General features: G+C 42.6%; 1 protein-coding gene and 1 pseudogene across 1 annotated transcript; both read left to right on the forward strand.

Annotated features, from left to right (window-relative positions):
- Positions 1 to 56,563: 56,563 nt before the first annotated feature.
- Positions 56,564 to 581,705, forward strand: LOC124803246 (KH domain-containing, RNA-binding, signal transduction-associated protein 3-like). The gene is made up of 8 exons (XM_047264428.1): positions 56,564 to 56,851; positions 451,113 to 451,249; positions 482,326 to 482,442; positions 512,903 to 513,298; positions 533,792 to 534,150; positions 565,611 to 565,678; positions 576,953 to 577,028; positions 578,797 to 581,705. Exons 1-8 carry the CDS (start codon positions 56,629 to 56,631, stop codon positions 579,083 to 579,085), a joined length of 1,665 nt encoding a protein of 554 aa, XP_047120384.1. The 5' UTR covers positions 56,564 to 56,628; the 3' UTR covers positions 579,086 to 581,705.
- A 368,715-nt stretch (positions 581,706 to 950,420) lies between these two features.
- Positions 950,421 to 950,538, forward strand: LOC124803877 (annotated as a pseudogene).
- Positions 950,539 to 1,153,433: the final 202,895 nt, after the last annotated feature.

Consider the following 1,153,433-nt stretch of genomic DNA (forward strand, 5'->3'; position numbering starts at 1 on the left):
GCCGTCAGCATTTCCCAGGAGCAATTCCCATATCGCCAGTTAATTGGAGCCTCTGAAACATGTTCTTCAAAGCCGGTGCGGAAAGAAGACCTCTTTGTATTCCTTTAACGCGTCAATACTTCCGAAGAGCAGCACCACTATTGCTGTTGTATTGATAAAACAGCTTTACGAGTAAAGCCCTGCCCATATTCTCTAGACCCATGCTGACTGTCTGCAACGTCATCTTCCAAGTACCGACTCCTAACCTAAAGTCACAAGTAACACTATTAGCAACCCAAATCCTGCAGCGCACAGTCTGAACATCATTCCTATAAAGTTGGGTATCCCGTACGGCAGTGGCGGATACGTATGGTAGCGCGCGGGGTGCACTCTCCCCCTCCCCTCCCCCCCTCACCCCCCCTTACGGACCACCCGTATTACCACCCACGCCGCCCCCGCCAATCAGCCCGCACGCTGTTCGTTCGTTTCTATCGTCAGTCGACTCGAGTGAATCGAGTCATCGAGTAGCTGTACTTCCTTATGTAGCACGCGCGTCCACGTCATCGTATTTTATACTTTTCTGTCTGGCACATCGATAGCTGACACATACCTAAATGCAAAGTCGCGGCCATTCTAGTGATCTCGATACGTAATTCTATCTGGCATTTGTTCGAGAAAAGTCTCTGTTTTCTTGTACAGAGAACCTTCGATACGTAGCGGCATACGAAGCCATGGCTGAGGTCGACAATGGAGGAGGATCGACTTAATGGTTTAGCTCTGTTGAACACTCACCCTGACATTGATTGTCCTATTGACGATGTAATTAACTAATTTGCCAGGAGGTATAGGCGCATAGAATTCATTATTTAGGGAAGAGAGCCACAATTGTAACTTTTTTTATATCATAAGACGGCATTGTCTTGTATATGTGTATAATCAGTTGAAATAAAACTTTCTTAAACTTTGCATGTGACTTGATTAATTTTTATTACAGTAAAAGTATAGGTAGCTCGAGATATCTTTAGCGCCCCGTCTTTGAGATTTTTCTGTATCCGCCACTGCCATACGGTAAACAGTTTTCCGTCTGCAATGGCTCAAGTAGTGAAAGTTTAATTATAAACACCCTATACATGAAAATGTCATTAACAACTATTTCTGAAACTACACCCTATTCGACACTTAATATAATGTTTTTAACATTTAAAAAATATAAAATTTGCCGCTGTTAACCTTTAAAAATCATTAAATCCACACAAGAAAAACCAAAGGCCCCAGGATGGAACTTTATGAAATTGGACATTTAGTAATTTTGCACATAATTTTCATTTACCTTTTATTGACACTTTTTGTTATGATGAACAGCATGAAGTTCCTATGACACCACAATATTTTTTTAGTTATTATTATTTCACGGCTCACACATGGGATATTTACACCAGCTCATTCTTCGAAAATATTGTAATCTTATCAGGTAATTTATACTTTGAAATTATGAAAGAAATTTTTATTTTTAATGGTCCATAAATGTTTCAATTTTTTCACTTAAACTTACTCAAAATTTTAAGTTTTACTAGTAGACGTGACATTTCACTTTGACTGTCATACACAATATCTTCAAGTTCAGCACGCTACTTATACATCATTGTCTCTTTAAAAAGTATGTTTTGGGTAAAAGTTAACAACCATTAACGAAATTCATATTTTTTTAAATTTTTTGGGGTGGTCGTAAAGCACCTCCTCCCTCCCCCCCCCCCCCCTCCCTGTTAATAAACGTTATTTAAAATGTGTTGGTATTGCGCGGGTTAGTGCACCGTTCAACCGTTTAGTTCGATAAGAGAACTTCGTTCGCACTTTCTGTCTGGAAAGCGGCTATCTGCCCCTCCTTAGGTCCAAAACGACGCCCAAGGCGCCCCTCCAACAGGTGGCTCGCTTTCACCATTCATCCACCACTTTGAATAGACGTCCACCATTCGGAATGTTGACCACGCCATCAATAGCCGACCGGAGCTCCACGGCCCTTCCTCAAACCGTAACTTACTGCTGCTCTATCCGGGCGCGCAACAGTTTCGCGGCACGAGAAGCTGTCTCAACGTGCTTCATTACAATTAAATTTCTGGCATGCGCTCCGTAATAAAAGTTCATCGCAGTACTCCATTCTGTGATATACCACGTGTACATAGCCGCGTCAGTTGCAACTAGGGTAACAAAATTTCGTTATCAGCATGAAAGCATGAAAGGACGATATGTGCAGATCTAGAATTAATCCTCACCAGAATACTGACCTGTACCAAGAAATAAATCCCAAATCCTTGCAAAATGTATCATGCACGGAGTGTATGTGACACTGTTGATGGTTAGCCACCCGACAGTGCATAAATATGCCAGTTTCACACACATGCTCCACAGGATAAACAGAACACCTCTTAAACCAGAAAACTACACACAGGAACTAAATATAATCAAACAAATTGCTGTTGAAAACGACTACAAAACAGACATCATAAACAAACTCAACAAGTTAAAACGGAAACATGCAGTACACACAGACAACACAGCAGACCACACCATTTCAGAAAAAAAGAGAGAGATGGTACACACTGACATACAGTAACAAAATATCACATAGAATAGGAAACATCTTGAAAATGCAAGGGATCCCAATAACATTCAGAACAAACAATACGGTTCAGAAAAGACTAAGACCAGTCAGAAAAACCTCAGACAAATTTAGCAATGCTGGAATACATCAACTCACTTGCAACTCCTGTCAAGCCCAATACATAGGACAAACAAGCAGAAATTTCCGGATGAGGTACACAGAACACATGAGAGTTCTAAAGAGTGACAGCACACACTCAACTTTTGCAGAATATCTAATGACCAAAAACCATGTCTACAAGAAAGTAGCAACATCAGAAGACTCGTACGTACTCCAGGAGGACCTGCAGAGGATTAATGCATGGTGCGACAGCTGGCAGCTTTCCCTAAACGTAGATAAATGTAATATAATGCGCATACATAGGGGCAGAAATCCATTCCAGTACGATTATGCCATAGGTGGTAAATCATTGGAAGCGGTAACGACCGTAAAATACTTAGGAGTTACTATCCGGAGCGATCTGAAGTGGAATGATCACATAAAACAAATAGTGGGAAAAGCAGGCGCCAGGTTGAGATTCATAGGAAGAATTCTAAGAAAATGTGACTCATCGACGAAAGAAGTAGCTTACAAAACGCTTGTTCGTCCGATTCTTGAGTATTGCTCATCAGTATGGGACCCTTACCAGGTTGGATTAATAGAAGAGATAGACATGATCCAGCGAAAAGCAGCGCGATTCGTCATGGGGACATTTAGTCAGCGCGAGAGCGTTACAGAGATGCTGAACAAGCTCCAGTGGCGGACACTTCAAGAAAGGCGTTACGCAATACGGAGAGGTTTATTATCGAAATTACGAGAGAGCACATTCCGGGAAGAGATGGGCAACATATTACTACCGCCCACATATATCTCGCGTAATGATCACAACGAAAAGATCCGAGAAATTAGAGCAAATACGGAGACTTACAAGCAGTCGTTCTTCCCACGCACAATTCGTGAATGGAACAGGGAAGGGGGGTCAGATAGTGGTACAATAAGTACCCTCCGCCACACACCGTAAGGTATAGATGTAGATGTAGAACCATAACCCCACTAATATCGAAAACGATCTACACATGCTAAGAAACACCAACAGTCTATATCGACAACTAACAATAGAAGAAAATTACTACATACAAAAAGCTATAGTCGAAGGTAAAAATGTAATAAACGAAAACACCAACACTTTGTAACAACACACTCTTTACCGCTCTGAGAGAACTGACCAATGACACAGAACAGAAAGCACTCACACGCAAAAGAACCACTTCCTCATCACACGCCCGCCGGAGTGGCCGTGCAGTTCTAGGCGCTACAGTCTGGAACCGCATGACCGCTACGGTCACAGGTTCGAATCCTGCCTCGGACATGGATGTGTGTGATGTCCTTAGTTAGGTTTAAGTAGTTCTAAGTTCTAGGGGACTGATGACCATAGCAGTTAAGTCCCATAGTGCTCAGAGCCACTTGAACCATTTTGAACCTCATCACACACAGAGACATAATTAATGAACAGAAGTCGTCGTAATTCGCGCTACAGTTTTTCATAGCCTTTCTCGTCACATGCGATACACCTCTCGCGACACACGCGAACAGCAAGATGGCGTAATGTTTCTGTGTATAAAAGTAGCCACATACCATCCAACGAACGTTACTACACGAATAGCGAAGTAACAGCTCAGTACACACCAAATAACTGGTTTTCCACAACACTACCACAACCCCTAGTATATATTGCTGACATACGAACTTCACCTTTTAGTATTTTGTTCAATAACAGCCGCTCACATGTTTGCAGATGACACGATGTTCGCTAAGTAAGAAACGGCAACAGAAAAAAAGCGCACAGAAAATGTCGCAGACAGCGACAATAATTGCTTAAACATGCTGTAACATACAATAAATAAGGTAGTATAAAAATGTGCATAGAAAACTATATTTAAAAAGCGAACAGTAAAAATGTAACAACGTGCTACTGTGTTTGTATAGCCATGCTATTTTCTGCATGTTTTAGGTTAAAAAAAACCACTAATGATTGTGATATTTGTCGCCGAAACTAGTTTGGGAGACTAAACAAATAAACGAATAACAAGGCGTTTTGCATCAAGGTGGACCCAATTTTCTGATATTACTGTTTTTCTATGCAAACACGGACCAAATGGAAAAAAATGGCTCTGAGCACTATGGGACTTAACTTCTGAGGTCATCAGTTCCCTAGAACTTAGAACTACTTAAACCTAACTAACCTAAGGACATCACACACATCCATGCCCGAGACAGGATTCGAACCTGCGACCGTAGCGGTCACGCGGTTCCGGACTGAAGCGCCTAGAACCGCACGGCCAAACCGGAAGATTAGATGGGTAGATCACATAACTAATGAGAAGGTATTGAATAGAACGGTACTGGTTTAGCGCGACAGCCTTCTAGCGGTGAAACAGGTGAAACTATGAAAATTACCACAGACATCATCCGCGAGCCAGAATAGAAAGCAGCTCTAAACTGCTGTCAATCGGCGCATGCGCACTAGGTAGCGATAACTCGGCATGCGCACAAGGGGGTATCGCAGTGCTTTCTGCTTGTTATTCGCTTATTATTCCGTAGCTAGCAACTAATTGCAAATTTTCGTGTTGGGGATTTTCCGCGTTTTTTTTTCAGTAAGAAGGTTTTCATAAATGTGAGACTTTCTTTTATACTAGGTGTTTGTGAAAGCATTTTTTTTTCTTTTGATTACTTCGTGTTATAGAAATGAATTGGAGCAAAGAGGCATTAAGCGTCTAAATTCAGACATACAGCGAGGAAAGGTTTTTGTATGTACCCACTGTATCATTAATACGATACGTTGGCAATCGTTTCTTTCTGAGTAATATGCATATAACGTTACACGGTGATTCTCGTTAAGTATCGTAATGCCCTAGCTTACGAAAGTTCATGTTTGATTTGATTGCATCTCTTGCTTTATTTCAGCATGCCAGAAAAGAGAAAAACGGGCAGTGATGGTGAGAAAGTCCATGCAGTTTCGCCCAGCGTGACAGACGAGAACTGCAAAACTGAGTAGCATATTTCATTTTCCAAACTTGGAAAAATAACACAAGTGCACCTTTAAGTATTGGTCCTTTAAAGTGTTGCATATTGCAGTGCATATACGCGCAACAGCTTTTGAAATGGTGGGCTGTGCTATTCTGTGGCTAAAAGCCAGACTCGTAAAAGATTTCCCAGTCGCCAGGAAACGTTATGTTACAACCAGCCAGCAACTTAACAGGGCATGTACTTGTGGTGTTGCATATCTTCTTGTTATGTCCGTGCTTGCTACGAAAATAGGATGAGGACTTCCGCCTTATGCAGGACACATTTTTTTCTGTTTTGTTTCACCCAGATATGTTTCAGCACTTTTTGTGCTGGTATTTTATCAATGACCTAGGCTGGTACGATCACAAAACATATAAAAATATGATTTAATTCTTACTTTAGAGAAGGTGAGATAGTTTCCCTCATGACTGTGTCACACTTGCTAATTCCATCTTCTGTCATAGACAGCAGCTTTCCGAAGCAGGCCATGTCCATTTTCACGAAGTTCCGAAATTCTTGCGGATCTTCGGGCCTCATTTCTTTCATAACCAATATAATCCTCTGCCTTCGTTCTTTGCCGAATCGAACTCAGCAGCGTCTGGCTTTTCGTTTTCGTCGTCGTTCTGCCCTAATCCGAAGATTTATTGTCACTGCCAGGGCAATAGCTCCAAAAACAAGTGGGTCCTCCATGTGCAAAACGTAAATTTAGTTATACATCTACCTGTGTAACCAAGTGTCGTAATACAAAACTAACTGTCGAGTCTGTAATTCAGAACAGTAGTAACCTACATAATAGAATAACAATTACTTCCTAAATAACGATACAAAACAATTTCTTATTAAATAGGAACCTTGAGCTCACACAAATAATTTGAAGGAATGACGTTTCAATATGTCACACGGTCGTCCTTGTGTTTCGCGCGGTAGAACGAACGTGATTACAAGAGAGCAGAAGGTTCTATTTGCGTTTCGCACGATATTACTATCTACTGGCCATGTCTGCATGGTATATACCGCGTGGATGATGTAACAGATCTACATGAACCACCATGTAGTTCCAGATATGCACGCTTGGGGCGCTGGTGCATAGATGTACGGTTTACGCGCATCGTGTAATAGGGGCTTAAGGCACGTGCGGCGCTGGACTGTATATGTTCAGTATGGACTAGGCATCAGTGCAGGTTGTTCACGAGTATTGTACACTTCGAATTTGCATTCAGAGTTCGACGTGCAATAAAAGCCTAATAGAGTTCCATAGAAGGCAGATTGTAGAGGCCCGATTAGCTGGAGCATCAATAACCAAGGCAGCCAACTTACTGAATGTGAAACTTCCTGGCAGATTAAAACTGTGTGCCGGACCGAGACTCGAACTTCTGTAAAGTTTGGAAGGTAGGAGACGAGGTACTGGCAGAAGTAAAGCTTTGAGGACGGGGCGTGAGTCGTGCTTGGGTAGCTCAGTTGGTAGAGCACCTGCCTGCGAAAGGCAAAGGTCCCGAGTTCGAGTCTCGGTCCGGCACACAGTTTTAATCTGCCAGGAAGTTTCATATCAGCGCACACTCCGCTGCAGAGTGAAAATCTCATGCTGGAAACTTACTGAATGTTTCAACAGTCGTAATAGCCTATACAAAACATGGAAAGACATCATCGTGTAAACGCAATAGTGGCCGTAAATCAAAACTAAATGACAGAGATCGTTGTACGCCAAAACGAATTGTGTCAAAACAACACAAAACTACGCCAATCGACACTGTCCGCCGACAACTCCATGAAACGAATATTCTTGGGCGAGCTGCTATTACCAAATTATTAGTGACGACAACCAATACAGAGACGCGTAAAAGATAGTGTCAGGAGCATAAATCCTTGACGGCTGATGAGTGGAAACACGTCATATGGTCCGACGACTCAATATTTTCGTTATTTCCAACACCGGCCGCGTTTACGTCTGGAGAACGCCAAGAAACCTACAATCCCGATTCCTTGATTCCAACGGTTAAGCATGGAGGTGGAAGTGTGATGGTGTGGGCAGCCGTATTACGGTATTCTGCTAGTCACATCATTATTCTCAAAGGCTGAGTTGCAGCCAATGATTATGTGAACATTTTAGGTGATCAGGTGCACCCTATAATTCAAATGTTGTTCCCCAACAATGGCGCCATATTTCAGGACGATAACACATCCATTCACACAGCCAGGACAGTATAGTCGTGGTATGAAGAGCGTGGAACTGAACTGAAGCGTCTTCCCTGGCCAGCACAGTCCCTGGACTTGAACATTATCGAACCCTTGTGGGCGGCATTGAAGCACAGACTCGGGAGCAGATTTCCGCCTCCTTCGTCACTACAGGAGTTAGAAGAGGTTCAGAGCGAAGAGTGCCATAACATTCCACTGGAGACTATACAATCATTATATACCAGTATTCTTTACTTCCTGGTTAAAAGTTAAAGAACAGTGTTACTGTGATTATTCTCGTCTATTTGCATTACACGCTATCAATGAATACGGTTTCGTCAAACGGCACCGCACTTCGGTAGTAAGAGTAGCTGAAAAGAGGCAGTCTGCGGGCATTCTTGCATCGAAAGAACCTAGTTTCTCCGCGAATTTGTTTGCGTCCTTGCCTTCTGGTTACTTGCATTTTATCCACCGCCGTTGACTGTGTTGACGAGACCTTGTCTTTCGTACCTTGTCGTTCTTGCAGTCCGTGAGAAGCCTAACAGGTGACGTCCCTGAATAGTCACTACCTGCGGCGTATAAGAACTGTGATGTTTCTGCTACCCTCTACCAAAACTGTATAGTGATTCAGTGGCCACTTAAATTGTCCATCTGAGAGAAGACTGCGTAATTTCGTATAAGACGAAGCAACGTTACCATATCCTAGTACGGGGAACAAAACTGAAATCGGTGAATTGGCAGAAATTCAGTTACATTTTTTATAGAAAAGAGAAAATCGAATATTTGTCGACTTGTTTTACGTCTAAAAAAAAAAGTCTATTCTAATCGCGGACTTAAGGCGACCATACCCTGCCTATCATCAGTGGAGGACTTATGGAAGAATATGGCCCAAGCGTCTCTCTTCATTGCCTCCAGATTTTCTTTATTTCTCCTAACTGCCTGCCCATGGTATACCTGCAAGTTTTCTATTTCAGTTTTAGTTAACCGGTCCTGTCCGGTCAACAATTTTCCATCTTCTAATTTTTTTCCTCTCATACCAACAGTTTTCTCAGCCTTGTTCCCAACCGTACTTGAACATGGCCTACACATTCTATTTTGCTAATAATGGCATCTCCATACGGCTTAGAGTTGACAGTGGGTGGGTTGACAGTGGGTGACTGTAAAGTGGGCGTGGCACATAAACACACGTGGTAGGAAAATGCTCTTTAAAAGCTCGAAAAAAATTTTTTCAGCAAAATCCTTTTCAGAGTGCTTAAATAAAACCTTAATCTATCGAAACATGATGAAAACCGAAAATCGATTTTTTTCAACCTGAACCATGGTGGGTCCTCTTAAAAGCTGTTAAAACAAAAGAACACTGGATCGGCGTTCAAAAATGGTTTAGTGACAAAGTGAGTGTATTGCACGAATACAGTACATTTATGTGTAAATGAGGCTATAAATAAGGTACAAACTAAGAAGAAGGGGTTCCGGAGAAGATCGGTTTTTAACGTCCCTTCGACAACGAGGTCGTTACGGACGAAGCACAAGCTCGGATTATGGAAGGATGCGGAAGGAAATCGACCATGCCCTTTCAACGCGAGCATCCAGGCATTTGCCTGAAGCTATTTAGGGAAAACCTAAATCAGCCTGACTGGATGCGTGTTTGAACCGTTGTCCTTCCGAATGCGAGTCCAGTGTGCTAACCACTGCGCCGCCTCCCTCGATACAAGGGGCGCCCTAGGGGGTCTGTGAGTTTATTATTGTATAAATGAACTGGAACGGGGTCGCATGTGACCTGCAGATGTGCTGCATTCCGAAAGCACGACTGAGGTTGTATACGATGAAACTGACATAATTCCCTGTAGCGCGACACACCAGCGTCTCATTGATTCACAAGATACGTAAGCCTGTGACGTATTATATGACGAGTACGGAATCAAATCTGGAATGAGCTACAGTAATGAAATACACGTGTACGCGGTGGGCGACGTTTCCGTTAGTTCCATGCCAAGAATAGCCTAGGAAAACGTATGAAAATGATGTTTTAAAATTTTGATGCATACCACGGAGTCAGGTGTTGTTTTGTGACCGCAGACGAAACCAGAATCGACGGTTATTCCCGGATTAAAAGCTACGACCAAGAATGGAGAAATTGTACTAAGAACAGTGAAGTTAATTTTGTGAGAAGTAAATGTGAAGGATACTATTTTATGGTACTAACTATTGTTTTTGCCTATGGTTTAGAGAATTTTATTTCAAAAGTATATACAGTTAAGCTGACATAATATAAGATAAAATGATATGAATCACTACACGCAGATACATCTATACATATGTGTGTACAGGTAATAAAGAAACCTAGAGGACTGGCGGTAGAATAAAGAAGTTGAGAGATCCATTTTTCGTCATAAACTTATTCAGCTGTATTTTCATCATGGGTAGATATCAAAAGACTCCAACCAGATAATTTTCAGCAGTTGTTGCGTTTACAGAGTCTTCCCAGGTATCTGCGAATTTCCTTTTTGAGCAGTTGGTGATTCCCCACTTGTGTAGCTTTGACTTGGCCACGACGTGGTCAGTTCTCATGCAGTTGACGGAGCTATACAGCTTTCTTGGTCGGCTCGCACGCTGGAACTGGATGGTCGGATCTGTGTTGCCTAATTTCTTATGACCATCGAAGGAGGTCCACTGATTTCTCCATCCATCTCTTAGATTATAGCCTTCTGGGGCAAATATTCCAATGTTTACCCAGCTTAGTAGTTTATATTTTAATCGAGTGCGTGTTAAGGTGTTTCATGCGTGTTAAGTTGTTTCATGAGAAGGTAACTTTGTGGATCTTTTGAGTTCCAACAGTTCACGTGTTACTGCTTGTTGTCGTCGGGGATTTGAAGAGCTCAGTATTGGCTAGTACCCACGGCCATGGTGTTCGTGTAGATTTGAGAGTCTGAGGGTTAAAAAATTTCATCTTGTTGTACGTAAATAGCAGACACAGTAGAAAGAAAATGAATATCCTTTCTGGGTGAAGTGGAGATCATATTGTAGAATAGGATTTTGTTTTAATAGAAAAGTTGTTGATTACGTTATTTTTTAACTTATTAATTTACACTCGTGTTACTCTGACTCATTGTTTACTTCCCGTGTTTTTTTTTCACAAAACTTATAGGCTCTTTCCCGACAGCAGTTTTCTGTCCCCATTTTCTTTCATCGTCCTCGCCATAAACAACATAAACATGACATTACTCTCTACACGCTGTTATCAGCCACCTAAGCGAGGTATGTATGCAACAGCTGGATCTGGATCAAAATGTGACTGTCAGACATTGTAAAATACGATGTTAGCGGTTCGCCGTGATGGGGTCCTCACGCGCTCAAGAATTATTGCGCAGCAGTATTATGTTAATATATTGCGCGAAACTTCGAGACCAAGAAGGGCAGAATTTTATTGCACAATATTTATGCTCGGGAAGCCTCAGTTAGAACTCTGCCTTTGTAACTAAAACGTTTGCGGTCGACGATGTGGTACTCGCATGTACTGCGACTGAGTTGCTCGCCTTGCAAAACACAAACAGAAATTATGCAGAACAGACGTAAAAAGTGTGAAAAGTTTCCATTAAACTTTTCAATTGACTAGGGGTTCATTCACAGCAGCATAGATTCGTAAACCACAACAACATTTAATTACAAATTAAACAAATGAACTGTGTAATTTATCGCGTACATGTGCAATTTTCTGTGTATTTCTCTACGGTAACAACTGCTGCAAACGAAAGAAACTGTTATTTAATGATTAAGCACTACCGACTGAAAACTTGCGTAGTCTTTATGTCCGCGTTGTGACAACTGTTACGAGGGAAAAACAACGTGTTTGCCCACTGGACAGCTGACCTGATCTTATCTGCCAATTCTGAAAACTGCTGCAAGTAAAATAACCGTTTCTGCTTACTTTCATAACACCTGGTCTTCGGTTTCCTCTGCTGTTGTGGACAATGAGGTGTCTGGCGTTTCCTAAACGGTCAGGAATTTCATTTCTCAAAATATCGCATGGTGCTTTAATACACATCCTCCAGCACACTCTCTGACCTTTTGTCAGTTACTTTTTCGAGTTCTTTCCGGAAATGGTTTCGGAACGAACTGAACATATCTCTGTCTCGGCAAGAAGAGCCGTTTACTGGTTATATTGAGCGAGCGTCAACATTTTTAAGGCTCTGCAGTCTGCTTCAGTAAATAGCGCAAACCGTGAGTACCGCTCTCAGACGGACAGCGTTATTGCGCGTTACTCAGCATTGCGCAATAACTACCGCGTGTGTGAGGACCCCCTTAGCTGCACGCTAATATGGCTGCGGCAGAAAAAGCTGTGTGAAATACTACATATTTCCTTCGTACGTTTCGGGAGGGATAGTGAGGTACCTGGAACAGAATGATCCCCTACATGCAGACAATATTAATAGCAAGCTCAGATTTTTCGCATATGATGCAGTTATCTATAACGCAACATTGTCTGAGAAAAGGTGCACAAAACTTACCAAGATTTCAAAGTGATGCAAAGATTGGTAACTTGCATTACACGTTCAAAAATTTAAAATTGAGCACTTGACAACTCGAAGAAACGCAGTATCCTATGACTACGGTATCAACGAGTCAGAGTTGGAATCGGTCAACTCATACAAATCGTGGGTGAAACACCTTTTAGGGTATGAAACGGAACAATCACATAGGCACAGTCGTCTGTAGAGAAAATGCAATCAGTTTGCAAAGGCGGTTACTTACAAATCACTGATGCGACCCATACTAGAATATTGCTCAAGTGCAGGGGTTCCTTACCAAAAAGAATTAACAGGGGTATTGAACGTATACAGAGAATGCCAATACGGACGATCACCGTTTCATTTGGCCCATGGGAGAGTGTCTCAGAGATGCTGAAGAAATTGACTTGACAAACACCCGAAGATAGACGCAAACAATTTCTAGAAAGCATGGTTCAAATGGCTCTGAGCACTATGGGACTTAACATCTGTGGTCATTAGTCCCCTAGAACCTAGAAGTACTTAAACCTAACTAACCTAAGGACATCACACACATCCATGCCCGAGGCAGGATTCGATCCTGCGACCGTAGCGGTCACGCGGTTCCAGACTGAAGCGCCTAGAACCGCACGGCCACACCGGCCGGCTAGAAAGCATGCTTACCAAGTTTCAAGAACCGGCGTTAGAGGATGATTCTAGGAAAATACTAAAATTCCCGAAGTATCGCTCCTAGGTATCGTGAGGATTAGATTAGATTAGTTACAACGGTCACAGAGGCATTTAAACAGTCATTCTTCCCGGAGATCCATACATGTATAGAACGGGAAGAGGCCGTAACAACTGGTACAATGGGACGTACCCTCTGCCATGCGCATCTACATCTACATCTACATGGTTACTCTGCAAATCACACTTAAGTGCCTGACAGAGGGTTCATCGAACTACTTTCATACTACTTCTCTACCATTCCATTCTCGAATGGAGCGTGGGAAAAAGGAACACCTAAATACTTGTTTTGCAAATAAAACTGCCTTTTTCTGCTGCTAGTTACTTTATTTACCCCATACGCGTTTCGCCTTCTCGTGTTCTAAGGCATCAAATGGCTCTGAGCACTATGGGACTTAACAGCGATGGTCATCAGTCCCCTAGAACTTAGAACTACTTAAACCTAACTAATCTAAGGACAACACACAACACCCAGTCATCACGAGGCAGAGAAAATCCCTGACCCCGCCGGGAATCGAACCCGGGACCCCGTGCTCGGGAAGTGAGAACGCTACCGCGAGACTACGAGCTGCGGACTCTAAGGCATCATCAGTGGAATCTATAACGATACAGTTTTGTTAGTTTTAGATTATTAAACAGTTCACTTCGCGATTTTTTTTGTAAAAAAGTAATTACTTATGATTTGCTGATGTGCGTTTCCTCACATGTGGTCTGGAGGTCGCACTACCACTTTTATCACTGCCATATAATCACACCTTTGTGTTCTTGCCTTCCACACACTGTTCACCACGTTTCTCACTCTTTCTTGTGGTGGAGTATTGTTCTTTTGTCACTCGATACAACTATTTAATCGTACACTGTTTTTCACAACGTAAATATTGCGACACCATTACTTGTTTCATCTTCTTTGGTATGTTTACCTATTTGTTGCCGACCTAAAGAAGTTTATGTTAGAGACTAACTTCTATTTATGATGTTTATACCGTGTGTGTGTATGAGTGAGAGAGAGAGAGAGGCAGATAGAGCCGACGAGGGTTTTTTTTTGGGGGGGTGGGGGGGGGGGGGGGAGCGGGTGTACTAGCTGTTAGCGAGTGGTTGGAAACTTTGGCGACAGTTGATTTGACTTTTCGTTCCAATATTCTGTGGAGGGGTTCATGAATGAGTGAGTGTAAAGATGTTGGGTTCTATTATTATTATATTGGACAGTATTATTATATTAATACTTTTTGCGAATGTTAGTTTATTATTTTATCTATTAGTGTAAATAATGAATTGCTTTGCATTTGTACTTGGTCATTCAACAGTATTTTCCCCTCTGTTTTGGTTTTCTGTATGTGGTAATTTTCTTGCCTGGTTAGGAGATGTTTTTTATTGTTGATTCTAATTATTTTCATGTCATCTTCTCTAGTGAGTGGTTTGTGGTCATTTTCTCTTAGGTGTTCTGCAAATGTGGAGTGGTTTGTCCCATATTTCCAGGCTCTCGTGTATTCTTTGTATCTGACATCAAATGTTTTCTCTGTTTGCGTTATGTATGTGCCTTCACAAGTGTTACACTGCAGCTGATATATACCTGCTTTCTGGTATATGTCTCTGTCTTTTTGTTAGTTTTGGGGTGTATTTTTGTATAGAATTGTCTGTTGCGTATGCTATCTTTATTCCCTGTCTTTTGAAAATGTTGGTGGTTTTATGGGTGAGTTTGTGTTTGTATGTCATTGTGTACCATCTTGCGTTTTCTTTCATCTTTTTCTGATTATCCTGTGTAGTTGTTATGGGACTGCGTGTTTGTGTTTGGTTCTGTTGTGTTGTTGTCTGTAGTTTGGTGCTTTCTGCTTTCCGTCCGAGCTCTGATTTCTCTTATTTTATTGTGATGATCATTTCTCATTACGTAGGTGGGCGTCAACAAAATATTTTCACATTCGGAAGAGAAAGTTGGTGATTGAAATTTCGTAAATAGATCTCGCCTCAAAGAAGACCGCCTTTGTTTCAGTGACTGCCACCCCAACTCGCGTATCGAATCAGTGGCACTCTCACCCCTATTGCGCGATAACACGAAACGAGCTGCCCTTCTTTGCAATTTTTCGATGTCCTCCGTCAATCCTACCTGGTAAGGATCCCACACCGCGCAGCAATATTCCAGCAGAGGACGGACCAGTGTAATGTAGGCTCTCTCTTTAGTGGGTTTGTCGCAGCTTCTGAGTGTTCTGCCAACAAAACGCAGTCTTTCTTTCGCCTTCCCCACAATATTATCTCTGTGGTCTTTTCTATTTAAGTGGCTCGTAATTGTAATTCCTAGGTATTTAGTCGAATTGACAACCCTTAGATATGTGCGATTTATCCTATACCCAAAATTTATTGTGTAAGTGGGCTGTTTAGGTTTTTATGTTGGTAACGCCACGTAGCGCTCTGTATGAAAATCACTGACTGTGCTGTGTGCAGTCTGTGGCTGGTTGGCATTATTGGAATATTCGCTTGTGTACTGTTGGGCAGTTGGACGTGAACAGCGCATAGCGTTGTGCAGTTGGAGGTGAGCCGCCAAAAAAAGGAAACTTGTAAAGATGGATGTCATGAATTGATATATGATGACTTTTGAACATTATTAAGGTAAATACATTGTTTGTTGTCTATCAAAATTTTTCATTTGCTAACTATGCATATCAGTAGTTAGTGCCTTCAGTAGTTAGAATTTTTTATTTAGCTGAAGTTAAGTCCCACAGTGCTCAGAGGTATTTTATTTAGCTGGCAGTATTGGCGCTCGCTGTATTGCAGTAGTTCGGGTAACGAAGATTTTGGTGAGGTAAGTAATTCATGAAAGGTAAAGGTCATTGTTAGTCAGGGTCATTCTTTTGTAGGGATTATTGAAAGTCTGATTGAGTTGTGCTAAAATATTGTGTCAGTTTAGTGATGATCAAAAAAAGTAAAGAGAAAACTGTCTGAGTACGTTGAGTTTTGCTCAGCTGTTTGTAAATCAGCACAGTAATTCACAATTTTTCTAAGGGAACGTTTCATATTGTGACCCTGCCAGGATACCTCACTGGAATCTTCGGATTTTTTCTTGTAGTTTGTGTAATTAGTGTAGTTATTGTTTATTGCTAGCACATAATTGCAGAGAGAATCTTCTTTGTAGTTGTAGTTTTTCATTTATGTACTGTAAAACAGTTGTGGCATGCATGTAGATTTGCACCAAATATTTCGCAGCTGTGCTTGCAATTAATTAGATATTATTTTTAGTGCTATGTTAATGTGTTTTCTTATTTTACTCTTCAAATTGTGCTTTTCTGTGTTATCATATGATATATTGTGACAATTAAGGCGTGTGAAAAACGTAATATTAGTCTCCAAAGTAAACTGAGAAATGACAGTGAAGACGAGAGTAGTGTGTTAGCGCCACTGTGTAATGAATTAACTAATGTTCAACATAGTAATTTGGTAACTGTGCATAGGGAAATGGACCAGGCTCTAAATAATCGTGTAGACAATGAAACAGCTAGTGAACAGTGTAGTATTGTTGATCGATCGGTCGGAAACAGCTCACCCCAGGAGTTCGAAATGACAGGACACAATCTTGCAAATACCATAGATTCAGGTTTCGCGTCCACACCTTTTTCTCAATTAAGTCGAGACACATTTTCTGCTTTTCAAACTGCTAATGTTACCGGTGCAAATGCACTTCCGAAAACATACAGGAACAGCTTCCAGACACCAATACATTATTATTGCAATTAATGCAACAAATGAAACAAAATCAGAGAAATACAGCAACAGCTTCAAAAGTTAGATGCAATGGAACAAAATCAAAAACAGTCACAGCAACAAATAGAACAAAATCAGAAACAAATTAAAGAAACAAATTAAAGAAACACTTCAACAAACACGTGAAGATTTAACTACTGAGTTACATAACATCGAATCGAAATGTGAAAAAGTCTGTAACGACGTAAAAACACAAATTTGTGAGCATTTTAAACCTATTTTTTCGCGGCACGAAAATGAATTACAGAATCACGAAGCAGCCATAAAGGAACTGCAAACCATTGTTCATGAAAATCACGAGACCTTGCAGGCTAAAATTGACTCAGTTGCATCTACCAATTCGGTTACGCAACTTGCAAAAACTCAGGAAAACTTGAAGGACACAGTAGATACTCTGAAACTTGGTTCAGAAAGACTCATGGAGGAAATCAGTTCATTATCAGAGAAAGTAGTCGAACTTGCGGATCAGCTAAATAATTTATCTACGAAGGTAGATGATAATCTGAATGACACAAGACCGGTAGTCTTTACTGACACAGAAGAGTAAGAACAAATTAGGAAACTCAAACAAAATCAGAATCAAATTAATACACAACACAAAAGAGAAATCCGGGAAGTACAAGATCAGTTGGCACAAGTAATACAACAATTACATATTTCAGAGGACACTCACGCTCAAATAAGGGAAGAAGGACGTAGAAATACGGAAAAGCCACAAAATAATAACACAGAGCATTTCGGAAATTATGAAAGAAATTGGCAAGGTGCACCGAATTTTGAGATGGAACCGCCGGCACGACGTAACAATGACCAATATGCGACTCGCCGCCATGATGATTTTGACTATAAGCTGTTCATTACTACACGTAAATTCAAAACATTTAAGAATTCCGGCAACGACATTCATCCACAAGCATCGCTTCATCAATTCTCTCATTGTTTTCCTCCCAGCTGGTCATTAGAGCACAGATTGGAATTTATGTGTGGCTACTTAGAGAATGAACCAGCTGTAAGAATGCAATCGGTCATTCGCGACTGTCACAGTGAAGGAGAATTTTATCATGCCTTCCTCTCAGCATATTGGCCTCAAGCTACTCGATCGCGTAAAACATAGCATCATAATGATGAAACATTTAGGACAATCTGAATTTTCCAGCCTTGTCAAATATTTTGAAGACATGTTGCACAAGAATCAGTACCTGTCAAACCCATACAGCCCCTCAAAACTGATCCGCATTTGCTTAATCAAATTGCCTGAATATTTACGACACATTATTTTGGCAGGACGTTGAAAAGACGACATTGAAGCTTTTCAGGGACTTTTACAAGAATTAAAAATTGACACTGGCAATCGGGGACCCGAAAACAGGAACACAACAATTACAGGTCACATCCGTCATAATTCCGCGATGACAGAAATAATAACTGGACACGATAAAGCTATTCTTACAACGCAAAACGTGACCAAAACAGCCCACTTACAATCGGATTTCTTTTAGTACCTATGTGGATGACCTCGCACTTTTCTTTGTTAAGTGCCAATTGCCACTTTTCCCACCATACAGAAATTTTCTCTAGATCATTTTGTAATTGGAATTGATCGTCTGTTGATTTTACTAGACGGTAAATTACAGCGTCATTTGCAAACAATCTAAGGGGGCTGCTCAGATTATCACCTAGATCATTTATGTAAATCAGAACAGCATTGTGGTTTTTGCAAAGTATGGATGGAGACACAGCTGTTTGAGTAGAACCTGCACTAATGATCTACCCTTAAGGATAATAATACTCTTGTCTGTTGACGGTTCACTTTCACTATTAGCTGCAGACATTCTTTTACGCATAATTAAAAAAACTGCACAAAGAAATAAAACCTGTTATGAAAACGAGTCAAATCGTCTACGCTAGCAGCTGCATTTATTGTCAGTGGAGCACTGTGACAGTGGGAAACAAGACAGAAGGCACGACCACGCTTGTTCTCTGGTTGCTTGTTGCTATGGCAGGTCTTCTGTAAACAGCTAGCTGTCAGTCATTTTGTTATTCTGCTGTTCTCAACAGGAAGGTATCACTCTAGAGCGTACACAAGGTGAGCTTCGCAGTTTTGGGCGGCATCTGGGTGCTCAAGGCACATTATGTCTGCAATAAAACTTGAGGTTCCGAAGGTATCCACCTTCTTGGTCAGTAACAGTCAGTTGTATGTCTGTTCCATGTAACATGACACCGCCATTACGAAAACGAGGGCAGCTTAACTTGTAGGTGGCCATTGTCTTCTTGTGTCAGCAGTCCGATTCCTGTAAGTACTTACTACTTCTTGCTTGTTTTCGTGCGTAATTAATATAATTATTGCATTAAATGCCACTCGTCTCAACATAATACGCTACAACAGGTGAAGATGATTTCCCTAAATACTTTAAGGTGAATGACAGGATGGTTCCTTTGAATCGGCACGGCAGATTTTTGTCCCCTTTCTTCGCCAATCCTTGGTTGTTCTCCATCTCTATAGTCTTATTTAAACAAATTAGTATCTGACGTTCACGGCAGGAGATTGCGACGTTGTCGCAAAGTATTTTCTGCAGACGGCTGCAACAACACTCCGCCCTACGCAGCGATAGGAAATAGATTTAAAATATTTTTTTCCTCCAAATTCACATAAAAAACCTGAAAGTCACGTTTAGTGTAGATCCCTATTGTGAGTCTAAGAATTTCAAATACTTTTCCTTAATTATAATTAGGGAGAAAGTTATCTTAATTATTTTGAAATTGGTGAAATTTTCTTATCCGGTAAACACTTTCAGACTGATAACTTCGTGTCACGAAAACTACCATGTCACTGAAATACTTTTCTTTCCTCATTACCAAAAAACCTCTCTCAGCAAAGTATGATTCCAGAGTTACATATCGATTTGTATTTGCTGTGTATAAGCTTTGGAAAACGGCGTTTTTTTGTAGAGTCTTCAATATTTAAATCGTGTGACGTGTGAATCTTAACGTCTCTGTCTGTTATCAAAATCATGTGAAAATTCTGAAATTTGTACATAGTATAGATCTCCACAATGTCTTTAATAATGTCAGAAATCTGTTTTTAAATTTAACTACTGTCGGAGTTTTTTTCTTGAAAATTTCCCATGCCTGGGGAATTTCCCCACTGGAGCCACAGTGCTTTGCGTAGGGGAAGTAGTAACAAAGCGGGAGCGACAGTATCCCAAGCTGCCTTTGGTATAATGGTGGCGGGCGCAGTCCAGTCCCCCAGCGGTCTGATGCCAACTACTTTACATTGGACCGAAATGACCTCATCGTCGACAAGACAATAAACCGAATCGCCCTTGCTTCTTCCTTTCCTTTAACGGCGAAAAGAAGAAATATCGTAAAATTAGCTTATTATTGTTCCTATGAATTTACAGATGAGTTCCATTTATAATCGTTTAGAGCTGTACACGTAAAACAGTTGCACATAGAACGCAGAAAACATGTTCGAATGTCGGGGTACGAAGACGTGCTGAGAAGTAACGTCTCCACCTTTATACGTGAAAACTTTTAAAATTTTTTAAATAAAACAAACGTTATTGACATTATACATCTTTGTTCTTCACGTTGTAACGTTGTTGTTTTAATTTGCTATGAAAGCGGTACTGATAGACAATAAAAGCGGGTTAAAAGCCGTGAGCTATCTGAGGAAGATAACCTTGCATTACTGCGCAACTCTTTCACCAGGTATCCAGTCTAGCTTACCGATTTCCCAACCAGACTAACATTAATTATAATCTTTTAATAGTCATACGACAACCGGTGATATATATATATATAAAAGAGAATTTAAATAAAAAGAAATAAATCAGTTTATATTTGGAAATTTATTTTAACATTGATCATTGAAATTTAAGCATATTAAACTTGAGTCATAACTAAGCTGGTGCCTTATTTAGGATTGTGTAAATGTGAGTTTGTAATCTTACGGAACACATAAAATAGGGAGCCAAGATTGGGAGACTACATACAACACTGCATTCATAAAATAACACATGAAAATAGCAAAGGGGCCACAGCAATTAAAAAAGAACTTGAAAATAACATCAGTATTAAAGAGCAGAACATTACAATGCACAATCCGCAAAAGCAAAAAAATGATAAGAGAAAAAGCATGTCTTACAAAGTGATATCGCAAAAAAATTCTATATCTTATAAAACTAATAATTTGTAGAATTAAAATAACTTTGTGGCACTAATTTAATCACTCTACTATATTTCAGTTAGTTAGCAAACAACAACCACTGTGTCATTATACTGAAACTACAATTAATTATGTGATTGTTACCCTTATGGGGTTCCTCACTATAAATATGCCCCATGCAAAGGCTAATCGATCGCAGTCCAATGAGAATGAATAGATATCTGACTGATAAACGAAGCAATGCCACAGGAATGAATTTACGAAACAAAATATCACAAATCTAATACATCACACAAGAACAAACATTGATCAATAAAACAGCTCTGAAAGTACAATAGTCAACATCTAAAAAAAAACAATAAATGAAACACCTGCAAAATACAAGAGTCAAAGTCTAAAAAAAAACAATAAATAGAACACCTGCAAAATACAAGAGTCAGTCTAATAAACACCAATAAATCGAACCCCTGCAAAACACACGAGTCAAAGTTTCTTTGACAGAAACACACGTATATGCATTGAACTAAGAACCGCATAATCACTGTTCACTGACACAGTCAGTAGTTCCACTGTTCCGAGGCGCAATATAAGGGGAGGGGGGGTTCGTCGCCGCAGCTGTCAGTAAGGATTTTTGTCCATCTGTTGCGTGCAATCCCGCCGTCTCTGCCCTCTCATGAAGTTTCTGTTGGTGGCCCGTGTGACGTACATCTCGATTTGGTTCCATGTTTGTGTTGTCAAATTCGTGCGGTATTCTCGTTTGACACGCCAGGTTGATATTCCTGGGCAAGGATGACACTTAATGGCTCTTCTTTGTGCCCGCCTTAGCCACCAGAAAACATCGAACTATGATTTACAGTCGCTTGACAGTGGGCATCCGCCAGGAAATGTTGATAGGCGTCGTTGAAGTCTGCCAGTTTCTCTGGACAGTATGTGTCAAAAGGCTCCACGCCCCTTGTGTTGTTACATTCTTTAGTTATCCTCAATTGGCTCGCCGGTTTGATATTCCTGGGCAAGGATGACACTTAATGGCTCTTCTTTGTGCCACCCTTAGCGACCAGAGAACATCGAACCATGATTTACTGTCGCTTGACAGTAGGCATCCGTCAGGAAATGTCGATAGGCGTCGTCTGCAAGTTTCTCTGGACAGTACCTGTCAAAAGGCTCCACACCCTTTATCCCCTGTCTTTTGTCGTTTCACCGCGGCCGTCTCGTCACGGTCGCGTGCGTGTGGTGCGTTGCCAGCCGATGGATTTCCGCGCGGTGGACCGCTCGGCCATCTCAGGTCATCGCCTCCACGAAGGGTCGCACTGGTGCGGCCGGCCATTAGCTCCGGGTGCAAGGGAAAGTGTTTGTCCCGTCCCCGTCTTTTGTTGTCGACCGCGCTCCCGAAGTGGCCCGGTTGACACTGTGTCCTGCTGGGAAACCCCCTGTTTACAACTAGTCCGGCTGGTCCCGCTGTCTCGTAAGAGTTAAGCCGATTCGCTTTCACGTTCTCAACTGCATTCACAGAAATTGTTCATCATAGTTATGTGATTACAAAATGTCATACATAATACCACTTAGTATTTTCTTTCACAATTTTTAGGAACAAAAATGAGACTTAATTTTTTTTAAAATAAAAAAGTTAGATGAATCGACGATATAAAAAATAAAAGTTAAATGACTTGACAGTATAAAAATAAAAATTAAATGAACTGACAATATAATATCTAAATCCACATCACTAATGTGGTTCACTTGCGTTTTAATAAATCAAATGCTACTTATTAATTCACTAAAATGAATAGGATTATGCCTTGTGCAAGTATAGGTCAGGACAGCATAGGGTTCACATGTTATTTACACACACACACACACACACACACACACACATGCACACCTGTTGTCTATACTACAAACTAACTACCCATAAACGTGTATTACTCAAAATTCTACTTCAATCCACTACTAGTTAATCCAACAAGCTACTTCAATGCTACTTCAACACAGTGTTTATACCACTACAACATTGTTCTAATTCGTCCTCTTCCTGACGCTCGCCGCATATGTCTTGTCACATGATAAATATGGAGAAACTTTCCTTAAACATACACAGTAAAAAGAACAATGGTTATTTACACGCCAAACATTTATACCAGTTGACACTCCTGATAAGAGACTCGCAATTATACATTTATCACACTCATATATTCACACATAAAACAGTAAGATAATTTCATCTAAAATTACGTTATCACAAGAATTAATCACACAGATGACTCTGAGAAGGGTAAAAATTTTTTTTTTTATCCTACAGGTTATATTACATTTTCTTACCCATTTTGCTCCAATTTCGTTCCTTCTTTAAGTTACCTTTCGCCTCTAAATCAGTTATTTCGCCTGTGGTGGTTATTCTGGATTCATTTCTCATGAATGGCAAAATTGTGGTCTCCTCTATTCTGTAAAACAGTTTCATCTTAACATATTGAACTTACAACATACACAAAAGATCCGAATCGTCCTGTAGTTTAAATGACAAATGTTTTGCTTCATCCCTATTACCTTAAACCAAGCTTTCCTTCGATCCCATAATCAAAATTATTTAATCTTCCTCTACCTTCAAGAGGGAAATTTCCTCAGTACATATCATATAGGCTGCAGTGCATCCCGCACCAGCGAAAATAGTAAGCTGTAATGCTCACAGCATCAGTAAAACATATACACGTCGCTGTTCTAGGACAAGTATTAAAGCAGAATAATTTTTTAGGCTTTAGCTCAACATCAATCAAGACTACAGAAAGGATCCATATTTCTGTTCCATTCTCCATTTGCTGAAAAACTGCTCGTATTTGACTACCACAATAATATTTCAGGGCCACGTAAATTACACAAACCACAATTCTTTTTTCACCTTGAAGGGAATCAATATACTGACGAAATCCACAGACAGCACTTTACATACTCAGCTATAAAGAACAAAAAAGACATATATCATCAATATTAACATATTAGCACATATTGGGAAGCCATTGGTTAAACAATCGTATTATCACATCCTGTTTTCAAGATTCCAAACTTACTCTTTCCTTTCTCAGAGTTCTCCTATCTTAAAATATTTATACAGCACGCATGCTATAGTAAGAGATCCTCATTTATACTGACAGATATAGAATAGTAATAGATAGATAGTAGCACTGGAAGCAGAAAATCGGAAACAAGGCTACCAACAGCTGGGGACCTGGGTTTGCCAGACCCATAATACCCACAGATCAGATATTCCCCTGAGTTTTGCATTAAATCAACACAGATCTTTCTTCTCTCAGGAGCGACTCTTTTCAATTTACACAAAAAAACCATAAACAGCATATTACTCGTTCACAAAGAAACCTTTTAGCTTCACATTTGAACCAACCTAAATCCTAATTGCACAAGGAAAGAAAAAAAAACTAAAAACATCACTTTAATCAATCACATAGAAACATCTTTATCATTATTTTTACCAACATATTATTCAAAATGCATACGTCACAAATTTAAACTAATCAATTCTTTCTCCTCACCGTCCTCTCTACTTCTCACTGTCCTTTCTACTCATTTGCCATGTCGCTCATTTGTTCCGATTGGGCGCCTTCTGCGCTGATCGTTTGTTATTGCCGGTTTTGTTCATTTCCATTTGCTGGATTATGTCTAAGGTTGTTGTTGTTGTTGTTGTGGTCTTCAGTCCTGAGACTGGTTTGATGCAGCTCTCCATGCTACTCTATCCTGTGCAAGCTTTTTCATCTCCCCGTACCTACTGCAACCTACATCCTTCTGAATCTGCTTAGTGTATTCATCTCTTGGTCTCCCTCTACGATTTTTACCCTCCACGCTGCCCTCTAATACTAAATTGGTGATCCCTTGATGCCTCAGAACATGTCCTACCAACCGATCCCTTCTTCTGGTCAAGTTGAGCCACAAACTTCTCTTCTCCCCAATCCTATTCAATACTTCCTCATTAGTTATGTGATCTACCCATCTAATCTTCAGCATTCTTCTGTAGCACCACATTTCGAAAGCTTCTATTCTCTTCTTGTCCAAACTATTTATCGTCCATGTTTCACTTCCATACATGGCTACACTCCATACGAATACTTTCAGAAATGACTTCCTGACACTTAAATCTATACTCGATGTTAACAAATTTCTCTTCTTCAGAAACGCTTTCCTTGCCATTGCCAGCCTACATTTTATATCCTCTCTACTTCGACCATCATCAGTTATTTTGCTCCCCAAATAGCAAAACTCCTTTACTACTTTAAGTGCCTCATTTCCTAATCTAATTCCCTCAGCATCACCCGACTTAATTAGACTACATTCCATTATCCTTGTTTTGCTTTTGTTGATGTTCATCTTATATCCTCCTTTCAAGACACTGTCCATTCCATTCAACTGCTCTTCCAAGTCCTTTGCTGTCTCTGACAGAATTACAATGTCATCAGCGAACCTCAAAGTTTTTATTTCTTCTCCATGAATTTTAATACCTACTCCGAATTTTTCTTTCGTTTCCTTTACTGCTTGCTCAATATACAGATTGAACAACATCGGGGAGAGGCTACAACCCTGTCTTACTCCCTTCCCAACCACTGCTTCCCTTTCATGTCCCTCGACTCTTACAACTGCCATCTGGTTTCTGTACAAATTGTAAATAGCCTTTCGCTCCCTGTATTTTATCCCTGCCACCTTCAGAATTTGAAAGAGAGCATTCCAGTCAACATTGTCAAAAGCTTTCTCTAAGTCTACAAATGCTAGAAACGTAGGTTTGCCTTTCCTTAATCTTTCTTCTAAGATAAGTCGTAAGGTCAGTATTGCCTCACGTGTTCCAGTGTTTCTACGGAATCCAAACTGATCTTCCCCGAGGTTGGCTTCCACTAGTTTTTCCATTCGTCTGTAAATAATTCGTGTTAGTATTTTGCAGCTGTGACTTATTAAGCTGATAGTTCGGTAATTTTCACATCTGTCAACACCTGCTTTCTTTGGGATTGGAATTATTATATTCTTCTTGAAGTCTGAGGGTATTTCGCCTGTTTCATACATCTTGCTCACCAGATGGTAGAGTTTTGTCAGGACTGGCTCTCCCACGGCCGTCAGTAGTTCCAATGGAATATTGTCTACTCCGGGGGCCTTGTTTCGACTCAGGTCTTTCAGTGCTCTGTCAAACTCTTCACGCAGTATCATATCTCCCATTTCATCTTCATCTACATCCTCTTCCATTTCCATAATATTGTCCTCAAGTACATCGCCCTTGTATAGACCCTCTATATACTCCTTCCACCTTTCTGCTTTCCCTTCTTTGCTTAGAACTGGGTTTCCATCTTAGCTCTTGATATTCATACAAGTCGTTCTCTTATCTCCAAAGGTCTCTTTAATTTTCCTGTAGGCGGTATCTATCTTACCCCTAGTGAGATAGGCCTCTACATCCTTACATTTGTCCTCTAGCCATCCCTGCTTAGCCATTTTGCACTTCCTGTCGATCTCATTTTTGAGACGTTAGTATTCCTTTTTGCCTGTTTCACTTACTGCATTTTTATATTTTCTCCTTTCATCAATTAAATTCAATATTTCTTCTGTTACCCAAGGATTTCTACTAGCCCTCGTCTTTTTACCTGCTTGATCCTCTGCTGCCTTCACTAAGGTTAGCCGGCCGAATTTCAACATCTTGTGGTGCTCCGCCTACAATCCTATTCCCACCGTGTTCATCGTAGTATCGATTCTGGTTGCTGTACCTGTTGCGTTCACAATCCTGTCCACGCCCTCGATCATTTCCGTTGTTCCACCTGTGTTCGCGACTGTTACCCCACTTTCTATACGGCCGGTCCCGATTATTGTTCCGTTCGCGTCGCGACGACCAGTCACGCCGTTGATTAGTACTACGGCCACGACTGCGGTCGCACTGCTGTGCCCCGTAATAACTTTGTGCCTGATAAGGCGGGCATTCTCCTGTATTATATTCCAACTCTTGGAGAAGTGTCTTAAACGTTTCCACGTCCTCTTTGCATCGTCCCGCAAGAATGACGTGGCGCAAGGGCATCGGCAATTTGGTGATGCATATCCTAATTAGTTCCGCAGGCCCGTATGGGTCGTATAAAAATTGATTTGCCTGCAGCATGTGGTCGAATAGTCGTGCTGGTCTGCCGAAACCAGACTGCTTCAAATTTGGCAGCATAATTATGTCATGCTTGACCCTATGTTGTGCCGCTTACGACCAATAGGCGGACAGAAAGGCTTGTCGAAACCTCCGGGTGGAGTTGCAGTGACGCGCTGCCGACCTCATGCGAATCGCCGGTTCGCCTTCTAAATAGCCACACATATATTCTATATATTATGTGAACTTGCCCAGTCGGGGGGAAGACAGAACTCAAATTGCTCGAGCCATGCTCGTGGATGTATTCCTTTTTGCGAATTTCGAAATATCTCAAACTTTCTCACCGTAAGGAAATGTTTGAAATCAAATCCCCGCATTTCCTCCCGGCGAGGCTCTTGAATGTTTCTATTTTTCTCATGTCTGCCCCTCAAAATACATTCTTCCCTGTCGTCAAAATCTCCCTCGTGGCCGGAGTCCCTCTCTGCACTGTTCGTACGGCTATTTTTAGTGCTATTGGCGAGTTCGTAATCACACGCCATGCGGTTTTCCAGATGCGCCACGCGTTCTTGTAATTCGCCTGTTACAGCTGTGTGCCGCCTTTTGACTTCGAACTGTCGCTTCTGAAATCTAAGAAGCGAACGCACTTCTTCAGTCTCTGCGGCCGCTACCGGTGTAGTATTGTTCTCGCTTTCCGTCACCTTCATCGTGCCTACGATGTCCGCTAATGCCGCAATCTTATCATGTATTGGTCTGTTGTCCTCCGCCCCAGTCTGCTTCAATTGTTCTACTTGCTGTTCCAGTGCGTGAATCGCTTGACTGTTGTCTGCTACTGTGTTGCTAACGGACATGGGACAATGCGTTTCCTCCTCTTGGACCCTCAAGAGTACCTGCTGGTGTTCTCTTTGGCATTCTTCTCTCAGCGCTTGGAAATTCCCAAGTAGCTGTTCTTCGCTCTCTTTAGATTCCGCATCGCGACTCCGCTTGCCCTGTTCTAAGGCTTGCAGACGGTCATCGATTTGTTCAAATGTACGGCCTAATTCTTTCATAATATCACTTTTTATTTCACTTGCCAGATTGTTTATTCTTTGTGAGATATCATCGGACACTCTCTGCATCGACTTGTCGACTTTATTTGTCTGCTGGATTAGTTTTTCGTCTATTTGTTCGCCTAGCTCGCGGATCGATTTATCAGATGATTCTTTTTGTTCTCGGAACGATTTTTCTGATTTCTCTGCGTTTTCTTTATTTTGTTGCAATAAGGCTTTCATGAGTTCTGCCAAATCAATTTGATTAGTAGGAGGCAAATTAATTTCTGGCTCTGCTGTGAGCCCGTTCGTCCTGTTTTGCATTTCGTCTGAAATATTCCCCATTGCATTTTCGGAACCGTCCGACGCGTTAATATTCGAAATCAAATTATCCCCTTGGTCCATGTTCCTTAAGTTGTTGGACCGCCTACTTTTAGCTTGGTTACGTGTCTGCATTCGTTCAATTTATACCCAGTAAATGTATCCCCCAAAAATTACGACAGTTACACGAAAGGTACCCAACCTAGTACGCACTTTTTCAAACGCAAAACAAATTTTTATCTTTGATCGAAACAGTGCAATTTACAAGCGAGAAAAAAAACACACACACACATATATAAAACACACATATATAGAAAACAAAACAACAAGACAAACAACACAGCGCCGCTCAACAACGCCGTGAATCATTTGAAAGTCTGCTCAGAAACAACGCAGAAGTTGTTTGAGCGCTGCAGGGGGAAAAAAATTAAGATTATACAACGCTCACAATCTAACATTTCAGAGATTCCAGAGAAATACGAATTTTAGCGTGTAACATTGCGGTGTGTAACGTAACTATGTCGGGACGTCAGAAAAAATGAACTGTAATCGAGTTTCGATTTCGAAGAGTTTGTTCACACATACAGCACCTTCTCCTTCAGCACGACAATGCAACGTATGCTGCGACATCTGTAACAATGCGAAAGCCTTGGGCTGACTGTCATCGACCGTCCTCCATAATGTCCCGACTCGGCCCCAGCCGATAGTCATCTGTTTCCGAAACTTAAAGAACAACGTCGAGGACTTCACATCGATAGTGATGCAGCGGTGAAAGCATATGTGAGATTGTAGCTCCGTCACCAACGTCAAATATTCTACAGCGGTAGTATCAACAAACTGGTCCCTCGTTGGGCGAAAACTGTTCGGCACCAAGGTGGCTACGTTGAGAAAGGAATAAATAGGCACAAAGAATAACAGCCTAGCACGCTAGTAGCATTCGTTTTATTTAAAATTATTTAGAAATTTTTACATAAAAAGTTCGGAGGCATTACTTTTCAGTACGCTCTTGTAACATTGTATATGTACACACCACTGGCGCGTATGTACGTGATTTAGAGCTCCCATTCTCTGTGACAGGTGCATTAGTGTTGTTCGTGTTCCATGTTGTTTCCTAGCCTTGTAGCACATATAAATGGCATGAAAGGAGTTAGATATTGACTGATGCCACGTACTTGTGTGAGACAGCGTTATCAGCACTTGACAGAGTTTGAAAGCAGACCCACGACGGGTCTCCATTTGGCCGACTGATTTAATCGTGCAGTATCCAGATCTTTGGGCCAATCGGAAGTGACAATGGATCGATGGTGGACTGCATGGGCACATGAGGGCAGGCAAACTCGTCGTTAAGCGTCTTGTCAACCTCGTCTAACCACCACAAAGGAGGATCGCCATATAATGCACCACCCCTCGCATCTGTGTCTACCGCATGAGAACAGTAATAAACTGGCTGCAACATTCTGTGTTACCCCGCACCGTTGGTCGAAGGCTAGCAGCCGCCAGAATAGGGATTTACATCGTCACTTGGTTTGGATGTTGTTAACACCACAGCACAAAAGGGTTGCGTTCGGACGGTGACCAGGAAGCATGGGCTGCTGACGAATGGCGTCGCATTGTGCAGTTCCTGTACGACCCCGGATGACCGTGGTCAGAGAGTATGGCGGCCACATGGGGAGAGTTCCCTTTCTTCCAATGTTTTGCAGAGAACCAGTGGTGTTACTCCTGGCGTCATGTCGTTGGGAGCTATCGCATATGACTTCTGGTCACGGCTGGTATGAGCAAGGGAGCTGTGATGGCACAACCGTGTGTGACGAACATCCTCATCCTTGTGTGTTACCTCTCATATGGCATATCGTGGTGCCATTTTCCAGCAGGACAATGCTCGTCCGTACATGTTAAGTTTCTCTATGAACTGTCTTCTTGATGCTAAGGTACTTTCGTGACCAACAAGAAACACAAATGTGACCCCACAAGAACATTTGCTGGACCAGCTCGGACACCAAATCCGTCCCAGTGCCAGTATCAAGGATATCAAGGACCATTTGCAACGGTTGTGGGCCAGTTTGCATCAGCATACGACACAACAACGGCTTTACGACACCCTTCTCAACCAAACTAGCGGATGTACCCAGGCCAGAGGGGTGCAACGTCACATTGATAAGTGGGCACATGCTGCAAAGCTTTTTGTAAATTTGACTCAACCACAGGGAAAATCAAAAAAATTTTATTCGCAACAGTTAGTCACTCGTTCCAGCTACCTCTTTAAATAGTCGCCGCTCCGATTTAGACACTTGTCGTGGCGTTGTACAAATTTTCCAGCACCCTCTTCATAGAATGTTGCCACCTGTGCTTTCCGCCAATTCTCTACGCTGGTCTATCTTTCGTTGTTGCGCCAAAATATTGTCTTCATAACCAGCGGTTCATGTGAGCAGAGATGAACAACGCAGGGAATCAGTTAACGGCTGTATTGTGCGTGATCAAACACGTCCCATCGAAAACGCTGCAGGAGCGTCGTCATTGCTTCTGCAGAATGCAGCTGAAAATTGTCTTGAAGAAAGAAAGGCATGACGTTTATGTCTCTCATCATATCCACGTACTTGGCTGGGGACACTGTTCTTTTAGGCATTACTACGTTATCACTTTACGCTCTGAACCGAAAAAAGTGACTTGAAGCAATCGACAGGCGCACTAAAGACACTGCCCAACACATCTGTGCGAAGTTCCATCGGATTTTCACAGTGATTTACATTTCGCGCCTAATCGAACCTTACTTTCCGAATACTCCTCGTAGTTTTGTATGGTCGTTTAACATTAGGTCTGTTGCCAATGATTTATTACCTGTACTGTAACCCAACTTTATCGGATCTCTTCGTCTACTTACACACAGTATATATGTTGAGTCGCAAAGTCTTTGCTTAGAAAAGACGGAAAAAAATGAAATTATCATGTTGCTTTGTTGGCCGGGAGGCGTCGTTGGGGAAGTTCGGCCAACGGGTGCAACTCTTATTTCAGGAGACGCCACATTTGGCGACTTGCACGTCGGTGATGATGAAATGATGATGAGGACAACACAACAGCCAGTCCACGGCCGGAGAAACTCTCCAACGACGCCGGGAATTATACCCGGGCCAACTGTATGGTAGGCAAGCACGTTACCACATTTTTTTAACACCAACGACATTACAGAGCTCTTCCACGTTCGACAGAGACCAACAGCAGACTGACTACACTTTTAAAGACGTACATGAAAGTATTTATTCATTCCGTTATTTCGTTGTAAGATCGTAATCGCTGCAGAAGATGTACAGTTTCAGGCTTCTTCTTAGGGAGGACAGCCGTCGATTAGCTGGCTATTGTATCTGTGTGAAGTGTAGCCGCACCCGTCTACGCTCGCCTTCACTGCATGAGAAATCCCAGCTCAGTGAATGCTTCAAGTTGGTCTTCTCGAAGGGTAGTTTCTTGGTTTTCCGTTTCGTGTCAGGTATGTATCCATGCTCTGGTTTCCCGAGTTTGGGTTTCTCTGTTTGTCTTCCCTGAACTCTCAGCGTCAAGCTCTGAAAGATCCTTTCTCCCAGCTTGAGTGCATCAAATATGAGGAGGGTATCACATTCATGTAGTCGTTTTCTTCTTTTAATATCCAAATGAATGTTGCGCATGAATGCCATTCACAACAAATAAACGTAAAGTAAAGGAAGGAAAGTTGCTTCTTCTGTGGTGGTAGCTTCTCACCATTTGGAAATTAAATTTACTTCGCAGCAATATGTGACGTCAGTTTAAAATAAAGAAAATAAAAGCAAACAGGAGATTTCTCTAAGAAATTACGTAACATTTCTCCTTTGACTATTTACAGTTTTCTTGATTGGTGTGTGTACATGTGAATTTGTCGCGCTTGCGCTCCTCAGTTATGTGCAAGTTGCTTCTCCGAACATAAAGTAATACAATGTGGAATGGCTCTCAGTTTTGAAGTCAAGTGCAAATAAGGAAGTTTTGCAACAACTGTTTATACTTAGTTTTTTTTTAAGTTATGATGTTGTTCCTGAATATACAAAATTAATGCTTTGAGGTATGCATGTTGTTGCGTGATAATGTAGTAAGCTCATTGACCGAGGAGCCAGATATAACTATTGTTATTCGCGGCAGTGAACTAGTTCCAGTCAGGGCGTAACACATCGTTCACAGTGATGGCATTCTCTGTCGTCCTGTTAAAATCGATAGCTTTTTCCTCGTCCAGTTCCATATCACGATGTTCTCCCTACAAACGAATGTGTGAGCCAGTGTGTATAGATGACAATGGTTACAGTATAGTGTAGGGCGTAGTTTAATCGCCTGTGGTGATCTTTTGATTTACAGTGTCATACCATAGAGCAGCTAAATCCGTCGTAAGGATGGGGTTGGTGATGTTCGCTCATATACGTTTCCATGTTTTTCCGGGTGTTTCTTTTCGATCGGATTTCGTTTCTGTCTCTTTGTCAGTTCAAAGTAAAGTATAGAGGTACTAAAATATTGAGGCGACTGGTGCAGGTAGCTGTTTCCGTGAAGCAGAAGCGGACGTATCCCAGATATTGGTTGATGTGCCCAAAGTTGATTGGCAGCGTCACATCCTGAGGTATTGAGGAGGTGAACAGACTCTTCGATATCCCAGTCTGGTTGCTGCTGATTATTTTGTATGTTCTATTTAGGAAGATAGGAAGACACGGAGTGTGTACGTCCTTTATACGTAACCAGCCTGCATGTCGAGCCAGTGTTATCGTGTGAACTGGTGTTTTGAAGATGGCTGGCTCTGAGCACTATGGGACTTAACAGCTGTGGTCATCAGTCCCCTGGAACTTAGAACTACTTAAACCTAACTAACCTAAGGACATCACACACATCCATGCCCGAGGCAGGATTTGAACCTGCGACCGTAGCAGTCGCGCGGTTCCAGACTGCGCGCCTAGAACCGCGAGGTTTTGAAGATATTTCCTCTTCAAACAGACAAGTTGCTCTACGGCAACAAGAAGCTCGTGAGCAATGTCAGTAGGTATCAGTAACACGGCGGCGATGTGATAGATTTGCAAGTAGGCTGTTTAGGTTTTTATGTTGGTAACGCCACGTAGCGCTCTGTATGAAAACCACTGACTGTGCTGTGTGCAGTCTGTGGCTGGTTGGACTCATTCTTGAAATATTCGCTTGTGTAGTGTTGGGCAGTTGGATGTGAACAGCGCGTAGCGTTGCGCAGTTGGAGGTGAGCCGCCAGCAGTGGTGGATGTGGAGAGAGAGATGCCAGAGTTTTGAGAGGTCACTATAAGCGGACGATCTGGACGTGTGTCCGTCAGAAAAAGGAAATTTGTAAAGATGGATGTCATGAATTGATAGATACATATATGATGACTTTTGAACATTATTAAGGTAAATACATTGTTTGTTCTCTATCAAAATATTTGATTTGCTAGCTATGCCTATCAGTAGTTAGTGCCCTCAGTAGTTAGAATCTTTTATTTAGCTGGCAGTATAGGCGCTCGCTGTATTGCAGTAGTTCGAGTAACGAAGATTTTTGTGAGGTAAGTGATTCACGAGAGGTATAGGTTATTGTTAGTTCAAAAATGGTTCAAATGGCTCTGAGCACTATGGAACTTAACATCTGTGGTCATCAGTCCCCTAGAAGTTAGAACTACTTAAACCTAACTAACATAAGGACATCACACACATCCATGCCCGAGGCAGGATTCGAACCCGCGACCGCAGCAGTTGCGCGGCTCCGGACTGAGCGCCTAGAACCGCGAGACCACCGCGGCCGGCTATTGTTAGTCAGGTCCAATTCTTTTGTGGGGATTATTGAAAGTCAGATTGCGTTGCGCTGGAAATATTGTGTGTCAGTTTAGTGATGATCAGAATAAGTAAAGAGAGAAATGTCTGAGTACGTTCAGTTTTACTCAGCTGTTTGAAAATCAAATAACGTAAGAGGTTTACCAGCAGAGTAATTTTTCAAAGGGAACGTTACAGATTTTACTAAGAACATACATATTTATAAACTGCACTCTTTGGAAGCGACTGAGGGATCTTGTCTTGTGTTCTTGGAATGTTGCTCTGACTGTGTTGAGTATAAGTCGACAATTCGTCTTGGTCGTGTCGCGCGGTTCTGGTAGCAAAGTCAATCCTAGTTGCTTAATCTTGTCAACAGTTTCAACCAAAATGATACCATAAGTTCGTCGAGTCGTCCGAGAGGAAGAATTTTAGGTTTCTGTTCATTTATCATCGCACCTGAGGGTTGTGCATATGTTGTGGTCATGCGGCGTACCTTTTCAGCTAAACAGGCGGACGGAAAGGACGAAGATCAAACGAAATTTATCAAAAACTAAAGAAATATTAGTAAACGTTAAAACATGAAACTGCAATGCAGGTTTATAGTGTGTGACCTAACTGGGTAGTTACATGTCGCTAAGCGGAAATAAATATGTTCGTTACTGTTGTATTACCCTAAATTTTCCGGATGGGGGAACAGGGCTTGTGAAGCCTGGAAGTATGAGTCCCCATTGTTGGAACGTGGTGAGGAAGGCCAGTTGCAAACTTTGGCTGTTGGGTGGTCGTGGAGCGGGGGAGGGGGGGGGCCGTCTCAGCCAGAATTGACCACGGACTTAGAAGCATAATACGCAGATAATGATCTACCGCCATTTTACTGTAGACAGCGTGGGAAAAGATCTTCATGAGAGTCTGTACGGTGCCAACTTCTAGTCAGCTTATGGCAATTCAACAAGGGCTTGTGGAAAAATTGCTGTGGGTTTCCTCTGCCTTTTAGAAACTACGGACAAATTTGCGTTTGTCACAGTAGTAAAATTGGTGATTCCTCCCCTTCAGCCGGTGGCTTTTAGGAGCGGGCTGGTAGATACACAGGTGGACAGTTGGTGTTCACCGTACGGGACCACAGGGGCGATGTTTCGTCACGGAGATATCGAGAGGCGTGCGCTCCAGCCTGGCGCGCTTTTCGCAGCTTTTTTGACAAGTGCTGCGTTTAGCGTTTACGTTGCTATTCCTCTGTACAGATCACAATTTGCGAGTCTATTACGTAACTTGATTTTTCTCTTTGTAGTAACATCTTTTTACTGGGATTGTGACTCGATCTTCTACAGTATTACAGCATTTGTGAGCTGCTCAGGCTTTGAAAAATCATTTACTTGTTGAATAGCAGTCTCCTTCATAGCATTCAGGTGCCGTTAGAATTTATACAGTGCTTTCAAAATAGAGCGGAAATTTGTCTCATTACCGATTGGTGTAATTCTGTTTGTAATTCCATGCTCAGTAACTTTTATCCTTGAAATAGTGAATTGTCACTGTAGTGTACCTTTATCTGTGGCTAATTTTTTAGGATCTGTAAATTAATTGTTAATTTTAATTCAATATTATAATTTTTTGTCCTACAACTCTCTGACGAGGCCACCTTTTTTTCTCTCACTTCAGTAAATATCTGGCACCTCCATACGACTAAACTGTGCCGGCGTTCCAGAGTAAATGTTCAAATGTGTGTGAAATCTTATGGGACTTAACTGCTAAGGTCATCAGTCCCTAAGCTTACACACTATTTAACCTAAATTATCCTAAGGACAAACACACACACCTATGCCCGAGGGAGGACTCGAACCTCCGCCGGGATCAGCCGCACAGTCCACGACTGCAGCGCCTTAGACCGCTCGGCTAATCCCGCACGGCTCCAGCGTAGAACAAGTGCCATTAACAGGAACATTTTAGATTAATCAGGAAGGTTGTTTCATTTCTTTCTTATGATTTTTTTGTTAAATTTCGGTAACAGATTTTCGTCTGTACCTGAGCAGTATGGGTGGTTATAATTGCTAGTGTCTCTCGGAACTAACCAACTCAGTTACATCAAAAAGACGATTTTAGAGTCTTGCTCTTCACCCTCCCCCACTGGGTACACATCTACTGACATCCATGGATGTACGCACACGATTTACACAGTAAGCAAAAAATTATATGTTGAACAATACATATAGGCTGCTAATTGTACAAGGAGTAATGAACCTAGATGCGTCTCAGAATGACTGTAGATAACGAAAGCCTTTCCGATTAACACCTTGGCGACTTACCAGTGAGCATTGTTATGTGGCGTTTACATTTAAATTCTTTTGTCTCGCGAAAGTTCGCAAGAAGATAGGAGTTGTAACTCGCCTTCTTGTTGTGTCGCATCTCACAAGTGGAGGCTGCGAACGCAGGAAACAGGAGAGGCAGTGCCCTGTTCCACAGACACCCTAGGTGTCAGCACTCTTCTGCACTACCTGCAATATCTCGAGGACACAGCGACTGTGTCACTGTACCTGTAATTTCACTACTAATGGCTCTGAGCATACTGGTCAGTACCCGTTACATGTTCCGGCTTTCTCCAGACTGACACTAAATTTGTACGTCTGGTTGTTATGAAGGACAAACGACGAGTACAGTTTGCGAAGATTTTTTTTTCGGTTCTGGAACAACGATCCATCACAGTATTCTAGAGATCGAGTAAACATTGGTGTTCCGAAATGATCTTCACAACTTTGATATCGTTTATATTCAAAATTGGAGGATAGGTGGATTAATTATTGGCGGAAATGACCGTACCTCCCCCCCCCCCCCCCCCCCCAAGCAGATGCCAAAGAGTGGGAAAGTTGAAAGAGATCAGATCTTACATCCATGTCCAGAGTAACTTCAGGACATGTTGCAGAAGCACACCACCATCACGTCCGACCATCAGACAATGGTACATGAGATTCGAGGAACCCGGAAGTCTCATGAAGAGCACGCGTTCTGGGTGTTCGAGCATGAGTGATTCAGGTGTGGAACAGGTACAACAGTCATGAAACTTCCTGGCAGATTAAAACTGTGAGCCGGCCGCGGTAGCCGAACGGTTCTAGGCGCTCAGTCCGGAACCGCGCGACTGCTACGGTCGCAGGTTCGAATCCTGCCGCGGGCATGGATGTGTGTTATGTCCTTAGGTTAGTTAGGTTTAAGTAGTTCTAAGTTCTAGGGGACTCATGACCACAGATGTTAAGTCCTATAGCGCTCAGGGCCATTTGAATCATTTAAAACTGTGTGCCGGACCGAGACTCGCGGGCAAGTGCTAGGTGCAACAGTCATTTGTCTGGACCCCAATCAAATCAAGGCGTCGACAGTTGCAGCTACCACTAACCAAGGTGCATAGGGTGCTACACAAGAGATTGAAGCTTCTTGCCTGCAAGGTCCAGTGATTCATTCTTCTGATAGGCCAAAGGGCAAAGCAGTTGACATTCTGGATCGCATCAACAATCTGAAAAACGTGATGTCCACCGTCGAAACTTGCTTTCATGTGTCTGGGTAGGCAAACAGACACAGTGTGAGGATATGTGATGCTGAAAAATGAAATGATCGTATGGCATTGTTGGCCGGGAGGCCCCATGCGTGAAAGTTCGGCCGCAGTATTGCATGTCCTTTTTACCTGACGCCACTTCGGCGACTTGCGAGTCAATTATGATGAAAGACACACAACACCCAGTCATCACGAGGCAGAGAAAATCCCCGACGCCGCCGGGAATCGAACCCGGGACCTCGAGCGCGGGAAGCGAGAACGCTACCGCAAGACCACGAGCAGCGGACGATGAGATGCTGAGAACCCCAACTTTAGTATGGAAATTGTGGGAAACAGTCCAAAGGTAAACGTGGTGGGACCGTTTTTCTCTGCAGAGGCATCAGTAACGTCGACATAGTGGAACAGTTTGCATTTTCACACATCGAAGAACTGCAGCTTCATCTACATCTACATCTACATACATACTCCGCAATCCACCATTCGGTGCGTGGCGGAGGGTACCTCGTACCACAACTAGCATCTTCTCTCCCTGTTCCACTCCCAAACAGAACGAGGGAAAAATGACTGCCTATATGCCTCTGTACGAACCCTAATCTCTGTTATCTTTGTGGTCTTTCCGTGAAATGTAAGTTGGCGGCAGTAAAATTGTACAGCAGTCAGCCTCAAATGCTGGTTCTCTAAATTTCCTCAGTAGCGATTCACGAAAAGAACGCCTCCTTTCCTGAAGCATTTCCGTAACACTCGCGTGATGATCAAACCTACCAGTAACAAATCTAGCAGCCCGCCTCTGAATTGCTTCTATGTCCTCCCTCAATCCGACCTGATAGGGATCCCAAACACTCGAGCAGTACTCAAGAATAGGTCGTATTAGTGTTTTATAAGCGGTCTCCTTTACAGATAAACCACATCTTCCCGAAATTCTACCAATGAACCGAAGACGACTATCCGCCTTTCCCACAACTGCCATTACATGCTTGTCCCATTTCACATCGCTCTGCAATGTTACGCCCAAATATTTAATCGACGTGACTGTGTCAAGCGCTACACGACTGATGGAGTATTCAGACATTACAGGATTCTTTTTCCTATTCATCTGCATTAATTTACATTTATCTATTGAAAGGTGGCTACACTGTGCCACTGCGCCAGAGAGTGCGCCAAAGAGTACTATTAAGCCGCCTCCACAGTGCGTGTTTAGAGTTCGTGGCAGTCAGTGGTTGTCGAGAGTTCATAGCAGTCAGTGCTAGTAGAGAGCTCGTGGAAGTCAGTGCTACCAGAGAGCTCGTAGAGGACAGTGTGTGTTAAGAACTCATAGAGACAGTGTGTGCGTGGGCAGAGCTCGTGGTTGTCGTGAAATTGGAGCGAGATGTTGTAGTAAAGAGCGTTGTTTCATGTCTTATGCAGTTATTTGATGGGAGAGATAGCAGATATTATTGTAATGAGTGCATTTCGTCAATATATATGAAGGTAAAATTTATAATGTTCCTTTATTAGTTGTGTATCTGAAATAATGTGTCACTACAGGTTCAGTCAACAAAGCATCTGGCTTGTGTTCTTGGATTAGAGTGGAATTCTGGTTTTCTTGCGTAATTATAGTTTTACTAAATTTCTTTTGTCACGTCAGTATAGTTGGTATTTAAAAATTCTTGTCTTGTTGGAAAAGAACCGTGCCAGATGCATACGTTGAGTCACACTCCCACATACAGAACAGTTACATTTGTGCTTGGATTTTGTAGGTTTTTTAGTTGCTGGGGACTTAATTAATTAACTGTGTTTACGAAAATTTTCTTACATTGTTTGTTGCAGTCAGATAGCGTAATAATACTAGTCAGGGCCAACCGATTACGAGACTTACGTAATCGGACAGACAGCTACTAAAATCATTTTCAATTATAGATATTAAAATAAGCCCCCATGCACGTGGCGACCGCTGCTTCGGATCGTCCCTTGGAATTGTTCTGATTGTGAAAATTGTAGACTGTAGTATTGTTGTAGTAATTTGTAGTTTATTAATTGTAGTCTATTTTGCATGTGTAGATTTGGTAATTGGCATTCTTCTAATGGTATTTTTCAAAATTTAATTTTTATTGCCTTGTATACGCGTTTGACAAATTAGTGCAATTATTTCAATTGTTCGATTGATCGTGTCTGAAGGAAACATCTAGTGTGAATAGTATTGTTGGAGATAAGGAGTCATTGTGTGTGATTTTCGAACAGTGACGAATTTTTTGTGTATTTTGTAAATGATTACGCGATCTATGAGAAAGGCAAAAATGATGACTAGTGAGAATAACGAAATTGTTGATATGGCGAACTCGCCAACAGAGGAAAACAGTATGGTGGATAATGGAGTTGAAAACAAATGTAATAAGTCGGGAAAATAGTCCGGAACCATTTCAAAATTTTTCTCAATCAGAAAATTTACAGAATCTGAGACTAACGACAGAAGATTCTGGAATAGCATCGAACACAGATAGCCTTACGGCTATGACGAAGGAAACTGGTTTTGCGGGAAATGTTAGGGGCGAAAAGAATTCTGAACAATTTAATATGGAGCAGTTGATGGGTGCAATATTAAATCTGGGATCACAAATGGAAACAATTAAAACTGAGATGGGAACTTTACGGGCTGAATTAAAAACTGATATGGGAACAATGGAAACTCGGTTAGGATCTGAATTTAAAACAGAGATGGGAACTTTGGAAACGCGGATAGATTCACGAATAGGGACATGTTTCAAAAATATGAAAGATGAATTAAAGAAAGAAATCAGGGAAGAAGTACAACCGATTCTGAATTCTCACAATAATAGATTAATTGCAGTAGAAATCAGACAGAGGGAACAGGATAGAGAACAGGAAGAAAGAGATCGCGTGATAGTACAGAATTTTTCAGAGTTAAATTTACAACGTGCAAAGGATAAGGAAGAAATATTTGAAAGAATCGAGGAATCCGTACCAAATGACAGAATAAATAATCTAACACAACAATATGAACAGCTAGCTACCAAATGTGACAATACTGAAACCCGAGTCGCGACACTTACGGAAGACGTAAATAAACAGAAAGAACAATTTGGTGACTTATCGGAAAGAGTGGAGGAAATTTCAGATAAACTGACAAATCTTAGTTTACATGGGGACAGAGATTCGGATGATACAGCTCCATTACCATTTTCAGAAACCGAAGAATACCAGAACATAAATAAGCATGTTGAAAATCAGGGAAAATTTAATGAACGCGTGAAAAGGGAATTTGAGGCATTACGAAAGCAAGTCAAGCTGATCGAAGGGGAAATTGTAGGAAAAGATAGCAGAAGAAATTTAGAATCACAGGTAGCAGAGGGGTTTGAAGAAAATAATTTGTTTCATTTACGGGATGCAACAAGAGAGCGCCAGGCGCGCGAACTTTACAATAATCGACATTCGGACCGGGACAGACGCGGTAGGTCTTTGTCGCCACGAGGCGAAAACTTTGATTATAAACACTTTTTGACTGTCCGGAAATTTAAGATCTTCCGCAATTCTAAGAATGACATACATCCATGTGCATGGTTAGATCAATTTACGTACGCACTTCCGCCAGATGTGCCACAAAGTCACAAACTGGAAATTATATGCGGCTATTAAGTCCTCAGGGGATTCACTACTCTAAAGTGAATATGTGCCGTAGCGAGCATAGGGCCCCGAGCTGTAGTGGTGCTATTTCTCTTTTAGTTTTCTGTACCGCTGCCTACTCTTTTACTATTCTTTGCATCTGTCAAAACAACTCTTCGACTATCAATCTATCTAGAGAGTAAGTAAATAATAACCTGATATGACTAATTGTACCTAAAAGTGATTTCGTAAATTACCATTTGGACTTATTGTACCTTCAGCAGCATTCATTCGTAGCCTAAATGAAATTTTACCTGTTTGTCTTCGTGACAATATTACTTCATATGTTGACGATATTCTTATTGCTAAACGTTCTTGGAGTGGGCACAACAAAATTTTGGATTCATTATTGCGTATTTTTGCACGAGTTGGTATTACAGTGAACTTAGAAAAATCTGAATTTGGTCGTTCTCAGGTGAAATTTCTCGATCACATTATTTCTACAGAAGGTATTCTTCCTGATCCAGAAAACTTAAACGCTGTTCGTAATTATGCTGTTCCTAGCACAAAACGTGACGTTCGTAGTTTCCTTGGTGTCTTTAATTTTCCTAGACGCTTTGTTAGTTTGGACGATTTGGCCACACCTCGTTTTTGCGATCTATCTGGAAAGTTCTTTTTAAACGAAAATCGGTCGACAGCTCTGTTTGGCTAGTTTGTATTCCTGATGAGTGGGTCAATAAATTGATTTGGTATACGCATTTCAGTTATGCACACTTTGGTCCCCGAAAATGCTTTCACAAATTACGAGAAAATTGTTACTTCAGTAATATGGAAAAACGTATTCGATCTGTTCTTGCCAAATGTAAATTATGTCAAAGGGCTAAGCCTCCAACGATTTCTCACAGAGCACCGTTGTTTCCCATCATTCCAGCGAAATTAAAGGAGATGGCTGCAGTCGATTTGTTTGGTCCAGTGGTTCGTTCTACTGATGGTTTTGCGTACATTTTCGTAGCAGTGGAACTGACGTCAAAATATGTGTGTTTTACACCTTTACGCAAAGCAACAGCTCGTTCAGTATCTAATGCTTTCCTCAAACATTTTCTTAAAGAAGTTGGTCATGTTGATAAGGTTATATCAGATAATGGATCACAGTTTCGTTCTAAAATTTGGCTTCGTACTCTACAGCGTCGTAAAATCAAACCAATTTTCATTTCACTTTTTCACCCTCAATCTAACGCTTCAGAGAGATGGATGAAGGAAATCAATAAATTGTGTCGTCTTTATTGTCATCAGAATCACAGAACTTGGGATCAGTATCTTCATATTTTTCAAAACATTCTGAATGATCTCCCTAATGACTCAACTTCTTTAGCGCCTCTATTGATATTAAAAAATAAAGTACCAACAAATCGCATTTCTGAAATCGTTCCTTTTCCGCCTTCACGGAAACTGCGGCATTCTGAAGTTGTCAACCTGGCTCTGCAAAATATTGCATCTGCGGCTGCTAGAAGAGAGAAATCAGTGAAACGTCCTGGTCGTTTAAAAACTTTTTCAGTTGGCCAAAAGGTATTAATTAAGTCCCACCGTTTGTCGCACAAAGGAAAAGGCTTGTGTCGCAAATTTTTTCTGCTTTATAACGGTCCATATAGGGTTCGCAAAATCATTCATGATAACACTGTTGAAGTAGCAACTCTTAAATCTCGACGCTCTAAAGGAATACATCATATATCAAACGTTAAAATTTTTGTGGAATGACATACTTGTGAGAAACTAACAGCTACATGTAAACATGCGGAGAGTACAAGGATACCGCGCTGTGTTTTGGCGGCGGCACATACTCAAAGCAACAGTCAAGTCTGCGCGCCGCACAAGGCCGTCGTTGACCGAGAACAATAGCTTCCTACGTCACGCGTCTACAGCTGATCGAGCGCTCAGTGCGAATGCACTGACAGACGTAAACAAATACTCAGTCTAATTTCTCCGACTAGATTCTGTATAAAGCTATAAGGACTTGTTGAATTGTGTTATTAACATTCAGTATTTTTCAGGATACGGTTGTATAAAGTATTTAAGACCTTCAGGTAAATTTTGTGCGTGTCCGACGTTAAGACGACTTGCTATCGAGAAAATTTCAGGAAGAATGTAATTTCGAAGAAGAAACTAATAAACTAAAAAAGGGTAACTATTAATTGAGTTTATTTTTCAGGTAACAAATTTCCACTTAGGTACGTACTTTAGACGTAATTTGCTGCTCGCGATTACGTGATTCATACTTTGTGCTAATTTCATGTTCTATGAATTTACTTGTGAAGCGACATGCTTGCATACATTTACTGATTTTGACAATTATTGATTAATGAACTGGGTTGTAACTTGTGTATAATATGCATCGCTTGGCTGCTATGCTTTTTCACTGATGTCATATTTTTTTATTATGTGCCTGCTGTGCTTATTTATTTGAATTATAATTGTAACCTGATTTATTGTGCTGATGAGTTTAGTTATGTAAGTTATACTTTGTGATTTATCTGCTTGTGCCTTCATGTTTGCTTATTAAGATGACATATGAATATTTATTTGCTTATGCTGATATGATGCTATGACCTGTTTATTACGTAAGATATATGTTTACTGCTATGCGTATGGATTACATATTTAGACATTTCTGTTTTGTTGCCATAACTGCTCTTTAATTTGGTGTATAGAAATGCTGATATACTGTGTATAAACATAGAGTTTAGGTTACACTGTGGTATTAATTATAGATTGTTCGGTTGGCAGAGCCTCGTTGTAGGAATTGTGCTGCATCCACTTGTTGACATTTTGTTCTCTACTGGTATATTTACTCGCTATTGCAAGTTTTGCTTACGCTCAGTGCCATATATTTTTAAGATAAGAAAATTAACTACTATAATTCGACGAACGACATTAGTACAAGAAAGTCATAGAAGTCACATGAACTGAGGTTTTATGAAAGCTGTATACATTTATGCTAATAGGAAGGAAGCTAACGACATGACATACCAATACTAGGTTTAGACCATTAATAGTTATTACACTGCATTTTTCGTGAGCAATTGAAATAGGAAGTGACACTTGACACAAAAAATACTCCACATGTTTGCTTCTGCTATGATTCTTGAAGTGGTGTACACACTGTGAAATATTATGATCATTCACACTCCGTAATCGTACTTAATTACTGAGAGTTATTCGAACTAAGTCTGTTAGAGGTCAGGTATGCATTTCTTTTATTTAATGATGGACAAGGAACCAAAATGTATCTTATAATTTATAATGAGTAGAAAATTTGGGTCAGATGGATTACACAGAGGTTGTGTGTTGGCAATGTGTCTTCAGATTGTATGAGATGATGAGGTTTGCATTAGGATTTTATCTGTACTTGTTCAAGGAGACTGACTAGAGGAAAGAGTTGTTATGGAAGTGAAATGATATTGGTGCTGAGGTTTATATGTAGCGACGTATTATTGAGGTATTGAGAGTATATTAAGTTGTTGATTATTGGAGTTTTTGTGGACAAGAGGTAAGATAAATGATATTGATGATAAGAGTTATATGTATCGACGTATTGAAGAAGTATTAGTGACGTATTGAGATTATGTGATGCTGTTGATTATTGGAGTTTTGGTGTATAAGAGGTAAAGTAAGTGAGGAGCATATTTTTTTTGGTTGGTCTTATGGAACAAAGAGGATGAAAATAGCAGACTAGAACTCTAAAATAGAAGGAAGATAGTCTATACACACACTTTGTTAAATCACTAAGCAGTATATACTTTTTTTTTTGGAAAAAGGAAGTAATTGCATATCGTGGCTCACTGACAGTTGTTCAACAACAGTACATTTTGATCTGGCTTGGCAAACATTGGTCTTGACATGATGACTATGACATTGACTAACTATTATTGACTGTTATACATTGCTGCCAGTACTACTTGATACACATGATGAACATCAGATTTTGACAGAATTACATTTACACAATTAACACTATTCAATTACACAGTAGTACTTAATGTGGATGAAGGATGAGTGAGTGTGTTCTGTGTGTTTTCCTTTACTAATCCTACCCACCTATCTCCTAAAAATTATTTTATTTGTTTGTAGTGGCTTGCACTGACACCCATAAATATTATAGGTTTACTGGTATTTGTGTATTGTAATAGTTAATAGGACAATTGTCTGATATCATTTGTGTGTTTGTTATGATTTGTATGCTACTGTAAAAGCATTTGTATGTGCATTCAAACTATTGTTCATGCCTGAACTGTCTGATTAGTGAAGATAAATATTCTGAGCTGTTACCTGCACTTTTCAATATGATGTGTGACACTAGGACATGTTTAATTTGTGCTCATAAACTCTGATGAACTGTGTGATCAGTGCTAGTGAATTTTATGGAACTGCTTCTGCTAAGAAATGTGACTTTTTGGTGTCTGCACCTACTCAACATTGCTGGGTGCAACTGATGAACTGTTTTTACTGAAATGATGTCACTTGTTGGTGTCTGCACCTGCACTCAACATTGCTGGGTGCAACTGATGAACTGTTTTACTGAAAAGATGTCCCTTGTTGCTGTCTGCACCTGCTCAACATTGCTGGGTGCAACTGATTGACTGCTTCTACTGAAACGAAGTCACTTGTTGGTGTCTGCACCTGCTCTCAACATTGCTGGGTGCAACTGATGAACTGTTTTTACTGAAATGATGTCACTTGTTGGTGTCTGCACCTACTCAACATTGCTGGGTGCAACTGATGAACTGCTTCTACTGAAATGATGTCACTTGTTGGTGTCTGCACCTGCTCAACATTGCTGGGTGCAACTGATGAACTGTTTTTACTGAAATGAAGTCACTTGTTGCTGCTTGCACTTACTCAACATTGCTGGGTGCAACTGATGGACTGCTTCTACTGAACTAATGTGACTTGTGCTGGGTGTACCTGCTAAACTTTACTGGGTGCAACTGATGGACTGCTTTTACTGAAAAGATGTTACCTGTTGGTGTTCTTTTTTTTGTATAAACTAATTATTGAAAGCATTTTATGTGAACATTTGTATAAACTGATTTTTTTGTATATTGTGTAAACTATTATGTAAAGTCACATGTATGAAAAGAAGTTGTATTGCTTACTGTATTTCATACATTAGGTTAGTGAAAGGTCAGTGCAAAGCCAAAATTTTTAACTAATTATGTGATGTTTAGGTATTAATATTATCTTTTATTTTTATCTGTATTTTTGTGGACGAATTTGGTGGTATTTTCACCACCAATGCTGGCAAAAATACCATCAAATTCTGGCCTGTGGAGGAGGGGCATATGAAAGGTGGCTACACTGTGCCACTGCGCCAGAGAGTGCGCCAAAGAGTACTATTAAGCCGCCTCCACAGTGCGTGTTTAGAGTTCGTGGCAGTCAGTGGTTGTCGAGAGTTCATAGCAGTCAGTGCTAGTAGAGAGCTCGTGGAAGTCAGTGCTACCAGAGAGCTCGTAGAGGACAGTGTGTGTTAAGAACTCATAGAGACAGTGTGTGCGTGGGCAGAGCTCGTGGTTGTCGTGAAATTGGAGCGAGATGTTGTAGTAAAGAGCGTTGTTTCATGTCTTATGCAGTTATTTGATGGGAGAGATAGCAGATATTATTGTAATGAGTGCATTTCGTCAATATATATGAAGGTAAAATTTATAATGTTCCTTTATTAGTTGTGTATCTGAAATAATGTGTCACTACAGGTTCAGTCAACAAAGCATCTGGCTTGTGTTCTTGGATTAGAGTGGAATTCTGGTTTTCTTGCGTAATTATAGTTTTACTAAATTTCTTTTGTCACGTCAGTATAGTTGGTATTTAAAAATTCTTGTCTTGTTGGAAAAGAACCGTGCCAGATGCATACGTTGAGTCACACTCCCACATACAGAACAGTTACATTTGTGCTTGGATTTTGTAGGTTTTTTAGTTGCTGGGGACTTAATTAATTAACTGTGTTTACGAAAATTTTCTTACATTGTTTGTTGCAGTCAGATAGCGTAATAATACTAGTCAGGGCCAACCGATTACGAGACTTACGTAATCGGACAGACAGCTACTAAAATCATTTTCAATTATAGATATTAAAATAAGCCCCCATGCACTATGTTTAGAGTTAGCTGCCATTCTTTACACCAGTCACAAATCCTGTCCAAGTCATCTTGTATCCTCCTACAGTCACTCAACGACGACACCTTCCCGTACACCACAGCATCATCAGCAAACAGCCGCACATTGCTATCCACTCTATCCAAAAGATCTTTTATGTAGATAGAAAACAACAGCGGACCTACCACACTTCTCTGGGGCACTCCAGATGATACCCTCACCTCCGATGAACACTCACCATCGAGGACAACGAACTGGGTTCTATTACTTAAGAAGTCTTCGAGCCACTCACATACTTGGGAACCAATCCCATAGGAGTCTGCAGTTGGGCACCGAGTCAAACGCTTTCCGGAAGTCAAGGAATATGGCATTCGTCTGATGCCCTTCATCCATGGTTCGCAAGATATCATGTGAAAAAAGGGCGAGTTGCGTTTCGCAGGAGCGATGCTTTCTAAAGCCGTGCTGATGCCTGGACAGCAACTTCTCTGTCTCAAGGAAATTCATTATATTCGAACTGAGAATATGTTCGAGAATCCTGCAACAAACCGATATTGGTCTGTAATTTTGAGGATCCGTCCTTCTACCCTTCTTATATACAGGCGTCACCCGCACTTTTTTCCAGTCGCTCGGGACTTTACGTTGGGCAAGAGATTCGTGATAAATGCAAGCTAAGTAAGGAGCCAATGCAGTAGAGTACTCTCTGTAAAACCGAATTGGAATCCCACTGGGACCTGGCGATTTTTTTTTTTTTCAACCGATTCAGCTGCTTCACAACCCCAGGGATGTCTATCACTATGTCCTCCATACGGGAATCTGTACGAGACTCAAACGGCGGTATGTTTGTACGATCCTCCTGCGTGAAAGATTTCTCAAATCCTAAATTTAAAATTTCAGTTTTCGTTTTGCTGTCTGCCGTTGCCAGGCCAGACTGATCAGTGAATGACTGGATGGAAGCCTTGCAAGCAAGCAAGCTTGGCATCGTGCTGCAACATGATCGTGCCTCTCCTCACTGCACCTCGATCGTTAGGAAAGCTATGTATGACACATTTCCAGGTCGCTGGATTGGCAGAGCAGGACCCACTTCCTGGCCCGCAATATCTGCAAACATAACTTCATTAGATTTTCTCTTTGCGGCTTTGTGAAGGATGCAGTCCGCCAGGCCCTGGTGCGGGACCTGAAGGAACTACTAGCACCCATCAGAGAAGCAATTTTGCGCAGATTAATGAGGACACACTAGACGGGGCTTGGGAGGAACTGGGATATCGCTTATATATCCTGCATGCTACAGATTGCAGACACATTGAACTCTATTTCCGTGAGTGTGGACTTTGTGCTGGATACCACATTCTTCTACCTGTCCCCATTTCTGCAATATTCGCGATCCAAATAGTAAGGATCAGTTTGGAAAATTCTGTTCTTGATGAAGTTGCTCTCCTCTACCCGTTGCTAGGTATGCCCATGGATTGAAAGTTTGTGCCAGTTGGGGACTCAAACCTTTCATGAACGATTCTTTTCCCAAGTGAGCTATCGGGCCTGACTCGTGACCTGCACTCACAGCTACCCTCTGACAATACCTCACGCCTACGATGAGCGTTCGGTAAATAATCCAACACTTTTGTTTTCTAAAAGCAGTTTGGTTTTACACAGGATTCCAATACTCCATATAATGCCCCACTCCCTTGGCTACAAAAACCTATTTCTCAACGTTACCTCCGTTCACTGGGACGCCTTGCGCCACTTTACTGGGAGGGCTTGCATGCCATCACGGTACCACTCTGCTGATCGACATCGGAGGCAATGTCTAGCTACATCAACACTCTCATCGTCGTCCACGTACTGCATCTCACAGAATGCGTCCTTCATTGGGCAAACACATGGAAGTCGGAAGGTGCAGGATTTTGGCTGCAGGTGGATGAGGAAGAACAGTCCACCGAAGTTTTGTGAGCTCCTCTCGGGTGTGCAAACTTGAATACCGTCTAGTTGAGTAGCGAAGTGTTTGACCGTGATCCGTCGATCTCCTAGAATGAGAGTGTCCGCACGTTCCAACACTGCAGGAGTCACAGCTGTATGCGGCCAGCCGACATGCGACAAATCGGACAGGTTGTAAGTAGGCTGTTCAGGTTTTTATATTGGTAACGCCACGTAGCGCTCTGTATGAAAATCACTGGCTGTGCTGTGTGCAGTCTGTGGCTGGTTTGCATTGTTGTTGGCTATTGTAGTGTTGGGCAGCTGGATGTTAACAGCGCGTAGCGTTGCGCAGTTGGAGGTGAGCCGCCAACAGTGGTGGATGTGGGGAGAGAGATGGTGGAGTTTTGAAATTTGTAAGACTGGATGTCATGATGTCATATATTACGACTATTAAGGTAAATACATTGTTTGTTCTCTATTAAAATCTTTCATTTGCTATCTATGCCTATCAGTAGTTAGTGCCTTCCGTAGTTTGAATCTTTTATTTAGCTGGCAGTAGTGGCGCTAGCTGTATTGCAGTAGTTCGAGTAACGAAGATTTTTGTGAGGTAAGTGATTTGTGAAAGGTATAGGTTAATGTTAGTCAGGGCCATTCTTTTGTAGGGATTGTTGAACGTCAGATTGCGTTGCGCTAAAAAAATATTGCGTGTCAGTTTAAGCACAGTCATGTGTAATTGATCAAAGGGGACGTTTCAAGGTTTGCACGACGTTGTCACTATGATGACAGACGCCAGGCCCAGCGACTCGTCGTACTTTTGTTCACTGCCAGCTCTCCGTAGACAAGGGCCTATGAATGCCTGCGATGATATGGTTTTCCGCCGGAAGACACTCAGCAACAACTCTCTGCATGGAACGCACCGCCGTTACAGACGCCATTTTGAAAGTTGCGTACAGCACCGCCACCTGTGGGAAATTCATCAAAGTGTAGGGGATGCAGTGGAAATATCTCACTATGTACCACAACAAATTCCATATCTTTTCAATGGAAATTGGCCGAGAAAAGAAATGAGTTACATTAATTATTGAACGCCCCTCGTACTGTCCTACCGTCACAGACGCTCTTCTGTACGCACTGCTGGACCAGCTCTGGTGCAATAAATGATTTGACGTTGAAAGCTTCTAAGGGAGACCATTCCGAACTGAGTACAGGCTATTTATTTTTGTCTTCCTGGGACTACTCGTTACTAATAGCTACAATTTTATTTTTGTACTCGGCTTCGATGAAATCCGTCATTCTCATTTTGTTTTTTGTGATGTCAGTCTACATCTACATCCATACTCCGCAAGCCGCCTCTCCGTTGTATCTTCTCCACCTCCTCTATCAACCCCATCTGGTACGGATCCCACACTGCTGAGCAGTATTCAAGCAGTGGGCGAACAAGCGTAATGTAACCTACTTCCTTTGTTTTCGGATTGCATTTCATTGTTCTGTCTCGTCGATTTCTGTTTTTATAGTTATGTAACTAAAATTCCGCAAGGATTTCGTTAGCCTGATTCATGGAGTTCGAAGAACTCGACCGACCCCATTTTGAAAGTGACTCCAGCGTCACACGAATGCCAACAGATTTGGTAGGCGCCCAGCAGCTTGGGCTGTGCAAGTTGACTCGCTCGTCACTGCCTCGAGCCCGTTTAGACGAGGCAAATATCGCGCACGTGTCGCACAGAGCACTCATTCGTGTCAGGCTTAACGGTGCAAGCGAAGCTTTAGTGCTGTTACGTTGAATGGGCTACGAGCCTTAGCCGTGTCTCACCCTCTCCCTGCGCAAACATAAACACAGCGCTGCACTAAGCGGAGAGGGAACGCACCGAAGTATTTCAGTAAATCAGACAACCATCTGTAAAACTGGGCTACAGCTTTTTATTTTTAACAATACACTACTAAATTCTTGTTGAAAATATACCGATACCACCAACGATTTGATAATAATCTTAGCACAAAGTGTGTGGAGAAACCAGTCTATAATTACATTAGCCACATTGTTGAGTACATATGGAGACCCTTTAATACCCATTATCGAAAACTGCCGAAGGACGCATCATGATAACTTTCTAATTTAAGTACAAAGATTTGCCTTTTATTTGAGCGATAAAGGTACAGCAGAGAGAGTAAAATTACGATATCAATTACAAAACGCTATGAAATGTTACACATCAAAATTCAATTGTAAATAAGTTGTACTGCGGATGAGACCTGTTTAATACCATCATGTGTTTCGACTGCTTTGTCTAATAAGAAAGTGAGATGTCTTGTGCCTCGCCTACAGATGATGGTTCAAAGAATTAATCCACCACTATATTCTTCTTCATTGTAGAATACAGCCATCTTCATCGTAGAGAATAGTCTTCATCTTTGTAGACGGTAGCCTTCTCAAGCTTGTATGCCTCATTCCCCCTCGGAAATATTCCGTTCAGTTCGGTTCACATAATAACAGCTATAGTCACTTACAGACATGACATCTTGGACACGAAAGTGCATCGCTCAGTTCATTAATTTCGTGGTTCATTTTCTTCTTCTATTATTTAAATCTGAAGTCTTTCTATGTTCTTTCGAATTTCTTTAGTCACTTTCTTCCTCATTTATTGATTCCCCTTCTTTATGGATGTGTAATATACTGAAGTGCCAAATAAACTGGTGTAGGCATGCGTATTCAAATACACATTTATGTAAACGGGCAGAAGACGGCGCTGCGGTCGGCAACGCGTATAAAAGACAAGTGTCTCGCGCAGTTGTTAGATCGGTTACTGCTGCTACAATGGCAGCATATCAAAATTTAAGTGAGTCTGGACGTGCTATTATAGTCGGCGCACGAGCGATGGGACACAGCAAATCCGAGTTAACGATGAAGTGGGGATTTTCCCGTACGATCATTTCACGAGTGTGGCGTGCATTTCACGATTCCGGTAAAACATCAAATCTCCAACATCACTGCGGCCGGAAAAAAGATCTTACAAGAACGGGACCAACGAATATTGAAGGGAATCGTCCAACGTGACAGAAGTGCAATCCTTCCGCAAATTGCTGCAGATCTCAATTCTGGGCCATCAACAAGTATCAGCATGCGAACCATTCGACGAAACATCATCGATATTGGCTTTCAGAGCGGAAGGCCCACTCGTGTACCCTCGATGACTGCACGACACAAAGATTTACTCCTCGCCTGGGCCCGTCAACACCGACAATGGACTGTTCATGACTGGAAACATGTTGGCTGGTCGGACGAGTCTCGTTTCAAATTGTATCGAGGGAATGGACGTGTACGGGTATGGAGACAACCTCATGAATCCATGGATCCTGAATGTCAGCAGGGGACTGTTCATGCTGGTGGAGGCTCTGTAATGGTGTGGGGCGTGTGAAGTTGGGGTGATGTGGTATCCCTGATACGTCTAGAGACGAGTCTGACAAGTGACACGTAGGTAAGCATCCTGTCTGATCACCTGCATCCATTCATGTCCATTGTGCATTCCGGCTGACTTGGGCAGGACAACGCGATACCCCACACGTCCAGAATTGCTACAGACTGGCTCCAGGAACACACTTCTGAATGTAAACTCTTCCACTGGCCACCAAACTCCCCAGACATGAACATTACTGGTCATATCTGGGATGTCTTGCAACGTGCTGTTCAGAAGAGATATGCACTCCCTCGTACTCTTACGGATTTATGGACAGCCCTGCAGGATTCGTGGTGTTAGTTCCCTCCAGCACTACTTCAGACATTAGTCGGGTCCATGCCATGTCGTTTTGCGGCACTTCTGCGTGCTCGGGAGTCCCCTACGTGATATTGGGCATATTGGGCAGGTGTACCATTTTCTTTAGCTCTTCAGTTTATATCTTCCTAGATACAGCACTCAGCAATGGGTAAGTTACCGACTTTCGCTTAACAGAATGTTTGAGGTAGAGTATATACCGTTGCATTTGAGGTGTGTGAGAAAAGTAACGACACTGACTCTTTTTTTTTTTTGTTTTTTTTTTTTTTTTTTTTTTTAACAACAATATTGCCCTTTCGAAGTAGTTCCCTTCTGCAGCTATACACCGGCAGAGTCATTTCCAGTCTTTGTAGCAGCGCTGAAAGGCTTCAAGTGGTAGGGCCTTTAACAAGTCGGTCACATTCTTTTGAATGTTCTCTTGAGTCCCGAAATGACGTTCTTTTAATACATTTTTTCGATTTCGGGAAAAGAAAGGGGCACAAGGACACAGATCAGGTAATTACGGGGGGATGTGAAACAACATGAAAGCCTTTCGAGGTAAAAAATTCCGTGATAGAAGTGGTCGTGTGACAGGGGCGTTGTCATAATGCAGAATCCACTTGTCTGCTATTTCCAGCCTCGCTCAATTCACTCTTTTCCAGAGCATTTCATGGACATCTTTGTAAATATGTGGTTCACAGTTTGTCCTCAATAAACAAATTCACAAGAGCATGCACGTGTTCGGTGTTTTAGGCGGTTTTTGAGGTTGAAGGTCTCCCCAAGCGAGGTTCAACATGTTCTTGGCCTTCCGAAAATGATTTGTGGCAGTGAAAAACTTGTATCCTAGATGTGGAATTTCCCGTAGGCCTGCCTCAACTTTTTGGAGGTCACGCTCGTGGATTCCCAACACAAAACTCGGTGGCATAACGTTGCTGTTAAGTTACACTGTTAAATTTTTGTAGCACACAAAAATAACACAACTTCACTGATTGCGCTCTCAAAGATCATGTGAAGGCTGGACGGAGCTGAAACTGGGAATGAGCACCTGTACAAGTAGAGCAACACAGCACTGCCAGATCGCCCCAGTGTTGTCAGTCACACTACCTTTCTCATACACCTCGTATGTTCCAATGAATACTTGAAATTATGCGTGAGTCTGTGATAGAAGCAGTTCTGACATATGACACAAATCAGTTTCTAGCTGCAATTCCGGAACGTAGTAAGCCGTTTTCTCCATAGTTGTTAGCCACAAACCAGTAGATTCTTTCTTTAATGAAACGTTCCACAATACACCTATCCGACGATGTCGTTTGCTTTAACCCTTTCCTCTCTCGAACAACGACCTCATCACATTCCTTCTCCCTCAAGAAGCCGATTAAAAAATGGAAGACTTCTACGAGACATTTCGCGTTTTGGTCGTACAAATATACAATATGTATTTCTTTGTTTGATGCACAATTACACACAAGTTCGTGTTAACTACGCAGTCGGGTGTGTAGCTGCAGGCTCAAAATTTAGTATTTTGGGAGTAATGTCCCCAAGAGATAAAACCTAACTCAGCCGAAACAGGATTTCCTATCAATCGCCTCTACACTGAAGGAAAAGTATGCTCAAAGGCAATATTTTCTCATTCTTGTTTGTATATACCTTTCAGGTCGTCTTTTCTTCGATATAACTTTTGAACATATACTTTTTTCTATGGTCTCTCATTATACCACGAAAATAGGATTCGGCTTCCATATGATTCGGCTAGATCTGACTAACATACCCGAGGTACTATTTTGTTTTGTTTAGTCTACTTATCTAAGACAAGGCATTTCCGGATTTAATCTGACTGAAATAAGAATAGCGCAAAGAAAACATTGCCTCCTGTCAGTAAGAACAACACGTGCCGCTAATTAAAAACTCTAGTTATAGATTCCATGGATCCCATCGATGTTATAATACCATCACTGCCGTAATATCGCAACAACTCTCTTCAGTGTCTCACGTATGGTTGCATACGACTGACGACACTTTTAAGAGTTGAAGCACAGCACGCAGGAATTTTCACTATCCTGACCTCGTTGATCAAGGCTTCTCTGCTCGGATACCGACGCATCTGTCGTGTCTCGTCGTGCGTGTAAATAACTGTAGTACCGTTCAGTTTTACATAGCTTTCTTTGTCGGGAGATGAACTGTCAAGTCTTAAGTTCGACGGCAAATAAAGTCTATCTTATACTGTCCAGTACTGTACGCAAAGGATTTTTTTATATTATTTTATTTATTTATTTTTTTTTGCCACATTAATAACCACTACGTCTCTTTCTGCTTTCTCCAAGCCTAAATAATTAAACACGAGCCTACTCATGTGGGCAATTATAACGTTGTATATACTATAGCGCACATGAGTAGGCGCATGTTTAATTCTACTGCTGCTTTCTGCAATCTCGCTTTCGATGCTGGCAAGGAAGAATACCGTCTATTTCATCGTTCCACTCTCTCTTACCGTAGTTTGTGCACTTATCTTTCACAGATGGAATAGTGTCTTGAACAGTGGTCTACGAAGAATAGCCGTGCGATGTTAATGATATGCAACACGTTCCTCGATTCTTTGTTTGTATTAAGCGACAAAGAGTATTTTCCAGGCTGATGCTTCCCGTCAGCGGATTCCCAGAAATATTGAAATTACATTTCTCCTATGTGACCCGCATGTCGTGTTTCATTCTTAGATAATCAAAACAGCATTTTTCTTTTTAGAAATGTCATGAGGTTCACTTGTTTGCCGGTTACGACGGCCCGTTGGCGCATCTTCGTATCTTTCTCGCAATATATAGTTACACTCATGATTGTGAAACTAATCTGCATAAGTAACTTGTTTGAATTCTGAAATGAAAAAATGCGAGCGCTGCCCACTCACTGTCCGTAAGGAGTGGGAGTTTCGTTTTATATGATCAGCATTTTCAGAATTTCATGCTAGTTTACGTGGAATTCACACCTTTTCGCAGTTCTAGAAATCTGCTTCGCGTGGATGTTAGTGAAATAGGACAGTAATTTTGTTAAGCAATTCAGTTACTTTTTTCCCTTTTACTATCTTTTCTTTAGTACGTATATGAGAACTATTCTATTTTGTAATTCTGTACAGTCGTCTACGATGGAGTATGGTTACGAGTGCAGTTATTCGCTTGTAAATTCTAATAAAATTATTTTCATGTAATTATTGGCAACTAATAATCATAAGAGTAAGTGCGTAAGTCGGTTTCTATAAAAGGACTGTTTAATTACAGTATTTTCTGTACAGAGTACCGTACTTTTCCTTTCGTTGCACATTCCGCAGCATGCGAGCATGCGCAAGGCAGCCTTCACTTGTCGCCGCAACGTTCACGAGTCGCCGCGCCCCTAGCGGCAGCAGCTGGAACTACCGTCGTTGTTGAGCATCAAACGCTTCACTTATTGTGTGGAAGTGGCTGGAAACGGACGTATTCGGTGTAGTAATGGCGGATAACTCTGCAGCAAACGGCGACTTAAACCGTAATAACAATATCAGTGGTACCGATTGCATGAGTGATACAAACAGTGCCAATGTGAAGTCTGAAGGAGACATGGAAACGCAGATTCCGCCCGAGAAAGCTGGCGAATATGTTCGTGAACTGCTGCAAGAAAAACAGAGCTTGGATTCCTCGCAGTGGCCAAACGCTCTTCGTCTACTGGATCAAGGTATACGCTTCGTGTATATAATTTTTTAAATTATATCGGATAGGTTAGCCAAAAACTAACAACGTGTGGTTTAAATATTACGTATGTACGGGCAGACATCGATTTTACGTCGATTGTTCTTACACTATCCTTGATACCGATACAAATGTTACATTCATAGTGATAAAAGTTTAAATAGATTGTTTTGTGTGTAAACTCAGTTTAGATGTATACCAGTATCGAAGTGAAATCGTTATAATAGTGACATATTATATAACATTCGATACTGAAACCGGAAATGACTGGCGAAGTATCACGATTGCTTTATATTTTATTTACTCTTAAGCTGCCCACTTTGCAGCAGAAATATTTCGTGGTTTCTTAGTAGGGATGCGGTATAAACTAAAGCTATTTGTGAAATATTAGGATATTTAATTTAATTATTCGAGTGTAAATTTTTTTGAATAATTTTGTGTTTGCTATGGAATAACATTGCAGTGTAGGATTCTTATAACGTAAACTGCATACAAATATTCATTATAGGATCGTCCACCACCTGCTTTATGCATGATATAAAGCATAGTGTAATGCTGTGTCCTTGTACAAAAAAATCGGTTACATTTCAAACTTACATCTCGTTCTTGTCGTGCTATTGCGTCCACCTACCGGCACCCTTTAAAAGCATATTTCCTATACGGTATGTTCGAATTTTTGGTTGTTTATAGTCCGATTTTAATAACCCGAATGCTGTATTAAACTTAATTTCCGTGCATTATTTTTATTACAGTACTTAAATTGTTTTCCCCTGATTATGTGAATGTCAAGGAGTTTGCATAATCAGAGAAATGACGGTCTTTGACGTTCGGTTGTTTGCTTTTACTATCAAAATCGCTGAATAAAACATCCCTTGATTTAAGAACGCGTAGAGCATCAGTCGGAAGCGTGTTTCGAAATTTTCATGTGACTGTATGAAAGTTTTGTATTTGAAGCTGGGGACCTGTGGCCAGCAGAGGAAACTGTTTCCAGCGTGCACTTTCCATTTTCCTTCCCCCTCACACCTTCCTTCCCAAACTAGGATCGTAGTATGCAAAATGAGTAATTTTTTGTTCATGTAGTTTTGGCTCTTACTCCTCAGCTAATAGCTAATGTGTTCATGTTTCACTTCACAGAGGAGAGCTGTGAGGTACCTTTTATCACACTTGTAGCGTGAGCGTATTAAAGCGAATTAATCGGGAATAACAATATCTAAGCAGGTATAAAAATAATTGCTACATTTGCTGAATATATTCTGTCGTTTTGCATTGTGTTATGCACGATGTTTATTTTTATTCGTATTTAATTACGTTTTGTAGAGCTAGATGTGAACATATTCAGGAATTACTACGTAATGACGCTCATTTCATAGTGAAAACAACCAAAGAAATGGGCGAGTATGAGGAAGTTCGATGCACTCTCTAGGAAGTGTTCCCGTGCTATTAACAATGTGTAGTGAAAATCACACGAATTCATATAGAAATTTGTTTCCACTTGCTGTGCTGTTTACAGGACGGCTCAAAAGCCAACATTTCTACGCTGCCTATCTACATGCGTATTAAAATAATAGACAGGAACGCCTCAATCTAGGCGCAATCTATTTCTCCACTTATTCGCTAGAGGCCTTGTTTATGTTGATCTAGGCAGCAACATAGTGACAATCTTTTTGTCTCAAGCCCTATCTAATACGTGATCTACAATTACTTTTTCGTCGATCGGTCTGAATACATTTATTTTTACTTTTCCCTTGCATAGTCTTTTGTAGCTTCCTGTGTCGTTAGTCTAACGCGAAGGGTGCCCACATTATAGGTCATTTATGTAGACTGCTGTTCGGAAGTAGCATATCCTGTTTAGATTTTCTGTCTGCCATAAAATTTCGTTAGTCGCGACAATATTACATTGTGGCGTCGCCGGAACCAATCTTAGTTTATATGCCACATCGTCATCGGATTTTACTGCTGTAGCCCATTCAGTTCGTTTTAGCGAATCTTAATTCAAGCTACTAAAGTTCTTAATCACGTAAGATGGTACTAAATTTGTTTGCAGAACCGGTAGTTGCATTAGAAGACAGACCTATCTCAGCTGCCCATTCTGCAAGCTATCCTGTGTACTTTTGTCTCCCGTAGTTAGTTTTATGTTGTTGTTTGTAATTTATGGGTGAAACTTTAGCATTTCATTCAGTTATTATTTACCTCATATCTTGGTTCTGTGGGGGGCCGAGGCTACATGGACTACTAGTACTATCTCAATGCAATTGGAGAGCATACTGCTTGTAAAGAGTTCGTGTTGGGTACGCAGATGAGAAAACGAACATTGGAAAAGTACCAGAACCGATTACAAAGGCTTCAGTTCTCTTATCACCTCACGCCAGTGTGTGTATTGTGGTATTATCAATTTAGACCACAAAGCCTTTATATTCGAAAGCTTCTATGCTACTAAGCCCTTCCTGCTCATTCGATTGAGGCGGACGTCTAATTCATAAATACTTCGTTCATGATCATCTTAATTTATTAAGCTTATTCTTTCGTGACCCAAGCATGGCAGTTATTAATTGCAGTAAATAAGTCGCCTCATCCTCGCTCTCTCTGTTAAAAGCCCCTGGTTTCATATAGTCAACCATTTCGACGCATCTTAAGACTATCGTAGCCGCTCCACGTGCGGATATACAACGGATTACAGGCCGTCGGTTATATGGGATGTGGAAACAGGAAGAGCTTGAATGTACAATTTCAGTTTATCTTTCTTAAGGTATACATCATCTAATTGTTTCGATTTTCTGACTGTGATATACACATTTCTCAGTATCATTGTCGAAAAAGTGGACACAGCTTCCCTTTGCAGACGCCCCAATTCGACTGCTGAAGTAGAGGGTCGTCGTGGCTAATTGCGCACAAATTTCACATATTAAGTTATATGTTGCGTTTATTTTACACATGTCACACGGTTTGTAAGTAAATACAGCAAAACCCCTTTTCTGTGTTGATTTGTCGTGGTTCAAAGGTACCCCTAATATGTCAGAAACGATCCTAGGTATAAAATTTCAGCAGAAGATAACACGCAGAGGTTTGTTTTGTGTGCAAGTCTCAGTGAACTTTAGATCTCACCACTGTATTTAACAGAATGTTATAGCAACTTTTTAAATACAACTGGTGCTATAAGGTCTTGAATGCCTCAGAATAGATGACGGAAGTAATAGAACATTTGTTAATGTACATTTTTCACAGAAGAATCAGGCGATGTGCCAGAAGCTAAGTCCGCGGCTATCGCTGCACGCAGTATCGTGTTCACTGCCACATTAACATCGTAGTGAGACCGAAAACACAACTATATCTGCTGGTTTTGCTCAGAAATGTACCACGTGGCCCACTAATTATATGATAGATTGCACCAAAATTTTTTGCATGTCCAAGAGGTATACACAGTCGTTAAAAAGTTCTGTTCCATGTGCTAAGTGTTGCAGCGACGTTCACGGTGAAAATCTCATCTTACACCTAGTTAGTAATAGCATGTTGCATAGAGGGGGGCACACATTTGATTTGTTGCGTCTTAAGAGTTTCAGTAGTCATTTCCCCTGACGCAACTGACGCTGTAATTTACTAGACGATTATAGCAGGACGTTATAGGTTGCAACAGTTAGTGTAGTAGTCACGCGTCGAAACACAACGCTAGCGTAAGAATGCAGTCCGTAATCCGTGGTATTCATCAGGCTTCAAAAGTGAGTGTGTGTGTGTGTGTGTGTGTGTGTGTGTGTGTAGTCCTTGTTACGCTAGTACAAGACCGTTCATTAACTACACTCTGCTATAAAATTTATTAATTAGGTCATCTGAGATTGGCAAGGACGTCAGACGAAGTTAGTCGCGGTCTTTGCGGAGTAACCATCTTGACATTGGCCTAGAGCGATACAGATAAATCGCAGAAGTGAATGTAGTGATTTGAACCCCGGTGCGAAATCAGGACGTTAACCACCGCAGCACCTCGCTCGATACATAATAACTGCGTTTGGAAACCAACGATCACACCGTATAATAATGCGTGGTAAGTCTCAAATAATGTTCTATATTATATATACTTGGGTATTTTTGCTGAGTCGAAACAACGAGAACGTGAACATCGAATTCACGTTGAGTTCTACGTGGCCAACATATGTGTACCGTCGAAGCCATGTGTCACACCGGCAAGACACTGGACTGTAGTTAAGCAGAGCCTAGGTTCAATCCCAGAAGAAGATACTGCCAATTTATTTCTATTTCCTTCCATATACCGAGCTTGTATTCCATGTAATATGACTTCATCGTAGTCCCTTTTCCTTCTCTCGCCATGCGACGATCTTGAAATTAAAATGATAGCTCATAAACGAAACATTCGTAATTACGGTGTCATTCTTAGCGCTCAGTAGAAGGGAAAATAATTAGTATTTTAATTATGGTCTTGTGGGGTGTAAGTGCATTTAATCTTTGAAAGATCGAAGGCCGTAAGTAAGTTTTTAACCTCACTCTATATCTTCGTGATCATCATCATCATGCGTCTGTCATTCATTAACAGATAAAGGCCTCCTTCTAGATTTTGCCATTCATTAGTCTTCTGCTGTATACATTCATCCGGGTTTTGCGTGTTTTGCAGTCATCTACCCACTACCCATTAGGTCGTTTCAGTCAATTGTTATCTCATGAAATTAGAAAATAACTTGCAGAAATAAGCGCTGATTGTAATTCTTGCATTTCACATGCATACATCGATATTTTATTTTTTTTTAACCATACAGTCATCCTTCCCATTGGAAGCTTAGTTTCGAATATGTTGTTTAGTTTACAAAAGGCCCTCCAGGAAATTATTTTCCTTCTCCATATTTCTTCTCCTGTCCATCCAGTGAATGTCTGCAGCTGCGCCAAATATAAAGTCGTCAACTAGATCTCTTGCTTTATTGATGCTACAATTTATTTTCAAGTCTATTTCAAAAATGCTGTATTGTATTAAGATCAGTTTGTTGCTCCAGTACGTGAGACAAACTGCAGTTTCATCCACAAACAGGAGACAGCAAAAATCATTTAAAGTATATGGTCATATCTGAACCAATTGGGGGGGGGGAGGTGCAAAGTTAGTTCCTCTCGGCCTGTTGCGACCGACCAACATCATCTTATTATTACCACAAATGTTAAGCCCTGCCTCCTGCATGAAAGCTCTCTTAAGTCATTGCAGCACACTTGGTTGTATAAGGCAGGTCGGCCACCGGAGGGACGTGGCAAGTGATCCTGGCGGGTGAAATGGTGATAGGCAAAAGGCATGTGTCTAGCTTGCAACTTCGTTTGGATCAAACCGAGCAGGTCTACCAGACTGGGTCATCCGGCAGGCCACATCATTACCAGATGAATGCACCGTGTTTACCTTTGCCACACGGCGCGCCTGGGCCACTGACAGTTTACAAAAGTTTCTGCTTAGGTTGTGCAGTTGTCTCTGTGCGCGAAAAACTGGGACGGTCCTAGATTCGTTGTTAATTTTGGTAGTCCTGTGGAGAAATACCTGCATATGTACGATCGCAGCACTGTTGATTATAGCAGTAGGAAAGCTCAAAATAAATAGTTGAAAATAACTGCAATTCAAATGACATGGACGAGTACAGTAAAGGAAATTAATTTCATTTATTTGTAGAGAAGAGAGAAAATACAGAGCCAAATAGAAATACTAGATAGTTTTTTCGTACAAAACATGTCTACAACTCTTTTTACTGATATGCTGGACCTAATGTAATGTCAAATCCTTTTAGTATGTGGCTTCATACATACTTTGTTCCAAAAAGACAGTACTCCACTTGGGCTAAGCAAGAACCTGTAGACCAAATTTCCTAACACTGTAGATAGCTGTTTGTTTTCATGCTTTTGATATTAGTTCTTAATAGGGTATTTCTTCATTGTACGTAGAATATACACCATCACGTATTCGTGTAAAGTTATGAAACTCTCAAATCTGTTCTGTTCATATCACATTTTATTGAGTATCCGACCCCACCAGCTTCGCGCCAACATATCAAAAGAACTATCTACAGGTATCTTGTCTCCATAGATATGCCGTCATTATATGCACCATTCGTTTTTGGGGACAGGATCTGATTACGTGTTTTGTGAGAGGAATAGCTTAACCCGTAGCGAAATAATAAGGAACTTCGCAGTGTTCTTCAGTCACAAGTGCAGGTTTCGGAAGCGGGAGCTCCTGACCTGGTTCACTGAAAATGCTTCTTTTAATACTTCGCTGTCACTGTTGCTGCCATAATCCGCAACATCAATTGTTAAACATAATCCATCTTCATCTGAAACAACTTAATCATAAAATATTTCGCCATATTTACCAAGAGTCGTAACTCTGATGTCTTTCCAGTCGAAGATATCAATACAGCCGTAGATTCCACAGTTCCGAATAACGATCAAATGTTTTCTTATAGATTGAGTTGGTGTATGGAATATTCAGACAGCAGACGTATTCGTATCGCCTTCAACGTTTCAGCCACAATTCATCAAATGGTAATGTGTTCTCGGAAAAAATGACAGCAGAATTTACTAGGCCAGTAAGGCTGTAACCATCTACGTCCTTTAGGATCTTGTTGATTAACATTAAGTCGATTAAGGTCAGAACACTTTGATCGAGCGAAGAATACGTAGTGCCTCGTTACTAACGCCGATCATTTCTACTGCCTTCGAGTCACCCTACAATGACGCCTATTTACGGCTCCCAACGAATAGCATTTCACCACATCGATTCGCGGTCAAAACAAACATCTATGTTCTTCGAAACACAAGTTACGTTTCATCGATCTTTGGAATTTTTGTCATAAAAAGTACAACGAGATGATTAGCGGCGTCAGTTAGCGAATTTTAACCGATCGCCCCCTAGCTTTTCGTTCCCTGTCTTCATAGTTCAATTTATTATATGTCATGCACCACAGTTGTCATAGTCTAAAATGTTGATTGCAGTTTGGGAATTGCGGTATTTACTTGGAGTATATAGGTACGTAAGCAGTGTCATTGATAAATTCGCCCTTTGGTTCAGGATGTATTTTATCTGCATCAGCAACGCAGTGCCACAGTTGTGGCGCGACAACCTAATTACCCATTCGCTGACAAACTCCATAACGATGAAATGTCTGACTAACAGAAGATAGAGACTACAGTAAGGTGGATACACCAGCAGTTATATTCAGGGTTTTCGGAGGTTTGCCATGGCCTTGAGATAAATGTCAGAAATGTTCCCAACATCGTCCATATTCCTAATTGATAAGGAACAAACCGCCCCATACCAAAAACCGCAAACATACTCATAACCGGAAACCTATTGACATCAAGTGAAAACAAATAAAGATGCAAGACAGATCCGTATACACGATTCATCAGTGGCCAAATCTATCAACTGGTTTTGCACACTTCCTGTAACAACGATGTTGTGTCTGAAGTACCCCCTCAACGTCAATTAAGGCCTGATGATGGTCCACTGAAACACCGAAACTGGTAGCCATATAATAAATAACATCGTAAGGACTGCAGTAGGTGTTCCATTTTATTACGAATATTACTCAGGTGATATGATAAGACGTCTGTGCTGAAAGTATCAGTTTTTTCACTACCATAGTTCCAGATTATTCCGTGCTGTACATGTGTTTCACTGACAATGAGAGGCCCCAGCATTGGAATTGACGTTTTGAAACCATCTATAGGGTGATGTAGGTTAAGATCCCAGGTATCACACCCTACAGTCACGCTAGTGTTCCCTCGTTTGCAAGTAATGGACGAAAATTTTTTCAGAATTTCGCATGATGCTCTAAAGCTTTAAAGAGACCAAATTAGCCAATCGCACGATTTAAGTAAAAAACGTTTACATGACAGCCTACTACGGACCATGTTTTCTTTTGTTAATAAAGAAATGGTTGTGTAGCGTAACGGTTACACTCCTCACGTGTGGGCGTGGGCTCAAATCTCCTTCGGTGCTTCGAAATTTTTATTTTTAAATATATAAATGACCGCTCATTATTTTTATTCAGTTAATTGGTTTAAATTTAATTATTTTAATTTTTTTCACATCATTTTAATCATCATATTAACTTTTTCATTTGCTTTCATTTTCTTCCTGTAATTCTTTTTCCACGTGGAATCAATGTGTGTGTGACTTTACTTATTCTTATTTACCCTAATATTTAAACATCTGAAAATGCCGATCTAAGGGTTAAAAAACAAAAGTAGTAGTTGTCTGTTTGCATTGATAGTGCAGTAGTTTAAAAAAGTACAATTTTTGTGGTAATTGTCGTACAGATATTTAAAACATGAATTTTGTTGCACTATGGACAAAACAGCATTGATGAAGAGTTACATGAGGAAGGGATAATAAGTACAATGAAATTCAGTCATAATAAGTAATATAAATAATGAATGCAATAAATTGCACGATAAAACAGAAGAAATTTAATCTAAGTCGATACATAAAAATAAATAAAATCTCATGAACAAAGTTCCATGTGGTAAAAGAATTATAGGTAGAAAAAGAGAGCAAATGAAAAAGTTAAATCTGTCATTAAACTGATGTGACAAAACAATAAAATTAATCAATTTCCCGCCTGGAAGTTCTACGCACTTGTAGGGTTCAGCTCTTTCAGCAAGTATAAGTAAAGTTGATGCCTCATTCTTTCAGTATCAGTTTTGAAGACCCCACTCACTTTTAAATCGAGAGAGTATCCTATTCACGTACCTCGAGATTCTAATTTTTATGCTGTCTTGTTTGAAGGCGCTATTGCCGGCTTTATGTTCGAAGTCACGCGCAAGAAATCTTTAAGCTTCAATAAATGGTGGCATTTATTTGGTAGCTATAAATTCGCTTGCGCGTCCATTTCAGGGATAAGATACGCCATAAAGTTTGCCCCCTTTAATCCATTTTCTATCAGAAGATTGGGCAGTATAAAATTTTGTTTTACGCCGCTCTATATCGGGAAAGCATTGTTCTTGCTGCATCACAGGCTTTAATATCGCTATCCGAAAGTGAATTTCAACTTATAAAACTTGGCCGTAACTTCCAGACTATATCAGACACAGACGGCTGTTTTCAGTCGCCTGTTCGTAAAAATTGTGTCTTTCAGTTAAATTTTTCTATGTTCGTTAATTTAATACATAAGCGCGTAGAAAACTGAGTCGGCGTACATCAAACGCACCTTGTATTTTTATAATTTAAGTGGAGGCTTTTCTCATCTCGGAAACTGAGTTGAAGTCTGGAAAATGATGTTATTTATTGAACCTGCACAGAACAGAATGCGCTATGTCGCGTAGAGGAAAAAACTTGTGACACTCCTATAAAATATTTTTTGCTCTCGGTTGTTGCTAATGACAACCAGAAATTCCAGTACTAGTAATTATGGCATGAGCAATTTTACATATATGTTTGTAGAACTTGGATATGAAGAAATGTGACATAAGGTATAAGGTTTCAATGGTTGTGACGGTAATTTCGAATAAACGTATGGGACCATCTCCGTTGAACACAGAGACTAGGTCGTCATGCAAGACCTGAGCTGTCGACGTGAAATCACGTGAAAGTGCGCGTAGTGTGTTACCTTAGTCGTAAAATGAAAGCACTTTGTGAGCTTGTTTGAGTCCCATAAAGAAGATTTCTCACAAATTACATCTGTACCTGGTGTAAGTGATCTTCGATTATTGTGCCCAAATACTAGGCGGAGAAGTTTTTCGTGCTCACTTAGGGATTAAAGGTGAAAGAGCTTCTCAGAACTGACAACTATGAAGTGTTGATTGAATGTCTATGGTAATAATATTCAAGATGAATTGACACCCAATTTCTGGGGGCATTGTTCTGACGCAGTCAGTCAGGATTAAACAACATATCTGATATTATTCATCTTATGACTGTTTTCTTTATTTTTTTTAGAGGGCCACTAAACGGGCAAGAGACAAGTAGTCCATATAGTACTGTTCCTTTAGTGAGCCCCTGACACATTTGAGTTCGTTATTATCCTCATTACATGGTATTGGCGGTTTAATCGAAAGCATGTTTTACCTTAACGGGTACAAAAAAAAGGAATGGGTTTCACTGAATTCAATAATTCTATGTGAGGGGAACTCGTTAGTTTACTATTGTTTCACGGTCGATGAGGGTACAGAAGGTAGAATAATTGATGTTATTGTTTATTTTTATATATCCTTCCAAGCATTTCTGCTACTACGTCATCGTTTGTCACTCTTAACGGTTCAGCCAATATTTTTTATGTTAGTACTAGCCGAGAAACTTCGTATTGTTCGGTTATTTATGTAGTTCAATCTTACGTTAAGTCCATCTCCTCCAGCCTCCTGTCTCTGTCTCTCTCTCTTCTTTCCCCTCGTCTCTGTCCACCTCGTCCTCTTCCGTTTCTCAGTCCATGTTCTCCTCTCCCCACCCTCTGTCCCATTCTCCCAAGTCTGTCCATCTCAGCCTTTCCTCCCTTCTGTCTCCACATCATCACACTCAACCCAACAGAAAGCGGGTGGTTCTTACCCCTACAGTATTTTAGTCCAGATTGTAACTAATATGTGTACCAAATTTGATCAAAATCGTTCCAGAAGTGTAGACTTTGCCCACATATGCATATGTCGAATGCATTTCACACATATTTACGTGTATTTATACACACATTTCACCTGAACAGTGTACTATACAGTGATATAATTTTGCTGGTTCACCCAGTGGCATATTGTGAGTACTGTCTTGTAGACGTGTCGCAAATACAGTTAGCAGTAAAGAAGTACTAAATTAAAACGCCCCACATCAGGTGGCAGTTTTACTACATGAACAGACAAAATGTAGTGACAAACTTTTTTCCTTTCATCATATTGTGTTCATCAGCGAGAAAGAGGTTCATGATTTAAAATTATGTGTAAAGTTTGTCGCAAGTATTTAGTGCTCTCATTCTCAAATACTGGATAACGAAAGTACGGGTATCCTCCCGTTGTGGCCTATATCACAACCACCCCTTTTATAGGTTGGTAGTTCTTACCCCAAAAGTGATTCTTTCCAGACAGTAAATGATTTGTGTACCAAATCGATGTGTGACATCGGTCCAGTATGCGGTGGAACTAATGAACACATTAGCGACGGTACAATAGTATTTGCTGCTGATGGCAAAACATGTTTTGGGAAATGCCTGCGGGTGTTGCGTTGTGCGGTGAGCCCGGAATCCACATTACACACAGCTCGCGTGCCCGCCCGTGCAACGCACCGGCGGCAGCTGTTAGCCGTGGCGGTGTTGCCGCGTTGCCTCACAACTGTATCTCAGCAGGCAGTTCCCCCCCGCAACAGGAAATCGGCCGACTCGGAGAGACACAGTCGTGCATTCCCTCCCGCAAGTGTTACACTGTTGTCGCCCTAAACCAAGCTACGAGGCTGGCCCGATGACGCCGGAACATTGTGCGTCACAAGTTCCTATTCCATCCAAAGGACAGCTCAGTACTTTGCGATGACTGAGGTGGGCTGCGGTCAGCGTGATAGCGAATCTTCTGTGTTGCTCTGGTGTCCCAGGCCTAATATTTCGCTAACATAGAAGCTGGTTTGGCGGAACGGCAAGAGGCACGCGAACCGAAAGAGGAATGAAGAAGCTTCGACGCAGCTAACGTTGTAACTGTTACGTCGCTATAGAAAGTTACATTGTTATCAGAAGCGAAGATTATTTCGTTATGGTTGCAGAATAGAAATTGAAATGAAAAAGGGAAAGTCGAAATGAAATAGCCCGTGCTCCTGCTTTAAGCAGAAACTGTTAATCAATAATTGTAATGAATTTAAATCTCACTTTTTCCACGATCTAAATTCAGACTAAATTTTGTACCACTTCGATTCAAGCAAAATGCCAAGCACAGAAATATCAGTTTGGTTTTATGGAAAAATCAACCATGATACAAGCTAATATTTGTGGACGTGCTAATGCGTGTTGCTTACCTATTATTTATGACACTACAGCTCGGTTGCTATGCAGTTGATAGGCTACAAATCTAAATATCTTATAAATGATAAGTTGTCGTGTTGGATGTCAGATCTGGATGTTGGATTGAATAAGAGTAGCTAACCGTTCTGTCGTCTTTCGGCGGAGGCCGCTATGCTGTCATCTCGAACTTGAACCTGTGATTGTGCTTTTTATGGGATGCAACTTGACCAGGTTAGTCTTTGTATCTACTGGGGCAAGATCTGTAGTACTGATAATGGAAAATGAAATGATCGTATGGCATTGTTGGCCGGGAGGCCGCCGTATTGCAAGTCCATTTTAGTTGACGCCTCTTCGGCGACTTGCGAGTCAATGATAACGAAAATGATGGACACACAACACCCAGTTCCCTGCCCGGAATCGAAACCGGGCCCCCTGCGTGATAGGCGGTAACGCTACCGAGGCGGGCAGTACTGAAAATGATGGTAGGCGACACTTCTCTATTAATGTATCCTGTTTGTTTACATTTTATATAATCATTTTTTACACCGTCTTCTACATCACTTCACAGCTTTCTAAATAGTACGGTAACTTTTTTGACAACTTCCGAAATTTCTATGCAATTATCGTGCCGCAGAATATTATCAATAGTACTTGATAATTCCAAGAATGTGATTAATACTTGGCTCTGATTATATCAATTATGGGGCTCATCGGCCCTTCAAAAATTTCGAACATTAAAGAACACATGCCTGTCCAAATCAGAGATACACTTCCGGCTCTGAAGAAGACTGGCGCAGCCGAAGTACTTCGTCGCCCAGGCGCGCCGCACATCGGTTTCAATATCGTTACTCTTACGTTTCTCATGACTAGTGAAATTTAATAAACAAAACGATAAACTAGTGGGGTAAGCATGAGAGATTGTCACACTGAAAACTGGGTTAAGTACAATGAAAAGTATATAAATAATTAATAAGAGAAGTTCGGCGTTTTGGCGCCTAACATCCGAATGTGCCGACCAGTCAGAATAAAGTTCAGTAAAATTTTCGGACCCTCCCACGGGAATAGTACGTATGTACCATCTGTTGCTTGTACCTCACTCCACTTTTGTACCATATACTACTTCACGTGTACCAAGCTGCATCGAGGCGAGCTTCTAGCAAGATAAAATACTTCCAGAATGAGATTTTCACTCTGCAGCAGAGTGTGCGCTGATATGAAACTTCCTGGCAGATTAAAACTGTGTGCCAAACCGAGACTCTTAACTCGGGACCTTTGCCTTTCGCGGGCAAGGGCTCTACCACTTGCCCGCGAAAGACAAAGGTCCCGAGTTCGAGTCACGGTCCGGCACACAGTTTTAATCTGCCAGGAAGTTTCAGATAAAATACTGTCGGCTAAAGCCAGGAATATGACAATCTGGGGTTCAGTCCAAATTAATTTCTAAGATTTTGTGTACAATGTATCACGCCCTTCACCTCCTGCAACGATTCGTTAATGTGACAAATGCCAAGGAGCCAGTGTTACGGGTAACTGGCTGAGTCGGTCAGTACAGAGAGGTCGAAGGGAGCAAATACCTCCAACAGGACCACGTGTACTGAAGCAGTACGGGGCTTAAAGGAACCTTGTGTTGAGGAAAGCTTTGCATCGCCTTAATGGAAGACTTCCTGCTCGTACAAGCACAATGCCTTTGATACCAGTGTAAGTGTGAGCTAAATGGAGTTCATATTCTCAGACGAGGATATCAAACGCTTTGCGAGCACCTTGCCGAAATTTGGGTCAGTGACGTTGCGATTGGTGAACACTGATTCAGTTTTTGAATTTGAATATTTATGCAAAATTGAGGATGTTGAAGATAGTTAAAAATGCTTACAGTTCACATTTTTTTTCAACTTGGAAACATCAAACAGTGGAAGCCCATTGTACCAGTGCAGTAAAGACCGATGTCATCAGATTTATTTATTTCTTTACTTATTGCAATATTAAAACCCGCCCTCCTCCGTGCTTAAAACAGGTCGTACAATCCATTTAGTATGTTGAAAGTTCTCTGCATAATAATACGCGCTCTGATAATTGATCTGCGGAGCAGTGATTTGTAAGTAAAGTATAAAGACTGACTGATAGTTTTTCCTGTTTCCGAAGAATAATAGGGCTAGATCTTATGTGGTAATGTCGGAAAATATTAATGTATGTTAAATAGCAAAGAACGTTTTGGGACTCACAAGGACAAAGTGTAGGACGTAATGTTAAGCCCGACAACATGCACATTGGGTGATAATATTTATGCAGAACTTAGGAGACTGATGATTGTTAATGACACATTTCATACTTTTTTCAACGTGGAAACGTAAAACAGTGGAAACCTGTTGTACCAATACACTAAAGACTGATTTCATCCGATAGTGATGTAAACAGTGATATCTCTGTGTTATATGCGTGGCTGGTTGATTGATGACAAAACTATTTTACAGTTCCGGTCCGAGAATAACTACTAAAAAGAAAAAAAAGGATGCCCTTGTTTGCATACTCGTCTGTGTCACCTGAAACTGGATCATATCTATCGTGACTATAAAATTTGGTCTTTTAAAATTTCACGCACTGAAGTTATTGTAAAATGATGCATCTGGAGCAGGTTGTAGCATGTCATTGGCGAATTCCCAATTTTATAAAATTAATCCTTGAAGTCGAGTTTTCTCAAGTAATCTGATAATGCGTTTATACTGTATTTAGCATACTACTTAACCTGTCGTTAAATATTGTCATCTTACTCATTTGACTGACTTAAAATTATGTTCTGACAAACAGCATAAAGACAGATACTGCCGCTATGTTTTTATACCTACCAGAGGGTCTCATTTTCACTTTGACCGCCCCTACAAATACGAGGGATGTTCAGTAAAGACTACCTCTCATTTTCTAAAAACTTTGTTTCATAAGTTTACAAATTCAGGCATAAGTTGCCTTCAGTACGCTCTTCACCCAGTACAAAGCACGTGTTCAATTTCTGTTGCCACTGTTGGAAGATTTGATAAAGACCCCTCTTTGTCATGGACTTCAAAATCACCTCTGAAACTTTCGCTGCCGGCCTGTGTGGCCGAGCTGTTCTAGGCGCTTCAGTCTGGAACCGCGCGACCTCTACGATCGCAGGTTCGAATCCTGCCTCGGGCATGGATGTGTGTGTTGTCCTTAGGTTAGTTAGGTTTAAGTAGCTCTAAGTTCTCGGGGACTGATGACCTCAGATGTGAAGTTCCATAGTGCTCAGAGCCATTTTTTTTTTTTTTTAACTTTCGCTGTCCGGTTTTCATTATCAAAACGACCTGCCTTAATGCTCTTTTTGGCAGTGATGTAGAGGAGAAAGCCTCACGGTCTGGAGAGGAAGGTTCTTTCCTATTTTTCTCTTTTCCTGTTTTTGGTCTGTGATGGTCCACTGGCACATGACCTGACTAGCAAGCTACTGTCATTAATGCTCTTGGAACCATCCGTTTGTAATCGACGAATGCGATAGCAATGGCCATTTTCGCTAACATCTGAACAACACGCTATTTATTTGAAGATGGTCGGCTGTGTTGCACCACTCTCACTTTTTTACATCTGGCTCATAAAGATACACCAACTTTTCAGCAGCAGGAATGACGATTTGGCTCTGTGTGTCATCCTTACCTTTAACACACTGTTTCCTACAGTGATATATCTACATCTACACGACTAGTGTGCAATTCACGGTTAGGTGCCTGGCAGAGGATTCATCGAACTTCCTTCAAGCTATTTCTCTACCGTTCCTCTCTCGAACAGCGGGAAAAACGAACACTTAAATCTGTCCATGCGAACTCTGGTTCCTCTTATTTTATTACAATCTTAATTCCTCCCTATGTAGGTGGCGCCAACAAAAAATTTTCACAGACTGAGGAGAAAGCTGATTGAAATTTCATGAGAAGATCCTGCCGCAACAAAAACGCCTTTGTTTTAATGACTGCTACCCCAATTCACGTATTATACTCGTGGCACCCTCTCCTGTATTTCACAACAGCACAAAAGTGGCTGCCCTTCTTTGAACTTTTTCGATATCTGCTGGCGATCTCGTCAGGTGCGAATCCGACACCGCACGGCAATACTCCAGAAGAGGACGCACAAGCATAGTGTAGGCACTCTCTTTAGTAGGCCTGTTGCATTTCCCCAGTTGTCTGCCAATAAATCGTAGTTTTTGGTTTGCTTTACCCACGACATTATATAGTTGTTCCAACTTAAGCTATTCTTAATTGTAATCTCTTAAGTGTTAGGTTGAATTTACATTCTTAGATTTGCGTTATTTACTATGTAGCCGGATTCCTTTTGGTATTTATGTGGATGACTTCACACTTTTCGTTATTTAGAGTCAGTTGCCACTTTTTACACCATACAGATACAGTGTCTAAATCGTTTCGCAATTTGATCATGCGATGACTCTATACAGTGGTAAATGACAGCAATACCGGCAAACAATCTAAGATTGCTACACAGATCGTCTCCTAAATCGTTTATGTAGATTAGGAAAAGCAGAGGATCTATACTACTTCCTTGGGGAACGACGGATATTACTTCGGCATTAATCGATGACTTTCCATCTGTTACTAAGAACTGTGATATTCCTGACGGGACGGGCAATGACGAATCCAGTCGAACAACTGAGACGGTAGTCCACAGGCACACATCTTAAATAGAAGTCACTTGCGAAGTACGGTGTCAGAAGCCTTCTGGAATCAATTTTAAATCACCTATCATTAGTACTCATTACTTCGTGAGAGTAAAGAGCTAGTTGTGTTTTACAAGAACGCTATTATGGGAATCCGCGTTGGCTCTTTGTCCCAATTAAAAAAAAAAACCTCCTTCGAGATAATCGTAATGTTCGATCACAATGTATGTTCCAGAATCCTACTGCAAATCGATGTTAGCGATATTGGTCTGTAATTCAGCGAATTGCCCCTATTTTCTTGCGATGGTATTGGTGTGACTTGTGCAACTTTACAGTCTTAGGTACGGATCTTTCAACGAGCGATCGGTTGTAGAAGAGTGCTAAATATGGAGTTATTGTATCAGCATCAACTCGATACTAGTTACGCTCAGTAGTAAGCAGCCGCAGCATCTAGCACCCACACTATACACGTGCTAATGTTCCTTATAAACAGTGTGGACGCTTCCGTTCGAAATCTCCAGCTGCATACAAGATTGGCGATACGCGTGAATCGCAGCGAATAATTACGGCTCCAGTTCTGAAGTTAGTATTGTAACAGGCACGCCTTCTTCTCCCTGAAATTCTCAATCTTCCTGGCCACCTTGAAGTGCCTTACGTTAGCAAAAACAGGCTCCACGGGGCATAGCATAATCAGAAACTTCGTTTTCAGTTCGTCATCTGTTACCTGCTGCAACCCAAATGAGAGAGCAGGAAGAAATTGCTCTCTTGGTATGTGCAGAGTTTAGCGTATAGTTATCTCAGACAGTAGTAAATGGCTCTCCTATTCATTGCATGCGATTGTGTTAGTGCTAGCCTTCATTTTACAGTTCTCTTAGAGATCCAAGGTGAGGGATCCATCGTTACTAATGATTGCCACTGAAAATCTCTAAGGTGCCGTTTAGAAAGGCAGGTAGATACATGCCACTGGCTCGCTGCTCCTCCATCCTGAGCCGAAAGCGATGGTACGGGGACCTGTGAGAGTTTGGGAGACGGACGAGGCTCTCGGCTGCCGGACGTGTTTGCGGCCGCGGTGTGCGGAGAGTGATGGCGGCGCAGAGTCGCTCCCGCGGGCTTTGGCCACCGCTTGTTTGGCTTTACTGCGCGCACTGTCTTCCCGCTGTGCCCCGTCGAGGCCATTCGTTTCCACCAACTGCCGATCGAGAAAGCAGGGGTCTGCCCAGCGGACAGTCGTATTTCTGACAACTGGGCCGAACTGTGGTGACACCGGACATCCCCCTCCCCCCTTGCATTCGCATATTACAGGTTACAACCGAGCGCATAACGGGCAGAGGTGGTCTGTATTTAAACCAGTTTTGTGGCTGTCGAGGCCGCACTAACCTTATGCTTCTGAGACTTACTAAAGCGTGTAATGTTATTTGTGCCTCACTGCTTTTTTTAAACTAATTTGTGCCTGATTTTATACTGAGAAGCTCAGTAATGTATGTAAATACCGTAAATGTAAATGTTATTCAAAAAGTACTTGAAGTGAAGTGAAGCGCAGCTGGACAGCAAGAAACTCTTTAGCGCGCAATCCCTGCAACGATAGTATTAGAGAATCTTTGAGTATGGACTCAAAAAAAATTAATTTCTTAGAAAAAAAGAGGACTGTTAATCTGTATCTTGCGGAAAGAGGACGTGTTGCTAGGCCGTTGCTCAGAACGTATTGTTACATTTAATGAAAATTGATATTTTAGTGATAAACTCGGGTGAAGTATGTGTAAGAGTTGCCAAACATTTATGTATACAAATCTTCTGGAAGTGAAGCATAGAAATATCTGGTTTTTGGAAAAGGAGGTAAACTTCATTGTCGTTGCCATCTGTAAATCGACAGAATTGTAAGAGTACAAAGTTCACTAAAATTAGGAAAAGCAACGCATTCTGTATAGTTTCCATTCAATAAGTAACAATCTCTCATAATTTTTTAATTACAGTAATTGGATTATGTTCTTGTACAATAGTATGGTGCTGAACTCCGCTGACCAATTTTGATGTAGCAGGACGTGTAGTTTGAAGGAAGTTTGTATGCTAAGCAATCTCCTTTTCTCACGAAAAGCAGATTGCTCTTTGATCTTATTTACTTATAACAGTGGTCCCTTAGGTATGAAAAGCTACGAAAACTTGGGCTCAAAGCTATCCGCAATACGGCCAAGTAACTAACAGAGTAGTATATTGCAATACGTCAACAACTGGTGCAGAAGCTGATCATTCAAGGAGGCAGCACCCAAAATTCAGGTACCAGTTACGACAATCAAAAATCAATCTCTCTCTCTCTCTCTCTCTCTCTCTCTCTCTCTCTCTCTCTCTCTCTCTCTCTCCAAACACATATATAAATATTGATATTATTAAAAAAAGTCATTTTATAAGCGGAGGCATGAAACTGAAAACCAGTAACGTTTGTTAGTATTCAGAAGGACAACTACACCTCGTGTGACAAGTCGTAACGATGTGCGTACTATAATGTCTACTGAAATGGTGTAATGAAGATGGATGGAGTGGGTGGGGGCGAGAATAAAGGTTCATTTTGTTGCAGAACGTTGCCGACACCGAATGAAATATCAATATAAATAGATAAATTCAGTGGCAGCTGGTGTTTCTTCTTTGGTTTATTTGACTTACGACAGTTGGCAGCTGTTCACTCTTAACTATGTTCTGTGGTTCTTCCTTAAGCTATTGGTAACTTCTGTCATTTTTAATCTCGTGAAGCATTTCAAGTTATCTTCTTCCCCTCTCTTCGGTGCGCTCTTCTCATCAGCTACATTTGGTTGCAAGCAATTTTGTCGCAGTATGTGTGCCAGGGGATAGGTGGACAGTGTTAATCTGAAAGTTAACTTTGCTAATCCTAAACCGGCCGTCCGCGGTGGCCGAGCGGTTCTTGGCGCTTCAGTCCGGAACCGCGCGACTGCTACGGTCGGAGGTTCGAATCCTGCCTCGGGCATGGATGTGTGTGATGTCCTTAGGCTAGTTAGGTTTAAGTAGTAAGTTCTAGGGGACTGATGACCTCAGATGTTGTCCCATAGTGCTCTGAGTCATTTGAACCAATCTTAAACCGTTACTGAAAAAAGTTACTTTACGGGAGACTTAACGGAATTAAAGTTAATCGTTAACTCGTAGTAGTGAGCTTCCTATAGTGGGTGTTGGGAAATACCTAAGATTTTTTTTCTCCTTCTTTCCTTGATAGGGCCCTGCCTTCAATGTTTATTCAAACTGTACATACTGCTGTTCGTGTGCTGTACTACGTTGTTTCACATTAAGGCTCGAAGCGTGAGCCCAAATTGTTGATTTTTTAGTCAGTAACTGTTTGCAATCGAAAAGTTTTTTTTTCCGAGGATACAGAATTAACGTGTTCAGATAAACGCGGCCACGGATTTTCGTCAGTTGTAGAGCTACACTCCTGTTCCATGATTCGGGAGCAGGAGGAGATTAGTGTATAACGTCCTGTCTACAGCGCAGTCATTAGAGACGGATCACAAGCTCTGATGAGGGAAGAATGGAGAAGGAAATGGGCCATGCCCTTTCAAAGGAATCATCCCGGCATTCACCTTCAGCGATGTAGGGAAATCACGGAAAAACTAAATCAGGATGGCCGACGCGGGTTTGAACTGTTGTCCTCCCGAATGCGAGGCCATCCGCGATTCGGGTCCCACAGTCAGAACATTATTTTCGCGGGCGGCGCGGCGTCATTTTTGTCATAAATAGTACGCACCTAATTAAGGATTAACGTATTCAAAGTACGTTAATGGAATTTAAAAAGTCCATAAACGCTTTTTAAAATTAACTTAATAGTTAATCCGTTACTCGAAAACTTAACATCGTTAATTAACGATTAACGGCCTTGTGCCCAGCTATGTGTGCCAGCCAAGATGTTTTTCTCATTCTTATAGTTTTCACTAATTATCTTTCCCCATCTGTTCTTAGAAGTATTATTTCATTCTGTCAATACTTAATTGAACTTCCAGCATTTTTCTCCACATCTACATTTCAAAACTACCTCACTATTTTTCCTCTTTTTGACTGTTTGTGATTATCTGCGATATAGTACCGCACTCCAGGCAAAACACTTCGCGAATGTCTTTCTTAATTCGATCTCAATAATTTCCGCCGGAGTACGTTTTTTGTCAAAACAAACTTAAACTTTTTCAAAAGCTCTTTCCCACTGATGTTCCCCTCTTTATTTCTTCCACGCGGCTCTTACTGTTACCAAACTTCCTAAGTACCTAAAAGATCTTACGTGTTCCAAGGCCTTTCCTTCCAGTGATACTTGATGGAACTTTATTGTTCGCTGAATGTTATCACAGTGGTCTTTCGGACATTTATCCATTCCATACCTTTTTCCCCACTTCCACAACTCTCTCCACCATAAATTGTTGTTCTTCCTCGGATCCAGCCAGCAGTGCTTCATCATATGCACATTTGTCTTTATACTTTTTCATCCTATTATGCCTCTTGCTTTTCCTATTGCTTTGTCTGTTAGTTTCTACATCTACATACACACACCGCAGTCCACCATACGGTGCGTGGCGGAGGGTACCTCGTACCACAACTAGCATCTTCTCTCCCTGTTCCACTCCCAAAGAGAACGAGGGAAAAATGAGTGCGTATATGCCTCTGTACGAGCCATAATCTATTTTATCGTATCTTTGTGGTCTTTCCGCGAAATATAAGTTGGCGGCAGTAAAATTGTACTGCAGTCAGCCTCAAATGCTGGTTCTCTAAATTTCCTCAGTAGCGATTCACGAAAAGAACGCCTCGTTTCCTCTAGAGACTCCTACCCGAGTTCCTGCAGCATTTCCGTAACACTCGCGTGATGATCAAACCTACCAGTAACAAATCTAGCAGCCCGCCTCTGAATTGCTTCTATGTCCTCCCTCAATCCAACCTGATAGGGATCCCAAAGGCTCGAGCAGTACTCAAGAATAGGTCGTATTAGTGTTTTATAAGCGGTTTCTCGGCACAAATATTGAAAAGCATTGGTGTAAAACAACGCCGTTTTCAAAAACTTCTCCCAATACCTGTCTCATCTATTTCATCACCATGTAGTTCCTTCATATCTCTTTTGTCCATCTAGTCATTTAATAGCCTCGCTGGAAGGCTAGAGCATAGTCGGGATCACAACCTGGCACTCCGATTTATTTGTGTTTAGCAGACACACTGCTTGATTTACATTGAGTCAAGGGTTCATCTGTAGGTTCATACTGCCAGTTTTGTAATTATGTAGCAGATGCTATGGCCAGCCAAAGTAATCATAAAGTACTCCTTTACATAGCATCACATCCCAGTCTATGAGTCTAGACATCTCCCATGCCATCACAGTGAATTGGTGTTGTGTGTCCCAAATGTTTTCATCAACGTGTAAACAAAAGTGCCTCTGACTTATTGAACTCGTACCAGAATCAATTGGTTGATGTGCCAGGGTGTTGGTGTTGCCATGTTGAGTGGTAAGCCGGTAGTGGACCACATAACGGTGACTGCTCAAAGGGAGTGCCCATCACTGTAATCATTGCACCATCTTATATAGTTGCTTTGCTCAGGGCAAAGAAGTGAAATTAGCAGGTTGTGGTCTGTGACCAGGTGAAATTTTGTTATAAGAAATTTGAGATACTGTAAATAATAGCTAGTGCCTCCTTTTCTATTAGGCAGCGTAGGACATGCTCTACTCCACCCTGTCAGTCATTTTTTCAATTAGCAAAACAGATTTGTGCATACTTGTTAACTTCCAGTTTTCTTCTTCGTACCATTCTCAAACATCAGAGAGCATCTCGTGTTCCTATTCCTACCCTGAACCCAAGATGATCCTCTCCCACGCAACAGACGTCCCTTGTAATCTGGCGTGTCAAACTGATTGTCTCGTAATCTTTGCGTTCGTAGCCGTTATATTTCTTTGATAAAGGGCCTAGAATAGGTATTCAGAGCAAGTACTCTAAAGTATCCTATTGATGATATTAGTTACGCGTGGATATTGATCTATTTCCCATTGGCTTTACAGTTTGAGCTGGTATTTTATCACAGCTCTTTCCATTTCTGTTTCTAGGATCTTTAATGGCCTTCTCCACCTCACATCTCAGTATCTTTAGGCCACTGATCCTTTCTTCACATTTCAATTACGCACACTAATAATGCCTGTAATGAACAATGTACACAGTCATAATTCTGCAGTTGCAGGAATAGTGTAGTAGACAGACATATCGAGGCTAGCAGTATTATGAGTAATACAAGCTGCTTTCTGCACTTTATGCCCTTCTAAGATCAAGCTCTTCGAACTATTGTCCCGGGTAAACATTCTCAGCCAATACAAATGCTATTACGCGTTGCCCTTTATAATGGGACCTATCTTAAATATCATAAAGGGCTCATAATATCCATAATATCAATACTGCTTTTTTCCATTATATACGGCCGATATTGGGAAGTAAGAGTCCCTAAACGGAACGATTTTTTCCGTGAAAATTATTTGAGACATGTCCTAAATACATGTAGTGCTACAGGGCTAGTTACCGTTTGTAGTGAACATTTTTGGAAAAAGAAAGTGAAATATAGTATTCTGTGTATGAGAGACTAGAAATCAGTCTGACAAACAGGCTTTGTTGTTAGTGTTCACGGGAAGTAGAAGTGAAGCTTAATATGAGCGGCAACCCCAACTACCGACATTTGGAATATTTCCCGGCACCCCTCACTTCTTTTTTTCCTTTCGAAAATCGTCGGCACAAACATTAAGAAGTTACTCACTCCTCTTCGTACCTAGTGTTGTAGGAAGTATTTAAAAAGTTTTTTTTCCATCGATATCGTTATATATAAAAATGTTAAGTATTAACAGGACATGAAAGTTCCACCATTTAATGTGTAATCCATTTTGACGACCTCGAACCATTTATGAAATGATAGGGATGTTCACAAAGCTAATGTTAAATTGTAATTCATTTGTAAGCAAACAATGATAATTTTAACTGCACGTAGCATGTTTGAAATAAGCCTCACCAGAATGGCACTTGCTTTACTCTCATTCAGTACTTCTACTTAGTTCAGGTGGACATAATTCATTATTTCATTTGCATGTTGAAGAATTTTTGGTTCTTTGTACTTCAGAGATATCCTTTGCCTTGTAGATTTAGTGAAATTCTATTATTAAATCAACGAGCAACTCATCACTTTCTTTCTGGTTTTCATTTCCATTCCCAAGTTCTCCTGCAGAAAATATATGTAATAATAGTAGTTTTTAATCCACCTGTAGATCACTTTTACAAGAATGTTGGACAAAGACAGATATTGCTGCCTAGTGTCTATAGGACGTTTCAGCGAGGCCATCTGCGCATACTGTTTAGGACTGTTTCTTACGGCTTCCAATTAAAAACAAAGTGGTAATGTTTCACTTTGCGTAGACTGTCCTTACAATATTCAGTCGTAATAAGTGCGTCTATTTCCTTTTCTGCGGGTCTTCATCGCGAAATACTGAAATTACACTTGGTACACATTTTGTTTTTTACAGCTGGTAACAGTGAAGTGAAGTGAAGTTACTTTATTGAGAGCGTTCTTTTATGCGTGACTACCATCATTTGGAAGACATTCAAAAAGACGAACTTGGCGCGCCGTGTTTGAAAGGAATAATCAGCAGACGTCCGGTCTGTGTGGCGTCTCATTCGCATTCGGTAGAAGGTGTCGAGGATGTGAATGTCGGGGTAGCGCCTGTGGATTTGCTGCCGGTGGCTCAACTCACGAGCTCCTTGAGCCCGCCCGCACAGCCTTGAATCGGCGAACGTCCGCCGCATTGAAATATCGCCGTTTCGGGGGCCCATTGCTATGCTGTGGTCTCACAGCCACAACTTGAGACCGCGCCGCAGAAGCACCCAGCGGAACTGCGGATAACAGGGCCCGAGTCCCTTTGTGGTGCAGCTGGCGGTCGGAGCACGTGGCAGAAAGAAATAATGAGGACAAGTAAGAGCAGCCAGCGAATTCGGTAGAAGATGCTATTCGCCAAATGGCACGAAGCACCTGGAGTTACTGTTCGTAGTAAATTGTACAGTAGACTGCCATGGAAGTACTCATCCAAATTGAAAAGCGCATTGGAAAATGTATTGGGTAACAGTCTCAGCTTTATTACAAGTACTGAATTGTATATTCAGCGCAGCTGTAAGCCTTCTGGAGATAAGTCCTAAATTTCTGGAATGCATTTTTGCTTTGTACGTGTCTTACTAAACTGTCTTCCGGCTTTGGTAGAATTCTGCACGGTATACCTTGAAAAATTTAGTTTTGGCTTGCGTTGGTTGTAGCAGTTTATCTAACAGTTCATAGTGCAGTTCACTCGCAGCTCGCTCGCATTATGCTGGAGCCGTGTGTATAACAACATTCAACGACAAGCATAACATTGCATATCCAAATTCGTTCATTCTCCCTTCTTAGAGGAGCGTCATGGAGTAAGAATAATGTGATGATAATACTATTTAATTGAAAATGTTGAGCGTTAATAAAACAGTGTCCTACGAGTCGTGGTTGTTTGTGGTGGTGTTCTTATGTATTCTCCTTGTATTCTGCGGCTCAAGTGACCAAATATAGGGAACTGTTCGTAAAACTCTCAAGACGGTAGTAAGTAACTTAAAAAGGATCCAAAATCCCGGGACAAACTAGGGTTTAACTGATACTTGTGTTAACATTTTTCAGTATGAAATTTGTAAAAAAGGCCCATTACGTATTAATATAAGAGATAAGGAAAAAAGGCACACTTGATTGTGTTGAAGTTAACGAGCCTGTGGTAAACAGTGCAGTCATTGAAACACGGCAAACCCCTTAAGAGAGAAAAAGTGCGGGAACAGACATATTGTTTGTTTTTCAGTAATATCCTTCTCCAGGAGAGAGAGAGAGAGTACCAATTCAAAACCCAACCTTATTTTCAGTTTTGGTTGTGTCTAATAAACGCTGCTTGCAAAAAATACAATATGAATCGCAACAGAGAGCAGTTTCGGTTCCACCACTGACAAAAGCGGTTGTATCACATTCTTTGTATTCCTTAGTGAGTCCTGACAAGCCATTGTTCGTGATACTAATTGTCACCTGGATTCAAAGTACTTTCTATCTACGACCATGGATGCACGCAGAATCCTGCAGGCCACACCTAAGTAGTGCCAGTTTCTGTGCCTTTCTTCTGCATCCACCCTTGGTCAAAAGTCAGCTATAGCAGCAGCAGTGGTGGTAAAGTATCAGCTGTCCTCTGTACACCATCTTTACTATCACAGTTTTTTAGTAGTTTCCTATATGATAAAGTCGACTCGTCGTCCTGAGAAAGTTTCAGCTTCCGTGCTTTGTAAGCACGTTTACACCCATTAATTCAGAAATAGTTTTAAATAGCTGCACAGACTCGGCATAACTTCATCTATTCCGGTTTCGAAATGTCCTGTTGAAACCTATAGATGGGGATCTTGACTTACAGCACTAAACAAGTTTTCTTGTATCTTCTGCAGGATGCTTAACATTATAATCGTTTCAAATGGCTGACAACTAACAAACTGATGCCGTAATGCTTTATGCAGCATTGGAATAAGTTTGCAACATTTTCCATTCTTTCAGAGAAATTTATGACTTAATTGCTCAGGGGCCTTGTGGCTCCACCATTAATGTGTTGTTCAGAAATAGAGAGTGGGTAGTCTAGTGTGGAGAGCTGCATCAAGCCAATCTTCGGACTAAAGACTATGACAGTAATAACAACCACTACACCGCTGGTGGCACGGGCAGACCAGCATCTGTGGTAATTAAGTACAGTGGCACCGGAGTTGATTTGATGACTACTGTTCTGAAATCACATTAGAACAAAACTTCACCCACTATATTTATATGGAAAAGAAGTTTCAAATCCAGCATTTACGCAAAGTTACGATTGTACGATGCTTATCCGGAAAGTAAGATTACAAGAATTGAAGTACAAAATTTTAATAAAATTTACATGCATTGTGGTATAGGTCTTGCCTTATTTTTCCACATAATCACCATTTACCTCAGTACATTTTGTCGTCCATGGGGCGAGTGTTTTGGTTCCTGTGTCATAGATGTCGCCTTTTTCACCCAAGGTCTTCACTTCGTTTTTCACCTCGTCGTCGTCGCAGCAGAAGTATTTCTCACGAAGGTGTCCTTGAATTTAACGATGATAGTCACTAGGTGCGAGATCGGGGCTGTGAGACTGGTGGCTTGAAACATCCCAACCAAACGAAGTCAACAACTTGTGTTGCATGAGCGGTGTGCCGAAGCGCATTGTCATGAAGGAGACTACCGTTGTCAGCATCCCGCGACGTTTGTTTTGTATGGCTCTGCGAAGTTTCTTCATGGTCTCACAATGTCTTGCAGCATTTATAGTTTTACCTCTTTCCAGAGAATCAACGAGCAAAACCCCTTTTCTGTCCCCAAACACCGATACCATGATTATCCTCACTGTTTGCCGAGTTTTCAATTTATTGGCTGAAGAAGAATGAGTATGGCGCCACTGCATTGATTGTCGTTTGCTCTCTAGAGTATGGTGTTATGATGAAACTTCATCCCCTGTCACTATAGAGTTGAGAAAAGCCTCGCCTTCATTCTCAAGTAACGCGGGACTGACTCCGTTCATTTTGTGTGCTTCGGTAAGCATCTTCGGCACTTACTGTGTACACAAATTGCGATAATTTAGTCGATCAGTTACGATTTCATGAACAACAGTTCGTGAGATGTTTGGACAAACTACATGCAGATCGTCAGTTGTCGAACGGCGATCAGAGAGATGATGATCTTCGATTTTCTGCACCACATCGTCAGTCACAACAGACGGCCTTCCGCTTCAGCCTTCATCGAGAATTTCCGTCCTTCCAAAATTGAAATCCCGTACCCATTTCGTCACATGCTGCCTTGACATTATGCCCTCTCCATACACTGAAACAACTTCGCGATGAATCGCAGCGGCGTTCATGCTTTTAGCATCTAGGTAGAGAATTACAGCACGCACTTCTCACTTGGCGGGAGCCGGAATGAGAACGCTCATTTCTGTTACCACAACATTAATCGACGAGCTACTGATTGTTGTGAATGCTCGTTCCTTCCGCTGTCTACCCACTACTCGGCAGTGGTATCAGCTTCCCCCACGGTCATTCCATGATAAAGCTACATGCCTTTTAATCTTAGTTTCCGGATAACCATCGTATATGTGAAAATTCCTTGAACGTTATGCTGCAGGTCACTGAGAAAAAAAAGAGTACGTGTTGTGCTTTGCTCTGTTCAACACATCACTTGTTCTGTTTTCGTGTTTCTAGGTGAATGGGAAACTTTCAAGGGGAAGCGTCGCCGGGAAAGTGTATGAGAAATAAATCTCCCCCGTTACGTGCCGCCTGCCTCCTTCCATCGAGAGCAGACTGAGGAACAACAACCTACCTTCCCCGACGTCGCTAACCATTCTTTCACTTTCCGGCGCGAGCGAAAACAGCACTTACACGAGATAAATCTGTTAGGCCGGAGTGATTTATAGGTCTCATGCCACTTGCTCGTGACTTCCAGAGATTTTTCCTGTGCCGGCTTTTAGGAATGGCCTCCACGTGGAGTAACTGGTAGCGGCAACAACTCGTTTTCCGTTCCCTTTGTTACGGAAACGTACCATGGATCCTGAAGTTACACCAGTGAGAAATGTTGGCTACACACCAATGTATAAAGGCTGAGGACGGGAGACACAGGACATATGCCTGGGAACATACAATATATAAGCTCTTCGAGGACCGCTATGAGATTATCTGATATAAATGGACCGAGCGAGGTGGCGCAGTGGTTAGCACACTGGACTCGCAGAACGGGAGGACGACGATTCAATCCCGCGTCCGGCCATCCTGATTTTCGTTTTCCGTGATTTCCCTAAATCGCTCCAGGCAAATGCCGGGATGGTTCCTTTGAAAGGGCATGGCCGACTTTCCTTCCCCTTTCTTCCCTAATCCGATGAGACCGATGACCTCGCTGTTTGGTCTCTTCCCCCCCCCCCCCCCCCCCAAACAATCCAATCCAATGGTATAAATGTACGCCGTGCTCTTGATGGGAACCGATTGTTGGTCTAGGCTGTGATGATGGCGATTAATCCTAGCTTTTTTTTTCTTAGCTGGTCGAAGAGCAGCAGAGAACGTTGCGATCGCGTGTGCATGTCACACTTGGTGCCACCAGAGAGAGAATTAATTTTTTTAAGTCACTATATCCTCTGGCATCTGCATACTAAGAACACCCGTTTACATAGGCACAGCTTATCTTCCATCGGCCGAGTGAGAAAGTATAGGAAGTGAACGTGTTTTATTGATTCAAGATGTGAGGGGCGATTACTTCTCGAAGTCTCAAAAGAAAATGTCCAGAGACAGAAACAGAATCTCACCGACAGACAAAAACTGTATTGTTAGTAAAGATGTAAGTAAATATTTGGAGCGTTAACATAACTATTTTATTAACTTACTCATGCTGGAATCAAGTAATTCATGCTGATTGATCCTTTCGCTCTGCATAACTTGTGATTACTAGCAATGAAAAAATATAGGGTATTGCGTCCATTTAGTTACATGGGTTTTACGTGACATATTGTCGCCATTTCCTCAATGTTACACCTACCAGATCATGTCACTGTCACGACTTTCAAACTGTGTTAAGAACTTTGCATTTATTCCTTGCGGAAACTTCCTGCGCGCATTCTGTGTATTGTTATGTAAGGAGCTGTGACAAAGTAATCCTCGGTACGAGTCTTTGTCTACATATTGATTCACAATTTTAAGATTTTTACGTAGTTTTGTAAATAGTACAGGGCATGTCGGAAATTTAGCGTTTGTTATCATGGCATTGAGTGATACAGATGTTATCCGCTCGCGTATCAGTCAAGTTATGGTTTGTAATCCTTTTTCTCCTGTCTTACCTTCCATTTATTCTGTCGTAGAAACGCTTATAATTACTGATCTTCGACCGATCATTTGTGGCTTATAAAAGTCTACTAGAAATCAAAATATGAAAACACATAATTGTATGCTATCAAAAGGTATGTAGGTTTTGTAATATTAGGCAAGCATATAGACTATAAATTTCAGTAGAGCCTAAAGTATAGAGCAAAATTCAGTTTTAGTCGTATAGTCCGTAGTTGCTCTATTTGTAGTAAAAATAAAGTACATGTGCTGAGATGAGGTTGACAACAATTTTTTCATATTTTTGTGGAAGTGGCATACACGCACGTATTCAACAGTGTCTTTGACACTTGCATGAGGGCTCTGAATATTCTTCTGGGAATAACCCCGAAAAACACGACCGCCATCCAGCGAGCCGTGAATTGACTTGCATTTTTACGTCGCTTTAATTGGCCTCTGCCGCTAGTTCATATGACAGGAATTTTTGCGAGAAAGTATTGGTTATGCTAAAACTTAAGGTGAAAAACAGTATAATCGTGTAAATATAACAGTAGTGCTGGATTGCAACGGAAGATTCATTCGCCCAGTGGTAACAAGTGTTAATGTTCTTAAAGAGATAAAAAATTAAGCAAATTCCAGTGTTACATTCTTGATTTTCTTTATTTAAACTAACGACTTGTTTCATTTTATGTGTTTCTACAATCGTGTTATAATTTCATGTATTGACTCGTTCCATGACCATGGAGACTTCTCCTAAATGTGGTCCCACGGAACAATAAATAAATAAATAAATAAATGTCATGTTGGCGGAGACAGACTAGTGCGGTCTGTAAAAGGTATTATCATTGGCTAACTGACTTTGCACCCACGGATTAAGAGAATATCCCTTGTGAATGTGTGACGAAGCTACTGACTGATGAGTTTAGAGGGCAGATTGTACTGAAGAGTAAGGAAGAAAGTGATCGTAGCTCTGAACTGGGCAGTTACTTATTATCAGTTGATTACAAGTGAATGAAGTACCATGCTTCTGTGTACTAGAGTCACATATTAAAATTGGGAGAGGATCTTGACAGATGTGTCCTGATATTCGCTATGTTCCGACTACCATCGTGTTTGTGGTTAAGTACCTCAAGTTAATTCACTGTAGTAAATTTCCTTTAGAACTGCTTAGGTTTTGCCGCGTAGTAGAGTGTAGGATAGTAAAAATTCTTTTGCCATGAAGTAGTACTTTAAACATTTATTATCGTTGTTCAGAACTTTAGGTTTCTCCACCAGTAGGAGCCTGGAAGAGTAGTTAGCATTTGCGTGATGTAAGCTTGCGTGCTATATTTCAAGCAGATAGCAGGAAGCAAACTTGTTGCGCAGGTTTCGCTGACAGTATTTTCCTGTCTAGACTCGGATTATTCCCGCCCAAACTTTTGTAGGACCTGTAATTCCCATTGCATTTAAGTTGAAGATCACAGCGTGAATATATTGTGGGAGGAATAAAACAACCTAGGTCGTAGAACACTCATAGGATATTCGAGTTGATTTCCTCTGAAGTGATATTTGAGTTTTGTAGTGATAAGTCTCACTTGATAATTATAATCAGATCACAGTACTCAGTAACGACGGTTGTTAGAGATTATTACTTAATTTGCGCATTACGTACTTAACTATGAAAGTATATGGACATAAGTGTGTGAACAGCTTGGTCTGTATCCCAAGAGATTTCATTTGTTAGTACTGACTATTTGACTGCTCAAGCTACAACAGCAGATAGTGTGTTTCTGTTTTGAAACAGCTAGCCGCTATGGAAAAGGGTAATGAACGCCGCCATAGTTAGTTTCACAAGATAGAGTGGGTGCCTTGTATTAATTTATATTAGCCAAAACCCTGTCGGAAACAGGAGCCAAATTCGGGTATCATTGATTACACCCCACCATGATTTCATCTACTTAGAGGTACCCAGGGGTGGGGTCAACTTTCTGAAACCACCTGTACTGTAGGGTACGCTAGGATTCCGGGTATCGCACCCTGGGCTTACCACTCTGTGGGGCCTTGAATTTGGAGTAAAACACGAAACAGTGTTTCAGAATTCCTTATGATTCACTAGCGCCTTGAAATCTGCATTGATTTCAAAACAGCACCATAGCACAGCGATTAAGTTACCTGAGAGGTATGCTTGAGGGCAGTGGGCTCGAATCATATCAGGCTTTTTTATTTCTAATCACACTATTCTCATTTTTGTCCTCATTTTTCTTTCCTTCAGTTTTTTAAAATTAAAATTAGGAATCATTCTTCCTGTGATAACTATTGCAGTAACACGGACAAAGAAATAAAGTAACGAGAATGATAATGAATAAGAAGCAGCAAAAATAAGAACAAATAAAAAAGTTAAAAGGATGATAAAATGACGCAGCAAAGGAATAAAAATGATAAATATGTATGTGTAAACAAGTTAGTTGATAAGAAATAATGATCGCAATCATTTCGATAAAAATATTTTTAAAAATGAACCTGATGGTTTTGAACCCACAGCCGCATGCCAGCCAAATAACGTCTCCATCTCTGATAGTTATATTAAATGGATGTACAAATTACATTTATCGAAAAGTAATTATGAGATTATGCATAACCCTTCTGCCTTATTCCCTCTTGATGTACAGAAATGCTGTGAAATTCGTTGGGTAGGTGTGGTACTGCAGGAAGCCCAGCTGTCGTGGAGGGTTGTGTCCCCTTTCTTGGATAGCTCTGTCACTCACACCATTGCCCGCAAAAGGCAAGGTTACAGGTCTCTCGGTCTGGTAAACCGTTTTAGTGTGCGGGAAATTTAAAACTAAGTATTGCTGTTAAGAATGATTTGTCTATAGAAGGTACTTGCAGTGGATTGAATAGAGCGCTGCGCTAGTTGTGCACCTGCTTCGAGTTTCGTTTACATTTGTCTCGTGTAAATAGCCGTTTTTCAGACGTGTTGTGTCGGAAAAAGGTTCTAATTTTCCCTATTGTTTAAGAATATTAAACGAATCTTTTAAATATTACGTTCTTGGTACGTTTCTTACTGAACAGAATGTCGATTATCCCTTGTTGGGTGTGCTAGCTGATGTACAACAAGACTGCTCCGGCCAGAACTCGCAACGATTTTGGTCTCTTTGAGCGCATCATTTTTTATGTCTGAAGTTTCTCGTTACGAACGTATTATCTTTTGACCTGAAACAACGTACTGTGGCTGTAGGTTGTCGTCAGGCAGTAGGATTTACTAGTTCATTTAGGGCTAGATCTACATTCTGTGAAGTCCTACGTTGTATTTATTCTTAGGGAGAGCTAAAGAGAAAGCGACTTTTGTAAGTTTATAACCTACGAATTACTGAGTTACCTTCATCTGAAAGTATTGCTGTGACCCGTCTTGGTAACTGGCAATGTTTTCGTTGACGTAAACGTAAGATGTACGAAAGAAGTTACACACTGCAAAGTCATAATATTGGCAGCTTTCAGCTTATCCTCGATGAACAGACTGACGAGTACGGAGATGTATGGGAAGGGATAGAAATCATATTTGCCATATTTTTTCAGATTTTTGTTTCAGGCTCTGTGCTGTAGAGTAATTGGATGTAGCATGTACTATAAATCGGAAACGGAGTTACTATGAATATAATGTGGAGGACTGCATACGATAGAAATCAAGGCGGCGCATTAACGCCAGTGCTATATACGGGCTTCTTTCGCTCACTTCAGCTCCGCGAGTATGGCGTGGCTGAGAATGGTGGCACTGAACCGTGCTGGAGTGTAAGGCTAGCTGTTGTGAAGCACCGCTGACAGGCCAAAAATGACCAACTGTCGGGATTAGATGGCCTCTAACGAACTTTTTTTAGCTATCTAGGGTGTAAAGACGAAAATTAAGTGTGCGGTATATAAAATTGCAAATGTGCTCCACTATTGGAAGAGCTATATCTGGGAAAAGATCAATGCTATAGTCCGCCCTTCATACGAGAATCATAAAAATTTCGCCCACTGCAAACAAAATGGTTGCATTCTTGTGTATCCCCCTGCACCATGAGAAAACAGCTGCTCCGAGAAAAGAGTTCGCAGCTTGTGATCTAGTGGTTAGCGGTGCTGCCTCTGGATCACGGGGTCCCAGTTTCTATTCCCGCCCGGGTTGAGGATTTTCTCTGTCCGGGGACTGGGTGTTTGTGTTGTCCTCATCATTTCAAAACCATAATCATCATCATTCATGACAGTGGCTTGATTGGAATGTGTAAAAACTGGGACTTTGTGCGGGCGCTGATGACCGCGCAGTTGAGGGCCCCACAAACCAAACGTCATCATCCGAACAAAGAAAACAGGGCACAGAACATCACTGTCACGCCAGTGCGACTGAAAAGCGCGCTGTTTGTGTACTCCTTAGGCCCTGACAACTTGAGTTTCTGGCCTAATAGTGAGCTGTGTAACGTATCAATCGTTTCTGTAACTTTTTCGAAGACTGTTATAAATTTATTTTAATAGCTTCATCCTCGGGTCCTGTTTTCTCGTAGCCTGTGTGTGTGTGTGTGTGTGTGTGTGTGTGTGTGTGTGTGTGTGTGTGTGTGTGTGTATATGAGAGAGAGAGAGAGAGAGAGAGAGAGAATAAATATTCAGAGTTCTCTGAATACAGACTATATATTAACATAACAAGACAATATTCACAGCTAATCTACGAATCATTGTCTTGCTATATAATAATCGCCGTGCCAACGATTGCGTAATTTGCGGCAATCTAGCGGGTCTGTTACACTTGGGTATTCACTCTTTTTGCGCTGGTATACCTTAATCCCGACATCAGACACTGATGATGACGGGTTTCCAATTAAATGGGCAGCGGCGGAGGCGGGCTAGTCCTGTTGCCGAGCATACGGAGACGGCAAGTTCGCATATGACGTCATACCCGCTGTCTACCTTGTTAAAGTGAATATGCAGAACTTATTTCTGATCTTTAGTATGTACTGAAAATATCCATGTAATTAAACAGCCGTCTCCACGTAGCATTTGTACCGTTATTGCCAAGATCGAAGTCACGTTTGTTAAGAATGAATAGGGAAAGAGTGCCTTAAAAGTGAAGGAACGCCTTTATTTAAAAGGATTTATATAGGAATGGGCAATAGTACTGAAAGCCAGTTATTAACTGATAAATGAATATTAAGCGAGGCAGTACTGGCGCTACAGTTCGCTACGTTTCTGGCATCTGATACAGATTTTCATTGAACCATAGAAACCTGGCTACAGTTATGATGAAAGACAGTAGAATTAGTACTCGTCGGATTATTGAAATGGCAGATATTTTGTACGAACGAGCGCACAAGTTAGTGAAGGTACCCACAAAAACGTAGGTGCTGCGTATTAAATATTCAAGTAAGGTTGTTTTAGAATCTAGTTCGAAAAAGTTGCATAATATCATGGGTTTTTTCCGGTATAGGCGAGTTACTAGCGATGAAACGTGTGACTACCGTTACACATCGAAGATGAAAATGAAATTGGAACAGTAGTTTGAAAAACGAGAAATTGTATGTTGTACAGCAAAAACTATTTTCTTGGCGGGAAAGTTTATGACAATTTTGGGAATCATTGTTAACAATTTCGAGAAAGGGCACAGTGGTTGTTAGTCCTTACCATGTAACTTGGTTTGTATAGTGAGTTCAAACAAAAGTGATCGGTATTAGTGCGTTTGAAACACGTCAGTACGCCCACAAATTATTGCCGTCACAAATTCTTACTGCAGAAAATTGCTTGGTGGTCTCATCGTATCATGACTTTATTGGTGTCGTGAACGAGTATTCTAAAAACGTGGAAACACCATTTTCCTCTAAGAGAACAAATACTCTCGATCTCGCTGAACCAAGTGAATGGCTGTAGTAGCCATTATGTTGAAATATATATATATTGTTTTTATTTGGAGGAAAAAACGTTAGTTTTCATTAAATTCTTCAATACCTACTTGAACTACACTGTCCCTGTAAAGAGGTTTTTAGTTTCCATCGCCCATTTCGATTATGAAAACAAGGAAGCAGCAGATTTACCGGTCACGTCTCTCTCTCTCTCTCTCTCTCTCTCTCTCTCTCTCTCTCCATTTATGGTCATTGATGTTTCAGTTTGTATAGCGGTGACTGGACATGACTGTGTTCGTTCATGCGTGTGTACCGGCAGTGGGCACAGTTTGATCTCGGTCAGAGCGTGGCGCTGCCGCAGCGAGGTGGCCGGGCCTTTGACGACCACATTCCGTCCCGCAATTGTTCCCGCCGACCGCGCCCTTTGAATTGTGCGCGGCACGGGATTGGTGGATTAGCGCCAACCAGACGTTTGCGCATGCGCCGCTTCTGTGCCTTTACCTTGGCTCTGCAGCTGAACAATGCCGTCCTGTGTACCACTGGCCGTATCTTCACTCGCAATAATACCAACAGACAGAATCTAGCGAACCACTTCTCCGAAAGAATCACATTTTTAAAATTGGTGCTAATATAAGCCATAACTAATGGGCTCCAACGTAACCGTTTGGCTATACTTGCACTGTGACCCGAGCTGGGCGACTGCTGTCGGCAGCAAACGAAACGCCATAAGCCGGCCGTGGTGGTCGAGCGGTTCTAGGCGCTGCAGTCCGGAACCGCGTGACTGCTACGGTCGCAGGTTCGAATCCTGTCTCGGGCATGGATGTCCTTAGGTTAGTTCGGTTTAAATAGTTCCGTGTTCTAGGGAACTGATAACCTCCGATGTTAAGTCCCATAGTGCTCAGAGCCATTTGAACCATTTTTGAAACGCCATAATTTGTAAACATGTTTCTTGCTTTATAGAATTACTAGGAGAGAAACCTGGCGTTGTCCAGGTGTTAGTTTATAGCTGTGCTTCAACACGCACCAAGCAGCGTCTGGCCTTGTGCTTAATGTTAATGACGTCATATCTTTTGAACAATGTGTTGTACAACGATATAATTTTGTAGATACATTCGGCGACATATCTGGATACTCTCTGAAAAAATGTGTTGTGAGTTGAGTTAGCAACAACGAAGTAATAAATTAAACGTCATGCATTGATGCGCCAGTTTTTCACCTATCTCATTGTTTATAGCACCGTATGTCCTACAATTATATAATTTTGCAGTTACATTCTGTGCTCTATGTGCATAGTTTTGTGTTTTGAATGCAGCCAGTAGTAAAGAAGTAACAAATTATAGAGTCATGTTTCACGTGGTAGTTTCACTGCATGAGCAGCGGAAAAATTGTAAGCGATAAACTCCTTTTTCGTCATTTTGTAGGCGTCGTCAGCGAGAAAAAATTCATAAAGGTTTGAAATTGTGTGTAAAGTTTGTTGCAAGTCGTTAAGTGTCATCATTATCAAATAGTGCGTGAATAAAGTAGAGGGTTTCGAGCGTTGCGGGCTACGCTTCTTTTTCACCTCCCCTACCATCCATTTGATAGGTAGGTGGTTCTTACACCGACAGCGGTTGTTGCCTGACACTAAATACATGTGTAGCAAATTTGTTTGAAATTGGTGCAATGATTTAGGTGGAAATCTCAGATATAACGGACAATGCGAAGTCACATTAATGTAATTGAGCGCGGCGGCTCTATGGCGTATGTTTCGGTGTGGATCCACAAACATCGTTTGGACCCCCACGGAATCAAGAATTTGTGTAGCAGGTGTAATGGATGAGGAACAATGGAATGCAGCTTGCGATAAGTTGAGAATTTTGGTCGGACGGGAGGCGTGTCCCGGTGGCCGAGACTTGAGGCAGTTGTTCAACAGAATCGGGGCATCCGGTTTCGAGTCCCGGTGTGGCACAAACTTTCAACTTTCGCCACTGCTTTACCGCCATGCCCTGTGCAGCTGGGAGTCGTCATTTCTTACCTACCCCCTTCCCCTTCTTCCTCTATTTCGGAAAATACCTTCTTTCGCCTCATTCTGTTTGATCGTGCCGTATACGTAACTAACTAAACACAGAGCTTTGCGTAGGCAACGCTGCTACAGTGATGGTAACTTTGAAGTAGTAGACAAATATTTCTTAATTAATTGCTTTAATTTCCATATCAGTTCATCCATTTTTAAGTGTTAGTATGGTTTTCTATTAGCAGAGCGAACTTGTAGAAAAAATTAGTGCACTTTTCGCAGTTACGTATTGAGACTCATGTAGCGTCGTAGTTACTTTGTAATTTGTTGTTGAAATGGTTGTATATGCGCAAAATTAATGTGCTCAGAAGTTGAGAGCACTACGACGAACAGCTCTCATTCTTGTTAAACAATTCTTTCAGGTCTGCCCCGACTCTCAGATTGAACGTTTTTTTGGCACCAAGTGTACTTGCTGGTTTTTAGAACCGCAACTGCTCCAAGTAGACGAGATGGCCCTGGGACGAATGAATCTGTCGCAATTTGTATAGTTACTTCCATTGTCGTTTGTCTCACAGTCCAGTTGTAATTTATATGAGATTGGTTCCAAGAGTTTTCGAGATTCGGATTCTGCGCCCAGTTGTTTACGAGTCCTCTGCAATATATGTAGTGTCCCTCCCCGTACATTATTCTTGAATCAGTACGGGATGCGGCTCCGTGCAGAGTGATGTGGTTAGCTGTTGAACATATTTGCATCGTGTTTTCTTGAGTTTGCACTGTGCGCTAGCTGACCTAAAAAAGCGGCGCGTCTTTGTAGCTTAAAACAAAACTTAGAAAATCCGCGGAAGAGACTCACCAGTGTTGAATAGAGCGTTAGAAGACAACGCTTTAGGTCAGACTGGTTTCAAAAATTGCCATGGACTTGTGCTGCCGACCATGCTGATCGGTCATCTGACATCGCATTGGAAAAGGTTTAGAAAGTGAGGCATCTGGTTTTGCAAGATCGTAGACAGACCGTTAAAGATCTCGCATCTCGGGCACAAGTTATAAACCACGCAAGTGGTGTACGAACGACAGGGTACTTCACCATGAAAATGCGCGATTGTATGCGGCCTACGTCAGTAAGGAAATTTTTACTGAAAAAAAGGATGACAATTTTTCCCCCACCTATTTTAGTAATCAGACTGAAATCCGTGGAAGTCCTTTCTCGTTCCGAAGGGATGAAAATTTGGTATCACGGGAGATAACGTAGGCCTTACCGAAGACCAGACTTTCAGAATACATTTTCAAGAGTGGCAGAAACGTAGCGACTAATGTATTCGTTCACAAGGGGACTGCCTTGAAGAATATGGTGTAAAATATTATCTGGGTAACATACAATAATTTTAATTAATATACCTCGAAAACTTTTGCATACTACCCTGTATTTCGAAGGATTTTATCATTACCGGCAGCGCTGCATTGTTACGTGTCTAGACCGCCGCGCCACGAATTGGAAGACAGAAAGCGATCGCTGCCAGGTCTGGTCTCTTCAGCTCCCTTCTTTTGCGGTCGATTCTTGTATTCTTTTTGCCACGGCAGCATTCTTATCTTTCTGATTCAGTGCACAGTGAGGCAATGTCTGCCGACTTGTCAGGAGGGGAACCTGCAGCAAAATTTATCTTACAGTCTTGGCGAATTCGAAGGTCGAAGCGCGTTTCTGTGATATACGTTGTGAAATCATTTATCCTTGCTTGCGGAAAGTATATCCATATCCCCGACAGAAATTACTTCAGTAAACGATGACTTATTAAACTGGTGGAATAATAAAATACATGTCGGCACATACCGTCTTTGTAATCATTACTTTCTTCTTGAAATCTGAGGGTATTATTTCACATGCTTCCTAAATAAAAAAAAACAATAAAAAACGTGAGTTGTGTCTAGATATATTTGTTTCATGTGGCACTACATAACTCGGTTCTGTTAAGCCATGAATTACTAAACCAAGCTTTGCTGATCAACAGTTGGATGAGAAGGTTAAATAATAGGAAAAACGCTTCTTTTGCTTTAATGGATGCCCACTTTTCGATTTGCATAACAAGTGAAAGTACGAAGTAGCGCAAATCCTAAGATATAGCATGTGGTGAAATATTTTAATTCAAAAACAGTTCTTCCATTATGTATGTCTGCTGTTAAAGTCAACGCGTTACAGAGACCTTAGACCAGTTGAATGTAATCTTATCTCATGAGATAGACGGTACTTGTGTGGAGTGATTCCGACCCATAAGCGGTTTCAGGTCACCGTCCGAACGTTGTGAATCGTTTTTATGGCGATTTCCCAAAATTAGTTGAATTGTTTCTTCAAACAAAGGTCGTGATGTATTACTTTAATACAGTCATGTTTAGTTAGAATCGTACTCAGAGACCTCGAGATCAACGGATTCGCTGAGTATGATACCGAAGAACGTGCTCTCTTGCTGATAAGACGTACTCCAGCCATAAAATTACGCTTTCCCTCAGAGTCCCTTGGAGATCTGCAAGCCAGCCGAGTCTCGGCGTATAAAGCAGCCGAGAACATCGAAGATACCGTCATTCGTCTACAACGCCCTGGGGTAAATACCGTATTGTACCAGGACACTTCGCAGTTCTGGACAAACCGTAGACGGATGCACCAGTGAAGGTGGCGTGCACAATACCTGCTTTGTTACACTGTTCCTTGCCCTTACACACTGTGACGTCGCATTTGAGCCATATTTCATGCGACTTTGGTAGCAAGTGATTCATAAAACTACCCTAGCGTTTTGCTACGACAATATTGTGTTACATAGAAGCACGCGCACGGATGATCAAAAACTTGGCCGATAGTAACATCTATAGCAAGAGACAAAATATACGACTAACTGAAATACGTTTTGTGAAGAAACGCCAAAAAGCATGATAAATCGGCCTTGTCGCTTTGTGTTCCAAATTTCAAATAAATTAAATGTAGCTTTGTTAGATTGGCAGTGTTTCATTTCATGTATGTACTTAGAGTAAACTAAAAGCTTTTCAATACTTAAAGTAGAATGAAAAACCACCTTCTGATACATAATACTATGTTAAATAATTTCAAGGACACTTTCAAAACCGTTGACCGACAGTCTAGTGTAGTTTCGAAATCTCGACAAGCGTGATCTCAATTCTTCATAAGACGTACGAATTAGCCTTTCACTCTCAAGCTAATTGAATGCACTCAACATTTTATCCCCCCTTTCTTCTGACTCTGTTTTATATGGGTATGTAGATTGCAAACACATCAATGTTTATGAGCTATTGTATGTGTTTTGGTTACCAACCCTAAGTTTGGTTTGATGCGAATCTGCATTACATCGCCGTCATTTCAACAGAACTGCTGCATCATACGTCTTCGAAGATCTGCCTTGCATCTACTTTTTTTTCCGTCCACCATCCCTTCACATAGCTTCCAGCAACGACTCGTGTGGTAATATGTAATGCTCTCTCTCGTCGATTCATCACGATCATTATTAGTATTTTTTCTCGTCGATTCGTTGCACCTGTAACATCACTTTTCAGAGGCTCCTGATAGTTTCATTTCGGTCTTCCTCATTGTGCAAGTTTCACACCCAACAGATTTATAAATCGATTATGCGCTCGATCTGTTCTCGCCAGATTTAGAGAAGTTGAATGGACACTGACTTCCATTATCGGTCGAGTAAAGTCGGATGACCGAAAAAATCGATCACGCATGCCTATCGAAAGCTGTGGTCATAGTGATAACGACAGTGGTGGAAAGGCGCTATCGCCGGAGGTCGCCCGCTAATATCGGCCTACTGTTTCACCAAAAACCGTGCGATCTAGCTTAGCTTTTGGTGGAATGGATGCCACGACGATTCTATGCTCAGAGATTTGTGCTGCATTATGATCTGTGCTATTAAAACGACGCCGACAAATGGGTTTGAGTTACATCTGTGCCGAGAAGAACGTGGCGAATACCAAACACTTTGGTCTCCCTTACTGGAATAACCAGATAAGATTTACGAATATATGAGAATGAAGATAGAAATTTTCTGTACGTGCGCAAGGTGATTGGTGATGAGATTGAAAAGCAGTACAACTTCAGAAAATTCGTTTTAGCCTAAGAGAGGCTGATAATAACCATACTGTGACTTTATTCATTCTGTTTAATACATTGTTCAAAAAATTGAGGTTGCTGTATTTGTTGTTAATTTCAATTGTACTAGAATACTACACAGTAGAGCATCCCACACTAAGCGTGATTAAGTAATACAACGAACAGGGTCAAATCTGCATCCTTCAGTGTCTGCAGCCAGTTAGTTTCAAGCGAATAATTTACGATACCTGCGGTTAACACACATTTCATCGTTAATAAAGAAATAATGTTGCAGATTTAAAATGACTATGGAATGAGAAAAATTTTGGTACAAAATTATCGATTCAAATTGTGCAAATGATTCCGAGATGTAATATTTCATCTATGAGATGTCGCAAACTCCTTTATTGTACCAAGGCCGTTCACTATTGTAATGCAACACATTGTTTTTCGCGGTCAGGTTCGGTTGAAAAATGGGGAAATTTGTTGTGGGACATTGTGGAATATTGCCGCTGCAGGCACAGTAGTTTCATGAAGCTCCGATACGTGGCGGCGCCATACATAGCGTTCAGAATGGCGCCTGTAACGGAGCTGCGTTCCAAGCAGACATGTCATAGAGTTCGTCTTGGCGGAAGAGCAGGGCATCGCAAGATATTCAGAAGCGTTTGCAGAATGTCTACGGAGACCTGGCGGTGAACAAAAGCACAGTGAGTCGTTGGCGAAGCGTCTGTCATCATCGGAAGAAGGTAGTACACACTTGTCCGATCTCCCGCTTGCCGGCCGGCCGCACACCTGCAGTGTTGTGACGTGCAGGCACACTCTCACTAGGTGATAGATGTTTGGGTCAAAGAAGATGCCGTCCGCGGGTAACAATAGTGGATGGTGGGCAACTTATCGATGCGGGAATACGTAGGCACCGACGTCAACCAATAGAGTGGTATCGTGCACCGCGCGAGGTGGCGCAGTGGTTAGCACACTGGACTCGCATTCGGGAGGACGACGGTTCAATCCCGTCTCCGGCCATCCTGATTTAGGTTTTCCGTGATTTCCCTAAATCGCTTCAGGCAAATGCCGGGATGGTTCCTTTGAAAGGGCACGACCGATTTCCTTCCCCATCCTTCCCTCACCCGAGCTTGCGCTCCGTCTCTAATGACCTCGTTGTCGACGGGACGTTAAACACTAATCTCCTCCTCCTCCCTGGTATCGTGCGGGCATACAAGCCATTCCAGCAAGATGGCGTAAGGCCCTCGCTTTCAACAGAGGTAATGCTACATACAGTATTAGAATCCTGAATGAAACCAACCTATTTTCAGAAAAAAATGTTTTCTTTTACTTATTGAACGCCCAGCTATTAAATTTCTTGCAATCCATATTTTGCATGAGGGGGGCGTCACACTATTAGGCCAAAGGAATTAAATATATCTGAATTCCGCCTTTCGTTTCCCAAAGTCTGTTCGTTCGGGCCATGGGGCATTGAGATCGGTTGCATTGAGACCGCGCACGTACTAGCATAGTAATTGTAACTGTTCGGCTGACGTCGGTCGTTGGAGGAATTCACCCACGCTGCCGAAGCTTAAAAAGATTTCTTCGTAGTTGTAGCGACGCGTCACTGTACCTATGTGACTATTGTTTAGTCATGAAAGAGGATAAATATATTCCGGTCATTTGCAATAAGCGTTTTTTGATAAACTGAACGAAGAGGGATTTCGTTTCTGGTATGGAAATACGCCAGCACATCAATAATGAAGCGAGAGCGTTTGTTGCTGTTTGGTCGGCGCCCACTCTCCGCCCCCCCTCCCCCCCCACCTAGTCTCTTTCGCTTTGTGACAGCACAGTTTTTTTTTTTTTTCCTACGACCACTCTCCTCTCGTTTTGTCTCTGGCTTTTTGTACTCGACTCCGAATAAAATGAATTTGCCTACGTCCACTCCGGTTGTTCGTCAGTCATTGCAACTACCCGAGTGCCGCGACAAATAATCGGCGGCAATAAACTCGTATGCGGCGTGTAGTGCTTCTCTCCGCTCATTTTAATTGGGTTAGATTCCGTATTTGCTGACTGTGCCACCAAGAACACTCTTAAAGCAGCTGGCGTGGTTGTAGCGTTCCTGGTGATCAATTGGGAGTCTAAATCAGTGCAGCTGGATTCCCTGTTTACTTATACAAATGGTGGTCGCTTCCGTAATTGTACGTCAGCATGCTAGACTGCCGTGGAGGACGCGTATTCAGTTCCCCGTACTGCCGTGTTCTTTCCACTCCGACTTAGCCCCCGTTACAGAGCTTTCAGCTCGTACGACTGCCATGCAGGGCATGGATTCAACTCCCGGTATTGGTCGAGATTTTTCCTTGATACAGGACTGGAAAGGTGTGCACTCAGCGTCAGAGGCCAGTTCAGTCGCTGCTTGAATGACAAACAGTCCTAGGTCTAGAAAGCCGACAACGACCGTGAGAGTGGCGTGCCGACCTCATGTTCCTCCAGGCAGCTTTCAAACGACGCTATATGGCAGAGTATGACACGTCAGCCGACCGGCATCTCATGATCCTCTGAGTTGATCTCAAAGTTAAAAATGTGCGTGGGCCATAAATTGTTCGTGAAAACATCGGGATAAAATCATAAATGTTGCGTATTAATATGTAATTTAACCATCAATCTTCTTAATACGATGGTTACACAGAATAGGATACTGGTTAGAGTACAGATAAACAGCAACTAGGGACTGTTGGTGGTCGCCGTACGCCCGATGGGGTATCTACGTAATCGCTTTGCGCTGTTTTTTTTAGCTCCTTTTCGACAGTACTAGCTCTCGTGTTCGCTCGGATGTGGACTTCATAAGCTTTTGTTCCCATTCAACTCTAGTATTCCCTTTACTCGAGTTTGCTATAATTCGGAGAATATTTACGACTTAAATAAGACGACATATATGACCATTTTGTAGCAATCAACCTAGTATTGACTTCCATGTACATTCCAGTGAATATTTTTAATGCCTATCTTTGAGTCTCATATAAGTTTTTGTACAAGCTCTTCACAATGACATCTGAATCAATGTCCTAGCGAAACGTGTTTCCATGCTTCGCCAGTTTGTAAGTTTACGTAAAGCTAATTCGTAACAGTCGATCACCATCACTACCGCCACCATCGAATATTGACATTTCACGTCTTTAAGAATTAGATGTGTTGAACCATCACTCCTTGTACAATAAAATCGGTAGTCAACGAAAATTTAATGGCCCCGAAGTCGTTTGATGCACTCGGATAAGAGGAAGGAATGGTCAGGGTACGAAGAAGACGAAACTAAGTCGCAGTGCGTTCGCCTACAGGGAGTGTGGCAGTAAATGAAGGTGACGGTGGGGACCGAGGATTGAGCCTTTCCGCCAGACGCGCACGTGCCGAGTCGTAAAGACGGCGGCCGCTTGCAGGATCGCGTATCGATCTAGTTTACAGGCTTAGAGGCTCGCGGCGCGGCGCGACGTGCCGCCGTAAAACAGCCACCCAGCCAGATCCAGCCGTGAGCCCCGCAAATGTAGTTTCCCGCCACGTTACGCTGTAGCTAGCTTTCAGCTCTCCCCCGCCTCCCGCCTACGCTGTGCCCGTTGCTTTTCAAATGCGACGCGTTTTTCGGACCTCCCCCTGCCCTTCCCCTCCCGCACTTGCCGAGCGAATGGAAAAGCCACGCTTGTTTCGCTTGCCTTTTTCCCCCGTCGCCAGCTGCAAGGAGATTTCGGGACGGGCACGAAACCCCCACTACGAGGTCTTCCATTGCCTGTCGGGACTATACGCGTTCATATTCATAAATGCTGTTCCACAGACATTTGAATATGGATCAGCGTTGTGATGCGGAAGGCTCCCGGTATTGTTCAGAAAAATACAGCCTTCCTTCCACAAGTCGTTCCGTACATTGCTGTGCTCACCAGCCACTTAACAGGTACCCATTCGAAAGTCCAGGAAATGGTTTACAAGAACGTCGCGCATGTATGTAAGCTCGTAGCTGTACTACTCAAATATTTACGAAAATGGTATGATAGTTGGTTCAAATGGCTCTGAGCACTATGTGACTTAACTTCTGAGGTCATCAGTCGACTAGAACTTAGAACTACTTAAACGTAACTAACCTAAGAACATCACACACACATTCATGCCCGAGGCAGGATTTGAACCTGCGACCGTAGCGGGCAAGATAGTTGGATTAGGTATGTTTTCGACAATTCGTGATACGCAAACGAGCGAGTATAGTCAGTGCTTTTTATTTTTAGCGTCTTGTCATTTTTTAAAGTAGTGCACGATACTAACATTTTCCCTATGCTAGTTGACAACGGCTGTGAAACCGCATTTCAGCGGCAGTCTTTAATATCACGGTTGGCCCGGTCAGACACTTCCAAAATAGTTTTATCTTACGACCTCGCCACTATCAAATGCAACATGTATGTTTGTAGTTTTCAATTTTGCTAACTATGCACGCGACAAAATATTTCATTTAGAAAATGAATTTCGAATAAAAGGAAAAACGAAATAAGTCCCTGTGTGCTTTTTTTTACACGTAAAAACTAAATTCTCACAGAGAGTGAAATTTTGCGTGTTTATTCTGCGAGTAGTCACCAGTTCACGGAAGAGGCAGTAATTTATCATGCTATTATCATCATTTTCCTCCCTCTTTCGTAAGCCTGTCGACATTGTTATGTACACGGCTAGCCTGCCGCAGCGTTAAACACGCATCCTCTCTTTACGCCCCACGAAATTATTTATGGCTGACCTGTCGGCCATTGTGCGCCGCGGAGTGTTCACTCCTTTTAATGCAAGCCCAGCGTAAGCTCTCACTCCGTGCCTACCTGGACGCAAATGTCGATGCCCTGTCGAACATAACAGTAGAAACCACTGCGCCACAATTTGCACTGAAATTGTTGACCGCCTTTGCTGTGTTAATTCAGCATATTCATTCCTCATTCTTCCCATGATCAGACAGCGAGAACTGATAGTATTAAATCATGTAAGGATCACGGTAGCTTACAAATCTAAAGACTTCTGCGACGTCACCGGACTGTCTACCGATTTTTTCTGTCTCTTGTCGTAACTTTTACTACCGTTGAGTTTTGCTCGTACAGACAATGTAAAGTTATATCACACTCCGCATTCCTTGTTAAAATTGTAAGATCACTCATCAGCTGTCTCAGTTCACAGATCGCAGGCAGTCGAGAGCATAAATAGCCAATTGTACAGTGCCTAGAACACCTTGATGCCTGATCTACTTCTCTTAACACACTAGTCGGGTCAAAGAGAGATGTTAGCCGCAAATGTTACGCCATGGATCTCGTGATACGTCCGTCAACCATTCCTACTACGGACAGAACATTACAACTTCATCACGAAACGTACTATTGCAGGAGTAAACTTGAGATGACCGTGTGTGTCTTGTATCGACATAGATTAGTTTTAAAATTTTAGATGTGACAAAAATTACAATCAGTGAACTTTTCACTATGCAGTGGATTGTGCACTAGATTGAAATTTTACGTAACTTACAACGGTGACTTTCTCGTCTGTAGCAGGAGCAGCTGAAAGAACTACGACGAGATACATGGCGCAAGATTCTCGAAAGACAAACATCTTCGACGCGGGTAGTGTTATGCTTACGCCCTAATCTAATTCCGGCGAAATAAAGCACTCATCAGAAAGTATGGCTGGTTGCAGTGCCTTATTTAAGTGGTGTCAACAGAATGAGTTTTCTGCGCCGCCTGTTCTTTCCACTTTTGCCGTATCACAGTACAATGTTAACTGGCGTGTACCTCAAACGGATGCCGACTTACTGTCAGCTACTAAAACTTTTATGGTTCTCTTTCGTTTCGTGCATCGTTTCTCGGACGATGCAATGGTCTTAAGTGACGTACTGTCGCAACGCCACAGCCACACTGCACAAGCGTGTCCCAACGAATCGACGACGTCGCTGTCATACGTGTCGGATTCGGCTTGAATGTGTCATTAAGTTCGTCATTCTGATTGAAGTATAGTACAACACTTAGCGATAAGTAAATTTGCCCTCGGTCTCTGTACTTAACAATGCCGTTCTCGAGCCTTCAGGCTTTGATATTCCACTACAGGAAATTACCAGGAAGAAACGTTCTTTAAAACTTGGAGATTATAAGATTGGATTGACGTGTTCCATGATTTCTGGGGAATATGGTCCAAGATTTTTGGGGAAATTTTACGTAATGAGTCCGTGGTGGGGCGAAACTAGTTGGTCTGAGATCCGCAAGAGGGATCAAGAGGCTAGTAATAATTATCTTTGATTCTACAGAGTTAGCCATTGCAGAGAGCGACAGGAAATAATGCATAATGCATATTTAACAAGTACTATGTATCAGTGAGGCTGTTCAAGATAAATTAAGCTATTTCCGTTGCACGGCCATAGTCAAGACAAACATGAGCCTTTACGACAGTGTCGAAATGTCCAGGGCAGTCGTATTCCTCATCTATCAGTTCCAAATGAACATTGCTGCAATATAGCTAGCCAACGTCCGGCCCTATTCCCCACAATGATGCTCCCCTCTCCCTGGTGCACAACTTGAATGACAACAGTAGTTTACCTTTCTGCGTGCGCGAACAGAACCTGTGGTGGTTTGGCGAGACTGTTTTGAGTTTTAAAAACAAATTAATTTTGGTAGACTCCAAGCAAGAAGCAAGTCAGCAAGAGGAATAGTATTTTGTGCTCTACTAAAGGGGTGAAAAGTGTGAAAATCAAAGTTAGAAAAATTGTGTACACTAAGAGTTTGCTGTCTTCTCAAATTTCATGGAACGCTGCACAGAGGAACATGAAGTTCGGAACTTAGCAAGAGTTAGGAACTCCGCAACCCAGTTGGCATGGGAACACAATCATAGACTGAGGAAACGCGCCGTCTTGGTTCAGTGCTAGGTCCGTTTTCCCACCATTCGATGTAAAGTATTGCAAGCAAACAAAGCGTAATAGATTATAGCAAAGCAGTGTAAGTGATACTTAAAGATTTATTTCTTAATTCTCCAGTTTAAAGCAGACCAGCTAAATGCAGTTTCTGCTGATACCTAGCAGTATTTCTTCGTCCTGAGTAGTATTTCCGATTTCCAATTTTTAGTGCCAGACTAATGTTGTTCGTATGCGAGTAGAATATATCTTATGTTGAGATCATTAACTCAAAGATGATGGTGCCAATCATTTGTTTATATGTATGAGATAAGCTTACTTTTTGTGCATGAAAGTAATTTACGTTCAAAAATTATTGAGTGGATAACTAACAATCATTTATGATGCAATGAGTGTAGTGCACTTCTTGCAGATTCAGTTCTTGGGGCACAATACATCTTCAAATTCACCGAATCATTTGTATCAAAAATGGAAATTTTAGATTCTTTTCTCCTCTTTGATAAATTACTGCGGACAACAATGCTGCTGCACAGTTTGAGTAACGTTAATTTCGGTTTTATAGTGAAACCTCCGCATCAGTAGCAATTTTGTCGTGATCCCAAGACTCAGATATTTGTCGACAAGTATAGAACAACGTTTCGAAGTCGTAATGAACGCGCTCCTGTAAGTTAAGTCTTATACGAGTAACTTCTTGTCAGGGTGCATGGTATTGGATGTGTACTCTTGTATCGGGAACGAAGGTCCTGTTTGCTGTGCGTGATTAAGCGAGTGCGTTTAACGGGAGTAGTGCGCCCTGTGGCTGACTGATTGAACTGTGCATTTAAACGGGTCTGCCAGGCCTTCTATTCCATAGCCGGAGAATCCAGGCACACTAAAATTCGATACAAGAGGGGGGGATGGGGAGAAATTATTATTATTATTATTATTATTATTATTTCGTGTGGTTCAATGGCTAGGTGCAAGTCATTCAATTGAATGCCCATGATATTACGGTATATTGATAATTTCTATCTTATGGACCGTCTGAATACAACTGAATGAAACAATTTCCGTGCCATACGTGTTTCGCCTTTATTCTCTGCAAGGCATCTTCAGTGACCTGAAATATGTACATATTTTTACTATTTAGTTTACATTTTGGGGCAATGGACCTATAGGTTGTAAACAGTTCTGGTAGCTGGGTTTTGCTATGGTGTAATTATATTTTAAATTCTACTTACAGGTTGCGTGGACGATTTTCTACATATTATGTGTCTGGCCCATTTTTGGTGCCGTTCCTTGAACTGTACTGATGTGTGTGCGCTCATTTATCATATGTTTGTTTTCTGCGATGACTTTCTGAATGTGAAAGTATTCCTGCATTTGTATAAGGTATTCGTCATGGTTGTTTATTCTCATTATTTTCAGTTCTTGTTCCATGTTTTTAGAATGGTAGTTAATATGTTTTAAGTGTTCTGCAGATGTGGAATGGTTTGTTTGGTATTTCCAATACTTGATATGTTCTTTGTACCGTGTTTTAAAATCCCTGCATGTCATGCCTACGGCACGAAAATTGTGTGTCATTCAGTTTTAGTCAGACGGTCCAGAAAGTGAAAATTATCAATATACCGTACACGCAGCTGAGGAAGACAGGTCTACAAAATTTGAAGATGACTTTGCGGGTCACTAACCGTCCCCAGTTATCTAACCGAGGAATCCTGCATTGTAACGTGGAATGCGAGCGACGTGTCGTTCCTGCCGACTCCACATTGTTCAGAGGTTAAAGGCAAACTGAAAATTTCCGTGACCCGATCGGGATTCGATACTGCAGCTTCTCGGTTTCCGGGCACGCTTTGCCTCTAAATCACGTAGTCTCTGGCCAGAAAATCGTTACGTAATTTCCTAAGTAGCTTTTCGCGAACTATTAGACGACTTCCTTAGGTCTTGCTTTTTCAATACTTGCTTCCTCTGTACCCTGAAACAAACCTGAAGTCATTCTGGTTTACTAAATTTTTTCCGTGTGCTATCGCCTTTCGGCTAACTCGAGTACTAATGCAACACACTCCGTACAAGCGCTTTGTAAGCACTATCGTAGTTTTTCACTTTCAGTTCAGTACCTTACCAGGAATTAAAAGCCCGGTGACTCGCAACTTAGAGATTTCTCTGTGTTGAAGCTAGTTACCAGCCGTAAACCAGGCTGATGGTTTATTCATACATGACTGTGTACTAATGCTATTTTAGGTAATATCCTCCCCTATAGATAAATGTACCCTCCCCGAAAAGGCTGAGTTTCCAACAAACATTTGGTTTAAAATAACTAACGTTTCAAGATAAAATTTCAGAAAAAGAGATGTCACGACGATCGGGTGGTTAGTGGATTAATATACACAGGTCTGCAAACCTTAATGACGAAAGTAACTTTCGTATGATTTGTCAGTGTCCAGAAACATAGCTCGATAAAACTTGGACCAAGAACTGATACAGAACAGTACAGAAGATAACTGAAAGAAATACGCAGTGAGACAAGCAGAAGTGATACTTCTATTCAAAGACAATTTATTTATTTTTATTTAATCGTGTCAGAAGGTGTCAGAAGCATCTTACATAAAATCAGAATGATTAACACATACATATCAAGTATATAACAAATACAAAAAGAGTATAAAAGTATACAGATATATAAGCAGGGTCAAGTAGTTTTTTTTATTTTATGAAGTCTTGGACCAGAACCTGGCCACGTCCAGCGCTTCCGGGGTGGCATGCATCAAATTCTTTATGGTGCAGGTGCTCGGGCACAGCACACACTGCGTGAGGTGGATGGTGGTTTGAGTGCGTCCACAGTCACACAGCGCCGGTTCATTTGAGAGGCCCCATTTGCGCATATTCTCTTTGGATCGAGTGACACCAGAGCGCAGCCTATTAAGAGATTTCCATGTCGTCCATCCTTCCATATGGCCGGGAGGGAGTTCTTCGTTTGGGACTAACCATTCCCCAAGGTGCGCGTTTTCTTCTCTCCACATTGCCAGCCTCACTTGCTGCGGTGTCCCGACGATGTTTTCTGCTGTGTACAGCGGGTGGGCAGGTGAGGTCAACGCCTTTGTCTTTTCCTTCCTGGCCGCTACTTTCCTTCTAATATCTGGTGGGGCCACGCTTGCCAGGCAGTACAATTTATTAGTCGGGGTTGGTCTCAGACAGCCTGCGATGATGCGGCAGGTTTCATTAAGCGGTATGTCCACTTGCTTGGCGTGGCTAGAATTGTACCACACTGAGCAGGCGTACTCCGCTGTTGAATAGCACAAAGCAAGAGCTGTGGTTCTCACTATTCCAGGCTGTGCCCTCCATGTAGTACCCGTTAGTTTGCGCACAATGTTGTTTCTCGCGGCTACTTTGTGTTTAGTGTTCATGCAGTGCTTTTTATAGGTGGGTGCTCTATGCAAGGTGACGCCTAAGTATTTTGGTGTTTCGCAATGTACCAGGGGCACTCCTTCCCAGTTAAGTTGTAGTCTTCGTGCAGATTGTCTGTTCTTTAGGTGGAAGGCGCAGGTTTGGGTTTTCCCTGGTTTGGGTTTGAGATGGTTTCCCTTATAGTAGGTGGCAAGCTGTTCGAGGGCTTCTGACAGATTCTGTTCAACAATTTCAAAGCTGTCTGCTTGAGCGGTAATGGCGCAATCATCTGCATATATGAAGCTTTCGGTGCCTTGGGGGAGGGGCTGGTCATTAGTATATATATTAAAAAGTGTTGGGGCCAGTACGCTTGCTTGGGGGAGGCCATTTTTCTGTTTCCTCCACCGGCTTCTCTGTCCTTGAAAATCCACCAAGAATTCTGGAGTAGGTTTCCAATCAGTAAGGTTAGTCTGTAGTCCTTATTCATTGCGTATGTTTTCCCCAGGAGCAGTCGGTGGTTGACTGTGTCGTAGGCTGCTGATAGGTCTAGGAAGACAGCCCCGGTGATCTTCCTGTTCTCGAACCCATCCTCTATGTGTTGCGTTAATTTTAGCACCTGTAACGTGCAGCATTTGCCCTGTGTGAAGCCTGCTTGTTGTGGGATCAAAACAATAATTCAAAGACAATAGTTACACTGAATTCACCGCGATTTACGTTGTTCCCCTGGAAACTACAAGCGGCGGCCCATTGTTTTTAACAAGATGCTTGATAACCACGGAAAACAATGCATCCTCTGCAATGGAGTTCGGTAGGAAGCTCCATTCCTCCACCCTTGGGGTTGACAACTGCTGCATGGTCGTTGGTGCATGTGGACGCGCCGCAGTATGCTTCCCAACGCATCTCACACTTGCGCAGTGGAATTTAAGACGGGGGAACGGACAAGCTGGTCCCTTCGCCGAACATCTCCATGTCCAAGAGTTCCTCTACCACCGCTGTGCGATGCGGTCGCGAATTGTCATCCACAAAAGTAAAGTCAGGGCCAAATGCACCCCAGAATAAACGCACATGGGGAGCGAGTACAGTGTCACATTAACGTTGACCGATAAGTGCTCTGTGTTCAAATATTTGGATTGTGTTCAAATATTTGGATGTGAGCGCTCTCACGCAACATTATGCCTTAACCCTCACCATAAGGCCTGGATCACCAAAACGATGCTTTTCGATAGTAACGGAACTTCCACTTCCTGGCAGTTTGAACCTGTGTGCCGGATCGAGGCTCGAACTTGGGGCCTTTGCCTTTCGCGGGCAAGTGCTTTACTATCTGAGCTACCCAAGCGTGACTCACGACCTCTCTCACAGCTTTAATTCCGCCAGTTCCTCGTCTCATGTTCGATAGTTTTCCTAGGTGCATTACGTGTTACGACCTCTAGCCATATGAGGATTCGTCCAGAATCACTGCTCTTACCCGAGGAGATGTTTATGACAATACTACATGTTGTGTTGGCAGAAGAGCCAACACCGTGTTACTAATGGAGGCCGAAATATACGCGTTTTAGTTCACGCAGGCTGGCGTGAGGAGGGAAGAACTATACTGACGTAACGTCTTGAAACATGACAAGGAATGAGAATTCAGAAAGCGGACATATACTTGACTTTAGTCCTTTAATGATGAACGTCGCTCTTGACGGTACATGATTCACAATATTATCTGTTCAGAATACATTCTTGAAGAAACTGAATATGGCGCCGTGCTAGGTTCTTGCAAATGACGTAGCTTAAGGCTATGCTAAACTGACGTCTCGGCAAATGAGAGCGTATGTAGACTGTCAACCACCGCTAGAAAAGTCGGCTGTACAACTGGGGCGAGTGCTAGGGAGTCTCTCTAGACTAGACCTGCCGTGTGGCGGCGCTCGGTCTGATATCACTGATAGTGGCGACACGCGGGTCCGACGTACACTAACGGACCGCGGTCGATTTAAAGGCTACCACCTAGCAAGTGTGGTGTCTGGCGGCGACACCACACTACACGCCACAAGAGATCAAGAAAACAGATTTAGAGTGTATTTTTTCAAAACGTGAATTGCTGTTCTCCGTCGGCATGGAGTTGTTGCAAAGCGCGTAGCTGTCTCATTGGCTTCTGTCGATGTCAGAGCATGGAAACGTTTTTAAACTATACCATTCGAATGTAGAGGCTTCGACCAGTCATGTGCTGTTTGTTGTGAACCATTTTTCTTTCATTATTCCTTTCGTATATTTATTATTCCATAATTTGGGTTCAAATGACTAATACGAGTGAATGGAACATCCAAGTACAAGATTCACGAGTATTAGGCAAAATGAAATTGCGATCACTTCATGCATAGGACATGAACATAGTGAAAATTTTAAAACTAATGTTTCTTATTTTTGGTTGTATTGAACATGGGGCCTTGCAAATTTAAGTTGCCGTAAACTAAGAAATGAATGTACCAGTCAGGTCATCAGAATCATTGAAGACCTTATGTACAAGTATAATGAATATATAAATACATTAACAGGTTTGATAGGTCAGATAATTTAGAATCAGTACTGAAGTAAATATGTGCAACCGCATACCAAACTTACTGTTCCTGCTGTCGTCTGTAATACGACTAATTGTTGTCACTTGGGTTTTCCCAGTGTATTGCATTTTGTTGACTTCGGTGTACTTTCTTCAAGTATTTTAATTCGTGTATGGCATCTTCGTACACGGACGTTATCACGTGACTCTGTTTTTTACCTTCTAGGGACTAAGCGTATCCGTGTGTATACTAGATAATATTTTAGACGTAACTGTTCTTCGTTGTTTAATATTGCCTTCCTATTATTATCATGTGTAAGGTTTTGACCTGATTTTCATCTTCTGCTATGCCTAGATTGTAGAAATATGTCTCCACAATCCTGTCATTTACAAACAATGGTCTGTATTTACAACTGCACCAAAAAGAATATCTTACCAATCTGATTTTTCAATAATTTCAAGCTGTGCGTGTCATACACTAAAGGAGCATTGTTGTGGAGTAAAATCACTTCTTTGCCCTATGAAGAACCGTTTAGTATTTTTGGATACTTTCTCTGCTACTGTAGCCGCGCGGTCTCTGCTACTGTAGCCGCGCGGTCTGAGACGCCCTGGCGCGCTTCGCGCGGCTTCCCCCGTCGAAGGTTCGAACCCTCCCTCTGGCGCGCACGCGCGCGCGCGTGTGTGTGTGTCCTTAGCGTAAGTAAGTTTAAGTTTAAGTAGTGTGTAACCCTAGGGACCGACGACCTCAGCAGTTTGGTCCCATAGGAACTAACCACACGTTTCCATTTTCTGCTATTGTAATTGTTCAGTGGTTGGTTCGTTGTCAAGCTTTAGTATTGGAAGCAAAGTTCCATATATGATGCTGAAAGTTGTCACGTTAATGCGGATCTCTTTAATAAATAAGGATGAATATAACGTCTAGTTTACGTGCAGTGAAAAGTGATGGATAACTACAATATGTAATACCTAACATAGCACATGTGCTTGAAAATTACTGTGATCGAAATTGGCCCATCGCACGATTTTAATAAAGATCTTCTACGTTACAGCCTACTGTGACTTACGTTTTCTTTTGTTATTCACAGTGTGCCGTTCAGAGAGAGAATCGCAAAAATTGACCTTTCACTTTGTCAAATATTGTCAGTAATACTGTCATAAGATAGTAGCTAGGTCTTGAATTTGTTTTCGCTTTGCAGCTTCGAGTGCTAATCGATGTGTACTGTGTCATATTCTAGTAAACTGCTAGAGATCCCGAAATTTCAGTGTCTCGTTATTGTCCTTCTTGCTAGATAATTTTACAGCCTTTGGATCTCGTTATTGTCCTTCTTGCTAGATAATTTTACAGCTTTGGATCTCGTTATATCACTATCGTAAACTGTTAAGGCGGTGACGTAGTTCTGAACGTACTCCCCGTTGGATAGCGGTCTAACGTACAGCGGCTGCAGACGGCACTCGTCGAAGCCACGTTGCGCGGCAGTCAGCGGCGACGCGTCAGAGGGCGTTATCTAACTGGGTTTCTATTTGCGCCTGCGCGGGCGCCTGGCCTGCACTGAATGGCGCCATTGGTTTGCGGCCGTCACCTGGCAGCGGTGAAGTAACCTCGACGCGTCAGCCGCCTATCAGCCAGCAGCGGCCGGTTATTCTTGGTGTGCCGTGCCACATACCCCTGCCAAAAGTTTCTTCCTCGTCCCTTGTCCAGTTGTGGCGTGGACGTGCCTGCTCTGCTCAGAGCTAGACGTAAATTATTGGGAGGGCTCTAGTTATGGAACATGGCGTCTCTCAGGTCCACGTCCAACACATGATGTACCATCTCCCACGTTTTCTCGACGTTCTTCATTAATGGTGTGCTTTCAGGTGTACGGCCGAGTTGATTCCATTGCATGCCACTACGTGAATCATTACGGTACTGCTTGTACTCATTACGATGTTTATGCTTATCGCCAAAGAAAACTTCATTTTTGCATAAAATGGGATGAAAAACCCGGCTGTATACCACAGCCCTCACACGAAAAAGCTTCTCTCCTCCTCCCCCTTCTTCCCCCTCTTCCTCTTCCACCCTCTCTCCAGCGAGAGCGCTCGCTGTTTGGGGGGGGGGGGGGGAGAGGCTTTAGTTTATTCTCGGCCTGCGCCGTTGTCGCGTCCTCAGCGCAATTACTCCATCTTGCGAATGTTACTGCCAGTGTACATGTTCCTATCCCTAGCGTCTGCAGCTACAGAATTGTTTTTAAAATTGAATTTCACGTTACAACAATGCATAGTTATTTATATTTTTAAAAAATCAATAATTTCAATTGTTTTGTACCTAATATTCTTATAGGGATCAAAAATTGATAAAGGAACATGGTCCAATATGGTTATACAAGCGACGAATAATAAAAATGTAGGTAGCCAAGGCATTCACGTGGCTTCCAAATTTCAACACCATTATACAGTAGTGCTCTTTGTAATACTTTTAAACTACCTGAATCTTACGTATAGGTTAATTCATGCGTGTATAAATAAATTTATGAACAACCGTACTTGATGCACGATTTTTATGTCGGCTTCTTGAAGATAATCTGTTGCTACATGGTGAATTTTGATTGTATTTTGATTTATTGTGGTTCAAATGGCTCTAAGCACTACGGGACTCTTAACTTCTGAGGTCATCAGCCCCCTAGAACTTAGAACTACTGAAACCTAACTAACCTAAGGACATCACACACACCCATGCCCGAGGCAGGATTCGTACCTTGCGACCGTAGAGGTCGCGCGGTTCCAGACTGTAGCGCTTAGAACCGCTCGGCCACCCCAGCCGGCGATTGATTGTGGCTTGTGTGTTTGTTGGCAGACAAATCCTCATTTTCGGTTCTCCCCCCACCCCCAACCCGTCTGTTTTGGTGCAAGGGGTATTCAGCGCATCCCAGTATTACCTTGTTCAAAACACCCTCATCTTGTAGGTGTTCAGTATATCTTGAAGGGTGTGTTCCTCGATCCTCTATAGGTGCAGAAGAGTAACACTCGTGTTCCTACCTTATTCGAATGATTGTCACATGTCTTCATCAGTGAATCCCCTGGTCTTAACACAGTATTGTTGATACGGTGATTGAATGAAACGTATGTCATCCGCGTACCCGCTGCTTTTCCCATTCGTGTGTCATTTTTGTCGAGATTTGCAGTGTCCGAGTATGGTAGTTGCGTAAGTAGCTATCATCAGTCATCTGACCGGTTTTATGCGACCCGCCACGACTTCCTCTCCTGTGCCAACCTCTTTATCTAAGTAGCCCTTGCAACCTGTGTCCTCAGTTATTGCCTGGATATATTCCAGTCTCTGTCTTCTTCTACAGTTTTTACCCTCTACAGCTGCCTCTAGTACCAAGGGAGTTTTTCCTTCATGTCTTAACAGATGTTCCACCATTCTATCCCTTCTTCTTGTTAGTGTTCTCCATATATTCTTTTCCTTGCCGATTCTGTGGAGAACTCTACCACATTCCTTTTCAGTCCACCTAATTTTCAACATTAATCTGTAGCAACGCATCTCAAACGCTTTGACTGTCTTCTTTTCCGGTTTTCCCACAGTCAGTGTTTCACTATTATACAGTGCTGTGCTCCAGGCGTGCGTTACTAGAAATTTCTTCCTCAAATTAAGGCCTGTATTTGATGCTAACAGATTTCTATCGGCAAGGAATGCCCTTTTTGCCAGTGCGTGTCTGCTTTTGATGTCGTCCGTGCTCCGTCCGTCCTGGATTATATTGCTGCCTAAGTAACAGAATGTCTCAGCTTCATCTACTTCATGACCACCTATCCTGATGCTAAGTTTGTTTCTGTTTACATTTCTTTTACTTCTCATTACTTTCATCTTTCTTCGATTTACTCTGAATCATTATTCAGCACTCGTTAGACTATTCATTCCATTCAGCAGCTCCTGTGATACTTCTTCGCTTTCACCAAGGATAGCAGTATCATCAGCGAATCGTATCATTTATATCCTTTTACCTTGAATTTTGATTCCACTCTTGAACCTTTCTTTTACTTCCGACATTGCTTCTTCGATATATAGGTTGAACATTAAAGTGTGGAAGACTGCATCCCTGTCTTATACCATTTTTAATCTGAAAACTTCGCTCTTGGTCTTCTTCTATTATTATTATTTCTTTGTTCTTGTAAAAATTGTATATTAACCGTGTTCCCTGTAACTTATCCCCATTTTTCCGCATAAATTTGAACATCTTGCACCATTTCATATTGTCGAACGCGTTTTCCAGGTCGAAAAATCCTGTGAAGGAGTCGTCTTGATTTTTCTTCAGTCTTGCTTCCATTATCAACCGCGACGTCAGAACTGCCTCTCTGGTGCTTTTGGAAATGAAGTCCCACGCTTCTTTACAGAGCGTAGGGGAACGATGCGGGAGAGCCGCACCGCCTTACTAGGCAAGGTCCTAATGGAGGTGGTTTGCCGTAATGTGGATGAATGATGATGATGAAGACGACACAACAACACCCAGTCATCCCGAGGCAGGAAAAATCCCTGACCCCGCCGGGAATCGAACCCGGGACCCCGTGCTCGGGAAGCGAGAACGCTACCGCGAGACCACAAGGGGTGCCTTTACCTTTCCTAAAGACAAACTGACCACCATCTTACAGCAATTTTCTATTCTTCTGTATATTTTTCTTGTCGGCAACTTCGATGCATGAGCTATTCAGTTGATTTTGCAATAATTTTCGCACTTAGCGGCTCTTACAGTCTTCGGAATCCTGTGAATGATGTTTTTCGGAAAGTCTGATGTACGAGGGTGGTTTGAAAAGTTCTCGGAACGGAATATAAAAAAAGTACTTACGTCACTGAAGCTTTTTTACTTTTTTAATGTAGTCTCCTTGTAGATTAATGCACTTGGTCTAACGATTTTCCAGTGCTTTGATCCCATCTCGAAAATGACTTTCCTCCAGGCCTGCAAAATAGTTGTCAACTCCGGTTATCAGCTCTTCGTTTGAAGTTAATCTTCGTCCACCAAGAAAAATATCAGTTTTGGGAAGCGATGTAAGTTTCAAGGAACCATATCAGGTGAATAAGGCGGGTGTGGCAACTATTCATACCTTAGTTCGTGTAATTTTGCCGTGGTGACGGGACATGTGCGCGGTCGCACATTGTCTTGATGGAAGATGACTTTCTTCCTTGCTAAACCTGGCTATTTTCGCGTATCTTTTGTTTCAGTTTGTCCAGGAGGTTAGTATAGTATTCTCCAGTAATTGTTTGCCCAGTGGGGAGATAATCTACAAACAGAATCCTTTTTGCATCCCAGAACACTGATGCCATGACCTTTCCCGCCGAAGAAATTGTCTTTCCTTTCTTTGGTGGCGGAGAATCAGCATGTTTCCACTGCTTTGACTGTTGTTTTGTCTCCGGGGTACAGCAGTGCACCCAAGTTTCATCTGTGGTCACAAACAGTGGCAAAAAATCTTGTTCGTTTCTCCTAAAACGGGCTAAACATTTTTCCGATATGTCCATTGTCATGCGTTTTTGATCCAGCGTCAAGAGTCGCGGCACCCATCTTGCAGATAATTTTTTCATTTCTAATTCTTCAGTTAAAATGTGATATACCTTTTCAGATGACATCTGGCAAGCGTGAGCAATTTCACCCATTTTCAATCGGCGATCTCCCTTGACCATTTTGTGCACTTTTGCTATGATTTCTGGAGTACTGACACTTCTTTGCCGACCATTGCGCGGATCATCTAAGCTCTCCCGACCAAATTTAAATTCATTTGTCCACTTGGCAACAGTTGAATATGAAGCAGCAGAGTACCCCAGTGTTTTCTGGAAATCGGCATGAATATCCTTTGCTTTCATACCATTCTTTACGAAGTACTTAATCATTGCTCGAATCTCGATTTTTTTCCATCTTCGCAAATCACTACGCAGAGCTACGGCACCGCCATAGCTCTCTTCCAAGAGCACTGAAGTGGCGCATGTTTACGGGCAACAGTCCAATGAATATCTTGTGACCAACTCGTTGAGCTAGCGCTGACATGACTTGGTGATTCTGAGAACTTTTCAAACCACCCTTGTATATCGTCAGTCTTAAAAATTTTACACACCAACGTGAGAATAGTCGTATATTTGCCACTTCCACGAGGATTTTAGAAATTCTGATGGAACATTACCTATTCATTGTGTCTTCTTCGATTTTAAGTCTTCGAAAGCTCCTTCAAATTTTGTTTCCCCATTGCACTCCAAATGTTGTCACCCTTGCCTGTAATTTCACCGAAGGTTGTTTTGACTTTCCTATATCCTGAGTCAGTCCTTCCGACAATCATTTCGTTTTCGATTTCTTCACACTCTTGATTCAGCCATTTCGGCTTAGCTTCCCTGCACTTCCTATTTGTTTCGTTCCTAAGTGACTTGTATTTCTCTTTGCCTGAATTTCCGTGAACATTTTTTTACTTTCTTCTTTCGTCGTTCAACTGAAGTATTTCTTCTGCTACTCATGGTTTCTTCACACTTATCTCCTTTGTACCTACGGTTTTCTTTCCAACTTCTGTGATTTGCCTTGTTAGAGATATCTATTTCTCTTCAACTGAACTGCCTACTGAGCTATTCCTTATTGCAGTATCAATAGCCTCAGAGAACTTCAAAGGTATGTCTTCATTCCCTAGTTTCGCGTGTCCCACTTCCTTGCACCTTGATTCTTCCTGACTAGTGTTAAACTTCAGCCTACTTCATTACTACTACAATGTGATATGAGTCTATATCTGCTCCTGAGTACGCCTTACAATCCGGTGTCTGATTTCGGCGTCGCACCTGACCATGATATAATCTAACTGAAATGTTCCCGTGTCTCCCGGCCTTTTCCAAGTGTACCTTCTCCTCTTGCTACTCTTGAACAGAGTATTCGTATTACTAGCTGAATTTATTGAAGAACTCAATTAGTCTTTGTCCTGTCTTATTCCTGGTACCAAGCCCATATTCTCCCATAACCATTTCTTCTTCTCCCTCCCCTACAGCCGCATTCCAGTCCCCTGCAACGGTTAGATTTTTATCTCCCTTTACGCACCGTATTACCCGTTCAGTATCCTCATATGCTTTCTGTATCTCTTCCTCTTCAGCTTGCGACATCGGCACGTATCCTTAATTATCGTTGAGGTATTGGTTTGCTGTCGCACACCGTCCTTTTCACAGTAACTCACTCTTTGCCCAGCCTTCCTTTCACAACGACTCCTACTCCCATTTACATGTTTCTACTGCTGTTTATATTGCCCTCTACTCAGCTAACCAGAAATCTCTCTTTTTTTTCCATTTCATTTCGCTGACCCCCGATATCTTGATTAAGCACGTCCTTGACAGATTTCCTGATTTTCCTACCACGTTCAAACTTCTGACATTCGACGCCCCGACACGTACAACGTTATCGTTTCATTGGTGATTCAATCTTCTCTCATGGTCATTTCCTCTTCACAGTTTTCTTCCGGAAATCCGAATGGGAGACTATTACGGAATCATTTGCCAATGAAGAGATCATCATGACACATTTTTCAGTTACGGGCCAAATGTCTTGTTGATACACATTGCTCGTCTTTAACGCAGTGGTTGCCAATGTCTCCTGCAGCCTCATGCCGTTGTTGATTGCTGATTCTTCCAGCTTTGGGGGCAGCTTCCCATCCCAAGGACAAGTGTGTGCCCTAAACCTCTCTCCGCTCATCCACCGTCTTTGTACGACCGTTGGCAGAATGAGGGTGACTTTTTATGCCGAAAGCCTTCGGTCGCTACTCTGATTATTTTTATTCAAAATTTAAGCGTTGGATGTGATGGAACCCTATTTGATTAGTACCTCTAGACCACGGGTGAATCTCATATACACTTCTTACTAACTAATGTTTGAGCGACCCTTAAAGCACATCAACAGTTTTGTGATTGTTTCCGGCTGTCATTATCCCTAAGTTTGCATCTTATACTCTAGTGGTAGCTGGTTCTAGGTCACGCGGACCTGGGTTCGATTCCCGGCCGTGTCGGAGATTATGTCCCTTCGGGGTCTTGGTGTGGTCATTATTTCATCATCATCGACGCACCAGTCGCTAAAGTAGCGTCGGGTAAAAAGACTAGAACTAGACAGTTGAAAAATCCCAAATGGTGTTTCCGGCCAATGATACCATACGATCATTTCATTTTCATTATTACTAAGTCCACCACACTACAAATACAGCTACAGGTATAAGATATGCTTATCTGATGATGTGAGGCTTAGAAAGCACTTCAAGAATTAACGTCGCTCTATGTGTTTGTACCAAACATATCAGCTTCTTCTGTCAGTGTTCCTGCACACAGGTCACTTGTGATAATGAAAATTATTTCCCTTATGTGGAACGCGAGGCAGTATTACGCGAAACCATCTTTCTCATTTGTTTTAAATTCTTCCCGTATATTATATACATACATATGTCTGGATATCCACTTTCCATGTAATTCGTTACTTTCTCTGTTAACTCATACTATTTTCTAGGTACAGGACGTGAGGTTGACAGGATGTTATTTTGTGATTAATAAAGGCAACATTTGATCTGAAACTTCTGTAGACCTTCATTAACAAAGGTGTCCTTTTGATTTCGTCTTGGTGTCTAGTAGGTTAGTTCGGACCTCAGAAGTTGGAAATTACTGTGGCTCTCTAAGCTTGTTGAGGATCATTACTTTGACTTCCATTAGAGTGACATTATTTGGTAAAACGCTCATTATTCCTAGGCTCTGCCCAATCGACCGACTCTGGTAATATAGCATAACTTGGGTAGTCCGGTATAGAATGTATCAGCCCGCAGTACGAACCAAGATATTCAAAATGGCCTCTCTTTCATATGCTATTTAAAGCGCGTTAAGTCGGGTTTCCACACGCATAAATTTTGTACACGCACATTCCTCCACCAATACCATTTCATGCGCGTCAGCGTTTCCACACGCCTGTGTTGGAAACGCTGCCTCTGCAGCATAATCATCAACACGCGGGAGACACGGTGATTTATCATGTCGCAGCGAACAACCCGTCTTAACAAAGTTCCTGTGCCAAAAGTAAATTGTAGGACTGCTTGGCGATATTATAGCTTATTCGGTGCGAAATTTACGTCGAATAGTTGTTCCAGAGTTCGTTTCACGAAATCAAAACACACAGTTAGCACTCTCTGCATCAGTGAATGTGCCATTTTAACTGTGCGCTTTGCTGGAACTCCTGGTGGCGGAATGCGCAACGTGAATCAAACTTGAGGTTGCTTTCTATAAAATGACACATCTACCAATTAAGTAACTTATCTCAATAAATTTCTGTATCATTCCAAAGTCGTAAAGTTCTTTTGGACTCATCCTGTATACTTATACTTGGTAATACAATTCAAGATATTTAGGCGTGTGCCGGCCGGAGTAGCCGTGCGGTTCTAGGCGCTACAGTCTGGAGCCGAGCGACCGCTACGGTCGGAGGTTCGAATCCTGCCTCGGGCATGGATGTGTGTGATGTTCTTAGGTTAGTTAGGTTTAATTAGTTCTAAGTTCTAGACGACTGATGACTTCAGAAGTCGCATAGTGTTCAGAGCCATTTGAACCATTTAGGCGTGTGCAGCGCAATAAGAATGTGTTCTTTTGTTCCAGGTAAGCGCGACAAGCAGTGCACCCGTTGCATACGTAAGTAACGTTTTCTAAAGAGCTTCGTTAATTTTGGGTGACAGAGCCGGTGCAGTCAGAGTGTAGCCGGAAGTCAGTGCGCGCTGGCTCTGCCCTGTGATAACCATAGCCGCCTCGCTGCACGTAGTTCTCTGATTAAAGGGTCTAAAAAAAACCAACGCCACATGGACACGTTGGTCACCTGCCCCCGTTAGCCTCCAGCTTCCGCAGTCCTAATGAATCTCTCTCTCTCTCTCTCTCTCTCACCGACGTGTGAATCGTCACTGAATTACAGACTCGTGTCTCAAGGGAAGGGCTGTAGTTTCTCTCGTTTGTGATCATTCAATTTAGCTCTGTAACGAGCGTAGCTTTCTTTGACTATTTCGTTCTCTGTGATTGCAGTGTGTGTCGTCATCTTTGCCGAATTAGTAGTGTAGAGTATTCAGTGCTTGTAACTTGTGTTCAGCAAGCTCTCTGATGTAAGAGGCTTTTGGCTTCATCGTTATCGCTGTTCACATTATAATGACAAAGTTGTGTAGTAATTATAGACGTGCAACTGTTGAGCGACTGATTGCCCAGGCGAACCAAGGGGGTGCCAACGGTGTCTCCTCAACGACGATTCAGCGAATATTACTGCGTACGGGCCTCTCTAGCAGTCGCCTAGTTCATGCACCCATGTGGATTGACGTTCGTCGTCGACGAAGGCTGGCATTTGCTTGCAACTGGATGTCCTCTTAGATGCGCGTACCGGTCGGAGGAGGTAGCGTTATGGTCTGGGGAATGTTTTCGTGGCATTCCATGGATGACTTCATCACTCTGGAAGCCGTAAAGAATCAACGTAAGTATGCATCCATACTTGATCATTTCGAGACCTTGGCATGATATCTATGAGCAGGACAATGCAACGTGTCAAACAGCTCGCAGTGTACGTGCGTGGTTCGCTGAGCACCAGGATGAGATTACCATACTCCCCTGGCCTCCTAGCTTTCCGAATTTAAACCCAATTGACGATCTGTGGTACCGTCTCGATAGGACTCTTCGCGCCATGGATTCTCGCAGCGAAACCCAACTCAGCTGGTCACAGCACTCTTTTCCCACTGTTGGAAGCATGCTTGGAACTCTTCAATTTTGATATTGTCCAGTGCCCTTTGCGAAGCTGTTTTTACCGCCTCCACATCGTCATAACGCTCCCCTTTTAGCGTTTTTTCATTCGTGGAAATAGGAAAATGTCGCACGGGGCTAGGACCGGCGAATACGGAGCGTGGGGAACGACAGACCACCTCTGAGATGCCGAATAGTGGGTCACTCATAAGGCCGTGTTTGCTGATCGCCAAAGCTCCGGGCGTTTCCTCCTCACATCCTCTCGTAGATGCCTTAAAACATCCAAGTAAAAGTGCTGGTTAACATTCTGGTCAGGGGGGTACGAATTCCCGATGCGCAAATCCACGAACAGACAATGATCATCATCTTCACATTTGACCTCACTTGCCTTGCTTTTTTTGGTCTGGGAGATTTGGGAGTCCTCCACTGGCTTGACGCTTGCTTGGTTTCTGGGTCATACCCGTAACACCAACTCTCATCTCCTGTAATGACTTTACTCAAGAAGTTTGGATCACGTGCAATCTCCAGGTCCTGACACACATTCATGCGGATGGTTTTTTGTTCCTGTGTGAGAAGGTGCGGAATAAATTTAGCAGCAACACGTCTCATGTGCAAATCCTGACTCAAAATCCGCTGGCACGAGCTCCAACTAATTCCTGTCTCTGCTGAAATTTGGTCGATCGTCTGGCGACGATCTTAGTTGATCTTTTGGCGGACCTTTTCAATGTTCTCCTCATTTCGCGATGTTGAAGGGCGTCCAGAACGAGCTTGGTCTTCAACACACATCTCACCACGTTTAAAGCGCCCAAACCACTCGAAACCCTGTGTGCGGCTCATAGCGTCGTCCTGGAAAGCTTCCTGAAGCATTTGGTGTGTCTCCATTGCAGTTTTTTTTTAAGCAGGAAACAAAATTTCACACACATTCTTTGTTCTTTTAAAGTTGCCATAACGACTTCGCAGAGGTAACCCGCCAACAGACAAAAACAATACCACACTAGCACGTTCAGCTCTACACTGACGCCGTCTGCATAGCTGTTTCATGAAGGTCTCTACTAACACCATCTAGCGTGAGAACCTTGCACTACGTCTACGAGTGGCAGCGCCCTCGGAGTCCGGTTTCTTTTGGGTCCCCCCTCGTTTATGGCAGTAAATCGTGGACAGTTACAAATAAAGAAGAAAAATACTTAGCAAGAGTTCAAATGTAGCTGTGGAGAACGATGCCTAAGGTTCCAGGGGACGGACTTACTTACGAAGGAAGAAAATAGGAGAAGAAAGATGATTATTGAAAGTGATCAAAAAGAGGAAAGGCGTAGGAATGGTCTGCAACAGGGAAGAGTGGAAGGAATGAGAGGAAGAGGTAGGAAAAGAACTGGAATGGTGGATATTAGAAATGGATGGAAAAAAGAGGTGAAGAAAGGTGCTCAAAACAGGATACGATGGAGAGCCTGTAGTTGAAACCCGTCATAAGACGGAAACACAAAAGACGAAGAAGACAAAGACTTTGGAGACGGAGTAACGAAAACGCGTGCTTTGTGGAGGCTAGAAGCGTGCCGTAGAATGGATGGAGACGCGGCTGCAATGGCAGCAGCTGGCCTCCACAGCGGCGTGCAGCTGGGGGCGCCTTTTCATGGCAGCCGCGCGAGACGCCGGGGAGCGCGAGGCGGCCGCAGTCCTGCGGCGACAGGCGTCGGCGTCGCCGTCGCCGTCTTCCCCGTCGGGGGCGGCGCGGCATAGCACGGCGCCGCTTGCTGGCGGCACTCCGCCTAATGCGCCGCGCGCCTGCCTTTCTCTCCGCCGCTCTTTCAGCCCGGGGATGCCGCGTCGCAGCCACTCCTTTGCTCCCCTTCTTTTTCTTTCGCCGGTGGCTGCACGCAAGCCCCGTCCGTCTCGAAGCGAAAATTCGCTCCTTCCGCCGCGTGCCCGATATACGCGTCCCCTAATGGAAATTTGATGTTATTGTGGTTGCTGCTCCTCGGCTGCCTCTGCAAGCTGTCTGTAAATCAGCGAAGTGCAGCTCGCTGCCACCGCTGCCGTTTCTTACAAACGTGCGACGTATGCAAGATCAGCTTGCGGGCGTAACGCTCTCTGAGTATTCCCTCCTTATATATGTGACTCCCAACCACAGCATGAGTTTACCAATGACGGGCAGTAAAATTTGGTATACTGTATGCAAGGTGTGGTCAAAAAACAGGCGGATTTTTCTATTTCTTAATGATCTTTATTTAATCATCCTAATCAACATCAATTTGTACAGAAAGCAGATGGCAGTCATACGAGTCGAGGGGCATGAAAGGAAAGCAGTGGTTGGGAAGGGAGTGAGACAGGGTTGTAGCTTCTCCCCGATGTTATTCAATCTGTATATTGAGCAAGCAATAAAGAAAACAAAAGAAAAGTTCGGAGTAGATATTAAAATCCATGGAGAAGAAATAAAAACTTTGGGGTTCGCCAATGATATTGTAATTCTGTCAGAGACAGCAAAGGACTTGAGAGAGCTGTTGAACGGAATGGACAGTGTCTTTAAAGGAGGGTATAAGATGAACATCAACAAAAGCAAAACGAGGATAATGGAATGTAGTCGAATTAAATCAGGTGATGCTGAGGGAATTAGATTAGGAAATGAGAGGCTTAAAGTAGTAAAGAAGTTTTGCTATTTGGAGAGCAAAATAACTGATGATGGTCGAAGTAGAGAGGATATAAAATGTAGACTGGCAATGGCAAAGAAGGCGTTTCTGAAGAAGAAAAATTTGTTAACATCGAATATAGATTTAAATGTCAGGAAGTCGTTTCTGAAAGTATTTGTATGGAGTGTAGCCATGTATGGAAGTGAAACATGGACGATAAAGAGTTTGGACAAGAAGAGAACAGAAGCTTTCGAAATGTGATGCTACAGAAGAATGCTGAAGACTAGATGGGTAGATCACATAACTAATGAGGAGGTATTGAATAGAATTGGGGAGAAGAGGGGTTTGTGGCACAACTTGACTAGAAGAAGAGATCGGTTGGTAGGACATGTTCCGAGACATCGAGAGATCACCAGTTTAGTATTGGAGGGCAGCGTGGAGGGTAAAAATCGTAGAAGGAGACCAAGAGATGAATACACTAAGCAGATTCAGAAGGATGTAGGATGTAGCAGGTACTGGGAGATGAAGAAGATTGCACAGGATAGAGTAGCATGGAGAGCGGCATCAAACCAGTCTCAGGACTGAAGACCACAACAACAACAACAACAGCAGCAAGCAACATCAACTTTCTCCCGTTCAAAGCAACCCCCTCAGATATAACACACTTGTGTCAGCGCTTTTTCCAATCTTGGAAACACTTCCGGAACTCACTTTTCTTTATGGAGCTCAACTACTTCAGCGATTCTGTTTTTATCTCCTCAGTGTTGACAAAACATCACTTTATGGTTCTCTTCAGGCTCGGGAATGGAAGGAAGTCGTAGGGGAGCATGTCCGGCGAATACTGTGGCTGAGGCAACATAACGATTTTAATTTTTGGCAAAACATCACGAACGAGCATTGAGATGTTAGCGGGCGCATTATCGTGATGCAATTTCCAGGAGTGGTTTCCCACAATTATGGTTGTTTTCTTTGGATTGCTTCACGCAAACGGTGTGTAACTTCACGTAGTACTCGTTATTGGTAGTACGACTATAAGATAGGAAATCATGATGCACTATACCACTGTAGTCGAAGAAAACAGTGAGAATAACCTTCAAATGTTAACGAATTTCTCGATATTATTATTATTGTAATTGTCTTGGCTCGTTGCGCAGTTCCCATTGGTACGACGGGGCCTTACTTTCGACGTCATACCGTATACCCATGTTTCATCAGCTGTTATATCCTTCTGTAGATAGACTGGATCGTTGTCACTTTCATTCAGCAATTTCCTAGTGATGCCTGCGCGACGCCGTTTTTGGTTGATATTCAACAATTTCGGAAGAAACTTTACTGCTCCATGTTTCACGCCCAAAATATCCGAAGAAATTGCTTGGCAAGAGCCAGAGGATAAGCCGACATCAGCAGCAACATCTCTGACGATTAGGGGATTTTGCAGAACTATATTTTTCCTTCTTCCACATTGTCATCAGCAATACTGAAGTGCTAAGGCGTCTATGGCGGTCGTCGTCTTCAACGCCTGTCGACCCTCTTTGAAATGTTTACACCTTTTGTAAACTCTTGTCTTACAGTAGATTCGCCAAAAACCAAAGCCAACATTTCGAATGCGGTGCTACATTTTATTCCATTTTTCAAGCAAAATTTAATGCAAATTCCTTCGTCCATCGGTTTCGAAAACTAAAAATTCCCCGAGCACTCGAAAACACGTATAATCTTTTCGACTGTCAACAGCGAACTAAATATTCAAAACATCTAAAAATGCAAACATACATCAGCAATATGTGTGCCAAAATAACAAAAAAAAATTGAAAATTAGATATATAAATCCTGCGAAATTAAAAAAATTACCGTTACTCTTTGACGACACCTCGTATACAAGGTTCGGTACGTATCTTTTCCTTACCACCTGTATAATCTTCTGGCATACTATGTCAATTGTAAATTTAGAGTACGATTTTGAGAGTATTGACTGAAATACACTTTCCAAAATTCTGAATTTAGTAGCGTTAAAATACAGGAAGCGAATGTTGTCTACAACTCCGCAGATTGAAAAACGGCAATCACATGAGTTGAAGGAGAGAAATACTAGCAGTAGTTTGGAAGGAAGGAGACAGTGTTGTAGCCTATCTCCTTAACCAATCTATACAAGCAGTAAAGGAAACCAAGGAGGAATATGGAAAGGGCGTAAAAGTTCATGGACGTTTGCCAAGGAATTTGTAATTTTGTCAGTCAGAATAGAACTTAAAGAACGGTTAAATGGGAAGTATAACATAACAGCATGTAGTCGTACTAAATCTGACGGTAATGAGGGAGAGAATTAGATTAGGCAATGATAAACTAAACAAGTGTTTGGAAGAAACCATATGCAAAGTTAAGACACCTGCAGGAGAAACTGAAAATTTTAAGGTGTACACTGGACTGAGACAAGGGGATGCCATCTCACCTATTCTATTTAATATTATCTTAGAGAAGATTGATAGAGAATTCACCAAAACTAATCCACAAGGGATCCAACTGCAGGGACAGAACATTACTAGACTTGCTTATGCAGATGATGTAGCCTTAATAAGCACTTCAAAAGCTCAATTAATCAGGATGATGCAAAATTATTACAAAATAGCTGAGAAAGCTGGACTTCATGTGAATGAAGAAAAGACAGAATATCTAGTCATAAGTAAAAAACTCTAAAAGAATACACCACTGACCGTAAATGGTCTCACTTTCAAGGCAGTTGACCACTTCAAGTACTTAGGGAGTCTTTTTAGCAGAGACAATAGAGCAGAAATAGAAATAGACGCCCGTCTAGCAGCAGCTAATAGAACTTTTTACAGCTGTATCAAAATTTTAAGGATGAGATCGCTTAGTACTGAATTCAAAATCCGTTTTTATCAGTCAACTATTGTACCAGTAGCATTATATGGATGTGAAGCTATTACATTCAGGAAAAAAGATGAAGAAAAACTGTTGATATTTGAAAGAAAAATACTAAGAAAAATATTTGGACCAATCTTCGATGAAAATGTCATGGAGTGGAGGATAAGGAAAAATGAAGAACTACGGGAGCTGTACAAACATAGTACCATTGTGGAAATGTTAAAGAAGAGAAGACTGAACTGGGCTGGTCATGTAGCAAGGATGCCGGAGAACAGACTACCCAAAATAGCATCCACTAAGAAATTAGAAGGAAAGAGAAGAAGAGGAAGACCTCGAATTAGGTGGATGGAGAATATCTGGGAAGATGCAGCTAGGATGGGCATCAACTCTGATTGGACAACAATTTCCCTGGATAGAAATAATAGGAAGAGGCTCGTAGAGCAGGTGTATGGTCGATAAGGCCTTAGCCACGTGTAAAGTAAAGTAAGTAAGTAATGATAAACTAAAAGTGGTGGATGCGTTTTGTTTTTTGGACAGCAAAGTAATTTACGAAGGTCGAAGTAGAGAGTATACAGAGAAGTGTGGCCTAGCACGGAAGTGAAATGTGGGCGACAAACTGTGCGGGCAAGAAGGGAATAGAAGCTTTTCGGGTGGTACCCTACAGAAGAATGCTGAAGATTAGATGAGGAGATTAAATAACTAATGAGGTGGTACTGTATCGAATTCGGAGAAAATAATTTTATGGCACAACTTGATCAAAATAAGGGACGGTCGACTACACACATACTGAGGCATCAAGAATTAACAGTTTGGTAATGGAAGTAAATTTGGCGGGTAAAAATTGTCGGCGGAAACCAAGCAGTGAATACAAAACTGGTGGAAGCTTGCACAGGATGTACTGGATAGTGTGGAGAGCTGTATAAAATCAGTCTTCAAACTAAAGATCACAGCAACAAGATCATCATTAATCCTACCCACCTACACCAAAAGCCACAGAGCGTACATAAAGCTTTGAGCAATAGGTTTCTGAGGTTTTCCAGCGTCGTTCACAGCTTTACGTTTTTTTTTTTTTTTTTCGTGTTTCGTATGAATACAAAAAGGAAAAGGGGGCGTAAAACGATGTCAGCTATATAAATCTGAATAATACATCGGAGCAAAAAGGGAAAAATTCGCGAACCCAGCATTTGACAGTAACAGGTGTAATTTACCTTGCAAAGTATCCCACTGGTAATAATTCCTTGGTCAGTCCCGCTCGTAGCACCGGAGAAGACGGCAAGGTCAGTTCTCGAAATATTCGTGTGTGTGTTAGGGGGGGGGGGGGGGAGGAGAGATTTCTGATTTGGACTGGAAGCAAGAAAATATAAGACCTGTGACCACCAGCATGTTTCCGTAAGTGTACTGGACACAGGAGTGGAGGCATCAATTTCTTTTATTTTTTACTACAGTTTACTGCGTTTAAGATAAAAAATAATAATCGATATAACACCTTCATTAATCTGATTAGAGTTCACTACACTTTATACTGACTCTTGTGCTTACGATTGATTCTGTGGCACATCTCACGGGTGTTTACACTACTGGCAGTGCAAATGTGTTTCAAGGACAGAAGTACACGGTGTCTGGGTTAAATGTAAAATATAATAACTTGGGGCGTAATTGATACAGTTATTGGCTGTTTGCTTCTAGATATATGGTAACTCGCAGGTTTTCTGTGTTCGCTTGCGGCAGTTGCTATCGCGTGCGCATGCGCGCAACTCCATTGTTCACGTAAACGCGCGATAGTATCCGTGTGAACTCCACAGCAGTTATTCTGTGCAGTTTCTTTCGTAGAGCTTAATTCTGTAACATTGGTTCAACTTCCTTTTCGGCGTGATTATGGACTGCGAACGACTGACGAGGTTCATACTTTCGTAACAATCAAGAAATGGGACAGGCTGCTTCGGGAAATTGGGAGTTTGCTTTTTGTGTAGGACCACCACGCCAAGCACGCAGTTCCTGAGGCTATTGTTGAATTAATCCGTACGTTCTTCCACCGGAGACCTCGTAAGACAATCCGAGGAGCAAATAGGCAGTTATCTCGTCGTCAGTACACGATGTCCTCCGTAAAAGGTGTCACCTACTGGCGCACGAACAGCAGCTTCGTCACAAAATAAAGCCTGAGGACAGGCCGCGACGGAAGGAATTCGCGGAGTCATTTCGGGCTAAAATGGATGAAAACAAGGCATATTGTGTGTGTGATTTTTTTTAAATTGTCGCACTTGCAAAAACATACATTCAGTAAATATCTCAATTACTTCTCAAGTTATTATGAATTAAAGACATTAGCTGCCAGTGGGCACTGATTGATATCAATAGGGCAAGTTGAAAATTTTTGCGGGACTGGGATTCGATCCCGGATCTTCTTCTATTTACTAATCAGATGCCGCTGAGCATTAGGCCATCGGGACACTGTTCACGACAACCGCACGGATTACCCTAAAGCGTGCCTCCCGTCAGACTAAAATTCTCCAACTTACACCACACATTACTGATGCAGTGCCCATGTTCATTAGCCTCGATACTCGCAGGTGCTTGCCGATTTCCGTAAGAGTTAGAGCGTGATACTCACCTGCGCTGAAGGTATCATTGGCCATCATCGCCTTCATTATATGTGTGAGGCTGTTCTTTCGGACAAGCCCTTATCATTTAGTTTGAAACTTTGATTTCCATTTCTAGGTCCGAGTCGCAAGCGTAGATGCCCTTGATTTCCAGTCTTCGAATGTTCGGATATTGCCTTTTTCAGTTAAGTTTTCTTCATGTTGCATGATTTGGTCGCTTGAACAGAGATACCGTCAAATTAACACATTCTTCACAGCAAGAAAAATAACATGTAAGCGTCTTAGAGCGGTGCGTGTGCGAGTACGCAAATTTTATAGCAGCCGTGAACTGGGTCGAACTGTGTTCACGATTTTAAAATAAAGGGAAAAAGTACGTTGTAGATGTGCTCTATAAAGAGTGACAGTTTTTCATAGGAAAATAAGTCAGATGCTTGAAAAGCATAATATTTGTTTAACAGAAATGAAAAACATTTCAGTTCTTAGCCCTGCTTCGAAGCAAAACTAATACACGAAAATATTTGTCGTGATTCCTTAGGAGAATGCGTGTCGCTGACTGAAATGGAGGTCTTAATTGTGTATTGTATATTGATTTCTTAATTTTGTAACCAGTTGCTTGTTTGATCCCTCAACTAGTTGATTTCGGAGACAATTTCAGAATGGCTTGCTTGTTCTCTCGTTTTATTGCTCTCTGTCGCTTTACGGCCGTGCGTTATATCTTGTGGTCGTATGTTCTGCCCAGTTTCTCTCTGTAGCAATTTTTAGACTTCGTTTTCACAGATTGCATTTTATTTGGTATACGACAGTCACAGTGAAATACGTTCTCGGCAAATTCAATATTTTTCCCATTTCGCATTGTAGATTTTGCGCATTTCATCCAGTAATTTTTTTCCATCTTCTTGCAATCAAATAGTGGTTGTCTGTGGCTTTGTGATTATTTGTTCTCGTTGAGGTATTTATTATTCAGCTGCACAGCAATGCAAGTGCTCGTTTCAACCACCTACTTTGCTGCCACTTGCTAACTGAAGGGATCTGTAACTGCTGTACGTGTACGTTTATATCGTTCTTATTGGACGTGTCATGTAGTTTGATTTTTTCGTTAATGGGTTGTGGAGCGCCGTGACTAACGCATATTATTGATTAGGCTTTGTAGCCACCAGTCACTATTTAGGATGGTGTATTGCAATTCGCCGAAGTGGCTTCCAGTTGAAAGACTTGCACCAGGCCAGTGAGCAACACGAACTTAATTCATTTTTACTTAATTTCCGTCAACGTATTTCGCTCCTTGTCACATCTATCTTTAGAAGATGATTATTTGGTATAACTTTATTCAAAGCAAACAAGAGTCTTGGCGTTGTATGTTTTCATGTTTCCCAAGTTTTTCACTCTCTTCAGTGTTACTACGGAATTTTTAACAACACGTGACGTTTTGATATTCCTCTGAGGTACTGCATAACCAGCAACATGTTGCGGCGTTCTAGGACCGAAAGTTGCAACATTTAATCACTTATGCGCTAGTCGAAAATATAAAAATCGATAATAATGTCCCTTTCCAATTCGCCATTGCATGTTGCGTGCAGTGATCTTACGCATGACACATACAAAGTGTAGCAGCCTAAAGTGTAGCAAATAAGTGACCTAGAGAACAGAGTTCCAAGGTACAAAGAAACACAGCATAGGAAAGCAAGTACAGGACTAACCTGACTATAGCAGATGTTGAAAATGGCCACCATTCATCTCGTGGCACTTTTGGGCGCCAGTCAGCAAGTTTCTGAAGGCGGATTGAAACTGGACTGCTGGAATTGTTGCAGTCTCATCCGAAAAGTTCTGCTGCAGTTCTCCAATCCTATGAGGGTTGTTCCGATACAGCTTAAACGTGAGAGCTCCCCACACAAAGTAATGGCACGCTGACAGATTAAGTGATCTGGATGACTAGCTAGGGTCGCGACCAGACTGACTTTTACTAACATCTCCCTCAGGCGTTAAGATTGTGTAAATGTGCTCCAAGGAACCGGTGTGGATCACGTGGCGGGCGTACACGTGGTGTGCGCGTCACGGGGTGTGGTTATATGCATACATTCACGTCCGGTTGTATCCATCTGTCCGGACCACTTTTATTTGTCCCACCCTGTTGTATTAGGTATACTTACAGCCATTCTGACAGTCATTGAGTTGAGAGGAAAAACAGTAACGTAAGGGCACTTCTTGGTTTGTATAGTAGTACGTAAAAATAACTGAAAACTGTCAAGGGTAAACCCCCAGTGGGTCTCCACTCCTTCGTGACTACATGCTCGCTCAACAAACGACCCCAGCCCTTGCAGCGCTACTTCCCTCTCCGTGCTTTAAGCCCATCTTTCTACTATTTTTTGCCCCCTTGCATTCCACTGGATGGTCTTATTGGTGTTGACCACGCTTGGATTTCGTTTGACGTATCATTCCTTTTCCAAATTTACAGAACTGCGGATCGAGCAACGTGTATATTCCACCTTCGTGATTTTCTTTCTTTGAACCCTTCCTATCAGGCAACGGTAATACGCCCAAAACCCAGCACGCTAGCCATCCCATTGACAGGAGCAGGTGGGCTTGTCAAGTACGTGTGGTTATAATTAAATTGTAGGTACTCATGAAGGTCCAGTCTAATTATTGTATGGCAGCGAGACTTGGTATATATGCTAATGCAGAAAAGTTTTACGCTGGGGAAAAAAAATTCACGCTGTCATTTGACAAGCCGTAACATGAGTGAACAGTATGGCTATCTAGAAGAGAGACCGTGCGCTGTTTTTGGAACTGTTGTATGTGAACGGCAACAATTATAGTGCTGACCCGTTTGTCAAGTTGGATATTAGGCTATCTACTTTGGAAGTGGGGGGTGCCGGAAGCAGACCTTCAGTTGACTTCACACCATCAGTTGTTGGAAGCGTGGAACACGGAATGATGATGTGTCCTGGTTTCCCCGAACAAACTGCGGGCAATAAAGAACCCCACGACAACATGACTCATCCTTTAATGCTTCTCCCAGGGAATCCACCATTCTATGTCATCATTGCATTGGCCACATGTGGCTGACCCATGGCCATATCTTGTAATTTGAGGATCCACCCCCCCACCCCCCTTTGGTGTGGGGCCGTCTGACAGTGGCCCACATTCTACTATATTCCTCTACATTGGTTAACTTACAGTAGAATCATAAACTTGCTGACACAATGCCTCTTTTGTGATCGGATGATGGCAGATTGGGTCTTACGTTTTATTCGTGAAGACGATTTCTACTCGTTTATGTGAGGTGGGGCACTTTGGCTTTTTCGACCGCTTGCCCCATCGCCTTGACCCATGGAACCATGACAGTTGTGCTCGTGCTCAATGGTCCGGCATTGCTCCTGCCCTTCCCGACATTTATTTTTTCTTACATTTTTACATCCGTCTCGTAGTTTTTCTTCTCTTTCCTGAGATTTTATCAACTTTTCCTCATAGCCAGTTTTCGGAGGGTAAGGAAACACTGCTCAGATGCAGATCGTGTGTCTCCTACAGGATAAACATGTCCCTGGGAGCCTCCATCTGCTCCTTGGGCAGAGCAGCTCACCCACGTTTCTCCTTCTCATTCCTATCACTTCTACTTCCTTCTGTCTCATGGTCTTAATGATTATCGATTGCAGTGGGATTATTCAGGATTTTCTTCTGCATCCTTCCTCTGTGAGGACTTTTCCAGCCGTGATGTACTCTTATGTGATCAAAGGTACCCGGACACCCTCAAAACATTCGTTTTTCATATTAGATGCATTGGGCTGCCGCAGACTGCCAGGTGCCCCAAATCAGCGACCTCAGTAGCCATTAGACATCGTGGGAGAGCAGAATGGGACGCTCCGCGGAACTCGCGGATTTCGAACGTGGTCAGGAGATTGGATGTCACTTGTGTCATACGTCTGTACGCGAGGTTTCTGCACTCCTAAACATCCTTAGGTCCACTGTTTCCGATGTGGGAGTTAAGGGGAAACGTGAAGGGGCACATACAGCACAAAAGCAAATAGTATGACAGTTAGCCGCGATGTGAGAAAACTTAGATTTCATGGTCGAGCAGCTGCTCATAAGCCACAAATCACGCCGGTAAATGCCAAACGACGCCTCGCTTGGTGTAAGGAGCGTAAACATTGGACGATTGAACTGTGGAAAAACGTTGTGTGGAGTGACGAATCACGGTACACAATGTGGCGAACCGATGGCAGGTTGTGGGTATGGCGAATGCTCGGAGAACGTCATCTGCCAGCATGTGTAGTGCCAACAGTAAAATTTGGAGCCGGTGGTGTTATGGTGTGGTCGCGTTTTAATGGACCAGCGTGCACGGAGTCCTGACCTGACTCCCACAGAACACCTTTGGGATGTTTTGGATCGCCGTCTTCGTGCCAGGTCTCACCGACCGACATCGATACCTCACCTCAATGCAACACTCCGTGAAGAATGGACTATCATTCCCCAAGAAACCTTCCAGCACCTGACTGAACGCATGCCTGCGAGAGTGGAAGCTGTCGTCAAGGCTAAGGGTGGGTCAACACCATATTAAATTCCAGCATTACCGCGGAGGGCGCCACTAACTTGTAAGTCATTTTCAGCCAGGTGTCCGGATACTTTTGATCAGAGTGTATCTGGGTTGGAGGGACACATTACCTCCCTGGAACCCCATCAACCCAACCCAGTCCTATCAAGAGTGAAAAGAAAACTTCCAAAATTCTTAACAATTACTGTTTTCTGTGTTACACAATATTTAACTATGATAGAAACAACTGCGTACATTTTCAGGTACCTGTGTTTTATTGTCTTGGGCCTATTTTGGTGATTATTGGATGGAGTACTTTAGACATGATCTAAACGACGTTTTGAGTCACCCTTTCGTAGACTACACGTTACCCTGAATAACAGTTACCGAACTGCTTCCCGTCGTAAAGGGAAACAAGTGAGTAGACTTCTGTTTTTTGTAACATAAACATGTCTCAACTTTCCCTCTTGATAAGGACACTGTCCGTGATGGCCATTGGCCGGAATGCTAACAGACCTAAGTCCATATTCATGTGGAATTGCAGTATGTTTGTTTTAATTCGAAGTTCTATGCTTTCTCGTCGACATGCAGGGTGAACACACAACTGACTCACTAACTTCGACACCTTTGTCTTCGCATTGATGCACGACCACTCCCTAGGCGAAAAACTTTCATCTCCCACGTGAGCAAAGTTTGAAGACTTGGTGGTTGCTTACCGAACCGTACAAAAACCCGATCCATCATCTTTGCCGTATTTTCGTCGTGCTTCCCTTCATGGATCCATACACATTTCACAAAGCGCTGCGCCAAAGTGAAGTCGCTGGTATCTGCCGTTTCTCTACAAACACAGAAAGGCGAACAATGAAATGGTCAGTCAACAGACTATTCTTCTCACCGAACAGTCACGAGACAGTTACGTGATAATCACGTTGGAATTCACTTCAGCACTGTTGCAATATAAATGACCAGGATGGGAGTTTCAAATTTTAAATATCTAACGTTGACGCATTAGTTACGGTGTAAAGGAATTTTCTGGCCACACTACATTCTGTAGACGTAATGGTGGGAATAGCGTGCTGCGGGTGTTGAATATGGAAGACGGCCCCCAGTTCCCGTAACTTAACCAAGGTGGCATCCTGAGATTTATTAATTCTGGCAAATTTTTCCAAAAACGACAAAAAATTTAGGAAAACCACTCCAGTCATCCAAAGACCTGCTGCTACGGGAGCTTCGTTACATAGCCTAGCATATTCATTTCTCATTATGAAGGGGTGCCGCAAACAGTACGTGAAGTTGAAGTTGTGGAACACTGGCGAAGGGCCTGAAGCATTGTACAGGGTTATTACAAATGATTGAAGCGATTTCACAGCTCTACAATAACTTTATTATTTGAGATATTTTCACAATGCTTTGCACACACATACAAAAACTCAAAAAGGTTTTTTAGGCATTCACAAATGTTCGATATGTGCCCCTTTAGTGATTCGGCAGACATCAAGCCGATAATCAAGTTCCTCCCACACTCGGCGCAGCATGTCCCCATGAATGAATTCGAAAGCATCGTTGATGCGAGCTCGCAGTTCTGGCACGTTTCTTGTTAGAGGAGGTATAAACACTGAATCTTTCACATAACCCCACAGAAAGAAATCGCATGGGGTTAAGTCGGGAGAGCGTGGAGGCCATGACATGAATTGCTGATCATGATCTCCACCACGACCGATCCATCGGTTTTCCAATCTCCTGTTTAAGAAATGCCGAACATCATGATGGAAGTGCGGTGGAGCACCATCCTGTTGAAAGATGAAGTCGGCGCTGTCGGTCTCCAGTTGTGGCATGAGCCAATTTTCCAGCATGTCCAGATACACGTGTCCTGTAACGTTTTTTTCGCGGAAGAAAAAGGGGCCGTAAACTTTAAACAGTGAGATTGCACAAAACACGTTAACTTTTGGTGCATTGCGAATTTGCTGCACGAATGCGTGAGGATTCTCTACCGCCCAAATTCGCACATTGTGTCTGTTCACTTCACCATTAAGAAAAAATGTTGCTTTATCACTGAAAACAAGTTTCACACTGAACGCATCCTCTTCCATGAGCTGTTGCAACCGCGCCGAAAATTCAAAGCGTTTGACTTTGTCATCGGGTGGCAGGGCTTGTAGCAATTGTAAACGGTAAGGCTTCTGCTTTAGCCTTTTCCGTAAGATTTTCCAAACCGTCGGCTGTGGTACGTTTAGCTCCCTGCTTGCTTTATTCGTCGACTTCCGCGGGCTACGCGTGAAACTTGCCCGCACGCGTTCAACCGTTTCTTCGCTCACTGCAGGCCGACCCGTTGATTTCCCCTTACAGAGGCATCCAGAAGCTTTAAACTACGCATACCATCGCCAAATGGAGTTAGCAGTTGGTGGATCTTTGTTGAACTTCGTCCTGAAGTGTCGTTGCACTGTTATGACTGACTGATGTGAGTGCATTTCAAGCACGACGTACGCTTTCTCGGCTCCTGTCGCCATTTTGTCTCACTGCGCTCTCGAGCGCTCTGGCGGTAGAAACCTGAAGTGCGGCTTCAGCCGAACGAAACTTTGAGTTTTTCTACGTATCTGTAGTGTGTCGTGAGCATATGTCAATGAATGGAGCTACAGTGAATTTATGAAATCGCTTCAATCATTTGTAATAGCCCTGTATAAAGGTAAAGGTAATTGAATGAAATACACATAGTGTAAGATATATATTTATCGAATTTGTATCCGATAATAACAATAATTTACAGATGTTGTATTATTTGAACCTCAACAGAGCCGCCACTGCCTTGGTTGAATGTGTCAGGGGAAACAGTGGTTGTCAGCGTACCGGTCACATCCGCACACACTGACAGTTCCAGTTTTTCTATACAATTCCACTTCTGCCTCATATAGCACTTCGTTTAATTTGTGTTTCATTATTGTTTTCTGCAATGGAGGCAGTTCTAGCAAAATACATACCACATGTTTGCCGAAGAGCAGTGTTGTTCTGCTTCTGTTGATGACCCCCTCCTGTTGCACCTGTCTTCGAAGCTGGAAGCGTCTTTGATGTTATATTTCTTCCTGCCCATAAGTTTCTGTCCCTCTGTTGATCTCACTACTTACATTTTATAGTTGCTCCTCTGATTGATATAACGTTGTTAGTTCCGCACTTTGTTGTCCCGTCCACTCCATTATCGGAATATTTACTGAACAACCGCAATATCTCAGACTTAAGAACACCTGTAAATATAAACGTAAACTAAAGCCATGCAGTGGTGGTGTGCGGTAGCTGGCCAGAAACAGTGTTTCCCCTAATCTGTACAGACACTGACAGGGGTAGCTGTTTCTGTGTATTCAAACACTTTGCAGCATAATGCAAACATTGGCCTTCCAGTAATAGCTGGAAACATTGTTTCAAAATTGTTGAAAACTCTGTTTACGTTTTACTGGTATTTTAAATATATAGAGTAGGGCCTGTGTAATTACCTAGTGTTAAAAGATCTCCCTTTACTAGCCTTATTCGCCGAGGATTGACTGGAGGCAGTAAAAACGCCGTAAGATGCGTTGTTTGGCAGTGGCGCCGGTCCTGTCCTTGACAGCGCAGCCCGGGAAAGCCCCTGGCGGAATCGTTAGGAGGCGGGCTGCGCCTGGTTGCTAGGAGACGCAGCGTCGCGCCAGGACTCCAGCTCATTGCGGGACCTCGTCTCTCTCTCTCTGCAGCAGATTTGCAGCCTCGCGTTGCTATCCTGCGCCCCTAGTTCCGGCCCTTCGTCCTGCTCAACAAGTGTCGACTATGTATATGTTCTTATTCGGATTTTCAATGATTACAGTAAGTCATTCTGCACATAAGCCAGGTGCGTTACAGATTGATTAATAGGTGGTTTAAAAACAAATTGTTACGATTGTATTGTACAAGTACTACGACTGAAGTATTAGTCATCCCTATAAAAAGAGCGCATTCGTCGCTGTGGGACGTTTTAAATGGCGTAGAACTTGTACCAGGCTGCCTTAACCCTTTCGTGGGCAAAATTTTTGAGCAGTTTTTTTTAATGAATGGAGAGCAGATAGTAGTTAACAGATAGGTGGTGGTGGTGGTTGTTGGGATGTTTAAGGGGGACTAAACAGCTAAGGTCATCAGTCCCCCATAACACATAGGTGTATTTATTATACAGAATATCAAATTTGCTCCAACTGTGAAAGTGAGGTCACACAACAAGGTGGGTAATATTCTTCTCACTGCCCTTCCTTGGAGTTAAATGATAAAAACAACTTTTTCAATATATGTCGTATTTATTTGATAAATTTACTTCTCTTGTTACAATGATTTTTCACAATTACTTGCCATGAAATTTTCTGAAACATGGGTCTATGCAAAGTGGTATTTGACAATATGTACAAACACAGAGTGTGCTCTTTTCTGCAGCTTTGGTACTACAATGACGGCACGCCCAGTAGGTTTCTCCTCCCCTACAGCCACATGACGAAAATCTTCAGGTACTTTACCCCTTTTTGCCTGAAAGACAGGTTTTTGTCCGCGCCTTTTTTGGGATGAGAAGCCAGCGATCAGTTGTCTGGCTAGATGGATCCTGTATGTGATCATACTGTCCACTTTCTCTTTTACTTATTTTCCACAGGATAAAACTGTTCACTGCAGCAACGTCCACCAGGAAATAAAATATTCTGTGCCAACATTTTACAGAACGTCTGCCAATAGCATACCTTTCTCGTAATTGATCAAACTTATCGACACCACCCATTATTTTGTTGTATTCTGCCACAACTTCAGGACAAGAAATCTCTGTACTAGTACCATCCTTGTTTTTACTTTTCACTGTGGCTGTTTCTCATGGGTAATGAACTGAGGACAGGAAAGTGACTGGATGGTTATCCATCCATTTTATTGCAGAAACGGCTTCTTTTGTTTCAAACTGGAATTCTCCTCGTTCCAATTTTACGTTTTCCTTCATAAATTTGGGTAAATCGAAAGTATTTACCTTATAGTATAGCTTTGAGGAAAAAATCACAAAATGTCACGCATACAGCACTGAAAGGCTCCTCTACAGAGCAACACTTAGCTATACAATGCCTCTGCGCGAAGGGACAGCAAAAACGGCGGGAACTTCCGATTGGAAGTAGTACCCTATACTGTTCACTAGGTGGTAGCACCGTACAGAGGTGGGAACTGTGAATCCCACGGGACTAGGAGCGAGTTCATTGTAGTGGGAAGCATGTTTCCCACTGCTCACGAAAGGGTTAAGTCATTGTCTGTGAAATGGAGTGAATATGCCACGTCTTGGTTTTCATCAGCGCGGTAAGCTGGGTGAGAGACGTGACAGAATGGCAGAAACTATCATGTGTGCATGTGTCTGTCATCACACCCAGAATGAGTTTGTCCGAAATGTTATATCATCGCGGAGAGTGCAACATGTGCGCAAGGAATGGTGTACCACTCGCGGCCATATAGTACCGCGTAAGACCAGTGGTCGTAAAAAGATCTGACAGGAATAGGAGACGCCTTGTCACTGACAGGAATGGCTGCGAGCAGAGAATATAGGTATCTTTTAACCACTTTCCGAGCTCACATTGCGAAGGGGTCTGCTTGCAATGGGCGTACATAGTCGAGAACTTCGCAAAAGGCCATTGCTCACGGCTGCACATGTGGATGCACATCTGCAGTTGCCCAGAATCTGGACAGGTGGTCCGGCGGGTAGCAATTTTGACTTTATTTTTTTTAAATTTTTTTAAATGTAAGGTGTTGATACAACAGCGACTCAACGAGACGTTTGCAGTTCAGTTCGTGGAGCGTGTTGTTCAGAAGATCGATCTGTAAAGTTTTGGGTTTGTAAACTTAACCAGCATGTTTATTTCAACATTTACAGTGGTGAAGTGTACCCTTTTATTCTACATCTTCATGGTGAATATTATGTGGGTAGTCGTACGTTCGTGATTTGACGAGACGAACACTCAACCACCCTTTCGCGCTTCGACTTGCCCACTAAATCGTGCTATATTCATACCAGCGAAAATGCCTGGGACTACTTTGAACAGCGTGTAAAACATAGCAGTCAGCATCCTCACATTTTGGTAGTTTTACGGGATCCAAACACCAATGAGTGATCAGCTCGACTGATCATAAATAGAGAAAGTTTTAGTCTCTTACACTCGCAGAATTGTGTCCATTAGAAAAACTAGAGGCGGTGTTGCACGGTATTAGTGTGATACCTTCTGGGGGACTAAATTTTGCCTATTGTGATTCTTTACTAGGTGTGGAAAAGGTAACTAAGAACCACAGCAGAGTCCTTTATTGCTGCATAGTTAGGATGAGGTGATCGACCATGGTGCGTCCCAGTGTACAATCCAGACGCTCACGCTGTGCAGTTGATGGAACACAAAAGGTGAGAAAATTGATGGTGAGTCACTTTATCGGGAACATTTATTGATGGGCCACTCAAAAACCCGTACTGAAGAAGCGCGGTGCATCAACAGTGCTTCCTTGTGGATTAAGATTAGTGTGGAAGATACAAAAACTCTCAAATGTCAAGATATGCGGGCTCTGCCAGTAAATCATCAGCAGCGCAGTCTTCGTATTTATCCCAAGCAGAGATTCAGAAGCAACCAATCGTGGGTCGAGACTGCTGTGAAGATGACTGTGCCGAGCTTCGGAACTTTTCGATGTTCTGAACTAACCTATCGGAGCCCTGAAGGGCTATGGATCGGGTTGTCATGGAGCCTAATGGATAAGCGAATTCCTGGGACGTCGGAATCCCGGGCAGGATGAAAAATTATAAGTAGCAGCGGACTAACGGAACTGAAGCAGTGGTTTGAGGGCATGAGGCACACCCAGCTACATTTGCACCTGCACTTCGCTAACCAAAGTTTGGCTAAAAAACGTGGATATTTCAATCTCAACTGCTTCTGATACAGGGTATACATAAAGTCCGGTAACACCTTCAATTATTTATTGCACAAGAACCAAACATTTTACAGATATCATACGTATTTCATTTTGAAGAGAAACCCTGAAAGTTTTTTTTTTTTTTTTCATGTGTATCGCTACAGCGCAGTTTGGTAATTTGCCGATAGTCAGCGCTAGTCGCAAACATGGCGAGTTCAGGTGCGGAGGAAGCTTTCTGTGTGTTGGAGTTCCACAAAAACAAGTGTGCTACAGCTCTCAACTGATGTTCAGAACCAAGTACGGTAGGAAGCCACCAACAAGGAAGGCCTTTTACCACGGGCACAACAAATTCGATACTACGGGTTGCTTGTGCCCGGCGAAGAGAAGCGGAAGTCCCAGTGTGAGTGAAGTGAATGTGGAGCGCGTACGAGAGACATTCATGAGTCCAAAGAAATCGGTGCGTCGTGCATCCCGTGAAATCGAAATGGCTTCAATGACAGTGTGGAAAGTCCTGCAACAGAAGCTGTCTATGAAACCATACAAATAAGACCTAGTGCTGAAGCTCAATGACCACGACAAAGACAAGTGTTTTGAGTTTTGTTCGCAGTTGCAATAACTGAATGAGGATAGTGATGGCATTGTTGATCCCTTAATTTTTAGCGACGAAGCCACTTCTTACACTAATGAGAAAGTAAACAGGCATAACTCTCGAATCTGGGGTAAGCATCCACACGAATGCATTGAATTTGAGCGTGATTCCCCAAAGGTAAATGTTTTTTGTGCCTTGTCACGTCGAAAACTGTACGGGCCATTCTTCTTCGTCGAGAGCACTGTCACTGGATATTCCTACTTCGACATGTTTGAGCAATGGCTGATACCTCAAATGCAATCTGACTCTCCGTTCATCTTTCAGCAGGATAGTGCTCCACCCCATTTTAATCGTGAAGTTCGTGGGTACCTGAGCACAGAGCTGCCGCATCGTTTGATCGGCCATGCTACAGTAGGGGGGCAGCTGTTTCACCAGATTTCACCCCGTGTGACTTTTTTTCTGTGGGGACGCATTAAAGATCTGGTGTATGTACAGCCTCTACGACGTGATGTAGCAGCGCTCTGGGAGAGAATACGGGAAGCGACAGCCACAGTCGACGACGCCATGCTGGGACGGGTATGGCAAGAATTCGGTTACCGTATTGACGGCTGCCGGGTCACTCATGTTTCGCATATCGAATGTTTATAAAAAAAAAAACACTTTCAGATTTTCTTTTAAAACACAATGTGTATGACGTCTGTACAATGTTTAATTCTTGTGCAATAAATAATTGGAAGTGTCCCCGGACTTTATGTACACCCTGTACTTACTAATTGTGGTCAGTAAATGATGATGAACTATGGAACGCGAAGATAAATTAGTGGAACTGGAAGAGATATTCAGTAAGATCGTTAGAGATGTAGCGGGCTTACTAGAACTGAGAGAGGACGAAGTAAAATTATGTCATCTGTTCTGACACTGGGGAAGATATTTTAAATTAGACCCATTTTTGTGTGGTGTAAAGTTAACAACTATGTTATAATGATAAAATCTCAGATATAATTGCAAGACTTGTTTTAAAAATAAGAAAAGGTAAATGTTAATTTATCCATGGTGGCTTGCGAAATCCGTAATCGTTAGTGACAGTAGCCCCAAATATTTTAAAAATGCCTTTATTTCAGAGCCATAAACGATGTCGGGCATTAATACCCCTCTTTAGATGGCCAGCTTTTCCAGTTACGTAAAAGTTTTCATCAGCTGCATCTCGTAAGCTCCAGCACTGCATAAGAATATTTGAATATTTAGTGCCACTTTTATGTTGTTTCGATGGCAAAAACATGCTAATATGCGTGCCTTTGTTTAGGTTTAAGGTGAAACAGTTGTATTCATTTACGTATGTTCCAGTGGACGGTACTTCGTCTTGCCATGGTCCCTAAGCCAGTGTAAAAACTGTTGTATTGTGCACAGCACACACATTCTCAGCAAATCGCTGTGGCACATGAAGCACACTGCAAAATATTCTTCTTGTGAGCTTTACACTCCATGTTCTTATTTACAAAGCAAAGAGCACCTCTAAACAAAAGTGTTACCGATTTCTCACTGAGAAAGGATCTAAATTAAACAAAGGAAGTATGTTGAAGATGCAGCATGTTGAAAACATCAAAAGCTTTTACTCGAACTTATACTGCCGGAAAAAATGAAACACCTTCGAGGACTGTATTTAGTGGCACAAGGGTATAAAGCATGTACATACTAATGGGCTGTAGCGTTTGTGATTCGTTTTTCAAGGTCGACGGCGATCAGATTGCGCGTATGAGGCCTATCTGTGCACCTTCTGGTTTGACTCTGCAGGCGGTAACTGTGCTAACTTTAGAAGTGTATTGTGTTGACAACATACTGTGTAGGGTACAGCCATGTCCCATTGACGAAAAGCTTCAGCCATTTGAACGGAATCGCATCGTGGGGCTGCGGGAGGCAAGCTGAATGGGTGCATCGACGGACTTGTTGCAAATGTTGGACACAGTGTATCGGAGGGGTGTCGCTGCTTTCACCAGTGGGCTGTGAAACATACCCACGCCAGTAGACCAGGTTCTGGACTTTGGTGAAGTCCAGCCGCACGTCAGGATGGAAGCATTGTATGATTAGCAGTGGCCTACCGATTATCGTCCAGGAACGACATCTGGACAAATGCTGCACCTGCTTTGTCATCGGGGGACCATTGGGAACCGTCTGCTTGTAGCATGATTAAGATCGTGTGCGCTTCTGGCCATGCTATTGCTGAAAACGACGACAACACCAATCGTGGCTACTCTGGTGTCATGAAAGAGTTGACTGGAGAGAGGAATGGCGCTCTGTTGTCTTTGGTGATAGGAGTAGGTTCTGGTTCTGTCTGTATGTGAATGACGGACGTAGACGTGTATGGCGTAGACGTTACGAGCTACGTATCATAGTGTGTGTTCACCCGTGACACACAGATCCGATTTCAGGCTGTATGATGTGAGGGGATGTGGTGTCAGTTAGAGATCGAGGTCACATTTGGAGTTTCTGCAGGATAAAGTAACCAGTGCCCACTACATGGCACAGGCTGTGCTGCTTCAGCCTGACACTGCGTGTCCACCTACGGCTGCTGCAACACAGTGTACACTTCGTGCTGCACACTAGCCAGTAAGACCACCAGATCTCTCGCCAGTTGAACATACATGGAACATGATGAAGTGGGAACTTAATCGTTCTCAAGGACCTGCAAGGACCATTGCTGAATCGCAGCAAAAGGCGCTAGGTGCTTGGGAAAGTCTTACCACTGGATTCCATTCGGCACGTTTATGATCGCTAGCATGCGAGAATAAACACGTCTGCGTTGCCCACAGAAGGGGGAGGGGGGGGGGATGGCCTTGTTCGTGAGGGTGTTGCATTTGTTCTGGCAGTGTATTTAAGGACGCCGGACTGTTGTTTTCAGGACTTTTGAAATTTGTTTTCTTCATAATAACTACCAGTGGAAATTTTAGCGAAACATTATAAAACCAAAAATATATATAATTATACTTACCACATATTTTAGGAAACGCTGTTAATAAAAATATTTGTTATTGAGATGTTCTGAGAGTCCATATAGAGTATAGATTTTGGTCTCTCTTCGTTTTCGTCTGTAGTATTTGTGAGGCTGTGCAGTGCAGGAGTTAGCTATATTGCAGTGTGGATACTCTTGTTCAGATTTCCGACTGTTTCAGATCCATGTTATATTTAAGTTGTGTGAATAAGTGAAGGAAATTATGTGGAAATCGTTTGTTAGTTGCTCGTTTAGAATGTACTGGGGTAAACTGAGGGTTTGGAAGCATATTTCTACTTTCTCTAGGAGGCCCATTTTCTTACTTTTGTTGGTGGTATGTAATATCTGTAAGTTATCTTTAACGTTCGAAACGGTCTGTCCACGTTAATTCATGTGATTGAAGATCGCAGGTTTATACAAATTTTTTTTTGTCTTAAGGCACTATATGAAAAGCTTGTGCCAGTCTGGCTGAGATAAAAATATGGGGCAATTGTCAAAAATAATCTTGTAAATTACTGGTTTTGTGAGGCCTAGTGTTTTGGTGCTGCGTACACCATTTGCACGGTGTTACTGGTGTGGAAACCTCCTGTCTTTCGGAGAAGATTTGCTAGTTTGCATGAGATTGTCAATAGAAAAGGAATACATCCAAATATTGTTTCTGCTGGCGATTATGAATTTACTGAACCTAATTTTATACCTAAAATTTTGTTATAAAGATGGTCAGTTATTATTTTTACCACAGATAAAATTATAAATAATTCTTCATGCTGCAAAATGGCTTAATAAACTGTATACACAAAACTCCACGTAGTGAATCAGCCAAAGAGAACGAAATCAGTAAAATATATTCCAGTACTTTACACAGGGAAAACGAAGTAGCAGTGCGTGGTAATGGATTACATCTGAACCACCTCCGTTTTGTTGGTAGCAGACCAGTTTGCCTATTGGATAAGAACTTAAAACACGAGTCGTAGATCTTACAAGGCAATTTTGAAACTAAGCGTGAAAATAAGTTATGAAAAGTCTAAAATAATGTAGTGTAAACTGGTGGGTAAGAAAATTGTTCAAATTAACGATCAAGTCAGAGCGCAAGTTGAGTTTTTGCATTCAGGACTGTTGAAGAGAACGACGGGATAGTCTGCAAAATAAATAACTAAAAGTGTAAAATGTCCAGAAGTGCGTTTGGTAAACAAAATAGTGTTTACAGAACTAAGATGCAATCAGTATGTATTATTTATGAGTTACGGCAGTAATGCACGAACTTAATATCCAAAAACCATTCAAACCGTTGTTAACTGGACGAAGGAAGGTATCTGCTGAATTGCAGAAGATAAGACGTAACATGTAACATAGACAACAAAGTAAATCAGGGTTGGTAGATGATGAAAAATGAAGAGGTAGACGTTATTGGGGGGGGGGGGGGGGGGTGCTACATGGAACTGTGTAGATGAAGACTATTGTGTGGAAAAGCTAGGAGGTGACTCAAGTCACTGTCAAGCTGTTCACGAAAATAATGACTGTTTTTATTATTTAATATCGAAATGGTCTTGTTTCTCATTATTTTTGCCTGCTTTTTGCTTAGCCATTTTCTTTTTCTCCTAGCACTTTGTTTCCTTCTTAATCTGCTCCGTGTGTAAGTTAACCCACAACGCAGCGCACCGAAAGCCTGCGTTCCTAAAAGACGCCAGAAGAACAATAAAGTGGAAGCAGAGGTCTAACGTCTTGACAGTCACTCTACTGGCGACTATGGAACCTACAGCTGTAATTGCCAAGGACATTCATCGTCCTTGTCGCTCCCCAAATAATCAGACCATACCTAAATAGACTTGTCTTTTGGATGGCTATCAGTACATTTTTCCTCCTCCAAGTGACGTCATTGGGATGTTATACAACAAACGTAAAATCTTCTTTTATACATACTCCGATTCTGAGGCGCACTTAAGGTTTATGCGGCGTGAGAAAGTATCACATAAATAGCGTAGCTTATTAACGATTGAGAGAGGACGTTTCTTGTTCTTCACTACTTAGACGACAAGATTAAAATGTTTGATTGTTTTCCGCTCCCTTCTCATTCTGTGGTCGAAGGATCGTAAACTTTCAGTGGACTGTGTCTGTAAACGAGGTTCGTTTTTTCCCGCGCGCTGTTCGGGAGTGGAATGGTAGAGAGATAGTATGATTGTGGTTCGATGAACCCTCTGCCAAGCACTTAAATATGAATTGCAGAGTAATCATGTAGATGTAGATGGTTGTTCAGGCAGAAACTGCAACTTCGGAGTTATGTTATTGTGCTGAGTTGATTACACCCAAATTTTAATTGCTAGTGATAATTAGGAACTCAGAAATGTCTTCCAGCTATTATCCACCTTAAATTAGTGTATCATCTGATGCAAACTTGACAGGAGGTACTTAAGTTCGAAATTAGGTTCTGAATCCCGTTCCACTGCTAACTGTGTCGAAGTGATTATAAACTACACGTTTTGAGCACCGCTTGGTTTTGAAAGCCCGTGGAGTCAAGAATATATTACAGTAAAGCGTTAACAAATTAACGTTGGCACAAATATTCCTGTTAGAAAGCTGGATAAATCTGGTACAACTCATTGACGAACCGGTAATTGACGGAATGCAGAGATAGGATTAGCGGTTCGCGAGTTGGCAGTCTTGGCGAATTTCGTGTAGAAGTAGCGGCGCTGTTGTCCCTCCGTTGCCTGGCCATTGCAGCGTCCCCGGTTTAATCCTGCAGACGGCCTGCGGGTCCTTTCTCCCTAATGGCAGTCCATTAGCGCGATAAGCCGGCGTGTGTGTGGGTGGTAGGGTGGTGGTGGTGGGGGGGGGGGGGCAGCGCCTGCAGACAGCGGCTGTAATTTGACGCCCTGCTGAGCACGCCGGCCAAGTAGACTGCGGAACGCATTGCCCTCCTGTCTGCCGGCACGCCGTGTTTGGAGAAGATGTACGGCCTCTGCTGTCCTGCAGACGCAGCGCTCGCTCCTACCCTAGAAATGAACACGAGGTGCGCTCTAAGTAGTTCCACACCCAGTGTGCGTTACTGTATCTCTATGGTTCAGCTTACGCAAGAAACAAGGGGCGCTCTTGGAAGCAGGGCTCCGAGTTTCGCCATGCAGGTATTTCGAAGAACTGTGACATCACGCAGTGTGGGAGCGATATCGAGCCCTGGTACAGACAAAAATGATGAACAGTAGATTTCAACCCTTGAAGACAAAGAACAGTGCATACGAATTGGTGTGTTTTTCTTCTTATGCCATTTGTGTTTTACAAACTTCTGTGTTTGGTTTGCCAATTTTGTAATACTAGAAATTAAACCAAGTAATCGGCCACCGTATAAATATAATCGTTTTTATATTATTTCTCGTATGCTTATATACAGGGTGGTCCGTTGATCGTGACCGGGCCAAATATCTTACGAAATAAGCGTCAAACGAAAAAACTACAAAGAACGAAACTTCTCTAGCTTGAAGGGGAAACCAGATGGCGCTATGGTTGGCCCGCTAGATGGCGCTGCCATAGGCCAAGCGAATATCAACTGCGGTTTTTTAAATAGGAACCCTCATTTTTATTACATATTCGTGTAGTACGTAAAGGGATATGAATGTTTTAGTCGGACCACTTTTTTCGCTTTGTGGTAGATGGCGCTGTAATAGTCACAAACATATGGCTCACAATTTTAGACGAACAGTTGGTAACAGGTAGGTTTTTTTAATTTAAAATACAGAACGTAGGTACGTTTGAACATTTTTATCGGTTGTTCCAATGTGATGTACCATTGTGAACTTATTTCTGAGAACGCATGCTATTACAGCGTGATTACCTGTAAATACTATATTAATGCAATAAATGCTCAAAATGATGTCCGTCAACCTCAATGCATTTGGCAGTAAGTGTAACGACATTCCTCTCAACAGCAATTAGTTCGCCTTCCGTAATGTTCGCACATGCATTGACAATGCGCTGACGCATGTTGTCAGGCGTTGTCGGTGATTCACGATAGCAAATATCCTTCAACTTTCCCCACAGAAAGAAATCCTGGGACGTCAGATCCGGTGAATGTGCGGGCCATGGTATCGTGCTTCGACGACCAATCCACCTGTCATGAAATATGCTATTCAGTGCCGCTTCAACCGCACGCGAGCTATGTGCCGGACATCCATGATGTTGGAAGTACATCGCCATTCTGTCATGCAGTGAAACATCTTGTAGTAACATCGGTCGAACATTACTTAGGAAATCAGCATACACTGCACCATTTAGATTGCCATCGATAAAATGGGGGCCCATTATCCTTCCTCCCATGATGCCGCACCATACATTAACCCGCCAAGGTCGCTGATGTTCCACTTGTTGCAGCCATCGTGGATTTTCCGTTGCCCAATAGTGCATATTATGCCGGTTTACGTTACCGCTGTTGGTGAATGACGCTTCGTCGCTAAATAGAACGCTTGCAAAAAATCTGTTATCGTCCCGTGATTTCTCTTGTACCCAGTGGCAGAACTGTACACGACGTTCAAAGTCGTCACCATGCAATTCGTGGTGCATAGAAATATGGTACGGGTGCAATCGATGTTTATGTAGCATTCTCAACGCCGACGTTTTTGAGATTCCCGAATCTCGCGTAATTTGTCTGCTACTGATGTGCGGATTAGCCGCGACAGCAGATAAAACACCTGCTTGGGCATCATTTGTTGCAGATCGTGGTTTGACGTTTCACATGTGGCTGAACACTTCCTGTGTCCTTAAATAACGTAACTATCCGGCGAACTGTCCGGACACTTGGATGATGTCCAGGATACAGAGCAGCATACATAGCACACGCCCGTTGGGCATTTTGATCACAATAGCCATACATCAACACGATGTCGACCTTTTCCGCAATTGGTAAACGGTCCATTTTAACACGGGTAATGTATCGCGAAGCAAATACTGTCCGCACTGGCGGAAAATCACATGATACTACGTGACTATTACAGCGCCATCTGTCACAAAGCGAAAAAAGTGGTCCAACTAAAACATTCATACTTCTTTAAGTACTACACGAATGTGTAATAAAAAATGGGAGTTCCTATTTAAAAAAAAAAGAAATTGATGTCCGTATGACCTATGGCAACGCGATCTAGCGGGCCAACCATAGCGCCATCTGGTTTCCCCCTTCAAGCTAGTCGAGTTTCGTTCTTTGTAGTTTTTTCGTTTGATGCTTATTTCGTGAGATATTTGGCCCGGTCACTATCAATGGACCACCCTGTATAAAAGAAGAGAGTTGTGTGGCTGTACGATAGCTTTGCATTTCTTCTGCACGCAGTTCGTAAATAATATTTACGATATGAATAAAGATGTAAAGGCATATCGAGGGCTTTGCAAACTGGCAGTAAATTATACCACCACCTGCCATGAACAAATAAATCACACAAGATTGTTGTTGTTGCTGTGGTGTTCAGTCCGAAGAGTTGTTTGAAGGAACTCTTCACGTTGTTGTCCATCATGTACAAGCCTCTTCATCTCCAAGTAACTACAGCAGTCCACGTCCATTTGAGCCTGCTTACTCTCTTGGTCTCCATCTGCAACTTTTACCGCCCACACCTCACTCCAGTATTAAAGTAACGATTCCTTGATGTTTCAGAATGAGTCCCATCAGCCGATCCCTTCTTTCTGTCAGGCTAAGCCACAAATGCCTTTTCTCCCCAACTCTATTCAGTACCTACTCATTAGTTACGCGACCTACCCATCTAATTCAAGAAACCAGTAATTTCTTCTTCTTCTTCTTCTTCTTCTTCTTCTTCTTCTTCTTATTATTATTATTACTTATTTGAACCATATTTGCATGTTGCCTGCTATCTTTATGGTGAATTCGACCTTGAATGCTTGGTTAGCTTTTGCTTCAATTTCCATTTCAGTTCATCTTTCGAAGAAATAACGTTTGCGTTTTACTTCCGTCCAGAAATCTTCGTGCATTCTCCGAAAGATGGAGGTTCAAAGGTTATGAAGGACTTACAGTAATCTCAGGGCAGCTGGAAATTAGCTACTGTATAAACAGTCTTGCAGTAGTATGTCCTTTTAGTTAACTCGAAAGTAGAGCGGATACTGGAGGAAAATGTTAGTAAAAATAGTGGCAAAGGTTGCGCAGTGCAAGAAGGCTTACTACAAAAAGGAACTGTTACTTGTTACCAGAAGGAGATTGATGAAAAGATATGTTTGGAGAACTGCTCTGCATGGATGAGAAACGTGGGTGGTGGGGAAGACAGAGAAGAAATGATTAGAAGCCTCTGAAATACGGTGTCGCGTGAGAATATTGGTACTAACGCTGTTATATGATTTTAAAACATTAAATTTATTTTTCCGCAAATACCTTATCACGTCACCATTTAGGATTCTTAATAACATCGTTTTCTGCGAATCCAACGTTTTTCTACGACGTGGGATCTAGCTTTGGGCTGACTTTCTTATAGTCTTTTCAAAAATGTCATAAAGAAACGTTACCAAAATAGAGCAGCTGAATATTAAAGTGAACTACTTTTAAGTCACATACTTTAGACTACAGTGAAGCCATATAACGAAAGTCTACCATCTGTACAGCGTGAGTCACTAACTGTTGTCACCTAGAATAACTCCGAAAGTGTGATAGTACAGAAGGTGTTCGAAGTGATGACCGTTGGTCATTGCAGTCCTGAAATCTTCTGATCAGGGATTTAGTGGTATTCCTTACCACATCGGCACTTATCGAAGCACATGCTCTGACAATTCTCTCTCGCACGTCTTGTGTAGTTGGAACTTCTTTATAAACAAATTCTTTCACGAATCCCCACAAGAAAAAATCCAGAGGCGTCAATTCTGGCGAACGAGTTGGCCACGACACATCTCCTCCGCGTCCAGTCCAACGATTTGGGAACTGTCTCTGCAACTCATTTCTAGCTATCAGCGAAAAAGGTGCCGGACACCCATCTTGTTGATCGCCACATTCTGTTGTTTGTTCCTGAAGGAATTTCTTCCAGTAACAGACCTAATGTTCCTTGCAGGAATGTGGTGTACTGCCATTAAGATTTCCTTCACTGAAATAGGGCCTTTAATTCTGTCCTCCAGAATCCCACACCATACATGCACTGACCACGGTTTCTGGTGTGCAAATTGCCGCAGCCAACATAGATTTTCAGTTGCCCAATGCAATGTTATGCAAATTAACATTTCCATGGTTCGCGAATGTAGCCTTGTCAGTAAATAAAACCAAATTAATACATGTGTCATCCCTGTGAATCTGGAGTTGAACGCATAGGCAGAATTCAGTGTGAAGCATACAATCCGTACCAATTAATTCTTGGTGGAGACTGATATGGTAAGGATGATATTTATGGCGCTGCCGAATACCAACAACACTACTGTAGCTCATGCCAGATTCTCTTGTGATTTGAAGGGAACTAACACAAGGATCTCGAACCATAGTAGCAAGAGTATCAATTTCCGTTTCCTCGTTAGTAACATACCTTTGCCGGATATGTTTCCAGTTGTTCTCAATTTATCATACACATTTAAATGTACGACGTTTAGGATCAGCACGTTGAGGGTATGGTACGAATGTTAGACCATTCGTACCTTTGAGGACCGATGCCGAGAACATCAACGGCACACTAGACTGCAACAGCCCAGTAAGTCGGCAGTCGCTGAGCATTGCCTGTCGGAACTCAACAGCATGGATTATGACCAAACTAAAGTCCTGACACAGACTCCCAAATACTGGGACTGTCATCAAAGAAGCCATAGAGATCAGAGTAAGGGAGCCACAACTAAATCGTGACAGCGGTTACCTTCTTAGCAAGGCGTAGGAACCCGCGATCACCCAGATTAAGAAAAATAAAAAGGATATTTTCCAGAGGGTACCGAGGCGGGAAGAATAACGAGAGCGGTTCCGGCAGCCACCCTCCTGAACGAGAAGACCTAGGATGCAGCGCCCAGACGGCGGGAGAACGGACGCTGTACCTGGACCGCACCGATTCATAGGAAGCGCCTGAGGGAGGAACGGGAGGGGGATAGTCGTATATATACCTGGCGCCGCCCACCACCGGCCAGTACATCAGCGCACCTCATGATGGCAACGTGGTCGATTGCCGAAATATTGTGTCCTATGCACACTCATACCAGGTTGTTCACCTGAGATTTATTTCGTTATTTTTGAAAACAGTGCAATGTGACCATGTCATTCTATCGCTGTTACAGTTCCAATAAATGATAGAAAAAGTACTTAGTATTTCGTTGCAGCTTTGGGCGCGAACCCACTGGGGAAATTTTAAGCTGATTAAACATGACAGAAGTAATTTTATGAAGTTGTATGTGCATCCAGTATGTAAAATCTATTGAAGTGACAGCGGATGCGCACCCCATATACTAAGGAAACCCATAAAAGCTTCTCGTGTGATGTATTGTCGAATCGGGATATAAATATTGGTACTGCTTTCTCCCTCCAAGCATTGCACTGTAGCGAGAAACGTATATACTCGTATGTAACAGTAACTGCTTTGCTTATTTGTAGACGTTCCTCACTCGTATGTGACTTCCATGTTCTTAAGTTTCCGAGACAAGATGATGATCTTCCTCCTCGCCCTCTTTTACCAGACATATTTTCTCGAATGTTCTGCAGCAGGGTATACCTGTTTCTATTCCTCATCACACAGTTGAGATGTAGTTTCATGCGTTTTATTGTATTTGGGACTCCCTTTTCTTTCTTCACTTTACGGAGAATGTGGTTGTTAGTAATTTTATCTGTCTTTGGCATTCTTAGCATTCTTCTATACAGCCACATCCAAAATGCTCTCAAGTCGTTTGCTGGTCGTCGCGGTCAAAATCCAGGGCCCAGCTCCATAGAAATAGATGGGAAACATAGACAACTTTATTTCGATTGGTTGTGGTACGTATTAGTCATAAAAAAATGTGGCTCTTGCATTCTCAATATCGACTTGATTTTTTCTTTTTTACGAGCTATGCCATTGGTTGTTAATGTTAGTTCCCCGATGTGTGTATTTGTTCACTTGTTCAGTAAGTTTACCATTAATGTATAGATGACAGTTTCGTATATCTTTCTTGCTCATGATAACCATTAATTTGTTTTACTTACGTTGATTTCTAGGCTATCGCGTTCACAACTTTTCCTTGATTTGGGGGTATAAATGAAAACTATTTAAGCTGCCAACAGATACTAGATTATCATACTGTATATTTTTCAGCTTTTCTTCATTGAAGACGATTCCTTCATCATTTTCAAGGGCTTCTTTGAATATACATTCCGAATAAAGATCAAATACCGCTGGCAACAAAATAGAAGCATGTCACACTTCTTTAATGTGTCAGATTTCTCTTTTTTGCTCTCAAAGCAGTCTTTGATTCCATTATAGATTATGATCAGGAGGTATTGTCGTACATCCCACGGTTTTCAGCTCCATGGGCATCTTCTAATGTACGCTATCAAAAGCCTCTTCTCCCCCCCCCCCCCCGCCTCTTTTTTTTTTTTTTTTTTTTTTTTTTTTTTTTTTTTTTTTTTCCAAACTCTGATGGAAGACATTTTTGACTAATGATACTCGAATTATAAATTTTATTGAATAGTTTTGTCACAAATTTATTTTTTCAACAGGAACTGAGAATACATCCAATACGGTCCTTGCTGCCGATCTCACTTCTTCTGTTATAATATTTGGTTGTGTTCATCCAGCGCACTCCGGGGGATGTGGTCTATCGTCATGAACAAGATCTTCTTCCTACTTCTTCCAACGATGTGTTCATTGGTTTTTTGTCATGATCCGCTTACCATCATTATCCACAAATGTTTCTTATGAACGCTTAAGTTCTCGTGCTTTGTAAAGTTTCAGTCTCTGGGCATTTTTGCTTCAGTTCTTCCTTTGTTCCCTTATTTTCCCCTTGATAATTTTATTCAGTCTTATATATTCACCTGGGTTTGCTTTGCAGCTTTCTATTTGATCCATTAGGTATAACATTACGTCAGTCATCCATGACTTCCTTATTTCAGACCGCAACATTTCTTTTCCATGATCCCGAGTGTTTAACATAAATTAGTAATCATTTCTGGTAACTTTACAATATCAGATGGTGCTCTGAGATTTTCGTTAATGGATAAATTAAGCGTTGTTGTTTGTTAGGCGCTACGACACTACGGACAGGTTACTGTAAAAAATGGCTTCATAAAATAAATAATTTAAAGTAAAACTTCCGAGCAGCGTATTCTAAATTATGGACTGAATATAAAGAAACTGATTGGTGGCTCAGTACCCCATCCCATCATTCTAAATGAAAAGGAGCGAAGAATACACAGTTAAGCAAACTATGTTATGAGGGTGGGAGTTAGACTCGAATTACGCCCAGGATAACAGGCAAGAACAGCATAAAGACGCTACATAGATGGTATTAACGAAAAACTTATCGATAATGGCAACCATTATCTTGCAGGAGAGGTGTAGAAAAGCCTCTGGTCAGCTCGGCCAAAGTAGCGAAGGAAAGAGAACGACAGTATTACATTTTAATACCTGTATGTGCAAGTGTTGGGCGAAGAAAGTACGAAAAGATTAATTAAAATAAATGAACATAACAGATTTCAGTCTCTTCGGTAAATTTCATGTTATTCTCAACGGTTATCTGCTGGAGCACCTCATTTTGCCCTACAAGACTGAGTCGACCGCCTTTCTGTGCCTTGCCATCCGAGAAAAATGAAAATGGGCATGCAACCCGGAATTTGTCAGTAGCATTCTCTACTAACCATTCAGTCGCGAAGGCAGCCCTTGACTAGACTAATTCTCATGAAATGTAGAAGATAGGAGAAACCAACTGAACCGTAGTCAACCTGGGAGCAACCACTCTACCTCCAAGAAAATCATAAAACTCGCACAAATCCTAACGTCATACATGAGGAGACGACATCGCACAGTGATTGGCACAACGTGTTCGTGTTCGGAGAAAATGGGATACAAATGCGCTTCATGATACTCTTTGTTTATATTTTCCGTAGTTACCGAAAATCTTTCAGGGGAAAAGTGATATTCAGTCCTTTGCAAAAGGCGGTTACGTTGTTTGATTCCGCTATCGTGGAAAAATATCTGGAAACAACAGTACGTACGAGTAACCGCCCTAAATGACATTAACTGGAATGACTACCTAAACGTAGTTGCAGAAGTAGGAGATGCTGAGTTGAGATTAATTGGAAGAAACCCAAGGAAACTTGTTTCACGAAAAAGTGTGTTACGAAACCATCTTTCGATCAATTCTTGAGTTTTCCTCGTTGATCAACTAACTAATGTGGGATAGTAGAATAGATGCAGAAGATCCAATGCCGGCTGGAGTGGCCGTGCGGTTCTAAGCGCTACAGTCTGGAGCCGAGCGACCTCTACGTTCGCAGGTTCGAATCCTGCCTCGGGCATGGATGTGTGTGATGTCCTTAGGTTGAAGATGATGATGGTTAGTTAGGTTTAATTAGTTCTAAGTTCTAGGCGACTGATGACCTCAGAAGTTAAGCCGCATAGTGCTCAGAGCAATTTGAACCATGAAGTTCCAATGAAAAACTCCACGGTATCTTTTAGTAAGTGCAAGTGCATAACGGTGATGCTCAGCAAACTCCAGTGGTCGTAATGTCAAGAGAGCAGTGGTTGTAATGTCAAGAGAGAGACGATGTGCAGCATTGAGAGGTTTGCTGCTGTGATTCCGAGAGTGTATGTTCCAAGAAGAGTCGGTTGACATATATTACTTCCTCTCAGACACATCTAGTGAAATAAAAACAACAACAAGATCAGGGAAATTAGAAGCCATGCTTTTGTGTATCGACGGTCATTCTTCCTGCTGGCCAGTGGCGCCTGGAACAGAAAAGTGAGGAAATAATAGTGGCACTAGAAGTACCCTCCGCCACACACCGTGAGTGGGTTTGTGGGGTATAAATGTAGCTCTGGATGTTGATAGTTCCCATGTCGAAAGTAGGTTAGATCTGTCAGTAACGTCATGACTGTTGATCGCCCATGAAACTTCAAACGTTCTTCGTAATGTAATACGTGTAACTGAATCGTGGTTAAGTGAAGAAACGTAGAAGCGGCCATGGGTGTATATATTGACACTGGGGCCGGTAATGCAGTGGCACACTTGGTGCAGACGTGACCGGGAGGGCTTGACAAGAAACTGGTGTAGTGTATGCCGCGTGCAGTGTGGACGAAGACCCGGCGTCTGTGAAGCGTGTTATTGCGAGCGCGCCTGATGCATTCAGATTGCGTAGGTACGCGGCCCGGTGGGCTGCGCAGATTGGACGTCCCTCCGCAAAGCTGGCGCGATGGCGCGGGTCCAGCAGCGGTCTCGCGCCATGAATGGCCGATGGCGGCCGAGGTGTTCGAGTTGTGTGTGCTCGTCTCGCCAGGAAACCGTATTTGCTACCGCACCGACAGGATATCCTGAGAGATTACGCAGCAACGCTGTTAATTGGAAAGGAGGACAGTCGATTTGGTACATGGCACGATTTTTAATCGTTCCACCCCTATATACTTTGCTAAATGTTATTGTAATACGTTTTTCCGCCCCTAGTATCAACGTTTATCTCTCAAAAAGTACTTCAATTGTGAAAAAAACCTTGCCTGGCATGAGAAAAACCTTGTCTAGCGTCTTTCCATGTTAAGGGGACGTGGACGTCATGATCTGTACTGTTTACTAGTATCTTGAAATATAAAACTTAATACTTCTTATTAAAATGAAACTTCAACCAAATAATAAGTTTTGCTATGTCTTCCTTTGCACGCTGGTTCTATTGTGCATATAGGAGCGAGGAACAGATGCTATTCATGAACAGAGAATTCAGATATTAATTTATTCTACACTTAATATCAAATAGTAAACATAACACCCAACTTTGTTGCACTAGTTGTAGCATCACTTGCTAACAGTAGATTTGAAACTTTTAAAGGTACCGCAGACTTACACATCTTTCTTTCTTCAGTATAATGTCCATTCAGATGATGTCGAGCCCTGTCCACTATGAAAGTTTGTAAATGTTATTCAACTGGCAGACACACAAAATTGGTTCAGTGCATAAATGTTCGAGCTTAAGTGAACTCGTCCTTGGAGCTCCGAAGATGCTTGCATGTCATTGGCAGCGGCGTAATCATTCGTGGCAGCGCCCTCGTGCCGCGGTGGCGGCTGTAGGTAACGCGGCGACGTAACTGGCTGCGCGCGCATTTGAAAGGGTGACTTGCCGGATAGCGGCCGATTGTGACCTCTGTGTGACAAAAATTTAAGTACTATGGAATTCATAATGAAGTGAAAATTGATGTTTATCTTACATACTGAATGAATTACGTGGAATTTTTATTTTAGGTACCCCCACACTATTCAAAATAAAAGGTGAAAACAAAATTCATTATTTTAATTTCTAACGTACTAAAAGAATAAACGAGGGATATTTGCCAGTATCTTGTTTTGTGTATTTAATAGAAAAATTCCCCCAATAATTTCAGAGCATATGATATGCTGCAACTTAAAATATTTAATACATCGTTGAATAACCAGGTTCACTGTGAAGGCATTAACTGTATATTATTATTATTATTATTATTATTTTATTCCGATTTTGGCCGTCTAGGGACCGCGTTAAACAACTATTTGTCAATGTACATTTCTCCTATTACGCTCCTCCTCTTTTCTCTTCTGCAAATATGTCTTCATCCTCTCTCTGTGCTGCTCCCTTCGGTCTTCTGTCCACACTGTTCCTCCAGTTCTTCTCTTCTTCACTTCAAATCCTTCAAAATGTTGAATTTTGTCTCTCATTAAGTCTCTGTTGGTTATATCATCTTCTCCTATACCCATACCCTTTGACTTCTTTGAACCAGGTAATTTGGGTTCTGGGGTTCTTGTCAAAAAACATGAATATTTTCATTGTCAGCCTTTCATCATTCATTCTTTTCAAATGGGCGTAAAAGCTTACTCTTCCCTTCCTCATAGTATCTCCCACTTTCTCAATTTTGTCATACACTTCTCTATTACTTCTAAGCTTCCAAGTCCCATTCTCAAACCTCGGCCCAAGTACTCTTCTAATGATTTTTCGCTCCTTTCTTGCTATAGCTTCCATTTCCTTGTTAGTGTTCATTGCTAAACATTCAGATGCATACAGACACTCTGGCTTAATCACAGTGTTGTAGTGCCTTATTTTTGCGTTAACTGATACTGACTTCTTGTTGTACACATTCTTTGTTAGCTGGAATGCCATTTCCATTTTTCTTGTTTTATTTCCTTCTTTATCTGAAGCATTGGGCTGGATGATTTCCCCTAAATATTTGAAATTAGAAACCTTCTTTATCTGGCCATACTTTGTAATCATATTGTTCGGTGCCTCTTTTACATTGGTTAGGTACTCTGTCTTTTCAAAGGAGATTTTCAGTCCTGCTTTTTCTGCTGTTTCATTCAGAATATTGATCTGTTTGACTGCTTCTTCCAAACTTCTTGCCAGAATCGCTAAGTCATCAGCAAAAGCGAGGCAATCTACTTCTAATCCATCCTTTATTCTTCCTAATCTGATTTTTTGTATTCCTTCTTCAGTCGTTTTCTTCCTCCACTCTCTAATAACTTTTTCTAACACACAGTTGAATAGGGTAGGTGACAACCCATCTCCTTGTCTTAATCCTGTTCTGATTTTGAATGGTCTGGATACCTCACCACGGAACTTTACTTTTGCATAGGTATCCGTAAGTGTTTCTTTGACGATTGCGACTGTTTTCTTGTCTGCTCCAAACTCCCTAAGGATGTTAACCAAGGTTGTTCTGTCAACGGAGTCGTACGCTTTCTTGAAGTCAACAAACGTGATAAAGATGTCTTTTCCTCTTAATCGTCTATATTTAATAATTAACTTCAAGTTTAAAATTTGCTCCACACAAAATCTTCCCTTCCTAAAGCCTGCTTGGTATTCACCAATTTCTTGATCAAGTTGTTTCTCCAATCTGTTTTGTAGGGTCTTAGATAGAATTTTATACGTTACCGGAAGTAAAGACATCCCTCTGTAGTTATTTGCATCGGTTTTATCCCATTTCTTGAAGATGGGGTGGATTAATGCAGTTTTCCATTCTTCCGGTATACGTTCCGTTCTCCAAATCTCATTGATTATTCCCAGTAGTTTTTCTTGAGTTGTATTATCCACACTTTTCCACATTTCTGCAGTTATCATGTCTTCCCCTGGTGCTTTATTGTTCTTAAGGTTTTTAATGATTTCTCTGATTTCTATGAGGCATGGGGGTTCAGAATTACTGTTTACTGTGTTTGGGGTGTTTTTCAATTTTTCAATAGGTTCCTGACAGTTGAGGAGTTGTTCAAAATATTTTGCTAGTATTTCACAATTTTCTTCATTATTCATTGCCAGTTTTCCACTGGTATCTTTAAAACACAGATTTGGTGCTACATATTTTTGTAGTTTCTGTCTGAATGTGCTGTAAAAGGCTCTGTTATTGTTTCTCTTAAAATCTTTATCCATTTGTATAAGTTGGTTCTTTTCAAATAGTCTTTTTACTGATCTAATGAGTTTTGCTGTAGAAGATCTTTGCTGTTTGAACTCCAGGTAGTCCTTATCACTTTCGGTTGAGTGCCATTTCTTCCATGCCTTCATCCTTTGTTCTATTGCTTCCTCACATATCTCATCCCACCATTCGTGTTTCTTTCTCTTTTTCATTTTTGCGACTTCTTGAGCAGATCTTATCATTCCTTCTTTTATATCTTCCCATTTATCCGAACATATAACTATGTTTTGACAGAATTCTTCTCTTCTCTCTTTCAAGATGTTTGCGTCTATCTTTTGAGTTTTCCTGTTTTGTATTTGTTTCTTTCTTTGTGGTATGACATTTAATTTGATTGTCGATAAGTAGTGATCAGTTACAGTGTTTGCCCCCTTCCGAACTCTCACATTCATTATTTCTTTTTGATTATAGTGTGTGATGGCTATGTGATCTATCTGGAACTCTCCAATACTCGTGTTTGGTGATTTCCATGTTTTCTGTTTCTTAGGAGGTTTTTTGAAATTTGTAGACAGTAATTTTAAGTTATGACCCTTGCATAGTTCTATTAATCTTTCTCCATTTCTGTTTGTCCTTTTGTGAGCCGGGTAGTTTCCTACTGTTTTTTTGTATTTTTTTCTTGGCCTATTTGTGCATTGAAGTCCCCAAACAGTATTTTCACATTTGATGTTGGGATTTTAGAAAGTTCGTGGTCTAGAGATTCCCAATATGTATCTACTTTCTGAGGGTTTTTCTTATTGTCATTGTTGATGGGTGCGTGGCAATTAATAAGTGTATAGGTTTTATTTAGGGCGCGGAATGTGAGAAAAGACAAGCGTTCATTAGGTGACTGGAAGTCGGTTATTGAGTTTACCCAGTTAGATTTCACGATGAAGCCTGTTCCAAGGTGGGGAAGGCCTCTTCCACATGGGTTCCAGCCTTTATTTCCTTTAAATATCCTGTATCCTTCATAATCCATTAAATCTTCATCTGTAAATCTGGTTTCCTGCAGCGCACATATTTGGATTTTATATACCTTCAAGACTTTGGTGAGCTGCTTCAGTTTTCCCGGCTTCAAGAGCGAGTTAATATTTAGGGTTCCAAAGAAATGTACGTTGTTTTTCTTCAGTTTAGAGAATTTTGAATTTCTTGAACGACATGGTGCTTCAGGCTCTCCAGAATCCTTAGGCCTGATTGCGCTGCTGTTAGCGGCGGAGGATTGGTTACCTCCTGGAGTAGTTCTATCTAGAGAAATTGACATCATGCATAGTTGTTTGAAATTCAGGGGGGAGATGGCTTTTTGGGCCATTCCGAGGTTATAACTGGGATTGTAAGTTCCAGAGTGTGTGTTCAGCCGCTCCTAACATGGAGAACAGACGCTGTTTGTAGCCGCTCCTCTAGGAGTTCAGACGCTACATTTCGTTAGTTTTTGGTCCGCCCTGGGTATTTGATTTCCCCAGTACCACCTATATCTAGGAGGCATTCCCCTATCCGCCACCTGGGGAGGCGCCCAATGTTGGTACTAACAACCCCACACGGTATTATTATTATTATCATCATCATTATTTCCGCAAAATTTTGTTCTTGTAGCTTTAATATTGGATGAGTTTGGGAAAATGTTGATTACAGGTAACTCAAACGTGTCGTTTTATTCTCAATGATAATATGTCAAAACATTCCAGCTCCACGATCTTGTCGATTCTGAGTGTACTTTTCATCTTCTGTTGTTTTATTTCTTTGTTATTCTGGCTTCCCTTGTCTTGCTTTTCAGAAGCTCTTAACTTCAGTAGAAGCAATTTTTCATGTTGTCCTCTGTTTTGATGTCTAGTTTCTTTGTGGTTTATAATCTGCTTGTTATTCCACCGTTAAAGCATATTATGGCGTCCATCACACCGATCTGAAAAGCCGATACACCAACGAAACAAACAGCTTTTGGCAATCACTCCCGAATGCAACCACTGAAACTTTCATTCGGATTCTGCATTTTGCCATACAAACATTTTTCTATGAGTTTAGAGTCTGCAAGATTTCTATACATGTTGGCTTTAGTTCGAACATGTTTGTGGCATAGGGTGTGCATGTTTGTTTTTGTCCATAGTCTGACGGCTCGGCATTTACAAAAACATGCCCCGAATCTCCTTTAAAAAGGCATTTAAACAGGAATATATATAAAGGTGATACATATATAATTAGTACTGTTAGAATCAGAGTTTTATTAAATAAAAAACATAATGTTCTATTTTTTGTGCGCTGATGACGTCCAGGTCCCCTTAAGTTAAAGCACTTTTTCACGTTACATACGTCAATTTTTTTATCTAAGCAAAAGATGCGTTTTTCATTGTTTTAATAATTACTGGAAAACTGGAACAAAATTGCGAATGTTGATTCGAGTTAATAAATGTTGTCCAAAGTCTGAAAAGAGAAAGTAATCACACCACATGATTTTCACGAAATGGATTCGTGCTATATTTTTGAGCAACATGTGCTCTTAGGTTGGAATAGCCACGTGATTCGTAGGTAACGAAAAGCAGTGAGTTAGATCGATATCACCACAGTCATGCACTCATTTGCGTTGCGAGTAGGGTATTGTGTCTTGGTAAAATTTACAAATTAATACCACGATCACTATTTGAATAGGGTAGAATCTTCTGGATCCTTGAAGTATGTCAGACACAGGTTGTGGTGTCAGCAGCACTGAGTGTCTCGCAAAGTGTCTTTTCCAAGCTTGATTGACCATTCAGAGACAAAGTAAATGTTCATCGCAGATCAATAAAAAGTCTACCATGAATAACCACCCCCCTCTCTATCGAGTTCGGACCTAATTCCATGACGTTCAACAGTGAAAGACAACAATTAGTACGTAGCACGCCCGGCACTGTGTCCATCCGTGTTGCAGAGGCGTACTCATTTACTGTACAGTCCTAAACATCGAGACTTGGTTATGAATGAAGGAAAACGGCCTTCGCATTTCCGAACGGAAATTGGTTGCAGGTCCAGTTATAGGAATATAGTGCGAACAGACACTTCGTGAGGGGGTGGATGTATGTATGAATGTACGAAGCTTAACATCATCGTTGGAGATCGCAGGAACGCTGTCAACGCCCAGCGCCACAAATACGAGGTTTTGCATAACTACACGTGCGTCTTTTCAGTGCTCCTCTGGAGAAATTCTGTCGCATCAAGGAGTCACTCTGATTTCCATTCAGCTGTTTAACAGTATTCACAAGATGACCGAACGACTATATAAATTTGTCACACTGAATACTGAAGCAAAAAATTATGTGATTAGTTTTCGGGCTCCCCGTTACAATTACCAACCACAGAACTATTGTGTTAGGGATGATGCCACGTCCCTCCAACCACTTCAGAAAACTTTGTTTGACCGTGTAAGGTGGCAGAATAAATAGTCAGATTCGCACCTTACATGTGACCTTCAAAAATCGCAATGAGATGGTGAATATGACACCTAACGTAAATCGACAGTTATGAGAACATTTGCCTATCAATATGTAATGCAAAAAGGGATGGCAGTCAATCAACGGTAATTAATACACCATTCCTATACAATGCATGTCTTTGAGTGGAAGGTAGAACAGGGAACGCAAGTTGAGTCTCTTTTGAAAAGCCAGCTCCACAACGGCGTAGCGAAACCGCGCTGCGGGAGTTACGCCGGCGACCACTTAAAGGGGGTGGCAGGAAAGAGGACAGTGACCCTGGGCCAGGTGATTCAAGCTGGAGGCCGCCTGTAGCGAGGGCATCGGTAGAAGAGCAGAGAAGAAGCTTTAGAAAACTGCGTTTAGAAATTCCAACAGGATACGAAGAAAAGCAAGTGACGCGAGTGCGACACACGGAAAGGTCAATATATTTTAGGCGTCTAAAATGGGCACAAAACGTCCAATTGGCGGAAACTCACTAGGAAGGAGAAAACTACTTACGTTTCGACACAGTTTGATAGAAGGGACGTTGCGATTGGTAGAGGGTGTTTCTACAATATAAGAGGAACGCTCCTACTGGTCGAAAAAAGCCTTGACGTGAAAAAGGGACCCAAGTGGAGGGAGGCAGTTCTGCCACGAGTAGGACAAGAGAGAAACTGGTGTCAAGTGCAGAACGGAGCGCTTAACGCTCCGTACGACGCAGAGAAGAAATAGGTGTGGACACTGCGTTCACAGCAGCTGCACTCCAGCTAAAATTAGCTGTAGCGACGTTTAGCTCCAACTGTGGAGAAACGAACCAGCCAAATTAGTTAAGTGTTCTTGCGAGAACTGAGAGGGCACTATAATGTGCACGCTGCTCCAACCATGCGCGTGTATATCGCCACATAATAAGACTAGGGCTGAGCACATTTTTTTCTCGCATAACGAGAAACATAGGGAAAGTTCAGCAAAGGCCAGATTAGTTTTGTAGGAATTTCAGTGGGAGAGAGCGGCGTTGCAGACAGTAGGACGTCGCAGATTAAGGTAAATACCGTGTGCAGCGGCGTAAATTTTGTTGGTTTACCAGCTTGCGTTCACCGTAAACTCGAGCGGCCTTGGGTAATCTTTCACTCAAATTTGTCAGTTGACTAACAATCCACCGTAGACTTGATTGTCATCCTTAATAGTACCGAACTTTGAACCGGAATCGGACGAATTTCGTAGTACTGACCAACATGATAACGTATGTGTACGAGCGATTTTGTAGAGAAACGTCCAATTAAACTTTCATGTTATTGTGCTTAGGATTGGTGTAAAGAGACTTCCAACTAAACTTTCATAATATTGTGCTTAAGATTAATGTTCTTTCAGAGAGTTAATATTTAACATTGTTGTGTATAAACTTATTTCACTTTTTGATGTTGGGAAGATGCGTTACCCATTGCGCTGTTTTTATGTTGGCGAGTTGAAAACTGTGTGAAAAGCTGTAATTTGGTGAGAAATATTGCGACATTAAACTTGTCATTTCACCTCACACAGTTGTTCTCAATTAAAGAATAAGCAAGCAAAAACAACAAAAAAACCGCAACCCTACAACCGTATCTCTTATTGCGTTGTTATAACAGATTTCATGAATTCCTAGCTGCTGTATTTTTCCTCAAATGTGTTACCGTGATTTCCGAATTGTTCTAATTACACATTTTGAGACACCCCTCAGATAGACGAGAGCCTTATCTTGCTATCTTCACATGTTGACACCCTGTTCAAGAAATATGCTTTTATTTCTTGTACATGGACATGTATAATTTTGAAAGGAAGGTCATAATACATGTCCGTGTATAACTACTAATTTTTATATTGCTGAACGCAGAACAATAATTTCTGTTGATTTAGGACAACGATTTTTTAATTGCAACGAGGATACCTGTAATAAATCACGTGATTTTTCGCTTCATTTCCAGTGTAAACAATCAGTATACTCGTTCGACGCTCCTGTGAATACTTGGAAGGCCAAGTTTAACTTTAACATTATTTTTGATGCTGTGTTTATGTAAAATGTCTATTTACCAGTCTCCATTCAGCAATAGTAATTTTATAGTTCGTTTAAAATTACTTGATAGTTAACGTTTGATACTTGGCGCTACAGTGTTGCTACATCGGCTATCGCTCGTTTAGAGGCGACATGCAAACATGGCGGGTCATTACCAAGTGCTGAAATGAAATGCTGTTCATATAACGCGGAGCAATGTCGGAAGCTACTGCCATCAGGTATGGCGGAAACGCAAGAGGATCTGTCCACGGCTGATTTTAGATGACCGGTGACCGAACTGTGGCATACAACGCGTTTTGTACCCTAAATTTATACTCGTGTTTTAATCTAACCACAGCCTCTTGATGTGCATGTATCCGAGAAAACCGCGGTGAGCAACCTGCGGCCGAACTATTAATCACGCTCCCCTTGCTCACGGCTTTTAAAGCTGACACGTACGTGCAAACTCGAGACAAAAAATTCAGTTTCACCCCTAAAAGCGAATTGTAACTTCTCGCTTTTGCTATGCTAGCTGGCGCGATACCGACCGATGAACAAATGTGGTTGGAAGTCTTAAAGGCTATAGGCGACACAAGCACATTCAAAAAGAAAGACGAATCGTAGGAAGAAAAATAAGAGGAAATAAAAAAGTAAGTTGATGAAAACGATGCATCAAAAGATTAAAAGTAAAAAAAAATAGATTGAAACCAATTAGTTGAAAATAATAATAGTCGTTTTGGTAAACATTTAAGAGAGTAAAATTATGATCACTCAGCGGTATTCTAATGTACACACTTTCATACAGTAGACTGTAACGTTACCACTGCGCTACGGAAGAGAGTGGAGACTATAATGCTATATTTATGTATCCATAGAACGAGTTGCAACGATTATTTTCTGCCGTCAAAAAGTTTGGTTGTACACCATGTCGTACGAAGTTTACCTGCGCTAGTCTGATATCTGTCATGGTAATGGAATATGTAGCCGAATCGCGTCTTTTGCGAAAGAATTCAGCAGTCTTCGGCTAGTGGTGTGTGTGTGTGTGTGTGTGTGTGTGGGAGAGAGAGAGAGAGAGAGAGAGAGAGAGAGAGAGAGAGAGAGAGAGAGAGAAATGAAATGCGAAATAAAAGGGACGATTCTTCCGGATTCAGACACAACGACACAACATGAAAAGAAAGCCAGACAACGAATTGGTAGTTAACTGACCGTCGTTGCGGCAGTTTGGCAACGACGAACAGTTCAAGGCTTGATGCTGACCGCCCTGGTTGGAGGAAGAAGGCACCTCCAACACGTAAAGTGTCAACTATCAAGTAATTTTAATCAGACTGTAGTTGTACAATAGTTACCAGCAAATACATTTATCCTGATATGACCGTTACAGATATTAAATGTGGTTGTTTCCTTTCACAGCGTGTTTACCATACCGTAAGCTATCACGAATTTCATGCAGTAAGGGGTAAAAACTAGTTTGTTGCTCGTAAAACATTACCGAATCCGGTGGCTGTTTTTTAACGCATTACCGAGTGCTGTGGTTTAGTATTTCAATCATTAAACACGTATTTGCCTCTGCCCTAGTCTTATTTAGGCTTTTGTATGGTAATACATAAATGATAGCAACTAAGTAAGTTTCAGGATCGTCCAAAATGTGGTGACGACATACACGTTTTCCCCCTTTTGTCCATTTGAGAAAGTGTTCCGTCTCGTAATGACGTGACTGTCGCTGTAATGTTCAACCTATTTCCTCTCTCTCTCTCTCTCTCTCTCTCTCTCTCTCTCTCTCTCTCTCTCTGTAGTGGGAATAGTTGACACGTCCTCTTTGGCTGCTCGCTGCCTGACTACTTTGCGGGTTTACTTTGGCAAGCGTTCGTAGTTCTTCCAGAGGGACTTCACGTTCTCAGAAGTCTGCGCGCCAATTAGTGACCACATTATTCTCTGGAGGAAGACACATGTCGCGCTTTTGATTCACGAGCCACGCATCTGTTTGTCGACGAAGTATTTTAGCTGCAGTGAATAACAAACTTCTCGATCTTGTTTTTCGCGTAATTACGCTCGTATCATTTAGTTAATATTAACAATGTTATTTTTATACCTGGAGTTTTGCCACTTTGAGACATCATTCACAGTACTGAAGTGAGCAGAACACTTTTTTTTCCAAAATAAATAAAAATGATTTCATAAGGCCCGTCAGTTGGCAACACGCCGCGTTATAGTTATTAATTTTGCTCAGAAAGTGATGTTACGTCGCATTTGCCAATTTCTCGGACAGATGGGTCTTAAGGTTAAAAGCAAAAAGGGCGTGACTTGGTCAAAAAGAAAACACAAAATATACGTGATTAAATTGCAGTACACCAACTGCAAGTTTCCTTATGGACGTAACTTGTTCATCGTTAACGTTAGTGTCATGAAACCTGATTTTCTTCTCTACATGCGCAGTTGAATATTGTACATTAAGAGCGAACTTGATTGAGCGAGACGTTATGGGTACTAAAGTTTGAGTCGCATACAAACGAAGAAACAGAGCATCTTTTTGACTCTCTCTTCCATCGTAACTGACAAGCAGAACGGCTAGAATCGCTTACCTTCAAGTGCTGCAATTCTGTCTTTACAGTCGTTTACTCTTCGCAGTATTTGCCCATCTTAGAAGTTAACACTGATTTGTGTAGGTATATAACAATATTTAGGGCAGTGGCCGTCACTGGACAAGTAGGTCGGAATTCAGTATTACTCGATGAAGACCATCGTCTTAGTGTCACGAATAGAATGTATAGTAATCCACAATGGGCAGATAATATTCGATTTGCCCGCGGTACGATGGATATGTGCTGCAAGAAACATCAATGTCGTTTTTGTCAGAATATAGTCTCAAATGTGAAGAACATTGCCTAGCCGTCTGCCATTAGCTACCTTCTGAATTTTCGATTAATGTATAACAACTTCCTGCCCCATTTTATCCACGTGAAAGTAAACTCTTTCATGAAACCTCTTTGCCAGTCACCATAATCTCGATGTTTTCGTTGATTATGAATTTCAAAATCGCAGTGATGTTTCTCATCGTCATGTTGCGCCTCAGTGGCGAAAACATTTCGACAAGAATTGAAATTAATTACTCATAAACACATTAAAATGTCAAAATTATTTTTATGTATTTATTTATTTGTCGTCTGTCTACTGATTGATTTGATGCGGCCCACCACGTATTTCTCTCTTCTGCCAACCTTTTCATATCAGAATAGCACTTGCAGGCTCTGTTGTTGATTATTTGCTGGATGTATTCCAGTCTCTGTCTTCCTCTGCTACCTGACGTCTTAACAGATGTCCTAGCATCCTGTCCCTTTATCTCGTCAATGTTTTCCATATATTCCTTTTCTTACGCGATTCTGCGGAGGACCGCCTCGTTCCTTACCTTATCCTTCCACTTAATTTTCAGCTTTCTCTTGTAGCACCACATCTCAAATGCTTAGATTCTCTTCCGTTCCGGTTTTACCGCTGTCCATGATTGACTACAATACAATGCTGTGCTGCAATCGTATCTTCTCAAAAGTTTCTTCCTCAAATTAAGACGTATGTTTGATACCAACAGATTTCTCTTGGGCATTTTCGTCCGTGCTAGTATACTATCTATGCCCTCATTGCTCTGTCCATCACGGGTTTTTGCTGCCTAGGGAGCAGAATTCCTTAACTTCATCTACTTTGTGATCACCAGTTCTCATATTAAGTTTCTCATTGTGCTCATTTCTGCTACTTCATTTACTTCTGTCGTGCTCCTATTTGCTCTCAGTTCATATTCTGTACTCATTAGACTATTCGTTCCATTGAACAGATCCTGTAATTCTTCTTCACTTTCACTGAAGACAGCAATGTCATCAGCGAATCTTCACCTAGAATTGAAATCCCATTCTTGAACCTTTCTTTTATTTCCTTTATTGCTTGTTCGATGTATAGATCGAACAGTAGGAGCGAAAGATGACATCCCTGTCTTACACTCGTTTAAATCCGAGCACTTCATTCTTGGTCTTCCACTCGTATCGTTCCCTCTTGGTTGTTGCACATATTTTATATTACCCGTCTCTCCCTGTAGCTTACATCTATTTTTCTCAGAATTTGGAATATCTTGCATCATTTTACTTTGTTGAACGCCTTTTTCCAGGCCCGCCAATCCTATGAGCGGATAGGTGGGAAGAGTACATTGAAGGCCTCAATGCGGGTGAGGACTTGGCTGATAACGTTACAAAAGAAACGGGATTCGACAGGGAAGAGTTAGGGGATCCAGTATTATGATCAGAATTTAAAAGAGCTTTGGAAGATTTAAAGTAAAAAAGGCAGAAGGGATAGCTAACGTTCTATCAGAACTTCCAAAATCATTGGGGGAAGTGGCAACAAGACGGCTCTTCACGTTGCCGAATATTGGTAGAGCCGACAAGTGCCTACATTATCGCACAATCAGTTTAACAGCTCCTGCCTCCAAGTTGCTAACATTCTAATACAGAAGAATGGAAAAGAGAATTAAGGATCTGTTATCTGATGATCAGTTCAGCTCTCGTAAAGCTAAAGGCAGCATAGACAAAATTCTGACGTAGCGGTTGACAATGGAAGCAAGATTGAAGAAATACCAAGACCAGTTCGAAGGATGTGTCGATCTAGAAAAAGCGTTCGACAACGTAAAATGGTGCAACCTGTTCGAAATTATGAGAGAAATAGGGTAAGTTAACAAAATGATAACCAACAAAAATACACAGTTCACGAATCCAAATAAGAATAGCAAGAAGGTACAGACGATCGCATTACGGCACCAGCCGTCAGAGTAACATCCAAAAATTCTCGCCGCGACTACTCGACATGAATTCAGGAGGCATTTCGCTCCGTTTCGTTAACGATTAGTGTGAAAGTTCAGCTTTTAAATTACAGGTAAATGTCACCCCTATATAACGCCGTTGTACCGTTCAGCATGAGAAACCGATAAGGCTTGTATGGCGTCAGCTGGACATGGGGGACGGAACTCTCTTCTTTGAAGCGTTTATTTTTGTTTGCTTATTGGTTCATTCCTATGGCTCGTGGCTTGGAGGCATTACCGGTTGACGTAGTTACAGTGGCTTGCGCTCGGAGGATAGCGGTTTAATTAGTGAAGCGTTTGAAGACAAATGGTGAGACTGAAATCCAGTGTCGACCGTAACCGTCTAGAAAACTACAACGGAGGTTACCTGGCTTAACTTCCTCATTCGAAAAAGAGCAACACAGCGCTGGATATTGGTTTAATGTTTGCTTTATGACTGGGAAACAGGCAGATGCATAATCCGTGTATGTAAGACAACGCAGACGAATTTCAATGACGTAAAACTAATGGTTCAAATAAAACTGTAAGGTGTCAGCTTTTTGTTGCGATATTACCTTAAAATGTAAAAATGAAATCGTCTTTCAAAGCTGCATCAGTCAGTGCTTGGTGTACATTTACCGTCTGATGCATCAGCTTGAAATGTTCGGAACTGTGGCATCACGTTTTGCGCTTTTAAGTGCAAAACCGACCGGCCTGTGAGCAGAATTTGATTCTCACACCCTGTTCATCAACGTTTGTGTTGATACAACATCGTTTATGGGTTGTAGATTTTGTTATACATGTAAGCTGCTGTTCGTGAAACACTTCTACACAATTTCACTAATCCGTCGTCTTAACTCACCATATGCATCGGCTAATTTGATAAATACCAACCAGAGAAGATGCCCTGTCAATCCTCTTTCAGTGTATGATGTCTTCTGAAGAGCATTCTGAATTCTGTAAGTTGCAGTGTGTTAACTAAGAGTACACGACGGAAACGGATAGTGTTTTCTGCATGGAGCATTACATACACGCAGAATTACTGATGTCTTCAAACATCACGGTGTGATTTCTTTATTACGTATTTTTCCGTAATTAATGCCAAAGTGTCAGAAATTTACTGTAAACAGGCAGGGCGTAATCTTCCGAGGACGATCGGAAAATTTTCCTGACATTTAAGGAAATGTTATGCAATTTTATTTAACCACATGTTAAGTGCTGCTCTTCAGTTTTAATTATCAGTCGTACAATTGTAGGTGTAAAATTAGACCGAATATGGGTCAAAATTACTGCAGAGTAGTGTGAAATAAAACTCAGTCCTCGATTAATCAGTTGTTATAGCTGCAGTCATTAAGAAAAAGTTAAGGTGATTTTAAGAGTTCCTTTTTCAAATACCCTCTGAAGATACTGAAAGTACAACACAGCTCTTGCCTCCTAGACTCTTGTTAGTTTGCAAAGTTTTTCTTATGCGCTTGTGTGTCGCTGCGTACCTTGCTGTCGTGTGAGGTACGGGTGCAGTGCCAGAGGCCACGTTTGCGTTCTCGTGTAGCACTCTTGACATCTTTGGCCTCGACGGGAAATCTTCACAATTCCCGTAGCAAGGAGCTGGAGAGCGAGCGGGTTTCGAAAGGATCATTCACTGGTTAACAGCTTCCTCTGCTGCACACAGAGGGAAGGAAGGTCCGCCTTCGATTTTCGATCCTCCGCGAAATGCGGCGGCGCGGCGCTGTGAGGGTGTCGCTCCCCACTGGTTAAATGTTAAAGGGAGAAGTTCTGCACGACAAAGCGCACGCTGTTTCACAGCGTTACGGAATTTCGTTACCACATTGTGCAGAACTATCTGGCAAACTGTGCACTCGATACTTGACGCGCAGTCGTTAACTGCCGATGTGGCGGGCGCCGAGTTGATTGCGTACTGTCATTCGTTGACAGTCATTGCCGCGATTTTTTCGTTTTGCGCATCATTATGCAACTGGTTGTGATAAATCTCTCCAGACCTTTCTTCGTCTTTAGTGCATACATTAAATGATGATGGAGGTAAGCCTGGGATGGCTTATTGGAAATAGCTAAATTCTCATCTTACTACTGTGTATGTCGAAACTTTTGCAGTTTGTGATAATAAATAAATACACATACTAGGCATCTGCCTGTAGGGAACAGTGTGACCATCCCAGGTCACGCAAACGGGTATCAGTACTGTTTTCAACTTCCTAGCAAGTCGTCGTCTGATTATCTGGGTTACAAGAAAGAAAAAAAGGGGGTTAGTAAAGTTCTAGGATATATACCAACGTCAAACTAAGTTCTTAATAGACAACCACACGCACTTGAATACGCTATGTAACTGTACTTGAACGTGTTAATGTGCAATGTATTCAAGTATGTGTAACGTATAGAAGTTCTTTAGTTTTGTAATTTTAGTTATAGTATTTTGCTGTCTCTCTTTGTAAACATATCGTCTGATTGTTAGGTTGAAATTGGGAATGATGTGTAATACGCGTACTTAAAAAAGTAAAGAAACATTTGAATGAGATTCAATTTGATGACTCGTGAGATTTACTTAAACAGATTTTAGCTTTACGAAGTCCAAGTGGTGGATTATAAGTGAATAAGACAACGATATTTTTATGTTTTCCAAAAAAAAAAAATGCCTCCCACATTGTTTAGAGCTATGTTTACCGTCGTCTATGGGTCTTCATTTCTTTCCTTTTTTTTCGTGTGTGGCAGACCTGTTGCGGGATATGCTTTTCAGTACAGTATGCACCCTGCAACATGGAATTTTGTATTGACTGGTTTGTAGTAGATGTTTTCTGGCAAGTTTGCATATTTACAACGATATTAGCCGCAGAGTCTGTTGTTATCCTGACGTCGGGAGCAATTTTACTCCCATCTATATGAACTTCGTGCGATATATACGTAGCTAAGACACACCGTAGACTCACATACTGCTAGATATAGCAATACGAATAAAAGCCGTTTTGACAGCAAAAGAAGCATATGCTAGTGACAGGATTGCCTGAGGACATGTGAACAGAGGAGGGACATTGGTAATATCTTGCTTTAGCATTTGATAATGTTGTATTGCTTGCTCGGTTATGGGAGAGAGAGAGAGAGAGAGAGAGAGAGAGAGAGAGAGAGAGAGAAGGGGTACTTGGTGTTATATACCTTTTCTAACCGTGGTATGAATTGATGTTGCACCCATCTCATTGCAGGATGTCATTAACCGTTGTGCATCCTGAGTCAGCTTCGATACTTCTTGCCCGCGAATAGTAAGAAACTGTCGTAGAAAGGATATGACGTTGCAAAATCACGAGTAATGCGCTGAAACAGGCCGAACAGGAAAAATGGAATGATTTGGCTCCCGAATGTGGCTGAGAGATGCCAAAAATGTTGGCTGCCCGCGAGCGTCGGAGGCTGGCAATTTCTGTTATCTCCGGACGACCTGGGCGTGACAGCAGGCCGGTGATAGCTTACGTTCGCCCGAGCGGCAGTGATAAGGATATCAGCTAAAACGCTCCGTTGCGCAACTGCACGTGGCGCGCCGATGCCGGTTTGTCGCACAGTATCTGCGTGACTCAAGTTGCCCTCACCGTGTAAGCGGCAAGACAGTTATTGAAACACGTCGAAGTAAACTAATCGAGCACGGTTGTAAAGTACGGTTTGTGGTTCAGATCCGGGAACGCCGTCTTTAATGTACGTTAAATTACTATAGGACGTTGCAAGGCTTGTTCAGCAACAAATAACTGCAGAATCTTTCTGCATGAACGCGGATGCTAATGCGTAGTGGTTCAGTAGGAGAGTCCAGCGTTGTCTGGTTGTTGTTTCCCGAAGCTGCCATGGTTTACGTTGTCAGTAGTGAAGTGGACCCTTGCTATTGCCACTTCTTCTGTGCTAGCAGTGTCAGAGACCGCACCTTTCAGGATACTGTTTTAAATTGGTTTGAGGGCAGTTCAGAAAGCGATGTTGTATCAGATAGTGACAACGAAATTGAAAGTGAAGATAATACAGTATAAGAATAATGCGAAAGTAAGACGAATTTATTTTGCCACCTGTGAATTCCTTGAATGAAACAAGTGATCAGAGTGATGACGGAAGTGTGGAGACTGAATCTGTAGATAGAAGTTCTGCTTTGGACGTAAGTTCCTACAAAGACAATACTCAGGCGAACCGCTTTAATTTTTGAAGAAGCTTGTAAACAGATAAAAAGCGACTCAACAAGTATCACATACGAGGTCTGTTCAAAAAATTCCGGAACATTCGTAATTTCATGCCAGTGGTGTCTAGGAGCGAAATGCGGTTGGCATCCTTGCTCACTCCTGTGTTTAGTGTTTAACTGCCGGAAGTTGCATTGTCGTATGTCAGTTATTGTTCAGTGCTGTATTGAGTAGAACGTTGTACGCGAATTGCGAGATGTCAGAGTTAGAGGAGCAACGCACCTGAATTAAATTTTGCGTGAAACTCAAGAAAACCAAGGGGCAGGAAGCCTACGGCGATGAGTGCTTAAGCTATACTAGGTGTTAGAAATGGTTTACACGATTTAAAAATGCCCGGACGTAAGTTAAAGATGACCCTCGTTCGGGACGCCCTTCGACGTCTACCGACGACACCCATGGCAGGAACGTCAACGAAGTTGTTCGTGCCAATCGAAGACTGACTGTCGGAGAGATTGCAGAAGAGTGTAACATTTCAGTTGGATCACGTCATGAATCCTGACACAGCATCGTGGAATGTATCGTGTTGCTGCCAAGTTCTGAGAACGGCTCATGAGTCAAGACCAGAAAGACTTTGGCCTCGCAGTCTGTGAAGAGGTTTTGGATTGCGCAAATGAGAACTAGATGTTCCATACGGGAATCATAACTGATAATGAGACGTGTGTCGACGGTTATGATGTTAAGACCAAGGTGATTCTTCACTATGGGGCGGGAAAGGTTCTCCAAGACCAAAAACAGCTCGTCAGGTCAGGTCAGGTCAAGTCAAATAAGAGAGCCTTGCAGTAAAGTTCTATGTACTGACTAGGCAGAAAATCCTAAGAAATTTTGGTCTTATGTCATAGCGGTAGGTGGATCAAAACGAAATGTCCAGACACTCTGTGACCAAAATGGTACTGAAACAGAGGATGACAGACTAAAGGCCGAAATACTAAATGTCTTTTTTCCAAAGCTGTTTCACAGAGGAAGACTGCACTGTAATTCCTTCTCTAGATTGTTGTACAGATGACAAAATGGTAGATATCGAAATAGACGACAGAGGGATAGAGAAACAATTAAAATCGCTCAAAAGAGGAAAGGCCGCTGGACCAGTTGGATTTTACACAGAGTACGCGCAGGAACTTGCCCCCCCCCCCCCCCCCCCCTTCTTGCAGTGGTGTACCGTAGGTCTCTAGAAGAGCGTAGCGTTCCAAAGGATTGGAAAAGGGCACAGGTCATCCCCGTTTTCAAGAAGGGACGTCGAACAGATGTGCAGAACTATAGACCTATAACTCTAACGTCGATCAGTTGTAGAATTTTGGAACACGTATTATGTTCGAGTATAATGACTTTTCTGGAGACTAGAAAACTACTCTGTAAGAATCAGCATGGGTTTCGAAAAAGACGGTCGTGTGAAACCCAGCTCGCGCTATTCGTCCACGAGACTCAGAAGGCCATAGACACGGGTTCACAGGTAGATGCCGTGTTTCTTGACTTCCGCAAGGCGTTCGATACAGTTCCCCACAGTCTTTTAATGAACAAAGTAAGAGCATATGGACTATCAGACCAATTGTGTGATTGGATTGGAGAGTTCCTAGATAACGGAACGCAGCATGTTATTCTCAATGGAGAGAAGTCTTCCGAAGTAAGAGTGATTTCAGGTGTGCCGCAGGGGAGTGTCATAGGACCGTTGCTATTCACAATATACATAAATGACCTTGTGGATGACATCGGAAGTTCACTGAGGCTTTTTGCAGATGATGCTGTGGCGCATCGAGAGGTTGTAACAACGGAAAATTGTACTGAAATGCAGGAGGATGTGCAGCGAATTGACGCATGGTGCAGGGAATGGCAGTTGAATCTCAATGTAGACAAGTGTAATGTGCTGCGAATACATAGAAAGATAGATCCCAAATCATTTAGCTACAATATAGCAGGTCAGCAACTGGAAGCAGTTAAGTCCATAAATTACCTAGGAATACCCATTAGGAGTGATTTAAAATGGAATGATCATATAAAGTTGATCGTCGGTAAAGCAGATGCCAAACTGAGATTCATTGGAAGAATCCTAAGGAAATGCAATCCGAAAACAAAGGAAGTAGGTTACAGTACGCTTGTTCGCCCACTGCTTGAATACTGCTCTGCAGTGTGGGATCCGTACCAGATAGGGTTGATAGAAGAGAGAGAGAAGATCCAACGGCGAGCAGCGCGCTTCGTTACAGGATCATTTAGTAATCGCGAAAGCGTTACGGAGACGATAGATAAACTCCAGTGGAAGACTCTGCAGGAGAGACGCTCAGTAGCTCGGTACGGGCTTTTGTTAAAGTTTCGAGAACATACCTTCACCGAAGAGTCAAGCAGTATATTGCTCCCTCCTACGTATATCTCGCGAAGAGACCATGAGGATAAAATCAGAGGGATTAGAGCCCACACAGAAGCATACCGACAATCCTTCTTTCCACGAACAATACGAGACTGGAACAGAAGGGAGAATCGATAGAGGTACTCATGGTACCCTCCGCCACACAACGTCATGTGGCTTGCGGAGTATGGATGTAGATGTAGATAGTTCTCTTTGACTTTTTAAGGGTTAGTTTATCATGAATTCGTGCCACAGGGACAAACGGTTAATCGATGGTACTATCAGGACGTGTTGGGACGCTTGCGAGAATATGTGAGAAGAAAACACAGAAATGTGGCGAGACAATTCATGGCTCTTGCATCACTAAAACGCACCCGCACATGCATCCCCGTTGGTGGTTACAGTTGCACAAAAAACGAAATCACTGTGTTGTCTCATCCAGACCTATCCCCTGCGGCCTTTATTTATTTCCAAATTTGAAAACCCCGTTGAAAGGAGGAAGATTTGCAACGATAGACGAGATAAAAGAAAATTCTCAGACGGCGCTTTGCGCAATCCAGCAAGAGGCGTACCAGGAGTGCTTCCGGAAGTGGAAACGGTGTTCGGAGCGGTGTATCAACTATGGAAGAGAGTATTCAAAAAGAGACCATCCACAGTAAGCAGAAGGTAAGCGTAGAAAAATTTTGTGGACAAAGTTGCCGGAATTTTTTGAACCGACCTCGTACACTGTGAACTTTGTGCAGCCTTCTCCGTGTTTTGGCTGTAGCAGAATCAAGAGTAGAAATCATAGAACGATTGAAAAAACATACAACATGCGCCACCTTTGATCCAAAAGAGAAGGGATGGTCACTTTATATTCGCCTTTGTTGCGAAAAGCCAATCTGACTTGAAACTGAATTTCCAGCCATTGCAAAGAAAACCCCTCAGAGGAAACTACTAGTGCAGTTTTCAGTTTTAAAAATTTTTTTTGGAGATTTTTGTTATTACGTGTGTAATAAACAAAAATACAGCAAAAAGTAAAGTGGAGTGCGGCGTATTTGAGTTTTCATAGCATTAACGTTATCATATAATACTATGATAATTTTGTTTTGTTTTCTGCCTAAATGCCTTTTGTTTCGTAAAAATGAACTTTAAAATTATTGGAATATATTTTTTGTGTGTTTATTAATATAAGATTTTACATAAAGTCTGATCTGTTCCACTAAAATTGCTGAATACAATTTATATGGCTGTTCAAATATAACCTACCCTACCCTACCCTAACCTCGTAGCGTTCACTCAGACCGCACGTGGGACCGTGTGTGACTGAAAAATGACCTGGGAAGCTAAGGGTTAAAAAACAACAGTGTTGCACACAACAGAAGTTTGATACTAAGCTGATTGTGAGGGCAATGTAGAAACTAGACTTAGTTTTCATTGAGTATGGATAACACACTTCATTGTTTTTGGTTGAAAATTGTATTAAATGCGCAAACAAAGTTGACACTTGGCGCGCTGGCTGATAGGTGCGGCTGTAAATGGGAAATCCCTTTGCAGTCGCTCCCATCAGCCAACGCGCCGAGTGTCAACTTTGCGCGTGCAAAACATAGTCCTCTCACGATTAGCACCGTATCGACTACACACTGTAGGAGAGGTTCTAAGGGAGGGCGCACGACCAACTGTCGGACACCGACTATTCTGTCGATTGTAAGGGACATGAAGCACTAGTGTGCTAATAGAGGCAAGTACACGACCTACAAAATAGTCGGGACCACAGAAAAAAGATATCCTATCCGGTTGTCTGTGATGACCGTTAAACACATTTAATGGCTCTAAGTACACGATCATCAGTTTAACAGTCATCCTGTAGTAGTCATGCTGTGTTGATGCGATAACAATGGATGTTGATACAGGGAGGCTGATTATTGGAGTGCAGAAACATCGGTCTATGTATGATACTTCCAGTACAGAATATCATGAGAGATCCATAAAGAAAAAACTATAGTGCCCATATAATGTATCTTCAAAGCGAATACCACATTTCTTCTCTAAATAGCTGTGTCGAATACACATTGCTTACTTGTATGAATAGAACGTTCCAGTATATTCATAATTTTTACTTATGGAACGTCTGACAGCAACTGGATAAAACACAATTTTAGTGCCAAATGCGTTTCGCCTTCATTTTCTGCAAGGCATCATCAGTGGCCTGGAATATGTATGTATGTTTGCTATTTAATTTACATTTTTCTCGGTGTACCTATAGGTTATAAACAGTTCTGGTGGTTGGTATTACCTATTGAGTAGTAATGTTTTGAACTGTACTTACAGGTTGCGTGGACAATTTCTTACATATTACGCTCCTGTTGCATTTTTGTTGGTGTTCTTCTTCTTATGAATGCCAATTTACGGTTTTTTCCCACATTCCACAGCACTATGAACTGAACGCTTGTTTCAATGCAATGTTTTGGTTTCTGTTGCCGACTGTCAAATTTTTTTGCCAAAGACAGGAGCGTAATATGTAAGAAATTGTCCACGCAACTTGTAAGTACAGTTCAAAACATTACTACGAGGGCAGTTCAATAAGTAATGCAACACATTTTTTTTCTGAAACATGGGTTGTTTTATTCAGCATTGAAATACACCAGGTTATTCCCCAATCTTTTAGCTACACAACACTATTTTTCAACGTAATCTCCATTCAATGCTACGGCCTTACGCCACCTTGAAATGAGGGCCTGTATGCCTGCACGGTACCATTCCACTGGTCGATGTCGGAGCCAACGTCGTACTGCATCAATAACTTCATCATCCGCGTAGTGTCTCCCACGGATTGCGTCCTTCATTGGGCCAAACATATGGAAATCCGACGGTGCGAAATCGGGGCTGTAGGGTGCATGAGGAAGAACAGTCCACTGAAGTTTTGTGAGCTCCTCTCGGGTGCGAAGACTTGTGCGAGGTCTTGCGTTGTCATGAAGAAGGAGAAGTTCGTTCAGATTTTTGTGCCTACGAACACGCTGAAGTCGTTTCTTCAATTTCTGAAGAGTAGCACAATACACTTCAGAGTTGATCGTTTGACCAAGGTGAAGGACATCGAACAGAATAACCCCTTCAGCGTCCCAGAAGACTGTAACCATGACTTTACCGGCTGAGGGTATGGCTTTAAACTTTTTGTTGGTAGGGGAGTGGGTGTGGCGCCACTCCATTGATTGCCGTTTTGTTTCAGGTTCGAAGTGATGAACCCATGTTTCATCGCCTGTGACAATCTTTGACAAGAAATTGTCACCCTCAGCCACATGACGAGCAAGCAATTCCGCACAGATGGTTCTCCTTTGCTCTTTATGGTGTTCGGTTAGACAACGAGGGACCCAGCGGGAACAAACCTTTGAATATCCCAACTGGTGAACAATTGTGACAGCACTGCCAACAGAGATGTCAAGTTGAGCACTGATGGTGATCCGTCGATCATCTCGAACGAGTGTGTTCGCACGCTCCGCCATTGCAGGAGTCACGGCCGGCCCTCACACGGGAGATCAGTCTTGCTTGACCTTGCGGCGATGATGACACACGCTTTGCCCAACGACTCACCGTGCTTTTGTCCACTGCCAGATCACCGTAGACATTCTGCAAGCGCCTATGAATATTTGAGATGCCCTGGTTTTCCGCCAAAAGAAACTCGATCACTGCCCGTTGTTTGCAACGCACATCCGTTACAGACGCCATTTTAACAGCTCTGTACAGCGCTGCCACCTGTCGGAAGTCAATGAAACTATACGAGAAGAAGCGGGAACGTTTGAAAATATTCCACAAGAAATTTCCGGTTTTTTCAACCAAAATTGGCCGAGAAAAAAAATGTGTTGCATTACTTATTGAACTGCCCTCGTACCTAATAGTAAGTACCAGCCACCAGAACTGTTTATAACCTATAGGTACAGTGACAAAAATGTAAATTAAATAGCAAACATACGTACATATTCCAGGCCACTGATGAAGCTGTGAAGAAAATAAAAGCGGAACGCGTATGGCACTAAAATTGTTTTATTCAGTTGCTGTCAGACGGCCCATAAGTAAAAATTATCAATATACCGTAATATTACACGCAACTGAGGAAGGCAGGACTACAAAAGTTGCAGAATGTTCCAGACTAACGTCTAGGTTTTTGTGGGATACCCTCAATTTTCTAGCTACAATTCTAACTTAGCACTCAGTCATACGTCTTGGTACATAATCTATAGTTGAAAATCAATTTCTTCACATCCAGGTATCGAGTAGGGTAGCGTCTCAAAACGTGCGTTGATGATGCAAGTGCCTCACCTATGGAAACAAATCGCAAAAGTTTAACATGTTCATCACGAGGTAATTGTCGACCACATGTTATATTCAAACGACCTTTAGTCAAACGTTTCCAAGAGATGTACTTCGAAAAACATTAGAGTCGCTAGATTTGTCCTAATATCGTATATCAACACATATGAAGCAGTAAGCTGAGTTCACCACAGCTGGGAGTACCAAAGATAAAAGTTGTTGATAATTGAAGTAGTTCGAACCAAATATAGGCGGCATTTGTGTGCGTATGTGCATACCATCAGTGGCCCCTAAACAGTTAGGGACACTGGTCGTTCCATAAAAATCGTTCGAAATTTCCAACCGTGATACGTTTACTGGAGATTGTATGTATGATTTCATTAAGATTTCCGAAACAGCTTGGCATATTTCCAAAAGAGTTTTGCGTATAGTTGATGCATCAAGCAAATTTTGATCATGTAAAGATAGGAAGGAGCTGCCTGTTGCCAAGTACCTACAAAAAAGATAGAAAAACAAGTAGCTAAGTACGTATACCTTGTGTTACATGTATTGAACTTAACAGAAGATGGGGTTCCCTACGTGACTGCTTCAGACGAGAACGAGCTCTGAAGGAGAAAGTATCTTCGGGAAGCTCTGCAAAGAAAAGGCGGAAGTACATCAACTTCGAATAGCTACTGTTCCTAATGCCTCATTCATAAATAGAAGATGGCCATATTGTAAAGAGAAAAAGAATAAAAAGAGAATAGAAAGAGAAAAAGGTACATAAATTTTGCAGGTCCTTCAAGAAGAAAATAAGTCACTCTCAAACTATGCCAAGAGCAGTTGATGAAGATGGGTATCTTCCTGCTCTCGATTATTCCTGCTTTCAAGTACAATCAAGAACAAAAGTAACCGTTGAGAATATAAATTTTCAACACTATCGTCAGATTCAGGCAATCTCAGCCGGTATCAAACCACGGGTCAGGAATATTTCAGCACACACCATCAAACACGCAGCAGATAACATCCATCCACCAGTGAATAGGCCCAACAACATGGCATGCCTACAACTGCTTCATTCATCTTACAGGTTTGCAGATCTTGTATGTCTTCCGCGTTTGCAATTACAGTTACTGGATGTTGGTTACGCCTTTTATGCAAAACACTGTTTTTTTATTGTTATCCAAACGTATTTCAGCTCCTCTGTGCCATTATCAGTGGGTTTTGTTTATTGGACAACTGTAAAAGTGAACATGTTTCAGGTTGTAACTGAACTAAACAGGACACCATACAGATGATCCTGCAAAACCATATAACGTAAAATCACGGTAAGAACAACAACGAACAAAAACTGTGTAGGTGTCATTCTATTAGATCAGTTACAACCTAAAATATGTTCAGTCGCACAGTTGTCCAATAAACAAAGCCCACTGATGATAGCACACAGGTTCTGAAACATGTTTGGACAACAAGAAAAAACATTGCTTTACATTAGAAACTATATCCAAGAATTTAAACTGCTACATTCAACACAGACGAACATTCAGCCAGTGCCTGGGGTCAGCGGCATTGCCATGGACGATTACCTGTAGTGCAATACCCACACCTGCAGCGAGTCGTCCTGTGATATCGCCACAGTATCTTAATATGATATTTTTGTGACGTGTGCGATCTATCTATGCTTAACCATATCAGCCCATTTTGACTTCGATGGCTAACAAATATTGTGCTTAAAAGGGCTGAGATGACGTTCTGCGAGCGCCGATTGAATGTGACTCCGTAGTAAGTGGAACTTGGCTTATATAACAAACTGGTTTTGTATTCGAGAACCCAACTCATTGCAGATGATTGCCAGAATGATCCCTCGTTACATACTGACTGAAATTGACACCGTTATCAACGGTTCGTTACACTTCTTTAACTCTCTTCATATAGGACCAGTCAGCTAATTTTATCGTTTAACTTGGCTATTAATTCGAATCAGAAATTGGTACGGAACCCAACATCCCTTTACATATTAAAAAACTCGTCAGGATTTTTACTAACGGCAAGAATTAACGTGCATTCTCACATTTTTTCCCCTCTTCAGTCTACTGATATTAAACTAGTGTGGTGGTGATGTCCAGTAAGGAATTACAAAATTATTTTTCCTTAGTGTAATGTCTGACGTTGTGTTCATGTTAAAATACTATACACACTTTATATACCGCGACATATGTGCTTTTAAATACGTGAAAAACGATATCATTTATTTATTGATCCCCATGACGGTATGCCATTTACTTATTTGTTCCGTAGTGTAAAACCTTCGATAGTCTCAGTGTTTATTTTTATGTAGCTCATTTGACCAGACTTTATGGATAATTTAACTATTTCTGGTGAAATGACTCATGGTACTAGTAGATTAATCTCAGGAGAAGACGCTTCCAACCCTTTTCAAAATGAGGGTACGTCACAGTCACACAGAAATGCCAACAACGTGGACTACCGTACGGTGACGGGGTCACCTGCTCTCGTTCGTCAGCTCGTGACCCACAACACCTGTTCTACTTTAAAGCGCGCAGAGCTGCCAGATCGCTCAGTCAACACACTTCCTAACTAAAGGCCTTTTTGCGCACGCGTCCACTATCGCAGGCGCCTCTATCAGACGCAGCAGAAGGGGCAACAAAAAACCGCCACCCGTACAAATGACTGCAGCAGAGCATCGTCAGATTGGGCGCCCGCACCACATTGCATACTGGGGCCAACTGTGCAAACACTTTGCCCATGGCGGCACGACGTTTCCATTTCAACAGCAGCTGGAGGGGAGACTGCGGCGTCTGCGGTTAAGATGACACTGTCGCCTGCTCGCTAGACCTACGCGTGTGTGTAGTGCTGGTGCAAATTGCTGTGATGTTTGTTCATTAGCCGAGTAGTGGCTAGGACAAACACTGTAACTACGTAACACAAACAAGAACCGAGATTGGCCATGTCCACCGCGGGATATGTACAGCGGACCTGCGTGAGGGTGTTTTCGCATATCAGTGATTCAGGGATGTGGAAACCTGCAATCGAACTGCGTGGAATCCGCACACACACCCCACTGAACTCTGGTCTCTAGTTCCAAAAACGAAGATACTATTTCTTTTCATTTACTGTACTCTCGTAATTCTTCAGGCTTTCCCGGCGATCTAATGACATCTTGGGTTGTCTTGTGTTCTGCGGGATATCAGCTTCGTTCTTGTACGATATTTCGGTAAAGTAGCTCGTATCCATCAGGTGCGACCTGAGACTGCTCCTGGAGTGGACCTGGTCCAGTATTTATGTTGTGGCCTTCTCCCTACGCCGGCAGCGCTCCAGCTGGTCGCGGTCCGCGCCCGCTCGCCGCGACCTGCTGGAGCGCTGCCGGTGTAGGGGGAAGGCCACAACATAAATACTGGACCAGGTCCACTCGAGGAGCAGTCTCAGGTCGCACCTGCAAGAACGACGCTGATATCCAGCAGAACACCCGACAACACAAGATGTTACTGCACTCTTTATTTTTGACACAACGACAAGAACATTTCAGTCATACAATGGCCACCTTCATACTCTATCCGCAAACGCCGACTGCTGAGATTCCTCGTACCCTCATATCCTTGTCACACAGTCGTGTAGTAAACAACGCAACGTGACTCCTGGTGGCACTGCATGAGGCGTGTGCGAGTAGTCTGTCGATGACCAGTTTGTGGTTTAAGGGGGTTATATTGTGAAATAGTCCAATATTGCAATAGAAAAAAAAACACTACAATAAGTGAAACACACTGGCGAATGTCTTTCAGTATGATATATATTCTTTTTGGCATCTGATATCTTTGTATCATTTCACTAACACATAAAACTATTTGTGTTTGCTGATGCAGTCGCTGAAAAATAGTCACCGCACAGTCAGCCTTCAGCGTACTTCCCAAAATAACAAAGCAAACTATATCGCTAAATACCTAACTTTAACAACATCCTCTGGAAATAAATATCGTGATTACTATTGTCGTATAAATTAGGTTACTTGACCAAAACATAGGCAGTTAGGGGCATTAATAGAGTCAGACTTCGCACAAATTACTTCAGATAACTAAATAGTGAACAGCGTTCGTACCATGAATAAATTGATGAAACTTTTATTGTAAAAAAGACAGCCTGATCGAAATGATTTCGTTAAGTTATGCAGTCGACAGAAAACCTGTATCTTACGAGATGTATCCGCATTTTGCGAATCTGGAGTGACGCCAGCACACTCGCACATGTCCGCAGCTCATGGTCTAGTGGCTAGCGTTGCCTACCTCTGGATCACGGGGTCCCGGGTTGGGGATTTTCTCTGCCCGGGGCTTGGGTGTTTGTGTTGTCCTCACCATTTCATCATTCGTGACAGTGGATAGATGGGACTGTGAAAAAAAATTGGACTGAGAAATAATCGGGACTTTGTCCGGTTGCCGATGACGGCGCAGTTGAGTGCCCGACAAACCAAACATCATCACACGCACATATCGTCATTCGTGCGCAAGGTGAGACAAATATTTCATCGTCATTTTATCTCGTCGAGGCATGGTTACGTTATTTATGGTTACAGTGTCTGTGTTTACACAGTGATTGTGTCACATTACAGTGTCCTTCAGATATTGTAACCATCAATAAAACGTGCGTCAACGTTGGTATAATGAAAACAAGGTGATATGCAGAAGGCATAAGTAATTTCTGGTACTGTATGGTATATTATCATAGTATTTGAAATTTTCTTTTATGTTGCCTTAGAGACGAACATAAATAACATTTCAGAGATAAAAAGAAAAAGAAAAGCGTAATACAATGAATAACTCTTGTGACATTATTTCAAATATTTCTTCAGCGTGACATTGCAGAAATCACCAGATTATCACCAAATTGCACCATGATTTTGTAAGTAGGTGTCTTTGTACATACAAATGAAGCAGCCTAACCAGATTCTTTTTAATAAAACTTGACAACAAACATTTGTTGCTCAACGGACATTCCAGGTAGCTCTATTCTGTATGAAATTAGTATTCCATAATTATCGTAAATAAATATTCTGTATAAAAATGCATCATCTGTGGCTGCTCATGTCAGACGTTTCATTGCATTAATCTAGCCATTTCCGCTTAAGCTTCTGAACGCTTTGTAACCTTAATAATTAAACCCAGGCTGACGGTGAAAAATATTCGAGACTGAAAAGTTTATTTGAGCTTAAAGATCGGATATGAAATCCAATGCGGAAAAGTTGGAGGAACCAGAAACCTTGCCGTCATCCACAATAGTTAACAGAAATTATAGAAGAGCTGAATCAATGTTAAACAGACCATTCTATTAGGTGGCATCATCTCGCTGTTTGCTGTTGTATCCTTTGTGTTACGCTTTTATCAATATAACTTGCTGAATGACTTGTATGTTAGAGAATACTACTGCAGCGTATTAACTTTTTCTCCCAGAGAAATGAAATCAAACATGCAGAAGGTGGCGCATCGGTGCCGATCTTTGGGCGGAAAAAAGGTATTTTTATAAAAACCAATTTTTGGTGAGGAATGTTTCATTCATTTAGATTTCTCTGATAATCTGATTGGACATTCGTGAACATTAAGTGGCAGTACAAATTCGGATGCGGCTGTAGGGACTACCGTAGTCGTCAGGCCGAAAAACAGTTTCTATTGTTTGGATCTTCTTTTAATTGTGTTTATTTGGCCTCTAGTTGCACAGCTTTGTAGACAACTGCATTATTATTTGATATTTTTACAAATTACATATTGTCACGCCAAATAACACAGACGTATAAGCTTTCATATTATTGTCGTTTTATTTTATTTTCTGTATGAAGCACATAATGATGATGATTGGCTGTCGTAGTTCACTAGCAATTAACCCTGTGACGAAGTAAGCAGTAATGAATGTGATTGCAGACGATTTCTTCGCTACTGTGGCTCGTTCGCATGACGGAACTGAGATATGAATGGTCGTATCTTGAAAATATCTTGCGACATGGACATAGATTTCTGCATGTCCGGATGGGTTCGTGATGCTGGTCGGTAGGGTGCTTCACAGTTTGGCGAATGCCGCACAGAGTTCAGTAACCGGTCATTGGCCTATCGGGAACAATGTGAGCGATTTGCATCAGGCAGTTCTGAACGATGATCTTTGCGACGGATTCTGTGGAGATGCGCATGTCCATTTCACTTCCCGATTATTGATTCTGAATGACATTGTGGAAGTTCGAACGCTGAGTACCACGTTCTTTGTGGGTTGGTGGGAATGGTTGAATCGTGCAGAGTTTCTCTGCCTCTTCGTCTTAAAGATTGTCCAGATGCCTTACGTACCGTTCATCACGTTCCCCTACTTTTAGAGTAGCTAAAAAAAAAAACACCTAAGGAGACGGAGAAGAGGTTAAAGTTTCATGTTTATGCCTGTGCAACTTTCCGTGCGCACTAGGTGCATGCTGCCGTTCCACGAAGAGCCAAGGAGTTGGATGGAACGGTGCAATTACGTACGTCCCTGATTTCTGCACACGGGCCACCGGGCGCAGATGCAGATGTCATCCCCAACTCAGAGGGGGCCACACGTGCAAGAGTGGCGCCTGTCCACTTCTGTTCGTTTGGTGCCTTGTTTTACTACGTCTCGCTGTTAAAAAATTTCAATTTTTTCCCATGCATTCAATTTGACATTGCGTTAGCAGTTTGGTCTATGAAAAATGCATGGAATTGTAATCATGCATGGCGTTTTTTGTGATTCATTAATTCTGGGGATTGTAATGAGATAGTGCAACGAATAAACAAAAGCAAACTTTTTAACTAAATGAAAAGTCTTCGTATATGAAAAGTACATGTTGAAGTAGAGTAATTCTGGGCCCTGTATAAACGAACAAGTCCTGGTTCCTTTATGACCCGTTTTGATTAAAAATTAGTTTGCGTTCCCGTCTTGGTTCCTTTACGAATCACTTTGGTTCATAAATAGTTCGCTTTGACGAGGGCAAATAAAATAACACTGAAACCGTGTTTATAACTGAAATAGCTGCTTCCATTGTGCTATGAGTGCTGCAAAATCTTATGTTTGTTACCCGAAGCCCACGCGCAATGCGGGAAATTCGGCTCCGTCAGTATCTCGCGCTCCATTAACCCCTCTTCGCTAGCGATTAGAGGCTGAAGGTAAACAAAATAGAAACTCTAAAAATTTAATTGAACACTTTTCAGTCTATCCCTCGCCGCCCCCTCACACCACCACCACCACTTGGAAAACTTCTGTGGTCGTAGATCTCGATGCAGTAGTCATCTATAACTAAAACTTCAAACTTGAGGTAGCTGTCTCTAGTAGCATGAATTCAAAGTGTCAGAGGTACCCTTGCCGCCAATAGTATAGCGTCTCAATTTTGTATTTTGCTTCATTACCAGTGGTCCCTCATGATGTATTACTTACAAATCACGAGTACCATCTTTTCTCCACGCTCGTACATGCGTTACATAAATGTGTTAATTATTCCAATATATGGGCTTATTTTTACGATTTCACCTTACCGCAAAACACACGAATATGCCGGTATGTGCTGGTAGGAATGCAGACAACTTGGTCATTGGAACAGCGTGCGTGGTTTTATGTACGTTTGAACTGAATTATGAATGGGCACAAGTCGAGAAAGAGATGCGCACCCACACGCTTGCGTGCATGTCTCTTGTTGCGTGTGAGGCAGACATAGGCACGTGACGTACAAGAACGAATACATCTCAAGAAACTGAGTTCGCGTTGCGGAAGAGAACGACTTCAAATGCCCGGCCGGCTATCCACATTTAAGGTATCTTGGGACTTTTTTGATGTGGTTGTTGCTATGAGAAGACACTGCCGATTTCTTACCTCGCTACAGTCCGACCTTTATTGCTTCATCTTTTACTAAGTTCGACCTCTGTGGGACTCCTCGTGTGAGCGAAGTTTTAACGGTGTTGCGCAGTTACGAATCCCGTCAGACCGAAAAGCATCGCAGCTGTGATCCATCTAGAATCGCCCTATCAGCACTTACCGAAAGTGTGCACCCGAGACCGCAGGCGAATGGGTCTGGTAGTGAGTAGTCAGGAACCTTAACTGGCCGCAGGCAGCGGTCCATAACTAGTACTTGGCAGGCGCGGGGTGCGCCGCTGGGGCAGTAAGCGTTTACTGGGGGTCGTTAGCCCGGTCACACGGCTCAAGTTACTGCCGAGGATGCGAATGGGCTGTAAAGTAACTCGCTCACTGGGGGCCGTAGCCCAGGTCCGAGGAAGCGCCGGCAGAGCGTCTGGAGGTCGATCTACGCTAGCAGAAGCGCCGTCCATTCGCGAAACTAACCCCTGGTCCCAGTTACGAGCTGTTCCTGGCGTACGGGGCAACAACCTGTCCGCATCTCATACAGTTTAGTACGTATCCCAGAAAACTGTCTTAACCGCATCGGTGCTATTCAGCTACATTTTACGGTCTGGACAACCGTTATAGGGGAGCGCGACCAACATTGTTTCGTTTTCACAACAGTAACAAGTCAATCTGTGGTCAGAGGTCGGCGCGCGAAAGAGAAAAAGATATGCGCACCGCAATCGCCGGTGCGGCCACTAACGATAGTTAAAGCTGCATCCGCAAATATTAAAAACAGTGTAAACCATTATTATAACCCGTTAGGTATGCTAGAGCTATGACGGTAGAATTATCCCAGGCCTAAGTTTTGGTCTACTGAAGTCCACCTCGTAATTTACGTTCCATTGACAGAACACAAACACCAGTCATGACCATACTTTAATACAGCATAGACTGTTACATTATTGAGACATTAATGCAAGTTACAACTTTATGTCGTCATTAAATACAAATTTTTGTGAAATTGCCTCTGGAACAATCCTGCAACATTGGAAAGTCAAATGAAGCATTGTAGCAATTTGTTACATATTGCATACTATTTAAGTTATGCGGTTCATTTATCAAATGTACGTTAATTCACCATAATGTTAAGTCCTGTTAAAGTTCGTACACTTATTAATAAGTACGTTTTGTAGGAGGTATGTTGACTGATTCACTGAACCTGCACCAAACATAATTGGATTTGTGACGAATGTGATACAGAGGCAGGACTCGGACCATAAAACGATGATCTCAATGGATACTGACCTAGAATGAGATAAAGTGTAATTATCTGTGCTTATGTCAGTACATTTTACTTCTGCATTCAAGAGGTTAAGGGGCTCGTACCAATTGATATCTTGAACTTTTCAGTCTGTTTTTTTTTTCATTTTCTACAGAATTTCTTTCTTTAAATGATATACAATACATTTATACAGTTGCCTTATTTATGGTTTATTCATTCATTTAAACAAAACACTGTGGGCCTCGAGGAAAGCAGTATGGACAGTTTCGTTTCACCTCTTTCTAATAGACGATAAACCCATTCACGGCCTAAGCTCTCCGCACGGCGGATTTGTGCCGAGGTCCGGTGAACCGGCCAGTCTGTGGATGGTTTTTAGGCGGTTTTCCATCTGCCTCGGCGAATGCGGGCTGCTTCCCCCTATTCCGCCTCAGCTACACTGTGTCGGCGATTGCTGCGCAAACAAGTTCTGCACGTACGCGTACACCACCATTCCTCTACCACGCAAACATACGGGTTACACTCGTCTGGTGTGAGACGTTCCTTGATGGGTCCCACCGGGTGCCGAACAGCACAATAACCCTGGGTTCGGTGTGGGGCGGTGGAGGAGTGAAGTGGACTGCGGTAGTCGTCGTGGGGTTGTGGACCACTGCGGCTGCGGCGGGGACGGAGCCTCTCCGTCGTTTGTAGGTCCCCGGTTACCATACAATACATACAGTACAATACCTTTAGCCATAGTCGAGGTCTTCATCGAAACTTCGTGATATTTGTCAGTTGTAAGACCGTTGAAGAAATGTATCCTGGCCAGCACCCGGAATCCTAACGATTCCGTCAACAGCGTAATCTGGACCAGAATTCCTAAGAGAGTGTTAGCATAAATTAGAACACTGTATTTTTTGTGTCTTTAATGCAGTGACAAAGATCAGTGAAGGGAATGTTACAAGGTGTCAAGTCCTGAAAAGATAGCTACAAACAGTTGGTCATTTCTACATCTACATTTATACTCCGCAAGCCACCCAACGGTGTGTGGCGGAGGGCACTTTACGTGCCACTGTCATTACCTCCCTTTTCTGTTCCAGTCGCGTATGGTTCGCGGAAAGAACGACCGTCGGAAAGCCTCCGTACGCGCTCGAATCTCTCTAATTTTACATTCGTGATCTCCTCGGGAGGTATAAGTAGGGGGAAGCAATATATTCGATACCTCATCCAGAAACGCACCCTCTCGAAACCTGGCGAGCAAGCTACACCGCGATGCAGAGCGCCTCTCTTGCAGAGTCTGCCACTTGAGTTTGCTAAACATCTCCGTAACGCTATCACGGTTACAAATAACCCTGTGACTAAACGCGCCGCTCTTCTTTGGATCTTCTCTATCTCCTCCGTCGACCCGATCTGGTACGGATCCCACACTGATGAGCAATACTCAAGTATAGGTCGAACGAGTGTTTTGTAAGCCACCTCCTTTGTTGATGGACTACATTTTCTAAGGACTCTCCCAGTGAATCTCAACCTGGTACCCGCCTTACCAACAATTAATTTTATATGATCATTCCACTTCAAATCGTTCCGTACGCATACTCCCAGATATTTTACAGAAGTAACTGCTACCAGTGTTTGTTCCGCTATCATATAATCATACAACAAAGGATCCTTCTTTCTATGTATTCGCAATACATTACATTTGTCTATGTTAAGGGTCAGTTGCCACCCCCTGCACCAAGTGCCTATCCACTGCAGATCATCTTGCATTTCGCTACAATTTTCTAATGCTGCAACTTCTCTGTATACCATAGCATCATCCGCGAAAAGCCGCATGGAACTTCTGACACTATCTACTAGGTCATTTATATATATTGTGAAAAGCAATGGTCCCATAACACTCCCCTGTGGCACGCCAGAGGTTACTTTAACGTCTGTAGACGTCTCTCCATTGAGAACAACATACTGTGTTCTGTTTGCTGAAAACTCTTCAATCCAGCCACACAGCTGGTCTGATATTCCATAGGCTCTTACTTTGTTTATCAGGCGACAGTGCCGAACTGTATCGAACGCCTTCCGGAAGTCAAGGAAAATAGGATATACCTGGGAGCCTGTATCTAATATTTTCTGGGTCTCATGAACAAATAAAGCGAGTTGGGTCTCACACGATCGCTGTTTCCGGAATCCATGTTGACTCCTACAGAGTAGATTCTGGGTTTCCAAAAACGACATGATACGCGAGCGAAAAACATGTTCTAAAATTCTACAACAGATCGACGTCAGAGATACTGGTCTATAGTTTTGCGCATCTGCTCGACGACCTATCTTGAAGACTGGGACTACCTGTGCTCTTTACCAATCATTTGGAACCTTCCGTTTCTCTGGAGACTTGCGGTACACGGCTGTTAGAAGGGGGGCAAGTTCTTTCTCGTACTCTGTGTAGAATCGAATTGGTATCCCGTCAGGTCCAATGGACTTTCCTCTGTTGAGTGATTCCAGTTGCTTTTCTATTCCTTGGACACTTATTTCGATTTCAGCCACTTTTTCGTTTGTGCGAGGATTTAGAGAAGGAACTGCAGTGCGGTCTTCCTCTGTGAAATAGCTTTGGAAAAAGGTGTTCAGTATTTCAGCTTTACCAGTGTCATCCTCTGTTTCAATGCCATCATCATCCCAGAGTGTCTGGATATGCTGTTTCGAGCCGCTTACTGATTTAACGTAAGACCAGAACTTCCTAGGATTTTCTGTCAAGTCGGTACATAGAATTTTACTTTCGAATTCACTGAACGCTTCACGCATAGCCCTCCTTACGCTAACTTTAACATCGTTTAGCTTTTGTGTGAGAGGTTTTGGCTGCGTTTAAACTTGGAGTGAAGCTCTCTTTGCTTTCGCAGTAGTTTCCTAACTTTGTTGTTGAACCACGGAGGGTTTTCCCGTCCCTCACAGTTTTACTCGGCACGTACCTGTCTAAAACGCATTTTACGATTGCCTTGAACTTTTTCCATACTGCACTCAGTATAATGTCACTCGATGCTCTGTCCCTACCACCCGTCCTAAACATCTGAGTGTCCCAGTCTGTATCTGGTAAATTGAAATCTCCATCTAAGACTATAACACGCTTAGAAAATTTATGTGAAATGTATTCCAAATTTTCTCTCAGTTGTTCTGCCACTAATGCTGCTGAGTCGGGAGGTCGGTAAAAGGAGCCAATTATTAACCTAGCTCGGTTGTTAAGTGTAACCTCCACCCATAATAATTCTCAGGAACTATCCACTTCTACTTCACTACAGGATAAACTACTACTAATGGCGACAAACACGCCACCACCGGTTGCATGCAATCTATCACAGTGAAACAAACGTTAAATTTAGACAAAGAGTTAAGACATCAGAGAGAGCTATTAGAGACCTCGAAAGAAGAGCAAGAGAACGCAGACGAGCAGGAAAAAGGGCATTGCTAGATGAGACGCAAGAGTATGCAGACAATCCATCTTACGAATCTGGAATGCACTGATAATTTTAATCACTGTTTTCAATTGGTTGTATTTTTTAGGAATCTCAGCTTCTATTTGTTCAAATTACAGAATACACTATTTTAACACAGGGTTTTCCTATTTTGTAAATCTCAGAGAAGTTACAGCCTCGTGTACCTAGAAAAATGTAGTCAGTTTCTTATTTTGATGTCCACTTTTACAGAAATAATTATCATCTTAAAACTAATAATTTTTTTTGGAAATCGTACTGTTAAAGTGGTTAGAAATGTGACCTGCAAGCCATATTTTTTACAAACTTACGTTCCCGGTAGTTTATGATAAAAGGTACCTTTCATATGGATAAATTTTACATTTTTTTAAAAAAAAGATGGGGATTACCAACTTGCCCGGACCCTCTTAAAAGTGATTGCAGGAGCACAGAATTTGGAAGCCGCGTTTGGCTGTCAACACTTCATCACACAGGAAGTCGTGGCGAAGGTTAATGATACTATTACGGGAGATAGAAAAGAGGAATGCGAACGAGATAGGAAATAAGGTTGCAAACGAGATAGCAAATAATTGCTGCAGGAGTCTTCACCGTCCGCTAAAATCGTTACGAAAACTTGGACATGAAGAGCCTCTTTGTGTACTGAGTATGGTTGTTAATGGCGACACATTGCCCGGACCAAGGCAGAGGTACGGCGGTTATTTGTGTTACTACAAAACCTGGAGCTGATTAAAAGATTACTTAGACTGACACATATATCTTTTCTTTAATTCGCATTAGTTCTACTGATGTACACTTGTCCTGCCACCGCAGAACTGTTATTGCATGGCACAAAGAAGACGGTGATTACATTTCGATCGTTGCCGGTGGGGCCGCTAATGATGGTGTTACAGTTTGTAACCATGTATCTTACTGTCTTTCGTTGAATCTCACAGGAGGTCCTACTTTCCTGAAAAGGAGTGTAAGTCTTCCTTTGGGGCATCGTTCTCAATTATCAGTTTCGTTGAGCAAAGCGAGTTGGCCACCCCAACACCTGTTTTTTTACCGCTCTTGAGAGCTTGTACAGAGTCCAGCGGAAAATGGTCGCCATCAGTGTAACGCCTAGACGAGTCACAGTAACGAAATATAGCTTTAGGCAAAATATACAGTGTACATTAAGGTGCTATTATAATAAGTGCGATTTGATTATACTGATACACCATTTGTTCACATCTCTGAATAAAACTTACACGCAAATAGATTCGAATGTGATAACACTGCAGGCCCGGTAACGCCTAGTTTCAGCCCAGTTACGACATGTTCTGAAATAATGGCAGATAGCTTATGAATTATTCCATACTATTCATGTACTACTCTTACAGCTTTTTCATGCTCATCCTCAGATGAAGCAAACTGATACTTACATATATGTACTTGTAGCACGATGCTGCGTACTGGAGGTTGCTTCACTCTGTCAGAAATCCTACCGCAATTATGGGTATGTAAATTTGTCTAAATAGGCTAGCAAAGTACAGTACAAAAATTAAAATATTTCATATGTGGTTGGTTTCAGCTGTCTGTAGTTACATTTCATTTAATGCACATGCAAGGGGATCTACATTATCCATGACGGATGAGTGAAATTCAGGGCGATGTGTACATAGTACGGCGCTAGAGCAGAGCTAGTCAACCTTTTTTACCTACCGTCCATGTTTGTATCTCGATTACTATAAAAATTTTCTAATCGCCCACCGGTTCCACAGTCCCGGTGATTTTTGAGGTAGGGAAGTAATTTTACTTTATAAAATTCATGAACCAGAATGGCAGCAAGTATATAATAGTAATTACTTACCAACCACAAGTCAGAATTTTAGGAAAATCTAATGAAATTTTTTAAAACCTGTACCACCTGCCACCCACAATGAAAGTCGGAACGCCCACCAGAGGGCGGTAGGGGCCAGGTTGACTAACATTGCACTATCTGCGCTGTACTCATGCTTCTTGTTTAATAAATATCCGTTTTATTTCTGTAAAACGATCAGTTATTAACTTTAATATACGTTAAATTACTTCCATAGTGATTTTCAAAGCTGTTGAATCCATTACAGAAAGTAATAGATTCCATGAATTGCCATAGTTCCTAAGTTATCTAATGCATGTAAAACAAAATTGTCTGCCCGACATTTCAAGAACCTGTGAAAGCTGGAATATCGTTTACAACTAAGGTTAAGGAAGTTATTTCGTGCCCAGAGAAGCCGAAACCACTTATTAAACTTCGCATGCCTGATATTTACTGGGTGTAGCGCTGTAGACATAGGTTGGTAGTAGGGGAAGGAAAGTGCTCGACGTCGTTTTATTTCGAGATATTCGGAAAAATTTAGCTCATCTATAAAGGAGACGACGTATAGAACGTTAGTACGACCCATTCTTGATTACTACTCGTCTGTTTCGGATGCCCACCAGGTCGGATTAAAGGAACACATCGGAGCAGTTTCAGAGCCCTGTTAGATTTACTGTCGGTACGTTCTATCAGCACGCAAGTGTTACGGAGATGTTTCGTGAACTCAAATGGAATAGCCTGAAGGGAAGACAACGCTATTTTTGTGAGGCATTAATGCGGAAACTTAGAGAACCGGCGTTTGAAGCTGACTGCAGAACGATTCTGCTGCCGCCAACATACATTTCGCGTAAGGACCACGAAGATAAGATGCGAGAAATTGAGGCTGTTTTTTGCCATCGGTCTTCTGACTGGTTTGATGCGGCCGCCACAAATTCCTCTCCTGTGCTAACCTCTTCATCTCAGAGTAGCACTTGAAACCTACATCCTCAATTATTTGCTGGATGTATTCCAATCTCTGTCTTCCTCTACAGTTTTTGCCCTGTACAGCTCCGTCTAGTACCATGGGAATTCCCTCATGTCGTGATAGATGTCCTATCATCCTGTCCCTTCTCATTGTCAATGTTGTCCACATAATCCTTTCCTCTCCGATTCTGCGCAGAACCTCCTCATTCCTTACCTTACCAGTCCACCTAATTTTCAACATTCGTCTGTAGCACCACATCTCAAATGCTTCGATTCTCTTCAGTTCCGGTTTTCCCACAGTCCATGTTTCACTATCTTACAATGCTGTACTCCAGACATACATTCTCAGAAATTTCTTCCTCAAATTAAGGCCGAAAATTGATATTAGTAGACTTGTGTTGGCCAGGAATGCCCTCTCTGCCATTGCCAGTCTGGTTTTGATGTCCTCTTTACTCCGTCCGTCAATAGTTATTTTACTGCCTAGGTAGCAGAATTCCTTAACTTCATCCTGATGTTATGTTTCTCTCTGTTCTCATTTCTATTACTTCTCATTACCTTCGTCTTTCTTCGATTTACTGTCGATCCATACCCTGCACTCATTTGACTATTCATTCCGTTTAGCAGATCATGTAATACTTCTTCACTTTCACTCAGGATAGCAATGTCATCGGCAAATCGTATCATTGGCATCGTTTCACCTTGAATTTTAATTCCATTCCTGAACCTTTCTTTTGTTTCCATTATTGCTTCCTCGATGTACAGACTGAACAGTAGGGGTGAAAGGCTACATCCTTGTCGTACACCCTTTTTAATACGAGCACTTCGTTCTTGGTCATCAACTGTTATTATTCCCTCTTAGCCCTTGTACATATTGTATGTGACACGTCTCTCTCTCTCTATAGCGTCCCCTACTTTTCTCAGAAATTCGAACATCTTGCGCCATTTAACAATGTCTAACGCTTTTTCCAGATCGACAAATCCTATGAACGTGCCTAGATTTTTATTTAGTGTTGCTTCCATTATTAACCTCAACGTCAGAATTGTTTCTGTCATGCCTTTACCTTTCCTAAAGCCAAATTGGTATTCATCTAGCGCATCCTCAATTTTCTTTTCCATTCTTCTGTATATTATTCCTGTCAGCAACTTGGATGCATGAGCTGTTAACCTGATTGTAAGGTAATTTTCGCACTCGTCAGCTCTTGCCTTCTTCGGAATTGTATGGATGATGCTTTTCCGAAAGCTAGATAGTATGTCGCCAGAGTCATACATTCTACACACCAACAAGAATAGTCGTTTTGTTGCCACTTCCCCCAATGATTCTAGAAATTCTGATGGAATGTATCTATCCCTACTGCTTTATTTCATCTTAAGTCCTCCAAAGCTCTGTTAAACTCTGATTCTAGTACTGGATCCCGTCTCTGTTCTAAATCTACTCCTGTTTCTTCTTCTATCACATCAGACAAATCTTCCCCTCAATGAGGCTTTCAATGTATTCTTTCCACCTATCCGCTCTCTCCTTTGCATTTAACCGTGGAATTCTCGTTGCACTCTTACCCTTATCACCCATGCTTTTAATGTCACCGAAGGTTGTTTTGACTTTCCTGTATGCTGTGTCTGTCCTTCCGACAATCATTTCTTTTTCGGTGCCTTCACATTTTTCCTGCAGCCATTTCGTCTTAGCTTCCCTGCACTTCCTATTTATTTCATTCCTCAGCGACTTGTATTTCTCTATTCCTGAGTTTCCCTGAACATTTTTGTACTTCCTCCTTTCATCGATTAATTGAATTATTTCTTCTGTTACAATTGGTTTCTTCTGAGTTACCTTTTTTGTACTTACGTATTCCTTCCCAGCTTCTGTGATGGCCCTTTTTAGAGATGTCCATTACTCTTCGAACTGTGCTGCCTACTGAGCTATTCCTTATTGCTATATCTATAGCCTTGGAGAACTTCAACCGTATCTCATCAGTCCTTTGTACTTCTGTATCCCACTTCTTTGTGTATTGATTCTTCCTGCCTAATCTATTAAACTTCAGCCTACTCTTTATCACTGCTAAATTGTGATCTGTGTCTACAACTGCTCCTGGGTTCGCCTTATAATCCAGTATCGGATTTCGGAATATGTCTGACCGTAATGTAATCTAACTGAAATCTTCTCGTATCACCTGGCCTTTTCCAAGTGCACCACCACCTCTTGAGATTCTTGAACAGAATATTCGGTACTAGTAGCTGACGTTTATTAAAGAATTCAATTAGCCTTCTCCTCTCTAATTCCTTGGCCGAAGCTCACATTCTCCCGTAACCTTTTCTTCTACTCCTTCCCCTACGACTGCATTCCAGACCCCCTTGACTATTAGATTTTCATCAACGTTTACGTGCTATATTTCCCTTTCAGCATCGTTTTGTATTTTCTTTATCTCTTAATCTTCAGCTTGCGACGTCGGCATGTATACCTGAACTGTCGTTGTCGGTTTTGGCCAACTGTCAATTGTGGTAAAAACAACCCTGTCACTGGACCGTTCTCAGTAACACATTTTGCCATACCTTCCTATGCATAACGAATCCTACTCCCGTTATATCTTTTTCTGATGCTGTTGCTGTTACCCTATACTCATACGACCAGAAATCCTTGTCTTCTTTCCACTTCACTGATCCCTACTGTATCTAGATTGAGCCTTTGCATTTCCCTTTTCAGATTTTCTAGTTTCCCTAAGACGTTCAAGCTTCTGACATTCCACGCCCCGACTCGTAGAACGTTATCCTTCCGTTGATTATTCAGTCTTTTTCTCATAACAACCTCCCGCTTGGCAGTCCGCTCCCTGAGATCCGAATGGGTGACTATTCCGGAATCTTTTGCCAATGGAGAGATCATCGTGACGCTTCTTCTATTACAGGCCACATGTCCTGTGGATACGCGTTACGAGTCATTAATGCAGTAGTTGCCATTACCTTATGCATCCCCATGCACTTGATCATTGCTGATTCTTCCGCCTTTAGGGGCAGTTTCCCAACCCAAGGACAAGAGAGTGTTCTTAACCTCTGTACGCTCCTCCGCCGTCTTTGACAAGGCCGCTGGCAGAATGAGGGGTGACTTCTTATGCCGAAAGACTTCGGCTGCCATTGCTGATTATTAGTGTGTGTGTGTGTGTGTGTGTGTGTGAGAGAGAGAGAGAGAGGTTCTTGATATAAAAAGAAAAATTTTTACTCGAGTATCTGAGTCTTTTAACCAGTCAACAGATTATGGTGTCACTAAATGCAACTCATGAGTCAGCCAGAAAATTTTCGTAATAAAAACTTTTCAATACGGTACCGCGTAATGTGCACAACGACCCTTCAGTTGACTTCGGTGCAGCCTGGAACCTCCAGCCATACAAATAGGCACCCGTTACTCGTTTTATGGGATCGGAAAGAAGGCGACAGTTTGGTGGAGGAAACCTCTGCCAAACCTCTCTCCATTCTTGACACTAATCATATATAAAAGGCGCATCTTTCATTGGCCGGGATGGCTTTCTGGATTTAAATTTGGTGGCAGGTATATTCTACAGCTGGTTATGCAGAAGTGATTTCTGATTCGTAGCACACTTTTGGAACACCCGTACAGCTGCTGCTTCTCGTCTTACTGGCGTGTAATATGAAATGATGAACTCATACTAGATGCAGAATCTATTGCAGTTACTGCTGATTTTCGTATTTCCCGTACCGTCAATAACAACAGTTGAGATTGCTAGTAGTGCAGATTCCGAGTCCCGCAATACCCTGTCCCGCTCAAAATTTGCATGTATACTCCTTAAGTCACTACACAGTGCATGGCAGTAGTTACGTTGGATATTTTCTATTCTATTTGGTGTGGAGCGATGGGGAAACGACCGTCCTTACGCCACCGTATGTACCATAACCTCTCTCTTGTCTTCCACACGAGATAGGGCCTACGCAGGAGACAGTAAAACTGTTGTTGACTTTCCCGCGTTTACCGCTCCTCTAAATGTACCAAACAAGGTTTCACGAGAAGAATGTCGCCTCTCTTCCGAATATTCGCATTTAAATTAGCAGAGCGTCTCTGCTACTTTTTCATGTGGGCTGCTCCACATTATTAACACTATTAGGGTTGCAGCTCTTATTTCGTTCGATGCCTGTCCTCATGATTACTCGATAAGAACAGCACTAATCCAGTGTAGTACTCAGAATTAGTTGCATTAGCTCCTTACGTTCCCGTCCTCAACTGATGCTTCTGACTTTCCTCAAACCCTTTTAACGAAGTTACGTCTTCGCTACTAACGTCACTTTTTCTCCGCATCTCATGTTGCTTATTAGTAAGCAGCCTATTTAACTGTGTGACGGGCTACGTAAATTTGCTACTGATGTTGCAGTCGTGTACTACGAAGTTCTTTCCAGTTGTTACTGAGTGTTGTCTTACATTCTGTTTTACCAATCTGTTACACAATTTTAATCGTTTACCACAAAAGAATGACCTTTTAGACGGTACCTCACATCGATCATCAGAACGACCAGTAGATTTCATGGTCTCGCTTTCTTGACAAATTCACTGTGTCAGATATTCATCGAGGATACGAATCGTCGGCGCTAAGGTTGTAGCGGCGCATCAAACGCTTTGCGTATACTTACTACTTCAGAGATTGTTACATTCCTCCTACTCAAGCGACGGTTTCCTGCGTGAATGAGGCCAGTTAAACGCGGTCGCTCAATTAGCGCTAGATACATGAGTGTGACTGACAGAACTGATTTTTTTATATATTTTTAAATGCTCTATAAACATTACACTGCTTAACGTTTTTAAAGCCATTTATTACGTTTCTGCCCTTCTGAAACGAAAACACTAACTTTCTTAAAAGTCGAGCCATCAATTTCTCGATTTGAACTTGTAACGGATTGAGGACGAAATCAGTGGTGGGTGACTTTGGGGTCTGTACCCCCAGTTCAGATGAAATGAGGGTGATGCTGTTTAATCTGGATGTCTGAGCTCTTGAGTCGCTCTGTAAGTAGTGAACGCCATTTAATCATTCCTCTGAGAGAAGCATCTAAATATAAGCGTGTAGAGGGCCTCCAGTCGTTGCATCATCACAGTCGGGTACTCCGTCAGACCTCGAGTATTTCGAAATGAAGCTGTGTGCAGTCTGAAAGTGACAGTTAATTTCTTTCGCAATATGACTTACAGCGCCTATAACGCTTTCCTTTACTCAGTAGCTCAACAGATCGGAACTATACGGGGTGGTCTGAAACTGTTAGCTGGGAAGCATGTTGCGGGTTAGGTTGTGCTGAGAGGTAATTGTTCAGAAAAAGAATTCGTTAAGTTGCGACATTTCAGCGTTAATTGGCATTGAACTTAGCCAGTCAGGCCATTGCGCACACAAATTCAAGCGATCCGCCAGAGACGATGTCGTCATACATATTTGTCGTTTTGTTTCCTGAAGCCGAAGAAGAGAGCCGTACAGAATTCGGCATTGGACGGTAGAAGTATCGAACTCGAACCAAAGTCTGAGCTGTTTCGTACACTATCATCTACGCTATGAGAACAACTGACACTAGCTGTAAATAACAGTTCCCTTGAATTCGTAGGCAACGGCCTGATTGGCTAACTTCAGTGTTAATTAACTCGGAAACGGCGCAACGTATCGGTATTTTTAAAATCATTTCTCAGCGCAACCTGCCCTGCAACACCCTTAAAAACTTTTCAGACTATTCCTAACCACCATGTGATTGGGGAAGTGTGGTGCGTTCTAGATACTAACCACTGTTGTACTTCCTAATATGCTGGTGTACTGGCTCTGGCTTGTATTGTTGATAATAGCTTTCATTACATGTTGTTGTGGTCTTCAGTCCTGAGACTGGTTTGATGCAGCTCTCCATGCTACTCTATCCTGTGCAAGCTTCTTCATCTCCCAGTACTTATTGCAACCTACGTCCTTCTGAATCTGCTTAGTGTATTCATCACTTGGTCTCCCTCTATGATTTTTACCCTCCACACTGCCCTCCAATGCTAAATTTGTGATCCCTTGATGCCTCAGAACATGTCCTACCAACCGGTCCCTTCTTGTCAAGTTGTGCCACAAACTCCTCTTCTCCCCAATTCTATTCAATACCTCCTCATTAGTTATGTGATCTACCCATCTAATCTTCATCATTTTTCTGTAGCACCACATTTCGAAAGCTTCTATTCTCTTCTTGTCCAAACTATTTATCGTCCATGTTTCACTTCCATACATGGCTACACTCCATACAAATACTTTCAGAAACGACTTCCTGACACTTAAATCTATACTCGATGTTAAGAAATTTCTCTTCTTCAGAAACGCTTTCCTTGCCATTGCCAGTCTACATTTTATATCCTCTCTACTTCGACCATCATCAGTTATTTTGCTCCCCAAATAGCAAAACTCCTTTACTACTTTGTCTCATTTCCTAATCTAATACCCTCAGCATCACCCGATTTAATTCGACTACATTCCTTTATCCTTGTTTTGCTTTTGTTGATGTTCATCTTATATCGTCCTTTCAAGACACTATCCATTCCATTCAACTGCTCTTTCAAGTCCTTTGCTGTCTCTGACAGAATTACAATATCATCGGCGAACCTCAAAGTTTTTATTTCTTCTCCATGGATTTTAATACCTACTCCGAACTCTTCTTTTGTTTCCTTTACTGCTTGCTCAATATACAGATTGAATAACATCGGGGAGAGGCGACAACCCTGTCTCACTCCCTTCCCAACCACTGCTTCCCTTTCATACCCCTCGACTCGTATGACTGCCATCTGCTTCCTGTACAAATTGTAAATAGCCTTTCGCTCCCTGTGTTTTACCCCTGCCACGTTTAAAATTTGAAAGAGAGTATTCCAGTCAACATTGTCAAAAGCTTTCTCTAAGTCTACAAATGCTAGAAACGTAGGTTTGCCTTTCCTTAGTCTTTCTTCTAAGATAAGTCGTAACGTCAGTATTGCCTCGCGTGTTCCAATATATCTACGGAATCCAAACTGATCTTCCCCAAGGTTGGCTTCTACTAGTTTTTCCAATCGTCTGTAAAGAATTAGCGTTAGTATTTTGCAGCTGTGGCTTATTAAACTGATTGTCCGGTAATTTTCACATCTGTCAACACCTGCTTTCTTTGGGATTGGAAGTATTATATTCTTCTTGAAGGCTGAGGGTATTTCGCCTGTCTCATACATCTTGCTAACCAGATGGTAGAGTTTTGTCAGGACTGGCTCTCCCGAGGCCGTCAGTAGTTCTAATGGAATGTTGTCTACTCCCGGGGCCTTGTTTCGACTCACGTTTTTCAGTGCTCTGTCAAACTTTTCACGCAGTATTGTATCTCCCATTTCGTCTTCATCTACATCCTCTTCCATTACCAGAATATTGTCCTCAAGTACGTCGCCCTTGTATAGACCTTCTATATACTCCTTCCACCTTTCTGCTTTCCCTTCTTTGCTTAGAACTGGGTTTCCATCTGAGCTCTTGATATACATACAAGTGGTTCTCTTTTCTCCAAAGGTCTCTTTAATTTTCCTGTATGCAGTTTCTATCTTACCCATAGTGAGACAAGCCTCTACATCCTTACATTTGTCCTCTAGCCATCCCTGCTGAGCCATTTTGCACCTCCTGTCGATCTCATTTTTGAGACGTTTGTATTCTTTTTTTCCTGCACTGCATTTTTATATTTTCTCGTTTCATCAATTAAATTCAAATTTCTTCTGTTACCCAAGGATTTCTACTAGCCCTCGTCTTTTTACCTACTTGATCCTCTGCTGCCTTCCCTACTTCATCCCTCAGAGCTACCCATTCTTCTTCTACTGTATCTCTTTCCCCCATTTGTGACAATTGTTCCCTTATGCTCTCCCTGAAACTCTGTACAACCTCTGGTTTAATCAGTTTGTCCAGATCCCATCTCCTTTCATTACATGAAGTATTCATATCCAATAGCTTCGGTTTACAGCGAATTGTTTATTATTTGCTAAAAACTCGTTTTGAAAGATAATTTCTGGTCCTTGTTTTCGGGGAATATACGGTGTATATCCAGAATGGGAGCAGTTGAACGGAATGGGCAGTGTGTTGAAAGAAGATATAAGATGAACATCAACAAAAGTAAAACGAGGATAATGGAATGTAGTCGAATTAAATCGGGTGATGCTGGGGGAATTAGATTACGAAATGAGACACAAAGTGGTAAATGAGTTTTGCTATTTGGGAAGGAAAAAAACTGGTGATGGTCGAAGTAGAGAGGGTATAAAATGTAGACTGGCAATGGCAAGGAAAGTATTTTTGAAGAAGAGACATTTGTTATCATCGAGTATAGATTTAAATTTCAGGAAGTCGTTTTTGAAAGTATTTGTGTGGAGTGTAGCCATGTATGGAAGTGTAACATGGACGATAAATAGTTCAGACAAGAAGAGAATAGAACCTTTTTAAATGTGGTGCTACAGAAGAATGCTGAAGATTAGATGGGTAGACCACATAACTAATGAGGAGGTATAGAAATGGGGAGAAGAGAAACTTGTGTCACAACTTGACTAGATGAAGGGATCGGTTGGTTGGACATGTTCTGAGGCATCAGGGGATCACCAATTTAGTATTGGAGGGCAGCGTGGAGGGTTAAAATCACAGGGGGAGACCAAGAGATGAATACACTAAGCAGATTCAGAAGGATGTAGGTTGCAGTAGGTACTGGGAGATGAAGAAGCTTGCACAGGATAGTGTAGCATGGAGAGCTGCATCAGACTAGTCTCTGGACTGAAGAGCACAACAACATTATCCAAAATGGTGGGTAAAGGAAATGATAGTCGTGATATGAAGCCATGTAAAGAATTTTTAGAAAGTGAATACAAGAAGTATGGATTTATTTCATTTCGACCTTTCCGGTTAGCAGGGTACATTGCATTAAGAAGTTCTGGCGCACATACTTGTCCTTGATTAATTGTACTGGAACCCTGCCGGGTATGGACTGACCACCTTCCTTGACAAACTGCTAGCAATATTATCGACAATGTCCTTCAGTTAATTAGCTAGTGTTTGTTGCACAGGGGAAGTCCGTAATTCGCCCCTGTCACCAAACAAGACAGTACTCGTAATTGCCTCATAAGTCAAAAACTGTATCAAATCCAAACCGAAATCAGACCTTCAATAAATACAGGAAGTTTAAACAAGGACTCTCAAGATGTAACGAATTCAGAAATGTGTAAATATCACTTGGGGTTAGCTTGTTAACGAAACTATTGCTCAGCTCAATAAAACTCGTATCACGCGTTTCATGGGGGTTTATTTAAAAAATTGGATTGTTATTGGACATGTATTTGCATATCCTGTTATGACAAAGCCTGTTAAAAGTCACATGAAGTAGGATAGTAGTTAAGTCCGCGAAAGTGTTTTGCTGTAAGACGATGCTACTACTAGTGTAGATGTAACAGGTACTGAAGCCGAAAAATGTCGTTTTCGTAATAAAATCTTATCATATATGACACTCCCCTATTTTGGGATGTTAATCGTTGTAAGAACTATATGGAAACATCGATACTTGAAGTGAGTCTGCTACTAAAAATCAAAACTGTAAATCTTCAAGTAGCCCCAGCCAGCGGCGAGGAAGAGGAAGTATATTTGAAAGTCACATGCCACTGACGTAGAACAACGGTAGACGAAGCATTGCCGTTACAGGTGCTTGCTCCCTGATCGCCGCCGATATTATTAACGGAATTCCATTTGCCAACATACAGGTTGTACGTGACATGATTCGGCCAGTCTCTCCGTTCACCTCAAAACTGGCTGCCGAATAATTTTGTAAATATTGTTACTCTGCATGTAACGCGCTTCAGGTTACTGTATTACGAACATGAACTTTTTATTTGTTCCTTATTTAATTCTGGCTGTAATTGCTAGCGATATATCTTGTTACTCACTTCAGGAGAGACAAAAATAGCGTAATCGGAAACAGCGTGAACAGTTGTGGTAGTCGGGATAGGACATTGAATAAGTTTGTAAGGAGAACTTTTATTTCGGGAGTGGGGATCAACTAGAATGCAGAGAATGATGATGAACTCCTCGGGATGAATGCATCATAATTCAGTTTTGAGGTGGCTAATCAGGCAGTATTTATTACACTGAAGAAGACTTCACTAATTATTATACTTTTATAAATATAGTACTTTCAGCTAGCAGTATTTGGTGTGAAATGATGTGATGTTTGTTTTTTAATCATCTTCCACAAACACTTCGTAATCATTAAAACCAATTACACTTACTTGTATAGTTAAATATAAGGTACGCGTTAATGGAATCGATAATGTAAATTTCTTTCGTGTTGTTTCAGGTGAGTACTGCAACTACACTGCTGAAAACGATGTTGCATTTACGACACACCAGTATATGGGTAAGAGCACTTCCCTGCTAAGACGCAAGACGCTGTGTGTGTGTGTGTGTGTGTGTGTGTGTGTGTGTGTGAGAGAGAGAGAGAGAGAGAGAGAGAGAGAGAGAGAGAGAGAGAGAGAATGAGTATATTAACGGGTTCGTAATATTTTGCCACAGCATTATTTAGAGTCAGAATGATTGCGACTAGGTGCTGAAGTCTAACTGACGGCTAGTTTTACGAGTCTGCCTACGAATACCAAAGTGTCAGATAAAACAGTACACGATACTGTCAAAATTGGAAAGTGGTTGTCATAGTCGTGATATCGTAGTTTCTTCTCACATTCTCAGGGCTGATTTGACGCCCAAGGGACCCAAGCCACCACTTGGAGAACTAAGCCGTGATGGGCTTCAGCGAGGCCACATCTGTAAGATTTTTCTGCATATAGTGCGTTTAAAATTAAGTTGCTGCTTTCGACAGTTCAGTACGGATCAAGTGGAGGGAAGCGCAGTTGCCAGAGTTTGCTGAACGCGTCGGCAGGCGACGATAACGCCAGGCCTGCTCTGCTGTCAGCCGCGCAAGCAGGCCGATCTGCAGTCTTTCTCTCTCGGTTTTAAAGAAACTATACTTTAAGAAACTCCGAGTCTCGCACGTCTTACAGCTTCAATCGTCAGATTCGTGGTGGATTACCTATAATTGCGTTAATGGGCATAGTTATTGTGATATTTCGGTATAAGCTAAATTACTAAAAGAAATTCTTAAAGTTTATAGCGAAAAATAGAAGTCTGTATGAATTTGCGTTTGGTGTGTATAAGGTCGTGTGTTGCTGCATATAAAACGTAGATAACAAATTATTCTTTAAACGTCGAAGGATATCGCTATTGTCTCCAATGCCGAGAAAATGGAATGTATGTAAAGGGCTCCACGAACGCACTTGCCAGTGAGAAAGCCATAATGAAATATTCATAAATCCCTCGTATCTCATAAACGGTCTGAGATATCGAAACAATATTTTGGCAACTGATAGCACGCAGAGAGAAGAGTATTCTGACATAGGATTAATAAGCGAAACTTCCATATCTACCGCGATATCCAAGCAACTACAGATTCTTTTAAATGAAATAATATAATTTTGAAGGACCATCAATAATAGCCTGTGAAACGAGAATGTGTGTGGGTTTTGCAACAGTGTTAGTAAGGAAGCTGCATATTTAGTTTTATACTGAGAATGTGCTTTCTCATAACTATTGACGTGTCTCGCCTTTGTTGCTAGTTTAATAATACACTGTTTTGCTACAATTTCAACTGCATTAGAATGTTAGTAAAATGTATACCTGTAAACGCTGCTGTGTGTCTGCAAAAGAAGCAGATGTGGACACAGAACAATACGTGTAACATATTACTCAAAACTCTATACTATCTACACGTCAGACCCCCAATAGTACCCCAGGTTGAGCGGGCCATATGTGCAGACGACACTATGCTGTACACACAAAGTCGATGGCGTGAAGTACTGATTCCATGACTCCAAAGTGCTTGCAACACACTAGAAGAATGGGCAGCAAAATGTAGAGTAAGTTTCAACTCTGCAAAGACCCAAACCATTGTCTTCACATTGAAACACGCTAGGCCTCAGCGTAGACTCCGGATCTGTGGGACAGAACTCGAGTGGAAGGACTCAGTTCGATACCTGGGCGTCCTCATGGAGAGAAGACTCACCTGGCGCCTCCACATTGAAGATGCTCTCAAGAACATTAATCAACGGTTGGTAGCACTGTTCCCAATCATTAAAGAAGGATCAGAATTATCGAGCGCCAATGGGATCTTCATCTATCGACTATACCTCAGGCCCCTGCTCCACGATGCGTGCGAAGTACGAGCTGGAGCAGCGAGGACTCATATCCAACGGTTACAGTCTCTCCAGAATAAAATCTTGAGGAGGGTCTTCCATGTGCAACCGCAATTTCCACGTGTATACCTGCACGAAACAGCAGAGGAACTTGAAGTGCTCCAGAGACACCAGAAGATCGCAAGACGATTCTACCAGAAGCTGCGTATTGCAGCAATTTCATCGCTGTTGTTGAGGATCCTAATCTGTTGCAACGAATTGTAACTACGGATGAAACTTTGAGTTTTCAACTCGACGCAGAGACAGAACGCCAGGGTATGGAATGGCATGGGACATCGTCACCGAGGCAAAAGAAACTCAGGTTGCAGAAATCACGCATCAAGACAATAGTGAATGTTTTTCGTTGCTTGAATGTTTTTCGTTGCTTCCATAGTGATCCATCGTGAATATCTGCTTGAGGGTACAACGGTGACCGGATAATACGACTTCAGGAGTCAAGTAACGTCTCTGGTAGCCATACGGCGCGCCAGGCCACCTCTCTTTCAGAGTAAGAATGGGGTTCTTCAGCATGACGACAAGCCGGCTCTTGGCACACTACCCGTGAAATAGTGTGTAGTATCAAAACAGATCTGTGTGACTGAACACCCACCCTACTCACTTGATTTGGTAACAGCAGACGTTTCCCTGTTTCCGAAAATTAAATGTGCTTTAAGACGGGAACCTATCAGTGACATTGAAAACATCCAGTGTGCTACGACCTATCGACAAACTGAAGGAGGTACTGTCAGGACTTCCAGCGTATTTTTAACAAGTTTTATGTTCAATGCAAACGTCATGGAGGAGGTGCAAGGGAATTGTTTTGAACCCATGTCACGGCGAAACTGAAGTTCTTATTTTGGGTGTGGTAGTTGCTTCATTACTTGTTTGGCGCACTGTGGACCCGATGTTCTGTAAGGAAAGGATGATTCATCAAATGGTACTTCACAGGAAATTGAAGGAGACATTGAGGAAAACTAAGGTTGAGGCGAGGGAGAAGTTACCTCGAAGTGTAGATAGATTAAACTGGTGAGGTAGGGTGAATGAGATTCACAGGAGTCGAAAAATTGCTGCCCAACCGCAGTGTTGGTAGGGTGCTGTACATCGTCTCGTTGATGGTATTGACGATACCATTTGCGAATCTACAGTAAGTATGATAGCTGTCATCGAACCGCATCATAAACTGCTGCTGGCCGTGAACTGAAACGAGTATGCGTACTCGTAACGAGGGGCGTTGAACTCTTTGCTTCTTTCCCCTTTCCTACCCCGCCACGTGCAGTAGGTTTTGACGCTGCATGCAGTGCTGCAGTTGTTTTGCCGCGCTGTTTGCCCGGACTGGTCTGGCGCACCGCCAGCCCGGCTCCCAGCTCCCGACTCATTCACAAACACCAGCAGCCGCAGCAGACACACACCTGCGGGCGTCTCGCGCGCCACGATAGCGCCTGCCGACGGTGTGTTGCTGTTCTCTCGCCAGCACCGGCACTAGAGATTCTGGAACAACTTTTTTCCACGGGAATGCAGGAAATGCGTGGGTGGCATCTGTTTATTTCCGCAGCAACGGTTTCGTACAAGACCTGATATAAACTGAAACTAAGTAACTTCTGCTGTGTGCCCTACGTAACATCTACGACACCGATGTGTAATAAACTGGTCGAGATATGGAAACTAGATTTTTGACAAAGAATTCCACGCATCGGGGTAGAATTTTGTGCTATGGTTGCGGCAGTCTGTCGTCTAACCGGGTAGCTACACAAGACGAGGTGCGTATGACATTGGTGGAGATAGTTAACACAAGAACTCGCGCTAAGGATCGGAACAGCTCTCCACTCAAGGACTGGGTGTTGTGTCGTCCTAATCATCATTTCAACCCCATCGACGCGCAAGTCGACGAAGTGGCGTCAAATCGAAAGACTTGCACCCGGCGAACGGTCTACCCGACGGGAGGCCCCAGTCGCACAACATTTACATTAACAAACAGTTCATTGGTAAACCTTTCTCAACAAACGCAGCTTCTCGGACACAAGAATGAAACAGAAAGAAGCTACTTCAGAAGAGGTTCACACCCAGTTGATTCATTTCTGAAGTTATTTATTTCTTACCGTTCCTGTTATCATGCAAATCCGTGACAGCTATCAATGCGTTAAAGAAAATATGTACAATCAGCATATGTTTGTAGCTGTGACGTTCCTCAAAGGTGAAATTGTAACTCTACGCAAGGAATAAAATCATAATAAATGAAGACACCTTACCGATATCCCAAGAACTGATTTATAAGGTAAATGTTGCACTAGCGCAAGCTTTAGAAATTCCATAACTGATTTTTACGTGTGTGTGTGTGTGTGTGTGTGTGTGTGTGTGTGTGTGTGTGTGTGTGTGTGTGTGATGACACACAACATCTGCGAGATGACCAAAATTCAAAGCTTGTACTGTTATTTGAACTAGGCAGCTCTATGACTTCGTATCGAATGCACAGTAACGCTATTAGCGTACTTAACAACGTCGATAGAATAGGAATCTGGACGTACATTAATACGGTTGAACTGTGTGTGCTGTTTTACGGGTTACGATCGCCTGCCTACTTAGCTAAAATTGTGCGAAATAAGTTAAACTGAAGTGCACTCAACCTCAGCACTGCAACAGGTTTGTGGAGCTTGTGATGCTAAATATGTACATACAGTTTTCTGATTATATTTTAATGCGTAACGTTAACGGCAGTTCTCCATTAGTAATAAATAAGCAGCTGATACCCGCCTGTTACCAGTAAGCATTGTATGAATGTGGTTTCCCCTTTACAGAATATCTGTATGGTATATGTTATAACGATTGAATTAAAGTTTTACGTTCGTTACTCTTAAAGGCAGGGTGCCAGCTAAAGAATGTCTTAAAATTGCTATTAAAAAGTAAGGGACAGACTATGAATCCCACACCGAAAAGAAGAAAAAAGACCAACATCGGTGAATGGATGTGGTTTATTTATGTTCTACAGTTGACAAGGGCGTCGCCCCACAGATTGGAGCAAAATGTAACACAGCAATTCTGCTTCTTCGCGGATGGACCACTTAGAACCACACATAATCAACATTTGTTTGCCTTCCTTTTCGCCCAGTATTCCTTCACTTTTTATATATGTCATTGCATCTAACATCTGTTGCTTCGTAAAGAATGTTGTTCACAGTGAGACCTAATAAATTGGTACTAAAAATAATGAATTACTCAAACGAAAAGAGGAGTTTTGGAATTACATATAAGCTCGTATTTTTCCACGAGTATAGGGCGCCAGGGTGGAATCGAATTTTTGGAACAATCTGAACGGCTGTGTATGTTGGCTCCTAAGTATCACGCCTTGCGGCCATTCACCCTGGTAGAACCTCTTTTACGATTAAGCAACGAAAACGAAATGTCACGAAAACGTGACAATGAAAGAAAAAAGGAAATTTTAATGGTTTCGCATGGTTGTGTCGATCAATGGGATATATTTTGCTACATTTGTGACTGTTAAACGACAGGAAAAATGGTAAATCGTAATCCTTTCGTGAAAAATACTTTGAGACCACACCAGCAAATCAGGGCAAAGCATGTACCGCACTCCGGTGGAGCGGTCGAGAAACTTGAAAAATGAATAAGTATCGTTCGAGGTATTCATGGTATGGCGTGAATTTCGCATACTATCATGGGCCACATCTAAAAGGCAAAATGCATGTTATGGAACTTCACGTGAACCTTAACGACAGTGCACAGAGAGACATCGTGATGTAGTTGTTAAGGTAAATTCATGATTTGCAGATGGTTGTTGGTTCGAATCTTGTCAGGTACTGCAATTTTTTTATTTTTAAATTTTTATTGAAATTACATTGACCATTATTTTTATTCAGTTAATTGATTTAAATGTAGCCTTTTTGCGATTTCCAGGTCTTCGTCAGGTCATTTTAATTATTCTGTTAAATATGTCATCTGCTTCTATTTTGTCTTCTAATCATTATTTTTTATTTGATGCCTGTGCAGATCGTTTTAATTATTTTTGTTTATGTATAGTAATATTTAAACGTTTGAAAGAGCTGATGTATTGGTTAAAAAACAAAAGACGTAAAATCTATTTACATTGGCTTAAATATGTGTCATAATGTATAAATATTTTTGATCGCGTCATACAGGCATTTAAAATATAAACCCTTGTTGCACTAGATACAAAATAACGCAGATCAGACTTAAACGAAAGAAAAGATTATAAATAAAACGAAATTCAAGAAAATGAGGAAAAGTATAAATAATTGTCCAAAAACGTGGCCAAAAATATAAGATGATAAAATGAAGAAATTAAATCGAAGTTAACAAATAAAAATAACTAAATTGATAATAAATAAATAATTGGTAGAAGTAATTAACATTGATATTCCAGTCTGGAATTTCCATTGTCTGCTCGATTAAATTCACAAAGGCTGCAAATGAAACAAAAATTATTACAAGACAAAATAAGAGAAAAATGAAATAGTTAATATAATGATTAAAATGCATTGAAAAAGGTTTGGAAATTTAAAAAAGTGTACTTTTAAACCAGTTAATTGAATTAAAATAGCGATCGAGGTCATTTCCGTAATGATTTAAGAATAAAAACATTTACAGCATCTGTCGATATCAGAACCCGTAGCTTTCAGCACAACAGGAACACATTTTAAGAACAGTGCCATAAACCCTCTGTGTGACTGTTTCACATTATTAAGAGTCACGCGAAATAACGAGATTTTTCTTCTTCTTCGATTGCTTCCACATTATTTATTTTCTTCTTGTTTTTATTTTTTGGAAAACCTTACTCACAAAGATATGCAGCATATAAACCACCTTATCCTTTTTCTGAACTCACTCGTTATGGAGGGATGTTGACTCGGTCTTTAGACTAGCAAATTGGGTGTTACGGTACACAGAACGAAAACCAAACATCGTCATGTTGATCCTGACATCAGCTGGTTATGCATGTAGTGTGTCATTATGGAGTAATATGTGTATATTTGTGTGGTGTCTAGTGACTGAGAGTGAGAAATGAATGAACAGTGTAGTCTTCACATTATTAAATACCTTCTTTCCAAACAGTATTGTACACTAGGGATAAGCCAAATGAGGTAGCACTGTTTTTAAACAGGCTGGCCTTTTATTCTGGGGAGTCGCGGCTCCGGTCTTCGTTGTGCCATCTTGATTAAGGTTTTCCTTAGTTCCTCTAAAGTACTTTAGGCAATTGTCGGGATGCTTACTACTGTAAGGCCACGGCCAACTACCCTCCGCGAGACTGCTACGGTCGCAGGTTCGAATCCTGCCTCAGGCATGGATGTGTGTGTGATGTCCTTAGGTTAGTTAGGTTTAAGTAGTTCTAAGTTCTAGGGGACTGATGACCACAGATGTTAAGTCCCATAGTGCTCAGAGCCCAGTGCAAATGCAACTACCTTCCCTTGTGAAACTAGACCGGTAATTATGTAAATGCTTGTAATGTACAGCAATGCACAAGGAACTAGTCGCTCCTGTGTCCGGAGTGGGCTAATGCCTTCTGCACGAAAAGACGCAACACGTGGCTGGTACTTATAAAAAGAAAGGATCGGTGTCAGGATTTGTGTGTGATTTATATTGCCACGTCAACGTAAATTTTCACCCATTGTCAGCTTCTGTAATCACAGAAAATCGTGACGTTATTTTGATCTAAAATTTCACTTTCGTGATTGTGTGGTTTTCCCTACACATTAATGTCGTCTGTCCGGAGAATATTTTCACGCACTACGAACTTTGCCGTATTATGATACCATTAATAATTTAGAGATTTGGGGAAAATACCGGGTATTATTTTTTAAGGCAGTTTTCGTTTCCTGTAAGACAGTTTCGTTGCAATACACTTCCTCCATTGGAAACAGTTGAATGACCTTCAGAATTGCAGTTGGTGTAATAAGGGAATTTGAATTTTGTGCAGTTTTAGTAGGTGAAAAATAGTTGTGTAAGAAGACTACGAGGGGAATCAGAAACTAACAAAATTCGACATTGAATTCAGATGACGTTGGTTGACGTGTCCTGCAAGTGACATTGTAGATGTTGATCGTTTCTACAGTCAGAGCGGTGAATGTTATGGTTATTAACTAGAACCGTTCTCCCGCAATACGCAGTAATTTTTCTGTTGTTCGCTGTCAAGCCTAATTCACTTTCGAAACGCAGTGTCACAACGTCAAGTAGCCAATTTTTTCCTTTTTCTAATTATACAGAACATAATAGTACAGCGGCAGTGGGAGAGGACGTAATTGGAGGGTCTCCATGATGGCTGATGCAGCAGCAGCGTCTTCACGCAAGTGCTGTATCAAGAGCAACTGCGGCGTTTATTTACAGAGCAATTCTGGCCGCCTTAACCCAGAAAAAGATACGCCCTCGAGAGCTATGAGGTCGTGTGCCTGCCTCCCAGACGCCAGTTACCAGATAAGGACGTTGCCTAAAAGGAAACTCAAGAGCTTGGTAGCTCCGTTTCAATAAGGCAGAAGCAACAGTCTGTGTTAAAGCGCAAGTCTCAACATGGCGTTTGCATTTGCAAATGTTATGGCCTTCCAGCCATTGGCTATTGCTAAATAGTTCGGTCATCTGGTTTATGTTCGGCTGTGAAAAGGGCATTCAGGTTGGTACGGCGTGAGCTTCTGCTGTTCGTAGACTGAAATGACTACTTAAAATCAGCGCAATATTGAGAGGAATATCACTATAAATATCCTGGTAACATTTTGCTCCTCATTTTATTCCTGGCTTTGACTTTTTACAATAACAGAGTGTTATCTAAAATGACAAATGCTCATGTTAGCTCACACAAAGTTTCACGTGTTCAAGTGGTCTCTTTGCCACACACAGTGTTCTGCCCCGTACATGGCAATTTTATATCATTTTGAAGTGATGAAACGACAAGAAAATAGAACTGATTCGACCCTGCGCATCGATTCACTTTACTGATTAGAGGTTAATTATACTTCCCAACTGCATTCTCCGTTCCCAGCTACGTTCTCCGTTGTCATTCGTATATCAGAACTGATATTTCTTTCTTCAAACGACTTGCTTTAAACTGTACATGCAGAACCACAGTGCTGTTTAACGCTTCCAGGTATATTTACCTGTCAGTTTCTGAAGTGTGGAGATATCCTCGTTTCGGACATATTCATCGGTCGTGCTTTGCGAACTCGTCGAACAGTATCATCCTCGTCGGTGAAACCATTCTGCAAAATGACAGTAGCAGCGATCTGTTTTCAAGTTGACGGTGAGCAGAACAAGCGAGATGCAGATGGACGTATTGTGGTGGCTGGCCGGATTGTTGTGTCGCTCCATTGTTTGCGCTTTGTGCGGCGGACAGCGTCAGTAGCGGGCCTGTGGGAAGTTAATTAGGCGGAGGGGAGGGATGGTATCTGCGCCTTCCGGCTGCCTCTGCCTGCGGAATCTGGGCTGCGGCCGGCGTCGCTTTGCCGCAAAGCCGCCTGCGTCGTCTCTAGCAGCGGGCTCATTCCTTGCTGGGCGTCTGTTCCGCGTTGACCCCCTCCTCGTCTTTAGAGTATTGCGAAAATATAACGTTTGTATTAACTTTCTGGTTGGAAATTATTAAAATTATTTGACATGGAACTGGCTTCCACCAGTTCGAACGCACAACGTCACGCCGGAATCGTTCGCCGTTGCTGAACTGCCACAAGAATTGATCATTTCACTTACAATTCCTTGATCGGCATTCTTTCTTAATGTGTTTGAATCCCGAATCATGGGTCTGGCATTTTATTTTTTATTTCATCGTACATGATAACCATACCACGAACACACGTAAACAAGTTAATGAAATATACATGTTTCATACACAGCACTGACTAAACACCACTGGACACTTCCCCACAAGGTGCGATTGGCCGTAACATACGTGGTTATAATCACAGAGATCGGTCTACAGTAGATAGCGTAGGACGAAATTGCGTGAAACCGAGTTTTTGAAGGCTACAATTCATCATTGCGACTATTACAGCTAGGCTCTACGAGCAATCTCATGAAAGAAAAAGCCCAGTTTTGGCGCTAAAAGCAAACCGTAATTTCTTGCTAGCACTGGTTACCGGAAAGTATCCTCTCAGTGGCTGCACGAGCTACCGCGTTCACAGATTCCAGACGAAGAAAGAATGGTGGCAAGAAAAATCAGTCATTTTTATAACAGCTTGTCTTGGTGTTTACATCTGCGCAGTGGTTAGTGTAGTAACCTGCCAAGCTGAAGGTTTAACGTCGTCAAATGTAGTGACATTTTTTTAATTTCTAAATCTAATCTAAATGGTTTATCATTTTTATGCAGTTGATTAGTTTAATTTTTATTCTTTGCCACGTCCTTTTCATCATCGTATTGCCTTTTTTATTTGCTCTATTTTTCTTGCCATCATTCTTTCTTCGTCTGGAATCTGTGAACGCGGTAGCTCGTGTAGCCAGTGAGAAGATGCTTTCCGGTAACCAATGATAGCAAGAAATTACAGTTTGCTTTTAGCGCCAAAACTGGGCATTTTCTTTCATGAGTTTGTTCCTAGAGCCTAGCTGTAATAGCCGTGAACAAAGCTATCGTGATTTTAGATCTGCGCAGATTGTCGACGGCAGCTTTGTCGGATACATTACACATCACGAGGTTGTGGTTTGCTTAGGACATTAGTTCAAATTCACGGCTACAAAACGCGTAGATCAGTCATAGATCATTTAAAATCAGCTGTCGATAGGGCATCTCGCGTTTCCGACATGTCACGGCGGCCACTTCCAACATCGCTCCGGTGTTACACATTAACGGCATTTGTGAAGTGACTTGCGTTTGTGTGTTACCGAGAGATAGCCGTCGGTCAATGTGCAACACCTTAGCGGCAAGTGACTGACGTCAGCTATCAAAAGGACTACAGGTAGATCGCCGTGGTCACGGTGGCGCCACCCCCTCCCCCTACAGCTGTGCCCTTCGCGCACTGGGCCCGACGTGCCCTCCCTTTCCCTATTCCGCTACGACCGCTTCTTCCTTTCTCCTGAGAGCGAGCGCGGCTGCCGCGGGCTCTCATTCGAAAGGAACGGGATCCAAAACCCCTTTCGGCTATCCTGATTTAGGTTTTTCCGTAATTTCCCTGAGTCACTTAAGAAAAACTCCAGAGAGGTTCCTCCAACAAGGCCACGACAGATTTCCTTCTTCATTCCCGTCTTGCTGAAGTATTTCTCTGCTTGGCTGAGATGATAAAACCGCTGACTTACTTCCATCCCACGGCCTCGACCAAACGTATTCACAAAGCTACTTAAATTGAACGATAGAATGAGATGGACATTAAGAGGATTCGTGTTCCTGTTTACGAATGCTCCTAGTAGCGTTGCTTTTCTGGTCATTCTGCGAAGAAAAAAATAGTAGTAAGAGGCAGAGCTAACGCATCACGACAGTTCATACTTCCAATAAATCAAGCCGCTCTTAGAAATTCATTTTATACTACGTGTCATTGTAATCAGTAGATTGAGGCTAAAAGAAGAGCAAGAAATAGTCGTCACACTTGCGAAAGTTTATCTCTGTTAGAGGGAATTAAAACAGTTCACTTCCATAGTGGTTCCTTCATTACCACGACATAATGTATAGGTACTAAAAATTACGCATTTGAAACGCGATGATATACGAGAATTCTCCAACTTGAATGTCTCTTCACACCGATTCGACTTCAAATCTAAGTTTATAATTTATTTTAGATAAAGAATTATGGAATACTGACCTATAACGCGAAGCGAAGACGGAAATGTGGCGTAAAAAGTTGTCATTATTGAATATTATGAAATGTATCAGTCGGGAGAGGGCGACGAAGAGTTTCTGAAACATTGAAGCGATACTGTTGTATAATGTGCTCGGACGTTGGGTCAACGTACAAAGCAGTCTCGGTGAAGCTAATGTTTCTGAAACAGAGAAAACATTAATACTGAGCTAAAAGAATTTATATGTGATTTAATCTCACAGTGACAGTTACTGTTGTGTCAACGTAGTTTGCGTATTCCTAAACTCAACTGAGTACACTAAATGACCCCCATTCTTTACTACAGCTTCTTACTTGAAAGTAGATTGTCGAGTATCAGTCATGAACTAAGACCCAAAGCAAAATAAACCTATTCGTGGCAAATCTTAGTGCTCATTTTTTTTTTTTTTTTTTATAGAAGACATTCTGCAGACATATTCGTCGAGCAGGTGTTCTGTGGCGCAACGGATAGCGCATCTGACTCCGGGTAAAGAGGGACCAGGTTCGAATCGTGCAAGGACCATATATTTTAAAACTTTTTACACGATATACGAAAATAACGTTAACAAGAACTCATTGTAAGTTCTTTCGATGGTGGGATGCATTATATATAGCTTCACATTAATCTCAGTCTGAGCAATGGACATCTGAGGCTAAATGCATTTACTTAGCTTACAAAGAGTCCGTGTTTTTTTTTTTTTTTAAGCATTCCTAGTAGTGAAGGTCTCACCATACGTCCACAGTATAACGAGGTGTAGGAAGATGAGGATTTGTATACGGAGAGATATAAAGCTTGTACAACATGCAGGTGACACAAACGTAGGTGCTGTGATGTTTGTGAGTGTAAACAAACGTCAGGGTCTGCAGCAGACATACTTCATCTTCATTGAACGTGACGTGTGTGAACAGCAATTGTAAACGAAAGCGCATGTAAACAACAAGGAAAACACAATAATTGTTTCTGGTCGGTGTGGTGAAGTTCTGTAATTGTGATTTGGTTTTCATGAGAGAGGCCTATCGAGTCCTGAATTCGAACCAGCGGCCTATGAATACCATCCTGTATAATACGACAGTCCACCGCTCTTAACAATTGAGCTACCGAATAATGTACGTGAAACTGCGAAAACAACTATTTTCACTAAGAGCTTAATTTCGTTGAATGACGCTACCCTTCCTTGTAACAGTGGGAAAGCATATCTCGGAGGTAAATTAATGTTAACTTCAGACTACAAGACATTTTTAATGAAGTTAGGGAACTTGTGCGTCGACTTGGTGGCATTTTGCCGGTGCAGTGCAACCGCATTTTACGCATCTTCTCATTCTTTGGAACACTCAAAAACAATTTTTCAAGAGTTTTTATAGCTGTGTTTGTACAGTGTGGCAATACACGCCATTCGTAACCCATTTTCCGAAACGTAAATTCCGTAACGAGACATCACTTTGAATGAGCTTCGTGAAAGTAGGATCTGGTCAGCGACGTCACAGGCTTCACGTGACTCGAATGGAGCGTTTTAGCAGACTTTCAAACTGTGTGAATTTCATTTCCTTTTTTTATATAAGAATACTGAAAATCAAGAAGAAAAAGCATGTAATGAGCATAAAATGACATAATTAGCCATTTAAGACGATTTCCAGAAAGCAGTCAAATAAGTTACTCTGTTTTTCAGTTGACTCAGTTGCACCGATGTTGTAATATAATTTTAATTATCGAGGAACATTTATCCGATCACGGAAAAGTTTTCTAGTTCAGTGTCGTTCTGTGATTCTTTAATTTCTCCAGGCGTATTTTATGACGAAATAAATCTCGGGTGAACAGCCTGGTACGAGTGTGCATAGGACACAATATTTCGGCAATCGACCACGTTGCCATCATCAGGTGCGCTGATGTACTGCGCAGTACATCAGTGCACCTGATGACGGCAACGTGGTCGATTGCCGAAATATTGTGTCCTATGCACACTCGTACCAGGCTGTTCACCCGAGATTTATTTCGTCACAGTGCCGTTCTTATTTGCCAGTTTTCTGTGATTTCAATGCGAATGCTACGCAAATAAATTACAATCAAAGACTGCTGTAAAAACTGCACCGAGTGGTTCCTTTAAAATCACGCTTCATCGCCGCGGCAAGCCGCATACAAATCTGTCAAGCCACCTTGATTCGATTTCCTATCATCACTACAAATTCTCCGCAGGCAAATGTCGTGATGGTTCCTCACTTCCAGTTTTCTGGCGTATCCTTTTTCCGTTACGATATTGCCCTGTCTGTTGCGATCTGTAGCATTCCTTCAGATTACCTTTCCTAACATTCACTGCGTTGATCTCGTGGTTCCAAGGCAGGCGAAGGTTAGATCTTGAAGCTTGGGGCACAACCTATCAGGTCATGTTTCTTTTCTATAACACAGGAAATCAGTTTTAAGATCAACGTTGCAGTCCCTACCTTGTTATCATCGATGATACAGCATGCAGGGAACACTCGGACATCTTACGAAACCACCTCCTCTGCCACGTCAGGGCACGAAAGATCTAAACGTCTCTGTCTGCAGCTGCAGCTGCCTGACGTGCATACAGCCCACCACCTACAAGAATTGTTATGTTCCGTCCTCACAAATCTTTCTTGGCCGTCCCCGTTCTTTCATAACTTCAGCCTTTACTTCTTTCTTTGGCAACATGAAGTATTCTTTTGAAATTCGCTGGACACACCACTTCAGTTAATCTTGAGTGGTCTTCCCCACTGGCGTTGAAATTACATTTGCCGAGCGGCTGTGTGTGGTTTACTGCGTCTCGTGATAAATGTTTTTCGATTTCTATAGATGTCTCAGCTCTGCTGGTTGGATCTAGCCATTTGTAGCCAAGATTCCGTAAATATTGTTCTATAAATAACTTTGGCCTCTTAGATGTGTCTAGCTAATTACATTCTGTCCGATTACCTGCCCGCCGCTCCAGTTGTTTCCCAAATTTCTTCATCAATCTTCTAATTCGATAGGCTTTTGTGTGTGGGTGCTTCTTGAGCGAAGTCGTTTTCCTGCATTGGCCATTTTTTAAAATAATTAATTCGCTTCATTATTTAGCGATTATCTAAGTTTACCCCCCTTATGCATTTCTGAGATACATCACAGTCGAAAAATATTGGAATGCTAATAGTGTGATACGTTCCACACATCTATGTAGAGGAAACATCTGTTCGCGTCCCTAATGAGGGATTCGCACAACCATAGTAGTTCTGAGCAGAACTATTACCGACATGAAATAAATTTATGATGATATTTTCACTATATCATCATACAACACATTAATATATTGTGTTGTAACTACTTAAAATGAGAATACAGTTGGTGTAATTTGTGTCTTAAAACTGGAGTCGTGCTGTTACGTTCGTTAATATGCACTTCGTTTGATTTTGAAACACTGATCCAGCGATATATGTGCGTTGCAATAAAACAGCCTAAGCAAGAAAATGATTTCCCATAAGAAACGTCTCATTCGAAATGATGATTGAGTGTACTTAAATTTGGGTATCTATAGTAATGGCTTTCCGTATTTAGAAGTCTGTCTTTATTCCCCATTGCCGGTAATATTCGGCAGTAACCTCTGTACGATATTCTTTGTAGAGCTATGGAACACGAAACCTGTAACCTAAGAGTGTCCACAGGAAGAGCGACTGGAAGAGACTAGTACTTGGATATGGCGCGCACCACAACCTTTCATGACGGGACAGCAGGCGAACCGGGATTATTGTGTGCAGCACCTGGAATATTGCGTGCAGCCATTGTTTGGTCGGACGAGGGAGGGAAGGTATTTAATGCGGGAAGAGCAGATCGGTATCTGAGCTCTCCAGTGGAACCGCGCCAGCCGCGCAGCGGAGGGAATCGGGACAGCAAGCGTGTTGTGTTGGTGCCGTTATTAGAGAAAATTATGCAATAAAAGCGAGCAAATGGGTAGGCGGCGGGTGCCGGACGAAAAGTAAATAGATGCCTCGGAGGGCGTACTCGCGCCCTGCTTTTTCTAAATTAAACGAGCATTCACGGGCAGCGGCGAGCGCGGCGGCCGGCTGTATCCTCTTAATTTGAGAGCCCTCCCGCAAGTGCCTTTCCCAGCGCGCGGTTTCGAGAGGCGTCACACAACGGCCGCGTGCCAGCCGACAGCGAGAGGAGAGCCGCACCTCATGCCGCGCCGCGCCGAATCGATACCATTTCACGACGCCGTAATTGCCTTTGCTGCTTCCTGTGTCGAGGGTGGCAATCAGTTCGGAAGCGTCCGTACCGTAGCGCTAGCATTGCAGAGTAAACAAGTCTTTCTCGCGTCCTCGCGCACTGCCGTATTATCGTAATTATTTCCTGCGCCATTTACGCATAACGCTCCCACCGTTTTATCTTATACGATTTTTCAATTGCTGTCGTAGTGCGTCTACTGCTTCCTGTAAATTAGTACTCTGCAAACCACAGCGAAGTGTATGACAGAGAATACTTCCCATTGTACCACGCGTTAATCTTTCTTCCAGTCCCCTTCATATATCAAACACGGGAAGAAAGATTCCTTTAATGTCTGTTCATTTGTAATTAGTCTTTGTCTTCGTGATTCCCGCGGTAGTTACAAGTAGTCGGTAGCTAATTCTTAGATTCCCCACCTCGTACTGTTTCTGGGAACTTTGTTAGGAGGCTCTCGCATGATTGATGGCGTCGATCTGCAAGCGTGTGCCAGTTCTGGTGTTTCAGAATTTTGTGGCCGCATCCCGCGATTCAAACAAACCTCCGATTATTCGTGCTACCTTTCTTCGAGTATGTTCAATATCCCCTGCTAATTGTATTTTGTCTGTGATACATGCACGTAAACAGTATTCTAGGACTGGTCGAACAAGTGCTTTGTTAGCAGTTTTCCATGTAGACTGGACTGCATTTCCCCCTCATCCTACTAATGACCAAAAGTCTACCACGTGCTTTATCTACATTTGAGCTATTTTGATTATGTTACCACATAATGTGTCCTAGTTACTAAGAAGTTCGCAGATCAGCTGCGTGTATCAACAGAATTCTCACACCATATGTTTCAGTCTTCAGAATACCCATTTCATATTCCTACAGATTGTTAAATTCTAAATTGTATGACTGATTCTAGTTGTGACTTACTGATGTTGTAGCTAAAGGATACTACCTTTTTGTTTTTTGCATTTCTTGAACATTCAGAGCACGTTCCCAAAGTTTGCACGACTTCAAAATCTTGTGCACTGACTGAATAATTCTTTAGACAGTGCATCAAATAGATAACTGCATCATCTGCAAAAAATCTGAGGTTAATATTGTTATTGCCTGTAAGGACATTAATGTAAACCATGAACAGAAAGCGTTCTAACAGACTTTCATGGACAAACTAGAGGTTGCTTCGTCTGCCCATGTCTCCTTACATCCAAGATAACGTGTAGCGTCCTAGTCACTGAGAAATTCTGACACTTACTGCGTATCGGTGGAAGTCGTTCACAATACGATCTGTGGTCAAAAAAGTAAAGGGACTTCTTTTTAATTTCCCGGCCTTTATACAACCGATTTTTAAAAAATAGTTTCTTTTTGTTGGTACGCATGTTTCTGATGTGTGTTTGCATATTCAGCTGTTTTGAGTATTTAGTTTATTGTTGACAGTCGAAAAGGTTATAAGTGTTTTCGAGTAATCCGCAAATTTTTACTTTCAAGGAAGACGCATCAAAGAATTTGCATTAAATTTTGCCTGCAAATGTGATAAAGTGCAGCATCGTATTCGAAATGCTGACTGTGGCTTTTGGCTAATCTACTGTCTGCAAGACAAGATATAAACGTTTCAAAGAGGGTCGACAAGTCGTTGAAGACAATGACCGCCCTTAACGCTCTAGCACTTCAATACTACTGACGACAATGTGGAAGAAGGAAAAATAGTTATGGAAAATCGCCGAATCACCATCAGAGAAGTTGCTGCAAATGTCGGCATATACTTTGGCTAATGCCAAGCAATTTTTTCAGATGTTTTGGGCAAGAAACGTGTAGCAGCAAAGTCTGTTCCGAAATTGTTGAATTTCGACCATAAACGACCACGCGCAGGCACCATTCAGGAATTGCGGAACGAAGTCGACAACGATCCAGAACTTCTAAAGGAGGTTATAACTGCCGGAGAAACATGGGTATACGGATGTGACATCGAAATCATGGTCCAGTCGTCCCAAAGGATACTGCCCTAAGAACCAAGACCGAAAAAAATAAGGCATGTTTGATGTCATATTCTTCTCACAGTTTTCATCGGTTGTGATGAATATCATTAGTTCTACCTTATGGTCAATGTGGAATACTACCAGGAAGTTACAGGCCATCTGCGTTGAGCAGACCTGAATTGTGGCGAAATCACCCGTGGAAATTGCAACACGATAATGCTCCCGCCAGCACCTCGCTTGTTCGTGATTTTTTGGTAAAAAAACAAAACCGTTATGTTGGCTCAGCCACCGTACACGCCGGATATGGCCCCCTGAAACTCCTTTCCACTTCCGGCGCTGAAGATTACAATGAAAGGACGTCATCCTACCACCCTTGATGAGATAAAAACAGAATCGCCGAAGGAGCCGAACACCATAAAAAAAGGAGTTCCAGAGGTGCTTCCAAGTTTCGAGAAAGCGCTGGCACAAGTGTGTGACATCTTACGGGGGTTACTTTGAAGGAGACAAAGTTGAAGTTGATGAATAACTAAATATTATTTTTGAAAAGCAAAACTTACATGATGTCATTAACTACATCGTAGGTAGAACAGTAGCCGGAGAAAGTAATTCTCATCCAGTGTCAAGAGGAAAAAATATTCACGAAACTATAATGAGTGTGTAACACTGAATATTGATGGAACACGTGTAGATCGTATTTGTTTATCTTCTGAAGAGACTATTCGTTGCAACTTGTATGCGTTTGATTCGCAGGAAATGTAAATAGGCGAGATGCATCGAAGGAAAGAGTGATGAACGCTATGGAGTTATCGATGTGTGGTAAAAATACCGGTATCTTGAATTAATTCTAGAGTCTACACAGCGAGTAAGTGCTTCAGATGGTAGTTGTATTTCACACATATATATCCTCACACGAGAATTATAGTCAGTATTGGAAAGCCGATAGACTTGTTTAGAGTAAACTAAAATTCTGGATAGAGTATTTGGCTTCAGGCTTCGAAGATTCATAAATCGACGCTGAAAGGAAACACCGCGAGCACAACTTTTTTGCTTACTCTTACTGTTTTATCCTGGCAGTGGCAGGCGATAAAGTATCAGGGAGAGGAAAAAGGACGCCTGGTTTATGTGAAGGGTATCGGTCGCAACAGATGGGCGCCTCTGTCCAGTGGTCTGACAGGCGCACAAAGGAGTGCCCGAGTGGCGTCGCACGCAAGCCTTCGCCATCCGCGTGGTTCCTGCTCCGTGCACGAATTTTCATCGGCAAGAGAGCAATTTTTTCGGCTACTGCTCGCCGTTGGCGCACGTTGACTACAAAAGCCGTACGTATGTGCACTGTTCTGGGCAGTACACTGTTCTGACCAGCAGCGTCTTAAACCGTGTCTGGAAAATATTTCACTAACAACATTATACTTGTGGTTTCGCTTCCTCAAATATACACCATGTGATCAAAAGTATCCCGATCCCTTAGCCTTGATGACAGCTTCCACTCTCCCAGGCATACGTTCAATCAGGTGCTGGAAGGTTTCTTAGAGAATGGCAGCCCATTCTCCACGGAGAGCTGCACTGAGGAGAGGTATCGCTGTTGGTAGGCGATGCCTGGCATGAGGTCGGCGTTCCAAAACAATCCAAAGGTGTTACATTGGATTCAGGTCAGGACTCCTGTGCAGGCCAGTCCATTACAGGGATGGTACTGGCGTGTAACCACTCGGCCACAGGCCGTGCGTTATGAACAGGTACTCGATCGTGTTGAAAGATGCACTAGCTATCCCCGAATTGCTCTTCTGCAGTGGGAAGCAAGAAGGTGCTTAAAACATCAGTGTAGGCCTTTGCTGTGACAGTGCCACGCAAAAGAACAAGGGATGCAAGCTTTCTCCATGAAAAACGCGACCATACCATAACACCACCGCCTCCGAACTTTACTGTTGGCACTACACACGCTGGCAGATGACGTTCACCAGGCATTCGTCATACCCATACCCTACCATCGGATTGCCACATTGTGTACCGTGATTCGTCACTCTAAACAACGCTTTTCCACAGTTCAATCGTCCAATGCTTACGCTCCTTACACCAAGCGAGACGTCGTTTGGCATTTACGGGCGTGACGCGTGGCTTATGAGCATGAAATCCAAGTTTTCTCACATCCCGCCTAACTGTCATAGTACTTGCAGTGGATCCTGATGCAGTTTGGAAATCCTGTGGGACTGTTTGGATAGATGTATGCCTATTATACATTACGACCCTCTTCAACTGTCGGCGGTCTCTGTCAGTCAACAGACGTGCAGTACGTGTCCCTTTACGCTTCCACTTGACTATAGCATCGGAGACAGTGGACCTAGGGATGTGTAGGAGTGTGTAATTCTCGCGTACAGACGTATGACACCTGACCACGTTCGAAGTCCTTGAGTTACGCGGAGCACCCCATCTGCTCTCTCACGATGTCTAATGACTACTGAGGTCGCTGATATGGAGAACTTCGCAGTAGGTGGCAGCACAATGCAATGCACCTAATATGAAGAACGTACTTTTTTGCGGGTGTCCGGATACTTTTGATCACATAAAGGGGGAGGCCACGACGTTTGGAATGCGAATTTACTGCAAACTTCGTACACTCCATGAGGACAACAAAATGTGTAAGCATTGGCGCGTGCTTCTCAAGCGTTATTGAGAAAATCGCAAGATAATTTCGGTCGTCAAATATGTACATGTGCGTGGCCATTATTATCACAAAGCAGCGGCCATTATTAACACGAAGCGGCGGCGGTTGAGTGGTTAGCGTCCAAGCCCCGTAATCGTAGGTCGGCGGTCGCTGGATCGAGTCCTGTTCGACACTATTTTTTTTCCAACACAATCATTTTCTTTACTATTTATATTACAATTGACATAACGGGAAAATACGTGTAACCAGATGAACTTTTATTAAAAATACAATGTTATTTGGCAGTCTACAAATTTTTTATTATCACATATAATATTCATAGCTACTGACTAGTAAACGAGCTAACGCATTAGTAGTAGTGTAGTAGTAGTAGTAGTAGTAGTAGTAGTATGGTATTTGCTTTACGGTAGGCCTTGTCATGGGTTAAGCCTCTTCCACTTTTGTCTGTCCATAGCCAGTCTTTTCATTTCTGAATATTTTTCTCCTTTGATATTGTCCAGCATTTGATATCTTCTTCTTGCTCTTCCCCTTTTCCCCTCCACCATTCATTCTATTCCTTCCTCCACTAAACAGTCCCTCTTCAAACAATGTCCAATCCGGTTCTGTTTTCTCTTTCTGATAACTTTCAGCATGTTTCTTTCTTCTCCAACCCTTCTTAATACTTCTTCATTCCTTACTCGGTCTTCCCATTTCACTTTTTCCGGTCTTCTCCATATCCTCATATCTAGTGCCTCCAATCTTCTTTCATCTTCCTTCCTCAATGTCCAGTTCTCAGCACCATATAAACACATACTGAAAATCTTTGCTTGTCCGTGATTTGAAAAATTCCTTATACCTGGATGGAGCCCGAAACTACTTGTTACCTCCAGGTTTTGACTCCCACATACAGCTTTCGAAAGATGTACAACTAATCGTCGCTTTCAACATTACGAGTACAAGCTGTAGGATGGTATTTTTCGTAAAAACATGGAAAACGTAAAGTTAAACGGCACCAGTTGCATTGAATAAATGCTACGTTTCCACATACGCAAGGTCTTTTGAGGTTTTCCATGGAAAAACAAATCTCGCTAACATTTTTAAAAACCTCTCTTTCATCCGATAATTTGAAAGCAAACCATTTGTAACACAGCATTTGCTTAAATATCGGCGCTGATAATTGGTCATGTAGTATCGATTGTATTTTAATAGCGTCTTCACGAGAAGCAATTTCTCGTTTTCTTTCGATTAAATAAGAACAATTTTTAAGACACTTAATGAAATGTTTAACTTGCATGTAGAAATAAACATCGCATGGGTGGCAAATTGGCGTGCATTTCGGAGGTACGACTTTAACCGTACATGTTCCAAGTTCTTCGTTATCGGTGAAAATTTCATCGTACAAACAAGGATTCATCCGACCCCCTCCTCCCCCCAAGAATCTTTTATTAATAAGAATTTTTCTTTCTTCACGTAGGGAAGCATGACTCTAGATAAAAATGAACTATATAATTGCGTGGTAAGTTACTCGGATTTCGAACTCGTTACGACGACATTCGGAAGATCTTTCATTAATTTGTCAACGGTGTTCTGAACCTTTGGTCCAAAGTTCCTCGTGGCTTCTCGCAAACAAAGAAAGACGTGTGGCAATAATTCGCCACACAGTGTTATCGCATGTTGTGCCGTGTACGAGTGCGTCACCTTAATGTCGCGCCTTCTGATAAACACGGTCTTCGAATTTCTTTCGGCGAGAGTTCTGTTGTATGTGGACTGGTACTGGCAACCTGTCTGGTCTGTATTGATAACAATTTTTTTTTTTTTCCCCTCTCGAAATTCCGGATGACTGCCCTCGTCTGCAATTGAAACTTTCTCGCGGCTTCCAGCGTTTCTTCCGCAGACACACATTCCCTCAAACTCACATACTGCGTGATCTTCCTCTGCCAAATTCTATGCCGTAGTTTGAATTTTTTTATCCATGACAGCGATGCTTTGAAGATGAAGTCCTCCGATTGGAATTGGCCTGCAGCAGCCAGAGTCCAGTGCTGTAGGTTTCTGGTTGTTACCTGAAAAGTAAAATCAAAATTTCATTTTATTAATATAATTATTTCTTCGAATGAGGTTGTTGAAGGTACAGAAAATTGGATGTAGGGTGATAAAAATGAACACTTACTTCCTGATAATTTTGGCGAGACTCCACGTAACGGTCATAGGTCCACGAATCAGCTACCGCATATTTATCGATCGTTGATCTCCAGATTTTATGTTTTGTTCCAATCTCTTCAATTTGTCTTCTCAAACTTTTGGACCCATTTATCTGGAGAGTTCGAACACTCCATTTTGGGTGGTCTTTCTCCAGTGTAACAACGGAACATAATCGCCTTTTCTGCTGGCTCATAATTTTCATCGTCGGACGAATTTTCTTCGACTTCACGGAATTGATCTTCTTCGTTTACTCCATCAAAATGAATAAGGTCCTCGTCAATGAAGAGTATTTTTTCTCCGAACATTTCCTTGGTAGCCCGATACAGTTCTTCTCCAATCACCATTGCATCGGCAGAAATCGTTGCTGATGTTTCTGTATCAATGACGTCCGCTTCTTGAAGAAGACTCTCACAATATACGAACGCATCTTTCAAACGACGTTTCGCAACTGCACTATGGATTGAATATTCATGACATTCCTCGTCCGCAGTTCTCGACGAACCGGGTGTCACTTCCATTTTTCTAGTCACGATGTAAGGTTTTATGAATATGACTGTGTTGGGAAAAAAAAGTGACGAAGAGGACTCGATCCAGCGACAGACGACGTACGATTACGGGGCCGCCGCTTCGTGTTAATAACGGCCGCCGCTTTGTGATAGTAACGGCCACGCACAGGTATATATTTGGCGACCGAAATGATCTTGCGATTTTCTCAATAACGTTTGAGAAGTACGTGCTACTGCTTACACATTTTGTTGTCCTCATGGAGTGCTTCGGGTGTACGAACTTTGCAGTAAATCTGCGTTCCAAACGTGGCCTCCCCTTGATGGTGTAGCTCGATAGATTTCTTACCAGGTTGATAGGTTTCGGATAGAAATGCCAAGTTAGCTGCCAATGTTCTGGTATTTTTCCCCACTTCGCAAGAGTATGCTTTCGGTATTCGCAGGGCTCAAATCAAGCCTCAAACAACAGTACGTGTAGTTCCATAGACGTAAATAACTGAAAGCGACGTAACGTAAACTCCCCATAAAGACTTAAAGCTAACGCGACATTTGTTTTGTCATTTTATTCTCTTCATTTATGCACAGCTACTCCACTGATACCAGATGGTTCGTATGTAAATTTGGTAGCCAAAACAGAAATGTGTATTCGCTGTGAGGATTATTAGAAAACGACGGCTAAAAACTAAGATGAAAAATTTGTAGAATCGTAAATGTCCTCCGTATGAATCTTAGCCATAGCCACGCTGGTCAGTCCGATTTTATTCAGGATGTTACCTGGATACCAGTTATGTATTGTCATTACTATTTCTGCTGCTTTAATAAATTAAGCTATAGGATGTTCTCTATGTTTAGGTAACGAACGTAGAAGAAAGTAATCCGAGATAGAGAACTTCATATCTTCGATTTTCAGTCAATGAATCGTTTTTGTACTTAAAATGCACCTGCTGTTCATAATGTATTGTGTTTCGTTACTCTGTCCGATAAGTGAAAATGTTACTTTCATGTACAGTAAGATATTATTTAGTTGGCATTTATAGAATCTTTAAATAATGAAATTGAGAATCTCTTCCGGAAAAATATGTAGGGAAAAACATAAGATACCAGTGGTGCGTATTATGATAACGGACAGGAGTAAAATACCGGTCCAAAGTTAGTAGTGTCGATGGCAATACTTAAGACGCCTGTGATGAACTGTTCACGAGATTTTAGATTTTAGAAACTTCTCCGCCGTTTGGTTCTTATACACACCAAAAAAAGTTTTGCATCACCCCGGTTCCCAGAACTCCTGAATATAGACGTTGACTGTGAATATTGGATCACAGACACAGTCCATTCGACTGCTAGAGATGTCACTAAAACCGCCCAAAGGTGTAAACAACCATGCATGAGCAGCGCCTATTAGACGCAGACGGTCAGATAGCTGAACAGTTCGTCATTCCACCAGAAAGGAGCTACACGGCTCCTGTTGTCTGTATTTAACCACACCTAGACGGTCAATACCGCCGTTCGATCGCGTCCGCATTGTTACTTTGTGCCAGGAAGGGCTCTCAACAAGGGAAGTGTCCAAGCGTCTCAGAGTGAACCAAAACTTTGTTGTTCGGACATGGAGGAGATACAGAGCGACAGGAACTGTCGATGACATGCCTCGCTCAAGCCACCCAAGGGCTACTATTGCTACTGCAGTAGATCACCGCTAACTACGGATTATGGATCGGAGGAACTCTTGACAGCAACGCCACCATGTTGGATAATGCTTTTCGTGCAGCCACAGGACGTCGTGTTACGACTCAAACTGTGGACAGAAGGCTGCATGATGCCGAACTCCATTCTCAACGTCCATGGCGAGGTCCATCTTTACAACCGCGACACCATGCAGCACGGTACAGGTGGGCCCAACAACATGCCGAATGAACCGCTCAGGATTGGCATCACGTTCGTTTCACCGATGAGTGTCGCATATGCCTTCAACCAGTCAATCGTTGGAGACGTGTTTAGAGGCAACCCGGTCAGGCTGAACGTCTTAGATACACTGTCCAACGAGCGCAGCAAGGTGTAGGTTCCCTGCTGTTGTGGGGTGGCATCATGTGGGGCCGACGTACGCCGCTGGTGGTAGTAGATGGCGCCGTAACGGCTATACGATACGTGAATGCCATCCTCCGACCGATAGTGCAACAATATCGGCAGAATATTGGCGAGGCATTCATCTTCATGGACGACAATTCGCGTCCCTATCGTGCACATTTTGTGTATGACTTCCTTCAGGATAACGACATCGCTCGACTAGAGTGGCCAACGTATTCTCCAGACATGAACCCTATCAAACATGCCTGGGATAGACTGAAAAGGGCTGTTTATGGGCGACGTGACCCACCAACCACTCCGAGGGATCTGCGCCGAATCGCCATTGAGGAGTGGGACATTCTGGATCAACAGTGGCTTGATGAACTTGTGGATAGTATGCCACGACGAATACAGGCATGCATCAGTGCAAGAGCACGTGCTGCTGGGTATTGGAGGTACCAGTGTGTACAGCAATCCGGACCACCACCTCTGAAGGCCTCGCTGTATGGTGGTACAACACGCAATGTGTGGTTTTCATGAGCAGTAAAAAGAGCGGAAATGATGTTTTTGTTGATCTCTATTTCAATTTTCTGTACAGTTTCCGGAACTCTCGGAACCGAGGTGATGTAAAACTTTTATTGATGTTTATGTTTATTTGTTGTAGATCTTTGTGGTATGCTGGACTGACTTTGTCACTATTTTGTAATTTGTAGTGAAACTAGGAATTGGAATTTCGGGACAGCATTGAAGGGACTCTGTGACGAAAGAAGTATTCGCATTAACAACTTCAACTACTTATTTACACCGCAGAATGGCTGTTTGTGTAAGAGAGTGGAGTTCCCACTTTAGAAGCGGTGGTGGTGGTAAGTTCCTATGGGACCAAACTGCTGAGATCATTGATCCCTTGGCTTTCGCACTACTGAATCTAACTCAATCTAACTTACGCTAAGGACAACAACAACAACACACACACACACACACACACACACACACACACTACCTCGGTTCCGAGAGTTGCGGAACCTGTACAGAAAATTGAAATAGAGATCAACAAAAACATCATTTCCGCTCTTTTTACTGCTCATGAAAACCACACATTGCATGTTGTACCACCATACAGCGAGGCCTTCAGAGGTGGTGGTCCGGATTGCTGTACACACTGGTACCTCCAATACCCAGCAGCACGTGCTCTTGCACTGATGCATGCCTATATTCGCCGTGGCACGACAGGGGAAGACTCGAACCTCCGATGGGGCCAGCCGGGCGAACCGTGGCAAGGCGCCTGAGACCACGTGGCTACCCCGCGCGGCACAGCTCAGAAGTGAAGCTGTTTGGACCGTTGTACGAAGATGGTTTATTTTAATTGCACATAGCATTGTGTAGTGTGAAGTCAGAGTCACTGATGTCTTAGATGACATTACTGACTTAATGTGGACACCGCACATTCGAATCCTTATGTCCAAACTTCACCCAAACGTGATATTATGTAGTGGGAGTCCCCCTGGACTGTGAAGTGACATAAAGAGCCTCACGTATCTCATTAAACAGCGTTCCTACAAGCAAGTCGCCTAAGTAACTGCAAATATAGAGGCTCCAACCAAGCTGAGGGCAATGCGAAGTTGCTAAGCAACTGCGTGTGCTTTTGCAGAAAAAAGATATTGTAACATTACGATTAGTTACTGTCCACATCGTTACTGTATCTTAAGAAGTGTCTGGCTTCTTTTCATCGCTGGTGACCTATTTTAGAGTTAATTCTGCATATTGCATGCACAACAGACGACAGGTATATGTTTTTGTAGAACGTAAATGATTTATGCTTTTTACTTTAAAAACGCGCTTAATAGCCACAAAGAAATGATTCATTTGCTCTGCCATTGTATTTTTTTCTATCATACCTATTTTATCCACAATAAATAAATATCATGTTCCGAAAGAATACATTCTGTAGTGGATGAGAAAGAGTGGACATATTTGTGAATTTAGAGATACATCGAATTCGTTTACTTCAGCAGTTGCCCCATATCCCATGCACGCTAAATGTAACAAAAGAACGGACGTTTTAACATTGGGATGTGTAAAGGGCAGGTCGTGGCTGTGTACGTAATACAGCAGAAGAGGCAGGCAACTACAGTAATGTATGGGTGCGCTTCGTCACCGCAGGAAATGCTGCGCACGTATTTCTCTGGTGGGGAAAAATTGCCGACGCTGGTGTGGTCCTGCTTGCAACCATTACACATAAACATACGACCGATCGACCGGCGTCGAGTGTCGTGACTAACGGGATACAGGCCCGCGCTTCCCGCCGTTCACATTCACCGCTTGTAACTGTGTTCCTTTGTTACCGGTACGCCATTTTCAGGCACAGCAAATGAAGTCACTGGCGGAGAATCAGATATCGTGTCATCGTTACTGATTCGCATGAACAGTAATGATGTATTGCACAGGCTGTTCTGTTATGTCGCCTGCCATTCTATTTTTCTGCAACGATTTGGATGTTTTCGGTTTTGATTGACTTGCACGCAATGCTCATTACGGATCATAAAAGTTTAAGCGGGGTACTCACTGCATTCATCACCGTAATTTTCCGTAGTAACTTTAGCCCTCATATGTAACGCATTGCCGTCCTTCAAGCCTAAGTAGATAATGTACGCTGGGTCGGTGGCAGTGCATCTCGAAACGAAAGAATGTGACAAAGTTGATGACTCGTTCATTAGGTGAATTCATTAAACAAGGTGGTTTCGACTTTCACTTAACAACAACAACAACAACGACAACAAACATGACGGCATTGCGCAGCTCGACTTCCGACATGTTAGCTACGAAGGTGTATATATTTTGCGTGGTTTCAGATTAACGCGAAGTTCCAGATGGTTGGTCTGCGATACTATAACACTCTAAAGCTAAAATGTAAAAGTTTAGAGCTCAACGTATTTTCGACATCGAAGAAGCGAGACCCGACTACTAGTAAGTTGAAAAAAAGTGGTGAAGGAATGCGATCCTGTTTTTATTTGTTTATTATTATTTTTTTTTAATAAGCGCATCCCAGAATTCGTCTCATATAATTCGGAAAGAGTCGCAGAGATCCAAAATCAGAATGATCGAATTCGTGTTCAACACGCGTGTCAAATAGGAGTTTTATGGCCTCATACTATGCCACCCATTTGACACTAACATGACTGCCTTGCGGAACGCGCACACTATGTTCACAACAACATATCAGCGATCCGTATCAGCAAGTACTAATTGCGCGCTGGTGACCTAACTGTCGCCTAGAGGTTACATAAACACACAAAATTTATATGTATTGTGTGTCTGTGTGGAGGGGAGAGAGAGAGAGAGAGAGAGAGAGAGAGAGAGAGAGAGAGAGAGAGACGGACCGACTATCAAGTGGAGAGACAACTAGCGGGAGATAACAAAAACAGTTTCCACTTTCCATAAAGTTTTTGACGCCGATCTGTATTGTATCTTAAACTTCTTTTCATAAGTTACCGATACGCACATCGGAAACGTACCGTCAGAGCTCCCTGTGGCTTCTAGCGCGACCCAGATAACAGAGAAACAGAGTCCATCATGCTGCGCTAGCGTTAATTTCTGTGGGCCGGTAGAGAAGTTGGGTTCTTCCTCCGAACCCAGTCTGCATCACCACGACTGCGACCCCCTCCCCTAACTCCCTACTAATTCATCTAAAAAACACGTGGATTTGGCATTCCACTTCCTTGCTCGTTAAATTCCTGTCCCAGTAGCGATATCATATGGATTCAGAATTCTGTTCCGTGCCTTGCCCACCAGTGCATGTAACCGATACAAAAATGTGAAACAACTTGTCTCTTTACGTAAAAGCAACGTGTGAGGACCCATCACTTATTGGTAGAGTATTCCTTACATGAAAATTTTACCATCGGAGAACTACGTAAGGAAAGGCTGTGAGAACGATCCTTCAAGGTTCGAAGGAGGAGGAGATCAGTGTTTAGCTTCCGTCGACAACGAAGTCATTAGAGACGGAGCACAAGTCGGATTCGGGAAGGACGCGGATTTGAACCTTCGTCCTCCGGAATGCGCGTCCAGTGTGCTAATCACAGCGCTGCCCCTCTCGGTTCATGGGACGAGTGACCATTGTTTCCACTCCTCCTCTTCGCCATTCGTATTTTATCAGCAGCACGTGAAAACTCCATCGATCTTCCACATTTGACGTGCTTCTTATCCAAGTTTACAGTATAATATTTGACACATGACCAATTAATATATCGTCCTACTACTATACATTTAATGCTTAGTGTAGCGTGGTGTATTCGTATGTTTTCTCTGTGTATCTCGTATCTGGATGTGAGAGGAAGTTTAATTCTTCTGTTATCATCTCACTAGCGCCGGTCTATGATATACGGCTTAATTTGAATTTGGTTAGTACAAGCTCCACCTATGATTGTAATTAAAATCAGTGTTCTTGCGCTGTTGTAAAAAATACAATTATATTTGAACATCATAATTTTAACTTCAGGTATTTGATGTATTGTTGTTAATGCTAACATACGTCGACAGTATGTAGTGTATTCAGTTGTAAAGAATGAATGAAAATTGCGAAGTCGAGCTTCTGCTAAAAAGTGAAAATACATGAGACGAAAGTAATTCATAGCAGCGGTCCTCTCATTTAGTGATCAGCACGTGGTTGAATAGTTTGTCTGGCGACCATTTTACCAGTGTATGGACATGGCTGGTTACTTACTCGTTTCTCTCTGCAGTAATTTGTGATACTGGCCGAGGTATCGTGCTTATTTGCCAATTGAATTCACATTACCTATAAATTGACATGAACACCACACTTGTGACATTTTATTTGCTGCTCGCCAAGCAAAAGAAACTGTAACATTTACCAGTTACATGGTAAATCGTAGAGAAGAGGCGCTCACTTTCGTCAACTATATGGGCAACATACATAATACTGCCTTTGGTGGATCATGGAAAACAGCGTTAGACGAAATAAAATGTGACATTTGTATGGCTTTGCAGATTTTTTTTTTACTTTTTACCATTATTCTAATGAGAATGGCAAGCAGCAGGACTACATAAGTCACAAAATGAAATCAGTCTCTCTAAATGTGAATTGTACGATTAGTAATAACTGAGGTGTCTGGCTTCAGAGCCCTGTGTTATTCATCGGATGCTCCCTGTTGTATCCCTGAGTCATATAGCATCGTTGCTGGCTGTTCAAACTCAGCAGAGGTCTTCGCGCGAGATACAAGCAGATCCCTCTGTCATGGAGTAAGCCTCTGTATTTCTAAGTTACAGTTACAGAGAATCTTGTATCCCACGTACCCGCTCCAAATTCGCATTCCATCACTCTCTTCTCGTGAAACGCCATTGGTTATTGCACGATTGCCGCCTACCGTTAAAACCTTTTGCGGTCCAATTTCAAGAGTTTACGTTCATTACTCGGCACGTAACCGCAAAGAGTTAATCGTGTTATAGCTGCGCTGACCGCCATGCCCAGAGCTTCTAGTACTGCCACCACGAAATGCATCCACCGCCCTTGTGCCCGTTAGGCTATTCCGATGCAAATTGGCCGGGCAGAGCAGTCCAGGTACTTTTGCAAAAAATAATTTCCGGGAATCGCCAAATGCGTGGCTGGATATTAAAAAGAAAAAAAAGCACTTAAGAGGAGCGATAGAGGCAGTGGCTGGAGGTTGTGGACTGGGAGCTCTATAATACATCAGAGTAATTGCCGTATGAGGGAGATGCAATTTTGCGGGGCCCCGTTCGCACCGCCTCAGCCCCTGGGACACACTGGGCTACGGCCGTTTCCTGCCGCGCCGAAAAGAATTTTATGGGGCTGTCGGGGGCGGAAAAAGTAATATCACCGCTCGCCGCTCCTGAACTCGGCGTGTGACAGTGCTGTTGTTTACAGGGCACCACCAAACACCCTTCTTTTTTGCCCGATAACTCGGTTTAATGTGTCTCGTTCGCGCAGCGTAACGATTACGTTAGACAACATATGTTACGATCGATCCTGCATCTTTTTTAATGTCTGCTTTTCTGGGACGAACAGAATAATAAACGAACTCTACAAACCCAAATTGTTGACCATGCTGTGGGACACTGACAGTATCTTTAAATTTGTCTCGTCCAGAGAAATATTGTGTGAAGGTGTATCGTTCAGGGAAATATTGTGTGAAGGCCTCGGCTGTAGAATAGATGGCCTCAAACGAAGACATGCAGAACGGATGTAATTAATTTCGTAGTAGCTTAATACCATGTGAAATAGCATGAAAATTGAATAAAAGTGAACAAATTACAGAAAAAATGGCGCATTACATCTCCTTTTGAAGACTTCGTCCCATACTTTGTTGCATGCCTTGTTACTAGAACGACAGCACTGCACTCTTGATGAATAACCAGATACTGGTTGCATTAAACAAAAGGGATTGAATGAACTGCAAATAGTGGCAGAAAGCACGAAGTAGATGTCAAGTCAGGGTCCACACATTGCTGCTCACGTAGAACGAGTATGTGAACGATGCATGTAAATTTTTTTGTTTTATTTCTTAGGTTTTCAACTGGAAATAAGAATGAAGCATGACTCAAAGGTCCCGTCGAAAGAAATGCAGCATGTCGAGTTACTATTCATTAACCGCCATGCGAGCTCCATATATATTCAGATTTTCATTCTGTCAGATTATTAAGTTGAGTATCTTGAAGCAGACATAACTCACTGTAGTATTAATAAGAAAAATACTTAACTGTGGTCGGACTGTACCAGACTCTCGAGCGTCTGACAAACGAAAGATAGCAAATACGCAAAAACTTCGTACATGAGTACCCATCCAGGCATAAAATGCAAAACGCGGCCCCATGTGTAGATGAAATTCTAATCTCTAAATATTGAATTACTATATTTCGATTACCAATAGTGTGTTTTGCTCTCATCACAGTCGAAATTTATTTCGTGTTGTGTATCTGCTGCGAGAATGTTTACTTCCAAGCCTCTAATCAAAATGATCAATATTATTATTTATTGATGTATTCAACTGAATATGAAATAAAGAGCCAATGTTCTGAAGCTTCACGTAAAATTACTGGCCAGTAACTAGTATAACAATACAAATTTTCAACCTAGTAGCCTTCATTATGGTTAAAAAATGCCTAAATTTCGCAACGCTCGTGACAGTAGCGTGTTATGGTAGAATGCACGTCAATCGTAATTTGGATTCAGCATCTAATAGACGACTGTATCTATCATGCTTCAGAAACGTCACTTTTCTTGCAAGCAGTTCAAGGTGTCAGGCTGGTTGTAGCATTATACGAGTATTTATGTAGACCTTGGCTTTGGAATTAATCATTATGTCGTTACCTGATTGGGAAGGGAGACCCGTTTAGATAACAAGAGGATATAATAAATGGAAAATTATGTGTAACATTTACTGCCTGTATTATTCTCGTAGTCCTCCGAACAGCTGCTAGCATGAGTTTCTTAGAAGTAGATACCTTAGGGGTTGCGAAGCAACTCAAATCGCTTGACACGGGCAAGTCTTCAGGTCTAGATTGTATACCGTTTAGGTTACTTTCAGATTACGCTGATACAATAGCTCCCTACTTAGCAACCATATACAACCGCTCGCTCACCGATAGATCTGTACTTACAGATTGGAAAATTGCGCAGGTCGCACCAGTGTTTAAGAAGGGTAGTAGGAGTAATGCATCGAACTGCAGACCTATATCATTGACGACGGTTTGCAGTAGGATTTTGGAGCATATACTGTATTCTAACATTATGAATCACCTCGAAGGGAACGATCTATTGATACGTAATCAGCATGGTTTCAGAAAACATCGTTCTTGTGCAACGCAGCTAGCTCTTTATTCGTAAGAAGTAATGGCCGCTATCGACAGGGGATCTCAAGTTGATTCCGTATTTCTAGATTTCCGGAAAGCTTTTGACACCGCTCCTCACAAGCGATTTCGAATCAAGCTGCGGGCCTATGGGGTATCGTCTCAGTTGTGCGACTGGATTCGTGATTTCCTGTCAGGAAGGTCGCAGTTCGTAGTAATAGACGGCAAATCATCGAGTAAAACTGAAGTGATATCAGGTGTACCCCAGGGAAGCGTCCTGGGACCTCTGCTGTTCCTGATCTATATAAATGACCTGGGTGACAATCTGAGCAGTTCTCTTAGGTTGTTCGCAGATGACGCTGTAATTTACCGTCTGGTAAGGTCATCCGAAGACCAGTATCAGTTGCAAAGCGGTTTAGAAAAGATTGCTGTATGGTGTGGCAGGTGGCAGCTGACGCTAAATAACGAAAAGTGTGAGGTGATCCACATGAGTTCCAAAAGAAATCCGTTGGAATTCGATCACTCGATAAATAGTACAATTCTCAAGGCTGTCAATTCAACTAATTACCTGGGTGTTAAAATTACGAACAACTTCAGTTGGGAAGACCACATAGATAATATTGTGGGGAAGGCGAGCCAAAGGTTGCGTTTCATTGGAAGGACACTTAGAAGATGCAAGAAGTCCACTAAAGAGAGAGCTTACACTACACTCGTTCGTCCTCTGTTAGAATATTGCTGCGCGGTGTGGGATCCTTACCAGGTGGGATTGACGGAGGACATCGAAAGGGTGCAAAAAAGGGCAGCTCGTTTTGTATTATCACGTAATAGGGGAGAGAGTGTGGCAGATATGATGCGCGAGTTGGGATGGAAGTCATTAAAGCAAGGACGTTTTTCGTCGCGGCGAGATCTATTTACGAAATTTCAGTCACCAACTTTCTCTTCCGAATGCGAAAATATTTTGTTGAGCCCGTCCTACATAGGTAGGAATGATCATCCAAATAAAATAAGAGAAATCAGAGCTCGAACAGAAAGGTTTAGGTGTTCGTTTTTCCCGGGCGCCATTCGAGAGTGGAATGGTAGAGAGATAGTATGATTGTGGTTCGATGAACCCACTGCCAGACGCTTAAATGTGAATTGCAGAGTAATCATGTAGCTGTAGTAAGAAATATAGGAGAGTTCAGTAATAGTGCACAGCGTTGTTCTTAAAGGCACACTTTCAACTTGGTCTGTTGGTTGTCAGTAACGCAGGTACGTAAACAAATCTTCAAACCTCTGTTTCTTTTGTATCACAAGCGTACCAAGAACTGTAAAAGCGATTTTGAAATGCCTTGGAAGTTCAAGTCTGATGCAAAATTAAAGTTGCTTTTGTTGTATTTCATATTATTTCTCCTTTACGCACTGCGTAGCACTGTCTGCAGAACTGTTAAAACGCTAGTGGCACCCTCCCCGTCCCCCGAAGTTAACTTCTATTTTACTCTGCACTTACCAGCTCTATAGAGCTACGAATGGTCACGGAGCTGTTCTTTGTACCTAGCAAGATCAATAGAAAAGTGGAAGACCTCTGTCTCGAAGTGCTGAGAGATAATGCACATTGTAGGGGAGTGCACTTAAAATCTGGTGTGTGAGTGGAATCGACATGGCTGCACACAGAGAATGTAGAAGGGAGCGCGCGGGAAGCGTCGCCCCTCTGCTCTCACCTTGGACGGCGTGCCGTGTTTGTTAATCAGGTTAGCCGCGCCCGCTGCCTCGGAGTGGCACATCAAAAGCCTCGCACAGAACGCGCTCCGGCTTGTGGCTCTCCTACACAGCTACGGAATTCCCTCCTGTTTCCCCTCTGCGAGCTTCCGCTACCACACTCTTCCTTGCCCAATTATCGCGATTAAAAACGTAAAAAAACTTACGAGAGACTCGTTCACGTATATCTTTCACCCAGGTTTTTGTTCTGCTTCAAACCTTGCTTGAGAAAACTGAAGAATAGATCGTTATTTCTGATACGTTCTATGATTGCAGCGTGTAATTATGAATATTCAGTCGCTCGTTAAAGCTTCTTGTGTTGTAATTCAACCTTCAATGAAGTATGATTAAACTTTAGAATTATTTAGACTAAAGAAAATGAAGCTCTTGGGGGTAAATATTAATACGGAAACTTTGGTAATTGAGTGTGGAAATTTGCATATCAGTTTTGTGTGTGATGTGAAGCAAGCCGAGAGATGATGATGAAGAGAGAATGACAATACATGAGAGGTATTTTCTTCGATTTTCTGCTGTTTGTGTTAAAAAGGCTACTAATTGTCACACATTAAAACCAGATCTTCGCAGAAACGCTTTCACTAGCAGCGAATACACCTGCAAGGTGAAATCGGCTGCAACTGAACCGAGGAATCATCCATGCTGCCGGTCTGATATCGCCCGAAGATCTACTGCCCCTACAGCATCCTTTCACACAGTCTCTCTCTCTCTCTCTCTCTCTCTCTCTCTCTCTCTCTCTCTCTCTCTCCCCCTCGTCCGCATTCATTCTCTCATATATTTGGGAATTTATTATGTGTGATTTTCTCCGCCGACCGAGCAGTGACACTCTGTCCAATACCCTGTACAAGTTGAAGTACGCTTTGCGACTGATTTCAGACCTATCACATTGAGTTTCTTGTGTTTGTATCTGAGTTTTGTTTTTCAATATATCTATTTCTTCGTGCCTGACTACCAATTTTACGTACGTAGCTTTGAAGTCCTCGCCCCCCTCTTCTCCCCCTTCTTCCATAATGTCAGTAACTTGATCGCATCACTGTGATGTAAGGCTATTTATGCCTGCAAGTAGGAGATGAAGCTAATGCCTGGGTCATGGTCAGGACAGGTAGCAGCAGAGAGAGGGCTTTCACAAGAGTAAGGTACTGTATATCTCTTACGGTGTTAATTCGTATCCTTACTGTTGAGGCAGAAATTTTATTAATACAAAGGGTCTAAATGTACAGTACTGACGTGATTCAAATTTTGTGTTTGTCTGTTGTAAAAAAATTCCGCAATAATAATAAAAAGTTCGTGCATAAGTTCATAGTGTTTTTCCATAAGTTTAATAAACACAACAGGTACACATAAGAGACTTCAATCATAAATAATGCATTCTCCTGCACTATTCACAACAGTCCGCCCAATGCTGGGGTAGCTTTTCGATTTGCATCTGTAGACATCACCGGGTTTTGAGGTTAAGGAATCGACAAGCCATGTTGGTAGCGAATTCTCATACGGAAAGGAAGTGCGTTGAGGGTAGTTCGATAGAGAGCGGAAAAGGCGAAAATCCGAGGGCGCAAGACCAGTTGAATAAGGTGGGTGCGGAATGACTTCGAACGCGATTCCTGTGTAGTGCCTTTTGTCAGTTTGGCTGAATGGAGGCGGACGTTATAGTGGAGTAGCATCAGTTCACGCCGTCTTCCTGGTCGTTGCTCTTGGATTACGTCTGCAAAACGTCTCAGATGTTAACAATAAATGTCAGTAGTGGTGGTTATGGTTACACCTCGGCAAAGCAATGCGTTGTTCTCCACACCGTCGCTGTCCCACCAGGTGCAGGACATCTTTTGTGGATGGGCGCTGGTCTTCGAACGGGGAGTTGCTGCTTTGTTTGGCCTCACCTGTTCCTCTCTTTTCCTTACGTTGCATAAGACACCATTTCTCGTCACGAGTTACGATGCAGACTAGAAATGGTGGTTATTGTTAACGAACCAATTGATGACGAACAAGCGGAGACGCACATACGGCCACCCGCCAATTTTTGCGGTTTTGGCTGAGAGCTTGCTGTACCCATACACCCGATTTTTGAACTTTCTCCATCGCATGCATATGTCGCCCGATGACGTAGTGAGCATAGTTCAACACACATGTCAATTCTCGAGTGCGCTGACGTGGATCATTGTGGATCAGTATGTTTAAACTATATTCAACAAATTGCAAGGTCTCCCTGAACGTGGTCACTAATGTCAAAACGATCCTCCTTAAAACGAGTAAACCATTAACTGTCAGTCCTCAGTCCAATGGGATTATCCCCATTCACAGCGTAAATGTATCTGGCTGCTGTCACACCTCAGTTGATCTAACAACAGAAGATTATGTCAAATTTTGCGATTTTTCCACTTGGCACTCCATTTTCTAGCGACCGCAGGTCCACCCACTATCTCGAAATGACGAAATAACAAAATCTAAACTCAAATAGTTGCAGTGAACTAAAAATGAAAGATCTTTCGGCACTGCCGTCTGTGTGCCAGAATCATTGGGACCATTTCCACTGGCTTACGCGAGAGTCGCAGTAGTTCGATTTTCAGGTCGTCGTATCTGCCAAATTCTTAAAGTTGTTTCTCGTCGATTCTGCTCTCAACTGCTATCTCAGTGTCAGTGATGAATACTTTCTTTTTCTCCACAATTGTGATGTCTTTGTGCTACGCTCCAGAATTTCGGTTGCGTGAAGTTGAAAGTCCCACAGTAATTATTGGCATGGTCGTTTTCAACAGCTTTTTCTAGCTTGTGGTTCCACTAATTCCTTGCCACTGGCAGATGGTAAATTTGGCATAGGTTCCAGTGGATCATTCGTCTCACATCATTGTGCCTCTGATTGTAATAAGTCTGAGCGATCTTTGTGCAACAGCTCAAGATATAGTGAGTTGTTTCGTCAGCTTCTTTACAGTGTCTATACTTTATGACTTATCGTAAGAGTGCCTTATGATCTATGAGGGGATGAAAGGAAATGCATATGTTGGCAAGACAGACCTCAATTTGAAAATTACGATGTGAACTGTTTCGAACGTATACGCGGCGCGGGTAAAATCAAAAACTGCTGTGTTAAAACACTGAAGATACACCTAATATAAAAGGCCAAACGCACCTGGAACATTAATGAGTATTATATTGTCACAATAAAAAGATGATTGACTTTATAAAATGGATAGTAATATACTCTCTGCGGGAAATTGGCCACATCATCAGACTTGCTATTTGGTTTAGATGTGGGATACAATTTATACCTTTGTGCGCGTGATGGATTGCCTAGACTTCCGCAAGAAGTGCTGAATGTTAATGAGCTTTTATGCTGGGTCAGAATAGTTTGCTTTCATGAACACTGCGTAATCTAATTTCGGTTCGCAGCGGAAAAATGTTTTGCTAATTAACCAGCAAATTTGAAATTGTTGTTTTTGTAAACATTATCTTGAAATTGCCTTCGGATCGGCGGCGTTCTTTTCCACTGTTTTGCCTGTGCAGTTAACGCATTATAAATTATCGCCAGGCGCTATCAATCTTGCCGTCAGCCTCGGCGGTAGACACGGTAGCTGCCTAGCTCCTGCGGTCGCCCGCGGACTTGACGCTCCATTGGCGACCGCTGATGCCGTTCCATATGGGCGCGCACCGCCTCCTATGCGATGACGCGTGGACGCGTACTGCTGCGCTGGCACCGGCACATCCCAATTAGCGCTGCAAGGGCCATTGTTAGCGGCGACGGCCGATGGCAGCCAGCTGCTGTTCGCTCACGCTGCCAGCTGCCCGCGGCGTTCCATCAGCCTAGTTGCCTGCAAGCATCGGTTTACGGTCCAGGTTGCTAGTAGAAACTCGTAATAGAAACGTTTGCTGATGTTCATGTGATCTAAATTACCTGCGACACACGAGATTGCGCTATACGACGCACGAGGGTAGTTAGCAGGTACTGATCGTTTGCCTTTCACAGATTCAAGAAATGTCCATGATGAACCCAAACTTCACCAACAAAATATCGGAGGATATTCAGGGATATTTTGTGAGTATTTACAGGGTGTCCTACATAAAAATGATACGCTGCACGTCCGTGATTCAAGTAACAGTGAAGTAACTAAAAAAGAATAGATAACAGTAACATCAAAAAACACGTTGTTACCTGCTCATAAGTGTGCTAGAAGTGGTGGCCATGTGCATCCAAGCACCGTTCACATCGTTTGATGACGTTACAAGCAACACGCTGTAATTCTACATGCATGATCTTGTTAATTTCTCTAATAGTGTTCCCTTTAAGTTGTCTATTGTACAATGATCGTCAACATACACTTCACTTTTTATTACGTCCCATACATAAGAGTCCAGGGTCCTTGGGGGCCAGAGGCTTTGCTGACAAGTCCGTCTTCAGGAAAGACGTCGCTGCTGTGGGCCATACTTCGGTTGGCTGTTAGAGCGGTTGCTCCATCTTGTTGGAATACATTATACAGATTTCTGCATCTCAGCTGTGCATAGAACGTCAAAGATCTCTAGAGATCTGACACTGTTTAAGGTGTAACTGAAAAATGTGGACCAATAATGCGCCTTTAATCTCGTTGGTGGAGCTTGTCTTTTTGTTAACACTCCACAATACCAATTCGCTGTTTTAATGAAAACTGGCCCATTCTTCCAACAACTCAATAGTAGACGCTTCTCAGAACTACTGACGCACGAATACATAGCTGCACTTAACTTTCCGATAAAATACAGGGTAGCCAAGTTTCGAGCAGTGTTGCCACTCCACAGGCAATTCGACTAGAGATGATTAAACGGTACGTGAGTCGTACCGGTTTTCTGTGGGACACCCTGCATGAGGGTCGTTCAAAAAGAAAACTGGCCGGAGGATGCAGAATGAAAACCGCTGAATGGACCGTAATATCATTGCCTATGGAAGGAAGGTCTCGTCCCCGTAAGAGTGTTGAGGCCCTCAAACTCGCCGCTAGACGGGTATGGGCGCACGCACCCATGAGACCTCAGAGCGAACACGTGCACGTGCACACGGTGGTACCCAGTACAGAGAAATAGAGGCTCCGAAAGAAGAGCAAAAGCGGTGTAGTGCGCTTTCTTATAGCGGAAGGCGTACGGGGAATGGAAATCCGTCGAAGAATGGCGCAAATGTACTTCATGCCCGTAGCAATCCAGACGCCCAATCCCACCTCTGAGGCAGTGACAGCCACCGGAACTCGTCAGTCTTCAGTAATGAGGACATCCACGTGCTGAACAGCGGTATCGGTAATGCGGTGTGGCGTTTCGGATCGTGCGTCATCGGCCGACAACATCCGTCGGCCTTCATTGAATCGTTTGTGCCGCGCCTTTGCAACGGACATGCAGTGCTATTCGTACACTTGTGACTTACTACGATGAATTTCCGGTCAATGCTCTCCTTCCGCTGACAGGAAACGCAATGCACCCCTTAGCTGTTCCTTTGAAGCCTCCATTTCTCCTAATTTCAGCGCTATTGAGCATAGAGGACGGTTGACGCGTGCACGTGCTCCTTGTGCCGTCACACGGGTGTTCGCCCATGCCACCCTAACGGCGATTTTGGGGCCTAAACGCTCTCATAGGGACCGCACTTTCTTCCATAGGTAGTGGAATTATGATCTCTTCAGCGATTTAAACTTTGCAGCCCTTGGCTCTTTTCTTTTTGAATGACCGTAATAATACAAAGTACTCGTAGCTTTCGGTGCTTCATTACAGAGTAATTGGTTGTATTGTACTGAAAATGTAACCAACATTCGATCCTACAATTTTCCGTCACAAGTTGTCGACTGTCAGAAGGGCGAGTGCCACGGTAAGAGGGATGTGCTTTGTGCGTCTCTTCAACGCGAGTAGCGAAGTTCTACTGACAATTAGCCGTCTCAAAAGTTCGTCGTCGTAATGTTGTCCAACGTTGTAGTCCAGGTTGCAACGTTGGCGCCAGCTGACATCACTACAAGCTGCTGAGACTTCTGGCACCCATATGGTGTCAGTTCAAAAGTTACAGGAAGGTTACGGTATAACTCATCCAGTATGTCCGTGCCTAGTAAAGCACTGCAGTCTTCAAACAAACCGTCGCACAATGGGTCTAAACTGCGAAAACATGGTCAGGATTCAAACCTCTGTCAAACCTGAGCAGAAATTGTCCTTATCAATAACAAATCTGACACCAAAGTTGAAAAATTCGGTACGATGAGGAACATCCGAAGAAGTAACAAAAATCGTCATCTCTGGATATTTGACCTTCTTTATTCTTAATTTAATTTAAAATTTGTGAAAGTCGAAAAGATGGTACCGGTACGGAGGATAAATTCATGATTTGTCAAAAAGTCACTTTTTATATGCCGTCAAGTTTGTCTGAAAATGCTTGTTATCCTCTTCTCCTTCAGATGGGATGGAGGATGGGACGTCTCTTACAACCTTTGGAGCCTCCTGTTTTTCTGGAGCCATTACGCTGCGTATGATAGCTCAGCAGTTTTGTAATTCAAAGAAAATCCTCTTTCTCCTTCGTTAATAATAATAATAATAATTTGGTGTGGCTCAGTGGCCGGGTGCAAGTCTTTCAGATGGATGTCCCTTCGGCGACTTGAGTGTCGCTAATTAATGCAGTTTGCCTGTCGGGGAAAGGGGACCTACGGTTTAACGTGGAATCCGAAACACGTGTCGTTACTAGCGACTCCTCACATCGTTGAGATATGCAGGCCACATAATTTGAAGGTAGATTGAAAATTAACTTCGTCTACCTGGTATAGGATCCTGCGACCTCTCGGTTTCCGGGCACGCGCTTTACCACTACATCTCCAGGTCCGACTTTTCTTTCATTTTGACCTGTCGAATAATTCTTTATGGTCTTTGAGTAGATCTGATGATTTCTTCCAAGTTTTTTTTTTACATTGACAGGAAAGAACACTTCCACTATTTAACTAGTTGTCAGACGTATTACAAAAGTAATCATTTCCATTCGCTGCCTCTTAATATTTTCCCCGAGTTTGATCAAGTTCAAATAATTTGTCTTGTTTTGTGCGACTCTTTGATGTAACGTCAACATTTCTCTGTTCGGTCTTTTGTGGTTGCCAATAATCCCGTGTAACACAAAACACTCTCCTAGTAACTTCGAATGTGACGCCGGAGGAACAAGAAATCAACATCAATGTATAGTCTTTATTCCACATAACATAACTTTCACTTTGGTTAATCATATTTTGATTTTCGTTCTTCTCATTGATTGATGTAATTTTTGTTTTCTATTTATCCATGGTAAAGTACGTTTAGCATTAGATATCGTTTAATGTCCTACGTGTATAAATCTGACGAAGAGTTAAACATTAAATTTATTTTCACGAAACACACGAACGACGGCATATTGTTGCTGCCGTTTCATTTGTAGGTTATTACTGGGGTAGTGATTCTAGTATTTATTTAGAGATGGATCACGAAGAAAATGATACACAGTTCATCGAACAGTTCGACGTGTATTGGAATGTGACGGAATATGAACATTAACTCTCGTTTTTCATTACGCTTTATGACATTTTATTTTTTGGTTCGAACGTTGATTAAAAAAACTCTTAATACATAATAAAACAGTTACCCTAGGGATTTGCCTTTAATTATATGCATCATCCAGCAGACTATTTCAAACTTTCATGGTCTGAGTAACTAGACTGAAAACACTTAACGAAAGACACGCAGTAAAGTCCGACCTTTAGCAGGAACACAGTAGGGCTACGAGAAAAAGAGGAAGAATGGGCAAGGGGCATTACTCTGTAATGTGTAGCATATGGTGATTTGGGTCGAACACGAGACGTACTCGGATAGCCGAATGGTTAAGGCGACCGCTCGCGTAAAACGGGAAATTCGGGTTCGAATCCAGGTCTATCACAAATTTTGAGTTACTTCATTGCCCCATTGCGCCAAAAGTAGGAAATTTTTTTCAAGTGTGTGTGTGTGTGTGTGTGTGTGTGTGTGTGTGTGTGTGTGTGTGTGTGTGTGTGTAGATATGGTACGTACATAGGATTGATAACATCCGAAGTGAAATGCGTGATACTGTCTTCGCCCGGCTAACCTTACGCGTCACGAAAAGCAGAGCGGTAACATTGACAAGAACAACAGTTGCAATAAGCTGCTGAGTGCAGCCAAGTAGCTCAAATAACCTAAGTAGGAATATTTTCTTTTTCAGTTTTGATCGGAATTCCGATCCACTGTGCGCCGTCGGGTCTGTTCAGTTCAATTCCGAAATTTGTCATGGTTTGAAACCGTAAGTCCTGATCACAAACACGCGTATTTTTTTTTCCTTTGGTTTTCCCAATTGATTTCATCATAAGAGATCTTCATATATATAGCCTCCAAATTTTTTTAGCCACACATGTTTGAACACACACCGTCCTATGTACGTTCCGGTACCATTCACATTAGTAAGGATTCACAAGGAAATTTGGGCATTATTACTTGTTAATTCCCTTTGGAATTCTTAATATTGTCGTATAAAATTCTAATCAGTCTGAGGCGATGAGGAAACTTTTAAGTGATTATATTAATACTCTCTCTGAATTAGCGGTTGATGATGATTAGTTCTGACGTTCTTCGCAGGCGCTATTTAGTGCCTTATTTTTCCCACAGCCATAATTTCTTTAACTGTGGTATTTGTTTTTCTGCTGATTCTGCAGTGAATGCTGACAACCAGTACGTATTTCCCATGTGTGTCGACACTTTTGCGACTAGCTCTGCAGGTCTGTGCGTTATCAATACTCATCAGGAAGGCTAGAATGAAAATAATTTTGAATATCCGTGCTCATCATCGGGCTATTATCAAAATCACGAACGCACGTGGCAACGTCCATTTCCATTTGCTACAAAGTTACATTTAATGGAGCGGGCAGGCGCGGTTTTACACGTGTTTTTGGCTCGTGACAGCGCTGACACATTATCGCGTATCGGTCGACAACGGCGAGAGGCATAATTGCCTCTGCTGCACTAGGCCGTACAGCTGGATCATCAGGTGGTGCTGTTAAGCCTCTGTACGGGTCTCCGTACTCACATGTCAGTGCATAACCGTTGCTAGTAGCTAAACGTTGCAAACTATCTGCAGGGCCGTTAGTGTGTTCAAAGTGGTGATTATTAAGCCCATCGGATGAAGTGTTCGTCATGCAGCAGTACGTACTTCAATGTGCGACACCGCATCTAGCTGTGACAACTACATAAAACGTGTGAGCAGAGAGATTTCGACTAGATTCGTGAGTAAACGGCCACTCGCTACACAAGAAATCATGACTTTCTGTATGTTACGTTGGTGGTGACTGACATTCTGTTTGCATTTCGTCCCGCATTATCTTTCTAATTCAAATATGGACGTCAATTCACTGGAATACGTGTTCGTGAGGAACCGGCAACCGTCTTGCTGAACTCTTTACGTTGTCTTAAATAGGTTCACCAGGATGTTTCCTCCAACAGGGCTTCAGCTGATTCTATCCATCATCATTGAATCTCTAATGACATCGGTTAGAAGTTCAGCTCTTAACATTCCTTCGTTTTCGAGCTGAGCCTTTAATGGCCATTAATGAGAACGTTTAACCTCTGTGTAACTCAGTTACGGTGAGTTACACAGTGATGTTGATGTTGTCTAACTTGAAAGCATGTTATCACGGAGAGAGAGGTTATGGAAAGTTTTGTTCTACTGGAAAGAGTGTTAGAGTTTACAACTGTTTAATTTGTAGATGTTAAATGTGTAGATGCCAGGAAACGGCAGTAGTGTTAAGTAACTCAGATCCTCCCAATGACGTTTGTCCCTGAACTCTTACTGTGAAAAGACTAATTTGCTGTCCCTATACTATGATTTGTGTGATATAAGTCTTCTTTCGTATTGGTGTTACATGAATTTAGTTTCAAGTATTGCAGTGTCTCTAGTGACGGAATAGTTGGGAAAGTCAGATGGCAAACTGTACTCATTGTAGGAATCGTTAGGAAATTCAGTTTACTTAAGAGAGAAATAACTGACAAAAGCCACTTGTTTGACCAAATATTGCACGTCAGTCAAGTAGGGTAGTAGAGGATTTGGAGGAGATTCAAAGATGATTTGCGTACTTCGTCACATGTTCTTTTAGTCCAGTAGATCCTCGTCTCACACCAGTGGCAGGCACGACGACAGAGGTTGCGCGAAACAGACTGACTTCATGGTTAAAATATCAAAAGCGCTCGTTCCAGTAAGAACAAAGAACACTGTCTCCACACATATTTCACGAAATAACGTAAGTGTAAAATGAAATTCGAACTTACGCAGATGCTTTCTGACAGTCAACTTTACCGCGCACTCTTCGCGATTAGGGATAGGCGGGAGAGACAGTAATACATCAAGCATTTTTTGCTGCGTATTGTAAGGTGAATTCTGGAGTGATATTTATTTTAAGCTGTACAGAGCATCAACCCTGCATTTGGCCTGATTTCCGGAACGAGGCGGCACACAGGTAAGATATTGGACTCGTGTTTGAGAGGAAGCCAGTTCATACCCCTTCCACCCAGATGATGGTTTCCGTCCTTTCCGTAACTCGCTAAAGACAAATGCTAAGATTGTTCTTTTGATAAGGTCACGACCAATTTCCTTTCCCAATCCAGCCTTGCGCTCCGTCTCCTATAACTTCGTCGTCTATTGGACGGTAAGCCCTAGTCTTCCTTCTGTTCTTTCCTAATGGTTCGAAGCATCTTAATGTAAGATGGTCGGTTGTAGATATCAGTCCTGCTCCTTTAGAAAATTGCTGTGCTGTGTGCAGCTGACTCATTACGCGTTGCGAGATTTTCGTGCTGCGCTGTATACGCGCGGGTGTATTCTACCAATCGATGTCAGCGCGCGAGAAATGCGCTGGACATCCGGGAGCGCGCCTGCAGCTTAACGGATCTTGCGCGCGGCAGGCCGCAATTTCGTTACTCATGGTGGGGCGGATCGGCAGCGATTTATCGTGCACAAATTGCGGCGCCCACGTCGCCATTAGTCCGTCATTAGACGCCTCATTTCATCAGTATTCATCAGCGCCATCCGCCGTGGGACTCGACGTCGTCCTTCCCCCAGTGGTCAATTCTCATACCACACCACGCACAGCAGCCGAATGCCAGGCCGCTATCGCGATTCTCTCTTTACAATTATGTCACGGCTTTCCTAGTCGTTTGTGTGCAAGAACAATCTCAGCCATTCCCTGTTGACAGGAATTTCGAATTCATTACTGATGGCAACTTCTCACGGATACTGTTTGGAGGGAGGGAGGTGGGGGGGGGGGAGGGAGAGAGAGAGAGAGAGAGAGAGAGAGAGAGAGAGAGAGAGAGAAGAAGGAGGAGGAGGAGAAAAGAATACTTTGACCAGTCATCTCTCATGCACCCTGGAGAGAAACCTTTTGTCATTATTGCAAAAAGCTGAAAAATGGGACATGACGAAAAACAGGTAATAGGTGGAGCACAGCCGCATGTTTCTCTTCCTCCCGCCCCCCCCCCTCTCCCCTAATTGTGTATTGTTCATGTTTTTAGCTGGTTTGCTGTAGCGTGTAACTCCGTTCTGGTATTTCCCTTTCATTGAGTGAGATGGCGTAGAGGTAATGCTCGTGGTTTACATTCGGGGGAGCTACCCAGGTTGACGTTTTCCGTGGTTTGCCTAATGGCTTAAGGCAAATGCCAGTATAGTTTATTTGAAAAGACACGGACCGCCGGTTTCATTCCGCAATCGTAGCCTGTGTTGTATTTGTAGTGAGTTTTCCGTTGACTGGACGTCAACTTTTAGCCCACTCTTCAGTTTCATTGCATTGTAAAGGTAATTTCGTTTAATAAATTTACTCCATCCATCGATCAGTAGCAACTATTACAGCAGTCACAACTGCTGTTCTATTGTACGGTATATTATTCTTGTGCTCTTTCTTGTTGTTTGTGTTCATTTTTCAGGATGATAGTCGATAAATGTATTTCAAAGCAGAAAATTAAATACGGGCGCCACTTACGAATGATCGAATCTGGCGCTTTTTAGCTTTGTGTATATATTGAGGTCATAAAATCCGTTGTCCTTTGTCACCGTACGTTTCTCGTCGTTGATACGTACGTTCCGAAAGAGGCAACTAGGGACAGCAGCTCGTGGCAGTTGTCTCGTGCCGCGACGTTTCATTCTTCCCGATAGTTAGGAACGAGCTGCAGCCTGCCAAACCCGCGGAAGGAATGAGAAATGTTGGGGGGAAAAAAGGCAGTAAAGCAGCAGAATACCGCCTCGGGCACTCACATCAGTGCAGACATGATGGGAGCCCAGGAATCACACACGCGCCGTTCATTATCGCCGCCGACTGCTGTCGCTTGTCTGGTTGGGGTTGCTGCCAACGTAGCAGCTCGCCGCCTGCTGTTGTGTCGCCTTCATTTCCAAGTATGCCAAGTTTTTTAATTAACAGCCGATTCAGAAGCACTCGGTCGGCGGTTTATCTGGCTGCGAGTTTCATTACTGGCTCATTTTCTAGAGGGTTGGGGCTCGCCGCCCGCTATCGGGCGCGTGGGACTCCCAGTTTAATTTTAGATAGCGGCCGCTCGGACTTTTCTCCATTAGGCGGCCAGGTCCCGCTGTAATATTGAATATTCCGTAGCCTGCGAGTTTCCTTAGCTCCGGCCCTGCGTGTTGTTCTGCCGAATAATGGATGAGGCTCAGCTCGGGGATTGCGCGCGCGCCGTAAAACTGTTACGGGGGCCGACTTGCTGATGTAAGCCGTAGTGCGTCCACATGTTAGTTCGCCCGTCTCTGCTCATACGTGGTTACCTTGTAAATGATGTTGATGTGCTTATCAGTCCCAAGTCTGTTTTGATGCAGCGCTTCTCGCTAGTCTATCCTGTACAAGCCTCTTGTCTGCGCAACTACAGTGACTTAACTCCTTGTCTTTCTCCAACATTTTTTACTGTGGACACTTTCTTCCGTTACCATATTAGCTATTCCGTGATGTCTCGGTGTGTCTCTTTTTAGTCAAGTTGTGCCGTCAATTTCTTTTCTCCCAGTTCAATTCCGCACCTCGTAATTATCCAATCTCCTATCTAATCTTCGGCATTCTTCTGTACAGCCACCATTTCAAAAGCTTTTACAGTCTTTTCTTCTGTGCTGTACCTCGTTCACTTACATATAGGCTACACTCAGAAGACTTTCAGAAAAGACTTCGTAGCAAATAAATTTATATTTGATAACATTTTTCTCCGTTTCAGGGAAAAGTTTCCAGTGTACATTTCATATACTTTTTGCTCCGACTACCGTTGATTATTTTGCTGCCCCAACAGCAGAACTTGGGTACTTCTTTCAGTGTTAGCTGTCTTGGTTCAACTACACTCCATTACCCTTCTTTTACGTTTCTTTATGTTCATCTTACAACCTCTTTTCGAAGCAATGTCCACTTCGATCAACCGGTTTTTAAAGACCTTCGCCGTCTCTGACAAAACTACTATATCATCGGTAAACAGTAAAGGTTTATTCCTTCTCCATGAATTATGGTTCCTTTTCGAATCTCTTTCTTGTTACCTTTGCTGCTTGCTTAATGCACAGGTTGATTAATGTGACGGATAGGCTGTAACGTTGTCTCACTCCCTTTTCGACTATTGCTTATGTTTCGTGTCGTCCTACATTTTTAACTGCACTGTTCTCTTTTTAAACTTAGGCAACGTTTAACTTCATTCATTTAGTCCCGGTTACGTCATAATGCCAAAGGGAGTAGTACAGTTAACTCTGTTATAAGCGTAGAAATTACGTTGCTACCTCCGCAAATCTTGGCAACTTTTCTACATTCATCTGTTTACAAGCTAGACCGTTTTGATGAGAATGTTGAAAGATAGGGTCTTCCAGATTTTTTTTCTGTTTTTTTCTGACGGAGTGCTTGTGATTGAACCGAAGGACCAGCAGCAACTGTTGTATGAAATTTTCCTTATGATCCAGTGCTACCTCCAACTGTTAATTTCGTGTTACTGTACAATTTTAGCTGTAACATGACGACCAGTAATGTTTTTCTGGAACTCTCATTGTAAGTATTTGGGGAGTATTCTAAACCTGAAGGCAAAAATAGTAAGTGAATTATGTTATTATTTTTCTATGTATCCATTTCGACCGTACGCATTTTCTGTGGCTTTCAAGCTGACTCTAATTTTGTCTTGCCTATAACCCCATAATTTCTTGTCAACAGCGAAACGATAGGCAGGCCAGCCAGATACTTTTTCTCGGAAAGTCAGGTTGTAAATTTGAGTACGCCTAGAGCAGTACATAAGAGACTGGAGTCGTAGTTTCAGTGAAGATTACAAATATCCATACTTTAGAAGCATTACTAGTGAAATATGAATGAGTCGAATGCTCTGTCTTCAGCGGAATAGAAGTTCTATCTGCGTGTCCACTGACGAGCCCTATCCATGATGTATTACCTAACTTGTGCTGTGTCACTAGGCGGCATATTTTCCATTTTGTCGTGTTATAAAGTGACACTTCACGTCCTCGTATACTTTCCACCTCATTTATTCAATGTTGGCACTAATCCAGTCCAAGACATTGTCAGGAATATTAATCAGAGTCAGAGATAATCAGGTGCGATCTTGCCACGCGTAGTGATGGAATATGTAACACTTGAACATAAGCTGCCTAACACTTCTGTTTCGATGTTTTGTCACAGTGTAATTTACCAGAATCGTTGTAATTTGAAATGTAGGCCCTGTGTAATCTACGTGTGTTGGTAGACGGAATGGCATAACAGCAAGCACAACAAACTGCGTGTCATTACGGAGACTATGAATGTGTGGAAGTCTTCCATGCAGGCCTCTCACAGGGAATCGGTTGTCCTCTGCAGGCTCCGCGTTGGCTATACGTGGCTAAGGCATGGTTACCCACACCTCAGTGTCGATATGGCCCGCAAATGACAGTCGTCCACCTCTTACTGGAATGCCCACTTTTAGCCGCGCTGCGGCAGACCTTTAACTTTCCCAGCACCCTGCCTTCGGTGTTGGGCGGCAATGCCTCCACAGCAGCTTTAATTTTACGTTTTATCCGTGAGAGTGGGTTTTATACTTCTATGTAGGTTTTAGCACATGTCCTTCGTCCGTCTCTGTCCTCCACCCTAGTGCTTTTAGGATGGAGGTTTTAATGTGTTGCAGAGTAGCTGGCTTTCCCTTTTTATTCTCGTGGCTGGCCAGCCACTGTAATCTGCTTTCATGTTTTACTCCCTTCTGTTTCTGGCGTCTCTGTGATTTTCTTGTCCTCTTTTGTTCCTTTTCGTATTCGTTGCCTTCCCTTCGTTCTTGTGGTTTTTCCTTTCTTTCCGTTTTGTGTTATATGTTTCGTCCGTTTTATTCTCACCCTTGTGGCATTGTTTTATTAGGAACGAGGGACCGATGACCTCGTAGATTGGTCTCTTCTCCCGCCTTTAAACCAACCAACTCTACGTGTGGCGCATTTCATGCGATACACTGCTGCGGAAGAAATTATTTTTGAACCAAGCCAAATCTACATCCAGTTTAGGCTGAGGAACCTTTATATAGTAGAGTCAAGGCGCGTTGCTATGCGCCCTAAGCTGCAGACAAACTATTGGAAATCCATCATCATACTTTTTTGTATTGTTATCTGCATTGTAGGGGTTATGTTACTGGAACGTCTATTAACTATTATGGACGAGATGAAGTATTTTCCATATATATATATATATATATATATATATATATATATATATATATATATATATATTCACTGAACAGTCTGAAAAGAGCAAGTGGTATTTTAATTATATTAAAATAGTGGAACATTTGAGGCGACGACGTGAAGAAATACGATTTCGAGAAAATTAGAGTACTGCTGTGAGGGACACGACATAATATATAAATACAGTCGAGCACTAAAATTACTTTATAAATAAACGGCATACTTTGGGCGTGCACCATAGTCGAAAAAATTTCCCTTGAGGAGCCGAAGTCTTACTAAACAGTAAATGGTATAACTCCTATCTTCACAAGCTTTTTGCGCTTTGACAGAAAATAACAGTAACAATGCGATTCTATCAGCTACAAACCATGCTGCAAATTATCAGCAGTGTAATGCAGTTAGCTGAACCCGTAAAATGTATGAAATTACGGGACTGGTTCGGTGATGTCAATGTAAATTTCTCGGGCTATTTGGTAGAAAACAGCCTTTCTTCGCCGCGCCACAAGATGGATGGTGGCGGCCATCATCCCGCCCGCGGTTTATTCCCATGAGTGATATTCGGTACTCATTTGATAGCAGGACTAAGTGGACACGGGACCGTCTTGGTGGATAGAGGAAAAATATCCGCCCATATCCGGAATTGATCCCCGGACTTTCAGGGCCGGAGTCAGTGCGTCACGCCAACAATGAAAAGTGTGTTCAAGTAAATTTTATTACCGTGTTAGATAACGTAATGCTTTCGTGGATAACGTAAAGTTTTTGTCAGTGGCTGTTTGGGGGCTTCCGATTCCGATATTTCGTATTCTGCTCGTCACTGTGGTAAAAATGTAAAGGCGCACGTGGCTACGGTCTCCCGTCGGCTATATCGTTCACCTGATGCAAGTCTTCTCAGTTGACTCCATTTCGGTGACTTCCTTGTCGATGACGATGAAATGATGATGAAGATAATACACAGCCCCTTATCGGAGAAAATATCAGTCGGGAATTTTACCCGGCCCCCTCGAATGGCATTCTGCCGCGGTGACCATTCAGCTATTAAGACGGACTTTAGTGTGGTAAACGAGATTCCAAATAGAACTAAAACTGTCGTAGTTCATTGAGAAATAAATATAAAATTGTGTTTCTTCTATTTGATGCTGTATTTCCCGTAGTGCTATCTTTCTAATATCATACACAATTCTGCCTTGATTTAGTGAAGAAGTTTACAAGATTAGGTGATATCCTTTTAATCTGCCACGACTTTGATATGATGTCGAAGTATTGTGCATTTAAATAATCCTTCTGTCTTCCTTTCTTCTTCTTCCATTACATCTCCTGCCTTCGTCAGACCACCCGTGATTACCATTGAATATAGGGAAAATTTTCGAGGTGTGTGAAAATAGGTGAGCCCTCAAGCTCAGTTGCTGCGGCAGCAAAATACGCCTGGTCTGGACCAACTGTACTATCCACAGCAGTGCTTCTCTGGTGCCGCTGCAGCAGATACCTCCGACCAAACAATCGCGTTGTTGTGGGGATCGCTTCACGCGAAATGTATGTTGTTATGTGGTTGTAATCTTCTTTCTACGGAAATACAGTTGTATTTATACCTGTACGTTTATCTTGCTGATTCGCGGCTCTCAAATAGGTGGAAAGACCAGGTAATGGGGAAACTAATTCACTAATGAACACTGTGTAGCGGTGCATTTGACTTGCACTTACAGCGCACACCCTTCGACTTTTTCCATCTCCTGCCAGACAGCCGTTGCATAATCCGGAAAATAAAATGTTAAATACTATTTACTTGTATGTGGGACTGGTAAGAACGACCAGCAGCAGACTACCGATGAAACATCGTATGCATTTACGAGGGTTGCCCAAAAAGTAATGCACCGCATTTTTTTCTTCAACGAATCTTTATTGAACAAACGAGAATTACACACACGAAAGAATAGTGTTTTATCTACACATCCTATTTTTCTACGTAATCTCAATCCCGTTTAGCCTTCCTCTAGTGCGAACAAGGGCGTCTGTGCCCTGTCGGTACCAGTCTTTATCCGGGTGGCGCTGTGCGAATCACCTCCTCGTCGTCCTCAGAATGTCTTCCACGAATGACATCCTTCAATGGCCCAAACAAGTGGAAGTCCTAGGAGGCTCACTGCAACGTGTCAGGTGCATCAGCCGTGAATGTTCTCCCCGACCGCTGCAAATCGTGGAGCTCCGCCAAACCGCTTTCTGATAATCTCACCCTCCGTGCCCAGCGACTAACTGTACTCCTGTTACAGCAGATGCTCCATAGACCTGAGCGTTTCTCCACAACAGTGAGAAATTAATGACCGCACGTTGCTTGTAACGTACATCACCTACAGACGCCATTTTGAAGCTGTCCTGCAGCTACGCTATTTGTCGGAAGTGACGGTAACTGGGTGGCGCTCTCACTCAGGAGACTTCAGATAATACATACGTAACGTTTCGCATTCGTAGCTTCGGCTGAGAAAAAAAAATGCGGTCCATTACTTCCTGGGCAACTCTCGTAGTACAGTTTATGAAAAAATGGTTGTTGAATACACAGTAAAATTCCAGGACCACATTCACAAAACATCTGGTGGAAGCATACGTTAGCTGCGGGGGAAAATATCTTTCTTGAACAAATAGTATAGCCGTGTGATAAATAAATTATGTCGTGTGAGAGCTTATTTTAAAGATTTCAGCGTATAGCCGAGCATTGAACTCATTGAAGGCATTGCTTGGAGTCTGCGGTCGAATATTCTCTGAGTTCATTCCAGACCTCGAATATTCTGATTTCATTCCAGATATTAATTCGAGAAATGTAGTGCACTGTTCAAACAGCCATCTATTATTTTCATGTATCGTTTGCTGTTGTGTTACCTGTACTGTGTGCTAGAGCTGGTCACCAGATCCGGGTAATTGAAGATTAACGCGGAGTTACTGTGTAGAGCTCTCCGTTCGGATATCTCCTGTAAGACTGTTTTTCTGTGAAAGCCGATGAGCATGTTGGAGGCCGGCCGGAGTGAACGAAGCGGACGTTAATATGACCGGAACAGAGACGGCCAACGGACGCGGAGTTACCGAATAGAGCGCTCCGAACGGCTGTCAGTGAAAATAGGCGTAAATGGTGGCGCTCATTTGACGTAAACGTGCGAATGTACTTTCACAACGTGTGTTGCGGTACGTTCCACATGTCACATAGAACAGCAATTTATTTGGAACACGATTCCATTTGATACCGGCTGTGGAGCAGAAACAAAGTAAATGCATGGAGGAATACATCAATGCGGCAGCAGCGGACTTCATACTGCTTCAGGAGGTATCGTCCTTGAATCTAGGTAGCATAACCTCCTATGCAATCGTACAGAATACAAGCACCGCTGTCATCGTGAAAAGAGACATTAAAACCAAAGTCATTAAAATATTAGAAGCAGGTCGGGGCGTCCGGTGTACCGGAGGAAATACGAGAATTATCTATGTTCCGTCAGGCATTAAAAATAGGTAAAACCGAAAATTGTTTTACATGTTGTATAAAAACGAAATTCTTAGCGTAATGGGATCCACGTCCGGAGGGCTACATATGGAATTCTATTAAACGTATTGGAACATAGTGAAACTGCCTCTCATGGAAATGTTTCAGAAAGCAATGTGGACTGTTCCTAACATTTTTTTTTTAAAAAAAGGCCCGTTTCTCGCTATATAATAAGAGATTCTCCGCCTTTGTGTTGCTATGGCACACAAAAAATAAACGTACAACACTGACAAAAAAGTTATGTGCCCAGATGGGGATGAAGAAACGAAATGAGATTTCACGGTTTCAGAGGCAATGTGATTACAAAGTCAAGTCAAATTTATGAAGAATTTCGCAAGACGGCCCACTTTTATCGGTGTAAGTTGCACCCTCCCTCTCCTTGGATGCACACACTGATTCGGTTGGGAAGGGCTTCGTAAAACCATTGTATCCTACCTGAGGCAAGCTTGGCCAAAACTGTTGTGTAACTAGACCCTGTATATTGGCTCTGGGACGCAGTTGACATCCGAGCTGGTCGCACACATGATTTATCGGGGACGGCACAGAATGGTGCAGGCAGCCTGACTTGTTTTAGGGTGGCAGGTGCAGATGTGAAGGGGTTACGATGTGCTTGGTTGCACAATACGGTGAACCTGCCTTGCGGTGGTCAGATTTGGTCTATCGTAACCATGACGAAGAGTATGCCTGCTTTCATGTTCCAGTAGAAGCCAATGTCAGGCCAGTGCCACATCCGAATGTCTCAAAATGTCAAAATGTGGATGTTGCACTATTCGATATTCCGAACAGCCGGCCAGCTGGAGACCCGGAGCGGGGACCCTTTCAAACTCCGTCAGGTGCTGATAACGCCCTCTCTCATGAGTACGTATCCTTTACAGTGATCACTCAGCATCTGACGCGGTTCACATCCCTTATATAACCTTACCAGGCTTGGTAACAACACTAACCACGCACAACATTACTGTACTCCGGTGACCGTTCTGTCACAAGGATTGCAACTATAAATCGTTTGATACTATGTGTAAGTGTACGAAGTTACATGGATATGCGACCATGTGTCTGGATGCTTCACTTTTTTTGTCAGGCAGTATATTTTCACAGGTCATGTGGCGTCAATGACACATGAGTACGATTAGCGGTAAACAGAAAATGACCTGGATTAGTTTCACTGTTGTGGCGCCTGTTAGTTTCATTCATCCTGCAGATAATACATAAGTCGGATCCATTTCCATTGGCTTGACAACACTGTTCACTGCAGCAGGAACCTATCGCCAAGCGTGTGTTTAACTTTTAATGCTTAAACTTCTAATGAAGGTATGGCTGTACTGTATACACGTCGGTGCGGGAACTTCCAGTTGGATTTATTGGGGAATTTTAGAGTTAACATGATTCGAGCAGTAATCCGAGCAACCGCCAGTGCCACTTCTATTTACCCGTTTCATTCCTATTCTTCCTGCTCCTCTGTTCGAAGCAGTACAGTTATAGAAGCACGGGAAGGATAAGAAACACTGCACGCACATGCGCTGTGGTAGTGGGCAGCCAGCGTTTATCTTGTAGTGTGCTGTTTGTTCACCGCTGCTTCCGTCGAGCTCGCAGCCCAGTGCACAGACGCCATTTCTCAAGCGCCGAGATCGTATTTCCGTGTTCCCAATCCAGGACATAAGCTGAGATTCAGCAACGTGAAAGAAAAGCAACACCAGCCACCTGATTTGATTTCTTATCGTTGTCAGTTCCTTCCCCGCGTCCAAGTCAGCAACCTACTTTGCAGCCATAATAATTCCATGTGGCTAACTGGAAGACTGCGGCTCTATAAATGCGACGCCATTCGACTCGACTTGAGAGTCCCTAAACTACCCCGGTTGTATGCTAATTAAAACAGACGTTCTTTCAATTCCCATGTATTATTAGCACGTACGAATTTTTCATGAAATTATATGGTATTTCTATGATTAGGTCTTTTATGTCTTAATTGAACACCATACCTATATTAAATATATGAAAAATGCAATACATTCTCGTACAACTGCCATACCCAAGGTATTTCTTCAGAAAAGTATATTTCCACCACAATTGGTATTTGTAAACATGTATTCAGCAAATTAGAATTTTGTAAAAGTGTCTGTCGAGAGGTACAGCAGTAGTTGTAAATCTGTAAGTGACGGTAGATCTGAAGATGACTCCTAGCCACTGATATTGGCAATCATCTGTTCGCCATCGCAAATTTCACTGTAACGAATAATCGGCTATAAATAACAGCTTGTTATTACGGTCTTCTTTTGCAGTTTTGCCATCAAAGTATTTTGTGATAACTTGCGAAATGTTCCATCACGAATATATTTACCAGAGTTTTCAAACATTTTGTGAGTATTGGGAATACTATGTTTTAGTAATTTAATGATGAATACTCTTCCGTGATACCCGGTAAATTTTTAAAATTAACTTACGTGAGATATTGAATCCTTGGTACATTGCTCTTAATTTATTTTGAGCTATCGTGACTATCCGGCGTTGCCCGGATATGTATTCGTTCCAGTCTTACATTAGTCTATCACCTCCTTCCTCCCCTCTCTCTGCCCATCTATACCACCGCCTCTTTTGTCCATCTCCCCCCCCCCCCCCACTATCTGTCTATCCTCTCCTACCCCCCTCCCCCAAATCAATCTGCTCGCCTTCTCCTCTGTCCATCTGCCCGTCATCCCTCTGTCCAGCTCCTCCTTCCGCCTTGTAATTCCATCTCCCCCTCCCTGTCTCTTCGTTAATCTCCTCCTCCCACTCCCTCTCTCCATCTCTTCCTCCCTCCCTCTATTTCTCCAGCTCCTCCCTTCTCTCTATTTCCTCCTCTCCCTCTGTGTGTTCGTCACTTCCTCCCCCATCTCTCTGCCTATCTCTTTCTCCTATTGCTTCTGTCCATTTCTTCCTCTTTCCTTTCTCTTTCCACCTCCTCCTCACCTGTCTCCTTCTCTATTTCTCCCTCCGCTATCTCTGTCCACCTCATCTTCCTATCCGTGTATGTCTCCTTCTCCCTCGCTGTCTATCCATGTCATCGTTTTCCCGTCACTCTCCGTGTTAACACACTCATCGCAATAGGGGGTTTGTGGTTCTTACCCCTACATTATTTCTTGCCAGATAGTAACTAATATGTGCACCAAGCTGATTGAAGTTGTTCCAGGGGTTTCGGATGAGCTTTTTACCTGTGGCTTTGCTCGCACACGCACATGTCAAATATTTTTCACACATATTTAAAACACTTCACATATTTAAAACATTTCACCTGTAAGTCTAGCGAATTTCGCCCTACAGCCTCTCTTTGACGCAGTTCAATATTTATGACGTCATATCTCCCGAACAAAGTGCTTTTTTAAATCACTATTCGACTGGTCCCAAGCATCCCGTCACAAATTCCTCTTCTGTGCCAACCTTTTCATCTCAGAGAAGCACTTGATACCTACATTCTCAATTATTTGCTGGATGTATTCCATTGTCTGTCTTCCTCTACAGTTTTTTGCTGTCTGCATCTAACAGCTCTGTCTAGTACCATCTTCCTAACGTCTCAACGGATGTCCTGCCCTCCCGTCCATTCTTCTTGTCAGTGTTATCCTCACCGATTCTGCAGAGTACCTCCTCATTCCTTACTATATCAGTCCACCTAATGTTCGACATTTGGACATCGAAATGAATGAATGGTAACGGGTGAAAATTTGTGTCGGACCGGAACTCTAACCCGGATCTCCCGCGTAACGCTATCGGTCGCTTTGACCGTCTTAGCCATCGGTGCACGCTTCCCATCCGATTCAAAACATCAGCATGTTACACACTACTAGCGTACCCATGAACCCCTTACTCGCCATTTCGGATTCCAGCAAGAGATCGGACTCTGTGCATCTGCAGTGAAAGAACGGATCTTCGGTCGTCACATCGTATTGATATACACAAATGCGGAATATGTTCTTGCGAAATCTCCGGAGGACCAGACACCACATATATTTATATATCGGATGTAATAATTGGCGAATGTGGAGCAGTAACCATTTTACCTTGTTGGACTGAATTTTAAAAGAAGCATTCTAGTTTTTGTAAAACTATTACTACTGGCTTACTGTGTGCGGCAATGCTTAGTAAATGGAGAAAGTTATTAAAACGCTTTTAAAGCGGTTTCTGTTCAGTGAAACAGTGCTGGTTGCCGCGCGGTTTGAGTCGCGATGACACGGACTGCACGGCCCCTTCCGCCGGAGGTTCGAGTCCTCCCGAGGGGTGTGTGTGTGTGTGTGTGTGTGTGTGTGTGTGTGTGTGTGTGTGTGTTCCTAGCATAAGTTAGTTTAAGTCGTGTGTAAGTCTAGGGACCGATGACCTCAGCATTTTGGTCCCTTAGAAATTCACACACATTTGAACATTTAGTGCTGGCTGATAGGAGTTCAAGGCGTAACACATCCACTTGTTCAAATGGTTCAAATGGCTCTGAGCACTATGGGACTTAACATCTGTGGTCATCAGTCCCCTAGAACTTAGAACTACTTAAACCTAACTAACCTAAGGACATCACACACATCCATGCCCGAGGCAGGATTCGAACCTGTGACCGTAGCAGTCCCGCGGTTCCGGACTGCGCGCCTAGAACCACTAGACCACCGCGCCCGGCACATCCACTTGTGTTTGTGGACCTGTCCTATCCAGGCCTGCGGCTGACTCTGTACTGGTAATATAGATTTAACAAGTACTGTTTTTCAATTTATCGATACTTTTTTTTGACTTAGATAAAAAGTAAAAGTATGGGAATTTTTGTGTTAGGGCAAATTTCGTGATTTCTTCTACCTAAAGAGGCAATGAAGATTTTTGTTTTAGGTATGTCAGTTAGCCCAAAATAGTGAGATTTTGAAGGGAGGTATGCGACGACACAGATGGCGATATTTTCTGCGTGCACGATACGGCTCGGACGAGCATCTTGACCCTCGTGTTTAGATATTTATCGACTATTTTGCGAGGAAGGTACTTTTTTAGGTGTGTCGAAATTCAGTCTCCTATGACGTAAAATATCGGTGATGGTGATAACTGATAGTAACAATATTTAGGCCTTGTACTGCAAATATGCGAAAACCATGTGTTTTAAGTTGAAGAGTATATGGAATATTTAGCATGTACATCTTAAAATAGAAACTAGAGATTACTATGCAAAGTCCTTTCGTGATAATATATTCTCATTTGTTATAACTCACTCTGAGTATAAATAGTAGGACACACAGCAGACAACATAAACAGAAATATGAAAGCTCGCTCGCCCAACAAAAATGTTACCGCTTCATCATTTTATCAGTCGAGTTGCTCTTGATGACGCGTTGCTGTTCAGGTAGGGGCGCTATTTATAAAAAGAGAAACTCTTTAATCCTCAGCAAAATTTGCAGTAACTTTATTACACAATTGGAAAACTGGTACGGTTTGCTTACTGAAAAATACAAATATCGAGCGTCCGTTAAGCTGTTCCTTCTGCGGTATGATCAGAAACACTATTTCATGTCCCGTCGACTGTTCGGATAGACTACTCGTAGTCTGTTGGAAGCTCAGAACTGGTCATATTGAGTGGAAAAGACGATTATGCATTTACGACTCGAAATCGATGTTCCAATACAGCTTTTTGTTCCGCTCTGTAGAATGAGCGTATTGTTTTCGCGTTAGGCGCAGCTACCTAGTGATTGGAACTGTCTTTGTTGGTTACTCGTGTTGAATGCCGGAGTTCGTTTAGCCAGTTCACGGACACCGATGGTTAATCTCGTGGAAGTGGTTCACCAATTACTCGACGTTCAGGTTGTTGGGTAGATCTGACAGGAATCACGAAAAATGACGTAAGTGCTTATAAAACAGTCATTGAGTCTGGCGGACATCTAGATGCGCTTATACAGTTAATCATGCTCATAGGTAACTGTTTATTTATATATAAGAAAATTTAGAAGTTATTTCACATATCTTTGTAATAACCTCAGAGAACACCAAGTTTTAGAAGAAAATAATTACCTCAAACTTATCCAGTGTGAACCGTATTTTGCGACCACAACTGCTGAGGTGTGTGCTGGTGCATTGTCGTGATGAAAAGGGCTTTTTTTACAGTCCAATCGCCGGCGTTTTTCTTGCAGCTCGGTTTTCAAACGGTCCAATAACGATGAATGATATACACCTGTAATAATTTCACCCTTTTCCAGATAGTCGATGAGGATTATCCCTTGCGAATCCCAAGAGACAGTCGCCATAACCTTTCCGGCCGAAGGAATGGTCTTCGCCGTTTTCGGTGCAGATTCTGCCTTGGTAACCCATTGTTTAGATTACTGTTTGGTGTCAGGAGTATAATAATGTATCCATGTTTCATCCGCAGTGACGAAACAACGCTTAAAATCCTGAGGATCCTTCCTGAACAGCTGCAAACCATCCTTCCAACACTTATTCCGTTTTTGGTAAAGCGTGAGTAATCGCGGAACCCATCTTTCGGATAGCATTCTCATGTCCAAATGTTTATGCAAAATATTATGTACCTGTTCTTTCGAGATGCCCACAGCACTAGCAACCTCACGCACCTTAACTCTTCTGTCATATCATGGATTTTATCAATGATTTCTGGAGTCGTAATCTCCACAGGGCGTCCAGAACGTTCAGCAGCACTTGTGCCCATATGGCCACATCGAAAATTTTGAAACCCCTTATAAACTGCTCTAATCGAAGGTGTAGAGTCACCGTAATGTTTATCAAGCTTCTCTTTAGTGTCCTGAGGCGTTTTGCCTTTCATAAAGTAATGTTTAATCACCACACGAAATTCTTTTTCGTCCATTTTTTGACAATCACGCGACTTCCTTGATCCATAAGAATGCCGAACACAAAGAAATAGATCAATATGGCTGAAAGGGGTGTGCGTTCTTTCCAAAGATGCTACTAACTAAACATGACCTCGATACGCACCGGTGGTGCCATCTCTCGGACTTTGCACGGACTTTTCAAACGCCTCTCGCATTTCAGGAGATACCTATCGCGATCGTGACACATTGTTTATTGCGATAAAGTCTAATAATTGGTCGGTGAAGTTCATGGAAATTCGAAGCGTCTATTTTGAGTATGTTGAACGAGATTGCTGCGGGATATAATAACAGAAAAGAATAGAAAACACGGTAGTTTGATCAGTTCAACATCCTTCATGTATTTACTGGTGTTGCATAAAACTGAAGATCAATCGTTTCGTCTGCACCATTTGTTCAGACGTATTGTTCCTTGTAGACGTACTGCGGAGATCTTATTCATGCCTAGAACACGACACGTATTCATAGTGGGCTGTTCTTGCGTAATGGCCTAGTAAATAACCCAATATTTCAGGCAATTGAGCCGAAGTTGACGTGAGAATGGCTGTCGTAAACAGCATTCACTACTACATTGAAGCATTTTACAGCATTCGTTCGTCTTTCGTCCGTTTTATTTCTTTTTCCTTGCAGCCGTTTGCATAAGCAGAATAGTTTGCTGTCGTTCGGATGCATTTAAGGCAGCTGTTCTATGCTTCGTAGTGCAGTGTCTGCATGGACTGGCGAGGTAAAATGATCGTGACCGATGTCTACATGTAATACCCAGGGGCTACACATGGATTCTGTGTTGCGAAATTGTGTATGTTCGTGTTACAGCGATGTGGTAGGACTTTTCAGTCATTCGCTACTCGCTGTGAATCGAGTGCCGATTTTTTAAAATATCAAATGCTCACATTCTCTTTATCTACAACTAAGGACTAGAGTATAGGATCTTCAGGAGAATGGTCTGGTGTTCTTCCTCTGCATTTCACCAGACAGCGTTATTTTGATAAATTACGTGACACAGAGCAGTGTAATAATGTGACAGATGAGATCTTATCATAAACGTGTATCACGTTGCCTGAAACAGAAAAATAAAGTATTTGTTGGACTAGCATACTATTTTTGGCAGTTATTTCATCGGAATTTAATATTGGATTGCTTAAATATGGCCGAGAAACGTGGTTATGTTCCGTATCTGTATGAAGGTTTAATATTAGCATTTTACAACATTTCCTGCTTTTGTCCGTGACGTTGATTGGTCTCGACCACAGTACTGACAAGTTTATTCTTCTTAACAGCTGAACCTCCTTATTCGGTAAGCAATGCATGCTTACCGCAGCGTCACATAATCAGAGGCTTCTTCGGTTGACTGCAAGACCGCTGAAGGAAGAGTTGTCGCGAACTTGAATTTGAGTGCAGGCAAAAAGGTACTCCATGTAATAAAAAGAGACCGCCATGCGTTCTGAATTATTTACTGCTGCTTCGTTGTCGCTGGTGTGTAGTTGACTCCATAGTATAATGGGCATAAATTGCAATAAAGAAAGGGTAAGTGAACAGCATAGTAACAAAAGCCTACTTTCACAGACTTCTCGACAAAGCTTACTATTTTACTGCTTAGCTGGAATGTGTCGCGTGCGCGGTTTCCTTTGGTCTGATGTCATGATTCTGTGCTGCTGTCTTTGAGAACTGTGCCTTCCGGAGACGACAGTTCGGTCGTCTAGAGTGCGAAAGGAAGCCCTAGAGAATGCTTCCTTAGCGTTATAGCAAGTATCTTTTCAGCGCTTCATGTGATAGCTTGTACTTTTGCGTGTCAACACGCCCTCCCCCGCACGGCACGTGGCGTGCAGTAACGCGATACACGCAGCTATTCTCAGCTGACTGCCAGCCTTTTGTTTCACACGGATGCTCAGAAATACCTACACTAGCCGGCGGCGGCGTGTGGCGCCCTCGAGCTTTGTGATTGCGACATAGTTTTCAAATAGCGTCTTTTGTACACGTGGAGGCTGAACACGCCTCTGAAAAAGTATGATTTCGTGATCCCAGAGGATCGTACTTGGTGGCCAAAATGAAAATGATACTAATGATACTCACTTTTGTGAGAACGCAGTGTTAGAAACAAGGGAATCATTTAACGGCCACAGTTACGACTAGGCGCGGCATACACCTTCTCGTGTTTCTTAATAAGAATAACTTATTTCGTTTCAGGTAGTTATATTTTTGGCACCCTGTATTTACATATTGACGGTGATAATGAGATACAGTCAAACAAAATGTTCATAATGTCTTTTCTCTCCATGTAACACACATTTGACGTGGAGGATGCAATATGAATGATGCAACATACTTTTGTTTCCCGTAGTTGCACGACATAAATCTTTCTGCAGAAAGATATGCTATTGGACGTTAAAGATTATAAAAAACATTATTCAGTAATGTTTTTTTTAAACTTTCCAATGGGACTGTAGGGATTTTTGAATAGCTTTCTGTATGGAATTAATTTTGTTGCAGTACAACGGATACTGGAAGTGTCCGCTTTTACTTATTAGTAGGAACCACCACCTGCGCATTTCTTGGACTGTGAGACCATAAAGGAACTATAAACTTGTATTTAAAACATCGGTTATAAAGTTTTAGCGTATTCATAGTGCGTCAGAAAGTTCATGAAATATCGTTACCAGAAAGTTTCATATCAAGTTTTAGACGTACGAAAGTGAGCGCTAGAAAAAAGAACTAAATTCAGCAGTAACATAGCACTTGTTTCCATTCGGAATGTCTGAAAGAGACTATTAAAAACATTATCTTCAACTCTCGCTATAATATGAATGACAGTAAAAATCAGTTTTGCTCTCCGTTGGCTATAATCGTTCTAGAGTGGGTTTACAACCCTAGTGATGTGTGTTAAAATCTAAAGCGAAACTGATGCTGACACGGACTTGATGCGGCTCATATATCTTTTACAGTTTTCAATGCCTTGCAGCTCCTGTTACTTTGATATAATCTGTTGTAGACGAAGCATTGTTAATTGGAAGAATACCTGTCGCAGAGTTTTTTCACTACCATTCCGAAAGAGTTATGTATCTACTGCAGTTCACGGGGAGCAAGGCACCACTTTCACCGTGTATCTCTCTATCTCACACTGCCGAATAGCATGTGGGAAAAATGAACAACTAAATCCTTACAATCGAGTTCTGATTTTTCTTATTGCTGTGTAAATGAGAAGCAACAAAATATTTAGGCTTTCGGAGAAGAAAGTCGTTGTTACAAATTTTGTGAAAATGATTGCTGTGCAGTAACAATCGCTATGTTCTAATTACCATGCCAACATTCTTATCATATGGATAACACTCTCTCGCTTATTTCATGATACCAGAAAATGATTCCTTCTGGATTGCAGTCATATGTGTGCGCAGCAGTATTACTCTTAGAAGAGAGAGGACAAGCCTAATGTAAGAAGTTTCTTTACTTTATTTGTCGCAGCTTTTAAGTGTTGTAATAACACTCTCTCTCCGATCCGACTTTTCTGTATTTTCGCTCCAATTAAAGTTGTTTATAACGATTCCTAGGTATTTGGAACTTGTTGTTTGCTATGAGTAGGATGTCCTTAGAATTCTGAGACTGACGGCGGAAAAAAAATTTTCGTATTTTTCTGAAACCTAATGATTTTCTGCCGCCTCATTAAGTCCTTTTCACTGAGACAGTAGTAGACTGTTTCGAATCGTAGGTCTCTATACTCATGTAATTATAAATTTTACTCTGTAACACATCCACGTTATGTAAGATCGTATGGGACCAAACTGCTGAGGTCATCGGCCCCACATCCATGTAATTAACATTATTAATTCCATCTGCAAAATAGGACCTGAACAGGATACAGCTTGAATGTCGGGCTTGCTAGAACGGTTAATAAGCTATGTTTTGATGCGTTGCCCACAACACAGGGCGTTGCTGTTTTGTGACAAGTCTTCAGCTTTCACCAAGAAGCGGATTAACTAACACCGCTGTACTACTTTTGAGGTTACAGTTTTATGTGGATTACTGATGGACCCTTATGAATACCAACGAGATTGCATGATTATAGATGCTAATGAGAAGGGCTAGATAACTGCTCTTTGTAAGAACTGGCTTATCTTAATGTGCTGCCAACATTACTGAATCCTCGACCCGCCTGACCCTTTTTCCCTAGTTCTTTCCTTCTTTTACCATCTCATGCGAAAGAGATTAACCCACAGACCGTGTTATACTGCGAAATCATGTTGAATAATAAACTCCCGGCAACTAAAGTGTGCTCTATGTATAAAATTTGAAGATAACAGAACATGTATGTCAGACGGTAGTTAATATTATGCTGAGTATCAAGCTTTCTTGAAGTTCAATTCATGTACATTGCGTGTGAAAAATGATTACTTATACGATTGTTTGCTAGATTTTATTAACCTGCATTTTATTTTCACGATCGCTACACGATCTATTCGTAGGATACCTGTCGATTGCGATTTTTCAACATTACTTTTATGTTCTTGTGGCAATGAAACAAGTGGGGAAATGAGAAAGAAACGAAGAGGGAATATAGAAGTTCAACGTCTAGCCGACGACGAAGTCATTGGAGGTTGAAGAGTGGGGAAAGAAATTGGCAGTCGTTTACAAAGAAATTGAGCCATCGTCTGTTTTTTAGTGTTTCCGGTGAACCAGGAACCTTAAACTTGTTTGTGACCATTTGCGTCACCTCCCTTTGTATACTCTCCTCGTCCTTCGTTAGTCTGCCATCGCATCGACCTCACAGACTTGAGCAGTGTTAAGTATAGACTGTACAAGTATCCTGTTAGGAATGTCTTTCGCAGACAATTTCGGTATTGTACCAATAAATCGAATGCTGCCATCTAAGATTTCAGTTAGTACTATCCGCTGAGTTACTTAATGTGTAACATGAAGCACAAGAGGTATTACAGACGTAGTCTAGCTGAATCTCCAACCAGGAGGCCGTGCTGCACTCTGCCTGTCAGGACATTTTCATTTCAAAGACAATCAGATAGCACTTTCAAATGCGTGGAACTGAATTGACAGATTTTGGGAAGTACATTAATGCCGAATCTCCTGTCTTCTCCAACCGTGACAAAGTATTTTGGCGAGTTGGGTTTCTCGTGAAAGGCGTTTTCGGAATCTGTTTTCATGGATAAGTTCATTCTATGGGTGAACTCCGAGAATGTTTTACAATTTCGCAACAAATAGTCACAGGGCGCGGTAGCACAGTGGTTAAGGAGAAGTGAGGGTTGCGTCCTCCGTTTGGTCATCAGTGTTCAGATCTCCCCAGGTTTCCCTAACTTGGGTAAGGACAATAGCAAGATTGTCGCCAAAGAGACGCTAAACCCTAAACTTCCTACGTTCTTGCAAATAAATGAATATTAAATCACTATAGTTCTTCGGAGCTATTTTGCAGCCTATTTTATGGATGTATGTTGATCTTTTCCCAATTCCAGGCTGGCCAAGGAATCACGAATAAATTATCTTCAAGAGTGGAGTTGCTTCCTCATATTTTCTGTATAGAAACTGACGGGATTTCGTCGGTTCTTGGCACTGATGAGTGATTTCACCTACATTTCAAATGTACAAGCACCGATTACCATGTCCCATATCACTGCAGTTGCACTGCTGTTGCATAGTGGCTGTTTTTTCCCCCCTATGCTTTTAGTGAAAGTAAAATCAACTGGAAGTAGTTAACCTTACTTGAAACGTTGAATATCATGGGAAAAAAGGTATTTTTCGCTGTTATTTAACATTTTCATTTGAAAGATTAGAAAATCGCTTGAGTCAAAACAACACTGATGTTTCTACATTTGTATTTAATAATATTTATTTCTAGATCAGTGAGTAAAACCTGTTTCCACAGCCACCTTGGCCGGCGGGTTGAGACGTACTACAGGAATCTCTTGAAACAGTTCATCTGTCATGTAGCGGTGGAAGAGCGCAATAAAATGTACGTGGGAAAATGATAGTTGACGTATGCACGTCACGGGAAACGTTACACGATCATCACCAAACTTTGGACATGAAGAAAATTCATTGTGTACTTGCTAAATATCACGTTTATTGATTTTATGATCAAAGAGGACAGCGAAGGAATGTTTCAACCCAGTGTTAAGGCTCATCGCTCTGCATATTTTCGGTAGACTGATGACTTTAAACAATAATCAGAACTATTTTGACGGGGGTACACAAAACTGGGCGGGTATAGTTTTTTGCGTTGAAAGATGACCTTGTCAGCGTTTTAGGCTTTCCACGATGGTATCCCGATGGATCACTCGGGCAAATGTAGAACCATAATTCATTATTATTGTGTCTATTAAATGGATTGTTTGAACAAGAGTTCATTGTACAGTGACCAAGAATGAGACAAATGAAAATACAGGGCAGTTGTAATTACACTACGTGATAGGGCCCCCATGAAAATAGTTTCTACATGAGAGGGTAACATTTGTTAATTGCGTACCATTTGTACGTTCCAGGTTTCAAACCTTGCTCATTGTATTTACGACGTACGCATATACGACAGCCTGGAACCGTACTATAGATACCATTTCACAATTGTTCGCAGCACTTTTCGAACCGTAGACTGTCGTCACGCAGCTCGTGCACTGCTTAAAGATGGCACATTGCGTCCAGCATTCTCAGCCATGGCAAGAGTATCTTCTTCAACAACTTATGACGCAGTTGGCCGTCGGCCTCTCCCAGGAGTACTTTCCAGATCTCCAGTTATTGCGATCTTCCGAATCATGGTCTTCGACCTCGGTCCGCTATTATTGTTGTGTAGGTAAATCAGCTTTACGAGTGAAGCCCTGCTCACCTTGTCCAGAGCTATGTTGACTCTCCGCGACTGTAATGCACATTCATGCTTTTGTTTTTAGCCCTACGTCACCCTGCCCGTACCGGCCCATAACTGGTGACTCGAAACCTGTTAACAACGCAAATCCTGCAGCGCACAGTCTGGACATCATTCCTGTGAAGTTGGGTACCCGTACGGTTACTAGCTTTCCGTCTGCACCACCTCAAGTAGCAAAAGTTTAATTATAACCACCATGTACTGACACGAGCTTAACTCTTCAATGATCACTGTAGCAGTCATGCTAGGAAATGCGTCCGTTGGGATTAAGATTAGTGCTTTTATTTTGATCGTCTGATTCAGCCTCAGGTGATTTATTCCTACTCTGCTTCTTGGAAATTTGATTTGGTGCTAATCAGTGATCTTCTTTATAGCGGAGTATTAGCGATAGTTTGACCAGATCTGTTTATCGGCTAAGTCGTGAACATTAAATTTCGCTGGGTCGAATATGCGAGGGATAGTCATGAAGTTTTAATTATCACATTGAAAAAAGTAGTTGCTTATTCAATTTTTTTGTTTTGTTTTCAGGGACGCATTGAAAACCGAGCATTACATAAATTAGCGCGTCGCTAGAAAAGCAAAAACGAAATGTCAGAGCCTATTGATAAAATTTTTGACAGCAGCGGAAATGTTTCAGTGTTTCAACGTAATCCAGATAACTGCTTCAGCCGTCTGCATTGCCCTGACATACCTGCAGCGTATCCACTGCTGCTGAAACGAATTACCTCGTGGAACAGCACTTTATCAGTGGACTGTGCCACTTTGGTTGAGCTTCTCTAGAAGCGTGCTACGCTATTGTGGCGCAGGGATTTCAGTGTGTACCAGTACTTCCGTCATACACATGCAAACAAATAGTACGCTTTATTTTTGGAGATGATAATACTTCGACTTCCCACGTAATATGTTGAAGTACAAAATGTTTCAAAAGGAATTACCTGATTTCTAAACTCCGTAGTTATTCATAAAAGCCGCACGTGATTAGCCGAGCGGTCTTGGCGCTACAGTCAAGGACTGTGCGGCTGGTCCCGGCGGAGTTTCGAGTCCTCCTTCGGGCATGGGTGTGTGTGTGTGTTTGTCCTTACGATACTTTAGGTTAAGTAGTGTGTAAGCTTAGGGATTGATGACCTTAGAAGTTAAGTCCCATAAGATTTCACACACCTTCTTCTTCTTCTATTCATAAAGACATACCACAAAAATGGGATCAATTGCAAAATCCTCCCAAAATCTTTGTTTTAGCTGTGCACTTAAGAATGCTCTGTACACCCACCAGCAACAGTACGAACAACGTATAGACGATAGCTAAATTCGTATCTGTGTTTACTGTTCTTGTCGCGAAGTAAAGGGGCTCTGTTTTCGTCACGAAGCAAATGGAAGATGAACACACTTTGCTTCACATGTGCCCCCAAGAAAAATGTTGCAGAATAGGCGTTTTCCACAACTACAAGAGGATTGCGATGGTTCATTTTCGAACAGGATGGAGCGCCACCACACTGGCATAACAACGTACGTCAGTTTCTCAATGACATTCTGCCTCAATGCTGGAAAAGGCGCACAGGACCTCCAGACACTGCCCTGCATTCTTGGCCTCCCAAGGTCGCCAGCCATGACCCCCATGCGATTTTTTCTTGTGGGGTTATTTGATGAAAAATGTACTCATTTCCTTTTTACCTCGTGTAAATCAGGTAATTCTTTTTTAAACATCCTTTTTTTATGGTTAACGATGGAGAATTTTTTTTTGTGGCAATCGCTAAGTACCTTGCTAAAAAATGTGGCTTGTAAGGCCACAACAGCAGATGTTATTTAGAGGTGGGCTAGAATTTGACGCTATTCCAAACATTCGTCACCACACCCGTAGGGCTAACGGTGGTGGTAGGAGCGCGAGGCGCGGGAATGACCTTCCTCGCTGCGCAGAGAGACGTAGCGTGGGCATTTTTATTTTTCTGTCCGCGTGCGGGAGGGCGCATTCCGCACGTGCCGGGGCGACAGGAGAGTGAGTGCACGCGGGTCGCGGCGTCTGGGCGCCGGCCGTCAGCGTCGGCAGGGGAAATCTCGCGAGAGGCGACGCTGAGGGCAGAGCGCGGCGGCAGCAAGCCGAGCGTGCGCCGCGCGCAGGAAAGGCACGTGGCCGGCGCGCGTCTACCTTCATATTGCACTGGTTAATCTCTGTGCGTTCCAGTGGGAACCTCCGCATACGCTACTATGTCCCTTTTTTCCGCTCTGTTCGTGTATGTAGGGACGGGAAAATCCTTGTGCACAGTTGCAGAAAGTGTCGGAATGCACATCGCGTCCGAATAGTCATCAGTTAATGCTGCCTTCATCGAACGTGGGACGTTCCTTCCGTCTGACTTGGGAGCCCCCGAGGCGTAGCGTGGAGCCGCACTAGCAGCCGCTGCTGGACTGCACACTGTAAGGTGCACGAAAAATATTACGCGACGTATCGCTTCACAAACGTGCTTGGAGACGTTTTTGGCTTATCCAGATTGGTCCCCGCCACTATTGTACTATTAAGTCGGCTATCGAGTGGACGCTACGGACTGGCCCTCTTCGATTTCCTTACTTAAGGGTATACGGAATGAGTCTTTAGATGAAAAAATCGATTTTTGGGTAAATGCATTTTCGAAAAATTCAGACTCTCCCGTTTAATACCATGTATAAAATATTTGGATGACGTGAATAGAACTATTTTAAATAATTATTTAAAATAATTTCGACACACGATGTTCCGCACCTTGTATATAGACGCGAAATATACCTGATATAGACAGCCTTGCCAGAGATTTAATTGAGCACAAGAGAGTTAGCTTTTCTGTTGGCTACACTGCTAGACAGTTGACAATAGATTCTGCACCATTTGTATTGTTTCCTTTGTGAGTACATCCATGTCATTGTTACGAAAGTCGTATGTGGAGAAGTCATTGAGTTTTCTTTCCTTCAACATGCCAAGACCTAGTCTGAAGGTATTTAGAAAGCGTGTACATTGGCGCAAGAAAGTAAAGTGTACTAAAAATTCGTCTGATTCATCTTCACCAGTATCTGATGTCCCAGTAGCGACTAACCTCAACACTGGTAGTGATAAATTGAGTGATGCTGCTGCCACTACACCGGAAAGTGCTTCAAGAAGAAAACTACCTGGAATTGAAGAATACAAGAAACTAAATGCTGGGACTACAAAATATGAGGTAATTAACGTCTCTTTATTATCAGACGTTTTGGAGAACAATGTTTGCTGCTAACAATGTGGAAAATGTGGTGTTTCATTGAAAACAAACTTACATGTAGGACTTGCTTGTGAATTAGAGTTGATGTGCAGTTATTGCAAACACAGTGTTACTTTCTTCAATTCCTCACATGTTACTGCAGATACAGGTAAACTATACGATATAAACATTAGACTGGTTTATGGATTACGGTGTATAGGAAAGGGCAGGGCTGCAGGTGCCATGTTGTGTGGTGTGATGAACCTCCCTCCTCCACCTTCAAAATTTAACAAACACATAATTGCAATAGGCTCTGCTGTAGAAGATGTGGCACAGGAAAACATGAAAGATGCTGTTGAGGAAGCAATTGTTGAAAATAATAATAGCAGAGACTTGTCCATAGCTTTTGATGGAAGCTGGCAGAAGAGAGGCTACACATCTCTGAATGGTGTAGTAACAGCTACAAGTGTGGACACTGATAAGGTAGTTGATGTGGCAATACTTTCCAAGCATTGCAGATGCAAGGAGAAAATGAAAAATAAACATGAAGAGGAGTGTATGGAATATTCTATGGGTCAAGTGGTGGTATGGAAGTTGCTGGTATAAGAAGTATTTATCAACGCTCAGTAAAATGGTACTACGTTAGATACATAAATTAATTTGGAGATGGTGACTCAAAGGCTTTCAAAGAAATTGAGGAACTGAGACCCTATGGTAACGATGTGAAAATTTCCAAACTGGAGTGTGTTGGCCATGTTCAGAAAAGGATGCGATCAAGAATTCGACGGCTCAAGGCTAGCATGAAAGGCAAGAAATTGAGCGATGGAAAAACTTTAGATGGGAAAAATAGACTGACAGATGCTACAATATATCATATTCAGAAGTGCTATGGTCTAGCAATAAGACAGAATACAGCAGATGCAGAATTAATGAGAAGAGCAGTCTGGGCTCTGTTTTTTCATACAGCTTCAAACAATGAGAATCCCCAACATGGCCTATGTCCAAAAGGACAATACAATCACCCTCATCACTTGCCACCTGCCATAATGGATGAAATAAAAGCAATATTCCGAGACCTCGCAGATATTAGTCTACTAAAGAAATGTCTTCACGGCCGGACTCAAAATCCAAATGAGTGTGTGAACCATGTGATATGGAATAGACTACCTAAAACTGTGTTTGTGGGTATAAACACACTTCACTTTGGCGTTTATGATGCTGTTCCATCATTCAATCAGGGCAATATAACAAAGTGCAAAGTTCTGCAGAAGTTGGGGCTCTGTGTAGGACTACGAACTGCCGCAGCTATGCTTTGTTTGGACAAGGAACGGCTCAGGTCTTCAGATAATGCCATAAAAGTATATTCAAAGATGGCTAGACAGCATAGCAGAGCCATCAAGAGGAAGCTGTTGGACGATTCTGATGATACAAGCTATGGAGCAGGCTTGTACTGAAGTCAAAACTGTGAAGCTAATTTCCCGTAACTTTAGTTTTTTTGTGTATAAGGTACATTTTCTCAGGGCCTATTTATAGTAGAAAGATGAAATTTTCTGTAGTTGTTCCTTAAGACCTTCTAATATATCTGAATTAAAAGATATGTAGAATTATTTTGTATTAGTGGATGTAAATTTTAAAATAGCCTACTTGTTAAAATGTATAACTTTTTTAACATTTACAAAAAATAAAATACCCGAAAAACTAAACATAATTTTTTCAAAATTAATAATTCAGCATAAAAGCAGAACATATCTCTGCGTTCTGTGAAAAAATCAAGAGTATCGTCCAAATAACAAATGAGAAAATGTTCCTAACTTTTAGCTCAATTTAACATTGTAAGCATAGGGCATTCCGTATACCCTTAACAGAATTTGAAAGTCCGTGCCCGGACGTATATTCCCTAAAGCAGTGCAACGAAATTCCGTAATAAAATTAGAAAAAGTCGCCTTTGAATATTGGAACCAGTGTTAACTGCAAAACATTTCGTGGATGATGACGTAGTTGCAAGTAGCTGAAAGCGTAGCGTATAATTCTAGTAATCGTGAAGTGATTGGTTCGAATCTCGTTGGTAGAAAATGTTTTTGTTTGTGTTTAAATTCCATATCGATTAAAAACGAAAATGTTAGATAACAGATACTGAATCACATTTATTAAGTAAAAGAACAATGTTATGGTTTTAATTATGAATGGCATTAAAATGCTAGTATTCGCAGTGCAATAAAATTTCACACAAAAATGCGAACGATCCAACAAAGTAAAATACTTCTTATTCTACATTATCATTGATGTGTATAACCGTTCCATTTCACAATAAGTCATTACATTTCCCCTTGATTGACAAGTTTTAATTTATTTTAATGCGATTAGCAATTAAAAATAAAAATTTTATTTTTATTAAAAATTGATTCGAACCAAACTACCTAACCATTACTAGAAATTCCCACACACTATATACTCAAGTACTAGCAACTAACTACGTTATCCACTATGAAATGTTTTGCAGTTAACACCGGTCATCTTCAGATTTTCAGAGGCAGTTCTTCCGAGTAAATCACTTACCTTGAAGTCCTTTAGGTTCGCAGAACATCGATTAGGGCCAGTCCGTAAGGCCATCTTCTAAATAGGGTCACCCACCTCGCTCCAACTCGTCACAGGGTGTTATTCCAAATATCTATATTATCTGTCAGCGTTACTCGGCGCGATTGATTAATGATGTGCTTCTTGTGTTCAACCGAGTTAAAGTTCCCATTTTATGCGCAGAATTGCGATAGTCGACCCAGTCGTCGTCTTCTGGTGCTGTGACTTGGGCTGCTGTTTGCACTCACAGTCTGGACTTCAACCAGACTGTTTGGAAGTCTGATTGAAGTCCAGGCAACGAGTATATGCAATAACCTAATTCACAGCGGCTAAGTACACGGAAGTGAACTGTCTGATTTCTCTCTCTGGAAGATCACTAATCCCGACCACTTGACGGAATATGAACACTGCTAACAGTTAACACACCGTCTCCTAATCGGTTTTGGCATATTCTGCCGATGATCTCCACAGAGTTGAAGTCAGCAGGTAATCAGTCTCACAAAAAGACCACAGTCCTTTTCCATGGAAAAACTGTGATTTTAATTAAATCTCAGATCCCCCCTTGAACACCACCTTCCTCTAGCTAACGCATCCGCAATCTGATACAAGGCGCTTTGCCTACCAAGTGCACGCACTCTCACAAAACCGAAACACTGCTCTATATCAGAGATTCCACCTATTTTTCTTACTTTCCTCAGCTCTCCTCATAATTGACACAAAAATGGCCCTCGATATGCGTTTACTTCTGTCTGTTACTGTAGCTATCATTTGCAACAACAACAACAACAACAATAATAATAATAATAATAATGTAATAATTACTGAGTATCCTTCGAAAATACCAGAGTTTCACTTTTTTTCTTTTTTAAAAAAAGGGTATCATACCATTCAAAGGTGGTGAAAGTTAAAATTACAACTAGCTTATAAATTATCATGGCTGCCTTGTACAGTCATTGGAACTGAGGAAACTTCAGTGACTGCTTACTGCTTCCTCCGGAATAGAATTCAAGCATTTCCATTGGCAGACCTGCTCTCGTTAATAGCACCCAGCACAGAGCAGACTTCTGTTTTTCGAAGTTTATTTCCAGCTCGTGCTGAAGAAAGACCGCATATCCTGAGGAAATTACTCGCCTTTAAAGTCAGCGTAGCAGGCCCCCGCCACAAACCCGTTTAGACGGGGCATTATTTCCACGTTGAGCAACATCCACGTCGCGGTCTGCGATGCCGAAATAATAATAGCTAACAGCATTAGCACTCAGGAAATGGTACGTTCCAAGACTTTAAGGCAGCACAATCATGCCACCATTGGAGCCTGTTGGTAGAAGTAGTTTGCGCCAATGTTGTGTTACTTATTTCTGTTGAGTGCCAAATTTCCAAAATGAAGTAAACCCTACTATTTGTTTCCCAAACGATGATACGCATCAAAGCAAGATTTTTCCACAAACGATATTGCGCTAAGGGAACGAGAATTCTGTTGCACTATCAATGCTCGTAACTTCTTTCTTTTGCTGAAATATTGCAGGTATTTTGGCTTTCTTAGTGACGCAGTTCCCGTTTTCCTGAAAGCTGTTAGAGAACTTTTTAGACACTAGTTAACATCTGGGTTACAGTAAATCGTTTTTGCAAACATCATTAGAAAAGTGGTAAATGTGACGGCCAAGACTGCCTCATCTTCATTGCCTTTTGAGTAAAAAAAAAAGTGCTTTCACTCTCTCGGGTCTCCACATTGAGTCCATTACGACCATATTCTTGGGATAAAGTTCACTGTAAACAATAATAATGGTATTAGTATATTTTATTGGTACCCATGTACTATAAGACACCTTCAATATTTTAAGGCATAAAATAAAGGTGTGACGAAGAGGACGATATCGTCGTACCTGTGTGTCACGTATTATAGTAACTTGGGTTTTCAGTACAGTTCTACACGCTAGTCTGTCATTGTTCAAAGCTCTTCATCTCTGCACCTACAGCCATTCGAACGTGCGTACCTACTAATTCGAGTCATTACCTCTTCATTGCCCGCAGCTCGTGGTCTTGCGGTTGCGTTCTCGCTTCTCGTGTACAGAGTCCTGGGTTCGATTCCCGGCGGGGTCAGGGATTTTCCCTGCCTCGAGATGACTGGGTGGTGTTACGTCGTCTTCATCGTCATCATTCATCCCCATTCCGGTCGGAGGAAGGCAATGGCAGACCACCTCCGCTAGGACCTTACCTAGTAGGCGGTGCGGGTCTCCCGCATCCTCCCCTATGCTCATCGGAGTTTGAGACCTCATCATCACCTCTTCATTAGTTATTCTATTTATCTAGCTAATCCTCAACATTATTCTGTAGCACCACGTTTCAAAAATTTCTTGTCCTAACTTTCTATCATCAACGTTTCACTAAGATAAGTCGTAGGGTCAGTATGGCCTCATGTGTTACTACATTTCTCTGGAACCCAAACTAATATTCCCGTAGGTCTGCTTCTACCAGTTTATTTTCCATTTTACGGCCAGTAATTTGTGTCTGTAATCATGGCTCATTTCTGTTAGCAGGGTGACGAAATGATTATGTGAGTATCATCACGGCCCATTCGTATCATCTTCCTTGTTCGTGTGAACTGGTAAGCCGTATCTTACGATAATTCTTAAATTAAGTAAAGAAAAAAGATGAATCGGACGAGATGATCCGTCGCAGACAGGACAAAGGAGTCATACTGCTGAGTAGCTGCACATCTCCACGTGAGCACAGCAGAGAGCAGCACCTCCCATATGCAGCAGACAGGCTGGCCCTGGGAACGAAGCGCACAAGAGGAACAGCGGCAACAACAGGGGGCGGGCCCTCTGTGGCGAGAAAGTGGCCGAGTTGGCAGTGGGTGCGCGCGGCTGCCGGTTATGCTAACACGGCCGGCTGGACCACGAGTTTCAGTTTGCAGACGGCTTGGCGCGTTAATACTGTGTGGCCGGGGCAACTCCGCTGTCGCTGGGAGTGCCCTTACGGCAGGAGGGTGGCTGGCTTACTATGCGGGAGAGAGAACTCGTGCGTAGCGGTGCACAGGTCTCATTGTTTTGCTGTTAGACAATGGGGTCACGTGCGTTCATGTTAAAGAGCTACTCTTCAAGTGCACGACGGCTCGCACCACCGGAACAACTTTCCGGGAACAATGGTGGCAGCTTATATCGTAAATCTGTCGTCAAGATTCTAAAGAATGCAATCTCCAGTACTCTTCGCTTTCGCCACCACACACTTTAATGTTTTGTTTGGGCTTTTTTGTTTTCCTCGTTTGTTGGTAACCTTCTAAGTATTGTGTATTTTTGTTAAGAGGTTATTAATGCTGTTTCCAATTATTTGATATTATCTTTTTTCAGTTCTCTTCTCATTCTGGCGAGGCGTACTATCGTTCACTTCTTTTCACGGAAGTACAGGACATTTTGTTGTGATAATGTGTTGTATGGACATTTTGTTGTGATAATGCGTAGAGACGTTAGAAAAGTTAATGTTTAACACATCATTTCCCAGCTTATTTTAGTTTATATTACGCCAGTCAGTTTTGGTATCGGTCACTAAAGGCACCTCTCGTACGTCTAGCATACTCAACAATCCTGTTTAAGCACTTGACTGCGTGTAAAGTAATAAAAGTCTGTCTACAGCTGGAGCACTTGTTATAGAGACATTTCGTTAACTCGTGTTTGTAACTCTTTCTGTTTTTGAACATTAACCGTAAATTCTTCTAAATCGCTCAGATGTAAATGTTTTAAGGTCTCATTCAATTTTTTTACCGCAGATAGTAACGGTAATGACAGTGTTGTAATTCACGACTTAGCATTATTCAGCTGTGTAATAGGCTCGGAGCGTAAGTTAGTATTTCCTTTTCTGCCACGTGTAGATCATCTGGTACGATATAATTGGAGCACGTAAGAAACACATTCCGGCAAAATCTTGTCATATCTCAGATGCACCTGGCTTAGTCTCCGCATCGGCCTGTAGCCCATCAATAGTCAGATTTTTGCAAGTGTGTGTAGACGAAATAATTCATTGTGAGAGAGATGAAGGTTCAACTCCAATAGACTGTGTGTGCTTGTCATTGTTAACATTCGCCGTGTAAAATCCTATCATTGTTAGTGTTGCTGGTAGTTTCAAATGGCTTACTGATATCTTTAGTTGTGTGGAAAACGATTTCCATCACCTCAAGAAGCTGTTACATCCTACCAAAACCCAATTTTTAGAATTCCAATATCAGAATGGAGAAAGTTCCTTCGAACGTGTGTAAAAGTGTATAAATCTTAATCAGATATCGTGAGAAATTATGATTGGTACCAAAAAATTTTCTTTTACTGCTTATATGAAACCATAAAAAAACGCTGCTCTGGCCAAAGGGACGTGCCAGTTCTCCAGTTCTGACCATTAGAGGCGCCGTTGCACAGTAAACTACAAAAACCAGGGAGGATTGAGAATGCAAGTATTTTCTTTTACTGAGTCGATGACTTTTTATTTAGAGTGACAGCAGATAACGAAAATTACCAATACTTCAGAGGCCTTAATGTGCGCGGGACAAACAACTCATTGAGCATGTTTGGGTGTGGTTGTGGTTGATGAGCCACTGATACGCCACGGTTCCCCAGGATTCTCCAGCAACCACTAACGACGTGACGTGATGCATATTCGCTAGCAAATAGCGTATGGGAGGTGGGGGGGGGGGGCAGTGGGGCATATTCCCCTGCAACGTATCCATGTGAGTCCATGCAACTTCGTCATAGTTCTCAAAGATTCTCCAGTAGCCGCTAATGATGTGACATAAATTTACTGTTAAATTGCGTATGGGAGGTGGAGGGGTAACCGGGGCATATTCCCTGGCAACGTCGTTCCATGCAACTACCTTTACACTGAAGCGACAAAAATCCTGCTCAGGTAACGCATGTGAAAAGGTGTCCGACGTGATAATGGCTGCATGGCGGAAATTAATAGGCTTTGAACGCGAAATGGTAGTTGGAGCTAGACGCATGGGACATTCCATTTCGTAGATCGTTAGGGAATTCAATATTCCGAGATCCGCTGTGTTAAGCGTATGCCGAGAAAACCAAATTTCAGGCGTTACCTCTCGCCGAGGACAATGCAATGGGCGACAACCATCCACCTAACGATCGAGAGCAGCAGCGTTTAGTGGAGTTCTCAGTGGTAAGAGAAAAGGAACACTGCGAGAAATAACCTTAGAAATCAATGTGGGACATACAACGAACGTATCCGTTCTGACAGTTTGGCAAAATTTGGTGTTAATGGGCTCTGGTAGGAGACTACCGATGAGAGTGCCTTTGCCAACAGCACGACATTGCTTGCAGCGTCTCTAAAAAAAATGGTTCAGATGGCTCTGAGCACTATGGGACTTAACATCTGAGGTCATCAGTCCCCTAGAACTTAGAACTACTTAAACCTAACTAACCCAAGGACATCACACACATCCATGCCCGAGGCAGTATTCGAACCTGCGACCGTAGCGGTCGCGCGGTTCCAGACTGAAGCGGCTAGAACCGCTCGGCCACACCGGCCGGCCAGCGCCTCTCCTGGGCTCCTTACCATTATCGGTTGGACTCTATACGACTGGAAAGCAGTGGCCTGGTCAGGTGAGTTCCGATTTCAGCTGTTAAGGCCTGATGGTGGTATTCGAATGTGGCGTAGACCCGACGAAGCCATGGACCCAATGTTGTCAACAAGGCACTGTGTGCAAACTGGTGGGGCTCCATAATGGTGTGGGCTGTGTTCACACGGAATGGACTGGGTCCTCTGCCGAACTGATAATTGACTGTAAATGGTTACGTTTGGCTACTTGGAGACCATTCACAACCATTCATGGACGTCATGTTCCCAAACAGTGATAGAATTTTTATGGATGACAATGCGCCATGTCACCGAGCCACAATTCGAGCTAACGGTTTGGCCATCCACATCGCCAGAGATGAATCCCATCGAACATTTATGGGACAAAATCAAGAGGTCAGTTCCTGCACAAAATCCTGTACCGGCAATACTTTCGCAATTATGGACGGCTGTTGAGGCAGCATGGGTCACTGTTTCTGCAGGGAACTTCCAACGACTTCTTGAGTCCATGCCACGTAGAGTTGGTGCACTACGCTGGGTAAAAGAGAGTTGGACACGATGGTGGGAGGGATCCCGTGACTGGTCACTTCACTGGAGAGTCAGTAATTCCAGCAGTTGGAGGCTCACTCCATGGTGAATTCCCAAACTCCGAGATCTTGTAGGCTCCAGTGAACCAAAATATTTATGTACTATATAATATTTAACCTGTGATGTAACAGAAATTTTTGTAGCATGTATCCTTCGTGATGTTACTGTTTTCTCAAATGTCAGAGTAAACGAGGTAATACAAGTGTCATTGATTTTGGATGTGGAATAGGCAGAAAAACATTTAACTCTGATAGACTTTGCCTTTGCAGCAATTCGTAATGACTGACTTGACTATCCGAGGTGGACTGCGATGTGACACACACGTCGTCATCTGCCATCCACGCAAGATGCTCTTCAGTGTTCAGTGCGCAGCTCTCCGCGTGAACGTCAAACGGGGTTTACCAAACATAAACCGTATTACTAATGTGCTAAAAATAACGAAGTTTTATTACAGAAGCCGGTTCGTACTTGAGTCCCACTGAACATCGGAGAATAGCCAGGTATCTATGCAGGTGCAGTTCAGCTAGCGAAATTAATGCCGTTCACAGGCAGCGCGGCCGCCAAATTGTTGGTGCCCACGCTGGCCGTGCCTATTCCTGGCCCACCTAGAAAAGAAACTCTCGTCGTCACTAGTTATAATATCCTGAGCTCACTCTCACCTGCTTCCACAGGTGTACGCGAGCTGCCGCTCTGCCTTTGACTTTCCACGCCGCGGCAGCCTTCAGAGAACTTGGGCACTAAACCGTGGAAGCATTTCCTGGTGTGTAGGTACTGGCAAGGTGAGAGCATGTAAATTAAAACTGAATAAATAGCGTGCAGTATATTTATAAGGCGAAGAACCTCGTGAGTGATTTCAGTTTATGAATGAATTTCAGGTAGGAAATAGGCCTGACCGATGTCTTGCCCTCGTAGCTTCCGTCACATTTTATTCTCACGAGCAGTTCCATTGCAACAGGATGACTGTTCTGCCAAGAGTGATTCTCCTTGATGTATGGCTCTTCGCAAGGTGGAGCCGCGTAGGGCGCCCGTTTCGTCATTTATTAGTAATGACGTTACCTTGATTTATGTTAGTTCGAACTGTCTTTGAGCCTCGTCTTCGGACTCCAGTGTGAGAAATACGCACGATTAATGTAATGTAGCCGGCCGCTGTGACAGCTTTTCTGGGCGCTTTAGCCCGGTACTGCGCTGCTGCTACGGTCGCAGGTTCGAATCCTACCTCGGGCATGGATGTGTGTGATGTCCTTAGGTTAGTTAGGTTTAAGTAGTTCTAAGTCTAGGGGACTGATGACCTCAGATGTTAAGTCCCATAGTGGTGGGAGCCATGTGAACCATTTTAATCTAATGTATAATGCATGTTCCGTTGTTCAGATTTGTCGGAATTACAACTCTGCCATACGTGTAGATTTACTCCAACATGAGATTCGTTTATGACAATACTGACTCATTCAAAAGAAACTAAACGCTCATTCAGTGTTCACTAGACGGAAAAACGATCTGAACGTGAATAATACTACCCAAGATGTGCACAGAAATGTGAGCACTGCTCAACCTGTTCCATTTCTAACGGGCTTCCAGCAGAACTGGAAAGGAAAAACTTGATAAACCGTAAGTCTTCACATTTAGATTCAACAGTTTCCTCCTGGCACATCCTATCTATTCTGTACAGGAGTTCTTCGCAGTAGTTGAGAATGTTTCTCTGTAATATTTTACTTATTCGTATACTGTGTTACAATTTTTTCGTGTTTTCTTAATTCCTTTTTTATATAAAATTTCTAATAACGGTTATGTAAAAATGTGTACCGGCTCTTTCCAAGTAGGTCTGTCTAGCATGGGCCCAAGGAACTTTAAAAAGAGAGAACTGGCATGTGGTTCTATGAGTAGTCGTAGGCAACCGATATTGGGCTAGTATAGTGTGTACTCAACTGTACTGCTAGCCGCCTCTAGAGAGGCTATGTTGGAGCCTTTGGCACGTCAGGTAATTTTCAAGAAGTTTTCGAGGAGTCATTGATGAAGCTTTTTAAGTAATTTGTGGGTTTTCTCGCGTCTCTTATGGATAAAAGAGGTAAACTCATTTTCATCCTGATCCAGGCGCTTAACTCGCAGAATGTTGTATAGACTTTCGCTGAATGCATTTAGAATGGTTAACATTTCTTCTAATGGCCGCTGAGTTAAGATGATCTGCTCACAGGAGCTCCATATTCGTTGTAACGTCTTCTTGATATGAAATTATCTGTTAAAATTTAAAAATGTCCATACAAATAGCATGTAAATTTTATTCACACTGAAATCAGCTGTAGAGTAGGTGAGGTCTAGCAGGATAAAATATGCTTAGATAAACGTTGCATCACCTCTTAGGGTTTGTTCCGTTTTTACAGTTCGTTATAATTAAAGTTGGATTTTATTTATGGCGTGGCGTCAAGCGCAAGAATTTTCAAAGAAAAAGATAATCATACCTTCAGTGAAAATGTGAATACCATGTCGACGGATTTGTTCCGTATCTAGAACTTTACCTTCAATTATGAGTGTAGATACCATATTCTTATGTGCTTCTCTTTCAGCTTAATTTGCGCCTATATTTGTATTGAACCGTCCCCGATAATATCGAGATGCGGTTGCGCAGACCGAGCCCAACCCTCAAGTCTGTTCATTTTTGAGCAGTGACGTCAGCGCGGATCTGCAGCAGAGACTAGAAGTTCTTCATAAGTCGCCACTGCGACGTTCTAACAGTCTGCAGTTGCATTAGTGACGTCAGAGTTACTACTTGCCTTAACCATACAGCAGTAACACGTGTTAGGTTTTTGTAAGCTACGTAGACAAGAAGCAGCAGTCTTTAAGTCTTCGAGTGCAGGGAGACGCGATGGCATTCATCTGGTGTCTACAAGTAATTTCAAGCTTTGAAGCGTTCATCACATTTGCTTCGAGTGGCTAATTATAAGTTTTTCTGTGAGGAAAATTAAATTAATCTGCACTAGACGATTCTGTTCACAGTTAGAGTAATAGTTATACTCAAGCAGCGGTTGACAAGAAAAATAAGTAGATACAAAAGCCACATGACTGACGCCGCGACTGTTACGAAAAGTGTTTCATCTAGTGTGCTTGTTTGCCAGGAATAAAATCTGAATTGAAGTTGGCAATGATCTTTTGTCATAGTTGCAGTATTCGTTATCGACTGGCCATTCGGTTCCTAAAATTACTGCAGATATCAAGGAATTCCACAAATGGTAGCATTTCATGGTTTTGAACATTATGATATAATGGAAGGCAGTAGATACAATGGTTATCGTGATCCTCGCTTCTGACAGACTAACACCAGAAAGCGATATTGCGCCTCGCCAACCGTTCATTTACTGAATACTCTATTAATTATTCATCTCTGCTCTTCTCGTGGTTGCAAGTGTCGACACATTTACGACAGCTGTATGTTAGTGCTTGTTCCGTTTGGTGCCAAGAACTAGTGGCGGCATGTCACAAGGTAAACCTACACCTGAAACTCGTTTGCAGAGTCGTGAGGTTCCTCTGTTTGGGTGAGCACATTAACTAATAGATGGGGGGAAAGACAGATTACATTCTTTCTATGGTTCTTGTTTTCCACATCAGTAGGCGCAGAGGCGTGTTGGGAATGGTGCTTGTCACTCAAATGTCACGGCAGTGAGATGAGCTGGTGTGAGCTCGGTTTGTATCCCACCGGTATTGCTGCACATTCGTACATTGACCATGTTTTCCATCTTCGCGAAGGTAAGGCTAGTGGTATAAATTTCCACGTGAACGATTCACTCGTGAAGATTTGTTACGTATTTATATTGCCTATTGTTGACTCCTTTCTTATACGTATGGTATAAATGAAACAAAGCTACTGCAGTTAACTTTTTCCGTTTCAAAACATCCGTGACTGGTTGTTTCTAAAATGAAGAAACCGCTCCATACAGTCTTTGTTTTTATTAAAACTTTTCACTAATGTAGCCCCATTATGGAATAATAGTAGTTCACAGCTGGTTCCTATCATACTTCATTAACAGAGAACAAAAGGTCGTTACCCACAGTAACGAGAACCGCTATCAGAAATAAGAACACCGTGAATTCATTGTCCCAGGAAGGGGAAACTTTATTGACACATTCCTGGGATCAGATACATCACATGATCACACTGACAGAACCACAGGCACATAGACACAGGCAACAGAGCATGCACAATGTCGGCACTAGTACAGTGTATATCCACCTTTCGCAGCAATGCAGGCTGCTATTCTCCGATGGAGACGATCGTAGAGATGCTGGATGTAGTCCTGTGGAACGGCTTGCCATGCCATTTCCACCTGGCGCCTCAGTTGGACCAGCGTTCGTGCTGGACGTGCAGACCGCGTGAGACGACGCTTCATCCAGTCCCAAACATGCTCAATGGGGGACAGATCCGGAGATCTTGCTGGCCAGGGTAGTTGACTTACACCTTCTAGAGCACGTTGGGTGGCACGGGATACATGCGGACGTGCATTGTCCTGTTGGAACAGCAAGTTCCCTTGCCGGTCTAGGAATGGTAGAACGATGGGTTCGATGACGGTTTGGATGTACCGTGCACTATTCAGTGTCCCCTCGACGATCACCAGTGGTGTACGGCCAGTGTAGGAGATCGCTCCCCACACCATGATGCCGGGTGTTGGCCCAGTGTGCCTCGGTCGTATGCAGTCCTGATTGTGGCGCTCACCTGCACGGCGCCAAACACGCATACGACCATCATTGGCACGAAGGCAGAAGCGACTCTCATCGCTGAAGACAACACGTCTCCATTCGTCCCTCCATTCACGCCTGTCGCGACACCACTGGAGGCGGGCTGCACGATGTTGGGGCGTGAGCGGAAGACGGCCTAACGGTGTGCGGGACCGTAGCCCAGCTTCATGGAGACGGTTGCGAATGGTCCTCGCCGATACCCCAGGGGCAACAGTGTCCCTAATTTGCTGGGAAGTGGCGGTGCGGTCCCCTACGGCACTGCGTAGGATCCTACGGTCTTGGCGTGCATCCGTGCGTCGCTGCGGTCCGGTCCCAGGTCGACGGGCACGTGCACCTTCCGCCGACAACTGGCGACAACATCGATGTACTGTGGAGACCTCACGCCCCACGTGTTGAGCAATTCGGCGGTACGTCCACCCGGCCTCCCGCATGCCCACTATACGCCCTCGCTCAAAGTCCGTCAACTGCACATACGGTTCACGTCCACGCTGTCGCGGCATGCTACCAGTGTTAAAGACTGCGATGGAGCTCCGTATGCCACGGCAAACTGGCTGACACTGACGGCGGCGGTGCACAAATGCTGCGCAGCTAGCGCCATTCGACGGCCAACACCGCGGTTCCTGGTGTGTCCGCTGTGCCGTGCGTGTGATCATTGCTTGTACAGCCCTCTCGCAGTGTCCGGAGCAAGTATGGTGAGTCTGACACACCGGTGTCAATGTGTTCTTTTTTCCATTTCCAGGAGTGTATATTGACTTCTGTTATGACAGTTCCTTCTTATATATCTCTGATTGCTGATGGCATCAGCTTGGTAGTGAGGGATGTTCTGTGCAACATACCCATTGTATCAGATACTGCAGTTCAAGGCATAAGTTCTTAAAAAAAAAGGTCACTGTAAGACCCAGTTTGTACAGTTTCTAAGACACTGTTAACCTAAAACTGACATTTGGATTGCATGTATGGCCATATGCTTCGTGAGCCTGAACAATTCAAATTTCTAGGTGTTCAGATAGATCTGTCATAGAAAGTCCATGTTCAGGATTATGTTCAGAAATTGAATTCTGCTGTATTTACCACTTGGACAGCATCAAATAGCCCGCTTTCCTTATTTTCACTCGCCTTTGACAAACGGCATTACATTTTGTTATAACTCCCCCCCATGGAAAAAGGGTATTTTGGTTTCAGAAAATGGCAGTTGGAGCAATAGCTTATGTGACGTATGTTCGTGAACCTCTCTTCGACCCCTGTTCAGGAGTCTCGGAATTCTGACATAGGCCTCTGAGTATTTTCTTTAATGTTTGTTAACAGTATGAGCTCATTCCCACGAATTAGCATTTTTCATCCAGTTAATACTAGGCAGAAATCCAATCTGCATTTGGATCGCAGCTCCTCGACTCTTGTGCAGAAGGTGTGCAGATTTCTACTTCATCCATGGGAATTAAAAAATCGTTGCAGCAACCCTCGCACATTAAAGTCTAAACTGAAGAATTTCCTCATGGACCACTCCTGTTCGTGACTGGGAGTTCCTAGAAATACTAAGCTAATTCCCCTGTCATATTGTTGGTAATGGTAATATATACTCGCAGCTTGTCATCTGCATAGAATTCGTCTACATTAAATTTCATTTATATTTATTTCATGTACTAACTAGTTCCATGATCATGGGGATTTGCTACTTAGTTTTGCACTACGAAAGTGGACGTTAAAATAATGAAATAAATGAATGAATAAATAAAAACTTATTTTAATGTCATGGTCACGAAATTCAAGTAAATTTCGTTCGTGAAAGAATTTGTGTTGTATTGCCGTGGATTCTTAAAGCACTGTCCCAAAATTGTCCCGCACCAATTACGTAATGGAGACTCTGTTTTGCCGGTGAAAGTAATGGGGTATATTTTCGAAAAAAGTACATTGCTAGAACTTCTCAGCAGTCTACAAGTGTTTGCCGGATCGGGACCCGAACCTTGCTTTTTGGGGGCAGGGCTCCTACAGAGAGCGATCTTGTCTCGTCTGATGACCTGTCCTTACATCTTCACTTACCTAATATCTCTCTCTTTTCCGAGCTTCACTTAATTCTTCTTGCGTAACTTTTGGGAATAACACTTCTGGAAGAAAGGATTTTGCGGAAAAATTGCATTTCTTGTTATTTGCGGGCTTCGTTTTCTTCCTGTCGTCGTTTGAACATTTGCACAAATTGTGAATTTCCTAAAGATAATAGAAATAATTGTCACAATCTCCAAACAATGATCAATTGAGTAATAAAGTCTTCTTAGTGCTAACGACGGTGTTTAATTTTTGACATTGACTGTAATGCCGTTTACCTAATCAGCGTGAAATCTCATTTTGCACCTGGCAGAAAAGATGTTCAATAATTTCCCCTCCAGCACGCAGAAATACCTCATGGACTGTTGAGTGCGTGTTCAGGAAGAAGAGAGAACAGATTCTAGACGTAGGGGTACTAGTCCTAGACGTAGGGGTACTAGTCCGTTGGCTTTCGAACACTAATTTTGTAGCAAGTGTTAAGCTCGTGCCATTTTTTACAGCAGGTAGGTTGTAGTGAACTTGAGACTATTTATCATCATGTCTCGGCGAAGACTTCCTTAATGAGCCTGTTGACTCAAAGATATTAACAGCAGTCTCAACAACTGTAAAACACCGTTTGTGGTAGATACTGAAATAACAATAGAAAAGACCATAGATTATGTGCTGTTATCAACATGGTTTACTGTGCACATGAGTATAACAACCCAAAGAGCAGCCAGAACAAAGTTACCATCTTGGGCGACTCCTTTTTAGGAATCTTCTTATGAAGGAATGTTTTGTAAGTTGGTGACATTTCGTCCGCAGATAACAGCGCAACGTACTTCGAACGGCAATCGTGAATTCGAAAAGTTGGTCGTTGTAGGCCACATGGCTATCCTGCGATTAGACTATGTTATCTTTCAATTACCACGGAACAGATAGGGTAAAAAAAAACTAGTTGATCGGTGTTCGGAGCAAATATTGGACTTCGTCACACTGGCGCTGCGAGCTCCCCAAGCCTCCCAGTTAAGCATGTGGTCCGCCCTACCCGAGCGGGAACGGCTGAAGTTCGTGCGTTGGGGTCAGCGTAATCCCCGCCCCTCCCCTCCCACTCTCCGCACCTCCTCCACCCTCCCTCTCATCCTCAAAAGTGCGCTTCCTTCTAGCACTGATTGGTCACAAAGGTCGTACCACGGAACTACACAGTAACCCTGTAACATAAAGCGGTTACACTTTCATTCGTCATACTATTTCAGGCGCGAGCGTTTTAAAATAACAATAAAAATGTAGCCGCACGCCGAATATATAGACAGGTTTGCGTGCTGGTTGAACGCTACAAGACTGTAAATGATGAGTTCAGTTCTCCCAATCAATTTGCGGTTTGTCATGTTCAATAATCGGGTTTTTGCCGGTTTTTCGCGTCTTTGGTGCACGATATTTCAGCTGCGTGACTCGCAGACGTCTTCAGGTGCTGTTCTGCTACCGCTCTTTCGTCACTTCCGTCAGACAGCACCTGAAAAAGACTGGGAGTCACGCAGCTGAAATATCGTGCGGGAAAGACGTGAATAACCTTCAGAAGCCCGATTATTCAACATGACAACGCCTCGTCGGAAAGCCTGAAGAATTACAATTTGTGGTTTCTTTACGTACATTTCATTTCCCATCTGCGACCGGGTCATTACACAGTAAACACTAACCTAGATTTGATACGGAATGCGACGTTCTTTTTCAAAGTATGTTGCTCCCCGACAGGAATGTGTAACACGTTGTTGTGTAGCGAGAGGCAATTTTTTACCACCTGCCTCGCCTTTGAAACAAATTATTTAGGCCGTACTAGGTAACGGCGACGTCGTCGTCGTAGCAGCAGTAGTAGGTCATAATATTTTCCCTTTTTTGACGGCACTAGTTGATTTCCAACAATCTCCGGAAATGAAAATGGTTTCTACAGTAAGGCTGATTCTTAATAACTCTATGTATACTAAGGTTACAATGTGAAATGGCTTAATGGTCTAAGGATCAGTACGTCAGAGTCCAGTCGATAGCAGCGTGTTTTAGCTGTCAAGTCCACTTACGTCGAAATGGCGACTAGTAGAGAAGTTTACGGGAGTACGTGAAGGTTTTAGAGTAACTGGATCCATGAAGGTTTTAGAGTAACTGGATCCATGGTACTATTCCTAAAATGTTGCTAAGCTTTCACATTGTGTGTGTGAATTCCCAAGGGGCCAGACTGCTAAGGTCATCGATCCCAGACTTACACACACACGCACACACACACACACACACACACACACACACACACGCCCGAGGGTGGACTCGAATCTCCGCCGATAGTGGCCGCGCTGCTAGGCTTTTGTCTTGATTCACATGGTATAGCGTTGACGGGACAGTATAGCTTTAGTTTCCAGAATGTAAACAATTATACACGGTAGAGATCGCTAGTACATGTTGGTCACCTGGCAAATGAGTAATTTTGATGACGCGATAATCAAAATATTTATTGCATCTCCACCTCACTTAAAATATAAATCGTTACGAGTTTTGCGATAAACGTTGATGTTTTGAGGTCATTTGTGTGTCTTAACGACACGCACCGCGGAGACTGGGCTACCTCACACGTCATTTCAGTAGAGAGCTCTTGGTGACTTCATTATGTTAGTGCTGTACTGGTTCGCATATGCCGTCAGAGCTGTACGTTTAGTCCGGAAAGGAGACTTGTGAGCGGAGCTTATCTGCCGGCGTACCACGTCCTATGAATGCGACCGTCCATCCGGTCGCCCATATCTCGGGAATACCCTCCTCCAGCGCCGCTCAGCATATTTTCCTTCTTCCCTCTACCCTTTCCTCCGGCTGTGCTGCCCTTTCTCCTTTTCTCCCCAGGACATCTCTACTCCGCCGTTGGGAGAACAAAAAGGCTTGGAGACTGCCGGAGGGTCGACGTTTGATGTGATGTGAACGTGGCCGTAGCCGTCTACTCATGTTGTCCCTGTTCATCATCCCATTGGCCGGCCGCAAGGCACGCTCACGGCTGATAGGAAGACGCTGCGCAGGAAGACAGGCAACGAAAGGACAGGGTTCGGGAAAAAGGCTTAAGTATTGGGAGCTGCTTCAAGATGGAGTTACGAGATAATTTTTGCTCTTCAGTGAACAACATTTGTTTGTGAATTTATTGTCCAACATTTAACTAGAAAGCTTAGAGACGTACTGTTAGACAATCAAGCTCTGTACTGACCCGTTAAAAGTATTCTTCCATCACCGCCCGCAGTCCTTGTTAATCGCTAATCCTAAAATCTAAAGAATCTAATATAAGTACCATTGCGCCAACTGTAGTGACATAGCAAGTAGAAGGCGCGTGCGCGAGGGGCTTGACGTAGTACACAGCTTCACGCCACCGCGGTAATGGCTTGTCAACCTCTTCCTTACGTAAGCGTCAGACTAACAGCACTCTACTTACGTATTATTTTTCCAGTTAAATCCAAGTGGGGTGGCGTAGGCTTTAAGACCTGACTGAGTTACGATATCGGTTTTAACATCCTTGTATAAGTTTTCCTGGATTTCTCTTAATCACGTCAGGCAGGATGATTCCTTCGCTGATTGTACAGTTGATTCTTTGACGTCACCCTTGTTTTAGGCGAGCTACCTATTTTTTGCCAATATCGCATGTTTGTTAAATTTTATTGTGGCATTGGTTTTTGTAAAGTCATACTTCTTGGGAAAACGGTCATGTTTTATATCATCTTGGTCAAGAAACAACACAGAATGAAGGTAATCTCTACATATTATTGCCTGAATAATGTAAGAATTTGAAATCTGACCATGGAAGTGTTCTTTGTCTTGTCGTATTCAAAATCTAAGCAGTTGTCTGTCTTCAATTATCTCGCTTCCTGCGGGATACAAAACATTTACCAGAAGCAAAATATTACAGCCAGATGTCTGTGTATACGCAACGTACAGGCGACACACATTCTGCATGCGTTAAAGTGTGTAGGGATGTTACATTCCTAAGTAATATTGTATATTCGGCATTAAAGTCGAGGTCAGTACTAATAGGTGCTTGCCTTCTTGTTTCCAGGTGAGTAGGCAGGTTGCAGCGACAGCGCTAGATTCCACAAAGCCGTAGGTATGTCCAACAGAGGCGAGATTGTGAGTCGAAGCTGTAAGTATACTCGTCGTTGCCTAAACTTTGGCAGTGTTTTTCCTTTCCGAATATGAAAAAAATAGTAAATGTTCGTGCTTATGCTTCCATGAAACTTACTTTGTGCATAGTAAGCCCTCAGCTAACTTCAGACGGTTTAGTGGCTTAAATTACGAATCCAGTAGTTCAAGATTCCGTCCCCAGAAATAAGTAGTTTTGCTGCAATTGAAACCACATGTACCTCACAAAAGCTGCTGTCAATTAAACAAAAGTCGAATTGCACCATGATTCTGAGTTTACGTTAAACTGCATCGATTGAGAGGGAAGACAAGTGAAAGACAATCGCATGCCATCTTCAGCAGGTCCACTCCTAACACTGTAGTGTTCAAATTACCTGTGCGGTTGCTTATTAGATTTACTTTTAACTGAATTATTCCTTGCGAAATTTTTGTGCTGTTTCTCTAGAAGTTACGACTGTTCTTCTGATTGTGGTCAAAACTCGACAACAGGGAAGATTTTTTAATTTTTTTATGCCGTTACACGAAACATTGCAATTTTTGGAAGACAGTACTGCGAGAGTAGCTGCTAAGGTACTACGTTGAATACGTTCATTGAGGATGACGCACGAATGTACTAGCAATATTACTTTTTAGTACTGAAGTTCTACCTCCGAGCATAGAAGTACCCAGAAATGAAATCTCCTATAGAAAATTGCTCATAAAGTGTGCGTCTCTTCTTAACGGAACGGTCGCAGCGTGTTTGCTAGAACCATTTCCTCACATTCGGTATAACGGCGTAGCGAGAGCCGAGCTGCGTTGCGTAAACGATACGGTAACGTCGTAAACATGAGCCTCTATGTACACAGCAACTTTTATGCTAGCTCGTTACAAAGAGCGCGCGACACAATCGCTTTTGTCGTTTCGCTGCCTCTGGCAGTTCTCTTTACCGAATGACGAAAATATGAAGTACTTAAATGAGACAGCAGTGCTCTCATACCAGCTGGCAAGTCAAGGCCGTAGCCAGCGAGAGGAACGTGAGTGGGCAGCTCACACCCTCACCCTCCGCCATCGCCTCGAAAAATAATTACGATCTTCGCAAACAGAACTCACATCCCGACCCCACACACAGACAGACGTACCAATTCAGCATCAGTTTGAAGAAACCCGGAATACGAAATACGTGTTGACTAGTAGCAGTTGTATCCATAGCCATTTGTCTTGAAATATCAAAACTATTCGCCTTTCGCCAACAGTCTCATTGCAAACGAAAAGGCCAGATGACTGTGGTTTCTAATAGCGTGTATTTTCAGTTTGAGATATTTTTTCTCGTGTTACCAGCTAGTGTCAAAAACTACTGAAACTGCACATACGGAATATATTGCACGTATCTCAGTGTTAAGTGTATAACAGAAAACTATTGTGTAGAAATCTCATGTGAACTGCACTGTCTCAGGTAATTACGACTCCCACCCGCAAGTGTAAGATTTCAGCCACATATTGTCACATTTAGGGTTCCGTACCTCATTCGGTGAAAACGGAACAGTTATAGGATCACTCTTACTGACTCCGACTGTCTGTCCGGCTGTTGAAAATCGTTTCCCTCAGGAGCGGGTAGACACATCAAGTTGAAATGTATGCCACATATTAAAGTCCACAATCCCTTGGCGATATAAAACATGGGAGCTTCGATGTCATGCAATTAAAAGATAAGGCCGTTTACGTCACTTACTTTCGATACTAGCAAACTCACGAATCAAAACCTCTGGGGTAACTTGACCTGGAATCATGAAATTAGGTAAGAAGCAAGGTTTCACAATACAACTAAAGAAAAAAATCTGAAAATTGTTAATGTGTAATTACATTACACGAAAAACGTGTTTTAGATAATTTGTTTTGTTTTCACACTGCGTGCTTGCCCGTTAAGACCCCGTTTTCTAAGGAACGGGTAGACGTATCAGGTTGACAGTTATGTGACATACAGAGATATATGGTCCCTTGACGGTGTAAAAAACCTAAACTTCCAAGTCTATTCAGTTAAAATATGCGGCGACATACTTTGAGATCATGCCAGTCTCTATAAATGGCAGAAATCGTCGAATTTCTCGATCCCGAGTATACAGTATCTATACACATAATTCAGTTTGTACGGAACCCTCGGAGCGTGAGTCGTATTCGCACTGACCAGAATTTTTCCATTAAGTCCCCGCCACTCGTCGTCAGCTTTTCCCGACGGTGAGCAAGAGCCTGCATGCTGCAAGCTGTCATAATAATCTGAACCATCTGAGGCTAGCCACTCTCCAGCTTTGACGATAGCATCTGAGCAAGATAAATTTTGGACATGCAAACCAACTTTCATAGGTTCCAAGAGATAGAAGCCTGAAGGTGCTAAATCAAGACTGTACGGTGGACGTGGTTAGACAGTTCAGCTATATTTGGCAATGAGTTCGACTGCCCCAAGACTGTTGTGGAACACGGAGTTACCGTGTTGCAAGCCGAAATTTGTCGCCTTCTGTGACCTAACGCTGGAAATTTGCACTTTCAGTGTAGTCAGCGCCATATTGTAGCGTTATGAATTGACAGTTGCCTTAGGCTCCGAGACACTCAGAAGAACCACACTCTGCGTAGGCTAGAAATGATGACACCACGTCTCACATCCGGTGATGATAGTTTTCAGAAAATTATCTCTTTCATCTTTGTATCGGTCCAGTATGTCCCGACAAACTTACTTGATGATTTTATTTTTGTCTCGTGTAACCGTCCCTAGCACGTACATTGCAGTAAGCAAGGTACTTTAACATCTTGTCTAAGGCCTTACAGCTGACATTCAGCTGCGCACGTAATTCAGTGGTGTAATCTGCCGATGATCACCAACGCATTGATCGAGACGACGTTCATTATGATCTATGTCCGCTGAACACAGGGTCCACTAGGGCCTGCCCGACAAGTCGTGCAGATGCTTCCCACCACTACTGAAACGCAGTGCCCACAGTCTTCCGTTACTCAGCTGTATAGTTCCCTCGATTGGTTTCAGCTGACGCAGTTTATTCAGCTATGAGGAATTTAATAACCTTTCACGCCCCCATTCTCCTGCTACTGTGACCTGTTACAGGGCAACGAAGCCTACCGGCTATTAGTAGGATGATAAAAAAAATTAGTACTAACCAACATAATCTGTGTCGGATACTCAGAGCCAACTCAGAAAAGAAAAAAAGAAATGTAGCCATTAGTTTCGAAATGACTCTCGTACTCCTGCAGATATGTGATTTTGAATCAAATATTGTAGTCTATCTGTGACCAAGTTGCTACAGTAGAGGAGCATGGATATGTTTATTTTCTCTCCCCTATATTACTTACAAATTAGCAGCACAGTTCAGTCGACTTCGCACTCCCTTTCTGTTCTCAACATAATGTTCTTTTATAATTTGATATGCCGGCCGCGGTGGTCTAGCGGTTCTAGGCGCTCAGTCCGGAACCGCGCGACTGCTACGGTCACAGGTTCGAATCCTGCCTCGGGCATAGATGTGTGTGATGTCCTTAGGTTAGTTAGGTTTAAGTAGTTCTAAGTTCTAGGGGACTGATGACCACAGCTGTTAAGTCCCATAGTGCTCAGAGCCATATAATTTGATATAAACAGAGACTTGGATTCCACGCTCGGCCAGCAGATTATTGGGTGCCAGATATACGAGCACCATAAACCCCAGCTGGGCGAAGTTTCCATCGCCTGACGCGTCTGCTCTCGAGGGAACTTCAGCCCGGACACGTATCGTGCCAGCGGCAATTCCCCGGGAAGCTGGCGTGCTCGTGCTACGTCCCCAGGCACGGGTTCTGGGTTAGCCGTTCTGCCAACACTGGCTGTCAGCTGCAAACACTCGTCGCTGGCCTCTCGCCTTTTATTTTGCCATGTCTGGTGCGCAGCTGCTGCTACTTCCATTCCGCAGAATCGTCGTCTGCTTCAGGATAAGGACATGTGGGCGAAGAACAGCTTCTGCAGAGGGGCCGCCAGCTACTCTCTCCCACCCACTGGCATCGCAGAAGTCAAATCAGAATAATTTGAACAACCAAGACTTCACTGTAGGTGAAGTAGTGTACCAATTAGTTACTTGCGGTATTCGCTCTGTTCCAGTTATATGAACATGACATTCCTTCCCTCCCATTAAAACAGCCCCTATAACCTGAGGTCTGGTATGATCTGCCTCCAAATTAATTGTAGCGTCGACTCGTATTTAGATCACTTTTTATGCATGTCTCCCATGAAGTGTGGCTGTCGCTTTTCCCGTGATACTTCATTATATGCATACAGCAAAGTTCCTGTTTGGGTTAGGGCAAAACTTAAAACATTCTCAGTAGTAAACATTCAGCCTTTGGCAAGCACCGGGTAGTATACTTTGTCAGAATAAATGTATTGGTAATATAATCAGATAACGTCTGGTGAAATAGTACAAGGGACAACTGACACATTTCCCAACCTATTTTCATTTTGTTGTTGTATTTGCCCGAAGACTTGCGTGATGCAGCTGTCCACTGTAGTCTGTCATGTACAACCTCACCTTCACCGCTCAATTACTGCAACATGCGTCAGTTACTGTATTCAAGCCTTGGAAAGTCTCCCTTTGCAATTTCAACCCCCCATTCCCGCCCCCGTATTTCCTTCCATTACCAAATTGACGATTCTTTAGTGCCTCATGATGTGTACTGTCAGCCGATTCCTTCTTTTAGTCACGTTGTAGCATAAATTCTTCCTTCCGCAAGTCAATTCAGGTCCTCTTCATTAGCTATGTAATCCACCCATTTAATTTCGAACATTTTTCTGTAGCACCAGATTACAGTAGCTTCTATTCATGTCGGAACTGTTTATCGTCCACGTTTCACTTCCGTTCGAGGTTACACTCCATACAAATATGAACAGAAAATACTTCCTTGCTCTTCAATTTATATTTCGAGCAGGATAGGATAACTGGAATTGCCTATGTCGACTTAGCTGCCTAAGACACTGTCAACGACAGAAAGTTGCTGAATAAAATTTGCAATCGCACAATTGATTACGAACTAACATCCCTCATAGGAACTCTCTGCAGAATAGAATCTTCCAGATCTGTCTCCAGGATAAGAAGAAAAAATGACCTGTTTTTGGGCGGGGTCCGCCTTTAGCAAAACACATTTGTTTTTTGTCCGAGACATGTTTCATTGCAGTTGCAGCATCATCAGTGGTTTTTTTATGGCTGTTAAACATAAGGAATGTTCTTCACTGTTTAAATAGATAGAAATAGTTTCTAAATCGTAATTACAGTTTTTTGAAGAGCACCTAAAATTTTGTATTCATACCTACTTACCACATGACGTGGTTTTCTTGCTGTATTACGTTTTTACAGTGTATGTTTTAAAGAAAAACACACTGTAAAAAACGTAATACAGCAGGAAAACCACACCATGTGGTAAGAAGGTATGAATACACAATTTTATGTGCTCTTCAAATATCTTTAATTACTATTTAGAAACGATTTATATGTACTTAAACAGTAAAGAATATTCCTTACGTTTAACAGCCATAATAATAAAAAAAAAACACCGATGATGCTGCAACTGCAGTGAAACATGTCTGGAACAAAAAACAAATATGTGTTTTGCTAAAGGCGGACCCCGCCCAAAAACATATCTTACTGTTAAAACAAACGCAGACAAAAGAGCTTCAACCTCAAGATGATTAGAGAAAATGACGCTTACGAAAGAACGGCCCACCTCACGGCAATGTGCTCACAGCTGAGTTCTTCAATAATTACCCTAAACATCAACCCCTTATAGAACACTCCAGGCAGCCCATGTACGCTGATGATACGCTTCAGAGTACGCTTCACCTGTGTGGATTTATACGCTCACACCAAGCAAGCTGACACTGTAGTCAACCAGACGGTCCGAATCTTTTCAGGATGTATGAAGCCAAATCCAGATGGTAAATTGCACCCGATTGTTGGAATAGCTCCACCGTCAGAAGGACCGCAGTTGCCGACGCGGCGAGGACTAAGCAGAGTGATGATTTCTGTCAACTATTATATGATCATCAAGTTTTAGTATGTCGATTTGAATGTAGTGGTATTTCGCCGCTAGGCCTCAGCAACTGAAAGGAACGCAATAGTCTAATCGCGTCAGCAGACGGAAGAGCGACTGCCGCCGGATATCCTTTCAGAGGAAAAATTAGCCTCCGGAAACCATCTGCCCCACCCTGTTAGATCACTCAGTGGTCTTACGGCTGGCGTTCCCCGCTGCTGTACCTGCATGCAGAAATGAAGCATTCTTCCAATTTTCGGAGACGTGTCCTGTGAGTGCAGAAGAACACAAGATCCGGGCCACTTGTTCATGTGCCCTCTAATGGAATAACCGTGTTACAACACAGGACTTGATCGTGGCAAATAATAAGGCCGTAGGAGTTGTTGCGCTCTGGAAATCGACAGACATGGAAATGAATGAATCTGTATTCGATCTTAAAATATTTTTGCTTCGAAACGCTTTGCTTGCTATTGCCAATGTGCATTTCATATTTTGTTTACTTCGGCCATCATTGGTTATTTTCCTGGACAAATAGCAAAACTCAATGACTACTTTCAGTTCCTCACTCCCTTATTATGTTCCTAACCCATGAGACATAGATAAAATCCCTTTTTCGCGGTGAAAGTGTATTTGGCTACATAGTAGGATGTCCCAAAGAGAAAAATTCAGTTATCTGTTTCCTTGGTCATGTCAATAACGACGAAAAAACGAATTTAAAATTGGTGCATCGCTTTCTTCCTCTGTCTGGCAGTGATGTCCACTGATGGTGAATAATTACTTAAAATATTTTGGATCTCTCTCTGTCCAACTACTAATACTGTTCTGTTTTTTTCTTGAGGTGAATTGAAGAGTCGCATTCTCGGAACGTATCTGTCTTTTACTGTGATCAGGAGAGCAGTAATCTTACTTTCCATGTAACTAGCCTTCTTGAAAGCCAGAATGAATTACAGAATACGCATTATGGCAACCGCAACATTTTGATTTCCTGAACACTGATGCAATTGCTCAGAACATGGAGACGGCACGGTTTTTAAAAAAAAGGCTCTTAATGTCGTCAGTTTTAGCTGTGTGTGCACGCGCGCGCTCACTGTGAAATACTTCAGGATTTCAATATAAGCAAAAGAATATAGTGTCATTATTAAATGTCATACATTGTTAGCCAATAAGCAAAAGCAGCCACTTATCTACTAGCCTTTCCAGTTTAGTTGAGTTTCTTTTGTTAGTAAGTAACAGTGCATTAATGTGACCACATTTCATGTTAACTTTTCATCGTTAATTAATATAGCTCAGGTGACGTGGCACTGGCCTCAGAAGAAGCAGAGATTTACTTTCGCACCCCAGTTCTTCAAAAGCATTTACTGGTGGCATTGTGCTCATGGGAGCAAATCGTATATGAGAATTTGGTTGAACTTTTTCCTCGGCGTGGCGATATGACGTGGCGTCTGAACATCATCATTTAACGATGAAGTGACATCATAACGATGTGTTGGAGCGAAATGCGGTTGGCATCCCCTGTACACGCCTGTGCCTAACGTGTAACTGCCGCAAGTTTCATTTTTTATGTCTGATAGGTAGTGTTCAGTGCTATGTAGAGTAGAACGTTATGTCGCAGAGTTTGCGAATTTAGAGAGGGCAGAGTTAGAGGAGCAACGCGTCTGCTTTAAATTTTGCGTGGAACTAAAGAAAATCTTTGCAGAGGCACAACAAATGATTCAGAAAGCCTACGGTGGTGACGAGGGCTTAAGCCGTATTTGGTGTTACGGATGGCTCACACAGTTTAAAAATGGCCGGACGAAAGTTGAAAATGACCTCATTCAGGACGCCCTTCGACGTCTGTCGACGACGCTCATGTTAAGAACATCAACAAAATTGTGCTTGCCAATATAAGACTGACTGTCCGAGAGAAAGTAGAAGTATGTAACATTTCAGTTGGATCATGTCATGAAAGCGCGACACAGCATCTTGGAATGCATCCTATTTCCGCCAAGTTCGTCCCACGGCTCTTGAGTCAAAAACCTGTGAAGAGCTTTTGGATCGCGCAGATGAGAACGAGATGTTCCTTAAAAGAATTATAACTGGTGATGTGACGTGGGTTACCATTATGATGCTGAGATCAAGGCTTAATCTTCACAGTGAGTCGAGAAAGGTTCACCAAGGGGGAAAAAAAACCTCTTCAGTTCAGGTCAAATGTCAAAGCCAACATTCAGTTGAAAACCCCGTTGAAAGGACGAAGATTAACAACGGTGGACGAGATAAAAGAAAATTCGCAGACGGCGCTTTGCGCGGTCCAGCAAGAGGCGTACGAAAACTACTTCCGGAAGTAGAAACGGAGTTGGGAACGGTGTATCAGTTGAGGAGGACAGTATGTCGAAGGTGGCCATGCACAGTAAGTAAAAGGTAAGTGTAGAAAAATTTTGTGGACAGAGTTCCCGAATTTTTTGAACAGACCTCATACAGAGTGAATCATATAAATCTTGCACCGCAAATATTGCGGAAATGGAAAGTGCTATTGAAGTGCAGTTACCACAGAATGGAGTGGTACTCAGGGGCTTGTATTTTAGCCAATAAACAGATTATAACAGTACTTGAAAAGTGTATATTTTGTGCAAATTTAAACTTTTTTTGAATCGAGCAATTCCTGTTGATATTGAAAACTAAAAGTAGTGTAAATGAGAATGTCAACGGTGTTTGTTGCAGGATTCTAGTGCAAATCGTTTACGAGATATCGTATTTTGAAACGTTTCCATGCCGACATCCTGTGTAGTTGCCAGGTACAATGTTGTTATGTTTGCTTCCAGTGTGTTTGTGTATGTTAACAGTCCCCGTTGTCTTCGTCATATGGAACGTCAGCGTCCATGGAGTGAAAGAAATGGTGTGGTGGGTAGTGAACCATTATCTTCTAGGCCCGTTTTTCATAGACGGAACATTGAACGCACACAGGTATTACAGCCTCCCACCAGACCATCTTCCACAGAAGTTAAAAGACGTTGCTCTGCAGACTAGGAGGAACCTGTGGTACCAACATGATGGCTGTCCAGTCCATAGTGCATGAAGTGCTGCAGCATGTCTTCACGAATTGTTTCCAAGTCGTTGGATTGGACGCAGAGGACGTGTACATTGGCCGAATTTCCCCCGGGTTTGACGCCAGTAGACTTCTTTTCTGAAGGGAAAGCTGAAAGACGCTGTCTACAAGAACATACCGATTACACATGACGATATGCAACTTAGTATTACTGCAGCCTGCTCGGACTTCTCCGCCGAAATGCTATCATGTAAGCAGCAGTTGTTTCACACCAGACTGGAAACGTGTATTGACGCTGTCGGTGGTCATTTTTAACATGACCTGTGACGTTCAGTTGCCTCGTTACTGGACAAAATCCACTTAAATGGTTTGTGCACCTGTGTTGTTCTTTAGTGTATACTACCACAAGGATTGTAGTAGTGTCGATGGGGGACCTTCACAAAATGCGATATCTCGTTAACTACTTCCGCTAGAATTCTGTAACTAACAACACTGACATTCCATTTTACCACACTTTTGGTTTGTTAGACATTGTTCCATTAACACAAAATATTTGGCACAAAAATTAATTTTGTAAGTTTTGTTACCATCTGTTGATACGCTAACAATACGAACGTCTGACTACCAATCCGTTCTGTGAAAACCGCACATCAATACACTTTCCTTCTCCGCAGTATTTGTGGTGTAAGTTACTGGTAGTTCACGCTGTATATTTGCAAAAGCATTCCTTATTTTACATTGCACTGTAAGATTCCCCAAGGGGCGCTGCTTATGACTATGTACTTCTAAATTATTAAATAGACTGGAGATTGACAAATCGGAACGAATGTCACTTTTCGACGTAATAAGTCATGTATCACTGATCCTTTGCTAACGAATAGTAAAGGTTTGTCAGCTGAGCGCATGCGGAATAAGTTGTACGCTTGTGCCCCAGTCTTCCACGGACGCACACAGCCGTCGGCGCTACCTGTGCTTCGCTAAGTGGTTGAGTAAGCGTTCCAATTTCATTGGATGTTTCGCGCAGTTGAGACGGTGTATTTCGAAAACAGAGTACCTGAGACGCTTCGCCCACACCGGCCAACTCGGTGGTTGGCACCAGTGAGCAGGACTTGCGCACAGCGGCGGTGTGTCGTAAGACGCACTGCTCCCCTAAGTATAGCACAGCCTTGGCTTTGCGGCACGGCGACCGAGTTACACGACGGCTGGCAGGCTAGCCAACTGGCGGATCGTGAGTCAGCACCTCGTCTGACTCCGCAGGGTGCAGCGTTGAGGCTGACCTGTCAACTGAACTTTCCCGGAAGTAGTTACAAATACTCTTACGTCTTACGGCGCATTTGAGGGATAGTATGAGCAGCAATCAGGGACTGTTTGCTAATGTCACTGTCTTGTGCGGTGAAGTATTGTCGTTGAGTGACTGTAGAATACAGGATGAGTTGAATAGAATTTTAGTTTGGTGTGAGGAATGGCAGCTACCTCTAAATGTAGAAAAGTGTAATTTAATGCAGATCAGCAGGAAAAGCAATTTTTTAATATTTGGATGCAGTGTTAGTGGTCTGCTGCTTCACACAGTCAAGCCGATTACATACAAAGTCGTAATACTGCAAAGCAATATGCAATGGAACGAGCACGTAAAGACAGTATTAGGGAAGGCGAATGGTCAACTTCGGCTTGTTGGGAGAATCATAGGAAAGCGTAGTTCATGCACAGAGGAGACAGAACGCTTGTGAAATCCATTGTTGAGTCCTGCCCAAATGTTTGGGATACCCGCCACGTCGAATTAAAGGAAGACGTCGAATCAATTCACAAACATGCTGCTAGATTTGTTACCGGTGAATTCGATCATACACTTGTATAATTGAAGTGCTCCATTAATTCAAATACGAATCCCCGGAGGAAAGATGACGTTATTTTCGCGGAACACGATTGAGAAAATTTAGAGAACCGACATTTGCGGGTGACTTCAGAACGATTCTATTGCCGCCAACGTACATTCCGTGTAAGGCGCGCCGAAGACGAACTTAAGAGAAATCAGGGGTCGTACGGAGGCGTATGGAAAGTTGTTTTTCCCCTCTCTCCATTTGCGAGTGCAACAGGAAAGGATATGACGAGCAGTGGTGCGATGTACTCCCCACTGTGCGCCATACGGTGGCTTGCACAGTATGTACGTAGAGTAGATTGATACAAGCTGTTAGACAAAAATATGCGTTTTTAAAAAATCGGAACTAATAATTCAATTTAAAAAAAAAAGTAAATAATTGATAGTTACACCCAATCGTAAAATCGGCAATGTTTTGATTTCCTTAATGTTTTGAAAATATCATCCTCCAAGTGACTACCATTTCAACCAGGTTGGCAGATCATCAGTTTAAGACATACCAATAACTGTAGTTTTGCTTAACGATGGTGACAGAACTGAACGTAAGCCTTGCGGATCCTCCACATTAATTTTATAAATATCTTATTGTTTGTTAAAATATTGTTATTAACGGATTTTAGACACATTCCATTTAACTGTTGCACAATTTGTATCTCGTATCGCTGTAATATTAAGCCCCATAATGAAAATTCTGTGCTCACTATGAGAAGTGTGTCTCATTTCTGAACTGAGCCGACTAACACATTGTCTCAGCAGCATTATTCATCCTTCGTACTGCTTGTGTGTATACAACCTTATGACCTACATATTTGTGTTCTCGTAAGCGATCTTGCCTCATCAGAAATTTTCAATTAGATCTTTTCCTCTCGTGCCAGTGGGAACAGAACTGTGCCTACCAAGATGGTAGAATAAGAAAACACTATCAGTCTTTTGTAATATCGGGAACTTACTCTCGTGTCTACTGAACGTTCATCGTGTTGGAGGAAGCTGTGTGAACAGATGTCGTGTCAAAGAAGTAGTAGGGTATCTTTAAGTGCACTTACTAAGAGGTTTTTCGCGTTTTTAGGAGGAAGTAACCAGACTCCCCACCCCATCCCTCTAGCGCGGATAACTCTTAACGCAAATCAGCTTCTTGGCGAAATGCGGTGGAGCTCTCTGTCACTAGTTGTGACAGTGATACTTATTCAAGATGATGGGGAATAAAATGCTGTATCAGCCGTCCGAATACACTTTCTATGTCTTTCCACTAAATAACTCCAAACAGATTCCAGAATAGGTAGGGTACATCATCCAACAAGGCTACTTCGTTTTGAATTCATTTTCCGATTGATTTCGGAAAATGCAGCTACGACATACTGGATGCGAAACTCCGTTAAAAGGAGTTGTAAATCAGGAGAATTTGAGCCATTGAGAAATATGTTGAATCGACGAAGACATCTTTGAATACCAAAACAGTTTATAGCTGTCTGTTGTCAAATTGCGTTTTCTCCGAAGCAAATATTCAAAATCTTGACTGTAGCAATCTCGACGTAGTGTGCAACTGCCGAAAGTCACAAGGGATATGTAATACATGTATTAGCAGAGCCGTCATTATTCGTGGAGGAACTATCATTACAAAATAGACCCTGAACTGTTTGGCCGTAAAAAGTCGTCAACGACACTTGGCATTTGTCAGCGATCCAGGCCTAGAAAAACCGTGGTGAAGCCACAAACCTCACGCAAGTGTCTGTGAGTTATAAATAGTAGGTTGGCTGCGGTAGGTGGAGCACGCAACAAGGCGTGTCACGTATATTAGCCCGAGAGAGATACGTCAACTTTTAGCTTACCATCTCGCATGTTGTAGTCCAACACGCTAGGTGCTCATTCCCATATGCCGATATGTTTTGTTTTGGCATGGGCAATAAATGTCATATGTTTGTGCAGTCGAATGCTTCTGAGTACAATAAGACAATTCCAGAGTGCTCGAACGACGAAGAGGTCGTTAGACAAAGCTCAATCTCAGGACGATCAAGGGACAGGAAATCGGTCGAGACCTCAGAGTGCTCTCTGCGAAACATAAATCTGGATGGCTGATGTAGTAATTAGAACTCCGCTCCTCCCGAAGGAGAGCATAGCGTCTTCACCATAGAGTGCTTATTTAAGCATCATGAAGCAGTATCGGAGGTTCGAGGACACTATATCAAGCGTAGATGTCGATAGCGATTACAGTGTATCGTGAGAAAGGAAAATATTCGTTACTGTTAGAGGTTAAAATATATATAACATTATATACCTTAAAAAAAAAGAAAAAAAAGGTGCCACCCCTGTGTTCCATAGGTTTGAAAGAGGCAAGTGGTAGTCATGCACGTCCAAATGTACTAGGACATTTACACAAGTAATATTTATTCAAGATTTTTAAAATAAACTCTCTTCATTCTTAAAACTGAATATCCTTAGCAGAAATAAAGCGAATTCACGTGCTGCAAGATTAGGCAATGGAGAGCAGGCGTTGGTGCTTAGTCATGCCTAGATAGTACAAAATCTAGATTATCTGCTTTACCGTTTTGTTGAAACAATTACCGGCGTTTCTGTATAGGACTTACGCTTCTATCACCTCTGTGATTAAAGGCGGCCGTTGTTACGCGTGTTATTTATCAGTGACTGTCTTTTGAAAGTGGAGCATTTGTTTGCTGGTTTTAAGATGAAGCACTGATACTGTCTCGACATACCGTAATTTTCTGACACTACCGGAAGCAAACTCGAGTTCAAATCCACATTTCCGTGTTTTGTAATTTAAGTTGGGTGGTGTGTAAAAGAGGAGTTCCCTCATATTTAACTATACTAGCTGCATATCTAGGTGTATAGTTTTTTGTAATTTGGGTATTACTTTACACCACAAAACACAGTGTGATACCTGCTTCCCTGTTAAGGAGTATGGTTGAAAAAGAATTTCAGCATGAAAGTAACGTCGCAGAATGGTGTGAATTTCAGCCGTAGTCATTTCCACAGGTTTCTCTGTTGCTGCTTATCTTTCTCTGTTATTTTTCGTTATGCTGAAACATTTTTGAACGAACCTCAGCTCGTAGCAGGTAGGAATGCGCGACCTCATGGATAAAGAAATGAGTTTGGTATTGTAAAGTTTCTACCGTGTGTAACCGACCGGGTTGCTGTTGGTCCTGCAGTGGACACGTGTTACATTTAAAAGACTCCTTTATCTGTGTTAAGTGCTATGTCCTGACCGTGGACACGTGCAATGCTGACGTCGTAACCATAAAACACAGTTGCTTTCACGCCGGAGTTGGAAAAGGGCAAAGCTGAAAACGCCTGTAAGCTGTAAAACTAGTCGTGCACAAAGAGTTGCTTTTCAGTGCAACTGATTGTATCTCAGTATTGACTGTCGAAAAACACCTTACAGTTCGCCAGAGCTAATTAGGACAAATTTCTTGTATATAAGTGAGCTATTTTTAAGTTACTTTCGACGATTATGTTTGGTACCCAGTCATTATGACTAAACTATTAAAATCTTATGTAAATAAATGACTAGGTCGGCATATTATTAATTTCTTATCGAGATTGTCAATAACGGCTGTATTGCGAGATGGAACTGCTCACATTTGCCACAGACACGTCGAAATGTGTGATGATGGGCTGAGACTTTGGAGTGGTCATTTGCACTTTCTGTACTCGTACATGGCACGCGACGTGGGCGGTGCAAAATGTCACCCACCTACGTTCCCTGCTCTCATGGTGACCTGCCGATCTGCTCTGCGTCACTACAGAACCACGATGATACGTACCTAGACAAGTTGCACAGCTTATCTGCGTTAGAAGTCAGTAGGATGGGTAATGAAGCATATAGTCGAGCAGAAACTGAGTTGCGCCACATTTTATACCGTTCTGTGTTAACTGGCTGGAAAAGCCTACGACTCGTCTATGGCTTCGACAGTACAGTACAGTGTAGTTAGGTTTCTTCTGATTCATACTACCAAACGCCACTCAGATTTCATGAACATAACGGAAGTAGCAAATTTATATACTCCTTATCAATGATTTACGTGTTTTAGATAAACCTCATTCGTTATCAAATGTCATATTTGTAGAGTACTTTGCCGTTCGATATTATCACATGCATAACATTTATCTTAGATAAAGGTTAATTTCTCTAGTGAAACGTAGTAACGAAACTTCGCTTTACATGTCGCCAGCAAGCTACTAGTCTTTCTCTGTGGTTAGTATGCAATGTTTCGTAAAAGCTGTCTCTCTAGTTTTATCATCTGATTAACCTTCTGCGCTTTGATTGATTGTATTTATGATATTCTCCTGAAATTTCAGAATACTGTACACGTCTGATTTCTTTCTTTCAGATTTCATGATAAACTGTGTTCCAAGTGCCATCTTACTGCAAATAGTATGTGTAGTACTCAAGGACTTATAAATATAGAAATTCTCATTTTTGTTCTGCCAAATAGTAAATTCCATCCCGACAAAACAGTGAACTAGAACACACATTTTTATGTTGACTTTCGGATCTGTCACTGATGTGTTGGCTTTTGAATCTGCTAATAATATGTTGGCCTTTGTACCAATTAGTGAAAGGTTAAATACGTATTTAAGGGCTGATCACTAATTTTAACAACTTCTTGCTGAGAAGTCAGGTTTGGCCTTGATGTGGCGTCTGTTTTGGTTCCGTGATTATTTTCTCAAAAAAGATGTAAGTTACAGCTGCGTATTTACATTGGCCCAGGCGCAATGTTTTCTGTGTGGCTGTTCCGGAATTAGACTCCGCTATTTCTCCCGCCGCAGCAAAATCCCCGCGCATTCTTCGTGCGTCGAGCCTCAATCTTCGTGACGCAACCCAGGTGTAGGCACCAACAAAGCCTCTGTGTTTTACCCCACGAAGAGAAAATTTCTGCTCGCAGAATCACATGCTCCTTGAAAGTCTCTTCAGTTTTATTCGCACTATTTGTACACAGTGCTACCTCAATAAATCTGTATCGTTTCAGTTACACAAGTGTCCCGTCTCCCAGTAGATATTTCTCTCTAGAGATGTTATCAAAATTCCTTTCGCGTGAATTCTTTTCTCCGATATTAGAAACAGGAATCCCAAAATTTGAATCTAGACAGTTAGATAATTTCAGATGAGTGTAAGTAGCTATAAATTTTACGGCGCGGCAATGTTTCATCGATATTCGATCTTTGCAAAAAAAAAAAAAAAAAAAAAAAACCACTCCAAGATGGATGGTCAACAACTTTGTCCACAGTCGCCTTGAAGAGGCAGTCATATTCAGTGTTACTTGTATACGACATTTGATACACACCCACAAGGAAACGATCGTGTAAATCAGGCATCTGATCATGACTAAGAACTCTGATCAATTCAGTCGTATAGTTATTCAGCCAGACACCGACTTTTGAATAACTAAACTTGTGTTTCATTGTTTTATGGAATCAGTTATCTTGAGGGTTTCGCGCGAAAGTGTATTGGTGTTCCACATGAATTCGTCTCTTAAGAGGGAAATAACTTTAAAACATTTAATCACAATCAGATTTGTAACTCAACTGGTGGTTCTGTCATAAATGGAATTAAGGCATTCCACGCGACGAGTGTTGTACGTTGTCACGTTGCAATACAGGCATAAAAAGCAGTACTCCCATAAAGCGCTGCAGTGGGTATTTATAGATGTGACCGATCAAGCTGGTAAGACGCTAGACTCGTATTCGGGAGGTCGGCGGTTCAGATCACCTTCCGCCATCCAGATTTAGGTTTACCGTGAGTTCTTAAGGAAAACAGTTTCTTTGGAAGGGCACGGTTGCTTTCCTTCGCCACGCATACCTGATTGGAGCGTGTGTTCCGTATCTAATGGCCTTGTCGTCGATGGAACGCGAAACCGTTATCGTTCATCCTTCCTTCGTTGTAGACGTTATCAAGTTCTTTGTTGACGCGAAAGAAAGATAATACTGATCCTCTCCTATGAAATTCCGCGTCACAATCAGTATCGATTCGTCCACACCCGTAAAATAACATACATTACCTAATTTTCGCAACCTTGTGACGTTAGTGAAATCTAGAGACACTAAGTTTTTCACATAAACAAGGAACACAATGAACCTGCCTTGTGTTCAGTGTAAAACATTTTACAATAATTTGTTTTGGCCGTGTCTGATAGCTGTGGTAACAACCAGACCGATATCTGAAAAAAAAAAAAATTGCTTTCGAATCTTGCGAACGGCAAGTTCCGTACTCAAGATTTGTCTGTTGCATCCATTCCAGAGCTAAAAATAAGAGTGGCTGATGCTTTTCTGCTGTTGCGTTAGATGACTACGAATAATAGGTAAGTTTTGATTCCTTTCTTGCGGCTACTTGGTCACTCCGGTGTTCGTTTACTCGTTTAGAGCATGAAAAAATTCTACATGGAGAAATGCCATAGCGACTTCATTATGCCTCCCTCTTTCTTCGACATAAACGCGACTAAGGACGAGTCTACAACTTTTATCGTCCGGTAATACGAAGCGAAGAACATAACCTCGGTTAAAATTCAGTCCGTTTATTCAGGCGTCTTACATCCGTATGCAGTTCACAGGACGCCATGACTACACCCATATCTCTTGAGAACAGACGCAGTTCTGTTACCTGCTGCTGACCGCTTTAAGTACTGCAAGCTGTCGTAGAAATGTGGCACATGTGTCTCGTATGGATGTAGAATGAGGTCTGTATATAACCTCTCGTCAACATGTGTTTTTGAGAGAGCTCGTTGGTCGAGGAACCATCAGAGTATTCGCTTGAAGTGATGTAGGGAAAGAACGGGTAGGCTTCATCACTGTGACACGCAGTTTCTGCCTTTGGGCGTCAAAATTAACATTGTCATTTATACTAACAGTATTAACAAAGAATCATCCTACTGTTTACAGGAATGCTGCTCTTTTTCTGTCGGTTTAAATGCCTTTCCTTAAGTGATCAAGGAACAGACTTTGCAATGCAGTCGGTATGTTCGATTATAACCATTCAATGTCGCCTGTAACTTAACAGCAACATAGTTTCTACTTCGGAACCGTTATGCTGTGACAAGCCAATAGTGTTGGCATGTAGTAACATTACTGCCACTGTAGCGTGCAAACAATTGCGATAATCCAGTAGGTTAGTTTACCTTTTTAGATATGTAAACCGAACTAAAGTACTCGCGTTACACCAGTTCCAAAACTCTTGGTTGAAAGAGAAACGAAGGTAAAACTTCTAATCCTTGTATTCGTTCGTGTAGTTTTATAAAACATCGCAGTAAACGAATCACGAACGTATAGACCTACATTACTTTCATTAACTTCACTGATCACCATTATGTTTTTCTGTTATCCGTTTTGTGTGATTTACGTTTCAGAATAGTTGTCACCTTCAGCACCTTTACTCCTGAGATGTTTGAAGAGGACGAGGATGGGAACATAAACCGTGAAACCAAAAAACATTCTTTGAAGTTGTCGGATCACGGGTGATCCGTATGAGCTGTGATCATTGGCGATTTGACGTCCACTGACGGATATAGGCTGTCTCAATAGTTTTCCGTGCATTATGATCGTCAGCAGCACGATTTTCCCTGAACTGTGTCGTAATACGTTGATCTACAGCATAATCTACGTACGGGAAGCTTTCGAAGTCCATAGATCTTACACATTCAGCACAAAATTTTATTCATTGATTTCATGTTAAGTCAGAACTATCCATACCTATTAATCACTGTCGCCTTGCTAGAGAAAGAGAACCCTCTTTTTGTGCCAGTAACATGTACTTTTTGTGATTATAACGTATGTAAATAATCTTTGTCGTAAATTATTTTGATGCTTCTTCAGTTGCATTAAATGTACATCATCCACAACAGTGGACTTCGAAAGTCAATGAATTACTGCAGTAGTAACTTCACTCTTCACAGTTTATGTTGTTGACATCGATCATTGTTACCTTATCAGGTAATAACCCGATCCCCACATTTGTTACCCAACCTTGTTGAAGAACTGCAATTTGTAGCCTTGTTCCAGACACATACGTTAGTAGATGTTAACCACTCCGTAGAACGTACTTGTTCTCTCCAGCCATCCAGGTTTAGGTTTTTTTATGGTTTTCTTTAATCACTTTAGGCAAATACCGTGATCGTTTCCTTGTGAAGGACACGACCGATTTCCCTCCTCCATTTTTCCCCAATCCGAGCATGTGCTCCATCCTTATTGCCTGCCTTTTTTTCATGTACACTCAGCGGTCATCGTGCCAGGTGTGTTCATTTCTTGTTGTTGTCTCCTATTCTTCTCGTCAAAAAATTACGTTTCTATAAATGCACGAGATTTTCATTGGGTTCCGCATGTAATTTCACTACGCAGTCCTCGGATATTTACTTACCTGTGAAGATACCTGTATGTAGTTCAGAGTGTCAACAGCTTATTGTACTTCTTGTTATCACCCATTATTGATTTGTGTTTATACAGAACTAGAGCTAGCTAATTGTCTCGCCTAAACCGTTTTTCCGCGTTCTCCAGCAACTAAATTGTCATTTTCAATCAACAGTAATAACACCGACAGAGGTCTATTGTGAAGTTCGCCATCCTCGAATCGATTGCGTAGTAGAGCGTACCATTGCTTGGAGTTTGAGGACAAGTGAAACAATATAGTCATTTGGGTTCTTTTCTGAAATATTCCTAGGATTTTTTTGGCGTTTGTAATTAATCCTAGAAATGTTTCGCACTTAAACATATTAAGTCTCAACTTTGGATTCCAAGTAAAACTGCACTTCGCGTCACTCCAATAATTAGCTGGGTGAGTTGATTAACAGATCAGAGAATGAAAAGATATCACTACCACCAGTAGAGATTCTTTAGCGATGTAAAACAGAACATTGAGTTGATAAACACCATTTCCCCGCAATATTTAATCTGGCCGGCTTTGGAACCTACGGGAAAACGTAATGAAAAATCAGGTCCCATCAAAATAAAGTTAGTATTGCGTAAAATTTTGTTAACTAATTACAGAAATCCTTGTCAGCTGAGTAAGTGGTTCATGGAATTCACGTTTATATTTTTAATGTGTATTAATTGTAGGTACATCATTCGTTATTAAGGCACTTCTGCATTGAAGCATCTTTAATTTCTGCTTTTGAGAAAATACTGTTACGTCGCACAGTAGTATATTACATGAGAGAGCGAGCTGCTAGATCGATGAGTTGCACTTGGCTGTGTTCACGTTCCCTATCTGGTGAGCGGCTATCACTGGGACTGTGTACAGTCCGTCAGTTTCCGGTGTGCTGGGGCTGTTGATTGGCAGCACTCCAGCTCATGGGTGGCCCGAATGTTTACGAGACACCGTCAGTTTCTTTTTCATCTCACTCAATGATTACTCGAGTCTTTCGTAATAAATCGGCTGTCAATTGTTCCGTCTGGATATTTTGAATGACTTTATGACTGACGTGCATCTATATTTAGTAAGGAAAAGAGCAATCGGAAGTCTCTTGCGCACGTTCCAGTATCGCTATTCGACGCCATTGGTGAGATGAAGCGGTGTTTGTTGCAGAATATTTTGTAAATTTCCACCAGTAAATAAACTTTTAAAACGGTTTCTAGATACTGGAGGAAAGGGCACGGTATAGTGCATGAAATAACTCTTTGGAGTAGTGTAAGCAGAATCAGTTTAAGATTATTTTACTTTTTTACGGCTGTTGTACAACATTTTGAACTACTCTCGGATATTTAAAAACAAACAAACAAACAAAACCTAACAGAAGAGTGACCTTACCTAAGATTCTCTCCCAATCCAAATGTCATGATAAGCCATGTAATAAGAATCGCTGTCCGCTTTACCGCCAGTCGACTTAATTGTGGTCAATTACCTCGATCTGCCAATTTTAGCTCGTTTATTTATGCGTAATTCGTGACAAATGTGTCCATGATCTAAATTAATGTAAAGTGTCACCTACGTCACTCTGTCGTTAAAGCACATTCATTTTCCTTTACCTCTGAATCTTCCGCACATTTACTTATATTTTTTCATCAACTTTGCGTATGATTTAGATTAATTGAAGCTCTATGACTTGATGATTCATTGGATGCTTACTTTGACATCTGTAATATTTTATTGATCTGTGCTCCAACTTTTTGGCAGAGAACGGCGACCAGGAGCGAGAATCAGAGCCCGACAATTCTACACGTGATGAAGACAGGCTGTAATTGTGAAACCACCTCAACAGTTGGCTAATACCTGGATGGAGTGAGCTTTGCTTAACGAAATGCGTTCATTTAAGACGCGAATTGGGCCTTTCTTCTTAAACAATTTGTGAGCCGTTATACTCCTGGACTGTTGCGAATAAAAATTGCGCCGGGAATCTCGTATGTTGTTCAGCGCTGCACGTTAACTGTCGGCCGGCGAGTTCTCGGCTGTGCTTGGCTCGGCGAACAGTTTCTTGGCGAGATTCCAAGACGAGGCAGTAATGGGTGGCAAGTTTAGGGGGCGGTGGCGGCGCGGGCGCGAAGAACGCGCGTCTATTGAATTTTCAGCGTGCCACCTGCAGGCGGGCGCGCGCCTCACCCTGTGAGCTCTTAATTGGAGCAGAGCGGGCTTCCAGCAAGCGATAAGCGTTGCCGCCTCACTGCCTACAGCAGTATCAGCCGGGCTATCGTCCTCGCTTGTCTGGCTGCATCAGTAGTAAAAGGATTTCAACCTAAGTCCGCTTTCACAGTATTCGGGACGCATCTGCGCAGGTTGCTGATGTTGCGTTACTGATTTATTTGTAATGCACTGAAATTTCCATTTGTATTTTGATTTTCCTGTACATCCCATCACCTTCTTGTGTGAGTAGGTCAGACAATACGCTCTCAGGGGATCATAATAAAACTTTTAATTTTTGTCTAAAATTAAGAAACTTCGTTAATTGTTGCGTATTCAAATTTGCATATAATTTTTATTTCCGATGTGAGGGCGACCGATAGATAGCGAAGTAAATAATGTAGCTGATGGGGTATTTTCTCATGATTTTTATTGGTCATCTACTTCTATTAAAAAGTTACTAATTGTCTCTTGTCCTGTTTGGTTTAATTTAACACATGCTAAACAGTAGGACATAGCTCTCAGTTAGGCCCGCAGAATCATAACAGGTTGCTTGAAATTGACTACAGTCGGGTGTCTTTACCCCTCGCAGGAATAGCAACATAGCGTAAAGGAAGAGCTACGAATAAGGAAAGACTTACAATCGAGCAGGATAGAGCTCATCTTCTGTGAGGACAAGAACGACTGAAGTCAAAAGGAGTAGTTTTCGTAGAACATCGACGGCACTTAAAACCACTGCTGAAAAAGCAACTGTGGAGAGCGACGACCTACTTATCTTCCCCCCTGGCTGCAAGAGTGTTTCTGAAACGTTACCTCATGACTAGGATGAGACTGGGCTGTTTGGAAGTCCGTGAATATACTGAGATATGCAGTTGGCAGATAAAAAGGTTAATTTGACAAAATGGCGCTACACTGATCAGGCTGATATTCAGTGTGAATGTGGAGAAAACCCTGATGTACATACTGTGCTTTAATTCCGAGTTTGTGCTACTTCCTGCAATGAAAGTAAGACATCATCAAGGAACAGAAACTGCATTTGAAATGACCAATGTTTGTGCAAGGATAATATAGTTATTAGTGCGTATAACTTGTATGTTTCGGATGCGAGAATAAATAAATAAAACCGCCAAAATTGGAATTCCATTAAAACAAAGTCTTTGTAGGAAATGGAAAGCTTTCTCGCGCAGGAATACACCTACTAGGTGAAGTTAGAAGTCAAAAGACGCCAAGGCTTGGCGACTTTACGTCACAGAGTGGTCCTTTCAGAACTGCTGTAAAACAACACAGTTTGGTTGTTCATAAAAATTAGTGCCACCTTGATCTGTTGATTTTTTTTTTTTTTTTTTTTTTTTTTTTTTCCTCTGGGAGCCGAGGTTTTAAATAGCACTCAAGAGGAGCAGTGGCTGTCACTTTTTGGACCATGCACGTTTCAGCGATGGATTCCGACAGCCTCTTGGGTCACATGGATCAACATTTCTGGTGCCATGTTGTAGCAGTGAATGTTGCTTTTTGCTGACACTTCAGAAATTTAAGAGAAGCCTGCCCGTTTTCAACGACCTCACTGTTTAAGCATCTCGTTGCTCGCTCGTTGCAACAACTCCTAGGAAATATTACGATGATAGCTTGGAAGTACGACCGCTACCTAACGGTAACTTTCCTTGCTGCCGCTCACGTAGTACTGAACGTTCTTCTAGTGTCGTAGCAGTGACTGCCGGTCCGGTAACCTGTCGCGAACTCAACACTTCAAGCGAGCTTTGCCATTCACTCCAGTGATGTCATATTAATTAAATGAGCTGCTTTTACTAGTATGTGTGCGCTTTACTTAATATACCTGTTTATCTTCCTACAAATCTTATTTACATATCTTTGTAAATCCCCGTTCAACTTAAATTTCTGCTAGCGGCGTGTCCATAACCACATTAAGCTGGACATGAAAGTTAATTGCGCCTACAAGTATGAGAGCAAGTTGATGGCAGGTTCGCGGTAAGGAGAGAAAGCTTGAGGCAAGTGCGCATTTCAGCAAAAGTAGGCAACGCCAACGGGGGGGGGGGGGGAGGGGGGGGGGTGACATAGAGCGGAACGGATGTTCGTTGGTGCGAGGATACAAAACGTGGTCTGCCGAAGAATGGAAGCATCGTATAATCCGAGAAGTTCACGCTTACACTGTTCTCTCTGGCAGATAGTCGTTACGTACGGAGAACACCAGAGAAACTATGAAATTCTTTTCTTCTTTCAGTTGTGGAACTTGGGGAAGATTGTGTAATGAACAGTTTTCTTCCTTCACTTTTGTATATCCTGTGCTTCACTGAATGGACATTTTAGAGTAAACAATACGTTTGTTAATATGTTGTTGCCACTTCATTATAAAGTGAGAAATACTATTCGAAGTGAACAAGGACTCGTTTGAATGTGACAGAATCGACACAATACGACCGTAAATAAATATCTTAAACTTTTCCTTTAAAAATTCGTGGTAGAACCCGCAACAATCCACGCAGCAAAATATGCCTGCAGAAAGCTTCAGAAAACGACACTGAAAAGAAAGTAACCATACGGCAGGACGCTTGAATTCCTGAAAAATAAACTAGAGACTGCTGTTTGTATGCTCCTGTAATAGTACCACAGGTTTCACAACGTTCGAGTTGCATCTTTAGGTACATTCAATAAGGAAGAATAACACGTAAAGGAATTAACAGTATAAGAAAAATATTTTTTTTGTAGATGGCTGGAATCTAGGAACAAGAATTTTACCATACGAAATACGTAACTGACCAAAGCAAATTTGAATAATAGAAGTCAACTTACTAAATTTCAGATCAGATGCTAATATTATGAAGTCCCATACCGTGGCAGTTGCCCGTAGTGTAAATGACATTGCTGTGATGGTGGGCGTATGTCATTCCTCTGTTGCCAAATACCTGGGATAACTTGGGATTTTACAGCTATTTGGACAGTCCCCTTTTATGAAGAAATCATTGAGCACCACATGCATCCTCGTCTGGAAATACACCCCTCCACCGTGTTTCTATTCTCGGCCGACAACACTGCCGCGGGCATGCGTCTCTCTCTCTCTCTCTCTCTCTCTCTCTCTCTCTCTCTCTCTGTGTGTGTGTGTGTGTGTGTGTGTGTGTGTGTGTGTGTGTGTGTGTGTGTGTTTGGGGGGGGGGGGGGGGTGCGGCACCAGTTTTTATCGTCGCTTCTCCCGAGGGAAATACTCGTCGGCCCCTCAATCTCGTGGTTCGACTCGGATTGCATTTTGACGGCTGCGTCTCTTGTGGGACGCCTGGTGCAGCATGATATACGGCGTCCACGGACGAGCTGGCCGGAAAACTGCAAACGGGGCGACACGAAAGCGGCCAGGCGTGTTTTGGCGCTACCGGGTGCCCCTACATTTACATTGATACTCCACAAGCCACCGTACGGAGCGTGGCGGAGGGTACCAGGTACCATTGCTTGTCATTTCCTTTCCTGTTCCACTCGCAAATAGAGCGAGGGAAAAAAGACTGTCTGTGTCTGTGTATGAGCCCTAATTTCTCGTATTTTATCGTCATGGTTCTTGTGCGAGGTATACGATGGCGGCAGTAGAATCGTTCGACAGTCAGTTTCAGATGCCGATTCTCTAAATTTTCTCAATAGCGTTTCTCGAAAAGAAAGTCGCCTTCCCTCCAGGGATTCCCATTTGAGTTTCCGAAGCATCTCCGTAACACTTACGTGTTGTTTGAACTTCACAGTAACAACCCGCCTCTGTACTACTTTGATGTCTTTCTTCAATCCGACCTTCTTCGGATCCCAAACACTCTAGCAGTACTCAAGAATAGGTCGCACCGGCGTCCTATATGCTGTCTCCTTTACAGGTGAACCACTCCCTTCTAAAATTCTTCCAATTAACCGAAGTCGACCATTTGCCTTCCCTACCACAGTTTTCACGTGCTCGTTCCACCTCATATCGCTTTGCAATGTTACGCCCATATATTTAAACGACTTAACTATGTTAAGCAGGACGCTAGTAATACTGAATCCGAACATCACAGGTTTGATCTTCCTACTCGTCCGCATTAACATACATTTTTCCAGTGATCACACCAACTGGAAATTTTGCCTAAGTCGTCTTGCATCCTTTCACAGTCTCTCAACTTCGACACCTTACCGTACACCACGGCATCATCAGCAAACAACTGCAGATTGCTTCCCACCCTGTCCGCCAAATCATTTATGTTTATAGAGAACAACAACGGTCCTGTCGCACCTCGCTAGGGCACTCCTGATGATACCCTTGTCTCTGATGAACACTCGCCGTCGAATACGGCACACAGGGTTCTATTATTTAAAAAGTCTTCGAGCCACTCACATATCGGTGAACTTATTCCACATGTTCGTGTCTTCGTTAACAACTTGCAATGGGGCATCGTGTCAGATGCTCTCCGTAAATCTAGAAATACGGAATCTGCCCGTTGCCCTCCATCGACAGTTCTCAGTATATCATTTGAGAACAGAGCAAGCTGAATTTCGCACAGGCGATGCTTTCTAAAACCATGCTGATTCGTGGACATAAGCTTGTCTCAAGAATGTTTATTATATTCGGACTGAGAATATGTTCAAGGATTCTGCAGCAAACAGAAGTTAGTGATATTGGTCTGTAACTTTTTACCCTTCGTATATTCTAGAGTGACTTGCGCTTTTTTCCAGTCGTTTGGGACTTCGTGCTGGGCGAGAGATTAAAGTGCAAGCTGGGTAAGCGGCTAATGTCGTAGAGTACTCTTTGTAAAATCGAACTGGGATTGCATCCGTACTTAGTGATTTATTTGCTTTCATATCTTTCAGTTGTTTCTCTATGCCAGTATGCTTACTACTATGTCATCCTCACGGGAGTCTGTCCGATGGTCAAAGGACGCTATGTTTGTACGATACTCCTGTGTGAACGATTTCTTGAACGTGAAAATTGAAACTTCAGCTTTGGTTTTGCTATCTTCAACGGCCACTCCAGAATGGTCAACGACGGATTGAATGGAAGCCTAAGACCTACTTAGCGATTTTGCGTAAGACCAGAATTTTCTTAAGTTCTCTGCCACTGTCGTGTGCTCCGCACACAGATCCTTTCACAGACGCACGGATCTCTACTAACCTTTGCTTATCGTCACTTGTGCGTTCCCTGTTGAACCGAGAGTGCAACAGCCTCTGCTTGCTCAGCATCCACCGAATTTTGTTATTAAACCATGGTGGGGTCTTTCCCATCATTTATCCACTTATTAGGCACATAACTCTCCAGACAGCAGATTTACAATCTGCTTAAAATTTGCCCATAAATCTTCTACATCCATCTTAGTGGAGCTAAGTGATTCCAATTCGCTGTCTCAGTGAGATTCTAATAACTGCTTATCTGCTCTATCTAGCAGAAACACTCTCCCAGCTTTCTTGACTGATTTATTAACTTCCGTAAGCATAGTTGCTATAACGACACCATGATTGCTAATTCCCGTTTCTATACTGACATCGTCGATAAGATCCGGCCTGTTTGTAGGTACATGGTCTAGGATATTTCCACTGCGTGTGTGCTGCCGAGTTAGTTGTTCAATGCATTTTCGGAAAATGTGTTCAAAACTTTGTGCATGACAGGCTTCCAACTAGTATTGCATGATCTGGGTATTTGCACGCTACTGACTGTAGACTTGTTTTGAATGATTCTTGTACTGTCACAGCAAAGTCGAGTGACCGGTAAAAACATCCAACAGTGAACTTGGTTTCACCTACACCTGTTATGGCTTCACTGCCACACTCAACTTCGACGTCGAGACAATATTTTTTCTACTGCTATGAACACTCCCCCTCCTATGGCTTCTAATCTGTTTTTCCGATATACATTCACATCTTGCTAAATATCTCAGAGCTTTCCACTTCGGTTTTCAGCCAGGTCTGGGTTCCAAGAATAAGTGTGTTTTCGCAGCCATTTACAATTCGTGTGGGCTCATAAACTAATTGTTCAAAGTAATTCTCAGAGAAAGCATTTAGTACAATTTCGGAAGATGTTTTCTGTCTACCACCGGCTTTCAACATGTATTTTCTCCAACAAATCGAGGATAGATTGAATTCTCCACCAATTATAACTGTATGAGTGGGGTACTTACTTGTAATGATATTCAAGTTTTCCACAATTGACGTAGTCGGTATTTGCATTCCAACCGCATAATCCAGTGTGACGTACCGAAGTTATTGTTGGAATATTATCCAATTCAGATACGTGTAACACAGATCACATATGAAATTCAATGGGCAAAAGCTCCTTTATAATTAGATGAAAACCACAATAGATGTAGATGTAGATGTCAGTACTAAACAATTACTTCGTTCATTATACTAGCGTGCGCTTGACCGAATCTCGACGCGGATGTTTCAATAGGTCGGTGTGAGGTACCTGAAACTACCTGTTGAGATTCGAACAGTCTAACCATACATGTTGTTTGTTTTGTTTCAAATGTTTTTGAAATGAAAATGAAGTCCCATGCTTCTCGACCGAGCGTAGGGGAACGATGCGGGAGACCTGCAACGCCGTACTAGGTAAGGCGGTGGTTTGCCGTTGCCTTCCACCGACCGTAATTGCGATGAATGATGATGATGATGATACAACAACACCCAGTCATCTCGGGCTGGTGAAAATCCCTGACCTTGCCGGGAATCGAACCCGGGACCCCGTGCTCTGGAAGCAAGAACGAGACCACGAGCTGCGGATTGTCCAAAAACAACTAGGGTCATACGCGCCCATGTCATAGTTGTAGAACACGGAGACAAAGAGAGGAGTTAACGATAATCCCAATACATCATAATCCCAATCGACGGAAAAGAAGGCAGCTAAAAACAGGTGCGTGGAGAAAGATGTGTAAAATACGCCATATAGAAACGAAGGTCCTGACTAACAATGAAATGTCCTTCGCCATATTGGTGCGACGAATGAAAAGTAAAACACGGTCGACAGCTATCGCTTCGTTCGCTAAAATGGCCGATAACTTAGACGGCAAACACAAATGAGAACGTAAGTGGTTAAAAAAAAGGGCAATCCGTCAGGAAATTGCGAACCGTGAAAGGTTGAGGGCAATAAGCACAAATTATCGATACGCAATGTAGCTAAAATTATCTCCCCTCGGCGTGAGGGCCGAGGGGAGGTCGTCCAAGCCGCTGGGAGAGGCTTAATAACCCTGAGCTTGTTCCCATGAATGTAGGACTAGTTATGATGCCAAAGTGACACCACCTGCTGACAGACGGCAACACAGAGATCATCGGAGGGAGTGTAAGAACTAGCGAGGATTGCAGCTTTGGTAGCAGTGTCAGCGCCCTCGTTTCCTGTCAGACCGACGCGGTTGATCATTGAGCTTCTGACAAGACAAGCTAGGTCGAACAAGGTTATTCGCTCTACCCTCGCCTGAAACACTATCGATACGTCGCCGGCCGGTGTGGCCGTGCGGTTCTAGGCGCTTCAGTCTGGAACCGCGTGACCGCTACGGTCACAGGTTCGAATCCTGCCTCGGGCATGGATGTGTGTGATGTCCTTAGGTTTAAGTAGTTCTAAGTTCTAGGGGACTGATGACCACAGATGTTAAGTCCCATAGTGCTCAGAGCCATTTGAACTATCGATACGTCAGCGATACACGAGTACGCTTACATGGCTTCACGATGTGCGGGCAATTGAATTGACATTGACGTATAGAATCGCCGGCTAAATGTCTAGAAGCAGAGAAAACCTTTTTTGTAGCTGCATTTAGTCTTCATGTCAACCAAATTTGTTTCGCTTGTTTTTAAAACGTCTTTGGTGACTGTAATAGTTGCGATTTCGCTTTGTGTAACCCTTTGACTGCTACATTAGTCCGAGCGCACCGTGCGCTGGTTGCCACTGCAGTTCAGCGCTGCTTTGCACCAGGCGCTGCCGACTGCTGTAGATGTTCTGAGACGTTCGCCCGCCTATTATTTAGCTGCGCTTGAATAAGACGTCTGTTTATTTGCAGCGCTACTGGCGGACCTCGCCACACCCTAGCGTTTGCTCTAACCTCAACAGATGGAGTTTCAATATGCGGAACACAACTGCATTTGAAGTCGATGTCAGCGCTTTCAGCGGCCCTCACAGCACTTGAACTAGTAATTTGCTTTACACACAGCAACAAATTACGCTACTGTGATTTCTGTCGAACTGTAGTTTCGCGCCTTTCTACAAGCCGTCTGGATTCGTGATTTCCTGTCAGAAAGGTCATGGTTCGTAGTAATAGACGGAAAGTCATCGAGTAAAACAGAAGTAATATCCAGCATTCCCCAAGGAAGTGTTATAGGCCCTCTGCTGTTCCTGACCTATATTAACGACATAGGAGACAATCTGAGTAGCCGTCTTAGATTGTTTGCAGATGGTGCTGTCATTTACCGTCTTGTAGAGTCATCAGATGTTCAAAACGACTTGCAAAATGATTTAGATAAGATATCTGTATGGTGTGAAAAGTGGCAATTGACCCGGAATAAAGAAAAGTGTGAAGTTATTCACATGAGTACTAAAAGAAATCCGCTAAATTTCGATTACGCGATAAGTCACACAAATCTGAAGGCTGTAAATTCATCTAAATATTTAGGGATTACAATTACAAATATCCTAAATTGGAACGATCACATAGATAATGTTGTGGGTAGAGCCAACCAAAGACTGCAATTCGTTGGCAGAAAACTTCGAAGGTGCAACAGGTCTACTAAAGAGTCTGTTTACACCACGTTTGTCCGACCTATTCTGGAGTACTGCTATGCGGTGTGGGATCCGCATCAGGTGGAACTGACGGATGACATCGAAAAAGTTCAAAGAAGGGCGGCTCGTTTTGTGTTATCGCGAAATAGGTGAGATGGTGCCACAGACATGATACGTGGAGTGGCAATCATTAAAACAAAGGCGTTTTTCGTTGCGACAGGATCTTCTCATGAAATTTCAATCACCAGTTTTCTCCTCCGATTGCGAAAACATTTTGTTGGCACCCACCTGTATAGGGAGAAATAATCATCGCGGTAAAACAAGAAAAATCAGGGCTCGCACAAAAAAAAAATTAGGTACTGGTTTTTCCCGCGCGCCGTTCGAGAGTGGAAAGGTAGAGAGACAATTTGAATGTGGTTCATTGTACCCTCTGCCAGGCACTTTGTGAATAGCAGAGTAATCACGTAGGTGACTCTATTCCTTGTTCAGACATGAGTCGTCTGTTATTCACTTGTGTTTGCATAGTGAATTTATGAATTGCGGTGGCATGTAAAAACCACCTCATCTCCGAAGAGAGAATACAGATGTTGATGGAGAGTGACTCTGAAGAGTAGCTGTGCTCATCAATAGACAGCGATTCAGATGAAGATTCTGTTACGTATAGTTCACAATCTACAGACGTTGTTGATTATCATTCATCTCCATCTGTAATTATTAGTGCTACCAATGTACCACAAAGCTGAAATGCCTCTGACTTCAAAAAGAGATCGGAAGAGTGATCTAAAAATGAAACCGAGTGTGCTAATAGATTACAATAAGTCAATGGGACTAGTTGACCGAAGCAGCATGCAAATAAAAACAGTGGAAAGTACACGGAAGTCATCTAAGTGGTACAGGAAATTGTTTTCCATATTTTGGACATGGCAATGTTCAATGCCGTTTGCTTATACCGGAAATATGGGATTAAAATGAAGTAAGAAAAGTTTCATCTCAATGTAATTAGGGAAAGTTTCGCGACTTTTTACTCCAATCGCAAGGCAGCAGGTGGTGCTAAACGTCAAGAGTACCCTACAAGACTAAACGTGGCGACACATTGACCAGATCAGTGGGAAAAGAACAAATCTGTGCCCGACAAGAGTTAGGAAACAAACTAAGTTGTGCTGTAAGTTATACAATGTAACTCTTTGTGATTATCCGTGCTTCAAAACTTATCACAAACAATTTCAGCAATAAAAACGCTTAAACCTTGTTTTGAGAGAATGTAAAAGTGTATCACTATTGTAAACGTCTTCATTTGTATTTACATTATAATAAAATGCACCTCACACGAAAATGAAGTGTAAATATTTTAAATAAATACCCGCAATTCTTCCAAAGCTAGTCCAAAACCCAGAACAAAATCGAAAGCCGAAAAACAGCGAGCGTGTTTGAAGCATTTGCGTGGGGAGCGCGCCAGAAGCATTCAGCACCCAGCGCACGGCGAGCGGTGGAGCAATGCACCACAAGAGGCGCGACCGCCGTGTTGCACATAGTAGTCGAAGGGTTAATAGAGAATAAAGATAGTCCCTGTGCTTAAGTTTGGCTATGCAATACCACATTTATTATCTTCAATCGCTGCTCACTTGTATTCTCCTGGATGCAGGCTTTAGTTTTTCGTTGCAGTGGAGCATTGGAAGTAGTTCCACAGATGAACTTTTTATTTTTTTTTGTAAGACTTGCCTCAACAGGTGATGGAGCAAAGCGTGCGTACTTATTTTTAAAAATTGATTTTTTTTAGAAATCTTTTAATAATCTTGATGCAATATAATTTTGCGGTCAAGACTAGTTTCAAGGTCTCAGCCTCATTCTCAAGCTCTCATTCTGGCTCACATTAGCCAAACAGGCATGTTGCATCCTGGTATCATATCTGTACACATGTTGCAGCGTGACAGTTTGGCTATCAGAACGATAACAAATGCCTGAGCATGGGTCTACAACTCCAGTGCAAGTAGTGAGCAAAGGGAGAGTAAAAGCATGGCCGCAGAACCGTTAATTCCAAGAAGGGGAATAGTGTATCCCATATAAAAATTTCCATATGTAATTGGAAATATCATCAACCATAGGAATACCCAACAGTAATTACACAGTTCAGTTACTTACAGCTGTAAGAAGTTCGCGATTACGCTCGGCAACAATAATACCAAACTGCTACGTATACGTCAATATTATTATTATTATTATTATTATTATTATTATTATTATTATTATTTTTAATTGCTGTATGGGATGCCGCCGACTTCTGTTTACTTCTCTGCATGTGGGTCAGTGTCCATTGTTACTATTAAGTGGAGAGGTGAAGGTAGACGGCCGAGTTCGCGAAGTAGGGCGTCTAGTTTCAAGCGTAGAAAGCTGCATAATAACTGTTGTGACCCACGTACTACATTGTATGGCGCAGCTACGCACGAAGCCTGAGAAAAAGGGGTTACGGCGAACAATGGACATACCTCCCAGGTTTTTGCGGGGACGATTATCTAGGGGTCACGTCGTCACAGAGCTTGCGAAGTCAGCCACGTGGTGCCATGTGAATGCAGCGTCACCCAATAATCACAAACGGTGCGTCACATCATGTACGTTGTGGTGGATCCGTCAGTCATATAATCTGGCGCCACACTACAGCCTGTACTACCAACATTAGGCCACCTACAACACTTCCCTCTTACTGTGGATTTCGTCCCTCTGGCAGTGCACAACTCGTGACGCTACCGTAGTAATTTCAAAGTTTAAATAATACTACACTAACTCAGTGTCTTGTTGAGGTGTGCAGGACGGCGTAACAACATTTTTTCTCGTTATTTAATAAAACTGAACGGCTGTACTCCGAACTGCCCAGGAGACAACTCTTTCCTTAATTACAGAACACCGTGATGGCCCAATAATAACTTTTTTCCAGTGTGTATAGAAATTTCATGGATTGTATATGCTGCCAGCATTCTTTCAGCATCGTAGATTGTACGCTATTTTGTCAAAAGTTGACGTGTTGAGAGACATGGCTGTAGTAAAATTATGAGGTCTATAATTTGAGCAGCAACCTGCGACAACTCTCGTTAATTAACGCGAACCATTACCAGTTTCGAATTTTTACAAATCCATCTTAAGATGGCTTCTCACAATTATCATTTCTTTTTTGTTGGAGCCTCATTTTGTATTAGCTTACCACACCACTAACAAACACAAAATGATGCACCAGTAGGAAAGGAAGGAAGGCTGTAAGAAGCCAACTGAAGATGGATTTGTAAAAATGCGAACCGGTAATGGTTTGAGTTAATTAAATTCTTAAATCATACTTGTGGCATGTTGATGCTTAAATTGTAAACCTTACAATCGTAGAGTGTGACAGAATAGTGCCACTCCTAAGGATTTACGTGCCGTGTCAGATAACAGGAGTACGTAAACAATCATTTAGGTTCACATACTGGTTGGTCAGAAACTTGTAAGAGTTTCGCAGGGTAGGTTGTGCTGAGAAATAACTGTTAAGTAAAAAGCCAGATATGTTGTGTCGTTTCCCAGTAAATTATCATTGAAGTTAGTCATTCAGGCCGTTGTGAACGCAAATTCAAGCGGGCCGCCATGGACGTGATTTTCCTTAGGTTTTTTGGAACCTAATGAGAGGACAATACTGAAATTGAACGTGCTACGGTAGTAAGGATCGAAGCCGAGCCATAGGCTGAGCGGTCTCGTGCGCTATTATCTACGCTATGAAAACACCTGAACACTAATTGTTTCTGGCGGACCGCTTGAATTTGCGCGTGCAACGACTTTATTGGCTAACGTCAATGCTAATTAACTCGGAAACGTTGCAACGCTTCGAATTTTTTCTTAACAATTATTGCCGAGCACAACCTGCCCGGTAACAGCTTTACTAGCTTTTCAGACTGTTTCTGACCATACTGTAGACAGAAAAAATACCACTTACAAGGGGACCATCAGAAGTGTAAATAACGGATTTTGATGGGCCTCGGATATGTTGTAGAGAGACATGCCCTGAGTATGAGGCTATCCGCTATTTTAGTGACGGGCCTTGCTTTTCGAAAAAAACGTGCAATAGATCCCTCACGGAAAAAGGGGCAAGAACCGTTCTGGTGCAGAGAAAAGATTTAAACAAGATAAGTCATTCGTACACTGCACAATACACTCTAACTGCGTCAGAAAAGTGATCCCGTACGTTGTTTTTTTATGTATGGTGGAACCGTCGGGAAAATTTGGCCCTATTGTTCAGAAAAGGGTGGATGAATTAACCCTCAAATTTAAAAATGTAGTTGTGTTCCTGTACGAAGTCAGGGAAGTTCACGAAACTGGTGTACGAAGACTTCTTAAAATCTGTGATTCTTCCGTACGTAGGACAGGAAAAATTTGTGTATACCATTGATACGTGGGGAGGGCAGACCGATCTGATCGTCTACGATCACATCTTCGTGGATGAGAGAAAAGCGTGCACTTGCACCGTAAAAGTTATCCCACCAAAGTGTTCTCCACTTTGCCAGCCTTGTGACATATATTTTTACCGACAGGTTAAAATTTTCACGAAGAAAACTCAGAATGCTCTCGATTTGTTGAAGACCAACAGAGCAATCGTGTCCATGGACGATTCCATAAAACTGCACTCATTAATTTTACATCAATTCAGGGCACCAGTTTTTCGGATATGATAAAATACGCATGGTTCGCATAAAAGATTACGGATGAAAGAGAAACCTTTTTGAATGCAAATGAACTATGTTTTTCCGGTATCACTCTAAAAATCCGTGCGCCTCCAATACAGTAGCTTTTATGAAATGTGCTTGGTGCTGTAAAACATTGTGGTTCGGTTGCTTTTACGACAAATACCCAGATTTCTGTTGTGGCGTAGCAAGCGATGCAGGCGCTAGCGAGTAAGAGTTTGTAATAATGACGTGAAAATTAAATTACTGCGGCAAAATGGAATATTTCTTAATAATTTCACACAGTGTACGCTGTTTGTTGATATTCTGTAAAATAAAATGGAACAATTTCGGACTATTCTGATTGATAAAAAAAACACGTAAAGGACCCCATCACGGTACCTTACCCGCTGCGCCACGCTCACTTGGTTGGAACATGGCTGACGTTACGCGTATTACAGCTCGCAGGGAACTTCAAAATCAATTTTCTCGAAAACCAAAGCCCGTCGCTAAAAAAGCGGATAGCCTCATACTAAGAGCATGTCCCATGTCCCTCTACAACATATCCGAGACCCATGAAAAATGTTTACATTTATGGTGGTCCCCTTGTTAGAAGTCGGCGAGGCTGCCTTGAAACATTTAACAGGAGTGAGTGTAGCATGAGATGTGATTTGGTGTGTTTTCTTTGCGTTGTTGTGGGCTATGAGCGATTTTGTCTAACTTGTTTATGCTTCTCCTGGTGCAAACTTAATAGTAAGTTATCTTTACGTACTGCCATTTTGTTGCTGTTGAATGTTCCGTGTTATCTGGTCGTACCCCAAGAAACTTCTCATTCCTTTCGTCCAGAGCTGCCTCTGACATCTTCAGAGGTGCTCCGGGTTCCCGCTGAGATTTTCTGTTAAAGATGTCCAATGTAATTATGGACAAAACGTTAGAAATGAGAAAATTTGAGGAATCGAGACCATGCAACCGGATGATTCACTAGCAATTACTGGTCGTATAAGCCTTCGTTATAATTATATATTGCCACTGTTCGTTAAACGACTTGCTCTATGGAGAGAAAAGCAAACTCTTTGTGAATTGCTAAATGTGAATGCCCAAACGAGTATGCTTGTGATGTAGTAACCGCTGTTATGAGGAGGCACCAAAGTCCCGCCAGTGACTAAATAAAGTGTAATTTTTGACAATGTAGGAAAAAATTGTAACCTATATTTTTGCGTTTCACGCTCGAAGCTTCCGTACCGTTTCAATCTATACTTGCCCTTCGTTTTTCAGTAGCTTTTAGAAAATCTTTACTTGTTGGGCTGCGTCGCGACTAGAGATTAAAGCTTCGTATGTGCTTTTTTTCCCTCCCATATTTTTATCCTCCAGTCGTTTCTAAAATATGGATGCAAACGCTTGCATTGGTCGGCGCCTTGACTCGTGGCATATATTTGGTTTGCTTCCCCGAATGGTGGCAAGTCGTTACGCCCATGAGCTGGCGGGCTGCTGGGCTAAGCGCCCTTTTGCGACGCGGGTACACAGCAGGCGCCGGCGCCTCTAATGGCCGCGCATTCAGCGCCGCTGTCGCCGCCTTAAATCGCGTCTCGCTCCCCCGCTGCGCCGAGCGACGCCCGGCCAGATGGCTCGGGAAGTCGGGCAGCGCGGCGCGTGTACTAACTGCTCCTCTTTACCTGTCATTCTTACCACTGTGACGTGCGTGGCAGACGGCCCTTCCCAATGCAAACACGTTTTAGGGTCTCTTTCCGTTCCGTTCGCATAGGGAACTTTGGAAGAGTGACTGTTTAATAGTCTCCGTGCGCGCGATAATCATTCTTGTCTTCGCCGCCTGTGCGGAAGCGTTACTATATTTCTATATTTTTTACGCAGCACTGGGTGTCAGAGTAAGCAGACTGTTGTGGGACAGTCCACACATTTCTTCAAACATCTGCCAGATAAGGCTTTTTTTAAAGTTTTGTGACGCCCTCCTTGAGTTAAATCTGTGGTCATTTGTGCTGACCTCCTTTGTATTCTCTCGAAATCCTCCGATAGTACCATTTGGTTTGGGGCGCACGACTGTTTTGTAAGCCATCTTCTCTGCAGAGTGATTGCATTCTCCCGGTATGCTACGGGTGAACTTAAGTCTACCACCTACTGTACCTGTAACGAAGCCTGTGTGATTATTCCATTACACCCCCTCTCAAATTCTTACAACCAGGTATTTGTATGAGTTGACTGATTCCAGAAGTTAAATGTTGTCATACGATATTATATATTGCGTAGTGCACAGTTTTACATTTTTGTATGTTTAAAGCTGGTTACCAGTTTTTGCGCCAGTGTGAAATCCTAGATCTGACCGGAGATTTCTCAAGAGTTGTTGGTGGGTTTTTTTTTTTTTTTTTTTAAAGATAACTATAGATAGCAACATATCTCCAAATAAGTCTGATTAATATTGTCAGCCAGGTCATAAAGTTGATTGTAGCTTGCCGCATCGGTTCATCATGCATAAAAATAAATTGTATAATTTGTATACTGGACCTGTGTGTTTTGCTTTTCTCGGTATTTAGATAATAGTTCTCCAATCTCGGAACGCTTTGACCTTATGCATGTTTATTGTGGTCCGTAGCTATCGAAGATTCCTACAGAAAAGCTGATTCCGTCTCTTTTGTAGTTTGGCTACCGGAAACTAATATAAGGCGGAAAGAACTGCGACACAGTATCTACAGTCACGACTGAAAGCACTATCGTTTTGAAAGATTAGATACTGCCCTCTACCCCGTGTAGTATCACACTGACGTACCCCCTTCTTGTTGTGAGCTTCGTTCTATAGACTTGCTTCCTCATACATTATTTCTGGTTTTTGTTCGTTTCGTACTTCATCTAGCTTCTTAATTTTTTAATCACCTAGATGCTCCACCTCAACTGAACTTTTCGGAGACTTCTTATTCAATCCGACAACAATTTTCGACACAAGAGGACAGCTTTATGTTCTTCACCAGTTTACAAATGTTTTTCTCAGTTCAGCTATCTTGTTTCTACTATTCTCTTTATAATTTTCAATGATTGTTTACATAAATATTCTGCTTTGTAACTCATTCATTCCGTGTAATATTTATTCAGTCTTACATTTGACCACTAGAGTTATGTCACCTTCGAATCCTTTTCCATAGCATTTTATTCCTGCAGGGACTACGCCTACTGCTAAGGGGCACACAGTGATCGTCGTGTAGCGAAATTATTATGTTATGTTTTTAAGCCTCGGGTCACACAAACGGTCATGACTTGTTAACTAGGCGAAACGGGTGATGATACTGTTTCCATGGCCTGGGGCAGAGAAGCACAATAAAAGAATTTTATACTTGTTTTGAAAAGTGCTTTTACTTATTTCAGAATGAACGTTGTTATTAGGTAGAATCCTGTGTCATGGTCTTCTGAATACGAGTTGGACTCTCTTGATTTTGTGTTCGTAGATTTCCGTACCGCTGTAAGTTAATCAGGCTAATTTATTGCTAGACTGATTTAACCGTTCCAACAAACATCGGTCTTCCGTTGGGAAGCAGCTTGTCTGCTCCCGAAATAACTGTGCAGTTTCTTACGAAAAAAGGTAAAGTGAAGGTTTTCATTATTCTATTAAACGTTCATTACTTCTGCTTAGATGTAGTTATTAGCGACTGTGCCGGAAGAGCACACTAAAACATAGCTATAAAGTTGGAATAAAGAATGGTACACAGTCCAAGAAAAAGCTGATTTAAAATATGCATGTGAGTGCTGTTCCACACTGAAACTAGTAGCTTGTGGAAAGTTGAAATAGAAACCTAATCCTTTAATTCATGCGCGTAATGAAAGTAATGTAAAACTGTTTAATTAAATGAAAATGTGAATTGTAACTGTATTCCATTTACTTTAAGCTTGCAGCTGTGATTAGTAAATTACCTTTCCCTAAAAAATATGCATGTGAGTGCTGTTCCACACTGAAACTAGTAGCTTGTGGAAAGGTGAAATAGAAACTTAATGCTTTAATTCATGCGCGTAATGAAAGTAATGTAAAACTGTTTAATTAAATGAAAATGTGAATTGTAACTGTATTCCATTTACTTTAAGCTCGCAGCTGTGGTTAGTTCTACCTTTCCCTAAGTTTTTGTGTATTCTGATGTCTGCTGTGAAGCCTTTATTCAGGACGGAATTAAAGTTAATCAGCAACCTTCCATCTACATATATGCATCGGTGGAGGACGGAGGAATAAAAACAAAACAGGTGCTGATCACAGTAGGGAATACACTGTAGGATGTGTCCATAAGGACTAAAGTAGTGTGATATAATTAACAAAGAACAATACAGTGAGCATAATTATTCGTAAATATTTTTACTATGGCTTGATTTTAATCAGCAATTTTATTTTACACTGTACTATCTTTAAAGTTATAGTATATAAAGTCTTCAAAGGCGTCGAAGCTTAGATCTGTAACGTCGTTTTAGCGGTTAATACTTCGCTTAATCAGAAAAGCCATTCCGAAAATTTTTCGATACCATCAGAAGACATAACTCTCTTGGGGAAAAGTTAATGGGTCTTGTAGTGCTTTTAAGACCTTTGACTTTTTCCCTTTAGTATAATTACAAATATATAGATTTCTAATTGGACTCAACAACTTTTGTATTTGTTTTCACGAAACACTCTTATTAGTTCAAACGCGTTTTCGGACGTGTACAAAATAGATTTCGTGTACTGCTGCATTAGGAACCCGTGCTGATTTACGCCTTGATCTACTAGCTTAAGCGTCCACGAATACTGCGATTTGATAGATGAAAGCTGTTTAGCGTCGTCGCAGTACTTAGTGTATATGCTCTTTGTGTAGATTCTATTGTAGGGAAATCAGCAGCCATTTAAGATTGACCAAAATATAAATATATGGATTTTTATAAGTAGGTTAAAGAAGCAGCTCATCGTGCTATAATAAAGAAATTTAAAGGCTTTCAATCCTGCAATTTTTATTCGTAATTTCTCCTTAGTCTGTCCCCAGTAATCGTGTAACGAGAGATACGTGAATATATCTTGTTCTTGTCTGTGTTTCAGCTAAATGCATAGGGACCCACCTAGACTATATTATACGCCACGCGAGGAATGCCATGTACGCGTGGCTTCGCCAGTGCACGGTCTGTGGGGCATGCGTGCGCATTCCAGGCCCGTGCACTATTGTCACATCGCTGCAGCCATTAATTTAGTGTGACGCTTGGCATACCGTGATGACGGTACTGTCGCTGGCGAAAGGTTGTGATGTATTGGATACTCTCTCCTAGCCCAGTGAGTGTTATAAATATTGTAGCTTTCTTCGTAATTTAACTTTATTCTCATACTTATGACAGGTTGGTAATAAGTTGCTGAAGAATGTGATGTGTAGCTGATCAACTGTCGCAAAGAGCTGATCATGAAAATTAATCGCTACTTCATTTATGTTCAGCTATTGAAATATTAAAGGGGCATAGCTCTGTATGATAGAGAGCAGAGGATTATTAATTTATGCTGTGCACAGAAAGTGATAAGTGTTACTGGAGGCCGACGAACCTGTATCAGGAAGGTCTTCGAAGTATTGCTGTTGACGATTGCAGTCTGTGCCTGCAGATCATTTCTTCGGCCCATGTTCAGTTGTTTGATACGTACCACGCATTTTTGACAGAAAAATCGTACGTGAATAATATTTAAAAGCGCTCGACTTTCCTTACTGGCTGACATGGCCTTGGGTTATGGGGCTTTTAACACTAAGTTGTCAGTGACTTCTTTCGCCGAAAAAGGTGACTAATTTGCTATTGCTAAAAACGGTGTGCCATTTTTTTCCCGAACGTTTCGGAGGAAACAGCTACCTAGATTCCGCACTCCACCAGTCGTTGCGTGAGAGGTTCAGTAGACACTATGGTGTATACCTAACACTGGCTTTTTGTTATTAAGCAAACGGTTTTTGAAAATGAAATGTGTTTATGCTGTCTTAAAAATGCAATTACGTAAACATGATTTGACGAACGTCGAAAACCTTTCACATTCTCATTTTCTAGAACTTAACGGTTGAAGCCCGGTGAAACAATTGTCAAGGAGTTCTGAGACTCACCGTGTAGATCGTTTTTGGAGATTACAAGTTCTCAAGATCTTGCGACTACTGTGCAGTTCGTGTCTCCGAACTGACTGCTGCTTTGCGCCAGTCGTGACATTGCGGTTACTTCCGTCGTTGCCTAATATTGGGTTGGTGCATCAAGTTCCTGATTCCTTCTGTCATATTTTTCGTAGCACCACGGCCGGACATGTGTTTCTTTTCTTCACCATTTGTTTGGTAACCGAAACAGTCTCATCTCTGGTAGGCCAAAGAATTGATGCCACATTAATGACACTGGTGCTTCGTCTTTCATCGTGTGGAAACTTAAAATCTTAGTAACTGCTTACTGTATGACCATGATTTGTGTCTAAGAGTGAAACATGTTGTTCACTTTCTTTTATTTAGAGTTCTTAAAAGACGTATCTCTGATTAACGATGTATTTCATGAACGCTAGCTTCTCTGTAGGGATGGCTGTTGGTCTGTGAATAAGGATTACATAATGGGTCCCATTGTTAATACTCCAGAAGCATCCGCTAGTTCAATAAGAAACATGCAAGTATTCCCGCATGCCACGCAAAAGTAACGAACAACCATGGTAACAAGCAGCCTATGTTACTTCCTGTTACAGGGTCTGTTCAGTGTGACGCAGAAACCTGGAAAAAACCTGTGTTTTCTCGGTTAGCGTCTTGGCATTTTGAGTTTTTATCAAGAGTCACAGCTTTCAGGCTGCTTAAGTATTTGCATTGATGTCCTATTTGTACTGTTGTCCTTATTCTCTTGAGCACACCTGCACAGTGTCAGCTCGTAGAAAGAATCGTTTGAACCAAAAGAATGAAAAGGAGTGGGAAAAACTCCGTTGTCTAAAAATAAGGGCAGCGTACTGCAATACTGTGATTCCGAAAGTAATATGTGCAGGGGAGATAAAGAGTAATAAACAGCTGATTGCAATATCATCTGTGGCTAAGTAATACAAAAAGAATCTAGAAAAAGCAGAAAGAGATCATAGCACCTCTAGTACTGCCATTGCACTGTCTTTCAAACCTTCATCAGTCTAAGTCTTTAGTGAACGTCTGTGTGTGTGTGTGTGTGTGTGTGTGTGTGTGTGTTTGTTTGTGTTTCACTGGTTCCAGAAGTTTTAAATACTGTTGTGATTTCAAACTCGCCCCCCCCCCCCCTCTCTCTCTCTCTCTCTCTCTCTCTCTCTCTCTCTCTCTCTCTCTCTCTCACACACACACACACACACACACACACACACACAAACTGCCGCCGACCCCCCCCCCCCCCACCTCCCCACCCCCGAGAAGTATTTAAAAATTGAACAGACGGCGTTTGTAGGAACATTCGTTTCAACTGACTGTTGTAAACAGTCTTGTTGCGTTCACTGTTATCGAAATATAGTTTAGTGTGTTAATTCTGGCGTCTAAATCTGTAGGTGGTCAGTGTATGGCATTCCAGAGCAGTAACCATCACACAATGAACACAACGGATTTCAGGGTGCATTTGAGCATTGTTGTTTAAGGAAGGAGATGGTAAGAAGCTTAACTGTACGTACAAATGAAGTGAGTCAGTTCAGTAAAATCTCTCGGGTTCAAACGTCTAATTGTCTAGAGAGCATACAGCTATTCTGTAATACTATTGCAAGTTCGTTTCTTTTAACAGTGGCCACACAGGTGTTGTACATGCTTTGCGTTTCTGCATCACGTGAGCGAATCTTACGCGACACATTTATGTCGAAGATACGGCGTAAAATTATTTCCGTACAAGGTGAAACGAATAAGCAATACTTAGGCTCGTGTTAGCCTTATTTTGTGTCTACTATGTTGGGTTAGTCATCAGTGAATTTAAATTCAGCCTCAGTTCGACGGGAAATCTGGTCAAGATTGGTGATTACCCCGGGTGTAAATAACGATCTTGTTATCATAACGGACAATTCTGTATGGCTCGAACTTAAACCAAATTGTAACCACATATTACTTCAATTAAAAGTACAATTAGCTGTAATCTTTCATTTAACGAAATAATTATTTACTGCCTGTAGCAGATAGCAGATTCTGCCTAATCCTTGATTGTGACTTGGAAGAGTTATTATAACAGTAAACACAAAGGATGAGTTCACCATGTGGATTTCGTGTTTTAGCGTTAATAGGATGCTTTCCAAGCTTCTCTGACTACATGGCGTATGGGCAGGTAATTTGTCCAGATACTAGTATAGTGCCGTTTTGTAGTTGGCAGTTGGATATTTTATCAATGTCAGTGGTATTCAGGCGTCCACGAAGAACTCACGGCACTGTTTCCAGTGTGCCGAGAACAACTGGAACCACTTTCATTGGTTTAAGGGCGTCACTATGCAGGCTGATTTTCAACTTTTTGTACTTCTCAAATTTTTCAAGTCATTTCTCGTTGATTCTGCTATCACCTGATAAGCAAATATCAGTGATGAACACATTCCGTTTCTCCACAGTATTGTAATATCTGATGTATTGTATTCCGAATTGGACAGTAAGCACAATCACGTAATGGGTACCGTATTTTATTTATTTTTTTTATCTGCTTATTACGTGTTAAGAAGCAGTGTGCAGCATTTGCTATACAATTCATTTAACTTTACGAAGTCCTTAGTTAAAAATTATTTTGATAGGTGAGCTTTGTAAGGCAGTCGTCGGGGCTTTTCTATTTAATAATTCTGCTTAATTAAGAGATGCGACCCTGAGTGCACCGGATTGCTCAACACGGTGTTAAACGATAACTGCAAGCTCATCCAATTATGGACTCTTACTTTTGCAGTTGCACATTTTTGAAACTGGAATTTTAAAGCTAGAGAAATTGTTTCGTGTTGTTATGGTAAATGAAAGGCTGACATTACAGGGTATCTAAACAAAAAAGTCTGCCACCTCCATCAAAATTCGTCACTACAATACTGCAATAAAACTTAAGGTGCTATACGCCTGCCTGACACAGACGCTACACATAAATGGCTACCTAGAGAAGATCCTCACCGAGGAAAGAAAAATTATCAGGAAAATGATTGGATCAAAACTCATAGACGAAGGATACACGTTTCACTCCGGAGACACCACAGAGAAGTTTTCCAACCTCGCAGCGGACATCAGAAAGAGACGACGAAAATTTTACGGCCACATAAGCAGACTCCCACAGCAAGCAGACTCCCACAGACTAGACTCGCCAACAGAATACTCAGATAAACACAGAGGCTCAAAACCACTACACCTTGAATGGCACAAGTCAAAATTGATCTGGAAAAAGCACAGATAGATTAAGCGGACATAACAGACAAAAGCGTCTATAGACGCAGAATACACAAGTGGGAAGTAATGTCAGAGAAGACAGCACCTAAAACCCAGAGAGCGAAGAGGACCGAAGAAAGGAAAAGGGCCTGTAGCGAACGAAAGAAAGAGTACTGGAAGAACGGGTAGTCATAAATGCTTCGCGTGGTCTGGTAAAGTAATACTTATTATTACTTTACGTAAATACATACATACATACATACATGTAAGCATTCAGTCTATGTTACTAATCACGCATAGGTAACACGACTGCTGTAGTAAAAGAAACTGTGCAGGTATTGAAATTACTATTTTTACTGCACTGGCGGAGAGATTTCAGTGAAACGACTTTATACGACTTTAGGTTCCAAATTCACAATTGCCATATGGCGTTATGTTGCAGAACAAAAGAAAGCGAGTTCACTGCATTGTCTGTTATTTGTGCCGAAAGAAACACGATATAGTAAGTATACCAGCGTAGCTGGATTGCTGCATTGTTGCCGTGGACGTCGCGTATTTCGGTGGCATCTGTGTAACACACTTACATAAAGTCATACAGTGCAGCAAAGTTCTTCCTCCTTCCGTAATATATCGGCACAGCAGTTACGACAAGCCACGCTGTTCTTCGAGATAGCACATTTTCATACCTCTGCATTCCGAATACAAACGTACTGTCACGTTGCCAGGAGTCCACATACTCTTACTCGAAGCTGTTATAACAAATAAAATGTTTGTCCAATTAGTGTAGTTCCTCACAGATGTAATAAAATTATGTACATGGCTTACGATTTAACACTGCAGAGTTTGTATAATACGTATCACATAAATAGTAATATCTATAATTACAGTTTCACTCAGAAATAAACTGTAAACGTTTATGCAAACAGTTCCCTGCGTCATTAATAGACGGCCTTAGTTGTTGCATTTATGGGACATTGGCACTTACATCGAAATACCTCATACTGAATTGTCAAATAAAATAAACAAATGAACTAACGAAAAGCATGTTGTGCCTTTATGTTTTAAAAGTGTGTGTTTCAAATGTGATTGAATGTTTTGATTTAACTGTGTCATTACAGCTTGTTCAGTTTCTGCCCATAGAGTATTATCGATATCAGGCTTTGAGTAATGAATAGACATGATGTTTATATTTGGTGTTGAATTATTGTAACATGTTGTGGCTAACACAAAATCAGAAGATTGCTGCTTTTTTGCATATGAATAGTAATTTACTGTGTAGAAATCGTAATGTTGTTTGTGTGTTCTTGAGTTTAGTTGAAAGGTTGCTAGCTAAGAGTTACATAGCATTTCGTTTAATTTTTAGTTGTATCGGGGTATGTTTTTGTAGTTGAGATGGAAGGGGAAAAGAAATGGATTTAACTGGTTTGTTTCACTTCTTCTTTGGTCTTTGATCCTTACTTACGGCGAACCCCGAACCGGAACACTGCTGCATATAGGCGACAACAACGAGAAAGTAGTGATAGTCTGGCCGTCTTATAGCACGCAGGTACTCTTAGCTTGAGAGTTGCCATGTCGGTGGCACATTTGAGTACGTTGCTCCGTTTGTGTCGGCGGGGGCCACGGTACCCTCGGCGTGCTGGCCTCGACGGCGGTCGAGAGCAGCCTTAAGGACCGTCGAGCAGGTGAGGGCGACCTATCGACCATCCCCATCAGTGGTCGACCCCTCGCTAGGGACGCGGCACGCACGGGCCCAGCTTGAAAGAGCCCGTGTTACACGATGCACGAACAAAATAAAAACCCCAAGATAGAATTAGTTTTAGACTGGTACGACAGCAACTGCTAAGAAAATACCTAGAATTAGCTTTTGACTGGTACGACAGCAACTACTAAGAAAATACCAGCGAACGAGGAAAGTGTAATAAAACAATATTGGCTTGAGAAGCTCGGATGACGATAACTTCAAATTCGTGAAGTGTTATGACGTCCATAATATTAAACAGATTCCTTAACTAAATGGTGGCCGTTCTGTACTACTCAGGAAATCGTCACTGCCTCGGAAAGCGGTGATTTTGGGCTCGTTTCCCGTTTCGTACGTAGGTGATGGCTGTGGGTTTTAATGGCGTCGTTACTGTGGGTGTCCTCTAAACACTTGTTTCCATGAACTTCCATACACGGGTTCAGTATTCTCGTCATAACAGCACTTTAACACCGTTGCGTTACTGGAAGGACAATGCATCATGGCTCTTCCGTGAAGTTATTATCAAGCTGGCAGTGCTGATATTCAGTCACTATAGAAGTAGGAAACAGTCACGCCTAATTGAGCTCGTTTACTTTGTGGTATTGTAGTCTGTGAAGGCCGAACATTATGTCCCTACAGAGTCCACCTACTGAGCTAATATAAGTTTGAAAAAGTACTCAAATTCCCTGTAACTGCTAAACCATTGTACGTGATTCGTAGGAGCTTCAAGCAATGTATTAATGTGGCCCCGGTTGATAAGACTGCTTGGGAGTGTGTGAGATGAGGTGGACCCGCCGCCATATCGTACCCATTCCAAATTATTGTCAAGATTTGATGGTGGCCCAGGGGAGCGCCAGATGAACTGACAGCGAGATTCGTTTCCCAGGTTAAACTGAGACTCGTTTATGAATACTCCTCTTGCGGTGCGCAGCTTCCTATATTCGTAAAGCCGCGTCGTGCCTTTTGTGAGAACAGTGCATACGGCATGTCCGCTGCTCGTGGTGTAGTGGTCAGCATAGCCGCTTCTGGATCGTGGAGCTCTGGATTCTGTTATCGGGCGGGTCGGACATTTTCTTTGCTCGGTGACAGGTTGTGTCGTCTCAATAATTCGTCTTCATCGCGCCGAAGTGGCATCAAATAGAAAGACCTGCACCAGGCATCCGAAACAATCGCAGACGATGTCACCTGAACAGTATCTGGCTGGCCGCCGAGCACGCAGAATAAACCAGCAATATAAAACTTGAAGGCAGACGTGTGACTCGAGAGGCTGCCCCGAGTTGTCTAGCCAGAGATGACGCTGTGGTACTTAAACGTCTTTGGGCACTCAGTGTAAGGTGACGAAGAGAGTGCCGGACAGAAGGTCACGATCGACGTTTTTCGTACAGCCATTGAAACTTTCTTCCTCCTAGAATCATTTAACAGCTGTGAAATGGAATAGTGACTGGTGACATTGGATTACCTTCACACATCGCGCTGACGGTGATCATCAGCCTGTGTCTAATCCGACAATGATCGGATCACAAGCAGTGGCTACTGAATTTGTTCACTCTGCCGTTTTATTCTCTACGAGTCGAATACTACGTGCCCAACACACGCAACACTTAACCGTAACCAACTTACCCAAGGCATTTATTTGCCTTCACGAACTGCTGCAAGCACACAACTTATTTGTACTTGTGGGGCATGTATCCCTCGCATTTACGTGTTAACCCGCTAAAGATTGTACAGTAGCGCCATAACTCGGCGTCCTTAGCGTAAGAACACGTGTATTCACCAACGGAATAACGTGCAGAGCTAGATTTCAGCTATTAGTGCCCTTATTCGTACGATTGTAGGAGCAAATGGTTTCACCGTACTATATATATGTAATTTAGACGTATATATGCCCTCATCGTTGAATAATCTGTAGAAAGATTACCGCTGGAGTAAACGTTGAAGTTCAGCGCGCCTGGCTGTTAGTTTGGTAGAAATAGTCCATTTTTATGTACTGATACATAGCTGTTATAAATTCCTTTAAAATGTGGCATAAAGACGAAAAAATTTACTTCATCCTTTTGCACTGTTGATAATGTGATTGTCGACTTTTTCCAGGTATGTGACTGCCTCTTACTTCGATGACGTAAAATAGTACTCACTGTTTCATGTTATCTTCGCCTTAGAGGCGCTTTTAGACAGTGATCGGTGTATAGGTTACATTTTGGTTACTTCTTGAGCGTAGATGATGAATCTCTACATTGACTCGTAGCTTACAATGTGCTGTGTAAAAGTCACGCGAAACCTTTATATAAAACCAGTTTCTCTCCTCTGACCTGACCAATCTTCAGCATCCATTCGTATATCCGACCAGGCGGTACAAATAGAAAGCTTAACTAATAGATTGTGCTAGATGCTCATTGTTGATACTTCATTAAAATACCAGCCGTCACAAATGACCGACACACAAGCCTTAATCACCGGCTGTAATTGGCGCGAGATCTCAACGGAAAAGTCTTGCAGAATGTTACCGCCATCTAGCATTGAATGTACAATTCTCCTTGATCTTAAGTGGGGGCTGTATTCTGCCCGACTTTTAGTAGTGTAGACACTAAAGCCCCCTTTTAAATTGCAAGGGTATGCTTTACCCGCTCTAAAGTTTTTCTTGTGCGACACGCAAATCATATACAGTGACATTTTCGTCCAGCATCAGTGCTGCAGGCGGCGTTCCTGGTTTCCTTTCGGATACGGGAAGAGCCGAGCCAGCGTGTTAGTCAGTTGATATCCTGAGAACAAAGCTGAATACCAGGTCCGCCGTTTGCGGTGGACCACCATACCGGACGCTTTGGTAACTAGAGCGCATCCCGAGTGCGGAGCGATGTGTCGGTTTACGAGCGACCTGTGCGCATTGTCCCTTTGTGCGGCGTGCTACGGCTAGGTCCTTAACCCCCGGCCGGCCGGCCTTGGAACTAACATGGCGCGAGGCCGAGGCCGCAGCCGTGCGTCGCCGGCACGGCACGGCATGTCACGTCACAGGAATTTTCATCGTATTTCGTTTGCCTGCGCAGCCGTACAAGGTGCACCGTTCTCTAAACCGGTCTGGGACTCGCCCCAGAGCGGCCTAGCCCAATGTGGTGTCAGCCTAGCGGTCCTATGGCTCCAGCCATTTTCCAATGAGAAAAACTCATAAGCCCCATCTCTTCTCCGGTTCTACATCAGAAGATTGTACGAGGTGTACTCAAATTTCAACACCTCCAGTTTTTGTTCTTCTCAGAACTGGAAACAGATACGAACGCACGGTTAGTTTTTTAATCCCTTGCACACATTTGGCATGCGTGAGAGAGATAGAAGCTTCGTACTCCATACCGAACTTTAGCGGCAGCGACGGAGAGAGGGCAGTTTTTATACTTTAAATGGCAACGTTTTCATCACAAGAGCAGCTTTTAACCAAACGTTTTCTCCATTGCATGGTGTGACACTAATTGAAATCCATCACCAGTGAAGTGAGACATGTGGTGACAGTGTCATGGATATATCTAAAGTGCGTTCGTGGATGCGACAGTTAAACGAACGGCGATCGTCGCGTGACAAGAAACAACGACAACCTCGGAGAAAGTTGATGTTAAGGATTGCTGAATAAGTGTGGACCACATCCTCTCTCAAGTTGGCTTTTCCGGAGGATGGGTGCACACAGTCATGCATGAAGACCTGAGAATGCGAAAAGTGCCCTCTAGGTGGGTGCCACAAATGCTAACGGACGATTACAAGGCTGCGCGCGTGGCGCGTTGCCAGGCCATGTTGACGGGATTGTGACGGCATGAATGGGACTTAATTTTCAGTGATTGTGACATTGTGATAGACATGCATATTGTTTTTTAATCCTGAAACGAAACGCCATTCACGTCAATGGAAGCACACCCTCATCGCCACAAAAAAAAAGAAAAATCGAAAAAATTCTAGTGATGGAACAGCGATGGCATAATCCTAACTTGGTCCGTTCCAAAGGATACTACGGCGGCAGGTGCATCTGTCCAAGATGTTTTTAAGAACAAACTCCTTCCAGCATTGCGTGGAAACTTCTGGAAAGACTGCACGTGCGCTCTTTCATCAAGACAACGCAACAGCGCATCTGGCGAACGCGACGCTACATTTCCTTCGTAATAATTTTGAAATGATTTCTCATGCTTCGTACTCATCCGACCTCGCTCCTATTGACTCTTGGCCGTTTCCAACGGTCAGATACACTCTCCATGGTCACACATTCACTAACGTCGAGAAGTGACCCAAGCCTCATACTTTCCATGTGATGAGTATGTGAGAAAAAACCTCGGTGTTGTAACTTGAATGCACGTGTTACCGAAAGCGCGTGGACAGCTAACTTTAAGAGGGTTTCTTAAAGAAAATAATTTTCGTCCGTATGCTTTTGTGAAAGAAACACTTCAATTCATTATTTAGCAGTTAGTTAATTTCACTTTATTGTTTTTTTATTATTAAACTACATCACAATAGAAATTGTTGTGCTTAATTTCCACACATCAGCTTTTTATTGACGCGGGGGTTTGGAAATTAACATCTGGCATCTGTAATAAGAGTCTGGCCCATACACTGGAGGTACAGGGGACAGTTACGACAAACACGAGCTTCACATCTAAAATACAAAAATTTCAACACTTATGTAGCTCTTATTATTGTGCCAGGGTACGTAACACTATAAACATATGCTGGCGTAACTAATGAAATTTGAACACACATGACACACAGTAACAAAACTTGCAGAAGGGCTGCACTTCTCACTTTCTACATATGGATTTTACACCGGTGCGGGTTTTGCCCTTACCTTCAAGTTTTTGCGAAACTCTTATTATTAGACAAGCTGTCAGATGAGTTTTTTCCTATACTTATTTGTGGAATACATCATCCTGAACGCATAACAATTTTTGTGATGTAGCTTAATAATGTCCAGTGCTGCACTTCGCAGACTCGTCATGTCCCTCAGGCTCTGTACATTCCATATACATGCTTGTACTCAAATAAGTATTGCACCGATATTATAGAATCAGAGTCATGTAGACCAGGGACTGTCAACTTATGGCAGAAAGCCACTTCCATTGTCGCTCTGTTCAGCGCTAACAGTTGTTATCAAGGAGAATTTAAGTAGTTGATGACTAAGATATTTAGTTCTACTTGTCTGTCTGAGACGCTACTAACTAAAGGTGGTTCGATATGTGCCTCGACCGGATGCCATTTACATAGTACGGGGGGTAAGTATTCGTCAGATTATTCTGAATGTCTGTTTTAGTCCGACATCAGTTCTAACAACATGAACATCGTTACACCAGCCATGACGCAAGATTTTTCCCACGCTACATAATATTCTCGGAGCCGAAATGCTTACAGGCCCGTACTGCCCATCTGCCAGTGTACCTCAGAGTGAGTTACGGCTATTTCTTTCAGTCATTTTGTTTATGATCAACATAAACGTATTCGATTTATCTTTCCTCTCAGATATTTGGGGTTGCCTTCTTGGTTTGTGGTATTACCCATTTATAAACTGTTGTTGTATTCTAATCATTTCTCTGTTTGGGGGTGCATCATAGTAGTGCTTCAATTCTTAAAGTTAGAATCCAAATGCCACTTCGTATGATACTTTTGTTTACTGACCAATGTTATCTGCTACTATTTGGGTACCAGTGCATTTGCAAAAGTCTAAGAAACAAAAACCTTTCGTAGGTAATGTTATTTCGCTCCTCAAGGAAGTAAAGTCTTTCGAAAAAAGAGATCCTGAGAACACTGAAGCCAATAACGTAGTAACAAAAATAAGCTGTTTTGCTCTTGTTATTTCGCGTCTTGCTCCGTTGGGTCCACATAGTTGTGTTCGACATAACTGACCAACAATGAAAATAGTCCGACCAAGTGACGTGTGTCCTTCGCAATGAAGATAGCATTGTGCGGTGGCTTGCTTCGAAATAAAGCAGATGTGTACTCGGGCCATTCGAACAGGAACAATATAGAGTACATCCGCTATTAATCTGGATGAGTGCAAAAGAATAAGGAAGAAAAACGATGTGCATCTCACGTTGTTCCAAAAGTGCGCCGGTATACATCTGGGTACAAATGATACTGTTCAGTAATCGGTATCGTCGACGCTGTTCGTTCTACTGCGCACTGTCGATACCCTAATCTTACTGCACATTTCATTTCTTTCGGATGATCGATTTTTCTCACAAACGAACGCGCGTACATCCCTGGCGACATTTTTCATGTCAGTGGAAAGGAAACTGAGCAAGGAAGAGTAAAGACGCGAAAACTAAATGCCGTGATGGATGAAGATTGTACCGTGCTGCTGTGATATTGCGAGCTCAGGAGGCAGAAAAGACGACACTCTGTCGGGCTACGCCTGACTGCACACATGAACATGTCACGCGGCGGCGGCAGCGGCGACCGCTGAAAAGGCCGCCGACCAAGAAGGATGCGACTAGTCTCGTCCGTAGATGGCCGTCATTTATTCCAGCGGCCAGACACGGGTAGTGCAGCAAAGCAGCAGGATGTTCCAGCTGCGCTTGGAGCTTCGATACTGTGCTGGCACCATTCCTCTCTCCAACAGTAAGAAGAGGTAGGATCGACTCCGCAAGATCTTGTATTACGTAATCGTGAAGTAAATTCGCAGCAGAGAGATTGAAAAACCTTTGCTGAAATACGATTTTTAGCTCTTAACCATAATTTTTATCGTAATATTCCGTCTGCTGCTTCTCGAGGCAGATAGTGGAGTCCGGTGTGTCAGTTCTACGACATAAGCTGCTTCCGTATACGTAAAGGTCAAACTAGTTTCTAGTAGCAAAAGAAAGATGAGCTAAAGTGTTCATTCATATTCGCGCAATGGCCACAACGTTCTGATGTCATCCGCTCAGTCTGTTCCCATCTCTCCGTGTAAATTTTATCACGCATCTCTCAATTGTCCGGTAGCAACAATCAGGTTTTGATTTAGATCCGCGTTGAAAGCACATGTCCTATTGCCCTAAGTCAAAACTGGTATCACATCCTCGCTGTGAAGTGTCCTCTGACAAACAGGTTGCTTGGTGTTGAAAACTCTTGAGTTTATGAAAATTACTCTGGACCATTTTACTATTCTGTTACTCTCGTTTCCTGTCCATCTAGACATTGTACTCAACTACTCGAAAAATAAAAACTCTACAACTGTTACCCTTAGTGTTGTTGTTAGTTCGTACAATTTTATTCGAACGCGTTTGTACATTTAGTCTTATTGTATTTTATTTTCAAGCCTACTTTGAATCTTACTGTATTAAATTCGTCCCTTCGTTGTTGAAGTTTATCTGCACTCAAAGCAAACAGTACGAAGTCAGCTAAAAACAAAATGTAGGTCAGGTAAGTTCCATTAACACGTATTTATTCTTCGGTTTCCCAGTTTAAGAATCTGAAAACTCCCTGTAATAATGCTGAGATGAGTTTAGATTTTGAATTCCTCACCACCGTAATGCTGCATACTGTAAAGCTGTAGCGATATTGAAGAATTCCTTCAATTTTAAATGCGAACATTTTAGGTTAGGCTTTACCGTGACTGTTATTGACATTAAATGAAACAACAAGTTTACTGTTACGAGCCACTGGAGGTACTCTATTTTACTTATTTTATGTTTACCGTTAGATATCAGTTTAATTTTTTGTCAGAAGAAACCCAAAACCATGTTCTGAAATAGTGTCTCGTTTCTCCAGTAGACAGTGCCACAAATTCGTCAAAAAATCGTAACACATCTCACACACAAATGTAATACTAACTAATGTAAATCCGCCTGATGATGGAGGTTTAAACCTTTGAAACGCTTCGTGGAAATAAATAAAACGGTGGCTGGTAACTGTAAACTTCTTGTTTCATTTAATTCCTTCAGTGTTACTCCTCATAGATTCAATAAGTGCCTTCGTCCTCAAGATCTGACATTACACATTTTGTTAAAACTAACTGTACCTAACCTCTCTCTCTCTCTCTCTCTCTCTCTCTCTCTCTCTCTCTCTCTCTCTCTCTCTCTCTGTGTGTGTGTGTGTGTGTGTGTGTGTGTGTGTGTGTGTGTGTGTGTGTGTTAGAGAGAGAGAGAGAGAGAGAGAGAGAGAGAGAGATACTGCTGATAATTTTACTACGCTATAGGAATGATCATTTCCTCACGTACAGTAACAACCCCAATTATTAATAGTAGTCGCTTTTTGCTGCGAGTTAATATTGTTTCAGCATTATGCAATACTGTTTGCAAGTTTTTTTAATGCAGCAGCTACACAAATTTCTATGCGGAACAGTCCGCCACCCAGTCATTGAACCATGTCGGAGCACTACGTTGTTCATCGTGCAATATCCGAAACAGATCTCTCTCTGATTTTGTATGATTACAGAAGACGTTTAAATGCTTCAGATTCGGCAAATTTTGGAGATCTTGCAAGTAAATTTTCGTGCCAGGATAGATAATTGGTGAATTGAAATGAGGAAGCGACATGCAGCTGTTGTAAGTTAACTGATTTCATATAACCACGCCCTGCATTGTAACTGAAAGACGAAAGTCCACACACGGAAACGAAGCTGGTGGTGGACAGACTACAAATCAGAAAATTACCTAATAACACACCGCAGTCCTTGACAGTGGACTCATATTCGGGAGGAAATGTACTCATATCCTCCTCCACCCATTCATATATCTCGCGTGGTTTTCCTAGATCACCGTAGGCAACTGGTAGGATTTATCAAAAAATGACATGTGCTCATACCTCGTCCAATTCTCCTCCTCCTGAAAGTTAATTGTTTGGACATAAAGATTCAATTGAAGATGCTAAATGAGTTCTCGATGAATATGGTTATGATTGCATCTTACTTCTCACAAAAGAGAATCGTTGCAAGAGATCCGTCTTGGCATCCGCCCTGAGTGCAATGTATGTTGTAGTTGTTGCTTTCTTTGTTTTATTCTTTGGGCATGACGTCAAGAAGTGTGTGGTTGCACCAAACACCTGACAGAGATACCAGAGTTGATTGAACGATGTAAATGTCGAAATAATTTGTTAAGCATTTGCTGATGGTGCATCAGGTTCTTAGGTGCTCATCCGTTCGTGAAAAATACGGAAGGAAGAACGGTCGAGATTAAATGGTTCTACTATTAAGAACTACCGTAAAAAAAGTTGCTGAATAAAATAAACTGTTCGAATGTTTTGCCACCATAGTGAATAGACGCATCATAATTTTTCTTCTCGTCTCCTAGGCGCTAAAAGTGTTGAACGTTTTAGTTACGCGTCCCACGGACGTTTATGGCCTCACAGAGTTACCTGCAGGTTTTCGAAGTGATAACCGATTTAACTGACTCGACAACAATAAAATGGTTCTTAGTTGGTGACAGCCTCATATGCGACAAAACGACCGACGATTTGGCTGCTATTGGAGGCAGTTTGCATCAGGATGATTACTTGTCGTTTGTGGCTGCGACTTTGTATATATTATTGAAGTGGCTAGGCGTTCTGGCATACTAAGCTTTGACTAGACAAGATCAAGGAGTCAGATGCTTATTGCTGGGAATATTTGAAATTAATTTAAAAAATAATTGCATATCAAACGTCAAATCAGGGCGTAAGAAAAGGTGTGACAGCTTGACACGACGCAGAAAGCAATTATATCGATTAAACAGCTAGATTTGCTTTACGAAGGCCTTTGCAATAGAACGGATGTACAAAACCAGAAATACCTAAATAACGTTGTAGATATATTTAGAAAGCTGCGGTCACATTTGCCGAAAAACCGTTTGGCAAATTTTAAGAACATATATTCCAGACAGACTGTAAAATACATGCCCCAATCGTAGATGTGACGTCGAGAAGTACAGTTTGCATATACATTTCTTCGCGTGATACTTCGAACAGGAACTGAAGTAACAAATAATTTTAAGAGATGCTAACTGCCATGTATTGTGCAGTTGCATGCCGAGTGTAAACCATCTGGTAAAAAGTTTCCGATACCCAAGTTTAATTGGAATTGACCACGAGATGTAACTAATGGCGGACTCGGCAGTATGAAAAGAGGCGGGGGGATTATTGTGTTGTCAGTAGATCAGCAGTAATAGCAGAGTCGGTCGGTGGAAAAAAAAAATCAGCGGAAGGAATCATTCGGGAGTTCCAAAGTGATACCAGAAGTCTAGCTAGTACAATGACTGTGCGTAGGTAGTTACAAAGAATGCGGTGCGGCGGTCGAGCTGCTCATAAGCCACACATTTCTGTAGTCAGTGACACATTTCTGTACTCGATGGTTAACGACACTTGGGCGCTTGAGGTGGTGTAAAGAGCCACTCCACCAGACAATGGATGACCGGAAACAAGTGATTTGGGCTGGAGACGCGCGCTGTACCCTGTAGCAGCCCGATGAAAGTGTCTAGGATTAGCCAATGCCTGCAGTGCCTCGAGGACGTTGCCTGCCATCCATCATATGTAGCGCCACCATTGAAGTGCAGAGGAGGCGGTGTTATGATATGGGGGTATTTTTCGTGATTGAGGTGTGGTCTCCTTATTGCGCTTAAGAAAACTGTAAAAATCGGAATATACACCCATGTTGCAGCATTGCGTACCGCGTGCAGTAGAGGAACACTTAGCAGACGGAGGAACAGTTAGCAGACGGATAATTGTTAGTACAGCGTGACACTCATGTAGCACCAACATGAGGCAGTGGTTTATGGACAGTAATATTCCTGAAATGGACTGCACTGCCCACCGTCGACCTGAACCTTCAAAAAGAGTACCACAACTTTAAAAAAGTGTATTTAATGAAAGAAACATAATATAACCTTCTGTTATACATCATTACAAAGAGTATTTAAAAAGGTTTTTTTTTCACTCAAAAACAAGTTCAGAGATGTTCAATATGGCCCCCTCCAGACACACGAGCAATATCAACCCGATACTCCAACTCGTTCCACACTCTCTGTAGCATATCAGGCGTAACAGTTTGGATAGCTGCTGTTATTTCTCGTTTCAAATCATCAATGGTGGCTGGGAGAGGTGGCCGAAACACCATATCATTAACATACCCCCATAATAAAAAATCGCAGGGGGTAAGATCAGGGCTTCTTGGAGGCTAGTGAAGAAGTGCTCTGTCACGGGCTGCCTGGCGGCCGATCCATCGCCTCGGGTAGTTGACGTTCAGGTAGTTACGGACAGATAAGTGCCAATGTGGTGGCGCTCCATCCTGCTGAAATATGAATCGTTGTGCTTCTTGTTCGAGCTGAGGGAACAGCCAATTCTCTAACATCTCCAGATACTGTAGTCCAGTTACAGTAGCACCTTCGAAGAAAAAGGGACCAAAAACTTTAGTCATCAGCGCCTCAAGCGAACAAATGTACAACTAAATGAAACTTTATAGCTCCCTTAAATCGCCGACAGATAGTGCTTAGCTCTGCCTTTTGTCGTTGCAGAGTTTTAAATTCCTAAAGTTGTGGTATTCTTTTTGAATCACCCTGTATAATCGCTACCAGCACTCCCACATTCTACGTCGACCATTATACAAATGTGATGACGCAGACACCGTTACACGATTCTTGTTGCGACGTATACCTGTCGCGATTCGTGCCTCCCTTGTCAGAATATGCGAATCACACGTAGCCAACCTACCCACCATGGCGGATATAGCCAGACGTAACAGCGGATGCGCCAATGACGATATATAGCACCGATAATAAACGACCATGTGTCCGTCGTGTAAGCTGGGACGCTTATGCTAATACGAATTTATGTGCCACCCGATGAACGAGAGGAGTGTGATGGATACCTTGTACGCGAATTCGAAAACAGTTTCTTAGTCGAACAGTGCAGCACACCTTGATCGTTTGTTGCCGTAATCTATAGTGTTTATAGAGATAGTAATCCGATTGAGAACCAGGTGTGAATAATGGTGCGATTAAAAATGTCGTGACTAGAGTTTTTTTCTAGGCTTGCAGATCGGTTGAAAGTTTTTTGAGTGTTTTGGCCTGTGTTTTTATCTGTTCGCAAGATTATTCAGACGTCTTTTAATATCCCAGCATTGAATCACAATCTGCCGGATTAAATGGCCATCGGTAAGATTTTGGAACGAATATACGTGTATCTAAGACAGTTACAGAAACTTAAAAAGAAAAATCTTACGTGGTAGTTTCACTGGTAAGTTCCAAAACTCTGCAGGAAATATCAAAAATTGTGTTAGTAAATCTATACCCTTAGGACGACGACATACTCCTAAGACTCGGTCTGACAACCAACTTTCGACTATGTATATCAACCCGCATTTGCAGCTACTTCAGTATTTCAATCAGTTTCACGACTTTCGTGAAATGCGTCTTCAAGCACAGGCGAACAGTCCACCCTACCTTCTGCATCTATACTATACTTTTCACCCACTGGCCCAGTAGACGCGGTTACACCCAGATTATCATCAGTTACCCGTAGCAGTGTTTCAAACAGTAGAGATAGTAGCTACATCAGTGTGTCCTCCAAATTGTGTATCATATGTGTGCCCTATTGTACTCTCTTCCTAGCAATTCATTACATGACCAGCGAGAACTTCATCTGGCATGGAACTATACCACCTCTGTTATTTCATTCTTAAAGATCTAAAAGAAAAATTAATGAATGTCAGTAAGATCTTGACAAAATCCAACCGAAAATAAGTACTGTGCCTATGACATTCAAGTGTGTGCAGAACTGTTTTTGCATATTTTCAGTAAGCATTCTACATTTGCACTGTCAGCGGAAACAATTTATATTATCTCAACGGCTAATGTTTCCGAGATAATTTGTGAAACAATGTTATGTGCAGTGTTCATTCTTAATTAGAAAAAGCACTTCACAGCGTATAACAAGCAGAACTGAATGTAACTAAAAACTGAATTCACGACAACCTTCTTGCTTACGTGTATAGCACGAATGGAAGCGTTACTGTAAATATCCTTACGAACGACTCCCATATTCTCTTTTAATCTAGGAAACGTCAATGTGAATTGAACGTACAACCTTTTATATCAGATGATGTTATAAGAGTAAAGCCAGAGATGAAAAATGGTAGATGAACACAAAACCACTCCGAAGACTAGTACCTCAAAGACCATCGGTAAATATTCATACCATTACCCACGTGTTTGCTGGTATCTCAAGCCTACCAACATCGAAACGTACAAATGGCATACATACTGACCAGTGAAACTATTTTCAGTATGTTAATACAAAATAGATTGTTTACTGTAAATTAGGTAATAAACAGCATTTGAGACCAGTGGCAAATATATTTATCAGTTTCACTGAAATGCCTAAGGACAGCTTTAGTATGGTGGCGGTAGAATGATTTATGAATGGAAACCTTGCATGGGGGCTTAATTAAATATGATAGAAAATATTTTTTTTTGTTTTTAGTAGCTGTATGTCCGATTACGCTGTCTCTCGTAATCGGTTGGCCCTGACTAGTATTATTACGCAATCTGACTGCATAGAACAACAACAAGAATGAAATGAAATTTTTCGTTAACACAATTAATTAAGTCTCCAGCAACTATAAAACCTACGAAACCAAAGCATAAGTATAACTGTTCTGTATGTGGAAGTATGACTCAACGCACATCTGGCACGGTTCTTCTTCAACAAGACAAGAATTTTTTTATTACCAATTTTACTGACGTGATAAAAGAAAATTAGAAATACCATAATTGCTCAAGGAAAGTAGAATTACACTCTAATACAAGAACACACGCCAGATGCTTTGTTGACTGAACCTGTAATGACACATTATTTAGGACACTAAAATAAAAACAAACTGAGTTAATTACCTCATTTATATTGATGAAAATCATTCTAATCCTTACATTATATGTCAACCAGAACTCTCCAATATCACATCTCAGCAAGCACTGCCTAATAGTACATCTCAACAAACACTCTCTGCTACAACATCTCAGCACAGACTACCACGAGCTCTCTCCAAGCACTGACTTCTACGAGTTCTTAACAGGCACTGACTACTACGAGCTCTCTCCAAGCACTGACTACTACGAGTTCTTAACAGGCACTGTGGAGGCGGCAGAATAATACTCTTTGGCGCAATCTCTGGCGCAGTGGCTCAGTGTAGCCACCTTTCAACCTATTTCCAAAATTAAAATAGTTTACGCATTCTGCGTGAACACTGGTAAGACGTAGAGCTTCTGTGATTGTCACTGCTGCTGCAATTTCATTTTCTGTCTCATGTTGCATATGTAACTAAACTGTGTTACAGCTGTTCAGATTTCGTTCTTTTCTTTGAAGTCTGGTTTTGTGGTAGCGTATTAATCATCGTTCAAAGATCCCGTGTTACATAAAGCAGTAGTCAGTACGAACGACATCTTGCAAGCCGCATACTGCGAGAGAAAGGGATCGCAGTTAATGAAATGGAAATTGATGCCGATTCTTAACGTGATATCTGGAGCGTAGCATTGTATGGAAATGAAATGTGGACCACAGAAAATCTGTAGAAGTAGTAACGCTAAGACTTCGACGTGTGGATGTGTTGACGAATTAAAGTCATCAAATAAGGCGAGAAACGAAGAGTTAACAAAACGAATGTTCGAGTAAGGTAGTATATGGAAAAAATCGTACCACAAGAATGAACTTGATCCTGAAACGATTAATTGCAGGATCAGACGAAGCAAATTATAAGAGTTCAAAAGGTTTCGGGACTGGATGAATAAAAAATAGAGAAAAGTTAAGAAGGCGATTTTGATACTTTGGTTGTTCTATATTGTCTCCCCACAACGCACAGAACGATCTTACAACCTTGGAAGAACTCCCAGAAAAGACAGTGTTTGGGATGTTATTCAGCTTGTGCGTCTTCGGTCTTGGCGACGATCCTTGACTCATTCTGGAATTTGTGGTAGGTTCGTATTCATAACACAAAGTCTTCGTCACCCATGATGAGTTTTTCCAGAAAAAAAAAGTCCGCGTTTTTCATTTCAATCAAGTAGAGGCAGGCGCCATCCGTCATTGTTCATTGTTGGCGAGTCAGAGGGTGCGGGACAAACTTTGCACACACTTTTCGCATCGTAAAAACATTCTGGATGGTATCTTGAACACTTGATTTCGAGATGTTTAGTTCGTTGCTCGATTGTTTTGTGACACTCTACTGTCGCACGCCGACTTCTGAACGCTGCCTGCTCGCAACTGACTGGGCAAATGAACGCCTGTTGTTTACAATTGTTCAATTTGCCACCGTAGCCAATGCACTTGTCACTTGTACGCCAGAAATAAAATCATTGTCGAACGTTTTGGACGGTCGGTGTATATTGTAGTAGTTAGATGGAGCCAACGAAATTAACAGAAGTAACAAAAAGATGAAAGACCGCACAAACCGGTCGAGATATTTAGACTTCAGAGAAAAAAAGTATATATGCTGTTTACAGCAGCGTACAATCGTTGAAAAGTTAAATGTAATTAAGAAATGAAAGCGTATTTCCTGGACAGAATGTCTGGTTGCAGACCGAGATAGAGGTTAATCATAAGACGTTTGGCACATACCAGTTCCCAAAACAAGTGACCAGAAAACTCTGAGCCGACAACAGACATTGAAAAATTGTAAGAAAAGCGAAAATTTCATCTACAGTTTAAAAAGTTAATTATATGTTTTTCGATTATGCTTAGCAGCCCCAGGAACCTTGAAGGTAACGTGGAATGCTCTAAGTTGATTAAAGAGGTGTATAGATACTTGCTTCTTCTGACAACAAGGTGTGCAGAATTCGGGAATAGTCCTTGAGGTAGTAGGCTGGTTGCGGTTTCTTCCCAGTGTACCCCATGTAGACTGCAACTTCGAAAACTTTGGCGGTCAGAGGAGGCCGCCGCGGACGTCCGTAATCTTCTCCGTACAGGATCTCTGTGGAGAAGTTACCTATACGAAAAATAGTACTAAGCGTTGTAAAACGTAATCACTATACCTATGAACAGTAATACAACTCCTCCAATCACCAACTAAGGTGCGATGCTCCGTGCTCAGTTCCAACATTATGTGCAATCAGCAGCAAAACTCTACCTCCACCAAACTAGTCTCTCTTTTTCTGTGATTGTATCACATATAATTTTCCCTCCAACTGAATGTGCGACTAGATGAAGTCTGCAAACTTAAGCGGGATTCAGTTCTCAGTATTCAACATTCAGTCCCGAAATTGTTTCCTCCACAATAAATGGACTCATCTCTGCAGTGGTGGGGGTTGGTCACTTACTGTCTGACTACAGACACACAGAACAACTGTTCAAAGTCTCCGATGCTCCATTTGTCGGAAACAACTATACTCCCTCGAATAGTTGTCGTGGTAATGTTGTTGGAATTTAACGTGCAGCTTAGGCTGCTTGTTCATCCTGTTGTCAAGTGATTGGACTTTCCAGTCTTTTACTGTTCTACAAACGTACTGGTGAGCCAAAGAAATTGGTATGACTGCCTAATATCGTGTAGGCCCCCCACGAGCACGCAGAAGTGACGCAACACGACGCGAGATGGCCTCGACTAATGTCTGAAGTACTGCTGGAGGCAATTGATACCATGAATCCTGCAGGACTGTCCATAAATCCGTAAGAGTACGATGGTTGGAGATACTTTCCGAACAGCACGTTGCAAGATATACCGGTTTTGCACAATAATGTTTTTGTATGGGGAGTTTGGTGGCCAGCGAAAGTGTTGAAACTGAGAAGAGTGTTCCTGGAGCCACTCTGTAGCAAATCTGGAGGTGTGGGGTGTCGCATTGTCCTGCTGGAAATGCACAATGGTCATGATACAGGTGATAAGACAAGATGATTACGCATGTGTCACCTGTCACTGTCGTATCTAAACGTATCAGGGGTCTCATATCACTCCAGTGCACAGGCCCCACACCATTACAGAGCCTCAATCAGCTTGAACAGCCCTCTGCTGACATGCGGGGTCCATGGATTCACGAGGTTGTCTCCATACCCGTACACGTCCATTCGCTCGATACAATTTGAAACGAGACTCGTCAGATGATACAACATGTTTCCAGTCATCAACAGTCCAATGTTGGTGTTGACGAGCCCAGGCGAGGCGTCAAGCTTTGTGTCGTGCAGTCATCAAGGGTACACTAGTGGGCCTTCGACTCCGAAAGCCCATATCGATGTTGTTTCGTTGAATGGTTCGCACGTTGACGCTTGTTGGTGGCCCAGCACTGAAATCTGCAGCAATTTGCGAAACGGTGCACTTCTGTCACGTTGAACGATTCTCTTAGTCGTCGTTGGCCCCGTTCTTGTAGGATCTTTTTCCGGCCGCTGCGATGTCGGAGATTTGATGTTTTTACCAGATTCCTGATATTCACGGTACTCTAGTGAAATGGTCCTACGAGAAAATCCCTACTTCATCCCCACCTCAGAGCTGCTGTGTCTCATCACATGTGCGCCGGCTATAACACCACGATCAAACTCACTAAAATCTTGAGAACCTGTCATTGTAGCAGAAGTAATCGATCTAACCACTGCGCCAGACACTTCTTGTCTTACATATGCGTTGCCGACGGCAGCGACGTATTCTGCATGTTTCCATCTCTCTGTATTTGAATACGCATGCTTATACCAGCAGTTTGGCAGTTCAGCGTAATTTGCTGCTTCTCTGAACAATCGGCGAAGCGTTAAATTGACGCTTGACAGCTCATTGAATGTACTAAGACTGAGCTAACGCACACGCACGTTGCTCACAGTGAAAGAGTAGACAGGGCATATAGGTCTATTGCACTAAAATTCATTCGGGTTGAATCAAATACTTAATGAAGAAGAAATAAGACATTCTGTAAACTCAGAGCAATTCCGGTTTCTGGGAAAACCTGCGCTCATTTACAATGATTTCTTTGCGTTTCTCCTTGACATTTTTCTCTTTTCTAGATTAAACTAACTCTGTGACACAACTGGTGGTGTTTTTTTTAATCAGTACTTGGGATCATGTTGATGGTTCAGAGCTATAAAGCAGCGAATTGACACGTGTAAAATTTGTCGAAGAATTCAATTTTTTAAAATGTATATGGATACAATACTGTAGCGCGTGTGCTGATTACAGGCAAGAGAAACGGTAATAAATTGGAGAAAGGTTGGTTGTCAGACCATGTTTAAAGCATAGGATGGTTGTCAGACTCTCCCATTGGGAAAACAGATAATTGGAAGCTGTGTGAATCAAGCTTGTCTTGCTATCGCGCACGTTCTTAAGGTAACGAAAAATTCTCAAAAGCTATTCACTTTATCTTCACAGTCCTTAAGACATTAAATTCGTATACGAGTGGAGCAGGCTTCAGCTCAGTCTCCAGTGATCCAGATATAGGTTAGCCACGCTTGCTGTAAATGGTTTAAAGCGAATGTGCTGGTTCGTGTAGAAAAAAATACAACTTCCCTTTGGCAGCTTACGTCCTATCCGAGGTGATGTATGACCTCGTGGACGGGACGTGAAACGTCGATTTTTCTTCCGTCCTGGCACCCACCTACTTACCTATCTACACGCCCAACCTTCCTTCCTTACTTCCTTCCACCCCGTGTTGTCTTTTGTTTTCGAATATAGTACTGACAAATTTACAATTTTCTAAAATCCGTCCAGAGCTGCGAATGAATCGGCAACAGCAGTTTTATGGAAGCGAGCACACGGGCGGGTTATCTTCTGCAGCGGTCACTATTTTTGAAGTCTGCCCAAGGTTCAGGCGGCGCCGAGTTGCGTCACGGACCACGCCAGGTCACGGTCAGGCCAGTAGGGAATTAGGCGCGACGCTCCACGATACAAGCTCTGTCGGTGGCGCTGAGGTCAGGAGGCCTCGCAGGAAATGCGCGAGTGGTGCAGGAGCAGCGAGTTGCAAGTATGCTTGGGCGGGAACTAGTTAAGTGTCCTAAAATTTGAGTCATTAAAAATAAGTTCATTTTAATTAATATATACTTAGCGTCCAACGTTACCAGAACTTTCGTTGCTGTCATATTAAAAATGAAACGGTTTGGAGAAGAAATGTATTCAAAAAATGGTTCAAGTGGCTCTGAGCACTATGGGACTTAACAGCTGAGGTCATCAGTCACTTAGAACTACTTAAACCTAACGAACCTAAGGACATCACACACATCCATGTCCGAGGCAGGATTCGAACCTGGGACCGTAGCGGTCGCGCGGTTCCAGACTGAAGCGCCTTTAACCGCTTGGCCACACCGGCCGGCAAGAAATGTATTCATAATCACTTTAGTCGTAACTGTCCACTAGTGGAATAATGTTAACGGGCTACTTCAGGCTCATCTTTTTTAACAGAATAAATGATTTCAGTACACGCAGATATACGAAACACTCAAATTTAAAAGACCATATAAATAATGGGATGAAAATAAAATCACAGTGATTGCCATGTGTATGCACGACAGTACAAAAACAGTGTAAAAATGTTACATGTAAACAGTTTGTGTTTGTGTGGCTGGGTGGGGGGGGGGGGGAGGAGGGGGCGTGCGGAGGGTTCCGTGGAAAAAGTTGAAGCGGAGAGCCAGTAGGCGTGTTTACAGAACGTGCCCATGGGGTTTTACAAACGGTCTAAAAAAAGTAATTTGAACTACTGCCAACATCTTCGATCAGAATTTTTTCTTGGTTTTGTTAATTTATTATTATTATTATTATTATTTTCAATTCATGTAGGAGCTGGCGAATTGGAGGAACCAAAATATAAGAAGTGGAAGGCCCATGTTACGATACCATAGCGGAGGATGGCAGCAGCGCTCCTGCTAATAAGGCAGTAAACTTTGAATACGAGAAAACAGCGCGAAAATCCGTATTTCTTTTTAATTCAAAATACGCGACTTAGATGACTATATTTTTCATTTATGCATTGTTCTTGGACCTGGTAGTCTAGCAGTTGAATTGCGTGCCTGTAAACCGAAAGGTTTTTGTGGCCTTGTTATGTAATATATTCGAGAAATTTTAATCAAAACCAATATTAACTTCTTGCAGCTGCGATTCACAATCTTGTAGAAATTCGTGAATGAACCCGCGATCGACTTATGACGATAAAATTATTTGTTCGTAAAATTGTTGCAAATTCGACTGCCGCATTGTGACTGTAAAATTGTTTGTAAAATTTAATACTGCAAATTCGGCCACGTAATCGTAATTAAGTGGACATAGTTGCGCCTTAGCACGTGCCGGAAACTCAGTCACCCGAGATAACATGATGCAGAAGCTGGTTTCGTAGCATTCTGTTCCTGATTACCACTTTTTGTGAATAGGTTGGCCATACTCAGTTTTATTTTTTCTCGTATTCGTAAAATTGAATGTAGTAAATCATTCCTTTTTTTGTTTCATTAAAAATAGAAGCTGGTTTCCTCTCATAGTGTTCTGTGGACTCATGTATGTCTGTTCCTGCTTCCGAATCCGTGTGTGAACCGCTCGATTTAAATGTTGTAAGTATATTGTTCATATTCTGCATTTATTTTAGTCCACTTCTGTTCCTCGTACTTTCTCTCTGTTAATGGAAAATGTTGGCAGCTTGTGGCATAATTCGTATTCAACTTTACTACACATTGTCACAGAATGAGCATGTATTTCTTCTTTGAATGTTGTTGCTTCTTACCACGGACGAGGAGAACACGGCAAATGCCATAACCTCATTTCCCAGAAACCTGGGGACTGATGACCTCAAATGTTAAGTCCCATAGTGTACAGAGCCATTTAGCCTAGAAACCTCGGTCACAATGGGATCGTACGATCTTCTCCTGACCGATTTCATTCATAATGACAGGATTTGTAGGGCACGACCACGACTTCAACGCATGTAAACAGGAAGATGAACTCTCGGCCGTCTTCGAGAATAAGGAGTTTGAAAATTTCTACATGTACAGGGCTATTACAAATGATTGAAGCGATTTCATAAATTCACTGTTGCTCCATTCATTGACATATGGTCACGACACACTACAGATACGTAGAAAAACTCATAAAGTTTTGTTCGGCTGAAGCCGCACTTCAGGTCTCTACCGCCAGAGCGCTCGAGAGCGCAGTGAGACAAAATGGCGGCTGGAGCCGAGAAAGCGTATGTCGTGCTTGAAATGCACTCACATCAGTCAGTCATAACAGTGCAACGACACTTCAGGACGAAGTTCAACAAAGATCCACCAACTGCTAACTCCATTCGGCGATAGTACGCGCAGTTTAAAGCTTCCGGATGCCTCTGTAAGGGGAAATCAACGGGTCGGCCTGCAGTGAGCGAAGAAACGGTTGAACGCGTGCGGGCAAGTTTCACGCGTAGCCCGCGGAAGTCGACGAATAAAGCAAGCAGGGAGCTAAACGTACCACAGCCGACGGTTTGGAAAATCTTACGGAAAAGGCTAAAGCAGAAGCCTTACCGTTTACAATTGCTACAAGCCCTGCCACCCGATGACAAAGTCAAACGCTTTGAATTTTCGGCGCGGTTGCAACAGCTCATGGAAGAGGATGCGTTCAGTGTGAAACTTGTTTTCAGTGATGAAGCAACATTTTTTCTTAATGGTGAAGTGAACAGACACAATGTGCGAATTTGGGCGGTAGAGAATCCTCACGCATTCGTGCAGCAAATTCGCAATGCACCAAAAGTTAACGTGTTTTGTGCAATCTCACGGTTTAAAGTTTACAGCCCCTTTTTCTTCTGCGAAAAAAACGTTACAGGACACGTGTGTCTGGACATGCTGGAAAATTGGCTCATGCCACAACTGGAGACCGACAGCGCCGACTTCATCTTTCAACAGGATGGTGCTCCACCGCACTTCCATCATGATGTTTGGCATTTCTTAAACAGGAGATTGGAAAACCGATGGATCGGTCGTGGTGGAGATCATGATCAGCAATTCATGTCATGGCCTCCACGCTCTCCCGACTTAACCCCATGCGATTTCTTTCTGTGGGGTTATGTGAAAGATTCGGTGTTTATACCTCCTCTAACAAGAAACGTGCCAGAACTGCGAGCTCGCATCAACGATGCTTTCGAATTCATTCATGGGGACATGCTGCGCCGAGTGTGGGAGGAACTTGATTATCGGCTTGATGTCTGCCGAATCACTAAAGGGGCACATATCGAACATTTGTGAATGCCTAAAAAACCTTTTTGAGTTTTTGTATGTGTGTGCAAAGCATTGTGAAAATATCTCAAATAATAAAGTTATTGTAGAGCTGTGAAATCGCTTCAATCATTTGTAATAACCCTGTATTTACATACACACATAAAAAAAAACTTTTATATCACCCCGGTTCCCAGAATTCCTGAAGGTAGACGTTGACGATGGATATTGTATCACAGACACAGTCCCTTTGACTGTTCAGAGATGTCACTAAACCCGGCCAGAGACGTATACAAACATACATGAGCAGCGCCTATTAGACGGAGAGGGTCCGACAGCCGATCAGTTCTAGTCATTCCACGAGGAAGGAGATACACGGCTCTTGTTGCCTGCAGTTCACCCATGCCTAGACAGTCAATACCGAGGTTCGATTGCGCCCGCATTTTATTTTGTGCCAGGAAGAGCTCTTAACAAGGGCATGGACATGGAGGCGATACAGAGAGACAGGAACTGTCGATGACAGCTCAAGCCGCCCAAGGGCTACTACTACTACTATAGTGGATGACCGCTACCTACGGATTACGGCTCGGAGGAACCCTGGCAGCAACGCCACCATGTTGAATAATGCGTTTCGTGCAGCCGCAGGACGTTGTGTTACAACTTATGCAGTAGGCTGCATGATGCGCAACTTCACTCCCAACGTCCATGGTCAGGTCCCTCTTGGCAACCACGACACCATACAGCGCGTAATAGATGGGCCCAACAACATGCCGAATGGACCGCTCAGGATTGGCATCACGTTCTCTTCACCGATGAGTGTCGCATATGCCTTCAACCAGACAATCGTCGAAGACGTGTTTGGAGGCAACCCGGTCAGGCGGGGAACGCCTTAGACACACTGTCCAGCGACTGCAGCAAGGTGGAGGTATCCTGCTGTTTTGGGGTCACATTATGTGTGGCCGACGTACGCCGCCGGTGGTCATGTAGGCGCCGTAACGGCTGTACGATACTTAAATGCGATCCTCCGACCGGTAGTGCAACCATATCGGCAGCATTTTGGCGAGGCATTCGTCTTCATGTACGACAATTCGCTCCCCCATCGTGCACATCTTGTGAATGACTTCCATCAGGAAACTACATCGCTGGACTAGACAGGCCAGCATGTTCTCCAGACATGAACCCCTCCGACCATGCCTGGGATAGGGGCTGTTCATGGGCGACGTGACCCACCAACCACTCTGGGGGATCTACGCCGAATCGCCGTTGAGGAGTGGGACGATCTGAACCAACAGTGCCATGATGAACTTGTGAATATTATGCCACGTAGAATACAGGCATGCATCAGTGCGAGAGGACGTGCTGCTGGGTATTAGGGGTACCGGTGTGCAGAGCAGTCTGGACCACCAACTCTGAAAGTCTCGCTCTGTGATGACATAAGATGCAATGTGTGGTTTTCATGAGCAATAAAAAGGGCGGAAATGATGTTTATGTTGATCTCTATTGCAATTTTCTGTACAGGTTCCGAAACTCTCGGATCTGAAGTGATTCAAAACTTTTTTTGATGTTTGTATTTGTGATGGTTGCTGGTACTCAAGATGTCGGCAGACGAGCTTATTAGGCGGTTAGCCTCAGGAACGCGAAGTCCATAGATAGAATATACCTGCCTGCACTTCTCTTTTTTCCTTCGAACGTAATTATTATGTAAGTGCAGTCCGTCACTATTGATTGAGCCATTTATTATTTTCGTTATCTTTATCCTAAAAAAAAAAACCGAACAAAAATTCATAATGAGATTAGAAACAATCAGTACGGTTTTGTGTCGCAAGTATAATGAATGACGAAGGGAATAATGTACGAATCATAATGATAATGATCGGGACCGAGCGAGGTGGCGCAGTGGTTAGACACTGGACTCGCATTCGGGAGGACGACTGTTCAATCCCGCGTCCGGCCACCCTGATTTAGGTTTTCCGTGATTTCCCTAAATCTCTCCAGGCAAATGCCGTGATGGTTCCATTGAAAGGGCACGGCCGACTGCCATCTCCGTCATTCCCTAATCCAATGAGACCGATGACCTCGCTGTCTGGTCTCCTTCCCCAAACAACCCAACCCCAACCCCGATCCTTCCGATGAGTATACAACTGGATAATGATCGGAGGAACATGCGGAACATTAATTATTGCGACGTTCAGCAGTTGTAATGAACCCCGAATCTTTGAATGTGCATGTGTTTTCTCAGACTTTGACTACATTCGAAGTGGTGATCGGTCATCGCTCATTTTCACGGCGGAACACTCATATCTGTTGTTAAAATTACATAGAAATGACATAAGAAAAAGAGTACCGGAAGCGAGATTCGATCCACCGACTTTGCTTTTATGAAACTGAACTTTTACTCGCTTGGTTGGGAACTATGATTACTAGCGACTCATACGAAGTATATAAGCACGCGTAAAATGTCCAAATTGACTTTCTCGAAAGCGGTTGAGAGTTGGGCCTTGCTTTTTACGTATGTTGAAGTCCTAGTCGTCCCTTACCCGGCCTGTCAGTAAGAATCGAATCGGTGAGCGGAAGTTCGTATGGTCCCCTTGTTAGGGGAAGAGGGGTCAAAATAAGCGAACATATTTCTCGACTTGTCGGTAGATACTCAGCCATTTCTGAGAAGACGACGGTCGAAGTTTTCGAGGTACTTTGTGTGCTTTTTAGCGAATAAATAGTTCAGCTGAAGCGGTGGGACGGTAGCTAGAGACGCCTCTTCACAGTTTTGCGCTCTACGTTCGAAACCCAACTACCATTTTAGTTTTTGTTCTTCATTTATCTAGTCATATCCGTAGAAGATTGCTACACGAATGTTTCCCATTGTAAATTGAAATAGCGTTTTCCTTATTCGTTTACTAACTGTGTGTCTGGCCAATGAGTTAAAAAAAAGTAAATGAATGAGAAAATAATTTGAAATTGGTTTTGGTGAATTTCTGTTGTCTATCTTAATTCATAATCAATTGCAAGCGCCAGTTTTCGGTAAAGTGATCCGTTATGCGTGTTTTGCTGCGAAATTACTGCCAATGCGTGAAATCTTGAACAGTGTTACCGACGTTTCTTTCCCGAATGAGATTTATACGAAGAAATGTCACGTCGCGCGATGCTCGTAGTGTTCGGTGTTTCTGTTTCGAATGTTTGTACAATCGGTATCATCCAAGGAAATGGATGAAATCATCATGAAGAATAAACTTGAAATAAATAGAAGAATAAAACTTAAGAAAAAATATAAGAGTGTGGTAAGTTAAACGGTTTGTGACCCCTGAGGGTACCATACACACATATATTATAAATGTTTTTCCGTTATTGTGAAACCCAATTGTAATTTTACAGTTAATATAACGCCCTGGTACCCTGTAACTTAATAAGAAACATTCGTGTAGTAACCTACGAACGTGGAAAATATAAGAAAAATAAAAACAATGATCTGGTTTCGAACACGTGGCTCAAACGTTAGAGGCTAACGTGTTCGAAACCAGATTATTGTTTTTATTTCTGTGCCAGAATTTCGGTCCACCCTAAAAGGCATCTAAATTACGTCAAAAACGTTGAACGTTGTTTTCTTAGAAAAGGTCGATTATCTACGAATATGCCGAGACTCGTTTTCGCTTATTTTGACTCCTCTTACACTGAGCGAAGTTTCTGTGAAATCGGGTTATGGCACTTGCCGTGTTCTCCTCTTGAGTATGTTTAGTAGTGTTGACTTAAGGCCGTGCGGGGGGGCCGCACTGTTACAGGCGCCATGTCACGGATTGCGCGCCCCCTCCCGCCGAAGGTTCGAGTCCTCCCTCGGCCATGGGTGTATGTATGTGTGTGTGTTGTTCTTAGCATAAGTTAGTTTAAGTAGTGTCTAAGTCTAGGGACGGACGACCTCAGCATTTTGGTCCTGTAGGAATTCACACAGATTTGATTTAGTGACTAGGGCAGTCGCCGTTGCAAATGTTATAAATGCAACATTAGTTACTCGAAATCGTTTACACGTTAACAAGAGCTACAAACGAGAGGTTTTAGCAGAAATGAATGCACTACAATAATCGTCCCACTCCAATGAAATTTAAAAGCTAATAATACACACTCTCATTCTTTCATTTTTGCATCTGTTATTGAATTACGTAGAGTTTACTACGAGGGTAAGTCAATTATTATCCGCAAAGTTGTTGTAAAATTTTATTATAATCAAACAGGCAGCTTACAAGAATATTCATTTTTCGACGTACTCTCCTTGCGTTTCAACGCACTTGGTCCATCGTTGTACAAGCTTACTGATGCCCTCATAAAAGAAGGTTCTCGGTTTAGCTGCGAGCCAGGAATGCACCTCTTCTTTCACTGCTTCGTCCGAAGCAAATCGACGGCTCCTTAATGCCTGTTTGAGTGGACCAAACATGTGATAGTCAGAAGCCGGCCGGGGTGGCCGAGCGGTTCTTGGCGATACAGTCTGGAACCGCGCGACCGCTACGTCGTAGGTTCGAATCCTGCCTCGGGCGTGGATGTGTGTGATGTCCTTAGGTTAGTTAGGTTTAAGTAGTTCTAAGCTCTAGGGGACTGATGACCTCAGAAGTTAAGTCCCATAGTGCTCAGAGCCACTTGAACCATTTGATAGTCAGAAGGGGCAAGATCGGGACTATATGGAGGATGATCCAGTACTTCAAATTTGAGTTTCTGGAGCGTTTGAGTAGTGTGGGCAGCAGTATGCGGCCAGGAATTGTCGTGCAACAATACATCATCTTTTGACAGCAATCCTCGGCGTTTACTTCGAATTGCAGGCTTTAGCCTGGCAACAAGCATCTCATTGAAACGTACACTGTTTATTCTTGTGCCCCTTTCCCCATAATGTTCCAGTACTGGACCTTGTGCGTCCCAAAAAACCGTAAGCGTCATTTTTCTTACGGACGGTTGGGTCTCGAACTTCTTCTTGCACGGCGAATTTGGATGTTTCCATTCCATAGTCTGCCGTTTCCTCTCCTTCTCGTAATAATGGATCCATATTTCGTCACCAGTAATGACCCTGTCAAAGAAGTTGTCCTCTTCGTTACCATAGCGATCCAAATGTTTTTTGCTGATGTCCAAGCGCGTTTGTGTGTGCAACTGTGTAAGTTGTTTTGTGACCCATCTTGTACAAACTTTATGAAACCCAAATCTGTTGTGGATGATTTCGTAGGCAGAACCGTGACTAATTTGCAGACGATGTGCCACTTCGTCAATAGTTAATCGTCTGTCTAAGAGAATCATTTCACGTGAACGCTCAATGGTTTCTACATTTGTCGCGGTAAACGGTCGTCCGGCTCCATCATCGTGCGTAACACTTGAGAGACCATTTCGGAATTTTTCAATCCATTCATAGACACTGCGTTGTGGCAGAACACTGTTCCCGTACTGTACCGAAAGTCTTCGAAAAACTTCGGCACCTAATACGCCTTCCGGCCACAAAAAACGTATCACTGAACGTTGCTCTTCTTTGGTGCAAATAGGTAGCGGAGTAGCCATGACTAACAGCACGGCAGCGATAATGAAACTAACCTAGCAACTTGAAAATTGTAAAGACATAACAAATAAACAAAGCATGCGTCATCAACGTAAAACGACAGTACTACCAAAATAAACAAAAATATAAATTGCGGATAATAATTGACTTACCCTAGTAAATGCAGTAATATTCAGTAAGGTGGAAGTACCATTCCACATAATCCCATATACAAATACGCACTTCGATAAAGTATATTTTTGCTGCGTAATACTACCTGACACAGTAACTACGTACTCTGTCACTGGTACAAGAAAGCATTCGCAGTGGCAAGAAGCAGCACCATTCAAAGCAGCCATTCCGTGGCATGATGCAGTAAAGTTGAATATCAATTCTGTCAGAAGCTGCTGTCTGAATTTCTCCACTAAATGTAAGACAGTACGAAAGACCGATGTGAATAAAAACAACATAGAATCCTAACAATATGCTTACAACGCATTGAAATTAAGCAGTTCACACGTGGGTTCGTAGGCTGGAACCAATGTCTACAGAAAACTATACGATGATAACAGGTTCTGTTTCGTATGGAATCATTTACTCCATGGAATGTTATGGATGGGGGCAAAGATACAGTATGATAAAATGAACATATCGACGATTCAAAGAGTGCGAGACAAACAGGGAGTTGTAATGTGGATCATTGTGTGATGAAACCGCCTTCAGTTGGCTATGAAACTGAAAGAAATGTGGAAAACTTTGTCACCCAATAATAAACTTGGATTCCAAGTGGCCTGACAGCGAACCGAAGGTCGTGTTAGTGGAAGTCCCTATAAGAGTTTCACCCCCCTGCAGCTGATAGCCTTTGTGAGGTAGAAGGCACGTTCGGCGGAGGTGATGTTTTAAGTACGTTGAGTATAAAAAGTTCGTAGTGAGTGAATCTTAGTGATAAAATTTTTAAAATTTTTCTGCCACTACACAAAGCTTAACCGAGTTTGCAAATCCTTTCTCGTCTGCGGACTTCAATTCCTATTATTCAATTTCGATGTCTTAGTTGAGTATTCGAGCTTAATGCGTATGCACGTGATCGGTCAGAACAGTTTCTCTACCAGAAACATAAATCTAACTGGAGGGGCTTAAACAGTTCAGATTCCGTGGAATATTGAAGAGTGGTGTTTTCGTGCTACCTTCGGTCTTCTGCCTATTCCTGTTTCGTCTGGGTGGAAATAAGCAGCAGCCGTTGCTAGGGAATTACCTGAAGGTGGTTTTTGAACTATTAACGGTATGCGGTGTACATTTTCCTGTCTGGTGGTCGGATCTTTGAGTGAAGTCAGATAGCTACAAATAAATAATCATGATCTTTGGGAGCAGTAATGAAAAGTTTAAACCAGTGTCGCGCTCAGAGCGAGACTGATGGACTTTATTTAGACTGGTTTTAAATGTGCAGTGCAGAGAAGAGATTCGTCAATAAACATTTCCTTGTAACTCCACTGAGTAATACGTAGCACATTGCTAAAATTGGGTGGGTTCTAGCTGCGGCCGCGAGCGATAGTTCGATCGACGTCATCGTCATCTCCGAAGACGAGACGAGGGAACATTTAAAGTGCACTGAATTTGCTCACAAAATGAGTGACAAATTCAATTGCTACGCTGTATTATAAAAAGTTTAACTTTCTGACTGCTTGGAGTTAATTATTAGTAAACGAAGCTACCAGGAAGTGGAAAATCGTTAATGAAGTTATCGGCTGAAACTCGATTATTTAAACGATTTAACCCATCAGTAAAAATAATTTTCATTATTCATTGCTCATGCATCCACAGTGAATTTCTCGCACTGCACTGGGATAGACGCTGTTGCGGGACGTTCCTATCGATCAGAACTTAGTGTTAGACCGACACCCCATTCAAGACCTTTGCCTTTCTCACGCAGTGTTTCTTTTGACTCGTTTTACTAGGCACACGTTATGGATTGATTCTGCGCTTAACCGGCTGTTCAGGAGGAAGCGATTCTGATTAATGTCCAGGACACGATGGTAATCTCTCACGAATGTGCGTATTTCCAGAATACCTTATACTGTGTACCTTCATAGGGACCAGAATACCTTATACTGAGTACCTTCATAGGGAACGGAACATAGAGCAGTACGTGTAGAGGGCAAAGATTTTTTTTTTAATCGATATTGTAATGCGACGATTTCCACAGAGGTGGCGCTGCATTACTTTGCTTCTCTCAATCAAATCTGAAGGGGAAAAAAATTAAAGTAAGTGTCATCTTGCTCTCAGACATCGTAAATTGATGCGGTACATCGTACTTCAAATGCGGAAGTTTTAATCTGAAAATAAAATACGCGGTAACGGAATCCGTCCGTGCTGCTTGGAAAGAAACGGCTTAATTTCCACCGCGTATTTGTGAGCGCTGTAGAAATATTTCCGTGAAATTTCCGCCTGTAATTCGGTCTCCAGGCGGCCGCACTGCGGAGTCTCTCCCACTGAAAGGAGGGGGAAAAAAGTTGGACGAGGATGTGGCACCTTCAGGGCACGGTCACCGCCCTCTAACCGGGAGCGACCGGCGCGTTACTGCGGCCTTTATCAGATTACCGGCCCCGCGGGCACCCCGGATTAAAACAAACGTCTTTCATTTCGCGCCGTGTTTGCCAGGAACGCCCCGCAGTAAATTTTCTCGCTAGCGGAATGAGTAATCGGCAGTCCGCGTGCGGGTTGGACTCATTGTGAAGGCTTTCTTTGTTTTGCCGACGGTGTACCGTTCTGGGCGCCAAAGCAATTCACTGGAAAATACATTATTTCGATTTCTGGTTATCATATTTTCTATAACGAACTTCCGGCTTTCTTGCTGAGGTACTAAATGAAGTGACTTTCAGACAATGTTTCGAAAGTTCTCGATCACAAGTATAAACACTGGCGTAAAATTCTAGTCTTGTTTTTCGAATGCGTACGCCATTTTATTTTAGGCGGCTTTGTTTGGTGTTGTTAGTTTCATGGAGACATGTTTTTTGTCATATTGCGCTACCGTACGTGACGCTAGCAAGCGTCTTAACAGTAAAACCGCTGCGCGAAGCGAGGCGACTGAAACGTATCCCAAACCCGGGTGACATTTGTTACTTCCGATGCTGGGGTTACTGCCCGCAGTCGGCGGAGGCACGTTACAAAATAGCACCGTAACACGCAGCCGGGGCGGCGAGAAAAATATGCTGCATGCATTTTATGCAGCTATAGTAATATACTGCATATTGGTCACAACAGAGCCCACTGCTAAAATTATAGCTAACGTTTGGAAATTATTAATAAGAGAAATAAATTCCCTAAAAGACATAGTAATGTACAGTAACCACGTTTATTCATATCTTGTTCTAATCAAAATGACAGATCTGATGATGGCATTAGCGGAAACGTCGCTATAGTGATCCTTTCTTCCGCTTGCCGGCCGAAGTGGCCGTGCGGTTAAAGGCGCTGCAGTCTAGAACCGCAAGACCGCTACGGTCGCAGGTTCGAATCCTGCCTCGGGCATGGATGTTTGTGATGTCCTTAGGTTAGTTAGGTTTAACTAGTTCTAAGTTCTAGGGGACTAATGACCTCAGCAGTTGAGTCCCATAGTGCTCAGAGCCATTTGAACTTTCTTCTGCTTGAAAAGGTTTTGTCTTTTAAGAAGGACTAGTGTAAATCTCGACCCCCAGTATATTTTTTCCTGTGCTTACCACAGCAGTAAATTCTGCAACGATATGTTTTCTGCGGTGGCTTACTGTTGAGGGAGTTGCGAAAGCATCGGAGCCGCGAACTACTGCAGCCGGACGCTGAAGAAATTCAGCCATCGTGGACTCCCACGTAAGTTTTGCGGATCCGTAACAAGGAGGACCGCTCGAAACTGGACTCGCATATATTACGAGCGGCGTTCAAATCCCCGCCAATCAAAGACATATAGGCTCTCTGTGGTTTCCCTAAATCGCCTGAATCAAAGGTATGTATGAACTTTCTGTCAAGGAGACGACCAAGCTCTTTCCCATCCCGGTCAATAACGAGCTACAGTTCCATTCCTGAAGAGATCTTTATTGTCAGAATGTTCAACCGAAACCTCCTTCCAGCTTAAGAATGGAATTTTACTATTCTCTCCTCCCCCCCCCCCCCTCCCCTTTGGTGCCTCCGCATTATTCTAGTTACGTATCACTTACTTTCAAGCTGGCTTCTTAGTTGCTATTGCTAAAGTCTGCTTGCAAGAATATGACGAATATCAAACCCTCAGGTAGCAAATGACACCACACTGAGGTGCACGTTGTACACGTGTGATTGTCTTGAAGGATGGACTAAGTCATTAGAAGAACGCCACACTGGAAGTCATCCCAAATGAATATAGATAGTGTGTGTATTTGGCCCAGTGAGATATGAAAATAGTGCAGTCTGTGAGCAGATACACTGCGATTTTTCTATTCTGTCTGTTCGGCCAACAAGGGAGTGACTTCGTACAACAGGGGGAGCAAGACACATGACATTTCCATAGCTAACACAAAACCATAAGCAGACTGTGTGTTTACAGCTTTCTGCAGCGGTGAGAACTAAAACGAAAGCTAGGCACCCATCGCAAATATGCATTCGACCATATGCCCCACGATCCATTTTCAAATGGAACAGGAAAAGTAAAGAATAACACTGTTAAGAAAGATCGGCCACTATTCAGTGAACATCTAAAGGTGTAGTACTACTACGTTCGAGAAACGTCGTCGATTTTTGCTGTCTTCACATATAATCGTCCCTTAGAGTAATCACGCTCCGAAATCCATTTTATGTCCTGTGCTGCGTCGTGGGTTAGAGATTGCCTTGCGTCTGAGAGTGGCGGGCTTAATCAGAAGTCGTCAATCCGCCCTCGCATCCCAGCAGGAGGCGCATCCCCGCTGACCCAATCAACAGCCGAGACCCTTTGCTAGAGGCAGCCATCTGTCCGTGTCATGTGACGGACACTTGCCTCGCCTAGACTATCGACCTCGACTTCCTCCTTAAGAAAAGAGACAGCTACCCTTTTCCCTGTCAGTTAACTCCGCCAGTCTTCTACCATCCACCCTCTACTATCGGTGATTAGTTTTTGAACCAAATTAAAATGAAAATAATTTGTTGCTTCGCTGTTATTCGAACAGGCTACCCCAAGTTCAAACGTTACAACATTGGTGTGCGTTATCGACTTCGATCCTAGAAGTGAATGCGTATCTACGAGTACGCAGCTCATCAACAGACGAGATAGACCACAGGATGATTCTGAATGGATTCTGCTTATCAGCAGAACAGTACGCCCTTGCAGAACATGCACCATTTAGAAGTTTTTGTATGTTTTTCGGGAAAGGAAAAACTTCGTTCAAGTAGTTTACAAAGCTGTTCGTAAAATCTTCTGACAAGGTTTCGCCGTGTTCCTTGAATGATGATTGTCTACTACTAAATAAACGGATACGTCACTACTAGGAATGAAAAAATTTAGCATACCCTAAGATCGGTGAGGTGTCGTGTTCAAAGAGCTTTGCCCACAAGCCTATCTTGGAGAAATCATACGAATGTTGTTTAGCTGCTTTTCAGCAAGAACTGCAAGACTGATACCATAACTCGTACGCACTGCTTCCCAGCAAGAACTGCTAGACTGATACCGTAATTCATTTGAGACCATCACTGTATAGCAGGTTGAAGTGTTAATCGTCTGAAAACAATACACTCAAACATGCTGCATGACTGCGCAGTGTTCATGTGCCCATGAAAGTCTGATGCGAATTGTGTTTTTTAATCAACGAAAGCTGATGCAGTGACATGCATGCCATCAGTACAGGTAGTAGCATACGGCGAAGAGACGTAGACGCAGATAGGTTTACAATCGTTTCAGGACTCTCACTGAGAAGACAGTCTGGACGAAGCTGTACTGTCTGGTATGGCTTTGCAGAAAATACATAATCCTCTGTCGAGGTCGAATTAAATGTCGAGTTCACGCTAGTTGGGCACGCAGCCTTGTTCTACCCGCTGGGCTCCATACAACGCATCATTCTCACAGCGACATTACCCGTACGAGCCGATACACAACCGTATGAGAAACAACCCGTCTGTAGAGGATAGGTCTTTCAGATGTCGCTCACACGCAGACACGTGACCGACACATACTGGCACTTGTTTTCCCGTTTACAATGTATATTTGCGAGGAGCATAACGGACACAAGCGTTTGCGCTTGGTTGCCGTACCTGATCGCCATATCTCTGCAGTTTTTAGTACTTACGCTAGCGCACTGTTCCTACGATCCGTTTGGGCACTTTCTTTATTCCGGATGTAGCTGTTTTCGTGAACACCAGTGTGTATCATCATAGGAACAAAATAAGGGTTACTACTAGAAGATAAAATTGTTCTGTTTTGCGAAATAGATCCCGAGCTAAGTACGGTGTCGCGGATCACAATATTTCACGGTAGAGAGCGCTTGACGCCAGCCGCTAACCCGGTAATTATGGCCCCCTGATAATTACAGCAGCCGGGACGGGCGTCGGAGCGCTCGCCAGCGGCGAGGCCTTCTGAATAAGTGAGGGCGCGCGCCCTGCAAAATTCACCGCCGCCGGGCGACGGCCGCCTCCGCATCGTCCACGTGCTTCCCTGTCTAAAGTCTGCCGCTTTAAACGCTTCTCTCTCCACCGCCATGTCGGATGAAAGACTCCGCTGCTTGGTACGGTGAAAATTAACCGTGTCAAATCTTTGTTCACGGTGAGTGCCGCATTTTGTGTACACTGGTCAAGAACCGGTTAGGAATCAAATTTTTCGGCGATGTTCAGAACTACGAGTGCTGCATCGCATTTTTTCGTCAACTATTCTTTATTGAACATAAAGAGAATCACACCAAAGAATGGTGTTTTATCTACACACCCTATTTTTCCACGTAATCTCCATCCCGTTCTGTGGCCTTCTTCCAGTGCTAAGCAAGGACGTGTATGCCCTTTCGGTATCAATCCTTGTCCTGGTAGCGGAGCCAGTGCTTCAGTATGTGAATATTTCCTCATCGTCATCAAAATTTCGTCCACAACTGACTTCCTTTAATGTCCCAAACAAGGTGAAATCCGAGGATGCTAGGTCAGGGGTGTAGGGTGGATGGGGTATCACTGTCCAACCCTTTTTTCGATGTGTTCAGCAGACCTCAGACTTGTGTGGGGCCGAGCATTATCGTGTTGCAGCAAAACTTCTCCTGGGTTACTGTGGCGCCGAAGCCACCGGAAGCGCGTCCTGAGTTTTGTTAATGTGTTAACATGTGCTTCAGAGTTAATGTTACCGCCTCTTGGCGTCACATCAATGAGAATCACACCTTTACAGTCCCAGAACACGGTGGTCATGGCCTTATCGGCGGAAACAGTTGTTTTGAATTTTTTCGTCTGTGGGGAATGGGAATGGAGCCAATCATTCGACTGTCGTTTTGTTTAGGGCTCAAAATGGTGAAGCCAGGTTTCATCACCTGTCACAATCCGGGACAATAAGGCCTCCCCCTCAGCTTCAAAACGTTGCAGCAAATCAAGACAAATGTTTTTTTCTGTGCGATTTGTGATCCATCATAAAGACACCGCACGACAGATCTTGCACATACTTTTAAATATCCTAGAGAGGATAATTGCAGCCACACGTCCTTTCCTGATTGACAGATGCAGCGCCAACTACCGAGTCGTAATGCGTCTGTCCTCGCGAATGACAACGTCAGCTCGCTTCTACATGTCAGGTGTGACAGCCGGGGATGGTCTCCCCGACCCATGCAAATCGTGGAGCTCCGCCGAACCGCCTTCTGATGTCCTCACCCTCCGTGTCCAGCGACTACCTGTACTTCTATCGACAGCGGATGCTCCATAGGCTTCACACAAGCGTTTGTGAATATTCCACGGTGCTTGTGATGTAAATCACCTACAGACGCCATTTTGAAACTGTCTTCCAGCTACGCTATCTGTGACGGAAACTTGGTGCGCTCACTCAGGAGATTTCGAATAATACATACATAACGTTTCGCATTAGTAGCACTGTTTTTGGCTGAGAAAAAAAATGCGGTGCATTACTTCCTGGGCAACCCTCGTAATTTTGTGCGCCGATTTGATACTGGACATAAGACGGCAGTCTCCAACTTCGCGCAGAAAAAGAAACTGTTATCAAAGCTGCGGATAAAGGCAGTGGTCCTGCACGAGAAAAGGCGAAGTCGATTTTAGCCTTCGGAAATAATTGGCGTATTGATTTATAGGGAAGAAAATAAACTTCGTTTTCAACGATTAAAGTGATAGAAAGCGTAAGCTGTCATTACCCTGAAGGCTGGTTTGAACACGAAAGGGTTTTCTAGACGCGGAAAACGTTATGTGACAGTACAGATACCAGAACTGATCGGGAATCGACCCCAGATTTCTGGACCCAGTGTGGCACATATGAAGCCGAAGCTGTAACCGACGAGGACTACGCAAAATCTCGAATAATTTATATTGGTTACATAGCTACCGCCTTTGCGACTGTAACGAAAGTCTAAGACCAAACGCATTTCGCTTTATTGTAAAGCCTCTTCAGTGGTCCTGTTTTTGTTGTTTTTTAGGACATACTTTCTGTTCTTCCACGTTATGTCTCAGGTCTTAGCATGCAGCACTTTCACTGACACCAAAGATATGCACGTTTCGGTGTTGAGAAGAACCTTTGTCATCTCGCTATTTCGTGTGTTTCTTCTTCCTCTTCGTCCAAGTGTATGTGGTTGATATCAGCACACGGGATTAAAAACAAAATAAACGAATTGGCGAGATGACAATGGTTCTTATAACACAAAACATGAGTATTTTTATTGGCAGTTACCGTGCTGTGTGCTAAAATGTGACGCACATACGTGGAAGACCAGGAAGAGTGACGTAAACAGAAAAAAAATACTGACCACTAGATTTGTTTAGAATGCAGCGAAACGTGTGCCTGTGGTCTTGATAAGACTTGCATTACAGTTGCTAAAGACAGTAGCTATTTAAAGTATATAACTTTTGTATCTGCAACGGCGGAAAAAAGAGGCCAAAAAACAAAAGCGAAGTCTTGAATAATGCACGTGAAATCACACCTAACATTGAAATATCCTTTGCGAAGTGCGATTTTTTGCTCTTATCCACGATTATCTGCGTCTGTTGTTATTGTTTGCTGCTCTGCAAGACAGTTGGATGTAGTGGAGTTAGGTGCTTTAATTCTCCGAGGTCAGCAACTAGGGAAAAACGTGAAGTTCAAACTAGTTTGTAGTAGCAGAGGCAGGAAAAGGTGAAGTGTTCATTCATATTCGCGCAACGGTCACGGCCGAGGTCATCTAGAGAGACAAGCCGCGGCGCCTACGTCACGGACGTAGGCCTGAACTCGCTCGTTCAGCTCAGCAGACAAAACGCGTTTCTAAACCTTGTCTCGCAGCTGGTCGGGTACGTACTAACGAGAATTGCATCTTCCATTGGGCTCCGCTATTATGTGGTCTTACTGATTAACAGCACTACAACAAAATTAAAGATCAATACTCAATATAAAGGCATAACGGCTACTTTATAGCATTTAGTCTCTTCTGATTAACAGTCCTTATTTCATACAAGAAGTGGTGCCTTATGAAAATGATGATAAAGTCAGACTCCATAATAGGGGGTCCCAGAAGAAGATGCGATTCTCGTTTGTATGTATGCACCTACTTCGGAGTTAACAGGTGTAGAAACATAGTTTGTCTGCTGAGTTGAGCGAGTGAGCTCAGTCTTACCTTCGTGACGTACGCGCCGCAGCCTGTCTTTCTCGTAGGCTCCGGTCACGGCATTGTGACGTCATTCGAATGCTGTCATAGATCGAACCATGACGGTTAATTTTGGCTCTATCCAATTTGTGTCGACGGTGTCCTCGAATCTCTGCCATGTGACGATAAACTTGCTTAGCGTCAAGGCTTGGAAAGTACATAAATTTCAGAGAATCACATGTCGTGGTCTCTTTGCATCGTTCGATATTACAGATCTGTATATTTTACGTACAAAACAGTTGGTTTTTAGGGTTGATGTGACTTCTTTGGTTATCACTATTCACACCTGGCCGTGTTGACAAGTAAGGGCGATTTTAAAACGTTCCTGTTGTCGTCAACGGAGGACGCTACGTCATAGCGGAGTAGGTCTACTTACCTAGCTCCGTCTCCGTAGCTTCGCCACTATGTCACTGTCCCTTTAAGCGTAGACAGCTGATTCCAAACTGTCCTCAGGCATTTATGTGGATTTTGAATGTCATTGTTGTGAGAGTTGTTGTACTAGAACTAATGACCATTTGTAACAAACACAACTAATTTCATAACCCATTTTTTAAAAAGTTTTTGGCGTCCACTTACCTGTCCTTTCATTTTCAGTACTGTCTATTGTTTTTCCAAACTCGAGGTTGATGACGAATCAGTGGATAATTATTCTTGTAGTTTTGTTTTACACGAGTAGCTACAGATCTAGGACATTTATAAAGCAGCTTTGTCTTCCGGCAGCAACTTTTAAATGAGTTAGTTTTCTTTAGTCTTCTAACGGCACTTTCGACACTAGTTTTAAAGATTCAGAAACTAGGAAAATCAAAATAGGTATTCATATTCGCTATGAAGAATTAATACGAAACAATATCGCGTGCACGTCGCATAGCGTACGAGGAATTACTGTTTTATCCTGTGTGTTATGTTCCGTCGTTGTTTTGTTGACGACGGAGCCAAATCCGAAATCGTCAGTGAAGTACAATGCCTATCACTGGCTGCTCATACATTATGAACACCAGCGTATAGTCAGAACAGAACTGATCTCCTGAACGGAGAGTTCTACTGTTTATAGAAACATCGCATGTTCCAGAATATACAAACCTTAGAAACGTAAGAAAGTTTGAAATTCTTCCCGGTATGATAAAGAGTAAGTAACAAGTAATTGCTAGCGGTCGGGTTCGAAATGGCGACGTGCAGCACGCTAGCTAGCGCCGCTAACCGGCTTTCGGCAATATTTACGAAAGTGCGAAAGACAAATGAAGTAACCTGCGAATAACTTAAATAACAAAGTTACTTCATTCGAATTTGTATAGTCCTATTCGAAGAGCCATTCGTGGTTGAAATGCATTACTTCTCTCTCTCTCTCTCTCTCTCTCTCTCTCTCTCTCTCTCTCTCTCCCCTCCACTCTCCGTTCCTCCCTCACTCTCTTCCGTAGTCCCCACACTGCCCTTTATAGAAGTACGAATAATTCAGGTAGAATTTGATAAACATATTTATGTATGAAAGAGTCATCATGAGTTGATTTACTTCCGTGGCCATGTTTTACGAAATGCCCTGTAAGACTGTCTTCCCCCCCATTCCTGTGTTTCATTGGCTGTTGTTTTTGTTAACCCTTTGCGGCATTACCACTGTAGGAACTTCCATGATGCTTCGTGAAGCTTTCTCTTAGGCGGCGTTCCTTTTTTATGGCGAAAGATCCTCCGTTCACTAGAGAAACCGGTTGTGAGATCTAGTGCCCGTTTCGGTGAGGCAGGTTATCCTACCTTTCTCTAACGGTGCTGGCAGATTACTGCGGTGACCTATAGACAACGGGATTCACAGACGCAGCGCTGCGTATGAGAAATAATAGTTGGAATTTCAACAGATTCTGGTGAACTTATGACTTTCCAGAGAAGACACTTGTTTTCAACGACCGTTGCATCACATTGTTCTTCTTCATACAGGACAGTACAATCGTTGATAGCCATACTGGCACCTTTGCTGTATCAGTATTTAATTATATTGGATTTTTTTTTTCATCTTACTCGTAGACTGGTAGCAGATCACAAGGGATATTTGTGGCTAGCACATGTGTGTGAAATGCACTGTCCATCTGTCTGCCTGTATCTTGTCGTGCTGTATAACGGTAAAATGTGTGTTAGAGGGAATTTAAATGTTTTGGGTCAAATCATCAACTGGCTTGAATTAACAAGCAGCGTAACTAATTCCCAAGCCGCAGAAGTGGCGATAAATCACAGACAGTGGAATGAACCACCACCAGGTATCGTTACTTCACGCTGCGACTAGTTTATTAACTACAAGCGGTTGGAAAATGACAAACGACTCGGTCATCTGATATTTATAGATAGCCTATATCTTATCATAAATATTCCCATCGTGCATTCTTTCAATTTACCTCCTCGCTTCTTATCGCAAATTTGATTTTTGAGGGTAGTGACTGTGTTTCTTCTTTCGCTCAGAATTCAGATAAAAGCGTATGTAGTACCGCTATTATGGTAGAACATCCATTGTAGCTAAAGAAAGGAACTACGGTACCACTTGATTATAATAACCATTCAAACAAAGCTGGGGCACAGTGACAAACTAGGCATGTTACGTAATGTGTGTGTCATCCTTCCCTCTGTCTATCAATAAATGAATGCCATGTTTTTTTTCCCATATGACTAAATCAGAACTGCGGCGAGTTAATGATTTGTACACCGAACAACTGCCTCTAAAGGCCGTGGCAAGTACTATAGTTGACGTAACATTACTCTGTGCGTATGGATGGAGAACGCGCTTAAAGCTCGTGACACAAACATGCCAGTAAGCTATCTAAGTATGTAGTGACAAGGAATTCCGTTTGCCTTCGGTGTAATCGAGAATGATGTAACAGTAAATATTGATCCATACTCTTATGAGTTACTAAGTGATTCAAACATACCTATTAGCGCGGTAGCAACTCCTTTCGTCGTTATGGGCGGGGCTAAACTTCGTGGCATGAACTCCATAAGACACCAAAAGCGCTGGGTAGGCTTCAGAACTGAATTGCCGCCCATAGCTCGTTGTGATCAACTGGAACTGGGTCCAAGGCACGCACATTTTGTTCTACAGCGTCCCATTTGAGGAGCGCGTCGTATGGATTGAGATCAGATGACCTGTGGCTGTGAGAATGATCAGTCATGCACCCACCCTTATAATTCGTCAAACCATTATGATACACTATGAAAGTGATGGAGTGGTGAATTGAATTGATAAAGGCACACCTCACGTGCAGGGTGCTGTGGGCGAGCACGTGATCGAACAGTACGTTCCCGTATCATTAGTCGGTGAGACATTCTGGGAGATGTATCTGGGGCACCTATTTTATCACATCTGGCCGTCCCCAACACGAGAATATGTCCACTGGCGCGCGGGATTAGCGGAGCTGTCTAGGGCGCTGCAGTTAAGGACTGTGCGGCTGATCCCGGCGGAGGTTCGAGTCCTCCCTCGGGCATGGATGAGTGTGTTTGTCCTTAGGATAATTTAGGTTAAGTAGTGTGTAAGCTTAGGGACTGATGACCTTAGCAGTTAAGTCCCATAAGATTTCACACACATTTGAACATTTTCGTCCACTGCCTGCCTCAAAGGTTCTATGTTGACAAGCTGGATGCATTGCCCCCATCTGGTTTTCGGCATATTAGTACCTTGTCGTTGAGTTTACTAATGTATTGTGACTAATCACTCAGTGCGACCATTTTCCATGATGCAGTCGCCCAATAACAGTATTTATGTTCCTGTGTTTAGCTCTGTAGCTAATGCCTTGGGATGAACAGATGCGTAAGAGTGAGGCCATGATTTATGTATTCATAGCGAGGTAATGTTTTTATATTTTATGACTGCTTACCATTTGTTTTTGTTGTTGCCTAATACAGAATTTGGGACTAATTTAGCCCGTCTGTCCGTTATTACTTTTGCGACTTCAAGCAACATACACTGAGGCGACGAAAGTTGAGGGATACATAATAATTTCGTGTCGGACCTATTGCCCGGCGTAGTACAGCAGCTTGAGGTGGCATGGACCCAACAAGTCGTTCCCTGCAGAAGCATTGAGCCAAGCTACCTCTATAGCCGTCCATACCCGCGAAAGTGTTGCCGGAGCAGGATTCTACACACGAACTGGTATCTTGATTATGTCCCATAAATGTTCGCTGATATTCATGTGATCTGGATGGCCAAATCTTTCGCTCGAATTGCCCAGAATGTTCTTCAAACGAAACGCGAACAATTGTGGCCTGAAGACATGGCGCATTGTCATCCACCGTTATTCAATTACTAATCTGTATAAAATTAAACATGTCTTGAAACATCTAAAATCTTTCCCATGCTACCGCAAAGGTTGTTTTTGGAAGAAATAAGAAGCAATGGCTTTTATTATGCTTGTGCAATGGTGGATGGTATATGTTTGTAGATAGGACCGAAATCGTAAAAGCGTAAAGTTTCGCGCATCGGGCAGATAAGCTTACATTATTGATTATTCGCAATAATAGAGGTGGCATACTTATCAAGGATGTTCAGATTTGTGCTAATGCCCGCTCGCTTACGTGGTTAACCTCAACCACAGGCTACAAGCTGACTTCCTACTGTCCCCAAAGTGCTAAAAGGACTACAGCGATTGTTCAGTTCTTTATATGAGTCGAATCGTGCCTCACTGGACGATTTGGGGATGGACGAAAATGTCACCCACTGATGATGGCGACGGATTTTTTATTTACGCTGCGTGGGTTTTTTGAACATCATCTTGTACAACATTCACATATTGTGCGGTAAGAATAATTTAGCCAGTCAACTCTGATAAGATTCGGGACAGAATACAATCTCGCATATAGTAAAATAAAAACTTTTTTAAACATTCCAGAAAAAGAGAAATAAAGAGGAAGTCAAATACAGGAAATTCGATACTATGGACGGAAAAATACATGCCTAGCTCTATCACAGCTACTGATGTTACAAACTATTATTGGAAAATACTCAAACTGTTTGACAGCTTCGTATCGTTGCATTCAGATTTGCGGTCTTGAGAGTTTTGTAACGCGAGAGAAGCGGCCAGTTGTGTTGAAGTCAGCGACCTGACAGCCCATTATAGACGTCCAGCAAAATAAATCCTACCACGCAATGCGGTAGCGGCAGCGAAAGAATTTGCCAGTTTCAGCGGACCAAAACTGACGCCGTTTTTCAGACAAGGGGAGGAAATGCAGTCTGCTCTTTTGACAGTAATCTGGTTCAGAATAATACGTGAGGCGTGTGCATTGATAATTAGTTCTGTTTCATTCTTAGAACGTGGATAGCAAAGCAGAACAAAACTGACTCATGTGATTCTAGCTTTGTTGTAGTAGAGTGCGAGTTACGAACAGTGAAAGAAATGGGCTTTTCCTCCGTGTAGTTTTTGAACCTTGGAAGCTGGCAGGAGAATGAGAAATAAAACATGCACTTGTAGAAGAGAATTTTTTCGGTAAAAACATCTTTATTTCAATACGTAGTGAACATTCTCTAGGGTTTTGCTGTGTTCACTCGAAATGAGTGACTGCTATTTTTAGTTTGGTGATGTCTCAAATGCACCTAAGGATAACACAGAACTGAAATTGTTCTACTCTCTAGCAACTTAGCCCTCTATTTGCTGTTGTGTCCGTCTTATACAAGGCTAGTTTAGGAGGAAGCAGCCGATAAAATATGCATATACTTTTCCGTCGCTTAGACGCATTAGGCTGTGCTCCTTAGACAACTGTCAGTATGATTAAGAACGAATGACTATTTGTAATTGAAACACACGCTCAGGAAACGGGCAACCCAGAAAAAGTTGCGAAGGAAAGAATTGGAATTAACTCAAACTGGCGTTCTCGGACTTAGGGAGAAACAAAGGTCGACACAGGACCATAGAAGGAACTTGAGCTGGAAGATAAAGATATTCTAGGAGAACAAGCAGTGAAATGCATCAGTAAAATAAGCTCATTTGTATTCCACTGATTGGTATGATAATGTAAATTTAATAATAATAATTACCGTATCTCTTTACTTCGAAGCAATAACTTTCGTATAATTTTATTTGCTGTACATTCTTTTTCCAAACCCAACCATTCGGTATCTTAAAACGTTTTTCTTTTCGTTGCAGGTGAGTGTGGACTATCAATTTATATGGCTGCCACCAGCGAGCCGGTCGTTTCCGCAGCTTACGCTATGAAACCCACATCCAGGTAAGGTGTCTTTCGTATTACCGATTGCAGTTGGTACCTTAAAACCAGTGAAGGGCTTTGCTGAAGTGGTAACTGAAATCAGGTAAACGTGTAGATCCGGTCCTGTTTCAGTGCGAGATGATTGTTTTCTGTCACAAAGTTTCAGGCCAGAACACCGAAACGACATATTAAGAAAAATGTCTGCGGAGTAAAAATTAACTAAAACCATTAAAAACAGAAAAGGAATACCATCATTATTCATACAGGCTGTCCCAGGGGGAATGGTCAATTCAGTGATATGACAGGAACGATCATTTGAAGGAAAAAAGAATCTGGTAAACAAGGGCTCTAAAATGAATACTGTACGGAAAACACTTGTTCATTTTGGTTATTGGGGAACATATTTCTTCTGCTGAAGACATGCATTTTATGTCCCATGTCTGCTTTTTGCAGCGAATGGTCATTCCTGTCATATCCTTGAATACTACTGGGACATCTGGTATGTATGTTGTCCGAATGAACTTGCTCTTCTTGAGGTAGCGGTTCATCTAAGTCATGAGCCAACGGATGATTCCAAGCAATTGGAGAAAATGCAGAGGCTTGCCGTTTTCAAGGAGGATAGATGCACATTCATCTGTTTCGCTGACGTCAATGTTTTTCAGAATTACAGAATAGGTTTTGTGCCTGCATATATGGCTATTTTGAAGAGTGAGAAGCACCGCTACAGTAATCAAGCAGCTTTCTTGTGATACTCCAGCCGTTCGTCCATGAGATCCACATAAAGATACCCCAGTGAATCTCGTGTTCACTGACTTCGGGAAGGCGCGTGTCATGCCGCGTTTTTGCCTGGTAAACAAAATACGAGCTTACGGAATATCTTACAAGTTTTGTTACTGGATTTATGTCTTCGTAGGCAATAGAAAACACCAGTTTCTTAATGGCTCGAAATCGTCGGATAGAAAAGAAGTTATTGACGGTAAATCACACTAATCAATACCATTGGTGATATAATTGAAAATAATCATGTGAAGCGTCATTATGTATTTCACCCTCTAAAGTGATAGCCGACAGAATTCTAGTTAGGGCAATCCTTGAGTTGTGCTCGTTAGACTGGGATTAGCACCAGGTAGGATTCATAGGAGAGATAGCTAAGATCAAACAGAGAGTAGCACGGTTCTTCAGGAATTAGTTCAATGTTCACGTGAGCGTTAGCCGATAAGCTTACTTAACTTCAGTGGCAGACGCTACAAGAGAGGCATTGTACATCACAGAGAGGTTTACTGTAGAAATTCTGAGAGCATGCGTTCCAAGAAGAGTCGATTAGCGTATTCACATACGTCAGACGAAATTATGATGACAAGAAAATCAGAAATTAGAGCTCGTACGCAGACTTAACCAACAGTCTTTCTTCCAAGGTGCCAGTAACGATAGAAATATGGAAGGCGGTAAATTGTAGTGATACCAGAAGTACTCCCCTCCACACACTGCAAGTGGACTGCCGAGTATAGCTTTAAGATATAAAAAGCCACTGAATTCATTTGGCATCGCCGCGCGGGGTAGCCGAGCGGTCTATAACGCCTTGTCACGATCCACGCGGCTGCCCCCGTCGGAGGTTCGAGTCCTCCCTCGGGCATGGGTGTGTGTGTGTGTGGTCCTTAGCGCAAGTTAGTTTAAGTTTGATTAAGTTGTGTGTAAACTTAGGGACCGATGACCTCAGCGGATTGGTCCCCTTACCACAAATTTCCAATTTCCATATGGCATCGTAAGAAGGTGATTTGGCGTTAAGCTGCCATGAAGAGCTTTGTGTTGGGTCTATCAGGTGGAAACCTAGGCAGACGCAAGAAAACAATGTGTAGAACGATTAACATGTGAGTAAGCTAGAAGCTATTTGTAAACAAGAAACGAACAATAATTCTACAGTTTTTACTTTTTCGATTGGTCTTATCTCACTATATTTTGTAATTGTACAGGACAGTTCTATTCGTTTTTAAATGTAACGCATTTTGTCAGTATGTATATGTAACATACATGCGATTCGTGGAGGAGTATCGTTTGTAAATATATTTCTCGTAATCCCAAATTTATATTTATTATCTAATACACACATTTGCTTGCGCTCAGGAAGAGAGACATAGCCATTATGTGTATTGAACGTAGTACGTGGATCTGCTGTCCTACACAGTGAGTGGCGCCAGTAATAGCAGTTCCGTGTCGGCTGGCCTAGCGCATTATTCCGTTGAAGTAGGTAAACAGTCCTCAAGCTGGCTGACAGGCGCTCTCTAAACTCTTCGTGCCGTCACACTGCAGTCAGCTGAAGTGATTTAACAAGCCTCGCTGTTTTGGAAAAAAATCTGTTTTGTTGACAATACTTGTTTGATAGCCACCGCTTCTTATTTTACTGAGATGCTCTGTTTCCTTCTTTGGTAAACAAACGCTTGCAAATTCACGGTCTCCATGAAACCATTTAGACATTTGCGAGGGTTCCAACTCTTCTTCATTCATCTATGCATAATTTATATTAAGGCTAGTTTTGCCGTCTGCATTGTTTTTAAAAAGACTTTTAACATAAGAAAGTTACCTTCCGTTCAGCTTCCTTCTTCTACAGGATATAATTGGTTGTGTCGAGGAGTGGTTAGACAAATATAATTTCAGTTTGAGTGCAGAACTTAATTGTGTTCCTTTTTGGAAAACATGTAGTTTACTTTCAGATCTGGTGATCATTCGCTTAAATTGATGGTTGCTGTTTTAGATCGATGTGCTTCAAATGCTCTTCTGGAAAGATCAGATGATACGGAAATCTTGATTAGTACATTGCTGTTTTGATTTCGGTAACAGTTGACGTAGCGTTCGGAATGTTATAGGGCCTGGAGGTACACAATCAAATATCCAACCTGTATTCATGATCGATCTCTGTGAACTCTGTACTAGTTATTTAAAGGTTATTGAAAGGGTCTGCAACAAATTTGAGTATTCCAGACAGTCGTTAATATAGTTAGTTCTATAGATCATTTGAATGAGTCATTTATCGAAATGACGTAGAGCGAGTCAGTTTGCAGGTATACATGGTCGGTGTTAACATTAATGAAGATTGTTTCTTAGTCTTACTCATGCCACTACATTTAACTACTTTTATTTTAACGGACTACCAATTTTGAAAGAGAATTTCGTCCAAGGAATAGGAATTCTCCACAAGAAATGAATTTAGGTTGGATTTCAAACTCGTTTTGCTGCCTGTCAGTCATTTTATCGTACAATGGGGTACCCAAAGGAAAACGAACTAATTTTGTGGTGGGCAGAGCTTCCGTAGTACCGCGTTTTGCCGCTAGGAGCGAACACTCCAGTCAGTAAAGAAATTGCCGTCGCTGAAACGTGGCCACGACTACTTTCAGCAGAGTTTACAGTGCCAACTGTTTTGTGTGATTGTCGTTTTTGCCGTGTCAATTTTTCGTGAACAGCGTGGAGCTTTGAAATTCTGCTTTTTGCTCGGAAAAAGTGGAACAGAAACTGTTGAAATGTTGAAAATGGCGTACAGGGACGATGCTGTGGGGAAAACTCAAGGGTATGAGTGGTTTTCCCGTATTAAAAATTGGTGAAATGTCAGTTGATGACAAACTTCGTTCTGATCGCCCTTCCACGGCCCGAACACATGAAAATGTTGAAAACATATGTACAATCATCAGCAAAGATCGACGACGGACCATTTTATAAATTGTTGAGCTCTCGGGAGTGACTTGTAGTTCAGTGCAGCGAATTGTGACAAATGATTTGGGAATGAGAGTGGCTGCTGAACAGAAACAAGGTCGCGTGAGGCCATGCTGTGCTTTGAAAGAAAAGTCCCGAAATGATTTCAAACTTTTTTTCGAAAATTATCACAGGTGACGAAATTTGATGTTATCCTTACGATCGTGAATCAAAGTCAGTGGAAAACTCGCGCCTCTTCCTAAGAAAGCTTGTCAGGTGAAATCAAACATTAAAACAGTACTGTTTTGTTTTTCAGATGTGAGAGGAGTCGTCCATTCAGAGTTTCTTCCGCAGGGTCAGGTGGTTAACCAGGCTTTCTACTTGAAAGTTTTGAAAGCATTGGGCACCAGTTTGCGACGGAAGCGCAAGGTAGCATATTCGTACCAATACTAGTCCTGACATACATCAATGACTTTCCTAGTAGTGTTAGTCATGGTGAAAAATTTCTATTCACTGATGACAGCAATATTATAGTCACTGAGAAAACAAGAGAACTCCTGAGAAAGCAAATGAAACTCTCGAGGAAGTTTATGATTGGTCAATAACCAATAAAGTGACATTGAACATAAAGAAAACTGTAATGAATTTCAGTTTGAAGAGGGAAAATGACAATGTTAAATTAAATGTAGATGGCACCTCTATAGACTGTGTAACAAATTCAAAATTTCTAGGAATGAATATTTATTCTCAGTTGAAGTGGTGTGAACACACACACAAAGGTACTTGCGAACGGAATGTCATCAGCATGTTATGCGCTTAGAATCCTGTCATCAGTGTGTAACATGCTGTGTCTTTTAGTCACATACTATTCTTATGTACCCTCAGTTCTTCGCTGTGGCATTCTTTTCGGGGAACAAATTCACAAAATATGAACACAATTTTCAAACTCCAGAAAAGAGCCATAAAATAATAACCAAAAACAGTAGTCAGTATCATTGTAAAGATTTGTTCAAAGCACTGGGGATTTTAACTGCTCTGTGTGAATAAATTTACCAGTCAGTTGTACACATCAAAAATAACATTCGTAATTACTGCACAAACAACTCTGTCCATTACCATGGAACAATAGCTAGACTCAACTTACATCTACCAAGTAAAAATAAACATAAAACTCCAAACAGCATTTTCTACCAAGGAATAAAACTGTACAATGAATTACCAAAAGAGATTAAAGAAATTGCAAAAATACACTTATTTAAAAAGGCAGCAAAAAGTACCTGTTATGCAATATATTTTATACATTGAAGGATTACTTAGATAAAACAAGAGTAGGGGTTTGATAAAAAAATTGTAAAAATAGATGACAATAATGATGATTATAAAACATCCAACGTGCCACACAACACCTCCAGTGTGTTTTTTCCTTCTTTTTTACTTTTCTAGAAAAAGTTACCCCCAAGAAAATGTCCCAGAGATCACCAGTGTCTTTGCGTGTGTAGAGAGTGAAGTTTTATGAAACAATGTGTGTATAGTGCGTGCAGTGATTGATAGTGACATATGCGTGAACATTGTGGTATTACATTATTAAATAAGTTATTTGTATAAAAACGTATACCAGGAGTAAATCTAATGATTGTCTCTAACTAGAAGTCTGTAATTGTATATGTATTCGAATTAGCGTATTTTAAATTGGTCTGAACTTGTAAATACTTTGACATGTCCTATGTCCTTGTAAAAAGAGATCTACGGATGAATAAAGCTGCTGCTGCTGCTGCTACTACTACTACTACTACTACTACTACTACTACTCCTCTCCATAAGATATTAAACTCGTTGAAACACTTTAATTACGCAAAGACTGGCAGCCTTGTAAAGGGTCACTTAAATCTTTTCTAAAGTGAAGATTTGCACATTGCCAGTGGATGTAACGAAATTCAGATTCGATTACAGCCTCTCAAAACAAACAAAATCTGTGCAGACCATACATTCTGCGCGAGCGAAGCAGTGGACATAAAATGGCATATATTCGCTAATTAAACTTGTCATAATACATCATAATTTAAGAACAGCGAAATCAGTACAGGTCATGTTTTCCTCTAGTGTTGTATTGATATCACTGTTCTTCTTAAATTGCGATGGATTATGACGAGTTTAATTAGCGAATATATGCATTTAAAATGCCCAGTTCCTTTAAGAGGTACCTACGTGACGACAACAGGTGAACATCACATGTTGTTCTTACAGTTGGTTTTTGTGCATTCAATATTTCCTTGATGAGTTGCCCCAGAAAATTGTTCCGTAACTCATTGTTGTGTGAAAATAAGAAAAATACCTTTATTAGGAGGTTGTTTCATTTGTTCCCAAGGTTAAGCAATTACACAATGATGAGAAGCAGCTGAACGTAATTTTTTGGGAAGCTCAGTAATGTGCTTCTTCCAGTTCAAAATAATCAAATTCGTGTAACTAACTATGGCTGGCCTCAAATCGAAGCTTGAGTTGAGCATCACAGTGCTGCAGTAATTGTGATCCTGCTGGATGTGGCATGTCCTTGCATTCCCCCGACTTGCAAACTGACTTTACAGGTGGACTTCGAGTTTAGATTAGACTCAGACTACGGTGCAATAGGATAGTTTTTACGTGTAAAAACATTGCCTGAAGGGAAGGAAGCGATTAGTGAAAAGGAGTCCTAGATCCGACTTAGAATTTTTAATTCCGAACATTAGAACTTTGTTTGAAACTTACCAATAGGGCCACACTCAGATAGTAAGGGAAGAATTGAATATAAAACGTATAGAGCCCATCCTGACGGCCATATATTTACGTACACATTATTTATGTAGCGACCGTCTTCCGTTATGTAGTGTGTCGCACGCGCCGTGTACGTTTGTTTGCAGACACTGCGCTGTCAAACATTTTGTGCCAGACACCAGAGGCGCTGTTTTATGTATGTGTTTCGGTTTTGTGTGTTCTTTGATTTATGCTCCATGTTTTTTATCTTCAGTGTCCAGTTATCAGTGCATAGTTATCTAATAACTTGTGTGTACTGTTCCTTGCGGATTAACGTTTGAGTTGTGGGCTCGTATTCTCAGAAGCTATTATATTTCTATGCCATTTACCCTGTGACCGCATTCAGTAAAGTTTGTCATGGTTTACACGAGTGAGTTTCTCGTGTAGCCCGGTTTCGCCGTATCGAGATACACGCGAAATGACAGCCTACCCGGCTTGAACTGACATTTACACAAAATGTTGTAAGATATATTTTGCACCACCGACATATTAGCGATCCTGTGTGGACCTACATTGAAGGTGAGCAAGGAATTAAATAATAACCTTTTTGAAATTAAATTTAACTGTGGAGGAATAAAGTTACAACTAAAATAAAAGTAGTCTGTTCGAAATTGCACGTCGTTGCATGTCAGTGAAATAATAATCTGCTACTGAGTGACATTCAGTAGTATGTTGTCCACCCCGTAGATTGTAACACGCTTGGATTCTGATTCATTTAAAAAGTACCACGGCTGGACTGTTGAATTCGTGAATGCGACCGAAGAGACCTTCTATTATAGCAGTAATATGGATGTATGTTTGTGGTTTGCAGCTTACTTTGTTATGCACTAAGGCTTTCGCTTCTTTATCTGTTTGTTTATGTCTTTATTTATACTTTCGAACGTGTAGCTGAATTGTTGTCTGTATGGCTGGACAATAGGTTGGAGAATTCCGTCCCGATACTACACAGCCCCTTAATATTATACTTGATAGCGATGAGACGCTTCCTACGTGACACTCCTCTGAAACGTAACTGAACCATCCCCGCTGAACCCCTTGGACAATGCCATGAGCGTCAAAAAATGGCAGTGAGCAGTGTCTTCATTTTCGAATTGCCATTCGCACCTTCTTCGATCATGGCGAACCATTAGAGACCCTTTCTACATTTAGTCGTTTTATGGCAGTTTCGTATTAAAACACCCAGTTTCTTCACTCATGAATTCGATTACAGCGTGTTGCTTGTAACGAGTGCCCTCCGTAGACACCATTTGATGGTTCAGTACGGATTTGCAATCTGTCGGAATTGCATAGAACTTCGCACATCTGTCGTTTACAGTAGTTAGTTGAAACTGCCACCGCAGTTACTCCGCTGGCATCGCCTATACCCCAGGAATAAAATCAGTATCTGGACTTCTTGGTCGGACGATGCATTTCTCCATCACACCTAGGAACGAAGAAACTATATAGTAGCACCAATTAATATTGACTGCAGCAATTTCGTCGCCACTAATAATAAACTGCTTCTCTTTTCCGTACTGGCAGTCGTTTTAAGAAACGAAGTACCAACTTCAACGCTCGAGACGCCTTACGCCTCTTACGTACTAACTCTCCACGGATCCACCAACTCTGTCATCGCCGCTGTTAGCTAGAGACGAGAATTTTAGCCCGCGAGCAATCGCAGTCCTAAATCGGGGTTACGGTTATACGCGGCCATAAAAGCGAAGCTGTCGGCTAGCATAATAACCGCTGTATCGACGAGAGCGGCGGCGCATCAGCTGCGCAGAGCCTGCAGGCAACAGTAAAATTTGGACCTTACGGGTCCTCGGCAGCGCGCTCCGGAGTAATGGGGTCTTTCCAGTCGCCTAATGCGACGCACAAATTTGCTTTCGCAACCACCACTGGGTCGCTCTGGCGGTGACGAAAGCGGCTGTAATGATCGTGTTGTCAGTTTAGTCGCTTTCCATAAAGGCTTAGTGTTAAAGACACTTTTTTGTGTTGTACTGAAACTTGTCTCCATCTGCCTGCTGGTACATAATCATGTCTCCTCATATTTTGTGCTGCTCATGTTGTAGCTATACAGAGTGAACCCGAACTCGACCACCAAATAGTTTCACGACAGTGAAAAGGCCTGCAATACGCAATTTCCAGAATCTACCTGCTCACATAACGTGGACGAATACGCGCGCAGAGTAACGACCGTGGGCTGGTTCAACGGCCAGCCGCAGTGTGGTTTTTGGCGGGTTACCACGATTTGTTCGTTGGTACACATACTTTCCGATCCTTGTGTTTTCTCTTCTGCGCTGCTAAAGTCTGTGGATATGAGAGTATCGGAAGTTCGAATGGTTAGGTGTGGCAGGATACGATCATTGCCAACATAACTTTATGAGCGAGTTTACCAACGATCCGAGTTTGTGAGATGAGTCAAAGATATACGATAGGCTCGAATTTTAGATCGTGTCACATTTCCCAGGCCGGCATGTAAAAGCGCTGGTACACGGCTTTCGGAAGGTACATTGTAGACACACATTTCATACCTGCCCGGAGCCGGCGAAACGGCACACAGCTGTCGTGCTGCTGCCTGCGACGGCAAACCTAAGTGACCATCGGAACATGAACAACGAGACATAGTTGGCGTTCACATCTGCCGGTGTTTGGAGTTTGTTGTTGTTGTCCCCATTGTTTTTGTGTTCTTTCGTGTACTTGTTACCTCTTTTTATCATGGTGGACATTGAAACATTTTAGAAAGTAACATTAGCTAAAGCAGAAGGAAGAAAACCAGATCCATTTTAGAAAGTAACATTGGCTAAAGCAGAAGGAAGAAAACCAGATCCAGGTGCCTTGAAACAAAAGCGAGATCGGCATACGTCGTTTTTCAGCCGAACGATTTTCGTTCTTAGGCGGTTTTAATGACGATGTCGTAGTCATATCTCAGCAGAGAGAGTTCCAAATACTCTCCGAAACTCAAGGGAAAAAACGCAAAAAAGACAGTAAATGCAAGAGTGGCTATTTATCCTTAAACATTCCATGGACACCAATCAGCACGGGATAGCCATCGCCATAGTGTATACAGTTCCGTTACAAATATTGCACAGGGACATTTTGCACGTCACGTGCTGTCTCAGACCACTTCGAACCATCATTAAATTCGTTCGGTTTTTTTCCCCCCACATTAAACGTCGTTTTGCATGTTACAATATTGTATTTTACTACATAATTTTTGATTCTTAAATATCTGTCAAATGCATAATGCTATGTAATGTAGTAAAGTACTTTGAAACAGGAATAGGAGTTAAAATAAAATTTATAATATGTAATTCTCCTTATTGTGATTGCTATCAAGCCATAAGTTGGATATATTCTCTGAACAATGTGTTGCGGCTTTGGACTGAATACTTTCTTACACGCAGATTGTCAAAAGTTTGCATACTCATCCTAAAATAGTAGAAAAATTTCTTACCATTGTTTGCCAAGTCCAAAAAAGTTTAAAGAAAGCCCTGACATCATCTCATGTAGATTGGGTGAATCTGCTGCATCCTATTTGGTCTTTTCTTCCGGAGACTATAAAAGAACACCCACGTAGCTAATTTATTGCGATCCATTTGTTTAGTTTCGTGTGAAACTGATGTGGTGCTGTCGCTGCAGCCTGTCAGGGATTGTCGGCACAGGCTGCCGCGGCGTTTACACGACAGCCGTGTTGACGTGAAAAGTGCGTATCCGGCAGCCGTGCACCTGGCTCTGTTAACACGGTAGCTGGACAAGTGTGAAACGGTCTTGAGGCAGCAACCCACAGACGAAACATATACACTGTTTGTTTCTGGTTGACATCGCCGTGGGAAAAGCTTAGTTGTTGCTTCGTTCCATTGCGTGCAGTGAACCGTCACACGAGGTATATGTCGCCCAAGTGTCATTGTAAACCTGTCCATATTTGTGTGTATCACTGTTACTTTTCGGCTAACACTAACCGGAAATACAAACTGGAGAAAGAACTGAATGCAAGCTTCCGGCTGAAATGTAAAATCGCCATTACTGTTGGTTCATTCATTCAAATTACTTACCGTTGACAAGTTTTTCCAAACAGGACACACAGCACGACAGTGTTGTGAGGATACCTTCAGTGCAGTACAGCTCAAAAAATAAGTGGTCAGAAATCAAATGAAATGCAATTACTCTGTAACTAGTAACCGGAGACCACGAGTCCATAACACCAAGATAATCACGAAATACCTTTGAACAACCTCCGAAATTTTATCGGCGGAGTTCGGACTCACCCTGTGTGTATCAGTTCAGCAATGCGCGAAATTTATCTTTGAAGGGGGTCATAACAATCACAGCGAAAGGAACACGAAGTACAGTGAAAAGCCTTACACTGCGTATAATTTTCTTCATCTGAGGAACACACAAGACAGAAAGAAGTGTGCAGATACATCAATTTATGTTGAAAGTAAATTCCACGTTTCTAATTTATTCAGAGTGTGATTCATATTACCAACAGTTCGTGTTACGTTCGACGTAACAATGTCTGCTGTGATGGAGGGTCAGCTTTATGCTGAGTCGTGTCTTAGCGTGGATTTCCGTGGGAGAGGTCGGGAAACTGGCGTCTGCCAAGTCCCATTCCACTTGTGGGTCTCAGCCCTCTACGCGATCTTTGGCGGGTGCAGGACCGGCTCGCTATGTATGAAGGTCCATCCAGTTGTCTGACACACCACAGTACCTTTTTGTACTAGAACTGAGTACAAAATAGTAGCCAAAAATACGAGTATAGTTATCTAATTACTGATATTGTCCGTGAATGGAGAAACCGGACTTTCTCTCTTTCGGGCCGTGTTTGGTAACGTATTGTCTACTGCTTCCGCTCTTTTTTCGTGAGCTCAAGTGTTAGTAGGGGTAAATCAAGGACTATGATACGTCCTAACGGTTCTCGACAACTATTTTAAATTTATATTGTTGCGTCTACTGTGTTCCACATAAAATTCCATAAGTTTGCTTGCGTATGGCCCTCTGCTATCCATGAAATTTTATCTAATTGATGACTAACTGAAAACCTCAGCTGCCGACAGGTGTTGTTGATATACCTCGATGTGGACAGCTGAAAATGTGTGCCCCGACCGGGAGTCGAACCCGGGATCTCCTGCTTACATGGCAGACGCTCTATCCATCTGAGCCCCGAGGACACAGACGAATAGCGCGACTGCAGGGACTTATCACTTGCACGCTTCCCGTGAGACACACATTACCAACTGTCCACAATTCTACATATGTATTGTACCTTAGACATTTGCCCACCCTATCATTACTCGCGCACGCTTTGGCGATTCCCGTAAGAGTTTGGGCAACCTGTGCGCATTCGCACAGACGAAGGTCAATGGCTGGGTAGCCTTTAACTATATATACGAAGACAGTAACTTGGTCTCGAAAGAACAGTTACTGTTGATGACCGTGCAGCTTTTCCCTGGAAGCGTGCAAGGGATAAGTCCCTGCAGTCGGGCTATTCATCTGTGTCCTCGGTGGCTCAGATGGATAGAGCGTCTGCCATGTAAGCGGGAGATCGCGGGTTCGGCTCCCGGTCGGGGCACACAATGGCTCTGAGCACTATGGGACTTAACATCTGAGGTCATCAGTCCCCTAGAACTTATAACTACTTAAACCTAACTAACCTAAGGACACCACACACATCCATGCCCGAGGCAGGATTCGAACCTGCGACCGTAGCTTCGCGCGGTCGGGGCACACATTTTCAGCTGTCCACATCGAGGTATATCAACAACACCTGTCGGCAGCTGAGGTTTTCAGTTAGTCATCATTTATTCCAGGGAAAAGCTGCACGGTCATCAACAGTAACTGTTCTTTCGAGAACAAGTTACTGTCTTCGTATATATTTTATCTAATTGTCACAAAAATACTAAGTGTGGTGGTTTGGAAAACAGAGTTTTGTGTGAGTACTTCGTGAATTTAATGAGTATGTTCATGGTGTGTTCGCCCTTTGACGCACATGGTTGTATGTTTTGTTTTTCCATCGTGATTTTTAAAGAACGTGCATGATGCAATGAAACTTTGTCTCTTTTTGGGCTTGCAACACAGTTGACCACAGTGGTCTAGTATTTAGTGTATGTGGCTTCTGACCCGACTTGGGCATAATTTCCAGGGATCTGTTCTGCCTCGTAGTGACATGGAGCCGTATGCGCTCAGCGACATGAATCTAGTGAAGGGGCCTCTCGAATATACTAGTAACTGACATGAACCGCATTTGATTCGAATGGTATCAAGTCACGAGGCTTCTTCCATCTCCCGGTTTTCTGACTTCATTTTGTCTGTAAAGTATTTATTGGATACGCAAATTTTTGTCCCTGGGGTCTCCTGATGCACTTTCCTCATACTGACATGACCCAACTTACATCATTGTTACCTACTTTCTACTGCATTTTTTGGGATTTTTGGAATGGGCAATAAATAGTCGAATCCAATTAAAAATTCTCGGGACAACATTGACAAGCATTAACAAAAGCGAACGATTTATGGATTAACGAAGTTATTCGAATGGACGTAAATGAAAGTATATGAAATATTCTCACCATTATCTGTTTGTAATCTTAATGAAACAAACAGCACCAGCAGAGAGAAAAACAGTAAGATTTTTATATCTTTCACGTTAATTATAGAAAGGCAGAAGGCTGATGCGAACATTTGCTCGAAGAGTTACGAATTTTAGGCATATCGTGTTTTTACCACTCCTATCGCTTCTAATTAAGAGTTCTCATAAGCATTTTCGTGATATTTTAATCTTTATGTATACTACAGAGGAACGGATTATAAATTATGTTTTTCTTCCCTAACAGTTCAGTCTTTTCTAGTGCACCTGCATAGATGGAGGGCAATACACAACGTAATATGCTGTTGCCAACGGTGTTCTACCCAGTGAAGTTTAAGTGTAGTGGAAACAACGTTAAAGAGACACTAGTCCTCCGCAAATACAGGCATTGCCCTAATGCGATTCGAGAAATAGAAGACGAAAAAATCAGTTTCAGGTGTCATTCTGGAAGTAATTACGGCCAATGTCGGTGCTTCGCTGTGTGCCACGCCCTGAAAATATCTCAATACTAAGACACATTCTGCACTAATCAGGTTTGAAGACAAATCGAATAGAAATCTGTTGACTTACGTTGCACTACCACAACTTAACGATGGCTTTCTCGTTTTAACGTATAGCCTCGCACATCACAGTCACAGCAAAATATGCACACTCTTCTTGATCGCACCAGTATGCCCTACACTTGAAAGGGGGTGTCTTTGCCAAACTACCATATGTACGTAATGCCCTTCAAAAGTTAAATCTCTCCCTGCAAGGACACAATATGTTCATTTTAAAATAAATAGATGATTTCAACGTTCGGAAAAAATTACCGTTACGTAAAAGAAAAAATAATGAAGATCACACCACTGGTTTTTTGTCTCATATTTCAAGAGTTTGTAATACCAATGAAGCTCATTTGTCTCCCAATATGAAATTCTTTTTTTTTAAGACCACACATCATTGTTTGTGTGTCGGTTACGAACAATAATATCGACAAATTCGCTTTTTAGAGCCAAACTTTCATTATGTCCTCCTAGTTTAGTTTCGAGATGTAAAAAGTTGGTGGGAACAAGCATCTCATTCGTTAATCGTATTAATAATAGATCTGTTCAATAAATTGTTTGTCACTTAACTAACCTGACGGTATCAACTGCATTAAGTAGATCAATCACTTGACGTGGGGCGCCGCGGATATAATCCGTGTTGAGAGAGCCAGGAGCCAGAAAAGTTTAGAAACTACTGGATGAAGTGTTTCCCGCGTTGTTTCCGTTCTTCACAGTCCCTTTTTTCGCTTTATGTCTGTGTTACTAGGTGCAGTTCGTCTTCTATTTCTTTTATTACTACGTTAACCAAAAATAGGGGCACAAACCGTTGACACCATCTGCTTACGAATTGCATCCATTTATTTGTGCGTTTCAACCTATTTGTATGTGTTGTTTTGAGGTGGAAAATAGGAACGGAAACTGCTCCTGATTCACCTGAACGCATTTGAGGACACTGCTTACTAAGTATCCCCTTACAGCGTGGTGTGTAAGAAGGATGTTCGTTGACAACCGGTGCTGTGTTTAGATTTAGCACACCACCATGTTTCGCAAGCTAGCTCTCTTTGACTTAATATAATACGAGTAGCTTATTATGGACGGCATGATGTTAACTATGTGTGGAAAGGATATCATTTGATTGACATTAAGGAAAACAAATTGTATTGATTTAAACGGAGGAGGTCTCGTTGCCAATGGACCATTCTGCTTTCAGTTGATGTTTCTTGATATGTACTACTGTTCTGCTCTCTTGGGGTACAGCGTACACGCCGCCCAAGAATAAGGTATTCTTTTATATTTAGCAATCCTGCGAATTTTTTGATTATTATTTGTTATTCGTTTTAGGCGAATGCCGTCATGAGTCCATTAGAACGGTTGCGGCATATACCTGCCATGTCATTTTCCAATCAGACCTGCTTCTTCATTTATGGTGAGGTGGGTTACAGAATCTGGTTTTCCCTTTTTCTTCTAAGTTTGGATGATGAAGTCTGCTAAACGCTGATGTTTCGGATACAGTTAATGCCAAACACGATCCTGCAATTGTTGTTCGTAAGTTGAATAGCTAGTACACGATGGGATCGCTGCAAGGTGCTGTAATAACACGTCGGAGCCACGTTGGTGTGGAATGCTTGAGTTGTCCCGCGTCAGCGAAAGCCGTGCTCATCCATAATGCCCGGCTACTCTTCCTCGAGAAGTGGTAATAATTTGATGTGGCCGCAAAGCCGCTACGCCACCGCGGTGGTGTAATTAACCTGTTATTCATATATCATGCCGTGTGAATGGATGGCAGTTGCTTTTCAAGGGGGGGGATGCGGCAAATCTGCCACATGCGAGGTATCGCTGTCATCCGGCCTCTCTCTAATTTGAAATGTCCACTTACATTTGAATTAGACGTATCTCGGCTGGATTTGCTCATTTTCTGTTGTGTTAGAGCAATTGGATATTACTCTGCTATCAGGAGTATGACCTTTTACCACCTTCCGTGTGCCTTTCTTTAGTTGACTTCCATAGCGTAAGGCTCTACAAGTAATTTTGTTTAATTTCTTTTCTTCGGGCACTGGAAAATTTCCCTACCTAACCCATCTTCCTTGAAACTCTGTCATTCTAATATTGAATGTTAAACTTAAGGGCCCTTCCTTTCGTTTCAGTTTTGTAAGAGTCCTGCGGAAAAGTTGGTCAACTTTGAATGAAGTATGAGTTCAAGGTAAATATTAAATGTTATTGTTTTTTTCAGCTTCCCAGTTTCAAGTAGAATGAAGATTATGAGGTTCCGATGATTACGTATGACTTCGTGTAAAGGCGTGTGAAACAAAGATTCCCACTTGATACAGCTAAAACGATGGCTATAATGGTTTTCATTTAAAAAATCTACGAACACTTTTTTTAATGGCGATTATAAATAAATAGCTCCCTGTTGGATTTACAGGGTATGAAAGGTTGATGAACTTCGCTCCACAAGTGACAGCCCAAACTTGATAATTGCAGCTCTGCGACCAAAGTATAATTACAGAGAGTAAGCATTGGAAGGAAATGACATTTATCAGCGACGAAGGTGCTGTTCGCAGTGTTTCAAGAACGCTATATTTTGACATGATCAACAATATTGAATGCTGCGAACCTGGGTGTGAGACACTATGCTTACGAAGTAAATCTCTTTTGTGCTTATGTTCTGCTACAGATATGAAGATTAGAGCTACGTGCTGGATTTGGAGAGTAGTGCTACCATTTGACAACAGACAGAATACAACGAAGCTTTTCTGCTGCATGTGACTGACGCACTTCAGCTTGTATCCTGATATCCAAGACTGCAGCTGTGCAGGAAAGTAAGAGAGCCACGAGAAACTACTGACGCTGAGGATCTTCTGTGCCTCGACGGGTAGAATTCTGAATTAGGAACAGCTGGCCTCTTCCGCAGTCTTCAGAAGAAACTTTCTGAATCCCTTTTGTAGGAAAAAAAGGAAAATAAATAAACGAGCAAGGCGCGACAGCAGGATAAGATGAAACTTCAGAAAATTAGCGACTCACGTTTCTTGTTTTTGTCCTCTTCTGCGGGCGTCTCGTGCGAGTGGGTGGTGTTTTGTGCAGGTTTCATCGCGCGGGCAAAACTTCGTGCTTCCATGCCGCTTCTCTAACTCTAGCAAGCTCTCAGGCTTTCTCGTTCGGCTTGCTGCGCCGGTGGAGACGAGCAGATTCTCGAAATTCAGCCGCATCTGTCGCCTTTTTCACAATGCAGTTTACAAACGAATTATGAGCTTCTTAAATCTGCAGACCGTGTCATCATTGAAAAGGAGTAATAATGACTGTGTGGGTGCGTAAAAGATAAAGTCGTCCGGGATTCGATGCTAGACATCTCAGTATATTTTTGGAAAATTAGTATGCAAGTCACACGTGGCTGTGCTGTGCGCACGTATACGAACATCGTCGTGGTTCAGCTTCGATGTTAAGACTACATCACAAATTTGCCACATGACTGACTTGGTGCACTAGTAATTAACGACTGTAGGCTTACATTGTTTACTGAATATCAACGAAAAATCGCGGTTTTGTCATGAACTTAAATCATAATGTACGTAGACCGTTAAATTGTTGCCAATGAATGTAACTTCTACTTTTTACTTCACTCGCGAAAAAAGCACGCGTTCTTTGAATTCCATATGCAGATACGGTACACAAAACCTTGAATTTGAATCATTATTACTAAACCTGTAGGGAGATTACCCCAAACATAAGAGGTGACCGCCGGCCGCTGGTGGCCGAGCGGTTCTAGGCGCTTCAGTTTGGAACCGCGCGACCGCTACGGTCGCAGGTTCGATTCCTGCCTCAGGCATGGATGTGTGTGATGTCCTTAGGTTAGTTAGGTTTAAGTAGTTCTAAGTTCTAGGGAACTGATGACCTGAGATGTTAAGTCCCATAGTGCTCAGAGCCATTTTTAAGAGGTGACGAGCCATTCACGAATTCAGTATTTGGCTATCACAGTAATATACTTCAAGTGTGTGTGAGTTAAATGCAACTACTTAAATTGTAATACTTGACATTTTAACTTAACGATATCACTGTGTCATAGATGTTAGAACGCGGACTTTATATTTATTCTCTTCTCGTCATCACCGTTTTCACTCTTTCCGTATTCTCAGCAGTCTCTTTTTTTACATTCTTCTTAGCTGTCAATAATGTTCCGTAAAGTGGGCTTGGGATTGCATAAGGAGTTAAATATTTAATTACTTGGGCAATATTTTAGTGGATCTGCGACAATGTTTGGCTCAAATAATTGGTCTTGTCTTAGTCGCTGAAATTCATTTATTTTTACTCTTAGTAAACGTTCCCCTTCGGATATGTTTTAGCCCACTGCCTAACTATTTAGTTAATTGGGGTGAGAAGTAGTATTTCTGACGTGATACCTTACTGCGTCGGACATGGGAACACCGAAGTTTTTCCTCGCGAATTGTTGCGTGTGAAGGGCTACGTTGACCAAACAGTAAGGGGACGGTCCAGCATACCTTCAAGTTCCGTAATTCACCATTAAGAGGTTTGCATACCTCATGTCTTGTAAAGTTTTTTCGATGTCCCAATTGGTCTCCTCCGTCGATAGTGGCTCCAGACGAACATACAATCGAATGTGAATAATGGAATAGGAAACGGGAAATTCTCAAATCTTGGTGAAAGTCTCCAAGTAATGATCCTTGTTTTTTAATGGAAAAATAAGGGAAAAGGCAGCCTTGTGAGCCAATCCAATGGTAAAAAACATAAGTTCACTGATTCTATCACATATCCGAGCACCTTTTCATACTCTAAAATTATCTCCACACAAATTTAATGACAGTTCGAAGTCGGACACTCCGAGGCACTTTAACTCGCTAAATCACTTTACGCGAAAACACATTCAGTTCATTGCACATGCTTGGTATGTGTCCAGAAACTAGTCAAAGACCGAATAGTAAGGTAGCTGCGGTGTTTCACGCCTGCTGGCACAGGGCGCATTTCTGAATGGGCGGTTTACGCTCCGTGATCATCTAACGTTTTATGGGATGCAGCTTGTCACCGATCCTAAGTGATTCTGGCTTATAGCAGTGAAAGCCTTGTTTCCAGGGCTCTCGGGTGTCGAGCTGGATTCGGTCGTTGAAATCCCACAATATTTCGGCGAATAACCATTCCGCCATCGTCAGGTGGTTCTGGTGGAAAGCCCGACTGACGGACATTAATAACACCGACAATGAGCAGACAGACCATTCCATCAGAACCACCTGATGATGGCGGAAAGGTTATTCGCCGAAATATCGTGGGACTTAAACGATCGCGAGAGCCCTGGAAACAACACATACACCGGGAAAAGCCTCCGATCACATATCATTGTAAGCCTTTCTACGATGTATGGTGAAGTATGATAAATTATGGATCGACGTGGGGTACAAATGCTGTAGCCTGACGCTTTTCGCTGTACAGCATCTTCCGACCTGTTGTACAAAAAATGAAATAAGAATGGATGCAAATAGATTTCATACAGTAACAAGATGTAGCTTAAGTCTTGGTAGGGCGTCAAGTTGAATTCATACCTTAATGGATACAACGTATCTAGTAAGCATTGGACATCTTTACTCATCATGAGTGGCCAAACTGTCGCACGCCGCACGGTGCGTTACAAGGTAAACATATTAAGCCACCAGGTGGCGTTTGGGGCATGGTTGCCAGGTCCAAAAATAGGAAAGCCGGACTCGTCGTTATGTTTAACCGGACATTTTGCCCCAAAAGCCGGATTTCCTCTTTATTTTAAATAGAAATAAAGTCAGTCGGGTGTTTTCAGTCGTTTATTAATAATCAGTTACAGTCAGTTTTTTGGGAGATCCACCACAAACATGCTTAAACTAAAAAAGAGATCAGTAAACAGCCTCAGAATTTGACAAGATAATCTTATGTCAAAATAAACGAAAACTTCTTCCTTCTTTTGATCACTTCAGTTACGCTTATTAAAAAATAGCGAGAATCCGTAGTTAAGCCATTAATATTTTTCATTTGAACCCACTTTATCAAAACTGTGTAATTTTTCTTGGAAATCGTTTCTTCTGATCCTTGATCAGAAAATTTAAATTACACATCATCAACGTTGTTAGCTTGGACATGCCTTAGTAGTGCGTTCTCCACCTCATCCCTGAAAAGCCTAACGAAAATTGGACAGACAGAACGTAACAAATACTTGGTCGGACACGACCGTAAAAAGATGGACATGTCCGGGTAAAGCCGGACACCTGGTAACCCTACTTATAGGCAAGCCCAAACATTGAATTATGATCTGTCATCAACGTTTTTAATTATGAACAATTCATAAATCTTCCTTAAATATATTGCAATTTATAAATCTTCTTTAAATATTACATTACAAATGAAAATGAGATTATTATTTTTATTGAAGTGAGTGCTACTATGCGAAGGACCTAAGCAACATTAATCAACACTGGCTACATCATTTACAAATACACTCTTTTAAAAAACACCAAGAACTGGGTGTTAGGTATGAAGGGGGAAACTTACTTCATTAGGACACCAGGAAGAGGAGGCAAGATCCCTTTTTTATTACTTCCCAAAGGAAGTACACCTGGAAAGGCAGGGGGCCAAAATTTTGTCGTCGTCGTATGTTAGGACCGACATTAAGTCCTGAGAGGTTACGGAAAAGTCTACCGATTGTTACGTAAGTCTCTGAATTTATGCTCCACTGGAAGGCAAGTTACATTTGAGTTGTAACATACTAAAGCAAAAATAGAAATACAAAATAAGCGTTCGTAATTTCGTTCACCATAAAAATTCTATAAAGTACAATTAATTTACACATTGTCACGCAGTTTCACCACAGTGAATCACTTTAATATCATGAATGAACAGTCTTTTCAAGTTTTTCCATGCTTCCATACATGCGTACAATATGAATTTGAAAGTCTCTGCAGATAAACAGTATGTATCGTGGAAACAAACTATTTCGTGTAACGAATCCATTTCTCATCCCTCGCTTTTTCCCATGCCAAAAAAGTTACACCCTTATAAATATCAAACAAGTCAATGTTTAATAAGAATACAGATTTCTACCTTGGGACGAAACTAGGAACCGCACGGGGGACGACGTTACGAACAGTCTCAGATTTATTATATTGGCCACTACAGCAGTGTAGGCCAACCTTTAACTATGCCGATTGCACACCGGAAACTACAACACACGACTGAAATACATCCCAATATTTGAGTACAGATCAGTGCTCACGCTTGGAATTGCGGACGGTTAATTTAACTGCTAAGCAAACTCACTTCAGCATAAAAAGTGAATTCTTTCGTAACGCAAGCTTCACGTGTGCTCCACACAACAAACACGCTCAACAATACGAAGGACAGAGGTTACGCATTTACGCGCACCTAAACTTTCGTTACCAACAGTGGAAACAGAAAATTCCTGAGGGGACGAAATTAGAAGCGGGGACATCACGGCACCTCACCTATCAGCTCGACTCAACTCCTGGTTCCGTGAAAGAAAAAGAAGAATAAAAAACGCGTAGCTTAATCTTGTAAGACATACATTGTCCTCTGACCCATCGATTATGAAGCCTTTCGGGCATGTTAAACGTCGAGCTGAGCTGTGTCGCTCAAAGAATAGTAAAACGTCTTGGAAAACATCCAAGGTGCTTACCCTCCGAAGTCATGTAGCCTTTCGCCTATATAGTCGCTGACTAAATCGTGTGGAATTATGAGTCCTTATTTATATATTTACCATCATCTCATTGTAGCACACTTCTTCTTCTTCTCAAGGTTAGGGAATTACCTTTCGCGGGAATATCATCCATGAAACTTACACGAAACTGCGTACTGATATTCCCCCATTTTTCGTCGCTATATGCAGCAACAGTTTTCAGTTATTAGCCATGGAGACAGTTTCTACAGTACGACGTATTTGTTTAAACTCTGTTTTTAACCGATTTCCAATCACATGTTATGCAATTTTGTTCCCTGTATTTAAAAATTGCCCTTTTTTCTTTTTATGGCGACCATCGATAATTCAGTGTATGTGATGATGCTCTGCAGAACGTCTTTTTTTTACATATATAGTGTGTGTTCCTAAATATCTAACCCCTAACGTGACTTCTATGTGTTTGGTGTCACCTGAAACGCATTATTTTAGGACTTGCCGCTTTGATAAGTAAGTAAGAAAGACACCCAGGAAGAACAGAGACATTGTTGTGTTGAAGTAGTCTGGTTTGCAGTCCACGCTCCGTTCAATTCACGCATATAAGGCTATCATCCGTATTGCATGGAAACTTCTTAATCATAATTCGTTTTTCGTTGGCTGGAAAATGTGCATAGTCTATAGATCTTATAAATGGATGTCTCTGCACATTGTACTTGATGCCGGAAAAATTGTGTAGTAGTAAAATGGTTCTTGGTAATTAGAGTCCATCTCGCGACCACAGATATTTCCACTTCTTCCACAGACGCTACGTGGTCCTACCTCTTGGGGTATGTCGGACGTCTCTGCGATGCATCCTACTTGCTACTATCTCTTTCCCGGGTTTTATGGCACAGGGAAGCTCTAAATCTCTCTACCTGCCAGCACTTCTTATTGCAGCCTTTCGGTAGTAAATTGTGCTGTATCCGAGCACTGCCTTTCCAAGGCTAATTTACTTCAGGACAGGTAGCCGTACATTGGTGAAGCCAGATACCCTGCCACCGGTAGAAGGCAGGAAGTGTAAGAACCACGTATTCGTTTTTCGTGCTTGCCGTCTTTGCTCACAAATGCAGAAAGACTTTATATGAAATGTTACATACTGTTATCTACAAAATCCCGTAGAATACCCGAATATACCGCTTGCAGCTTAAGTCTGCCTTGTAAGGAGAGAGAGAGAGAGAGAGAGAGAGAGAGAGAGAGAGAGAAAAAAAAAGGTGACCCTTGGGTAAAATATTTGTTCACGAACCTCTCTCTCTCTCTCTCTCTCTCTCTCTCTCTCTCTCTCAGCCGGAAATACATAAACTGGGAAAACCAAAGTTTGTGAAAGCTGAATAGCAAGCTCTGTCAAACAGAAAACTCCAAAAATTATCACTGACAGCTTGCAGTGCTGTTACTAGCTTTCAACTGCGAAATGCAAACAACACTCACTGAAAGCCGTATATAGCTACATAACACTGCGGTAACACCAAATTGCCGATGCCATAGAAAATTAGCAAAATCACGTCGCGTGGTTGACCGTGACAGACTTGCGAAGCAGCTACGTTTTAAAGCTGCAAGCAAATCTCGTCACATGCGATAGTTACGTTCCGCGGAATCGCCGCGCATACGGGATTCACGTAAATTGAGTGTCATTTTATATGTAAAATATGGGGTTAGATTCTATTTTACTCACGTATTAAGTTTACAATAGCATCGTTTCTTAGTACTTTTACTAAAAATTTTAGTGAAAAGCCTTTTAATCCGAAATTTATACACTTAAAAATTTAACACTGAAACACAACAATTCCCTGAAGTTATTTCATCTACAATGAACTCCCAGCCCGCTCTTGTTAAAACCCCGTAGTGCGCCAGGATTCTGAGAGTGGTAGATAATAAGGAGCTTTAATTTGCAATCCGCTGCAGCATTTACTCCGGAAAGAAAAGTGCGTAGGTCCTTGGCACACTTACGTCCAGGTGCTGGTTTTTCTTCAATAGAAATGAACGTAGGGCTAGGCATTCGTTTCTAAAGCAAGTCCATTTTGTCAAGATTGAAAACCTGCTTCGCAGCATAGTCTTGTTGTGTCATAATTACTTATATCCTGCTTTTAAATTCCTCGGATCCAACTTCGTCTGTCGCAGCTGCCTGCCCTGTTATTTTAATGTTTCGAAGGCTAAAATGGTACTTAAGGCGATTGGTTGTGGTGCTCAGTCCAGTGGCTTAGCATGCTTTCCCCGTTCTTTCCGTCGCTTACCTGCGAACTTTGGTCAGTCTTATCATACTTAAGTCAGCTGAACAGTGAGCAGTTTTTCGAAATGATTTCACATTGTCATGAACAGTTCTGACAGTTGATTCACTTGGTCCCAAGCACACTGAATGTCAACAATACGCTCCCCTTTCTCGTAGCGATCCAAAGTTCTCTCTGTGTTTTAAATGAATACGAACTTCGTACACGCTTCGTTCCCTCGACAGGTGCACTTGCTTTCCTTTTACCCGACATTTTAAGCAAAGGCCATGTCAAGTACAACTTCACAGCTCTGCTGACCAGAACTAACGATTCACGTCTCCACAAACATGACAGAAGATGAACGTTGAGATGCAGTAATGCATTTCTGTTTTCGCGTACTGTTAACAGCACAGTATTTAAAACTAAAATCGCTATTACACGAAAACGCGGATAGAATCCTCATATAAAGGGGTCTGCCTATACTTACCGTCTCTTGCCGTACGGATTACTAGGCGTGGCCAACTCGTCCGTTTATATAATATTTAAATTCTTGTTCATTTAACCCGTTGGAAATTATTACTTTCTTTACTTCGCCTTTTGTACTGTAAGTGTTCTATATGTAGTATTTCTTGTGTTTTTGCCTTTTTTATGTGTGTAAATGTATGTTCATATCAAAATGTTGCTGTGTAGTTTAATTTTGAATTTTTATAGTTCCCTATGCCAGGCTATGCTGCCAGGTGTAGTGGCAGAAATCACACGTAATTCGGCAATGTAGTGTGGTCCTATTTCGACAGTAGTTCATTATTCTGGTCATAAGTAGACTTGCCTGTGTTACGAAATGGAACATGTCACTACATATTTCTTGTGTGCTGCGTGTCAATAATTAAAAAAATTGATAAAATTATGCTGCCTAATGCGTTTCCGTCGTAGTGAAACTTGTTGACACAAGGGCGGAGGGTCGGATGGTGAATCTAAAACTTTGCGTTTCGGCAGAGCACCTGCCCCTCTTCTTCGTCACACTTAAATATAATAAGCAGGTGCCGCATCAGCACTTCGAAAGGATTCAGCGACTTTATCTGACGCAACGCTGGACGGCCTCAGCATATGGTAAAATTACGTACAAGGTATTTTAGCAAGCTGCCCATCTTGACACGCTCTTGAACATTTTAAAAGCTTTGTGACTTTGACAGATAACTCTTTTCTTACATTCATCTTATGTTGTTAAATCAATCTGTATGGAACAGCGTATTCGTATTCCTACAATTGGTGTCACTCGTTATCTACAGATTGTTGGTAAACACGACGAGATTCGAATGGTCACTACCGGTAATGTTTTTCGTACGTGTAACGGAGACAATATTTTTTTTTCTTTTTTCCCATCCGGGAACCATCCTCTCAGAAATAAGGGGCTACGAGTTACAGAGTCGTGCGTAATTGAAGACTTCAAATAAAAAAAGACTTAAGTGTTACAATAAGGAATTTGAAGTTTTGTGTGAAATGGTGTGTACTTGCCAAGACCATTAATGTATAGAAAAGGCTCAAACTACAACGAATACTATTGTAGTACTAAATGCAATCAACAGATGGCATGAGTTTTAACAGCCCCCGCTGTTAACGTACGAACGGCTCAACGTATCGCACATTTAATTATCAGCAAGGGTAAAATGGCGGCGGCAGCAGCAGATGTTTGTAACATTTTGCGAAGAGAAACGACGAATTAAAGGAAAAGTTACAGTGGTAGCATTGAGGAAAAAAACTGAAAAATGGAGGGAATGAATACATAAGCATAAATGTATCCCTACAAAAGCTCGTCCAGCGAAGGAGGTAAGTCTGATCGCTAACCTACGCCACAAATCGGCAGAATGTTTGTTCTTCAGTTACCAAATGTATTGTTACAGAAGATTTACAAGAACATGATACAGCAATCGAGACAAATAAAGCCATTTATCATCGGTAACATGAATGCACCTGACTTCATAAAATTTGTAAAATTCAAGAACGCAGCGGATTGTAATACAAGCACGGCAAATCTAAATATAATCCAAAGTACAGTGGCTATAGTTAGACAAACAGAAGTTAGACCAGGAGAAGCTTAAATGAAAATGAGGCCTGGGAATGTATCCCTATTTTGAGAAAAAGTGTAACAAAAGCAGAATGAATTTCCCTATCTTTTTGGTGAGTATTGAACTGTGGCACTTAAAACTTCTTATTGCATTTCTACTTTAAGTAAGTTTTTCATTGTATTACAATATAATGGTTACGATATCCTTTGGAGACTAGCTCCATATTTTTCTTAACTTTCAAATCAAACGCATTAATGATACTATTATGACCCTTAATCATCTGGCATACTTAACTCATCTTCTGAAATTCATGATCTTGGCAGTTACAACATTTTTTATTTCAAGTCTTCAGTTGTGTCAATGTCATTTCGATGGACATACGGAGAGACTTCTAACATCCCAAAAACATATTTCGTTGACGATTTCCACCCGGTGTATAAATATTGCCAAATATACATTGCAATTGATGGATATATCCTTGGTTAAGAATACCAGTGACGTACTTTTCTTGCGCACGGTGTTTGATATAACTTTTCACAACCTTGGAAAAGCGTGAATGAACCCAGCGTAGTAATTCAATTAAGCTGAAAAAGCGACCTAGGTGGACTAGGGTGTTGTTGCGTAACGCAAATCAAAGGCGACCGCCCGCGGGCAGCGGCGTGGCGTGGTGTGACTAGTGACAGCGCGCTGGCCGCTAACGCTGCCGTTGCCTGCCCGGTATTGATTGAGCCGCAAGCGATGGCTGCTGCCAGCGGCACGCCGACGCCACGAATACAAAGCTCCCGTTCCCTCTCCCATTCTCCCATTGCCGTAGCCTACATGTGCCTCTAGTGTACTGCGCAGTTAGTACTACCATACGTACCGTACACTGCCTTCCAAAAACAAGGACAAGATAACAGTAAGCAAAACCAAATTCTTTTGTCCAATCAAGCTACCTGACGGTGTCCAGTCAAGCACCATACTGATACCGACGCGGCAGCCACTCTGGTCGTCCTCCATATCGTACATTCCTCCACAGACGCATTTATGCAGTGTTGCATTAGTCAACCTGCACGCACTGAAGGACCTGTTGCATATGCGCGAGAGGCGCCAGATTCGATGAAACCCCAAGATTGCAGCATCTAGCATGAGATGGGGTAGTGTAGAGAAATACTGACTCATCGTTTCTTCCTCCAAGGTATGTCAGCTTAATCTTGTAACCTCTTCAGAATTGTCTTCAGATTTTTAGTGGCAGAGGAGGATTATAAGGCATGTAATTAAATATATTATCCCGTGAAAAGTATGCGGATGAAGGTTAGTCGTTGAGAACCACTCAAAATCAGAAGAGACAAAATAAAGGCTACTTCATGAAAACTAGAAAGTTATGGGACTAGAAACGTACTACACTTCAGGTAAACCTTACAGAGATTACATATTACAAATTAAATATTACAAAACAGAGCGCATTAATTAGGCTAACAAGTTTGTTGTTATGGCCATTTTCCGCAGCTAGTGTGAAAGTCTTATAAACTTAAACGCCTTTTTCTTGCTGTAATTAATAGTTACTCTCGATAAGCGCTTGGCTGTTACATCAGAGGCCTATTCAGTGGATTTTTTTTCTGGAGTAATACAAACAATACTTATACAGTACATACCATAATTTTTACACAAATAAAATTTTGCATACAGTTGTCCGACCTGTCAAAATCTGCGTTTCCTTTCATCTGGTCGAAGGGTAGAAGACACACTTCCACACCACTTACTGTATTTTGGAATCTGTTCACGTCGAGATCTCCAGGCTTCCTTGTTTTCATACTTCGTTTTTTTGATAACGAAATTATACGAAATGAACTTCATCGTTGACGTGGCAAGAACCTCAGATTCTGTTCTCGTCCTGCAATGTTATGTTGCCGCCGTTGTTACCTGAAACAATTTTTCCTAGTTACTATTATATTCGAAGTTGCTCTAGATTTCAATAAGATGGTTGGTGCTGCTTCACCACACGCGAATCTCATCATTCTGTATAAAGGTGTTGTCAAAAGCTGCAATTATTTTCTTAAGAAAAGTTCAATTCCTGTTTGGTCTGTGGTCTTGCCTCACGTTCTCCCGATGTAACGAGATGAAAATTGGAGGCAGTGGAATCGTTCCTCAGTTTGTTGCAAATGCGGGTTCTCTAAATTTACGTATCGAAACGCTGTTGAGGATGTGTAGATAAACAGTATTTGCGATGGACTGTAGAACAATTCTACTAAGTTTAGGGCCGCAAGGACAAGATATGCGGCTTCGAAGCAATCATTTTTCCCCTTACTCTGTTTATGACTGTAACAGCAAAAAGAACAACTTGCAGTGGCACAAAAATATTCGCTGCGAACTCTGCAGTGGCTTAAGGGATGCGTATGTAGATAAATTTATAAAACTCAGCCAATAATCTGGAGGGGTAAAAAGTTCAAAGCGAATAACGACGCTGTCGTAACCCAAGGAAAGTGTTCACACGTACAATGAAAACTATTGGGAGATAGATAATTTTACAAAAGATTTTGTGGGATCCTAGGGGAGAGATGATATATAGTGTACACATATGTAAGGCTAGTGGACTTTTCCTGAAAGAAGGACTGTTCTACATACAGGCGTTGTGTGTAGGAAGAGGTAATTTCATACGTGTTACCCAACCCGGCGCAGAGGACACGGCGACCGACTGGCCCCGTTGTGCTTCGTCGGAACGTGGCGTAGGCAGAGCGTCGCAGCCGGGCAGATCGATGTGTCGCGGCTCATACCAAGCTTGACTGGGGCCGCAGATTGAAGCCTGGCTGGCGGGACTCCATTCGCCAGGTAACGGCTGCCGGCTGGCTTCCTACGTGAGCCCCTAATCCGCGGCTTAGGGATCGATCCGTAGTAGCTCCTAGGTTCCACCCCCTCCCCCTTCCCCTCCCCGCCTTCCTGTTACCTGTGGTTGTCCTTTCTGTGCATGAAAAAATGATGAAATACGTAGATGCAACACCAAACTTAAGCAACTGAACGCTTCAAAAACGAAAATAGTAGTTGTCAAAAAAAAAAAAAAATCCAGTGATGAGAAACAACCATCAAGATACATAATGAAACAATACAGCAGTGCAGTCGGTTCTGCACTCTAGGCAGTACGTGCGCTACGGAAATCGGAAGGAGAATTGCACCTCCGCTAAACAGACCTAAAGTAACAGGAAATACTTCTGATAAGCAGGCGTATACGCATTAAAAGCTGGAACGAATTCATCAACAGATTTGTCTGTGGTGTTCTGTTATATCACTGTGAAATAAGGGTCCTAGTGAAACAGGATATACAGCACCTGGAAGCTTTGGAAATGTGGATGTGGAGAAGGATGCTGAAAAGAAGATGGAGAAAGAGTCGGACGAGTAGGTCCTCAGAGTAGTAGATGAAACCGCCACAGAAAAGAGGAAAACAAAATTAGTTTGCCGCGTGATACGTCACAACAGATTCTTGACTGGCGTATTGGAAGGAAAGACTTTAGGGAAGAAAGAAAAATGGATGGACTTAATCAAAAAGTACACTGCCTCGAAACACTCAACAGAGGAGACACTATTAAGGCTGCAATGATAGCGCCTTGATGTTAGACGACGACGACGACGATTATGGTGATGGTGACGATGATGATTTAAGATCTGTGATTTGAACACTGCTATCCTATTTAAAGTTAATGGAGAAAGTGCAGTTTAACTGTGTGTCCGAGCCACAGAAAAACTTCATTTTCTCCACCTGCCTATTTCAGCCACAACGTGTTGCGAGAGGCGAAATCCACAAGTGGGTAGAAGAAAAATAGGCAGCCGCGTATGGATGGATTGCGGGTCGAAATCCGAAAGCTCTTTGAGTTCGCTAACTTAGTGAGAACGTTATTTATGCCTCTGAATGGTTCAAATGGCTCTGAGCACTATGGGACTTAACATCTATGGTCATCAGCCCCCTAGAACTTAGAACTATTTAAACCTAACTAACCTAAGGACATCACACAACACTCAGTCACCACGAGGCAGAGAAAATGCCTCTGAATATTGCATGTTCATTTACGCCGGAAGCATTTCGCTTTTTATCCAGAAAAGCGTAATCAGTGGTCTGAAGTTTCCTAAAGCTTGTGAACAGCGCTCCAGTTTACTGATCAGTTGCATATATTGTCCAACTTGTTTCGTTGGTTTGCTGGTGAATATTCCGAGTTGTGTTGTGTAGTGCATGAAACAATTTTGTTCACGACGTTTTCGTCCAGAACATCTTCAGAAGTGCTCCTGGATTATTGAGGAGCTATAGAGTAGTTTGTGAAATAGCGAACTTTTTTTTATAAATCAAGCCATACAAATTTATTTTTATAAGGCAGGTACTATTTTGTATTTGTTCGGATTGAATTCATATACGAGTATACCGCAGTTGGCTGTTATACAGTGATTGTACCGGAAAATACGTGTTATCAAAAACATCTGCGAAAAAAGAAACGGAACTACCAAACCTTTACATTCATAGTTTGACAGCAATTGGAGGAGCCAGAAACTATACAAAATACCCTCCTAAAATCTGCTGAGTGTGGATTCTCAGGTTGAATGAAAGGCAAGACCATATGACATTGTGTGATGGTCTAGTAAAGCAGTATAATAGACAAAGGGGCGTTCAGTTAATACAATTTCACATAAAGCAGCCCATTTCTCTCTCTTCCAAAGACACATAGGAGAGGATCAGACGCAGTAGTTCATTCTAAGTTAATATATCTAAAAATTAAGGTAAGTTACTGTCAGCTGTTGTGTATGTGACCAATCTAGAAGTAATCCCTTCATTGCTCATATGCCCGTAGCAACTGGTTTAATTTGGAAGCAGCCCTTCTGAAAACGAAATGTGCAAGAATTCAAGAGCAGCTTAACGCCACTTTAAGGTTTAAAAGGTAACAGATGAATATATTTGTGTACATATTGCAAATGAAAATAGGAACATGAAGCACCTCCATTCGAAAAATGGAGATGACAGAATAAGGGACCAGTACATACTGGAGCAAGGTAAAAGCGGTATATACCTGGCCGTAATAGTCAAAGTCAAACAGATGTTTTGGCAGTCTTAAGTTCTGTCAGTGCACTTAGACGTTTTCCCAGTGAGTACCTCATGTTACTGAATGTCATCAAAATAACCTTCTTTTGTTAGCACACACTCTTCGTTTAACTAGAAGAATGTCTCTGGCAGTAAGTTTCTTCGGTTGTGAGAATACGTGTAAGTGAATGTCAGAATACAAATGTGGACTGTAGGATGGATATTGGACCAATTTATAATCCATGTCTCACATATTCTCATCGTCAAAGAATCTTTGTGGGAAACTCTTATTTCCTACGTTGCTGCAATGAAACATCTTTGTCTTCTACAATCCAATAGCCTTCACCCTTTTTATTTCATGTAGGTGATTCGTGAAATGTACGTGACATATACCATTTATTGTATTACCAATTGCAGGGTAATTTTTGCATTATAGGACGCACGGCCGTAAGCTTTTCTATCAGCGAAATACAGATTGCCTGGTTTGGTGCAAGACTAACAGTTCCTACCCATTGCTTCAATTGCATGTTCCTTAACATGTATCAAATGTTGGACTTGAATGTCTCGTCTACAATAAGAAATCAGATCACAAAATACGGTTTTTTTTTAACTCCTCAAACATTGATGAGAAATTCTTATGCGTATCTGCTTTTCTTCACGATCAACTTCGGCACCCATTGTACACAGTATTCCCGCCTATTTAATTCTTCTTGTAGAATATATTATAATCTTTCCTCTTGTACGCCGGCATCATCAGCCATATCAGATATGTAATCACTGATAGTACAATGTCATATTGTGCCTTTTCTCGATGTTTTCGTCTGTTGTCGCAGTTTCATGACGCCCTTCATGTGAATTACGTTTGAACCCATCTACTCATTTCATAAATGCTGAAAATGAAGTAGACTACGTCGTATAAACGTTCACGTGCTTCGGACGAATTCCAGTTTGCGACAAATCGTCCTAAATATAGAATTTGATGACGGCACGGTTTACGACTTATCCAGTTGAAGGAATACATCTACTTTAAAAATTTATTGAATCATTGTGTTTATAACTTTTCTGCGTAGAGCGTAAAGTACACCACTGCGCAACATTTACAGAATAGATTTCCACAAACAGAGTAGCATGTCGGAGATAGCAGTGCCATCACTTTGCCAAACCGAGAACTTTCCACGTCGCCCCACATCTGCACCTCAAGAGTTCCAAATTCCTCCGTTGTTCGAGGCATACACAACGCAGAAGTACACGTCTTGTCGTTTTTATACTTGCTTAGAAGAGCTGTTTGTAGTCGCATCAAGCAAAGTGAAAGCTTGTTAGGAGAGCAGTGTATTTTGGAAACTCTTGATGTGCACTGTCCATCGTTTTTATGTTTGTTGTTCCACCCATCTGGAGAAGGATGGGTATACATAATGAGCTGCATTTCTTGCGAAGCACAGCTTATTACCGTTACAAAAAACAAACTGCGCTTGACCGTGCTAGAAAGGTACCGTCTGTGTGTACGTGCAGGAGGATAGCATATGTTTTCCGCAAGCTTACTTGCATATTATGTCACGAATCTTATTTTTTTAGATATCCAGATATCCATCTAGACAAGACGTACGTATTATCCATTCTGTAGCGTCCTGAGGATAATATAGATTCAAAAAACAACGGATTCCCTGTGATTACGATCCCGGGGAAGTTCAGGATTGAGAGATTTCCGTTTAATCGGATCACGAATAATCTCGTTGCCCTTGGACGATTTTGCTGCTGCTGCTGCCGCTGCCGCCCCACCGCCTATTTTAACATCTTCCGCCCTGGAAAGTGCTTTTCGTTTGTTGTGTTGGAATAGTCCATCGCATGTCTTAGTGTTTTATCAACTTCACTCAAATTTATGTAGTCGCATAACTCATTAATTTTTAACGCACTGTGTGTTGAGTGAAACGAAGTGTGAAAGAAAGTACTAAATTGCTATTTTTAGATGTACGTTTCGTTTCTCAATCAGGATTTTATGTCTGGTTTTTATTGAGTTCCTTTACGGGTGGTCCATCCCATGAACGTCTAGGGAAGTAATTCCAGTGGTGGTTTCCTGTTACCTTCCACTGTCCTCCACATCCTGTCGGCTCGCTGACCCAGTTTCCCGCTGAGGTTGGTTACCCAGTCGTCCACTGGGTTGCTCAGCTTAACGGGGACACCACGTGTAGGTAGGATTGTGGAGAATTGAGATGAGAGACGCTAAGAGAACTCTCTTGTTGAGTTCTTGTATTCGCATCTCACCCTCATTTTTAGCCAGAGTCGCAAGGTTGTAGCAGCGACTCCTCCAGGTTATCTCCCAAGCCCCAGGAAGGAGAGGAGCCTGTGTAGGGGGTCGGAGAGTGGAGTGTATAAGATTTGCAGACGACATGGTTGTGATGGCAGAGAGTGCAACAAGAGAGATGGAACAAATGTTAGATGATCTAGACACAAAATTAGAAGAATATGGAATGAAGATTGACAAGAAGAAAACGAAGAGCATGGTAATTGGAGGAAAGGGGAGAAAATGCCGTATGAAAATAGGGAGAGAGGAAATAGCGCAAGTGAATAACTTCAGTTACTTGGGAAGTGTAATAATGGATGATATGTATTGCTCAACAGAAATTAGGAAAAGAATTGCAATTGCAAAAGGAGGATTTAAGAGGAAACAGAAATTACTTTATGGACCACTAAACAAAGATCTGAGGAAAAGACTTGCCAAATGTTACATCTGGAGCGTTGCATTATGTGGTGCGGAGACCTGGGCATTGAGGAAGTAAGATGAAAGAAGACTGGAGGCACTAGAGATATGGATATGGAGAAGAATAGTAAAAGTGAAATGGGAAGACCGAGTAAGGAATGAAGAATTATTAAGAAGAGTTGGAGAAGAAAGAAACATGCTGAAAGTTATCAGAAAGAGAAAGCGGAACTGGGTTGGACATTGTTTGCGGAGGGACTGTTTATTGAAGGAAGGAATAGAAGGAATGGTGGAGGAAAAAGAAGATATCAAATGCTGGACAATATAGAAGGAGACAAATATTCAGAAATGAAAAGACTGCCTATGGACAGACAAAAGTGGAAGAGGCTTAACCTACGACAAGACCTACCGTAAGGCAGAATACCATAGTACTACTACTACTACTACTACTACTACTTTACTGGTGGTGGTAGCATCAATGTATCGCAGCTATTGACCAGAAAAGATCAGTGATTGTACTTAAGGAGTCCGAAGCTTCAATTTCTAAAGGAAATTTAGAGGCTAGTATATTTTGTGTCATTTTAAATTAATATTCACACCGCATTTACTTTCGCAATCATGAATGTCTTTCAGTGTTGTTAAAAAGAACAATAGCTGTGAAGTGCCCCGCCGGCCGTTGTGGCCGAGCGGTTCTAGGCGCTTCAGTCTGGAACCGCGCGACCGCTACGATCGCAGGTTCGAATCCTGCCTCGAGCATGGATATGTGTGATGTGTCCTTAGGTTAGTTAGGTTTAAGTAGTTGTAAGTTCTAGGGGATTGATGACCTCAGATGTTAAGTCCCGTAGCGCTCAGAGCCATTTGAACCACTTTGTGAAGTGCCCAAGGTTATTTTCGGTTTATTATTCCTAGGAATAGATGGTTAATACGTAATTTTTCAGGCTTTCCGTGGATTTGCTAACATTTGAGTTACTCGGCAGCGCACCGACAACTCAATGCCAAGCAGGCGGACGTAACCGTCCTAGAATCTGTACGATTTTTGGTTATGCAGTTGTAATGGCATGGGGCTAACATTCGGAAGAAGTGAGAGTTAAATTCACGTCGATATGCTCGCATTTAAGTTTCCTGGAGTTTGCCAGAATCTAGCAAGGCAAATGTCAGCATGTTTCCTTTCAAGTGGTCACTGCCTAACCACCACTTCATCCCCATCCATCTCCAGACTGTTAGTGTACTCCTTTTCTGATGACCTCGTTGTTGGCGGATCGTTAATCCCCGCTGGACAGAATTATTACTGGAACTGATGAGGCGTGCTAGTCTCGTGCTGTCATTAATTTGAGCGTGGTCTCGTAGTAGCGTAACGGGTGACACTCAAGGTATTTCATTGCACGTTTATGAGTACTCCTGTATAAAAATAAAAACGGTAATGCATAACTTATATAATGAGTTTGAAGTAATATATATATATATATATATATATATATATATAGAGAGAGAGAGAGAGAGAGAGAGAGAGCGCACACAATTTTAGCATTTATTATTTCGACACAAACAGTGTCCATAAATGCCCATACAACTAAATATGTACAGAAACATGTAACTCAAACATTCGGTTGGAGGCCTCTCTGCTTCGTGATATAGCTCGTCTGTTTCATAGGGCACATGCGGCCAACTTGCGTGCAGATATAGAAATCAGAAATATAAACAGCTAAACAGCGTGCGATAGGAGGACAACATCGATGACCTCGTGTAACATAATCGTGCTATTCGCTCAACTTACCTTTGACTGGTATTCGTTAAGTTTTTGACGGAGAACAGTGTGTATTATTATGAAATTTACTGAGTGCTGTACATTAAGTTGATGGTGCAGTCTTCTGCAGTTAACTTTTGTAGTAATATTTCGGCTGCGTATTTTGGAACCATCACCTGTGTTCGTTGATATAGTTGCCGTAGAGTTTATCTTACAGGCACTGCCAGCGAGAAAGCGAGTCTACCACAGTTATTAAAATCACAGAGATGTCGAAGGTACAGTCATTTCCAAAGGCTTTACTTTTAGGACGAAACACTTATTGTGTTGACTGTACCATAGACGACAAAGGCAGCCAGATTGGTACATCTTCTTTCTGGTGCATTGAGGGTTGGAAAGGCACACATGTTCTAGAAGTTGCCGAGATTAAAAAAAAATCATCAAGATACTTCAGAATATCCACCATCGATATTTTCCAGTCTTTGTTGATAACTTGAATACTGAGTGATAGATTGCAGACTTACTGGCATTATCATAGTTCATATTAAGATCAATTCCAATGATATGTTAAGCAGCAGCAGATTCGTTCCACTGCAGATGTTGTCGCTAGCTGCAGTCCATTCAAGACGCCGCATTATTCTTAACACAATATCGCTCTTTCCACATAAAATACCAACGTCTAGGTTGAAGTGATTGTCATAGATAATTCGTAAGATATTTCAGGGTGTATACGCCCCGGAACAACCGCAAGAAAACTTGGTAATTTTTTCATCCGGGAAAAGTCCAGGAATTTTTAGAATTTCGGAAAATTTTTCATTGGTTTAGTTTTCAGTTAAAATTCTGTAAATTTGGCCAGTAACAACAGGTAATCTGACAAAGAATTTTACTGTAACCCGCAGTTGCAGAATAATACTGCATCAGCACAACGTAAACGAGAGAACAACACAAAAATAAAAACTTTAGTAGCAAAGAAAATGCGTCATTTACGACAAAACACAGTGCACACACAAGCGTCTGTCGACAGCAAAATGTGTCTAAGGTTTTAGGACGAAAACTATGCATTGTGCATCTTTGTAACAACAAACTGCTGTCGATGAGCGTGACGTCACAAGTGTTTCCGTTTCTAACAGATTTCGGGAAAATATTGCGAATGATTGTTTAGGAAGCGTTACTTTCAAAGTAAATTTCCTTTTAAGCAAGACGAATTATGTTACAATGTTACACGTGATAATGTGCGACGACTTTCTTAAATCACAGAGCGTTCGACTATCATTCATAACTTAAAACTTTGGGAACTGACAACCTAGAAAAATTTCGAGCCCAGTAGACCAGCGATTTATGCCATTATTTAAAATTTTACTGGAACATTTGTGTTGGATATAAAGGGTGACACACACTAAACACCACCAGTATTATATGTGAAAGCTTAGCTTTTGTTCTAGGTATATTGTATGTATATTAATTTAAACCATTAACCTTTCCTGTTTGTGTGTTCGCGATACGTGACAGTGAGGTTGCCGAGGTGACCACTCGTACATCACGTGTCCTACGCTCTGAATATCTGTTGTCACTGTTTGGCGACATGACCGGACGTGAGCTATGATTGGCTGGCAAAAGCGCATCGCGATCTCCATTTCAGTGCTTTGGATGTTACCGTGCTGCAATAGGTGGACTGCGTGTTTGTACTTCAGTAATACGAAAATATGTAGTGTACACGAAAGCGTATGTAAGATCTATCCAGAACATGTTGGTATTTGCTGGGTATCGTTTCTTAAAGTGCTGGGAAACTCTACGACGGTGTATAGTATCTTTACCATTCAGAGGACTGATAAGTTTTACAGCTTCGATGAAAAATATATTGTCACTTAAAACGGAAAAAAAGTACTTTCAGCCGGGATATAGTGTATTTTCACGCGCCAAAAGTGTTTTTAACCGGGAAAAATTCGGATTTTTTTTTTCTTGTCCACGTATACTCTCTGTATTTGGAAAGCTGTGCTCTTTTGGGCCAACGTTTTACATACAGTTTCAATTAAATTCAGATGTACATTTTGAGGAGATTCGTGTGTTAATAAAGCAAACGGAACGAATAAACCACATGCGAACTTCAGTGATTCAAGAACGGCATGTGGGGAAGGCCGCTAGGGTATTACGGCACGTGGTTGCGGCGACCACGGCTCTGCAGAGTCCCCTGGCTTTGTGCAGCCGGCCGCGCCGCTGCAGATTACGGGACTTTGCGCCGCTTTCACGGCGGACAGGTCGGTTGCTCGGCGGTTTTTCACTGAAAGCCCGCCCCGGCTGAATGCGCGCCGGGCGCACTCGTCTCCGCCCTCGAGCTCGGCAACTGAATCGAGGGTGTCGCTAGGCGCTGCGGCGATCAAAAGCCACCTCCAGCTTTTCCCGCGCTTCAATGATGTTGGGAACTTTCGCCATCCTGCGATGTTCGCTTAGTTACGTTGTCGCATTTTGCTGTCTTTGAGTTGACAGTTCCTGTCTTTACGTTAAAGCGAAACACGAACCGTTATAGGTGGAACTCACCCATGACAATTATCATCGTTATCAACTGTAGCAGGATCCGAATACCTCTTTTCGTGATTTGTGATCCGCTGCTTTTAGATCTTGAGACGAGGGAGATGGTGCTCTGAAATTACGCGTTACCCAGTCACCCGTTACTCTTCAAACGCGTGGGTCGGCTTTCAGGAGTGCACAGGTAGGAATATGAAACAGGTAGATTTCATGAAACAGGATCCTCCAGCCTCTGCGCCCTGTAGCAGTGAGTCCTCGAAGCCTGGCACTTAGCAGCCATCGAGGTCACTGCCCTTCACTTATTCCGTCCTCCCGATTCCCAGTTGTGGCTCTTCTCCAATAGAACGTTCGTGGCATTAGATCCAACAATGAGGAATTACGGCAGCCTTTGAAATCACAGTGTGTGCTTGCGTGTTGCCTCCAAGAAACGAAATTGCACCCTTGCAACCACTTTGACCTCTCGACTTACCTTCTGGTCCAGTTCGACTTGTCCGAGAGGCTACCTCTTGATTGACCTTCTCAATTAACTTAACAATGGAGTACATCATGTTCCTTTGAGAGTCCATGCACACCTGTTTGCATTTGGACCTCCCGTTCTGCTTGCCCATCATCTCGATTTGTCTGTTCTCTCTGATACATATTCGAGAGACCATTTCCCTGCACTATCCGTTTGACGACTGCTGTCCAACTTGTGTGTAAACACAATTGGCAGCTTTCTAAGGCTGACTGGAGGCTTTACTCCTCGCTGGCGACCTTCGACAAACATTTCCCCATTTGTGGTGACCGGATAGAGTACCTTACGAACATTATCCTTACCGACACAGAATGTTCCATACCTCGCACTTCTTTACCGCGCTGCGTTCCACTCCCCTGATGAACTGAGGCATGCTGCGACGCCATGCGCGTGCGGAGACCTGCTCTCCGCATTTTTAACCGTCATCCTACGATGGCGGACTGTAATCATTATAAACAGCTGCATGTGCAGTGTCGTCACAGCTAGCAGAAAAGCTACCTTAATTTCCTTTACTAGTTCTTTTAATTGTTTCACTCCCTCTTCTGTTGTGTGGGGCAACCTCCGTCGGCTCTCCGGGACCGAAGTTCATTTCCCGATTTCCGGCCTGGCTATAGCAGGTTATGTCATTGTGGACCCTATTACTATCTCAAACACCTTGGGTCGCTATTCTGCGGAGATTTCGAGCTCCACCCACTATTACCCGCATTCCTCCATCGAAAAATAGTGTAGGAGGCTCGGGTGATAGCCTTCTCCTCTCAGAATCATGAATTCTACAAGGCCGCCTTTACTAAGAGGGAGCTTGACCATACTCTCACCTCCTCTCGATCTTGTGCCGCAGGGCTGGACGATGTTTACATTCAGATGTTGCAGCATCTTTCTCTTGCAGGCACTTCTTTCCCAAATGCTGGCGTGGAGCCACTGTCATACCCATAGCTAAGACCGGTAAGGACAACACCTCCTTCTAGCTGCTGCCCCATTTCTCTCACCAGCTGTGTTTGCAAGGTCATACTATGACCGTGGTTTTTGATTTGGAGGAATCGTAAGACACCTGCTGGAGGATAGGTATCCTCTGTACTCTACTCGTGGGGCTGCCACATTTCCTTCAGCAGTTTTTAAAAGACCAAGTTTTCAAGTTGTGTGTGGGGTTCGGCCTTGTGGGACACCTTTATCCAGTTTCAGGAGAACGGGGTGCCACAAGGCTCCAACCCGAGCGGCGTCCTCATCGATATTGCCGCTAACCCTATTATGGGACTGCCTCCCACCAGGCATCTCCGGCTCCTTTTCCGTCGACGAATCTGCGATCTATTGAATTTCTCCACGGACTAGTCTCCGTGAGCGGCGTCTTCAGAGATGTCTCGATCATCATTACTCGTGGAGCATCGACAATGGCTTTCTCTTTTCCACTGACAAAACCGTTTCTATGATTTTCTGACGGCACAGTGGATTTCCACCATCTTTACATTTTGAGGCTGTAGCTCTTCCATTCGCTGGAACTACAAAATGGGACTCATGCTTGACGTGAAACTTTCTTGGTCCTCCCAGGTGTCTTACCTGGCCACACACTATACCTGGTCTCTTTAATGTCCCGCGTCCTAAGCGGCACTTCCTGGGGAGCGGATCGGTCCTCCCTCCTCCGTTGGTACTGATCCCTTGTCCATTCGAAACTATAGTTATTTTCATTTATTTCTCTGCACGTCCGTCTTTTTTACGCCATTTCAACACAATCCAACGTCGTGGAATACCTTTGGTTATTGGCGCCTTTAACACTAGCCCGTTTGTGAGAGGCTCTATTTAGAAGCTGCAGAACTAACAGTGTCACACGAGCGTGATAGCCTATTCAGTTAATTCGCATGCCATTTATCTGCCATGCTCGGCTGTCCGTCCTCCTCCTCTGCTACCTCACGGAGTTCGCTTTTGACTCCTGCTCTGGCAGCTTAACTTCACGCTACCTGCCGCGTTCCGCTGGCTGTGAACCCTACACCGCCTTGGCTTCCTGCGGCAGCGCGTGTTCATCTCGGATTTCATTCGCTTCCCACTGAAGCTATTCCAGATTCGATGTGTCGTTTAAGTTTCTTGACCTTCGCATGCAAGTCAGCGATAGCACCTCCGTGTACACAGATGGCTCTAACACCGGCTGTGGTGTCGGCTGTGCCTTTGTCATTGGCATTGATCATTAACGGTATATGCTTCCAGAACACTTCTCGATTTTTACAGCAGAGCTCTTCGCCCGTTATCAGGCCACCCAGTATATCCGGCGACGCAGGCTTTTTAATTGTGTCGGATGCTCCGATTCTCTCTGTGCCCTTTAGAGCCTCTGTGTGGTGTACACAGTCTATCCCTTAGTTCAACGGGTCCAAGGAACTCCCACTTGCTCGATGTTGAGGGAACCACCGTGATGTTCATGTAGGTTCCTGGTCATGTCGGCCTGACGGGAAATGAGGCTGCTTACAAAGCTGCAGTCCTCCTAATTCAGCCTTCTAGCTCTTCCAATCCTTCGGATGATCTCCGTGTTGCAGTCTGTCGGCAGTTGGTGTTACCTTGATGTACGGGAACAAGCTCGCTCCAGGGAATTAAACCTCTCCCAATGACTTGGCCGACTCCCTCTCGACTCTCTCGTCGTGAGATCATTTTAGCTAGGTTGCATTTTGGGCACTGTCATTTTAGCCATCACCATTTGTTACTTGGTGATCTCCCACAGCTTTGTGCTCATTGTCATCAACCTTGCACGGTTCGCCATTTCCTGACCCAATGCCCTTCTTTTGTTAACCGCATGCCGTCTGAGTTACCGACCATTTTAGGAAACAACTCACGGGCTGTCGATCGCGCTTTGCTTTTTAACCGTCGTAGCAGTATGGCGAAGGACGTTTAATCGTTGGTTCGGGACCTCCGCTGTCTCTAGGGCATATCTTGTGGACCTTTCTCCAAGGGGAAGTCTTTGTTTTTAGCTCTGTTTCCTTCCGTCGATTGGGATGAACCTATGGTCGCTTTTAACTTCTTTTTATGATCACTAGCGTTTTTGTGCAAAAAAGACAGTGTTTCTGCTGTGCTTAATCTCAGGCGCGTTTACAGTTTTTAGTTTGCACGAACATCCTCGCATGCGACGGCTGGTATATATGAGTAGATATGTGTTGTTGTTTTTCGAGAATGACATGTCAGGCATTTTGTGGTCTGTACATAATGTTCTTTTAATATGTATTGATTTTTATTTTCTTGCGAAATTTTCTCTGCACTATACGATCCATACGGTGTATTGAGTTTCAGTTCATTTTTTGCATTTGATAATGGCTGTAAAGCTAAAATTGCAATAGAGTGAAGTAAATTAAATTGAAAACATGCAGTCATGTGGCGGAAGTTTTATGCAAGAAGGAGATACATTAGATGGTCACTCATCTTAAGTGCACAGATGCATTCGGAATGATAACAGTTAAATTCTCCATAAAATAGTGTGTTTGTACTATAGTTCAATTCTTTTATCTTGGCGGCTCGCGCATGCCCGCCTAGACTCGGGAGATTGCTGCGTTGCCAGTTGCACACGACGCGCGCGCCAGGAGAAGCAGCGCCATAGTATAGCATAGTTCGCAAGCTTACGTTTACATGAAGTAAAGCCACCACGGCCGCATTAACCCCTTCGCTGCTACAAAGACGTGCTCCCTGCATTCCGCGCTGTGGGCGATTTTGTCACTGCACTTCTCGCCTGTGCAGACACATTGTGTTCCGACTGCTTTGACACTCTTTATCATTCGATTCCACAAAAACTATTTGGCTCAAAAATTAGATTTTTACCTATCTTCTTGACTGATACCTTCCCCCCATACATGACTTAATTTTGTTTCGATGTTCAACGCAGTTATTATGCAGCATTAAATATAGTAAACCATTGCACGAAATTTTGAAGAGTTTGCAGAGGTAAAGTCCATAGAGTATACTTTCCGGATGGTCGATTTTAGTTGCCACAATGTTGATAATGAAATGTGGACAAGATACCTATATATTTAATTTAATTTAAGTACCACATAAGTGTTGTATGTAATATTGAGAAATATTCCACCTTTCGCGACTGTAACAAAAGTTTTACTTACACTGGGCACGTTTGGCTTTATTTTAAAGCACTTCAATCAATCAAAAGGAAGTAGACAAAATACATTAAACAAAACTGTGGACTTACAAAAACATTAGGACTTGAATATACCGTCTGTCAGTGAAGTGCTCAGAGCTGTGTCAAATATAATTTTGTGTGTGGCACACACAAACAGCATTTATTTGCTAAAACACTGATGAGCCAACATAAACGTTGAATATTGTGCTACCGCAGCACAAAACTACGAAAGGTGACTTGGCAATGGAGGACACAAAATACAGTCCTCTTATGATACTTCAAAAGAGAGACGCGCGTCTGGTCTAAATAAGTCGCTTATTACAGTTGCAGAAGAGGGATATATTTCAATATCATTGGTAAAACTGCGACTGTGGAACAGAAACAAGAAATAGAACATGAATACCATTGTGTATGTGCCATACCTTTCACCGATGGAAGTGCTTTAAAATAAAGCAAAACGCGCGGTGTGTAAATAAAACTTTTATTACAGTCACGAAAGACGGAATATTTCTCAATATTACATACGACACCTATGTGGTACTTAAATTTAATGAGATATTGTTATACAGTAAATATTATATGAAATTTAGGTATCTTGTCCACATTTCATTCTCAACATTGTGGCAACTAAAATCGACCATACGAAAAGTATACGCTATGGACTTTTACCTCTACAAACTCTTCAAAATTTCTTGCAATGGTTTACTACATTTAATGCTGCACATCAAAACAAAATTAAGTCATTTATGGGGGGAAGGTATCAGTCAAGAAGACGTGTAAAAATCAAATTTTTTGGCCAAATAGTTTTTGTGAAATCGAATTATAAGTGTGTCAAAGCAGTGGGAACACCATGTGTCTGCACAGGCGAGAAGTGCAGTGATGACAAGATCGCGCACAGCGCGGAATGCGAGGAGCACGTGTCTGCAGCAACGAAAAAGTTAATGAAGAGGCAAAGCACTAGAAATTTCATTCAAACGAATAAAATTCATGAAGTAAGGCACTCCAATATTGTTTTTAAATAAAGAAAATTTTACGCACCGCACAAGGTTTGAACTCATAACCTTTCACTTGGCAGTCCAACACCTTAACCGTTCCGCTACCTCAACTCATCAAAAAAATGGTTCAAATGGCTCTGAGCACTATGGGACTCAACTGCTGAGGTCATTAGTGCCCTAGAACTTAGAACTAGTTAAACCTAACTAACCTAAGGACATCACAAACATCCATGCCCGAGGCAGGATTCGAACTTGCGACCGTAGCGGTCTTGCGGTTCCAGACTGCAGCGCCTTTAACCGCACGGCCACTCCGGCCGGCCTCAGCTCATCGAATAGTTTAATTCCATTAGGAGTCTAACACCTCACGCAACTACTTATAAACACTGTTGGTATGACTATGAATTACTCACGCTTCGTCGAAGTACAATAGGAAATAAACAATTACCGCTGTTCTTTATTGCGAAAAAGCAGTTCGTGAGATAGAAACAAACACCTTTCCTTGCTATCGCCTGAATTAGGAGTCTTACTGCTTGTTTGGTTTAATTAATAGAATATGAAGCAATTGGTATAAAGAATGCTTTTTCCAAACTTTCTATAAAAGAAAGTCTGCTATCAAGACATTGCTTTTGTTCTATTACTTTATTTATGACGGAACGTTTCTAAAACTTAAGGACCGTGCGACTGCTACGGTCGCAGGTTCGAATCCTGCCTCGGGCATGGATGTGTGTGATGTCCTTAGGTTAGTTAGGTGTAAGTAGTTCTAAGTTCTAGAGGACTGATGACCACAGCTGTTAAGTCCCATAGTGCTCAGAGCCATTTGAACCATTTTTTAAAACTGAAGACACTCGTCCGTGCTCTGCACTGCAGTCGAGATCTGGCAACGTCGTTCTCCGTTCATTGGCTGACTGTGTTTTGTGACGTCAGATGCGCAGAACGAACCTAAACTCGGCCGCCAAGATATATGACGCGCACTTTAGTGCTGTGTACTATTTTTCGTCAGGATACACGTCTCGTTTTATTCAAGTAAGATATCGCCAATGGCAGTTTTCAACCCTGTTTCTCAGTTGAATACCATGTTGATCTAATGTGCGCATGCACGCATCACTAGGACTTTCCCAATTTGATACCAGTGCTGTACATGAGAAATAAGAGAGATTGTATACGGCCAACAGTGAAGCACCACAAAGCTGACAACGACATCGTTCCTCAGAACAGACTTCTGAGCAAACTTCATATATAGGAAGTTTCGCTTGATTTTTGCGACTGGATTCGTGATTTCTTGTCAGAAAAGTCATAGTGTGTGGCAATCGACGCAAAATGATCGAATAATAAAAGAGAGGTGATCTTCGGTGTTCCCCAAGGAAGTGCTGTAGGACCCTTGCTATTTCTAATCTACAGGGTTATTCTAAATAATGAACCCATTTTCAGAACTTCATATTTATTCAAGTACAAATCCAAAATGAACAAGCTTTATGCCAATGAAAAGAGGAAGTTTCGAAGTTTTTGGTGGGCGGGCGATGATGGTTTCACTTTTTACTCCCCGCCTCTACCAACCATTCTGAACGATGTGCGGACCCGGATCACTGCTGCCGTGCACCCAGTAACAGCAGGTACGATTTCGCGTGTGTGGGACGAGTTTGGCTACCGCGTCGATGTTTGCCATGCAGCCAACGGTGGCCACATTCAACATTTATAACATTTCTATTTATTAAAAACCTTTTGATTACAAATTATTATAAATTATTCAATTTATTAAACTGATATTAAAAATTATGAAAAAAACAAACTTCCTGTTTTCATTGGTATAAAGGTTGTTCGTTTTGGATTTGTACTTGAATAAATACGAATTTTTGAAAATGGGTCCATCGTTTAGAATAACCCTATATGTAAACTACGCAGAAGACAATCTGAGCAACCCTGTTAGATTATTTGTATATGATGTTCTCATTTACAATATAGTACAGTCGTTAGAGGATCAAAACCAATTGCAAAATGATTAGGCAAGGCGTATGTATGGTGCGAAAAGTGGGAGTTCAATCTAAAATAATAAAATGTGAGGTCCTCCACATGACTGCTAAAAGGAGTGGTTTAAATTTCGGTTACACCATGAAGCACACACATTTAAATGCCACCAATTGAATTAAATGCCTAGAAATTGAGCTACGAATAACTTAAATTGGATCGATCATACAATTAATGTTGTTGAAAAGGGAAGCCAACGACTGCATTTTAGAAGGTGCAACAGGTGTTCTAAAGACTGCCTACACTGCGCTTGTCCGTCTTCTGCTAGTGCGTTGCTGTGCGGTATGGCAGCCTTACCACATACGATTGGCGGAGGACATAGAAAAAGTGCTAAGAAGGGCAGCTCGTTTTTTTATTATCGCGAAATAGGGGAGGAGTGTCACGCTAATGATAAGCGAATTGGGGTGGCAGTTATTAAAACAAAGAAACTTTTTCGTTGCCGCGGAATCTTTTCATGGAATTTGAGTCACTGACTTTCTCCTCTGAATGTAACAGTATTTTAGTGTCGCCAATCTACATAGGGAGAAATGATCATCGTAATAAAACTAGAGAAATTGGAGCTCGTACAGAAAGATTTAAGTGTGTTCATTTTTCTGTGTGGAACGATAGTCCCTGCCAGGCACTGAATTGTGAATGGCAGATTGATCATTTAAGTATAGCTGACGTCTGCAGGTAAGGGAATAATTTTTGGACGGCTGATGACACAGTGGGTAGCCTCGAGACTGACGGGAGCAAGGGGAAGGACTGTTTCCCCGCCTCACCTGTTGGAACCATTCTTCTCATTTGCCTAACGATACTATTTCGGTAGGGGTGCTGTGAGCCTACGGTAGGGTTGACGGGTATCGCTGAGACAACCGGTTTTCGGTGATACCGTTTAACCTGGTCGTGTTAAAACAGCTCAAAATAACCGATTTCTGAAATAAACCGATTTTCGAAACCGGTAAAAGTGTGAAAAAGCTTGACACTCTTAGTTTCAAGACACATAGAATCAAAATATTAAATAAACAAATAGTAAAAAACTTAGTCTGTTCACCGTTCGTTGGTTTTCTCGAAAAGTGATGGGTGCTTCAATACTACAAAAAAAGTGTTTTCCTGTTGATTCGAGTTTTGTGAAACTCGGTTAAAAAATGATGACGTAATCGGTTATTACCACTATTTGGGCATTACGAATAGTCGGTGCTAAAGAGTGAAAACTGAGGTCGAAGGACTCCATATTTCATGTTAATTAGTCCGTTTTCAAGGGCTACAAGCCGATAGAGGCATATTATGTAGACCCAGGCAACAATCAGCCGCTATTTCTGTTGCATAATACGAATGAATTGCTGTAAAGTTTTTATTTTATTGCTGTTACCGTAATTTCCTTCCTCGTTTATAATGTAATAGAAATGGCCGACAAATCTTCAGTCTTTTAAAGCAAATAAAGTATTGTACTTCATTGCTACGTCTCTGTGTGTGAAGTATTTCCAGACTAGGACTGGTACCATACAACGGATATCCGGCGACGACAGCGAGGAACTACCGTATAGATGAGGTCGGGAAGTCTTGCACACTGCACCTACACACGGCAACATGGGCATTAATGTCTCAGCAGTGCTGTACCAATTCTTATGCCATGTGTTTGTTGCTCGTTTGTCAGCATTGTTATTAAAATAGCACTGAACCCTATTCCCGTTTTCTATAATAACGCAATATTCCAAACTAATTCAGATTTTGACGAATAAAAATAACTCCTTGTTTAAAAGATTTATATTAAAACGAAAATTTTCGGCTCTGCTGCTATGGCTAGTTCATAATTTCGGATTTTTAATCTGCTATTAGTAAAAGATTAAAAAGACACCTCTTACAACCGATACCAAACAAATAACGAAAAATATCAATTATTTTGAATTAAAATACCGATATCGGTTTTGACCGTCCGCTTTTTCCCATTCCTACCAATGAATATTTGTTCTCAAATCGCCTTGTTTCTGACGGAGGAAGGAAGACAGAGAAAACAGAAAAAGGCAGAGTTAACTGTGTTACTGGATGAGGAGCTAGCGGCGGTTGTGCCCGACACGCTTCACCTGTCGGGGGGGAAGGCAGCAGGCGGTTGCGTGTGCGTGCGGCGGTGTAGGTAGGCGCGACGTGCTGGGGGCCGTATCGACCGCGCCGCCTCCGGGGGACGCCAGCCACGGCGCCGCCACGGCCGCCTCCGTGTCCCACGCAGTCTGTCTGAGTTCGGCTGTACCAAGTGAGGTTTGCATCGTCTGCGCCGACATAGTATGTTAGAACAGTTTCCCACGCTCTAGTGCACTTAACTTCCGCTGAACTATCAACATTGTGTTCATGCAAAAACAAAAAACACACACATTTAACATAGGACAGCATAGTGGTTACTGTAAAAATAGTTTGTCAGTTCACTTTCCAAGCTATACGTCGACTAAGCGGTGCCACTAGATCAGTGCTACAGAAGTAAGGACACTCTTTTCATCAGCGTGTATCCGTCACTGTCGACACGTCTATCCGTTACAAAGTGTCCGTTACTTAAGTTTTAGACCAGCGGCCGTCAAATTGCGGCTCGGATCAAGTGTTCGTGCGGCTCGTGGTTCTCAAACGTTTTTTGCAATACATCTACATACATACGCCGCAATCCACCGTACGGTGCGTGGCGGAGGGTACCTCGTACCACAACTAGCATCTTCTCTCCCTGTTCCACTCCCAAACAGAACGAGGGAAATATGACTGCCTATATGCCTCTGTACGAGCCCTAATCTCTCTTATCTTATCTTTGGGGTCTTTTCGAGAAATGTAAGTTGGCGGCAGTAAAATTGTACTACAGTCAGCCTCAAATGATGGTTCTCTAAATTTCCTCAGTAGCGATTCACGAAAAGAACGCCTCCTTTCCTCTAGAGACTTCCACCCGAGTTCCTAAATCATTTCCGTAACACTCGCGTGATGATCAAACCTACCAGTAACAAATCTAGCAGCCCGCCTCTGAATTGCTTCTATGTCTTCCCTCAATCCGACCTGATAGGGATCCCAAACACTCGAGCAGTACTCAAGAATAGGTCGTATTAGTGTTTTATAAGCGGTCTCCTTTACAGATGAACCACATCTTCTCAAAATTCTACCAGTGAACCGAAGACGACTATCCGCCTTTCCCACAACTGCCATTACATGCTTGTCCCACTTCATATCGCTCTGCAATGTTACGCCCAAATATTTAATCGACGTGACTGTGTCAAGCGCTACACTACTAATGGAGTATTCAAACATTACAGGATTCTTTTTCCTATTCACTGCATTAATTTACATTTATCTATATTTAGAGTTTGCTGCCATTCTTTACACCAGTCACAAATCCTGTCCAAGTCATCTTGTATTCTCCTACAGTCACTCAACGACGACACCTTCCCGTACACCACAGCATCATCAGCAAACAGCGACACATTGCTATCCACCCTATCCAAAAGATCTTTTATGTAGATAGAAAACAACAGCGGACCTACCACACTTCCCTGGGGCACTCCAGATCATACCCTCACCTCCGATGAACACTCACCATCGAGGGCAGTAATGTGCACCTAGCAACTAACAGCTGAAACCAAAAACCTCAGCTAACGTTAAGTACTTCTTAATAGTGTAGGGCCGCCCGGAGTGGCCGAGCGGTTCTAGGCGCTACAGTCTGGAACCGCGCGACCGCTACGTTCGCAGGTTCGAATCCTGCCTCTGGCATGGATGTGTGTGATGTCCTTAGGTTAGTTAGGTTTAAGTAGTTCTAAGTCTAGGGGACTGATGACCTCAGAAGTTAAGTCCCATTGTGCTCAGAGCCATTTGAACCATTTGAATAGTGTAGGCTTCCTGCTATATAACAAGCAAACATACAGATACAGTAATTTTTGAAGACGTGCTTAATTTTAATTGATGTTGGTGAATTCGGCCGTGAGCTAAGTAATGTTGGGTGCTTATTTTTAGAGCAATGGGTTAAGTAGCGCGTTCATTGCAGGGTTTGAGAAAGGGAATGTTCTCCAGCACTGACAACTCCTGGTCGTTCGCGATTCGTATCTGTCTGAGGGTATGCCATAAATTTCGACACAGACGTACCATAGATTCGTGAATAAACTACTTACTTGTAACAAGAGGCGTTAAATGATTAAGGCTTTTGTGTTACAACTCAATGAGTAGAAGAAAAAAGATACTCAAAACGTGTAGTAAACATTTGTGATCGTGTGTCACGTTGCTTAATGCGTTTAAATATAAGCACGATTATTGTTAATAATCTGTTAATGATCCACTCATCTATACAATACAACACAGCACAGCACAGCACCACGCCACTTCGTCACGCAGTCACACCTTAGGACTGCCTGAGAATCACAACATACAGAAACACACAACACTCGACACGAATGGTGCTCGCTTCTAACGATCAGTACTTGGAGGCCGGTGACCAACTTATCACGCTGTAGCTGCAGTTAGTCTATTGGGGATTTATAACATCGTAATTTATGTAGATTACCAGTTAATAATATCAGCACTTTCACGGTCCGAGGTGCTGCCCCACAGTGTCCGGTATTGGCAGTTGAGCTGAACAGTTTGACGACCACTACTTGAGGTACTTAGGTAACAACGCGTCGGATTTATCGTTGCCACTGAGCAACCAGCATTTGAAGTACGTTTTGATATAGGAATAGTGAGAGGACGGGGGAAGCACTATAGGTACACTTTATTTCGAACATTGTTTGCGCTGTATGATTACAGTGGGGAAAAAAACCTTGTTGCAACTAATTTGGACCTGCTGATTCCGAAGCTGCAGTTAGTTTTTCACCATCGCCCTTCGGTTTGTATTTACGATGGTTTATAAAACAAAAAAAATGTATGGTGACGTTTAGAATACAAATAGATGTACAAATTAATTTGCAAGATGAATGTAAAACTACTCGTTCCACTCATGACGATTTATCGTGCAAAATGATCCATGGAGCATGAAAGTAACTATCTAACTAACTAATCTTTGTTTGAAAACAGAGACTATAGTGGGCTGTATAATTCCTACACCAAATTTGTACAATAATACGAGTAATATACTTCATGGCAAAAAACTAAGTTACTGTAGTGTCCTAGGCCTAACATAAATTTTTAAATCAAACCGACAACATTCTTTTGCTGGATGATGATGGTTATGATGGATGGATGGATGTGGAGGGATGGATGGATGGCTGGTTGGATGAGTGCTTTTGATGACATTCTCCTTCTCTGGAATGAGTATCTTCGCGCATCAAACACGAGCAGTAGTCACTTGACACTGAAGGTCTCCGTTTACCTTTATAGCGGCATTCAGTCAGCAATATGTCGTGATGGAATCTGTTCTGTCTCCATGGTCGTCACTATCTAAATGCGAATGAAGGACGTGCAGTTTTGAGGTATTGTTTATCCACAGTTTTTATAGTTCTGTATAAGATTTCCCACAAATACGTCACTGTTTCTGCTCTTGTATTCACTAGGAAACCCTCAACGACATCCTTAATAGAACACCACACTGCAAGCTCTGACTGGCTCAAATATTTCGTCAAAGTAATTATAGGCCATTAACTTCCTCATCTGTGGCTCACTAAAAGTCCCTTCTTCCAGTTTTGCGTTGCTTAATTCAGGGATACTTCTCTTAGGTGCGTAAACCGTTTCTAGTAAGTCCGAGTATTATATGCACTCGAGAAAGAAAGACATTTTGAGAATCCACCAAAGATTCATATTTTCTTTCACTGGAGCCAATCCCTCTGGTTGTGGCCATTGTTTAACTGTATAATGTCTATCTGTTTTACGGCTGTCTCGAAGACAAAGGAAACAACAGCAACACGTTGTGAGATACTCTGGAGACCAAATAGTAAGCCACGTACCTTAAGATCACCACATATTTCCCATTTGTATTGTTCATAGTTAACAGCTTAAAGTATCAAATTTTCATAATTCTCTTTGTTACAGAGACTACTATAGGTAAAGACGGCATTATGTAATACGAATAGTGCAGCCTTCAGGCTTATCATGGATGATAGTGTGGTATCAAATCTTTATTACTTTGCCTGAAGTGAGTAATTTTTGTTTCATCGTAAAGTTTCCATTCCTTAAGATGTGAAGATAAAATTTCTGCCTGCTCTTTGAATAAGTATGAACCACTAACTAGCTCGTTCATGGCTACGTGTGTTATTAAAAGGACTTCTCTTCACTTGATCGATATTACGATTCCTCTGACAATGAGTTTGTAGATTAGGAACTTCTTCGCATGTGAATGGAAGACCTGGCACTGGTAGGTCTTCATCACAGGGAACGGTTCCAACTGCCGATGGCAGGTTAGGGTACACGATATTCTTTGATAAAAAGCTGAAACAGAAGTAGCAATTATCAACAAGGTTTTGAGGCACCAGATCATTTGGTATACCAAATGGGAAATAGTCTTTCTTACCTGTAAGACATTATGTTGGTTTAGAATTAGACGTAGTGCCCGTTACGTGAGATGTTTTGTTACTATCTTTACCTTACAGGCATTTGAAGCATAAACGATATGACGCCTTGACTGGCCGTTTTTGTGTCGTTATTGTGAATTCACTTAATCCGCGGGGGCTATGTCAAGTCGTTGGTGTACGAAACGCCGGCCGGTGTGGCCGAGCGGTTCTAGGCGCTTCAGTCTGGAGCTGCGCGACAGCTGCGGCCGCAGGTTCGAATCCTGCCTCGGGCATGGATGTGTGTGGTGTCCTTAGGTTAGTTAGGTTTAAGTAGTTCTAAGTTCTAAGGGACTGATGACCTCAGATGTTAAGTCCCATAGTGCTCAGAGCCATTTGAACCATTTTTTGTACGAAACCCCCGTAGAAACGGATAACACCTGCTTGCTGGTCCAAGCTGCCTATCTCTTGGTACAACAGACACTTGAGATATCTGAGAAGTGTGTTTCAGACCTTCTCGCGCCATTGCCGTGCATGAATTGAGACTGTCGGTCGTACTTTCCGTGTCCAAGTAGGTGCCTCCCGTAGTACAGCCCCCCCAATATCCAGGAGAATGGCGTGCCGCAGGGCTCTATATTGAGTGTCTCTCTATTTTGAGTGTCCATTAACGGTCTAGAAGCAGCTGTCGGGCCATTCGTCTCACCACTGTATGCAGATGTCTTCTGCATTTCGTAGTGCTGCCGCAGTACTGGTGTTGATGAGCGTCGCCTACAGGGAGCCATCCACAAGGTGCAGTCATGGGCTGTGGCCCATGGCTTCCAGTTTTCCGCCATGAAGACGTGTGTCATGCATTTCTGTCGGCGTTCGTACCGTTCATACGGAACCAGCACTTTATCTTAATGACGATCCACTCACTGTAGTGGAGACATATCGATTCTTCCATCTGGTTTTCGACGCTTGTTTGACTTGGCTTCATCTTCTTCGCTAAACGGAAATGTTGGCAGCACCTCAATGCCCTCCGCTGCCTGAGCAACACCAACTGGTGTGCAGATCGCTCCACGCTGCTGTAGCTCTACAGACCCGTGTTCAATCCCGCCTTGACTATGGCAGTGTGATTTATGGTTCTGCGGCGCCCTCAGCATTGCGTTTGCTCGATCCATTGCACCATTGCGGAGTTCGACTAACGACAGAAGCTTTTAGGACGATTTCGGTGACAAACATACAGGTGGAGGCTGGAGACCCTCCGTTAAAGACCAGACGTATGCAACTGCTCGCCAGTTAATGTTGCACACATTCATAGCTCCCCTGAACAATTTAATTACCGTCGTCTTTTCCCAACCACGGCGGTTCATCTCCCGCATAGGCTGCCGAGGTCAGGCCTTAATATTATGGTTCGCGTGTTGTGTCTGGAGTCCTTCCCTTCACCACCTCTCCTCGAGGTCCATTCACGTACTTTCCGTGGTGTAGCTGTAGGCCAAAGCTTCGCCTGGACCTAAGGACTGTGTTAACCCTGCAGCTCTCCGCTGTCACTTCCTCTCGATTCTTGAAGTGCTCCGGGGCTCGGAAGTGGTTAACACGGACGGTTCGATGGCTGATGGTAATGTTGGCTTCGCTTTTGTCCACAGAGGCCATATTGAACAGCATTCCTTGCCCGATGGCTGCAGTCTCTTCACTGTAGAGCTGGTGGCCATATCTCGTGCACTACAGTATAGCCGTTCGTGCCCCGAGAAATCATTTCTTCTGTGTACTGACTCCTTGGACAGCCTACAAGCTATCGACCAGTGCAACCCTTGCCATCCTTTGGTGGCGTCCATCCAGGGGTCCATTTACGTCCTGCTCCGGTCCCGTCGTTCAGTGGTGTTTGTGTGGACCCCAGGACACGTCGGCATCCCAGGCAACGAACTTACCGACAGGCTGGCCAAAAAGGCTACGCGGAAACCGCTGCTGGAGACGAGCATCTCTGAACATGACATGCATTCTGACTTACGCCACAGGGTTTTGCGGCTTTGGGAGGCGGAATGGCACAACAGTACACAGAACAAACTGCGTGTCATTAAGGAGACTGCGAATGTATGGAAGTCTTCCATGCGGGCCTCTTGCAGGAAATCAGTTGTCCTCTGCCGGCTCTGCATTGGCCACACTTGGGCGACTCACGGTTACCTCTTGCGCCGTGAGGACCCGCTTCAGTGTCTGTGCGGCGCCTGGTTGACAGTGGTCCATATTCTGATGCACTGTCCCACTTTGACTACCCAGCGACGAAATCTTGGGTTACCAGACTCGTTGTCGCTCATATTATCTGACAACGCGTCATTGGCTGATTTAGTTCTACGTTTTATTCGTGAGGGTGGGTTTTATCACTTGATCTAAGTTTTAGCTCATGTCCTTTGTCCCTCTGTGTCCTCCACCCTAGTGCTTTTAGGGTGGAGGTTTTAAAGTGTTACAGAGTCGCCTGGCTTCTCCTTTTTATTCTCGTGGTCGGCAGACTACTATAATCTGCTTTCTTGTTTTACTAGCGTCTTTGTTGTTTTCTCCTCTTTTGTTCCTTTTAGTGTTCGTTGCCTTTCCTTCGTTCTTGTGGTTTTTCCTTTCTTTCCGTTTTGTGTTATACGTCTCGTCTGTTTTATTCTCATACTTGTGGCATTGTTTTATTAGAAACAAGGGACGGATGACCTCGTAGTTTGGTCCCTTCCCCCTCATTTAAACCAACCAACCAACCATCCATCCTACCATCCTATCAGTGTTTTCCACATATTCGTTTCCCCTCTGAATCTCCATATATTTGCAATGAAAACTGGATTTTTGTATGCGATATATAATTAGAAATAAGAAGACATGCATTTTTCATGAAAATAGCAATTAGATATCTGTTAGTTACCCTACATTAGATAAATTTTATGTTTAAATGAAATAGGTATCCGAACTGAACGGAAAAGGACGAAAAAGTAATAACCGAAACGAGACTCGAATCAGCGATTACCAGTCTCGAATGCAAGTAATTTTTATCTCTGTTTGAAAATTTGCATCAGCCGGGAATCTAACGTAAAACCCCTATGTGGTAGGCGAGCACTCTACCCCACAGCCACGGCCACACGGTTTGGCGATAAAAATCGACCTTGACAAGCATATTTAAGACGGTCGGAAATCTTCAAATTCGATTTTCTCGATAATTTTTTTGAGAATTTAATCTAATTATTTTGGGGGATTAATATTTGAGCTCTGTACGTCACGTACCATAAATATAAAAGTTTACAAAACTCCGATTGCCCTGTGGACCCATTGTTAGTACGTCCGTATGTAAATGAACCCCGATTTGCGAGTAGATTGAAAACACCTGTGCCGGCGAAATGTAACATATTATCCGTTATTTGTTATACATTTAATGATCCGTAAAACAACAATTAAAATAATTAATGAATGTTAATTTACGTATACTAAATAATTTCAGATTTGCCCAGGGAAAGGCGCTAGATTTATTACTATTCACATTTCTTAATGCAGCAATCTCGAACTTTCCGAAGATGTGATTATCTCTCCGGAAGTGTTACCTAATCAAAATTAGCGAATGGGTTGAACTTAACGATACCAGACGTCGGCAATGTCCCGCGACGTGACGATGTAGTGTGTGTCACGCCATACATGTCAAAAAATTAAAAAATATTTATTTACGTTATTTTGACTTTTTTTTTGTTATGCCTATGTGAAACTGAATAAATTTGTGTGGTGCCGTTTCGCGTTAATTTATTAAGGCTTCTTCAGTAGTATTGTGTGCTGGTGTTACATTAAATGAGTGTTTTCTATTCTACAGGTGAATCTTACCTTCTATCAAGATCATAACTTGAAGGAAAGGGTTCGTGGGTAGAAGAACAGCATCACCAACAAAATATCAAGCACACATGTATAACACAATCACATACTGTCACTGAGGGATCTAAATAAATTAAGACGAAAGGCGTCTGGTGCAACATAAATTTCTTTTATTCAGTTGCACGTAAACAAAGACAATCTAAAAATAATTAATGTAGCTAGCTTCTGAGGATTGGTATATCTACAACAATTAAAATTTTGCTTAGATTATTTTTGGAATGTAGGTCATGCTGACAGACTGAACTGAAATGAAACGTAGTGGAGCCAGGTCCAGTTAGGTTTGGAAGGTGACATTTGATTCTGACTTAGGGAAGCTAACGAATGTGATGTTATGAGAGTAATTCTATTTCTTTTGCGTTGAGTGTTTCAGGCATAATAGATTTTAGGTGGTGGTTTGTGTCTCTATTTTCATGATTCAAAGGTGATGGTAGATATCGATGAGTCCGGTATTAGCAAATTAGCACATAATCTAGATAAATGTATAGTTGCGCAGACTACATGCGTAAAGCCTACGGGATTATTTGAGTCTCCACTGGAGTCAACCACGCCTAATACGCCTGGAAGTAACAGTCTGTGGGGATGCGAAATATAACGATCAAATAATTTCGCTTCCAGCTAAGCCTAAAGACGGTAGAATACTGTGGAACTGCAGTTCATCTGTGAAAGATGCGGCTAATAAAACGTATGTACCAGTCTGTGGGATACTAACTGGGAACATGATGTGTATAGCGAAATGGTGTTAATTCATATTCAGAACTTTAACTTCGTACGCTAGGGATATGCTTCATTAGGTTCCAAGGTTGATCAACCCACCTACAGTCAAAGAATGTCGTGTTTCTAGTGAAATATCAGCAAATAAATTGTAAAAATCAGTTTCGTGGTGGAAACTACTACTACTGCTGCTGCTGCTGCTGCTGCTGCTCCTCCTCCTCCTCCTCCTCCTCCTCCTCCTCCTCGGCCCCTAACGGACTGAATCCGTGGAGGCCGCAAATATAAAATAGGAATATAAACAGCACGCACGAAGGCATATAAGTAGAAATAGTTTCCAAGCTCCAGCCATGGATGGAACAGAAAGGACCCATTGTATATGTAACGGTAAATGGTTCCCCCTGCATAGCCGATAGAGGGTAGATATACCTGTGGGTCTAAAGGTAATTAAGCCATTTCGTCATTCTGAGGCTGCAAACGTATGTTACCCAGCCGATAGCGTGTTTGGCTCCTTTTGTGTGTGTGTGTGTGTGTGTGTGGAGAGGCAGCTTCAGTTGATAGCGCACGGTAGGCCATGGCATGGCATAGCGTCAGCGTGGTCGCGTCGTATTGATCTGCGTCGTTAGGCACGAGCGTCCCCGGCGCCCGCATGTTTGTCTCGGCACGCAGCGCAGCGCTGCAGGTGCGGGCGGACAGCGGCCAATAGCCGCTGGCGGTCGCCGAGCGAGTCGGGGGGCAACTGACGTGACCCGTGGGCCGGGCGCTGAAGCAGGCCGCAGCGGCGTGGATAAAAGTTGAGCAGGCTATCGGAAGTGTCACAGATCATAGCTACAGTGTTCAGAATACGTTATCAAAGTTGTGGACCCAAGTGTACTCTTTTAAGCAACTACAACATCCAGAACACTTAATAGGTGTCCAAACTTGTATTTTAGACGCTGTTCCAGTCTTGGCTCCAGCTACCAGTTGCTCTCCAAACCAGTGAGCGGCGAGAACGGTTCTGCAAACTGCAGTGAGATGATAGGATATGGGTTTCGCCTTTTTGCAAACACCCGGTTTTTTCTTTTTACCCAAACTTGTTTCAGCACCTGTGTGCCATCATCAGTGGGTTTTTGTTCATTGAAAACTGTAGAAAGTAAAAATATCTCAGGTTATTATTGATTTAGCAGATTGAGGCCTAAAGGAAGTTTTTGTTTGTTCGTTTTGCTTCTTACCGGGATTTTACATTAAATAGTTGTGCAGGATCAACTGTAAGGTGTCCTTCACTGATAGCTTACCATCTGCAAACCAGTTTACATTTACATGTCGCATTTATCATTGTATTTCGTCCCCTGGGTAAGGCCTATTTTCGGGGGTCATTGTGAAGTCGTTAGACTTAGTCTTGTACTACTGCAAGGCGAACTTATCCTGTGTTTCGGAACCGTTGCCAAACTCCTCAAAATGACGTTTGCAGTTTTGCCGAAATGTCGATTTTGTTGTTAGAATGTTTCTAAATGGGTTTTTACGCATAGACCGCTGTTAACAATTGGACCTTGTTGGTATATACAGAGATCGAGTGAATTCATGACACAAGTAATGAAGAAACCAGATTTCAGGCTGACGTTCACTGCAACAGTGTTGAGGAATTGTCATTCATTCTTGAAGAAAATACATCAGTGCTCTAGTTCTAACAATTTTTGTTCATTATTGAATTTGGAATTACTGTGCAGTTAAATTAACACAAAACTGAAAAATTGCGCTGGAGGTACGTGCATTTCGGAAATGGTCAACCATCATGAGAGCGAGAACCATGCTGCAAAGCTGTTTGCGCATTGTGGAAAATCTTGCTCTCACAGTTCTGTGAACTGGCGACCTGAACCAATTCCTTGCCAATTCCACCTCACCTCACACCATACATTTCGCGTAACGACTATTAGGATAAAATTAGATTAAGGTTAATACGAAGCCTTACCGAGATTTGCGCACCATTCGCAAATGGAATAAGATGATGGAAAATCAGGCTGGTACTCCAATACCGTTCCCCTTGGCGGAGTGCACAGCTGCAGATGTAAATAAAGGAGACACAGAACACCGTCATCCGTTCCTTGCATCTTCCGAGGGTTGGAGCGTTATGGTAACGTATCTAGAAAAGCTTGTAAACCCCCTCTCCCCCTTCCCCAAAGCGAAGGCTTTAAACCTGAAAGAATGGTTGCGCATTTTGGAACACCCTTTGGGAATGTTTACGTGAGTTGTCTTTGCTAATGCTTCTCCTGAGGTGTGTGTAATTGGGTTGTAGTGCACGTCTTCCATTAACATCCAAAGAACATCAGAGGAGAATTGCTCTCGACGTCAGTCTCTCTTCTTGGATAGGTCTAGTCAGATGTTCATACTATCATACGACCTGTGGCATCCTAAGTCCATCACTTTCCTGGCCGATCACATTTACGTTGAAGATGATAAGAAAATGTGCTGCTTGTAATCGCAACAGGCTCTATTTTCCATCTGGAAAATGTGCTGATGCATGACATGGATTAGCAAGCTGCAAAAAATTCACAAGTGAGCTATAAAATATTAGCTACATGTGATTGGCAACAAGTTGTTTTACCCGTTTATTTTACCAGTCACACGTCTGTAAAATGCGTTATACACATACCTATTGAAACTGCTGTAATGACAGGGGTCTCAAGAGTAATAAATTTCATATCATCAGGAAAGTAATCTAGTTTTAGTGAAGTTCTCGTTTTACTAAGGTTTAAAGCTCCTCTTGACGCTTTTCCGTGTTTGCGATTTAAAAATTGGTTTGTCCTGAAAATCATCCTACACAAGCACAGTTTATTCATTTTTTATTTTTATATTTATCCAGACATATTTCGACACCTATGTGAGTAGTGGAACAAACTATGTTTCAGCACAGTTTGTTAGTAAAGGTTGCCTACATCAGGGACAGGTATGCACTCAGGGGCAAATCTATTGTTCTGTTAAGTGCTTTTCCATGTCAACCTATTGTTCTGCTAAGTGCTTTCCCATGTCGCTGCACTTAACCTATTGTCCCCCAACCCCCTCCCACTCACCCACCCCCTTAGGAAAGGGGATGCTGGCGCATTTGCTTAGTGTGAGTTGCCAACATCAAGGGCAGGTATGCACTCAGTGGCAAACTTATTGTTCTCCTTTGATTGACAGGTACTTCACCTGTTGTTCTGTTAAGTGCTTTTCCGTGTCACCCCTGTTTCCTTTCGACTGACAGGCATTTAACCTATTGTTCCCTCAACCCCCTCCCCCATCCCTGCTACAGGTACAATTTCAGGTCTGAGTTATTGGAATAGGCCCCCTCTCACTCGTATCAATTTGATTGACTACATAATGAAATTGATCAGTTAATTAACCTCTCTGTTGGGAAAGTGCCGCCCCACCACCACGCCCCCCCCTGGCGGGAAGTTAAAATTCTATCAGGACAATGCAACCTCTATTAACCTAACAAAATGCCAGGAAGATAGGTCACATTGACTACTTAATTAAATTGATGAATTAATTAACCTCTTTGGTGGGTAAGTGCCATGCCCCCTGCCGCATTCCCTGGGTGGGAAGTTCAAATTCCATCAGGACAATGGAGCCTCTACTAAACTAAGAAAATGGCGCGAAGACAGGTCACAATGACTACATAATTAAAGTGTTCAATTAATTAACCTCTCTGGCAGGAAAGTGCCATGTCTCCCTGTCACGCCCCCCTGGCAGGAAGTTCAAATTCCATCAGGACAATGCAACCTCCACTAACCTAAAAAAAAATGGCGGGAAAAAAGGGCACCTCCACTAACCTGCGTGAGCGCGCCTTGAAGTTCTGTGACGTCACTATAACTCTCGAAGAATACTAACTATATACATGAAAATAGACCCAACTTTCACCTGCAGTGGTGTGATAACAGTGGCTCACGGCGGGGACGGCGTCGACGTCAGGCGTCGTGTCACGGGATGTGTTTGTTATGAACACTCTTTTGTTTAAATTATATTCCATCGATTTCACCAACCAATAGGATGGTGCGAATTAAGAAAAACAACCCCATACATGTGAAGAATACAGAGTTAATTAATTTGCATAAATTTTTTATATCAATGCGGTGTTACTGGTACAGTAGTTAATGTGAGTGAGTGAGTGGGTGACATGGAGCAGAACAGCAGGTTGTGTGCAGAACACTACGTTAATTTGCATAATTTTTATGTTATACACAGTACAATTAGTTTAAGGGGGTGGGTGACAAAGGAGAATGCCCCAGAAATGGCGTTGAAAAGCATGTGAAATTCGGAAAGTGTACAAGAAAATGGTGAGAGGAAGTAACTGATTACTTAATTTGGTATCAAAGGCGGTACAATAGTTTAAGGAAATGGGGATGACATGGAAAGCCAGGTAACGCAACAATAGGTCAAGTGCCGACAAAGGCCCAAACATTAGGTTAAGACACCCAGAGTCCAGTACCGAACCTTAGGTTATGCAGCATGTTTGCCCTATGTAATTGCTTCTTGCAAGACCTACATGTTTCCAAACAGCAGAGAATGATGGGCAAGAGGAAGCCAACCCCCCAAAAACGGATTTTTTTATAAATAAATAATGTATCCTTGAATTTCCTGTTACGAGATCCTTCCTCTCCACCAATTTCCATATATCCCATACAATGCCTTGAATCCACTAAATTGTTTAAATAAACAATATTCCACACAATGTCGAAATTGTGTAAACAATATTCCGTACACTACAATGGAATACCCTCCAACTGATCGATCAACTGAGTCTTTTTCCCACCCGCCAACAATAAGTTTGCCCCTGAGTGCATACCTGCCTCTGATGTGGGCAACCCACAGAAACAAACGGTGTCGAAACGTAGCTTGTTCCACTACTTATGTGTCATCTTCTGTGGGTCAAATTTTGAGTTCTGTAAAGTTCAATATCAAATTTACAATAATTTATCTCTTGTAGGCCGAAGAACTACAATATGTGCATTTTGCTTTGTTCTTTGTTTCAGACTTTTGCCTTAAGATTACATAGCTAAATGAACTGCATTATTATACATCGGTTTTTGTACCACTTTTCGTCGGTTTTTTGACAGCATATCATCTCCAAAACTAGCCATGAAGAAAAATTGGGTACTTGTGAACTATTTCGTGGGTAGAGATTATGTGCATTTCTGTACTTATATTTTTCGTCCCGTTGCGTGTCTCCGGTTGATGTCTCGATCAACTGCTACTCAGTGCACTGTTTCTGTGCAGTTTTCACAATTTTTTTTTTTTTCGTTCAGTAGTTCACCTCATATTTACCTTTAGAAAATGTGACAAAATGTGATCTGAGCAGGCACTTCTTGATTTCTGTGGCGCGAATTTTGAATGTTTCGTCAGAACTAGTGTGGTGTGGCTGTTGGGAGAGGGCAGGATGGATGGATGTGTGTGTGTGCGTGCGTGTGCGCCATGAAAGAGAGAGAGCTGGAAAGAGGGGTGTGGAGGGAACCGAGAAAACAAGAAGTTTTTTTTCGATATTTGAGACTGATTATGTTTTATTTGGGGATGTGCCTTTGTATAGTTCATTGAGTGTTCCAAACAGAGTTTTGTTGCACAGTGTCGTATTTTCATTCAGGACCCCTCTTTCCTTGTATTATTGCTTTCTGTTTCCGCTAGTTCTCCTCTATGGTGAGTTTTTGATAGACTCTATTGCTTTCTCTGAGGATCTTAATATCAGTCTCCATGTTTTTTGGATGGTGGTTTTCTTGTATTCGATGATCTGTAAAAGTGGAGTGTGTACTGTCACTTCTTAGGGCTCTGAGGTGTTCAGAGTACCTCGTTTTGAAATTTCTGCATGTTTGGCCTATGAAGACTGACTGACTCGAACAACAGGTTAACTAGTATATTCCAGCTTTTGGAGACTTTGTCGGCAGAAGTGTTCTTAGTGCTTAGATTTTTTTGTACTGTGTTATTTGTGCGGAATGATATTTGTAGCCCTTGTTTCTTCAGTATGTTTCCTACCCTGTGGACGTTTTTGTTACTGCATGTTTGTACATGCCATACTGTACTCTTTGTAGGGTGTTCCTGGTTCCCTGTGTTTATCTGGAGTTTGTGTTCTTGGTTCTCTATTGTGGCTGGTGATTTGTTCATGGTTTCTTCTTTCGTAATTTGTGTTTTAATTTTGTTGTTCAGTTTGTTTGTCATTTACGTGTTGTGTCCATTCTCTCTGATTATCTGGCGTATTGTGTTTAGTTCTTGTGTGTACTTGGGTTTGTCCAGTTAAGTTCTGTGGAGCCTGTGTAGCATGTGTCCGAAACTTAGAGTTTGTGTGCTTGGGGATGGTTGAAGCTCATGTGAATGGTTGTATTTGTGGCTGTAGGTTTCCTGAAAATTCCAAAGTTGTTTGTTGTTGATTCTGTGTATGGTAGTGTCTAAGAAATTTTCATTTCCTCTTCTTTCTCAGTGGTAAGCTTCAGGCCCCACACGTCATAGTCGTAAAATCGCTATGCAACAGCTCTCGGTGGCCACCAAGAGCTGTTGCATAGCGATTTGATTCACGGATCCAGTTATATGGCTCCTTTAGTGTATAGCGATTTTACGACTATGACGTGTGGGGCCTGAAGATAGCATCAATGTAATGCCGAAACTGGTAGCATATAAGAAGTTCATAAAATAAATTTCTACAATACATACGGCTGTTGGTAAATTATTGCATCAAGAAATACATGCTAGCCGTTGTCCCACAGTCCATAATGGATCAACGAAGAAGCGCACCTTTCGGTTGTGTGAAGTCAGCCCAGTTCAATGGGCTGACGTGGAGAGGAGACAAAATGAGAAAAGGTCTATGTAGATCGGAGTTCGCCATGACCAGTCGTGAATGAAGTTGCCCGATTTGTTGTATCAGCGCGGGCTGTCCAGTGGATCTACAATGAACGGTGTGCCACTTGAAGCCATTTAACAAGGCGTGGGAACGGTGATCATAAAATGACCCTAACCGAAAGGGACCTGAGACTCGTGTCACCTCTTGTCAATAACAGTTGGTTTTAAACTCTTTCCAACCCGATAGGAGTAGTTGCAGTCGTTGAATGCAGGTCCATCTTAACCGATTTTCGAGACAACAGTTGTCGGTTACCTCGCAAAATGCCATTGCACACAGTGATACACAAAGCTGCACCTTTTCATTGAGCCTAATAACAAGAAAAATGAATAGTAGCTGGAGAGTGTAGCGTGGTCCGACGAGTCACGATTTTACCTCTTTTTAAATGACGCAGCGTGGCGGTAGAACTTAAGATCCGATGAGGCCAGCTTTTGTTGAGAGCACTGTAGGCAAGAAGTATTTCTGTGATTTTGATGGTTTTACGTACCATGACTTGGGCGCACTCACTCAGGTTACTGTGAATACGAACCACGGCGTTAATTTCAGCATGTCCTTTCTTCTGGATCTTCACCAGCTGGGGGCACATCGCTATTCACAGGACTGCACGCATGACTTCCTGACGTGACGGAACACTCAGGCACCCTACCACACCTCGACTTACTCTCTGAATCACCCGACCTTAATCGCATGAAAATATCTGGGAATATTCGAAACAGCGAGTAAGGCATGGCGGGCAACATCACCGCAATTTGGCGGCTCTAAGGGATCTAATCATTCATTCGCTTTAACTGGATATGGCAACCTGAAGAAATTTGTGAGCTTTCTGGCTTGCCTATTTCATGTTGTTGCCAAATCTAGAGACGGTTTTTCACGGTATTAGCCTTATGTTTCCCGTAGGTGACTAAATTTTTGCCTGATGTGCTTATTTGCACTGAAATTTGGAGAGATACGTCCTGATGTGGCATCTATCCCATGTGTTTTACTACCATAATATAATCTGATCGATTTCTTAATAAAATAGTACAATATTTATTAGTGTGAGAAAGTTTCCAGTGCCTTTAGACGCTGTGAAATTGGACATTAAATACTGGTCTTGACGTTAACCATGGCACTATGCGCATTTCAATATGGTAATGTATACAAATAACATATATGATGATGTGCCTCGTTCGTGTGTCTGCAAAAAAATACAAATTGTATAATAACCATTGCATTGTCTTCGTTTGAAGCGAACGTGCTGAGTGTAAATGTTTGTGTCGTTTCAGAGGTGACGAAAGAGGTGGCCCGCGTGCAGGCGCAAGGTCGTCCCCTGCCCCGAGAGAGCAAGTATGTGGACATTTACCGCGAGAAGCCCATCCGCGTCGCAGTCAAGGTGCTCGTGCCCATCAAGGAGCATCCAAAGGTGAGTACTCTCAACGAGTCCATCTGATTCTGTTTTCTTTTGAGTTATTTCTCGACTATCGCTTCACTTTCCCTAATGTTTACCAACATCACCCACACCACAGTTTCAAGCTTCTGCTACTTTTTATACGAAAACCACCCCCACCACCTTACCCTTCGTAGCAGAAGTTGGTAATTTGTAGAGTCTGTTACATCAGCAAATATCTTTTCTCTAGACACTGAAAAAAGGTCGTAGTGGCGTTGTCTTTAATCTAAGTAATCTTAAAAAGTCACATTGTTATGACTGCATCTTGGAGACGAAGGTTACCTGTCTAGAGCGTGTAGTTTGTAGTGTGTGTTCGTTGATGCGCACCGATGAAGTAGAGCAGGGTTTGGCATGCTGTCTGTACGCATTTCCCTTATTCCCGTAGTCGCTGTAACTTGTTGTTGTTGTTTCCGCCGTCGTCGTCAGTCCGAAGACTGGTACATGCAGCCCCTTCACGCTACCCAGTAGTGTGCAAGCCAATCATCTCTGAACAACTGCTGCAAGCTACATCCACTTGAACTCACTTACTGTATTGACGCCTTGGGCCTCCCTCAACGATTTTTAGCCTGCACACTTCCCTCCGGTACGAAACTGGCTATTGCTTGTTGCCTCCTGATGTTGATTCCTTGTTTTAATCAAGTTATGCCATAACTTTCTTTCCTCCTGAATTCTATTCAGTACCTCGACAGCAGTTACGCGATCAACCTATCTAATCGTCAGCATCCTTCTCTGCACCACATTTCAAAAGCTTGCCTTCTCTTCTCGTCTGAATTGCCCGTCGTCCACGTTTCACTTCCGTACAAGGCAACCTCCAGACAAATACCTTCAGAAAAGACTTTCTCTTCTTGAGAAATGCTTTCTTGTCATTGCCTGTCTACATATTATAGTCTCTCTACTTCGGCCGTCATAAATTACTTAACTGCCCAAAAAGCAAAATTCGTCTACTGCTTTTAGTCTCTTTCTTAATCTCAGCATCGCCAGATTTAATTCGATTACATTCCATTACCTTTTTTTTTGCTTTCGTTGGTCATTTTATATCCTCCTTTCAAGACATCGTTCATTCCATTCGACTGATCTTCCTAGTCCTTCGTTGTATGTGGCAGAATTAGAATGCCATTGGCAAACCTCAAAGTTTTTATTTCTCTTTTCCCTGAACATTAATTCCTTCTCCAAATTTTTCTTTGGTTTCCTTTACTACTTGCTCAATGTACAGAGTGAATAACACCGAGGATAGTGTAAACCTTGGCTCAATCCCTTTTCAACCACTTGCTTTCCTTTCATGCCCTTCGACCCTCAGGACTGCCTTCAGTTTTCTGTGCAGGTTATATATAACAATTCGCTCGCCGTATTTTACCTCTCCTTCATTAAGAACTCCGAAGAACGTATTCCAGTCACCACTGCAAAAGCTTTATATGTCTACAAATGTTAGAAAAGTAGGCTTACCTTTCCTTAACCCATCTCCTAAAATATTTCGTAGAGTCATCAGTGCCTCGCGCTTTCCTATATTTCTGTAGAACCTGAGCTGATCTTCCCCGACAAAGGCCTCAACAAATTTTTCCATTCTTCCGTAAATAGTTTCTCAGTGTCTTACAACTATGTCCTATTAAACTGAAAGTTCGGTAATATTTAATTCTATCAGCACTTGCTTTCTTCTGAATTGAAATTATTGTGTTCTTCTTGAAGTCCGATGGCATTTCCTCCGTCTCCTCCATCATGGCTGTGTCACCCAAGGATATCAGTATCAGTAGTTCTTGAGGAATTTAATCTACTCCAGTGGCAGTGTTTCGACTTAGGTCTTTCATTGTTTTATCAAATTCTTCCCGCAGTATCATATCTCTCATCTCATCTTCATTTAGACGTACTTCCTGTTCCCTTTCTGAACTGTCCAATCACATTAACGACCTTTCGCAGGGCGAACTGCTGCGAGACTTGCAGGAAGTGTGTCAGTGAGGTTCTGGAAGCTACCGCCAGAAATGTGGAACCATGACGACTCCAGTGCCGTAGACAGCTGCGCTAGGTTTCTCGGATGAGGATCCATGTCGTGCACAGCCCGATCGAAATGGTCCCACATATTCTTGGTTTTAAATCCGGAGAGTTTTGTGGTCAGGGGAGTTCGGTAAACCCATGCTCGTGTTCTTCGAACCATACGTACACAGCGAGCTGTGATCCATTGCATTGTCGTGCTGATAGATGGCATAGTACCGAGGAAAAGCACGCTGCATGTACTGGTGGGCACGGTCCCCAAGTGTGGATGGACCCTTGCGTTGATCTGTTGTTCCTTCTACTCCCACCTCTGACATGGACCCTTCAGACGATTGTTGCAGGGCCGTACGCATCAACGACCATCTATCTGATGGAGAATAAAACGTAATTGATCTGAAAAGCCCATCTAGTGGCGATACTGGTTGCATGAACCAGGCACCTGCTGCAGAGGCCATTATGCGGCAACATTCGCTGAACAGTCGTTACGGAGAGACTGTTGGTAGCCCCTTGGCTCGTTACGGAGAGACTGTTGGTAGCCCCTTGGTTCATCTGGGCGGTCAGTAGCTCAACAGTTGCACGAACGTTGCACGTCCATTCGCCCGCACACATTTCCGCTGCCGTCGTTCACCCATGTCATCTGTGGCCTTTGGTGCACCACATCTGCCTCGGCACCGGTTTTGTACAGCCCCATTTTCCCATGCACGGTATACTTCAACAACGGCGGCACGCGAACAATTAACAAACTTAGCCGTTTTGGAAAAGCTTCCACCTTTGTTCCTAAAACCGATGATCATGTCGTTTAGGACGTCAGGTAAGTTGCTACGTTTTCGCACTGATTTCCGCATGCTGCTGACACCCTGGGCTGCTAGTACTGTCATCTGCCCTGTCTGAGTGGTTATTACACGTTGACGTCGAACATAGGCGGTGGCCACTTCAACATAGCCGGACTGTGCACAGTATCAAGATCATTTCCCCTGATTAGCCACACTCTACATCCCTTCCACCTTGCAGCTTTCCCTTCTTTACCAGTACTGGTTTTTCATCTGAGCTCTTGATATTCATACAGATGCTTCTCTTCTCCAAAGGTATCTTCAATTTTCCTATAGGCAGTATCTATCTATCCCTTAGTTATATATGCTTTTGTGTCCGTACCATCCTCTAGCCATTCCTGCTTAGCCGTTTTGTACTTCGTCAGTCTCATTTTTAGGCGTCTGTATTCCTTCTCGTGTGCTTCATTTCTGCGTTTTTATGTTTCCTTTTTTCATCAATTACCGTCAGTATCTCATGTGATATTCAAGGATTTAGACATGTCCATGCCTTTTTACGTATGTAGTCTTTTCCTGTCTTCATCTACTTTATTCTTTTCCCTAGTTTCCGTCAGACGTTGCCTATTGATTCTTTGAAACTTTCAACAGTCTCTGATTCTTCCAACTTTCACGTGTCCCATCTTCTTAATTTCCTAACTTTTTACAATTTCCTCATTTTTAGTCTACGGTTAATAACTAATAAATTATAGTTAGAGTGTAGTTCTGTTCGTCTTTCAGTTTAAAATCTGCACGGAAAGGAAAGAAAGCCAGTTTTCTGGACAGGAAAGGAGGCATACAGATCATGACACGGCTTTTATGACTCGCTTGCGAGTAAATGTCTTAATGGCGCCATTGTATGTCATGTGTTCACAACACTTAAGGAAATACTGATATTACTCTTAATTGACGCCGCGTGGGATTAGCCGAGCGGTCTAATGCGCTGCAGTCATGGACTGTGCGGCTGGTCCCGGCGGAGGCTCGAGTCCTCCCTAGGGCATGGGTGTGTGTGTTTGTCCTTAGAATAATTTAGGTTACGTAGTGTGTAAGCTTAGGGACTGATGACCTTAGCAGTTAAGTCCCATAAGATTTCAAACACATTTGAACATTTTTTTCTTAATTGACACACATGCGCTCAACAATTCCTTAACTGGAATGCTGCTGATAGTCGACGGGAAACATTCTTTGGAGATTCACGTGCTCTGCTCCCTAGGTCAGATGGACGCCGTCGTGTATTGCGAGACGCTTTGGAGCACAAACTCAGCGCGACCATTGCTGGCAGCGTTATGATCTGCATAAAGTTTACGTCGCATTTTTTGGCGCCATTAATCTATTTATGACGCACTCCTAACTGGTTACGAATCCATACGAGTAGATCTCGTTCAGCCGTTCGTGATTTTGTCTTCTCTTTCGAAGATTAAATCTTTAACCACATTTTGCGCTAAGTTATGTGGCTAGAAGTGTTCACCAGTGGATGGAAGAAGATAGTCGAGAGTTAAAAAATACTGCCCTGGTCTGCTGATTCACAGGATGACAATGGAACTTACCTTGTGTATTTTCGTTTGTCTCTTAACCATTTCAAGCAAATTAGTCGGCGACTCACATCCTGAAGACATGAACAAGACAGGAATTAAGTCCGAAATGAAAGCACTTTTGAATATTGCGTCAGCTTGTTTCTAAATTGGTAACCAAGCAACATTACGAAACGGAGAAAAGGTTGAAGTAATTTCAGTCGTTTCCAGTTAATTTATAAGGGAAAAAAATGCAGGCCCTACTAGTGCGAAATCAAGGTCAATTCTTACCTTTCGTGAGCGCTTTAGCCAACAAATGACAAGGAATGTTAGAAAAAATTGTCTTAAAGACAGAATAACTAGCAAATAACCATGGTCTCAAAATTTCAGCTGAAGGAACAAAATTCGTGACAGATGTAAAAAATGCACCGGAATTCATAGAAACTGAAATAGGTAAAATAGACTAAGTAAATTATGCAATAGAATGAACTTGAAAATTTTGCAGTAGCTATGGAAAGAGCATATGGTTTGACAAAGTATATTTACAATAAGAAATGCATTTTTAGACAAATAAAACTTTAACACTATACCACAGTGGTATGACTATAAGCTGGACAGAATAGAGGCACCTGAGCGACGGATTGTTAAAAAGATAATGAGTGCAGTACAAACTACAGATGGCAGCAAATGGGAAGTAATGAGGAGATCTACAGAAATATAAAGAAAATAGCAGAGGTGACGGCTAAGCGAGGATTAACCCTTTTGGGTCATCTCTACTGAATGAAAGAGGACTGGCTAACGAAACAAATATTTCCCCGTGTCTGGACGAAGAAATCGGCAGTAGCATCCGGATTAAAGAAATACCTAGGAGAAACATGGACAGAAGAAAGGAAAAGACAACGCGGGGAGAAACTGGAGTACTGGAAAAAAAAGGAAACACCAGAGCAATTGAAGGTGTTACGTAATTCTGGTTGGTGAATTCGAAAGGAAGAAAAAAAATCTAATGATACAAGTATAACGTAAAAACATATTTGAATGACGTCGGGCGAACCTTCTTTGTTTTTCACATATGCCGTGAATCATGTTTACGAAAAGCGTCTTGTGATTTATAAAAAGCCGTTGCTGATTTGCTTAGGGAACGGCGTTCTACACTCCTTGGCATCCAAATACTCGTATTTGCTGTCGTTCAGTGTGTGCTCTGCAAGGAGTCTTTCTGATGGTAGACACCAGTATAATATAATGTACACTGCTGTATCTTTATCGTCCTGTCTTGCCAATCTCAGTGGTCAGCGCGTTACGCTGAGGAGCTTGAAAGAGAAGTGAATTACTTTTGGAGGGCCGGCCGTTGTGGCCGAGCGGTTCTAGGCGCTTCAGTCCGGAACCGCGCTGCTGCTACGGTCGCAGGTTCGAATCCTGCCTCGGGCATGGATGTGTGTGAAGAAGTTAGGTTTAAGTAGTTCAAATTCTAGGGGACTGATGACCTCAGCTGTTAAGTCCCATAGTGCTTAGAGCCACTTCTGGAGGAAACATAGCGGCATTGAATATGCACAATAGGCAGTGATATGTGAAACATTATTTTCAAGTAAGCGCCGTAGGGAAGTGGTAAAGAAAAGTTTCGAAATTCTACTGAAACCAGTTGTTTATCTGATGCTCCATTCTGAAATTGAACAGAAAGGAGGAAAATCAACAGCTTTGAGAAATATTATGAAGGAAGTGGCTGATAGCGAACTAAGAATGTTGAGGTAGTATTCGCAGTATTTTTACGTATCACCAGTTACAGTGCTACAGTATTTGATGTTGTACAATCAGACTCTCTCTTCAGGCTGAGAGCAAAGAGGATAATTGGAAGTACTAAACCTTGTTTCCGGGGAGAAGGCGCTCGCCCGCTAAACCAATCCATGCACGCTGCAGGGGGCCGCCGTCTGGTTGCGTCGTGTGACGGGCGTTTGCTCCGTATCAAGGGGTGCTTTCTGCGGATGAACCGGCAACGAGTTCACCAATCAAGTTACCCGGTTCATACCCCCCCTCTCCCCCTCCCCCCCCCCCTCTCTCTCTCTCTCTCTCTCTCTCTCTCTCTCTCTCTCTCTCTGTGTGTGTGTGTGTGTGTGTGTGTGTGTGTGTGTGTGTGTGTGTTTCTCATTGTTATTACATTTTGAGAGGGCAGGGCCAGTGGAGTCTTGTCCCGTCTCTAGACTGCTAATTATTGAGAGAAGCTAATCTCATGTTGAGGCTTACGCTCTCGTAGATTAATTCAAAAGTGCTGTTGTCGAAATGCAGGCGTCGGAATTAAGCCCGGATCAGCGCAGGCGTCAAGTTCAAGTCCGGATCAGGCATCAGTTGTACCTTATTACAAATGTTAAACGTAGAGTGCACTCACCTAAATTGTAAAAACATCAGATTGCACTAGCATCTGCTAGGCTTGCGAACAACAATACTCTGGTGTTGAACGTGTGCATGTTGTTGGGCGTATTGTAAACTGCTGGAAGACTGTATCATACACCTACTACTTTCAAAAAGAACGGGTCATCCGACCTATTTGTTTGGACAGAGAGATGTAAGGGTATGTCCATTAAATTTCGGGCATGCAGCCGCGCAAATAAAGTTTCCTCCGCTGGTATTTCGGCCGCGTATCGTCCGGCCATCCTCAGAGTGAGTTACAAGACTGACGACAAGACGCCAAGCGTGGCCTTATATGCTCCACCGCGGAGGTACTGCGCATGCGAGTCACAGATGCTTGTCGGCGGCAGAGAAATACTCTTACACATGCGCCGCCTGTGGCGAAGGCGTACAGACATTCGATTCTCTTATCGATGTATGATCGGCGGCAGTGACATCATGACGACTTCTCTGCAGTTTAATTAGCCAAAGAACCTGATTCCGTGCTTTGTCCAAATTAAAACCACCATCTCTATTTATGCAATTATTAGCTAATCTAATCTCTATAGCTTTCTTTAAGACAGATTCCCAAAAGGAAGAAATGGATGTTAAAATCTTCACATCTCTGTAATTCATGAAATGCCCTGTATCGATACAATGTTCGGCCACAGCTGACTTGTCTGGCTGTAATAAGCGTGTGTATCTTCGATGCTCCACGCACCTCTCATGATCGGTGCGTGTTGTTTGACCTATGTACGACTTCTCACAATTTCCACAAGGAATCTGATACACACCCGCTTGACGAAGCTGTAAGTCGTCCGTGAGCCGAGTAAGGAAAGAGCGCACACATGGCAAGAACGCACTACATCTGAAGGAACTATCTTCTTCCCCATCACATACCTGCATTCTAGGTTTTTCGTACAGTGCTCTACGAATTTGTTGGGGAAAATGCATTCGATTTAAAAATGCATTTGAGGTATGTGAGCTCTTCTTGCAAATTGTCTTAGTCGGATATACAGTGTGCCCTACGCACTAAGGACACCCAAGGTCTGTGAAAATGCACATGTAAGGGTATGATTATGAGTGGGTTGTCTTTGGTCGCTGAGTAGTCCAGGCCTCCGTAACAGGCACACCACTTTCTTAACAGCTTGTTGGGAGTCGCCTCAAACTTGATGCCTTGGGACACACTACCTGTTACAGTGGCTGCTGGGTGCCGCAGTGCCGCCATATCCTGTGGCGTATGTAGTACAAGCAGCAACACGTGGCCACAGCCGCGCGTGCTATCTTGCGAGCCAACCGCAACATCCGAGGCGCGGCTAGTTCCGTTATATCGAGGCGCTGATGCTACTATATGACACACCCAATTTACTATGGTGTGCAGCGCTGTTCTTACGAAAACAGGCGGCGCCGTGACTTCACAATCACTCGGTGCGCTTAGTACACGCACCAAATTTAGCACTTATGTTTAGCTTAAAGTTTGTGCCTGACTTACGGAAACATAAGAATGGCATAATAGCGTTATAGAAAATACATTTGTCAGAATTTTAAATTACATACGTACACAATTGATGTTAATCATTTCAGTTAAGTATTTCGAGGGCTGGGAGTTACGAGAGAACTGCGTATTTCGCAAATGCTGTTGCTGCAGCTGATACCAATTTATTAATGTGACTCGATGTAAACGTATACTGTGGCAAAAAAAAAAAAAAAAAAAAAAAAAAAAAACGCCGGTAGTGGGCATTGCTTGTCAACATAATTTACAACCACCAGAATCTGGTCCCGTTTGTTTACAGCACCACAGTGCACGGTACCAATATGTTCGAAAAAGCCGGGTGCGAAAATGCTATTTTAGGGAGTCAAATGTCTGGTTCTGTTGATCACAGAGATGAAGGGTCAAGTGTTCTGGATAGCCCCTGATGTAGCGATAACTGCATACTGTTCGCGCAAAGTGAGTTGAGACGCGGCGCAGTGGCTGATGGGAGCGACCGTAAACGAAAAATCGGCTTACAGTCGTTCCCATCAGCCAACAGGCCGAGTGTCAACTTCGTTTGCCGAATACTACCTGTCGGAAGAACGGGTATACTGTAGCTGTCCTACAGCACAGGGTCAAAATTTAAACAATACACACTTCCTCCAGCCCAAGCAAATCGAGCAAATCGGTTGGTTCTTTTGCGTTGGGTGTGCTTTAGGATGGACCGTAGGCGTGTTAAAGCACAGTTTGTTCTTGCGTAGTTGCAGAGAAAACAATGAAAAACTATGATTTTGGGTACGATAAGTATTGAGGGGACGGCCATTTCGGTAGTTTCTACTCATGGCAAATGGTCGAAATTTTTACCGTATGTTGTTAATAAGATGCGTTTGGGCTATTGAAACTTTTTTCGACACTGTTATCCGTTGCGGAAATCCAGAGGTAATATCCGGTTTGAGGCGTAAATGTAGTTTTAGCTGACGTAGGGAACACATGTCAAGCGTTCTAGTGTCATCACAAGTGTTCTGAGGTAACAAAAATTGGTTTTTAGTCAGCATTTTTTCACCTGTAGTACTGTATGCACTGTGTAATGGGTTCTTCACGCTCATACAAATGTGAGCAAAGTGATACTGCAGCGACAAAAAAATGGGCTAGAAAGGGTCTTAACATGCCTGGAAAGAACGTGAAACGACTACCAAAAATTATGTAAAACTGGAAAGACTCCGAATTGAGTTAAGCATTTCTTATAATACTTTACTGTTTTAAGAGACAAATAAGCTGGCCATTTTCTATGAATTGCGATCGACTGGTAATGTATTAAAAAATGTAAAGCAAACGATTCTATGTGAAACTTACATTTTCCAAACTTTTTGTTTTGTCCGTGAATGGGGAACAACAAATAATAGTAGGCGTGAGTAGACAGAAACTTTATTCCGCAACAAGGGAAAGCCGAAAACATAATAATACTACACTACAATACTGGGCTAGAGCAGCCATTGGAACGACAATCAACAGAGTTTGTGGATGAAACAGAGGCTGAAGTGCCGTGAAGAGGAATCTCTGAATGGTCCAGTTCCAGAGCGGGTTTGAAATCCAGATGAAGGCGAAACCAATAGCATGGCGTCTTGGTATCAGCGGCGTTGGAGTCCAGGACGAGACTGACTTAAGTCAGATCCTGTATGCGCTTATAAAACCGCAGGAGGCCCGCAGCGGATGAGGCAACTGCGCCGTAGCATAGCGTGATGGGCTCGGTACGGTCTTGCAGCTATATGCATGGGCCGCGCCTGCGTTGTCCAGCTAACTGGCCGGCGCTGCGCATGTGCTATGAACGACTCGGCGTGGACTGCGTAAACTCAAAACATTTACTGAGCTAAGTAATTCGTTTCATGTAAGCAGCACACCCTGCTGTAACAGGGAAAGAAGCGAACCAGTTGAAAAATGCTTCTGTCGCAGCACAGAAAAGGCTAGTATCATCCCTTTAAAAGACTTACAGGAGAGTGGGAAGCAGTTTCCTCATTCGCCTTTCTTACCAGAAGTTTTGGCATGCTATCATATTCGTGATTTTTTTGTGCTGAAAGGGAGTAGCAGAGAGACAGTGAAGGCGGAAGAGAGAGGACACACTGCCAATGAGAAAGAGAGAGAGAGAGAGAGAGAGAGAGAGAGAGAGAGAGAGAGAGAGGCAGTGAAAGAGAAATGGGTGGAGATAAGAGCAGTGGGAGCAAAAGAGAGGACATAAGGAATGCAGATGAATGGAGACCATACGTAGGCTAGGAGATCAGGACCTTCCCAGACCGGCGTAGTTTATCACATTAGTGTAGGGGAGGACGCATTTTGAACAAAATTTTAAACACCTGCGTGTAGGGGAAAAATAAGTTGGAACCACAGAAGTTTGGAGTTACCGAGCTGTTGAAGATAGTGGCAGTGGGAAAGAAAGACAAAAAGATACAGTTTAACTGAGAGAGGAGACAGGGATGTATTGTAAATCAACGGTAGAAAAAGGAGACAGTAGGAGAGGAGAGACACACACACAGCAGTAGCAGTGAGAGGGTCCTGAGTAAGAAGGCTTAATTACAAAAAGAGACTGGGTAAAAGGATTTACAACGCGTTAAAAGAGCGCTAATGTGTTGGCACACCAGAATATCTGGTGAGGAAGACGCTATGAGGACTGCGGCAGCTGATTCCCCGCTTTTCTGCCGGTCTTATAAACAGGAACATATTCGCCGTTTTTTGTGCTCCGACAGGAGCATTTTTTAACTGCTTTTCAAATGACTGTTTCCCAAGAATTTTGAAAAAAAAAAACCTTATCTCAAGAAAAAATTGAACAAATAGCTACTAAAGCGGGAAACTCGCATCGTTGTAATAGTACTGTAGAACCCCTTGGTCCAACATCTTGAGGACCACAGCCATTTGATTTATGAAACGATAGCCATCGTTAACTGAAGAGTCGAACAGTTTCAATCATCGACTCGGAGAGATTGTTACATGAACGTGGACAACTACTGATGCCATCAAGAACGTGTTGAAATCAGACAGCCCTTCGCTGTCTGAACGCTCCAGTTATACTTGATCAGCTAAAGCTGGCCGACCTAATGGCGGACGCTACAGGGCTGCAAATTTTCCTAAATAGGAAGAGAAGCATGTTATGTACAAATTTCAAAAGCAAACAGATGGACAACTGCTGTAGGTAAATTTTGCGTGAAGTGGAGGGTTTTGAGCAGCTTTTACAGTCGATGATTTAAGACACTTATAAATTCAGTGTAAAGTATTTTCACACGTAATGAAGTAAGTGTAACTAATGATCAAGTCGCATTACTTTCAGCTTAAATTTTTTTTTGATAATAACTGCATTGAAAATTTGAGATCAGATGAAATTTCAAATGATTCAGAGATCAGCCACACTTGCAGGTTCATCGACGATGAAAGTGAATGCTGCCGTAAATGGCACTTAGCACTAACAGTGTATATTGCAACATCGTACTAAAGTTAGCATACTCCTCGCAAAATTTTTAACACCTCTGTGCTCTGTAAAATACTGGTAATGACACTAGCACTGAGTACGCTTGGATATTTGCATATTTGTACCTCAAAAACCGCGCATGAAATGTAACAGAAGAGAATCAAACAATGGAAGTCCAGGATGGAATGTAACAATATTTTGAGAAGGAAAGTTGCTATTCATCATCTAGCGGAGATACTGAGTCGCAGATAAATTACAGCTTTTGGCTATTAACCTTCCTCAACGACACACACACACACACACACACACACACACACACACACACACACAGGCAGTGTGGTTTGTGTGGTTTGTTTGCGTATGTGTGGCTATTGTTGACGAAGACCTTAATGGCCGAAAGCTTTAATTGTGAGAGTATTTTTGTTGTGCCTATCTGCGACTTAGCATCTCCGCTATATGGTTAGTAGCAACTTTCCTTCTCATAATAGAAGATGGACACCGAGGTTTTGGTATTCGAAACCTTTCCTTTTCTTATGGCCGCGTGGGGTAGCCGACGGTCTGGCGCCTTGCCACGGTTCGCGTGGCACCCCCTGTCGGAGGTTCGAGTCCTCCCTCAGGCATGGGTGTGTGTGTTTCCCTTAGCGTAAGTTAAATTAAGTAGTGTGTCGCCTAGGGACCGATGACCTCAGCAGTTTGGTCCCATAGGAACTTAGAACAGATTTCCAATTTTCCTTTATTACGGCACCTAATTGTGTCGGTGTTTTCAAATAATGACGCACAACGCGTTAACACGATGCCTTGCAAAGTAATTACGTCTTTGCAGTAAGTAAAGAGCATAATTTTCAACAAAGGCATACAGAAAAAAAATTCATAAATATCGAGCCATATAGAGAAACGTGCTCAGCGGCAAGCAAGTCAACAACAACCATAAAACCTGCGCAGAACTAAAGATGCGTATTCTGCTAAAGACTCAGAGAAGACAATAACAAACAAAAAAATTTCTTGCGTATGTAGGTATGGTCGCATTTACATATTTTCCTTTCCTAATAGTTTCGACGATGATCAATTCTTGATACACGTACGAATACTTTCGTGTAGTGAAAGCGTCACGAGTAGATAGAGCGCACCTGCTTAGTTAGAAACAATGCTCTAGCAGAAGTTTGTGTGCTTCGGCAGACATGTGGCTTTCTGTGCGGAATTGCTCCTCTCGGTAGCTGACGCACGGGCACCCAACCACGTAATGTGCCCCCCCCCCCCCCCCCTTGGGAGGCGCGTGTGATTGCATTCTTATCGCGGACCGCCCAGCGCATTCTCCGCCCGAGAAAAGTGAATTCGGCAATTCCGTTAAGACGCCGGTGACTCCCCGTGGAACCAATTTCCCCGTAGTTTATGAAGTCTGTGGCCGAAAGTGGAAGGGCAGCGGAGACAGAAAAAAAGAAAAAGAAAAGAACTTTTCACAGTCAAGCGGTCCATAGAAACGACTTCTATCAGGCAGAGATTCAGGAACATTTCACGTAAATACCTACGTATGCGAATTGCCTGCATGAATTACAAGCCGGCCGAAGTGGCCGAGCGGTTAAAGGCGCTACAGTCTGGAACCGCACGACCGCTACGGTCGCAGGTTCGAATCCTGCCTCGGGCATGGATGTGTGTGATGTCCTTAGGATAGTTAGGTTTAAGTAGTTCTAAGTTCTAGGGGACTTATGACCACAGCAGTTGAGTCCCATAGTGCTCAGAGCCATTTGAACCATGAATTACAACGCTGTTCGTTGTAGAAGATCAATTTTTATTCATTATCAATGTCCTTTATTTTTATTCGTGTCATGTTAGAGATTGTATTGATAATTTAGAGCGGGAAATAAGGTCATCCAGAGTCTTAGCGCAGCCTGTGTTACTCTTTTCTACATCATACTTTATCGAGTGCTAAACCTCTATGTTTCGGCGGTACTGAAAAACAATAATTATTCGTTTTTCAAACTGCCACTTGATATGGCAATTACTGTGTTTAGTAACTGATTCAAGTGCGAGATACTTCTACCGTTGACCTCCTTACTGACAACGAGGACCAAGGCGTCATATGTGTAACTCTGACATTGGTTAACTGTGACCATTTTTTGTGGAGGTAACCGTGATATTCTGCCTTTAATTTTAAAGACGAGAAAAAAGGGGATGGTGAAATCTGATACCAGCACATAACCTACACCTTTAATGTAGCATCATGTTTTCCATCTGACGTTACATATAGACACTGTAGAGTGATTAGGGATTTAATGCAGGACCTTGATGGAATCTCTGGTGGTCATCTACTTGTCTTTTCGCCACCTACCCTGTCCGCGTTAACCAAATACGGTTGAAGGAAGAACACGTAATTAAATGCGTGTAGTCTTGTAGATCATAATCTTTACTTTGTTGTTAAATGTGTGTTGCACTTGCCTTGATTAGTGGCGCCAGACTAATTTGCCCATTCTTATCAAATTTAAACCTGTATGTTATTTAGTTATCAGTAAATGGCCAACATGCAGCCATTCATGAAAAATCATGCGTATGCAACCTGTAAACTGATTTGTTCAGCATCATTGTAGATAGAAATTGCGCAGTCGCAAGTGATCTATGAAGTCTGTAATTTTCTAACATGTGTCGGCGACACGTTCATAGTTCGACTCAGCGATGAGGATAAATTGGTATTTCTTGAGCAACTGGACTACATTCATGAAAAGATAGGGTTTACCATGGAACGGGAAGTGAATTGCTGTGTACCGTTCTTGGATGAATCAGGTCGACGTTAGGGGGGTGGATTGTTAGGCAGTTGCGTGCACCGTAAGCCCACCCATACTGATTTACGCTTGCAGGTGTCCAACTACGACCATTCTTCGCAAACTATCAGCGTACTCAAAATTTTTTTACATACGATCTATGTAGTAGTGTCCGACTGTGGCAGCCTACGGGACGAACTGGTACAGTATTGCTGAAAATGGATACACAAAACATCAGAGTAAGAGAGCTCTGCAAGCGAAAACACCAGACCAACCAAAGGGAGAGCAGGTAGAAAGTCTGTGGCGTTTCTACCGTAAGTGCGAAATGTTTTTTGAAAACGCAGGTTAATGAAGAAGCGTAAAATGAATGTGCCTTCGGCCGCAGGCCAGGACGGGCAGATATTCTGGGACCTGTGAAGATGATAGGCTTTAACGGAAAGCAAGTATTTATGAAACTCTCTGCGGGTGAGGTGTAAGTTGTTAAGGACAAACAGGACTCACTGTGCAATAACGGCGCATCGAACACAGCGACACACACACCTCCTCTCCAAACAAATGTGCAGCAGTGGCTGAAAATCGTTTCACTGGCCATTACATGGATTAAGGAAATTGAAGATGCTGGCCACAGCCCTATCCTGTTGGGACTCATTGGATCAGGAAGCTGTGGAAGTACAGTTAGCAGATAAACAGTTATAACAACGCTTTTGTTGCTGTCTGTCTTCTCTGTACCGAGCATTTACTCCACAGTGTTGTGTCAATTAGTTCTAATTTCGACGGCACACCTTCAATATGTCCGTGCGGCTTATCAGCCGAAATATTAGAAGGCGACAGTCATATGCTGTTTTGGATGCACACTGCGAAAATTGCTGGAATAACTATACTACCTTATCCAAAGTATTGCGGACACCCATATGTAATGCGGAATTAACAGTTGGGCACCCCAGACCAGAATTACAAAATGGCTGTAAGCTATATAGGACTTAACATCTGAGGTCATCGGTCCCCTAGAACTTACAACTACTTAAACCTAACTAACCTAAGGACATCACACACATCCATGCCCTACACAGGATTCGAACCTGTGACCGTAGCAGCAGCGCAGTTCAGGACTGAAGCGCCTAGAACCGCTCGGTTAAAGCGGCCGGCAGCAGAATTACAGACCACTAGTCAGTCAAGGTTGGATATGACGTATTATCGGAGCAAAGTCAGAAGAGGATGGCGGTGGCGGGGGGGAGGGGGGGTGAATGTCATGCCCAGGCAGAGAGAGCGTCTTCACGTTGTGCCATGCTCTTGCGGCGTCATGCAACCTACACGTGATTTCTCTGTCACGCTCCTGACTGGCTGTTCAAAAAGTAGTGCGTAAGGGCTTGTTCGCCAGCGTATTTTACGGGAACAAACATCCTCTGCTGAGATGACGATTCTAATCGGCACACGGGTCACCGTAATTGATATCTGAAAACTAAAGACAAAAGTTTAAGTAGAAAAAATATAAAATTAACAACAAAAATTTGCAATACCGTCTGGACTGATTAGGCGACCTGCATAGTAAGCTCATTTCTTGATCGCTCTATAGTTTGGATACCAGTATTCAAAAATGGCTCTGAGCACTATGGGACTCAACTGCTGAGGTCATTAGTCCCCTAGAACTTAGAACTAGTTAAACCTAACTAACCTAAGGTCATCACAAACATCCATGCCCGAGGCAGGATTCGAACCTGCGACCGTAGCGGTCTTGCGGTTCCAGACTGCAGCGCCTTTAACCGCACGGCCACTTCGGCCGGCGATACCAGTATTCGCTGCGCCCGTTTTAAAACATTTATTTCTTAATGTTCCTATAGCTTTCAGGTGCTTAATTACTTGAATGGTTTTTATCGATTAATTATTCCGTTTTCTGGTCGTTATTTCTAAGCATATCATGGGCGTTGGGAGGGAACTCTCAAGGGATTGCATTTTCCCGCCAAGGCCAGCTGCTGCGCGACGCATTCCGTCGCCGTCAGGCGCTATGAGCAGACCTGCTTCCGCGAGACAACCGCCATTCGGAAAGCGGTCACGTGCCAAGCTGCTCTTTGCGCGCTTTGGTGTGCCCTCGCTCGGCCGCCATCGCTAATCCGCTTACTGGCCCCGGGGCTCGCTGCGGGACTTGTGTGATTTAATAATCTGGCCGAGCGCGCCAATCGATGCGTGTGCTGTGGCTCCCTCTGGGCCGCCGAGACAGCATTCCATGTCGGGGGAAGATGCTTCCCACGGACACGGAAACTGCTGCGCCTAATCTTACAAATGCTGCTGGTATTTATTCGTTGGTGTCGGGAATTGACAATGAAAATGTTGTAAAATAAAACCTCAAATTCAGTAAATATAGCGTAACACCATCTGACTTCCAGCATAATAAATGGCCTTAATACTCGCAGACGGGAGAAAAGATTATCTATACTGAAGCGCCAGAGAAACTGTTACAGACAGAAATATTCAAGTACAGAGATATTTAAAAATGCAAAATTCGGCGTTACGGTCGGCAACGTCTATATAAGACAACAAGGTCCGGCGCAGTTGTTAGATCTGTTACTGCTGCTACAATTGGAGTTCATCAAGAGTTAAGTAATTTTGAACGTGGTGTTATAGTCGGTGCTGGAGCAATAGTCTCCGAGGTAACGATGATGCGGTAATTTTCCCGTACGACCACTTCAAGAGTGTACCGTGAGAATATCAGAAATCCGGTAATAAAACACTAAATCTCCGACGTCGCTGCGGCCGGAAAGGGATCCTGCAAGAACGGGACCAAGAACGACTGAAGAAAATCATCCAACGTGACAGAAGTGCAACCCTTCCACAAATTGCTGCAGACCATCAGCAAGTGCCAGCGTGCAAACCATTCAACGAAACATCATCGATATGGGCTTGCGGAGGCGAAGGCCCGCTCCTTATTCTTGATGACTGCATGACATAAAGCTTTACGCCTCGCCTATGCCCGTCAACACCGACATTGGACTGTTGATAACTGGAAAAATGTTGCTTCGTCGGACGAGTCTCGTTTCAAATTGTATCGAGCGGATGGACGTGTACGGGTATGGAGACAACCTCATGAATCTATGGACCCTGCATATCAGCAGGGGACTGTTCACTCTGGCGGAGACTCTGTAAAGGTGTGGGGCGCGTGCAGTTTGAATGATATGGGACCCCTGATACGTCTACATCCGACTCTAATAGGTGACACGTACGCAAGCATCCTCTCTGATCACCTGCATCTCTTCATGTCCATTGTGCATTCCGACGGACTTGGGCAATTCCAGCAGGAAAATGCGACACCCCACATGTCCAGAATTGCTACAGAGTGGCTACAGGAACACACTTCTGAGTTTAAACACTTCCGCTGGCCACCAGAGTCCCCAGGAATGAACATTATTGAGTATATCTGGGATGCTTTGCAACGTGCTGTTCACAAGAGATCTCCACCCCTCTTACGGATTTATGGACAACCCTGCCGGACTCTTGGTGTCAGTTCCTTCCAACACGTCGTCTTGGGCACATCTGGGTGCTCGCGGGGGGCCTACACGATATTAGGCATGTGTACCAGTTTATTTGGCTCTTCATTGTATAATAAACATTTATTTCAAATTACCACAAAACAAAAGTTGCTAGAGATCCTTCACGTACATCGAATCGTAACATCTCACTTATTTCATCATGGCATCAGTACTTCGTGTTTGCTCAGCACTGCGACGTTCAGTTTCACAATCGGTTTAGACACCTCCGCATGTTCCAATTTGGATATAATAATTACCATGTGATATCTCTCTAGCTTTTCGAAGTTCTCTGGTTGTTACACCTTTCCGTTTTGCGACATCATCCCAAAACCAAGGTCGATGTTTTCTGTCACAATACATCATATTCCATCATTAGCATTGGTAGAGTTCCTCCAGGCTGACGCATCTTTCTCGGAGGCACGAGAGTACAGTCAAGAGATGACACGCTAAAGGAACTTGAATGTACACCTCATGCGGTGTTTGTGATGCGAATCTTCTGCTTGATGTCCTCGCAGCGGAATTAAATTGCGGGAGTGCAGTACGTATTTGTATTTGAAAGTTATAATTAATTATCTGTTTTATATTAAATGCGCACATCTGCGTTTTTCCATTATTAGGCTTAAAGTCATCGTTTTAGTAGGAATTGGATAGTGCTTAAATGACACGAATGATGTTGTTTCCTGTGTCATTAAAAGATTTTCGTTACACGGCACCTACATCAGTATGATTTGCTTATTTTAATGCTCTGGTTTTGAGGTTTATACGAGGGCAGTTCAATAAGTAATGCAACACATTTTTTTTCTGAAACAGGGGTTGTTTTATTCAGCATTGAAATACACCAGGTTATTCCCCAATCTTTTAGCTACGCAACACTATTTTTCAACGTAATCTCCATTCAATGCTACGGCCTTACGCCACCTTGAAATGAGGGCCTGTATGCCTGCACGGTACCATTCCACTGGTCGATGTCGGAGCCAACGTCGTACTGCATCAATAACTTCTTCATCATCCGCGTAGTGCCTCCCACGGATTGCGTCCTTCATTGGGCCAAACATATGGAAATCCGACGGTGCGAGATCGGGGCTGTAGGGTGCATGAGGAAGAACAGTCCACTGAAGTTTTGTGAGCTCCTCTCGGGTGCAAAGACTTGTGTGAGGTCTTGCGTTGTCATGAAGAAGGAGAAGTTCGTTCAGATTTTTGTGCCTACGAACACGCTGAAGTAGTTTCTTCAATTTCTGAAGAGTAGCACAATACACTTCAGAGTGTATCGTTTGACCATGGGGAAGGACATCGAACAGAATAACCCCTTCAGCGTCTCAGAAGACTGTAACCATGACTTTACCGGCTGAGGGTATGGCTTTAAACTTTTTGTTGGTAGGGGAGTGGGTGTGGCGCCACTCCATTGATTGCCGTTTTGTTTCATCGCCTGTAACAATCTTTGACAAGAAATTGTCACCCTCAGCCACATGACGAGCAAGCAATTCCGCACAGATGGTTCTCCTTTGCTCTTTATGGTGTTCGGTTGGACAACGAGGGACCCAGCGGGAACAAACCTTTGAATATCCCAACTGGTGAACAATTGTGACAGCACTACCAAGAGAGATGTCTAGTTGAGCACTGAGTTGTTTGATGGTGATCCGTCGATCATCTCGAACGAGTGTGTTCGCACGCTCCGCCATTGCAGGAGTCACACCTGTGCACGGCCGGCCCGCACGCGGGAGATCAGACAGTCTTGCTTGACCTTGCGGCGATGATGACACACGCTTTGCCCAACGACTCACCGTGCTTTTGTCCACTGCCAGATCACCGTAGACATTCTGCAAGCGCCTATGAATATCTGAGATGTCCTGGTTTTCCGCCAAAAGAAACTCGATCACTGCCCGTTGTTTGCAACGCACGTCCGTTACAGACGCCATTTTAACAGCTCCGTACAGCGCTGCCACCTGTCGGAAGTCAATGAAACTATACGAGACGAAGGGGGAATGTTTGAAAGTATTCCACAAGAAATTTCCGGTTTTTTCAGCCAAAATTGGCCGAGAAAAAAAAAGTGTTGCATTACTTATTGAACTGCCATCGTAGTTACTCGTCAGTATAGATGTTATATAACAGGGGTGGAAAGCAATACCATTCCTTGAGTTAGTTCGTTTTTCTGTATTCTACAACGGGTTTTTGTATGCTGCAAAATGACGAGAAACGTCTATCAAGTAACGGACTTAGATGAACTTAATCGATAATTCGTTACAATTAGATACGACATGTTGAGATCCTTTGAAAAACAGAAACTATAACGATAGAAATAAATCTTTTATGGTTGTATTTTGTTAATCTCTGACATGAATACCGTAGAGAAAGACATTTAGATCAGCACAGTTGTAATTAGGTTTCAGCCACAATGTTGCCAACATGTAACCGAATCTTCGAATGAGGTGGCCGAGCGTGGTGGTGCAGTGGTTAGCACATTGGACTCACATTCGGGAGGACGACGGTTCAATCCCGCGTCCGGCCATCCTGATTTTGTCTTCCGTGATTTCCCTAAATCGCTCCAGGCAAATGCCGGGATGGTTCCTTTGAAAGGGCACGGCCGATTTCCTTCCCCGTCCTTCCCTAATCCGATGAGACCGATTACCTCGCTGTTTGGTCTCTTCCCCCAAACTACCCAACCTTTCGGATGGAGGGAATTACAGTCAGTTCCACAAGAAAGTGGACGCCGTTATCTGTATGAAATGAAAAACACTATTATAAATATGTGTTTATATGAAAATACTTGATATTACTAATTGCACAATTACCTAATAGTTAATCCAATCGCCGCCATTATCGATTCCAGCTTGACACCTTAGCCCTCTCTCCGGTAAGTCGTCCACGTTTCTAGCGACTAAATATCGTTTGATCCACTTCGCAACGAATGTCTTTCACTTTCTAAGAATTTTAGCAGCAGCTCCATATGATTGCTTTGGTTCCTTTGGCTAGTTTAGAAGGAACACTGCCTCGAGGCGCTTCACATTTAAGGGGCGTTCAAAAAGAAGCGAGCCGGACGCATAATTACAAAAACCAGTACCTTTATGTGAGAAGAACTGATCGTGGCTGCTGAAACACTTGTCTCACTGTGACACGAGGCGGTGAATGGCTGTCTCGTAAAGTTCCCGGGGCTGCGATGTTAACCAGTTCCGCACGTACAGCTGGACGTCGTCGTCCGAGGTGAATCGTTCGCCCCCCAGAACCTTTTTAAGGGGACCAAAAATGGCCCACTTCTGCAGCACGGAACAGTGAATGCCCAGCCTTACTCGCAATGCGTGACCACCCTTCGCCAAGCGATCAAATCAAAACGACCAGGCAGTCTCACCGTGGGGTCATCTGCTCCACGACAATGCAAAACCTCATACGGCCAACACAATCATGGCACCTCTGCAGAAATTCAAATGGGAGGTTCTCGACCACTCCATACAGTCCGGACCTCTCTCCCTGTGATTGCCACATTTTTGGTCCTCTTAAAAAGGCTCTGAGGGGCAAACGATTCACCTCGGACGACGACGTCCAGCTGTACGTGCAGAATTAGTTAACATCGCAGTCCCGAGAATCTTATCAGACAGCCATTCACCGCCTTGTGTCACAGTGGGACAAGTGTCTCAACAGCCATGGTCAGTACTTCTAACATACAGGTACTGATTTCTGTAATTACGCCTCCGGCTCGTTTCTTTTTGAACGCCGCTTATATTTTGCACTCATTTAGAATTGCAACTGACAAAACAAAACATAACATAACATTCAACTCTCTCACTTCTTATCTATACACTGCGCAAAATTGCATTGATTACAGATTCGAGACCACTACCAGAGACGTCGCTGCGGACATCACATTTAAAATTATGGTGTACACTTTCTTGTAGAACTGACTGCATATATGTTTAACGGCCATATGTCTTTAACTCCCACTCACCTCGCAGTGTTCAAACCACGTTCGCTTTTCCCACTCGTAGTACTGGACTGCAACGATGCTGGAACGTACCTGCAATGTTCAAATAAATAGTTAGGGGAATGGGGGGGGGGGCTGCTGCTTCACTACCGAGTGATGTCACACGAGTCTGGTAGAACTTCGATTATTATTAATATTCGTGCACTTTTTATAGCGCTGCACTGCCCACACTCTAAACATGTTATTCTTGTGGTCATATTCAGATCCATTCGTTGCAATCCAACAAGACGATGTTCGTGGGAATGATGTAGTTAATCCAATTCTCGCGTGGTGCGACGCGGGAGATGCGGGGGAACATCAAATCGTATTTTTCGCGTTTTGACTCAGTTCTCTCATTTCACAAACTACTGCTGCATTCGCGTTTTGCGCACGAATGATTCAATGCTGATGCGCACGAACGACTGCACGTCGAGGATTATACTTGTGTCACGATGTTTACAACACTTTTGCGGGCCCAAGATTTCCGCGGTTCCGTCGCGTTAGATAGCCAGCCTCTCACTAATGATCACTTGGCGCCAAACAGATGCGAAATCAATAGCGCCACCTCACTACCAATAGCAGCGATGCTAGTGAATATGAAGCTTACAAAAACCAAGGGTTCGTTTCACTGTGCTAACCTACCTGTGAATATACGAACAGACATTCATGCCATGTATAGATATCGATTAATAATACCTAAATTAGACCTTAATTTCATGCAAAAGATGGTGTGAGAAATAAAGTTTCACGAAAGGTTAAAAAGAATGTTAAGTTTGAGCATCGTTTGTCGTCGACATCGAGATCCTTAGAGACTGATGACTAGGTCATTGGCAGTAGAATAGGGTACGGAAGCGAAAATGGTGGCTTTAACGAGCCAGCGCTATCTCAAGTGATACAGAAAAATGGTGAGTATGGTTGAAAGGGGATTCGGAACATGCTCCTTTGGAGTTCGAATTCAGTGCGTAATCACTGCCTCACTATCATCGGTGATGGGTTAAACTATCTTCCTGAGTGGAAAGATAGAATTTGCTTTTTGCAGGAAACGTTGAAACATCTGACCCGTCCGAACACACATCACATACACATATTTTCACTGTACATCTACAGTATCCTTTTTATTGCAAGCTCACAGAAACTGTCTTGGGTACTGACAGGTATTGAAGTTTTACACTGCATACTCTCAGCTCCTGAGTGAAAGATTCACTAGAAAGGAGAGCATTTTTTGCCAAGATTTTTAATCATCTCGTAAGCGTGCCGACGGCAAGTTAGAATGTTACACTGTTGCGATTCTTTTGGAAAAAATCTGGAATCCTCAGAGAATTATATTTTACCTAGAAAAATTGGGTAATCTCAGGGAATTTCAGGAAGACACAAAATCACAAGAATTCAGCGTTTTTAATCTGCCATTGAACTTGAATATTATTGTGTTTTATAAACAACAAATTTTAAAATACTCAGTATTTCGAAGTGTGTTAAGTACATGAATATTATTCCATATAAATTGCCGCGCCGGATTAGCCGAGCGGTCTAAGGCGCTGCAGTCATGGACTGTGCGGCTGGTCCCAGCGGAGGTTCGAGTCCTCCCGCGGGCATGGGTGTGTATGTTTGTCCTTAGGATAATTTAGGTTACGTAGTGTGTAAGCTTAGGGACTGATGACCTTAGCAGTTAAGTCTCATAAGATTTCACACACACACATATAAATTATCGATGTTTAAAAACTGCAGTTAAACTACTGATTATGGCTGGTACACAGCTCAGCTCAGAGGAAAGAACAGTAATTATTGTGGTATGCGCTGCCCCATCGCTGCTCACCATTAATTTCCAACAGGGGCTTCATGACACCATCTTCCTCCTCACACCTGAAATTCTCAGGGAGGTTTTTTTTTTCCCCCTCCAAGTGTGACTTCTTCTTCTTCTTCTTCTCACCGATCACAGGCCGTGTAGACCACGCGTTACATCAATGATCTGCTTCCACTGCCTTCTATATCTCGCAGTCTCTTTCCACCCTGTGGAAAGTCCTAATGCTGCGATGTCCTTCTCTATGTCATCTTTCCACCTTGTACGAGGTCGGCCCAATGGTCTTGTTGCCTGGAGGGTTCCTTCAAATGCTTTCTTGATGATTCTGTTATTTTCCATTCTAGCCACATGTCCTGTCCATTGCAGTCTCCTACTTTTTAATTTCTGTATGATAGTGGGTTGCTTCATTAACTAATAAATTTCATTGTTCTTTCGAACTCTCCATACGCCATTCCGCAACACAGGTCCCCAGATTTTTCTTATTACTTTTCTATCGGAAACATTCAGTTTTTCTCTTTCATTCTTCGTAAATGACCAGCTTTCTGGACCATATAGTAAGTACTATGGGGCACATTATAGTGTTGTATATTTTCATCTTTTTGGTGCCTGCCGGCCGCGGTGGTCTAGCGGTTCTAGGCGCTCAGTCCGGAACCGCGAGGCTGCTACGGTCGCAGGTTCGAATCCTGCCTCGGGCATGGATGTGTGTGATGTCCTTAGGTTAGTTAGGTTTAAGTAGTTCTAAGTTCTAGGGGACTGACGAGCACAGATATTAAGTCCCATGGTGCTGAGAGCCATTTTTTTTGGTGCCTGACAAAGCTTTACTTTTTAGTGGGTTGCTTAGTGAGTACAGACATCTTGACCGTGGGCTGTTTTTTCGTTTATATCCATTGTTATAATATTTTTACTGTTGAAACGTGATCAAAGGTATTTAAACTGAAGAACTCTTCTGAATTTAGAATGTTGGTCAATTTCAAAGTAAGGATTTGGACTAGCCACCCTGATTACTCTTGCTTCCTTCCTTCCCTCTTCAAAAGTTATAAAAGGCATTTGTGTCTGGGACATTATTTCTGTTACCTTCGTTACAGATACTTTTAGAAAATCTTACTCCATTAAATTACGGTTTAGTAAGTCACAACAACACGAATCTTTTGTCATTAATGTGTTCCACGCACTGAAATTCGTCATCCTATACATTTCGGGGTATGCGATGCTGTTACATGTCAGATTGAGAATTCGTGCCGAGGATACGGGCATTTCTTTCTTGTGGCTCATGTTTTTATGAGCGTTGCAGTCGTAAACAACAAGGAATTCAATTTCCGCGGCGTTCTTGGGGTTAAATGTTGGTCGTTTGGGCAAATGTTACTGCTCTCCTGCGTCGCAGTCCCGGGGCCTGGCGTCCACAGTCGTAAAATCTCCGGCGGATTATACTACGTGACGTTTAGACGTAATGTCTTAATCGTTGTTATAAGTCGTAAAAATACTCCGTCGTCTCCGTGTTCCACAGGTCTTACATCCGCCACTTTCCTCTGCTGGTCACGGGTTGGGGGTGCACTTTTGTGCAATCTCCGCGAAACATCGCTTTGCCTGCTGGCTGTTTTTCACAGTTCTGTCGAGCTCCTTATCCTGCGCAGTCTGACAGCGGTTGCGGAAAGCAAATATACGTTTTCGTTTCCAGTGAGTCGGCTGGACTCGATTCCTGGTTAATGTTCTGGCGTGCTGACGACAATATGATAGCGAATGACGACATTTTGTAGTAAAAGTTGATTGTTGTAGACTAGTGGGCCATAGTGTAGCACACGGTGATAACAAGGAAATTACATTCAAATCCTGTCGTAATCATTTGTGCAGACTACGTATTTCAATCTTTTCTATGATTTTTTATTGTTTTATATCCACACGACGTATTTATTATTTACTGGTCTATAAGTGGAGGTATAATGTGTTTCTGTGATACTCTGTGTCACAGTAGAAATGAATTAACCAGTTGCGTATATGTTTAATGTTGAAACAGTTGTATAGTTAAGCACGTCAAATTAAAATGTTAACTGCAACTCCTATGAGTAATTATTTAATGTCTTATTTAATTCCGTCAATTCCGTGAATAGAAATAATAGTAAATATAATACTCCATCACGTCATTGTAACATAGGTTAATACGCACCTTTGGAGACTTGTAGTACTGTAACAACCATGTTAGGTTAATATGCAGTTAGGAGTCATGTAGTACTATAACAAACACGTTAAATTTTCAAAATGTAAGTGCAAATGTGGAAGTTTTTCATCAGTGTAGAAGACGAAAGTTGCATCATCAAGTCCGCAGCTCGTGGTCGTGCGGTAGCGTTCTCGCTTCCCGCGCCCGGGTTCCCGGGTGCGATTCCCGGCGGGGTCAGGGATTTTCTCTGCCTCGTGATGACTGGTGTTGTGTGATGTCCTTAGGTTAGATAAGTTTAAGTAGTTCTAAGTTCTAAGGAACTGATGACCATAGATGTTAAATCCCATAGTGCTCAGAGCCATTTTGCATGATCAAACGTACGTAATATGTTACTAGACTTCCTCTCATTCCTCAAACATTGTTTCGTTAACCCCTCTGGAAGTATAGTTTATCTCGTAAAATGTAACAACTGCGTCGTTCTGTGACTATTAGGCGAAAAACGGAAGCAGATGTTAGCCCAGTATATCCATACAGTTCTTCAAAATGGAGTTGTAGCTGCGAAATGTGCTGGACAAAATAAAAATAAAATTTTTGATTGGCGACGAAATATTGTTAATTAATAATCCATGATCTAGTCGTTTCCAATTCGTTACTGTGATTTGAGGGACTATTCACCGGCAGCACAACTATTCTGGAATATCCGGAGTTTTCTCATAGCCATAGTGATAAGAGGCAGAAGGATAGATCATATATTTAGAGCTCATTCGTCATATGGGGAAATTGTGCCTGAAAGCGCAGTAAAAGAATAATTGACTTTTCTCTTGTATTAAAACGGCAACAAAATCATTAAGTTTTTTCTGAGTCCAAGGTGGTTCATTCGTCAGCGTTTAACGCAGTTTCAGATACTGGGATCAGTATTTAATCATGATCATGTGCACAGTGACTTTGCCGCGTGTTAAAACTACATTAAGTACCAACTGTGAAAAGGATTTTCATGTTGGCGTTTTATTTTAGGACTGCAAACGATGTGGCATGTGGCATAGTTCGTCAGACACTTGGTTAATATTGAAGGGGGAAGGAGTGGAGCGATTAAAAATTCCGTCAGTACGTCATCCAGATTTACATTTATTTCTTTGGTGACATTGGTTTTCAGGGAAATAGGCCGTGGTCCAAAGCATATTTTCTGCCTGTCTCTCCTATATAACAGTAGACAGCCTCAGAAGCAGTGGAGATGTCTGTAGGTGATTCTCCTGCGTAAGCTTCTTTTTAACAGCCAATCAATGTGCACACTACTTTCTCAGCCAGGCAAAACCGGCAAACTATTTACCTAAAACAGTCGATTCGTGACGTTATTTAACCATGACCTAAGATGTTACGGAACTATACAGTAGTGTAGAAGAATAGGTGCTGTTACTTCTATTTAGCAATAAGCTCCATAGCTCCTTCCATTTCATTTTGGCGTGTTCAGCTTGCTGTGCAAGTGCAGTGTACAATCATTCGCTTTTAAAAGCAGTTCACACTAGCTACATGTATCTCCATTTCCTCTGGGGATGCTTTCCCCAGAAGGAGAGGAAACGCCAGCACAGAAACATGCATTAAACTTCGACCTAATTCTCAGAAGACAGGTGTGACTAAGGCTGTAAATACTGGCCTTGAAAGTCTACGTTATATCATTTACGTTTATTGTTTTCCGAGAATAATTTAAAGTGAATACCGGAATGGTTCTTTCAGCAAGACTACGGCCTTCTCGCTCCCCAGTCTATTCAGCATATATATTCCGCTGATAATTCTATAGCATATGACGGAGGGTACCCTGCACGAACGTTATACATTATTCTAGTCCAGCCTTAGCTTGTAATCTTCCCCTAATGACACCTACTTCAACGATGCGCCAAACTCGCAAGTTCTATGTTTGTTTTAAGCAAATGCAAAGTTTTATTTGCGATAGTCGGTCGCCATTATTTTGGGCTCGCAACTCCGCCGGCTGTACCCGTATTCGAAAACTTGATAACAAAAAAGTATTACTAGACATTTTTTAGAAAAACCGGTAAATGGTGTATAGCATCGCGACATGTTAAAAAACATCGCGTTTGTCTAGGTAGAGGTATTGCGTGCTACTATCATATTACCATCAGAGGAATACGGAGATACGCGCCATTCATGCACGGAGGGGGAAAGTGTTGCTTGAAACACCCACCACCAAACACCAAGAGGTGTGTTCATCCTCTGATAAGTTAATTACGCCATTTCGTTCCTATGGAATTCCTATTGTCAAGTTTCTTAAAGGTGCATTGGTAGCGAAACGGGCAATTAATGCGTGTGTTACGAATTGTCATCCACTTTCTTATCCGTAGACCCATTGCAACAGTTTCAAACACGATTTAATAATAATTTTTACGTTTGTTAGCACCTTACCTTTGTACGTACTCAACACAGCTCCCAAGAGTTTGTTTCTCTTGATGACCAAAGTAAGGGTTTATTCCACCTGCTGTTCCCTTCTTGAGCGCTTGAATTTGCTGTGTGGATTCCGCTTCTATAAACAGCGGGGAAACCTCGTGTGTATAATAGCTGCCCAAGTATTCTACAGAACTGATTTTTCGGATATGCATGCAAAAAAAAAAGAGGCTACACACTCGAGGATAAGCAATAGCGTGGTAGGAGTATATGATAACAAATTTAGATCGAATCCAGTACGCCTTTTACAGTAAAGGGTGCGAGAATATTCGCACCAGTACGCAGTGTAACGCCCTATGGCGGCAACACAGGTGTGTATTATGGCATTCGAACGATCGTAAAGGTGCCGAATGGCATCCTGCGATAGGTTGTCTCAAGCACCTTGCGCTTTTTCTTGCAATTCGGCAGTGGTTCTCGCAAAGCCCTGGAGAAAGAGTTAAGTTCCCGATGAGGCGCTTCTTACATCTAGCCGGGCGTTCTACATATTTCATATTACAAATGATACGTTAAACGTATTATATAGAACATCAATTACTACATTTAGAAATTACAGTAGAGCAGATAAAAAGTTTACAGTCTCTCAAGATAAATGCAAATAGTAAATGCAGATTACGGGAAGGAAGGTTTTAACTGTGTGTGCTGGGAGCAATGGGCGTCAGAGAAAAATTCGGAAGTGGGAGGGAAAGAGGAAGGTGATAACAGGCAGTTAATGAAGATGGAAAATAAAGACGCGTGAGTCGTATGGAAAGGAAGATGTGTAGCTGGAAGAAGAATGAAGAACTGCCTTTGCTGTCGCTTAGTATTCAGAACTCTCTGCACATACGAGAGAGAAGCTCCAGAAAGAGGCAGCAAGGTGCCTAAAAGGCGTTTCTTGTCAGCAAGATAGACCAACAGATATGCTGAATGAGGCTTTTAAAGTGCGAAGCGTTATCGCGCCAGAGAGTGGCTGCTACTCCGCCTACAGCGCGCAAGCAAAATCAAGACAAGGTCGTCCACCAGTTGATGCGAATGAATGTCGCTTCTTTCTCCTACATACCGAGGCAAAGAGATTGATAGGGACGACACGTGACGTTTTCAATTTGTCCGTTACAATTACTTGTTATCATAGTAAGGGATAAAAATGTAGATTATTGCTGTAAATGGTAGTGACAGAACTAGCATAAAATTTTTCTTACTAATGGTAAGAAATATCTACTGCATTTAATGGATATGAGACTAGATTGTGAGAAACTGGACAGTAATCGGTTGTGTTCGAATGAGTGAATTAGTGTAATGGTGCACAAGCAAAAGAAAGCTGATAAAAGACGACAGTTTTGAGGTCGAATGCGTAGGTGCATTGATAATTTTCACACACACACACACACACACACACACACAATAGTACCACAGCACCTGATACTTTCCAATTACAGCGAATGTAATTAAAAAAATTATGGATTCATATAGAATGGGGTACACAAAATTATATGAATCAGTTCATATTTGGTGGTATTGCTCTCTATATTTGTCACAAAATTAATTCTGCTCGCCGCAGAAAAGTATGACTCCTTTGATCTGCTCACTAGCTTTACTACAGTGTCTTTCGAGAAAAAATAGTTAAAACCTGCTGTGTGAGTTTTACTATAGCGTCGTATGAGGAATACATGCCATGTATGACACTTTTTCCCTGTATTCCTTATGTGTCTACTTGCTACTGTTAGTTTTTAATGTGTACAGGGAAATTAAATTAAGTCATTTTCATGAATAAATCCAATAGGGCAATAAATCATCTCACGATGTGGACAATGAATTTTATAAAATTGTTCGTTTACATAAATGCATTGTCAAAAGCTTTCTCTAAGTCTTCAAATGCTAGAAATGTAGGTTTGCCTTTCCTTAATCTAGCTTCTAAGATATTAGCATGCGATAATTTTTTGACAGCAAATATAGTAAAGCTCCCCATCGGAGGTTCGAGTCGTCCTTCGGACATGGGTGTGTATGTTGTCCGTAGCGTAAGTTAAAGTTTGATTAAGTAGCATGTAAGCCTAGGGACCGATGACCTCAGCAGTTGGTCCCGTAGGAACTTACTACAAATTTCCAAATAGAAAACCGTGACTAACATACAGTATTATTCTACTGTAGCTGAGGACGTTTCATGTTCGTATACTTGTTTCCTATGGCATGAGATGAATACTGGCTCCGCGTTCACTTAGTGGCATACGACAAATATTCCACATTCAACTCCTCTTACATTACGTCTAGTTTAGTTTGTTTGGCTAGTGTAGTGTAAGGGCTGATGCGCTTCATGTGTCTCTGAATGGAAGCAAAGTAACTGAAGTTATTCGTTAATCCCTGTGGACAGGAGTTAAATTTTATCAATTGAGAGAATGTCCGGAAATCTGAAGAACGTGCCTCATATTATGAAGTATGTTGCACTCAACGCGATCGATTAATGTTAAAGAATGTAGCTTTTAAGTAGCTCTCATAACTGAGAGTTTCTACATACAGCCGACCGTGGTGACAGAGCGGTTCTAGGCGCTTCAGTCTGGAACCACGCGACCGCTACGGTCGCAGGTTCGAATCCTGCCTCGGGCATGGCTGTGTGTGATGTCCTTAGGTTAGTTAGGTTTAAGTAGTTCTAGTGGTCAGAGCCATTTGAATCGTTTCTGCATACAACCCGTTGTTTGATGTGAGACATGTGAAAAAAGAAATGTAATTTTTTATCTCATGCTATTTATTTATTTAACAAGTTTCTTCACCATAAGAACTGTAAAAATAATGAAAACGTTAATGGTGTGTTATATGCCGTTTGGTGTTTAATAGCTACTTCATTGTTCTTTTGCAGTTCAACTTCGTTGGAAAACTTTTAGGACCAAAGGGCAACTCTATGAAGAGACTACAAGAAGATACGATGACGAAAATGGCGGTTCTTGGGCGAGGCTCCATGAAAGACAAGCAAAAAGTAAGTTCACCTCTACAGATTGGATTATCGTACATAAATTTCTTTTCTGGTTTTGTATTCTGTCGTGTTCGTCTGATGATTACTTATTTGCTGATGCTATAAATCGTGCCCGACGGTTTAATCTGTTGGAAACGACCCTTAGGTATACGCACCATCCAATCCAGTATCTGTCTTTTTTAGGTGAAATTTTATCTCGAACACATACGAGAAACGAGAAGAGATTTCATAAAACCCACTCAAGACGTATGTACTGGGCAGTATTAACCGGTTGCCAAATGTCAGAAGCGCGGTCCTGGTTGTGATGGATTGCCAGTGCTTTTTGATTTCGTTTCTTTCAAGTGACGGCAGAATTGTTGAGCATGGTGACTAGTGCGTGATCAACGTGAGTGTTTTAGATGGTTGTTTGGGTCGATACCAGTTTAGAATGTGGCAATAGATGGTAATTTGTCTTCCCCCAGCGAGATACACAAAATAATTCGTGGACCGCCTTTGTTTGAAATAATGATTTCCTAGTTGTGCGTATCAGTAATGTCGGATATTCCGCTTAGACCTTACGAAATGTATGGCTTGTGCCATCGTCATGGCTTTAATATCTGTTCGTAAATTGTCATTTCTGCACAAATAATACACTTCACATTTCTTGCGGAGCATTAAATCTTTCAATCCCCCCCCCCCCCTCTCTCTCTCTCTCTCTCTCTCTCTCTCTCTCTCTCTCTCTCTCTCTGGCTTTTGTGAACAGCAGTACATGTTCTGCAATTTCTAACGACCTCTATACCCGTAATTGAAGCATAGATTTCAGAAACCTAAGTACTAATGGACCGTGCGTGCTGCCATTTGCACCGAGTTCGTGCTTGAGAAGGAAGCAGCAGTAGAAATGCGGGTACGCTGCCGAGTGCAGGGAAGGGACTCAGTTAAGAAAACTACCTGGCTCCACAGCCGTTGCATTTCGCCAGTGCGTTTAAAGTTAAAACAGGGAAGCGGCGGCGACGCTCTGAATGCTAAAAGGGAGCGTGGCGGCAACTTGCTAGCAGAGCAGCAGGCATCCAGAGCCGCGCCAAGTTACCTTGGCGGGGCAATTCTTGGCGGCCAGTTAGCATCCTCAACTTCAGCTCAACGGGGCTGCGAGAACAAGCCGCGTCTGAGCGTGTATGTGGACTGTGCCAAGGTTGCGGCTGGGTGGAAGGAGACTAAGGAAATGCTAATTTTCTTGCTAAAGAAATATTACAAAATATTCCACCTATTTTGAAGTTTTTCCCTTCATTTATCACAGAATTTTCTGGAGTCATTCAGTCAACAGAACGTGCAGTACTTGACAGACTGTTTCTAAGCACAAGCTATGTACTCCGACAAACAGTTATTTGAGTTTCGCAGGGCAACTCGGAACTAGGAAGTTCTATCTTCTTAGTGTGTTACCAACGAAAGAGAACGTGTTTTCATTTTGTGTTTCGTGCGAAACATATGTAACTATTAAGGAGATTGCTTAAATATTTCGTGTACGAAATTGAAGTTATTGCAGTGTAAATACTTTGCTGCTGCAAACACACATGTGATTCAACTATGGCGTTGCAGCTAATTATGTTCTATACAGTATTGTTTGTAAGTAAATAATGGCAGTTTGTGACTTGCCTACGTTCTTTGTCGGAAGTGACCCGACTTGCGCAGATTAAGGAACGAGGAGCCGATAGGAGAAGGAAAAGCTAAAAGTGCGCGAACATTAACTCTTTTGAAAGTCTCTTCGGGTTTGCTGCCGGAGTATTCGAGTATCGTCCCTGAGTGCAATATATCGTTGCCGCCAGTGTTCTAAGGGCGGCGCCACCTGCCCAGTTTTGGAGAGCAACAACGGTGAAGGGCGGCGCATGCGCCGTGTACGGTACGGTGGCCTATGTAGGATGTCGACTGGCAGCGTGGCGTCAGTCTCAGCGGGACTCAACAGCAGAAACAGCGTTCTCCTATACATGGCTACCAGTTGGATCGCCGAAATATCGAATCGAGTTTATTTTAGGATCCCGCAGCAAATCCGAAGAGACTTTAAAGACTTATTACGCCGGGAAAGCCTACGATGTCACAGTAACTGTGTTGGCAACAGGTTTTCTGGCGCTGGAAATACTGTTGACAGAACATCTCCCCCCTGCGGGTCCAGGGATTAGAATAGGTCCGAGGTATTCCTGCCGGTCAAGAGGCGACTAAAAGGAGTCCACTCGTTTCGGTCTTTATGTGATGGTCCCCTGCAGGGCTTGACTTCTATTTCTGAAAATTTTCCCGAAGAGCGAGCAAATTGGGGAAGGGCGCCTTACATGGTGCATAGTGCCTACCATGCGCTGAGAGCTCTCACATCCTTAGTCGACGTGGATCTGCACTTCCGCTCATTCCCCAACTGTCGGGCATGGCCACCCTCCTGGGAGCGTTTTCCTCCATCCTTTGTGCAGTATCACTTTCTGCGCTGTCGACGATAATGGATAGTTCGTTTGCGGCTGATAACTAGCACGGTAGCCAGTCCATTGTGGTGGGGGCACCATGTACCCTGTTGGTTATAACCCCCTGACCACACAGGGATCGCTCTGCTGATGCCTTGACCTTTAACTCCCCACGTATGCCAAGGAGTAGATGCTCGTCACCCTGGAGGCATCGGGACTCGCAGCATTGGCCATCCTGCCAGGTGGCCTTTGCTGCGGCTGGTTGGCGCCCAGGGGAAGGGCCCCTGGTCGGAGTGGGTGGCTTCAGGGTGGATGACACGCCATGAAGCGTAGTATGTCATCTCTTACTGATGATCAAACACAAGCAGTCACTAAGCGGTCAAAGTCGCCAGGCGAATGATGGCAGCATAGCTCATTCACCACTGTACCTCGTATGTACGAAAGTTGATGGGAATCTATCTTGTCAATGAAACCTCAGTTTTTTGTGCAGCATTTAGAGGACAAGTTTGAGTAGGTGGAGGGCTTGTCCAAAATGCGGTCAGGATCGGTCTTGATCAAAACAGCATCGTCTGCCCAGTCACAGGATCTATTCGCCTGTGACAAGCTGGGGGATGTTTCTGTTTCCATCACGCCCCATAAGAGCTTAAATATGGTCCAGGGTATTATATTCCACAGGGACCTTCTTTTGCAGTCTGACGATGAGCTGCCCGTCAATTTATAACGGTGAGTTGTCCATTTCGTCCGGCGCGTCCACCAGGCTCTGAGGGATAATGATGTTGCCACCGGTGCCTTCATCTTAGCCTTCGAGGGTGACACATTACCCGTGGTTTAAGTGCTGGAAGTTCGGCTGTATGCCTTCCCACTGTACTTCCAGTGTCACCTGACTGGATTGTGGACGTCCTTCACATCTCAATACTCCCTGTGCCCCACCTCCATCTGTGTCAGCTGTGGAGAGCACCATTTGCCTTGCTCGCCGGACTGCAGGATTCTCGAGAAAGAAAGAAAGAAAAACAAATTAATACAAGACCCTGGAGTGACTGACCTAAACTGAGACTAAGAAAAAATACGAGAGGCTACATTCTGTGCATATGACATCAACCTACACCGCCGCTACGACAACGGTTCTACCATCTTCCCTTCTGCTGCGTACAGTTGGCTCCCGGATCCGTCAGACTCCACCTACCTCCTTGACGGTGCGGGCACTGGCTCCATGTCAGGGCGGCTTCCGCCATGGTCGCTCTACCACTGATAATCTTGTGCCCCTCGAGTCTGTCATCCGAACAGCCTTTTCCAGACGCCAACATTTGGCTGCCGTCTTTTTTAAGCATACGACACGACCTGGCGACATCGTATTCTTGCCACATTGTGTGTGTGTTGTCTCTGGGTCCCGCTCCCGATTTTTATCCAAAACTTCCTGTCGCTCTGTACTTTCCGTGTCCAAGTCTGTGCCTCCCATAGTTCCCTCCGTATTCAGGAGAATTTCGTTCCCGCGGGCCACCGTATTAAGTTTCTATTTTTAGTGGCTATTAACGGTCTAGCAGCATCTGAAGGGTCGCCGGTCTCACCTTCTCTGTATGCGGATGACTTCTGGATTTCGTACTGCTCCTCCAGTACTGGTGTTGTTGAGCGGCGCCTACAGGGGCCATTCACAAGGCGCAGTCATGGGCTCTATCCCACGGCTTCCAGTTTTCAGCCGCGAAGTCGTGTGTCATGCATTTCTGTCGACGTCGCACCTTTCATCCAGAACCAGAACTTTGCCTTAATGACGATCCACTCAATGTAGGGAGACCTGTCGATTCTTAGGACTGGTATCGACGCCCGATTGACTTGGCTACCTCACCTTCGTCAGCTTAAACGGGAGTGCTGGCAGCACCTCAATACCCTCCGCTGCCTGAGCAACATCAACTGGGGTGCAGATCGCTCTACACTGCTGCAGCTCTAGAGCTCTTGTTCAATCCCTCCTGGACTATGGGAGTCTGGTTTACGGTTCGGCGGCGCTCTCAGCGTTGCGTTAACTCGACCCAGTACACCATTGTGGCGTTCGCCTAGCGACGTGAGCCCTTAAAACGAGTCCGGTGACCAGTGTCCTGGTGGAGGCCAGAGTCCCTCGCCAGTTATGTTGCACACGTTTGTAGTTCTCCCGCGCATCCGAATTACCGTGTCCTTTTCCCAACCACTGCGGTTCATCTTCCGAATCGGCGGCCCAGGTCAGGGCTTATGATTGCGGTCCGCGTCCCTTCTGGCTGAACTGGAGTCCTTCCTGTTACCACCTCTCGTCGAGGTCCAGTCACGTACACCTCCATCGTCTACACCTAGGCCGCAGATTCTGCTGGACCTTTCGCATGGCCCTAAGGACTCCGTTAACCCTGCAGCTCTCCGCTATCACTTCCTCTCGATTCTCCACATGTACTGGGGCCTTGAAGTTGTTTACACCGACGGCACGATGGCTGACGGACACGTAGTTTTTGCATATGTTCATGGAGGACATATTGAACAGCATTCCTTGCCTGATGGCTGCAGTGTTTTCACTGCAGAGCTGGCGGCCGTATCTCGTGCTCTTGAGCGCGTCCGCACAGGCCCTGACGAGTCATTTCTCCTGTGTACAGACTCATTGAGCAGCCTACAAGCTGTCGACCACTGCTACCCTGGCATCCTTTGGTTGCGTCCATTCAGGATCCATATATGCCCAAGAACCGTCCCGTCGTTCAGCGGTGTTTGTGTAGACCCCAGGACACGTCGGAATCCGAGTGAACTAATTTGCCGACAGGCTGACCAAATAGGCTACGCGGAAACCGCTTCTGGAGATGAGCATCTCCGAAACTGACCTGCGTTCTGTCTTACGCCGCAGGGTTTTTCGGCTTTGGGAAACGGAATGACATAACAGTACGCAGAACAGACTGCGTGTCATTAAGCAGACTACAAATGTGTGGAAGTCTTCTATGCGGTCCTCTCGCAGGGAATCAGTGTCTGCCGGCTCTGCATTGGCCATACGTGGCTAACGCATGGTTCGCTCCTCCGTCGCGAGGACTCACCTCGGTGTCGCTGTGGCTCAGAAATGACAGTCGTGCACCTGTTGCTCGAATTCCCAGTTTTAGCTGCTCTGCGGTGGCCTTTTAACTTTCCCAGCACCCTACCTTGGGTGTTGGGCGAAAATGCCTCAAGAGCAGCTTTAGTTTTACGTTTTATTCGTGAGGTGGGGTTTATCATCTAGCGCATGTACTTTGTCCCTCTATGTCCTGCACCCTAGTGTTTTAAGAGTGGAGGTTTTAATGTGTTGCAGAGTGGCGGCTGGCTTCTCCTTTTTATTCTCATGGTCAGCCAGCCATGGTAATCTGCTGCCTTGTTTTGAACTCTTCTACGTATTTTTTTGCGTGTCTCTGTAGTTTTGTTGTCCGATTTTGTCCATTTTAGTGTTTGTTGCCCTTGTCGTTTTCTCCTTTCTTCCAGCTATGTTTTGTATGTATGCTTTGCGCTCTTCATGAAGAGCGTTCGACTGGCGCACCTACGCACTGTGTATCCGTCTTCGGGAATAGTGTGTGTACCCACTATACGCTTTGTGTCACAGAAACAACTTAACCAGTCGTCTTCCTGAGGTGATTTATTATACAGAAAGATGGTGATATATTTATTTTCTTTAATAGAAGTGCGGTTAATACGTTCCGAACTCTTGCGAATAAAATAAAGGGACTAGTTACTGTTGCATCACCAATATTAAATGGGTTACAATTTTTATTCTCACTCTTCTTATCACAAGCGGCCATATTGTGGTTAAACTATGGCCTAGCACACGTTTCGGGCTCTACGGTGAATTGTTATTGACTACTGTTTCACTGAATGTGAGACAAGTTACCAGCGACAGCTCTTCCGCCTCATCTGCAAAATACGCGTGTTTGTTAAGTAATTCGTCGGCGATGAGACAGCGCTATGTAGCAGTTCACACTTTCCTGCGGATGAACAGCGGTCTGTATAAACAGTACGGGTACGAATTTTCTGAAACCACTCTAAAGTCCCTTGTCGAAGAGTACATTCCTTCAGACGAGTTCGAGAATGTCTATTGTGTCCGGTTTAACACTGTTTTGAAGTTCTGATTATTATTATTGTATGCAAGCATATTGCTTATGGTGCATACTGATGAGCCAAAACGTTATGACGAACTGCTTAGGAAATACACCACTTATTCTGCGTATCAGGGATCCGACAGTTTGTTGGTAGGTTTATGGAGGTATGTGGCATTAGATGTCTACGAACAGGTAATGTAATTGGCATAAATAACGGGCCATTGATTTGCGTACATGGTGATTGCGCCTGATAACGACCCAGATGGATTCCATAGTATTTACATCAGGCGAATTTGTTCGCCGAGACATCAATGTGAGTTCACTATAATGGTTCTCAAACCACTGTAGCACGGTTTTGGCTCTGAGACACTGACAGTTATACTCCTATAAGATGACATTGCCGTCAGTGAAGACACCAAGCATGAAGGGATTCAGGTGGTTCGTGACTGTCAGCATGTCTTCGATTACTACCACAGATCCCATGCAAGCGCAGGAGAACGTCCCCCATAGCATAATACTTCTCCCAACAGCCTGCTTTCGTGGCGCACTGCACGTTTTGAACCGCCGTTCACCTCGATGACGGCGTTTGTGGAGACGACCATCGACCTAGTGAAGCTAAAACGTGAGTCACCCGAAGAGTCGACACGTTTCCATTGACCGACGGTCGAATCCCGATGGGCCCTTGCCCCATTGCAGTCGTGATTGACGGTGTCTTTGCGTCAACATGTGAACACGTATGGTTGGTCTACAGCGGAGCTTCATATTCAACAATTTACGATGCACGATGTGCACCGGACCACTTGTGCGTGCACCAGCAATGTGCTCTTTCGGCAGAGATGCCACAGATTACCATGTATCCTATTTCACTGAGCAGACAAGCCTCCGAACCCCACGTTCTGTGAAGAGTAGTGGACGTCCAATCATTTAGCGCCTAGTCTACTTGTTTTCGTAAATGCTCACGACAATAGCACGTGAACATTGGACGAGATTCGCCGTTTTCGTGATAATCATTCACAGGCTCTGCGTAATAATAATAATAATAATAATAATAATAATAATAATAATAATAATAATAACAATAATAATAATAATAATAACAATAATCTGACATTTGTCAAAGTCGCTTTTCTCAATGGATTTGCCCATTTGCAGCCCATATCTTCGCTAGGGTGATCCTCAGTCCGTGTCTGCTCCGCATACATCCTTTTTTTTACCGCGTCACATGCCCGCAACGCCACCAGCAGCATGCAACGTCGCTGCGGACAGTGGTCATAATGTTTCGGTTTGACGTTTTGTGATTGGGAGAAAATAAAAGTGAATATGGACAATCCTTATCAAGACTCAACCTTCGTTGTATTTCTCTGCAGCTACTCAGCGATAATTCTGTCTTCATTTATCGAAGAGAAGCACTGCAGATTCCGTGCCACATGTGGAAACGGTTGACTTCAAATTTGTCGATGCTCGTCAGACCCATGCATGCCGTTTTATTTGGTTCTGAATCGGCTAATTATTATTAAGAGCGCAGATTTCATTCGCATTGATTACATTAGCATTTCGAAAGTCTTTTCCCACCTGTCGAAAGCTTTTGTATGAACCGATTTTGGAGATCAAAACCGTCTTTGTAGATGCTGCCTCAAATCTGTGTGTAGAGGGATGTCCTCAATTGACTCCGCACAATAACAAAACCTTATTTTGAGATATCACGAAGGGATATTGAGAAACATCGGGAACCACACGGCAGTAGTCGACGTAATTGCACCGGTCCCCTCCATATTTGCCGATTCATTCGCCACATTCACTTTGTTCTGGAATTTCCCAGCTTGATTTGTGACTTGGTTGGTAGGTACACGTAGTCTGTCCATTGTTGTTTCGAAGCACTTTGAAGTCATCGTGCTCCTCTCCGCTGGTGGGCCGAAGTGACACTGTGTTTTCCATACTGAAAAAAATGACGGTTTAGAAGATTGAAACAGGTCATAATGGTTGGAAGATATTTTGAAAAATGATGAAATTAACACGTGTAGCACTTTTGCCGCTTCTACTATTGGACTGTAAGTCCCAACAAAAAGTTCACGTATTACACTAGATTGTGCTATATTTGGAGGATGATCTCGAAGGTAATGAACGCGTCGTTGGATTTTCTGTGTGTTTATGTAACAATATCTCATCGTTGTCTCACTATACTGTTTCCTTATTTCTCAGTGACGAAGTCGCAATGTTTTGGAAGCCTTACTGTTTCATCTAAAATATCTTTTAACTTGTCAGATGCAACCAACGATTACCTGAAACTCTTCGAGAGAAGGGAAACGATCCCTCCACACAAGACTCGTGCCAGAACAATAGGGAACCTGAGGCAAAACGTGGTACTAGTATTTGTGTAACTTCTGTCTTACAGCTTTTACAAGCTGCTGGCATTCGTGTTACAGCATCATTTTGCTCGTGTTCCAACAACTTAGGTTGGCCTTCGACATTTCTCAGCGCAGGTAACAAATATCCGTGACACATGTTCCACAGGAAATACTTGTCTTCCGTATTCCTTGACGACCATAATTTTGATTTCCAGTTGAGAGCATAGGCGCGTTTTTGGTCGTGTTTATGCTGGACTCACTCTCTCCAAACAACGCTGAAAGCATATAATCCGCGTTTCATCAATAGCAATTCAGGAATCGTAAGACGACCATAATTCCGTGTTTCACACATTCAGCGTATTGGTTTTGACGTTCTTGTTGTGGATCATCGTTTACGCTCGCACAACATTCCGGGAAGCTATTCCATTAAAATGAAATTGTGCTACGACATCTGATAACACACTGTCAGCTTGAATTCAACACTTTATATTCCTGCCGTGTTAATGCACAGCAAGACATGTTGCTTGGGGATTTGGTTATAGGTCTTCGTTGCAGAGCAGTGGTTAATTCTGATGTTTCCTCTGCGACGTGGGGACTTCTGAGGCTAGTGGGTGGTTAATTGCTAATCACGCCAGCCGTGGGATGGGGACCAACCCGGAAGCCAGCCTTGTGGCCTGTACCGCTGCCTTGGGCCAATTTCTCTGAAATATCCATCTCTTTGCTGCTGAAATGAGTTGTAATAAGACCGAAACGAGAGCCGTTTTATTTTGCGCCCTCTCCGTGGCTGGAAATAAAGTGTTTGCGCGCCGGCCCTCGCGCTAATGGCGCCTGTGCGGCGGGTTTCATTTGTTTCTTGCGTAACGAAATTGGCCGCGACTCGCCGCGCACTTTGTCTCGGACCTGCTTTCCATCTCTGTGTGTCCCTCCCCTCCATAACTTTCCGCAAAGAGTGCCGGAGAAGAAATTCTTTCAGATCATTTTCCCGTCTGAAAATCTGCCGGGCGCCGACATTTGCACTTGACGGGGTTGAGCTTCAAACGCCAGACTCTATAACACGTTCAGAATTGAAAGTGGACTCATAGCCTTTAAGTGATTACTGAATTTAGTCACTCTGCATATGACCGTTAAAAATATTTAATGAGGAAGTTGGATGATTTTTATTTCGTCCGTCTCAGTTACATTGTTATAAAAGTCAGCTGCAGTGGTTACCGGTTTCGGGTTGATACGTCCAGTCTCAAACCACACGCTTTGCTATTAACTATAATTAATCGTACGGTATGGTATGAAAAGACACAGCAAAGTATTCATTGGGCAATAAGTACCCTCGTTGATATTAGACTATGCATCCGTTGCTACTGTTATAATTATTGTTAATGTTAACTTCATATATAATTAGTTTTTCTTTCAGACAACGGGTAAAATTACTTTTCCGGCTCTGTACGTAACGAACTTCAGTTTTTAGGAGTAATGTACTCACAAACTGAAAATAAAAAAAAATTCTATATATTGTTAAGACTTGCTGCGGTGTCTGTAGCTTTCTGTTCTGTGCTCTGTAAGTGTTACTGTTACATTCCAAATGTAAGTTTAATGTCAATACGTTCTCTATGGTTGCAGATGAAAACTGCTGTACTGCAAAATTCAGGAAGCTGCATAAACCTAAGCATGTTCAGAAAACAAAAGCAGTTTTTCCAGTTTTTGAAAGAAAGCAATAAATAAACCACTGAAGATGCTCAACGATACAGGTCTGGGCAAAGAAGAAAAAAATCCAAAATCAAATTTATTTGTAAGCAACTACGGACACAAAAGTTACCTTCAAGCTCAAAGCTAACGTTGGTTTTTATACATCGTTAAAAATGCACTTAGGTGGCCGAACTTTAAAAATTAATAACATCAGGCCAAGTGTTCTTTGAACGTGTTTTGATAGTAACCCAAATAAGTCCGATTGACAGGTTATACCATGATCTTCGAAATGGCTGTGTAGCAGAAAGCGAGCAGTACTTAAAAAGACAAAACGAAAATGATATTGTAACCCAACCCACGACAACCAGTGCAGCATATTGTGATTCAAAAAATGTATTGCGGCTAATAACTTCGTTGCAACTAAGTTTCTGTCAGCAGCTGAGAAGAAAGTGCGCAACGGGAACGCTGCTGCAGGTGATCTAATCTACGGCAGGATACTCTGCAAACCACTGGGAAGTGCGTGGTACAGGGTACTTCCGTTTCTATTCGTATGTGTGCGCGCTGGCGTGGGTATAATTTCGTCTTCGTGATCTTCGTGTAAGGGATACATAGGGGGCTGTAATATATTCCTAGATTCGTCACTGAAAGTTGTTTCTATCAGTTTTCTAACGAGATTTTCATGGGATAGTTTGCTCTGTCTTCAAGCGTGTGCCACTTCTTTTAGCGTCTTTGTGACACTCTCCCATGGATCGAACAAACCCGTGACCATTCATGCTGCAATTTTTATCCGTTCCATATCCGCTGTTAATACTATTTGGTATGGGTCCCCACACTTCGTTCCATATCCGCTGTTAATACTATTTGGTATGGGTCCCCGACACTTCTGCTACACTCCTGGAAATTGAAATAAGAACACCGTGAATTCATTGTCCCAGGAAGGGGAAACTTTATTGACACATTCCTGGGGTCAGATACATCACATGGTCACACTGACAGAACCACAGGTACATAGACACAGGCAACAGAGCATGCACAATGTCGGCACTAGTACAGTGTATATCCACCTTTCGCAGCAATGCAGGCTGCTATTCTCCCATGGAGACGATCGTAGAGATGCTGGATGTAGTCCTGTGGAACGGCTTGCCATGCCATTTCCACCTGGCGCCTCAGTTGGACCAGCGTTCGTGCTGGACGTGCAGACCGCGTGAGACGACGCTTCATCCAGTCCCAAACATGCTCAATGGGGGACAGATCCGGAGATCTTGCTGGCCAGGGTAGTTGACTTACACCTTCTAGAGCACGTTGGGTGGCACGGGATACATGCGGACGTGCATTGTCCTGTTGGAACAGCAAGTTCCCTTGCCGGTCTAGGAATGGTAGAACGATGGGTTTGATGACGGTTTGGATGTACCGTGCACTATTCAGTGTCCCCTCGACGATCACCAGTGGTGTACGGCCAGTGTAGGAGATCGCTCCCCACACCATGATGCCGGGTGTTGGCCCTGTGTGCCTCGGTCGTATGCAGTCCTGATTGTGGCGCTCACCTGCACGGCGCCAAACACGCATACGACCATCATTGGCACCAAGGCAGAAGCGACTCTCATCGCTGAAGACGACACGTCTCCATTCGTCCCTCCATTCACGCCTGTCGCGACACCACTGGAGGCGGGCTGCACGATGTTGGGGCGTGAGCGGAAGACGGCCTAACGGTGTGCGGGACCGTAGCCCAGCTTCATGGAGACGGTTGCGAATGGTCCTCGCCGATACCCCAGGAGCAACAGTGTCCCTAATTTGCTGGGAAGTGGCGGTGCGGTCCCCTACGGCACTACGTAGGATCCTACGGTCTTGGCGTGCATCCGTGCGTCGCTGCGGTCCGGTCCCAGGTCGACGGGCACGTGCACCTTCCGCCGACCACTGGCGACAACATCGATGTACTGTGGAGACCTCACGCCCCACGTGTTGAGCAATTCGGCGGTACGTCCACCCGGCCTCCCGCATGCCCACTATACGCCCTCGCTCAAAGTCCGTCAACTGCACATACGGTTCACGTCCACGCTGTCGTGGCATGCTACCAGTGTTAAAGACTGCGATGGAGCTCCGTATGCCACGGCAAACTGGCTGACACTGACGGCGGCGGTGCACAAATGCTGCGCAGCTAGCGCCATTCGACGGCCAACACCGCGGTTCCTGGTGTGTCCGCTGTGCCGTGCGTGTGATCATTGCTTGTACAGCCCTCTCGCAGTGTCCGGAGCAAGTATGGTGGGTCTGACACACCGGTGTCAATGTGTTCTTTTTTCCATTTCCAGGAGTGTATATTGTATGAAGGCGTTCAATTGCTACATTTATTTACTCAGCCAGTTTCGATTGAAAAATGTGGAATTTGTTGTGGGACATGTTTCACGAAGTTCTAATAGGTGGGGGCGCAGTTCGTAGCGTTCAGATTGGTGCATTCCAAGCAGACACAGGTCACTGAGTTACTTTTGGCGGGAGACAAGAGCATCGCTGATATGCGTAGGCGCTTGCGGAATGTCTACGGAGATCTGGCACTGAACAAAAACGCGGTGAGCCGTTGGGCGAGGAGTCTGTCATAATCGCAACAAGGTAGTGCAAACCTTCCGATCTCCCGCGTGCCGAGCGGCTCTCAGGAAATTGAAGAAAAGGGTTCAGCGTGCTCGTCGCCACAAAAATGCAAACAAACTTTCGCTTCTCCATGACAAAACTAGGCCCCACATAAATCTGCACATCCGACAGGAGCTCACGAAACTTCATTGGATTGTTCTTCCTCGTCCACCCTAAAGCCCTGATCTCGCACTTCCGCTTTCCATCCGTTTGGTCCATTGAAGGATGCACTCCGCGGGAAGCAATAAGTGGTTGTTGGCGAGGTTAGTGATGCGGCAAGACGTTGGCTACTACGTCGACCGTTAGAGCGGTACCAGCCCTCCCAGAAAGGTGGCTTAATATCGTCGTATTGAAAGAAGGTTATGTTGAAAAATAGTCTTTTGTAGCCAAGATAGTGGGGAATAATGTGTATTGGAATCCTGGATAACACCAACCTGCTTCCAGAAAAAAATGTTATACATTACATATTGAACGCTCCTCGTAGGTTGGGTCGCACGAGCTATTGTATGCAGCCTCTTCCGATGAACTTACGTGTCTCCTTTGTAGACTGATGACATTTCGCTAGTATTATACCATTGAACTGCAGTGGACTCATAGCATGTTCCTAGTGTTGTATCACTAAACAGCAATCTGCCACTGTTTTACCTACGACTGCGACTACGTGACCATTCCATTTCATGTACGTACAAATAGTCACATTCAGGTATTTTATGAATTGACCGATTCCAGCTGTGACTCATTGATATTATAGACATGGGCTACTACGTTTCCCTTTTTCTGAAGCGCGCAACCTTCTAAGCAAGTTGCTAATCTTTACACCACTTCGCAATCTTACTAAGATCTGACAATATTTGTGCAGCTTGTGTCAGACAGTACTTCATTATAGATTACTGCACCGTCTGCGGAAAGTCGGAGGTTACTCGCAAGTTCATTAATTTAAAATATAAACAGCAAAGCTCCCAGTACATTTTCATGGGTCCCATCCTAAGTTACTACTGCACCTGTCGTCTGATCTCCATTCAAGATAATTTGCTGCGTCCTCACTAAAAAAATCTCAATCAAGTCACAAATTTCGTACGTTGATAATAGGCGTAGATGTGGTATACTTCAATGGCACGAGAATTAAATTGAGACGGTAATCGTGGGTTTCTCTCGGTAAAGAAACGTTGGAAAACAGTGTGACTGAATACTAACTTTGGTACAACTAACAGCCACTACACGTTGCCAAAACCGTATTTTAAGGAATGATATGAAATTTCGTTGAGCACGATTTAAGATTTGTGTGCACCAATTCTCAGGAGTATTGAATATTTTTATCGTGCATGCCAACTGTGACCGTGCGCCATATATTGAGTGTTGACACTATTTGACCCCATGTATAGATGCCACCAGCAGCTACTCAGTGTGTGAAGGGCCAATTAAGTCGTTTCTACGTACGGACAGTAGCTAAACCGCAAAAATGTTAAGAATAATTAGGGTTAAATAATCAAATGTCGGAGACTCCTGTACAACACCATGTAGTATAGCGTGAGTGAATGAGTTTAATCTCAAGATACAGGTGTTTGCGCGATGCCCCTGTGTAAACAACAAAGAAACCTGCGTCTCCTGTTACGCAAATGGCAGCTTGAGGTGCAAAGGCGGTAGCGAACTCGAGACCTCGAGTCGGACTTTCCAGGGGGGCGTAGAGTTGGTGTGTCTGGCTCTGGCTACCCCTCCAGGGGGGGTCCGGAAACCGCGACGGCTCCAGCGTCCGCGCAAAGTGAAAAGGCGCCGTGGTGCCTCTAATTAGTGGCGACCATTAGCGAGGTCACGTGGCCCCCTGGGAGCGCTAATTGGTCGGCGCGCTGTAAGGGTGTTAGCGCTAAACTCGGCCGCCATTAGGGAGCCCAGACGAGCCGTTGGCCGCGCGCGCGCGCATTCCGCGCCCTGCCGCCGCGCCGGACGTCCGGCCGCGCTGCATTGTTGGCCCGGCCGGCAGCGCCGTAATTCCTGCCCAACTGCGTTAAGGCTAGGAGATACGGCGGGGCGCCCTCTGCCCGTCAACGCAGCTGCTGCCAGTAATACCTGATCCGGCTGGTCTGGGGGTGAAGTGTAAGAGTATTTTGAATGCGGTCTACTGCTGCTACTGTTATCTAGCTTTCTTTCTGTGTGCCTTCTTGCTTATGCGATCTCGCGTAACAGTACAGTCGGTACGGAGTTGGTGGTGCTATCAGTGAAATTTTATTTTTATTGTTATAGAATAGGTCGCTTGTGTTCCTGCCTGTTTGACACGGAGCTATTACATTCTTTATGGACTACGTTGTGAGAACAGCGTTTGCCAGCACGAATGAACGTATTAACATTTATTCGTCGTTGACAAGATAATCCTCTGTCTCGACAGTTGTGATATCTTCGTCCAGTTCGTTTTTGTACATGGTTTTAAATTAATTGTGTTTTTACGTCCTTTGTTCAATGAATAGACTCTAATACCGTGACTTCATAAAATTATTAGATTGGTAGAGGTACTTCAAATCCGTCTTCGGACTTCTGAAATGCGCATTTATTTCACCATAGGCGTTTCTTTCTATATATTTAAAGCACCGCGAGCAGCCCGGAGTCAAACATATTTGCAATTTTGGTTTAGTACTAGATTTCAGACGTGAAACCGACGCAGTTTGGAATGTTAAATGAGATCTCGTGGAAGAGATGAGAATAGTTGCTAATGGCAGAACAATAGAAGCGACGCCTAGCTTTCTTTCATTTTTTAATGATATCTACCTCGACCCCTCTCCTCCCCCTGTCTGGACTACTGCTACAATAGATTTAGGTTATTTGCACGTCTCTGCGGCATTTTCATCGAGTACCTGTTCTGTAGTTGTTTCGAAGCATTTTCGCAAACTCGGTCGTGTTAAGACTTCATCGGGAGAGGCAAGGCCAAGATTAAACGAGAGAGTAATATTCATCAGGAAGAAAACAGAATTAAAAAAGGGCCAGCCACAGTTGTTCCTGTATCACTTTCTTGTCCGGATTGTGTCGCGTTTCCTTCTCGCTGATAATACAGGCTGGCGCTTTGATGGAGGCGACATAGGTCGACATGTCTGGTCCGATGCACACACAAATTTTGGTTTACGTAGCTGCAGAGCGGCAGCCGCCGCCGTGAGACACCGGTATTTCATTCCTTGTTAGCCTAGTCCCGTTCTAAGTCCCGTTGCTTTGAGGGCCTGTCTGAGCAACGCTGACAACCACCACCTTAACAGCATCCTTCGATTTGTGAATCTTTTCGCTAATGGCGTTTGCTGATACCGTGGTAGGAATGGCACTTGGGTCGTTTTTTAAATTACATATTTTTTCCTGACTTTATTGCTTGATCATGTTTCTGCAGTTAGGTGTCATCATCAGCAGTTTGCTCCTCTTGAGTATTCTTGGCGACAAACACTGTACATATTTCGTTTTATAGTTTCCGAATCCACGAAGTTCCGCACCGCACTAGCTTTACAAAACGCTATGTTAACATTTCTGCTAAAAATATCTCTGCATCTGGCGTTTGTTTGCTACCCTTACATTTAGCGTGAATTCAGTCAGTTGGCAAGTATTGTAGTTACTTGGTAATATATGAACGACGCGCTATTCACTATGCACACATTCGCAACTCCACGTGTGTATTATTCTCTCATAGCTTCGCACGTGAATGCGCGACGTTCTTTGGTAAACCTCACAGTGGCCGTATTCTGTCGCGAGGCATGTCAGCATAAATTTGCCTACCCTCAGAATCGGACAATATGTTCAGGGGCATAGTTTATGTCAGAACTGATCTGGTAAAAGTTCGAATAGCGATAGATCGAGGCTCATTGCGCCTACGAGCTTCGTATTGGCTAAAAACGTTATGTCCAACCGATACTCGACGCAGCGTCGTTGCTTTTCGTAGTGTCAATCTACCAGTTATGCCATCCGATCGTATTTCGCGAACCGAATGAGATTTTAAATCAATGAGAATTGCCCAGCAGTTTCATGCTGTGTACAACGGTTCCACAAAATTTCAAGACTAGAAAATTTCAAAGAAAGGAGTGTAGAAAATGTCTTGGATAACATTGAGATGTCTTTCAGCACTCTCTTAACATGTTTAAATTACGAAATGCCTAACGGCACAGTCTTCGAGTAACGGGGATTCCTCGGCATCTTCATAATATGAGCTAAGGGCGTTGTGTGCCCCTGGTTTCAACAATAGCCTACTTTTAAATGTGATATTATTAACGTGTCGGGCTTATGTAGACCTACTTTGCCCCTTCAATTCAGATTTTTGCTCGTAGTTTGTGTGCGGGAATGGTGCTGTGTAGGTGCAAACACGAAGCAAATGGTTCTGAACGTCCGCTTCATCTTCATTTTCGTAACTCTTATCGTTGCAGTGCTATTTCCGGAGTGCCACTGTATAGTCCACGCGTCTTTAGCTTCATTGCGACATATGATTCGAAAAACTCAGTACTATTGTGCATCACTTTTATGGATGAGCAATATTTGCGACATGGGTATAGAATTATGTGACTTGTGCATGGCTTTATTGAATATTTTTTCACGTTTATAGAAAGGTTATTTAACATTATTTACAGTTGGCGTTGGACAAGTCTGATTTGAGACTTGTATACCAATTGTTTTCACATGCTGCACTTTTCGTAAATGTTGAGGTCTCTGACCCACAATTTCGTAGGCTGGCTGTTAAACACCGTTAAATATGCACTTCAGCTATTTTCATTTTCAGAGCGTGTAATTATTCTGTAGAGATTATTTGAAAATTTATCAATCGGCACTTCGTTGTAATTTCGATATACGTGCGGAATGTTCATTTGTTTGACTATGACCCCCCCCCCCCCTCTCCCCCCCCTCTCCCTCCTCCAAAACACACACACACACACACACACACACACACACACACACACACACACACACACACACACACACTCTCTAAACATTCTTTTCCTGTGTCTACGGGAATGCGAATGAAAGTGACGGACTGCCTGTAACCGCGTTGTTAAAGTGAAGAAGACATTCATCTCAAGTTATGCCCTTGGTAAAAACAAGAGAACAACATTTCAGACAGATTGTCAAACAGTCTTTCTATTTCCAGTATGTTATCCACGAGAACGAGACGAGGGTAAGAGTACTAGGATGTATACGTAGCCGCAAAAACAATTGTTAATCTCTGTACATAACAACACAAAAGCAAAGGGAGAGGTAATAATAATACGAAGTATTTTACTCTAGTCGTTGTACACTGATCATCGGGAATATATGAGAGAAGAATAGAAAATTAGTTTCCCACCGAGTATGAGAGTACTGACGTACTTGTCTTCATCATCTGTAAGACTGTTCAGTCTATCATCTGTGATAATATTATAAAACTTTTATTTGTTTTTTCTTATTACTCTTCGGTCAGAGCATCATATATATGTTTTAGCAAGACAAGCGCTTATTAAATGCGGATTAAGACTAAGCCACGGCGTGTTAACTCAGCCACTTGAATTGCGTGCTGCGGAAGTAATAAAAGCTTTGACGAAAAGCCTCCACAACAGTAATAGCACACGGGAAGATGAAAAGCACAGAGGCTTCCTCTGACGCAGAGTCGGAAAAAAAATGAGTTACTTAGAAGATTATATAGTCTGTTGCGAAGGAAATACGACCTTTAGGGCAACGGAAAACTTGAAAACTTTCATTATGTCGTAGATGTTGCAGGAGAGGTGATGGTATGTCGTGGGACATAAGATCGAATTATAAAGAGGTAGAAAAATACGTGCTCACGAAAGAGGAAATCATTCTTATAGAAAGAGGTAGAAAAATACGCGCTCACAAAGAAGAAAGCATTCTTATAGGCTGAGCACCGTATTGAGTGGATTGTGGCAAAAATTATCATTAATATTTAGAGTATGCTAGCGCAGAAAAATTTCGAAGATGAACTTCTATATGTCTAAAGAAAGAAGGCTAAATGGAAAAAGTATGAAATTACGAGAAATTATGTTGCTATAAATGATCATGATGCCATTCTCGCAGGTCGAGCGAGATTGCACCGTAGTAAAGATACGAGAACCATATCGGAATTCAATCTGAATTAGGTTTGCCTTATTGTTCTTGATTCGTGCAAATGTCCAGCTGGCCTCTTACACAGGTTACGGCTGCTCCTTTTCCTCATCCCGCTCCAGCTCGGATAGTAGTTGTTCTGTTATTAACCCCAAGTTAACGGGCCGTTGAAACATTTTTCGTAACAGTGGTACAAAGAGCCGTTTTCCTGAAAACTTTTTTTTAAACCTATTTCTTTGCGTTAGTGCATCTTCTCGAACCACTTGCTCCAGGGTGCAATTAAGTCACTTCCTTCGGTGTCAGAAAGAAAAAAAGACAATATATGTATCTTAGGATGATGAATCGCTAGGTGGTTCGAAACCGGCAATGGAATAATAAAAAAATAAATGGAAGAACAAAAGGCGACTGGTTGCAGTAATTTCAAGAAACCTTTATTGTATAGGAAAGGTACCGATATAAAACTGTGAAACGTTATATATAATGTAATTATCAAGTAAGTATAGTCATCTGTAGATGCGCCTGCGTAAAGTCTCCCAGCAAATTAATTGATCTTGTTGGGTCGGCAGTCGTATCATACATTCATCATGGCACAATATTTCAGCTATATGGACCGCTGAAATATTGTGTCAAGGTGACCGCATGACCCGGGTGAAAATCCGACAGAAACTCTACGCTTAGTTTGGAAAACAGAAGCAGAACACTGACAAATTGAAGGTTTGATTTGAGACATCAGCCGTGTGTCCGAGAAGTATTACCTCCACAGTGTAAGCATACGTGTTCGAGCCCCTGGTTCAGTACACATTTTCAATCTGTCCAAGTTATTCATTAAAGCGTGCACCCCACAGCAGAGAGGACTATTAATTACACTCCTGGAAATTGAAATAAGAACACCGTGAATTCATTGTCCCAGGAAGGGGAAACTTTATTGACACATTCCTGGGGTCAGATACATCACATGATCACACTGACAGAACCACAGGCACATATACACAGGCAACAGAGCATGCACAATGTCGGCACTAGTACAGTGTATATCCACCTTTCGCAGCAATGCAGGCTGCTATTCTCCCATGGAGACGATCGTAGAGATGCTGGATGTAGTCCTGTGGAACGGCTTGCCATGCCATTTCCACCTGGCGCCTCAGTTGGACCAGCGTTCGTGCTGGACGTGCAGACCGCGTGAGACGACGCTTCATCCAGTCCCAAACATGCTCAATGGGGGACAGATCCGGAGATCTTGCTGGCCAGGGTAGTTGACTTACACCTTCTAGAGCACGTTGGGTGGCACGGGATACATGCGGACGTGCATTGTCCTGTTGGAACAGCAAGTTCCCTTGCCGGTCTAGGAATGGTAGAACGATGGGTTCGATGACGGTTTGGATGTACCGTGCACTATTCAGTGTCCCTCGACGATCACCAGTGGTGTACGGCCAGTGTAGGAGATCGCTCCCCACACCATGATGCCGGGTGTTGGCCCTGTGTGCCTCGGTCGTATGCAGTCCTGATTGTGGCGCTCACCTGCACGGCGCCAAACACGCATACGACCATCATTGGCACCAAGGCAGAAGCGACTCTCATCGCTGAAGACGACACGTCTCCATTCGTCCCTCCATTCACGCCTGTCGCGACACCACTGGAGGCGGGCTGCACGGTGTTGGGGCGTGAGCGGAAGACGGCCTAACGGTGTGCGGGACCGTAGCCCAGCGTCATGGAGACGGTTGCGAATGGTCCTCGCCGATACCCCAGGAGCAACAGTGTCCCTAATTTGCTGGGAAGTAGCGGTGCGGTCCCCTACGGCACTGCGTAGGATCCTACGGTCTTGGCGTGCATCCGTGCGTCGCTGCGGTCCGGTCCCAGGTCGACGGGCACGTGCACCTGCCGCCGACCACTGGCGACAACATCGATGTACTGTGGAGACCTCACGCCCCACGTGTTGAGCAATTCGGCGGTACGTCCACCCGGCCTCCCGCATGCCCACTATACGCCCTCGCTCAAAGTCCGTCAACTGCACATACGGTTCACGTCCACGCTGTCGCGGCATGCTACCAGTGTTAAAGACTGCGATGGAGCTCCGTATGCCACGGCAAACTGGCTGACACTGACGGCGGCGGTGCACAAATGCTGCGCAGCTAGCGCCATTCGACGGCCAACACCGCGGTTCCTGGTGTGTCCGCTGTGCCGTGCGTGTGATCATTGCTTGTACAACCCTCTCGCAGTGTCCGGAGCAAGTATGGTGGGTCTGACACACCGGTGTCAATGTGTTCTTTTTTCCATTTCCAGGAGTGTATTAGTTTCGAATATCTTAGTTTTCATCGACCGCTTGGTCATCTGAAAGTTCCCTATTGCGTACAATTAGTATCTCGCAACTATAAATGTTTTAATTGATGGTTTTCCATCAGTGTTTATTACGAGCAGGGATTATGAAAATGAAGCTCAGTTAACAGGATAGGTATAATTTTAATAACTGCTAAGAGAAACTTACTGGTGTAGTGGAATGCTTTTCTTTCACCCAGCTTGAAGGTAGCCAGTTTTTAGACTATTGTCGGTAGCAGGGTGGCGGTTGCTGGCCAACGTTAAGAGAGACTACCCGTATTTCTTCTTCTTCTTGCGCTACGTCCTCTCAAGGACCACAGGTAGCCCCTTCGTGGACTGCATTTTTCCTCTCTTCTCCCAGAACCTCTTCATTCTTTCTCTTCTTTTCTCCCGCTCTTCTTCCGAGATCTTCAGTGTCCTTTCTCCTGTCGGCTCCACTGGTGACACTCTTAATCTTTTTCTGTGTTCTTCTCTGTCGTTGATCTCCGGCATATTGGTGGGTTTATATTTGTTCCTCCAATCCCTTTCCTTCGACCTTGATCCCCAATTCCAACCAGTCCTTCCGAAGTTCAACTGTCCACTTGATTCCAGTCTTTCCCGTTGTCCTTCCTATTGTTTCCCACACTATCTTTGTCATTCTGTCCATACTCAACCTAATTATATGTCCAGCAAACCTTACCCTTTTGAGTCTGATTTCCCAGGATATTGTTTTCATGTTCCGGTACAGTTTTTCCCTAGGTCTTCGCATCAATATCTCTCCACCTGTTTTGGGACCTCTTCTTTCTGTAGTTGTTCTGCTCCATTTCTTCTTAGTGTCATCGTCTCAGCAGCATATAATAGTGCATTCCTCGCCGTTGCCTTGTAGAGGCTTATCTTTGCCTCTGTGGATAAGTTCTTTTTATTATATATATCTCTCTCGTCCTCTCTGTTATTCCCTCCTTGCTCCTGTGCCTTCCTGGTATAAATTCTCCCAGGTATTTTAATTTGTCCACTATTTGCACAGTGCCTTCCGGTGTTTCCCAGTCTGCAGTGGTATTTAATGTCTTTGTCTTGTTATAGGCGATCCACAGTCCCACCTTTCTGGCTAACTTAAGTTGTCGATTTGTGTCTTTGCGTCTTCTTCCGTCTCACTTACTGTTGCTACGTCGTCTGCGAAGGCTAGGCTGTCTACCTGAGCCCTGCTGTCCTTTTTTTCCCCCCACAAGGGTCTTTGGTATTCCCATTTCTTCGTTTATTGCTCTCCACTGCCTGATCACTTCGTCCAGTGCTATACTGAACAACAATGGTAACAATCCATCTCCCTATTTAACACCTGTCTTGACCTCAAATTCTTTTGACAGTGCTCCTCTGAATCTCACTCTTGCTTTTGTGTCTGTCAGAATTTCTTTTATGAGTTCTTGTGTAGTTCCATCTAGTCCTCTGTTCTTCAGGATCCTAATAAGAGTCTGTCTGTCGTTGGAGTCATATGCCTTTGTGAAGTTCACGAAGGTTATTACTGTCTTTTTGTTTCTTAAGGCCCTGTGTTCTGTCGATTGCTTGAGGATAAATGTCTTTTCTATACTACCATATGTTAATAATTTCATTGAGCTAACGCCATTACGTGTTACAACGTGGGTGTCGAGGGTTATAATCGAAAAACGTGAACCGGAACGACACCGAGGTGTCGCTTTTTACAGGTTATAGGCCGCTCCTCGCCATGGCGAAACGAGCATTCGCCATGCTGTTTGGTATTAGGCGGACGTGCGTGCCCATCACACACGCAGCGCTCTACGCGCCTGGACTGTTGCCAGACCGGATACGTGACGCTCTGCCGTGCGGGCTGTTGAATTGAAGTGCGTGAACTGTTGCTGCGGGTCGCAGGACCAGCTGGATAATGAATATACGCATCGTGCACTCGTTTCGTCATATATATGACTTGTCTTCAAACGTCCGCTATGACACCTCCAAGATAAAAACTTTCCGTTGTGCCCAATATCTTTTAGTGTAGCATGTCTCATGGGACCAGCTCGAGTTTTTTGAGTTGTTCTGCTTCTCTTTGGAGTGGTGTAGGCACGCCCTTGACGAGTCATCCTTTTCTGGCTCCTTATCTCTTAGTGTCTGTCTCAATAAGAATTACAAATTGAGACATAATACTTCGGACACCTTGGGTCTACTTTAGAAGAAACCAACTTCATAGATCTGGTATACGCATTCTCGGAAACAAGATTTATGCGCCCTTCCCATCTCTAGTTTTCCAGATCGATATCGTAGGTATTCTATTGGTGCGACTAATTCCAGTCATTGATCGATGATGACAAAAATTAAAAAGACTACAAAGTTACTTTCTAGTGCTGAAGATATTCAGAAGTGATTACTCCATCTTTTAGATTATCTATCACATGGAGTCGGTAATTTTGGTGTATAAATTTCTTGTACGAATTGTATCACAGAAACTCTTAAACCAATGCGTGCTTTTGGAACAAATTACCGCAGGCGAACACATTCTCGAAATTCTTTTACGATCTCGGTTTTGACACCTACCTACCTACCACAACCCATATAATCACGTTTCCACAACATTTACCACGGGCTTCCTATGTACACTTGATATGGACAGAAACAGAAGTTGTATGTACACGAAACGAATAGTTATTAATTCCCATGGACTGCCGAAAAACGACAGCTGTTGTGTAGCTGGATACCACCAAGACGAGAAAAAAGCTTTAAATTCGTGTAACTGGTTGACATTAGAAGGAAGAAGAAACAGTCATAATGGTTCTTCACATTTGGTGTTTTGGAAATATTTATTTCTAGGAAATATTTATTGTTTAAATCTAAGAATAACGAATCGAATTTCGTTTGCACGCTTGGTATACGTATACAGCAGTGCTGATGGTGTCAGAAAGAAATTTCCACTCTGCAGCGTAGTGTGTGCTGATAGGAAACCTCCTGGCAGATTAAAACTTTTTGCCGGACCGAGACTCGAAGTCGGGACCTTTTGTGGGCAAGTGTTCCACCAACTGAGTTACCCAAGCACGTCTCACACCCCGCCCTCACAGCTTTACTTTCTCCACTACCTCGTCTCCTGCATTCCAGACTTCACAGAAGCTCTCCTGCGAACCTTGCAGGACTAGCACTTCGCAGTATCCTTTCTTCAGGAGCGCTAGTCTTGGAAGGTTCGCAGGAGAGCTTGTGTGAAGTTCGGAAGGTAGGAGATGAGGTACTGATGAAAGTAAAGCTGTGAGGACAGGGCATGAGTCGACTTTGGATAGCTCAGTCGGTAGAGCACTTGCCCGCGAATGGCAAAGGTGTCGAGGTCGAGTCTCGGTCCTGCACACAGTTTTAATCTGCCAGGAAGTTTCAGCTTGACGGTGTGGGGCGAAGGGTACTTACGCTGCCTTATTCTGATCTCCCCGTCCCTGTTCCATTCATGAATGGCGTGTCAGAAAAAAAGATTGTCGGTAAACCTCCATATTAGCTCTAATATCTCAAATTTTCTCGTTACAGTCTTTTCGCGAGATGTGTGTGGGAAGAGACAACACATCGTCGGACTCTTTCTAGAGCAAACCGTCTCGCGTAAACTAAAAGACCTTGTGACGAAACGCTATGCTCTTCGTTGCATATCTCTCTCTCTCTCTCTCTCTCTCTCTCTCTCTCTCTCTCTCTCTCTCTCTCTCTCTCCCCCCCCCCCCCCTCTTCCCCCTCCCCCTCCTACCTGGTAAGCGTTCCAGAGCTATGAGCAATACTCAAGAATCGGCCGAACAAATGTTTTGTTAAGTCACTTCTTTAGTAGATGAGTTAGATTTCCGTAAAATTATTTCTTTGAATCTCAGTCTAGCATCTGATTTTCCTATTTGTTTTATATGGTGATTCCACATAAGGTCTACCTGGATGCTTACTCCGGGATATTTTGCGGTTGATATTGTTTCCAGCATTTTGTCGTCTACAGTGTAACTGTACAGAAGTGGATTTTTTTGTCCTACGTATGCGCAGTACGTTAGGTTCCTTGACGTTAACGCTCAAGTCGGTTCCTGCACCATTCATCAATTCTCTGAAGGTCCTCTTGCAAATCGCTACAGTTTTTTTGGCATTGTTACCTTCTTGCAGTCAACCGCATCAGCTGCGAATAGCCTTACGGAGTTTCCGACGTTTTCTCTGCTAGATCTTTCTTGTGTAATATTGCTACCTTTCCGCGCCGGGAGTGGGTAATGAGCGCGCCTGCTTTCTTCCTTGCATGTGGTAGGCGTTTCTCAGGGGCGTAGGTAATAAAATTTTGATGTTTGTAAACATGATCTACTAGCAGAAGACGTGATCCACGAGCTGAAACACACACATACCCACACACACAACGCGCACCAACTAAACTACATATGTGAATTTCTACAACGCTGATGAATCGTGAGGTGTAGTACCGAATTCGAAGTTCATAACGGTGACGTAACTCTTTTCCACGAAATTTTGGACAAATGGCTGGTCAACTTTGTGAATCCTAACCACTGTTAATAGTAATAGTAAGGTAATCGAAGAGCATGCGTCCAGCTTATTGCTTTAAGTAATTGTGAACGATACAATTGTTCCATTGCGCAATCTTAATTTGGCGTCCGTGGAGTAATTTGGCCTCTTTTATGGCATCTTTTTCCTTTGAAGTTTGAAACATGTTTAATAGAAATCACTCTGTCTCGGTCATTAAACGAGGAAGCGAACTAGTGCGTTATTTATTGCCGAGTAGGTGACGAAAACGTCCACGTGGGCCGCACGCCAGCAGGCTGACGTTTATTTAACTACTGGTTGCGAAACGTAAGCATCCTGCATCCCGCCGTCGCTGCCAGAACTGGGGCTTTGTAAACGAGCCTCGCTGCGCCACGCGTCGGCCTGGTTACGGAACTCGTGGAGACAGTTGGCAACAGACGGGATACTCACCCAGTGCTTTACTGTCCCGCCCGCGAGGTTGAAAACTGTAGGCAGCTGAAACAGTTGTTCATTGCCTGAATCAACGCTTTGTGATGTACCGTTCTTTCCTCCTCCTGGTAGCTAGCTTCAAAACTGTAAGTGTGGTTAGCTAGCGGACCATATTGTGTTTTCCGTGATGTGCTTTCACCGAGTGTACGGTATTAAATATTTATTCGATAGGAAACAAGTTACACTTACAACTTTTGAATGCTAAGCCCTATGATGCGTTTTGTGAATGTATGTTATCAAGGGGGAACCCGCCATACGTCGCCCGGTGGTACAGTCGAACTTGGCATGGTGAAAGAAAGGTGAAAATAAAGGGTCACCAGTTTGTGGCTAAGTTGCCAACATTCAATAGTTTGCGAACAAATTATAGTCAATCTTTCAACACTACCGCATCAGTCCGCTACCGCACGTGTATCCACATGAGCTGTCTGTACAGTGACTATGCCCACCCCACGAATCAGTAGTGTACAGAAACTGTTTAATTTTTACAGAACTTGTTGGACTCGAGGACAAAATTTGCCACTGACTTATTAGAGGCAGATACTGATGGCAACAGTATTCTGGAAAATGTAATTCCGTGTAAATTGTGATGGTGAAAGATGTTTCTAATAATATTTGAAATGCTGAGTTCTTTTATCAAGAATTCCTTCGTATTGCACGATGTCACAAAAAAATACTGATATCACGTACTTCCACGTGGTTTTGAACACAGGGCGCAAAAATTCGAAGCCGTGCTATCCGCTGCGCTACCATCTCATCTAGATACACACTGCGCAAAAATGCTGATAAAGTGGCAATGAAGCTTTGACCCTGATTTTCTGGGAAAAGAGTGACTGTTGGCACCTGACCCAAAATTGTTGTCCCTTCATTTTCGACTTCCGTTCACCCGCCGAGTGTCGAATATCAGAGTGCGACCTATGGCGGATTGTTAGACTGATTTTTCTTTTCGCCCGTAAACTGATTTTGAACATACAGATGGAAAGAAATTTTTATCTTCGTTTGTAACATTGCGTTTGAGGTAGTTCGAGCAATTATTGAGTTCCATATGTCCTCAGAAATAATGTAGAAAATATTTTCTCACATAAGTACTTTGTTCGCTCCCCTGAATGATTAATAGACCTTTCCACTTTGCCATGTACCACTGGCTACAAACAACAGTGACTGTACTGGAAGCAAAGGATTCTCGTTATACCGTTTCCCACGAACAGCATTTCGCAGATATCCATTCTTCAGTTTTACGACGATTTGCTGAGGTGAAGAATTTCGTGAATGCTGATGGAAGTAACATTTTGTCTTTGAGCTGGGTAGTTAACCCTGTTAAAATGTTTTTCATTGAACTCTACAGAATATTTGATGAACATATGCCTGATTTTAAAGAGCTCCTTTCGATTCTGTTTAAGGTTACACGTACTAAAATATTGATTTATATGTGTGAACGGTACATGGGCGTTATTTGTATCTGTGCAGCAATCGTTATGCCATATCGTACTTCATTGATACTCTATTTCTGGATTTCGTTACCGGCTGAGGGGGCGCAGTGGTTAATGCACTGCGCTCGCTTTGGGAAGAGAGAAATCGAATCTCCACCAGACCATCCAGATGAAAGTTTTCGATAATCTCACCACGTCAAATTAAACGAATTCCTTGGCGCTTCCTTTGAAGCCGGTAAGGCGAATTTCCACCTCCACCATTGTCAATTTGAACTTTTCTCCGCCTGTAATGACTTCGCCCTCGACGGGACATTAAACGCGACCCTCATTTCTTTTCGAATTCGTTTCATGAGAAGTAATAGTGAAACACTGCAGCTACGTTTTCCTTTATATTGAAATGGACAAGTCGTTCTTCTAGACTCGAAGACATACACATTTAACGTTATATCGTTTTGACGGGTTAAATCACGAAGTTGTATTGGTTCATAACCATCTGTTCAGAATGATACCCCACACTAAGTATAATCTGTTAGTGAAGTTCGACGCATGAGTTGTTAAAATTAGTTTGATTTCATTACTTCAGGAGTAAAGCACTCAGTTTTCAGAAATAATCCTTACGTTAATGTGAATGAACAGCCTCTAGCCACTTTCTTGCAACATGATATTAAGTTGTTTTACCGTTAAAGCACTGAACTGGCTTTTATATTTTCATCAGAACTACCTAGTTGCTGAGGCGATTCAAAGGTCCATAGTCGATACTTTCTAACCTACGTCCTCAATTATTTGTTAGCTGTATTCCCATTTGTGTCCTCCTGTTCAGTTTTTACCTTCTACAGCTCCCTCTAGTACCATGGAAGTCATTCCTGATGTATCAGCAGATGTCCTATCATTCTGTCCCTTCTTCCTGTCAGTGCTTCTCATATATTCCCATCCCCGCCGATCCTGCGGAGAATCTCTTCATTTCTTACTTTGTCAGTCCACCTAATTTTCAACATTCTTCTGGAGCACCACATCTCAAATGCTTCGATTCTCTTCCGTTCCGGTTTTCCCACAGCCAGTGTTTCACTATTCGATATTACTTTTAAAGTGGAAAAGTCTGATAAGGCGTTAGATGTATCAGAAGAGCTGCTGGGAGAACACGTGTCTAAAATATTCCAACTTTTTAATGAAGTACGTAGTGGTTGGTGATCGCTCAGATTCAATTTCAGAGTTAAGAGGATAGACTCCCATGTCTTGCTAGACGTAGAAGCTGGATAAATGGGCTGGACATTAGGTGGTTTTTCACGAAAAATTATTTTGTGTGGTAATGTTTAGAACATGCCGAAACCTCACCCACGTACTTCAGTGAAATACTAAATGATGTGTTTTATTGCACTGTGGTGTAGCCTTTTTATTTTTTTGGAGCCAGGCGTTAATGATACAGCCTCTAAGTATACGATACATACAGACGAATCGTTGGACCTTTCCCAAAATATTTCTTAGTCGAAATATTCCTTTGTCATGCAGTCATACAAGACAACAGCACAGTGCCTCGAAGATATAGTTCTCCATACGTTTCGCATTACGTCGAATCGCGTGTTTGATTGTGATATTTTCCTGGCCCTTATGGTTTTCAGACTATCTTGTTACTCAAAATTATCTTTATCTCATAAGGCAGCGAAACGTTTGTTCTCCCACCGTTATTATCAAATATAGTAATGTTATGATCATCTCGAACGTTGGTCTGAACTCCATTTGCTTTGCTAGGCCTGGTCCTATTGGAGGTGGTATGCCGTTGCGTTCCTCCAACCTACGAACTGACTTAACTCAAACAATGGGGAATCTAAAATTTAAAGTGGTCTCCGAGCCAGGTGCGGCTCGGCGTTTTTCACATTAACGAACATTGCCAGAGGTGACAGATGTGGTGTATGATAGATAAAAACCCTAGGACTGCCTCGAGATCGAACTCGATATCTTAGGATCCGTATTTTACCAGTGATCCAGCGAGCCACAACATTTTAAAGTATATGAGCCCAAATAACTTTATGTACGACGTAAATATTCGGTCATAAGATGGATTTTGTCGGTAATTAGCAGACTTTTGGTACCGCAATGTCAGTCGCTGCACTCGAAGACATACCGTCACGCCATCGTTGCTTGCAGACTCAATGAAGACATTAATCATGCTTGTTTCAAGCCAGAATGTTAAGTCTTTGTTGAACTCGTACTTTATGCAGGGTTTTTAATAGGCCTCTGTAGAATTTATTTATTTTCACTATTACAGTTTTTGCCTGCAGGCAATTATCGAATGGTACACTGCTAAAGACTGTGCTTTAGCACATGTCAAACTTTAAAAACACCCTGACAGGGCTACATGTTGTCGTACCAGAGCCATCTATGACATAAATCGCAACAAACCACTGTTCTTGTACATTGTTTGCATTAAAACTGAGCCTACAGTACACCACCAGGTCGTAATTGCGATAATCAATATAAATAATTTCTACAGTCAGTGGCGACTACCATGTCCTTTTAAAAGTTTTAAGTGACTGTAAAGCCAACCACGATAGGTTAATATTTCTGCCGGGTGTTCCTCCATTTAGCCAACTTTTCGATCGTTTATTTGTTTCGTGTTTCCTTAGGAAGAGGAGCTTCGCGCGTCGAAGGACCCAAAGTATGCTCACCTGAGCGATGACCTGCACGTGGAGATAGCGGCGTTCGCGCCCCCCGCCGAGGCGCACGCCCGCATAGCGTACGCCCTGGCAGAGCTGCGCAAGTACCTCATCCCTGACTCGAACGACGAGATCCGGCAGGAGCAGATGCGCGAGATGGAGCTCATCCAGACCGTGTCCGGCGAGCCGGGCGTGCGCGTCCAAGACGCCGCCGCCGCCGCAGCCGCCGCCGCCGCAGGACGGAAGGTACTGTTGCCTAGTCAACCCCTGCTGGGCGGCAGCCCGTACCAAGCGAAACAGGGTTTAGCCGCGCAGGACGCTGCCGCAGCCGCCGCCGCCGCCGCCGCTGGACGCAACCATAACCCTGTAAGAAATTCTTTAAATTTGACATCATCATTTATGTGTAGTCAGTAATTTTATTTGAAGTGGTGGGAGTGCACCATTTCATTGCTGCAATGTGGCTGCAACACACAGCAATATTGCAGTATAGCCCGGCATTATTGGTGATGTAGCCAGCTGTTCCAGGGGCGGGGTGGCTATTATAAACAGAGGGTGTTCAGAGTGCTGCAGTGCGGGATGTATACATCGCAGGACGCTGAAACATCGTAGGTATGTTCATTAATCGGTGCACTCGCGGAGTAGGCTGAACAAAATAGTTGTTCCACTTTCTACCACCAAGCGAAAATCAGGCGGTGTAATTAGCCATAAAGCGAAATCTTTCCTGTTTTGATGTCCATATGCTGTTTGTTGCTTGGCGACACGTGTCGATTTCTTATATGAAGAGACTGTTGGTATAAAGGGTTAAGAAGGTTGAAGTTTTCCGTACGAAACGAAATGGCTGTTGAGAAGACAAGTGAACTAGGTGCTGTAGCACAGAGAGGGAGGCGGCCCATTCCCGTGGCAGTTGTTGCTGTAGCTATAGCCGACCTGTAGCCAGTGCTCCTAGAATAGCTCGCTGTAGTCATAGGGTCGAGCCGTGCACATCTGCTTTCGTGCCTCGCAGCTAATTTGCTGCAAATAATAACCTGCAGCTGTGATCCTGCAGTCAAATAGTCTGTGCTTTGACTAGAATTCCGTTTTGCTTGTAGTAGGCCTAATAGGCATTTTGATATCGGCACCTCGTGAGTTGTGTTCTGTCGTGTTGTAAAAATAACCATTTGTGCCAAAACAGTCACGTTTATTTGGTGTGTTACAATTGCTGCAATATTAGGCAAGCCTATTTCGTTTTATCTAGCGGATCTGTTACCTGGCGCTCTCCGGCAATTGCTGAAACGAACCTATTTCTAACAGGTTGTGGGGAAAATATTGCGATGGTTGTTTGAAAAGCGTTACTTTCGAAGTAAATTTCCTTTTACGCAAGATGTACTATGTGCGATAATGTAAGATGAATTTCTTAAATTACAGAGCGTTTGAGTCTCATTTACAAATCAACTCTCTGAGGACTACTATTTAAAAGAATTCCCAGCCCAGAACGTCAGACGCTCATAGTAGCGTCGAAACCTGGTCAATTTTGACTTAATATTTGTGGCCTAGGGCTTATTTGTTCTAATATACATTAGACATTCATGTCGTCGTCAAAAATTTTACTGTCACATTTATGTGATGTGTCTTAAAGTGTAACACACGCAAAAAAGATCAACATTATATGTGAAAGCTTAGCTTCTCTTGCAGCTTATTAATCTTAGAGACCAATATTATATGTGAAGGCTTTTCTTTTCTTGTAGCAAGGCTATGCATATTAATTTAAACCATTAATTTTTCCTTATTTGTATGTTCGCGCTACTTAACAGTGATGTTGCTATTGGCTGACTACATGTCCTATGCTCTGAATGCCCACTGTTGTCCGCTGGCGAGATCATGTGACATGAGCTATGACTGTCTTACAAAAGTGCATCGCAGTCTCGATTTCAATGCTTCGGAAAGTAACATGCGGTGTTTGGTGGAATCTGAATTTATACTTTCGTAATACGAAAATAGGTAGTGTACATGTTGCTGTGCATCAAACGTCTCTCCAAAAAATGTTTTTTTTTTTCTCCTGGGTTTCGTTTTCTAAAGTGCCAGGAAATTCTATGCTGGTGTATAAAACTGTAATCAAAGGACTGATAAGTTTTACAGTTACGAGGAAAAGTATTCTGTCACTTAACACGGAAAAAGTGTATTTTCACCCAGGAGAAAGTGTATTATTAATGGGGAAATCCGGAAAACATAGTGGAATTTATTTTCCTTGTCGGCATATAATTCCATCTTGACAGAAGTGTCTTTTCCTTCTCTGTTCAATTTTGGTGTCCGCTAACACATGAATTTGACCACTTTTAAATTAACCCACTTCTTTGATAGCACTTGCTATCGACACTTTAATAAAGCTACTGGCAAAATAGTAAACTGTTCATTAAATAAATGCACAACTATGACAAAATATGAGGTGTCGATGCTGTGTTCATTTGCTATGTAAATGTGGAGAATACGATGTTCTGACAAACATTTCCATAATAAAAAGATATATACGGTGTAATTAATCAAAAATAAAATACAGACAGATACATAGCTGTCCAGGATGATAGCTGTTATCTGATATACTGGATGTTGAAATCTCGCATAGCGTTTAAAATTTGTTAATTCAGAGGTTCATTGTGAAATTGTTCATTCACTGTTCAATATTAATTTCTATAGTTCTAAAGGTACTGAAATTATTCTTGTGTCGCTGGATGCGCCTCATTTTTCTGGGATTGCTCATGTATTAAGATTTGCGTTAGTATTTGACTGTAAATTGTTATAAACTCTCAAAGAGCCATAATGTAGCTGTCTTTAAGATTGACACTGCTATTTCTTTGAGCATTGTCTCTTGCCAAAATTCTCAATACTGGGATTAACCCACATCTGGTCCTTTTCTGACACACCTGGCTTGCAAGTAATGGCCGTGGTGGCCTGCCCAGTCTGTGGCGAGGCACTCTCCACAGACACATTCACCTTACCTTGTACTAATTCTAGGTGTACGACTGGCTCATCTACATACATGTAAAATTACAAAGTGTTATGAGATACAACTTGGGCTGATGAACACAGTGTTCATATGGCGCAGTACATACAAAGAAGACCTTGAGGTACAGCTTCGACAAAATTTACAGAAATATACCAAGGATTACAAACAATGTGGGAGCTTATTTTGGGAAGTTAATGAAAGGATGAACAAAATGAGATCGTGTTCCACAAATGGAGGAAGTCTGCTAACCAACTCAGTTCTTGAAGCAAAAAAATAATTTGGCTGTGCAGATATTAATTCCACACTACAGATCAATGTACTGATTGATTGGTCTCATCCAATTGACGGGATGTTAGACTCTAATCTTTCTTCCTTCTGATTGATTGGAAAATGCAGGACATTTTACTGTGATTAAGAAACCCGACAGAAGAGTAGAATATAAATTTGGAATATGTTTTATGTAACATTGACTAGCTGAATGGGTGTACACATTTACTGCAGTTTATCGAATAACAGGCATTCACGCTACAATAGACTGCACAAAGCCATTGACTTTCAAGTTCAGAAAACTCAATACACTCTAAAATTACGTCTCATATTACACCTACTGCAAATCAGGAGGTTATAATAGGCCCGATGTATTCCTGCCTGTTGTAAGAGGCGACTGAAAGGAGCCTCGCATGTTTCGGCCTTTATGTGATGGTCCCCTGTAGGGTTGGACCTCAATTTTTTAAAATTTTCCCGAAGAGCGAGCCAATTGGGGAAGGGCGTCCTACATGGTGCATTGCGTCAATCATGAGCTGAGACCTCTCACGTCCTTTGTCGGACGTGGATCTGGTCTTCCGCTCATTCTCCAGTTATTGGGCGAGGCCACCCTCCTGGGTACGTTTTCTTCCACTCTCTGTGCAGTATCACTTTCTGCGCTGTCCACGATAATGGAATTCTTAGTTCGTTTGCTTCTGATATCCAGCATAGTAGCCAGTCCGTTTTGGTGGGGCCGCCATGTACCCTGTTGGTTGTAGCCCCATGACCACACAGAGATCACTCTGCTGGTGCCTGCGCCGTAAACTCCCTACGTATGCCAAGGAGTAGATGCCCATCACCCTGGGGCATTGGGACTCCCAGTAATGGCTATCCTGCCAGGGGTCCTTTGCTGCGGCTGGCTGGCGCCCATGGGGAGGACCCCTGATCGGAGTGGGTGGCATCAGGGTGGATGACACGCCATGGAGCGTAGTACATCTCCTGCTGATGGTCAAACACTAGCAGTCTCTTAGCGGTCAAGGTCTAACTTCAATGCTGAGAAATACGACCCCAAATCGCCCCCTCCCCCCGCCCCAGCCACACCATGGGAGGAACGCCAGGCTAAGGATGGCAGCAAAGCTTATTCACCCCAGTACGTTGTGTGTACGAAAGTTGATGGGAATCTTTCTTGTCAGTGAAACCTCAGTTTTTTCTGGAGCATTTAGAGGACAAGTTTGGGTAGGAGGAGGGCTTGTCCAAAATGCGGTCAGGGTCGGTCTTGATCAAAACAGCATCGTCTGCCCAGTCATGGGACACTACTCGCCTATGACAAGCTGGAGAATGTTTCTATTTCCATCACGCCCCGTAAGAGCTTAAATATGGTCCAGTGTATTATATTTCACAGGGACCTTCTGTTGCAGTCTGACAATGAGCTGCACGCCAATTTAGAGTGGCGAGTTGTCCGTTTCGCCCGACGCGTCCTGAGGGATAATGAGGTTGCCACCGGTGCCTTCGGGGGTGACGCATTACCCGAGAAGGACAAGGTGATGGTCTACCACTGTAACCTAAAGACATATATCGCTCCCCCGATGCAGTGCTGTAAGTGCTGGAAGTTAGGCCATATGTCTTCTCGCTGCACTTACAGCATCACCTGTCGGCATTGTAGACGTCCTTCACATTCCAGTACTCCCTGTGCCCCACCTCCCGTCTGTGTCTATTGCGGAGAGCACCATTAGCCTTGCTCGCCAAGCTGCAGGATTCTCCAGAAAGAAGGAAAAATAATAGAATACAAGGCCCTGGATCGACTGACATACACTGAAAGTAAGAGAAAATATGAGACGCTACATCCTGTGCATATGAACTCAACCTGTGTGCCACTACGACAACTGTTCCCCCATTTCCCTTCCACTGCGTACTGTTGGCTCTCAGAGCCGTGAGACCCCACCTACCCCTTATGGTGGGGGACACTTCCCTCCTTGTTGGTCCTGCACAACCTACTTCAGGAGCAACACCCCCCCCCCCCCCCAACCATCGGGGACGTAAGTCCCTACTTCCCAGCCAGAGAAGCGTAATTCTTCTTCAGCTCCTCTTTCCAGGAAGGGATCTCTTGGGTGACTCCCTTCCCAGTTTCCTACCAGTGGCAAAGCTCACACCCCCCCACTGGCCGAAGCAACCAAAGGTAGCTGGCCGTAGTACTTTACGGTCCTCCTCAATCGCTGAGACTGAATCAGTGAAGGCGAGACAAACCTAAGGTGCAGCGAGAGAAACCTAAAAAGACCCCCAAGAAACAAGTCACTGCAGTGGCACCCACACCACTACTACCTACAAGCTCTGTGACTGAGTATGAGGTGGAGATTCTGGCGCCCACTGAGGACATATATATCGCTGGACCCTCAGACATAATGGATGTCCATCGCACAGGTACTCCTCTGTTGGCAGCAGGTGACCCTGAGGCGTAACTGCCTCATTGAGTGTGTAATGCCTTCCCAGTCTCACGATCACGTAATCCTCCAGTAAAATTGCGGCGGTGTTTTCCACCACCAGGCTGAGTACGACAACTGTTAAGCTTAACAGCTGCTATCGGCAGCCGGCTGGTGTGGCCGAGCGGTTCTAGGCGCTTCAGTGTAGAACCGCGCGACCGCTACGGTCGCAGGTTCGAATCCTGCCTCGGCCATGGATGTGCGAGATTTCCTTAGGTTAGTTAGGTTTAAGTAGTTCTAAGTTCTAGGAGACTGATGACCTCAGATGTTAAGTCCCATAGTGCTCAGAGCCATTTGCTTTGTGCATTGCCCTCCAGGAAACCTGGTTCTTGGCATTGTGGACCCCTGCCCTTTGTGGCTATAAGAGATATTACAGGAACTGTAGCAACTGTAATAGAGCGTCAGTTGGAGTTTGCGTCTATGTCGTGATCTCGGTATGTAGCGAACCTGTGGCCGTTCAAACCGCTGTTGAAGCTGTGGCTGTCGGGATAAGGACGACGCAGGAAATAACTGTCTGCAATGTATACCTTTCCTACTTTTAGGAGATTTTATTGCGCATAACCCCTTGGGTGGTGGCTCCATTCTTACTGGCCGAGGTAGAGGGGTCGAAAATTTACTGTCACAACTCGACCTCTGCCTCTTAAATATTGGGGCCACCACACATTTCAGTATGGCACATATTCGGCTATTGATCTCTCAGTTTGCAGTCCCCTGGTGTCATGCTCACGGACGCCTACCCAGATGGGCTTTAAAGAAGTCAGACTGGGAAGCCTTCATATCTACATCTCCCCCACATGGTGCCATGGATCATGTCGTTGAGCAGATCACTGCATTGGTCACTTCTGCGGTGGAAAACGTGAATCCTCGTTCTTTAGGTTGCACCGGCGAAATACAGTCCCTTGGTGGTCCCTGAAAGTCGCTGAGGCAATTAAAGAGTGTCGGCCAGGTCTACAGCGACATAGTGCACCTAATAGCCTTTATGCAGCTCCGTGCCCACGTTCGCCAGCTTATAAAATGACGGAAACAGCAGTGTTGGGAGAGGTACATGTCGACCATTGTGTGTCATACGTCACCTTCCCAAGTCTGGACGAAGATCAGACGTCTTTTTGGGTACCAGACTCCACAGGTGTCCCTTGCATTAACATCAATGGCGTGTTATCTACCGACGCATACGCGATTGCCGACCACTTTGCTGAGCACTACGCTCGACCCTCTGCATTGGAGAACTACCCCCCCAGCCTTTCGCATCCTCAAACGACGGTTGGGAAGGAAAGTCCTCTCGTTCACTACACGCCACAGTGAATCCTATAACGTCCCATTTACAGAGTGGGATCTCCTCAGCGCCCTTGCACATTGCCCCGACACAGCACCTGGGCTGAATTGGATTCACAGTCAGATGATTAAATATCTCTCATCTGATTACAAGCGACATATCCTCGTCATTTTCAACCGGATCTGGTGCGATGGCGTCTTTCCATCCATCATCCTCACCAACTGTCGTTGTAAGCTGCTGGAACGTATGGTGTGTTGGCGGTTCGGTTGGGTCCTGGAGTCATGTGGCCTACTGTCTCCATGTCAGAGCGTATTCCGCCAGGGTCGCTCTACCACTAATAATCTTGTATCCCTCGAGTTTGCCACCCAAACAGCCATTTCGAGAGGCCAACATCTGGTCGTTGACATAAAGCATATGACGCGGCCTGGCGACATAATATCCTTGCCATATTGTATGAGTAGGGTCTCCATGGCCCGCTCCTGATTTTTATCCAACCCTTGCTGTCGCCCCATACTTTCGGTGGCCGTTTTGGTGCCTCCCATAGTTCCCCCGTATTCTGGAGAATGGCATTCTGCAGGGCTCTGTGTTGACTGTCTCTCCGTTTTCTCCATTTTTAGGGGCTATTAACAGTCTAACAGCAGCTGTAGGGCCATCGGTCTCACCTTCGCTGTATGCGGATGGCTTCTGCATTTGATACTGCTCCTCCAGTACTGGTGTTGCTGAGCGGCGCCTACATGAGCTCTAGCCAACGGCTTCCAGTTTTCAGCCGCGAGGTCGTGTCTCACATTTCTTTCGGTGTCGCACCGTTCATCCAGAACCAGAACTTTACCTTAATGTCGATCCACTCACTGTGGTGGAGACATATCGATTCTTAGGACTGGTTTCGACGCCCAATTGACTTGGCTACCTCACTTCTGTCAGCTTAAGCGGAAGTTTTGGCAGCACCTCAATGCCCTCCGTTGCCTGAGCAACAGCAGTTATTGTGCAGATAGCTCTGTGCTGCTGCAGCTCTACAGGGCCCTTGTTAAATCCCACCTTGACTATGGGAGTCTGGTTTGTGGTTCGGCGGTGCCCCCAGCGTTGCGTTTACTCGACCCAGTTGCATCACTGGCTTTCGCCTAGTGACGTGAGCTTTTAAAACGAGTCCAGTGACCAGTGTCCTGGTGGAGGCCAGAGTCCCTCCGTTGAAGGTTAGGCTTGCACGACTGCTCGATAGTTAGGTTGCACATGTTTGTAGCTCTCCTGCGCATATGAATTACCGTCTCCTTTTCCCAACCCTGGCGGTTCATCTCCAGAATCGGCGGCCCAGGTCAGGGTTTAAGATTGCGGGTCACGTGCGTTCTGTCCTATCTGAACTGGAGTCCTTCCTGATACTACCTCTCCTCGAGGTCCATTCACGTGCACCTCAATGGCTCGATGGTCACGTAGGCTTTGCGTATGTTCATGGAGGACTTATTGTACAGCATTCCTTGCGTGATGGCTGCAGTGTTTTCACTGAAGAGTTGGCGGCCATATCTCGTGCTCTTGAGCACATCCGCTCAGGCCCTGGTGAGTCAGTTCTCCTATGTACTGACTCCTTGAGGAGCCTACAAGCTATTGACCAGTGCTACACTCACCATCCTGTGGCAGCGTCCGTTCATGATCCCATTTATGCCCTGGAGTGGTCCCGTCATTCAGTGGTGTTTGTGTGGACCCCAGGACACGTCGGAATCCCAGGCAACTAACTTGCTGACAGGCTGCCCAAAAAGGCTACGCAGATACCGCCACTGGAGATGAGCATCTCCGAGACTGACCTGCGTTCTCTCTTACACCGCAGGGTTTTTCGGCTTTGAGAGACGGAATGGCGTAACAGTAAGCACAACAATCTGCGTGTTATTGAGGAGACTATGAATGTGTGGAAGTCTTCCATACGGTCCTCTCACAAATTATCAGTTGTCCTCTGCCAGCTCTGCATTAGCCTTATGTAGCTAATGCATGGTTACCTTCTCCGTCGCGAGGACACACCTCGGTGTCACTGTGGCTCACAAATGACAGTCGTGCCCCTCTTGCTGGACTGCCCACTTTCAGCCGTTCTACGGTGAACTTTTAATTTTCTCAGCACCACACCTTCGGTGTTCGGTGACAGTGCCTCAACAGCAGCTTTAGTTTTTCATTTTATTCGTGGGGGTGGGTTTTATCATTTGAGCTAAGTTTTAGCGCATGTCCTTTGTCCCTCTGTTTCGTCCACCCTAGTGCTTTATTCGTGGAGGTTTTAATGTGTTGCAGAGTGGCTGGCTTCTCCTTTTTATTCTCATGGCCAGCCAGCCATGGTAAACTGCTCTCTTGTTTTGATCCCTTCTACATGTTTCTTGCATCTCTCTGTGGTTTTCGTGTCCAGTTTTATCCATTTTAGTGTTTCTTGCCCTTGTGTCATTCTTGTTGGGGTCTCCTTTCTTCCAGTTGTGGTTTGTGTGTCTCGATTATCTTACTCCCACCCTTTTGGAATTATTTTAATCGGAATGAGGGACCGATGACCTAGCAGTGTGGTCACCAGCCCTTCCCCCCTCTTTGAAACCAACTAACCAATCATAATTACAATTCGTAAATTTATTCGGTACATTGAGAATGTTTATTCGGTACATTGAGAATGAAATCACTACACTACCAATCTAGGAAGCTGTCTGTTTGTTCTACCCTACACATGAAGTATAGTGCACTCTTACATAGTATATTCTTATTTAAAAATCTCAGGATTGATGTTAAATCTTTTATCAAGAGTGTTCATATAATAACTAGTGTGATTAAAACTGACACCCAAACAATGGAAATAAAATTATTAAAATTCACCCACTGAGTAACTCGAATACTTTCTTCTGTGGACTGGGCACAGACCAGTCTGTACTTAACAACCACCAGCGGAACAGTAAGAGCCCTCTCCACACAAAAGGATTAACCATTTCCGCCCACCTGTCGCGTGGAAAGCCACCAAAAATGCGATTGTCGTTACCTGCAACTTACGTGTTTTACTCACTGTTGCACTGCCTCTGATGGCCCTGCGTGACATTTTGACTTTCTGTTTCCACTATGGCTGTTGGCAAAGCTGCAGCCCAAGAGAAAAGCTGCTGCCGCAGATACAAAGCTACTGGCTACTTTCACGAAAAACCACATTTATTCATTGCGCGCGCGCGCGCGCACACACACACACACACACACACACACACACACACACACACACACACAGAGAGAGAGAGAGAGAGAGAGAGAGAGAGAGAGAGAGAGTGTGTGTGTGTGTGTGTGTGTGTGTGTGTGTGTGTGTGTGTGTGTGTGTGTAATGTGAAACGTTTGTCTGTGAAGGTTACCGTGTACTTGTTACCTGCCCAGTGTCTGGTTAAATGGACCCAAAATGTCCATCTTCACCATTTCAAATGGCTTAGATGTCTACGTTAACTTTTGAAGTCATGTTTGTTGATGGCTGATGAATTTCACACAATTTATTGCCTATTGGTTAATGTCCCGTCTTCGCATCCTCCACCGAAAATTTTTCAGCTAGTCTACAATCTGTTCACCCTGCATGTCTTGCTAACATATGATGGTGAACCTCTCGTAATTCTTCTTCCCTCATTGCTGAAGTGCCATGGTATGTGGCCTGAACCTTGTCAGCTACACAGTAGTTCATTTTGCATAATGAACTGTGGTTTCATTTTAGAATGGGTGGCAGTTTGCATGAGTGGTCTGCACCTTCTGCCATTCTGCAAGGCTTTGGCTATGGTTTTTTTATGACCCCCAGTTAGGCTGCTCGAACCATCTGAAATGCCATGCTTTCTACCAGATTTGTGCACTACCTCATAATCAGTTTCGCTAAATTTTAATGCCCATCAGGTCAATGTGATTGAAGGATCTTTCGGTCGTAATAGCCACTTTAACGCCATGTGGACGGTTACAGCTTCAAATTTCCTGCCTTACAGATAACAACGAAAGTAAGTGATACTTTAGATCAAGCTCAAAACCTCCTTTTATGTAATTGAGTAATTCTGTTTGGTTTTATGCCTCGATTCATGTGCTGTTGGGTGCTCTTTACTACCGACTTTGTAACTCGGAACGCATCTCACTGCATGATTGCCCTCGTCACAAGAGGATAAACTTTTTTATTTTTTTATTTTGCAATTCAGAAGTACTAACACATGTCTAGTTGTTAGTGCATTTTTGAATCCCTCAAGTGGGGGACTGACAGTCAGCCGTCCACTGAAATTTCCCACCCTTCTTCAGAAAGTGCGTTACCGGTCCAGTAATGTCAGCAAACTCTTTGACTTATTTTGTGTAATAATTCCATAATCCCAAAAAATGACTGCAGTTGTTTCCCTGCTTGTGGTGGCGAGAAGTCAGACTGTACAGATCTCTTTCTTGTCATCCTTGATGCCATTGTGGCTAATTACATGGCCTAATAGCTCATTCCTGCCACTGCAAAGTAACGCTCTTCAGTGCTAACTGGGAAGGCAATGTTGAAAAGGCATGTGCCCATATTGGTAACGCCAACATAGGATGGTAATTGCAGTCTTCGGCTGGTCCTCTGGCACTACTTCCTTATGGTATTAACCACATTGTTGATCCATCGGTGAAAAACGCTTGCCCTGACCCAGGCTGTCCAATGTTTCCATGATGTTCTATGTAGGATACGCATGCATGATAGTTCCGACGTTGAGGTAACGATTTTGGCAGTAAGACCTGTATTTCCATGTTCCTTCTGATGATATTTTGGGCTTGATGACAATGGGAGTGTTGTTCGGATGAACTATGTTTGCACATGGCTAAATTATGGTTAATGAGCGAGGCAAAGACGTACATAATGCAGCATGAGGTGTTGAACAACATAAATAGAATTCAGTAAACAGAGTAGTACAAGATTCTTTAGTCATCATCTCAACGGCATACCCCAAAAATGGAATGATTCGGTGGTAAAGTTCTCAGATACGATTAGGAAAATAAATGTGCAAACTTATGAATTGACACAGTGCGAGGTGGTAGACAAAACTATCCTCCAAGGGGAAAAACACAGTGCGCCAATTTTTTTTGAGGACACTTCCACCCAACATGTCGAGGAGAGTGCAGGTGGAAAACCCAAATAATTTTGCTTCTGTCATTGAGGTTGCTACGTAGCCGGAAGAGGATATAGCAATCAAGAGTAAGATAAACGTCGCGCATTTTCCTCGAAGGTAAAACGCAAGCGTCGACATGTGCGCCACATTTGGAAGCAATGCAGCAATCACAGTGCTATGAATGTGAAATGGTAGGGCACCATATTCAGGATTGTAGGAATGAGAAACAGGATGGTAAAGGTCACTGAAAAACTATTCCACAACCATCAAACAGCATACCCAGAAAAGTTCACTGCTACAAAGACATATGCAGCGGTGGAGTGTTGTTTGGCCGACATAATGGAGGGTCAACTGTCCTCAACTGTTATATGTAAGCGAGGAACTGTCGAGAGCAACTGGAAGTATTGCTGCGTTCCAGTGAGGGGCACTGAACAATCCTGGTGTTAAAAAATTCTGGAATCCTGGTGTTGGATTTACTGAGTAAGCATCACAGAGTAATTTATATTTCACAGCACAATGTCGAACATGTGCTGTGTTACTACTGGGAGAAACAGCTGCGAATATACACTGATTGGCCAGAACATTATGACCACCCTACCTAACAGTCGGTGTGTCCAACACTGGTACAGGTAACAGTGGCGACATGTCCTTATGGAAACATGAGGCCTTGGTAGGTCGCTGGAGAAAGCTGGCACATCTGCATACACATCGCCTAGTTCCCCTAAATTCTGGGGAGGGGAGTGATGAGCTCGGACTCCATGGTCAATCACATCCCAGATGGGTTCAATCAGGTTCAGACCCGACGATCTGGGAGGGGGGGGGGGGTGGCAACACAACAATTGGCAGTCGCCACTGTGTCCTTGAACCAATCCATCACACTCCTCACCTTGTGACATGGCGCATTATCTTGCTGAAAAATGCAACCGCCGTCAGGAAACATGACCGTCATGAAGGTGTGTATGTTGTCTGCAACCAGTGTACGATACTCCTTGGCCGTCATGGTGCCTTGCATGAGCTCCAATGGACGATGGATGCTCCTGTGAATGCCATCATTCGGCAGTTGATTGATGGGTGTCGCTGGTGATTCTTGAACTGTATAACAAGCTTGTGTTGCAAAAAGAGAGAGCTAGAGTTGCAACTCTGGCTGTCTCTTTTTGCATCACAATCTGAAAACGAGTTTCTGTGTGACATTACTCACACGCTAGAGTTACGCATATATCAGTAGCATTTCTATGGCCGCCCTATCACTCTCCTTCAAGTGCTGTACTTGCACTTGCAGTTGCAGTGCAGTGACAGTGACAGTTTGCACAGGTCTACACTTGAACTTTCTAAGGTGCTCTCATGCGGGGTAACCAAATAGGTAATTAATAACCCCTCCAGTAAAACAACTTCGTCAGAGCCAAAATCATCCTCAGTACCTGGTACCAAGTACTTTTCATTCACATTTTGAGTGTGTGCCATGCCTGTGTAAAACATAGTGCAACATATCCAAATTGTTATTGTGTTCCAGTCGCTCTACAACACACAAAATATCATTTGGGAGGTCAGTACCTACACTGCGCCTTCTGGTATTTTATATGTGAAGTGAGCCTCAGTGACGCTACGGTCGCAGGTTCGAATCCTGCCTCGGGCATGGATGTGTGTGATGTCCTTAGGTTAGTTAGGTTTAAGTAGTTCTAAGTTCTAGGGGATTGATGACCGCAGAAGTTAAGTCCCATAGTGCTCAGAGCCATTTTGAGCCTCAGTGATTTGTGTGCTTTTTTAATGGGTGCCACCTTCATCTTAGGAGAACCTTGTGTCAGCAAACACTGATCAGCCAGAACATTATGACCACCGACTTACTATCGATGCAGACGCGTACAGGCGATAACGTCATGTGGCGAGGAATGCCTGCTAGTCGGACACAAGCACAGTGCATGTTGTATCGGTGAGCATGCTTATCTGTATGTAGAATGGGGAAGGCACATAACTGAGGGCAGATTGTGATGACTCAGAGGCTCGGCACGAGCATTTCGGGAAGCTGACGACTTGTCAGGTGTTGAAGGAGTGTTGTGGTTAGCATCTTCAATAAATGGCGAAACCAAGGTGAAGCGACGTCCAGAAGTCATGGGGTTGGGCAACCATCCCTCATTGCAGATATCGGACGTTGTAGGCAGGGAAGACTGGTATCACAGGACAGGTAGCGTAATGTGGCGGAACTAACATCAGACTAAATGCTCGGCAGAGTACAAGTGTGTCTGAACACACAGTGCATCAAACGCTCCTCAACCGATGACCCATCCACGTGCCAAGATTAACACCACGTCATCGACACTTACGATTGAAATAGGCACATGACCATCGGCAGTGGATGTTGGCACAGTGGCAGAGCATTGGTGGTCTGATGAATCCCGATACATTCTTCATTACACCGAAGGGAGGGCGCGAATCCGTTGTCTTCTGGGAGGGGGGAGGGGGGGGGGGGGAACAGCTCATTGACACCTGTAGTGCTGGATGGAGACATGCTGGCGGCGGCTCCATTATGCTCTGGGGAGGATTCACAGGAGCATCCATCGTCCATTGGAGCTCATGCAAGGCACCATGACGGCCAAGGAGTATCGTACACTGGTTGCAGACAACATACACACCTTCATGACGGTCATGTTTCCTGACGGCGGTTGCATTTTTCAGCAAGATAATGCGCCATGTCACAAGGTGAGGAGTGTGATGGATTGGTTCAAGGACACAGTGGCGACTGCCAATTGTTGTGTTGCCACCCCCCCCCCCTCCCAGATCGTCGGGTCTGAACCTGATTGAACCCATCTGGGATGTGATTGACCATGGAGTCCGAGCTCATCACTCCCCTCCCCAGAATTTAGGGGAACTAGGCGATGTGTATGCAGATGTGCCAGCTTTCTCCAGCGACCTACCAAGGCCTCATGTTTCCATAAGGACATGTCGCCACTGTTACCTGTACCAGTGTTGGACACACCGACTGTTAGGTAGGGTGGTCATAATGTTCTGGCCAATCAGTGTATATTCGCAGCTGTTTCTCCCAGTAGTAACACAGCACATGTTCGACATTGTGCTGTGAAATATAAATTACTCTGTGATGCTTACTCAGTAAATCCAACACCAGGATTCCAGAATTTTTTAACACCAGGATTGTTCAGTGCCCCTCACTGGAACGCAGCAATACTTCCAGTTGCTCTCGACAGTTCCTCGCTTACATATAACAGTTGAGGACAGTTGACCCTCCATTATGTCGGCCAAACAACACTCCACCGCTGCATATGTCTTTGTAGCAGTGAACTTTTCTGGGTATGCTGTTTGATGGTTGTGGAATAGTTTTTCAGTGACCTTTACCATCCTGTTTCTCATTCCTACAATCCTGAATATGGTGCCCTACCATTTCACATTCATAGCACTGTGATTGCTGCATTGCTTCCAAATGTGGCGCACATGTCGACGCTTGCGTTTTACCTTCGAGGAAAATGCGCGACGTTTATCTTACTCTTGATTGCTATATCCTCTTCCGGCTACGTAGCAACCTCAATGACAGAAGCAAAATTATTTGGGTTTTCCACCTGCACTCTCCTCGACATGTTGGGTGGAAGTGTCCTCAAAAAAAATTGGCGCACTGTGTTTTTCCCCTTGGAGGATAGTTTTGTCTACCACCTCGCACTGTGTCAATTCATAAGTTTGCACATTTATTTTCCTAATCGTATCTGAGAACTTTACCACCGAATCATTCCATTTTTGGGGTATGCCGTTGAGATGATGACTAAAGAATCTTGTACTACTCTGTTTACTGAATTCTATTTATGTTGTTCAACACCTCATGCTGCATTATGTACGTCTTTGCCTCGCTCATTAACCATAATTTAGCCATGTGCAAACATAGTTCATCCGAACAACACTCCAGACTAGCGGCTGCTTCCAAAATTATCAGTAAACACTGACGCATCCTCAGTAGTTTTACCTGATAAAGGGGTCCGTCCGCAGCTCGTGGCTTAGTGGCTAGCGTTGCAACCTATCCATCGATCACGGGGTCCCGGGTTCGATTCCCAGCCAGGTTGGGGATTTTCCCCGCCCGGGGACTGGGTGCTTGTGTTGTCCTCATCATTCCATCATCATTCATGAAAGCGGTGAGATTGGACTGGGTAAAGATTGGAAATTTGTACGGACGCTGATAACCGCGCCGTTGGGTGCCACACGGACCAAACATAACCTCCCTGTATAGCCTCATTGCCTCCTGTCAGTGTATCCACCTGCCTTTCCAAAGTAGCATTAGTTTCCTCCTGCTTGGTTACATGGTCCATCCATCTTCTGACCGCTTTCAGAGTCGTCTTTGCTCGAGTTGGTGACCCTGGCTTTTTTTCATACTCTATCAACAAAAAAGTACAATAAGTTGTCTGTTTCCTATAGTTATCTTCTAACCGAGACACATCTGCTGGTGTCCTTAACGTTTCATGCATCGTACCTGCAGGTTTCTGTGCAAATCAGGTCTCGCTATCAACGTTGTCCGTGCCCAAGAATGGAATAAGCCACAAAAATAGGAAGTCCACTCACCATACTTCTACCAGCAAAATTAAAACCCGTAGTTGGCGATGATGCCACAGTTGGAGCATCCTCTTGATAGATGATAATCTAAGCTGCAGAAACTACTGACCCTAGAACATCGGGACTGGGAGTTGACCCTAATAGTGGTGGAGCAATCGGTTAATTGTAGGTCATGGATGTGTGTGACGTCCTTAGGTTAGTTAGGTTTAAGTAGTTCTAAATTCTAGGGGACTGATGACCTCAGAAGTTAAGTCCCATAGTGCTCAGAGCCATTTGAACCATTTGATATTTAAGGATATGCAGGACGATTTAGACAGTATTTCCTCCTGACAGAGATAGGTTGATTACGGCACTGAATTAACATTTGGGTAGAGCGGGTTTTATACTTCCTGCCGCCCATCCAGATTGCGGTTTCCCGTGGTAGTAATAACTAGAATGCAGATGTGCGACTGAAATTAGTCAGTATGTTAAGAGTGCAATGTAACGCTAGGTTTGTAGAAATTCTGGAGAACTGGTCAGTTTCGTCGTGTGCTTCTTCAAAGGGCAGGTTAAGACAAGCACTATAGGATAGTTTTTAATAGCTATACTAATAATTTCATAGACTTAGACTGCAATGAATGACACAGTTTGTCTTTATGTTTTTAGCCAATAATACTTTTATTACGGACGCAAAAGACTGTGGTATTCTCGTATAACCTGTATTATTTTATAATGAATTATGATTATTTGCATCCAGATTACAACTGTGTGTTTTGTTTTCCGGTGACACGCAAAGCCAGTGTTGGTTGTATACTAAGTTTCTTCACCCTCTCACTCAGACTCTTATTAAAACGTATTCTCACTTCGTCGCGCGAAATTTTCATCGTAGCTAGATTTATGTGTGAGTCAACATATATACAAGTTGCTGGAATTTTTCTACTCCGTGACCTTTACTTTAAAGACGTCGTTGTGTATTCCTTGTGGCCTTGCCGAAAAAGTTCAAGGTAACAAAGACACTACTGTTCATGTTTGTCCTTGACTTCTACAGATCATACGGAATTTTTACCAGATGCATAGCAGTAGCAAATATTAATATATCTATGTTGAGAACCTGGTATTAGCTTGCAAGTCATAGTGAATAACCGCTTGCTGAATTTTATTTCGTGTGTCACTGGATGACAGAGAGCCATTGTTTTCACCTAAGGAATTATTTGTTCACATTTCTTCAAAGTCGTTTGGCAAGCGCAGTACTTGGTCACCTGCCTGCTTTTCAAATGGCTCATCCACTCCACTCCACTGCTCCTCAGACGTCACCTGCTCGGTCCTTAAAACTGCGTCGTCGTTTCAGAACAGATGCTCCATTTATAACAGAATGAAAGGTGTCCTGTTTTCAGGCATTCTGCTGTCGTCGTGAGATTAAGAGTCCATGTAGACATCAAATAACGTTGTGCTTCTTAAGGTACGCTTTGTTGGAGAAAATATCGAGGCAGACTCGGGTACATCCGAGCTGTAGCAGATCATATATTCTGAATGGATTCTTTGTGATGATATTTTAAGGACACGACTTAAGCCTAAATACGACGTTCAGTATCTCAAGAATGGCCGCGTGAACTTGTCTACTCATGCAAACAGCTGGCAGCCTTAAAGGGATCTCAGCTCTGTATGTTCAGTTTTAAGTTTGGAATATGCAGTCTTTCATTGATCTTGCCTCTTGCTGCTGCAACAGACTTAGGCAACAGGTAATTTTGAAACCTTCGATTCCCACGCCATTTAGCGAGAAATGTCAGTTCAGTTCGGATAGCCCCACGAAAAAATACCATAATCAACCGAATTTATGAGGTGAATATCATTAGAGGCTGTGTTCAATTCTCAGCTAGATCAGAAGATAGGTACGGACAACATGAAGGAAACAAACCTCTCCGATGACAGAGGGCGAGTTGTAAGATAATTGTGGTTGTCATCAGACATTGTACTTTTGTTGGACCTTAGTTTGCGAACTGTCGCATCCGTAACAGATGCCTTGTGTAAATATGTTAGGAATGAAATGACGGAAAGGTTGAACTGGGTTCGTCGTTTGAGGCACCACATTCAAGTCTCTGTGTAGCCATTCTTTGGTCACTTCTTTTGCTGTTACCTAAAACATTTTTGACGATTTCCGGAATGATAATTTCAACACATTATTCTTTGTCCAGTCCAATATCGCCAGTGCCCTTGTTCCTTCATTGCTGGCTTTATGTTAAACTAATCGCATTCCTCTCACACATATTCCTCCTCGTGCGAGTATCTTCTGCGACCGTAGGGTGTTTTTTTTTTTTTTTTAACAGTACCACAAAGTGTAAGATTGAGCAAATTACGTTTAGTCATTCGACTCCGTTAAATTGTTACTTTTAGCAAAGTTTAATTAACATTGTCAGTTGACGATAAAGAAAAGTAATAAAAGCGCTGCTGGTCATGTTGGCTTGCTTGTCGTGGCGAAGTGAGACTGTGTGACGATCCGCAACACAATTCGAAATTTTCACATATAATTAGAAAAATACATACTTTGCAAAGGGATGAATAGGCGTCATTCAACCACAGTTTTTTCCCTCCGTTCCCCGCAGTTAAAATAAGATTTAGTTGGCGTTTATCTACATGATTTTGCAGTGGCGTTACTGATTTTCAGTGTGATTGTATTTTGAGTCACTTTATTTACTTCCTTGTTATGGTTGAGATGGGCTGCCGTAAGCATGTCTGAAAGTGAAATTGTGTAATTTCGAAATCGATCTCGTGGATTGAATACCATTAACAAAAAACTGGATGGATCGTCCAATAGTAGTATCCATATATCTCTCCCAGTATTTACTTTGTAATATATCGAAACGAATCGCCTGATGCTGAAATGCTTCTGATACTTGCGTCAGCCCCGACATGTCTTCGAAAACATTGAGCATGCTGTAGAAACTGTCTCAAGACCATCTACACTTAGCTTAGCCTCTTAATTGCTTCCGAAGGAAGTATGTCCCCATATGCGAATAGAACTTGATTTTATAGTTCCTGGAACGGCTCCCGTGGATTTAATGCCAGACATTTTGCCTGTGCTTTGTCATTCTGTCACATCAACTTCGCTGTATGTAAAATTATAAACCGAATTAAAATCCGAATCGAATTATTATATTTTTTTCTATGGTGATAGACAACTATTTACAGCAAATATGTACATTTCTACACAGATGCACACAATTTCAAGTGTATAATGGGTTTGTAGCCCTACAAATATTTAAATGTGTGTGAAATCCTAAGGGACCAAACTGCTGAGGTCATCGGTCCCTAAACTTATACACTACTTAAACTAAAACTAACTTATGGTAAGAACAACACACACACCCATGCCCGAGGGAGGACTCGAACCTCCGGCGGGAGTGGCGGCGCAATCCGTGACATGGCGCCTCTAACCGCGCGTCCACTCCGCACGGCTTGTAGCCCTACATCCAGGTTTGAAATCCAGCCGGAAGTTTCAGCAGGCAAATTGTGAACGTCTTCTATTGTCTGTTTGACTGCTCTGAGGGAACATTCAAATGTTACATGATGTACAGTTTGTTGCCTTCACCGCGGTCACATTGAGGAGAGGGGTTCTATCCCCATGAGCGCACCAGTGCTCCACATCTGCCCCGGTCAGTTCTGATCAGATTCGGTATATACCATTGTCGTCAAGGTAGATGAAAACGTGCTGGTCGCTCTCGAGGAGTTTTAATTAGTTAGTGATGTACTACGGAAATTTGCTCCTGCCACCGGTTGTTTCAGGCACCTTGAGTGGTGAAATGAATCTTTTGCAAAACGATTGAAGTGCGCCACGATAGTTTTCTAGACCGCAATTATTAAGGTTCTGTTAATGGAAATTCTGAATGAATTGGTAACTCAGATTTCTTTTTTTCGTTCACACGTTCAGCAATGACTGATCTTCTGAATGGTGGTGGATTACTGGTGAGAACTGAGAACTGGTAGCCAGCCATTGCTTTATGACGGGGCGAATATACCCTGTGATGAGACTATTGCTTTGGTTGAGCTGTGCGTCAGTTATTTTTGTGTGAGCACTATTTAGCGATTGATTAAGGAGGAAAGATGTCCTTCTCAGGACTCTCGAGTTATTAAGAACGGACCCGCCATATCAATTTACCTAGTGAACATAAGTATAGGCATAAGCAGAGCATCAGCGAATTTTTACCCAAGTAGTACTACTCATTACAGCAAAACCGTGATTACGCACGGGTCGGGAACCGTGCATCGCAACGATGCTGAATGGAGGTTTGTTCTCAGGTTCCGCGCGGCCGAGCCCTGCCGCTGCGCAGCGCGGTGGCGGGCAGCGGGGTGCCAGCAGGCCCTCCGCCGCCCCCGCGCGGTCGCGGACTGCTGGGACCGCCCCCGCCTCCGCCACCGGGCGCAGTGCGTGGCCCTCCCGGCGGCCTCCGCAAGCCGGCGCCACCACTGCCGCCCCCACCGCCCCCGCAGGCTCTGCTGCCGCGCCCCACGCCCACCAAGACCAAGGTTCTCAGCATACTGGACCGCGCGCGCGCTGCCATGGAGGAGACCGGGTACGGCGGCGCAGGCGACGAGGAAAGAGCTGCCGCAGGGACCTTCTACGACACCGCCGCCTACGACTCGTACGCTGCTACGGGGTGAGTAGCCGACCAGCTCTCTCTGTCTGCTGTCTGAATGTGCAGTATACACTCGTCGGCTTTTTACCTATTCAGGTCGGACCCAACAATAACCTAATTGTAGTGTTTTTGTTACGCCGTCTTTTGCAACTGCAATAAGTTTAGCTGTACTTCGAAGCAACGTCAGTGATCACCTAAAACCCCCTTTTACGCCATCGACTTTCATATCCCAATGAACTCTTCGAGACAAGCGAGTCTACTGCACCGCTCTTAGCGTTTCATTCTGTCTCAAGTAGTTAGTATGTTTACACGCCAACGCTAAAATTGAGTGTGTGGTGAGAGCTGCCTGCTGTGCAGTTCGACATCTGACAGGTGAAAGTGAGGTTAAGACGGACTCTCCTTTTTACAAAAAAAAAAAAAAAAAAACCCGTGAAATCTCGTAACAAAATGTAGGAACAAGCAATGATAATAGAGTTTGTTAATGACGAAATCAAATTTGTCGCGGCTATTCTTATCGAAGGTTGTGTCATAAATTGTCGACAGGCTTGATAATTCAAAGAGTAGGAATAGTGTTGTCCAGACAATTCAGTGCGTATATGTACTTGTAAATCAACCAAACAGTATCTATAATTCAGTTAATATCGCCTTTTTACTTTATATATCGTTTTCTCGCTAATTGCAAGTAGCACCGAAAATTATGAGACCCGAGTTTCTCCCGGCGTATTCAGTGTTCAAATAACTTACGGGAGTCCAGCCGGTTAACGTCGTCGACAACCGGCGATATTTCGACAGGAGCACGCCATCCAGTTTTCAAGACGAAACTGCAGCAAAAAGGGCTGTGCAAGGTAATTTAAATTCTCGGTTTTCAGAGAAACTCCGGGAAGATCGATCTCTCTCTCTCTCTCTCTCTCTCTCTCTCTCTCTCTCTCTCTCTCTCGTCATCTGGCTGAATTTTCATAAATTATTTGAAGCATCCAAAATTATTTTTTTTGTCAAATAAGTCTGACTTTTTCGCTTTTGGAATAAATTCCATTTCTCTATTAACGTTCTTATTTGTGCATGTCTCCGCTTTTTCTTAGTGGAAAAAATGTGTTTGCGCAATTATAGGAGAACACTAGTAGGAAAGATTCTTATTGTGACATCCCGTGCAACCTTTCCAGTGTATCGCGAAAGCACAGCAAACAACGCAAGATAGATTAAGAGACGCGAAAGCACAAAATCCATTTCCATAACAAGAGTGAGCTTGGCCGGAATAAGTTAACTTCTGACGTCAGCAGGCACCGCCGTAGACCCCCACTACTGCGAATGCGCAGTGTGCAGCATACTCAGAAATTTAGAACTCCACACACGGTCTGCCTTTGGTTCACGGGGTCCCGGGTTCGATTCCCGGCCGGGTTGGCGATTTTGTCTGCTCGGGGACTGGGTGTCTGTGTTTTCCTCATCATTTCATCATCATCATTCGTGACAGTGGCTGGATCAGACTGTGAAAGAAATTGGACCGTGTAAAAATTGTGACTTTGTCTGGGCGCTGCCGACCGCACAGTTGAGCGCCCCACAAACCATTCATCATCATTTTAGATTAAAATTCACTGACGTCGATTTGCAGTTGGATTTTGGAAAATAAACTTGAGTTCGAAGATGATTAAACGATCTGTTGACACATAGTCGGCACGGATTCAGGAAACATCGTACATTTGAAATGGAACAAGCGTCTGATTCTTCCGATATAATGAATGCTATCGACAGGGGAACTAAAATTTTTATACTTTACTTCTAGATTCGTAGAAGGCTTTTGATACCGTTCCTCACAAGCGGCTGCAACAAAAATTGCGTGCCTAGGGAGTATCGTCTCAGTTGTGCGACTGGATACGTGATTTCATGTCAGAAAGGTTTTAGTTCATAGTAGGTGAGGGAAGTGTTATTCAGAAAAACAGAAGCTTTATGTAGCGTTCCACAAGGTAGTGTATAGGCTCTCTGCTGTTCGTAATGTATACAGGTGAATCACCCAAAAAGTTGCACCGGAAATATTACGGAAATGGAAAATGCTAGTGATGTGCGGTTTTCACAGAGTGGATTGGTAGTCACGGGCTTTTATTGTCAGCCAATTGATTATAATCTAATAAACTTAGAAATTGTATCTTTTTGTACAAAATAAATTTTTGAGTTGAACAATGCCTGTTGACTTTAACAAACTAAAAGTAAGATAGATTAGAATGTCAGTGATGTTTGTTGCTGGATTCTATTGCGTATTTTGAAAATATCCCTCACCGACTCTGGTACGATACCTGTAGTAGCAAACACTCACAAACAACACAAGTGCATACTGTAGTGGCGTGGCAAGACAGCCAAGCCACTCGGAGGTAGCCGAAAGGCACGCGTTAAGCTCACGCGGATTGGCGTGAGGTCTGGAACAGGTCAGAGAAATAAGACTAGCAAAACAGGAGGTACTGGTAGAATACTTAACTTTAATCCACAATTGGAGAACATCTCTCTTGACTGTACATGCTTCAAGATAAATATCAAATGCTTTGAAAGCCTTGCTTGGTCGTAGCAAATGACGTAGCTGAAGGCTATGCTAACTATCTTCTCGGCAAATGAGAGCGTATTTGTCAGTGAACCATTGATATTAACGTCGGCTGTATAACTGGGGCGAGTGCTAGTAAGTCTCTCTAGACCTGCCGTGTGGTGGCGCTCGGTCTGCAATCGCTGACAGTGGCGACACGCGGGTCCGGCGTATACTAATGGACCGCGGCCGATTTAAAGGCTACCACCTAGCAAGTGTGGTGTCTGGCGGTGACACCACACATACACTAGTTACGTAGCTTCTGACCAATAACGAGACAACTGATCATTGTAAGTTGTGTTCCAAATGACCACCTGCAGCGATAACGCACGCTTCCAGTCTGGTTTGAAACGTCTGCCGCGCACGTGGTAGCATTTCAGCGGAGACGTCCGAGGAGGCTGCAGTAATACGTCGTTGCATATCATCGGGTGGTGTTGGTATGTCCCTGTAGACACAGCCTTTCAGATTTCCCTTCAGAAGAAAGGCATCAAATCCAGGGGATGGGCCGGCTAAAGTACAGGTTCAATACGTTCTGTCCAACGGTTTGGAAACAATTCGTGAAGACATGCTGTAGTACTTCGTGCACTGTGGGCTGGACAGCCACCATGTTGGTACCGCTCCAGAGGAACGTCTTATATCATCCGTGGAAGATGGTTTGTTAGGAATCTACAGTACTTGGGCGCGTTCAGACTTCCGTCTATGAAAAACGGGCCTGTGAACTGGTGGTTTAGTGTCCCAAACCACACGTTAACCCTCCATGGACGCTACGTTCCATCTGACGAAGCCAACCGGGGCGGTCAGCAGACAAGCAGTGCACGTTCCGACGATTTACCTGCCCATAATTGGTAAGTGTATCTTCATCACTAAATAAGATACATGATTCATCTGGAGAACCATGTCTTAATGCCTGTGTACACAAGTTAACACGATTCTCATAATCGTTTCCTTGCAGCTCTTGATGGAGAGAAATGTGATGGGGATGGAACCTATGTCAATGGAGAATGCATAGGACACGTGCCTGACTCACTCTACTTCCTCGTGCAATTGCATGGAAGTTAGTGTGCATGAACTGCAACAGCAACAAGAACATAAAGTTCTTCTCTTCTGTCGTCACTTTCTTCCTTCTGTTACAATGCCTGTGTGATACACAACCACTTTCACGTAATTCGTTGAAGAGTTTGATACATAATTGCCAAGATAGTTGACGTCCTACATCCTACAAGAACGAACTGTATTCCTTCTACACTCTCCATACACCATGAGCATGTCGACTTTTTCTGCGTTGGTAAATCCTATCGTCCACTCACGACCTATTGCCTGAACTGTCACACGCTGACTGATACGCAGCTCGCCATGCACCCAAGGACCACACTAGCACACTGTTAGCAAGCATAGCAACATCATACCGAACAACTATGCAGGTTGAATGGCTCAAAGAATCGTCGGTGTGGAAACTTTACAAAATCCGATATCTCATTAACGTCGCGCTATAGAATCCTCCAACAAGCACCACAGACATACTAATTTACCCTACTTTTCTGTTGGCATTTTTCATTTAAACAAGTGTATGTCTGCACAGAAATACACTTTCTAAGTATTATTACAGTCGGTTTATGGCTAACAGTACGCACCCCTCCCTGACTACCAATCCATTCTGCGAAATGCGATCAATAAAATTTTCATATTAACAGAATCTTCCGTCGGTTCTTGGTAGAACAACATTATAATAAATGAAAAGCACCAGTTTGCTTTTGTTCTACAATATTACTTTTTATTGCTAACCGGTTTTCGGCTTACAAGGCCATCTTCAGACATTTACAATACTCGGTAAATGTCTGAAGATGGCGTTGTATGCCGAAAACCGGTTAGCAATAAAAATTAATATTGTAGAACAAAAGCAAACTGGTGCTTTTCATTTATAATAAAAATTTCCATTCCGCAAAATGTACGGTGCAAAGTTTAGGCAATTCACCCTGTATAAACGATTTAGAAGACAATCTGAGCAGCCCTCTTAGACTGTTTGCAGATGATACTGTCATTTACCGTTTAGTAAATTCATAAGAAGATCAAAACCAGTTGAAAAATGGTAGGGAAAGATTTGTATGGCGCGAAAAGTGGCAGTTGGCTAAAAATAGTAAAGTGCGAGATCCTCCACGTGAGTACTACCAGGAATCCGCTAAATTTCGGTAATACGAGAAAGCACACAGATCTGAACGCTGTCAATTCAACTAAATACCTAGGGCTAACAATCACAAACAGTTCTGAACGATCTTACAGACAATGATGTGGAGAAGGCGAATCGGACTGCGTATCATTGGCAGTGTACTTGGAAGACGTAACAGATCATCTAAAGAGAGAGTGCCTACACTACACTTGTTCGCCTTTTCCGGAGTATTGCTGCACGGTATAGAATCCTTAGCAGATGGATTGACGGAGAAGAAAAAAAAATACAAGCAGGGGAGAGTGTCAAGGGCATTATTTGCGATTTGCGACAGCAGTCATTAAAACAAAGTCGTTTTTTTGTTGCTTCGAGATATTTTCAAGAAATTTCACCAACTTCCTTCTCCGAGAGCGAAAATATTTTGTCGACGCACACATACAGAGGGAGAACCGTCATCTTAATAAATTGACTCTTCATTATTACTATATTGGAGCACCACTTAAATAATTTGACAATCCAGATGCTTCATTTACCAGGATACAGATTAGCTGACTGTTTCTCAAGGAGTTCTTTGCGTAGTGGGGGAGTGGCGACTGGCCACATACGTAAAACAAACAGTATTCCATTTGAGTGCGTAGACGTATCACGGCACTGCGCTGAACAGGTGTTTGAATGTGTGCAGAGGCAGTTGAATTTAGTGAAACTAAACGTCAAATTATTTTTCTGTGTGGGTCCCCTAACACTGACTTCAGAGCATTTTTGCTCAAGCTAGAGAGGGTCCTTGGTTCACTTTATAGGAGGTACCAAGCAGACTGCGTTTTTTCCAACCAGAGGGGAGATCGAATCATTAATTAAATCACTGAAGACTAAAAAGACTCTCATGGATATGATGGAGTGGCTAGCAGAATATTAAAGCAGTGTGCTGCACATGTTAGTCCTGTACTGAGTCATGTTTGTAATTTTTCCTTTAAGAATGCTCAGTTTGCTGAACGACTAGAGTACTCAGTAGTAAAGCCGCTTTATAAAAAGAGAGAAAAGGATAATACAGACAAATTTTAGACCTATTTCTATGCCATCAGTGCTAAAGTTATTGAAAAGACAGTGTGTGTAAGGATAATTTTACGAGTATTTCAAATAATTTGCTATCAAATGTACAGTTCAGTTTTAGAAGTAGTTTGACAACTCAAAATGCTGTGTTCTTTTTTCTCTGTGGGGTACTGGATGGATTAAATAAAAGGCTTCGAAAGCGAGGCATCTTTTTTCATTTAGCTAAAGCCTTCGATTTTGTTGACCAGAAAATATTGCTGCAGAATTTGGACCATTACGGAACGCGGGGAATAGCTCACAACTGATTCACACCTTAGTTTAACGACGGACAGCAGGTGGTCATTATCCACAGTGTTGAGAACGACGATGACGTGGGGTGTGAGTGGGGCATGGTCAAATAGGGGGTGCCCCAGGGATCACTGTTTCGGCCACTTCTGATCCTTATTTATGTAAATGATATGCCCTCTAGTATTACAGGTGGTTCTAAAATATTTCTGTTTGTTGATGACACTAGCTTGGTAGTAGAGTATGTTGTGTGCAACATTGGCACTGTTTCAAATAGTGCAGGTCATGGCTGTTAGAAAATAATCTGACGCTAAATCACAGTAAGGCTCAGTTTTTACGGTTTCTAACACACAATTCAACAAGACCCGACGATTTTATTTCACAGAATGGGAATATGATTAGTGAAACTGAACAGTTCAAATTTCTCGGTGTTTAGATAGATAGTAGACTGTCGTGGAAAGCCCATGTTTAGGATCTTGTTCAAAGACGTAATACTAGCGTTTTTGCAATTCGAACGGGATCTAGAGTAAGTGATAATTCGATTCGAAAAGTAGTCTACTTTGCATATTTTCATTCGCGTATGGCGTATGGTATTATATGTTGGAGTAACTCTTTCTATTCTGAAAGGTTTTTTTTTTGCTCATAAACGGGCAGTTTGGGCAATTAGTGGTGTAAGTTCGCGAACCTCTTGTTGACTCCTGTTCATTACTCTGGGTATTCTGACATTGGCCTCTCAATATAACAATATCAGGTTATTCCCAGGAATTAGCAGCTTTCACTCCGTTAATACCAGCCATAAATCCAATCTGCATTTGGATCGCACTTGCTTGACTCCTATACAGAAAGGTGTACAATATACTGCTGCATCCATTTTCCGTAAGCTACCACAAGAATTCAAAAATCTTAACATTAATCCTCTCGCTTTCAAATCGAAACTGAAGAGTTTCCTCATGGGTCACTCGTATTCTGTCGAGGAGTTCCTTCAAAAATTGAGCTGATACCTGTGTTACATTGTTGATTGCGTTTACGTAAGCCTATGGCTTGCGTTTTTTGGGTTCATAAACAACATTTTATTTTATCTGTTATTACCTTTACGTTGTAATTTCTTGTACTGACACGTTCATAACCTTGGAGCGTAGATTTAGCTCTACGGCACTAGACGTGTAAAATAAAGTAAGAGAAATTAGATCTCGCACGGAAAGATTTAAGTGTTCATTTTTCCCGCGCGATTTTAGAGAGTGGAGCGGTTGAGAAAAAGTTTGTCGGTGGTTCGATCAATCCTCCGTCTGGCAATTGCTTGTGAATTTCAGAAATTTTCGCTTCGTAGGAAGTACGGAAAGAAATCTTTATTCGGTGACATAGGGTAAACTAGATTTAAAATATCAGCTGTACAGTAGGTGATACTGACATGAACAATAAACTGTTTTTAAGGTATACATTCTTACTGAAACACTTTTTGGGTATATGATTACCACAGTACCAACTAAAATGTATTCTAATGCGACATGTACGAATTTACTTCAGTTGAATAAAAGGAAACCCAGTGATGATGGTGTAACATAAATGAAACGTGTGTGGTCAGAGGTAGAAAACAAGAAATTTGTATTTTCAAGACAGGAACCACGGAACCTATTTCTTTTGCCAAATTTTTACTTTGCTGTATTGGCACTAGTCTTCACTCATAGCTCTGGTAATGTTCTCCTATACGCTGGAACGTTGTAAGAAGATTGCAAATAGAAGTACTGCAGAGCGAAAATTAAGCGTAACAAATATTTTCGATCCAGTTCAACCATGACAAACGCTAATTGTGACTGGCCACTGGTGATGCTCAGAAGTAAAATACAAAGCTTTTTGTGGAGACAAATGTCAACACTGTTTGCGGACTTACCACCACAAAAAGGGTAGTGTTTCTTGCTTGTGTTCATCAACAGGACCGAAATTCATGGAGACAGATTTTGCGGAATCAAGAAAAGAAACTAGTTTCGAAGTGTGTAGGCACTTTTCCACTAATCAGAGGAGATAATGGCGAAATGCGACTGTTGTTCCTTCGATAACATCTTAATGTCAGGAAACATTTCGATTATAATAGCTACTATGTATTTATCACTTCTTTTGAATCTGTAACTACCTCAGCAGGAGACGTGAGCATTCGATACATTAGTCAGGACGTATCGTGTGTTCAAGAAGCTCTTGGCTTAGCTCGGTGAGTTAGAACATCAGGCAATTTCAGATCCTCCAGGTATAAACGAGCAAACTTTGAGACGTGAAAGTTTGGATAATTCCGGGGAAAACATCACACCGAGTATTACTAAATTTCTGTTAGTCTCTTTAAGGGCTTGCAGTTGTTCGAATACGTATCATACAGAAGTGTACTGTTTCCGTGCTGTAGGCATAGGTACAAACATGTAAAAATAATTGCTTACACGTTCCATGGCTGCCATCTGAAGAGGCGATACTATTTCATTGTTACAGTTAATACATTCATGACCGATTAACTGATATGTGCAGTATTAACTAAGGTTGTGATAGTGTAAAATTATACTTACCAGAAGTAAACGAGACATGAATTCTACAGCGTAGTATGTGAATGATAAGAACGTAAGCTACACAAAATGAGAAGTATCATATCGTTACTACAAATTATAAAACTATGTAACAGGAATGTGGACACACGTAGTATAAACACGTGCTTCGTTCCCAAATGTTGAGATGTATAGCAGAACCAGGATCGGGAGCGTGGTCGGGACCCAGAAAGGCTGAATTATCAGAGAAACTTTTTTTTTTGCCGCGCAGCATCACAATACAGTACAGTAAAACTTTTGTTTTCAACTGGAAATACTGTTCCATCTTAAAACGAAAAGAAAACGTCGACGCATTAAAGTATTACACGAAACTGTAATGTAAAGTAATGCCTGTACTTTAAAATACGTTTGTATCGTACAGTAACATACTGTTGCTGTGAGTGAAACTTAAACAACTGTACGTTCCTTATTACAGTACAGCATTGACACACAACTGACTTGCACTGGCCAGCTCTGTTCGAAACGTCAGGCCACACTGTGAAAAACGTTATTTTCCTAAGCAGGACGAAAAAATTCTTTAATGTTCTTTTTCTGATCAGATTACAACCTTCATTTTGTCGCGATGTGCCGCCGTTTCCTAATCCACTGTTCGATGTATTGAAGGGTTATATCAAATGAATTTTTAGCATCTATACGTATTACTCGAACCATAGGTTCATTGTCTTCGTTGTCTTCATCTTCTTTCTTGTTCTCGGTGTTGCAGTTACAGCGTCAGTCATTTTGTTATCAGTTAACTCTTGTTATATCGTACGGTGAACGTCAGGTTGTATTGATCCATTTACGTCTCTGGGCTTAGAGTGCGGTTGTAAAGTTGCAAATCCAAAATCAGTGGAGTGTTCATTCCTTAACTTTCATCGCCTGTTGCTTGGACTGTTTCGTCATGATTCACTTCACTCGTTTGTTTTGATGTTTCATCTTTATTTTTATTCGTTCTTGGCCACAGTTTGCACCAAGATTTTTCGAACGTTGATGCCGTCAATTCTTCCCAAGCTTCGGTAGTTGTATAGATCAAATATTTTGTATTTTTTTTATTTCATCGCTTGAAACAAGCTGCTGCATTTTTGTGTCCGCTGTAAAATTGATCCAATGTATTTTCGACGTCATCGCCTCTTCGACCACACAGTGCTCGTCTGGGCCAAGTGTTGGATTCTGCATATTACGTTGGTAGGAAGAAATGAAGCATTTATTCTGCTTTTCTCCAAGTCCATATAGAGAGAGATGAGAAGTTACTTAGCCAAGTATCAGTATAGTATAGCTCTCTCTCTCTCTCTCTCTCTCTCTCTCTCTCTCTCTCTCTCTCTCTCTCTCTCTCTCTCTGCACCGTGAGTGGTACTATAGATATCAATAGTAATTATGTCTTTGACAAGTTTTGTACCTGTTACAGACTCATTCTGTGCAACAAGAGTTCTTGTAGGGAGCATTTTGTAGTTTGGCTTAAACTCATCGATGTGTACCCTTCATGAAAGACAAGCTTAAGCTCTTCAACTAAGTTCTCAGATTTCTAAACAGTTTTATTGGCAGCTGTTTCATTAGCAGACAGCTTCACGCAGAAGACACAGGGTGACAGTTATTGAACTATATGAAATAAAATCGTCGTAACTTCTGAACGGTTTGCGTTAGAACATTCAGACTGCATGGTTGGCCGCGGGGCATGGTGGCAATTAGTATGCGCATGCAGTTTGGATTTTTGACGAAGCCCACTTTCATTTGGATAGATCTGTGAGTAAGCAAAATTGGTGCATTTGGGTGACTGAGAATACGCATTTCGCGATCGAGAAGTCTCTTCACCCTCAACGGGTGACTGTGTGTTGTGCAGTGTCAAGTCACGGAATAATCGGTGCGATATTTCTTGATGGCCCTGTGACTACCGAACGGTACGTGAAGATTTTGGAAGGCGATTTCATCCCCATTACCCAAAGTGGCCATGATTTCGACAAGGTGTGGTTCATGTAAGACGGAGCTCGAGCCTATCGAAGCAGGCGAGTGTTTGATGTCCCGGAGGAGTGCTTTCGGAACCGCATTCTGGCTCTGGGATACCCAGAGGCTACTGGTATTGTTCTAGATTGGTCGCCATGTTCTCCGGATCTGAACACATGCGACTCCTTGTTATGGGGCTATGTTAAAGACAAGGTGTACAGCAATAACCCAAAACCATTGCTGAGCTGAAAACAGCATCGATGTTCTGACACGCGGGTCATGCAGAATTTCGCTATTCGTCTGCGCGACGTCATCGCCAATGATGGCAAGCATATCGAACATGTCATAACCTAAATCCGAAATCCACAGTGAAGTTAACATGTTGAATAAATTGTGTACACGCCGTAGTTTGTAACTATTTTCCTTTTTTCCATATAGTTCAATAATTGTCACCCTGTGTTTGCATTTCTAATGCCGTCTCGTTTTTTTCCACTGATGTAGCCAGCCTTCACTTGCTTAAACTTTTCATTATCATTGTCTGCATCTAATTTTTTACTCAAAATCAGCTCCTTTTCTTTCATGATTGGTTCTGACAATGGAGTTCTTTTCTTCTCTCCTGCTCAAACCACATTCACAAGAATTTCACTTTCAGGGTTCTTCAGAGTCTTGCATAATTTAAATGCTTTCTCATCATCAGTGTTCACTGGATATCTTTCAAGAGTTTTCTTATATTTTCTCTGTCTTAAACAGTGTTGTTAATGCCAACCTCTGCCTCACTTACAATGTTTTGAAGGGACTCACCTTTATTTAAGCTTTCAGAGATATTCAGTTTCGCCGCTAAAGACAGCGTCACATATTTGCGTTTAGTTGATGGCTTAATTTAGTTTCACACACTTCGGTATGTAAGAACAACACAGTCACTAATTTATAAAATAAATGCATGCACACTAGCAGTCATTAAGCGAGATAGAAACAAGCTATTTCGTACTAAAACTGATCGAACTACAGCACCTCTCAACGGTCAGCTGCCTACTGAGCCATATCGGAAGCGATGAGTCATCGACTGACTTAAGTGGCGGTTCTTGTACCTAAACAAATACCGGAAACGGGATGGCCTGACTAAGAGGAAGTTGGACCGTCCGATGTCGGTTTTTGCAAGGTTTTACTGTACATGCGTTTGACACTGTAAGGAATGGAAACAGTGTAGGTGACGGTAAATTAACTGGTGACTACTTCCCGTGTACCGTAAACGTAAACACCCGTCAGGGCTTAGGCTTTAGGCCTGTTCAGACTGGCCGAGACATGCGATCGACATGTCTCCAATACCTCCAGCATCATTGCCAGTAAATAATTCTTGATGATTATGTTGCTGCTTACTTATTGAAGCGGCTTATCATTTGTCTCACGAGACTGAGTGGACCCTGTTCCAGACTTTACTAACTCAGAAGATTGAACACACATCTTTCCGCTCCGAAGACAGCGGCGCTAATTATTCGTCTACCAAGGCAGTTACTTCTCCTATTTTATTGTCTGTTTATTTTTACCCCTTCTATTAAAAATGCCATCACCAAGTTCAGCGTGTTTTACAAGTCGTTTAGACAGACTTTATACTGTTAAACTGAACCTGGGTTTACGTTTTTCCTTACCATGCGAATAACATTCAAAAGCGGGCAAGCAGTTCTTCTCGTGTTGGAATTTTTGTACCTAGTTGACCGCCGCCGCCGCCAAAAACAGACTTGGAGTTACCTCAAAATTCTTGAAAAGAATTCGTAAAGTGAGATTCACAACATAAAACTTCGTTGTTTCCATTCCTGGCTTCGTAGGAGCGGTGTCTTGGAAATCATAGAGTGGAGAGCGTATTTCTGTATTATGAGTTTCCTTCAGGATGGTCCATACTGTCACTTCAGACTGTTTCCTTCCATAATGACTGTGTTTGTATACGATTTCCAGGGGATGGACAAAAATAAGGAAACACCGCGAGAAGTGCACGCCTGAACAGAAATGCAGGTTTCACAATTGTATTTGACCACGAACGGCACTTACGCGATGTCCTCAATACGTAGCAACCGTCAGTCGTTGTCAGAACAGTGTTCTGCGTAGTTGTGAGTGCATTTTGTCGGAGCTCAGTGCATTCGTACATGGGAAAATTGTTGATGCTAATATGGTGGGTGCTTTCATAACCAAGATAGTTGAAGTGTTTCGTGTTTCAGAAGGTACCGTATCGAAGATTTGACAGGGAAATCGGTAAAGCAGCACCCGCTAAGTCACAATGCAGGCGAAATTGCGTGTTGAACAATCGTGACAAACGATCATTGAAGAGAATGGTGACGAAAAATAAGAGGATGTTAATTTGAAAAATCATTGCAGAATAGAATGTCGCCCTCGCTAACATTGTTAGCTCGAAAACAATACGAAGGGAGCTCTAGAGGCAGGGAACTGCAGCTCAAACTGGAATTTCAAAGCGACTCATCAGTGATGCAAGTGCCCGTGGTGCCGAAGCCTTAAAACCTTGCCTATGGAGCAATGAAAGAATGTCATGTGCTTGGATGAGTCTTGTTTTCAGCTTTGGCCGAGTTTACGTCAGAAGAACGAAACATGGCGAGGAATCAGTGATGATTTCTGCTGCAATATCGTGGTATTCCGTGGGCTCCGTGGTTACTCTGCAAGACCGCATTACTGCCAAGGATTACGTTACCATTTTGACTGATCAGGCCGATCCCGTGATACAATGTTTGTGCCCCAATCGTGATGCTGTGTTCCAAGACGATAAGGCCTATGTTCGCACAGCTCACATCGTCCACGACTGGTTTTGTGAGCACGAGGATAACTGTAGCGTCTCTTCTGTCTACTACAGACATCTCTTCTGGCTACTACAGACATCTCTTCTGGCTACTACAGACATCTCTTCTGGCTACTACAGACATCTCTTCTGGCTACTACAGACATCTCTTCTGGCTACTACAGACATCTCTTCTGGCTACTACAAACATCTCTTCTGGCTACTACAGACACCAGTTCGCAATGTTATTGAGTCTTTTTTGGTCTGTTACGTGATTGTTATGGACCTCCATCACCATTACCGTAACTTGACGCTGTTTTACAGAAAGAATGCTATAAGATTCCCTTGAAAGCATAAAACAGGTTATTTAACTATTCCGATATGACTGGAAGCTGTCTTGAATTCCGGTGGTTTTCCTATACCGTGTTGGTGATTCCATATTTTTGTCCACCCCTCTACCCTAACCTAACCTACTCTATTCTACTCTTGCCCCAAAAACCTGCCCACATCTACAGATAGACGTTTCTTCGCGTGAGAGGATGTGTTTGATGCACAGTTTTGGTTTTGAATTTATATATATAATTATATATATAACTCTGACATCATCAAAACACAAAGAACGAATTTTTGCGTTAAGGTCATTTCGTGTACACGAAATCACGGGATGAAATGCCAAATTATTGTGACAGCGCGAAAATGAAAATTACCTACTTTCTGAAGTTGCAGAAACATTTTCTGCCACATACCGTATTTGTTACATCGCCGTAATGTTGCAATCACGAACTTGAATAAATCATTTTTGGGTGCTACAATATTGTGAGTGACGTCTAGAGTAATCGTGCATGCAGCATTATACTTAAGTTGCGTATGCTAATATTATCGGGCTATTAGGCTTGACATTGAGACATCGTTATAATTGACGAAACTGTCTTATGTCTATAATCTGAGATCTGGGCAGTAGAGTGTTTAATCTTATTATTCATTCGTGAATTAAGTGCTGTAGGAGCTATTGACGATAGGTTATATCCTAGTTACATTACAGGACAACGCTTACAACGTTACTTTCTGTAAGACTTACTACCAAAACGCGTTTCTAAGACTAATGACTTACTAGTTAACACGATTCTCTGTTAATTTAGGTCGGACTTAACTACATTTTGTCTACTGAATGATTTATCTCGAAGCACCGTCGTGGAATAAGGTAAAGTGATTGTGACAATTTAATTGTGGAGAGACAGAATTTTGATGGATATATAAACATAACTTTTAAGTCTGTGGCTGTTTGTAGTTTTATTTCATTTGACAGTTATTATTATGAAGCATCACTGACTGGTCCCGTGGTCCAGTAGTTGGCAACGCGTAGCCATAGTCGAGATGCCAGCTCTGATTCCTGGCGAATATCTCGAAAGTTTCTGGGCTTGAAAGAGCTGTAATGGGGGAAACATTGCGTCGTTTGATCAAATGAGAAGCAGTATAGACATGTAAATCGGAGAATTGCGACAAACCGAAATGCTTACACCATCATGTGTGTCGTGCGTCATTTATAGCCACTTCATTATAAATTTTGGGAACATCTGATGTTTTACACCCATTATCTGATCAAAAAAAATGGTTCTGAGCACTATGGGACTCAACTGCTGAGGTCATTAGTCCCCTAGAACGTAGAACTAGTTAAACCTAACTAACCTAAGGACATCACAAACATCCATGCCCGAGTCAGGATTCGAACCTGCGACCGTAGCGGTCTTGCGGTTCCAGACTGCAGCGCCTTTAACCGCACGGCCACTCCGGCCGGCCAATATCTGATCAGATATATTGAACTTAATGTAGGTGAAGAGATGGATAGCGTACGTTTACATGATCTCATGGCACAGGACGTCAAAGACACGGCGCGACTACCCCTAATGAAATGGAGGCGGAACGGTAGGGGGAATCAGGAAAGATAACTGAAGAGGGAAGATAACATTAAGAGTACTGAATAAGGCGCAATCCTCATGGTTTTGAGGTTTTCGGAAAATCTGCTATTAGAGAATCGAATAGCTGTTTCTGGATCAAGAGCTTGTACTGACGCATAAGTGCTTCATATAATTCTGTGATAGGTCATGAAAGTTTGACGTACGTGCTGACGGCCAGTGTGTCGCCTGAAGAGAGTTCCTGTTGGTACGCTGAATTTTAGACAGTGAAGCAGCGTGGTAGTCTTACGTGAACAAAGTAAAACCATTAATGGTGATGTCACGGTGTCAATAAATCTCCCGAAAGTAACTGCTGCTGCGCTACCTATTCTTCGGCAGAATGTGTTCCTATGACAAGAGACCATGCCTACTTCCACGTTTACATTAGTGTCCCGAAAAGACCCGAGGTGAAGTGTTACAAATATAAATGAATGTCCCAGTTAACATCCCATGTTATATAGGGGGAGCAGAAACGAATTTTCTGTATGACGCTTAGAGGAGATAAACATAATCGTCTTTTCATAGTTGATAATAGCGCAAGAGTCGTGATTTTATCGGTGCAAGTACTAATTCGGAATGAATTCCCGTCGTGAACTAGGAACTTAATTCCTTCCCTATTGGTTCTAAAAATGTCACCTGAAATAGTAGTTTTGTAGGAATATGTAAATGACGGGGGTTTGACGTAATGGACGACACAGTAGTGCCCCAAGTTACTGCCCGTTCGACTGCTGAGTCGGCGTTAATGGTGTCTTGTACCTTCCACTCAGAAAGATACTTTGGCGGGGGCCTTAAGTAAATATCAAAACATTGGAGCGCAACTCGGTGACTAGGCCTGAATAAAGTATTTTTTCATTCCACCCATCTGCATGGGAAGCGTGCGCCACAGAAACACTCCAATTTAGTTACTTTGAATCCAGATAATAGGGTCTTTCTTAACTTCTGTGAATGTCTCCTAATAAAAAGGTAACAGAAGAATGGTCTCCGTATTCCAAACATTACTGCTGATGCTCTTCATTAATCAAAATTGTTTTTTGCTACTGGTTTGCGTGAATTGTTGCAATAATAACCAATCTTCTCAACTTGTTTGATTCGACACTCAGATGCACTAGGTTGTAACCTCATCTAGGCGGCACTTCATACACTTCGATCTCCCCCTACTGCCCGTGATGCAAGCAGCACAGAAAGATTACGGTCCGCTTCAAAAGTTTTGAGAATGACTCTCAGTTCCAAGGAGGACTCTCAGTTAGTCTCACCTGTTCTCAGAAGTTTCGACGAAGCTAGTAACATTGGTGGAAGGGCCTGCTTTGCCGAGCTAATACTCGGTGTCTAGACACTTTCAGCCATGGAGTTGAAAATGACTGTTCCGAAGTATGAATGAAGACAAGTGACATAAGTAATTGCGTTTACCATTTGGAGATTCCGTGCCAAGCTTCACCAAATCCAAGAAGAATGTAACATTTTTTAAGGAGAAACTGGATCCATGCAGCACGCAGCAGAAACCCGAAGAAAAGTCCTTTCTTGGTTGGAGAGTGACTAGAGAATACAGCCATAGTGAAGCTAAACTAAATTCTTGGCTGAGGGCCTGAAGGCCACTCATGTTGACAGGCCGCCGTGTCGTCCTCTGCCATGTGCTGTCATGCAGATGTGCATGGGGTCAGTACACAGCTCTCCCAGCCGTTCAGACCTTGGAGTCTCTACCTGTCAATCTGACAGCTTCCCAGTTGGCATCACCGTGTTGAGTGCACTCCTTGCCAATCATCCCGCCAAGGGAAAATCTCTTGCAGTGTCGGGAATTGAACGCGGGTCCTCCGCAAGCGAGGCTGACGCGCTGACTGTAGGGCTGCGGAGGCAGACTTCTTAACCATATGTTGCATCATATTCATTGCGCTATTTGGAATTTAATCGCCGTATTAAGATTTTTCGGCTTTTATTCTGACTTCGGAAAATTGATATTCAGTATCAGAGCAGTATCGACGAAAGATCCGTACCCAAAGACTGGAAAGTTGCACAGGTCACACCACTATTCAAGAAAGGTAGTAGTAGTAACCCACCAAACTACAGGCCCGTATCATTAACGTCGATATGCAGCAGAATTTTGGAACATAGTTTTCGAACATTATGAATTACGTGAAAGAAGACGGATTTAGAAAACATTGTTCTTGTGAAACACAGCTAGCTCTTTACTCTCACGAAGTGTTGCGTGCTATTGACAAGGGATTTCAAATTGATTTCTGGAAGGCTTTTGGCGCTGTACCACAAAAGCGGCTTGTAGTGAAATTGCGTGCTTATGGAATACCGTCTCAGTTATGTGACTGGATTCGTGATTTCCTGTCAGAGAGGTCACTGTTCGTAGTAATCGACGGAAAGTCATTGAGTAAAGCTGAGGTGATTTGTGGCGTTCCCCAAGGTAGTGTTACAGGACCTTTGATGTTCCTTATCTATATAAACGATATGGGAGACTATTTGAGCAGCCTTCTTAGGTTGTTTGCAGGTGACGCTGTCGTTTAACGACTAGTAAAGTCGTCAGAAGATCAAAACAAATTACAAAACGATTTAGAAAAGATATCCGTATGGTGCGAAAATTGGCAATTTACCCTAAATAACGAAAAGTGTGAGGTCATCCACATGAGTGCTAAAAGGAATCCGTTAAAATTCGGTTACACGATAAATCAGTTAAATCTAAAGGCCGTACATTCAACTAAATACCAAGGAATTAGTTACGAACAACTTAAATAGGAAAGAACACACGGAAAATGTTCTGGGGAACGCCAACCAAAGACTGCGTTTTATTGGCAGAATACTTAGAAAATGTAACAGATCTACTAAGGAGACTGTTTACGCTACGCTTGTCTGTCCTCTTTTTAGAATACTGTTGCGCCTTGTGGAATCCCTACCAGATGGGATTGACAGAGTACATCGAGAGAGTTCAAAGAAGGGCAGCACGTTTTGTATTATCGCGAAATAGGGGAGAGTGTGTCACTGAAATGATACAGGATTTGGGATGGACATCATTATAACAAATCTGTTTTTCGTTGCGGATGAATCTTCTCACGAAATTCCAATCACCAACTTTCTCCTCTGAATGCGAAAATATTTCGTTGACGCCGACGTACATAGGGAGAAACGATCACCATAATAAAATAAGGGAAAAGATATACGTGTTCGTTTTTCCCGCGCGCTATACGAGATTGGAGTAACAGAGAATTGTGAAGGTGGTTGTATGAGCCCTCTGCCAGTCACTTGAATGTGATTTGCAGAGTATAGATGTAGATGTGGAGCTGGTGAGTAGATTTGTGTTTTTTAATTTAACTCAGCGGCAAGCTTCAAAACTATGCATCTTGATCTTCTTTTCTGTCCCATCAGAAGTAAAGCACTATGAATGTGGCGAAAAGACTGGTAGGAAGTTTCTTCAGTGCAAGTGGACATATCGCTATAGTCTCACTTGAAGTAGGTAAGACAGTAATAGCTTGTGGGCTATGTTACACCGCTGAAACCTCGAGTGTTATAAGGGAAGCCAGGTGGCGGTTGGAGGCATTTGGAATATGCATGTGGTGGAGAATGAAGAAGAAAAAAGTTTTGACAGAGTGATGCCGTGGGAGTTGGAGAAGGAAGACATTGTTGGATGTAAGTGAACACAAAATAAAAAGTGGACTGGGTGTCTACTGAGAAAGCATGAAGAAAATTTCATAACAATTTGAAAGATATCTTCTGGTAAACCTTGCGGGATGTAAGGTCGTGGTCCATGAAACTCTTCAGCTCCTAACGTTTCGTCCAGTGCTTCGCTGGACATCTTCAGAGGGGTGTTTCTCCTCCGGTGAGTCTTGCCGACTGACGGGTCGGACGTCTGAGAGCGGCTTATGTATCGTAGAAAGTGGGCGTGACCAGAGTTACACGTGATATGCAGAGATAACCTTTGTCAGAGATAAAACTTAACTATCGATCGTAACCTTGTCACGGATAAAACTGTCTAGCAATTCTGTAGTGCTACTGTCCAAATATCACTAAGTTTCATGGTCTCTTCTTTCCGATTAAAATTATCCCTATGTTTATATATTTCAATTGCTTCTCTACAAAGCCGTGGGTAATAGTTCGTCGTCGTAGATAAAATTTTTGTTTCGGAAAACTTCACTTGATGATTTCCTGGCTGAAAAGCGTGTTCTGCTACAGCCGATTTATCTGTTTTTCCTAATCGGCAAAGACTTCTGTGTTCTTTTAACCGTGTATTTACGCTTCTTTTTAATCGGAAAGAAGAGACCATGAAACTTAGTGATATTTGGACAGTAGCACTACAGAATTGCTAGACAGTTTTATCCGTGACAAGGTTACGATCGATAGTTAAGTTTTATCTCTGACAAAGGTTATCTCTGCATATCACGTGTAACTCTGGTCACGCCCACTTTCTACGATACATAAGCCGCTCTCAGACGTCCGACCCGTCAGTCGGCAAGACTCACCGGAGGAGAAACACCCCTCTGAAGATGTCCAGCGAAGCACTGGACGAAACGTTAGGAGCTGAAGAGTTTCATGGACCACGACCTTACATCCCGCAAGGTTTACCAGAAGATATTTCATCCGGTCGTGAAAGCCTTCATACTATGAATTTGAAAGATATTTGGACGGGAAGAGAAGGCTACGTCGGAAGAGGACTCATATCCTGGATGATCTGCTTAATGGATATAAATATAACAATAGAAGGAAGCGATTGACCATAAAAGTAGAGACATGAACTTGCTCACAGTACAGAAAAACTACTACGACGATGATGACGACGATGATTTCCTAAGTTTTTGATTCAGTTGTGGAAGTATGATCCAAGGCGAATTTAAGCGGAGTGTTGTTACATCAGTACACCACGTCTGGGGTCCTAGATGACCAAATACAAGTATTTTTGGGGTATCACGAATATACTTTGCATCTCATACGTGGCCTGCTGTGCTGTTGCTGCCATGAAATCGGAGTTTCTGTAACAGAAACGTATGGAGAGCGAACTCCGTTCGATGTCATGGAAGCAGTTATTTCTATACGCAGAAACTTTAGTACAATAAATACTCCCTTATTCTTGCAGTTGATGGTACAGATAGAAACTATCCTGATAGAAACTACGAAAAAAGTCCTATATGCGTATGTCCGAAACAAATATCTATTGAGACTGATCCTCGTTACTGTTACGTGCAACATTCAGTTCCTCATGATGTAGGCTTCATTTCTTTTGAAGTTCTTTGTGCTTACTTTTTAATGTTTATTTTTCTCTGTTCGTAGTCGTCTTCTGACTGTGCTGCTGACTTCTATCGTTACAAAAGTGCATATTCCAACAACCATTCCCCATCAAGATACTGTATTGATGTTGTGCTAATAACAAAGTAAAATGAATGTACTAGATCAGTATCAGCAGTGTTAGAGTTGACGTGAGTTCTGTAACTCAACACGAGAAATGCCAGACAAGGTAGTCTCTTCTGATTTAACGACAAAACAAAACTCGCAGCTCCTTAAGATGGCGGTTGGGTCGGTCATCGAAATATGCCATTTTATAATGGCAACAATAGTTCGGCTGAAATCCCATAAATACATCTTCAGTGGCGTTACTGTACAGGACCGCGTCGTGTACGTCCGTCAATATCCACAACTCTGCATACCGTCTGAAAAAGTGTTATTCCAACGATATTCAGACGCACGATCATTTGCAACAAGGACTAGGTCATGGTAGCATAGCACAAATCGCACACCAGAGATGGAGGGGAAAATGGCAAGCCTCATTCTTATGTGGTTAGTCCTGCAAGAGTAGTTAATTTATCCAATTAATTTATAGCTCAGGCCACAAAGCACCATACTGCATGCCAGTTTAGCCGGTGGCTTCAGAGAAAGAGTGCTGACCGGCAGTCGACAACGTTCATTTTGTTTACATTCAAGGTGGAACTCCCAAACAGCGGTATAATACATTGCCACAATAAACACATGTGACAATGGCGAATCCTTGAGCTGTCATGGAAGCGAGGCATCAGATTTGCTGTATTATCAGCTTCCGGGTGCCAAACTCTTTAGGGTGGTTATTACCTCCACAGATGGGTGTACGGGGTGTCGTAGGAGAAATGGTCAATATTCAGGGGCATGACAGGAACTACCATTCGAAGCAATATAGTCCAGTAAACATGGGCTGTAAAACGCATATTCAGGAGCGGTGAACACCTGTTCATCTTCGCTAATGCTAAACACATTTTTTGTACTGAGCAAGCGCCCGTAACTCTTCAGGTACATGCATTTTAGAGCCCATGTGTACTAGATTCTTTTGCTTCGAATTATCGTTCCTGACATGTGTCTGAATATTGACCATTCTTCCAGAAACGCCCTGCATACGTGTTATTTATCAAAAATTCTGCGCTGTTGGAAAAAGTTACTTTTGCTGAGAAATGAGTATGTCTGCTTTGCGGGACACCAAAAACTTTTTTAACGCATCCTACCGACTTTACTTAACCCAAAAGTTCAGTGAATGGTGAATTGATTGAGGCCATCCACTTTTCTTTCACCTGGGCGTAATCTTTTCGATTTCTTGCTATGCTGACATTTAAAATCACATCTATAAGCGGACAACTTAGTGGAGCAGGAAATCATGGACAGACAAATGTGTTCACACCAGTTACTGATACTTTGAGAAGGGAGCTGATGGGTGTAAGCGTATTAGTAACCTTCATTTAGTGTCAGTAGACAGATGGCTTTCATGGGACAGAATAGCGTGTTAAAACGACACATATTTTGTTTTCAAACGTAAATACATAGGACTTCTCCAATTTTGGCCACTGCTGTGTCCTATAAGAACTGTTTTTCTTTCAAGAATGCATGGACATGATTCATTCTTACATTTCTCAAAACGGAGATACGGTTGGTTCCATTTCTGCCAGAGTAACTAGTTGTGCAACAACTTCGCTCACTATTATGCGAAATTTCTGTTTGGGTCAGTAAATATACAACATATTTCGCTGATAAGTGGCAGCTCGTCAACCAGAGCTTGTTTGATTTTAGAACACTAATGAAACTTAGTTTTCGTTATGCATATATGTAGGAACGTGTTCGATGTTGAATATTATGAATACAAGTGGTAGGTGGATTATGATAAATGTGAAAGACTCTTTTTGTAAATGAAGAATTTACTTTTAGCGTAGAATACAAGGCTTGCTTGGCAATTTTTCTGTCTTTCTGACTATGACAGTGTGCGACAACATGGCAGACAGCGTAGCTCTGCAATTTTTGGGCCGATTACGACCAGAAGCGACATTTTTTCGTTTCTAGATGCATATAATCTTCTTACAGAACTGTCGAAAGTTAAGCTTAAAACTATGGAAACTATGTCAACTTCACCAATTACAGGGGTAAAAGGAATCTTGCAGAATTTTTGTTTTCCATGTAGAACACAGGAGCGATAAGGAACTCTAGATTAGTGGGGGAAGGGGGGGGGGGAAGGGGGAGGAGGAATGTGTCCTCCCAGTACACGGTGTGAATGTTACGGACGTAATTCGTATTACTCACTTCTACCATTATAGCCTGTCTCCTAGTTTCTAACGAAAGGTAATAGGAACCATCAACTGTGATAGGTGAAACTGAGATACGAGGCAGTCGATTTCTGCAGGTTAGCCTGCAAAACGTGGTGCAAACGAGGAAACTCTTATCAGCGGAGGAGACGATGCTTCACGTTGCAAATGAGTGATTTTTGTCACTGGAGGAGACGATGCTTCACGTCAGTACTGCTTTTAGTAAGCTCATTGTGTCCTGTAATCCGTTGGACCTTCTTACGTAACACCACTTCATAACCAATGACTTCGTGTCATCAGCAGTAATACTGCCTGCAAGTACTGTACGTGAAATTTATGTGGTGTCAGATTAGAGCCTTCCGCAGGTCATCAGTGTTAGGCTGATAGCTGTTATTGCACCTACGGCTTATGACAGAAACCTTATATGTGTCAATGATTTTACTTGATGTTGCATGCATTTGTTTTGATGTGGTATGTACAGCAATAGTTTTATACTGCATGTAGGTGTTGTGTGTGAACTTTTCTTTCTTCAGCAGTGGACTTTGTGTTTCTTCGACGTTTTATCGCAGCATGCGACTGAAACGATTCCATTATTGGTTACAAAAAAGATTCGCATGCCAATACAGTATTGTTGTGGTAACGTACAATGACGTTCATTGAACAAGACACTGTGCCAAAATTTTTCCCTAGGCTTTATATGGTAACATATGCTTTTTTCTTGGTACGTGTTCCGTGATTGTTGAGCTTTACGTTGCCTGTAGCTGCAGTGCAACTGTAGGTAAGTCTGTGTTACGAGTCTGAAATGACCGTGATCCGTCGTGCTGTTAACGTTTCGTGGAAGTGTAACTTGAGAATATTTTCATCAAGAATAGACTGGAAGTTGCTGCATGTTAGTAGCATTTAAGGAATACTACGTTGGCTTTCTTCACTGGACCGCCTTCGACAGACTTACTTGAAGGACATTGAAATCACAATGCCATTAACATACGCCTACAAGAAACGTAAGTTGATCCCTGTCAGATGATGGTACAGAAGAACTTAAATCAGCAGAGTCTGGTCACGAAATAATCGAAATGGTTTCTAATACACGTATTCTTGCACCGTTTCATAGGGTGCGTGACTTAGTTGTTGGTATGTTGTGGTTTGTACTCGATTAGGACATTGACAACTTGACGCTTCTCTCATATCAAGAAATCGCTCTGACGTGTCTCACATGCCCCACGAGTAAAACTCACCTGGGGCAGCATGAACGGTTATCGGGAGGGCATTGCGTGGAATCAAGCCATTGACAAGTTTGCGAACTATACAATGGAAAAAGCTGGGACACTATGAGAGTTTAGCCATGTGGCCTGTTTCCAAAAGCAACCCACGGACATAAGAGTACAGTGTTCTTTTGAAACTGGATGTATGGTCGTCCATTGAGATATCATGAAATATTATCTGGTCATTATTCACAGTCCAACTGTTTCAAGCTAAACTATCGTCATGAGAAGAGTAGATCATTCCCACTGAATTCGACGCAACATCTGTATCGTCATCCCGAAACGAGCAGACTTGCAGAGCAACATAGTCAAGTTACTACGTGCTAAAAAAAACTCTCTCTTCCCAAGTTTGTGACACCCATCTGAGGATCGCATCTCGTACAAATTGAAAGACGTACTGCAGACATTTAGTTGCCCAGTATTTGTTTACGAGGTAAATTTGTTTCTGTGGTCTCGCTACTGTTACTTGTCGATTTCCTAATCGTGGATATTATTTCACATTAGAGCATTCGATATAACTATAATGTACGAGAGCTGACCGCTGGAGATGTAATTTCAAACGGGATAATTAGTCACGTGCAAGTAGTCATATAAAGTTAGCCCTATAACTTTACACCAACGGCTTGCGGTGAAATCCGAATCGATGCCATTTCGCCAAAACTTGGCATTACAAACTTTCTGGTATACTTATATAGATGTTGGTTTCTTCTTTGTGATATTCATATTTTGGTATCTCAGACAGTTCTGAACTTCATTTCTGCAAGGAAAAGTTACAGAAATTTCTGGATGACAAGAAAATTAGCTTTCTAAGTCTTTGACATTTAGACCCTCACGAAGAAGGGTTTTAATCGTTGTTTTAAAAGCCACATCACGTTTACAGCGAATGAACTGTAGTGAGAGACACTGTGAAAACACTTTCATTTTCTAAAGTCGTTGAGACTCTAACCTTAACCGTCTTAAAGATACTGGCTGACACTTTTTGGAGGATTGTTACAAATACACAGGTGTATCGGTGTCAGCTCTACCAGGAATGCTTAATTCTCAAACAAATAATAGTATCGCCTTGCATTTTTGCGTGTATTGTCTTTCACAAAGAGTAAAATGGTGCAGTGTTGAAACACTGCACTCGCACGAAGATGAAACTCCGTTTCAGAGTACAATTTCGTCGTTGTCGTGTAGGTATCATTAAACCATCTCAGAAGAATGCAAGGACTTCTATTCTACAAGGCAACGTGACACACATTTTGTCATGTTGAACTGATGTTCGTGTCTTAATGTCAACACTATTGCGGAAACAAGCTCCACCTTTTTCGCTTTTTGGTTCGTCGTCTTACCGTCAATGGAATTCTTGGAAGAAATACGTGATGCCATTGTATTCAGTCAGTTGACATATGTCGTACGCCCATGGCGATATGGACTGTGCTGACGTTACTCAACGTGAGGTGACGTGCTTTCTCACTTTATATTCTTGTACTTAGCAGACATCAACTGAAGTGTATTGTTTGTAACAATGAACTACTATGGAAAACATTGAGCAACGGTTGCGCTACACGCAAAGGAGAGGTCAGCCATTAGAACTAAGTTTACATTGTTGACCAACAGAGGATGAGTAGCTCTGGATTTAGGGTAGCCGTGGTCGCTAACACAAATCCTCATTTCTGCGGAAATAAGACTTACCGGCTCGTCATTCACTTAAGGGTTTTGAAGTGAAAGGGGCCCCAAGTAAAAATCTTTCTCAGATTCGTTCTGTAGCGTGTACGATGTCCCACAGTCATGAATAATGTAAATTCAGCGGTAGCGGGACATGTATTCTCTACAAAGGATGCCAACGAGGGTATCTTTCAGCGCGGCTACCGATCGATTCGTTTGAATGCTTGGGAGGTATATACATGAAAATATACTTCAGAAGTAGTTCACCGCGACGCCCAACATCAGTTTTTGGATCCCTTTCCTGCATTATCAGTACGCACTGGAAAAACGTCGCAGAATAAATAAACGATTACGTCCATTGCTGCAAACGGTTTGCTACTGCCGAAGATAACAGATTCCAGGCAGCCACACAGAAACCTGCGGTAGTAGCCGATATATTGCCGACAAATGTTTCAACTGATGTTAACCAGTCTAAGCTATATACATGTTAAATCTAATCAAACGGTGTAAAAAATTGATCTAAAGTTACTTATCCAGTGAAAAGAAAATTACTGGGAAGGTCTTTTAATAATTCAAATGTTTTTATTTGGATTTTCCTGAAGCATTCGGACTTAGGGCCATGTAGTAAGAGTTAACACATAATAGCAAGTTGCACGAGTGACAATGAATTTAATTCCACTGAAAATTCTTACTAATGATTAAAAAAGTAGACCGTTGCAAAACTTAAAGAAAACCGTTGAAGAGTTGAAATGCTTGTTCGAATATTGCATAAAAAGCAAGTATAATCTAACAGTAGCAGTAACTACATCGTGTTCTGATTTAAAAAGTACGGAAGAAAATTACATAGTACCCAATGATAGATAAGATAAAACTATACGTATTAATACCTGGTAGTTGTAATTCAACTGACAGAGTTCCAATGCTGAAGTGCAGGCTGTATAAATCGCGGGACGCTGAAATAACGTAGTTACGTTTATCAATCGGTGCGCTCACGGAGAGCGCTGAGAAAATAGTTGCACTTTGTGCCACCAAGTGAAAATATGTCGCTGTTAGCAGCCAGAATGCGCAATGTTCCCTGTTTTGACATTAGTATACTGTTTGTCATCTGGCGACGTGTGTTGATTTCTTGTTTGGAGTGAGTGGTGTAAAGTATTAAGAAGGGTGAAGTTTTCTGTACGAAGCGCAGTGACTATTGAGAAGAAAGACTGTGTACCGCTGGTAAAACTGTTTTATCAGAATAGCAGCACTGCATTGCGGGGATATCGCAGGCAGAAACATCTGCCAGGTAGCCACGTCAATGAAGAAAGTGATCAAGAAATTTGAAACAACTCGTAAATTGGGTGATGCGGCAGGGAGAGGGAGGCAGAGCATTCCAACGACAGTTGATGACTTGCTGTAGTTATAGTCGACTGTACAGAACATGCCTCAAATTCTGCAGCCAGTGCTCCAGCTGTGTCAAGGGAATTCTCTCTCCCCTAGTCAATAGTTCAAAAGATTTTGCGGCACAGTTTCCATTGGTATCCATTCTAGATTCAGAATGCACCAAATGAAGCCCCGTGATGGACTAAACTGCCATGACTTTGTCCTTAGTTTTTTTTTTTTTTTTCGCATGGAAATGGATGGCATATGGCTGGAAATATACACTACTGGCCATTAAAATTGCTACACCAAGAAGAAATGCAGATGATAAACGGGTATTCATTGGACGAATATATTATACTAGAACTTACATGTGATAACATTTTCACGCAATTTGGGTGCATAGATCCTGAGAAATCAGTATCCAGAACAACCACCTCTGGCCGTAATAACGGCCTTGATACGCCTGGGCATTGAGTCAAACAGAGCTTGGATGGCGTATACTGGTACAGGTGCCCATGCAGATTCAACACGATACCACAGTTTATCAAGAGTAGTGACTGGCGTATTGTGACGAGCCAGTTGCTCGGCTACCATTGGCCATACGTTTTCAATTGGTGAGAGATCTGGGGAATGTGCTGGCCAGGGCAGCAGTCGAACATTTTCTGTATCCATAAAGGCCCGTACAGGACCTGCAACATGCGGTCGTGCATTATCCTGCTGAAATGTAGGGTTTCGCCGGGATCGAATGAAGGGTAGAGCCACGGGTCGTAACACATCTGAAATGTAACGTCCACTGTTCAAAGTGCCGTCAAAACGAACAAGAGGTGACCGAGACGTGTAACCATTGACACCCCATACCATCACGCCAGGTGATACGCCAGTATAGCGATGACGAATACACGCTTCCAATGTGCGTTCACCGCGATGTCGCCAAACACGGATGCGACCATCATGATGCTGTAAACAGAACCTGGATTCATCCGAAAAAAATGACGTTTTGCCATTCGTGCACCCAGGTTCGTCGTTGAGTACACCATCGCAGGCGCTCCTGTCTGTGATGCAGCGTCAAGGGTAACCGCAGCCATGGTCTCCGAGCTGATAGTCCATACTGCTGGAAACGTCATCGAACTGTTCGTGCAGATGGTTGTTGTCTTGCAAACGTCCCCATCTGTTGTCTCAGGGATCGAGGCGTGGCTGCACGATCCGTTACAGCCATGCGGAAAAGATGCCTGTCATCTCGACTGCTAGTGATACGAGGCCGTTGGGATCCAGCACGGCGTTCCGTATTACCCTCCTGAACCCACCGATTTCATATTCTGCTAACACTCATTGGAAGTCGACCAAAGTGAGCAGCAATGTCGCGATAGGCTACAATTCGACCTTTATCAAAGTCGGAAACGCGATGGCACGCATTCCTCCTCCTTACACGAGGCATTACAACAACGTTTCACCAGGCAACGCCGGTCAACTGCTGTTTATGTATGAGAAATCGGTTGGAAACTTTCCTCATGTCAGCACGTTGTAGGTGTCGCCACCGGCGCCAACCTTGTGTGAATGCTCTGAAAAGCTAATCATTTGCATATTACAGCATCTTCTTCCTGTCGGTTAAATTTCGCGTTTGTAGCACGTCATCTTTGTAGTGTAGGAATTTTAATGGCCAGTAGTGTATTCGTACTTTGGACGAACTTTGCATGGTGCCTTGAATGCACAGAACTGTTGGATGTGGGGTTCTGCTGCGACACGTGTGTGCAGAAAGTTCCACTGCACTCAGCTGATGTTACTGTGGGATGTGACTTCCCTAGCTCCCCCATTCTCGGTCAGCTTTTCTTTGAGGCCTGTAAGTTGTATTAATGTGTAAAGTGACATTCGCTCGTTATAAGAACCTCCTTGTGCAACACGTGATCGTAACTTTTCCAGAACGCAACATTGTCCAGACCACTATTTTCATGCAAAATTGGGCGACACCATCACACGTCACTTGAGAGGTGAAAGATATGCTTCGAGAAACCTTCGGTAACACCCGCTTCATTTCTAGGCATATTTCAAGATATGTGGCCTTCCAGAGCCCTCGACCTAAATCCATTTAACTTACAGTTTTGCGGGTATTTCTAAGATCATGTTTATCAGGGATGATGACGAATAAGATACGACTACATATCACTGATTACACTGGACATGGTGCGAGCAGTTGTCGACCATGCCATGTCCCGGCCAACAATGCCGTACGCTCATTTCATTTCAAAGATGCAGCGTGATGCTGAGTTGGGAGCCTGTGTGAACGTGTTTCGTAACTTGTGATTATATCCTAATTAACGTGCCAGAACCTCATGTACGATGTGTTTGATCGTTCCTCCCTTTTTCTTGCACTCGCACCACATTCCGACTGCTTGCAGGGCAGATTTTCACTTGGTGGCACAAGGTACCACTATCAGTTTTTTTTCTGCGAGAAGGCTGATTATTGAACATACCTGTAATGTTTCAGCGTCCTTCGGTGTATACAGCCCACACTGTAGCACTAGGAACACTTGTCACTTCGATTATAAGCACCTGGTATAAGCAATATTTAGCCACACACAGTCTGTCTACAGTTTGTTTCAAGTTTAGTTCATTATTTGATAAAAAATCATAAAAGTAGTGCTATCATGTCTTACTCGCCTTAATGACATGCATTATCATAAGTTTTACTAAATATATGAATAAATGTATGATACCTGTTCAGTAATGTAATAATATATTCTAAACTAATTTGTAACGTCTTCATATAAAGTTTAAAACCTAACATTCCACGTAAAGCTGTCACATGCTCCCTTTTCCATTTGTTTTAATCTGTGTTTAATATGGTTAATAATCTAAAACTGCCAATAATAGATAATAGTCACTGCCCGAAAAGTTAAGTAATTTATCGTCACCAAACAATATTAAGAAATCCATTACCAGCAGTACATATAATTTATGTTTTAAGATTTACAGATTTTGTTAATAATGTTCGAAGATTTCCAGTAATTAAATTGGCCATAACCTCAGTAATATTGATTTTTTTATTTTGTAAAGGAAATAAAGTTTTCTCTTGTGGTTACTACAAAAAAATATTGTGATTTTGCGGAAGATTCTTCAGTAATGAAGTTTTAAGATTGATCATTTATGATAAAGCTCCTTCCGGTACGTGGACTTGAATCAGGACTGTGCTCTTTGCAGACCGTGCTTTTCCTGTCGATCTGTTGGACTAAATTTCACAGATGTTCTCGAAGCGTCAACTCTGCCTCCTCGCCATGTCTTCCTAACAATTACTGCGTCTGTTTCAAACTTTGGGGCAGTTAGCAGTGTGTGCTTGATTGACTTATCGAAAGTGCTGTGTCCGTTAAAGGGAAATGTTGGTGTTCGATTTTCGTTCTGCCATAAAGTATTTTTTTTTTTTTTTAAAGTTAAGCACAGCCGGCATTCTGCCATGTAAGAAGAGAATGATCTGAATTAAGGATGGTCGTTCCTTCAAACTAGTGTGAATACGCCAGAAAGGTAAAGAGTACACTTAAAATAGATACTTGTCATGCTTATTATTCTTTTTTCCCACTTTGCTTAAAGTGTTAGAGGTAGAAAGGTGTACAGCTACTCTATTTGTGCTCGTTAAAAAAGAGAAAACAACGTTTCCAGAATGAGATTTTCACTCTGCAGCGGAGTGTGCGCTGATATGAAACTTCCTGGCAGATTAAAACTGTGTGCCGCACCGAGACTCGAACTCGGGACCTTTGTCTTTCGCGGGCAAGCGCTGTACCAACTGAGCTACCCAAGCACGACTCACGCCCCGTCCTCCCAGCTTTACTTCTGCCAGTACCTCGTCTCCTACCTTCCAAACTAGACGAGGTACTGGCAGAAGTAAAGCTGTGAGGACGGGGCGTGAGTCGTGCTTGGGTAGCTCAGTTGGTACAGCGCTTGCCCGCGAAAGAGAAAGGTCCCGAGTTCGAGTCTCGGTGCGGCACACAGTTTTAATCTGCCAGGAAGTTTCAGAAAACAACGTTACTCTGAAAACAATTGGGCAATAGATTTTAATTGCCAATACAGACTATAAAACGGGCATGTTCATGAAGCCTTCGTTTGCTGCAGCTACGGTACGTTCCGAAATCAGGGCCTTTATTGTTAATAGGTGGACAGGAATCAGAATCTGGATGCCTGTACTAAAATTTTCTGTTTAAATTGCTAGTACAAATACAGAAAAAATCAAAGCGAAGGTCTAATTTCTTTTATTTCATTCGATACTAAATATTGAACGCGTTGGGGAGCGACGTCGGTCGTCGCTTATTCTGGTGGGGTATTGGGCAGTGACTGCTTACATGTGTAGAACCCGCTGCACTAGGTGCGGCGGAGAGCGAGTGCCTAGGCTAGCGGTGAGTGTTGGCGTTTTTTCAGGTACAGCGGCTATGAGGACTACGAGGAGGGCGGCGGCGACTATTACGACGCGGCAGCTGCCTACCCAGGTAAGTCGTGACCCTCGCTGTCAACTCTCCTCCTTGCAGCGCATCATCTCTTCTCTCTCTCCTTGCTCCCACGCCGTCTCTGTCGCTCTAACTTCCCACGGGATTGTAGTGACTCTCCAAGCATAATCGTCTTTTCTGTGCCTGAGACTGCATTTCACGACCGCCGTATCACTGTCAAAAGCGTAAGGAGAATGGTTGATAACGGTTCATTGATTTGTTGGTTATTATGCATCCTGATACTGGCCGTGCACATTAATGTAGATTCATTGACGATAATCACTTTCAGGTACAGAGAGATAGCTGCATTCTTTTTCTTTTAAGCCAGCCTAACTATATGCCTGTTGTTCTGTCATCTGCTTCCATCTCTTTTTTTAATTATAATTTTTCGCCGATTTTTCTTAAATTCATATGCATCCTTAATAGATTTTTTACGGCCTCGCTGTTTCATACGTACATGTCTTCACGGTCTTTCGATAGTACTATACTAGGCACTTGAGTTTCTGTCTGTAGTGGTCCTTGGTGTTATCCTTGTCATGGTGTCGCTGAGTTTTTGTCAAAAATAGGAAAATTGTAGCAACAGCTATAATAACGTAAGAAATGGAAATAACAAGGAAATGAGCAATCAGTTTTACAGAAACGTACACCGGAACCTTTCTTAAAAGAATGACATTTAATGTTTCACAGTCCTTATTTTCCACCCGTTTCGTCGAACAAGCGTCATAATTAACTAGGCTATCTTGCTGTGTTTGCTACGTGTCACTTCCTACCTCGAAAGGAAGGAACAGAAATAAGTACACTTCATGGTTGTGATAACAGACACCTATATCTGACCAGTTATATTGCTAACAGAATAAAAGCAAGGATGCTTATCACTGGACAAGACTTCTACAATTAATAAATGAAACTGGTAGGAATCCCAAGATCGCACACTATTGGTATAACATGGAAGTAATCTCCCTCTGCAAGAAAGGGAAACGCAGTGACTGTAAAAACTATCGTGGCATCAACCTTATAAACTCTGGTTACGAACTGTATTCAAACATAGTCAATAACCGTATGAAAAATATCACAGAACATTTATTCCTGGGGAACGAAATGGATTGAAACATGACCTTAAAAGATCTTGAGAAGGCCGGCCGGTGTGGCCGTGCGGTTCTTGGTGCTTCAGTTTGGAACCGCATGACCGCTACGGTCGCAGGTTCGAACCCTGCCTCGGGCATGGATGTGTGATGTCCGTAGGTTAGTTAGGTTTAAGTAGTTGTAAGATCTAGGGGACTGATAACCTCAGATGTTGAGTCCCATAGCGCTCAGAGCCATTTGAACCATTTAGCTCTTGAGAAGGCCTTAGCCATGATAGCATATGGAGGATATGTCCGAATAGATATCCATTCTGGCATATCACCTATAGAGGTAATGAAAAGTCTTTATAAAAATACACAAACGCAAATAATGGTGTTCTGAGGAAAGTATCCAGTCTGATCAAAAATTGTGTTAGATAGTTTACCTCCAGAACAATCTTGCGAAACTGTTACTGAGGGTGTGATACTGAAAATACGATACACCCCGTTGTCAGTGTTACCCTTAGCAAAACTTTAGGGTATAAAGGCCAAAAAGAGACCATCAAAAAATTCAATGAAGTAAGGGCAGTTCCAGTCTTATGCCATGGGAAAAAACTGAGTTACGACAAAAATAGAACAACGAAATTTGCACAGGAGACACGAGGGTTCCGAAGAGGAGGAACGGTCTTACATATCTCCAACGTGAATGAAAAATCCAAAACTATCGTGAAAATAAGAGATGAACAATTCATGTGAATGGCAGATCATAGAATTCAGCAGAAAATTCTGAAACCAAAGCCGAACGGGAAAAGAGATAATGGAAGACCTCAGAAAAGATGGGAATGATTCTGTTGGTGATTTTGGATCAGTCAGTAGCCTGATCATCGAAAGGAAGACGACGACGACAGCAAGTACAGGCATTGTAATGATACTTATGTTAACACATTGTCGTGCTAAATGATGAATTTTTTTACATTCTCTGATAGCTTTATGAATTTTTCATGCCACTGATATCTGCATCATAGTGACACTCTTGAACGTAACAGTATTTAGCCCATTTCTTTATAATCCCTCCCCCCTTCCCCTTCTACTACAAATCATCACATTATTCTAGTGTAGCTGCCTCCAGCGCTATCACTTTAAGTCACCGAATGTTAAACTACTTGGATCACTCGTACCCGCCCGCACATCCGTATATAACGCGGAAATGACCTCAGATGTCGCGCGAGTCGGACCCGCCATTGTAAGAGCAAGCGGACATTCCTGCATTGTGCGTAACGAAGATGTAACAACAGAATGTGTCGGTCAAAAGATCTCAGTGACTCCGAACGTGGGCTTGACGTCACTAGTAGTGATGCGATTTTGAAGTTGAAATGTGAAGGAACGGACAAGTAATGTCGAACATTGCGGAGGAGGATGTGAGAGTGTGAGCATGAAATCAACGGGAGGAATCATTGGTGAGTTTCAAAGTGCTACCAGAGTGGCGGTATTTAGGGAGGTAAAAAGAATGTGGTGCAGTGGACCGCCAGCTCCTCATAACCCACGCAGTTTTGTAATTTGTGCAAAGAGACGTTTGAGGAGGTGTAACGAGAGACTCCACTGGGCAATGGATGACTAGAAAAAAGTAACTTGGAGCGATAAATCCCGCTATACCCTATCGAAATCTATCGAAGGGTTTGGGTATGACGAATATGTGGAAAACGTTACATATCACCATGTGCAGTGCCAACGGTGGTGTACGTTGGAGATGAACTTATGGCATGGGGTGTCTCTCGTGGTTAGTGTGTGGTCATCTTATTCAGCTTAAGAAAACTCTAAATCGGAAGGAAATGAACATATTTTACTGCACTGTGTACAGTAGAGTAACCATTCGGAGACGTGATTTTTTTCTAACAGCACAAGGTGCCTGCCGTGAAGCAGCATCTGTGAGGCATAGTGGTATATGGACAACAGTATTCCTGTAATGGACTGGGATGCGTGGAACCCCGACTTGAACTCACTGGAACACAGATAGGATGAGTTAGAACGTCCACTTCACACCAGACTCCAGTATCCAACACTACTACCTTCTCCGATTTCGCTCTTGAGAAAGAATGAGCTGCCATTCCTCCACATACATTCAGACGTCCCCAGCAGAGTTCAGGCAGTCATAAAGGATGGACGCACCGTTCAAGTGGTCCGCGAATAGGTGTCCGGAGACTTTGACCAGGTAGTGTATATGCAGTTGCAGTCCCCCAATTACCGCTCCAATGCACGGAACCTATACCTTTCTTCCTTATTCCTAAATCTCTCTCCTGATTGTAGTAAGCCGAGCTATCGCAGGTCAGTGTCTCCGTTTGTTCACTGGGACCATTAGTGAAAATCGGTCTCAGTGCTGCATGGTCTTACATTAATACACATTATCACTCGTATATTGTAAAATGGTGGTTCTGTTCTGTTAGGCTGACGTCATCGATGTATTACTACACAGATCAGCGTCGCACGTAATTCGTTTCTGCAAATGTACATCGCTTATGAACTTGCAAGTCTCTTCGATCGAACCTTGTGGATTTCGTCATGAGTTTGGGGTTGTTTCGTACTTTGGACGTTAACCAAACTACTCGCTGTGTTCCTGTATCAAGGAAGATAGTCGTAAAAAAGGGATTTAGCTGTACTTGCGCATCATGTAATTGAGTGATGTTTTCTCCTGCATTTAGAAGTGAAGACTCAGTGAGTGCTTGGAAATTCCTGCTTGGGTTCTGCTAACTAAATAGGCGCTGATGCTATGTCACTGACATCTCACATTGTGCAGTATGAGTTTCCTTATTGCTATTCAGGCTTCTGCTGTCGCCTATATCTTCACGATTTTCCCGGCAGCGAGCAATTTTCACATTAATCGGAAAAAAGCATCTAACGCCACTGCTTCGGGATTAATTGTTATTGCTTCCACGCCTATCTGACCCTGGCTGCTCCGTTGTAATAAGGTAAATTATGCTGTGGTGCTCTCTTGGAGTTTCGTGATAGTATTATTGGCTACGCAGAGACCGTGTAGATTACTTATGTAGACAGTGCAAAAACCTACGAACAGGGAACAAACTCCTCACATGACTAAGAAATTATTTGTCGTGGGTTGTTAATGCACAACTATTTTCCGATGAATGTGGCCTGACAGTTTTATAAATTGCATAAAAGTTGACCAGCTCAGTACCATTCTACGAGCTCTTTACTCCTGGCGGAAAACGTTGTGCATGAGCTATGACTCAAAACGAAGCAGATGTAGCTAATTTGTGTTCTAGCCAAATGGCTTTCATGACTGGCAGCTGTCTTCAAATTAGAATCCATTCAAGTCCAAACAAATACTGATTCGTTCCTTCCCATGGTCAGAAAATTTATGCTTGTTGTTTTCCATGGGATTGCACAGGGACGGAGAGCAAAATCACGTCTGTAGGTGCCACTGCCATTGAGTTGATGGATTTTGACGAAGCATTTCGCTGTATAAGAACACAGTGCGAGATAGTAAAACCCTTAACACGTCACAAAAAAATGTTTTCTTAGCAATGCAAATAGTCACGTTGGTGTTTTGTCATAGATGTACGTTGCATATTGCCTAGCACTAAATAGCAGCGAGCGGTCGTTATTTTGCGTCTTTGACCGCACACTGTATTTACGTGGTAGATCTGAAGAAATGTATGTTAATCTGTATTGCCGACGTGTTCAGGTAGCATCTCGCATTGACAGCTCTAGCTATCCCAAAGTGGACGACTCTACGAGCAGCCTGACACGTTGACAAGCATCAGCAACATGTGCTGTGTCGTATGTAATTTCACAAATGGCGCCGTCTGTCGGCCAGTACCGGATGCATGTTGCTGTATCCAAAACTTTTATTCAGCCATAGTGGCACCAAAAGCTGCGCGAGATACTGGAACGACGGCCTTTTGATGCTGCGTGTGGTTGCGGCAGGCGTCCTGCTCAATAGTCTCGTTACTATGGCCCGGCGTGACCACGTGGCAGTGCCTCACGCGCTGACGGGTGACCGTGCTTGCGCGACTATCGATCTGACGGCCGGCGTGTAGCGCGGCGCGCAACTTCATGTATATTCATCACGCCGGGAATAGGAGCCGCCGCGGCCGCGGCTACCACGAATGGCAGTTGACAGCCGCACCACGGCAGATTGCTGGACTTGCGCTGTTTCTAAGCGTACAGTTACTTGGCCGGCGTGGCACAGTCGCCCGACTTGAAATCTGAAATAAAACTTGATCCCGAAAACATCGGATTGGAACACTGAGGCTTTAGTTACACACAACACTTACAGTTTGCCAGTATACACTTCTGTCAAAGAGCGAAGAATACATTAATCAAAACTTACATATTCTAGACTAAATCAAATCCTTAAAGAAACTCGTTTTAAGTATGATGCTTCTTTTTGTCCCCGTAGTCTTTCACGGTGGCAGGCGTCCCACAAACAAACCAACCAACCAACCACCCAACACCCAGACCGCCCTGGCTTTTCTGCAGCGTGCGTGTAGCTAGTCTTTCTGTTCTTTGTTCAGCTATCCATGAAGCGTTTCGTTTGCTGCAGCCTCTGCCCGGTATTATCCGGAGTAACATCTCGATTTACTTCTTCTAGCAGGTGCGAGGCCCAAAAAATACGCTAATATTCACAAGTTACGACGTTGTAATCCCTAGTACTGGCGCCGTGTACCTATTCAGCGTTTGGAATCCACAAATCAAGGTGTCCATTGAGGTATTTTTTCTGCTGTGCCCCACGCAGTGCCTCGTTTTCATTGTGAAATCCATGGAGGATTTATTCATAATAATGGGAGTCTTGTACTGCTGTTCTAGTGACGTGTGGATTCGCGTTATTACGAAATATTGTGTATATAGTCAGAGATAGATCGGGTACCTAATGTTTTTGTGCAAATAATCTAGCAGATGCCATAATTCGCACGAACGCAAAGTTTTAAGAACGGCTTTTAAAATAGCCCCAGCGCACCAGCAGTGGCCATTCTGAGTTCGTGCATCAAAGGTCAGTCGCTGCATATATCAAGGCCAAATTATCATGTGTGTAATATGCAGAGGAATGCAGTCTACCGTGGGATGTATGTATTACTACTCATTCCTTCACTACGAACAAAAAGAGTGAATTAGTGACGTGGATAGCAGAGAGAGATGTAAAACGCAGTCAGTGCAATGTGTTCCAATGAGACTTCATTTAGTTTCTATAGGTCCAACTTATGGATTATTTCACTTTTCTCTGAAGGATGATGACATTGCAGTTACCTCTTTCAAGAACACAGGTTTAAATCCCCACTAGTACTTGTAGTTCGCCGTTTTTGGAACCTGCTGACGCATATCGATGCTGTAGTATGAGTGCTTAAGTGTGTCACTGACGTAACAGTAATTTTGTGAGCAAACGCTTTGCGGTTTGTTTAGGTGCAAACACACTTGATTATACGCCCTGATTTTGTGTCAAATATTCACTGTTAAAGAAATGTCTTCATTGATCAGAGTCCATCTTTCGCAAGGATATGTTAGACACGAGAGAAACACGTCTTCTTCTTCGGATCCGAGATTACCCCGACCCCAAGTCGAAAAGGATGTATTCAAACATAGTTTGTGATAGACAAAAATATTGGCACCAAAGTTTGTTACCAGTACGATACTATTTATTAGCATGCATTTTATTACTATTTTAAATTTGTTAGTCGTTTTACTCTGAATTGCAGTCTTGTTAGTTGAATGACATACAGTAGTAAAGTTAAATTTCTTTGATTGCATGTATGAAATTCATTTCAAAGCATAGGCATAAAGTTTGTTTGTACAGTATTTGTTTTCCTACACATCTTACTTCTCTTTCATTATAAAACTACGCTCATCACGAAAGAAGGCTGATGCTGGGAATTTGACTTTTCGGAGGTCTGCGACCAGGAAGTTGGCAGACGGGTGTTTTGAATGTTGCAGCGCATGAAACATTCCGTAGATATTTTGTCATTTATACGTATTAGCTGCTGAATATTTTTACGAGCATGTCTTTCCCAGCAGTTCTTATCCTTGCCTTTCTCTTTCTTGCATGATAAGTCTTTCCTTCATTTATTCTTTCCTTTTAGAAAGTACGGCAGGTGCTCCTAGTCTTCAGTTCCGTTGTGTCCTGTGCGACGGGATTCGTTACATCTGCGAAGAAATCGCATGCAACTGCGAAATAATCACAGGCAGTTTCCCACAATGCCCCGGATAAGAAAATTATTTTTGAATGGAAGTGGGTGGTCACATCATAGAATCTTACTGTTCTTCTTTGGCCTTAAAGTAACAGTACGTGAAGAAATATGGGAGGCAAGGCACCAAGGGTGCCTGCAAAGAAGGTAGATAGCACCTGCGGGTGGTGCAGACCTAGTTCACTGCTAACTCCCAATGTCTCCAAACATAGGCCGCTATCGCATTCATGCTGACATAACCGTCACTTCACTTCCTATCAAAACACACTGCGGCCTACAACGTACCTTCAGTATCACCATTTATGATCTCAAAATCTCACCTGACACGTTTGTCCTACCCTGTATAGCTTCCAGCTTCTTTATCCTCCCTGTGAATCAAGGCTTGCTTACTTCATTCTGATTATGTACCAACAATAAAAACAGCCGAACCGTCCAGAGTCAGCTCCAGCTTTCACGACGCCTTGTGACCAGCCCAGTAGTACAAACCCTAGTGGCGCAACACACATGTTCAGTACCCTGACATGTCGTCTTTTGTGAGGGGCAGGCTACGAAGATCCACCAATGTAATGAACATCGTTTGGCGCCGTCGTAATTACAGTACTACCGTCAGTCACAAGAACGCCACGAATAACGTGGTGGCGACTACTGTAGTCTTCATATTACTATCTCGTATTCGTCAAACCTGTTTAACTCATAATTTAATCGAATTAAAAAACACACTGTGTTTAAATAAAGTAAAATATCTGATGCAGATGACGAGCATCGTAACTGTTGCCATTCTCTTCCCACATGGAGACAGCATGGGGTTATGAAAGTGATGATAATGAAGGAAAGCACCATACCGATAGTCGTAACGTTTGATAGTGACAGATACACCACTGTAGAAAATTTGTAGACGATTTGCTTGCAAATAAAACTGTGGTGAATCAAGTCATCCAGAGGTGTGACAGGTCAAGACTGTTCTGCGCAGGCACTCGAAGCCTGACGTTCACCTTTTGTGGGGAATTTCTCTCCAAATTAGGTTTCTCATTTCTGATCCGACTGGTTGTTCTTATTCGTGAGGAAATTTCATTTCATTGGCAAGCAGTGAAATTTTTGTTTTAGGTGAAGAAGCTGTGTTAGAACGCTCATAGACAGCATTTCCGTTTCTAAAGCAACTCCACAGTTACGTAGGTACGAAGCTGCATTTTCCGTAACCGAAATAGACATCACATTTGTTTTTCCGTTTGATCGAACGCAATTTCTGGTTTCGCAAAAAGACATACGGAAACTGTAAACAGTGATTTCGGTTTCCATTGTGGATGGTGTGGATACGCGTGATACCACAGTTTCAGAAACCGACAGAGTAGACTACAGAGCTGGCGAGGGGGCCAGCTGCACAGTAATTAAGCATAGACTTCGCACTTTGGTTTGGCAATACCATTTGCACACTTCTACAACATTTATTCGCATGCCAATCCACCCGTCTGTTTTTCTCAAAATTATAATGTAGTGTACACTTTTTGAAACTTCGTCGTTTCGTTCGCGCACATGACGTGTTTATTTTGTCACGATACTTAACAAAATTCCGTAGATAAGACAAGTTTTCTCAGAATTAACTTGCTAACCGTGACGTCCAGTTCTGTGCAACACAAGCTGTGAATTTTTGTGAGGTTGGTGTTCCTTTGTATTATTCATAATACTCCAGAAATATCTGTCTAATAGCATAACAGATTTAACCATATCCTCCATGGGTTACTTATTGTGTGCACTATGCTACTAGATACTGGAATTACACTCACACTCCGCTCATCGTCTTGTCCCTCCTGTTATAATACGCACACCATCAACTTACTCAACTTTTGCAATACATATTTGTTGTAGAATAATGGTCGGTCACGCGCATGGTTGTCTGTCCGTACATTTCATGTCTGTCTAATTTGTACTGGTTTCACCTATCACATTTTCCCATGTTGGCAACTACGTTCCATCCAATACTGGCATTATTTGTTTGGAAAATTAAATTGCAATCTCTGCTTACCATTACTGGCACACAATCGCATACGCTCTACATGATTCGTCGTTTCACTGGGTCTTTCAGAATGCGAAACGGCTGGCTGTGAAGTTCCACACGTTAACAGTCATCAGTTTCTGTCTTCAGTACAGACTTTTTATGGCATCAGGCTCTGTGTGCATCACTATGGTCTTAAAAATTTTTGAAATTTAGATAACGTGTGAATTGAATTTACTTTCTTGTAACCGCATTGTGGGCTCTGCGTCCCTCTAATAAGGAAGTCGTAAATTGGTTTCTCCATCTTGGAGACAGTTCGTCTACTGGACAAAACTATGTGGCGTCATTCACCTGCTCCTTAACAACTTCCTGTAATACATGCATTCTTACAACTCGCATCACCTCGTGGTTTTGCTCCTTTCCCAAGCGACACTGCTAGAAGTTTGTTATAGTAGTAGTGGTAGTATTTTTGCCTTCATATCACCACAGTGGATTCAATGATAGTGTAACAGTCAAGGACGCAGTCTTTTACGTAAGGAATGTCTTCGCGTGATAGTGTTGCTGCGAATTCCAGCGCTGTGTTTCTGCGACCTGGCTGAGTTTCGATCCACAGCTTGGGCGGTAGTGGTGTTCTAATAATTATCCACTTACTAAAACTGTCATCATGATTACTACTTTCATTATGTGAAAATTGTTCCTGAATTCCGTCATGGAGAGGATCAGGGGCTGATGAAAGTAGATTTCGATCCCAAAACTGTGTTTTAGATCTCCCTGTGTACCCAAGAGGGAATAATTTTGACAGATAGGATTTAGTTTACACCCATTCATTTGTATCAAGTTCCATAAACTCAATAAAAAAAGTACTGTTATCGCAGGATTGGGGACGTTGTGGAATGGCATATCGGTTTACTAGGCTCTGAAAAGCACAGGTTCGAGTTAAAGACCAGTTAGCCGCCAAATAGTTCGTACAGCAGGATACTATGTCACCGAATTTCAGACAAGGGAAGCGATTTTCACGCAGTTAATAATAGCTACACTGAAGGCGATTAGATACAATAAATTATTGTTTCCCCACATTATTCCACATGTCGATATTATGGGAAAAACAGTGTACTTAGTGTTCTTTTACACACTGCAAAAGACTGAAAACAATTTCTTCAAGAATCAGTGAGATCAGTAGTCACTTGATGTATACGAGGTTCATTAACTTCCAGGACACCGATACAAGTTTTCGAAAAGTGATAGGGAAATGAAATTTCATCCTATGTGTTTAATACGTGTAACTGTTCCCCTAAGAGGTTTTCAGGGCATTATGCTCATTGTAATGGAGGGATTTTCTTTTATGTCGGCAGGTGAAACTTTTCAAAGAATGAGCGTAGCGACACGAAGCTTGTCAAGATTTGCTTTGAAATTTTATTTTTGTAGAAAGCAAATAGAAATATTATAAGTATGGACCCTAAGAACGCCGCCGTAACACTTACCATGTAAATTACGGGCAACGGGGTAGGTCCTCCGCTTTACTGGCACGCTTGGCCGTGGTATTTTGGACATTCCCCGCCGCCTTTTTAATAAAAGATTTTTGGGAAGACTTGCACAACTTTCACACTTAGCTGCGGAGCATACACGGTATTGAAACTGTGTGACGAAGCACCTGGTCATCATATTCGCGCGTTGTTATATACTGTTAGTGGAATACCTCGATAGAAATATTGTCAATGTGCGGAGCCAGCGCGTATCTGTCGATACTTCGAGACCATCAGCGGAATGGCGGTGGAAAATAGGCTGTGGTAGGGCCTCTCGAATACGAAGGCGTATAACAGTGGTTTATTACTTCTCTACATCGTCCTCGCTAATCGACGTTGTTTTAATGTTATCTGCGTCTAGACTTACTCCTCTTGTAATTTACCTTTTTTTAATTATATTTGCATGTGGCACATTTGTCACAACTAGTAAATCAGTGTCGCAATCTAGTCATCATACAAAGTGTTACTAATTGACGCCGATTTCCTTACTTTTCATTTTATTTTCTGCTTAGGCACATCTATGCCAGAGGCGGGTACCATCTCTTCATCAGCAAACGACGGTGCCCCCAGGCCACGGAGGCAGGCTGCGTTGGTTAAGCTTCTTCCTGTGTTTATTTCAGAAAGTTAAATGCTCTTAAAAATACAATATTGGTGCCATACACGATTAAGGCACTAAATGCAGCCGTTTCTTTTCCTGGACCTATGTTAAGCAGGGCGCTGCCCGCATTTACAACAATGGTAATTTACTGACTCCAGACGTAACCCGAGGAAGAACTGTGATCCACGGCTGATAGTGCTAAAATAAAACCTCTACGGCGGACAACGCAGCATGAGAAGTATGAAGCTAAGATTTGCGCTCGTCACCTTCTGATTCGACAGTTCTCCTTACAGTATAATTTCAGCGACTTACTAAAAAAATACTGATACTTAGTACGTGCCCATTTGTTTTCCGCCACGACAATCAGTGTGCAGCTTATATCTTCCGCCAACAGTCGTTATCTACGGCCTGAAAATAAAGATACTAACGGATGTAATAGCTGACAGCGACAGCGTCAGAAAACGTTCCTGTCAAAATCATTTCATCTTGGATGAGCTTGGAAGTACTCTTCAACACAATGTCACTGAACAAAATATATAAAGTCCACCCTTAAAAGAGCGTATTGGTCGCTTTGGAGCACTGCAGATGGTGTCGAACTGTCACTAGACGGTGATGTGACCCTCCGCCGTGGAGACGTGACTGAATGTCAGAAAGAAGCCATTGTATTTGCATGTGGGCCTGACCACTCTGTGAATGAAGTTCCACATATCGTCACATTAGCGCTGATTGCCCAAAGTTCTGTAAGGAATGGCTACCACTTGCAGCCGTGTAACGTAGAATAAGAACGGGGATGCAAAAATATCCAAACCGGCAGAAACGAGAAACAGGTTTCACGTTTTGTCAATGTCAATAGATTTCAAGTCCGACAGGAATTGATGCTGTCAGTGAATGTAGGTCCAACGTAACCAGTTTCCGAGCTAGCATTCCGAACGGAACTGCGTGCAGTGGAATTGGAGTCGGGTACCTCGCAAAAGGCCCTTTCTCGTAGCGGCACATAATTCTGTACTACTTCAGGGGGCCAAACAACACAGAAACTGGACAGTAAGTGACTGGAGGCATGTAGTGTGGTCTGCCAAGTCGTGATTTCGCGTTGTATTAAATGATGCAAAGCTACGATTGCACCGACGACCCACTGAGGCATTTAATCCCTAGGGTGTGGAGTGTGTATTTCAGGGCAGAGGCGATTCGTTAATGTCTTAGGGAGTTTTTCGTACCATGACTTGGACCACCATCAGTCTTCAACATAAACCATTTATATCAAGTATTGAACTTTCTTTTGAATATTCATGATCAGTTTTCTGTGGACAGTTCCGTTTTCCAGGATGACATCAGCCATGATCTTCCTGGTTTGATGTATATTCAGGCATCGTAACACATCTCCACTGGCCCACTAAATAACCCGGCATTAATCCCTTAGAAAATGGGTGGGACTGTCGAGCAGTGGGTGAAACGTAGGTATCAATAGCGCCGCAATTTGGTCGCTGTGTGGGATGTAATCGACAATGGGTGCATCAGCTGTGTGTGTGTCATACGTGTACAACCTTGTGGACTATCTCCCTTTCTATATTGAGTCCATTAAAATGGCTAGAGACAGTGTGTCAGTGTATTAGTCTGATGTCTCCCTGGGGTGACTTTTTACCAGTGTGTTTATTTGAGGCATCGGGAAGTCGTTCCCGTTTCTAGTGCCCTCCATTTCTCGAGTTCCAAGATAGGCTCCGCACCCGGTTCCTTCGTCTCCTTGCCACCTCTTGTTCGCAGACGACTCCGCCAGCCGCTGGAAGGCCTTCAAGAGCAGCACTGTGGCCGGGGTGAGCACGGACCGGCCGCGCTACCGCCCCACTCCGTATGCGCGCCCAGCCAAGTAATGAGCGCGACGGCAGCGGCGGCTGCTGCGGCGGCGGCAGCGGCGGCGGCGGCCCGCCCCCACCATCACCACCACCATCACCACCACCACCAGCATGTCCACCAGCAGCAGCAACAGCAGCTGCTGCACCTGCACCACCACAGCCACCACCTGCAGCAGCGGCAGCGGCACCCGACCCAGTAGCAGAGGCCGGCGCTGCCAGTGAGTGCCGCAGCATTGCCTAACCAGTATAGCCTAGCGCGGGCCGCCTACTGACTCCATAACCAAAACACGGATACTGTACCAATTACAGACGCTCGCTCTCACCCGAGAAGATAGAAAAGTGGAGCGAAGCTTGGTGTCAATTCGAGTTTAAGAAAAAACATTAATCTAGTCCTATTCTTTGGACAAGAAGAATAGGGATGTCTACACCATGTACAGTAATTTGGTGTTAATCGTTAAAACAGGTTAACGACAGATGTATTTAGTCTATCCTTTGCATTAGTATCGATTGGTTCGACATTCATTCATTTATTTAGTTGAACGTGAAGAGTCGCATAAATGTTTTTCCATTGTATATGTGCTTCACATTTTGACTATCTCTCGTGTTCTGACATAAAATTCTGTTTGAACCAGGACATTAACATACAATTGATTTTCCTTAAATTAATTAGTAGCTCTGTTCTTGCAAAATGGTGTGTAATATTTCATTCATTTGTCTCCCATATTAACATTATTCATGTTGGTAATACCAAAATTCAGAATATTATTTCACACACCATAGTGCGAGAGGAAAAGCTAAAATTTTATTTGAGCTGTAAATTTTGTATGTTAATGAAGTGTGCAGTTACATGTCAGAATATGGGCAATAGACTCAAATAAAACATTTATGTGACAGGTTGTACTGGGATAGATTATTCCACTAGTACACTACACGGAGTTGTTTCACGATAGAGAATGTGGCTCAGCATAAATTTTAGTACACTTCTGTCTCACCCTAGCTACTCCGTCCTCCTGTATTCGACAAGGCTGGATCAGAATTAAAAACGTGACACATCTCTTTATAATCATTTTGAACTAAAATTTTGCAAATTTTAGTTTTACGTTTTTTGTTTTCTAATTGTACTGGGCTAAAACACTTATAGCTCCTAGTGTAGATGGTGTATGGTACTGCATGAAATATGTAGATGTTTATAAATGTGTTCAATGTGCAACACTTGACTGTAATTGTTTTGTGAGCATCGGCAGTGGGAATTAGTTTTGTCGAAGCACATATACAATTCACAGTACTGAATATTAGAAGTAAACATAGTATTCTTGTCACATTTACTGTAACATGTGTTAGTTGAAGTCAACCAGTATTTAGTAATTTTCTTCATATTATGATAGACCTAAAATACTACTAGTATTTTATGGTAGTGCTGTAATCTTTTCGTTTCTAAATCAGACATCATGTAAAAGCCAATGTAAATCCTATACTTTTGTGGACAGCGTTTACTTTCAGATTTGGTTTCACATGCTTCACACAACTACAGAACTTACATACAATTATATGTATATATCGCATTTTTGTGGCCAGTGGTGTGTACTAAGAATTTGGAATGGAAACTATTGTGGGATTTTATGTGTGTTCTTGAAAGAATCTGGTTGAAATACCATTGGATACAGGGTTACTTCACAGCAGTTGTTTGAAAGTAGCATTCAATGGGATGACAATCAGAACACGTGTGGCACTAAATGTTTGCCATGGTACCTATATTTTGGTTTGTGGCTGATGGTGTCTTGACTGAATTGGTATTACTAAAGTGGTCCAATCTATATTAACCCACTCTTGGGCTTTATTCTTACGAATAATCTGTTGATATCAAAATGTGTAGATTTAGCTACTTCACATCTCACTATTTAAATTTTCTGAGAAGCCCGTTGTCTAGGAAACATTGTTCAAATGAAATATATATAAATATATTTTCATGTGTACTGATTTTATTGGAGAATTAAATACATTTGTGAATGATTTTTATTTAAAGTAGGCCTAAATCGCACAGTATGTAGCTCAGGTTGCTGCAATATATTTTTACAAGCAGATCATCTGAAATACCTATCCAGTAATTCAATAATTTAGAATTTGTGCAAATGACTTGAAAACTGTATCTAAAACAAACATTGTAAATATAACCCCAAATGTTTTGAGGCTGTCAATATTGATGACTAAAAAGGGGCAGGAAAGAATTTTTAATCACTAAAGTAGATATCTGCGTAGACGGAAAGCCTTTACCTAAAGGGCAGTGAATAAATTGTTATGACTGGTGTCCTTATTACTTTATTGTCCATACGACAAAGCAGCCTAAGTCTTGAATTTTTGTGTGTGATGCAAAATACTGTAGTGTATTCTCCTTAGCTTCTGAAATGTTTTAGATATTTTAAATCTCAGAAATCATACTGTAATTAAAGATAATTAGTGTCTGATAAGTAAAAAGGCTGAGTCATCTATGGTCATGTTTGCAGGATAATGGAACATGTGGTATGTTTAGAGCCAAGTGGTGTTCTTGGACAAGAACTTTTTAATAGCCTTTAAAAGTTAGTGGTGTGTAGTACATTATAAAAGAAGCATTTAAAATGTTCTAATTTAGTTTTATTTTTCTTTCAATAATCTTAAATTAATTTCTTTAAAGTAATGTTGTTAGTAGTTTTGTGAAATGTTTAAAAAGGATGTTACACGTAGCATTAAAATATAAACTTGTAAAAGAAACACAAAAATATTACATGAGCAGTTTTCATTAGATGTAAAAGTTATGGTTAAAATTGTATGTTTTTTCAATGAAGATTTTGAAATCTTCCATAATTAAAATTTATGAAATCTGCTTCTGTCTTTTCTTAAAACACAAACATTTATTTAAAAGCGACAATAACTGATGTCAGGTGCTCATAAGGAGTGCAGAACACTGCGTTTTTACACACACAAAATTTCAGAATTCATTTATTTCAGTGTATGCAGTAAGGTATCCAGTGTCCTTTTAGAAATCGTCTATAGCTTCTTGTTTGTTGCGTTCTTCATGTCTAATTTGAGATCTAATATGCTCTTAAGTGCAATTTTAGAGAAACCTCAAGCAAATTCCAAGTAAAAAGTATAACTCAGTAACTATAAATTCACAAGTTGAAAATTCGAAAAATAAATCATAAATCAAACGACATGTCTGAGTAACAATGGAGCATCACCTCTGGAGAAATTTGCAAAACAGGTAAATAATTTATTTAAATATATAATTTAAAAATATAGATATGTATTATGATTTATTAGAATGTCGGTGAGATTTTGTTTGTGGCTACTTCTTTAAGTTGTAGATTTTCGTCTGTGTTAACTGGAGCATAAGGCACTGCTAAAATATATTGTTTACTGTATGTGCATTACAAAAATGAATTTATAACTAAACATCTCAGACATGTAAAGAGAAAGTTATGCTCCTTCTTCGCTGACGAATAATGAAACTTAATTAAGTATGACCACAAACACTCACAAGCATAAATAAGTCATAATAACTAATGATGTTGCAATTCTTTACTGATTTGGGATTAGTTATGTTTATTGAAAATGCTAATTATAAATTCCTTTCCATTCATCTCATATAAAACAATTCTAAACATTTTAAAGAATACATAGAATGAAATAAAATGTTAACTTCTTAAAGAGATCAGTTACTCAAATGAGTTCAGGTAGTCTAATAATATAATTGTAATATATCAGTAAAATAAAGGTAAATTCATGTTTAATGTTGTTTTAAAATTCAGTGTTATGAATTTATAGTTAGCAGAGGAGCATCTAACAATATATGTTTCACCAGCATTAAAATAAATCATTTAAATTAATATAGATCTCACTAACATTTCAGTATAATTGCTTTACACACTCTCAGCCTAAAATCATATTTACTCTGAAAGTTGTTAGGTTAGCTTGTGATTTCCGCCCTTAGCTCAGAAAACACCCAGTGTTCTCCACATGTGTTTGTGGATTTAAGTAATCAGATTTACATCACCCACAGCAATAAATATTGAGTTGCAAGTATTGATCTCATTTTAATGACTGATATAAAATGACTATAGATATTGAATATAATATCTGTATTTGTAGATAGTTTGTGATGTATAATTAAGCGTATTTTGGGATGGAAGTAGATTATTAACACAAGTGAAGTGAGAAATAAGTTACTTCTGTTCATTAAGAGCAAGTACAAAGGGCCCCAAAATGTTGATAGTTACTAGTACTATTCTTGTTATCCCTGCCTAAAGTCAATTAGCACTGACTTTGTCTCTCTTTTGTATTTGTTTGTTTATTGGCAAATGTGTTCACGTTTGACCCTGTAAAGTCTTTTGTAGTAAGTGAATTTTGATAGCCAATGTTACAGATCAATTAGCAGTTCAAATATTTGTTGTTGCCTGACTTGTAAATAATTTTGAAAAGGCTGTGATATGTAAGTTTACTCTCTTAACTTCTGGTTTTGATGATGTATAAGTTAAGAAGTTTATTTGTGTGGATGAATTTGTACTGTAATCTTCCTGATAGTGATTAACTAATCAGTAACATTCTGCTTTCCAGCTGCATGGATATCAGTTCAGAAGATTCGGCAAGAAAATTCATATGGGTGATGCTGCAGTGAATGTTTTTAAAGGGATATGTGGGACCAAGTTCCTTATACTCCATAAATGCTTGTTCTTCTAGCTCAGTGAAGATGTACAAATGATAGAGTATTAATGAAATATATTTTTAATTATTTTTCTAAATTTAGTATTTACTGAACGTTCAACTTGTAAGTCATTTATTTATGTATGTATTTGAACCTGCTATATACACGTATTTTTCAAGGACATCATTTTTGGCAGACAACAGAATAAAATAACGATATTAATACACACACACACACACACACACACACACACACACACACACACACACACACACACACACACACACACACACGCACACGCACACAAACTTTCTGATATATTTACTTTTCTCTCAATTTTTTTACAATTGGGTTTGAGATATTTATACTAGCCAGATACAAATTTCATACAATTTCATATAATCCTACCGGTCAATTATGTTGTGTGTTACTGCATCATACAGTGCACTACTATTTCAAGCATTCAGAGTTTAAATAATAATTTCTGTCACAAAAAACACATACCAAATTGCATAAAAGATAAAATGACTTTATTGGGATGTCATGGTTCACAACTCTAGGGACTCAGGTAAGGACTTCATTTCTTTCAGGGGGAAAAACTTGAATTGGAGAAGTTACGGCATGGTGTAATAAGAAGGCAGCTATTGTTATGAAATTTAATCCTGCAGAGCATGTACCCTCTTCCTTGCAAAGTATCAGAAATGTAAATATTACACAGTATCAGTAATGAATAATTATAGAAACAGTTATTTTCTACTACTGTGTCTGTTAGAGAGAGAGAGAGAGAGAGAGAGAGAGAGAGAGAGAGAGAGAGAGAGAGAGAGAGAGAGAGAATTTCATTTGTAAATGAGTAGGTTATTTTAATAACAACATGTTAATTTTTTTTTTGTTATTTATTGCCACAGCACACAGTTCAGCTGGTATCCTCATGAAGATAAACTGATATCTTTCAACTTTTTTGCTGTGGATACCAGCAAAATTAAGGATAAGTTTTATACTCTCATGTATTCTAAATGTCTTCAATCTTTCATGCAACGAGAGTAATGAGTGTGTAAGACAGTTACAAAATATGTTTGTTGTCCACTACTACATCAGGAAATTACCATGTGCTGTTTGTGATGCAGTGGACTGTAAAAGGGAAATAAGTTGGAGAGGGTTTTACACTCTCCATTAGCAGTTTTTCTCCTCTTTGCATCAATTTTTTTTATGCTTGAGGTATCATTTCTTTGTGCCTATTTCCCCACAAGCAAGGAAATGTGGTGATATATTCTCTCTCTCTCTCTCTCTCTCTCTCTCTCTCTCTCTCTCTCTCTCTCTGTCTCTCTCTCTCTCTCTCACACACACACACACACACACACACACACACACACACACACACACACACACACTTTTGAAGGCGAAAGTGGTATTTCACTGATGTACAGTGCCCTATTATGTAGTGTATCTGAAGAGCATTGTCATCACGCATTGATTTTAGTCCTATAGAATGTTTTCAAATAATTGAAGGAACATTTTAGATAAAGTATATACAGGGTGTTTCAAAAATGACCGGTATATTTGAAATGGCAATAAAAACTAAACGAGCAGCGATAGAAATACACCGTTTGTTGCAATATGCTTGGGACAACAGTACATTTTCAGGCGGACAAACTTTCGAAATTACAGTAGTTACAATTTTCAACAACGGATGGCGCTGCAAGTGATGTGAAAGATATATAAGACAACGCAGTCTGTGGGTGCACCATTCTGTACGTCGTCTTTCTGCTGTAAGCGTGTGCTGTTCACAACGTGCAAGTGTGCTGTGGACAACATGGTTTATTCTTTAGAACAGAGGATTTTTCTGGTGTTGGAATTCCACCGCCTAGAATACAGTGTTGTTGCAACAAGACGAAGTTTTCAACGGAGGTTTAATGTAACCAAAGGACCGAAAAGCGATACAATAAAGGATCTGTTTGAAAAATTTCAACGGACTGGGAACGTGACAGATGAACGTGCTGGAAAGGTAGGGCGACCGCGTACGGCAACCACAGAGGGCAACCCGCAGCTAGTGCAGCAGGTGATCCAGCAGCGGCCTCGGGTTTCCGTTCGCCATGTTGCAGCTGCAGTCCAAATGACGCCAACGTCCACGTATTGTCTCATGCGCCAGAGTTTACACCTCTATCTATACAAAATTCAAACGCGGCAACCCCTCAGCGCCGCTACCATTGCTGCACGAGAGACATTCGCTAACGATATAGTGCACAGGATTGATGACGGCGATATGCATGTGGGCAGCATTTGATTTACTGAGGAAGCTTATTTTTAGCTGGACGGCTTCGTCAATAAACAGAACTGGCGCATATGGGGAGCCGAAAAGCCCCATGTTGCAGTCTCATCATCCCTGCATCCTCAAAAAGTACTGGTCTGGGCCGCCATTTCTTCCAAAGGAATCATTGGCCCATTTTTCAGATCCGAAACGATTATGCATCATGCTATCTGGACATTCTTTGTGAATTTGTGGCGGTACAAACTGCCTTAGACGACACTGCGAACACCTCGTGGTTTATGCAAGATGGTGCCCGGCCACATCGCACGGCCGACGTCTTTAGTTTCCTGAATGAATATTTCGATGATCGTGTGATTGCTTTGGGCTATCCGAAACATACAGGAGGCGTCATGGATTGGCCTCCCTATTCGCCAGACATGAACCCCTGTGACTTCTTTCTGTGGGGACACTTGAAAGACAAGGTGTACCGCCAGAATCCAGAAACAATTGAACAGCTGAAGCAGTACATCTCATCTGCATGTGAAGCGCCAGACACGTTGTCAAAGGTTTCGGGTAATTTCATTCAGAGACTACGCCATATTATTGCTACGCATGGTGGATATGTGGAAAATATCGTACTATAGAGTTTCCCAGACCGCAGCGCCATCTGTTGTTGACAATTGTAACTACTGTAATTTCGAAAGTTTGTCTGCCTGAAAATGTACTGTTGTCCCAAGCATATTGCAACAAACGGTGTATTTCTATCGCTGCTCGTTTAGTTTTTATTACCGTTTCAAATATACCGGTCATTTTTGAAACACCCTGTACATCGTAGTAAATACTGAAAGATTCCTCGCCAACTGAGACCGAGTGCCAGTATTTCATTTACTAAGGTAATTACTGTGTCTCATAAGTCCATGTCAAATCTATTTCTCAGGTTTTAGTAATTATGAAGTTGCAAAGGTGTAGCTTTAAAAACCTGGGCTACGGTCAAATGTTGTCATTCCATTGAACTAGTGTAACTGCCAACTGGGTGAGAGACGGAAGCATTCGTACACAGTTCTTTCCGCAGACTGGTTATGCAATTGATGTAAAGCTAAAAGACATTGCCTGTGACAGAATCATGTGACCGAGCCAGTTGCCTGGTAGCACGTAGAGTACAGCCTTTCCTCACTGTCATTTCAGGGCTGAGCGGACATGCAGCTGTTCTGGAGGGACTGAACTGAGTAAAAATTCTCACTCCTACCTACAACTTCCAGTACTAAAACCTAGCGCTCTACCCACTAGCCCACCATGGCCACTAATTTTGTGAATGTGTGGTGCAAAAAAATGGATTGTCTATGAAATGCAATGCCAGGAGGGAGATCGGTAGTTTATGAAGAGCTTCTTGTGTAAGACGTAGACGTCAAATGGCAGTATCATCTCTAAGGCTCACACAAACTTATTGTCTGGATTGTGCAGTGCCACTAGCCAGACACTGTGAAGGGTTTCCAGTACCCCATTTAAATGCAACTGCCAACTACCCAAACATTCTTACACCTTTTGCCTGTTACCATACAGAGGTTACATGATGACAACGACATTCTGCTAAGCCAGTTGCTGCCTTGCACTGGTATATAACCTGCAGCAAATATCACGCTAAGGCAGTATGCTGTCGGCAATATTTGTGGCACCTGGTGCATCTACTAGACAGGTGTAGGACTGAGCAGCATGACACATATTTTAAGACATATTTTCATTTTAGAGCAAGTTCTTGAAGGAGGTGAATGTGGAGCACTGTACAATGTCCGTCAGTGCACTCAGGCGTGGACAAAGCAATCATGTTGCATTCCCATTGCTGGACCAAGGACTTTGTGAGTACATAAATATATACGAAGAGTGACTGTGTCTGTGGGAAGCAAAATCCAAAGAGGACCTAAATAAAAATTTCAAGACTGAGGCCTATGCCACAGTGGTTGCGTTTCTCTATATGTAGGTTAGACATGTTACATGATGAGGGCAATCTATTGATTTAATGTAAAGAAATTTCTTTCAAAGCCAACATAACTAAATACTATTTATTTCACAATGATCGGTTTCAACAGATGCTTGTTCTTGTCATCTGATCCGCAGAAATTAAAAATTTGTACAGGTCAGCCACGTAGTGGGATTACATTCCGTTTGTAATACAAAATAAGCCCATTGGTTTGTTAGCAATACTAAGATGTAAACGCACAATACACATAGCACCAAATGTGTTCACTGAAGTGAAATGGCTTAGGTGTAAAATGTATATGCAATTTCTCTTGAGTGAATACATTTGGCACAATGTGTATTTAATATTTTCGTTTTTTTTTTTTTTACTGACAAACCAATGTGCTCATACTGTATTAAGACTGGAATGTGTTCCCCCTGTGAGAACAATATGTACTCACTTCAAATTACCAAAGATTGGTTGATGACCTCAAAGTTCTGCTGAAACCGGTTATCGTGAAATAAAGAATATTTAGTGGTCTTGGCTTCAGAGGAAATATCTTCTGATTAAACTTTTCTAGATGCGAGCTGTGAGTTTTTTTTATAAGTACGAGGCATAGGGTCCCCAGTCGGGAAGGAAAGGGAGGAAAGTTTACGAAAGTAAGTGTGGTGGTCCGTCTGTCAGTGATACTTCTGTACCAACTTTGTGGTACTAAGATTTACTGCGAACCGAGATGTTCAAAATACCTCAATATTATGATTCGGTGAGTGTGGATAAGTCACTTCCTGACTGTCAAGACCGTGAAAATTTTACTGACCAGGAAGACAGTGATAAAAGTCAACAAGGGGACAGATGATAGCTGGAGTTCATCATAAAGTGCTTTGCGAGTCTCTGGAATTGTTTTGGACAGCGAAGATGCAAAAATTCTTGTGGTAACTTCAAAATCTTCGTAGGATGGACTTGCAGCTACAAGAAGAGTTGCTGTAATATGTAATAATTAAGATTATATGTGCACTTTTATCCCAGAACTATGTTTTCTGTTTTTTATGTTCATGTTGATAGCTGCAGTGCCAACTGCTGTAGTAACTATAAAAATGTGTGTCCAATTCATTTTCACACAGAGTATGGGTGCCACTGGCCACCCAGTTGTTAGTACTTTGGTGTGGTTTTAATCATTTACATACATAATTCTGTGTGGGGGGATCTGGAATGCAGATCTGTACGCAAAAGAAGAATGTGTCATCAAAACTCCTTATCCGTATCTGATTGTCAGTTTTGTTAATGTTCATACATTCTGCCACACTCAGACTAACAAGGGATGGGCAATTCTCATTACGTGCTATCATTTTTGGACATCAGATGAGTCAAAGGAGGTGTTGTCTATGCTGTCAAATGGCAGAGCAGTATGAGGAATGCAGCCACAGTGGCACTGACAACTGTCACTGGACGTCACCATAAGAGGTTGCCTGATGAATACAGTCAAGAAATGATCCACTGCAGTAACTTTAAACCTCAAAATCGAAATATGCCTTTTCTCCCCTGAATATGTAATTTTTGAAGATTATAATCCAGGCCTATAATTTTCGGTACAGATTTTACCTGTGATGCAGATGACATGCTGCAATAAGTATAGACAGGAGCCCTAAATGGCTAGACAGCCACAGGACAAGCAAAATCTAATATGTTATCGGTGGAATCCCCAGATGTCGGTGCAACTGTGATGCAGCCATACTTCATGCAGGCAGTTGTTCCGGACTGTGGTATCAGTCTAATATGTAAGCAGACAGCCCCAAAGTTCATATTCCATGTATCTTCTCAAATGTCAGTCACAAAAGGGAGGGTTGACTACCATTTGAATAACTGAAAATACATGTATTTTCTAACATTGTTGTGGTGATGTTACTTCAAGTGACTTCGCCAAGAAGTTTGATGTCGTAACAATGTATGACACCGTCTAGCCATCGTCTAAGGTGTTGTGGGCACGGCCAGAGTTCAGACGAATGTTGAACAGAATGACGGGCGTGGCAAATCATTAACTGACACAGACTCTTCCATTGGCAAACCAATCCGCGATCTCTGCACCCCGCACTCCCCCATCCCCCAACTGCGATGACCCCCAATGGTGTCACAGGCTGCCAAACAGAAAGAGATGGGAGTTCATGCTGCAGGAAGCTGCAGCAGGCCTGAGTGCGCTACAGAACTCTTCCTAGCAGCGGCATATATCGCTGCTATTATGTAGGAGTTTGACAACACTCCCTGACAGAAAGAGGTGACTGAACATTGGAAATGGCAGACTCAGAATTTGATCCTCAACAAATATAGCAAGAAGGAAAGACTCGTATTCTGCTTACAGGCAGAGCCACCTGAATGTGAGCCACTGAAACAACACGGGGAGAGGCAGAAGAAAGAACTCCACTTTGACAAGCAGCGTCAAGAACGCTGCAAATGGCAAACAAATATGATCCCTGAGTATGGTGAATGGAAGAGAAAACTGCTGCCAGAATTCGCCATGCCTGCTATGGGAGCAAGAGTAAGGCTGTGGTTGACAAGCGAGGCTGGCCTACAGTTGTAACTAGCCTAGTAAATCGAGCACACACACCAGATGCAGATAGTCTCATAGTTCAGTGGCTCTGGCTGCACATTCACAGTCGTAGACGAAGAAGACGTTGCTGGCACGTCAGCCGCCATTGCAGAAGAAGATCTTGCCACGAGCACCCTCGGCCCATGATCTGCCAAACAGGACCTTTCATTATCCAAGTGACACGATTGCCGTCGATTCCTGCAACGGGTTTCACAGTGTAAAGTTCACTGTGAAATCACCGAGAAAGGAACTGGTGCGAGTCAACCACCACAGCTGCAAAGACGTGACGAGTGAACTGGCCGCATACCAGAGGCCGTTTTACCCTTACGTCACGAGTCTAGACAAGCTGATAGGCTCTGTGTTTTTCAGTTTCATGCGGACAATGTGGTCTGATCACCTTGGGTTCAGGGTGCTCACCATGGTGCGTAAGGACCCCGTGAACACAAAGATGCTCCTCTCCTTCCGGCCGTCGCCACGGGCAACTCCGAAAATCAGAAGTTGTTCGGACTCGCCCTAGTGGCTAAGACGACGGTCACCACGGAGAACCTGAGGTCGCGACGAGGGTCGCTGGAATTCTTCGTATGTCAGAGCACTGGTCACGTAGCACGCCACCGCTCGATGCCTGACGCTTGCGTGAAGTGAGCTGGCGGCCTTCAAACCCAAGGAGAAGGGGCCGACGTATGCGGACTGTTGTGGTGACGAATAGCTCGCTAACGTGGAATACCCGAAAGGGGCGCCAAAGGAGACGGTGGCCCGCTCCACGTCCCAGGCAGGTTGTGACACAAGCCATCTGGTGGGGCGCTGCAACCGACGCCCGCGTCCGAACACTCACACCTGTGAGGGCCGGGCGGGCGATGTCGCTGACGCAGAGCTGCCACAGCGGACGGTAACAGATGCAGCAGCTGTGCCACTGCAGCGACAGACGAGGGCACGCATGCGTCAGAAGGCGCACGCAGCAGGCGCGGGCGGGCAGCCCACACGAGATGGAACGGGAATGTGGGGCGGCCCACACGCAGCAGTGGAGGCAGCACAGAAGGAAACAATAGCACGCTCTCAACCAGACATGCTGACGCTGTCAGAAGGGGCGACATCAGCAGCGTCATCGTCATGCTGTCGATGATGTTCGGCCGCGTTGTAGGTATGGTCGAACAAATGACACAGCAGAAGCAGCTAGGTGGAAAACTGTAGGCGGTCCGTTCCTGCCGCTCTGTGCGCCTATACGCGCAAGCTGTGCTGTTGTTCGACCTGCCGACCACGACCGTACTGCTGTGCCAGCACCAGAAATAAAGAAATTCTGAAAAGGGTCTCCAGACATGAGATAGTCCACGTGTGAATGGACAACCACGTCAACGTGTATGAAGGCGAAGGACGTACGCGTTCTGGCACCCAACAATACACCGGATGCTGTAAGGGGTCCGTAGACCCTTACTACAACTTTGCACTCGGCGCAGGTCGATAGGGGCTAACAATCGATTGTGACGTGTTACGAGAGCGAGTGTCGAGATGCGCCAGAGTGGTTGGCGGGAATGGTGTGTGTATGTGGAGGCCATTATGGGAATACAAGGTTTTTAACCGAGAAGGGTGTCATCATCGCCGTGGTTAGACCTCTAAATAAGAAATACCGTGAAAGTGATGTATCTTTATAAAAGTGATCAGTGACGTTACTAGTGCCGATATTTAGTTTCGCGTCTGCCGCGCCGGCCTAACCTTGGATTGCAGTGTTGGATGCAGTGATGGATTAGCGTGTGACGATAATGCCAAATGAAGAAAGCCTGAGTTGAGATTAGCCGTAATTTGATATGTATGACGAAGGGAGTGGCTGTCTCCTTTTTGTGTTTTGAGAAGAATATACGTTCGTAATTAGTAAACTGTGTTGGTGTTCCTTATTACCATACATTCAGTATTATAGTATTGAACAGGACGAACTGGAAAGTAACAACTTCCGTAGCAGTCAATTCCGATTACCAGCCCCATTAGGTTCAAGGTCATGTTAATAATAAATATTGGGCTGCTATTCGATCAGATCAGGTCGGGATAAAAACGGAGATGTTACAAAGCTTAAGCGGACCTTCGTGAAGAGTGATCCGCAAGAAAGCAATACTCGTTCCTTTTTGTTTTGGTATAGGTACGTGAGCCAGTCCGTGGCAACCTTCGCTGGAATTTCCAGCTGTGTAGTATTTCCTGCGGAACTGAGCAGTGCCTAGTCTCAGACTATTTTTCTATTCGGAAGTCTTGGTGATACAGAAATTAAACAAAAATGATGTGCATTTTCATAGTTTCTAAAATTACGAATTCATTTATATATACTAATCGGAAAGAATACGTAACGGAATCTAGTAAAAAAAAAAAAATAGCCTTAGGAAATGCTAACTTGGAGCTCGTGATGAGGCATTTCACATTTTGGAATAACTTGACAAATTATTCTTCTTTTGGAAGAACTGTAATGAAAGTTTAGCAGCCCGAACCAATTCATATTTGTGTCGCTGTACGCGGTTTTCTCGTGTGTTTTCATTCTGCCACGCAATAATAAAATTTTGTCGCTTTAAGAAATATTGAATATTTTCATCTTTGACTAGGAGAGAGACTAATAGTTTTAGTAGCACACTGGACTCGCATTCGGGAGGACGACGGTTCAATCCCGCGTCCGGCCATCCTGATTTAGGTTTTCCGTGATTTCCCTAAATCGCTCCAGGCAAATGCCGGGATGGTTCCTTTGAAAGGGCACGGCCGACTTCCTTCCCCGTCCTTCCCTAATCCGATGAGACCGATGACCTCGCTGTCTGGTCTCCTCCCCCAAACAACCCAACCCCAACCTCGCAGTTTGGTCTCTTCCCCCAAAACAACCCAACCCAATAGTTTTACTTAAGGGACGCATTCTGAACAGGAATAATAACGATAACCACTTCTTTCTCACAGTACAAGCAAATAACAAACATCGTCATCTTCCATGTATAATGGATTCTCGCTGAAAACAACCCGTAACAGTAGGTAAACACAGACTAGGTTAAGGAATAAATGAATCACTTTGTTTGCGGATTACAGTTACTGAAGTGCTCATAGAAGACGAAAATGGTTCCTTGCCTTGATATGAGAAGAACTGAATTACATTGTGTGGAGTCCGTTTCGTTCGGTGCACATTCAGAACAGCCAGAATTTCCAACCGGAATGATTAAGAGATGCGTTTGGCGGCAACTTTTTCCATTGTAGCCCACTCAGTTTACAACCCATTTTTATAGCATTTTGATCTCAGACAATGCCATTCCCAATCATTACAGCCAACTTTGTTCACAGTAAACGTCAGCTGTTCTAACAGACCACTGCACCGTTGGATCTTCTGTTTCGAATTTTATTTGAAGTCAACCACAACTTCGGCAGCAATACATAAACAAATGATCCCGCTATTGGGAATTGATTTAGTGTTACTTGGCCCCATCTTAACGTCGCGCATCGAATGCGTGACTGCGTCGTGTGAATGATTGTAATAAGAAAAATTTAACTATCACTTCTTGGTACATTGACTGTGGATACCAGAACGTCGTCGAAGCTGTTTTTCCTGTCAGTAGCAGACTGAGGGACGTTCGCTGTATCTGTTTCTGTGGGCATAAAAATTCCGCTGTAAATCCAATGTATTCTACCAGTAATAAATGACTGAGCGTTACCAAGTCTCACTGATTTTGTGGAGGTTGCTTTGCAAGTGCGTCACATTCGGACTAGTAGCATCATTCCACGTACGTGCGTTTCTTCTGCCAAGGACAGTGGTAATGATAAAGAACTCGTCTGCAGTGGCTATCGGGACATTACTAGTGAACGTGTCTTATGCGTTGTCATTAGCTGCCTTATCTGGCTCGTGCCTCTTGCTTGGAATTTATTTTTCATAATTTTATTGAATTTCAAGTACTTTGGTGAACCTTTTGCGGGAATATATCTATAATCTGTGTTTTTCGAAGCCTTAACGTTTAGTTACATAGTGTTCACTACTTTCGATTTGTTACTCGCCTGAGTAATGCAGAGGCTAATATTCACCGATTAGTACAAAAAAATTTCGCCATAATCTTCTTGTGTTTTAATATTGCACTAGGACTAATATTTCGTTGGGGAGAGGGGGAGGTAGACTATTCTGGTGTGTATGCTGTGGCTGGTCGGCGGTGTGTTGTCACGTGGCAACTGGCGCAGTCGCGCACTCACGAAAATCTCTCACAGTAAACTAATTTTCCACGTCTCTTTTCGCTCGATTTTGAGCATCGGATTGGTGGGGTTCAGGATGACTCGAAAGAACTAGTTTTTTAAATATTCGAAAGGAAATGTTTAGCGACAAAAACACTGATGGCAATACTAGTTGATATCCAAAGCTAGCTGTAGATGATTGTCACTAAAACTTACGGCTTCAGAAAGTGGGCACGCTGAGTATTTTACAATTTTACGTTCAACTTTAGTTCAGACATATTTACAGAATATTATGATATAAACGACGAAACTTATTTGATGATGATGACGTGGAAAATTTATCTCGAAGTTGCTGAAGATGACGCGGTTCAGATAAGATTTCTTTTCGCCGAAGCCTGCTTCATCGCATTCCATTTGGGTCTTTTAGTCAAAAATCTAATGCGGATGAAAGTTCTCTTTCGTATATACAAATCAATTTTTTATTTTCGATTGCGGGAAATTTTGATTGTACTAGTGCAGCTAATGATTCCTTCACACGTTTGCTCCAGGAGAAAACGCAATTAAAGTATCGTGAGTGACGTCTTCACAGGAGTTTGCTGAATCTCGAAGATCGCCATCTAGAAGCAAATCATCTTCATCTGAAGTATTCTAACATGTGTCAGCTACTTTGTTGCACGACTCACTAGAAATAAATTACTCGAATTCGCCCACAGCGTCTTCTGCGGAAGTTTGATCTCTGGAAGACTCAGGGGACAAAGGCATACTTGTCGCTTTGCCAGTACGTGTTGGTACGTAATTCTGTTTTTAACCTCTAAGGCCATCGGATTGTTCTAAAGTGCACCAAGACCACGAATTATAGAAAACAAATTTTCGAGACGCTCTTGAAGCAGTCTGGCAGTCACGATGTAACTTGTCCCGTCAAAGGAGTTAATTTAATGATGTAACAATTCCTTTTGAAACGAGAAGGCACCGAATTAGTCCTTTGGTCAAACATTGAGAAAGTATAGTTTTAACCTCCTTACTTCCCGAATTCTTACTAGAAGGAACACAGGTTTTGAGAGGTATACACTGTTTCTTAGCTTTCTTCATAGTTGCAATGTTTTTGTCCAGTAAAGCGTTTCTGCTCTTCACAATAACCATTTTTTTTCAAATCCTTATTTTCTTGCTCTTTGCCTATTACTATCGGATCTGAAGGGATTTCTGTACTAACTGACGTGTCCAGTTTTGTTTTCTTGGGAGACAAAACTTCCAGTGTTTTGAGAGCCTTTTCCCGCACTATTCTGATGTTACTACCACGTTCCTTTTCTGTTACGTTGTCTTTTGTTTTGTCAGAACCTGCAACAAGTTTCTTTCCGCACCAGTTAGATATTTTCTGGGAGTGAATTGCATCTGACTTCAGCAACTTTCTTCTAGATAAGCCCAACAACTCATTTTACGTGTCTAGTTTGTAATCCTGGGGACGAAAATATTTGGAACATAGCCTTGCATTTTTAATATTGACTTTGCCCTCTCGTGAACAACGAGACAATCGTTCACGCCAGAATTCTAAACCTCGGAAACAGGCGTTAAAGAACGGGCTGTTCTACAGTCTAAAACCGCGCGACCGCTACGGTCGCAGGTTCGAATCCTGCCTCGGGCATGGATGGGTGTGATGTCCTTAGGTTAGTTAGGTTTAAGTAGTTCTAAGTTCTAGGGTATTGATGGCCTCAGAAGTTAAGTCCCATAGTGCTCAGAGCCATTTGAACCAAACCATTCCACGAGCAGAAAGGAGGATCACATGCCTGTTCAATGGAATCATCAGTCTCATGCCTAAGGTGCAATGCCGTTTTATGCTCTCTACATACACATTAATTGCGTTTAGCACAAAATTCATTTCCATTTCTGTCGTTCGAAGGATGAAGCAAGTTCAATCGTCTGCGTTTCGTTTGCAAATTCAGACTGGGTGTGACAGAATCTTTGCTGCAGTGGACAGTGGCTCGTGCATGTATGGGAAAGGAATATTGGTTCGAATTATGTTTGAAAGTATCTCTGTGGTCACTTTCTGGTTTTCCAATAGGTAGTCTTAACCTTGTAAAGTTTATCCAACACGTTCATTCCACCTATTGTTGGGTTACAGAATTCAGTAACTCGCACCTTCCTTGAGTCATCGCTTATTGTTCCTTTGTGGTGCGTTGATGACATTGGGATTACCTTTTTATAATTTTTAGGGTTGAATGAAAATAACATTTTGTTATCTTGATAGCAATCTTTGCAGTTCCAGCTGGTGCTGATGACAATGTGGGTAATGGTATCGGATGCGTATTTTTTCGTAGTGTACCTACTGAAGTAAGTTTTCTCTCTTATAGTTCCTCTGCCAACTCATAAGAAGTAAACCAGTCGTCAGCTGTCACATTTCGATTGCTGTCACTGATTCAGTGAGTCTGAGAAAATACTTGTCGGTATGGATAGATCACGCTTCATTTTTGTTTGTTCTTTTCAGGTACATAGGATGCCTGAAATGAAATAGAGCACTCTGACGGCACACATGCTATAAACTTTTTGAAGGAACACAGACCACGGAAACTGAGTGAGGTTTCATCAATCCTCAACTACTCTGATGGGTTTACAAAAGTATCTCACGTTTCCCGAAAAGGAGCAAATTTATCTTTTGTCGTTCTCGACTACCTAGTTCTTTTATCATCTAATCTCAAATTTTGTGGAAGGGGTGCGAATCTTCTCTGAGACATAATACGGCAAAAGATAGGTGGCTCATGAAACGCGGAAAACATATCGTGACATAAACCAGAATGTTTCAAGACAGCACTCATGAACAAGAGATCAGTGAAAACTTTTATCTCAGTCACGTCCTTCGAATGTAAAAATGTTTGTACTGGAGATTCATGTTCCATGCTTCGTTATTAGTATGATGATTCATACATTTCATCCATCACAAAAAGTGTTCGGATGTAATCCCTCTTGCTTTGCCAGACAGGTGAGGAAATCATATTTGAAGAAGAGGTTCTCCAGTATCTTGAGCGTAAAGGCCTGTTAGTACATCCCTAATGCAAAATATCTGTCAGTTATTCCTTCTCCATCAATCTCTTGGTAGCTCATCCTCATCGCCACAGTCGAAAACATCTTCTTCTGTATCACCGTGCGTGAGACTTGGATTTTCAAATGTGGAGACGAACTCTTCCAGGTCAACTTCTACTGTTACCGGTACCGGTGCCAGTACCAGTCCAAAGTTCGGATCCAAAAGAAGGATGGGATGTATGCACTTCATTTCGTCACGTGTAGTATCGTGCGCCCGTTCGCTGACACATTTCTGTGTACAGTGGATCTCGTTTTCGCAGATTGCATAACAAACAAGGCCACATTATGCGGCCACCGGCGATGTTAAGCGGTTAGGAAGTGGAGGTCTCGAAGTCACGCCAAACTTCAGCTTCCTTGGAAACAACACAGTTTATTCTTATCTTAACAAAACTCGCCATGTTCGTTTCTTTTATTAACGACTCGTCCCGCTAGATATTACCTTGAGCATCTAATGCAAGCCTGCCACCGAATAACAACCCACGATCAGCTGCCGTTAAAAAATACACCTACCTGCGTTCATGCGACGTTGTTCGTCTTACGCAACTCAGAAATATTCCGCGTACGTTTCCTATCATCCACAAAGGAGAGTTGCCTCTCGCTCAGAGCCTTTCTTCTCTCCGCGCCACTTGAAGTGTAATAAAAACTCTTTCTTCAGTTCAGTCTTGTTGCTGAAACAAATAGTAACATAATTTGGCAAACTAATTACCGGTAAAGGCCCTACGGCGACATAGGTAACCGTCTGAACACACTGCGCGGGGAAGGCTTTTCAGAGTGCCACACCTTACTCGGAGGTGGCAGAATCATCCGTCTCCCCGTACAAAGGTACCATTCCAGTTACGGCGCTGCTTTGAACGTTTTCCTAAAATCCAATTGAGGCTTGCACCCGTGTCATCGACTACAGCCGTCCGCTACGCAGTAGTTTTTATGCACGTTAACATTACTCTCCTGATGGAATCTAGGTAAAGACTAGCTCCTCCGATAATCCATTCATGTTTTCTTCTAAAAGATCCCAGTTTTGTGTACCCCCTCGGAGGATTTGTATTAACTATAATAGAATCAACTTCAGCATAGACTGATCCCCGTATGCCGAAATTGATAAGGCAACAACAATTAAGGAATTTCGTATTTTGTCTCAATTTTTTAGGGTAGGCGGAAAGTACCCACCCCTTCATCTCTCCTTGGTAATGCGAGTTATGGAAAGTACGTTGGTAGTGCTAGACTTCATCTGGTTTAGTCGTGGGGAGGCCCAGCAACTCCCAATCTTCTTGGATGAAGAAGACTTCAGTGGCTTCGAATATCTTAACGACTAGCATACTGAAGCTTGAACACTTTTATCCATAATTGAGATTCGTTCGGAGCAATTTTAATTTTTTTAAATTTGACCTTAATTTAATCCTGCACTTACAGGTATGCTGATAGTCACGTGTTAGTCTTCCAGCTAAATCTGTGTACTTATTTTCAGCAGTATCTGTTTGGAATCGGTGTCCCAGCAAGGACGCAACTTACACTAAACTGCATGTCATTTCCTCATCTTCAGTTGACGAGAAAGGATACTGCGTGAATGGTGCTGTTAGTACATATTTTATTTTACATCTTGAGCGAATCGGGTGAGGTAGCGCTGTCATACGACATTGGACTCACATTCTGTAGACGATGGCTGAAATCCTTCCGGTTGCTTAGATCAAGGCAAATGAAAGGAGGTTTCTTAAGAAGACTCTCCCGATTTCCCTCCCCATTATCCTCCTCTCCGAGCTTGAGCATCGTCACAAATAACTTCATCATCGACGGGACATTAAACCTCAACTTTCCTCCATTATTTGTTGTCAGGTTCGAACTGATGTTGTTCAGTGAACGCCATCGTTGGGCGTCATGTGTCGGTTAATGAAATAGAAAGGGCTATGACAGAGAGTTATTGCCAAGGAAAGTAGATTAGTCTGATTGCTAATTATCATTACACAGTTTGCAGTACATGTTATTGCGTATGTGGACGGGGTGAAATAAAGACATTTCATGAATTGCAGGAAAAATTCTGGAGAGTTAGTTACTTCAATTTCACAGTGCGCCTACAAGAAACGTAGTGTTTCGTAACAGGTCATCATTGTACTGTCCCGATAAGCAGAAACTAGAAACGCAAGTTTCGGATGTAGCCGCTCCGTGTTTCGCAAGTGCATGTCCCATGTTGTACCTTGTGGAGACACACAACACATAAGCAGCAGCTTCATTTATTTGATGTATCCTATGAGTAGATGGTTCTGTTGGTTAAGTCTCACTTTAATTATTCAGTGACTTGATACGTGACTCGTGAAGTGGATGGAGGAAATGGCGTTCGGTTTGCAACAGAACGCGGCCTAGAGAAACTATGAGATAAGCAAACTGGTGGGTACAGCAATTCCTTTTGCAGTTCATCTTGAGGATTATTAACAGACGCTAATTTAAATATAGCCGTGAAGAGTTTTGTTGTTCAGGTTCGCATATAGTTTTTCGTGACACTGTCAGATAAGCTGTAATTGCATTGCTTCTTCGTGAAATATAGACCGCGCACGTCGTTGGACTCTTCAGCATGTATCCATGAGACTGAGTTACTTTCAAATTTAGTTAGGAATTGTTGATTTGATCGCGTCTGTCATACCTCTGTTCACAATACATCACTCTGCGGTGACATATGAATTTTAGCTTTCCTAACAATATAACGCATACAATGGTTCTCACTTGCACTAAAAGTTTAGAGCAATTTGACAGATTCTTAAGCTATTAAGTAATTCAGCTCAAATCATCACTTTCCTTTTCTCTTCCATTTCACTGCAGTACAGCATGCCTATCGTTTACGAAAAATTATTTCCTTGGTTGGGTTCTAAATCTGCACTTCACAAGAGATGAAGAATAATTACTGTGCTATAATTATTTTTTCCTATATACTCTGTAGAAGGAACGAGTGCCCGTACGATTGAGTTACTTTATTTTACGGTCGTAAATTTTACACTGCTTATGTGAAGACATGTTTTGCCTCTTCTCTCGGAAGAGAGATTCCCAAAAATTCAAGATGAATCTTTTATGTTACACACACACACACACACACACACACACCATTAAAATGTGCTGAACGTTTCAGTGACAAGATTACAATGGCGCTGTTTGTCCGAAATGCAGAAATACCTCATACGATTCGTTTCACGTTTGTAAAAAATCGACGGTCAGTGCTGCTTTGTTCCTGCATTTCGTCATGTCACGGCACGTGCTGAGATGGAATCCGTAAAAGCAATGTCTTTTTTTCCGGCTACAGATTTCCATTTAAATTACTTTTGCTGTCCCATAACAAAGGGCAACGCAGCCTTCGCACACCACTATCCCTCAGACCAGCATCAATACATTGCACACTCCTTCATCGACGCTACGTTATATCACTGGTCATCTGGATTATCGAAAATCTAGAAATTCCTTAGAAGTAGTGACGTTGATTAGCCGCAATGACCACACATTATTTTCACATTTGGACTGGATATTGAAAAAAAGGTCAGTTTTTTACGTCGAAATATTAAGTTCCTTTTGTGTCAGATTTGTATTTCCTTCGTGTGCAGCACGATACCGCAGGCATTTTACGAGCATTATTTTGGCCGAAGCAGTTTCCGCTTGGCGTTCCAAATGAACAGTTATTTCATGCTCTCTGTGTACCGTAAAGTCTTAAGTACAGCGTCAACCCCGCCAGATAATCCATCATCACTATCGTCGTTGTCTGTAGGCGAACAAATGGCTATTATTTATCATCGGATATCGTTCCATCATTTACGTCATGTCTGAGTTTCAGGAATGTTTGCAAATGCTTCAGCGAACTCCGGCGTGTTGTCGTTGTCAGTTGACTCACAAAGAACTGACCATGCAACGTCTAATATTTTGTCCATCGAGACTGCCATTTTTTCGTTTTTCACGCCATTTTACACGCACCACAGAGGCAATATAGTGCCGTACAATTATATTTTAGATTGCTTCAGCATCCATGTATGGCAGATGACAGAATTTAAATTTGATGATTGACACCGTCGACTGCTGCCGCTGTTACTTCTGGACTATTAAATACTGTACAGTTCTTCTTCACTTTGACTAATTCCGATGTACCACTTCCGTTAGGTCAAGACTGTTTTATGAAAAGTTTAAGGGCCTGGCATTCAGCAACGTGCTCTGTAATTACCTTCACAGTGTCCTACAAGCAGCTTCCCCCACTTTGTCAATTAGCTCATAACATCTGAAAGCTTCTTACTGCACATAACCGGTAGAGATGTTTGGCAAAACGTTAACACCTTGAAAAGTGTTACGATTAGAGTCACGTACCTGTCCACTTAATCCAGAGCTAAGCAGACTTCCTATCCTGGACCAACAAGTGTCAGTTTTTTTTCTAGTAGATAGCGTCTGTCTCTAGGAAAGGCTGACTGACTTCGCCGATACGGCTCACTTGCACACTTTAATCTCACAAAATAAATACGTATAACTTAGTCACACAAACAGATAAAATATGCAGAAATGTTATTTAGGTACGTGTTACTGTTACAATAAATAACTTTAGGTTCCTGTTTGCTAATGAATATATAGACAGTGCAAATTTTTAGTACTAAAACTTCTTCACCAAGGTAATAAATTTAATACGTATTGTCTTACTACTGTTAGCAACTTAGATTTGTTAGTATTCAGAATGTTCTCGGTGGAAAACTTTAAATATTAGGCAGTATAACCAGAAAATAAGTAAACGTCAAAACAGACGAATGAGTGAAGATGTGGCTTGAAATGACGTAGCTGTAAACAGTTTTGACTTTAGGCTTGTAAATGGGCTGTATTGTTTCACGAGCACTATCTTTAATAACATGGGTTCACAGTATCAATAGAACAAAATTGTTCATTCTTTGCTCCAGTGTCTTCAAAATACCATTAGTTAAAGTATGACTTTGGTGTTACCCTGAATTAACAAAGTAATGGAGAACTAGTGTCCTTAGTATAACCGTAATGTTACCACACTTTGTCAGGCGACAACTAGGGAAAGTTGTAATACTGAAACACCCCTTAACAGCACTAATGTAATTTCAATTTTAAGTGTTACTGGAGGAGAACTGGTGAAAGGTAAATCGAAAACGCACTAGAATCTTTTTAACGCAGTTTAATAATATTTTGTCCACAGGAGTTTGTATTAATACTCAGTAACAGTGGAAGGTCGATTGACAATCGACAGTGTGGTTGCAGCTTCCTAACTGTGGAGGTAAAAATGAGGGTGGTTGTCATGACATCAAAAATTTGACGCCGACGTCCACCATCTTACAATTAGTTGCCCCAAAACATTACCTTCAGGTGTTTTGATTGTTTCGAGTCGTGAAAGTTGTTCGACCAAAAATGCCAGCTTGCGTCGTTTATGGACACGGGGAAAATAATGAATGCAGCTCCTGGACTTTTGTTTGGTCTTCACCGCCTCGCAGTCAGGTGAGTTTTGCGTGTCACAGGAAGACATTTGATTGAATTCCTTAATTAATCTGTTCATTTCTACAAATGGAACATTCTGAAAACATCTCATTCAGCAATCGTCACCTGTAACGTGACTCATTGCCCGTAATATTTTTAAAGAATCGGAAATACGCCTCAACACTTTTCTTTTCCTTGTAATTGTATTCTGCACAGGACTGGAATGCTCACCTTCATTCTCAGACAATTCTGGTGCCTTCCATTTCACTTATAAAATAACTCGGTGCACAATCTCGGTAATACATGAGTACTTCTGCTCAGCTTACCAAAAAACTCCTTTTCCAGCCTACTTTGGATGTTCTGTTGAGCATTATATATCGTTTTTTTTTTCATTTTTATAAACAATGTAACTGTTCGAGCTTCGTTTACTAAGCGTGAATGACTGGCAAGTGTTCTAAAGCCAATAACATGAAGCTACATCATTATAAGATGAAACGTAAAAGGAGATAAGAAATCTCTAAGTAGAAAATCAGGACCTAGTGGGCATTGACGGTTTTTCTCAAGTGCATCAGAACTTTGACACAGATTTTCGAGCACTTTCATCGTTTCTACAAACAACAAAAAACAAAAAAAAAATGACACCTTATAGTACTTCGAATCCTCTGTAATATAGTTTTACTAAATAAATTTTAGATTTTGATGGAGCTTAATCGTTATTCCCGTGTACCCTTCATCTAATATACATAATATTTTTTATTATGCACTCTGATGACCATGATCGTATCTGAGGAATACACTGCACCAAATTTGATCTCCTGCGTGATGGATGAATGAATAATAACATCAAAACTGTCTACTGGTGACATAGATTGAATTGAAAATCGCTGGAACACGCTTTAAAAGACTAATTGGTGTTTATTGCTGTTATTGGCTACACACTGAATGACACTTCATAGGTAACATTTCAAAGCAAGATGATGTGTAAACTACAGCGACACTAACGCACTGGGAGGCTAATAAAACGAGAATGGAGGTACACCTATTTCCTCATTGCTGACATTTATGGCCTAACAAAGGAAACGTAGGTAAGGGTTCCTTACGAACGTGAAAATTAAACATTTTGTCCATTTGGTGTGAAAATATAACGAGTAAGGATCAGTAAGAGTAAGGAAACAAGAATTATTTCCACATACTTATCCTCTTGGTTATGTGAAATGTACAAAGGAAAAGAAAGTTACGTTTATGAGGGAATAATGCGTCATGTTACTGGATGAAATACGAATTTAAGACCAGAAAAACATTCGAAAATGCTTTCCTGACATTGTCTTTAGTGTAAGCACTATATTTACTGTTTAAAACAACTGTCGCGTGCACGTGTCAGAAATTACGAACAGAAAGCAATCGTAAACAATCTCCATGTAAACAACAGTATAATGCTGTTTTGGTGCAACTAACTTGGCGGCGCCGGCTTCAAAATAACGTACATTTTACCTCTGTAGCGCCATCTCCCTTTCTGTGTGCCTCCATGTTCCGACCTAAGACGATGTCTCGTTGATCACTGATCCGCCAAAATACACCGAAATAAACTTTCCCTGTTTCCCTACACGGAACAGAACTGGACTAGTCGGGTTAATTTAATATTAAGATCATAAAGTGTCAGAAGCGACAGCGGACGGCTCGTCTAATGTCAACCCTGATACTGAGTCCGCCCGTTTATTTGGACATCACCAAAATTAAACTGTTTACCAATATTAAACTGTTCAGGAACCCGGCCGTCACAAAGACTCCGATACCGTTCTGAGAATACCCAACCAGAGACTACACAGTTTATTGCAACTGATAACAACAGTCCGTTTTACTCAAGGTATTCAACTCCACTAACAGGTTCCACTCCATTGAGCTCACCTTCCTAATTGGCCGAAATTCATTAAATTACAACGAAATTACATACATTCCTGGGAAATGACATGCAATAAATAACGTTATTGGTTTTATATATTACATTACATTACATTTGTTAAGTCATTATAATCCAAAACAGGCAATGTTAACAGAGAAGAAGAAAAACAGAGGGAAAAAAATCATATATAATTCGTTAGTGCTTGTACGTTTCGGAGAAATTATTTAAGGGGAATAGTGTGCGGTCATAAAACATGCTTTATTTAAAAACGTGAAATTCTATGCTAGTGCAAATTGATTCGAGGCATGTTCTTGGAGGTCCTCCTATAACACTCAGAAGAGCTGTTCATTGATGAGTAAATGAATATATATGTAGACAGCGCTGCTGATATAGCCCGTTTGATGTTCATTTTGAAGCAGTGATCTATAAGATTCACGGTATCGTTCGTCGCACTAATAGTCACATGACCGATTACATGGTGGATATGTCAGAGGGTGAGTACATAATATTCTGACCGAATTCTACATTTTATTCAGCTAAGTGCACTATGTGCTCCACTATTGACTCCAGGGCATAAACGTTGGGCAGACGAAATGCGAAAGTTCAGACTGAAAATGTTGAAGCATAACCTGAAGGAATGCGTGGTCATATACATAACGGGGATGGGCCGTTACACTCTGAACGCAAACTTCAATAGAAGTGTTGGATTGGTTAAAGGAAAAATTTGCAGGAAGATGCGGAAACCATTTAATTGGTGGAAAAAGGGAGCTAGATTGTTTCTGGGATTCATGGGTAGTATCATGATGGAGAAATGCAGTGATTGTTGCACATTACGGAACGTTACTGGGCCATTCACAGACTGTTATGAAGTAGCAACGACCCAGATGAACGTCTTGAAGTTGGAGACAGTACACTGAAGTGGTAGAAGTTTACGGGCTGGGAAATAGCTGTGCACATCAACACCCAGATTTGATTCCATCTGATCTTTTATTCCGTTCCCTAACATCTCATAAATAGCTTGGTGTGGGGGAGAGGGGGGATTTTTGTCTAATGATGAGATTATCTACGCCGACAGACGTATTACGCAGACACGAAAACTATTTGCAATTTATTTTCCTTGGCGGCAAAGAGTAGAGTATCACTAGAGCAACGATCAGAACTCAATGGAGATTGTGTCAAGAGACTACACTTTTGTCTGCCATTTAGTTTGCAGAGTTGACGCTGTAAGCATTGAGTGGTTAAATTAAAACTTCGAAAGGACTGTACAGGCTACAATTCAACATACGCTATATATTTCATACAACGACCGGTTACAATGCTATATCCATAAAATTCACACATAAAATGCGTAATGCTAAATTCCGTGGAATTGGTAACTTAAGCAATGCCAAAAGTGAAATTCCAGGTCTTTGAAGACTGTTACTGTTTTGGATTGCTGTTTAAACATTTCCTGTTTACCAAAATTTCTTAAAAAATGAAATAAGAACATAAGTGACACACTACTACTAGAATATGTTGCATAAGTACAAGTGAAACTGCATTTAACAGAGACAAATCAGCCTACGGTGTTTTATTCAGTATCAGTTGGATTTAATCATTTTCGTTCCCGTTCTGGCACAACATATGTTTTCTGTCCGTGTTCAATGTGTAAAATTCCGTATTAAGATCAGATCGATCCGTCGAAAAGGAATGCGACTTTTACAGTCTGACACAGAACACTCGCAAGTACCACGAAGACATACAAGTAATATAACGAGATACAAATTTATCTATGTATGTTTAAAATATAGTACGCTGCGAATGTGTTACATAAAAATTCATCTGTATTGTCGCAGTAAAGTTTACCTGGGACGCCTGGAGGACATTTATAAGTACTTCATATGAGAAACAATACAAAACGCTAATAAATGTGTTATGAACTGCTAAAACGTATAACGACGACACGCTTCCTATACAGTACAGAGCTTCGCACGTCATATGGTTTATATGAGGGGAAAAATGATGAAAACGTAGCAAAGAATAGAACATCCTGCCTGCTTGAGAAGTTCGAAAGGAATAGACGAGAGTTTGAGAATCTAAGAACAGGTAAGTACCACTTTTCAGGTGTAGCCATGGACAACAGGTGGAAGAGACCAAACATCAAATTCCATTGATAAGTTTTGTGTGAAACGCAGATAAAAAGGAAAACTAAGTAAAAGTAAGGAGATATTTTACGAAGAAAATTAATTGACTAAGTAAACAAGATAACTGACAAATAAATCGTAGAATTAAGTTTTGATCACGTTTTATTTGCTGAGGTAATTTGTTTCGGGATTACAGCCAACATGAGAGCTGATACTACAGCGACACAGAAAGAATGGGTAGTCGTGAACTGAACTTAACAAAGGTCATAGCGACCTCTCTGCATGTATGTAATTGACATAATTAAAGTAAAAGCACCGGCAGAACGCATTACAGCGAAACAATTGCAGGCCATATTGAGACAACAGCAAATAAAAACACTACTGGGAGAAGATTAAATTACTGTTACAATAAGGGAACTTACTATAACCAGGAAAATGGATGCAGTGAATGAGAGAATAAAACAGAAGGAACTGTGGGGAGTTTACAGTCTCGCTGGATGATGAGTGTTACATTTTTTAAAGAATTTGTTCAGTTTGTTTTGCCAACGATACTCTTTCACAATACACGTAAAAGCTTTGTCACGTACAAACTCCTTCTTGGGCACACTCCATTACAGTGGTCCTGACTGAAGTAAAAAGAGAGATTGACTCTGCGAGGTCTAAATTATTTATCCACGACATACTTACAGTAACACTTGTAGCATCACTTTTGATTAATATGCCACATTACATAGAAAGTACGGATATTACAGTACAAATGCAAGGGAAATGGACTGCTTTTGTAAGTGCTTTTACTCAATGCAGTTTTCGTAACACATCTATTTCGACGATAAAATTATTCTGAAACTGTCTTAATGACAGGAAAATTAAATCTCAGGACCAGATTGAGAATCGAGAAAGTTTCTATTTGTGCAGAAACATGTAAGTGCGCGTGCATTGCTTTGGCGGAAAACACCACAACATACAACACTGTTAAAAGGAACTTGTCAGATGTGAGGATGAGTTGTTTGTCTTAGGTCAACCTGTCCTAATTTTAAGTAGTAAAAAACCTGTAAGGGTTCTTTTGCCTTTCCCTGTTGAGCAGTAACAACTTTGATCCACAGAAGGTAAGTAACGACATCAACACACCCGCACGAATGGAGGTTGGAAGACTACATCATGTGTTCGCCGCTTGAAGACGTGTAAAGGCTGATCTGAAACTTGGAATTATAGAGCGCTCTCCCTATTGAAATTTTTGAAAATATTGTATAAAACAATTACAGCGGACTGTACTAAGAGAATTGTTAGGAATTATAAGGCGAGTTGGGAAGACCAGTCGCAGTGAATACAAATTATACAGTTGTACTGGCACAACAGTGCATTTCCGAAGGAACATTGCATCGTAATTCTTAATGACGCAGCCAGTGCTATTTCGTATTTATTCGCTAATGCCAGGCTCTCAACCCTCGATAATAATTATGGTCTTCGTGGATGGGGATGTATGTAACGTTCGAATCAGGCTGTGACACACGGACGACGGCTTATGGAGGTTTGTGTCTGGACGTGATTCGTGCACAGACAGCCCGAGCGGCTAAGGCGAGCGCTCGCGCAAAGCGGAAGGTTCGGGTTCGAGTCCCAATCCGGCACAAATTTTCACTGTCGTATTTCCAGTGTGGTGATTCACATTCGTAACTGCGAATACATTTCTTGTAGTGGACTCCCCTTGTCCTTTATTGCGAGTAAACAGATAGAGCTGAAAATTTGTACACACATCATTATTCACCAGTTTACGTCACCAACAACTGACATCATTTAGATTTGGGCCAAACGGCATGATAACCTCTTAAGTTTTGCCAAACAAATCGCTAGGTTACTCTTCGGTATAAATGCTTTGATTTGTGATGTACTGGACACTGTCAAGGGCAAATCAAAAACTCATTAACAGTTTTTTTCCTCTTCCCAAGTAGAAGGGACTAAAAGTGACGCATTGATACATATTTGAAACATAAAATTTCTTGTGCGATTTAAGACTTTCCCAACATATTAACTGCCTCATTGGATCATGGCCGTCGCGTCGGAAGCAAGTTGTGGAAGCTGCACAATATTTCGACTAGACAGCTGCTCGTCATCCCTTGGTGCTTACTGACGTGTTACTATTTTTTTTCTCTCTTTATTGTAATTTCATTCCACTGCCCCATATGGGCAGGGGAGGGCTGGCAACGACACAGTCCATCGCTCTTCAGCCAATTGGCTTACAAAAATACAGAAGGATGATTACATAAAAAGGGGGACATAAAAAACAGAGTAAATGGAGATGATGGGAGTTAAAATATACACTAAGATGGGGACATGCACTGAGGGACAGTTAAAAAGTCGACATAAAATTAAAAGAACACAGCTGGCAAATCAAAGTGCACTTAAAAAAAAAAACACTGGAGGCAAACACAAGTTAAAAGTCGGCCACAGGATAAAAGTAACACAGAGCATGACACCTATAAACCACTGGAAACGACGGAGCAGTCATGAAAAATAAAAAAAACCGTTGGTAGGGGCCTGGCTAGGGACTGGAGGCTGGAGTGGAGGGAAAAATAGGGGACGAAGCTGCAGTGGGGGGGCGGGGTATGGTGTGGGAGGAAGAGGAAAAAGGGGGGCAGGAGGCGCATCAAGGGCAGGAGACGGGCAGGGTGGGAGATGAAGAGGGAACACAAGGCAGGAGACACCGAAGGGGAGCACCGGAGAGGGAGGGGATGTTGGAGGGGGAAAGCCACTCTGGAGAAGGGAGGGGGAGGAGAGGGAACCCTGAGGAGGAGACAGGAGGAAGGTGGGGTTAGAGTTGGTAGGAGCGGTAAACGTCAGGGTGAATTCATCATCCGGGAGGGGTAGGTGCTGGAAGTTGCCTTGGCAAAGTAGATGGAGATGTGGAGATGGAGAGAGGGAAGGACACAACGGAAAAGCGTGGCAACAAGCTGGGGGTGGAGAGGAAGGGGAACACCAGAGGCCGTGGAGGGGGGGGGGGGGGAGGCGGCGGCTCGAGTTGGCAGGCAATATACAGGGTGCAGATGTGTTCAATGGAAAGGAGAAGGTGGGGAATGGGGATGAGATCATAGACGTTGCCCGTGGGGGACGGAAGGCAGATATGGAAGACAGGGCAGAGTGGATGGCACTCGAGGATTTGGAGGGTGCTATAGAAGTCTGGCATAAAAAAGGATGAGGTGGCTCCAGGATTTTTAGGTGTGAAGGCTAGTGGAAGGATTCAGTCCCCATGTCCAGGAGGACAGAAGTTTCAGGAGGCGGAATCTGTTGTGGGCTTTGTGTTGGATTGTAAGGAGATGGGGAGTTCAGGTGAGCTGGCGGTCGAGGGTGAGGCCTAGGTATTTGAGGGTAGGAGTGAGGTGGATAGGACAGCCATAAATGGTTAGGTAGAAATGAGGTGGATAGGATGGCCATAAATGGTTAGGTAGAAATCATGGAGACAGAAGGAGCGGGTGATGCGGCCTATGATGATCGCCTGGGACGGGTTGATACGAAGGAACCAAATGGTGTACTGGTCAAGGTGGATTTGGGACCGTTGAAGGGTAGGATAAAAGGCTAAGAAGGCGGTGTCATCAGCAAATTGAAGGATATGAACAGGCGGAGGGAGGTTTGGGACATGTTACTGCACTGGCTCGCCAATATACACACTGACTCGCAAGAAAAGCGCAGGCGCCACGGTTTGAGGCTCTAACGTCATCGCAGACGAATCGTAGAGCGCGGCGACGTCCAGTGGCCCCTGCTGTGCAAACGGCCTACGAGTTCGGGACGCGGGGAAAGCGTGGCCTCAAATAGCGGCCCAGCGCGTGTGCGGGCAGAGTGTTGGCGCCCAGATTAAGTGTGCAGATGTTGATTCGTTGTCTTTGTTGACTCAGATGCGTTGGTTTGCGGCCGACGATGCCTTAGTACCGCCAGTGCTGGTTCCCATGCCTTGCCGAGTTGAAATCCCGTGTCTTTGTTGATCAGGTAGTTCACGACTTTCGACTGCTTCTTTAATGATGGAGTCTCAGTACGTGGAAGCGGACGGAAGGATCTTCGTCTCTCCGTAGTTTATGCTGTGTCCCGTGTCAAGACAGTGTTCAGCCACAGCAGACTTTTCTGGCTGACCCAGTCTCGTGTGACGTGTATGTTCAGCACATCTATCCTTAACGGTATCACACGTCTGGTCAACGTATGATTTCCTGCGCTGGCACGGAGTTTTATATATCCCTGGTCTCCTTAGACATAGGTCGTCTTTAACAGAATCCGGCATAGTTTGCGCTCGCGCTGGACGGCGGAAGACACATTTTATTCGATGTTTTTTTGAAAAGCCTGACAGTCTTAAAGGACACGCCACCAACATACGGTAGAAAAAGCCTATGGCCCATTTGTACGGCAGGAGCCACTGGATGTCGTCGTGCTCTATGATTCGTCTACGATGTCGTTATAGTCTCAATCCTTGGCGCCTGTGCTCTTCTTGCGAGTCAGTGTATATATTGGTGAGCCACTGCAGCAAAACGTCCTTCACGAACATACAATAGCTTATAGCCGAGAATGAAGGCAGCATACGACTACAGCAGTGAGATAATGGTTATGAGGCATGTCTCTTTTATGTAGCACTGGTGTTCATCGACAGGGTAAGTAATAACTGTTCACAATACAATCATATAAAACACTTAATCATGACTTGATGAAAATGAGTAAAACCATTTGTTGCTCTAAAATACCACAACTGTCTACAAAGATCGTTACAAAATTCACATAAATTGGGAGCTGTTCAGTTAATAGCCTTAGCAATGCGCTACGTTTCCAGAAAAAAAAAATAGTATTAGTGAGAAGCTGGTGAAAATGTAGAATGACTATTAAAAATACAGCTGCACCGTTTGTTTTAACTCGGATACCGTATGCGCAGTAAACTACTTTGTTTTAGTGTAGGAAAAGCAACACAGATCTGTCAAAGCCAAACAAGAAGACAACATGAGTCTATGTTGCTTTAGGCTGAATTCTGAAATTTCTCTTTATAATCTCGCTTTTTTCTAGCTTTATTTATGTGTATCTACATCTTTCAGATTGAAATATTTCTCCAAGTAAGTGTGCTGGAGGTACACCTGGAGATTTTTCTACAACAATAAAATATTCGGGATTTGATTAATACAAATAAAGAATCCGAAATGTATTTATATTGAGAATTCAAACATTTATTCAGACGTAAAGCTATAATTCAGAATATGGGGTAGCATCGCCCGTGAAATGTATATAGAGTGAAAATTAATAAAACCGACGAACTGCAGTAACGGACTCGTGACTGGCAATGGAGAAAAAAAGGTCCTATGAACTTATGTCCGAAAATGCATCGTTGCCACGGTAAATGCGGCTACCGAATGAAAGTTCCTCTGACCACGTGCCGTGTTTTCCTCGTGTGCTGCGGGCTCTGTGATTGACGCAGCGTGCTGCAAGCAGCAGAATGGTCCACAATTAATGACAGAAACATGCCGAGATCGTTCCATAAACTCTCGAGCGTGCAGCCGCACGAATTCAGCTTCTTCTTCTTCTAATATTTCAGCTAAATACCGTCCACCCATCTTCAGAGGGAGCCGAGGTGACTAACGCTCCAGCACTTGCTCCGTCCTTTTACACCCGAGGACCGAACTGCTGCGTATGCGGCCACGATACACAAGGCGCCAGAGACGTTGATAGGCGGGAAAGAGGTGTAACATATGCATGGAAATTAAATCTATGGCTGCGCAGTCGATCTCCACACGGGGAGCTGCACCGTCGCGACGACATTGTGCTTTAATTACAGAAATTGACGGATTCCGTGATTAGTCCAAGCTGAAGCCGCTATCTCTATTAATTAAATTCGTCGCCAACCGAATTTCAATTGCTTCTTTCACTACTGAGTCCCAGAAAGATGAAGTACACCATAGAGTGTCCAGTGTCAATACAGTGCTCCGCTTCCGCAGATTTATTATGCTGTAAGAGACGGGTGTACCTGCGGTGCTCTGTGCATCTCTCCTGGACTGTGCGTGTCGTCTGTCCGATGTATGAACGGCCGCAGTCAAAGGGGATCTTATAAACCCCAATGATACGTGTTACAAACCGGACACAATCGGAAGGGCCAGGCCCCTTTGCTTTTTTCTTTTATCACTCATTTATTACATCAGGGAAATACACATTTTAAGACAAAATTTAACTACATGAAATTTTGCTCCCAGTAAAGGTTAACATAAGCAGTGACAAAAATTAGTTCTCTTAAGGGTTTCTGCTGGCAACAAATTTTAAGGAGGCAATGTAAGGTTTATATCAGTTTAGCACAAACACGTAACTAGTGATTGAATCACGACACAGACACTTTAACAATTTCGGCAACAAATAAATAGCGTGAATTTGTACTCACAGTAACCAACTAATAAACAGCCTTGCCATTGAATAAGTAGTAGGCCATTTGGAACGAGTTAGCAACACCCAGCAACTAGGGGCGTTAATACCAACAGTCTTTAAATGAAACTTCCTGGCAGATTAAAACTGTGTGCCCGACCGAGACTCGAACTCGGGACCTTTGTCTTTCGCGGGCAAGTGCTCTACCAACTGAGCTACCGAAGCACGACTCACGCCCGGTACTCACAGCTCTACTTCTGCCAGTACCTCGTCTCCTACCTTCCAAACTTTACAGAAGCTCCCCGTTAAATAAACAAACTTAGAAGCACTCTGTCTTCAGGCCACGAGTGGCCTACCGGGACCATCCGACCGCCGTGTCTTCCTCAGGGAGGATGTGGATAGGAGGGGCGTGGGGTCAGCACACCTCTCTCCCGGTCGCTATGATGGTATTCTTGACCGAAGCCGCTACTATTCGGTCGAGTAGCTCCTCAATTAGCATCACGAGGCTGAGTGCACCCCGAAAAATGGCAACAGCGCATGGCGGACTCGATGGTCACCCATCCAAGTTCCGACAGCGCTTAACTTCGGTGATCTCACGGGAACCGGTGTAGCCACTGCGGCAAGGCCGTTGCCTAAATAAACACACTTACAGTGATTAAATGAATAAGAAATCAAACACACTACGCTCCACTCAAACTCTTCAGTGGAAGCCAAGCCAAAATGAAGATTCCATTAACTGACTAGCACTGAAGTCACACTAAAGCTCATCTCTGTGTTCCCACACACACATGGGGCAAACTTATACAAGACAAGATTTTGAAGGGAGCACATCAGTAAAACCGGTAGTGGGGCTAACTCGTGCCACTGAAAATTAAGGTACTAGACTGGGGCACAAGGTGGTATACAATGAGGTTGCCTTAGTGCTATACTGCGCTCCAAAATATTAATTCAAATGGCCAATTCAAAATTAAGTACACATAAACCAGCATTAATTAACGAGGAGTGACACCAGGTCGCTCGAAGGGATGACTAGGCTTAATTGAAAAAACGAATGCCGTAGGCGGCAGTAACATCAAACACCTTCTCCGAGTTTTAACCAGGAGTCACTTCCCGCTATACAAGTAAACATTTAACCAAGCACAAGGAAGGAACCCCACAGAGAAAATTCAAATAAAACCCCCAAAAGATTATAAAGGACAAGGAACCCCATCTATTTAAATTTAAAAGAATTAGCTCTCCCCAAAGGCAATGCAAACGCTAAGGCCACACTTAAGAGGCCACAAAAATTGGTTACAAAAGTCTTATACATTTGCTCCTTTTCTTTAAAAGAAACACAGGACTGCTTAACTTCTGCTGGATGTCCGGTATGGCTCGTGTAGGTTACACCAGGCAGCAACCCAAGCTAGGCGGTCGCAAGGCACTGAGAGCAAAATAAGGAGAGCAGACAGCCAGGCAGCCAACACATATCCTCCATCCTGAACCGGCAGACCGCTTACAACGAACTCCACATGTACGTGGTTGCTTCCCACCTCGTACCTCGCGGCGTCTCAGCAGGTAGCCCGAGCAAACGTCAACAGCCACTCGCCCCGCGAATGCGGAAAACAACAAGGCAAGCAAAGATAAGAAACATCGAAGGATCGATAATGGACATCCAAGTGACTCGCGCGCCAGTAACGAGCGCCACGGCTCACCCAGGCTTCCGAAGCATCAAATCATGCGGCCGTTTTAGATATTTTTGTGCATAACAGTCTGCTCTACACTTACGAACTTGCTAGTCTATGAACTTTAGCGTGAAGGAAGTTTCTAGAGAAGTATTCCATAAAATAAATTTCACTTTTAAAGTGAGCCAAACAGCCAAAGGTTGTAATCTGCCACAACGGTCCCCTTCTGCATGCTAAGAAAAAATAAGATAATAGACGGATGCAGAAATAAAACTGCGAACGTGTAAAAAGTGATAGTAGCAGTTTATTTTCGTTTTATACGATCACGAAAGGCTTCAACAAAATTTAACTGGTAGTTGCCCCCCCCCCCCCTCCCCCAATAGTCATTGTCAGAAGTAAATGAGAAGTTGAAAGAAAGAAAGGGAAAGTGTACAACGTTTTTCAGTTCTACGAATAGAGGAATCTACGAGGGTTGGAACTTAAATAGTGGCAATTATTTATTCACAACCGATACAAAAGAGTTGTATGTTTGCAACTGTTATTGACCTTCAAAACAGTCACTAGCGTTGTGTAGAACCCGTTGCCAGCGATGTGGAAGGCGTAGTATACCGTTATCAGAGCCTGTTCTGTTGATTGTGCGAATGGAGCAGTCTACTGCCTGTCGAATCTCTGGAACAGTTTCTGAAGCGAATGCCACCCAGTGGTTCCTTCATCTTCGGAATCAAATCAGTCACAAGGACTTAAGTCCGGGGAGTATGGTGGATGGTACAGTACTTCCCAGTCCCATCGACCGAACAGAACAGCCGCAGCTTGCGCTGTATGCGCCCGCGCATTGTCGTACAAAATAAGGGGTGGGTTGCGCAGAAAGTATCGCCGCTTCTTTCGCAAAGCTGGTGCCAGGTGATGCTCCTAAAACGAACAGTAATACTGTGCACTGACGGTTGGCCGTGGAGGAACGTAATGCGTTAGGATAACACCATTACAGTCGTACACAGTGAATCACCATAACTTTAGACCGCTCCATTCGCTCTGCTAACGGTATACTACGTCTTCCACAACGCTGGCAACTGGTTCTACACAACGCTGATGACTACTTTGAAGGACAATAACAGGTGCAAACATATATCTCTCTTCTATCGGCTGTGAATAAATAGTATCCACTATTTAACCTCCAACCCTAGTATGAGTATAAGGGGCGATCAAAAAGTTTCCGTTTGAGGGCGTTACTGCAGCGTGTATACGACGTAGCACGACTCCGATGCGGGTATATAAGCACTGACTTGTAGGCAAGGAATTAATGTGGCATTCGTGTCTTTCCAAATTGCCTGCGGTAAAGGCGGAAACGTGAACTATGGGACGTTACCACCAAATGCGTCCAAACAAGACCAACATTTTGTTATTCTTTTCTTGGCTGCCGAAAGACAATTACCAGTAGACATCCCTCTAAGAAGGAAGAATTTGTATTAGGCAGCTTGCCTGTGGAAAACTACCTTTGTAGGATGCTCCATGTTCCGTACTGGACGCACATCCTAATATCGCAAGTGTTGTAACCCAGAAGTTACGCCAGTTCAAGTCGGAGACACCCGAGCACTTGCCCTGTAATCCTCATCTTTCCGAATGCGGCGATCACGCCTTCGGTAGCTTAAAAAAGCCCTGGAAGGGTCGAAGACTCCTGTCTGACGAGGATGTGCATTAGGCAGTTACGGAACTCTCCACGCAGCAGGACACGTTATTTTACCGGATGGAGTATCTTCAGCCTGGTGCCTCACTGCTCGCGGCGACTTTGCCTGATTGGCATACCAATTCTGGACTGTACAGCCTTCAAACGAAAACTTTTTTTATCGTTCCTTACACACAAATAGATTACATTTTACAAACACAACACAAAAGTATCGAATTATTATCATAGCGACACGCAATGCTAAGCAATAATGAGCAGAGCACAAATAGGAAAGGGTTATTCATGCTTTATTGGATGCAGGTTCCGCCATTTATGCAAAACACTGTTTCTCCTTGTTAACTAAACATACTTCAGCACCTCTGTGCAATTATCAGTGAGTTTTGTTATTGAACAACTGTAAAAGTGAACATATTTTAGGTTGTAACTGATCTAATAAAATGAGGCCTAAAGATAGTTTTTGTTCATTTTTGTTCTTACCTCGATTTTATATTATATGGTTTTACTTTATATATAGTTTTTCAGGACAATCTGTATGTTGCACTGCACTGATTGCTTGTCATCTGCAAACCAAACGACGTAAATGTGGATTTTATCAGCTAGTTAACATATCCCTTGATTTTTAAAAACGTGAATTTGGTGTGGCAAAATATTTTGTGTATACATTTGTTATTACTCATGTTTTGTTACGGCTGATACTTCTTCTATCTTGTTCCGAGGTCGCTTCACACACATATTAAATGGTTACAAGCCCCGTATGATAGAGAAATTAAACCAACAAATTTGTAAAAGGAAAAAGGACTGACGTACTACAGACACACAAAACCTTACACAACGCATAACAACACGACGCACAAACAATGACCACATACAAGACACGGCAATGTAACAACACACACAAAAAACAAAATGGCACATACTCACCTACAATACCAAAATTGTTCACAGAATAGGCAACATATTGAAGAAACAGGGACTTCAAATAGGATACAGGTCAGACAACACAACACGGAAGAAACTCAGAACACAGGAGACGCCCACCGATAAATTCAGCAAATCAGGAATATATGAACACACATGCAATACCTGCCAATCCGTGTATGTGGGCCAAACATGCAGGAAATTTGAACCAAGATACTGAGAACACCTCAGAGCACTAAAAAGTAAGAGCATCCATAGCACGTTTGCTGACCACCTGATAGCCCGTAACCAACATCCAACTACATTAGCAAGAGACTTAAAAATACTGAAATTAATCCGCAGCCTATATCACAAACTGACAACAGAAGAGAACTTCCACATACAGAAGGCAATAGTGGAAGGCAAACAAGTTTTAAATGAATACACTACACTCTAAAACGCACATTATTTAAAACATTAGAGGAACTCTACAGAAAAGGCAACACAAGCAGCTAAAGGCACTTAAACACACACACACACACACACACACACACACACACACACACACACACACAAGACGAAGAGAGATAAAAGTAAACAAAATTCAAATTCCTCGCCAAACTCACTCGGGAACAAATGAACGCCGACAGGATCTGGACACGCAACAACATTGTGTACACCGCGTCTTGCGAAGTGAAAAGGGGACTGCAAAATTGAAAATACGCGAAGTACATTTAATATGTGTGTGCAGTGCCCTCGGAACGAGAAAGAAGAAGAATCAGTCATAACAGGACGTGAGTAATAACAAATATACACACAAAATATTTTACTACACCAATATCACGTTTTTAAAAATCGAGGGATATGTTAACTCGATGGCAAAATTCACATGTACATCGTTTGGTTTGCACATGAGAAGCTATTAGTGTAGGGCACCATGCAGATTGTCCTGCAAAACCGTATAATGTAAACTCTAGTTGAGAACGAAAACGATCAAAAACTGTCTTTAGGCCATTTTGTTACATCAATTACAACCTAAAATTTGTTCACTTTTGAAGTTGTTCGATAAACAGCATCCGCTGATGATATCACGGAGGTACGGAAACATATTTGGGTAACAAGGAAAAAACGGTGTTGTACTTAAAAGGCGGAGCCTATATCCAATAATTTTAACTGCAAACACGGAAGAAATACAAGAGATGCAAATTCAAAAGACGAATGTTATTCAAGCTGTTTTTTTTTTTTTTAAAAGGGTTACATATTCCTAAAGTGAGTAGTATTGGTCAACATAGAAGAAAAATATTTTAATTATTTGTCCGGAAACCAATAGTTATCGAAATGGAGGCCATTTTACTTGTTACGATTGATGTGTTATGTTCGGTGGTGTTGGGTTCGCAAGAGATGGCCCGGTAAATTAGCACAATGCGCACGTGTGGACGGATGCAAATCCTAGAGCAATCAAACAGATTAGCAGGTGATGTGTGTCACCAATTTCTGCGCGATTAATTGCCAGCGCTATCTGAGGACGTTACTGCTGCAGAAAGACAGCGGCTTTAGTTTATGCGCGACGGGGCACCATCCGATTTTCTACGGATAGTGCGACAGACTGTACCTCACCGTAACGATTCATTGGCGATGGATTGGTCAGGGAGATCGAGTAGTACGGACGTACTGTTCACAGGACCAGAATCCGTTGGGTTTCTGGTTACGGGGGCACTCGAAGGCACTGATTTATGCCCAATCCATCGAAAAGCGCAGACGTTACAAGAGATTCTGATTAATGCAAGTGACGCAATCCGAATGGAGCCAGGTGTATCTGAAAGAGTGCGTGATTAATTGCGACGAATGGCTGAAGAATGTGTCAGGATGTGTGGTAACGATACGAAACTCTGCCGCTACTTTCTACTTCTACAGAACAGACAGATCGGGAAGAGAGCACAGACTGGCCCACATTTCAATTGGCATTGGCATCTGTACCTATCATTATAGGAACTTTACTCTTAGTTGTAATCAATACTACCTCCTTCAGTAATATGTTACACATTTTTAAACACTCTATATAGTGCCAACCCTCTCTCCACCAAACCCTCAGACACACACACATGAACACTGTCAACCACAACCACAACAACCACCTCCACCACCACCACCACCACCAACAACAACAACAACACTTCCAGTGTTTCTATGATATCTAGATGTAGAATGTAGCTGCTACACGAACTGATGATTTCTCATCTAGTGGTTCTGGTCTAAGTGGAAATAAAACGTATTCTCTCCAAGAATGTAAAATGATGAGTTTGATGTACTTTTTCTGAAATTTAGAAGTGAAACCTTGAACAGTCAAGATCGCTGATTAAATTCCATTTCTGATGACCGGTTTCGGCAACGGACTTGTAATGCATACACAGGGTGTTTCCGTAAGAGCGTGCAAAAATTTAACAGGACACAGAGAATGCGCCACTGTACAATTTGAGGTAAGGAACCTGCGGTCGGAGAAGCCAGCTTAAGGAGATAATACGAATAAAATCATATTATCTACTTACATTAGTTACAGTTAACTACAAATACCATCATTGACATAATGAACGTACCATATGTACTGTATCTTACAAAATGTGGCGAAGCTGACGCCCATCAAACTCAATGCAAACATGACATCGGCGAACAAGATTCTGATGCACCCTGACAAGTATCCCTGGCGTGTTGCGAATCACATTACAGACAGCTACAATTCTGGCAACTAATTCCAGTTCCGTATCCACTGGGGTCTCATACACAAATGACTTTAGATATCTCCATAGGAAATAATCGGGGGGATTCAGGTCAGATGACCTCGCAGACCATGGAATAGGGCCTCCCATTCCGATCCAGCGACCGGGAAATACTGTACCGGACTGTTCCATTGTATTGCACTGTACGTTTCTGAATAGCACTGAGTAATGAATGGATCTGTTGTTGACTCAGCACGTTCTATCATGGGACAATGTAAATACGATACAAAAGAGCCACCTTACGGACAAGAAAGAAAACAAAACCTGCATCATGATTTCTTCGCAATCAGGTTCGTCCCCCCTGTTGCCTTGTAGGAAATAAGAAATGTACAGTAAATAAACAGCACAGTACGTGTGAACTTGTACGCATGTTAGATGTAAGTAAGCTGGAAAAGAGTAATGCTAGACAAAGCGGTAGAAAGTTTACTTCCGTATCTCCTTCAGCTGGTTTCTCCGAGCTCAGGTTCCCAACCTCGAATTGTTCTGCGGAGCATTCTCTACGACCTGTTACATTTTTACACGCTCTTATGGAAACACACTATAAATCTCAAATTACGAGGGTCATTCCATAAGTCGTGGCAACAATGGTATACATTGCGGTAGTAAGAGAATTCCACGATGTGGAATGTTGAACCAGTACGGCAGTGTGCATCCGAATGCCAACGTAAAATAGGGTTCCAGTACAGGAGGTCACGTTAAAGTTAGAAATGAAACGCACGCATTGGAATTCTGTGTAAATTTATTGTGGACGAGTAGAAGTGGAACAAAAATGAATGAGAATCAAGTACTGTGCTTCAAAATGGACCCACAGTGCATACACATAGGTTTGCCAACGATGGGGAACCCGTTGAATGCCACTGGAACAGCTGTCATTTTGTGCCACCTCTTGGCCAAATGCCGTGAGGACATAAGCCCTGTTTGCAAAGCTCCTCCCACGCAACGGTTTCTTCAGTTGTGGATTGAGATCGAAGTCACATAGACCGAGTTCTGGTGAGTAGGGTGGGGGGTGGGGGCGGGGATGGAGGGGGGGGGGGGGGAGGATCCATCTTGTAGCACGGCCAACCCCTCGCGCAGTATCTTTCAGGCGCTGGTACCGAGCCATCACCGCATGCGACCGCAATCTGTCGGTTTAGTTCGGTAATGTTTGCCGCAGGCTTTAGAATGTATTTCTGCGATTACGGTGATGCCATATGTTCGCACGATATACCATAGTTGCCATGACTTACGGAATGGCCCTCGTCCAATCATTATTAGGTAAGGTGGGGTACATATTTTCACATATTGGGTATATGCACATACCTTCTGCAAATACACCTTAGTAAATCTCCATCATACGTACAAGGCATCGTGTCAAGTCTTCACACGTCATTCCAGACGGTGATACTTCGGCGTATCAATAAGAAGACAATGTTTACAATAAATATCATGGATACTGCTACGACTACACAAGCTCATGTTCATAGAACGGATGAAAGGAGACTAAGGATCACAAGTCAGAGCAATAGTGGCGTAATAGGAGTAAACATACAGAAATACGATCATAACGATTGTTTATTCCAATATACTCTACTTTGGATTACTTATGCTATATAATTACATACTAAAGTGTATATATTACATTATATTGTCGATTTTTAAATATAACTTCTTCGTTATGCTTTAGTGTTACGATTGTATTTCTCTAAATTTACTGCTACTGTGTCACCTGCTGCTAGTTCGTAAGTCTTTGCTTTGACTTTTGGCCCAGTCTCCTTTTGTCTCTTCTGTGAATATGACCTTGTGCAGTCGATGCAATATGCATGATATTTTACGTAGATCTTGTTTTATTACTAACACTTGTCATTTTCTTCATGTTCCTGGAATGACGTCTCATGACTTGACACGGAATATTGTACATATGGTGCAGATGTTCTGAGGTGTATTATCTACGTTGTCTTGGAATGACGTGTCATGACTTGGCACGGTATACTGTACATACGATGCAGATGTTTTGAAGTCTATTTGCATAGGGCGTATTTTATATATCCATTTTGTTGAAATATGTACCCCACCTTATAATATCTGACCTGATTATGACTATAATTTGCGATCTATATGCTTTACAGATCCGATGATGGCAACTTAGATTTGCCGAAACTAGTCACCAAAAGTAAAATTATAGCTAGCGATCTTGGCTGTTGAAGTTTCTACTACTGTATTCCAGATCGCCCCCATTCTTGAATGATGTCAAGCCTGCAGAGTAGTTCTTTCTTTTCCCAATACCTCTTCATTCTCTCGCTTCTCCTGGTTCTCTCTGCTCCCGCGAGCTTAATCTTGATTCTAGTATCAGTTCACTTGCGACTTTTCATTGTATTCCTATAACTGGACCTATCTTGCGCGGCTGCGTATGAATCTTAATCACTTAGTCCAGTTGTTTTCCAACCTCCGTGACTTCTTTCACACTGTTGTTCCGTGTTAAGCATTACGCTTTCCATATACTCCAGACCAACGTGTTGTCCTCCGTCGTCATGGTGTTCCCCGCAAATGTCGGTCTTCTCTTCCGTGTGCTTGAAATTGGTACAACACCCTTATACATTTCTTGCCTTGATCATGCATCCAGATTTCACCTAGTTTTTTCGTGTCCCAGACGTCTCTCAAGATCTTAGTTTCCGCCGTCCCCAGCCGGATGCAGGCATTTTGGTCCAGTGTGATCGTCTCCATTGCGTAAAAAGCGGTATTTCTGATTATTGGCTCACTGTGTTTCATTTATGTGTTCCTCGACTGTGTTTTACTTCCATAGATTGTCTTTGTTACGTATCATAATTTCCGCAGCGTTTAGGACATATTTATTGCGCTTTTCTTGGTCTATCACTTGCCTGTTATGTTTTCCTCCAGGTAGTAGAAGCGGTTCACATGCTCCAGCAGTTGACCATTCAACTTTCAGTTGGTCTCTGCATTCAGATCCTTGGTCTTTATACTTTCTTCAGGCCAACTTTTGTTACATCTACAGCAAGATTTTCCGGTACCATTTTCCCATCTTCTTTGTTCTCACGGAGCAGTGTCATATAACCGGCATATGTTAGGCAGTCAGCTGTTGTGTTATATTCTTTCCTGTACCCAATTTTTACACGTCAACAGCCATAGTTTTGTTCACCTGTCTCCACTTCGTACCACTCATCCAGTGACAACCCAACTGAATGGCGAACTCCTGACTTTAGTGCAAAGCTTTTCGCCATCAAACTTTGGAACCCGACCCAGCAGTTGTGTGTTCCTTACTAATTCGTGTGTACTGTGCCCCGTCCTCTGGCACGAAGGACATTCAACAACACATTCCTGTGTACTGAATCGTAAGCGTTGGTATAGTCCTCGGAGGTCACTACAGTATCTTTCCCTTCTCTGTTACGGTTTTCTAATATACTTTTAAGTCCAAAAATCTGTTCGGTGTAGTTCCTCCCTTTTCGGAAACCAGCCTGATAGTCTCCAATGCTTGACTGTAGCTGGTCTCTCACACTACTCGACGACAATCTAGTGAGTAACTTGTACCCTATGTTCAGTAGGGACATCTCCTTGTTGTTACCCAGTATTTTTTTTCGCCCTTCTTATGTATTTGTACAGTTATGGTTGTAGCTGTGTGATTGCGATTCTGTCAGAGACAGCAAAAGACTTGGAAGAGCAACTAACGGAATGGATAGCGTCTTAAAAGAGGGATATGAAATGAACATCAACAAAAGCAAGACAAGGATAATGGAATGTAGTCGAATTAAATCAGGTGATGCTGAGGGAATTCGATTAGGCAATGAAACACTTAAAGCAGTAGACAGGTTTTGCTATTTGGGCAGCAAAATAACTGATGATGGCCGAAATAGAGAGGACATAAAATGTAGACTGGCAATGGCAAGAGAACCGTTTCTGATGAACAGAAATCTATTAACACTGAATAAAGTCTTTAGTGTTACGAAGTCTTTCGTGAAGGTATTTGTTTGGAGTGTGGTCAAGTATGGAAGTAAAGCACGGGGATACACAATGTAGACAAGAAGAGAATAGAAGCTATTAAACGTGGTGCTACAGAAGAATGCTGGAAATTAGATGGGCAGATCACGTAAATAATGAACAGAAACTGAACAGAATTGGGGAGACAAACATTTGTAGGCACAACTTGACTAAAAGAAGGGATCGGTTGATAGAACAGATTCTGTGACATCAAGGGATCACCAGTTTAGTCTTGGAGAGAAATGTGTGGGGTAAAAATCGTAGCGGGAGACCAAGAGTTGAACACAGTAAGCAGATTCAGAAGGATGTAGGTTGAAGTAGTTATTCGGAGATAAAGAGGCTCGTGCAGGATGGAGTAGTATGGAGAGCTGCGTCAGACTAGTCCGTTGGCTGAAGACCACGACAACAACGGCTTCTTTTCGGTCTTTCGGTTTCTCTCTGTTCATCCACACTTCCATTATTATTTCGCACATACTGTATTTTACCGCCAGACCACCCCATTTGATGTACTCAGCGCAAATGCCATCGTTACTTGCAGCCTTATTGTTCTTGACAAACTTAATTGCTTTTATCACTTTCATTATCGTAGGTTATGACCTCCGTTGTTTCACCTGTTGTGCTGGAGAGTTAGTGTTTCTGTAGGTGTTTCAGTGTTTAGTAGATCGATGAAGTGCTTCACCATTTCCTTACACGCATCTTTTTCTACGTAAAGTACGAGAGAGGCAGCCACTGATCTATAGCGGATCGATGCGTGGACCACAGTAACAAATAACAGAAAACTGCACTTAATCTAGCTTTCGAACACTAGATCATTTTTCAGCAAGAGTACACATATTCACACATACAACAACACAAACACCCAAACGCACATACTCCGTCGAGGAAAGTTCATAAAAAATGCGTGGTTTGATATTTTCCAAAACATGAACGACGAGAAAAAAATAAATACGATAAATAGGTTATTCAGTCACGTAAAGAGGTTTTATTCTACTATTTTCAGAAATGTGTTTACACTGAATGGCGTGATAACAATCTTTCCAAAAATAATGTTGTAGAGAAGTGCCAGTTCACAGTATCAGCTGAAATCAAAAGTTCTCCATCATTCTCTTGTCAAAATTATTTGCTGAAATTTCACCGAACACCTGTCTAGCTGTTCCACTTGCTAAACCCCAATTATTGATCATGCGAAACGACATAGACTCACACATTATCTACAGAAAAATCAGGGCCTATGTCGAAAGATATTTCAAATATTCTAGTAGTAGTAGTAGTAGTAGTAGTAGTAGTAGTAGCTTTATTCATCCGTAGATCTCTTTTTGCAAAGATATAGGACATGTCGAAGTATTTACAAGTTTAGACCAATTTAATATAAGCTAAGTTAGACATAATCATTAGATTTGCTCCTGGTACACAATACTTTTTTTTTACAAATAACTTATGAAATACACACACACACACACACACACACACACACACACACACAGACACTGGTGATCTCTAGGCAATTTTCTGTACCGCACCTTCCCATCCTTCCCATTTGCTATCCTGAAAAACTGATTCAGCATCCCTCCATATTGAGTGAGATGTTGAGCTCAAAAAGAGGAAGAGGTGTTAGTACTGTGCTATGCATAGCTTGGGGGTAAGTATTTCTAGAAAGGTAAAAAGAAGGAAACAAATAAAGTGAAGGTGTTGGATGTTTTATAATCATTATTATTATTATTTATTTGTACAACATTTTTATCAAACCCCTACTTTGTTTTATCTAAGTAATCCTTCAATGTATAAAACGTATTGCATAACAGGTAATAAAAGCTGCCTTTCTAAATAGGTGTATTTTTGCAGTTTCTTTAATCTCTTTTAGTAATTTATTGTGCGGTTTTATTCCTTGGTAGAAAATGCTGTTTTGAATTTTATGTTTTTTTTTTTTTTTTTTTGGTAAATGTAAGTTGAGTCTATCTCTTGTTGCGTGGTCATGGACAGAGCCGTTTGTGCAGTAATTACCAATTTTATTTTTGATGTGTATAACTGACTGATAAATGTATTCACATGGAGCAGTTAAAATCCCCACTGTTTTGAACAGATCTTTACAATGAGCTCGACTAGTATTTTTGATTATTATTCTTATGGCTCTTTTCTGGAGTTTTAAAATTGTGTTCATATTTTGTGCGTTTGTTCACCGAAAATGAATGCCATAGCTAAGGACTGAGTGTACATATGAATAATATATAACTAAAAGACAATGCATGTTACACACTGATGATAGGATTCTAAGGGCATAACATGCTGATGACATTCTGTTTGCAAGTACCTATCTGTGTTCACACCACTTCAACTGAGAATCAATATTCATTCCTAGAAATTTTGCATTTGGTACACAGTCTGTAGAGGTGCCATCTACATTTAATGTAGATTGTTCAAAATGGTTCAAATGGCTCTGAGCACTATGGGACTTAATTTCTGAGGTCATCAGTCCCCTAGAACTTAGAACTACTAAAACCCAACTAACCTAAGGACATCACACTCATCCATGCCCGAGGCAGGATTCGAACCTGCGACCGTCGCGGTCGCGCGGTTCGAGACTGTAGCGCCTAGAACCGCTCGGCCACCGCGGCCGGCTGTACATTGTTGCTCAATATTAAATGTAAATGAACGAAGAAATTGCTCGTGAGACTTTTGAATGATAATTTCCTTATTCCGCAGTTGCTGCAGCAGTTTATTACCCACTGAATTACGATGTGCCGAGAACAAATTATTAAAGACCTTACCATATGCTGAAATAGTATTTTTATTTCATTTAGCTGATGACGACAGCCAGCGTTTGTGTAGTTTGAACAGATTCCCTGAAGAATGTGTTCTTGCACTATAACGCATCCTTCAGTCGCTCAAGAACTTAATCGAGTGTTGATACAAACATTCGAACATACGGAGAGAACTTCTCAGGACCGCCACGGAGCTCTCGAAATAGGGCGCGCCACGCCAAAATTTGTTCCTTTTTTAAAGTAATTGGATTAATCCACTGTATCGTGTTCCACCTTCTTTTTAAGCAACGATAAACTGAAACCTACGCCAGCATTTGTTCACGTTTTATTTTGCTGGGACTGTGCAGAGACTGGGAAGGAAGAAAATGAAGGCAGTTACTGTGCCGTGCCGTGCACTAGCGTAGCTGCAACCGGGTAAATGTGGAAACGCCGCTGCGACATGCCGCATGAGCGGTGTCGTTTAGACGGCGGCCGGACGAGTGTGAAATGGGCGTTGCGATGAGACGACTGAAGTTTGCCTGCAGCAAGCATTTCGCTACTCGTGTTGCCCTTGTGCACGGGGCGCTTCCCTCTTCCTCTTCCTCTCGCCTCTCTGCCGACAGACTTTGTATCAGTCATATTAGGTGACCACAATATTATTGCACCTTGGTTTGAGAGCTCTTCAGTAGTTTTACCGCGAGTCATGATGTAATGGGGGTTGATTGTACAGAGATATTAAAAAAGAAGGAACAGATTTTAAACGTTTACTGCTTCCAAACTACAAAAGACAGAAACCAAATTCCAGCGTTCCTGGTAAGAGAAAAGTTCAAATTCTTATGCATTCAATGTGAGCACCGTGTGTTACTCGACCAATAGCAAAACTGTGGCTCATTTCGAGCCACACACAAAGCAACTGGTCTCTAGTTATCGAATTCACAAAAAAAAGTCTCTGAGCACTATGGAACTTAACTTCTGAGGTCATCAGTCCCCGAGAACTTAGAACTACTTAAACCTAACTAACCTAAGGACATCACACACATCCATGCCCGAGGCAGGATTCGAACCTGCGACCGTAGCGGTCGCGCGTTTCCAGACTGTAGCGCCTAGAACCGTTCTGCCACCCCGGCCGGCTCGAATTCACAGCTTCAACAATGCGATGTCACAGACTTTCAAGAGTGTCAGGCATTTGGTGGATAAAAGCGAGGTCTTTTACGTAACCCCACAGATAAATGTTGCAGGGTGTGAGGTATGGAGACCTGGGAGGCTACCGGCGATGAAGTTCATCTGTTCCTCCTCTCCCAATCGAATGCCCTGGAATGGTGTCATTCAGGTAACGTTGGACGTGCATATTCTCCCTCCCAGATCTCCAGACCTCGCATCTTGGGACTTTTATCTGTGAGGTTACGTAAAAGACCGCGTTTTATCCCCCTATGTCTGACACTGTTAAAAGTCGCGATATCGCATTGCTGAAGCTGAGAATTCGATAACAAGAGACCAGCTGTTTCGTGTGTGGCGGGAAATGAACTACCGTTCTGATATTTGTCCTGTAGCACATGGTGCTCACATTGAATGCATAAAAATTTGAACTTTTATCTTTCCAGAAATGTTGCAACTGTGTTTTATCTTTGGTAATTTTGAAGCAATAAATGTCTGAAATCTGTTCGCTCTTTTTGAATAGCTCTGTATATGCACAACTGACCCGAAAGCATAGACGGTTCGATGACTTTTCCTTATTCATCCCTTCACTTGCTGCCGGCCGGTGTGGCCGTGCGGTTATAGGCGCTTCAGTCTGGAACCGCGTGACCGCTACGGTCGTAGGTTCGAATCCTGCCTCGGGCATGAATGTGTGTGACGTCCTTAGGTTAGTTAGGTTTAAGTTGTTCTAAGTTCTAGGGGACTGATGACCTCTGATGTTAAGTCCCATAGTGCTCAGAGCCATTTGAACCTTCACTTGCTTATTGGATATCACCGCTTGTTTCCGATAAACACCAAGTCTCAATAATGTCGTGGTTAAAACGTCCGCTATTTCACTAATGCAGTAGTGCAAAGAATTTTTCCCAGGTACTCCGATTAACAGACTTCGCCTGCGGTAGTGGAATTACGTAGCGTCCTTTCAATTTGGAAAACTGGGCAAAATCTGAATCAGGATGACTGGACAACAATTCGAGCTCCAGTTTTCTAGAAAACTCGATTCGTTTTACGGAAACCACAGTCTACCGTATCAGTCGCTATCCTCCGTCTCGTTTTTGCTACTCCAGCAACAGCAGCGCCACAAGCGGGCAGGAAACGAAACTTTTCAATACGATATCAGATGGCTGCGAGTACTATCGTTTATACTATTTTGTAACACAGCTTTTACATTAAGGAGAGTATGTAGTGCCATATAAATGGGCAATAACTAAAAAATTACACCACATTTGTAATTACTTAGTTTCCTAAAGACCTTGGAAGACACGAAATCGTGCATTAAAGGACAATTTTTTTACGAATCTCATGTGACGTACAGATATTTACTAAATGACGTCTTTTCCTTTAAACAGCAAAAAATTGCTACTAAACACCAGAAGACCTGATCTTTCAGATAAGGACGTCGTATACCTATCCAACAAAGTAGTTTTGTTCTCTACACTTTCAGCCTAATTAGTAAATACGGAACGTAGGAAACCTATATGGAATGTTATACCTGTATTATTTAACGTATCAAATAAGCCTCCCCAACTGTGGCTTAAGGAAAAATCACGTATACTTCGCCAAAACCAATAAAATTGTTTCCCAACACAGGAGAAAGCAATTCCACGACTGTTGCTAAATCTGAGCCATAAATGGCAAGAATGTATAACACATTCGCTTTTGAAGCAAAATAAGTTCCATTTACAAAAATATTCGCGTATTTGAAAGCCTAGTGAAGTGTAAAAAAGGGCGAATCATAGGACTCCATAACAAATTTTTTGGTGCCAAGGAAACGCCTATGATAATAACAACAGAGAACAACAGAAATATATGCTTTTCATGCATGAAATATGTTTATATTCTCTTGCTTTCAGGGGAAAATGCTGCAAATATAGACATAGTCCAAAGAATTTCTTCATAAGTGAGTTGCAGCTTGTGTCACTGAATCAGCGTGGTTCGGCTATTTTTACGTGTTTTTAACCATAATTCATGTCGCTTGTCAGCTTACTAACGCAAAAATGTAACAACTGTTCCGTTAATTAAGCAGAAAATAATTGAAAACCAACATTATCCTTACGACGCATGTGACTGTCTGCTTTCTCACCGCCCGGAGCGCTAGTGTTGCTCCAGCTGTCAAACGATACCATCTTTTTCACCAGAGAGTATCGTGACTGTGCAGAAACAATGATGTTCATTCTATGTCGCTGTCCTTTTTTGGCTACCCGAAAAGCATTCATCTCACACTCGGTCTTACAGTTTATATAAATACTCACTCCACTCGTGACATTACATAAAAGTAATTAATACAAATAAATAAATGATAAAAAACCACAAGATTCTAAATTTTAGTGTGCACTCATGCATTGTGTTTCTGTAAAATTTCGCTGGATAAACATACAATACATGCAGCGGACACAATATTTGCATTTGGACAAAGGCTATTCCGAAATTAATGCCATTTATTTTTTGTGTTGACTTCGACCGTCCGAGTCAGATTATGTTGGTGTAACTTAGAGCTGATGTATTTATCTTCCCGCTAATGCTCGACTGGTTACGTTGCCCACCGACAGATAGAAACAGTAAGTGAGCGTTCCAAAATGGCGTCTGACCTTGAGGTGCTTATAAAACAGACATGTATTATTGAATTCCCCGACACTGGAGAAATTGCGGCAATTGCAATCCTTCGAAGCTTGATAGTGATGTATGAAGAGTTGGAGACAGATACAGTATACGTGAGTAACGTGAGGCGGTGGGTACTGCGTTCAGTAGTGACGAAAAAGCTGTGCATGACGAACCACGCTCCAATCGACCCTGTTCATCTGCCATCCTCATAACGAGCGTATCGATTGATTCGTCTGTAATGACCGGTGGATGACAGCCACGGATTAATGTGCACAGCTTAATGTAGCCTGTGAAGTCTTAGACAAGACCAGTAAATCCCTGATTCGTCAAAGGCTCGAACTCTCCTACGTAAAACAGCTTCAAACATGTGATTACTTTACAGATGAGTTGATGTGCTAAATATTTAACGTTAATAATTGGCAACCAATGTTGTACAATCGCAACAAAGTCATGAGATGTTCAATTGACTCTTTTATTAGAACATGTTACGCGTTTCGGGATTACACCCATCTTCAGACATCTGTTACAAAAAAGTACAAAACATAAGTGAACAGCACACTCAACACGTCTCAACGTTACAGAAAATGAGATCTGGTCATATGAGTTACATACCACAAACTTCAACTCCTTCCTAACCAAACACCGAGCGAGGTGGCGCAGTGGTTAGCACACTGGATTCGCATTCTGAAGGACGACGGTTCAATCCAGCGTCCGGCCATCCTGATTTAGGTTTTCAATGATTTCCCTAAATCGCTCCAGGCAAATGCCAGGATGGTTCCTTTGAAAGGGCACGGCCGACTTCCTTCCCCATCCTTCCCTAATCCTATGAGACCGATAACCTAGCAGTTTGGTCTCTTCCCCCAAACAACCAACAACCTAACCAACCAGGCGTACAGCCTTGACAACTCAAAGAAAGCGTCGAATAACATATGACTGCGACGCAAGCAGTCTTGAAGCAGAACGTATACTGACTCTAAACAAGTGAACTAGCAGCGAAGCGCCCTCGGTAGGGGGCGCTGCATGGTCATGTGTTTCATGCGTTCACATGTAATTTAATAATAATATACTCAGCATATAACATGTAGCAGGGTGTAATTACGACTAGAAATCAGTATAGTACTTCCGTACCTGTTAACATTAAAGTTTATTTTTAAATTAAAAAAAAGTCCTCTAGTGTTAACGTGTACGGAAGTAATATTCCGATTGCTAGTCGTAGTTACACCCTGCTAGATGTTATGTGCTGAGTATATTATTATTAAATTACATGTGAACGCATGGAGCACATGACCATGCAGCGCCCCTACCGAGGGCGCTTCGCTGCTAGTTGACTTGTTTAGCGACAGTATACGCTCTGCTTCAAGACTGCTTGCGTCGCAGTCATATGTTATTCGACGCTTTCTTTGAGTTGTCAAGGCTATACGCCTGGTTGGTTAGGAAGGAGTTGAAGTTTGTGGTATGTAACTCATATGAACAGATCTCATTTTCTGTCTCGTTGAGACGTGTTGAGTGTGCTGTTCACTTATGTTTGGTACTTTTTTGTAACCGATGTCTGAAGATGGGTGTAATCCCGAAACGCGTAACATGTTCTAATAAAAGAGTCAATTGAACATGTCATGACTTTATTGCGATTGTACAGCATTGGTTGCCAATTATTAACATAAAGATGATCGCAGGCCTCATACGGGATTTTATGTCCTGTATATCATATTTAACGTTAAGCATGTGAGCGAGAAACGAGAAAAAGTTTGGATTTTTTTTAAAATTATGCTCTAAGTTTCCTAGAAGTTGCCAAGTGTTCTCATAATGAAACACAGGATGAACATAGTCTGGATAATTTGCGCTCCATTTGAAGCAAACACTAGTTTCTCATGCATCTCAATGTTTATGACGACATATCTCCCGAACTATGAGTCGTTCAATGATACAATCTCAAAAAAAATTTAAATTAAATAAAATAAAAAAGAATAGAGAGAGAGAGAGAGAGAGAGAGAAGAAACAACGACACACCGTCAAAGAATCCGAGTGGGACGGAAATCGATAGCTGTATGGATGTGCTGTACATATACAAACGAACGATTATAAATTCAGAAAAATTGGATGATATATTCAAAAGAAAGAGTTTCACAAATTCAGCAAGTCAGTAATGCCTTGTTTCACCTCTTGTCCTTATGCAAGCAGGTAATCGGCTTGGCATTAATTGATAGTCGTTGCATGCCCTCCTGTGGGATATCGTGCTAAATTCTGTCCAACTGGCGAGTTAGATTGTCAGAATCCCTAGCATCTGGTGACTTTCTTGGCCAAGGTGAGGTTTAGCAAGCACGAATATAAGCAGTAGAAACTCTCGCCGTATGCGGGCGAGCGTTATTTTGCTGAAATGTAAGCCCAGGATGGCTTGCCATAAAGGGCAACAAAACGAGGCGTAGAATAGTGTCGAGGTGCCGCTGAGCTGTAGGGGTACCACGGATGACAGCCAAAGGGGTCCTGCTACGAAAACAAATGTTATCGAGACCATCACTCCTGGCTGTCAGATTGGTATCCCACCACAGTCCAGATCGTCTCTAGGTACGTCTTCACTGGTCATCCGGGCTCAATTCTAAGCGGGACTCATCTCTCCAGTCAATCAGATTCCAGTCGAAGTCGTGTCTGGAGACGCCCTGGATGGCGGTAGGCTACCAACGTGACTGTCGCCTGCCATACGGCTCGACATCCAGGAATGATGATCTGGGGTGCCATTTTATTTCATAGTAGGACCCCATTGGTTGTCATCCGCGTCACAGTTAAAGCACAGTGGTACGTCGCCTACATTCTACACCGCCTTTTGTTGCCCTTCAAGGCAAGCGATCCTGGGCTTACATTTCAGCAAAACAATTACTACCCGCATATGGAGAGGGTTTCTACAGCTTGCCTTTGTGCTTCTACGTTCGCCAGAAAGGTCGCAGGATCTCTCCCCAACTGAGAACGTTTGCAGTATTATGGGGAGGGCCCTCCAAACACCCTTGGCTTTTGACGATCTGGCGCGTCAATTTGACAGAATTTGACACGATGGCCCTCAGCGGGCTATCCAACGCCCGTATCAATCAGTACCAAGCCGAACAACTGCTTGCCTAAGGGCCGGAGGTGGACCAACACGTTATTCACTTCCTCAATTTGTGAAGCTCTTACTCTTGAATGAATCATCCAATTTTTCTGAAATTATAATAATTTATTTGTCTGCACATGTATATCACATCTACCGACTTCCGTCGCTTTCGGATAATTCCTTCGTGGTGCGTCTATTTTTGTTCTTAGAGTGTACAATTTTGCAGGTACATTCTGTGATATAAGCGGATACTGTGTGAAAAGTGTGTTGCGAAAAGATTTAGTAATGAAGAAGTAATAAATTAAAACGACATGCTGTGCGCCATTTTAAGTAGGAGCTAGTTTTCATGCAGCTAAATGTCTATCACTCCATATCTCCTGATCTGTGTACCATACACTGGCACAATTTTGCAAGTGCATTCAATGATGTACAGGGCTATTACAAATGATTGAAGCGATTTCATAAATTCACTGTAGCTCCATTCATTGACATATGGTCACGACACACTACAGATACGTAGAAAAACTCATAAAGTTTTGTTCGGCTGAAGCCGCACTTCAGGTTTCTGCCGCCAGAGCGCTCGAGAGCGCAGTGAGACAAAATGGCGACAGGAGCCGAGAAAGCGTATGTCGTGCTTGAAATGCACTCACATCAGTCAGTCATAACAGTGTAACGACACTTCAGGACGAAGTTCAACAAAGATCCACCAACTGGTAACTCCATTCGGCGATGGTATGCGCAGTTTAAAGCTTCTGGATGCCTCTGCAAGGGGAAATCAACGGGTCGGCCTGCAGTGAGCGAAGAAACGGTTGAACGCGTGTGGGCAAGTTTCACGCATAGTGATGTGAAAGATTCAGTGTTTAAACCTCCTCTACCAAGAAACGTGCCAGATCTGCGAGCTCACATCAACAATGCTTTCGAACTCATTGATGGGGACATGCTGCGCCGAGTGTGGGAGGAACTTGATTATCGGCTTGATGTCTGCCGAATCACTAAAGGGGCACATATCGAACATTTGTGAATGCCTAAAAAAACGTTTTGAGTTTTTGTATGTGTGTGCAAAGCATTGTGAAAATATCTCAAATAATAAAGTTATTGTAGAGCTGTGAAATCGCTTCAATCATTTGTAATAACCCTGTATGTAGATACTGCCTGCAAATTCTGCTGTGAAAAGCTTAATTATTGAAGAAGTAATAAATTAAAACGTCATGTCTTACGCTGAAGTCTTATTGTATGAACAGCAAGGTGTAGTAATAGATAAACTTTTTCCTTTCATCGTTATGTGGATGGGTATGAGCGAGAAAAAGTTTCGTAAATGTTTGAAATTATGTGTAGAGTTTGAAAATTTCTCGGGTATTCAGCCGGGTAGCGTCGTCCAAAAGGCGCGATATTTCGCCGGGAAAACCTCAGATCACGCATGTGTAAAGTTTGTTAGAAGCCGCTAAGTGCTGCCATTCTCAAATTCTGAATGAATGAAATTCCCGTGTTTGCACACTATTACGCTGCCTCAAGAGAAAACACACAATTTCTAACTGTAATACTTAGCTTCTTGTGTTAATCTTTTAAAATAAGTATATAACCTCCTAAGGAGTAGACTGCGACAGTATTTTCAATTTTTAAATACGGCCATTAATTACACGAAATACTGGAAACCAAATTTTTGTTGCCTCTGGCAGCCATTAGATAGGCATCCTACAACTGGTTTTGGGTTCCGTGATAGTCAATCAATAATAAAGATGTTACGCGTCTTCGATATTCGGAAAGTTCGGGCTTGATGCGTTTCCCAGATGATTTCACAAAACTAAAAAAAATTATCAACTGGAAATTTGGTAGGGCCTGCTGAACAAACACAAAGTTGAAAGCGATAATTTTCTGACACCACCATTACCAGAGATGAGACTTAGCGCCTCCACTAGGAGTCGGAACGCAAAAGTCAACCCCTGGAATGGCGAAGTTTGAATCATGAGAAAAAGAAAACCAAGACGTAGCCATTTGCAGGCAAACTGATATGGACAGGCTTCTAGGGTAGGCATGATGTAATTTTTCAGACATCTTGGAGCCTAAAGCAATTGTCGGTTCGGGACGGTACAATACGACACTGACTATGCTGGAAGCCCGATTTCCCAGATACCAGCCATAGAAGAAGACAAACATCCGCTTGCAACAAGATAAAGCTGGGTCCTACAACGGCTTTACGACCATGAAACTGATTGCTAATTTTTCCTTGACTGTCCTAAAACATCCGCAACACAGTCCTGATTTAGCAACTTCATACTTCATCTCTTTATGCCCATGAAAAATGGACTACGTGATGAAGTTACCAGGCTCACAGTTGTCGAAGTTTTAAGAATGTGCAACTTTTTTTCAGGTTTTTACGAGCGCACCATATAGAATCCTACACATTGTTGGGAAAAATATGTAAGGAATAAACCATGTGGAAAAATGAGAGTATTCGTCGAAATTTTTCTCCAGTTAACTGTGTTATTCTGTCTTCTGTATCTTTTGTAGTCTCTTTGAAAATAAATATGAGACCTTGTGGTTTGAATCCGTTTGGGCTTTAAGAATGGTATACATGCGCATTTTACTTTGACCGACTAAGATAGTTATTGTGTCCTAGTGGACCTGAGAAAATCGCAGTTGTGTAGGGGGACATTGCATCGTTACCTTTACTATAGCTTAACAGGATCAAGGGCTAGTGTGACAAATCACAGTTCATCGCATTAGCATTAATTCATGCCTGACATTGCTACTGTTTGCTGAAGACGAGGAGACAACATGATGGTATTACGAATGCTGTTTAATTTGCTGATTTGTGTAGCAAGTACAGCTGTTAACGACCGCAGTTCGATACATCTGTCTGCTAACATGGCTGAACAAGTTCTAACATGGTTGAGCTGCCAATATTTACTCAAAAGATTTGAGGTGCTGTAGATAAATGACACGATTAATCGATAGTCCTCGCGGTGAATCTGGACTCCATAGACAAAATTTCGTAAGTTGTTTAGGGAAGTGTTATGAGTAATTTACTAAGGAAAATTGGCAAAGGAATTAAAGTTCAACGAGAAGAAAAACTAAAACTTTTAGATTCGCCAATGAGCTTGAAATTCTGTCAGGGAGGGCAAACGACTGGGTAGAGCAGTTAAGCGGAATGGACAGCGTCTTGAAAAATAGGCTTAAGTTCAATATCAACTTAAGAAAAATATAGCAGTCTGAGGGAATTACAGTGGAAAGTACGACACTAAAAGAAGTAGTTTACTTTCGGGATCTGAGCTGCAAAATCTTGGCTGTAGTAGAGAGGATATAAAACGCGACCTGCCAATAGCAAGAAAAAAGAGAAGTTAACATCGGACATAAATTTAACTTTTAGGAAGTCTTTTCGGAAGGTATTTGTCTGGAGTGTAGGTGGACGGTAAACAGTTCGGCCAAAAAGATAATACCAGCTTTACAAACGTGATTCCAAGGAAGAATACTGAATATTAAATGGGTAGATCGGATATCGAATAAAAAGATATTGAATGGAACTGTGGAGAAAAGAGCGTAGCGGCACTAAGTGAGTAGAAGAAGGCATCAGGAGACATTCTGAGACATCAAGCAGTAATCAATTTAACAATGGAGGGGAGTGAGGGAGATAAAATTTGTGAGGGAGATAAAATTTGTGAGGGAGATCAAGGCTCGAATGCAGTAAGCTGTTACATGTGGATGCAAGTTGTAATAGCTATGCCGAGAAGAAGTAGGCTGCACAAAATAGAGTAACGTCGTGGATAGTTGCTCCGAACCAGTCTTCAGACAGAAGACCACAACCGCGGCAATAGAACCACACCACAGACAAATACCTTCATGACTCGTTTTGAGGATAATATGGTGCAGCAGACTCTTGGGATCTACTTTAAGGCTAGGTCGGTAGAAAAGTCACTTGGAAAGAAGAGAGTCTAGCTGCTAGAGAGCAGTTACAGGAGAGGTGTAGGTCAATTGCTACAGGGGAAGCTAGGCGTAGAATATTGGGATACAAGCATCGTCAAACCTAACACCAAGCTTACCCAGGCGACAGAGAACGCAGGCCTCTTGCGTAGAGATTTTTATGATGGGGATATGGTAGTTACAGTAGGAGGAGCAGTAAACAGCCTGTCTAGAAACTTATAGCATTACACGTGACCTGGAGGAAATAGGAGCTCCAATGGCACACGTTCGTGTGAGGTTTGCCGGAGTTTTGCAGCGTCGTGACCTGCCTTGAGTTAACACAGCTGTTAGCCGTGTGAACAAAGAGCTGGGCGAATTGCTTTTGACTGAAATAAAATTTAATGTCTATGCCGTGCCCGTTACTGCGACTGGGATTTGGGGATATACAATCATGTTCTGTGCCTCTCTGAACGCGATGTAATCACAGGATGGAGACGTTAAATCGTAGGGATTATAGACTTACTTCATTTTCGTGTAAAGTTAACAGGCAAATGGTTGCAACATATGTAAAAGTTAAACATAAAGTCAAAAACATTGAAACAATTTTTTTTTGTGTTGGTTAGAACCCTAAAGGACGTTGTTACTGTAGAATACTTCTCTGGTAATAGTAACAGTCTACAGATACCCTCTAGGAAGCTTTCAGCTGTTTATGAGAAATCTAGATTCATTAATGAGTTATCTGTCAGACAAGAAAAAGTTTGTGGAGGTTTCAATGTAGTTTTATTAGAAGATACGGACAGGAATAACGAACTAGAGCAATTTTTGGTTTGATTCTTCAGTTTCTCCCGGCGTATTTGTTGCTCGAACAGTCCACGGGCATACTGTCAGTTCATAGTGCCCAACGGGCACAATATTTCGGCGATCAGACATGTCATCATCGTCAGGTGCGCTGACGAACTGAGGTGATGAGGGCGGGCGGCCAATTTAAATCCGAGGCCCCGTAAGAACACCTCAAAACCGTGTTCCGAAAAAACGAGTAATCGTAATGGCAGATTAGACGCGCTCTCCGTCCCACCACCACAGCACAACCAGTGGAGACGGATGAAGTCACGGAAGAAGAGGTAGCCATTGCCTTTATTCCGTACAATGGCGCACTATAGGGGAAAATCGGCCGTATATTAAAGAAACACCGAGTTAAAACCGTCTTTTTCCCGCCCAATAAAACACGGGCATTACTGGGAAGTGTGAAAGATGACCTCGATTTGAGGAAGGCCGGCATATACCAAATTCCCTGTGAGTGTGGGAAGACTTATGTCGGACAAACAGTACGAACCATCGTAGATCGTTGCCGAGAATATCAAAGGCACACTCGATTGAAATATCCAAATAAGTCGGCGGTAGCAGAGCACTGTTCGTCCGAGAAACACGAGATGGATTATGAGCGTACCAAGATCCTGGCTCAGACCTCTATATACTGGGACAGCGTTATAAGGGAGGCTATCGAAATTCGCACCAGGGAAGATCATATCAACCAAGATTGCGGCTACAATCTCAGCAAGGCTTGGGACCCGGCATTGAATGTAATTAGGAAGACTCTCAGCAAGAAGTACGAACTGGAGACCAGGGCGGACGTAGGAAGCACATCGACGCTACGACAGATTCCGACGCCCACGCGGGCGCGTACGGCGAAGAGAGCGGCCCGCGGGGGGGAGGGGATTAAAATCGGCCACCCGCCCTCAGGAGCTCAGTTCGTCAGCGCACCTGACGATGGCGACATGTCTGATCGCCGAAATACTGTGCCCGTTGGACACTATGAACCGGCAGTATACCCGTGGACTGTTCGAGTATTTTTTGGTTGTTTCAATCTAATTTCAGTAGTCGGTTTACGAAATCGTATGCAGCAAAATAGTAGGACACTGATTGAAAGCATTTTTATAGACGGTACTGAGACTGAAACAATTAATGTGTACCCAGTTGCTAATGGACTATCTGATCATGATGCACAGTTAATAGAAATAAACAGTATGGCACCTTACAACCCAGAGGCAGTTTCATACAAAACGGTAAGGTTTATTAATGAGAATAAGATACAATGTTTTAAGAGTAAGCTGAAAAGCGTGGTATGGGATGAGGTATATGTAGAAACATACGATAATGTCAAATTCATTTTATTTGAGAGTAAATTTACTTCAATGTTTGAAAGTAAAAAATTGTCCACAACATCAATTGAAAAAAACAAACAAACAAATAAGCTGTAGGTAGCTGAGGGAATTAAAGTCTTATGTAAGAGAAAGAGGGAAATTTATGTAAAGGTCAGAGTAAGTGATACTATGACAGAACAAACGTATTTGTAGCATACTGTTAGGCTACTGACTACAAATTTCTCCCTACCTTTTGCATTTCATCCTGTCAGTGCCCTCTGTAAGCTTATCATACGGTGAAAAATCTAAGTTGAAATGCGTATATCATGAAACTAGATTTGTAGATTTCAAAAGTTACCTTTTCTGTGTGTCCTTGAATCTTTCATGAATGAGATGAGAAAAACGAATTTCTTTGGTGCAAGTTTCCTAAGTCAGATGCAACTAATTCTAGTAAGACCTGCATACTGCAGACATCATGGCATGAATGTAAGTAACGAAAATAATTAATTATTTTTAAGTTTTAGACAAATAAGTCAATTGATTGACATTAACATTGCTTTAGGAAATTAGATTCGAATTTTATTTAATTTGTCTTAAAACTTAGAAAAAAATAGGTGTGACATATGGTAGGGTGAGAAGTAGTCTTAAGTGTATTGTCTGTTGTGGACAGGATAAAGTCTTGAAGAGCAGAGATGGAGGAGGAAGAAGACGCCGATATACGCCAAAAACTGGATGCCAGCGATGAAGTTGAAGTCGTTCTGATTCCTACTTTGGATGGATAACACAAAAAGCTCAAGTCAGGAGAATTAAACGTACTACTGTTGGACATAATGACTGACAAAATATTCTGAACATTTGTGATGAAAGTGTGGAAACAAGAAATATTTTGAATAATCCACTACCAATTTTTTTCAAAGCAGAGACTTAATGGTCTTATAAATTAGAAAAATAGAAGTAAAACAGTTACAGATGAGTTTAGCTGGCAAGAAAAGCATCTAAAAAAAAGCTAAGTCAGTGACAGCTTTGAATTTAAATATAGAACCAAAGTCAACGGTTGTCCAAAAATAACACGAAAAAAATGCCGCACCCATGGTTTTTGACAGTGACGTAAGGGAAAGGCAGATGACTCTGGTACAAACATACCAGAAGGTGCTGTAAGCCTAACACACAATGGGCAGTGGAATCGATAGAAAGCGGATCAGCATTCAGCCAATTATCGTTCACCATTGCAACCATGATGTGAGAGGATCTGCTCTCATTGCTTAGCATCGAGTGCTCTACAGAGTTCAGATCGCTCCAAAGAAGTGGGTGTGGCCCTCCTTGATATTTCGCCTAAGTGGTGCAATGGTCAACATGCGGCTATTATACATTACCTCTCTATGTGTTAAACGATATTAATAAACTGTTGTCTCTTATTGTTGCAGGTGCTGTTATACATCTAAATCGAGCTCCAAGAGTCCTCTTACACAATGAGCACGTGAATTCACGAACGACCCCATAAAGGAAATTCAAAAAGCTTGATTTCGCTGTAACGTTTCAGAAACCTTCCCCACTATAAAGAACAGTTTTACGGTGGGACAGAGAGCTCTTTGAAGCCGGCTGTATAAAAGATAAGCCCCGCTCAGAACGACCACCAACACGACTGGAAACGTGAGTGGAGGCTGCAGCGACTGTCGAACGTTCGCCCAAAACGTCCATTCGTAAGCGGTCACAGGAATTGGCAGTTCCGCACTCAACTTTACAGATACATATAAGAAAGGATTTGAAATTAAAGGCATTTAAACCTTAGTTTTCAACGAATGAAGTGATAATGGCACGCAAAAACATCATCAGGCTTGTGGGCGAATGCTAGATGTCTGTACAACTCTTTCTTCAAGGAGGAAAGTACAGGGTGTCCACAATGAGACTCCGACATTTTAATATCCTATATCTTTCTCATTTCAGATGGTGGACCTGTGAATCTGAAGGGGCAGAGAGAGAAACTCAACAAGTTTGTGGTGTGCAAATTTGATACGCCAAGTGGTCGTAGCGGAGCCGCAATCAATTGTTTTAGCAAAATGGAGGATATGAAGGAGCGTGCACAAGTGGTCTGGTGGTATGCAGAGACAAAATCGGCGACCCAAGTGCAAAGAAACTGTCGTCGAGTTTGCAACAAAGCTCCCCCGTCGTAAAGAAGTGGTGTGATCAGTTTTTGGTTACTAGGAGTGTTGTGAAAGGGCATGGTGGTGGTAACCCTGGGATCAGCGAACATCATGTGGAACAAGTGCGGCGGTCATTCGAACAAAGTCCACAGAAGTCAGTGCGACAGGCAGCACGAGAACTTCGTATGGAACGTTCAACAGTGCTTCATCAGCGATTACGTTTGTACGCATATAAAGTGCAGGTTGTGCAAGAAATCAAGCCTGATGATCGACCAAAGCGAGAAGAATTTGTATGTGTCATGTTAGATCGCATTGCCGCTGACCAGACATTTTTATCACGCGTGATGTTTACTGACGAGGCAACGTTTCACGTATCAGGGGCTGTCAATCGTCATATTGTGCGCATCTCGGGGTCCGAAAATCCACATGCACCTAGGGAACACATGCGCGACTGTCCGAAAGTTAATGTGTGGTGTGGTTTGATGATAAATCGCATTGTTGGGCCGTTTTTCTTTCAGGAGCCGACTGTGGATGGAGCCATCTATCTGGACATGTTGGAAAATTTTGCCGTGCCACAGATAATAGACCTGCAGCCAAATGTGATGTTTCAACAGGACGGTGCACCACCCCATTGGAGCCTTGATGTCCGAAAATTTTTAAATGACACATTCCCTCAACGGTGGATTGGCCGTGGAGGTCCAACTCCTTGGCCGCCACGTTCACCCGACATAAACCCCCTCGTTTTTTTCTTGTGGGGTTATGTGAAAGACCGGGTATACGCTACACCAGTAAGGGACCTGCAAGACTTGAAACAGCGCATAAGAATTGTCATCAACTCTGTCACAGAACAGATGCTCCGCAACACATGGCACGAGATCGATTATAGACGTGATATTCTTCGCGCTACCCGTGGCGCCCACGTTCAGGTGTACTGAACCGTCCACCTGTGTATGAAAACTTGATGAGCTGCTGTATGATTTACCTGTATTTGTTCGTCAATAAAATGTGTTTCCTCTCAGATTTTATGAGTTCAAATGTTGGTGGAGTCTCATTGTGGACACCCTGTGTTTTTGTCGGACGAGTGTGCAGTACACTACAGTGAAAAAGCAAGAAACATTTGTTTAAGGAATAAAGAAAGCCCATATTTTTATGAAGAACTCGAAGACAGTCATGATCTGGACGGCAGTGTCTGCGACCGTCTTGGCAGGTCCATATTTATTTGACGGTGCTGTGAGTCACGTTGCGTATCTCAGCATGTTACGTCATTGGTTTCTTCCACATCAGCAAACCTGGAGACAGCTCGGTCGTGTATGGTTCTACGCAAACGCCGCTGCTTTCGGTCGCCAAGCGAAGACCGTCGGCCACTGCGTGGTCCATGGTGAGAAATTTGGTATTCTCTGCACACTCTGCATCTCGGAATATTAAATTCCCTAACGATTTCCGAAATGGAATGTCCCATGCATCTAAATTCAACTACTATTCCGCGTTAAAGGCTGTTAATTTCCGTAGTGCGCCCATAATCACTTCGGAAACCTTTTCATATGAATCACTTGAATTAAAACGACAGCACCGCCAATGCACTGTCCTTTTACACCTTATGTAAGCGGTACTACCGCCATATATACACTCCTGGAAATGGAAAAAAGAACACATTGACACCGGTGTGTCAGACCCACCATACTTGCTCCAGACACTGCGAGAGGGCTGTACAAGCAATGATCACACGCACGGCACAGCGGACACACCAGGAACCGCGGTGTTGGCCGTCGAATGGCGCTAGCTGCGCAGCATTTGTGCACCGCCGCCGTCAGTGTCAGCCAGTTTGCCGTGGCATACGGAGCTCCATCGCAGTCTTTAACACTGGTAGCATGCCGCGACAGCGTGGACGTGAACCGTATGTACAGTTGACGGACTTTGAGCGAGGGCGTATAGTGGGCATGCGGGAGGCCGGGTGGACGTACCGCCGAATTGCTCAACACGTGGGGCGTGAGGTCTCCACAGTACATCGATGTTGTCGCCAGTGGTCGGCGGAAGGTGCACGTGCCCGTCGACCTGGGACCGGACCGCAGCGACGCACGGATGCACGCCAAGACCGTAGGATCCTACGCAGTGCCGTAGGGGACCGCACCGCCACTTCCCAGCAAATTAGGGACACTGTTGCTCCTGGGGTATCGGCGAGGACCATTCGCAACCGTCTCCATGAAGCTGGGCTACGGTCCCGCACACCGTTAGGCCGTTTTCGGCTCACGCCCCAACATCGTGCAGCCCGCCTCCAGTGGTGTCGCGACAGGCGTGAATGGAGGGACGAATGGAGACGTGTCGTCTTCAGCGATGAGAGTCGCTTCTGCCTTGGTGCCAATGATGGTCGTATGCGTATTTGGCGCCGTGCAGGTGAGCGCCACAATCAGGACTGCATACGACCGAGGCACACAGGGCCAACACCCGGCATCATGGTGTGGGGAGCGATCTCCTACACTGGCCGTCCACCACTGGTGATCGTCGAGGGGACACTGAATAGTGCACGGTACATCCAAACCGTCATCGAACCCATCGTTCTACCATTCCTAGACCGGCAAGGGAACTTGCTGTTCCAACAGGACAATGCACGTCCGCATGTATCCCGTGCCACCCAACGTACTCTAGAAGGTGTAAGTCAACTACCCTGGCCAGCAAGATCTCCGGATCTGTCCCCCATTGAGCATGTTTGGGACTGGATGAAGCGTCGTCTCACGCGGTCTGCACGTCCAGCACGAACGCTGGTCCAACTGAGGCGCCAGGTGGAAATGGCATGGCAAGCCGTTCCACAGGACTACATCCAGCATCTCTACGATCGTCTCCATGGGAGAATAGCAGCCTGCATTGCTGCGAAAGGTGGATATACACTGTACTAGTGCCGACATTGTGCATGCTCTGTTGCCTGTGTCTATGTGCCTGTGGTTCTGTCAGTGTGATCATGTGATGTATCTGATCTCAGGAATGTGTCAATAAAGTTTCCCCTTCCTAGGACAATGAATGCACGGTGTTCTTATTTCAATTTCCAGGAGTGTATATACAAGTCCGTCAACTGCACATACGGTTCACGTCCACGCTGTCGCGGCATGCTACCAGTGTTAAAGACTGCGATGGAGCTCCGTATGCCACGGCAAACTGGCTGACACTGACGGCGGCGGTGCACAAATGCTGCGCAGCTAGCGCCATTCGACGGCCAACACCGCGGTTCCTTGTGTGTCCGCTGTGCCGTGCGTGTGATCATTGCTTGTACAGCCCTCTCGCAGTGTCCGGAGCAAGTATGGTGGGTCTGACACACCGGTGTCAATGTGTTCTTTTTTCCATTTCCAGGAGTATATATATATATATATATATATATATATATATATATATATATATATATATATGTCCATATCGCTATCCCATGATTTTTCTCACCTCAATGTATATCACATATTAAATGAATGTAACATTATTGATATTCTGTTTCTTACCCCTTTTTAATTTTCAAAACTGATACTTATGTCTATGAGCTAGTTCTGTGGGGAGTTTAGAGATGATCGAAGTCATGTAGACGCCTGTGCTTATCGGAAAAAGGAAAATGTTCTCCAATGAAAATGGCAACGAACTCCTGCGAGTTGTCGTTTCTGTTGCCTTCACTCAGCGCTACAGGATGTGTTTGCTGGCACGAGTCCTAGATACCCACAAGCTCTCAATCCCTACGGAGAACTATTGGAGCAGCTTGCCACAAGATCCCTGTCAACCATCATTCTTGTTTGTCAGTCTTGAAGTTAGCCTGTTCAATGGCTTGACAAATAACGCGCAGTTTCACAATCTCAGTTTGTCAAACCTGACTTTATTTGATGAACAATTCTCTATTTTGTTTTTCGGAAAGTGAAAATATCTGTTAACGCAGACAACACATTTCTCGCATTTACTTTCCATTCTGCATTAAGAAGAAGCTAAGAATAATTTGATCCTGGAAAAAGGAATGTTTACAAACTGAAAATCTGCTGAAGGCAATATTGCGCTCATAATCTAGTATATTAACGTCCTGCAAGTGCAAAAAAGAAATTTTAATGAGTTGTTGGTATTATTTGGGCCTTCTACTGAGTAAAAAGACGCGGTTATAGGGAAAATATATTCCTGTTCCGTTACATATCACAGTTTAGACGACAATAGGAGCGTCAGAATGTACTGAGTTCTTGATTTTCTTTTTCTTTCACTTTCAGATAGTGCGTAGAATATTAATTTTCCACCTGCTCAATAGGGGTATGGATTTTATTTTGCAGGAAGGGCCAAGTGCCTCACATATTGTTAACTTGTCGCCTGACACTGGGCAATGGCCACAGAAAATAACGGATGACATGAAACGAACTCTTCTAGAAAGAGGCCCTCTTTTCAAATAAATGGTTCCCATCCCTTGAAAACTTCTTCAGTAATAGGACCCAGTACGTTGTCCTCGGGGGCGAGTATTCGCCGGAGACAAGAGTATTGCTAGGAAGGCCCTAGGGAAGTGTGATAGGACTGCTATTATCCTGTATACAGGGTGGTCCATTGATCGTGACCGGGCCAAATATCTCACGAAATAAGCATCAAACGAAAAAACTACAAAGAACGAAACTTGTCTAGATAGAAGGGGGAAACCAGATGCCGCTATGGTTGGCCCGCTAGATGGCGCTGCCATAGGTCAAACGGTTATCAACTGCATTTTTTAAAATGGGAACCCCCGTTTTTTATGACATATTCGTGTAGTACGTAAAGAAATTTGAATGTTTTAGTTGGACCACTTTTTTCGCTTTGTGATAGATGGCTCACAATTTTATACGAACAGTTCGTAACAGGTAGGTTTTTTAAATTAAACATTTTATTTCGGTTGTTCCAATGTGATACATGTACCTTTGTGAACTTATCATTCCTGAGAACGCATGCTGTTACAGCGTGATTACCTGTAAATACCACATTAATGCAATAAATGCTCAAAATGGCGTCCGTCAACCTCAATGGATTTGGCAATACGTGTAACGACATTCCTCTCAACATCGAGTAGTTCGCCTTCCGTAATGTTCGCACATGCATTGACAATGCTCTGACGCATGTTGTCAGGCATTGTCGGTGGATCACGATAGCAAAGATCCTTCAACTTTCCCCACAGAAAGAAATTCCGATACGTCCGATCCGGTGAACGTGCGGGCCATGGTATGGTGCTTCGACGACCAATCCATCTGTCATGATATATGCTATTCAATAACGCTTCAACCGCACGCGAGCTATGTGTCAGACATCCATCATGTTGGAAGTACATCGTCATTCTGTCATGCTGTGAAACATCTTGTAGTAACATCAGTAGAACATTACGTAGGAAATCAGCATACATTGCACCATTTAGATTGCCATCGATAAAATTGGGGCCAATTATCCTTCCTCCCATAATGCCGCACCATACATTAACCCGCCAAGGTCGCTGATGCTCCACTTGTGGAAGTCATCGTGGATTTTCCGTTGTCCAATAGTGCATACTATGCCGGTTTACGTTACCGCTGTTGGTGAATGACGCTTCGTCGCTAAATAGAACGCGTGTAAAAAATCTGTCATCGTCTCGTAATTTCTCTTGTGCCCAGTGGCAGAACTGTACACGACTTTCAAAGTCGTCGCCATCCAATTCCTGGTGCATAGAAATATGGTACAGGTACAATCGATGTTGATGTAGCATTCTCAACACGGTCGTTTTTGACATTCCCGATTCTCGGGCAGTTTGTCTGTTGCTGATGTGCGGATTAGCCTCGACAGCAGCTAAACACCTACTAGGACATCATCATTTGTTGCAGATCGTGCTTGACGTTTCACATGTGGCTGAACACTTCCTGTTTCCTTAAATAACGTAACTATCCGGCGAACGGTCCGGACACTTTGATGATGTCGTCCAGGATACCGAGCAGCATACATAGCACACGCCCGTTGGGCATTTTGATCACAATAGCCATTCATCAACACGATACCGACCTATTCCGCAATTGGTAAACGGTCCATTTTAACATGGGTAATGTATCACGAAGCAAATACCGTCCGCACGGTCAGAATGTTACGTGATACCACGTCCTTATACGTTTGTGACTATTACAGCGCCATCTATCACAAAGCGAAAAATGTGGTCCAACTAAGACATTCATATTTCTTTACGTACTATACGAATATGTAATAAAGATGGGGGTTCCCATTTTAAAAAACGCAGTTGATATCCGTTTGACCTATGGCAGCGCCATCTAGCGGGCCAACCATAGTGTCATCTGGTTTCTCCCTTCAAGCTAGACGAGTTTCGTTCTTTGTAATTTTTTCGTTTGATGCTTATTTCGTGAGATATGTGGCCCGGTCACTATCAATGGACCACCCTGTATACATAAATGATCTGAAGGTCAACGTGAGCAGCAGTCTACGGTGTTTGCTGATGATGCTGTGGTGGATGCGAAAGTGTCGTCGTTGAGCGGCTGTAGGAGAATACGAGATGATTTAGACAAGATTGTAATTTGTGTGATGAATGGTCGCTGGATTTAAATGAAGAAAAATTTAAGTTAACGTAGATGAGTACGAAATACAAACTCGTAATATTCGAAAACAGTACTGTTAGTGTTAATTGACACAGTCGTGTCGATTAAATTTCTAGGCGTAATGTTGCAAAGCAATATAAAATGGAACGAGCATGTAAGGATTGTAGAGGGGAACGCGAATGGCCGACTTCGATTATTCGATTTATTGGGAGAATTTTAGGAAAGTGTGGTTCATCTGTAAAAGAGACTGCATACGGGACACTAGTGCGGCCCACTCTTGAGTGCTGCTCGAGTGTTTGGGATGCCCACCAGGGCAACCATCGAAGCAATTCAGAGGCGGTCTGCTAGATCTGTTACCAGTAGATTTGATAAAAACGCAGGTATTATGGGAATGCTTCGGGAACTCGAATAGGAATTCCTGGAGGGAAGGTGACGTTCTTCTTGAGGAACACTACCGAGAAAATTGAAAGGACCAGCAGTTGAAGGTGACTGCAGAACGATCCTGCTGCCGCTAACGTACATTTAGCTTAAGGGTCGCGAACATAACATACGAGAAATTAGGGCTGAGACGGGGCATATAGGTAGTCGCTTTTCCCTCGCTCTGCTTATGAGTGGAACAGGAAGCAATATGGCTAGCAGTAGAACAATGTACCGTCCGCCATGCACCATACAGTTCTTGCGGGGTATGTATGTAGATGTGGATGCAGAGCCGATGTTACTTTTCTGATGATCAGAGAGGCAGAAGATTTACTCCTGCAAACTGCAAAAGAAAATTGATTGGCAGTGAAAAAATCCGCAGAATGTATCTTATTTATTCGGTTTCAAAACATTGCTATTTCTTTTTTACGAGTGTAGTTACGTCAGGTGGGAAAATTAATCATATAAATGCACACCTGTGTCGGTGAGAATTGCACTTGCGTTTCCGTCTAGCCAAAATACTAGATGGGTGATTCATTTATACTAAGACTGAACATTGGTTTCATGTGTTAAAAAGGTTGCTTTCCGTAACACAGCAATGTGGAACAACAGGTGTTATCTTTAAAGAAGGTAAGGGGAATTTATTGAAACTAATAGAACACATTACTACGTTTGATGCTGTGGTGAAAGAGCATTTGCGAAGAGTAAGTTATCGTACTAGAGGACAAACGTAGGGATGTAGAGGCGCATATCACTAGGGGTAAGATAGATACTGCCTACAGAAAAATTAAAGAGACATTTGAAGAAAAGAGAACCACTTGCATGAATATTAAGAGCTCAGATGGAAACCCAGTTCCAAGCAAAGAAGGGAAAGAAGAAAGGTAGAAGGAGTATGTAGAGGGTCCATACAAGGGCGATGTTTTTGAGGACAATATTATACAAACGGAAGAGAATGTGGATAAAGATGAAATAGGAGATATGATACTGTCTGAAGAGTTTGACAGAGCACTGAAAGACCTAAGTCTAAACGAGGCCCCGGGAGTAGACAACATTTCATTAGAACTACTGACAGCCTTGGGAGAGCCAGGTCTAACAAAACTCTACCATCTAATGAGCAAGATGTATGAGACAGGCGAAATACCCTCAGACTTCAAGAAGAATATAATAATTCCAATCCCAAAGAAAGCAGGTGTTGACAGATGTGAAAATTACCGAACTATCAGTTTAATAAGTCACGGCTGCAAAATACTAACACGAATTCTTTACAGACGAATGGAAAAACTGGTAGAAGCCGACCTCGGGGAAGATCAGTTTGGATTCCATAGAAATGTTGGAACACGTGAGGCAATGCTAACCCTACGACTTGTCTTAGAAAATAGATTAAAGAAAGGCAAATCTACGTTTCTAGCATTTGTAGACTTAGAGAAAGCTTTTGACAATGTTGACTGGAATACTCTCTTTAAAATTCTGAAGGTGGCAGAAGTAAAATACAGGGAGCGAAAGGCTATTTACAATTTGTACAGAAACCAGATGGCAGTTATAAGAGTCGAGTGGCATGAAACGAAAGCAGTGGTTGGGAAGGGAGTGAGAAAGGTTGTAGCCTATCCCTGATGTTATTCAGTCTGTATATTGAGCAATCAGTAAAGGAAACAACAGAAAAATTCGGAGTCGGAATTAAAATCCATCGAGAAGAAATAAAAACTTCGAGGTTCCCGATCACATTGTAAATCTGTCAGAGGCAGCAAAGGACCTGGAAGAGCAGCTGATCGGAATGGACAGTGTCTTGAAAGGAGGATATAAGATGAACATCAACAAATCCAAAACGGGGATAATGGTATGTAGTCGAATTAAATCGGGTGATGCTGCGGGAATTAAATTAGGAAATGAGAAGCTTAAAGTAGGAAATGAGTTTTGCTATTTGGGGAGAAAAATAACTAATAATGGTCAAAGTAGAGAGGATATAAAATGTAGACCAAAGGCAAGGAAAGCGGTTCTGAACAAGAGAAATTTGTTAACATCGAGCATAGATTTAAGTGTCAGAAAGTTTTTTCTGGAAGTCTTAGTATGGAGTGAAACATGGATGATAACTAGTTTAGACAAGAAGAGAATAGAAGCTTTCGAAATGTGTTGCTACAGAAGAATGCTGAAGATTAGATCACATAACTAATGAGGAGGTATTGAATAGAATTGGAGAGAAGAGAAATTTGTGGCACAACTTGACTAGAAGAAGGGATCGGTTGGTAGGGCATATTCTGAGGCATCAATTTAGTATTGGAGGGCAGTGTGGAGGGTAAAAATCGTAGAGGGAGACCAAGAGATGAATACACTAAGCAGATTCAGAAGGGTGTAGGTTGCAGTAGGTACTGGGAGATGCAGAAGCTTGCGCAGGATAGAATAGCATGAAGAGCTGCATCAAACCAGTCTCTGGACTGAAGACCACAACAACAACAAGATCTCGTAAAACTAATGCTCACTGTCTAACTAAAGTAACACAAAATGAACTAATTACTCTGTTATCATTACGTATTCAAAATTAAATTTTAGTTGAGCTTAAAAAAGCAATATGTCATTCATTTATTTTAGACTATACTCATGACGTGAGGCACACAGAACAAACCTCACTGATCTTTCATTTTGTTAAAAGAGAGCCTGCTGAAGAATCAGTTGTCAAAGATCATTTCCTACGTTTCATTCTACTTACGGACACTGTAAGGGTACCCTCTGCATATGACCTTTGGATCGATTATGCACAGGCAACAGAGGGTACAATTGTAACTGTTGTGGAGCGACCGAGCTTGGAGGAAGTAGCTAGCGTTCAGTGGGAGCTGAGAGTCGGTCATTGGAAGCACTACCTTACAGGCAGAGCAGATGGTCGAACATGTATAGACCTACGGTTATTGTGTAATGGCACACAGTTTCTTCGAAGTGTTCTTTAACTGCGTCAGTGAATATCAATGCTCGTGTGTTCAACGCAATAAATACTGCATAGGAAAATCCACGAATTGCTAATTTCAATAGTATATCTCCAAGCATCACTTACAATAATGAGTAGAGTTAACATCGGGAAAGCAGGATTTTCAACCTAAATCAATTAAATACAGGCCACCCACTGACAAAAATGAGTGTATTCGGTGCGCAGACATGGGGAGTAGCCTTGCAACACTACTGGTGAATTATAAACGATGTCCTATTAAGCCCTGTATAGACGGAGACATTTCTTGCGCCATGACTGGCGTAGCGAGTAAATTGCTTCGTGTGAACGGTTATCTTGCGTGCCATCTAGTGGCTTGCCACCGCATTGCTAGTAAATGGAACGCAAGCAAACGAAGCTATATTCCGCGCCATATGGCTACCATTTGAGTGTATACGTTGTTTGCTTTTGCTATCGGTGGTACACTGTGTGATAATGGTCTAAGGAAGATATACAAATTTTTTTGCGGCATACAGACACCAAATATGTCTTTATGACACAAAATCACTCACATACCATAACATACACGCTAGGAAATAGGGTGCAGAAAAATTTCCGCTACCAGTCACAATAAGAAGTTATTTATTTGTCACACCACCGGTTTCGGGCTTGCATCATTATTGTAATTACGCTGTGGTGACAGTTTTATGTAAGTACAGATATATTTTCGACTAATGCTGCCTTGCTACTTACAATTGCCCCATTTGCATCTGTTCGGTCATCAACAAATAATTTTTTTGCATTTATACAGTGATCTCCAGCAATATAAAAATGTACTTGAATGTATGAACACTTGAGGATGGGTTCAAACCCGAAACCGGTCGTGTGACAAATAAATAAACTTTTATTGTGACTGGTAGCGGAAATTTTTCTACACCCTATAAAGGAACAGTCACGGAGTTCAACAGCATCCACTATGGATAATTTTCATTTACACTAGGAAATCCTCACTCTACAAAATAGTTGATTCATTGAAGGAGGTTAGGTTTTCGCCTCATGGTGAAATCATAGCGAAGATGAAAATTTTAAGCACGGTATGGGATCTGCTGACGTGTATGAACCCACGCTGTGGTATTTTAAGAAACCTGTTTTTGCGAGACCACGTTTCAGGCGAGGAAAGAAACTTGCAGCGCAGAATTGGCACAAGAAAGCGTGGACTACACTACAAAGAGTAATGCCACAGTAAGTAATTTTTTTACCTATTCAGTTTTCTCTGTAGTTAGTACCGTAAGCGAAAAAAACTAACCTGATAACTGGTTTGCCTTGGCGAACTTCACAAGACACATTATACTCACAAATATGCGATGTATGTCAATAGTTCAGTTGTCTGATACGTTTAGTTTACAGTTCGAAAACTGTGGGATTGAACCCCACTAGTGTCCATATTTTTTTCCTTTGTAACTTAAAATTAAATACGTTATGAAGCTGAGTTCGTGGTCCATGATCTTGCACAGTGCCTCACACTGGCCATAAATATCCAATCACAAAAAGTATAAAGCACACACTGCAAGTTGTATACAATTGTAATCATTATTTTTCAGGATGACTGTCTTGTCAGTGAGATCCCACAGTCTCCCACTAATGTTAGTGAGGAATTCTTAATTATAGATGAATGTGAAGTTGCACAAGATGGCCAGCCATTTCAAACAGCACCATCATTATCAATACCATCATCATTATACAGCATTCCACGTGGACGAGGTATGATCAAGGGAACAAAAAGGAAGAGTGCTTATAATGAAGAAGAAAATGCTGTTTTGAAAAGAGCTGACAATATACTGTCCAGCGTAAATAAACTAAAAACTGCTCCAACTGATGTTGAAGTCTTTGTTTCAGTAATTGCTTATCTGCAGCAAATAAAAAGCAAAGCTCTGGTGATGACAGCTAAGGGAGAGATATTTAACACGTTCTTTGACTGTACAAGAGGAAGAGCTGGGCAGTAATGAGTAATAAGACTCTTTATTTGTTTATTTTTTAGTAAGAAGACTGTTTATTTCTTTATTTTGTGTAACAAGGTTGTTTATTTGTTCGTTTTCATTAAACTGTAATCGCTTAGTATCTATGAAATACAAATTTGATGTGGATTGTAATTATAGCAAACTCAAATTACAAAATTTATTGCTAATACCAACTAAATTACTTTATGTATATCATCTCCTACATACCATATTAAGTTTTCAGTCATAATTTACATTACTTACTTTCAAAATTTGGCACTGTATTAGTACCGAAATTTTTTTACATATTCCCACTGCCCCTGTACATACCAAGCACTTTTGAAATGTTCCTGTAGAGTGTTCCTCACTTTCCTAGCGTCTTTAAGTGACTTGTGTTGACCTAATCTTCCTATTCCTCTCAGATTATTTTGCTGCCATTGCCCTGGAATGATAACACATTGATTTGTGTCCTCTTTCTTCCCCAATTGTTCAACATAAGTCTTCCAACGTGTCTACAGTAAAAAGTTGTGTAGCACACAAGTAGACAGTCTGATTTTCCCTACAGTTTCAACAGGTAGCTCCAATTTCTTAAGAAGAATTCTGAACCTATTGCTCAGTATTCCAAAAGCATTTGCAGAAGTTCTTCTTGCCCTACTCAAACGGTAATTAAATATTTTCTATTCCTGTGTGAATTTCCCTTATATGGCTTCATTAAATGCACTGATAAGGAAAAAGCATCATCAGCTACAACTATAAAAGGGACTGGTATAGAAATATTCATTAAATTTTCAGTACCATTAAGAATTTCACAGAGTGGACTGTTCTGGAACACTCCTCCATCACTGATCCTCCCATTGTATCCTACATCTACGCATGTACATTTATACTCTGCATCAACAAATGCCAGTAACACAATGCTGTTACCTGCCTTTGTAATTGTGGTAGTATGACCCCATACAGCTTGGTGTTAGGAATACCATATGCTTCCTGTCTAAAGCACGAAGACAATTTGGAAAGTTTCAAATGTCTTGGAACTGTTTTGATGTACGATTCCATTCATTTTCTGTCAATGGCATTTGAAAGACACAGAATGTGATTGTGACTTACATACACGAGAACTGAAAAATAAGTATGCTCTTACAGTCTGAAACCACTATGTATCAGACACATCTTCCCCTAACATCTGAAAATGATGAATTAAGAAGTACACTGGTTTTGTCTGAAAATTCCAAAGGTGGGGGGGAAAGAGTTTTGACCTATAAATTGTTAGGTTCAGTTCTTAACATAAACTTTTAAAATGTAGGGATACGTTTTGAATATAATGGCTGAACTATAAAAATGTGTGATAATACCTGGACACAGGCACAACTGAAGGATGGATCAGAGATACATCCTTCCCGCAAAATATGTTGCGGAAATTCTTAAGAATGGCACTCTAAAGAATTTCTTGCTACTTCTAATGAATTTAGCGAAATAAAGGGTGTGCTAGGGGTTTGCCAACTAACTGAACGTAACAAATAAAACTGCATCAAAAAGTTGTGGCAGAGGCACCCAAAATATAACCGCACCCCGAATTATATTTCTTGTTGAGAGTAACACATACGAACAAAAATGGTTCCTTTATTATACTTTTCAGTTTATTGAAATATGTTATTACATTAAGTTGTTTTGGTCATGTCATCATGAAATTTAACAAGATCAGCGTATCTTTATGCATGAATCCTTCAAGCACTGCTAAATTGCGACACAAGTTTCAGTAATAATTGAGATATCGTGTTTACAGGTATTCTGAATGAAAACATTAGGCTCCTGTAGCTGTCTCCAGCAGCTAAAAATCTCACTGTTAGAACTAACCTAAAGAAAATTATGGAATTAGTTACAGCTTGCAAGTATGCACTGTATGTACAGCAACCTAGTAATACTAAGCTTATATAAAGGTATCTACTCACCTTTTTGAACATGAGATACGTTCTCGCATAACTGTGAACCTACTAAACGAAGCAATATGAAGAGTTCCGTCTCGCCCATTCTCAGAAAATTTGTGTGTGATTCCCTGCCCCCCAATCGCAGTTCATAGTGCAATAGACTGCGCAATTCCCGACCGCCGTCTTCCTGTCTTAAAATCCAAGGTCTACTCCGCCACCTTCTATCATACCAACGTAAATTTCTTCACCGACATAGCCGAGATATTATTGCAGTAATGACTGCATAAGCGGCAGCTGCCACTCTCAGTTCATTATTGGCCATTATCTAAAATAATGTTGCACCATCTGCAGTCATCGTGTGTACAAACGCAGCTACCAGATGGCATGCCAGCTCTTGGAGCAGGAAGTTGTACCATCTTATTGCACCATTAGTGGCGCAAGATGTGTCCTCGTGTGTGCAGGTCTTTAAACGAGTTGATAAGACGATGGATTCTTTTGAAACGTATGTGGGACCAAGGAGATGAGTTCGAAAAAGGTTAAAGTGCTCATCGTTAAACTACTGTCGTGGACGATGCACTGACATCATATCGTGTTGTTGTCAGTTTTTCCAGAACTTTTGTAATTCATTTCAGTACCTACCTATCGATGGGGTATTTTGAAAAAGTATGTGTCTAACCTGACGGTGTAATGTCTCTGTGGTACTCGTTGCGAAAGCCGGGAAATGCCTTGGAGCCAGTTAACTACTACATTTAACAAACGTTTGAGACTGTTTATGAATACGAAATTAGCCAAGCTTCTAAAGTACATGCTTTCCAAAGAAACAATACCATTCCCGTTGCGAGAAAACTACAAGAACTCATGTTTGTTTGTTATACAGTGGTCTGGTGATAAATTATGCATAGGGTCAAACAGATCAGTAAAGTTCCCAAAAGAGCTACTGCAAACCATGGATTTCCGCAAAAATTTATTCAGTAGGTGGCGGAAGGGGAAGACTGTAAAATTGCCATTTTTGGTATAAATGAGTTGGTCACTGTCGAGACATGTCTTGCCACACCGTGAAACATCCCCTTAGAAAAATTAAGTTTACTGTGCTGGTAAAACTCTTACGTTATTTGATTTTCAAACAGCTGAGCAAAACTGAACGTACTAAACATTTCTCTCTTTACTTATTCTGATCATCACTAAACTGACACACAATATTTTTAGGGCAACGCAATCTGATTTTCAATAATCCCTACAAAATAATGGCCCTGAATAACAGTAACCTATACCTTTCATGAATCACTTACCTCACAAAAATCTTTGTTACTCGAACTACTGCAGTACAGCGAGCGCCAATACTGCCAGCTAAATAAAAGATCCTAACTACGAAAGACACTAACTACTGATAGGCATAGTTAGCAAATGAAAGATTTTGATAGAGAACAAACAATGTATTTACCTTAATAATGTTCAAAAGTCATCATATATATATCTATCAATCTATGACATCCATCTTTACAAATTTCCTTTTTCTGGCGGACACACGTCCAGGTCGTCCGCTTGTAGCAACCTCACAAAACTCTGGCATCTCTCTCCACATCCACCACTGCTGGCGGCTCACCTCCAACTGCGCAAAGCTATGCAATGTTCACATCCAACTGCCCAACACTACACAAGCGAATATTCCAACAATGAGTCCAACCAGCCACAGACTGCACACAGCACAATCAGTGATTTTCATACAGGGCGCTACGTGGCGTTACCAACATAAAAACCTAAACAGCCTATTTACAACTGATCGAGGTGGCGCAGTGGTTAGCACACTGGACTCGCATTCGGGAGGGCGACGGTTCAATCACGCGTCCGGCCATCCTGATATTCGTTTTCCTGATTTCCATAAATCGCTCCAGGCAAATGCCGGAATGTTTCCTTTGATTGGGCACGGCCGACTTCCCTCTCCATCCTTCCATAATCCAATGAGACCGATAACCTCGCTCTTTGGTCTCTTCCCCCAAATCAATCCAATCCAATCTTGCCACTATAACTAAATTTTATTCTGAACACAAAAAACTTACTATATTTCATGGAACGGACTGTTATCCACTCGATGTTTATCATTGGTCGATTAATTTGATACCTGAAATGTAAGAATGATTTCATTATTATCTTGAAAATTCATGTTATTAAAATGACACATTTTTGAAGTTAGTCATTTAAAATTACTTCCTTATGTGATTAGTTCTGACAGGTATTCAACAAAATGATCAATAAGTCGAGAAATAAATCAGCAAAACATTTAGAAAACTTATTTTTATTCATATACCAACAATGTTGGACTGATACTGAATACGAAAATTCTGGAGTAGAAAAAAATTAGAAATGAGAAAATTCTGTCGACGGACGCTGGCCAAATTTACTACCAACCAGTTTTAGGTTTTGCAGTAGTGCAAAGGGGACGCAGGTCTCTCTGGAAATTGATGGCGGCCTGTCGATGTGTTGGATCGGTCCTTTTCTGTACTCCGAGAAGAGCGGGAATGAGGGCTCGAAGGGCAAAGATTGATGACTCTATTTCAGCACTGCCCTCGAAATGTCTACATCTGCTTTGAGTTTACGTTAGCGCAAAAATGCAGCTGCACCGAAAAGTGCTTCATGATTTACCATAAACGTTATGACGTAAGTTTTTCTATAAAGCAACTGTCAAAGCCTAAGTATTGTCTCACTGCGTTCAATCATGTAATTATGCAGTTGGCTAAACGAGATGGTTAGCAGACTCACAGGAAATTACTTCTAGAAGTGAACGAGAATTCCGAAATGAATAAAAAACCCTGTACTCCAGATTGTAGGGAGGGAACATTTCCCATTGCGAACGCCTATGTTGTAAGTCTACAGAGCGCTGTTGATCTATTTGAAAATGTCAGCAGTTTTTGGAATAAGATAAGATCAGAATAGGGCTTCAGTAGCGTGATGCCGGATGGAAAAGTACTTGTTTATAAATGTGGATCTGTTTCAGAGTTTGAAAAAGAAAAGAAAATTCGTCTCAGGAGAGTGAAGAAGCAGTTTACCTATGAGTCTGACGATGAAGCTGCTGATGAAGTTGTAGCGTAACACTTCTTTGAGGTACATTTTTTCTACCTTATTGACAATATAGCTGTCCGAAACTTCCTGACGGTTTAAAACTGTATGCTGGACCGAGACTCTAACTCGGGACCTTTGCCTTTTGTGGGCAAGTGCTCTACCATATGAGCTACCCAAGCACGACTCACGATACCTCCTCACAGCTTCAGTTCTGCCAGTACCTCGTCTCCTACCTTCCAAAGCACGAGCACTTGCCCGCGAAACGAAAAAGGTCCCGAGTTCGAGTCTCGGTCCGGCACATAGTTTTAATCTGCCAGGAAATTTCATTTCAGCGCACATTCCGCTGCAGAGTGCAAAATATCATCTGGAAAGAGCCCCCAGGCTGTGGCTAAGCCATGTCTCCGCAATATCCTTTCTTGAAGGAGTGCTAGTTCTGCAAGGTTCGTAGAAGATGGTTCAAATGGTTCTGTGCACTATGGGACTTAACTGCCGTGGTCATCAGTGCCCTAGAACTTAGAACTACTTAAACCTAACTAACCTAAGGACATCACACACATCCATGCCCGAGGCAGGATTCGAACCTGCCACCGTAGCAGTCGCGCGGTTCCGGACTGAAGCGCGTAGAACCGCTTGGCCACTCCGGCCGGAGGTTCGCAGAAGAGCTTCTGTGAAGTTTGGAAGGTAGGAGACGAGGTACTGGCAGAATTGAAGCTGTGAGGAAAGGTCGTTAAGTCGTGCTTGGGTAGTTCAGTTGGTAGAGCACTTGCCCGCGAAAGGTAAAGATCCCGAGTTCGAGTCTCGGTGCGACACACAGTTTTAATATACCAGAAAGTTTCATATCAGCGCACACTCCGCTGCAGAGTGAAAATCTCATTCTGCTCACTAACTCAGAAATAGTAAGAGCTGCAGCTTTCTATGCCATATTCATGATCTACAGACGTAGGATATTTGAAACCCGAAATCGGCCTGCATGGCTATTGAGAATGTGTGAGCGTGACATCAGTGGGAAGGAAGTAAACGACGAAGTTTCGATCTTAGCGCTCATTCTTCCCGCTGGACGTTTTACACATAGCCCATTATCACATAAAGAAATTTATTGACATTCACACTAATGCTTATGTAAGCTTAGAAATCCCTCCGACCTTACCTATATCTGTAACTAGTTGTGAAAGCAGCTTTTCAAAACTGAAGTAGATGAACACTTTCTTAAAAACAATTGCGTTTACCATCAACTTCTGCTGTTAAAAGCGATACCTTCAAGTCAAGTCAGAGTCTGTTTCGAAAGATCTTGCTAAACTTAAAGGCTAGAAAAATTTAAATAGAATGGTTTTATTCAAGGGAAACAACTGTCAACTGAACAACTGTTGGAATTACACACGACTGTCTTAACAGAATATTCCTCTTTTGTGTCATGCACAAATTTGTTTCTTTTCCTTTACACACGACTTCTTAACAGAACATTCCTCTTTTGTATCATACACAAATTTGCTTCTTTTTTTCATTTTCAGTTAAATACATATGAATATGGAACATGTTATCGATTTACACCTCCTTTCTTGTGAATTTTCTGATTTTAACTGCGTACTGGTGAGTGCTGTTGACATGCCACACACAACCTACACAAGAAAATGGTGTCATATGTTTAAGGTGTCACTGTAAAATTAGACGATATTTTTTGTGTTTCTGTCTTACTTTTTCGTGACGAAAAGTGAAATAATTTGTAAATAACAGAATTAAGAAGTTTAATTATAAAACTAAAAAATATCAAAAAGTTTATGTTTTTATTTTCCCATTTAGTTTAATAGATGACACATTTTTACGGACTCTAGAACAATATTACAGGACTGGTTCTTTCAGTTTTCACTAAAATCTTTTAAAAACCTCAGGAGTGTCTTAAATGGATAGGAAGGGTTTCTTCTTTAAATATTTAACAGTCGAATTGTTGAAAAATTTATTTTCGTTACAGAGTATGTGGGATTTATTTTAAAAGAAGAAACAGTCCATTTCCACGATCACTACATTTCGATCTACTTTTAAACGTATTACCAAGAGCCCAAGGAATAGCAATTAATGTCTGAGGGTGGAGGGGCGGGGGTGTGATATAATACGTCACTTGTGTTGAAAAATGTTCTGGAGCAGGCCCTGATGTCACACCTTTCTTCTTTTACTCTTTTTTCTCTTATTTATGATAATGTCCACGGACAGCCACTTACTTATCGCAGAAGACGAGTATTACAAACATTTCTCTGGTGTATTTTAAACCCGATTTCTTCTGCACTCTGAACATCTCTAACCAGATAACATTTTCGAATTTTTTTTGCAGCTCAACAAACGTATCAGGTGTTGCCTTACTTTTCTGTATTTGTTGTCCATCAAAATTGCCACAGTCCATAGTTATCAAAAAACTAAGGCGGTTCAGTTACTTTTATGCGTGTAAACATTAACTGCAGTTATTGACAATGTCGATGATATAACAACCCTAGCAAGTACAGAAATTTCATATTTCAACAATATCGTTTTGTGCTACCTGTGGTATGTTCTGTGCAGGGCACATACTTTTTTATCATCAAGTAAAAGTCAGTTACGGTGGTAGCGTTGCGCGTTCCTTTGCCTTTTGTAGCGGCGCATCGCCAGAGAAATGGCTTGATGAAGGCGCTCTTTGTACTCGAGAGGCAACGTAACGAAATTTGGCTGCAAGAAATTTTGTTGAGGCACTTTCTTAGCGACACACCGTACCTCTACGGCTTATAAGAAACCCATTGGATCTTAACTGATGCTGGAGTATTTCAACAGTGTTTAATTATTCTGATACATCAAGTTCACAGACATCCGTGAATGATTAAGTAATACCAATACCATGAATTATTCTGTCGTGAATTTCTTGCAAAATCTTTCAAAACTGGTGCGATTTTTCTGCACAATGGCAGGTGTACAACTGATGAAGGATGTACAGTAACCAATCACTACTGATATTTTATATTTTGCGCTATTACGTTCGATTTGTTTTGAATGTTTTCACTTTCACCTTAGGAAAGTGTACAATTATCTTAACTTTCAGCAAAGAAAATAACAGTCCTGATGTTACGTTTCGCCTCCCAATCCCTTCTTCTTTTTCGTCATCACTATGAGGATGAATTTAGTACTAAATTGATGCTAATTGGAATGCAGTGAAGTGGGGGGGGGGGGGTGGAAGGGAGATGCCATGGGGTCAATGGTGTGTATTTAACGTGGCAGGATACTAAAAAAATTTACAGATTAAACAAGTTTCATTGTGAAAGATGTGGAATAAAGCGTAAGTGATTTAGCGAGTATGATAGTGGATAACATTAGCTAACGGCTTAAGAGTCTCTTAATTGCGTAGGTCGTGGGGAGATGACGTGGTAATTACAACGATAAATAACCACTCGCACTACCGTCACTTACTATGAATACTTTTATTCTCGCAGTGTATACACAATGCGTGTAGCATAGAGGGCGTACTACAGAGAACTCATGTGGCAAAGATACAGTTGTTCCTACTGCGGTAGGCCAGCGATATTATTGGAGGGTAGAGCCAGTGGTACTATGCCCGACAAATGCTACAAAATACAATCTCTTACACAGAACTCTCGCACAAACAAAATTGTACTATCACAAGATGAAAACGAAATCGGTACACACTAACATTTTAATTTCTTGTGTCTGAAGATGGATGAAAAACTCTCTTTGAAGCATCGTATTCAGACTCTTTGATGAAACTAAGTGCTTCAAGGACTACTTTCCATTGTCCGTGACAGTGAAACGAGAAACTTATTTGTTTTGCACAGTTTTACATTGCTAGTTTCTGTTGCTGTTGATGTTGTCTCCAATCTGAAAAATGACTTGATGCAGCTCTCCACCCTGTGAAAACCTCTTCATCTCTGCATAACTCCTACACCCATTTCAATCTGCTTACTGCATTCAACCCTTGGCCTCCCTTTGCTAGTGTTACCCCGTACACATCCTTCCATTGAGAAATTGACGATTAGTTGATACCTCCAAATATGTGTTCTCAACCGATACCTTCTTTTACTCAAGTTGTACCACAAATTTCTTTTTTCCCCAGTTCTATTCAGTACCTCCTCATCTGTTACTCGAACTACCCATATAATCTTTAGCACCACACGTCAGAAGTTTCCATCTACTTCTTGTCTGAATTGCCTATCGTCCACGTATCACTTCCATACAAGGCAATGCTACTGACATTTACGTTCAGAAGAGACTAGACACACTAACATTTAAATTCATGTTAGACGTTAACTAATTCCTCTTTTTCCAGACATTGGTTTCTTACTGTTGCCAGTCTGCGTTTTGTGTCATACCTACTTTGGCCACCGTCAGTAATTTTACTGCCTAAATATTAAAACTCCACTAATTTTAGTCCCTTAGTCCAGTTCCTCCAGCGTCGCCTGATTTACTTCGTTGACATCCCATTTCCCTTCTTTTAATTTTGTTGTATTTCATCTTACAATCTCGTTTCAAGGCACGATCAGAGCAGTGTCGGCTCTTATCGATTCCGGTCTGTACATCAAACTTCTGGTTCGTTTTCCTTCTGGTAGCCGGGCGGCGCTCTTGCGCCGCGTCTTCTGGTTTGAAACGTTTGGTAGGCGGGCGAGTGGCGGAACGGTCAGTCTTGAGTCGGTCACCGGGCACGAGAGACCGCACAGCCCGTCGTCTAGTGATGCCCGCGCGATAGCTCAGTGCGTTTCTTCAGAAAGCCGATTGTCCTCTGTAATAAAAAAACCTGAGAAAAGAATCGACGATCAACTTCAACGGATGTCATGTGACGTCCGCCCAGACCAAACAATCCTAACAATACCCAACAAAATTAAAAATTGGGGATTTTCTCTGCCCGGGGACTGGGTGTTTGTGTTGTCCTCATCATTTCATCATCATAATCGTTCGTGACAGTGGCTAGATTGGATTGTGTAAAACAAATGGTTTGTGTAAAAATTGGGACTTTGTGTAGGCTGTGATGACCGCTCAGTTGAGCGCCCCACAAACCACACATCATCGTCATCACTGGGGACGAGGAGGAAGAATGTCGGTTGGAGGAAACGTGTTTGCACGCGCCGGTGGTCGGTGTTTAGACCGATTCGCTCTGAAGGAACCGCTGCAGTCGGAACGACTTTGATTATCATTAGCTGCTTTTGGTGCTCTGAAAGGGCATGTCATTCCTGTTGTCAGGCCATATTGTGTGATCTAGCTTATCGTCATGAGCGGACTTTTGTTACTGCCCGGCCCCATGTGACTCTTCCCTGAGTTGTGAATTTGTACGTTCCGTGAGATTTGGATCCACCGTAATGTGGTCTGCATTGCTTACACAAACTGTTTGAGCCTGCCCACCTCTGTGTCCGCTAAGCTCCCTGCGTTACTTTCTTGAAACGTAACTTAGTTGTAATCGGCAGGGTTGACGATTGTGGTGATAGTTTTTTATTGTTTGGTTTTAATAGTGTTACTCACTGCCAAATGATCTGTAACATTATTACTGTCACCGACTGTGCAAGTGGTGGGAATGTGACGGTGGTCGCAGGTGATACTGGTGCTGGGATGAACATTTATGATTAATGTGCTCTTTAAATTACGCTTTAGATTCTGATCTGGCCAGATCTATTAGTGCACCGGGTGCACTGCCGAAGAGGTGAAAAATTTTCTGTGTTGGCTCCCTTGGGTGTTCTTGGAACCTGATTGGGCCTGCGGGTCGTCTTTTACTGTTGTCTGACCGTTAGATTATTAATAGAACCAGCATTTCAGCCCAGAGAGGAAGTTCAGATGCATGCTTTAAATCTACTTAAGCTATGTTTTGTAATTTGGTTATGTTAATACGCTTATTCTTCGTTCTTACCAGTGTTTAAATGGTACTGTTCTTGAAATTCTTAGTTTAATCTGTTAATCGGCGTTTGCCGAGGTTGTTGTGCCTTATTCTGGATTGCCTCACATTGCAATCCCCAATTTTGTTAGTAAAAAAATATCACAACTGTAGTTCAGCTACAGTGATGACCAACAGTTTTCTCAGGGTGAGATGCAAATTGCAAACACTCTGAGCTTGCTTCAGATTCTCTTTACAAGGACTGTCTTCCAAAAGAAATGATTAATAATAATTAAATTTTTATAATTCCAACAATAGAACCATTTAAAATAATTTGTATGAAAAATATTTGTTATGGTTGTAGCAGGGAAGTCTGTAATGGAGTATATGCAAATGAAGAAAAAAATGTAACTGTGCTTTTGAAGTGTGTGGGTGATGAGAACAGCTGATTGCCCTTTCTTCCCACAAGTGGAATTGGCTACGAAAGCTGAAATACGCACACTTACTGATCAATGTAGAAAGGAGGGAGTATCCTTCAAAGGAAAAATGGCCACAGTGCATTAGATAGAAAATATCCACCATTGACATATTATCACTGTCAAACTATTTCACAGTGTACAATTTACAGGACAGAACAGCGCTCCCTACTCAGCTTGCCCACTTGCAACAGACATCGCAAAGATGCTGCAGTAGGGGCCTACATGTACAGATTCACGATACCACGCTTGAATCAGTATTGCGATTATTGTTGATCATTCATAGCTTGTCTTGTAGCAAGATTTCTTGTGGAGTCTAATTTAAATAAAACAAGTGCACTACAAGTCTGTTTGCTGAAAGTGTGTTATCGTACATATTGACCTGTTGGTGTTTCTAGGCACCTTCTTGTCGGATGTCGCTGTTGCCTGATGGGTCAGCTACTTACTGTTTCCGCAGTCTTTGCGTGCAATTGACCCGGTCTGACAAGGCTGAGCATATCGGCGGCACGGTATCACTTCACAGCATCTGGGATTTGCCGCTACCGTTACACTATGTGAATCAGCTCTGCAGCACGGTGACTGCTGTTCGAGTTAAATTTTTTCTTCTGTATCAAGTTTTTCCCTAGTCAGCCGGGCCACTTGCTGGCCCTTGTGTCGCTTAAATTTGTCAGCTCTCTCAAAAGACTGTGTTAAATTTTGACTCATAATTTAAAACCATTCTGTCATCTTGGACGTTTAAATTGTTTAAACATTTTACCTGTTACTAAATTGGTGCTAGTCGTTGTTACATTTGACCTTCAGAAGTTGGTCTGTAATTTAAAAGCATTCTGTTAGCTTGGGACATGTAAATTGTTTAAACATTCTCTCTGTTATTAAATTTGTGCTAGTCGTTGTTACGTTTTACAGCAAAAATTTTGGTCTGTAACTAAAGCCATTCTGTTAGCTTGGGACATTTCAACTTGTTTAAACAATTTACCCGTTACTAAATTTGCTCTAGTCGTTGTTACATTTGACCTTCAAAACGTATGATTTAAATTTGTCAAGACCGCTTTAAATCTTGGGTTTGTAATTTAAAACCATTTTGTTAGCCTGGTATCATCTTCCTATTTCTACAAGATTATTTCATTGCGCTTTATTGCCTTTAAAAAAGAAAATTGTTTAATAAATGTGAATCATTTCGCAGATAATGTCATAACCTAGGGCATAGCCTTTCTAAGAATTTCCGTTAACCGGCTCGCTTGAGCACACTATTCATTTCGTTCGACTGCTTTTCCAAATCCTTAGCAGTCTCTAACAATTTTATAGTGTCATCAGCAAACCACAAAATTTTTCTTTCTTCTCCCAGAACTTTAATTCCCTCTCCAAATTTTTCCTTACTTTCCTTCACTGCTTGCTCAATGCACAGATTGAATAACATCGGGAACAGGCCACAACGCTGTCTCACTCCTTTCTCAACTATTACTTCCCTTTCATGACCTTCACCTCTTACAACTGCACTGAGGTTTCTGTACATGTTTTATGCGACCTTTCGCTCCCTGTATTTTACCTTTGATAGCTTCTAAATTTCAACGTATGTGGTCCAGCCATCGGCGAAAGCTTTCTCTAAATCTAAAAACGCTATAAGCGTAGGTTTGCCTGTCATAGATTCATTATCGCCAGGGATATTCCTACATTTATCCGGAATCCAATTTGAACTTCCCCAAGGTTAATTTCTGTTAGTTGTTCCATTCTTCTGCAGATAATGAGTGCCAATATTTTGCAACCATGACTTCTTAAAATAACATCCTATAGTATCATATTTTGCGACAACTCTGCCACTTCACAAAACATTTTCTTAACCTACAAGACGGTGGTCAGGCAATTATGCGGTGTTGCTCGATTTGTCCAAGAAAAACTTGTTTTTGTCGTCTATTAGCTTCTTGTGCCTTTTCTTTAGCATTTGTGCCACCTGGCAGCGGGGTCAGCTGAGTGGATTCGCTGTCTCCACTTTGTTAGACAGTGGGCCTTGTCTGGATGAAGATTTGCTGCCTTCAGGTCACTGTGCAGAGTGTCGGCCAGTCGTTGTCTAGGTTGCCCCTTGGGTCTGCTTCCCATGACTTCTACTGTGTAGGCTGCCTTTGCAGTCGCATTTTCTTATGTGCGTAGCACATGTCCAAAGCGTCGCAGATGGCTTTCTCAACATTTTCTTCTGGATCGGTGAGACTCTGGAATGTTTCCTGATAGTCATCTTTTGGATCTGTAGCTCTTGTCTTTCTTTCCGATTCTGCGGTTAAATTATAGGATATAAGTCCCGCCTATATGCAAAAACACTGTTTTTTCTTTTTACTCAAACACGTTTCGGCACCTCTGTGGGTTTTGTTTATTGAAAATGTGATTTCACACTATATGGTTTTGCAGGAGCATCTGTGTGGTGTCCTGCACTGATAACTTGCCACGTTTTTTTGTGACTGATCCTTCTTCTTTTGCGTTCTGAGGGCACTGCACACACATATTAATATACTTCGTGCGATTTCGTTTTTTATAAACACGTTTTCATTTTGCAAATGGCAGTGAGCAAGTTTTCAATAAACAAAACCCACTGATGATGGCACAGAGGTGTCGAAACACGTTTCGGTAAAAAGAAAAAAAAGATGTTTTTGCATAAAGGCGGAACCTGTATCCTATAACTTTCATGATAGTGTCATTCGAGGCGTGGTCTAGTAGAGTGATGCCACTGTCCACCTACGCAACTTAGTCTCCGTGACCTCCAGTCTTCTTTGAGCCTCTTTTGTAGCTGCCCAACACTCAGTGCCCTAGGGAGCAAGAGGATGGATGACAGTCTGATTGATCTTTGACTTCAGACGATCCTTAAGCCGACGATCGCAGGTGGCGCCTGTTGTCATTCGACACTCCAACCAGGTTGCCTGTGTCCTTTCGTTGACCTCGTCTATAGGCTGGCCATCACTAGAGATTCCAGAAACGAGATACTTAAATTTTGTTACTGTTGGCAGACGTGCTCCGTCAATGCTCATGGATCTGATGCCGTGCACACAGTTTTGTTTTTGTTGAACCGCAGGCCACATCGCACGAGTCGCTCATTCCACTCTTGTGTTTGATGCTAGAGATCAAACTTGTTCTCCACAGCCAACAAGACGTCATTAGCATAAAGAAGTGTCCATGGTCGCGGCATCTGCAGGTCTGATGTGGCAGTGTCGATTACAAGAATAAACAGCAGTGGTGATAAGGTCGGGTATTGGTGGACTCCTACTGTGATGCGGAAGCCATCTGACGCTCCTGTAGCTACTTGGACATAGCATCTCGGTCCTGCATACAGAAACCGTACCCAGTAACAAGGTACTCCGGAATGCCTTGGTCTCGAAGCGCTAATCAGATTAGGCCATGTGGTACCCGATCGAAAGCCTTTTCGAGGTCTAGACAAACAAGGCGCAGTGACTTGCTCTTTTCGCGGTATTTTTCAATCAGCAGCCGCGCAGCACGGATTGCGTCAGTTGTGCCACTATTTTTTACAAATGCGGCTTGGTTGCTTGTGATTCAGCTATTTCGCGTATCCTTTCAGATAATTGGTACTTACTGGAATTAAGGAAAACGTGGAAGGGAGGACCCACCATTATAACCATCTTTTTGGATGTGAGGTCTGCCACTTATGCAAAACATCGTTTTTCTCAGTACCCAAACATGTTTCGGCACAACTGTGCCATCTTCAGTGGGTTTTCGTTTTTATTTATGCTTTACATTTGGTGTGCATGAATTTTCTGGATCACGTTTGTGTTAATTACTACAGGTAGCTTGTCATGTTTTCGTGTGGCAAGCACTTCCATTCTCCGCATCATGCTGAGATGTTGTGATGCATACGTAACTATAACAAGTATTTGTGGAAAAGTCCTTGCCACACGAAAATATGACAAGCTACCTATAGTAATGAACACAAAAGTGATCCAGAAAATTCATGCACACCAAATGTAAAGAATAAATAAAAACGAAAACCCACTGATGATAGCACAGTGGTGCCGAAACATGTTTGGGTACTGAGAAAAACGGTGTTTTGCATAACTGGCGGACCTCACATCCAAAAATTTTAACTGCAAACACGGCCAATACAAGGAGCTGCAAATCAAAAAGATGGATACGCTCCTGTAGCTACTTGGACATAGCATCTCGGTCCTGCATACAGAAACCGTACCCAGTAACAAGGTACTCCGGAATGCCTTGGTCTCGAAGCGCTAATCAGATTAGGCCATGTGGTACCCGATCGAAAGCCTTTTCGAGGTCTAGACAAACAAGGCGCAGTGACTTGCTCTTTTCACACAACCTGTTTATTTAACAATATATATAACAAAAAAAATTTTTTTGACAATATATCGAATTTATAGATTGGAGCCACCGGCGATTAGCCCGTGAAATATCACGCAGAGTAATTAAAAACGTAAGGTCTTAAGGGGAGACGGGATCGGAAGGCACGCGGGCTTCAAAAATTCGATTTTTAGATTTTAGCATATCTGAAATGCCTGGTCTGTCCTGCGTGAAACAGCTTTTGTTTTATATAATTACGACAATTTTTTCGTGAGATATGATGGTCTTCCTGGCACACTGTGCAATCTGGTATTTAAATGCCACGCCTTCGTTTTCGCGCCATGCAGAGAGAATGCACAGCATTTAATTAAATGAAATGAAATTAAACCCACATATAGAGACCTTTGTAAAGATACCTTCTTGAAGATATGTCTTCATGGGAAAACCAAAAATTTAAATGAATGTGTGAATTCTGTCATTTGGAACCGGTTAACGAAAACTGAATTTGTTCAGCTTACAACCCTCAATTTGGTGTTTATGATGCTATTTTATGCTGTGTAATTAGAAAACGGGATGTTTTGGAATTATTGCACATAAAATCTATTGGAAATACTGCAAAATCCTTGGTACAAATAGATAAAGAGAGCATCCGCAAAGCAAATATTGCTAATTTAAAATGCACAAGAGAAGCCAGACAGAAATGAAGGGGGACCAAGAGAAGAAAAGAAGATCAGTATGATTCAGATGATGCTCAGTATGGTGCAGGAAAATATTAGTGGTAAGTAATTCTCAGCAATAAATATACTTGAATTGCAATATTAAACTTTAAATGGATTTTTCTCAAACCTACAATTTTTCACTTTCAGGTACCAATATTTGATAAACTAATGCGGTTAGAATCAAAAAATGGTTCAAATGGCTCTGAGCACTATGGGACTTAACATCTGAGGTCATCAGTCCCCTAGAACTTAGAACTACTTAAACCTAACTAACCTAAAGACATCACACACATCCATGCCCGAGGCAGGATTCGAACCTGCGACCGTAGCAGTGGCGCGGTTCCGGACTGAAGCGCCTAGAACCGCTAGGCCACCGCGGCCGGCAATGCGGTTAGAAACATGAAATTTGGTCAGTTTGTACTGCAGATGGTAGTAAGTTATTACAAGTAAACTGAGAACCACCAAACAATAATTAATGTACAAAAAAGTTAAAATTTCATAGTTGTATCACTTCTAGTTCTTTTGAAAAGTGTACCTATTCAAAGAGTAAAATAGCATTGGCAGAATAGAGATAAAATTGCCTTCCGTCTCCCCTTAAGAAAAAATAGAATGTTTGTCTATGACTGCCTCAATGTAAAAGAAAATCAATGTTAGGTATGGCTAGTGAAATTATATGTCAACTGCATTTAAACTTCAGATTCAAATATCGCAATTCCATAAAAAATTGAATATCACAAGTGTTCAGCCAATCCCTTATCAAGGAGACTTCAAGCAAGATAGTTTTGCAACATTTAAATAAACTTATTTTAGAGAAAAATAGAGAAACACAAAATCCTCCAACAAGCAATATTTAGTTTGTCTATTCTGCTGCCTGATGGGCCAATAGAATCAGTACCCTCTACTTGCTGTTACTTAAAATACCGTGATTTACAACTAAAACATTTCTTTTAAAAGAAAGCACTTTCTGACCAACATTGTGTTGTTGCACTACGGTACCCTTGAGAGAGCGTACTGCGTTCGACGGCGGCAGCTCCCAAGGCAGCCCCGGGCGACACAGACAAACAAGTTTCCCTCTACAACACTTGGAAAAACCAATAAATTTATAGCGTTGTGTCTCTTGGGAAGCCGTGAGCCTTTTACGTTGCACTAAATTGAGGCAGCAAGCACTGAATTAACCGATCAGCAGAATCAATTATTTGGTAAGTATCACACAGCTCGTACTGCGGCACATAAATATCAACTTTCAGACAAGGAGGCGAAAAGTAATGACTAATCGCATTCTACATGTCCTCTTCAGATAATCTCAGTGAAAACTGACAGCATATTAGTATTTGATTACACAATACATGTTATAGCAGCACTGGGTGATTAGGAGGCTTCAGTAACCTAAAACACCGAATACCAGTAACGTTCAACGGAAAGATTTGAAAATTTCAGTGTTTGTAATGATACAAGTCACCGCGAGGATTACAGAATGTTACTCCCTTTTATCAGCAAGCAGTTCCATGGATCCACGGTGCGTCGCAGCGGTTACTGAGTGGTGCCGATGAAAGCCAGGTAGAAGAGGGCAGCCAGGTCATGAAGCGGTCGTCCGACACGAATGTTGCCAATCAGCTGACGGGATGTCGGCCTGCTGCTTGTAGTCGACGCTGACCCCGGTGAAGTACTCCGGCACCTTCGCTCTGCTTATGCCCTCCTTTCGCAGCTCATGGCTTGGGCCTCTCGGACCTCGTGATCACCTCTTGTCGCGACGCTACCGCCAATCCCCAAACTTTGTGGCTCCTCTCGGGCCAGCGAACCGCGCATATACATCGGCAAACAAAGACTTTTTAAGGACACAACCCACAGATACCAACTCTTCCTCATAGATATTGGCAATGGGGCCGCAAGAGGGATAGTCGATACTACACCTGAGGCAGTGGCACCAGGCAGAACAGTCTACTAATTCAGTAATGTGAACGGGTGGTAATTAGAATACTCAGCAGGACTTCCTTTCTTTTCGAACATTGGTACAGTGATGCTCCGCTGCCAGTCTGTTGGTATTCTACCTTCTTTGATGATGTGTTTGAAGAGATTCGTTAGCCAGCTCGCAGCATTCCACCGTCGAGAACGCCATAACACTGCTGGGAGGTCATTAGGGCCAGTAACTTCCCCTCTCTTCATCTCCTTTAGAATAGCCTCGATTTCAGCAATCTTAATTTCCTTGACTGGTCCTTCAACAGCTGGCATGGTTGGTATTTGTGGATGCGGAAATTCCTCGGTAGAAATTCTCTCGCAGTAGTTCCGCTAACGTTCCCTTCCTTTCTTCCTGTTGACCAGTAGCTCAACCGTTTCGTCGTTGATGTCGAGATAGTGTTGGATGTCTTCCGTTTTGCGATGCTTTGATTTGAGTAGTAGATAAATGTCACGCTCTCCTTAGCGTGTGTGTAGTTTCGTGAGAGATGTGAATACTTGTCTACTTTTGTAACTGAATGACCTCCTTCGCCTATCTATGGGCTTGTTTGTAAGCATTACAATAGGATAGTGTTTTCTCTGCAAGAAACTTGTGGCAAAATTTTTTCTTCTTGCGTAAGCCGTCCTTAACAGCGTCATTCCAAAGCCACCCGCCTTTGCTCATCCTTCGTGGTCCTGGTTTCCTTGTTCCGAGAGTAAAGCGTGGAGCTTCATGAAGAGAGATTCTCAGTTTAGTCCAGCTGTCTTCGACTATGGTAACTGGTGGCTTTATAATTTCGGTCATAATGACTGCCTCCTTTTCCTTGGATTCTTGATGGTCAGTTTCTGGCAGGGTACCCATATCTTGGTGGGTTTATTCTGAGCTTACAGATGACTGGTCGATGTTGCATTGAGCCAGTTTCGAAAAGAACAACTTTCATGTCTGGCATATCTTTGAGATTCCAAAGTCTTACTAGGACGTAGTCAATCTGAGTTGCGTTTGATCCACTATAGTACGTGATTAGATGACTTTCAAGTTCTTTGAACCAAGTATTCGTGATGACCAGGTCATGACTTTCTGCGTAATCTAAGATTTGCTGGCTGTCAACGTTTTTCTCTCCACATCCGTGTCCACCATGGGCGTCATGATCTCATTTCCTTTGTCCAACATGTCCATCCAGGTCACCAGCGACTATGAAGTAATCATCTGCTGGGACTTCAGCAGTCTTCTCGACAAGCAATGCCCAGAAGCCATGTTTGGTTTCTTCACGCAGGTCGGTTTGTGGGGCATAGGTACTGAAGAAGTAGATTTTTCATCTGTCTGCAATATAGACAACTTTTTAAACCGATCGTATAAACGCTGCACCTCTGAGACATAACCATCGAATTTCGCTGATATGACCGTGCCAACGCCGTTAATTGTTCTGGGGGTTCTGTTGTGTATCAGTTTGTAAAATGCTTCAGATGGCTCTGAACACTATGGGACTTAACATCTGATGTCATCAGTCCCCTAGAACTTAGAACTACTTAAACCTAACTAACCTAAGGACATCGCACACATCCATGCCTGAGGCAGGATTCGAACCTGCGACCGTAGCAGCAGTGCGGTTCCGGACTGAAGCACTTAGAACCGCTCGGCCATTGTGTTCACTGTCCCAATGGCTAACTTGTACGTCTAATCTGTTTATCATACTGGGTTTGTTAGACATGTTCATTTTGGAAATTCATTATTTTACACCTCTTCCTTTACCTGCCCCCATGTCTGAATCTTCAAACTTAGTTACATGGGAAACGTATTCTGTACACTTACCTTGCAGTTTGCTGGGAAGCAGGGCCTACACTGCACACATGTGCCACAATTGCATTTTTTTTGGTAAGAAATTTCAGTCATCCAGATAAGTTTGTGAGTCCCTCTTTGAACCCTCACAAATGGTGTAACACCCCACCCATCACTTATCTGGTTTTGGCGTGTGTTCACCCCAGGTAATTGACTAACAGATCAACAGAGAGTGCAAAACTGCCACAATGTCAGGTAACGCAATTTAAGTAATAAGGCCCTGTGACTCCTGATTGAACTGCGGTGGCAGTGTTGACAGTAATTGATTCAGAATTGATCACTTTTAATTAAAAGGGGTGCACATTGATGTTATATTCAGCTATTGAACACCAGATGTAAATGTTGAACATAAAATTAATTAAGAAAGTGACTTGGGATTTCAACTACCTGATTGAAAATAGATGCAGTCGATTAGCACAAATTTATTGTAACTCATAACCTTCAATCATCACATTACATGACTTTCCTAACAGGCAGTGGTAATAAATTGCGTTTGCGTGGAGTAAAGTGCAATAACTCAAAAGTAATTCCTATCGACTGACCCAGGTATAATGCGAAGTGCAAGAAGAATTCTACAATACACGACCCATAAAACCCTCATGGAAACTTTGCCGACGTGATCCAACAAGTTAATCAGTGGCCTAACTCAAGCCGGAGCGGGTGCAATATCACCAAATTCAGCGTGGCAGGGCGTCGTCGTTGTGCAGAACTCGGCCGGCCTCGTGGTGCTGCAAGGCTGCACTCGTCTATTCACTCCTAACTATCTTGCTCAGTACATAGCTGAACCAAAACTTTCTATCTCCAAGCTCAATCGTTCCGTTTGATAAGTCCTAAACTGCAGAGATGCTCACTCTCTCTCAGGCAAGCTGAGTAAAGAACACCACGTCCGCACTCTAGGCAAGCTGGGAATGGAAGACCACCATGGAGACTTCTCCCAGTCCGCTCTTCGCCTCTGTTTCCCCTCCAGCAAAATCACTTATGCCAATTGCAGCGCAAGTCGTGTTAATTATGCGTCGCTTCCCAGCGCCAACCAATGCCTGCTCTGGGACGTGAACAAATTCCCACGAAATTTCCCTTCCGCTCAACTTCTGCTATTTAGCTCCTCCCAGGCCACCCATCAAGGTTAGCATCTACTCAAAACACCAGTTTTTCTGGAATTCTGACTCCCAGGATAGTACTTCAAATTCCTCAGTCCTACGTTCCCATCGGAGGCCGGTGTATTTCATTCTGTCGCTCCTCACCTGATTTACTTCAGACTGCGGACCGTGAATTCAGCGCAAAGTTGCTACAGTCACGAACACGCATATTTTGGCCTCTGTTGACCACTCCACCGTAGATTTGCGCGGCTTTCTCGCATGGTTCACTGAAAATGGGATGGCGGACACTTATCAACAGGTGTACAAGTTCTCTGTCTGCTTCCCGGTACACCAGCATGGGGTCAACCACCCATTCACTGTCACTCATCTTAAGGCAGCTGGAGGCCGCGCCCTGTTACCGCTTTCTCAGAGCTTGTTACTTCCCTTCGCCGCTCCCCAGCTGGCCACGGTCAACTCTGAATACTTCCCTGGGATAAACTAGCCTCTAGTAAATCAACGCGTTTCCACAAAGTTTTCACGTCGCGTGAATTGCTTTAAAAACATCACCCACCACTAATTATTCCAATACGTCCATACTATACCCTCTACAAGATGCATTGTGCCTTGTCAGTCATTTTTGTTCAGCCCTACTGTTCGCTCAACGTGAGTTTGGTGATCTTTAATGACTTCATGTAAGGGGCATAGTTCTTGCCATCTTTCAATGGCAGTGTCGATTTAGTATTATAAACTGGGGAAAAAATACGGAGCGTCATGTGAAAAATAGTGCAATTTACTATTTAGTGAGCAGTTTTATCTGAGCAGGTTGCTTTACCCAGCTGCACGAAAATAAAAATTTCGCCTCGTTTCTGTAACTTGCTTTTTGTTATGCGTTTGAATAACCAAGAAGGGAAGTATGTGACGTGAAAAAGCTGCTTTTGTAATCCAGCAATTTCCTCAATGAGTACTGACTGTCTACGTCCTCTTTCCGAAAATGCTGAGAAAATATTTTAATATGTTTAGTTGGTTTCCAGCCTTTCCTTATCCCAGCATTCACGGGAAACTAACATGGCTGACGTCAGATTCAAGTTTGTGACAGCTGCCCTTAGTATACCTTCCAATGTTACTTCAACTGCAGCTCTGGCTAACATGATTCTCATTATTAGAGATTCATCGAAGTATGAGAGTGATGTAATTTTTGCAGTGGAGTATTTAGCTTTGAACTGTCAAATCTCCTCCACCAATATAGTCCTCTGGGAGATGTGTACTGAAAATTTGTCTGGATTTCGGATAGTGTTTTGTCTGCAAGAAACTTGTGGCACTATTTTTTCTAATTTGCGTACGGCATCCCCAACAGCGCCATTCCAAATCCACTTGTCTTTGCTGACCCTTCGTGGTCCTGGTTTCGTTGTTCCGAGAATAAAGCGTGGAGCTTCATGAAGAGAGATTCTCAGTTTAGTCCAGCTGTCTTCCACTGTGGTAACTGGTGGCACTATAATTTCGGTCTTAATGACTGCCTCCTTCTCCTTGAATTTGATTCTTGATGGTCAGTTTCTGACACCACAGAAATCCATGCCCGAGGCAGGATTCAAACCTGTGACCGTAGCAGCAGCGCGGTTACGGACTGAGGCGCCTAGAACCGCTCGGCCACAGAGGCCGGCTATCAGTTTTTAGGCACAACCAGTGTCATATGACTTTTGCCCACTCCACCTTGTTTCTTGCACTGCACAGATGTCGATGCGTCTTCTTTCGAGTGCCGTAGCTGGTTGTCTGCAGCGTCCAGTCGTAGTCCCGACGTTCAGTGACGCGAGACAGAATGTGTGGGCTAACATGTTTAGCCGTCGCCGCCCTTGCGACGGTAATCCTTGCATACTTGCCACGCCGACTGAGCCTTGCCAATGCGCGTCGCTTTCGGGCGACGCCCTTACCGTAGTACCGAATCTCTGGGACAGCATTGCCTTAACGATGTGGCACTGGTTTCATGACCTTTAGAAGCTGCTGCCGGCATGAAGTTAGGCCGCTCCTGCCATTGAGAACAGACCCCTTTTGCAGCCGCTCCTCTGAACAGACGCAACTTTTTTAATTTTAGTTATCTGCCAGCTGCACCGTATCGAAGATCTGTATCTCCGCTGTAGTTGCCACTTAGGACTTCTTTTTTGGTGTAAAGATGGTTGCGAGGTGCTGTATCCCTTTAATTGCAGACGAATCTTGCATGGGAACGAGACATGCACTTGACCCCTCCTTATCTACCAGCTAATTAATTATGTGCATAACGGTAACGGAAGGAAATGATGGTGGACCCTGCTACTTGGTAAAATAAGGAGTACACACTCACAATAATTTAATAAAAATCGTAATCTGCTCAAAAAATAGAACATAATAAACAACAGGAAATGGGATTCTGCCTATATCTGCTAAATGATATGCCGTTTAAATATCACAATGAGATTTATTATGTATCAGAACCTAAATGTACATGATTGTCGACACACGCAGTAGGTTAAATGATAGGGCGTATACTGAAATATTATGAGAATAAGAATTGGCTCGAGAACAAGGTGGCTCCTACTCTCTGTGATGCAACAGATAGACGATAATGACTGGAGATCCTAATGAATTAAATATTAATCTCCCGTCTATATAGCAGTATCGCAATTAGTACTGAGAGCTCAAACGGGATCACATGGAGAAACAAGCAAGGTGGACTTGTAGCAAAGCAAACGCGCGTGCTGCTGAGGGATTCAGTATAAAATTGATATGGTCCTACAATGCTGGAATCGCAAAATACTGTACCAGTACAGAACTCTGCAGCACATCGTCGGTAGGCAGCGTCCTGATGATGTAGGCTCCGACTTCTGCCGTGCAGCAATTATGTGTCAACCCCTGGCCGCGAAGGCTGTCTGAGAATTCTAAATTCTTCCGAAAACGAGCGACCAAGTCGCAAGACCGTCCGACTCCGAGGAAGATCAGATCCCGAATCCACTCTGTGATGCGATGCAAGCAGAGAAGCCAGCATTGCTCAACTCCCTACTCTCCTCGAAAACCGCGAATCAGCATTCAGTGCTGATACCAAAATTCCCCCACACTGTCTCGGAACATCATTCGCGCCAATAGCGACCGTTCCCTCCAATTTATAGTAAGGTTTTATGACGTCAACTAGACTCAGTTTAAGTTGACCAATCATGCCTCTACTATTCAGCTGAGGGCACTGAACTTGCCGTTTGACCGGCCATCCGGCGCCAGACAGTTGCACCCAGCAGGGCACAGTTCACAAGTATTCTCCGAACCATGAGGACAATGCAATCAGTCTGTGCCAGGAATCTTCGTTCCGGACGTCCCGGAACCATAAACACATAAACTGCGGCGACACTCAGACATCTTGCAGGTCGTTTCGCCCTGCATACAATAGGGGAAACTCGACCGACGTCAGTCGTTCCGCCAGGCGCTTAAGCCTATTGTACGAACCCCACAGAATTCAGGGAAGTGCAGACCCCAACCGGAAATGCCGTGTGCTGCGTTCTCCGATGCTTGCCTCGCACAGGCCACGCATGGAACTAACCCAACATGTATAGGAATAAAGTGAAAAGTATTTTTTGAGCTCTCAGTATAAATACTCTCATTACAATAACCTTATTTGGTCTGTTATTGCTGTGGAATGACATAGAACACTGATAAAATTGATGAAAATGAGAGGCGACATGCAAAAGAGGGCATGGAACCTGTCATGGCTAATGCGCGTTTTCCAAGGCTCAGGCGTTACAGACTGCCGTCTTCAAAGCCGTTGACCATCCTTACTGAGAAGTAGAGGTTGGAAAATGAAAGACACCCTAGACCTCGAGACCTAATAGCATCAGGGTCGTAAAAAAAACAAGAGGAGGCCGGAGTTGGCCAGAGAGATAAAGATAAAAAGAGAGGAGCGTGGCATAAGTAAGTGGAAGCAAGCCAGGTGGCGCAGTGGTTAGCACACTGGACTCGCATTCGGAAGGACGACGGTTCAAACCCGCGTCCAGCCATCCTGATTTAGGTTTTCCGTTATTTCCCTGAATTGCTCCAGGCAAATGCCGAGATGGTTCCTTTGAAAGGGCATGACCGACTTCCCTCCCCATCTTTCCCTAATCCGATCGGACCGATGAACTCGCTGTTTGGTCCCCTTCCCCCAACCAATCAACCAACCAACCAACCAATACTAGACTCAGGTCCAGACCTGTGGTCGCTAACCACGTATTCACTTGGTGTGAGTCCCTTCAGCGTAGCAGATTGTCGTCTATTACCTACGCTGCCTAGCAATCTGAAAACACAGAGCTTGTATGGTGAAAGCTACGATTTAGAATGACTTCTTTTCCGCCGCAGCGTGTCTCGAAGAACTGCTATATCGTCGCCTTGTGAGGGACCAGTATTACCCACTCACAAACTTATTTGATTTTTGCATTGACTGACCGTTCTGCCGGTACACGGTAGAATATTTTACACCTTATGAATGATTTTGCCCCTTTTTTTGCATGCCAACAAGCTATGGTTTTCCCTCCCCATCTACAAGATCAGATTTTGATATGCAGGAATTCTCTTTTTAATATGAAAATACGTGATTCGCTCTGGACCATCGATGGGAAAGGAAAAAGACTTCTGCTGGCAAACATTGTAACTCCAAGAATAAACTCAGTTAATGGAGCGTAGTCATTGGCTGACAGATGACAGTATGTGACTTGCAAATAAGTTGTAATAGGACTAGTTATAGAGTAGTTAACGAATGTTCAAAAATGTTCAAATGTGTGTGAAATCCTATGAGACTTAACTGCTAAGGTCATCAGTCCTTAAGCTTACACACTACTTAACCTAAATTATCCTAAGGACAAACACACACACCCATGCCCGAGGGAGGACTCGAACCTCCGCCGGGACTAGTCGCACAGTCCATGACTGCAACGCCTTAGACCGCTCGGTTAATCCCACGCGGCAGTTAACGAATGCTTCGACACCACTAAAAGTTTAGCAGATTGTATATTACCCGACCTAGAATGCGTAATGGACAAAACTTAGATTTTCTTAATTACTATCAGCAAATTAAACTGTATTGTTCACTTATATACCGAATCAACATCACTATCATTATTTCAGGTCATTCAAATGTAATTAACAAAAAGTTATAATTAGCTATAAAATTTGATGTGAATTAACACACTGTCGTAAAATTCAGCAAAATTTATAATTTCATTCTCGTCACCGCATTATTACATTCCCATGGAAATGGTAGTAGAAATATCTATATTGTAATCGAACAAATAAGTAATTAGCAAGATTCGTAAGGTTCACCTTACCTAAAACAGACTTTTGGAACATTTGTTTGACATCTGATGTATTTAACCTGACTTGTGCGCTTTATGTATCACGTTAATAACGAAAAACCAGCTATATCAGTAGTAATTAACTTTTTCACTAACGATTCTCAAAATGCTGTTAATTTTCAGACATTTTGTTATTACGAATTTATCATACAGAACTTTAACCGGAAATTCCGTTTTGGCATTTTGTGCTTACCTCAGTTAATGTCAGGAATAAAATTCAACTTGAAATCAAGATGTAACTAAAGATTTTACGATATGTGTTGTTGCTGTAACTTCATAACCAAATTTCCGCACGAAAGTCAAAAGAACAATGTTTAGAAATGTGGTCAGAATGAATCATCATTTATTGTCTTTAAAACTGTACACACAGTGTGTTGTAAATCAATAATTTTTCTTTATAAATCAGTAAATGTGACTGATTTGACAATAGTCCAAAGAACATACATTGTTAAGATAGGGTATACATTAAGCGGTGCAAAGCGCGTGAAGTCTGTCGTAGTTTGGCCAATGTAACGACGTAAAGTCTGTAACAGTTGCTGTTTTGTCAGTCACATTGGTAGACACAATTTATATGTGAATATCTTTGTAAATGCTTACGGAAAATACATTTGCTGTTAAAAGGATTCATCAATGTGTTAGAAAATAGTATTTTAACATCCAAGTTTTCATCGCATCCGAAATCCAGGCAAATTTGCAATACACATCTCCCAATGGACTATATTGATGGAGGAGATTTGACGGTTCTAAGCTAAGTATTCCACTGCAAAAGCCGGCCGCGGTGGTCTAGCGGTTCTAGGCGCGCAGTCCGGAACCGCGCGACTGCTACGGTCGCAGGTTCGAATCCTGCCTCGGGCATGGATGTGTGTAATGTCCTTAGGTTAGTTAGGTTTAAGTAGTTCTAAGTTCTAGGGGACTGATCACCACGGATGTTAAGTCCCATAGTGCTCAGAGCCATTTGAACCATTTTTGAACCACTGCAAAAATTACATCACTCTCATACTTCGACGAATCTGTCATAATGAGAATTATGTTAGCCGGAACTGCAGTTGAAGTAACATTGGAAGGTATACTGAGGGAAGCTGTCACAGTCTTGAAGCTGACGTCTGCGATGTTAGTTTCCCCAAAAGTTAACTTCTCGTGGAAGTGTTTTGACAAAAAAAATGCCAGCTTGCGTTGTTTATGTGTGTACTAATCATTCTGATTATACTTCATCCGTAACTGGACTCGTTCAAGCCATATTTTCTGTTATATACATGAATGTTAGTTGCGGTGTTTACTGTAGTGGATTAATTTCTGTCATTTAATTTTAGATTTCCCATCAACTCGAAAAGTTTCCTGGGTGAACGATGTGGGAAGGAAAGGCTGGAATCCGACTAAACATGTTGAAATATTTTATCAGCATTTTTGGAAAGAGGACGTAGATCGAACACCAGTTTCGTCAGCACGCATTGTGAAAAATATGGATTACAAAAGTAGCCTTTTCACGTCACGTACTGCGTCGAATTACTGGATCAAATATGCATAGAAGACCAGAAAATGCCTGAAAATGCCACTCTGACGCTGTTTTATCCACGAAAGCTCGGTAACATATTCTGTTTAACACAGCTGTTGCTTGTACATGACAAAAATTAAGAACAAGAAGCAGTCGTGGACAGTAGCCTGCTGTTTGGGACAACTAACATGGCGGCCCCGGCTTCAAAGCAACGTACATCGTAAGTCTGTAGCGCCATCTCCCCTTTTTATACCTCAATGTTAAAATGGTTAAAAGAAATAAACTGTACTCTGATAGAAAGAATATTATATCTTTGATGGACAACATTCGGTGAAAAAGAAAAGATTTTATATAAAAAAATGGAGATTGCTGTTTATTAATGTAGGAAGAATAATTTAATGTTTAATGTAAAATAATGTTTGGTTTTGTCTTTGTTTCTCTTCTTTCGTGTTATTGAAGAAGGAATGGAAAGTCAATGTTTCCGTTTGCCTCAAAGGAAATATAGACAATAATTTGAAAAAACTGCATTATTTTTTTAAAATAAAATTAGCTACACTTCATAATGTTTGCCTATTATCTGAGCTGGTTGTAGAGAGAAAGCTGAGTAGAAATTACGCTTCTGTAGTTCAATAGCTGCAATGTTTTTGTAGACATAAGTTGACTGGGGATCAAAATAAAGCAGATCAAAAAGGTATATTGGAAACTATAATCGCTGGAGTACACAGCTCCTTCTATCTTCATCGATATTGTTAGTAAATAAAAGAATAAAATCAAGTCTTTTCTACATTGCATATTTGTGGCAAAAGGAATATTTTAATCGCAGAAAGAATTATTTCCGAGGAAGCATCTTTTTTTCGTGTGACTGGGTAAAGCAACCTACTTGGATAAAGCTGCTCACGAAATAGTAACTGGTACTATTATTCACATGACGCTCCGCATTTTTCCCCAGTTTATAATACCAAATCGACACTGCCAGTTGCGAGGGTTCAAAGAGGGACTCACAACCTTACCTGGATCGCTGAAATTTCTTAAAAAAAAATGCAGTTGTGGCACATGTGTGCAGTGTAGCCCCCGCTCCCCAGCAAACTGCAAGGTAAGTGTACAGAACACGTTTCCCATGTAACCAAGTTTGAAGATTCAGACATGGGGGCGATAGACACCTGGTGGAATTGGTAGGTAAAGGAAGAGGTGTAAAATAATGAATTTCCAAAATGAACGCGTCTTACAAACCCAGTTTGATAAACAGATTAGACGTACAAGTTGGCCATTGGGACTGTGAACACGTCAGTTCAGAATATTTACGTCCCTCACAGAATAAAAGCAAAAAAAAAAAAAGTTTCTGAATAGTTTCGAAACATAGTCACAAATGAGAGAAGCTGCTTGTAAGCCACTTGAATTTACAGATATTTAGCACAGAGGCGGATTTCGATCACCACATATTCTGAAGCAACTGAGAATGATAAGGAAAGACACAAAATTCTGCATGGCACATTTGCAGACAACACGAAAAAATGACGATTTTACCTGACGTGAATTTTATCATGGGAGCTGTCATACGATTGCAGCTGAAATGCTCGCTATGCTCACACACTTGGGTCGAAGACTGCTTGTCAGATGCGTCCATATTACACACAAGACAGATGTCTGAATGCTGCTGGAGTCTGCACAGAATACTGTGGGCGTAACATGCGCAGACGGCAGCTTGAGAAGATCGGCAGTGGTGGGGACTGCAGGCAGGCCTTGTAGGGAAAATGCTGAGCGGAAGTGCCCTTCTAAACTGAAGCCTACACTCACATTTTTGTAAATATTAAGCGCCCCCCCCCCCCCACGCCCACACTTGCATGGTGACCATTCAAAAATATCTGCTTTGGTTAATATCTAAATATAATTCCACCGAAAATTTAACCATTTATTTTCGCCTGGATTATTAATCATTTGTAATTTTCAGAGAAGCGTCACGAGTGGCGAATTTTGAGTAAAACCTACACATTTCTCTTGTTGTCATGTTACACTTTGCTTCCTTTGAGAAAACACAGTGTTGTTTACAGTCTCACCTCTCTAACATATTTTGCAGATGCAGTTACGAGAGAATTCCGAATCAGTTGTTTATTAAGTTTATTGCATAAGAAAATGAGGAACAGTAATGTCAGTATCTTATGCGAAAGCACGTTTTCGGCACAAAATAAATGTTATAAAACCCATGGCATTTCTCATTTCATCAGCTATTGACAGCTCTTAAAAATTACACTCTTTTATCGAAAAAGTCTGTAGTTAGTGGAATAACACAGTAGATAATGAAGTTTTGCGCAATAGTCGCATGAGAAAATACTCTCCGCTTTGCATGCTTACATTTTCCAAGATTTCATTTCGATATATCAGACCGTTTACGAAATGTGAGTAGTGGTGTGGATGTTTCTCTCTGGCTGTATCGCAAATGTGTGTGCTACGAAAATCAAATTTCTCGAGATTGGTGACAGATAGACTGCCACCCAAGTTTAAAGAAAGATTTAATGTCTCAGCTAAATTCGTACGCAGCAACATATACTACTGGCCATTAAAATTGCTACACAAAGAAGAAATGCAGATAATAAACGGGTATTCATTGGACAAATATACACTCCTGGAAATGGAAAACAGAACACATTGACACCGGTGTGTCAGACCCACCATACTTGCTCCGGACACTGCGAGAGGGCTGTACAAGCAATGATCACACGCACGGCACAGCGGACACACCAGGAACCGCGGTGTTGACCGTCGAATGGCGCTAGCTGCGCAGCATTTGTGCACCGCCGCCGTCAGTGTCAGCCAGTTTGCCGTGGCATACGGAGCTCCATCGCAGTCTTTAACACCGGTAGCATGCCGCGACAGCGTGGACGTGAACCGTATGTGCAGTTGACGGACTTTGAGCGAGGGCGTATAGTGGGCATGCGGGAGGCCGGGTGGACGTACCGCCGAATTGCTCAACACGTGGGGCGTGACGTCTCCACAGTACATCGATGTTGTCGCCAGTGGTCGGCGGAAGGTGCACGTGCCCGTCGACCTGGGACCGGACCGCAGCGACGCACGGATGCACGCCAAGACCGTGGGATCCTACGCAGTGCCGTAGGGAACCGCACCGCCACTTCCCAGCAAATTAGGGACACTGTTGCTCCTGGGGTATCGGCGTGGACCATTCGCAACCGTCTCCATGAAGCTGGGCTACGGTCCCGCACACCGTTAGGTCGTCTTCCGCTCACGCCCCATCATCGTGCAGCCCGCCTCCAGTGGTGTCGCGACAGGCGTGAATGGAGGGACGAATGGAGACGTGTCGTCTTCAGCGATGAGAGTCGCTTCTGCCTTGGTGCCAATGATGGTCGTATGCGTGTTTGGCGCCGTGCAGGTGAGCGCCACAATCAGGACTGCATACGACCGAGGCACACAGGGCCAACACCCGGCATCATGGTGTGGGGAGCGATCTCCTACACTGGCCGTACACCACTGGTGATCGTCGAGGGGACACTGAATAGTGCACGGTACATCCAAACCGTCATCGAACCCATCGTTCTACCATTCCTAGACCGGCAAGGGAACTTGCTGTTCCAACAGGACAATGCACGTCCTCATGTATCCCGTGCCACCCAACGTGCTCTAGAAGGTGTAAGTCAACTACCCTGGCCAGCAAGATCTCCGGATCTGTCCCCCATTGAGCATGTTTGGGACTGGATGAAGCGTCGTCTCACGCGGTCTGCACGTCCAGCACGAACGCTGGTCCAACTGAGGCGCCAGGTGGAAATGGCATGGCAAGCCGTTCCACAGGACTACATCCAGCATCTCTACGATCGTCTCCATGGGAGAATAGCAGCCTGCATTGCTGCGAAAGGTGGATATACACTGTACTAGTGCCGACATTGTGCATGCTCTGTTGCCTGTGTCTATGTGCCTGTGGTTCTGTCAGTGTGATCATGTGATGTATCTGACCCCAGGAATGTGTCAATAAAGTTTCCCCTTCCTGGGACAATGAATTCACGGTGTTCTTATTTCAATTTCCAGTAGTGTATTATACTAGATTTGACATGTGACTACATTTGCACGCAAAATTTAGGTGCATAGATCCTGAGAAATCAGTACCAACAACAACCACCTCTGGCCGTAATAATGGCCTTTATACGCCTGGGCATTGAGTCAGAGGTTGGATGGCATGTACAGGTACAGCTGCCCATGCAGCTTCAACACGATACCACAATTCATCACGAGTAGTGATTGGCGTATTGTGACGAGCCAGTTGCTCGGCCACCATTGACCAGACGTTTTCAATTGGTGAGAGATCTGGAGATGTGCTGGCCAGGGCAGCAGTCGAACATTTTCTGTATCCAGAAAGGCCCGTACAGGACCTGCAACATGCGGTCGTGCATTATCTTGCTGAAATGTAGGGTTTCGCAGGGATCGAATGAAGGGTAGAGTCACGGGTCGTAACACATCTGAAATGTAACGTCCACTGTTCAAAGTGCCGTCAATGCGAACAGGAGGTGACCGAGACGTGTAACCAATGGCAACCCATACCATCACGCCGGGTTATATCGCAAGTAAGGCGATGACGAATAGACGCTTCCAATGTGCGTTCACCGTGAAGTTGCCAAACACGGTTGCGACCATCATGACGCTGTAAAGAGAACCTGGATTCATCCAGAAAAATGACGTTTTGCCATTCGTGCACCCAGGTTCGTCGTTGAGTACACCATCGTAGGCGCTCCTGTCTGTGATGCAGCGTCAAGGGTAATCGCAGCCGTGGTCTCTGAGCTGATAGTCCATGCTGCTACAAACGTCGTCGAACTGTTCGTGCAGATGGTTGTTGTCTTGGAAACGTCCCCATCTGCTGACTCAGGAATCGAGACGTGGCTGCACGATCAGCTACAGCCATGCGGACAAGGCGCTTGTCATCTCGACTGCTAGTGATACCAGGCCGTTGGATCCGGCACGGCGTTCCGTATTACCCTCCTGAACCCACCGATTCCATATTCTGCTAACAGTCATTGGATCTCGACCAACGCGAGCAGCAATGTCGCGATACGATAAACCGCAAGGCCCTAGCCACACGACATTTCCATTTTATTTATCGCGATAGGCTACAATCCGACCTTTATCAACGTCGGAAACGTGATGGTACGCATTTCTGTTCCTTACACGAGTCATCACAACAACGTTTCACCAGGCAACGCCGGTCAACTGCTGTTTGTGTATGAGAAATCGGTTGGAAACTTTCCTCATGTCAGCACGTTGTAGGTGTCGCCATCGGCGCCAACCTTGTGTGAATGCTATGAAAAGTTAATCATTTGCAATTCACAACATCTTCTTCCTTTCGGTTAAATTTAGCGTCTGTAGCACGTCATCTTCGTGCTGTAGCAATTTTAGTGGCTACTAGTGTATTATGTAACATGCACCAAACGCAAAATCATAGCGACTCCTTCCATTCATTACAAACTTTTTAGAACTTCATGCAGTGTTTTACTTCCACGTAAGTATCACATTAACTATGACCATTAACGAAATGATGTTGACACATAAAGCTTCAAGTAAAGCAAAAATTAGTTTTTTGTACAGAAAAGTTTCTGTAAAATCGCTTGAGGAAGGTTGCAAGATGTGAGCCTCGATTCTGTCGTCACCGACTGGCGAAGACGGTGTCTGTCTCCATTTCCAAATAAGTGAATGAACTCGCCAGCGCTTTGGACGAAAACTGGTCACAGCGCATCGTCCACCGTATCCTGCTCGGTCTCACTAGAGAACGCATTTCTAAAGCAAGGAGGAACTAACGAAGTAATGCACGCCTAACGCTTTGTTTGACTGGCTCCTGTCAAAGCTTTGTCCTGATTTTCTGTGACTCAACTATTACCTTACACAGTGCTTGTTTTTGCGACGTCAAATTTATGAAAGTCGCATGTTACGAAACGGCCACCTTTCAAGATCAACTCGCTGAGACTACTATGAGAAAAGCAAGGAGACCAAAACTAAAGTAACTGCAGTAGAAAGACAGAACCCCATTACCGAAATATTCATCGCTAGAGATTCAGAAACTATGTTGATGTTTAAAAATTTATCGTCTATTTTGCTTTCTCAGTTGTACATTTATTTTTGCGTTTTGAGATAAATTTTACATTAGCAAGAACGAAGTTCGAGAAAAACAAAGCTGAAAATGAATTTAAAAACAAAGCTTGCTGATTCCTACATTAATATGGAAATGACTTTTTTTAATATTATTGAGAATAACAAAAAAGAAGATGCTTTTCAATTAGCTTTAAGGAAAACTTTCCCATTCCGTTTTATAAAGAAAACAACAATGTTGATCGAAAACTAGTGTCTTTATATCTGAAAAGAAATTAAGCATTCTCAGTTAGAACACCTCAGAGTCTTTCAAGAGCTGAACAAAATGTAATTTTATTTTTCTGATTTATTTGAGGTGTGAGGGGAAAATGCTGTACAATAGTGGCTCACATTCAAGAAAATGACCCTCATTACTTTTCATAAAACTGTCTTCAACTAAGAAGTGAATGAATGGTACTGCTGCCAAAACATTTGGTCACATACCCAATGGCATTAAATGCCTGACACTTAGTAAGGCTAAATTTGAAAGTAATCTTACAAAGTACTGGGCTTCCTTCTGTTCCTTATTAATGACGAGAGCTGGTGTTACAGCCAGTCTGGATATTATTTAGGTGTTTTCCCCCATCCGACTAGGGGAATACTGGGCTGGTAGGTACCCACGTTCTGCCTTAGTTATACTTCTTGCAACCAGTTCCAAAAAAAAAAAAAAAAATTGACACACTTTCACATTGGATAACACTAGATTCAGACAGCAGGTGGGGTACAGATATTCTGGTCCTGGAGAGGGGCGAGGAGGGGAGGGGGGATGGCAACTGGAAGAACATTCGGGTATCTTCTACTAATAACACTGCCAAATCCAGGTTAAGATGCTGATTCCTTGAAGATAGGTGCTAAAGTCGAGGAAAAAGAAGAAGCATACGCTGCCAATTTAAATACTAATTACGTTAATATTCTGTAAACGATACATCGCCCAGTGATCCTGAAAAATTTAAGTTCTAAATTCCCGGTTGGTGGTCAAAATTCCCCTCTCCCAAATCCACCTCTACAAACTCCCTTTCCATTTGAAATTTTTATTGATTTTCCATCTCCATTTATCGTAACAAGAGAGGAAAATAACAAAAGAAGACAATATTTAGAACATTCGCATTAATCTTCTATTTTTCGCATTTTCTTTCCAGATAGGTAAAGTTTCTAAACAAAAGGTGTGCAAAGTTCAATTGCAAAACTACGAAGACGCAGAGAACTTATAAAATAAAAAAATGAAATAAAATATTAATTATTGTATATGTATGATAGTGATTGGTTGTAATTAATATTTGCTTATCTGGAACGTGGACGTTTAATTATTTGGTATCAGACGCTTGACAATGGCTTTTTTCGTAAATGCAATGTTATTCGTACTTGACCGTGAAGTGTAACTCAAATAATCGGACTTCGTATTTAAATCGTTTGCAAAGACTGCTGCGGTTGGTGCGGACTCAAAATCTCAATATTAGAATAATTTGCCAGCCATGTCAATACGTCGTACAGAGGTCACTGTCTACTAAACATAAAAAAGTTTACACAGTTAGTTAAATCAGATATATTCAACGAGTAAGTCTACAGCTAAATAATTCAACTTACTTTCATAAATATAGAATCTTTACAGAGTCGAGTGTCTAGTGAGATTGCAGCTCGCAGTGTTCTTTACAGGGTGTTACAAAAAGGTACGGCCAAACTTTCAGGAAACATTCGTCACTCACAAAGAAAGAAAATATGTCATGTGGACATGTGTCCGGAAACGCTTACTTTCCATGTTAGAGCTCATTTTATTACTTCTCTTCAAATCACATTAATCATGGAATGGAAATACACAGCAACAGAACGTACCAGCGTGACTTCAAACACTTTGTTACAGGAAATGTTCAAAATGTCCTCCGTTAGCGAGGATACATGCATCCACCCTCCGTCGCATGGAATCCCTGGTGCGCTGATGCAGCCCTGGAGAATGGCGTATTGTATCACAGCCGTCCACAATTCGAGCACGAAGAGTCTCTACATTTGGTACCGGGGTTGCGTAGACAAGAGCTTTCAAATGCCCCCATAAATGAAAGTCAAGAGGATTGAGGTCAGGAGAGCGTGGAGGCCATGGAATTGGTCCGCCTCTACCAATCCATTGGTCACCGAACCTGTTGTTGAGAAGCGTAAGAACACTTCGGCTGAAATGTGCAGGAGCTCCATCGTGCATGAACCACATGTTGTGTCGTACTTGTAAAGGCACATGTTCTAGCAGCACAGGTGGAGTATCCCGTATGAAATCATGATAACGTGCTCCATTGAGCGTAGGTGGACGAAACTAAAATGAGTTCTAACATGGAAATTAAGCTTTTCCGGACACATGGCCACATAACATCTTTTCTTTATTTGTGTGTGAGGAATGTTTCCTGAAAGTTTGGCCGTACCTTTTTGTAACATCCTGTATAACATCAAATATGGCGGTCTGCAAGTTAATAAAATATACGTGCTTCCCGCACCAGCTATTGTACAAGACCTATTTCTTCTTAATGAAACGTAAGAGTGTCGTAATTGTATTTTGTTTTATCAGCGGCATAGCGCTGCAGTTTTGTGCCAAAGGCTTCATTTATTTGTCAGAGATTAATTATTTAATTAAGATTTCGCGTTTCCGAGGAAACTCACGCACGGCATGCGAATGTGCCTTTATAGACTGGAGATATTTCGACATCAATGGTTACCTCGGAGCACTGTATCTGGGATAAACACAGGAAGTACCGCCTGATGATGGTGCAAAGCATCTGAAACACATCGTAAATAAAACTTTAGAATTTAGTAGTGCCTGGTTACATTGTGTCTTTTTTTTTAATCTGTATTTTAAACAGTCATGGAAAAGCGTACCGAACATGTTTATGTGTAAAATGTTTCCAGCGAGCAATAAATCTCTTCAATACAGTAGGAAATGGGCAATAAAAGGTCGAAGGCAAGATCGCTGCAGTGAATAGAGAAGGCTGGTAATTTAAGCGACATTGACAAATGATGCATTGTGATGGCGTGACGGCTGGGAGGGAAACCACGGAAACGGCGAGTCTCGGCGGCTGGACACGCACTGGCCGCATTGGTACGTACTGAAGGAGGTGAAGGAATGAGCGTCAGTAGGTAACGAGATATCAGGCGATTTTACTGCCTCCAACTACCTGCAAAGGTAAGCATCTGCATCCGCCGGCCGCAAAACCTACGCATTAAAGTGGAGAACGTTTTGAGAGGCACCCACATGCCTTGCTCATACTGTGGCATCAAGCAGTCAGGCCTGCAAGATGAGTGGTCTGCCAAGCGAGTGGGCGCATTCTTATTTATCGAATAACATGAACTCTAGTACTCACAATTAAGTTACAAGTTATTCTCCTGTTTGAATATTACGCAACGGAAACACGCATCTGACTATCAGTAATTTACACTACTCTGACTGTTCACTACGCACTGGCAATACCACATTTTCTTTCTTATTTAACGCCTTTGATCAACACGTGTAAGTAGGCTGTTTATGTTTTCTTATTGGCAACGTTACATAGCGCTCTGTATGAAAATCACTGGCTGTGCTGTGTGCAGTCTGTGGCTAGTTTGCATTGTTGTCTGCCATTGTAGTGTTGGGCAGCGGCAGCTGGATGAGAACAGCGCGTAGCGTTGCGCAGTTGGAGGTGAGCCGCCAGCAGTGGTGGATGTGGGGAGAGAGATGGCGGAGTTTTGAAATTTGTAACACTGGATGTCATGAACTACTATACGTATTATGACTGTTAAGGTAAATACATTGTTTGTTCTCTATTAACATCTTTCAATTGCTAACTATGCCTATCAGTAGTTAGTGCCTTCAGTAGTTTGAATCTTTTATTTAGCTGGCAGTAGTGGTGCTCGCTGTATTGCAGTAGTTCGAGTAACGGAGATTTTTGTGAGGTAAGTGATTTGTGAAAGGTATAGGTCAATGTTAGTCAGGGCCATTCTTTTGTAGGGATTTCTGAAAGTCAGATTGCGTTGTGCTAAAAATATTGTATGTTAGTTTAAGCACAGTCACGTATAATTGTTCAAAGGGGACGTTTCATATGGCGACCCTGCCAGGATTCGAACCTGGAATCTTCTGATTTTTTTCTTGTAGTTTGTGTAATTAGTGTAGCTATTGTTTATTGCTAGCGCGTAATTGTAGAGAAAATCTCCTTTATAGTTGCAGCCTTTCATTGTTGTACAGTAAAACAGTTGTGTCATGCATGTAGATTTGCACCAAGTATTTCGCTGCTGCGCTTGCAATTAACGAGATATTATTTTCAGTGCTATGTTAATGTGTTCTCTTATTTTTTTGCTCTTCAAATTGTGCTTTTCTGTGTTGTCGTGTGAAATATTGTGACAATAATGGCGTGTGAAAAACGTAATACTGGGCTCCAAAGTAAACTGAGAAATGACAGTGAAGACGAAAGCAGTGTGTTAGCGCCACCATGTAATGAATTAACTAATATTCAAAGTAGTAATTTGGTAACTGTGCATAGGGAAATGGAGTGGGCGTCAAATAATGGTGTAGAAAGTGAAACAGGCAATGAACGGGGGAGCATTATCGATCGATCGGTCGGCAACAGCTCTCCTCAGGAATCGGAAATGACAGAACACAATATTGCAAATACTGTAGCTCAGGTTTTGGGTTCTCACCGTTTTCTCAAATGAGTCAAGACACATTTTCTGCTTGTCAAAATGTGAATGTTGCTGGTGCAAATTCACTGCCGAAAAGCACTGAGGAACATGTTTCAGACACCAGTGCATTGTTATTACAATTAATGCAACAAATAGGTCAAAAGCTTCAAAAGTTAGACACAATGGAACAACACCAGAGACAAACACAGCAACAGTTAGACACAATGGAACAAAATCTTCAAAAGTTAGACACAATGGAACAACACCAGAGACAAACACAGCAACAGTTGGACGCAATGGAAGAAAAGCTTCAAAAGTTAGACTCAGTGGAAGATACGCTTGAACAAACACGTGAAGATTTAACTACTGAGTTACATAACATTGAATCGAAATGTCAAAACGTCTGTAATGACGTAAAAACACAAATTTGTGAGCATTTACAACCTATTTTTTCGCGTCATGAAAATGCATTACAGAATCACGAAGCAGCCATAAAAGAACTGCAGATTATTGTTCATGAATATCACGACACCTTGCAAGCTAAAATTGACTCAGTTGCATCTACCAATTCGGTTACGCAACTTGCAAAAACTCAAGAAAACTTAAAGGACACAGTAGATACGATTTCAACACAAATGGACACTCTGAAACTCGGTTCAGAAAAACACACTGAGGAAATAAGTACACTATCGGAGAAAGTAGCCGGACTTTCGGATCAGTTCACTAACTTATCTGCAAAGGTAGATGATGATCTGAATGACACAAGACCTGTAGCCATCACTGACACAGAAGAGTATGAACAAATTAAGAAATTCAAACAAAATCAGAATCAAATTAATACGCAATACAAAAGAGAAATCCGGGAAGTATAAGATCAGTTGGCACAAGTAATACAAAAATTTCATATTTCAGAGGACACTCGCGCTCCAACACGGGAAGAGGAACTCAAATAAGGGAAGAAGGACGTAAAAAAACGGAAAAGCCACAAAATAATAACACAGGGCATTTCGGAAATTATGAAAGAAATTGGAAATGTGCACCGAATTTTGAGATGGAACCACCGACACGACGTAACAATGACCGATATGCGACTCGCCGACATGATGATTTTGACTATAAGCTGTTCATTACTACAAGTAAATTCAAAACATTTAAGAATTCTGGCAACGACATTCATCCACAAGCGTGGCTCCATCAATTCTCTCATTGTTTTCCTCCCAACTGGTCATTGGAGCACAGGTTAGAATTTATGTGTGGCTACTTGGAGAATGAACCAGCTGTAAGAATGCGATCGGTCATTCACGATTGCCACAATGAAGGAGATTTTTATCTTGCCTTCCTCTCAGCATATTGGTCTCAAGCTACACAAGACCGAGTAAAACATAGCATCATAATGATGAAACATTTGGAACAATCTGAATTTTCCAGTCTTGTGAAATATTTTGAAGACATGTTACACAAGAATCAGTACCTGACAAACCCACACAGCCCCTCAGAACTCATCCGCATTTGCTTAATCAAATTACCTGAACATTTACGACATATTATTTTAGCAGGACGTTGCAAAGAAGACATTGAGGCTTTTCAGGGACTGTTACAAGAACTGGAAATTGACACTGACAATCGGGGAACGCGGAAACAGGAGCACAACAATTACAGATGACATCCGTCACAATTCCGCGATGACAGAAATAATATACGACAAGGCTATTCTTTCAACGTAAATCATGACCGAAACAGACACCACCCGTATGACAACCGTTGGCAGAGTAGTAATAATTACAGGGAAAGATCACCTCTCTGCGGTAATAACTATCACAGAGACAATCAGAGAAACAGACAATATGGGAACCAAAATAATTACACTCCTGGAAATTGAAATAAGAACACCGTGAATTCATTGTCCCAGGAAGGGGAAACTTTATTGACACATTCCTGGGGTCAGATACATCACATGATCACACTGACAGAACCACAGGCACATAGACACAGGCAACAGAGCATGCACAATGTCGGCACTAGTACAGTGTATATCCACCTTTCTCAGCAATGCAGGCTGCTATTCTCCCATGGAGACGATCGTAGAGATGCTGGATATAGTCCTGTGGAACGGCTTGCCATGCCATTTCCACCTGGCGCCTCAGTTGGACCAGCGTTCGTGCTGGACGTGCAGACCGTGTGAGACGACGCTTCATCCAGTCCCAAACATATTCAATGGGGGACAGGTCCGGAGATCTTGCTGGCCAGGGTAGTTGACTTACACCTTCTAGAGCACGTTGGGTGGCACGGGATACATGAGGACGTGCATTGTCCTGTTGGAACAGCAAGTTCCCTTGCCGGTCTAGGAATGGTAGAACGATGGGTTCGATGACGGTTTGGATGTACCGTGCACTATTCAGTGTCCCCTCGACGATCACCAGTGGTGTACGGCCAGTGTAGGAGATCGCTCCCCACACCATGATGCCGGGTGTTGGCCCTGTGTGCCTCGGTCGTATGCAGTCCTGATTGTGGCGCTCACCTGCACGGCGCCAAACACGCATACGACCATCATTGGCACCAAGGCAGAAGCGACTCTCATCGCTGAAGACGACACGTCTCCATTCGTCCCTCCATTCACGCCTGTCGCGACACCACTGGAGGCGGGCTGCACGATGATGGGGCGTGAGCGGAAGACGGCCTAACGGTGTGCGGGACCGTAGCCCAGCTTCATGGAGACGGTTGCGAATGGTCCACGCCGATACCCCAAGAGCAACAGTGTCCCTAATTTGCTGGGAAGTGGCGGTGCGGTTCCCTACGGCACTGCGTAGGATCCCACGGTCTTGGCGTGCATCCGTGCGTCGCTGCGGTCCGGTCCCAGGTCGACGGGCACGTGCACCTTCCGCCGACCACTGGCGACAACATCGATGTACTGTGGAGACGTCACGCCCCACGTGTTGAGCAATTCGGCGGTACGTCCACCCGGCCTCCCGCATGCCCACTATACGCCCTCGCTCAAAGTCCGTCAACTGCACATACGGTTCACGTCCACGCTGTCGCGGCATGCTACCAGTGTTAAAGACTGCGATGGAGCTCCGTATGCCACGGCAAACTGGCTGACACTGACGGCGGCGATGCACAAATGCTGCGCAGCTAGCGCCATTCGACGGCCAACACCGCGGTTCCTGGTGTATCCGCTGTGCCGTGCGTGTGATCATTGCTTGTACAGCCCTCTCGCAGTGTCCGGAGCAAGTATGGTGGGTCTGACACACCGGTGTCAATGTGTTCTTTTTTCCATTTCCAGGAGTGTATTATCAATGGAGACAGAATAACTTCAGATGCAACGGTCCAGCGCGCAGTTACGATTCAGGGAGAAATTCTCCACCACGTGACCGACAAGAAAGAAACTATGGAATCTACCGACATGACGACAGACGATATGATCGTAACGACAGACCTGAATTGCATCAGAACTGGCGGGATTCGAACAGAGCAGAGCCCTCTCGACAAGGTGAATTTGTAGAAGTTAGGTCTCCAAATCCCAATAACGACGCGCGCCAACAAAGACACAATAGGCAATGACTCATACCGCTGGCAGCCGCAAAACGTACTTATGAAACAGAAGACGCAGCTGCCGTAGCTAGTAATTACGTAAAAATGGAAGACATTAGGGACATCTTACCCCAGGAACACGACGTAAAAAATAACAACATTGCATATCCTGTGATTCACATTACTGTAAATGTCGTAAAATTTACGGCAGTACTTGACTCTGGCAGTCCCATTTCAGTAATTAGTGAAACAGCCTTTAGCAAATGCAACAAATCGAACGATTGCGCCACACTTCCGTTACGTAAGATTAAATTACAAGGTGCAATCTTTGGAAAAAGTGTAGATGTACGCCAACAAACCACCTTAGAATTCTTTTGTCAAAGCCACAGCTTCTCTATGAACTTCCTCATTGTTCCATTATTGTCGACGGAAATTATATTGGGAGTAGACTTTTTGAATGAATACAAAGCAATCTTAAACTTTCATGATGCTGAAATAAGTTTAGAGAAAGAAGGTAAGTCAATAGCTTTGAGATTTGAAGATTGGCTCTCAAACCATGACGAAGAAATTAATCGGCTTTACCTTCTGTTGGACAACAGTTCGGAATTTTCTACGGAACTAGACACTAACAATCACTCTGCAAGTACTGACAGGGATGATATCGACGGCATATTTGAAATTAATGAGTTAATTCAGAATAAAATTCAAACAATTGAGAATTGTAATGACACTGATAGGCAGGACCTTTTTGAGATTTTACAAGCACATTCCACAGTTTTTACTCATAAAACAGGAATAATCAAGGGATTTCAATACCAATTTCGTGTTCGTGAGCATACTAAATTTTGTGTTAGACCATATGTATTTCCAGCACATTATAGGGACCGTGTTAGAACAGAAATACAATCTATGCTTGACGAGGGCATTATTGAACTTGCAGTAAGCTCATACAACAATCCATTACATGTTGTTGAGAAGAAAAATGGATCGATCAGGCTTGTCTTAGATTCGAGACAAATCAATACTATCATTATTCCTGAAACAGACAGACCGCAAACGTTGGAAGAACTTCTTCAAAATTTTAATAGTGTAAAAGTGTTGTCTTCCATTGATCTCAGATCCAGCTCTTATCAGATCGAACTTCATCCAGAATGTAGAAAATACACAGCTTTCCTTTGTTTCGGCGTTTGTTATCAGTTTCGGAAACTTCCTTTTGGTTTGAACATTTCTTCGGCAGCATTCATTCGCGGGCTAAATTTCATATTACCTGAGTTCTTAAAACGTCACATCACCTTATATGTGGACGATATTCTAATAGCAGAAGCTTCATGGGAACAACATAATCGCATCCTCAACAGTTTGTTACGTATTTTCGCAGAGTCTGGAATTACAGTTAACTTGGAAAAGTCTTAATTCGGTAGGTCAAAGGTGAGGTTTTTGGGACATATCATTTCTTCTGAAGGCATTCAGCCAGATCCTGAAAAGTTAGAAGCAATCAGAGCCATTCCAGTTCCATCCACAAAAAAACAAGTCCGCAGTTTTCTAGGTCTCGTAAATTTTTACCGTCGTTTTCTGAATATGCAAATTCTTGTTACACCAAAACTTTGTTCTCTCACTGGAAAAAATACTATTTGGAACTGGGACGAACAAGCACAGTTGGAATTCAATTCTTTGAAAGAATCGCTACTTAACGCGCCAATACTAGCTCATCCAGATCTGTCACAAGACTTCTGCCTTAGCACGAATTCTTCTAAAGTCGGTCTTGGTGCCCATTTATTTCAAGAAGCCACAGAAAATGACACTACTGTTCAGAAAACCATTGCTTTTGCTAGCCGAGTGCTAACAAAATCTGAAAAAAATTATTCCGTTACTGAATTAGAAGCTTTAGCTATCGTTTGGGCATTTAACAAATTCCGTTTCTTTCTTTCTGGTAAGCACGTAAACGTATACAGTGATCATCGTGCATTACAATTTCTTATGTCTTCAAAATTAAATCATGACAGGTTAAAACGTTGGGCATTGTTTCTGCAAGAATTCCGCTTCACAATAGTCTATATTCCCGGCAAGGAGAACATTGTTGCGGACGCACTGTCACGCGCACCGGCTGGGCTTGAGAAAAGTAACACAGAAGGCAACCTCGAGAAAAATTTCAGTATTCTTTACATTCAGAAAGTCGCCTTTGAAAACTTCATCACCACATCTTTAAAGGACATTGCTCATGAACAAGATAAAGATCCGATTTGGAAAGACATCAAGAGCAAATGGCATGAAAAGACACACACACAGATTCGGCATTATTACCTGGTTAGAAACAACATACTCTTCAAACGCTGCACTGTTGATGACAAGCTATGGGTACTTTGCATTCCAGACGATTTTGTTAATAAGCTCATTTGGTACATTCATTTCAGCTACGCACATTTTGGTCCACGAAAATGTTATCATATTTTTCGAACGACTTGTTATTTTAACAATATGGAAAAGAGAATTAGAAGAGTCTTGACTATTTGTAAACTTTGTCAAAAGGCGAAACCATCTACTATCTCCCATCGTGCTCCGCTGTTTCCTATCATTCCTTCTAAATTAAGAGAATTTGCTGCTGTTGATCTCTTGGGACCGCTTGTCAGAACATCTAATGGATTTTCGTACGTTCTAGTCGCTGTTGAACTTACTTCAAAATTTGTTTCTTTCACACCGTTACGTAAAGCCACTGGACGGTCTGTATCCAACGCCTTTGTTAAAAATTTCTTACGTGAAGTTGGACACATTAGTAAAGTCATTTCAGATAACGGACCGCAATTCAGATCTGCTGTTTGGTCACGCACGCTTCGGAATCATAAAATCAAACCTGTTTTTATTTCATTGTACTCACCACATTGTAACCCGTCTGAATGGATTATGAAAGAAATCAATAAGCTTTGCAGACTTTATTGTCACAGAAAGCATCAGCATTGGGACAGATATTTACACTTATTTCAAAACGTGCTGAATGAAATGCCTCACGACTCCACTGCTTTACCACCTACTCTTGTACTAAAGAATGAAGAACCACCGAACAGAATCAGAGAGCTTGTACCTTTCCCGAATACACGTAAACTACGACACAAAGACATAATTGATTTGGCTCTTAAAAATATAAAATCTGCAGCAGACAAAAGGAGAAAACTACACGGTAAAGCAAATGCAAAGAAATTGTATATTGGTCAAAAAGTTCTCATTAAAGCTCATTCATTGTCACATAAGAAGAAACACTTGAATCACAAATTCTTTCCAGTTTACAATGGATCTTACAGAATCCGACGTATACCACATGATAATTGCGTTGAAGCTGAAACTCTGCGTACTCGGAAGAGTAAAGGTTTACACCACATTTCACATGTAAAACCATTTATTGAAAGATAATCTGCTTTTTAACTTTGTCTTTGCCATGAAACTCTTAACTTCACATTTCTAGTATGCATTGTCAGACTTAGAAACTGTTACCATGCAACAATGTTTGAAATTAAATATCCAATCAAGAACCTAGGGAACATTTTTAAACAGAAATTACGAATGCATTGTTATTGTGAAGAGACGACCCAGTGTTATTGTGTGTGTGCATTCTTGCTTGTTAGTTGCATGATTATGTAACGACTATAAGGCTTACATACTTAGAACATTTACCAGTACTGCTAATGAGATTTTAATGCAACATTTTGGTTTACTTGAAAATACATTCTGGATTTAAAGTACTTTCAGTGAGATACCAGATGACGCATTGGTTAGTTTATGTGACAGCTACACGATTTTATCACGATGCTACTAATGAGTGACAATTTAAAATGTTGCTTTTGCAGTGTTTCTGTTTTATATCTGCACAGTTTTTCTGCATTATTCTGGAAAGTATAACATGTTTTAGTAGTAACTTTTGTGGTATAGCTACAATGAGACTGCCTTTTCCGTAGCACAACAATACGTTACAGCACAGTACTGTCTTCGTCATGGCAATAAGCGTAATAACTAAGATATTTATACGCAAAGCTTTTCACTTTTGTTTATCATGAGGTAAGTACATTGACTTCTGCAGAACTTAGCTTGCGGAAGACGACAACTACGACACTTCCACAGAGATTATCTTACAACAAGATGCACAATTTAGTGCTACAGTACATGTATTTGAGTGATTAATTTTATACTTAAAGCATTTATTTTTAAAGGTTTTTGAATTACAAAGAAAGTTTTCCGTGATACATTTTATTCCATTGGAATAATCTGTAACACCTGAGGGTATAATTACATTAATCCTCAGGGGGGTACACGCTTACTTTTGTGTATCATGTGTTTGGCAAGCACAAGGAGCCCTAGCTAATATGGTATTTGCTTATACAACTCTACACATCGGTACCATATTTCTCTAACACATAAATTACACAGCTATCTGATTATTTAACAGAGAAACAAACATTTTTTTATTACATCAGTGACAGATGTTTACGCAATTACACAGTTGGATAACTTCATACTTATGAAACTGTTCATATTTTTTGGAACCATTGTGATACTATGAGAGCTTTGAATGATGTATTTGGTATGGGATCATGATTTTTGAAGTGCGTTTGAGGCAGATGACACTTTTGACATGAGCAGAGAATTTTTTTAGGTTTTGAAATTATTGGAGGAAGCTACGACGATTTTGAGAGTTGACTGAGGTGTTATGATGTTATTATTACGATGACTATGTGTACTATGCTGTTGCGGTATGTTTATGATCAGTAAGATGATGCTATATGAGTTATTTGATTATGCTACATATCTGTTATGATGAAATATTGAAGAAGTGTTGACGTATAAGGTAAGGAATAATGAGCAGTGGTTAGGGACTCTGGTTTGTGAAAAAGGTTGTTGGAAACCAAGAATCGTACTTTAAGAGTTATGAAATGTGTGTAAATGCGTGAATGTATCACAATGCTGGCGAAAATTTTTTGGACACTGTTATATTCATAAGATTTTGTTTCTACAGATTTGTAACGCAAATTCTTGACCTGTGAAATTTTTTATATGAGACTGTCACTGTAGCGGAAACTGCTGTCGTAAATATTTCGGTAAGAAAGCTAAGTGACCTTGATGTAATGCGTTGTGACGCCCAGCTGGGCCAGCCGCCTGGAGAAAAAGCCATTAGGTGGAGGAAAAAAAGAGGCCATTAACCTCGCTTCTGACATTCCTTTGTAGAAAGCATCGCAAATACGACACTCTCATTACTTGGAAACATATTGTACTTTCTGATATTTACTGAAATGCCTAATGAAATGACAAGAAATAGGTTGTCTACACACCTGATTATGACTACTGTCTTTCTAGATGAGAGATTTTTTTACTACTTATGAAATGCCACATGGCTATTGAACGATGTTCTTATGCTTTGCTTTGTACATAGTTGCTTATTTCATTTGATATCTAGTTTCTAGCTGCACTGCAGCATTGGTTAAAATAAAATTTTATAGATGTACTAATATAAATATTTTCTGTCTACAGATCGAGTAAATAATAATTTTTTTAAAAAAAATGAGGGAGCACAAAAAGACATATACCTTCACAGGAACTGCATTCATAATTTTCTTTTCAAGTACTTGGTAACTTTTTTGGTAGAATAACTTCTTGTGGTGCACCACTTTAATTACTTAGACATTAAGATGTGATTATACATTTCCCTTATCTGCATTGTTATCTTTAGTGTACTATTTTTTCTACTTGAGCTATGTCATGTTTAGGTATAAGTTATTTCATTTTCTGCTGCTGTTTGCCAGGCATAGTGCTACTGAATTTTAATTTGTGTTACTCTGCTAAGCCAGATTTATTTTTCTTGTTTGCAGCACATTGCCTTATATTAGTTGTAATATAGCAATTGCTTCGCTAATTTCTATAATGCTGCTTCCTTTGCAAATCTGCATTTTTTGTCATTGCTGTTTGTGTTAATTGTTTTGTGCTGCTGCATTGCCTCGCCCCTTAGTTTAGCATCTGAGCTCAGTAGATTTAAGTTAGCTTAAGAGGGGGAAGCCTATAAGAGAATGAGTTGCGATGAATTTGAAGAAATGCACTGAGAGGCTATACGAGAAAAGTACAGAAAGCAGATATAGATAGGACTTTTGGAAATAATGAGGAACGAAGGGAGATCTCCGAGAAGTAAAGAAAGTTTTGTTTGCAAAATACTGCAGTAAAACAAACCCTGTCCTTTCCTCTTGTGTTATTCTGCTATGTGTTTGTGTACTCTTGTGTATCTCGTTTTTCCTGTCTTTATGTGTTTAGCTAATAAGAGTTATGTTGTAGAATTTTTCTAATAATATGTTATTTTCTTTGTAAAGATGTTTAGACATTATTTATTCTGTTTTGTTTAATGCTCATGTGTGAAGTCGATGTTTCAATAATTATTCTGATCTTTTATGTATGTTCTCATGTCATAATTCCTGTAACACTGATGTATATGTTATTTCGATTCTTTTGTAAGGCCCATATTACTACAAATGTTATCTGTACTATTATGTTCTTTAATGATGTATTTTGTACCTTTTTAATTGTATTTTCATGTTGTAAATTTATAATTGTGTAGACACCAGTTCTTCAAATTAAGTTACATTTCACTGCACACGTTTCTGTTGGTCATAGTATATGGACAATATGTGAGAAGTAGGGACTGATAGTGTTTGCACGTGTGTTAATGATTCAGCAAGGGACTGGATAACAGCATTGCTGGTTCTAAGGACAATTCCAGAAACTTTGTGAGTGCACAAGTGGTGGTTTATGGACTTGCTATATTGTCCGCAAGACTCTTCGATGGTGATTGTGCACCTGCACATTTGCAACAGATGGCTGCTGGCCGTCTCTACAAGGACTACAGTGGGTCTGCGTCTTTGCTGCCTCACCAGTACCATTATTTCTACAAGGACTGCAGTGGGTCTGCGCCTCTGGTGGCCCACCAATATCGTAATCTCTACCAGGACTACAGTGAGTCTGCTCTGTGATGACCTACCAATACTCTTCAAAACTTCGATTGACTCTGCTGTGGGTTTGCTCTGTTGTGGCCCATTACTTGTCTGCATGTCAAGAGTCAGCACTGTCTTTCCATTGGAAGGACAACACTACTTCTTCAAGACAGCATGGAAATCCACTACTTCTGTGTGCATTTTCTTTTACAGGTCAGACTTTGAGAAAAACACTATTTTACTGTGATGAACGATCAGGACTGTCTTTATGGACTGTGAGAAAATTTTAGCTTTTGACCAACAGTGTATCAATAAGTGTGTGCATTTGATATCTTTCTTACTGTAATTATGAAAATTTTTTTCAAATCTGTATTGGCCACTGCCCAAAACAATTTGAAAAATTTTTTGTGGGGAGCATGGGGGCTATGTAAGTAGGCTGTTTATGTTTTCTTATTGGCAACGTTACGCAGCGCTCTGTATGAAAATCACTGGCTGTGCTGTGTGCAGTCCGTGGCTAGTTTGCATTGTTGTCTGTCATTGTAGTGTTGGGCAGCGGCAGCTGGATGTGAACAGCGCGTAGCGTTGCGCAGTTGGAGGTGAGCCGCCTGCAGTGGTGGATGTGGGGAGAGAGATGGCGGAGTTTTGAAATTTGTAACACTGGATGTCATGAACTACTATATATATTATGACTGTTAAGGTAAATACATTGTTTGTTCTCTATTATCATCTTTCAATTGCTAACTATGCCTATCAGTAGTTAGTGCCTTCCGTAGTTTGAATCTTTTATTTAGCTGGCAGTAGTGGTGCTCGCTGTATTGCAGTAGTTCGAGTAACCAAGATTTTTGTGAGGTAAGTGATTTGTGAAAGGTATAGGTTAATGTTAGTCAGGGCCATTCTTTTGTAGGGATTTTTGAAAGTCAGATTGCGTTGCGCTAAAAATATTGTATGTCAGTTTAAGCACAGTCATGTATAATTGTTCAAAGGGGACGTTTCACACGTGGCCATCGCACTGAATATGAATGGCGCACACATTATAAATTCTGGATATCATGACAACATACAATTCGAAGGAAAAGGCCACCAATCTTTTTCTTTTCACTATCTTATTTATTCCGATAAATTCTATAACCTAAACACACAAATTCTATAACCTACAACAATAACACATGAGAAATTCCGCCCAGTGGGTATGGCTTTACATTGGTGATTCTCTATCTTATTGTCTCTTAATTATTTAACGCTAAGTGCACTTTCTGGATAGGATGGTGGATCTTTTGCTATATCTCACACTTCGACTCTCACAACCATCATCACGAAACTTTCCTCCAGACCGAGGGGTACAAAAGGAACATGCATAACCCACTGCCTATGAAACTATCTTGTTACTCTCCCATGACAACCACACATACTTAAATTCCATGAAATACATCACACTGGCAACATACAATACAAAGAATGGTCACAACTTTATAGTCACATCACTTTCAGCTTTCTCACTTCAATTCGTATTCATCCCAGTTTCCCACGACACTGCCCCACTTCGTAACTTTTCTTTCCTACTATGAACTCTGGAGGATATATGCACGTCTTCCTGTGCAATGCAAGCCAAGTGGCGTTGCTGGATAGACGGCTGACTCACCTTGCTTCACTCTCAGAGTATTATAGTTTGAATCACGCGTCACACGGAAACATAACATGCAAAGTAGTATTAAGAACATATTCGTCACACACGCGAGTCCTCAACTGATACCATGGACGAGTACTTCTCTTTATCCTTTGTCTCATACACAGATTGAGACTCACACAGTACTCATGACCACGTGGAAGTACTCGTCTCTAATTTCAAGTCCTGCACACGCCATTTCTTAAATATTTCCAACTAATAGTACACACGCTAAAAATTCAGCTTAACTTAAGCACTCGGAAGTATTTCAACTTATTGCTGCACGTGGTTTCATTGTGACCGTTGGTCACTTCCGAAGATTACTACGATCCCCTTAATATTACCTGCCTGACATTTAATTCTCCCCACAAAAGTTCCTGAAAAAGAGAAATTATTATTCCAAACTACTCTCAAGTATTTCACATGTATACCATGTCTCCACTCTTTTGTCTTTACGGAGCACACCTAAGACAGGTCTTACCAACACTAGATCCAGCGGCAGAGTGCTGAAAACACGGCCGTTCTTCAGGTCTTCTCGCACCTCTGCCGAAGTGGGGGAAGACCATGCTACCCATTGGTCAGCCACATTTCAGGCGCTCAAACATGTCTTACCAACGCTAGATCCAGCGGCAGACTGCTGAAACATGGCCGTTCTTCAGGTTCTCTCGCACCTCTGCCGAAGTGGGGAGCACCTTGCTACCGTATTGGTCAGCCACATTTCAGGCGCTCAAAGCTCAGGTAAATTTCATCTCTTTGGTCCCACCAAAGGTAACCCAAGTACCGTCTCAAAGATGATCAAATATTCACATTCAGACGACCATACATTCATTCATTTCACAGATCTCACCAAACTGGATGTAGGGATTTGTTTTGTGGGAGTGCACATGTGATCAATTAAATAAATAGATTGTCATTCTTTCCCACACTGGTATCTGGCTTCGCTGTATTAATTGAAATTGAGTTATTATTAGAAAAAGGATGTTGTTCTGACAAGAATAACGAAGAATGTTGTACCTATTTTCAGTGTCGGGCGGTACTGTACCCTTTCACCATATACCTCGGACAGACATGTAGCAATTTCGGGATAAGATACTCAGAGCATTTAAGAGCACACATTTCACATTTGCAGACCACCTCATCAAAAACGACCACCACTCCAGTGGCATAGTGACAGACCTCCAGATCCTAAAACACAGTAATCATATGTACCATATTTACATTCAGAAAACTATCGCACAGAGAAAAAAAATCTATGACCAAACAGTACTATGTAACAAAACAGTATTCAACACTCTGAACGAAGTATCGGTCAACACAAAATAAAAGGCACATACACACACACACACACACACACACACACACACACACACAGAGAGAGAGAGAGAGAGAGAGAGAGAGAGAGAGAGAGAGAGAGAGAGAGATACATTCAAAGTTCGTGGACGTCAAACCAAAACAAAACAGTAAACAAACGACAGTCGGAAGCCCGTCAGAAACGTAAATTTGTGCAGTGAAATGTGTGTCCAAACCACAGCGACATATCAGGACGCAGTATTTGCGAACGAACAGGAGAAAACGTGAGTAAACTCTGTCAAAATACAATCCATGAGTACACAAACCACATGAAATAGTTCCCATATTTAAGCTTTACAAAACTTTTATCGATACTCTCAGGCCAAGTTCAACTACACAAAAACTCGTTTGATATAAAAACAAACTTTTCACAGCTAATGGCTAGGAAAATATTATAATGGTAAGGATAAAAACGGGCATATGCCAGGAATTTTACCAGAATATATTTTAAAGATCGCATAATAAACAAAAATTCAAAGCAGACGATTTTCTAACATCCATAAACTTTTTAGGTGACATGGTGTCCTAATTTAGACCTGTGGTTGATTTTGGTTGGCAGTCACTGGACACACACACATTGTAAACTAAGAGGTAATGTGTACATGCGGTTTAAATGACAACAAAATCTGATGTGTCATATTCCTTAAGCTAAAAATAATCTCTATGTATTTATTTCAGGAAAATAATAAAAAAACGGTCCGCTGCTCGTGGTTTCGCAGTAGCGTTCTCGCTTCCCGAGCACGGGGTCCCGGGTTCGATTCCCGGCGGGGTCAGGGATTTTTCCTGCCTCGAGATGACTGGGTGTTGTGTCTTCATCATCATCATTCGTCCCCATTACGGTCGGAGGAAGGCAATGGCAAACCACCTCCACTAGGACCTTGCCTAGTACGGCGGTGCAGGTCTCCCGCATCGTTCCCCTACGCTCCGTCACGGAGTATGGGACTTCATCATCATCATCATCATCAATAAAAAACGCTGTGGATGCCACAACTGTGGTGAAACATGTTTGGATGTTGGAACTATAACTTGCAAAAAGGGGGACCCATCCTTACTACATTAACGTATTATGTAGTCTATAAAACACTGTAAGATTTTTCCACCAGTTAATAATCTGATTGGCAATAAGTTTATCCTAAGACTGCAAGCTACTGTTTTTCGGATGTCATCTAGAGCAAACGAAATGTTATAGGAATCGCGGGCGAGACCTATCGTAGAAAAATCTTGCTTACCATGCATAGTCATGATGAAGTCTTCGAACGCGTAACAAGGTAACCAGGGGATGCTGTTGGGGCCTTTCTGCTACATTCTCCAATAGTGGGGGTTCTTCATCGTGCGAAAATTGCTAATAATCAGCAACTGTTTATGAGTCTAGTTAAGTTTACCGCCATGCGAATCTGACACCTACTTTTCCTTCCTAAGCGTAGTTGCTAAATCGAACTTGATTCATTGCTTCATTGGTTTCTCAAGGATTGTTGTGTGTCCATGTGTTGTTATTGCTGCAATTTATTATTCAACTCCATGTGAATCCCTACCCACCCATAAATAAAATGCAAGCTGACAGTTTCGGACCTAAGCACATACTACTGTATTGAAGGAATGGGTGACTTAAGAATTAGCTGTAGATACCATGACTGTCATCTGCCTCACGAGTATAAACACACTTATACCTCCTATAGGACTTGAGCAATGAACTTCGACAGGAAAATATTCTACACCACTCAATTCTGAGAAATCTCGACACACTAAATTAGCTCATATCATAAAATATATCTGTTTCTGAGAATATTTTAAGGCCCTTGTTTTAGTTTTGAGCAATACTATTTCTTGCTAGAATATCGGTCTCTATATATGTGAGTTTTTCATTATCAATTCTTCAGTCATACAGAACAGTTTGTAAAATGTCATTGCCGCCTCTGACTGTTAAAACTATTTATTCATAAAATCCATTCTTGCAATTCTGGTCATTTCATCGTTTTGAACCTTAACATGTTTTTACTGTCTGACGTCAACTCAACTGCGGTTCAAAAGTGAGCAGCGTTGAGTTGCCATCAAACAGTGGACTCATGTTCAGGTTTAATGTCAGTCATGAAACAGGCGCCAAAAACGCTGACATTAAATACTCATCATTTGGATGTAAAGAGTAAAGTCATGTATACATTGTAAGTAGGCTGTTTAGGTTTTTATATTGGTAACGCCACGTAGCGCTCTGTATGAAAATCACTGGCTGTGCTGTGTGCAGTCTGTGGCTAGTTTGCATTGTTGTCTGCCATTGTAGTGTTGGGCAGCTGGATATGAACAGCGTGTAGCGTTGCACAGTTGGAGGTGAGCCGCCAGCAGTAGTGGATGTGGGGAGAGAGATGGCGGAGTTTTGAAATTTGTAAGACTGGATGTCATGAACAGCTATATACATTACGACTTTTGAACACTATTGAGGTAAATACATTGTTTGTTCTCTATCAAAATCTTTCATTTGCTAACTATGCCTATTAGTAGTTGGTGCCTTCAGTAGATTGAATCTTTTATTTAGCTGGCAGTAGTGGTGCTCGCTGTATTGCAGTAGTTCGAGTAACGGAGATTTTTGGTGAGGTAAGTGATTTGTGAAAGGTATAGGTTAATGTTAGTCAGGGCCATTCTTTTGTAGGGATTTTTGAAAGTCAGATTGCGTTGCGCTAAAAGTATTGTGTGTCACTTTAGTGAATGTTTGAGTACGTTCAGTTTTGCTCAGCTGTTTGAAACGCAAATAATGTAAGAGGTTTATCAGCACAGTAATTCAGAAATTGTTCTAAGGGGACGTTTCAACATGTCAGATGTTTTTAAAATTCTGAAATCTGCTGAAGCACAAAATTTTTGTTTTACTCCACTTAGAAGTGGATAAATGGCCAAACCTGCAACAGAGGAAAATTTTAAGAGTCATAAGCATCGGTGGTGTCTTTGTTTGTGCTTATGTCTCCAGTGTTAGAAACAAAACTATATTTGTTTGTGATTATGTCTCCAGTGTTAGAAACAAAATTATGTAAGTCAGTCAACAAAACTGTGCGCTCTTTGTAGTTTCCCTGTTTCATGACGTTATTTTGATTAACATTTAAAAAGTTATATAATCCGCAACAAATTGAAACTCATTTTAATGAGGACGACTGTAGTGGTATGCATTTCCACTCCTTCAAACTGGCACACTTTAGGCAATAAAGAGGAAGCAGCACGACAAACGAAGCTAATGAATAATACTTCGCAACTGCTGCTCTTGGAGAATTTTGTGTAGTAAGAAGACTTCAACGGATAACACAAAACCATAATTGACAGGAAATACATTTATATCTCAATGAGAGCTAAACGGGCAAAATATCCTCACTGCGAGACGAATTTGAAATTAAAATTATTTGTCAGCAACGAAAATGAGGGTTGTTATGCAGTGATTAAAATGCTTTTCAACAGGAGTTACATGATCGTGCAGGAATCAACTGCAAAAATTGAGGGAAAAACAGAAGCAATTAAGGACTAACAGCTATGTCAGATGCTGCCTCCTGAATACTTAGATCAATAATCATTTACGTTTAAAGACACGTCGTTTAATCTGTAATTAGTTTAACATAAATTAGGTTACCACGCAGCAAACGGCAATCCTTCCTGTATGACGGCAACCTATGTGAAAAGGTGTGTGTGTGTGTGTGTGTGTGTGTGTGTGTTTAGGGGTGCTTACAGGCGAGGTTCTCAGCGGCATTAACTGTTTAGATCTCGCGACAGAAAAATATTGATATCTTGTGGCAAATCCATTACAATCGTACCTTTTGCAGTATATATTGTGTACCCATTGCCTTTTACGTCTACTTCCCTTCCGCGTGTCCCCTTTGGACATCGAGGAGCACGAATAATAATTTCGTACATGTCAGTCACTTCTTCAGTGTCACGCAGTGGCGTAAAGGATCACCCAAACTGCTTCAGCTTGAAATTGTACAATGGAGAGAGCACAGCGCGGATACGAATGAACTGCAAAATCTGCTAACAACAGTCGGCGTTGACCACTGACGTGAACGTGCGTCAGACGACGTAAACAGCATGGCGACTATAACGTCACATCTATGGCGATATTTTCAAACACAAACGACCAGCGGAAAAATGTTCCTATCGGACCAAAAAAGGAATGCTAATATATTCATGTTTTTTTAAAGACTCCGTCTTAAAATAATATAATAGGTTTGTTTATAAATAATTCTTCTGCTATCAGTCAAGATTTTATTTACTTACTTTTCACAAGACGCGTTTCGGGAAATGAATCCCATTTTCATGTGCCTTTTTTGTGTGTATTACGCCATTTCTATGTGATGTTGTCGATGTGTGAGAGCCTACTTCATTTCGCTGACTTTAATGCAATACACAAGAAACACGGTTTTTTTTAGTTCGTTATCGGTCTTTTTGTGAAGTTAGTGGCGAAATTTAGAAGAATTTGTACTTACAGTTTTCTTATGGTCCATTTGTGCAGAGTCTCACACACACTAAACATCACACACGACTCCGTCATAATCGTGGGATACCACCTTTAAAAATTATCAAATTGGCTCTGAGCACTATGGGACTTAACTTCTGAGGTCATCAGTCCCCTAGAACTTAGAACTACTTAAACCTAACTAACCTAAGGACATCACACACATCCATGCCCGAGGCAGTATTCGAACCTGCGACCGTAGCGGTCGCGTGGTTCCAGGCTGTAACGCCTAGAACCGCTCGGCCACCACGGCCGGCTTTAAAAATTATCCAAAAAATTTTGGCATGCAGGCACGTTAGCGCTCTTTTTAACATGCAGCTCACCTCTGGCTGCCCCAAGTTCCCCTAACTGTAACTCATTCACATCCATTAGTCCCTCGCTGTAAGTCGCTCGCGCCCATCCACTCACACTTGCCCATTCTCACTGACTCATTCAGCCCAACTCATTGTCATCATGTCTTTGTGTCTCCTGTCTCCATTGTCACAGCCACAGTCTCCTTCGTTCTATCCTACTTCCATAGTTTCCTCTAACTCTCACTGTCTCCCTCTTGCTCTCTCTTATTGCTACTGTCTCATTCATTCCTTCCCACTGCTGCTTTCTCTTCTCACTATCACTATCTTTCCCTCTTCCTCGTTGTCCTTGCCACAGGCTTTGTCTCTCATTATCTACAGCTACATTATTTCTCTGCAGTTCGCCATTAAGTGCCTGGCAGAGGATTCAACGAACCATCTTCAGACTATTTCTCTACCGTTCGACTCTCGAACAGTGCTGTCAACCACATCCACTTTTTTCCTTATCTTAACTCCTCACCCATCGGCATTGTCTCTTCACTCTTTTCCTAGGGCTTCTTTTATCACTGTCAACTACGTTCCACAGCTACTACGCCCCTCTCTTTCTCTCACGCTGTCATTGTATTCTTCGCTCTTTCTATACCACAACCACTGTCTACTATCTTCCAGTATTTATTACTTCTTCGTCTCTTTCATATTGCACTATCTCCTGGTCTCCCAGCACAAAAAAGCGCGAATATGTTCGGATGCTAAAATTTTTGGGAAATTTTTTAAGATCGAATGAGGCGACGCTTCTCAGTCAGATTCTTTTACATGAACAGAAACATATTCCCATTTTTTGTGCTCCGATAGAACATTTTTCCGCTGGTTCTACCTGCTACAGCAGGGCGTGTCAGTCATATGAAAACAAATGTCAGCGAAATTTTTACAGTTTACTTGAGTGAAACTGAAACATCGCAAAACTGATTTCACACCTCAGACCACATTTTACGTGCACAACGTTTTTGCATTTGGTCAGTACTACGACATGGGCTTCCGAGAACCATTATGATGACAACGGAGACACTTTACAGCATTTTTAGCCGAGCTATGTCAGTTTACAAACTATGTTTTCGCGTCACATCGGAATTTACTTACGTATTTTACGTCTACGAGTAGGATAAATTTGAACCTCTGTATCTCGAAAATGGATCAAAATACCAAGAAAATTTTCTAGGTTGTTGTTCGAGATTGAGATGTTACGAATACATCATAAAAATCATACCATTTAAGCAAAGCTGCCTTGGAATCCGCTGCTCGTTCTTGGCACCCAAAAAAAAAAAAATGCTAAAAACGCTTCTATCAGATTTTCTAGGGAACCGCCCATGAACCGCCATAAGCCCCTTAACGCCCCACGGTAGACCCCATCAAACGCAGAAGGAACCAGCCTACTTGCCAAAGCTGGAGGACGTGTATAATATTCATACTATGACCCTGTACTACAGGATAGTAACATGAAGAAGATTGTTCTGTTGGACATACAAATCGTCCCCAACGAAGGCTATCCAAAACATCTGACCCTACTTTTCTATCACCAACAGAAACCAAGGTATGAGCCCCGGAAAAACCCCGTTTCTATGCGCGGCGTTTTGTAAGATGTTCCTAAGCATGCTCATGCATTCGTACCAATATAGGCTGAGAATTTTAGTACATCGGCAAAAAACCTTACGAGATATATTTACGATGCCAATCACAGATTACTGAGACTAACATTTATCGAAAAGAAAATGAATCGAGTATCGTAAATAAAGTTCCACAGCTGGAATCGGCACCACGACACACAGTACGAATTAAAAAATAATTACAAAGAAATTGAACCTACAATCGGAAAATACACTTTAGTTGTACAGCTCAAATGAAGGCTGCAAAACGGAGTAGCAAATCAAAACGGTTATTACAGGAAGAATCTTAACTGTTTATCGGACTGTAAAGAAAGTGTCATAAAAAAGGATGAAAAGCTGTAATGGTGTAATGGAGACTGCGATATAATACAAACTAAAAAAACTATCATAAAGAAATCAAAGCTAGTACAGGAAAATACACTTTACGCACGCTCGCCTGATGCAAGTGGATAAACTGAAAGAGTACAGTACCGCCCGACGTTGAAAATAGGTACAACATTCTTCGATATTTTTGTCAGAACAACATATTTTTTCTAATAATAACTCAGTTTCAATTAATACAGCGAAACCGGATACCCGTGTGGGAAAGAATGACAATCTATTTATTTAATTGATCACATGTGCCCCCCCAAAAAATAAATCCCTACATCCAGTTTGGTGAGATCTGTGAAATGAATGAATGTATGGTCGTCTGCTAACCACACATAGTGAATGTGAATATATGATCATCTTTGAGGCGGTCTTTTGGGCACCTTTGGTGGAACCAAAGAGATGTAATTTACCTGAGCTTTGAGCGCCTGAAATGTGGCTGACCAATACGGTAGCAAGGTGCTCCCCACTTCGGCAGAGGTGCGAGAGAACCTGAAGAACGGCCATGTTTCAGCAGTCTGCCGCTGGATCTAGCGTTGGTAAGACCTGTCTTAGGCGTGCTCCGTAAGGACAAAAGAGTGGAGACATGGTATGCATGTGAAATACTTAAGAGTAGTTTAGAATAATAATTTCTCTATTTCAGGAACTTTTGTGGGGAGAATTATATGTCAGGCAGGTAATATTAAGGGGATCCTAGTAATCTTCGGAAGTGACCAACGGACACAATGAAACCACGTGTGCAATAAGCTGAAATACTTCTGAGTGCTAAAGTTAAGCTGAATTACTAGCGTGTGTACTGTAAGTTGGAAATATTTAAGAAATGGCGTGTGCAGGACTTGAAATTAGAGACGAGTACTTCCACGTGATGAGTACTGTGTGAGTCTCAATCTGTGTATGTGACAAAGGATAAAGAGAAGTACTCATCCGTGGTATCAGTTGAGGACTTGCGTGTATGATGAATATGTTCTTAATGTTACTTTGTGTGTTATGTTTCCGTGTGACGCTTGATTCAAACTATAATACTCTGAGAGAGAAGCAAGGTGAGTCAGCCGCCTATCCAGCAACGCCACTTGGCTTGCATTGCACAGGAAGACGTGCATATATCGTCCAGAGTTCGTAGTAGGAAAGAAAAGTTACGAAGTGGGGCAGTGTCGTGTGAAAGTGGGATGAATACTAATTGAAGTGGGAAAGCTGAAAGCGATGTGATTATAATGTTGTGACTATTCCTTATGTTGTATTCCATGTTGCAGTGTGGTGTATGTCATGTAATTTAAGTATGGGTGGTTTGCATGGGAGAGTAGCGAGGTAGTATCAGAGGTAGTGGGTTATGCATGTTCCTTTTGTACCGCTCGGTCTGGAGGAAAGTTTCGTGATGATGGTTGTGAGAGTCGAAGTGTGAGATATAGCAAAAGTTCCACCATCCTATCCAGAAAGTGCACTGTAGCATTAAGTAATTACAAGACCATAAGATAGAGAATCACCAATGTAAAGCCATGCCCACTGGGCGGAATTTCTCATGTGTTATTGTTGTAGGTTATAGAATTTGTGTGTTTAGGTTATAGAATTTATCAGATTAAATAAGATAGTGAAAAGAAAAAGATTGGTGGCCTTTTCCTTCGAATTGTACTTTGTCATGATATCCAGAATTTATAATGTGTGCGCCATTCATATTCAGTGCGACGGCCACGTGTTGATAAAAGGCGTTAAATAAAAAAAAGAAAATGTGGTATTGCCAGTGCGTAGTGAACAGTCAGAGCCTGACTGCTTGGTGCCACAGTATGAGCAAGGCATGTGGGTGCCTCTCAATGGAATCACAGTCACTGCAGGTTAGTTGGTATACAGGGTGGTCCATTGATAGAGACCAGGCCAAATATCTAACGGATAAGCATCAAACGAAAAAACTACAAACAACGAAACTCGTCTAGCTTGAAGGGGGAAACCAGATGGCACTATAGTTGGCCCGCTAAATGGCGCTGCCATAGGTCAAACGGATATCAACTTCGTTTTTTAAAAAAATAGGGACCCCCTTTTTTATTACATATTCTTGTAGTACGTAAAGAAATATGAATGCTTTAGTTGGACCACTTTTTTCGCTTTGTGATAGATGGCGCTGTAATAGTCACAAACGTATAAGTACGTGGTATCACGTAACATTCCGCCAGTGCGGACGGTATTCGCTTCGTGATATATTACCCGTGTTAAAATGGACCGTTTACCAATTGCGCAAAAGGTCGATATCGTGTTGATGTACGGCTATTGTGATCAAAATGCCCAACGGGCTTGTGCTGTGTATGCTGCTCGGTATCCTGGACGACATCATCCAAGTGTCCTGACCGTTCGCCGGATAGTTACGTGATTGAAGGAAACAGGAAGTGTTCAGCCACATGTGAAACGTCAAGCACGATCTGCAACAAATGATGATGCCCAAGTACGTGTTTTAGCTGTTGTCGCGGGGCCGGCCGCGGTGGTCTAGCGGTTCTAGGCGCTCAGTCAGGAACCGCGCGACTGCTACCGGCGCAGGTTCGAATCCTGCCTCGGGCATGGGTGTGTGTGATGTCCTTAGGTTAGTTAGATTTAAGTAGTTCTAAGTTCTAGGGGACTTATGACCACAGATGTTGAGTCCCATAGTGCTCAGAGCCATTTTTTTTTGTTGTCGCGGCTAATCCGCACATCAGTAGCAGACAAACTGCGCGAGAATCGGGAATCTCAAAAACGTCGGTGTTGAGAATGCCACATCAACATCGAATGCACCTGTATCATATTTCTGTGCACCAGGAATTGCATGGCGACGACTTCGAACGTCGTGTACAGTTCTGTCACTGGGCACAAGAGAAATTGCGAGACGATGACAGATTTTTTGCACGCGTTCTATTTAACGACGAAGCGTCATTCACCAACAGCGGTAACGTAGACCGGCATAATATGCACTATTGGGCAACAGAAAATCCACGACGGCTGCGACAAGTGGAACATCAGCGACCTTGGCGGGTTAATGTATGGTGAGGCATTATGGGAGGAAGGATAACTGCCCCCCATTTTATCGATGGCAATCTAAATGGTGGAATGTATGCTGATTTTCTACGTAATGTTCTACCGATGTTACTACAAGATGTTTCACTGCATGACAGAATGGGTATGTTCTTCCAACATGATGGATGTCCGGCACATAGCTCGCGTGCGGTTGAAGCGGTATTGAATAGCATATTTCATGACAGGTGGATTGGTCGTCGAAGCACCATACCATGGCCCGCACGTTCACCGGATCTGACGCCTCCGTATTTCTTTCTGTGGGGAACGTTGAAGGATATTTGCTACCCTGATCCACCGACAACGCCTGACAACATGCGTCAGCGCAATGTCAATGCATGTGCGAACATTATGAAAGGCGAACTACTCGCTGTTGAGAGGAATGTCGTTACACATATTGCCAAATGCATTGAGGTTGACGGACATCATTTTGGGCATTTATTGCATTAATGTGGTATTTACAGGTAATCACGCTGTAACAGCGTGAGTTCTCAGAAATGATAAGTTCAGAAAGGTACATGTATCACATTGGAACAACCGAAATAAAATGTTCAAACGTTCCTACGCTCTGTATTTTAATTTAAAAAACCTACCTGTTACGAACTGTTCGTCTAAAATTGTGAGCCATATGTTTTTGACTATTACAGCGCCATCTATCACAAAGCGAAAAAAGTGGTCCAACTAAAACATTCATATTTCTTTACGTATGACACGAATATGTAACAAAAATGGGGGTTCCTATTTAAAAAAAACCGCAGTTGATATCCGTTGACCTATGGCAGCGCCATCTAGCGGGCTAACCATAGCGCCATCTAGTTTCCCCTTTCAAGCTAGACAAGTTTCGTTCTTTGTAATATTTTCGTTTGACGCTTATTTCGTAAGATATTTGGCCCGGTCACGATCAATGGACCATCGTGTCTACTCGCATTGTTGAACTTGTCGATGGTTGCGTTAGGTATTTTTAATCTTTTCTGAAGAGTGTTGTTTGTTTTATATGCCACATGTATATCTCGTTTGTTCATGATGATTCCTATTCTGTGTATTATTTTGTTGTCTAATGTTAAGGTGTGCCGCATTTTCTTGTTTTTTTGTTTTCTTCATTTTCTGTGCCTTGTGTGTTCTTTGTTGTGTGGTGTGTTGTGCTGTGATACTGTTGCATGTGTTCTGTGAGTTGTGTTTTTAGTCTGTGGTTTAGTTTGTCATCAAGATTTATTCGCTAACCATTTTTTGTGGCAATCTGATTATGCTTAGTTCTTGTGTGTAGCTGTCTTTTCCCACTGGAACTATGTTAAGCCTGAGTAAGGAGGTGTCTGAGGCTGGCCTGCTTGTGAGCTGTCGAGTGTAGTGGTTGGTACTGGTTTTCTGTGTATTGAGAACCAGTATTTGTGGTTTCTTCTGTTGTGATGTCCAGGAAATCTATTTTTTGTCTCTTTCATTTTCAAAGGTGAAGTGTATTTTCGGATAAGCAATATTGATGTCTCTTTGTTATTGTAAGAGGGTCATTCAATATTTAAAGAGACAAATTGGTCTTGCGAAAAAAATTGTTAGTAGAGCAAGTTTGGTACTTTTATGACTTTAAGTTGGCATCACTGGATCAGCCTTGACCAGCTGATGTATCAAGATTGTTTTATTTATAACCTCAAAAATACATTTCAAGATGGCGATTCCACTAGAAACGTCCACATTAGTTGAACAACATTCTGTTATTCGTTTTTTACTTGCTGAAGACGAGAAACCAGTGAATATATACTGTAGAAGGTCTAAAGTTTATAGTAAAGGTTGTATGAAACGTGCAAATTTTTGGAAGTGGGTAGAGCAGTTAAAAATGGTCACGACTCAGTGACTGACGAACACCGTTCTGGCCAACCAGTTGCAGTTTCAACTCTCTCACTTGAAAATCGAATTGTTGACGTTATTCGTGCCACTGACGTGTGACTGTGGAAATGATAGATGATAAGGTTCAAATTAGTACTGGTAAGATTCATAACATTATCTGTAACAAGCTTGTGAGATTGTCCTCACTTTGTATCTGCAAAGTGAGTGGATTAATGTGTGCGAACTTAGCTTACCACTTAGCGCACAAATGGACAAAACATCTGAACAGTTTTCTCAAGCCCAGGGTGTTAAGCAGACATTCTATACAAATATGGTCCCGTAAGGCAGCTACTATCAGGTGCGGATCGTAAAAAAATTCATTAGAAATGCTGTTGTCACGTAACTAGAATGCATGAATTAATAAAAGTGAAAGTTTGGGATCTATTCTAGAAATAAAAAACAGCTTTTCCCTTTTTTTCTACATGTAATTTATCAACTGTGCTGTCAGGGGTCAACTGATACTCAACAATAATGTTCAATTACTTTTGACACTCAATAAGAAAATATTTAACTCTTGGACATTCGAATTGACGATTATTAATATCGTTATCTCGATGTATGAAATTCTTTTATCACAGGAAAGAATGATTAAAATCTTCATTAGCTCATTGACATCTAAAACGTCATAGCTGGTCAGTGTACTGAGTTGGTGGAGAATAAATTTACTTTTTAAACCAATGAAAATCTCTCATGTACTCAATGTGAGGGTAGGTTAGTATCCTGGCTTTTGATATTCAATGGTCAAAGCGTATGCAAGTTGGAGTGAGCAAAATTTCGACTCAACATTTACTGTGGCCTAATGGGTGATGGTACTTTACCAAGCGGCATCTGCAACGCCGCTGTCTCCGTGCTGGATCTGAAACGCTAATTCCCTACTCTGCCCTTGACTGAATTCACTCAGTCTCAACTTTCCTGTGTATCTGTACAGATACTTTTGATGATCGTTCTGTCGTTGCTCTTCCCAATTCCGGCTCTTGTACGTCACACCTTAACCTATTTATTGATGCGGTCGCCTTGTCGTCTGTTTCTGCAGGAAGTGTATTATTTGCTTGAACTTCTGCAATATCTAACGTCAGTCAATCCTCACGCTTCCCAGGATTTGGTGGTCGTAATTCAACCCCCATCTGTGGTTTGTTTCTCCGGTAATTACCCAAAGTATTTGCCTGTGGCTGCGCTCTTGCACCACCTACCCATCTGCTTTTTCTCCATGGACCTGGAGATCGCTAATTAAAATCAGTCTGTCGGTTATTCTGAATTTTCCAGTTTCCATTCCTATTTTCATCTATATTCCGCCTATTCCAACCACTATTAAAACCACATCAATTACGCTGTGGTCTAGTGTTTCCACTACTCCCATTTAAGTAATTATTCCCATTTCATCCATAATTCAATCCCAGTACTTGCCTACCATCGCTACCATTATTATTCTCTTTACTATTACGTGTTCTTTCAAAATTATTCCATCCTGAGTCGCGACATCTTTGAGCATTGTTTTCATACATGAATTTTACTTCTCTCAAAATACCTTTGAAAGTTTCTACATTATCGCCCCCATCCCATCAAGGCTTGTTGATACTTCGTTGGCAGTTTCATTTTGCATATCTGAATCAATTCTCCATCGCTGTATGGGTTATCTAGGTATTGATTCTTTTTAGCCATTTTCTCAAAGAATTTGGCTGCTGTTTTCTCACAAGAATTTTCGAATGAAACATTTTGTAATAATTCATATTTTACTGTCATCTGTGCCTCAGGTGACCAATATCTTGCTATAAAGGAAGCTCTAAACGAATCATACGAATCACAAGTTTCTGCTGTCTTCTGCATAGTTTCACCAACACTTCCCTCCAAATTTGCACAAATGAAATCTACTTATGTTTCAATGGGCAATGTGTCGGTGTTCCTACTTTAAATTAGTCAATAAATGTGCGGGGATGGAGAGTATTTGCATCTTCCTTATAGTGCTGGTATTTCCGCACTGTAAGAAAGTGGCTATCATCAAAACCTCTCGCTTCTCTCTGTGATGTACGTTCTGGGTTTTGAAGACTGGAATTCTGTCCTTTGTTTGCATCAAATATACGCAAACGTGCGTATCTTGGTTCATTCTGTGTGTGACGTAGAATCACTTGCAGGTCTCACTGCGCAATATGCCTGCATAACGCCCGCTACCGGCTCTGTATCTTGATGTGTAAGCAATTCTGGCTCGTTAGACGCCATACTGTAACCTGTCGGTATTCGTCCTACAGGTTGTCGCGTTGCGTAACGCGTCTCTATGGTTTGATCAGTGTATGTCACTCTTTGTGCTTAACGTACTGAACCTTGCTGCAAACCACGCTCTTGTATTCCAAGTTGGCCTGTTATTCTTTCTTTAACAAGTGGTCGCAATTGACACTGTCCCCTATGGTTACCGTGATGTACTGGCATACCCTGGTTTGGCCTAATTTCCCATTCGCGGTTTTCAGTTTCGGACTGGCATCCACATGTGCCTTTCCGTCTTGCGTCACAAGTAATTTCGCGTACCCTTTGTCGTATTATCGGTAACTGTTGATCGGCAACTTCACAGTAGTATCTACCTACACCAAAGTGGATTCTGTTGTGGTCTGCGACTCCTCACTAACGCTCTCTACGTCACCTCGACTTTCGATCGAACGTAAAACTTCCGATCTTAGCCGTTGAAATTGGTGTTCGGTTTTTTCTTGTATTTTTAAAATACGAGCATCGAATTTATTTGATGCTGCTTTTGTCGTGCTTTTGTGAGACGTCGTCTCAGGAGTAACATGTTTCGTTTTCGACGTTGCTTTGATGGCAAAAGCTTCGACCTGTTGTTTAACCTTTTTGACACTGTGTTGCGTAACTTCATGTAACGTTATAATGTCTGTTTGGACAGTGTCAATGTCTGTTCTCATTTGTTTGTGCCCTGTAACGAGTGCTTGAAGCGTGATTTGCGCTTCCTTAGCTTCAGTTCGTATTTGATCTAATTGACCTTGAATGTTATCACGCGTTTTTTGTACTTCCTTGTTAGTTCAGCTCCAGTGTTAGTTGTTTTTGCCCTTGTGTTATGCGCCCTTGTAATTATTTTTACCCTTGTACTATGCACCCATTTAATTCTTTTTGCCCTTGTGTTACGCGACTAACTATACGCCTTTCTGATTCCTGAAATTGTTGTAATAAACGCTGCAACATTCCATATATGTTGGCGTTTTCATCTACACTATTTTCGCCAGTTGCCATCAGATGCAACCGTTCCCTATCTCGTTTTTCGTGAACTATTTCCTTCACTTCCAAACAGAGTGTAGGGGCACTAACACTCGTTCTTTCATACAACTGCAAACCTGACTAATTCAGTGTGATTATGTTTGGTTCACTATGCTGTAAATCACTATCCACTGACTCAGCGTCCGATTCATTAGCGATGCCGTACTCATGTCCATTCTTTGGACCATATTGATCATCATGTGTTGCATTTTCGGTCTCATTCGGTATTTCTACATGTTCTATCTCGTCTTATTCACGCTGATTTACCTGTTGCGTGTCCAACTCGGTCCTATCGAGATGTTCCATGACTTCTCGTTATCTTAATCGATTATTTTCTGTCATTTTTGAGCATTCGACTAAGCGTTGCTGTTCGCGAATTTTCCGAACCTGACTACGCATTAAATTCTGATCATAAGACTTGATTCAACTTCAAAATAACATCCACAGTCCTGTATTCAATATATGAACCTGTTTCCTCGTCTTTTATTTAGCCTTTTAGTTAATGGAGTTGAGTCAGAACTCAGCATAACCCAATTCAACGATGTGTTGCCAGCAAATAAGAAATACATGAATACAATTCTATGTACACTTACTACACATTTGAGTCACATTTACATTTACATTTTTTTTCAGTTTGTGTCAGCTTATTGTTTGGGAGGATTACGTGTTTTGTACCTATCAAAAACAAACCCTCAATCTATCAGAAAGCTATAATTTCGCATCCTGGCAGGGTCGCCATTTTGTGAGATTGTCCACACTTTGTATCTGCACAGCGAGTGGACTAATGTGTAACTACTTAGCGTACCACTTAGCACGCAAAGAACAAAACATCTGAACTGTTTTCTCAAGCCCAGGGTGTTAAACAGACTTTCTATATAAATATGGCCCTGTAAGGCAGCTAATATCAGGTGCGGATTGTAACAAAATTCATTAGAAATGCTGCTGGCACGTAACTAGAATGCATGAATTAATAAAAGTGAAAGTTTGGGATCTATTCCAGAAATAAAAAACAGCTATTCCCTTTTTTTCTACATATAATTTATCAGCTGTGCTTTCAGGGGTCCAGTGATACACAACACTCATGTTCAATTAGTTTTGACACTCAATAAGGAAATATTTAACTCTTGGACATTCGAACTGACGATTATTAAAATCATTATCTCTATATATGAAATTTTTTTATCACAGGAAAGAATGATTAAAATCTTCATTAGCTCATTTACATCTACAATGTCGTAGCCAGTCAATACACTGAGTTGGTGGAGAATAAATTTACTTTTTAAGCCAATGAAAAAACTCTCTTGTACTCAATATGAGCATTGGTTAGTGTCCTAGCTTTTGATATTAAATGGTCAAAGTGTACGATAGTTGGAGTGAGCAAAATCTCGACTCAACATTTACTGTGGCCTAATGCGCGATGGTACTTTACCAAGTGGCACCTGCAATGGCGCTGTCTCTGTGCTGTATCTGAAACGCAAATTCCCTACTCTGGCCTTGACTGAATTTACTCAGTCTGAATTTTCCTCTGTTCTGTAGAATGTTAATTTTTCCCTAGTCGAAATAATGGCTATTGCACACTTGCTAAGGGTTTGAGTGACATACACAATCTTTTTGTGCACAAAAATTCCTGCAGGGCTAATTAACTACTTCTTTGCTATCTGTCGCCGCGATACGTGAAGTGTATCATCCACAGTTCGCAGAAAGCAAAGCTCTCAATGCGCTACCTACTTTCCACACATTTGTACTGTCTGCTGCAAGACGAGATAGATAACTAGAAATTTTGGTTGTCAAAATGCTTTTATATAATGGAGATCTCCCCACAGTGTTGCGTCTGCATCACCCAGTATGGCTTCAGCCAATCACCATCTCATTAGAGGTGAATTTTATTTTCCTTGCTGTGTCGCAGCCTAGCTCTGTTAAAGCCGTCCAGCCACTTACCTTCGTATTTACATCAAAAGGAATAATGTATTATGTGCCAAAGAAGTTGACGTGACTACACAATGAAACAAGGTTGAGAGTGTGCACAGAGCTAAAGGAACGTTATGAAAGACAAGGTGAGCACTTCCTCAACTAAATTTTAACTTGTGATGAAACTTGGGTTCACTATTATGAGCCAGAATCAAACAGATAAAGCATGAAGTGCAAGCACATCAAGTCACCTGTCAAGAAAAAGTTAAAAAACTAAGCATCAGCAGGAAGTCCTGTTGACAGATGCTGAAGATCCTCTTCTTGTGATTATCTCGAAGAGCAGCGTACAATGAACAGCCAATACTGCTCGGATTTCTTTTAAAGAAGGTAAAGGCAGCCGTGAGAGAGAGACGTTGTGGATCTCAGAAGAGAGGTGTGATTCTCCAGCAAGAGAATGCACGTCCTCATATTGCTCATCTAACCTGTGAAACTATCGACAAAATGGGCTGGGAAGTACCACCTCATACCCCTTACAGTCTTGATTTAGCACCTAGCTTTTTCCATTTGTTTGGTGCACTGAAGGAGGCATTATTTGGGAAGACGTTCCAGGACAATGAGAACGTGAAAAAGTCTGTGGGCAATTGGTTCAAACATCAAGATATAGAGTTCTTTGCAGCTGGTATAAAAAAGCTTGTAGCCCATTAGAATAAGTGCATGAATGTTCACAGGCATTATACTTAAAAGTAGAAAAAGTATAGTTTTGTAAAAATAAATGCTTTTCCCTCCAGACCAATTTGTCTCTTTAATTATTGAATGACCCCTCGCAGTATGCGGTTAGGTATTCATCTACGGAGTGTATTATGTCATCAAGATAATGGTACAAATATATTAATTTGTACTATTGGTTGTTTGTTGTCAAGGTTGTTAAGGAAGATGTTGACCAGCAGGTCACTTAACGTTTGACCCCATGGGTGACGTAGAATTCATCTTTAAATCTTTTTGTCCTATGATCACCTTCAAAATGGTTGAAACTTTTTGTGTCTGTGTTTGCGGGATAACGTTTGTCTGCCGTAGTTGTTTTTCAATTATTTTGATTGTCTCTTCAGTTGGTGTGTGTGGGCGTACATTGTTGTAATGTCGAATAAATGTAGCTGTGTTGGGTACATTTATATCTTTGATTTTGTTGTTCAGGCCATTAGTGTTCTCTGAGATTCTGTATCCCCCCCCCCCACCTCCTATGAACCATATATCTTGCATCAGTGAGATGACTTGCGTGCCTCAGCGATACAGATAGTTGTAACATATGTGGAACCACAACGGATGAGTATCTGTTGAGAGGCCAGACAAACATGTGGTTCCTGAAAAGAGGCAGTAGCCTTTTCAGTAGTTGCACTGGCAACAATCCGGATGATTCACTGATCTGGCCTTGTAACACTAACCAAAATGGTCTTCCTGTGCTGCTACTGCGAATGGCTGAAAGCAAGGAGAAACTACAGCTGTAATTTTTCCCAAGCTGTACTGTATGCTTAAATGATGATGGCGTCCGCTTGGGTAAAATATTCCGGAGAAAAATAGTCCCCCATTCAGATCTCCGGGCGGGGTCTACGCAGGAGAATGTCGTTATCAGAAGACACGAAACTGGCCTGCCATGGGTTGGAGGGTGGAATGTTAGATCCCTTGATCAGGCAAGTAGATCATAAAATTTGAAGAGGGGAATGGAGAGGTTGAAGTTCGATATGGTGGGAATTTGTGTAGTTCAGTAGCAGGAGCGTCTCATTTCCAAATCTAATTCCCTCAGCATCACACGACTTTATTCGACTACATTCCATTATCCTCGTTTTGCTTTTGTTGATGTTCATCTTATATCCTCCTTTCAAGACACTGTCCATTCCGTTCAACTACTCTTCCAAGTCATTTGCTGTCTCCGACAGAATTACAATGTCATCGGTGAAGGTTAAAGTTTTTATTCCTTCTCCATGGATTTTGATACCTACTCCGAATTTTTCTTTTGTTTCCTTTACTGCTTGCTCAATATGCAGATTGAATAACATTGGGGAGAAGCTACAACCCTGTCTCACTCCCTTCCCAATCGCTGCTTCCCTTTCATGCCCCTCGACTCTTATAACTGCCATCTGCCTTGTGTACAAATTGTAAATAGCCTTTCGCTCCCTGTATTTTACCCCTACCACCTTCAGAATTTGAAAGAGAGGATTCCAGTCAACATTGTCAAAAGCTTTCTCTAAGTCTATAAATGCTAGAAATGTAGGTTTGCCTTTTCTTAATCTATCTTCTAAGAAAAGTCGTAGGGTCAGTATTGCCCCACGTGTTGCTATATTTCTACAGAATCCAAACTGATCTTCCCTGAGGTCGGCCTCTACCAGTTTTTCCATTCGTCTGTAAAGAATTCTTGTTAATAATTTGCAGCCATGACTTATTAAACTGATAGTTCGGTAATTTTGACATCTGTCAACACCTGCTTTCTTTGGGATTGGAATTATTATATTCTTCTTGAAGTCTGAGGGTATTTCGCCTGTCTCATACATTTTGCTCACCAGATGGTAGAGTTTTGCCAGGACTGGCTCTCCCAAGGCCGTGAGTAGTTCTAATGGGATGTTGTCTACTCCCGGGGCCTTGTCACGACTTAGGTCTCTCAGTGCTCTGTCAAACACTTAACATAGTATCATATCTCCCATTTCAGCTTCATCTACATCATCTTCCACTTCCATAATATTCTCCTCAAGTGCATCGGCCATGTATAGACCCTCTATCTACTCCTCCCACCTTTCTGCTTTCCCTTTTTGGCTTATAACTGGGTTTCCATCTGAGCTCTTGATATTCATACAAGTGGTTCTCTTTTCTCCAAAGGTCTCTTTAATCTTCCTGTAGGCAGTATCTGTCTTACCCCTCGTGAGATAAGCATCTAAATCCTAACATTTGTCCTCTAGGCATCCCCGCTTAGCCATTTTGCACTTCCTGTCGATCTCATTTTTGCGACGTTTGTATTCCTTTTTGCCTGCTTCATTTACTGCATTTTTGTATTTTCTCCTTTCGTCAATTAAATTCAATATCTCTTCTGTTACCCAAGGATTTCTACTAGCCCTCGTCTTTTTACCTACTTGATCCTCTGCTGCCTTCACTACTTCATCCCTCAAAGTTACCCAGTCTTCTTCTAATATATTTCTTTCCCCCATTCTTGTCAATTGTTCGCTTATGCTCTCCGTGAAACTCTGTACAGCTTCTGGTTTAGTCAGTTTACCCAGGTCCCATCTCCTTAAATTCCCACCTTTTTGCAGTTTCTTCAGTTTTAATCTACAGTTCATAACCAATAGATTGTGGTCAGAGTCCACATTTGCCCCTGGAAATGCCTTACAATTTAAAACCTGGTTCCTAAATCTCTGTCTTACCATTATATAATCTATCTGATACCTTCTAGTATCTCCAGGTTTCTTCCATAAATACAACTTTCTTTTATGATTCTTGAACCAAGTGTTAGCTATGATTAAGTTGTGCTCTGTGCAAAATTCTATCAGGCGGCTTCCTCTTTCATTTCTTAGCCCCAATCCATATTCACCTACTACGTTTGCATCTCTTTCTTTTCCTACTATCGAATTCCAGTCACCCATGACTATTAAATTTTCGTCTCCCTTCGCTATCTGAATAATTTCTTTCATCTCATCATAACATTTCTTCAATTTATTCGTCATCTGCAGAGCTAGTTGGCATATGTACTTACGTAGTAGTCATGGGCTTCGTTTCTGTCTTGGCCACAATAAGGCGTTCACTATGCTGTTTGTAGTAGCTTACCCGCACCCCTATTTTTTTTATTCATTATTATACCTACTCCTGCATTACTCCTATTTGATTTTGTATTTATAACCCTGTATTCACCTGACCAAAAGTCTTGTTTCTCCTGCCACTGAACTAATTCCTACTCTATCTAACTTTAACTTATCCATTTCCCTTTTTAAATTTTCTAACCCACCTGCCTGATTAAGGGATCTGACATTCCACGCTCCGATCCGTAAAACGCCAGTTTTCTTTCTCCTGCTAACGATGTCCTCTTGAGTAGTCTCTGCCCGGAGATCCGAATGGGGGACTATTTTACTTCTGGATTATTTTACCCAAGAGGACGCCATCATCATTTAACCATACAGTAAAGCTGCATGCCCTCGGGAAAGATGATAGCTGTAGTTCCCCTTGCTTTCAGCCGTTCACAGTAGCAGCACAGCAAGGCCGTTTTGGTTAGTGTTACAAGGCCAGATCAGTCAATCACCCAGAATGTGGCCCCTACAACTACTGAAAAGGCTGCTGCCCCTCTTCAGGAACCACACATTTGTCTGGCCTCTAAACAGATACCCCTCCTTTATAGTTGCACCTAGTACGGCTATCTGTATCGCTGAGGCAGGCAAGTCTCCCCACCAACGGCAAGATCTATGGTTCATTGGCGGGGGGGGGGGGGGGGGGGGTGATTACGGTATGCAGATCGAGTCCTAACAATCCTCGTCCATCTAGGCGGCAAGAGAGAGAGGACAGCAGTTGTACGGTCAACACCGTGGTTGACAGGTTGGGCATTCGGAAGCCGAATTGTGTTGAAGTTGCCTCGGATGTGGTTTCGGCTGTGATGTGGCGCTCTTGTATTGTGGAATTGGTCTGAAATGATTGGTGCGTCGCCAAGAAGAAATTTGAAATTTGAAAGGGGCCTTGAGCTGCAGGAGGTGAGACCAGATAGCTGTCACGTGCTTGCTACCTCTGTTGCGCCACCGTTGCACCAACTTCAGAAGGTCAGATGTGTGTCTTGGCATGGACCAGTATGTTTGTATGTGTGCATTTTCAAAGATAATTCGAATGATAAAGGCATGTGTGTGACCTTCGAGATTGCCTGATCATGGGGCCGTTTTGGGGTCCTCTCCTGGACGTGCAGGGGACCGGGTGTCCTGTTTCTGAATAGACATTGAATTGTTTCTGGTTTGAATGTGCCAAGGTTTCAGTGTTGTAGTGTATATAGGTGATGCTGGTTAAGCCACCTACTGAGGGGGGCGCATGGTTTGAACTTTCATGAGGCTTAACTTTGTTGTGACTATTACTGGGAACTGGTCTCTGAAGTTTTATTTGAGAACGTTGATTGAGTGAATTTCTAGATAGTGTTGAAACGTAGGCGGTTTCAAGTGGGGTTGGAAATACACATTGGTGTGGTGCAATTGTCTCTGAAATAGTTACAGCGTTAGCCTATGGAGTGAATGACAGTTTGTGGGCTCCCACTATGTTCTTTTACACTATGAGAGATTCAAACTGAGGATTTTTTTGTTGATATTGGGGGAAATCTGTGACATTGCTAATAATGATGGCATAATAGGTGTGGGTGTGGGATTGTTTACTTTTGTCTGTGATATGTGTGTGTTGGCTGAAATCGGAACTCTTTCCATGCCCGGTTTCAGTCCAGTGTGTCTTTAGTGACATCTTGATGTTGAATTGATACTGAATTGATTAATGATTGCAATAGTAACTTTGATTACTATGATTGAAGTATTATTTGGTTCTCTGTGTTTGCTGGTTTATGTGAAAGGTTGTCTACTGCTAGCTACTGCGTGATTAGTTCGTTGGTTGTGTGTAACCGTTGCCCTGTTTGGGGGGAGCGTTGATAGAGGTCTCTTCAGCAGTCTACGTTCATTTTTCTTTGAACTTGGCGTTTCAAAGTGTTGTGCCTAGTTGGACTGGCAGCCGTTTGGTGTTTCATTTAAGTGAACTTTGCTGCTTTCATCACTTGTAAAATTAAAGTCTTTCAGCTTTCTATTAGCTGCCATAGTCGCAGAATCCCTGTTCGATACCCTCTGTCCATTGGGTTGACACACGGTCAGACCTCAAAATTCCTCACAGAGGGTAACGCTTCTTGTATGTTTGGGACAACACACACTTGGGGGTTATATGGTGAAAGCGATTTCACAGAGATGACGCTGCGCAATGAATTTCTTTCGGGCATATCGCAGCACGGATTCCGTTTTATACGGCGTTTCACTTCTTCGAGATACTGTTGGTGTTTGCTTGTGGGCCTTTCGTTTTAATTTTCCCCACAAGTAATATTTCAGAGGTTTTATATCTGCTGAGACTATAGGCTGTTTTTTCCCGAATGACCAAACAGATGATCTCCGAATTTTCTGTTAAAAAGGTCAGTAATCATTCGTGGAGAATGGACGGACTTGCGTCATATTGGTACTACATGGATTGAATTATGTCCAGTGGGATGTATTCCAACAACTACGGGAAGATATCTGTTAGAAACTGAAGATACTTATGATGATTTAGAGTCTCATCAGCACAACAACGACGAGATTCTTGGAAAGCCGGACCAAGAGTATTGTATTATCCATTTCTCTCAGCCATCGTAGATTTTCAGCAGAACTGTAGTGCATATTGGGAAGAGTGATTTGCCGATAGTCTGTCAGTGACGTTTACTCCTTGAACAAAATCTTGCACAGAAACGCCACATCACGTGGCAGTTTTGTAGACACCATTCATAAAATTGTGACTGGTTTTGAAAGTCATTGCTAAGAAGTTGCCGTTGGAGTGAAACGTGTGAAGTAAGAAATGTGTTTTAATGTAGTATTTGCAGAACATTCCTTTGGATGATGCCTCTCGCACATTCCATACTGCCTCGTAATTACCTCTGCAAAAATATTGATCGCATTTGTCTCATTAATTTTCTGTTCTTTTTTGTTGGCGTATTTCATTTTTCACACTTCCAGTTTCTTGAAATTTTTTCTGATGTTTGCAAAGACAGATAGCGACTGCTTGCAACGATCAGTATACCTCTAGCCTCGCCGCTGCTCTGAGAGTCGGGCGATGTTTGGCACAGACGAATGCTACACCGGTATCCACTTAACCGACTGTCGTAAACATTGAAAAGTCGGAGTAGCTTCACGAACAAGTTGCTTGACCGCTACAGCTGCAGAACACTGCCGGATGGAATTCAAGTGCACAGGTGAACAAATGAAACACACCAGATTTGGGTGTTTTCAGTACAGTGGTACAGATGGGCTGATGGGAACCTCTTCTCCAGACGTACTTACGTTGGGCCGTGTCGCTATTGTATTGTTACTGTTTGATAAAGTTCCACACATGCTACGTCGCAGAAGTGTCCTATGAATGCCACAGGAAAAGATATAGTTACATTGAAAAAAGAACGTGGTTGTCATTATGCAGTGTTTGCAAAAGTTAATAAATGCTGTACTTGTGTATGTCAGCAAGCTCGCAACATTGTCCGCTGTTACTGAATGAAATCGTCGTCGCGACATACGAGGGGCGTCTGAAAAGTCCGTGCAAAAGTAAGAACTACTTCCGTGTTTGGGGTAAACCTTTTCTATTTTTCAACATAGTCTCCTTTTAGACTTATACACTTCGTCCAACCCTGTTCTAATCTGTTGATCTCTTCCGAATAATAGGAATTGTCCAAGTCTGCAAAATAGCTATCAGTTGCTGCAGTCAAGTTCTCGTTTGAATAAAATCTTTGTCTCGCCAGCCATTTCTTCAAATTGGGGAACTAATAGTAGTCCGAGGGAGCCAAGTATGGAGAATAGGGGGGATGTGAAACGAATTGGAATCCTATTTCCAAAAATTTTGCGACCACAATTGCTGATGTGAGTGCTGGTGCATTGTCTTTATGGAAAAGGACTTTTTTGGGGTCCAATCGCCGGCGCTTTTCTTGCAGCTCGGTTTTCAAACGGTCAAATAACGATGAATAATTTACACCTGTAATAGTTTCCCCCTTTTCCAGGTAGTCGATGAGGATTATCCCTTGTGAATCCCTAAAGACAGTCGCCATAAACTTTACTGCTGAAGGAATGGTCTTCGCCTTTTTTGGTGTAATTCTCCCTTGGTGACCCACTGTTTAGATTGTTGTTTGGTCTCAGGAATATAGTAATGTATCAATGTTTCATCCAAAGTGACGAAACGACGCTTTAAATCCTGAGGATTATTCCTGAACAGCTGCAAACCATCCTTGCAACACATATTCCGTTTTTGGTCAAGCGTGAGCAATCTCGGAACCCATCTTGCGGATAGCTTTCTCATGCCCAAATGTTTCTGCAAAATACTATGTACCCGTTCATTCGAGATGGTCACAGCACTAGCAGTCTCACGCTTCTTCACTCTTCTGTCATCCGTCACCATATCATGGATTTTATCAATGATTTCTGGAGTCGTAACCTCCACAGTGCGTCCACAACGTTCAGCATCACTTGTGCCCATATGGCCACTTCGAAAATTTTGCAACCCCTTATAAACTGTTCTGATCAAAGGTGTAGCGTCACCGTAATGTTTGTCAAGCTTCTCTTTAGTCTCCTGAGGCGTTTTGCCTTTCATAAAGTAATGTTTAATCACCACACGAAATTCTTTTTCGTCCATTTTTTGACAGTCACTCGACTTCCTTGATTCACACGAATGCCAAACACAAAGAAATAGACTAATGTGGCTGAAAGTGGTGTAATTTCTTTCCAAAGATGCTACTAACTAAACATGACCTCGATACGCGCCGGTGGTGCCATCTCTCTGACTTTGCACGGACTTTTCAAACGCCTCTCGTATTTACTCGTTTCCGGTGAATTTGGTGTGGCCTGTGATGAGACCATTACGTTACTCACAGTATATAAGCCTACATGGGAGCATCAAGCCGACCATCTACCCAACGAAGCACTGCAATGTCGCAGAAAGGGATCCAATTCCACCCTACACCAAGCACACGAGCACTACGAGATCGAAACGGGGACTTCGTGGCCCGTGTTCTCGTATTCCCCATCGTTCGCTGTAGCGTTTCTGCAGTTTAGACTGACTTTGTTCTCCGTAAATGTTATCCTGTAGAATGACGTTCATCACGGAGTTTCTCCTTGATGGGCTCGCGTTTGCTTTGTAGCGTCGCCTTTCAAAGCCGGCATCGAATCGTATTCACCGGACCGTGAGAGTGAAGTTTCGCCTTTCAGCTGCACTACTGTTTTGCTGCAGTGTTCTCGCCACATTGGTATCCTGGGCCGGTGCTTAAACGTGCCACAGTCCAGTTCCCGCTAGGCTCCCAGATTCCCAACTTTTACGTTGCTGCCGTATCCACCGTAGCGCGAGGCCCCCAGGAATGCTTTACCGTTCCCCCGCCCCAGATACCGACAATTCCCTTCGTCTACAACTAAGGACGTTCCAGTATTACTGGAAGAGTCTGCTTTTCAAGTCTTCATAAAAACCAATGAAAGGAAACCATTCTTTGCTACAAATCGTTTTATTGGTTCCCAGAGTATTTACCTGTATAATTAATACGCCTCTTCAGGTATTTGAACCAATTCTGTAAACATTTATTCGATTGTTGGTACATTAATAAAACATATTTTTGGAATGATTCCAATCTAAGAAAAACCTATACCTGCAGCGGAAAATATGAGTACACATTGGGAATGAGATGACAGAGGGAAGCACAACCGGAAGGGGAGCGAGGCAAGGTTGATGTCTCTCCCGAATACTGTTGAACAGATCCTTCGAGCATATTATTCAGAAATGTTTAAAACAAAATAGAGGAGATGGGGTTTGGTGGTAGGAGAATAGAACGTATTCGATTTGCGGAAGATGTGATGTTATTAACAGAGAGTGAAAGAACTATGATTGGTATGTTAAAAGAACTGTGAGGAATTCGGAATGAGAATTAATACGGAAAAGATAAAATATATGGTGATAAGAGCAAGAAAAGTAAGAACAACTATAAATTTAGGACAGGAAGATATAGAAAAAAATAAGTTCAAATGTTTCCAATGGCCCTGAGCACTATGGGACTTAACATCTGAGATCATCAGTCCCCTAGAACTTAGAACTACTTAAACCTAACTAACCTAAGGACACCACACACATCCCTGCCCGAGGCAGGATTCGAACCTGCGACAGTAGCAGCCTTGCGGTTCCGGACTGAAGTGCTTAGAACCGTTCGACCACCGCAGCCGGCAAAAAATAAGTACTTTCAAATATATGGGAAGCATTATTACAGACGCAAAGAGATGTAATATGGAGGTGCAAACACTTATAGCAATTTCCAAAGAGGCCTTTAATACGAAGAGAAGGCTTCCCTGTGGGCGCATGGATAGGGACCTGAGGAAGAGACTGGCCAAGTGCTTCATATGGAGCATGGCATTGTACATAGCTGAGACATGGACACCGAGGAAAGAGGAAGAAAGAGGAATAGAAGCATCTGATATGTGGATTTGGAGGAGGATGGAAGGGGTAAAATGGGTAGATAAAGTGAGAAATGAGGAATCTTGAAAAGAGTGGGGGAAAAGTGAGAAAAGGTAATCAGGATAAGGAAACACAACTGGCTTGGACATTGGGTGGGAAGAGTTTGTTTACTGATGGATACTACGGAAGGACAGTGAATGGAAGAAGAAGAAGAAGAAGGGGACGCAGAGAGAAACCAGACGGTGGACACTACAAGAATAGGAAACAATTAGCAGAAAGCGTTGAGGGTAGCAAATGAGAAGACTGCTTCGAGAGCTGCCCTTGGGCAAAACACTGATAATGATAATGGAAGGATTCAACAACTCATTAAGATGATGAAAATTATTTTCCTAGCATCTTTTGTTAATTTTTTTGAGTAATCAATCTCTTGATTAGTTTGATGCTGCCCACCACAAAGTATCCTCTTGCACCAACCCCTTCATCTCAGAGCAGAATTTGCCTCCCACGTCCTCAGATATTTGTTGAATATATTCCAATCTCTGTCTTCCTCTACAGTTTTACCTCTACAGCTGCCTCTAGTACCATGGAAGTTATTCCTTGGTGTCTTAACAGATGTCCTGTCATCGTTTCCCCCCTCATTTTCAGTATTTTCCAAATGCTCCTTCGTTCGTCGATTCTGTGGAGATCCTCCTCACTTCTCATCTTATCATTCTACGTAATTTTCAACGTTCTTCTGTAGCACCACGTCTCAAATGCTCCGATTCTTTTCTTCTCTGGTTTCCCACAATCCACAACTCACTACTGTACAATGCTGGCCCCAAAGCATACGTTCTCAGAAGTTGATTCCTCAAATTAAGGCCTGTGTTTGATACTTGCAGATTTCTCTCGGCCAGAAATACTCCCTTTGCCTGTGCTAGTCTGCTTTTGACGTCTTCGTCTGCGTTATTTTTCTTCCAAGGTATCAGATTTCTTTAACTTCGTCTACTTTGTGGTCTCTAATTTTGATATGAAGTTTTTCGTTCATCTTCTTTGTGCTACTACATTCGCCATTTTTCTGTTTATTCCTTATTAATGTCCTGTACTCGTTAGGCAGTTCATTCCGCTTAACAGGTCTTATGATTCTTCTTACTTTTCACTTGGGTAGCAATGTCATCAGCGAATCACTGAAGTCCTTTCACCCTGAATTTTAATTCCGCTCTTGAACCATTATTTTATTTCCGTCGTTGCTTTTCGATGTAGAGGTTCAACAATAGATGCGAAAGACTGCACTATTGTCTTACCACCTGTTTAATATGAGCACTTTGTTTTTGGTCTTCCATTCTTGTTGTTCCCTCTTGTTTCTTGTATATGTTGCATATTACCCGTCTTTCCCTATATCTTATGTCTGTTTTCCTAAGAATTTCGAACATCATGCTCAATTTTACATTGTCGAACAATTTTTCTGGATCGACAGATATATCGAACGTTTGTCTATTTTTTTAAAAATCTTGCGTATATTTTCAAGCGCAGCGTCAGAACTATCTCCACGGTTATATGGTGCCTTTACATTTCCGAAATTCGAACTTATCGTCGTTCAACAGATATTCAGTCTTCTTTTCCGTTCTTCTGTGTGTTATCCTTGTTACTAACTTGAATTCCTGAGCTATTAAGGTGTCGTGTGATATCTCTCGTACTTGATACAGTACGCCTGCTTAGCTGAGTGGTAACATGCTTGCCTACCATGCAGCGGTCGTGGGCTCAATGGTTGGCCGGGCTGGAGATTTTCTTTGCTCGGGGACTTGGTGTTGTGTCGTCCTCATCATACTTTCATCATCATCATCCACTTGCAAGTCGCCCTGTGTGGCGTCACCTGATATAAGACCTGCATGCCGGCGACCGAACTTCCCCGGATGGGGTCTCCTGGTCAACAATGCCAGATTATCAGTTCATTTTTTTGTCATAATTATCTGCCCTTGACTTCTTCACGAGAATGTGGATGTAATTTTTCAGAAATTCTGATGGCAGATTGTATAAATCAACCTGAATAGCCATTTAGTTGTCACTGAACCCAGTTAATTTAGAAATTCCAGAGGGGTGTTATCCATGCCTCCTGCCTTATTTAATCGAAAGTCTGCCAAAGCTCTGTCATACTCTAGTACTAGACCCCCTAAGCTTTCCATATAGACTCTGTTTCTTCCCCTATCACGCATCAGACAGTTCCTTCCCCTTTTAGAGGCTTTCAGTACACTCTTTCGACCTACCCGCTCTCTCTTCTGCGTTTGATAGAGTGGAATTGCCACTGCACTCTTAATGTTACTGACCGTTCTTTTAATTTCACCGAAAATAGTTTTCACCTTCCTATATGCTGTATAAGTCCCTCAGATGACTAGTTCTTTTACGATTTCTTCACATTTTCCTTGCAAACATCTCGACTTTGCTTCCCATCACTGTTTCCATATTTTATTTCTGCCTGACTTACATTGCTATACTCTTGAATTTCCCTGAACATGTTTCTTCTCCCTTCTTTCGTCAATCAACTGAAACATTTCTTCTGTTATCCGTGGTTTCTCTACAGACGCCCTCCTTGTATTCGTGTTGGTCCGCCCAACTTCGGGAACTGATGGTTCTAGAGCTATCCATTCCTCTTCAGCTGAACTGGCTACAGTCTTAAAGAACTTCAAACACGTGTCGTCATTTCTCAGTACTGCAGTATCCCACTTCCTTCAACAATGATTCTTCTGGACGATTCGCTTAAACTTCAGTCTACTTTTTGTAGGTGGTTTTCTTTATGTTAATGTGGAACTGAATGAAATTGGATATGTCCCCTTTGCCAGAAAAGTTCCAGGACAGGTTTTCCAAAAATAGAAAATTCTGCTTACCAAGTAACGATCCTAGCTCTTACAGAAATTGTCCCCTTGGCTACCTATACATAACTGCCAACGTTTTTGCAGGTCTTGGAAGCAAGCAGGAAAATTTTCAACTGCGATGCCTGTAAGCTCATGTGTAACAGCACGCTGGATGTTTGCGATATATTCATGAAGCTTTCCCTTCAGTTGGCTTTTCACTCGCAGAAACAAGAAAAAACCGCAAGGTGAGAGGTCGGGCGAATATTGTGGATGTGGGATGACAAAAAATGACTGTCTGGACAGATACTCGGCACCAGATAAACCAGTATACGGTCTTGCATTGTAATGCAGTAAGAAGCAGTCCTGAGACGACGTCGAATTGCTTGTCACAAACGTTTCAAGACTTAGATGCAAAGAGTTTGGTTCACTGTTCGGCCTGGAGGAACACAATCATGGACAACTAACCCTTTACTGTCAAAGAATGCGACCAATATTGTCTTAGTTCTCGTAGGTTGTCGCCTGACTATTTTAGAGGCTGGTGATTCAGGACTCCGCCATTCAGCACTTTCACGCTTCGTGTTAGGGTAAAACTGATAGCACCAACTTACATTCCCAGCAATAATCTTTGACAGGAATGTGGGATCAAGAGTGGCTCAGTCCAGTAGTTCAGCAGAAAAAAATGGCTCTGAGCACTATGGGACTTAACATCTTAGGTCATCAGTCCCCTAGAACTTAGAACTACTTAAACCTAACTAACCTAAGGACATCACACACATCCATGCCCGAGGCAGGATTCGAACCTGCGACCGTAGCAGTCCCGTGGTTCCGGACTGCAGCGCCTAGAACCGCACGGCCACCGCGGCCGGCAGTTCAGCAGAAATTCATCGTCCTTCCTCCTTCTGTTTGTCCGTTAGTGCGTGAGGGACGAGTTTGCATTAAGTTTTCTTTTCCGTAAATCTTCGCGTAAAACCTTATGACACACGCCACGATTCAAATTAAGTTCTTCTGATATCGCACGCACAGTTACAAGACGGTCTTCTTGCAATAACTACCTTACTCGCTCCACGTCTGCGTCGGTATGTCCTGTAGGCGGACAACCCGCTCTGGGATGATCTTGCACTGGTTCTTTGCTTCACGAAACGTTTTGTGACACTCCAAAACACTACTTCTTGGAAGTGCTTCTCCTGAATATGCTTGCTTAATCATTTTCCATGTTTCACTAGGGGTTTTGCCGAGCTGAAGGCAGAATTTAATGTCCACTCTTTGTTCACAATCAGCATCCATTGTGTCACTGTAAGTAATACGCCAAGAACCCAAACCGTGTATTGCTAAGCACAGCGCTGCAACGTAGTGAGTTTGCACAGAAACATGGCCAAGTTCATTTCAAGGATGGACAAATAGCAGGTAATATAAAAACAACATCTGTTACTTTTTTGTATTGCAAACTCAGAAAAAAAAACTCTCTCGGAACTTTTCTGATAGAGGGAGTATTAATAATTTGGTTCACTTGTCACCTAGACACTCATAATTATGACAAAAAAACTTAATTCTCTGTAGTATTTGATAAAGGCATCCTGTGGGAACATCTCGATAAATAGTCACTTAAGACAACCTGTGCGAACGCAAATCCGTTAATCTGACATAGGAGTTGGGGGAAAAACTGAAAGTAAAGCGCGTCAGTTCTGAGTGATGCCATGAAATGAGTTAGTAAAAGGATAGAACTGCTGAAGGGAACTCGTAGAATTATGGAAGATAATACTTCACACCTGTTGTCGAATTTGAAAGTAAACGTTTCATGACCAGCAAGATAACGTGTTAGATGTCAAAGTTGTAAACTGATTTGACTTTCCTTACGTCTTACGCAGAAGGGGCTCAGTTTCACTGTACTGTAGCTGTTGGCGGCAGAAATTCGGCGAGTTCGGTCTGCGGCAGTGTCAATGTCTTCCCTTCTACATTGGCGCCATAGTATGAAGATTTGTTATGGATATCTAAGTAGAACTCTTGCGGAGAAGGTCTTCGAGGCGAACAGGAGGAGAGAAGAGTAAGATGAACTGTGTGTGACGTTTTTGTGTGATGGCGTCTGTCAAGGCTATGTTTAACTTTGTTAACCAGTGAAATTCTTCCTAAAAGTTTCCTCACAAAAAATTGGTTCGTCGCTTTTTCTGTCTCTTTCTTCAGCCAATAAAGGAGCGTCATCTCAGGATTGCCTTGCTCCCAATCAGATGAAACAATGTCCATCTTTCTTATGTTATTAAACAATGTTTTTTGTGTAAGAGCCACGCTTTCAGCAGTATCCCACGGTTTTCAAATATTGAGGGCTTTCTTTTCACCTGCCCGATTGCAATCTGCAGTGTCCATCCCAAACGTCGTGCCTTCTTTTGGCAGACACTAGTGCTTTCTGCTAAGGTTTCTCCTCACTCCATCTCATAAAATGTTCTCGCAAGTGTTCGCTACACGAAGTTCTCCCTTGTTGTGCAATTCGCACCGGAACAGCGCAGGGCTTCGGAGAAATAACGTGCAAGTCCATTTTTCAACCACTGCAAGTAATGATAATTTGTTCATTAAAATCAATTAATTACGCTGGTTGAGGGTCAGTCTCTAATTTGAATCTTGTGAATTTTTCTGTGTTGTGGATCCATTCCAAAAGACGGTCCCATAACATCTTCATCATTACTAAATTGTGAACTGAGTCAATATCTACTCCTGGGTGTGGCTTAGAATCCAATGTCTGATTTCAGAAGCTCTGTCTAACCATGATGTAATCCACCTGGAATCTTGATGCGTTCTGAGTTGTTTCCAAGTTACTTCCTCCTCTATTTGCTGTCAGAAGCTGAAATTTGTTCCATAACTCATTTACTCTTTGTCCTGTCTCAATGATAGTTCTAAACACACATTCTCTAGTAGCTCTGTCTCCTGACCCTTCTCCTACTATTGGGTTTCAATCAGCCATGATTGTCAGATTGTCATCTCCCTTCATATATGAACTGTCTGTTCAATACCCTCGTATACTTTATCTGTTTATCTTCTGCTTGTGACATCAGCATGTATTCCCGAAACAGTGTTGGAAATTTTGGAAATTTGTGGTAAGTTCCTATGGGCCCACACTGCTGAAGTCATCGGTCTCTACTCTTACTCATTACTTAATGTACCTTAAACTACCTTACGCTAAGGACAACACACACACCCATGCCCGAGGGAGGACTCGAACCTCCGACGGGGGGAGCCGCGCGAACCGTGGCAAGGCGCCCGAAGACCGCACGGATACCCCGCGCGGCGAAATAGTATTTATTATGCTTATCCATTTGTTGGCGTTGGTTTGCTGTCGAATCTGATGAGAACAATCCTATCACAGATCCGCTCGCAGTAACTCATTCTTTGCTCTATCTTCCTATTCATACTGAATTTTCTGCTGCTGTGGTCAGTACCCGATATTCATCGGACTAGAAATCCTTATCTCCTTTCCATTTCAGTTCACTGACTCCCACTGCATGTAGACTGAGCGTTTTTATTTCAATTTTTAGATTTTATAGCTTCCCTACCGTTTTAAAACACATGGTATTCCATGCTCCAACTCGTAGGATGTTAAACTTTCGTTGGTTATGCAATTTTTGTGATGGTTACATCTACCTTGGCAGCCCACTTTCTGAGATCTGACTGGGTGACTAATGCAGAATCTTTTACCATTGAAGACATCATCATAAAGTTTCTTCTGTTACAGGCCATATGCTCTCCTGGGGATCTAATTGGGCGACGAATACGGAATCTTTTGCCAGTGAAGACAGCATCATAAAGCTTCTTCTGTTACAGGCCATATGCTCTTCTGGGAATCTGATTGGGCACCTAATATCGAATCTTTTGCCAATGGAGACATGATCATGACGCTTCATGACATGTGCTGTTGATACAAACTATGCGTCTATAATGCAGTGTTTTTCATTGCCTACCGCATCCTCATGCCGTTGGTCATTTCCGATTCATCCGCCTGTTGGGTCCAGTTTCGCTCATGGAGGATAAGAGGTTGCCTTGAAACTCTGTCCGCTCCTCTGCCCTCTTGGAGAAGGCTGGTAGCACAACGAAGGTGAGTCCTTACACTGCGTCTTCTGCCGCCATTTAATTTTATTGAGAATTTAAGTAGCGATTTTGTTGTGTGATGATAGTGCATCGTTGTATAAAATATGCTCTAGACGTAAAATGTTTATGCTAAGCGACATTATCGCTGACAAACGTTTATTCTTCGGTTTTTTAAGTTACTTCTTATGTTGTTTCTCGCTATGTATTCTCTTACTGTTTTACGTCTTTGCACGCTATGCTATTAAATGTTGCAATAAAGCAAATTTACTCTAAGCCGCAACATTTTTGGTGACCTGGTGACCTGGACGTGATTCCAGTGATCCTGGACGCCAGCCCACGTAATATATGACAGTAGCCGACGTGATCTGCGGAGTTAATCAATGTGTCCGACACACACACACACACACACACACACACATATATATATATATATATATATATATATATATATATATATATATGTGTGTGTGTGTGTGTGATTGGATAGTGACCGGGCCAAATATCTCACGAAGTAAGCGTCAAACAAAAAACTAGGAACAACGAAACTCGTCTAGCTTGAAGGGGAAAACCAGATGGCGCTCTGGTTGGCCCGCTAGATGGCGCTATGGTTGGTCCGCTAGATGGCGCTGCCATAGGTCAAAAGCATATCAACTGCGTTTTTTAAAATAGGAACCTCCATTTTTATTACATATTCGTGTAGAACGTAAAGAAATATGAATGTTTTAGTTGCACCACTTTTTTCGCTTTGTGATAGATGACGCTGTAATAGTCACAAACGTATGAGTACGTGGTATAACGTAACATTCCGCCGGAGTGGACGGTATTTGCTTCGTGATACATTACCCGTGTTAAAATGGACCGTTTACCCATTGCGCAAAAGGTCGATATCGTGTTGATGTATGGCTATTGTGGTCAAAATGCCCAACGGGCGTGTGCTATGTATGCTGCTCGGTATCCTGGACGACATCATCCTAGTGTCCGGACCGTTCGCCGCATAGTTACGTGATTTAAGGAAACAGAAAGTGTTCAGCCACATGTGAAACGTCAACCACGACCTGCAACAAAGGATGATGCCCAAGTAGGTGTTTTAGTTGCTGTCGCGGCTAATCCGCACATCAGTAGCAGACAAATTGCGCGAGAATCGGGAATCTCAAAAACGTCGGTGTTGAGAATGCTACATCAACATCGATTGCACCCGTACCATATTTCTATGCACCAGGAATTGCATGGCGACGACTTTGAACGTCGTGTACAGTTCTGCCACTGGGCACAAGAGAAATTACGGAACGATGACAGATTTTTAGCACGCGTGCTATTTAGCGACGAAGCGTCATTCACCAACAGCGGTAACGTAAACCAGCATAATATGCACTATTGGGCAACGGAAAATCCACGATGGCTGCGACAAGTGAAACATCAGCTACCTTGGCGGGTTAATGTATGGTGCGGCATTATGGGAGGAAGGATAATTGGTCTCCATTTTATCGATGGCAATCTAAATGGTGCAATGTATGCTGATTTCCTACGTAATGTACTACCGATGTTACTACAAGATGTTCCACTGCATGACAGAATGGCGATGTATTTCCAACATGATGGATGTCCGGCACACAGCTCGCGTGCAGTTGAAGCGGTATTGAATAGCATATTTCATGACAGGTGGATTGGTCGTCGAAGCACCATACCATGGCCCGCACGTTCACCGGATGTGACGTACCCGAATTTCTTTCTGTGGGGAAATTTGAAGGATGGTTCAAATGGCTCTGAGCACTATGGGACTTAACGTCTGTGGTCATCAGTCCCCTAGAACTTAGAACTACTTAAACCTAACTAACCTAAGGACATCACAAACATCCATGCCCGACGCAAGATTCGAACCTGCGACCGTAGCGGTCGCGCGGTTCCAGACTGTAGTGCCTAGAACCGCACGGCCACTTCGGCCGGTAGTTGAAGGATATATGCTATCGTGATCCACCGACAACGCCTGCCAACATGCGTCACCGCATTGTCAATGCATGTGCGAACATTAGGGAAGGCGAACTACTCGCTGTTGAGAGGAATGTCGATACACGTATTGCCAATTGCAGTGAGGTTGACAGACATCATTTAGAGCATTTATTGCGTTAATGTGGTATTTACAGGTAATCACGCTGTAACAGCATGCGTTCTCAGAAATGATAAGTTCACAAAGGTACATGTATTACATTGGAACCACCGAAATAAAATGTTCAAACGTACCTACGTTCTGTATTTTAATTTAAAAAAACCACCTGTTACCAACTGTTCGTCTAAAATTGTGAGCCATATGTTTGTGACTATTACAGCACCATCTATCACATAGCGAAAAAAGTGATCCAACTAAAACATTCATATTTCTTTACGTACTACACGAATATGTAATAAAAATGGGGGTTCCTATTTAAAAAAAACGCAGTTGTTATCTGTCTGACCTATGGCAGCGCCATCTAGCGGGCCAACCATAGCGCCATCTGGTTTCCCCCTTCAATCTAGACAACTGTCGTTCTTTGTAGATTTTTCGTTTGACGCTTATTTCGTGAGATCGAAACGTCCCCATTGAAATATTATACATGACTGTGCTTAAACTGACACACAATATTTTTAGCGCAACGCAATCTGTCTTTCAAAAATCCCTACAAAAGAATGGCCCTGACTAACATTAACCTATACCTTTCACAAATCACTTACCTAACCAAAAATCTTCGTTACTCGAACTACTGCAATGCAGCGAGCGCCACTACTGCCAGCTAAATAAAGGATTCAAACTACTGAAGGCACTAACTACTAATAGGCATAGTTAGCAAATGAAAGATTTTAATAGAGAACAAATAATGTATTTACCTTAATAGTGTTTAAAAATCATAATATACATAGCAGTTCATGACATCCAGTCTTACAAATTTCAAAACTCCGCCATTTCTCTCCTCACATCTACCACTGCTGGCGGCTCACCTCCAACTGCGCAACGCTACGCGCTGTTCACATCCAGCTGCCCAACACTACAATGGCAGACAACAATGCAAACTAGCCACAGACTGCACACAGCACAGCCAGTGATTTTCATACAGAGCGCTACGTGGCGTTACCAATATAAAAACCTAAACAGCCTACTTACAAGATATTTGGGCCGGTGACGATCGATGGACCACCTTATATATATATATATATATATATATATATATGTGTGTGTGTCTGTGTGATTTGTGTGTGTGTGGGGTGTCTGTCCTATATCTGTGCTTTTATATATATGTGCGCGTTTGTGTGTATGTGTGTGTGTGTGTGCTGCCTGATGTTGGTGATAACTTCTGTGCGGATGCACACTATCGCCGAAGTTTTGCGGGAATCAAGTAAAGCTGTGTGCAATTAGGACAATGGATGGTGGCACTACGTGTGTAGTGAGCGGCAAGTTGAGAATTTGGGTGGATGGGGAAGCATGTCAGAACAGCCGAAGCGCTTAAGGCGACTGCTAGCGTAAAGCGGACTCGAGAATCCCCGTCTGACACGATTTCTTACTCGTCGCCACTGAACTTAATCCATTGCCCAATTGTGACAGAGATTTGTATTTCTCTTAAACCATGTACTCCTATATATTATGTCTATTCCGTTTGGGCTGCCCTGAAGTCAAGGGCTGTTTTGCTCGTGTATTATTTGGTGTGCTAATGAGCTTGGCTGTGTTAACATATACTGAGAGAGAGGGAGCCATGCGTGAAGGGAGCAATGGGCTTGTATTGACGAAGTGCTTATAAAAAGTATTTACGGCTCTTTTCTATGCACCTCTTTTGCAACGCGAAGTAATGTGTTTCTTTATTTTAGGGCCTGCCGACATATATTGGAACAGTGAGGATGCTTTGGCAATGTTGTTGAAAGAATACCAAAGTGAAAGTCGCGGTTCCAATAAATATGGTTCAGATCCAATTCTGTTTACGTTTGGTTTGGTTTTGGAAAATCGATATTTCATTCTCCAAAAGGTTTTGCATTTTACATGTTTTTGGTTTTCAAATCACCGTAATGCAACAGGTCATTATATATATGATCAAGCAGGGAGCACAGTGTGAGTCCTTGTGCCTTTTGGGATCAAATAATAATCCTTAGCCGGTCGGAGTGGCCGTGCGGTTCTAGGCGCTAGAGTCTGGAGTCGAGAGACCGCTACGGTCGCAGGTTCGAATCCTGCTTCGGGGAATGGATGTGTGTGATGTCCTTAGGTTAGCTAGGTTTAATTAGTTCTAAGTTCTAGGCGACTGATGACCTCAGAAGTTAAGTCGTGTAGTGCTCAGAGCCATTTGAGCCAATAATCCTTAAACTGAAAGAAAATCTCTTGTCTTTATTTCTGTTTCGCTCCTTTCATCAGTTTAGTTGAGTGAGGTATTATCTTTCAAGACTGTTGTACTGAGTAGGCCCAACCACGAGCTTTCCACTGAACCCCAAGCAGAGGAAATTACAGATATATTTTCACGATTTAGTTTGGAGCCACTTCTGCCTCGAGTAATTTATTAAAATATGAAACATTTCTGGGCGTTATTATATTATTTTCAGACTGCAGAAGGTACGTTCGCTTTGAGCATTTCTGGGTAGCAGGTGTTACGTCGTCCCATTTTTTTATGTTCCGTGACAGCTTTACATTCCTAGGTCAAATTCAACAGATTATGCCAAGGGGAGTTCCATTGTGTTACGTATGGTGACTGTAACGAATCATTCCCGAAGATAGTCAGATCGCATAATAATATTATTTCCTTTGGACTTTTTCACATGTAAAGGGGGCGTCCTTATTCAGGACAATTTCGAGGGAAACTGTTACGTCCACTGCAGCTAGTGAAGTCATATCCAATTTAACAGATACGATACAACCTCCATACAGTGGTGGCAACTGTGGAGAAAACTTGTTTATTTACGTATTTGTTATTCACGCATTTTTCCCGTACAGTTAACAACAGAATAAAGCAAAATACATTCTTATTTTACCATTAACATTGGTGTCTAAGGAATTTGAAGAAACAAGACAACATTAGGGGTGAAAATTTGTATAAAGGAACTTACGAAATGTTGTCGGAATAACCTAACGTACACAGTAAGTAGGTCACAAGTGTGACCTAATATTTAGTCGAACGACTGTTGTTCTTAATAACTACGAAAATCTTCTTAGTCATTGACTGTATAAGGGCAGTGATCTCTTCTTCCAAGGTTGAGGTACACTCCATTCGAATTGCAGTTTTCAACTCCGCCACAGTCACAAACTGCCGTCCCTTACGATAAACACGTCGTGCTAATATCCCGTGGGATTTAAATCCGAACTTCTCAATGACCACCTCAGAAGTGGAATTCCTTTACCTTGAAACCACAACTTTGTCTTGGCAGACTTGTGAATCCCAGCGTCACCTTGCAGGGAAAGTGAACTATCATCGTAAAATTCCTCATATATATGAACGAATTCAATTTCCGGTATTCCTGTATAATAATCGAACTTCATTTTGGGGTGCAGACGCGCTCTTTTGGAGTTACCTAAATCACAAAATGCTGGCCAAATCGTAACGCTGCCACTGCCAAAGTTCCTACTCATCCGAACGTGTTCTTCAGCACGGATATCAAGCCAATAATAGTGAAAACCCATCTAAATCAAACTGCTCCTCATCACTGAAAATTGTCCTATACCATTCCATAGTTCACGACATACGTTTTCCTGCAAACTTCAGCTGAGCCTCCTTAGGCGCATTGTATGAAGGTGGCTTATGGAGCCTTTTCTTGAATGCCAGATTCGCGTCTTGAGACAGGGTTTGTGTAACGCATCTGCCGATTGATAATTGCAAATCAGCCACTATTTAAGAGGAACACAAACTGCTGACTTTTGCTTTACACAGAATCAAAGACATATGTGATGCTGATGATTTTCGAGCTTGGCCATATTTGTCATTTTTGCCATACTGTGCACGCAGTCTGACGAAATTATCAATAACGCATCTGGAACGCCCTAATTTCTTAACAATCTGTCAATTAGCCAAGCCCATTTCGTTGTACGCCTTAATCCTTACTTGCTCTTCGCCCGATAGCGGCTTTCCATGTGGTATTATGACAATAACTGCCGTACGACATTAGCAGTTAGCAGATACACCTCCAATCTGTAACTGCATCGAACTATTGACATTTACTCCTGTGGGTGTCATCTAGCGGACCTGCCATTATACCAACTTCCGCCTCTTCCTACCCGAAAGATCGCCTCTCCTTCAATTTTTAGACACTGGGTCTGATGCTAATGGTAGAATGACAATGTATTTTGTTTTTCTTTGTTGTAAACTGTACGGGCAAAATGCGTACAATACTAAATACACTGGTGTCCAAAGTTAAAGCAACAAACCGAAATTGTGCAAGGTTGCGTTTATTTTACCACAACATAGTATAATCAGATGATAGTAAAGTAGAAACAGCATAAAGAACACAGAACGTAAACCACTGCAACATGCATATCGGTAGACAAAAATCTTCTTCGTTTTCTCCAACTTAATGGACTTACCTACACATTCCCACAACTGGTTAATGGGCTCAGTAAGAAGTGTGACCACCTCTGGTAGCAATACAGGCCTGACAAACGACGTGGCATGCTGTGAATGATGTCATCAATCTCACGTTGAGCCAATAGTGCCCATGCTTACTGTAACGCTGCTCGCAAGTCTTGGAGAGTGGTTGGTGGATGCTGACGTGATGTAATCCGTCTCCCTAGTGCATCCCAGACGTGCTCTACGGGATTAGGCCTCGCCATGTGTGCATTATCTTCCTTTTCCAGGAAAACATCAACCACCTCACAACAACCGCAGATAACGTCCGAAGATCTCGTCACGGTACCTGACAGCAGTTAAACCTTGCCAACGTAACTGTACAGTTTCATGATGAGGTGTTCGAGTGGTCAACATAATCCATGTCCACGCAATTACGGATCGTCCTCGATATCAGTCTCTTTCCAGAATATTTGGGTCCAGAAATCGGGATCCACGTTCCCTTCAGAAGCGAATCCGTCGAGACTCACTGTCCACACCAGATCGGGACTCCCTATGGAAACAACATTGTCCCACTGTTCGACCGTCCAGGTTGACGACTCCACTTTAGACGTTCTCTTCTGTGAAGACGCGTCGGAGGTACACATGCAGCAGGTCTCCGACAATAAAGGTCACTCTTCCGGAGCCTTCTGGACGCCGTTTGCATCGATGCAACACGTCCAGTGGATGCTGCGAGGTCAGATGCCGGTTACTGTGCACTACTAAGGCGGTACCACAGTGCCCTTACAACCACATAACAGACCTCTATTTTCTGATGTTACACATGGCCGGCCCCACCTGGTCTTCGAGATACAGTTTTGATCTTTAAAAACTCTCTGCACATCCAAAAACCAACAAAACGATCCACGTTAAGCCTGAAACGTTCCCTTTGTAAAAATTTTGAATGCCTATGCTGGTTAACCTCTTACGTTGTTTGATTTTCAAACAGCTGAGCAAAACTGAACGTACTCAGACAGTTCTCTCTTCACTTATTCTGATCATCACTAAACTGACACCCAATATTTTTAGCGCAACGCAGTCTGACTTTCAAAAATCCCTACAAAAGAATGGCCCTGACTAACAATAACCTATACCTTTCATGAATCACCTACCTCACAAAAATCTTCGTTACTCGAACTACTGCAATACAACGAGCGCCAATACTGCCAGCTAAATAAAAGATTCTAACTACTGAAGGCACTAACCTCTGATAGGCATAGTTAGCAAATGAAAGATTTTGATAGAGAACAAGCAATGTATTTACGTTAATAATGTTGAAAAGTCATCATATATATATTCATGACATCCATCTTTACAAATTTCCTTTTTCTGGCGGACAAACTTCCAGATCGTCCGCTTATAGTAACCTCTCAAAACTCTGGCATATCTCTCTCCATATCCACTACCGCTGGCGGCTCACCTCCAACTAACCAACGCTACGCGCTGTTCACATCCAACAGCCCAACACTACACAAGCGAATATTCCAACAATGAGTCCAACCAGCCACAGACTGTACACAGCACAGTCAATGATTTTCATACAGAGCGCTACATGGCGTTACCAACATAAAAACCTAAACAGCCTACTTACAAGCCATCGGGCCACATCAATTTGCGACTGTCTTGCTTCCATTCTCCCTATGCCTCTCCACCGCAGAGGGCCTGGTAGGAGTCTTGTCTATGCCATACTGCACCGTATGTGACTGTTTACACAGCGACTGTGGATGTGGGGACTACCCGGCAAACACTGCCCCATTTGTAGGTGCCCTGACGTCATCGCTGGCGTGGTTGTCCGTCGATCAGAATGCCATCTTCCGTGCAGGACACGACGGTACGGACATCTGTTGACAACCTGTATGATTACACCGTGAATTAAGCATAGGATGGGGAAATAGTGGTTTGTTGCTTCAATTTTGGACACCAGTATATGTAAATAAACGTGTTGGTTTTTCTACAAATAACCATATACCTTTACAGCAATTACGGCCGCTCTATATCTGTGTCTAGAGTTATCTCACGTGCAAGTGTTGTAAGTAGGGTGTTTAGGTTTTTATGTTGGTAACGCCACGTAGCGCTCCGTATGAAAATCACTGACTGTGCTGTGTGCAGTCTGTGGCTGGTTTGCATTGTTGGAATATTCGCTATTGTAGTGTTGGGCAGTTGGATGTGAACAGCGCGTAGCATTGCGCAGTTGGAGGTGAGCCGCCAGCAGTGGTGGATGTAGGGAGAGAGATGGCAGAGTTTTGAGAGCGGACGATCTGGACGTGTGTTCGTCAGAAAAAGGAAATTTGTAAGACTGGATGTCATGAACTGATTATATATTATGACTTTTGAACACTATTAAGGTAAATACATTGTTTGTTCTCTATCAAAATCTTTCATTTGCTAACTATGCCTCGCAGTAGATAGTGCCTTCAGTAGTTAGAATCTTTTATTTAGCTGGCGGTATTGGCACTCGCTGTATTGCGGTAGTTTGAGTAATGAAGATTTTTGTGAGGTAAGTGATTCATTTAAAGTATAGGTTATTGTTGGTGAGGGCCATTGTTTTGTAGGGATTTGTTGTGTACATAGTTCTGCGTAGTCAGTGCATACACAACTTTCCCACTAGAGTGTGCCCCGCTAAGCACAACAGCGCAGGCGCAGCCCTCGTCCATTCCGCACTACGAGATGGCGCTGCCTTAGAGAGGGACCAAATTCTGCTTCTGCCAATCCGCATATTAATATGTCACGCAGCCAATGAGATTGCTGCTAACTTAGAACCTTTTCTCCTCACGGATCACACTCGCGCAGTGATACCTGAACGCGTGAGTTATTATAACGAGTGTACAGACCTCCAATTAGTCAGTCTGCATTTATCTGCACCAGTCTACATTAGTCTGTACCAGTCTATAGTCAAGTTTCAGTCTGCGCCTAATAAGATTACCATATTCCTGTACATAGCCATGAAGATAAATATATAGACACTTTGTCAAGTATCAGAGATATGTGAGAATAAGACCAAAGGAACTTCAGATCGTCAATTGTAAACAGCATCCAGAATCAAGTTACGTAATGTCTATGCTTTTTATTATTTTAATAAATGTGTGTGAAAATTAATCAATTTCTGTTTAAAGTTGGTCACCGTCAATCTGCTACTCTAAGCATGCAAGTGGCATTTCAATCGTCTGACCTAACGGCAGAAGATAAACACGCCACGTTAAGACCACGAGGCATATTGCCAACACTCGCCTACTTCGTTAGAGCGACAAGTCAAATAATCTGATGGCGTGTGTACCGAAGGTCTTACAGTATGCACACCACAGGATTATTGAAAGTCAGCTTGTGTTGCGCTAAAAAAATATTGTGTGTCAGTTTAGTGTTGATCAGAATAAATGAAGAGAGAAATATCTGAGTACTTCAGTTTTGCTTAGTTGTTTAAAAATCAGATAACGTAGAGGTTTACCAGCACAGGCATTTATAAATTTTATTAGGGGGATGTTTCAGTTTGAGAACGTGTTCTAAATATTCGCGAATTGTATAACTGAGGCAAGACGTGGGCACCAGCCCTGTATTCAAACAGCCAACTGTGGAAAACCGCCTAAAAACGACATCAAACTTGACCGGCAGTCGTCAATGCGCCGGCGGAAACGATCCGCGGCCGGCACAATTCACCGTGTCCCGGAAGCGTGCACTTCGAATGTTTTATAATATATTTTTCGTGTGTGTAGCCCCTGGTCCGATGGAAGACAGGGTCTGTAGCTCTATCTCGTCGGCCTAAATAAAGCGATAAATGTTATTTTGCTAGTTAGGGTTCTGCGGAGCTGTACACGTGCCGACGGCTGCCGACGGGCGCGTAACTGGGACACGGGTGGCGACCCACGAGCCGGCAAGCACGCGTCCCTACCCTTGTCATCGCCACTCTCCTGCCTGTCACGGTTCTTTTACCGCATTTTAATTGGTGTTTGCTTGCTGCTCGCGTCATAAAAACCTCAGTAAATTTTCTCTCGTGTCAGACGGGGAACGTGGATGACCGGGTTAGAATGCAGACGGCGCTGAAAAATTCCTGCCAGCCAGTTATGTCCGATACACGTTGCACACTGCTCCTCGCGCAAAGCGATAAAATGCTCCAAACCCCCCTCCCCCCTCCCTCCCTCCTACGCCCATTTGCATTTTTATTGCGTGGGCAGCCGCAGTGTAACGTACTTCTCAAGACTGGGTACGGCGAATTATGTTCTGCGGTGCTAAGGAGAACGAATAGGTACATCAATATAGAAGAAAGCCGGACGGTGAGTTAAATGACCGCATTTTTCTTCGAGCTGCTCTGCTTACGAGGAAACACTTAGATGGAGTCATTCTTTCGCACTTAAAACATACCGTGAAGAAAGGGACAGGGAGAGAATAAGATAGAAAGAGAGTGGTAGATGATGGATGGTTTAGGTGTAAAAACATAGGTATAGGGCGTAAGATAGCGGACTGTGTGTACATATGTGTGTACGTGTATCGCCAGTCGGTATTTTTTGTGATCTTTCCATGGCGTCTGATGCCATACATTACTCTGTTAGAACAACTCAAGTATTATGGAATTGATGGTTCTACACACAGCTGGTTTGAATTATGATTGACAGACTGCAAAAAATTATGCTGAATAATTCAGACAATGTCGGAAAGGCAGAAAGTTTTAGTGAATGGAGAAGAAGAAATATCACGAATTGAGCCCAACAGGGTTCAGTTTTGGGTCCGCTCTTATTCCTTATAAATGTGAGTGACCTTCCACGTAACATTCAGCAAGTGAAATTGGTACATTTCGCTGACGTTACTAGTGCTATAATAAATTCCATTGGAGAGAAAGCAACGGAATATTTGGTAAATGATATTTTCCAAATAATTATTAAATGGTTCTCTGAAAATGGACTCTCCCTGAATTTATGATAGAAAAAAATTACATTCAGTTCTGTACAACGAATAGAGCCGTATCAACAACTGATGTAGCACACAGGGAGGAGTCAAAAACTGGGGTAGAATGCGCCAAACTTTTTCTGTGTACATACTGATGAAAACTTGAACTGGAAGAAGTATATTACAGAGCTCTTTAAACAATTAAGTTCAGATAAAAATGTCTGAAATAGTGCTGGAGCGAATTGATACGATGAATCCTGCTGTGCTGTCCATAAATCACTAAGAGTGCGTGGGTGTGGAGATCTTTTGTGAACAGCACGCTGCATGGCATCCCAGGTATGCTCAATAGTATTCATGTCTGGGGAGTTTGGCGGCCAGCGAAAGTGTTTAAACTCAGAAGAGTGTTCTGGAGCCACTCTGTAGCAATTCTGGACATGCGGGGTGTCGCATTTTCCTGGAATTGCCAAGTCCGTCGGAATTACGACTGTACTGGTCACTACACATTAAAGTGTTTGGTTCGAGCCCTCACGTGCTATGGCACGAATATATATATGAGGTGCTCGGGGGAACACAGTGGTAAGCGCCATCGCCGTGTATTTTGCGGTAGATGGCTAATGACACCACCTGTGGGATGCACAATGCAGTAAACTTACTAGTAGTTCCAAATTCACTCAACAGACGTCAGAGCCGAGCTTAATGGTAAGCGCCAGTGTCCGTCTGTTGCGGAAACATAATGGTAAGTGACAGAGAGAACGGCGGCAAGTAAAAACATCTCCGAGATTATGGCAACAGTGAACATGGCAGAAGACGAGAAATATACTTCCAATGATACTAATATCTTCGAGAGGGATCCAGAATACATTCCTAATGATTCAGATGACTCAGAGGTATGTTATTTTGTAAATACACTGTCTTTAGAACGTTTCACGAACATAATGGTAAGTGCATGTACATACCATTATGTTCCTGAAGTACGTTAATTCTGAGATTATTTTAGAATGGCTACATTTTTTTGGCTAAGTGGTGTGTGAATGCTCATTTCTCATTTATATTGTTACATGTAATAATAATAATGGTAACGGTAGTAGTAGTTTTCGTTGTTATACGGGTTAATAGCGAATCAGGTCATATTGCCCAAAACAACAAACAGTGTATCGCTCCTGCAGAAACCATTCAGGAACAGACAAAGAGATCGTCTCGGAAAAGGTGCTGCCGTGGCCAAAATAAGTACTGGAACATGGTACTGTTTTGGAAATATCTAATTTCAACTGGTAGATTTCGTGTGATTGAACACCACTTCCCCGTGAGCGGGCACACAATGTTGCCGTCCGATAGAGATTTCGCGACAATTGAAAATTAAGTTTGCCGACAAGTACAAGATGTGCACAGTCCAGATCAGTGGTGCGAGATCATCAAGAAGTTGGCTAAGAAGAATCCATTGCATGTATATAATATGAAAAGAGAGGATTTCTATCAAATACGATACTCTAAAGAAGTGTTTGTCTTCAGAAAGAAGACAGTTGATGGTCGAGATGTCAACCTAAGGAAAGTATGTAGGTGGAAGGTGACCTCCGAATATCCATCATCTTTATTCATCAGCGAGACATTTTGTCGTGACATTTGGCATGAAAGAAGCTTCAGGAAACTTGGAAGGCAAGGACCAGTTTCTATGCTTCGACTTAAATACAATGGGCCAAGGTTTATTGAAAAGAAGAAAGTTGCTGACGTCCTGTCGCTCCTAAATTACGTACCTCCTGTTCACCATGGATTTATCCTGTCACTAAAGCCAACAGTTTTGGATGAAAAAGACATTAGTAATGAGAGTGATGAATGATTTTGCAGTTTCAGTTAAGTGTTGAGGACTTACTGTAAAATTTAATATGTAATGTTCTATCACTATGTGTTGATAATGGTGTATGGTAATGTAATAATTTTTGTATATTTCATTTGTTTTAGTCAGTTCTGAGTTTCATTTATGTCTGTATAGCAGAAGATAGATGTTAGAATCACTACAGAATAAAAAACTGTTAAAAAAAAATTCAGATTTGCAGGTCAATTGAAACTTTAGGTGCGCTGTATCTCGAAACTGTGATTTTGGCGCTTACCATTTTGTTCCCCCAAGCAGCTCATTATATTTGTTACACTCAGCTTAATGGAGTGGCCCAGAGATGTGGCTAGTCTCAATGTTTGGCTACACTTTTCATCGCAGGGTGCCAGCTCACACCTGTCGTAAACTCAATTTTTAAGCTGAAATAAAATATAACAGAACAATGCAAGCAGGTATTGCTGTGAAATTTAAAATACTGAGTCACTCACGTTGACTTATAATTTGAACAAGTAGTTTATTTTTCTTCAGTATGTTCACTAAACACTTAAAATGCAGTCTGAGGGGCTCTTGTGTAAGGGCGGTCTTTAATAACTGACGCTACAACACTTCACTATAAAATTCATATGTCGCGATCACGCTATTCGACAGTCTGTTCACAGTTCACAAAATACGCTCTTGTCTGCTGTCCTAAACGACTATATAGCGCTCCACTTCATTGCTTTCCAACGTCGCTTAATACATATTTGTCCCCGAACGTGGCTACCAACCGACTACCGCCAGATGCGCCGCACGTCCGGCTGCTAGGGTCGCTCAGAACAATGTTTGACAAAAATTACGAATATTCTAAGACTAAACACAAAAACATATACGAGGGTGAGTCAAATGAAAACCTTAAATTTGTAATAACAAATCGAAACTTCGCGCCATTATCCTGTAAGTTGGTAAGCGTGCTACAAACAGGATGGCCGCCCCACTTGCGACTTGCACCAGGGAAGAACAGCGTTCTGTTATTCGGTTTTTGCGTAGTGAAGGTGTGAAACCGATTGAAATTCATCGACGAATGAAGGTTCAGTACGGTGATGCATGTTTGTCACAGCAGCAAGTCTACGAATGGAGTAGGAAGTTCGCAAATGGTGTGACTTCATTGGAAGATGCTCCTCGTCCAGGTCAGGCACAACGAGTTGTGACTCCACAGAACATTACAGCAATTGAAGCCCTAGTGAAGGAAAACCGCCGAGTGACACTGAATGGCATTGCAGCATGTTTACAGATTAGTCATAGGTCAGCACACCACATTGGACATGACGTGCTCCAGTTTCACAAAGTGACTGCAAGATGGGTGCCACGGCAGCTGAATCCTGAAATGCGAGAACGACGTGTTGATGCTTGTGAAGAACTTCTTAGGCGCATTGAACGAGAGCTGATGACTTCCTTGCAAGAATCGTTACTGGGGACGAAATCCAGGTTCACTTCCACCAACCGGAAACGAAGAGAGCGAGCAAGGAATGGTGCCATTCTTCATCACAAAAACCAAAGAAGTTTCGAACAGAACCATCAGTAGGGAAGCTTATGCTGACTCTCTTTTGGGACGAAAAAGACGTCATTTTGGAGCATTACATGCCTGAGGGACCACTTTCACCAGTGCATCATACTCAGATCTAAAAAAATCATCTGCGGCCTGCAATAAAATCAAAGCGACGTGGATTGCTGTCAGCAAGTGCCCTTTTGCAACATGACAATGCAAGGCCCCACACTGCCTGTATAACAGTTGCAAAACAATCACAGACCTGCATTTTGAGTGTCTTCCTCATCTACCATACTCACCAGACCTTGCCCGAAGTGATTTTCATGTGTTTGGACCACTCAGAGACGCAATGGGAGGAAAGAAGTTCCATTCTGATGAAGAGGTACGCCACGCGGTGCATGAGTGGTTGAACGGAGTAGCAAAAGAATTTTTTTCTAAAGGAATTTATGCACTTTGTAAGCGCTGGAGGACTTGCATTGAGCGTGGGAGAGATTATGTTGAAAAGTGATATAGCTTTGTACCACTTCCGCACAATAAATAATTTTTAAAAAAATATTTAAGGTTTTCATTTGACTCACCCTCGTATGATATAGTGAAAAATACAGAAACAATTTAAAGTCAAGTTTTTTGTATCTGCCACCGTTTTTACACAAATAATGTTCTTGTGGCGTGATATTACTTTTCCCGGATTTTTGATACTGAACATAAATAAACAAATAAAAATACATACTTAATTATTCATGTACCTCTCTAAGCTTCAGAATTCTGCCGCTAATTTCGTCTCTCTAAATTTATTTATTACCAAAAACACATTTCCTCTCAGTCGAATCCCATATTCCGACCTCTCATTCAAAATTAGTACATATTGAGCTAAATCGGCTATGATTGCTCGATGCAGCTCTACTAGCCGCATCCGTAAACACTTTGTTCATATTAGTGGGCGAAAACATTGCCGAGATATTAACTTTTGAACGTCCATAAATTTACCATTTTTAAGACGACGATAACTTTTAAACTATTACATATTTTTGTGGCGCTTCTAGATAATTTAGCTTTACATACATTACTGTCCATGAGTGCCAGCTCGCATCTCCGTGTCACTCTTAATTCTGTTTTTATCAATTCCTCCAAGAGCGCGTACACGGCCATACGCTCCCCTGCTAAGCGCCCACTCGGGTTTTCCCAACTCCGCGTACACGCTAGCCGCTCGCCACGGCCTCGTAACAGTCGCCAGCCACGTGCTCTGCGGCAAGACACTGCCGCTCTAATCTCCTGCCACAGCTTATACGCTCACAGAATGCAAATGGGCACGAATGGATGCAGATGATCAGACAGGATGCTTACGTACGTGTCACTTGTCAGAGTCTTGTCTAGATGTATCAGGGGTCCCATATCACCCCAACTGTACACGCTCCACACCATTAGAGAGCCTCCATCAGCTTGAACAGTCCTCTGCTGACATGAAGAGTCCATCGATTCATGAGGTTGTCTCCATACTCGTAAACGTCCATGCGCTCGATACAATTTGAAACCAAACTCGTCCGACCAGGCAACATGTTTCCAGTCACAACAGTACGATGTCGGTGTTGACGGGTCCAGGTGAGGCGTAAAGCTTTGTGTCGTGTAGTCAACAAGGGTACACGAGTGGCTTTCAGCTCCGAAAGCCCATATCGAAGATGTTTCGTTGAATGGTTTGCGCGCTGACACTTGTTGTTGGTCCGCCACTGAAATCTGCAGCAGTTTGGAGAAGGGTTGCACTTCTGTCACGTTGGACGATTCTCTTCAGTCGTTGTTGGTCCCGTTCTTGCACGATCTTTTACCGGCCGCAGCGATGTCGAAGATTTGATGTTTCACCGTATTCCTGATATTGACGGTACACTCGTGAAATGGTCATACGGGAAAATTACAATTTCATCGCTACCTCGGAGATGCTGTGTCCCATAGCTCGTGCGCCGACTATAACACTACGTTCAAACTCACTTAAATCGTGAAGATCTCCCATTGTAGCAGCTGTAACCGATCTAACAAATGCACCGACCGCCACTTGTCTTGTATAGGCGTTGTCGACCTCAGCGCCGTATTGTGCCTGTTTACATATCTTTGTTTTTGAATACGCATGCCTATACCAGTTTCAGTGAACAGAATTTACCTAGATAACTTATTTGTTCAAAACAGCTTGTGCTCTAAGGACTGACAACATTTTTAATGACACACGATCTAAAAATGTCCCGTTTACTCTCTATCCTCCTATACGTAACATCGCTAAATGACCCTTAACCATTTCATTAAACTAAATATTCGTACTACTAGATAATTCCTAGCTGACACAGATGAGTTTGATGACGCGTTGGGTACGGTAATTACTGCTTATGGAAATTAGGTACATACGTTGCAAACTGCCCTCCCGTCGCTCTTCTGCGTTCACTGGGCTTAGCGAGAATCCTCTATGAAGTAGTAAGGCCAGATGACCCCTCAGCCATAGGGTGATCAAACTGAAAGAGCAGTTGTTCTCGATGTTCAAATTTTGAAGCTCTACGTTGTGAAGCTATATTCTTCGGTACAGTCTTTACAAGCATTTTGTTATACCACAACCAAAATTTACAATTTGCTGGTCGTGCCATTGTTTGGAAACTAATATACATTCTTAGCAGCTTCTGCCAATGGAATTGGCATCTACATAGTTCAGCAGAATAACAAATGTACTGGCAGACAGATTGAGAATGAATTTACATTAGTATAAGTAATGCATGCAAATACGTAATAATTTGTAAAATGTTTTGGTGGATGACAACGGATATGGGAAGGAACCTGGTAGCATATGCAGCAAAATAATGAAGGCTTGCACGAATATTTCAGTTAGGTATTACAGCAAATACTGAAAATACCGCAGCGTGAAGACGTATGCGTACCATTCTTCATTCACTTCTCCATCTGCCAACATGCAGATCAGTCTCATTGTAGTGACGACAGAAACTCCGACACGTCTTCTCAACACAAAATACTTCTTACACTTTTACTGCGATGTAAGTATTCTTCTTTGCAAACAATGTAACTATGCCATAGGTAAATCTTATGTTTTCCCTCCCGCAGCACTAAAAGATATTCCACGTGTTTCTCTCAGCGATGATACAAGGAAAACTTAATGTATCCTCCATACGGAAATCGTTGTCTTTTCAGCTTAATTAGCAAAGAGATAATTTACGTCGATGTCTTTACTCTTCTAGCCCTAAAAGCTGTAATATCAGTAAGAACAGCAAATAATGAAAATTACTTGTTGTGCGTGTACTGTATAATGCAGAGGTTCCGAACCTTTCCGAGACCATTACTCCTGAGTGCAATCGACTGCTATCTAGAAGCCCCTCTTCCCCCTCGCCCCCCAAAAATCAGCAACGTTATACCTAACTAAATTTAGATTGTAAGTGAATTTTATTTGAACGTTTTTATTTTTTAAATGACGAAATATAAGTGATATTTAGTATTTGTAGGAATTTTATTAAACCACGAACTAATGAGTCGATGAGACGACTTCTACTGCTAAATATCATTTCTATAGAGTGATGAATCAGTTCTCACTGCTTGTCGAGTGCTATCTATATCATATTCCCGGAAAAGAAAAATAGTTTTTCATATCGTGGATAGGCACTTTTTACAAAACATGCTTCCATTGCAGCATACCTCCCTCAAGCAACACTAACTTCACCAACACACTCTGCCTCATTTCAAATCGACCATGTTAAAATGCATGCTCTGCATTTACTGTTTGTAAATCACTTGACTGCTGGACTCCTCACTTACGAAACAGCAGAAAAAGGGAGACTTCAGGTTGCCACTGCCACTAATAGTCCACAGAAATAAAAATTTAAATGTTCGCTCGTAGAAAAACGTAAATCCCCGAAGGTTTTTCACCGATTGCTTTGAAATTTTGAAACAACGTTGCATTCGAATACGCGTCTGTTTTTATATACCTATTGGAACGCCAATTGAATTATAAATATATGTAGAAACAATGCCGGAAGAAAATTAGTACACCTGGCAAGACAACGTCGATTTCATCCGATGAATCTTATCTTACAAAATAGACTAAGGAAAGGCAAAGCTACGTTTCTAGCATTTGTAGACATAGAGAAAGCTTTTGACAATGTTGACTGGAATACTCTCTTTCAAATTCTGAAGGTGGCAGGGGTAACATACAGGGAGCGAAAGGCTATTTATAAATTGTACAGAAACCAGATGGCAGTTATAAGAGTCGAGGGGCATGAAAGGGAGGCAGTGGTTGGGAAGGGAGTGACACAGGGTTGTAGCCTCTCCCCGATGTTATTCAATCTGTATATTGAGCACGCAGTAAAGGAAACAAAAGAAAAATTCGGAGTAGGTATTAAAATCCATTGCGAAGAAGCAAAAACTTTAAGGTTCGCCGACGATATTGTAATTCTGTCAGAGACAGCAAAGGACTCGGAAGAGCAGCTGAACGGAATGGACAGTGTCTTGAAAGGAGGATATAAGATGAACATCAACAAAATCAAAACGAGGATGATGGAATGTAGTCGAATTAAATCGGGTGACGCTGAGGGAATTAGATTAGAAAATGACACGCTTAAAGTAGTAATGAGTTTTGCTATTTGGGGAGCAAAATAACTAATGATGGTCGAAGTAGAGAGGATATGAAAATGTAGACTGGCAATGGCAAGGAAAGCGTTTCTGAAGAAGAGAAATTTGTTAACATCGAGTATAGATTTAAGTGTCAGGATGTCGTTTCGGAAAGTATTTGTATGGAGTGTAGCCATGTATGGAAGCGAAACATGGACGATAAATAGTTTAGACAAGAAGAAAATAGAAGCTTTCGAAATGTCGTTCTACAGAAGAATGCTTAAGATTAGATGGGTAGATCACATAACTAATTAGGAGGTACTGAATAGAAATCGGGAGAAGAGAAATTTGTGGCACAACTTGAGCAGAAGAAGGGATCGGTTGGTAGGACATATTCAGAAGCATCAAGGGATCACCAATTTAGTACTGGAGTGCAGCGTGGAGGGTAAAAATCGTATAGGGAGACCAAGAGATGAATACACTAAATAGATTCCGAAGGATGTAGGTTGCAGTAGGTACTGGGAGACGAAGAAGCCTGCGCAGGATAGAATAGCACGGAGAGCTGCATCAAACCAGTCTCTGGACTGAAGACCACAACAACAACAACGACGGCATATGCCACCTGGGGGATAGTAGACGTAATGGTAACGGTTCAAACTTCGTCCGCCAGCAGACAGCGTAGTGACATAGCTACCAGAGCGCCATCTGTGTCTATCCTTTGATAGGGAATGCTGACAGACAGAAGGCTCAGTGTGGTGTGAAGCAGGCAGCAACCATGCCACGGAGACGCACTGGTGCTTCGTACAGCCATTTGAGCGAGTCTGAAAGGGATCAAAGTGTGGGCTTGGACGTGCTGCGTCAGTTTCGCAACGAAGCTGGTATCAGTAGTGATGCGAACATTCCCCGTAGACGAGGTTCTGCACAGACGCCCTCCAGGACCGTTGTATAATAAGGGCAGCAGTGGCAGATCGTACAGCTACCGCAGCACAGGTAAGAAGGCTTGTGAGCCCAGGAGTGTCAACACCAACTGTTGCGGACTCGTTGTTAGCAGTGGTACTACGGGTACACACACCTGTAGCCCGTCTTCCAACGGTTCGACTGGTGACGTCAGAGGATCACTTGGGAGATAGAATGGCGCACCGTGGTCTTTAGTGATGAAATCAAATTCTGCCCACACGCTAGCTAAGCGCGTTTTCGTGTACAGTGTAGACCTGGTGAGCACTGTCTCGTAGAGTGCTTTCGTACAAGGTACAGTGGCCCCATACCAGGCCTTATGGTCTGGGATGCGCTAAGCCAAAACTCTTGTTCACCTTTGGTGTTTCTGCAGGGTACGCTAATCAGCGTTCGTTACATGCACAATGTTGTTAGACCCGTTATTTTGCCGTTCTTGCTATAGGTAGGTGATCATTTCATGTACTCCATATGTACTTTTGCAACAAGAATAGACAAGGTCAAGTTGAGCGGCTGGAAAAGCGAGAGTGTAGGACATTAAGGAAAATGCTGGGTAATAGGTGGGTTGTTGGACAATGGTGAATTAGAGCAAATGAGGACTTGTACAGCAAGACAGAATCTACCACACCATCCATTAAGAAGAGACGATTGTTATTTTATGGTCATCTCATGAGGATGGACGGTGACCGACTAACAAAAAGAATAGTAGAGTTTCATCCAATCTAAGAAATCAAGGCCGAGATGGTAACAAAAATGTGAAAAACATATTAGGCAGATTGGGTATTTCAGAGAGAGAGAAATTCCTGACAGGAAAAAATTTAGAAGATTGGTGAACAACTACCAAGGTTTTAAAATGGTATCAACGTCCAAAAGACGGAGAGGACCTTTGTCAGAAGAGCATAAACAGGCACTTCATTTAATATATGCAATAGATAAGTTTAAATATCATGTGGCGCTCCAGCAGGTACATAAAAACGTTCCCACATTCAAATGCAGCGTTTTGTCAAAATTACAAAGGAATTGGTGAAGAACTTTTGGAGATTTACGATTTTGTACAAACGAACATCTATATAAATAAAAATCTAAATTTTTGTTTGTACAAAATCGTAGAGGACCGAAAGTTCTTCACCGGCTGCTTTGAAATTTTGGCACAACGTTTTATTCGAATAAGCATTCGTGTTTTTTTGCATCTACTACAGCGCGACATGTAATATGTATATACACAGGCTGTTAGTACTCATCGGAACAAGAATAAAGATGGGTCTGGAAAGGCATACTTTCTGAGAAGTCCATTGAACATGGGTCTGGAAATGCCGTTATAAACACGTGTTTACTGGAGATGTTCAATAATGCAACCCTCTGTCCTCTGGTATAAGGAATGACGCGCCCTTTGAAGTATATCCGGTTGCTGTTGTATCTGCTGGCACGCACTGAAGACGCAACCCTGTAGTATCTGCACATCGTTGATTGGCGTGGCGTAGACCAATTTCTTCACGTGTCGCCATAACCAAAAGTCTAGAGGATTGACGTCTGGGGAACGAGAAAGCCAAGGTGTTGGACCCCCCCCCCCCCCCCCCCCCCCCCGACCAATCTAGCGGTCCCGAAATGCCTGCGTCAGATGTTCGCGCATATTATGACGAAAGAGTACTGGTGCATCATCGTGCATGAGGCACACCTGTATTCGTTGCTGCAATGGCACACCGTCCAGCAAGTTACACAATACATTAATGAGGAAGTTCAGATAATGCGCACCAGTTAACCTTTGTGGTAGCATCTATCGCCAAGTACGCCTGCCCGTGCGATGATTGAGAATCAGTGTTGATGCCTTATTTTCTGAATTGATTGGGGGTTTACATCTGCCCATACATGCTAGTTCTGGAATTTCATGGCATCATCTCTTGTGAACCCTGCCTTATCGATAAATAAAATCTTGGATGAGAACAATGGATCCGTGGCACATTTCTTGGATGAGAGCAATGGCATCACCTCTTGTGAACCCTACCTCATCGATAAATAAAATCTTGGATGAGAACAATGGATCCGCGGCACATTTCTGCAACAGTCTTGACAGAACCGCCGTCTGCCATGATGGTCCTGTGGCCTTAGGGCCTGAACGCGCTGCGGGTACATCAGTTGTTCATGAAGTACCCCGCAGATAAGAGAATGAGGCACGGCTTATGCTGCTGCTAATCGTCGCACACTGGTCGCAGGCGTTTCTTCCAGCGAGCAGAGTACACACTCCCCCATGTCAGGCGTGCGGACTGTGCGGGGTCTTCCACTGTTAGTCTTCCGAGGTGCAGGGGTACCTGTGTCCCTCAGACGCTGGAAAAGTTTACCGAACAGCTTATCAGAGGACACTCTGTGCAGTGGAAATTTTTCAGCGTAGAGGGTACGGACTTGGAGGCTATGGCCATTTGCTCAACCTTAGCCGATTACCATATCAACCATTTCACTTATCGAGTAGTAGGCTTCCATTGCTAACAAGTGGTGGAAGAGAGAAAATGTAAATGTACTACACGATTTGTACACACAAACAGTGCAGTAACAGCAAACACATAAGTGAATCCGCATTTGGAAGAAGGTAAAACACCATGATCCGTACCCAGACTGATAGCACTTTACAATAAGGCACACGAACACTATGAAAACTAACGTAGCCTACAACACGACTCGAACCACACAACTGACAGCAGACCACCTAATGGTAGGTAGAGTACTGTAAGTAAGACATCATAATACCCTGGCGCCACATTTGACGGAGCGCCACTGCAACGTCTGTGCCAATAGCAGCAACCAAGCGTCGCGCAGCCCTTCCTAAAGACACGTGCTTATCACAGAAAGTATACGTTTCCGGACCCATCTTTGTTAGACTTATTTTTCTTGTTTCGATGAGTACTACAACTTGTCAAAATATTCGACACATTTTTTTGAGTAGCCTGTATATGTAATAATGATAGGGGAAATCAATAAAAACGTAAATCCTCATTTGTACAAAACCGTTGTTATCTGAAAGTTCCTCACCTGTTGTTTTGAAATTTTGACACAAAGTTTCATTCTAATACGCCCGTGTTTTTATTTACCTATTATTTAAATCTGTATATTGTATAAAGAAATACGTAGTATGTAAATTGGAAACGCTATTACCAAAAATCTCGGAAAGTTCTGACCAATTTTCTTCAAATTTTTACGCAGTTCTCTAATGAATAGTTGGACGAATATCGGTTATTTATTTTTAATATGTAAAATATATAAAAGTGAAATGTTGTCAGCAAACAGAAAAGTTGTGTTTATAGCTTATCGGCTACTACACAATGCGAACATGCAATAACAATAAACAAGGCAAAGCTCAGAGAGAGGGGAGGGGAGGAGATGGACACAGGAGTGGGAGGAAATGGAGATAGAAAATGGGAAGGAGGAGATGGACAGGGAGAGGGGACAAGAGGAGATGGTGAGAGAGGGAGGGGAGAGGAAGGACATGGAAAGATAGAAAGGGGGAGGTGGTGGTGGGCAGAGAGAGGGGGCAAGGCGAAGGAGATACTGAGATTCGTGTCTGACCCTCCAGAACGCCCGAATAGAGTGACTGGCGCAGCCGAAGTACTTCTCCCAGGCACGCCAGAGCGACCTGAAGGTGTCCGAAGCACTTCAGTTGCAATATCGTTACTCTTATGTTCCTCAAAACTAGTGACAATTAATAAACAAAAACGATAGACTCGTAGCGTAACCTTGAGAGATTGTCATACTAAAAACTGGGTTAAATAAAATGAAAATTATATAAATAATTGTTAAGAGAAGTTAGGCGTTTTGGGGCCTAGCACTCGAACGCGCCGACCAATCAGAAGCAAGTTCAGTACAATTGGCAGACCCTCCCGCGGGACTGGTACATACTGTACCATCTGTCGCTTGTACCTCACTCCACGTTTGTACCATATGCTACTTCATGTGTTTCAAGCTGCATCAAGACGAGCTTCTAGCAAAATAAAATATTGGCGGCCACAGTCAGGAATATGACAGTGGGCAAAGAGAGGGAGAGGAGGAAATGGACAGACGAAGGGCGGGTGAAGGAGTTATGACTAATTCTCATGCGTGTCAGAAAGGCATGCTTTCTGTTTTCTTTCTTTTCTATTTGACGAGACTGAGTCGCAGCAAAGTGGGGCCGGGAACACCTAGTATTGTTAATAATATTAATAATAATAATAATAATAATAATACAGTGTTGGCTCGACAGCAGTGTAGTAGCTATTACATAGTTGCTTTTGTGTTGTGCTGTCAGTTAGATGTATACTGTTGTGAAGTGAGTAATGAAGCAATTTCTGGTCTATTATGGGAACCACCAACAATTCAGACAAGGCGTTTCCGTGAGATATTTAAGCGTATGTGATGTCTATGTCTCATATTTACCGCGATAGATGCGTGGCACAGTGTACCAAGTATGTGTGCAGCGGGTGGACTATGTCAGAAAGGTTTGGTTTCACAAGCTGTAGCCTCCATTCCATTGAGTCACGTATTAAAGCCAGTATTTTTTTTTTAAAAAAATGTTGGTCACTTAACCAGCATTATACTTTTTCAAAGTAGAGCTAATAGTAATGAGCTTTTAAAAATAATTTAGTTTAAGACCGAAACACACTTGAATGCTTTAGTTTTTACCCCTCAGGGAATATCATTTGCCGGCCGCTGTGGCCGAGCGATTCTAGGCGCTTCAGTCCCAAACCGCGCTGCTGGGTACTTCACTCCATGCTTCTCCAGCTCTACGCCAGAATTAATAAATCATAGTGGCTGGCAAGTGGTGGCACTCCAATCCCTCATCACACAATGACCAGGAGATTTTGGTGGGTGAGAGATTTGGAAAACATGGTGTTTGGCCATCAGTCGAACACCCTGTGTACCGAGTAGGTCATTTTAGTCTCTCGACATGCAACGGCCAGATGATTTCACTGGATGAAAGATCTGGAAACCATGGTGTTTGGCCATCATTCGAACACCCTAGGTACCGAGTAAGTCATTCCAGTCTCTCGACAAACAATGACCAGATGATTTCATTGGATGGGAGATTTGGAAACTATGGTGTTTGTCATCAGTCTAACACTCTATGTACCCAGTAGGTCATTCCATGCTCTCGACATACAGTGGCCACATGATGCCGCTCACGTCCCTGAAGACGATTGTCAACCGTGAACTGTAGCGCCGCTGAGCCGCGATCGATATCGTCCTTTGGTACGGATATTAAAGGAGGGGCCAGAACGAAATGGCGGAGCCAGTTGGTAAGTAGAGTACAGTACGGTAATTCTTTTACAGCAACAGTGGAAAATTTGCGTACTTATCAGGACAATCCGGATGACTTCTTCAGCCGTATACGATAATTGAACTGGATATGTGGCGTTTACCAATATAAATGTGTTGTGAAACACTGACATTCAAGCGACCAGAGAGCCAGCTATGGAGCCTGAGCCTGAGCTTAGTACTGCGCAGCAAAATACCATATGAATATGACAGACAGGGTCACAGATCTGCTGCTTCACTGTGAGGTATAGGGATTCATACTGCAGAGTGGTCTTCTTAGGACTAGGCAGATTATTTTCAACTTTTGTAATTTTGTCGTCCTCAGTTGCGTATTATATTACAGAATTTAATTAAATTTCATTTTGGTACCGTCTAATTACAACTGTATGAAACACAATTTTTGTGCCATAGGCGTTTCGTTTTATTCTTTGCAAGATATCTTTAGTAGCCTGGAATATATACTTTTGATTGTATTATTTAATTTATATTTAAGACGTTGCATATATAAACTATAAACAGTTCTGGCACTTTTTGCTTTCCTTTGAAGCAGTATTAATTTAAAGTTCTACTGACAGCTTCCATGGATGCTGGTCTACATATTGTGGTTTCGTTTCTTTGTTCCCGCTGTTCTTCTTCTTGTAACTTCCATTTGAAATTTTGTTTTAGACTTCACAGCACTAGGAACTGAACAGTTGTTTTGATAATTTATTTTGGTTTGTGTTGCTAACTGTTGAATATTACCGGCAAATATCGAGTGTTATTGCAACTACTGAATGTGTTTTTGTAATGTCTGGGATCTGTTTGTGTGTGCATGTTTGCTTGTGTGTGTGTGTGTGTGTGTGTGCACGATATGGTATTTATTTTGGTGTGATTATGAGGAGATAATATTTTTAAATAGAGGGTGAATCACCTAAAACTTGCACCGCAGATATTGCGGAAATGGGAAGAGCACGAAGTACTCGGAATGTCTTCATGAATTGTTTCCAAATCGTTGGACTGGATGCACAGGATCTGTACCTGTTCCCGTATTTGACGCCCGTAGACTTTTTTTTCAATAGGGAAAGCTGAATGACGCTCTCTACAAGGATATGTCAACTACACCCGATGTTTTGCAACGACGTATTACTGCAGCCTGCCCGTACATCTCCGCTGAAATGTTAACATGTGTGCAGCAGTCGTTTCATACCAGACTGGAAACTTATATTGCCGTTGCCGGTGATAATTTTGAACACAACCTGTGATGGTCAGTTTTCTTGTTATTGGTCAGAATCCGCATAATTAGTGTATGCACGTGTCTTGTTCTTTAGTGTGTCCACCACAGGTATTGTACAGGTGTCGGTGTAGAAACTTTTCAAAAGACAATATCTCGTAAGCGAGTCGCAATAGAATCCTGAAACAAACCCCACCGGCATTCTAATTTACCCTACTTTTAGTCTGTTAATGTCAATAGGGTTTTATCTTTATCTACGATTTCTTCAGCTTCTATCGTTATCGTGGATAAAGATGAGACTCAAATGTCTGAAGGAAAATTAATTACATCAGAATGTCAACAGGTACAGTTCCATTCAAAAAACTGTATGTTTGCACAAAAAATACACTTTCTACGTATTATTACAATCTGTTTGTTGACTATCGATACCAGCCCCTGACTACCAATCTATTCTGTGAAAACCGCAAATCAATAGCACTTCCCCTTTACGCTATACCTTCGGTGTAAGTTTTAGGAGGTTCTCCGTGTACATAATAACCTGTGTGTGTGTGTGTGTGTGTGTATGTGTATCGGAGAGAGAGAGAGAGAGAGAGAGAGAGAGAGAGAGAGACGGAGGAAATATGTATTTGTTTTAATATGGCTGCATGTACAAGTGAAGCGATTTTTATTTTATCATTTCATTTATTAAGTTTAGTATAGAGTCTGTATTGGTTTATGTTTGCTCGTTTATCGGTAGTAAAACTTTAAATTATTAATGCATCAAAGAAATACAAAAATTCAGAACTGTCTGTAACCTATATACACAAAATCCTAACTGTAAACTAAATAATATTAACAAAAATATGTACGAGTACATACTCCGGGCCACTGAGGATACCTTGCAACAAATAAAAGCGAAACGCGTATGGAACTTATATAGATTATGTCTGTTACATATTAGGCAGCGTCAAACGTTTAGTGAGATATACATTTATATCCGTACTCTACAAACCACTGCGAAGTGCATGGAAGAGCGTACTTCTTATTGGAACTGTTATTATGGCTTCATCCGAGTGTTCCACTCACGTATGGAGCACGGGAAGAATGATTGTCTAAATGCCTTCTTGGCGTTGCAAGGAATTTAATCTTGCCTCTTGATCCTTACAGGAGTAATCCTCAGGGGGAGTAGTATATTTCTAGACTCATACTTTATATCTAGTTCTTGAAATTATGTAAGTATGCTTCCTCGGGATAATTTGAGTCTATCTTCAAGTGTCTGCCAATTCAGTTTCTTCAGCACTTCCGTGACAGTCCAACATGGGTCAAACAAACCTCTGAACATTCAAGCTGTCCACCTGGGACGGAATCAGTGTACCCCTGCTGTCTGCGTCTAGTGTAAGTCATGGAATAGTGCGAACGTGTTCAGATGTCTGCGAGTCATGTAACTGAGGCAGAACGTGGGGACCAGCCCGGTATTCACTTAGTGGGATGTGGGAAACCGCCTAAAAACCGCATCCGACGTCGGTAATCCGCCGGGCGGATTCGATCCGGGGACAGTGCGCCTACCCAAGTCCAGGAAGCAGCGCATTAGCGCTCTCGGCTAACCTGACGGGTCGTCTGTAACCTATATACACAACATCCTAAATGTAAACTAAATAATATTAACAAAAACGCGTATTAACGCGTATTAAAAAAAGTGTATGGAACATATAGTCTATATCTGTTACATATTGGGCAGCGACAAACGTTTACTGAGATATACATTTATATTCGTACTCTACAAACTCTGAAGTGCATGGAAGAGAGTACTTCTCATTGGAACTGTTGTTATGGCTTCATTCGGGCGTTCCACTCACGTATGGAGCGCGGGAAGAATGATTGTTTAAATGCCTTTTTGGGCATTGCAAAGATTTTAATCTTGCCTCTTGATCCTTACAGGAGTAATACTCAGGGGAGTAGTATACTTCTAGACTCATACTTTATATCTGATTCTTGAAGTTATGTAAGTAGGCTTCCTCGGGATAATTTGAGTCTATCTTCGAGTGTCTGCCAATTCAGTTTCTTCAGCACTTGCGTGACGGTCCAACATGGGTCAAACAAATCTGTGAACATTCAAGCTGCCCTTCTCTGAACAGGTTCAATATCCCCTGTTAGTCCTATTTGACAATGGTTGCACAGACTTGAGAAATATTATGTGACTGGATGCAAGAGCGTTTTGAGGAAATCTCCTTTGTAACCAACTACATTTCCCTATTGTTCAACAAAGTCCGTCACCTGCTGTACCTATGGCTGAGTGTATGTGATCGTCCCATTTCATATCCCTACTGTTACGTTCAGGTGTATGCATGAGTCGACCAATTCCAGTTGTGAATTGTTGATGTAATACTTATAGGATTCTAAGTTTTTTTCGATTTTTGAAGAAGTGCACGTTTAAAGCAAGTTGGCAATCATTGCACCACTTTAAATTGTTATCAAGGTCCAACTGAAAATCTGTACAGTTTTTTCAGACAATAATTAATTATGGATAACTGCGTCGCCTGTGCAAAAATCTGAGGTTACTATTACTATTATCTGCAAGGTTGTTAATATACGGCATGAACAGCCTGGGTCTCGGCACACCTCCATGGTGCACACCCGAAGTTACTTCTATATCTGTCGATGATTCTCCGACGACAACATGCTGTGTTCTCCCTACCAAGAAATCTTCAGTCTAGTCACAAACGTCGCTTGATTCTCTACACGGTCGTACTTTTGATAACAAGCGTAAGTGTGGTACTGCTTCAAACTCGATACTGGTGTTCTTTAATTCTGCTCAAACCTAACGTGGGTGGTTGTGTGAACGATTATATTCACTATATTTTCGACCTTGTCACACGTCGGTTGCAATAGTGGTTCGTACCTCACAAGAACAGATGAAAGGTGTAGTTATTAGCATATCCAATCAATTAGTGTTCTACAGAATATCGTACACTTCCAAAGATGTATTAATTCTTTTGAAGACTGTGTGGATTCACAGTAGTGGCTTTCCATAGAAGAATACTGAGGTTATTTGTTTAACGTCAGGTTCAGTTATGAATTACACACTTTCAAAATCGAGCTTACATCATTGCTTTGCTGTGGAATCATTTTCCGCATTGACAAAGGATCGTTACATATCCCAATTGCAAATTATGTCACTCTTGCCAAGCGAAACAATGGGTTTTGACCGCTATTACCAAACGTTTATACTGTAGTAATAAAAGACACCCACGCATTGCTTTTTCAGTACCGCACTGTAATTACAGCGGGTTGTTTGTGTATCTCTCGGCAGAATTTCGCTTAAGCTAACTATGTAATTACTCTTTTAATTTCGAACTTTTTAATTACGAGCTCATGTTGCTGAATATAATCTTTGCATAACTGCGAGGACTGTAGGTGTTCCTGCTCCCCCCTTTGTAAGAAAATCTCACACGGCCTTCTTTGCCACTGGGTGCCACTGGGTCCAATAATGTTGACCACAGCGATACGAAGCAGCGCGGATGATAGTGAAGACTAAGAATCAGCAGTCGTGCTTGAGCTAACTTCGAAATGATGGTTCAATAAGCTGGACCAAGAAGTTTTTTCGTTTATGTTCCAAAGCTATATACCACGCTTTAAACCTAAGTACATAGCTAGACAGATAAAAACATATAATTATTTCACGGGAACTAAAGTCTAACTCCTGAGAGAAAACAAAATACACAATACTTATTGTGTAACAGAATTTATATGTTAAGGCTTAATGTTCATTACACAGGTCCTAAATACTGTTGTCATAAGAAATGTCCAATAGGTTTTTTTCATGCTGGGTCCACACTCGTCATAAATAGGTTAAAGGAAGAATGACTTCCTTTAATGCTCAACAAGTTGATAATTTGGAATGCATTTTCGTCTGCAGATTAAAACAATCAGTGCAATAAAGATGCAAATACGCCTGTATGCATACTTAGGTCTATTAAATAATTCCTAACTAACGTGGCTAAACGATCTCAAATGAAAAATGTTTACGTTTTTCGGTTGTAATAATCATGTTAATGCAGTTGAGATACGCAAAGTCAGATCTTTATAGACGACTGACAATATATGATGTTACTTATTAAGTATACATCAGTAGTTCTGTTAACGTATAGAATGAGTAAATCGACAAAAGATCGTTAAGGCTCCTCTTAAATGGTACTTCTTAGTAGCTAAACAGTCATGTTTATTCCTGAATCTTAGACTTTTTTCCATAAAAGTAAGCGCCTTCACTTTTTTGGGTGGACATTTCTAGTACCTAGTACTGCTTTAAAAGTTAGTGGCGATGATTCAAATACGGGGTTCACTGTTTTTGACAAATTCCATTATATGGAAAAAAATACTGTTGAGAGACAGTTATTGCTATATGTAACTCTTTCGCAACACTATGTTCATTTTACGCCCCAAGCAATTTGTTCTACATGTTTTTAACTTAGGAATACGTCAATTTGCTTTGAGAATACAGTCCACAGTACGATAGCATATGGCATTATGTTATGCATGACAACAAATTATGCCAACGTTTTTAATTTTGTTACCATTGTCTGCAAACGTGTTTTGCACAGAGTGATTTGGGACGTTTAGGGAAGTTCTGTGGTAATCAGGGTTCCGAAAGAAATACAGAACTGTTCGAATACCGAACGGAGATTCAGTATGATAATGTCCTCGAGAACCGCCGATATTTCGACTGGTGAACAGTGCCTCATAGTCAAGGCACAAATGCAGCAAAAGGTCGCTGTGCATCGCACTTTTAACCTTCGGTGGTGGGGCTATGTCAGACAGGAAACACAAGATGATTTTTCATTGTTCACTGTCCTTTCAGCAAACTAGAGAGTAGCTGTTGACCATATGTGGCAGTAGGTTTCCTTAAGTTTCTTATAGTACATCACATATTAGTTAGATGAATAGGGAGTGTATCTGTTGTGTGCGGATGCAGCAGGAGTTGGCCACAGTCCAAATGCAGCTGGAAGCTTTGTTGGCCACAGTCAACAGGCTCCAGAGTGCCATCTTGAGGTGCAGTGGGGATGGGGTGCCTAGGGCAGCCTCTGCTGTAGTAGATGTGCAGCGGGGGTGGGGGGGGATGTCACAGCTCTCTGTCACTGCACCGACCTAGGCGGCCGGTCCACTCTCACCGAAGTGTGGGTGGCGGACTGTGTCGAGGTCACGAGCCTCAAGGCGAAGGCTGCATGGGGGACGCAGGCTCCTGCCAAATCCCGAGCACTTTGCTAATGGATTCTGTGTGCTGTCTGATGCTGGGGGGGGGGGGGGGGGGGGATGCTGAGCCGAATCAGAATGCACCTTCTGCCAGGATAGTGGCCGCTCCTTCAGCAAGGTACAGACAGGCACGTGGGGATTTGTTAGTTATTGGGAGCTCCAATGTTAGGCAGGTCATGGAGCCTCTCAGGAACATAGCAGGTAGGGAGGGAAGAAGTCCAACGTTCAGTCGGTGTGCTTGCTGGGGGGCTTTGTCCGGGATGTGGAAGATGCTCTTCCGGCGGCTATCGAGCGTGCGGGGTGCTGACAGCTGAAGACTGTAGCACATGTCGGCGCCAACGATGCCAGTCGTCGGGGTTCTGAGGAAATCCTTGGGTCCTTTCGGCGGTTGGCTACATTGGCGAAGGCGGCCTCCATCTCTCGAGGAGTGGAAGTCAAGCTGACGATTTTCAGCAGCGTACCCAGGGTCGAGTGGAGAATCTAAACCTGAGGCGATGTCGACTCACTGACGAAAATGGTTGTAGATTCCTCGACCTACGCTGTGGGGTGAAAGGTTGTAGGACTGCGTTCGACAGATCAGAGGTGCACTACACACAGGAAGCAGCTACATGGCTAGCATAGTACTTGTGGTGTCCAAATGGTTTTTTTTTAGGTTTTGTACCTCTCCACGGGAAACAAACCGTTGGTCTGAAAAATTACCAGTTCTTGGCACTGATGTGGGTGTGCCAACTGTAAAAACTGTTAGTTCACCTATACAGGTCATTCCAAAGGATTTAAATATGCTAAATCTCGTGTTAGTAAATTGTCGAAGTGTCTGTAGCTATATTCCCGAGTTACTCTCCGAAATAAACAGTAGTTCAAATGGTTCAAATGGCTCTGAGCACTATGGGACTCAACATCTTAGGTCATAAGTCCCCTAGAACTTAGAACTACTTAATCCTAACTAACCTAAGGACATCACACACACCCATGCCCGAGGCAGGATTTGAACCTGCGACCGTAGCAGCCTCGCGGTTCCGGACTGCAGCGCCAGAACCGCGCGGCCACCGCGGCCGGCTAAACAGTAGTAATGCCAATATTGTATTAGCTGCCGAAAGCTGGTTGAAACCAGACATAAATAGCAGTGAAATTTTGAACTCGGATTGGACAGTGTTTTTTAGGAAGGATAGGACTGATGCTATGGAGGTGGAGTGTTCATTGCAGTTAAAAGCTGTTTAAACGCGGTTGAGATCGATACTGGGTTGGATTATGAAATAGTCTGGATTAAGCTGTCAATCAGACAAGGAGTGACCACTGTATTAGGATGTTTCCATAGACCACAAGCATCCACACAAACGTCGCAGAACGTTTCAGGGGAAGTCTTGAGTACATAGGAAATAAATACGCAAATTATCCATTAGTTATAGGTGAAGACTTTATTCTGGCGTCCATTGACAGGGAAAATCACTCGTTTATCACAGGGGGCGGAAGCAAAGACTCGTGTGTAGTTATTCTAGAAGAGCTCTCAACATACAACCTTGAGCAATTGGTTAGAAAACCAACTCGAGATGGGAACATATTAGATATCTTGGCGACAAACAGATCTGATCTTTTTGAGGAAGTTAATCTAGAAGAAGGTATCAGCGACCAAAATTCGTTGTGGCTTCTATGTCTGTGGAAGCTGAAAAAAAAAAAAAAAAAAAAAGAAAAAAAAAACCATAGAAACCATTGTTGTTTGGGAAAGCAAATAAAGCTGTTATTAATGAATATCTTCATAGTCAGCTTCAAGCATTCACCGCGGGACACAAAAATATTGAGCATCTTTGGTCGGAATTTAAAGGTATTGTCCACCACGTGCTAGAGGAATATGTACCTAGCAAAAACATACGGGAGGGAAAGGATATACCTTGGTTCAACAAACATATTAGGAAGTTGCTGAGGAAGCAGAGAATTTTGCACAGTCGTTTTAAACGTAGTCACTGCCCCGCTGACAAACAGAAATTATGCGAAATGAAAGCAGATGTCAAAAGGTCAATGAGAGATTCTTTTAACAAATTTGAAAGCAATATTTTATCTGCAGATTCTAAAAATAACCCCAAATATTTTGGTCGTACGTAAAATCTATGAACGCTACAAGTAATTCAATACCTTCTCTTGCTGACAATACGGGAAATGTAACGGATGTTGATAAACAGATAGCAACGATAGCAACGAAGTGGCACCTAAGTCTACGGCCTTTTTGCCTTACGCAGGAATCATTTACAACAGGATTCGACGTATTTTGCGAAAATATGATATGAAATGTGTTTTTCGACCACCTTCTAAGATTAAGGCCCTGTTGGCGTTCGTAAAAGATGATCTCGGTTTGCGTAAGGCTGGTGTCTATGGTATTCCTTGCAGTTGTGGTATGTCATATATTGGTCAATCAGGACTGTGGAAGACCGGTGTATTGAACATAAGCGTCACACACGCTTACAACAGCCGAGTAAATCCGCTATTGCAGAACATTGCCTTGACACCGGTCATCCTATGGAATACAACAAGGAGATTCTGGCTTGCACGTCCAGCTATTGGGATAGTGTTATTAAGGAAGCTGTTGAAATCAAACTATCAAGCAACCTTATAGACAGAGATGGTGGTTTTTGTTTAAATGGTGCTTGGAATCCGGCGCTGTCTCTCATCAAAAGACAGAGGGACAGAATTAGTGCTACCTGATCTGTTGATTAATAGTCACTATCGATATTTCTGATGTTGGTTATCTTTGGTTGTGTGTTGACTCTGCGGTTACTTGTTCTGTGTGTGGTATCTTCCTTGTTTCTCCTCTGTGAACCGGGGTATTAAATTCCCTTGCACATGGCTTCCTCCTTGCAGCTATGCCTTGAGATTGGCAGGGTGTGCTCCTTGTCGAAATATCGGCGGTGGCCGACGACGTCACCCGGCAGCAAACCCGTAAGTTATTTGAACATTCAATTCGCCGGGAAAATTTAAGGTAGCCAAGTGGTTTCGTGCAGAGCGACTTGGGACTGCCTAGTGGGAGCTCCCACGGGAGGCTCTTTTTTCTGGTCCTGTAGAAGTGCGAAATAGGCCAGACGTTTTTCATTTATTTATTTATTTATTGTTCCGTGGGACCAAATTAAGGAGAAGTCTCCATGGTCATGGAACGAGTCAATACATGAAATTATAACACGATAGTAGAAACAGATAAAATGAAATATAAGTAACATATTCAGGCGACAATTCGTAAGTTTAAATAAAGAAAATCAACAATGTAACACTGGAATTTGCTTAATTTTTCAGCTCTTCCAGGAGCTCCTCGACAGAATAGAAGGAGTGAGCCATGAGGAAACTCTTCAGTTTAGACTTAAAAGTGTTGGGCTACTGCTAAGATTTTTGAGTTCTTGTGGTAGCTTATTGAAAATGGATGCGGCAGAATACTGCACTCCTTTGTGCACAAGAGTAAAGGAAGTGCATTCCAGATGCAGATTTGATTTCTCCCTGGTATTAACTGAGTAAAAGCTGGTAACTCTTGTGAATAAGCTAATATTGCTAACAACAAACGACATTAAAGAAAATATATACTGTGAGGGCAATGTCAGAATTCCCAGACTATTGAATAGGGGTCGACAAGAGGTTCTCGAACTTACACCACATATAGCTCGAACAGCCCGTTTTTGAGCCAAAAATACCCTTTTTGAATCAGAAGAATTACCCCAAAAAATAATACCATATGACATAAACGTATGAAAATATGCGAAGTAGGCCACTTTTCGTGTTGAACTGTCACTTATTTCAGATATTGTTGTAATGGTAAATAAAGCAGCATTTAGTTTCTGAACAAGATCCTGAACATGGGCTTTCCACAACAGCTTACTATCTATCCGAACGCCTAGGAACTTGAACTATTCCGTCTGGTTTATAATATGCCCATTCTGTATGATCAAAATAGCAGTTCTTATTGAATTGTGGGTTAGAATCTGTAAAAACTGAGTCTTACTGTGATTTAGCATCAAATTATTTTCCACAAGCCACGAACTTATTTCATGAACTACATTATTTGATAATGTTTCAATATTACACACAAGATCCTTCACTACCAAGCTGGTGTCATCAGCAAACAGAAATATTTTTGAATCACCTGTAATACTAGAAGGCACATCATTTATATAAATAAGAAACAGCAGTGGCCCCAGCACCGACCCTTGGGGAACGCCCCACTTAACAGTGCCCCATTGGGACTGAACATCACTACCACTCTCAATATTGCGGAGAATTACCTTTTGCTTTCTGTTCTTAAAGTAAGAGGCGAACCAATTGTAAGCTACTCCCCTTACTCCACAATGGTCCAACTTCTGCAGTAATATTTGATTTAAAAAGCTCACAACTTAGCGGGGACTTCAATGCGAGATGCTTTTAATAGCTTCCACGACTTAACTCCGTTTCGAAATCTGGCAGAAAATCCAAAGACACTCTAGTCGTATGTAAAGTACACCAGCAGAAAGACACAATCAGTGCCTTCACTGTATGGCAGCGATGATAATGAGAATCATCTAGTACGGACACATTACCACTGACAGTCTCACTGAAGAAGAGTCACTAAACACAGTTTTCCGAAAGTCTTTCACGAAAGAATATGGAGTAAATACTCGTGTTCCAAAATTCGAATCAAGAACCGGTGCTAACCTGAATAACTTAGAAGTAGATACCTCGATGTAATGAAGCAACTTAAATGACTTAATAAAGGGAAGGCCTCCGGTCCTGACTGTTTACCAGTCAGGTTCTTCTCAGAGTATGCTCATACAAGAGTTCCCTGTTTAGCAGTCTTATACAACCGCTCCCTCGACGAAAGATCCGTACCTAATGATTGGAAAGTCACGCAAGTCACACAAATACTCAAGGAAAGAAGTAGGGGTAATTCGCTGAATTACGGACCTATATCACTAACGGTGGTACTACAGTAGGATTTTGGGACTTATACTGTGTTAGAATATTATGAATTATCTCGAACAAAGAGATTTGTTGACAAGTAGCCAACAAAATATCGTTCTTGCCGGTCGCAACTAGCTCTTTATGCACACGAAGTAATGAGTGCTATGGACAGGCTATCTCAAATTCATTCTATATTTATTTCATTATATAAATCTGCCAAGGACAGTATTTATACTTATGGCATGTATCGGTTAGAAAAATGCACCGATGATGACTGATGTCAGTCGAAATCGATTTGCAACAAGATAAATAAGTCATGGTTCCGCGACTGGTTGCTACATTCTTCATAATTTTACTATCAATCTAAAACTGGTAAGTTGAAGTTACCCCCTATTACAACGACATGATCAGGAAAATTGCTAATGATATTGTTGTGTCGGTATCTGGGCCGACACCGTGAAGTTGAGATGGCCGAAAATGCACGCTAGACTAACGCAGACGGGCGTGATGTACTGGAACAGGATACGTAATTAATGTTAGGAAGAAAAGTACGGAGCAGGATTAAGACTTATCTTTAATATCATTGTGGTACATCGATCTTGACGATACACAGGAGACTTTAAGTTCAATCACTGTATGGCTAATGGCGCCTTGCTAGTTCGTAGCCATTAGCTGATGGCTATTCTGTCTCTCGGCTAATGAGAGAGAAAGGCTTCGTACATCTGGTCGGTAGTTAGGTTCTCGTACAACTGGGCGGTAGCTAGGTTCTCGTACAACTGGGGCGAGTGCTCTCTCGTATCACGAGACCTGCCTTGGTGGTGGCGCTAGGTCTGCGATTACACAGTGGCGACACGCGGGTCCGACATGTACTAAATGGACCGCGGCCGATTTAAGCTACCACCTAGCAAGTGTGGTGTCTGGCGGTGACACCACAGATATTCTGCAAGTTCTGTCTGAAGCGTTCTACAACTGCAGATCCTGACCCAAGTGGTCTATAAAAGCATCCGATCACAATTTTTGACCGTTCTGTGATACAGTTTCACCCAGATTAATTCACATTCGGAATCCGCGATAACCTCGCTGGATTTTATCGAATTTTTTACTTCAATAAACACGCCGCCATCATTAGCGGCTAACGTATCCTTACGATAAACATTCCAATCTGAACTTACGATTTCGTTGTCAATGACGTCTGGTTTCAACCAGCTTTCTGTTACCAATACTATCTGTGCACTATAACCTTCAGTAAGCGATATTAATTCTGGGACCTTTCCTTGGATGCTCCTGCAGTTTACTAAAATCATATTAATCTTTTCTGTCTCTGATCTGCGAGGACCAAGATTCTCTGAGGTCACTGTAGCTGATTTAACAGGAAATCGTCTTTGATAATAAGGGAGGGGTTCTCTAACCTAAAAAAGTGCCATGTGCACGTCACACGTACTACGCTACCCTAGTAGCCGTTTCCTGCTTGTAGTGCGCGCCTGACATATTAAGCGGAACCCTACAATTCTGCACCCTATAGCGAAGGTCGAGAAATTCGCACCCGATACCGTTGCAGAGTCGTCTGAGCCTCTTGTTTAGACCTGCCGCTCTGCTCCAAAGGACGGCGATCAACCCTGGGTACGATGCTACAAATAGGCAGCTTAGCCTGCACCCCGCGTGCATTACTAGTTGCCTTCACCAAGTCAGCCAGCCGCCGAATGGAGCCGAGGTTGGCCTCAGAACCCAAGCGGCAGGCGTCATTCGTGCCTACATGTGTCGCTACGTGCAGCCGGTTGCACCCGGTGCGCTCGATAGCCGCCGGCAGGGCCTCCTCCCCGTCACGAATGAGACCTCTCGGCAAACGTACCGAATGCACATAGGAATTCATTCCCACCTTGCCTGCTATCTCCCTGAGGGGCTCCATCACCCGCCTAACATTGGAGCTCCGAATGAAAAGCGTACCCACCCTCTGTACTTGTCTGGACTGGGCAGGAAAATAGACAGCTGGCCCAACAGGAGAGGCATCCCGTACCTGTTGCTAAGACGTAGGACGCCAGTCGCACTGCCTGCTCCCTCTTTCGGCTTTCGTCCAGTGACACGCGAACCCACCACTGTCTGCCACTCACTCTGGAGTGAGGACGGACCAGTCAGATGTTGCGTATCAGAAACCGCAGAGACGTCCGGGTCACCAGGGGATTCCAGTGGCACCAAAGGTGTTGCGGGTCACGTCACTGGCGCCCCGACGTGACCACAACTTTGAGCATTAGCTAGAAGCTTGTGGACTGCAGCCAACGCAGCTTCCATCTGGTTACGATAGCAGCCAACTCTCCTTGTGTTCGCTCACAACAAGAACAGTTCCTAGTGATATCGTACTGTGTATAAAATAGATATAACGTCTCAAATGGCGCTACTGAGTTGAAATGTATACAAAATATACCAAAGGAGAATATAGTACACTAAAAATTGCTGTGTAGATTTCTCAGTCTTGTAACCACTAGTCTACACAATAAAATACACACGTATAGTCCACTTCTTTGGAGAAGCACGTGAAGAAAAAGCAAAGACTAAATTAATTTACTGTTTATCAGACAAGCGCTGCTGCTGTTGGCAGCGAAGCTGCACTTCCTCTCGGCTCGGCGGCGGTCCCTTTATGCTTTTTGCTAATCTACGGGAAGGAGTGGTTTAGCCCAAACAAAGCAACAACTCCCAGTACAAAGGCCTGCGTGTATCCACAAAAAAAGTTACGCCTGTGATGGAAGAGCGACGGCGTGGTGTACAACGAATTACTTCACCGAGGTATAACACCACTGTTAGTATTTATTGTCAATAAATGAGGTATCTTGCAGACGAAATCCAAGAATAAGGACGAGGAATACTAAGTGAAGTGATGTTACTCCACGATAACTCCCACCCGCCTTCTGATAGTCTGAGAAAAAACAGTATACACGTGCTGGGTTGGGAAGTCACTCCTTACCCACCCCTTATTCACGTGATTCTACGCCCTCAGATTTTCACCTTTTCCTTACGCTTTCGAACAACCTTCAAGGAACTTCCTTTACGTATACAAATCGGCTCGGAACATTACTAGTCCATTTCGTCGCCTCAGAACCACATGATTTCTACAGTCGCGGAATCGGGAGTTGCTGCAGCGTTGGCAGACTTTTGTAAATACTGAAGGAGAATGTATTATTGACGACGAAAGTGTGTTATATGTATCTGTTATGGAAAAATGCTACGAACTTACGCACCAACCCAATACTAGCTCATAAGGAAGGACGATTAGAGTTTAACGGCCCGCCGACATCGAACTCATTAAAGACGAGGCACAAGCTCGGGTTAATGAAGGGTGTGGAAGGAAACAGGCCTTGTACTTTCGTAGGAACTATCCTGGCAATTACTTTATGCGATCCAGCTGTCCTCACGAATACAAATCCAGGGTGCATTTTTTTTAATTTTTGCGCCGAAGTACTTCTTGGTTTCGTGTTTTTCAAGCTTTTTTATTAAATTTGATTAATTCTTGTTAAGATAAAGAAAATAAACGCTTCTTCTAGATGATATTCAAAGAAAATTAATGTGACTCTTAATTATGAAAAAACAATTATGTTGAAATAAACTGTGCGAACAGTCTTTCATCTTCATAAGGAGAGCGCAAAATCTTGTTTTCACTTGTAAGTTGAAACTTAAATAGAACATAAAACGTATCTTCTTATAAAAAAGTAATGAAAAAGTAAAATAAAATATATTTTATATTTTTTGTCTAAATTCTTCATCAGGATTCAGTCTTGAACTTTTTTCCAGGAACCTGATTCCTTCTCTTCTACAAAAAAATGGTTCAAATGGCTCTGAGCACTATGCGACTTAACTTCTGAGGTCATCAGTCGCCTAGAACTTAGAACTAATTAAACCTAACTAACCTAAGGACATCACACACATCCATGCCCGAGGCAGGATTCGAACCTGCGACCGTAGCGGTCACGCGGCTCCAGACTGAAGCGCCTAGAACCGCACGGCCACACCTGCCGGCTTCTCTTCTACACTCATGCTCATAAATTAAGGATAATTGCAGAATGTGGTGCCACACAGCGTGGCACTATACACAACTGGCGCTAATAGGAACATAGGGTAGACACACGACACAGATCTGTAAGTCCACGGTATTGATGATAAGTTGAGAAGACGGTCCCGAAACACATGTGCTACAAAACGACATTGTTTCCCGCTCATGTACCCCGACATCAATATGGGATATGATCACCATGCAGACGTACACAGGCCGCACAAAGGGTTGACATATGTAAAGGAAGAGCCAGACAGTAGGAGATTTTACTTTATTATATGAGCCTCCAAACGGTAACTTCATTTTTCCTTTGCGGCCAAGCCACGGCCGGCAGTGTTAGCTGCCTGTAAATTCTCCCGTCCCACGGTTTAGTAACAGTAAGTCAGCACCGAGGAAGGGCACCTTGATCACGTGCTTCTCTCATGTGCTTACGAGGTAACGCCGCCCCGGCGTCGCTTAGCAGGCAACGCTCTGGAAAGTTCCATGCCGCCCGCACGGTTTGCTCGGTCCTGACCAATCAGGGTGGAGGAAGCCGCGTGGTGCGTTGAATATACCCGGCCGCCCGTCGCCGGGCCCCCTCTCTTGTATTCTTGCTCACCGGCGAGTCGGATGCGCTCCCTGTAGCATTGAACATCTCCTGCTTCTCCCGGTGCTGCGGCACTGTGGACTTAGTTTTGGCAGACAACCACTTTCGGTAGCTTCGCGAACAATGTTCGCCAAATTGTAAGCTCTGGCTCACCCTCACCTCCCTAGGCCTATGTATCCCCTTTCAACATGCTTTAGCCAATAAATGGCCTTTCTCTAAAAATTACTCTATTATTCCATAACGCCCACCGCCTGCACATACCCGCCATCCTGTACAATTGGTGTCAGAAGTGGGATGATTCTCTGGATAGATGTCAAAAGTCAAGAACAGCCTAAGACAGACATTCTGGTCAGCCACGCACACCTTCGTACAAACAGCAAACCTAAAGTGATAGTTATAGAAATAAATTCGCCAGCTTAATATTGCCCTACAGATTTTATTAGTCTTATCTATAGACGGGAGTCTGTGTTGTCTATCTATGTTTTCAGTAAGGAACAAAATCGTGAGAGAGAACTTTTTCCTGGTACGCATTGTCTAAACCATCAGGATTAGTAAACGTTGGAATTTCAGATCGATCTCCGGCTATCTTGTATCACCACCACGGTTAATAAACGGATCTATATGGCGTCAAGAAAGCCGGCACTTGTTGCTATAGCTGTCCTGTAAACGACCGCTGTGTGGGAAACGCGTTAGCCGAGGAGTTGGGTTTGGAATGCCATCGCAAAATACTATTTATCTAGAAGCCTAACACCTGCCAGTTACCTAAATTTTAGAAGAACAGAGTGAATCACGCCCACAGAACGAGTAAGCTTTGTCTATATACTTAGTCTGTTGGATGAACAAGAGAACCACACCCGCAAGGGCACGTACCTTACGTGACGCGGTTGGCTCCCGCACGGACCCTTAGCTGTCTGTGTCGTTTCTTCACTTTTCAGTTTCGCGGCACAGTCCATCCTACCCACTTTGATCTGTCAACTTTCAACAGACACAAAACTATTCAGCCCAGACTTTGATCTTCCATCTCGAAGAAGAGTTCACGAGAACAGTGTTCCGTGCTCTCTGACGACAGCTGATCAGGCAACATCAGACGCTAACCGCGTCTAGCCCGCAGCTAAACGCCAGTAAGCGGAAATCTCTGTTCAAAACCTTGAGCCTTCTTTGTTTTCCCGTTGCATTTTCCGAAGGAATACCGACTATTGAAGTAGTAGCATTTAACTGTATGACGTGTCCCAGGACACTGCGATACAAGCAAGGATAGACGGAGTTCTAAGCAACCAGCTGGGCCCGAGGAAGCCAGCACTACGGAGTTACAGAGACGGAGAGTTTAGTCGCAAAATGTTGAGAGGATAAAGAAGACGAATTTGGTCGCCAGTAAAGTTTTTTTTTATGTGAGAGAAGTAGAGTTTGAGGAAGAAGTATGAAGCAGCTATCTTGGAGTCGCAGAACTGTCATTTACACAGTTAAGTAGGCGACAACGTCGTGTCAACGATGCGCCATGCACTATACCTTCATAAAGGGAAAGTCCTTCAGAAATTACGCTCAACTTAGTCTTTTCTAATCCAATTCCTTATACTCTCTGTGTCCACTATGGACATCGTCGAGTTTTGTTTCTCTCCTTTTGTTAGCAACAGCGTTGACATCCAACGACACAATCTACGCCCCACCTGCACCAAACTAGTGTCACTTTTCTTTGTCAATTTCACTTGATATGTCCGGCAAAAATGTTAATGCATGAGGAACTTTTTCTCACACTTAGAGGGTCGGCCCAAAGAGGCACTCAACCTTCTTTGTTTAGTGATATAGAATATGCAGTAAATTTAATATGATATTTGTCTACTTCATTTTTATATTTTCATGTTTATGTAACAATTATGTTTGGGCTAAAATGGATTTCATAGGACCTGTATTACGGGGTTGTGACGTATGTCACTTATGAACCAATTTACTATGGCATAAAGTAATTTTTAACAGAACCCACTGTAACAAATCATCTAGCTTGATGTCACGAGTAATCCCGCTTCTATTTTATTGGTCATCGGTGAATAAACTATATCGATTACGCATATCTATTCCCCTTTATTCAGTAATGCTATACCCCTTTTTGTGACATTAATATTCGTCACTTTGAAGCACATAAATACGCTCATCTGGCGCAGGAGCCCAAGAACATGTGGAGAGAGCGTAAAATACAGACAGCGCAGTAAACAGCGTCGGTAAGCTTCATCGCTCTCTCTCGCTCTTACACCTGACGCTTGCTTCCTGCACGTAGCCGCCTCAGCTTCGCTCCTCAGCTGCCGCGTGCTGCTCTGACGCGGCGCTGCCCTTGGAAGTTATCTGCCGCGCGCCTTTCTGACTTAGCGCGAGATTCGGCCTTGCAGTCAGCTGCCACTCTGACGTAGGCTCCACGCAGATCTTCCGCAAACGGTTCCTGTTGGAACACCACTTATAACCTTTTATGCCTCTACGGCTTACTCACTTAGTATTCGCGCCACTTATGTTTTTTATACCTGGGAGCTTTTTCGTGATTCCCTGCTCTATCTAAGAAATCAAATAATAACCTCCTATCGTCAATTGATGACTTGATAGATCATGAAAAAGGATAAATTTCTTACGTTCGCCTGTTAGCACACCTAAATTAATGGCAAACCGCCACTGAACGCCATACAACCATCATACCCAGTGCCAAGATAACCCCGGTCACTATTCTTCTTCTTCTTCTTCTTCTTCTTCTTCTTATTATTATTATTATTATTATACTAATATGGACCTAAAAAAAGAGAAAACAAAAACCTATCAGGCATGTGCCCTCTCTTAGTTTTAAGAGTGAAACTGAGATGTCAACTAATGTGGAAAAACTAGTGTAGTGTAGTGTAGTGAAGTGTTCCCTTAGTGATAACTCCCTTTTCAACTGTGTTTTGAAACATGTGGACCTCCCCTCATACCCCCCTACCCTGCGCTGAGTTCCAGTGCACGGACCCGGCCACGGCCACGCCCCCTTCCCGAAGGCAGCCTGCTCGCTGCCCGCTGAGGACAACACATCACGCCGCCTCGCGCCAGGCGGCCCCGCAGTGACTCACCAGTGGTGATATTTTCAACTTATTCAAACAAAACCAAAAAAGACATTTTTACCTCATCTTAGCAACAAGAACACTTAGCATGTTTACCTAATTCACACTGTTATGTTTTGTTCTAATTTTGTTTTGATATTCTATGATATTTTATGATGTTCTGATGTTTTATGATGATTCTTGTATACACACAATATTTTTGACATGTGTAAGTCCCCTTGCGACCCTTAGGAGGTCTTTAGAGTCTCTATACCCTCCCATAGATTAAGACCCCTGCCGTCTTCCGTGAGGGCCATTCTTAATCAAGTAATGTTTACTTTGTTTTACAAGCTAAATTTGTTTACATTCAAATAATAATTACATTGAGCAAATTCACGTATGTTCTCCGCTCCCACGGAAGGGGGAGGAGTGTAAAGGAAGAGCCAGACAGTAGGAGATTTTACTTTATTATATGAGCCTCCAAACGGTAACTTCATTTTTCCATTGCGGCCAAGCCACGGCCGGCAGTGTTAGCTGCCTGTAAATTCTCCCGTCCCACGGTTTAGTAACAGGAAGTCAGCACCGAGGAAGGGCACCTTGATCACGTGCTTCTCTCATGTGCTTACGAGGTAATGCCGCCCCAGGCGTCGCTTAGCAGGCAACGCTCTGGAAAGTTCCATGCCGCCCGCACGGTTTGCTCGGTCCTGACCAATCAGGGTGGAGGAAGCCGCGTGGTGCGTCGAATATACCCGGCCGCCCGTCGCCGGGCCCCCTCTCTTGTATTCTTGCTCACCGGCGAGTCGGATGCGCTCCCTGTAGCATTGAACATCTCCTGCTTCTCCCGGTGCTGCGGCACTGTGGACTTAGTTTTGGCAGACAACCACTTTCGGTAGCTTCGCGAACAATGTTCGCCAAATTGTAAGCTCTGGCTCACCCTCACCTCCCTAGGCCTATGTATCCCCTTTCAACATGCTTTAGCCAATAAATGGCCTTTCTCTAAAAATTACTCTATTATTCCATAACGCCCACCGCCTGCACATACCCGCCATCCTGTACACATACTCTGGATCAGGTGGTCGAGCAGCTGCTGGGGTATAGCCTCCCATTCTTGCACCAGTGCTGTCGGAGCTCCTGAAGCGTCGCAGGGGTTTGAAGACGTGCAGCGATATGCCGACCGAGAGCATCCCAGACGAGCTCAATGGGGTTTAGGTCTGGAGAACAGGCAGGCCACTCCATTCGCCTGATATCTTCTGTTTCAAGATACTCCTCCACAATGGCAGCTCGGTGGGGCCGTGCGTTATCATCCATCACAAGGAAGGTGGGGCCCACTGCACCCCTGAAAAGGCGGACATACTGGTGCAAAATGACGTCCCGATACACCTGACCTGTTACAGTTCCTCTGTCAAAGACATGCAGCGGTGTACGTGCACCAATCATAATCCCACACCACTCCATCAAACCACGAGCTCCATACAGGTTCCTTTCAAGGACATTAAGGGGTTGGTATCTGGTTCCTGGTTCACGCCAGATGAAAACCCGGCGAGAATCACTGTTCAGACTATACCTGGACTCGTCCGTGAACATATTCTCGGACCACTGTTCCAATGACCATGTACTGTGTTCTTGACACCAGGTCTTACGGGCTCTCCTGTGACCAGGGGTCAGTGGAATGCACCTTGCAGGTCTCCGGGAGAATAAACCATGTCTGTTCAGTCGTCAGTAGACTGTGTGTCTGGAGACAACTGTTCCAACGGCTGCGGTAAGATCCCGGGCAAGGCTATCTGCAGTACTCCGTGGCCGTCTGCGGGCACTGATGGTGAGATATCTGTCTTCCTGTGGTGTTGTACACTGTGCTCGTCCCGTACTATAGCGCCTGGACAAGTTTCCTGTCTGCTGGAATCGTTGCCATAATCTTGAGATCACACTCTGTGGCACACAGAAGGCGAGTGCTACGACCTGCTGTGTTTGACCAGCCTCCAGTCGCCCTAGTATTCTACCCCTCATAACGTCATCATTATGTGTTCTTTGAGCCATTTTCAACACATAGTCACCATAAGCACGTCTGAAAACGTCTACGCACTTACTCGTTGCACAGTACTCTGACATGCACCAACACACCTCTGCGTATGTGGACTGCTGCCAGCGCCACCGTGCGAGGACCGCAGGTCAAATGCACCGCATAGTCATACCCCGAGGTGATTTAAACCCCAAACCGCCCACCAGAGCGTTGTTTCACCATGTATCAGCATTATCCTTAATTTATGAGCATGAGTGTGTGTCTCCTGAAAGAATCTAAGAAATTCTTGTGATCGTTATATGTAATTGAGCAGGACTAACATCTATGAAACCCATATCAATCTTTCTCTATTATAGTGTTCTGAAACATTTCATGTAATGACTGTATTTAAGAAGGCTGTGTGATTTTTTTGTAGTTTTTGGTACGTATAATGTGACGGTGGTGAGTCGTTAGGTACGCCCAGTAGTCTTCTTTGCTTTTTTTTCTGCCTTGAAGATAAAACGCAACGTGTGCCCCTTTAGTCAGTTAATAGCATTTCGCTTCGTATCAGGGTATTGAACTGCGTATGGAGTCAGAAAATCTGCGACGCTGAAGATGTTTGGAGATGTTCTGCTGACGGTCGCTAACATCTGCTTGACTGTATGCCAAATACGTCTTGCTCTTTCACACACAAACCTGTGTCCTTCAGTATCAAGAAGGTTACACGAGGCGCATTTAGGCGAATTTGTGAGACGTGTAGTACGCAGTTTTGAATTAGCTGAAATTTTCCTGTTGGCTGCATCGTAACAAGTAGCTTTCACCTTAGAGGGTAAGTTCCGGTCGTGGATGTTTCTTCCAAATCGCAGGCCAGTCATTTCTAGGATATTCTTTCATTGTTATTTCCTGCTTTGGTTTCCATCAAATATGTTTAGATGTCCTTTACTTTCATCACCTGTTGTCCTGAGAGCCTCCACGAGACGTAACTGTATTCAACAAGAAAAGTTTGCAGATGACAAAGACCCGTTGTTGGTACATGCTGCACGTGTATTGGCGGCTGCAGAATGGGCAGGGGCAATTTCGTTCTGCAAGTTGGCCGTTAAGCTGTCTGGCAACTGTTTCCATTGTTGTACGTCCGACAGACGTATAACGCTCGTCACCTGTAGCTGACAGCAGTGAGGTTCTGTCCTCTTTCGCTGTGAGGGGTGTTAGTGGTAGAACTTCACTTTGAAACTGTTGCCTTGGCTCACAAAGCTTCCTATCGTCGACATAATCCTTTTGGCTGTTTGTAAGAGTATTGCTAAATTTGAAATCTTGTGCAACATAGTTAAGTTTGGATGTTATATACACATTAACTAGAGTGGTTTTCTGTATCCGTCCAGTTGCCTCACATTGTTTCCTTGTACAGATGCTCATATGCTTGTAAATAGCTTTTTATAATTAACGACGATGGTGTGCCGGATGTTGCTCCTAAATTCAACACCCAAATCTTTCAATTTGGGTACCTCCGTCAGTTGTTCCTGATTTTCCATTCCTCTACCTGCTTTCATGATGCCTGACTTCCTTTTTTTTTAACTTGGTACGAGAAGCAAATTTGGTAGGTGTGTACAATCTGAAGATCTTGCACCACTTCATCTTCATTCGTGACCAGGACGCCAACATCATCCGCGTGTCGTGAGTAGAAGTTCTGTTGTTATTGAGAAAAGTGCCTCTGACATGGGGTAGCCTTGTCTTACGAATGTAATCATCACAATCTCTTAACTTATTTGTCCGTTTATCATTATTCGTGCCGAGCTGTTTTTTAACATCTGTTGGTGAATCGTGGTGGGAATCCCTTTACTTTCACAATTGTCAAAATTCATTTGCATAATTTGCTACATCTAGCAGTTGATGTGGACTTGCTGCTTTGACGAAAATTATCCTACACAAGTATTATTGTGAGAAATGTTTTACGTACTATGGTGGGCTTAAATGAGCAAATTACTTTTGTCCACATTATGGAATAACATTCCAGCCGTTTATGCTATCTAAGCTTGATAATGGTCTTTGACCGAAAATAGTAGCGAATTGTGCGAACTAAATGACAGCTGAAGGTTTCATTATGAATTTTAAAAATTATTTGGCGGCTGAATATCCCCACCTGCAAACATAAATAAACTTCCGTGGTTCCCACAACATATTTATGACTCTATCAAACGCCTTCTCGAAGTCTAATGACGCAATTGCACATTTTCTTCAGCATACGTCTGCGTTTGCTGTTAGATCCCTATATTCGCATATATTCTGATGGAAGCATCCGTCAGTGCCTACACATGTGTGGTACGGACCGATTATAGAATTAATTACCATTTTCATTCTTCTCGCTAACATATTGGCCTTGATCTTGTAATCGCTATTGGGTAATGTGACTGGGTGTGGGTTTTCAAGTCCTTTGCTAACTGAGGAGGCAGAACTATGATCCGTTCAGGAAATCTTTAGGGACGTCGACATTTCATGAGTTCGCTGAACATGGATAGCAACTTGGTTTTTATTTGTGGCCAGAATACTTGGTATAATTTCACTTGGATGCCATCAGGTCCTAGAGATTTATTTTTAGGATTCTGTGCTATTGCAACTTTCAGTTCGTCCTCCTCTATCTCAGATCTGAGATTTTCCGCTTCCTCTGCACTAATTCTGCCTGGTACGTTCCTGACAAGATCTTGCTGCGCCTTGTCGTCGGTAGGTTTGTTGGACATTATATCTGAGATATGTTTGTGAGCCATTCTTTAATGTCAGTCTTTAGTGTGACTGGTTCTATCACTTTACTTATGTCAACATTTTTTCGTTTTCTCTCTCATTTTTACTCAGCACGTGGTACATGGCTGTTTCTTCCCCACCCACGATGTTTTCTATCCGCGCTATGATTTTAAATCCTTCTGATTGTCGCCGTTCCAGTGCTACAAGTTTTGCTTTGACTTTCTGAATCACTGTACAGTTCTCCGTTACTTGTCTATCTAGGGTGTATAGCTCTCTAAGGCAGCTAAAACAAAACTCAGTCGTCTTTTTAATCCAGAAGCTTTTCTGTCGTGCGTAGTCGCTCAACATTCTTTTTATTTTAGGCTTAGCACCCTGCAGCCACCAAGCTGTAGAAGTATTATGTAACGGGAATCTACAGCCACCAAGCTATAGAAGTATTATGCAACGGGAACCTGTCTTCGCACTCTTTCCATATATTAGTAAATGCCACGTGACATTCCTCACCTCGTAGATGTGTGATGTTGAGTTTCCAAATGCCCCTCGCTCCGTAATTATCCTGTTTTTCCAAATGTATTGTGGTAATGTACGCAGCGTGATCAGAAAAGATAGTGGGCCAGATCTCAAACTGAAGTACATGGTTCTTTAAGTTGCAAGATAGATCCTGTCCAGCCTGTTTGCTGAGTGACTGGTAAAATATGTAAAGCCGGGCTGTGCACAGTGGGTACGTTCCCACGTGTCGTTTCATTGCAGCTGGTGGACTGTTCGTTCCAGTTCTATAGACTAATTGAAATTCGGTGTCTGGTGTTTTGGGGTGAGGACAGAATTAAAGTCGCCGGCTAGGATTATGTAATCCTGATGGTTAGCGAATACAATAACGATTTCACTTTCAAAGAATTCCACTCCAGTGCGCCTGCTTTTGTTGCCAGACAGTTCGTAAACGTTGATGATGCAGGCGTTATTGGACAGTCGCTACAGTGCCTCTACTGTTCGCAAGTTTTTCTACTTGTGTGGCATCGATGCCTTTTTTTGTGAGAATGGCCGTTCCCAGCTCTGCACCGACACAAGGATTGGTTATGGCATCCCCCTTATCTTCTCTTATTTAATATCTGTTGCTTCCTGTAACTGTAGTATATCAACGTCAGCTCCGTATAAGAAGTCTTGCAGATGTTGTAAATGCAAAGAGGAGAGTATCTTATTAATGTTCTACGCGGCGATTTTATAGGCTTGCACAGCGCTCATATTGTCTTATTCATTATCGATGTCAATATTCGCCTTAAGATATGCTGTCGGGCTTACATCCTTTTTCATCGTTTGTTTCAGCTAAGATGTATCCATCTTGTTCGCTTGATCTTCTTGCCTCGTTTCTGCAATTTCAGCAATTTGTTCACCATGGTTCATTTCGTCCGACTCGACAGCCCAGTTTTTGTGTTGATTAACTTTCGAGTGTCGTTTTCTGCATGTTTAGTCTCAGGAAGAACCTTCTCTGTATCGTAGTTGGCTCTCAGCTCCGATCTTTCGTGTGACAAATGGTCCGATGACATGGGGCATGGTGTACTTGATTTGTCTTGCATTGGGCCAGAAGCATGCATACTCAAAACCGAATTTCTAGGTGGTTCCTCATGCAGTTTGATGCTGATTTTCTTTGATTTTTCTCGCAAAGGCGGTGCAGTTGTTCAGCGACCTTGTGTGCCAGTCTCCTCTTGTTATCCTTTCTTGAAGGGCTGCCTCTGGCGGGAGGTTTCAGCGTTTTCCATTGGTACATTTGTTTCGCTGGCAAGTGGAGACTCGGTTTCCTTCTTGTTTTCTGGAGTCTGCTCCATCTACATCTACATCTACATCTACATCTACATCTACATCTACATCTACATCTACATGACTACTCTGCAATTCACATTTAAGTGCTTGGAAGAGGTTTCATCGAACCACAATCATACTATCTCTCTACCATTCCACTCCCGAACAGCGCACGGGAAAAACGAACACCTAAACCTTTCTGTTCGAGCTCTGATTTCTCTTATTTTATTTTGATGATCATTCCTACCTATGTAGGTTGGGCTCAAGAAAATATTTTCGCATTCGGAAGAGAAAGTTGGTGACCGAAATTTCGTAAATAGATCTCGCCGCGACGAAAAACGTCTTTGATTTAATGACTTCCGTCCCAACTCGCGTATCATATCTGCCACACTCTCTCCCCTATTACGTGATAATACAAAACGAGCTGCCCTTTTTTGCACACTTTCGATGTCCTCCGTCAATTCCACCTCTAACAGAGGACGAACGAGTGTAGTGTAAGCTGTCTCTTTAGTGGACTTGTTGCATCTTCTAAGAGTCCTGCCAATGAAACGCAACCTTTGGGTCGCCTTCCCCACCATATTATCTATGTGGTCTTTCCAACTGAAGTTGTTCGTAATTTTAACACCCAGGTACTTAGTTGAATTGACAGCCTTGATAATTCTACTATTTGTCGAGTAATCGAATTCCAACGGATTTCTTTTGGAACTCATGTGGATCACCTCACACTTTTCGTTATTTAGCGTCAACTACCACCTGCCACACCATCTATTGTAAATCGCTTTGCAACTGATACTGGTCTTCGGATGACCTTACTAGGCGGTAAATTACAGCATCATCTGCGAACAACCTAAGAGAACTGCTCAGATTGTCACCCAGGTCATTTATATAGATCAGGAACAGTAGAGGTCCCAGTACGCTTCCCAGGGGAAACCTGATACCACTTCAGTTTTACTCGATGATTTGCCGTCTATTACTACGAACTGCGACCTTCCTGACAGGAAATTACGAATCCAGTCGCACAACTGAGACGATACCCCATAGGCCCGCAGCTTGATTAGAAGTCGCTTGTGAGGAACGGTGTCAAAAGCTTTCCGGAAATCTAGAAATACGGAATCAACTTGAGATCCCCTGTCGATAGCGGCCATTACTTCGTGCGAATAAAGAGCTAGCTGCGTTGCACAAGAACGATGTTTTCTGAAACCATGCTGATTACGTATCAATAAATCGTTTCCTTCGAGGTGATTCATAATGTTTCTCAGGAACTATAGTCGGTTCTGGTGTTTGTTCTGTCTGAACAGTTATGTTAGGTTCCTGTTCTTGGCGCTTCGGTTGTGTTGTCATTGTCGAGTCGCTAACGTCCTTTGTCAGTTCATTGTCAAGAGCTGTGTGATGCTGAGTAACCTCAGGAGCGCGAGACTTATGGAATTGTCCGTTGAGTGCCGTTGCAGAAGACAGAGCTGACATGGTTGGAGGTTTCACAGCTTCGCCAGCCGGTAGCTGGGCCACTCGGCGTTGTATACATTGCGAGCGGATATGACCTGTATTGCCGCGCGACGTGCAGGTTCTTGGCAGGCCAGAGTATATTGCGACAGCGCGATAAAAGCAATCATTTTCGTATGAGGGTATGCGCTTGTGTAAATCTATTCGCAGTTCCTTGATTCCATTCACCGAGCGAGGTGACGCAGTGGTTAGCACACGGGACTCGCATTCGGGAAGACGACGGTTCAAACCCGCGTCCGGCCATCCTGATGCAGGTTTCCCGTGATTTCCCTAAATCGCTTCAGGCAAATGTCGGAATAGTTGGTTTGAGAAAGGCCACTGCCGACTTCCATCCCCATCTTTCCCTGCAGTGCGTGGTATCCACGCGGTCTAGGGCGTCTTGTCATTGTCCGCACGGCTCCCTCCGCCGGAGGTTCGAGTCCTCCCTCGGGCATGTGTGTATGTGTTGTCCTTAGCGTAAGTTAGATTAGGTAGTGTGTAAGCTTAGGGACCGATGACCTCAGCAGTTAGGTCCCATAAGACCTTACCACGAATTTTCCCATCCTTCCCTAATCCGATGGGATCAATGGCGTCGCTGTTTGGTTTTCTCCCAGAATAAACCAACCAACCAATTCCTTTCAATACGGAGACCTTATGAGCGGCAGACCACTTTCATGAAAAATTACTGATTATTCTTCCATAAGGAGCTATCACTGAATTTATCTGCTAAGCAGTGACTTCAAGAGATAGCTCAAAGGTACGAAAAGTCCTAATTCCGATTCCTGCATGCGGAGCATGAACTTCACCAATATTGCCATCATGATGTTTGTACTTAAATGTTCCGCCATCACATTCTACAATTTTCTTACACAATTCCGTGTTTTAAGCTTTTCACTATGCTGCTCACAATTGAAAGGATACCTATAACAACCTCAAAAAATTCAAATGTTCAAATGGCTCTAAGCACCATGGGACTTAACATCTGAGGTCATCAGTCCCCTAGACGTAGAACTACTTAACCTAACTAACCTAAGAACATCACACACATCCATGCCCGAGGCAGGATTCGAACCTGCGACCATAGCAGCAGCACTGCTGCGGACTGAAGCGGCTAGAACCTCTTGGCCACAGAGGCCGTCAACTCAAAAGAAATTTTCACAACTTCCTCTAACCATTTCGAAAGAATTCAGTCTCTGAACGTTCTGGTCAGACATAAATTTTAATTTGTCTCTCCCATTTGCCTGATTCATCTCTTCTTTTAATATTAATCCATCAAGAGTCTCAAATACGCAGCTAGCTACTGCAAAAGGCTTTTTGATTTTCCGAGCGGAGCGAAACAGACTGCAGCGCACAGTACACGCCTTAGGTCCACTCACCATATCGGGCAAAGGCTGACTCCCTGGCTACCAAGCTCGATATGAAAGGAAAAACAAATCCAGCAGCGTACTCGGTATGTCAAAGAAGTAGAACTCGTGGGGCGATGACTGTATGCAGAAGGCGTGTCTAATACAATGGCGTGCCCGCATCAGCTTGCTCTCAGCTTTTTATCACCGACAGCGGGAAGATGGCCATCCAAGGGCGCTTGCTGTCAGTAATGGGGGGCATGGGCGCTATGAGCAATTGATAGAGTTGAATGTTACTTAGAGCGAGATTGTGGAGCTATTCTATCAATTTATACACCCATGTGGCACATCGCTCAGATTTTGTGGATGACGGCCCTTGAATTTGATCTATTGTTATTGGCTACACAGTGCATTGGCAAAGTGGAAGTATTGAATTATAGTCATTGGCCCCCGTTGGACTGACTTGGTGAGGACAGTTGTGTAAGACTGTATGAACATTTGGTGCTATCTGCTGCATTATAGATATCATTATAGACTCCAAGACAAAAAGAAAAAGAAAACAGTAAAACGACCCATTACGGACTTATGGGTTCCCAGGTAGATGCCGTGTTTCTTGACTTCTAGAAAGAAAGATCCTTTATCATTTAGCTACAATAAAGCAGGTAAGCAACTGGAAGCAGTTAATTCCATAAATTACCGAGGAGTTGGCATTGGGAGTCATCTAAAATGGAATGATCATATAAAATTGATCGTCGGTAAAGCAGATGCCAGACTGAGATTCATTGGAAGAATCCTAAGGAAATGCAATCCGAAATCAAAGGAAGTAAGTTACAGTACACTTGCTCGTCCACTGCCTGAATACGGGTCACCCGTGTGGGATCCGTAACAGATAGGGTTAATAGAAGAGAGAGAGAAGATCCAACAGAGAGCAGCGCGCTTCGTTACAGGATCATTTAGTAATCGCGAAAGCGTTACGGAGATGACAGATAGACTCAGTGGAAGACTCTGCAAGAGAGACGCTCAGTAGCTCGGTACGGGCTTTTGTTGAAGTTTCGAGAACATACCTACACCGATGAGTCAAGCAGTATATTGCTCCTTCCTACGTATATCTCGCGAAGAGACCGTGAGGACAAAATCAGAGAGTTTAGAACCCATACAGAGGCATACCGACAATATTTCTTTCCACGAACAATACGAGACTGGAATAGAAGGAAGAACGGATAGAGGTACTCAAGGTACCCTCCGCCAAACACCGTCAGGTGGCTTGCGGAGTATAGATGTAGATGTAGATGTAGATGTAGAGTTGTCACAAATTAATATTCATTCAGCTATCGACTGAAAATGCAAAATTCCAAACTTCGGTGGCCGATGGCCGATGGATGAATGTCTGAGTCAGCAGCGTAGTTTCATTGCACAGATTTTAAGGATAGTAAACAGGGGACACGATACCAGGGCATAAACTCTTCGCGTATTTCATTCCGTGTACTCACTTGGCCAATAACTATACCTCGCAGACAGATGCGTGAACAATGTGCGCAGATGAAGTATTTGAGAGAGGACGTGTAGTTGTGCACAAAGAAGCCAATTAGAGTAATCGCCGAGTCGCTCGACTTTTGAACAGGAGCGATGTTGGTGGGAATGGGAGACCCATAACCGGACACAACGTCAAGAGGGAGGCGGTCGATATAGAGAGGGCAGAACTAGAGGACCGAGTAGTCATCAATGGGGCACTGATTATCATCGATCCGACGAGCAACTGGTGTTTCAGTGACCACAAGGACAATTAATAGGCGGCTCACAGAAGGGGGCCCCTTGTGCGGACTACCAATGACCTCTACAGGGTGGTCCATTGATAGTGACCGGGCCAAATATCTCACGAAATAAGCATCAAACGAAAAAACTACAAAGAGCGAAACTCGTCTAGCTTGAAGGGGGAAACCAGATGGCGCTATGGTTGGCCCGATAGATGGCGCTGCCATAGGTCAAACGAATATCAACTGCGTTTTTTTATGTAGGAACCCCCATTTTTTATTTCATATTCATGTAGTAAGTAAAGAAATATGAATGTTTTAGTTGGACCACTTTTTTCGCTTAGTGATAGATGGCTATGTAATAGTCACAAACATATAAGTACGTGGTATAACGTAACATTCCGCCAGTACGGACGGTTTTTGCTTTGTGATACATTACCCGTGTTAAAATGGACCGTTTACCAATTGCAGAAAAGGTCGATATCGTGTTGATGTATGGCTATTGTGATCAAAATGCCCAACGGGTGTGTGCTATGTGTGCTGCTCGGTATCCTGTACGACATCATCCAAGTATCCGGACCGTTCGCCGTATAGCTACGTTATTTAAGGAAGCATGAAGTGTTCAACCACATGTGAAACGTCAACCACGGCCTGCAACAAATGATGACACCCAAGTAGGTGTTTTAGCTGCTGTCGCGGCTAATCCCACATCAGTATCAGACAAATTGCGTGAGAATCGGGAATCTCAAAAACGTCGGTGTTGAGAATGCTACATCAACATCGATAGCACCCGTACCATATTTCTATGCACGAGGAATTGCATGGCGACGACTTTGAACGTCGTGTACAGTTCTGCCACTGTGAACAAGAGAAATTACCGGACGATGACAGATTTTTTGCACGCGTGCTTTTTAGCGACGAAGCGACATTCACTAACAGCGGTAACGTAAACCAGCATGATATGCACTATTGGGCAACTGAAAATCGACGATGGCTGCAACAGGTGGAACATCAGCGACCTTGGTGGGTTAATGTATGGTGCGGCATTATGGGAGGAAGGATAATTTCCCCCCATTTTATAGATTGCAATCTAAATGGAGCAATGTATGTTGCTTTCCTACGTAATGTTCTACAGATGTTGCTACAAGGTGTTTCACAGTATGACAGAATGGCGCTGTACTTCCAACATGATGGTCGTCCGGCATATAGCTCGCCTGCGGTTGTAACGGTACTGAATAGCATATTTCATGACAGGTGGATTGGTCGTCGAAGCACCATACCATGGCCCGCACGTTCACCGGATCTGACGACCGCCGGATTTCTTCCTGTGGGGAAAGTTGAAGGATATTTGCTATCGTGATCCACCGACAACGCCTGACAACAGGCGCCAGCGCATTCTCAATGCATGTGCGAACATTACGGAAGGCGAACTACTCGCTGTTAAGAGGAATTTCGTTACACGTATTGCCAAATTCATTGAGGTTGACGGACATCAGTTTGAGCATTTATTGCATTAATGTGGTATTTAAACGTAATCACACTGTAACAGCATGAGTTCTCAGAAATGATAAGTTCACAAAGGTACATGTACCACATCGGAACAACCAAAATAAAATGTTCAAACGTACCTACGTTCTGTATTTTAATTTAAAAAACCACCTGTTACTAACTGTGTAAGTAGGCTAAATTTGTGAGCCATATGTTTGTGACTATTAGAGTGCCATTTATCACAAAGCGAAGAAAGTGGTCCAACTAAAACATTCATATTTTTTTACGTACTACACGAATATGTAGTAAAAATGGGGGGTTCCTATTTTTAAAAACGCAGTTGATATCCGTTTGACCTATGGCAGCGCCATCTATCTGGCCAACCATAGCGCCATCTGGTTTCCTCCTTCAAGTTAGACAAGTTTCGCTCTTTGTAGTTTCTTCGTCTGACGCTTATTTCGTGAGATATTTGGCCCGGTCTCGATCAATGGACCACCTTGCATACACCAGGAACCCTTTGTTTTGGACAGATACGACCTGGAAGCATATTGACTGGAGTAGAATTGTCTTCAGTGATGAGTTCCACTTCGAACTGACCAGCGATGACGTGTCTGGAGATGCCTCGGAAAGCGATGGGATACCTATCAAACTGTCGCCAGCCATGCGGCCCGACAACGATGAATGATGGTCTGGTGTGCGATTTGTTTTCATAGTAGGACCCCTTTGGTTATCAGCCGCTGCAGCTTTACAGTATAGCGGTACGTCAACGATTTTCTTCGCCCAGTTTTATTGCCCTTCATGGCAGTGCCGTTTCAGGAAGATAATTCCCGCGTGCACACGGCGAGAGTTTCTACTACTTGTCACCGTGTTTGCTAAACCCTACCTTGGTCAGCAAGGTCCTCTGATCTCTCCTCAGTTGAGAAAGTTTGGCGCATTATGGGCAGGGAGCTCCAATCGACTTGAGAATTTGACGGTCTAAGGCGACAATTAGACAGAAATTGGAACGATATCCCTCAGGAAGACGTCCAACAACTCTATCAATCAATGCAAAGCCGAATAATTGTTTGCATGAAAGTCAGAGGTGGATCAACGCGTTAATGACTTACTCAATTTGTGAAGCTCTTTCTCTTGAGTAAAACATCCAATATTTCTGATATTATAATCATTTGTTTTTCTGTAAATGCACATCACATCTGTCTGTTTCCGTCCGATTCGGATAATTGTTTCGTGGTGCGTCGTTTTCTGCCTCAGTGTTTCACGTGATTTAGGTTTGAGTTAATCCGATCTTTCACCGGTGGCTGACCTACGTTGCTAAAGCTTTCCGTCCGTTTAGGCACAATCATTCTTGTTTAACACGGATGAGCCTGGTTGTTAATTTACCAACATTTGTGCTGTCTTTCTGTCATTTAATTTGATACTAACTGCCCATGTGATTACTTGTTGTTTTAGTGGAAGTCCTGTGGGCGTTGTTGTTTTAATTTTATCTATACATTGTTTCATGCAATCAGGCTGAGTCATCTGTATTTTACCTGAATAGTTGAAGTATTATTTTTCCTATTTAGCGAAGGCCTGTGTGTTATGCTTGCCCTTTGGTTGTTTGATTTGATCACCTTATAGGTCTGTGATGCCTACTGATGTATTTTTCTTTGAACAATGTGTTAACTGAAAATTTTCTGTGTGTTCTGGTAATGGCTGAATTTTTAGACTGTGTTTTGTTTAGATTATTTTGTCGGAAGGTTGACACAATGCAACGCTTTCAAACCTTAAATTTAAATTGGTTAAATTTCAAGTATTAATGATTCATTGGCAACGTACTTGCCTTTTTTGGATTCATCCAATTCCATATCTCAAGAAGAAATTCATAAAAAAGATATCGGAAGGTTAATGACGCTAGAGACTACAATAGCACTAGTTCCTCAAGAAGGAAAACTGTGAAAGAAACAACTGTGAGCAGTATGTTTCCAAGAGTAGTAGATGAAACATTTGCTTGAAAAAGTATGTGTTAAGACATGCAGTACTTAAAGACTTACATTTCCCAAACAGAAGGTTTCTTATGCGTCATCGAAGCGCAAACGGTAAGTTTCAAAGAAGCGGCTAAACCACAGCAGAACGGAACAGTAAAAAACTTGGAGAGGGCAACCTGAGGAAGTGTTACATCATTTTTGATGTATCCACGGTGCAGTAATCCAGTTTCCAAGGGTACAGTAATCACATTTTGTAGATCTTTGACGCAAGACGTTCAATACAATTATATAACTGGAACGAGATATTCAGTTCATTTAAATTTTCGGTTTATATTCAGTTCAATTACTCACCACTTCTAGACCATGTCACAACTTCTACATAGGAGAAGAACCATGGAGCCTTCATTCAGAGGTAGACAATGATACAAATCCCCCTTCCTGTGCACATAGCTCTGCTTCATTGTTTGTTAATTCGTAATTACTGTAAATAATTTCCTAATGAACTCTCTAAAGTGCATTTGTAAATGTGTCAAAATTATCAACAAAGATAACTTTTGCAGTTTAAGTCAACAATCGATAGATTAAGAAGTTGACGTGTTTATCTTTGCTTGGTACCCATCTTTGGGACCAGTTCTGTGAAGTCAAAAATCGACAGATCAGTTAAGAAGCTGAAATGTCTATCCTTGCTGTGTACTAGTAAATTGGCTTATCAAATGAAACCTAGATCGTATGATAATAATAAAGTTTTTGAAACAAGGCTAAAAAGTGTTCGATTTAGGTAACACAATGTACAGTATTTCACCAAGAACACACAGCTGAATCAATTAAAACGAGATATTCCATTCAGCTGTGTATGATGACTTTATTTCTAGGACCTCAGGAAGAACACACTACTGTCGTATGAAATGAAATCCCACCAAAGCAATAGATACAAAAAACTGAAAAATTTCTATGGGCAAGAACCTTTTTTCTCTATCCTATCAAGTTGTGATTTGGTTGCGTGCCTTCTCATCAGTGCGATATTAGTTCAGACAGAGCCTGTTCTTCGGTGTATATGTTGGGTGTAGAGGGATGCTGTTGTGTGACAGATTTTCGTTTCACTTACAGTGAAGTGGTATGTGACACGTCAATTGTACAGCGTTAATGGTGGTCTTCGTTGTTATATTAGAAATAAAGAGAATTAAACCTTTACATTGGAAACTCCACGTTATCATCATTTAATAGGAGACAAATTACCTGTATTGGAATGGATACATGAAGCAAATAGTTCGTTGTTTACATTTCCAGCCCACTGAGTGGCACAGTTTGTTTACATAGCTTCAACCTTAACTCCACACTTTAAATTTTTTAGGTTTTTCAGAGACATTTTTTGAGTATTTTGGTTTAAGGGAAGCACAGTCTCCCGTGGCTCGTTTCTGGCTCATAATGCAGAGACATGGAAACAACAGAAGGTTTCTGATTGGTTATATAATGGTAAGACAGAGATTTCGGAACAAAATTTTAAATTGTAAGACATTTTCAGGGGCAGATGTGGACTCTGGCCACATTTTGTTGGTAATGAACTGTAGATTAAAACTGAAGAAACTGGAAAAAGTTAGTAAGTTAACGAGATGGGACCTGGATAAGTTGAAAGAACGATATGTTGTTGAGAGTTCAGAGGGAGCATTAGGCATCGACTGATTGAATCTGGGAAAGGAATAGAGCAGAAGACGAATGGTTAATTTGGAGATATGAAATAATGAAGGGAGCAGAAGACCACATAGGTAAAAAGACATGGCCTAGGAGGAATCCTTCGATGTCACAGGAGATATTGGATTTACTTTGTGAAAGGAGAAAACATAAAAAAATGCGGGAAATGAAGCACGCGAAAGGGAATAAAAACGTCTAAAGAATGATACTGACGGGAAGGGCAAAATACTTAAGCAGGAAAGACTATAGTACAAATTTAAGAATACAGACGCATATGTAAATAGTAGAAAGGTGGGAACCGCCTACAGAAAAATTAAAGAGACGTTTGGAGAATAGAACAGACTGAAAGAAGAACATAAATAAGTCAAAATTTCATTTGAGCTTTTGTTCTGGGTTTTAAATATAAAGTTCACGGTTATACAAACAGCTTTAGTTCATTACAAATACTATAACTTTCATATATATTACCTCTAGCTGAAATAAACAGTAGCTGCCCTTACTAATATTCCAGATCACATGAACGTAAGAACAGAAATAAGTCTAGGTCATTTGGAGTTCTTTTTTTTTTGTTTTTAATTTAAATATAAAGTTCACAGTCATGCAAACAGCTGCATTTCATTGCAAGCACTGTAACTCTGTATTGTTTTATTCCTGGGCATTCGTGTTAATGCCAGTGTAGATTAAAGTATTTGTGCATAGACTGACTGTATTGTACGTTAATATACGAATAGAAATAAGACATCAGACCACTTCAAGTTTGTTCTTGTAGTAATTTATTTATTTCTTTATTTTGAGCTCTCATGTTAACGCCAGTTCTGATTGAAGTGTTTGCCCATATATCGACCTTAATACGTGCAAACAAAAACAAATATCTCTGAGCAAAGTAGGCCTATGTCATAGCTTTGTGTCAAGATCTTTGTAACAAGCAGCAGTTGTATAGCACATACTGGATGCTGGCAAAGTTTCGCTATCACAATGTAAATGGATACATATTGAGGAAAAGTGTGTGAAGTGATATGTTAACTGGCCATCACAGTGGAAGCAGACAGATGGATACTAACACATAAAAGCTGTCCATAGTGTCGCAGTAAGTACAAAACTAAAATTTTGCATCCATATCGACAGATAAACAATACTTATGGCGATGCATTAAAGCATGTTCCAACTTCTTGTCACAGAGCCAGCACCCGGCATTATGCTAGAAACAGATATGTAACTTCCCGAAAACCATCTGAAGATGAACTTGAAAATTTTCGTAAACCGTTTCACGGAATAACAAATAACTCTTCAAAAGAGTGACTGGTTACAGTTTTATATACTCGTATTTACGTAAAAACGTTAAATTATCTACTTCAAAATATGAAATATTCTACCAAACAATGTACTTTCCACGCATAAGCTGAAGATGGCAGTCACGCCGAAATAGCCCTATTGTAATAAACAATGTAATCGAAGGCAGCAGCGTCATGGTCTCATAGCATATTACATAAGTGTTAGGAACGCTTTTGTGAAGGTATGTGTCGGGAATGTAACCTTGTATGGAAGTGAGAAATGGATGATAAACAACTTAGACAAGAAGAGAATAAAAACTTTTGAAATATGGTGCTACAGAATGATGCTGAAGATTACATGGGTAGATAATCCACGCATCCAAAAAAGTTTTGCATCACCTCGGTTCCGAGATTTCCGTAACCTGTACAGAAAACTGGAATAGAGATCAACATAAACATTATTTCCGCCCTTCTTATTGCTCATGAAAACTACACATTGCATGTTGTATCACCATACAGCGAGACCTTCAGAGGTGATGGTCCAGATTGCCGTACACACCGGTACCTCTAATATTCAGTATCACATCCTCTTGCATTGACGCATGTCTGTATTCGTCGTGGCATACTATCCACAACTTCATTAAGGCACTGTTGCTCCAGATTGTCCCACTCCTCAACGGTGATTCGGAGTAGATCCCTCAGAGTGGTTGGTGGGCCATTCCGTCCATAAACAGCCCTTTTAAATCTATCCCAGGCATGTTCGATAGGGTTCATGTTTGGAGAACATGCTGGCCACTCCAGTCGAGCGATGTCGTTATCCTGAAGGAAGTCATTCACAAGATGTGCACGATGGGGGCGCGAATTGTCGTCCATGAAGACGAATGCCTCGCCAATATGCTGCTGATATGGTTGCACTATCGGTCGGAGAATGGTATTCAAGTATCGTACAGCCGTTACGGTGCCTTCCATGACCACCAGAGGCGTACGTCAGCCCCCCCATAACGCCGCCCCAAAAACAGCAGGGAACATCCACCTTGCTGCACTCACTGGACAATGTGCCTAAGGCGTTCACCCTGACCGGGTTGCCTCCAAACATTTCTCCGACGATTGTGTGGTTGATGTTGTGGGTTGGCAGGAGAGCCAACACCGGGATACAAGAGGAAGCCGAAAGGCACGCGGTTTAGCTCACGCAGACTGGCGTGAGGTCTGGAACAGGACAAGGAAATTAGAATTTAGAAAAAACGGATGTAGCTGGTGGAATACTTAACTTTAATCCATCAATGGTGAACGTCGGTCTTGACGATACATTATTACAGTATCAATAGTAACTGGTACTGGCGCCTTGCTAGGTCGTAGCAAATGACGTAGCTGAAGGCTATGCTAACTACCGTCTCGGCAAATGAGAGCCTATTTTGTCATTGAACAATCGCTAGCAAAGTCGGTTGCACAACTGGGGCGAGTGCTAGGAAGTCTCTCTAGACCTGCCGTGTGGCGGCGCTCGGTCTGCAATCACTGATAGTGGCGACACGCAGGTCCGACGTATACTAACGGACCGAGGCCGATTTAAAGGCTACCACCTAGCAAGTGTGGTGTCTGGCGGTGACACCACAGTTGAAGGCATATGCGAAACTCATCGGAGGAGAGAACGTGATGCCAATCCTGAGCTGTCCATTCGGCAGATTGTTGGACCCATCTATACAGCACTGCATGGTGTCGTGGTTGCAAAGGTGGACCTCGTCATGGACGTCAGGAGTGAAGTTGCGCATCATGCAGCCTATTGCACACAGTTTGAGTCGAAACACGACGTCCTGTGTTTGCAGGAAAAGCATTATTTAACATGGTGGCGTTGCTGTCAGGGTTACTCTGAGCCATAATCCGTAGATAGCGGTCATCCATTGCAATAGTAACCCTTGGGCGACCTGAGCGAGGCATGTCATCGACAATTACTGTCTCTCTGTATATGTCCGAAAAACGTCGCTTTGGTTCGCTCTGAGACGCTTGGACACTTCCCCTGTTGAGGCCGCTTCCTGGCGCGAAGTATCAATGCAGACGCGATTGAACCAAAGTATTGACCGTCTAGGCATGGCTGACTAAAGACAACACGAGCTATGTGCCTCCTCCCAGGTGTAATGACTGGAACTGATCGGCCGTCGGACCCTCTCGGTCTAATATGCGCTGCTGATGCATGGTCGTTTACAGCTTGGGGCGGGTTTAGTGACATTTCCGAACAGTCAAAGGGATTGTGTCTGTGATACAATATCCACAGTCAACGTCGATCTTCTTGATGTGTGTATTACCAATGAGGACGTACCGAATAGAGTTGGGGAGTGAAGACCTTGTGGCTTAACTTGACTAAAAGAAGTGACTGGTTGATACGACACATTCTGAGACATCAAGGGAGGATGTGTGTGTGTGTGTGTGTGTGTTTGTGTGTGTGTGTGTATGTGTGTGTATGTGAGGGGCGGGGCGGGTAAAAATTATAGAGGGAGACCAAGAGGTGAATACAGTAAGCAGGTTCAAAAGGATGTACGTTGCAGTAGTTATTTGCGTGAAGAGACTTATATAGAATAGAATTACGTGGAAAGTTACATCAAACAAACCAGTCTTTGGACTGGACACCACCACCACCGCAACAACAACTATGTGATTATGGTTTATCGGTTTTTAACCCAATTTATTTTGGTTCTTTGAAAATACCTTCGAAACGGTAAGAACCCTTTAGGTATACTTCACAACTACACGGAATAATCCGCATTCTCTTAGACTGCTATATACAAGTGCTAAAATACTGTAATATGGTACTGCAATGTGGTTGCCGGCACTGCGGGAACGGCTCGGCACAGTGCCTTTGTGTCGCTCTTCTGTTGCATTCAGTGAATCCATACGAGAGCTGTGTATCGGCTAACTCTGCATCAGTAAACCCATCTGTGCTGTTGTGTATCACTGTTAATGTACAACAAACACTGCTGGAAAAACAAACCCAACGCAGAACCGAGCAGTATTGAGCGTAAGCTTGAGAGCTAAGAGTAAAGTGTTCATTACTGTTGTCAACATTAAGTGCAGCAAGTAAATGGAACAAAGTTTGTTCTCCGAGCAAGACACACGGCACATGCCGCTGACACATCTGCGCTAAAGAGCAGGAATTTTTAGTGCAGTGCTTGTAGAAAAATAAATGGCTTCAATAAATCAAACGAAATGCAGTTACTATATAACCAGCTACGAGAACGAGAGACCACGGATCCCAGATAATCAGAAAATGTCTCTGAACTACCTTCGAAATTTTGCCAGTGGAGTTGGGTAGCACTCCGTATACCAGTTCACACGTGTGTTGGAGCAATGCGGGCTGCCTAGGTCGAAGGCGACGACTTATCCGCTTTCCACCTAAAGAATGTGATTTCTGATTTAATGGCGAGGAATAGCGTTTACATCTATACCTAGCTACATATTCCGCAAGCCACCGTGTGGTGCATGGTGGAGAGTATTTCGAACCACTACCAATCATATGCAACTTTTTTTTTTTTTTTTGCTTTTTATATGCTGAAATCTAATCCATTTCCAAACTCGTTTCATATCCAGTATTACAGGGTTCAAATCCCTGTGTAATGTGTAAGGGGCATATTTTCTATAAAGAGAAATTAGTTTGCTAAGGTGTATTCTGAACTACTCTAGTGTGACGAAAAGTATTAGGATGTCTCCTAATATCGTGTCGGACCTCCGTCAGCCCGGCGTAATGCGACAACTCAACATGGCATGGACTCGACAAGTCGTTGGAAGTCCTCTGCTGCCTCTATAGCCATTCATAATTGCGGAAGTGTTGCAGGTTCAGGATTTTGTGCACGAACTGACCTCTCGATTACGTCCCACGGATGTTAGATGGGATTCATGTCGGGCGATATGGGTGGCTAAATCATTCGCTCGAAATGGCCAGAATGTTCTTCAAACCAATCGCGAACAATTATGGCCCGGTGACATGGCGCATTGTCATCCATAAAAATTCCATCGTTGTCTGGGAACACGAAGACTATGAATGGCTGTAAATGGTCTACAAGTACACTACTGGTCAGTAAAATTGCTACACGAAGAAGAAATGCAGATGATAAACGGATATTCGTTGGACAAATATATTATACTAGAACTGACATGTGATTACATTTTCACGCAATTTGGGTGCATAGATCCTGAGAAATCAGTAGCCAGAACAACCACCTCTTGCCGTAATAACGACCTTGATACGCCTGGGCATTAAGTCAAACAGAGCTTGGATGGCGTGAACAGGTACAGCTGCCCTTGCAGCTTCAACACGATGCCACAGTTCATCAAGTATAGTGACTGGCGTATTGTGACGTGCCAGTTGCTCGGCCTCCATTTAGCAGACGTTTTCAATTGGTGAGAGATCTGGAGAATGTGCTGGCCAGGGCAGTTGTCGAACATTTTCTGTATCCAGAAAGGCCCGTACAGGACCTGCAACATGCGGTCGCGCATTATCCTGCTGAAATGTAGAGTTTCGCAGGGATCGAATAAAGGGTAGAGCCACGGCTCGTAACACATCTGAAATGTAACGCCCACTGTTCAAAGTGCCGTCAATGCGAACAAGAGGTCGTAACACATCTGAAATGTAACGCCCACTGTTCAAAGTGCCGTCAAAGCGAACAAGAGGTGACCGAGACGTGTGACCAATAGGACCCCATACCATCACGTCAGGTGATACGCCAGTATGGCGATGACGAATACACGCTTCCAATGTGCGTTCACCGCGGTGTCACCAAACACGGATGCGACCATCATGATCCTGTAAACAGGACGTGGATTCGTCCGAAAAAATGACGTTTTGCCATTCGTGCACAAAGGTTCGTCACTGAGTACGCCATCGTAGGCGCTCCTGTCTGTGATGCAGCGTCAAGGGTAACCGCAGCCATGGTCTCCGAGCTGATAGACCATGCTGCTGCAAACGTCGTCGAACTGTTCGTGCAGATGGCTTTTAGTGGTTTCAAATTTAATTAAAGGTAATCGTTAATTATTTAATTTTGGCTGAAAAACTCACGATGAGACGTGACCGTGTGCCTAGAACTTATGCCAGGTATATGTTTAGGTCTTGTAATGCAGTGTGATGAACTGTTCATCATGGGATGTGCCTGATTTATATGCAGTATTTAAGAAGGAACGCTTGTAATTATAGACACTGTTAATCAGACAAAAATTCGTGTTGTCTTCACGACAATTGTCAACTAATGTCCTTCTCCGACAGAAAGGCCACCGGTAGATATGATACGATTACAAGAGGTAACGATTGCAAAATATTGACACGAAGTACTTACAGAAGCATGGAAAAACTGTTGGAAACCGACTTCAGGGACGGTCAGTTTGGGTTCCAAAGAAATACAGGAACGCCGAGGCGTTACTAAGCCAATAGCTTATTCTAGAAGGTAGATTGAAAAAGACAGGCAATGTTAACTGGACTACATATTTGAAGGTATCGGGGATAAAATACAGGGTGAGAAGGGTTACTTACAGCTTGCACAGAAACGAGACTGTAGTTAGTGACAGCGAAGCCATAGCTGAAAAGGTACTGAGAGCTGTAGCCTACTACAAATGTTATTCAGTTTAGGCAAGTAGTGAAGGAAAACAAGGAGAAATTTTGAATGGGAATTAAAGTTTGTGTAGAAGAAATGAAAACTTTAATGTGACACTTTGGTTCTGTTAGAGACGTCAAAGGGTGTGGGAAAACAGTTGGACGGAATGAATAGGATCTCGGAACGAGGTTACAAGATGAACATCAATAAAAGTAAAAGAAATGTATGGGAATGCAGGTGATGTAAATCAAGCGATGATTAAAGAATTAGATTACCAAGTGAGAAACTAAAAGTAGTAAATGAATGTAATTATTCGGTCAGCAAAATAACTGATGATGGCCAAAGCATGGAAGATGCAAAATTCCGATTGGCAAGTGCAAGAAAGCTTTTATGAAAAAGATGAGTTTGTTGACTTCTAATATCAAAGTGTTAGGAAGTACTTTCAGAAGTTATTTGTCTGGAGTGTAACCTTTTACAGATGCGAAATGTGGGCGACAAGCAGTTCAGGCAGGCAGAGAATAGAAGCTGTTGAAATCTGGTGCTAGAGTGGTATGTTAAAGATTAGATGGGTAGATCAAATAACAAATGAAGAGGGACGAAATCCAACTTAGCAGAAAAGAAATTTATGGCACAAACTAATAAAATAAAGTATCGGTTAATATGACACATCTTGAGGCATCAAAGAAAAATCATTTTGGCAACTGGGCAAGTGTGTATGTGTGTGTGGGGGGGGGGGGGGGGCGAGTGGAGGTTAAAAATAACAGGGGAAGGCTCGAATACAGTAAGCAGGTTCAAATGGATATAGATTACAGTTGTTATGCCGGGGTGAAAAGACTAGCACAGAACAGACTAGCATGGAGGGCTGCATCAAACTAACACCACCATCACTACCACAGCAACAACAACAACAACAATAAGCAAAACAAGACTGCGTATGATGGTGCATAGACCAAAGTCTACTAAATCGAGGATGTGCATGCAAGCAGGCCTCCCTCCTTCTGTAGTTACTAACTTTATGTGCCACTGTAAGAGGAAGTTACCAGGAATCGCTTAGTAAACTGTAAGAGGAAGTTACCAGGAATCGCTTAGTAAAATTCTATCCCCGAAAAAATGCGCGTTTTCTTTGTGATATGACCTAGGGATAAATTCAGTTGGTATTTCTGGGACTTCAGATGACTTGGCTTCAGGGCAAGCTAGAGGATGTCAAGCAGTGCCCCGTTCAATATCAGGCTCGCTGCTAAGAAGGGCCCATGTTATATGCGAAAGAGCTTCCCACCGAGGAACTATTACGTATATCTAGTCGTTTTGGTTAGTAGAACAACAGTGGGTGTATTTTTAATTTAATCACATGTTAACAAGGTAACAGAACAGCAAACCATGGGTTACAGTCGGGAGAGGAGGTGACGCTGCTGTGTCGTCGAACAAGACACAGCCAGGGCAAAAGCACCACAGCCATAACGGCGTGAGCAACCACCGGCCGAGTACAATTAGCCAATGACCGGACGACAACGTAGAGAAGCGCACTCGGAAGACAGAAGAGCAGCTCTCGCCCACTTGGTTATAGATCATCGTCCAGGGCTGACTTAGACAGGTAACGTGATGATGACATCAATGAGTTGAACCAGTTATTCAACAACTCCCACGAAAATGTAGAATTCACATTTTAACACCAAGCAGATGACAGTATAAATTTGTTAGAAGCCTACCACGACACATACTATAATCCACAGCTCCTCTTGTCGCCCCACAGCCCACAATATGGCGGTATTCCGGTACAATATCAATAGAGCTATCCAGCTGCCACTCTCTGAAGACAAATGTGAACAAGAAATTGAAGTGATAAAACAGCTATTGCAAATATACATCTCGGTAGTAGACTCCCTAAAACACTCATTAGTGGCAAATCAGACACATCATAAAAACAAAAAGAAAACCAGTTCTTCCATACAATCCCCTATCTAGGTAAAATTTCATGTCGGATTCCCAATGTCTTCAAACGAAAAGCCATAAACATATCTTTTACTACAGACAACAAGACTGGACATAAGTTGCTCCCCAACATCAGCACACGAAACCCACTTCAAAATGGTTCAAATGGCCTTGAGCAATATGGGACTTAACTTCTAAGGTCATCAGTCCCCTAGAACTTAGAACTACTTAATCCTAACTAACCTAAGGACAACACACACATCCATGCCCGAGGCAGGATCCGAACCTGCGACCGTAGCGGTCACGCGGTTCCAGGCTGTAGCGTCTAGAACTGCTCGGTCAAACGCACTTCATTACACATGTGCGTACGAAATGGAATGTCTGGACTGTGGCTGTTTCTACATAGGCCAGACAGGCAGATCATTCGAGATTAGGTTCAAAGAACACGTGGCAGCAATAATAAAAAAAAAAATACCACGCATCAGCAATACTCACCCTCCTGCACGTAACAAAACCCCATGTTAACAGAACAAGTATGAGCATCCTACACATCCAAGGTAAAGGCAAAAAACTAGACATCCTTGAAACAATCCAAATCGACAAACACCAAACAAAACAACCTGAATTCATCTTAAATGACAGTATCTACTACATCATATCTGTTTTCAGCAACTGCTCAAGTGGGTCAAATGGCTCTAAGCACTTTGGGACTTAACATCTGAAGTCATCAGTCCCCTAGACTTAGAACTACTTAAACCTAACTAACCTAAGGACATCACACACATCCATGCCCGAGGCAAGATTCGAACCTGCAACCGTAGCAGCAGCGTGGTTCCGCACTGAAGCGCCTAGAACCGCTCGGCCTCAGCGGCCGGCTCAGCAACTGCGTACGTTCACACACACACACACACACACACACACACACACACACACACACATATTAATATTTAACATAAATATTATTTAGTTATGTTACCACGACATCCCCCAAATGCAGAAGGGATTGACCTCATTTACAAATATATCACACCAACAGCTTGTACCCCCTGCCAGCTTGAAACTACACTCCTGGAAATTGAAATAAGAACACCGTGAATTCATTGTCCCAGGAAGGGGAAACTTTATTGACACATTCCTGGGGTCAGATACATCACATGATCACACTGACAGAACCACAGGCACATAGACACAGGCAACAGAGCATGCACAATGTCGGCACTAGTACAGTATATATCCACCTTTCGCAGCAATGCAGGCTGCTATTCTCCCATGGAGACGATCGTAGAGATGCTGGATGTAGTCCTGTGGAACGGCTTGCCATGCCATTTCCACCTGGCGCCTCAGTTGGACCAGCGTTCGTGCTGGACGTGCAGACCGCGTGAGACGACGCTTCATCCAGTCCCAAACATGCTCAATGGGGGACAGATCCGGAGATCTTGCTGGCCAGGGTAGTTGACTTACACCTTCTAGAGCACGTTGGGTGGCACGGGATACATGCGGACGTGCATTGTCCTGTTGGAACAGCTAGTTCCCTTGCCGGTCTAGGAATGGTAGAACGATGGGTTCGATGACGGTTTGGATGTACCGTGCACTATTCAGTGTCCCCTCGACGATCACCAGTGGTGTACGGCCAGTGTAGGAGATCGCTCCCCACACCATGATGCCGGGTGTTGGCCCTGTGTGCCTCGGTCGTATGCAGTCCTGATTGTGGCGCTCACCTGCACGGCGCCAAACACGCATACGACCATCATTGGCACCAAGGCAGAAGCGACTCTCATTGCTGAAGACGACACGTCTCCATTCGCCCCTCCATTCACGCCTGTCGCGACACCACTGGTGGCGGGCTGCACGATGTTGGGGCGTGAGCGGAAGACGGCCTAACAGTGTGCGGGACCGTAGCCCAGCTTCATGGAGACGGTTGCGAATGGTCCTCGCCGATACCCCAGGAGCAACAGTGTCCCTAATTTGCTGGGAAGTGGCGGTGCGGTCCCCTACGGCACTGCGTAGGATCCTACGGTCTTGGCGTGCATCCGTGCGTCGCTGCGGTCCGGTCCCAGGTCAACGGGCACGTGCACCTTCCGCCGACCACTGGCGACAACATCGATGTACTGTGGAGACCTCACGCCCCACTTGTTGAGCAATTCGGCGGTACGTCCACCCGGCCTCCCGCATGCCCACTATACGCCCTCGCTCAAAGTCCGTCAACTGCACATACGGTTCACGTCCACGCTGTCGCGGCATGCTACCAGTGTTAAAGACTGCGATGGAGCTCCGTATGCCACGGCAGACTGGCTAACACTGACGGCGGCGGTGCACAAATGCTGCGCAGCTAGCGCCATTCGACAGCCAACACCGCGGTTCCTGGTGTGTCCGCTGTGCCGTGCGTGTGATCATTGCTTGTACAGCCCTCTCGCAGTGTCCGGAGCAAGTATGGTGGGTCTGACACACCGGTGTCAATGTGTTCTTTTTTCCATTTCCAGGAGTGTATATGTAAATCAACTACTAGGACAAATTGTACACCCAGCTGGATATTTTAAAGCATTAACCAATGTATTACCCCAACCTTTAGACAGTTATTATATGTAACAGATATAATTTTAGGAACCCCTTGCATTCGAAACTTTACTCTCATCAAATCACCCTCTCTCTCCCTCTCATTTTCTCTTTCTCTTCCTCTGCCTCCAGCCTGTCATATCTGTCTGTGAATTCCAACGGAAATTGTTATTTGTGTATAATTGTACCACTGTAGCCAACATAATTATTCTACTTTTTGTAACGTGTCACCTGATAATATAAATTAGTATGAAGTTTAAGCTATATAAACTTGACGAAATCGGTTTATATACCACCTGAAATATTCATTCCAACGCATGTATTCAACACCTCAAAACAAACATCTCCAAATTCGTTTAAAATTTGTTGCGTTCAGATGTTGAAATGGCTCTGAGCACTGTGGGACTTAACTTCTGAGGCCACCAGTCCCCTAGAACTTAGAACTACTTAAACTTAACTAACCTAAGAACATCACACACATCCATGCCCGAGGTAGGGTTCGAAGCTGCGACCGTAGCGGTCGCGCGGTTCCGGACAGAAGCCCCTAGAACTGCTCGGCCACACCGGCTGGCATTTATTTTGTAATAATGTTGTTACGATTTATGTTCTTTGTACTTGGTGACAATGTTTCTCTTCTGCTATATGATCATTGCACCTAATCGTTTGCAAACGTCATGTTAGTTTACAAAATATGACATTATACATGTGATGTGTTACGACAGTGAAAGGAACCTGTGTCCACTGAAGTTACTCTATTTTACTTTTTTGCCAAAAGAAACCCGAAACCAAGTTGTAAAATAGTGTTTTGTTTCTCCAGTAGACAGTGCGACAAGTTCCTCCAAAAAATCGTAACACAACACAGACACATGTCATACGAATAAATGTAAATCCACCTGATGATGGAGGTTAAAAATATTTGAAATACATCGTGGAGATAAATAAACAGTGACTGGTATCAGTAAATTTGCTTTTTCATTTAATGTCAATAAAAGTCACGGTAAAGCCTAACCTAAAATGTTGACATTTAGACAATGTCTGTGTTAGTGTTTTCATAAAAGGGAAGGCAAAGAAAAATATGGAATTTCAAATACATTTCCAGTAAAAGATTGTAAGGCGTACACGGGAACTTCGTATACATAATTAGATGCTTTTATTATGTTACAGCTGATGATTTACACATACTGGAGTGATATTCATCGCAAAAACAGGGGAAGCATTAATACACTCCTGGAAATTGAAATAAGAACACCGTGAATTCATTGTCCCAGGAAGGGGAAACTTTATTGACACATTCCTGGGGTCAGATACATCACATGATCACACTGACAGAACCACAGGCACATAGACACAGGCAACAGAGCATGCACAATGTCGGCACTAGTACAGTGTATATCCACCTTTCGCAGCAATGCAGGCTGCTATTCTCCCATGGAGACGATCGTAGAGATGCTGGATGTAGTCCTGTGGAACGGCTTGCCATGCCATTTCCACCTGGCGCCTCAGTTGGACCAGGGTTCGTGCTGGACGTGCAGACCGCGTGAGACGACGCTTCATCCAGTCCCAAACATGCTCAATGGGGGACAGATCCGGAGATCTTGCTGGCCAGGGTAGTTGACTTACACCTTCTAGAGCACGTTGGGTGGCACGGGATACATGCGGACGTGCATTGTCCTGTTGGAACAGCAAGTTCCCTTGCCGGTCTAGGAATGGTAGAACGATGGGTTCGATGACGGTTTGGATGTACCGTGCACTATTCAGTGTCCCCTCGACGATCACCAGTGGTGTACGGCCAGTGTAGGAGATCGCTCCCCACACCATGATGCCGGGTGTTGGCCCTGTGTGCCTCGGTCGTATGCAGTCCTGATTGTGGCACTCACCTGCACGGCGCCAAACACGCATACGACCATCATTGGCACCAAGGCAGAAGCGACTCTCATCGCTGAAGACGACACGTCTCCATTCGTCCCTCCATTCACGCCTGTCGCGACACCACTGGAGGCGGGCTGCACGATGTTGGGGCGTGAGCGGAAGACGGCCTAACGGTGTGCGGGACCGTAGCCCAGCTTCATGGAGACGGTTGCGAATGGTCCTCGCCGATACCCCAGGAGCCACAGTGTCCCTAATTTGCTGGGAAGTGGCGGTGCGGTCCCCTACGGCACTGCGTAGGACCCTACGGTCTTGGCGTGCATCCGTGCGTCGCTGCGGTCAGGTCCCAGGTCGACGGGCACGTGCACCTTCCGCCGACCACTGGCGACAACATCGATGTACTGTGGAGACCTCACGCCCCACGTGTTGAGCAATTCGGCGGTACGTGCACCCGGCCTCCCGCATGCCCACTATACGCCCTCGCTCAAAGTCCGTCAACTGCACATACGGTTCACGTCCACGCTGTCGCGGCATGCTACCAGTGTTAAAGACTGCGATGGAGCTCCGTATGCCACGGCAAACTGGCTGACACTGACGGCGGCGGTGCACAAATGCTGCGCAGCTAGCGCCATTCGACGGCCAACACCGCGGTTCCTGGTGCGTCCGCTGTGCCGTGCGTGTGATCATTGCTTGTACAGCCCTCTCGCAGTGTCCAAAGCAAGTATGGTGGGTCTGACACACCGGTGTCAATGTGTTCTTTTTTCCATTTCCAGGAGTGTATTTTCGGAATCTTGAACATATTAAAGACAGCAAATTTTTAAAACTACGCTGTTCGTTTAAAGTTTCAGTACAGAAACAAACTTCGTTTACATTCATATAAGGTTTTCCCTCACCGCACAGTTTGGCATCAAACCACACGTCACGCATCATTTCGTCAAATAGTGGCGAGGAAAGCTGATGATCTACGTACAACTGAATGTATTTTGATACAATCTTCTCTGGATGTGATATATATTCCTCTCTCGACGAGCAGTGATCAAGCTTTTTGATCACGTTTATCGCCTGGAGATAAAAATGGACATCGCGCGGCTGCACTAGCGGAATGCATTTGGGAGAATCATTTTACTGCACGATGGCTGTCAATCTACACCTTGAAAAAATCTCTTTTTGTGATTGTGGCTTCGTTTGTCTACACTACAAGACGATAAACTGATGAAATTTGTTCTCGTGCGCATCAGATACAATATATCGACCATTACTTTGGTTTACTTCCAGCGTAAGCAACATAAAAGTTGAAAATAAAAATGATTCTGCACATATGGACTCGATCGCAGGTTCTCGAATTGCCGTTCGGCGCTCTTCCCGCTGCGCCAAACGCTGCCAGGAGTCTCTGCTGCCATAAGAGGCTGCTGCATCTCCCATCGCACGCCAAAAACGCTATTTTTTTTCTAAATGCTTGGTCACCTAGAACTCCCACTTCTGTCGTTTTCACTTCTGGCCAAGCCCTGCATATACTGAGGTGACAAAAGTGATGGGTTAGCGATATGCAAATATACAGATGACGGTAGTATCGCGTACGGAAGGTATAAAAGGGCAGCGCATTGACGGAGCTGTCATTCGCACTCAGCTGATTAATTTGAAATGTTTCCGACGTGATTATGGCCGGACGACGGGAATTAACAGACTTTGAACGCGGAATGGTGGTTGGAGCTAGACGCATGCGACATTTCGTTTCGGAAATCGATAGAAAACTCAATTTTCCGAGATCCACAGTGTCAAGAGGGTGCCGAGAATATCAAATTTCAGGCATTACCTCTCACCACGGACAACCCAGATGCCGATCGGGAGTGGGGAGAGTTAGAGTTATCAGTGCTAACAGACAAATAACATTGCGTGAAATAACGGCAGAAAGCGATGTGGGACGTACGACTAACGTATTCGTTAGGACAATGCGGTGAAACCTGGCGTTCATGGCCTATGACAGCATGTGACGTCGCGAGTTAATGCGCGATAACAGTTATTGCAGTAAGCTACATTGCAGGACAGCCCACAGTATTGGAGCCATATCTATGAGTCATGTGCACTTGTTGCTACTGCAGCGTGTGAACGAGCCAGCGTGTCACTTATCAAGAGCTTATATTCAAACCCACTATGAATTTAAATAAACTATACTAAATATAATTCAATCTTGTTCAAAATCGGTACGCTAGTTTTTGTTATTCAAGAGGAGATTGTATAAATATTTCAGCTTTCTATATGTCATAGGTTTGGAGATAGGGAAAATTACTTAAAAAGACAAAAACACGACACTTAGGGAATTAAATTAAGTTAGGAACTGAAACAGTTTATCTTTTGGTATCATTTGAAAACATAACCAGAACTCTCAGTGTGCATAATTATTTAATTAAGATTTAATTACAAAACTTTAATAATTTTTTATTTTCGTAATATAAAAGTCAAACAAAATTATTTGTTTCTTATATTCTTCTGGGAATAAATGAGAGTGAGTGAGAGTGTGTATATGGGACATACATTAAATTTCAAGCTTAATTTGATATAATACATTACGTAATCATAGCGTGGGAAAGATATTTGTGCCCACTTTGCTGATGACGTACTTGTACTTGCTTTTGTAAAGAGGCAGCGAGAATATCGGTTTAAAGTTTAGACCGTTTTCTGAATTTATTCCAAGATTAATTTTCTTTTCGTTTGGTTTTGTTAAACATTATATTAGTGTTTGCATTTGGAATGACGTCAGTGTCTTTCCGTTTAGTGATTGGCTAAGGCAAGTTTTACCGCGAGAATGACCTAGAAGGATTATTCTGTTTGGTCAGTCAGACTTATCAGCCAATCAGAGTTAAGCAGTTCCCGCGCGCTGCTAGACAGATATGCTGTGATAGAACCAGCATTCAGGGGGTCGCTAGTCAGCTATTGGACGTGCGGGTCATGTTGAACGTTTCAGCCTTCATTATGTGTAAAATGAAGAAGTAATTGGTGTCTCGCATCCAGATTGTGTTGGCGTGAAGGCAGTTGCATTTACGGACAGATTGGTGAAGGTTGGAAGTTTTGGAATTGGTTTGTAGGAAAGGTAACCGCATGTGAAACTTTGGTCTGTGTGTAAATTCCGCGTGGCATGTTTCGTATACACACACGGAATATTTTTGGCGAGAAGTTTCTTTGCTAGGAATCCACTGAAAAGGATCGAGTGTGAAACTCATATAAAGTAGCGGAGTATTGACTGTGAGATCGCGTAATTGTTCGTGTCGGACTTATGTACATTTCTGGCTGCTTTGCTTGTGATCTGGATTGCATGAACTGTGAACTGAGAGCAGTAGTTTTGTTACTTAATTACATGCGGGCTTGATGGCAGGTTTTTTCATTTGAGCTTAAGGAAATAAAAAGATTCGTATTAGAATTTTGACATTTTACTGAAGGAAAGAACCAACCACCTTCCACCCGAAAATTATTATAAGGAATTTACAGGATAGCTGGCTACTAGAGTTTACGCCGACTTTGCTACGTAAGTATCGGCGACGTTTTCATAAATGCTGCTTTTACGCCGTCTGAACAGTATACACGTATGCAGAGAAACGGGATGGTGAACTGATGCCGTACTGAGGTAGGTGGAACTTTTGCAGTGAACAGTACGAAGAAAGAATGCGAATTATTACCCACCCCGCAGCAAGCAGACGTCCGACGCCTTCGTCAACAGCACGGTATTGCCTGCAACGCCTCTTCTGGGTTTTTGACCATATCGGTTGGACACTAGACGACTGGACAACCGTGGCCTGGTCAAATGAGACGATCGTTGACTGGAAATGGTTATGTTCGAATACTCGGAGACCATTTTGATGGCAGTGCACCATGCCACCAGGGCACAATTGTTCGCGATTGGTTTGACGAACATTCTCGGCAATTTGAGCGCTTCATTTGGCCGTCGAAAACACCCGACATGAATCCCACAGAAATCTACGGAAAATAAACGAGAGATCAGTTCGTCCACAAAATTCTGCACCGGCAACATCTTTGCAGTTATACGTAGGTTGGAACTTACATAGTGGCAACTACTTATTCACTATCGATACAAAAGAGTTACATGTTTGGACCTGTTACTATCGTTCAAAGTAATCACCAGCGTTGTGTAGAACCCGTTGCCAGCGATGTGGAGGGCGTAGTATACCGTTAGCAGAGCCTGTTCTGTTGATGGTGCGATTTGAGCGGTCTACTGCCTGTCGAATCTCTGGAACAGTTCTGAAGCGAATGCCACGAAGTGGTTCCTTCATCTTCAGAATCGATAATTTCCAAGAATGATTGCCTGTCGAAGTTGTGTGGTCTAAAGGATACATATCGAACGCGCGATCGTAAATCGATCATGCGACTCTGGTGGCGGGCGTTACAAGTATGCTTACGGTGGTCACTACAGCAAAGACAAAAGAAGAGCGCTACAAAAATACTTGTAATTGCAAAGGAGACGACTTACCTTACTCGTCGTCGGTGTTGTCATCATGTGAAAGAACATTACGGTGGTCTGGATGGATAATTTGGAAGAGTCGAACCATGTACTCTTCCTGATACTCGTTCATTTTCCGCACTGTCCGCAATGAAATTGTAACGGTATTTCAACATCGAAGCTGTTCTTACGAAGTTTTACACACTTCGCACCGCCACGGTCTACACAGTCCCTCCTCTCCTCCCCAGGTAGTACTCCATATTCGCGACAAGAAGTAGAACAATTTTCTACGCTGGATATACAGGCAATTAGATTTTTCCATGTGACAGAATCCGCTGAAGAAACGTCAAGAACACCAGACATCCCACTCACTACCGACATAAATCGTCTAGGTTTCCTTAGCAACTGGCAAATAATTCGCGGAGGTATGTAATTTAGAGCAACTAAGGGACGACGGAAAAGAGATAAAAATGACGATCGCAAATAATTGATCATAATGCCCGTCACCGGAGTCGCATGATCGATTTACAATCGCACGTTCGATTTGTATCGTTTGGATCACGCGACTTCGATAGGCAATCATTCTTGGAAATTACCTCAGAATCAAATGAAAGTCACAAGGACTTAAGTCCGGGGAGTATGGTGGATGGTACAGTACTTCCCAGTTCCATCGACTGAACAGAGCAGCGGTAGCTTGCGCTGTATGCGCCCGCGCATTGTCGTACAAAATGATGGGTGGGTTGCGCAGAAAGTGTCGCCGCTTCTTTCACAAAGCTGGTCGTTTTTGGAGCATCACCTGCGACCAGCGAAGTTCAGAGAAGGCTAGCACATTTTGTTCTATAGCGAAATAGGGGAGAGAGTGTCACTCAAATGATACAGGATTTAAGATGGACATGCGGAGCAGTCTTCTCACGAAATTCCCATCACCAGCTTTCTCCTTCGAATGCGAAAATATTTTATTGACGCCGACAAATATAGGGAGAAATGATCACCATGACAAAATAAGAGAAAGCAGAGCTCACACGGAAATATACAGGTGTTTTTTCCGTGCGCTGTTCGAGATTGGAATAATAGAGAATTATTGTGAAGGTTGTTCGATAAATCCTCTGCCAAGCACTTAAATGTGATTTGCAGAGTATCCACGTAGACAGATGTAGATGAGTACTTCTGTATCCCACTTCTTTGCGTATTGATTCTTCCTGACTTATCTCTCAAACTTCAGCCTACTCTTCATCACTACTACATTGTGATCAGAATCTATGTCGGCTCCTGGTTACGCCTTACAAGCCAGCATCTGATTTCGGAATCTCTATCTGACCATGATCTAATCTAACCGAAATCTTCCCTTATGACCCGGCCTTTCCCAGGTACATCTCCTCCTCTTGTAATTGTTGAACAGAGTACTCGGTATTACTACCTGAAATTTGTTACAGAACCCAATTAGTCCTTCTCCTCTCTCATTCCTTGTCCCAAGCCTATGTTCTCCTTTTAACGATTTCTTTTATTGCTTCTTCTACAACTGAATTCCCATCCCTCATGACTACTAGATTTTCATCTCCCTTTCCGTACTGTATTACCCTTTCAATATCCTCATATACTTTCTCTATCTCTTCATCTTTAGCTTCCGACGTCGGTATACACTCCTGGAAATGGAAAAAAGAACACATTGACACCGGTGTGTCAGACCCACCATACTTGCTCCAGACACTGCGAGAGGGCTGTACAAGCAATGATCACACGCACGGCACAGCGGACACACCAGGAACCGCGGTGTTGGCCGTCGAATGGCGCTAGCTGCGCAGCATTTGTGCACCGCCGCCGCCAGTGTCAGCCAGTTTGCCGTGGCATACGGAGCTCCATCGCAGTCTTTAACACTGGTAGCATGCCGCGACAGCGTGGACGTGAACCGTATGTGCAGTTGACGGACTTTGAGCGAGGGCGTATAGTGGGCATGCGGGAGGCCGGGTGCACGTACCGCCGAATTGCTCAACACGTGGGGCGTGAGGTCTCCACAGTACATCGATGTTGTCGCCAGTGGTCGGCGGAAGGTGCACGTGCCCGTCGACCTGGGACCGGACCGCAGCGACGCACGGATGCACGCCAAGACCGTAGGATCCTACGCAGTGCCGTAGGGGACCGCACCGCCACTTCCCAGCAAATTAGGGACACTGTTGCTCCTGGGGTATCGGCGAGGACCATTCGCAACCGTCTCCATGAAGCTGGGCTACGGTCCCGCACACCGTTAGGCCGTCTTCCGCTCACGCCCCAACATCGTGCAGCCCGCCTCCAGTGGTGTCGCGACAGGCGTGAATGGAGGGACGATTGGAGACGTGTCGTCTTCAGCGATGAGAGTCGCTTCTGCCTTGGTGCCAGTGATGGTCGTATGCGTGTTTGGCGCCGTGCAGGTGAGCGCCACAATCAGGACTGCATACGACCGAGGCACACAGGGCCAACACCCGGCATCATGGTGTGGGGAGCGATCTCCTACACTGGCCGTACACCACTGGTGATCGTCGAGGGGACACTGAATAGTGCACGGTACATCCAAACCGTCATCGAACCCATCGTTCTACCATTCCTAGACCGGCAAGGGAACTTGCTGTTCCAACAGGACAATGCACGTCCGCATGTATCCAGTGCCACCCAACGTGCTCTAGAAGGTGTAAGTCAACTACCCTGGCCAGCAAGATCTCCGGATCTGTCCCCCATTGAGCATGTTTGGGACTGGATGAAGCGTCGTCTCACGCGGTCTGCACGTCCAGCACGAACGCTGGTCCAACTGAGGCGCCAGGTGGAAATGGCATGGCAAGCCGTTCCACAGGACTACATCCAGCATCTCTACGATCGTCTCCATGGGAGAATAGCAGCCTGCATTGCTGCGAAAGGTGGATATACACTGTACTAGTGCCGACATTGTGCATGCTCTGTTGCCTGTGTCTATGTGCCTGTGGTTCTGTCAGTGTGATCATGTGATGTATCTGCCCCAGGAACGTGTCAATAAAGTTTCCGCTTCCTGGGACAATGAATTCACGGTGTTCTTATTTCAATTTCCAGGAGTGTATATACACGAACTATCGTTGTCGATGTTGGTTTGCTGTCGATTCTGATAAGAACAATCCTATCACTAAACTGTTCAGAGTAACACATTCTCTGCAGTACCTTCTTATTCATAACGAATCCTACTCCAATTATGCCATTTTCTGCTGCTGTTAATATTACCCTACACTCATCTAACCAGAAATAATTTTCTTCTTTCCATTTCATTTCACTGACCCCTACTATATCTAGATTGAGCCTTTGCATTTCCCTTTTCAGATTTTCTAGTTTCCCTACCACGTTCAAGCTTCTGACATTCCACACTCCGACTCGTAGAAAGTGATCCTTCAGTTGATTACTCAATCTTTTTCTCATGGTAACCTTCCCCTTGGCAGTCCCCTCCTGGCAATCCGAATGGGGGACTACTCTGGAATCTTTTGCGAACGGAGAGACCAAGGGATCATCATGACACTTTGTCAATTATAGGCCACATGTCCTATGGATACACGTTACGTGTCTTTAATGCAGTGGTTTCCATTGTCTTCTGTGTCCTCATGCCGTTGATCGTTGCTGATTCTTCCCCCTTTAGGGTCAGTTTCTCCCACCAAGAACAAGAGTGCCTTGAACCTCTGTTCGCTCCTCCGCCCTCTTTGAGAAGGCCGTTCGCAGAATGAGGGTGACTTCTTATGTCGGAAGCCTTCGGCTGCCAATGATGGTTACTGATCAAAAATCAAAGAGTGTCGGGTTTGGAACCAGGAATCGACGAAGTTTTGATTACTAATCAACGACGCTGTTCCATACCACATGTGCTGCTTTACGCTGGGTATAAGGAGTTCCTATTCGATATGTCGAGGTATCTCATGACTTTTATCGCCTCGTTGTACTTGTGTACCATACATCTGGAGGAAATCGGTGATGAGTACAAGGCGGAGTCTGCAAATTAGTGCGTTCACCAGCCGCCAGATGGCAACTTTCAGCTTTGTCACGTTATTTCATTTTGTGCTCTTGCGAAGTAAATATGGCTGTGCCAATTTCGTTCGCACTAATGAAGAACAGCGTTATGCAATCCTTCTTTTTTATGGTGCGAATATGCACCAGGAGTTGAAATCCATACCAGATCTTCAGCACATTACGTGTGCTGTGTTATTCCGGGACGAAGTACGAAAAAGCGAATGAACAAGCGCGAATGACGTGGAAATACCGGCCCGTCCAGTCACATCCACTGCTGATGACAACATCGTGCAATTCCGTAGCCTAATTTTGAGTAATATACGAGGAGTTGTTACTGAAGTGGCACACCACCTGCACGTTAGTCGTGGTTCTGTAAACGAAATCTTTCTTTTAGACTGTGCAAAATGACTCCCGAAACAACATGATGATGAGCATAAGCACATCGAATGTAAACACCACAGAGTTCCCTACAAAACACCCCTGTGTTGGAGAAATGATGGTCACAATTTTTGGGATGCACAACGGCCGTTTCCATAACATTACATTGAAAAGAGGGGGACAGTAAACAGCCAACGTGATAATGATATGCTCTGCAACGAGATGAACCCCGCAGTTCGAAACAAACATCGAGTTCTATTGTCAAACTGCGTTCTATTTTTGCATAACAACGTACGTCCACACATCGCCACCAACACAATTCAAACTCTTTAGAAAATGAATCTTGAGATGTTGGAGCATCTGTATGCAGTTCTGATTTCCATTTGTTTGGTCTACTTAAAGATGAAGGAAGCGGACTTTACGCGTGGCTCGCTACTCAACCGTACACATGTTTTTTCTTTCTTTTTTTTATGCAGCGATTGACCAAGTGAATTGAAAAATAATGTGACTGTGTTAAAAAGCGATGTCACTGTAAATTTGGTATTCTTATTGTAATAAAATAGAAAAACATTGCGTAGATACTATTAAACTTACCCTCTCATAAGTGGCAAATACCTACCACAGATCTTTAAGTGTAATGTGCCACATGTAAATGTGTAGATGTTCTATGTCACTGTAGTCTCTTCATAACGAAGTGAGATGAAATGAGCATGGCACAATAAAATTTTATTTATTCAGTTGCACATACTGTAACACAACGGTCCCGCTCTAATTAATTATGCGACGCTGCTGATTAACATTAAACACACGCCTCGTGTAAAATTCAGCCTGGATCACGCTTTTACTGTTACGAGCGAGCTTGTTTAAACGAAACAGCCAAGCAGGGACAAACATATATCTGTCGATCTTGGTGTCAAATAGTCCTATTTATTCAAACGGACCTCTCTCCTAATTCCGGTTGTGAAGATCGACACAGGGAGAATCGAGTACTAATAAAAGCCGTTCGCAATGAACGCACAATACTGTTGAAGACACATATACGTCCCACCCTCCCCCCCCCCTTTCCCCCAGAATTGCAGAACTCGGCACACACATACACTCACGGTAATAGTTACAGGAATTTGAAACACACATAAATGAAAACAGTAGCTGCTAAACAATGTGAGTTACGCAATATAGGATTAACAACTCGAGAAGAAAACCAAAGTTTTGAATAGGAGTGAAACATAATAATTTCATTCACACATTCACATCTTTTTACAACTTCCGATTTTCACATTCGTGCAAGAAATATGTTTAATAAAAACGTAATACCACTTACTATACATGGATTGATCACTAGCATATAATACAACATCATTCACAGCCTCGAACAAATGAAATTAGGATGTTCATGTGTGATAGAATTAGACCATCTAAAATAATTTGCGGTATCTAAAAACGTATTGGCCATTAAAACATTTCTTCTGCGCAGAGGAAAGGAGTGTTACTTAGGAAAATAAAAGAAATTGCAAAATAAAAAAAAATATTGCAGTATATTCGCTAACTTGAAGCTGGCTCTATGTAAGTGGGGTCAAGTTTGGAAACTGACTGGGTCCTATCTGTGAGTACTAATGCAATGCTATGGTTTTACCAGAAATAGTCGCAAAAATAGTGTGTGATACGTGTTTCCATTATCGTACCACACTTCCACACCATATCTTAAATACCATAAAAGAGGAAGCGTGATGGAATCATGGTTGGTAGTCACACTTTATAATTAAGACAATTTATTGACATTACGCCTTTAAAAAAATTGAGAATTACAAATTGTGGACGAGCCAATAGATAAAGCTTTGCAAATACAGTTAGAAACCCAACGTACTCAGAACTCAAACAGTCCCTTATTAAGAAAACAGAATTACTGACAAACTTCAGAAATTCAAACTCCCATATAGTATTTCCCTGAAAATAGATATAATAAAACAATTAGACGTAAAGGGTGACTCAGTGACACTTGAACACTAGTGGCAAGCTAAGCTCCAATTATATAACGTGATAGAACCACTTAAATAAAGAGAACTACAGCAGAAACATTGATCTTTGAAAATAAACGTTGACGTGCTGAGACGTGTTAATAAAAAAATTCCTAGAAAGGGCTACACACGGAACTCAGTAGATGCTGTGCAGTTTAAGGTTTAGCCAGTTGCTAGTCCCTAATATTTAAGGAAACAAGTTCATATACGAACAGGTCACACACCAGCTTAAAACGCCTTAGTGGAAGGAAGATAAATACTAAACTTTGGAAGGCGATATATGAGCAACTCCCGGTAGTGGCCAGGTTCTTAAACACTGCCAGGCCTAGACCTCGGATGACATTTCACTCCTCTCCAAGGCGCTGGCACAATCAAAAGTTTCTGCCCGAATCACAAAGACATTCCAATAACTCTGAAACATAGAAACACTCGGCAGAACCTTTGACTCACTTACACATGGACAACTGTATTAATAGAGTGCAGGCTTTTAAAACGGCAACATAAAATCATTTGATTGCAAGAGACATAAAGCACATATAAAATTCCTGAGAAAACTTTCAAATAACGGCCACCATTTAACTAGGTCAACTGAACTCTTCCACACCGTCTTAAGGTTCGACTATGAAAGTCTCATCATGATAATAAAGTTTAAATGGCTCAGTGCGTCGGTGAACAAACACAATTACGACGACTTGCTTCATATCAGGTACACAATACGAGGGAGAGGGTTCCACAGCTTCACCGCTTCCCTTCAAATTTTGTTCCCAGGCGAAGTCACAGAACTTGTATCTCCAAGCTGCCCATGTCGGCAAAACGCGCAACCAATCTCACACCTCAACATGTAACAGTGATCACGCTCGTTCGGCAGCCGTTGACACTCGTCTCCCCGCGAATGTTACGAGATCTCGAGGGTTATCCGTCGAAGGCTAACAGTCAACTCGCTTCGCGCGCCAACCCGGAAGATAAGACACGCGAAAAGCAAAGATAACCTGGCTCAACCGCACTCGATCTCAACGATCCATGAACAAAATAACACTGGCGACAGCTCGCCACGGTTCACTGTTCACGCTGGAGCAGTGCAGATGAAGTGGAAGTGGCATCAAGCAATCATGTGGTCCATAGACGCTGAGGCAAGCCAGGGAATTGGTGTGCTGTTTATGTACCAGTCGACTGTATGGAAAAAGAGCAGTAAGACGGTTTGACGAGGACACGTGACAATGGGAGAAAGGAACTATTGTGTCTGGATATGTGCATGACCACACCCTGATGAAGCTACCAGATTTATTGGTGTATCAGTGTGGGCTGTTCACTGTGTCTGCAGATAATGGTGCACCACATGCAGACATGCAAAACGGCCTAAGAATGGTGGTGATAAAAACATCCTAACCAACAGGGACCGGAGGTGAGTGCACCCCTTGCCAGTGACAATCGGTCCCAAACAGTGCGTCAGTGAATGAAGGTCCACCTGATGCATTTCCTGAGTGGACAATGCGAAGGAAACTGAATACGATGGCATTTGGAGTAGGATACATCGTAAAAGGGAATTTCTCAAAGCGACAGATACACAAAGGCGACAAAAGTCGTGGGATATATTCTAATATCATGTCAGACCTTCCTTTGCTCAGTGTGGTGCAGTAACGTGACATGGACTCTACAAGTCGTTGGAAGTCCGTTGCACAAATACTTAGCCGTCCATAGTTGCGAAATTGTTGCTGGTGCAGCGTTTCGTGGACGAATTGACCTCTCAATTATCTCCCACAAATTTTCGAAGGGATTCTTATCGAGCGATCTGGGTGGCCCAATCATTCGTTCGAACTTTCCAGAATGTTCTTTAAATCAATCGTGAACAGTTGTTGCCCAGTGACATGGAGCACTGGCATCATTAAAATACAAGCATTGTTTGGGAACATGAATTCCATGAATGGCCGCAAATGATCTCGAAGAAGACGAAAATAATCATTTTCAGCCAATGATCATTTCATTTCGACCAGAGGACCCAGTCTATCCCATGCAAACACAGTCCATGCCATTATGTGGCCACTACCAGCTTGCACAGTGCCTTGTTGACTACTTCGGTCCATAGCTTCGTGGGATTTGCACCGCACTCGAACTCTACCATCAACGCTTACCAACTGAAATCGGGAGACATCTGACCAGGACACGGTTTTCCAGTCGTCTAGGGTCACGAGCCATGGGATGCGCTGATGACGATGCCGTCCTATTAGCAAAGGCACTCACGTAGGTGATCTTCTACTATAGCCCATTAACGCAAATTTCGTAGCACGTATACGTTCGTCGCACGTCCCACATCGATTTCTGCCGTTATTTCACGCACCATTGCTTGTCTATTAGTATTGACAGCTCTACGCTAACGCCACTGCTCTCGGTCGCTAAGTGAAGCCTTCGGCCACTACATTGTTCAAGGTGAACGGTAATGCCTGAAGTAAGGTGTTCTCGACACACTCTGGACGCTGTGGATTGCGGAATCCTGGATTTACTAACGATTTCCGCAGTGGACTGTCCCAAACTTCTCACTCCAACTGCCATTACGCCTTCAGTCTGTTAATGGCCGTCGTGCGGCCATAATCATGTCGGAAACCCTTTCACGTGAAACACCTGAGTAAAGATGACAGCTCAAATCGCTGCCCTTTAGACCGTGTGTACGCGATAGTGCTGCCATCTGTATTTGTGCGTATCGCTATCCTTTTACTTTCGCCACCTCAGTGTAAAGCTGCCCGTTCCCGAAGCGGCCAAACACCACACTAACTGGACCGTATGTGATATTGCGAGTGGTAAGTCCACTAAAACTTATATAACTGTCGAGTATTTGGCCGAGCAAGTTCAGTCAGTTTGGACGCCGGGCAGTGACCGGACAGTTGTGGCAAGGGCTGGCGCAGGCGACGTGGAAATCCCGGGGACTGGGAAACTCAAGCGGCGTGTCTTCTGAGTGAGTAAGGCGGATTTTCCACAGTCCGAGATGCGATGCGGTGCGACGCCGGGCCGAGCGATGACGTGCTGAAATCGCGTCTCAGCGGAGAGGCTTGGCTGAGACGCTTGACTTATTGTTAGCAATGGAACAGCGCGGTGCCCGTTTAGACTGCAGGTTGAGTAGAGTGATGGGATGCGATGACTCCGGTGTAGTAGGTTTACCTTTTTTTATGTTCGAATAATAAGTTGCCGTCTCTTTATCTAAGAACAGATGATGAATGCAGCTAGCCTCTATCTCTGTGTATTGTCTTGTCTGTATAGACGTGTATCTGTCGCCTTTAACATCCCTTCACCTTCACACATAAATCTATACAGTAAAGTAAGGCCCTCCCCGTTCTTGGCTGATCCGTGGTAAGACAGATTATTAGTATTATCTCTATTTTCATTCGCTCTCTCTCTTTCTCTCCTTTATCTATGTACAGTTGTTAATATAATTTTTCATTACGTGAAATCAGCCAAATAGAATCTTTAGTGGAGTCCTTCTTCTTGGTAATCAGCGGCTGGCTTTGCTGGAAGAGATCTTTAAATTTATTATTACTGTTAAACACTGCAGTCGATCGGGAGAATCAATCGCGTGAACAATTTGTTCCTTTTACGAAAGATTGCGAATTCCAGATGTGTACCTAGCCTTTTTGGACGATTTAACACAGACTCAGTGATTGCAGGCTCTCTTCGACACAGCTGAAACTTCCCCACTAATTACAGGGCCAACGTGATCATCAAATGATTCAGAAAAAACTCATTCGTTCATTCACTCCAGAACAAAAAAGTCACAAACCTTACTTATGGAGGAAATCGTGTATTAAATCCATCTCCATTACATGTCCAGATCTCCGGTGATTCCACGCCTTAATTATTTTCCTTTTACAGTCTCTTTCTCTTCAAACAAACGGCACAAATGTTAATTGGCTCGCTTTAGCGAGAAGAAAAGCAGAATATGTATCTCTCAGAAACAAGTCAATCCCTCAACAGATACTCCAGAAGCTGTCCTAGTTACCACTCTAACAAGCATGGAGAATGCATATATGCATCTCTGTTATTTCAAAGAATAAACGCACTAGAAAATACTTTGGCGTCGCCGAGCTGTCGCCGCATATATTACGAGAAAATCAGATCAGATAACTTTTCCAAAGTGAATGAATGTGGATGGTTTGATTGAAAATGATTAATTGGTGCGTGGTAGAGGGTATTTTCTGTGGGGACATTACATAGGGATGGAAAAAATCGACTGATTTAAGCCGGTACCGGTATTTCTTTATTCTCCCAAAGTAGTTTCGGCGACAAATATCACCACCATCAGTGTTATTTTTTTTATTATTATTAAAACATGGAGGAAATAGCATGGTTATACAAACACAGTAGCATATTCTTACATTTTTACTATTCGTTTTTTGAAATATAGTTTTCTATGGCTATTTTCATAACTACCTTATTTATTGTATGTTACAGCATGTTTTAAGAATTATTGTCGCTGTGTGCGACATATATTCTGTGCGCTTCTTTTCTGTTGCCGTTTTTTACGCAGCGAACATCATGACATCTGCAAACGTGTGAGCGGCTGTTAATAAACAAAATACTGAAAGGTGAACTTCGTATGTCAGCAATATATACTTGGGGTTGTGGTAGTGTTGTGGAAAACCAGTTATTTGGTGTGTACTGAGCTGTTACTTAGCTATTCCTGTACTCGCGTTCGTCGGATGGTATGTAGCTGCTTTTATACACAGAAAAACAAAACTTTCGCACTTGGTTTATGATCCAGAATATTATGCCATCCTGCTGTTATCGTATGTTGCGAGAGGTGTATCGCCTGTGGCGAGAAAGGCTATGAAAAACTGTAGCGCGAATTACGATGACTTCTGTTCATTATTTATGTCTCTGTGTGTCATGGGGAAGTGGTTCTTTTGCGTGTGTGCGCTTTCTGTTCTGTGTCCTTGGTCAGTTCTCTCAAAAACGGTAAAGAATGTGTTGTTGCAAAGTGTTGTGTTTTCGTTTATTACATTTTTCACTTCGACTATAGCCTTTTGTGTGTAGTAATTTTCTTCTATTGTTAGTTGTCGGTATAGACTGTTTCTGTTTCTCAGAATGTGTAGATCGTTTTCCATATAAGTGGGATTATGGTTTTTGTTCATTAGAGAATAAAGAAATAAACGAAAAGCAAGGTGTTTTGCATCAAGGCGGACTCATTTTCTGATATTACTGTTTTCTATGCAAACACGGACCAAATGGAAAAGTTCAAAGACAGAATTATTGCCGGTACCGGTATTTTAGTTCTGAATAACCGGTGGTTTTCGGTGTTTGTTTGGTCGCGGTTAAAACAGGTTTATTTCATTTTTTGCTAATAACTGGGTAAAAAACTGGCATATCAATTTGTCATAGTAGCAGTGCTAAGATTTTTGATTTAACAATAATAGTTTTTTTTTGAGAAATGAGTAATGTTTATTCGTAACATTCCCATTGCTTTGAAGTGGGAATTGGGAAAAGAGGTCAGCACTATCTTAATAACAACGCCCACAGCTAGAAACTAGCAACAAACACATGAGATGAAGATCGGTGCAGCACTAGAGAGACAATAATGTTCCCGTTGTCCTGCGGAGTGTTCTCTTCGACTGTAGGTATATACGTGCAGCGTGCAGCAGACTTACCCCCACCTGGTCCATGGGGTCGTTTTTCGCTGTCGTCCTCGGACAGTAGTTATACTGCATAATGGTAACATTGCTAGTTTGCAAGCACTTCGCAAAGAGCAGTGGGAGTGGAGCACAACGCTCCATTTGCTTTAGAAAATTAAAAACGGAAGACGGAAACATCAAAAAAGTTCCTTGGAAGAGAAGGTAAATTTTGTTTATGTACCAGTAATTTAATTGGGGTGCTATAAACTCGGGATAGTAACTAAACCTTTAATTTCGTGGTTGCTTCATGGTGAAAAATTGATACCATCTAAAAGTGACGATGCAGTGAAGTCTCAGTCTTGCTCTATTCGTTACCGAGCGCATCTACTTTACCTTCGCAACCTTTGCCGGAGATATTGAGACTTATTTCTACTGCAGCCTTGACCCATATAGATCGTCATCTATTACCCTCATTAGAATTCTCCAATCATTGTTCGAAGTCTACATTTATTACTGTAAGTAATAACAACAAAGAGAAAATCTCTTATTTCGGAAACTGGTTATTCTGGGCGGTTTCGATTTTCATATTAAACTGGAGACAGAAAGAAGAAGCACTCGAGCGAATCGTATGGCCGTTTCCTCAGCAACTATTAAAACACTTTTAGTATCGTGTTCTACGTTCTCTACGTAACCTAAGTATCCTCACTCTCACCGTAGAGATGAGTCCTAAAGTGTCGGCTGTTGCCGCGCCCGTCTACTTCGCCATCTCAGTCTTTGCTGGAGATCGTGAGACAGATTCTGCCGCAGTCTCAACCCCATACCAGTCGTATATGAAGATAGTATCAGTTCTTTCGGACATGTCCGAAATAACAGATACCCTCTTCATATAGATAAGGTTCAAATGGCTCTAAGCACTACGGGACTTAACATCTGAGTTCATCAGTCCCCTAAACTCAGAACTACTTAAATCTAACTAACCTAAGGACATCACACCCATCCAGGCCCGAGGCAGGATTCGAACCTGCGACCGTAGCAGCAGCGCGGTTCCGGACTGAAGCGTCTAGTACCGCTCGGCTATAACGGCCGGCTATAGTTAAGGCTAACCGGCCATTGACCTTCTTCTTCTGTGCGGATGCACACATATTGCCCGAACTCTTGCGGGACTCGGTTAAGATTGTCTGCCGCGAGTAATGAGTGTAATGGGCAAGAGCACTACGAATGTAGTGTATGGACATTAAGCTGGTAATGTGGGTCTCACGGGGAGCGTGCAAGAGATAAATCCCCGCAGTCACACTCTATTTTGTGCTCTAGGTGGCTCAGATGGATAGACCGTCTGCCATGTAAGCAGGAGATCCCAGGTTCGAGGCCTGCTGGGGGCACACATTTTCAACTGTCCCCATTGATGTACACTCCTGGAAATGGAAAAAAGAACACATTGACACCGGTGTGTCAGACCCGCCATACTTGCTCCGGACACTGCGAGAGGGCTGTACAAGCAATGATCACACGCACGGCACAGCGGACACACCAGGAACCGCGGTGTTGGCCGTCGAATGGCGCTAGCTGCGCAGCATTTGTGCACCGCCGCCGTCAGTGTCAGCCAGTTTGCCGTGGCATACGGAGCTCCATCGCAGTCTTTAACACTGGTAGCATGCCGCGACAGCGTGGACGTGAACCGTATGTGCAGTTGACGGACTTTGAGCGAGGGCGTATAGTGGGCATGCGGGAGGCCGGGTGGACGTACCGCCGAATTGCTCAACACGTGGGGCGTGAGGTCTCCACAGTACATCGATGTTGTCGCCAGTGGTCGGCGGAAGGTGCACGTGCCCGTCGACCTGGGACCGGACCGCAGCGACGCACGGATGCACGCCAAGACCGTAGGATCCTACGCAGTGCCGTAGGGGACCGCACCGCCACTTCCCAGCAAATTAGGGACACTGTTGCTCCTGGGGTATCGGCGAGGATCATTCGCAACCGTCTCCATGAAGCTGGGCTACGGTCCCGCACACCGTTAGGCCGTCTTCCGCTCACGCCCCAACATCGTGCAGCCCGCCTCCAGTGGTGTCGCGACAGGCGTGAATGGAGGGACGAATGGAGACGTGTCGTCTTCAGCGATGAGAGTCGCTTCTGCCTTGGTGCCAATGATGGTCGTATGCGTGTTTGGCGCCGTGCAGGTGAGCGCCACAATCAGGACTGCATACGACCGAGGCACACAGGGCCAACACCCGGCATCATGGTGTGGGGAGCGATCTCCTACACTGGCCGTACACCACTGGTGATCGTCGAGGGGACACTGAATAGTGCACGATACATCCAAACCGTCATCGAACCCATCGTTCTACCATTCCTAGACCGGCAAGGGAACTTGCTGTTCCAACAGGACAATGCACGTCCGCATGTATCCCGTGCCACCCAACGTGCTCTAGAAGGTGTAAGTCAACTACCCTGGCCAGCAAGATCTCCGGATCTGTCCCCCATTGAGCATGTTTGGGACTGGATGAAGCGTCGTCTCACGCGGTCTGCACGTCCAGCACGAACGCTGGTCCAACTGAGGCGCCAGGTGGAAATGGCATGGCAAGCCGTTCCACAGGACTACATCCAGCATCTCTACGATCGTCTCCATGGGAGAATAGCAGCCTGCATTGCTGCGAAAGGTGGATATACACTGTACTAGTGCCGACATTGTGCATGCTCTGTTGCCTGTGTCTATGTGCCTGTGGTTCTGTCAGTGTGATCATGTGATGTATCTGACCCCAGGAATGTGTCAATAAAGTTTCCCCTTCCTGGGACAATGAATTCACGGTGTTCTTATTTCAATTTCCAGGAGTGTATATCAACGCCTATCGGCAGCGTAGGATCTTGATTTAACTATCATTCCATACCATTCGTGTTCCCATACTGCTTCCCCTTTGCTAGATTTTTTCAGTCTTTGTTCGAAGTGCACGTTTATGACTACAAGTAAGCGCAATAAAAAACCGAAAATCGGTTACTTCAGAAACCGGTTATTTTGAACAGTTTTAATAGTCAGGTTAAACCGGAGGCGAAAAGCACCGACGTGACCTAAAAACCGGCTGTTTCAGCGCTAACAGCCATCCCTGTGGTGTAGTCGAAACCGCGGTTGTGTTTCGTGCGATGGACGTATGAAACTGCTCATTAATAAAGTTCCCTCTTGTTGTGGTACCGGAAATAGCAGAGATTACCACAACAGGGATCTGGCATGTCAAGCCTGGAATGAAGTAACCCATAACTGCGGAAGAGACAATAAGTACAAAAAAGTAAAATAAATAACTACAAAAATACTATACAAAAGTAACACAAAATGTTTAGTACGTTATAAAATCTTAAGAAAGAACAGATTTCATTATTTTGACAATGAAATGAAGGCCACAATAGTTACAGTATTAGAAAAAATTCGTCCTGCAATATCTTTGCATCAGTGCTTGTTGTCATGGTTCTAGAACGCCTCTCTCGCACTCCTCGGTCTTCTTGAAGCTCTGTTGTTTGCTCCGTCATTTTGAAAGCATACCGCAAAAACACTGTTTTAAATTATGTGTTGGTCAACACATAACTAAAGGGAGACGTCGGACCAATCTGTATCGATTATTATGTTGTGCAAGATGCAGGTGCACTGAATGATGTCTGCTTGTTCTATAGAAGTTTCAGTTTCCTTTTGTGGAAGACGCCACTTGCCGGGCATAATTCCGAACGAGTTTTCCATCACCGTTCTTGCCTACGATAACTTCTTGTTAACCATTTCGTGATGATAATGTCTGCATGTTCTACAGAAGTTTCAAAATGGTTCAAAAGGCTCTGAGCACTATGGGACTCAGCATCTGAGGTCATCAGTCCCCTAGAACTTAGAACTACTTAAACCTATCAAATCTAAGGACATCACACACATCCATGCCCGAGGCAGGATTCGAACCTGCGACCGTAGCGGTCGCGTGGTTCCAGACTGAAGCTCCTAGAACCTCTCGGCCACTCCGGTCGGCAAAGAAGTTTCAATTTCCTTTTGGAGAAGACGCCACTTGTCGGGCACAATTCCGAACGAGTTTTCCATCACAGTTCTTGCCCGCGATAACTTATTGTTAACCATTTCGTTACAGAATTAATTAACATTTCGCATATTACTGTAAAAAGTGGTTCTATACTTTTGGAATGGATACTGAGTCAGGCCGTGTTTCTAAATTGCTGTTGTTATTTTATAGTTTTATAGCGATTTTCAGTGGGACGTACATGTCCTGCTGGACTCTTGGGAATAAATGATTCCCTAAATATACTCCTCCTCCAGCGAGACACATACGTTCCACTTAAAACACTTTTTTTATGGGGTTAGGATCTGTAAGAAGAAGAATGAAGTACCACTATTATGTTAAAGAAATTTCAAGATAATAAGCCTGTTACAGTTTTGTCAACTACTCATCACCCATAAGATATAAGATTCGTCGCAGGAAAAAATAGAGATATTAAACCTCAGCTATATCCTGCTCTGCGTTCATAGCAGAGTACACAGCTGTAAAGGGAGCCGTAGGCCCGTTCGGCCAGCGGAGAGAAAGGTATCATATTGGCAGTCGGTCACTCAAATGGCGGATCGTCTTTCTTATTTTCTTTCGGATGTTGCAATAGTAAGCAGTTTCACCAAGTGGAGCTTTAACGATGTAGGAAGTTGTGACCAGCTTTCTTTTTACCTCGCTTTTGTAAGCAGCTTTCAGCTGGGAGAAAAATAAAGAGAAGCGGAAGGCAAGCATTTGTTGCAAAAAACAAATGACGGATTTGTGGAGTTTTACGTTTCATATCAAATCAAGGGAAGAAAGTAAAATTACAGCACCGAATGGAAAATGTAAATGTAAACATTTAGACACAACTATGAACAAAAGGTACAAACAGAAGTTCTCTACACTCGCTGCCAATAACGCAAAACCACAAAACGAATTTAAATGTGTTTTATCAATAAATATATGCACAAATCTCTATATTTGTGGCGAACAGAGTAAAAGAGACATATAAATAGCTTTACTGAGGTTAGCTGTTGTAGACAGGAAAAAAATTACAGAAAACTGAAAAAAACAAGGCACCAATATTCAACTGAAACCATTAAGCGATCGTTCTTGTGAAACACAACTAACTCTTTATTCAGGCGAAATGTTGAGTGCTGTTGACAAGGGATTTCAAATTGATTCCGTATTCCTCGGTTTCCAGAAGCTTTTGACATTGTACCACAGAAGAGGCTGGTGATGAAATTGCGTGCATAGGGAAAATCGTCTCAGTTATGTGACTGGATTCGTGATTTCCTGTCAGAGGGGTCACAAAAAACAGAAGTAATTTCCGGTGCTATCCAAGATAGTTTATAGGCCCTCTGCTGCTCCTGATCTATATAGACGATTTAGGAGACAATCTGAACAGCCGTCTTAGGTTGTTTGCAGATGGTCCTGTCGTTTATCGTCTAGTAAAGGCATCAGAAGGTAAAAAAAAACTGCAAAACGATTTAGAAAATATATCTATGTGGTGCCAAAATTGGCATTTGACCCTAAATAATAAAAAGTGTGTGGTTATCTACATGAGTAATAAAAAAAGTTCGTTAAACTTCGGTTACACGAAAAATCAGTCATATAAAAAAGCCGTTAATTCAACTAAATACCTGGGAATTAGAATTACGAACAATTTAAATTGGAAAGGACACATAGAAAAAGTTGTGGGGAAGGCAAACCAAAGACTGCATTTTTTGGCAGAACACTTAAAATATGTAACAGATCTACTAAAGAAACTGTCAACATACACTATGCTTGTCCGTCGCCTTTTGGAGTACTGCTGCGCGGTCTGGGATCCTTACCAGACAGGATTAACGGAGTACATCGAGAAAGTTAAAAAAAGAGCAGTAAGTTTTTATTATCCAAATGCGAAAATATTTGGTTGATGCCAACCTACATAGGGAGAAACGATCATCGTATTAAAATAAGAGAAAGCACGGCTAACACGGAAAGATACAAGTGTTCTTCTTTCCGTACTCTATTTGAGATTGGAATAATAGAGAATTATTGTGACTGCGGTTCGGTGAACCCTCTGACATGCACTTAAGTGTGATCTGCGGAGAATCCATGTAGACGTAGATTAAGCGATATTTCGTGCATTAGGTGCCAAACAATGACACCCTGTTGGCTCCAAGCAGTTCATACATTCAATGCTGGATCGCAGCACCTCTCAAATGTGGGACTTTCATATCTCTGTGAACTCAGGGAAATAAACTTTTGTATGGGACACGTAAGTCCCACTGACCACGAAAGGATTAAATAACCTTTCTTGGTCAGTAAGTAACAGGCTTCATCTCCAGTCAACACTAATGGGGCATTTACTGAAGTTCCAGGTATTTCTTTCGGTGATGGCCAGTTTTGTGGAACTTTCAAAATATTATTGTACAAACCACTTGCCCGCCATCTGAGAGCATGCCGCAATCTCGAACGTCAATTACTGTTAATCTCCGGTTAGCTTCGGCTACATCTACTAAAGCAAGTGAAAAAGAATTCTTATAATTGTAGTACATTGTCCCTGAATGAGGGTAGCACTCAAACCGAACGTGCTTACCATCAATGGCCCCCACACAGTTCGGAAAATCTAATCAGCGTACATGTGTTGGGCAGCAGTTTGAAGCTATTGTATAGCAGGAGGAGTCAGGTGTATTGGATCAGAATCATCCAAATTTCGGCGCACGTTTCATGCACACATTGTGCAACTGTAATTAGATCCATCCGAAATGACTGTGACAGTGCATCGAATGACATCCCGATCGATAAACAGCTGAAGAAGAACGAAATGATCAACACTGAACGATGCGAAGGATTTTTGTAGGTTTTACTTATAATGTACTGCGGACAAAAAATATTATATTCAGTATAAAGCCTACTTAATCATTAATGCATATATTCATGTCCGGTGAAGGTGGTGAAGACTAAGTGGAAATATTTGCTGTAAACGTTCCTCTCGGAACTGAAAAAAATTTGCAAAACGTTCAAGAGGCGAAGGTGGTTTGCCATCATTCCAATGTACACTGAAGAGCCAAAGAAACTGGTGTATCTGCCTAATATCGTGTAGGTCTCCCGCGAGCGAGCACAAGTACCGCAACACGACATGGCATGGCCTCGACCAATGTCTGAGGTAGTGCTGTAGGGAACTGACACCATGAATTCTGCGGAGCTGTCCATAAATCCGAAAGAGTACGAGGAAGTGGAGATCTCTTCTGAACAGCACGTTTCAGGGCATCCCAGATAGGGAGAATAACGTTCATGTCTTGGGAGTTTGGTGGCCAGCGGTAGTGTTTAAACTCGGAAGAGTGCTCTTGCAGTCACTCTGCAGCAATTACGGACTTGTGAGGTGTCGCACTGTCCTGCTGGAATTGTCCAAGTCCGTTAGAATGCACATATCCGAAAGAACTGATACCATCTTCATATAGTTAAGGCTAACCGGCCATTGACCTTCTTTTCTGCGCTGGATCCAAACGCATTGCCCGAACTCTTACGGGACTCGGTAACATAGTCTGCCCCGAGTTTGAGTGTAATGGGCAGGGGCACTACGAATGTAGTGTGTGGACATTAAGTTGGGAATGTCGGTCTCACGGGGAGCGTGTAAGGGATAAATCCCTGCAGTCGACTATCCTCTGTGCCCTCGGTGGCTCAGATGGATAGAGCGTCTTCCATGTAAGCAGGAGATCCCCGGGTTCGAGTCGCGGTCGGGGCACACATTTTCAACTATCCCCGTTGATGTATGTCAACGCCTGTCGACAGCTTAAGGTCTTGATTTAATTATTATTTCATAAATGGATACAGGTGACTAGACAGGATTCTTACGTGTCACCTGTCAGAATCGTATCTAGACGTAGCAGGGGTCCCATATCACTCCCAACTGCACACGCCCCACGCTATTACAGAGCTCCACCAGCTTGAACAGTCCCTTGGTGACACGCAGGGTGCATGGATTCATGAGGTTGTCTCCATACCCGTACATGTCCGTCCACTCGATACAATTTGAAACGAGTCTCGTCCGACTAGCCAACATGTTTCCGGTCATCAGCGGTCCTATGTCGGTGTTGACGGACCCAGGTGCGACGTAAAGAGTGGGCCTTCGGCTCCGAAAGCCCATACCGATGATGTTTCTTTGAATGGTTCGCACACTGACACTTGCTGATGGCCTAGGATTGAAATCTTCAGGAATTTGCGGAAGGGTTGCACTTCTGTCACGTTAAACGATTCTCTTCAGCCGTCGTTGGTCCCGTTCTCGCAGGATCTTTTTCCGGCCGCACCGATGTCAGAGATTTGTTGTTTTACCGGATTCCTGAAATTCACGGTACACTCATGAAATGGTGATACGGGATAATTCCCAGGATTTGAACCTGCGACCGCAGCGGTCTCGCGGATCCAGACAGAAGCACCTTTTTTTTAAATTCTGATTTTGTTCGCTTTTGTTCGTCGCATCTGCTTGGGGGCGCACGTCGGTAAACACCCTTGTATAAGTTCGTTGTTGATCGATTAACTCAGATTTTTTTGTTACAGAGGGCAGCTAACCCTCTGACCGAACACATTGAGCTACCGTGCCGGCGTCTAGAACCGCTCGGCCACACCGGCCGGCGGCAGACAAAAGATAACATTTCGCAACGGAAAAGACCCGCATCTCAACATGCCGACGTACAGTCGTCAACGGCTGTTACTAATTCACGGAGTGCTTCAGCTGACGAGAGCGAGCAGTGTTCATCAAGAGCCAGCTGTTCGAGGCTGTCAGAGAGTTCGGAGGGCAGTGTTTCTGTGCCTCCACCCTCAGTCTCCCCGCACCCAAACAACCTAAATAAGAGATCAAGGAAATCTACAAATACGAAGTTGCTGAAAACAGAAAATCGAAAGCTGGAGCTTGTTGAGCGACAAATTTCTAAAGGCGAGACGCAAGATGACGGTTATAATTTTGTACTGTGTTTGCTGCCCATTACGCGCAAACTACAACCTGGAGCTCAGTTGAGAGTTAGAATTAAAATGCAGCAGTTTTAGTGGATGAATTGGAACGTTCTTCACCTATTCCACCGCTCATTGTTCCATTCCGTTTCGCCGGCCTGAAAATCGTCAAGCTGAGAGTGTCATTTCAGGCGCCCAACTACATTCATGCTCATAAATTAAGGATAATACTGATACATGGTGAAGCAACGCTCTGGTGGGCGGTTTGCGGGTTTAAATCACATCGGGGTATGACTATGCGGTGTATTTGACCTGTGGTCATCGCACGGTGGCGCTGGCAGCAGTCCACATACGCAGGGGTGTGTTCGTGCATGCCAGAGTACGGTGCAGCGAGTAAGTGTGCAGACGTTTTCAGACGTGCTAATGGTGACTGTGTGTTGAAAATGGCTCGAAGAACACATATTGATGACGTTATGAGGGGTAGAATACTAGGGCGACTGGAGGCTGGTCAAGCACAGCAGGTCGTAGCACGGGCCCTCCGTGTGCCACAAAGTGTGATCCCAAGATTATGGCAACGATTCCAGCAGACAGGAAATGTGTCCAGGCGCTACAATACGGTACGTTCACAGTGTACAGCACCACAAGAAGACCGATATCTGACCATCAGTGCCCAAAGACGGCCACGCAGTACTGCAGATAGCCTTCCTCGGGACCTTACCGCAGCCACTGGAACAGTTGTCTCCAGACACACAGTCGACAGACGACTGAATAGACATGGTTTATTCGTCCGGAAACCTGAAGGTGCATTCCGCTGACCCCTGGTCACAGGAGAGCCCGTAAAGCCTGGTGTCAAGAACACAGTACATGGTCATTGGAACAGTGGTCCCAGGTTATGTTCACGGACGAGTCCAGGTATAGTCTGAACAGTGATTCTCGCCGGGTTTTCATCTGGCGTGAACCAGGAACCAGATATCAACCCCTTAATCTCCTTGAAAGGGACCTGTATGGAGGTCGTGGTTTGATGGTGTGGTGTGGGATTATGATTCGTGCACGTACACCCCTGCATGTCTTTGACAGAGGAACTGTAACAAGTCAGATGTATGTTCAAATGTGTGTGAAATCTTATGGGACTTAACTGCTAAGGTCATCAGTCCCTAAGCTTGCACACTACTTAACCTAAATTATCATAAGGACAAACACACACACCCATGCCTGAGGGAGGACTCGAACCTCCACCAGGACCAGCCGCACAGTCCATGACGCAGCGCCCTAGACCGCTCGGCTAACCCTGCGAGGCAAGGTCAGATGTATCGGGACGTCATTTTGCATCAGTATGTCCACTTTTCCAAGGGTGAAGTGGGTCCCACCTTCCTCCTGACGGATGATAACGCACGGCCCCACCGAGCTGCCATCGTGGAGGCGTACCTTGAAACAGAAGATATCAGGACAATGGAGTGGCTGCCTGTTCTCCAGACCTAAACCCCATCGAGCACGTCTGGGATGCTCTCGGTTGACGTATCGCTGCACATCTTCAAACCCCGAGGGCACTTCAGGAGCTCCGACAGGCACTGGTGCAAGAATGGGAGGCTATACCCCAGCAGCTGCTCGACCACCTGATCCAGAATATGCCAACCCGTTGTGCGGCCTGTGTGCGTGTGCATGGCGATCATATCCCATATTGATGTCGGGGTACATGCGCAGGAAACAGTGTCGTTTTGTAGCACATGTGTTTCGGGACGGTTTTCTCAACTTATCACCAATACCGTGGACTTACAGATCTGTGTCGTGTGTGTTCCCTATGTGCCTATGCTATTTGCGCCAGTCGTGTGTAGTCACCACGTTGTGTGGCACCACATTCTGCAATTATCCTTCATTTATGAGCGTGAGTGTATGTGGAGACTTCAATACTTTCATTGAGTTGTCATCAACATTATTTCGGTCTCCTTTCAGCAAATTCATAATTTACAAAATATGTTGAATGTATCACTAATCGTAAATTTCATATAGTAAAACGTTTTTTGGGGTGTAAGGAGTAGAATCCACCAAATTCCATCCTCACCTGCCCTTGGTGCACCCTGCTTTAGACTGATGGCTCTGGCGGAAGAGTGATTCCCAGGATTAGTTCCTCTCTTCATGTCGGTAGTGGATTGAGTTTAGAGCACTGTCTTGCGCTAGAGCTGGGAAACTGGCTCTAGAGGCGGAGGATCCATGAAGATAGTCAACGGCGCAAGGATATACGTAGAACGCACTGGACAACAGCTACATTAAATGCCTCATGGCCTATCATAGTAATCGTCATTGCATGCTCACGGCGAAATTAGCATCCAGAGTGAGTTCCTCAGTCGGATCTCCAGGAGGAACAGTTATGAGTACAGACATGAAGAAAATCAAATGGCAAGAAAAAAAAAGTCGCAATCTGGAATATAAAATCAGTGAGTCAACGGGGGAAAATACACAATACAATTCAAGAAACTGGTGGGATGGGAGCAGAGATAATTGGAGTTAGCGAGATACTGTGGCCGGACACAGGAGATGTTTACATTAAATGGATACAGAGCGCTACAGTCAGGAAGAGCATACGGGAAGCATGAGCATGGAGTCGGTGTAATACTATCAGCGAAACTAGCACGGTGTCTCAAAGGTTTCATACATGCAGCAGCCCGTACAATGTCATTGCAGCTGAGTAGTATCCCTAGCGATACAAACATAATGCAAATGTATGCCCCTACAATGGACAAGGAAGATGAAGAGATAGAAGCATTTTAGGATAACATAAACGGGATTCTGAGGAAAAATAACAAATATGAGCTGAAAATTGTGATGGGAGATTTTAATTCGAAAGTAGGGGACGGTAGAACATCAGACATAGTAGGACCATTTGGACCAGGAGAGAGGAATACTAGAGGGGATGATCCTAAAATTTTGCGGTGTCAAATGATCTAGTGATTATGGACATCTGGTTTGAACTTCCACCTAGAAGATTGTAGACATCGAAGTCTCCGAAGGACAGACCTGGGAAATATGTGAGAAACCAGCTCGATTTCATACTAGAAAATAAACGTTTCAGCAACAGCTGCACTCTAGTAAAAACATACCCAGGGCAGACCTAAACTCTGGTTACACACCGCTTGAAGGATTTTTTACAGTTACACTGAAGAGAGTAAAGAAAAAGAAAAGTAGAGCTACAATTTGAGAAAAATGAAAGATTCGATAGTAAAACAGTACATACAAATAGAACTCAACTTGGCGATTAAAACAGAAGACATCACAAGTAACAGTGTCAATTTAGAACTGAACAAACTGCAGAATGTTCTGCAACAAATAAAAGAAAAGTACATGAAATCAGAGAGAAAGAAGAGAAAGCCGTGGACGACGGATGAGATACTGAATCTAATGGAGGAAAGGAGATTAAATAGGGGAAACCCAACGGAGTACCACAAGATAAATATGGACGTCACAGACCCAGAAAATATTAGATACAGGCTCCCAGGTAGATGCTATTTTTCTTGACTTCCGGAAGGCGTTCGATACAGTTCCGCACTGTCGCCTGATAAACAAAGTAAGAGCCTACGGAATATCAGACCAGCTGTGTGGCTGGATTGAAGAGTTTTTAGCAAACAGAACACAGCATGTTGTTATCAATGGAGAGACGTCTACAGACGTTAAAGTAACCTCTGGCGTGCCACAGGGGAGTGTTATGGGACCATTGCTTTTCACAATATATATAAATGACTTAGTAGATAGTGTCGGAAGTTCCATGCGGCTTTTCGCGGATGATGCTGTAGTATACAGAGAAGTTGCTGCATTAGAAAATTGTAGCGAAATACAGGAAGATCTGCAGCGGATAGGCACTTGGTGCAGGGAGTGGCAATTGACCCTTAACATAGACAAATGTAATGTATTGCGAATACATAGAAAGAAGGATCCTTTATTGTATAATTATATGATAGCGGAACAAACACTGGTAGCAGTTACTTCTGTAAAATATCTGGGAGTATGCGTACGGAACGATTTGAAGTGGAATGATCATATAAAATTAATTGTTGGTAAGGCGGGTACCAGGTTGAGATTCATTGGGAGAGTGCTTAGAAAATGTAGTCCATCAACAAAGGAGGTGGCTTACAAAACACTCGTTCGACCTATACTTGAGTATTGCTCATCAGTGTGGGATCCGTACCAGGTCGGGTTGACGGAGGAGATAGAGAAGATCCAAAGAAGAGCGGCGCGTTTCGCCACTGGGTTATTTGGTAACCGTGATAGCGTTACGGAGATGTTTAATAAACTCAAGTGGCAGACTCTGCAAGAGAGGCGCTCTGCATCGCGGTGTAGCTTGCTCGCCAGGTTTCGAGAGGGTGCGTTTCTGGATGAGGTATCGAATATATTGCTTCCCCCTACTTATACTTCCCGAGGAGATCACGAATGTAAAATTAGAGAGATTAGAGCGCGCACGGAGGCTTTCAGACAGTCGTTCTTCCCGCGAACCATACGCGACTGGAACAGGAAAGGGAGGTAATGACAGTGGCACGTAAAGTGCCCTCCGCCACACACCGTTGGGTGGCTTGCGGAGTATCAATGTAGATGTAGATGTAAAAGAAAACGAAAAAGTAAAGCAATGCGAGGAAATCGAGTTTTATCAAAGTAAATATGTTAGTCTCAATGTACATAAGAAAGTCAATAGCATCAGTGGAAAACTAGTGGATGAAGCAGGGAAATTGGTGGTGGAATTAGAAGACAAGAAAAAGTCATGGGGAAATACGTAGGAAATTTATTTCACTACCCTAGATGTGGTTTTAATTCAAATACAAATGAAGTAAGCGGTACAGAAATACTAGAAGTAGAGGTTCGAACATCCATCTGTCCGATGAAGTTCAGAAAGGCCTTGGGATGAGATAAACTAGAAACAGAGTTCTTAAAATTGATGGATCAAAATCATGTAAAATGGTTAACTCAAATTTTCAATCAAATTTCTGTAACTGGAAACATTCAACTGGAGTGGCTGAAACCAGAGTCCATGTGAGGGACACATAACCCCCAATCAGTTTGGGAGATGCTGTGGATGCGCGAGAAGTCTTGTTCACTATACAAGAACTGTTTCAGTGGTGTAGAAATGTAAGTAAAAATATATTTGCTTGCCTAATAGATTATTAGAAGGCTTTTAATAGAGTAAAACACGATAAACTGATGGATATTTTGAGAAATGTTGGAATGGAGGAAATAGATCTGTGAATCATCAAGAACCTGAACTGGAATCAAAAATCGGTTTTGCGTACTGGTGGAGATCACATTGAAGCAGTCATCGTTCTCAGGGGAGTGAGACAAGGCTGTATCTTTTCGCCCATACTATTTAATATATACTTAGAATTGATATTTAGAATAAGTAGGAGAATGAATTTTGATAAATGGAATAAAATTAAATAACATTCGATATGCTGGTAATACTATCGTATTTGCTGACACTATTCAAGGGGGTACGATTATTAATGAATAGAAAGGTAAGAGACAGCGGTCAATAGGCTCGAAATAAACACAACAAAGACAAAACTCATGTTCCTAAGGAAGGAAAATATTACAGGAGTAAACTTAGCCATACATCAGAGAATTAAAGAAAGGATAAAACAATATAAATATCTTGAGACCATAATGAATGAAAATTGAGATAGCTCGCAAGAAATCAAGATTCCCATCGAGAGAGCAAAAAGTATGTTCCAGAAAATGAGTGCTGTCACATGGACCTTAAATAAAAACACGAAGAAGAAGATGGGGGCTTTTGACTTGTGGCTTTACAGGCGGATCCTGAAAATACCTTGGACCCAGAGAGTAACAAAGATAGAAGTTTTGAGAAGAGTGAACACAACACCTAAGTTAATCAAGATAGTAAAACGCCAGAAGTTGCAATATCTAGGACGTGTCATATGCAGTACAAATAGATATGATTTGCTACAGAAAAATACTTCAAGTGAAAATCAAGAGCAAAAGAGGTCCTGGAAGAAGACGAATATCTTGGTTTGACAACCTTAGATGCTGGTTCAATGTATCTTCAGAAGAACTATATCGTGTTGCTACCAACAAGAGAAGATTAGCCATCACGATCGCCAACATCCGAACCGGACAGGCACTGGAAGAAGAAGAAAAAGTGTTTGGTAAACTTAATAATGTGAACTTACGTGATGGTGACCACAAGTTTCTCTTCAGATGCAATCGACTTCCTGAAATTTGTGTTTTGATTTCTAAACTACTTGAACCAGCCGACAAAATGTAACCAAATTCTCTGTGCTCATTCTGAAGTAATTCCAGAGTTCATCTTCATCTTTTTTCGAGTCACTGTACAAATAATGGAATTCTACACTCCTCTCTTTCTTGATTTCATGCACCCATTCAAGACTGCCTCGAACTCTGAGTGCATTTTTTCTTCTATAACGGTTTTATTGGTTGGAGAAAGACTGACATCGTTCCAAGACTGCTTAGCAGCTAATGCTCCCTATTGGCCAGATCCCGTCATCGCATTGCTTCGCTTTGGGCCGTCTGCTTCGCTTCACGTCGCATCGCATGCAGTGTGAACGCTCCTTCGCATAGTATCGCCGTGGGGAATCTGCTTCGTATCGCATAGCATGCAGTGTGAACGCACCATCGCATCGCATCGCTTTGGGGAATCTAGTTCGCTTCGCATCGCACAGCGGACAGTGTAAGTTCCGGCTAAGATGGCGTAGTGACACATTGTTGTGAGGGTACAAAGAAGCGAAATAATAACTAGGTAGTTCGTAAAACATCTGCCCTCGAAGTAGCTGATACAACTGAGATTGTGGCTATTTGGAAGGCAATCAAGTTTAAGTTACGTTGTTTGGGTTAGTCGGAGTATTGATCCCTTTCGGGGTTTGTTAAGTTTGGATTTTTTGTTAGAGGTGCTTGTGGGGCGTCGTGCGGCGGAGAAAGATCGTCTTAAGGTGAAACCGTATCACCGCAAGTAGCCACAGAGTCTGTAGCGCCCGTGCGTCGCATCATGGAGCCCCGCCATGATGAGGTTCCATCACGATGGCCAACGCTGACCTAAGAGAGTTGAATGAAGTGAAGGAGGATTCTGCCAATAGTCTTGCAACAGCTCTGTCATGCTTGTGTTACTAACAAGTTGTAACTTGAGCTGTGAGTTCAGGTTAGTTTGGAATTTGGCAAATTAGAAAGAAAGAGAAAAATCAGATAACCTTCCAGAACAGCTGAGAAAAATCAGATAACCTTCCAGAACAGTTGAGTAGTTCTTCTTTGCGGCAAGCAACTTTCGGGAAGAACTTTTGGAAGAAGTGGGGAGTTCTGCCAACTGATCTACAACCATGCGTCAAGACGGCGGAAGCCTCGTAGCGTAAAAAGTGAAACTTGCTGTATTCACTAAAATACCAAAACTGCTTGCAGACATGCTACATAAAATACAAAGACAGCGTCTGATTTCTGATAGTGAGATGAACTCGCTGAAGCTATTACCATGTTTATAAAATTATTATTAACGAATTTATTAACATTTGAAATTATAACTGTTTGTAAAGTATATGATTCAGACACGCAATGCATGGACATGATACACCATTTTGAAGCTCTAGAAAGAACAAGTAACTATTATTGTAAAACAAATAAGCAAATAGTTATAAATTGAATATTGAATAACATGAAAAAGGTGCCTAAACCAAGATTTCTCCATATGTAATTTGATTGTCACTAGCATCTTTATTTAGTGATCCTTCAATAATTTTATTACCATAGTGTTGTCATTTGACCAAAGAAGGATTGCATTGTCAAGATGTACAAAGACTTAATGTTGACTAGTTCCAGAAATGCAAACAAAGTAAAAAAATCAAATCGTTGATACTAAATTTGGAGTAAATATTGTAAGATGTAAATCATGAATTTAATCAGGTACACTTAATGTATAGTGTTAAAATTGAATAACTGTTATAATGTGTCTAATTACGTGAATAGTATTCAGGTTGAAACACGCTATGTTGACTACCGTGGCGGTCATGCGACCAAGGTTTTATATAAGCAAGCAAGACAGAGCTCGTGGTCTTTTGTCAGTGTGTGTTAGGACTAGTAAAGTGTATTGGAGGTACTGTTCAATCACGTAGCCGCATGGTCTTCAGTGTGTTACTATGAGGTTCATCGGTTCAGGACTCGGTTATCAGTGACCGAATATTTGTCAACTGCATTCACTTTGTTACTGCTTTAAAAACCTGTATACTGCTTTTGGCTGCAGGCTTTCCTGAGGGCGTTGCTCGGCTCCAAGCACTTAGTCCGCACTTGCTGCAGCCCGTGAATGCTGTCCTTGCACTACAAATCAACATCTCTGTATCTCCAGCTTGCTAGGTTTGAACAGGTTGGTAACTTTTTAGGTAATTACAATAACTATTAAAAACCGCCTTAATTTCCGCAGGAAGTAGATTTATTCACTTACCTCTAGTTTCGGACTGCTCGTCCATTATCAAATCGTTCATGAAAGTAAGTGCTGGACTACAACTGTATGTAAATTAGAGGCTACAAAAAATGTAAATATGTTGCTATACCACTTAACGTCAACACATGAACGTTGATGTATGCTTCAACATATGAACATTGATGTATGCTTACGTTTTGACATGTCGCCAGTGAATAAATAAATTTCCTACGCAACTTTAGACTGTTTCTTTCACAGTTATTGAAATCAGCATTTCTTTGCTATCTTGAATCAATATTGTGTTAAATTATCAATCGAATGTGAGGCCACCATTCGAAATATATATGTATGTGTTTATTGGAATAAACGTATGGCCAAAGTTTAAATCACACGTTGTAGCCGATATATCATCCCACATGATTAGTTCATATTTTTTATAGAGTTGTAAAATACTGTATTCTACCATAGACTAAGGTAAGACTTTGGTAGCTTTCCCAACAACCTTGTCAGTAACGATAGTAACCGTATTACCTGTACTTTAGGTGTGTTGCATAGTTATTGGCCGTTATCTTATTTCGATCGCTTTGTTAGTGTACGTGATCAGTGTGTTACTAGATTCTCCTAGAGACTGGAATCAGTGAACCGCCTATAAACTGAGTGTAGATATATAAAGGGCCGCACAGCCTATGGAAAATTTGTGTCTTCGTGGTTATCCTCCAGTCGGTTACTTAATAATAAACAATGTTTGCAGGAGAACTGAAACAGTTCACGTTTAATTGAGGTCTTATCAGATAGTTGCTGATTTGTAATGTTAAACAGAGGGATACTGCAATAAAAGTAAAAAGAAGGTACAGATTTATTGACATAGCACTATAAAACGCAATTTCGTCAAAAAAAGGTGAAATTAAAGAGAAACATTTCAAATTAAACAAAAACATATCAAACATCGCTTCACCACTTCGTAGAGCTTGTATAAAACATGTTATTTTTACTCATAAACAGTTTTCTCACTTTTCAGTAATAACATGAAACTGCTACCTTTAATCATCATGTAGAATGTTCTGTTGAGTACTAAATAAAACAATAATTACACAGATTTTTTTAAATTGTAGCCTTCGTCGCTGATAAAACAGCAGTCAACATTGGGGCATAAACCAAGCGGTTGCTGCAGAGGCCTGTACACAGCAACGCTCGCTGGACAGTCATCGAGGAGACGCTGTTGGTATCCCCTTGGTTCATCTGGGTGATTAGCTGCTCAACAGTTGCACATCTGTTTTCCCATACACATGTCTGCTGCCGTCATTCGTCCCTGCCATCTATGGCCCAAGGTGCATCACAGTTGTCCAGGCGACTGTCTTGTATAGTGCCAGTTTGCAATGCACTTTATATGAGGGCTATATGGAAAGTAGGGTCTGATCGGACGCGAAATAGAAACTACAGTGAAAATACGACCAAACTTTGCCTGGATGTATAGGGCAGTCTGTCTAATATGCCCACTGATCGCGTCACATCGATCTTTTCAGTTCTGAACGCACCATGAGCACGTAAAGTTACCCAGAAAGTAGTGTCTCCTGTCAAGTATGCAGGCCTGGTGAAGATTTCGCCTGATGTCATGCAGCCCACCTAACATAACTGTCACGCATCTCCTTCTTCATGACAGCTCTCGGCTGCACTCTGTAGGGCAATGAAAACGCTCCTGCAGCGTTTTCGATTCTAAGTGTTTGATCACCCACAATACACACCGTATTTGGCCCTCCCTGAGTTTCATCTCTGCTCACACGAAGCCAACATTTTGGGGCAGACATTGAGTGGTAGACTAGCGTAGAGAATTTGCGGAAAGCACCAACGGCTGCCTTCTATGACGAGGGTATTGGGAAGTTGGTACAACGCTACAACAAATGTCTGAGGCGGAGCGGCGATTATGTGGAGAAGTTGCTGGAAGGTACGCTAATTGTTGGGCGTAAAACATTTTTGATTTTCTCAGTGGTTCTATTTCGCTAACGATCGGGCATTAGTTTCTGAATAGCCCTCGTATTTTAACCACGGCGGCAGGCGGACAATTTACAAATTTGACCGTTTCGGAAATGCTGCCGTCCTTGGCCCGAAAGCCAATGACTAGAGAGCGGATTATATGCATTTGCATATTTGGCTTCTTTTCACCATTTATTGCACACTTTGACTAAAAGGTAGTGATGATGCATGTTCTCCCTCTATGTTTACAATATTTTAAAAATTTAGACGGGTGGTCTCTACCCCGATCTAGTTTTGATGTATGACAGATTGACCACGACCTAGAACTGCGGGTAATCGCTAACCTCGAGGCCACTGCCTAGCGAAATCATTGCAGAAGAGGAACAGGAACAGGCAGACAGAGTCAATGCTCCTGCGCCCGCGCCCCCAGTTAATCCCCTCCGCTGTCATATCGTACGCGTCGGCAACAATTAAATTAAGCTACACAAGCTTTTAGTCGCTTGTCCATTGTTTCAGTTTAGCTTTCTGTTTACTTGTACACAGCTGAGCGTGTTTATGACGTATAGTGTGTAACGTGTTGTACGCCATGCTACCAGAAAAAAGAAACGTCATTTCGCTGATAGCTGTCCATCCTCAGCACTTACATATGACGGAATTGTTTTATATTGTTGAGCTTGCGAGAAAAACGTTTCGCCCAAAAAAAGTTTCAAATAGACCAGCACGTCAAGACAAGCCTACGTATCGCAGGAATGCAGATGAAAGGACCACAACTACTTCTGGCAACAGCAAGTTGCAGTAGCAGGGATTTGTCCAAAGGAAACCAAAATAGTCCGTTTAATATGGATCTATGTGAAGCATTCATTGCAAGCAACGTTCCTCTTCACTAACTTACAAGCCCTATCCTCAAAGGCTTCCTTCGCAAATATTGCTGACCTGTGGATGACTCGCGTTTATCCCATTTAATGTTTTTCATCTTCTCTTACGGTACTGGCTCCTCGTTTTCTTATTCCATTTACTGGCATCACAAACTCCCTGCCTTAATTGCCAGTGAGCGGCAGCAGCAGCTCGGATCGATAGATGCACCAATAGTATTTCCGGACCGTCATGTGTCTGGCAGTGAGTTCGGGACGGACCAGCAGTGCAGTCGGGACGCAGCACCAGTGATGTCGGGGACGGAGCGCTGGTGAGGCGCTGACAGCCAGTGTTCGCCGACCGCTGGCGACTCACATGAACTGTCCGACGGAGGGAGATTGGAGAGGGACGACCGTTGGTTGGTCGTTCGGTTGGTTGTCTCATCGGCCGAAGTATGTTTGGTCCTTTCACCGTTTCTGGGATGGGCAGTTGGTTGGTTGGCGTGGAGCAGCGAGGAAATCTCCGTGGTGCATAGTTTGACCGAGGCCGCTGATGGCGTCCACACGCGGTTGGAGTGTGTGGTTCTGTTCCCACTGCTACGAGGTCTATGGCTCACCTATCCTGGACACAAAAGTTAAGCTTCGACTTAATCTACCAGCAAGTCACGACTGTTCGCATTGTGTCGTTTGGATTTCGTTGTCTGCTGTTGGGACATTCCTGCAAGCAACAACACGTGTCTTCAACTTGGCAAATTTTAGCCACCCTCCGGTAGAGTTTAACTGTACTTGATTATTTTGAATTGAAGTGCACCTGTGGACTCTTCTGCCTTGTGGTCGTTAACGTTCCGGTTACCTGCCCTGGCCGTTGACGCAAATTCAGGCAGTGTATTTTGCTCATCGTGTTGTCGCTGTCCAGCACATTGTGTAGTTTGACATCTCTATGTACAGGACTATTACAAATGATTGAAGCGATTTCATAAATTCACTGTAGCTCCATTCATTGACATATGGTCACGACACACTACAGATACGTAGAAAAACTCATAAAGTTTTGTTCGGCTGAAGCCGCACTTCAGGTTTCTGCCGCCAGAGCGCTCGAGAGCGCAGTGAGACAAAATGGCGACAGGAGCCGAGAAAGCGTATGTCGTGCTTGAAATGCACTCACATCAGTCAGTCATAACAGTGCAACGACACTTCAGGACGAAGATCAACAAAGATCCACCAACTGCTAACTCCATTCGGCGATGGTATGCGCAGTTTGAAGCTTCTGGATGCCTCTGTAAGGGGAAATCAACGGGTCGGCCTGCAGTGAGCGAAGAAACGGTTGAACGCGTGCGGGCAAGTTTCACGCGTAGCCCGCGGAAGTCGACGAATGAAGCAAGCAGGGAGCTAAACGTACCACAACCGACGGTTTGGAAAATCTTACGGAAAAGGCTAAAGCAGAAGCCTTACCGTTTACAATTGCTACAAGCCCTGACACCCGATGACAAAGTCAAACGCTTTGAATTTTCGGCGCGGTTGCAACAGCTCATGGAAGAGGATGCGTTCAGTGCGAAACTTTTTTTCAGTGATGAAGCAAAATTTTCTCTTAATGGTGAAGTGAACAGACACAATGTGCGAATCTGGGCGGTAGAGAATCCTCACGCATTCGTGCAGCAAATTCGCAATTCACCAAAAGTTAACGTGTTTTGTGCAATCTCACGGTTTAAAGTTTACGGCCCCTTCTTCTGCTGCGAAAAAAAACGTTACAGGACACGTGTATCTGGACATGCTGGAAAATTTTCTCATGCCACAACTGGAGACCGACAGCGCCGACTTCATCTTTCAACAGGATGGTGCTCCACCGCACTTCCATCACGATGTTCGGCATTTCTTAAACAGGAGACTGGAAAACCGATGGATCGGTCGTGGTGGAGATCACGATCAGCAATTCGTATCACGGCCTCCACGCTCTCCCGACTTAACCCCATGCGATTTCTTTCCGTGGGGTTATGTGAAAGATTCAGTGTTTAAACCTCCTCTACCAAGAAACGTGCCAGAACTGCGAGCTCGCATCAACGATGCTTTCGATCTCATTGATGGGGACATGCTGCGCCGAGTGTGGGAGGAACTTGATTATCGGCTTGATGTCTGCCGAAGCACTAAAGAGGCACATATCGAACATTTGTGAATGGCTAAAAAAACTTTTTGAGTTTTTGTATGTGTGTGCAAAGCATTGTGAAAATATCTCAAATAATAAAGTTATTGTAGAGCTGTGAAATCGCTTCAATCATTTGTAATAACCCTGTATAATTGGTTGTGGGCGCCAATACCTTCTACATTGTTCCATTGAACTCCCGGTTGTGTGCTGGTCGGGTGGAGTGTAGTTATCTTGTCGGTGGGTCCGTTGACTGTCTGTCGGTTGGGTTGTCGTCGGATCGAGAATGGTTGGGCCGACTGCCTGTCTCACCTAAGCGAGCGTTGATGTTTGAATTCCAGGTCGACCCATGGAAATTTCTGAGCGGCGTTAGGTGTACTGCCTCTTTTTATTTGTTCTTATTTGTATTTGTATGGCTTCCAGCCGATTTTTAAATTAAGGTAGTTTTGCCCTTAAGGCATAAGATTGTTTGGGCCTTCAGCCTAATTAAAGAACTGTTTTAAGGTAAGGCCTTCGGCCTTTTAAAAATTTATTTTGATTTGAGTTTTAAGTGATGGGCCTTCAGCCGATTTTTTTTAATTAAAGTTGTTTTGCTCTTAAGGTGTCATATTGTTTGGACCTTTAGCCTAATTAAAGAACTGTTTTAAGGTAAGGCCTTTGGCTTTTTAAAAATTTCTTTTTGTTTGAGTCTTAAGTGATGGGCCTTCAGCCGATTTTTAAATTAAAGTTATTTTGCTCTTAAGGTGTTTGGCCTTCAGCCTGATTGAAAGAACTGATTTAAGATAACGCCTTCTGCCTTTTAAATTTCTGATTTTCTTTTGAGTCTTAAGTTATTGGCTTTCAGCCGATTTTAAATTAAAGTGGTCTTGCCCTTAAGGCATGAGATTATATGGCGCATTCAGCTGGTAATTAAGTTCCAAAAATTAATGATGTGTTTTTTAATAATTTTTTCTTGGCTCTTGTAATGTTTGGTCAAATAAAAAAAATTGTTGTATGTTCGAGTGTAACTGACAGTCACTTATTTTGGCCCCTTTCCATAATTTAAACTACCCGTCGTGTCCTGCAGGGATTAGCAGGGCGTCTCAATTGTTTAAATCAAAATATACCAGATGAATGAATATTGCGTAAAAATTACATGCCGACAATTTACGTAAAGGTTCTGGAAGAAATACGCAATGAACTCAAGACAGCACTATCTGGATTTCAGTTGACGAAACTACAGACACTTGTAGCCATTACACTGCAAATTTAATTGTTAGCGGTTTAAAAGAAGAGCCTTCATCTTCCTATTTAGCCGCCAGCAAGACCTTATTAAAGTAAATCATTCTACGATCGCCAGATTTGTGAATGAGGCTAGTAGAAAAATATTTCCAGAATCTTCTGTAGACGAAAGGGTGTTTGTGTTTATTTCAGATGCTGCTCCCTATGCGATCAAAGCAGGAAAAGGCCTCCAGGATTTTATCCCAATTTGATTCATGTGACGTGCTTTGCTCATGGAGTACATCATCTTACTGAAGAAGTACGTTCCACGTTTGGAACGTGAATAAACTGATTTCATCCACAAAGACAGTGTTTCTAAGGGCTCCTACTTGCATCAAGGCCCACAAAGAAAAACTGCCAAACGTTTCTTTACCTCCCAAACCAGTGGTAACTCGTTGAGGTACATGGGTCGAAGCTGCATTGTTTTAAAATGAACATTTCGAGGCCATTAGAGGGGTAGTAAACGACTTCGATAGTGCAGAGGCTTTGCCAGTGCAAAGGAAGATTTTAATGGTTCTGCTAATAAAAAAGACATTGCTGTGATTAGCACTCATTTTTCGCATATACATGCAAGTATTAAAAATCTTGAAACTCAGGATTTGGCGATGACTGGCTATTCAGTTAATGAATAAAATTATTTTAGTGAACTCCTCATTGCCGGAGATATTCCCAAGAACACTTAAGGAAAAGTGTGAAAACATTTTAAACATTAACTCAGGCTTTGAACCCTTGTGCCAAGTTGATAGTTTTATTAATGGCATGGGTGAACTCTTACCTGAAACAATAAGTGCCAACATAGCACCCAAATTCAAATACCGCCCAGTTACCTCAGTTGATGTAGAACGGTCCTTTGCTGCTTATAAAAATGTTTTGAGTGATCGGAGACACAATCTTACTACAGAACATTTGGAACAGTACTTGGTCGTTTATGTTTGTAATAGTTGAAAAATGTCAAATGAATTGTAAATGATGCTTTGGTCCAATAGTATTAATTAAAAGTTAATGGTGTTCAAAAAAATTTATGATTGTATGTTGTTTTTTTTTTTTAAAATATTACGGAGTTTTTGAGCGTGCCCCTCTGCGTGCGATATGTCTCGAAGTTGGACCTATACTTATCGATTGTTTTGCTGCGACTCATTCGCATCGCATCCACCCGTTACCAACAACAATATCAAAAAGGAATAATTCTTGAAACACGGTATGCGTCCGGATTTTGCAAATTGTATGAAAATAACCCCGAAAGGTCCCCTTCCTAGCCTCTACCAGGAAGTATTCAGAAAATGATATCAGCGTTCTAAATGTACCGATTTTTCACGTGGCCGGCGCTCTTCTTTGTGATCGACATGCACAGGTTCGACTTTGAGGTATAATGCACTCAGTAACTACCGCGTTTTTTTTATTATTTGTTCTTGCATATTTCGACGTTTTTCATGCATTTTTAAGCATTTTCATGCATATTTGCATGCATATTTTAAGGTTTTCTGATGGATATAATTCGGTTTCTGCCAACGGCCTTGCCGGAGTGGTAACACCGGTTCCAGTCAGGTCACCGAAGTTAAGCGCTGTCGGGCTGGGCTAGCACTTGGATGTATGACCATCCGGTCTGCCGAGCGTTGTTGACAAGCTGGGAGCACTCAGCCCTTGTGAGGCAAACTGAGGAGTTACTTGATTGAGGAGTAGCGGCTTCGGTCTCGGAAACTGACGTACGGCCGGGAGACCGGTGTTCTGACCACATGCCCCTCCAATCCGCATCCAATGGACCCTGTTTGCTAGAGATGACACGGCGGCCGATGGGTACCTTTGGGCCTTCATGCTGGCCGGGGTGACCGAGCGGTTCTAGGCGCTACAGTCTGGAACCGCGCGACCGCTACGGTCGCAGTTTCGAATCCTGCCTCGGGCATGGATGTGTTTGATGTCCTTAGCTTAGTTAAGTTTAAGTAGTTCTAAGTTCTAGGGGACTGATGACCTCAGAAGTTAAGTCCCATAGTGTTCAGAGTCATTTGATCCATTTTGGGCCTTCATGGCCTTTTGGGGAGGAGTTTATAATTCGGTTTCTAATAATGACCATACCCTTTTGGACGTTAGATAAATTGCTCCGTTTACACCTTAAGACAACGATAAGTTTATATACCCTCCACTGCTAGTGTTACCATCTGCCATCCGTGAGTGGTTGTACATGGACGTCGAACATATTCGGTGGTTACATTAATGTGATTCGATCGTGTATAAGTTAATTGTTGTCCAAAAAAAATTAGTAAATGTGCAGCAGTGACACATGTGACATTAATGTAACGCTGGGTAGTAATGGGTTAATGGAAAGCAAGAAAATACCTGGGACTGCTCGGAACAGCGGATGAAACGTAGCCATCAACACTCTCGGTTTTTGGCGAATCTGCATAATCTGATCAGTAGTGAGTGGCTGGATCGGGATAAACTTGTAGACTATCTACGATTTCGAACTGAGCTAATTATGTGCACTGGAGGCTGTGTTGGACGGTGTTAGAGTGATATTTCCTAGGGGATGACTCGGTTTGTTTTTAAATTTCATGTTTGGCGCAACAGAGCGCAGCGATATACACTGATCAGCCAAAACATTATCACCTTTGCCCACCGCGACGTTGGATGCCCCCTGGTGCAATTGCGGGTACGTGACGTGGTAACAAAAGTACGTAAAAGGAGCGGACGCGGCCGAGGGATCATCCTAGCGAAGACATCGGCTGCAATTGAGAAAATCACGTGAGATTAGTGACTCTGACATAGGGCAGATTATTATAATGTAGAGTCTGTGGACGAGAATCTCGAAAACGGCGAAGCTGGTCGAATGCTCACATGCTACTGTCGTGAGCATCTACGAAAAGAGGTAGAAGGACAGTGAAACTACCACTAGACCCTAAATGGTTGGAGTCCACGACTCTTTACAGAACGTGGGGTTCGGAGGGTCTGAAAATCAGGGTAGATGGTGATCTGCCGAAAGAGCACAATCTTGGTGCACCCACAAGTGTTTCGGAGCCCACCGTTGATCGTACATTGTTGGACATGGTGTCAGCAGCGTTCACATGTTGACCCAACGACATCGTCAGTTACGATTGCAGTGGCCACAGGACCCTCGGCGTTCGACTTTCGTTCAATTGAAATGTGTCGCTACTTCAAGTGAATCATATTTCTGCCACACTATGTCCATGGTCGCCTCCACAAAACGCCGTCATCGAGGTGAACGGCGACTCCAAACGTCCAGCGCGCCACGAACGCAGGCTGGTGGGAACAGTATTATGCTATGGGAGACATTCTCCTGCGCTTGCATGGAACCTGTGGAAGTAATCGAAGACACGCTAACAGTTGCTAACCACCTGCATCCCTTCATGCTTGATGTCTTCCCTGACGACGATGTCATCAAAAATGGCTTCAAATGGCTCTGATCACTATGGGACTTAACATCTGAGGTCGTCAGTCTCCTAGAACTTAGAACTACTTAAACCTAACTAACCTAAGGACATCACACACATCCATGCCCGAGGCAGGATTCGAACCTGCGACCGTAGCGGTCACGCGGTTCCAGACTGAAGCGCCTAGAACCGCTCGGCCACACCGGCCGGCCGGCAATGTCATCTTTCATCAGTATAATTGTCCGTGTGTCGGAGCCAGAACCGTGCTACAGTAGTTTGAAGATCGTTGTAGTAAACTCAAGTTGATGTCTCGGCGATCAAATTCGCCTGATATAAATCCTATGGAACCCACCTACGAGGGTTGTTTTTTAAGTAAGGGCTGTTCGCGCGTATAGTCCCGTAGTTCGCACGGACGCCACAACAAGCCACCGCACCACTTGTCGGCATCCTTCCCGTTCACACCGATGCAAGTTGCAGCTCTGTAGCTGACGTGTACGCATCGCTGTACTACTTTATAATGTTGACTATTATTGAATCGTCCGCCGCGTGTGAGATACGGTCAGTGGTACGTTTTTTGACCGCGAGAAGCCTATTAGCTGCAGAAATTCATCGTCAGTTAACAGAAGTTTATGGCTTGAATGCAGTGAGTGAAGGTAAAGTGCGTCAATGGGTTAGAGAGTTTAAAAATGGCCGTCAAAACGTCCATGACGAAGAACGCTCAGGCCGGCCCTCGGTGATCACTGATGATTTGGTGGCTGCAGTCGAAACAAAGATTCGTGAGGACAGAAGATTCACAATTTCCACTCTTTCTTTGGAATTTCCACAAGTTTCAAGATCGGTTTTGTACAAAATTGTGTCTGAAAACCTAAACTTTAAGAAACTGTGTTCTCGGTGGGTACCCAGACTCCTCACAGAGGACCACAAAGGGAAGAGATTTGCCACTTCATTAGACTTTTTGATTCGTTACGAGGAAGAAGGGAATGACATGTTGAGTCAAATTGTCACTGGAGATGAAACATGGGTATCCCATATCACTCCCGAAAGCAAGCGACAATCGATGGAATGGCGACACACAACCTTACCCGTCAAGGTCAAAGCCAAACAGACGCTGTCAAAGCGCAAGATTATGGCAACCGTGTTCTGGGACCGGCGCGGTGTTTTGCTAGTGGACTTTATGCCACGAGGAACGACGATCAACTCAGATGCCTACTGTGCAACTCTAAAGAAGCTCCGCAGAGCAATTCAAAACAAAAGGCGCGGCATGCTGACAACAGGAGTTTTGTTCCTGCACGATAACGCTAGACCTCACACCTCTCAAAAGACTCGGGATTTGATTGATTCTTTTGGCTGCGAAGTTTTGGACCACGCACCATACAGCCGCGACATTGCTCCTAGCGATTTTCACCTTTTCCGGGACCTGAAACACCATCTTGGCGGGCAGCGCTTCCATGACGACGATGAAGTGAAAGCGGCTGTAAACTCTTGGCTGTCGGAGCAGGCGGCCGAATTCTTTGAAGAGGGAATTAAAAACTTAGTTGTACGGTATGACAAGTGCTTAAATAAACAAGGCAACTATGTAGAAAAATAGGTAAAAGTGTGTAGAATCAGAAAATAAAAGTTTTTTTACAAGAGTATTTGTATCTTTTTTTAAAAATAAAAACGGCCCTTACTTAAAAAAACAACCCTCGTACATTGCTATCGGCTGCCATCACCGCGCACGCAAATCAGCGCCCCGATATTTACATGAATTACATGACCTGTGCTTAGACATCTAATATCACATACCTCCACAAACCTACCAACAAACTGTCGGATCCATGATACGCAGAACTGGTGATATATTTATTTCCAAAGATGGAAAAACAAGCTCTTAAGCGTGTGGTCATAATGTTTTGGCTCATCGGTGTACGTAGGATAGAGTGCTGTGTGTAATGACATAGCGATGTATGCCTTTTCAACACGTCATCGGAACATATCTTTTAGAATTTAACAAAGAACTTGCTTACTCGTTCCACTCATCTGGCAAAATGGTCCACCCAACATCTTCGCTCTCATAACTATGTCTTCTATACAAATTTGTTACTTCACACATTCGTCCCTCCCAGTAATTCCCAGTAGGCATCTCTTCATTAACCACTGACAGTTTTTCAATATTCTTACCCTTTTATAACCAGTTTATTTCCGTTGGAGTCCACCCAGTTGCTGCCATCAGTTACCTAAAGACGTAACTCGTCAACTGATTGCAGCGACTTCATTGTTAATTTGTACAGTGCCCTTTTCGATGCGTCAATTGCACATCTTGTTAGTCTTACTGAAATTGATTAACAGACTTTCTTTAAAACTGGCTGTAGCCGGCCGCGGTGGCCGAGTGGTTCTAGGCGCTACAGTCTGGAACCGCGTGACCGCTACGGTCGCAGGTTCGAATCCTGCCTCGGGCATGGATGTGTGTGATGTCCTTAGGTTGGTTAAGTTTAAGTAGTTCTAAGTTCTAGGGGACTGACGACCTCAGAAAATAAGTCCCATAGTGCTCAGAGCCATTTGAACCATTTTGAAAACTGGCTGTATTAAGTTTTTCCTTTTATCTTGCTGAAGTTTATAGACACTAGTGGCAAACGGTAGAATATCGTCAAGCGAAGGAAGGTATGCATCGATTATTGGCAACGCAATTTTCTCCAGAAGAAATATTTTGTTGTTAGTTATTGACGTAAACCACCATCGTCAACATTTACATCTACATCTTCATGATTTCTGTACAATACGCAATGAAGTGCGTGGCAGAGAGTTTATCGTATCACTTTCAGGCTATTTTTCTACTTTTCCACTCTCGAACAGCGCATGCAAAAACGAACACTTAAATCTCCCCGTGATAGTTCTGATTCCTTTTTTATTATTACACTGATCGTTTCTCTCTATGTAGGTGGGCACCATTAAAATATTTTCGCATTCGGCGAAGCAAGTTGGTTATTAAAATTTGATGAAAACAAAGCGCTGCAACGGAAAATGCATTTGTTTTAATGTTTGTCATCCTAGCTGTCTTATCGCATCCCTGACACTCTATATCCTATTTCGCGAAAATACAAAACGAGGTGCCCCTCTTTGAACATTCTCGATGCCCACTGTCAGTTGTACTTGCTAACAATCCCATATATCATAGCTGTAGTCCAGAAATGGACGGACAAGTACAGCGAAGGAAGTCTCTTTAATAGACCTGTGGCATATTCTAAGTGTTCTGCCAATAACACGCAATCTTTCGTTCGCTTTGCTGGGAGAGCGGTGTGCTGACCACATGCCCCTCCATATCCGCATCCAGTGACGCCTGTAGGTTGAGGATGATACGGCGGCCGGTCGGTAGCGTTGGGCATTCCAAGACCTGTTCGGACGGAGTTTAGTTTTAGTTTAGTTTGGTTCTCTTTCCCCCACAACATCATCTATTTGATCGCTCCAATTTAAGTTATTCGTTAGTGTAATCTCCAAGTACTACGTTGACTTCATGGCCTTTACATTTGTGTGACTCAATATTTAGATTTAATTGCCACTTTTCGTACCATACAGATATCTTATCTAAATCATTTAGCAATTGGTTTTGATCTTCTGATGACTTTACTAAATGATCAATGACAGCATTATCACCAGAAAATCTAAGATGGCTGCTCAGTATGTCTCCTAAGTCGGTTATATGAATTAGGAACAACAGAGGGCCTACAACACTTCCTTGGCGAACGCCCGATGTCACTTCTCTTTGACTCGACGACAATCCGTCAGTTACAACCTTTCTCCCCCCCATGAACCATGGACCTTGCCGTTGGTGGGGAGGCTTGCGTGCCTCAGCGATACAGATAGCCGTACCGTAGGTGCAACCACAACGGAGGGGTATCTGTTGAGAGGCCAGACAAACGTGTGGTTCCTGAAGAGGGGCAGCAGCCTTTTCAGTAGTTGCAAGGGCAACAGTCTGGATGATTGACTGATCTGGCCTTGTAACAATAACCAAAACGGCCTTGCTGTGCTGGTACTGCGAACGGCTGAAAGCAAGGGGAAACTACAGCCGTAATTTTTCCCCAGGGCATGCAGCTTTACTGTATGGTTAAATGATGATGGCGTCCTCTTGGGTAAAATATTCCGGAGGTAAAATAGTCCCCCATTCGGATCTCCGGGCGGGGACTACTCAAGAGGATGCCGTTATCAGGAGAAAGAAAACTGGCGTTCTACGGATCGGAGCGTGGAATGTCAGATCCCTTAATCGGGCAGGCAGGTTAGAAAATTTAAAAAGGGAAATGGATAGGTTGAAGTTAGATATAGTGGGAATTAGTGAAGTTCGGTGGCAGGAGGAACAAGACTTCTGGTCAGGTGACTACAGGGTTATAAACACAAAATCAAATAGGGGTAATGCAGGAGTAGGTTTAATAATGAATAGGAAAATAGGAATGCGGGTAAGCTACTACAAACAGCATAGTGAACGCATTATTGTGGCCAAGATAGATACGAAGCCCACACCTACTACAGTAGTACAAGTTTATATGCCAACTAGCTCTGCAGATGACGAAGAAATTGAAGAAATGTATGATGAAATAAAAGAAATTATTCAGATTGTGAAGGGAGACGAAAATTTAATAGTCATGGGTGACTGGAATTCGAGTGTAGGAAAAGGGAGAGAAGGAAACATAATAGGTGAATATGGATTGGGGGACAGAAATGAAAGAGGAAGCCGCCTGGTCGAATTTTGCACAGAGCACAACATAATCATAACTAACACTTGGTTTAAGAATCATGGAAGAAGGTTGTATACATGGAAGAACCCTGGAGATACTAAAAGGTATCAGATAGATTATATAATGGTAAGACAGAGATTTAGGAACCAGGTTTTAAATTGTAAGACATTTCCAGGGGCAGATGTGGACTCTGACCACAATCTACTGGTTATGACCTGTAGATTAAAACTGAAGAAACTGCAAAAAGGTGGGAATTTAAGGAGATGGGACCTGGATAAACTAAAAGAACCGGACGTTGTACAGAGATTCAGGGAGAGCATAAGGGAGCAATTGACAGGAATGGGGGAAAGAAATACAGTAGAAGAAGAATGGGTAGCTTTGAGGGATGAAGTAGTGAAGGCAGCAGAGGATCAAGTAGGTAAAAAGACGAGGGCTAGTAGAAATCCTTGGGTAACAGAAGAAATATTGAATTTAATTGATGAAAGGAGAAAATATAAAAATGCAGTAAGTGAAACAGGCAAAAAGGAATACAAACGTCTCAAAAATGAGATCGACAGGAAGTGTAAAATGGCTAAGCAGGGATGGCTAGAGGACAAATGTAAGGATGTAGAGGCCTATCTCACTAGGGGTAAGATAGATACCGCCTACAGGAAAATTAAAGAGACCTTTGGAGATAAGAGAACGACTTGTATGAATATCAAGAGCTCAGATGGAAACCCAGTTCTAAGCAAAGAAGGGAAGGCAGAAAGGTGGAAGGAGTATATAGAGGGTCTATACAAGGGCGATGTACTTGAGGACAATATTATGGAAATGGAAGAGGATGTAGATGATGATGAAATGGGAGATATGATACTGCGTGAAGAGTTTGACAGAGCACTGAAAGACCTGAGTCGAAACAAGGCCCCCGGAGTAGACAATATTCCATTGGAACTACTGACGGCCGTGGGAGAGCCAGTCCTGACAAAACTCTACCATCTGGTGAGCAAGATGTATGAAACAGGCGAAATACCCTCGGACTTCAAGAAGAATATAATAATTCCAATCCCAAAGAAAGCAGGTGTTGACAGATGTGAAAATTACCGAACTATCAGCTTAATAAGTCACAGCTGCAAAATACTAACACGAATTCTTTACAGACGAATGGAAAAACTGGTAGAGGCCAACCTCGGGGAAGATCAGTTTGGATTCCGTAGAAACACTGGAACACGTGAGGCAATACTGACCTTACGACGTATCTTAGAAGAAAGATTAAGGAAAGGCAAACCTACGTTTCTAGCATTTGTAGACTTAGAGAAAGCTTTTGACAATGTTGACTGGAATACTCTCTTTCAAATTCTAAAGGTGGCAGGGGTAAAATACAGGGAGCGAAAGGCTATTTACAATTTGTACAGAAACCAGATGGCAGTTATAAGAGTCGAGGGACATGAAAGGGAAGCAGTGGTTGGGAAGGGAGTAAGACAGCGTTGTAGCCTCTCCCCGATGTTGTTCAATCTGTATATTGAGCAAGCAGTAAAGGAAACAAAAGAAAAATTCGGAGTAGGTATTAAAATTCATGGAGAAGAAATAAAAACTTTGAGGTTCGCCGATGACATTGTAATTCTGTCAGAGACAGCAAAGGACTTGGAAGAGCAGTTGAATGGAATGGACAGTGTCTTGAAAGGAGGATATAAGATGAACATCAACAAAAGCAAAACAAGGATAATGGAATGTAGTCTAATTAAGTCGGGTGATGCTGAGGGAATTAGATTAGGAAATGAGGCACTTAAAGTAGTAAAGGAGTTTTGCTATTTGGGGAGCAAAATAACTGATGATGGTCGAAGTAGAGAGGATATAAAATGTAGGCTGGCAATGGCAAGGAAAGCGTTTCTGAAGAAGAGAAATTTGTTAACATCCAGTATTGATTTAAGTGTCAGGAAGTCATTTCTGAAAGTATTCGTATGGAGTGTAGCCATGTATGGAAGTGAAACATGGACGATAAATAGTTTGGACAAGAAGAGAATAGAAGCTTTCGAAATGTGGTGCTACAGAAGAATGCTGAAGATTAGATGGGTAGATCACGTAACTAATGAGGAAGTATTGAATAGGATTGGGGAGAAGAAAACTTTGTGGCACAACTTGACCAGAAGAAGGGATCGGTTGGTAGGACATGTTCTGAGGCATCAAGGGATCACCAATTTAGTATTGGAGGGCAGCGTGGAGGGTAAAAATCGTAGAGGGAGACCAAGAGATGAATACACTAAGCAGATTCAGAAGGATGTAGGTTGCAGTAGGTACTGGGAGATGAAAAAGCTTGCACAGGATAGAGTAGCATGGAGAGCTGCATCAAACCAGTCTCAGGACTGAAGACCACAACAACAACAACAACCTTTCTGACAGGAAATCGTTATGAGTTTTCTGTCAACGGTGCCCTTCATAATACAACATAATCGTTATCGGTGGCCTAAAGTAAATCCTTGGTGACTGGATAAATCGTAGCATCGACAACACTTGAGTATCAGCGTTCGGGCTGGTACTGTAGGCTACCAGCTACTAGGAACATTTTGTTTGCCTCAGCTCGTTAATGGACATTTATGTAGGAAACACGAATTTTTCTGGAGAAAGTACGGTTAACAACATGGCAGGTAATGTGGCTGCTGCATGATGCATCACCAGCCCGCTTCTGTATCACTCTTCGTCAGCACCACAAACACATCTTTCTCAAGAGATCAGTAGGATGACGAGGTCCTTGTACCTGGACACCTCGATCACCTCACTTAAACGCCGTTGATTTTTACTTGTGGTGGCATCTGTAAGTTTGTGCATACTGAACCAGTTGCCGATGCTCAGACTGTCGGGTTACTGTCTTTTCCTATGTGGCTGTAACACATTTTTCTCCACAAACCGAACTCCTTTACCTCCCACCCGAACTGTCTCAGAGCCTGCCAGAGAAAGAAATAATTATGGCCCCGTTACAAAGCGGGTGGTGATGCTGAAATATAAACAAATTAATTAGTAAACAAAATATTTCTACTAGACTTCATCACCTAGAAAAGAATGAAAGAAAATTCGTATGACTTCATGTTCAAGTCCGAACAGTTACGCTGCGCATTTCATAAAGTGATATGACGATATTTATTCCGTGATCACACTAAAACATTTGTTGCTAGTACACAAAATGTATTTTTGTAGGTTTAAGAGTACATAATACCAACGAAAGTTGCCATCTATGAATATTCTAAGACATTCACATTTTTACGAGCTACTTCTACAACTAAATATCTATATTGGTAAAACATCATGGAAAGAAATGTTGTCTATTTGGCTTTTCGGTTTTTCTCGGCTGTTGCAGATATACAAGTTACAAAGGTTGATTAATGGCTTTCGCAACTGTAATAAAACCCTTACTAGGAACATACGCTTTTTGGTTTATCCTAAAGCATTTTCAGTGACCATGTTTTTCTTGTTGTTGTTGTTTACTTCATTCTTCTTGTTCTCCCACGTGTATATGTTGTGTATTCAGCACACAGCACTTTCCCTGCAATGAATATTCACGTTTCTGTGTTGATCAGAACTACTGTCATTCACCATTTAGCGTGTTTTGTTTTTGTCCCGAAATGGCGAGATGACATTAATTCTTCTCAACACAAACGTGAATATTTAGTGCAGTGAAAAGTGCTGTTTGCAGAATACTCAGCACATACTCCTGGAAGAACGTAAAGAATGAAGTAAATAACAAAAACGTCTAACCACTGAAGATGCTTTAAGTAAAATAAGAGATATCAGAGCTCGCACAGAAAAATTTAAGAGCTCGTTTTTCCCGCGCGCCGTTCGAGAGTGAAACGGTAGGGAAACAGCTTGAAAGTGGTTCATTGAACCCTCTGCGAGGCTCTTTATCGTGAATAGCAGAGTAATCACGTAGATGTAGAACAAAGCGAAACACGTCTGTATTTAATAAGACTTTTAATGCAGTTTCGAAAGACGGTAATTAACCTGTACAACTTGCATCATAGAAGTAATTCGTACGCTGGTGGATAACTAAACCTCGTTACTCATCCATGCGTACTGTAACCTCCCCACCGTAATTTTAAAGAAAAAGAAAATTATAGCAATACTTAATAGAAATGGGAGCCGAGTGTAACCTCCGCACAAATTTTTTAAAAGAAAAGGACGATGCTAATTAGAAATGCTGATGGACATTTCTCTAAGCGTAACCTGCCCACAAACAAATGTACTGACAATGGCAACAAAAATGTGAAATTCGGAATCTGACTCGAATGTAAATCCTTCAAAAAAAATTAAAGTCCATTCAGTGATAAGAAAATTCAATTAAACCGAAATATCGGTCTTTGGCCCTGTGTAAAACAATCAGAATTAAAATCTTACCTCAGAATAAATGGATGTCACATATCTGCTCTTGTTGTTGCGCACCGCTTGAAGGAACTGCATTGCAAATAATAATATTCTCTTTTTTTGTGATTTTAGTGGAATTTTTCTTCAAAAGAAGTGGAATGAAATGGGAAGTGCAACGAAATCTTGAGTTCAATAAAAATTAAATTTTTGAGAAAATGCTTTTGAAATAAAAAAATTATTATTGGGAGACTTGTTGGAGAATAATTACAATAAATAAAATTTTTCATTATCTAATGATTATATTAATTAACAGTATACCTTATTCCTCATCTTGACCAGTGTTGCCGACCGCCTACATCACACAACCGCACTGGGCTGCTACTACTGACCGACTCGCAACGACTATTAGCGTACCGCACGCGACGACTACTAACTGAGTACTGCACTCAACTAGACAGAGCTACAGACTCGCAACGACTGAACTGACCGACTCGCAACGACAGACTAACCGCTACTGACTGAGAACCGCTCGCAACACTCGCGCGGTCAAGCGCATACTCTCTGGTCACAGATGCTACAATGCCTCGCCATCGCTGCTGCGTTACATACGTGTTTCATAACCCTCCACTGGGGGGGCAAAAATTTGGCAGCGATGGTGAGTCATTTGGACTTGCCAATCGCGGCAAAATTTTTCTTTAATTAACAAAATCCTACAACTTACAGAATATTTAAATGTTGTGCACACGCACTAAGTACAAAATATATCAGACAAAGACAAAATGTGAGTACAAAACATAGTAGCAAATCAGAAAAATGTATATACAAATTATTTGACAGATAATAAAGTGCACAGGCACTGAAAAAAATTCTTTAGCATATTCAGAACAAATAAACAGACTGGCAAAAAATATTATGTTGACAAGTGACATAAGTGTACTCGCATTGGAGTTCAGCGAATCGAAAAATGTATAACCTATGAACATAAATGATGTTACCAAAAAAATTTTTTCTTTATGTGACAAGAATCAGGATAGGAAAGGGAAGGATTGCATCATGGTTGTAGCACTTTAGATTGCACACAGCTGCTCTGAAAGTCCATATCTTTCCACAGAAGTACAACACCAAGTGACACAACTTGAAGATCTTTTCCCATCAGAATTTATCAGTGTAGCAAAGACACTGAACTGTCGTAGTAATGTTCCATGTTTTCATTTTGGCAGTACATTAGGTACACCAAACAGTGGGACCATAATAACGTCTTCATTGCTCACGGTGGTGGACAGCATGTCGTGTCAACACCACACTCTTACAAGGCACACCAACGTAGAGTTAGTGCAAAACCAAAGATAGTGCTCCATGATCACTAGGATAAACAGGACAAATGGACATTGCAGTAATTCAGGGTAGTTAGCTCATAAGGTGAAGGACATTAAGTCACATAATATTGTCAATTACAGTAGTAGTGTGCGGCATTCATAGCCCAGTTATTGAACATTTCTGTACCATGTATGTAGTATTACAGAAAAATGTTCATTAATTGTTTTACATAGAATCAGTAATCTTCTTTTCCTAGTTACAAAGCATTATTAAATAATCGCATTCTTTTCCAGTTACAGAGTATAATTAAGAATCATTAACCTTCTCCTAATTACAGTTAATTAATCATTTGTCATTCGAATAATCATTAGCCTTTTCCTAATTACAGTTAATTAATCATTTGTCGTTAATTAATCATTTGTCTAATTACAGTTAATTAATCATTTGTCGTTAATTAATCATTTGTCTAATTACAGTTAATTAATTAATCATTTGTCATTTCAATATAGTAACAATTATTAGCCTTAATTAATTACAAAGCATTATTAAACAGTACCATAGTTAATTAATCATGTGTCATTCCAATCTATTAAGAATCATTAGTCTTTTCCTAATTACAAAGCATTATGAAACAGTCACATTCATTTCCAACAACAAAGTATGGCATCGTTAATTAATCATTTGAAATTCCAATATATTAAGAATTATTAGCCTTCTCCTAATTACAAAGCATTATTAAACAGTCACATTCATTTCAAATTACAAAGTATCAACATTGGAAACAAGAGCTAATCAATGGCATAATTAATAACAATTCGTGGAGTGACATTAATTATTGGCACTCAGTGGCCAGCAAGTATTGAATAAAATCATCATTCAGTATTATTCAGATTATTACGAAGTCATTATTAAAAATCAGTTAATTACAGTCATAGCATTAATAATCATGGGCATTACAAGTACTCATTACAATAAACAGTGTTCCTCATTCAGTAGTATTCAGATCATTACAAAGGCATTATTAAAATCAGTTAATTACAGTCAAATCATTAGTAATCACAAGCATTATGAGTGGTAACATTACAATAAACAGTGTTCCTCCTTCAGTAGTATTCAGATCATTACAAAGGCATTATTAAAATCAGTTAATTACAGTCAAATCATTAGTAATCACAAGCATTATGAGTGGTAACATTACAATAAACAGTGTTCCTCCTTCAGTAGTATTCAGATCATTACAAAGGCATTATTAAAATCAGTTAATTACAGTCAAATCATTAATAATCACAGGCATTATACGTAGTATCATTATAATAGACAGTGGCAGTTATTAGCTAGTGACAAAGCATTATTTTGAATATAGTCTCATTAAGAGGTCATTACTCAAGTGACATGCTATTCAGAGTTGATCAGTATTATTCAGAATTATCATAAACTAGTGACATTATGTGGGACTGGTAATACATGTTTTTTGTTAGCAATGCATTGCGTTGGGATCGATAATTAATTGCTGAAACATAACACTATTTGCTTTTGACCTATTGCAGCAAATGAGGATAGGTAACGTCATTCGTCATGAGTCAGCTGTAGCAAGATTATGTAACAAGGCAGTACATGTGATCACATTTATAAACGATAGACACAAATGGGTAAAAAAAAATAAAAATGCAAGTACTAGAACAGGTATAATAACTAACAGGTTTAGTAAGTATCATGAAAAGCTTCTCCTGGAAAAAATACAAAAACGGATTATTGACCTGAAAGAAGAAACGCACACTATGCTGAAAAGTAGTGAACTTCGAATTAACAGGTAGTGAAATGTGTATAAAAATGTGTTTCATAGCTGTCCTTTCCAAAACTTTCAGTCATCCTACTATGCAATGTAACACCTGCTGTCAAAGCAAACTGCAACAAATACTTAAATAACTACGTAGCATAAATACATTACTTCAACATTATCCTCATCTGTAAAGAAAAAAACTTCATTATCCATCACTTCATTATCCATATTATCATAACTTCATTATTATCACCACCTGTAAAGAAAAACTTCATTATTCATAATACCATATCCTTCATCATGATTCCTCAGTATTCATTATCATCTGCAAAAAATCACTTCATTACTCATTACATAACTATTTCTTATCTCTAGCATATTTCATCACTAAAACTAAGATGTGTAGTTCAGTCTGACAGCCTGCATCAATCACCTTGTATTCTGAAAGAAAAAATTAGTTAAGACTGCTATTCTGTGATGAGTATAGTATATTCTTGTTAATGTTTGTTAATCCTGATCCATTTACTCTTCCTCATAAAGTTATTGCATCTCCTTTCGTTTATTCCGTAGGTGAAGTTCCCATTTATGTTAAATTTATTTCTTAGAATCATCATTCCTTTCTGAAATTGATGAACAAAGATTAATGTCCTGCATTTAAATCATATGCCCACTAGATAATGACTGGTTTATGGTGACATAATTAACCATACAGCATAACATGACAGAAAACGTAATATGTTAAAGACGTTGACAGTGTTCAGATGCAAAAATGTACACAGAACAATACAATGCAGTAGCAAAAAAAAAAAAAAATGTGAAACAGTCACGATGTTGAGATGTCATAAGGCAAAAAAAATGTCAAAGTCGACTGGTGTGTGTTATATCTTAACTATTTCACAATACATACAAACAAAACTGGAGTACAATCATATACACAAAAAAAATGGAAAATGTGCACGGTCTGATGTGTAACGACAAGAAAAGCGACCTGCTAACCTTACCTTGCCGGGCACTTGCCAAGAAAAAATACGATAATCATCAATAAGTAGTCACATAAATATAATTGCAGAAATAGTCGTAAATGTGTAAATTCATCTGGAAAAATATGCATGGTCTGATGTGTGACGACAAGAAAAGCGACCTGCTAACCTTACCTTGCCGGGCACTTGCCAAGAAAAAATACGATAATCATCAATAATTAGTCACGTGAAATAATTGCATTAGTAAATGGCATCATAGTGTGTTGAATCATACAGTGGTTTCACTCAATAAACGGTTTAATGTTTGATATATGGTGATTGCCTTTCGATTTTCTGGTTCTCAAAGTTTCGACGTGTACAACATTGGGGTGAGGGATGCTGCGAATCCGATATGGACCTGCGTATAGAAGTTCAAATTTACTGCACTTACCTTTTAATTTGCTGGATAAATAGTGTGTACGCACTAATATTTTCTGTCCAACGTGAAAGTCTCGGCGTTTACAAACCTGTTTTTGCTGTCTTCTCCGGCGCTCTGCGGCACGTTTGATGTTCTTCAGCGCAATGTCAATTATTTCGTGGTGTCGTAGGCGACGACTTTTGGGAAATTCTATTAATTCTTTAATTTTGTTCGGTGGTTCAACGTTTTTCAGTATAACAGTCGGAGATAGCATAGTGGATTCATTTGGAATAGAATTAATTACATCTTGGAATGAGAATATGTGTGTGTCCCAATCAATATGTCTTTTGTGGCAGTATATTCGGCACAGTTTACCAATTTCTTTCATTAATCTTTCACAAGGGTTCGAAGAAGCGTGGTACTTGGATATATAGATCGGAGAAATGTTTCTGGCTCGTAACATGCGTGTCCATACGCTACTACGAAATTGAGATCCATTGTCAGAAATTACTTTCATTACATGCCCTACCTGAGATAGAAAATGTTTTACAAATGCTTTCGAAACAGTTTTAGCAGTAGCTTTGCGTAATGGAGTGAAAGTAACAAATTTTGAAGTGAGCTCAACAGCGACAAAGATGTAGCAAAAACCTCTGTTAGTTCTCGGAATCGGACCAAAAATGTCTACTGCGGCCATGTGTCTTAATTTAACAGGTATAATGGGATATAATGGAGGAATATGTGAAGTGGTGTCTGATTTAGCTTTCTGGCAAATTTTACAAGACGCTAGAACTCGTCGTATACGTTTTTCCATGTTAGTAAAATAACAGTTCTGTCTCAGTATAAGAAAACATTTTCTTGCTCCGTAATGTGCGTAACTTAAATGAGTGTACCAAATTAATTTGTTAACCAGTTCGTCAGGAATGCATAATAACCAATTGTTGCTACCAGGATGAGAGCGGCGAAACAGAATGTCATTGCGCACAGTGTAGTGGTTTCTAATCGTAACATTATTCTTAACTAGCCAAAGCTGTTTAATTTCTTTCCACACATTATCTTTATTTTGCTCCTTTGCTATGTCCTGTAATGACGATGAAATAAAGTTTTCAAATGCAACTTGCTGAATGTACATGACACTGAAATTTGTTTTGCAGAAGTTGGTTGCTACGTCTTGCTGATTGTTGCCGAGAGAACGCGATAGTGCGTCTGCTATAACATTTTGTGTGCCGGGAATGTGAACTATTGTAAAATTAAATTCCTGTAAATATAGTTTCCATCTGCTTAACCTGTCGTGAGTAAATTTAGCCGAAAGTAAAAATTGTATCGCTCTATGGTCTGTGTAGACGGTGGTATGTCTGCCATAAAGAAAGTGCCTAAATCTCGTGAAAGCCCATACAACGCATAATGTTTCAAGTTCTGTGACGGAATAATTTCGTTCAGCAGGTGACAAAATGCGACTTGCAAATGCGATGTTTTTAATCATAGTAGAACCATCTTCTTCAATTTCCTGGAAAATGTGTACGCCTAAAGCGGTGTTGGAACTGTCAGTGGCAATGGAAAAATTTCTAGTAAGATCTGGGTGCGATAATAGTGGTGCATTCAACAAAGCATGTTTCAGGTTCATGAATTCAGAGTGTGCTTGCTTATCCCAAGACCAAATAGTGTTTTTACCTGTTAATTGACATAATCTAGGCGTGTCTAAAGCGGAGTGATGAATAAATTTGCGAAAAAAGTTAATTAAGCCCAAAAAACTGCGTAATTGCTTCTTCGTCGTAGGAACACTAATGTCACGTAGAGCCTGAAGTTTTTCTGGATCAGGCGCAATGCCTTCTGCTGAAATTACGTGTCCAAGAAATTTTATGGAAGTTTTGCCAAAATGCGATTTACTGAGGTTAACTGTAAGTCCTTGTGCATGAAAAGTTTGTAACAGTTGTTCAAGAATCAGATTGTGTTCGGACCAGTTAGCTTCTGCGATAAGAATGTCGTCTACATACGTCGTAATTCTGTCTTTAATGCAAACGTGTGTCGGATGGCGTCAAAATTAATAACATTTTCGTGAACAAAATTCTGCGTGTCTAAATTATTGCTTACGTTACTGGAATATGCAGTCTGTGCTGTATCTGGTTAAATTCTATCGTACGTCCTGTAATTTACGGGAGGATGCTGTGGCATATCCACTATATGAACTGTTCTGTTATTTCTTACTGACGTATTACGCTATCGATGACACCTATTGTCTGTTTCATTCATGATTATTTGTTGTTGCTGATGTTGTTGCTGCTCATAAGATCGACTGTTATTAAATGTACGCTGAAAATTGTGCTCGTTATTTTTACGTCTGTCATGATAGTAATTTCTATACGGCGCATTGCGATAGGAATTGAAATGGTGTGTTGTCTGTACGTAGTTATTTTTTTGCTGCCATGCGTTACTATTTGTTGGAGCTGGGACTATACATGCACGCGGCGAAACATTAAAGTTTGGTTGACCTTGTAGACTGCATTGTTGGTTACGTATACTAAGCGGCTTACTTTCATGCTGTTGTGGTGAAAAACATCTATTGTTACAAAAATATGGTTCCTATTGCTGATAATTTTACACATACTGATGATTACGACTTTTATCTGTTATTTAAGTTCTCGTGATTCTGGAGTGCCTAATGAAAATTGTCACATTCGGTAAAAGTTTGTCACATCGGGTTTTCATTACATACGTTTCTTAATTCTACAAAGAGCAATAGTTAAAGAGCAGTTTTGATAGATATAAAGGATAGTAGAAGAGAAGGCAGCAGTGCAGAAAACTAAAGATGAAACAGCACTACTACAGCTCGGGGCCCTATGCTCGCTACGGCACATATTCATTAAAGCGTAATGAATCCCCTGAGGTCAATTACGCACTGCAAATAATTTTTAGCTTTTGTGTTATAGGCAATGGCGGTACAAATTCAGAAATAAATTGCTTTCTGCATGCTAATTCTAGTTTCTTCATTATAGGCAATGCTGTTGTAAATACAAAAATAAATTGTCGCATCTGGTTCAAAGCTAGTTTCTGCATTACAGGCAATAGCGGTGAAAGCACAAAAATAAATTGTCGTATACAGCTCAAAGTGTGTACCTGTGTTCTGTCATTATTAAATTCTTTACATTTTCTGGCGGATAAAAATTGCTCGTAATCTACGTTCTCGTCATTGGATTTGAAAACACGTTCAGGTTTGTGTGTGAATCTGTTCGTCTGTGTCATTTCGTACTTCAAGTTACGTAGTTTTTCAGATTTTAAGTCGCGTGGCTTTTCGGATTTTAAGTCGCGTAGTTGCTGTAAATTGCTCACATTATACACGCTGCGTGAGTCAGACAAATGTTCACAACGTGGCGGATTCTGTTGTATGTTATTAACTGAAGTGTTTTTCAACTCTGTTACTTGAATACTTTCGCCAATCTGGTTATTGTGTCGTTCACTTTTCTCGTCAACTTCCGTATTCGGAGTGTATGAAACTTCCACTGACTCTAAATTAACTTCGTCGCGAATCTGTACTTCGTTTTTAGGACATTGTTCAGTGACTGCATTAATTTCGTGTATCAGTGTTTCGTTTGCTGAACATTGTTCAGTGACTGCAATAATCTCGTCTTTATGTGATTCGGTTGTGCCTACACGTGTGCTACTGAATTCTTGTGCAACAGTGCCAACTTTTTCATTACTGTTATTAGCACAAGTCTTAGTATCCTCACGTAATTGTTCTTTACTGTCCTGACATTGTACGGTAACAGCTGTAATCTCTTCCCTAACTTGTTTGTTCTGTTCGTTAACGTTGTCGTGTTTTTCGTTCTGCTGTTTAAGACTTTTATCAATTGTTTCTCTAAGTTGTTTGAAATGGTAGTCGAAACTTTCATCAAGTTGTTGTTTGAGTTTTTCGTCATTATTGTCAAGTTCTTCATTTAAGTGTTTGTTATCTTCCCTATGTCGTCTGAAAATAAAGTCTAATTTCTCACTTTGCAGTTGTAGCAATCTTGTCACAATTCGTACCAAGTCAGAATTAACGTATATTGGTGGTGGATCTGGAATTGTCTCTCTTTCCGTGACCATTTGGTCATTCTTTAATTTACAGAAAGGTTTATCAGTCAAATGTATACTATCAGTCATTGTTTCGGAATTAAATAAATCTGTCCTACTTTGTGTGATCTGTTCATTTTCATTAGACAAATTTGTCTGTGCGTTACTTGAATTTAGTAAATCGGTTGTGTTAGGCTGGGCAGCGCTCATTACTGTAGACCGCTCCGCGTCATCAATTGTCGTCAAGTTAACAGACGAGACAATTGAGTTCGTTTGTTCATCATTAAGGTAAAAGTCATCATTAGTGGTTGGAATGCACTGATTGTTAGTGAACGCAGGATTGTCATCATTACGCTGCGTATCACAATTACTATCGGTCACGTTGTTTAAGTCGGTAATTTCATTCACAATACTTCGCGATACACTATTCACAGTCTTTCGCGGCATTTTTGCAATAGTCAAAATTTTTCACAAAACAAATCGACACAGTGCAAAAACAACACAAATACAACAAAGCAACAAACTGCCGTTGACCTGTAGAGAGAAAGTCACAATATTATTAAAAGCGTTGCGCTAAATCCTAGTTATATCTAAGCAAACAAGAGCAGATATCTGACTGTTGCTCAAAAGACTCTCAACGAAATACGATCCTGGACTGGGTGTCGCCAAGTGTAACCTCCCCACCGTAATTTTAAAGAAAAAGAAAATTATAGCAATACTTAATAGAAATGGGAGCCGAGTGTAACCTCCGCACAAATTTTTTAAAAGAAAAGGACGATGCTAATTAGAAATGCTGATGGACATTTCTCTAAGCGTAACCTGCCCACAAACAAATGTACTGACAATGGCAACAAAAATGTGAAATTCGGAATCTGACTCGAATGTAAATCCTTCAAAAAAAATTAAAGTCCATTCAGTGATAAGAAAATTCAATTAAACCGAAATATCGGTCTTTGGCCCTGTGTAAAACAATCAGAATTAAAATCTTACCTCAGAATAAATGGATGTCACATATCTGCTCTTGTTGTTGCGCACCGCTTGAAGGAACTGCATTGCAAATAATAATATTCTCTTTTTTTGTGATTTTAGTGGAATTTTTCTTCAAAAGAAGTGGAATGAAATGGGAAGTGCAACGAAATCTTGAGTTCAATAAAAATTAAATTTTTGAGAAAATGCTTTTGAAATAAAAAAATTATTATTGGGAGACTTGTTGGAGAATAATTACAATAAATAAAATTTTTCATTATCTAATGATTATATTAATTAACAGTATACCTTATTCCTCATCTTGACCAGTGTTGCCGACCGCCTACATCACACAACCGCACTGGGCTGCTACTACTGACCGACTCGCAACGACTATTAGCGTACCGCACGCGACGACTACTAACTGAGTACTGCACTCAACTAGACAGAGCTACAGACTCGCAACGACTGAACTGACCGACTCGCAACGACAGACTAACCGCTACTGACTGAGAACCGCTCGCAACACTCGCGCGGTCAAGCGCATACTCTCTGGTCACAGATGCTACAATGCCTCGCCATCGCTGCTGCGTTACATACGTGTTTCAGTACTTCCATGAAACAGATTGTGCAGTTCCGCGACACGTCCGTCATCTATAAAGATGCATCTAAGAGCGATGTTCTGTCCGACGATTTTTAGTATACTGGCGTCTGTAGTGCACCCTACTTTTCTGTTTCTTACTGAGCCAGTAGGAGATCACCATACCCCCCACTGCAAACCAGGCTGCTTCCTCTTGTTGCAAAATTATACTTTGTTATTTTTTACTCGCGACCAACGTTCTACTTTATTACAAGTCTTTGTCAGTCCTTTTTTTCCTCTTATTTATTAAACCAGATCACTTGCTGTGCTAAGTACTTGTAGTTCTAGAACTCACGATTTCGTGCCATGGTGCGGTCCCATAGTTACGCTGTCGATTTCAAAATGTCCAGCCTCTCGAGGGTTAGCAGCTGGAAGAGATTGCCTGCTCAGCTAGCAAGAGCTATTTGTGAAAAACAAGTCTTGAATTCGCCGACCTGGTGTCAAACAGAAAATTTTCCCGCCACACTGGCGCCTTACTGGCTGGCTAAGTATGCCCTGTTGCGCCGCTAAATGATGTACTTGGCACGAGAGAGGAAAAATTAAGTTTTTTCCCTCTCGGCAGCTGTAAGACGCCAGACAAGCAGGTCAAGTCAGACGGCTGAGCGAAGTTTCGCTAGAAACGTCTGCTGACACAGCGGGTACATCTAGCGAGGCGCCAAAGCGGTTCCCTTATGTCGTCGGCAAGCAGGGAGACCGAGGGCACAATACAACTGACGCAGCAGAAAGTCGGAATCGCTGCGGCTGGGTGGCCTTGTTACTTCGAGTCCGAGCCACGGATTTGTTGTGGCTTCTTTTTTTGTGTCATCAGTTTTCTGACTGGTTTGATGCTGCTTGCCACGATTTCCTCTCAAGTGCTAACTGCTTCATCTCAGAATAGCAACTGCAACTAACGTCCTCAATTATTCGCTGGAAGTATTCCAATCTCTTTCTTCCTCTACAGTTTTTTCCCTCTACAGCTCCGTCTAGTACCATGGAAGTCATTCCCTGATTTCTTAACAGATGTCCTATCACCCTGTCCTTTCTCCTAGTCAGTGTTTTCCACATATCCCTTTCCGATTCTGCGCAGATCCTCCTCATTCCTTACCTTATCAGTCCAACTAATTTTCAACATTCGTCTGTAGCACCACTTCCGAAATTCTTCGATTTTCTTCTGCTCCGGTTTTCCCACAGCCCGTGTTTCACTACTATACAATGCTGTACTCCATACGTACATTCTCGGAAATCTATTCCTCAAATTCAGGCCTACGTTTGATACTAGCAAATTTTTCTTGGCCCGGAATGCCAATTTTTCAGTGCCAGTCTGCGTTTAATCGCCTCCTTGCTCCGTCCGTCATTGGTTATTTTGCTGCCCAGGTAAAATAATTTCTTACCTTCATCTGCTTCGTGACCATCAATCCTTATGTTAAGTTTCTCGCCGTTCTCTCATCTCTGTTACTTCTCATTACTTTCGTGTTTCTTCGATTTACTCACAATTCATGTGCTCTACTCATTAGACTGTTCATTCCATTCAGCAGATCACGTAATTCTTCTTCACTTTCACTCAGGATAGCAATGTCATCAGTGAATTGCATCACCTTGAATTTTAATTCCACTCTTTAACCTCTTTTTTATTTCCGTCATTGCTTCTTCTATTTACAGGCTGATCAATAAGTGTGAAAGACTGCATCCCTGTATTACACCCTTTTTAATCCGAGCACATCATTCTTGGTTGTCACACTCTTATCATTCCCGGTCGGCCGCTGTGACCGAGCGGTTCTTGGCGCTTCAGTCTGGAACCGCGTGACTGCTACAGTCGCAGGTTCGAATCCTGCCTCGGGCATGGATGTGTGTAATGCCTTTAGGTTAGTTAGGTTTAAGTAGTTCTAAGTTCCAGGGGACTGATGACCTCAGATGTTAAGTCCCATAGTGCTCAGAGCCATTTGAACCATTTGAACCATCATTCCCTACTGGCCATTGTACATATTGTATACTACCGTCTCTCCCTATAGTTGACCCCAATTTTTCTCAGAATTTCGAACGTCTGGCATCACTTTACAAACGCATTTTTAAGGTCGACAAATCCTATGAAGGTGTCTGGATTTTTCTTTGGTCTTGTTTCCATTATCAACCGCTACGTCAGAGCCGGCCGAGGTGTCCGAGCGGTTCTAGGCGCTACAGTCTGGAACCGCGCGGCCGCTACGGTCGCAGGTTAGAATCCTGCCGCGGGCATGGATGTGTGTGATGTCCTTAGGTTAGTTAGGTTTAAGTAGTTCTCAGTTCTAGGGGACTGATGACCTTAGAAGTTAAGTCCCATAGTGCTCTCGCTACGTCAGAATTGCATCTCTGATGCCTTTACCTTTCCTAATGCCAAACTGATCGTCATCTAACAGATCCTCAGTTTCCTTTTCCATTCGTCGGTATATTATTCTTGTCAGCTGACTGTGCGATAATACTCGCACTTGTCAGGTCTTGAAGTCTTTGAAATATTGTGGATGACATTTTTCCGAAAGTCATATGGTATGTCGCCACACTCATACGTTCTACAGGCTAACGTCAATAGTCGTTATGCTGCGACTTGTATTACATGATCAAAACCGATGCCTTAGCAAAGCAAGGACGGACCAGGACCATATCGAAACAATTATTTACAAAAATTAAGAACGAAAGTAGCTTATACATGATGTGTCACTCCGAAGTAACAGAGATCGATAAAACGTGGGGCATACATAGAAAGAACTACTACAGTATAGTACAGAACGTAACTGAAAGAAACACGCAGTGAGACGCACAGAAATGACACTTTTATTCAAAGACGATAATTACGCTGAAGTCTTCGCGTGTCGTACTTTGAGAGTAAATGCATGGTTTACCAGTGCCGTTTCTCTAGGTTTTCCAGTGCTGTTTCTCTCACGTCCCGTCAACAGGCAATCACTCACCTCTCCGCTACAACCCTCGCCTCGGTTGGTGGCATTCCGGCATCCTGACCTCTATCTATGCAGCTCCACCACCAACTGTAGCGGTCGATCAACCCACTCGTTGTAGCCCTACGCAACTCTCCTGAGCTCGTTGCTCACAAGACCATTGAAGAGCCTGTCCGTCCAATCTGTGGCGCTATTTGGCTACAACATGGATAATTCGATTCCGTGAGGCAGTCTGTGATGCGACATGTGAATGACCACATTGTATACCATGGTGCCATTTAAACATTTTTTCCAACTGTATCAAAAAGATTCATCCTTCTTCACCATACAGGGTCCGGACAAAAACACTGAAACACTGCAAGAAACGCATACTTAAACATAAATTTGCCTGCAGGATTCGCTATTGTATTTGACCACGCACTGCACTTGTGTAATGTCAGTCTATTGTGTTCAAAACAGTGCTCTGTTAAGTTGTGAGTGCATTATGCAGAAGGTAAGTGAATCGAACGTGAGAGGGTTGTTGATGCTCGTATGATGTATGCTTTTGTAACAAATGCAGCCGAAGTATTTGGTGTTTCAAGACACACCGTGTCGAGTATTAACACAGCATACAGGTAAGCGGAAAAACATCATGCTCTAATTCACAACACGGACGGACGTTTGTGATGAAGGACCGTGACAGACGGGCATTGAAGATGGTGTGACGAAAAACAACAGCTGTAAAAGTCACAGCAGAATTATATTCCGCACTCACGAACCCCCTCAGCACCAAAACAACATGAAGAGAGGTCCATAACCAGGCAGTTGCAGCGCGAGCTGTAATTTCGAAACTAATCAGTAATGCAAATGGTGGTAACAGGGAAACGTGCTGCCGAAGCCATAAAACATGGAGCAACGGAGGAAAGTCACTTGGTCGGATGGGTCCCGTTGTGCACTGTTTCCAACTTCTGGCCGAGTTCACGTCCATGGAGTGAAACACCGGAGGCGTTCGGTGATAATTTGAGCAACCATATCGTGGTATTCCATGTACCCCATGGCTATTTTGCAAAGGTCGCATTACTTCCAAGGATTATGTGACCATTTTCGCTGATCTGGTCCATCCCTTGGCTCGATGTTTGTTCGCCAATGGTGTTGCTGTGTTCAAAGACGACAGGGTGCTACCTGTTCACACAGCTCGCGTCGTCCCGGGTTTGTGGGCAACAGGATGAATGGTCGCATCTTCTCTGGCCAACATTATCCCCAGAGCTCACTGCAATTGAGCCCTTGTAATATACTTTTGAGAGAAGGGAGCGTGATCGCTAGCTAACTCCGTCATTGTTACTTGGACTTGCTACTATTTTGCAGGAAGAATGCTATAAGGTTACCTTGAAAACCATATAGAACCTGTTTTTATCCATTCAGAGACGAATGGCAGCTGTTTTGAAGTACAACGGTTCTCGTACACCGTATTATACATGTTTGTGTCTTGTGTTTTTGGTGTTTCCATATTTTCGTGCACCCCCTGTATTTTCTACACGATTAAGGTTAGAAACTTCGGGTAAATTTTAGCCAACACAACAAAAGTGTTATTTTGAACAGTATGCAAATTATTTACGTCGTAATAGAATATAAATGCAAATAATACAAATGAGAGTATACTGCATCGCTAATACCTAAGAGAAGTGTTATAGTGAGAACCTTTGCAAGTTAAAGAATCTTAATTTCCCTTAAATTATCTTGACGAGGAAGTTGCTGCACCACTTCTTGTACTTTCGTTTATTCTTTAAAATTCCTTCTTGTTCCATGATGTAATACTTACATTGTTGGAGTGATGGACATTACATTACTGGAAATAGACATTGTTGCCGATGAGCCACATGTAACTGTTATTTTCGCCTCTGGGAATAGTCTCCAACACGTTTTTGTGATCTGTTACTCTGTTGAGTCGATCTCATTGGTTCTGTCGATCACTGCAAATTTTTTCCTGGTCCATTACCAAATCTGAGTCTCGACCCACACGTAAAGATGTGTGGCAAGGTTTCAGTTATTTTGCATTTCGTGCTCTGCTGTGAAGGTCTTATTATTATTTTGTGTAGCTTTTCTCCTGTATTTACGACATCATTTACTACATCATACCACACTGGTCTAGCTCCGCTACTTAAAACTGGATTGTATGTAATTCTTGTAATTTACGCGTGGATACTTACGCTCCGAACTATTAGTTTAATAAGTCACAGCTGTAAAATACTAACGCGAATTCTTTACAGACGAATGGAAAAACTGGTAGAAGCGGACGTCGGGGAAGATCAGTTTGGATTCCGTAGAAGTGTTGGAACACGTGAGGCAATACTAACCTTACGACTTATCTTAGAAGAAAGATTAAGAAAAGGCAAACCTACGTTTCTAGCATTTGTAGGCTTAGAGAAAGCTTTTGACAACGTTAACTGGAATACTCTCTTTCAAATTCTGAAGGTGGCAGGGGTGCAATACAGGGAGCGAAAGGCTATTTACAACTTGTACAGAAACCAGATGGCAGCTATAAGAGTCGAGGGGCATGAAAGGGAAGCAGTGGTTGGGAAAGGAGTGAGACAGGGTTGTAGCCTCTCTCCGATGTTATTCAATCTGTATATTGAGCAAGCAGTAAAGGAAACAAAAGAATATTCGGAGTAGGTATTAAAATTCATGGAGAAGAAGTAAAAACTTTGAGGTTCGCCGATGACATTGTAATTCTGTCAGAGACAGCAAAGGACTTGGAAGAGCAGTTGAACGGAATGGACAGTGTCTTGAAAGGAGGATATAAGACGAACATCAACAAAACCAAAACGAGGATAATGGAATGTAGTCAAATTAAATCGGGTGATGCTGAGGGAATTAGATTAGGAAATGAGACACTTAAAGTAGTAAAGGAGTTTTGCTATTTAGGGAGTAAAATAACGGATGATGGTCGAAGTAGAGAGGATATAAAATGTAGACTGGCAATGGCAAGGAAAGCGCTTCTCAAGAAGAGAAATTTGTTAACATCGAGTATAGATTTAAGTGTCAGGAAGTCGCTTCTGAAAGTATTTGTATGGAGTGTAGCCATGTATGGAAGTGAAACATGGACGATAACCAGTTTGGACAAGAAGAGAATAGAAGCTTTCGAAATGTGGTGCTACAGAAGAATGGTGAAGATAAGGTGGGTAGATCACGTAACTAATGAGGAGGTATTGAATAGGATTGGGGAGAAGAGAAGTTTGTGGCACAACTTGACTAGAAGAAGGGATCGGTTGGTAGGACATGTTTTGAGGCATCAAGGGATCACAAATTTAGCATTGGAGGGCACCGTGGAGGGTAAAAATCGTAGAGGGAGACCAAGAGATGAATACACTAAACAGATTCAGAAGGATGTAGGTTGCAGTAGGTACTGGGAGATGAAGAAGCTTGCACAGGATAGAGTAGCATGGAGAGCTGCATCAAACCAGTCTCAGGACTGAAGACCACAACAACAACAACTTACGCTCAAATGAGGTCCGTGTGGATTGCATTGTGACCACAGTGTATGTCTTGGCAGTAGTGACAGGTAGTGGATTGAACTTCATAGGTTTCGTATAACTTAATGCTAAGTATTGTTCGGGTACATGGTCCCGTTCTGAATTTATACTAGGGAGTTTTATTGGACTTGTCTAGTGGCTCAAGACAGGCAAACAGTTTGCTTGTGCGGATCTCGCACTGCATCATTGGCTTCCAGGACCACCGCCCTCACAGTAAGAAACTTTTTCTCTTGTAGGACTTCGTGAAAAATTCCATCTAAAGGTCTTCCCTTCCACTAAACTTTGGTTGAACTACGACTTGCGTCACAACAGTAGTGGGAGCAGTAACTCCAGACATGCCCGCAAGAGTATGGGACGGATTTGACTCTCGTCTGGCTGCTGTATGTCGGACGTCCGGTGGAGGGCACTTTGAACATCTGTGAAAGGTAAATGAAAACTTTCATGCTATTTGTTGTTGTAGAAAGTGCCACAACGTTGTAATTGGATATGTGTAAAATATATATCCTTGCCACAGTTAGATGGTTCTTTTGAAAACAGGACTTTTGTAGCCGTATGCGTAATTGATCCCAAGTTCCTGTCTTCATTCCTGAAGAAGGTACAGTGTCGAGAAATCGATGAATCTTTCTGAAACGCATTGTATAATATAGCAGTAGCTCCTTCCAATTCCAGCCATATGTTTATATGTTTCTTTTATTCTTTTTATGCCAAAAGTTGGAGACGAAATAAAATGGCAATAACTTCTGAATGGCTTGCGTTGGACGTTCAAACTTCACGGTTGCCCGCGGAATTAGTACGCTCTGTATGGTTTGATTTAGCGATGAAGCCCACTTTCATTGGAACAGGTTCTTCAATAAGCAAAACAGTTGCATTTGGGGGACTGAGAATTCGCATTTCGCGATCGAGAAGTCTCTTCAGCCTCAACAGGTGACTGTGCGGTGTGCAATGTCCAGTCACGGAATAATCGGTGCGATATTCCTTGATGCCACGGTGCCTAGCGAACGGTACGTGAAGGTTTTGGAAGAGGATTTCATCCCCATTATTTAAAGTGACCCCGATTTCGACAAGGTGTGGTTCATGCAAGACGGAGCTCGATCCTATCGAAGCAGGAGAGTGTTTCATGTCCTGGACGAGCACTTTGGTGACCGCTTCTGACTCTGGGGTACCTAGAGGCCACTGGCAAGGGCCTCGATTGGCCGCCATATTCACCGGATCTGAACACTTGGGACTGCTTTTTATGGGGCTATATTAAAAATAAGGTGTACAGCAATAACTCCAAAACCATTTCTGAGCTGAAAAAAGCCATTCAGGAGGTCCTCGACAGCATCAATGTCTAGACACTTCAGCAGGTCATGCAGAATTTTGCTATTCGTCTGCGCCACATCATCGCCAATGATAGCAGGCATATGGAACATGTCATAACCTAAATCCGAATCTCTGTAGTGACGTTTACGTGTTGAATAAATAGTGCGCACGCCGTAGTTTGCAACTAATTTACGGTTTTTTCCATATAGTTTAGTAATTGTCACCCTGTGTCCACTTTCGGCCGAAAATAAGGCTTTACTACTACTGCACGGATTGAAAATTTTTCGGTCCTGTGATGCAAGAATGAGACCTGTCCATGTAAACAGTTCAGAGAACATAGATAACTGACTTTTGGCCGTCAACCGTTTGGGACAAGAGCCAGACATGTCCAGGGAAGCCTTGTCTTGCACCAAAATGTAGCCTCATTCTGGCATGTGAAATACATGCAGGAAGTCCACTGTGGTTGATGTCTATTTTGAGAATACATGAAGAAGCTGTTTCCGTCTAGTATTAAGAGTGCTGATAATGCGAAGGTTGCTATTTGAAAGTACAGGTTCTTTGTATATCCCACTGAATAAAAGCATGTAGTCCGCTGTGATGCATAGCTATCATGACCTATCTATCACAATTTCGTCATTTAGGAAGCCTCAACTACACTGACTTTTCCTGAGGAAAAACTGTACGAAGTGCGACTGTCTGTTAAAGCTGAGACATACAAAGATGCCATGAAGCTTGCCAAGAAGTATGTGCCAGACTCATACATGGAATTCTATGATAAGCTGGTCTGTGACAGAAATGTCACGCATACTACATATAGTTCATCAACAGGACAAGAAGAACTTCTTATTAACCATCTTTCATTATGATATCCATTTTTATTGAAATTCTCAGACTCCTCATAATATTTAGTAACTTGTAAAATGCTAAATTATTGTTTCCCTAGTCACTAGTTTATTTATTGATATCATACTAAAAAAAGTTGTTTGGTGCTGGTGCGAGACGAGTCGAAGTTTTTTAAATACAAGAAATACCATAATAAATTTTTGTTTGCTTATGTTATATTATTGTTTGCTGGTGGCCTAAATGAACGTTGCGAAAGACAAGGACGATTAAAAAAATTTTCTCAATTTCTTGTTAGATTTTTGTATTTTGCGCGAAACAACATAAACGTGACTCAGCTGGTTATTGCACCAATCTTTTAATTATCTCTTGCTTTTTGACCCCTTTCTCAATATACACCTTGGATGAATACGGCGTTTTAGCAGGAGTGAGAGAAAGTTTGTGGACAGACGTCTCTGCCGATGAGGATATCTATGGATGTATCTTCGGATATCGGCAATAATAATAACTTTGTGGTGAGAAGTTAAAAGGACAGTGTCAGTGTTACAATTTTCGCCTCTGTGCATTGCATGCAATCGGCGATGATAATAATTATTATTTCAAGTCTCAATTATTAGCAGTTTGGGGCGGAGTGCCCCTGTCCTAGAAAAGGCAAAGACTTTGTTGACAGCATCAAACGTTAAAAATGGTGAGGTGGCCTTCATCGTTGTTTCTGCATAGTTACACGCGTCCTGTTCCCGTCGTATCAGTTGCTGCTTTACTTGTGACTCATTCCCGTTTCGTTTGCAGTAGTAGACGTGACTTGCAAAATTTTCTAGTTTCCCACAAAGTTGCTCGAAGTCTCTTCTAGCGCGTTTCTTCCACTTGAGTCCTCGCTTCATGGTTTGGCTCCCTTTTATGTATTACTCACGTCAGAAACAGTTTTTAGCATAAAATGAATACACACATAAACATTCGTATTAAGTATAATTACTTTAAAAAGTATAGAATGCAGTGTTTATTAAACCAATAAATTTATGAAATACCTGTATAACGCAACTGTTTGAAGAAGTACTTTAGCGAAAAACTTTCACACCTTCGGAAACTTCATAGGTTATACGGAATGAAATTGAATTGTGCGCTCTGATCATAATTTCATTTAGCTCTAAGATTTCGGAATGAGGTCTGTTCGCTATTGTTACGTCATGATATAAATGGGGGATATTGTATCTTTGTGTCGTTTCCATCTACGTTCGCGAAAGTAAGTCTGTATCTTCCGTCCACTGCCTTGCCTTCCCTCAGTTACCAGCAGTCTGTCGGCTCCATCTATGACCACACGAATCGTGTGGTTTCTTGTTGCCATGGTGTATGGTCAGTCTTTGAATGAGTGCCTCTCCCTGCTGGAATGTTTTCTACGGCCAGTAACGCCGAAAACTTGTCCACATGGACTAAAGATCCGAAACAAAAAACGCAAGTATCCTGTCTTAAACAAAAGTTGTAACTTTTTAGATTTTTTCGTCATTATCAGGACTCTTTGTTTTCACTATACTTTATTCTTCGTAAGTTAACTACCCGTCTGGATAGGCGTGCGTATTAAAGCGCGGTGTCTGAGACGGGGAGGCTCGCCAAACCCGCTACGATTCCGCCCGGCAGATTAATTACTACGCCTCGCTAGCCCAGAGGTAGTTTTTAGGCGGTTTCCCACACCCCAAGAGGTGAATACTGGCCTCGAACCCACGTTCCGCCCCAAACATTTCGAAAACTTACTTACTCACAGAATCTATTCTGGGCCCAGACAGATTTGTTACGCTGATACGGTCCTGGGGGTGAATAGAAGACTGATGTCATTAGATATTCAGTCTCCTTAAAACCCGTTGTCAACAGCAGCAGCATAACTTAATTTAAAAAATTTGTAATTAATTATGTTAAAATATAAACGCTTTTAGTAAAATGTTATTTGTGAGTGGCATGACCACACCTGTGACCATTCTCCTTGCATTCGCACCTGGTATCAAGAATATCGCATATTCTCTTATAATAAAATGTGCATCTTTTTTTCTGTTCTTCTTCTATACTTTATGATCTAGGCGAAGTGATTAGTCCGACTTCGAATTCAGCATTGTTCCCGTCTTCTTGTTGTTCATAGGCCTTCCGGTACCTCTCCTTCCTTGTAGCTTATAAAACGTTATCTGATTTGCCAACCTATCTTCATTCATTCTCTTAATATGTTCTTTCTATTTTCTTCTGTAATTGTTCTCTCTTTCCCTAACATTATAGAAGTTAAGTTCTGTTCTTACGTCTTCGTTACGTTTTCTGTATAATCATGAGCATCCTTTAACCTTTCTTAAAAATCTCATTTCCTTTGTCTGAATCTTACTCATGTCCTTCTGTGCAGACACACGATTCTCACTCCCGCCCATTAAAAATGATATTTTCATTGGTTTATAAATTCGATACTTCTGTCTTTTCTTGTGCCATTATTCAATGTTGTGTTTTTACCACTAAATATGTGTACAGAACGTTGAATCTTACTTTTTATATCTCGGTCTGTATTGTAACTTATATCTACTGCTAGATAGCATAAATGAGAGATTTCTTCTATGTATTTTCTTTTAAGAATTACATTTGAATGGAATGGGTGGGTACTTTCGTTAAAATACTATTACCTAGCTTTAGGCACCGAAATTTTTAAGTTATATTCTTTGACAGTTTCTTTAAGTCTATGTAAAGATGAAGATCGTCTTCTCTTTTTTACGTGACTGTAAGATCACCCAAAAACAATAAATCATCTGTATCCTGATTCCAGGGTACAGCTCTGTTCTCCATTCTTTAACAATATAGTCAATGTTTACGTTAAATGATGTAGGTGAAATACTGCAACCCTGTCTTAGTCCCTGAGTAGCTTTAACTTAATATTCTTAGTCCTCGCTGTACTGATTGAAATATCGGCTGTTTGGTTATTTTTAATATTTAAGTTACATGGCTGTTGTATTCCATGAGGGTCATAGTTACTCATAGTCGGATCTCTGTAATTTATCACAGGATTTTTGAAGTTCATAAATGCGATATGAGTTTCCGAATATAATTCTCGGCGTTTTTCTATCATTTGCTTTAGAGTGAAGATGTTGTCTCTGCATGAATGACCCTTTCTCTTCCTATAGTATTACATTAGTTATTATTTTAAGCTGGTTATTCATTATCGTTGAGTACATTTAATTTTTATACGAGTAGTTGAGTAGGCTCATCTCTCTGTACTTCTTGCAGTTGCTTCGTTCACCTTTCTGAAACAGAGTTATTACTTCAGCTATATGCCATGCACATGTCACACTTCTTCCAACATTCGTTTAGTAAGTGTAAGAATCATACTTCAAAAAACATTCCTCTATATTTCAACAATCCTGTGTTGATTCCGTCTAGATCACAATCTTCTCTGCTTTTTTGTTCTTTCAATGCTTGTCTTTATTTTGATAACGTTATTAGATCTATTGTATTTAGTTGCCTGCCAGTGTTATCTTCTCCATTTTTAATGTCATTACACCATAAACCTTCGTAGTAGTTCTTCTACGTTCCATCATCTGTCTGTTGCATTTTTGTACCTTGTAAGCTATTGATTGTCGGATATGAACATCATGCATTGCTTAGAATTTCTCTCCAGAGATCGTTGACGAACGATTCTAGTGGTAGCTTTCGTTTCATTTATCTTCCTGATTTTCTGTTGGAGGTAATTGTAGGTATTTATTATAGCCTTGTATTTTCTCTTTGATTATTTGATCAATTTCTTCACTCCATGTCCTTAAAGTCGTTCCTATTTCGATGTTTTCTTTTTATCCAAAGCCTCACTTTTGCTTTTCTTTACATATGTGATTATACTTTCCCATTCTTCGTTTATATCTTCTATTTGAAATGCAAATCACTACTTCCGACTTTATCTGACGAAATTGTAGGCCAGGAACGTCCTGCAGTCAGAGCTTCTACGGACCAAAAAGGTTGGCATGGTTTACAATATTTTAAGAAACGTAGCAGCAGAGGAGGATGAAAGACGTGATGATATAGATGCGGATAATATACTTCGGGGATACCGTCTGGTTTTTAGGTATTAGTAACCCACGGTATTCTGTGGCTCTTCACGGAGTAATAATGTAATTGCAATTTATTCTGTCTGTTACAGCAATCCGATTTGTTTTTATGAAAATACCTTCACAACTGTGAAGATGCCTGTAATATACAATAACCAAAAAGTACAACACACAGCACAGAATGCTGAAACAGCCTTCACAATCAGATGCGAAAGCCCGGAAACAGCTCAAGGCAACGTTGTAACACTATCACAGCAGATAGGGGAATGAATGTTCGAAATGTCATCTGCTACAATAGGTACACGGAGACGGAATGTGTAAATGGCTCTAAGCACTATGGGACTTAACATCTGAGGTCATCAGTCCCCTAGAACGTAGAACTACTTAAACCTAACTAACCTAAGGACATCACACACATCCATGTTCGAGGCAGGATTCGAACCTGCGACCGTAGCAGCAGCGCGGTTGCAAAGTGATGCTACGTGTGATTGACATATGAAATTTCAGTGCGTCCGCCGTCCTCCATTTCTCGTAATGGACCTGTAGCCGACTCGCTTACCTCGCGTCTCGTAGGCGTTACTGCAACTGGTTTCTCCCCTGTCGATCGCGAGCTGTAACGCTTGTGCAATGAATAGGGCATAATAGTAATGTGGCAAGTGAGTAGGTTTAAATGCTAAGCATGACGAGGATCGTAAAATGTTAGGATGCCAACTAATTTCGCATTATTTCACCAATTGCGAAATTAGTAAAGCGATTTCTAGAGCCAGTCTGTCATTAATATTCATAACAAGATTCCTGGTCATTAATCATTAGTTCCAGAGCACCACAAAAGCCACAAAATGCTTCACATGAAGTTAGAATCCACATGAGATGGCAAAATATTTTTTACCGAGGCAACTTTAACAGTTAATTCCGTTTTTGCGCGGAGTTGCCTTTCACACACTAATTTGCGTGTCATCACCTAGAAAACCGATCGTACACTATCTGCGAGCTTCCTTGACAGTTTGGTGACTGCCCTTTCAGGGCGCACTTGTTGCTTGTTAGTGGTCCATTGTTTCCTTCAGTAAGCAATGATAGTATCTAAAATTTGTAATTATTCATTTCCTGGTGAACTGGGTGATACTGAAATTATTATGGGGGTTGTCCAGAAAGTAAGTTCAGATCGGTCGCGAAATAGAAACCACTGGGAAAATTCGGTAAAGATTTGCACAGATGTGTTGGGCAGTGTCTCTAGTATGCCCGTCGATCATGTCACGTCGCTCCTTTCAGTTTTAAGTGGACAGTGAGCACGTAAAGGTGCGTAGTGAATAGCGTCTCCCACCAAGTTTGGCGGCCTGGTTAGAGATTACGCCCGTGTCATGCAGCGCACATAACACAACTGTCGAGCAGTTCCTTCTTCATGCCAATTCTCGGCCGCACACTGCAGGGGCAATGAAGACGCTCCTGCAGTGTTTCCGTTGAGAAGTGTTTGATCACTCACAATACAGTTCGTAATTGGCTCCGCCTGAGTGTCATCTCTGCTCACAAGAACGGCTGGCTATGACGACAAAAATTTTCCACAGACAACGAGCTGCAGACCAGTGCAGATAACTGGCCGAAAGCACAGGCGGCTGCTTTCTACGACGAGGATATTGGAAAGCTGATACAACACTACGACAAAACTCGAAGCTGGAGCGGCGACTATGTAGAAAAGTAGGTGGACGGTGTACCTAACTGTCGCAAATAAAACGTTTCTGGTTTTCACTGTGGTTTCCATTTCTGGACCATTTGAAACTTACTTTCTGGACAACCCTCGTATTAACAAGTTCTTAGTGCAAGTAGCGTCACCAGCACGGTTGGAGCTGTGTATTAATGTTTAAACAGTAAACACAAATAACAAAACATTCGCATCTCGGTGCCCAGCGACGTAGGGGAATCCCCGTTGTCTCTGCTCCAGTACGATACGTCTCTTGCTCGCCCGGCCGGTCTCACTCTATGCGACCGCCTGCCGTGTCGTTCGATGAGTTTCCCTTGTGATCCTACTTACTTGCTAGCCTCCCTGAATCAAGTCTTCCTACACCCTGCGTTAAAACTTAGCTACAAAAATGTAATAAACATGAGCAGGGATGTGGCATAAACGCCATATACTGCTGTGCATCACTGTTAACCGACAACTAACATTGCTGGAAAACTAAATCCTAGACAGAACTGAGCAGTACCGAATGCAAACTTGAGGGCAGTGAGTTAAAGAGAGCATTACAGTTGTCAAGAGCAGATACTGTGAGCGAATGAAACAAGATACACGGCACGTACCATTGACATTTGCACTGCTGTGCACTATTTTCAGAACAATACAGATACAAAGGTAAGTGGGGCATGAAAGCAACCGAAATGTAACATCTCTGCACCGAGCAGCTGAAGACTGTGGGCCATTGTACCAAAGTACTCGCAAGGTATCTCTGAACAACTTTTGAGAGGTTCTGAAAGGGCCGGCCGATGTGGCCGAGCGGTTCCAGGCGCTTCAGTCTGGCACCGCGCGACCGCTGCGGTCGCAGGTTCTAATCCTGCCTCGGGGATGGATGTGTGTGATGTCCTTAGGTTAGTTAGGTTTAAGTAGTTCTAAGTTGTAGGGGACTGATGACCACAGATGTTAAGTCCCATAATGCTCAGAGCCATTTTTGAACTCCGCCTCAGCTTCTGCATCCGTTTACGTTCCCTCACAGGCATCCTTTACCAACTCAGTTCCCATCTCTCCTCACTCACACTGAACACCTCCAAACAATGTATACCATCCGCGAAACTCGACTCCAATAATCTTCTCGTTTCCCCTCTACTTTACCTCCACCCTGACATTTGCCCATCCCATCCCACCCAGTCCACATTATTAGGGCATTCTCTCCCTGCCCTCCCCACATTTCCTTACGCCCTTCTTCCCGATCTAATTTTCTTTCCCCACTCTCTTTCCCCAACAACTGTTATGCCACCAGCCCCCCCCCCCCCCTACTCTACGCCCTCTTCCGTCCCATCAGCCACTTCTACCTGACCCCCATTATGCACCAGTCATCCATCCTTACACCACCACATTCTTACCCTCCTCACTGGCCAACCTTTTCCCTTTCATAAGTGACTCCCCGTTATATGGCTGGTCCTTCCAATTGACAGGAAAGTGCTTCTTTCAAGCCGGCCGGTGTGGGCGAGTTGTACTAGGCGCCTCAGTCTGGAACCGCGCGACCGCTATGGTCGCGGGTTCGAATCCTGCCTCGGGCATGGATGTGTGTGATGTCATTAGGTTAGTTAGGTTTAAGTAGTTCTAAGTTCTAGGGGACTGATGACCTCAGAGCCATTTAGTGCTCAGAGTCATTTGAAACATTTGTGTTTTGGTTCTGAAAGTTGACATTCCGCGTGGGCTGTACCAAAAATGTTGTTTACACATCACAGTTGCAGTTTCGACATTTTGTCATCATCAGGTGGTAGTAATCAGTCAAAAAAAAATGCACGAAATTTACGAAGTAGAGTAGCAAGAAAAATAACACTGTACAATTACTTACGTGGGGCAGTAGTATCCACTTAGTAACATAAAGTTGTTATCTATACCAACATGATACCGAACATTATAAAATGAACAGTTTTTATCTTCCCTGTTATTTCATGCTCCTGCGCTCAGTAGGGGCGAAGGGCGGGGGAGGGAGGGGATGGAGGGCATCAATGGTACAGGCAACCCGGTCTTCTGCCAATTGACGATAAAAAAAACTACGTTAGATAAAAAAACAAGAACAGAAAGCGGAGATATTTACAGTGAATTTAAAATTTTTAAAGGTAAAAAATAAAATGGAAGTTTTTAAATATATGATATATGAATTCTTGCACAGGGAGTTGAAAACAATAATAATAATCGGTAAAATGAAACACAATAAGTGTACATTTAAAACATGTTGCCGAAACACTGATATTTGAAAGAAGTAAAAAAATGGCTCTGAGCACTGTGGGATTTAATATCTGTGGTCATCAGTCCCCTGGAACTTAGAACTACTTAAACCTAACTAACCTAAGGGCATCACACACATCCATGCCCGAGGCAGGATTCGAACCTACGACCGTAGCAGTCACGCGGTTCCGTGAGGCGGAGTGCAGGGTGTTCCAGGATCCGGAGGGACTGACAGAACAGGGGTGGGATAGAGATCAATGCAATATTCATGTAACAAAGGATGGGAGAAATAAAGATTTTTTACGTGTGGAGGTCAGTGAAGGGGTACGATCCCCAAGTTCGGATAGTTAGCAGTTTTAAAATCAATAATTTATGGTGGTATAAACCCGTTCGTTGTTCCGAACACTGCGAGAGAACACGTATCACCACAGGTTAAGAAGTGAGTTGTCGTGATGGTAAAAGCTATGTTCACAGTAGACACGTAAGACATGTCCTATGTAACCAGCGTTATGAAAGAAACACAAATGCCGGAGAAGTGACAAAGGTCTCACATATTGCGAGCATAACCCGAGAGTGCAAAGGCGCTAGTCAATCAGAGTCGATATCGTACGTTAATTTGTGTAATATTTTTGGGGACCAATTGCTTCCAAACCACCTGACGATAGTAAAATGTCGAAACTGCAAGCGTGATGTAAAACTAAAAAATATATTTGGTGCAATCTAAGCGGAATGACGACTTTCAGAGCTGTGGGTCCTGTTCTGAGCAAGACTTTGAGAGTTTGTCATTATCATATACAGGATGAGTGAAAAAGGATTTTACAACTTTGGAATAATATAGAAATTTATTGAGATAACTTACAGAATCGGTATATGTGTTAGTTTGGGAAGAAAACAACGTCAAAAGTTTGATACAGGTGGTGCACCAGTACCCCATTCCGCCACCACGAGCGACAGCGTCGTGCACAGCTAAAGTTGCTGGTTCCACTGGGGCAGGGCGCATTCGCTGCGTGTTTTGGTTTCGTGAAAGGAACTCTGCAACAACTCTTCGACCCAAATTTCCCACCGAATACGCTAAAGAACCTCAAAGCACGCCTACAATTTACTCTTTGCACAAGAACTTCGTGTTTTGCGCCCTTAGCAAATTGAAAGAGTATGGCCATTTTTCCTTCACAGAGAAAGCTGTCAGTGGTATTGTGTATATCTTTATGCTTGAAAACTTTTTAATTCCACCATATCGATGAAGATGACCGAGATGGGACGGTTTACTACCAGCAAGACAGTGCACCACCTCACTTTCTAGCGGAAGTTTGAGGTTTCCTCGATAATCGCTTCCCAGATCGGTGGATTGGTCCTGAAGGGCCACTCACATGGCCACATCCTTCCCCAGACCTGACACCACGGATTTCTTTCTGTGGGGTTTCATTAAAGATTGCGTCTATGTCTACCAAGCAGTTTAGCCGACATGAAAAATCGAATCTAGGCTACCGTTCCACATGTTATGCCCGATTTACTGCAACCACTGTGCGAAGAAATTGATTACCTGTGGGATGTTTGCTGCATCACAAATAGTTATCGTATCGAGCCAAAATCAAACTTGACAGTTTTATTTGAAAGTTGAGGTTGTTTGCTGCAAAATTATACATCTACCGATTCTGTAAGTCAGCTCAATAAATTTCTACACTACTGGCCATTAAAATTCCTACACCACGAAGATGACGTGCTACAGACGCGAAATTTAACCGACTGGAAGAAGATGCTGTGATATGCAAAAGATTAGGTTTTCAGAGCATTCACACAAGGTTGGCGCCGGTGGCGACACCTACAAAGTGCTGACATTAGGAAAGTTTCCAACCGATTTCTCAAACACAGGCAGCAGTTGACCGGCGTTGCCTGGTGAAACGTTGTTGTGATGCCTCGTCTAAGGAGGAGAAATGCGTACCATCACGTTTCCGACTTTGATAAAAGTCGGATTTTAGCCTATCGCGATTGCGGTTTATCGTTTTGCGATATTGTTGCTCGCGGTGGTTGAGATCCAATGACTGTTAGCAGAATATGGAATCGGTGGGTTCAGGAGGGTATTACGGAACGCCGTGCTGGATCCCAACGGCCTCGTATCACTAGCAGTCGAGATGACAGGCATCTTATCCGCATGGTTGTAATGGACTGTGCAGTCACGTCTCGACCCCTGAGTCAACAGATGGGGATGTGTGCAAGACAACAACCATCTGCACGAACAGTTCGACGACGTTTGCAGCAGCATGGACTATCAGCTCGGAGATCATGGCTGCGGTTACCCTTGACGCTGCATCACAGACAGGAGCGCCTGCGATGGTGTACTTAACGACGAATCGGGGTGCACGAATGTCAAAACGTCATTTTTTCGGATGAATCCGGGTTCTGTTTACAGCATCATGATGATCGCATCCGTGTTTGGCGACATCGCGGTGAACGCACACTGGAAACGTGTATTCATCGTTGCCATACTGGCGTATCACCCGGCGTGACGGTATGGGGTGCCATTCGTTACACGTCTGGGTCACCTCTTGTTCGCATTGACGGCACTTTGCACAGTGGACGTTACATTTCAAATGTGTTACGACCCATGGCTCTACCCTTAATTCGATCCCTGCGAAACCCAACATTTCAGTAAGATAATGCACGACCGCATTTGCAGGTCCTGTACGGGCCTTTCTGGATACAGAAAATGTTCGACTGCTGTCCTGGTCAGCACATTCTCCAGTACTCTCACTCTCTCCAGTGGTCAATGGTGGCCGAGCAACTGGCTCGTCGCCGGCCAGTGTGACCGTGCGCTTCTAGGCGCTTCAGTCTGGAACCGCGTGACCGCTACTGTCGCAGGTTCGAATCCTGCCTCGGGCATGGATGTGTGTGATGTCCTTAGGTTAGTTAGGTTTAAGTAGTTCTAAGTTCTAGGGGACTGATGACCTAAGATGTTTAGTCCCATAGTGCTTAGAGCCATTTAAACTTTTCGTCTTCGTGTACCTATTGTAGCAGATGACATTTCGAACATTCATTCCCCTATTTGCTGTGATAGTGTTACAAGTACTATAGAACACTGTGTGTTACAAGTTCTCAGAGCCATTTGAACCATTTTTGAACTGGTTCGTCACAATACGCCAGTCACAACTCTTGATGAACTGTAGTATCGTGTTGAAGCTGCATGGTCAGCTGTACCTGTACACGCCATCCAAGCTCTGTTTGACTCAATGCCCAGGCGTATGAAGGCCGTTATTGCGTCCAGAGGTGGTTGTTCTGGGTTCTGATTTCTCAGGATCTATGCACCCAAATTGCGTGAAAATGTAATCACATGTCAGTTCTAGTATAAGATATTTGTCCAACGAATACCCGTTTATCATCTGCATTTCTTCTTGGTGTAGCACTTTTAATGGGCAGTAGTGTATATTAGTCCAAAGTTGTACAGCCCTTTCTGATTCACCCTGTGTTGCATATAGCGGTACTGCGTGGCACGCACCGACGTGCGTTGCCTGTGGGCCTTCTGTGAGTCAGGAGCGGCCATCCGCGAGCCGACGCGCCGGCAGCATCCGCGTGTCTCAGCGGGCAGGTGTTGCCTGCGTACCGGCTATAAATAAGGCGCGCACGCCGCGCCGCTATTCATAGCCGGGTCACAGGCGAGGGGCCGGCGCTGGAGGGCGAGCCGGCGGCGACAGGCACTGCCGCGAGGGTGGCCGCGGGGGGCGTGGCCCCCCTTTCCCTTAACAACAAGGAAAACAAAAACAAAAAAAGACGCGAAGGACAGGTTGAGACTTAGCCCACAGTCTACAACACAAGGCACGCCTGAAAACGAAGTCATAGGATGAAATCCATTTACTGCCTTTATTGTTATTCCTTGTGTTCTGTTACGTATGTGAATCATGAGTTAATTTTCTGTTTCTTTTCTTTGCTGTTTGAATGGTTTGGTGTTACTAAAGCTTATCTTCTTTGTATGAGGCAACAATGTGAAAGTAAACTTATATCACTTCCGTCCGCTACTGTTGTAATGTTGATGCATTAAGTTGTTCTGAAAGCGGTGCTGATATTCAAGACAATAAAAGCGGGTTAAAAGCTGTGAGCTATCTGGGGAAGTTAACCTTGCATTACTGAGCAACTGTTTCACCAGGTATCCAGTCGAGCTTACCAAATTCCGAACCAGACTAACATTAATTATAATCTTTTAATAGTCATCTTAGAACAACCGGTGATATAGATCATTAAATAAAAAGGAATAAATTAGTTTATATTTGGACATTTATTTTAACATTGATCGTTGTTCCGATAAAATTTCAGCATAGTAAACGTGCCTTATTTAGGATTGTGAAAATGTGAGTTCTTAATCTTATGGAACACATCAAATATGGATCCAAGATTGGGAGACTGCATACAAAACTGCATTCATAAAATAACATACGAAGAACGTTGAAACATATGCAAGAGGAAATTAACCACAACCAACCGATTCAATTTTCACCCAAAGAAGTTATGTTCGTAGCGCAATCCTGTCCGTCATGAAATTACCACACACTGGTATACTAAATTCATACTTACTCTCTGTGAAATCTTCCCGAAAAGAATAGCTCAGGGCTACTTTGATGATTACACCACATGCTTCATGTGGTCAACGTGGTTTACACAAAGAGTGTAACGGCACAATAATTTTGATAATTAAAATAAATTACATAGAACCGCAATTTACAAAAGAAAAACCTCGAACTGGTTACTATCGTCTTACTATTAACCTGAAGGGTCAAACAATTGTATAAGCACGTGGTACTGGTCTCACAAAGTACACCCAACGTGGGTTGAACATAAAGAAAAGTTGCTATATTGAAAAATATTGTCAAGACGAGACGTTATAATCTCACGCCCATTTGCATTTAAGATTAATGATCTTAGTTTGAGTTACGGATCATCAACACGTGGTCCCACTTTACTCACAAAGTAGTGACAAAGCAACTACTGGAAGATATTCTGACTTCACACTCAAATTACACTGCGTTGCAATTTAAGATAACATAAGATATTTCAGATCTAAACCTGAAATAAAGGTGATTAAATTTTCAGTTAGGCTGAACTTAAGAAATCCATTGTCCTACGGACTTAGCAGACACACGCTTAGCCGGAGATCTTACCACTTCAGACGCTCGCCGCGGACAGACTGCCGTGGGTCCCTCCTGAGGGGTGCGTCACAGATACAAATGGAAGTGACCACAGAGGCAGCTTCCTATACCAACATGACAAGGGATGGACAGGACCATACTAAGAATTGAAACCTCTTTGCTTTTAGAAAGCATAGCTACCTGTTCCGTCGTTAGTCCTACTGTTCTCTAGCAGACAGGCTTGTCTGCTACCATCAAGCATGCAACTAGAAATACATTTGCTCATTCATCCTTTCACACAGAAGGGAAGGGGGATGACAGTATCTTATCATATACAGTATATGAAAGAAAGCTGATGTAGGTTCCATATGAGACTGTGTGACGTGAATTACATATAAACTGTGTTTTAAAGTGTAGTAGTGTGACAAATTGTTATTGTTTATGTGTAAAAGTAACAAGTTCTACTGCTCAGTCTCCTCCCAGATAGAGTCAGAAACACCACAGTAAATTTAGAAGTGGAATGTATCCCGTAAATGACAACAGATTTAAGAAATTAACATGAAAGGAATCCAACAGAGACCTTTCACTTTTATACTATAACCTCAAAGCTGGCGGCTGTTCATATAATGAAATTATTTTGATTCAAGCGATTATAGTATAAAGAAGCAGAGCAGTGTTACCCTATAAGAGGAATTTTGTTATGTTGACCGTGTTCTACCTGACGGAGGTGGCTTATCGGAAGTGAAAGTCAAAATTATGTAAATATTTAAACAGTAACAAACAATATTTTACCTATCTACACTGTTCAAAGAATAAAGAAAACGGTCGCCAGCCTAATTAGGCAAGAGAATGATTGACATCCTTGTTCAAGAAAACAGGTATGAGTAACTTTAACGGACAAACACAACCTATACTTTGCCACACGCGAGTGCAATGAACTCTGGCACCTGAATACAGTATGTTCACGTTAAGGTTGGAGCTACCAGATCAGAACAAACTGTTTGCATCAATATAACTGATAACAGTACACAGTATTACCTTGAGGACTTAGTGAAACTGAATGGTCTCAATAACGTTACTATTAATATTCACTGTATAATCGTAAATTGGACGTAGGTTCAATATTACTTTTCAAACAAATTCCTCTCTAATATGAAATATGGATATGGCCCATTGCAAATTTAGTTACTGCGCATAGATTAAGTCTTTCACTACCAGACATCTTTCTACTTAGAATGAAAATTAAATGGAATTCACTAACAGATTACTTCTCACTGTCTTTTGAATAAAGAAATTATTGTTTTCATAGATAATGGTCTTTCTATTAATCGTTATCTAGCATGAGCACAATAGACAAACTGTTAATCGTGTTACACCATTAATATGCACTTTTAATACACAATGGGAGCCCAATATTGTACAGAATTTCACTTGAATAGCAAGAGTAATTGAAACTTGCTATAATTAAGTAACTTCGTGCACTTGAACTACTTTCAGTGGAGGGGTGGGGTGGGGGGGGGTCTTAATCTTGACCACTGTAGCAGATCATACTAAACACACTTTCAATACACTAAAGAAACAAGCCCTTAACAAGTATGAACATGTAACCTTCAACACTATTAGTTCTCAACTCTTACTGCAGTAGAACACAACTTGATGTAGTTATAAGACAATAGCTCACCTTTGGTTAATTTTCAACAGACTGCACTGTCATCATTTACTAAGCAAAAGCCTCAGTTTTGAGAACTTTCACTTTAGAAGTTGGCAACAAATTTTTAATAAGCAGTTTTAATAGAAAATTTATTCTCAGCAACCATTATTTACTACATTACTCAGTTCTGCTAAAACACTGAGCTTTAATGTTTTTCAGTAAGGACAGTCGGTAATCACTTCAGCATGGGAATGCCCCAAAGTGGTTGTGTGACTAGGGATAAAATATCAAGGTAGGTGTAAGAGTTCGAGTATAAGTTACCTTATATTTGTGCACACTAAAACATCCAATGAGCTGATCCTTCACCATACATTTCTATTATTCCTTGGTTCCTTTTCAGTGATTGCGGAATGTGGTGGCGATTGCATGTTGGTAGGTGGATTTGCAGGTAGAATTGCTGGACTCTGTCATTTGTCGGTGGCGATGATACATATAAATTCCAGGATAGTTCCAGCTCTTTATCCATCCATCCGAGGCATTGGAAAGCGGCACGGAAAGCCTCTCTCGGCACCAGCACAATATACAACTTTTACATGAGCAGTTGACAGTTTCACAGCTCGTCCCCGACTGACTCTTGATTCCACCTTTTTATCCATGGCAACCACATTCTGCGCGCGCTACGAAGTTCCGTTCCCGAGGGGAACCACAACACCTTTTTCATATGAAATAACTAAGAACCCTAAGTGAAAGTCAGCAGTTTACATAACAGCAACCAAACATATTAAATGAAACAGAACATTTGCACATATTGGTAGTTCTACACAAAATTATTTAAATAAAATTATTTAATTTTAAAGATAATCAAAGGGGTTATATGACAAAGACAAAACATGTAATTTGCTCATATTGTACATATCACAGACATTACACTTCCTACACTCTAAAATACATCAAAGTTTTTACAAAGAAAGGAGTATACAATTCTGTGTTATCGATTCAATCAAACACATTTACAGAAACTCAACGATGTAACATTTGTAAGTAGGCTCTTTAGGTTCTTATATTGGTAACGCCACCGCCACGTAGCGCTCTGTATGAAAATCACTGGCTACGCTGTGTGCAGTCTGTGGCTGGGTGGCATTGTTGGAATTTGCTGTTGTAGTGGTGGGCAGTTAGCTGTTAACAGCGCGTATCGTTGCGCAGTTGGAGGTGAGCGGCCAGCAGTGGTGGATGTGGGGAGAGAAATGGCGGAGTTTTGAGAGCGGATCATCTGGACGTGTGTCCGTCACAAACAGTAAATTTGTAAGACTGGATGTCTTGAACTGCTATGTATATTATGATTTTTCAACACTATTAAGGTAAATACATTGTTTGTTCTCTAACAAAATCTTTCATTTGCTAACTATGCCTATCAGTAGTTAGTGCCTTCAGTAGTTTGAATCTTTTATTTAGCTGGCTGTAGTGGCGCTCGCTGTATTGCTGTAGTTCGAGTAACGAAGATTTTTGTGAGGTAAGTGATTTGTGAAAGGTATAGGTTATTGTTAGTCAGGGCCATTCTGTTGTGGGGATTATTAAAAGTCAGATTGCGTTGCGTTAAAAATATTGTGTGTCATTTTAGTGTTGATCAGAATAAGTAAAGAGCGAAATGTCTAAGTACGTTCAGTTCTGCTCAGCTGTTTGAAAATCAAATAACATAAGGGATTTACCAGCACAGTCATTTCATTAATTTAAGGGGACGTTTCACATTAAATAAAACAAAAGGCAAAATAAATCAGTAGAGCATTAGAGCTATGGTGTTACAAACTGAATGCTTGTATAAATGTTAGACTGCTTAAAAAACCTTTGAACATTTCTCATATTAATGCTCTATTAGGTCGCTAAAATCAACACACAGATCACTTCTTGTTAAAAGTTACACGAGGGGCGTCCAATAAGTAATACAACGCATATCTTTCTGAAAGTAGGGTGGTTTTATTCAGGATTCTAATACACCAAATTATTCCCCTCTCTTTTGACTACAAAACCCTGTCTTTCAACATAATATCCATCAGTGCGACGGCCTGAAGCTACGTATCTGGGAGGGCCTGTATGCCTCAGCTGAACCACTTTAGTGGTCGACGTGGGAACCAATGTCTTGCTGTATCAATAACCTCCTAATCATCCATGTATTGCTCCCCGCGAAGAGTATCCTCCATTGATCCGTAGATTACTTCGAATGAGAGTGTCCACACGTTCCTTCAGTGCAGGAGCTACAGCTGTGTGCTACCGTCTGGCACGCAGTAGCATAGGTCTGCGCGACCTCGTTGCGATAATGACAGACGCATCGCCCAACGACTCACCGTGCTTTTGTTCACTGCCATGCCTCCGTAGACACTCTGCAAGCACCTATGAATATCTGCGATACTTTGGGTTTACACCAAAAGAAACTCAATAACAGCTCTCACTCCTTGGATTGCACCTCCGTTACAGATGCCATTTTGAAGCCAACGTACAGGTCTGCTACTCATTGTAACTTCATGAAATTACAATGGCTGAAGCAGGAATATTCCAAGATGTCCAACAACAAATTCCGCGCGTTTTCAACCGCAACCGGCCGAGAGAAAAAGGGCTGCATTACTTATTCAACGTTCCTCATGTTTATATGGATGTGGTGTCTGTTCTTTCGGACGTATAGTTCTGGCAATACTGGCCATGACCTTCTTCTTCTGTGCGGATACACATATATTACCCGAACTCTTACGGGACTTGGTAACATTGTCTTCCAAGAGTAATGAGTGTGTTGGGTAGGGACACTACGAATGTAGTGTGAGGACATATAAAGTGGGAATGTGGGTCTCGCGGGAGGCATGCGCGAAATAGTCCCTGCGGTCGCACTGTCCTCTGTGCCCTCGGTGGCTCAGATGGATAGAGCGTCTGCCATGTAAGCAGGAGATCCCAATTTCGAGTACCGGTCGGGGCACACATTTTCAACTGTCCCCGTTGATATATACCAACCCCCGTCAGCAGCCGAAGGTATTAATATATAATTCTAACTCAAGTTTGCTGACGCTTCGGATGTATCCCATTGTCACAAAATTTGCGAAATGAATCATAATTCCCATGAGAGTACAGACACAAGATATACACGACAATAAAAGCAAAATATTTAAAAACATTAACAGTTAGGTGTACATATCATACAAAATGCCTTAATTGTACATGTTCTCGGCATCGGTGCTCAACTGATGACGGGCTAATATTTCAAAACCTAAGTACCATTATATGACATCTGGTGACAAGATCGTATAGTTGCAGTGGCGTGCCGCGCGTGATTAGCCGAGCGGTCTAGGCGCTGCAGTCATGGACTGTGCGACTGGTCCCGGCGGAGGGTGGAGTCCTCCCTCGGGCATGGGTTTGTGTGTTTGTCCTTAGGATAATTTAGGTTAAGTAGTGTGTAAGCTTAGGGACTGATGACCTTAGCAGTTAAGTCCCATAAGATTTCACACACATTTGAACATTTTTTGCAGTGGCGTCAAAAGAATACGTTGAAAATAGACGCACAAATTAATAAGAAAAATAGTGAACTTTGTTCCATTCCGTGATAGGCTGACTGGTACAGCAACCGGTTTTCATAATTACGAAAAAAGAGAATCTGGGTTCCGAAGATTTTTAATTTTTTTTAATTTTTTTGCAACCGAGACTGTCTGTTTATAAAACAAAAATAGTATTTCAAAAATATTAAGAGAAAACATTCAAAAGTTTATACAAAAAAATGCATACAAACATTAATGAATCACTTGACTCATTTGAGGACTCATGGGGTTATTCTCTGACATTGTCAAGAGGAGGCGGTGAGTGGGGATATCCTGTCTGTTGATTTAAAACATGTCTGGATAACACTTCTACTTCAAGTTCACGAATTTTCTTTACTGATTACCGGTTTCGGCTCATTACCGAGTCATCTTCAGATCAATGTAAAATGTTCTTGAGTGTGTGGCATCTATTACACATTATCGTATTGTTTAGAGATTAGTCTAGCTCTAAAAAAGCTCTAAAAATATGACGATGTGTGATAAGGGTCACACGCTCGAGAACATTTTAGATTTATCTCAAAATGATTCGGTAATCAGCCGAAGCTGGTAATCAGTAAAGAAAATTCGTGATCTTGAAGTAGAATACAAATCCACGCGTGTTTTACATACAGACGAAAGAATCACCCAAGGTTCTGTACCAAATGTACATAAACCAGAAAGTGAGGAAGAAGGGCGGGAGGTATTGCATATGGAAAGAAGTATCTTTATTGACTTTTGGTGCTCCAGTACTAACAAAATTTACTGAACAGCCGGCCGCTGTGGCCGAGCGGTTCTAGGCGGTTCAGTGCGGAACCGCTCGACTGCTACTTATGTTCGAATCATGCCTCGGACGTGGATGTGTGTGATGTCCTTAAGTTAGTTAGGTTTATGTAGTTCTAAGTTATGGGTCTGATGACCTCAGATGTTAAATTCCATAGTGCTCAGAGCCATTTGAATCATTTACAAAACATATGTCTGAAATTGTGGGTAGTAGATGCATTTATAAATATCATTAAAATGCTAAAATCATTAATCCTGTAACGATGGTACAGACGGGTTAGTCAGTAGTTTTGCTGCGTACAGCGGCCACGTGTATACAGGGTATAAGTGAAATTATTGCAGCGTCAGGATAGGAGGGACGCGGGCGAAAATGCACCAAAACTTGGATAGGACAGGGAATCATACAACCAGCGATCACAGTTTTTGCTCATCGTCTACACGGTCGTAATACATAATGAGACGTATCTAATGCTGTTCTACTGTGATACGCTTCTCAAGTGTTTTCGAGAAATCGTACTTGAAAGTTTCACAAGTCTGTTGGATCCATACGAGAGCGGCAGCCATCGAGCTACAGCGTTAGAGTAACCGGCTAAGGTGGCAGACTGAAAGTGTGCCCGTACTGCATTTTCATCTCCATCTGCTCGTACATCTACATGAGCACCTTGCAGTCCACGTTTATGTGTTTGCCAGAGGGCTCAGCGAACAACTACTCTCAAATAACACGTGGGAAAAAGAACACATAAACCTTTTGTTGTGGCGTAACAAGCTAGTTACGCCACACTGAGAAGGGAGCCGAAAGGCACGCGTACACACACGCCGACTGGCGTCAAGTCTGGAACAGGATAACTATTGAATGGTAGCAAGAAAATACGTAGCTTTGGAATATACTTAACTTTATTCTTTGTTGGTTTACAACGTTCTTCTTGAGACATTTATACGATAACTCTCAAACTCGGTAAGGCTAATGGCGCCTTGCTAGGTCGTAGCCATGGACTTAGCAGAAGGCTATTCTAACTGTCTCTCAGCAAATGAGAGGAAGGCTTCGTCCGTATTGTCGCTAGCAATGTCGTCCGTACAACTGGGGCGAGTGCTCGTCCGTATCTCGAGACCTGCCTTGTGGTGGCGCTCGGTCTGCTATCACACAGTGGCGACACGCGGGTCCGACATGTACTAAATGGACCGCGGCCGATTTAAGCTACCACCTAGCAAGTGTGGTGTCTGGCGGTGACACCACACCTTTCCGTGCCAGCTCTGGTTTCCGGTATTCTATTATGATGCCCATTTCAACCTGTGTAGATGGGAGTCATCAAAATATTTTCGCACTCTGAGGAAAAAGTTGGTGGTTGAAATATCGTGAAAACACCTCGCCATAACAGGAAACGCCTTTGTTTTAACGATTGCTACAAAAACTCGCGTGTCATAACTGAGACACTCTCTCATCTGAGTCGCGGTAAAACAAAACGAGATGTAAATGTAACCAATGCAACAGCACGGGCTTCAAACTGTACTTCTAAGCTCTCATGCAGACAAAATGTTTCTTCATCCGACGCTGTTAAACAAAATATTGCTTTTACATTGTGCACTGAACAATATCCATTATAATTTTCGTCTGTCAACATTTGAATGTTAAGCAGCCAAGTTGTACCTGCGGCTACTAGATGGCACTCTCGATGCAATGTCATGTTGACCTGCCCGCACTTGTTAAAGCGGGCGTCTCAGTCTGTTGCAACCTGTGGCTGTACAGGTACGAGCAGCCCATTGTGTCTCGCCTTCACGCATTCCTTTTTATATATTTTGTGACTAAAGCCCTTCTGGCCTGTTAATTATTTTATATGTGACATGTAAGCACTGCCTCTGTCTTTTATTGTTAGTACTTACACATTTTACACAGAAAATGTCTTTTCCTGTAAATTTGTAAGGCGGCCGGAGTGGCCGAGCGGTTCTAGGCGCTTCAGTCTGGAACCGCGCGACCGCCCCGGTCGCAGGTTCGAATCCTGCCTCGGGCATGGATGTGTGTGATGTCCTTAGGTTAGTTAGGTTTAAGTAGTTCTAAGTTCTAGGGGACTGATGACCTCAGATGTTAAGTCCCATAGTGCTCAGAGCCATTTGAATTTTGTAAATTTGTAACTATGTTATAGGCCATTTTGTTTCAATTCTGATGAACGCACTCTTAGAAGTGTTGAATCATGCTCAATAAGACTAAAAGTATTAGTGACCGAGGGCTCATTTGTTTTAATTTTAATTTAGATACGGTCACTGAACCAAGCAGCCATGTTTAATACTTTATCATCATCATCATCATCGGTGGAATGATAGCCTCATTGCTCACGGCGATTTGGCCTGGCTGATTTACCGATTCTGGACTGTACGGCCTTCGAATGAAAACTTTTTGATCTGCCCTTACATGAACAGATTGTATTACTTGCAAACGTTCATAAGCTTCGCTTTTTAAATAGCATAATAACGCATCTTCTATGCAATACATGTAGCAAATGCTGGTTCTCGGTGTAGGCCTCACTTGAATGTATAATTAAAGTAAAGTAATTTTCGTCAAGTAGAAAAGATAAGATTTTTAAAGTCCGTGTTTATAATTTGTCTTTTACGTTTTCCATTGTAGTTTCTGCAGATCCTGTCGTAAATAAATCTCCTTGTATTACACTGTAAAATTTTTGGCGTCACAGTTCGGGCACCTCCAACCCTTTTCACAAGTAGATATTACAGAATAAAATACCACAGAAAAGCCATGAGCTCTTCTACCAGCCGGGAAAGTTGCGGGATTCGGATTGGGAGGCCAAGGGATCTTTCCTCGATCTTCGCCTGGGCGCAGATTTCACTGGGTGCAGTTTGCAGGAGATAGAGTTTCCTCGCAGACGGTCCATAAACACACTGTCAACCGTTGGGTAGGCACCGCTGGGGCAGTTTTTGCGCATCAAGCATCTACTTTCGACTCAGTTCAAACGACCCAGAGCGCACCAGGTATTCTGGTGTTCCGTTAATTAACTGTTTACGTAGGTCTTCAGAAGAAACGTTATCTGTTTCACGTCAAAATTAAAATTTTCTGCGTATGTCCCTCAAAACCCTTAATAAAAACATCTATGCAGTGCATGTGCTAGGTCTGGCGGCCGCAGATGGAGGTGATACGAGGCGAGGAAGAAATGAGCTTAGGACACTCTGGGTGAATTAAGGCCTTTAAGTCATACATACTATTTCAACATACATATTGCAATCTTGTAAGCTCTAATGTTTCTTCTGTTTTGTCGAAAACTGACATGATGAGAGCATAGCTACTTCAACATCTAGGTCTACATATGTGTTTTGCTAATCACTGTGAAGTGCATAGCAGTCTTTTCCCTGCTCCATTCACGTATTCAGCGCAGGAAGCATGATAGCTTAAACGCCTCTGAGCTTGTTGGAAACAGTTTAATCTTGTATTTGCTATCTCTATGGGAGTGATACGTGGTATATTCATAAATTCATCGCTTATAGTTGGTTCAAGAATTCTTCTAAGCAGGCTTTCATGCGATAGTTTGCATCTATCTTCATGTCGCTTTGCCAGTTCAGTTTTTTCATGCATCTTCATGACACTTGCCCGTGAGTCAAACAGTTCGTGCCGCCCTTCTTTGCGTCCGTTTGATATTCTCCTGCTAATCTTATTTGGTACGGGTCCCACTCACTTCAGCAATATTCTGGGGTGGGTGGCACGAGTGTTATGTCTGAAATCTCGTTTGTAGGCTAACTGCATTTGTCTAGCATTCCGTCAACGAACCGCTTTCTGATACTTGCTGTGTGAATATAAAGGGTAATTCTTACAATAAAGTAAAAGCAGCCACTAGATACTGTTAATAACGCCATTATTAGGAAATAGTACCGTTACCCGTTTTGAACCGACAAGTTCATCCACAGACTGCTGTGCATAATTAAAACTGCTTTATGCTATACATGTAATGCTGGCTGCTTGTGGCAAAAGTTCCTTGGGGTGGTGCTGCCACAATAATATCCTGCGACTTCTTTTTGTACTATTGGCAGTTTTCTAAGAACAGCCTATTTCGTCAGTTTCCTGAAGTCTGAAGCCACAAGTATTATGGAGGCTCCCCCAGCCCCCCTTCCCCCAAACAAACACATAAGCATTTCGTCCACATACACAAAGATTTACTGGAGCACCTATGTCCTGCGAGTATACTATCACAACATCTATGCACATATTGTAACTTCTCTGGCAGACATGGTCTTTGGCACATATTTGTTTTTGTAAATCACCATTTTTGTATTTAAGCATATGAGTTGCCGAAATGCATAGGTATGTGCGCAGTGCGAGTCTTTCTAGAAGATCAGGAAGTCGTTACGTCTTGCCTGCCACTTGGCAAAATGTGCACTAATTCGAAAGTAGTCAGCAGCACAAGAGAAAGGGGAAGGATTTTCGGAGTAAAACAAAACTAATTTAGTTTTTATCTCATGAAGTTGTATGCATTATCATTATTCATTCTTAACTCATTTTACAATAAAATAGTCGTTATTTCTTACATCCATTTTTTGCTGTAAGAAACCACTACCGCAAAGAACTTTCGCCACAGTCAACGTACAGCAGTCACCCCTCATATAAATCAGGATTAATCTGTTGTTTTAGAAACCGGTAACGGCGCTATTTGTTTCTACCAATAATACTAAAACTGGCTGGTTGGTCTTTTTACTTTATTGTAACAATTAACCTGTGTAATAGTGTTTCTTATTGAGTTCTACCTGCAGCACCACACAGTCCCATAGTCTACAGTCCCAGACTCACTTCCATAAAATGCTGGTCTTTGAGGAAACCGGAAAGGACGAGAAAGAGGAGCGAACAGTGTCAGATATGGAGTTACAGAAAGATGCTACAAAATTAATGTGGTGTCACCGCCAGACACCACACTTGCTAGGTGGTAGCCTTTAAATCGGCCGCGGTCCGTTAGTATACGTCGGACCTGCGTGTCGCCACTATCAGTGATTGCAGACCGAGCGCCGCCACACGTTAGGTCTAGAGAGACTTCCTAGCACTAGCCCAGTAGTACAGCCGACTTTGCTAGCGATGGTTCACTGCCTACTTACGTTCTCATTTGCCGAGACGATAGTTTAGCATAGCCTTCAGCTACGTCATTTGCTACGACCTAGCAAGGCGCCATTATCAGTTACTATTGATATTGTGAATCATGTACCGTCAAAACCGACGTTCATCATTTAATGGATTAAAGTTAAGTATTCCACCAGCTACGTCCGTTTTTCTAAATTCTAATTTCCTTGTCCTGTTCCATACCTCACGCCAGCCTGCGTGAGCTAAAACGCGTGCCTTTCGGCCTCCTCTAGTAACACGGTGTTGGCTCTCCTGCCAACCACAACAATTAGGTTCACTGGGAAGATCGTAAATGAGGAGATTCTCCGCAAAACTGGCGAGGAAAGGAATATATGAAAAACACTGATTAGAAGAATGTACAACATGATAGCATACGTCTAAAGGTGTCAGTGATCTACGTTTACGGTACTACGGACGGTTGCAGACAGTAAAAGTTGCAGGGGACAACTGAGACTGGAATATACCCAAGAAGTGATTGAGGACGTTGGCTGTAAGTGCTACTCCGAGATTAAGTGTTTGGCACGAGAGACGAAGTCGTGGTGGGCTGCATCAAAGCAGCCTGAAGACCGATTAAATAATTAAAAATGTCCGTAAATTCTGTAATAAATTCAGAATCATAACACTGTGGATGCATTAGCTCAATCAGCAGACTACGTTTCCGGATAAACAGAACTTCCTTCCGATTATCTGAATGAGAGAACGCCTTCGTCCTAGTGGCTTTCTTCGTCACTACTTTAAAGCCCAACGTTTTCAAATTCCTGTTCGATTAAAGGATCAGCATGTTTTCCAGTATTTCCAATGTGAACACACTCTTAGTCCAGTCTTCTACAGTTCCTTTTTTTATGCTGCATTGAGTCACTTCCTTTGGACTAATTTAAGTTATGAAGTTCCAACGTAATGTAGACCAGGAGCTTGGGCTACTAAATTTTATTTTTCAGCATCCCAAAAGTTTTATTTGTTGTGACTAATGTCGGCTGCATTGTCCATTCTCAAACCATAGCCTTCCTCGTAAATTTTTACATACATCCCCACCAGTGCACATATGTACAGTCATAACTGATGTCTTTACATGTACCGAATAGCAATGCTTATTCAAGATCCAATGGCTTCACAAAGAAGGCTGCTTCCAAAAGTAAATAGTACCACGTACTTCTGGAGATAGCGTTCCTATTTATCTTTGTGAATTTTGTCTTTGTGAAGTTACTGGATCTTGAATAAGTACCAGAGACGCAAAAATACCAGTTACGGCTATTGTATATGTGTGCTTTAGTGGGAATGTATGTTAAACGTTCACAGCGAAGGCTCTCGTTTGGGAATGGATAATGTAGTCCGAAACTAGTCACCACAAATAAAATGTTTTGCACGTAACTGTGTCAGAAACTGAAAAATATAATTTAGTTTGTTTAGTTACGTTCCAGCCTGATCGTCTGGATTTAGGTAGAAATGGTAGGGTGGGAACCATAAACCATTAAAGCTGATCTCTTCCAAAACTTTGCCCAGGATATAACCAGTCTTAGGTTTATTTCCCTGGTTGGTCATGTCTTCTGTCACTGAGATGTTGCTCTCTCCCAACCACTAAAATCCATGAAGGTAATTTACTGACCTCAAAATATGTCTCCTACACCAGAGTTTTTGAGCTTCCTCAACTTGGTTGTCTTTGACCCCAGGGCATTGCGGGTCTTACATTACTTCAACCAGTGTCACATCATCCCAGCTTGAGATTAAAGATGTTCAAAAACGTTTTCCACATGTCCTGTCGATGGAAGTATTCTCGTATTCATTCTCTCCAAAGTTTAGTTTGCGGAAATATTTACAGTATTTTTTTGTGCTCCTTCCTTTCCTCCATCCATTAGTCTGCCGCACTGGACTACACATCATCTCCAAAATTTTGAGCCAAAAAATTGAACGTTTCGGGTCTCAGGTCCATGTAGCACTATTGAACCTGTCATATATTTTATGTCTGACTTTAGTTTTTTTAGAAACGTGGAATCATTAACTGTTTCATACTGAACTACGTTCACGATTCGTTAGTAATCCGTTATATCCAGTTTCAAGTTGGTGTGTTCGTTGAACAATGTGCCCACGTATCTTAAGGGATAACGCTTGATAGAACATTCAGTTACAGACAACATCTGTTAAGAACAGCTGCCAAAAACAAAACACGAAATAACTGCTTTAAAAAACTTTGTGGCACATCGCGGGGATCCGCTGCATCAACACTCTGCATTTCGGCTCTGGGACTGGTTTACCCTTTTGCGGAATATTGATCACCAGCCTGGATGAGTAAGATTCAAAAAAGATTTGTTGATACGCAGTTAAATCGTACCATCCGTCCTGTAACGGGCATCATCAGACCCACACCTTTTGGCTACCCATACTTAGCCACGTACCGCTTCCATCTCTGCGGCAGGAAAGTGCTCTTGTACGGGACTACAAAAAAATACAGAAAAATCCTAACCTCCCGGTTAATGCAGACATTGTAAGCATCAGCAAAGATAGGCTTCGCTCTCGTTACTCACCCCTAGAAACCGTAAGACTGTTAGTTGGAAACGGCTTTAATACCGACGAATGTTGGGGACACGCTAGGCAGATGAATGCTACTACAGAACAAGAAACTTAGCATATCGATCAAGCCACACGGCTTCGAACTGCCACTCAAAATCTGATCGGTTCTTTACCAAATAAGAACCAACGTTGGAAGATATGCCGACTCTTTGCACGAGTGAAGGAAAATAACTTCACGACATGTGATTGTGGCGCTGAAAAGCAGACTGTTTACCATGTAATTCAAGAATGTCCTCTGTCAGCTTTTCCTGGAGATCCAACAGAGTTCCTGGTGATGACGGGGTGATTAATACTCTACAGGGTGGTCCATTGATAGTGACAGGGCCAAATATCTCACGAAATAAGCATGAAACGAAAAAACTGCAAAGAACGATACTCGTCTAGCTTGAAGGGGCAAACCACATGGCGCTATGGTTGGCCCGCTAGATGGCGCTGCCATAGGTCAAAGGGATATCAACTGCGTTTTTTTAAAAATAGGAACCCCCATTTTTTATTACATATTCGTGTAGTACGGAAAGAAATATGAATGTTTTAGTTGGACCAGTTTTTTCGCTTCGTGATAGATGGCGCTGTAATAGTCACAAACGTATAAGTACGTGGTATCACGTAACATTCCGCCAGTGCAGACGGTATTCGCTTCGTGATATATTACCCGTGTTAAAATGGACCGTTTACCAATTGCGCAAAAGGTCGATATCGTGTTGATGTACGGCTATTGTGATCAAAATGCCCAACGGGCTTGTGCTGTGTATGCTGCTCGGTATCCTGGACGACATCATCCAAGTGTCCTGACCGTTCGCCGGATAGTTACGTGATTGAAGGAAACAGGAAGTGTTCAGCCACATGTGAAACGTCAAGCACGATCTGCCCAAGTACGTGTTTTAGCTGTTGTCGCGGGGCCGGCCGCGGTGGTCTAGCGGTTCTAGGCGCTCAGTCAGGAACCGCGCGACTGCTACCGGCGCAGGTTCGAATCCTGCCTCGGGCATGGGTGTGTGTGATGTCCTTAGGTTAGTTAGATTTAAGTAGTTCTAAGTTCTAGGGGACTTATGACCACAGATGTTGAGTCCCATAGTGCTCAGAGCCATTTTTTTTTTGTTGTCGCGGCTAATCCGCACATCAGTAGCAGACAAATTGCGCGAGAATCGGGAACCTCAAAAACGTAGGTGTTGAGAATGCTGCATCAATATAGATTGCTCCCGTACCAAATTTCTATGCACCAGGAATTGCATGGCGACGACTTTGAACGTAGTGTACAGTTCTACCACTGGGAACGAGAGAAATTGCGGGTCGATGACAGATTTTTAGCACACGTTCTATTTAACGACGAAGCGTCATTCACCAACAGCGGTAACGTAGACCGGCACAATAGGCACTGTTGGGCAACGGAAAATCCACGATGGCTACGACAAGTGGAACATCAGTGACCTTGGCAGGTTAATGTATGGTGCGGCATTATGGGAGGAAGGATAATTGGCCCCCATTTTATCGATGGCAATCTAAATGGTGCAATGTATGCTGATTTCCTAAGTAATGTTCTACCGATGTTACTACAAGATGTTTCACTGCATGACAGAATAACGATGTACTTCCAGCATGATGAAAGTCCGGCACATAGCTCGCGTGCGGTTGAAGCAGTATTGAATAGCATATTTCATGATAGGTGGATTGGTCGTCAAAGCACCATACCATGGGCCACACGTTCACCTGATTTGACGTCCCCTGATTTCTTTCTGTGGGGAATGTTGAAGGATATTTGCTATCGTGATCCACCGACAACACCTGACAACATGCGTCATCGCATTGTCAGTGCATGTGCGAACGTTACGGAAGGCGAACTACTCGCTGTTGAGAGGAATGTCGTTACACGTATTGCCAAATGCATTGAGGCTGACGGACATAATTTTGAGCATTTATTGCATTAATGTGGTATTTACAGGTAATCACGCTGTAACAGCATGCGTTCTCAGTGCACAAACGTACATGTATCATATTAGAACAACCAAAATAAAATGTTCAAACGTACCTACGTTGTGTATTTTAATTTAAAAAACCTACCTGTTACCAACTGTTCGTCTAAAATTGTGAGCCATATGTTTGTGACTATTACGGCGCCATCTATCACAAAGCGAAAAAAATGGTCCAACTAAAACATTCATACTTCTTTACGTATTACACGAATATGTAATAAAAAAGGAGGGTTCCTATTTAAAAAAACGCAGTTGATATCCGTTTGACCTATCGCTGCGCCATCTTGCGGACCAACCATAGCGCCATCGGGTTCCCCCCTTCAAGCTAGACAAGTTTCGTTCTTTGTAGTTTTTTCGTTTGACGCTTATTTCGTGAGATATTTGGCCCGGTCACTATCAATGGACCAGCCCGTATATCCATATCCCATGTATTACTTCCTAGGTTAAGATAACTGTAATATTGTTTGTTTCTGACTTACCCATACACTAAATGAATAAAAAGAATGGTACGTTTTATAGCCTAGAACAGTCGCATCCCGTAACTTACAGTGGAGATTTCTACAACGCTCCTCTGAAAAGCAACATTCTTTACGGCTTATCAGCACTGATTTTCAGGCCAAATTTGCTTCCGTTGGAGATTAGTTACCCCAATAGACTCTGACACAGCTAATGAAAAGCCTCTTATTCTTAGAAAAGCAGCGGCAATTTTAGCACTACAGTTTTTCTGGACGTTGGTTAATACTCAAAGCTGATGAGAACAATATGAATCCATCAGAAACGACTTTTATTAAGATTGTTCGAAGATTTAGGTTTTCTTCTCACGTCCAAAATATGGCACCACATCCCGCATAATGATATATGGCGATAGCTAAGTGTGAAACCAATGCTAATTTAGATCTCTTGCGTGGACTATTACATGTGAAAAATGTGGAAGAGGAAAATTACCTAAGGTTCAGCAGTAATAACGTAACTTCTAAGCAAAGGTCGGGTGTAGGCAGACCATGCTAGCGACTATCTGGGTCATTAAATCGGAACAGGTCGTAAACCTTGTCACGGGCTGAGAATTTAGTGACGCACTGATAATGCTCTAACTTGCTGGTAAAGCACAGGAGTCTCCAAACTACTAGATTATGAGGGCCACTTATCAATTTCTGAATCTGAGTGGCAGTCAGATAACATATGAACGGCTTATTTCAATAGTGGTACAAGTCCATTTTTGTTCATTTTGAGATACAGAGTCCTAAAGTTAAATGAGCGCTGAAAAATCGTCAGTTGAGATACCAGAAATATTCAAGTATATGGCTTCTTGCTAGATATGAACCTTTCTTTCTATTTGTTTGGATCATTAATTTCAGAAGCATTATAGGCAGCAAAGTGGAGGTAATGGACTAGTATCACTAATGAAATAAGCCCTTCATATACATTACTGGCCATTAAAATTGCTACACCACGAAGATGACGTGCTACAGGCGCGAAATTTAACCGTCAGGAAGAAGATGCTGTGATATGCAAATGAATAGCTTTTCAGAGCATTCACACAAGGTTGGAGCCGGTGGTGATACCTACAACGTGCTGACATCAGGAAAGTTTCCAACCGATTTCTCATACACAAACAGCAGTTGACCGGCGTTGCTTGGTGAAACGTTGCTGTGATGCCTCGTGTAAGGAGGAGAAATGCGTACCATCTCGTTTACAACTTTGATAAAGGCCGGATCGTAGTCTACTGCGATTGCGTTTATGGTATCGCGACATTGCTGTTCGCGTTGATCGAGATCCAATGACTGTTAGAAGAATATGGAATCGGTGGGTTCAAGAGGGTAATACGGAACGCCGTGCTGGATCTCAACGGCCTCGTATCACTAGCAGTCGAGATGACAGGCATCTTATCCGCATGGCTGTAACGGATCGTGCAGCCACGTTTAGATCCCTGAGTCAACAAATGGGGACGTTTGCAAGACAACAACCATCTATACGAACAGTTCGACGACGTTTGCAGCAGCATGGACCATCAGCTCGGAAACCGTGGCTGCGGTTACCCTTGACCCTTCATCACAGCGCCTGCGATGGTGTACTCAACGACGAACCTGGGTGCACGAATGGCAAAACGTCATTTTTTCGGATGAATCCAGGTTCTGTTTACAGCATCGTGATGGTCGCATCCGTGTTTGGCGACATCGCGGTGAACGCACATTGGAAGCGTGTATTCGTCATCGCCATACTGGCGTATCACCTGGCGTGATGGTATGGGGTGCCATTGGTTACACGTCTCGGTCACCTCTTGTTCGCATTGACGCCACTTTGAACAGTGGACGTGACATTTCAGATGTGTTAGGACCCGCGGCTCTACCCTTCATTCGATCCCTGCGAAAACCTACTTTTCAGCAGGATAATGCACGACCGCATGTTGCAGGTCTTGTACGGGCCTTTCTGGATACAGAAAATGTTCGACTCCTGCCCTGGCCAGCACATTCTCCAGATCTCTCACCAATTGAAAACGTCTGGTCAATGGTGCCCGAGCAACTAGCTCGTAACAATACGCCAGTTACTACTCTTGATGAACTGTGGTATCGTGTTGAAGCTGTATGGGCAGCTGTACCTGTACACGCCATTCAAGCTCTGTTTGACGCAATGCCCAGGCGTATGAAGGCCGTTATTACGGCCAGAGGTGGTTGTTCTGGGTACTGATTTCTCAGGATCTATGCACCCAAATAGCTTGAAAATGTAGTCACATGTCAGTTCTATTATAATATATTTGTCCAATGAATACGCGTTTATCATCTGCATTTCTTTTTGGTGTAGCAATTTTGATGGCCAGTAGTGTATTCTCGGACACTAAAGAAGAATGTTATAACGAACTTTATTGCTGTTTAGCACAAACACCAAATTCAGTGAAAAATTCGTGTATGAGATAAAAAATTGGTTTTTTGATTCCAACGTTTTACTAGACTGTGGCTCTAACTTAGTCGATTGTCATCGCTTAAAACTTCCGGGCTAATATGATGTGGTCGATGTATAAAATGTTCCTCTAATGTTTCCACTCCGACTGCGGAGCTAGTCCGTTGTGTGAATCAAAATATCTCGTAAATGTTCGTCACTCAGCTTACTTCTATATTTAGTTTTTGTAAATTAGGATAGGTGGAAAGAGTACATTGAAGGCCTCTATGAGCGGGAAGATTTGTCTGAAGTGACAAAGAAGAAGCAGGATTCGATTTAGAAGAGATGGGGGATCCAGTGTTAGAATCAGAAATTAAGAGAGCTTTGGAGGACTTAAGATCAAATACAGCAGAGGGGATAACATTCCACCAGAACTTCTAAAATCATTTGGGGAAGCTGCAACAAAACACCTGTTCACGTTGGTATGTAGAATGTTTGAGTTTGGTGACATACGATCTGACTTTCGGATAAATATCATTACACATTTCCGAAGACTACAAGAGGTGACAAGTGCGAGAATTATCGCACCAATCAGCTTAACAGCTCATGTTTCCCAGTTGCTTATAAGGATGCTATACTAAAGAATGGAAAAGAAAATTGAGGATGTGTTAGATGACGATTAGTTTGGCTTTAGGAAAGATAAAGACACCAGAGAGGCAATTCTGACGTAGCGGTTGATAATGGAAGCAAGACTAAGGAAAAGTCAAGGCACCTTTATAAGATTTGAGACCTCTGAAAAGCTTTCGGTAGTATAAAATGGTGCAAGATGTTCGAAATTCTGTGAAAAATAGGGGTAAGCTTTAGGGAGAGACGAGTAATATACAATATATACAACAGCCAATAGGGAGTGATAGGAGTGGAACCCCAAGAACGAAATGCTCGGATTAAAAATGGTGTAAGACAGGGATGTAGTCTTTCGTCCTTAATTTTCATCGGGGAAGCAGTGATGGAAATGCAAGGAAGCTTCAAGAGTGGGATTAAAATTCAAAGTGAAAGGATATCAATGATATGATTCGCTGACGATATTGCTATACTGAGTGAAAGTGAAGAAGAATTACATGATATACCGAATGGAATGAAAGTCTAATGAGTACAGAAAATGGATTGAGAGTAAATCGAATAAAGACGAAAGTAATGAGAAGTAGTAGAAATTAGAACACCGAGAAACTTAACATCGGGATTGATGTTCACGAAGTAGATGAAATAAAGGAATTCTTCTACCTAGGCAGCAAAATAACCAATGACAGACGGAACAAGGAGGACATCAGAAGCAGACTAGCAGTGGCAAAAAGGGCATTGCTGGTCAAGAGAAGTCTACTAATATCAAACATAGGCCTCAATTTCATGTTATATCCTAGCCAGTAATGCCACCCGAGCCCGCTGCCAAAAGGTTGGCAGCATCAAAGTCCGGACGCCGTCCGCATAAGCAGCGCCAGCGAGACAGGAAATCGCCGCAAGTCTGCGCGCGCCACCGCTGGCTTCTGGCTTCTTAAGCGCTGGAGTCGCGAGCGCTAGGACAGTTCTGTATTCGCCGCTCAGTTGTATACTCGCCACCGAATTGTGTACTTGCTAGTCAGTTGTGTGTTCATCGCAGCAGAGTTGTTGTTTGTCGTCAGCCGACGCTGACCTAGCCGCTCCGACTCGAACTAGACAGATCTCTGTAGACACGGAGTTCACTATTGTGTTTCTGTATCTTCATCAATAAAGATAAGTACCGACTTTTATTTAATCAGAGTGTTTGGGTTTTCATCTTTCTGTTCACTGTTCCAGCGGACCGGTCGGCCCGCTATTAAAAGTGTGGCGGTGACTTCGTAAGCCGATTCTACCGCGAATTGTTTGTCGCTACGAACACCGCCACAAAATTTCAGGAATTAATATCTGAGAATGTACGTTTCGAGCACAGCATTGTATAGTACTGAAGCATGGACTGTGGGAAAACCGGAAGAGAAGAGAATCGAAGCATCTGAGATGTGATACTACAAACAAATGTTGAAATTTAGGTGGACTGATAGTAAGGAATGAGGAGGTTCTGAGCTGAATTTGAGAGGAAAGAAATATGTGGAAAACACAAGAGGAGGGGACAGGATGATAGGACATCAGTTAAGACATGAGGGAATGACTTCCATAGTACTAGAGGGAGGTGTGGAGGGCAAAAACTGTAGAGGAAGATTGGAATACGTCAAGCAAATAATTGAGGACGTAGGCTGCAAGAGATACTCTGAGATCAGCTGAAATGAAGAGGTTGCCACAGGTGAGGAATTCGTGGCGGGTAGCATCAAATCAATCAAAAGACTAATGACTAAAAAAATTAGGAAAGTATTTGTTCACAACTGTAAGAAATGCCAGTTGCAGAGAACAAACCTCGTGCAAAGTCTTTGATCTTGGGGGAGTTTTATTCTAGAAAATAATTGTGAAATTGAACGAGATTTCTTTCTTTAAAGTTTTTAGTCATGGTGTAATCAGCTTGTAGATCAAAAATCCCCATTTGCAGTGCTGCCTGAACATCTTCTACTTCTCAAGCAAAAGGGTCTCTTGAAAATTTGGGTCTCCTTGGAATGGTCCTCTAAATCTGAAAAGTTGGCAGAGCCAAGAAATTCCGGTGCAAAAGAGAGGAAACCTCAGCCATGTTCACTCTTCGACGACTGTCAGTTGCCGAAGCATCTGAAAAGTTTGTGTCTGACGTTGTGTTCTGAAAGTATAAGCTTTAGTGTGAAAGTCTTAACATGTGTGTAGAGATCACAAATAAAATTGTCCTTCCCTTGAAGTTTTTATTCAGTTCGTTCAAATGGAGAGTAACATAGGCTAAGAAAGCTAGTTTCCATGGTCATTTTTTGGCCGACAGGACTTCCAAAGAATTGTTTTTCTCATTCAGAAATATTTTAATCTCTGTTCTCTAAGAAAAGAAGTTTGACAAAATATTAGCGCAGGTGAACCACCTTTCTGCCTTGTGGTATGGACATCACTTGATAAAGGTTCTACCTCTTCTAGAATGGACTTGAACTGGCGAAGCTTAAGTCTATGGCATCAACTGAAACTGAAAACACAAATTACTATTTTCGTCATACAAGACATATCGAATGACTTTGCTCACATCGGCTCCTTGATAAGAGCGCATTGTATTGTCTAGGTTAGGCAACAATACTGACTTCACATTCTGAGTTTAACCTTGCAACGGACTTGCCATTCACATTTGTTCCCCCATCTGTGTAAAATGTTTCATCCAAGAAACAGTAAGGGTGTACTTTTCAGTTAAAGTTAAGTGAATCCTTGAAATATATGCAGTTGTTTTGTGCAAGACAATCAGATCCGACATTTCTTCGGTAACTTGGGAATCTATGTTAATACCTCTAAAAATCAACAAGACTTGGGTAGTATTAGAGATTTCTGTAGATTCGTCCAGGGCTAATAAGTTCCAGGCAAACTCAGACTGCTTTTCTTGTAACTGATCTGACAAATTGCAAGCAATGTCTTCACCTCGTCGAGCCACTGTGTGTGCTGAAAGAGTGACTGCTTTGTATTGATCTGTTTTGTCAGGGAACAGTTCTTCCGCTGTAATTACGAGGGTTGCCCAGAAAGTAACGCGCCGCATTTTTTTCTCAACCGAAAGCAATGCAGCGAACGCGAAACGTTACGTATGTATTGCTTGAAGTCTCCTGTGTGAGCGCGCATAGTTTCCTTCACTTCCGACAGATGGTGTAGCTGCAGAACAATTTCAAAATGGCGTCCGTAGATGATGTACGTTACAAGTAACGTATCGTCATTGAATTTCTCACTGCAGAGAAAGAAACTATGGGGAATATTCACAAACGCTTGTGCAAAGTCTATGGAGCATCTGCTGTCGACAGAAGTACAGTTATAGTCGCTGGACACGGAGCGTGAGGTCATCAGAAGGCGGTGTAACGGAGCTCCACGATTTGCAGCGGTCGGGGAGACCATCCCCGGCTGTCACACCTGACATGTTGCAGCTAGCTGATGTTGTCAACTGCGAGGACAGACACATTACGACTCGGCAGTTGGCAGACATTTTGAGGACGATGAGGCGGAGATTCACACAGTGAAGCACTGTCTCCGACACCAGGACAAGGATTAGTACCGACAGGGCATACACATCCTTGTTTCACTCTGGAGGAGGGCCATAACACGGAATCCAGATTACATGGAAAAATAGCATGTGTAGATAAAACACCATTCTTTCGTGTGTGAAATTCTCATTATTTTCATTAAAGAATTGTTGAAGAAAAAAATGCGGCCCATTTCTTTGTGAGCAACCCTCTTAAAACGCTTCTCTTCATGTAATCACTGCCAATGATGCCTTGTTTGGCGATTCAATAACAATTCGTAAACCTACTTTCGAAATAGCTTCAGTCACCTGAATACGTTTCCTCAAATTTGTTTCGTTGAAAATCAACTGGCATTTCAATATTTCGAGTTTATTTTATCCTTGAATTATCAAACTGTGCACCACAATTATATCCGTAGTGACTGCGAATATTGTATTCCTTATGAACAGTGATAATTTCATTATAGATAACACTCATTGGTTTAATGAAAGAATACATTGTCCGTTGCAGGCTGTATTGTGCTTTATTAAAATCGTGCTATTTGCTTATTTCGGCCGTCAGCCATTATCAAGCATCTGAAATAAACCAATGTGGAAGAGTGTCACATGTCTGCACAGATCGTCATCTATAAATTTACGAAGTTATCAGTTATAACGCTAGATTAATGAACATTTACGAAGATATGGAAATTCATGTCGATTTTACTAAACATGCACAGAGCGGCCTAAATGAACAGACAGGTTTGAAAAACAGATATATCCTGCAAAATTTAAAAAAAGTGTTGAATTAATTTTTATTTATTTCTTAGTTCCATTCCCTTCCAACTACCATTTGGTCTCACACTCTTCATTCTGAGCCTTTCTGTTTTACAGATATCCTTCACCTTTAGAGGTTGTGCTTTCTTGATACTTTAGATTTACATTGAACTGACCATTGCTGGCCGAAGTGGCCGTGCGGTTCTAGGTGCTGCAGTCTGGAACCGCGAGACCGCTACGGTCGCAGGTTAGAATCCTGCCTCGGGCATGGATGTGTTTGATGTCCTTAGGTTAGTTAGGTTTAACTAGTTCTAAGTTCTAGGGGACTAATGGCCTCAGACGATGAGTCCCATAGAGCTCAGAGCCATTTTTTGAACTGACCATTGAGGTTCTTATACTTTCACAGTTTTCATGGTTTATTCTATACTATGATAACATATTACAATTCATGTCATGAATTACCTGTTGTACTGAAATTTAAATTCCATATTTCTTATCACAGGTGTTTTTTGTGTATCGTAATGCCTTAAATTTTATATCAGATATAAAAGGGCGTTTACATCTACATCTACATCTATACTCCGCGAGCCACCTTACGGTGTGTGGCGGAGGGTACTTATTGTACCACTATCTGATCCCCCCTTCCCTGTTCCATTCACGAATTGTGCGTGGGAAGAACGACTGCTTGTAAGTCTCCGTATTTGCTCTAATTTCTCGGATCTTTTCGTTGTGATCATTACGCGAGATATATGTGGGCGGTAGTAATATGTTGCCCATCTCTTCCCGGAATGTGCTCTCTCGTAATTTCGATAATAAACCTCTCCGTATTGCGTAACGCCTTTCTTGAAGTGTCCGCCACTGGAGCTTGTTCAGCATCTCCGTAACGCTCTCGCGCTGACTAAACGTCCCCATGACGAATCGCGCTGCTTTTCGCTGGATCATGTCTATCTCTTCTATTAATCCAACCTGGTAAGGGTCCCATACTGATGAGCAATACTCAAGAATCGGACGAACAAGCGTTTTGTAAGTTACTTCTTTCGTCGATGAGTCACATTTTCTTAGAATTCTTCCTATGAATCTCAACCTGGCGCCTGCTTTTCCCACTATTTGTTTTATGTGATCATTCCACTTCAGATCGCTCCGGATAGTAACTCCTAAGTATTTTACGGTCGTTACCGCTTCCAATGATTTACCACCTATGGCATAATCGTACTGGAATGGATTTCTGCCCCTATGTATACGCATTATATTACATTTATCTACGTTTAGGGAAAGCTGCCAGCTGTCGCACCATGCATTAATCCTCTGCAGGTCTTCCTGGAGTACGTACGAGTCTTCTGATGTTGCTACTTTCTTGTAGACAACCGTGTCATCTGCAAATAGCCTCACGGAGCTACCGATGTTGTCAACTAAGTCATTTATGTATATTGTAAACAATAAAGGTCCTATCACGCTTCATTGCGGTACTCCCGAAATTACCTCTACATCTGCAGATTTTGAACCGTTAAGAATGACATGTTGTGTTCTTTCTTCTAGGAAATCCTGAATCCAATCACAAACCTGGTCCGATATTCCGTAAGCTCGTATTTTTTTCACTAAACGTAAGTGCGGAACCGTATCAAATGCCTTCCTGAAGTCCAGGAATACGGCATCAATCTGCTCGCCAGTGTCTACGGCACTGTGAATTTCTTGGGCAAATAGGGCGAGCTGAGTTTCACATGATCTCTGTTTGCGGAATCCATGTTGGTTATGATGAAGGAGATTTGTATTATCTAAGAACGTCATAATACGAGAACACAAAACATGTTCCATTATTCTACAACAGATTGACGTAAGCGAAATAGGCCTATAATTATTCGCATCTGATTTATGACCCTTCTTGAAAATGGGAACGACCTGCGCTTTCTTCCAGTCGCTAGGTACTTTACGTTCTTCCAGCGATCTACGATAAATTTCTGATAGAAAGGGGGCAAGTTCTTTAGCATAATCACTGTAGAATCTTAAGGGTATCTCGTCTGGTCCGGATGCTTTTCCGCTACTAAGTGATAGCAGTTGTTTTGCAATTCCGATATCGTTTATTTCAATATTTTCCATTTTGGCGTCCGTGCGACGGCTAAAGTCAGGGACCGTGTTACGATTTTCCGCAGTGAAACAGTTTCGGAACACTGAATTCAGTATTTCTGCCTTTCTTCGGTCGTCCTCTGTTTCGGTGCCATCGTGGTCAACGAGTGACTGAATAGGGGATTTAGATCCGCTTACCGATTTTACATATGACCAAAACTTTTTAGGGTTCTTGTTTAGATTGTTTGCCAATGTTTTATGTTCGAATTCGTTGAATGCTTCTCTCATTGCTCTCTTTACGCTCTTTTTCGCTTCGTTCAACTTTTCCTTATCAGCTATGATTCGACTACTCTTAAACCTATGATGAAGCTTTCTTTGTTTCCGTAGTACCTTTCGTACATGATTGTTATACCACGGTGGATCTTTCCCCTCGCTTTGGACCTTAGTCGGTACGAACTTATCTAAGGCGTACTGGACAATGTTTCTGAATTTTTTCCATTTTTGTTCCACATCCTCTTCCTCAGAAATGAACGTTTGATGGTGGTCACTCATATTCTGCGATTTGTGCCCTATCACTCTTGTTAAGCAAATATATTTTCCTTCCTTTCTTGGCATTTCTTATTACACTTGTAGTCATTGATGCAACCACTGACTTATGATCACTGATACCCTCTTCTACATTCACAGAGTCGAAAAGTTCCGGTCTATTTGTTGCTATGAGGTCTAAAACGTTAGATTCACGAGTTGGTTCTCTAACTATCTGCTCTAAGTAATTCTCGGACAAGGCAGCCAGGATAATGTCACAAGAGTCTCTGTCCCTGGCTCCAGTTCTGATTGTGTGACTATCCCATTCTATACCTGGTAGATTGAAGTCTCCCCCTATTACAATAGTATGATCACGAAACTTCTTCACGACGTTCTGCAGGTTCTCTCTGAGGCGCTCAACTACTACGGTTGCTGATGCAGGTGGTCTATAGAAGCATCCGACTATCATATCTGACCCACCTTTGATACTTAGCTTAACCCAGATTATTTCACATTCGCATTCGCTAATAACTTCACTGGATATTATTGAATTCTTTACTGCTATAAATACTCCTCCACCATTGGCGTTTATCCTATCCTTGCGGTATATATTCCATTCTGTGTCTAGGATTTCGTTACTGTTCACTTCCGGTTTTAACCAACTTTCCGTTCCTAATACTATATGCGCACTATTTCCTTCAATAAGAGATACTAATTCAGGAACCTTGCCCTGGATACTCCTGCAGTTTGCCAATATTACGTTAACTTTTCCTGTTTTTGGTCTCTGAGGACGGACGTTCTTTATCAACGATGATAATGTCCTCTCTGGTAAGCCGTCAGGTATTTTATCGTTTCGCCCAAGGGGGGGGTCCCTCTAACCTAAAAAACCCCCGTGTGCACGCCACACGTACTCTGCTACCCTAGTAGCTGCTTCCGGTGTGTAGTGCACGCCTGACCTGTCTAGGGGGGCCCTATAGTTCTCCACCCAATAACGGAGGTCGATGAATTTGCAACCATTATAGTCGCAGAGTCGTCTGAGCCTTTGGTTTAGACCCTCCACACGGCTCCAAACCAGAGGACCGCGATCGATTCTGGGCACTATGCTGCAGATATTAAGCTCAGCTTGCACTCCGCGTGCGATGCTGGTTGTCTTCACCAAATCAGCCAGCCGCCGGAAGGAACCAAGGATGGCCTCAGAACCCAAGCGGCAGGCGTCATTCGTTCCGACATGTGCTACTATCTGCAGCCGGTCACACCCAGTGCGTTCAATAGCTGCCGGAAGGGCCTCCTCCACATTACGGACGAGACCCCCCGGCAAGCACACCGAGTGCACACTGGCATTCTTCCCCGACCTACCCGCTATTTTCCTGAGGGGCTCCATAACCCGCCTAACGTTGGAGCTCCCTATAACTAATAGGCCCGCCCTCTGTGACTGTCGGGACCTTGCCGGAGAATCGGCCACTGGCCCAACAGGCGAGGCATCCTGTGGTGGCTCGGAAACGATGTCATCACCACTAGGAAGCACCCCGTGCCTGTTGGAAAGGGGTAAGGCAGCTGCCACGCGGCCAGATCTCACCTTCGCTTTTCGGCCAGGCACGCGCGAGCCCACCACTGTCCGCCATTCACCCTGGAGTGATGGCTGACCGGTAAGATGCTCGCTGCCGGAAGACGCAGCGACATCAGGGGTTCCATGTGATTCCAAGGCCACCGAAGTAGGCATAGGTCTCACCACAGTTGCCCCAACGCCACTACGAGCCGACGCCTGCGCCTCGAGCTCGATGAGCCTAACAGACAAAGCCTCCACCTGCCCCCGAAGAGTGGCCAATTCTCCTTGCGTCCGCTCACAACAACCACAGTCCCTACACATGACTATGTTTACCCTACTCTATACGGTGACAAATTCCCAAGATAATCTTCTGATGAGCTACTCTGATAATCAAGAAACACTCACTGAAATACGAGACGCGAAAACTACGCTAGGTTTTCCCAGAAAAACTATTTAAAAGCTAAGCGCAGCAAATAAGTACAAAAACGCTTTATACAAACAGTACTCGCTGCTGCTGGTGCTCTCGCTCTGGCTGTCACAAGACAACTGCTGATTCAAGTGACTAGTGGCTAACGGCCGCGAAACAAACAAAAGACGGTTTTAGGGCGCTTTCTGTTCTAAACGATCAAGAAAACACTAAGAAATCTAACACGAAAACTACGTAAAGTTTTATCAAGAACTGTTAGTTACTATACAGAGCAGATAAACACAAATAGAATCCCTTCCTTAGTGGAAGGTCGTAAACAAAATGCAAAATAAACGCTTTATACAAACAGTACTCGCTGCTGCTGGTGCTCTCGCTCTGGCTGTCACAAGACAACTGCTGATTCAAGTGACTAGTGGCTAACGGCCGCTTTCATATTTTATAAAAATCATGGAATGTTACGTGACTTGACGCCTTATTTCGTTTAATAAGTGGTTTGTACACCACTAGTCATTAAAATTGCTACACCAAGAAGAAATGAAGATGATAAACGGGTATTCATTGGACAAATATATTACACTAGAACTGACATGTGACATTTTCACGCAATTTGGGTGCATAGGTCCTGAGAAATCAGTACCCAGAACAACCACCTCTGGCCGTAATAACGGCCTTGATACGCCTGGGCATTGAGTCTAACAGAGCTTGGACGGCGCGTATACAGGTACTGCTGCCCATGCAGCTTCAACACGATACCACAGTTCATCAAAAGTAGTGACTGGCGTATTGTGACGAGCCAGTTGCTCGGCCACCATTGACCAGACGTTTTCAATTGGTGAGAGATCTGGAGAATGTGCTGGCCAGGGTAGCAGTCGAACATTTTCTGTATTCAGAAAGGTCCGTACAGGACCTGCAACATGCGGTCGTGCATTATCCTGCTGAAATGTAGGATTTCGCAGGGATCGAGTGACGGGTAGAGTCACTGGTCGTAACACATCCGATATGTAACGTCCACTGTTCAAAGTGGCGTCAGTGCGAACAAGTGGTGACCGAGACTTGTAACCAACGACACCCCAAACCATCACGCCGGCCGATACGCCAGTATGGCGATGACGAATACACGCTTCCAATGTGCGTTCACCACGATGTCGCCAAACATGGATGCGACCATCATGATGCTGTACACAGATCCTGAATTCATCCGAAAAAATGACGTTTTGCTATTCTTACACCATCGCAGGCGCTCCTGTCTGTGATGCAGCGTCGAGGGTAACCGCAGCAATGGTCTCCGAGCTGACAGTCCATGCTGCTGCAAACGTCGTCGAACTGTTCGTGCAGATGGTTGTTGTCTTGCAAACGTCCCCATCTGTTGACTCGGGGATCGAGACGTGGCTGCACTATCCGTTACAGCCATGCGGATAAGATACCTGTCATCTCGACTGCTAGTGATACGAGGCCGTAGGGATCCAGCACGGCGTTCCGTATTACCCTCCTGAACCCACCGATTCCATATTCTGCTAACAGTAATTGGATCTCGACCAACGCGAGCAGCAATCTCGCGATACGATAAACCGCAATCGCGATAGGCTACAATCCGACCTTTATCAAAGTCGGAAACGTGATGGTACGCATTTCTCCTTCTTACACGAGGCATCATAACAACGTTTCACCAGGCAACGCCGTTCAATTGCTGTTTGTGTATGAGAAATCGGTTGGAAACTTTCCTAATGTCAGCACTTTGTAGGTGTCGCCACCGGCGCCAACGTTGTGTGAATGCTCTGAAAAGCTAATCATTTGCATATCACAGCATCGTCTTCCAGTCGGTTAAATTTCGCGTCTGTAGCACGTCATCTTCGTGGTGTAGCCATTTTAACGGCCAGTAGTGTATTAGCCAGTATTCTTACTCGATGTAAGTCACTGAATAACCTTATCTGTATTTTGTAACTTTTTCTACCTGATTATCCTACATTCTTCTTCAAATAATGTACTGTTACCATGTACTTTGCTGCAGACATGATGCTTATGCACATTTTCGGGCTGTACATTTTGACCCATGTGTATGTTCTGTAATGAGTATTTCTGCGGTCTTTCTCTTTTAGTATCAACTGTTGCTATTTACCTACTTTGACGAATAGAAGGCGTGTAGATAAAAACATATTTGCTACAATTTGGGCTCTGTGTGATGATTCTACAGTTTCGTAACAGTTTGATATAACCTAAAAAGACCACTGCCATTCAGTTAATCTCTGTGTGTCACCTTCACAAGCTGATGAGTATGACAATGTTTGCAATTAGTCCATATCTTCATTCGATGGATGTCTGGAGTTATTTTTAACTGTATTTTTCAGATATTGATGCTTTGGTCCGTACGTTTTTCTTAGCATTATGTGGTTTCTGCTACGAGTTTTCCTTAATGTAAGATACACGTGATTCTGAGAAGGATGTTTTTTCATTTTTCTGTGTGCAGTATTATTGCACTGAATTTTAAGTGTACTCATTGACCTATACTGTCTTTATTGGTCCCTGTTAACACTTCCTACCCACTTTGGTCTAATAAAACGCAGACCTATACTCACAGATTTGCTTGTCATAAACGGTCATCTGGTCCCACCGATTTATCGCTGATGATATACACTTGAAATGTTTTCTAAATTTGTATTTTTATGAATCATTCATCTGCACAATATCAATAAGCAGGAATCAGATATCTCTATGTAACTTTACGTCGGTGATGACCTACGTTACAATATTTTCGTTAAATCTGACAGGCCAGTAATAAATAGTTTCTTTCTCTGTCAATATATCACGATATTTATAGTTTCATGCATGATTTTAATGTACTGTAAAGAATATACAAGCTCTTAAGTGGCCTTTGGTCACCGATTATCGAGTACACGATACTTCAACTAAGTCTGGCACGCCGGCAGTAAACATGATGTAATTGCACATAGCTATCGATAGGTTTACAACGTTAGGAAGTAAGTGCATCTTTGACAACTTCGTAACAGCTGTTTCTGCTATCAGGCTGCAGCACTTAGAGAATGTTACGATGGAGTACGACATCTGGCTTAATGTATGTGACGTAAAAGAATGTGATGAGCGCAACATATAATACATGGCATAGCAAATGTAAGTAATGTTATTGCACTGTAAATCTGGTTACGTTAATGTGTGTTATTGATTATTTTATTCATACATGACGATCTATGTAGACATGTGACGCTCTTTCACGTTGGTCTTTCACGTGCTTGATAATAACTCAATACCGAAACTAGTCAATAGGACGATTGTAATGAAGCATAATACAGCCTGCAACGGACAATACATTCTTTTATTAAGACCTTAGAGACAGTGGAACGCCATGGAAGCAACAAAACAAATGTACATTAGTTTGATGTCTTTCTTCGTAATGAATAATTGACTGGAGATAACGCCCACTATTCACTTTTGTCTTGTTAGTTTTAGTAGACTAGGTATGGTGTAATTCTGCAGTACAGCTGATGTCTGAGGACGACAGCAAGAAACTGTCCTATAGACCTGGTGAGGGCAAGTTTGCACGCTGCACGTACACACGGACTCTCTGATTGGCGACTCCATACGGTCACAGGTACAGTCGTGGACAAAACGAGCGAGACCCCTCGCCTTTTCGTTATGCTGGTCCTCACAGCTTTAAAGTCTGCTACACAGCATAACAGGCAAGGCGACGAAGTGCTACCAACATACTATGCAAGTTCGCTCAGCTGATGGGCACTACCCACTTCGTGGGAAACGAAATTCCTCTAGTATAATCCAACGTGTTGTATCCGCATTTCTGTGACTTGGATCTAAAGTGTGGTTATGGATAGTACGTATGCTCAGATTGCGAATCTAACATCACGAATAAAGACAAGGGGAAATGAATTAGGCGTCCTTCCTCTTCCGTAACATCAAATATATTTTAGTTTTTCTTTCTTAAATGAACTGCGCAGAAAATCATTCACCAGAAGTGAATAACTTTTAAGTAACACCAGACGATATTAACAGCTTGCCGGCGAGGGTTAGCCGTGCGCTCAACGGCGTCATATCGCGGACCGAGCGGCTGCTTGCGCCGTCAGTTCGAATCCTTCCCCGGCCATGGATGTGTGGTAGGTTAGGTAGGTTGAAGTACTTCTAGATCTAGGGGACTGATGACCTAAGCAGTTTGGTGGCATAGTTCTAAGAGCCATTTTTTGACCTTTCGCGTACATTTTCTTTACATAAACGGCCGTATCTTTAGATTGTGTTGACATAGCTCACTTTTTTACACCACCAAGGAACCGTATACCGCAGGAAGTGCGATACATTTCCGCTTATTATGTCCACCTGTACTCGAGGTAAACGGGTTTTAAGGGTTGGGTAGACAGATAGACGGTCAAGAATGTGAGACTAGTAGGGTTCCATTTTTACCGATTTACGTGACGAAATCCTAACAACGAAAATAGCTACCACAGTTACTGAAGATGAGGGCTGCATAATAATTTCCTCTACTCTTTATTCGAAATGTTCCAGTTGCAGTCGATACATCAGCATATTAATCGTAGCTACGCTTTCGATCCAAATCACGTCTACGAGAAAGCAAATAAAATCCATTTGCCTATACACGTGGTAATTCAGATCCCACTATTAATGGCACCGCATTTTAGATGTGCGAGCATTCCCATTGCTAGCTACCTTAAGGAACACTTCGGCTAACGAACGTTTTCTGGCTCTGGTACGTCTAATGGAGAATCCGAAACATTGTAGAATACGTTTGGCAGCCACGTCGCCGTTTATTTCCTGGGGTGGTGCAGAATTATCCTACTAAATTTACTCGCTAATAACAGTTTTTTGTTACTTCGATAAACATCCCGAATGATTGTCACATAATTGGTGACATAAAGGTAGACAATTCATGTTTTTGAGTCCAGAAAGCTCTATGCAACAGAAACTGCAGATCATTTTGCCATTTTCATTGCGAAATTGCCGGCTTATTCATGTCTGGGGTAACAATAGAGGGCTGTTTGCCTGGGTTGTCTGCTAGCGCAGTGAAAGGTGTTTGCTACTGCAAGGGAGGTCTGGTTTGTTTTCGGTTCTAATCTCGATGGTGGCAGATAGACTATCAGTAAAGGAATTTTAAGAAATTCTCGCGCCCCCAATAGTTTTATCGCTACCTTTATTCTTACTGGCGCCCTGTGGATGTCGATATTAAACTCTTGTAGAATTTCATACTTGCTACTACCTACTTTTTCCGCTTCTGTCCATAATTGAATTGACTTAAGTGTGGCACTGAATGATTTTTAACTGAATTTCGTTATGAATCTTCACGCATTGCTAAATTTGCACACTTTCATGGTAGGTCCGCAACGGTAATCCAGTACGACTGGTCTGAACGGTGACACAGACCATTTCGCGGCCGAATGCGCATAATATTTTGCTAATTCGTAACGATATGGGGTACTTTGTCTTACTAAAACAGTTATGTCATCTCGATAAGTTGAGATTCATTTTTATTAGTATAGTTTATACTAATTAGCGTTTCTTCTTTCATTTATATCTTATATTTAGGTGTTGTGGTTAACACACTAATCAGCATTAATAAAGTCTTACACATGATTGAAAACAGTCTGACAAATTTCGGATAGTTTTTCACACGCCTGTGCATAGTATGTTGGTGGCACTTGGTTGCCTTGCCTGTTATGCTGTGTAGCAGGCTTTAAAGCTATGCGGATCAGCATAACGAAAAGGCGAGGGGTCTCGCTCGTTCTGTCCACGACTGTACATCATAGTCTCCGCTATGCTGAAGCGATTCTCATACCACGTGTTTGCTGCTAGTTTCTAAATGTAGGCGTTTTTATTAAAGTAGTAGGCCTTCTGATCGCCTTTCACATTTTCTGTAATAATCCGATATTTCATAGTAACCGGAATTTTACGAATAAACATTGCTCATTGTTAAGAGAAGGTTTATCTAGAAACCAAAAATTTTAGCAGCTCTCCTATGTCAAATTGATATGCCAGTTCTTTTTCCCGGTTATTAGCAAGTAATGGAAAAAATCTGTTATAACTGAGATTAAAACTAATATCGAAAGGCACCGGTTATTCAGAACTAAAATACCGGTATCAATTTTAACCGTTTGGTTTTTCCCATCCCTAGACTGCTTCTGCAGGGAAGCGGCTTTGACCAAGAACAAGCGCGCTGCCTGAGTGGTTACTACGGAAATGACACGGCAGATTGTGTTTTTATGCTCACGTAATTATCCTCCGTCGTAATTGGACGAATGGCCGTGATAACAGCTGACAAGGACAAGGCGCGGGATCGGTATACAGACTGCCCAGTACTTTCAGACTAGTCGCCAATGTCCAGCAGAACAGAAAGCCCTTACTGTGTTGTCTGTAGCTGTTCGGAGGCGATGCACTTTTTTTATACGTAAGTCATACAGAAAATTCTTACGTAACGCAAAAAGCAGTGAATCAAAGATTAAATTTATTATAGGACTGATAAATTATAGAGCTGATTTTTTTAGCTTTTTTTATTTTTGATGTAACTGAACTGGAACAAGATTTCGACTCATCAGTGGATTAAGTACTGTGACACATTTTTTGCTCTTATAGAGTGAGTAAAGATAGTAAGCGGTCTTCAGTTCAAAACATACAGTTTATGTAATATTTATTACAGTGCATAGACGTCAGAAATTGAAGGTATCTCATAGAGAATAGCAAAATTTGATTCAAAAATAAGCAAAAGACGTTCCTGGGAATCATTCAAGCCTAATTTAATCATATTCTGATGAGGAGATATAAGAGCTCTACGGACATTTACAGGCACTGATAAATTACAGTAAACCTGCTACAAGATGTTAATGAGGGGTTTTTAATGCTAAAGTAGAATAAAAAAACTGTGGAACAATTTGTCATTGGGAAGCTTCTAGTATGATGCTATAAATGACTGAGACTATACACAACTAGAATTTGTGGAGGGGAAACACATGTTCGTTCTTACAGAGCAAAACCGTTATAAAATGGTCTGTGCAAGCATAAAATAGAATTAAATTTTAAATAGGGTATATTCTATGAAAAAACTAACAGTATTGTACAGCATATAATACCTGTAAATCACATTCGAATTGCAAGGGAACAAAAACTCGCGGAATGCGAAGTTAAAGTAGATAAAAAGCATGAAAGAATAAATGACACACAAGGTAAGAAGCAGCAAAAGAAATTAACAGAAGAGTAAGTAATGGCCTAGAGCGTCATTGACAAACAAAAAAGGGTTTTCAAAACTGAGGAATGGGCTGTTAACGTGAAAACAATTGGAAACTGGAAGGCCGAACAGAGGCCGTGCAGAGATTCGTGCTGGGAATTGCTTGAAGCGACGGCAGAACAAACCAATGGATCAGAGAAAATAGTAGAGTGGAAAAAGTAAAAAAAATAATTAAGACCGAAAGGAAAATGAAATGGGTGTGTGCAGAACATACTGCGTAACTGGGGTGATGAATGGTCGGTGGATGGAAAATTTTCTTTGCTGGATTCCAAGGGGAGAAAAAGATCAAGATTACGAGCTAAATATATTATGGCTAGATGACATTTGAGGAAATATAGGAACAAGACAGATGCGTATCAGTGAAGATTTCTGTCAATGCAAAAGTCTAGATTAGGCTTATATAAATCAATAGATATCATGTGGCTCGTAGATATGATGATCCTGTGAAGTTTGTGAATGTGTTGTTGATGTGTCCATACAGGTCTGTTAAACTAATGTGCCACTACATTATGGCTATATTCCACCGATAGACTGAATGAAACGTGATGGCGATGAGAGGACGTGATGCGGTAAGTAAAGTATATAAGTGAAGCAGAAGCGAATGGGGAATCATTCTAGCAACTACATGGGCCGCAAATGGAGAAACCCACTGCCACTGTGGCAAAGGGTGGATTATTACCACCCGGTGATGAGAACAAGCATCTCGGAAACGACGAAGCTGTCGTGAGCATCTACGGAAAGTACTTGAAGGACGGTAAAGCCACGAGCAGGTGACGAGATTTTGGACGTCAACTTCTCGTTACAGTACATATATACATACATACATTAATCCTTTTTCCACAGATCGTGAAAACGCCATTTCGTGATGATGTGGAAAGTGTCACTTTAACATAAGTTTTCTTCACAAAAAATAGTTAATTAGTTAATTAATTAATTTTGTTACTAATTCATATCTAAGAATTCATCTATTGACTAGAAGGAATTGTCATTCAGAAAGTCTTTTAATTTGCTTTTAAATGTCGGTTGGCTATCTGTCAGACTTTTAATACTATTTGGCAAATGACCAAAGATTTTTGTGGCAGCATAATTCACCCCTTTCTGTGCCAAAGTGAGATTTAATCCAGAGCAGTGAATACCATCCTTTCTGTTAGTGTTGTAGTTATGCACTTCACTGTTGTTTTTGAACTGGGGTGGGTTATCAATGACAGATTTCATAAGCGAATATATGTATTGCGAAGGTACTGTGAATATCCCGAGTTCCTTAAATAAATGTCTGCAAGGTGATCTCGGGTGAGCTCCAGCTATTATTCTGATTACACGCTTTTGTGCAATGAATAGTTTCTCTCTCAATGACGAATTGCCCCAAAATATGATGCCACATGAAAGCAGCGAATGAAAATAGGCATAGTAGCCTAATTTACTGATATGTTTATCACCAAAATTTGAAATAACCCTAATAGTATAAGTAGCTGAACCTAACCGTTTCAGCACATCATCGATGTGTTTCTTCCAATTCAATTCCTCATCAATGTACGCACCCAGAAAATTTGAGTATTCTGCCTTAGCAACAGACATCCGTTCATAGTCTATATTTATGCCATTTACTGTACAGAATTGTATAAACGGCGTTTTCTCAAAATTTAGTGAGAGTCCATTTGCAGAGAACCACTTAATAATTTTCTGAAAGACTTTATTTGCAATTTCCTCAGCTGATTCTTGCTTCTTGGGTGTGATTGCTATACCTGTATCATCAGCAAAAAGAACTAGCTTCGCATTTTCATTAATATAGAGTGGCAAGTCGTTAATATATATTAAGAACAATAATAGACCCAAAACTGAACCTTGTGGGACATCATTCTTGATACCTTCCCATTTAGAGGGCTGTGCTGGTTTTTGCAGACTATCTGTACTGTTAATTTCCGTCTTCTGCATTCTTCCAGTTAAGTATGAACTAAACCATTTGTGCACTGTCCCACTCATACCACAATAATTAAGCTTGTCTAGAAGAATTTCATGAGTCACACACTCGAAAGTCTTTGAGAGATCACAAAATATCCCAATGGCTGATGTTCGGTTATTCAATGCATTTACACTCCTGGAAATGGAAAAAAGAACACATTGACACCGGTGTGTCAGACCCACCATACTTGCTCCGGACACTGCGAGAGGGCTGTACAAGCAATGATCACACGCACGGCACAGCGGACACACCAGGAACCGCGGTGTTGGCCGTCGAATGGCGCTAGCTGCGCAGCATTTGTGCACCGCCGCCGTCAGTGTCAGCCAGTTTGCCGTGGCATACGGAGCTCCATCGCAGTCTTTAAAACTGTTAGCATGCCGCGACAGCGTGGACGTGAACCGTATGTGCAGTTGACGGACTTTGAGCGAGGGACACTGTTGCTCCTGGGGTATCGGCGAGGACCATTCGCAACCGTCTCCATGAAGCTGGGCTACGGTCCCGCACACCGTTAGGCCGTCTTCCGCTCACGCCCCAACATCGTGCAGCCCGCCTCCAGTGGTGTCGCGACAGGCGTGAATGGAGGGACGAATGGAGACGTGTCGTCTTCAGCGATGAGAGTCGCTTCTGCCTTGGTGCCAATGATGGTCGTATGCGTGTTTGGCGCCGTGCAGGTGAGCGCCACAATCAGGACTGCATACGACCGAGGCACACAGGGCCAACACCCGGCATCATGGTGTGGGGAGCGATCTCCTACACTGGCCGTACACCACTGGTGGTCGTCGAGGGGACACTGAATAGTGCACGGTACATCCAAACCGTCATCGAACCCATCGTTCTACCATTCCTAGACCGGCAAGGGAACTTGCTGTTCCAACAGGACAATGCACGTCCGCATGTATCCCGTGCCACCCAACGTGCTCTAGAAGGTGTAAGTCAACTACCGTGGCCAGCAAGATCTCCGGATCTGTCCCCCATTGAGCAGGTTTGGGACTGGATGAAGCGTCGTCTCACGCGGTCTGCACGTCCAGCACGAACGCTGGTCCAACTGAGGCGCCAGGTGGAAATGGCATGGCAAGGCGTTCCACAGGACTACATCCAGCATCTCTACGATCGTTTCCATGGGAGAATAGCAGCCTGCATTGCTGCGAAAGGTGGATATACACTGTACTAGTGCCGACATTGTGCATGCTCTGTTGCCTGTGTCTATGTGCCTGTGGTTCTGTCAGTGTGATCATGTGATGTATCTGACCCCAGGAATGTGTCAATAAAGTTTCCCTTTCCTGGGACAATGAATTCACGGTGTTCTTATTTCAATTTCCAGGAGTGTAATATTTGATCAGTGAAAGCATATATAACATTTTCTGTTGAGAAGCCTTTTTGAAAACCAAATTGTCATTTTTTAGTACTTCATTTTTACAACTATGTGATGCTACTCTTGAATACATTACTTTTTCAAGAATTTTGGATAAAGCCGTCAGAAGTGAGATTGGGCGGTAGTTGTTAGAATCAGATCTATCTACTTTTTTATACAATGGTTTAACAATAGTGTATTTCAGTCTATCTGGAAAAATGCCCCCCGTAGCAGACGACCCCTACGTGTTAGATTGTTTATCAAACGACATCGTTAATTCCGACTGAAGTGGACACCGGGTCATCGAGTTTGGACCGTGGATCAAAGGAAATGTGTCACATGGTCGGATTAATCACGTTTGCCGCTACACCAGGTCGATGCTGGTGATCAGATACTCTGTTATCCAAGCGAACTGTTGCTCAGAACATAAAAGGTGCCACGGACGCACTGGGAACAGTTTCAAGGGATCAGTGGTGGTAAACGGAGGCACCACCTGTGAACTACGTGAACGTTATTGCGCGCAACCTGTTCCAATCCATGCTTCCTGTCTTCCAGACGGTAATGCCGTTTTCCAGCAGGATAACTGTCCATGTCACGGCGTCAGAATAGTACTACGCTAGTTTGAGAAGCACGATGGTGAGCTCACGTTGGTATCTTCACCACCAAATTCAGCGCAAATGAACGCAATGGAACAGATCAGGACGCCAGCTCTCGGTCACAAAGAACCGGCTGTAATTTACAGGATCTGCGTTGTCTGAGTGTACAGATCTGGCGCCACATACCTCCAGTAACATACCGAGTACTTGTCGAATCTATTCCACGCAGAATCGCCGCTGTATTGTGCACCAAAAGTCAACCAATACTCTGTTAAGCAGGAGGTCATGATGTCTCGGCTTATCGGTGGAACTGTGTTTGTGGGAAAGTTATTAAGGCAGTAGTGGTATCACCTATCGGAATCATAGAGGTCTTCTTCTCGTCAGATGCCTTTCTTGTAGGAGTATAGACGAGCAAGAGAGCATGTCAGCATAGCAATGATCACTTATCCAAAGACGACTGATTGCTCGACAATTCCAAAGTTAAGTGTTAATAGATGGCATTTAATGGTGCTTACTCGGCAACTGCCTGTTGTTGCAAGAGTTGTCGGACTGCACTGCTCACTGCTATGTGAAAGAACAGTTTTACGGCCTGTACCGATGTCACGCACATCGCTCTCCTTGCGGTGCCATTAAATGATGCACACGTACTGATTTGATTTGCCCGCACCTCTCCTTTGTGACTATCGTGCTGCTTTGGTTTCTCAGTACCGTTGCACTACAGATGCTACACAAGATTTATAACTTGGCTGGAAAATGTTAATGTGACAGCAGTCATCAGTCCACCAGGCTAACAGGAACAATTCGAATCTGCCAATGTGCCTGCTGCGGCACGGACCATCGCTGTTTGCCTCGCTTATTGGGGTCATAAACTTGTCTACTTGCGTTTACTAGTGGGGCAAATAGCTCTTTGCCCCTAACCTCACTGATACGTTGTCTTCTATACACTTACGCATTTTTTTTCTACTATGCAACATCGAGTGCATGTATATGAGCCTCCTCTAGAGTTTTTCATCGACTGCAATCTTCGCTGATAAGCATCTGTCTTGTTCTTGTATTCCTTCAAATGTCATCTAGCCACTTCGTATTCAGCTCGTAATCTTGATCTTTTTCTCCCAGTGGAATCCAGCAAAGAAAATTTTCCATCCACCGACCATACATTAGCCCAGTTATGCAGTATGTTCTGCACACACCCATTTCATTTTCCTCCAGTCTTTTTATTTTTTTATTTTTTCCACTCTAATCTTTTCTCTGATCCATTGGTTTGTTCTGCTGTCGCTTCAAGCAATTCCCAGCACGAATTCCTTCATCGGTTACTGTTAGGTCTTCCAGTTTCCAATTGTTTCGCGTTAACAGCCCATTCCTCAGTTTTGAAAATCCTTTTTAGTTTACCAAAGACGCTCCATGCCATTACTTACTCTTCTGTTAATTTCTTTTGCTGCTTCTTACCTCGTGTGAGTGTCATTTAGTCTTTCATGCTTTTTATCTATTTTAACTTTGCATTTCGTGAGTCTATGTTCCCTTGCAATTCGAATTTGATTTACAGGCATTATATACTGTACAATATTCTTAGTTTTTTCGTATAATATACCCTATTTAAATTTTAATTCTATTTTATGCTTGCCAAGTCTCTGAAATTAACCATCTTCTTGCTTCCATCTTGATTATGATCAGTTGACAGATCAGCTACTTTTGTGGTGATGGCCGGCCAGAGTGGCCGAGCGGTTCTAGGCGCTACAGTCTGGAACCGTGCGACCGCTACGGTCGCAGGTTCGAATCCTGCCTAGAGCGTGGATGTGTGTGATGTCCTTAGGTTAGTTAGGTTTCAGTAGTTCTAAGTTCAAGGGGACTGATGACCTCAGAAGTTAAGTCCCATAGTGCTCAGAGCCATTTGAACCATTTTTGTGGCGATGAAATATTTCTTTAATTAATTTGTTTATTTAATCTGATAAAATTAGAGCCTTTGGACCTTTTCTCACGATGAATATGAAAAGCAGATTGCTTAGCGAAGGCAGCCGACTGCAGCAGAAAACAACGATAGCCGCTGCAATGAGCGAGGCGATTTCACCGTACCAGGGTTGATCTCTTTTGTGAATGTTGTGACTTGCTACGAGTGTTACGGAAACAAATGTTCTAGAGAGTGATATGAATAGTGCTGTATTCTGACGCAGGACAGGTTCGTCATTAGCTCGTCATCCAATCGTCTGTTCCGCATCAGCACCGGATTCTGCAGCACCACTACGACGCCGGGGCGACGCTGAACCACGGACAACGGAGCATCGCCAGCAGCAGTAGTCCTGGGTTCGAGCGCTAAGTTCCTGGTGGGACTTATTGCCGCAGCGCCTGCAGCCTGCCACCGTCGCCTGCTGCTGCCAGCGTTGAGTTCCAAGGGGAAATCGGTGTCAAAGCCCCAGCAGCTGTCCGACTCGTGTCCAAGGACAGTAGGTCGAATCCCGAGCAGAGCAGCCTCCACACCCCGCAGTGCTGAACGGGTAAGGGGGGGGGGGAGGGGGGGGGAGGGAGTCTAGAAGGGCTGTCCCCATCGCCGAGAGAAGCAGTGGGCCACTGACGTCACGGATGTGGTATAGCAGGCTGCCGGTTGTCCACAGGCGTTCCGCCAGCACTGCCCATATGCAATTGCTGGCCAGCGCCAATGGAGAGAGCCGTGTTTGCCACACTGGGGCTCAAAGCAAGATGTACCGAAGCTAATAAAGACGTTGTTTGTTGTCAACAGTTTTCGTAGTGGGCCACTTCCACTACACACCAACCGGAAGGTTCAGAGCTATTCCAGAGGAGTCATCACTTTTAGCCACCCTTCAACATGGACAAAATCTACAAAGAATTCCAATCCTGTAGAGATATTACTCTTTCCTGGCGACATATTATTTAGCTGCATGTTAAGAAACAATTTTTGATCGTTACCAAAGGAGGACATTGTAAGGATTACTATACATTTACAGTTTTAGATTAGCATCTTATTAAGTTTAAACATTTTCTTTGATCGTATTTTTTCAGTTGCCTGCAACTTTCTTAAGTGTTAAAACTGAAAATGTTTTGTGCGTTTCTGTAATGTAATCGACTGCAGTGGTCATAATATTGTTCAAGAACCTTTGAATGTGACATGGTTGGCTCGCTCATAGTGTTCTTTAAAACGTAATGTGTTGCGTTATTCTCATCAACAAATACATTATTTTCTGCCCATGTATTCAGATTCTTTTTGCAAATTCTGTCGTAAGTTGCAGATACTGTGTGTTTTCCTCATAGGTGCTTATGTACTTATGTTTTACCTGTATTTTATTTTAAAGTTCTTCCTTATCTCACCTCTACCCAATGTGGGACATTATTGCACATAAATTTAATTGATTGTTTGCTGTTATGCTGTTTTTGGGTTCTACTGTGCGTTGAAAAGCTAGTTTTTGTGTTTTCTCTGGAAGGAGGTAGGGTAATACGTTTTTAATTCTTTCTTTTGGTGGGTCAAATTGTAACAGATTTTTGGAAAGAAACTAGAGTCTTTAATTCTGTTTTTAGTCTCTTCGGAGTATCTGACTAGCATGCTTTCCTCATAACCAGTTGAACTGTGGTACTACCCAATTCTTTAGAAAATCAAACTTACAGTCTCACCACAGTTATTTAAAGGAAACAGGAACCCCGGTATCACTGTGATGGACAAGCTTGTGATTGTTTTACAATTTCAATTTGACTCAAAACAGATTTTATTGTAACTTCAATTCGGACATTTGCCCTCTTACCGATGAATATACAAATCTTCACTTTGACTGAATTACATAAACACGAATAAGAATCATTATTTTGCGTCCGCAATCAAAATCATTGATAGTGGACATGGTCAATAATCAATCACAAACAATCGTTCTTGCTTAAGCATGTCTCAAGAGACTAATAACACTATACAAAACCGCAGCCAGACCCAAAGTGGACAATATGTCCTAAAACAAGTTAAAATTTGCATGAAAACCACTTAAAACACACTCCACGGATGATCAAAAACGGAATGAGGAACATCAGCTTTCTTAAAATAGCCACTGTGGTACCAAGTTCAGAATCATCTCCGGCAGCTACTCATGCCACGATAAGTTTCAACAATCTTCTTAGTTAAACACAGAATAAAAGTCATACGTAACTTGGAGCTTGCAAATTACGAGCTGGGAAGCTGTTCAGCGTGAGACGACGAACCCACCACAATTTTGCACCTCAAGGCGCCCAATGATCGGCACCGTACACCCGGCGTGCGCCAAAAGACAAGGGCGGGGAGCACGGCGAGGCCCATGCACCACGGTTAGGGGCGCAGGCTTGTTTTCAACTCAAGTTGGCTCTTTGAACGCCGACCGGAGACTCACTCGTCACACGTTCACCCAGAAAACCCGCCGGGGGAGCAGTCAAAGATAGCAGGACAGCCGAATATCGGTATCAGCGATGCAAATGGAACACCTATAGGCAGCCGCAAGTGCTCACCATTGTTCAGCGTAACTGTTGTGTGGCTTGGCGGCACATTCAGGTTTCCGTGAGGATCTTTGGCTGGGATGGTGACACGACCTGTAGGCAGCTCCTCGAAGGCGTGCCGGAGCGGGGAGAAATGAACAGTACGTTGTGAGCTGGGAAGCAGCCTGGTTCCGCCAGGACTCGCAAGCAACTGGCTGAATAAGCTGCAGGTAGTGTGACTCGGTTGTGCTCCGCCTCGCCCACGGCTGCTGCAGCTGGCGGTTGAGCGGCGCAGGTACTGGACTCCGCATTGCCGGCCAGTGTTTTCTGACTTGAAATTAACTCTGATGCTGTGGTGGATGACACGAGCGTCATCAGTGACCTGAAACTGGTTTTCAACAAAGGATTTTTGTCCACGCGTTTTATACAACTAGTTAGTAAAATAATTTTACGAAACTAGGCTCATCTAACAAAGAAATGAGCACAGAATTTGTACAGATAACAAAATACGACAACTTGCTTTGGAAGCTACTTAGACGAAGTGCGTTCACATGATGCAAACGTCAGTTCTTAATTTCTGCACTGGAAACTCTAACACATTACACACAGAAATAACTGTGGTCATCTGTAAAATGACAAACATTAGCATTGATCAGACAACGATTACAGCTCTTATCATGCTGATTTTTTACCAGTGGCTGTTATACTCCGTCCAGTCTCGCCACGACTCCGTGTCACTCAAAGCTATTCTTCAAATTACGGTAATAAAGATTTTATCAGCACGTCACTATCGTAAGCATTTCCAGTTTTCTTCCAAAATATCTCGGCAACCCGTAAATATAAAACAAGACTGTAACAATTAAAAAATATTTCTCAAATACAATCATAAAATTCCACCATACTGTGCCTGGACACCACTATGATCCGTAATATTAGATGAGTCAGTACACTAAACATTAAACGGCAAAGTTATGCAACTGTACAACTTCTTAGACTTGGTAACCTTCTACATTAACGTCAACTCCACACAGTGACAAGATGTTCATAAATACAAGCTCTGTTGTCTAACTACACTACTGGCCATTAAAATTGCTACACCACGAAGATGACGTGCTGCAGACGCGAAATTTAACCGACAGGAAGAAGTTGCTGTGATATGCAAATGATTAGCTTTTCAGAGCATTCACACAAGGTTGGCGCCGGTGGCGACACCTACAACGTGCTGACATGAGGAACGTTTCCAATCGATTTCTCATACACAAACAGCAGTTGACCAGCGTTGCCTGGTGAAACGTTGTTGTGATGCCTCGTGTAAGGAGGAGAAATGCGTACCATCACGTTTCCCACTTTGATAAAGGTCGGATTGTAGCCTATCGCGATTGCGGTTTATCGTATCGCGACATTGCTCCTCGCGTTGGTCGAGATCCAATGACTGTTAGCAGAATGTGGAATCGATGGGTTCAGGAGGGTTATACGGAACGCCGTGCTGGATCCCAACGGCCTCGTATCACTAGCAGTCGAGATGACAGGCATCTTATGCGCATGGCTGTAACGGATCGTGCAGGCACGTCTCGATCCCTGAGTCAACAAATGGGGACGTTTGCAAGAGAACAACCATCTGCACGAACAGTTCGACGACGTTTGAAGCAGCATGGACTATCAGCTGAGGTTACCCTTCAGGCCGCATTACAGACAGGAGCGCCTGCGATGGTGTAAACGACGAACCTGGGTGCACGAATGGCAAAATATCATTTTTTTCAGATGAATCCAGGTTCTGTTTACAGCATCATGATGGTCGCATCCGTGTTTGGCGACATCGTGGTGAACGCACATTGGAAGCGTGTATTCGTCATCGCCATACTGAACAGTGGACGTTACATTTCAGATGTGTTACGACCCGTGGCTCTACCCTTCATTCGATCCCTGCGAAACCCTACATTTCAGCAGGATAATGCACGACCGCATGTTGCAGGTCCTGTATTGGCCTTTCTGGATACAGAAAATGTTCGACTGCTGCCCTTGCCAGCACATTCTCCAGATCTCTCACCAATTGAAAACGTCTGGTCAATGGTGGCAGAGCAACTGGCTCGTCACAATACGCCAGTCACTACTCTTGATGAACTGTGGTATAGTGTTAAAGCTGCATGGGCAGCTGTACCTGTACACACCATCCAAGCTGTGTTTGACTAAATGCCCAGGCGTATGAAGGCCGTTATTATGGCCGGAGGAGGTTGTTCTGGGTACTGATTTCTCAGGATCTATGCACCCAAATTGCGTGAAAATGTAATCACATGTCAGTTCTAGTATAATATATTTGTCCAATGAATACCCGTTTATCATCTGCATTTCTTCTTGTTGTAGCAATTTTAATGGCCAGTAGTGTAGTTACGTGAGAAACGACCAGTGTCGAAGCTGAGGCTCCCCCTGTAAGCACTGAATTAATAGCTTATTTAACCGAGCTGTAGTTTCAGTTCACTGATGAACCACCTTCAGATCAATATTACTTAATTCAGGGTGTATCAGCCACCAGGCATTACGCATGGTCATAATCTGTTGAGCTAAAAGGCCCTTATTGTCGTGTACATACTGAAGTAGAATGTCGTTATAGTTGCATGATTTAAAACATTAGCGATGTATTACATATATGTCCAGTGCTCATGTTGCCTATTTGTGTTTCAGTACAAGGTGACTATGAAATAACGACATATTGTATGTTTTTATTGTAAATTTTTGACCGATTTCCTCGTCAGATAAATCTTATTAAAAATTCTTTTATTACCAAATTGCATGCTTCTAATTAATAAATGTTTGAAGTTGTCATTCTGCACATCATTCATCCAGACCTAGCTCCACAAAACCTTGTGGTATACTGTTCTAATTTTTCTCCTTCTCATCTGTGTTTGTTCTACGACATAGCCCCTATCTGGGACACTGAAATTCAACTTTGAGATTGAACATGGATATGTCACAAGCTAGCCTAAATTTGTGTTAAATCACTGTAAGGGTATCCTTCTCGTGCGTTTCATGCGCCAGAATTGTGTAATGTACGAAATAAATAGGTCACAATACAGGTAGGCGTTGATTGGACACTTGCAACGTGTGGCACTGGAAGCAATTTTGCTTCATCCCTTGTAGGCATGAGAGTAACTGCTTTGTATGATTTCTCAATGTTTATGTGTCAGAACTACAAAGCAACGCAGATGTAGAAATGATGTAACACATCTTTATTTGGAGGTAGTTTCTAATGCACTGATGAGCCAGAACAGGATGGCTACCTACCTAATAGCCGGCATGTGCACCTTTGGCGACGCGTCCTAGCATGGAAGCAGTGAGGCCTTGGTAGGTTGTAGGACGAGTCGGCATCACGTCTGCACACAGCAGTAACCAGTTTCCGTAAATTTACGGGAGGGGGCGATGAGCTCTAGCGCCACATTCAATCACATGCCAAATCTTTTCGATCTGGTGAGTTAGGGGGCCAGAACATCAACTAGAACTCTCCGATGTGTTCCTCGAACCACTCCATCACACTCCTGGCGTTGTGACATGGCGCATTATCTTGCTGAAAAACTCCACTGCCGTCGGTAAGCATGATCTTCATGAAGGGGTACGACACTCCTTCTACGCCATGGAGCCTTGCACGAGCTCCACTGGACCTATGGATGTCCACGTGAATGTTCTCCAGAGCATAATGGAGCAGTCACCAGCTTGTCTCCGTCCCGCGGTACAGGTGTAAGAAGCTGTTCCCCTAGAAGACGACGGATTCATGCGTCCCCCCCCCCCCCCTCCGCTCTCCCATCGGCATGATGAAGAAGGTATCGGGATTCATCGGACCATGTAACGCTGGGCCAACATCCAGTGCCGATGGTCCTGTGCCCGTTTCAGTTCCAGTTGCCGATGTCGTGGTGTTAACATTGACACATAGATAGGTCGTCGGCTGCGGAAGCCCATCGTTAGGAGTGTTCGTCTACTGTGTGTTCAGACACATTTGTACTCTGCCAGCATTAAAGTCTGATGTTAGTTCCTCCGCAGTTCGCTGCGTGTCCTGTTTTCCCAGTTTGCCCAGCCTATAACGTCCGATATCTGTAATGAAGGGTGCCTTCCCAATCCCACGACTTCTGGACATGGTTTCACCTTGGTTTCGCCAAGTGCTGAAGACACGCACCACAGCACTCGTCGACCATCCGACAGGTAGCGCAGTTTCCGAAATTGTCGTGCCGAGCCTCCGGGACATCACAGTCTGCTCTTGATCAAACTCAGATAGATCGCGCGCCTTCCCCATTCCACACACGGACGTCACGCTCAATGATACAACATGCACCGTGCGTGTGTCTGACTAGCAGTCATTCCTCGCCAGGTGACACTGCTGTCGCCTGCACGAGTTCATATAGATAGTAGGTCGGTGGTTACTGTGTTCTGGCTGATCAGTGTATGTCTTCTAATTCAACACGAAATCTTCCCTTTCCCCATTGAGCAATAAGTTAGACTTATTCAAGCGTTCCCAGTAGTTTGAAAATGTCTTCGAGTTTCTGGTCGATACCTAATGTTTTACTTCGTTGCTTGTCTATTCGGTCGTGCTATATTTATTTACAGTCTGTTCACCAAATTCCCCCTTCATCGAAGAAGATGATCGTAATAAATTTATTCAAAAAGACGTTGCGTGGGTTGATGGGAAGCTTTGAGAGCGCAACTGCTACTCAGTGTCGAATCAGACTGACTGAACAAGTGATAAACGAAGAGGTGGGAGCTAGAATGCCCGTAACTACTGTATATTTTGACCTGAGAGTTTACAAGTGCTATAACCTAGGTTTCTATGCCCTGAAACATTTCGCCTTACATGAAATCTGGCACATGAATGAACAAAAGGAATCAGTTTTTATAGATATAATTCGTGCAATGCAGATGGACTTTCACACTGTATCCTGCGACACCTAATAAATAAAAATTACTATTACATGTGGGGTTCTGTTCTCTCGGACATGACCGACAGAACGGACATCATGTTTTCATGATTCTGCGATTGTATATACACATTTTGAAACAAATATAACGACGTCAGCCGTATGAGGGTATTGATATAATTCAGTGGCGACAAGTGAGATTTTGTGACTGGTCGGAACTTGAACCCGGATATCCTGCCTTACGCGAGCGGTCACCTCAACTGTTTCGGCTGTCTGAGCACGGTCCTCGTGCAATTTGGATTCTCACCTTGTCGCACACAGCATTTAGCATATTTCCGGCTAGAGGTCGGACCTAGGGTGCATCCACACTGAAGATATATCATGAAACTCCTGGAAATGGAAAAAAGAACACATTGACACCGGTGTGTCAGACCCACCATACTTGCTCCGGACACTGCGAGAGGGCTGTACAAGCAATGATCACACGCACGGCACAGCGGACATACCAGGAACCGCGGTGTTGGCCGTCGAATGGCGCTAGCTGCGCAGCATTTGTGCACCGCCGCCGTCAGTGTCAGCCAGTTTGCCGTGGCATACGGAGCTCCATCGCAGTCTTTAACACTGGTAGCATGCCGCGACAGCGTGGACCTGAACCGTATGTGCAGTTGACGGACTTTGAGCGAGGGCGTATAGTGGGCATGCGGGAGGCCGGGTGGACGTACCGCCGAATTGCTCAACACGTGGGGCGTGAGGTCTCCACAGTACATCGATGTTGTCGCCAGTGGTCGGCGGAAGGTGCACGTGCCCGTCGACCTGGGACCGGACCGCAGCGACGCACGGATGCACGCCAAGACCGTAGGATCCTACGCAGTGCCGTAGGGGACCGCACCGCCACTTCCCAGCAAATTAGGGACACTGTTGGTCCTGAGGTATCGGCGAGGACCATTCGCAACCGTCTCCATGAAGCTGGGCTACGGTCCCGCACACCGTTAGGCCGTCTTCCGCTCACGCCCCAACATCGTGCAGCCCGCCTCCAGTGGTGTCGCAACAGGCGTGAATGGAGGGACGAATGGAGACGTGTCGTCTTCAGCGATGAGAGTCGCTTCTGCCTTGGTGCCAATGATGGTCGTATGCGTGTTTGGCGCTGTGCAGGTGAGCGCCACAATCAGGACTGCATACGACCGAGGCACACAGGGCCAACACCCGGCATCATGGTGTGGGGAGCGATCTCCTACACTGGCCGTACACCACTGGTGATCGTCGAGGGGACACTGAATAGTGCACGGTACATCCAAACCGTCATCGAACCCATCGTTCTACCATTCCTAGACCGGCAAGGGAACTTGCTGTTCCAACAGGACAATGCACGTCCGCATGTATCCCGTGCCACCCAACGTGCTCTAGAAGGTGTAAGTCAACTACCGTGGCCAGCAAGATCTCCGGATCTGTCCCCCATTGAGCGTGTTTGGGACTGGATGAAGCGTCGTCTCACGCGGTCTGCACGTCCAGCCCGAACGCTGGTCCAACTGAGGCGCCAGGTGGAAATGGCATGGCAAGCCGTTCCACAGGACTACATCCAGCATCTCTACGATCGTCTCCATGGGAGAATAGCAGCCTGCATTGCTGCGAAATGTGGATATACACTGTACTAGTGCCGACATTGTGCATGCTCTGTTGCCTGTGTCTATGTGCCTGTCGTTCTGTCAATGTGATCATGTGATGTATCTGACCCCAGGACTGTGTCAATAAAGTTTCCCCTTCTTGGGACAATGAATTCACGGTGTTCTTATTTCAATTTCCAGGAGTGTATTATATGTGTAGTATCTATTCTTTCAGACAAGGAGTGTGCCACAAGTTGAGAATTTGAACTGGAAGTGGAGCATGCTCGGACAGCCGCAGCGGTTATGGCGATTGCTCGCAAAAAGAGGGAACTCAGGGCTGGAGTGCAGATTCGACACAAGTTTTCACTTGTTGCCAATGAATTATTTCGCTGCACTCTTGCAGCTGACGTTGGTATTTGTCTTGCATTAAGCTGAAAAGATTTCGTATGGTAGCCAAATATCGACGCCTTCGTCACAGCACCATGTCTTGAAGCTCCACTGCAATGTTCACGAACAATGTTAGCTGAAAATTTCATTTAAACGCAAGAAAGTACATTTCTACTGAAGGCAGTTTATTCTCTCTTATCTTTAAACGTAATGCAACCGAATGTAGTTAGTTTCTGAATGAAGTTCTTAAGTGAACACATATTAGAATTTGAATGAAGATCATAGGAGTGAAAAACAACTTCGTACAAATCCCAGATTATGTGAATACTACTCAGTATACACTGATCACCCAAAACATTATGAAAACCGCCCACCGCGGGGTTGATTGCGTCCAGGTGGTGCTGCCTTTATGTGCCACAGCAAGGAAAAAATGTAAGCGAAACAGAGACGAATGGGCAGTCATTACAGCAAAGATACTGGTCACAAATGTTTAAATCCACAGATATAACTGTTTTGGCGAAGGGCACATTGTTGCGGCACTGCGGCTGGAAACTAGTATCCCTGAAACGGTGAAGCTGGTCGGCTGTTGGCGTACTACTATCGTGAGTAGTTAAAGGATGGTGGAGTAACGAGTGGATATTGGGCGACCACGCCTCATCACAAAACGTAGAGATCGAAGGATCCCCACTGTCCAATCCGGGACAGGCAGCGATCTGTGGCAGATCTGACGAAAGAGTACAATGCCGGTGCAGGTACACGTGTTTCGGAGCACACCCTTCAAAGGCCATTGTTGAACATGGAGCTCCACATCACACGACCTCTGCGCGTTCCTGTGTTGACCCAACGACGTCGTCAGTTATGACTGCAGTAGGCGCAGCATCACTGAGTTTTCACTGTGGATCAATAGAAACGTGTCGCCTGTCGAATGAATCGCGTTTCTTGTTGCAGCAGGTCAATGGTTGGGTCCTTGAAGGCCGTCATCCAGGCATGTAGCTGCACAAACATGCGCCACGCTACAGATGCAGGCTGACGAGAGCAGAATTGTGCTATGAGGTACTTGAATTGGCTTCCATGGGATCTGTGGTGGTAATCGTGGGCATCATGACAGCACTGAACAACGTGGCCATTATTGCGGATCACCTACTTCGCTTCACGCTTGAAGTCTCACCTACAGCGATGAGATCTTCCAGCGGGATAACAGTCCATGTTCCAAGTTCAGAATCGTGCTACAGTGGTTTGAGGCGCATGGCCATAAATGTGCCTGATCTGTACCCATTGGAACAAATATTGGGCGCCCGCTGTGTGCCCTTAAACCGCCATCGCTTTATTTGCGGGAATTGCTTTGAGCTGTGGGTAGACGTCTGGTGCCGCTTACTTCTGGAATCCTGTCAAGCACTTGAAGACTCTCTGTTCTACTTTGTTTGAAAAGTGTGACAACACGCTATTAAACAGGTGGTCATAATGTTTTCGCTTATTGGTGTATGTACATACTGTGTAGAAAACGAATACAAAATCTAATGTCTTGCATACATGTACCCTAAAATGGACCACGTGACCTTACATGAGCGCACACTTACATAACTAAACGAAAAATAGCCCTATATTAATTTTAACATACATAATGTTATTTAATGTGTGCCAAAGAATGAGACAGGCAACGGCCTCGCCGCAGTGGATACACCGGTTCCCATCAGATCACCAAAGTTAAGCGCTTTCGGATGTGGTCGGCACTTGGACGGGTGACCATCCGGGCTACCACGCGCTGTTGCCATTTTTCAGGGTGCACTCAGCCTCGTGATGCGAATTGAGGAGATACTCGACCGAATAGTAGCGGCTCTGGTCACAGAAAACCATCTTAACAACTGGGAGAGCGGTGTGCTGACCACATGCCCCTCCTATCCACATCCTCAGCTGGGGATGACATGGCGGTCGGATGGTCACTATGTGCCACTTGTGACCTGAAGATGGAGTGTTTAAAGAATGAGACAAGCGACTTGCAGACACAGATGACTGAACAGAAATTGGATATTGATTCTCACATCCATGTAGTAGCAAGCTACAGTGTGTGTTCTTTTATCCGCAAACTATGCGCTTTTTGCTTAATGATTTTCCTTGCCAAGCAGTACGATTATCTGACTAACTTCAGAGTTTAAGCGACTTGCTTAAGACATGCCTTTTCAGTTCACAAGCAAAGATAAAGCTACTTATTCATACCAGACACATGTGTGTTCCATATTGGCCCTGCTCTTTTATAACGACAGTAGCTGTTCACGGCGTAAGTCTCTGACCAGTTGCTAGGTACTTGAAAGACACCTTCCCTCAAGGAGGCAGTGAGGTGGCGCTGCGAAGCATATATGGACGCATGCAGCATGCTCGGAGCGTCTGGTCTTGTCGGCGAACTGTGTAGAGTTTTGGGTCCACTGTTACCATGGACATTTTGATATCCCTGTGGGCTGAACACTGAGTGAACTCGGCAGCCTGGCTTGAGGTGTATGTTGTTGGCACCAAGACGCCGGTTGAATTTCAGACTGTCAGCCACTCAACCATTTGGAGGAAGCATAATTGGGTTGGGGATTCGTTCACCTTAGGACCGAGGATTTTACAGTGAGTGCCCATTTCCAGCTGTTATTGCTGTGGTCTTCAGTCCAAGACTGTTTTGATCCAGCTCTCCGTGCTACTCTATGATTTGCAAGCCTTTTCATCTCCGAGTAACTACTTCAAACTACATCATTCTGAATCTGGTTGCTGTATTCATCTCATGGTCTCCCTCAACGATATGTATCTCCCACTCTTCCCTCTAATACTAAATTGGTGATCCCTTGATGCCTCAGAATGTGTCCTATCAACTGAACCCTTCTTGTAGTCAGGTTGTGCTACAAACTTCCTTTCTCCCTAGTTCCGTACAGTACCTCCTCATTAATTACAAGAACTACCCATCTAATCTTCAGCATTCTTCTGTACCACAAAATTTCGAAAGCTTCTATTATCTTCTTGCCTAAACTGTTTATTGTCCATGTTTCACTTCCATACGTGGCTACATTCCGTACAAATACTTTCAGAAAAGACTTCCTGATACTTAAATCTTTACTCGACATTAACAAATTTCTCTTCTACATTTATTTTGCTGCCCAAATAGCAAGACTCATCTACTAATTTAAGTGTCTCATTTCCTAATCTAATTCCCTTAGCATTACCTGATTTCATTCGACTATATCCCATTACCCTCATTTAGCGTTTGTTGATGTTAATCTTATACCCTCCTTTCAAGACACTGTCCATTCCGTTCAACCTTTCTTCCAAGTCCTTTGTTGTCTATAACAGAAGTACAATGTTATCGGCAAACCTCAAAGTTCTTGTTTCTTCTTCCTAAACTCAACTCCTACTCCAAATTTTTCTTTTTCTTTCTGCTTCCTCAATATACAGACTGAATAAAATCAGGGATAGGCTACAACCCTGTCTCACTCTCTTCTTAATCACTGCTTCCCTTTCATGCCCCTCGACTCTTATAACTCCTATCTGACTTCTGTACAAATTGTAAATAACCTTTCGCTCCCCGTATTTTACCCCCGCCACCTTCACTGTTTTGCCCACTGTCCCAAGTCAACCAGCCAATCAACCAACCAACCAATCAACCAATCTGCCACCTTTAGATTTTAAAATAGAGAGTATTCCAGTCAACGTTATCAAAAGCTTTCCTTAAGTCTACAAATGCTATAAATGTAGGTTTGCCTATATTTAATACATCCTCTAAGATAAGTCATAAGGTCGGTATTACCTCACGTGTTCCTACATTTCTTTGAAATCCAAACTGATCTCTCCCGAGGCCGGCTTCTACCAGGTTTCCTCTCTTCAGTAAAGAATTCGTGTTAGTATTTTGCAACCGTGACTCATTAAACAGATAGTTCGGCAAAACCTGTCAGCACCTGTTTTCTTCGGAGTTGGAATTATTATAATCTTCTTGACGTCTGAGGGTATGCCGCCTGTCTCACACATCTTGCCGACCAGATGGGAGAGTTTTGACATGGCTGGCTCTGCCAACGCTGTTGGTTGTTCAAATGGAACGTCGTCTACTCCTGAGGCGTTATTTCGACTTAGTCTTCCAATGCTCTGTCAAATTCTTGGCGCAGTATCATATCCACCATCTCATCTTCATCTACGTCCTCTTCCATTTCCGTAACATTGCTCTCAAGTACAAATCACTTGTGCAGACCCTCTATATACTCCTTCCACCTTCCCGCTTTCCCTTCTTTGCTCAGGAATTGTTTTCCATCTGAGCTGTTGATTTCATGCAAGTTGGTCTCTTTTCTCCAAAGGTCTCTTTAATTTTCCTGTAGGCGGCATCTATCTTTCCCCTAGTGACATATGCTTTTAAAGCCTTACATTTGTCTAACCATTCCTGCTTAGTCATTTTGCCGTTCAGTCAATCTAATTTTCTAGGCGTTTGCATTCCCTTTTGCCTGCTTCATTTACAGCATTTTTATATTTTCTCCTTTCATCAGTTGAATTCAGTGTCTCTTGTGGTGTCCAAGGGTTTGTACTAGCTCTCGTATTTTTACCTACTTGATCCTCTGCTGCCCTCATTTTTTCTCTCTCAAATCTACCCATTCTTCTTCTGAAGTATTCCTTTCCACTGTTCTTGTCAATCGTCTCGTAATGTTTCCTCTGAAACTCTCTACAACCTCTAGCGGCTTCAGTTTATCCAGATCTCACCTCCTTAATTTCCTACCTTTTTGCAGTTTCTTTAGTTTTGGTCTACAGTTCATAATCAATAAATTGTGACCAGTGTCCACATCTGGCCCAGGGCATGTCTTACGTTTAAAATCTGGTTCCGAAACCTCAGTCTTACCATTATGTAATCAATCTGAAACCAGGTCTCCTCCAAGTGTACACATTCTTTCACAATTCTTAAACTGTCAACCATGATTAAATTATGCTCTGTGCAAAATTCTGCCTGGCTGATACCTCTTTCATTCCTTTCCCCCAGTTCGCCTACCATGTGTCCTTCTCTTTCTTTTCTTACTATCGAATCTCCGTCCCCCATGTCCATTAAATTTTTGTCTTCCTTAACTATCTCAGAAATTTACCTCATCATGCATTTATTCAGTGTATGGGGCGGAAGTGCATTAACAGCTATGAGCACAAGTTCTGAACTTGATAAACAAGTGTTGTGGTCTTGTGCATCTTGATGAACTTCCTAGTTTTTGACCTATACAGCGTGTGTGGGGTGGGGGTGGGGGTAAGCTTGCATTCGTTTGTCCTGTACTGGACCATTTCTAGCAATTTGAGCGCGTTTCGCGATTTTGGTGAACGTGGGCAAGTCGTTAAATTTATTATTGGCAGCTTTGACATTCTATTGTCACACTGCCGAGTGACGTGGCTTGTTAGTGTCTGTACAAGCTCTGCATATTCATTTTGTCTAGGGAGCTGCATGCTCAAGTAAATGCTCTAAAACTTCCTTGGAGTTTGTGTTTCTTGTGCTCGCCAACCTTGTCCTACTCGGGCGCACCTATTTTATTATTTCAGAGGTGCTAGGATGATTGAAGTTTGTATGTTGTAAGGGAGCTACTAGTTTTTTCGTAATTATTGTCGTTTCGAATTCAAGAGGGAGCCCGGAAACAGCCCTTCATTTATTGTCCTGTGTGTCTCTGAGTGTAACTAAATTCACAGCTAACAAAAAGGCACAGAAGAGCACAACAGGTACGTCGTGGTTGTATTTAATGCTTTATGCACCGTTGGACAGAGGACTCTTATGTCTTTGTGAGACAGCTGGCCAGCTAATTTCATACTTAAGCTGGTGTATTCTGATGTATTTAGTGTCCATATTGATGGCTAAACAGCCATTAACTATTTTGATTGCTAATTACTCTAATGGAGCATTAGGTTAATCTAGTTGCCTCAAGGCGGTTTTATTCTAATGTTTTCTATAAATGCATTTTAACCATCAGCTATTACTTTCCCCATTAGTCGTCTACCGGTTTCGGTTATTAACCATGATCCAGGATATAGGGCATAGTACATCAATTAAAAGCACATGATATTCCTTTGAATTATCGAAATTATCCAGTGAAATTGTACAAACACCTGACTTAATTTGTCTTAGGTTACTGACAGTCGTATCTCATGTGAAACAGACAGACAGATTTGTCTGTTGGATATGAGATGTGACTGTCATTAATCTAAGACAAATTATATCTATTGTTTGTACACTTTTACTGTATTATTTATATATTGTTCAGGCTCAAAGGAATATGGGATGCTTTTAACTAATCTGTTGCACACTACATCCTGGATGATGTTTAATAACCGAATTCGGCAGATGATTACTGGGACAAATAAACAGCTGCTGATTAAAACGCATTTTATGAAATACTTTACTGCTGCCGAACCTCACCTTGTGAAAACTTTTAATTTCACTGCTGTGCTGGAAGGTGATCTTTTGCTAGAGTATCAAGTAGTGCTCACACTGAATTTTATGTGATTCTTGTTGATGTGAATGATTGTTACTAAACTTAGTTTTTAATGGCCATTGATGTAGAGTCCTTTTGCTAAAGCTATTTGTGAAAATCTTTGGTGACAACATCGAGAGGTGGCTGCTGGTATATTATTACACTTGCCGACGGCAGAGTGTTTAATTGAAAATCATTTTCACGTTCGTAACGGGCGACACATGGCCCTAAGTTCAGTATTTGTGTATGTTTAACATTTTGAAAGCTCTCACTTGTTACAAACATTTCATTGCCCGTCGGCCGGGAATTTAATTGGGTTAAAAAAACTGTAAAATGTACCCCGGCATCAGCGCGTTTGGATTAACATTACAGGCATTTGTTGGTGTGAATTCTTGTATTCTACCGAGCTGTTCCGTAACAAACTGATTGGGCCTAGGCCACTAATTTATTTCTTCAACATTATTTTTATCACTGTTATCACTTGACCTGAAGCTCTTGATCGCAAATTGCTAATGTTTTCTTGACTTGTTTCGTACTTTATGCGCTGCCGTAACTGCACAACTGTTCTGTGCTTCTAAAACTTTGAAAACTATACCCCACTGTTTTGAATTGTCCACCTTAATTTTTATCCTTTGCTGTTAACAGAGTGTTTTGTTGAAGAGATAATAAATTGTTATTTATGGAAATACGACTTAATTTGCCCAATACCTCACCACAACCCAACCAGCTCCTTATCACGTCAGTGTCTACAGCAGACAACTTTTTAACTGTTAGATCGACATCCAAAAGTGTGTATTGTGCAGTGTCAGAAATCATTCTCCTATAGCAATTACAATTATAAATAAAATAGTCTCCGGCTGGAAAGATGGTTTATAATTTCTTTTTGGAATAATCGATTGCATCTTCAGATGCAGCTGTACACACAGCAAAATATTCCTAAAACTATGTTACGTTAATGCGCATAAACCGTAACAGCATATCTCGTACTTATAGTATATTTTGCAAGTTGCCAGATCTACCAGTCGAAAGATCAAATTAATGTTCTTGTGCTTACGTCAGAATATATATGAAATTACAATTACTCATAGTCATGAGCAGATATTAGGCCAGTAATATTTTCTATCTTTGAAATGTTGATTTCATTATACACTGACGGTTATCAGTTTACGGCTTAAATGAAATCAGTATACCACTCTCTACAAGCAATAAACATTTGTGGCGTTGAAAGCAAAACTCTATAATGCAAACGAATGAATGTTAATGTAAAATGGTCTGAAGTTTAAATTAGGTGAATGTGCTCCCATGATAACGTCATAGGATGAAACTCTAGTTGCTAAAATCGCTAGAGGGACTGATGACCCTGTAGTTTGGTCCCTTCCTCTCCAAACCAACCAACCAACCAAAATCATTAAAATTGTCCTGTTTCAAACGTGCTGTGATTACTTATAATCGTATACAAAATACTAATGCAATAGTATTTTCTATATTACGTGTAAACGTCGTCATGTGATGGTGGCAGCCAAATTTAGATTCAAAATTACGGAACATTTACGGCGGTAATGTCCTCTCTATAAACATAACCCATTTATGGAATTGAAACTTTTATGATAAAACTGAGTGAACATTATTCTAGAAGGGACCTCCAAGACTTGTGCTAAGAGATGAGTAACTGTTAGAACTTGAAAGGTGAATAATCACCAGGAAGTATTTTTCAGTAGACCGTAGAGTTATCTTTTGCTATCTAGTCTGTACATAACCTGAATCAGAAAGGCACTGGGGCGTCGTTACAGAGGTATTCGGATATTCTGATAATCACTGATTTGCCAAAACAGAAGGATTGGAATTTGTTACCCACTGTAGGTAAGTAATGGTACCTCATTTCCATGGAAGCTATCTGGTGAATCTAGTATACCGTGTGGTACATGTACCGGCCAAGTGAAGTAAAACTGCGTAACTATGTCACACAACACTGATAGAGACCCATTATCTCATCGGTATTTGAAACTGTACACCTTTCAGTGGTACAAATGCATCGTCAATAAAGGTCATATATTGAAGTAATGGTGTTATCTGCAACTCTGTAAGAGGTCCATGACTAAGGAATTTATTGCTAGTGCACTCGATCAGATGTAATTTCGGTGGATTGCTCATGCGCTGCCTGCGATATGTAAGCTACAATAGAATCGCAGACCAGAGAGCAGTGTTGGCTGCAGTAGTAGTAGTAGCTCGCAGTCAGGCGGTTGGGGCCGGTCGTGCAGAGCGATGGCGGTGCCTGAGTGATGTAGTATAAGGTAAAACCAAAAATTACTATTTGTAGCCGCGCGCATGTGTAATTTGTAACAACTGATTTTGTACTGTTGTTATATCAAGTCCCAAGTAAATGTTAAAAAAATCTTTTAATAATAATCTTCCTTATAAAAATAACTGTCGACAATCATTCATCTGAATTTAAAGATTTTACTAATTTCTCCTATCCACGGTCATCCCAATTATCGTAAAGAAAAATCAGTTGTTTCTTTTTATACATGACAAATCTAGCGGCCAGCATTGGACTGGGCTGTGCCAGAAAAATTTCTTATAGGTGCAGATATATACGCGTTATCCGGCGACTTCTTTGAGGTAAGAATTTTCAATTTATTCAGAATGATTTTTCAGGGCCATGACGCAGCATTGCTGACGTCCAGATTTACCAGTTTAGGTTCACATTTAGTTAATTATTGAAAGGTTATATATGAGTCACATTTTCATTGGGAGGTTAGTCACATTTTTACTGCGAGGTTACGGAAGTAAACTGTTGGGAAGTTACAACGGGCATATTGTATAATTGTCGGCCGTGTGACAGCGTTCACGGACGAATGTGATACCGCGCAAACTAGAAGAAACCAGATGCGTATTTGCTGTCCTACTGAAAATTTATAATTCTCAGGGTCGTTATCTAAAGCATAATTGCCTTAACACTGCACTCCTGGTGGGTCGTGGGCTGTCCCCGATGTTATTCAGTCTGTAGAACGAGAAGTGGGTAAAGGAGACCAACGAGAAATTTGGAAAGAGAATTAATCATGGGAAAAAAATATTAAAACTTCGAGAATTGAACGGAATGCGTAGTTTCTTCAAACTGGTTGTGATATAACTGTCAACGAAAGTAAAACAAGGCTAACTGAATGTAATCTAATTAAATCACACGATGCAGAGGTAATCTAGTTAGGAAATAAGACACCAAAAGTAGTAAAAGAGTTTTGTTTGAGTAGTGAAATAATTGATCACGGCCGAGAGAGAGAGGTTATAAAATTCAGATTGGCGCTAGCAAGCCAAGTGTTTTTAAAAAGAGAAATTTGTCAACATCGAATATAAATTTAAATGTCAAGGAGCCTTGGTGAACGCAAGAGAAAGCTGAGAGTTACATGGGTATGTCAGATAACTAATTCGGAGGTAGTACATCAGTTTCAGGAAAAATATATTTATGGCGCTAACTGACCAACAATAGAATGATTCGGTTGATAGCACACATCCTAAGGCATGAATGAACCATCAGTTTGGTACTGGAGGGAGGTGTGAGGAAGGGATAAGGGAAAGGGGGGTGGGGGGTAATAATCGTATAATCGTAGAGATAGAGCAAAGCCTGTGTATAATAAGCAGGTTCAAAAGAACATAGATCGCAGTGTTTATGTAGAATGGAAGTGGCTTGTACTGGATACATTAGCGTGGAGAGCTGCAAGATCGGAACGACAGCAAATGAATGTACATTGTTTATTTACAAAAACCGTTCAGTTAACGCAAATAAGCAGAGAACAGTAAATAAGCGGAGAAGGGAATAAAAATAGGATTTACGATTAATACCATACTGACTGGTAGCCGCTTCTGCTGCCGGCCTGGGTAATATTTCAAAAAGAAAAAGCGGCCCGGGATTTTTGTCATTTTTCAATATCTGTTTGTGTCGCTGTGCTACAGACGGGCGCAGGTGCCAACGGAGTTGCGTGTTTTTCTGTCCTCCGCGAGGCAGATGAGCACCACTAGAGTAAGATGCTGTTAGTCATTCTCGTGATAGCAACACGTGGAAGATTCCATCAGTTCTCCGTGGCGTGAAGTACGCTTACACGAACTTTCCACAAGCATTTAAAAAATGTCACTGTGTCCGTTCGTGATCTGAGTCGCGGACGATGACAGGTTTCATACGTGAAATGGAGACCGAATGATGTGATTTATGTAACTTTAATTTCTCTAAATCCTCAGTGAACGCGAAGAAGAATTACAGGATGTGTTGGATGGAATGAGCAGTGTAATGAGTACAGAATATGAATTGAGAGTAAACCGGAAAAACGCAGAGGTAATGAGATGTAGCAGAAATAAGAGTAGCGAGAAACTAAACGTCAAATGAGCGGCCACGAAGGAGACGAAGCTAAGGAATTCTGCTACCTTGGAAGGAAAGTTACTCCCGACGGACGAAGCAATGAGGACATAAAAAGCAGACTCACACAGGCGAACGGGGCATTCCTGGCCAAGAGACGTCTACTGGTAACAAACATAGACCTTAATTTGAAGAAGAAATTTCTGACTGCATGTTTGGAGCACAGCATTGTATGATAGTGAATCATCGACAATGGGGAAAACTGTAACGGAAGAGAATCGAAGCGTTTGAGATATGGTAATACAGAAGAGTGTTGAAGATTAGGTGCTTTGAATAGATAATAAACAGAGGAGGTTCTTTGTAGGATCGGCGAGGAAAGGAATATATGAAAAGCACTAGCAAGAAGAAGGGTCAAGATTAGAGGATATGTGTTGAGACATCAGAGAATAACTTCCATGGTACTAGAGGGAGCTGTAGAGGGTAGAAACTGTGGAGGGAGACAGAGATTTGATTATATACATCAAATAACTGAGGACGTAGGCTGCAAGTGGTACTCTGAGGTGAAGAGGTTAGCGCAGGAGAGGAATTCTTGACGGGCCGCACCAAACCAGTCAGAAGTCTGATGGTTCAAAAATGGTTCAAATGGCTCTGAGCACTATGGGACTTGACTGCTGAGGTCATCAGTCCCCTAGAACTTAGAACTACTTAAACCTAACTAACCTAAGGACATCACAAACATCCATGCCCGAGGCAGGATTCGAACCTGCGACCGTAGCGGTCGCGCGGCTCCAAACTGTAGCACCTAGAACCGCTCGGCCACCCCGGCCGGCTAGAAGTCTGATGGCATGACCGATTTTCTTCCCATTTTTATGCCTTGCCTCTAATGACCACGTCGTCGACGGTACGTTGGAATATACACTTCTTTCCTTGGACGGACCTGATTGTTTTTGGCAACATATAAGTCTTTTTAGAAAACTGCGTTGTGCGATGAACAATTTCCTCAGGAACCGTGCTAATGTCATTACAGAATGGAATTTCTGGAGTGGCTCATTTAAACCTTTGTTCACCAGTAATACAATCTTCGCTAAAATTCCTTTCTTACCGCAGTTACAATCAAGTTCATGTAAAATTAACATAAGGCCAAGCATTCACAGAAAAATTTTTTACATAATTTTTGTTGTATGTGGTCTCATAGTGAGACAAATCGTAAACTTGTAGTACTCTGCGAAGCAGTTATTATTACTCATACAGAGTCCAGTTACTCATGTCTGGACTATGCATTTGGTACGATAGGTGTGTCTCACGGTACTATACAAAGCACTATGGCTGTTGCACGCATACTCATTGCATCATATGCCCGTTTTTCTTGTAGAACATACTATTTGTGGCAGCTGATAAGGTGTGCTTCATTTATTCCTGCTGTTTGAGAACACTCTGACGCCCCCACAAATCCTACAATGACAGCAAATCGCTTCGTTCAAACACATTCTAACTTCTGCGTTAATTTTTCGAAGGCAGTTCTGCTACTGACTACAGCTACGTCAACAAAATGTCATATTGTGAGGTGACACCATTTCATTTTAATTGTGCCTGTAAAGGTTACTGACTTCTTGTCGATGGGCATATTCAACTAGCAGCTGATACAGCACGTCCCTTGTCAGGTCAGCAGTTTCCATGATTCCATCTCTTGCTAATGGTTCCAGAAAGAAATCGCAAATGATTGTCTTAATTAGTACAGTGCGAACCTGACCCGTGCTAATGACTTGCGGCTCAAAAAAATGAATTTCAAGACACAGTAGCGCTTAAACAGCAACAAAACATGAATCCAAAATGAAATTTTCGCTCTGCAGAGGAGTGTGCGCTGATATGAAACTTCCTGGCAGATTAAAAATGTGTACCGGACCGAGACCCGAACTCGGAATCCTTGCCTTTCGCGGGCAAGTGCCGCAGGCAGTGGCGAAGCCATGTCTATGCAATATCCTTTCTTCCAGGAGTGCTAGTTCCCCAAGGTTCGCAGGAGGGCTTCTGTGAAGTTGGTAGGAGACGAGGTACTGGCGGAAGTAAGGCTGTGGGGACGAGTCGTCACTCGTGCTTGGGTAGCTCAGTCAAAGAACTGGGTCGTCTCTGTAATAAAAAACTGAGTCAAGGGTTCAACGTCGAACTTCAACGGATGTCAAGTGACGTCCGCTACGACCAAATAGAAAGAAACAAAATAAAAAAAAATGGTCGATAGAACACTTGCTCGCGAAAGACGAAAGTTCCGAGTTCGAGTCTCACTCCGACACACAGATTATCTGCTAGAAAGTGTCAACAAACAACGAAATTCTCTGAACTACGCAATTAGAAACAAGGGGCAACGCATAGGCAGCGGAGCCCACAAAAAGCATGAGCTACAGCGGTAACGTCAAACCCAGGAAAGTCATGAAATATATGCTGTTACCCACCGATTTCTGGAGACGGCCGCTAGTGGTCAATAGCTATCGATAAACACCATAGTTACATTATCATATTACTGTTAAACTTGGTAGTCGATTTAAGACCGATGGTTTCGCACCATACGCTCCAGTATACAAAGGCGTAAGGCGGGCGTGGTGCCCTCTTGGCCGTTGCATTCTGCTAGAGTTGTTGAGAAGGTCGCCAAGTCCACTTACACCACCTGCTACCAGATTAACCACTGACAATGTCCCGTCATGGATGTGTCAGCTTATCTTTTGTTCTTCTCTCCTTTTCGTAGTTTGGTTCTTTTCTCTGCGTCGTTTTAGAATGATAAATACACTATGTGATCAGAAGTATCCGGACACCCGGCTGAAAATGACATACAAGTTCGTGGCGCCTTCCATCGGTAATACTGGAATTCAGTATGATTTTGGCCTACCCTTAGCCTTGGTGACAGCTTCCACTCTCGCAGGCATACGTTCAATCAGGTGCTAGAAGGTTTCTTGGGGAACGGCGGCCCATTCTTCACGGAGTGCAGCACTGAGGAGAGGTATCGACGTCGTTCGGTGAGGCCTGGCACGAAGTCGGCGTTCCAAAACATCCCAAAGGTGTTCTGTAGGACTCGGGTCAGCACTCTGTGCAGGCCACGTGTTCGATCGTGTTGACAGATGCTATCTCCATCCGCGAATTGCTCTTCAACAGTGGGAAGCAAGAAGGTGCTTAAAACATCAATGTAGACCTGTACTGTGATGGTGCCTTGCAAAACAACAAGGGGTGCAAGCCCCCTCCATGAAAAACACGACCACACCATAACATCACCGCCTCCGAAAAAAATGGTTCAAATGGCTCTGAGCACTATGGGGCTTAACAGCTGTGGTCATCAGTCCCCTAGAACTTAGAACTACTTAAATCTAACTAACCTAAGGACATCACACACATCCATGCCCGAGGCAGAATTCGAACCTGCGACCGTAGCAGTCGCGCGGTTCCGGACTGCGCGCCTAGAACCGCGAGACCACCGCGGCCGGCACCGCCTCCGAATTTTACTGTTGGCTCTACACACGCTGGCAGATGACATTCACTGGGCATCTGCCGTACCTACACCATGCCATCGGATCGCCACATTGTGTAAAGTGATTCGTCACTCCACACAACGTTTTTCCACTCTTCAGTCGTCCAATGTTTACGTTCCTTACATCAAGCGAGACGTTGTTTGGCATTTACCGGCGTGATGTGTGGCTTATACGCAGCCACTCGACCATGAAATCCAATTTTTCTCACCTCCAGCCTAACTGTCATAGTACTTGCAGTGGATCCTGATGCATTTTGGAATTCCTGTGTGATGGTCTGGATAGATGTCTGCGTATCACACATTACGACCCTCTTTAACTATCGGCGGTCTCTGTGTCAACAGATGAGGTCGGCCTGTACGCTTTTGTGCTGTACGTGTCCCTTCACGTTTCCACTTCACTCCCACATCGGAAACAGTGGACCTATGGATGTTTAGGAGTGTGTAAATCTCACGTACAGACGTATGACACAAGGGACACCCAACCACCTCACCACGTTCGAAGTCCGTGAATTCTGCGGAGCGCCCCATTCCGTTCTCTCACGACGTCTAATGACTACTGAGGTCGCTGATATGGAGTAGCTGGCAGTTGGTTGCAGCAGAATGCACCTAATATGAAAAACGTATGTTTTAGAGGGGTGTCCGGATACTTTTGATCACATAGTGCACAAAACAAAATGAAATGGAAAATTAAAAAATCAGTTTATTGTTTAAGGAGCGAAAAATAAATGATAGGAATAGGAAATCAAAGATAACAGCCCCACCACTCATGCTGTTCAGGTTTCTTATGTCGGGTTGGATTACTGTGTTGTGTGTTTTTTTTAAATCACTAGTGCTTATAACTAAGCGTCTGAACAACGAGACAGCTCGAAGCAAGGTGGGTCATTGCACCCACATTAGGGCCTTATTCGTAGCTGCAGTTTTTGTTTAGTTAGCAAGTGTTACTCTGCTTATATTCTATGTTAGTTATTACTTATTATCTTGAATTCGGTCTGCTAAGGTTTCGTGCTGTTGTACGATAAAAACCGACTGCATAAGATTTTTTTACATATGATTTGGTCCAGCGTTTCTGATTGAATCTACCAGTCCACCCTCGATATGACCTGGATCTCGCAGCAAGAGATTTTCATCTTTTGGACCATTAAAGAAGCACGTGACTGCTTGTAACCTTAGAATCTGCCGACATTCTTCAGGCCGTTGTTAAGCCTTTACCACATCTGTACCTTGGTTAAGTAAATATGTGTATAACTTTCATTTCCTAAGTAAAGCTTCTTTCACTATGCACGTGCAATCTCGCTTTTTGAACCACTCTCGCATTTTGCTTCGCTTGTGTACCTCTCGGCACAGATGCATTTCCTCACCTATCTGTCCTGCTGCAACAGTTGTCTCTAGTATTTTAGCTGCCCATTAGTTGGTATTTTTTCGGTGATTTGCCTCAGTATCTCCTACAGATCTACATCCCAGATCACTTCACAGATGTTTTTTGAAGTAAGCGTCTCCCTGTCGACAGGGAGACGCCTCTTGCGCATATTGGAGGCTGAAAGATGTTTTGGAGTGTCACCTCAGCCCCACAGTCACTTTCTTGGCTTGGCCTTTCGCCAGTCTGATGTAATTCGACCGAATATGGCCTACGATTCGTCACAAAATCTCTAAGTATATCAGTGTTAGTTTTTTATTTACAATGGGTAATAGGTTATGTACTCTTCTGCCTGTTGTCCATTTGAGGTCTGTTGCCAAATCTACACTGCCTGAAAAAAGAAGTAAGCTTCCAGGAAATTTTGTCGAATGTCGGTGTTACTTGGTACACGAACACACCATCAGCGGGTATGTAAGTGATTCGAGTTGCAATTCTATGTGAAAGGTTGACGGCCTCCAGAATGTATTAGTGTTGTTCGTGTTTAGCGTTGCTAGGGTGTACGAATAAAACGGGTGTGAGAAGCCTCAGATGCTGAGTGGCGTGAAGACATTGATAACTGCGATAGGTACATTTTTCTCTTTCTTTTCTTTTGCTTCCCTTTTATTCTCTACATATATCTTTGATGGTCTAAAATAATTTTTGTTTTGTTTTATAGTATGAAATGCAACTGTGGCATGTTCTACTTAGATAGTTACATGACTTTCTCATAAACTGAGTATGCAAAATACCAACTAAGTTTTGATCTACGTAATGCTTTTGTGAAATGCATCCTTTAAAACTAACACTGTTGTATGAATTGTAATGCAACAGCGATACCTATAGTGGCAGTCGAAGAGTGACAGTCGGCGTGTAAGCAGTGTGGTGATCTGTACGCGCGCTTTATATTGCGTAATCACGTTGGACAGAAACACAGGAAAACTAATGGCCGCGTTCTTATTTTTCGGTCACTCTTAAAACAAAATTTCGACGTGAACGTTGTGAAAAGAAGGGTTAGACCGTCTCAACAATGCGAGCTTCATGGGGTACTATAAACAGCAGTTACAATGTACACACGAATGAACAGTGATTTTTATTTTAACGGAACTGTGTTACGTATAACTGAGTTGCCCGAACTAGTGTACTTTAAAATTCGTGTTTGCAACTTAATAAAGTGCTGCAAGCATTACAACACTAACCGTCACCCTGGTAACAGTCATAGACCTTTTTATGTGTGATGTTGCCGGCCGCGGTGACCGAGCGGTTCTAGGTGCTTCAGTCTGGAACCGCGCGACTGCCTCGGATGTGTGTGAAGTCATTAGGTTAGTTAGGTTTAAGTAGTTCTAAGTTCTAGGTGACAGATGACCTCAGATGTTAAGTCCGATAGTGCTCAGAGCCAGTTGAACCATTTTATGTGTGGTACTGTTTACCGTGAAATCCGGGTAGTGATTCCCATGCTAAAAGCGGATGGACTACAGTTTCGTTATTGGTGACTGAAACAGAATTTTATAATGTTTTAAAACTGCCTAACCATACGTTGATTTCGGAGTTGTATGTGTAAGAGACGTCGTTGTTGTGCACATACGAAATGGTATACATACAAGGATTACGACAAAGAAGGAAAGCAACGAAAAGTAAAATATCTGCCAGGGGCAACCTATACCAAGCAAGAAAGTGCATGTGTCTGCTGCAGTTTCACAACTGATGGGACCATTTTTATTACACTGCCACCATCAGTGAGCCGCCGACGACCACTCAAAGAATTTTAAACAATTAATTTGTGATTTCTTTTCTTATTGTGAGGAACTTTTCTAATATTTGCTTTCTTCAAACATAATTTCAGTGACGTGTGACACAACCGATGTTGACGTTGTTGTTTCCATTATTTGCAAAAAATGGTTCAAATGGCTTCTGAGGCCTTCAGTCCCCTAGAACTTGGAACTACTTAAACCTAACTAACCTAAGGACATCATACGCATCCATACCCGAGGCAGGATTCGAACCCGAGACGTAGCGGTCGCGCGGTTCTAGACTGTAGCGCCTAGAACCGGTCGGCCACTCCGGCCGGCCCGTTATTTGCAGTAATCAGCACTATTTGCTACCTCTCCTTTTCTCTTTTTTTTAATTTAACTGTTGTTGGATGTGTTTTTACGTATTTTTTGGAGGGATGTGGTTATACATACAAGGGCAGTGTTCTTATCCGGTGCATTTACGCGTTTTGTTGCGATCTGCGTTTTGTGATAACTCGAATTGTGGCGTCCGTTGTTAGATGCGGAACGTCTACCAATCATTAGGTTGCTCCTTCGTTATTGGTACAAGACACGCTGTCTGTAGGAACTGTAAATCTGCCAGCTGTCCAACTACGGAAACGATGTTTACATTCAGTAAAACGTAATACACTCCTGGAAATTGAAATAAGAACACCGTGAATTCATTGTCCCAGGAAGGGGAAACTTTATTGACACATTCCTGGGGTCAGATACATCACATGATCACACTGACAGAACCACAGGCACATAGACACAGGCAACAGAGCATGCACAATGTCGGCACTAGTACAGTGTATATCCACCTTTCGCAGCAATGCAGGCTGCTATTCTCCCATGGAGACGATCGTAGAGATGCTGGATGTAGTCCTGTGGAACGGCTTGCCATGCCATTTCCACCTGGCGCCTCAGTTGGACCAGCGTTCGTGCTGGACGTGCAGACCGCATGAGACGACGCTTCATCCAGTCCCAAACATGCTCAATGGGGGACAGATCCGGAGATCTTGCTGGCCAGGGTAGTTGACTTACACCTTCTAGAGCATGTTTGGTGGCACGGGATACATGCGGACGTGCATTGTCCTGTTGGAACAGCAAGTTCCCTTGCCGGTCTAGGAATGGTAGCACGATGGGTTCGATGACGGTTTGGATGTAGCGTGCACTATTCAGTGTCCCCTCGACGATCACCAGTGGTGTACGGCCAGTGTAGGAGATCGCTCCCCACACCATGATGCCAGATGTTGGCCCTGTGTGCCTCGGTCGTATGCAGTCCTGATTGTGGCGCTCACCTGCACGGCGCCAAACACGCATACGACCATCATTGGCACCAAGGCAGAAGCAACTCTCATCGCTGAAGACGACACGTCTCCATTCGTCCCTCCATTCACGCTTGTCGCGACACCACTGGAGGCGGGCTGCATGATGTTGGGACGTGAGCGGAAGACGGCCTAACGGTGTGCGGGACCGTAGCCCAGCTTCATGGAGACGGTTGCGAATGGTCCTCGCCGATACCCCAGGAGCAACAGTGTCCATAATTTGCTGGGAAGTGGCTGTGCGGTCCCCTACGGCACTGCGTAGGATCCTACGGTCTTGGCGTGCATCCGTGCGTCGCTGCGGTCCGGTCCCAGGTCGACGGGCACGTGCACCTTCCGCCGACCACTGGCGACAACATCGATGTACTGTGGAGACCTCACGCCCCACGTGTTGAGCAATTCGGCGGTACGTCCACCCGGCCTCCCGCATGCCCACTATACGCCCTCGCTCAAAGTCCATCAACTGCACATACGGTTCACGTCCACGCTGTCGCAGCATGCTACCAGTGTTAAAGACTGCGATGGAGCTCCGTATGCCACGGTAAACTGGCTGACACTGACGGCGGCGGTGCACAAATGCTGCGCAGCTAGCGCCATTCGACGGCCAACACCGCGGTTCCTGGTGTGTCCGCTGTGCCGTGCGTGTGATCATTGCTTGTACAGCCCTCTCGCAGTGTCCGGAGCAAGTATGGTGGGTCTGACACACCGGTGTCAATGTGTTCTTTTTTCCATTTCCAGGAGTGTATTACCGCATAGGACCAAGGGAGAAACTGTTTGGCTTTTCATTTATAACTGAGCATAGATACAGCATGTTCCATAAATATTTAGAAATTCTTTGCGAGATTTTTTTATGTTTTAGATTCTTGTGGAGTTCGTTACGAAACTCGACATGGCTACTGCTGCGTCACGATTAAGTAAGGGCGTGGATTTTGGGAATTCTTGTAAATTTCGCGAAGCTATGGCTAGAAGTCAGTAGTTAAGGAACCGATTGGCACTTTGGATAGTAGGCGTGGGCGACTTTGATATTGTGCAAATGATTGTGCGAGGCAGGTTTACGACACCGCTCGCAGGCAGGAAATCACGGCCCGGCGGGCACTGAATAGAAATGTGAAATAACCAGGGAAGCACAGGGCACCGACGTGCTGCGAAGAGCGCCTAGCGACCTTTGTATAAGGGCTGCAGCGGGCTGAGAAAAGCTGACGCTTTAATTATCAAGGAGCACTTTATTTGTCCCCTGCAAAGGAACTACGTTAGAGGCGTAGGGAAAAGACTTGTAAGTAAACGAGCCTGGAGGCTCAAAGCAGGCAGTCGTGTCACCATGCTGTCTGCGTCTAGAACAGGAGAGAGAGAGATGATTGTTTAAGTTGAAGGCCAGCCATGGCGACCTTTTGGTGAGGGATATCGGCGGCATACCGGCTCGCTGAAGCTACCTCCAGCCTCCGCTGCACGGACGCGTCATTGTAGTGGGGGGCGGGGGGTCGCACCTCGCAGCTACACCGGCGCGAGGGCGGAGGGCTGCTAGCCTCCGCTCTCTGGGTGGTATCGTCCAGCGGACTGTAAGCTGCCGTCCGCAAGGGCGGGGCCGGGGCGCGAACTCGCGGCCTCCCGGGTGCAGAGCTGTCTGCGGTCACTTAACGAGCTGCCCTGGGCGCTGCTGGCAAGGCTCACTACAACGTCGGCCGTCGTCTGTTTCCCTTCGCCTGCAGTCCATGAGTCGAGCTTGAGGGAGCAGTCACCCTTGTTCCGGGCTATCGGGCGCAACTAACGCACTCGGTGGGCACTTAGCCGTGGCGTGAATAGGATCGCTACGTCCTCAAAGAAGGGCAACCGGACACCAACACTGCTGATCCCGACACTCGCGTGGTGCTGACCCACGCACGCAGCGTGGCGACATCCCCAAGTTCAGCGCAAGACCCGCTGCGTACCTTCGATATAATATAGTCAATGACACACTTGCCTGTATTTCTCTGCACGCTTTGGCGTGAGTCATCCCTCTCTCCCAAACAATATCCCTCGGTCTACATCTACATCTACATCCATACTCCGCAAGCCACCTGACGGTGTGTGGCGGAGGGTACCTTGAGTACCTCTATCGGTTCTCCCTTCTATTCCAGTCTCGTATTGTTCGTGGAAAGAAGGATTGTCGGTATTCTTCTGTGTGGGCTCTAATCTCTCTGATTTTATCCTCATGGTCTCTTCACGAGATATACGTAGGAGGGAGCAATGTACTGCTTGACTTCTCGGTGAAGGTATGTTCTCAAAACTTCAACAAAAGCCCGTACCGAGCTACTGGGCGTCTCTCCTGCAGAGTCTTCCACTGGAGTTTATCTATCATCTCCGTAACGCTTCCGCGATTGCTAAATGATCCTGCAACGATGCGGCTGCTCTCCGTTGGATCTTCTCTATCTCTTCTATCAACCCAATCTGCTACGGATCCCACACTGGTGAGCAATATACAAGCAGTGGGCGAACATGTGTACTGTAACCTACTTCCTTTGTTTTCTGATTGCATTTCATTAGGATTCTTCCAATGAATCTCAGTCTGCCATCTGCTTTACCGACGATCAACCTTATATGATCATTCCAGTTTAAATCACTCCTAATGCCTACTCCCAGATAATTTATGGAATTAACTGCTTCCAGTTGCTGACCCGCTATATTGTAGCTAAATGATAAGGGATCATTCTTTCTATGTATTCTCAGCACATTACACTTGTCTACATTGAGATTCAATTGTCATTCCCTGCACCACGCGTCAATTAGCTGCTGATCCTCCTGCATTTCAGTACAATTTTCCATTGTTACAACCCCTCGATATACCACAGCATCATCTTCAAAAATCCTCAGTGAACTTCCGATGTTATCCACAAGGTCATTTATGTACATTGTGAATAGCAACGGTCCTACGACACTCCCCTGCGGCACACCTGAAATCACTCTTACTTCGGAAGACTTCTCTCCATTGAGAATGACATGCTGGGTTCTGTTATCTTGGAACTCTTCAATCCAATCACACAATTGGTCTGATGGTCAATATGCTCTTACTTGTTCATTAAACGAAACACGGTATCTACCTGGGAACCTATGGTCCTCTGAGTCTCGCGGACGAATAGCGCGACCTGGGTTTCACACGATCGTCTTTTGCGAAACCCATGCTGATTCCTACAGACCAGATTTCGAGTCTCCAGAAAAGTCATTACACTCGAACATAATACGTGTTCCAAAATTATAAAACTGATCGACGTTAGAGATATAGGTCTATAGTTCTGCACATCTGTTCGACGTCCCTTCTTGAAAACGGGGATGACCTGTGCCCTTTTCCAATCCTTTGGAACGCTACGCTCTTCTAGAGACCTACGGTACACCGCTGTAAGAAGGTGGGCAAGTCCCTTTGCGTACTGTGTGTAAAGTCGAACTGGTACCTCCTCAGGTCCAGCGGTCTTTCCTCTTTTGAGCGATTTTAATTGTTTCTCTATCCCTCTGTCGTCTATTTCGATATCTACCATTTTGTCATCTGTGCGATAATCTAGAGAAGGAACTACAGTGCTGTCTTCCTCTGTGAAACATCTTAGGAAAAAGATATTTAGTATTTCGGCCTTTAGCCTGTGATCCTCTGTTTCAGTACCATTTTGGTCACAGAGTGTTTGGACATTTTGTTTTGATCCACCTACCGTTTTGACATAAGACCAAAATTTCTTATGATTTTCTGCCAAGTCAGTACATAGAACATGACTTTCGAATTCATTGAACGCCTCTCGCATAGCCCTTCTCACACTACATTTCTGAGTTATAACAACCCCTGAGCTCGGGCGGTTGTAACACTACTTTCCTTTACTTTGGAAGCAAAACATGTTCTCCTGAGCTTAAATAAACAAAATTCACTGTCAGAATTAGAACCGTTTTGATCACAATGATCACTGTGAAGGACACAGATATACTTCATACTCATCTGAGACAGCGTTATCAGCACCTGACACAGATTGAAAGTGGTGTCACTGGGGATCTCCATTTGGCCAGCTGATCGGATCGTACAGTATCCAGACTTGTGGAGAATTTTCGTGAGGCAGTGGCGTGACGTTGGACTGCATGGGAAAATGAGCGAAAGCATACTCGCTATCAAGGTTCCGATCGACAACATCTCACCATGACAAGGGAGGATCGCCATATTGTGCACCAAGCACATCGTAGCCCCTTCACGTCAGCATCTGACATCCGAGGACAGTGGACTCCCTGCAGCCTTCTGCACCATGCTGCGTCATTGGTAACAGAACTGAGGCAGCTAGACAAGGAAAGTACCGTCCCATACGTATTCTTCCGGTAAGGGCACAGCACAGACGGCTGCGTCTGGAATGGTGTGGTACTCGGGAAGCATGAACTGCTAATGAACAACATCGCATTGTGCTCAGCAATGAATCGCAGTTCTGTACTTCCCCAGATGACCATTGTAGGATACGCTCAATTCTTCCAATGTTTTGGAAAGGCACAACGATGTTACTCCTAGAGTCTTGGTGAGGGGAGCCATCGGGTACGACTTCTGGTAGCGGCTGGCAGTGGTTGAGGGAACTCTGATGCCTTTCATGTGTTGCCTCTGATGTGGCAGTGTCATTTTGCCAATTTTCAACAGGCGATGCTAGTCTACACGTGGCACGCATCTGTATGAACCGTAGGCCTGATGTTGAAGTACTCCAGCTAGACCCTAGATGTCTTCCCCATAGAACATGTATGCGGCCAGTTCAGAGGTCAACTCCCAGTGTCAGGATCCAATATATCAAGGACCAGTGAAAACAATTGTGGGCCAGTTTGCTTCAAGAGAGTATACACCGAGCGAGGTGGCGCAATGGCTAGCACACTGAACTCCCATTCGGGAGGACAACGGTTCAATTCCGTGTCCCGCCATCCTGATTTAGGTTTCCCGTGATTTCCCTAAATCGCTTCAGACAAATGCCGGGATGGTTCCTTCGAAAGAGCACGTCCGACTTCCTTCCCCGTCCTTTCCTAGTCTGATGACACCGATGACCTCGCTATCTGGTCTCCTTCCCCGAAACAAGCACCAACCAAGAACCAGGAGAGTATATAATTGCTTTCTGACAGCCTTCCCAATTGAAACAGTGCATATATTCAGGCCAAAGAGACTGCAACGTCATCCTGATAAGTGGGCTCATATTGCCAAATTCTTTATATCAATAAAACGAAAAGCCATTTTCATTCGATGACTAGTTTCTGGCCGAGACCCATTTTCAACTCAACACAATAAAGTCAAAAATGGCATTTCCGAAGATGTCAACAAAATGTGTAATGTACGTTCACAGTACTAACAGTGAGTTATCTGTATGCACTACAGCAGCGAAGACATTAAGACTCAGTTGCGACGAATTGCTGAGAACGTGATTTAAATATTGCCGTTCAGTATTAGTCGAAATGTTTATTCCTCTGATCCGAGATTCTGTAGCAGTGAAAATTATTTCGTATAGGCGACTGATATCTCGCCCCTGAAACTACTTAATAAATAATCTAGCGAGAGTCATTCAAATAACATTAATGCACGAAGAAGTGTTTAGTGAAGAAAGGTAGTGCAGAATTATTCAAGATGGCCACATAAATATACGGCTGAATTCAATGGTCAGCGAAGCTGGCCTTGCTTGGTATCACTACATGTGGATTATTTACGTGGTCAAGTAGAGAAGCGACAGATTTCGCACATGGTCTGAATAAGAACAGTGACGTCGCAATTTTGACTAAACTTACCCTTAATGGTTTCTGACGTGCATGAAAAGGGAAAGCGATGTAATGATTACTGAGGTGTACAGATCGAGAGGTCGATCTTGCTGCACCAAGTCGAGATTTTTGTCCCAACAGGAAAGTCTGTAAGTACAGTATGCGGCAATGGAACCTGGAACATATCCAGCTGCTTCAGTGGGCTGCCCGTTGGTGCGACTAAAGGGAGCCACACGGCTTTGTAAGTCTTACACATTGTCCAATCACATTAATGTGTGCCGGCCGCGGTGGCCGAGCGGTTCTAGGCGCTCAGTCCGGTACCGCGCGACTGCTACGGTCGCAGGCTCCAATCCTGCCTCGGGCATGGATGTGCGTGATGTCCTTAGGTTAGTTAGGTTTAAGTAGTTCTAAGTTCTAGGGGACTGATGACCTCAGCAGTTAAGTCACATAGTGCTCAGAGCCATTTGAACCATTTGAACCACATTAATGTGACAAACCGTCAGAAGCCTGAACAATCACCTATTGCTGCGCGGACCGCTGCGAGACTTGTAGGAACAGAGCGAGGTTCTCAAAAGTACCGACAAGAATGTGGAGCCATAGCGACTCCAATGCCGTGACCAGCTGCGTTAAGTTTCTTGTTTGAGGATCCATGGTGCCATCAGCCCTATGGAGGTGGTTCCAAAGATTCTCGATTGGGTTTAAATCCGGAGAGTCTGGTGTAAAGTCATGCTGGTGCTCTTCGAACCACCCACGTACACTATGATCTGTCTGACATGCTGCAGTCTCTTTCTGGTAGATTTCATTGCGCCGACGAAAAACAAATTGCATGTAGGGACGGACATGGTCCCCAAGGATAGATGTATACATTGAAAGTTTACCGTCTTACCTCGTTGCCTAGGGACGCCAGATGAAAGTTGATGTCAAGCCCTGAATCAAAATTGCGCAACGGGTAACTGGGGAGAGGAACTTGAGAGCGCTACCTAGAGAGCGTGTCCTTTCTGTACGATACTAGGCAAGGGGCTGGAGGGCTCACACGCTGATGTGTGGGTCCCTGCATTCTATAGCTTTTATTTTAAATAAATTCCTTTAACTTGATTTCTTTGTGATTTTTTAAGGTATGTTAAAGATTAATGACAGTTGATTTCCTATTTATTTTAAACATTATCACTCGACTTTACAGCGATAGCAGCAATTGTTTCAGTTTACAGATATTACAATTTTACAACTTATAGCTCGGGTATATTATATACTAATCTGCACGCACATTTCTACGGGTAAGACGGAATTGCGTTGGCCAAATGTATACCACCAAAGTCTCCCAATATTTTACATAGGACATTCACTATGGGAGGAGGAGAACGGACAAACTGGGGACCAGATATTTTAACACAGGGGGTCAAATTTCCGGAATTAAACGAGCACATTCATTACCTTACACAATCCGAAGCTGGAAATAAAAGAATTACTAGAAATATTCAAATACCTCTCTTCCATGCGTGAACATTGAGACAGACGCACTGAGGGCACGCCTGCTCACTTGCCCGTCTTCTGTAACTCTCCTAGTATATGGCGGACACCCGGAGGTCTTCCTGGGCCCCGGTGGAGGGGGTGGTCGAATCACTTGGCCGTGACCAACCTCTCCACCCCAAATATTGTGACACTGGAAAGTCTTTGACTTTTAGCTGCCTGTGCTGTCTCTCTGATCCCCTATCCAGGAGTAAGGTTGGCACTACTATAGTACAGATCTACTTCCCAACAAAGATTTGGCCACGCTTTATGGAAAGGTGTGAGGAGGATTAGGAAAGTTCATGTGCAGATTCACATCCACGTACAACAAATGCATAATACACGACACATATAAATACGTATTATGAAGCCTGACACATTTCTTTCCACCCGTCCACATGGGTTCAGTTGCAACCGCGGCCGGCAGCGTCGTGTAATAAAATTGGCTACGGAGCCGCCTCTGTTTCTATTTCCCGGTGCGAGCGAGCAGCGAAACCTACTGCTTATAGAGCGGAAACTACTGTACCGTTTCAACATGTGTTGATCCATTGTGCCATCCAGAATGATGAGATCACCCAGGGTTGGTTGGTCTGTTGGTTGATTTGGGAGAGGGGACCAAACGGCGAGCTCGTCGGTCCCATCGGATTAGGGAAGGATGGGAAAGGAAGTCGGCCGTGCCCTTTCAAAGGATCCACCTCGGCAATGACCCAGGGAATTCTACGAAAACATTCCCCAGACCACAACGCCCCCTCCTCCTCCAGCGTGGACACTTCTGACTATTGTTGCAGGGTATCTGCTTTCAGAAGTTTCACATGCGATGGAGCATAAAGCCTGATTCATCTGAAAAGGTCACCTGTCGTCAGTCAGTGGACGTCCAGTTGCAGTATCGGCGTGCAAATTCCAGCGTTCGTCGCCAATGAACTGCAGTCAGCATGGATGCTTGAACGAGACGTCTGTTGCGGATTCCCGTATGCATCAATGTTTGCTGAACGGTCGACGAGGAGACACTGTTGGTAGCCCCTTGGTTCATCTGGGTGGTCAGCTGCTCGACAGTTGCACGCCTATCTGGCCTTACACATCTTCGCAGTAGTCGTTCACAACTGTCATCAATGGCCCATGGTGCACCACGGTATTCCCCGCGCCAGTTTTGGATAGCGCCATTTTGCCGTGCGCGGTGTATATTAAGCACAGCAGTACGAGAACAGTTCATAAACTTTGCCATTTAGTAAATGCTTTCACCTTTGGTTCGAAAGCCAATGATCATGTCCATTTGGACGTCAGATAAATCACAGCGATTCCGCATAACAACAACGAGTGCACTGTTTTCCGCGTCCCCCGATATGCTCTATATAAGCTCCCACGCTGGCCTTGCCAGGGACCAGCATTAAGGCGGTGTCCGTTTGCTGTATTTGTCACCACCTGCAGGTGATACACGTCAGGTTCCCTTCTCTGCCAATGGCCATGCCTGTTATGCTATGAGTTTCAAGTTCGTCTGCGTATTAAAAGTAATCCAAGCCATGTTCCTACTTCTCCAACTTGTATCCAGTGTTTTATATACCCTCCAATGCTAGTACTACCAACTGTGAGTGGTTATTGCATGTTGACGTCGAACGTAGGGGGTGGCCACATTGATGGGACTGGACCAAATACAACGACACTGCGTCCATTTTCAGGACAGCCACCAGTCTGCACTATCCATTCAAACGTCGCTCGCTACCGCTAGCCCCACGTCATACACAGGTGCCCGGATGTACCATTAACGCCAACACGACAGGTGACTAATTACATGTCCGGTAAGCGTATAACCGCGTGACGTTGGTCTGGTCGATGCGGCGTCGGCGGATGCTATCTGCCCGGTTTCCGGCAGCAGTGAGCTGCACGCGAATCCTGCAGTTGCCGCGACCTGACCGCTGTAGGTTGCCTCTTCCTGCCACTCTGTCTGACACCACGGAATATTGTCTGAGATCTGAATTTCGCCGTCGCAATGGCTCGTAGGGCCGGCACCAATTCATTGAGTTTTCCTCGCAGGACTTCTCGCCGTCTCCAGTCCTCGATAGCCGCAGGCAGAAGGCCTCTATATTTGTGTCGTTATACAGCCACCGCCTCACTAATTTTCTTTGTGGTAGTTGGCGGGAATTTTTCCTCTTTTCCTGCAATTATATTCGTCTTTACAACATGAATGCCACGTGACATTTGTCTTTCTTCATCGTATTCCATATTCTCCGTCACCAATACGATGATTGCAACATTTTGTACTTCGATGTAAAAGTCCCAAAAGTTACACATTTTGCTGTATCTCATTTTCCCTTACTCCCTCACACTGGTCGTGCCAATAACCGACGTAATGGTGGCGTCCGTTTGCTGTATTTCTCACCAGTTGTACCTGTAGAGCGTACACGTCAAGTTCCTTTCCTAGGTAATGGCCGTGCCTGTTGTGCTGTCAGTTACAAGTTCGTCTGGATATTAAAAGTAATCCGTATTTCTGCTTCTCCAAACGTTATATACAGTGGTTTACATGATGAATTATTGTAGTAACGTGTGTTTTAAAAAGATTCATCTGCAGGCCACATCACATCAGGAAAAAGAAACATGTTACACATAAACATAGTAGAATAAAAGAGCACATAGAACTGGAAACATATTTAAAAAATGTAAGAGATCCCTATAATATTCAGAACAAACAACACGGTTCAACAAAGGCTAAGACCAGAAAAAAGAACCCCTGCAAATTCAGCAGTATTGGTATATACCGGGTGGTCAAAAAGTCAGTATAAATTTGAAAACTGAATAAATCACGGAATAATGTAGATAGAGAGGTACAAATTGGCACACATGCTTGGAATGACATGGGGTTTTAGTAGAACCAAAAAAATACAAAGCTCAAAAAATGTCCGACAGATGGCGCTTCTTCTGATCAGAATAGCAATAATTAGCATAATAAAGTAAGATAAAGCAAAGATGATGTTCTTTACAGGAAATGCTCAATATGTCCACCATAACTCCTTAACAATAGCTGTAGTCGAGGAATAATGTTGTGAACAGCCTGTAAACCATGTCCGGAGTTATGGTGAGGCATTGGCGTCGGATGTTGTCTTTCAGCATCCTTAGAGATGTCGGTCGATCACGATACACTCGCGACTTCAGGTAACCCCAAAGCCAATAATAGCACGGACTGAGGTCTGGAGACCTGGGAGGCCAAGCATGATGAAAGTGGTGGCTGAGCACACGATCATCACCAAACGACGCGTGCAAGAGATCTTTCATGCGTCTAGCAATACTTTGCTTTTTTCTTTGTTCTAATAAAACCCCATGTCACTCCAAGCATGTGTGTCAATTTTTACCTCTCTATCTGCATTATTCCGTGGTTTACTAAGTTTTCAAATTTATACTCACTTTTCGATCACCCGGTACTAACTCACATGTAGCTCCTGTCAGGCCCAATACATAAGACAAAGAAGCAGAGATCTCCGAACAAGGTACGCAGAACATATGGGAGCCCTAAAGAGTGACAGCACATATTCGACTTTCGCAGAACGCCTTATGAACAAAAATTACAACTCCACTAATATCGAAAGTAATCTACACATCCTGAAACACAGCAGCAGTTTATAGCGAAAACTAACAATAGGAGAAAATTATTATATACAAGAGGCTATAGTGGAGGGGGAAAAACGTAATAAACAGAAAAAACACTTTGCAACAATACACTCTTCACCGTTCTAAGAGAACTGACACAGAACGGGAAGACATACACACACACACACACACACACACACACACACACACACACACACACACACCCATACACACAGATCACTTCTTCATCACACACAGAGACATAAATAAGCAACAGAAGCCGTCAGAACTCCCGCTACAATTTTCATAAACTTCTAGCAATATCCGATACAGTTCTCGCGGCACACACTGGGAGGTCAATCTGCTCCAGGCTTAAAGAACATCACAGAAGCTGGGAATTGAAGAAGCCTTATTCAGCCTTTTCAGAACATTGCCCGAAAAATAACCACAAATACATAATAGACGTGCAGGTCTTACATACAGAGGAAAGGGGGCCTGAACTCAACCAATTAGAAATTTTAGAAATTAAAAGACAGATGTGCACATCCTCACACTCATTAGTAAACGAGCAAACCCAATTCAATCATTCACCTCTTTTAGATGAGATCACAACCCCAGGATAGAAGCAAAACTTTGGACTTCATTTCATCATAGTTAAAAAGTTCCTGGCTGATGCATAACTTAAGTCTGGTCATGTTAGTGTAATTGCTATTTTGTGTAATTATGTGTGTAATTTGTTAAAAATTGTCATTGACATAATTTTACATTAAGCTATGGCTCGATACCTTAAGAAGTTGAGATGATTATCTGTGTCTTGTCATCATGTTTATCTGTGCATTATCATCTTTAGGAATCTGTAATGTACTGTAAAATGGACTTATTACCCAAAAACTAGGTTGTGCAGTAACATTTATAACAAAATTGTGAAAGAAGGCAAAAAAACAGTGTTTCTTTAGTTAATTTACAATGTTTCACCAAGAACCCACAGTTGATTCAATTAAAACATTCTTTTTGCTGTGATGCATTAATGAGTATAACTATGTACTAGGAACATACAAAGTGATGTTACATTTAGAGTGCTTATTATATGTAACCCTCTGTGACACAATTAGATCGCACATTCTTTAATACATTCCGGTGAACTGAAAGTGCAATACGCGTAGTTTGTATTTGTGGAACAGCTACTGTCAGCTTCTCGTTCATCACATCCAGCCGGCCGCGGTGGTCTAGCGGTTCTGGCGCTGCAGTCCGGAACCGCGGGACTGCTACGGTCGCAGGTTCGAATCCTGCCTCGGGCATGGGTGTGTGTGATGTCCTTAGGTTAGTTAGGTTTAAGTAGTTCTAAGTTCTAGGGGACTTATGACCTAAGATGTTGAGTCCCATAGTGCTCAGAGCCATTTGAACCATTTGAACCATCACACCCACTGCTGTTGTCGCCACAGTCGATGTCAGCTTCTTCATTGTTGCCTTCAGGTGCCATGCCAAGTTTGTTATAAATGCTCTGTTGTCATGCTTGTTCAAATACTGCATCAAGTTATGTGGGTCGCAGTCTTGTCTGGTGGTATTGTTGACCTTACACTGTATTCTGGTTTTAGATCAGTTTCTTGTGAAAACAGAATTCCTTTGCGAATGACGCTAGTCCTCCACGGACATGAATATACTGGGTGATCAAAAAGTCAGTATAAATTTGGAAACTGAATAAATCACGGAATAATGTAGATAGAGAAGTACAAATTGGCACACATGCTTGGAATGACGTGGGGTTTTACTAGAACCAAAAAAATACAAAAGTTCAAAAAATGTCCGACAGATGGCTCTTCATCTCTTCAGAATATCAATAATTAGCATAACACAGTAAGACAAAGCAAAGATGATGTTCTTTACAGGAAATGCTCAATATGTCCACCATCATTCCTCAACAATAGCTGTAGTCGAGAAATAATGTTGTGAACAGCACTGTAAAGCATGTCCGGAGTTATGATGAGGCATTGGCGTCGGATGTTGTCTTTCAGCCTCCCTAGAGATGTCGGTCGATCACGATACACTTGTGACTTCAGGTAACCCCAAAGCCAATAATCACACGGACTGAGGTCTGGGGTCCTGGGAGGCCAAGCATGACGAAAGTGGCGGCCGAGCACATGATCATCACCAAACTATGCGCGCAAGAGATCCTTCACGCATCTAGCAATATGGGGTGGTTCTAATAAAGCCCCATGTCATTCCAAGTATGTGTGTCAATTTTTACCTCTCTAGCTACATTAGTCCGTGGTTTATTAAGTTTTCAAATTTATACTGACTTTTTGATCACCCGGTATGTCCCTGAGTTTCATAGCTGGACGTCTCTGCTCTATCTTGAACATTGTCACTGTTTTAATTTGCATTGGGGGTTTGTGACGATTCAGAAAATATGGAGCCAAAGTTGCTCTGAAACTAATGAAATCGCTACATACATTTCTTAAAATGGCGACGGATTTTTTCGTGATATTGATATAACTTCCATCCAATCATTAGGAGTCTGGTGGATTCAGTTTTCTTTTCTGTTTTTCTATGACGGCAAAGTCTTCATCATAAAGGAGGTAGCCATGTCCCCGCATTAGAAATAAGTACATTATGCTTCAAAACATTTTCAAGGCATGCAGTAGAAAATACAAAAAATACGCCATTACATGTTTTTTGTTCTGTCCAGATGCATCATCACTTGTTAGAACGAGATGTTCAGAATCGTAATTCAAATGTTTTAGCTAGGTAAACAGCATTGATGTAACATCATTGGTTCCCTTTTTCACGTCTGCTTCATAATTAGTAAACGTAGTAACTCGGCCATATTGTTGGGAGTGTACACCAAAACATAATAACGCAGCTGTCTTGAGTAAAAGACAACTTTGGATTTAATGTGCGGCAGCGGAAGGTTTTGCAGATAATCAATGCTAATGCTTGTCACCTCATTAGTTTGGGCTTTAGCCTTGAGGAATCCCTTTTGTTGTCTGAATGCTTCTGCTTTGCGCAGGTGAAGCTCCTTCTCTGTTTTCAACTCCTCTTTCTCTTCCAGGGTCAACTCTGGATTGTTCAACGTCTGTTGCAGCGAATCACAAAACGTGTATGTGTCTGACCGTGGAAAGTCGAACGTTATGTTATGATTGGAGAAGACGTGTCAGTACAGTTTGTAGGGAATATTCCGTTGATACTGTGTTAGAAACATTCTGTGCAACCTTTTCACTGACATATCTTCCGGTAGATATTTCACGTTCGGACTGTGTCGGAACGAATAATGAGACTGCCGGACAGGAAATGACTTGATGTGGACAGTGATAAGATTTGTCACTACTGATGGTTATGCATTAGACCGATTGTTACGCTTGCCGCGCATATCTTTGGAGGACGTGCCATAAACTACCACAGACATATGAGTTCTGCGCACACGCGCACTAGTTATGCCACGAAGGCTTATAAATACTTTAAAACAAACTGGTGAATCCTTACCATCCAACCTTACTGTTTATGTATAAGCAGCACAGTGATCTTTGCCACTGGATTCTGCAGGACTGGGACGTCTTCGAAATACGTGATGGACATTAATCAGTCCAACAAAGTGAGGATCTTGATAATTTTTTTTTCCATTGCATTAAACGTTTGAAGAATTCATTCTCCTTTTTCACGTCCTATCTTCTGAAAACAATGAAAGCGAGCACACCTGAAAATGAAATCACATTCAATGTGAGGTTATGTGATACTAATACTACTGCAAAATACAACACACCATACACATTTCCCAAATGAAACAGTATATAAACGCAAACAATGGGATGCAAATTGCACAATAAACGTGTGGGAAATCATCTTATTTCTTATCTGCAGTCAGCTGCTGTTACTCGGTTTGATGCAACACCGCCCACATGGTTTTGTAAGTTCTATCCCAGCTACTTTCTTTTGACATTTCAGCTCTATAGCATGTAACTTCATCTTCTTACGTAAAGGCCACTCATAACCTACAGATTCTCCACCTACGTTCATGATTACACACCCTCTCACAGGAAATGTAACCTCGGAGGGCAGCACGTCTTTATGGAAAACACAACGTCTCTTTTGGGAAGATTAGTTTCAGGGCCTGTCACTGTACGGCAACACCATGCGTCGCCCTTTCATGCAAAAGCAGCAATTGTTCATGTCTAGTGCTGATTTCCCCGTAATCACGTTGGACATATGCTGCTTTTCCAGAACTGCCTATATTACAACCCTCGTTTTCTGTGGGACTAATTTCCTTTTAGCTGACACAATATTATCATCAGATACATTCATATATACACAACAAGATGGCAGAACTAGCTCAATTTACGTGATTTTGGACTAATGATGTTTTTCCGAGAAGCCCTTCAGTTTGTTAACGACGCGTATAGATTTAAAAATCAAAAAGTCTTTTCTGAAAGTGTTTGTGTGAAGTGCAGCCACGTATGGAAGTGAAACACAGTTTAGACAAGAAGAGAGTAGAAGCTTTTGAAATACTGAAAATCAGATGGGTAGATCACATAAATAATGAGGAGGTACTGAACAGAATTGGGAAGCAAGGGAATTCGTGGCGCAACGTGACTAGAAGAAGGGATCAGTTGGTGGGACATCATCACCAATTTAGTGCTGAGGGAGGGTGCATGTGAGGGGAGGGGGTGGTTGCAATTCATAGAGGGAAAAAAAGAGATGAATACAGTAAGCAGATTCAGAAGGTTGCAGTAGTTACTCGGAGATGAATAGATTTGCACAGGATAGATTAGCATGGAGAGCTGCAGCAGACCAGTCTTCGGACTGAAAACCGCAACAGCAACATGCATTAACTTACTACAATGCACATAACATCTGGTGCAATCCGATCTATTCTAGTTCACAGGCTCCCACTGCTGAGGTCATCGGTCCCTAGTCTTACACACTACTTAAACTAACTTAAACTAGCTTATGCTAAGAACGACACAGGCACCCACGCCCGAGGGAGGACTCGAACCTCCGGCGGGAGGCAACAGCAACAACACTGTTCCCTATCTTAACATAAAATTTTATAACGTTTACAGCCGGCCGCGGTGATCTCGCGGTTCTAGGCGCTCAGTCCGGAACCGCGCGACTGCTGCGGTCGCAGGTTCGAATCCTGCCTCGGGCATGGATGTGTGTGATGTCCTTAGGTTACTTAGGTTTAAGTAGTTCTATGTTCTAGGGGACTGATGACCACAGATGTTAAGTGCTCAGAGCCATTTGAACCATATAACGTTTACATACAGGGCTTGGACAAAACAAAAATGCAGGAGTACCGCAATAAAAACGTGGGCTTGCTTGAACATAAATACAGATGCTAGCCAAGTCTCCAGGTTGCCCTGTTGCATTTGACTACTAACGGCACTTCTGCAGTGTCTTCAGTACGGTGTCAGCCGTGGTCAGAACGATGTTCCGGGTAGCTGTGAGTGCATCATATTGGAGATAAGTGAATTCGAACGTTTACGCTCGTACGGTGCCTGCTTCTGTAACAAAAGTAGCCGAAATGTTTGGCCTTTCAAGAGGCGACGTGTCGAAGATTTATACCGCATACAGGGAAAGCGGAAAACATGATTCGCTAAGTCACAATGCAGACCAAAGTCTGTGCTGAGTGAGCGTGACAGTCGGTCATTGAACAGGATTGTGATAAAAAATAAGGGGATGACAGGTGAAAAAGTCACCGCAGAACTGAATGTCGCACTCCCCATTCCTGTCAACATCACAGCACCACGAAGGGAACTCCATAAGCAGGGACCTGGAGAGCGAAATGGCATTTAGGAATCCCTCTTCAGTAATGGAAATGCACTTAAGGGGGGTAGGACGTCAAACGGACCGACTTCGATCAGGAGAGGCACCACAGGACATTTTAATTTCCACTGTCTATACTTTTACAAAAACATTCATAAAACTTTGTCAGCATGACCAGGAAGCATTCAGAATTCACACTCATAGCAGAGGAAGTTCTAAAACATAACGAAATAATTTTTTTTACATGTGAAATTTCATCATTTTTTTCACTTAATAATGGCAGTATTTGTTGCTATAGGTACACTTTTCTTCATAAGTAAGAGAGATTCTTCGATGAATTGTGCACAGCGTACAAACCATACTTAAAGGTGTATGAAACTCTACAATTTTCGAAATCTATTAAAAACTGTGGTAAAAATTGAGGTAATTAACTATAAAATTTGTGTTTTTCCTAAATTTAAAATATAACAGTTCATTCTTTTTTCATAAAATAAATAAATTATAGTTTCATACACCTGTGAGTATGGTATGTATGATGTACAAAATTCATCGAAGAATCTCTCTAACTTATGAAGAAAAGTGTACCTATAGCAACAAATGCAGCCTTTAATAAGTGAAAAAATGATGAAATTTCACAAGTAAAAAAATTTTATTTTGTTATGTTTTCGAGCATCCACTGCAATGAGTGTGAATCCTGAATCCTTCCTGGTGATGCTGACAAGGTTTTATGAATTTATTTGTAAAAGTATAGACAGTGGAAATTAAAATTTCCTGTGATGCCTCTCCTGCTCCAAGTCGGCCCGTTTGACGTCCTACCCCCCTTAACAGAGAAAAGTGACGTTGAAGGCATAAAACCTGAACTGTGGATCAATGGAAAGAAGTCATTTGGTCGGATGAGTCTTGTTTCGCACTGTTTCCAACTTCTGGCTGAGTTTACGTCCCAAGAGGGCGTTTGGTGATGATTTGGGCAGTCATATCTTGGTATTTCATGGGACCTTACTCTGCAAGGCCGCATTACTGCCAATCATTATGTGACCATTTTGGCTGATCACGTCCATCGCGTGGTGCAATGTTTGTTCCCCTAGGGTGATGCTGTGTTCGAAGGCGACTGGGCCACAGTTCATGCAGTTCGCATCCTGCAGGATTCGCTTTGTAAGCACGAGAATGAACTGTCGCACATCCCGTGGCCACCACCGTCACCAGGTCTCAATATTATTGAGGCTTGTGAGTGATCGCTATCCACATAAATCATCGTAAACTGAACGTGCGACTATTTCGCGGGAAGAATGATAGAAGATTCTCTCGAAAACCATAAAGGGCCTGTAGTTATCCACACCGAAATGGCTGGAAGCTGTATTGAATACCAGTGGGTTTCTTTCGCCGTATTAGGCATGTTACTGTATTCTGTTTCTGGTCTTTCCATTTTTTTTTTTTGCCGATCCTCTGTAACTTTCAATTGGCAATAATGACGATGATGTGCAGAATTGTAATTATAAAGAAAACTGTTTTCATGTTTCGATGTCACATATGGAGCATTAGCAGTTAAAAAATAAGCTATATACAGGTTACTTTTCATACACATGTGCATAATTCTGGCCTTTTAATTAGTATAACACGTCTTGTGTACCATATACATTCATATAAATTTTAAAGTATGCTTTGTCAAATAGAAGAGCTACGAGTTTTAAATTTCGTGTTCCTAATTTGGTGTTTATACACAAACGGACAAAAATTGCAGCACCAAAAACTAATTAATGTACAGCAATGACATTTGGGAATGCATTTGTCTAGGTAACATATTTAAGTGATTAACATGCAACATCTCAGGTTAATGTAAGCGCAGTATCATTGTACGTATTTGCAAAATTGTGTAATTCTAACACTCATAGTTCAGGAGGGATGACGTGATAAACGTACAGATGCGTGAGAAACGCTTTTTTTGAAGGGGAATTGGAACGCCCTATCCCGACAATATTAAATTTGGTTTCCCTGTATTTCAGGAACCACTGTAGCCATTGACATGAAACTTTTACAGGACATTAAACTGTATGTGCTGAGTCTACTGAACTACAGTAATTGTATTTCAGCCACTGCTTTCGGAAATACAATTTTTTAATTACACAGTTAAAATTTTATGTACTTTTTTGTACGTTATCCCAAATAAATTTAATTATACATAACATTATGTTCTTCTTTTAGTTCAGTAGACTCAGGATATGTATGTTGATACGCCCTTAAAATTTGAATACTCTACTCGAAGTGGTTTCTTAGATTTTGGGGAAACTTCAACAGAAAATGTAAATTTTAAGAAACGGCTTCTACAGTTTCAGAAGACTGTAACTCAATATATGCTTAATTTTTTCTTTTTAGCCACTCAGAAGCACCCTGCACCGTACTGTATATCATCCTCTTGATCTCTTTCCAAGTTTTTTCTTCTTTTCCTCTTCCTGGACTCCTTAGTGACCAACTGTGGTGCATACTCTGGTTTATCAATGCAAACCTTGTCCATACGTTCAAGAAGTTCTCTGATGCAGTTTGCTCCAGGATTAATTCACATATGCTGTACCACTTTCACCCTACCAATCTTGCCATCATTAAAAGCAGTAACAGCATCACTGCCCCCCCCACCCCCGCACTTTAGTGTCTTCACTCCAACAAAAACACATTTTAGTAACCGAGTCCATATAAGATTATTGAACGACTCATTGGGATTTTGAGTCTGACCATGCAAACATTTCTTCAGTAATTCAGGATTTGCCAGGTCTCTGTAAATAGGTTTTGTGATATATCCATCACTGCTGTGGGATGGAATGGTTACGGCTGTATGAACTGTTTGAGTACTGGGCATTGCAGTAATTGCACCATGAATCACGTCTAGGAGGGCAAAGGTAGTGTACTAGTTTATCATCAGTTGACAGCCTGTGGAAAAAGGTGATCCATACTGCCTGTTTCATTTTGAACAAATCCTCAGTATTATTTCTAATGGCCATCGCATAATACTGCTGTAGTTCATCAATCATTTTGCCTGTCAGCCTGCCTCTTATGGTTTTACCATCACAAAGTTTCTTGTCTCTCAAACTTTGTTTCAACTTCCTCATCCTGGTGCCCATCTTTTTCTGGATAGGGCACGACATTTAACCTTTGTAACACAGCAATCCACAGCCTTCTATACAAAAATTACCGATTTTATTAGATCTTGAAGTAATCCACGTAAAAATTTTAACATTTTCGACCAGTGTAGATTATATTTTAAAAAAATAAAATAAAATACTTCGCATGTGAGTTTATAAGTGAAATTTTATAATGAGATAAAAATCCGAAATTTTTTTCCGTTCTAACTCCCCTTAAAATGATGTGCAGTAAAACATCAGCCTCAGGCATGACGCTTTGATTGATTACTTCTTTACTACTAACTCCATCCGCAACACATCTTGCATACACTATCTGCTTGTATCGCCGAACATACCTGTAAAATTTTGTCGATTTACGACACATACATGATGCTAGAGGTACGAGGTTATAAGCACTGAGATGCGTGAAAACCAGCTTTTGCTTAAAATGACTCGCAAATTACCCAGTTTATGTTCATTAAGTATTTCACAATAAGAGCACTTAGCGGCTTCTAACAAACTTCAAGTATAATTTCAAACATTTCCTGAAGTGTTTCCGCTAACGTGCTTACAGGAAATATATAATACGTTAACTCATTTGTAATCAGACATTTGAAGATGTGAAAAACCATTCAACAGCCAAGATCGCATAAAATATTTATTTATTTAAGACAGCCGGTTTCAGCAGACTTTGCTGTCATCTTTAGGTCTTAAGATCTTTCTGTTCTAAAACATGTCCATTTTACGCTGAACCTCAGGGGGAAAGTAACATGTTTTAGAACAAAAAGAGCTTAAGACCTGAAGATAACAGCAAAGTTTGTTGAAACCGGCTGTCGTAAATAAAGAAATATTCTTTGCGATCTTGGCTCTTGAATGAATTTTTTACAACTAAAACAGATCGCCCTTCAGTACTCTCAAAAATGAGAAAATTTAGTTTGAAACTGTATTATATAAGGGGAAATTAAATGAAAACCGGTCACCGGCCACAACGGGATCTTGGAATTTTCCATTCAGAAGCAATTACCACACGCATTAAGACATTCATCCCACTTGGAAACGGGAAGATAAATTCATGTTTCGTAGAACGCGGTCGGACGCTGACGGATTCCCAACCATACCTGTTCTTGCACTTCCTCGTCCGACTGAAATCGACGTCCATCCATGTCTTTCTTCAGGTCGCCAAAGATGTGGAAAAACACGATGAAAGATCCGGGCTGTAAAGAGAATGTTGCAGTTTTTACCAACCAAATCACTGCCTTCGCCCCAATGGCAGTGTGGAGGCGGGAGTTATCGTGCAACAGGATGATTCCGTCCGACAGCATTCCCTGGCGTTTTGACCTTACGGAGTGTTGCAGTTTCTGCAAAGTGTCTTCACAGTACTGCGCATTGATTGTGGTTCCACGCACAAGGAACTCGACGAGCAGGTGGCCTCTGCAGTCGAAGAAGGTGGTCACCATGACCTTACCGGAACTTGTGTAAACAGGTGTGATCTCTTTTCTTTGGGGGGGGGGGGGCAGATGTGGTATGTTTCCACTGTTTGCTGGTTTTGCCGTGTTTGCCCTCGGGCTGTCGGAATGCTGTCGGACGGAATCATCCTCTAGCACGATAATGACCGACCGCACAATGGAAATCGGATGAAGACTACGCTTCAGCTGTTTGGTTGGAAAACATTGCAACATCCATCATACAGCCCAGATTGTTCACCATGTGGCTTTCACATTTTTGACGATCTGAAGGAAGATATGTGTTGACATTGGTTACAGTCGAACGAGGAAGTGTAAGAATGGGATCCAACAGCAGCCGACCGCGTACTGCGAAACAGCAGTTCATCATCTCGTCTTCCGATGGGATAAACGCCTTAACCTGTGTGGTAATTACTTTTGAATTGAACCATTTGAGACCTGACAGTCAAGGGAAGGCAGGATTCAGTTACGATTGTGGACGGCGCCGTAATCAGTTACTATTGGCTGCCTTTTACAGTTACACACAATTTATTTTAAACTAGTAATTCCAGACTTAACAATAAATAAAATACCACACATTATTAATGAAGGAATAAACAACTGCTCAAATAATAGTGTTTTCAGTGAGCTACAATTCAGTAAATCACCATTAAATACAGATACAGCAGATAATGTTTTAATAAACAAGCCACTGTGATCTGGGCAGAAGACCTTACACGCCAGGAATGGCAGTAAATTAAGAACTGTTTAAAAATCGCTGCAACTTAGAAATTACAGGTATTGAAATGTTAAAGGCGAGTCGCCACAAACACAGCAGACGGCATCAGACGCCAGGAATGGCAGTAAATAAGATTTTAAAGGCTTACTGCGTAAATACAAATACCAAATTAGAATTTTAAGGCAAGTGACCACAATCACGGCTGATTGCCTTACACACCAAGAATGAGAATAATATAAAAAATTTAGAAACCTGCTGTAAAATAGCAAATATAATAGCAAAGCTTAATTAAAAAAACAAGCAAGTGATCACCAAACGGGTGAAATAAAATGATGGTAAACTTTGTAACACAAGGAGCCACAGACGGTGCTCTAGAAATCGACCTCTGTGAAGGTCCGGCAACAAACTTTTTCGGGAGCGATGAGATAGGCAGCCAAGAGCTGCATTCACTTCACAGACTAGAGTCAGTCTAACAAATGACTAATGATAATCTTGCTGAAGCTACCTGACGTCCGATAAACCAAAAGCAACGATGGAACAATACGCCAAAGCCGGAACCGGCGGTCTGCACTACATCCCCAGAATACTGTGTTCAGAGCGCCCAGAACGATAAAGGAACCACTACCTGAGTAGAAAGCACTCCACTCGCTGCTCTTCGCGTCGGCGACACTACGAGCAGCAACACGAAGCCAGGTCACTGGAGAATCGCGAGATATCACAATGGTGGACGTTTCTCTCCATGGACTGAAATGCACTCATCTTAAGGCTTGCTGGATTCGGTTTACGACGAGGTCGTGCACCCTCGTGACCACAGCCCTTCCATCCGGCAGTCCATGCATGCCGCCAGCGGTCCCGGCGTGTTCACGCACTGCGCGGACCTGTCTCCTCCTGAGTCCCCAACCAAACTGCCCCACTCAAATGACCCGGCAAAACAACGACCTCTTCCCAAAGATAGGGCAACAGTTATCACATATCGATAAGCGCTGCTGCTGCCACTAGCGGACAGGCAGCGCTTGTGAAACCGAGTGGCGCCAGTAAACACGAGAAGAGGACAAACAACCGCTACCATGCCAACTAAACGATACCGTCTGGCCTCCAAAAGAGGGCGGAAACCTACAAACAGCACCAACACGAGCCGCACCATGGCTCACCATTCTATGGTCCTGTTGCGGCGGATGTTCGGTTTTCGTTTGACTGCTCCTTACACATGGGAGTTCGATGCTTTAAAGAATCGGGGGTTTACTGATTGAATTTCTGCAATGAGACTGGGTGATGGGTGGCACTGTTTTCCCTTTATGTAAAGAGGCTGGCACATTTTGTTTCGGCGAGTCGTTAGGTAGATATGGTGTCTGCTCCCTCTGGCGGGAACTGTGGCATACGGCGACTGCAGCAGTGTGCTGGAGGGTGGCGGAGAACGGGGAGCTGGCTTGTTGACTGTGGAATGCGCTCGGGGACGGCCGGCAGTAGCGGAGGCAAGCCCTTGTCTATCAGACAGAGTGCTGCATTCTTAGCGGTTTGGAACGTGTGGCTGTGTCGTGTTGAACGTGCTGTGGTGTCAGTCATCTCCGACTTTGGAGACCTACATGTAATAATGGTCTGCTTGTACTTACAATAATGGATGAACAGTCAGCTGCTGCAAGCTGGGGTTTTGCTGTTTCTGCCTTTCCTTAGTCGGAGTGGCTGAACATTTTTCTTCACTGAAACTCCTTGTTAGACATACTGCTCATCAGTAACCCGAGGGATAGTGCCTGATGCTGATGTACCAAGGGCGTTCAATTAATAATGCAACACATTTTCTTCTCCGCCAATTTCGGTTGAAGAAAAAGCGGAATTTTTTGTGGTTACATTGTGGAATATTCATGCTTCAGCTCAGAAGTTTCATGAAGTTCCAGTAGATGGCGAAGCTATCGGTAGCCTTCAAAATGGCGAAAAATCAGAGCATCGTAGGTACTTTTGAGAATGTCTATGGAGAGCTCGGTGAGTGGTTGGGGAAGGTGTCTGTCGTCATCACAACAAGGGCGCGCAAACCAATCCTGTCTGCCGCGTGCCAGCCGGCTGCACACAGCTATGAAACTTGCGATGTTGGAACGTGCGGACACTCTCATTCGAGATGATCGACGTATCACAGTCAGACAACTCGCTGCAAAAAAATGGTTCAAATGGCTCTGAGCACTATGGGACTTAACCGCTGAGGTCGTCAGTCCCCTAGAACTTAGAACTACTTAAACCTAACTAATCTAAGGACATCACACACATCCATGCTCAAGGCAGGATTCGAACCTGCGACCGTAGCGGTCGCGCGGTCCAAACTGTAGCGCCTAGAAGGGCTCGGCCACACCGGCCGGCACCTCGCTCCACAGCTGGTCGCTTCTGCTGGCAGTGCTTACACATTCATTCACCAGTTACGGTACTCAGAAGCTTGTGCTTGTGTCTCTCACCTTCCGACATTCATGTGTTTGGTCCAACGAAGAATGCACTCCACGGGAAGCAGTACTTAGATGATGGGGAGGTTATTGATGCAGCAGGCCGTTATATCCATCGTCGATCAGAAGAGTGGTGACATGCAGCTATACAGAGCATTCCAGTAAGGTGGCGTAAGACATTCACACTGAAAGGGAATTATGTTGAAAAATAAGGCTGTAGCAAAATGAATCGGGAATAATATGGTGTATTGGAAACCTTAATATAACCAACGTGCTTTCAGAGAAAAGTATATAGCATAACTTACTCAACACCCCTTGTACATGTAGTTGTGTCTTGTTTCTAATACCAAACTGTTTCAGGTAACCCGCTGGGCAGTCCCTAATTCTAATGCAAATTATAAACAAACATTTTGCTTGACTGTTTAGATAAAGTCACGATATAAAGACGCCGTAATGCCTAATTCTGATGTAATTATATCCACACATGCTGATTCTTTAGGTAAATTTATGATCTAAACACGCCGCTTGAAAATCAAGTGGACGTATCGTAGCAGGCGGGTTTTGAGCAACGTTTTCCAGGATCCAGAACCAACAAAATTCATTATTATAGAAATGAAGGTTGTAGATGCTTGACGTTTAAAATCGCGAAGTTATGTAAATTTTGATTTTACTGCAGTTAATCTGCATTAAAAGAAGTGGTCTCATAAGCATGATGTTAAGAAGGCCGTCAAACTTTTAAAAATTTTTCGAGGTTTTGTTCATCTCGTAATTTTGTTTGTTTGTTCGAGCTCAAATGAAAAGTGTTTGTTATGATACTCTCTGGAGCGATCTAAAGTGATTTCTTCGTCTTTTTTTTTTTTTTTTTTTTTTTTTTTTTTTTTTTTTTTTTTTTTTTAAAAGTGTGTGATTCAACAAGTGTATAAAATTTGTGGTTGGTAACTATGTCGATTCCTTCCTTTCTGAGACAGCCCGTTGTCAATATCTGTGTTTTACGTTCGCAAGGTGGCGGGCGGTGCGCCCCGAGGCCGTAAGGAGGAAAAGAAGACGGGGGAGGGCAGTGCTGTTTCGGGCCGGTTTACACACCGAGCGACTAGCTGTACTTCGCTCGGATCTGAGTTTACGGCAGGCTTAGATGGTGTGGTGCCGAAGTGTGCTTAAGTAGCTGTAGGAGATAGCAGTCGAGATCGAACAATGTCGTGAAGTGCTATTAACCCGTCGTGCACGGGCTTGCATGGAGATACGGCGCGCAGCGTGGAGGAAGCTCCACGTTGTTACCGCGTTGGGCGGCGGTGTTATGTTGCTCGCAAAAGCAGAATACAGTGGTTGTTAAGCGCCTTTAGTTGGTCTCACATTGGAAAGACGTTGTGGTTGTTAGAAAGTTATTCTACCTGGTTAAACAAAGATGAAATCAACTTTGGCCTGATCTTCGCGCGCATGTGGGAGTTTGCGAAACTTTATTCATTCGCCATGCTTCAATTGTTTTAGTGGATTTCGACCGGTCCCTAACAGCACAAACTTGTAATAGTTTTACTGGATTTTTGCGTGTTAATTTTATCAGCCGATCTTCAAAAATGGTTCAAATGGCTCTGAGCACTATGGAACTTAACAGCTGTGGTCATCAGTCCCCTAGAACTTAGAGGTACTTAAACCTAACTAATCTAAGGATATCACACACATCCATGCCCGAGGCAGGATTCGAACCTGCGACCGTAGCGGTCGCGCGGTTCCAGACTGTAGCGCCTAGAACCGCTCGGCCACTCTGGCCGGCTATCACCCGATGTGCCGGCTGCATTTGAAAGGCGGGTTTTTATTATAATACATTCTGTTAAAGTCGTTTTAAAGCTATTGTGTGATTTAGATTGTACTGAGCTATGTTAAGCGGTGCTGAGCTTGTTGAAACCGATCTTTACTTACTTAATTACTTCGTAAGACGCGTATATTTCTATTGTCTGTTGTCAAACCACAATTTATGAAAGATGTTTATATTTTATTAATAGGATTAAGTAGGAATAATTAATATTTGTCATTTTGGAAATAATTGTGGTGGCAGGGAATGTCTGGACCAAAGTATTGTTGGCGGGAGAGACAGCACATTGATATCATTTTAAAAAGGGCGGGACAGACCTCGTATGGATACATTTTAAGAAAAGAGCGGGAAAGACGGCGCAATGATACATTTTGTAATGGTAGCAGGGATTGTCTGCACCAGAAAGCATTGTTGGCTGAAGAGATCGCACTTTAGTGTTCGTAGGAAGTCAGTAGTAAGCGAGACGTGAAGCGAGCCGGTAGCAGGCCTGAAGCGAGAGGTTGAGAGGAGCGGTGTGCCTGCCAGCCACTAGCTATGATTTACAAGAGATTATAAACGGATGTACAGAGACATCAGCTAACTATTATCATAAGAGGAACTAATATTATTGAGTTATTTTTTTTTTCAGAAACTCAAGACTACTGAAGATATGTTTGCGCATTGTTAATTGCAAGATTATTGTAAAAAGTAAGTCCCATTTGAACGTTTGTAAAATCATTTCATTACCAACAGTAAATATTTGAAGTATCATTTTCAGAATATAATTCATTTTTGCCAGCAATATTGCATTACTGATTACAATCCATCCCATAAACCATCAACGTAAAACTTTGAAAATTTTAATGTTATCAAGAAAAAGTTTAACTATGAATTACATAACTTCAGTCAAATTAATTAAAGAATAACGCCAGCTTTGCTATTAAAGAATAACATCAGATTTAGTAATAAATACAGCCACTTATTATGACAGCCAACCAGTAGCTAATAGAGTATAGTAAAACAGAGTGAGTATATTCGTGTCGCAGTTCAATGTAGCAGTCAGATGGCGGCGATCCAGTAACAGCAAAAAAGGTAAGGAACAGTTTTGGGTTATTGCAGGTAACGACTGAGGGCCACAACGACGACACATTCTATGTTTCGTCGAAATAATCAGCAAATCACTTTTAATAAGCAGCATTTAAATTTGTATGCGAAGATTGCACTTATTATTATTGAGAAAGAGAATTAATTTCAAAGGGAAGATTTTATTTCTTTTTATTAAGCAAGAGATAGAAATCCTAAGGGAAGGTTTCATAGGTTATTGTAGAAGGGAAAGATTGCTTAACAAAACAGATATAGAGGAGAGAGGAGACGGGAAGGTTTCAACTTTAATTTGCTATCATTGGCCAATTAGCTTACTACAGTTACCGTTCTCTGTTCTGCTCTTGGCCGGTTGCTGCCAGAGTTTAATTTCTTAGAAGTACATTAACTGCTGAGTAATTCTTAGGGGCGCCTTGAAGCCGTGTATCTTTCATTTAAAGTTGTGTTTTTGAAGCTTTACATATCTATCATAATATTCTTTAATAATAATTGCTGTGATTGTGTATTACAATTCCGAGCTCGGAGCGAGGTGTGGGCTTTTAAAATAATTATATTTGTTGTTACGTATACGCTCATTTTTTGTTTTGGAAACCAACGTGTCATCAGACTGTTTATGATACTGAAGGCGGCCTCTGTCGCCATAATATGGGGCCTAGGGCGTGTCGTGCGCATGCTGTAACCGATTTGTAATTAATAACGTTTTCTTGGTTGCAGCTGTTTAATTAATGTAAAGTATTCAGTTAAGGTGTTCCTAACACGTGGGAGTTTTAATGCAATTTTCTACGTTCTCTTGTGTTTATGACTGTTCTTGGGCTGTATTTTACTTGCTTGAAGTTCAGCGCTAAATTAATAGACAGCTTAGTCTCAAAGAAGCTTTGCATTTTCATGTTCTACTTTCCTGATGAAAAGGGAGGGACTTTTCACTTTCATCCTACTGCCCAGTACCGCAGCAAAACTAGTACTCATTTTCTCTGTTCAGTGTTACATTATCTAACCTTCTGGATGGCTTTCACACGCGAAATAGCTTTCTTTCTCTGAGCGCGAAAAAACGACTGAGTCATGAGGAAAGTTTTTCTGGTATTACTTCGCTGTCCACCCACCCTCAGAGTGGTTCCGTGCTAGCAAAACACCACATCCTCATCGAATTACATCACGATCCATTTCCGGAATGTCCCGGGAAAACATGACACCGAGCGCTCTATTCCGCCCCTCCATTATGCTCATAAACATCGTCTTCTATTAGCACATCCAATGTCACTGATCTCCCATTGGTTCTTAAGCATTTGCGTGGCCTGGATGCCAGAACTTGACTTTGGCCTTAGAACTACTTAAACCTAACTAAGCCAAGGACATCACACACATTCATACCGAGGCAGGATTCGCACCTGCGACCGTAGCGGTCGCGCAGTTCCAGACTGAAGCGCCTAGAACCGCTGAGCCACACTGGCCGGCCAACTGACTTCATTTTCTTGTTTGTCACTCCATGTATTTAGGTTTTCATATACAATACTGGCCATTAAAATTGCTACACCAAGAAGAAATGCGGATGATAAACGGGTTGGACAAAAATGTTATACTTGAACCGACATGTGATTACATTTTCACGCAGTTTGGGTGCATAGATCCCGAGAAATCAGTACCCAGACAACCACCTCTGGCCGTAATAACGGCCTTGATACGCCTGGGCATTGAGTCAAACAGAGCTTGGATGGCGTGTACAGGTACAGCTGCCCATGCAGCTTCAACACGATACCACAGTTCATTGAGAGTAGCGACTGGCGTATTGAGACGAGCCAGTTGCTCGGCCACCACAGACCGGACGTTTTCAATTGGTGAGAGATCTGGAGAATGTGCTGGCCAGGGCAGCAGTCGAACATTTTCTGTATCCAGAAAGGCCCGTACAGGACCTGCAACATGCGGTCGTGCATTATGCTACTGAAATGTGGGGTTTCGCAGAGATCGAATGAAGGGTAAAGCCACGGATCCGTAACACATCTGAAATGTAACGTTCACTGTTCAAAGTGCCGTCAATGTGAACAAGAGGTGACCGAGACGTGTAACCAATGGCACCCCATACCATCACGCCGGGTGATACGCCAGTATGGCCATGACGAATACACGCTTCCAATGTGCGTTCACCGCGATGTCGCCAAACACGGATGCGACCATCATAATGCTCTAAACAGATCCTGGATTCATCCGCAAAAATGACGGTCTGCCATTCGTGGACCCAGGTACGTCGTTGAGTACACCATCGCAGCCATGGTCTCCGAGCTGATAGTCCATGCTGCTGCAAACGTTGTCGAACTGTTCGTGCAGATGGTTGTTGTCTTGCAAACGTCCCCATCTGTTGATTCAGGGATCGAGACGTGGCTGCACGATCCGTTACAGCTATGCGGATAACATGCCTGTCATTTCGACTGCTAGTGATACGAGACCGTTTGGATCCAGCACGGCGTTCCGTATTACCCTCCTGAACCCACTGGTAACAGTCATTGGATCTCGACCAACGCGAGGAGCAATGTCGCGATACGATAAACCGCAATCGCGAAAGGCCACAATCCGACCATTATCAAAGTCGGAAACGTAATGGTAAGTATTTCCCCGCCTTACAGTAGGCATCGAAACAACGTTTCACCAGTCAACGCCGGTCAACTGGCCACAGCATTGCGGAAGGGGACGAGCGATGGTGTGCAAACAAGCAGTGCGTGGGCAATTGTCTCAACGTTGGAGCACGGTGCGTAAATTCCTATGGAGCGTTCTTAAAAAGTCACCCACGTTCTGAAGTTGCTGCCTGATGAGCTGACAGCAGGACAAACGTTTGTTCTCGAATTTCCTACTCTCATAGAAGTGCACAATGAGTAGTCATGGAACATTCTGTTGACAGACGGATCCTGTTTCCATCTCCAAGCACATATGAATCGCACAACTGCAGAATGTGAGCAACGGAACATCCTCACGCACGTCAACGACTACCAATTCATTCTGCAAAGATAAACGTTTGGTGCAGGTTGTATTGTATTGTATTGTATGGAACTGGGGACCTAGAAACGACGGATAGGCATCGTCCACTCCGTAGCCCTCATTGGTTTACAACCCCTGCAGGTTGTATTGTATTGTATTGTATGGAACTGGGGACCTAGAAACGACGGAGAGGCATCGTCCACTCCGTAGCCCTCATTGGTTTACAACCCCGTAACAGGTCACAGCAGTCCATCCACCCCACCGCCGCCCCACTCTGAACCCAGGGTTATTGTGCGGTTCGGCCCCCAGTGGACCACCCCCCTGGGAACGTCTCATACCAGACGAGTGTAACCCCAATGTTTCCATGGTAGAGTAGTTATGGTGTACGCGTACGTGGAGAAAGTGTTTGCTCAGCAATTGCTGACATAGTATAACTGAGACGGAATAAGGGGAACCATCCCGCATTCCCCGAGGCAGATGGAAAACCGCCTTAAAAACCATCCACAGACTGGACGGCACACCGTACCTCGACACAAATCCGCCGGGTGGATTCGTGCCGGGAACGAGCACGCCTTCCCGCCCGCAAATCAGTGTGTAAGTACGCTGTTTAGGTTTTTATCTTGGTAATGCCACGTAGCGCTCTGTATGAAAATCACTGGTTGTGCTGTGTGCAGTCTGTGGCTGGTTGGCATTGTAGGAATGTTCGCTATTGTAGTGTTGGGCAGTTGGATGTGAACAGCGCATAGTGTTGCGCAGTTGGAGGTGAGCCGCCAGCAGTGATGGATGTGGGGAGAGAGATGGAGTTTTGAGAGCGGATGATCTGGACGTGAGTCCACCAGAAAGAGTAAATTTGTAAAACTGGATGTCATGAACTGATATACATAATGACTTTTGAACACTATTACGGTAAATACATTGTTTATTCTCTATCAAAATCCTTTATTTGCTAACTATGCCTATCAGTAGTTAGTGCCTTCTGTAGTTAGAATCTTTTATTTAGCTAGCAGTATTGGCGCTCGCTGTATTGCAGTAGTTCGAGTAACGAAGATTTTTGTGAGGTAAGTGATTCATGAAAGGCATAGGTTATTGTTAGTCACGGCCATTCTTTTATAGGGATTATTGAAAGTCAGATTGTGTTGCGCTAAAAATATTGTGTGTCAGTTTAGCGTTGATCAGAATAAGTAAAGAGAGAAATGTCTGAGAACTTTAGTTCTTCTCAGCTGTTTGAAAATCAAATAACGTAAGGGGTTTACCAGCACAGTAATTCATAAATTTTTCAAAGGGGACGTTTCAAGTGCGTTAGACCGCACGGCTAACCAGGTGGGTTTGGTGCAGGTCAGAGGCGTCGTTTATCGTAAGGCCACATTTTTCCGAGGAGACGCGTTCTGCCGGTGCTGTTATCTGAGACGCTATGAGAGTCTTTGCGCACCAACGTCATTGCAATCCTTCAGCAGCGCGGATGCGTGGTTAGCATTATTTTCGTGCAAGACGGCGCTCTTCCGCACACTGCACGCCCAGGAAAGAGGCTGCTGCCGAAGCATTTCGGAAATGCTAGAATTGTCAGCCGTTATTTGTCTAAAGCTCTGCCATTCAGATCACCTGATCTTACTCCGTGTGACTTCAGATTGTGGGGTTATCTGAAAGATGTTACGTTCAGCGCACCAACTGCAAACGTGGCTGAGCTGAAGATACGCATTGCGCAACGCATTCTGGAAGTGACCGCAGAGACACTCCGATCTGTCACGGAAATGCTGTTTCTAGATTCCAGCTTGTGGACCGCGTACTGAACATGTCTTGGGCCAGTCTCACCATATTTAGAAACCGACCCCATTTTGAGTTTTATGTGGTATTGGCCCCAGAAAAATTAAAAACAGTTTTTTCTGCGGTTTTGGCCTTTAGGACACTTAAAACCGGCTTTTCTCATCCGATGTGGTAAGATCTAACCGAGGTTGACGGACTTACCTATATAACAGTGCCACAGCTGTTTTGTGCCGAACTTCAGCTGTCAAGCACATTGAACACTACGGTGGTGTCGAGTGTTTCTCAGACCATAGCTGTAGTATCGCTATTCATCTGCCACTTGCACCAGATCCCATTTAGGTTTGTCGCTTACAACGCCATCCATTAGTAAAATTTTCATCAATTTTTTTTTATATTTCACGACGTTTCAAATGGTTTAAATGGCTCTGAGCACTATGGGACTTAACATCTTAGGTCATCAGTCCCCTAGAACTTAGAACTACTTGAACCCAACTAACCTGAGGACAACACACACATCCGTGCCCGAGGCAGGATTCGAACCTACAGCCGTAGCGGTCGCGCGGTTCCAGACTGAAGCTCTTAGAACCGCTCGGTCACAGCGGCCGGCCGCCGGAACATCGATGCTGTCGGTTACCCCCTTAATGGCTGTTTTCAGTTCAGGAATGGTTTTGGGATTATTGCTGTGACCTTGTCTTTAATATAGCCCCACAAAAAGCAGTTGCATGCGTCCAGATCCGGAAAATATGGCGGCCAATCGAGGCCTATGCCAGTGGCCTCTGGGCGCCCCAGAGCCAGAATGCGGTGCCCAGAGTTCTCCTCCAGAACATCAGACACTCTCCTGCTCCGATGGGTTCGAACCACATTTTATCGAAATCAGGGTCACTTTGAAGGAAGGGGATGACATCATCTTCCAGAACCTTTACGTACCGTTCGGTAGTCACCGTGCCATAAAGGAATATCGTAACGATTATTCCGTGATTGGACACAGTCATCCGTTGAGGGTGAAGAGACTTCTCGATCGCGAAATGCAGATTCTCAGACCCTCAAGTGCTGATTGACGAACCCATCCAAATGAAAGTGGGCTTCGTCGCTAAACCAAACCATACAGCGCATACTAATTCCCATCATGCCCCGCGGCCACCGTTGCACTTCCAACGTTCTCACGCAAACCATTCGGAAGTTATGACACTTTTATTTATATACTTCAGTGATTGTCACCCAGTATTATACTGGTGTCCTGCTGGTTGCGAACATGAATTTGTTCACCCTGTGTGACCACAAGCCTCTACCACACCTCTTCGGCGTGAATTTCTGTTAACTCACAAGCTTATAGAGTTTTTCACATGAAGTAATCTATGTGTAACTCGCACATGTCACTTCCTTCGCCGCCCGTTTGAAGTGCGCCGGATTTCCTCCTATCGTTCCTCCTCCGTTCGTACAGGCGCATGCGCAGTCCGCCCTAGCTGTAGACCGGTGACGTGAGGCCGGTCACAGGGACACGAAACCTGCCCGCGGTCTCGCATTCTTGCGCGACTCACTGTTAACAGCGGAAATTGCAAGGGCTCAGAATCTCGTTAGCTTATCGCGGAGAGTGGCAAATTGGAAAACTTTCCGCCGAGAACTGGTAAGTGATACCGCTGGCCATTTGCATCTCATATCGTATTAATGGATTAAAAACGGGGAAACATTGCGGAACTTAATTAATTTTAATTGCCTACTTCCCGTGTCCCGCCGCCAAATACGGCTTTGCATAAACATTTCATAGCACCTGGAGCTTTCTGCATTTAGAACAATGTGTCCTAAATTAATCTGCGGCTGGGAAAATAGGCCCTCGTTTTACGGCAGCGACTACAGTACTGGACCGTGCAAAGTGGAGAGTAATTAGCCGACACAACAAGTGTTGGAGACCACTTCAATTCACAGAATTAGTTTGTAACTCTGGGGTGAAAACCATGTACGTGCATTACATCCTTAAACTCGATTTCTGTTATCATAAGAATATAACATCTGGAGGACATGGTGGTTAGAAGATGAAGCTCTGACAAGGTTGGCGATAACAACGGGACTCTTGGAACCGATAGAAGCGAAGCTACGTGGAAACGCAATAAAAAATAATTAGTACTCAAAATGAAAAAAATGAGAAGAAACGACGAGATCTACGAAAATATACAGGGTGTTACAAAAAGGTACGGCCAAACTTTCAGGAAACATTCCTCACACACAAATAAAGAAAAGATGTTATGTGGCCATGTGTCCGGAAACGCTTATTTTCCATGTTACAGCTCGTTTTAGATTGTCAGTATGTAATGTACTTCCTCGATTCACCGCCAGTTGGCCCAATTGAAGGAAGGTAATGTTGACTTCGGTGCTTGTGTTGACATGCGACTCATTGCTCTACAGTACTAGCATCATGCACATCAGTACGTAGCATTAACAGATTAGTGTTCATCACGAACGTGGTTTTGCAGTCAGTGCAATGTTTACAAATGCGCAGTTGGCAGATGCCCATTTGATGTATGGATTAGCACGGGGCAATAGCCGTGGCGCGGTACGTTTGTATCGAGACAGATTTCCACAACGAAGGAAGACGTTCGAGGCAATTGATCGGCGTCTTAGGGAGCACGGAACATTCCAGCCTATGACTCGCGACTGGGGAAGACCTAGAACGACGAGGACACCTGCAATGGACGAGGTAATTCTTCGTGCAGTTGACTATAACCCTAATGTCAGCGTCAGAGAAGTTGCTGCTGTACAAGGTAACGTTGACCACGTCACTGTATGGAGGGTGCTACGGGAGAACCAGTTGTTTCCGTACCATGTACAGCGTGTGCAGGCACTATCAGCAGCTGACTGGCCTCCACGGGTACACTTCTGCGAATGGTTCATCCAACAATGTGTAAATCCTCATTTCAGTGCAAATTTTCTCTTTACGGATGAGTCTTCACTCCAAAGTGATCAAACTGTAAATTTTCACAATCAACAGGTGTGAGCTGACGAGAATCCGCACGCAATTGTGCAATCACGTCATCAACACAGATTTTCTGTGAACGTTTGGGCAGACATTGTTGGTGATGTCTTGATTGGGCCCCATGTTCTTCCACCTACGCTCAATGGAGCACGTTATCATGATTTCATACGGGATACTCTACCTGTGCTGCTAGAACATGTGCCTTTACAAGTACGACACAACATGTGGTTCATGCACGATTGAGCTCCTGCACATTTCAGTCGAAGTGTTCGTACGCTTCTCAACAACAGATTTGGTGACCGATGGATAGGTAGAGGCGGACCAATTCCATGGCCTCCACGCTCTCCTGACCTCAACCCCCTTGACTTTCATTTATGGGGGCATTTGAAAGCTCTTGTCTACGCAACCCCGGTACCAAATGTAGAGACTCTTCGTGCTCGTATTGTGGACGGCTGTGATACAATACGTCATTCTGCATCAGCGCATCAGGGATTCCATGCGACGGAGGGTGGATGCATGTAACCTCGCTAACGGAGGACATTTTGAACATTTCCTGTAACAAAGTGTTTGAAGTCACGCTGGTACGTTCTGCTGCTGTGTGTTTCCATTCCATGATTAATGTGATTTGAAGAGAAGTAATAAAATGAGCTCTAACATGGAAAGTAAGCGTTTCCGGACACATGTCCACATAATATATTTTCTTTCTTTGCGTGTGAGGAATGTTTCCTGAAAGTTTGGCCGTACGTTTTTGTAACACCCTGTAGATAAAACATCAGAAGTAATTTCTAAAAGAGGATTAATCTTTTTAGGATACCTCTACCGAATAATGAGAACAGGCTCACAAAACAAATATTCCTGTGCTTCTACAAGAAGAAATCGACTATACCATCCGTTACAGACATAAGGAAAGAACTGGAAAGAAACAACGTAAAAGATTCTGAAATAACAGACTGAAACATTTAAAAAAATAAAATACTCAGTTTAGAAGGCTTTCAAAGCAGAAGAAATAAGCATGAACAGCAGATGAAGTACTGGAAAAATGGAAAACAACAAGAGAAGAAGAGGAATTTAAGTTGTTATGTGATCCTAGTTGAGTTGCTCAGTAAGACAAGAAAAAGAATTACTGTTTGGGACACACCAATGGCTAAAGTGTCGCCACCAGTCCCACGCCACTGAAATGGGGATATTCAACTCATTGTAATTCTGAGGTCTTTCGTCGCCGTTGTCACTGAAGTTAAAATCTTCTGGGTTATTACGCCAATCAAATTTCTGATAGTGTTCTAGTTGTAGTGGACACTATAAGATCCTGAGGAAGATCCAAGCAGACAGGTGGAAACGTGGATCATTTTAGTAGAAATATGACGCGGCCTAATAACGCAGAAGATTTTAACTTCAGTGACTGAGGTATCATCGTGGTTAGCTCACGGGACTCATATTCAGGAGCAGCGGCCTTCAAATTTTCTTCCAGCCTCTCAAAACGGTCTGAGCTTTTTCCTTCTACTTGTTCTATTCGAGCTTCTATTCGATCTCTATTCCCTAACAACCTCTTTTTTCGAGATCTAGGTGTGGTAGTTGGAGGTGTCTTCTCTCGTGTCAGACAAGTTGCAGAATACAATAAAACATAGGATGCGCACGGGACGAGATTTCCAAAAGAAGAGAAAAAAAGCACCGATAATCAGGGATGGTATCAGTTGCAGTGAGAACCACAAAGTAAATAATGCACAGTGCATATATAGCAAATTATTTTAGTGTGTAGTGTTCTACTCTTCCACTCAGTGGTGCCTCCATCATTGAAATCACAAGTTTTGCTACTACCATTTTAACAAAAGTAATAAATAAGACGCCTTCAGAGCAATAGCTAAGGTTTTTTGGTTGGAACAACAATGGATATCCCCAATAACTTTTGTTTATTATGACTGGTTTCGGCTTATGTTAAAGCCATCCCCCCTATGGTTGGTGCTGGCGGCTTCGCGTGATACCACTACCGTACACTGGATCACGTGGAAAACCGAGGAGCCGTCAGGACCAGCCATTGGGGGCGCAAAAAATCTGAGGATGGCTTTAACATAAGCCGAAACCGGTCATAATAAATAAAAGTTATTGGGGATCTCGATTGTTGTTTCATCCAAATTATTGCACCAGATCGCTGCGCTCCACGGACAATGTTATCTAAATTTATAGGTAAAGTTTTATTCAAGGACGCAAGCAGGATAGTAAGACGTTAGCTTGCACGTGAGGGGGTCCAGCAACTGGTGGCTATCTGTAACGTACCAGTCGACTGGGGTTCCACTGAAAGGTGAGGATGAACGTTGACTAATGCCATCTCCGCGACTGCTGCTTCCCGATGTCAGCAGGAAATCGCCAATCGATACCAATAATTACGCAGCCTGGCTAAAAAAATGAAGCACTCAGGTGGAGAGGAGGCAATGAAATAAAACTTCACAGGTTGAGACTGTATGTGATATTTCAATGCTTACAACATCGAGTCAAATTTATAAAGAACTTGGCTGTTTGAGCCCTCTTACCAATATGATATGAGGAGGGTCTCGACGCCGGCCGATGGTGACCGAGCGGTTCTAGGCGCTTCGGTCTGGAACCGCGCGACCGCTACGGTCGCAGGTTCGAATCCTGCCTAGGGCATGGATGTGTGTGATGTCCTTAGGTTAGTTAGGTTTAAGTAGTTCTAAGTTCTAGGGGACTGATGATCTCAGATGTTTAGTCCCATAGTGCTCAGAGCCATTTGAACCATTTGAAGGCTCTCCGCAGAAACAGCGAGGAAAGGAATATGTGGATAACACTGAGAAGAAGAAGGAACAGGATAATAGGGCATATTTTAACACATCAGGCTATAATTTCCATGGTACTAGAGAGAGCTGTAGACGGTAAAACCTGTAGAGGAAGACAGAGATTGGAATACGTCTAGCAGATAGCTGAGGACTTAGATTGCAAATGCCACCTTGGTTTGAAAAGGGAAGGAATTCGTGGCGGGCTCCGCTGGTCTGGGTGCATGCAGTGATTCGGTTGGGAAACTCGTGTAAAGATGTTGTATCTTCTCGTGAGACAATTTGGTCCACAACTGTTGAAACTGGTCCTTGTTATCCTGGATGCTGGCACTGTAACAGAGTTGACATGCAAGGTGGTTGCACACATGATCTATCAGGACAGATACAGGAATCTTGTTGGCCACAGGAGTATCTGAACATCAAGCATTCATAGATACACATGCCATCTGTGGACGAAAGCTGTCTGTCGGAAAATGGCACCATAATTCTGTTCCACGGGAGGTAGCACATGAGAACGCAGGATGTCCGTCACGTACTGGTGTACCATCTGAGTTTCCTCAGATACTACCAGATGTGACATAAGTGATACCCAGTGGTTTCCAAGACAATGAAGCTAGGAGTAACGCTGCTATTTCTCTCCAAGATGTTAGAAGATTGGCACCCTCGCAGGTTGCCGCCATACTGGCCGATGATGGTCACATAGGGTTGTGAACCACTATTCATCACTAAATACTATACGATGCCGTTCATCAGCAGTCCATGCTTGTCGCCCGTGGCATCACTCCATACACAGCTGCTGCGTTTCGGTGTTAACTGTAGTCTGCGCATCGGACAGTAATTCCCTAGTCTAGATGCTGCTAGTCTACCTGCCAGGGTAGCTGAGTGCGCCAATGCGCTGCTTCCTGTACTCGGGTAGGCGCGCCGGCTTCGGATCGAATCCGCCCGGAGGGTTAACGACGAGGGCCTGTGTGCCGGCAAGCCTGGATGTGGTTTTTAGGCGGTTTTCCACATCCCGCTATGTGAATACTGGGCTGGTCCCCACGTTCCGCCTCAGTTACGCGCGTCGCAGACATTTGAAACACGTCCGCACTATTTCACGATTTACACTAGACGCAGACAGTTGGGGTACACTGATTCCGTCCTGGGGGGGAACGCGATGGCCGCAGGAAGGGCATCCGGCCATCCCTAAAACTAACATTGCCAAATCCGTTGTAACCACACCGACCCTGCGATCGCTGCGGGACTATGGCGTAAGCGAAAGAAAGATGCTCCTAGTCTCCGACGGGCTGAGTGGGTTCACACGGAATGTTGCAGGAATCCACTACTCATTCTCAGTTGCAGCTGTGAAGGGATTACGATGTGCTTGTTGCACGGTATGGTGATGGTTCCTTGCGGTGGTCGATCGATACCTTGATGAGGACTACGGCTGCCCTCACGTTCCACGCAGACCAACATCGGAGCACTGTCAAATCCGAATGCCCAAGAAATGTGGATATCGCACCACTCGATTACACTTAATAAAACGTTCCGGGCTATTACGCCGCGGTCGAATTAAAAGCCAACATTTCGTCCCCATCTGCGGAATTCATTTTCATGGCGGATCGTAGCTTTTTCGAATGTGCGGTTCACACTCTGGCTCGCTACTGACTACAGCAAAATTCCGCTTCCACGCAGTGGCGTAACGTCACATGTTTTGAATCCGCGAGCGCAGTTGGCCGTTGTCGACATCCGCCGCCTCCTGTTGCTATCACCCCGTGGTGGAAGACTGGTACACATCTTCTTCAGCATCGGAATGCAGCTGTCATTCAACTACTCGCCCTCCTTCTTACTATTAAAATTCATTGGATGTTTTCCAGTCTCTATGGCCTCGATATAGCCTTTCGTGGTAACCGCTTGTGGGCTGCAAGTACCTGAGCCTTGTCGAAATGAATGTGGTTCTCCCACGTTCCACAACAACTGATCTGTCAGTTTCCCATCTTCTACAATTGGCCTTGTGCTCTTCTAGTCGTTTTTTGACCGGTCTTTTTGTAGTAACCCCGTACACCTCCCCACAACTACACGGAATACTATAAATTCCAGCTTTTTCTAGTGGTTCCCGAGCATGCTTAGCGGACTGTAGGTGATCTTGTGTCTTCCGGTGGTTGAAATTATAGCGAAGCTCAAGCGCCGGTGATAGCATAAGTGCCGGCCGGAGTGGCCAAGTGGTTCTAGGCGCTACAGTCTGGAACCGCGCGACCGCTACGGTCGCAGGTTCGAATCTTGCCTCGGGCGTGGATGTGTGTAATGTCCTTAGGTTAGTTAGGTTTAAGTAGTTCTAAGTACTAGGGGACTGATGACCAAAGAAGTCCCATGACCAAAGAAGTCCCATAGTGCTCAGAGCCATTTGAACCATTTTGAAAGCATAAGTTTTCCTGCCTTTCATTAAGGACGTCACGGACCGCATAGGAAAAATCTTGAAAAAGAGCGACTTGGCGGCAATATACAGACCCACCCGGAAGATACAAGGTCACCTAAAACCGGCCAAGGATGCTCGGCAACCCTTGCAAAACGCGGGGATTTATAGGATTCCGTGTAGTTGTGCGGAGGTGTACATGGTTGCAAAAAAAAAGGAAAGAAAAAAAACGATTAACCGACTACAAGAGCTCAAGGGCAATTGCGGAAGAGGGGAGACTGACAGATCAGCTGTTGCGAAACGTGCTTTGCAGCCAGAAGACCAACAGATTCATTTTGATTGTACTGGCAGCTTTGAAAGGTTATATAGATAGGCCACAGAGATCGTAAAACACCGAGAAATTTTAATAGGAAGGAGCAGGACTTGAAATTGTATGACATTTGAATTCCTGTGCTGAATATGATGTGTACCAGTCTTCCATCATGGGGTGATAGCAGTAACGGAAGACGGCAGTCGACAACAGCTAGATGCGCTCGCGAAATCAAAATATGTGACGTCACACCACTGCACGAAAGCACGCGGAAGCGGAATTTTTCTTTAGTCAGTACCGAGCGACGGTGTGACCCGGGCATTCAACAATGCTACAATCCCCCTTGAAAATGTCCTCCGCAGATGAAGACGAAACGTTAGGTTTTAAGGTGAAATCCATTTCACCGCGGCATAATAGCCCGCAACATTTTGTTAATTGTGACAGTTCCGACCCTGAAAGCTTACATTTTACAACCATTCGATTAGCCGGACGAACGGAGATTCACAATGATGTTCCTTTCAAAATCTGTCAGATGCTGATAACGCTCTTTTGTACTACTACGCGGCATCTCCGCGTTCTTCACAGTAGTCACTCAACTTCTGTCACAGTTCACGCCCATTACATACCCTACCACGCATTGTAACAGTACTAAACATGCACACTGGTGGCTGTCTACTGCAGTTCAAATCATTTGAATAACCGCCGATGGTATGTACGTGTTCGGGTATACTGCCATCAGACTATGTCTTCTGGATGTTTCACTGTCCGTATCAGTCAGCGTGGTTGTTGAAACCCATAAATATTAAAGACAGAGAGCTCGGGAAAACTGTATTTGTCTTCATCCATTCCGCAGAGATGTCCAAAGGCTATTACTGCACCGTTAACTAAAACAACTGCCGCTTGTACTGTGAAACGAGCATTTTCTAGAGTACAAGAAGTATGGTGTGCACACGGTTCTTCGACAACGAGTCAGTTGTTGCTGAGACATGAGCTTGCCTACACGCCCATGTCTGACTGAGCATTGTGTAATAATTAGATTAGATTAGATTCAGTTTTCGTTCCATAGACCCAAGAAATGAGATGATTCCCGTGGGTGTGGAACATGTCACAAAGTATGACATAAAAACATAAAACATTTTAATATAATACTTACTACCCTGATCATTTGTCAGGAGATTGTCGAAAATAAGCTAATACAATGCAGCAAACTGGGACAGCTAATATTTACAGAATTAACACACCGTCAGAACGAAACACTGTTATCCACTATTAATAAATTTATCACACACAAAATACCTAATCTTGACTGTTGTGACGAAGTTCTGTCGAAACTGAAATCTAACAGATATTTTTACTTAAACTGACTTAGCAGTCTCTGTTAAGATATTCATCTATGGAGAGAAGGAATTGCCTATCAAAAAGTCTTTGAAACTCTGTTTAAACCGTGCTTTATCTGAACCAAGTTTTTAATGGTTGCTGGCAATTTATTAAAAGTGTGTAGTCCTGAATATTTGACCACTTTTAGGAACAAGGTAAGTGATTTTAGGCCTTTATGTAAATTCTTCTTATTCCTAGTATTGATACTGTGTACTGAGCTATTGATTGGAAATAGAGATGTATTACTTGCAACAAATTTCATTAAGGAATAAATATACTGAGAAGCAGTAGTTAGAATACAAAGTTCTTTGAACATGTTTCTACAAGATGTTCTTGAATTTACACCACGAATGATTCTTATCACACGCTTTTGCACCCTAAAAGCTTTTTCTCGGTTTGATGATTTGCCCCAGAATACGATCCCATACGACATAATAGAATTAAAGTAAGCAAATTATGCAAGATTTTATATATTTATATCTCCTACATCTGACATCATTCTCATGGCAAATACAGACTTGTTTAGGCGCTTAAGCAATGCTGTGGTATGCCCTTCCCAACTGAATTTATTATCGAGTTGTAATCCCAGAAATTTAACACTGTCGACCTCTTCGATCTGCATGTCTTCATATGTTGTACTCGTGCTGGAAGGAAATGCTTTACAGTTTCTGAACTCCATTTTGTGGGTCTTCTCAAAGTTTAGTGACAAAGAATTAGCTTTAAACCACTTACTAATGTCAGTGAAAATTTGATTAGCAGCTATTTCTAAATCTGTACTGGACTCGCTACATATTGCAATGTTTGTATCATCTGCAAACAAATCAAACTTAGCATCTGGCAATGTAACAGATGAGAGGTCATTAATATACACAAGAGGAAGCAATGGACCCAAAATGCAACCTTGAGGAACACCACATGTAATTAATTCCCAGTCAGATGAAGACTGACTGCTTACTGCACAGGTTTCCTGTTAGAGAGATAAGACTCAAACCATTTCGCAGATTTGCCGGTGACACGATAATACTCTAATTTACTTAGGAGAATGCTGTGGGTCACACAGTCAAAGGCTTTTGACAGGTCACAGAAAATGCCTGTAGCCTGTAATTTATTATCTAATGAGTTAAGTACATTCTCACTGTAAGTGTAAATAGCTTTCTCTATATCAGAACCCTTCAGAAATCCAAACTGTGACTTGGACAATATATCATTTTCAGTCAGATGATTAAGGAGACGCTTGAACACAACCTTTTCATATGCAGGTATTTTTGAGAATGCCAGCAGAAGTGAAATTGGTCGATAGATTGATGGTATCTCTTTTTCCCCCTTCTTGTAAAGAGGCTTAACTTCAGCATATTTTAGCCAGTCTGGAAATGTTCCACTGATAAGAGATTGATTATACAAATAACTTACAATAGAACTTAACTCGCATGAACACTCTTTGATTAACTTTGTTGATATGTTATCATACCCACTGGAATACTTAGATTTTAAGGATTTTATGATGGACGCCGCTTCTTTGGGAGATGTGAGTGTGATTTCCATTTTACTGCAGTTATTTTTAAAGACAGGTCTCAGATACTCCGTTGCACTGTTCACCAAACCCGATAATCCCAAGGTGTCAGTAACAGAAATGAATTAGTTGTTTAAGAGGTTTGCAACACTAAATGTACTCGTTATCAAAGTTTCATTTATTTTTAGAGCTATCTGTTCTTCTTCCTTTTTGACCTTACCTGTCTCTGTCTTCACAATATCCCATACAGTTTTTATTTTGTTACTTGATGTAATTATCTTTTTCTCATAATAAAAGTGCTTCGATTTCTGGATTACTTGCTTCAATATTTTGCATTATTCTTTGTAATGCATTACGATTCTAACTTCAGAGCTGTTCCTAGATAGTAGCTCCTTTTTGTTCAACATGATATCTTTATTCCTTGTGTAATTTTTGACTTGTATGTGAGTTGATTTACCTTAAGGGAAAACAATTCTGAAAAGTGGTGGTAACTTTATTAATGAATGCTTTGTATTTTCCATTTGAGTCAGATGTATTGTAAACAACTATCCAGTCCATGTCTTTGAGCAATTTCATTAATTTCTCAATTTTTGACTTATTTATTACCCTCCTGTACTCAGATTTAATAGATTTTTTATCCTGACAAGTTTCAACATTTAACACAAGATGCTGCATGTCATGATCAGATAGTCCATATGCTATTGGTTTTGTGATTTGACTTTTTTCCCTAGATTTGTCTACAAAGATATTATCAATAGCAGTCTCAGGGCATTTACATGTCCTAGTAGCAAAGTTCACAGTAGGAACTAAATTGAATGATAGTGTTACTGACTGTAATAAGTGTTCACTGACAGAGCTTTTCAATAAATCCACATTAAAATTTCCAGCAACCACTATTTCCTTGTTTTTTGCTGTGAGGTGGGACAGCAGAGCTTCCAGATTTTTTTTTATGAAGAGGTTAAAATTTCCTGAAGGACATCTGTACATACCTACTATCGTAAAGGAATTACTATGAAATACTACTTCTGTTGCACAAGCTTCTAAGTGCTGCCCTGAGCAAAATTTATTAATATCAATATTCTTGAAATCAAAACAGTTTCTGACAAATATGGCAACTCCTCCTTTCTCCATATTTTATCTACAGAATTGAGAAGGTAGCTTCAATCCTGTAACATTTAATGTATCTATACCAGTGGTCACATGATGTATAGAGAGGCAGATTATATCAACTGGTTTGATCAACTCTAATTCTTCAACACAAATAAGCAACTCATTAAGCTTAGCCCTTAGTCCTCGGATATTCTGATGCAATAGTGATAGCTGATTTTGTGCACTGGCTGAATTACAACTGGATGAACCTAATTTTCCTGCCAATTTTTGCGTATCTTTAGTTTCAATCGGAGGCTGTCAGCATGAAGTGTGTACATTAAAATTTGCTGTCTGTCTGCCTGTTTTATCAATGTATATCAATGTATATAACAATGTATAAAACATGAGGTACAAGAAGTTTGTACACTTACATTTGATTTAGTGTCAGATCTCGCAGTTTTCTTGAATTTACTCTGATTACGTAAGGCTTCATTTTCGTGCACCAAATGTAGCTGTTAACGTTGAAATTTTCAAGGATATTCGCACAGGATGTAATATTGAACAAATGCGATGTTCTAAGAACTGTCTCCGTTAATCATAAAAAAGTTTACAAAGGTCCCTAATAAAATCTCCTTATTTGCTTGTTTCTTTGCAAAGCTAGGCCGGGAAACGCAATGGAGCTGACAGCGGCCGGTAAGTGTCGAGAAACAGTTAGTAGTAGCGACTGACAATAAAAGCAGAGGACATGTTCTCTTAATTGCAACACATTTGTGCCATTGTTCACTGGACATGGCTCGCATCGTGTGCTGAGTACACAAAACCTGCTATTCGCTACTTTACCTTTCCTAAAACCAAACAGCTTCACTCCGTGTTGTTTCTCGGTCTTTCTTTTTAATATTTCTTTAACCATACTCTGTGGATTTTTGAATGTGCAACAATAAAGGTGAGTTTCTACACTCCTGGAAATGGAAAAATGAACACATTGACACCGGTGTGTCAGACCCACCATACTTGCTCCGGACACTGCGAGAGGGCTGTACAAGCAATGATCACACGCACGGCACAGCGGACACACCAGGAACCGCGGTGTTGGCCGTCGAAAGGCGCTAGCTGCGCAGCATTTGTGCACCGCCGCCGTCAGTGTCAGCCAGTTTGCCGTGGCATACGGAGCTCCATCGCAGTCTTTAACACTGGTAGCATGCCGCGACAGTGTGGACGTGAACCGTATGTGCAGTTGACGGACTTTGAGCGAGGGCGTATAGTGGGCATGCGGGAGGCCGAGTGGACGTACCGCCGAATTGCTCAACACGTGGGGCGTGAGGTCTCCACAGTACATCGATGTTGTCGCCAGTGGTCGGCGGAAGGTGCACGTCCCCGTCGACCTGGGACCGGACCGCAGCGACGCACGGATGCACGCCAAGACCGTAGGATCCTACGCAGTGCCGTAGGGGACCGCACCGCCACTTCCCAGCAAATTAGGGACACTGTTGCTCCCGGGGTATCGGCAAGGACCATTCGCAACCGTCTCCATGAAGCTGGGCTACGGTCCCGCACACCGTTAGGCCGTCTTCCGCTCACGCCCCAACATCGTGCAGCCCGCCTCCAGTGGTGTCGCGACAGGCGTGAATGGAGGGACGAATGGAGACGTGTCGTCTTCAGCGATGAGAGTCGCTTCTGCCTTGGTGCCAATGATGGTCGTATGCGTGTTTGGCGCCGTGCAGGTGAGCGCCACAATCAGGACTGCATACGACCGAGGCACACAGGGCCAACACCCGGCATCATGGTGTGGGGAGCGATCTCCTACACTGGCCGTACACCACTGGTGATCGTCGAGGGGACACTGAATAGTGCACGGTACATCCAAACCGTCATCGAACCCATCGTTCTACCATTCCTAGACTGGCAAGGGAACTTGCTGTTCCAACAAGACAATGCACGTCCGCATGTATCCCGTGCCACCCAACGTGCTCTAGAAAGTGTAAGTCAACTACCCTGGCCAGCAAGATCTCCGGATCTGTCCCCCATTGAGCATGTTTGTGACTGGATGAAGCGTCGTCTCACGCGGTCTGCACGTCCAGCACGAACGCTGGTCCAACTGAAGCGCCAGGTGGAAATGGCATGGCAAGCCGTTCCACAGGACTACATCCAGCATCTCTACGATCGTCTCCGTGGGAGAATAGCAGCCTGCATTGCTGCGAAAGGTGGATATACACTGTACTAGTGCCGACATTGTGCATGCTCTGTTGCCTGTGTCTATGTGCCTGTGGTTCTGTCAGTGTGATCATGTGATGTATCTGACCCCAGGAATGTGTCAATAAAGTTTCCCCTCCCTGGGACAATGTATTCACGGTGTTCTTATTTCAATTTCCAGGAGTGTATTACACAAGCAGTCGACAGATTTTCCTTTTTGCGTACAGAGATTGCTATATTCTTTATACTACACACTTGATTTTATCCAGATAGATAAAATAGTAACAAGAAATGATCTTATGACCTAGGGTATGTCCGCAGCTCGTGGTCGTGCGGTAGCGTTCTCGCTTCCCGCGCCCGGGTTCTCGGGTTCGATTCCCGGCGGGGTCAGGGATTTTCTCTGCCTCGTGATGACTGGGTGTTGTGTGATGTCCTTACGTTAGTTAGGTTTAAGTAGTTCTAGGTTCTAGGGGACTGATGACCATAGCTGTTAAGTCCCATAGTGCTCAGAGCCATTTAAATCATTTTTAAACCTCGGGTATCAACAAGGGGCACAACAGCGGAAGGCTTGAAGACTTCACAGTTTCACAGCGCTCACAGCGAAGGCCACAATGTTTTCATTCCAGAAACGTCAAAACGTGTAAAAATGGTTCAAATGGCTCTAAGCACTGTGGCTCTTAACATCTGAGGTCATGACTCCCCTAGACTTAGAACTACTTAAACCTAACTAACCTAAGGACATCCCACACATCCATGCCCGAGGCTGGATTCTAACCTGCGTTCGTAGCAGCAGCGCGGTTCCGGACTGAAGCGCCCAGAACCGCTCTGCCTTAGCGGCCTGCTGAAAATGTGTAATATTTTCAGAACTTGATCATGCAATACATAGGTGTACTTCCTCTTCTCCGTTTTTTTTTTTTTTTTTTTTTTTTTTTTGACAGTCGATTTCGGTTATAATTTGATCATCCTCGCCCATCTGTACCAAAGGAGAACGAGTACCCCCCAAAAAAGTTTCGAGACTGGGTTAATAAATATGAGAGAAAAGTTAACACGGTGGTTTTAATGCCTCAGGTGCTCGCCAATTCATCCTGTGAGCGGACCGGTGGCCGCTCCTTCAGCAGGGTCACGGGTGGATGGGTTTACTGGTTACTGGGAGCTCCAAAGTTGGGCGCTTTGTGGAGCCCCTTAGGCAGATAGCGTTCAGGGCTGGAAAGAAAGCTAACGTGCGGTCTGCCGGAGGACCTCATCCGAGGAGAGGAGTTGACCTTGCCTGTGGCTATCGAGCGCAGACGGTGCAGTCGTCTGCATGTTGTGGTTCACGTCGGCACCAACGACGCCTGTCGCATCGGTTCTGAGGCGACTCTCAGTTCGTAGAGGCGGCTGGCGGAGGTGGTGAAGACTGCTGGCCTCGCCCGCGGGGTGCAATCCGAAATTTGAAGCATCGTTCCCAGAGTTGATCAGGGCGCTTTGGTTTGAAGCCGAGTGCAGGGTCCCAACCAAAGGCTTCGTCGACACTATCACGGTCTTGACTGAAGGTTTCTAGACTTACGTTGTCGAGGGGGATTTAAAGGGCTCGTCTTGATAGGTCAGAGGTGCAGTACACAAATGAAGAGGAAGCAGCTGCTCGGATAGCAGAGTACTTGTGGAGTTCGGACGAGGGTATAATAGGCTAGTCAGATGTTTTGAGGTTCTCCGATGAACACTCGCCACTCGATATGCAGCAACGTAAGTCAAACGGCATTCATAATAAAGATACTTCAACAGTCACAATTTTATCAGTAAACTGTCGTAGTATTCGTAATAAAGTTCCCGTATTTGCTGCCCTCCAGGAAAGTTCTCGCGCTCAAACTATTCTTGGGACCAGAGCTGGCTGAAGATCGAAGTCATGGAACGTATACCGGAAAGACAGACTTGATGCCTTAGGAGCGGGAGTGTTCATTGCAGGTGACAAAAATATTGTCTCTATTGAGGTTGAAGTTGGGTGTGGCAGTCAAGAAGTCTGTTCGTGTGTAAAAACTGTAGATGAAACAAGTTAATTGTTAGATGTTTTTACCGGTCACCCGATTCTGCTGTGCGATTCTAGAGTCATTCAAAGAAAGTCTACGGTCGGTAATGACTAAACATCGAGATCATGAGATACTTAGTTGGAAGCGACTTTAATCTGACGATTATAAACGGGGATGCCTATGTATTCATTGCGGGGCGTATAGACAGACTGTCATGCAGTGTCACACATTTTCTGAAAATTGCCTTCCCAAACGCAGTGGTATTATCTTAGACCTTGTAGCTACAAATAGGCCGGACATTATCGGCAATCTCAGTATAGAAAGGAGGATTAGCGATCATCGTGTCATTATAGCAACTATGATCACGAAAGTTAATAAATCAGTCAAGAAGGCTAGGAGAGCGTTTCTGCTAGACAGAGCAGATAAGCAGTTATTGACATCTCACTTAGACAGTGAACTGGCATCGCTTAGTTCCAGCAAGATGGCAAAGTTTAAGCAGATTGTAAATCGCGGTCTGGTGAGTTATGTACCTAATAAGTGGATAAAGGATGGAAAAGACCCACCATGGTTTAATAACGAAATTCGGCGGATGCTGAGGAAACAGAGGTTGTTGCACTCTCGGTTCAAAAGGGAACGCATAAATGACGAGAAGAGAAGGTTAGTAGAGATTCGTGCGTCTGTGAAAAGATCTGCGCGCGAGGCGTACAACTGCTACCGCTGTCACACCTTAGCAAAAGATCTGGCAGAGAACCCGAGAAAATTCTGGTCGTATGTAAAATCGCTAAGCGTCTCTAAGGCTTCCATTCAGTCCTTTGTTGACCAGTGTGGCAGTTAAAGATAGCAAAAAGAAAGCTGAAGTTTTAAATTTCGCTTTCAAGAAATCGTTCGCACAGGAGAATCGTACAAACACACTGTCATTCGATCATCGGACAGACTCCAATATGAACGACATACACGGCGTAGAGAAACAACTGAAAGATCTGAAAGCAAATAAATCACCAGGTTCGGATGGAACCCAGTTCGAATTTACAAAGAGTACTATAAGGCATTGGCACCTTACCGGTTTTGCATTTATCGGGAATCTGTCGCTCAGCACAAAGTTCTATGCGGCTGTAAAAAAGAGCAGGTGACTCTAGTATATAAGAAAGGTAAAAGACCGGACCCTCATATTTACACTACTGGCCATTAAAATAGCTACACCAAGAAGAAATGTAGATTCATTGGACAAATATATTATGCTAGAACTCACATGTGATTACATTTTCGGGCAATTTGGGTGCTTAGATCCTGAGAAATCAGTACCCAGAACAACCCCCTCCGGCCGTAATAACGGCCTTGATACGCCTGGGCATTTAGTCAAACACAGCTTGGATGGCTGGTACAGGTACAGCTGTTCATCAAGAGTAGTGACTGGCGTATTGTGACGAGGCAGTTGCTCGGCTACCATTGACCAGACGTTTTCAGTTGGTGAGATATCTGGAGAATGCGGTGGCCAGGGCTACAGTCGAATATATTCTGTATCCAGAAAGACCCATACAGGACCTGCAATATGCGGTCGTGCATTGTCCTGCTGAAATGTAGAGTGTCGCAGGGATCGAATGAAGGGCAGAGCCACGGGTCGTAACACATCTGAAATGTAACGTCCACTGTTCAAAGTGCCATAAGTGCGAACATGAGGTGACCGAGACGTGTAACCAATGGCACACCATACCATCACGCCGGGTGATCCGATGACGAATACACGCTTCCAATATGCGTTCACGCGATGTCGCCAAACACGGATGCGACCATCATGATGCTGTAAACAGAACCTGAATTCATCCGAAAAAATGACGTTTTGCCATTTGTGCACCCAGGTTCGTCGTTGAGTACACCATCGGAGGCGCTCCTGTCTGTGATGCAGCGTCAAGGGTAACCGGAGCCATGGTCTCCGAGCTGATAGTCCATGCTGCTGCAAACGTCGTCGAACTGTTCGTGCAGATGGTTGTTGTCTTGCAAACGTCCCCATCTGTTGACTCAGGGATCGAGACGTGGCTGCACTATCCGTTAGAGCCATGCGGATAAGATGCCTGTCATCTCGACTGCTAGTGATACGAGGCCATTGGGATCCAGCACGGCGTTCCGTATTACCCTCCTGAACCCACTGATTCCGTATTCTGCAAACAATCATTGGGTCTCGACCAAAGCGAGCAGCAATGTCGCGATACGGTAAACCGCAATCGCGATAGGCTACAGTCTCCTTTATCAAAGTCGGAAACGTGATGGTACGCATTTCTCCACCGTACACGAGGCATCACAACAACGTTTCACCAGGCAACGACGGTCAACTGCTGTTTGTGTATGAGAAATCGGTTGGAAACTTTCCTCATGTCAGCGCGTTGTAGGTGTCGCCACCGGCGCCAACCTTGTGTGAATGCTCTGAAAAGCTAATGATTTGCATATCACAGCATCTTCTTCCTGTCGGTTAAATTTCGCGTCTGTAGCATGATATCTTCGTGGTGTAGCAATTTTAATGGCCAGTGTACAAACCAATATCCCTATCTTCTGTTTGCTGCAGAATCCTTGAACATATTTTCATTTCGAATAAAATACACTTTCTTGAGGCAGAGAAACTTATGTGCACGAAACAGCATGGTTTTAGAAAGCATCGCTTGTTCGAAATTCAGTTAGCCCTCTTCCCACGTGATACGCAAAGAACTATGTGTGAAGGACAACAGACAGATTCCATATTTCTAGATTTCCGGAAAGCGTTTGACACGGTCACCCTTTCAGACTGTTAACGAAGGTACGAGCATGTGGAATAAGTTCACAGATATGTGAGTGGCTCGAAGACTTCTTAAATAATAGACCTCGGCGGCACGTGTTCATCAGAGATAAGGGTATCGTCAGGAGAGCCCCAGGGAACTGTGTTAGGACCGCTTTTGTTCTCTATATACATAAATGATTTGGCAGTCAGGGTGGGCAGCAATCTGTGGTTGTTTGCTGATGATGCCAAGGTGTACTGTAAGGCGTCGACGTTGGGTGACTGTAGGAATATACAAGATGACTTAGACAAAATTCCAGTGGGTGTGACGAGTGGCAGCTAGCCCTAAATGTGGAAAAATTTATGTTAATGTGGATGAGTAGGAAGATCATACCTTCAGTGCTCGGATACAGTTTTACTAGTGTCCCGCTTGACACAGTCAAGCTGTTTAAGTATGTGTGCATAACGTCGCAAAGCGATATGAGGTGGAGCGAGCATGTGAGAACAGTGGCAGGGAAGGCGAATGGTCGACTTCTGTGTATTGAGTAGAATTTTAAGAAAGAGTGGGTTATCTGTAAAGAAGACCGCACGTGGGACACTGAGGCGATCTATTCTTGAGTACTGCTCGAGTGTTTGGGATCTGTACCACGTCGGATTGAAGGAAGACATCGAAGCAATTCGGAGGCGGGCTGCTAGATTTATCACAAGATAGATTCGAACAACACTTAAGTGTTACGGAGATGCTTCGGAAACTCAAATGGGAATCCCTGGGAGGAAGGCGACATTCTTTTAGAGAAACACTATTGAGAAAATTTTGAGAACCGGCATTTGAGGCTGACTGTCGAACCATTCTGCTGCCACTAACATACATTGCACGTAAGGACCACGTAGATGAGGTATGAGAAACTATGGCTCATACGGAGGCACGCAGACAGTCGTATTTCCCTCGCTCTATTTGCGAGTGGAACAGGAAAAGAAATGACTGGAAGTGGTACAGAGTAATCTCCACCACGCACCGTACGGTGGCTTACGGAGTGTCTATATAGATGTAGATACACAACGAAATGTCTAGCATTAAATTATATTTTAGGTAAATTAGAAATACTAGATAAGTGAATCAAAAGCAAAATATTTGCGATCCCCTGCTATACCCGCAGGACAGGACAGATAGTTTAATTTGTGGAAAGGCGCCAAAATGAGTGGCTGTCAGTTGCACTCGAACATACAACTTTATTCATTTGACAAACATTACAAGAGTAAAGAAAGCATTAAAAAAAGAACAAGCCAAACATTAATTTTAGAACTTAATTCCCGGCTAAATGCGCCATTCAATCTCACGCCTTAAGGGAAAAACAACTTTAATTTAAAACTGGCTGAAGGCCAATCACTTAAGACTCAAAACCAAGAATTTGAATTTTAAAAGGCAGAAGGGCTTATCCTAAAACATTTCTCGAAATTAGGCTGAGGGCCCAAACAATCTCACGCCACAAGGGTAAAACAACTTTAATTTAAAATCGGCTAGAAGCTGTACATAAACAAACAAGAAGGGCAAATAAGAGAAGACAGTACATCAAACGGCGCTCAGAAGTTTCCAAGGGTAGGTCTGGAATTCAAACACTAACGCTTGTTTAGGTGAGACAGGCAGTCGGCCCAACAATTCTCAATCCGACGGGAACCCAACCAACAGACAGTCAATGGACCAAGCGATAGGATAACTTCCACTCCACCCGACCAGCACACAACAGGGAGTTCAATGGAACACGCAGAAGGTATCGGCGCCCACAACGAATTACACATTCAGCCGTCAAACTACATGCTGTGCTGGACAGCCACAACACGACAAGGAAAAGACACTGCCTGAATTTACGTCAACGGCCTGGGCGGGTAACCGGAACGTTAACGGCCAGAAGGCAGAAGATTCCGCTGGTGCACTTCAATTCAAAATAATCAAGTTAAGTTAAACTCCACAGGCGGGCGGCTAGAATTTCGCCAACTTGAAAACACACGTTGTTGCTCGTGGGTATGTCCCAACAGCCCACAACGAAACTCAAACGACACAATGTGAACAGTTGGTGCTGGCTAGTAGATTAAGTAAAGACTCAACTATCGTGTCCGAGATCGGTGAGCAACGGACCTCGTAGCAATGGGAACAGTACCACGCACTCCGACCGTGCGTGTACCCCGCCAGCAGGCCCGGCCAAACTAAGGGCCACGGAGACTTCCTCGCTGCTCCACACCAACCGACCAACTGCCTAGGCACAGAAACGGTGAAAGGACCAAACATACGTCGGCCGATGAGACGACCAACCGAACGACCAACCAACGGTCGTCTCACCCCCATCTCCGTCCGTCAGACAGTTCATGTGTGTCGCCAGCGGTCGGCGAGCACTGGCTGTCGGCGCCTCACCGCCTCTCCGTCCCCGACTTCACTGCTGCTGCATCCCGACTGCACTGCTGGTCCGTCTTCAACTGACTGCCAGACACACGACGACCCTGAAATACTATCGGTCTCTCCATAGGTGGTACGACAGTGGACTTATTTACACGTGCTGCTGCTGCCGCTCACGGGCAAGTAAGGAAGGAAGTTAGTGACGCCAGTAAGTGGAATAAGAAAACGAGGCGACAGAACCTTAATAGTGATAAACAATACATGGTATGAACACGATCTGTGCACGGCTCAGTATTATTAGCCCCAGAGAAACTATGGAAGATTGGGAATTAAGAAGTAACGATGGAATTTATCGAAACATAGAAAACGTACCACATGTAATGAGAAAAAGAAGACTGATAATGTCTGAATATTCAAGACAGTAGAGTAACCAAAAGATCTTCAGATATTTGTACGGTAAAAAGTCAACGACAAGATAGATACATTACGGAGCATGAATGAATGATGCGGAAGGATGAGGGAGAAAACTGTCCGTGACTTTTCAAAGGAACCATCCTGACATCTGCTTGGAGAGATTTAGGGAAATCATGGAAATGCTAAATGTGGTTGGCGGGCTGGGGTTTGAACCGTAGTCTTCCGGAGTGCGAGTCCAGTGTGTTAACCACTTTGCCACATCCCGCAGTAGAAGTGTTTAGGGAAAAGATATAGAATATGGAAGGATTCCAAGGTAGGAGAGTGAAAAAACTGAATTGGTCAGAAGACAGAAAGAGAAAACATAGTAAACAGGTGAAAGAGTATTCGAAGAAAAGAGAAGAATAGGGCGAATAAGGAACTGGAATTGGGACGTTGTCCTTAGTTGGCCCATGCAAGAATAAAATAAAAGTAGACCAATGAAAATGAGATAACAGACACGACAAAATTGTTTGTACACCGAAGTATGTTACTATGATATATCGTCCGAAGCAAACATTGTTGCTAGCGTTTACTGCGAGAGCAGCATTCCTCTTTCAGGTTTTTTCAGCATGACTGATTAATGGTGTGCTCCCGGATGTTCTGACGAGTTGTTGTTTCAATTTCAAGCAAAATATTTCGATGATCGACTTAGCTATCTTCTTCAGGAGCTGCGAGTTTTACTGTCGTCTTGAAAGGCGGCAGTCAGTACACCTTTCATAGAATTTTGTAGCTTCATTAAGTTCTGCAGTGTTCCTTTCCTCTGTCGATGTTTTCTTATATTTTCACCATGCCAGAGAGGAAACTCAGACTGGGAACCGAAATGAGTGTGTTTTATCTTTATGTTTACGACGTTTGTTACTCAGCACACCAAGTACGTTTCGCCACCCTTCTTAACCCTTTGAGTACGGGTGGTTCTGCCAGAAACCATCATTTTATTATTTTTTTTAATACCAGTGCTATTGCAAGAAAGAGACGTCTAGTGGTACAATGAGGGACTTCTACGAATTTAGTGCATTGTAGCAGTCACTTACATCGTTCAAAGCAACGATCGACGAGGAAATGGTGCTACACGAATATAGGAGATTGTGACATTTGTATTTCTTTCTATAGTGATCACACTGAGGAGATCAAGTGCAGTGGCAGTAAGTATATCTGAAGTTATCGTACCGTAAATTTCCGTTTTTAGTACTGCTATTATGAACGGTTTAAAAATGAAACTACAAAAGCAGTATGTGCTTCTGACATACATTTGTTAAAATTTCGGAACAATTTTTGCTTGTTATCTAGGACTATAATTTGTTTTGGGCATTGTAACTTCATATAAGTTTCGAGATGGGCGATTGTGTCTCGGAAAAATACGAAATTGCTTTCAAATACATCTCAGGAAAGGATGGGTTGCTAAAACTGTATTTCCATGTAATTTCAAATTGAAACCACAATTTTTGAACAATTGATTGCTTACTTTTTGACAATCTCTACTTGTATTCGTTGTTTACTATGACAATACGTGTAAACTTGATGAGAAATTTTAAAATTAATTTTCTTCACATTAATGGGACTTAAAGGATTGAACATGGATGATTACTGGATTGTATGACTGTGGTTGAAATTACAAACAGATGGACATTGGTGAATTCATGTGGCGTTACTTGGTTCATCTTTGTGACAGAGGCCTTTGAACGTCTAACTGACGGAACATTTTCAATGAGGGTAGCAAGAGTTGCCTCTCCTGTCCTGTGATTGGTGAAGCTGCCTGGTACCATCGAAATATTCATCTTGTCGACTAGTCAGTTCGCCCCCTCCAAGATTTAGCCAGCCGGAGTGGCCTTGCGGTTCTGGGCGCTACAGTCTGGAGCCGAGCGACCGCTACGGTCTCAGGTTCGAATCCTGCCTCGGGCATGGATGTGTGTGATGTCCTTAGGTTAGTTAGGTTTAATTAGTTCTAAGTTCTAGGCGACTGATGACCTCAAAAGTTAAGTCTCATAGTGCTAAGAGCCATTTGAACCATTTGAACCTCCAAGGTTTTCCGGTCTCTGTGCTCCGACGCAAGGCAAGTTGGATTTTGTACAGAGTTAGTCGGTCGCTGTTCGAGATCGAGTGAGTATGACTTGCTTATTCTTCCTCACACTTAGACGATGTCTTTTGGATCGTACTTAGTTCAGATTTTCGTGTTAGAAACTTTCTGTCATTTTGAAGTATTCTGTTAGAAGCATTATGTGCTCTTGTGAGTAATAATTTCGCTATCGTTTAAGATGTGGCCGAACTCGTTCATTATCTGGTCATAGCCCACTTTGTGCATCGTAATCCCTATTAAGTTACGTGTTTCCTTCCTCTGCGAGTAGCTTTTGACGATGCTGCTATTGCTAGAAAATGGTAGTTTCGCGTTCGGTTATTCAGAGAACGTCTGAATCTTCGTGTTTGATCATACGAGAGTCCATGTTAAGTCGCTGAGTCAACCTAATCCTCGCTGAATAATGATGAATGATGCAGTGTCAAGCAGTTTACTCTTACGGAACCATGGTGCTAGGATTTTATACGTTTGTAATGTTTACTGAACCTCAGGAGTACCTTCTATTTTGTGAATAAATGTCCATTCAGAATCAACACAGTTAGAGTTTACCCCAAAGGGCATACCAGCAGGGCATCCCGCTTCCTGTGAATTCTTGAACCCTGAAATCTAAAGTTCGGTAGTTACTTCGACAAGGAATTCCGCCTTAGGCAAGACACCTGCGGAGTTTTGTTTTTCTCAGCCATGTTTCAGCACTTTTTGTGCTATCTTCAGTGGATTACTTTATTTATTTTCTGTAAAGCTTTTATTAAATATTAACATTTAGGGAAAACATTTGATACAAAGTATTTATTTTTGTGAATGAAGTGATTATTGTCAAATATTATTCATGGTTTGTTTACAGTTCACCGTTGAGATATGTATTTCTGGCCTGATGGATTGTATGTTGTTTATTAGGATATGTCTGAAGTGTATACAAGCATTATTTTTCCAAATAAGCTATAACACCAGAACTTTAGACATATCGTAATAAACAACATACAACAAAAAATGGTTCAAACGGCTCTGAGTACTATGGGACTTAACTTCTGAGGTCATCAGTCCTCTAGGACATAGAACTACTTAAACCTAACTAACCTAAGGACATCACACACATCCATGCCCGAGGCAGGATTCGAACGTGCGACCGTAGCCGTCGCGCGGTTCCAGACTGTAGCGCCTAGAACCACTCGGCCACTACGGCCGGCCAACATACAACACATCATATCAGTAATATATATCTCAACGATAAACAAACCATGTATTGACAACAATCACTTTCTTCACAAATGTAAATATATTGCACCAAATGTTTAATCTAAACGTTGATATGTAATATAAATTTTACAGAAACGAAACCAAATAACCCACTGAAGATAGCACAAAAAGCGCTGAAAGATGTCTGGGTAAAGTAAAACTCCAAATGTGTCTTGCATAAGGTGGAATTCCTCATCCAATTTTCTAAGCAAGCACGGAAACAAGAAGACTGCAAAACTACAAGATGATGATCCTATACTTAGATTTCCGCGATTTTCTTCTTGACAGAAGACAGGGCTAAATTAAGTTAATGCTTAGCTAACTTCAGACAATTTGCCATTCACGCGAAGTAAGAGATTGTTAAGCACTGATTCGTTCAGTAGGAAGGAAAAGTCCATGTTATATAGCAATAGTACTCCCATAGAAGACCCGATTACAAGTTTTAGACGTTTGCAATAGTTTATAACCATTGGGCGCCTTGTAATGTGTACTCGTTACCTGGACTCCAGAACTCCAGCTAGTCTGACTTGAGTCCAGGAAACGCATACACATTAAAGCAAAACTCGCGGCACCTGGAGAAGACGGTTGGGTCAGACATACTGTGTATAAAATGGGAACAACAGCTCGGTAGAAATGACGACTATCTTTTTTTTCAGCTTCCGATCAATTGAGAAATTAAAACCACAGTGAAAATCCGGTGAAGCTTTCCACATATGTGTCGTGCCGTTTCTCTAGTGTGCCCATCTATCCCGTCATGTTGGACTTTTCAGTTCTCAGCACAAAGTGTGCACGTAAAGATGCCTAGACCAATAGTCCATTGTGCAAATGTGAAGAGCCTGCTGTAACTGGGTAACCTCTTTTGATGCTAGTCAATTATCAGGATGAGCATTACTGCGAAGGGCATTTGATTCTGAGGCATCATGACAGGGTGAAAAACAATAAATAAATTACTTGTTCTCTCTTAACAACATGTGGGCAGGGTGGGTTCTTCCTTGGCTTGGGTATGATGTGGAATGAAACAGCATTTTTACATAAGATAACTTTTATTGGAGGATTTGTACAATGGTTTCCTTACTGGATTGTTCTGGCTGGGAGAGCGGCAGCTGTGTCGTTTGCGAAGCCTTCTGCTGCGTGAGCGGCGGCGTCTGATTACGCATGATGGTGTGTATCTCGTGTTGCTGTTTCGCCCAGTTGACTGGAGATGTGCATCGTGAGGTGGCCCGTTTAATTATTGAGAACGAAGTCGTGAATCAGATGGTGATCTTGGATGTGGCGTCCCAGTGTTTCTCTTCTCTATGCGGCCGCGTGTGTCAGTGTTGTGCATCGGCCAGCGGAGTGGCACGGCGGGGAAAGGCCAGTGTCCCGGACTCGAACAACAGACTCCAGCTTGCCAGTGTTCGGCTGTCAGATCTTCATCACCAGCTCACAGGTGACTGCTGATGTGAGGTCGTCTCCTTCCCGTCCTCACGAGTCACCCGGGTACGTAAAAATCAGTCTTCAAATACCTTCTAACTTCTGTCTTCTGGCGGCGAGGCTGCTGCTTGCTATTCCATTACAGCAGCGGACCTGGTGCTTCTGTGTACGATGTAGTCTCTTCTTGCATGACGGTCTTCAGAACCGAATGAACTGTACTGGAACTGAACTCGAACCGAAACTGAACAGAAAACTACTGTCGGGCCCACTGTGTCTCGTTTATTTATTTACTTCAGTTCACTGGAGGTGAACGACCTCACGGTCATTGCCTCTTCTGTCGCGTTGAAAAGCTCCTCGAAGAATCTTCTAAACGTCAGTCATTGGCTCTTGGAATGCAGGCGAGGGCTTTTGATCACATGTGACAATTGAGACACACGTGAGCCGGTCGGGCGATGCCCTAATGGCTGAATCGACAGCTTCTGATTATGTGGGGAGGGCGATGGCTTCTCCCGAACGTGCTGACTTGTAAGTGCCAGCCGTTGCCACTGCTGCTCTGCCCGCTGTATGCCAGTGTGTAACTCTTCTAAACTAGACTAAGTTTTTCATTTATTTTCTAATTTCTGCTTCACTTCACATTGATTTCACTAATTTATTTACCTATCTTAAGTACCACTCGACACTGCTGAGGGGTTTCAGCTGAAGTCATGCAGCCCATATAATGTATCTCAAGTGTTTAGTTCATTCCAACCGCACACTACACGGCCAATGAGGACGCTCCTGCAGTGTTTCCGGTAGGAAGTGTTGTGTTGGCAGAAGAGCCAACGCCGTGATACTAGAGGGGGCCGAAATGCACGCATTTTAGCTCACGCAGGCTGGCGTGAGGAGGGAAGGAATCTACTGCCGTGAGGTCTGGAACATAACAAGGAATTAGAATTCAGAAAGCGGGCGTAATTAGTTCCATACCTAACTTTAATCCATTAATGATGAACGTCGCTCTTGACGGTACATGATTCACAATATTATCTGTTCAGAAGACATATAGTAACTTAATATTGCGCCTTGCTAGGTCGTAGCAAATGACGTAGCTTACGGCTATGCTAAACTGTCGTCTCGGCAAATGAGAGCGTGTGTATTCAGTGAACCATCGCTATCAAAGTCGGCTGTACAACTGGGGCGGGTACTAGTGAATCTCCCTAGACTAGACCTGCCGGTCTGCAATCACTGATTTGGCGACACGCGGGTCCGACGTATACTACGGACCACGGCCGATTTAAAGGCTACCACCTTGCAAGTGTGGTGTCTGGCGGTAACACCACAGAAAGTGTTTCATTACCCACCATACAGTTCCGACTCGCCTCCCTCTTATTTTCATCTCTTCATTCACATGAACTGTTGGCTAAGAGAGCAGCATTTTGGCGCCAGCACCGACTTGCAGAACTGCGTAGGGAATTTGCAGAAATCACAGGCAGCTGCCTTCTACGCACTTCAGTCCCATTAATGTTACCAGCGCCTATGTTCGACAACTACGTGCCACAGCCACTCACAGATGGCCGGTGGCAGCACTAGCAGTGGAGGGTATATGAAGCGTGTCAGGGGACACGAGAAACAATGCAACTATGGTGCACCACACACCGTAGATGACAGGGGTGAACGATAGCTGTGGAGGTGTGTACAGGTGAACGGACATGCAACTCTTGAACAACTGCTCGCCTAGATGAACCAAGGGGCTATCAGCAATGTATCCTCAACCACCACTGAGCAAAAGTTGTTGCATATGGGTACCCGTAGCAGGCTCCTGGTTAATGTGACCACGCTGACTGCTGTTCATCGACGACGAAGGCTGCACCCCAAATGGACGTCCTCTAAGTGACGATAGGTAGCCTTTTCAGATGAGTCACGTTTTAAGCTCCAGTGGACAGATGGGCACTGGTGTGTACAGCATGAAGTATCTGAAAGAAAACACCATGCAACAATCGTCGGAAGGGTACAGGGCGGACGGCATTCCCTGGGTGATGTCGTCATTCTGGAAGGCACAATGGATCATCACAAGTATATATCTATCCTTGGAGACCATGTTCACCCCTACATGCAGTTTGCTTTTTCTCCGCACAATGGCGTTTACCTCCAGGACAATGCAACGTGTCACACAGCTCGCAGGGCACATGCATTGTTCGAAAGGTACCACGATGAGTTTATCGTACTCCACTGGCCACCAGACTCCCTGGATTTAAAAGCGGTGGAGAATCTGTGGGAATACCTCACTCGGGCTGTTCGCGCCGAGGATCCTTAACCGAGAAAACAAGCAGCACTGGCCACGGCCCTGGAGTCGGCGTCGCTCCACATCCTTGTCGATACCTTCCAGAACGTTCTCGACTCTCTTCCTGCATATCTGTCAGCGACCTGCTCTAGCAAAGGTGATCGTTCAGGCCTTGGGCAAATGGTCACATTTATGTGACTGTATAGTGTAAGACGGGGGTCTTGGAAATTTAGTATCACACTACGACAAACATCTACTTCGGGGTGGAGACTATGTAGAGAAGTACCTGGAAGGTGTATCTAAATGTTGCAAATGAAACATTTTTGATTTTCGCCGTGGTATCTTTTCCGCTATCGGTGCGATGTTGAAATAAAAAAAATGAAAAGAAAAAAGAATAGCTCTCGTAACAATCGTCGACAGGACATCATCTTTTGACTGAAAATAATCTCGACAAAAAATAATGTAATCCCGCAACATCTTTGTAAATGTTGACACTGACGTTGTTCAAATGGCAGGAGACACAAAGGGAGTCCTGCTATTCCCGTTACAAACTTCTAGGACTTGTAAAGGGGAGTGAGTGCATAATATTTAGAACAGGAACACATGTTCGGAAACGTACTGTTTCCGTTCTACGACGGTCTCGGTTCAGATGTTCAATTCATCCACTTCTGCTTGAGGAACTGAATTACACGTGACGCAGTACTATTATTAGCTAGTCGGCCGCTGTGGCCGAGGGGTTCTAGGCGCTCCAGTCCGGAACCGCTCTGCTGCTACTGTCGCAGGTTCGAATCCTGCCTCGGGCATGGATGTGTGCGATGTCCTTAGGTTGTTAGTTTTAAGTAGTTCTAAGTCTAGGGGACTGATGACCTCAGATGTTAGGTCCCATAGTGCTTAGAGCTATTTGAACCATTCTGATATTATTAGCTAACAATTCGAACGGAAACCTAACGAAACATCCATTTATCACTTACGCACATTCGTTTGTATTAACACTTAAACATCACGTGTTTACAATATTCCAAAATAGAAAATAACCCAGCATACTACATTTGTTTGTGTGGCCATCCTCCGCAGCAGGCTTCATTTCACATCTGCAGTTTTTGGAATTTTGCGTTATTTCGTGCGCTGCACTATTTATAATTGACTTTTTAACTGTTTCTCATTCATCATTGCCACATTGTTTATACCTATTCATTTGTTTTCGTTCACGTTGTGAATTTGCCAATCCATGAAACGGGGGCCGAACGACTGGGATGGCCTGGACAGTGGTTATGGGACAGATCTGGGAGGAAATACTAGTGGTAAATGTGGTTATACGTGTACATACTGTAAGTACAGAACAATACTGACGCATTACAACAGCGGTTGAATGTGACGACACCAACGTTCTTACAGACACTGTACCTACGAAGCATGTTCTGATACACACTCTCCATACCACCTGGTGTCTCTTCACTTTCTAGTACAGCGGCGAGAATTCGTGCCAACAGATCTTCCTGTTTCTCTACAGGATTCTCGTAAATTACATTCTGCATTCGACCCCTCAAGAAGTAGTTGATAGAAGTTAAAGCCGACGATGGCGATGGCCACGAGCTTAAATCACCTCGGTCTATCCGTCTTTCACAATATCGTCTGTTAAGATGTCTCCGTGAGAAGTGAGGTGGTGCGCCATCATGCTGAAACCACATTTCCTGACAGACAAATGATTCAAATGGCTCTGAGCGCTATGGGACTTAACATCGGAGGTCATCAGTCCCCTACAACTTAGAAGTACTTAAAACTAACTAATCTAAGGACATCAAACACATCCACGCCCCAGGCAGGATTCGAACCTGCGGCCGTAGCAGTCGCGCGGTCCCGGACTGAAGCGTCTAGAACCGCTCGGCCACCGCTGCCGGCTCCTGATGGACATTCAGTGGCACAGCTTCCAAGAACGGGTTCAGTATGTTTTGCAGGTAGGTCAAGTATGCAGGACCCGTTAGCCTGAGTGGAAGGAGGTGTAGCCCAATCGCATGACCGTCCAGAATACCTGCCCACACGTGAACATCAAACTGGTGCTGAAATTCATGAACATGCGTGGCACCAGGGTTTTAGTCTTCCCAGGCATATATGTTTCGCTAATTCAGAACGCAGTCCTTAGTAAATTTACATTAATCTGTGAACAGAACTCGACATGGTGAAAGGTGGCTATACTGAGTCACAGCGCTAGAGATTGAGCCAAAGATTATTATTCCGCCGCCTCCACTGGCGCAGTAGTAGTTCAGAGGATGTAGAGAGCAGTCGTTGTTCTGTTTGGTGAGAGAGTAGACGATCTTGAGTGTTGACTGAAATGTTGTACTGTTCGGTTGGTGTAATGTATAGATGGAAGAAGATACAATTGTCAGAATATATTTGAGAAAGGAGATGGGCTTTTGATTTATGATGCTGGTGTAATGGAATATGTTCGTCAATATATAATGAGGTAAAAAGGTATTACAGTTTTCTTTAATGACAATCCCTCTTGCTCACAGGTACAGTCAAGAAAAGCATCTGACTCGTGTTCATTTATTAGACTTGTAATTCTGGTTTTTATGTGCAATTATAGTATTTCTGGTTTTTCAATTAGTTTATTGTAAATGGTGTTTAAAATATTTTGTCGTATTGAGAAACAACCGAGCCAGATACATGTACGTCGAGTCACACTACGACACACAGAACAGTTACACTTGTGCTTTGTTGTTTCGTAGCTTTTATAGTTGCAGGGGACATAATTAATCAATTGTGTTAATGGAAATTCCTTGTCATTCTTTATTTTTATTTTATTCAGTCAGATTGCGTGCTAATAATAGTCAGGGCCAACCGGTTACGAGACTTCGTAACCGGTCACGCAGCTAGTACAATTATTGCATTTATTCATTAATATTAGTCTTTTCTTTTTAATTAAGCCCCCATGCTATGGAAACAGGGGTGTGTCGATGCAGCGGTGCAAGAACAACGTACAGTAGGCAATGCGTTATGGAAAATCGGATGGATCCTTAGCGTATACCTATTGTAAGCGGAACGGATGTAATTGTTGTTCACACAGAACGTCCCAGACGTTACCTTTACTAGCAAGTGTTGCATGCGTAATTGTTCAAGTATTCGTTGGTGGGTTCCTTTCGACGAGACGCAGTACATCTTCAAATTAGAGGGTGGGGCGCTGCCATGGAGTACCATGGTCCTGCCTCCTCGTGGTGAAAGTACCTGTTTCTTGGGGCCGCTGTGTAACTTTGCAAAAAGTTAGTGCGGTGGTGTTTTACGCTGCAGAAAACGTTCGTGTTACATCCGAATACCAGCTCTTTTGTTATCTCGAGCTTCGTCATACACGAGAGGCATGTCTGCGTATTCCGAAAACGTGTACCGAACCATGTTTACTGTATCGGAGAGCACAGACACTGAATAGGTTTCACAGTAAGGCAGACGTTAAGTGACATCGGGTGACGGTCTGATGTCGTACACGTCATCGTATCTACGCTATTGCATAACAGGACAAGCAACGCTGAGATTTATGTCTACCCCTCAGCAACGTGGACACGTTACACGTCTGAATCGGAACCGTCTCACGCACTCCCCTCTACAAGTGCTAGAAGTTTAATAATTTTTTCATAATGTGGGGCCACAGTCATAATATATTTCTTTAAAGTCAGTACCGCCATTAGACTGTATTTTATTTACAATGTTACATTTACACTATTATGTTCCTGATGTATATTAACGATAAAGGAGACAATATGAGTAGCCGTCTTAGATTGTTTGCAGATGACGCTGTCATTTACCGTCTCGTAAAGTCATCAGATGATCAAAATGAGTTGCAAAATGATTTAGATAAGATATCTGTATGGTGCGAAAAGTGGCAATTGACTCTGAATAAGGAAAAGTGTGAAGTTATTCACATGAGTACTAAAAGAAATCAGCTAAATTTCGATTACGCGATAAGTCACAGAAATATGAAGGCTGTAAATTAAACTAAAGACTTAGGGATTACAATTACAAATAACCTAAATTGGAACGATCACATAGCTAATATTGTGGGTAGAGCAAACCAAAGACTGCGATTCATTGGCAGAACGCTTAGAAGCTGCAACAGGTCTACTAAAGAGACTACTTACACCACGCTTGTCCGCCAAACCAAAGACTGCGATTCAATGGCAGAACGCTTAGAAGCTGCAACAGGTCTACTAAAGAGACTGCTTACACCACGCTTGTCCGCCCTATTCTGAAGTATTGCTGTGTGGGGTGGGACCCGCATCAGGTGGGACGGACGGATGACATCGAAAAAGTAGAAAAAAGGGCAGCTCGTTTTGTATTATCGCAAAATAGGGGAGATAGTGTCACAGACATGATACGTGAATTGGAGTGGCAATCATTAAAACAAAGGCGTTTTTCGTTCTGGCGGGATCTTCTCATGAAATTCCAATCACCAGTTTTCTCCTCCGATTGAGAAAACATTCTGTTGGTACCCACCTACATAGGGAGAAATGATCGTCACGATAAAATAAGAGAAATCAGGGCTGACACAGAAAAATTGAAGTGCTCGTTTTCCCCGCGTGCCGTTCGAGAGTGGAACGGTAGAGAGACAAAAGGTGGTTCATTGAACCCTCTGCCAGGCACTTTGTTGTGAATTGCAGAGTAATCACGTAGATGTAGAAGTAGATCATGATTTCGGCTTCAAAGTGCCATTATCAAGTGTTTTATGTGTTATACAGTGCATAGTATGGCATACTGTCGTATTTAAAATATACTATTATATCAGCGCACACTCCGCTGTAGAGTGAAAATTTCATTCTAGAAACATCCCCCAGGCTGTGGCTAAGCCATGTCTCCGCAATATCCTTTCTTCCAGGAGTGCTAGTTCTGCAAGGTTCGCAGGAGAGCTTCTGTGAAGTTTGGAAGGTAGGAGACGAGGTACTGGCGGAATTAAAGCTGTGAGGACGGGGCGTGAGTCGTGCTTGGGTAGGTCAGTCGGTAGAGCACTTGCCTGCGAGAGGCAAAGGTCCCGAGTTCGAGTCTCGGTCCGGCACACAGTTTTAATCTGACAGGAAGTTTCGTTACTATTAGACACATTGTTACCAGAAATACTGTCTAATATTGTATTTTAAATTCGATAGTATGCCATCTTAGGCGCTGTATAACACTTAAAACACTTGATTAAGGCACTTTGAAGCCGAAATCATGATCGTGTAAATGTAACACTGCAAATAAAAAATAGTCTAATGGCAGTACTGACTTTGAAGTCCTAGAAGTTTGTAACCGGTATTTTAGAACACCTGTATTTCATATAAATGGATAAACAAGCGAAATAAAAATATCCGACGCCTTGGGAGTGCTTCCGCGACTTGTAGCGGGTGCTCATTACACCCCTCAAGCCTCGACATTGGCGTTCCAGGCGCGTGCGCGTGTGTGTCACGCTCGCCTTTGTTAGGCGAGCCTGCGCGTTTCCCTCCCTCCCTCGGTGCAGCCGCGGGGTGGGGGATTTATATCCGAGCTGATGTATGTCCGCCGCCGCGGCGCTGTCCAGAGATGAATAGAGCACTCGCGGAATGGGATGCGGCCGTGCATACGTGACCCCCGACACACACACACACTCGGCCTGTAGTTGCACGCTCTCAAACTTCAGCCATTTTAATATTGCACGCCGTTAAACATTAAACATGCCGCCGCAACTTTTGCTGCGGCTAGAAATGAAAAACCGGGACGGCTCGTCGCCGGGCCTGGCAGTTTCCGGAGCCACCCCCTGCTGCCGCGTGCATCTTTCCCGAGTTACGGGCCGCCTCAGATGCAAATAACTCGCGCGGCTGGGACGAACCCCAAGTTTCGGCCGGCCCTGAAATGCAGCTCTCATTATGGCGGAGCGCTCCGGGTACCGCCAAGACTCCCGGAAACTTATTGGCCAAGTTCGGACCGGTGCTTCGCAACCGAGCTACTTCCTATTGCACCTGAGAATTATCGTTAGAATCGTAACCGTTCTGAGGTAAGGGAAATCATTCCCTGAGCTGACTGATAAAGAAAGTTTCGCACTCTCTCTCCAAAGTGGGACGCAGAAATCAGTCAGTGAATGCGTGGGGTACAGTTTTCTTTCTACTGATCAGCTAAAATTTTTAATACTTACTTCGAAACTTATCTGTCACAAACTGTACTTCCACTACTAATAGTAGTCCTACTACATTGTCCAACCACTTATTCGAAGTCCTTCTCATTGTCAGGATTACGACTCTGGAATAACCTCCCGCATTATACTACAGAACCGAATAACATCTTATCTCTGGAAGACAGTCAATGAAATACACTACTGGCCATTAAAATTGCTACACCAAGAAGAAATGCAGATGATAAACGGGTATTCATCGGACAAATATATTATACTAGAACTGACAAGTGATTACATTTTCACCCAATTTGGGTGCATAGATCCTGAGAATCAGTACCCAGAACAACATCCTCTGGCCGTAATACAGGCCTCGATACGCCTGGGCATTGAGTCAAACAGAGCTTGGATGGCGTGTACAGGTACAGCTGCCCATGCAGCTTCAACACGATACCACAGTTCATCAAGAGTAGTGACTGGCGTATTGTGACGAGCCAGTTGCTCGGCCATCATTGACCAGACGTTTTCAGTTGGTGAGAGATCTGGAGAATGTGCTGGCTGGGGCAGCAGTCGAACATTTTCTGTATCCAAAAAGGCCCACACAGGACCTGCAACATGCGGTCGTGCGTCATCATGCTGAAATTTAGGGTTTCACAGGGATCGAATGAAGGGTAGAGCCACGGGTCGTAACACATCTGAAATACAACTACTGTTCAAAGTGCCGTAGATGCGAACAAGAGGTGTCCGAGACGTGTAACCAATGGCACTCCATACCATTACGCCCGGTAATACGCCAGTATGGCGATGACGATACACGCTTCCAATGTGCGTTCACCGCGATCTCACCAAACGGATGTGACCATCATGATGCTGTAAACAGAACATGGATTCATCCGAAAAAAAGACGTTTTGCCATTCGTGCACCCAGGTTCGTCGTTGAGTACACCATCGCAGGCGCTCCTGTCTGTGATGCAGCGTCAAGGGTAACCGCAGCCATGGTCTCCGAGCTGACAGTCCATGCTGCTGCAAACGTCGTCGAACTGTTCGTGCAGATGGTTGTTGTCTTGCAAACGTCCCCATCTGTTGACTCAGGGATCGAGACGTGGCTGCACGATCCGTTGCAGCCATGCGGATACGATGCCTGTCATCTCGACTGCTAGTGATACGAGGCCGTTGGGATCCAGCAAGGCGTTCCGTATTACCCTCCTGAACCCACCGATTCCATATTCTGCTAACAGTCATTGGATCTCGACCAACGCGAGCAGCAATGTCGCGATACGATAAACCGCAATCGCGATAGGCTACAATCCGACCTTTATCAAAGTCGGAAAGGTGATGGTACGCATTTGTCCTCCTTACACGAGGCATCACAGCAACGTTGCTCCAGGCAACGCCGGCCAACTGCTGTTTGTGTGTGAGAAATCGATTGGAAACTTGATCAAGCGTTGTAGGTGTCGCCACCGACGCCAACGTTGTGTGAATGCTCTGAAAAGCTAATCATTTGCGTATCACAGCATCTTCTTCCTGTCGGTTAAATTTCGCGTCTGTAGCACGTCATCTTCGTGGTGTAGCAGTTTTAATGGCCAGTAATGTACTTACGTCGAAAGTTATCTGTCACAAACTGCACTTTCAGTACTAATAGTAGTCACACTCCATTGTCCAGCCACATTCTCGAAGTCCTTCTCACTGTCAGGATTACGACTCTGGAATAACCTCCCGCATTATATTAATGAATAACATCTTCATCTCTGGAAGGCAGCCAATGAAATATCTGCAAAAGCAATAAAATTGATTACCATTGTCTTTGTATGCACTTATTACCCAGTACAGCCTTCTAATCAGATCTTCCTCATTTCTCAGTATACTTTGCTGGTGCAGTTTCCTTAAATTAGCTTCCTCGGAACTCGCTACCTCAGAAAACATCTATTTTGTATATCTATAAATTCTGTCCATATGTGTCGCTATCATTATCGTTGTTATTGTCATTATTTTTATTATTATTATTTCTTTCTGTGGTGTCACCGCCAGACACCACACTTGCTAGGTGGTAGCCTTTAAATCGGCCGCGGTCCATTAGTATACGTCGGACCCGCGTGTCGCCACTGTCAGTGATAGCAGACCGAGCGCCACCACACGGCAGGTCTAGAGAGACGTACTGGCACTCGCCCCAGTTGTACAGCCGACGTTCATAGCAATGGTTCACTGACAACTACGCTCTCATTTGCCGAGACGATAGTTAGCATAGCCTTCAGCTACAATTGCTACGACCTAGCAAGGTGCCATAATCCTTTGCTATAAATATTGTGGTTATAACATGTATCATCAAGAGCGATGTTCTACAATTGTGGATTAAAGTTAAGAATTCCAGAAGCTACGTACTTTTCTTTATAGCATTCATTACGTATCCTGTTTCAGACCTCACGCCAGCCTGCGTGAGTTTAAGCGCGTGCCTTTCGGCTTCCTCTCGTTGTGACTTGGCTGTCGTGCTAAGTCACAACACTTTCCTTTCTCAGACGTTATGTCTGGTTAAAAATGGAAAGTGACGCGGACCTTGATCAAGCGTGACTTCCTTTTAACTGTACGGTGTACGTTAGATTGCATGTAGGAACTTTCGGGTAATTGAACATGTATCAATAATTACAGATTTCTGTAGTTGTATATATACGTTTGGATGTAGCTGTATTGCGTTGATGTACTGGTGGATATTGTGTGGTATGACTCCTGTAGTTGATAGTATAATTGGTATGTCAACTTTTTCTTGATGCCACGTGTCCTTGACTTCCTCAGCCAGTTGGATGTATTTTTCAATTTTTTCTCCTGTTTTCTTCTGTATATTTGTTGTATTGGGTATGGATATTTAGATTAGTTGTGTTAATTTCACTTTTTATTGGTGAGTATGATGTCAGGTTTGTTATGTGGTGTTGTTTTATCTGTTATAATGGTTCTGTTCCAGAATAATTTGTATTCACCATTCTCCAGTACATTTTGTGGTGCATACCTGTATGTGGGAACGTGTTGTTATATTAGTTTATGTTGTGTGGCAAGTTGTTGATGTATTATTTTTGCTACATTTTCATGTCTTCTGGTGTATTCTGTATTTGCTAGTATTGTACATCCGCTTGTGATGTGATCTACTGTTTCTATTTGTTGTTTGCGAAGTCTGCATTTATCTGTTGTGGTATTGGGATCTTTAATAATATGCTTGCTGTAATATCTCTTGTTTATTGTTTGATCCTGTATTGCAATCAATTATTATTATTATTATTATTATTATTATTATTATTATTATTATTATTATTATCATCTTTATTAGTGGCAGCAGCACCAGTAGTAGAAGTGCAGACAATTTTGTAGGTGGGGCAACAACAGCTATGAGTATTCATCTTTGGTGTTAATAACCGCTTCAGCTGCATTTGGTCCTTTATTACTGGATCCCTACCGGTTTCGTGGCTGTAAAAGCGACATCTTCAGGTGAACATTTAATTAAAACATTAGAGCGGGAAAGCTCGGAATGTTTTTTCGCAACATTCGTTGTCCATCAAAACCAAACACATCCATGCCATACCGCCTTTTAGCGGTGTTTTGTTTTGGCAGCCAATGAATGTTGGGAAAAAAGATTCCAAACTTTTCCGCTCTAATGTTTAAATCATATGTTCACCTGAAGATGTGACTTTTAGCGCCACGAAACAGGTAAATGATACACTAATAAAGGACCAAATACAGCTGAAGCGGTTATTAATACCAAAGATGTGTAATAGAAATACTGAAGTGTTTCAGGTTGACTTGGGCTGCGTGCTGGTGTGTTACACTTCACCTCATGCACCAAACACTTAAGTAAGTTGCCACCTGAACACTCCTTTTACGCACAATGAAAGTCGCTTACTGAATAATTCGGTCGTCGTTAAATATTATTAATCAGGATCCAGCTAGAGTGTTCCCTGAATCCGTGTACCTTCTTCCTCCAACTTGGCTCAGACTTTGCCTCCTTATAGGCTGCACATAAAGCTGCTGTAAATTAAGTTCTCGTTCTCGTTCACTCCATCCCATAAATAAGAAGTGAGATTTAATTCACCTTTTTATGTTATCTTCAAAATTACAACTCAGTACATACATGATAAATGAGGACAGCTACCAACTCGTATACTGCCTCTCTGTACTACGTACATAACAGATATGATAGTTAGCTTGACAGATAACAATTACAATACATTTATTATCTTTGACATATCGCGGTCTTAGATTTCATGGAGCTCTTTCTGCCGCACCGCCCGCTTCATGGAACTCCTGACTGGGAGGGTCGTCTGACGTACTTACGTACAATCACTGGATCGTTAGCTCTGGTATTATCACCTACGATTTAAAACAACTTTTTTCTCACATATGTATTGAAGGACGTGATACCTCTCATTCAAGCAATGGGATGTGTCATTACAGTACTACCAGTATTAACTGTATTAGTTCACGTTATTACTTCCTCATATTGTTATTATAGACACTCATATCATTTCAAACCTATTTGTCATATTAAAAGTATTATCTCTCAGGTAACTATGATTTAAAAGAGGTACTGTATGTGTGTAATTCCGGTCCGATGTCAGAGAGGGGCTGATGGCCCTCATCAAATCAGCTTAAATAAATAAACATAAATAGTAGTAATTTTTTTCACTGTGAAAGGGTACAGTACCGCCCGACATTGAGTATAGGTACAACATTCTTCGTTATTCTTGTCAGAACAACATATTTTTGTAATAATAACTCAATTTCACTTAATACACCGAAGCCGGATACGAGTATAGGAAAGAAGGACACTTTATTTCTTTAATTGATCACATGTGCACTCCCACAAAATAAATCCCTATATCCAATTTGGTGAGATCCGCGAAATGAATGAGTGTACGGTCGTCTGCTAACCGCAGATAGTGAATGGGCAAAATATGATCATCTTTGAGACGGTCCTTTGGTCACCTTCGGTGGAACCAAAGAGATGAAATTTACCTGAGCTTTGAGCGCCTGAAATGTGGCTGACCAATACGATATCATGGTGCGCCCCCACCTCGACGGAGGTGCGAGCTGACCTGAAGAACGGCCATGTTTCAGCACTCTGGCGCTGGATCCTGTGTTGGTAAGACCTGTCTTAGGTGTGCTCCGTAAAGACAAAAGAGTGGAGAGAATGGTATGCATGTGGAATACTTAAGAGTAGTTTGGAATAATAATTTCTCTATTTCAGGAACTTTTGTGGGGAGAATTAAATGTGAGGCAGGTAATATTAAGGGGATCATAGTAATTGGAAGTGACCAACGGTAACAATGAAACGACGTGTAGCAATAAGTTGAAATACTTCCGAGTGCTTAAGTTAAGCTGAATTACTGGCGTGTGTACAATAAGTTGGAAATAATTAAGAAATGGCGTGTGCAGGACTTGAAATTAGAGACGAGTACTTCCACGTGGTGAGTACTGTGTGAGTCTCAACCTGTGTATGAGACAAAGGATAAAGAGAAGTACTCGTCCATCGCGTGTGTGACGAATATGTTCTTAATATTACTTTGCGTGTTATGTTTCCGTGTGACGCTTGATTCAAATTATAATACTCTGAGAGTGAAGCAAGGTGAGTCAGCCGTCTATCCAGCAACGCCACTTGGCTTCCATTGCACAGGAAGACGTGCATATATCCTCCAGAGTTCATAGTAGGAAAGAAAAGTTACGAAGTGGGGCAGTGTCGTGTGAAACTGGGATGAATACTAGTTGAAGTGGGAAAGCTGAAAGTGGTGCGACTATAACGTTGTGACTATTCCTTGTGTTGTATTCCATGATGCCAGTGTGGTGTATTTCATGTAATTTAAGTATGTGTGGTTTGCATGGGAGAGCAGCAAGATAGGTTCAGAGGCAGTGGGTTATGCATGTTCCTTTTTTTACCGCTCGGTTTGGAGTAAATTTTCGTGATGATGGGTGTGTGAGTCGAAGTGTGAGATATAGCAAAATATCCACCAGCCTATCCAGAAAGTGCACTGTAGCGCTAAATAATTACGAGACCATAAGATAGAGAATCACCAATGTAAATGCATGCCCACTGGGCGGAGTTTCTCATGTGTAATTGTTGTATAAAATGTAACGGTCTGTTTAATCTTTGAATCATAATATAATTTATCGGAATAAAAAGGATAGTGAAAAGAATAAGATTGGTGGCCTTGTTCTTCGAGTAGTGCGTAGTCATGATACCCAGAATTTATAATGTGTGCGCCCTTCATATTCAGTGCGATGGCCACGTGTTGGTCAAAGCCGTTGGGTAAGAAAGAAAATGTGGTATTGCCAGAGCGTAGTGAACAATCAGAGTTGTGTAAATTACTAATAGTTAGATGTGCGTTATCTGTTTCCGTTGCGTAATATTCAAACAGGAGAATAATTTGTAGCTTAATTGTGGGTACTAGAGCTCATAATCAGTCATTGAGAAATATGAATAAATACATTCGCTTGGCAGTCCACTCATCTTGCAGGCCTGACTGCTTGATACCACAGAATGAGCAAGGCATGTGGGTGCCTCTCAACTGTATTTTCGTGAGAGTTTCGTTCATTTAAGTGCTGACTAGTTTCGAACTACCAAGTTCATTTTCCAGGCAGGTATTTAAAGCTACACTAATAGGCTTGGTTAAGCGGCAGTCAATTCACACAAAGGTAATACACACATGTTACTAGTTCACCTGTAGTGGTATTGCAGTATATTCTGTACTTTACAGAGCAGCTTTCTATGTTGAAAAAACATGTTCGTTGCTTGGTAAGATGGATAACTTTCGAAGCACGGTATAGAATCGGTTTTGCATTAGTCCATCCGAATATTAGTGGATCTGAATTAATCGGTTTCCCGTTTCAGTATTTTCTGATGCGCGTACGATTGTTTTTGTTTAAATATTCCGCTTGTAATTATTCACTAACGGATATTATGTGCATCATAGTGGCTATAACTATGCTTCAAATGCAATTAAACATTTTCTGATTCAAACATTCCGAGCTATGTTCGTGTTCCGCTAGTTTAAAATTTTGATATCTTTATGACTGCGCAGCATTTTGCAACCGACATCGAGCTATATTGTAGACTTTCTGTCCTCCACGAAGATAACAATTTTCCTGAACTATTAATTCAATCAACACCTTCGTGTCAAAACCATAGTGAGCGGTATTCTTCGTCTATTTTCTTTCCACGTTTTTAAAGGGCAGAAAGTAAGTTAGGAAGTGGAGTCACAGAGGGAGCTGGCAGATCATTGGTTTATATAAGGGGCGATTGCTTTGTGTCTCTGAATTTCAGGTTTCTAAATGGAATGATTTGGCTAACAGACAAGGCCAAGCGTGCCCCCGGTATGTAACGTAGCTGGGTTACATCAAGTTATTAATGCCAGTTTACGTGCTTACACGACTTAGTACGTGCATGGGATTCAGTGAAGTGCCTACTTAATACCCACATTATTACGTTGTGCAAAGTAAGCTTTCCCTTCAAAAAATGGTGCAGTCAGATAATGTTAGTATATGGTTTCATGGGTCTAAACTTTTTATGCAAGGGGGCCTTTTATTCAGTACATAGTTCAAGAGGCGCATTTGGCGTAGTCCGAAGTTCACAGAGGGTCTTGAAGTACACAACATAAGTGAAAAAATTTTTCGCCATGCAGGGTATCAAATATGTTTATTTGTTCCTGGTTTTACAGCATTGCTTTTAATCGTAGGAGTTTGCTGTACCCAAGAGAGATAAATTAACACTTTTACCGTTACTGCATTTACTGGCCATTAAAAACTAATACAACTCAGATTGCCAGAGTTTCGTGTACTCCTGAAGCAGCAGTTTGCAGTAGCTCGTTGGTGGGGCGAGTCGTTCCTGATGGTAGTAAAAAAGTGCAGGTCACTCCCATTTTCAAAGCGGTTCGTCGAACAGACGTACGGAACTGTTTTCCTACGTCTCTGACGTTGGCCTGTTGCAGAATTCTGGAACATGCTTTACGCTCGCTGTTACGTCATTTTTGGAGATCGAAAATATCCGTAGGAATTAACATATGCGATCGTGTGAAAGCCAAATCGATCTGTTCGTCCATGAAACCCACAAAACAACAGATACTCGTGCCCGGAAGGTCTTCGATGCAGTTCTGCACTGCTGCCTAATGAGCAAAATACGAGCTTACGGACTGTCAGGCCAGCTGTATAATTGGACTGAAGAGTTTATAGAGAGCAGAACACAGGATGTTATTCTCAACGGATAGAACTCCTCAGTCGTAAAAGCAACTGCGAGTGTTCTCAGTGGGTTGTTATAGGACCATTAATCTTCGCAATATGTCTAATTGGCCTAGCGGATAGCGTCGAAACTTCCGTGAGCTTTGCGCGGATCATGCTGTTGTATACAAAGAAGTCACAATGTTAGAAAACTGTGGTGAGGTTCTGAACGATTTTCTATGATTTTTCTTACTGTAAATACTGTACATCATCATTACACGAATGTTCGTTTCTAAAGCCTGGTTGTTCTTATGAGATTATTGCATCAGGGATAATCTGTAATTTTTGGTTAAGAACTTTCCCATAAATTTCATATCCTGCATATGCAAAGCTAATTCATCCGTAATTTCCTGTGTCTGTCCTATTGCCTTTTTTAAAATATAGAAATAACTTCAGATGTGGTCCATTCTTCAGGAACGGAACAGTTCTTCTGGAACATATTTTAAAAATGGAGGAAGCAAAATTCTCTGTGTTTGATTAAATCAGCTTTAATGCCATTTAGGCCCGCAGCGTTTCTTTTTTTTTCTTTTAATATATACTGAAGACTGGTTTCAATCCTTTTATGTCTATTTGATCTACGGAGTTATTATCAAATTGTACTGAATAACTCATACACGTAAGTGAGATTCAAGCAAACACGGAGGGTTACCAGCCTTATCAGGTCGTTTTGAGGTCGTCCTTGCATTTAGTGGTTTCCCATGTGGCCGACACCTTTGGTCACTCTGTGTAATTGCCGCCGTTTGTGGTAGAGCTGCTAAATCACCCATGTAAACGGTCTCTGCCATGGATCCGCCTTCGTTCATCGATCGTAAAGATATAAAGACAGATTTGTAGCGCTTGTGACAATTCGGCTGTGTGAAACAAGAACCAGCTACTTGAAACAGTTGATGACGATCGGTATGAGTGAGGAGTTGTGGAGTGTGACTCTCCCGACCGGAGATTAGAGAGTTGTGTGTAGGTGCGTAGAGAGTAGAGATGAGTTATGCGACTACGAGAAAAAAGACGCACCACGAAGGAATTATCCGTATGGGACGGAAATCAGTAGATGTGATGTAAATGTACAGGCAAAAAAAAGGTTACAGTTCAGAAAAATTAGATGATTTGTTCGAGAGAAAGAGATTCACAAATGGAGCAAGTCAACAGCGCGTTGGTCCACACCGGGCCCTTGTGCAAGCATGTATTGGGCTTGGAACTGGTTGACAGTTATTGGATGTCCTACTCAGGGATATCGTGCAAAATTCTGTCTAATTGGCCTCGTTAGATCGTCAAAACCCCTAGATTTTTGGAGGGCCCTGCCTATAATGTTACAAATTTTGTCATTTGGGGAGAGAACCTGTGACATTGCTGACCGAGGTAGGGTTTGCCGAGTACGAAGAGAAACAGTAGAAACACTGGCCGTGAGCAGGTGGGCATTATCTTGCTGAAATGTGACGCCATGATGGTTTGCCATGAAGGGCAACAAAACGGGGCGCAGAATATCATCAGCATACCGCGGTGCTGGAAGGGTGCCGCAGGTGTCAATCAAAGGGGTCCTGCTATGAAAATAAATGGCACTCCAGGCTGTAACTTGTGGTCGTCGGGCCGTATGGTGGGCGACAGTCGGGTTGGTTCCCATTGCTGTCCAGGGCGTCTCCAGGCAAGTCTTCGGCCTGGAATCTCATTGACTGGAGTAGAACTGTCTTCAGTGATGAGTCCCACTTCGAACTGAGCTCCGGTGACCACCGAAGACGTGTCTTGTCTCTTTCTCTTGAATAAATCATCCAATTTTTCTCAAACTGTAATCATTTGTTTGTTTGCGTGCTTGCAACAAGTCTTCCGATTTCCGTTCCATTTGGATAATTTCTTCATGGTGCGTCGTTTTTTCCCCCTAGACTCTATTTCGCAATACCAGTTATCACCGTTTAGTTATTTTCTGGCATCAGCTAACCCGTATGAACCACGAATCTTGCCGAGATGGGATGGTTTGTATTCCTCAACGATGCAGCTGGTCATACTGTATGTGCAACCACAATACAGGGGTGTCTATGGAGAGACCAAATTAACTTGTGGTTCCTCAAAGAGGGACAACAGCCTTTTCAGCAGCTGCGGGGGCAACAGTCAGGGTAATTGGCTGTTCTGGCCTTCTAACATGAGCCAACATGGCCTTCCTGTGCAGGTTGCTAACAGCTGAAAGCAAAGGCAAACCACAGCATTTCTTTCTCCCGAAGGCATGCAGTTTTACCGCATGTTTAAATAATGTTAGCATCTTCTTGCATAAAATATTACGGAGGTAAAATAGTCTCCCATTCGGATCTAGAGAATGCCATCATCACGAAAAAGGAAAACTGGCATTCTACAGGTCGGAGTGTGGAGTGTCATGTCTGTCAGTCGAGCATGTAGGTTAGAAAGTTTATAAAGGGAAATAGAAAGGTTGAGGTCAAGTAGAGTGGGAATTAATGAGGTTAGATTGCAAGAGGAACAGAACTTCGGGCCCGGTGAGTACGCGTTTATAATACAAAATCAAATAGATATAGTGTAGGAGTAGGTGTAACATTGAATAAGAAAACTGGAATGCGGGTAAGCTACTATCAGCAGCACATTAAAAGCATTATTGGTGTGTGTTTGTTTTTTTTTTTTTGGGTGGGAGGGTGGGGTAGGGGGTGGTAGAGGGCACTCAATGACAAGGTTATTGTTGCCCGTCCAGAATTAGTAGAAACGAATGCGTTATGTCAGTCGAGATAGATACGAACCCATCACCCACCATAACACAAGTTTATATGCCGTCTACCTCCACCCATGATGAAGCGACTGAAAGAGATGTATAATGAGATAAAACAAAATATTGAAGGAAAAGTAATAAAAGAAAATAAATAGGGCCAAAAGGTGCCGATTGGTAGAATTTATCATCGCTAACGCTTGGTTTAACAGCTATGATAGAAGGTTGTATATGTGAAAGAGATCTGGAAACACTGGAAGCTTTGAGACTAATAGTATTATGATAAGACAGAAATATTGGAAACAGATTTTAAACTGTGAGACATTTGCAGAGGTAGATGCGGCTATGACCACAACTTACCGGTTATGAACTGTAGATTTAAAAAGGATATGGGACCTGCATAAGTTCAAAGAGTCAGAGATCGTTGAGAAATTCAGAGGTAGCATTAGGCAACGGTTGACTGAACAGGGGAAAGGAATACAGTAGAAAACGAATAAATAGCTTTGAGAGATGGCATAGTGAAGACAACAGAGAATCAAATTGGTACAAAGAAAGTTGCTGAAGAAATCCTTGAACACAAGAGATACTGAATTTAACTGATGAAAGGAGGAAACATATAAGTGCAGGAAATAAAGCAGGTGAAAGGGAATACAACCATCTAAAAATGAGACTGACAGTAAGGACAAAATGGCCAAGTGAGAATGTGTAGGGGACAAACGCTATGATACTATAGAGGTATGTATAATTAGGGGAAACATAGATGCCGTCTATAGCAAAATTAAAGAGGCATTTGGAGAAAAGAAGAGCAGCTCTGAGAATATTAAGAGCTCACATGGGAAACTAGTATTAAGATGGGAAAGCTGAAATTGGAAGAAATAGGTGAAGGGTCTTTACAAGGGAAATTAACATGAGGGCAATATTGTAGAAAGGGTTGAGGAACTAAATGAAGGTTAGATGGGTGACATGATATTACCAGAAACACTATAACCTTCATAACAATTATGTATTCTAAAGCATAAATTCTCTACGTGTTAATTAACAGAGAACAGATAAACCCACTGATGATGGAGAAACAAACATTTTTGGGTACTAAAACAAGAAAAATTGTGCTTGCTCCAAGTAGAACTACATAACCTTATTACGTAGTAGGAAGAAAACGTAGATAACACAAAAGCTTCAGGCACAAGATGATTATTGCGAGAAGAATTTGTCAGGGCAAGTGACGTTGCAAATCGAAAAAGTCCCCTAGAGTAGACGACATTCCTTCACAACTGCTGACATTCTAGGGAAGAGCTAGCATTGACAAAACTATTCCATTTGATGTAGCAGGGGAATTACCCTCAGATTTGAAGAAGAATGTAATAATTTCAACTCAAAGGAAAGTTAGTGCTGACGGATGCGAATATTGCCTGACTATCAGTTTAGTAAGTCATGGTTGCAAAATACTGACTCGAATTATTTACAGAGGAATGCAAAAACTGGTAAAAGCCGACCTCAAGGAAGATCAGTATTGGTTCCGAAAAATATAAGGACTATAGTGGTTGTCATTAAGAAAAATAATAAATAAAAAGGATCACATATATTCAGCCGATAGCAATCGAAAGACAGGCAACTGAACCAGTAAATCCAGTGACACAACATAATAGCAGCACAGGTACTATACCACGAACGACGAGAGTAGAAACACACGAACAACACTTTTGTTCACCAATGATACGATATGACGCGGGTATGAGTCAGGAAATTGAGAATAGGCAGACAGGCAGTAGATTACCAGAGAATAAACACGACGACACATTATTTGAGTCCATGAATCAGCCACAAACCGGATTTATGAGTAGATATGATACAGACCACTTCCTTACAGTTAGAAAATTTCAACATTTCAAGGAAGAAGGCGGTAGCTTGCATGCACGCACATTCATCGACCAGTTTCAAGTACCACTGGAGTGCAGCTCACACACTTGACTTGATTTGTGAACACATGTCAGGGACAGTAGCAGAGGTGATGCAAAAGATCACGGCTACCTGTACGTCTTACCTACACTTCAGAACAGTATTTCTCAAAAGATATTGGTCCAAGGAGGCGCAAAACAAAATTAAATACGAGTTACTTCAGATGATACCATATGAAAACTCAAGAGAGAAAAGCATGGTAAAATTCTTTGATACAATGGACAAAAAGAATCAATGCCTAGACAAACCATACAGTAATGGAGAGCTGATACGTCTGTGTAGAATGAAGTTACCGGTAAAGTATCAACAGGCGACAGTAGGAAAAAAAATGAAAATACTGAAGAATTCAAAGATGTTTTAAGGGAACTTGAATTTATGTTTAAAGAAGACGAGGTGAAAGAAAAAAGAAAGGAAAGGGAACAGCAAAATGAGAGGACTAGGAAGGAATATTCCAATAATAACAATCATAATCCTAACACCAATAATTTCAGGCAATTTAACAGGCAAGGACAGTAGCACAATGGAGACAATTGGCATAGAAACGATAACCAGAATAATTTGTACCGAAATAGGAACAGCAATGGACACTCACATAGTGGCGGATATGGGTTTAGGAATCAAAATGCCAACGGTCAAGGGTACTTTGAAAGAGGTCACGATGTTAGAAACAGCAACTAGCGAGACCAGGGTGCGAATAATTACCGAGGAAATTATGGTCCACAGAGACAAGAACAACACAGCAAAGGGAAACCAGAAGTAGACATTAGGCCACCAAACACTGCAAACGTAAAGATTGAATTGAAAAATGCGGAAGAGGTTAGACGAACTAACGTCCACCCTATCTTATACTAACCACTAAATAAAAGTTAAATTAATAGCTCAACAAAATAACACATTAATTAAAAGAAAAACAGACACAATACACACTAACAATCTCTTGTAGTATCAAGTACACTACAACATGCACACAAGCAATAAATGGTACACAACAATTAAAAGAATGAAGAAGTGGTAGGACATAATTAGAATAAAGAAATATATCTATCTAATAATTTTTGCAACTATCAGAAAATTTTTGCATTATATAGAGTCAGAGTTTTTTTTGTAAATAACAAATATTTGTAAAACAAAAATTGTAAATATTTCTACGCATCAGAGGGACATAGCCACCAACACCAATCACCAGCTCCCTTAACACCAGATGCTTCGAGATAGCGACGGAGAGGGTACACATATGTTGAGAAAGCACTTAGGGCAATAACAACAACACGAAGACCAACGCCACACTGGAAATGCAGGTTGTAACCAGGTTGGACTTCGGGAAGACAACACACAGCACGGACATTTCATATGTCACGACACTGCTACACAACAGAAGAGCGTGGGGAGAATCATAATACGACGAGACGACAATGAAGGTACAAAAAATTACTAAGATCTACAAACTCATCAAGTAACAGCTGGAAAGGCAGTCAGATCCTACAAATCCTATATCACTCCTACACTACAATTCACATATTCCTAACCCAACAAGAACAGAAGAATGCAAGAAAGAAGAGAAGAACAGAAGATGCAAGATGAAGAAGGGCAGAAGACAGCAAGATACCTTTCTCTCCTATCCTACAAAGCAAATTGCTACAAATGTCTTTCCATGAACTTTGAGGCATGTCAACTACTACAACCACCTCTCCAAAAATAAACTTTGAATTGTCAAACAAATACAAGCGAACGGCAAACGGAATATTAATAGTATCAACTAACATTTTCTAGAAATAGATTCAGCAAAATAAACAGACTTCTCCCTACCACATCATCAAATTGCCATACCGAACCAGGTGTGAAGTACCAAGACGTCACAGCACAATATTGGGTGACGATCGTCGGTAGTCAACTACAATCATCGAACTGCCATACCGTCCCAGGTGGGACAGCAATGGGGTACCAAGACATCTCTGTTTAGGCAGTAAACCACAGTCATCATCACCGGTTAAAAGTACCACTCCATGATGACAATGTCAACAAGTAAGACCCGGCATCACATGCTAGAGTGCTTCTATCATGATTTGTGACATCCATACAAATGAGTCGACACCTTCCAGTATTTCAGTGGGGATTGTCAAGCACAGAAACTGATGCAGCAAAAAAGGAAAAGACTGATATAACAAAAATGTAGAGTTAAGGAAATGATATATTTGTAAAAGTACCTTTTTCCTTTCTTGTAAAAGTAATTATTTTTATTATGTATGTAAATTCCACAATTTATAGGTACCTTACACCTTTTGTAAAGAAATTTAGTTAGTATAGTTATATAATCTCACAAACTCATGGAAAGTCTATTTATTTCTTTTATATGTAAAATTAGAAAAGGATTTATGCAGGAATTTTCTTGTTTAAGTAACATTCAAAATTTTGGGGTAATAATATTAATACCAAGGATAGAATTAAGAGGAAACACTCTTTCATTCTTACAACAACAACAAAAAATAAATAAAAAAAACAGTGTCACACAAAGAAAAAGATAATGCCTAAATAAATAAAACAAAGTAACACAACAGAGCTTTTGCGAACGTTTACGCAAGCTTAACTGAAGAAAAAGATAGAACCACACTAAAACATGACACACAGTACACTTACAAGTTTAGAAAAATTAATATTGTAAAAACAAATTTTTGGAAAATGAAAAAGAAAAACAGACACATGTATTGGCAATGACGAAGAATAACAACCTTTGTAAAGTCTATATTTGCCTAACAACAAAACATAAATTGTAGAATTAAAAAAATAGAAACAATAGCTATGAAGAAATCATTAGAAAAAAATTGTTAACAATGGCTGAGAAAAGTTTATTGGAAAATCTAAAAGAACAATTTTTGCCTGACTTTGTCAATGTTTTACTCGGCATTGACAAACCCCAGCCAAAAATTTTGTCAGTAGGAGGGAGGTATGTAAGACATCGTGGTCTCCTGACCTTCATTGCTTACATATTCCGCCCTCACTATCATATTCTGCACATCAAGACGCTTCATTCGAAGCCAAACTCCATAAGATAAAGTCAATGTTGTATGAATTCATCTAAGCAATATGCAAATAACTAATAAATCGCAAGTGCGCACCGTGGTTGAAATACTCAAGGCTGGCGTACACACATACATTTAAGACACAATGGTCACAGGAGCTTTTAGTCCGAGAGAGGCAACCGAACGCCAGGAGGCCAGTTGGTGGACGCCCATGGAGCAGACGGTGTTCGCCCGAGGGAAAGGAGGAACGACCCCGTGTTTGGCTTAAAAGCAAATTCCGCTACATTGTGTGGGAGCGGCCAGCCTACTCATTCTTTACACATAGCATGCAGTTTCAGAGATTTTCACAGGGAGACAGCAAACGCCAAACGCTGATACTACAGATTTCCGAATTGGTCGCCTTAAACGAAACGTCATTCTCTCGTTTTAGAAAATCAATGCTGATTGGCAGACGATATTTCTGACGCCTTGAGCTGAAGGAGTAATGGAAGAGACCTAAAGATATACCCCTTCATGTCTGGCGTGGAGAGGCGCTGTTCCGTTGTCGCTCTTGGAGCGAGGAACAAGTCTCTCCACAGTACTTCACTGGGAGAGCACCTCTGTCAAGAGCGAATCGAAGTGCGACTCTCTATATTGAGTCCTAGCGATTAAGTGTTGTTCACTGTGTTGGCCGACACACTTATTGTGTGGTGTGAACGGACAGAATTATAGTTAAACGCCTGTGAGCGAATTTTTTAGTGCCATTGCGGTGGACTGGTTATCTGACTGGTGTACCACGCCAATAGTTAGACTTGGGGTGAATAGGAATCCTTGACTTCATCAAGGTGTAGAGAGAGTTTGATTGGCGAAGGTCGATCCAGATAGAACGAGAGTTATCTTATTTGGCAGCAGTGAGCGGCGCAGACAATAGTCATTGCAGCTTACGGTATTGTGCGCTACAGCTATTGCGAGCCCCATATTTCCTCCACAACAGTACACTTCACTGCATTTCACACGCGACAGCCTCGACCGTACCTAGCAACATTCTAACGGATAATTATTCAAGTTGAGCAGGCGCCCCTCCCAGCCATTCTACCAAGTCAATAACAATGTTAAACTCTGTATAGAAATTTCATTAGCGAATCCTATCCTTGAGAGGTAACTTCACATTCCGAAAAGAACCAAGATATAATTTGTTCAATTCATAACTAAAAGTGCCATTGCGATTTCTCAGAATTTTTGCAAAATAAATAATAACTTTCGTTACTTTCATGTTTTTCTTACACTAACTAGCACTAATCCAGTACCCAAGTATCCCACTAGTTAACGTAAGAAATTTTGTGTCATTTCCTTACAGCAGATGACTCCAGAAGATATTTATTGCTGAAAGTTTTTCAGACATTTCTCTTTAGAACCTTAGGAGCGTTTGTCTGACTTCTGTAGTAGTGTGTGGGTGGAAATTGCATCTTGCAGGAGCCACAGATTAATCCATTGTGCAGAATAACAACATCTCAGATCAACCCCACGAGTTGTAGCCTATTCCCAATGCTAACGTCTCTGTACATTGAGCAAGCAGTAAAGAAAGCCAAAGAAATATTTGGAGAAAACATTAAAAGTGAGGGAGAAGATACAAAAATTTTGAGGTTTTTTCACCGACCCTGTAATCCTATCAGAGTCAACGAAGGACTTGAAAGATTAGATGAACAGAATTGACAGTATTTTGAATGGAAGATGTAAGATGAACATTAAAAAAAGCAAAACAAGGGTAATGAAATGTATTTGAAATAAGTCAGGTGATGCTCAGGTAAATAGTCTGGGAAATGCTGAGGCAATCAGACTAAGAAATGAGACACTGAAAGTAATAAATGAGTTTTGCTGTTGAACAGTAAAATAACTGATGAAGTTGATGTAAAATAATGGCCTGCAAATGGTAGAAATGCGATTCTGAAGAAGAGTAATTTGTTAATATCGAATATAAATCCAAATAATAGCAAGTCTTTTCTGAACGTATTTGTCTGTAGCCTTATACAGAAGTGAAACAGACGATAGGCGGTTCAGACAGGAAAAGAACAGAAACTATTGAAGTGTGGAACTACAGACGAATGTTGAAGCTTAGATGGGTAGATCGCGTAACCGATGAGGAGGTACTGAATAGAATGATGGAAAAAACTTGACAAAAAGAATGTTTCAGTTCACAGAACACAGTCTGAGACATCAATGAGACACCGGTTTAATACTTGTGTGATTTGTGAACAACAATATCAGCTATTCGTCGATATCAGTTATTTATGGTCGTTTTTAATTACGGTAAGTTAACTGCACTGTCATTGGCCGATGGAAAACAGTTTCACCATTCTGATGTAACTTTAGAAGCACTGGAGACTCCCTTCAAGTGTCGAACTCCTACACACACTTGGCCCTTGGTTCACACACGAGCTTTAGCCAGATCGTCTTTCAACTGAAGGACACTAAGGAAGTGTAATTTATCCACAAAGATGGGCACTCATACAACTATCGTTCGACTTAGTGTAGAACTGTTCGTGAGTCTGAGATTCTTACCAGGTTATATTAACGAAGGCTATAAAGATGAATCAGAACAATGCTACACTATACTCATACTTGGCAACAGAAAAAACAGTCCTGATTACACAAGATACGTGTATCTAATCTTCACATGTGAAGCGTTTCGCTTTCTAAGCATCGTCAGACAATCGATAAAAATTCTTGCCAATTGTGAGCGAGGCGTCAAACGTAATTAAGAGTCCCACAGAACTGCCAGTTCTTTGGGACTCTTAATCACGTTCGAGGCCTCGGTCACGATTAGCAAAAATTTTTACCGATTGTCTGATGATGCCTAGAACACGCGTAACGCGTCACGTGTGAAGATTAAGTAAATCTGTCTTGTGCAACGAAGACAGTTTTTTCTGTTCTAAAGATCTATTACGATTGCTGTAGCAGTTCCATAGCGGTAGTTATAAAATGGAGTGATATTAATCCTCACACTTGGTACGTAGTGTGCACCTGTGTGGAAGTGAACGAAGCAACACTTTAGATAAGAAGAGAATAGAGGCTTCTGATATTTTTGTTACAGAAGAATTCTGAGGATCAGATGACTAGACTGGGTGACTAATGACGAGTTACTGAATCGAATTAGGAGAAAAGAAATTTATGGTACAAACTGAATGAAAAATACAGAGTGACAGTTACTGAACCATATGAAATAAAATGGCCTCAACTTCAGAACGGTTTGCGTTAGGGCGTTCAAACTGCTCCGCTGTGTTTAGTCACGGCATAATCGGGGCGACTTTTCTTGATTGCACGGAGACTACCGAACGGTACATGAAGGTTTTCGAAGATGATGTCATCCCCATTTTCCAAAGTGACCCTGATTTCGACAAGATGTGGTTCATGCAAGACGGAACTCGACCCCATTGAAGCAGGAGAGTGTTTGATATCCTGGAGGAGCACTTTGGGGACCGCATTCTACCTCTGCGGTACCCAGAGGCCACTGGCATGGGCCTCGATTGGCCGCCATATTCTCTGGATATGAACACATGCGACTCCTTTTTGTGGGGCTATATTAAAGACGAGATGTACATCAATAACCTGATAACGGTTGCTGAGCTGAAAACAGCCTTTCAGGGGGTAATCGACAGCATCGATGTACCGACACTTCAGCGGCTCATGCAGAATTTCACTATTCGTCTGTGTTACATCATCGCCAACGATGGCAGACATATCGAACATGTCATAACCTAAATCCGAATATCCGTAGTGACGTTTACATAATGAATAAAGAGTGTGTACGCCGTAGTACGTAACTAATTTACTTTTCTTTAATATAGTTCAATAATTGCCACCCTGAATGATCGATTGACAAGATATACGTTGAGGCTTCAGGCGACAGTTAGTTCAGTAGTGAAAGAAAGTTTGAGGGTGGTTGGAGTAGGGTTCGGGTGGTGCTAAAATTGTAGACGGGGACCAGAGCTGACTGTAATAGACAGGTTCAGGAGGATGTTGGTAGCAGTAGTTATGCAGAGCTGGAGAGACTTGCACAGGAAAGATTAGCGTGTTGCGCTGTATCAAACCAATTATCGGACTGACGACTATAGGAACACTACATTAGGGGTCTCACTAACTGGTATGCTCTCGATCAGTCTCTTACTGAATCCAGAACCGAAAGATTGGCAAGAATTTGTTCGACTCGTCTTAGTTGCCTTGTTTTCCCCGTCATTAGAGAACTGTAAATGTCTGGAAGTCGCAGCTGAGAACGTCGATGCCAATGAAAGTTCGAGTCAGGGCTGGAGGGACGCTCATTTAGCCGCATGGTTAAGCCGACGCCTGCAAAAATTCGGTAATCCATCTGGCAACGATTTTATTGAGTCACGACATATTCATCAAAATTCTATGCTAGCAGAATGATTCCGGAACAGAACATCTCTGGAAGTCGATAGTTACTCCCAATCTCTAGAGGAAGGTACGAGTAAAACAAAGTGGTACAGGAAGTATTGCAACTACAAGGTAGAAACGTTGAACGATATACAGACTGTTAGGTGTGTAAGTGCAGATTGGTTACTGAGGACAGTGCACTGAACAACATTACATTAGTACTGACTTCATTTGCAGTCTATAAGTTATAGCTACTAGGAGTAGAACGATTATGTTTTTAGGTTTGCTGGTGCCTCCAAGGACACGTGGCACAAGCAAGCCGTTAACGTTTATTTTACTGACGGGAATAGGTCCCTTCACGGCACACTTACGACCGTGCAGGAAACATCAGGTAGTGAATTATGTGACGTGTCTGCGGGAAGACTGTTAAACGCAGAGAAAAAGTAATTAGCACTCTGCAGAGGGTACCTGTTAAGGTACCGATAATCACAGCGCCTGCACTTATATCCCCAACATCCTGTATGTATACTGCAAACGTTAATTATATGGATATAGAAATACAGAGTGCTTCAGAAATGGTGGTCAATATTCAGGGATGTAACAGGAATGATCATTCGAAACAAAAAAGTCAAGTAAACATGGGGTTTAAAATGCATACCTTAAGAGCTATGAGCAATTATTGATCTTCAGTACTGTGAAACAAATATCTTCTACTTGAAGCTCTTTGCTTTCCATGTTTTGGGAAGTGGTAGTGTGGACCAACACAAGAAAAAAAGTCCAGTAATCATGGGCTCGAAAATGCATATCTTAAAAGTTTTGAGCACTTGTTCACTAGAAGAGTTGTGTTTCTAAACAACGAAGATGATCAAGTGCTCATAGCTCTTAAGTTATGCGTTTTAGTGCTCATGTTTTCTGGACTTATTTTCTTGTTTTACTCCATACTACGACTACCCAAAATACGGAAAGCAAAAAGCTTGCCGTAGAAGAGATTTGTTTCACAGTATCGAAGATCAAGAATTGCTCATAGCTCTTTAGCTATGCGTTTTAGACCCCATGTTTACTTGACTTTTTTGTTTCGAATGATCATTCCTGTTACATCCATGAATATTGACCACCACTTCTGAAACACCCTATATTCAATAAAGATGTAACACAGTATAGATTTAATTCAGAGTCGCCATTAAAAGATAGTCGCTGATATAAACTATGTGATCAAAAGTATCCAGACACCTGGCTGAAAATGACTTACAAGTTCGTGGCGCCCTCCATCGGTAATGCTGGAATTCAGTATGGTGTTGGCGCACCCTTATCGTTGATGACACCTTCCACTCTCGCAGACATACGTTCAATCAGGTGCTGGAAGGTTTCTTGGGGAATGGCAGCCGATTCTTAACGGAGTGCTGTACTGAGCAGAGGTATCGATTTCGGTCGATGAGGCCTGGCACGAAGTCAGCATTCCAAAATATCCCAAAGGTGTTCTATAGTATTCAGGTCAGGACTCTGTGCAGGCCAGTCTATTAAAGGGAAGTTATCGTCGTGTAACCACTGCATTGTGAACAGGTGCTCGATCGTGTTGAAAGATGTAATCTTCATCCCCGAATTGCTCTTCGACAGTGGGAAGCAAGAAGGTGCTTAAAACATCAATGTAGGCCTGTGCTGTGCTAGTGCCACGCAAAACAACGAGGGATGCAACCTCCTCCACGTAAAACACGACCACATGGTAACACCACCGACTCCGAATTTTACTGCTGGCACTAGACACGCTGGCAGATGTTCACCAGGCATTCGCCATACCCACATCCTGCCGTCGGATCGCCACATTGTGTACCGTTACTCGTCATTACACACAACGTTTCTCCACTGTTCAGTTGTCTAATGTTTACGCTCCTTACACCAAGCGAGGCGTCGTTTGGCATTTTGTGAGCAGCCACTCGACCATGAAATCCAAATTTTCTCACCCCCCTCCTAACTGTCATTAGTGCTTGCAGTGAATCCTGATCCAGTTTGGAATTCCTGTGTGATGGTCTGGATAGATGTCTGCCTATTACGCATTACGACCCTCTTCAACTGTCAGCGGTCTCTGTCAGTCAACAGATGAGGTCGGCTTGTACACTTGTGTGCTGCACGTGTCCCTTCACGTTTCCGCTTCACTATCACATCGCAAACATTGAACCTAGGGATGTTTAGGAGTGTGGAAATCTCGCGTACAGACGTATGACACAAGTACCACCAAATCACCTGACCACGTTCGAAGTCCGTGAGTTCCATGGAGCGCCCCATTCTGCTTTCTCACCATGTCTAATGACTACTGCTGTCGCTGAAATGGAATACCTGGCAGTAGGTGGCAGCACAATGCACCTAATATGAAAAATGTATGTTTTTGGGGGTGTCCGGATACTTTTGTTCACATAGTGTATAGCGTTGGTTTGTACAACAAATGACTGACCAGTAGATTTAATTCAGAATAATCAACTGAGTTGAGCCAGTCGTGCAGCTGGTGGCTGAATCTCAAGATTTATTAAAAGCATCTCCAGCATCACGTGATTCTTCTAGCTCGACAGTAAGTAACAAGAAAAGAACAAGAGTCTATCATAACAGATAGTGCACATTCAGATACTGGTTATTTAGTGAATGACAGGCTGAGAGTAGAGGACTCACAGCTTAAATCTGTCATTGACCAGGCAAGTAGTCTGTTTCTATGTCAAGTACTTTATAAAATAACTCTTTACTTAACAAGAAAGTAAATGAATGGGACAGTATATCCTGCACAACGAAAAACGCTGTAGAATGTATCCTATGAAAAGAAGACTGAAATGTTTACCGAAGAAAAATCATCAAACAGCCGGATGTTTTCAGAAGCTGCTATTTTATTTACGCGACCCCTTTCAGCATCTCGTTAATGCCATCTTCAGATAAACATGCGCTCAATATCTGGAGATATATGGAAGCATGCGCAACCGGAGCCAGCAGTATCAGGATTAAGTGATTTCTTCTGGAGTGTGTCCTTCAAAGACTAGTGAAGTCTTCGAAGTATTCACTCCGCAAAAAAATTCATGGAATCTAGGAACTGACGGCTATTGTTATGCATGCGTCGATGTGTCTCATTCTCTACACATGGAATGGACAGGGGCCTGAAGATGGCAATAATGAGATGCCGAAATTGGTCGTGTACATGAAATAACTGCATCTGGAAACATACAGCTGCTCGGTGATTTTTCTTTGGTAAATACCTGATGGGATACTGTCCCGTATCCACGATGGAGCAACGAATACTGGGGTATCAGGGATAAATCACTAGCAGTAACAGCAAAATTCATCCCAACCTGCACTCAACATTTATTGTAAGCAGACCGTTAGGAAAACAAGAGACGTTTACGTTGGTAACTCGTAAAATAGGAGTAAATTTATGCTAAGGGAAGCAAACTCTCTCTTTACTTCCAAACTAACACCACGCAGAAGAAGGAAAAGTAACTAGAAGAACTGCAACATGGACCACGAACACTATGGGGCTTAACATCTGAGGTCATCAGTCCCCGAGAACTTAGAACTAGTTAAACCTAACTAACCTGAGGACATCACACACATCCACGCCTGAGGCAGGATTCGAACCTGCGACCGTAGCAGTCGCGCGGTTCAGTACTGAAGCTCCTAGAACCGCTCGACCACCGCGGCCGGCGGTTTTTGGCACGCATCGAAGCTAATGACGTATGACCGGGAAATATTCTATGAAGTCACGAGGCACATTTTACACTACACGGTGCAGTGAATAGACAGAACTGTCGAATTTTGGGTACTGTTAAACCTCTTGTTCTGCAAGAAGAGCCGTTGGACTCTCCGTATGTGACAGTGTGGTGTGGAATTAAAAGCGCATTTATTCTCAGTCTGTTCTTCTTTGAAGATAATACACCCAGAGAGTCTGTCAGATGAACCATGACGCGTCTTTACGTTGTCGAGGCTACCTTGAACGGCTTGTGATTCCTGATCTGGAAGAGTGGAACTGTGTGTAAACCACTGTTTTCATGAAACAGTGGGTAACACCTCATGTCGTCCGCTCAGTGAAAGATCTGCTTAATACAATCATCCATGAACGAGTTATCTCCAGAGGTTTTCCAGTTGCAAGGCATACAAGATCACCTCATCTGAATTCACGTGACTTTTGGTTCTGGGGATATCTAAAAGAAGGCGTTTACCAGGGACACGTTCGGTCTATACTTGATCTCGGGGCCAGTATACAGGAACACGTTACTCATATTCCACCGGAACTACTGCGAACAGCTGTTGATCACTTCGTTTTATAGCTGCAGCGTCTCGTCGGCGTCTCTGAAGCTCATATTGAACAAACTGTGTAAACGGCGTTTTATAATAAAATCGACATTTTACCTTTCTGACTTGTCTGATCCTTTTTGCCCACGTCCCTTTCCTAATACATAACATATGGAGAAATTTCTATACAACTTTCATGCATTCACAGCGCCACATTTGCACCTGGTGGCCAAAACTGGAACTAATTTTTTACAAGGTAAGTCGGTTCCGCCGCGCGGGATTAGCCGAGCGGTCTACAGCGCTGCAGTCATGGACTGTGCGGCTGGTCCCGGCGAAGGTTCGAGTCCTCCCTCGGGCATGGGTGTGTGTGTTCGTCCTTAGGGTAATTTAGGTTAAGTAGTGTGTAAGCTTAGGGGACTGATGACCTTAGCAGTTAAGTCCCATAAGATTTCACACACATTTGAACATTTTTTTAAATCGGTTCCACATTAGCGGAGTACAATATTTACGAAATTTCGCTGCCATAAGATAATTACAGCCCACACTGGAGTTCTGTGAGTAGTTTCAATCTTACTACTCGTATAAGCACCTAGTTCTTTATCACTGCTGTCTTCAAATTTTCAAGGAATGTATCGCAGTCAGCATTGTCATAAGCCTTATCCCATTGTACTTATGTTGTATGTGTTGATTTGCCTTTCCTCAGTCTATCCTTTAAGGAAAGTTGTCGAGTCAGTATTGCTTTGGGGTGTGCATACATTTCTCCTGAACCCAAACTGATCTTTGCCAAGATCATGTTTTATCGTCTTTTGGTTATTTTGTAAGTAATTCATGTTTGTAATTTCAACGGTAACTTAGTAAACTGATTTCAAGTTATCTTGACGAATGCAAAAATCCCAGGCTCGAGTCCTGATCGGGCATACACTTTTAATCTGCCAGGAAGTTTCAGTATTCACACATGTCAGCGCCTGACTTCTGTGGAATCCAGATTATTTCATTCTCTTGAAGTATAGGGGTCTTTGGTCTGCTACATATATCTTGCGTACATGTTGGTATGGAGTTTTCATCGATGGTGCTACCAAGGATCTCAGAAATTGAGAGAATATCACTAATGCAGTTTCCTTGTTTCGACTTTGGCCTTTGAGTGCTCTGCCAAATTATTTTCGTGCTATGTAACCTCCCATCTCGTCTTCATCGACTTCCTCTCCCCTTTTCACAGCACTCTCGCTCAGTTTTCCTTCTCTGATTAGTAGTAAAATACCATCTAAGACTCGCACAATAGCTTCTCTATTCTCCAAAGGTGTCTTTACCTTACTATAGCAATGCATGCTCTACAGGTTTGAATTTCTCCTCTAGTAATTATTTATTTGCGGTTTTTCTTTCTTTCGATCTCATTTTTTGACTGCTGTATTTCCTTTCGTCCAAAACATTTGCTGCAATTTTTATATTCTCCGTTTTTGTTAGTTAAATTCTTTACCTAGTGTGTTATCAAAGGATTTCTAATGGGCGCTGTGTTTCTGCCTATTTGATCGTCTGCTGCCATTACTGTTTCATGTCTCAAAGCTACCCATTCGTCCTATTCTATTCCTTTTCCCTCTTTCAGGTAGCCGTTGCCTATTACTCCCCTTTTAGCACTCAAAAGCTTCTGATTCTTTCAATTCATCTATGTTCCATTCCCTTAATTTCCTGCAATTCCTTCAGTTTTAATCTGCAGTCTAATCAAGCAAATGAGGTCAGACTACACACCGGGACGTATTTTGTAATTGAAGAACTGATCAGAAATATCCGTCTTGCCACTATACGCTGTCCAGTCAATGAATGTCAAATTCCTATTCATGCTATTCACCTTTAGCACCACACACTGCTGCGAGACTTGCAGAGCCAGCCGGTGTGGCCGAGCGGTTCTTAGCGCTTCAGTTCAGTTTGGAACCGCGCGACCGCTACGGTCGCAGGTTCGAATCTTGCCTCGGGCATGGATGTGTGTAATGTCCTTAGGTTAGTTAGGTCTAAGTAGTTGTAAGTCTAGGGGACTGATGACCCCAGATGTTAAGTCCCACAGTGCTCAGAGCCATTTGAACCATTTTTTTAGACTTGCAGAGGGAGTCAGTGAGGATGTGGATGGTACAGACAGGGATGTGGAACAATGGCGACTCTATTACTGTGGTCGCTGCTATAAGCTTTCCGGTTTAGTGTCCATGGTGTGAACAGCCCGATTGAGGTGACACACAGATTCCCCGAATGGATTTGAATCCAGGGAGTTTGGAGGCTAAAGGGAGTACGGTAAACTCATTTTGGTATTCTTCGAACCACACACGTCCACTGGGATCTGTGTAATACGTTGCATTGTCCTGCTGGTGGATACCATAGAGCTGAGGAGAAAAGAAATGCATGTAGGGATAGACATGGTCCCCAAGGATAGATCCATACTTATGTTGATCTATTATGTCTTCCACATGACGAGATCACCCGGAATGCCACGAAAACACTCCCCAGACCACAACGCTCCCTCTTCCATCCTGGACCCCTCCGATGATGGATGCTGGGTGTTTTCTTTCAGACATTTCGCCCCAATCCATCAGAAAACATCACCTGCCGACTCTCTGTGGACGTCCAGTTGCAGTATTGGCCTTCACATTCCAGCGTTCGCCGTCTATGTACAGCACTCAGCGTGGGCGCACGAACCAGGCACCTGCTGCGATGCCTCACACCCAGCAACGTTAGCTGAACGGTCGTTGAGGAGACAAGAGACACAGTTGGTAGCCCATTGACGCATATGGGCGGTCAGATGCTCAAAAGTTGCACGTCTGTTCGCCCGTGCGCATGTACACAGCAGTCGTTCACTCCTGTCATCTATGGTCCATGGTACATCAAGTTGCCTCGGCGACGGTTTTCGATAGTGCCCTTTTCCCATTTGTGGTATGCTTTAAGTACAGCGGCACGCAAACAATTTACAGACTTAGCCGTTTCGTAAAAGGTTCCACCCATTGACCAGAAAGCCAATGAACGTGCAGGTTTGGGTTTTAAATAAATCGCTCCGTTATTGCATTACGATAACGATTATACTGTTTTCCTCGTCCCCCGGACACGCTTTATATACCCTCCGACACCAGTGCTGCCACCTGCCGTTTGCGATTGGTTATTACACGTTGGCGTCGAACATAGGAGACGGTCGCATTAATGTGACTGGACCATATATAATATTTCTTAAACTTTCTGATGTTGCGAGATCCGTTGAACGCATAGATCATTCTCTCACGATGCGTAAACCAAGTTTTTGGACTAATTAAATTATGATCTGTGCAAAATTCTACTATACGTATTCACCTTTCGTTCCTTTTCCTAGTCTACTTTCTCTTACTAATTCAATTGCTCTTCTCTTGCCTGCTGTAGATTTACGGTACCCCATTGCTATTAAATTTTATTCTCCCTTAGTCATCTAAATTTAGTTTATGGTATCACACATGTCACATTCTTTCAACCAATAATCCTCTGAATAGGTAGTTCGCATATAAACTTGAATTGACATGTTCGTTCTTAGCTTTGCGTCTGTCTTGGCTCTGTGATACATTCACTACGGTGTTCATAGCAGTTCACTCGCATTCATAGTTCTTCATTAGCAGTCCTACTCCTGCGTCACCTTTGTTTGATTTTGTGTTGATAACCCTGCACTCACTGGTCCAGAAATCCTGTCCTACCTACTACCATAATTCACGAACTTTCTCTATATCTAAGTTCAACCTACCCATTTGACTTTTCACATTCTCTAATCTACCTAACCGAGAAAGAGATCATACTCCAACCGATGAATGGCAGTTGTTTTTCCTGATGGCAGTATCCCACTGGTGGTCGCCACCTGGGAATCCGAATGAGGGGCTATTTTGTCTCCGGAATGTCTTACCCAAGAAGTTGCCGTCATCATTAAGCCATCCAGGAGAGCTGCATATCCTCTGGATCTATAGCGGCTGTAGTTCCCCTTCCTTTCAGCCATTCGCAGTACTAACACGGAAAGATAATATTCATTAACGTCCAGATCAGTCAATCACACAGACTGGTGCTGTTGTATCTAATGGAGTAGCTACTACTCCTCTTCTGCAATCATAATTTGCCTTGGATTCTCCAAACATACCCTTCAGTATGGTTGCGCCTACAGTAAGGCATGCAAGCCATCCCACAGTGGCAATGTTCTACAAAGATCAGTTCAGTTTACTATGATATAAGAATTGTCACAATGATAGTGGAAAGTTTGAGGTTAGGTCCTGTTGAGTGCTACCTGCCTGATGCCAGGAACCTAGAGCCGGCTTTTTTCTTGAACAAGGATTATATACATACTCTTTTCATTCTAGATGCTCTATTCATTCCGCAGACCTATAGTGAAATAAGGCACGTGGATGTGGAACATGCCAGAAAAAAAATTCGTTATGCATATGTAAAAACACGGGTACGCTAATGTTTCTTCCACAGATATACGTCAGATAGTTCTTGAGGATATGTGAAAGAGAAAAAGAAATGTGTTATTTTTTATTTGCAAGTAAACTGAAAAGCTTACAACAGACATTTATACACTAAGGAGCTAAAACATTGTGACCACCTACGTAGCGGAATGTTGGTCCACCTTAGGAATGCAATATAGCAGTGAATCCGGGTGATATGGATATCGGCAATTCTTTGACCGGTTTCCGAAGGTATTGGGCAACACATGTCTTCGCACAGGTCACGAAATTCCTGTAAATTAGTGACTGATGGTTTATGGGCACGGAGCCTGCGTCCGACAAATGTATTAAATTGAGTGCATATCAGGCGAATTTGGTGAGCAGGCCATCAACGTGAATTTATGCAAGAGGTCAAAAATTTGATAATGTGGAAATTACTAGAGATTAATTTCTGCCCCAGAATGTCTCTCAACACTGAATCACCCTTAAGAAACACTACTGAAATCTGTGCGCAACGGACTATCTGAATGCTTATTAATGTTTTCTGTCCCTAGTAGTAAGAAAAAGATGATCGTGGGCATTGTTAGCCAGGAGGCCCCACCCGGGGAAGTTCATGCACCAGGTGCAAGTCTTTTTTCAGGTGACACCACATTGGGCGACTTGCGCGTTGGTGAAGATGAGATGATGATGAGGACAACACAACACGCAATCCACGAGCGGAGGAAATCTCCAACCCGACCGGGAATCGTACCTGGTTTCGCTGCATGGTAGGCAAATACGATACCACTCAGCTAAGTAGTAGTGAACCCCAAAATGGCAACTAGTGATAAGACAATAACTACTATGTAATGTAACACAAAAAGAAATCAAAATTAGTAAATAAGCAGGATATATTCTCTGCTGAAATAAAAAAGGCTATTCCTCGATACGACTGATTTATTAGGACAGAATCGTGCATGAAATTTGACATTCAGAGTAAACAATAAGCAAAACAGGTCCGACAAAACACTTAGAGGTGACTATTATCTCATTGGAATGGTCGATTGGCAAAGGTTGCATCAAAGGATAGAATTCTCTATGTGTCGTGCCCTTCCTGTGTAACAACGGTAGCACTGACTGACTCTGTCTGGCATGACAGTCGGCCGTTGTGACCGAGCGGTTCTAGTCGCTTCAGTCTGGTACCGCGCGACCGCTACGGTCGCAGGTTCGTATCCTGCCTCGGGTATGGACGTGTGTGACGTCCTTAGGTTAGTTAAGTTTAAGTAGTTCTAAGTTCTAGGGGACTGATGATCTCAGATGTTAAGTCCCATAGTGCTCAGAGCCATTTGAACCATTTGGCATGACAGTGAATGTGAACCACAAAACTGAAAAACTGTGCAAGATACATTTTTTGATTAACTGCTCCCAGAAGGTGAAGGAACACGTCACTGAGGGTGTAAAGCAACGCGGAAAATTTGCTTTATGCTGGAACCACAAAACTGCTCACCAGAGACAGCTGCTCCTCACGGGTGAATCCCATGCTCAGCACTGCGAAGAATCTGCAAGTCCTCACCCAGGACGCCCGTGCTACGGCTCGAATGTTGGACTTCATCTCGGTCGCCACCATCGGACTCCATTCTGCGACGCGTACATGGCGCCATCTCCAAACGGACCCTTCCTCTCTCAGTTCCAGAACGAATACTGATGCGCACACCGCATCGTCTCCGAACGAACTCTCCCCTTCTGTTACAAAAACAGTTCTCTCGATCCCCTTCCAAAACCACAAATTTCAAAAAAATTTACTGCGTATGGAGCGCGTCTGAAACTCATTCTACCAATTGCATGTGGCAAGATTCCTCTACCACCGTCGTGTAATCAAAAATGGCTCACCGTCTCCTCCACTAGACTCACTGACGCCATTGCCGTGACTGAGACATCACCGTCTGATGCCCTTCACAGCGCTTACTTTTTAGCATGAGCAGGATGTCAGTTGGCATGGGAACTCAACTTTCCAAAAAATACCCCGGCAGCCTAAGTGAAGAGACTCTTGGACATCCAGCGGCGGAGGATCATCTCCGATTCAGAGAAGAACGTTTTACTATGTTAGCAGATATGCTTGTCTAAGAAAAAATTATCCTCGGCGATCCGGCACGCAGACACCCTTCAGATTCCGAAAAAATTACTCTTATTACTGAGAACATTTTCGAGGACTCTGGATAGTCGTGCCACACGGCCTGAAACTTGTAAACGCTCTCCAGCCATCAGCGGCCACAGTATTTTGGGTTCTGTTGGCAGCTGGTCGCCTGGTGACTCCCGCGCTTTCATGGCTTCCTCCCCTGGCTATTGCGCAAAAGCCCGAAACATGAAAATTACCACAAGTCCCGACATGGCCTCCGGCATTCTTCCTGTGGCTAATCATTTCCACCTTTCCCAAATTCGAGTCGTTAAGGCGTCTCTCTTGCAGGACTGTGAGCAACGTCTTTCTCTCCACGTAACTGCAGCACAGACAGAACACGAAATCTTAGTCTACAACTACATCTACATCTACATCCATACTCCGCAAGCCACCTGACGGTGTGTGGCGGAGGGTACCTTGAGTACCTCTATCGGTTCTCCCTTCTATTCCAGTCTCGTATTGTTCGTGGAAAGAAAGATTTTCGGTATGCCTCTGTGTGGGCTCTAATCTCTCTGATTTTATCCTCATGGTCTCTTCGCGAGATATACGTAGGAGGGAGCACTATACTGCTTGACTTCTCGGTGAAGGTATGTTCTCGAAACTACCGATCTACTGAGCGTCTCTCCTGCAGAGTCTTCCACTGGAGTTTATCTATCATCTCCGTAACGCTTTCGACATTACTAAATGAACCTGTAACTAAGCGCATTGCTCTCCGTTGCATCTTCTCTATCTCTTCTATCAACCCTATCTGGTACGGGTCCCACGCTGCTCAGCAGTATTCCAGCAATGGGCGAACAAGCGTACTGTAACCTACTTCCTTTGTTTTCGGATTGCATTTCCTTAGGATTCTTCCAATGAATCTCAGTCTGGCATCTGCTTTACCGACGATCAATTTTATATGATCATTCCATTTTAAATCACTCCTAATGCGTACTCCCAGATAATTTATGGAATTAACTGCTTCCAGTTGCTGACCTGCTATATTGTAGCTAAATGATAAGGGATCTTTCTTTCTATGTATTCGCAGCACATTACACTTGTCTGCAGTGAGATTCAGTTGCCATTCCCTGCACCATGCGTCAATTCGCTGCAGATGCTCCTGCATTTCAGTACAATTTTCCATTGTTACAACCTCTCGATACACCACAGCATCATCTGCAAAAAGCCTCAGTGAACTTCCGATGTCATCGACAAGGTCATTTATGTATATTGTGAATAGCAACGGTCCTATGACACTCCCCTGCGGCACACCTGAAATCACTCTTACTTCGGAAGACGTCTCTCGATTGAGAATGACATGCTGCGTCGTGTTATCTAGGAATTCTTCAATCCAATCACACAATTGGTCTGATAGTCCATATGCTCTTACTTTGTTCATTAAACAACTGTGGGGAACTGTATCGAAAGCCTTGCGGAAGTCAAGAAACACGGCATCTACCTGGGAACCCGTGTCTATGGCCCTCTGAGTCTCGTGGACGAATAGTGCGAGCTGAGTTTCACACGATCGTCTTTTTCGAAACCCATGCTGATTTCTACAGAGTAGATTTCTAGTCTCCAGAAAAGTCATTATACTCGAACATAATATGTGTTTCAAAATTCTACAACTAGCTGCTAGTCAACAGAAAGTACGACCCATCGACTCTAATTACCCAGTGCAGCTAAAGGCTGAGGCACGCAGCATGCAATCACTATCAAGCCATCTCATTAAACGTTCTAACAATAATAAAAATGAAAGGGAGGCTCACTCTCAGGACTTACTGAGCCGTGCACGGCTCGTGTTCATGCCATTTATTGTTTCTCATCTTCTCTTACTGTACTGCCACCTCGTTTCCTTATTCCATTTACTGGCGTCACTTTCTTCCTGCCTTGCCTGCTCCTGAGTGGCAGCAGTAGCGCTTATCGATAAGTGCACTGTCGTACCATCTCTGGAGCGATCGATAGTATCTCTGGGTCGTCGTGTGACTCGAGGTCAGTCGGGACGCAGCAGCAGTGAAGTCAGGGACGGAGCGCCGGTGAAGTGCGGACAGCCAGTGCTCGCTGACCGCTGGCGACACACTTGAACTGTCCGACGGAAGGAGACTGGATCGTGAACGACCGTTGGTTGGTCGTTCGGTCGGTCGTCTCATCGGGTGGCGTGTATTTGGTCCTTTGACCGTTTCCGGGCCTAGGCAGTCGGTCGGTTGGGGCAGAGCAACGAGGACGTTGTTTAAAAAAAATGTTCAAATGTGTGTGAAATCTTATGGGACTTAACTGCTAAGGTCATCAGTTCCTAAGCTTACACACTACTTAACCTGAATTATCCTAAAGACAAACAGACACACCCATGCCCTAGGGAGGACTCGAACCTCCTCTGTGACCAGCCGCACAGCCCTCACAGTCCATGACTGCAGCGCCTTGGACCGCTCGGCTAATCCAACGCGCGGCCAACGATGAAGTCTCCATGGTGGTAGCGTGGTTGGAGTTCTGAGGCGCTTCTTGTGAGGGTTACGAAATTCGTCGCCCACCGATCCTGAACACTAAAGTTGAGTGCTCACTTAACATACTTTCAAGCCTCAACTGCTAACATATCTCTTCGTTTGATCCTGGTTGTCGCTTTCTGGGAGATTCCCGCGAGCAACAACGTGCGTGCACTGTAGTCGACTAGAGTTGCAGCCGTTTTCCTGTGTGGTGTTTAACTTAATTTAATTCATTCCTTCATTAATGAAGTGTACCAGCGGTATCTCCTGCCGTGTGGCCGTTGACGTTCCGGTTACCTGCCCTGGGCGTTGACATAATTTTCGGCAGTGTATTTTCCTCGTCGTGTTGATGCCGTCCAGCATGGCATGTAGATCGACAGCTGAGGTGTGTTGGAAGTTTTGGGCGTTTATTCTGACCTGGCTGGATTGGGCACCAGTATCCAGAACGTTGTGCTATTGACATCTTGTTGTCGTTTGTCGTTTGGGTGGAGCTGAACTGATTTTGTTGGTTGTTTCGTTGGCTGGCTTTCGATTGGGTTGCCTTCCGATTAAGAGGTTGTCGGTCTGGCTGCCTGTCTCACCTAAACTTGCGTTAGTGTTATCTTCTCAGGCCGATCCTTGGAACCATCTGAGCACCACTCCTTGTGTTTTACATAGTGATTTCCTTTTTAGTCTTATGTACTCTGTGTGGCCTTCAGGCGGGTTTTAGATTATTAAAATTGCAAGGCTTTTCTTTTTAGGCCTTAAGCCGTAAAAAAAATTGTTTCTTGTTTCATATGTGGCCTTCAGCCGAGTTTCAGCCTTTCAAAATTAAAACTGAAAATTCCTTGTGCCTGGGCCTTAATCCGTAAATTTGTTTCAAGTTGGTATGTGGCCTTCAGCCGAGTTTTCAGCCTTTTCAAATCAAAAGTTGAAAAATTTTGTCTAGGCCTTAAGCCGTAAGAAATATTTTCTAGTTTGTATGTGGCCTTCAGCTGAGTTCTCCAGCTTAAATTAAAAATTGGAAATTTCTTTTTCTGGGCTTTAAGCCATGAGATTGTTTGGGTTTCGTATGTGGCATTCATTCGAGTTTTATGTGAAGCATTTTAGGATAAAGCCTTTAGCCTGTTTTAGTTGAGATTTAGAAGCTCTTCCCTTTAGGCCTTAAGCCGTAAAATTGTTTTCTGCATGCTGTGTGGCCTTCAGCAGAGTTTTTTCCCTCTTAAATTAAAAATTCAGAATCCTTGTCTTGCCATTAATTCATAAGATTGTCATTCTTTTGTATGAGGTCTTCAGCCTAGTTTCACGCAAAATATTTTAAGATAAGACCATCAGCCTTTTCAAATTGAAAGCTCTTCTTCCTAGGCCTTAAGCCGTTAAGCCGTTATGTTGATATGTGGCCTTCAGCCGAGTTTTCAGCCTATTTAGATCAAACATTGGACATCTTTGTCTCGGCCTTAAGCCATAACACTGTTCTTGATTAATGTGTGGCCTTCAGCCGAGTACTGTGGGAAAGAGTTAAGCTAAGACCTTCTGCCTATTTACATTGAAGATAATTATTTTTAAAGAAGTGAAACCTCCAGAAGAACTCCTATACCTCAATTCCCTGCTTAGACCTTGTGCCTTGGATTTTCGATGTGGCCTTCAGCCGATCTAAACTAAATCAAAGGAGGTGTTTCGTTAAAACCTTCGAGAGTTTTTGATTCTTGCTTGTGTGATCGTGTGTTTTAACAATAAATTATATGAGTTGAGTGCAACTGACAGTAACTTATTTTGGCCCCTTTCCACAAATATACCCTCGTCCGCTTTGTCCTGCTAGCCCTGGGATTTCAAGTGCCATCTTTCACGTTCAAATCATGTTCCTCAAAACAACGTAGCACGATTCTGGCCTTGTGACACAGAAAGTTATCTGACTGAAAGATGCCACTGCTGTCGGAAGAACCATCAAGCATGAAGCGAAGCTGATGGTCACCAATAATGCGCGCATAGTGCCTTCGATTACTACCAGTGATCCCATGGAATCCCAGGAGAGTGTCCTCCACAGCTCATTACTGCTCCCATCGTCCTGTGTCCTTGGGGCTGTGCATATTTCGAACAGCCAATTGCCCTGAAGACGGTGCATCCGAACGTTCGTTCGCTTGGATGATGGCGCAACAGGACACGATCACTGAACTGGTGTAACGATAAACATGATTCATTCGACCAGGTGACACATTTCCATTGATCCACTATCGAATATCGGTGATCCCGTGACCACTACAACTGTAACTGGTGATGTTACTGGTTCCACATGGGAGTACGCAGGGGTCGTCTGATGCGGAGTTCCTGTTCAACAATCTGCACTGAACGGTGCGTTCCGAAACAGTCGTGCCTGCATCAACGTTGTATTCTGTCGTCAGATCCGCCACATATCGCCAACTACGCTGCTTTGAGCGGAGAAGCCTCCGACCTCCACGGTCTCTGATAAGTGTGGACGTCCAACACCTGTCGCCTACTAGCTGCTTTAGTGTCCTTTGAACACGCTCCACGGACGCTCATGGACAGTAGAATGTCAACTGCCAATCAGGTGCGCCATTTCCCAGAAGCTGTCAATGGATTTTCGCGTTTGCGACGTGTATCGTCGCTAGAAAGATTCCGCACTCTATTCTGCTCAGCTTACACATTTTCTCTACCGCGTCACAAGACCACACCGTCACCAGTCGACATTGAACCTTTAAGACGGCAAACATCGTTATGTTTTGGCTCATCAGTGTATATATGCACTAAACGGCAAAAGATAATGCATAGGATTAAGGAAGACCTGTCTTTAATTAATAACTTAACAAGAATTTTAGAGTGAAGTTCCGTGCAAAGAGACTGTGCCAAAGTTAGTGTGTAAATAGGCTGTTTAGGTTTTTATGTTGGTAACACCATGTAGCGCTCTGTATGAAAATCACTGGGTGTGCTGTGTGCAGTCTGGGGCGTTGTTGGAATATTTCCTATTGTAGTGTTGGCAGTTGGCTGTTAACAGCGCGTAGCGTTGCGCAGTTGGAGGTGAGCCGCCAGCAGTGGTGGATGTGGAGAGAGAGATTTCGGAGTTTTGAGAGCGGATGATCTGGACGTGTGTCCATCAGTAAATTTGTAATACTGGATATCATGAACTGATATATATATATATATATATATATATATATATATATATATATATATATATATATATATAATGACTTTTGAACACTATTAAGGTAAATATATTGTTTGTTCTCTATCAAAATCTTTCATTTGCTAACTATGCCTATCAGCAGTTAGTGCCTTCAGTAGTTAAAATCTTTTATATAGCTGGCAGTATTGGCGCACGCTGTTTTGCAGGAGTTCGGGTAATGAAGATTTTTGTGAGTTAAGTGATTCATGAAAGGTATAGGTTATTGTTAGTCAGGGCCATTCTTTTGTAGGGGTTTTTGGAAGTCAGAGTGCGTTGCGCTAAAAATATTGTGTGTCAGTTTAAGCACAGTCATTTATAATTTTTCTAAGGGGACGTTTCAAGTGTTACTTATCATTCATACTGTCAGATATAGTTAATAGTAAGTACATAAATTGATTCATCAATGGATTGGAATCAGCTGGCTAACATTAAATCATTTCGGCTGTTCTTGAACTACACCAATAAAAGTTTTTTGATTGCTGACAATTAGGGACGTCTTTCTGGACCGATATGTTTCTTCAAGTCCATATCGAACTGGTAGGTAGCTAAGATCCGGGAATAGTAAGATGCTGAGCGAAAAGTAATGTTTGAAGTAACTTTATTTATTGATTTATTCCAGAGGGCGATTTTTTTAAAAAATTACAAAAGCAAGTGATATTTCTTCGCCACAGAGGCTAAGTTTCGAAACAAACCGTTTGGTTCTGAACAATATCCAAAAATTTATCGAAATTTACTCAGATTCCGTAATACTCTTCGGCAAACAGCTGATACAGGAAATAATAAACATACATCTGTGAAGCAGATACGACACGGAACAGACAGTAGCATCAGTAAATACCAAAAAGTTGAAAATTTACTTACTCAGCTGAAAAGCAAGAAGAAGGAATTGCTATCTTACAAACAGGCAAAGCAGAAATTTGAAATGATGTATCCATCTGCAAAGCAGATATTTCCCCAATTAATATGAGTCACAAGACGAGAAAATTGGTATTAAAATTCTAATGCTCTGCATACAGGACTATTTCACTAACGTGCATATTCATAGAAACCAGGAAAGCAGATTTTAGCATCAATGGACGTAAATTACATAAAAGAGAATTAAAAAGAGGTCACATCTATGAAGCAGGCTTCTGGATGAAGAAATTTCGATCACACAGACAAAAAACTGTAACTGTTCATAAACTGCTGTGAAGCAGCCAAAGGGACTTGGTATTTCATTAATACGCGTACTCACACTAGGTAGAGGCTTTAAAATGATGTGCACGTCCGTGATGCAAGCTTATGATTTTTGACTTTACATACGCCACTGTGAAGCAACTTATTTTACTCATATGCGAAACCACATAAACCAAAAATTTAAAATTGTGTACTCGCACATGTCCGCGAAGCAAACTAAGGAGTTAACCAAACACGTTTTGCAAACAACGAAATCCCAGGCAAGCAAAGAGCCTCTGTCATACAAAACAGGCAATTACGGTAATGGCTGGATTTAGGCCGACCTCCCAGGCAGTTACTCGACAAATTGTAAAACATACGTCCAGAGTACAAATTAAACTTACACAGCAAGTGAATGACAGTCAGTGCTCGAAAAAATGGTTCAAATGGCTCTAAGCACTATGGGACTTAACATCTGAGGTCATCAGTCCCCTAGACTTAGAACTACTTAAACCTAACAAACCTAAGAACATCACACATATCCATGCCCGAGTCAGGATTCGAACCGATTGCGGACTGAAGCGCCTAGAACCACTCGGCCACAACGGCCGGCCCAGTGCTCGAGCTCCCAGTCACAACAGAAGCGTGAAGGTATACAACTGAGTGCATTTGTCTCATTAGTATCAGCTAAGAAAATAAATATAAAAAGGCTCTTAATTGCAGGAGGCAGCAGACACTACAGATTTAATTTCGAAGACACATGTGTCTCCTGAAACCGATAACCTCTTACCACTAAATGAGTATTCTTTTCAGACGGATTCTTATCATCAGGATGCTGATACAAAGGCGTCGGCCATACACGGTCAGTAGAACGGTGCGAATCAGTTCATTGTCAAAGTACCAAGCGATACTCGGAAGTGACTGCACAGGGCTGTTGTCTCACGCATCCTGACCAACACTTAACGCCCACCAAAATACCGCTCACTGTTGTTCCTGTATCAGGGCGAAGCAAATGACGGACAGTGTATGTGGCCACGTCCACCAGCAAAGGCAGCAGGAAAACGCCTGCAGACCAAATCCATAATACGCCCCGTCATCACACAGGCAGGGTACAGTTGCCTCTCTCCAGTAGGCGAAGGCTCGGCCTGTGAAGTGAACGTCAACCACGCAGACGCGCTGTGCAACCACCATGGATCTGAGGCAACATCAGAACAGCCCCCCTCGAGCAATCACGTCGCAGATGCATGCGTACTTAAATCTCTTCCGGGGCTACCTCAGGCGTCACCAGTCGGGACACAAGGAAAGCTGAATCTAAGTAAAACTAGGCAAAGAATTTTCTCAAGCACAGAAATAAACATAACCACATCGAGGTGGCCCAGTAGTTAGCACGCTGGATGCGCATTCGTGAGAACGACGGTTCAAATTCCCAACCAGCCACCCAGATTTAAATTTTCCGTGATTTCCCTAAATCACTCGAGGCAAATGCAGGGATGGTTTCTTTGGAAAGGGTACGGCTGATTTGCTTCCTCATCCTCAGAATCCGAGGCTGTACTCCGTCTCTAATGACCTTCATGTCGACGGGACGGTAATCTCTAATAACCTTCCTCCTCCTCGTCCTAACCACGTGCGCGACCCACGTATATTAATTGTACTCATATCCGGTATTTATTCTGTGAGGTAAGCTGTTGAACTGATACAGAGACACAGTGCCTTAAAAAAAGTTAATTTGGTTGTGAACGGTTTCAGACAGCTGTCATAACCTCTCCTGCGGCAACATGGCCCACAACTGTTGTAAATTGTATCTTGGACACAAGCACTGGGATGTAGTTTACATCTGCATGTATCGGCGACAGATCTGGGACTTCGCTGGCCACAGAAATAAACATTAGACAGACAGTTCAGACAATTGATAGAGACACGTGTCATGTGTGTATGAGCATTGTCCTCTTGAAAAATGGTACCATAATAGTTTCACATAAGAGGTAATCCCTTAGGACTGTACCGTCACCGAGCGAGGTGGCGCAGTGGTAGCACACTGGACTCGCATTCGGGAGGACGACGGTTCAATCCCGCGTCCGGCCATCCTGATTTAGGTTTTCCGTGATTTCCCTAAATCGCTCCAGGCAAATGCTGAGATGGTTCCTTTGAAAGGGCACGGCCGACTTCCTTCCCCATCCGTCCCTAATCCGATGAGACCGATGACCTCGCTGTTTGGTCTCTTCCCCCAAACAATCCAATCCAACTGTACCGTCTCCTGGGAAGCCTTGGCTCTGCTGTGTGCAGTTTGTGGCTGGTTTGCATTGTTGTTCGCTATTGTAGTGTTGGGCAACTGGATGTTAACAGCGCGTAGCGTTGCGCAGTTGGAGGTGAGCCGCCAGCAGTGGTGGATGTGGGGAGAGAAACGGCGGAATCTTAAGAGCGGACGATCTGGACGTGTGTCCATCAGAGACAGTAAATTTGTAATATTGGATATCATGGACTGATATATATATATTATGACTTTTGAACACTATTAAGGTAAATACATTGTTTGTTCTCTATCAAAATCTTTCATTTGCTAACTATGCCTATCAGTAGTTAGTGCCTTCAGTAGTTTGAATCTTTTATTTAGCTGGCAGTAGTGGCGCTCGCTGTATTGCAGTAGTTCGAGTAACGGAGATTTTTGGTGAGGTAAGTGATTTGTGAAACGTATAGGTTAATTTAGTCAGGGCCATTCTCTTGCCGGGATTATTGAAAGTCAGATTACGTTGCGCTAAAAAATATTGTGTGTCAGTTTAGTGTTGATCAGAATATGGAAAGAGCGAAATGTCTGAGTACGTTCAGTTCTGCTCAGCTGTTTGAAAATCAAATAATGTAAGAGGTTTGTCAGCAAAGTAATTCATTAATTTTTCTAAGGGGACGATTCACCGTCTCCTGGGAAGCCTTCTAAAAACCGTAGTAAAATATTACGAGAACCACAAGTAAAGTATATCAATAACGAATAAAACTATGCGCGTTTACGTACGTAAATGTGCTATCAATGGTGAAATTTCTTTTGGAACGAGAAAACTCTCCACATTTACGTGTCTGAACATAAAAATATCATTAACAAATATATATTCTGTGTAGCAAACACTAAGAATAACGAAATCTATGAGTATATCGTGTCATGAAATTTCTATATAATTGTAGAAGACATACTTGGATGAATAAAATGATCACTCTGCTGTCAGCTTTCGAACCTATTAAACGCGTTTGTACAAGGTTGCTTCTGAACGGTTGATTCTGTTAATTGTACAAAAGCTTTTTCACAATATATGGATAAAAAATATTTGTCCCTTTAATCTCGTTTCATACCTCCCATTCCATATGAAATAATTAAAGGGAAATAATTATTTATTGCTAGAATTCAAGTTTTACCATTGGCCATGTGCCATTATTTTGTCGTAACGGCGCACTGTCAGCCATTACGTGAAATGTAATTAATCACGTGATTTTCGGGCTTCAGCCACGAGATAACCAAACATCTTGCTATCAGGAAAAGGAAATATTTTTAGGAGAAATGTTTTCACAAAAATAATAAATGATAATATGAGTCTTAGGCTTGCTAATGAGTAAATCGCTGACTGTATAAAATTCTTGTTTCCACTGCTGTAAATACTACTCAAATCATATCTGACAGTATAAAAGGCCAGCGTTTAACAAAGAATTTACGTAACATTGAGAATAATCGTGAGCTACGTAGGTGATTATACACTCCTGGAAATTGAAATAAGAACACCGTGAATTCATTGTCCCAGGAAGGGGAAACTTTATTGACACATTCCTGGGGTCACATTCATCACATGATCACACTGACAGAACCACAGGCACATAGACGCAGGCAACAGAGCATGCACAATGTCGGCACTAGTACAGTGTATATCCACCTTTCGCAGCAATGCAGGCTGCTATTCTCCCATGGAGACGATCGTAGAGATGCTGGATGTAGTCCTGTGGAACGGCTTGCCATGCCATTTCCACCTGGCGCCTCAGTTGGACCAGCGTTCGTGCTGGACGTGCAGACCGCGTGAGACGACGCTTCATCCAGTCCCAAACATGCTCAGTGGGGGACAGATCCGGAGATCTTGCTGGCCAGGGTAGTTGACTTACACCTTCTAGAGCACGTTGGGTGGCGCGGGATACATGCGGACGTGCATTGTCCTGTTGGAACAGCAAGTTCCCTTGCCGGTCTAGGAATGGTAGACCGATGGGTTCGATGACGGTTTGGATGTACCGTGCACTATTCAGTGTCCCCTCGACGATCACCAGTGGTGTACGGCCAGTGTAGGAGATCGCTCCCCACACCATGATGCCGGGTGTTGGCCCTGTGTGCCTCGGTCGTATGCAGTCATGATTGTGGCGGTCACCTGCACGGCGCCAAACACGCATACGACCATCATTGGCACCAAGGCAGAAGCGACTCTCATCGCTGAAGACGACACGTCTCCATTCGTCCCTCCATTCACGCCTGTCGCGACACCACTGGAGGCGGGCTGCACGATGTTGGGGCGTGAGCGGAAGACGGCCTAACGGTGTGCGGGACCGTAGCCCAGCTTCATGGAGACGGTTGCGAATGGTCCTCGCCGATACCCCAGGAGCAACAGTGTCCCTAATTTGCTGGGAAGTGGCGGTGCGGTCCCCTACAGCACTGCGTAGGATCCTACGGTCTTGGCGTGCATCCGTGCGTCGCTGCGGTCCGGTCCCAGGTCGACGGGCACGTGCACCTTCCGCCGACCACTGGCGACAACATCGATGTACTGTGGAGACCTCACGCCCCACGTGTTGAGCAATTCGGCGGTACGTCCACCCGGCCTCCCGCATGCCCACTATACGCCCTCGCTCAAAGTCCGTCAACTGCACATACGGTTCACGTCCACGCTGTCGCGGCGTGCTACCAGTGTTAAAGACTGCGATGGAGCTCCGTATGCCACGGCAAACTGGCTGACACTGACGGCGGCGGTGCACAAATGCTGCGCAGCTAGCGCCATTCGACGGCCAACACCGCGGTTCCAGGTGTGGCCGCTGTGCCGTGCGTGTGATCATTGCTTGTACAGCCCTCTCGCAGTGTCCGGAGCAAGTATGGTGGGTCTGACACACCGGTGTCAATGTGTTCTTTTTTCCATTTCCAGGAGTGTATCATGTCTCTCTCAGTAACAATACTTATTTATCGGACAGTAACTACTACAGTTTTAAACAAATCACGCGTATTTTTGACGTAGTCGTTTGTGTTGTCAACCTAAGTAAATTGTTACAACCCAACCTAAAATCTTTTCTTAAGCCGTGTGGTCTAACGCGCTGCTTTCCGGGCGGGAAGACATACCGGTCCCCAGCACGAATCTGCCCGGCCGATTAGTGTCGAAGTGCCGGCCAGTCTGTGGATGGATTTTAAGGCGGTTTTCCATCTGCCTCGGCGAATGCGGGCTGGTTCCCCTTATTCCACCTCAGGTACACTATGTCGGCTGCGCAAACACTTTCTCCACGTACGCGTACACCATAATTACTCTACCACGCAAACACTGGGCTTTCGCCGGCCGTGGTGGCCGAGCGGTTCTAGGCGCTACCGTCTGGAACCGCGCGACCGCTACGGTCGCAGGTTCGAATCCTGCCTCGGGCATGGATGTGTGTGATGTCCTTAGGTTAGTTAGGTATGAGTAGTTCTAAGTTCTAGGGGACTGATGACCTCGGACTGATGACCTCTGCAGTAAGTCCCATAATTACTTTACCACGCAATATAGTACCTTTACTTAGAATTATTTGCCTACGTAGCAACATTGATGACTGTTAGCCTATGTTTTAGCAGCTACTACGAGAGTGCGAAATATACGCGACGTCACGACTTACAAATATTTTCATCCACGATTCCAAAGATAGCAAACCGATACCTTTCGCAAAAGAAGAGAGAAAGAGAGAAAGGGAGAGAGACGATATAGGATGCAGAGTGACCTTAACATACCGTTGTGCTGTCACTACCAGCCGTGACCCAAAGTCGTACACGACAGCTGCCCAAACCAAGACGCTAGGCGTAAAAAGTCTGTCTCTCTTCAAAACATTTTGGAGAATGGGCCCTGTCTTCAGGTCGCTGCCATACTCGTTGATACTGCTCATCCGGATTAGTGGAGAACCGCGATTCATAGCTGAACGTAATGCGACACCACTCGTCAGCACATCATACTTCTCGCTCGGCCATAGGAAACCCCCCCCCCCCCCCCATTGCTCACCAAACCTAGCCGTTTGTGTTGTGGCGTTAACGGCAGCCTACGCATGGGACAGTAATTCCCTGATCCGGGTGCTGAACACCTCTGTTCACTGGTGTGGGATGACACAAAATCTTACAGGGACACCATTAGTTGTTCTCTGATGGCACACGCAGATGTGTAGGGGCGATGGTGTGCTTTGCCCAAAATAGCACGATCCTCCCTTGTGCTGGTCAGACTTGTTCGATCGGAAACTTGACGGGAACCATGCCTGTCCTCCTGTTCCCATGCAGTCGAGTATCGGGCCGCTGTGACGTCCGAATGCTCCACAAATGTGGATATTGTGTGATTCGACCAGCCGGGCATATGGTGTCCCACAGTGAGTCCTCTTTCAAACTCCGTCAGCTGCTGATAATGCTGTCACAGAGGAGTACTCACCGTCTCCGTTGCTTTCTCTGTAGCCACTCTACGGCTGATCCTGTTCGCGCCCCTTATATGCCCTTCGAGGCCTGGTAACAGCACGAAACACGAAAACTCTAATGCATCCTGCAGGTTGTTGTACCTGTCGTAGAGAATCGCAACTCTAATCATTTACGTACCCGCCGATGGTGTGTATGTGCATGTGGCAACATTGACATCTTTCCATGTCTTCTGGGTGCTTGACTTTTCTGTCAGCCAGTGTATATTACTTAAGTTTCAGGTATTCAATTTACTTAGCTAAGCTACTCCCGCGATTTAGTGCAAATTATGTAGTTCTGAGGTTCTTGTGGTGAAAACTTCGATTCCTTTATTGTTTGAGCTCCTCATCGTCCTTATTTCTCTTTAGTGCAAGTCAGCACGTTGCTAAGTCTCTCTTTTTCGGAAGAGCTTTTCCTGCTAGGGGCAATCTGCGTTTTTGATTCTCTCTACTTCGGCTGTTGTCACTTATTTCACTGCCGAAATAGCAAAACATCTACTGTTCCTTGCGTCTCATTTCCTGATTTAATTCGCACAGCTTCGCTTGATTCACTTCGGCTATATTCCGTTACCCCTGTTTTATTTTTGTTGACATTCATCTTTCAACCTCTTTTCAAGACATTATCCGTCCCGTTACACTGTTCTAGCAAGTTATTTTCCGTCTGTGATAAAATTACAATGTCGTCGGTAAACTTTAATTTCGTCTCCCTAAACTATAATTACCTTTTCAAATTTGTCCCTGGTTTCCTTCAAGGTTTGATCATTGCACGGTTTAAATAACATCAGGAATAGGCTGCAACCGTGCGTCACTCCCTTCCCAACTGCTGCTGCACCTCCACGTCTTCTGACTCATACAATTGCAGTCTGTTTACTGTACAAGTTGTAGGTAACCTTTCAGTCCCTGCATTTTCTCCCTGCTATCTTCATAATTTCAAAGAGGGCTTTCCAGTCAATATTATCAATGGCTTTCTCGAAATCAACAAATACAACGAATACACATTTATCTTTTTTGAAACTATATTATAGGATAAGCCGTAAGGTCAGAAATGACCCGCGTCTTCCTACATTTCTCCGGATCTCCTTAACATTAGTTTGCTGCAGAATTCTTGAATCAGTTCGTATATTATAAATTTCCTTGAGGCAGAAAACTATCCGTCCAGAAATCAGCTCGGATTTAGAAAGAATTGCTAGTTCAAAACATGAAGTCCTACAAACCACTGACGGAGGGCAACAGGCAGATTCCATATTCCTGCATTTCCGGAAGGCATTTGACATGGTGTCCCACAGCAGACGCTTGATGAAACGTATGGCTTAGGTTCCCAGATATGTGTGTGAATCCGAGACCTCTTATGTAACTGAAGCAAGTACGTGGACCTCGACGGCGAGTGTTCATCAGAGACAACGATATCGTCTGGAGTACCCCAGGGAAGTGTGATAGTACCGCTTTTATTCTCTGTCTGTGAGCACATATATGACCCGATGGACAAGGTGAGCAGCAATTTACGGTTTTTATATGACCCTTTGGTGTAGGGGAAGATGTCGTCGTTGAGCGACTGTAGGAGTATACAAGAAGACAAAGACAATATTTTCTGTTGGTGTGATGGAAGGCAGTTTGCTCTAAACGTAGAAAAATGTCAGTTAACTCGGATGAATAGGGAAAACAGTGCAGTAACATTCAAATACAGCACTAGTACCGTGCAGCTTGACACAGTCATTTCGATTAAACATCTAAGCGTAACGTTGCAAAGCGATACGGAATGGAATGAGGACGTCAGCTTGGTAGTAGGGAATGAGAGTGCTCGACTTCATTCGACAATTCTGGGAAAGTGAAGCTGATCTGTAAAGTAAATGGCACGCAGAATGCTAGTACGACTCATTCTTGAGTACTGTTCGTATGTTTATGTTCCCCACCAGCTCGGATTAAAGAAAGACGTCGATCAATTCGGAGGCGTGCAGCTATATTTCTTACCTTCATGTTCGATTAGCACGCAAATATTACGGAGATGCATCGTGAACTCAATTGGGAATCCCTGGAGGAAAGTCGACGCTCTTTCCACAAGGCACTACTGAGCAAATTAACATAACAAAAGCATTTGAGGCCGACTGCAGGGCGATTCTGCTGCCGCCGACGTACATTTCACATAACGAGTATGAATACACACAAACACAAAAAAAAATTGCATCACCTCGCTTCCCAGAGTTCCGGAACCTCTACAGAAAATTGGAATATAAATCAATACAAACATCATTTCCGCCCTTTTTATTGCTCATGGAAACCACACATTGCATGTTGTACCACCATACAGCGAGACCTTCAGAGGTGGTGGTCCAGACTGTACACACCGGTACTTCTAATACGCAGTAGCACGTCCTCTTGCTTTGATGCATTCCTGTATTCATGCCATACTATCCACAAGTTCATCAAGGCACTGTTGGTCCAGATTGTCCCACTCCTCAACGGCGATTCGGCGTAAATCCCTCCGAATTGTTGGTGGGTCACGTCGCCCATAAACACCCCTTTTCAATCTATCCCAGACGTGTTCGATAGGGTTCATGTCTGCAGAACATGCTGGCTACTCTAGTCGAGCGATGTCGTTATCCTGAAGGAAATCATTCACAAGATGTGCACGATGGGGGCGCGAATTGTCGTCCGTGAAGACGAATGCCTCGCCAATATGCTGCCGATATGGTTGCACTATCAGTCGGAGGATGGCATTCACATACCGTACAGCCGTTACGGCGCCTTCCATGACCACCAGCAGCGTACGACGGCCCCACAAAAATCACCCCAAAACAACAGGGAACCTCCGACTTGCTGCACTCGGTGGACAGTGTGTCTAAGGCGTTCTGCCTGACCGGGTTGCCTCCAAACACGTCTCCGACGATTGTCTAGCTGAAAGCGTTTGCGACACTCATCGGTGAAGAGAACGTGATGCCAATTCTGAGCGATCCATTCGGCATGTTATTGGGCCCATCTGTGCCGCGCTGCATGATGTCGTGGTTGCAAATGTGGACCTCGCCATGGACGTCAGCAGTGAAGTTGCGCATCATGCAGCCTATTGCGCACAGTTTGAGTCGAAACAAGACGTCCTGTGGCTGCACGAAAAGCATTATTCGACATGGTGGCGTTGCTGTCAGGGTTCCTCCGAGCCATAATCCGTAGGTAGCGGTCATCTAGTGCAGTAGTAGCCCTTGGGCGGCCTGAGCGAGGCATGATATCGACAGTTCCTGTCTCTCTGTATCTCCTCCATGTCCGAACAACATCGCTTTGGTTCATTCCGAGATGCCTGGGCACTTCCCTTGTTGAGAGCCCTTCCTGGCACAAAGTAACAATGCGGACGAGATCGAACCGCGGTATTGACCATCTACGCATGGTTGAACTACAGACAACTCGAGCCGTGTACCTTTTTCCTGTTGGAATGACTGGAACTGATCGGCTGTCGGACCCCCTCCGTCTAATAGGCGCTGCTCATGCATGGTTGTTTACATCTTTGGGCGGGTTTAGTGACTTCTCTTAGCAGTAAAAGGGACTGCGCCTGTGATACAATATCCACAGTCAACGTCTATCTTCAGGAATTCTGGGAACTGGGGTGATGAAAAACTTTTTTTGATGTGTGTAAGATGCAAGACACTAGGACTGGTACGGAGTCCTTTAGAGGTCAGTTTTCCTTCGCTCTCTTTGCGAGTGGAACAGGAAAGGAAATGACCATTAGTTTGGGGAGGATGTATATAGATGTAGATGTGGATCCCAGTTTCATCCCCCTCGGGGTCGTATTTTACCAATTTTTTTTCCATTCTTGGGTAAATAATTCATGTTAGCATTCTGAAATCGTGACATATGAAACTTATGAAACAGTAATGTTTGGAAATACTGAATCAAATATTCCTACAGAGAAATGTATGTGTACAGAGGAGATATCAGCCAGGAAAGATTTTTAAAGTGTTTATTTTTAAAATTTTTTTTTTTCGTTGCAGAGGTTTATGTCGGATCAAACGTGAAGTCAGAGTGATTAGTTTGTGAGTCCATGCGTACAGAAGGGACAGCAAAGGTAACGAGGCACCGGGTGCAGCAAAACAACCATTGGAGAGGTGAGCGCGATTTAATAAACGCCGACTGCCAGACGTAATATATGTTGTACCCCTGCCTGCAGCTGCGGGCCTTAATTTCGTGCGCCGCTGCACTCGTCTGCGACGAGGGGCGGTAAACAAGACAAGGCCCCAGCAAAGCCCTCATGCGCGTGCGCCGCCGCCGAATGCATTCGCGTGTGCGTTAATACTCTCCAAACGTCTCGTGCAAACGGCTTCTGGTCTCCCAAGAGAGTTATGGGCTACAGAACATTCATGTGAAGTAGTAAATGTGCGTGTGTTATCGAGCATCAAAACCTTGATACAGAACTGAATGTGCTGATTTATACTATGTACCATGAAGGTGGAATGTTTAAGGTTAACTTTGTCATCGGGAAAAGGTTGATTCACATCTCTGTCTACCATTCAGATTTAACAAGACTCCACCTCCTTTTTAATACAGCATCTACAGGTATCGTAAAATATTTTAATAATGAACAGAATCTACTTTTCATATGAAACATTTAATTACATAGTTACTTGTAGATTTAGGACCTTTTCACTGGCATGAATTGCTAGTTAAATTAACACAGTCAGTCAATTGTGTTTTATTTAAAATTCTAAAACTACTGTAGGCTATAGTAAGTAAGCATAGACTACGGTAGTTCTCCTAGTAGACCCGGTCAGTTAAGATCGTAGTTGCAATACCAGTACAGTAGGACGGTTGCATACGAATTACCCGTTACCAAATTTCTATCGCTTTGCTTGCATATGCGATCGGTGTCTTACTAGATTCCCTAGAAACCGCGTGTAGTGAAACGTTTACAAACTGACTTAGAATATGATCAAATGTGTGTGAAATTTTATGGGACTTAACTGCTAAGGTCATCAGTCCCTAAGCTTACACACTACTTAACCTAAATTATCGCAAGGACAAACACACAAACACATGCCCGAGGGAGGACTCGAACCTCCGCCGGGACCAGCAGCACAGTCCATGACTGCAGCGCCTAGACCGCTCGGCTAATCCAGCGCTGCCCGAAAATTGTTGATTCATAACTAGAAACAGAGCGATGTTGTAGAACAAATAAAAACAAACTTACAGGTCTGTTACAAAGCTCTACAAAACACTATTTCCTTAAAAAAAGTAAAATAAACAAAGCAAAAACAAATAAAAAATTCGTTCAATTCTTCGTCGACCTTATGTCGTTGTTGTGGTCTTCGGTCCAGAGACTGGTTTGATGCAGCTCTCCATGCTACTCTATCTTTTGCAAACTTCTTCATCTCCAAGCACCTACTGCAACCTAAATCCTTCTGAATCAGCTTAGTCTATTCATGTCTTGGTCTCCCTCTACGATTATTACCCTCCACGCTGCTCTCTAATACTAAACTGGTGATCCATTGATGTCTCAGAAAATGTACTACGAACCGATCCCTTCTTCTAGTCTAGTTCTGCCACAAATTTCTCTTCTCCCCAATTCTATTCAGTACTTCCTCGTTAGTTATGTGATCTACCCATCTAATCTTCAGAATTCTTCTGTAGCACCACATTTCGAATGCTTCTATTCTCTTCTTCTCTAAACTATTTATCGTCCATGTTTCACTTCCACCCATAGCTACACTCCATACAAATACTTTCAGAAGTAACTTTCTGACACTTAAATCTATACTCGATGTTAACAAATTTCTCTTCTTCAGAAACGCTTTGCTTGCCATAGCCAGTCTGCATTTTATATCTTCTCTACTTCGACCATCATCAGTTATTCTGATTCCCACATAGCAAAACTCATCTACTACATTAAGTGTCTCATTTCCTGATCGAATTCCCTCAGCATCGCCTGATTTAATTCGACTACATTCTGTTATCCTCGTTTTGCTTTTTTTTTAATGTTCATCTCATATCCTCCTTTCAAAACACTGTCCTTTCTGCTCTACCAGGTCCTTTGCTGGCTCTGACAGAAATACATTGTCATCGGCAAACCTCAAAGTTTTTTCTTCTTCTCCATGGACTTTAATTCCTACTCCGAATTTTCCTTTTGCTTCCCTTACTGCTTGCTCAGTATGTAGTGCAACACCCCACCCGTCACTTATCTGGTTTTGGCGTGTGTTCACCCCAGCTAATTGACTAACAAGTCAACAGAGAGTGCAAAATAGCCGCAATATCGGATAACGCAAAGAAAGTAATAAGACCCTGTTATTCCCGATTGAACTGCGGTGGCAGTGTTGACATTAATTGATTCAGAATTGATCACTTTTAATTAAAAAGGGGTGCACATTGATTTTATATTCAACTATTGAACACCAGATGCAAATGTTGAACATAAAATTTATTAAGAAAGTGACTTGGGATTCCAACTACTTGATTAAAAACAGATGCAGTCGATTAGCACAAATTTATTTTAACTCCCGACCTTCAATCATCACATTACATGACTCTCCTATCAGGCAGTGGTAATAAATTGCGTTTGCGTGGAGTAGAGCACGATGAATCAAAATTAATTCCTATTGACTGACCCAGGTGTAATGCGAAGTGCGAGAAGAATTCCCCAATACACGGCCCATGAAACCCTCATGGAAATTTTGCCGATGTGATCCAACAAAATAATCAGTGGCCTAATTCAAGCTGGAGCGGGTGCAATATCACCAAATTCAGCGTGGCGGGGTGTGGTCATTGTGAGGACGTCGACCGGCCTCGTGGTGCTGCAAGGCTGTGCTCGTCTTTTCAGTCCTAGCTATCTTGCTCAGTACATAGCTGAACCAAAGCTCAATCGTTCCATTTGCTAAGTTCTAAACTGCAGAGATGCTCACTCTTTCTCAGGCAAGCTGAGTAAAGAACGCCACGTCTGCACTCTAGGCAAGCTGGGAACAGAAGACCTCTACAGAAACTTCTCCCAGTCCACTCTTCGCCTCGGTTTCCCCTCCAGCAAAATCACTTACATCAATTAAGCGCAAGTCGTGTTAATTATGTGTCTCTTGCCAGCACTGACCAATGTCTGCTATGGGAAGTGACCAAATTCCCACAAAATTTCCCTTCCTCTCAACTTCTGCTATTTAGTTCGTCCCAGGCCATCCATCAAGGTTAGTGTCTGCACAAAACACCTGTTTTTCCGGAATTCTGACTCCCAGGAGAGTACTTCAAATTCCTTAGTCCTACATTCCCATTGGAGGCCGGCGTATTTCATTCTGTCGCTCTTCACCTGATTTACTTCAGACTCTGCAGACTGTGAATTCAGCGTGAAGTTGCTACAGTCATGAACACACATATTTTGGTCTCTGTTGACCGCTCCACCATAGCTTTGCGCGGGTATCTCGCATGTTTCACTGAAAACGGGACGACGGACATTTATCAGTAGGTGTACAAGTTCTCCGTCTGCTTCCTGGTACACCAGCATGGGGTCAACCACCCACTCACTCATCTTAAGGCAGCTGGAGGCCACGGCCCGTTACCGCTTTCACAGAGCTTGAGCCGCCCTAAGCTGCCTATTGTCGCTTCTCTTCGCCGCTCCCCAGCCGGCCGCAGTCACTCGAATACTTCCCTGGGATATACTAGCCTCGAGTAAATCGACGCATTTTCACAAAGTTTTCATGTTGGGTGAATTACTTTAAAACCATCACCCGACGTTAATTATTCCGATACGTCCATACTATACCCTCTACAAGATGCATTGTGCCTTGTCAGTCATTTTTGTTCAGCCCTACTGTTCGCTCAACGTGAGTTAGGTGATCTTTAATGACTTCATGTAAGGGGCATAGTTCTTGCCATCTTACAATAGATTGAATAACATCAGGGGTAGGCTACAAACCTGTCTCACTCCCTTCCCAATCACTGCTTCCCTTTCATGCCCCTCAACTCATAACTGCCATCTGGTTTCTGTACTAATTGTAAATAGCCTTTCTCTCCCTGTATTTGACCCCTGCCACCTTCAGATTTCGAAAGAGAGTATTCCAGTCAACATTGTCAATAGCTTTCTCTAAGTCTGCAAATGCCAGAAATGTAGGTTTGCCTTTCCTTAATCTATCTTCTAAGATAAGTCGTAGGGTAAGTATTGCCTCACGTGTTCCAATATTTCTATGGAATCCAAACTCATCTTTCCTGAGTTCAGCTTCTATCAGTTTTTCCATTCGTCTGTAATGAATTCGTGTTAGTATTTTGCACTGTGACTTATTAAACTGATATCTCGGTTATTCTCACACCTGGCAGTACTTGCTTTCTTTGGAATTTCAATTATTATATTCTTCTTGACGTCTGACGGTATTTCGCCTGTCTCACACATTTTGCTCACCAGATGGTAGAGTTTTGTCAGGACTGGCTCTCCCAAGGCTGTCAGTAGTTCTAATGGAATGTTGCCTACTCCTGGGGCCTTGTTTCGGCTTATGTCTTTCAGTGCTCTGTCAAACTCTTCACGCAGTATCATATATCCCATTTCACCTTCATCTACATCCTCTTCCATTTCCACAACATTGCCCTGAAGTACCTCACCCTTGTATAGACCCTCTAAATACTCCTTCCATCTTTCTGCTTTCCCTTCTTTGCTTAGTACTTTTTTCCATCTGAGCTCTTGATATTCATACAAGTTGTTCTCTTTAATTTACCTATAGGCAGTATCTACTGGTATGCCTCTAAATTCTTACAGTTATCCTCTAGCCATCCCTGCTTAACCATTTTGCACTTCCTATCAATCTCATTTTTGAGATGTTTTGTATTCTTTTTTGATTGCTTCATTTACTGCATTTCTATATTCTCTCCTTTCATGAAGAAAATTCAATATCTCTTGTATTACCCAAGGATTTTTACTAGCCCTCTTCTTTTTACCTACTTGATCCTCACTTTCCGTCACTGTTTCATCTCTCAAAGCTATCAATTTTTCTTCTACTGTATTTCTTTCCCCTGTTCTTGTCAATCGTTCCCTAATACTCTCTCTGAAACTCACTACAACCTCTGGTTCCAGGTTCCATCTTCTTAAATTCACGACTTTTCGCACTTTCATCAGCTTTAATCTACAGTTAATAACCAATAGATTGAGATCAGAGTCCACACTGCCCCTGGAGATGTCTTACAATTTAAAACTTGGTTCCTAAATCTCTGTCTTACCATTATACTCGTATAATCTACCTGAAACCTTCCACTGTCTCGTCGATACCTTCCAGTGTGTGGACCTTCTATATTTCAGTTATTCATAAACAACTTTCCGTCTTATCAAAATGGTTGAAATGGCTCTAAGCACTATGGGACCTAACATCTCAGGTCATCAGTCCCTTAGAATTAGAACTACGTAAACCTAACTAACCTAAAGACATCTCACGCATCCATTCCCCAGGCAGGATTCGAACCTGCGGCCGTAGCAGCCGCATGGTTCCGGACTGAAGCGCCTAGAACCACTCGGATACAGCAGCCTGCTTCCCATTCATCAGTAACAACAATAAACTATTACCTTTGATCATGATGAAGAACGTTCTATTCAGTACAAAATAACTACAATAATTACATAGATTTTTTTATCTGTGTGCATATAAACTGCAATTGCATCAAAATTAATTGCTATGGTGATACAAAAGCTCAGAAGTTACTCGATCAACTAATTTTTATTACTTACACAATGCAGTGTATATTTTGTAAGGGTATAAAACATACAATGAACTAACACTAAACGATTAGCGGTAGTAATTATATACAAAAAAACAAACAAACAAAGAAAGAGGATTCATCTACTCCCAGTTTCTCTCTCATGCATTCTTTCACTACCACCACTTCCAATACTACCGGTAATTCTACAATTTTCTACGTCATTTACGGATGTATTGTAGTGAAACTACCAAACCGTAGTTTCGATAGAGCGTAATTCTAGTTGTATTGTATAATAATTCCAGTCACGGATCACAGCTGTGTTTTGCTGTCTCACCTATGCGCCAGATAAAGTGTAAGAGTTGATGATTTTGTAGGCGGAAGTATATGATTTTTCCAACTTAGATTTTTAATAGAATGTTGTTAAAAACTATAGTTAACATTACATATGAGAAGTACTTTTGTTTGTGAGATTTTCTCTGGTTGAAATCATCTGCAAAATCTGTTCAAGGAGGTGCAGATACTTGCTGCTGCTTCGAAATATATTTCATTCTGAATTAAATTTATAAAAAATAATAAAGTATATCAGTTTCTCTATCCAACCGTTCAATCAAGGAAACAGTGCTAGAGCTAAGAATAATATTCATAAAGATATACTCACTTGCTTTGGTTCAGGAACATGTCCATTATGTAGGAACACACATTTTCAATAACTTGCCAGCAAAAGAAAAAAAAATAACTGTGTTCTGTGTAAGAGGATCTCAAAGGATATGTTTGTGCCTCCTTCCACTCCATCGATGAGTTTCTTCGTTGATTTATCAAACAACATCACCATTACACAAAATATTTTTTCTGCGCATTTTCAGTGAGCAATGTGATCAGTGTAGCCGAGTGTAGTACGCCGATTTTCTGTATGCCCGCGCCTAGCTACAAAAGTTTAAGCATGCACTTCGGTGTACTGTACATTTACACGTTTTATGAAAAGTTTGTTATCACTTTTTAAATTAAAACGTTTAAGATATTCCGACTTATTCTATATCAGTGAGGATCAGTTTACTTAGAACCTATGGAAAATACATTAATATCTCTTTCTTAATATATATTATGTAGTATTTCCTATTTTAGTATGCGTTATGTATTCTTGTTTTATGACATGTTCGGAATTCTTCAGGGTCTCCTCATTACGGATCTTTGGAACAAAAGATTTATCTAATTTATAATGTAATCGATTATAATTAAACGTTTTACTCTGCAAATTATTTTCTTTAAGCCAGTGGAAATTACTTGTGCTATATCTCAGAAGCAGGTTTTGGACAACATTGCCAGCATGTGTCCGAAAATTTGATATAAATATATTTTCTCTGTGGTAATATGCTTTGTGCAGGATATATGGTGTTTTAGATTATTTGTAGATCAAAACTGGGCTTTGTTGGGGAGCCACAGATTTTTGCTATAACATATGTTCTCTTATTTTTTATCTATTTGAGGAGAATATTCTTTTTAGTGTGTTTACGAATAAGTTATAATGATTTTGTGTGATTTATAGTGTTAATTTTCTTTTATGACATTTTATCAATGTCACACATATTTCATAAAAAAGTTGTAACTACTCTGTCAGACCAAGAAACACAGTCAAAATCTGTTTCAAACTTTTAGGATGTATGTAAACTACGAACTGTTAAAGCCTTTTAATAAACATTGCAGAAACACACAAAACCATATCCTAGCTTGTAAATGCTGTATTACGCAACGTAAAGAAAGTGAATAATCGAAAATAGTTTAATGTATCATTGTGCACCACATGTCTATTAACTGTGGGCTTTGTTCGAAATGAGGCACCTGAGTTAGTTTGAGAGTTCAGTTTTATGGACAGCAGAAGTTGAGGGTTTGCAGCCAATTATTTTATAAAATTGAAGGTAGTAATTCTGTGAAGTATTTTAAGGAGTATGAAAATATTTTGTTAATCAGTACATGCTTTTGGAGACGAATTTTTATTTAATTACAATTTTTTGATACACTGAGTTTTGTGAGAACTAAAGTACCCCTAAACGTAACGATTACAATATCTTCAACAATGATTAATGTACGTCTTATTGCTTCTATAGGACAGTTAACTGAAATATGGTAAAATAATACTTTATCTAATTTACTACAAATGCCCATCTTGCTGGAAGATATTTTAGGTACAATTAACTCACAGCACAAGCTATCGAAAGCTATGCATCTGTAGAGCTTCATGAGTGCATCAGGGATTGACAAATTACAATTTACAACTCGATTTCGTTTTAAAGAAGACATATAAAAGACAGCAGAGACCGGTGGACGTCACAGGTGCTCTAGAGCAAAGTGAAACCACCATTTCCGAACTAGCCGAATTCGATGAACGATGGTGTATCACAGAGACTTATTATCCGATGCAAGTGAACCAACCATTGTTTTGAAGAGTGGATACGTTCCTATCCATTCTGAGCTGATATTTATGTGTAAAGAAAGGAAAAATCAGATACAATGGTATGAATTTGCAAAAATTTAAAATTTCTCACCTTGCTTCAGAGTTAAGATGTGTGAGGACAAAGTACCAGGCCTGGTAGCTAAGTTGGTCATTGTCACACGACGTATACTATGATCTCAGGTTCAAACCTAATGCTGTTCTTGATTTATTTCTATCATATATAGCTTCTTTAGCTGGCAAGTATATGTCAAAATTTCCTACTGTATCTTATTTATAAGTCCATTTTGAGTTGTAGATACCCATGAAACCGACTGAGTAAATCCGCTCAGAGGCAGGACAAAAATAACGGCCTACCACTTAGCTGAGACACAAAAAGAGAAAATTAGAAAGAAAAGAAACATGAAATCAAAACAGCATTTCATACAAATAGTGCAGTTCAAAAGAGACTTAAATGGAGACATAAGAAAAGGAAAACTAGAATAGTGCAGGTATCTATGAACTTAAATGTGGTAGCTGAAACTCTAAATGTAGTGGGAAGATTTACGACAGCTTTAATGGTGCTATTAGATACTGGTATAACAAAATAAAAATAGTAGTAGAAATAAATCTAGCTGAGCAATCAGTCACGAGACACTGTGTACTCTGTATCATAATCTACTCATCTGTCTCTCCAAACGATTTTTTAGGGTTTTCCCTAGCAGTTTAATAAAGCGACTGGTAAAAAGCTCTCAATTTTTCATCACTCAAATTTAGTATACTACCCAACGTCAGGTTCTGTAGGGTATCGATCATTTCCTTCTGTACGCCAATATTTGCACCTTTTCTTGGAAGGACGCTTTTGGTGCGCATTGCTGTTACTATTGGATAACTCGGGGAACTCAGTTCCGGCATCTATGTTGTTGCACCAGGTCACCCCATTTTTTTCAGAAACTCAGTGCCATGGTATGGAGACCTAACCTTATACAACTTGGATGAACATCTTACTATCCTGGTAGACAGAGCTTCGGTGATGGAGACTCTTCTCGTCTTTTGGGAGGGCATGCGCGCTAGGGGAGAGTAATCAGTCAGCCACTCAAGCAGAACTGAATGATGAGGTTTGTAAGAACCCTAAGAAACTCTATTCTTAAATGTCGTGAACTTTTATCTTGCCTTGTTACGAGTGGCTGGTCACGCTAAACAGCGTGAGCGTGCTACAACCTTGAGCGGCTGTGGATGTGTCTAACTTCGGACTCGCAAGGAGTAATAAAATGTACGCTCCGAAAACGGTCTTTACTTAAAATGGACTGTTTTATAAATGTGAACCGTGTGTAAGCCTGTTTGATTATTGTTAACGCCGTCGTAATTATTCTGGAACATTTAGAAGAAATTTAGGAGACACGTCCTCTCTGAAAACAGCATTTAACACTTCACATCGCTCTTACCTTAATTACCGTTCTGATAATTAGATTTCTGCATTAAAACAAAGCCCAGTATTAACAACGGGGCCAAGTACCAATACAAACTGAAGTTCTTTTCCTCTGAAAATAACTAGTACTGCTTTCTAAATTTGGTTGCCTGTTCTGAAGGGACTAATTTTGGGAAGGGTTTCGTTCATCAGACTTGAAACAGTTAAAGAATTTATGTTTGAAGAAACGCACCTTCACTTTTTAGGATCAGAATGAAACTCACAAGATACGTTTAACGTTTATCTGTTTAACGATTAAGTTTACGAAACTTTCCAGAAAACATGCAGCTAGTTATTACTATCCCGCTGAATCAGTTTCGTCTTGAGACATCACGTAAATTAATTTATTCAAGTAAAGTTAAAAAGCGACTCATCAGTTTTGCGATTCCTCACCTTCTTTTGTAGATGAACCACATTTGCGTAACTTTAACTGCACTTTCTTTTTCAATTAACAAATAATAATTATAGACAGGGTTTAAGCAAAGTAAATGTAATGTACTCGAAAAAAGAATGTAATGTTGATGACAGTAAATTATTGATGTAGTATGTCCAAAAACACAATCACTACACTTTTTTCAAAAATGGTCTCTGTCTCTTGCTATAATACAAAGTATGATATAAATATCCAGCAGCTTGTCTTTTCAGATGGAGTGCGGTTGAGAATATAGTGCAAATGTGCTTTCACAGTATCGTTGTCTTGTATCATTTGGATAGACTAAACACACCATATCGTCTACCTTTTGTAACCATTCTTGACATAATGTTGATTCAGTTCTTGCAGCGCGGTAATTTGCCTGGAAATATGTGACATCCATGGCTGGAATTTACATTAGATGACCGATTACTGCAAAAGTGCTGATTACCATTTTCATTCATAAACCGCACCGTTAATAACATACCATATCAAAATCTTGTAGAGCGCACTATTACTTGAACCTAAGTCAGCAACTCGATGGGTATTCTCTTCACACCCCTACCAAAGGAAATCCGTTGCAGATAACAGAAAAGACGAGTCCACCTGCTAACCCTATACCGACGATGTCCACTGTGCCACCCTATTGCACGTTCCTTCCATGAGCAAAGGAGTTCTAGAAACGGAGACGACAAGAGAAAAAATTTGGCAGTAAACAGGAGTAATTACTTCCTTGTTTCAGTAGTTGACTCCCACCCTAATCTGTATAACAAATTACTGTTGCTTCAGGAAAAGAACAGACATTCACAAACGTGAGTGTTTCAAATAAATAGGCTTTAAAAGTTTTAAACATCACTGTGCTTCGGCAACGGTGCACGTAGAAGTTAGATGGAATTGGAAAATAAGAGCGAACTGATTGCAGAATTAAAAGGTTTATCAGCCTTTTACCATGGTTTCGACAAATACAAAATTGCCTTCTTCAGGAGGAAAATGGATCTGCTGAGCAAATTATTAGAAAACAGTTGCAAATATCAACCACAAAAGGAACGAAATTTGATACACAATAAATTGTAAAATTTCTTAAGAAGAACAAAACTCACTCGTAGAACTACATATTGACAAAAAAAGGCACTTGTGTATTACAATATGCATGTCTATGTGGTTCTACCAGTGAGTATGCTCTTCTAAGGAAATTTTATAATCTATTTTTATTGAATTTGGTTCCTTATTTGGTTAGCATTTGTAACTGCTTTATAAGAATTCGTTTAGTAGGTCCATTTCCGGACTGAGGAGACAAATTTATGTTTGTCGAAACCATGATAAAGGGTTCACAAACGTTTAATTCTGAAACTGGTTGACAGATGCATAACACTGTAATAAAGTGATCAATTCCTTATTACAGAATACTTATACAATCTCCTTATAACATCTCCACCTCATTATTAAACCCATTGCAATAACCATTAATAAGTTATCTGTGTTACTGACAACACGATACGAAAAAGTAAAAGTAATGCGGTTTCGTTACAAGTTCACACCAGACATCTAAATTTTGGGACTGAATTTCCTGATGTACCTGTACGTATTAATCTTGAAACGTCCCCTTAGAAAAATCAATGAATTACTGTGCTGATAAACCTCTTACATTATTTGATTTTCAAACAACTGAGCAAAACTAAACGTACTCAGACATTACTCTCTTTACTTATTCTGATCAACACTAAACTGACACACAATATTTTTAGCGCAACGCAATCTGACTTTCAAAAATCCCTACAAAAGAATGGCCCTGACTAACATTAACCTATATGTTTCACAAATCACTTACCTCACAAAAATATTCGTTACTCGAACTACTGCAATACAGCGAGCGCCACTACTGCCAGCTAAATAAGAGATTCAGACTACTGAAGGCACTAACTACTGATAGGCATAGTTAGCAAATGAAAGATTTTGATAGAGAACAAACAATGTATTTACCTTAATAGTGTTCAAAAGTCATAATATATATATCAGTCCATGGTATCCAATATTACAAATTTACTGTCTCTGATGGACACACGTCCAGATCGTCCGCTCTCAAAATTCCGCCATCTCTCTCCCCACATCCACCACTTCTGGCGGCTCACCTCCAACTGCGCAACGCTAGGCGCTGTTACCATCCAGTTGCCCAACACTACAAGGGCAGACAACAATGCAAACTAGCCACAGACTGCACACAGCATAGCCAGTGATTTTCATACAGAGCGCTACGTGGCGTTACCAATAAGAAAACCTAAACAGCCCACTTACAATCTGTATTGAAAGCGTTGGCTTATTCACTAAAACGACGAGATGGAATTTTGAAAAAAAAAATTGCTTTATACCTCACTTCGCTGCTGTTCACAGTAGAGTAAGAAACATTTTCGGAAACAGACCCCGTCCCTTAGGAATGTCAAGACGCATAACTATAGCACGCACTCTGCCCGTAGCTGTACTGAATACCATCTACACTGCCTGACAAAAGAAAAAAAAGTGAAGTACAAAGAAGGAGATGAAGAGACGAAATGAAACCTTACAGTTTCAGGTGGTGATTGCAAAATCTAGTCAAATTTACACAGAATTTGACAGTATGAGCTCACTTTTCGAAATGCTGTTGCTCGCCCTCCGGCCTGGATGCGTGCACCGATTCGGTAGGGAAGGGTGTCACGAAGCTGTTGTGTCCTTTACTGAGGCCTGTATGCCTCAACTGTTGTAACTGGTCCTTGAAGTCTCGGGTACTGTCACAGCGGCGGAGTTGACGTTCGAGCTGGTCCCATACATGTTCTATCGGCGACAGATCTGTGGGTCTTGCTGGCCGCAATGGCACCACCACGTCACGCTGACAGTTCACTGTAGAGACGTGTGCCTTGTGCAGATGAACACCTTGTGTAGATGAACACCTTGTGTGGGTGAACACCGTCCTATTGAGAAGTGGCACCACCACACTATCGCAGCAGGACGCAGGACGTCTGACATGTCGTTGTGCAGTCAGAGTTCCTTACTCATTACCAGCCGTGAGCTGTAATCGTATCCAATGGCTCCCTAGACAATTGCGTCAGGAGTAACACCACCGTTCCTCTCAAAACATTGGAAAAATGGGGTCTCTCAACAGATCGCTGGTATACAGGGTGGTCCATTGATCGTGACCGGGCCAAATATCTCACGAAATAAGCGTCAAACGAAAAAACTACAAAGAACGAAAGTTGTCTAGCTTGAAGGGGGAAACCATATGGCGCTATGGTTGGCCCGCTAGATGGCGCTGCCATAGGTCAAACGGATATCAACTGCGTTTTTTAAATAGGAACCCCCTTTATTACATATTCGTGTAGTACGTAAAGAAATATGAATGTTTCAGTTGGACCACTTATTTCGCTTTGTGATAGATGGCGCTGTAATTTAGGTTGTTCCAATGTGATACATGTACCTTTGTGAACTTATCACTTCTGAGAACGCATGCTGTTGCAGCGTGATTACCTGTAAATACCACATTAATGCAATAAATGCTCAAAATGATGTCCGTCAACCTCAATGCATTTGGCAATACGTGTGACGACATTCCTCTCAACAGCGAGTAGTTCGCCTTCCGTAATGTTCGCACATGCATTGACAATGCGCTGACGCATCTTGTCAGGCGTTGTCGGTGGATCACGATAGCAAATATCCTTCAACTTTCCCCACAGAAAGAAATCCTGGAACGTCAGATCCGGTGCTTCGACGACCAATCCACCTGTCATGAAATATGTTATTCAATACCGCTTCAACCGCAAGCGAGCTATGTGCCGGACATTCATCATGTTGGTAGTACATTGCCATTCTGTCATGCAGTGAAAAATCTTGCAGTAACAGCGGTAGAACATTACGTAGGAAATCAGCATACATTGCACCATTTAGATTGCCATCGATAAAATGGGGCCAATTATCCTACCTCCCATAATGTCGCACCATACATTAACCCGCCAAGGTCGCTGATGTTCCACTTGTCGCAACCATCGCGGATTTTCCGTTGCCCAATAGTGCATATTATGCCGGTTTACGTTACCGCTGTTGGTGAATGACGCTTCGGCGCTAAATAGAACGCGTGCAAAAAATCTGTCATCGTCCCGTAATTTCTCTTGTGCCCAGTGGCAGAACTGTGCACGACGTTCAAAGTCGTCGCCATGCAGTTCCTGGTGCATAGAAATATGGTACGGGTGCAAGCGACGTTGATGTAGCATTCTCAACATCGACGTTTCTGAGATTCCGGATTCTCGTGCAATTTGTCTGCTCCTGATGTGCGGATTAGCCGCGACAGCAGCTAAAACACCTACTTGGGCATCATCATTTGTTGCAGGTCATGGTTGACGTTTCACACGTGGCTGAACACTTACTGTTTCCTTAAATAACGCAACTATCCGGCTAACGGACCGGACACTTGGATGATGTCGTCCAGGATACCGAGCAGCATGCATACCACACGCTCGTTGGGCATTTTGATCACAATAGCCATACATAAACACGATATCGACCTTTTCTGCAATTGGTAAACGGTCCATTTTAACACGGGTAATGTATCACGAAGTAAATACCGTCCGCACTGACGGAATGTTGGGTGATACGACGTACTTATGCGTTTGCAACTATTACAGCGCCATCTATCAGAAAGCGAAAAAAGTGGTCCAACTAAAACATTCATATTTATGTACGTACTACACGAATATGTAATAAAAAATGGGGGTTCCTATTTAAAAAAGACGCAGTTGATACCCGTTTGACCCATGGCAGCGCCATCTAGCGGGACAACCATAGCGCCATCTGGTTTCCCCCTTCAAGCTACACGAGTTTCGTTCTTTGTAGTTTTTTCGTTTGAGGCTTATTTAGTGAGATATTTGGCCCGGTCACTATCAATGGATCACCCTGTATTCGTCGAAGATGGTCATTTAGGCTAGCGCAGAAGCACGATTCGTTGCTGAACACAAAGTGGCGCCATTCATCAGCAGTCCATGTTTCCCAGTCACGGCACCACTCTAAATGAGCTGTTTGTGTTGTAGTGTCAACAGCAGCCTACGAACGGCACGGTACTTTCCTTAGTCCAGCTGCCACTAGTCTCCGATCAACGGTGCGTGATGACACAGAATGTTGTAGGTAGTCCATTACTTGTTCTCGGATGGCAGCCGCAGATGCGAGCGGGTTACGATGTGGTTGGTGCACAGTACGGTGATCTACTGTTGTGGTCAGATGTGGGTGACTGGAACCTTGACGACATGTTCCCACCCGGTTCAGTATCGGGCCACTGTCACACTCGAATTCCTCACTAATTTGGATACTGCACGATTCGGCCAGGCGAACGAATGGAGACCCACAATGAGTCCCCTTCCAAACTACGTCAGACGTCGATAACTCTGTCTCACACGAATGGGAGACATTTGCGTGTACTTCACTGTGATCATTCAACATCTGACGCTGTTCACGAACACTGTATACCTTACCTGGTGAAAACACGAAACACGAAGAACATTAATGCACTCTGGTAGCCCTTCTACTTGTGACAATGAACTGGAAGTCATGTACAAGGCCGCCGACGGTGTGTACGCTTATGAAGTTAACAGTGACATCCGGCCGTGTCTTCTACCTGCTTTGCTTTTGCTGTCAGGCATTGTAACTATGCTCTTCTCTATGTTGTCCCATTTTCACACTCGGAATACAACTCTGTACGACTGTTTCTAGTAAGTACGAGGCGTGTTTTTTAAGTAAGTACCGGTTTAAAATTAATAAAAGACGTGCTAAGATATCTCAATCATTTTATTTTTACATGAAAGCCTGTACCTTAATCTTTTTTTCTACATAATTTCCGTCAATATTGAGGCACTTTTCATAACGTTGTACCAGTTTTTGAGTACCCTCGTCCGCACAGGCGTTTCTTCAAGTACAGGAGCAGATGGTAGTCACTGGGCGCAAGATTGGGGCTGTACGGTGGATGATCTTGAGTTTCCCATCGAAAAGATGTGATGAGATCATTGGTCTGATTCGCCACATGCGGACGGACATTGTCTTGCAGCAAAACGATGCCCTTGCTCAACTTCCATGGACTGTTTCTTTGATTCTGGTGTGACATAGACCACCTATGTTCCATCGTCCGTGACAGTTTGGCTTAAGAAATCATCACCGCCGTTGTGGTACCGCTCAAGGAAAGTCAATGCACTGTCTAAACGTTTGGTTTTGTGCACGTCCGTCGACATTTTCGGTACACAACGTGCGCACAATTTTCGGTAATTCAAATGCTCGGTCACAATGCCATACAAAACACTACGAGAAACATTAGAAAAGTCATCCCGCAAGAAGGAAATCGTAAAGTGTCTGTTTTCTCTCATCTTATTGTCCACTTCCTGCACCAAACTTTCATTAACGACCGAAGGACGCCTACTCCGTTTTTCATCATGCACATTTGGGCGGCCATCTTTAACTGCCCTCACCCACTTTCTTACCATTCCATCACTCGTAATGTCTGCTCCGTAAACTGCACAGATCTGACGATGAATATCGATCGCTTTTAGGCCTTTAGCACTAAGAAATCTTTATAACAGCCCGTACTTCACAGTCGGCGAGACTCGCGACTATCGGAGGCGCCTTAAACACTCAGTACACAACGTAAACAAGGAAGAATCAGACTGTAATGGCGTCAGTGCGTAGATTAAGGTACAGGGGTTGGGTTGGGTTGTTTGGGGGAAGAGACCAAACAGCGAGGTCATCGGTCTCATCGGATTAGGGAAGGACGGGGAAGGAAGTCGGCCGTGCCCTTTCAAAGGAACCATCCCGGCATTTGCCTGGTGCGATTTAGGGAAATCATGGAAAACCTAAATCAGGATGGCCGGACGCGGGATTGAACCGTCGTCCTCCCGATTAAGGTACAGGCTTTCATGTAAAAATAAAATCATTGAGATATCTCTGCACGTCTTTTTTTAATTTCAGAACTGTACTTACTTAAAAAACACGCCTCGTATTTGATAACAAACGGGTTTTGTTGCATCCATGGTGCTTTTATCTCTTTCCTGTCCTGTTCCCTGACTGATATAAAAGTGCAAGTATATGTCGCTACAAATGGAAGTGTGTGCCAGAAAGGGACCCGAAACTGGACCTCCTGATTACTGTAAGCAGGTGACAATCCGTTACCGACCTACAAACACGGAAAAGAGAAGCTACTTACTGCTTCAAGGGAAGTGACTTCTACCGAGTCCAGAAATACGTTCGTGTGGAGACCGCAGATGGAAAAGATGTAATGGGGCCCTAATACCTTCAATATTATTGTAAAACCATCAATATATTGACCGTCTCGGGGCGCGTATAAATGTATTGTGAAAAAGCGAAGTACTGTCGATCAGTATTCTTAATATTGTAAATCCATACTGAACATGTCAGATCAAGTATTGACGGTTTGACAATATTCAGATGTTAACAGAGCTTCATGAACCAGCCACAAGGTGTTAATGTGCACTGTTTATGTTTTCAGTTCGCCTTTCTGCACATCATACTTCAGATTCAGTTTTTCGTCTATTAGCACAGAACAATTTTAATAGAACTAAGCGAGGGTAATAATTGTTTGCACTACTTAAGGATTGTCAACGGATAATTCTGTATCACGCTACACACATTAATAATTTGAAACTATAGCACAGGTTGGTGAACTACATAGCAGTTTTGAAAAACGCTTCTACTTCGAAAAATAAGTCATGTATTTGTAATGACTAGTGAGAGGTCTGCAAAATGATGCATGTCAGTTTCACAAAAGTATTACAAACCGCAAAAAAGTACGTTAATTGCCTGATATATAATTTCCAAGCAGATTAATTTCTTCACCGATTTGCCTAGGATTTTACTACACTACTCGCCGTTAAAATTGCTACACCACGAAGATGACGTGCTACAGACGTGAAATTTAACGGGCAGGAAGAAGATGCTGTGATATGCAAATGATTAGCTCTTCAGAGCATTCACACAAGATTGGCGCCGGTGGCGACATCTACAACGTGCTGACATGAGCAAAGTTTCCAACCGATTTCTCATACAGAACCAGCAGTTGACCGGCGTTGCCTCGTGAAACGCTGTTGTGATGCCTCGTGCGAGGAGGCAAAATGTGTATTATCACGTTTCCGACTTTGATTAAGGAAGGATTGTAGCCTATCGCGATTGTGGTTTATCGTATCGCGACATTGCTGTTCGTGTTGGTCGAGATCCAAAGACTGTTAGCAGAATATGTAATCGGTGGGTTCAAGAGGGTAATACGGAACGCCGTGCTGGATCCCAACGGCCTCGTATCACTAGCAATCGAGATGATAGGCATCCTATCCGCATGGCTGTAACGGATCGTGCAGCCACGTCACGATCCCTGAGTCAACATGTGGGGACGTTTACAAGACAACAACCATCTGCACGAACAGTTCGATGACATTTGCAGCAGCATAGACAATCAGCTCGTAGACCGTGGCTGCGGTTACCCTTGACGCTGCATCACAGACAGGAGCGCCTGCGATGGTGTACTCAACGACGAACCTGGGTGCACGAATAGCAAAACGTCGTTTTTTCGGATGAATCCAGGTTCTGTTTACAGCATCATGATGGTCGCATTCGTGTTTGGCGACATCGCGATGAACGCACATTGGAAGCGTGTATTCGTCATCGCCATACTGGCGTATCACTCGGCGTGATGGTATGGGGTGCCATTGGTTACAAGTCTCGGTCACCTCTTGTACGCATTGACGGCAGTTCGAACAGTGGACGTTACATTTCAGATGTGTTACGACCCGTGGCTCTACCCTTTATTCGATCCCTGCGAAAGCCTACATTTCAGCAGGATAATGCACGACCGCCTGTTGCAGGTCGTGTACGGGCCTTTCTGGATACAGAAAATGTTCGACTGCTGCCATGGCCAGCACATTCTCCAGATCTGTCACCAATTGAAAACGTCCGGTCAATGGTGGCCGAGCAACTGGCTCGTCACAATACGCCAGTCTCTACTCTTGATGAACTGTGGTATCGTGTCGGAGCTGCATGAGCAGCTGTACCTGTACACGCCATCCGGGCTCTGTTTCACTCAATGCCCAGGCGTATCAAGGCCGTTATTACGGCCAGAGGTAGTTGTTTTGGTTACTGATTTGGTTCAAATGGCTCTGAGCACTATGCGATTTAACTTCTGAGGTCATCAGTCGCCTAGAACTTAGAACTAATTAAACCTAACTAACCTAAGGACATCACACATCCATGCTCGAGGCAGGATTCGATCCTGCGACCTTAGCGATCGCTCGGCTCCAGACTGTAGCACCTAGAACCGCACGGCCACTCCGGCCGGCGGTTACTGATTTCTCAGGATCTATGCACCCAAATTGCGTGAAAATGTAATCACATGTCAGTTTTAGTATAATATATCTGTCCAATGAATACCCGTTTATCCTCTGCATTTCTTCTTGGTGTAGCAATTTTAGGGGCCAGTAGTGTAATTGTGTTTGCTGATATTACGGAATAAAACTTGCTGTCATAAATTTCAAAATTTCTCCTAATTTTTCGTCTACTGCGACTGCCTGTCTAATTAATTAATTAATTTTGTTTGCCTTATTTATCTGGTATCAACATTAACGCTTGTCGTGCGACGCAGGAGTTGTCGGGAAATATTTACGAAATCTTTCGGGTCCGTGATTCTGATGTCTCAGTAAGTTAACATGTCCTTTTTTTTGCAACAATTCCCGGAACAATTTCCTTAGTTTCATTGCTTCTGTTGCTTGAAGCTATAGATTATATAATTTGCAGCACACGCTTTCTTTTAGGAGTTCTACATCTTAATCATGTAAAGCTGTATGCTGACAATTTTTGTCAATAGTATTGCTGGTATCAGGTGGCTCCAATTTATTGATGGTTTGACGAACTAGAACTGCCAACAAATATTGAACGTGTGGAGGCCCCTTAAGAAATCGGATCCTCTTTCCCTGAGAGAGACGCTGGGATTACGCGGAGAAAGGAAGAGGGAACCACATCTCTCTCCAAACACCAAACAAGAGCTCGGTTTACGACACATGAAACCCTCAAGCGGGCTGACCCAGTTTCTGACGGCCCACGTTCCACGTACCACGCGCTTCCTCCAAACTAGCAGAAAGGAAGTAATCGTTCGTGGCCGCTGACGACGAACGAATAACACTGGGAGTCAAGGAGATTCTGTACCACCACTCAGCCAGCCGTATCCAAGAGAGCGTTACTGGTACAGTGTACGCTTAGGTGATAAGTCACGGGGTAGCGATACACACATGTACAGATGGCGGTAGTATGGCGTGCACCAGGTATGAAAGGGAAATGCGTTGGTGTAGCTGTCATGTGTGCTCAGGTGATTCGTGTGAAAATGTTTCCTACGTGATTATGACCGCAAGAGGTGAATTAACAGACTAAACGCGGAATGGTAGTTGGAGCTGGACGCATGGGACATTCCATTTCGCAAATAGTTGGGGAATTCACTATTCCGACATCTACAGTCTCAAGAGCCCGGTAAGGACACCAAACTTCAGGTATCACCTCTCACCACACACAACGTTCGGCGAAGGCCTTCACTTAATGACCGAGAGCGGTAGTGTTTAAGTCGTCAATGCTGCAGAGGGGCCGAGTGGATGACGCCTATCCACGACGTCAGGAATCGTGTGTAAGCGCTCGTGACGCTAAGAAAACATGATTATTCAGTGAATCGTTTATTTTGACAAGTTTTACAAAGGATGGTGGTGGCGGTAAGTTCCTGTTGGACCAAACTGCTAAGGTCATAGGTCCTTGGGCTTAAACGCTACTTAATCTATGCTAAGGACAACACACACACCTATGCCTGAGGGAGGACTCGAACTTCCGTTGGGGGGAGCCGCGCGAACCGTGGTAAGGCGCCTGAGACCACGCGGCTACCCCGCGCGGCAAAGGGTGGTGCACTGTTGGCCGTAGTTGCCTCCTGCCCTGGTCACGGACAGACTCTTGGTGTCCTAAGCTGCACCAGTCCTTGGGCCTGCATCATAGTGAGACGTCATTCCTCCTGCGTCGATACGAATGCTTAGCCCAGCCTGGTACAGCATGGCTGCGGGAGCGTACTCGATCCCACTCCATGCCTCTTCTTCCCTGGACCACCCCACCCGCGGTGTGGTGTAGGTGCCAGGCGTTGAATTCAGTACTGACGGCCCGGTAGGCCCCGCACCCGGAGGTGCTTAGCCATACCGGACGGTGATCTGCCAGGAACCAAATGGTTCAAGTGGCTCTGAGCACTATGGGAGTTAACTTCTAAGGTCATCAGTCCCCTAGAATATAGAACTACTCAAACCTAACTAACCTAAGGACATCACACACATCCGTGCCCGAGGCAGGATTCGAACCTGCGACCGTAGCGGTCTCGCGGTTCCAGACTGTAGCGCCTAGAACCGCTCGGCCACCGCGGCCGGCGCCAGGAACCCTGGTCGTCGTCTTCCGTTCCACACTCAGAGAGTACAGCACCTGGTACTGCACGGCTGCTGATAGTTCATCAGCTCTCCTATCAGTAGTGGTTGGTGTGACGCACCATGAAGTTCGCCAGTGGAGTTCAGTTCTGCGACACTCCACGCCTGGCTGGCTCTGCGCTAGTTGATCTGAGACAGGACTTACTAAAACAACACTCTCATGAAACGGAATATCGTCGACACGGACTCCATCTTCTCCATTGACCTGAACCGTTCTCCTCTGCTTGGAGCTGGGGCTCCGGTATTTAAAGAGCTCTCCGTACTTCTGCGACGTGCGGTTTACAAGGGATGACCCCATGCGACCTCGTTATTCTGCTACCATTGCTTCAGTTCTCTATTATCAGCTGTAAGTAGGCTTTTTAGGTTTTTATGTTGGTAACGTAACGTAGTGCTCTGTATGAAAATCGCTGACTGCGCTGTGTGCAGTCTGTGGCTGGTTGGTATCATTGTTGGAATATTTGCTTGTGTAGTGTTGGGCAGTTGGATGTGAGCAGGGCGTAGCGTTGTGCAGTTGGAGGTGAGCCGCCAGCAGTGGTGGATGTGGAGAGAGAGATGCCAGAGTTTTGAAAGGTTACTATAAGCGGACGATCTGGACGGGTGTCCGCCAGAAAAAGGAAATTTGTAAAGATGGATGTCATGAATTCATAGATATATATTGATGGCTTTTGAACGTTATTAAGGTAAATATATTGTTTGTTCTCTATCAGAATCTTTCATTTGCTAACTATGCCTATCAGCAGTTAGTGCCTTCAGTAGTTAGAATCTTTTATTTAACTGGCAGTATTGGCGCTCGCTGTATTGCTGTAGATCGAGTAGCGAAGGTTTTTGTGAGGTAAGTGATTCATGAAAGGTATAGGTTATTGTTAGTCAGGGCTGTTCTTCTGTAGGGATTATTTAAAGTCAGATTGCGTTGAGCTAAAAATATTGTGTCAGTTTAGTGATGATCGGAATACGTAAAAAGAATACTGTTTGAGTACGTTGAGTTTTGCTCAGCTATTTGAAAATCAAATAACGTAGAAGTTTTTCCAGCACTGTCATTCTTAATTTTCTAAGGGGACGTTACACAGTTAGTTAAATTGGTCTGTGAGTGATTCCCCTAGCCGTGTCTATTACTTCTTGCGGTATCCCGCAGCGTGAACGAGCGTGCGGTGTTATTTTGCTTAGTCGCTGTCCTTTTCTGTTTTCCCACTGCGTGACCTCTGTCTCACTCAGCTACTGCAGAGTTGCAGACTGTGCTGCACGTCTGTCTTGCATCACCGTGCTTCCTAGTCCGCCGCTAATCGTGGCTTAACCAGCCTATCTTACGTCAAGGTGGTGGAACTCCGCTAAAAATTTTATAACTTCGAACCCGTATTACGCTATGCCGTAATAGTGCTATCAGACGAGTAACACTGCGTGAAATACCCGAAGAAATCAATGTGTGACGTACGACCAACCCTACGCTATACGACAGTGCGTCTAAATCTGGCGTTAATGAGCTATGACAGGAGAGGAACGACGCTAGTGCCTTTGCTGACAGAACTATACCGTCTGCAGCGCATCTCCTGGGGTGGTAACGGTGTCGGTTGGCCCCTAGGTTACTGGAAAATCGTGACCTGGTCAGATGACTCCCGATTTCAGTTGGCAAGAATTGATCCTAGGGTTCGAGCGTGGAGCAGAGCGCACGAAGTCCTAGACGCTGTTGTCAACAAGGCACTGTGCAAGTTGGTGTCAGCTCCATAGTGGTGTGGGCTACGTTTACGTTCAAATGAACCGATCAGTGACTGGAAAGGGTTATATTCGCTACTCTGAAACCACAGGCTGCCTTTCAGCTAACTCATGTTCCGAAACAACAATGGAATTTTTATGTAAGACAATGCGCTAAGTCACTGGGACGCAATAGTTCGCGACTGGTTTCAAGACCATCCTGGACAGTTCGTGCGAATGATTTGGCCACATAGATAGTCCGACATGAATCCCATCGAAGATTTGTGGGACACGACAAGAGGTCAGTTCGCTGTAAAAAATCTTGAAACAAAGTTAGTAGTGTGATACCTCCGTTTCACTCGGCGTACGCAATGTTCAAATAACTTAAGGGAATGCACCAGGGTGACTTAGTCGACAGCCATCGATATTTCTACACGAGCGCACCTTTCCATTTTTAAGCTGAAACTGCAGCAAGTACGTGCTGTGCAAGCAAATTTAAAATTTAATACCTCGGTTTTCACAGAAATCCCATAAATATAAAACACACACACACACACACACACACACACACACACACACACACACACACACACACACACTGTAAACAGTAGCGCCAGCACAGACAAAAATTGACCGTCGTCAGGAGTTATCGATAGTGAAAATTAGTAATGAACGGGTTAGGTAGCATAAATTTTGTACCTCTGTTTTTTGACAAGTGAGACACCAGGATTCCATGCAGAATGTAAACAAAGATCACCATCTCTATTTATAATGTTACTTGCTAATTTAATTTCAACAGTTTCCTTAATAACACTACCCCAATAGCTGAAAGTGCATGACCTGGATCTCTGTGTTGGTATATTCCACAGGATGATGGGTGTCAAGACAGTGTTCCGCAATGGCGAATTTGCACGGTTGTTGTAAGCGTGTGTGCCGCTTATGGTCAATACACCACTCCTCCACAGTCTTTATAGACTGACCAATATGTGACATGCCACAGCTGTAAGGAATATGGTAAACACCCGCCTTACACAAACCAGGATCAATCATCCTTTACGGAACCCAAAAGGGCCCTGATTTTAGATGGTAGTCGAAAAACACACTTCACATGATATTTCTCCCCCCCATGAACCATGGACCTTGCCGTTGGTGGGGAGGCTTGCCTGCCTTAGCGATACAGATAGCCGTACCGTAGGTACAACCACAACGGAGGGGTATCTGTTGAGAGGCCAGACAAACGTGTGGTTCCTGAAGAGGGGCAGCAGCCTTTTCAGTAGTTGCAAGGGCAACAGCCTGGATGATTGACTGATCTGGCCGTGTAACAATAACCAAAACGGCCTTGCTGTGCTGGTACTGCGAACGGCTGAAAGCAAGGGGAAACTACGGCCGTAATTTTTCCCGAGGGCATGCAGCTTTACTGTATGATTAAATGATGATGGCGTCCTCTTGGGTAAAATATTCCGGAGGTAAAATAGTCCTCCATTCGGATCTCCGGGCGGGGACTACTCAAGAGGATGTCGTTATCAGGAGAAAGAAAACTGGCGTTCTACGGATCGGAGCGTGGAATGTCAGATCCCTTAATCGGGCAGGTAGGTTAGAAAATTTAAAAAGGGAAATGGATAGGTTAAAGTTAGATATTGTGGGAATTAGTGAAGTTCGGTGGCAGGTGACTACAGGGTTATAAACACAAAGTCAAATAGGGGTAATGCAGGAGTAGGTTTAATAATGAATAGGAAAATAGGAACGCGGGTAAGCTACTACAAACAGCTTAGTGAACGCATTATTGTGGCCAAGATAGATACGAAGCCCACACTTACTACAGTAGTACAAGTTTATATGCCAACTAGCTCTGCAGATGACGAAGAAATTGAAGAAATGTATGATGAAATAAAAGAAATTATTCAGATAGTGAAGGGAGACGAAAATTTAATAGTCATGGGTGACTGGAATTCGAGTGTAGGAAAAGGGAGAGAAGGAAACGTAGTAGGTGAATATGGATTGGGGCTAAGAAATGAAAGAGGAAGCCGCCTGATAGAATTTTGCACAGAGCACAACTTAATCATAGCTAACACTTGGTTTAAGAATCATGATAGAAAGTTGTATACATGGAAGAACCCTGGAGATACTAAAAGGTATCAGATAGATTATATAATGGTAAGACAGAGATTTAGGAACCAGGTTTTAAATTGTAAGACATTTCCAGGGGCAGATGTGGACTCTGACCACAATCTATTGGTTATGACCTGTAGATTAAAACTGAAGAAACTGCAAAAAGGTGGGAATTTAAGGAGATGGGACCTGGCTAAACTGAAAGAACCAGAGGTTGTACAGAGTTTCAGGGAGAGCATATGGGAACAATTGAAAGGAATGGTGGAAAGAAATACAGTAGAAGAAGAATGGGTAGCTCTGAGGGATGAAGTAGTGAAGGCAGCAGACGATCAAGTAGGTAAAAAGAAGAGGGTTAGTAGAAATCCTTGGGTAACAGAAGAAATATTGAATTTGATTGATGAAAGGAGAAAATATAAAAATGCAGTAAATGAAGCAGGCAAAAAGGAATACAAACGTCTCAAAAATGAGATCGACAGGAAGTGCAAAATGGCTAAGCAGGGATGGCTAGAGGACAAATGTAAGGATGTACAGGCTTATCTCACTAGGGGTAAGATAGATACTGCCTACAGGAAAATTAAAGAGACCATTGGAGATAAGAGAACCACATGTATGAACATCAAGAGCTCAGATGGAAACCCAGTTCTAAGCAAAGAAGGGAAAGCAGGAAGGTGGAAGAAGTATATAGAGAGTCTACACAAGGGCGATGCATTTGAGGACAATATTATGGAAATGGAAGAGGATGTAGATGAAGATGAAATGGGAGATACGATACTGCGTGAAGAGTTTGACAGAGCACTGAAGGACCTGAGTCGAAACAAGGCCCCCGGAGTAGACAACATTCCATTGGAACTACTGACGGCCTTGGGAGAGCCAGATCTGACAAAACTCTACCATCTGGTGAGCAAGATGTATGAAACAGGCGAAATACACTCAGACTTCAAGAAGAATATAGTAATTCCAATCCCAAAGAAAGCAGGTGTTGACAGATGTGAAAATTACCGAACAATCAGTTTAATAAGTCACAGCTGCAAAGTACTAACACGAATTCTTTACAGACGAATGGAAAAACTAGTAGAAGCCGACCTCGGGGAAGATCAGTTTGGATTCCGTAGAAATACTGGAACACGTGAGGCAATATTGACCTTACGACTTATCTTAGAAGAAAGATTAAGGAAAGGCAAACCTACGTTTCTAGCATTTGTAGACTTAGAGAAAGCTTTTGACAATGTTGACTGGAATACTCTAATTCTAAAGGTGGCAGGGGTAAAATACAGGGAGCGAAAGGCTATTTACAACTTGTACAGAAACCAGATGGCAGTTATAAGAGTTGAGGGACATGAAAGGGAAGCAGTGGTTGGGAAGGGAGTAAGACAGGGTTGTAGCCTCTCCCCGATGTTATTCAATCTCTATATTGAGCAAGCAGTAAAGGAAACAAAAGAAAAATTTGGAGTAGGTATTAAAATCCATGGAGAAGAAATAAAAACTTTGAGGTTCGCCGATGACATTGTAATTCTGTCAGAGACAGCAAAGGACTTGGAAGAGCAGTTGAACGGAATGGATGGTGTCTTGAAGGGAGGATATAAGATGAACATCAACAAAAGCAAAACGAGGATAATGGAATGTAGTCGAATTAAGTCGGGTGATGCTGAGGGTATTAGATTAGGAAATGAGACACTTAAAGTAGTAAAGGAGTTTTGCTATTTGGGGAGCAAAATAACTGATGATGGACGAAGTAGAGAGGATATAAAATGTAGACTGGCAATGGCAAGGAAAGCGTTTCTGAAGAAGAGAAATTTGTTAACATCGAGTATAGATTTAAGTGTCAGGAAGTTATTTCTGAAAGTATTTGTATGGAGTGTAGCCATGTATGGAAGTGAAACATGGACGGTAAATAGTTTGGACAAGAAGAGAATAGAAGCTTTTGAAATGTGGTGCTACAGAAGAATGCTGAAGATTAGATGGGTAGATCACATAACTAATGAGGAAGTATTGAATAGGATTGGGGAGAAGAGAAGTTTGTGGCACAACTTGACCAGAAGAAGGGATCGGTTGGTAGGACATGTTCTGAGGCATCAAGGGATCACCAATTTAGTATTGGAGGGCAGCGTGGAGGGTAAAAATCATAGGGGGAGACCAATAGATGAATACACTAAGCAGATTCAGAAGGATGTAGGTTGCAGTAGGTACTGGGAGATGAAGAAGCTTGCACAGGATAGAGCAGCATGGAGAGCTGCATCAAACCAGTCTCAGGACTGAAGACCACAACAACAACAACATGATATTTCTACAAAATACGACCAGTCCTGTTCGAAATGCTCCCTGCGTAAGGCAAAAAGGCTGTTGCCTTTGGTGTCAGCTCGGTATTATCATCGCTCACCCGGCGCACAATTGGTCTATAGCGCAACGCATGTCTAATCTGTTTTTCAATATGACAATTCTGACGAAAGCTGACTTCGAGACGGGCTAACTCAGCTGACAAACTCTCAGGGTCCGACATGACATGAGCCCTGTGAATCAAGGCTCTAAGTGCCTCTTCAAGTTGAGCCGGATGGTGATAAGTATTAGCCTAGAGATACAAGTCAGTGTTATTGGGCTTCTTATAAACTGCGCAACGCAACATGCCAGCCACCTTCGTCCTGACCAACACATCAAGAAAGGGAAGACAGCCATCATTTTCCACCTCCATCGTGAACTAGATATTCGAGTGGACTAAATTCAGATGTTCTGAAAAGTCGTTCAAATTTTAACTGCCATAAGGTCGAACGACAAAAGTGAAGGATCAGGCAAGCGTTACGTTATCGAGCACTATGCACAGGTTGAGTGGTGATAATAGCGAGATGGTACGAAAGTCTACGGCCTTCGTGCCTTATACATGGAGCATTTCGAACAGGATTGGTCTTATTTTGCGGAAACGTGATGTGAAGCGTGTTTTTAGATAAGCATCTATGAACAGGTTCCTTTTAGGTTCCGTAAAGGATGATCCTGGTTTACTTATGGCTGGTGTCTACCGATTCCTTGGAGCTGTGGCATGTCATAGAGTGGCCAGACTATCATTACTGTGGAGATAGTGGTTTTTGTTTTTATTCTACATGGGACTCTGCTCTCTTACTTGTCAAAAAACAGAGGGACAGAATCTATGCTACCTCGCCCGTTGACTATTAATTTTTCACTATCGATAACCTCTGACGACAGTCATCTTTGGTTTGCGATGGCGCTAGTGCTTGCATTGTGTGTTTGTGTGTGTGTGTGTGTGTGTGTGTGTGTGTGTGTGTGTGTTTTATCTTCACCGAGCTTCTGTGGGAAACGAGGTATTAAATTCGCTTCCACCGCACTTAGTTGGTGCAGTTTCGCCTTGCGGGGTGTGCTCCTGTCGAAATATCGGCGGTTGTCGACGACGTCATCTGGCTACATTCCCGTAAATTATTTGACAATTTGTAGTGCTCGAGACTGGTAATTGCTGCTGTGAGTCTCTTTCAGCTGTTTTTTTCTGTTAGTTCGAATAATTGCTTCATAAAATTCGTCAAATATATGCTAATTAACACATGTCTAATTATCTTTTTTATTAAAAATTCACGTCTTCTTATTTTTAATCACATATTGCACAAAAAACGCAGTTTTCTTTGTAAATATTAATTCTTAGTCACAGATCCTTTACAAAAGATTGTTAATAAAGATCGTTTGAATTTAAAAAAAAACGTTACAAATTAAACTTGTCATCTGCAAACAGGGTGGAAATTAATTAAACCCACAAACTACATGGACGGATTACTGACTGGAAGTGGAGGAAAAAAGGACCTATGAACATGTGTCTGGAAATGTATCATTCTCACGGTAGGTGGCACTATCAATGACAGTTTCTCTGACCACGTGCTCTGTGTTTCTCGTGTGTTGCCGGGTGTGTGATTGATGTAGCTGATTGTAAGCAGCAGATTGGCCCGGTATTCACGTCGGAAGCAAGCCGAGATGATGATTGTGTACGGCCAGGCAGTTGGAAACGTTCGAGAGGCAGCACGGCTGTACCAAAACAAATGCCTTCACGGACTCCAACCGCATCACACAACATTTAAAGCCCTCTTTTCGAGCTTTCGTGTGCTCATAGGTAGTTTCAGACCGAGGTTCTGCCAGACACACGAATGTGCAGAAGGCGGCAAACAGTACGTACACCAGATTTGGTGTACTACTCTTATGACATAAACATCCATGTTTTTACATAATCTCGTTTTGGATTAAATAGAGCATATTCTAATAACTATGTATATGAATTCATTTCGTAATAGTTGACCTTGTTAATTCTCATGCTGATAAAGATAACTTTGTGCTTAATTCTGTATTTTTTCACAGGTCGTAAAGAAAGGATTGTTCGGCGTTAACGACCGAACGTATTACGTGTTCTTTTGTTATCTATTCATTACCAAAAAAAGAAAAGGTTCAAATGGCTCTAAGCACAACGGGACTTAAAATCTGAGGTCATCAGTCCCCTAGACTTAGAACTACGTAAACCTAACTAACCTAAGGGCATCACACACATCCATGCCCGAGGCAGGATTCGAACCTGCGACCGTAGTGTTCATTATCGCTAAGCATAATCTCTCTGAGATCCATTTGTCGATCATTTCTTTCAGTTCTTTGCGAATTTTTGTACATAAGAATTTTGTTTGGCTGATCGGTCAGTTGTCATCGAACAGTGACGTTGGCAGTCGCTTCACTGGCTTTATGTGTCCATCTGCACAAAAACACAGACGGTGAACTGAAAACTTACTACCCGCTACCACACGATCCGGCAGTTTACAGCTGGTACGCAGGTAAATATTTTCTTAGTTTAGATATGTATGTTTTATCTTCCGTCATGTGCAGGGTATCGTCTTGTGAAACTGGAATCGTTTTGAACCTTCAGAGGAATCAGAGAGAGTGGGTCGTCACATGGCGACAGCCCAAGCTGGATGTGACAACGCGCCTGCTGCAGCAATGTGACCAGAGGTCCTACTGGAACGAGAATGCAAAGACTACTGTCCACACAGACATGGACGTAGTCAGAAGTTGACTGCGACACAGCGCCGCCTGCAGTGCCCATGGAGCTGGTGACACGCTTGTAATGCGACATGCCACTGACTGTCGGAAAACTCACCAGCAGAACAGGTGTGACAAACGGTAATGGTGCGAATAGACTTTTGTGAATGAAATAATTGTAAAGAGTAGTCAAACGAAAACGAGACAGTTGGAAAAAAATAAGTAAACTCTTTATTAATTCAAAAAGAATCTCCATAACTATTAATGCATTTATTCCACTGTGAGACAAAATGAAAAAATGTTTGCGGTTGCCTACAGAATGAGAATTGTACCCAGGAGTGCACTTCTTCGCCCGAAGCAAATTGCCACGAAGGTCTTTCTTCATGGCTCCAAAATCATGGAAATTTCATGAAGAGGGAGAGGGATCATATGGAGGATGTGTGACCTCGCGGGATTAGCCGAGCGGTCTATTGCGCTGCAGTCTTGGACTGTGCGGCTGGTCCCGGTGGAGGTTCGAGTCCTCCTTCGGGTATGGGTGTGTGTGTTTGTCCTTAGGATAATTTAGGTTAGGTAGTGTGTAAGCTTAGGGACTGATGACCTTAGTAGTTAAGTCCCATAAGATTTCACAAACATTTGAACATTTGAGGATGTGTAAGGGCTTACCAGCTAAACTTCTGCACAATCCATCTAACATGTGGTTACTCGAACATGTTGTCACAGTCGTTCCGAGTGCGCCCGCCCACATATTGGCAAGGCCATTTCGAGTACGTTGACAAAGTTTCGCTGGGAAACCCTCACACATCCTCCATACAGTCTATCCGATGACATATGCGGTTGGACAGAAAGTTTTCTAACAGACAGGTAGCAGTATGTCGTCCTGAACGGGGTGACTACAACAGAAACAAGAATAACTTCAGGTGTGCCCCAGGGCAGCGTAATAGGTCCTCTGCTTTTTACGATTTGCATAAACGATCTGGTTGATGGTATTGACAGCGGCCTTAGACTGTTTGCCGATGATGCTGTAGTCTACAAGAAAGTAGTATCACACGAAAGTTGTGAATAAATGAATGAGGATTTGCAGAAAATAAATGCATGGTGTAATGACTGGCAGTTATCAAAAAAATGGCTCTGAGCACTATGGGACTTAACATCTGTGGTCATCAGTCCCCTAGAACTTAGAACTACTTAAACCTAACTAACCTAAGGACATCACACACATCCATGCCCGAGGCAGGATTCGAACCTGCGACCGTAGCAGTCGCGTGGCTCCGGACTGAGCGCCTAGAACCGCTAGACCACCGCGGCCGGCACTGGCACTTATCGCTCAATATTAATAAGTGTAACCTACTGCGTATGAGAAGGCGAAAATCCCCATTAATGTACGAGTACAAAATAAATGCCCAGTCTTTGGAAACGGTAACGTCCGTCAAGTATCATTCGAAATGATCTCAAATGGAATGATTAGATTACACAAGTAACGGGTAAGGCCAACTCTAGATTGCGGTTTATTGGTAGAATCCTGAAGCGATGCAGTCCTTCAACAAAGGAAATAGCTTACAACATGTTAGTTCGTCCAGTCTTGGAGTATTGTTCTCCTGTATGGGATCCTTAGCAGCAGGGTCTGATTCAAGAAATTGAGAAGGTCCAAAGAAGATTCGTGACTGGTACATTTAGCCATCGCGAGAGCGTTACAAATCTCATAGAAAGTTTGAAGTGGGACACACTTGCAGATAGACGGCTCGCTAAACAGAAGGGACAGCTCACTAAATTCCGATATCCGATCTTTACCGAGGATGCAGAGCATAATATATTATTACCACCAACTTTCAAATCGCGCAATGATCACCATTCAAAGATAAGGGAAATAAGAGCTCGTACTAAGGCGTTCAGACAATCGTTTTTCCCTCGCTCGATCCGTGAATGCAGTTGGGGGGGGGGGGGATATGACTTTGTCACGAATTGTGCCTTCCGCCACACACCGCTTGGTGGCTAGCGGAGTATATATGTAGATGTAGATACAGTCACGCTCCCTCTTCAGCAATTTCCATATTTCTAAAGCCCTGAAGAAAGGCATTTGTCTTCATCGATTTGGTTTGGGTGCAGAGATGCATGCCTGGGTACAGTCATGATGCTCCAGGCGACTGTAAACACTTTTCCATGAAGGCATTGGCCATCTTGTCGCACAGTGGAATGAATGTACTAACAGTTATAGCGATCACTTCTGGAATAACAGTTTACATACTTTTTTCCATTTGTGTCGCTGTCATTTGACTGCCCTCAATGAAAAGGGCCTGGAAAATATTTCATCGGCCTTGTGAAAAATGTGACTCAATCCAATCACAAAATTTAACTATATGCGAAGAAAACGATTCTAATACACCTACTCTGCTTAATTTTAACCGAAAATTCATATTATAAGTTGATTTGTAAAAGATTGATGAAGTAAGTTTTAATTAACTAAATTCAAAAGAACCAGTTTCACTTCCGACGTTAATGAAGGAATCATGTTAGAATTTGGTAACGAACCCCAAAATAATACAAATCCCAAAAATTCCCGTAACTGATTTCATAAATACGCATTTAAAAACACACCACTCCAAAAGATACGTTGAACTGTATACCATAAGAACTAAAATGAAACGAAAGAGAAAGACGGAAGTAACGGAAGTAGCAAAGAATAATGACTATTACTTATATTAACGGTGAGATCAACAATATCAACAGCGGTTGCGACACACACTTTGCAGAAACTACTTTTCTTACTTTTCTACATCTACATCTACATGGATACTCTGCAAATCACATTCAAGTGCCTGGCAGAGGGTTCATCGAACCACCTTCACAATTCTCTATTATTCCAATCTCGTATAGCTTGTAATTTTGCTCAGTTACAACTGGAAACCCAGACAAACTGCATTTGGCTATGGGTATCCTGTAATATGACATTCCATTGAATGTAAACACCGTTCGTGTAGTTGGACAGCTGCCAAATTTATAGTTCCCAACTATAATGTGCCATCAAGAAACCTTGCTATGATTGGTCAGCCCTCTGAATCTAATGGCGGATGCAACAGTTTAAGCTAGTTATTACATATCACAAAAGAACTCATAAATTCTCCCAATACAAACACCGCATACGCATTTAAAAACACACCACTCCAAAAGATACGTTGAACTGCATACCTTGAGAACTAAAATAAAACGAAAGAGAAAGACGGAATTAGCAAAGAATAATGACTACTACTTATATTAACGGTGAGATCAACAATGTAAGCCGGCCAGTGTGGCCGAGCGGTTCTAGGCGCTTCAGACTGGAGCCGCGCCACCACTACGGTCGTAGGTTCGAATCCTGCTTCGGGCGTGGAAGTGTGTTATGTCTTAGGTTAGTTAGCTTTAAGTAGTTCTAAGTAATAGAGGACTGATGACCTCAGATGTTAAGTCTCATAGTGCTCAGGGCCACTTTTTTTTTTCAACAATGTAAACACCGGTTGCGACACACACTTTCCAGAAACTACTTTTCTACATCTACATCTACGTGGATACTCTGCAAATCACATTCAAGTGCCTGGCAGAGGGTTCATCGAATAACTTTCACAGTTCTCTATTACTCCAATCTCGTATAGCGTGCAGAAAGAATGAACACCTATACCTTTTCGTACGAGCTCTGATTTCCCTAATTTTATCGCGGTGATCGTTCCGCCCTATGTAGGTCGGAGTCGATAAAATATTTTCGCATTCGGAGAAGAAAGTTGGTGATTGGAACTTCGTGAGAAGATTCCGTCGCAAAGAAAAACGACTTTCTTTTAATGATTTCCAGCCCAAATGCCGTATCATTTATGTGACACTCTCTCCCATATTTCGTGATAATACAAAACGTGCTGCCTTTCTTTGAACTTTTTCGATGTACTCCGTCAGTCCTATCTGGTAAGGATCCCACTCCGCGCAGCAGTATTCTAAAAGAGGATGGACAAGCGTCGTGTAGGCAGTCTCCTTAGTAGGTCTGTTACATTTTCTAAGTGTCCTGCCAATAAAACACAGTCTTTGCTTAGCCCTCCCCACAACATTTTCTATGTGTTCCTTCCAATTTAAGTTGTTCGTAATTGCAATACCTAGGTATTTAGTTGAATTTACGGCTTTTAGATTAGACCGATTTATCGTGTAACCGAAGTTTTACGAGTTCCTTTTAGCACTCATGTGGATGACCGCACACTTTTCGTTATTTAGGGTCAACTGCCACTTTTCGCACCATTCAGATATCATTTCTAAATCGTTTTGATTTTCTGATGACTTTATTACTCGATAAACGACAGCATCATCTGCAAACAATCGAAGACGGCTGCTCAGATTGTCTCCAAAATCGTTCATATAGATAAGGAACAGGAAAGGGCCTGTAACACTACCTTGAGGAACGCCAGAAATCACTTCTGTTTTACTCGATGAATTTCCGTCAATTACTACGAACTGTGACCTCTTATTTACGAAAAACAAATACTGGGAGACGTTTCTCACAAAAGAAGAAGATACCGTAATTCAAACTGTTTAAAATGCTTTGAGTCTACAAAACGGGAGAGCACTTGGCGGTGCAGCTAGTCTGTTCATGGTTGGTACTACGTGACGTGAGCGACGGCTTGTCGGTGATGGCGGCGTAATTACAACGGCTCTGTCAGTCGTGTAATTACGGCAAATATCTCCTCCTGCTTGGTCTATGTTTCTCCTAAAAGTTACTTCATCCTTTATCGCAATCCTTTTGTCACAGCCCGGTCAGACGTAATTGCTGCCGTACACATCCAAATTCGTGCATGTGAGTTTACAAGTTTCTATACACTGTTATTAATGTCCCGTATACAGTTCTGATATGATCTAACATTCATTTTAACTCACCAGTAGCAAAGCTACGATCCATTTGCTTGCAACATGAATATCGCGATCGCGACTTTATAGTTCTGACGAAAATAGTTCCACACGTAATAAACAGTTAAAATGTTTTTCACGGTGGTTTTTAATTTTTAACGAATGCGCCAGTTCATTACGTTGCAAACAAGACAAAAATTTTAAATTACATTAGTTCGAGGAACTCAGTTGGACGCAAACATCTCATTTTTGACAACGACAATCGCTGTCCACTCGCGTGTACTTTATCACTTCAGTTTATAGAACTTCATAAAGCTCGCAGTACTCAAATGTTCTAACATTTTGTTTCATAACTTTCACGTCGGTATTTAGTTGAAACTGTGACGGAAACATAAAAGCGCGATCTTAACATTTCGGGTGTTACTGTCCGACACGATGCTAGCAAGATTACACAACACATGCGTGTATACATCACACCACTGTTCTCCGACTCACTGTCACCAGTGTTGCCAGATGTAACAGTCTCGAAGTTCGAGAGAGAAACTCGAAAAGCAGGTGATAGCAGTAGATGCTAGACAGCCTATTGTCCATCTTAATGTTGCACTATTATACGTTAGTAAATATATACACAAACCTCGCACTAAATTAGGAAATAACTACCACAGTGAGTTCACTAACAATGTATCTAAAATTTTCGCCTTTTCTCCTACGTTATAGCCAATGCTTAAATTTAGCTTCACTTTCCCATCCTTTTTTATAGTTCTGAGTGATTTCTACTTTTTTTATGACTTCCGGGTATACTCATTTCCGCGCCTAATTTTAATGAAAACAAACTATTTCATACCTTTGCTCACTAACTATAGGGCTAAAAACATACACCACACACAATTAACACCATACTTAGAAATCTTAATTTCAGCAGTGAAATAGAGGAAACCCGTAACTATAACCGATTACATTATTTACGTTCACTCATGCCAGTCCAGTAACTCATTACAGTTGACGCCAAGTGACACATCTTACCATCGCTGTTACGCTATAATTCTTTAACACCATAGCTTTGCAAGCACGTCAATGATTGTTATCCATGTTTTTCAAAACTGTAGTTACGAAAATACAGAATGAATATGAACAGCTTTTCTTTCTTAGAATGAATAGCGAAGGAACTACTCCAGACTTATTTTGACAAAATTTTATGGAAATAAATGGCAGATATTTTATTTCCAGTTGAGACTGTTTTGGATCGTTACACTAGACTGTAAGAATATCTTTAGTATGTCACAGTCAGGCATAAGGTGGGTTATTGTTTCCCAGGAAGACATTATAAACGGGTAAACAGAGGTCTCAAATAAAATCTATGTGAGGGATAAACTTAGAGAAATTTTACTCAGCATTTGGAGTCGATAAGAGTAAAATCTCTGGGGTAAGAAATTCACAGAAGGGATCTCAAATATTTAATTTATCTCAAGAAATAGAGTTAATCAACTGGTGTAACACGCAAAATAAAAATTACTTTGAAGAAATAGACACGAATGTGATAAAAAACAGGTAACTTGCCCTTTTGTTTGATTTTTAGCAATAAAGCATAAACAGTAGATCTGACGACACTGACTGTCACTGTTCGAGTGCAACTATCGATATTGATCTTGTCACACAGTTTTGCGTGCTACATTCAGTTTTACTCAGTGCATTTAACAAAAGAATTAAAAATAGGACCAAGCACAGGTTGAAATTTTGCGTATTCAGTTGATAAGAGATTAATGTAGCAATATTAATAAAGGAAAATATAACCACACTTCACACTATAGATCAAAACAAAAAGAATATTCTAGACCATCGAAGATATATGTAGAGAGTAAAAGGAAGCAAAATGAGAGAAGGAAAAATTTCTCTCTTGCAAATATCAGTAACTTACAATCTTAAGAGAGGCAGTCCTATCTACGTCATCTGTGCCTGGTCTATCTCAAGGTGCTTGAAATATTTTCCGGCGCAGTTTTATTTTGCCTTCGCTGTAGAAGGAAATCTTCATTGTCAATGATTAAGTTTTTCTTCTTTCCTTCTACGACATCTGTCTTCGTTCGACCTTCCTCAGCTTGCAGCAACATATAGCCCGTCCATCTTTTTCTCAGCTTCCAACGCATCCTTTATCTTGCAGATTATAGTGCAAAAAATGTAGTGGTGATCTTGCTTCTTGCTTTGTCAACAGAGAGGATATTCATTTTTGTCTATTTTATTCGGCCTTTACGTTAATATGGAATATATTCGATCTCTTCCTAATATCTATATTTATTTTATAATGTAATTTTGTGTATCCTGCTATGTTCCTGAGGAATATCATTTGGTGAGCCTTTCAGTATTACTTTGACTTTTTTTTTCCCGCATACATCAATGTCGGTACTGACATAACTTCATAAAATTTAAGATAAGTTTCTGTCCTTGTATTGTTTTGGAGAGCTCTAACGCCACTGCTTAGAGGCTGAACTGAATTTTGTCTTTTGATCTAGGTCCCCTCTGTACTTTACAATGGTCTCTAAAATTTTAAATAAACGTACCTGATTATGATCTTGCATTTTATAAATATTAGTGTATTTACTCGAATTTTCCCACAGAAAACCATGTGTTTTTTGTATTGAAACGTACATTTTAGTTTATGGGCTCCTCTCTGTAGTCCATTTTTGGCGTTTGAGACTGTAACTCTATCGTCAGAAAATAGCATTTTTATTAAATAATCTTGTTGATTAAAGTCGTATGTGCGATTCTGTAGTTTCACTCCCCATTGTGGTTCAATTCGTCAATGTTTATATTACAGGGGAGTGGCGGAAAGCAGTAACCTTGTCGAATTTTTAATATCGTGTGTTCTTTCTTTATTATCCTAAATTATTTGGATTGTTGTGCTATTACAGATTTCTGAATTACATGTATAAGATGTATGGGTGTGCCCCTCTTACAATAATTGTCTGTTTGCTTTATTGAAAACAATTATATAATGCATGAAAGTGACGTATGGTTCTTTGTTGTATTCCTTGTGTGTCTCTATAACGTGTTGCAGTATAATTAATTAACTTTATAAGACTATGGGTATGCCTCTCTCATAATGACGGTCTGTTTACTTTATTGAAAGTATTTATATAAGTACAGGGTGTGATCAGTGAGTAGCAGGACTGAATTTCTGTAGCGCGAACGGAGCGGCGGGGGGGGGGGGGGGGGGGGGGCAGACCACCTGGGCGTGATAGTGCGCAGCCTTCCGGAGAGACTGATATTTCCTCCAGTCGCCTGCAGGGAAGCGGAGAGTGAGCACGTCGGTTTTTGTGGTCCTCCGTTCATTAGTGCGGTCGCGTTTCAAGATCGCTCAAAAGAGGAAAGGCCGCTGGATCTGATGGGATACCAGTTCGATTTTACACAGAGTACGCGAAGGAACTTGACCCCCTTCCTACAGCGGTGTACCGTAGGTCCCTAGAAGAGCGTAACGTTCCAAAGGATTGGAAAAGTGCACAGGTCATGCCAGTTTTCAAGAAGGGACCTCGAACAGATGTGCAGAACTATGGACCCACATCTCTAACGTCGATCAGTTGAAGAATTTTGGAACACTTAATATGTTCGAGTATAATGACCTTTCTGGATACTAGAAATCTACTCTGTAGGAATCAGCTCGCGCTATTCGTCCACGTGACTCAGAGGGCCATAGACACAGGTTCCCAGGTAGATGCCGTGTTTCTTGACTTCCGCAAGGCGTTTTATACAGTCGTTTAATGAACAAAGTAAGAGCATATGGACTATCAGACCAATTGTGTGATTGGATTGAAGAGTTCCTAGATAACACAACGCAGCATGTCATTCTCAATGGAGAGAAGTCTTCCGAAGTAAGAGCGATTTCAGGTGTGCCACAGGGAGTGTCGTAGTACCGTTGCTATTCACAATATACATAAATAACCTTGGGGATAACATTGGAAGTTCACTGAGGCCTTTTGCAGATGATGCTGTAGTATATCGAGAGGTTGTAACAATAGAAAATTGTACTGAAATGCAGGAGGATCTGCAACGAATTGACGCATGGTGCAGGGAATGGCAATTGAATCTCATTGTAGACAAGTGTAATGTGCTGCGAATACAAAGAAAGAAAGGTCCTTTATCATTTAGCTACAATATAGCTGGTCAGCAACTGGAAGCAGTGAATTTCATAAATTATCTGGGAGTAGGCATCAAGAGTGATTAAAAATGGAATGACCGTGTCAGACTGAGATTCATTGGAAGAATCCTAAGGAAATGGAATCCGAAAACAAAGGAAGTAGGTTACTGTACACTTATTCGCCCACTGGTTGAATACTGCTCACCGGTGTGGGATCCGTACCAGATAGGGTAGATAGAAGAGAGAGAGAAGATCCAACGGAGAGCAGCGCACTTCGTTACAGGATCATTTAGTAATCGCGAAAGCGTTACGGAGATGATAGATAAACTCCAGTGGAAGACTCTGAAAGAGAGACGCTCAGTAGCTCAGTATGGGTTTTTGTTGAAGTTTCGAGAACATAGCTCCCTCCTGCGTATATCTCGCGAAGAGACCATGAGGATAAAATCAGAGCGATTAGAGCCCACACAGAGGCATACCGACAATCTTTCATTACACGAACAATACGAGACTGGTAGAGAAGGGAGAACAGACAGAAGTATTGAAAGTGTCCTCTGCCACACACCGTCAGGTGGCTTGCGGAGTATGGGTGTAGATGTAGATGTAGATGGAGAAAAATCTCGAGCTGGGCTACGCCATCAAATTCTGCGTGAAACTCGCGAAAACCGCTATGGAGTCCCTCAGTATGATTAAGGACGCCTACGGGGATACCCCCTTGGGCCGATCGAAAGTGTCAGAGTGGCTCGAGCTCTTCTGGGAGGGGCGGGAGCTCCTCAGAGACGACCAGCGCGCCAGACGCCCATCAGCTTCAAGGACTGATGAAAATGTGGCCAAAGTAAAGGCGCTCCTGGACTCCGACCAGCGCGTAAACATTCGTCTGATGGTTGATGAGTTGAGGATTTCATACAGTACAATCTAAAAAACTGTTACTGAGGATTTGGCATAGGAAAGGTGTGCGCCAAGTCTATGCCAAAAATTCTGAGTGATGAACAAAAACTGAATAGTGTGCAAATCTCCCAGGAAATTCTAAACTGTGTCCAAGAAAACCCAGATTTTCTTCACAGAGTGATTACCGGTGACGAACTGTGGTGTTTTGTGTATGATTCAGAGACCAAACACCAGGGCGCTGAGTGGCACACTGTTAATTCCCCGCGTTCGAAGAAAGCCAAAATGATTAGGTGAAGGGTCAAAACGTTGCTCATCTGCTTTTTTGGCCGTCATGGTGTGGTTGACCAGGAGTTTGTGCCCCCTGGACAAACTGTAAATGCTAAATTTTACGTGGAAGGGCTTGGAAGGTTGTGCAAACAGGCCCTCTGAATGAGGCCAGACATCGCCGATTGTTGGAAGCTGAACCATGACGACGCGGCGATGCAGGTGTTGCAACACCTGGCCAAGCACAGGGTTGCCACGTGGCGTCACATCCCCCTCAAGTCCAGATCTGTCACCGAATAACTTCTTCCTCTTTTCCCGGCTCAAGCCAGACCTCAAGGGACACCGATTCGGCTCCATAGGAGACGTCCGAAACGCTGTAACGGTTTCTCTGAAGAGGATCACGGAAGGCAAGTGTGTGTGTGAAATCTTATGGGACTTAACTGCTAAGGTCATCAGTCCCTAAGCTTACACACTACTTAACCTAAATTATCCTAAGGACAAACACACACACCCATGACCGAGGGAGGACTCGAACGTCCGCCAGTCCATGACTGCAGAACCTCAGACCGCTCGGCAAATCCCGCGCGGCGGAAGGCAAGTCCCAGAAGGCGTACGTGCTGTGGGACTCGCGATATACGCCTTGTGTCGAAGCACAAGAATGCTACTTCGAGGAATACCAAGGATTTGTACCAGCTAGTTCAATAAAAAAATTCAAATTAATCCAGTCCTGCTATTTATTGATCAGACCCTGTATGATAGCGTGTGCGAGATTCTTATTGTAGGCTTTGCGTTTCTCTATAGTTTGTTCTAGCATAATTAATTACTTAACGAACATCTTCCAAAACTCCATGCATAAATATGGGATTTTTCCTGGGCTCATACCTCGGTTTATATAAGGTGACAGGTAGCGTCAAGTGTTTTGTATGGTTCTTGGGCTATGAATCGTTTGTACGCCCAACAAAAGGGTTATTCTACTGTAACTATCCTACAGTACAGGTCAAAGTTTGAATTTCATACAAGGCGCATGCAGCCAGTTGGTTGGTTCTTTTAGTATGTGATGTGGTCCATGGGGCGCCTTAAGGTGTTCGTGGATGCACCATTTAGCTCATGGACAGTTCCTTGGAAAACACGAAGAAAGCATTTTACGTCATTTTTTTGCCGTCACCAGCGGGTATCTAATTAATTAACAGCAGCAAATTCCTGAACTTTCAACGCTATATTATCTAGACATTTATCTAGAAGTGCCATTTTTCAAAATCTGTATCCGTTATCGGGAAACACCCCAGAAACATGGTTTTTGTGTACCAAAACCCAGACGTAGATTCCAAGACGGCTAAGCACAGAAAATCGCAGAAATTTTTACGATATATTGCCAAGATTCCGATTTCGAACTATTTTGAAAATTTTCTTGGTATCTTTATCAGTTTCCTAGATACAGAGGTTCAGAGTTTCCTACGTGTACACATAAAATATACACATTAAATCCAGTATGAGGCGAAAACGTGATTTATAAAGTGATGCAACACAGATAAATACCCATTATCATCCAAAGGATTCTGAGAACCCCATTCTGTAGTACGTAAGCACATGCAATTTTTTTGTGCACGTGAAATCCTGTCTGAAGTGCAAATTTGGTTTTGCATAATTTCAGTTTCACATAAGTAAACCATCAAAATTTTACTAACAGATAAAGTTCTTTTCACATGAGTTACATGCCCTGCTGCAGCAGGGATAAAAAGAGAACCAGCTTTAATCCTCTCATTGTAGCACAATAAAGGTGAATATGCTCCTGTTTAATCAAGGATTCTGACTGAAGTGGGGGATACCAGATGCCAGATCCTATCTCCCTGAGCAGTGTTAAAAATGTACCCAAAAATTCGCCCTTTCTCATACTAAGAGAAAAGGAGAGAGTAGCAATGGGAACGAGAAAGAAAACAGTAAGTACTGGAAGATGGCAGACAGTGGTTGTGGTATAAAAAGAGTGAAGGAGACAACGGCAGTGTGAGAAAAAGAGAGGAATACAATGATAGTGGAGCATAGCTGACAATGACAGAAAAGTTCTAGGAAAAGAGTGAAGGAGAGAGTGCCCGTGAGAGATGAATAACTAGAAGGAGAAAGTGGAAGGGAGAGAGAGCCAGTCATAATGAGAGACAGGTTTATGGCAAAGACAACGAGGAAGCGAGAGGTAGCGGGAGGGAGAGCGTCACTGAGGAGAAATGAATGAGAGAGTAGCAATAAGAGAGAGCAAGAGGGAGACAGTGACAGGGAGAGAAGACAGTAGCAGTAGGACAGAAAGAAGGAGACTGGCCGTGAGGGGAGCTCGTGGAAGTGAGGGGTGAGTTGTATGTTAAAACCGGCAGCAATACATTTGCATCCTAAAGTTTTTGGAAAAAAATTTAAAGGTCCTGAGGAAGGCGGAATGAGGCAGCTGGTACCTCACTTTTCAGTCACTCTTCTATTAAATGCTGATTATGAAATGAAAACAGTCTCGATCCCGTTTTCAGATTTTTATTTGTTAACAACAGGCTTCGGCCCTTTCCTCAGTCCATTTTCAGGCTTTTCCCAGCTACACTACCGGCTATTAAAATTGCTACACCAAGAAGAAATGCAGATGATAAACGGATATTCGTTGGACAAATATATTGTACTAGAACTGACATGTGATTACATTTTCACGCAATTTGGGTGCACAGATCCTGAGAAATCAGTACCCAGAACAACCACCTCTGGCCATAATAATGGCCTTGATACGCCTGGGCATTGAGTCAAACAGAGCTTGGATGGTGTGTACAAGTACAGCTTCAACACGTTACCACAGTTCATCAAGAGTAGTGACTGGCGTATTGTCACGAGGCAGCTGCTCGGCCACCATTGACCAGACGTTTTCAATTGGTCAGAGATATGGAGAATGTGCTGGCCAGGGCAGCAGTCGAACATTTTCTGTGTCCAGACGGGTCCCATACAGCACCTGCAACATGCGGCCGTCCATTGTACTGCTGAAATGTAGGGTTTCGCATGGATCGAATGAAGGGTAGGGCCACGGGTCGTAACACAACTGAAATGTAACGTCCACTGTTCAAAGTGACGTCAATGACAATCTCCGAGGTGATAGTCCAAGCTGCTGGAAACGTCGTCGAACTGTTCGTGCAGATGGTTGTTGTCTTGCAAACGTCCCCATCTGTTGACTCAGGGATCGAGATGTGTAACCAATGGCACCCCATACCATCACGCCGGGTGATTCGCCAGTATGGCGATGACGAATGCACGCTTCCAATGTGCGTTCACCGCGATGTCGCCAAACACGGATGCGACCATCATGATGCTGTAAACAGAACCTGAATTCATCCGAAAAAATGACGTTTTGCCATTCGTGCACCCAGGTTAGTCGTTGAATACACCATCGCAGGCGCTCCTGTCTGTGATGCAGCGTCAAGGGTAACCGCAGCCATGGTCTCCGAGGTGATAGTCCAAGCTGCTGGAAACGTCGTCGAACTGTTCGTGCAGATGGTTGTTGTCTTGCAAACGTCCCCATCTGTTGACTCAGGGATCGAGACGTGGCTGCACGATCCGTTACAGCCATGCGGGTAAGATGCCTGTCATCTCGACTGCTAGTGATATGAGGCCGTTGGGATCCAGCACGGCGTTCCATATTACCGTCCTGAACACACCGATTCCATATTCTGCTAACAGTCATTTCGGCCACGCAATGTCGCGATACGATAAATCGCAATCGCGATAGGCTACAATCCGACCTTTATGAAAGTCAGAAACGTGATGGTACGCATTTCTCCTCCTTACACGAGGCATCGCAACAACGTTTCACCAGGCAACGCCGGTCAACTCTTGTTTGTGTATGAGGAATCGGTTGGGAACCTTCGTCATGTCAGCACGTTGTAGGTGTCACCACCGTCGCCAACCTTGTGTGAATGCTCTGAAACGCTGATAATTTCAATATCACAGCATCTTCTTCTTGTCGGTTGAAGTTCGCGTCTGTAGCACGTCATCTTCGTGGTGTAGCAATTTTAATGGCCAGTAGTGTATTATGGCTGACGGTGGCGACAGATGGATCGTGATCCGGAGAAGTAAAGACGTCATCAGTGACATCCTTATTTCTGCGGATCTCGCTCCGTCTGCCACTACCAGTAGCAATAACAGCGGCGAAACGCCTGAAGATGGACTGAGGAAAGGACCGAAGCCTGTTGCTAACAAATAAAAATCTGAAAACATGATCGAGATTGTTTTCATTTGATTTTAAGCATTTTATACCAGTCGCTGCTTTGCTACAGTTACAGAACGCTTTTTAAAATTTTATACTTATATTAAGCAGGGGCAAATTTGCCTTTTATTGTGCTCCGATAGAAGCATTTTTCCGCTGGTATAGTATAGTCTGTTCAACTCAATCCTTTTTCGTTTTCATTACGTCGCAATTAATCCACTGTGCTCACAGCCACAGTCTCCCCCTCTGATGTCAGTGTCTCATTCTTTCCTGTGATCACCTCCAGTGGCCGCGGATGCACCTGGGCGCATCACAGTCTGCGAACTTATTTACCTCACGAACAAGATGGTGCGCTCCTTCACCCGTATGCAGTATTCAAAGCCGCCGGCAGCGGCAGCGGCTGTTGCAGTCGTCAGGAACGGGGGCGTCCCACGTGTTGCAGGCGCCTCGAATAATTCAGCCGGCGCTGAGTGACGCCTCGCCGGGACGCCGCGACTGCGGGAGGACGGATTCCCGGCGTCCCTTTACGGCGCCCTGGCGGGGCCACGCGGCACCGTAAAGCGTCCGCGCCTACGCCGCCCACGCACCGCTAACAAGGCTCTCGGCCGGCGCGTGGCTTTCTCTTCCCTTTCTTTTAATCTGGCGGGCCGCGTATTCCGAGTGTCTCATTAATGCCGGCGCGGCATTCACGCCTCCCACGCGCCGCGCGGCATTCGCGCCCCGCCTTCGGCAGTTTTCGGAGCTCTCCGTGCGTCTCCGCTGCGCGGCGGCACTCTCGGGCAGAACGGCCCGCCGCATAATGCGTAGCAGGGGGCCGTCTCGCTGCTGCTGCGTCTAATATATTTTTAACGACAGCGACGCAGTTAAAAGTGCGTGCGCCATATTTCCTCGCAGCCGTGACGGCCGGGAGAGCCGCTATTTGCATTCGGAGCGAGTTCGCTGATTACTTTCTCCCTGTCGACCGGATGCGGCTGTTTATGGCTTTCGCTTCCAACGAGACCTCCGTCACTAGTACAGCTATGGCTTAGCCTTATAAAAAGGTAAACGTGCGAAACATCTTTCGCTGGCTCTCTTTGCTTTGTTTTATTATTGCTCGCGTAACAACTAATATATGAGATAAAATATGTTGCTACGAAAAGAGCCCCGAAATACCTTTTAGTGATGCTGTACTGTGACTTTCTTTGGATCATTAATTTTCAACAAAACAAAATATATTATGTTCTTATTATTCTGGATCTGGCTTTCTATTAAAGGAACATTTTTTCGTTACTGTAACTCGCCATAAAGTTCAACATATCTTCCTTACTTTACAGTTATTGAAAATGTTAATGAAAATTATTTCATTATCAATACTGATGTTACAGTACGCAATGATTGTTCAACATCAAAATTTTGCAGTGGATTTTTGTTAACAGTAAAACACCAATAAGTACCACGACTAACACGAGAACATGAGACTATTATCACAGAAAAAGATGTTTTTACTATAAGGTTTGCTAGACCAGAACTACGCACAGCAAGATTTCTTTTATGTTGTGAAGGTAAATTATCTTTTTGCACTGATAATAATATATCATCAGCAGCGCGCGTCAACCTGTCCGCTTCTTTGCGGTATGATTGGTTTCATTTAATGCAGTTTGAATGACCCACTGCAGTGGCTCGTTCGTTCGTAGCGCAGCTCTGCACCACGAATAATATTTAAATAGCTGAAAATGTTTTAAAAGGATGGGATAAAATACCAGGCAAGCTTATTACAAATCATAATGCAAGTTTTCACTAAGTAACTCTATTCAAAACATTTAAACACATTAAATTATTACACACCTTTACAATGAGTACGTAATGTCGTACGTCTCTCAATCATGACAAAAGAATGCTACGCAAGCATACAATCTAACGTCGCAGGCTCATCCTACACACGTAACTCCAAAAAGACGACAGAGAAATTAATGTTCCGTCACTATTATTTATACTTGTCACATATTCTCATCTTTGTTTGATATTTAATAAGTATCGTCTGTGACGGTTTCAGTACTCGCCGGAACAGATGTTATCTTTAAAAAAATCAGTACATAATTCTATACAAGAACAAAACATGACATACAATGCTTTCACTTTATTACATAAAGTTCACACAATCGTTGTCCATTCAATTACAATCATCCAGTTCAATTATTCTTTTCTCCCTTTTTTCTTTAACCACATATAATATATGTGCGTGCGAGAAGCCATCCGGTCCCACAAAACTAACTGAGAGCTTTGCACGCCTTTGAGATGTAACAAGGGGATGCCACGACGCTCTGATCACGGACTTACTTCAAACTTTGTACATCTATAGTAGGCCATTAAAACAACATAATGGGAAAATAGTAAGGTGCAACACCCTACCACCCTGGCAATTCCAAGAAAATCGCAAGAGAAGTTTTACGCTTCTATCATGTAAGTGACGTTGAAACATCCCCTTAGAAAAATTTTATAAATAATATTGCTCGTAAACCTCTTACGTTATCTGATTTTCAAACAGCTGAGCAAAACTGAACGTACTCGGACAGTTCTCTCTTTACTTACTCTGATCATCACTAAACTAACACACAATATTTTTTTGCGCAACGCAGTCTGACTTTCATTAATCCCTACAAAAGAATGGCCCTGACTAATAATAACCTATACCTTTCATGAATCACTTACCTCACAAAAATCTTCGTTACTCAAACTACTGCAATACAGCGTGCGCCAATACTGCCAGCTGAATAACTACTGAAGGCGCTAACTACTGATAGGCATAGTTAGCAAATGAAAGATTTCGAAAGAGAACAAACAATGTATTTACATTAATAATGTTCAAAAGTCATCATATATATATATCAGTTCATGATATCCAATACTACAAATTTACTCTTTCTGAAGGACACACGTCCAGATCGCCCGCTTTCGAAATTCTGCCATCTCTCTCCCCACATCCACCACTGCTGGCGGCTCACCTCCAACTGCGCAAGACTACGAGCTGTTCTCATCGAACTGCCCAACACTACAATAGCGAATATTCCAACAATGCCAACCAGCCACAGGCTGCACACAGCACAGCCAGTGATTTTCATACAGAGCGCTAGGTGACGTTACCAACATAAAAACCTAAACAGCCTACTTACAATGTGTCTGTGCGCAGGTGCCGGACGTCAGAGTTCACGTTGGTCACGTGGTAGCCGGCACCGTAGCTTATCATGTTCGGTCAGAAGGTTAGCTGCCCTATGTAATAAACAACTGAATGAATGGAGCAACGATGAACTTTAACGGGTGTCATGAGGTATACGCCCCGAACAAATGCAACGAGCAATAACGGACAAAATAAGATTAAAAAAAAAAAGGGAAAGGGCGGCTAGCGTTCGAGCTTCATAAGACAAAAATGTATGACACGATGGTTCACCTCCTGCTCAAACTTTCATTTTTACGGTACAAGTGTAAATTCTGCAATATTAAAAAAAATTGCACCTTGTAATGGGGAATCCAGCTGTAGCATTACTTTTCCTCAGGTGTAGTTGTCGATACTAGTATTATTTTTCGAATTTTGACAAGTCAATACCTATCTCAGCTGCTTTCCTGAAAACTTTTATATAATTTTATACACAGTATGCTATATATCAAGCTAAAATTTATATAAATGAGTTACTTTATTTTCAATGTTACAATCGACAAGTAATGGTCCTGAATGTACAGTTAAAATTATTTTTTTAGGAACAATTGAAATTAAGAATTATTTGGCACACTTAACATTTCTATTATTACTTACACAATCAAGTACTGTTTACTATGTTAATTTGTGGATTCATTTATGAAATAATAATCGAAACTAACAGAAACTCATTTGTCAAGAAAAACTGTAAACCCTTTGGAATATTGTCATTTCCGCTGAGTGAAGACGAAGTAAGCATGCTTCTAATGTGATCGGACGTATTTGTGTATTTTGGGCGAACAATGTAATTTCGGCTTTGTTAATGTGAAAATTCAAAAGACTGTATGATATACTAAAATGTGACAAAATTTATTAACGTAAGAGCAAAAATTTTGCAACAACAATCTTCCAATCTTCAGATTTATTTAGATCAATTCAACCCTGACGTCCTAGAATGCGGGAGTTCCAGCTTCCAGAATCAAACCCCTAGACAAGAGGAACTGGAGCCAACTCTACACGAGATGCTAAGTAAACTAGAAAGCTTATTGTAGTCTTCGCTCCTATCAAATTTCTCATAAAATACGTTGCTTATTGTCGACAATAACTGGAATTAGGTAGGAGAGGGAGAGATTACAACCTACAGAATTCGTTCTTGCTACAGTAGCAAGTCTCACCGCTGCGCAGGTTAACTTCCAAATGGGGCCTGCCTCTGCATTTACAAGGGATTTCGCAAATTACGACAGGCATAATTTTCAGGAAAATTCCTTTCGTTTCTTCATTTACTTGTCGATAGTTATAAATATGTTTGTTCTAATAATTAAATTTAATTATAAATAGTAAGTAGTCAAACAACATGAAATCCACTGGAATTTCATGCAAACACACGTGGTTTACTTGATTGTATTACCTCTCAAATGTCAAAGAAATGTGTGTGAAATTTTATGAGACTCAACTGCTAAGGTCATCAGTCCCTAAGCTTACACACTACTTAACCTAAATTATCGAAACGACAAACACACACACCCATGCCCGAGGGAGGACTCGAACCTTCGCCGGGACCAGCCGCACAGTCCATGACTGCAGCGCCTTAGACCGCTCGGTTAATCCTGCGCGGCTCAAATGTCATATAAATTAAATAATACGACCAGTGATGAAAAAATATAGATTAAAAATTAAGTCTGAGCGGGAATCGAACTGTCGCCACATACACGTTCGGCTTACGGTGCTCAAACGCTAACCACTTTTTTTTATGCCATAGTAAAAGTGTACAAAGTTTGAAGTAAATCTGTGATCCCAACGCCGTTGCCTCCCCTTATAAGTTAAAAATTTGTAATGTGCAAAATTTTAGTGGATAAGTGATTTCTAAGGCTCTAACTATATATCCTAAAGTTTAAACTTGTACAAAAAATTTATTCTAATATGAATGGAAGGTGTGTAACAGAAACAATCTGTCGGTGAACACATTAACAATGTTATGAAAAGAATAGTTGCTACTCACCATATAGCAGAGACGCCGAGTCGCAGATAGGCCCAACAAAAAGACTGTAAGAATGTGAGGTTTCGGCCTGAAAGTTATCTAAATAAGTAAAAATAGAGTGAAAGTTATCTAAATAAATAAAAATAAGACTGACGTACTCTGTTTCTGATTGTAAGCTCTGAGCTGTAATAATAAATGAACTGTCGTAATGAAACATGTACTGTCGTGATATGAAAGCACAGTTGCACTGTGTTAATAATTAATTGTCGTAATGAAAAGGGGAGTCTTTCAAACTGTAAATGTTAGCCATCTGACTGCAAGAACTTTGAACGGTATAAACTGCCTGAACAATGAACTTTGACATGAAACCTAGAGTAATTGGTTTTGCAAAATTGATCACCAAAACTGTCTATGAATAACATAAGTTAACCCTGATTGAATAAATAAATAAAAAACATCATAATATTTTCTCCTGGCTTCTATTCTGCACAAATCTGGATAACGCGTTGCAGTACTACTCTGTCTTGCACGCCCCTATGCTACAGCTGCAAATTACTGTATCTGCAGAGAGAAACTCGAGAGGTGCAATTAGTTCTATGTTAATTGAAAATCGAACTGTTTTTCGAACCCACTTGGTGGGATGCTCCATTAAAAAGAATTTTAAGAGAAAGGTTAGTAAGAAAATGATATATGCACATAAATGACAACACTAAGTTTTTGTATACTGTGAAAAAACGCTCAAGACAGATTAACATCCAAACAATACACTTTCCTATCTCTCAAATCTAGCAACTTTCAGTACAATAACCAAGCTAGTTCGATGACGCAGCAATAGAAAAAAAAGTAACATCATTAATATCTTTACCGTGGACATTCCATTATTCTTGGTCCTTCACATGTTGATTCAACAAAGTGATAAATTGAAACTTTAAATTTGAAACATATTATTGCCATTGATTCCTCACTTTTACACAAACATTGAGTACATCCTTATTCAAACACTGCTTAATACTGTCAGCCTAACTCTAACACAACTAAACTTCGACTGCTCCACCGCGTCCTCACGCATCTCAACGATACTAGATTAACTTCTGCGTTACAGCTTCCAACATCGCTGCTCACTCACAATCGATTCAGATACTAAAATTATACATGACGCGTATGAAGCCAACAAGGTCTTCGTCGAAAATAGACAACACACACACACACACACACATACACACACACACACACACACACACAATATTAGTAAACGCAATAATTTATTCAATGAGTAATTACTGTTTAGTATTTTGCGTTAGAATGGCTTGGCATTCTTGGCAAGGAACTCTGTAAACGATACAAAATCTAGTAGTTTGAAGTTATACACCGAATTTATAGATCATTCATCTGTCTTGAATAATCTGTTCATTTTTTAGGATTTCGCTCCTCAATCGATAAAAAAGTAACTCTGACAGGATCACTTTGTTGTCTTTCTGTCTCTCTGGGCAGGTGCGACCAGGACTCGCGGATTGAAGGTTCAGTACAAATCTATGTGGATTTATAGTTCATCCATTCTGGGAATCGATAATCTCGACATTTTTTCCTGTTACCTATATTAATACTGGCAAGATATCGGTACTAGGGATTCTGTGCACCTCATTACATAACAAATCGTCACTGTCAATACAGCTGTTTTGTATTGCAGAAAAACCAACCCATTTAAGGGGAGTAGGACGTCAAAAACTAAAAAAAAAATTAAAAAAATATAAAATATGCCTATTTCGTAGCGCACATCTTCCTGGATAGTTTGATGTATAAAACATATATATTTGAGAGATAATAGATAGGTTATTTGGTCGTAAGCGTACCAAGATGCAGCGCCACACCCCTTTGCACTGTATGCTGCTGTCATAAGTAACTGTATTTCGCTCTATAGAATTCGAATGTTTATATTAGCGCCAGAGATTGTCATACGTGAAACAAAGGACTATTGATATTGATACTTCCTTTGAAGAAATGTTTTCATGGTGGTACCCAAAACCCAAATGAAAGTTTTAACCAATGCGTATGGGAAAGATTGCCAAAAACAATTTTTGTGAGAGGAAATGCACTTTTTGTTGGTGTTCATGAGGCAGTTTCATGTTTTAATGATAGTGTGCAAAGTAGGAAATATGTTTTAGAGAAAATGGGAATTTAGTCCGAAGTGAACTGCATCAAGCGATAGACAGAGAGCGTATAGTGAAAGCAGATAAATCATTTTTGGAGGTGATAAAATCAAGAAGAATGCATCATAGGAATGTGAAAAGGGAGAAAACTGATTCATAAAATTAAAAGAACTTGCTTATGGTGCTGGACAGTTCTAAAAGAACGCCAAATACAAGTTGAAAGTTTAACGGCCATTTTCCGCAAAACACCAATTTCCGTACTTAAGTACATATAACACCCAAAATAAATATCCTATTACTTTGAAACTTGGTATTATTAAACACAAACTTCTTAATGCAAAACTCTAGAATTTTCCAAATCTATTGAAATTGTGGTAAAATTGAGATAATTAACTGTAAAATTTGATTTTTTTCTAAACATTAATTTTATAATGTAATGCTCATTCACTTGTCCACAAATTAAATAAATTCTAGAGTTTCGTACAGGTTTGTATGCTGTGCAAAGTTCACTGAAGAATCTCTCTTATTTATGAAGAAACGTCGACCTATAGCAACAAATGCAGCCGTATAGAAAGTGAAAAATTTCATATGCAAAAAAAATTATTTTGTTATGTTTTTGAACTTCCACTGCTATGAATGTGAATCCTGAGTCCTTCCTGGTCATGTTGACAAAGTTTTATGAATTTATTTGTAAAAGTATAGACAGTGGTAATTAAAATGTCCTGTGGCACGTCTCCTGCTCCAAGTCGCCAAGTCGGCCGGTTTGACGTCCTACCCCCCCTTAACTAGTGCTCTGTTCCCTCGACGTCTTACGACACGCTCTGTGGAAACACCTGTGCTTCTGAGCTCTTCTATATTTCCTCGTGCAAAAGTATCCTGAAATTTAAGTGTCATCGCTATCCTTTAAGATGTAAATTCTGGGATTTGTTCTCTGCATTTTGGAAGCTGTGAATATCTCACTCGACCAGTCTGAAGGAAATGATTTCTCAAATGCTGTTTTGAGATATGTACCAATTTACCAACATTTCTGTTTCCGTTACTCGAGCATTTTAATACGATATTATACCATATCCATGAGTCCATTATCATGAACATCGATTGGTCTCACTTTCATTGTGGCATGTTTGGTTTGATTATACTGTGCAATTATTTCTGGGAGAATATGTGTCCATTTGTATGGGCTATGAAGAGTAAAGCGCGTCAACATTTGATCTATTATTGTTCTCTTCAGACGTTCCATGATACTCACCTGCCGGTGGGTGAATGTTGATTAGTGATATATTCCACACCGCTGCATCAGTCTTGATATACCTATTCAAAAACTTTCCACCGTGGTCGGCTTGGAGGTTGCTGGGCGTCGATTCGTTCATGTCTGCAACAAAGGCTCAAACACATCTGCGACACTTCTCCCCGTTTTTGTTTTAACAGCTAATGCCCAGGCAAATGTGGAGTATGTATCGATAACCAACAAAATATATTTGAATCCATTATTCTCAGGCGAATATTTTCTCATGTGTACAAGATCAGCCTGCCGTAAGTCATCCAAAGCTTTAATCATAACATTCCTACGAGGGTATGTTTTGCGTGCTGGTTTATGCAATTCTCGAACTACTGTCACCATACTCATTCGATTATACCTCTCTCTATAGGCTCTGAAATTACTGAGACAATTTCATTCGAATGAACGGTACTGACTGCACCAGCTGATGCCATGAGCACTCGTAGTTGATCTGTTTATCTCATTGGGATCATTGTAGTATGTATACTAAGGAGGCCGACTGCTGACTCTTTTATACTGAATGTCGGTACCACCACCACAGCTATATCGACCGTCTAATAATAATAGTTTTTCATTGTCTCTGTATTTCGCACTGCGTTGGTTTCCTGCTTTCCTGTGTACACAGGTCAATTGCAGTACTTCACCATTCATCTCAAGAGCTTTCGGTGAAAATTTTACAGTTTATGAGGGTTTTAGGAAAACGATGTTCAGTAGACCTGGTGTTCTTTGAAATTCCCTATCCTCTATCTGTACTGCATTTTCATTTAAAGTTATGTATGGTTTTCACCACTGACAACAAATATTTTGTCTGTCCTAGCGTCGGTGTGGCGGTTAATGAAACCGGCAAAAGCGTCATCATTGTGAGATTTCGCTGAGAGGTCATCGAGAGATTTAGTAACTGGTTTAAACGTTTATCGTAGTGTCTGCTCTCGATCCAAATGTTCTAATCTCCACAAGCGTAACTTCTCTCGAATGGCGAAGACCTTATGCTTAGTTGACATCTTGCTATATACTACATGGGCTGCTTCACAGGGTGCACTTTAAATATATTTCGCTCATTCTTATAGTTAAGTCCCTTGCCGCAGTGTCTACACCGGTTCCCGTGAGATCACCGAAGTTAAGCGCTGTCGGGCGTGGTCGGCATTTGGATGGGTGACCATCCAGGCCGCCAAGCTCTGTTGCCATTTTTCGGGGTGCACTCAGCCTAGTGATGCCAATTGGGGAGCTACTCGACCGAATAGTAGAGGCTTCGGTCAAGAATACCATCAGAGCAGTGTGCTGACCCCATGCCCCTCCTATCTGCATCCTCCTTAAGGATGACATGGCGGTCGGATGGACCGGATGGGCCACTTGTGGCCCGTAGACGGAGTGGTTTTTTTATAATTAAGTCATTTACTTTCTTTTCAATTCTATCAACTTTTACAGCTACGTCGTCTACTTTCTTTCTCAAAATGGTGTTTGTGTATGTCTCCAGTTTCTTAACCGTAGTGGCATCTAGTTCATTCATTGCTCTCAGAAGGGTCTGGACATACGTCTCTAACTCCTTAACTTTACATTCGAGAGACTGAAATTTTCCAACCCACACTGTGTGTGATTCCAACAATATGCAGAAGGCTTTACAAATCATTGAATGACATGTTGGTTCTTGCATGTGCCTGGAAAATGTCTCTTAGAGTCAAATTGTCTTGTCTGAAAGCTATAAAGAGATTTGCATCATTCCTCACCAACTGCTACGGGGTTCTGCGGTATGTGTGACTCAAATAAATTACGAACAAAGCAGAAATATTGTAGAATTTGATCTCTGTTTCCCACAGAAACATCTTCAAATACGGTCATTGTGTGTGGCTTTATTTTTTCTGGTGGGAGAATTTGACTTCTTTGACTGAATGTTGTGTCTGTTATTCGATTAACACCCTGCAGTGTCTGTTGCAGTAGCTGGTACTTGGGTTGAAACAGCTCTTTTGAAAACACACATAAATGCCCAACGCGGATTCCATTCGGGTGTATTAGTAGTGACATGGGAACATTTGTCTTGCTGCTGCTGGATGGATCTACAATCATTGCTCTTACGTTATTGGGCAGGAGCACCCAGTTCTTCTTCTTCTGATCTTCTTCCACACAATCACAGGACCAATCAATTACAATAAAGTTGTGATGTTACACCCACTCGGCCATGATACCTATTACATCAAGTTTTGGTATGCAATGGGCTTTTATAGAAAAATGAATGCTTGTAATAATAACAATAATAATAATAATAATAATAATAATAATATGTGTAGCCATTATAGTGCAGTCATCTTACTGACTGAACTACAATGGCTACACCTTACATTACAATTGAAAGGTTAGTTACATTAGAACAACAACAAAGATTTCCTATATATATTATATTTCAGCAATGATACTTAGGCTGTATCAGCTCAACAACAAAAACAACTTATTCATTTTTTAGAGTATTTCTCGGATAACCAAATTCCATATGTATTTCTCTCAAACTAATGGGTGTCCCTTTAGCTTCCTCATTTGACACCACACTGCTAAGATGTTCTAAAGCATCAGCATGCGCACTATACATATGGAGATAGTTCACAACACAATTTGAACATATGGCACCCTACGGTTCAACCTTTCAAGCACAAGGTGTAGCAGTGTCTGTAGGCTGAACAAATTTGTAACAGTGGGGTGCTTCAGATAAATGTATCCACCTCCAGATCTCACCATGAGTGTAACACAGTAATACAAAGATATTATAGGCAGTGTCAGACAAGCACAATAAATGTCCAGAGATGGAGAATACTTGGAGGTCATCAGTTGGTTGGTGTCGTGCTCTGCATGAAACAGGTACATCCCACTCCAGCTCCATAAACAGCACTTTAAAACTTCTTGATGGATTTTCAATTTCTAACACAACATGCTATTCAGTGTTCACTGATTCTTCTATATCACTATTTAAGCGCTTTGAACTGCTAGCTGTTAGATTATAAGTTGAAGTGAAAAGCAGTAGAACACTGGGAGGAACTGGCAATTCCTCATCCACCACATCAACACTCTGTCTTTGCAGTAACACCGGAATGTTCTGGGATGGTAGATGTCCTGGAGATTAGAAATGACCTACACTGTGTCATGTAGGGCCCACAGAACAGTTATTCTGAGAGTTGGGAACTTGCTGGGTGTCATCGTTACCCAAATCAGTTAGTGGGATGGATAAAAGTTGCTTGTTGTCCTGCTCCTACATGGTGGTCATGTACCCTACAGGATATCACACTGTTGCAACTGCTGCTGGTTCGGACAGGTCAGAGTTCCCTGCAGGTCTGAATGAGCTAATGGTAGCTGCTGCTGGTCCAGACGTGCTCGATGTCACAGCTTATCCAGTGGAGTTGAACAAAGAATGTGAACTCGACCAAGAAGTGGAGGAGGCACTGCTACATGTGGTAACAGTAGCAAAAACATGTAAAGAGTTACTTTTATGCCTCTTCTTCAATAGAGAGGCAGATGAGAATCTTCACTGCTGTTGACACTTCACAGATCCACTTCTTCCAGAGACTGACTGCATCTGAGCCAATGAGATACTGCATCCACCTAACATTATATAATTATCATATGACTGGAAATGAATAAGTCAGTCAATTTATTGACTTCAGCAGCATTTCTAGATTGACTCCCAGTCAGGAATTTGCCTAGGAAGGAGTTCTTGCATGTGCCATATCCAGCAGGGGAAGGCTTGTTGGTTTCCTGGATAAAATGCTGCTTTGCTTGCAGTTCAGCCTGGCTGCAACTGATGGTGCGTGCAGGCCCAGCTGTGACATGTGACAGGATGTGGCCACTTGAGAGAGAGAGAGAGAGAGAGAGAGAGAGAGAGAGAGAGAGAGAGAGAGAACGAGGTATCACTATCAATGGGTTGCTGTCACCTGATGCTTTGTTTGAGGATTAGCTTCTGGTCTGCTGCTTCTCTCCTGACATGCATGCTTTGTAGTACATGAGGTGGCTGGCAGTGTGACATCCAACAGAGGTCACTGACCCAACCTGGTGTAGTGCAGCATCTCTCCCAACATGTGTGCGTGGGAGGACAGGAAGCAGCTGGCACGTTTGTCCCATGTTGGTGTGAAGATGTGATCAAGAGATTTTTGGCAGTGTAATTATGTGTGGTGATTTATGTTGACGTGGGTTTCATGATGATATTCATTGTGTGATCAGAAAGAAAAAGTGATCTGTTTAATTACATCTTTTTGATTTATTTCACAAGACCTGTATCTTCCCAAGCAGCAGAGAATGATGGGCTTTCCCCACCAAATAAAAGAAGATAAACATGTGCAAATTAAATTTTATAAATAATTATGTAATTGACATTGATTTGAATTTCCTGTGCTCCTTCCTCTCCAGCACAGACTGAGTCCATGTCCTGCCATTTTATGTATGGTTTAGGGAACAGGCAGGGAATTAAGAGGGATGGAGTATTTACCTGAGGAGGAGAGGTTAATTAATTTACCGATTTAATTAACTAGTCAATTAATTTAATATCAAAAGTGTGCTTGAATTGTGAGGAGACTTCCCAGAAGGGTGTTGGAGCAGGAGATGGAGGGGGAGGACAGGTTATGCCCAGGGAGTCGTAAGTCAACCCCCATGGGTCATAAATCAATTAACAGAACAACAGATTAAGTGGAGGATGATGAAGTCATAAACCAATCACGTTTGCCCCTCAGTGTATGTAACTCGCACTAACAACATGTGCTGATACTCCTGTTACCCCTCTACTCCCAAACTTACAGATGTCATCAACTATTTGTCTACAACCTGCATTCATACATCCATTATGTACATTCCTGTCAGGGGACACATTTAAATCGTAAATCACTTGCTGATGCATGATGCATGATTCAATATTCCTTCTGATACGCATGCATGTGTGAAGGAATACTGAATCGCACTTCTGAACAACAAAGGCACTGCAGTATGACAATGGACAGAAATCCTACTTGTTCTGATGAATGGCAGATTGTTCTAAATGTGGATACTGTAAGATAAAGCTGATGAGTAGGGGAAACAACCCTGTAGTGTTCGAACACATAAAAGGTGTGCTGTTTGACTGTCACCTCGACTAGGTATCTAGGCATAACGTTGCAAAGAGGTATGAAATGGGACGAGCACGTAGGAACGGTAGTAAGGAAGGAGAATGGTCGACTTTGGTTAATGGGAAGTATAGCTCTTTCTAAACGAGACATAATATAGAACAAGTGCACATCCTAATCTTGAGTACTGCTCGTGTCTTTGGGATCCTCACCATGTCGAATTAAAGGAAGACATCGAAGAAATTTCAATGGGTGTTGCTGATTTGATACTGGTACGTTCGATCAACACGCGTGTATTACTGAGATGCTTCGTGAACTGAAATGAGAATCCCTGGAGGCGGTTACTGTGTTCCTTACGCAAAACGCTGTTGAGAAAATTTAGTGAACCGGCATTTGCACATGCCTACATAACTATTCTACTGCCGCCAACGTACATTTCAGTGTAAGGACCACGAAGGATGGGTAGAGAAAACTGCTTGAGAGTAAATCGGAGGCAGGCGAAAGCGTTTAGGAGTAGCATTAATGGGATTATCGATAAACTTAACTTCAAAACCGGCGACCACGATTTAGACGAACTGTCTTGGAAGCGAAATAATAAATGACGGACGAAGCAAGGATGAAATGAAAAGCAGACTAGCGCAGACAAAGGGGCCATTAATTACCAAACCAGGGAAGACGCACTGTTAGATTATGGAAAAAAATATGACCTACGCAATCCCAAAGACAGGAAGGGCACCTAAATACGAAAACTAAAGTATACAAGCAGCTTAACAGCTCATTGAACGAAGCTGCTGAACGGAAAAGAAAATTGAGGAGCTGTTAGACAATATTCAGCTTGATCTTAGGAAAAGTAATTGCCCTTGATAATGGAAGATTTCAGATAATCAATAAACATCCATAAGATATGCCGATTTAGAAAAAGCGTTCGATAATGTGAAATGGATTAGCTCCTACTCTTCTATCTATACATCGATAAAGCAGCGACAGGAGCATATGGGAGTTTTTGGAGTGAAATTAAAATTCAGGGTGAAAAAATATCACTGATAAGATTCACTGGTGACTTTGTCATACTCGGCGAAAGTGCAGAAGAATTACAGGATCTATTGAATGTAATCAACAGTCCAGTGAGTACGGAATATGAACTGAGTGTAAACCGAAGAAAGTAATTAGTAGTAGAAACGAGATTAACGATCGATCAACTCAAATCAAAAGTCGTGACCATTAATCAGCCTTGGAAGCAAAATAACATTTGGCAGCCGGCCGGAGTGGCCGAGCGGTTCTAGGCGCTTCAGTCTGGAACCGCGCAACCGCTACGGCCGCAAGTTCGAATCCTGCATCGGGCATGGATGTGTGTGATGTCCTTAGGTTAGTTAGGTTTAAGTAGTTATAAGTTCTAGGGGACTGATGACCTCAGATGTTAAGTCCCATACTGCTCAGAGCCATTTGAACTATTTTCTTGAACATTTGGCAGCTGAAGCAAAGAGGGCGTAAGAAGGCAAAGAATCATGGAATCATGGACAGTGGGAAAACAGCAAAAAAGACAACTGAAACGTTTGACATGTGGTGCTATACAACAATGTTGAAAATTAGCTCCCTGACGGCACGTGGGAAAAAATGAACATTTAAATATTTCTGTTCGAGGTCTGATTTGTATTATTTTACAAAATTCTTAAGGCTTTCGTGGCCACTTGTTGACAAACTGCCTATTGACTTCTGTCTCGGGTTCTTCGGTCGACGTTCATCTAATGATCTTACTGTCGTTTCGCCAGCACGAGTGGCTGGCATTGTCAAAGCTCCACCGGCAGTGGAGGATGAAGCTTTGACAATGCCAGCCACTCGTGCTGGCGAAACGACAGTAAGATCATTAGATGAACATCGACCGAAGAACCCGAGACAGAAGCCAATAGGCAGTTTGTATTATTTTATTACGATGATCATTTATTCCTGTGTAAGTTGGCAACAGTAAAATATTTTCACATTAAGAGGACAAAGCTGGTGACTGAAATTTCGTGAAATGATATCGCTGTAACGAAAACCGTTCTTGTTTTACTGTTGCCAACCTAACCGGCTTATCATATCCGTGACCTCTCTCCGCTATTTCGCGATAATACAAATTGAGCAGGCCTTCTTTGAACCTTTAGAACTTCCTCCGTCAATGATACCCGGTAAGGATAGCATAATGTATAGCAGTACTCTAGCAGAGATCGGACAGGCATATGTAGGTAGTCTGTTTAGTAGACCTGTTGCATCTTCTAAGTGTTCTACCAATAAAACACAGTCTTTTGTTTGCCTTCTCCACAACATTAGTTATGTGATCGTTTACATTTAAATTTTTTGTAATTGTAATTCCTAGGAATTTATTTGAATTTTTACCTTTAAATTCGTGTGATTTATGGTGTAACCGAAATTTAATGGATTTATTTCGTACTCATGTTGATGACCTCACAATTTTCCTTATTCAGAGACAACTGCCACTTTTCGCACCACACAGATACCATGTTTAAGTCATTTTGCAGTTGGTTGTGAATCTTGATGATTTTAACAGACTGTATACGACAGCTTAATCCGCGAAAAAATTTAAGAGGGCTGCTCAGATTTTCCCCTAAATCGTTTATGTAGATTAATCACAAAAGAGGGTCTACAACTGTTCCTTGGGGGAACAACAGATATCACTTCTGTTCTACTCGATGATTCTCCATCGACTACTACGGACTGTGACCTGATAGGAAATCACGAATCCATTTGCACAACTAAACATAGGCACTCAGACTGATTAGAAGCCCTTTTGTGAGGAACAGTGTCAAAAGTATTCTGAATATCAAGATATATCGAATCGGTTCGTGATCTCCTGTCGATAGCATTCATTAATTCGTGTGAATAGAGATCTTGCTATATTTCACAAGAACGGTATTTCTGATTCCGTGCTATTTGTCAATAAGTCGTTTTCTTCGAGGTTAACTAGTGATATTCGAACGCAGAATATATTCAGAAATCCTACTGCTATTCGACATTACTTATATGGGTCTGTAATTCTGCTGATTAGCAGCTTTCTAGTCATTGGGTCTTTCGTCGAGGGAGTAGTTTTCTGTGATTGCTAAATATGGAGCAACTGTATCAACATGCACTGAAGGGAACTTAGTTGACATACTTTCGGGACCGCAAGACTTGCCTTCATTTCGTATTTTAAGTTGCTTCACTACACGGAGGATACGTACTTCTGAGTTACTCACGTTGGCAGCTACACCTGATTCGAATTCTGGAATATTTATTTCGTCTTCTTTGGCGAAGGAGTTTCGGAAAACATAACTCCACTTTAGTGAGAATGTCATCGGTAATATTACCATTGGTATCGCAAAGTGGAGTCTTACTGCTTGTGTGTTTCACATATGTCTTTGGACTTCCTGTCGGATATCGAGAAAGAGTTTCTTTATGGAAGATATGAAAAGCAACTAGCATTGAACTCCGCTCTGAGGAACTGTAGAGGATAAAAGCTGTAGGGGAAGACAGAGACTGGACTACATCCACCAATAGTTGAGTACGCAGGGTGCCAGTCAATTGTTAGTCTTAGATGAAGAGGCTGGCACAAGAGAAGAATTCGTGATGGACCGCAGAAAACCAGTCAGAAGGCTAACGAATAGAAAAAAAGTTTTAACAGCTGGTAGGACGTGGCAGGCAGAACTTCCAGAATGTAGTAGCTCTACAGAATCTACATTGATGAGCCAAATAAACTAGTACACCTGCCTAATATCGTGTAGGGCCCCCGCGAGCACACAGAAGTGCCGCAGCACGACGTGGCATGGACTCGACTAATGTCTGAAGTAGTGCTGGAGAGAACTGACACCATGAATCCCTCAGGACGGTCCATAAATCCGTAAGAGTACGAAGGGGTGGAGATGTCTTCGGAACAGCACGTTGCAAGGCATCCCAGGTACGTTCAATATCGTTCATGTCTGGGAAATTCGGTGGGCAGCGGAAATGTTTAAACCCCGAAGAGTGTTCCCGGAGCCACTCTGTAGCAATTCTGGACGTGTGGGGCGTCGCAGTGTCCTGCTGGAATTGCCCAAGTCCGTCGGAATGCACAATGGACATTAATGGATGCAGCTGATCAGACAGGGTGCTTACGTACGTGTCACCCGTCAGAGTCGTATCTAGACGTATCTGGTGTCCCACATCACTCCAGCTGCACACGCCCCACACCATTACAGAGCCTCCACCAGCTTCAACAGTCTCCTGCTGACAGGCTGGGTCCGTGGATTCATGAAGTTGGCTCCATACCCGTATTCGTCCATCCGCTCGATACAAGTAGACTCGTCCGACAAGGCAACATGTTTCCAGTCATCAGCAGTCCAATGTCGGTGTTCAGGGGCCCAGGCGAGCGGTAAAGGTTTGTGTCGTGCAGTCATCAAGGGTACACGAATGGGCCTTCAGCTCCGAAAGCCCATATCGATAATGTTTCTTTGACTGGTTGGCACACTGACACTTGTTGATGGCCCAGCATTGAAATCTGCAGCATGTTGCGGGGGAAGTGTTGCACTTCTGTCACGTTGAACGATTCTCTTCAGTCGTCATTGGTTCCGTACTTGCGGGATCTTTTTCAGGCCGCAGCGATGTCGGAGATTTGATGTTTTACCGGATTCCTGATGTTCACGGTACACTTGTGAAATGGTCGCACGGGAAAATCCTCACTTCATCGCTACCTTCGGAGATGCTGTGTCCCATCGCTCCCGCGCCGATTATAAGGCCACGTTCAAACTGATCTTAATAACCTGCCATTGTAGCAGCAGTAACCGATCTAACAACTGCACCAGACACTTGTTGTCTTATTTAGGCGTTTCCGACCGCAGCGCCGTATTCTGCCAGTTTACATATCGCTATGTTTGAAAACGCCTATACCAGTTTCTTTGGCTCTTGAGTAATTAATGAATGACTTCAACTGGATGCTTCAAGGTACTTGCTGAGTCTATCTAATTCTCGTTGAATTGAGGCTATTATCGAGGCCACGCAGTACTGTCCTATTGTCCCCAAGTGGATCACTAATTTTTTTGTACAGTGTTCATGTGCTGTAGGATAAAATAAAACGATATACATTAAAATTATTACCTTTCCTCCTATTCTGGTTAAAGTTTTCTGGAATTAGTGGAAACGGCGGAGTGCGGATCCGCTTAACGATCAGGGAGGCTGGGCGGCCGCAGCCGTGGTCTAACCCGGTCCGTCCGACGTTTCGAGCAAATTACTGCGTCTGCAGCGCAACTTGGCCGTAACAGTCCAGCGCCGCCGCTGTTGCCGGGATTAAAACGGAATCCCTTTGCTCTTGTAATTCCAAGGAAATTACGTGATTAGATGCTTTTAAAGAAATTAAATGACTATGAGACCGTGAGAGGATGAATCTCTCGGAACAGGTAAATGCGTAAAAAAATAATTAAGCAACGATTGAATTTCATTTCGACAACTTAATTTCGTAATGCCTTTGCTGTCTTACCGTCTATCTAAATCACTGGTTAATTTCATAAAACGGCAATATTCGAATTCGTTACAAAAACGGAAGGAGGGAAACTTTAGTGTGACATACACGCGGCTGTAATTAATGGTCTCGTAAACCGAGAGTCAGACAATATTAGTGCGTGCTCTGCATCATCCACCGTTCTGTAGCGGTTCTATAGCTGGCAGGTCTCGGGCGGGTCACCCGTTTGTTCCCTGTTTTCTGTAATTATCATCTGACGTTTGTCATTTCCGGATGGTTCTGCGACTTCTTTATTAATGGCTTATTATAATGTTCTAGAACATTCCTTTTTTTATGGGTCGTCAGTCTGCTGACTTGTTTCACGCAGCCCACCACGAATTCCTGTGCCAATCTCTTATACAGCTATATTTACATACATATTCCGCAAGCCACCGAACGGTGCGTGGCGGAAGTTTACATATACCACTACTGGTCATTTTCTTTCCTGTTGCGCTCGCAAACAGAACGAGGGAAAAAGTCCGTATGCTTCCGTGTGAGTCCTTATCCCTTTAATCTTATCTTCATGGTCCTTGCACGAAATGTATGTTGCGATAGTAGAACCGTTCGGCAGTCAGACTCAAACGCCGAGTGTCAAAATTTTCTCAATGTGCCTGGAAAACAACGTCGTCTTCCATCGAGGGATTCCCATTTGAGTTCTCGAAGCATCTCCGTAATACTTGCGTGTTGTTCGAACCTCCTGGTAACAAATCAAATAATCCGTCTATGAATTTCTTCAGTGTCTTCCTCTAACCCGAATCTGTGCTGATCCCAAACACTCGAACAGTACTCAAGAGCGGCTCGCGCTAGTGTCCTATAAGCCGTTTCCTGTACAGGTAAACCACATTTTCCTTAAATTCCCCGAATAAAACGAAGTTGGCCGTTCGTCTTCCCTATTACAATGCTTACATACCTGTTCTATTTCTTAATGCTTTGCAACGATACGCCCAGATATTTAGTCGACCTCACTGTGTCAAGCTGCACACTAGTAATCTTGCATTCAAATATTGCTGTATGTTTGTCCTAATCATCTGCATTAACCTACTTTTTTCTGCACTTAGAGCTAGCTACCATTCATCCAACCAACTAGAAATTTTGTCTAAGTCGTCGCGTTTCTTCCTGCACAGCACAGCATCGCAGCAGACAGCCGCAGATTGCCGCTTCCCCTATCTGCCGGTCTTCCTCTACTCTGTGAAGAACCTCCTCATTTGTTATCAGTCCACCTTATTTTCAGTTATCCTTCTGAAGCACCACACGCCTAACTCTTCGATTCTCTTCTTTTTGCGGTACATTCCATGCTTCACTATCATAGAATACTGTGCTCCAAAGGTGCGTTGTCAGAAATTTCTTTGGCTAAGTCCTAATAGTAAATTTCTTTCACTAAAGATTGCCCACTTTGCCTTTGGTAGTTGTGAGACGCCAATAGAACTACAAGCATTTTGGCTGCAAAAGCGTTCTGCACTATCTGGACCGCCCAAGAGACAGATCGTTCCTCACGAACCTAGATACGTAAACGATTAGGTTGCACCATGGGTAGAACGATATGGACAGAATGGCTCTGAGCACTACGGGACTTAACATCTGAGGTCATCAGTCCCCTAGAACTTAGAACTACTTAAACCTAACTAACCTAAGGACATCACACACATCCAAGCCCGAGGCAGGACTGGAACCTGCGACCGTAACAGTTGCGCGGTTCCAGACTGAAGCGCCTAGAACCGCTCGGCCACACGGGCCGGCTGAGTCCCAGGATTAGTCCCTACAGTAAACGTTAAAAGTTTAACAACGAAAAGAGTGTTTCATCTAGGTACCGAAGTAAAAGTCCTCACCCAGTTTAACCCAATTTTCATACCATCATTGCTCATAGGCACATATATAATCAAGAAAGCAATAATTGATATTAACATGGGTGGTGAATTACAAAGGGAGAGGAACTACCAATGCTGAATATTACAACGCACTTAACTTATAGGTAGACTGGTTGACAAGGTATACGAGGAACATATGGGACGTGCTGCTCTATTTCCCTCTTAGCCTGCAATGCCAGATAATCTCACCACAGCTGGTGAGTCAGAGTGTCGAGTCCTGCATGCGACAGAGTCCCCTGCCAGCAGCTAATTATTCAGCCGACGTGTAATCAGCTGCCTTCCAGAAATACGAGTGCTACCTCCTCAGCGCATCGAAAGTCAGACCGTCCGTTTCTACACGGTTATTAGCCTCGAAGGTCTGCTTCTGCGTCTTCATCCAGAGTGTCCACTTGAGCGTTCTGCTCGATAAAGAACAAAAAATTCTACCTTTTCTTTCTGCTCCCCACAAAACCCACTCAAAAGTGTATTCCACCAGTCAGAAGGATTCGCCGAACGTTGATCACTGAGATACTTCTTTAAAACAGCAATCCAACACCCTACCAATCGTTTGTTTCAGAAGTTAAATAATGGGCCTCCTTCCATTGAATGCAACTCTGAGAAAGACGATCTCCAAACTCTCATTTCTCAGATATCCTTTTACTTCACCCAGTGAGCTGTTTTCCTGCGTTCGATAATTTCTAGAAAAAACGGTATCCTGAAAAGCCTTTTACAAATATTTTCTTAGAACAGCCAATGGACCTTCTTCCCACCTGGCGAAAGAGAGAAGTGTTTACTCCACATGCAGTGGTCATAACTGCCCATTAAAGGAGAAGAGAAAATGTTAACAATAAACAGCTGCTAACATTCCACGGGAAAGAAAGGATGAAAATCTGTCCATCACCCTGGAACTCACTGTTTTTCTACGAAAAGCGTTACTGGCGCAAAATAACATTCTATTTGTGTTTTCTGGGCAGGGAGACCAACTTGTAAAAATAATTTATTCTCCACTGGCCAGATGCGTGACACGGTTTATTATGCCAGCTGCTTTTATACAAACTCCTGTGCAGTCTTGACTGCTCACACGTACCGACACCAGTCCGGATAATTTAGTGTCCCTGATCTGCCTACCTGACGTCCAGTGTCTGGGTCACTGTCCCTGCCCAAAGCAGCCTGGTTCACAGGCCAACGTCGTCTACCTTTCCCACCCCCACACCCCCCTGCCGAGTAGGTGTGCCCTGACCTGTTCGTCTTTGTTTGGGCGACTTTATAACTATAAGGCCCGTGGACCTGGTGAGTTGGTTTGCTACTGGACCTCTACCTTCTTGGTCAGACCACTCTCTGCTGTCCCATACTCCTTCAGTGTAGACATGTAGCATCTGGCATCCGGTCGTGCAGTGTCCTCTCACAGTCACACATGTCGGCGACCCGTTCAATGGTGATGGTAGGAGGGGGGGGGACAGAAGGTTGGTCAATTAGATGGGTGGCTTAAGGAACCACCTGTTCTCCTTAAGGACCTCTCAGGACTGGCCAGCAGCATCCCCTGTGTTCTCCTTCCACATGAAGACCCATCCAAAACTCTGTGAAGCTCATACAGCAAAGCAAGTACAGGACTACAGAGATAGAGGGAATTTAAGAGATGTTTTAACAGCTCGATCTCTGTAGTCACCGATACCACCCATATTGTGACTTGTAGAAACACACTATGCTGTCGATCAAAAGAATAAAAAGCAAGGATATATGAGACTTGTCAATCTGCCACGTCATTGATGCATTTCTTAGTCTGCTTCTTATTCAACAGTATCGAATACAGGATCTGGGAATTGTAAAGGACTGAGCTCAGACGCAGCAAAAAAATTAAACCATTTTGTTTCAGTACAGTAAATTTACTCCAAGTACAGACTGGTAACCTGAGCAAATTTATTAAAGTAATACAATTACTGAAGTGTAAAGCACCCAAAATCAAAACTCAACAAAAGCGCCAATTAGGGGCAATATCAAGTAATTATTTAACTGTGCTCTAAAGAAAATTAGACCACTTACTAAAAATAATTTCAAAATCTGTTAATATGAAATCGTTCAGAGGCACCAGTAAGAAACAATATCAAGAATCGGGTAAACGCACTATAAAGAAACTTAGACCACTTACCAGAAATTATTTTTAAAATATCAGTACTGAATAATAGTTCAGAGGCACCAATAAGGAACAACGTGAAATAATTACTCAAATGCGGCCAAAAGGCGCTTACACCACTTATCAGGAATGATTTTAAAAATATCAGTAATGCAACATAGATTAAACTGCAATCCAGGGTTTACAAACGAGGAACGTGAAGCCTGAAAACTTTGTTCAGAAGCCTGTATTTACATTCGTCATCGGAAGCAAGCGGCTGTCACACTAATTTTACATAGATAAAATACAGTGAGGGTTTATACCTCTAAAAGAGAAAGACGGCAACATTAGCATATATAAAATATATTTAAAATAAATAAATGCATAGTATTTCAGATAAGGTACCAGTTCTGCCCACTTCCCCTTTTAACATCTAAGAACATGTATGAAATTACCAAATGAAGCGAGTGGCAGCTCAGACGATTAAGCTCCAAAACAGCACAATGTAAGACGCGGCCCAGATAGTATGTAGTGAAAATTACTAAAAGTACCCAAGGTGCAGACAAGCTACTACTTGCTCTCCCTTTGGAAATTTTAAACAAAAGGAACATTTAAATACTGAAGCATCCGAACTCCCCCGAGCACTATCAACACTGAATCATACCGAAAGTAATTTCATTTACTTTTGTCCCCCAGTAAGACGTAATACGGCAGACAGGAGCTCACTATTCCGTTGTGCGATGATAATCGCCGCAATGGTCTCGCAGCCAGTAACCCCCAGTGAAGTACTTTCGCACTGAAATTAGAAGAAGCCTTCATCACGGAAAATGCTCCAAACCAGCAGGGTAAGTGCCAATGAGGAACCGACGAGCTCATATGTGGCTATCCATCACACAGCCACCTCCAAATAGGAAAACTTGCCGCCCTTGAAAGGTAACGTTCGCTGCTGTCCTGGACAACCCTCACTTTCTCGTGGCTGCTAGCAGACTGCCACCAAGATATGTTTCAAGGCCCTGTCTCCGCTTGTGATCGTGCACGACATCCCTCTACTGACCCATGTGGGTAAATCAGTGTTCTCGTGGCATGACCAAAAAACTTACAGACAAAGCACTTGCTAACCTACCCAAAGTACATCGATACGAACTTATCACTTGTGCCCTTCTTAACGTGTCCATTGTATGTTATTTTTCATTAGAGAAAGGAGAATTCCTTCCTTTCATTGCTGCAAAAAATCCCAACATCGTAACACTTGTAAATAAAAAAATTTAAAACAATTAGTTTTTTCTAAAATGTGTGAGAAAAATTATTTAGAACTCCACATTCTCCAATCAAAAAATAATGAAATGGAACAGTACAGTACAATAATACAAACCATATGAAAAGTAGGCCTATTTTATATACGAATTTATCCAGTCGTCCAATACCTGTAAGTAACTGAAAATTATCATTCTACATAAAAATTTTGAAACTAACTTATCAAAAATATTGTAATGAAAGATAATGTATGTAAGATTTTTAAATGTCTCATGAGGCTGAGTGCTATTGACACAATTTTTCTCTGGTTTCCCATGGACCTAGAGTAAATAGTACGGCAAAAGAAAGAAACTAAATCCAGGGTGAAAAATCAAATCCTGTGAACTATTTAAAAACAAACAGTGTGCAATGAACTAAAGTATTCAGCGTATGGATGTTATTATGTAAATCCATCTGTAGTGTTTCCTGACATAATATTACATTTACAGTAATGTTCTATGTTTATGTACAGAACTTTGTATCACACTCTATTCCTGTACATGTCAACCAAAGAGAAAAACGAAAACAAATCTGAAAGATAATATAAAAATTAATTAAGCAGTCATAAATAGGAAATTAATTAGTGAATCGAGAGAAATCAGAATGGTGCTATACTTCTTTATGTGGCAAACAAAAACTGTCCCCATTAGGGGCATTGTAATACATCGTACCTAGGAATCGTGATTTGCGATGTGAATGATGTTTTGTCACGGTCAAGTTAAAATGCAGGGGCATTATGCGCGCGAAATGTAAAAAAAAAAACTTTGTCGCTCTTTTCTTTCATTTGCTACATTAAGAGAATTATTATGTAACTATGAACGGCTACTTCACTTCCACCATTCTGCTGTTGATCGTAGGATTGGTGGATGGTTGAGGTACTTGTACAATCTTATATAAACAAATAACTATTGTAATTTATTTGAAAAATATTTTGTCTTCATTTAAAACAACTACGTAAGTCCTTAATTCGAGTATCAGTAAATTGAATATAGAATCAGATTTCCATGAATATTGGAAGGAAGTTTAGGACAGAGATAAAATATAACATATGATGTATTTGCATATCTATCAGGAGACGCAATCAGTCAAACCATGTAAGCTACGTAGCCCTCGCTCTGACATGGAGATCTGTCATAAAATGGTCCCAGTTTTCCAGTACTGTCGTGACGCCTGTGATTTCTCACAATTCCCTACACCGGT

The sequence above is a fragment of the Schistocerca piceifrons genome, chromosome 6 (genome assembly GCF_021461385.2).
Source record: "Schistocerca piceifrons isolate TAMUIC-IGC-003096 chromosome 6, iqSchPice1.1, whole genome shotgun sequence".
NCBI classification, from domain to species: Eukaryota; Metazoa; Arthropoda; class Insecta; order Orthoptera; family Acrididae; genus Schistocerca; species Schistocerca piceifrons.

Coding starts and splice junctions, on each gene's coding strand:
- LOC124803246 (XM_047264428.1), top strand. CDS start 56,629: ATGGCGGATAACTCTGCAGCAAACGGCGACTTAAACCGTAATAACAAT. Junction 482,443..512,902: donor CCATGAAAGACAAGCAAAAA/GTAAGTTCACCT, acceptor GTGTTTCCTTAG/GAAGAGGAGCTTCGCGCGTC. Junction 577,029..578,796: donor AGGCCACGGAGGCAGGCTGC/GTTGGTTAAGCT, acceptor TCTTGTTCGCAG/ACGACTCCGCCAGCCGCTGG.